We start from the raw sequence: 1,116,401 nt of genomic DNA, 5'->3' as shown, positions 1-1,116,401 counted from the left end.
CAATTATTTTTGAAATCTCTGCTAGAGATCAGCTTCTCTAGGATGTCCAAACCCAAGCTATACTACAAACTGTCATGATATCTAAATTTTCTACTTTGGGCTTCCCCCGACTTCTACAGCCTCCACTGTCTATTTGCTGTTCCTGGGCCAGAGATCACCAACTAAGAACAACAACAATAAATGTTTATTAAGTATTAAGTATCTACTGCCCAAAGACCAAAATTTAGGTAAGATTCAGTCCTTGCCCTTAAGGCAGGGAAGTCTAGTATGAGTATAGAAAGCTGGCGTAGATAGCCATAATGCACAATATTCTTAATAATAATTGTCTTTTGTATAGGACTTTGCTTTATAAGGTCCTTAACATACCTGATCTCGTTTGATGAAAACAGAGTACTGCCTAAGACCAGAAGGGATAGACCTTGCAGGGTTGGGGAGGAGGAGGGGTAATCAACTGTGGGCAAGTCTCTTAACTTCTCTATGCCTTGGTTTCCTTATCTATAACGGGAGTGGACTGGATGGCTTCTGAGGCCCTTTCCAGCTCTAAATCTATGATCCTATGGAGAAGCTATCCCTTAAGTAAAGCTGAAACCTGTAAATAAGGAGAGAGGAGGTAAAGGAGCAGGGGCCAGAAAGACAAAAGAAGGAAACAGCTTTTTTTTTTAATTTAAGTTTTAAGAAGAAAGAACCTTTGGCAATAAAAGTTTTATGAAAGAAACAAAAAAGATTGCCTTATATAGATTCCTCTCTATGGGCTGGTGGTTAATAAATACACAGTCTGGCCAAAATTCCCTTCAGCTCCTCACCTACACACATGCACACACACACACACACACACACACACACACACACATACACACACACACACACACACACACACACACACAAACTCCAATTTTACAGAGGAGAAAATTGAGTTCCATGGAGCTTAAAATAGCTCAAGACCATTCAGCAGAGGTAGGACTAGGAGCCAGGTCTCGCCAGTGCTGTTTTCTAACCACACCATTAGAAGTCACTGAAGATCAAGTTTTTGGAAAAACATTGGATTTAATACATGTGATTTAATACACAAGGATGCATAAGTGCTTAAAGAAAAAGGGCTCAAGGATGAGCTGAAGGGGGGTCATGTAAGTCAGGACCATCTCCCTGGAGGAGGCGAGTTTTTGGCTCATTGTCTATTTTAATGCTTTAATACTTGTTACTGGATCTTTCAACATAAAAGAAAAAAGTTTCAGCAAAGAGATCCATTTATGAACTTCTCTCTCAATCTGTTAAATATTATCTGTTGCCAATGAATTTATCTTTGGTTCCCAGGAAAGAATTGTTGACTTTACTGACAGTCATCAATTAACAGAGTGTTTATGGTTTAAATAAAAAAGAGTGATAAGAACCCAAAGGTGAAAATAACAGACCAAACTTCTATTACTTTTATATGGATCTTTTGAAATTCTTTCAAACACCTCTACATGAAGCTTGATGGAAAGATTTGTCTCTTCACAAATCAAACTTTTTGCATTTTCTTTTGTGCAGCATATACTTTAGCTCCTAGGCTTGTCAGTCAAGGAATATGTTTCTCCAGAATTGTACTAAACATTTTTAAAGCAGTAGAGAGAGTCTTGGTTTATTATGAGTTTTAAAAATCAGTGTTTGAAGGGTGTGGTATTGCAGTAAATACATTCAACAACAAGTCTATGCTTAATGTGAACATCTTTCTCCTTGGGATGTAATTGGGAAACCATTTCTTGCAATGTACCTAGGGGGCTTCAAAAACTGCATAATTGAAACACCTGGCAAGATTATCCAAGATAAGGGATCATCATAATTCCCCCTAAATGTATACAGGCAAATGAGGTGAAATTCAGAACAATTCCTAATTAAAGTGTTTTCTTTGAAAGAAATTATGACATTATTATTTACAATAGAGTAACTTTTTCATATCTATGTAGGAATTTCATTAACTGAATCTTTAATTATGCTATTCTGCTGTGCACACTTCAACAATAATGCAACAAAGTTATGGATCATAAAACTATGATATACAATGACTTTTACTAATAACAGTTGAATTGCATCCAGTGCTTAAAGGTTTGCAAAGAACTTTACATACATTATCTTATCATAGCTGGAAGGCAATTCTTCTGAAAAATTAGGTAAGGTGTTTTTTTTGGGGGGGGGGATAGAAATTTCTTGTTTGATTTTAGTGCTCTATAATATGAGTAATGTGGAAGCTAGAAAAGTTGATGAGGTTTTAGACTGCATTAAGAAAGGCACAGTATCTGAGAATGAGGAGCTGGTAGTCTACATTTATTCTACCCTGGTCAAATCACATTTGGACATTGGTAAGTTGGAAAGTGTCCAGAAGAAGGCAAACAGTATGGTAAAAGTCCTTGAGTTCATTCCACATGAGAACTGACTGAAAAAAAAAAACTGGGGATGTTAAGCCTGGAGAAGAGAAGATTAAGAAGGAACATGATATCTGTCTTCTAATTTTGGAAGGGCTATCACAAAGAAGAGGGAATAGATTTTTTTCTATGCTTGGTTGCAGAGGACATAACTAGGAGCAATAAGTCAAAGTGGAAAAGAGCAAATTTAGCCTTGATGTAAGGGGAAAACTGACCAACAAATTAAGCTATACAAAAGTTAAATAAGCTACATGAGGAGGTGGTAAGTTCTCCCTCACTAGATTTCAAGCAAAGGTTGGATGACTGCTTATCAGGTATATTGTAGAAGAGATTGATTTCTGTTTGAGGAGCTAGTTATATTAGATGGCCACCAAGGTCCCATCCCACTCTGAAATTTTGTGATTCTGTGAACCTCACAATAGCCTTTTAGGCAAGTCCACAGGTATTATCCCAATTTTACAAATAATGAAACTGAGGCTCAATTATTTGTCCTTACAACTAGTGTCAGAGGCAGGGCTCAAACTCAGATTTTTCTAACAAAGTTCAGTATTCTCTCCATGACACCATGCTGCCTCTACTGCCTACTTAAAATAATGTTAATGACTCACTTCCATCTGCAACAAGTCAGTTATTAAATTGTTCATTCTTTATCCCACAACCTAATGGGTTCTTTTCCATTAACTGTCCTCATTAAGGATTCAGTACAAAAAAAAATTCTAAGGAAACTGTCAGCCTTAGAAAAAAGAGTAAACACAGAGAAAGAGAAAGATCACCAGAGGTATGACCTACTACTTTTCATATAGTTGTTAGACATTAAGGTTCTTTGATAGATCTAATCATAGATTAAGAGGGATTTCTATAAATCATTTGGTCCAGCCCTCCCCTACAGGTAAATTAGTTATTATTTCCCATTGCCCAGATTCTTCAGTTTTGCATTTGAAACCCTCCAGCACCTGGCCTTACACTTTCATTCCAGTCTCATCTGCATTGTATTAACCCCTCCATTCCATTTGACTTATCTATTCATTTTGGGGCTCAGAGGCCTGTGATGTTTCCCCAAATAGGAATGCCTCTCTGCTCCACTCACTGTGAGTTGTCTGCCTATATGAGTCCTGGGTGTATAGCTCTTTGATCAATTTATTTGACTTTTTAAGAAACAAATAATAGTGATAACAACATGTGGATAGTGGAGAGTTGAAGCTATTAATTAAAAGCTATAACCAAACTACTGTGAAACAAAAGTAAGTTACTGGACCCAGCTTTATCTAGATTTCTTTAGCTATACCATTAATATTAACTTAGCCCTTATTTATCCCACCTCAATTAGACTCTTGACAAGGAGACAGCTTCACTAGGTGAGAACTCGGCATTTCTTGATGTTCAATATTGTTTTTCTCAGTATTTGAAATTTAAGTATTTGGCAATCTATAAATCTGTGCAAAATGCAGCACAGTCATTTATTAACTGACTACTGTTTGCAAAATACTACCCTAGATGCAGGAGTAGATACAAAGTTCAAACATAATACCATTCCTTCCCTAAAGACGTTTACAAACTAATAGGGAAATGACACCAATATAAGTAACTTTGGCTATAGAAGAAAGTTACAAAACAAAGTGCTATGTGAAGACTGAGGAAGAAAAGTTGAGGTGGTCAGAGATCAGGAAAGGCTTCCTGGAGAAGGTGGCATTTGAGGAGGACTTCAAAGAATGGTTAGGAATTCTGTTGAATAAAGATCGGGAGGAAAAATATTCCAAGTATAGGAATCAGTGTAGGAAAAAGTATGGAAGCAGGAAAGCTTCAGAAGGCACAAAATAATCCAGTCTCTTTGGAGGAAAGATTGTGTGAAAGGGAACAACATGAGATAAGGTTAGAAAGAAAGGGTGATAACAGATTATGGAAGGCCTTGAGTACCAAGCAGAGACATTTGAACATGACTTAGGCAATAGAGATCACCTGGAAATTTTCAGCTAAGGAGTGACACAAGGAGTAGCCAGAAGAAGTACATCAAGCCCCTCCTCAAAACTTCAAAGAGTTCTAGAAAATACACAGAATCCTGATGGAGAAATTCAAGAAAAAATCAGAGAGAGTCATTTTTCTAAGCAAAGGGGGACAGAGAGGTCTATGGGCCTAGGTCTGGCCAGGACCTCAATGCTCCAAGCACTCCAACACAGGAAGAAGATATGCCCCAGATCAATACAGGGGCACCCTGACTCCTTGAAGCATATGGGAACAGATGTCAGCTGGTTTGGACTACCTGAAAGCCACAATCAATAAGAAGAATCTAGTATCATATTTTGAGAACTTTTAAACAAAAACTTCCCAGATCTTTTAGAACCAGAGGGCAAGTAGAAATAGAAAGATTCTACTAATCACCTTTTGAAAGAAACTAAAATGAAAACTCCCAAGAACATCATAGCCAAAATCCATAACCTTCTGGGTCAGAGAAAAAATACTCCAAGCAGCCAGAAAGAAAGAATTTAAGTATCAAAGAGCCACAGTCAGCATCACAAATGATTTAGCAGCTACCACTATAAAGGAGTAAGAAGCTTGTCAGAAGTCAAATCCAGAAGTCAAAGGATATAGGCTTACAGCCAAGAATAGCTGACCCAGCAAAACTGAGTATTATCTTACAGGGAGAAAAATGGAGAAGACTTACAAGCATTCCTGATTAAAAGATCAGAGCTGCATAGAAACTCTGAAGTTCAAACACAGGAGTTAAAAGAAACATAAAAAAGTAAACATGAATGAGCAATCATAAAGGATTAAACAACGATAAACTGCTTATAGGAAGATGACTTGTGTCCCCCTTAAACTCTATTATCATTAAGGATCATAAAAGGAGTCTAAGTAGACAGAAAGCCTGGGAATGGTTCTGTTATATCTCGATTATCTTATAAGAAGAATTGAAAGAGAGAAAAGGAATACATGAGGAGTGGGAAAAGGAAAGGAAGTTTAGGGTAAATTTTCTCATTTAATTGAGGGTGCACAAGTAGAATTCTATGCAAAAAAAGGAAGAAGGGGGAGTAGCTGACTTTTGAACCACACTGCCATCTAAATGAAGAATACACACACACACACACACACACACACACACACACACACACACAATTGGGTACAGAAATACATTTCAGTCAACAGAGAAATAGGAGGAGAGGTAGGAATTAGAGGTAAGGTTAGCAAAAGGATTAGATCTAAGCAATAAAAAAAATCTAAGGATGCACAAAATTATTTATAGCTTTTTTTGAGGTGGCAAAGAATGGGAACCTGAGTGCGTGCCCATCAGGTGGAGAATGACTGAATAAGTCATGGTATAGAAACATGATAGAATACTATTGTACTGTAAGAAATTGATGAAGGGGATGATTTCAGAAAAATCTGGGAAGAATTGTACGAACTAATGCAGAGTGAAGTAAACAGAACAAGGAGAACAGTTTGTACAATGACAATAATATGGTAAAATAACAACTTTAAAAAACTTAGGAATTCTGATAGGTATAATAACCAACCACAATTCCAGAGAACTAATGCCACCTCCTGATAAAGAAGTGAGAGTGCAGATTAAGACACATATATACAGAAAAGCTTATATATGTACATATATATGCATGTTTAGAATATGTTTATGTTTATATACATATATATTTACCTTTTGTCATGAACAATACAGAAATTTGTTTTGACTATCTGTATTTGTAACAAAAGATTTTTGTGTTTCATTTTTCATTGGAGGGAGTGGTAGGAAGAAAAAGCTGTTTTTTGCTGGTTGGAAAAAAAATCTAGTTTAAAAAAAGACAGGAGGGGCATGGCCAGCTCCATGTTTAAGAAATTTTATTCTGGCAGCGGTATGAAGGTTCCATTGAAGGCGAGAGAGAAGAGAGCTATAAAGACCTGTTGGAAGACTCTTGCCTTATTCCAGGTAAGTGGGGAAATTGGGTTTGTACAAAGGTGATGGGATTGGAATGAATAATTAAAAGGGTCAGATATAAGAGATATTATTAAATTAGAATCAATAGAATTCAGAAGATTGGATGTGAGAGAGTTGAAGTAGAGAGAAATTCAAAGGTAATCTCCCAAGTTTGCAAATATGAGAGAATTGGTGAATAGTAGCGTCACAAACAGAAATATTGCAGAGAGAAGAAACAGGTGAAAAACAATAAGCTTTTAGGGGCACATCTTAATAAAAGCCCAGACAAGAGGTTAGAAAGGTAAGGGTGTGATAGCAAAACCAAGTAAAGAAGTTGGCATATCCCTGTCTCATCTCCCCCTCTTTCTTTCTCTTTCTGTATCTGTCACTGTGTCTCTGTGTGTCTGTGTCTCTGTCTCTGCCTCTCTCTCTCCCCCTCTTCCTTCCTCCCTCATGTTCCCCTCTCTCCCAACAGACCCCCACCCCAGGCAAGAAAAACAACCTGTATTGATATATCAGAGATAAATAAAGGAGGAACTAAATGGTGGAATACTAAAGATTTGATGGATGCCAATGAAACAGAATCATGGAACCACCAAGATCTCCTAGTCCAAATCCTCCTTTTACACATGAGGAAACTGAGGCCCATAGAAGTGATATGACTTACACAAGCGTACGCAACAAGTTAGGGTCATAGCTGAGACTAGAAAGAGGTTCCCTGGCTTCTAGTTCTTTGATCTTTCCTCTATCTAGTGCTTCTTAAACTGTGGGTCACCATCCCATATGAGGTCACATAACAGAATGCAGGGGCTGGGAAAATTTGGAAATAGTAAAAGGTTTCTGAATGCACAACAACCAAAAATTAATTCAAAATCAAATGCGTAGTTTATCCATGTTCCATCCTGCAACTTCACTGCAGGCTTGGTTCTAAACACACAGCATGCGCACTTTGCACTGCGTATGTCACAGGCCACACAAAGCCAATGAACACTGCCAGAAACACATCGACTCACATTCGAGTCTACTGTATGATACAAATTGCAGTGTTTTTACTGTACATACAAAATCATTAAATGAATTTTGGTTTGAGATTGGGACTATTTCTAACAATCTCTGAAATGGCCCTACACATACTTCTGTCATTTTGTCCTACATATTAATGTGAAGCAACATTCTCAGCATTGCTGACTATAAAATCAAAATATCGATCAACTCTGAAAAACATTGAAGATGCTCTGCAAACTGAAAGTATCAAATATTCTGCTGAGATTTAATTCTTTGTGTAAAAATAAACAAGCACATCTATCTCATTAGTATGCAAATTTGCTTTCATCTTTAATAAATAGTAAAATTAAATATATACCAACAAATTGTTTTAAAAATAAATTTCTTTATATTTTTTATCATTAAATATATACCTGTTTTATATACCTATATACCCAAAATCATGGAAAAATTTCTCAGGTGAAAAAGGGTCACAAGTGGAAAAAATTTAAGAAGCCCTGCAGTCTACCAGGGTGGAGAACCTGCAATCTTGAGGACACATATGGCACTCTGGGTCCTCAAGTGCAGCCGTTTGACTGAATCCAAACTTCACAAAACAAGCCATAACAAACAATAAATGGGGACTGGAGAAATGTTGAAATGATGACCTGTTGGGACCAGTGGCACAGTGACAGAGCACTGACCCTGGAGTCATGAGGACCTGAGTTCAAATCCATTCTCACACACTTATTAGCTGTGTGACCCCTCAGACACTTACTAGCTGTGTAACACAACCCCTATTGCCTAAAAAAAAAGTGATGACCTGTTGCAATGTTACATGGAAAAAACTTACTAAAGTCATTATTTTCATACCAAACCATGGGTCCTTCAAAAGTCAAATTCCCCCCCTCACAGACTTAGTTTCTCTAATATCAAACTTTAGATAAATTCTACCTAAGCCCCTGCACAACCTACAGCATCAAATTGAATGCCTCAAAACTGCATTGTAGCCATCTTTAAGAATGCACAGGACACTAACAAAGTGTCCAAAGTGGGTCAGTGGAGTGGGGTAGAATGGAAAGGAAAAGAAAGGAGAGGAAAGAAGACTATTGTTGAGAACCTCTGTTCTTGTCTTTACTGCACCACCACAACCACCAACAATAATAATAACTCCTTTTTATTCCATTTAGTATTGTTGTGTGACTTTAGCACGATCATTTCCTATCTCTGGGCTATCTTATAAAATGAGAAATTCGGACTAAACCATGTATAAATTTCCTTCCATTGCTGTGAAATTCTGCAACCTATCCATAAATGAGGAATAAAATGAAAGATTGCTTTTCAGGTAATGGGACAGAAAGGGGATAGGAACCCAAATAAAAACTATATGTTGGTCAATTCAACTTCTTTGTCTTTAGAAATCAAGCATGAAATCCTACCTCTGACACTTATTGTATTACTATGTGATCCGGAGCAAGTCAACATCCCTGGGACTCCGTTTCCTCATCTGTCAAAAAAGGTGGTTGGACTAGACAGCCTCTGAGATCTCTTCCAGCTCTAGATCTAGGATCCTCTAATCTATTTTATGAAAGCCTTCCTTGAGTAACCCACACCCAAATACGAAAGGATAATGTGGGAACTATAAACTGAATCTCTATGTTCAATGAAGAACTTTACTGTAGAATTTGATGTGACTTTGGTCAAGTCTATTCTGCTCTCTGAGCCTCCATTTTCAAAACTGTAGGAATAATATGATTGAATTAGATTAGTTCTAAAAACCTTCCAGCTCTGTGCCTCAGTGATACGGTTTAGAATTTAACAAATGAAGTGAATTGTAGAAAATGTATAGAAAGAACCAGAGAACAACTCAGAGATGAAAAGTACCTGCAAAGGAAAGCTAGAGGAAATGGGTTTATACAGGCCAGAAAAGTATTTTCGGCTAGCCAAGGGGAGACAATTACAATCTCCCAATGAAAGGGAAAATGTTTAGTTAGTTTAGTGTGAGCTAAGAGCTATTCAGTTTTGGCTGAACGATTCAAGAGGGGTAAAGGACTAAACTATAGTAAAAGGTCTTTAAGTGATATGTTTGCAAACTGCTTTGTAACCCTTAAAGTTCTATGTCAGTAGTTGGAAGTAGGAGTATATGACTTGAGAGACATTGTGACATGCTGTAATTCTATGATTTTATGATCTTCAAAAACAGGATACAATTAAAATTAAATGGAAAAACCAAAATGCAGTGATGAGAAATGAATCTCAAGAAAAGCTACATGGATATTTTTCTAAAAAGGAAAATCTAATATTCCATATTCTTCTATAACATTAGCGTCTCTCAAAACATACATTTGTAAAAGAATGTTTGGAAACAAAAAGAAAACAAAAAATATAACCACTGGTAATTTAAAAGTCTCAAATTATAACTGTTCACCTCAAATTATCTTTTCAGTCTGTTAAATCACTCACTTCATCATTATCTCCTACAGATTTGACTAAACTTCTTTTTGTGTTGTCATAATCAAAATACATTTATGGCCCTTGGAAAAAAACATGTGATTTGATAAGTATACAGCAAATACAATAAAAGATCTGCAGAATGATTTATTTTTAAAATAATAGGATTTAGAAAGAGTGGTGTAGTGGGAAAAGCAGGAATCAGGAGGCCCAAATTCTAGTTCTGACTCTGCTACCAAATGGTTCTATGACTTTGGACAAGTCTCTACCTCTGGTGATAAATCATCTGACAAGACATGTTTCTTCCTCTGTAAAATCAGGGCATTAGGGGCAGCTAGGTGGCACAGTGAGTAGCCCTGGAGTCAGGAGGACCTGAGTTCAAATCTGGCCTCAGACACTTGACACACTTACTAGCTCTGTGACTTTGGGCAAGTCACTCGACCTCAATTGCCATGCCTTCCCCCCTCCAAAAAAAAAAAAAGAATAAAAAAAAAATCAGGGCATTGGACTAAACCAGGCCTGGAGTCACAGATTTAGAATTGAAAGGGATGTGAGAAACCCAGTCTCTTCATTCTACAAATAAGGTAAACTGAGGCTCCAGCTGGTATAGTCTTTGAAGTTCATTCAACTCTACAATCTATAAAATTCTTAGAGTCTTTAACAGAAGGAGTTTGGGCAGGGGGTGGTGGGGATAAGAACTTATTGCTTAGAAAGCACTTTGAAATTAAGGTAAAATTGCCATGGTCAGTTAAAGTGACAAAAGAAGTTGCCAAAATATTGTATAAACATCTTTTCCCCCATGCTAGTGTCAGTGTCTTCTTTAGGATCTCAAAGATCAAAAGAAATGAGACGAGTCACAGTGGTATCACGGAATAACTACCAAATTTGGAGTCAGAAGGCCCAGGTTCACATCCCAGCTCTGCCACTTATTTGACCCTGTCACATAGCCTTTCTAGGCTCCAATTTCCTCATCCGTAAAATGAGGGGAGTAAACTATGTAGCCTTTAAAGCCCCTTCCAATTCCAAATCTATGATTCTACAAAATATATAAATAACAGAAATATAATAGAATATTATTTCCCCCCAAAATATCTTTTTCCCACAGGAAACTATATGAGCTTGGTTTATGTCAAGACATGTTAACGGTCTCTAAGAATACAGAATAAACTGTATTCTCTTTTAGTAAGACATGATGTTTCTGGACATGTCCAAGGCATTCCACCTTTGAGAAGCTGATTATCACAAGTCATTGTTGAATAAAAACTGGATTTGGAGTCAGAGGACCTAGGATCAAATACCATCTCTGGTGCTTACTACATATGTGACCTTGGGCAATTCATTCAGCATTCCTGGGCCTAAATTTCCTGAATGAGGAAATTGGACTACATATTGAAAAAAAGGCCAGGAGATGACACATGGAAAGAAAAGATATAAGACTCTTGATCTCAGTAGTAACTATCTTCCATATGGCCCAAATATTTAAAAAGGTTTACCATCACCGAAATACATAACATTTACTACTATTTAGAACATCATAAAAAGGAAATTAGGAAGATCCATTAGTTGCCTTATGGAATTTTATAATACAAGGAAAATGCACCAATACGGATGTGCAATATAGGACACACAGATGACTGAACAACATTGGGAAAGTGTAGGAATTAATAAAACAAGTAAATAGCATACAACATGCAAAAATGTAGTTGTAAACTCATCTCTTTTGCCTGCCATCCTGCTCTACCACACACACCCCCCTTCCCCCAGCCCAGACAATTTTTAGACCAAGACCATCAGTAGGAAGTTCCAGCTCTAAGTTTAAAAAAAAAAACAAAGATGACTTGAAACAAGAGAAATGTAATCAAAATATTCTGTAATCATAATCACATAGTATAATTTTTAGTACCTTGAATTCTACAACATGCTAATGTTTGTTCAAATATGTACTGATTTCTTTGTTAATACAATATTGGTCTAGCAGGTTTATTTTAAGAAATTAATTAAGTTCTTCTAATTACATTTATACATGTAATTACTAAAGTCTTGGAAAGCCAATGAAAACTCATAGAAATTTTCTTGCATTTTCAGCCCTGGTTGATGAATGACATTGAGGCTGGATAGTATAATCCAAAAATCTTCATGTTCAAGGAAAATCTTTTATACTATCTTCTGATGTAACTAGGTCAGCTGTTTGAAAGTGTGTTAAGTAAAGGATCTTGCAGTTAGTCTCCTTAAATGAAAGCCACATGAAATTGTCAGGGTTGTAGTATCGTCAGGGTATTTTCTGCTGTTGATTTGATGGTAGTGCTAATACCATTACTGATTTAAATCACATGCTAAAAAGAAAAGAAAAACCAAAGGATTCCACAAGAGTTGTGTTGTTGTTTGTTGTTGTTGTTGTTTGGGTTTAGTTTTGAAATAACAAGCTGGAGTGGGTAGAAGAGATTCCCAGGAGACTACTGAACTAGTCCATGGATTGAAAAATTTAAGGATAATTGATGCAAGTGAAGTTCAAATCCCATCACTTCTACATTCAAAATGGATTTCTACAGAAAGAAAATGAAAAAGAACAGACAAAAAGATAAGGTTAAACTAGTAAAGATTGAGCATCACACAAAAATTTTGGTCAGGCAATCCAAGTTTTGATTAACTCCATTTGACAGCTAGCCAAAGAATTGGTTATGGAAGTTGGATTCAAAAAAATTTTCTTGTCTGCTCTCAAGGGAGACAACAGGTAAGATTATTATCTTCCAAACAGATGTGCTGACAGCAAAAGGAGCTGAACAGTGAACCAGCTGAGAAGAAAAAAGCCAATAGTTACACATAATTTCTTTATAAGTATTATTATGCTTATGTTAATATGATTAATCTTTTTTATATTTGCCAATACAGAAGACTCTGCATTTTGAACTAAAAAATCTATTCCATCTGTTTGTGTTTTATATCTTGTTAGTATAATGTTGGGGAGGGGGGAAGGGTACTTGAAACAAATCCAGTGTATAGTGTTAGTGTGTGCTATTATGTTTTTTTCTTGTAGTTTATATTGAAGTTCGCTCAGAATTGCAGAGGTACCACAGCTAAAGAATAATGCAGCATGGGGAAAAGGACTTAACTCTAATTTGAAATGTACATCAAGTCATTGGGAGAAACAGAGGGAGAAGTTGCTGAGTGCAGGTCCTAGAGGTGTCTTTTGTGGTTTGTTTTCTTGCATCAGCATGTTATATGTAAACATCAGAGAATCATCTTATTTTAATAACACATTTAACTGCTAACACATACACAGGAGATCATGGCGTTTGCCAATAAAAAAATAAGTTTTAATCCCTGATGCAGGTATCATATGCCAGCAAGTTTTATCGATTATACAGCTAGCACTAACCAGTTCATAATTTGCTACATCAGATTGGAGGCATTAAAAATGAAAGCATTGAAACTGACGTGATTTTTATGGGACAATGGCGCTAAGGAGACCAACTCAGCATTTTATTGGGAAGTATGGGGGAAGAAAGGGCAGCCACGTGTCAGTTCTACCCGTGTCCTTCATCCACCTGACCAAAACAACAACAACCAAAAAAAAAAAAACCTGGCCTTCTTAGTGGCAGCTTTATGCATTTCATCTTGGACAGTCTTTAAAAGTTGAACCAGGTGTCCTATTCCATACTATTCTTGCTTCTTCTCACTCTTAATCAAAATACTATTAAATTTCAATTACTGGAAATGTTCCATGAATGCTATGTTGTGGATATTTGGAGTTTCTGAAGACTGACTTTTTTGGGTCGAACTTTGTTGCTAAAAAAAACCCTAAACTTCCAAAATTGAATTATCCTCCTCTTGATAAAGAGATGAGAAGCACCGAGCAGGCCTTACAGCCAGGAAGACCTGGGTTCTATTCCTACCTCTGACATGGGACCCTGGGAAAGTCCATTAATCTCTCACTGCTCTAGGCAACTCAAAGATTATAAATTGTTGAGAAGTTGTCAATCCACATTTGTAGGAGTTTCCTCATTTGGAAGTTCCCTATATCAATGAAATCATAGATCTAGTCCCTGACCTTGATTAAAAATATATATAATTTAATATTTCTTTGAAGATCATAAATAATTCATTACTATTACTATTCTTCTTGTGTATTAAATTCTGACATTAGCATTCACAAGTCAATCATCTTGACTACACCCAAACATCTGACTCAGGAATAATAATTTTTTCCCTCTCTGTTAAAATGTAGTCAATCTCTCTCTCTCTCTCTCTCTCTCTCTCTCTCTCTCTCTCTCTCTCTCTCTCTCTCTCTCTCTCTCTTTCCCCCTCTCTCTCTCTCTCTCTCTCTGTGTGTGTGTGTGTGTGTGTGTGTGTCTGGTATCATTTGTATTCACCATATCCAGTGCCTACCAATTCTTTTTTGAAGAAAGTGTTCATGATAGAGAGGTATAAGGCTTCTGTATAAATGATAAGCCACTAGCTTATTTTATTTCTTTCTCTTGAATTGTACTTTCCTACATATTTCTCCCCATACTGACCTTTTCCCAGTTTTGCGATGAAGACACCAAGTTATCAGAATATTTGTAGATTTGATTTAATTGGTCTTATCAAGTCCTTCATATAATTTCTCTACCACTTTGTCTTCAGTTAATGACATTGGTATGTAAATTGCAATTATTTTCATTGTTAATTTTTGCAAATACTTTTCATTAATATAGCATGGTCCATAAAATACTTTTGAAAATAACTTCTGAGCATATATAACCCACTCTGCAAACTCTTTTCTTTGTTCCTCATGTAATATCTGTAAATCATCCTTTCATTTGGCTGAACTTTTCTCTTTTTTCTACTGGTTTCTTCCAGCTTCTCTAGCAGTATATCCACTTATTGATCAATGGACAAAGATCTCACATGTAGAGTACCAACAGTCAAATTAAAGTTCGTTGATGGTTCAATAACTGTGTGATTTTTTGCAGCCCCTGTTCACTTTTCTTCCACTCTGCCACTGTCACTGAAGAAGTAGAAGGACCATTTTGCATTTTTCCTATTGCGTATGTTGCCATGGCCAAAATAAAAATTTATTACCAGGTGTCCAGTTTACTAGTGAGGTGCTTCTCCTTGATTAGCTAGACTCAGGCTGTTCTTGGGGCTATATTTAAAGCCTTTCCAGCATGGCAAACACCTGGAATAGCCTTCCAAGACTCAGTTTACCTAAACACAAAGTGGAGGAATCAGAGTCATACCATTGATTTACCAGGGCCAAGATCAATAACTAAGAATAAAGAATAATAATAAGGGAGAGATATGGTATGCAAATAAGAATGTATAAACCAGAATTATTTAAATAACCTATTAAAAATAAAGAAGAAATAGACAATAAAAATGACATTGACCTTGACTATAATAATTTTATCTAGATATCGAACTAAGGTAAGTTAACTACAAAAAGAAGATCAAAAGAACCCAGAAAGTGCATTGGTCATTAAACATTTTAATTCCTTTGCAAACAGAGAAAGAGGACTACGAACAGAAGAAAAATAAAAAACATTTGTAAAAATTATCACAAAAACCTTTTTTCTCTCTCAAGGATAGTGGAACTACAATTGGATCCTAACATAAAAGTCCCTTATGAAGAAAACAAAAATGGCACAAGAAAAAAAAAGACAAAAGAAACAGCCAGATTGTATCAACTCTTTATAGAGAAATTCTTTCTGGAGGCAATATGATTGTAAGGGCATTGAAAGATTGATTTACAAGGTATCTAAATGAGGGAAAGATACAAAAGGGGTAGGAAAAAAAATCTTGGAAGACATTGATTTAAAAAAAAAGGTGACCAAAAAATATGAACTACTGACCTATATTCTTACTTTCCAATCTATTTTTAAAAATCTTTATAAGGGTAAATCTTTACAAATTTTACCTGGTTTAATTTTAAAGATTATACAAGATGAAATTCATAAAACTGCCACTAAGAAGGCCAATTTGTTTGTTTTGGTCATGTAGATAAAGTACATGGGTGGAACTGACACATGGCTACCTTATCTTTCTCCATATTTCCCAAAAAAGATGCTAGCTTGGTCTCTTTAAAACAAATGTCCCCTACCAGAAAAAAAATGTCTCATAATTCTATGCATGGATTGAGGGCATCCTTAGAGAAGGCATTAGTAGAAAACAAGCAGACTTTTGCAAATGACATTCAACAACAGACCACATATTTCCTATATCACAATTGACTGAAAGACGTAGAGAATTTAAGATTCTCTTTGGCATATTGGTTTTTTCATGATGATGCTCCTCCTCGTCCTCCCAAAAAATATTTAACTTAGTAAAACAAAACACCAACTTACATATTCTTTTACCAAATGTCTCTTGTCCACATATCAAGACCATTTAAGATCCCTCAGAAGATATAACAACATAAATAACCTTTTTCAATGATCCTCTGATAATAAACAACAGCAAGGCATAAAACAGGGAGATGCATATTTGCCAAAAGTGTTTGCCACTTTGAAAGAGAAGATTTATCACAGATCTGCACCAATGGTATGTCTCTGATGCCTCATCTTTGTCCTGAGGTAAAGTGGGTTCCTGAGGGCTATTCCTGGTTTTTACCATGCTGGAAAATATTTAAATATGGCCCCAGGCCCAAAGGCCAAGGAGAGGTTCCATGAGGATAGTGGGGACCTCCAGATGCTCTTGATAGCTGATGACATTGTGTTATTTCTAGAAAGCCAAAACATTAGAGATACTGCTGGAAGATATCTGCAAAGATATCAAAGAAGTTTGGGCTTTTTATCCTCAAAGAAAATATCAAATGAATAAAGAATTCCTATTGCCCAGATTTCAACAAGCATCAGAATGGACACCCTATAAAGCTTGTTGAAGTAGTATATTTCTCTGGGATGAAAAATACAGGTAGACAATGAACTAGGCCCAGAGTTGAAAAGAAGAAAGGTAGTGGGCTAGGTTACTTCTGGGAAATCAGAAAGCATTTTTACTAACCCCTAAGCTTATAACATCAAAGACCCAGACTTTAATGTAAATATTTTATTGGTGTTGCTGTATGGCTGTGGAACACCACTACGTTTGAAGAACTAAAGAGGAACATCACAAAGAAGACAAAGGAAAAGTACATGATGGATGTGATCAGGCTGCAACATAGCCAACCAATGAGAAACTCTGAAGATTAACAGGAGTTCGGAATGTCATCAGAAAGATTATAGGACAGGAGATGGCTCACCAACTGTCAAGAGTGGGGGATTGTGACAAGTAGATGGCCAGAGTAGTCCTTTACTTGTACCCTGTTAATGTCAGGAGAAAGTGCAAAAGGGCTTCAGCATGTTGGGTGTGTCCCCTGGGAAAAATGCATGAGAGAGGAGCAGGATAAGCAGGTATGTATGGATTGTGATTTATATCATTTGGGTTTGTAAGACTGATACTTTGATTCTAAATCTAAAACATCACTGATGAGGAGGAAAAGACTCTGCTTCAGTTTCTCCATCTGTAAAATGAGGGAATTGTACTAGGTCATCTAGGCTTAATATTTTGTGAGTCTATAATTCACAGAATGAATCATTGAATGGTCACTATCTCTGAAATTCAAGTAGCCACCCACTAAGTGAATGGTAGTACCTGGAGTTGGCTGTCTTATCCAAACCAAACATTTAAATTTTCCATAAGCCTGAATAACTAAGCCAAAGAGTACTTAGCACACATTTCTAATCAATCATGCTTATTAATAAAAATAAGTTCCTTATTAAATTAATAAATGTAAAACTAACAAATCAAAAATTACTAAATTGTAGAGATGCAATTTTGAAACAATTTAAAGAAATACAAACATAAGGACACAATTTTATACCCTCCTCACTAAATTTCAACTCAATAATCTCTGTTTAATCATTCTATTTATGAGATTGAGTAAAGCAAGAAAAAAAATCCAGTGAAGGCGAGCAAAATTTAGTTTTTGAAGGGTTTTGTTATTTTAAGTTATAGGTGATTGAAGTTTGACTCTAACGTGACAAAATAAAGAATAGTAAGTGCTGGGCAGTTTCCCTAAGTCATTCATTTTTTTTTCAAAACTGAATATGAGAATGTTGCAGCCAGTAGCATATATGGTCATAAAATAGGTCCTGATTCCAGCATGGCCTCTGAAATGCTTCCCCCCCCCCTCCTCCCGCCCCCGTGCCTTTCTGCCCACGTAAATCCTATCTATATTTTAAGGCCCTTCCTACTTCTTTCAAGTTTTTCCCTAATTCTTCAGCCTACACTGATATTACCCCTTCTCTGAACGCCTACTGTCAATACTGCATAAATACTATTTTGTATTATCCCCTAGGTGATTTACATATTTAACTCTTCTAATTATGACTAGAATGTAAGTTCCTTAAGGGGCATCTCCCACAGCACAGTACACAAAAGGCCTGCAACAAAAATGATGTGGGAAGATGGCAAAGGAGGAGAGACCATTTTGGCTAATGATTGTTCTGAAGAATCTAGTGCTATCTCCCAACAACAAGTGAAAGAGTTTAAAATAAAATAATATAAACATGAGTGAAGATCTCCTTTTGCTAAAAGAGAAAAAGCTTACTATTGCTCTCTTGTTTCATTTCTTTAAACTTGCTTCTTTATGGACATGACGAAAATTAAAGAAGTGACCACACTAACCAAAGATCAGTCAGTTAGTGCTGGATTGAATAATTTAATATTTCAAATAACCTCTCAATGCCTCATGTTCAGCAGTAGAATATTAATGCTTGGCTCATGTAATGCTCTGCATTAGAGAATTAAGTACATATCTTTTAGCACCTCAAGTAAGAACTATTTCTCTTTGTTATAAATTCAATTGTCTACTGACCCAACTTATTTATTCTCAGTCATGGGTGTTTTATGTTACCAGATTCCATTATGGAAACCCAGGGTTTCTTTTCAATTCAATATCAGAAATAGCTATTATAAAATATCATAGAATAAATATTCTGAGCGCACAACCTCAGCCCAGGATCCCCTTGCTCGTAAAATAATCAACACCAGGACCAAGTAAGCCAGAGATCAGTGGTGGAGCATTGTTCTCAGGCTGTGCTCAATGTTCTCACCTGTTGTCTCTAAGAGCCTTATAATTCTGCTTTAAAATGAAAATAGGCTGTCCAAACGAGTTCATATTCCAAAGATTTTAGAGAGTGAAAAGGAAGACAACAAACCTCCAGGGACAGGCAGTTGGATAAAGGGGAATTCACAAATCCATTACTCTTGCTAACCCCAAAACATTGTTAGGAAAGTTCATCTAAAGGTTATTCTCATCCTTTCCTCTGCCTGTACGAATACTAGACATTGTCCTTCTCCTCCCTCCATTTTCCCCCACCCATCATGGATTTAAATGGCAAAGCTCAAACTGACCACCAGGATTCAGTTTCAAGGCCTATGTGAACAATCTGTTCTTTTTCATCTACAATTCCCAGTGGAGATTAAAGAATGGGAAAGTAACATATTCGTGTCAAACTTTTTAAGTAGTCCCCAGGGATTTCCTTCCTCCACCTGACTCCCATTTAGCACAGGTGTTAATAGAGCTCATGTGGCTAAACTCTTCTTTGACTGTTCAGTTTAAACAAGTTCAAGTGAAAACAAGCCCAATGAAAAGAGAGGTTAAAATCACAAGACAAGAGTTCAGGGGGCCATTTCAGGTAATTGCATCTCTCCAGCCTATACCTACTTCCTGGTCTTTAATATGTGCTCCCTTTCTAGGGGGAACAGCACAACTTCGTCAAATCATTCTCAATATGTTATTGTTGGAGTTTGTCCCTGACTAGGTAGCAACTGTTTTCTTGGGAGTAGGAAAGGGAGAAGAAAAAACTGGGGACTTAAGATCTTCACAGTAAGGGGAGCAAGAGTTCCAGTTAGTCCCCAACCCCAAATCACAACCTCAAAGGCATAAATCATTATGCAAGTTTAGGAGCTAAAATGGGGGTCTTTGAAGGTTGTAGGAATCTGTCTTGATTAGGACTGTAGTAGGTCTTATTTTAACCAACTTTCATTCCCTCATTAAGCCTTCATATTACCATATCTTCTACACTCAGACTGAAAATGATCTTCTGTGCATAGCAATTAGTATTAATGAAATAGGCTGACCTCCTCTAAACAGGACTCACTGCATTTTTATGGTGATCTAGTCACATATTCCTATTGATATCTTTTTGGTTTTTGTAATTTATTTACTAATGAAAACTCCATTCAAATGAATCATAGCTTATTGAGGTCTTGCTTTCATTGCACTTTACAATCTGCCTTCAGTGAGGACCCAAGGGAACAGGTGATGTTTGCAGTACTGTTCAGTGAGTGGGTTGATAGCTTAGTTTAAATTTGATCCTAAGGATTCTCCTGCTATTCAGTCCTTTGTGCCAGCCCTACTATATAAGGACAGAGGCTGCTGCATTCTTTCCCAGGCAGATGACAATAGAAATTTCCACCGCAGCAACACATCTGGAGAAGAGGACCTAAACATCATCTGATGATGTTTGTTGAGTCAAAAAATGTTCAACCTGTCTTGCCCACACCCCTCACCATACCAAAGAAGAACCAGGTAGAGAGAGACCTACAAAGACAGGGATGTGTAGAGAATATATCTAAAGATAAACTTTCCTTTCCTCAGAATGCAGTAAGAACTGTGGAACCAGGATCAGTTGTGGTTCAGAAAGGGCTTAGGAATTCCCTAGTTGTGAGCTCCAAACCTGAAAAGAAGATGAGATTAGATGAGCTCTGCTTTCTATATTAAAGCCAATCTTCCCAGGGAGAAAGAGATAAGAATTATTGGGCTCAGTTAAGGACTATATTTTTGATTCAAGTTTAAAAATGCCCATAGTCCGCACTTAACAAATTTTAGCTAATACTGTGTGATGGACCAAAGTAAAGTCATTCTTCTTAACTTCAAATATATGGTCTTCCTAGGAACTCTGAAAAGAGATTAGATTTTGCCCTGCTAATATATATTACTATCTTTGGGGAAGTTTTGAGGAGCAAAGTAACTTGGTGGAAATAACACAGAAAAACTTTAATACAAAGATATACTAGGTTTTACACGAATTGTTTTTTTTTTTTTACTTTGGTCCAGAACTGTGATTTCATCTGTATGGTGAGTATAGAAACTCCTTCCACTGAGCAAACTGCCTCTAATGTAGAATTTAGAGAGTAACCTGGAGCACTGAGAGATTAAGTGATTTAGTCTTGTTCACATAGCTATCAATCAGCAAGCGTTTATTGCCTACTATGTGCCATGCTCTGTAGTGGGCCCTAGGACACAAAGACAAAAACTGACTATTTCTGCTTTCAAGGAGAAAACAATAGCTTTATGACTCACAAATAGGATTTAAACCCAGGTCTTCCAAACTCCAAAGCCACCTTCTATCCACTATATTCGGCTGCCTCTCATATATTGTAAATTATTTTTTAAAAACTTGAGGCTAGAGATACAGAATTAAGCAAAGTTAACATCAAAATGAAAACTATACTTCAGCCTCATCTTAATTTGGGTATACTCATATTTTCTATGGAAACACCTGGGATCTTAACAGTTATATTTTTCCCCTGATTTCTAACAGTAATAGCACAGAACCACAGAATTTTGTTAGGAGGAGCCTCAGAGATCATTTAGACCATACTTGATTTTCTTGACAGGCTAGAAATATGGGCAAGTCTAGTAGGATGATATTTAATACAAATAAATACAAAGTCTTATATTTAGGTTCAAAAAATTAAGCTTTGCACTTATATGATAGGGAAAGATTTTCTGGACAGCAATTCATTTGCAAAAGATCTTCACATTTTTAGTGAGCAGCAAGTTTAATATGAGTCAGCAATGTGAAAAATAAAGAAAAATAAAGAAATAAATGTGTTTTTAGGCTTTGTTAAGAGAGATATAATGTCCAGAATTTGACAGTTGACAACCTGTTCTAGTCAAACCACATTTTGAGTCTTGTGGTCAGTTCTGGGTGCAACATTTTAGAAAGAACAATGGTATGCTGGAGAGCAACAGAAAGTAAATAACTAGGATGTATACAGCCTTAACATCATGTCAAAGGAGTCTTAATTAAAGTTTCTGGGGCTATTTAGCCTGGACATACTTATTAATAAATATGTTCATCCTGGAAAAAGAAAAGGAAAAGGAAAAAGAAAAAAGGAAGGAAAGGAAGGAATGGAAGGAAGTAGAAAGGAAGGAAGGAAGGATGCATGCATTTACAATGTGTAAAGCATTGTGCCAAACCACTGGGGATATAAATATAAAAAGAAACTACTGCCTTCTCTCAGGGAGTTCATATTCTAATTTGGGGAGAAACATAAAGGGCATTTTAGCTTCAAGTCATATGGAAAGACCCAGTGGCCCTTAGAGTGCAGAAGTTGGGCAAATGTTAATAATCACTCTTCTCTAATGTCATTTCCATTGATTAAAAAATAAACCCAATACATTTGTTTCTGATGTTGAACACTGCCGAGGACTTTGGTGAGAAGAACTTTCTTGTCAAGGTGTTGAGGCACTGTGGCTAGTAAGGAAGTGTGTACTATATATAGTGCCTGCAAAGGCAGTTGCCAAGTTGAATGTCACAAGGATTCCCTGAATGATAACTTCAGGGGACTAGGGTGAAAGCAAGGCCAGCGATGTGGGGAGCACTGATATCGCTAGTGTTGTTGGGTTGACCTGCTTATCAGTGGCAGTAGGGAGGCAACTGGTGTTGCTGCTGGCAGAGATGTCAGGCTCTTCTTCACAAGGACTGCTCCCCTCAGTGACAGCTGGTGGGGATAGGCTGGAAAGCAGAGGCAGTGGTCTGAGAGGCACTGCTAGTCCTTGGGTTTTTTGGCTGAGAGACCTGGACTATTTCCACCGGGGTCCGAGGGAAGATTACAGTCAAAATAATGGCAGTGGTTTGATTCACCTGACACATGCTACTTCACCATTCCTTCAGTGTCTTGCTGCTTGACGGGAAGACACAATAATCTTCAAATACTTTAAGGGCTGTCACGTGGAAAAGGGATTATACTTGTACTTAGTTAACTAGGAAGCTATGTCAGTGGTTCAAGTCTTAGTTCCTTGGATTAATTAAGTCTTATGAATGATTTTAATAACTTTTAAAGAAATACTTGCTAGCCTTAATTGGATAGATGTTGTTCCTATGACATCATGAAAGCAGGTCATAGAAAGAAATGGAAATCCTTCCAGACTGGCAACAACACAGCCACCAAAATAATTTTCTTATAGTTTGGACTATGTCATGTCTCCTACTCAATAAGGGTCAATGGCTCCCTATTACCTGTGGGGCGGAATATAAACTCTTCTGTTTGCCATTTGAAACTCTACTCACCTGACTCATCATCCTTTTCCAGCCTTTACTTTTACATTACTCTGCTCCAAGTACATTATTGCCCTACTTGCTATTCCTCACATATTATACTCCATTTCTCATCTTCATCCTCTGCGACAGATGTTGGTACATAAGTTATCTTCATGGTGGTCTTTTTGTTCATATTCATCATAAGCACCATAAGACAAGATGATGAAGTACCTTATGAAATTACATCACTTATTGCCTTTGGATACTCACTAAAAATAACTCTTTTAGACTGCCTTTACAAGGAGAACTGTGAACTTTCATTTAGATGCAACTTTCTTTTGTCCTCTAGTTTCATTTATTCAATATTGGTATAGGTTAGCTCTTCCAAAGATGTGCAAATTGGTTGATCATTAAACAAAGACTTCATATTTATAGGGGTGATAGTTATGTTAATGATCAGAAATAGTCTAAGAACTATGTGACTTAGTTTCCTTTTCCACCATGCCATCTTTGATACCATCTAAAATAACTAAGGAACATTTTAAATTTTTCACTGTTTTATGAGTTACCCTGGCCAAAGGATTGCTGAGGAACTTTTGAGGCAACTTGATAAATGGAGAGGGTACTTTATTTGGAGTCAAAAGAGGTATATTTGAATCCTAGCTCTACCTGTTTGACCTTGGACAAATCACTACACCAACCACAGTTTTCTCATCTGTAGAGTGAGGTAGTTGGATTAGATGACCTCTAAGGTCCCTTTCAGCTCTCAATCTGTGATCCTCCTTAAAATTCTTATAAAACTCCATCCATTTAAAAAAATACTATAGCTACTAACAGGAAAAAAGCCCTTAAAAATTAAAGTGTTTGTGTGTGTTTGTTCAGTGACTTCTATATATGGGAAAAGATAAATGCCCTCAATTTCATCCCTGGGGAACCTGGTGAAGAGGAACCAAAGTGGAAGAAAGAGTGATAGTGAACCCAGAGGAACAGGTCTGGCTAGACTTCAGGATTATTGGGAACAAAGCAAGGCAGGTGGAACCGGCATAAGACCAAAATATATTTACAGAATTTTTACCATTATCAGGAAGCTCATAGGGTATAGTCTGGAATGACCTGGGGCAAATCACTTTGTCTAAGATCATAAGACTGAGAATGGGAAGGAGCCCTAAAGATCATATCTTTGGTCATGTATCTGGTTTCTGATTCTAACAGATTGAAACTGTATTCTTCAGTCACCAACTTTTTTTTTACTAAATCTAACCTTTTTTTTAATGCCCTTATATTTCTTGACTTCTCTGCAGCATTCAACACTATTTCTCTTCCCTGAGTTTTCATGACAACTACTCTCCTGGTTCTCTTCCTACCTGTCTGACCAACATTTCTTAGTCATTGTCTGCAATGTATGGGAATGCCCCAGGACTATATATCATGGGCCAAGAACTCTTCTCTCTCTACATTCTTTCTCTTGGTAATCTCAGCAGCAACCATGGACTCATCTATACCTCTAAGCAGATGATTTCCATATCTATATATCCATGTCTCATCTCTCTCCTGAGCTTCAACCTCACATCACCAACCAGCTGTCCCACAAGCATCTCAAACTCAATGTGCAAAACTGAACTTGTCATCTTTCACCATAAGCCTACTCCCCACTCCTGCCACAATCCTAACTCCTTAATTACTGTCAAGGGCAAATGTCATCCTTACAATCACCCAGGTTCACAATCTTGGAACCACTCTCCATTCTTTCCTCTCTCTCACTCCCCATATCTAATCATTTGCCAAGGTTTGTTGATTGTACATCCACATCTCTTACATAAGATAGTTCATCTGTTCTACACTCATATGACTACCACTCAATTTAGTTCCTCATCACCTCTTGCCTGGATAATTACAATAACTCCTGATTGGTCTCCCTGATTCTGCTCTATAGCCTCACCAATCCATCTTCCATGCAATTGTCAAATTGGTATTTCAAATGCAAAAGTCTCACCCCTCTGTGAAAGAAATTTCACCAACTCCTGACACACTCCTGTGTTGAGAATTTAAAGCCCTTTACAATTTGGCTCCAGCCTATCTTTCCAGACAGCTTTCACTTTGCTCCCTTTCATAAACTCTATCCTCCAGCCAAAATGACCTACTTATTGATTCCTATAGATGACATTCTATTTCCTTTCCCACAGGTTGTGCTACATTCCTGCAATGTTCTCCCTCTTCATCTCTGCCTGTTGGAATCCATTAAAGGCTCAGCAGAATTATGACCTACAAGATTTTCTCTTTATTATAAGGAGATAACTGGTTCCCTCAATTGTTATTGTTACCCCTCCCCAAATAGTTTTATATTCATTTTGAATATAATTTATATTTATTTAGCTGTGTTTCTTCAGTAAACTATAAGGTTCTTGGGGGGCAGGGTATGAGGACTATTTCATTTTTGTCTTTGTATCCCCAACATTTAGCATAGTATTTGGCATATAAAATTGATTAAGCAGAATGCTATAGAACTATAAGAAACAACAAGTGTGAAGAATTAAGAGAAGAATGGAAAGATTTATATGAACTGATACTGAACTGAGACTGAAGAACCAGGAAAAAATATGCAAAATGATGACTACAATGTAAATGAAAAGAACAATAAAATAAAAATGAATGCTATGTAAATATAGCGATCAAACAGCCACAGAAAGGAGTTGATAAAATACACTTCTTTTCCTTATGGAGATGGAATATTGTCAGACATAGTTGATATATTGCTAAGCTTTGCTGAGCTGCTTTTTTTTTTCACTTTTTTTAATCTCACAAGGAATGGCTTAAGGAAAGGTGAAGGGATATAGGTGGAAATAAAGATGGTATGTAAACAAAAATATCAGTAAAATATGATTTTAAAAGCATTGGAAAGGAGAGTTTAAAAAGGAAAATAAAAGTTCTCCCAGTGAATCATATATAAAGCACATAGAGAAATGTCTTCTACCACAAAAAGACTTTAAAGCACCCCCTTAGGCTCTAAGGTGTTTATGGCACCTTAAAGAACTTGGACAAAGCCCTTGCCCCACAAATGTATGCTATACCTCTGAGACAAGAAATAAGAGAAATGTTTGTGATCCTTAGTTTAAGGCTATTTATAAAAGGATTTCAATTTGTTTGGCCACTTATAACTGTGACTCATCATATGTTAATCCTTATTTTACTAAATATTTCGACTATGGGGGTGAGGGACACAGCACAGTTAGGGGATATGAACAACCGTATTTGAGCCAAGAGTTACAAATCTGCCTAAATCCACTGAACTTAAAGGAGGTTATGAGATAGAAAGGCAGGTTCCTAGCTTACATAAAGAGCTGGGAGTCAAACAAGGAGCAGATGCATCATATCATTACATAGAACAAAATGTACATTGAAACTTACATTGTGTATAAATGATAGTGATAGACATTAAAAGCACAGGAATAATAGATAATTCAACCAAGTATTTAACTTATTACTCCTCCTTTTGTACTTATTGTTAAAATAATTCAAAGAATATATTACCACTTTTACAGATAAATGGTTCAAGCCCACACTAAATGAGTCAGATAAAAATCAATTAATTTGTGAAACCTTACTTCTGGGAATAATCAATGTCATTTCTGTCCTTTCCTGGTCAAATGATATTTGAAGTTGATTTGCATACATTTCTTGAAGTTCAAGATATGAATGAGTTCACTTTTTTAATACAATGAATTCTTTGGCTTACTCAGACTTTATCCTTGGGAAATGGGTTGGTGTGATTAAGAAATTAGTTAATAACCAGATAACTACCATAAGCCTAGAACTATGGTAGGTACTTTAGAGATTACAAAAGAATTACAAAACATAGTCCCTACCCATAAAGAGCTTACAATCTAGTTAGGAAGACAAGGCCTATGTACAAGTCAATTAGAGAAAAGGATAATATGTAATCGTCAATTATACTTTACAGCCAACGAGTATAATAGGACTTAGAAAAAGAAATGATTAATTAAATACTGTGGTTAGAAGAGTTAAATATCATATATAGATTACCATTTTTTAAAAAGTATATTATTAATGTGAAAATTCATGTGAATTTATTTCAATCTTTATTTGATGATTTAAGAAGGACCTTGAAGATATTACAGAGCCTCAAGGTCATCATTCTAAATAGAGCTATAACTGGTAAATCTGGTACCTAGGGCAAATTCAGTTGCTGGTGAATATCGCAACATAGATTTGTGCTGTTTGCTGCTGTTCAGTCATTTCTGACTCTTGGTGACCCCATTTGGGGTTTTCTTGGCAAAGATACTGGAGTTTCATTCTCCAGTTCTTTTTATGGATGAGGAAACTGAGACAAATAGGGTTAAGTGACCTCTCCAGAATCACAGTCACACAGTTAGCAAGTGTCTATGACCAGATTTGAATTCAGGAAAATGAGTTTTCCTAACTTCAGGCCTGGTACTCTATCCACTGCACTACCTAGCTGCCTAAGGTTTATGCTACTGCTGCTATATAGCATAGGTGTTCCATATAGTACAGGTGACCAGGTCAGGCAGCATAAGGGCAATCTGCCCTAGTTAAGTAAAGTTATATAGGAGAGGGAAAACTGGCCCAGGAGAGGGGCAAAAAAAGGATAAAACCTTTGGAGATCTGGCCTTGGTGGGGGGAGGGGTGAGAGGGGGTGGGAGATGTATGTGAGAGTGCTTCTTCCTCAAAGACTGACATGCAGATAGGAGTTAGGAAGTGTTTCTTCCCTGCTGTGGTCTCATGCTGACCCTATACCATATTGCAAAACTGACAAAGAGAAGTTCACATATATCCCCCATGTCCCCCCAACCCTCAGGATGTCAGCACCTTGAGATAAAGCCCTAGTTAATCTATGAAGGTAAAAATTCTGATTCTGAACATCAACTGTCAATCCAGTGTAAATAGAGGTTAAAAAGTCTTTTGTTAATGGAATGCTATATAATAAAGATTATTGTACACAAAAAAAATTTTCAAAAAGAAACCAATACACCTTTAGATTTCTCAAAGGAAAGCTAAACATTTCTTCTGTTATTAAGCAATCCCAACAGTTACTGTTATGCTTAATACAGAATGGCAATGTATGTAAAACAATCTATATCAGGAAATACGCTAGCTAAAATATGGCGACAATGCTGATGATGGCTATATTTCTTAGAATGGTCAGACCAGATAATTAAATTTTCCACTTAATCTCTTATTTTGTTATCAGCCATGCTGGACTTTTGAACATCAGAATGAATGTCTTGTGTTTTCACAAGAAGCAAAAACAAAAAACCTCCAAATATTCTTAAAAGACATAGTCAAAAGGCAAATCCTGTCTTTGGACAGACTAGTTGAAGTATACACAATCTTTCATGGGATTTCCAACTGGTCAGGAAACCTTAAAAGATGGAGCCTCCATCCATGTCCTTCCAAGGAAAACTAAATCAGCCCAATGGAGAGAGGCACCACAGTGCAAAATTTTTGCTGCCTGCAAAACAATCAATCAACAACTATTTATTGAGCACTTACGATGTGTGCAGTATGGTGCTTTTGGCTACACAGATGGTTATGTGGAGGAGGATTTAATGTTGGGTATTCAGCTGTCCTCACTCAACTAGTGTAATGCAACCATGGGTCTTCTGATAAAGCCTGAAGTTAAGAAATAAATGTGTAATATTTCTGCTTCTAAGACACAAATAGATAATAGATAGCCACATAGAATATTTTCAGAAAAACTCAATGATAGGTGAAGATTGGGGATTTTTTTTACTTTTATTTTCTATTCCAGAATTTTCTAGTCTTTTATGACCCCCAGAGATAAGGAAAGAATTGTGGCAAAATCATTTACTCACGAGAGTTGTCATTTTAATATATAACTAAAAACTCTGTTGTTATAAAGCCAGAGTTCTATAGACCATGCAGTAGTAGAGGAATGAATTTCCCATTTCCCAAAACGCATCATTATTTCTGACTACTCTGTATGGAAACACTTAACAGGGACTTATATTTTTCTTAGTTCATATGTGCAGTTTTGTATAATGTGAAACTCTGATCATAAAATCATAAAATTTTAAAGTTAGAATAAATCTTAAACATTACGCAGTCCAAATACATGTTTAAAAAAAGACATCCAGAGAGGTGAATTGACTAACAGGTGTTAAGGTCATTTTAATTGAGAATTTGAATTACTAAATGAAGGATTGGGTAATATAGAGATTGGATGCTGATTAAAAAAGAAACAACCAACAGCCTTTTTATGAAAATGAAATATAATTTAGGTGCTAAAATGACTCCTCTGGCCTCCTGTGATAAAGGTTACTCAATGTTCCATATATTAGCTTCTAATAAAATCCATGTTAAATCATTTTTTAAACCTTTTAATTTTTTAACTTAAAAATCATCTCATTTTAGCTTATGTAATAGGTATGGCCATAAAGTTCTAAAAGGCCATCTCTTTCCTCTCCAGGCTGCACTCTAGATTTCTACCATGCTCCAGCTTTTCATCCCAAAGCCTCATTCCACTGCTGGAATTTATTTGTTGGAAGTACCAACTGTCCCTAATATCTCTCCTTCTAATTGGAAGGCTTCTCCCAGAACCCCATTTAAGGAGGGCACGCAGGCTAGCCACATCTTTTTCCTCTCCAGGCTCCACCATCCTCTACCCCCAGCCCCCACACCTTTTCCAACTCCTTTTTTATGTGTTATATTTTTCCATTAGAATATAAAATTTTTTGAGGGCAGGGCATTTCTTTCTACTTCTATTAGTATTCCCAGCACTTAGCACCACTTAATAAATGCTTGTTGATTGACTTTATTCAGGCAGCCCTTTCACTTCCCACTGTCCTGGCCAAATAATATTAAGAGCCAAACTCTCTACTGAAGGACTTAAGTTTCCTACAATCCATAGGCTGAGGTACATATACAAAGGAAAGGAACAAGAGTCTCTGGAGGATGAGAAGGAATTCTGGTAGGTAGATCAAGTCAAAAAGCTTTTATTAAAAGTTCACTACATACCAGGCACTGTACCTTACCACAGTGGAATGCAGATACAAAGAGAGAGAAAAAACTCCTGCCAAGGAATTTACATTTAGGAGTGGGGCTGAAAAGGGATGAAGGCTGGCCTAGACACTCCCTAAAATGAAGGTTCTAGAAGGAGCGAAAAAATCTGAGGAAGGGGATACAGAGGCAAAGCACACTTTCAATGTAAGACCAGGGGCAATGTGAAGTTCCAGGATGAGAAGGCAGCTATGGCATGTATAGAGGGTACACAGGAAAAACAAGAAGAAATATACTTCTAAGAAATAGCAATAGTAGCTGCAAGGAACAGGTGGCTGCATCGGGTAGTGGGTGATGGTTGGGAGACAACTGGCCAATAGTACGTGAGGCAAGAAGAGAAGAGCTACAAAACAGGTAAAAGTGGAGATGTGGCTAGGTGAGAGGTTCCATTGTTATAGGATGAACACAACTGCAGAAGTGGACTGAGGGGACATCTCAAACTATGAAAAGAATTCCTCTCCCAAGATTAAAGAAAGTGATAAATGGGGACATGGAACATGTATTTGCCAAAGGACCCTCTCAGAAGGACTTTATTGATGTTATAAGTCTATTGTGGGAATAGGTGAGGGAAGGAGAGGAGAAAGAAATGATGCTTGCTTGGGGTGGGATATATATGTGTGTAACTATTCCCTTACAAAAGGGGCTAAAATGTTAATGCTTCCTCTGTTCACTACTATTCTAAAAATCTTTTATTTAATACTTATTGTTAGCCTGTGGTTTGTAAGAAGGACACTGAATAATAGAATACCCCCAGAAGAGTACTAAAAAATAAATCAAAATCAGATGTTCCTAAGGGAAACACTACTAGTTGGATGGAGACTGTGGTCATCTATATTACATGCCTTAAAATTCAGAGACTGTCTTAGGAGAATTTAGATGTAATGTTCTTGGATAAGGACAAACATTGGCATCCACAACTAATCAAGAAGTGCTCACTAGGTCTTTGGAACAACGGATGACATTTATTTTCTCTCTTAGATTGTAACAACAGCTAGTTTCTACATTCTTGTGTGTATGCATAACCTGTTCTACAATTAGAATCTGCCTTAACATTATTTATAAATACTGCCCGCATAGTTAATTAGATATCCTATATGTAAACTACATCGTATTATGTCTTTATATATTTATAGTACTATTTTGTTCAACCTAGTGATTTATGAATATTTCCACATGGCTATCCAGAAAAAAAAAAGGGGAATAAGATCATTCCCCCTATTGACTTATGAATCATTGTGGGATTAACATATTAGGGCTGAGGTTGCAACTCAAGATTGGAGGCCCCCTTGGAGACTGGTTAGTGACCACTACGTCAAGTGGACTGGACTAAATGATGGCATCTTTGTGGATAATGTATCCATTAATCTATAAAAGAGGTAGTCGAGAAAGAGTTGGAAGGCTGAGTCTTATCTTGTCCTTTCTCTTGATATGCAAGGTATTTCCTGGCTTGCTTGCTTCACAATCCAGGATTAAGAATCCTTTGATCCAGAATCCTTGGATAGCTATGTGGATCTTGAATACCTGTGTATGTTCTTGAATACTTGTGTATCCTTTGTTTACTATTTCCATTCAATGATTCAGCCATTGTCTTTTCACTGAGATGAAAGAACTTGATCCCATGGACTAATAAAGGGCACAAATTCAGGAATACGATATTTTTTTAAGGTTTTGTAGATACTTCTTGTTTATATACTTCAACCATTCTAACAACCCCTTCCTCTACTGAACCTTCCTTTGTAACAAAGAAAAAGTTACATAAAACCAGCTAAGACAATTTTTGAGTGGTAGCACATGTAACACTCTAAATAAGTAATCCCCCTCATCTCTTTACTGAGAGGAAAGAGTTGTGTTTTATTATCTCTTCTTCAGTACCAAGTCTGATCATTAAAATTAATGAGTTCAGATGTTTCTTAGTGATGTTTCCATTTATGCTATTTTAGTCACTACATATATTATTTTACTGGTTATGCTTCTTTCTGCATCAATTTATACAAGTCTCTCCATAATTCTCTGAAGTACTCACATTCATCATTTCTTATGGCACAACAGTGACCTATTTTATACTACAGTCTTATACCACAATTTATTGTCATTCCCCAACTGATGAACATCCACTTTTCCCCACAAAGGAGCTGCCATGAATATTTTGTTTTATATGGAATTTTTCAGATCTCATAGCACTTTCAGAATATGAAGTTTGGTGTATGTTAGCCTAAAGCTACTTTCAGGCACAGATTATATTTATAAAAGCACATACAATACAAAAACAGAGTTACAAAGTAATTGGACTAGACAAGATTTCTTGTCATCATTTTGCCCACTTATACTTTGAGATTCAGGAGGAAAATATATATAACTTCTCTTGCTAGAAAGACTTAGTAAATGAAGATAATTTTTCTGCCTATAGAGATGCTCCCATGAACCAAACTTTACTGTTCTCCCCAAAGCCATAGTAGGCACAGATATATATGTCTGAGAGATATTTGTTATGGCTGGTCATTTTAATTCTGAATTTAGTGATTTATGTATTATGCCATAGTAGACACAGATATATATGTCTAAGAGATATTTGTTATGGCTGGTCATTTTAATTCTGAATTTAGTGATTCAAAGTATAGAAGGCAGAAAGGAATTTGAGTGAACAATATAGATTCTCTTTGCCAGGAAGCCTTTACTTATCTGTTTCAATCTAACCATAGAAGGGAACATATGGAAAATTCCCTGGACTAAGAATCAAGAGGTCTGAGATCAGGTCCTAGCTTTGCCAATAATTGGGTGACCTTGCACAAGTCAACTTCTGCAGGCTGTGGCTTCCTCACCTGTAACATGAGAAGGTTGGAGTAAATGACCTTTAAGATCCCTTTTAGTGAAGAAAGGTGACTTAGCATTACCAGATTTCAAACTATATTACAAAGCAGCAATCACAAAATCATCTGGTACTGGCTAAGAAATAGTGATGGACTAATGGAATAGATTAGGCACATAAGAATCCTTTGATCCAGAATCCTTGGATTCTGTGTTCAATAATTCAAGTACTCCAACAATCCAAAAATTCAAGCTTTGGGGGCAAGATATCAGTATTTGCAGAGAATGCTGGGAAAACTGCAAAGTAGTTTTGCAGGAACTAGGCATAGACCAACATCTCACATCATATGTCAAGATAACATCAAAATGGTGTGTTGGTAACCAAAAATGGGCTCCTTAGCACTTAGTCAACAAGTGCCCTTGAACTGTTTGGCTTTTTCCCCTGAACTAACTGAATGCTGTTTGTATGTTGGATTGGAGTAAGCTTGTCGGCCCCTTCACCTTGCTTCCCTTGCTTAAGCAGATCAAAAGAACCTGTGCTTTCCCAGTCAACCCCTTCACCTTGCTTAAGCACATCAAAAGAACCTGTGCTTTCCCCGGCGTACCTTACACCCCCACAGAAGCCGGATGGTTAAAAACAGCTTCCGTTGGAGCCAGAGGCTGCTCCAGCGCCAGTGCCAGTGCCAGCTTCCTATAGGAAGATAGATTATTGTTATCCCCATTTAAAAAAGAAATATTGAGGTTCTGAGAGGATAAGTCATTTTCTCAAAGTCTTTCAGCTGATACCTGACAGAACCAATACTAAATCACAGTTCCCTTGATTTCAGGGCCTGTGTTCTTTCTACTTGACTACAGTGAAGTCTGAAACTAAGAGCTAGGAAACAGGATTTGAAATTGCCACACAAAGATCTTTGACTCTCCTTTTTGCAGTACAACCAACACCCAAAATAGGAGAACTAGAAATCCCACTAATTGCCCAAGTCCATTTAATCTTTTAGTCTAGGAACAACCTTGGGAAAATATAATTGATTAGAGATTTAAAGCAGGAAGTAATTTACAATCCTCCTCATTTTATAGATGAGGAAATTGAGGCCCAGAGATGGTAAGTGAACTGTCCGAGGTTACATATCTAGAGCCAGAATCTGAATCCATGTCATTTGACTCCAAATCCAACAATCTTTCCTTTATACCACATAGTTTTTTCAGAGTACTGCAAACTAGATAGACTAGGCAATTTCGCCCAGGGAGAGAAGAGGGGACATATTGCCAGAAACAGCTAGAATAACTGATTGCATCCAGCAGTACAGATCCTGACCCTGGAATCTGCCAAACTCTGCGATTATCCTCAGCTAGCCAACTCATGATTTAGGTATATTCAAAGGTGGCTGGTGTCTGCTTGCCCTAGAGCAGTACATTTGTCAAAAGCTCTCCCTTTGTCCTTGTATCAAGCCACCTATCAAGCCTAACTACCTCTAGGATGTTCAGAATCAGTTTGTAGTTCTGAGCAGGGATATTCTGCTGGGATTATCACTTTGCTATTTTGTCTCTTGGAACAAGATCAAAACGGACTCACAGTTGTTAGGCAGACAAACTGACCACACATCACCTCATATGCTTGCTTGTCTTTACCACTGACTAGTGTGTATACTATTAGTAAATCTCTTAAATTGTCCAACTGAGTGTGGGGCCCTATCTCTCTTCATTGAGATCCCAGACCGGAATAGCAGAGTAATACATTTGGAAAACAGAATGGAATTCCTTCCAGAGAAACCAAATTAATTCTTCTGTCATAACTCAGAACATTATACATGTAAGATCCAAATCAATCTCACATCAATAAGATAAAAGACATTTAGCTGTATCAAAAGCAAAATGATAAGAAATTTTAAATAAATTTTTATTGATACCTTTTGTTTTTATATCATCTTCCTTTTCCAGTGTACCTTTCCCTCCTCCCCTCCTAGAGGGCTATCCCTTAAAACAAAGGCTAAAAAGGAGGGAAAAAATTTATATCAACAAAATTCCAACATTACATGCAGTGTTTCACATCCATAGTTCCCACTTCTGCAAAGAAACATAGAAAGGTGCCTTCTTATATCACTTCTTTGAGGCCTACCTTGATCATCATACTCCTGCAGCTTTCGGTTTCGACTACACGTACTTTATCATAGTCATTGTGCATATTGTCTTCCTGGTTCTGTTTCCTTCACTTTGTATCAGTTCATATAAATCTTCCCATGTTTCTCTGTGTTCATCATATTTATTGCTTAGGAAATTCTATTTTATAATGGGAAATCAAAGAAAAACACAAATTTACCCCTGGCTCATATTGAAGGGAGAGGTTGACCCCATGTCTCTATGCCAGAAAGTAAGCTAAGAAGAGATCTGGATAAATCTAGAATGAACCCTTCCCCTTGCCCAGTCAGTTGTGGCTCTGGAAAACAATATATTAGAGGCAGGGTAAAGTCATTAAAGGTTAACGACTGTTTCATTTTTGTCTTTGTATTCCTAGCACCTAGCTCAACAGGATCCACTCATTGGCACATTGTAAGTACTTCTTACTGAATAGATGAAAGGTCAAGGTTCAAAGCTAGTGTGTTGTTTTACCTATAACCTCCTTACGGAGTCTGCTCTAAGTAACTGGATTTTCTCAAAAGACAAAATTAAAGAAAGCATCTTAAATTCAAGTATTTGACTCAAAAGTTCTTATGGCTTCTCAGAATCTTATGACTTTACGTACTTAGATTTGATAATTGTAGCATTAATTTTCAAACCCTAGCTTCTGCTAACAAAACACAAACTGGTAACAAGGAAACAAATGTATTTTACTACCTCTCCTCTAAATTGCTATTGCTATCATAATCTGTAATCAATTTAGCACTTAATTATACACCTTTTTCTGTTGCTTGCTGGTCTTTCATATGCCAGACTTGTCTTTCCAACTAGATAGTATCTTGAGGGCAGGGGCCATGCTATTCTCCTATGTAAGTCCACCAGCCAGAAACTATGTTGTGCAAATGGTAGGCACTAAATAATTGACTGATTGATGTGTAGTCAATCATATTCCACAATGGTTTAGACCCCCTTTGAGTTTTTGCCACCTAAAGCTTTTAAAAGAACAACCACCTGTCATGGCTGGTTTAGTCATCTTCCTCATGGATGTTGGAGAGCAGAAGGGAGAGGGACTGGATCATATGATCTCTTAAGGGCTTCCCTAGGTCTTTCCACATGCTCCAGTAAGTATGTCTCCCTTGTAAATTCACTGTGGTCATTATTGAGGTTACCCTTCATCGCTTCAAGAAATTAATGAAGCCTTGTCCTAGAACTGAGGCTCATATCACATATACTTTTCAGACAATTCAATGAAAATGTTACAGTACTTATCATACAGTAGGAGCTTAACGAAGGCTTGTTGGTTGACTGATTGAATTAAACTTGCCTACACTAACCAATATCTCTGCTAATGCTATAACAGTCTCTAATTTGAGACAGTAATATAACTGGGTTGTGAGTAGTCTCCAAAGGTCAATTTAAACCACCATTAAAATAGATTTATAAATTAATTCTGTACCTTAAACACTGTGATTAATCCCAGGCATTTTAACCTTAGTTACTGCCTCTATTTGTAAAATATTGTACTTTGGATTGAATTTCCTATAAAGTAGAACACATTCAAAACAAAGGTTACAAATCCCATGAGCTGTACTTCTAGCATTTAACAGCCTCTTAATTCCAGATGGCACAGATTTCCTGAAATTTTTTAGTCTATACATGAAAGTGGGTTAATTTTATGTGTTTTTCTCAATATTTCTTCAGTTCCAAAGCCTAGACTGATACCCAAAAAGGCAGAAGATCGCAGGTTTTCTTATCCATTTCCACTTTGGCAATTTTTCATTTTTGCAAAATGACGCTCTACCTCCTGTTTAGAAGACCTTCAAGGGGGCTCCTTCACACAACAGGTGCTCCATCCACATTACAAATGTTCTGTCAGAGATTTTTTTCCAATTGACAATCTTTCTGCTATAGATCATCCCTCAGTATTACAGATGTCATCAGTCCAGTAGCCACTTTTTCTATAGAGTGAGACACATAAATCTCATCCTCCCCTGAAAAATGTTATATCACTCAGATTATTGTATATTTATTTCTACATGATGTTGATATCTTGGAATTATATAGCTATGAAACACTTCCTATACAACTTTGATTTAAAAGTGCATGGAGACATTTAAGCATCTTTACTCATGAGATATTCTTTTAAACTTGTGATAAAACATTAATGATATGCATATTGGAGAGAACAGATATTAAGTCCACATCCACAACAAGTAAGAAGAAAAAGAATTGGTGATATAATAAAAAAAGTTAAATAAATGATAACTCACAAAATGTTTCTTCTAAAACAGAATGATATTTATAATCATAAGGGTTTTTAAAGTTATGGTTTTCTGTAATTTCAAAAGGTTTGATCAGAAAATAAGTTTAATGCTTTTAATTTTTTATAATTACCAATATCCTTAACATTCTATACGTACCAGCCATATACCTATTTCAATGTTATCTTTCTTTTTACTAATTTTTTTTCTGAGGACATTCTAACTGAAATGTTGTTTTAATGCTACTAGAAATCACATAACTTTCAAATGAACAAAGCTTCAAATCTAACACTGTCTTATCATGACTTTCTCATGTATGATTCCCCTTTTCCTCTCCATTTACCTAAGCCCTCATCGCCTCATAGCTAGATTACTATAGCTTCCTAAGCTGGTCTCCCTGCCTCAAGCACCCTTTCATTACAATGTATTATATCATAATCTGTTCTGCTAAGAGATGAAACTTCCTAAAACATGGCCTTTATCATGTCACTCCCTCCTCAAGAACCTTCAGTGGCTCCCAATTGCCTTTAAGAAGTAAAATTTTTTCTGGAAAAAATAAAGGCTTTTCATAATCTAGTTTAATTTTGTCAATCCAAATTAAGTTCTTACCCCTCAATATATGTAGATGTCCTATGCTTAAGTTAGGGTGATACCCCCACCACCAGATTCCGTGCTTATTTTGGTCTTTGTGTCACCTTGTATTGTTCTTCCTCCTAGAATTCCTTTCTTGCCCTCTGCTTATTAATATCTTAAATATCCTTCAATTTTTGTCACCTTCTTTATAACTCTATTACTCTTGCTCATAATACAGAAAGCTTTCTCTGAATACTCTCCTGTCTCTTAATTCTAGTTGTATGTATAATCAGTATAATTTGTCCTGTATTTTCTAATTTCATGTTTTAACTTTCTTTGCTCAACTAGGTTGTAGGTTCCTTGAAGATACAGCCCATTTTAAAAATTATCCTTTGTATCCTACACTTTGTCAAATAGTGTTAGGCATATGCTAGGTGCTGAATCTTTGATTACATGATTTCACTCTTCCTTTCCTCCCCACCCAGTATCATGGAAGTGACAAGTGAAATTTCCTAAACTTGTAGGATAGTAACTCTTCTTACTGGAAATATAGTTGAACTTTTATGACTTTGATAAGAATTCAACTTTTTCTTAACCTTCCACCAAAAATGATCATCATGTTATTTGCAGTTGGAAAGGACCTTGGTCAAATTCCCCTCATTTTACATATGAAGAAACTGAGGACCAGAGAGGTTAAGTGGCTTCCCCAAGATTGCACGGATCATAATTAGCGAGGCTCGACATCCAAATCTTCCAACTCTAAATCCAGGACTTGTTTGGCTTTAGATACTGATGGCTTTAGATAATGGATAAAACTCAGAAGCACAAACAAGAAAAAAAGTATTCATGAATGGGAGAATTGGAAAGAATGGAAGCACAATTAAACTATTCAACAAACATCTTTTAAGAATCCGTCATGTGCAAAGCACAGAGTTATGCACCTGGCATACAAAGGCAAAAACAAAAAAGACCTGCCATGATGTATTTTACATTTTATAAAGAGGACACACAAGCACACAGGTAAGACATGTACAAGACCATTTTATGAAGCAGAGAACATTAACAACTAGGACCACAGAAGGCTTTGTGAAATATATGTCATCTAATCTAAACCTTGAAGGTAAATATTGAAAGGAAGGAATAAATAGGGAGTACACAGCAGGGATGGGGGATAGCTTGTGGAAATGCACAGAAAGATATGTATTGAGCTCAGGAAAGAGTTAAGTAGTCCAGTATGACTGGAATGTAGAACATAAAAGGGAACAGTGAGAGATAATTAAGGATGGAAAGGTAGATGGGAGCCACATTGTCAAGGACTTTAAATGAAAGGCTGAAGAGTATGTATTTTAATCTAGGGACGGTAGAAAACCAGTAAAGAAGTGACATAGTCACATTTACGCCTAGGAAAATTATTTTGGTAGTGCGGGTAAGAGGGATAAGACAGAGGAGAGACTGGAAGACCAATTAAGAAGTTGTTTCAATTGTCCAGGCAGGTGACAAGAGCCTGAAATAGGGTGGTAGCCCTGTAACAGCAAATAACAGGTGGACACAAGAGAGATTATGGAGACAGAAATCATTAAGACTTGGGAACTTATTTAAAAACGGGTATGTAAGGAAGAAGGTCAAGAATGACTCAGAGTTTATAAACAAGAGTCATTAGGAAGATAGTAGCATTTACTCTTGACAGAAATAAGGAAATTTGGAGGAGGGATGAGTTGGGGATGAGAGAGGAAGAGAAATGCTGAGTTTGATTCTGGATATGATGAGTTTGAGATAGATCATTCAGGTAGAGACTGGGGACTCAACTGTGAGAACGCCATGTAAAGACATCAATCTATTCTAATTTTAGTATTTTTATTCTACAGCATGAAAAGACCTATGGATTATTTAAATAATACCAAAATAAGTAAATTAGAGATACCAAATATTAGTTTATTAGGAACTGGTCAGTGAAGACCAATTTATGTGTCTTTATAGAATTCTGATGTTCAATGAATGATGTTCCATAAAAAGTATTAAATTTGAAAGATAACAGGGTCTTTCAGAAACCAAAGTGAAAAATTTAAACCATTTAAATTATTCATGAAGCTACTCTCTCACTGTTCAGACTTGGAAAATGAGAATCAGAAAATGAGAAAATTGGAGCACCTATAACTAATCCAAAAGAATTTTTTCAGGAAACATGAAAATGTTGAGAGGAAACAGGACATAAAAATGGATATGTTAAAAAGTTACTGAAGAAATGAAATTCAAATTTGTGAATTTTGAATGAAAAGAAAATGAGCATTACATTTTCCCCCTTATAACTTAAAGGTCAAGCTTATAGAGCAAAGGAAATTTTCAAGTTTTGGACACTGGTAATTCAGCATATATCCCTTTCTGCAAAAGAGCAGTATATTATAGAATAAAACTTAGGAGTAGACATAGTTCTTTGTCTTCAAGTAGGTGACATTCTGAAGGAAGGTTTTTATACTAATATGCATCCACTAGGTTACCAAAAGTGAATTTTAAGAAATCATTGTCCTTTTATTTTCAGGATTTCAAAATGCTTTATTTTAGATTCTGTATTTAAATGACTCAGGTGAATAGGGAGTGAAAGCAACATCCTCAGTAGCTTTTTCGTGGCTTATAAAACTATACAGTGGTCTTTGATTGTAGTCCCAAATGGTTGAGTCTGGATGGGCTTTTTACTTTTAGGATCAAAACTGAAGAATTAAAAATCATCAGATTGCAACAATGGTGTTTTTGCATAGGCCTACAGACTACCAAAAAAAAGATTAACCCTAAATGACATTAAAGCACCCAAAGAGTTGCAGTGACCCCTAAAGGGCTTCAAGAAAATAAATTGATTACTGTATGAAAGAGGAGAACCAGACACATTGAAAATTTCAGGAACTGTTACATTTTCACTGGAAACAGGAAAACATTTAGTAACAGGTTTTTGGTTTGTTTGTTTTTTTCCATCATCCATGTGATGTTATTAATGAGCTAGGTGGAATTAAAGTAATATCTCCACTTATTCTTTAGGTCCAATTGTTTGCAATCTTAATCATCTAGAACCAAGTCATGAATCCAGGAATAAAGAGGCGGTAAAAGTTACATGATCAAAATTTCACTTTGCAGATAAGGCCTGAAGGCTTTCATTAGTACGTATTATTGACAAATTGCTAAGCCAATTTTATGACATATTCTAATAAGCTTAGTTATACTATTTCCAAGCCCATAGCAAATATGAAGGAGCAGATTAGTGGGGCAGTGAGGTACCCTGTAGAAGCAGAAACATTGACTGCAGCAAGAAATGAAAGCTGACAATTAAACAGTAGACATGAACCATTAAAAATTAACCAAAAAAAAAAAAAAACCCTGTGAAAACACAGCAGTCTGTTACTACTGAATATAAGAACAAATAGTCTTCTACAAACTTCATTAGATTTTAGGAGCAACACTCTATTATAGAATTGTACTCTAAACTGATATTCACAAAGATGATTCAGAGTTATCATGAAAAAGGTTAAACTATATCCAGCGGACTTATGTAATATACTTAAGTCTCATGCCAACAGTTGCAATAGATAAAAAATACTTTCTTTTTTTTTTTAAACTGATATAAAAAGTAGCCAGCTTACATGCCAACTGCTGTCGATTGCCAACCTCCCCTTTAGGCTTCACTGTTTCAGTGCCATTTATTTTACCTAAAAATTACCTATACATTGCCTTTGCCCAGTTCTGTGATAGGTATGATGGTTACTGAAAAATACTAACCTGACAAAGACATAAGGCCCTCTTATGTGTTCTAGATACTGAGGAAAATAGAGATAAACAGGACACAATGTCTGCCTTCAGGAAGTTTGCCATCTGGTAGGGGAAATACAACATACACACAAATATTAAGCTGAATATAGTCCTCGGCTAAAATCCTACTTGAATACTTCCTAACTGCAAAGTGATGATGGGTTTTCAAAAGCTTTAGCTGTGGAATGCAAACTCTGGTAGGACCTACCAAGCTAGAAAGACTCCAAGCCTAAGTCCAACTGCATGTTTTTCACATAAGGACCAGCCTATGTAATTTCAGAGAGGTTCATCACCAGAGTAATACATCGGCCACATTCTTTCCTTAAATTGCCTTGGGTAGGGGTGGGGAACATGCAGCCTTGAGGCCACATGAGGCCTTCTAGGTCCTTGGGTGCAGCCTTTTGACTGAGTCCCAAGTTTTACTGAACACAACCTTTTATTAAGGGGAGTTGTTCTGTGAAGTATGGATGCAAACAGACCCAGGGGGCTGCGTGTGGCTTTGAGGCAGTAGGTTCCCCACCCCTGGCCTAGGGCATGGAGTTTCAATATGCACCACATGCAGACAGCAGGCCCAATGCCCATCCACAGATGAGGGTTCAAACTGTAACTGTTACTTTCTGCAAGAACTTGGGCAAGTAAGTTAAGCGCTCTCGGGCTCAGTTCGCCTAAGATGAGGGCACTGGACTAGATAGACTCTAAGAGTCCTTTCCAACTCTAAGCTAGGATCTCAACTAACTGTTATGAGACTTCAGAAGAAAAGGTTACTTCCTGGATGGAGGCGGCGGTCAGGGAAAAGCATTATGGAAGAGGCCGCATTTAAACCAAGCTTCAATGGATGGAGAAGTCAACTCTTCCATTAGGCAGCATTAGCAAGCATGGTCTTGGCCATGCAATGCCAGGAAATCCTCTCCCACGCACTGGATGGGCTCCTCGAGTCCAACCCGTTCATTTTACAAAGGGGAAAACTGAGGCCCACAAGCTCGGGGCCTCTTCCTGCTGCACACGGTGGCCACACGCTTTCCAACGTTGTTGGCAAGGGTAGTAAATAACGGGCTCCTCCCAAGGCATTTCCTGCTAGAAGCCATTGACTTGCCCTGAGCAGTGGCGGCTCTGGTCAGGGAAGGCAGTGTGGCCTGAAGGAATAACTGGCTCTGACGTCATAGGGCCTAGCTCCGCTTTTTTTGGCGGGGGGCCTACATGAAATGTCCTTCTCCAGGTCACACGGTGAGCGGGTGGTAGGGTCCAGCGTCACACTCAGTCCTCGGCCTCAAAGTCCCCAGGCTCTGCACAGGCCTTTTTCATGGATGGCCTCCCATTATCGTGTGAAGCCCCCCAGTTTCTTCCTCTCCACGCTGCTAAGTTGGCCCAAAGGCGCCGCCCTTGACGGGGATCCGAGGTGTTGAAGGAGACTTCGACCTAGCGAGAGCGCTGCCCTCTCAAGCCCTCCATGCCCGCCAGCCACCGCCTCCGCTCCAGGCGCCGAGATCGAGCCCGGAGCGATCGATGCACAGCAAGAGACATTGACCTCTGCAGGCTAGACTAGTGGCACGTGGAGCAACTGATTCCCCCGCCCCGCCCACCCCGTCCCATCCCGTCCCGCCCCGAGCAAAGGGCGCTGAGTCCAGACTGTTAGTTTAGTTGAACGGTCCGAGTCTTTTCCCCTAACTCAGACGCCACTCTGGTGCAAGCGACATGTCTGAGGAGGAGAGGGACATTTTCCTCAGAGCCCGGGGCAGGACGCTGGACGCTTTTCCTGAAGGTATTGCTCATCCCCGGCCCCTTTCTCTCGGCCCGGGATGGGGGGGACGGGTAGGAGCCGAGGCCGCGAGCGGAACGGAACCTTCGGAGCACGGAGGCGGGGAGGGGCGCATTTCTTGCCGGCCCTCTTTGGCTGATGCTCGAGGCAGCCGTGGGGGGCGGGAATAGTTGCCGCACGGTGTCCCCTAGCAACGCAGTTCTCGCCTGCGGGAGCGCCTGCCTAGGACGCGGGAGGGTCCCGGGATCTCTATACCTTACTCCCCACAGAGGTCCACTCTGGCAGCATCTCCTAGCTTTCTACCCGGAAAACCAGCGTAGGTGGAGGGCGGTCCGAGGGGACCCATCTTCTCGGGCCCTCCTCCTCGGTTTCGGGCTATTCCTTCTTGAATTGGGGGAATTCCTAAGTCACGCGCTGCGTAAAAAAGTTCCGAAAAGGTCCACCCATCCCTGCGGGCTGTCTCCGCGGGGGGCCGGAGTTCGGGTGGCACATTACCTTGTGCTGGTCTGGGAAAAGATGTTAAAAGAGGCCCATCCAGACCCCACGTCTCCAAACGCCGCCCTCTATTAATGATTACTTGGCCCCTGGGTTTATTTCTTTTTCACCGCTGTGGCTGCTTTCCTCTTAAACTGCAAAAGCTGAAATTATTTAATTTTAAAGATGGATCGGGGGAGAAAATAGAGGATTTTGTTCCGTGTTGCTAACTCTGAAATAAAACCTTATTGGGAGTAGAATTAAATCCTGTGACAGAGCCAGCCTCATTTCTAAAGGTTTGTTAAGTTTTTCAGTTTTAAACAAAACAAAGTTTAGCTTCGTCTTACTTAAGCACCTGCCACATGCACGCACGGCACTGAAGGAAACTACTTACAAAAAAGAAATAGTCTTTCCCTCCATTGCTTATGTGGGGGGTGGGGGGGTGGGGCAGCTGCGTTACAACTTATTGACAGATAACTAAATATCAGGTACTTTGAGGAAGGAGAAAGCATTACTATCTGGGAATGTAAGCCTGGCTTTGTATTCCTAGTGGCACATTAGCTCAGTATTGAATAAAGATTCTGAGAAAGTGAACAGGTGCTCACCAACCATGGGGACAGTTTGTGTGAAGGTACTGAGATGGAAAATAAAATTATTATTGGCAACTAATTGAATATGAGGGGGAAAGGAGGGAACAGTCAAAGATGATTACTAGATTGTAAACCTGGACAATTGGAACTGTTGAGGTTTGATGTTTAGGGGTGCTTGGGACCCTAAAATACCAACACGCTGGGTCCTGCCGACTGAATTCGACCCAGGCCTTACAGCCAAAGAAAAATAAAGTTTATTAATGATTTGCCATATTGGGTAGAGTGTTAAGAAATCTCACTGTTTGTGTCGCTTCCTTTGACAACTGGGCCAGAGCTAATCGCCTGAGCTAGACTGAATCTGAGCACCTTCATGGAGGCAAGATGGTTCTTTTTTTTTTTTTTTTTGGAGGGGGGAAGGCAGGGCAATTGGGGTTAAGTGACTTGCTCAAGGTCACACAGCTAGTAAGTGTGTCAAGTGTCTGAGGCAGACTTTGAACTCTGGTCCTCCAAGGCTGGTACTCTACTCACTTCACCACCTAGCTTTCCCAAGAGGGATCTTATATACAGAAAGACTGTGGGAGGGATCAAGGGGTGATCATATTGTCTTGGGTAACTGGAGGAGGACTGCTTGGGAGGGTCTTGAGGAGGAGTCTAAGGAGGATCTTGATGGGCCTGGGGTAAGGAGAGGTCAGACTCCAGGAATGAGATTAAGGGTGGGAAATAGGTGAAGGCTACCTGGAGATGAAAGACAATGGAGGACTAGTTTTAGGGTAAGAGATTTAGTAGTAGATATTTTGATAGGATCAAGGGTGGGGAGTAGCTGGACAGTGGAGGGCTAGGCTAGGTTAAGAGTAACAGGAGATTTGGGTCTAGGGATAATGAAAGGCTTATGACCTCAGGCAAATGCCTCATCTGGTGGGAAGATTCTAGGAGAGTTCTAGGGGATTCCCAGAGCCTATACCCCATCAGAACAATGGTGGCAGCAAATAGGTAGTTTTGGATTCCTTTGTTGAGATGAAACAGGTCAGGAAAGATATGCAAAAAATGTTTTAGAACTGGAAGGGACCTTAGAGATATCTAGGTCAACCCCTCTCATTTTTAGATGAGGAAACAGGCCCAGATAAATTAAGTCTAGCACCCTCCTTAGGGCCACCCCCTCTCCAACTCCAAATTAAACTCCCAAGTTGGGTGCCCTGAAGTGTTATACCGAGAGTGAGTGAGACACTCCACAGAGTGTAAGTTTTAAATGGAGAATTTATTAGCCAGCATCCATTCAGGGATCAACCCAAATCAGAATGGCCCCAGTTTGGGGTAAAGAAGTAGTTTATATAGAAAATACAGGGTGCAGTGGTTAATTATCTCTTGAAGTTTATATATGTTATTTTGCAGACTCGGCAAGCCTGTGTTATTCCACTTTTTATGACCATAATATAATAAAAGGAACCTCCTGAATAGATTGTAAGTAAAACATATCAGATAGCTGACAAAGTGTCAACTGAAATTACAGTCCAGGATCCCTGTGTCCATCTTGGCCATAACTTCCCACAACATGGTAGGCTCAAGGTAAGGCAGAAGTCATATAATTCAAGATAATGTCTAGGGCTGAGGCTTTCATCCTTAATGGCCATAGACAGACCAAGGGATGCTCCAGCTTAGTCTGTTGACACAAAATAGAAACATCTCTGGGCCTACTCAGTGAAACAAAGGAAGACTGTTAGACATCAGGCTTTTTTCCTCTAGTTAGTTAGTTTACATTCCTTAGGACAGTCTTAGGGCCCAGGGACACTTGCTGAATGCCAAAGGGCAGAAACTAAGTCTGTTTTTCTTCTTCAAACTGGGGTTTTGAGTTAGGGGCTGGGGACAGGGTTTTTCTAGCAATAGCTGGCTGCTCAGGCATCACAAAAGGGCCCCTACTACCTTAGGTTCAAAGATGCTACACTCCTAAAACTGTAGCTTATGAGCCCCCACTAGTGTTTACCTTTAATAGTCAGTTCGCTCAAAGGCATTTACTAAGAAGGCATAATAAAAATAATAGTAACAAAATATTCATCCCATAAAGCTGGGGTTCGCTGTCCCATAAATAAACATGGTGTTAGTAAGAAGAGTGGGAATATATTTTTGTTCTTCTTTTGACTTTCAAGTGAATTGGATTTAAGTGAGGCAGTGCTGGGCAAAGTCATCAGCCTCACTCTCCTCCAAAGTCATTGGAATCCTGTGACAAGACAAAGTCAAGATGACTGTCAATGACTTTAGACTTTTTAAACTAGGTCTCAGTTTGAGGCACAACCCATTCTGTGATTTAGGGATAGGTAAGAATTGAGACAAAAGATGGTATAGTTTGCTATCACAAAAAAATCTGTCTGGGAGGGGAAGACCCTGTGAATTTCTGGCAAGAACCAAAAACTTGCTATTTACATTCACTCTGAGCCATCAAAACCCAAACAAAGAGCTTGAGAGGCTTGGACTGGGACCTATTATTGACCATTCAGTGAACGCCAGAATGATTTGGGTTTAAAGGCATAGTCAAGTAGCTTCATTTGAATCAAGGTGGAGTTTTTCAAAGCCTTTTTATTTTTCCAGACCTATAGTTCAAGAAATCATAAATTAAAAATTCCATGAGACCCAGAGGGGATCACATTTAGAACTGGAATGGGGAGGGGGGAGGAATAAACATTTATACAACAGCTACATTTATATAACTAAGTGCTTTAAAAAAAAAATCCTAGTAAAGCAGTAGCAATGTACCTACATAAGCCACAGTGGCTATATCATCTCATATCTTTGGCACTTTAGAATTTCTCTTCTTAAGGGGTTCTCATGTACCTTCCTTCATGAATATCATTTCTGCTAGGCTGGTTAGTCATCTGGCTTCCTGGGCCTGCCCTACTCTGAAGATCTACTAAGACTACTTATCTTTTAAATCCATAGTGGATTCTCTCTCTGCTGCTAGGGGTTATTCTTTAGCCAGGGCCGTTGGTGGGAAAGAAGGGAGAAGAAGGGTCACACTCCTCAAAACTGCTTCCTGTGTAACCAGTCTTTAGTTTGGATGGTAGCAAGCTGTCAGTCTCATTCCATCAGGGACAATTCCTTCAAACTCTATAATGGAGCAACACGATGACATCGTTGCACTTCATTTGACACATCAGTACTGCAGCTCTCTGCTACTTGGCTTCTTCTGTTGGGTTTTGGTTGGGTTTGAGTAAAACCAATCAGCTTCTTCCCATCCCCAAAGTAAATTGCCTAAATAACACAGGTAACAAATAACTTAGCTAGAGCTTGAACCCAGGTCTTCTGATGCCTAGTAAAGTGCTCTTGCTTTATTATACTCTTTCTCAATTTGAGAATTATCTTCCTAGAGATGATAATTGAACCCCTGGAAACTGGTGAGTTCAGGGCAATGGAGAAAAAAAAAAGCCCTTGTTAAGAATAGAGGTTTTGGAGACACGTTCATTTGGAGATGAGACATAGATGATGATTCATTAAGGGAGATTGGGAAGGAAGCGTCAGACAGGTCCTGGGAGAATTAGGACAAAGCAGGGTTAATGGAAGCCTGGAGAGTTAGGTCTTTGTGAATTGTAGTTCTATAGATCTGTAGAAAAGAGAGCTCACAATGGTGACCTTGATTTTCTCATTAAAGTAGGGAATAAGGTTCTGCTTAAGAGTGGTGTATATGGATAGTGTAGAAGGTTTTAGCAGGAAGTAAAAGGTTTGGAATAGCTGCTTCGAAGCATATTAGGGAAAAACAAGGATTTTTGCATAGCAATGAGTGCCCAATTAAAATTAGCAGGAATATATATTGGACCCTATGAGAGCAGTTGTATATCTTCTTTTAGTAATGTTCTGAAGTGTGATAGTGAGCATGAAGAAAATTGACAATGTAGATAACCTGGGGTTGTGGTTTGCTAAGATGTGAGTGAAACTAGGATTAGAGACCAAAGGATTCAAAGGCAGTGTGTAATTAACTAGTCAATAGTAAGATTAAATCGTGAAGGAAGGAAATGGAACCCTAGAGCTAGACTGATTGAGAGAGTATGGAGTACTAGAGAGACTGGAAGTCACCATGAGGAAAAAGAATGGAACAGGATAAACAGAATTAGGAGGACCAAGGCAGAGAAAGATGGAAGGATAAGGAGTTGTGATCAAAGAAAAGAATTTCAGCACAAGATCATGGAGGTAGCACAATTATGAGTGATAGCAAGATCTAAGGTTTGACCATCCCTGTGTTTATTACGTTAAAGATATAAAGGTGTGTTTCAGCAGTCCAACTACCAGCTGCTGTGGGGATGTAAAACCAACCACAACCAGCTCACAAAATGCTGCAAGCCCAGGTTCTTTTGATCTGCTTTACTAAGGAAAGCAACGTTAAGGGGTTAACAAGATAACTTTAATCCAGCATACAAATATCATTCACTTAGTTCAGGGGGAAAAGCCAGCACCCTGAACTTCAGAGCAAATACAAACAAATTACAAACATCAATAGACAGACCTTGTCTGATTCAAATCCCAATTCATAGTTACCAGAGTTTAACAAAGTCCCAATATCGGTTTACAAGCTGGAGGGCTCTTAGCTACAGCTGCCCGCCATCGCCATATCAGCTGGACACCAAGAATGAGAGCCTTAAGCAAATAGCTCTGTCTTCCCTTTTTATGCAGCTTCAGACATCATCAAAGGTCATCTGAGCAACCAGAACTTAGGCTCCTTTGGTTGGGTCCAGTGTTAGCACCTCCCTTCTCTGGCCCCACCTGGAGCCCCACCTTAGTTACCAATTCATACCCACATAGGCTTAGCACCTAATAGGGGTTTGGGCCTGGGGCTTAGTACCTAGTAAGTCTCAATCAAAGATACTTAATCATTTTAAGACAGTAAGAAAGTCCCAACTTAATTGTTACAAGGAGGTTAATGAACTGGGAAACCAGTAAGTTCCAAGGGACATCAGTTTCTCTATTTTGTATTTAATCTTTTGAATTTAAGTTCTGAAGTTTGAAAGAAGGCCTTGGGGTAGAGAGGAGAAGAGACTGTCAGCCAGTTACTGAACTCTTTAACGATGGAAGGAGAGTGATCTGAAGGCTTGTAGAAACTGGCTCTTTTGTACCATCCAGAAATGTAAATATTGACACATAGTTTCATAGGATATCATGCCAAAGCTTGATAACTGCTGATGCAAAAATGTAAGTACAAAGAATTTAATTGAGTAGCCTCATTTGGGAAAAGGGGCATGCTTTCTTTCCCAGATCTGTCCTATGTAAAACCTCGGTGCAGACTGTCATAGGATCATAGATTTATAGGGGAAAGGCATCTCAAAGATTATCTAATACAGTCCCCTCATTCTAAAGTTGGAAAATCTGGTAACTGTACGTATTACTGATTTCTCAGACATTTAGAAGCCCTGTCTGTTGATCTGTGCTATTATTTCTGCTTGTAATTTCTGTTTGTATTTTCTCTGAAGTTCAGGGTGCTGACTTTTTCCCTGAATTAAGTGAATGATATATGTGTGTGTGTGTGTGTGTATGTATATATGTGTGTGTGTGTGTATACAGACACACACACACACACACACACACACACATATATATATACACATATATATATATATATACACATATATATATTCAATTAAATTAAGATTGTTGACCGCTTTGAAGTTGCTTTCCTTTAGAAAAGCAGATCAAAAGAACCTGTGCTAGCAGCCTTCCTGTGTGCTGGTGTTATTGGTCTTACACCTCCACAGCAGTTGCAAGTAGCATTGTTGTTAGAGTATCTTTATATTATATACATACACATATAACTTATTACCTTCCCCATCAGAATGTGAGTTAACTGTGGTTAGGGATTATTTTATTTGTATTTGTAACCCCAGTGCCTGACACATGGTAGGCACTTAATACTTTTTTATTGTTGTTAATTAAGCTCTTGCTTTGTGTCCAGTATTGTGCTGAGTACTTAAGATGAAAATACAAATCAGGACAATTCCTTCCCTCATTATAATAGAGGGAGATAACACCTATCAGGATGTGGTGGCAGGACATCACCTGGATGGTAAGTGGAACTATGTGCCTGAGGTGATAGTTGTGTCATTTTGATTACCATTCTGAAAGGGAGCATAAGAGGCAAGATGGAAAATGACCAAATGAAGATTAGAATGACTTAGCTCAGATAAAATGTGGTAATAAGTTCATAGGAGAAAGTAATAAAATATAATAAGTGCACAGGAAATGAATTGTTAAAAATATTTGAGAACTCCAAGAGAACATATTAGGGAGGAGCCACAATTAAAGAGGGCAGCATTGAGGAGACAGCATCTGAAATGAATCTTGAAGAATTGTCAGGATCTTTACAGGTAGAACTGGCAGGACAATCATTTTAGATATAGGGAAACATGTAGACAGGCAAAAACACTGAGGTGGAAAAGCATAGAATTCATTATACATGAAAATGAATAGTCCAATTTGACTTTTTTGTTGTACATAAAGGGGTATTGTATGAAATATGCCTTGAAAGGTAAGTTGGAGCCAAATTCTGGAGGGTTTTGAATACCAAACCTGGAGTGTTCTGTATTTGGTAGTCAGTGCGAAACTATTTAAAATTTTTGAGTAGAAGAACAATATGTAGTATAGACCCTGCACAAAGGATTAAGGGAAAAGAGAAACAGTTATACAGTTATGGGATGGAATTGTCATGGAAAGAAGGAAATGACACCTTAACCCACCACTTTAAGTTTGAGTAGGATCTATATATAAATAAATGTAGAGAGAATGAAGGAGAGCAATTTCAGCAAAGCCTATAGCATGAGCAAATGAGTCATTGTGTTGTAGCTGGGGGACTGTAAGGGTTGTCTTGAGGATTATGTTGAATAATAGTGAGAAAGAAGGTTCAGTGGAATTCTCTGGGTGGAGAAGGAAGAAAGAAGATATTGGGAAGTCTACATGATATAAAAACAATATGTAAAAATTTTATTTTAAAAACATTTTAAGTTAAAAAAGATCAAATAGGTAAGATGATACCTTATTTTAAAGACCTTAGAAAGCTAGGCAGGAGAGTTTCAGTGTGATTTGGTAATAATAAATTCATATTACATGATCCTTTATAGTTTACAGATTGCTTTCCTTACAACAAATCTGTGAGAAGGAGGTCAAATAATTTTTCCTGACTGTCACACTGAGTGGTAGAGCCAGGACTTGAACCAGTCAGGTGTTCTCCACTAGATTCATTTCCCTTTCACTGTAAGGAGCCATTATGAGTTCTTAAATAGAGGAACATGTTTAAAAAAATGACATTTTTTGATTCTTGGAAGAAGCCTATTAGATGATTTGAATGATCAGGAGACTAGACCCAGAAACATTGGTCTGCTATGAGTTCAGGAAAATCTAGAGACCAGAAAGATTTTGAGTAAATTTGAACCAACAGTGCGAGAAAGCATGCTATCTTCCTGGGATGTACATTTTGCATGTGATTGAGGACCTCTTGTCAGACCCGAGGGAAATTATGGAATAACTCAGATTTTTTAAAGACATGGACAAAAGAATGGAGAAGTCCTGTAAGAACAATATCAGGGAGACAATTGCAATGTGAGCTGAGACTTTGGATAAGTAATATTATGCTATTTATACAGAATTGCGTGGTGTTTTTAGACTGCAAAATGTTTTACCTAGTGATTTCATTGGAGCCTAACAACATTGTGAGGTAGGTATTCCCATCTTCGTTTTACAGATGAGGAAACTGAGGCTTAGAGAGGCTGAATGACTTTCCCACAACCACACAGCTAGTGTTGGAGACAGGCTTTAAATTCAGATTTTCCTGAATTGAAGTTCAACACTATCCACTTGTCACACTGCCTCTATAAATACCTAAGTCAACAAAATGGACTTTTTTTTTTTGCTATGCTCTTAGTAGTAAGAATACTGAAGAGCGGATATATTTTTGCTACATGTGGATAGAAACATGATAGCAAAAAGGGAACTAAACTCAAGAAAATGATCTTCAGGCTGGGAAAAATAAAACAAAAATGGTTAATAAGAATTGAAGCCTGAAATAAATAAGGAAAATAAGTGAACACATAGTTGCTTAAGTGAGTTCAGTCATTTGAAAATAGTAAGCTGTATCATAACTGTCTTTCTTCCCCAGCACCTAGCAAAGTGCTTTGCACATAATTGACACAACGTTAAATTGAACATTGAGTTGAATTGTTAGGAAGCATCAATAGACATATAGTGACCACAGCAAGGGAATTGATAGTTCTATATATTTTGCCATGATCAGGCCACATCTGGAGTTTTACGTCCACTTCTGCGTGCCGTTTTTTAAAAGGATGTTGACAAACTGGACTCTGGCCAGAGGAGAGTAACCGTGATGGTAAAGCTTTAGAAACCATGCCATATAAGAATTAGTTGAAGGAACTGGAGATGTTGAGCTTAGAGAAGATTTAAGTGGGACACAATAATCTTCAGTGAAGAATTGCTATGTGGAAAAGGCATTAGATTTGTTTTGCTTGTCCCTAGAGGTCAGGAATGAGAGCTATAGGCAAAGGTTATAGGGCAGTGGATTTTGATTCAACTTAAATAAAAATTCCTACGATTATCCAGATAATGGAATGTGCTACCTCTAGGGGGAAAGTAAATTCCCTGTCACTGGAGGACTTTAGGCAGAGTCTGGATGACCAGTTGTTTGATATATTAGTGCTATGAATCATGACTTGGGTAGAGTTAGACTAGAAGGCCTCAGAGGCCTGATCCAACCTCCTAAGATTCCCTTCTATAATTTAATTAGCAATTATTTATCCAATATCTACTATGTAGAAGGTATGGTGTTAGCCATTTGTTATATGAGATACAAAGAATAAAGGACAGATTCCTTTCTCTTAAGAAGTTTGTCACTTATATATATATATTTTTAAATTTCTAACTGTTCCTACCTTCTCAGTTACCCAGCTTACGCTCCTTTCCTTTATGCTAAAATTCCTTCAGCTGCTATAGTCAAAGCCATGCCACCAAAGCTACGCTCCAGTTTATAGTGTTTTTCAGGGGAAGGAATTGAAAGACTGTGAACGACCAGAAAGATGTCGATAAAACCAGGAAAGCCACCTGGAAATAAGTATCAGTACTTATCAAATACTATCAGTATTTGACAGATTAAAAGTAAAAACCTGGACTAGAACCCTGAGCCCCTGCTTCCAAGTGTGGTACTAATACTGTGCAGGTATGGAAGGCTCCCTAGGAACAAAGCCAGGACCTCTTTTTCTCATTCTTAAAATACTACAAATCATTTCTCTTAATTTTCTCCTTTCTGTAGGACTTCCTAAAAGTAGGAAGGTTCCATGACTTAAATGACTCTGTTACACAGCAATCCTACTCAGTATGCATCGTAAACAGTAGTATCCTTAGGTAGGGAAGGGGAAAGTTGTGTTCTGTAACAGTGCCAATACTGGTCAAACATCTAGTGGGAATCATTTTCAAACTCACTTTGAAATCTGCTTCCATTTTTGATTCTCTCACTCCATGATCCCCTTACAATTAGTCTTCTTCATTCAATTAGCTTTTTCTCCTGTTCTAGGGTGTTGTACTACCATTGGGTTCAGGATTAGGTTTTGTAGGAAATTGGCTAGAACAATCTAGAAACAATTTCTAGGAGATAGCAATAAAAGCATTTATTAAGCACCTACTCTATACTGTGCTAGACCCTGGGGTGTCTCCAGAAACCAACTAGACCTTGCCCTCAAGGAGCTTCTATTCTAAAGAGTGAGACAATGTAAATATTGACAAATATAGAAAAAATAGATACAAAGTATTATTTTTTTTTTGGAGGGGGCAAGGCAGGGCAATTGGGGTTAAGTGACTTGCCCAAGGTCACACAGCTAATAAGTGTGTATCATGTGTTTGAGGCCGCATTTGAACTCAGGTCCTCCAGATTCCAAGGCCAGTGCTCTACTCACTGCGCCACCTAGCGGCTCTGATACGAAGTATTATTAAAAGTACACGGCAGTGATGAAACATCAGCAGCTGGTGGTCCTGAAAGGCCTATCTATAGGAAGTAGTTCTTGAGCTGAGCCTTGAAGTGCATCCCAGGAAGTGGAAATCACTTATGCAGAAGCAAAGAGGAAGGAGATGACATGTTGTATATGAGGGACAGCAAGTAGGCCATTTGGGCTTATGATAAGACTACAAAGTAACCAGATTGTAAAATATCTTCAAATGCCAAACAAGTGAGGTTGTCTTTTATCCTAAAAACAATAATAAGGACTTTCTAAAGCAGGGGAGTTACATGATCAGACCAGTGTTTTAAAAATATCACTTCAGTTGCTGTGTTTGTGTGGTGGATGAATTGGAAAAGAAAGAAACTAGAGTGAGGAGATTGAGCAGGAGTCCAGGCAGGAGGTGGTGAGGGCCTGAGCTGGAGAGATGACACTATGAACAGAGAAGAAAGACTAGAACTTGGTAACTGAATTAATACATGAAATAAGGTAGAATGAGGAATTGAGAATTACCCCAACGTTGCAAAACTGGGTGACCAGAAGTTTCCTTAGGACAAAGAAAAAAATGATTGTCAGTCAAGCAAATTGTATTTCCCTTAATTCAAGCAACAAAGTAGGGTGGGAATGATATCTAAATCTATTTGAATGGTGAAGAAATACTTATTTGGTTTGGCCAACACAGATATATGTTGTATCTATTGTAAAATTTGCTCTTAAGTGAAGAATGGCAAGTAAACAAATGGATTCTTTCTCTTAATTTTATTACCACTTCCTTTTTTATTTGTATGGGCCATTTTAATGATTTGCTCAACCTTTTCTTCCAACAATGTTAAATACAAAACCTGGATACAATCATGCCCTCTTCCTATAAGATATTCTGCTAATCTCAGTTTGAAGGATATTACATAAAAAAATAAATTGTGTAAATTTCCACTGGGAGGTGTAAACTTCTAAGCTGTGTTCATATATTCACCTTAATTAGGGAAATTGGTAATTAGCTTTCCTTAACACATTTCCCAATTAAGACTGCTCTTTCATAACAAACAGTTTCCTTTTAGACAGGCTTTTAATAAGTCATGTGTGAAGAAAAGAAATGTTTTTTTAAAGATATAAATGTGAAAGAAAGAGTAAAACATTTCTAAGTATTAAAGAAATAAAAGATTTTGTTTTACATATAGGCAGTTGCTTTCTTGTCCTAAGTTATCAACTCTCTTTTTCCAGCATGCTTTATCATTCTTATTGCCGTGAGGGTAATTTTTTTTTCCTGAAGAAAAAGACTCTCTAGTGCTTTAAAAAAAAGATAATCTTCAGACATCTTAAATCTTTCCAACTTCTTCAGGTACACAGAGCATGTTTAGTGTCCCTAAAGATTCTTTTGATTTTCTCTGGGGAAATCTTCCCATGTAGTACTGAATAAATACAAGTTCCATTAAAATGACTCACTTCATCTTTTCAAGGATTTGCCTTCATCACTGTATTTCTTGTTTCCTCATCTACAAAATAAAGGTATTAAATGAACTCTGAAGTCCACTCCACTATCGGCATATTCCATGATCATCTCTCAAATCTAGAAAATTCTATGGCCACAGAAGTGGTAGAAGACTAGATTTTAAAATGCTTCTTAAAAATATAAATGAGATTATGAATAGTATTGAAAATATAATACCATGATTTAAAAAAAATCTTTAAAGGGCATGAATACATGTCTTAATAATACCAAGTGTATTTGCTGAACCATTACTAAATCAAGTATGAGAGAATTATTCATGTTTTTAAAAGTATGTTTTGTTTTGTCTTTTGACCATCTGAAATCTATCAAAATGTAGGCTAGCTCTTCACTTTTATATAGGCTTAAAGCTTACAAAGGACTTTAATCACCGTAGCCCTGTGAAGTAGCTAGTATGCGAACAGAGGATGTGACCAGGATTATGTCCGAGCAACTTAACAAGATTGAAGGACGAAGTTTTTTATTGTGTCTCTGAGAGGTACAGTGTCCTCATTGATCACCCTTTTGGTTAGGGGTGGAAAGTACCTGTGGCTTCTCTACTTTCTTACTTGGTGACTCCCATGAGTTCAATTATCATCTCTATGCAGGTGACTTCCAGAGATAGACCCAGGGCTAGCCTCTTGAGCTCTAACATCATATCACCAACCATTACATATTTCAAACTGAATTTCCCTTTGGTATCTCAGAGCCATAGAACCTGAGATTTGGAAGGGAGGTCAGTGGCAATCTAGTTCTGTTGTTCTCATTGGTCCTTCATTTAGGAAGACTAATGGCATCACAGGGTGATGTCTTGACTTTTGTGCGAATTGGATTTGTGAGGTAGAGTTGCATAAAACCATCAGTCTCACTCTTCCAGAGTCATTGAAGTCCAGTGGCAAGGCAAAAGTCAGGATGACTGGTGATAGTCCAGAATGCAGCGAATGACCTTGGCATCTTTGTTGTCTGATCAAGCTCTAAGCACTCTGCTTCAGGCACTTCCATGGCCCTTGGAATAAATTGTTCTCTTCCCCCCATTCCACCTGGGGAAGTCTTCACATGCTTGGGGTAGACACTCCCCTAACTCACCAGTGGGTTTGTGGAAGAACTGGGTGAAGTTGGACACCAAAGGTAAATAAGCAGCCCTCACACCCTAGTCCTCCCTGAATGTCCCATACACCGCCCCCCCACCTCCCGTATGAGAAAGGAATCCCTATAGTGACATGCCCAATAATTCATCCTCCATCCCATTTGAAAACCTCCAAAGTAGGAGGGTGGGGGATTGCAAGCTTCTCCACTTGTCAGCTGCCCGTTCCGTCCAGTCCTTTGGACAGCTCCAGTTATTAGGAAGTTCTTCTTGACACCAAGTGTAAATTGGCGACTTTGCAACTTCTACCCATTGCTCCTGATTCTGTCCTCTGGGGCCAAACAGTCTGTTTCCTCTTCCACATGACAGTTCTTCAGACACTTGAAGATGAGTATCAATAATCGCCCCCTTCCCCACCCTCCTCCTTCTCCAGGATAAATATGCCTACTTCCATCAACAAGTCTTCACATGTCATGGACTCAGGGTCCTTCACCATTCTGGTTGTGTTGGACACATTCAGGTTTATCAATTCCTTTTTTAAACTGTGGTGCCTAGAACTGAGCACAGTGAACTACTGTTTATGCCTATACTGGTGAGTTATAAGTTGATTTTTTTTGTATCCAAGTACAAGATTTTACATGTATCCCTATTGAATTTCATCTTACTAGACTCAGGCCACTGCTCAAGCCTATGAAGATCATTTTGGAGCCTGACTCTGTCATCTGCAAATTGATGTACATCTCATCTGTGCCTTCATCCAAGTTACTGATAAAAATATAAGTCAGCGCAAGGGCAAGCACAGATCATGTGGCCCTCCACTGGAGACTTTCTTTCCACATTGACAATGAACCATTAGTGACTTCTCTTTGAATCTAGCTGTCCAACCAGTTCTCAGTCCTTCTGATTGTATGGTCATCTATGAAAGCAGATTCATCTGAGTAAATGACAATTTTTGATACTCCTTTCAACTAATAACTTCTATCGTCCCTATTTGGTAGAATAGGAAGCTGAGGCGCAGGGAAGTTTAGCGATTTGCTTAAAGTCATTTAGCTACTTAGTGGCAGAGCCAGTAAGACTTCATATTCCTTTTGTATTCTCTTGTGAACACCCTGGCTTCCTTTAAATCCCAACTCAAGTCTTACCTTTTACAAGAAGCTTTCTCTCTTAATTCTAGTGCATTCCCTCTTTTAATTATTTCCTGTTTACCCTATATATAGCTCGCTTTGTATAGATATATTTACATGTTGTCCTCCTCCCATTAGATTATAAGCTCCTTGAGAACAGGGACTGTCTTTTTATTCTTTTTTTATCTAGTGCTTACTTAGCACGAGTCTGTTACATAGTAGGAGTTTAAGAAATATTGATTGATTTAATTGATTGGTGGGTAAAGCTCATGTTTAGGTGAATAATAGATTCTTTCAGCAAATAGAAAAGTGAAAAAGAAGAAGACATAGTTGGCACATCCAGGGAAAGGTGAAAAATTTTGAAAAGGTGATACCATCCTTTAGAGACTTTGAGAGGTATTGGGAATAGGTGATTGGGTTTTTGTTTCTTACTATGAACCAGTAATGTTGAAAGCTGCTCAGTGGGCAGAAGTATGGTTTGCCCATTTGTTTTACTGCTTCCTTGAAGAGCTGGTACTTCTGGATTTTGGGAGGGCCCCAACATTGGATTTCAGAATTTCATAGGACTCTCAAAAAGTGTATGATTAATTTGTAATCCATTCTCATGTCCCTGCGGCATGTAATTTAAAGAATATTTCTCTTGGCATAGCAGTCACAAAAATAAATTCTGACGTACTTATATGTAACTATTGTATTTAATTTGAGGCAGAGAGCTATTTTATAATAAGGGAACTTGGGTTGTCACACCTGAAAGAATTCAGAAGTAGTGAATAATATTATGACACTATTTCTACCACAAAAATGGGATTAATCCCAAGATAAGATTAGGAGTATTACTGAACACATTTTGGTTGTGATTCACTGCAGAGTACAACTGTGACAAATTGCAGAAATTTCATTTTATTGGCATTTGTTATCAAACTAAAAACTTTTCCAATCCTCCGTTAAGGTACTCATCATTCCCATTTCTAAGCAACTGAAACAACAAAGTATGATATAAAAGAAGTTAATATCTAGCCAAGTATTTTTTAAAAAGAAAACAAATATAAAATGACTTAGCTATCCTCAGCAGTCAATTCTTAGTTAACTGTGTAATAACGTCTGATTTCTAGTGGATATGTGTGGCTTCTCCAGGACTATTATCAGTGTCACCTTGAGACTGAAGAATGAACAACAGCCAGTAGATGAGATTCTTAACACTTTCTTGCAGTGAGTACATCTGAGATTTTATGGACTAGGACTAGACATAGTAATTGTCCATTATTTTAACTTTACTCCTTAAAGGAAAGTTATAGGATTAAAGAAATTACTTAAAGAAATAGGATAGAATTTCCATTTTTAAAAAGTAAGATTTAGCCTTGTTTTCAATGGTAAATTACTTGAGATTATCGATCATTTGCAGTTTTAGCACATAATAGGGACATATAGTTAAGCAGTATTTAGTCACATAGTCCCAGATGAGTGGTTAAAAACTTGATTCATTTGCTTGTAGTGGCTCTTTTATTATAGCAGGGCATTGATGAGCTGATAATAGCCAAAAGCGTCAATGAGATGTTTAAATTAGAGTGTGTAAAAAAAAAAAAGTCTACTTCGTTAACAATTAACAAACACGCCTAAAAGGTGTAATAAAAATGACAGGAAAAACTACACGTGCACAAAAAAATTCAGGGTAAGTGGATATTAGATATTAAATATATTTAGATATTAAAAGTCAGAATGGTTAGTTTGATGTCTTATAATTAGTTCAGGATATTGTAATATTAGAAATATGAAAGACAAAGAATCTGCAGTCAGTTTAGAAATTAAGCCAGTATAGAAAAAAGTTGTTGAAGCCTTATTTTTAGCATAATCTATTTCACAAATTATATATAGTTTATATCTGAGATATAATTTCTGTGAGGCTTCCCCTATGTCACGTCTGGCATGAACCAGCAAATAGGGCATCACCTGAGTTGGAAGATGTGAAAAGGATACCATTTTCCTGAAGTATGGAGGGGGAGATTAAAGATGAGAAGACAGCAAACATTATGCTAGGGCAGGCCGAGGTCAGTTAACAGATTTACCTGTGGGACACATGGTATCCAAAGGGGTAAAGACAAGCACTTTTTAGAGAATCCAGGGCAAAGGAAGAGTTAAGAAGGCACAGCACAAGACAGATTAGGAAACTGATACTTTTTTGAAACACAGACTGCCTCTTGAAAGCTTATGTCCATTTAAGTTGTAAAGGCTTGCTTTTCCTTACCTCTTGTGGTCCCAACCTAGGATCCCATTACCTCTTGCTGATCCAGCTCCAACCTGCTCTTTTCAATTGGCATACCATCCTTTCCCCTACAACATCTCCCCACACCAGGAGACCCTAGCTTGATGGGGTAACTTCCTTCAGCGGAAAGCCTCTCCTAACATTCTAAGGTGTATGCTCTGTGTACTGACACCCTTGTCCTTTCTTTGAACCCCTAGACATGCCAGTCTAATAGGCACTGGAGGCAGTAATGATACTACTATGAATTGAAAATATCCTGTGAACCTTCTTCCTTGAATATCTACTCATGGTGGGTGGGACTTGGAGGGACAGCATAGGTCAAGACCAGCCTGTTATACCAAAGATCAGTTCAGGATGTAGTGATACTGCAGTGAGGTGTCTAGAAGCAGGTCCCATGGCAGATTTACCAACTGAGTGATAGGAGGGGTCTACCAACATTTATGGCAATTTCCAGGAAGAGCTGCTGGTTATCCATGCCTGATGGCTTATGCTCCAGGGTTCCATATGAATTCAGTTCATTTTGCTTCTACAAGCCTTTATTAAGTACCTACTATATACAAGGCCCTATGCTAGACACTGGTAGTACAAGACAAAAATTAAATAGGTCTCTGCATCCAAAAAAAAAAGTTTCTTTTGGACAATATCACCTAGATAAGTAAATATGAAGTAATTTAGTGTGGTTAGAAAGCATTAGCCACTGGTAAGGAGCTTAGAAGGGTGGGGGAAGAGGGTGGAACTCAGGCCAAGCTTTTTGTAGAAGATAGTACCTGAGCTGAGCCTAGAAAGGAACTAGGGATTCTAAGAGATAGAGGTAAATGGGAAGAGAATTCCATGCCTGGGGGACAGTTTGTTCAAAAACACAGATAGAAAAACAGGAGATGGAATGAATGTTCTGTACGAAAATGGCAAGTAGGCGAGTTTGACTGGAATGTAGAATGCTGGGGGAGGAAGGAGTAATATGAACTAGTCTGCAGGAAGATAATTTGTAGCCAGGTTGTGAAGGGTGTTAAACACCAATGAGAGGAGTTGGTATTATATCCAAGAAACAGGGAGCCACTAAACTTTCTTGAGCAGTGGAGTGACTGTCACACTGGTGTTTTAGGAATAATAATTTCCAGCCACGTGGAAAATGGATTGGAAAGAGGAGAAGCTGGAAGCAGGAAAATCAATATGGAGGTTATTACAATTGTCTAAATTAGAAGTGATCCACCACTATAGTGGTTGTGGCCCTGTGAATAAAGAAAAGGCCGTGGATTTGAGAGATGTCACACACATAAAATCAACAATACTTGGCAACTGATTGGCTATGGGGAGTGAGGGAGAAGGAATAGTTATGGATGACTCCAAGACTGGAAATATGAGAATGATGATGATGCCCTTAAAAGAATTAGAGAGGGTTTTTTTTGGGGGGGGGGGGCACAGTGAGTCAGAAGGGAAAATGACAATGTTTGGTGTATGTTGAGTTTGACCTGCCTATAAAGCACCTAGGTGGAGATGTCAAGAAGGCAGAATGAAGTGGTGCTCAGCAATCTGTATTCTGCTTCAGATGCTCATGTGGTATGCCAAAGATCAGCCTCAGTAGTCTCCAGCTTTCCCATGTAGTCCATGACTAGGAGGATTGTGGTACAGATTGAATGCAAGGAGGGAATGTGGAGTTAAACTTGTTCATCTAGGAGGCCATGTTTTGGGTGGACAAGGGAACTGAGTTTTTATAACAGTGCTAAAATAGGCAATAGACTCATCATTATGGTAGACATTATGACCACAGAGATATTAAGTACTCTGTCTATGCTTCAGACACAAGTTGTATGTTATATAAAAAAGAGCAACCTTTACCTGAAGGTTGTTAATAGTTCAGGTCAGAAATGTTAGATGTGCTGGGGTTTCCAGTCAGAGGTGATCATCAGATCACCTTTGAGTGACCTTGAGCTAGAAAGGAACTTAACATCTTAACCTGTGCATTTTACACATGGAAAAAAACCAAGATCTAATGTGGTTGTTTGACCTGTCGAGGGTTACACGGAAAGCAAATCCTCTGACTCTATACCTTGTACCTTTTAGAAGAGAAGGCCATGGGGCAGCTAGGTGGTGCAGTGAGTAGAGCACCAGCCCTGGAGTCAGGAGGACCTGAGTTCAAATGTGGCCTCAGACACTTGACACACTTACTAGCTGTGTGACCTCGGGCAAGTCACTTAACCCCAGTTCCCCTGCCTTCCCCCCTGCAAAAAAAAAAAAGAGAGAGAAGGCTGTGGAAACTTAAGATTTTTTTCATGAGTAGGCAGGCAGGAATCCTTGGCCCACTGGAATCTAGTTGGGAGGTCTACAATGTGAGATAAAGTAAGCCATCTTAGGCTTAGCTCAGCACCGCCAGTATGGCTTCATGTCCCTTGAATCAAGGAAAGTCGGTGAAGAAATATAACATTACTGCCTTCCACAGTTACTAGAGGGAGGGCAGGTGTGTTGGGGGGCAGGGCGAGGGTTAAGGGTTGCTTTGGACTTAGTGTTCATGATCAAAGGCTTTTTAGGCAGGGTTATTTTAGTTTCAAAAATCAGAACCTATCATATGTAGTCATACAACAAGGAAACTGAGAATCCAAGGAAAATTGATGAGTATCCAGACAACACAAAATACTCAAACTAACAAAATAGGAAGTGGAGATATTAAAGGACCCAGCTGCACAAAAAGAAATTGAGCAAACTATAAACTGCCGAAGGAAAAGTCCCACACAGGCCAGATCACCTGACAAGTAAATTTTGCCAAACATTTGAAGAACAATTAATGTTATGCTACAAAAATTGTTCACAGAAATAGAGACAGAGAACACTGCCACAGCTCTTCTTTGAGGCAACTTTTTCTTCATTTTACCTGTGTATTTTATAGTGCTCCGTACCGTAGATTCAGATATTCTGACATCTTGTCCTGTTTTAGACTTATTTTACAGTAACTACATTTATGTTGTTCTGTTACATCAAATTTCTGCTCTACTGTAATTATAAGCCTCTTTTTTGCATTGGCAATGTTTCTATCTGAAGTTTTCCTCTTTTTGTCCGTTAAGGTCTCTTAAAAAATGTTAACACAACTATTGGTAATATGGTATGCAGCAGAGCGACACATCCTCACGCAACTATAGGCAAATGTAGACTGATGACTTAGTGACATGTTAAAGCCATCACGTAGCTCATATCCATTGAACGATTTTATAATTCATTCAATCAAATTTTACATTATTCGAACTCACATTAATTGTGACCTAGCTGTACTTTATATGTAGCCTGATTCAGATAGAATACAGTAGAATTATCACTTGCCTCTTTTTGAACAATCTGCCTGTCTTGAGACAGCTTAAGATCACATTAACTTTTTTAGTTAATATAGTGGAATTTTCAGTCCACTAAAACCCACAGATCCTTTTCATATGAACTACTGTCTTCCCATGTCTCTTCCATTTTGTGGTTGTAAAGCTCATTTTTTGAACTTGAGTATAAGACTTTACATTTGTGCCTGTTAAATTTCATCTTTTTGAATTCATGCCAGTGTTCTAGCCTGTCACGATTTTTTTTTTATCTTGACATTGTCATCCATTGTGTTAGGTAGAAGTAGCTAATGCTACTAGGTTTTTGTCATCCAGTAATATGACAAGAATGCCCTCTATGTTCTTATCTAAGTCATTGGATAAAAATGTCAAATAGGACAGAACCCAACAGATCTTCCAAGCTGACATTAAACCACCAGTGACTACTCTTAGGGTTCAGTTATTCAATCAGTTCTGAATCTATTTAACTATGAAATTGTCTACCCCACATCTCTATATCTTGTCAATGAGAATAGGATAATAGGCTTTATAGCATATTTTGCTTAAAATATATATGCACGTATATTTTAAGCAAAATATGATATGTATGTATGGATATATGGATATATCCATATATATCAATATATAATCGGTATCTATATATCTATACCTATATATGTGTGTATGTATATATGTGTGTGTGTGTATATATATATATGTATATATATATATATATGTCTGTGGCATTCTGTTTATTTACTAATCTGACAGTCCCTATCAAAAAGTAAAGTGATGTTAGTATGTCATGGTCTGTTTTTTGTTTTTCAATTGAACCATGCTAGCTTTTCATGATCACCATTTCCTTCTCTGTATATATTCACTAACTGTGCCTTTAGTAATGTATTCAAGAATTTTGCAAGGAGTCAAAGAAAGCCTCTCTAATTTATGGTTTGCAAATCCCATTTTCTTCACTTTTTGAAAAATGGGGACATTAGACTTTTTCCTGTCCTGTACTAACTCTCTCTCATTTCTCATCATCTTTCAAAAAACTGACTAGCTCCACAGTAACATCTGCTAGTTCTTTCAGTATCCTGAGGAGTAGTTCATACAGTTCTAGCAACTTGAATTCCTGAGGAACCAGTAGGTAGTCTTTTACTTATCTGCCTACTTATATTGGGTTGCAGCTTGTTATTAATCATTTTTGTTCTGTCTTCTGCAGACCAAAGATTATGCTTGGCAGAAAAAGCAGAAGCAAAATGAGTTGATTAGATCTACCTTCTGTCTATCATCTTGTACTTTTGTCTCATCCACCTGCAGCAACGGTCATTAGGAGCATATAATCAAAGATCAAGAGCTTAAAGGAGCCTTAGAAACTCTGAGTATCTTTTTTCTTCTTTCTTACAAATTCTAAGATGGAGTTGCTACTTGCTCCTTGATTTCTATCAATTCTATTCCAGTAGTCAGTTCCTTCTTGTTGGTGAAAATCAGATCAAATATGAAAATTCTCTTTCTTGGTTCTTCCTTTTGAAGATTCAGTTATCACTAAGGCGAAGTAAGGAACTTAACTGCTCTGTTTTGGACAAAGAGAAACTTTCAACATATGTCTAGAGATAATGTAAATTCACCATCACTTTTATATATGGCTCTGTGCCAGGCTTGTGATCCTGTTGATTTTCACCTAAACTCTCTCCACCATGATTCCCCCCTCTGACTTCTGGATTTTATATACATACATACACACACACACACACACACACACACACACACACACACACGCAGACATACATAAATACATGAAAGGGAAGGAGGAGAGAGAAAACTGCATATATGCACATATATGTATGTGTACATATGTATATTATGTATATAGTCAGTGTTATCTGTCTGCACATAGACGTATGTATATGCATATATATAGAGAGACATATAGGTGTGTATATACATATATATGTATACAATTTTTCCCCCTCCTTCCCTTTCAGTTTAAAGTCCTTTAGAGTAGATGTGCAAGACTCCAGGAAAGTACATTCTTCCCGGCTCTTGTTAGGTATACTCATCTCTGGCTAGGAGTGTGTCATTCCTACACTGCAAGCCATGTTTTGGAATAATGTAAAGAATTTCTTACAGAAATTGTGGCTTTCCCCCATTTTTAAACTGTATCATTCTTTCAGTTTTATCTCTTATATTCTTGAGATCATTGTTTGACTGGTGCACTTTTCCATCCACCACATCTCCCTGTTTAATGAGGCAGCACTGCTTATCGTCTTCTACCTTATTCCTCTATAAGAGCCTGAGAATGAGCTTATGCTGTAAGTGTTGTCCTTGGCTGTCATGTTTCTCTGCTTGGCCAGGAGATCAAGTGTTTGCCAACCAAAGGGATTCCTAGGCTTATTATTCCTCCTTGTTGTGCTAGTTACTTTACATTCAGCAGACTTACGTAGGAAATGGTAAATGTTCATGTTGATGTGTTTTCCTTCATCCGCTTCTCATTTTACAGTGTCAGTAGCTTAAGTTGGTCAATAGGTCCAGTTGGAACTATTCTACTTGTAAATCATATATTCTCAACTTTATTTTAATTTGGTGTTATTTTGACCTTTGCTCTATGAGTTTTCAGTCATTTCTTATTTGTTAATTTAGTCAGTTTTAAATTTTTTATGATATTACTTTGTGTTCACTATGTTCAATGTAATTCTTAGAGAAAGAATTCAGAATATATAGACATGAGGTTTCAGTGTAGTCTTAAAGCCTTATTTTCTGTTTCCCTCTTCTGTGCCCACCTTTGCATTGAAATAACAGAATACTAAAGTATTTGTAGGGTCTTACTGAGTTTTTTGTGGAAATTTATTTTTTAGAATTTTAATTTATTTATAATTTATTTCCTCATTCTCTGCAACAGATGTAATTTTCTTCATAATGGTCTTTTTGTTTGTGTCTATCATGAATACTGCAAGGCAAGATGACTAAGTGTGCCTTGAAATGATGTTTCATTTTGCCTTTGGATACATGATAAAAGTAACCAGCAATTGCTTTATTTGTGTTAGACTTGGTTGTGGCAGCCTTTACAAGTCACAATTACTCAGTGTTTTCCCTTTTGTTATTTATTATGCGGATAAAATTAGAGAATAGAAAAACTCAGCTATCATAAAGAGCTACTGTAAGGGTTGCAATAGGTAGGTCCTGTAAGGGCTAGTAAAAGGCTACTGTAAGCATTGCAATAGGTTGCAAATCTCCATGATTCTCAAAAGAACAGCACAGTGTTTTGCTTTACCTGTGGAGACTCATGGGCATCTGTGGGTCAGAGAAGCAAAGCTTGTGGTGTGTCTTTTGCAGATTGGCTGTCAGAAACACCAGGTAAAAACACTGGAGAACATGGACCCTCAACTGCATTCCCTGGGGCAGCTGGCTGACTTGTTGCCTGGTTAGCCATAAGAGGTTTGCTGTTCGGTCGTTTCAGTTATGTCTGCCTCTTTGTGACCCCATTTGGGGTTTTCTTGGCAGAGACGCTGGAGTGGTTTGCCATTTCCTTCTCCACCACTAGCAAGCAACTGAGAACCGGAAGCAGAAAGCTTTCACCTGGCATGAGAGCCAGGAACAAGATATCCCTGAGACAAATTTCCTCCTCCTTCTCTCATGAGACTTTGAAAGCAAAATGTGGGAAATGCTTACTTAAAAAGTCTACAGTATGTGCACAAAACCAGGTGCAGAAAATTAGAATTGTTGTTGGGAAAGTAGCCATACTCCTAGACTTGGCTGAATCTTGGGTTAGGCTACGGGAGCCCTCAGACCTAAGTAGATTCTTTTTGCCCATATGCAAAAGAACTTAGGATTTGGAATGACTCGTCCTGCTCACTCCTGCTTATGCTCATACCTGTACAGAAGAAGGAATTTGATGCAATTTGAAATCAAAGCCCCTTCTGGTGGGTTATTGTGGTTCCCCTTCTCCTCCCTCCCCTCTCCCCTCCCCCCCCCAGTATTTATTCTAGAACTGCTTCTGTCTCTTAGTTCCAGCATAATGCAAGTGATCCTGTGTATGGGAGTACACACCCCCGCCTCCTGCCTTTTACATATGCTGATTCATCTAGAATCTTTCAAGGAGGGAAGAATATAACTCAAACTAGCTTTTTTCTTTTCTTGCCATATTCAGATGCCAAAGAAAAAAGGGACGTAAGTTGACCCAGGCTATTTAATTTCAAAGAAGTTGCTCAAAGTCATTCAAATATCACACTATTAGGAAAAGATTTTTAAAAAGAGAAAATGCTTCATGAAAAGGAGACCAGTAAGTGGTCCAGAGGAGGATACATGAGACACGTGAAGGAGACCTGTGCCTGATCATGTGCCCTCTGGTGGCCAGCTGGGAGTTATGCAGCAGATTTCTGTCTATCTGCTGTTCTTGAAGGACCTGCGAAGGAATTCAAGTGGCAGTGGTTACAGACCAGCCAAAAGAAGGTGTAATGCGGTACTCTGAGACCAGAGATTACCCTGTATCCTTCACCAGATGTTCATAGGGAAATCCTCAACCAATGTGATCTGTGGGTACAACTGGAATACACCAGGTGTAAAGAAAAGTGACTGGGGCAAGTTGGGGTTTGGGACTAATTTGGATAGTGTTCACTTCATTGTCACTGTAGTAGTGGCTACAGAAGAGTTGAAGTTTCAGATTCTACTCAGGAACAGCCCTGCTTCTTTGTATTTCTGATCTTGTGCTTTGTTCATTTCAATTCTGCTTTAGTTAAATGCATTTTAATTATTGGATCCTTCTGGGTTAGGCAGTTTGGAGTTTGGAGAGTTTGGAATCTCTATAGGATAAAGGCTGAATCATTTGATAAATGATAAATTATTGAAAGGAATCTTAATTAACCTTTGACTAAACTGCACCCAGGCTGAAGTGCTAAAGGGAAGGATTGCTGTAGGACCTAAGTACCATATGCTTGTGCACAAAGGGACTTAGAACCATGGGTGTACTGAGGCTCAAGTGAGATAATAGGTATCAAGTACTTTGCAGACCTTGATATGTAAATGCCAATTGTTGTTAACCTACTTGTCTGGTGATTACTTCATTCTCTGAGCCTTAGAGAGCAATATAGGGCATATGCTGGTAAATGTTTAACCAAGGGAGGGGGGAATACACAGATTCTTAAGTTTATTATGCAGTATTAATACTTTTTCAAGTCTAGACAATCAAAACAATAAATCAAGACCATATTTTTAGCCATTATCATTCTGAGGTATGAACTCTTGTGCTCCCGAGTGGGTAAGAAATGTCTCCAGCACATACCTGCTCAGCACTTAGAGTGCCTTGGTCAAGCTTCTGCTGGAAGTTGTTTGATTTGGTTCAGGGCTTATAGTTTCATGTGTATATATGTGTTCACACACATACATACATATACGTATGTTTTATATATGTGTTAATATAAGTTATTTCTCAGGCTTGGCCCTGAGTAATTCCAGAAGACCTCTTAATGCCAATATAAAGCAAGTGCTCTCATAGATGATTTTACATTTTTCTCTCCAAGAAAAGCCTATAGGTCATACTTACATTTAGTTGCATTTCTTTATATCCTTTGGTTTTATTTGTTTTGGTGTTGGAAAGGTCTGGATTTTAATTGTAGTAACTATGTCAGTATTGCTATAATTCAGTTCTTCCGGTATTATTTTGACTCGGTCAAGGATCTCACATTCTGAGTGTTAACAGTTAATGTTTATAGACTGATTGATGGACAGTGCCACCTCAATGTCCCATTGTCATCTCAAATTCAGTATACCCAAAGTGGAATACTTTTCCTTCTAAAACCATCTCTCTTCCAAACATTCCTTTTTCTGTGGAGGGTGCTCTTAGTCACTCAGGATAGTAATCTTGGAGTAATCCTTGGCTTTCTCTTCTACCTTATTCCTCATATTCAATCATTTACCACATCTTATAGGTTCTACCTCTGTGTCTTTCCCTTTCTTTCCACTTGGACTATTGTAACAACTTTCTAATTGATCGCCCTGCTTCCTCTCTTTCTGCTTTTTAACCCATTCTCCACACAACTATCAAAGAATCTTCTAAAGGCAGTTTGACCATACCATTTCCCTGCTCAAAAACCTTGTTGGCTCCCTGTTGCCTCCAGAAAAGGGGTTCTTAACTTTTTTTGTGTCCCTTTAGCAGTCTGATGAAGCCTATGGACTTCCTCTCAAAATAATGTTTTTATATAAATAAAACAAAATACATAGGATTACAGGTGGAACTAGTTATGATGAAATGCAGATATCAAAAATGTTTTTTAAAGTTCACAGGCCTCAGGTTCAGATCTTTTGCTGAAGTCCAGGGCAGCGTTTCAGCTGTCATTTAAAGCCTTTCAGCCACAATCCTGACCTAACCTGCTTTTTCAGTTCAGTTTGGTAAGCATTTTAAAAGTGCCTACTATATGCAAGGAACCTGGGCTAAGCACTGAATAAAAGAAAAAATGAGGGGCCTCCATATCAGGGAACTTCTCTTTGGCTCCTCAGTTTGGGTTCAGTTATAAACCTTCAGTAACTCCATTGACAGGCAAATCGGAAGACAGCAGAATCATCGGAAGACAGCAGAATCATGGAAGTCAAAAAACAAAACATTAAGGGGATAGTCTACAGTGTCAGATGTTACATAGCCTCAAGATAGAAGACATTTGAGAAAAGGCCACACAGTTTGCCAATTAGAGATTATTGTTGCCCTTGGAAAGAGTTGTTTCAGTAGAGGGTTAGAGGCAGAAACAGAATTGCAGGGAGTTGGAAAATGAATAGGTGGAGAACAAATAGAAGTAGCAAGTGTAGACTGCTTTTCTGGAAGTTCAGAAATGAAGAGGAAGAGAAATATAGAAAGTAACTTGAGATTGTAAGGATTTTCTTCCAGAGTACAGATGATCCACTGACTCATCATTTTAGCAAGATAATTTTGCAACTAATCAAAACAACTATTTTTATTAATTCCATTTTCTCAAAACTAATATTTTGTAAAAACCTGTTCATGTATTATGTCAGTACTAAGTACTTGCCCTTCAAAAAGTTGAACTTTGATGACTCATTGCAAGAGACCTTGAGTTCTCAAAGCTAGGCCAGCACAGCATCAATGTTAACTAGAAAATCTATGTTCCCTGAAACAGACTGTTTACTGTTTGAGGACCAACCTAACTAAACAGGACCTTATCCTTTAACCACGGCAATAGCTGATTGTTTGAATAGGGCACCCAAGATGCTATCGAGGACAATTGGTCAGGGACAACTATCGCCAGGGAGTATTTACTCTCCATCTTCTAGTCAGTGTTGCCTTCTTCCCCCCTGTCTCTTCTTGGCTAGACACTGCCCTATATCTATCCCTGCCAATGCATGACAGAACACAGGATCCCCACTCTATTCAGACCAGCAGGCCCGCTCTCTACTTCCCAATGATGAGAATGAGGCCAGGCTCCTGCAGGCCCACTGCCTTGAAGAGTGGACATGGGTGCTTACCTTTACTTCTTATGAGCTGGGAGTCAACAACTATAATCCTTCAGGTAAGAAAGAGCCTTGCTTTGTGTCCTAAGGTTTTCTAAGCCTACAGCTATGCTAAGGTACTTGGATCTGATCTGTTCATCCACCACAGACACCCCTGCGTACCCCGTACACGGAGACTACCTCACTTTTTATGTTTGTATCCGTAGTACTGGGCACAGAGCTTACCACATAGTAACCACTTAAATTTTTTTTAATTCATTAATTCATAAACAAAAGAAAACTACAAAACGGTTAGCAGTCTTCTGCAGCGTACTTCTGATTCTGAAATAAGTCCTCATGGCAGAATGGTATAAAAGGAACAAGCAGAAGGTGCTAGTAGTCTCATAGTTTTCAGGTTGCCTATTCAATTCACTTCATTAAACATTAAATTCAAGGCACTAGGCTAGCTTATGAGCATACAGGAAGAAAAAGAAAAGAATCCTCACCTACAGGGAGCTTACTTTGTGCTGTGTAAGACAACATGTACACAGATCGGTAAAAAGGCAAAGGAATTTGTGGTTAGCACACAGTAGGTGCCTCTCTTCAATCTCTCCCTGACTGCTGAGTGCTTCCCTACTGCCTACAAACATACCTTCAAAACACCCTCACTTGACCATCCATCCACACTGTCATGGTATATCTCTCCTGCTGTTTGTGGCTAAACTTGAGAAGGCTGTCTGCAAACTGTCTCCATTTCCTCTCCTCTCACTCTCTTCTTAACTCTCTACAGTCTGGTTTTCCTCATCATCATTCAATTGAAACTGTTCCCTCCAAAGTGACCAGTAATCTCTTAATTGCCATTTCCTTTTCTCAGACCTCATCCTTCGTGACTTCATTGCAGCCTTTGACACTTTCAATCACCCTTTTCTTGGTGATATTCTCTTCTCTAGGTTTTTTAGGATACTACTCTCTCCTGGTTCTTTTCCTACCTGTCTAACTGTTCCTTCCCAGACTCCTTTGCTAGATCTTCATCCAGGTCATGCTTCTTAACCATGGATATCCCACATCCATGGGCTGTGTCTTGGGCCTGCTTCTCCTTTTTCCCTCTGTACTATTTCACCTGGTGATCCCCTTAGCTCCTATGGATTTAGTTGTCATCTCTGTGCAAATGATTCTCACATCTACTTATCCAGCTCTTACCTCTCTGCTGACTGCCATTCTTTCATCTCCAAATGCCTATTAGACATCTTCCCCTGGATGTTCTGTAGACATCTTAAAATTCAACTTGTCAGAAACTGAACTCCTTATCTTTTTCTCCCAATCCCTATCTCTTTCCAAACTTCCTTGTTACCATTAAGGTGCCCACCACTCTCCCAGGCTAACAACCTCGGTTTCATCCTCAACCCTTTCTCATCTCACATCCAGTCTTTTGCTAAGGCCTGTCAACTTTACCTTGGTAACATCTCAAGTACACACCCTTTCCTCTAATACAGCTACCACCCTGGTGCAGGCCTGCCCTTATATCCTCATGTAGACTATCACAATAGCCAGCTGGTTGATCTCCCTGCCTCCAGTCTCTCCTCGCTCCAGGTCATCCTCTACTCAGCCATCAGAGTGATTTTCCTAAAATACAGGTCCTATCATATCAGTCCCTACTCAATAAACTCCACTGACTTCCCATTACTTCCAAAATCTAATATAAAATCTCTATTTGGCATTCAAAACCTTTTATAACCTAGCCCCTCTCCCCACCTTTCCAATCTTCTTACACTTCACACTTCTTCACATATTTTTCAATCCAGTGACACTGATCTCCTGGCTGTTCTTCAGCCAAGAAACACCATCTCCAGGCATTTTCACACCTGTTCTTCATGCCTGGAATGCTGTCTATCATCATCTCTTCCTCCTGATTTCCCTGGCTTCCTTCAAGTCCCAGCTAAAATCTCTCCTTCTATAGGAAGTCTTTCTCAGTCCCTCTCAATTCTAGTGCCTTCTCTCTGTTGTTTAGTTCCTGTTTATTGTGTATGTAGCTTGTTTGTATATAGTTGCTTGCATGTTACCTTCCCCATTCGATTGGGAACCCTTCAAGTGCAGGGGCTATCTTTTGCCATTCTTTGTACCCCTGATGTTTAGCACAGGGCCTGGCAAATAGCAGGTGCTCAATAAATGTTGGTTGACTGACTGGCTGACATCAAAACCTGGAAAGATATCAGTGTGAGAGCTGATGTTCATGACTTCTCAACCATCCCAGGTTCATTGTGAAGAAAGTCATGCTTCTCACTTAGACATACATAGCTATGTTTCAGTGCTACCACTGTGGCAATTCTAACTATAGCACATAGAATTATAACTCTGTTTTCACCTTGACTATTGATTACACGCATCATAGTTTTATGCAGTTGTTTTTCACATGCACTTGAGATTTGATTGAAGAAATGACAGAGACAATAAATAAAATTTTATATGTGTTTTATGAAAAAGTCATAAGATGTATAGAGAACCTTATGAATGTATAAAACGAATTAGAAGAGGAGAAAAAAAGGAAATTTAATACTAGAAGTCCAGGTGGAACTGTTAGCTTACTTGATTTACCTTATTTTGATACTTCAATGTCTCCGTCACCTCATCACTGTTAATGTTCTTGCCACTGATAGAGATTGATTGCATTCTACCTTTGCATTCTCGTCCTTTGGAATTTTGTCCATGAACTTCCATGAATCTTCTCTACAGGAGCCATTCAACACACTAGAGCACTATCTCTGATTCTCTTGTTATTTTATGAATACTGCAGCAGATTGTCCTAGAAATCTGTGATCACTCAAAGGAATTTAGAATATGGATCTGAGTCACCCAAAATGGGTATTGATCTACATCATTGACATGAGCTCCTGAACTGAAGAAATCACAAAGCCATTTGAGTATTTAAGAAAATACCAGTGTGACATTCAGGCTTTCCATCTGTTTTCCATTATTCTCATTAAATGACTGGTCCACATCTTTTTCTAGTCATTCATGTCCTTGTCTGTGCCTTTTATGCTATTTCTAACTCAATCCATTCCTGGTATATATGCTGTAGCCTACTTAAACCCATAATTGTTACTTTGCTACAATGCCCATTACTGCACTATTATTACATTGCCCTTTGGGTGACTGAAATTGTATTTCTTCTGAGATTTTAGTGTTAAGTTATTTGTACCCACTTGCCAATACTGGGAGAATATCGATATTGATTGACTTCGGTGGCAAGGAGCAGTTTAGGACCATTGAAAGCAATATGCTGTTTCCCAAATGTAATACAGTCTATTTTGGTCTTCATATTCAGTTATGAACCTAGCTTACTGTACGTCTGTAGCCTGTCCAAGATGTTCATATTGATGTATTAACTCAATGAGTTTTCCGTTCAAGTGCATCTTATAATTTAGCTTTTATGCATTTTTCATCCACTTTTTTTCTCATGTGGATTACTAACCTGATTTCTTTTAAGTTATATTAACATAGCGATAGCAATAAAAATACTCATTTATAAAGTGCTTTTAATATAAAGTATTTTAAACTTTACAGCCCTATGAAATAGATCATGCAAGCAAGATTTTCCCTGTTTTGAAAGTGACACTGAGAGGTGACTTGACCATAGTCACATAACTAGTAAAGGCTTGAGACAGAATTTGAAACCAGGTCTCTTAATTCCAAATCCAGCGCTCTGTCTAGTACATTTACTAATCAGCTTTGGGATATCATTGAGGAAGCCTTGATATGGGCTATAAATTTAGAGCTGGAAGGTACCTTAAACATTAATTTCTATCTTTAGGAACACACAAAAAAATAATACATATGGAAATTTTCATGTTTTGCTATTTAACCTGCTTGAACCTTAGCTAAATAGTAATTAGGCAGAACTAAAGTTTTGATGATCTTTACCAAATATGAATAATGGAAAAGTACCACAATCCGTCTACACAGAAACTAAAGCCAAAAAAGAAATAGACATAGCAGCATTTTTTTTTTACATTTTGCTCTTTAGCCAGGATTCAACTAGGTTAAATAGAAAAACATTTAAATAACAAACAACTCCCCTCTCTATTTCCTGTTAAGGCTTTAGTTTCTAAAGGTAGACATTAATGACTCACAAAATTCAGTTCAACACAATAAGGATGCAGTAAGGAAGACTTCCCCCAGAAGTACTATTATCCCTGTGTGTATCCACATTAAACTTACAGTCTTTAAAATGTTAGCATTTTCCATGTTGACTAATTTCAAGATTTCATTATGGCACTGTATATTCAACCAGATAGTCAAATTTTCAGGTTCCAAGTTTTTTAATTAAAATGCTGTCTCATGCCTAAATAGTGCAAACAGTGACATTATGGCAAGAAGAAAAATGTTGAAGTATTTAATCTGTCTCAGAGAGCTGATATTCATGGTATTTTAAAATCTGGCTTTAAAATTTGCTACTGAAAGCTAATATCCTGTGTACAATGTTATGTTAATGCTGTGTACTTCATTTTGATTCTACAATTCTTAAACAGCCTGATTAAATTGTTTATACAAACCAAGTTTGAATAATGAATTCTGTGAAGTGGTCACATGTATTAGAGTTTGTACTATTGAAAGTTAAAATGATGTAAAATATGGTCATTGGTTCCAGCCACCTCACAGGATTCCTTCTTTGCATTAATCAGGGCCTGGCTATGTTCTTCCATATGTTTTTCTCCAGCCTTTGGGTATCAAAGTCTCTTTTATTTTTCTTAATCAGACCTGTCATTTCACTGGCCTAGGGAGCTCCTGGGAGGAACTCCTCTACAAGTACAGAACCTTGCCTTCTCTGCAACTTGGTTTTGGAGTTGCCTGGAGCATTGAGAGTTTAAGTGACTTACTTGCCCAGTTAGCCCTTTCCTGTGTGTCAGAGGTGAGACTTGAATCTAGGTCCTCCTGAATATAAGGCAACTCTCTAGCCACGTGGCTTCTCAGAATTAATATAAATCAAAATGGTCTGAGTCAGGGATTTTTAACCTGGGGTCTGCAAAACTTTATTTTTTAAAATTTTGATAAGTGCATTTTAATATCGTTTCCCTAATAATCCTATGTGTTTTATTTTGTGCATTTAAAAATATTATTCTGAAAAGGGATTGGTAGGCTTCTTCAGACTTCCAAAGGGATCTAAGACAAAAAAAAAGATTAAGAATGTCTGTGATAAGAAAATGGTGTATTTGCATAATACCTTATTAAAATGACCTACTTAATTTAAGAAAATGCTATGTTTTAACCTGGCTGCTTTCCCTGAAAGATTTTATGTTTCTTCCTTTTTCCTTTTAAGAAGAGCTTCAGTGGAAATCCCCTTTCTACTTCATCCAAGGAGCAGATCCACAATTTGGACTGATGAAAGCCTGGGCACTTGGTGACTGTGATAATTGTGGTGATGAATGGGAAGAGGAGATCAGATTAACTGAACAAGCCGTGCAAGCTATTAACAAGCTCAACCCCAAACCTAAATTCTTTGTTCTGTGTGGTGACCTCATACATGCTATGCCTGGTAAGACTTAAGCAATTAATGGTGATTTTTCTTCTTTAATGCAAAAGAAATGGTTGATCAGAAGAGAAATCTTTATTAAGCAAGTGTTCTTTGCTTCTCCTTGTGATCATTTCAGCATCATGGAACATAGGAAAATTTGTATCAGTTTTATATATAGATTTGAGGAAGATTAATCAGTAATTAGGCAAAGCAATAGTTTTTATAATTTTTATTAAATACGAATAATTGAAAGGATCACAGTCTACCTCCTTTCTTTTATTTCCAAAAGGAAAAACTTGAAGTGCTCTTAGTTGTCCATGTCTGTAAATGAGATGTTTTTATTAGTTTCCTTCCTCTTCATTTCCCACAAGCTTTTCTTTATCTCTCTCTTTTTTCGAATCTTTTTCTCCATTCCTATCCTTTTTTTCCTTCTCTTTCCTTTTTTCCATTTGTTCTGTTCTCCTTCTAACACCTTGTTACAGTATTGTTTAGGGACAAGCCCAGGTAGAAAGGTGGCAGCAAAATAAAGTGGCTATTATCTAGTGAAGGTGTGAAGGACAAGCTATACGTGGTGCCAGCCTTGCAGAACTTTGTCCCAGGGCACAAACTTTCAGAAGGACCATTTCTGCTCTTCACAGCAAGCACCACCCCCATGGTTCGATGTCCTTCATTGGAGTATGCTGCCCCCTCTGGGTGGCATCCCAGGATCATGCCCCTCCATAGACTCTCCTTCCCTTTCCCTACTCTGTTTTTCCTCTTCAGCAAGAACTGGATTGTAGAAGGGATGGACCATGCACTGCCTTCCTCTCCAATCCCCGATTATTTTTGTCTTGGCTCAAAAAATTCCTAGTTGTAGCTTTGGCTGTAGACAGTGCCCACTATCACTGGTACTTCAACAACTGCCTTTTGGTTTTTGGCGCCTTTGAGCTTAATAAAGAAGAAGAGGGGAAGGTAGGGGTAGGGAAGGCAGGAGAAGAGAAGAGGCATTTATTAAAGGAATAAGCATTTATTAAGCATCTCCAATGTGCCAGGCACTGTGCTAAACATTTTTACAAATACTAACTTATTTGACCCTCGCAGTGACCTCATGAGGTATTATTATCTGCATTTTACAGTTGAGGCAAGTAGAGGTTAAGAGACTTGCCCAGGGCCACACAGCCAGTAAGAATCTGAGGCTAGATTTGAAACTGAACTTCTTAACTCTAGGCCCAGCACTTTATCAATTACAAAATAATTTAAAGATTACGGTTTGAAAAACCAAAGCCAAAGTAGCAAGAACTCTGAATCACCTACTGACTTTAGCTTCTAAGTGAGACTTTAGGCTCATCAATTTCTGCTAAAAATTCTTAGTGCTTTAAAAGCTACATTAAAACTTTATATTTCAAGTGGCCTATTTAGAGATATAGTTATGAGAATCCAATGAAAGTCCTTTGTAAACATTATAGCCACATACAGTCTATGAGAAGGATTACTGGGATTATTATTCTATTTTTCAAATAAGGAACTAGACGCAAAGAGGTTCCGCAACTTGCCCATGGTTCTGCAAATAGTACCCTTTGTACTCTAATGTGCTGCATGAAAGTCCTCTATGCATCCTGAATTAATGACACAGACTCCATTAAAACTCAAGCAATTACTCCTCAGAGCCTATTTCCTCATACAACACAGAATTCTGACAAGCCTATTGGATTTACCATCTTAATTAGAAATTCAGAATCTTGTCAAGTTTGACTTCCATTCAGTTCAATTCAGTTCATTTCAGCCCAACAAGCATTCAAGATATTTTTAAGAGTTAGTGATGCAAAGACAAAAATAAAATATTCCCTACCCTCACGGAGTTAACATTCTAAAATGACTGTCCGTGTAATTTGGTTTATACAAATAAAGCTAATTTATTTTGCTAAGGGTTTGTAGAAAAAAAAATTCTATGGGTTTCCAGGCCTTTCTCAGATTAGAAGCCTCAAAATACACAGTTGTAAAGAAACTTCAGTAGCCAGCACTCTTAATAGTAGCTGCAGGAAGGGAAGAAAGAAAGAAAAAAACTGTAAAATAGGAGAAACTCAAAAAGCACAGCAACATGGAACTTTTGTTACTTACTGTAACAGGTCCTGATGATGATGCATTATAATGTATTACGCAACAATTTATTTTCCAGACGATGACTCTGAATCATCAAAAGGTTTTGTTGCTTACAGAGGTAAATCCTAAGTATTTCAAGAAGAATCCTGCTAGTCAAAGTTGCTTATCTACTGAAGTTTCCAGAAAATTGGAGTTTAACCACACTGTAGGGGCAGATTGAGCAGGACCAAAATATCTGGAAAACTCAATACTGGTTCCAGGGAATCTCTGAGTTAAGTAGCTTCTTTAAGCCTTGGTGGAATCTAGCTCATTATATTCTTCAATACCAAGCAGGAGAGTTCACTTAAAACACATTATGGCATACTTTGTTCTTTGCTTAGTTGATGATTTAAGGAAGATACAGTGTTCAGCATTTTTCTGTCCACTAGTTTCCTTGTTTAAAAAAAAAATCTGTGTAATGCATTTCCCAAGGTGATTATACAAAATGTTCTGATAGGTGTTTACTAGCTTGTTCTAGATTATGTTAATGTATTCTGGTATATCATTTCAAAATGGGAATTTTTTTAAGCTTTCCATGAAATAACATTGCTTCTTTAATACAATATACTGAGCAAGTAAATTGCAAAATGTATTTGCAGTGGTCATCATGGACCACTTTTGTCAAAGTATTTCCCAAATTGCACCTAGAAATTTTTGAACATCTGTCTTATTATTATTATTATGCAAGTACACAGTTTTACATAAGTAGAACCAATGTGAATGTATGAATTTCTGTTTTGAAAGTTTGTACTTATACCATTTTATGAGAATCAGTTTAAGACCCTTAAATTTTGAATATTTTAGTTTGAAATTAAATATAAAGTTTTAAAAATAAAGTAATCCATCCTTTAATATCTAACAAGGGAGAATGAGTCCTGGGCAGGCACTGTAAAACTGTTTGCTTTATTTATTAATTGGCATAGTGTCAGTAATTAAATGCTAATTGTTAATCATTTTAATAGCAAACATAATGCAGATTTTATACCCTGCAAATGACATTATCTCAGTGTAAAAAAGTTTAAAGTTCAGAATGAATAAAAATAGCTTTATAGTAATGATGTTTATTATTTAAAGTTTGTATTCTTTTCATTATAAATACTGACAATAAAATTTCGTTTAACAAAAATGAAAAGAGTTGGACCAGATAATGCCTAAAGTCCTTCCAGGTTTAACTGTAAATGAGTTTTAAATAAGGCTTATAGTAAGATTCCTGCATTTTCCTTATTTGGGACCTTTATTTCATTATGAAACAGATATTCTAATTCACTACAGTTTGTGAGATATGCCAGTATTTTCAAAAACATCTAGAGGATAAAACAAATATTAAATAATAAGTGAAAATTACCAAAATATTGAGGCAACGGGTTTTAATCTGCCACTTAAGCCTAGTGTTACTTTTCAAAAACACACTTAAATTTGGAGCATTGACCTACTTATTGTGCTCGGGAGCCTTATTAATTTTAAACAAAGACAGACATATGAGAGCTACTGATAAAATTTGAACATGAGCTTTTTCATTGAGCCCTAATAATGCTCTTGGATAATATTACAGATATATTCTTTAATAAAACCTTATATTTGAAATCTAAGCTTACTGAAAAATCAGGAGAAATTCATATGGTTTTTAGAAAATTAGAAAATGATTTAATTAGTGAATTTCCCTCGTGAAACTGTAACATGATTTGATTTTCAAAGTTACAGTTTAATATTGTTCTTGTTCTGTTTGTCCTTCTTTTTTGGAGAGGACCATGGCATCAGGGAAATGATGACATGATTTGCAGTTGACTTGACTTTGATTTGAGTGAGGGAGGGCTGTGCAGGTCACCAGCCTCACTTTCTCCTCCAGAGCCATCTGGGTCCAGTGACAAGATATTCATCAGGATGACTGGAGATGGCCCAGGATGCAATGGGAGACCCTGGCCCTTTTAGACTAAGGCCTTTTCATGTACTCACTTAGAGTGAGGTAAGGCCCATTCAGTGAATAAATAGGCCTCTTTAAAAAATGAGTCAAGAGATGGCCCCTTTAATTAGAAAAAGGAGGAAAAAATACCAAGCTGGGAAGGGAAGACCCTTAGGGTTGCTGTTCCAAAGGAAAATAGTTACCATTGACATTCACTGAACATATTAATTTTATGTGTAAAACAAGGTACAATGATTAGTTTAAGTTACCTAGGACTTGTTTGTATTGAATTTAGGGAGTTTTATGGAATTTTTTTTGGTAAGTTCAGTGTTAAAGATGTTTTCATCTGTTAAAAACCATAGTGGTAGAGGGTGGGGCCAAGATAGTGGAGTAAAGGCAGGGAATTGACTAAGCTCTCTCAAAATCCTCTCCAAATAACATAAAAATAATGCCTCAAAATGAATTCTGGAGCAGCAAAACCAACAAAAGGACAGGGTGAAACAATTTTCCAGCCCAAAACAACTTGGAAGGTAGACAGGAAAGGTCTGTCTCACTGGGCTGAGAATGGAAAGCAGTCTAGCTCAGGCCACTCCCATCTCCAACCCCACTCCTCTACAAGTCAACTGCTAAACCTCACAACCCAGCTCAAGCCAACAATGAGGTCCCATGCCCCAGGGCAAGACAGTAGCAAGCCTTGAGGGCAACTAAATTAGCAACAGCAGCTTCTGGAGCTCTTAATCCCCAAATAGTAAGGGGTTTTGACAACTGGCCAAAAGAAAATTACCTGAGATCCTTTGCTGGCACTGGCTGCAGGACTCTTGTTGCACTGACCGTATGCAGTTCTAGGTTGTAATCCCAGGGTGAGAAGGAAGACTAGCAGGAGCAGGGACCCTGGTTACAGTTACAGCACAGAAATGAGTATTTGTGGTCACTCACAGGCCAGAGATTAAGCCAGGAGAGAAATGACCGCATCTCCCTTTATATCATACCGCCTTGGAAGAAACAAAATTTACAGAACTAGCTTTGAATACAACAGCATAAAAAAAAAATACCTGAAGATTGGATGTCAAGAAAAAACCTGGAAAAATGAGCAAACATAAAAAAGAGAACCCAGCCATAAAAAGTTACTATGATGACAGGGGAGATTGCACAAACTCAGTAGAAGGCAGTAAGATCAAAGCAGCTACATGCAAAGCCTCAGAGAAAAATGCAAATTAGTCTCAGGCCCTGGAAGAGCTCAAAAAGGATTTTTAAAACCAAATAAGAGAGGCAGAGGAAATATGGGGAAAAGAAATGAAAGTGATGCAAGAAAGAGTCAACAGTTTAATAAAGGAGGCATGAAAAAATGCTGAAGAAAATAAGACTTTTAAAAAGCCAGAATAAACCAAATTTTAAAAGAGGCACAAAAATCCATTGAAAAGATTTCCTTAAAAAGTAGAATTGGCCAAATGGAAAAGGAGGTACAAAAGCTTACTGAAGAAAATAATTCCTTAAAAATTAGAATTGAGCAAGTGAAAACTAATGATTCCATGAGATATCATGAATCAATAAAACAAAATCAAAAGAAGAAAAAAAAATAGAAGAAAATGTGAACTATTTCATTGGGGGAAAAAAAAGATTGACTTAGAGAATAGATCAAGAAGAGACAATTTAAGAATTACTGGACTACCTGAAAGCTATGAGCAAAATAGAGAGCCTAGACATCATTATTTCAAGAAATTATCAAGGAAAACTGCCCTGATATCCTAGAACCAGGGAGTAAAATAGAAATTGAAAGACTGCCTTAATCACCTCCTAAAAGAAATCTCAAAATCAAACCTCGCAGGAATGTTATGGCTAAATTCCAGAGTTCTGAGGTCAAGGAGAAGATATTGCAAGCAGCTAGAATGATACAATTCAAATGTCATGAACCCACAATCAAGATAACACAAGGTTTAGATTTAGCAGCTTCTACATTTAAGGATCAGAGGGCTTGGAATATGATATTCCAGAAAGCAAAGAATAGCTCCTTTACAACCAAGGGGCATTTATCCATAAAAACTGAGTGTAATATTTCAGGGGAAAAAATGAATAATGAAATAGAGAACTTTCAACCATTCCTGATGAAAAGTCCAGAGTTGAATAGAAAATTTGACATTCAAACACAAGACTCAAGAGAAGCATAAAAAGGTAAACAGAAGAGAGAAGTCATAAAGGATTTAATAAGCTTAAACTATTTACATTCCTACATAGGAGATGATATTTGTGATAACTCCTAAGAAATTTTTCTTTTATTAGGGCAGTTAAAAGAAGTATACATAGACAGAGGGCATGGGTGTGAACTGACTATGATAAGATGATATCCAGAAAAATAAAATTAAGGGATTAAGATTAATGGAAGAGGAAATCGCACTTAAATAACCCTTTCTTAGAAAAAGAAAGTGAACTAGCCATCAGTGAGCTCCCTAAGAAAAACCCTCAGGACAAGGTGGATTCACAAACAAATTCTACCAAACATTTAAAGAATAATTAATTCTAATACTACATAAACTGTTTGGAAAAATAGGCAAAGGAGTTCTTCCAATTCCTTTTATGACACAAATATGGTGCTGATACCTAAACCAGGAAGAACAAAAACAGAGGAAGAAAGTATAGACTAATTTCCACCAAAATTTAAATAAAATACTAGCAAGGAGATTACAGAAATATATCACAAAGATCCTATACTATGACCAGGTGAGATTTATTTAATGCAGGGCTAGTTAAGTATTAGAAAAACTATCAGCATAATTTATCATATCAATAACAAAACCAACAGAAACCATATCTCAATAGATGTGGAAGAAAGCTTTTAACAAAGTACAGCATCCATTCCTATAAAAACGTAGAAAGCATAGGAATAAATGGAGCTTTCCTTAAAACGATAACTAGTATCTGCTTAAAACCATTAGCAAGTATTATCTGTAGTGGGGATAATCTAGAAACCTTCCCAATAAGATCAGGTGTGAAACAAGGATGCTATGTACACTATCACCACTGGTATTCAATATTGTACTAGAAATGCTGGCTATAACAATAAGAGAAGAAAAGGAAATTGAAGGAATTAGAACATGTGACGAGGAAACAAAACTCAATCTTTTGCAGATGATATTGATATACTTAGAGAATCAACTAAAAGACTAGTTGAAATAATTAACAACCTTAGCAAAGTTGCAGAATATAAAATAAACCCACATAAATCATCGGCATTCCTATATATTACCAACAAAGCCCAGCAGCAAAAGATAGAAATCCCATTTAAAATAATTAGACAATAGAAAATACTTGGGAGTCTACTTCCCTAAAAAATTCAGGAACTATATGAACACAGTTATAAAATACTTCTCACACAAATAAAATTAGACCTGAACAATTGGAAAAAAATATTAATTACTGATGGATAGGCTGAGCCAATATAACGAAAATGACATTTCTACCTAAATTAATTTACTTATTTAGTGTCATACCAATCAAACTATCAAAAATTATTTTATAAAGCTAGAAAAACATAATAACAAAATTCATCTGGAAGAACAAAGATCAAGAATATCAAGGAAATTAATGAAAAAAAAATGTGAAGGAATGTGACCTAGCTATACCAGACCTCGAATTGTATTATAAAGCACTAAGCATCAAAATAATCTAGTACTGATTAAGAAATAGAGTGGTGGATCATTGGAATAAATTTGGTACAAAATACACATTAGTATATGACCATAGTAACCTAGTGTTTGATAAACCCAAACATCCAGGCTTTTGAGGCTCACTATTTGACAAACTCGTTATTTAACAAAAATTGCTGGGAAAGTTGGAAAACAGTTAGGCAGGAACTAGGTATAAACCAACATCTCACACCATATACTAAGCTAAGGTCAAAATGCGTACATGATGTAAACAGTAAGGGTGATGCCATAAGCAAATTAGGAGAACATGGAAAATTTTACCTGTCAGATCTATGGAGAATGGAGAATAAAATTCAGACTTCTTAGTCTGGCATTACTGGTTCTCCAACATCTGGTGCCAGTTTCACATAATAACCTCTCATATTACTCCCTTCCAGTACACTGGGCGTTCTCTAACCAAACTGCTCTCTTGTCAATCTGCCCCCCAAACTTGGATGTGTTCTCTAATCTCCTGTCTTTATCCACCTCTTCCTTCCTCAGTGAGCTCAATGACTAGCCTACAGTCAGGACTGGAGTTCAGGAGAGAGATTAGTGCTAGACATAAAGATCTGAGAATCCTGTCTCTTCCTAGAACTGGTCATTGAGCCCAGGGGAACTGATGAGATCACCAAGGGAGAGAGTGTAGAAAGAGATGAGAGCCTTGGTGCAGACCCACACTTAGTGGACAAGATTAGGATGCTGATCCAGCAAAGCACACTGAGACCCATCAGCAAACAAGTAGGAAGGGTACTTCAGCATCACTGAAGCTAAGGGAGGAGAGTGTGTCCAATAGTGACTGTCAAAAACTGCAAAAAATTTGTTTAATAACCATGATGATAATCGCTGACATTTATATAGTGCCTGCTATGTCCCAGGCACTGTGCCAAGTGCTTTACAAATATTATCTCATTTGATCCTTACAATAACCCTGTGACATTATTTATTATCTGTGATATTATCAGCATTTTACAAGTGAAAGACTTAGAAAGGCAGAGTGACTTGCCCAGGTTCCCACAGCTACTAAGTGTCTGAGGCCAGTTTTGAACCCAGGTCTTTCTAACTCCAGACCTGGTACTCTGTCTACTGTACCATCTATTGGTAATTACATGAAGATTATTGGATTTTAGAGTTGAAGATTATATGTAGTACATTATTTCTTTAAAGATCCCTCCTACCATTAAGATTCCAATCCTTTACTTTTATTCATATTTGGAACATGGAGATGAATGCATGGAAAAGCATTTATTAAGTGTTCATTGTCTTCCAGGCAGTATGCTACTAAACTAAGCATTGGGAATGTAAATACAAAAACAAGACATTCTCTGCTCTCAAAAAACTTAGATTCTAACAGGGATACACAATGCATATAATGGAATAGTGGCCAGGAAATAAAGTGTTGAGAGTCCCTGGGATGGTGAATTGTTCAATAGGGCAATCAATTGGTATGCCCTTTCCAGAGGTGATAATGGTAGTAGGGTAGTAGAGTTGGGGAAATAGAAGGGTGGATGACAAGACACTAGGGGTGAACAGACAGATAAGATATGGAAGCACGCCCTGGTCTGGTGGTCTGGATTGTTTTAAAACATGCGTTTTGAAAAGCGTAAGCCACCATTTCATTTTGTGATTTCCCACAGAGGAGACCCTCTGATAGGGCTGAGCACTGTTTTTAGATTTTTATTTTCTTGGTTGCAGTTTTCATTTTATGTAATCACATCATTCAAGTGACAAAATAGAATGGAAATGCTTTTGTAAATATTGCAGTCTGAGCTTTGCTTTAAAAAATATCCTTTTAGTCTAGATTTATCACCACAACAATATAATTAACCATAGCCTCTTATTTCTGTGTTTGGTAGCAAGGTTCCTTAAATCTTGACCTCATATGAGAAATTCCAAAATTTAAATATAATCTACTTTCTTTTTGATACAAAGGAAGAAGGTTTTATAAATGAAGTATGTTACTTGAACTAATATTAGTTCCTTCAAATGGAGGCTGTCAGAAGAGACAGGTGATGTGCAGAATGAAGAGCAGATAACCTAGGAAGCAATCAGATGAAATGCCTGGATTTGTTACCACTTCATATCCATTACAAACGCTGTTAAAGTAGCTAAGTAATCAGTGACAATGCCTTCATAGACTGATGTTGATTAAAAGTGGTTTGGACTAATTTACCTAATATTACTAATTAGGAAACTCAGAATATTACTTGAAAAGTTGTTTTGATTAGGTATGTGATCAGAAATAGTATTTTTGCGAATAGTTATTATCGTTTATGGAAATTTTTCCTTTTCCCTCCTCTAAATCCTTGCTGTTGGTTTCCAGTGTTTGAATCCTGAACTAGAAAATTAAAAATTGATCATTTAGAGTTTGAGAGAGAAGGGAGTTGCCTTGTAAAGGATTGTTGCCCAGAGGGCTCTATTTTCACCTCCTGGCCATGGACTTCTTCCTCTTTGTTGTCATACTCTAATTCCTCTGTCTACTTTATGTGATCAGGTGGAATATATCATGGTAGTCTTCTACTGTCCATCTTTACTTTTAGATCTTCTTTAGAGGAAATTGCAGGTGAGAGGTAACCAAATTTGCCAGAGGACTGCAAAAACTCTGATGAATTTATATAATATAGAATAGGCCAGACTTATACATCCTGTCTTTTAACTGATTAAAATAAGCAAACCTCCTTCCCTCTATTCTCGTTCTTTGCTCTAAACACTCATTTTCTGGAAATGGTATACTTTACCTCCTTGATGGGCCAGTTTTCTGCTACTAAGTGGAAAAACTAAAAAGGTTCATGATCCCAAAGCGGCTGAATTACCAGGTAATTGGTCAAATGATAGAATGTGTGATAAAAAAAAATGAGAGGTTGGAAAATAGAACTCATTTAAATGCTAAAACTGCTGAGAACACACATCTCTATAGAGAACTAGAATTTAGAAACCCATTTAACTAGCTTGTTAATTCTTTTTTCCCACTTCCTAAGGATTTTATCAATAACTACAGTAGGCCCTATATATTACCTTTTATTTGAGTTGCATTATAAATCGATTACCTCCTTGTTTTTTTTTAAGCCATTTGTTGTGTATGTAATATGTGCATAGAGCATGCTATAGCAGCCAAGTGGTGCCATAGTGCCTGGAGCTTGGGCCTGGAGTCGGGAAGACCTGAGTTCAAATCCCACCTCAGATGCTTACCTGCTGTGGGACCCTGGCCAAGTCACTTAACCTCTGTCTGTCTCAACACCTACCTCCCAGGGTTGTTGTGAGGACCAAATGAGACAATATTTGTGAAAAATGTTTAGTACAGAACCTGGCACATAGGAGACACTATGCAAATACTTATTGCCTTCTCTTCCCTAATGCTGCTGTTACAATCCATACATTTTAGTTTATAAGTAAAGTGATTTGAAGAAACTTTACATTAACTATTATTTAATAATTTTTTTAAGAAATTCTTATGTAGTACACATTCTTCAACCTTTCTTTAAAATGTATCATCCTTTGCCCTTCCAGGTAATTAAATCTACTTAACAAATTATAGCTTGAATTAGTTGGGTAGTAGAACAACTATGACAGTAAATTAATTGAAAAAAAAAACTTCTAGTAGCTCCTGCTCTAATAAGCTATAGCTGTTAGAGGCTAAATGAAATGAATCTTGTCTAATAATGTGCATAATTGAAAAAACTGCAGAATCTGATTAAGCTCGATCTGTTAGTAATGTGATATCGGATCAGCAAGTGAATAATGTTTATGCTTGCAAAGTTTCAGATCAATGAATTTATATACGTATGCTAACTAGGAAAGATAAAAAAACATAAAAAATAAGAGTGCTATCGCACTGAAAATTCACTGACTATTTGGACTAATCTGTTTAAATGAAGAAATAAATCATTGTACAATTCATTTCAGTTCAACAGTTATTTATTTATTAAAATGCTGCTAAGTTTAAGGTACTATGTTAGGCACTCAGGGTACAGAGAAAAAATTTTAAAAATGCCATCTTCCTGACATCATAGTTATAATATCTTACAACTTATCACTTCTCCTTTTAGTTATTTGATATACCTTTTGGGTTTTGATGGTATGTTTTTTCTTTTTAATTTCTTGATTCCCCTTGATTCAAATGATCTTGAAGTTGTGGTCATTTGAGAGGCGAGGGGGAGGCAGGGCGCTAGAAAATCTTGTATTTAAATAATCTCATCTGGAGCAATAAATAACATCCCTAGTGGAATAAAAGATCAAATAGATTATTTTTTCCTTTGAAAGTAAAATTGTTAAGTTACATGTAAATTAAAGTTAACATATTATAATCCCAAAATGAGAACTCCAAAGAGCTAATTCAAACACAACTAAAATAATCTATATTTTTAGACCTCCAGAAAGAAAGAGATTAAGTTAGGTTATTAGACTGCTGTAACTACTCTTCTTATGCTGAAGTCCTACTCCCATGCCTTGTCATGGTATGGGCATGACCTTGACCGTCATTGAAGCCTCTGCCAACTAAAGCACAACTCTTATTAGGTCTAGTCAAATTGCGAAGGCTTTGAATGCATCACAGCAATCAGCCTGTTTGCCTTTTGGCCATATACCATACCCACTTAGTTTGGCCACCAAGCGTTTACAGTTTTTTGGCCCTAGTACATCAGAAAGGCTACCTTTCAAAGGACGAAGGAAGAGCAGCATCAATGGATGTTCCCACACTGAGGAAATCTTGGGCCTTTGAAAGTGAGAAGTTAAGTGGATTAGCTAATGAGCTATCTAAGTGAATATCTTAAAAATATATTTTAAACAGAATATATTGCTTGAACAGACACTGTATATCAGGGATTCTTTAACTGGGGTTTTAAGAACTTTTAAAAAATATTTTGATAACTATTTCAATATAACTGGTTTCCTTTGTAATTCTAGATATTTTATTGTATATATTTAAAAATCTTTTGAGAAGGAACCCATAGTCTACCCCAGACTGCAAGATGGGTCCATGACACCAGAAAAGGTTACTAACCCCTATAAAATGAAATGTAAATGAATTGTACAAGAGGAGAAAAGTGGCTTTTAGGAAATTTAATGAAGCCAGACTTACCCCTAAAGCACAGATCTATCTTTTTTTAAAAAAAATCACAATTCATTTAAATATCTGCAAGATTTTAAACACTACAGTCTCTGAGAACTGAAAATGAGGATTAATGAGAGGACAGTGGAAAGCAATGCCAAAAGCAAGTAGGCCTCAACACTTTACAGACAGGGAATAAAGTAAAGGATGTCATCAAAGAGTTATAAGCAAAAATAAAATGGGTTGGTCATATGGCAAGAGAGAACCTACCTGATGAATGGCTTTGGAAAGTGAGAAAGACCCTGCTGAGTTTGAGTGGACCCATTGCAGGGAATGTGAGGGAAGATATGAACAGAAGTCACCCAGGATGGGCTGGCACAGATGGAAAGGTTGTAATATACATCTTCAAAGAGGAGGGCCACACTGATGAGATCCATCTGAGTATTTTCAAGTGCTCTCTATTTTCAGAAAATACATTTGCGTTAATGATTCTTAAATCTACATCTCCTTTCAAGATTTATCCCCAGTTTTTAGTCCTACATCTCTCCCTAGAAGTCCAGCTACACTTTAAACTCGATATATCTAAAATTGATCTTTTCCCCAAAAACACAGTTCTTCTTTCCTTTTTTGTCAACGTCTGTCAATCAGTTAAAGGAAGGAAGGGGGAGGAGAGAAGGAAAGAGCCTTTATTAAGTGTTTACCATGTGCTGGGCACTGTTCTAGGAGTTTACAAACATTATCTCCTTTTATCCACAGAAAATCCCTAAGAACTAGGGGCTATTATTATCATCCCCTTTTTGCAGTTGGGGATACTGATTCAGGCAGAGGTTAAATGATTTGTTCAAGATCACATACCATCAAAACCCAAAAGGTCTATCAGATAGCTAAAAGGAGATGCCATTAAGTTGTAAAATATTATAACTATGATGATAGGAAGAAAGCACTTTTAAAAATTTTTCTCTGTATCCTGAGTGCCTAACATAGTACCTTAAACTTAGCAGCATTTTAATTAATAAATAGAAGATCTTCCCCATCCATTAATAGGCCTATGTGATCATATGTGCCACTTTTTCTCTTGGAACAGGGGCTGTAGTTTCCAGGTCTAAAGGTACACAGGTATTTCAATCACAGATGTCTTCCTGCTTTAGCTTTGGCCCTGCTCATAGCTGTGATACATCCTGACTCACAGAGAGCCCACTGCGGGAGGAACTTGCCTAAGGAGGAGCTTGCTTAGGGGGAGGCTTGCTTATAAGAAGGCTTTCACACCTTTTGGTGCTAAGCTAATTAGGCACTGAGTCAGGAGGGTTGTGATGCCTTCTGGCTCTGAGCCTATTAGCCAAAAGTGTGTATATATTCTGAGGTGAGATTTTGCTTTGGGAGTTCACTCATGAGAAGGTCCTTTTGATTCCCTGGACTAGACTGAGTAGCCATTTGTTAAGAGCCCCTGCCTTGACTACTCAGATGTTAGTGCTCCCCTGACCTAAGTAGTGTATGTAGGTGGTTGTATTCTTTGTATTACCCTGTCTGTTGAATCTCTGTGCTAATTTCTCTGCTTGTGTTTTCTGCTTATCTGTAATTAAAGTAAGATTGTTGACCCCTTTAAAAGTTGCCTTTCCTTTAGAAAAGCAGATCGAAAGAACCTGTGCTAGCAGGCCATCCTGGGTATGCCAGGGTGCTTGCTGTTACAGCTCCCTAATGCTGTTTGGCATTCAAAGTTTTTTATAACCCAGCCCCCACCCAACTTTCCAGTCTTCTTACACCTAACTCCATGCCATGTATTCTTTAATCCAGTCACACTGGCCTCCTGGCTGTTCCATAAGCAAGATATTCCATCTGTCCACTCTGAGTATTTTCTCTGGCTGTCCCCTATGCCTTGAACAACCCCCTCTTCTCTGACTACTGACCTCTCTGGCTTCCTTTAAGTCTCAACTAAAATCCCATCTTTTACTGGAAGCCTTCTAGTGCCTTCTCTCTGTTAATTATTAATTCATTCTGTATGTGGTTTGCTTTGTGTATATTTGCTTGCATGTTGCCTCCCACATTAGAGTATAAGCTCTTTGAGGGCAGGAACTGTCTTTTGCCTCTTTTTGGAACTCCCAACTATGTGCACAGTTGCTTAGCATATAGTAACATTCTAAAGGAGGACATAACATGCAAACAACTGTGTACATAAAACATACGTTGTTATTATTTTTTGAGTCACTTAAGATCGTTACTGTAGGGTTATCTTTACTCACTACATCTCCTCAAGTCACCAAAGTCTGTTGATCCTTCCTTTAAAATGTCTCTTGTATCTGTCCTTTTCTTTCCATACCCACTGCCCCATCCTAATCCTTGTCTGGACCATTGACAATAGTCTCCTAATTTCTCCCTCCCCACATTGTCTTTCAAACAATCCTTGATCAATCTTGGTAGAGTCACCACTTCGTATTCCTCATTTTGCATCATTTTGAAAGTCATTCTTTATAATTCTCTCTGATTAAAAAAAAATAGAAAAAAAAGGAAAAAACTTGCAGTGACTTTCCCATTGCCCACAGGAAACTCCTCAGATTCTTGAACTTGGTATTAAAAATCCTCTAAAAACTGTCACTGGGCAGCTTTATGTCATTCTGCTCCCCACCACAAACCTTGCAGTAAAATGACTGCATTCTGAGTTCCTAAAATATACCATCCATATTCATTCTTCCCTACTTTATCATGCTGTTTCACATTCCTGAAATGCCTTCTCCCTACTTTCCTCTTGTCAAAATCCTACCCTTCCTTCAAGGACCACCTATTTGTTTCCACCTCCTCCACAAAGTTTTCCTTACTGATCACATTTTTCTCAGTAGCCTTATAACTATTATCAGCTATTCTAGTCGTTTAGCACTTAGAATATGCTGCATTGTATTGTCAGTCATCTTTTTATGTCCAGGTCCTGTATTCCCAATGAGATTGAAACCCTCTTGAGGACACAGACTGCACCTTAGCCTTTTAGCACTCTTCCCTACATGTGATAATAGGTGCTCGGTAAATGTTTGTTGGTAGTGATGATCCACTCTCCGTGGTGCTTATTTCACAACATAATTTGCTTTGGAAATAGCTGCAGAAGGCTGAGATAGAAGGTGAAAAGGGATTTGTTTTTTCTCTCTCTAGAGCTACAGAAAAGAGTAGGAATATTTATTCAGAGCATTCTGAATAATCACTTGCATAAAATAATAGTTCACAGGAGTCCAACGGAGTATCCTGTACTTACAAAGGGAAAAGGACCCTCAGCTTCATTGACTTGTCTAAATACAAAACTAATTTTCTCTTCACTTCCCTTTGTTCCCAGAGTGTGCTTTGTTCTGAGCTAGCCCTAGATACCTAATAAGCTATTGAAAATCAACATTATAAAAACTTTTAAAATGTGAACTTAATAACTGTCAACAAAAACAATCACTCAAATAAATATACAAAACAAGGGGGTAAAAATTTTAGCCTTTAACAAACAAATTAAGGAACAGGAAACAGAAATGCTGTCCCCTTCCAAGCCTGTCTTTCCACCACCTTTGGCCCGTTTTTATTTCCCTTTTTTCTTTCTTAAAAAATAAGTATATGTTTGTGTATTTATAATTTTACAGACATACAAATACATGTTCATATACGTGTGTATAGATCTGTATGTACAACATATATGTGTGTACCTATGTGGATTTATATCCGTATCTATGTGCACGTGCGCGCGCGCGCACACACACACACACACAGATAAATAGGGTTGTAGTCAGTGTTTGTGCTGTTCTGATTTTGCTGATTTCACCCTTCATTAGAAAGGCAACATGGCACAATGGAAAGAGGGTTGGGTTTGGAATCAAAGGACGTGAGTTCAAAACCTTGGGCACCTCACACTGTGGCCCGCCCAGAGGGATTAAATGAGTGAGGGGTTTGGAAATAGATGGCCTCTAGAATCCTTTCCAGCTCTAAGTTTGTGATCCTATGTTAACTTTATTTAGGTCTTTGTATATATGCCTATATAGCTATATCATAATCCATTATATTAAGATGCCACAATTTATTCATTCATTCTCCAATTTTTTTTGGATGTGTAGGGCATATTTAAGGTTGTTTTGGTTTTTTGCTCTTTCAAATAGAAGAGGTATGAATATTTTTGCATAGACAAGTTCATTTTTCCTCTTCGTGATATTTTTGGAAGAGTCCCAGCAGTGGAATCGTTGGGTCGAAAGGTATTATTGCCACTAGACTATCAGAAATATCAGCACCTGTATGCACTCCCACCAACAGTGTCTGTTTCCCCATAGTCTTGCCAACATTGAACTTTACAGTTTTTGTTATTTCTCCCATTCTAATGTGTAAAGGTAGTCTCTTAAGGTCACTTTGATTTGTATTTCTCTATTAGGAAATTTAACCATCTTTTGCTGGTTTTCTGCATGGTTAGCTGGGTTTACTCTCGGTCACTGCCAAGGACTGTCTGTATGTCAAGCCACTCTGTGTCTTAGCTAATACAGCCTGTACCCATACAGTGCTGCTCTCTCTGTTACCTGTATAATGGGGTGGGGGGGGAAGGGGAACTCAAGAAACTCGAGATAGTTAGCATATCCATTTTCACACTATGCATCAGTTCCTTCTATAGTCTGAATGTCAGACCTTTATCTCATATATTTATCAAACATTTTCCGATTCTATTTTCATCTCATTTAAAATATATTACTTTTTGATAAGGAAAAGTCACTTTATATTTATATAACCAAGCCATTAATTTTGTCTCCAGAGATTTATTCTGTTTGATTAAAAATAGTATATTATTCCTTTTCTTTTAGTTTTAAAAAATTATTGTTAGTGTCAGCAATCTGGGTACTCTATTTTGGTGCATGGTGTGTGGTCTGGATCCAAACTTTTTTTTTTGCCTATTTTCCATGCTGTTTTTACTAAAGTGGTTCTTGTCCCAGTTTATTAAAATACAGGTATAGCCAATATCAATTTTTTATATTCAGTTGGTTATATTTCTAGATTTTCTGTTCTATTCCATTGATCTATTTTTCTGTTTTCTTTTTTAATACCAGCTAGCTTTTTTATAATTATTCATTTGACGTGCATTTTGATATCTGGCAGTACTTGTCTCTTTTCACTTTTTCATAGTTCTTGATTCTTGTCTATCTATTTTTTCCATTTGTTTTTGTTATAATTAATTCTATACTCTTGGTATTTTGGTTGGCATTTTATGAAACCTGTGTTCAAGAAGTTTTGCCATTTTTACCATGTTTTCTTGACCTAATACATCAACATTTTCTATTAACTACTTAGCTAACATTTTATTTTAGCAGGATCTGTCAACACTTGTATGAACCTAACATCTCTTTTCAAAAAGTTACCAATAAGAAAAGTTTAGTAAGTCAGCTAGAAAAAATTTAGCTTACTATATGTGTGACACCATTGCAGTTGAGGTCACAGGAGAAAGTGCTTGCATTAATGGCTGGTATAGTTAAATTGTCCCAGTATATTAGTTATCATCAATCTAATGACTGATTAGTAATTTTTAGCCTTTGCTAGCAAATGTATGAGAAGGGTGTTTAGAAAAAATATCAGTTCTCTATATTTGCACAGTTGCAAAGGAAAACCAATAAATGTTTTCACTTATATGTACATTTTCAAATACCTTGAAATCCTTTTATAATTCTGATGTTGGGGGACCCAACTCTTACTTTGTATGTTTTATAAATTGTTATCTTCATCTGGTTTTTTAACTGTTTTTTTTTAATCTTCATCTGTTTTAAGTGGGCTTACCTGATTAAAAGAAGAAAGTCAGTATAAATATGATGTGCCGTTCCTCAAAGGAGACAGATATTCTCCTTATGGTTGTTTAACTAAAACAAAATCCCAGACCAATAAATAGCTGCTATGATAGTTGTCATCAGAAAAGAGGGCTTCATCTGTGTTTTGCTTTGTATTCATCCATCTTGCCAAATTAATCTAGATAGAAATTTTTAGAATCAATATTATTTCACTAGTATTCTGATAAAGGGGCAGCTAATAATTTCTGCTGAAATGATTAGCCAGGTCATTTAGATACTGACTTTCACCTCTCCCTTATCAGCTCCTAATTATATGTTATTTTAAATATTAGACTGTTTTAAAGAAGCCTTCCCTGCTTTAACACAAACACTTATGGTATTGAATTGACAGTGGTATCTTAGGGGATTTCTTTTTATTTTTGTTTTTGCCTCCCACATTCATTTTAGGTTTTAATATTTTAAAATTGAATTCTTTTTTAAAGTATAAAACTGCGTTAAAATTTCACTTTTAATTTAATCACTTCCTTTTAATATCTTCAGCTCATGAAATTGTTAGAACCTTTCTAATCCTTCTAGAGAATTATGAATCCCAAGGTTATTTAACATATTTCACTGCCTTTCACATAAATCATTGTGTAATCTGCTAAGCCATCAGGCTAACTAATCAGGCAGTTGGCATTATTCTCATAATGCTTCTTCAAGTATTAACTAATTCACTGATTAAATTATAAAATGAAAACAATTTGGGAAACGTATGTAGTTACCTTTGGATAAATAAGATATTTATACAAGCACTTAGTACAGTGCCTGACACATAGTAGGTGCTTATATAAATGCTTGTTCCCTATACCTTTATCAATTTATATTTTTCTTTTCACCGATAACAGTAATTATAGCATTGTACTTAGTACATTTCAACTTCTTGTGTATGAACAGATCAAGAGTAGACCAACTAATTACTCAGACAGGAAAGAAGTAAAGAGTTGTGGATATTTAAAAAACTCCCTTTCCTTAAAAAGCTTTAAATCATAAATACAATGAATAGAGTTTCTTTAGTCTTCCTAATGCTAATACCGCTCATGTCCATTTGTAGTCACATCTGAATATTCTTAGTGGTTCGTAAACATGCACGTGGCCATTCACATTATTTATCAAAAGACATTTGAACAGTGATGTGTATTTTTGCCTGTTCTTAAAACATGACATGGAATCATTCTGAGTGTCTCAAAACCATTGATGAACTGCCCTTTCTAATGATTTACCAACTTTCCTCCTGCCCACAATGAAATTCTAAGTACTAGTTGACTAGCTGGCCCAGAGTGACTGTCATATTTTGTCATAATTGCCCCCCGTTATGTTGCTGCAGTAGGACATTTGCCCAGTACAGAAATGGGAATATTATGTAGTACAATTTAAGCTCCTCAAAACTACTAGCTAAATTACTTACCTGGCATGACAAATGCCTCTGGATTCCTGGCTCTTTCCTTTGTGATTAGGCCCAGGAAAGCTATATAAAAATAGACGTACAAATACACAGAAACAAATAGTTTTTGTAGACATACTGTATTCAGATGAACAAATACTTTACCATTTAATAGAATTGGAAAAATTTTCACCCACTTTACACATATCATGATTTATGTTTATAACAGAGATATTAGGATCAGGATCAGATTTTCAGAATTTTTATTTTTAACAATTTGCTAAAAGGTCAGCAGTGATGATTCTTGCCAAGATCTGCTCTTAAAGGAAACATGTTTTTATGGAACAAGTTTGCTGATGGATTTGTAACTTTGGGTGATTTTATATTTGGAGACTAGACTAGTTTATCTTCACTTTATGAACACAGTTATAATGTAATTCCTTTCTAGCATTTAGCTTGGTACTATGCACATAAAATTGCTTAACAAGCATTATCCTTACAGGTACATTAAACTAAATCTATAAATACTTTGAATAATCTTTTTGTCTTTTAGTAGGCAAGGCATTTTCCCTAAGCTTTTAGCCTTTTTTAGACAATTCCTAAAAGACTAGCATTTCTATTTTAGTATAAACTAAGTATTGTATTCATGGCCTTAGCCTGCCAGTCATGCTTTTGTGAATTGAACTAGTCAACTTAATCTTTGCTACATAGTTTTAATAATGAGTACGTTGAATTATCGACAGTGTAACACTTCAGATAAGTATTAGCAAACACTATATCTTCATACTTAGACATTCATCCTTGACCAGGAGAATAACTTTCATTATTCTAGTAAACAGAGCAGAGACCTTTGCCTCTCCCCCTCCCGCCCCCCCCCCCAAGATCACCAGGCACTTCAGCCTTACAGATAAATGTCAATCTATATGAAGTGGTTGAGTGCTTGTTTCATATAGGAGCTTGCTTTGTGATACACCAAGTTTTAAGTGTTAGAATGAAGACTCAGAAATCTTTGGTGAACAGGCAGGGTACCATTTTCAGACATGGCCTGAGGCCCCAAAGTTCCTGGTACTGGTTCTGTCCTCAATTCCCAGCTCAACCTATTTTTGCACCCTACCTCTTGGCATAGTTAATGCCAATAATTTGACAGGGTGAGGCAGCTCTCAGAGTTTTATGATGAGTTTTCTATTTCCTGAAATGTTGAAGAGTAGATAGGATGGCAGAGAAATGTAATCAGCGAGATCCATTTCAGCTCTAACATTCTGTTTCTTTGGGGGAAGCACAAAACTATTCCATGTATATAATTCTCCTTCCTTGGACCCTAGTAAAAATTTTTACCCACTTCATTTCTTCCAGTTCTGCTTCTGTTTCTGCATCTGCCTGTTCTGTGACCCAGATTCCTCTTCTCCTCTTTACCTTAACCCTACCTCAATGATAGAATCTGGAGATTAGCCAAGCCAGCTCATACTTGGCCAGAGAGGTCTTCAAAGTCAAATCTTTGGTTTTGCCTCATGTGCAGTTGCTGGCCCTTGTTTTTCTGAATCCTTGATTTATAAACATAATATTTTTTCTATAAACAATCCTCATGTAGAATCATTAGTTCTATAAAGCATCAGGCCTGTACAAGATATCTGAAAGTCAAAAAAGTGTTCCTTCTTCTATAATTCTCTCCTAAAGGCTGGCCAGAAATAGCTCAAAAATGCCACCAGCCTAGAAGGAACATATGTTGATTTCAAACCTTCGAAACCTGTTATTTTCCCCCTTTTAACCCAGTTTTCCCCCAATTCTCTCAACTTCAAATTGCAAAAAAAAAGTTTGTGTTTACAAACCTATAAATTTGTGCATCTAGGGAACTGATGTAAGATTTTTGTGTATTACCTTAATGTTCTCACCTGACAGTAGAAAACCAAAATTTGTAATCATCCTACAACTTGAGAATTGTAATGCCCAATATACCGTTGTGTATGGGAAAATGAAAATACTACAAATAAGCTGGAAGAAAAAAGTGTTTAAAGGATAATTCCAATATGGAAAATCCTTTGACTTCTGGTATCTTGGATTTGGTCAGAACTTATCAGTGATTTTTGTCTTGCTTGTGTATTTCGTGGGAACTCTGTAGACTACAAAAGGAACTTGATTATAGACATGTTCTGCTCTGACATACCGCGTAATTTGTTGATACAGCTATTTTACTAAATGATATTATAATCAGAACTAATAACTTGAAAATGTCTGTCTCACAAAACATAACTATTCCCTGGGTTTTCATCAGGTTATATTATGATACTAGGAGGCAAATGGATGCTGGACTTAATGGGGGTGGAGAAAGAGCAGAGGGAAGCAGTGCCTAAGGGAAATGTATATTTAAATATTTATTCAAATTTAGATGAAGACTACCCAAAACCTAAAGAAAACAATGTTAAGCCTGGCATGTATTCCTAAAGGGTCAGACAACACATCTTTTTTTTAACCATGCTATTGATCCATCACTTTATACAGAAATCTTAACTATGGAATTATGTTTTTAAATCTTGAACAATATATCTATCCCTAAACTTGAAAGATAGCATTTGAATACTATAGTGAATTCAATAATTTGAAAAAAAAATTGGGGGGAGGGAGAGAGTGTAATGCACAAGTAGCAATATAATGTAACTGGTTGTAGTTTGGGGGGATTTTTTAGGCTTTGAAATAAATTATTTCCTATCATAGTTAACACAGACAATACACATATACTAAATAAAACCAATACGATATTATAACCAGAAGAAAATTTGAATGTTTTTGTTACATAGTACATGACTACCCCCTGTGTATTCTCTGAGTCATCTACTTAATGACCTAATAAAAATGTGTTTTTATTATACTTGGCATTTTGGAGCTACTTAGGAATTGAATGCATCATTTTCTGTGCCCTGCATTACCAACAAAACTACCAGATACATTATAATCTGATATCTTTATTGGTCTTGATGGTTAATGATGAAGTACAAACATGAGTACAATGTGTGCTTTTTAAAAATGTCACTGAGTTTTTGGCACTCTACAGTATAGTCTAATCTTTAAATTGGCCATATAATACCAAAATATAGCCAGTCTCTGAAATCTGAATACTTGACTTATGATCCTGTCATGCAAGAGAATGGCCATCCCTACCACCAAAGCCCATACTGCCACCTGAGTTATCATTGCCCACCATGTCAGGTCAGTGTGTTGAGATATGAATCCACTGTACTCCGAGGCCCAAAGTTCACCCAAAGGAACCTGGGCTGACATGGATCTGTGTTCAAAACCGGGCAGCCTGACCTCCAAAGAAGGATATGTTTTCCTTCTATATTGTTAATATTCCCACCAGGATTCTTTCTGGAAGGTCTTTAAAACAAAAGCTCATGTCTAGAGTCTCCTTAGGTGTGGGTCATAGGATCCTCTCTCCCAAAGGCACTCATTCTCATGCAACATGGACATCAATTATGGGACAGCTTTTATTTCTTCCACCACATAAACTACATAATACACAGGAAATTCAAAGTCTTCATGAACAAGTAAAGGAAACATAGAACACTTAAGTAGGCCATTTTACTGATTATACTTCCTCCAGAAGGGAAAACCATTTTGTGGCACTGCTGGAGAGATATTTCAAATTCACTTTGGAGCTGTACTGTCTGAACAACTCACAGCAGTTATCGTGGAGAGTTGACAAGATCCCAGTGTCCTGGTCTTTCATCACGTCTTAAGATGTCCAGCTGCAGGGAAGTCCTGTTGACTGTCCTCTGAGAAGCACGTTGTTTAAAAAGCTTTCCTTTTGTCACCCCCTTTGGAACTTAGATACCTGAAAGCTCAGGATTACTCATGATGTTCTAAAGCTATAAACATCTTTTTCTTACTGCCGACCTATGTGCAGAAAAAGAAACAAAAGAAGAAGGTATCCAAGAACAAATGGGGTCTTAGGGACCCCATTCTCAGGTTATTTGGACAAGTACATTTCCCAGCTCCGTATGCTTTCACTGGAAGACTCAATTGCCGCTGAGGGGATAGGAAAAATTCCCCTACTCCTTCCTGGAAGACAAAGGGAGAATGTTTCAAAGGAGCAGAACCACTTCCTTAGCTGACTTTTCTAGGCCAGAGAATGGAAAGTTCCTCCATGAAGAGAGTCTCTCTTCCCACTTACCCCCATTCTCAGTCATCAGTAATCTTCATTATGTTCTGTGTATCTCTTAAGTCACTGGAGAGAATCAGGAATTCTTTGTCATCTCAGCAAAGATTCCCTCATTACTCAAACCCTACCAACATCCTTGGTGGTAACTTGTATTTTATTGTAGAGACGATGTTATAAATTATGACTAAGATTTACCCAATTAATTTAAAAAAAATTTAAGTGCCTTCTCTGTGCCAAGTAGTAAGGATACAAAGATAAAAGCTCCTAACCTTAAAGGGAGGAAAGGGTAAGGGAGAGAGGGACAGGACATGCAGCTAGATAGGTACATATAAAACACATATGATTAACCTTAACCTTGGGGTGGGGGGGGCGGGAACCTCATGCAAAAGGTGGCACTGGAGTGTCAAAGGAAATCAGAGATTCTAAGACACAAAGCTTGGGAGGGAGAATATTCCAGGCAAGAGGGACAGGACAAAGAAAAGAGAAACAGGAACAACTAAACCAATCATTCAATCAGTAAGCATTTATTAAGCACCTACTGTGTTTCAGGCACTTTGCTAAGTGCTCAGGATGCAAAGAGAGAGGCAAAACTAGTACCTGCCCCTAAGGAATTCACAGTCTAATGGAGGAGATAACATATGAACAGCTATGTGCACACAATAGAAATACAGGATAAATTGGAATTAATCTCAAAGAGGAGTCATAAAGGTTAAGGAGGACTAAGAAAAGCTTCTTGTGGTGATAGTATTTTGTCTGGGACACAAGGGAAGCCAGGAAGCAGAGATGAAGAGAGAGAAGATGCTAGTATTGAAAGCAGCCAGTAAGAATGTTGAGTCAGGAAGTGAGGGCCTTGATTAAGGACTAGCAGTGAGGTTCTCTAGTGTCACTGGTCACAGAGCATGCAAAGGGGAGTGAGATGTAGGAAGACTGGAAATGCAAAGTAGGGACCACTTTGTAAAGGTCCTTGAATCCCAAAATTTTTTACATTTGATCTTCAATTCCTCCCCACTCCCAGAGCGGGAAGCCATTGGAGTTTCCTGTGCTTCAGGAAAATCAATTTGACAGCCAAGTAGAGGATGACTGGAGTGGGAAGAGACTTGAGGCTAGGAGACTGGTTATTGCTGCAGTCCAGATGTGAGGTGATAAGTTGCTATGCCAGCATGAAGGCAGTGTGAGTGAAAAGAAGAAGATGAATGTGAAATATAAAATTGCAGAGATAAAAATGACAAGATTTGTCAACTGACTGGCTCTAGTCCGCTGGGTGAGTGAGAGTGAAGAGTAGAGTATAACACTAAGGCTCTTTCAGCTCCATTAGCTTAGAAGGCAAAGATATTTCCTAGTCCTTAGTACCCAGCACAAAGAAAGCACTTAATAAATGCTTGTCGATTGATTTACATTGTAAAGGGTAAAGACCAAATGGCAGGAAAGACCAAATAGGAATTGACTTTAAACAGGGAAATTAATACTGAGTAGCAAGACAATCTTAAAAAGTGTAAGCACAGATAAGCAACGGAACAAGTTGCTAATGAAGCGTTTCACTTATTCACTGAAATATAAAGTGGACTTCACAATTCCATACAAGTAATAGAGAGCAACAAAATTAATATGATGGGTGACGGGAAGGATGGTGGTGCCCTAAGTGGAAATCGGGAAGTACAGAAGAGGATGTCTTGTGTTTGAGATATCTGTGAGACATCTAATTCGAGATGTCTAGCAGACCATTGGTGATTCAGGCTTGGAAATCAGGAGAAGGACCAGAGCTGTATATATACAGATCCAAGAGTCATCTACACAGAGATGACAACTGAATCTGTGGAAGCGAATGAGATCATCAAGTGAGAGTGGAGATGGAAAAAGTAGAGGACACAGAACGGAGGCTTAGAGTACACCAACAGTTAGTTGCAGGGCAGGGGCGTAACATAAATGATCCAGCAAGGGAGACAAGAAGGACAAGGCAGAGAACTAGAGGTCAACAGGAGAAAACAGTATGACAAAAACCCAGAGAGAAAAGAATATCCAAGAGTTTCTAGAATAGGAGGTCTTTTTTCTTTATTTAAAAAAATCTTGTTGGCTTTTTCTTTTCTTTTTATTTTTTATTTTCAGTTACAAATTCTCTCCCTCCTTCCACCCCTCTCCCACTCACTGAGAAGTAATTAAATACCATACCCATCATACATATGAAGCCATGCAAAACATATTTCCACATTAGCCATGTTTGGGGGAAAAAGGCAAGAAAAGTAAAGAAAGGGAAAAAAAATGCTTCAGTCAGCACTCAGGATCCATCATTTCTCTATCTGGAGGAGAATAGCATTTTTCTTTTTTCTTAATTTTCATGCTTTTAATTTTTTCCCCCACTTAATAGTATTTTATTTTTTTTCCAATTACATGTAAAGATAATTTTCAGCATTCACTTTTATAAGATTTTGAGTTCCAAAGTTTTTTCTCCCTCCTCAAGATGGCATGCAATCTGATATAGGCTATACACGTACAATCCTATTAGACATATTTTCACATTAATCATGTTGTGCAGGAAGAATCAGAACAAAGGGGAAAAACAACAGGAAAGAAAAAAAGAGAGAAAACAGTATGCTTCAATCTGCATTCAGACTCCATAGTTCTTTCTCTGCATGTGGATAGCATTTTCCATCATGAGTCTTTTGGAATTTTCTTAGATCGTTAGCTGAGATCATTAGCTGAGAAGAGCTAAGTCTATCAAAGCTGGTCATCTCACAATATAGCTCTTACTGTGTACAGTGTTTTCTTGGTTCTGCTCACTTCACTGAGCAGTGGGTAGTATGTATCATCATGAATCCTTTGGCATTGTTGTGGATCGTTGTATTTATACAGATGAGTCCTTTTTCTTTGATCTCCACATTTTAGACCCAGTTAGGGGTATTGCTGGATTTTCACCAGCTTATAGACCTTTGGGCATAGTTCCAAATTGATCTCCACAATGGCTCAGCTAGTTCACCAACAATGCATTAGTGTCCCTGTTTTCCCACATCCACTCCAACATTTGTCACACCCAATCTGATGGGTGTGAAGTGGTATCGTAGAATTGTTTTAATTTGCAATTCTCTAATTATTACTGATTTAGAGCATGGTTTCATATGACTATCAATGGCTTTGGTTTCTTTTTCTGAAAATTGCCTGTAAAACAGTTCTTGAATTTTTTGGTGTCATGGATCCTTTTGGCAATCTGGTGAAGCCTATGGATCTCTTCTCAGAATAATGCTTTTAGATTGATAAAATACATGAGACTACAAAGAAACCAATGTTATTGAAATAAAGATATAATTTTTTTTTCCTATACGATTTCATAAACCATCTGAAATCTAACCATAGATTACTTGGGAGTCCTTTTTCTAGAGGGAAGTCAACAGAGTAAAATGTTGCAGAGACACAAAGAAGGATGAGAATTGAAATATATCTGTTAAAAAAAATTGGTAATTTTGAAGAGAACAATTTTATTTTAGTGATGATGTTGGAGGCCAGATTTCAGAGAGTTTAGGAGAAAGTAAGAAGAGAAGACGCAGAAACTCCAGATGAAACCAGCTTTTTCAAAGAAGGGATGGTAAGATCTAACAAGCAAATAATATGGAAAGGAAGGAGGGGAGACTCCATGAACAATGCAGAGGAATCCTTCCAGTCAGGAAATTCTTTCAAACCATAAACTAAAATTTCATCTTTCTTTCCCTTAGCTTTGTATGAACTGGAAGAATCATTTGGCTTGCAAGGATCATAGTCTACTTACTCCAGCATCATATTGATTTTGTTGTTCCCTGACTATTACTGGTATTGAATTGCGAAGTCAGGTCCAGATTTCAGAGAATAAATGAAAGGTTCCATTAGCAGCTCATTACATAGCTTAACTGCACTTAACAGCCGTTAAGGTCGTCTTGCCATTTCATATAAATTTTCCTGTTCAGAGTTAACTCCTGATTCATCTTTCATGCCAGCAGTGTAAATCCATCAACAAGCATTAAGTACCTACTCTGTGCCAGGCACTGTTGATAAAGTAATATCTTGGAATCCTAGGATTTAGGAGCTGGGAGTACGTCAGAGATTGTGATAGTCATTACAAAAAACTCTCTGTGGTGTTTATGGACCCCTGGGAATGAGAGGGGGAGGCACAGGCATCCTCTTTTGTGGTAGTAGACTTTCTTTTGTAAAATGCCGTCTCTGCTTCTTCGTAGAAATTGTTGGAAGCTTTCACATTCCTGTTTGTAAGCAGCAGCTGTCTCCCAGCTAGCCCCCTTCCATATCACAAGGCTATCAGAGATGAATGAACATCAAAATGTACCTGAGCAAAGCCCACCTCCTCTGACTCACAGGTGCGGAAGTGATGAAGTACCTGGGTGTGCCATCCATCAGCTAGGAAGAGTAACCAGACCTTAGCGTGTAAACTCCATGTACTAAGTTTGAGGGTGACCTCTTGCAGGATCATCACTTGTGGTAGTAGAAATATCTATTAGAATCTGCCACCAAAGGCAATGAGCATGTTCTTTTCCTTAAAAGGCATTGAAACTGTCCCCAAGACTTAATTGGCTCTAGAAACTAAGGTGTAGACATAACTTCCTGACCTCCTGAGTACAGAGAGCCTTGAGGAGCTCCGCTTAGGACCTAAGGATTGACCAGTAGACGATTGTTCAGGAAAGCTGTGTTCAACCATTGCTGTGTCCTTGGCTAAATGAATATCCATTTCCTTCTGAGATGTCCTTCCCCTGCTCAAGTTAAGCAGATATTCTTTTGTGAACTATTAGATGTACTCTGAGTGTTTTATTCTAACATCAAATTTTATGTACCAGCCCAGCCTTGTGAGTTCTGGCCTATACTGGTTTGGAATGGACCTATTGAAGTGGGAGATGGGCTAGCTGTACAGAGGAAGATGATCTCCTAGTGGTCTCTGTGCTTCTGGCGGTGATTGCCAGTTACTGTGAGGGATACCCTATTTACCTGGGGAATTATCTCTAGTAAATTGTCACCATTTTGCAACCAGAGATAAATAGGAATATGCTTGCGTCTTTAAGAACTGTCACATGAAGATAAATGGTCATTTTTTTCAATTTGCACAGTTTTTAAAATTGAGGGTAATAGTGATTGCCCAGACCCATCAAGCACCATTCTGTCCCCCAAACTGGAATTTTGAGTTTGTCTAAAAACTGTTCCAAAGAACTGCTTGGGTTTTTTCATATGGTGTTAGGGAGTCCATTGACTTTGCAGGGGCTCTTGAGAGGATAGTGCTTGGTCTTCTCCAAGAGCCTAGAGGGACTACATAAATTTAAAAAGAGAGAGCTTCCATTTTCACTCCAGAATGCTCTCACTGTGTATGTCTCTCTCCGTCTCTATTTCTGTCACTTTCTCTATCTCTCACTCCACCTCTTTGTCTCTCTGTCTCTGTCTTTGTCTCTCGCAGACTTCAGTGAAGGAAGAATGAGGGGCTTCTGTGGAACTCAGGCTCTAGGTACCCTCTCCAACTTTGCATAAATGGCACAGAGTTCACATTATCTGGTTGCCTTTTGTTCTTTCCTTCTCTTTCCCTGAGCATAAATTCCCAACCTTGACAGCAGCCACGTGAGTTCAAGAAATCCAGAGATCCTGAATCCCTTAGTCAGGGCTGACTGGCAACAGGTTAAACTTCCTATATTGGAAAAGATGACGACTAAGAGGAAGAGAAACCCTAGCTCTGGCCTGTTGGCCAAAACCCTTTGGAGTTGCCTTAGTCATCTTGTATGGCCATCCCTAACTTTATCAGTCAACACAGTGAACCAGCCAAGGTCAGTGATGACCTGCCTGTGGCACCTGTTGCACACAGCACAAGCCTGCTACCAGGGGTGTAGCTCCTAGCCTGAGCCAGTAGTGGCATTGCCTGACATAGACACAGTGACAGCACCTGCAACAAGGCTCAGGCCCTGGCACGGCAAGGGAGGACATCGCTAAGGCCTTTCACGGAGGGAAATACTGGAGCAGGATAGGCCCCAGCAGCACACACACCAGCTCCAGTGCGGGGGAGTATCAGGTAGCAGCCTATTACATCAATAAACCTTCTTCTCTCTCTTGTCATCATCCACAGACTATCCAGCACCCTTCTTCCAGTGTCTACATTTCCCCCCAAATCCCTGGGGGCCACCCTTTCTCTGGGTGACTTATGTCAGGCCTTTAAGCCTTACCTTCTTTGAGGTAAAATGTGATTAATATATAGATATATAGAATGGACTGGGACAGAGTTCATGTCATCGTTTTACAGATGAGAAAACCCAAACTTAGAGCTGGTAAGAGACTTGCCTGAAGTCTGATAACTAGTCAGTAGAATCACTGAGATTAGCACCAAGACCTTTTGACCCCCATTCTAGTACTTTCTCGTACTACATCTCACACCTCCTCCCTATTCATCTGTTTGCTCTGAAGACCATTGCTACTATGTTCATAAAAAGAGACTTCTGAGTACAATTGAAAGTAGATTGCTGTTTTTAGGGGTTGGTTTTTTTTAGTCTATTTGCAGTATCCATTATTTAGCCAACCTGGTAGCTCCTCAGTGGGAAAGGGAAAATATTTTGAAGGCCTCAAAGGTAGAAGCCAGAATATGGTTTGGAATAGTTGTTTATATGTTAAAAAAAAAATCCCATGCCTGCATATTGCAGAGAGGAGGAAGAGAGGAGAAAGCCTTTAAACAGAAAAATTAGACACATGTAGCTAGAGCCTTCACTGTTCCTTTATTGTTCAAACTTTTCTATAATTAGCCATAGACTTCCCTACTTCTCAAAGTAACAAAAAAAAAATTTTTTTAAAGCTGTGACAGTTTGTAGTTGACAGGGAAGGACTAAATCACTGAGGTATATATTTGGAGTCTTGGGTGAGATGTGCTTAAATGAAGCATAGTGATTATTTTCACAGCAGAAGGTAGAACCATAATCTGAAGAAATGGGTAGTTAAGTGGACACCCATGTAGTTGAAAAAAAGAAAAGCAGCCTGGGTTCACAATAACCAGTGTAATGTAATGCATTAAAGCACCAGGAATAACTACACTCCTGAAAGGTCACTTCATCCATTTGGGGTTTTACTATGGCGTCTGAAGTATTAGTGGCATCTTTCATTAACCATCATTATATTTACTTTTTTTTGTGTTGTTTAATCTACCGTACCATAAAATGTTTAATTATGGGATGAAATAGTTATATAAAGCATTTCTATCATAATGAGGTATATCATTTGGTTTAATTGGATTTTGGTGCGCTTGATCTAAATCAAGACTTCAGTATACCATATGTGTGGAGAATTGTCCAATTAAAAAATTTTTTTAATTAAAAAAACAAGATAGTGCTTTGACTAAGACAGGTCACTGGATGAGATTTGCACAAATAGTTTGCCGTAAAACAACTCTTCAAACAGAATCATTCATCAGTAATGAAAGAGGAAGCATAAGTTTTCATGCTTCCTTTGAGTATGGCATGGCCCAAGAAAAACAAATAAGCCTATACTTTAATGTCTTGCACGTAGTAGGCCCCTAATCAATGTTCGCTGAAACAGTGAACTTTAAATTTTTATTCAAGAACCGCATTTCATCTACCCACTGGTTAATCAAAAAGACTATTTCACAAACTCTTTCATTATTTCCTCTATCATTTGTGTATGAAGATGGCGCTAAAACCAATTATCAGTAGAACTTGTGCTTTTAACTATAGAAAGGCAGAATTACACAATGGATGATAGAATTGGAGACAGGAAGACCTAGTTTCACATCCTACTACTGGCACTTGGAAGTTTTGTGACCAAACAGGTCTAACTTATCTTAGCCTCAGTCTCCTTATCCGTAAAGTAATGTCTATACTTCCTACTTCACAGGATTGTTCTAAGAGTTTCTTAAAACCCTATATAAAATGTCAGTTATTTTTATTTTTGTTTTGAAGCCATCCAAGCTGTTGTCCGGTTCACTCTGTGACAGTGGCAGACATTTGTAAGATAAGTAGCCAAGAAAAGGTCACATCATTAAAAAATTAGAGGAAATTGAAGGTTATATCTGTGTCTAAGGCAGGCATTCTCAACCTAGGTTCCATGAACTTTAAAATAAAATTTGATAAGTGTATTTCATATAATTGGTCCCTTTTGTAATCCTATGTATCTTATTTTATGTGTTTAAAAATTCTGAGTTTCATAAGACTGCAAAAGCATTCCATTACACATAAAAAAAGGTTAAAAATGGGGGGGGGGCGGAATTCTTATTTCAACAAGAGATAGGATTATTCCTAGAAGCTAAAAGACAATTTCAGTTATGTAAAGTGAAAAAAAAATTTGCACAAACAAAATCAGTTTAGTAAGAATAAGAAGAGAAGCCTGTGATTGGGGGAAAACTTTACCTTATTTATCCCTAATATTCAAGATATATAGGAGTAGTAGTAATGATAACTAGCACATATATTATCCTCTATAAGTTTTGCAAAGCATTTTACAGGTATGATCTCATTTTATCTTTACAGTAACCCTGGAGACAGATAATAGTGTTATCTTCATTTTACATCGAGGAAGCTGAGACAGTGGTTAAGTGACTTCCCCAGGATTACACTGCTAGTTAGTATCTGATGCTGGATTTGAACTCAGGTCTTCCTGATCCAAGTCCACCAGACTATCCACTGCAATACGTAGCTGCCTTTATGTGTATTGTTTGGAGTTGATATAAATACTTAAGAATTAGAGACTTTCCCCAATAGACAATTCAAAAGATGCAAACAGGCAGTTTTCAAAAGAGCTGGAAACTTTCAACCACCATATGAAAGAATGCTAAGAATCACTCTTATAATAAGAGAAATACAAATTAAAACTACTCTCTAGTTTCACCTTACAACCATCAAATTGCCAAAAATATCTATGAAAAAGAGTGGTACACTAATGAAGTGTTGGTGGTGCTTTGATTTTTCTGTAAATGATCCAACTGACCCAATACAGTTTATGATTATACCAGAAAAGTCGTTCAACTATACACATACCTGTTGACCCAGTGATACCCCTACTAGTCATAGAGTCCAAGAAGGTCAAAGACAAGAGAAAGATCTCCTATTACCAAAATAATTTATAACCGCTCTTTTTATGACAGCCAAGAACTGGAGAGGCATCTTGTCCTAGCGGCTTAAGAGCAGGACTCAGAATCAGGACAACCGGGATTAAAATCCCACCTCCAACACATAATGGCAGAACCCTCAAAAGAACTGAACCAGAAACTCTGGACTACATGCCATGATGCTCTAAACTCCTTAGCTTAATTGTCCCAGGCAGTACTCTTAACTCTGTATCCTCTGTTAACACTGATATGGAATTTCTGGTATACGGATGAAGAAAAGTAATTTCTGTTTCTGCCATTCTGGGAGGTATTCTGTATTTTGTCTCTGACTGTAATTTTAGGAGCCGTTTGAAGGCTCTTTAACTATGAAACGTCCATTGACTTTCACCAGATCACGTATAAAGCTCCAAATGATACTGAAAAATATAGTGGCATAACTGATTCCAAATTTGATATTGCCTAAATGGAGTCTTAAAAATAAAGGCAGTCATTTGGAACATGATTTTTCTGAACACCTGGCATCCCAGAAGATCGAAATATAAATGAATTGTTCTTATTCCTTAAATTAATTACTATAAACATGAATATTTGTGGGTGCCAGAGGTGAACCTACAAAATTTCATTACTGGAAATTCTTAATTCTTTTTTCTATCACATTGAACAATAGCCTATCATTATGTATGGATAAATTTTGCAGTACTAACAAGGTTAGCTATAAATATTAATAAGAAAGGAAAAATCAGTTTATGGAAGCCCTTGGCTGATTGCAGCCAGGTTGAGGCAATAACAATCAGGCAGTTTGGGTGTTTGGTTCCTCTAATGTTTTCTTTTTCCTCTGATGAAGAAAAAATGTTTTAATGAAAATAAAAAATACTATCTGCCCTGCCCTCACTATTTCAGCAATCCAAATTAGAATCCTCATTCTCTCTTTTTTTAAAAAATTTAATTTCTAAAATGTCACTTTCCTCCTCCCTTCACCAGAGCCACTCCGATAGGAATGCTGTTAGTTAGGAAGGAAATAAAGGTAGATGGGTGGGTAGAGGAAGGAAGGAAGGGAAGGGAAGGAGGGAGGAAGGGAAAAGAAGGAAAAAAAGCTCCTAAATGATCTCCCTGTTCCAGGCTCTCTTTCTAGATCTGTCTGACACACAGTTGCTTGAGCAAACTCTTAATAGTAATTGACTTCACATTAATCCCTTACTCATAAGCCTTCTAGAGCTCCTGTTTGCCAATAAAGTTCAAATTCCTTATCTTCTACCATCTATCCCAAACCTTCTTCTCCAGTCTAATCTCTCACACATACACCTTAACATCCAGCAAAAGCAGACGAGTTGCTGTTCTCTTGCCTGTATCTTTGTTGATGTCATTTCCTCCACCCTTCTCCTACTCCACCTTTACCTCTGTGGAAGTCATGCTCACCTTTCAGAGCCCAGCTCAAACACCATCTTCTCCTTGAAGTCTTCACTAATCCCTCAGCCAGACATAATCTTACTCTCCTGAACTCCCAGAGGAAACAGAAACTTCATTTATTTTTTCCTTTTCATAAGACACTAATCACACTCTCTTTTGTATTGCCATCTCCATAGTTTTTGATACTGCCCAACTCCTCAAGCACACTTCATCTTTCCCTTCCGTTTCACTGTTGTCCCTTGTTTCTGAAATCCTTCATATCTACCTGCACTTTCTTTGTTTCCTTTGCTGGCTCATTTACCCTCTTAGCATGGATATCCCCAAAGGCAGGGGTGAGGGACCTGTGGCCTCAAGGCTACATGTGGCCCTCTAGGCCCTCAAGTAGGGCCTTTTCACTGAATCCAAACTTCACAAAACAAATCCCCTTAATAAAAGGATTTGTTCTGTAAAACCTGGGTTTGGTGGAAAGGCCTCACCCCAGGACCTAGAGGGCCACACCTGGCCACAGGTTTCACACCCCTGCCATAAGGCTTCATCCTGAGCCTCCTCCTTCTGGTTTGTATCTCCAGTGCTTTGCACATAGTAAATGCTTAGCAAATGCCTTTTAACTCATTCACTCATTACCTGGTATCTTCTCTCTGTAATCACAAACCATCTGCCAAAATAATCTTCCCACAGTACAAATCACCTTTCCTGCTCAGAAATCTTACAAGACTTCTTGTGCTTCCACAATAAAGGAAACAAACCAGTTTCCTTAAAATGATTCCTGCATCCCCCAACCTCCAGCATTTAAAAAAGTCCTAGGTTGTGTCTAAGATAAGGAAACAAACCAATTTCTTTCATATGCTCTTCCTTCTATCACTACCGAGGTCACATTTAAGCTAAAAACATAATCTCCCTGGCTGGCATTTAAGGCCATTCACAGTCTGGCCAAATATTAAAATGTATATTCCTCCCCCACACCATGCACCTATCTCTGTCTCTTTCCTTTCTGCTCTTGATACGGCATTGCGCTCAGGTCCTAGATCCTCCATGAGTTTTTTGTACTTGTTAGTTCTTCCTGAAATAGCCTTATGTTACTGACTCATCTGTGTATATGTGGTACTCTCTAGCAGGGTCCTAAAAGGCCAGGGACTATTTCATTTCATCCTTGTGCCTAGTGCCCAGTGCCCAATACAGGACTTGCACCTAGTAAGCTCTTAATAAATGTTTCATTACTGTTAATGACTTCTTTGAATGCCTTTACCATTAAATGAGCCTTTACTACTAAACTGTAAGATCTTTGAGGGTGGAGACCATGTCTTCTACCTGAATCCTTTGCAGTACCTAGCATGGTGCCTCAAACGTAGTAGAAACTTAATAAATATTTGTTGAATGGGTAAATATGTATGAAATGAATCAACTAAATCAAAAATTTTATCATAGGAAAGATGACCACTTTATGTTATTTCTCGTTAAGATCTCATAACGATTTTCATTCAGTCATTTTTCAGTCGTATCTGACTCTTAGTGATCCAATTTGGGATTTTCTTGGCAAAGATACTGGAGTGGTTTGCCCTTTCCTTTTTCAGTTCATTTTACTGATGAAGAAACTGGGCAAACAGGGTGAAATGACTTGTCCAGAGTCATACAACTATGTCTGAGGTCGAATTTGAACTCAGGAAAATGAGTCTTCCTGACTCCAGGCATTCTATCCACTGTGCCACTTAGCTGCCCTAATGATAGTAGAGACCCTTCAACTTTTGTATTCCCTGTAGAAATATAACTTCTGAAATTATATAACCCAGAAACAGTTTTATTTACCCGCAGTAAAAGTGTGTTTGCCAAACATTTATCAAGAGCACAGCCTTGGACTTATATTGTCATATGTGTGAATTGAATATTTGAAAATTTAAAAACTGGAGTGGTCTACAACCATAGTACCATGTAACCACGTTTATTGTCATTCCTTTAAGTGCTCTGTCATTTTCTTACCATTTTCTTTGTATATTTGTATTGCTAGGTCCTAGCACATAGTAGGAACTTAATAAATAGGTGATTCCTACAGATGAAAAACCAGAGTTGTACATTTTTTAATTTTGTACATCTTGAAAGTGGCCCATCTTTTAATTTATTATGTTTCTACTTATTAATATGTATTCATATGTGCTTTTCTAAACAAATTAGTTATCTTTTAGTTTTGTTTTTTTTTTTAAGATGGTACATTTGGGCATTTTTGAGTGCTAAGGAACATTTATTCCAAAATCTTATTTATCTTGCAATCAAAGGCACATCATTTAATTTATATGCCATGGCACCATAGCTGCCCATCACTAGAAATGACAATATCTAAATGTTTATTAACTGGAAATTTCTTTACTTATCTTTTCTTCTATTTTACATTATGGCTGAGCCTTCTTGGCAGTATCTCTTCTACATGCCTACATGGTAGAACATTTTGAAGAGCAGCTTGCATAAAACACAGGTAGATGAGGCAGATGGGGTGAACAGTGCTATTTCTCTAGGTCCACAGAAATGATTTCCTCTTAAAACAAAAGGAAAATTTATCAACTTCTCCCTTCTATTTCAGTTCCTACATATGGTAACAAATGTCACTCCAGATGAGTAACTTGAGTGGTAAATTGACATCCAAATTAGATAAAAATCCAAAATAAAGTCCACACGCAAAACTTACCCAAATGATTTGTTAAACTACATATTCTTTATTCATGAGAGCTGGAGACAGAGAATGTTGCAGACGCTCAGATCTGCATCTCAAGGCAGGCCTCCGTTAGCTGGGGCTGTCTGCTGACCAGTGTGTCAGGAGAATGAGGAGGGTTTGGGATAAATGGAGGGGAATAGTAAAAATGGCTTCTCGGCTTACCCTTTTTAAATAAAAGTCCCAGCTCTGATGTCTATCTGTGGTGTTTCACTAGTTTTCCTTGCTTCTCAAGAGTTCTAGAAGAGTGATTGGAGGGGTGGGGGAGGAAGAAAGGTTTTATTTCTGTCTCTGCAGCCAGATCTATACTTTGAGGTCTTTGAGCTTTGAAATTGGTTGAGGGGACATCGTAATATTTTGTCAAGAACACTGTGTGATTCACAGACCTTCATCCTAGTCCCAGCTCTGTACTGACTAGCTGTATGGCCGCAAGAAATACACAACCTCTGTGAGCCTCAACTTCCTTATCTTTAAGTGGGTTGAACTAAATGCCCAATAAAGTCCCTAGGGTTCTGAGAATTACTTAGTAATCAGAAAAACCTACATCATGGAGTCACGCTTTCTGTTTTTTTCCAGTTTCTATTTTCAGTAGTTCCCTGATTTACTAATTTCTTCTATTTCCGAAGGGCCTCATTTGGCATTTCTTAAAAATATAATTATAGTATTAAAGCTATTTGATAAAAGCTATTTGGATCTAAAGCAAATTTGGTATTGTGATCCTAAATAGATTTTGAAAACTTGAGGCAGTGGAAAAAGTTTAAAATAATTCAAATATTTTCATTAAGCTCGACTTCCTAGGTATTCTAGAATTGACTCATTCATAGAGATACAGTTCCTTTGAGAGAACTTCTAAATTCTAATCTAATAAAAAACTTTTGACATTTTATATTTCACATGTTAAGTTTTTTTCAAATTATTGGTGATATGTTTTCCCCCCAAGGAGCAGTTTTCTCTTAAAAAATAACATGTTAATCTGTGCATTGAAACTGCTTTCATTTACAATTTTTTAAATTAGTTTTCTTTTTCAAGCTTTGAATAGCCCTTTATAGTTAAATACCAGTTTTTCAACTTTCTGTTTGTAGTTATTAACTATTCAATAAGCAATAAGACTTCCTTCTTGCTGAATAGTTTTTTGAAACCCCATTATTTATGTTCCTTTAAAACAAAAAAAAATATAGATAGCTTCAAAACACATTATAGAGTGGATTTCCCTTTTTGGACTTTCCTAAGAAAGATTGTGTTTTAAGCCAAATCAAATAAGAAGAAATTTAATTGGGATAAAGTTCCTATATGGGTTCCAAAAAAATCACCCATAGAAGTATAGGATGGGGAGGCTAACAGTATGAGGAAGAAAAGAGATCTGGCCTTTTTGTTGACTACCCGCTTTATATGAGTCAACAGTGACATTGAAGAGGTTTGGGGGTAGAGGTTAGGGGTTCAGGAACCCTGAGAATGCCAAGGCAGAGACGCCTGGAATGAATTCACATACTCAATCTGTCTTTCAATCAAGAGACAGTTTATTATAACACCAAGAGAAGCGGGTGAAGTCCTTTTGGGAAATTTATACCCTACTGGGGGTGAATCTAGAACTTATATAGAAAAAAAGGTCATGAGAAAGGAATGCCAGGGATGCTAATTAGGTAATCTAAGGGGTCCAGGTGTCTTTGAGAACTATAGATGGGAAAGTACTGGAAGTATATCAGACATTGAGGGAATTATCAGAGTCATGGACCTTGTGGAAGCACCAGAGACAGGATCCTTGGGCAGGCACCCTGGGAAAGTGTCCTTGGGTCAGTATTCCTGTCTCTGTCCTGATAGGGGAGTTACAGAGTCTCAGCAAGGGAAATTTTTCTCATGGAGAGAGGGGGTAGGACTGGGTTACTTTCAGAGACATTGCCTTAGAGCTTTTGGGGGTCCAGACCCTACCAGCCCATCAATGTCATAGTTTTTTTAAAAAAACTAATAAAATGTTGTACCACATTAAGTCTAGAACAGGGCAAGATTTGTTCTGTGAAGTTTGGATTCTGTCAAAGGGCCGCACTTGAGGACCTAAAGGGCCACAGGTTCCTCACCCCTGGTCTAGAACATGAGGTGTTTTTTCTGTACTCTGGAATATGGTGATCAGTACTGAATTCCATATTTTAGAGAACAGATATTAACAAACTAAAATATAACCAGGATAGTGAACGAACTGAAGACTGCTATGTAAGGAACAGTTGTAAGAAATAGAAATGTTTAGTCTAGATCAGTGGTTCTCAAAGTGTGATCCACAGTCCCCTGGGGGTCCCTGAGAACCTGTAAGTCCTGAAAAGCCCTAAGACCTTGTCTCCGAGAGGTTAATCAAACCTATTTTCGTAATAATACTAGTGTTATTTGCCTGCTAAAATACTTCCTCCTTTTCCATCTTTGTACACAGATAAGGCTGGATTTTCTTCATATATGTCAACCAAAGCAACATATCACAACATATTAGATGCAGAAGCAGAATAAGAAACTGGAGCTTGTCAACCAGGCATTAAAGAGATTTGCAGACATGTAAATCAGTACTGCTTTTCTCACTAAATAGATATTTTTCATAAATAGGTTATTTATATGAACATGTAATAGGTTTATTATTGTTTTTAATGAATTAATATTTTTTCAAAATTATCAGTTACAACTTCTAATGTAATAAATATCAATAACTATAATTGACATAAATGAACGCTTTTGTTTAAGAGTATAAAGGGGTCCCGAGACCAAAAAATTTGAGAACTGCTGATCTAGACACTATTTGGGAGAAGGACTTAAAAATCTGTTGTCACGTATTACAGTTCAGGTCCATCTGAGATAAACTCCCTAATGATCAGAACTATCTAAAAGTGGAATGAGCTGCCTGAGGAGGCACTGGTTTCTTCTTACTGGAGGTCTTTAAGTAGGGGCTGGGGGATCAATTGTCAGAGATGGAGAAGCTGTTCCCATTAAGATAAGGGTTGGGCTGGAGGCCCTTCCCAGCTCTGAGTTTTCTGTAATTCTGTGAAGTAGTGGTTTATTTGTGACTTAAAATGGCTAAGACTAAGGTATTGCTATAGACAAATCTTTAGGTAGATGTGAAAGGCAAATCTAGAAATGAAAGAATGTTACATATCTAGTGAAATGAAGAAAACTATCATTGTTAATGTTTGTTTATTGACAGAGATTCTTCCTATACCTAAACTGTAACTAAGGAGTTTTGGGAGCCACATTAAAACTTGTTAAAAACTTCATAAAAGCAATGAGTTACTATACTAAAACCTCCAAAAGGACTTAATTTACTCACTGGGAGTTGTTTATAACAGGATAATCAGCCTCATAATATAATGTCCCATAACTGTGCCAATTACACTGTTCCTATCCCTTTAGAGTTTATCTCTTAAGAAAATTCCAGATAAGTGTAGGCTTTTGATCTTTTACAAAATTAGATAAGGAAAGAAACTTGCTATAATGAGTAGAAAATCCAAATTAACCTTAATACAAGGGAGACCAGAGTCACCCTAGCGATTTCTATCAGTCCTGTGGAAATAAAAGGAGAAAGGGATTTTAATTGAGAAAATAATCTCCACATCCACAAACATTTCACAAACAACCAATAGAACTTTAGAGTGAATTATGTAATAAATATTGTAAAGTTAAGCATAAAACCAAAGAGTAAGCAAATTTATATAAGGCAACCCTTAAACTAGAAAACCAAGTCATAGCCAAGAATAAATAAATTGACATGATAAGCACCATTTCAGCAAAAAGAAACAGTCCTGTTAGAAAATTACTTCCCTCGATGAATGGAAACTAATGCTACTTTGTCAGTGCCAGGATAAACAGAAGCTAGTCTATCTTAGGTACTTACAAGCCTGCAAGGCAGAACATAAAGGTTCAGAATCACTTCCTGAACCACATTTTATTCTTCCTATTGGGATCTAGATTGTTTAAAATTAAATGAACCCTAAGAATGTTAGTAATCAGTTCCTATAGACTTTACAGAAGGAGAAACCAAACAGGTCACTGAATTTCTAGACACTTTAGATCTAATATTAATTCCTTAATAATTAGACTATGCTATAACCTCAGTCAATTAGCATTTGTTAAGCACCTACTATGTCCCAGCCACTGTTCAAAGTGCTAATAACCATGGTATCAGCAATCTATTAACTTCCTATCTTAATTATGCATAGTATTCTTTTTTCTTTTTTCTTATGTGTATGGGCTTTTTTAATACCTTAAAGTTAATAAAATTTAAAACCTTTTGTGAATTTAATGACTGTTAACTATTATTCTTCTAGGAACTCCATGGAGAGCAAATCAAACAAAAGATTTAAAGAAAGTTCTTAAGAACATCAACAAAGAAATCCCATTGGTGTTTGTCAGTGGAAACCATGACATTGGTAATGTTCCTACGTCAGAAGCTATAGATGAGTATTGCCGTACTTGGGGAGATGACTATTTCAGCTTCTGGGTTGGAGGAGTGCTTTTTCTTGTCCTGAATTCACAATTATATGTTGATTCCTCTAAGTGCCCCAACTTGAAACACGCCCAAGACCAATGGCTTGACACACAACTAGCAGTGGCGAAACAGAGGATGTGTAAGCATGCCATTGTGTTCCAGCACATCCCTCTTTTCCTCAAAACTGCTGATGAAGAAGATGATTATTTCAACATAAGTAAGCCAATACGCCAAGAATTAGTGGACAAGTTCACCGATGCAGGTTGGTATTTACTGTACATTTATAATTTTTTTCCTTATTTTCTTCATTTTATCTTATGAATGTTATTTCTACCTTTTAAAGAAATGAATGACCTAGGGTTTGAGGTAGTGAAGTACATAGCATTGATATCCATTTTTAAAAAATAATGTAAGGGGAGGAAGTATGGTGTCTAGATGGATGGAAATCTGTAATGCTTCAGAGGAAAAAAGTCATCAAGTAAAGAACACTGGGCTTGGAGTCAAAACAACCTAGACCTCAGCTTCTTCTTACTAAAAATGAAAGGAGTAGCTTAGAAGTCTTTAAGAGCCTTCCAGTTCTTTGATTCTCTTAGATCTAAGCAGTAAGGCAAATCCTCAAGGGAAGGCACGTAGAGCCCCCCTGGGACAATCACCAGCTTAGTTTCATCCTCTGAGAAAGTAGCTGTGATAGCTTTTATCATCTGTACAAAGAGCAAGTACAGTGCAGGAATATACCTTCCCATTTCCACAGATTGCATATGTTTATATAAGGAGGTTACCTGGATAGATGAGAGTTAAGAGTAAAACTTCTTTTTAGTATCTAAGAAACATTGAATAGTGACATTAATGGGGTGGTACAAAGAAGACATTTAATAGTTTTGCTTTGATGAGGTGGACTAAGTTCTTCCCAGCATATTATAATTAATAATACATTTGACCTGAACCCTAACCTTGTGAAAATGCAGTCAGACATGATCTGCAATATTTTTGTACCAGTCCCAGTTGAGTATTTGTTTGGTAGGGAATAGTGGGTTATACCTAGAGGGCTAGCCTTACAAAGAAATTTGGTAATAATAAAGTAAAGAGATTTCAATTGCAGAAGATTGTTCCCAACATTAAGAAAGTAATTATTACTAAAAACATCCTTCCCCCCCCCCCAAAAAAAAAACTCGATAGAACCCTTATAATCTTTGTTCATCAAGTATGGTAACATTTACTTGTGAAGAATAATAAGCACTTCTCTATTTGGGGAAATTTTCACATAAAGCAAGCATAATAGGAGACATTTTTCAACTGTAGCATGGTGATGTAGTTGAGCAGCTTCGATTAGGGTCGTTGAATTTTTACTCCATGCTTGAAGTAGTGCAGAAAACCAACTCAGTGACGAATGAAGTGTCAGGGTGGCATCAAAGCCCCTTTGTTTCATTTTCGTAGAGACTTTTGCAGTAGGAAATAATGTCAGCAAGAACATTTAATTTCGCTGAAATTATTTCTTTCCTATCAAATGTTCAACCATGTAAATGTCATCGGTGTGACTGGTATTTATTTGTTAGTGCAGTATTTACTTCTGTTCCTTATTCTCGGTTTCTGTGGATCAGAATATAGGACCAAATTTCCCTGCATACCTTTGTATGCATTCTTTGCATTCTTTGTAAGCATAAACCTAATACTTACTCTTAACTTAGGAGACTGAAATTTAGGTCTGAGAGTGGCTACCTTTTCCTGTATGTACACTTTCGTATCATGATGAATTTTTAATTACTCGGAAATTTCACCTTGGAGAATCTAGAAACAGAGGACATCCTTCAAACAGGTTCCACATTAACCCCTGATTCTGACTTTGTTAGTTCAACAGACTTCCCCTTTTAGTGACTTTCTAGCCAAAAGGAAAAGACAATTGTGGGAAAAAGGAGCTTAGGGTTTCATTTTGACACTATTGTGTCAATAAGTGAATAACATGTTTGGTTTAGAAATGTAATTAGATGGGCTATGATGATAGATGAGTAAACAATTCATAAAACTCCTTGGTTAATAGCAAATTAATTTGAACCCATTTTGGAAAACAGAGGGTCAAGTGATATTTTGTAAAAATTCATTAACTTAAAGACCATGATAAAAATTATAGGTGATGATGGCAGATTGTGTTTAATATTGCCTCAGGCTTTTTCTGAGTAGAATTTTTTTTCTAATACTATTTCGGTCTCATTTTTCTAGTTGTGCTGAAATTCCAGTACTCAAAAATATGTCAAAAATTCATCAGAATATTAGGATAGCTTTTAATTATGATAATTGTGTTGTGATAAAACATCCTTTTAAAGAACAAATCCCTCCCTAAACAACCATGGAGGCCATACCTAGATCCTTTATAGCTATTTTAATGAATAATTCTGAATCATTGTGTGGGATGAATAAATGATTTAATAAGGAATACCAATAATCTTCTCACATTGTTGTATAAAGTTTTTTTTTTAAAAAATGAGAGGAGGCCTGTGAAGAGGAGGAGGAAGAAGCATACAATAGGGCAACCGAAGAATACTGAGATGAGTTCTCTTAATCAGAAAGTGTGAGCTCTTCTTGTCTACAGGTTTCCTTAGTAACAGATGCATTTGGTCTCATGAAAAACCTTCGTATGTGTACAAAATGTTATCAATAGATAGTATAAATAAACAGTTATCATGGCAGGACAGATGAAATTGCACCAGTTACATTGTATTTTTTTGCCTTGGTCAGGAATAATCAATTTCATCATATCTACAGGTATGAAAATTAGTTTTCCCTTTAATTTACTGGATACCTGTTTTGAGTTCTAAGAAACAGACCATAGACAAGAAAGTCCCCGTTATACCTCTATTTTTCTTTAGCCATTGTATTTTTTCAACATGCAGTTAATATCCTGGGCAGTTAATATATATATCAATTTTTAAAAACTAAATCCAAAAAAAATTACTTTAGATTTTCAATGAACAGGTTCCCCAATGTCCTCTGTGCTTTTTCTCTTCTCAACATAGTACTTCAAGCTGTGTTTTAAAATGTCCTCCATGCTTTTTTCTCTTCTCAACATAGCACTTTGAAGCATGTTTCAAAATGCCCCAAGCAAATTTAATAGTTATTTAAAACTCCAATGAGTTGATTTTTTTTCCTGCTAGAAGTTAATAAGGCACTTCATTAAAAATGGAGATTTTTTTTCCCCCAGTATATTTACTTTCCTTTCTAAAACAGAAGTAGAAAGTGGTACAAGGGAGAATGTTGTGGCTTACTGTGCTGGTTTTAGAATCATCAAAATTTGGAACACAAAATGCATAGATTATAGGGTCTAAAAAGTCAGGCTTCATAGTCATCTTAAGCCCACAAAAGCATCGGCCCAGATCTGGTCACCAGCTCAGACTGGGGAAATATTCTCTGCTGACCTTCAGGTGGAAAACTTCATTACCTGTGGAAATGTTTCTTATGTCAAGCCCTGAAAGTCTTAAGAAATCATGTATAGTTTCATGCCAATTAATAGGGATGCTCAAAAACTACCATTAAAGCAGTTCCCAGAATATTTCAGAGAAGATCCACTTTCCCCCTTCCTTTAAAATATCCATTGTGACTTGTGGAAGCACCACTATCCAGTTGCATTGATATACCCTACCCTGTCTATATAGAAAAGGTTCTTAGCAAGATGTACTTAGTATTCATATTCTGTCTCTGAAGGAAAAACTCCTCTGGAATTCATTCATGTATGGCACTAAACTTATATTTTCAACCTGTACAACTTTGATTGATTTATTGGTAAACAAGCTTATATGCAAATTTTGTACTGTATCCCCTACATGATGTTCATTTTTAAGCTCCTCACCTAAAAGCAAAGTTGGCAACCATATGTTGTTGTCCTTAGTTTCAAATTCATTCCTTAAGAAAATATTTCAGTGACGTTTTACCAATCTTCAAATTAAAAAATGGGAAAAGAATAACAAACAGTCCTTTTGTTAACATTTTCACAATACAAAGACTCTAGGACTAAATCCACTTCAGTAATTTTAGCCTCTTGATTTCATTTTCCAAGTTTAGATCTCATTTTGATGTGGTTAGCTACATTTTTATGTTTCAATCAATTCTGTGTAAACATCATGTTTTAGTCATTTGATGTCTGTATTTCATTCACTCTAAACCTAGATAAAAGACCAACTGCAAAAGCTACATCTGGTGTGAAGTGATGAATTGCATTTCTCACGTTGGAGGTATCCTTAACAGTTGGGCTAATTAAACTTAAAATCATGTCCTTATGATAAATATTTATAAATTGAGAATCTGGTGCTTGTGAGTGTGTACTGTTACGTTTTGAAGTTAAACAGATAACTCTTCCATGGAAAATAAATCATTTTCTTTACTATTTTGTTGTTTCCTTTCCACCTACACTCCTCCCCTGAAAAATCCAGTGATTTTTGGAAAGTGACATCTTTGTTTCAAGTGTCGCAAATAGCAAAGGACATGAAAACACTGACCAGCCCTAACTAGATCAAGATTTAGTGAAATGAAAATACAAGAGTTATTGCTTTTAGTTTATATTAACAAGAATCAGTCTAATTTTGCAATTACTAGTTGTGTTCAGCACTGAAAATTCTACTTTCTGTAATATGAATAAATATTTTCATATGCTAGGCACAATTTTTTTTTCACTCACTAGAAATTAGTTGTAGCTATAAGGGGTAGTTTTCTCTTCATCATAAGAAGAGACTTGTTGATATCCTAATTTGTGAGGCAGCATGGGGCCTTGGAGAGAGCAGACTTCTGTGTCAAAATGACCTGGGTTCAATTCCTCCTTCTGATACATGTTGGCTCTATGACTCTGAGCAAATAACTTAACCTCTATGTTTCCTAGGAAACTAACTCTCTGATACTTTAAATTGCATTTTTTTTATCCTCAGTGCCTGGCAGAGTGCCTCATATACTCTCTGAAGTGTAATGCAAAAAAAAAGGATGACAACTTCTTTCACTATATGTGTATATGTGTGTGTGTGTGTGTATACTCTGTGCATATATGTATTCAACACATATAGAATTATATATATATACACACACAATAACATTCCAGTCCTTTGAACTGACTACAAATTACCCAAAAACAATCATTTTTGGTGAATAATTTACACTATTGTGTCCACTATTAATTTCACAGATGAGTCATGTATTTATAGTCAAATATTTTGTGGCTTTCTAGGTTTAGTGACTCTGAAACTTTATAACAGCAGCTCCCTCAGTGTCCTGGAAAGTGCAGTTTTGGGCCACATTAGTGTAGCCAAGAATGAATTTTCTTAGAACTGTAGTAATAGCTATCGATCATGCTAGCTATTTAGACAGCACCTACTAGTACCAGCCTGTGCAGACACTGTGCTAAGCTCTGGAGACACAAAGAAAGCTTTAAAAAAAAAATCCCAGCTCTCAAGTTGCTCATAGAATTCTTCTTAACTATTGCCAGGGTTCCAGATTGTAAATGTATGTATCACATTAGAATTTCATTCATAGAAATCAGAATTTTAGAGCCAGAAAGGACTTTATCTCTCAGAGGAGTAACAGATAGATTGTTTGATCAACAAATTTGATCGATATTCAGTAATTCAACTGTAGGATTCTTCTTTAGCTTGGATAATTGCTTCAACCCTCCACCTCATACTGCATGTATGAAATGCACTTTCCTATACATAAATGGTGCTACTGATCTGTCCAATAGAATATGCCCTTTGAGTTGTTTCCCTTACAGAGATAATAATGGATTTGTAGTAATCTACCCACACTCATGCTTTGTTTCCTTTGGGACCAATTGCATTCGTATCAAAAAAAGCTGGCTAGAGTTGAGAGACCATCTGTGACCATGGATCCGAATAAAAATTAGCTGGTTCAATCAATAATTGAGTCTGTGGCCATGTGCTCATTGGCATGGTACTGCAATCAGCTGGCTTGAAAGTGTGAGTCACAATTTGGTAGGACAGGATTCCTGGGTAGGTACTCTGGTGAACACTTATTACCTAATTTTAAAACATGTCATGCCGCTCATTTTTCAGTAGCAAAATTAATCATTCCTACTGTTAAGTAATATTAGAGCAAAGTTCTTAGAATAAAAATTCTTATATTTTAAGGAATAAATTCACATCTGGATTTGATGCCAGCCAATTTGACCATGTTTCATATTTTGCTATGGAGCTATATACATGATACACTTCAGATAAAAAGTAGAGTTTGCATGTAGCTGGGGTATATTTTGCTTATATTATTACTTCATCTCTTCACTAAACCCATACTTCAGTGACTCATCGTGATGTGGTGAGGAGGCGACCCTGGGTTCCCAAAGGCTATGCCAGAAAACAGAAACTCTGGCTTCTCCCATCAAGTTGGTAGGGCTTCAGGTGTAAGCCCAGCAGCATATTGTGCATCTGTCATAAGAGGCCCAGCTTAACTTGTACAGACAAGCATGGCACCAGAAAACTAGCCACTATAATAGCTAGCGTTCATATGCACCTATTATGTGCCAGGTACTGAAAAGATATTCACTCATCTCATCCTTGCAACAGCCCTGAGAGATAGACGTTATTATTACCGTGTTACAGTTGAGGAAACTGAGGCAAACAGATTTAGTGACTTGCCCAAGGTCACACAGCTAGGAAGTGGCTGAGGCCAGATTTGAAGTTGGGTCTTCCTCACTCCAGACCCAGCATTTGCTCTCCAGTGCTACCCTCACTGCCTAAGTAATGAACAGGAGGCTATGGCAAATCTTAAATGATTACTAAGAGAAAAGAAAATTCGGGGCAGCTAGGTGGTGCAGTGAATAGAGCGCCAGCCTTGGAGTCAGGAGGACCTGAATTCAAATTTGGCCTCAGACACTTAATAGCTACTCAAACCTGGGCAAGTCACTTAGCCCTGATTGCCTCCAAAAGAAAATGATTACTGGGGTAAAGAAAGATTAGAATCCCCATTAATGTAGTAGCAACACTCATGAAATCATAAATCTTTTGAAGTATTGTGTGACACCCTGGATTTTTTTTGACATATAATTTTCTATCATTAAACCATATTTGTATACATGTGAATTTATACTCGCAGCATATAGAATTCTTCTGCCCATCTGATAGGATTCTTATTTTCAAAGATATGCATAACCATCTGTCATCAATGAATACTCTTACACAAGTGTAATTTCAAAATGAGACAATAAATTTACTACTTTTAACTTTTAACTCAGTTCTTTTTTTAAAAAAACTCTGGCAGCCTATTTTTCTTTATGGCTTTGTCTGTACAGAGCCAACAGCACAAATGTTTTAGTCAAAAATCTTCCTTTGGCACCCATATACACAACAGCAGCAGTGACATTTCCAGGGGCATTAAAACACTTTTATGATGGGGCCCACCTGCCTCCTGTAATGACTGGGCCCACCTGCAGTTCAGTGGTTCCACAATTCTGGGCATCTGAGTAAGTTGTGGAAGGCTTACTGCTTAAGATTAATTATGGAAAGCTCAAAAACGTTCCCATTTAGGCACTGTAGTTAAACAACTACCAATTCTTTTCACAAAGAGCATCTCAGGAATCAGCCCGCTGTCTTTGGTATGTATGCAACTGGTTACAAGGGAGAAGAAACAGTTACAAGGTTACAAACAAACAGTATAGATGGATTGGATCAGTGCAAAGAAAAGTTTTCATAGAAGGAATTGATGGTTATAAATAATAGTATATCCCAGATCTATGCCATTTGGGTTGCAAGCATGGAAGTTTCATACACCAGAGGAAATGAAAACAGTGGTCAAACTTTTCCATGTTTTTGGTTTGCATTTTAAGTATATTTTTAGTGCATTTTCAGTGACAGTATTTTGCATGCCTTCATCACTAGAACCTCACTGACTATGCTGGGGAGGTGGGAGAAGGGGTTCACCTCATTTCCAAAATGTTGCATAGTTCTTTATGTGTGGTCACTGTGCTTTCTGTCCCCATCCAAGTAGTCCCTGTTTATTGGCAAAGACTTTACTATCAGAATACAGAAATTATAAACTGTATTTGGTCCACTTTTAGAAAGGTTGTCAATTTATGCTCCTGGCACACTGCCATCTGGTCTGTAGATTGGTCTTATTGCATGCACACCGTCTATAACAAGAAGAAAATCAATTTCATGAAAGATGGAAATGATGTCAAGGAGGTTACTAAACACTGTCATTTGCTGAATACTACAACTGTGAAGATTGCTATTGAATTCTGGCTTAAAGGGAAGAGAATCATGTAGAACTTTCCAAGTGGCATGTGAACTCCATCACCCTGTAGGAGCTTCATGAATTAAGTCTTAACATGGTTCAGAAACTGAAGATCACCTGTCATTGGTTAACCCTACAATGGCAGGCATGCCATTGTGATATCCCATCCTGGTTACCCAGGTATGAATTTAGTGAGAAGAAAAGCATCACATTCATGCCTTATTTTCAGAGAAATTGCTCAAAAGCATTTTATCCCTAGCTTGTAAGTCATTTTCTGACTACTTTTATAACAGCCACATGTAATTCTTTTCTTTACTAGAATTGCATTAAATTCTGAAGCTCTCTTTCCCTTAGAGAACATGAAAAGTAGGGGGAAAGATAGACAAGACATTATAAAATTGTAGCCACAGATGTTGTACTTCTTCTTGAAGCACTATGAACCTAACCTTCATTAATATGCTAAGAACTTTATTTTGTTAGATCCCTGTGTCAGGGATCATAACATGCCTCGCAAACCTTTTTGCCTTTCGTTTTGGGAGAGAAATATTCATAACTGTAAAATCATATTTACATGAAATTCTCTTCTAAGAAGTTCATAATATGCACCCCTTGAGTCTATATAGATTTCACTTCTGGAACAAGTAACTCATCTATGCTAAGCTATACCTTAGGAGTTGCCTCCAGTTTGATACTTTAGTACTTCCAAGAGACTAAGGAAAAAAGTCCTTACAGAAATATGTGTCACCTTGTGATTTCTTTGCCTAGTTATTAAGACCAATAGCAACTTGCTTAAAGAATTCACACTTTGGTAGCTTCGGAGCTCTTCTGTTAAAGAACATTTAGCCACTCAAAAATAACACATTATCCCCCAATAAACTCCATCTTTAACATTCTAAAGAACATTTCCTTTCTGTGGCCATATAGACTGCACCTTTCCAAACCTCCCTCAAGTATTTTTGGCCCTTAATTCAAATTTCCAGTTTGATACATGAACATTCCATCAGTCAAAACAATTTTTTTTAATGAGCCTCTTGTCTTGACAGCTGTGTTTAGTATAGAACTTGGAATCTGTGTATACCCTGTAATACAAATCTAGAAAATTGTAGATTTTGGACTATAACTGTAATGGGCTCCAAGCTATACTTTATATATAAGCCAACTATCTTCTTTTTGAAATGAAGATAAATTCTGAACTGTAAAAGATTTAATATCTAACAGTAGATAAAAGATATGAATACTTACTCAATCACTTTTATGGCAGCTAGAAGCATATATACTGATTTTAGTGTAATAAAATATGCTTTCTACTTAACCTCCTCCTTTCACGTTCCGTAACAGGTTTGAATGACCAAAGCATCAGGAATAAATTAAAAATACAAATAGGTTTTGCCTAACTTAACTTGTAGCATTGGAATAAGTTAAGCCTGCAAATTACAGGAGCGTAATTAAGCAGTAAGGCAGCATAAAGGCATAGATGTTACGGCATAATCACACTCCTGAGGATGTTGATGCATGAGTAGGGCAAGGTGCTACTGTTGTGCCAGAGTGTAATTATTTCATAAGAATGCTATCCTTTTCCCTGGAGTTTGAGAACTAGTGGACTCACAAGGAATGAGAAGACAGAATTTTCTTCTAAAAGTGGAATGAGGTATTTTTGAAGGTTTAAATATTATTGTATAAACAGGAGCTTTTCACCTCAGTAGTAACTTAAAAATGAATGCACTCCTTCAGGGTGTGCATTGTACTGATGGTATCTCACAAACGGAACTCTTTCCCCCCCCCCCAACCCTTCATTTCTAGGTATTTTTCCAGGTAGTATAATTTCCACTTCTAATTAACTGAAAATAACTAAATATTCTCTTTTCTATTTCTGCTTCATGAAGAATTTGTGGCTTCCTTTTTTTCCCCATTCCCTGAAACTGAAATTGAGTAAAGCATTAAAAAAATACTTAAATAATAATATTTTTCATCATTACTACTTGGCATAGGAAAGATTAATATGGAAGTTCTTAGGCAAGAAACTTGCAAAGTTATCAGCACAAAAAGAGAAAATCTCCAAGGTTATAAAGTGTGCCAATTAAGAATCTGTGCTCTGGAATGACCCCAGGTGAAACCTTATTTCAACAACTGCTTGATTTTCTTCTGAAAAAGAGAAAAATACAAGAAATGAGAGCAGAGACTGTGATGCCTTTAGGCAGTTTGAATGTTTAGTGTCACATAGACCAAACATCTGGACAAATGACTGAATTCACTAACAAAGGGTATGAATGTTAAGATTTCCTGCAGTGACAGTTCAGGAAAAATCTGTTCCCATCAAAATGATGTACTCTTTTCATATGAACAGGGAAGCTTTATGTGCCTTCTCTGCTCAGATTTTTCAAAAAGCAGTGACTCAGTTGTTGAAATGAGGTTATGTTTCATCAAATGTTGTTCAGCAACCTAGGTGTTTGGCTGGTATACTTTATAACCCAAGAAATTTTTGTTTTAATACTATTGAAACACAAGTACTAGGTTCCCCTCACTGGAGAATGGTGCTATAAATAACTCACTATAGAGTAAACATTTTCTCCCAGGGAATGATCTCCTTTGAAATGCTTTTGGTACAGTGGGAAATTGTGTTAACTTTTTTAGGCCAGTAGGAAATTTAAGTGTATTCCTGCTCCAGTATACTTCCTGGTCGCTTTGGACCTAAAATAGTCCCAAAGTATTTGACTTCCTGGGTCTAAATGCTTTTGTTCAAATACTTCATAATTCAGAGAGCTACGACACGTAGCATGGCCTTGCTACCACCAAGTAGGCCACTTCCCACAGTTACTGTGGCCAAAAAAGTTTATCATCTTGGGGCCAGCCTGCTGATGACTCTCACAGACAGAACTCAGGCTTTTCCTTGGAGACATACTCTCCAGCAATTGGCCTGCACACCTAGCCTTTCCATTGTAGTAGGACCTGTCAGGGCTTGTGGCATTATAGCCATTGAGAATTCAGGGTTAACTTCAATGATTTGATGAGCCAGCAGAGTAGCACCTTGGTTTTCAAAATAATCATAAAGTTCTAGATTTCATGCATTTGGCATTTTCAATATTTCAGACAGCAGCTGTCAACTAGCTAAAGCTCCATTTAAATTTAAAAAAACCATTTGTTGTCTCATATGTTAATGGAAGAGAGGAAAATGTGCAAGGAGAGGGAAGGTTATTCGTAAATTCTAGACTTAGCTGAGTTAATTCCATATTGTCTTAGATGACTCATGCTTCCTTTACTATCCTAAGCCCTTGAGGAATCAAAGGGTAGAGATTTATACATGTAAATCACCTTTGCTTGTGAGACATATTTTCCCCCCAGTAATGTAAATAACAATGTTCTAAGCCATCCAGCCCTACTCTAGCCCCACTGTTGTCTGACAATGCTATTTTAAGCTGATTCTGCACTAGTCCAAGGTACTCAATTAAAGATTTTTATTGAGGAATCCCAGACAAGCCTGTTTGTTTCTGGAGCTTTGATATTGGTGAAGTGCCAAAGAGCGCAGTTTCTTCTGTACTTTGCCTTTTCGCTACTTATCAAGGTTATGCTTCTTGTCCCTTGAACACTAGTGGACAAAGCACGTTGTTGTTCCCTAGCTTTTGCTTGCCCTTGGAATGATGACTGAATATTCAGAAGTGTCCACTGATGTGTCATTTTCTCCTATTTTTCTGACTTCTTGATGAAGAACAATGCTTTCCCATTGTTCTCATGTTCACACTTTAAAGCAAAATTGATTTAGAGATCAGTTTTTTCAGTGAGCTTTGTTAGGAAAGCATACCGCAACACAGCTCACTGGAGAAAAAAATCAGCTACGCCATGCCATAATACCTACCTATTACTTCATTTGCGTCATTTCAGAAATTAGTCCAGTGAAAAATTCAGTCAAATCAGTGCCTCAATATCACTTAAGTAAACAGTCAGTTGACAGAATTGCTCCATTTTCAACTGTTATCATTGAGACATAGCCATAGATAAAGATAGGGGATAGTGTCATAGCACCTAACAGGATTATTAAACAAATGGTAGGTACTCAATAAATATTTTTTAATGGAGTGAATGAAAATAGATCTTAGATTCAGTCAAGCTTGTTTCCATACTTAGGCATCATCCGGATGATTCTAGATATACCCCCACTAAACAGAGCTTTTTAGGGTTTATGTCTCCTGATTCTACCATTGATTTACATTTTTATGAATCCAGGATCCCAAAGAGCTTTTGTTGATGCAGATTGTATATTGATATTGCCACATTAGAAATTAAAACTGATAATTTTTAAAATTATTGATTCATTTAAAATAACAGTAATAAACCCATCACATGTTGTAGGGAGTTAGTGCCGACCCCGGGGCTGCTCAGACCCTAGCGCTTGGCCTGTTTCCTGGGTAAAACCAGACAGGCTTAGTAGGAGTTGGAACGGTAGGCACCCGGAGGAAAGACTTCCATCCCTAGCAGCCCCCCTAACAGCACCCCTCTTGCTCTGATAACCATCCTTTCTCATGCAGGCAGAGTCCATCCACCTAGGACTCACAAGCCCAGTAGGAGGAACACAGCTGGCCACTATCTAATGCTCTTGAACCAGTGCCTAACACAAACATGCTTTAATTTATGGGAACTTCTTAGATACTTTACAAGGGCATCCTGCCCCGTGCCTCACATAGCTCATACAGTTCTGATAATCAGTTTGTATCCTGCCTGAGCCTTCCCAGGCCTCTTTAGATACTGTAGAACAGCACTCCCCTCCTGTTCCCAGCCTTCCCTGTCACTGTAGAATAGCACTCCCCTCCTGTTCCCATACTCCTATGGAAACCACCTTACCACAGCCCTAGTTTTCCCATACACTTGTAGGCAGCATAGTTTACAATAATCCAGATTCTTCCCACCAGATATCGCTACTAATCTAAGTGCAACAATACATTACTGAAGCACATCTCTTTTCCCATGCTTTCATCCCCTTGAATACCTGCTTCTGCTTATGTAGTGCAAAAACCTATAAATATGGATAATGGCTTCCAATAAATCGGAGTTATAACCATCATTGCTCCCGCCTCATCATTGCGTACTGAGATAGGGCAACTTGCTGGTCAAGACCCTAGCAACATGTTAACATAAATGCTAAACTAAATAATAATAAACCCATTAGGTGTTAACATACTAACCTGTTCTAATCTATAAATATAATCATTTTAATGAAAAATAACCATTTTACAAAACAAAAAAACATCAGTGTGAAGAGTGGCATTGTTTTGCATATTTTTTGCAAATTTCTTTAATGCTTGTCTTAATAGAATAAAGCTGGATTCTCATATCTGTTTCTGCATGTATTTAATGTGTCGTGATGGATGTTTTGGTTGAAGTATCTCAAGAAAATCCAGCCATATATAGTTATGTAGTTGGAAAAGGGACAAGTGTTTTAATAGGCAAATAATTTCTTAGTTATGAGAATAGTTTTGACTCTCAACCCCCCGAAAGTATTTCAAGTACTAAGGGTCTCCAGGCCATATTTTGAGAATTGCTGCTCTTAACATATCTTCCTCTGTCTCCTTTACCTGGTCCATTTATTCCTTTTGTCCCCTTTGTGTGGATGTTTACCAGAGATTTCCTGGCACTCTTTTTTCTACTCCTGTGCGGCTATCCCACTGGCATATCAAATTCAACATTCTCAAAACCAAGCTAATTTTCCTCCTCAAATCTTCTCTTCCTTTTGATTCCACTTTTTCTAACCATTCATTACAGCCTGTCATATTTATGACCTTCAGGTCTCTTACTAGACCAGGTGGGTGACCAGGTGAGCAGTGGTATGAATATTGAAAAGAACATTGGCTCTAGTCTGAAGATCTGGGTTCAGGACCTTGACATTTTTTACAAAGTTCTGGTCCTCCAGGAACCAGAAGTGTACTGAGGCAGGATACAACTATAAACAAGCTGCTTCACCACTCTGAAGCTCTGTTTCTTCCTCTACAAAATGAGGGGTTAGATCAGATAATTTCCAAGATCCCATCCAATTCTGAAAATATATGGCTGTGGACTACAGCAGATTGGTTTAGTTATTTAGAGCATAATATTAAAGAGGGTACCGATTAGCTTCCTACCGAGAAATTTGTTTCCATAATCTCAGACTAACATCTCAAGTACCAACCCCTGAGTCTAGACAAGAATATACTGAAGACTTGGTCCTAGCAATCACTAGTACCAGAAAATTTATTTAAAGAAATCCTGCTGATACTACTAAAAAGCAGCAATTTCAACTGCTGGAGCCTTTTGGAGTGTAGACAGTTGCCTCTTCTCCACCTCATATCCAGCCAGTTACTGAATCCTTCTAGTTTCACCTTTAAAACATTCCTCACCTCTATTCCCTACTTTGTATTCCCACCCCCAGCCCCCTAACACAGACGTTTATTGCCACCCATCTTAACTGTCATACCAGGCTTCAAAACCAAATTATCTTGCCTCCATTTTTATGCCACTGCCAGAGTAAAATCTTCCTCCAGCATGAATCAGGTCATATCACGCCTTTGCTCAGAAATCTTCAGTGGCTTTCTTATTGCTCGTTTGAATGAAGTTACTACTTCTCTGCCTGGTGTTCATGGCCCTCAAAAATCTGGCACCATTCTGCCCTTATTCCATATCAAAGTAGAGTCCTCTCTGACCCCTAAACATATTATTTGCTCTTCCCATCCTGAGGCCCTTGTTTATTTTGTTCCCTATGTATCAGTTCCTCATTCCCCCTCATTGGCTATGAAATCCCTACCCAAGCCTTTCCAGATCCAACCCTACCCTACTAGTAAGAATCTTCCCCTTAGAGATCACATAGTACTAAGCTTTTTACTTCTCTTATCTATTTATCATGTACCAATTGATGTGCTTTCTAGTTATCTATGTTTGTATTCTATCCCTCTATAAGACTATAATCTCTGTGAGGGTAGGGAGTGCATCTTATCTAGATTTTGAATCTTCCATAGCCACCAGCTCTGTTTTGCCTGCAGTAAGTGCTTAATAAATATTTGTTGGTGAACGGATAAATGAATCTTAGGGACAGAAATATGGAGCTATCAACATCATATGTTAATGAGTACCTACTACTGTAACTATATCTAAAGATATAGAGACATAGCAAGAATTTTGGAGTTTATTTGAAGATATCAAACATTCACATAACATAAAAATATTAATAACATCACAAAATATGATAAATGTCAAGTGAATGGCAGAAAATATCATTGCTATATAATTTTGTTGAGGTTTTAGGGGTGCTGGGGAACTCAAAATACTGATGCACTGGGTCTTGCCAAGTGAATTTGACCCAAGCCTTCTTACAGGCAAAGAAAAACAAAGTTTATTAAAGATTTGCCATATTGGGTAGATTCTTGGGGAACCTGAGCATTTCAGGCTAGATTGAATCTGAGCACCTTCATGGATCTTATGTACAAAAAGACTGTGGGCAGGATCTAGGGGCGGTTCTGGGGGATGAGAGGAGGGTTTTAGGGAGGGTCTTGAGGAGGACTCTCAGGAGGATCTTGATGGGACTAGAGGTCAGACTCCAGAAGAGGCAAATAGGAGGTTAGCAGACAATGGAGGGCTGGGCTAGTTTAACCAGATTTGGTCATAGATATTTTGATAGAGTCAGGGGTGGATAGTAGCTGAACATTGGAGGGCTAGGTTAGGTTTAGAGTAACAGATTTGGAGTAACAGTGATAATGGAAGGCTTACAGCCTCAGGCAAATACCTTATCAAGTGGGAAGATTCAAGGAGAGTTCAAGGGGGCTCCCAAAGCCTATACCGCATCAATTTCAAAGGAGATCAAGGTGAGGGTGTGGGAGAGGTTTCTCAGAAAAGGTTGCAGGGACATACTGAGCTTTGAAAGGATAGAATTTTTCCCAAGTGAAAAAGGGATGGAGAGGAAAGTAGAACAGAGAACACAGGAGCATACAATATTTAGGTGAACAGTGATTGAAAACCATTTAGAGAATTATATTGAGAAGTGGTCAACTTAATTGTAAGAAAGATTGTATAGAATTTTGAATGCCTGCCTAAGGAGTTTGGACTTCATCCTTTAGACACTGGGAGCCATTGTTGGCGTTTTAAGCTGGGATGCACAAAAAAGTTTTAATGAAGTTAATCTAGCAGTAGTTTGCAGGGCAGATTGGAGATAGAAAAGATAACAGGCCAGATGTGTGAGAGAAATTATTATTTTCTATTATAACCACTACAAAATAATGGAAAATATGCCCAGTTCTTGGTGAAATCTATGAGTGGCTAAGGCATGATTTTCTTGTTATTTATCTCTTTGAGGTTATTAGATTGACTATTCTAATTTAATTGATCAGCTACCCATCCACATTTGACTTATTTTTCCTACCCACTGAACTGACTTATTAAATTAAGTAGTATCATATTGTCTCTGTTGTCTATCATGGCCTATATTCTAGGTTAAAGATCAATTTTGCAGTGGCTAATTTAATTAATGAATAGTATATTTGGTTGATGCCCACCAGGAGTTCTGGAGCACTCTTAGGTAAGTTCATATTCACTAACATATAACATTTAGAAAACCTTGACCCAGTAGCTTTTTCTTGTGTCTAATTACATGTAGCATGTAGTTTCCTGTCCCTCTTTACCTTTGCAAGACCATTTGCTGTGTCTGGAATGTACATTTCCTCCTCACCTCCACCTTGTAGAATCCCTGGCCATATTCATGGTTCAGCTTTGGTGCCACCTCCTCTGTGAAGCCTTTCCTGAGTCTCCTGGTTGTTAGTGCTTTCTTCCTCTTCATATTGTCCTTCATTTGTACATCTGGGCACATGTTGTATCCCTCCTGCAAAATGTAAGCTTTCTGAGGTCAGAGACTTTTATTTTCTTCTTTCTGTGTTTACTACCTGGTACGGTGCTTCCACACACATTGATATTTCATCCCATGTGACTCATATCCATGTCCACCCATAAATCCTCCTCAGAATGTACTCAAAATTATGGGATCATTTCTCGAGGTTTGGTGTGTGTTTTTGTTTAGATTGTGCCGGTGGAACACATGAGCCGTCCATCAGTTATCCCTCTCGGTTTATAAAAGAAAGCCAAACTCCTTTTCCAGGCGTACTTTGGAGGAGGGGAGAAGGGAGGTGGGTAGCCTGGCACATAGTAGGATCTTTATTTTTTAAAATCATTTCCAATTACATGTAAAAACAGTTTTTAATAATCTTTTTTTAAAATTTTGAGTTGCAAATTCTCTCCATCTTTTTACCCTTACCTGAGGTGGCAAGCAATTTGATAAAGATTATACATGTACTGTAATGGAAACCTTATTTCCACATTAGTCATGTTGTAAAAAGAAAACACAGACCAAAAAAAAAAGCCTCAAGAAAAAGTTAAAAAAAAAGAGATGTTTCAATTTGCATTCAGACTCCATCAGTTTTTGCTCTGGAGGTGGACAGCATTTTTCTTTTTTTTTTTTTAATTAATTTATTTTCAGTTTTTCAACATTCAGTTCCACAAACTTTTGACTTTTAAATTTTCCCCACCTCCCTCCCTTCTCCCCTCCCCAAGACAGCATGTAATCTGATAAGTCCTTTAGAATTGTCTTAGATCATTGTACTGCCGAGAATACCTAAGTCATTCGTAATTATTATTGTACAATATGTCTGTTACTGTGTACACTGTTCTCCTGGTTCTGCTCACTTTACTTTGCATCAGTTCATGTAAATCTTTCCAAGTTTTTCTGAAAACTTCCTGCTTTATATTTATAGTACAATAGTATTCCATCACAATCATATGCCACAATTTGTTCAGCTGTTTTACAATTGATAGGCATCCCTTCAACTTCCAATCCTTTGCCGCCACAAAAAGAGCTGCTTTAAGCATTTTTGTACATCTAGGTTCTTTTCTGTTTTGTTTTTTATCTCTGTGGGATACAGTGGCATTGCTAGGTCAAAGGGTATGCATAGTTTTATAGATCTTTGGGCTCTCCAGAATGGTTGGATCAGTTTATAACTCCACCAACAGTATGGTGTCTCAGTTTTCCCACAAGCCTCCAACATTTGTCATATTCCTTTTCTGTCATGTTATCCAATCTGATAGGTGTAAGATGGTACCTTAGAGTTGTTCCAATTTGCATTTCTCTAATCAATAGTGGTTTAAAACATTTTTTATATAACTGTACATAGCTCCGATTTCTTCAATGAAAACTGCCTGTTCGTATCTTTTGATCATTTATCAATTGGAGACTTGTATTCATATAAATTTGACTCAGTTCTCTATATATTTGAGAAATGAGGCCTTTATGAGAAAAATTTGCTGTAAAAATTTTTTAGTTATGATTACTGTGTATTTCCCCTCCTTCCTTTTTTCTACCTTCCTGTTTCCCCCCTGTTTATCCTTCTGTCTGTCTCTCTTTTCAACTTATCCCTCCTCAAAGTGTTTTGCTTCTGACCATGGCCTCCCCAAATCTGCCCTCCCTTCTATCCACCCTCCCCTACCTTATCTTATCCCTTTCTCCTCCTGCTTCCTTGTAGAGTAAGATAGATTTCTATACCCAACTGAGTATGTATATTATTCCCTCTTTAAGCCAATTCTGATGAGAGTAAGGTTCGAGTTTTGTCTGTCACAACTCCTCACCATCTTCCCCACTACTGTAAAAACTCTCTTCACTCCTCTTTCATGTGAGATAATTTATCTTATTCTACCTCTCCCTTTCTCCTCCCAGTATATCCCTCTTTTCTCACACCTTAATTTTTATTTTTTTTTAGATATTATCCTATCATAGTCAGCTCGTGCTTATGTCATCCTCTGTCTATGCATCTTCCTTCTAACAGCCCTAATAATGATAAAGTTTGTGTGAGTTACAAACCTCATCTTCCCATGTAGTATTGTAAACAGTTTAACCTTACTGAATCCCTTATGATTTCTCTTTCCCATGTACCTTTCTGTGCTTCTCTTGAGTCTTGTATTTGAAAGTCATATTTTCTATTTGGTTCTGGTCTTTTCATCAAGAATGCTTAAAAGTCCTCTTTCACTGAATGCTTATTTTTTTTTCCCCTGAAGGCTTATACTCAGTTTTTCTGGGTAGGTGATTCTTGATCATAATCCTACCTTCTTTGCCTTCAAGAATATCATATTCCAAGTCGTCCAGTCTTTTTTTTTCTTTTGTAAATAGTATTTTATTTTTTCCAATTACATGTAAAATGTTTTTGAACATTCATTTTTTAATTTTTTTTTCATCTTTTATTATTTAATATTTTAGTTTTCAACATTTCCACAAGATTTAGAGTTACAAATTTTCTCCCGCTTTCTACCCTCCCTCCCACTCCAAGATGGCATATATTCTGATTGCCCCATTCCCCAGTCAGCCCTCCTTTCTGTCACCCCACTCCCCTCCCATCCCCTTTCCCCTTACTTTCTTGTAGGGCAAGATAGATTTCTATGCCCCATTCCCTATATATCTTATTTCCCAGTTGCATGCAAAAACAACTTTTTTTTTTGAGCTTCTGCTCTTAAAATTTTGAGTTCCAAATTCTCTCCCCTATTCCCTTCCCATCCACCCTCCCTAAGAAGGCAAGCAATTCAACATAGGTCACACATGTATCATTATGTAAAACACTTTCACAATAATCATGTGAAAGACTAACTATATTTCCCTCCATCCTGTCCTGTCCCCCTTTATTCAGTTTTCTCCCTTGACCCTGTCCCTTTTCAAAAGTGTTACCTCCTGATTACCTCCTCCCCCTATCTGCCCTCCCTTCTATCATCCCCCCTTTTTTATCCCCTTCCCCCTCCTTTCCTGTGGGGTAAGATAACCAGTTGAGTGTGTATGTTAATCCTTCCTCAAGTCAAATCGGATGAGAGCAAGATTCACTCATTCCTCCTCACCTACCCCCTCTTCCCTTCAAACAGAACTGCTTTTTCTTGCCACTTTTATGTGAGATAATTTACCCCATTCTATCTCTCCCTTTCTCCCTCTCTCAGTATATTCCCCTCTCACCCCTTAATTTAATTTTTTTTTAGTTATCATCCCTTCATATTCAACTCATCCTGTGCCCTCTGTCTATTTTTATATATATACATGTATATGTATATATATATGAAAGGTCTCATGAATTAAACACATCATCTTTCCATGTAGGAATGTAAACAAAACAGTTCAACTTTAGTAAGTCCCTTGTAATTTCTCTTTCTTGTTTACCTTTTCATGCTTCTCTTGATTCTTGTATTTGAAAGTCAAATTTTCTGTTCAGCTCTGGTCTTTTCATTGAGAAAGCTTGAAAGTCCTCTATTTTATTGAAAATCCATGTTTTGCCTTGAAGCATGATACTCAGTTTTGCTGGGCAGGTGATTCTTGGTTTTAATCCTAGCTCCTTTGACCTCTGGAATATCATATTCCAAGCCCCTTCAGTCTCTTAATGTAGAAGCTGCTAGATCTTGTATTATCCTGATTGTGTTTCCACTCAAATTGTTTCTTTCTGGCTGCTTGCAGTATTTTCTCCTTGACCTGGGAACTCTGGAATTTGGCTACAATATTCCTAGGAGTTTTCTTCTTGGGATCTGTTTCAAGAGGCAATCAGTGGATTCTTTCCATTTCTACCTTACCCTCTGGCTCTAAAATATCAGGGCAGTTTTCCTTGATAATTTCTTGAAAGATGATGTCTGGGCTCTTTTTTTGATCATGGCTTTCAGGTAGTCCAATGATTTTTAAATTATCTCTACTGGATCTATTCTCCAGGTCAGTGGTTTTCTTGCATCAGTCTCATTTCTCTTCCCAATTTTTCCTCTACTTCTCTTACTTGCTTTTCCAAATCCTTTTTGAGTTCTTCCATGGCCTCAGACCAATTCATATTTTTCTTGGAGGCTTTTGATGTAGGCTCTTTGACTTTGTTGACTTCTTCTGGCTATATGTTTTGATCTTCTTTGTCACCAAAAAAAGCTACAGGAGCTTCCTGCTGCTGCTGCCACCACCACCGCCACACCACCTCCGCCACCCCCAGGTCTGGGGCCAGACCAGGCTCATCCCTATCCAGCAATTTTCCCACTAACCTGCTCTGTGGTCTTTGGCGTTTGTGGGTTGAGAAGTCTGGTAACTTCCACAGCTCAGTGATGCACGGTCCTAAGGCCTGCTCAGCCCAACTCCCAGTCTGGTTGGTCCTGGTGTGGCCCACACTGGGCTGTGCTCCACTCCCAGCTCCATGCGATAGACCCTTCCCAGCAACCATCCAGGCTGTCCTGGCCTGGAGACCTGCTTCCCACTGCTATTTCATGGGTTCTGCAGCTCTAGAATTTGTTCAGAGCCATTTTTTACAGATGTTTGGAGGGATTTGGGGGAGAGCTTAAGCAAGTCCCTGTTTTCCTGCCACCATCTTGTCTCCACTGCTCCCCCCCCCCAATCTTTTAATATAGAAGCTGCTAAATCTTATGTTATCCTGACTTGTGGCTTCACAATGTCTGAATGGTTTTTTTTGGCTGCGTGCAATATTTTCTCATTGACCTGGGAACTTTGGAATTTGGCTATAATATTCCTGGGAATTTTCATTTTGGGATCTCTTTCAGGAGGTGATCTGTGGATTCTTTCCATTTCTATTTTACCATCCTGTTCTAGAATATCAAAGCAATTTTCCTTGATAATTTCTTGAAAGATAATGTCTAGACCCTTTTTTTTTGATCATTACTTTCACATATCCAACAATTATTAAATTACCTCTCCTCAATCCGTTTGCCAGGTCAGTTGTTTTTCCAATGAAATATTTTACATTTTCTTCTTTTGATTTTGTTTTATTGTTTCTTGGTGTCTCATGGAGTCATTAATTTCCACTTGACTAATTCTAAATTTTAGGGAGTTCTTTTCTTCAGTCAATTTTTGTACATCATTTTTTTCCATTTAGCCAGTTCTGCTTTTTATGGACTTCTCTTCAGTGGATTTTTTTCCTCCTTTACCGTTTGGCCTATTCTGTTTTTTAAGTTATTTTCTTAGTATTTTTTGTGCCTCCTTTACCAAGCTGTTGACTTTTTTCCGTGATTTTATTGCATCACTCTCATTTCTTTCCCCAATTTTTTTTCTACCCCTCTTATTTGATTTTTAAAATCCTTTTTGAGCGCTTCCAGGAATTCTTTTCCAGCCTGAGACCAATTCACATTTTTCTTTGAGGCTTTGGATGTAGCAGTTTTGACTTTATTTTCTTCTTCTGAGTTTGTGTTTTGATCTTCCCTGTCACCATAGTAACTTTCTGTGGTCAGGTTCTTTTTTTGTTCATTTTTTCAACCTCTTTCTTGACTTTTAACTTTACATTAAAACTAGGCTCTGCTTCAAGGGTAGCAGGGGCACTGTCCCAAGTTTCAGGATTTTTTTGCGCTGCTGTTTGCAAAGCTAGTTCTGAAGGTATATAAGTTTTCAGTCCTTCCAAGGTAGTATGATCTAAGGAGAGGTGTGGTCACTGCTCTCATGGCCTGTGCTCTGGTCTGTGAGCCCTGGAAGTATAACCAAGTTCCCTGCTATCCTGTAGCCACGTGCTTTAGTATGCTAGTGATCCTCCTTGCCCTGGGACTGCAACCTGGAACTGCATATGGGCAATGCAACCGAGTCCTGAACTAAGTGCCATAAAAGGGTCCCCTGTAATAACCTTCTTAGCAGTTGTGTGAGCCCCTTACTGTCTGTGGACTGAGAGCAGACCCTGGAGAGAACCCTGGAGCTGCCACTACCCATTCAGTTGCCAGCAAGGCATGCCGCTAGCTTGCTGGGCACAGCCTGCACTGGATTGTATTCCATTCTCACCCCAGTGAGACAGACCTTTCCTGCTGATGTTCTAAGTTGTTACGGGCTGGAAAATTGTTTCACCCCATCCTTTTGTTGGTTCTGCCACTCTAGAATTTGTTTTTAGGCATTATTTTAAAATTTTTTGGATGGGAATTTGGGAGAGTTCAGGCAAGTCCCTGCCTTTACTTTTCCGTTTTCCTAATAATATCCTCTACGCTACTTCTATGCAGTTCTTTGGTAATAAGCTGCCACCTATTTATACTCATCATGCATCTTTCCAATGCCGTTTTAGATAACCAGTAACTTTAATTATTTAAACGCTGTGATATTCCATGCTTTTCAGTTATATAGCATTAGCAGAAGAATATTCACGTTAAAAAAAAAAGATGGTCCTTTGTTTCAGGGAGAAGCTTTAGGGCTCATCAAAAGCACTACCAGTTTCCCAAATGCCATCCAGCCCCCTCCCCACCTCCTCTTCAGTTCTGGGCCCAGCTGTTATCCATAGTGTCTGTTCAAGATATGCATCCTCTCCAACTGACTCAATGATCCATACACCTAGTTGTATATCATACCCTAGACTAGGGATTTGTGCATGGGCCACATCTACCCCCACTGCCTGATTTTATACAGTCTGTGAGCTAATGATGATTTTTACCATCGGTTTCTACCGTTATCATTTCACTATTGAAATGTAAAAACAGTTCTTAGCTCATGGACTGTACACATGACAGACAGTACAAAATTAGACAGTGGACTAGATTTGACCCTCAAGCCATAGTTTACTGACCCTAGTATAGACAGCTTCATCCATCTAGTTATTCCTGTGCTAGTTAAATGAGATTCATAATTACCCATATATGATAATGGATCTTATTTAAGAAGCTTTGCAGCATCCTCAGACTTGATGCAATCAACAATGCATTTTGTAATATCTGGAGGTTTTCACCATCTATAGGGGATTCTTCCACTTAGACTCAGTACTAGAAGGCCTCTCAAGTGTATGATTCTCCATATCCTCCCCTACTTTTGGACCACTATGCTACTACATTCAGGACTGAGGGCCATTTTGTATTTGTCTTTATTTTCTAGGTTGCCATTGCCAAATAATCACCTAATCATCAGCCTATTCATGATGGCCTTCTTTAAATTTAGTTAGCCCTAAGACAACAGGCACAACATATCACTGGGCATTTGTAAGCACTTATTAAACACCTTCTGTGTTAGGAATTTTGTTAGGCATTGGGGGTATAAATACAAAGATGAAATAGTCTTTGCTCACAAGGATCTTAAATTCTATCAGGGAAACAGCATGTACATGTCTAAGCAAATATAAATATAATTTCATGTACATTTTATATATTTTTGTATATGAGCATACATATACACACACATATGTGTGTGTATATATATGTGTATGTATGTATGTGTGTATACACACACACACATATAGAGAGGGGGGGGGGTGTGATTTGGGGGTTGAGGAGAGGCACCCAATCAATGGGAATCAGGAAAGACCTCCTGTAAGAGGGGGTACTTGCACCAAGCTTTGAAAGGACCTACTTGAAGCCTTCCAGCATTAATAGCCCTGTCATAGCTTGTGTACCACTGGCGTAGGCTCCCAGAATCTCCACGTCACAAGAAGTCATCTGAGCAGGTCCCTATGCAGGGATATCATAGATATATCATAGATACTTATTAAGCTGTTTGTTCAACTGGTCTAAATTGTCAAAGCCTGTGCTGTGTTAGCATCATATTCAAGAATTCAGGCTTCTGCACCAGAGTATTATGAGTAGTGATTACAGAAATTCTACAGTAATGATCAGTGACTAATCAAAAACATGGCAGTCTTCTCAATTGTTTCTCATCTGGATTTCTTTCTAAAGTCCAAGGATAAGAACGTTAGTGCCTAATAAAAGGAAATCTTGAACCTCAGAGCAAAAGCATTTCCTCTGTGATTAAAATAACTTTTCTCTATTCAGTCACATACATCCTTACTTAGCTATTCTAGTCTGCTTATGACATCCATGGCTTAATATACTAAATGGCAAACATCTGATTCTTTAATTTAGCAAAAGACTTCTGTCTCAGTTCTTTTATTGACTTCCTGAGTAAAAGTACCTGGGGCATTATTTGAAAAAGAATGGGCAAAGCTAATAATGTGACTTCCAAAGAAAATAAAGATATTCAGTGATTTATTTAATGAAATTGCATTTATAGATTTTAATTAATAATACACATACCTTTAGTTGTTTTACTCAATTTGTTTTATCACCCAATTACTTAATAAAGAAGAGGAAAGCCCCTACTCTGCTTACCACCCTACATAGTGTAAATCCCATAAGTTCTCTGAGCTGGATAAAGAAGAAATAACCCAGCCCAACATCATATTCAGACTACCTTCAAATAGTCTCACCACACCCAGGATGGTAGAAATGACTATGATAGATTTGAGGCTTTGGAGGGTGATGGGTACAGGGAATTGAGTCTGGTAAATCAAGCTCAAAATGAACATTGATGGGTGGGAGCCGGTTTCCACCTGGTCTGGTCTCTGGTAAGGCTAAAGTTGGCCCTTTCTGAACCCCAAAAGATAAGCTCACAGTATAGTTTCTTCTAAAATCCTGGGTCCTTTACAGTACTGGTTTTTCTGTTTCCACTTTGTTTAGGCTGATATTCAGTCTGTACGGTAGCCCTAAGCCATTCTGCCATGAGTTAGAGTGACAGCTCACGTCCATTGTGATTCATTTTTAAGGGGAAATCAAACAACTTGCATTTTGCTGATATAATCTATGGCCCAGGTTGTTTGTATCAATATTCAGGTATATTGATGAACACTTAAGGGTAACGCCTTTATAAACAGGCCATCTTGACCAGTATAAACAATCCTTTGATCAGCGTAAGCAGGCACGTTCCTCATAACCGTATGACTATAAGTTCTACTCAGTCTAGTTGTTTGTGTTCTTAAGAGTTTAGAGTACATATAATCATTACAAATTCAGAATGATGTCACTCATGTAGGGTACCCCTATGACAACTTCCAGTATTAAATTTTTAAGGAAACAAAATTTACCTCAGAATTTATAAAGAGGTAGACATTTTAAAAAGAGGTATAACAATTCCATTAAGATAGAGACTACTTTCCATAAAGTAGTCCCTAATATCTTAATGGAATTGTTCTTTCAGAAACAGTTTCGTGAATGTATTCTGAAGGCCCACTTCTACTGTTCTTAGTTACAAAAATCCTGATGGATATTAGTAGGAGAGAGAAGGTTTTTTGGTTTTTATTTGTATCATTTTATTCTGTAGTTTGGATAGTAAAAAACTGGAAAAGGTCTGCCTCAGTATGAAATGGGAAAGTTTTCAATTTTCAATTGCCCATATATTTTCAAAGGCAAGAAAAATGAAAAAAATAGTTACTATTCTCTCAGAACCCAGAACTGGGACAGTTACACTTAACAATGATTGAGTTGAGTGGCACTGAGCTGTTCCAGAAATAGGAATTCTTTTGTCTAGACTAGCAAAGCGAAGAATAAGCTACCTGAGGAAAAGATAGGGACCAGATCATGTTTATTTTAATTTTTCATGCTATGATTCCTGAAATCCTGCTTTGTACAAAAATGTGTGCACTTTTGTTTTTGCCAGTGAAAAAGAAAACTAGGGGATTCCCACAACACACATTTCCTCTATGATGTAGACCCTCTTCAGGGAAAGGTCACTCTTCTATCAACAGAGAGCCCTGGCCCAATTAGAATCTCTGCTAAAAGCCTCGATTTTGGATTTCCGAGTTAGTCGTCTCCTCATATGCATGTACAGTGGAATTTCAGTTTATAAAATCACATCAGGAAGACAGAATTTAGATCTAATGTTTTAAGAAGGTTGAGAGCCTTACGGTCATCTATAATTGCTTTGCAGCTGAGATTATAGAAGTGCCAGAGGTTTGATCTACCAAGCCACTAGTGCACAAACCTTTTAGTCTCTCCATAATATAGTGCTTTGCTTGGATAACAGACATTTTTAAAATGCATATTAGTGAAATTCTGGTGAGGATGATTGTACTGGAATTCAGAGTTCCTAAACTGACAACCAAAGTGTGTTAACTTAATAAAGAGCCTCTTACTGAAAGTATCAAGTGGTATTTAAGCAAGATTTCATATTAGCAGGTTGCACCTTCAAAGCCCACTTGTTAAACATCTGTCACCTCCCTTAGGTCTCTTTGGTGTAAAAGTACTCACTTATATCTGATGAGGTAACATACCAGGCAGGGCAGACTTCATTTATATCTCCTTATATGAATATTTTATACCCAAAGTATACTTTAGTTATTTCTCTTTTTCTGTAGGATCCAATTTTTTTTAATTGATGACACTTTTCTTATCACTGAATTTATGCTTTGGATATGACTAATGATATAATAATAACAATATAATAGCATTTTCGTAGAACTTTAAGGTATCATAAGGGCAAGCAAAGTGGGACTTTTTACTGCTTTTTCTTTTGGAGTGCTTCTCAGCACTAAGGCAATCAAGTGCCTTTGATTGAATCTTGCCTTTGTAGGAAGGCCCATACCCTTTTGCTAATTAGGTCAGGAGAGATGTAAAGCCCTTGGGCCCTGAAAAAGGGTACATATACCCAGAAGATAGCCATTGAACTGAGAATCGAGAATTAAGAACTCTCACAACTACAGGAGCAGAGGTTTTGCTTTGGGGCTCACCCATTGGAAGACTGTCCTTGTGATTTAGCCAGAAGAGACTCTGGGTAGCTGTTAAGGAGCCCCCACCCCCAACTTTGAAAACCTAGATGTTGGGGCTTCTCTCTGTGGTAATTGTGTATTTATTGCTATGGTCAGACAGGTAAAAACCTGTCTCTTGATTTGTGTTAATTTTCTCTGTTTATATAATTTCTGCTTGTAATTTCAGTTTGTGTTTTCTCTGAAGTTCAGAGTGCTGGCTTTTCCCCCTGCACTAAAGGAATGAAATATGCATGTTTGATTAAAGTGAGATTGTTAACCCTTTAAAGTTGCTTTCCTTAGAAAAGCAGATCAAAGAGTCTGTGCTAGCACACAGCCATTCCTGTGTGCTGGTGTTATTGGTCTTACACAGCCACAGTAGCAGCAAGTAGCATCGTTGTTACAGGTATGCAAAGAGCTTTACAAATATTATCTCATATGTCTTGCCAGCAATGACCAAGAGAGAGACCCCACTTGTGATTGTCACAGGACAACCTATATCCCTTTCCTTTATAAGAATGGACAGTGGAAGCATACTTGAACTCTTGGGGGATAACCTCTACTTGCATTATAACCCAGAAAATCTCAGTTTTTGTATATGCAGTGGACCTCCTTCCTTATAAATCTTGGCAGGAATAGAATCTGTATCAGGTGCTTTGCCACAGGAGAGGAGCCTAATCACATTCAAAACTTCTTCTTTAATTGGAAGTTCAGCTAGATGGAGATTGACTTCAACCTGAGATATACAGTCAATGGCTTCAGCATTGATTGATTGATGATGGTCTGTTGAGAACACTGTGGAAGTGTTCAGCCCTGACAAGGGCTTTGGCAGCTTCCACACCAGAGGTACTGGTCTTCCATAAACATCCTGTACCTCAAAGGGAGGATTAAGGGAGACAGTATTCAGAAGCAAAATAGACTTTTGAGGAGGAACAAGGTTTAAAAAAGGGGAGATGAATAGAATAAAATAAGATTGAGGGTAATATATAGTTAGCAATCATAACTGTGAATGTGAATGGGATGGACTCACACATGAAATGGAAGTGGAGAGCAGAATGGTTTAGAAACCAGAATCCAACAATATATAGTTTGCAAGAAACTCACTTGAAAGAGAAAGACACACACAAAGTTAAAATAAAGGGTTGGAGCAGAATCTGTTATGCTTCAACTAAACTAAAAAAGGCATGGGTAACAATCATCTCAGACAAAGCAGAAGCAAAAATAGGCCTAATTAAAAGAGATAATCAGGGTAACTACATTTTCATTTTGCTAAAAAAAATACCATAGACAGTGAAGTAATATGAATACTAAACATATATGCACCAAAGGGCAGAGCATCCGACTTCTTATAGCAAAAGTTACATGAATTACAGGAGAAAAAATAGACAGCAAAACTTAACTAGTTGGAGAACCTCAACTTTCCCATCTTAGAACTAGCTAAATCTAACCACAAAATAAATAAGAAAAAAGTTAAGGAGACGAATAGATAATTAGATATGATAGACCTCTGGAGAAAATTGGGAATACAAAGGTGTATGCCTTTTTTCTCAGCTGTACATGGCACCACAAACATTGGCCATGTATTGAGATATAAAAGCTTTACAAATGCAGAAAAACAGAAACATTAAATGCACCCTTTTCGGACCAAAGTAAAAATTACATTCAAGAAAGGGCTGTCAAAACAGAGATTAAAAATTAGTTAGAAACTAAACAAATAATAGAAACAATTTCATTAAAGATAATAACAATAATGATATAATAGGAAGATCTGTGAGATGTAACAAAAGCAGAAATATTGAGAAAATCTTTTTATTTATTTATATCTCTTACATCAGTGAAAAAGAGCAGATCAATACAACTTTTCAAAAAAAAACCTAGCAAAAATCCCCAAATGAATGGGAAATCCCTGATTAAACACCAGATGGGAAATCCTAGTAATCAAAGGAGAAATTGATAAAACTGAAAGTAAAAAAAAAAAATTGAACAAATAAAACCATGAGTAGATTTAATAAGAAAACAATAAGGTAGATAAATCATTGGTCAATTTAATTTTTTAAAAAAGAAAAAAACCAAATTGCAGTATCAAAAATGAAAAACTAATTTAATTAAATTAAAGAAATAACTAAAGAGAACAAAAGCAGAGAAAGAAAACTATAGACCAATTTCCCTTGTGAATACTGATAACAAAATTTTTAAATAAAATACTAGCAAGGGGAGACCATAGCAATATATCACAAAGATCATACACTGTGGCCAAGTGGGCTCTATACCAGGAATGTAGGGCTAGTTCAATATCAAGAAAGCTAGAAGCAAAAATGGACATAATTGAACATATCAATAACAAAAACAAAAAAATTCATTATAGTTAATAGGTGCAGAAAAGACTTTTGACAAAATACAATACCCAGTTCTATTAAAAACACTAGAAAGCATGGGAACAAATGGAGCTTTTCTTAAAATGATCAGTAGTATCTATCTAAAGCCAAGAGCACGCATTATCTGTAATGGGCATAAACTAGAAATCTTCCTAGTAAGATCAGGGAGTAAAGCAAGAATATCCTTTATCACAATTATTATTCAGTACTTTACTAGAAATGCTAGCTATAGCAGTAAGACGAGAAAAGGAAGAAAAATAGGCAACAAGGAAACAAAACTGTCTCTTTTTGCAAATGAGATGAGGTGATGCAAATGAGACTTAGAGAAGAACCCTAGAGAATCAACTAAAAAACTAGCTGGAACAGTTAACTACTTTAGCAAATTTACAGGACTTAAAATAAACCCACATAAATCTTCAACATTTCTATAGATTACCAACAGCACCTAATAGGGAGAGATGGAGAAATTCTCTTTAAAATAACCACAGACAGTATAAAATACTTGGAAGTTTACTTGCCAAGTCACACACAGGTACTTTGTGAACACAATTAAAGAACATTTTTCCCACAAATGAAGACAGATCTAAACAACTGGAGAAATAGTAAGCCCTCATGTATAGGCTGAACTAGTATAATAAAAATGATAATCCTAAGTTGATTCACTTAATCAGTGCCTTACCAATAAAACTACCAAAGAATTATTTTGTAGAGCTATAATAAGTAATTTAAAAATTCATCTGGAAAAACAAAAGGTCAAGAATATCAAGAGAATCAATGAAAGAAAAGGAAGGCAGTCTAACTGTACCTGATTTCAAACTATATTACAAAACATTAATTATCAGAACAGTCTGGTACTGGATAAGAAATAGAGTGGTTGATCAGTGGAACAGATTAGGTACACAATATACAGAAGTAAATGTAGTAATCTAATGTTTGATAAACTCAAAGACCCAAGCTTTTGGGACCAAAACTCACTATTCAACAAAAACTGCTGGGAAAACTGGAAAACAATCTGGCAGAAGCTAGGCAAAGACCAACATGTCACACCATATGCCAAGATAAAGTCAAAATGGGTATATGATTTAGACATAAAGGGTGATATCATAAGACAATTAGGGGAACATGGAAAAATCTGTCATATCTATAGGTAAGGGAAGAGTGTATGACGAAACAAGAGCTAGAGAGGATCACAGAAGGTAATATGGATAATTTTTATTTCATTAAATTAAAAGGATTTTGTGCAAACAATCCATGCAGCCAAATTTAGAAGGAAAAAAAGAAACTGGGAGAAATGATACAGCAGATTTTTCTGATAAAGGCCACATTTCTCAAATATATAAGGAACTGAGCCAAATTTATAGACTGTTGTCTATCCACATCTCCATCCTTTGGTATTTGTGAAGTTGATTTTTTTTTAATCCAAGTGCAGACTTTATATATCATTAAGTATCATCTGATTAGAGTCGAACAGAACAGAACAAAAAGATTTGGCTCATCACTCTTCTCCTCTGACATTTTGGGATCCTTACACTGTGATTTGGGGTGGCAATCCCTCCTAACTCTGTGTCATCTTCAAATGTGATAAGCACAGCATCCACACCTTTATCAAAGTCCAATTTCTACAACATTCCCTCTAACTGCCAATTTAGTCATGTTTAAAATAGTATAGGAAGTGTCTTTAGTAAAGTATGACATTCTTCATAAAGCAATATAGCTCTTAGAAATCACCCCTTTCCTTTCCAGTTGTTTACAAACCATCTCTTCCATAATACATTCTACAGTTTAGTCAGAAATTGGAGTCAAACTTATTGACCAGTAGTATTCAGGTCCTAATCTGTCTCCATTTTTGGAAATTGGGAAAGCATTTGCTCTCAATTCCAAACACCGGTTCTTTCAGTACCCTCAGGCGCAGTCTACCTGGGCCTAATCATTTGAACTCATCAGGATCATTTAGGTGCCCTCTTGCTATCTTCCTACTTAGGAGGTTTCAGTTCTCGATTAACAATTTTTTTCTGTCCTTTCCAGTTCAAAGGACATTTTTCTTCGTAGAAAACAATCAAGAACAATTAATCTTCTTGAAAAAAAGTAGTTCTGTCTTCTCCCCATTATCCATTATCAAAATGTCATTCACCCCATGCAAGTGGCCCGATTTTTTCTTTAATCCTCTTTTTCCCCACTAATATAATTAAATAAGTCCTTTTTATTGTCCTTAGTCTTATCTCATTCAAAACATCCCTTCTTTTGGCTACAACTTCTTTGTGTGGTCCTATTTAACAAAGAAGAATGTTAATGTGGACTTGATTAATTTCCTCCACTAGTTTTTTTTTGTTATTGTACAAACACTTCATGTTTCAAGTATAAAATGATAAATTAATTTTTGCAAATTGTCTTAAAACTATATAATTCTTAGCCTCCTTTTATCCACTCCAGTGCTATTACTGTAGAAACAGGGGCACAGTATTGAAGGCAGTTTTATATTTTCATTTTTTTCACAGGTCTCTATAACCAAATAATTCATTACCTAATAAAGCCAACCTGTTGCTGATGAGCTTCCCTGCCCCTCAGTTAAGCTGATCCTCAGACAACAGACACTGTCTTTCACCAAGACCCTGCAACAGAATATAACCTTACAGAACTTGGGCTTAGCTGACATATTCTTCAGAAACCTCAGGGCACTTCCGTGTAAAGGTGAAGCATTGAAGTGTGGCATTAGTGCAGGTAAACCATAAAATACTATATTAAAGCAAATTGTTGTTGTCATACTGTAGCTGAGGAAAATAAAGTAGACAAGTAACTATGATCCAAATCAGAATAAAATGAATGCCAAAAGTCAAGTCAATAAACATTTATTAAGTGCCTACTATATGCCAGATGCTGTGCTAGGCACTAGGGATACAAAGAAGCAGAAGACAGTCCCTCTTCTCAAAGAGCTTAAAGTTGGACCAGGAGATAACATGCAAACGGCTATGTATAAACAAGATAGAGAGATACGGATCTAGATCTGTCTTTATATCTATATATAAAATATAGGAAATAGTGGAGATAATCTGAGGGAAGGCGCTAAGATTAAGGAGGAGCAGGAAGGTTTTCTTGCAGAAGGTGGGACTTTAGCTAAGACTTCAACAAAACCCATAGGCAGCAATGAGGAACAAGAGAGTTCCAGGCATGGGGGACATCCAGTGAAAATGTCCGGAACCAGGAACTTCATGTTCAAGGGTGCCAGTGTCGCTGGATCACAGAGGACATTTTGGGGAGTGGGGGTGCAGTACATCATGGAGTGAGGCAGAAGAAGACTGACAGAGCAGGAAGGGACCAGGTTAGGAAGAGCTACCAAAGTCAAGCAGGATCTTGTATTTGATCCTAGGCGTGACAGGGATCCACTGGAGTTTATTCAATAGGGGGTGACATGATCAGACTCGCACTTTAGGAAGATCAGGTTGACAGCTCAGTGGGAGATGGACCGGGGTTGTGGGGAGAGGCTTGAGGCAAGGAGACCAGCCAGCAGGCTATTGCAGTAGTCTAGGCATGCGGTGATGAAGGCCTGCACCAGGCTGATGGCACTGCCAGTGGAAAGAAGGGGGCGTGTACCAGAGACGTTAGAAAAGTAGCTTAGAGCAGTGCCTGGCACGTGGCAGGAACTTAATAAATGTTTATTGACTGGCTGAAGTAGGAAAGAAAAGGATTTGGCAACTAGTTGGATGAGGGAGGAGGTGGGGGAGGTGGGCAGTGAGAGAGAGAGAATGTGGGGATGAGGATGACACCTAGGTTGGGAGGATGTGGTACCTCAACAGTAATAGTGAAGTTAGGAATAGGGAAAGGTTTCGGAAGTAAATGTTTGGACATGTTGAGTTTTAAGACGTCTGAAATGTTCAGTGTGAGATGTCCAATAGACAATTAGAGATACAAGACTGGATGTTGGGAGAAAAGTTATTTTATCTATTTAAGGTAACAGAGGACTTCAGGAAGAAGTTCACATTCCAGCTGGGCCTTCTTAGGTGAGTAGATGAGAGAGGGGGAGGGCATTCCAAGTGGAAGAAACATGCAAAAATGTAGAGGCAAGAAAGCATTTCACACGTTCAGGAAATAGGTAAATTTGGCTAAAGAGTAAAATATGCTGTGTTGTTGAAGGAAAAGCATGGGAGAATGCAGGTTGCAGAGATTTAAAAAAAAAGATTCAAAAGGGAAACAAAAGAAATAATTCGATTCTGAAGAGGTGCTCAGGGCAGCTAAGTGTTGCAGTGGATAGAGTGCTGGGCCTGGAGTCAGGAAGACCAGAGTTCAAATGTGGCCTCAGACACTGATTAGCTGTGTGGACGCTGGGCATATCACCTAACCCTGTCTGCCTCAGTTTCTTTATCTATAAAAATGAGCTGGAGAAGGAAATGGCAAACCACCCCAGTATCTCTGACAAGAAAACCCCAAATGGGGTCACAAAGGGTCAAACACAACCAAAACAAATGAGCAACAACAACAAAGGAGATGCCTGTCAATTGGGGAATAGCTGACCAACTTATGGCATATTAATGTAATGGGATATTGTTGGACTATAAGAAATGATAAGGACATGATTGCAGAGAATCCTGGATAGCATGTACTGATGATTAGTGAAGTGAGCAGAACCAGATCACTTTATACAAGGAAAATATTACAAAAAAATAACCTTGAAAGACTTCACTCCGATCAATGCAATGAGCAGCCGTGTCTCCAGGGGACCTGTAATGCAACATGTTACTTTCCTCCTGACAGAAAAGAAGTGATAGACTCAAGATAAAAAAAGACACATGTTTCTGGACATGGCTACTTTATATGGATTCATTTTGTTTGACTATGCTTATTTGTTACAAAGTTTGGGAGTTTTTTCTTTATCTTTTTTTTTTCCATTGGAAGAGGGGTCAAGAAGGAATGGGGAATTAGCAATAGAAGCATTGAAGCACTTTTTTAAAATGCATAGAAAAGAAGGAAGTTCAGAAGGAAACACGGAGAAGCAAGAGTTTTGAAAATGTGAAGAATTTATTATAGTTTTCTTTCTAAAATGCATAAAATGGAGATTTATGTTTTCATGTACAATCTTATATGTTCTGTGCTGTGTGGAAATGCTTATTATTATCATTATTAAGTGTTTAAGTTCAAATTTTGAAAAAGAAAAGTGTTAGACTAGGAATTAGGATCACTCAGGCAGTATACAGGCATTTATTAGGCCTCTACTGTGTTCCAGGCACTGTTCTAGGCACTGAGAATACAAGTACAAAAACTAAATAGTCCTTGAGGACTTGCATATATAGGTACATATAAAGTAATTACAAAATATATTCAAAGTAAATACAAAGTGATGCATGGATGGGGTAGAGAGAAGGGGTAAGTACTAATAGCTGAGATGCTTAGAAAAGGCCTCATGTAGCATGCGAGCTGAGTTTTGAAGGAAGCCAAGGGTTCTGAAAAGCAAAATACAGGAGGGCATTCCAGGCCTGTGTGAAGGCATGGACATTAGGGGTGGAATGTTACATATGGGGACTGTCAGAAGACAGTTCTGCTGGACTGTGGGATGTGTGAAGTGGGAAGTCATGTAGCAAGTAATCAACGGGATGGAGACAAATTATTAAGGGCCTTAAATGCCAAATAGAAGAGTCTAGATTTGATTCTACAGGCGATACAGAGCCACTGGGGCTTTCTGAGCAAGAGGATGACACGGTCAGACCCGCAATTTAGGAATATCACTTTGGCAGCCATGGGAAAGATGGATTGGAGAGTGGGGAGACCCAAGGCAAGGAAATCAATGAAGGTATTTCAGGAATCCAGGAAGAAGGTGATGAAAACCCGGGCTAGGGTGGTGACCTTGTGCGTGAAGAGAAGGGGATTGTTGCAAGAGATGTGAATGTAGAGCTGACGACATACTCCAACTCCAACTGAGGCGGGGTGGGGAACAATGAGGAGCTAAGGGTCTCTGAGGTTTGCAAATCTGTCTGACTGGAGGAATGGTGGCATTTAACAGAAATACAATGTCTTGAGCAAAAAAATAAACAATTTATTTTGATCATGAAGAAGTCTAGGCTCTTACCACTGACTCTGTTTTCCTCTTCTGTAAAAATAAGAAAGGTTGGACTAAATTAATCTTTAGAGTTCCTTCCATTCTGACTTGTTGTGATTCTGTAACAGGCTGCTCTTTCCCCAATTGCACCTGAAGTTATGAGGGGCCAATGAGCCCAGACGTAGCTGAAAACAGTGTTAACAGATTTGCGGTTTCCAGTTCTCTGATATCAGGGCCAAAATGCTCATATTTTAAACTATCAGTAGCAAAAAAAAAAAAATTTATTAACAGCCCTCAAGATAAGACAGTTTCTTCTCTAGGAGAGGATGATGGGCTTTGACAGTTAGGTAAGGACTAAATTGTAAAGGAATAACAACAGTTTGAGGAATTTGGACTTTATGCGCCAAGAACTGGAGCAAGCTGCACGGTTTTTGAGCGGGTTAGGGGGAGTGGTAAGATTATGAGAAGATTCTCCCAGCAGTCACATGTAGAGTAAATTGGAAGGCAAGAAAACTGGGGGCAGGAAGAACGGTTGAAATCATGCGGGGTTGGGACTCAGAGTTTGAGAAGCGCTGAAGGGGTCTTGAGTGAAAAAAGTTAAGCCCTGGACTCTAGATGACAGTGAGCGCATCACCCTAAACAAGGCTGGTGGCAGGAGAAATGGAAAAGACAGGTGCTTAGAGGTAGCAGGTTGTCAAAAAACCACTCCCTCTTCCCTCCATGATGCTGTCCTTTGTCCATGCCAAAGGCCCACGCGTCCCCTTCGGACATGTTTTGTCCAGAGGGCAGTACTGCACATTGTAGACCATCATTACACAGTTATTTGATTTCTTTTTTTTGGCCAAAACAAAAAAAAATTGCATACTTTATTTTAGTAAGCAAGCAAGCTGCTTTGTAAGAGAAAGAACAGATTTCGAACAGAACTGATTAGATCATAGGCAGCCTCTTTCATACTTATTCCTGAAATTTTTAAGCAGCATGGCTACTCTGAGAATGTTTCTATGATTATATTTGCTGTGATTTACTATAAGCAGCATGGTACAAAACAGCATGATTTTTTAAAAAGTATACATATTGTTAAGAGCTAAAAATATCCAACTGGATTCTTTGTGAAAGCATTGCTGGTTACTTGAAAATTCACCATCAATGTACTTTTCTTTGAGAATGCCAATAAATATGGCATGAAATTGAAACATAAATGAGCTTTTACAGCTAATTATTGCTAATGTGAACTACTTTCAAAATTGCCTAACATCCTTCCAAAATAGTGTAGTTTACAACTATAAATAAAGCATAAAGAGTAAAATATCACAAATATAGTTTACTATGCAAAAAAGCCAACTGCTTGCTATGTCAGGCTTCTACAAGCTCCCTAGGGTAGGCAGGCCTAATCCTACACTACCCCATTTTCCTTCAAACATCATAGGACAAATGGTTTGGAAGTCCTGCCTAAGAATGTTATCAAAATTGTAATGAATTCCACAACTGTTAGGGTGCATATAATCAATACATATAGAATGGCCCATTCAAGCACAGTATGTATATACAAAGTAGAGGATGTGTGCAATATACATGGCATACATTTGTCCATTGACCTTCTTTGGGGTCAGAAACTACTGGTGTTATTTTCTGGGAATGAGTTGGGCTTGCAAAACTGTAGATGTCACTTAAGTAGCCTGGTCTCTTAGTGTTTATTATACCAAAAATAAAAATTTTAAGTACTCAACGATGTAGATGGTCAAGTTTTGTCTACCACAATTGTTAAAGCTTCTCTCCTCTCTCTCTCTTTTTTTTTAATTCATAGGCATTAAGGCTGTATTCTCTGGACACTACCATAGGAATGCTGGTGGATTCTGCAACGACCTCGACATGGTGGTGTCATCTGCAATAGGCTGCCAATTAGGTGAAGATACCCACGGACTCCGTGTTGTGGTGGTCACCGCTGAGAAAATTGTTCATCGCTATTACAGCTTAAATAAACTAAGCAATGAAGGCATAGAGAAAGATCTGATGGATATGATTAAGCAAGAATAACAATTTTTCTCCAGGTGCCACTAATTTTTCACTTGTATCTTTTGATTTTTCATTGAACAGCATTTCCAAGGAATACTTCACTGAAACACAGTAGCAGAGCCTTGAAGATTTGTGATTTGGTGATATGTGTGCATAAAAGTTAGCTTTGTTCTCTCCTAAATAACAAAATGAAAGCTTCCCCTCCTCTATGGAAAAGAATTCAATGAATGATAATTATGATTAGAATCTCTCTTGCTTTGCTGTTCCTGAGGGTGTGTCATATTGTCAGTGATTCCCCATTCTCCTTAACTCTAATCAGATCCAGGTCTAATCCTTGAGAACACCTCAGTCAGACTATAGTTGTGACTCTCAAGATATCAACAGTAATAAAGAAGTGTTTGGTTCTTTTAGAAGTTTTTTGTTGCTTTCTTTTCTGGTGAAAACAACTGCTTTTGTTTCTTATTAGTACAAAGAAACTTGTATAGCTCCCAAAACAGACCCAGATAACCAACCTGTAATAAGTTCTGACTATTTTATCTTCAGTGATGATGTATCAAGTAGAATATAGCTTGCACAAATTAGACCTTGAGTATGTTTGCCTTGAAGCTAGGAAAGCCATACTTTCATGTAACTTGGCTTGTACATAAAGGAGGCATCAGGAAAAAGTAGATGAGAAACCTGCCTTGCAAAGTCATCTAGCGGCCCATATGCAGTATATATGAGCACATAGTTTCATAAGGCTGAATCGCTCTATTACCCTTTGCCTCTGCATCCACAAAGGGAGTTTAGGCAGTGACCAAGAAACCAGGGAAAAATTATTTTTAGAAAAAAGCAGTATTTGTGTACTACCATTCTCCACATTGACTGATTAATTGTACTCGTTAATTGTTCAGATTTGTGGTGGCAAAATGAAAGTGTATTATTCAAAACAGGAAATTTTTATGTAGATAGTTTTCCAAATAAATGAACTTAAATTTAGTGGGAGAAGCCAGTGATTCCTGAGCAATGTATTAATTTCATCCATTCATTTCATTCTGCTGCTATGATCGATTCCTGGTTTCTCTGATACTGAATGGTAGCCTCAAGAAGTCGTTAAAAGTTACTGTCAGAGGCAGCTAGATGGCTGAGTGGGTAGAGCACTGGCCCTGGAGTCAGGGAGACCTGAGTTGGGCTTCAGACACTTACTCTCTGTGTGACCCTGGGCAAATCACTTAACGCTGATTACCTCCAAAAAAAATTATATAACATTCAGTCATTATAAAACCACAGAGAAAGCTCACCAGTTACAATTGAACTGCAAAAATCTATTACATTTACATACTTACAAGAAAGTCTTGGTCAAAGTAATAAAATCCAGGAAAATGAAAATAATTTTTATGCAAAGGTGTAAGGAATAAAAGACAAAAGAAGTAAGTTATATTTGATAGATTCGTGACAACTAACATGCCATAAGTATATTTGTGTGTTCTTTCTCTAAATAGGAAATTCTTTATTTTTTTGACTTTGCCACATACTTTCCTTATTTTGGTCAGTTTTTTCACCATTAAATAATCATGTAAGAAAGATCAAAAATAGAAGGTAAGCCATGTGTAAGATGCTTTTGAGATTTGTAGTAAGGTAGGAGAAAGCAGGTTAAATTTTCAGGATGATGAGAAGAAGCATCACTAGCCACCATACAGAAAATGGTGTTTACTTCTAGATGGGTGAACAAGGTAAAGGAGAAGCAGAAAAAAAAAATTGATAGCTCAAAGGAGTCTTTGTTTACTTTTTCTTGTGCACATTTTCATGGCATTAGGCAACTTGGATTTTCCTGACCTAGGAACTAATTACTAGTGATTAGTTTTATGTAAGTGAGAAATTGAGGGCCTCCCTAGTCTTCACTGGCTACTTAGAACTAAGTTTCAGCACCTTGGTTGGAACCTAACTCAAGTTTGTGTTTGTTCTAGGGCCCAAGGGCCATTGCTGGGAAGCCCTTATACAGTTACGGTAGGCCAGTTTTGGGAAATTGTAATAATGCAAATAAGTCCCCTGTTCAGTCTCCTTGTCTAGGAATTGTTTTGATTTAAACAAAGGAGTTAAACTGAGACTTGAAACTCATTCTTGAAGCATTTGACCGTGGGTGATAGAATTCTCCTTGTCAACCAATACTGTATAGAATCAGACTTCTCACTGCAGGTTTTACAAAACTTCAGATTATGTTCTATTCTCTAGCCAACCTGGTCCTTAAACTCTCATGTGCTTTCCCAGCTTCATTTTTGCTCATGCTCCTTCCTCTTGCATTAACTTTTTCCTGTTTCTACCTATCTCGAAAGTGTCATAAAACAAAATTAATTTTAATTTAAAAATAAAGATGTCATATATTTTTATTTGTGGAGGAAGAGGGACATGGAAGAGGCAAAAAATTTATTTTTTTCCACTTTTTAAAAAGTTTTTTAATTTCTATTTTTTTCCTCTTAACAATTATTTTATTGTTTAATATTTTAGTTTTCAACATTGATTTCCACAAGATTTTGAGTTACAAATTTTCTCCCCCTTTCTGCCCTCCCCCTACTCCAAGATAGCATATATTCTGATTGCCCCATTCCCCAGTCAGCCCTCCCTTCTGTCATCCCACTCCCCCCCATCCCCTTTCCCCTTACTTTCTTGTAGGGCAGGATAGATTTCTGTGCCCCATTCCCTATATATCTTATTTCTCAATTGCATGCAAAAACAACTTTTTTTTGAGCATCTGCTTTTAAAACTTTGAGTTCCAAATTCTCTCCCCTCTCCCCTTCCCATCTACCCTCCCTGAGAAGGGAAGCAATTCAACATAGGCCACACATGTATCATTATGTAAAACACTTCCACAATACTCATGTTGTGAAAGACTAACTATATTTCCCTCCATCCTATCCTGTCCCCCTTTATTCAGCTTTCTCCCCTGTCCCCCTTCTATCATCCCCCCTTTTTTATCCTCTTCCCCCTACTTTCCTGTGGGGTAAGATATCCAGTTGAGTGTGTATGCTATTCCCTCCTCAGGTCAAATCCGATAAGAGCAAGATTCACTCATTCCCCCTTACCTGCTCCCTCTTCTCTTCCTGCAGAACTGCTTTTTCTTGCCACTTTTATGTGAGATAATTTACCCCATTCTATCTCTCCCTTTCTCCCTCTCTCAACATATTCCTCTCTCATCCCTTAATTTGATTTTATTTTTTTAGATATCATCCCTTCATATTTAACTCATCCTGTGCCTTCTGTCTATATATATGTATATTCCCTTCAACTACCCTAATACTGAGAAAGGTCTCATGAATTACACATATCATCTTTCCATGTAGGAATGTAAACAAAACAGTTCAACTTTAGTTAAGTCCCTTATGGTTTCTCTTTTCTTGTTTATCTTTTCATGCTTTTCTTGATTCTTGTATTTGAAAGTCAGATTTTCTATTCAGCTCTGGTCTTTTCATTGAGAAAGCTTGAAAGTCCTCTATTTTATTGAAAGTCCATATTTTGCCTTGGAGCATTATACTCAGTTTTGCTGGGTAGGTGATTCTTGGTTTTACTCCTAGTTTCATTGACCTCTGGAATATCATTCCAAGCCTTTCAATCCCATAATGTAGAAGCTGCTAGATCTTATGTTAACGTGATTGTGTTTCCACAATATTCAAATTGTTTCTTTCTGGCTGCTTGCATTATTTTCTCCTTGACCTGGGAACTCTGGAATTTGGCAACAATATTCTTAGGAGTTTTCTTTTTGGAATCATTTTCAAGAGTCAAGCAGTGGATTCTTTCAATTTCTATTTTACCCTCTGGCTCTAGAATATCAAGGCAGTTTTCCATGATAATTTCTTGAAAGATGATATCTAGGCTCTTTTTTTGATCATGGCTTTCAGGTAGTCCAATAATTTTTAAATTATCTCTCCTGGATCTATTTTCCAGGTCACATTGTCTTCCATTTTTTCATTCTTTTGGTTCTGTTTTATAATATCTTGATTTCTCATAAAGTCACTAGCTTCCACTTGCTCCAGTCTAATTTTTAAGGTGGTATTTTCTTCATTGGTCTTTTGGACCTCCTTTTCCATTTGGCTAATTCTGCCTTTCAAGGCATTCTTCTCCTCATTGGCTTTTTGGAGCTCTTTTGCCATTTGAGTTAGTCTATTTTTTAAGGTGTTATTTTCTTCAGTATTTTTGGTGGTCTCCTTTAGCCAGTCATTGACTTTTCATGGTTTTCTCGCATCAATCTCATTTCTCGTCCCAATTTTTCCTCTACTTCTCTTAACTTGCTTTTCCAAATCCTTTTTGAGCTCTTCCATGGCCTCAGACCAATTCATATTTTTTTTGGAGGCTTTTGATGTAGGCTCTTTGACTTTGTTGACTTTTTTCAGCTGTATGTTTTGGTCTTCTTTGTCACCAAAAAAAGATTTTAGAGTCTGAGTTTGAGTCTGCGTCCTTTTCCACTGCCTGGCCCTGTTCCCAGCCAACTACTGGACCTTTGAGCTTTTTGTCAGGGTATGACTGCTTGTAGAGTACAGAGTGCTTTGTCCCAAGTTTCAGGGGCTGCACTTCTATTTTCAGAGCTACTTCTCCTCCACTGTCACAGCAAGCTCTGCCACAGCAGACTCCTCCTTCCCCAAGAACTTCCAAGTAGGGCAAAGCAAGCCCTGCACTCCTGCTCTGGTCTGCCCCTTGATTCTTCCCACCATGTGAGCCAGGGACTGTGGAAGCAGCTGACACTGGAGCTCCACCTCTGCCACCCCCAGGGCTGGTGCCCAGACCACTCTCTAACCGATCTAGCAGTTTACCCACTAACCTGCTCTGTGGTCTTTGGTGTTTGTGGGTTGAGAATTCTGGTAGCTGCCACAGATCAATGATTCAGGGACTTATGGCTTGCTCTGCCCGATCTCCTCAGCACCTGGTCTGTCCTGGTGTAGCCCACGCTGGGCTGTGCTCCATTCCCAGCACCATGCGATAGACCCTTCCCAGCAACCATCCAGTCTGCCTGTGCTGGAGACCTGCTTCCCTCTGCTATTTTGTCCTGCAGCTCTAGAATTTGTTCAGAGCCATTTTTACAGGTGTTTGTAAGGATTTGGGGGAGAGCTTAAGCAAGTCCCTGCTTTCCAGCCACCATTTTGACTCCGCCCGCCCCCCAAATATTTTTAATACAGTGATGGGGTGTCAACATTCCAGAGTGTGTGGAACAAATGATTGTCTTAATCCAAGTTTTCTTGACAACCTCTAATGTCACTATAATAATCTTGTTATAGAGACCAAATAATATCTCCTAAAATTATTCCATTGGCATTAAAATAGAGACAGAAAATAGTTACAGCATTAAGATTTTACCTTAAAATTTTCAATTATAGCATTACCCACTGCTAAGAGAAAGTAGGTTAAGAGGAAGTGTTGACTTCAAGCCTAAATATTATGACAGCTTTGGAGAAAATGGATTTTTTTCATAGAAAGATGCCTAGTTAACAAATCATATGTAATTGGATTTAGACATACACACACACACACACACACACACACACACACACACACATTTTTTTTTTGTCCAGATCTGAGATTTCATCAGCATGGGAAGTTTTGCCTGGGGTACCGAATGGCCAAGCAACTTGGTCACAGTTACTTAGCTGATGGGTATCAGTCAGGACAGGAACCCAATTCTTCCAAGGCTGATCCCTTAATTCATTGTGTTGTCTCCCTTATGTAGACACATACATGTAGCATAATCAATATAGTTGATGTTTTAAAGAAAAAAAATTTCATGGGAAAGGCAACAGGAGCATCAGTCACATTTATCTATATTATTCCATAAGTCGTAACTAAAATCTAAGTTTCAAAGTCTAGATATTTTATTGTATTTTTTAAAAAAATGATTTAGAAATAAACCACAATGTGTATTTTTGTTATACATACTGTTCTTCATAGAACATTTTAAATTTTACTTGCATTAGAAGAGATCTTGTGATATCTATTTTTATTCATGAATTCATTTAACATGCATTAACAACCTACTATGTATAACACAAATAACTTTTGAGATGCTACCTTATGACACTATAGATGCCCTTGGTATTAATTTTTTGTAGGAAATTGAAGGAATATTATTTTCTTAATATAATAAAGACTTGTCATCTTATTAAAAAGTCTTTGAAGGAATGAATTCTCTTTTTCCACTGATGGATTTTTGTTTTCCTTTCTTTAGTCCAGTTGGCATAGTTGTTGGTTTTTAAAGTTTTTGCTTAAAGGTTATTCTGGGTAGATAAAATTAATGGCATATAAGCAAAAATTTTACATGCCATCCTACTTTAATATTTGAACATTAAAAAGTAATTTCATTGGTAAAGGAAACTATGGCATTGTCATTTTCACACAAAGAAACCGAGAGATTACCAAAACTTGATGAACTTTAATTCAACTTTCATATTCCTTGATGCTATTAGTAAATTTTACTAAGGTATGACAAAGGAAATATTATCTTATTGGAGTTCATGATGTTTCATTCTGAAATATATTCTTAGTTATGGATTAGTAATTTTTCAGTAAAATTAAATAATTTAAATAAATTAATAAAATTAAATTTTAAAAACTAATTGATAAATATCCTATAATGCCCTTTTAACTGAAGTACTCAGTTATTTGTGGTTCATAGGAAGTAAGTATGACTTTCAGCATATTGTACCTTTTTATTGTTTGGCAAAATACAATGGCATTCCCACCATCTGTTTAGAATTAGGCACCATCTGCCTCTCACTACATCTTTATTTTCAGCTAAGCTCTACTGTATAGACCTAATTAAGAATAAATGTGGCACAGTGTATCCAAGTCTTAAAGGTCACAGTCTTTGGATCAGTCATAAAATCACAGGATTTTAGAACTGGACCTCAGGGATTAGATAGTCCACACACTAGTTTATGTATAGATGAGGGAACTGGATATAAGATTTGCCCAAGGTCATAAGAGTAGGTAATGGAAAAACTTGAACCCTAAATCTCCTGACACCTAACTCTTTCCATTACACTAGAATATATTTGCCTCGATTAAAAAAAAACCCACAGCTGACAAATAATTCCATTACACCGTATTCATTTCACTATGTGTTATATTACATATATTTTATATATGTATATATGTACTACTGCAGATTTCCTAAAAGTTGCATAAATGAGAGAAGTTAATAATGTCTCTGTCACCATTGAATCAAGTTTTAAAATATCAACTCCAGAGTATTTGGAAATTACCCGAAACAAGCCATGTGAGTAACAGTGATAACTATTTCTCAGGTAAACAATAGCTGAAAAAAAATATTGGACATATTTAAAGAAAGCATTATCTTTTTAAGTCTATAGTATGCTCAGAAACAGTGTTAGGTTACAACAGTATGTGTATAAAATTATAGTGTGCCACATTAAGTTTTGAGAATGCCACTTTTGGTACCATTATGTCAGTAACCGACCCTTTGTGTGAAAATGTAAACATTTTCATTTTCCGTAATGTTAAATGTTCTAATAGTCTTCATGTCCATAATTCTCTTTTAGAAGAAAATATTCATTATGTACTGACTTGAGTCTGTTGAGTAGTAGTCTTCAAGCTTTTCATCTCTCTCTCTCTCTCTCTCTCTCTCTCTCTCTGTCTCTCTCTCTCTCTCTTCCTCTCTCCCTCTCTCTCTCTCTCTCTCTCTCTCTCTCGTTGTCCCTCTCTGTCTCTCTGTCTCTCTCTTTGATTGTTTAATTTTGAAATTGTCTATATTATGCCCAAGAGGTTGAATTACATGGCTTTAGAAGGTAACTTCTTTTTTCAGTGCCTCTCTCAGAAGAACCTATGAGCTGCCCTTCTACCTAGCTGCACTTTATTTTTAAATACTGTTTTTATTTATCAGAGAACACTAGTTAAAGCAAAGATCAAAAACATTTTTAACTTTAATTTTTTTTTAAAATCTATTTTCGCTCCTTTCACCTCTGCCCCCCATTGAATAAGAAGGAAAAACAGAAACTTTGCAACAGATATGTATAATCAAGCAAAACAAATATATGTGTCAATCTGTGCCCTGAGTCCATTAACTCTTTGTTAAGGAAGTGGCAGCACTATTTCATCCTGGATCCACTGGAATTGGGGTTAGTAATTTCCACTGATTATAGTTCTCAAGTGTTTCAAAATCGAGCAAAAGTCAAAATTAGCACTAAACTAGAAGGAAGGATTCAAATTACATAAGAAGATGCTATATGGTGCAGTGAGTAAAGCGCCGGCCCTGGAGTCAGGAGGACCTGAGTTCAAATGTGGCCTTAGACACTTGACAGACTTATTAGTTGTGTGACCTTGGGCAGGTCACTTAACTTCAATTGCCCTGCTTTCCCCCCTGCAAAAAAAGAAAATACTACATGCAGTGACAAAAGCTCCAACCTGATTTATTCGGACAAAGAGTTTGCTCTGAAAAATAGAACCTGAATAAAACTAAAGACCTTGGCTTTGAATATTATCAATTATTAGATAAGTAGTAACCAAAATAAGGCCCAGAAACAAAAACAGCAGTAGAAAATTAAAATATCTCTTCGAAATATCTAAGATACTTCGTACATTATCTCAATTAAGCCTCCCAATAACCTTGTGAGTTAGGTCCTCCAAATATTTATCCTCATTTCACATATTAGGAAATCGGGGCTCTGAGAGGTTAAATGATCAGATAACAAGGGAGGTAGATTTTGAACTCAAGTCTTCCTTACGCCAAGCCTGGCATTCCATCTACTGTACGACAACCCATGACCAGCAAACACTTGCTCTCTGCCAAGTATAGAGCCATAGCAGCCAAAAGAATGGCAGATTACCAACAACTTTACGAAATAATAAAAATCCATGGTAAGGAAAAATGAGTCTGCAGAACACTTAGAGTGAGACCAATTCTAGTGTATCATCCTGGTAGCATTTAAAGATCAAACTGAAAAGAGGGCAAGTGGATGGAAAATAACACATTTGTCAGCACTTCTATAATGGTCTATTTTCATTGTTGGTGACAGTGAAGCCACTGCATTTGGACTCCTTAAACATTTCAGGACCCAACATGCTCTGTAACCAAGTGAAAATAGCACTTGAGCAGATGAAGTCAGGAAGAAGCATTTGACCAGAATAATAGAATGAGAAAAACTGATACCAGAGTCAGTGCAATTTTGAAGGCACTGGCATCAATTTTCAAGATTTCTTGAAGAGAAAAATGTGTCAAACAGTTGTTAAAAAAATTATTGGAATTATTACCAAAGAAGGGTGACCAAGAACCTACCAACCCATGTACCTACCATTGGAACCTACCAACTTATGTGCCTATTTTCTCATCTTTAAAAAATATTCATGAAAATGATCTCTTATGTGTATATATATATATATATGCATGTCTGTGTATATGTGTGCATATACATATATGAATATAAATTATATATGTATAAGTATGAATTTATATATATAAATAAAATGAGTATCCTTGATGAAAATATGAGAAGGGAACAGGAAGACTTTATCAATTTTCTGCAGCAGACCACATCTCATCTACAGAACTGTCTGAAATATCTAGAGAACAGAGTATCCTGCTGTGTTTATTTTTGATTGAATCCCTAAAAAGCATATGACTCATTAAAGCATAATGCCACCTCTTCTCCCACTAGGAATCTATCTCCATTATTCCATATTTCTGGACCATAGCTTAAAATTTAGAAATTAGGGACTCCATATCCAGAAGTTAGAAGAAAGGATGGATAACAGAGCAATAATTAAAATAGAAAAAGTCACAGCCTTGTGAAAAATAATGTTAAGAGCACAAAAATGCAGATGGAGAGGAAGCTGTCTAGGAATGCTAATGATAAGTATTGGGAAGAAGGGGCTAAAACTATAGAGGGATGGAATGAAAATGGAGAAAAGTTAAGACATCCATATTTTATGTCTCAGAAAGAATGACCTTTGGGCTGAAAAGGACAGAGGAAACAAAAATGATGTATGAAACCCAAGATCGATAAGTATATAGTAGGAGAGTACCTACCCTTCCCTTGATGAATTCAAGACATCAGACCCAGGTAAACTGCAACCCAGCTATTGAAAAAATGATCGGATGTTGTTGCCACTATTCTCAAAAAGCTCATGGAGAGTGGCAAAGTTTACATAGGTCTGGAATATGGCAAATAATGTCCAACTTTCCAGAAACAGAAAGAAAATGAAGTCTCTAGTAAAATAGAATGAGATTGACTTAAGTTCCTTGTAAAATTCAAGAACATTTTTAATGTTAGTCAACTAATTAGCCAATCAATTAATGATAATCAACAGAAAAGAAAACAGCAATCACAAAGAAGGAGCATAGCTGCATCAAGAACGGGTCATGCAAGATTAAACTTAGTTGCTTTTTTGAGAGGGTTAGTATACCAGTAGATGAAAGGAATGGTATAGATATGACTTACTTAGTTTTGGGGGCAAGAATTCTGACAGAACTTCTCATGCTATTCTTGTGTACAAAACAGAAAGATTTGGAATAGATGATAGTACTGTTAGGAATATTCAGAACTGGTTAAATGGCCAGACTCCAAAGTAGTCATTAATGATTCAATGTAAGCTTGAAAAGAGGTTTTCACTAGGATATCCCCCCAGGAGACATGTGCTTAGCCTTGTGCTGTTCAAAATTTTGATCAATGGCTTGGATAAACACATAGATGTCATGCTTATCAGTTTTACTGATTACTTAAGTGATGGAAAAAAAATCAGAATCCAAGAAGAATGCAACAGGCTAGAAATGTGGGACTAGATGTAATAAGATGAAATTTAATAGATACAAATGTAAAGTCTTAGACTTGGGTTCAAAAAATAAACTTCATAGTAGAAGATGGGATAGGAATGACTGGATAACGTTTCATTTTTAAAAAATCTGGGGGTTTTAGAGGACTACAAATTCAATACAACTTGAACACTCTAATATGGCAACCAAAAACATGAAATAAGATCATGGCTAAGTTGAGAGCAACATTTTCCATGAAAGGGAGTGTGTGGCAGAACTTTGTGATGACAAAATAATGTCTACCATATTTTATTCAGTTCTGGATGCCACTCTTAAAAGGACAATGATAAGCCAAAGAGTATCCAGAAAAGAGTCACCAGGATTATAAAAGGGCTCAAGTCCATTTCATATGAGAATTAACTGAAGGGACTGGAAATACTTAGTCTGGAGAAAGAAAAGACAGGGAATATAAGACCTGCCTTGGCACAGAATAGAGAACAAATTTGTTCTGCTTTTCCCTGAAGGCCAGAACTAGGAGCAATAGGTAGAAATTGAAAAGGCAAATCTTTAGTCATGATGTAAAGAAGAACCAAATAATTAGAGCTACACAAAAGCAGAATAAGCTGCCTTCTGGGGTAGTGAATTTCCCTTGCCTAGAGGTCTTTAAGCAAAGGTTGGATGCTCATTTATTGGGCATGTTGTAGAGGGAATTCTTAATTGGGTATAAGTTGGACCAGATGGAAATTGGATTCCTGACTACTCTCCAGATTTTTTCCTCCTCTTTGCTGACTTTCTTGCCACCCTTGAGAAACCTACACCCTGAAATCCACTCTTCTGATTGTTGACTGCCTGCCTGGACCACTTTCAGGAGGGACCCCAAGAATCCTCCACCTCACTCCTAACTCTACTGTCCAGAGTTCATTTCTTCCTTTTTGCCAGTACCTTTCCTTCCCCTCCTATTTTTAGCTCTCCTTTATGTGTCTGTTTTATACCATTAGAACATTAGTTCCTTAAGGACAGTCTTTTTTGCTTGTATACGTATCACCAGCGCTTAGCATGTGCCTGGCACACAGAAAGCACTTAACAAATGCTTTATCAATCTGTTTAGATGGCCTCTGTGATTCCTTCTAACTCTGAGATATGACATCATGTAAGATTCCACGAGAAATGCAGCCACAGCTACAGCTTTGTTCAATGATCCTTTAATTAGTACCGGAACTTAAATTCCACTACAAAGTAGTAATCACCAAAACAGTTTGTTTTAGAAATAGATCAATCAGTGGAGGTTAGGTATATAATTTATAGAAGTACATGAACACAGTTGTTGTGTTTGTCCTTCATTCTCAAAGAGGACTGCTATGTCTGGGAAATGATGATATGACTTGCAGTTGACTTTGATTTGAGTGAGGGAGGGCTGGGCAAGGTCACCAGCCTCACTTTCTCCTCTAGGGCCATCTGGGTCCAGTGGCCTGATATTCACCAGGATGACTGGAGATGGCCCAGGATGCATTGGGATACCCTGGCCCTTTTTGGCTAGGTAATGCCCATTCAGTGAATAAGCTTCTTTAAGAAGTTAATCAAGGGATGGTCCCTTTAATCAAAAATTTTTAAAAAAAAAAATCAAACTGGGAGAGGAAGACCCTCAGAATTCTGGCCAAAAGAGAAACAGGTACTATTTAGTATTTACATTCACTCTGTGCTAGGAGGGCATGAACACAGTAGCCTCATGTTTGATAAACCCAAAGACCTCAGCTACTCAGATAAGAACTCAGTATTTGACCAGAACTGCTAGAAAAAGGGAAATCAGTAGGCAGAAATTATGTATATACCAACAACTCACTGTATACCAAGATTAAGCTCTAGATGCATATATGATTTAGATATAAAGTTACACTTAAAGAAATAAAAACATAATTTAAATGGAAGAAAGAAGAAATTACCTTTCATATCTATGGATAGAGGAAGAATTCATGACTAGGAGATAGGATCTCAAAATAAAAATGGACAATTTTGGTTACATAAAATTAAAAAGATTTTTTCACAAACAACTAGTAAGATAACAACTAAAAGATAATTGGGAAACATCTTTACAGCAAGTTTCTCCAAGTGTCTCATTTCTGACATGTATAAGGAATTGATTCAAATTTATTAGCATAAAAGCCTTCCCCCAATTGCTAAGTCCTAAAAAGAGATGTTTGCTAAGGAAGAAATCCAAGTTATCAATAGCAACATGAAAAAAATGCTTCAAATCTCTAGTAATTTAGAAAAATGCAAATTAAAACAACTGAGGTTTCACCTCACACCCATCATTGAGCAAAAAAGGAAAATGGACAATGTTGGAGGAGCTGTAGGAAAATAGCCACATAAATATACCATTGACAGAGCTCTGAATTGCTCCAGCCATTCTGAAAAGTGATTTGGAACTAAGCCCCAAAGTTACTATGTTCATTATCTTTGACCCAGCTATACCACTAAGCCTGTACTCCAAAGAGATCAAAGAAAGAAGAAAAGTATAACCTCATATACAAAAATATTCTCTGCAGTATTGTGAAACTTGAGGGCAATGTGACTATGATACAGTCAACATAATGTCAGCCAGAAACAGGAGCTGTAACATCCATTTTTTTAAAAATTCCTCTTAAACTTTATATCCTCCATGAGAGTGCAAAATACCTTTGTCTAGCATAGGTTTCCTTGTTCCATTGAAAATGCCAAGGAATATTGTAGCCAAATTCCAAAGTTATCAGGTCAAAGAGAAGATACAGCAAGCAACCAGAAAGAAACAATTTAAATATCATGGTACCACAGTCAGGATTATTCAGGACCTTGAAGTTTTTAGATTAAAAGATTGGAGGGCTTGGGGTATGATATTCCGTAAGGCAAAAGAGCTTGGGTTACAACCAGCGAAATTAAGCATAATCTTTCAGGGGAGGAGATGGACATTCAATGAAATAGGCAATTCCCAAACCTTTCTAATGAAAAGACCAGAGCTTTACAGAAAATTTGATCTTCAAATACAAGACTCAAGAGAGGCATAAAAAGAAAAACAGGAAAGAAAAAAAAAAGCATGTTATTCAATAAGAGCAAACTGCTTACGTCCCTATAAGGGAAGAACATAATTGTAACTCTTGAGAATTGTATCTTTATTTAACATTTAGAAGGTATATACATAGACAGAGGGTGTCGGTATAAGTTAACTTTAATGTGACAAAAAATATCTAATTAAGTGTTGGAAAGGGATGTCCTGGGAGAAGAGGAAAGGAGGAGGCAGAAAAGGGTAAATTACAGAAGGACAAGGGCCTACTACAGTAGAAGGAAAGAAAGGAGAGAGACGAACATTGTTTGAACTTTCATCAGATTTGGCTCAAAGAGGGAATAACATACAGTATAGAAATCTAACTAACCCTATAGGAGGTAGGAGGGGAGAAAGTAAAGAGAGGGGGTGGATAGAAGAGAGGGAAGAAGTAGCATAGGAAAAGGGGAATAAAAGGGAGGGGCTGATAGAAGGGAGGGAGGCAGTGGTCAAAAGCAAAACTCTAGTGAAGAGGAGAAAGGAGAAAGAAAAGCACAAACTGGGTGGGGCAGGAAGGAATAGGATGGAGAAAGAGACACAGATAGTAATCATAACTGTAAATGTGAATGGGATGAACTCTCCCATAAAACAGAAGCAGATAGCAGAGTGGATTATCTACTAATCTGTTACCTACTATCTATCAATCCTACAATATGCTGTTTACAAGAAACACATTTGAAGCCGAGGGATACATACAAAGAGTAAAAGTAAAAGACTGGAAAGAATGTATTATGCTTCAGCTGAAGTAAAAAAAAAAGCAAGGGTAGCAATACTTTCAGACAAAGCAAAAGCAAAAATAAATCTAATTAAATGAGATAAGGAAGGAAACTACATCCATAGTACCATACACAATAGCAAAAATAAACCCAATTTAAAGAAATAATCAGGAAAACTACATTTTGCTAAAGGTTCTATAGATGATGAAATAATACTAAAAAATTATGGCAATTTTCTCTGATAAAGGCCTCATTCTCAAATTTGTAGAGTACTGAGTCAAATTCTTAAAAAAAAAATTAGCGCCATTCCCCAAATGATAAATGGCCAAAGGATAGAAACAGGAAGTTTTCGGAAGAAATCAAAGCTATCTCTAGTCATATGAAAAAATGCAGTAAATCACTATTGATTAGAAAAATTCAAATTAAAACAGTCCTGAGACACTACCTCACACCTATCAGAAATGAAAAATGCTGGAAGGGATAAGGGAAAATATGTACATTAATGAACTGGCCCAACCATTCTGGAGAACACTCTGGAACTATGCCCAAAGGGCTGTAAAACTCTGCATACTCTTTGATCCAGCAATACCAGTACTAGGTCTGTATCCTAAAGAGCTCAAAGGAAAAGGAAAAGGACATATGTGTACTTGCATATTTATGGCAGCTCTTTTTGTGGTGACAAAGAATTAGAAATGGAGGGGATGCTCATCAGTCAGGGAATGGCTGAACAAATTGTGGCTTATGATTGTGATGGAGTGCTATAGTGCTATAAGAAATGATGAGGGTGGTGGTTTCAGAAAAAAAACATGGAAAGACTTAAATGAACTGATGCAAAATGAAGTGAAAAGAACCGGGAGATCATTGTGCACAGTAATAGCGACATTGTAAGGATGATCAACTGTGAAAGACTTGGCTACTCTGATCAACACAGTAATCCAAGACAATTCCAAAGGGCTCTTGAAGGGGGGAAAATGCTATCCACTTCTAGAGAGAGAACTGATGAACTCTGAGTGCAAACAAGCATCATCTTCTTGCTTGCTTTATTTATTTATTTAATTATTCATTTATTCATTCATTAATTTATTTATTCATTCATTCATTTATTCATTCATTCATTCATTCACTCATTCATTTATTTGTGATGTGGCTAATTTGGAAATGTTCTGTATGCTTTCACATGTATAATTGATATATTGTTTGCCTTCTCAGGTGGTAAGTGAGAGGTGGAAGGAAGAGCTCATGGAATTCAAAAATGTAAAAAAGAAAAGCACATTATAAATAAATATTTAAAAGAGTCATCCTTCACCAACATGATAACAAAGAGTAAAAAAGGCCATTTATAGAATATGGATAATGAAAACCTTTTTCGTTGAGATACATACAAGCATGGCTTTGTTGTAGTGGCTGCTCTAAGCTCTTACAATTATGCTTTAATTTTCTGCTTTCCCTCTGTTTCCATCTCCATTCTTTCCTTGTTATTTCATAATAGACTGCTTGGCTTCCTTATTAGGAAAAAAGTCTGATTATACAAAGTTGTACTATTAAATTAATTAATTAACGAATTAAATTAATCAGGAAATAATAATATCTAAAATTTATAAAATGTTTTCTATGTGCCAGGCGCCATGCCAAGTGCTTTACAATTATTATCTCATTTGGTCCTCACAACCACCCTACTGGTGCTATCATTATCCCCATTTTGCAGAGGAGGAAGGGGGCAGTTAGGTGCCCCAGCAGATAGAGCACTGGCCCTGGAGTCAGGAAGATCTGAGTTCAAATCCAGCCACAGACCCTTAAAAGCTGTGTGACTCTGAACAAGTCACTTAACCCTGTTTGCCTCAGTTTCCTCATCTGTAAAACGAGCTGGAGAAAGAAATGGCAAACCACTCTAAGATCTTTGCCAAGAAAACCCCAAACGGGGTCATGAAGAGTCAGACACAACTGAAAGGACTGAACTACAACAATAACAAAGGCAGACGAGGAAACTGAGGCAAAATAGAGGTTAAGTGGCTTGTTGGATCTTTGAGTCTTTCCTGACTCCAGGCCCAGTGCTCTCTCCACTATACCACCTAACATGAAAGGAATATAGTATTCCACTTTACAATCACTTTGCCGCTTTGTAGGTTTTCTTGCTTTTTTTAGGTCTCGTAGGTTCTTTTTAACCTAAGCCTTACTCCCAATATCAACAGAAGCATGTGCATTGCTAATCATTCTTTTTGCTGTTATTTTATTTAAAATGCTTGCATTTCCAGGCCTTGCTCTTTTTAATTAAATGTGGTGAACGACATTTTTAAAAATCCAGAAAAGGAATTTGGGCATTATTATAGACTATTCCCTAAAGATCTGTTGATGTAAAATACGGCTGTGACCAAAAAGGCCAGTAAAATGCCAGACCTCATCATGAAGGATGCAGGGGAAAGCAACATAGAAAATGTTATTTTTAAATTGCACCCCCAACTTAAAAATCCCAGTAGATCCTAGTATCCTGCTACCATTTCTAAGGGGAGGGGAGTGTGACCCAATGGCAACCACAGTCTTCTCTATGTCACACACACACACACACACACACACACACACACACACACAATCATACATATATACATACAAATTTTTAAAAGTTTTGAAATTTTCTTGCTGTCTTTTGTTTTGATGTCGTTATTTTATACTTCTTTATAACCATTTTACAATATTTTTACACCATTATTTTATGATTTGTCCTTCTTCCCTTTCCCTCCCTTCCCTCACAGTGAACCATCTCTCGTAACAAAGAAGAAGAGGGGAAGAAAAGCAAAAACCAATCGATACATCAACCACCCCATGTGATAGAGTATGCAAAATTCCAGATCATAGACACCAACCCTTCCGAAAAGAGAAATGTGGGACATTTTCTCATCTCTTCTCCTGGACCAGATTTTGTCATTATAGTTACGTAGCATTCAGTCCCATTCTTCTACATGACTGCAGTCAGTGTGTATGCTGTTGAGCTGGTTCTGCATATTTTGCTTGGTATCAGTTCATATGAGTCTCCCTTTGCTTTTCTGAATTCCTCATTTGCCACAGTGCAATAATATTCCCTTATGCGCTTACACTGCAATTGGTTCAGCCATTCCCCAACTGATGGACACCCACTTTGTTTCCACTTCTCTGCTAACACAAAGTTACTATGAATATTTTGGTTAGTATGGGACTTTCCCTTCAGTCTTTGATTCCTTGGGGTATATGCCTAGTATACGCACATATTTTCCAAGAAGAGGTAATTGCATGCACTGCATTTGCCCATTCCAGCTCAAAGCACAGTGGATAATGGAAAGCTGACACGCCACTTCTGAAAATCAGACAATTACTTTCTGGGTTTTTATGCCAATCTTGAGGGTAAGGTTGTCAAATAAATAAAGGACTATATAGTCCAAGAGATATAGCACAGGATCAAATCCATTTTCATCTGAACCCCCAGTTCTTAGCGTTGCACCAGTGATTTAGTTCATAACTCCAACCAAATGGCAAGAACTTTATTGTAAGCAATGCCTCTGGAGTCTGTCTCTTCCCTTCTCTCTCCACAGTTGTCACCCTTTTGAGGCCTTCCTCAACAACTTTCTTAATGAGAATCCTTGGCTTCCATTTTCTCAACATGTCCAGTCTGTCCTGCATATCACTGCCAGATTAATGCTCACAAAAATAACATTTGTGTCATGTTACTCCCATGGCATAATGGATAGAGACTCAACCTTGAAGCCAGAAAGTCCTGGATTCAAGTCCTCTCTCTGACCCATATAGGTTTTGTGACCTTAGTGGGAAACTCCTCACATTGGAGTTCCCTATACCAATGAAATCACAGTCCTATTCATATTCCTATACTTCCATGCTCAAAACCATAATTCCCTATGAGATCAAAGCCAAATCCTTTAGCACAGTCTGGCAGTCAAGACCTTCCATGAACTCCTGTATTTTCATCAAACCTTTTCTCTCACTATTCTTGATAAATCTTGCCTTCCAATTAGGTTTCTTCTCCCCTTTCCCCTCCCCCAATCCCTACCTCTATGTTTAGACTGTTCCCTAGCCTAGAATGCTCTCCTCTCTACAAATTCAAATATGGCGTTTCTTTAAGGATTCACTACCACCACCATGAGGGTTTCCATGACTACCCTAACCCTTGCCGATCTCTCCCTCCTCTGACATCCTACACAAACTAGCTCCCAGTTATGTGTGTCTGTATGTATAGGTGGGTGTGTGGGTGGAAAAGTGGAGTTGTTTGTGTGGATGTGTTGTCCTCTTGTCCAGATAATGATCAGTAGTTTCACAGACAGCCTGTATAGTCAAGGAAATGATCCTATTAGCCAGACTATGGTATGCAGTTGAATGAACAACCTTTAGCACTCATCTATCAGTGGTATTTCTGGGACAGACACTGCAAGTGAACCATGAACTGGGCCCAGAACTGAAGAGAAGGAGCAGAGCAGATTAGATTTGCTTTTGGGGCATGGTATAATTCATTTAAGGATCTCAAGTTTCTCCTTGAAACAAAGACCCATTCTTTAAAAGCTAACAGTGATGCTGTATGGCTGTGAGTCATAGACTACCAGCATTTCCGAAGAACTGAAGCTGATGGTCACCTGAAGGACATAGTAGAGTGATATGGTGGATTGAAGCAAGCTACAATCTATAACAAAGGGAAAGTTCTACAGGAGAAATTGTATGAAGGATGATATCAGAAAAATATAACCAACAAGGGGAAAAAAACAAAGATGAGTCAGTCGTGTCTAGAGAACAAGTAACAAATGATGGACTGCTTACATGCTTCACTGGTGTCTATGTCCTGAGAATGTGAGGAAGCCCTCAGCATGTTGGGTAAAGGCCCTGTGGCAGATTTATGAGAGGACACTGAGGAGAATTGCAGAGAACGGACAGGGATGGATGGGTTGTCATCTCTATCATAGGAAAGAGTTCCCTCACTGATGAGATCATAGCTCTGTTGGAGTGTGTGTGTGTGTGTGTGTGTGTGTGTGACGAGAGAGAGAGACAGAGAGGGAGAGAGAGAGGAGAGGGAGAGACAGAATGGACGTGTGTGTAAATCAATTACCATAGTGGAAAAAATTTTTGTGTGGAAATTTCCTCCAACAGTGCTGATATTTCTCATTTTTTACTGATAGTGTTACAGAGTCCACTGGTGCATTGAGGGGTTAAGAAACTTGTCCCTCATCTGTAGAGCTAGTAAGCGTCTGAAGTGGAACCTGCTCCAGTTTTTCCTTACTCCAAAGCCAGTTTCCTCTCTACTAAATCTCAATACCCCTCTAGATAGCAATACAAGTGCATGCCAAAAACAAACAAGATTATACATATATTGTCTTTTTTTCTTCTCTCTCTGTTTTTATCCCTATCTAGTAAGCTCCTCAAGGGCAAAAAACGACCACTTTTATCATCTGCTTTAAAATATGTGTGGGATATACTTTATTATTTACCATTTATTGTTTTCGAACCTAGCTTCACGTGGCTAGAAAACTATCAAAACTTACTGTACAGATCAGGCTGATCTCAGAAATACACCAGGGAAGATGGCCATAAGGAATGCTTAGATTCCACCCAGGGCTTGTTTTGGGCCTACCCAAAGCTTAGAAAGCTACCCAAATTAGATTGATGTATCTGTTGACAAATATTTCAAACTGGCCTACTCTGGAGACTAACACTGCCTGTATGAGGTCAATCAGGCAAAGGTCCTTATGTGTTACGGGCTCCCGAAGCCTCACAACTATGCTCGGGGTTCCCCCCAAGCCCCAGGCCTTTGCCAAGGCAAAGGACCTGATCTCGCGGACAATGAACGGGGCGGGAGCCGAAAAGATGGTGAAGGACTCTGTTTATTATTTCAGCAAGCAGCACCTTTATATCTTTAGTGACGTAGGTACATTCTTTGGTTACGTGGGTGAATGACAGGTAAAATTCAATACACCTGGGTAACTAGGACCGCCCCAACTCCGCCTACTCTCCTCCCCTTCTCTTCCCGAGCTAACCCGAAGCTCCCTGCGGTCAGGCAGTCCAGGCAAAGAACCGGAAACTCCATGTGCTCTGGCAAGCCAGGCAGAGAACCGGAAGTTCCATGTGGTCAGGCAGGCCCGGGCAAAGACCTGGAATTGCCAGGGAGGCAACAAAAGCGAGACCCCTCCTCCAGGCTCCACCCACATCCCAAAGCCCTGAGTTTATCTCAGCAGGCTGCTGGGCCTGGAGGTCTGAGGAGGACGCGGCCCGCAACACTTATGCTCTTATCTGAACTCTAGATGATAACGTAAACTCACAGAGACTTGATGAGGGAGCTGCCTCTCCTTCCTGGCTCTCTCCTCTACCAAATGACCAAATAAAGTTCTTTCTAAAACAATTTCAGATTTGGGGATCTGTTCTCATGCTAATGTGTGTGTGTGTGTGTGTGTGTGTGTGTGTGTGTGTGTGTGTATTCTTCCCACCTCTCACCTCCCCTAGTGCCTACTAGTGTCAAGCTCATAGTACCATAGCAGTTGCTCAGTAAATACCTAAGGATCTCTGGTCCTCAAAACTCAAGTCCATGGTGGCCCATCTGTACTATGATTCATTCAGTGTCTCACAGATTGCTTTTCCAGAGTCATAGTGCCTTCAGTTAGGTTTTTACTAGGTTTCACCTTAGAATTTCTAGGACAAAATTCTTTTCATTAACCCTTTGAAAAAGAAATTCTAAAGTCTCATCAGTCTTTACTTGCAAACTGAAACAGTTTTATTTACTTAATCTATTTAGTTAAGCCTTTTTCCTCTAAGGAGCTCTGGTAATGGATAAGGCAACCAAAAAGATCTATAACAATGAGATTTCTGGGCAGCCTTAACTAGTTATTCAATGGGAATGGGAAGCTCCTAGCACGGATTGGGGGGAATGGTGGGGAAGGGGAAATTTAGTTGGTTTGATTTACTTCAGCGGATATAATTAGCCAATGGACTATTAATACTGCTGCCATGTCTAATTAGCAGTGGCCTGTGCCCTGTTGGTCACAACATTTCATCTTCTTTGTTTACGTAGAAGAAGAGATTCACACGAAGCTCTCTTATGAAACAGTCCACCCATGAAGACACTCTAATTATCATTTAAGAAAACAAGCTATTTGATGTTGTGTAGACATTTTGGCACTGTCCCTCCAACAGGGCTGATAATTACAACTCCTGTCGGGGGATGATTGGCTTTTCCAAGTGTGATACTGCTGAATGCTCACACTGCTGGGGAATGAGATCAATCAGAGACTCTATCCCTTGGTTCCCTCTGCACTGGACAGCTTGGTAAAATGCCCGCTAGAGGACCCACAGCTGATTGCTAGGTTTTTGAGTTGTGGGGAGGTGAGAGGTCATCTTTACACGAATATGCTAAGAATCAAGAATTCAAAGGTCAACAATAATTGTACAGCTAGCAGGTGGGATCTAATTCCAGCTAAACATAACAAAAAGAAAAGAATTCCATGGCTGGTGAATTATAGAGAAATCAGGAAATATTAATTGATGCCAGTGATAAATTTCTACAATGTCTTTGGCTTAAAAAAAAACAAACAACAGATTAATTTGAATTCCCTTATGACAGAATTCCATTGAGTTTTTGATGAGCAAAGATTTTTAACAGAGTTAATTATGCTCTGAAAATGTCAGTCTCACAGAAACAACGGCTTCCCCTCTTACTAAATGATTGGGGCCCAGAAAAATTGCTGAGATGGTAACAACACACCAGGTAAAGAGAAGGCTTAAATCCAGGTTTTATTACCATAACAAGGTCCACCTGCATTCCTAGCTGAGCACCACCTGGAACCTGATGTTCTAGAGTTTCTGGCTCATGTGTTGCTCATCTGTGAATAGAGTAGTAAACAATAATTCTTTCCTACTTTTATTCTACCGAGAATTTGTCACTTCAGTGAGTCCACAATGTGGGCCAAACAACACTACCGAAATGTACACACACCTGAAAAGCTATTTTATGCTATGACAAGACTTCTCTCCTTCTGGTGTGGCCAGGATACTATGACACAGACCTGGCAAAGATTAATTCATCTCCTCCTCCTGCTCCTCCTGCTCCTCCTCCTCCTCCTCTTCCTCTTCCTCCTCCTCTTCCTCCTTCTCCTCCTTCTCCTCCTCCTCCTCCTCCTCCTCCTCCTCCTCCTTCTCCTCCTTCTCCACTCTAGATAGATGGAACTGAAATCCAGGGGTAGGTCATACCATAAGGACTACCCTGTCTATGGGGCTTGGTCTTCTCAGAATCTAGAAAATTTCCCTATTAGCTGCTTTTACTCCTTAATAGAAGACTGAGACTCATGTTTACCTCTTAGTAAAACTGTTTACCAGTATCCTTAGGGCTATAAACCCTCTATTAGACCAGATAAGGGTCATCTCTTAGCTAGGGAATGAAAAGTCAAGTCAACAAATATCTATTAAGTATCTACTATGTGCTGGGCACTAAGCTAAGCACAAGGGATATAAAGAAAGACAAAAATAGCCCCTGTCCTCAAGAAGCTTACAGTCTAATGGGATAGACAACATACAAACAAAGAACATACAGGACAAATGGGAGATAATCTCAGAGGAAAGGCACTTGTCATTAAAGGGTACTAGAAAGAACCATTTTAAGCCCTCCTTTGGTTCCTTCCACTTTGGACAACTTGGTAAAATCATCAATATGGTAAAAGGAGTGCTGGTCTCTAATTACTTTCATGAGACAACTTGGGAAATTGGAACAAGCACTGACTCTGGGGTTCTGGAGGACTTGCATTCAAATCCACCTGACACTTACTACCTGTGAGACTTTGGGCAAATCTCTTGATCTTCCTGGGCCTCTGCATAATGATGGGAGGGTGAATGGATGAGGTTGTGCTAAATGGTCTGGGGTCCGTTCCAGCTCCTTAAGATTCTCTGAAGCATTGGAGCTGTCTAATGCCAAGAAAGTGAGACAGAAAAGGAAAGGAATTCTGAGACTCACCCACATGTATACATCAAACAGGTAGGAAGGAAACAAAGGAAAAATAATGTCGTTAAAAATCAAAGAGAAGAGAACGCCCAGGAGGAAGGGATGGTGCCAACAGCGTCAAATGCTACAGAGAGGTCAAGAATAATAGCTCACATTCATATAGCTCTTTGAGGTTTGTAAAGTACCTTATATAGATCGCCCAGATGGCACAGTGGGTAGAGAGTCAGGCTTGGAGTCAGAAAGATTTGAGATCCTGGGCAAGTTACTTAATCTGTACCTCAGTTTCTTCGTCTGTAAAATGGGGATAATAATAGCATCTACCTCACAGGATAGTTGTAAGGACCAAATGAAATAATATTTGTAAAGTACTCAGCACAGTGCCTGGCATATAGTAGGTGCTAAATAAATATTAGCTATTATAATCTCAAAGCCACTTCCCTTTGAGGTTGGTACTATTATTATCCATTTTACAGAGGAGAAAACTCCAGAGAGGGCTCAAATGACTTGTCCAATGTCACATAGAAGTGTCTGAGACAGGATTTGGACCCAGATTTACCAGACTCCAAAGCTAGCAGATGTGGCATTGAAGAGATTGTTCATAACTTTGGACAGTACAATCTCAATCTACTCGAAGAACTAAAAGCCAGGTGGTGAAAGGCTGAGAAAACAACAGGGGGGAGATGAGCCCCCAAAGGCAATTCAGCTTCAAGCTATGTCTAGGTGGTAAATGAATGAACTCCAGTCAGCAATTTATCCAAATGTCCCTTTCTCCCATAATGCCTTTAACTCCATAATGAAACTAGGATAAAGCTGTCTTCGATTTGACAGAAGTCTCTTGGGCAAAGAAGACTGTATCTTCTGTATCACAAGAAGATTCGAAAAGGACCTTAGAGGACATCTAAACATAGATGCACAGTTCTAAAGTTGGAAGGAATTTTTGTGGTCATCTAGTCCAGCCCCATGATTTGACAGCTGAGGAAACTGAGTCCCAGAGAAGTTAACTAACTTGTCCAAGGTCACACAAGTTCGTGAAGTGGCAGAGCTGGGATTTAAACCCAGGTCCATAGACATCAAGTTCAGCACTCTTTCCACTGTGTTTTACGGATGAATAATCTAAGACCCACAGGGGCATGCTGGGGTAGAAATAGTACTGGCCTCAGGGTCAGAAGACCTGGATTTGAGTCCTAGTTCTGTTACTTACTAGCTCTGTGATTGTGGCAAGACACCTCTCAAAACTTTGATTTCCTCAAATGGGAGCCATTGATTGATTGATTTCCTGCCTTATGGGGTTATTGTAAGAAAAGGAAACTAAAGCTCTTTATCAATTAACTTGCTTTTAATGCATTGAGAAAGCAGATTTGAAGAGAGAGAGAAAAAAATCACGGTGGGTATGAACGGTCAAATTATCGAGAAGTTAGCTCACACCCAAATGACAAACATAACTAGAAAAGAAAAAGGAAGGAAACAAAAAAGATTATAAGGGCACCAGATTAAGGCAAGAGACATATAAAGGATCACTCATTTGTGTGTGTGTGTGTGTGAGAGAGAGAGAGAGAGAGAGAGAGAGAGAGAGAGAGAGAGAGAGAGAGAAGTGTAAAAGGTTACAAGATAGTTGAAAAATTGTTATTGTAATTACAGGGACATCGGAAATGTCAGACTAGGTCAGACCCCTGGTCCATCCAGCCCAATATTCTGTGTCTAACATGGACATCAAAAAAGACAAGCTGTGGAAGGAAGAATATAATTAATCTTGCATAACATTACATTTCTAAAGGTTAGTAATGTACCCCTAAGACATCCCTAGATTCTTTTCCCCATCATGGATCTGTCATCCATTAATTTACCTACAATCCTTTTTAAATCTACATTCAGTCTTATCACCCTGTAGGAGGTCTATTTTTTAAAAAGTAATTTTCATGATCATCATCTAGCCACATATTCTAAACAGAAGGCATCCTTTGCTTTTCCACTGGTAATAACCTCCTGCCTCCAAGGAGATGGCCTTACAATGCTTTCATGAAGAAAAGGAAAAAGTGAGCCATTTATCACAAACTTGTAACCATTAGTTTAGGATAGCTGCACCTGGATACTGATGAATAATTTTAGGTTAATCTCTTTAATCAATCACCTCAAAGTTTGTTGGGGAAGTGGGGCTGAAAATACTGGGACATAGCATAAAAGAATATGGATGCCATTCACAAACCAGGAGAAAAAAAATACTCCTGCATAAGCCAGACTCTTGCTACAAGAAGGACATTGAGAGATCATCTTCTCCAAAGATGTCGTTTTATAGATGGGGAAACAGGTCTGGAGAAACAAAGTGGAGAAAGCAGCAGACATGGAGTAAGAAAACCTCAGGGATCAGGGGGCTTAATCCCGAAAGAGGTTTAGAGAAGAGCTCCTTCAGGCTCTCTCTCAGAACAATGCTCTTAGTCTGGGCTTCGTGAGGCATGGGATGAAATGAATCACTTAAGAATTGTTGGACAGTTAACATAAGGTGGCTGATTTTGCCCTAACACAGCAAAGATATGGAACGAGGAAACAAAGGCACTTACCTCTGCTAGACTGGAGCCACCTATCTCCATAAGGAAACAGATGTGGTCAGCAAAGCAAGACATATCATTACTTGAGTGGGCTTCAGAAATACACCTAGTTCAAGGAGTTCCACCTGACTAGGACTTTTTATGCCCTTAGACCCTTTTAGATGACCTAGAAACTGCACTAGGGAAGCCAGGACCAATCAAAACCCAAGAACAGCTTTGTTCTAGGCCTCTTCAATGTTGTCTGGGGAGCTGGGGTGAGGAAACTGCATTTAGATTAACCAGGTCCTGGGAGCAGCTTTGTTTTCAAAGGGGTGTAGCTAGAGCCAGCTCTAATGATTATTAGATTTTTCAGTGTGAACTTAGAAATCGGCCACTACAAATCAGGGCTTGCTTCATTGTTTTGTCCATTATCTAGACTTAAGAAAATGTTAATAATGTAGATTAATACTTTTTTTTTTCAGAGAACCCAGTTATTAAACATTTATCAGCACACCCCTGGGTAAAACCTACCCACATTGTGAGTGAGAGGAAAAAAGCTGAGTCAGGGAAATGCTGGTCCAGTTACGAGAGTGGAAAATAGGTCTTATAATGGAAGTTTAAAAGATTGAAGCCTATTCAGTGGAAGGATAAGGAGCAATTTCTGTTCCTGTCTTCTAATACGCATAGGTCTGATTATGTCACTCTCTTGCTGAATAAACTCCAGTGTCTTCCTTTAGAAGTAAATATAAATTCATCTGTGTGACATTTAAATCTTTACCACCTGGCCCCTCCCTGTCTTTCCAAACTTTGTATGCTTTATTACTCACTATTCTGTACAATGGGCACTCCCTGTATTCCCCATCTCTCTGTGTCTTTGCACTGGCTCTCCAACATGCCTAAAATGGACTTCCTCCTCTCTTTGGCCTCCTGGATGCTGTCACTCCTCAGCTCACCATCTGCATGAAACCCTTCCTGATCCCCCAGCACTTGGTACCTTCCATATCAAAACTACCTTATATTCATTTTGTATAAATTATGTCTGTACTTAATTATAGTTTTAACTGTACTTAATTGTTGTTTTGTCTTTGTATCCCCAGCACAGCTCATAGGTCTAGCAACATAGTAAGTGTTCACTGAAGGTTTTTGATTTATCAATTGAATAGAATAAGGAGTTGGTTGTTTTTTTTTCATGAGATGTACTTAATTCAGTTCAAGAATCCATTACTAAGCACATACTCTGTGCACAGCACTGCACCAGTAGGCTAAGAAGTTGGCTATGGAAATTTGAAGTAGAGGAAATAGGCCTACATTTAAACAGGAGAGATGGAAGGCTGGTTATATGGGAGAGCTTCTTGGCTGCCATGTTGGTAAAACCCTAGAATAAGCTAGCGAAGAAGATAGAAGAGGCTTTAGTGTTTGAGAACAGAACAGTCAACAGCCACATGGATGGTTCAGACATTCACCTTTATGGAAGCAGGAGGCTGTAAGAAACATTTTAAATTCTATGAAAAAACCAAGATCCATGTGGAATCATCTGAAATTTTAAGAGGTGACATGTGACTCAGTTTCTCAGTATTGCAGGTGAAGTCCCACAAAATCAACACAGAATTTGCTCCTTGGGTAGAGGGAAACTTATCTAGTCCAAATGACCATTATGACTACTAAACTGTTACGTGACCAATTCCTCTTTATTATACTTACAGGAATTCCTAACTTTGCAATCAAATTGAGTTCCAGTTTCCTTTATGGAAATATTGGGATGGGGGCAGGGGAGACCGAGTTATGCCATTGGGAGTTCTGAATCACTCTGTCTGGGGATGGAATCAAGAAGGGTGTATTTGGTGTGAAGGAATGCCTTTGGGACCCTACTGCAGAAGTCCTGCAGTGTGTATTGTTTTCTGCAACTGGAAATTAAGCATGGCAGGCTGACCTGAGAGCCAAGCCTCTGCTTTATGGAACAAAGACTTCAGATTGAGCCTCTCAGCCTTTAAGAGCAGAGGAAAACTGTGTAAAAGTTTTACTTTACTTTCTCCACTTTCCTCTTCCCTTCCCCTCCAAAGAAAGAAAAGAAATGCTAAACTCTCTGTTTAAGTAGTACATCGCCTGTTTTCAGCATTACATGTAAAAGTGAAATATCTCTAGGGATAAAGATAAGATAGCTCTCAGTTGCTTCTGAGTTATATATGCCTTTAATTGTGTACAGAAAGTGAAAATGGGAAAATGGTAGTAAGTATCTTGAATATACAGAATTTAACCCAGTTGGAGATCTACTCATCTGATCAAATATTAAGGATTTTCTTACCCGGAGTTTGACAAGCTTTGTGCATGAGTAAGGATCTTGTGGTACTTATTTTTAACGATAACCTGTATTCTTAAGCTCCCTAAAATAACAGAGAAAGAGATTCATGTGGATCTGATGGTCACCATCCCTAGGCTAAAACTGAGAACTCATTGTTTATCTTAAGAAGTTGCTTTAAACACAAAGCCCCAGACAAAATCATCAGGCTCGAAAGTGAACAAAAAAAAAGGGATGGGAAGGTCAATAATCAAAGAAAAGTTATTCCCTGAACTAACCCAATGGGTGCAGATTAAAACATAGTTTGGCAGAATTAGTCCTTCCTCTTCTCATTTGGGAACAGATAAAAAGAGCAAAGTACTGTTGCTCATGAGGTCCCCGAAATGAGAGGAGACAGGAGGCACAGTGTCCTGTAACAGCCATAAGGTGGTGCTGTTGGCCTAGGACAGCTTGGTTGATATCCAGATGGAGCAAATGTATACACATATATACATATACATATATATATACACATATATACATATACATACACACACACACACACACACACACACACACACACACACATATATATATATATATATATATATATATATATACTTGTTCATCAAGATGGCCAAGATAAATCACAGGAATCATGTGGTCATAGAAGGAAATGGGTTGTAGGGAAGGAGGGAGCTGAGGTGATACACTGGGTAGAATACTGGACATGGAGTCAAAAAGTCCTGACTGACCTCAGCCACTTTCTAGCTGTATGACCCTGGGAAAATCACTTAACCACTGTCTGCCTCAGTTCCTTTATCTGCAAAATGAGGAAAATAATAATATTATCTCCCAGGATTATTATTACATAGTATTTGTAAAGCACTTTGCCACCCTTAAAGCACTCCATAAATGCTACCTATTAAGAGTATATATAGGTCCCAGACTTCCAGGAGCCAAGATGGCAGAGTAAGCAGGAAATTGCCTAAACTTTGCCATATTCACCTCCAAACAACTATAAAATAGCACCCCAAAACAAATTCTGAGATGATAAAACCAGCAAAAAAACAGGGTGAAACAATCTTGTAGCCCAAGAAACTTGGAAGGTTGGCAGGAAAGGTCTGTCTCACTCTGGGGAAAGGGGAGTACAGCCCAGGACAGGAAGTGTCCCAGCAAGGCAGCAGCAGGCCCTGCCTCAGCAAGCCAGTGAGAAGCCCTAAGCCCCAGTGTGGCACCAAGTGAGAGGGCAAACACCAACACCAACCTCCCCGCCCCCCCCACACACACCACCAATGTGCCTTGGCACAGTGCTGGGCGAATAGGCAGATGCCAGCACCAGGATCCCCATATGTCTCAGTCCAACACCAGGTGAGCTGCCAGACCCCTGTGGAAGTGAGCAGCACCAGCCACCTTCACTCCCTTAGCACAGCACCAGGTGAGCCACTGGACCCCCACAGCATGAGGGTCTCTTGTGGGCCTCAAGGCAGCATCAGGCAAACAGCCAGAACCTGCAGCCCCCTGCACAAGAAGCTTAGAACAGTATTCCCCTGTGCCCAAGAAGCAGAGCTCAAATTTAAAAGTAAGAGGAAAGACTGGAAAAGAAGATCAAAAACAAACAAAAAAGAATCTGACCACAGAAAGTTTTTATAGTGACAGGGAGGATCAAGACACAAACTCAGAAGAACACAACAATGTCAAAACACCTATGTGCAAAACTCTTCCCTCCCCCTTGCCAAAAAGTGAATTGGACTCAAGCCCAAAAAGAACTCCTGGAAGAGCTCATAAAGGAATTTAAAAATCAAATAAGAGAGGTAGAAGAAAAATTGGGAAAAGAGAATGATGCAAGAGAATCATGAACAAAAGAGTCAAGAGTTTGGAAAAAGAAAACAACTCCTTAAAAAGTGGAATTGGCCAAATGGAAAAGGAAGTAAAAAAGCTAACTGAAGAAAATAACTCCTTAAAAGTTAGAATTGGACAAGTAGAAGCTAATGACTCTATGAGACATCAAGAATCAATCAAACAACATTTTTAAAAATGAAAAAAATGAAACAAAGCATAGAATACCTCATTGGAAAAACGACTGACCTGGAAAATAGATCCAGGAGAGACAATTTTACATATATACATGTATATCTATGTGTGTATACACATACATGCATATATATACACACATAAATTTTTATTTTGTTTTTCCCCCAATTACATGTTAAAACAATCTTTTAACATTTGGGGTTTTTTTTTTTAAGTTTTGAGTTCCAAATTCTATTCTTCCCTCCTTCCTTTCCCTCCTCCTTCCCTTTCCTCCCCCTTCCCTGAGATGACAAGCAATCAGATACAGGTTATACATATGCAGTCATGTAAAATATTTCCAGGAGAGACAATTTAAGAGTCATTGGACTACCTGAAAGCTATGATCAAACAGAAGACCTGGATATCATACTTCATGAAATTATCAAAGAAAACTGCCCTGATATACTAAAACCAGAGGGAAAAATAGACATTGAAAGAATCCTTCAATCACCTCCAGAAAGAGATCCCCAAATGAAAACTCCCAGTAACATTATGGACAAATTCTAGAACTCCCAGGTCAAGGAAAAAATATTGCAAGCAGCAGAAAAAAGAATTCAAATATCAGAGAGCCACAGTCAGGATTATGCAGGACTTAACAGCTTCAATATGAAAGGATCAGAGGTCAAGGAATATGATATTCTGGAAGGCAAAGGAGCTAGGACTACAATCAAGAATCACCTACCCAATGAAAATGAGCACAATCCTTCAAGGGAAAAAATGGCTATTCAATGAAATAGAAGGCTTTCAAGTTTTCATGAGAAAAAGACCAGAGCTGAACAAAAAATCTGATTCTCAATATCAAGTCTCAAGAGAAGCATAAAAAAGTAAAAAGGAAAGAGAAAATATAAGGGATTCAATAAGGCTAAACTATTTACATGTCTACATGGGAATCTGATACTTATAATTCTTAAGAACTATATCACAAACAGTGTAGTTAGAAGGAGTATACGTAGACAGAGGGTGTGGGTATAAGGTGACTGTAGGGGGATGACATAAAAAAATTAAGTGGGGAGAAAGAGGATTACAGTGGGGGCAGAAGGGAGAGGTAGAACAGGGTAAAGTATCTCACATAAGAAGTCATGAAAGACCTATGAAAAGGGTGAACTCACCACCAATGAAGAAGAAATTGAAGCAATCCTTAGGAAATATTTTGCCCAATTATATGCCAATAAATCTGACAATCTGAGCAAAATCAATGAATATTTACAAAAATATAAATTGCTCAGATTAACAGAAGAGGAAACAGAATACCTAAATTACCCCATTTTAGAAAAAGAAATTGATCAAGCCATGAATGAACTCCCTAAGAAAAAAATCCCCAGGGCCAGATGGATTCCCAAGTAAATTCTACCAAACATTTAAAGAATAATTAATCTTAATACTATATAAACTATTTGGAAAAATAGACAGAGTCCAACCAAATTCCTTTTATGACACAAATATGGTGCTGATATCTAAACCAGAAATAGTCACAGAATACCTGTGTATGTTCTGAATCTGAAGCAGGGTCCCCTCCATTACATGTCATCACATATTTCTAGATGCTGACTTCCCAAGACTCCAAGTGGGTCAGCTTCAGGAAAAGTAGATTGTGAATGCTCACAAGACTGAGCCCCTGTTAGCAAATCCCCTCAAGGAATACACCATCCACGCCTGACAATATATGGGATATTCTAATGCCTCTGGTCCCCAATCTTTCCAGTGAAAAGAGGGTAGCATACCACTTCTTCTCAGCAAACAATCTTGGTCATTATAAAGGATTCAGTTTTAAATAAAACTTTTAAAATATATGGTTTTTTTAATCTTTCTGGAATGAGACTAAGCTATAGCTGTAGTTTTAAAAATCTTTTCTGAACATCTGTGATTATCACTAACCAGATTCTTATGGAGGAGTACATGTCAGACTCATCTCCCCAGCAGAGGAGGATTGTTGAAAGGCAGGATATCTTACAACTTGCCCAATGTGGAACAATTCTAAGTGAATTGCTGTTTTCAGGTATGGTCTTTGGGGTAGTTTGACATGTTGGTCAACCCTCGCAGAGAAATCTCCACTGAAGTCTGGGATACTTTTCCCAAGAAAATCCTTTGAGGAAATATTGGTAAATATACTAGAGAATTCTATTCAGGGAACAGAGGAGGTGAACTTTACCAAGAGAATAAAGATAAAATTAGCTTCCAGAATAATAGTAATATAGATTTGAGGCAAAATGCTTGTGCAAGGAATTTTCATCCTCTTCCAATGAAATTTCATTCTTCACTTGGAAAATGGAATTTTTTCTTCCACACCGCCTCCAGAACAGCCAGTTTGGGAAAGTCATGCCTTTGAACTCCAAACTTGAGAGCAATGACAAGTTTCTTTTTAAAGTAAGGATATCACATGTAAGATCTAGAGCTACTCCCAACCCACTCATACTGGCCGGCTGCAACCTCATTAATTCAGCTACTTCTTAGCCCTCAGAGTCTAGGGATAGCCCTAGGGGTTGGGGGCTATCTTTCTAATTCTACAGCTCATGAGTTCCCACTGTTGAATTTCCCCCTATCACTATCAGTTGACATTTGCCAGATTTAATTAGCTTTTAGAAATGGGTATTTACTGTGGTGGCATGGTTGATACAAAACATCCCCCCCAAACCTCTCAGAGTTCAGGAGAAAGAAAGGCTCAACCTTAGAGCACATAGTAGTGAAAGGGGTAATTCCTATGAGTTTCTCCTTGGTCATTACAGCTTTTGCTGGTATCCTTGTAGGGTCCAAAAGCTGTCTTATCACAATTCCTGAAGCAGAGACACTAACGCCAGCTGCTACAATCCTAGAAACACTGCTAGAATGCCAATGTTAAAATACAAGTCCTTCAACCTTCCAAACTTCACAAGGTCTTTCTTCAGTCAAGGTTGAGGGAGAAGACCAAGACCAAGGCTGAGGTTTGGACTTTTCTCTGTGCCCCCACAAGCAATTCCTTCTCAGGGGTTATTGAGTTCATTTCTTAATTGGGTTTCCTACCTCCAAGCTCTCCCTACCCTGTCATAGCTCGCACAGCCATGCCAGATTAATCTTCCTGAAACATGCCTTTACGCCATCCCTTTGCTCAAGAGGAGAGACTTGCCAGTCTGGAAGGCAGGAAGATGAGTTCACATCCTGTTTTTGACACATGCTTGCTCTGTGACCCTAAGAAAATCATTTAACCTTTTGGTGTTCTAGGCAACTGTCTGCTATTTATAATAACAGAAAAAGTACCAACCTGCATTGATAGAGGGTATTTATCATTGGAATCTCCTTATGCCAATGAAAAGAACAGGCCTGCTCTGTGTGTGTGTGTGTGTGTGTGTGTATGCATATATATACATATGTATATATTCTACGACTCACAGGGCAGTTAGGTGGCACAGTGGATAGGACACTAGGCTTGGAACCAGAGAAACTCATCTTCATGAGTTCAAATCTGGCCTCAGACACTTACTAGCTGTGTGACCATGGGCAAGTCATTTAACCCTGTTTGCCTCAGTTCCTCATTTGTAAAATGAGCTGGAGATGGAAATGGCAAAGCACTCCAGTCTCTTTGCCAAGAAATCCCCAAATAGGATTATGGAGAATCAGATGTGACAGAAATAACTGAACAACGGCAACAACACTTCAACTTCCCCTTACATATACAGAGAAATGATCAATGGAGTTCCTTGATGACCTTGATGAGCTTACAGCATAGGAAGCCTCTGTTCGTATCTTACTTTGGGGGAGTAGAAAGGAGAATTCTGGGTCTGCAGAGTTCTGGGTCTCAACCATGGAGCGACATCCAAGGCTAAAAGTCTAGCTTTATTTCCAAATCATATTACTATCCAATGCAGAACTCTCTGCTGCAGTCAAAGTGGCCTGTGCATGGTTTCTCGGACATGCCACGTACATTCCAGCCTCTTTACTCTTACTCATAACATTTCGTACCCAGGAGAAGGTCTCAGGAGAGAAGGATGGGCAAGAAGCTGGAAACTGGCTGGCTAAAGAAAGAGTAAGGGTGGACAGAAAAAGTCTGAGAGCCAATGCTTGCCAATAGTTGTGCGCATTATACGACACTAAGTGACTAAGGCTACTTGAGTCATCAGGAAAGTGTTGCTCATTGTGGCATGTTATTATCTTCTGTTATAATACCATTTTCTTTGACCTATAAAAGATACCTTCTTAGGGCAGCTAGGTGGCACAGTGCCACAGGAGCACAGGCCCTGGAGATGAGAGGACCTGAGTTCAAATCCAACCTCAGACACTTGATATGTACTACTTGTGTGACCTTGGGCAAATCACTTAACCCCAATTGCCTGGCCCTCCCCCCTCCAAAAAAAAAAAGATAACCTTCTTTATTCTTTGAGTCTTACATTAGACTGGGTGGTGTTAGGCAGTTAGATTCCCAGATTATCTGAGTGTGGCCAAGAGCCAAAGGAATGAGAAAGCTTCTAGGGTGTAAACAGACCCTTCTGAGACAAGGCCTACACAGAGAATTCCAACACTCCAAGGGCTGAGTTTTTGACATGTGGATAGAATCATATCTCTTGAGGAAATGGTGTGTTTTAGGAAAAAGACATGAGACCCAGAGTCAGGAGGCCCCAGAATTTGAAGCCCAGCACTTGATACTCGTAATACCACGGACAAATGTCTGATCCTCAGTTTCCTCACCGACAAAATGGGCACGATAATGCCTGCAGTATTTACTTCACCGGGTGTTATGAATATTCCATGAGGTAATGACTGCATAGTGCTTTGTAAACCTCCAAGTGCTATATAAATGTAAACCATTGTTAAAAGTCCTACCCAAACTACAGGACCGGGCTTTCAAGATTCACACATATGAGGATCAAACTTGTAGCATTTTGTACCCACACAACAATGAATCCTTTACTACGCTGACAAATGCCACCTTGGTCTCGAGCTTCAATTAGGCTGAGGTGTCAAGAATCATTAGGATCACCCATAAACACTATACTTGAGTTTCCATGATGTTGTGGGTCTCCTGTTGTAAAGAGAAGAGGTCCCACTTAGAGGTATTTTTTCCCTCTGATTTTAGATGCTTTAAAACAAGTTGCCTCAATGTATCATCTAAGAATAAATTGTGAAGTCTTGCTTTATTATTTTTTAATTCAGAATTATGAACCTGGCACATTGTAGTTCATTGTAGTTCATTCATCTCCATGTAGGCCCACTTTCAATATAATTTAATGAACCACGACCTACCCTTTTCTTTAAAATGTCCAGAGGTTATGTCTCTAGAACCATTTTTGGACAAATAACCTAAAGACAGGTGGGTGAAGCTCAAGCAGGAAGAGGAAGTGAGCAGAGAGTGAAAAAAAAGAGAGAAGTAGAGGACGGTATAATAGAATAGAAAAACCTGTGACTTTGAAATCAAAGGAACTAGATTCAACTCTTGGTTCTGTCTCTATCTTGTGGCCTTGAGCAAGTTGCTTTGGGTCTCAGTTTCCTCACCTGTAAAATGAAGAGATTAAACTAAATGACCTCTGAGATCTACATCCAGCTCTACATCTGAGATCCTTTGGAACCGGAGAAATTGAGACGGGGAAGGGAGAGAGAAAAGAGAAAACAGGAACAAAATGCAGAGAGGGAAGAGGGAATGTGTATGTGGGTGTATGGAGAGACAATATTAAGAGTCAGAGACAGAGTCAGAGAGAGGGAGGGAGAGTTAAGGGAGAAGAAGCCCCAGAAAGAACAGATCCTGAGCAGAGCATGAGCTGACTGAGCTAGAAGCCCATGATACAGGGAGAAAAGAAAGAGAAGGAGAAGAGGAGGACACGTGCACTCTCTGTTGGTTGCTGTGACCCATTTTTGAAAGCACAGACTAATTACTTTTTAGAAGGTATTATCCAAATCCCCAGGTGTCCATTCAGCTGAAGAGACAAAAGTTTATTCAACTCTCCTTTTCATTATAATACCAATTTCCCCACCTTTTCCATGTTAAAGGACCTGTTGTTGTCCTCTCTCAAACCTTGGAACCTCCATGAAGAAATCTGGGGCTGAAGTTAATTAGAGGAATAATTTATTTTTCATTATCTCTGTTTGTGAGGACAGAAAATTATTGATAACAAAAGGCTGACTACTTCAATATGAACTCTGAGGCTAGGAAGGCAGGGACCATGTTGGTTTTCATCTTTGTGTCTTCAGCACCTAACATGGCACCAGTCGTAATTGTTTTCCTTTTTAGGTCCAGACCTGTGATTTCACCAGCGTAGGGAACTCTCCATGTGAAAAGACCCTTCACTGAAGCAGATCAGCAACTCATCTGTAATTTAAAGTCTTAGGATATGAAGAGGTAAAGCAATATCTGCCTGAGGCAGGACCTGAACCCAGGTTCTCCTTCACATTTTCATTGCTCTCTAGGTTGTGCTCCTGATTCTCCAGACTTCATCTCACCCTGGAAGATCATTCTATCCCTCTCATCCCTTGCTCTGATTGGTTAGTTCTTCCTGGAACCTCCATTTTAAGGAAAGTACATAAGCCAGCCATTTTCACTTCTTCATTCCTCTTCTGTCTTCACTCCTGAATCTCTGGATTTCTTTCTCAGCCATACCTCCTTCTGGGACCCTTAGCTTCCTTTTATGTGTTGTCTTCTCCCTTTAGAATGTATGCTCCTTGAGGGAAGGCACTGTCTTTCTTAGCACAGTGCCTGACAAATATAGTAGGTGCTCTATAAATGCTTACTCCTTTTTCCTTCCACTTTTCCTGGTAGTCTAATGGATAGAACACTAGAGTGGGAATCAGAAAGAGTGAGACAAAAACCATTACCATCTGGGTGATCCTGGGCAAGTCAGTTAACTCTCTCTGTGCCTCAGTTTCCTCATCTGTAAAGTGAGTGTGTTGGATTCAAAGTCCTCTGAGATGCTTTCTAACTCTAAATTTGTGATGCTACACTTCCTGTCTATATCCTCCTTCATAGAAGGGGTTCACCCAGCCTATTAGGAGCTATCCCCTAGACCTCAAGATAGAATGGGATAACAACGGAGCACGTGAGATGCTTGACGATGCTGTGCTCTGACCAGACTTCCTTTTCCCTTCTCACATCTTCCTTGATGATAGGCGTCAAGTCATTTCTCTTGTACAATTAGCATCACATACTCACCTCCACCATGTACATCTCCATCACTCCATTACTGGGTGACCTCCAAATGTAATTCTTCATTCTTTTGCCATTTTGTCTTCCAATCTGTAGGCACTTAATAAATATTTGTTGGATTGGATTAGAGACTGTGGTAGTTCAGCCATATATCATCACTGAATGAATATTATTGTCCAAAAGATGAGTTGTTGTTGGGTTGGATGGTTTGTTTCTGTTTTCAGGAAAAAGCCGAATTCTCTTCTTAGGAATTTAATCTACATTGAGCACATTTCCAGCTACACACATTTTATTAACTTCACATCAATGTTAAGTGTATAGCCATGACCCTTGGGCAATCCAACCAGCATGACTTCCTTTACAAGTTGCCTTTTGAAGGAATAAGTACAAAAAGTCACATTGCTTTAGAACAAAGCCAGAAGCCTAAGAAGAGAGCAACGTACCACCAACCTGTAGCCTCAATCTTAACATAACTAATATTTTTTTCCAGTTACCTCATAGGACCTCAGGAAAGAGTGGTCCTAGCTTACTGGGAGTTTTATTAGAGACTTTCAGAGGAAGACCAACCATTTGCCTGTTACTAAAACCTGATCTCACCAGACCTCAATCTGTCATGTTAACATCTTATGTCATTTCCTTAAATATTTCATTCCGAAAACTCTCTGCAAAATTGCTAATAAACATATTAAATATATGTTCTCCTGTCTAAGGAAACTTAGCATGTAAAAATCTGAGTCTACAAAAGAGAATAGAGGGTAATTACACTGTACAAGACTAAGCCACTGGCCTCTTTCACATAGCGAGATTTACTAGAGAATTTAAAATATGATTAGATTTACTCTTCCCTCCCCATTTTTGTTTAACAAACAACTTTCAGGGAACCCTTATTGTTTAAGGGTTTACATCTCTGTTTAGGGAGGCAAAAGGCAGAGTGGCCAAATTAGCCCCACCAAAGGAGGGGGCTGCTATTTGAACAACTATAGCTTTCTTTGATTTTTCTCAAAATGAAAAGGATAATTGATCCTTTTCTCAGATCCATTTTAATCATTTCATTTGCTAGCAATTGTATCTCCAAATAAGAGATTTGGAGCAAATGAGGGACCACACAAAGAAAGGAAAAGGAAAAAAATTCATGTACAAAACAGGTGGTCCAAATGAGACCTTCTGAAGGATGTTGTGTATAAACCCACGAAGGCCTCAGGAGAGGTGGAGAAGGGATGGTGAAAATGCTCCAAATCTCCAAGTCTGCATCCAACACAACTGAGTTGGAGTGAGAGAAGGAAGAAAGGGGAAAGGCAGCGTAGAACTTCCAAAGATGGCTTCCCAGCTTTCCCCTTTTGTACAGGAAAAGTCCTATCTCTGATGTGTGTTAAGGATGCTCCTTTTCTTCAACTAGTTCCTAAGGCAATGAAATCATAATGGTAAAAACAGGAGAATTTTTCAGTTAGATTTAAAGGTATAAAGCAAAAAAACCCCAAAAACCTGAGTCCTAATTAAGACTCTATAGATGTGCAGGAAAATAAATAATTGGGATGGGCAAAGTATCCCCAGGGGCTTTCTCTGTCTCTAAATCTCTAGGTCGGTGCTGGGAGAAGGGCCTCAGCCTGTTTTCTCAAGTGAAGGGGCAAAGACTTTTGGATGAAGGTGTTTTTGTACCTTTCCACTAGATAAACTATTGAGAATAGGGCATAAACTTCCAGCACACATGGATTCTAATATCACGGGAAAGAGGTTTCCATTATTAATATATCTTCATATAAATATATGCATGCATGAACATATACTCTAGTATGCAACATCAATTCATTTCTGTTCCTAGAGGATGAATGGAACTTAGTTACAATACTTCCAAATAGCAAATGCATCCTTCTACACATAAAATATGATAGCTAATATTTATATATCAAAAGGCAGCTAGACGGCTCAGTGAACAGAACTCTGGGTCTGGAGTCAGGAAAACCTGTGTTCAAATTTGGCCTCAGACACTCATTAACTGTGTGACCCTGGGCAAGTCGCCTAACCTCTGTTTTGTCTTAGAGCCAGCTAGGTGGCTCAGTGGATGGAGCACTGGGCCTGGAGGCAGGAAGACCTGTATTCAGATCTGGCCTCAGATACTTATTAACTGTGTGACCCTGGGCAAGTTCACTTAAACTCTGTTCGCCCCTGCTGGAGAAGGAAATGGCAAACCACTCCAGGATCCTCGCCAAGAAAATGGACAGTATTGGCATGTTTTGTCCATGGCGTCACAAAGAGTCAGACACAACTCACTTTATAAATGTTATCTCATTTTATCCTTATAACAACTCTTCCCATTTCACAGATGAGGAAACTGAGGCCCAGAAGTTAAATGACTTGCCCAGAGTCACACTGTGTGTTTGAATTCGGATTTGAACTCAGGACTTTGAGACTCCAAGACCAATTATGCTACTTAGCCAACTTGCTAAGTTATTATAAGAAGGGTCTTAGCAACCATACAGTGAAATGAACTAAGGCAATCAGTTTAGCAGTCCCATAACCCTTGGAGTTGGCGTATCTGGTTTCAGGTCCTGACTCTCATACATCAGAATGCAAGTTTTAAATCTATGATCTCTTCCAAATCTATCCTGGTCCTATGATTGCTTCATCAGCCTCAATTCCTAAACTCAAGGATTCCTCTGGCTTAAGCTCTCTGTCTTTGAGACTCTCAATCTTGGAGAGTCTGCTCCCTGTACCTGGAATGGAAAAGGACAAATGAAAAGACCATGGACTAAGGCTTGTTCTCGGGACCATGTGGCCTTGGGGCGATACATTTGTAGAAAAGACCCTAAGGCTTTACCCCCTCACCTTTCCTCTCCTTTAGGTCCACCAGAATTTATTCAAGAGAGAGAAGAAGGCTCTCTCTGTCTCTCCTTTCATCATCTTCTTCACTACTCCAAAGTCCAGATCTTCAAAAAACTGAGGACTCATTATAGGACAAGATTTATGCCCATGACCTTGTTTGATAGGACATTTCTAGCACTAACCTTCTTTCTGAGAAGGAAGATTCTACTGTCCCCCAAGAACCCATGGCTCCTTCATACTCTAAGGGGCGGGGAACCTATGGAGGATTTGTTCTGTGAAGCTTGGATTCAGTCAAAGGAACACACTTAAGGACCTAGAAGGCCACACACAGCCTCTGTATCTAACCCATGCTACACTCTTGAGACAGGAAGTGCTCCAAAAATCAATCCTGTTTTGACTAAGCATCTAGCATATGCCAATACAGGGCTAAGTATGCAGGGAGAACAAGAAAATGAGAACCACCCTGTCCTCAGGGAGCTTACAGTTTTAGGGGAGAGACAAGATCAACACAGAACAACACACAAAAGTCACTCATTGGCACGGCTCAGACTTCAATTACTCAAAGAATTAGTATAAGGAGCATAGTCAGAAAAAGGAACAACAACATTAGTACCTGACGTTTATACAACGCTATAAAATTACATAGGACTTTACTTCTATTATATCATTTTGAGCTTTGCAGGGACCCTGCAAGGAAGGTTAAACCTATAGCTGTCATCATCCGCATTTCTCAGATAAGGAAACTGAAGCTCAGAAAAGCTAAACGACTCAGCCATCATGTGACAGCATATAAAGGGTCAGAGGCAGGCAGGGATCCGCTGGTAAATGTTTAACAATCAGCTGCCCAGGAAGGGGGGGATGTCTATATAACATACTTTCAAGTTTAATTCACATTATTAACATTTTCCCTATCACTGGTCTAGGCAATCAACAAAACAATAAACCAAGCCCCCATCTGTAGTGTTCACTGATTTCCAAGGTGTAAATGTTCACACTGAAAATTTAACAATTAGTTTGAGAGCCGGCTGTACTCCTGCACACCCCAGGAGGTGAGATTCAAACCCGAATCTTCTTGACTCGGCTTAAAGGAATGGGTAGGACCCAGATAACTACAGCAACAACAGTAGTGGTAGCTAGCATTGACATGTTAGCTTGACTCGCCATGAAGGAATGCACAGGATTTGGATAATAACATAACAATAATGATGATATTGCTATTATATTTTTATATATAGTCCTCATTTTATAGATAAACAAACCGAGGTAGACAGAGGTTAGGCGCTTTGCCTAGAGTCGCACAATTAATATCTGAGGACAGATTTGAACTTGGGTCTTCCTGATTCCAGGCCCAGCTCTCTATCCACCAGGGGAGAGGAGTCGTCATTCATATACCTTCACAGCTGACCTGCTATAGCATTACTAGGTTGGCATATTTAGATCAGTAAGGGTTTAAAAGTCTGTGATGGGCACCAGTAGTGGTGTCCCTCAAGCTGTATTTAACTCATTTTCCCTTAACTAAACAAATTTCACTTTAAACACATGGAAATGAGGGTCCCTTATGTTTGTGGTACAACAGTACACAAAGCAATATATAGATGGCGTGTTAGCCCAGGGGCCCGACTGTCAGGCTTTAAAAAATAATTTTCCTTCCTCTATCAAGAGGTGTGGTTTTTTAAGGCCAAAAGTATTTATTCTTCTGAGCCTTCCTAAATGACTCAGCCATCATGAGACAGCAAATAAAGGGTCAGAGGCAGGCAGAAATCGGCTGGTAAATGTTTAACAATCAGCTGTCCAGGAAGGGCAGAGGGTAAATGTATATACAACATACTTTCAAGTTGAATTTGCATTATTAATATTTTTCCATCACTGCCTTAAGTCTAGGCAATCAGCAAAACAATAAACCAAGCCCCAACCTGTAGTGTTCACTGATTTTCAAGGTGTAGAATCTAGTAGTAGGGAAGAGTCTAATTTCAAAATCAGGCAGAGTTATTTATGGAACTCTAATCACCAAAATATAGATTGTATAGGAAAGCAGCTATATGAATCTAATACATGAATCAAAGAAAGTCCTGGCTAAGGACTGAAATCACCTTAGTAGTGAGAGCCAAACGAAGGGAACAGTGGTGTGAGTTTTCACAATGTCAATTTATCTTAAGAACTTTCCAAAACACTCAAATTTGGAATAGGGAAAAAATACGAAAGAAAGTAAGAAAATATACACGTATGTTGGGTCAGATTAAATGATGAGATACTCGGGAGAATGGAACAGAGCAAAGCAGAGGAGAAAGAAGTCAGGACTGCTTATGCCCCTCATTCAACATGGGACCTTGGGGAAGTCACTTGATCTTGTATCCTGGCAAAATTAAAAGATTTCTGGAGACAAAAAAAACAAAAAACAAAAAAACCCAACTGTGTTTGACTCTCCTTGCTGCTGCTTACTCTCTGTAAGGTCTTGAGATACTTCCCCTTTCTGGGCCTCAGTTTCTTTTTCTGTAAAATGAGGGAGTTGGCCTATATATACTCAAGGCCCCATATAAGTCTAAAGCCTATGATCTGTATAAAATGGGAAACTAATTGGTGCCCACTCTAAGTGGGGGAAGAATAGGGGACAGAAGAAACATTTAATAGCATCTATTTCATTCCAGGCATTGTGCTAGATGCTGTTTACAATTATCCCATTTGTCATAACAACTCTGGGAGGTAGATATTGTTCTTATCCCCATTTTGCAGTTGAGGAAACTGAGGAAAACAGAAATTAACTGACTCGCCCAGGGTCACACAGCTAGTAAGTAAGGTCAAATTTGAACTCAGGTCTTTCTGAATCCAGGCCCAGTGCATCTATCCACAGTGCCATTTAGCTTTCTTATGATAAGAAGTATCATAATAATAGCCCTATTATTATTAGCCCCTACAAAACACCCTCACAGGATTTTTGTTAATTTTTTTGTTAAAAACTAATAGCTCCTACAAAAACCAAGAAATAACATCTATATGGTGCTTTGCAAAGTTTAAAGTGCCGTAAAATGCTAGTTGTTATCATCATAACCACCACCACCCCACCACCACCACCATCATCATCATAATTGTTATATTGCAAGAATGATTACATAGTCTCAATTTCCAAGAGCCAAGTTGTATGGTAGAAGAATGTCGGACTTAGAATCTGGAAAAACCTTGACTCAAATCTCATTTCCAGCCCTTACACTGATTTGGAGTCAGGAAGACTTGTATTCAAATCCAGTCTCAGGCACTATCTCTATGAATATTGGTAAGTCACTCATCCTCTCTAAGCCTCTGTTTTCTGATCTATAAAATGAAGATTATAGTAACATTTATCTCATTGTGTTGTTGTGAGGACCAAATGAGATGAAATATATGCAAAATGCCTTGCACACCTTGAAGTTATATATGTGTCAGCTATTATGAACTAATTCAAGTTTTGCCAGGCATGGTAGTGTACACCTAGGATCTCTGCTGCTGGGGACTCTGAGGCTGGTGGATTACTTGAGCTCAGGAGTTCTGAGCTACAGTAGAGCTGCAGCTGATTTGGTATTGGTGCTAAATCAAGCCCCCAATAATGGTGAGACCTGTAATGGTAATTAGGGTGGGACTTTTTTCTTTTTTACTATTTTCTCTTTTAGAATGCTAAAGTAATCAAGTGCCTTTGATTAAGTCTTTCTAGGTGCAAAGCCCCAGGCCCCCACCCTTTTGCTAACTAGGTGTGAAGCCTCAGACCCACACCCTTTTATTAGCTAGGTGTGAAGCCCCAGGTCCACACCCTTTTGCTGATTAGGTGTGAAGGCTTCAGGCCCTAAGAAGGGTATATATACTTGAAGGTTAGCATTTTGCTTTGGGATTCTCACCCACTGGAAGAGTGTTGTATGATTTGACCAGAGGAGACTCTGGGTAGCCATTGTTAAGTGCTCCCTGGCTTTGAAAACTCAGATGTTGGTGTTCCTCTTTTTGGCAACTATATATGTGATGTCTTGATCAGACAAAGCCTGTCTGTTGAATTGTGTTATTTGCTCTGTTTATATTTTCTCTGTAATTTCTGTTTGTATTTGCTCTGAAGTTCAGGGTGCTGGCTTTTCCTCCTGAAATAAGTGAATGGTATATGTGTGTTTGATTAAAGTGAGATTGTAAACCCCTTAAAGTTGCTTTCCTTAGAAAAGCAGATCAAAGGATCTGTGCTGGCAGTCCTATGTGCTGGTGTTGTTGGTCTTACACAGCCACAGTAGCAACAAGCAGCATTGTTGTTACAAGACCCCAGGAGCAAGGGGCTTCCAGGCTGCCTAAGGAGGCACAAACTAGCCCAAACCAGAAACAGAGCAGGTCAAGGCTTCCAGCTTGTGAGTGACCACTGAACTTCCAGTCTAGGTGAGAGAGAGAAGCTCAGTCTCAAAAAAGAAAAGAAAAATTAAAGTTTGAAGAACTTAATTACACAATCTCTTTTCTGATAAAAAAGCTATTAGCCTTTTGAATTAGCAACCAAGTCAGGCTGCAGAACCTTTGTCTTTAAAAAAATTATTCTCATCCATCTGGAACAACAGGCAGAGGTAAGAACAAGTAGACCTTCTACCCTCAGGCTTCTATTATTGTATGGCCCGAGGAACAGGTGGCAGCTCAGTTTTGCTTAGAGCTAACGTTTCCTACCTTAGCTAAGACTTTCTCAATGCCACGATTCATTTTCTGTCCAGCTTCCCCTCTCTGTACGATGATTACAACATCTTCTTACAAACGAGAGCTTTTTTCTGCTTTGAATGTCTGCCTTATTAACCTGGGCATGAGCTGGACTGCCCATCACAGTTCACTTTCTATCACTAACAGAGCTTATTAGGTCCCTGATTGAAGAAAAAAAAACCCTGTCTTCTCCTCAATTAAATGAAATGTCACTTGGAAAAGAAAAGTAGACATCCTCGAATGAGGGTATTACTCTCTGGGCAGAAGCAAAACTAAGGCTTTAGGAAGAATCAAAAGTGAAGACTGATTATTTGGGCAGCACAGACTGAGGCACCTCCTTCGATGGCCCCTGAATGAGGAAACTTAGTACTGCAGAAAGAGCCCTGGTTTTAGAGCCAGAAGATCTGGGTTCAAATCATCTCCTATTTTTGAAAATAATTTCTTATTGATATATTTTGTTTTCACAGTGCCTAAATTTCTCCCTGCAGCCTTCTCAATCCCGCTACCAGCAAATGATCCTATACAATGAAGAAAATTTCTCAACAAAAAAGAAAAAAAAACCCAATTATCCAAATGGATCAATACAGCCAAAAAAAAAAATCCGGGAATATACACAAGGTTCCACACCTATGGACCCCTCATCTCTGCCAAGGGGTGTACTTGTGTGTGGGTGTCATTTTGGGGGAGAGAGAGAAAGGAGGGCATCTTCACATACCTCTTCTCTAGGGCTAGGCTTGTTTTTTTGTCCTTTTGCAACGTTCACTATGATTGTTTTGTGTTTATTTTTTCCATTCGCATTGTCATAATCCCTGTCTATAATGGCCCTGCGTACCTCAGTCTGCATCAGTTCATGGAAGCTCTCCAGACTTCATCATATTCATTATTTCTTGAAGCATAGTAACAATCCATTATATTTCTATACCACAGTTTGTTTAGCTCTTCCCCAAGCGATGGGTATCTACTTTGTTTCCAGATCTCCACTACCACAAAAAGCATTATTGTTAATGTCTTGTTGTATTTAAGGATTTTCTCCTTTTCAATGACCTCTAACTCCACCTCTGTCAACTACTGTCTGTATAACATTGGACAAGTCACTTTAACCACTCTGTGCCTCAGTTTCCTTACCTGAAAAATGAGGAGGGCTGGGCTTGATGGCCTCTGAGGTCTCTTCCAGTTCTAGTTCTATGATCCCATGTGGGGCTGGCTAATAGGATGCTCTGGAATCCTTCCCAACCTATCAGCATATGGTTCTGGGGCTCTCTGCTATCTATAGACTATATATAACTATGCTTTCTCGCTTAACCACCAATAGCCAATTGGGGAATGCTCAGCTTCCAAGAACCACTTAGGGACATTCAAGATGAGCCTGCAACACAGGCTGACTGAAGCAAGTTAGCAATTGTATTATTGACTTCGGCTGAACACAACAACAAACCCATTAGTGGAACCTATTAACATAGATGAGGCTTGAAAACTTTGCTATAATTAAACTACCAATTTACAGAGAATTTTCATATGACATTAGATAACAAAATGTTTTATATACTTTGTATATAGTACATAATAATAGCTTTTTCTAAAGGAGAAAGAGAATATAAGAAGAGGGAAAGCCTGTTCTGGTGGGAAGAACCCTGAACTCTGAAGCAGGAAACCTAGGTTCTAGTTCACTTTCATGGGATCAAAGAGCTAGAGTTGGCAAGAACCTTAGGGGAAAGGGAATGAGTTTTTATATGGCACCTACTGTGTACTTTGTAATTATTAGTTCATTTGATCCTTATTCAGTCATTTTTTCAATTTTGTCCTACTCCTCATGACCCTATTTGGGGTTTTCTTGGCAAGGATACTGGAGTAATTTGCCATTTTCTTCTCCACCTCATTTTACAGATGAGGAAACTGAGGCAAACAAGGTCATAGCTAGGAAGTGTTAAGGACGGATTGAAAATGAGTCTTCCTGACTCCAGACTTGGCATTCTATCCACTGTGCCACTTAGCTGTGCTTATGAGGTAGATGCTATGATTATCTGTGCTTTACCATTGGAGGAAATTAGGGTAAACAGAGGTGAAGTGATTTGCCTGAGGCCAGATTTGCACTCAGGTCTTCCTGATTCTAGGCTCAGCACTCTATTTACTGAGAAACCAGCTGCCTCTAAGATGAGCTTAGAGGTCATCTAGTCCAGCCCCCTCACTTTATATATGAGGAAACTTAGATCCAAAGAGAGGATTGAATTTTCCCAAGATCAAACAAGTAGTAAGACATGCAAGTCTTGAGAAATGAGCTTAGGTTTTTGATGCTGAATCTGGTGCTCTCTCCACAACACAACATCGCTTATTAACTTATTAACACTTATTAGTGCTAGAAACTTGGATAAGTAACAATGTCTCTGGACCTCATTTGTAAATTGAGAATAAAAACAAACTGACCTGGAAAGGAGTTGGGGCTGAACCAGATGTTCCCTTGTAGTTCTTAGGTCTAGGATTTTTTTTAACCTTAAAAGGCAGAAATAGATAATGGTGGGAGATAGTACTTGGTACTTGGGTGGTGATGGAGGAGGAAGTGATAAGCTAGACAAAGACAAGGGTGCCCTGGAAAGGGAGGCAAAGAAAAAGGTACATTTTGCAATGTGAGCTTCTACTTACCTTTAGAGGCAAGCTTGGTATAGTGGAAACACCACTGGGTTTGGAACCAGGAGACGTGGATTTGATTCCAAGCTCCATCACCTCTTATTGCCTATTTACCTCTTTGTAACGTAATAAAATTGCAGAGAAGTAATAAGGAAGCACTTCCTCTTGGGAGAGCAGTGGAGACTGTGGTAGTGGAATGTGGTTGACTCTGACAGACATGGCTGTTTTGTCAGTGGACCTTACTTAACTGTTGTTCTTTGTTGTTATGAGGAAGGCTTAGTTTGGGTGAGGATTGGGTGCAGTTTAGAAAAAATTATAACTGGTATAAAAAACAAAAGGCAACAGTAAGACTCCAAAAAATAACGAGTAAATTGGACTAGGGAGACAGTGAAGTTTTATGGAAAGTGCATTGGCTTCAATGTCAAAAGACCTACGTTCAAATCCCTTCTCTGATGATCATGGGCTCTGGGGAATTCATTTAATTTCCCTGGGACTCAGTTTCCTCCTCTGTAAAATGAGATTAGATGACCTCTAAGGGCCCTTCCAGCACTAAAGTCCTATGATTCTATACAATTTTTTAAAAACACACTTTAGAAAAAAATTAGAAGAGTGGCATTTGGCCCAAATATCCGTAATTAATATTTTTTCATCCATATATTTCAGTATCTCCCACATTCGCATCCCAGTTGAGCTGCACAAAGGTGTTTTACATAATTCATGTATAAAATGAAAGACTAAATCATGGAAATTAATGTAAAATGGAAAGTTCACCATCCTGTAGCAAAGTGAACTCATGACTAGCCATGAAATCTGTGCCATATGCCTGAAAATGCTGGTGTGACCGAGCCCTGAAGATGTTGGTAAACATTGTTAAACATTCATTAAACTTCAGAAGCAGAGTGCTGTGTAAATTCAAATTAAAAAGAGATATTACAAAACCTTCCTAGCAACGTCTGAATATTCCTGAGAAGAAATATAAATGTGAAAACTCTCAGTAAATCTAGTTCTGATGCATTCCCTCTGTCTCCAGAGAGCTGGAGAGACAAAATGAATGAAGACAATAACAACAGCTAACATTTTTCTGAGGTCTGAGGTTTCTAAAGCACTTTACCAATATTTTCTCATTTTACGGGAGCATGGGGACTATTGTCATCCCCATTTTACCAACAAGGAAATTGAGGCACACACCAAGGTCAAGTGACTTTCCCAAGGTCACACATATAGTAAGCAGCTGACGTCGTATTTGAACTCGGGCCCTGTCCTCTATCCACTGCACCACCTAGCTGCCTCTGGCTGATGTGCTAGACCTAGAGTCAGGAAGACTATGGCTCAACTCCTTTCTTTGCTATTTACTATCTGTGTAATCACAGAAAAGTCAAAGTCTCTGAATTTCAATTTCTTCATCTGTAAAATAGGGTGGTTGAATTAGATTAACTCCAAGGTCCCTTCAAATTCTAAATAAGGTCTCTAGGAATTAAAATGAGATGACAGATACACAAAATTCATTGCAAACCTTAAAGTGTTATATAAATCTATTATCATAATATTATAACAAATGCTATTAGTAATAATCAATCTATGATGCTTGATTCTACTTTGAGAAAGGATCCATTATATAGAAGTTATTCTAAGGACATTTGGGGAAAGGGAATTATCAAGGATCCCCTGTCCTTACATCTCATGCCAGGAGTCTAAAGGGCATTCCCTACAATCTGTTTCATATTTTCAAGGGATGTGGCTCTCCTGCCTCCTCTTTCTGGTCGTTTTCCTTTCCTTGTCTGGGAGTTTGTTTTTCTTGTAATTTTCAATATGAGTCATAGAATCATAGAGAATTAGGTTGGAAGAGGACCTTAGAAATTACCTACTCATCACATCGGAGATCTGAAGCCTGAAAGGAAACCTAGCTGTCAATTAGTCCAAACTCATTATGCGTCGGATAAAGAAATTGAGGCCACAACCACGAATGCAAACGGCAGAGCTGGGACTCAAGCCCAGGTTCCCTGGTTTCCAGTCCAGTGCTTTTCTCTTTAATAAGGGACAAAACAGAACTTCTCTTTTCAAAGAAACGCTCCTGTTGCTACGCTATGTTAAAAGCGGAATTTTGGGAAATGGATACTAAAAAGGCCCTCCTGCTATTACAGGAACAATTAAAGGGACAGCGTGTAACCTCGGAAACACTGTGAACACGAAGTTCACGGCATTACGCGAGGCCTCATTCACTACTGGAGAAAGAGCACCCGGCCTGAAGTTAGGAAAAGCAGGGACCAAGTCCCAGAGCTGCAAATGAAAAACAGCACCAATAGTAATAACTAGAATTTATATAATGCTTTAAGGTTTGCAAAGCGCTGTATAGAAGAACCCTGTGAGTAGAGACTGAGGTGGAGACAAGTAATAGCAGAGACAGGAGTTGAACTCTGATCTTCCTGACTCAAAGTTCTGTGCTCTTACCCAGATATGTCTGCTTCAGCAGAGGAATAAAGGTCTTTGCAACCCAGGCCTGGGAAATGGCCTCTCAGCCTTCTCCAACAGACCTTGATCACCTTCATCAGCAGGCAGTCTATAGGCATTCAATAGTAACTGAACATCAGCCATGTGTTCCCAGCAAAGGTGTGCTGGGATTAAAATATAATTGGGAAATATTTAACAAAATAAACAAAAATGCAACAGAACACAAATAATGTTAATATGTGGTTTTCTTTCTTTTTTTTTTTTAGAGGCAGTCAGGGTTGGGTGACTCACCCAGGGTCACACAGCTAATAAGTATCTGATTTGAGCTCAGGTCCCCCTGACTCCAGGAGAGGTGCTCTACCCACTGCACCACCCAGCTGCCCCTTAATACGTGGCTTTCTAAGTCAACGTGCAATGCAGGAATCTTCATGTACAGTTTAATGGTTCCTTTTCTATTTGAGTTTGACACCATTCCTATCCTCTTATCACTCAACTGACTTGTCACAAATCATCTATCTTCCCTGGAACTTGATTTCCTCATCTATAAATTGAATGGAGGAGTGTGAGGGGTAGCCTAGATAATCTGTAAAATCCCTTCTGGCTCTAGGAGTCTATGAATTCTGTTATATCTAGTATCTGGCTTCAGCAATCATCCTCTTTCTTTTTATGCATCATCACTCTTCTTTTGCCTGCAAATGTGTTCAGGTTACCCAACTCCTAAAATAAAAATTAATAGATCTCCCCGTCTGCCTTCTCGACCAATTTCGTTTATTCTCTTTAGCTTCCAAACCTTAAGAAAAATTGTCTATACCTGACACCACCACTCACTCATGACCCATTCCTTCTTCAACCGCTTATATGGTACCTTCTGCCCTGTCGTTCCACTCCTATTCTCTCAAAGGTCACCAGTGGCTTCCTAATCACAACATTCAATGACTTTTCTGTGGCTCTCATCTTCCTTTACTCTGTAACATTTAATGCTGTTGACCTCCCCCCTTTCTGGATATTTGCTTCTCCCTTGCTCTGAGACAATAGCTCTTTGTCTCCTTCTTCCAGTTAGATGATACAGCAGATAGAGTGCTAGACCTGGAGTCAGGAAGGGCTGAGTTCAAGGCCAGTCTCAGATACTAGCAGCATCACCCCTAGGTAAGGCCTTTGACCCATGCCTCAGTTTCCTTATCTGTAAAATAATATTAGCTCCTATCTTTCAGGGTAGTTGTAAGGATAAGATGAGGTATTTGTGAGGTACTTTGCAAATATTAAAGAACTATAGAATGTTATTATTATTATTAATTATAATTATTTATTATTATAATTATATTTAACATAATATAATAATATGATTATTATATAATTACTTATCTTGCCCTGAGTTTTCTTATTCATAAAATGATGATCTCTAAAATCCCTTTCTTTCCACTCCAGTCCTACAGCCAAGACAGCAGGGACGGGAGCAGAAACCAGACTCTGGTTGGTAGAGAGCCGATTACCAGCTTTGACTGTACCCTTAGCACACCTTTGCTGGGAACACACGGCTAATGTTCGATTACTATTGAATGACTACAGACTTCCTGCTGATGAAGGTGATCAAGGTCTGTTGGAGAAGGCTGAGAGGCCATTTCCCAGGCCTGGGTTGCAACGACCTTTATTCCTCTGCTGAAGTAGTCATCAAGGACACCTCTCTCTCTTTAGTTTGGACCTGAAGGCTGCTTCGCATCAAACCAAATTGAGGTCACCAACTCAATCTCCCCTTTCCATCTCCCCTCCCTTGCTCCAAAGAGCCCACGGCAGATGGTAGCTGTTTTCAATCACTACCCTCTATCTTCTTCCTAATTAAGATGCCTATTCTTTTACCAGGGACTCTCAGCAGATGGCAAATTGTTACCTGAGTTAGTTGTCAAATAATCCTTAAAGGGTAATGGAAAACAGGCTTCAAGGTGTGGTCTTTTCCACTCTCTGTGCCAAGGCTGAACACACAAGGAAGGAGACATTGGAAGAAATATTCTGCTGAGCTGACTTGCATGGGGAGTCCTAAAACAGTCATTTCAAAAAATGCGTATGGAAAACAAACTTGTAGTGGAAGACCCCTCCCACACGCTATGCTCACACTTAGGTCTTGACATATAGCTGACCACCAGCCCTTTTGCATTCAAATTGGTATTGATTTATGAGATGGCTTTAGGATTCTGGGTCCTATTGGAGTTTTCTGGTTGGAGTTAAATGATAGCAAAAAAAACCCAATTAATAAACACTTATTAAACATCTACTATATGCTAGGCACTGTTTTTAGTGCTAGGGGAACAAAGCAAAATGAAACAGTGCCTGCTTACAAGGAGCTTACATTCAAGCAGGGGAGACAACATCTACATATATAAATGTATATGACATGTATAAAAAATAAGCCCAAGTTCAGTAGGGAGGGAGAAAGAGAGGCACCAGCAGCTAGGAAATGTGTCAAGTAAGGCTTTTCAGCAGAGCAAAACATAGAGAGGGCACAGAGTGGCATCATAGGAGCTGGGTTCACCTTTGGCACTTCTTACCTTTGTGATCTTGGACAAGTGATTTCACTGCCCTGGGCCTCAGTTTCCCAATCTGACAAATGAATAGGTTAGACTAGATGGCTTCTGAAAACCTTTCCAGTTCTAGATCTAAGATCTCAGGCAAAAGGTGGTGTTTGAGCTGAGCTTTAGAAGGAAGCTAGGGACTCTTTCAATCTTTTGCAGTAGGCTTCCTCCACACTGCTAGCCTGTTAATCCCTCACATCTTCTCTTCTTTGCAGAATATTAGGCTGCGGTCCTCACCCTGCCGCTCCCATCCCAACACAAACACATGCTGAATTGTAGAGGCCCATAGATGCCAAACACATGTTCTCACCCTCACCTTTTGTAACAACAGTGTTGCTAGCAGATGTTGTGGGGGTGAAAGACCAACAACAAAATCACACAGGAGAGCTGCTAGCACAGGTCCTTTGATCCACTTTTCTAAGGAAAGCAAGTTAAGTGGTTAACAATCTTACTTTAATTAAACATACATATATCATTCACTTAGTTCAGGAGGAAGAGGCCAGCACCCAGAACTTCAGAGAGAATACAAACAGAAATTACAAGCATACATTATATAAATAGAGCAAATAAACATGAATCAGCACAGGCTTCTAGCTGTCTGTTCAAACAATACACCAACAGTTACCAGAGAGAGAAGCACCAACATCTGGGTTTTCAAAGCCGGGGGAGCTACTTCAACGGCTACCCAGAGTCTCGTCACCAACACTCTTTCAATGAGTGTGCCCCCAAAGGTAAAATGCTTACCTCTGAGTTTTTATACACTTCTTCAGGGTCAAAGGGCGTCACAACTATGCGATTCAAACCCATGTGACTTAGGCCTTCCCTTGATGTAAGCAGGTCATCAAAGACTCCTGATTCAATCAAAGATTCCTTAGTGCTGAGAAGCGCTCCAAAACAAATACAACAAAGAGTCCACTTTGCTTGCCATTACATTTGAAAGGAAAGACTCATCAAAAATACTTGGTTATCTCAGCATTCCAAAAGAGAAAACAGTAAAAAAAAGTCCCACCCTAATTACCATAAAACCTTTCTTCTGGGTTGTGGTTCTGCTCTCACCATTAAACTTCAGGGATAAGGAAGGATAGAGGGTATTCTCATTGTCCCTCTATATTTGTAACCTGAATAAACATACTGGTAGGAGCTTTTCGTTTTTATCTTTTTCTGGTGCCAGAAACCACTTTTAGAGTTTAAAATTTTCACCTACATAACTGCTAACGGGGCAACATGGCATTTAGTACATAGAAAGCTGGTCTTAGAGTCAGAAAGACTTGGGTTCAAGTCTTGCATTTGACACATAACATGTGAATCATTTAATTTCTCAGTACCCCTCAGGCAACATTGTCTAAGACTCTACTTTGCAGAAAAAAGTGCCCATCTGCATTGGTATAGGGAGTTGCTCTCCAGGAACCCTGTACTAATGATTTTTTTTTTCTAAAGGCAAATATGTACAGTCAACTCTCAACTAATTTATGGGGCTGACAAAAAAGGCAAAAGAAGGGGAGTAGGGGATCATGCCAACCAAACTCTCATCTTTTTTTTTTCAAATCCTCATCTTAAAGAGGAAGAAACTTGGCCTAGAAAGGTGAAATAACTTACCCAAGGTCTCACAGCTAGTTCCAAAACAAAATAATCCAACAGTCATTTAAACTTGGATTTGAATCACCCTATATCATCTTCTTCTTTTTTTATGTTTGGCTTAGTCTGACATTAAAGTGAATTTGCTTTCCCTGAACACACACCAGCTGTTGTTAGGGAAAGGCAGCCCAACTGTGTATTAGATGGCAGGGAGAATCCCCCAGCCTGGGACTAAACATTTTCTGTGGATAAATTACTATGTCTTGAATAGCAGCAACATCAGGGTTGACTTAGCCTGTGCTACAGTGTAGTAGAAAAGGGGGAGGGGAGCTTTCTCTAGGACACCTAGGGATCTAAAGCACACACAATGTCCAAATCTTCCCCTTTCCTGGCCAGGTGTGACATGGAGTCTCTTCATTTTGCTAACCTTTGCTCTCATTAGAGAGCATACTTTGAAGAGTTGTGTGCATCTCTGTAATGTTAATGGAATAGGAATATCTTCCCTATCCATTAATAGGCCTATGTGACCACATGTGTTCATTCACAGTTGTGATACATCCTGAGTCACATAGAGCCCATTGGGGGAGGAACTTGCTTAAGGGAAGCTTGCTTGAAAGAAGGCTTTCACACCTTTTGGTACTAGGCTAATTAAGCACTGAGTCACAAGAGTTGTGATGCCTTCTGGCTCTAAGAAGTGTATACATGTTCCAAGGTTGGTAGTTTGCTTTGGGGGTTCGCTTATGAGAAGGACCTTTCGATTCTCTAGATGGGACTCGGAGTACCTGTTTGTTTAGAGCCCTCTGACTACTCGGATGTATCTGTGCTCCCCCAATCCAGCGGTGTATGTAGGTGGTTGTATTACTTTATTCAGACAGTTGGAGCCCTGTCTGTTGATCTCTGTGCTAATTTCTCTGCTTGTATTTTCTGCAGTTTCCCCTTGTATCAGTAAGGCAATGATAACAATGTAGATGATAATTGTCAAAATGTCTATGTAATTCTGTATTGCAAAGTATACGAGACTCTCCACAGGGAAGGTAGAAAAAGTAAAACATTTATTGAGACACCAGAGAACCCTATCCGACAAGCCATTTATCCAATCTATCGGAGCAGTAAGATGTTCCATACACAATATCACAACTTGGAGACTTGCCAAAACCTTTCTGACCCCTCGCTGGGGAATTCCCAAAAACAAAGTCACAGTACAGCTAAGTCAGCCTGTTCAGTTCTAACAAACATGACGGCGGCCATTGGTAGCCATTGGCAGCCATGACTGCTCTCCCTCTCTCTCTCTCTCTCAGCATTTCCTGTGACATAACTTCCTTTTCCTGTCAGGAAGCTCCTCCCACCACATGTGACTTGGGCCTCCTGTGACATAAGCATGGCATGTGGAAAAGATCTTCAAATCTAAATTGCTACTATACCCCTGAACTAGACAATGTAATTAAAAGAAGACTGTTGACCCCTTTAAAAAGTTGTCTTTCCTTTAAAAGCAGATCAAAGAACCTGTGCTAACAGGCCATCCTGGGTGTGTCAGGGTGCTTGCTGTTACAATCCCTCAAGTGGAAAGGTCACACAACCCTTAGCTTAGTTACACCACCTAAGGTTAAACCCAGTGAGGCTGCTGCATGCTTCATTTCCCACAATCTGCCCTCCTTATACTGGATTCCACCATGATCCTCTCCCAGGAAACTCATTATCCTATCAGATTTCATCAGCTTTGGTCCGCTTGCCTCATCAGCATCCTCACCTGTGGCTCCAAGAAGCTGTAGCATGCACAGTAGCCACACCCAGGTAAAACCATCTCAGCAGATGGGCTAAACCAGGGTGAGGGTAATCAATGGGCCTCAAACCTGTCAGTGAATTAGTGATGTGTCTACCCCAGGCGTGTGAAGACTTTCCTCTGCAGAATGGGTGGATGAGAACAATTTGTTCCAATGGCCATACCATGGAGCGCTTAGAGCTTGGTCAGACATGGAAGATGCCAAAGTCATCCACTACAGCCTGATCCACCGCCAGCCATCTGGCTTTTGTCTTGCCACTGGACTCCAAAGACTCTGAAAGAGAGAGGCTAATGACTCACTTAAATCCAGTTCCTGCACAAGCGAAGACATCACCCTGCGATGTCATTGGTCCTCTTCGAAAGGAAGGACAAACAACACCCTGTGCACCTCTGACTAAAGGAATGGAAGACAACACAAAGAATGCCTCCCAAAGACTCCATTTAAAGAGGGCAACCAGACCAGCTAACTTCTTTTCCCACCAGCTGCACTCTTTAGACTAGGCACCATCGTGCCCCCATACTGGGTATCTTCTCCCCCTTCCCTTTTTAGCTTGCTTTTGTGTGTTAGCTTTCCCCCATTAGATTGTAAGCTCCTTGAGGGCAAAGAATGTCTTTCTTGTCTCATTTGTATCTGTCTTATTTTGTATTTGTATTTGTCTTATTTGTATCCCCAGCACTTAGCACAGTGTCTGGATCGTAGTAGGCACTTAATAAGTATTTATTAGCTGACTACAGTAGATCTCCCAGGACTCAGGGGTGGGGAACCTGCAGCCTCAACGCCATATGTGGCCTTCTAGGTCCTTGGGTGTGGCTTTTTGACTGAGTCCAAGTTTTATAGAATAAATCCTTTTATTAAGGGGATTTGTTCTACGGAATTTGGATTTAAAGGTCTGCAACTTGAGGACCTAGAGGGCGGCATGAAGCCTCAAGGCTATAGGTTCCCCACCCCTGCTGCCTAGCTTTTCTGTGTAAGGGATTTCTTCCCCCTTCTTTCTTATATTGAAATATTGAAAATATTCTTATATATTATATACTTCTGACACATACTGGCTCTATCACCCAGGGCAAATAACCCAATCTCTCAATTCCCCAAGCAACTATAACTTACAAGACCATAAGGTGCCACCCAGCATTGATAAAGGGAGTTTCCTCACCTGGGAATTCCCTATACTGATGAAATCACAGGTCTAGGCTTCCTCAGTCCCTTTCCTATCCTCTCATGCTGGTCTTAAAGAAAAGATGGAGACATGTAGGGTCAGAACGACATATGATTAAGGAGACTCAGAATTAATTGAATGGCCAAAATCAAAAGCCCTGCCCAAAAGCCTGGGTTGATTGGTTTTTTTTTTTTGACTGATCTAATATCTGTTAAATTAAGTGGTATAAATAAAACGCTAACTGTCCTCTTGTACTCATTAATGACCCAATGTCAACTTGGAAAAAGATATCCGATAAAGCACCTCAGGGATCTGTCACCGGCTCTGTGTTGTTTAATAAATTTGTCAATGACCTGATTAAAATCCTTGGAAGCCTCCCTCAACCTGCCTTTCCAGCCTTGTTTCATGTTACTGCCCTCTCTCTGCACACAGTGTGTCTACAGCCAGCCCTACCTTCTTGCTCTTTCTCATCTATAATATCTCATCTCTTGTCTCCATTTCTTTGCATCGATCGTCCCCTCATGCCTAGAATGCACTCCTTCTCCACTCTTCTCCTTAGCTTGCTTAGTCTCCTTCAAGGCTCAGCTCAAGGACCGCCTTCTTTCTTTCTATACCACCTTCTGGTATAGCGGCTGAGGACTTTGTTGATCCCACCAGCTGCTAGTGCATTCCCCTCCCGCCAAATCATCTTGTACCTATTTCTCATCTCCCCTGAGAAAACTAAGTTCCTTGAGGGTATAGAAGCTATTTTCACTTTTGTTTTCGCATCTTCAGGGCCTGACATGGTACCTGGCGTATGGTAACAATTGGCCAAATGCTTATCGATTATAAAATTAAAAACTAGTACTTACATAGCTCTTAAATGCTTAATAAAGCACTTAATAAATATTATCTCACTTTATCATCACAACAACCCTGAAAGGTAGGTTCTATTATTATCCTCATTTTACTGACAAGGAGACTGAGACACAAAGAGGTTAAGTGACCTACCCAGAGTCACACAGCTAACAGGTGTCTGAGGTTAAGATTTGAACTCAGGTCTTTTTGATTCCAAGTCCAGCACTCTATCCATGCTACCATCTATTTCAGTTTCTTCATCTACAAAATGAAGGTAATATCGCCTACCTCACAGGCTTCTTGTAAGGATCCAATAAGATGATGTCTGTAAAGCACCTTGCAAACCTTAAATGGGCAGTATTTACTTGACAGGATTGTTGTAGGGATCAAACAAATTAATGTATGTAAAGTGTTTTGTGTATTTGAAAGCTGTATGTAAATGTCAGTGATTATTATCATCACACATCAAGCTGGAGTAAAGGGAGAGGTCAGCAGGCGCTAAATTTGAGGGTCGAAGCTGAGCTAACCGAGCCTCGTCCAAGGTAGGTCCTCTGGAAGACTGTCTCCTATTCCCTTCCTTCTCCCACTGTGACCTGAAGTCCAGTTTACTCAGAGTCCCAAGGACCACCCTGGTCATATGCTTTCTTATTATCTTCATTCCCTGTTGCTCCTGACCCCGAGTGTTTAGCTTTTGCCTCTGAGTAATACACAATAGGCTTTTATTAGAATATATCTCACACATACAGTAATAATAGCCTATTGCCTTATGCAGTACTAATCTGCCTGATTCTTTTGTGAAACCCACTCTGACTTTAACTGACAACCACAAACCCCCCAAATCCTCCTAAGGAAACTCTTCAGTCTGTTCAAAATAAATCAGGCTGGAAAAGTAGTCACTATCAATAATTTTTCCCTGGACCCAAAGTCAACATGCTTTCCTCCTTTATCCTTGCAACCTTTCTCCGACAGAATGGACTGGACCTGTTTTTCTTCTAGGATATTATGATTGGCCCATCAATTATCTCCCTGGGGATTATTTCCTTTATCCATTACCTGTGGTATATTTAAAAATCAGAGGCTTATTTCCCTCCTATCACACAGCATGAGCCCAGGCTACCTTTCCCTAATGGAAGTTGGTTGCATTCCCAGAAAAAAACAAATTGGTCTGCTTTTTCTGGGGAAAAGATAAATACAACATAATGCATTTCAAAGTTAAGAAGGTAGATTTTTGGATTACCCATCGGCGTTTGAATTATCTATACTATTGCTCCCCTCTATTGACACGAATCAGAGTTGACTGTATAATTTTTATTCCAATTATAATGGAATATTCCAATTATAAAGGCAATTTGAATGGAGATATGTACAGGACCTGAGATTTCATCAGTATGGGAGTTCTCTTCACTTATACAAATTGGAATCTATCTATAATTCATAGTTTTTGAGAGCTATCTGAGGCTCAGATAATTTAAGCAACTTGTCCACTGTCATATAATTAGTAAGGGTCAGAGGTAAGAGAGACTTGACTCCCTGACTCCAAGCCTAGGACTCTATCCACCCTACCGCACTATCTCCCTCCAAACAGATATGACCACATATTGTTTTTGTTGTTCAGACATTTTAGCTGCATCTGACTCTCTGTGATGGCATTTGGAGTTTTCTAGACAAAGATTCTGGAGTGGTTCGCCACTTCCTTCTCCAGCTCATTTTACAGATGAGGAAACTGAGGCATACAGGGTTAAGTGACTCGCCCAGGGTCACACAGCTAGTAAGTGTCTGAGGTTGAACTTTAACTCAGGTGTTCCTGACTTCAGACCCGGCACTCTGTCCACTGCGCCACCTAACGGCCCCTATGACCAAATATACTTAAATCAAATTATCTTCCCATCCCCTCAAGCATGATTAGGTAGAACAAAAGCCTATAAGAACATAGCCCATAGAGTGGGTTTAGTGTTATAATACCAGCATCATGAATCAGGCATCACATTTAGAGCAGAAGGAAATTTCAATGCTGAGATAAGCAGCTTCCAGTAGTTAAATCTTGCCTTTAGAAACAAACAAAATAGACAGAAATGGACAAAATAGAGTGTTGGCCCAGTGTGGGAGAACGCACTCAGTTGGGAGCCAAGAGGACTGCAAGCCACATGACCCTCATGGTCACTTGTCTAGTAATTTAATAGATGACATAAGAAATGGCAACTGAGAATAAGAAGTAGTCAGAATCCTGGGAGTTCCCTTCTCTCTTCTGGGTGGCACCTTCCTCTATTCTCAATTTTCAGAATCATAGGCCCCTGGGAGTTGCCTCTGCCAGAGGTCAAGTCCAACAGGAAGGAACTGACCTCTCTTGAGGCCAGGTAGAATGTTTGGCCTTGGCCTGACTTCATGTCTCCATTTCTCACATAGCCCTCAGGGAATGAAGTCTAGGTGTCCAGCGAGTTCCATCTGTTTTCCAAGGTACTGAAAGTTCCCAGATAGGGTTCAGGTTGTTTTCACCATTCTGCTGAGGACCCCCTCTACCCACTTCTCCTCTTTCTAACTAAGAATTATGCATGCATCGGATAGCATTCCTCACTTTGAGCAAATCCTAGGACATGAAAACCCAGATTTGCACAAAATAAATTAACAGAGGATTACTCACTTCACAAAAGGATTCAACATAGGATATCCTTAAAAGAGAACAACCCCTAAGGCATTAAAAATTATTTCATTAAAGGGACAGAGTCGAAGGAGAAAATTGAATAAAGGGGGACAGGATAGGGTGGAGGGAAATATAGTTAGTCTTTCACAACATGACTATTATGGAAGTGTTTTGCATAATGATACATATATAACCTACATTGAATTGCTTGCCTTCTCAAGGAGGGTGGGTGGGGAGGGAAGAAGGGAGAGAATTTGGAATTCAAAGTTCTAAAAACAAATGCTAAAAAAATTGTTTGTACATGCAACTGGGAAATAAGATATACAGGCAATGGGGTATAGAAATCTATTTTGCCCTACAAGAAAGTAAGGGGAAAGAGGATGGGGGGGGTGGAGTGGGGAAAGGGGCAATTAGAATACATGACATCTTGGGGTGGGGCGGGGAGAGTAGAGATAGGGAGAAAATTTGTAACTCATAATCTTGTGGAAATGAATGTTGAAAACTAAAAATAAATTTTTAAAAAAGAAAAAAGTATTTCATTTACAAAACCATGTGTTTCTGAAAAACTGGATTGGCACAGTGCTATCTATGTATACTCAATAAATACTTGCTAATTGATTGAATCACCTACTCAAAAATAGTAATAATATAAAAAATAATAATAGGTGACCTTTATATAGTGCCTCGAGGTCTGTGAAATGCTTTACATATGCTGATTTGAACCTCACAATAACCTTGTTAGGCCACATCTTTTTTTTTTTTTTATTCATGCATAAATTGGATTTAAGTGAGGCATAGTTGCTCAAAGTTGTCAGCCTCACTCTCTCTTCCAGAGTCATTGGAGTTCAGTGGCAGGACAAAAGTCAAGATGACTGCAGATGGCCCAGGATATGGTGGATGACCTTGGCTTCTTCAGTTCTGCCACCTTCACGGTCTGGTGGAATAAATTGTTCACATCTACCTATTCCTTCAGGGAAGTCTTCATAGGATTGGGGTAGACACCCCCTAACTCACTGATGGGTTTGAGGCCTCTTGGTTACTCTCAACCTGATTTAGCCTGTTTGCTGAAATAGTTTTACCAGGTGTGGCCGCTGCACATACTATAGCATCTTGGAGCCACAGGTGAGAGTTGGGTGGCAGGTAGATACCAAAGGTAGATGAATAGCCCTATAAGGGGGTTGGTAAGCTCTCGCACCACAGGTTCTAGTCTTCCCTTCATACCCCTTAATCCCCCACCTTAAGAGGTGAAGTCTGGGGTGTTATCACCCCCATTTTGCAGAGGAGAAAACCAAAGCTCAGAGATGATGTCAGTTGATTTGCCCAAGGTCACACAGAGTTAGGATTTGCACCCAGGCTTTTTTGCTTTTAAGTCCAGCTTATTTATCACACTGCCGCTGAATAAAGCAAAGCACGCATGTAGAATGAGTGCCTCTTGAACTGTTTCCATGGCACATGGGCTAATGCCACCACGTGAGCACAGAGTAGTACAAATCAGGTGTTATGAGGTTATCGAGCGTGTGCTTCGTTCGCAGGGTGAGCTACAAAGAAACTTCTATTGTTTCCCCCATAAGATCATGAACTCCTTGAGGGCAGGGACTGTCTTTTGACTTTTTTTTATATCCCTAGCAAGTGCACAATGGCTAGCACACAGTAGTCGCTTAATAAATGTTTATTGATTGACTAATCAGCCTAAACTTATTTTATTAACTTGTTATTATAAATAAAATATTTTTGAGTGATTTCCATCCCACCTCACCCCTTCTTGAAATAATCATTCGGTGGGAGTCTAATGCTTCTTAGGCAGGAAATGTGTGAGATTTAATGGGAACTCGGCACTGGGCCCCTTCTCCAGGTGGCTCTGTTACAGATGACATTGGTTCAGATTCCAACTCTGACATTTACTGGCTGTGTGACCTTGGGCAAATCACCTGATGTGAGAGGAACAATGTTGCCATGGTAACAGAGGAGGAGAATGTTAAGAGCCTAATCTCAAGCAGCCTGTTGTATATAGTAGAAGGGGCACAGAACTGAGAGTCAGACCCAGGTTCTAGCCCTGGCTCAGTTCCTAACTAAACTGGGAGGGGTTGGGCAAATCACATCATTTCCTCGGCCCTCAGTTTCTTCATCTGTAAGATAAGGTCACTGGACTAAATGATCTTTACAATCTTTTGCTGCTCTAAAATTCTGTTCAATTCAGCAAATGTTTATTAAGCCTCCACTATGTGCAAGATTCGACACTAGGGAAGTTATTTAATCTCTCAGTATCCGAGGCAATTCCCTAACACTAAGTTGTTGTGTAGATGTTGGCTAAGCTTCCGCTGGTAGAAGGAATTTCTCATCAGGGATACTCCCACACGATGAAATACAAGTCCATTAAAATAAATAAATCCATGTAAGGTACCATGGTAGGGGTGCAAAGACAAAATGAAACAAATTTTACCCTTACATTCTATTAGGGAATATACAACATATATAAATAAATAAAAGAAGTGCATTAAGTCTGTAGTCATTTCCAAAGGGGAAGAGCGCAAATAACTGGGGAGGGGGGTGGGAAAGGCTTTTTGTAGGAGGTGACACCTGGGCTGTGCATGGAAGGCAGCTAGGGACTGTCAAAGGCCAAGGAAGGGAGGAAATGACCTCCAGACATAGACTACAGCTGTGCAAAGGCACATGGCTGGCCAATGGAATTTCATGTACGGAGAACAGATGCTAGATAAGTCTGACAAGAGTACAGAAAAGGAAATAATAGAGAATACAACTGGGAAGGCAGGGTTGTAGGGATCATATTGTAGAGCTAATCCATTCATGTTTTCCCCTAGAAGAAAAAGGGCACCATCGAAGATTGGGGGTGGAGATTGTTGCAGTTTAGGGGTACTGGGAACCCTAAAATGCAAGGGTACAAGGTGGGGGTCTGCCTCAAAAGAATTTGACCACTCAAGCCTTCTTTCCATCCAAGCAGCAAGTTTATTAAGATATGGGTTGGGGGGGCCAGACTCCTAGTGAGTCTGCAGTATCTGTGATACCAATACAAACAGGCCAGATTTTAAGAATCTGCGTATTTGATGAGGATGGGACTGATATTTTTACATACAAAGACTGTAGGAAGATCTGGATGGGATCTAGGAATGGCAAGTAGCCTGGGGTGGTCCAGAGGCAACAGAAAAAGGGCCTAGATGGGTTTAAGGAGTGTCAAGTAAGCTAGTTAAGTGATCAAGATGGGCTGGGGTAGGCCAGATGCCTTGGGCAGAGGCACCAGTGATGGGAAAATTCAGGAGTGGGCTGCTTTCAAAGACACAATCTTCTTCTTTTAGGGGTTCAGGTACCCATCCCCATCAGAGATGACATAGTCATATATGTATTTTAAGCACAGCAACTTGATAGTTGTCTGGAGGATGTATGGGAGAGGGATAAGGCTGGAGGCAGTAGAGGCCACTTGGAAGGCTGTTACAATAACCCAAGCGAGAGGTGATGAGGGCTTGTATGAGTGGAGAGGAGTCAGATGTGAAAGATGTTGTAGAAGCTGGAGCAATAAGACTTAGCAATCAATCAGATAATGGGTCCAGGGGAAAGGGAAGCGTCGAGGATGATTTCAAGGAAAAGTAGTTCTAGGAGGCTAATGAACTCATTTGAGCCAAAATATTAATGGTCTCTTGCTGAGCCAAGGGTCCTAAATACAAGGGATTTTTTTTTAAACATTTACCTACAGGATTTTCCCATGGATCAGACCAGAGTGATCTTCAAGGTATCCCATGTAATGGGACAAATTTTCCCCCAGGCCACCCTTTACTTCACTGAAAACAATCCACTATTAGATAATGTGGAGGGATTTCATCAGGAGCTCAGAGCTTTTGGTACTGTACCTCTTTAGCGGGAAGATTGCTAACCACCAGGTTTACTGGCTCCATCAGGGCCAAGAGACCATGGAGGAATATGCGGGTTCATTTTCTGGATGCCTTGGCTTTGGGATGAATGAAATCAGGAGGACATTGTGACTGACCTATCTGTGTTTATACTACAAGGTGTTTGTGTCAAGCCGCAGATTTAACTGAAATCAAAATTTGTTGGAAACTCCTACGCTCTCCCACACAGTCATTGGGAGCTGACATGACAGGGGAAGAGCCAGTTGCACTCAGGGAAGACTGTTCCCAGCTCATTGCCACTGCTGAGCACAGAGCTCCACCTAATCAAGGAGCTAGCTAACTACAGAACAACCTTTATGAATGAGGGACTCCCTAGACTTTCTTTTCTCATTTCCCACTTAATGGCCAACCTATTTATGACCCTTGAGATAGAGCTGCCACATCCCCACATATGTAGTATGGCCAAGATAGAAAATCAGCCCCCATGATGTAATGTTTGACTGTGTGAAGAACGGGGTTTTATTCCTTGGCCAGTCCAAAGGGGGTGTCTTTGTGGGAGTTCTTGGAGCAAGACCAGAGGGGGAAAAATGTTTATCTGGCATTCAACCTCCACTGACAGAACTCTAATATATCTTGTTAATTAATGAAAATACTAGAATGAAAACATTAAGTGCCTACTATGTGCTAAGCATTAAGAATACATAGAAAAACAAAACAGTCCTTGCCTACAATGAACTCAAATTCTAAGCGGGAGAGAGAATGTTTATAGAAGAGTTTAGGCATACAGTAGATGGAAAAGTATGGTGCTCCACCTGGAAGGTGGATGGCAAGGCTTAGGGGTCATTAAGTATTCCCTCCCCTCCCCTGCCATCCCCTCCCCTCCCTTCTCCTCCCTTCACCCCCTCCCTTCCCTCCCTTCCACTCTCCTCCCCTCCCCTTTCTTTCCCTCTGATACATAGTGGCTATGTGACCCTGGGCAAATCATTTAACTTGGTGCTCTAGGCAGCTCCTTATGGCTATAAGTGGCAGAGAAATTCCTTGGGAGTTCCAGAGGCCAATGAAATCACAGGTCCTACCCCCCTCTCTCTATCTCTATTGCCTTTATTTTCAGACATTGCAATTAGCTGGAAGGTGAGTTATTATACAAACCTGAATTTGGACAGTTGACAGATGAATCATCCCAAGATGCTCTTCTCTGGATTTTGCAAACACTAATCCTTAACCAGAGCTATTAGAATTCATCTGCCAACAGCAGGTGCAGAATCCCTATGCTTAGGCCCCAGTTGTCTACCTAGGCTTCCTTCCAGGCCAATGCTTCATCCCTGTCATTATAACCTAGCAGTCGTCTACTGGGCTTGTTAAAATTTTATACTCCATTACCTGTAACTCTTAGAGGCTGGGAGGGCAATATGATGCCTGTAGACATCTAATGACAGGAAGTATATGGTCTGTCTACTGTCCACTGGGACAATCAGTCAATCAATAATAAACATTAATTAAGCACCTACTATATGCCAGGCACTGTGCTAAGCACTGGGAATACAGAAAGAGGCAAAAGACATTCTCTGCCTTCAAGGAGCACACAGTCTTAATGGGAAAGAGAACAAACACACATACAAATTGGTTATATACATGATAAATAGGAAATAACAAAGGGAAGGCACTAAAATTAAGAAGTATGATATATAGGAAATAATTAACAAAGGGAAGGCACTAAAATTAAGAAGTATTGAGAAGGATTCCTATAAAAGATAGGATTTTGGGGGTAGCTCGGTGGCGTAGTCAGTAGAGCACCGGCCCTGCAGTCAGGAGGACCTGAGTTCAAATCCATCCTCAGACACTTGACACACTTACTAGTTGTATTACCTTGGACAAGTCACTTAACCCCAATTGTCCTGTCTTTTCCCCCCTCAAAAAGAAAAGCTATGATTTTAGTCTAGACTTTAAGGAAGTCAGGGAAGCCTGGTGGCAGAGATAGGAAAGTATATGGGACAGCCAGAAAAAAATGCCCAGATCTGAGAGATGGAGTATCTTGCTCATGGAACAGCCAGGAGGCCAGAGACACTGGATCAAAGCGTACATATCAGGGAGTAAGATGTGAGAAGACCATGAGAAGATGAAGATTGATCCTGTATCACTTTCTTATTAATCACATTTAAAAGTAATTGATTTTGTTCTGTAACTGCTTTTCTTCCTGTATCTGCTTAAGTCATGGTTCTTTGTCTCTGAACTTAGTTGGTCACCTGGCCTCTAACAGGTCAAGTTTAGAAATCCATCTCTCCTGCTAATCACTTATCGACTCTCGCCTCAAGGAATTTTGCTATCCTTAGGGAATGTGTGTGAAAGAAAAGGAAATCTTTGCTCCACCAAGCCATCCTTCAAGGATGTCTGGTTCACTGTCCAAAACTGGGCTGCTGTCTCACACCTGGACTCAAACAATGAACACTTCTTAGTCTCATGAGAAGGAAGGGGTCGTGGCTAGCCCCCATTACCAAATTTCTAACCAATCATGTTGTTCCTTGCACCTCAGCTCTGTCACCAGTCGTGTTGTCCTTGCCGCCATGATGTCACCTACCCTGTTCTATTCTCTCAAGACTATAAAAGTGGAACTATCCTTTTGCATGGGGTCTTTGGAATAGATGGAGGCAATGCTTTGACCCATCTATTGTCAGATACCATGCCCCTGCTAATAAATGTTACGCTGCTCCGAAATCTGCCTCAGTTTACTCTTTTGTTAAAATCTCAAACACGATAACTGGAAATGTAGTTGGGGGATAGATTTTGAAGGGCTTTGAATTCCAAGCAGAGGATTTCATTTTGATTCTGGAGGTGATCAGGAGCCACTGAAATTTATTAAGCAGCCCCTCCCAAACTCCTCCATTTCTGGGTAGTGGTAACATTAGAGTTCATCATATACTTGCCCTCCTTGTGGGGATATAATGCCATCTTGGTGGTAGTCAATAGCCTGACCAAGATGATTCATTGCTTCCCCTGCACAGAACTTTTCACCATGGCTGAGGACACACATCCATTTCTCCAATTTCACAGCCTTCCCTCTTACATGATTTCTGATTAGGACCTTAATCCATCACCCTTTGCATACAGCCAGCTGTCAAGTCTAACGAACACCAGTGTTACAATAATTCTTTCACGCATCCTCTATTTTCTTCTCCCACAGCCACCAGCCTAGCACCAACCTTCATTACCACCTGCCTGGGCTATTCCAGCAGATCAGTCTATCAGGTCTTCCCACTCAACCCTTTCCCATCAAGTTCATCCCTCATATTGCTGATGGAATAAGCTTTCTTCTGCTTAGATCTGGCTGGCAACTATTGTGCTCAAAAAAAAAATTTAGTGACTCTTGACTGCCTACAAAGAAAAAAAATCAATTCCTTTACTTTTATTTCAAGAGCACCTAAGGTCTCTTCTGGCTCTGAATTTAAGATCTCGTGCTCTACCTGGCACCATCCTACCTTTCCAGTATTATCTCATTTTACTCCTCTGCATACACTCCAGCCAAACTCAACTAGCCTCTTGCCCCTGAACATGCCATATACTTTACAGAGTCTGTGACTATGCTCACACTGTGGGTTTTTTTTTAATGTTTGGCTTGTCTTTCCTACCCTTCTTTATCTGTTGAGTACTTATCTATCCTTTAAATACCAGCACAGATGTCACTTCCTTCATGAAGCTTTTTCTGATCCCCTCTCAGTAACAATCTTGCCTCTTATACCTCCCATAGCACTTTGTGATAAGTGTATTGTGTGTAATTGTGTAAGTGTGATAAGGACTTGTAACAGTGACTAACATAGCCATGTGTATTTATGTCTTATCCCACTACTAGATTATAAACTTTATGAAGACAAAGACTCAATTTTGTGTCTCCCTTAGGATCTAACACAGTGCTTTGTACACCTTAGAAGTTTGATAAATGTTCACTGAATTGAATATAATCATTTTTTGTATTCACAGCATAAGGCCCCATTTAAGAATACTAGACCAGAGACATTAGATCTCGCTGTATTTTCTGTATGTAGCCTTATGGGCAGCTAGCTGGCACAGTGGATAGAGTGCCAGATCTGGAGTTAGGAAGACTCATCTTCCTGAATTAAAATCTGGCTTCAGAAACTTCCTAGCTGTGTGACCCTGGTCAAGTCACTTACCCCTGTTTGCCTCAGTTTCCTCATTTGTAAGATGAGCTGGAGGAGGAAATGTCAAACCACTCCAGTATCTTTGCTAAGAAAACCCAAGATGGGGTCCCAAATTGTCTAACATGACTGAAATGACTGAACAGGGACAAAAAGGCAGCCTTACAATCAAAGGAAAGCTCTGCCCTCACTGGATGTGTGACCCTGGTCCTCGAGTTCCATTGGAGGTGATGGCCCACAAGGCCCCTTCTAATTCAAAACCTGTGATCATACAATCTCATGGTTATGCCATTATGAAGGCTAGGTACGCGTGGACATCATCACCTTTCTCAGAAAACTTCTGTAATTGAAAGGGAGTGAGGAGATAAGGAGGAGCCTCCACAGGGAGGAAGTAATTTTAAAAGGGAATCCTCTTGATCCAGTTCAAATCACATTTTTGGGCAGGATATTGTTTCTTCCATCAAATGAGATAACGAAAATATACTTTGCAAGCATTAAAGTGATAGATACATTACTGATATTTACTGTTATGCAGTATTAGGCTCCCCTCAATTCTATGCAAGTTCTTATTATCTTCAAGTGAGATAGATAAGCTTATCTATCCAGGGATGATGAATTTCTTTTTATTTTTTTGTAGGGGGGAAGGCAGGGCAATTGGGATTAAGTGACTTGCCCAAGGTCACACAGCTAGCAAGTGTGTCACAGTGTCTGAGGCTGGATTTGAACTGACTCCAGAGCTGGTGCCCTACTCACTGTGCCACCCAGCTGCCCCAGGATGATGAATTTCAAGCTGGACAGGACCTCCGAGGCCGTGTCATCCAATCCTCTTATTTCATAAACAGGGAAATCAAGGCCCAAAGAAATGAGGTGATTTGCCCAGGGTCACACAGATAGTGAGTGACAGAGTCAGCTTTCAAATCCAGCTCCTCTGACTCCAAAGCCAGCATTCTTTCCACTGTACTATGTCACCTTCTCCCTATTAATGACTCGATTCCAGAATGTTCACATTTAAAACCTTGCAGATTAGTTTCTCCCACATTTGCCAAACCAAGATCTCATGCCCACATTGGCTGCTCACTTATTTGGATGTGTTTTCCCTTCTCAAAGTAATTTCATTGAGGGAAGGAAGGGAGAGTGTAATTTGGGCCTGCACATCCACTCTCCCTATTTTAATGCGCTTTCTGGCAGCTTCTGAGGAGAGAGGAAAAGAGAAGGAGAAAAAAAAAGTAGCCAAGAGCTTTAATTACTAGACTGTTAGGACCTGCTTGATTGGAATCCTCTCAAGTTAAAGCCCCTTAAAAAAAGAGAAAAGAATAGAAAGTCAATACAAACAACAAAGCATTCAGAGCTCAGTTTTCAATTAGCAAATGATATATTCTCTCATGCAATTATCTCAGTGGCACAATTCGGCACTAACCCAGAGCTAGCTCACTGCGTGGAAACAGCAAAGAGCTGAAGTCAACAGACCCATCAGGGTAACTTTCCCCCTGGATTTAAGGACATAATAAAAATAGGCCACACATGACAGGGGAGAGAGTGAGTGCAAGTTTCAAAGTCAAGAACACCTGGGTTCGAGTTCTCCATCAGCAATAGTGGCTGGGTGACCTCAGACAACTCACCTAGCTTCTCACTGCCCCCAGGCAGATCTCTAAGACTACAAATTGTAGAAAAGGCATAGACCTGTTTTGGTAGGGAAAGCTTTATACCAACGAAATCACAGGTCTGGTCCCTCCCCCACTCAAAAAACCCTTAATTACTTAGATGTATTCAGCTGTTCCCAAGGGAAGCACCATATTCCCAAAGGAATGTGAACTCCTAGGGGGTAGAGACTATGCCTTTCTTTTCTTTTGTCTTCAGCATCTATCAGAATGTCTGACACATCTACAGAGGCTTAGCACACATAGTAAATGGGGATTGCACTCATTTACCCTTCAACAGAAATAATAATAATAACCAGCACTTTATGTATCACCTTAGTGTTTGCAAGGTATTTTACAAAGACCCCATTTTATCTTCAAAACAACTCTATGAGATAGATGCTATTATCATCCTCACTTTACAGGTGGCGAACGTGAGGCTGACAGAGGCTAAGTGATGTCCCAAACATTACAGAGCACTGTGCAGATAGGAATGTTTACAGGAGACACATTCCCTGTCCTCATGGATGTAAGACTCAGTACAGACAACTCTAAAGCATGATAATATATGATAAGTGAGTTAGACAAGTCTAAAATAAAAGTGCTGATTTTATAAAATAATTAAAAGAGTTACAAAAGAAATGAGTTCTGAAGTTGAAGGTTTTAACAGAAGCTAAAGGAGAAAGTGGTTAAGATTGATGAAGGATTTATGAAGGAGATGGCATTTGTGTTGGAATTTAAAAGATAGCTAAGGCTTGGCTAAAGACAAATTTAAAAGATAGCTGAGGTTTAATGGGCCAAGACAGAGAGAACATTCACTCCAATCCAATCCAATGCAATTCAATTCAAAAAGCATTCATGAAACATCTACTTTGTAGGTGTCAGGCACTCTGATAGGTGCTAGAGGAGAAAGAAAGAAAGAAGGAAAGAAAGAAAGAAAGAAAGAAAGAAAGAAAGAAAGGAAGGAAGGAAGGAGGGAAGGAAGGAAGGAAGAAAGGAAGGAGGAAGGAAGGAAGAAAGAAAGAAAGAAAAGAAGGAAGGAAGGAAGGAAGGAAGGAAGGAAGGAAGAAAGAAAGAAAGAAAAGAAGGAAGGAAGGAAAGAAGGAAGGAAGGAGGGAAGGAAGGAAGGAAGGGAGGAAGAAAGGGAGGAAGGAAGGAAGAAAGAGTCTCTACTCCCAAGGAGCTACCATTCCTTTGGGAAGGAAATAACCTGAACATATTACAAATAAATACAAAATATAAAAAACCAAAATAAATACACGAATAAATACAAAAGAACATAGATACAAAATAATTTAGTGAGTAGAACACTGGAAACTAAAGGGACCCAGGAAGGCCTGAGAAGGAGTCAGCATCTGAACTTAAACTTGAAGAAAGCTAGGGATTCTGAGAGGCAGAGATGAAGAGGAAGATCATTCCTGTTCAAGACCCTGGAGATGGGGAAATGGGTTGTTGTGGCCTGGAAACAGCAAGCTGGCCAATTTAGCTGGAATGCAAGTTGGGTGAAGGAGAGCAATGATGGGCAGTAAAACAATCCAGTGATAGGGAATAGCATAATCAAGGCACAAAGGTGGGAGAGCACAGAGCATAGCTGGAAGACAGAGTGTACCCTAAGTTTGAATGGAAGACAACATGCAAGGGAGAGAGATTTATGAGATAAGGTTAGGATGGTGCCAAGATTATTGGGAGGTCATCGGTTCTAATTCTCCTTTACAACATAACTAATGTGAAAATATGTTTAATATAAATGGAAATATTTATAGAGCCTATATCAGATTGCATGCCATCTTGGGGTGGGGAGAGGGGAGGGAGGGGGAGAAAATTTGGAACTCAAAATCTTATGGAAGTGAATGATGAAAACTAAAAACAAATTAATAATTAGGAAAAAAAAGATGAGAAGGGGATGTTTTGAATGCCAGGCAGGGAGTTTGAACTTTACTTGGGAAGCAATAAGGGGCCACTACATGTTCTTGAACAAAAGAGTGCTTAAGGAAGATTATCCTTGCAGTATGAAGGATGGATTGGAGGGAGTGTGGAGGTAGGAAGACCTTTCAGGTGTCCCCTTCAGTACTCCATGAAGGTAGAAGATCGTTAGCAGTGGGAGTGGAGAGCATGGATTGGATGTGAAGAAACTTGTGGAGGGGGAAAAACGGGACTTGAAATGTCCACTGTGCATGCCCATCGCTAACACACACACACACACACACACACACACACACACACACACACACACTCTTAAATTTACTCTAGGTATAAGAATTCCTAGTTCTAGCTTTGTGTGACCTATTTTGTAACAGCAAACATTGGGGGAGTGGAGGGTCAAATGACCCGGTGGCTTCCACCAGAGTGATCTGTCTCTGTGAAAAATCTTAATCAGGCTGACGTTTAGAAGCTGATCATATTTCTCTCTGTCTTTGACTTTCAGAAACAAGACAACTTTCTTCCTGTCACTGCTGGTTTTTTAATTGCACGGTGGCACCTAAGCGAATTACACTATTTATGTACTTGCTGTTCTGTATCCGCAGCCTTGATTTCCCTCATTACCAACACAGCACAGAGCAAACCTTAACAGGTCTAACGCTTCTGATGAATTGACTTCCCCTGACAGAAGATAGTGATTGGTGAGGCCTGGAATACTGATGCTGGGATACTGCAGACGAGTATATTAGAAACTGCGAAATGGCACCATCATCTCCTGGATTCTTTAACACCAACCCTGTTCTCTCTGCCTAGCTGCTTCTTTCCTTATGTACCAGGTCCCAGGAAGGATGCAACTACTCCCAGAATGCAATGGGATAAAACCTGCGGGCCTGTGGGATAGCCTGGGTATTTGGCACTTGTGTAGGAGAGGGAAATGGTGAGGGAGCATTTGCAAATATTTGCAAACATTATCTAAAATTTAGCCTGTGAGATAGATACTATAATAATGATTATTATTCTTTTAAAAATATATATTGTTTATTTTATTTTTAGTTTGCAACACTCAGTTCACAAGTTTTTGAGTTCCAGATTTTCTCCTCCCCTCCTCCCCCTCCCCCTCTCCAAGACCATATGTGATCTGATAGAGGTTCTACATATACCTTCACAATAATTATTATTCTTATTCTGTTTCTTTACAGATTAGGAAACTGAGGCTGGGATGTTAAGATATTAGGCTATGGTTACAGACCTAGTAAATATCAGACGTCGTATTCGAACCCAGGTCTTGATGGGTCTAAGCCCAGCATTCAATCCCCTACAATGTACTGCATTTCTTTCTGAGTCCTTTGAGAATATGCCTCACTTGTTTAATGATAATAATCAAACTCTGGCTTTGTGTCCTCCACAGGAGCTTTAGAAACAGAACTAAAAAAACTGAACAGATACATGGTATAGTAAAAAGTCAGTCAATAAGTCAGTCAACAAACATTTAAGTGCCTACAATATAACTGAGTACTATGATAAGTCCTGGGGATGCAAAGAAAGGCAAAAAAAAAAAAAAAAGACAGTCCCTGCTCTCAAGAAGCTCACAATCTTCAAAATGTGATCATTTTAATTTCTTCGTTACCATGTGTATTACCTCAATTTTTTTCTTGTATTTTAATATAGCTAACACTTATAGAATTATATTAAATAATGGTGGTGACAGTGAATATGCTTGCTTTATTCCTCATTTTATTGAAAAGTTCTTAAGTATTTCTTTGTTATAGATAATGCTGCTGGCTTTAGATTAAATATTATTTACCATGTTAAGAAAAAGCCAATCTATTCTTATGTTTTTGAATGCTTTTTTCATAAAATTGTGTGTTGGATTTTGTCAAAAAAGATATTCAGTATCTATTTATAATATGCAATATTTATCTTATCATTAATTTGGTCTGTTATATTTATAGTTTTTCCTGATATTGAACCAACCTTGCATTTTTCGTATAAATCCACTCTGGTCGTAGTGGTCATAACATTTTAAAAATGTTGTTGAAGACTTTGCTAATATTTTATTTAATATTTTTGCATAGATGCTCATTAGAGATAATGGTCTATAGTTCTCTTTCACTGTTTTATCTCTCCCTGTTTTATGAAACAGAAATATATTCGTTTCCTGGAAGGAGTTTGATAGGATCCCTTCTTTCTCTATTTTTGTAAATAATTTATATAATGTTAGAATTAATCGTTCTTTGAATGTTTGATATGATATTCTTGTACATTCATTTGAGTATTTTTGTTTTGTTTTTTTTTTGAGCGGTAATTATCATTAGTCGAATTCCTTTTTCTAAGCTTTCTCCAATTCTTGTTCTTTTCATCTAGGCATTTATATTTTTGTAAATATTCATCTATTCATTTAAATTATTAATGTTTCTGTGCAATTGAACAAAATTGTTTTAGTACTTTCCTTTATTTCTTCTCTATTTTGAATTCTTTTTTTTCACTTTTGAGTAATGGTAATTTGGTTTTCCTTTTAATATCAAAGTAGTTAAGAGTCTGACTATTTTATTAGTTGCTTCAAAATTTAAAAAAGCCTCTAGTTTACTTTATTGACCGAAGTTTTTGTTCACAATTTGTTTGTATTTTGATTTTCAGAATTTCTAGTTTTGTGTTGAACTGGACTTTTTATTTGTTACTTTTCTAGTTTCTTTAGTTGCATACACAGTTTGATTATCTGTTCTTTTTTTCTCTACATCCAGGAATGCTTTGTATGTTATCTTATTGACATTTTCTTTTATGAAATTATCTTTTATTTCTTTGATTTGTTATTTAACTCATATTTTTTAGGATTATATTAGTCTCCATTTAAGTTTAAATATTATCTTCAAATAATTTTAATTATAATTGTGTTGGTCAGCAAAACATTTTTATATTTAATCATCTCTGAATTTGTTTATGTAATTTTTACTCACAATTTTTGTAAAGGTGCCTGATACTATAGAGAAACATATATCTGTGTATATATATACGTATATATATGCGTAAGTGTGCGTGCGTGCTGCATGCATGTGTGTGTGTGTGTGTGTGTGTGTGTGTGTGTGTGTGTGTGTGTGTATTTCTACTCAGCAATCAGTAGAGTTCTTTAAGATCTAACTTCCCTAAAATTCTATTCAGGTCCCTAATTTCTTTCTTGTTTATCTTTTTGTTCACTTTGTATCTGAAAAAAGGTGGATTAAATTCTCAAAGTACTATAGTTTTGCTATTTCTCTCTAAAATTTGATTAACTTTTCTTTTAGGTCCTTAAATTTTATGCCATTTGGTGTGTATTTAGTAAGTATTGACATTATCTCATTATCTATGCCTTTAAGCATCTTCTTATCTGTTTATCTCTTTTTATCATGTTTCTTTTTACAGATACCTTGGCAGAAATCATGATATTCATCCTTGATATTAAAAATTCTCATAAGTTTTGACCCTTAATTTTAACTGTGTTAATTTTTATGTTTCAAGAAAAGTACATATTGTTGGATTCTTCTTTCTGATCCATTCTGCTAACCTACTTTGTTTTATAGGTGAATTCATCTCATTCATATTAATGATTATGGCTATTAATTGTGTTTTTCTTTTGATCATACCTTATACTTTTTTCCTCTTTGTCCCTTGTCCTGATCTTTACAAAGAAGGAGGTGGGAGAAAGAAAAGGAACACTAAAAAACTATAATTAAAGTGATCCAATCCCATTCTTCTGCCCCATCCCACTCTCTTCACCTAGTTCAGACTGCCATCACTGAATTTTAATTTTATTTTTCTCTTTTTAATTTCCGATGTAAGATCTACCCTCCAAAGCTGAAATTTGTTTTGCTTCTAACTATTCCTTACATGCTCTGCCCTTTCTCTTAACACCCTCATTTGTTTGTCTATTAAAGTTGCATATTTTTATTACACCACGCATATATCTCATGAACCTCGCTCTTGTCTTAGCCATGCTTTCTCCTCTCAAATTCTTCTCTCTTTTATAGTGTTTGTGTTTCAAAGATTCTACTCTTCTCTTGTCTTCTCGTCAGGAATACTTAAAAGGCCTCTAATCTAGTAAAGATCTATTTTCTCCCTCATAGGATTATATTCACTTTTGCAGAACAAGGTATTCTTGGTGGTAATTCTTTTTCTTTTGTCTTTTAGTAGATCATATTCCAAGATTTTCTTTCTTTTATTGTAGCTGTACCATAGCTATATCTGATTCTGACTACGGTTCTTTGGTGTTTGAACTCTTTCTTTCTGGTTGCATGAAATAACTTTTCTTCAACCTAGCTCTGGATTTTGGTTACAACATTCCCTCACGTTTTCAATTTGGAGTTTCTTTCAATAGGTGACATATACATTCTTTCTATTTTCACTTTTCTCTCTATTTTTAGATGAAAGTTTCTTTTGTGGCTCTTAAAATGTGGTATACTGGTTTTTATTTGGTTTTATTTTTTTGGTAATCTGATGATTCTTAAATGATCTCTCCTTGACCTGTTTTCCAGGTCAGTCAAACATGTGTGTTTGTATATGTGTATATACACATATATGTATATGTATATGCATGTGTATGTATACATGTATATGTATGTATATGTATGCATATGTATGTACATGTATACACACGATTGCTTAATATCATTCTAATTTTTCAGTTCTTTGACTTTGTTCTAATATTTTTTGTTGTTTCTTGGAATTGTTGAATTTGAGTTCTGTTTGTTCCATTCTATTTTTTAAGAAAGTCCACTTTCTACTTTCTGTTCAAAGCTATTTATTAGCTTTCCATTTTCTTGCCCTTTATGAGCTCTAATTTCATTTGTAATTTTATTTTTTTTAATCACCTGACTCATTTCTTCCAGCCACCACTGGAATGGCCAACCCATTCTCTTCTCTGAGGCTGTCCTTGTGCTTACTGTAGAGTATTTATCCTCTTCTAGATTTGCTTCTTGGGCTTCTCTGAATCTAGAATACTTCTTCATTTTATTTGGAGTTTTCTTCTGTTTATTCAGATCTCCAACCTCAGTGCCTAGGTCTGTGCTAGGGTCAGCTTCCTCCCCCTCCCATAGTCTTGGATTGGGTGGAGAGACCCTCTGTGGTCCTGACCTCTCTATAGGAAGGAAACCACTGTTGGTGCAGTTCTTCCCATACTAGTCCCTGCCCTCCGCTGTAGACCCTGGTTTTTATCTCTATCTGCAGGTGGCATCATGTGGCCACTGGTCTTGGCCCTGGATTTCTTTCCTTCCCCATAACAATACCCAACCAGGACTTGGATCTACCTTCTGCTGTGGTTTTTCATCAAATGTCAAATATCATTCTGGTCTTAGGTCTCTTGGAAGTCCCCTTGGGGTGCAGATTACCCTGGTACTGTGCTAGCCCTGCCTCCTCATGTGTCTCCAGCAGAAGTACTGCCTTGAGCTTCAAGACATATGTATACTACCTGGCCCTATCTCTCTGCCAAGGGTCCTATGGAGGGCTAATTCTATACTCCACTCCTAGCTGATAGGCTAGGGCTTACATCCCAGTTTAAGCCCCATTTACTGGAGATTATGCTACCTTTCACGTCCTCTTCTTATGCACCTACAAAATTCTGGTTGTCTTCTTGTGCAGTCATGGACTAGATGGAGGAACTCACTCTTCTCAATCATCATTCCATTTGATGCTCTTTGCTGGGGGCATTTGAGGGCAAGTTAGGCTCCTATAGGATCTTTAACACCACCATTTTAACCACTGCTCTTTTTAATTGCCATCTGATGATGTCTCCTCTAGACTCTAGAGTATGGACTGTCTCAAGTACTATTAAACAACCAGCTGGCTTCATTTGGGGTTTTTGTTTTCCTAATCCATACAGATTGGGACAGTGGTAAAAAGCACAAACGCCTACACTACTCAATATGTAACCAGGATAATACAAACATTTTCTTCTCATACACAATGTGCTCAGAGACAGCTCATCGATGCTCCCCAGGGATAGGGCCCTTTGACTCTATTCCCTGATTCATTCCTACTTACTTCATACTCCCACATCTCTAGGCAAGGCATAGTGTAGCAGCCAGAGATGCAAATTTATTGGGGGGTTTGGTTGGTGATGTTATTTTCACACAAAGCATTTTCATTGAAGCTCAGTGACCCAGGCTCAAGATATTTCCCTGTGTTTATATTTGGGGAGAACCGCGAGTCTTAGTTGTAAGGGAAGAGAGGCATAATGACTCACCTGGTTCCCTGCCCCCAAATGTGTCCATCTTGAACAACTTTGGGATCAATCCAGGTCTTAGGTAATAGAAATAGAAAGACTCTTGGTTTCAATTTGATTCAATTCAAAGAGCTTTTTTTTTTAACCATCTATCCTGTGATAGGCACCATGCTAGGTGCTGGAGACACAAAGATTGTTCCTACCCTTGAGGAGTTTTACATTCTACTTGGTTCCATAGAATTACTCTTAGAGCTGGATATTATAGAATATAGATATTATAGAATCCAACTGCCCCATTTTAAAAATGTGAAAACTAAGACCCAGCAAGGTTGACTTGTCTAAGTTTACACAGGTGGTCAGTGGTCAAACTAAGCTTTGAATCTTCATCCTCTGACTCTGAACATAGTGTTTTGTCTTTTGCATTATGCTTGATGGTTTGGCATTTTTTTTTAATGATTCTTGCATTGGCCTAGGCAAGAGCCTGGACAAGAGTCTGGTATGGGTGAGGGAACCATATGCTGATTGACCCTACCCATTCTCTAGTCTTTGGAAATAAAGCAAATAGGGAATTCCAACCCAGATAGAAGTGGGAATGTGATACAACCCATTGATTCCAACAATAGTAAGCATTTATTGAATGCCTCCTATAAATGGCTGGATTAGCTGAGCCTTAAAAGGACTTTCCAGCTCTAAATCGGTGTTCCTATGATCATATGTGCTAGGCATTGTGCTAGTCCTTTGAAGACAAAGATAAAATTGAAACAGTCCCTGACCTAAAAGAATTTTTATTCTACTGGGACAGGACTTTTATTCTTCTGGGGCCACAAATTGGCTCAGTGAAAAGAATCAGTGGTAGGAGGTGAAATCAGGGCTGGAAGCAGGATATAAAGCAAGAGGCAGCAAGAAGGGAGATGCTGAGAGGCAACATGTGGATGTCGGGCTGTAAAAATTCTATTCTAGGAGACAAACAAGGGGTCAAACTAGAGGAAAAAAATAAGGATTTGATCGGATATATCCAAAGTTTGCACAGATTAAGCAAGTTTTAAGCCTGGCCATTTGTTCACACACCCATTCTCTCAGATCCAACGAAGTGTTGCCAGCTCTTGTTGCCTTTGTTGATTTCCTGGGTATCTACCAGGAAGTGGGCTTCCTCACACCCCTGTAATAGAGAATAGCCTCTAAGAAAGGATGTGTCAGGGCCAGCTCAAACCAGCTCCCAAAGCCCATTGCTAAGTTTTCAGTTCAAGAGTTTATACCTTGGAAATATGCAATGTTGTGTTTCTGGGCATGATTTATTGCTTTGTGGATTTCTAAAGTCAAGAAGGTGATAGAGAAAATGCTAATAATGAAGGTTAACCTTAAAAGTGTTTTGTAAGTACTTTTTTTTTGAGAGCCAGATGTTAAACACTAATCGGCACTCCCCCGTCCACGAGTCACTCTTGACTTCTCTAGTAAAACCACCCCCAGAAAAATTATCTGCTGATCTTTAGTTTTATTGACAACTTTTGTTTTTACTTTTTGTTTATTCATTTTCTAAGCATGTCCCCTCCCCCATGACCCCATAAGCCTTCTCTTGTAACAGAGATTTTAAAAGGGAAGAAAAAAATAGTTCAGCAAAAATCAAACAATGCATTGATCTTACCTGACAGTAAATGCGATATTCCGTGACCTTAATCCCTCACCTCTGCAAAGAACAGAGGAAGATGTATTTTCTCAACTCTTCTCCGGAACCAGGCTTGGTCAATACAATAACAGTGTTCAGTTTGGGGTTCTTATTATTTTATTTACAGTCTTGTCACTTGCTATATTTTTTTCCTGGTTCTGCTTACTTCGCTGTACATCAGTTCATTTAGGTCTTCCCAAACTCTTCTGCTTTCTTCATCTCCGTCAGAGAACAGTAATATGACTTATAGATAGCAGTATTCCACCGCATTCAAGTACCACAACTTGTTCAGCCAACGGTGCCTACTGTTTCCATTTAATTAGTACTAGAAAAAGTGATACTGTAAATATTTTATTGGACCTTTCTCTCTATCTTTGACTTCCCTGGGGTAGAAGCTTAAACAGTAGGACTTCTGGGTCAAAGGACATGGACATTTTCGTCGCTTTTTAAGCATAATTCCAAGATTTCTTTTGCTGTTACGCCGCAGTCAATTTTTAATTCACCACTCTCTTCACTGAAACTTTCATTGTATTAAAAATAAATGAAACCAACCAACACAGTGACTGTATCTGACAGTATACACTACATTTTGCATTCATATTAGATCACTGCTCTACCACCGGGAGGGAGATATATTTCATCATCTCTTTTCTGGGAATAAGATATCTCCGTAGAATTCATAGGTTAGTAGACAATTCTTCTTTGATCTTTTTCCTACTGAGAAGCCTCATATTATTCTTTGTGAACAAGTTTGCCCCTTGTAGCCCAGTTCCACTAACTAGGTCCCTGTGATCTATAGCCAGAACCTGTCTGTCCCAACCACCTACCTCCCTAGATTTCTACCTGTTGCCTCTGAAGTTTTGGCCTACCTCAATTATGCTGCTCCCAAGTCCAAGGCACACTTTGGGTTAGTATCTATTTAAAACCATAGCTTATAAGTACCCACTGATGCTTCTCTTATACCAAACAAAACCAGAAAATTTCATTTAATTAAGCAGAATAACAAAGGAAAATTCTGCTATGTACACAGGTGCATACTCTCCCAAAGACTTCTTTTTACTTCTGATTCTGAGCATTTTCACTATCTATCTCCCATGCCCTCCCTCCTAGCTTCCCTGGCTTCCTTCATGTTTCAGCTAAAGTCCTACAGTCTGGGGGGAAAAAAGCCTTTTATAGCGCTCCTTAATCTTAGTGCTTTCCCTCTTAGACTACCTTCAATTTATGCTGCATATATCTCTTTTATATCAGTTGTTTGCATGTTTTCCTCCCTATTAGACTATGAGCTTCTTGGGGGCAGGGACTGCTTTTGCCTTTCTTTGTATGCCCAGCACTTAGCATGGTGCTTGGCACATAGTAGGTGCTTAATAAATATAAGTTGACCTACTGGCTGACTGACCAAGAGAGAATACATATAAGGAATATAGAATAAAAGAACAGACATAGTCAGGGAGCACATTTAGGAAACATGAATATCCAGAGTAAGCCACACTCTTAAGGCTTCTGGAACACTTGCCTGCCTCTGACGTTATGGTAGATCTTGTTATATCAATTTGGTTATTTTATCTACTAGGCCACAATCTCGAATGAGCTCCAAACTATTTTCTTCACTAGTTTTCTGATGCTGGTTCTCTGCCAAACTACCACCATCTGTTTGTCCTCTGTTGATTATAGTTGCTATGCCACCTCTTTGCCATGAGAAGCGGTCACAGATTTTTTGGTGCAGCTAGTCGATAGTTCAGGGCTTTGTTGTTCAGACATGTCTGACTTTTCATGACCCTATGGACCACATTGTATGTAGGGTTTTCTTGGCAAAAATACTGGAGCGGTTTGCCATTTCCTTCTACAGTGGATTAAGGGAAATAGAACTTAAGAGACTTCTCCAGCATCACACAGATAGTAAGTGTCTAAGGACAGATTTGAACTCAGGTTTTCCTGACTCCAAGCCCAATACTCTATCCACTGACTCACCTAGAACTCTAACACTTTTGTGAGTCAAATTAAGAGTCTCAGACATCCAGCCAACCAGCAAAAAATGTTTATGCTATTAAGTCTGCCATTTTGACCTTTTTGCTTCTTTCTCAGAGAACACTCTGCACATATGATTATTATTTTGTTTGGAGTTTAAAAACATTTCAATTCCCATCATGTTCCTGATATTATTTGGATTTTCAATGAACAAGACTGGATGAGGTAAGTGGAGCTGCTGACCTTCATCCTGTATTCTAGAGGCACTAAAAATCTCTGCTCTCTCTTCAGCTGCCTCCAATAAAAAATGTACAGTCCTGGCAAATCATACCTGGTACAGTTTGTAGAGGAGCATCATAAACATTCACCAAAAAGAATGATTCTACCTACCTCTTGGGGTTGTTGTAGGGATCAAATGAGTAAAGTGCTTAGCACAGTACCTGGCACACAGTAGTAGCTCAATAAATGTCCTTCCATTGACTCAGAATGAAGTATTTGTTCCACTATGCCATGTGGTCTCTCTTCTCTCATCTGTCAAAATATCTCTAAACTTATTAGCTGCTAGACTTCCCTAATTTCATAGACTGCCCTGATTTATAGATGTCTATATTTTCCTCTATAACCATGAGCTGTCCCTGCCCAGCAGTTCTGCCTTATCTCTTCATCATGGCCACCTTAGTGTGGCTCATCCTGCTGCCAACTGGTCACCAGTTCTGAGGGGGAAGGGAAAGAGAAGGAGATTAAATTTTTGTTTTTGTTTCAAATTAAATTCCTAAAGCTCTTTCCTGCTTACTATAGACATGGCTTTAGAGGTTAAAGGCCAAGTACCTCCTTTCTTCCATGAAGTCAAGAGGTAATGGAGTTAAGACAATGGCTTTGAGAAATGCTGGCATTGGAGGTGAAGAAAGGGAGGGCTCATGCAGAAGTAGAGTCTTTGATCCGGGCTTATTTTCTAGCCCTGCTGTGGAAGGAAGATACCACCCCAGTAGGGGCATACTATTTCCAGCTGCTTGATTTTTCCAGTATAGTAGAAATCCATTGTACTCTGGTTTATTTTCTTTAAATTTATATTGATGTCTTTTTATTTCTCCTTATATCCCTTCTTTTTGCCTTTCCCAGAAGGCTATCCCTTATAACAAAGAATTAAAAAAGAAGAAAAAAAGCAGTTCAAAACTAATTAACACATAAATTAAGTCTGACAGTAAATATACCCATAGTCACCCACCTCTACAAAGAAGAGAGGAGATAACGTTTTGTCCTTTGTTCTTCAAGGTCAGTTTTGGCCATTATAATTACCCAGCATATTCACTTTCATTGGTATTGTTTCCATTTCCATTATTGTTGACATTGTCTATATTTTTCCTTGTTCTGATTACTTCTGATTAGCTTTGCATCAGTTCATATAAGTCTTTCCACTCTTCTCTGATTTTTTCATATCCAGTGTTTCTATGGCTCAAAGAGATTCCATTACATTTATGTACCATAATTTGTTTAGCCACTTTGCAATCATTAAACATCTGCTTTCCATTTCTTTGCTACTATGAAAATATTGCAATAAATATTTGGATAAATATGGAGTCATTCTCTCTTTGACACATAGTCACTTAATAAATGCTTATTGACTAACTGATGTAGTTAATTGCCAAAGAGGCAACATGGCATAGGGGAAAAGTGATGAATTTGGTATAAGAGGACATGATTTGAAATTCACATCTTGCCATTTACTGCCATTGAGTCAGAGGCATCTAGGTAATGCAGTGGGTAGAAAAATCTTCCTGAGTATAAATCTGTCCTCAGACACTTAGTAGTTATGTGACCCTGGGAAAGTCATTCCCCCTGTTTTCCTCAGTTTCCTTATATGTAAAATGAGCTGGAGAAGGAAATGGTAAACTACTCCAGTATCTCTGCCAAGAAAACCCCAGATGAGGGCACAAAGAGTTGGACACAAAAGAAACAACTGAACAACAACCTGTAAGACCTGAGACAAGTCACTCAACTTCTCGGTCTCCCCTTCTGTAAAATGAGGATATGATAATTGTACTGCCTGTCTCACAGAGTTGCAGAAAGTGTTTTATAAAGTTTAAAGCAATGGATAAATTATTATTATACAGATTTGTTTAAATCATATGGGTCAAATAACGTGCCATAACCACCGTTTAGTCTAACACAGATGTAATAGTACTGCATACTTAGCTTGCCCAAAGGCTGGCCTCTTATATCTTTTCATTTTAAATAGTAGGATTTCATATTGCTTTTATGTATAACCCATACAGAACATACAAGATCACATAGACTGATTTCTCACACAAACTCCCTGGCTCCACCAAGTGTTGCCTCTGGAAATCAGAAGTTTGCTCATTATGGTTACATGTGTGGGGACCACAAAAAAACTGGGTAAGTAGAGCCAAGAAAATAATATATACAGTAATCACAACAATGCAAATGGAAAGTACAGCTACACACCAAAAATCAAAAGTAAATGTAACAAAATTATAAAGGTCAAGCAGGACTCAAATGAAGAGACATACGACTTTCTCAAACCACCCCTTCATGGATGTAGGAGGCCCACTGGTATTATACATCACACGTTTTTATTCCTTTAACAATGCATTGATGTATTTTTTCCTCTCCAAAATAATACCATTTGCCATATGGGATGGCTCTCTGGGAGGGGGAGGCAGAGGGATGCTTCGGATAACTTTGGGTAATGTAAAAAAATAGAAAATAACAACAAAAAAGAAAAAAAATTGGATGTTTCAATGAATATATTTGCCTGTTGATTCCTCAAATATATAAGGCCTTATAATGAGTTCCTAACTCTGTTGAGTTTGAAGGAAAGATAATAAATAAAAATAGCAAGTGGGTATATCAGGAGTTGTTCCAAATAAACCTGATCCAAGTTCTCCTGAAATAGAGGTGCTCATACAGGGGTTCTCCTGATTGGATTAAGCTCTCATGTTTTGTTTTGGTTTTTGTTTTGTTTTTTTCCAATTACATGTAAAAATAGTTTTCAACATTCATTTTTTATAAGATTTTGAATTCCAAATTTTTCTCCCTTCCTCTCTCTGTACGACAGCAAGCCATGTGATATAGGTTATATGTGTACAATCATGTTTTTTAAAAAAGCTCTCAAGTCTTGAAGAAGAAAGAGAAATTTACAAATAGAGGGCTGACCTTAAAGCCAGAAAGTGTGGCTTCATGTCCCACTTCTGCCACATACTGGTTATGTGACTTGAGGCAAATCACTTAACCTCTCAGTACTCTAGGCAATGCTCTGTAATGTTAATGGGATATAAGATCTTCCTTGCCCATTAATAGGCCTCACATGGAGCCCATTGGGGGAGAAGCTTGCTTATGGGGAGGCTTACTTGTAGGAAGGCTTTCACACCTTTTGGTACTAAGCTAATTAGGCACTGAGTCACCAGGGTTGTGATGCCTTCTGGCTCTGAGCCTATTAACCAAAAGTATGTGTGTGTGTGTGTGTGTGTGTGTGTGTGTGTGTGTGTGTGTATGTATATATATATATGTGTGTATATATATATATCCTGAGGTTGGTACTTTGCTTTGGGGTTTGCTTATAAGAAGGATCTTTTGATTTCTTGGTCAAGGCTCTGAGTAGCCATACATTCAGAGCTCCCTGACTATTCAGATGTAAAGGCTCTCTCGATCTAGTGATATGTGTAAAGTGTATAGCAATATTGCTTTGATTCAGGCAGTTAGAGCCCTGTCTGTTGGTCTTTGTGCTAATTTCTCTGCTTATGTTTCCTCTGCTTGTATTTTCCCCACATTCAGGGTGCTGCTGACTTTTCCCTTGAACTAGTGAATGTAATTAAAGACGATTGTTAACCCCTTTAAAAGCTATTTTTCCTTTAAAAGCAAATCAAAGAACCTGTGGTAGCAGGTCATCCTGGGTATGGTAGGGTGCTTGCTGTTACACTCTCTAAGACTATAAATTTAAAGAAAGTATCAACCTGTATCAGTAAACATAGTTTCCTCACCTGGGAGTACCCTGTACTAATGAAATCATAGATATGATCCCTATCCCTATTCATTTAACTTCAAGTAAATTGATGCTCTTGAGAGGCATTAATCTCTGTCCAATCCATTCATTATATAATTGAGTGACTATAGTTAGTTGCAATTATATAATTAGATGCCCCCCTCCCAAAAAATTAGCTAAAGTATAATGTTCTAAAGCTTTTTGGGAACTAAATGCAGAAATAACAGAGATGAGAAGTCTGAAAAATGTAGGCCGTAGAGGTCAAAAGTGTAAGTTTTCCTTTTGTGAGGGAATATCAGGGATCTAGAAAAAAGATAATACAGATGGAAAATTCTAGCTGAAAAAACAATGGTTTTGATATTACCTAAGACATATCGTTTAATTGCATTTGGTATTTTGATGATACTTCATTGTGGTGTGAGTTGGAGGATACTTCCAGGGGGAGGAGTCTAAATGAAAAATAATTTAAAATTATTTTAAAACATATTGCTTTTCACTTTCAAGTTTCCATGGTCCTCAGGGGGCAGCAGCAAAGCAGTTAGTCAATAAGCATTTATTTAGTGCCTACTATGTGATAGGCACTATGCTAAGCAGACATTAAATGCCTCTGGTTTAATATCATTTCCACTGATAAAATTATATCAGTTTGTGATGTTGAACCATTAGACAATGCCAAGGACTTGGGAGGCAAAAACATTCTTTTCTGAGTCTTCAGTAGCTGTAGTTATACCATCTGCAGGAGGGCTCTTGCCATCATCCCACATTACTTGCTGTATAACCTTGAAAAAAAACCACCTTCATTCTCTAAACCTCCCTCAGTTTTCTTCTTTGTAAAACGTTAGATTAGACTGCTATGTCCCTTCCAGCTCTGACATTCTACGATCCTATCAAAGGGCTGTGATCAGCATCTGTGAAGGTACTACCAAGACTGATAACATCATGGATCTTCTAAAGTGTTAAAGTAACTAGTTATGAAACCACATAAACATAAAAGCTTGATTTAAGAAAATATTGTTTATTGGATTGCATGCCATCTTGGGGAGTGGGGAGGGGAGAAAATTTAAAACTTATCAAGTGAATGTTGAAAACTAAAAATAAATAAGCTTATTATTAAAAAGGAGAAAATATTGTTTATCTCTGAATTCTAAGATGGCCATGCCCACCTAACCATGCCACCTTGCCTTCTACCCTTCTATTTTCCCTCCCTTTCTCCCTGTCCAAACCTCACCCAACTTTTGTCCTCTGTTTAGACTAGACAGCTGGGTAGCACAGTGAATGGTGTGCTGGACTTGGAATGAGGAAGATCTGAGTTAAAATTCTATCCCATATACTTACTAGCCGTGTGACAATGGGCAAATCATTAAACTGCTGTCTGCCTCAGTTTTCTTCTCTGTAAAAATGATGATAATAATAGTTATGTAAGTTCTAGCTATCATCATCACCATCATCATCATCATCATTATTAATAATAAGATAGAGGAGAAAAGATCGGCTACATGTCCTAGATACTAGATTTTGTGAGGACAGAATGAGATAAGGGTTGTAAAGTACTTTGCAAATCTTAAAGCATTATATAAATGCTAGCTATTATTGTTATTCATTATGTTACAGGAGAAAAGATCAACTGCATGTCATAGGTATCCCTCTAGTGACAGAACAGAGTTACTGCCCTTACACTGAATCACAAGGCAACAACCGTATTACAATTGCATCTGTATATGACTTGTATTGCCAAGTAGTGAGAACATCAAGAGATAGGAAATACATTAGATCCTCTCATCCAACCCTCTCATTTTTCACAAGGGAGAAAAATAAGGCCTATGTGCTTAAAAGATTTGCTTGAGGCCACACAAGGAGTGGACAGCAAAGCAGCCATCGCAACCCAGGTCTTCTGATTGGGGAGCCATTGTTCTTTTCACTACATCATGCTGTCCTGTGAGTGTGTTGAAATGTGACAGTGGAATAGCACCTGTTCACATGGATAACTGACGTAGATGGAGGACTAAAGACATCCCTCCACATCATGTAATGAGGCTTATCAAATCCAGTTTGGGGGATTGGCTATCTTTGCTGCTCCAAAATCTTAAATTCATAAAGCAGAGTGAACCGAATTTCCACTTGACCTATTACTTTGTTCCTTCCAGGATCTGGCTGATTATATGAAGACAAAGAGTACAGAATGATAAATACCTTGCTTTTTAAGAAGGAAAAAGAAAAAGCACAGGAAAATGGCAGATCAACAGATAATGCTGAAATCAGAATACTCTCAGAACAATAAAGGGAAATAAAAGTAAATTCATTTTTCTTGAAGTAGCATGTCTTTGAAGAATTTTTTTCATATATACTGAATACATTTCTTTCTCATGCTTGAGCTAGTTCATCCTGGTACTCAGGAGTTTAGGGAATTGAAAATGGAAGAAACTAAGTTAAAGATGTCCCAAAAGTTGAAAGCCTGGGAAGGCAGGAGGATGATGGTGTGCTCAATGGAAACATATACTTACTACACGTGTAAATTGAGAAGGGGAAGAAGGCTTGTGAAAAGCATAGTGAGTTCTCTTTTGTACAGATTGAGCTTGAGATATCTCTGAAACATCTGGTCAAACTGGCAAAAGACAATTGATGTGGGACTAGAACTCAAGAGAGAGAAAGAAACTAGGACTGGATATATACATGTGGGAATGTATTTAGGAGGAGGAGGAGGTGATAGACAGTGTCATATTCCGTAGAAGTCGAGAATGACAAGAATTAAGAAAAAGCCAGACTGAAGAGGGTTTAAAAGCTAATGAGGCAAGGGAAGTTACTGATTATAAATGACTTTCTCAAGGAGTTTAGTCACAAAGGGGAGGAGAGTATTGAAAGATAGAGGAGAGATATGGGATGATAACTAGTAGAGATGGTAGGATCAAGTGAAGGTTCTAGAGGGATAGAGAAGACAGAAGTGTCAGGGGAAAAGGCAGTAGTTAGAGACAGATTGAGGATTAGAGTAGGGAGGATAGTGTAAACAATCTTCTAGAGGGGATGTAATCAAGGATGCATTAAAGGGGTTGACTTTAGCAAGGAGAAGGGTCACCTCTGATGTGATTGAAGTGAAATGAGGAAGAGGGGAGAAGAGGGATCTCGGTGAAATTCTCAATTTTATGCTAAAGTATGAATGCTGTAAGAGCCTTGAGGAAAGATGAGAAGGTCTGGAACGACTGCTGTAGCTAGTGGAATAGGGAATGGATTATTAAAGACAGAATGACTATTTTGCTGCAATGAGGTCCCAGTTGAGATTAATAACCTAAATTTGTAGAAGACCCAACCTGCATGCATTCTTGTGTGATTTCTTCCAGCTCTGGACTGCAGCACACAAATAGAGGGATGAATAAGGTAGATGGTGGGAATAACCCAGGGTTAGGGTTTGGCAAGGCATGATTGGCCATAACACGAGACAGAAGAGTCAGGAGTAGAGAGTGGTGTAAAGTTGATCCAGTTCACTAAGGAATCTAGATAGGGAAGGGAGTAGAATCCAGCCATTGCAGTGGAGATAGCCTGGTAAAGAACTGGGGAGAGAGGGAATGGAGGTCATGGTGAGAATGAAGAACAAAATTAGGAGTTTCAAGGCATAGGGAAAGACAGGATGACAATAGATTATGATAAAATATAGAAGAATTGCAGTATTTGTGAACACGAAAGTGGAATACTTGAGGGTGATGGCATGATCAGGGGGATGACCATTTCTGCAGTAGATCATGGGAGAGTAGAGTGATAAACTAATAGGGTAGTTGAGGAAACATTAATATGTTTGTTGGAGTCCCTTAGTATAAGGACAGGAGTTGAGGGCACTTAACTCATTGAGGAAGAGAAAGAAAATGTCTGAGGTATATTAATAGATAACAGTCACTAGGTTCTGGATTGGGTCATAAATTTGGATAGCACAAACCTCTCAGGAAGAGATGTTTCTGTGTGATGGTGCCACTTGGAAATGGCAGTGGAGAAAAAGGACATGGAGTATTCTAAGTGCCCCATTATGACCAGTGTGAATAAGAGGTGTGAGAGAAAATGTTCTGGAAAAGTTCTGGAAAATGGCAGTGAATGAAGCATCATTATGGGAGGGGAGCCAGATCTCAATGAGTGCCAGAGGATGGAAGGAGTGAAGAAGGAAAAAGGTTAGGGAGAAAGTAGGTATGCCAGAGGACACAGTGAACAGAGTGCAGTAGGATATTGCAGGGAAATGGGCAGAATTGAGGGGGATTGGGATGGGGTATGAGGGAGCCAGCAGTTGGGGATGGGGAATGGAGTTTGTAATTCAGCAGCCTAAGGTTCAGAATCACTGAGATTGGGAGGGAATAAGGGAGTGGGAACAGTAGCCTTTGAGAAGTGAATTCAATCTTGATGGTTATTGAGAAGTCCTTTGAGGGAGGAATGGTGGTTAGACTATGTAAAGGTTGATCCTCATGGCAGAAAGAATTGTCATATCCTGTGAAGGCCTAGGCGGTCTGCCTCCTACCAGGTGGAGGAGCAGGAGGAGGTATGGGAAACCAGTCTGGACCTGGGGTGGGGGAGGAGGGAGGGAGGGGACAGGAGTCCTGTATCTTCACTGGAGAATGCAAAGAGCCTTGTTCCCAGGGTGGGAGGCAGGGGCTAGAGAAAACCCTCAGCCTGAAGGAGGTGCTAGGGGGTCTTGTCCCCAGCTGGGTAGGAGCTGGAGAAAGCCCTGGAAATGAAGGAAGTACAGGGAGCTTAGTCCCCAGGTGGCCAGGCACTTTTCTAAGGTGGGGGCGGGGGGTGGGAGTGGAGGGAGGGTAGGGTCTGGGTCTTGGCCTGGGGTACAGCCTACAGAAGCCAGAAAACAGAACAGGGTCTTGTTCCTATGTTGACTACCTGTCAGCACTAGAGAAGGCCCTGGTCCAAGACGGATTTCACATAAATTTGAAGTCGAGAAAAGGCAGGGTGAGGTCAGGGAACAGCTGATTGGAGGTCTAGCTTCAATTTGGAGTACATCAAGGGAAGTAATATGAAATAAAGATGGGTAAGTATAATGCAGCCAGAGTGTAGTGGATTTTGAATGTCAGGCTAAGGAGTTTGTATTAAGGAGTCATTTTCGTTCCAAGCAGGCTGATAGGGACTGTCTTCCAGGGGGCACAGAACACCTTCCAAGACCCAGCATCCAGGCAACTTATTTATAGAATAATCAACCGCATTGAGCCAGTGCTCAGCCTTTAATGGGGCTGGTTTTATTCCTCATAATAAAGATTTACTACTGAATCAGGGAAAATCATTAGGGCTAAAGTTGTAAATTCAAGACCATACCAGGTGTGCTATTTGTCAATGCTCACAAATGCCCAAATTAAAGCACATTAATTACTAATTGGGAAAACATCAAGAGCCTTCATTTAGTTTGAACCAAAAAACTCCCAAACCCAGCAGTCTCTTTTTCCCCCTTCCAGAACACAAAACACAAAAGCTAATATTAATAACATTTGGTTTCTAATCAACTCCATGATCAGCTTCTATGACAGATCTTATTAGCTACAGTAGTTGATTTAAGAGCTTTTTTTCTGTATTTTCAAAACCACATTAAAACACAATATTAACTTTTTTTCTCTAAATTTTAACTTTATGTCTGCAGATAGGTCTTTGACTAATGCCAGAGGAGAAATGCCACATGGGCACCTTCCAACATACAGGAGAGCCAAAGAAACAATGGATCAGATCTCCCTGGATAAAAAAAAAACTCCTGTCACTGAGGCACCTTGATTAGTCTTTACTGCAGGGTCCCAGGCAGTAATGATGACCAGAATCAAGACAAGATGGAAGAAGACAAAGGCCAGCAACAGGGAAAAGAGCACTGGCCAAAAAATCAGAGGCTATGGGTTCCAAATCTGCCTCTGAGGCTTGTATACTTGTCTGATAGTTTAACTTCTCTGGGCCTCTATAAAATGAAGGGGTTGGACTAGAGGCCTCAGAGGCCCCTTTCACCTCTAGATCTTATGAGCAGCTTGATTTGCTATCTTTATGCCTCTCCTTTTGATAGGGTCTTGCCTGAAGGCATCGAGTGAAAGTGGTCATATCCCCACTGAACTTGAACATGTCCCCACTGAACTTAGACAACCTCATACTACCAATTCTTATCTTCTCTCTCAAACCCTTCCACATACCACCTCCACCCCCATTCCTACAATGTCCCCAAACAAAATCAACTAAAAGGGTTTACCTTTCTTAGAATCATGGGATCACCAAGTTGGAAGGAACTTTAGAGGTAATTAAGTCCAGCCCTGTGTCTGATGCAGAAATCTGCTCTACAACAGCCTAGAAAAGTGGTCCTCCAACCTCTCTCTGAATATTTTTATGACAAAGAAGGGAAGTAAGAGGCCCAATATGAAGAAACTTTTAGTGCTGGTTGGATACTCCTTGCTGAGGGTTATTGAAGCAGATATTTGTTGACCTGATGACAGCAACAGATAATGATTGGAGATCTTTTTTCCCTAATCAACATGCATTTAGTTTTAAAATATTTTATATTTTTTCAAATTATAAGTAAAAACAATTTTAACACTCTTTTAAAAAGATTTTGAGCTCCAAATTCTTTCCCTCCCTTTGTCCCTTCCCTCCTCCCTCTGATGGCAAGCAATTTGATATAGGTTATATATGTGCAGTCATGTAAAATATACTTCCGTATTAGCCATGTTGTAAGAAAAACACATAAAAAATCATGAAAAAAATAAAGTAAAAAGTAGTATGCCTCAATCTGCATTCAAACTCCATCAGTTCTTTATCTGGAGGTGGATAACACTTTTCATTATAAATCTTTTGGAGCTGTCTTGGATTTTTGTATTGTTAAGAATAGCTAAGTCATTCACAATTGGTCATCATACAATATCGTTACTTGTACGATGTTCTTCTGGTCCTGCTCACTTCACTTTGCATCAGTTCATATAAGTCTTTCCAGGTTTTTCTGAAAGTATCATCAGATGCTCATCATTTCCTATGGCACAATGGTATTCCAACACAATCATGTACCACAATTTGTTCAGCCATTCCTCAATTGATGGGCATCCCCTCAATTTCTAATATTTTGCCACCACAAAAGAGTTGCTATAAATATTTTTGTACATATAAGTACTTTTCCTTTTTTTCCTCCTCCATTTCCTTTTTATTTAATTTATGTAATATTTTTAGTTTTCCACATTGATTTTCACAAGAGTTTGAATTACAAATTTTCTCCCCATTTCTACCCTCTCCCCACTCCAAGATGGCATATATTCTGGTTGCCCCACTTCTCAGTCAGCCCTCCCTTCTGTCACCCCACTACCCCCCATCCCCTTTTCCCTTACTTTCTTGTAGGGTAAGATAGCTTTCTATGCCCCATTGCCTGTATATCTTATTTCCTAGTTGCATGCAAAAACATTTTTTTTGAACATCTGTTTTTAAAACTTTGAGTTCCAAATTCTTTCCCCTCTTCCCTCCCCACCCACCCTCCCTAAGAAGGCAAGCAATTCAACATAGGACACATGCACATCATTATGTAAAACCCTTCCACAATACTCATGTTGTGAAAGACTAACTGTATTTTGCTTCTTCCTATCCTATCCCCCTTTATTCACTTTTCTCCCTTGATCCTGTCCCTTTTTGAAAGTGTTTGCTTTTGATTACCTCCTCCACCTATCTTCCCTTCCTTCTATTGTCCGTCCTTTTTCATCTCCTTCCTCCTTCTTTCCTGTGGGGTAAGGTACCCAATTGAGTGTGTATGTTTTTCTCTCCTCAGGTCAAATCCGATGAGAGCAAGATTCACTTATTCTTCCTCACCTGCCCCCTCTTCCCTTCCTACAGAACTGCTTTTTCTTGCCTCTTTTATGTGAGATAATTTACCCCATTCTATCTCTCCCTTTCTCCCTCTCTCAATATATTCCCCTCTCATCCCTTAATTTAATTTTATTTTATTTTTAGATATCATCCCTTCATATTCAACTCACCCTGTGATCTCTGTCTATATATATGTATATTGCCTTCAGCTAGCCTAATACTGAGGTGTCACGAATTATACACATCATCTTTCCATGTAGGAATGTAAACAAAACAGTTCAATTTTGGTAAGTCCCTTATGATTTCTCTTTCTTGTTTACCTTTTCATGCTTCTCTTGATTCTTGCGTTTGAAAGTCAAATTTTCTATTCAGCTCTGGTCTTTTCGCTGAGAAAGCTTGAAAGTCCTCTATTTTAAAGAAAATCCATATTTTGCCTTGGAGAACGATACTCAGTTTTGCTGGGTAGTTGATTCTTGGTTTTAATCCTAGCTCCATTGACCTCTGCAATATCATATTCCAAGCCCTTTGATCCCTTAGTGTAGAAGCTGCTAGATCTTGTATTATCCTGATTGTGTTTCCACAACACTCAATTTGTTTTTTTTCTGGCTGCTTGCAGTATTTTCTCCTTGATCTGGGAGCACTGGAATTTGGTGACAATATTCCTAGGAGTTTTCTTTTGGGGATCTTTTGCAGGAGGCAATCGGTGGATTCTTTCAATTTCTATTTTACCCTCTGGCTCTAGAATATCAGGGAAGTTCTCCTTGATAATTTCTTGAAAGATGATATCTAGGCTCTTTTTCTGGTCATGGCTTTCAGGTAGTCCAATAGCTTTTAAATGATCTCTCCTGGATCTATTTTCCAGGTCAGTGTTTTTTCCAATGAGATACTTCACATTGTCTTCCATTTTTTCATTCCTATGGTTCTGTTTTATAATATCTTGCTTTCTCATAAAGTCACTAGCTTCCACTTGCTCCAATCTCATTTTTAAGGTAGCATTTTCTTCATTGGTATTTTGGACCTCCTTTTCCATTTGGCTAATTCTGCCTTTCAAGGCATTCTTTTCCTCATTGGCTTTTTGGAGCTCTTTTGCCATTTGAGTTAGTCTATTTTTTAAGGTGTTATTTTCTTCAGTATTTTTTGGGTCTCCTTTAGCCAGTCATTGACTTGTTTTTCATGGTTTTCTTGCATCACTCTCATTTCTCTTTCCAATTTTTCCTCTACTTCTCTAACTTGCTTTTCCAAATCCTTTTTGGGCTCTTCCATGGCCTGAGACCAGTTCATGCTTTTTCTTGGAGGCTTTTGATGTAGGCTCTTTGACTTTGTTGACTTCTTCTGGCTGTATGTTTTGGTCTTCTTTGTCACCAAAGATAAAGATTCCAAAGTCTGAGTCTGAGTCTGAGTCCATTTTTGCTGCCTGGCCATGTTCCCAGCCAACTTACTTGACCCTTGAGTTTTTCATCAGGGTATGACTGCTTGTAGAGTATAGAGTAGTTTGTCCCAAGCTTGAGGGGCTGCACTGTTGTTTTCAGAGCTGTTTCTACACAGCAAGCTCTGTCACACCAGTACTCCTCCTCCACCAAGAACCACCAACCCAGACCACGACTCAGATCTAAGCTGGCTCTGCACTCCTGCTCAGATCTGCCACTTAATTCCTCCCACCAGGTGGGCCTGGGGCTGGAAGCAACTGCAGCTGTAGCTCTGTAAGCAGCCTCAGAGCTGCATCACCTCTGCTGGCCCTGGGGCAGTGGCCAAACTGCGAACTCCTTTCACTCTGTCCCCCACAGCTTTTCCCAATAACCTTCTAAGTTGTCTTTGGTGTTTGTGGATTGAGAAGTCTGATAGCTGCCATAGCTCACTGATTCAGGGCGTTAGGGCCTGTTCCACCCGGCTCCTGGTCTAGTTGGTCCAGGTGCAGCTCACACTGAGCTCTGCTCCATTCCACTCCCAGCTCCATGCGCAATAGACCTTACCCCGTGACCATTCAGGTTGTCCTGGGCTGGAGCCCTGCTTCCCTCTGCTATTTTGTGGGTTCTTCAGTTCTAGAATTTGGTCAGAGCCATTTTTTATAGGTATTTGGAGGGTCCTGGGGGGGAACTCATGCAAGTCCCTGCTTTCCAGCCACCATCTTGGCTCTGCGCCTAGTCTTCCCCTTTTCCTTTTTTTTTTTTAAATAAAATATCTTTGGGATAGAGACCTACTAGTGGTATTGTTGGATCAAATGGTATGCAAATTAGGCCTCTGGCCATAATTCCAAATTGCTCTCCAGTTTACAATTCCACCAACAATGTATTTGTGTCTCAATTTTCCCACATCCCCTCCAACATTTGTCATTTTCCTTTTCTGTCATATTGATGTTGGTGTTGTTAAGCTATTCCAGTCATGTCCAACTCTTCATTACCTCTTTTGGGGTTTTCTTGGCAAAGATGATACTGAAGTGGTTTGCCATTATCTTCTCCAGTTCATTTTACAGATGAGGAAACTGAAGCAAACAGGGTTAAGTGATTTGCCCAGAGTTACACAACTAGGAAGTGTCTGAGGCCAGATTTGACCCAGGAAGATGAGTCTTCCTGATTCTAGGCCCAGCACTCTACCTACCTACCACCTAGCATATTAGCCAATCTGATAGGTGTGAGGTGGTACCTCAGAGTTGTTTTAATTTGCATTTCTTTAAGCACTAGTAATTTAGATTATTTTTCATATAATTGTAGATAGCTTTGATTTCTTCACCTGAAAACTGCCTGTTCATATCCTTTGACCATTTATCAATTGCGGAATGACTCACATTCATATAAATTTGATTCAGTTCTCTATATATTTGAGAAATGAGGCCTTTATCAGAGAAACTTGCTGTAAAATTTCCCCCAGTTTTCTGCTTTCCTTCTAATCTTGACTGCATCAGTTTTGTTTGTACGAAAAACTTTTAAATTTAATGTAATCAAAATTATCCATCTTACATCCCATAATGCTCTCTATCTCTATCTCTTATTTAATAATAAATTCTTCCCTTATCCATAGATCTGACAAATAAAATATTCCAGGCTCCCCTAATTTGTGTACGGTATCACTTTTTATGTCCAAATCATGTACCCATTTTGTCTTTATCTTGGTATATGGTGTGAGATGTTAGTCTATACCTAGTTTCTGTCAAACTACTTTCTAGTTTTCCTAGCAGTTTTTCTCAAATGGTGAGTTCTTATCCCTAAAGTTTGGGTCTTTGCATTTATCAAATACTACATTACCATGTATTGTGTATTGTGTACTCAATCTATTCCACTGATCTACCACTTTATCACTTAGCCAGTACCGATTACCACTTTCAACAAACATTTATTGAGATGTGACAGTCTCTATGCCAAGAAAGGTAAAAACAGTTCCTACCCACAAAGATCTTATATTCTGATGGGGGACATAACATGTATAGAAGTAAATACATACAAGGAACATAATGAATAGTATGTGTGGAGCATGATGACTGTATCCCAGAAGAAAAGGGAAGGCCTTGGGAATGAAATTCTGAAGACACAAAGAAAAATAATTCTGATGTGGCGGAAAAAGGGGGAGTCAACAAAAGAGACCGTTGTGAATATACAGGGAACTCATCGACCTAATGAAACATTTAAGAGAAAAAGAGAATATAGAAGAGACGGTAGGTAATTAAAGATGAAAGCAAATGCATGGCATGGTGCTGTAAGAATAGAGTCAGGGGCACTTAACTTTCTTGAGTCTGGGAGGAAAGCCTAGGACAAAAATAAGGTTTTGGTAAGTTGTTTTATAACAAAAAGGTAGCTTAAAAAAAGGACAAGTCTTTTGCTCTAGGTGGAGAGGATGATGAAAAGGTCATAGTACTTCACTCCTACTGTGGTTGTTGGAAGGTTTATAGACAAGGGTGCCTGCACACAAATGACATGTACACAATTAAGCAATTTTGACAAGAGAGCAACTTGACCGAAATACAAGGGAACTCAAAACACAAGCGTGTGTTGACCCATTATGAGTTCTTGGATGTGGTAAGCCAAAACAAGAATGCTTCGGGTAAATCTGGAACTCAGAGGAACCCAAAATACCCTGTAGCCTTCTCCAGCATTCATAGAGTTACTGGAGTCAGTTGACATTCTGGGAATGGAAAACCTTTAGTTACATAAGGTTGGATTTCATCAGTACAATAATTTCCCCCAATAATAAATCATTTCTCCTACAACTGTAAACTGAAAATGACTCAACAGTGTGATATAATAGCTGCCAAACTAGGGCTTCAAGGAGAGGAATGTGTCCAGAACCAGAGGAATGAAAGTCCCACTATGCTCTACCTCGGTCAGATTCCAGGGGGTCCAGTATGGTGGTGTTGATGGGACGCTATGTGGCAAAAGACCTGAAGATCATGCCAAAAATAGACCAGTTAGAAGAAGTGGGATCTGGAGTCAGGAGACTCATCTTCATGAGTTCAAATGTGGCCTCAGACATTTACTAACTGTGTGACTTTGGGAAAGTCACTTAACTTTGTTTGTCTCCATTTTCTCATCTATAAAATGAGCTAGAGAAGGAAATGGCAAACTATTCCAGTATATTTTCCAAGAAAACCCCAAATGGGGTCCATTATGAAGAATTGGACGTGATGGAAAAATGACTAAATAACAAAAGATATTGAGCCTGGAGAAGGAAAGACTTTGGGGTAAGAGGATGGAACACAATAGCTATTTTCAAGTATTTGAAGAGCTGATACAAGTATGAGATTAGATTAATTCTGTTTAGCTTCAGAGAGTAGAATCAGAAACAAGAAGTACAAGTTGCAAAGAGGCAAATTTGGGTTTGTTGTAAGGAAAGCTTCCTGTTAATTCTATCCAAATGGGCAATGGGCTTCCTTGGCAGATAATAGGTTCTTCTGATCTAGTGATTTTCAGATAATGGCTGAATGATTATTTGTCAAGTGATAGGGAAGATTCTTTTTCAGGTATAGGTTACATTAGATGATCACTGAGATAGATCTCTCCCAATGCTGAAATATTGTGAAAATGATTACTTCACAAGGCAGTCTGCTCCATTTTGGCACCAGAGTCCTGCTGTTACCTAGTTAACAGTATGTTATATCAGTGGATTTCTTTCTTTCTTTCCTTTCCTTTCCTTCCTCTCCACTCCTCTCTTCTCCTCTTCTTTCTCCTCTCCTCTCTCCTCTCCTCTCCTGTCTCTTTTCTCCTCTCCTCTCTTCTCTTCTCCTCTCTTCTCTTCTCTTTCCCTCCCCTCTCCTCCCCATTTTCCCCTCTTCTCTCCTTTCCTTCTTTCCTTCCTCCTTTCCTTCCTTCCTCCTTCCTTCTTTACTTCCTTCCTTCCTCCTTTCTTGCTTCCTTCTTCCTTCCTCCTTTCCTTCCTTCCTCCTTCCTTCTTTACTTCCTTCCTTCCTCCTTCCTTCTTTCCTTCCTTCCTTCCTTCTTCCTTCCTCCTTTCTCCTTTCTTTCTTTCTTTCTCTTTCTTTCTTTTTCTTTCTCTTTCTTCCTTCCTTCCTTCCTTCCTTCCTTCTTTCCTTCCTTCCTTCCTTCCTTTCTCTTTTTCTTCTTTCCTTTCCTTACATTAACACAAGAAGCCTAATGTACTGATGACCACGTACTGCAATTACTTTTCCCCAAAGGAGCCCCAGTGTCACATTGCACTCCTTCCTTTACCACCCTGCTTCTGCAAAGCAGACACCGAACCTTTAGAGCCCTTCTGATCTAGATTCTAAGCTGCAATAAATAAAACCCATACAGGGGCCAAAGATAATCAGGGTGATAAAAGGCCATCATTAGTGACCATCAGCGGTTACAAAACAACCCTTCCAGTAAGAATATATGTTTTCTTCCCTTCTAAATGCCATAATCCCCAACAAGGGTACAATGAGCTTGTTGTGTCTTTTTGAATAATTGGGGTCACTGAAAGAGAATGAGATGTCTAATTAAGAGCTGATTAGATGAAAACCATGGAAACCAAAGGCTCCCACAGAATAGCAGGCAAAGTATGATGAGGCAATAGGTACCAGAGCTGCCCCAAACAACTCCCACTGATCCTGTAGTCACTAAATGAGATTATTCAGGCCAAATCATTCCCAATGTTTTGCTTTTCTCCTTCTGGACCTGCAAATAGGATAATTCCAGGTTATTTTGTGAGTAATAACCTCTTGCTAAAGAGGCCATGAAACCGTGCAAAGAATTCCTTTCCTTCTTGCCCATTCTATTCAATTCAACAAGCATTATTAAGTATAAGGTGTCAGACACTGTGCTGGGTGATGTGAATATAAAGTATTAAAAAAAAAGCTCCTTCCTTCAGGGAGCTCATGTTCTACTGTTTTACCTCAGGCTCCTGAGCCTGTGGTGGGCAGTTGCTAATCATGCCAAGGATCTGAGCTGCCAGGCTAACTGAGTGATGAAAATACCAAGTCCTAATAGAAGGCAAATGCAAGACCTAGTAAGCATTAGCAGCTGGATCTTCACGCAGGATTGGTTTTGATATCGAGTCCACTAGGTTCATGTCGCTCTGTCTCACCCCACCTAGGCTGCTAGATCAATTTAGAAAAGGAAGGTACAGAGCAACAAGGTGCTTTCTAAGACTGGGAAGCAAAGGAAAGGGTTAGGAGGTCAGGCAGGCCCTGACCAATAGGGAAACCACATACAAAGTAGCTGCCTCAGGCATATTTGGGACTAGAAATATTTTGCACCTTGGCCAAGAATTATCCTTGGTTGGGAGGAGGGACCAGAGACCCCAAGATTGGCACAAGGGAGAGGGAAGAGCCCATGCCTTAATGATCATCTGATAGCTTCCAATTTAATTCAAAGTAATTTGATTAGCATCTATTAAATGTCTATTACAGGGGTGCGGAACCTGTGGCCTTGAGGCCACATGTGGCCCTCTAGGTCCTTAAGCACAGCCCTTGAAGTCTGGATTCAGTCAAAGGACTTCACTTGAGGACCTAGAAGGCCACATATGGCCTTGAGGCCGCAGGTTCCCCACCCCTGGATTAGGTATAAGACATTGTGCCAAATGCTGGGGATACAAAGGCAAAATAAAAACTTATTCTTTTCCTCAAGAAGCTTATATTCTATTATAGAAATACAATTTGTAAACAGGCAGGTTTATGCTTGATAATTTGAGGGAAGGGAGATGCCACTAACAACTAAGGGAGTTAAGACAATGCTTCCCATAAAGAAGTGGTACATAAGCTGAGCCTTATAAGTCGTTATGCATTCTAAGAGACAGAGGTAAAGGGGGGAGGGGCATTTCAGGCACAGGGGACAATCTATGCAAAGGCAAAAAAACGGGGGATGGAAAAGCAAGTTCAGGAAAGAGCAAATGGGCCAGTCTGGCAGAAATGTAAGATGCTTGAAGGGAACTTGTGTAAAATGAATGGGAAGAAAGGATGGAATCAGATTGTAAAAGGCTTTACATGCTGAGCTAAATTGTTTGCATTTTATCAATAAGCCACTAAAGATTATTGAGCAGGGGAATAGCATTGTCAGACTTTTTATTTAGGAAGATTCTTTTGGTTGGAGACAGGAGACTCTGGAAGTCAGGAATCCCATTTAGAGGCTGTTTACAATAGTTAAGGCAAGAGGTGATGGCTTGACTTAGAACTAGAAGGGGTCCAGTGTGAAAGAAGTTGTACAGGTAGAATTGACAAGATCCAGCAACTCATTGGATATAGCAGGTGATGGAGAAGAGTAACTTGAATAACAGGATTGCAAATTTGGATGATGCCATATGAAGGATGCCATTAATGAAAATCGGGAAGTCTGGCTAGGCATGATTGGGGAGTTGGGAGAGGGAGGGTATGAGACTCATTTTGGTTGTGGTTGAGAAGTCAGTGAGCATAAAGGGGGGAGCGGTCCAGCATGCAGTTGAAGAAGAATATAAATTCCTTGAGAAGAAGGGCTGTTTAACTTTTTAAACTTTGTATTTCTGATGTGTAGCACAGTACCTGGCACAGTGTGGATGTTTAATGAATGTGTTGTGATTGGTTGATTAATTGATGAAGGACTGGAGCCTAAGAGAGAGATTAAGGCAGGATGTACAGACCTGGTCCTCATCTTCAAAGATAATTGAACCAACCTTTGTAAAAGAGAGGATGAGGCACTGTGGTGGTTCAATGAATAGGCTGGGAATTCCTGGGCTGGGAATCAGAAAGACTCATCTTCCTGAGTTCAAATAACAGCCTCAAACACTTACTAGCTGCATGACCCTGGGTAAGTCACTTAACACTATTTGCCTCAGTTTCCTCATCTGTAAAATGAGCTGAAGAATGAAATGGCAAACTACTCCAGCATCTTTGCCAAGAAAACCCCAAATGGGATGATGAAGAGTAGGACATGTCTGAAAATGACTAAATAATAACACAGAGAGGATTAATGAAAGAAGGGAATATGGCTTAGGAGAGAGGAGATCCACTATTAGGAGGAGGGACAAGGATGATGAATTAAGTGGCACAGCAAATAAAGCACTGAACTTGGAGTCTGGAAGACCTGAGTTCAAATTAGTAGCTGTGTGACTCAGGGCAAGTCATTTAACCTCTTTAAGCCTCAGTTTCTTTATCTGCAAAATAGAGATATAATTAACATCTACCTTTCAGAGTTGTAAAAATCAAATGAAATAATATATGTAACACACTTCATACACCTTATATCATTAAACACATGCTAGCTATTATGTTATCATTATTATCTAGCAAAAGAGATGTCATCATCATTGATAATTTTTGTATAGCATATTAAGGTCCATGAAGCATTTTTCCTCACAATAACCCTGTGTGAAAGGTAGCGTATTATTATACTTATTTTATAGTTCTGGAAACTGAGGCTCATATTAGCTAATTTTGTTGTTGTTTAGTCATTTCAGTTACGTCCGACACTTCATGACTGCATTTAGCATTTTCTAGACAAAGATACTGAAGTGGTTTGCCATTTCTTTCTTCATCTCATTTTACAGATGAGGAAACTGAGGCAAACAGGGTTAAGTGACTTGCCCAGTGTCAGATGCCTAGTAAGTGCTGAGGCTAGATCTGAACTCAGGAAGATGAGTCTTCCTGACTCCAGGCTCTTATCTAGCATGCCACCTAACTACCTCTACATTCCCCAATAAAAGTGGTCAAAAGATAACGAACAGGGAGTTCTTTAATAGAGAAATGAAAGCTATCAATAATAATATGGGAAAATGTTGTGTGTCACTAAAAATGAGGAAAATATAAATCGAAACAACCCTGAGATTCCACCTCACAATCAACAGATTGGCATAGATGAGAAAAGGAAAATGGCAGTTGTTGGAGGGGCTGTGGAAGAACAGACACATAAATGCACTGGTTGTAGATTTATGAATTGGTCCGATCATTCTGGAAATCAATTTGAAACTATGTCCAAAAAAATTAACTAAACTGTACATACCTTTTGACCCAGTTATTAGGTATGTAGCACCTCCATTGAGGTCAAGAACAGAAGGAAAGGACTCACCAGTACAAGAATATTTACAGCAGTACTTTTTTTATCATGACAAAGAACTGAAAATAAAATGTGTCCGTACACTGGAAATTGACTGTGCATGTTGTGGCATATGAATACAATGCCATTTTTTTACACCCAAAGAAATGAAGATTATGAAAAATTCAAAGAAACAGGGAAAGATGTGTATGAATTAATGCAGAGTGAAACGAGTTAGCAGAATCAAAATTTATGTGATGAGCCCAATAATATGAGGAAAATCAAAAAAGTTTGACTAAAGTAGAAGCCTGATCATGACTTCAAAAATAATCCACACTTTGATAGAAAGGGAATGGACTTGAGGAACAGAGCCAGATGTGCATATTCAGATATGGTCAATATCTTGATTTGTTTTGCTTGCACTGGGAGTCACAGTCCTTTAAGTCCTGGATCTATCACTAACTAGCTGTGTGACTTGGGGAAATCACAACTCTCACTTCATTTCTAAAATGGGGTAATAATACTTATACTATTTTTCTCATAGGGTTGTGAGGAAATCAGGTTATAAACCTTGAAGTAAATTTAACACGGATAGTTATTAATGCTATGGATTCTATGTGGAGAAAGAGGATGTGCCCACCTAACACATGCCTATTAGTGTTGCTAAGAACCAGGAGTGAAATTATGCCTCTCCTCTACTGGTTCCTATACTTCACTATAAACATGTTACACCATTTGCAAATTAGTTGATGTATTCATTTATTGATGTAACAAATCTTATATTTCACTGCGTAATGAATCTTAATGAGAATCAAAACGACTTTACCAGTGGAAAATTTGATTGATTTAACTCAGCGCTGCTACTTGGTCATATGGTCTTGCTTGCTGACCAGTAAAGGTGTCAGGTCACAAAATAAATATTTGGTGGAGAAAGTGGATGGCACCCAGAAAAACAGAGACAAATTGAAATATGTTAGTCTTTGATGCCAGTAAGCACACACCAATCATTTTTCTCATAAGTCATCAGACAGGTACCATTTTAAAATGGTTAATGGTTTCTTTCAGGGAATTGGCAACTGTATTAGCAAGGCAATAATCACATTATAGATGATAATTGTAAATATGCCTATGTAGTTCTGTACACAAAATATAAGAGACTCTCCATATAAAAGGTAGTAAACCATTTATTCAGACACCAAAGAACCAGATCCCAAAATCAGTGAGTCTGACCCATGCAAGCAGCAAGCAAATTCCAGAACCAGTAAGTCCACTTTATTATAACGGCAACGAACCTAAAACACAACATCACAGCAGGGAGCCAAGCCATTCCATAACCTTCCCGCCCCCTGCTGGAGCCTTGCTACCAACAATCACTCATAGCATAGCCAGCACACATCTGCTCTCTCCCTCAGCTCTAACGGTTCTCAGCATCTCCTGCTCCATCCTCCCAGTTCAGCAAGCTCCTCCCACCATATAGGACTTAGGCTTCCTGTGACATAAGTAGGTCACATGGGCCTATTAATAGGTGGGAAAGATCTTCAAATTTAAACTACCATTACAGCAACCTTGGAGCCAGCTGTTGCCTATGAAAGAAACAGCCACAAAGGTTGCATATTTATACAAACTGATCCTAGGGTGGCTCTGTGCTAGGAGGCACTCTGGTCCAAGCATACCCCTGGCTTTAGGAAGTCTGTAAGCCTTAGTTTTGATTTGTCTATGTTTCCTTTAAAAGCCAAGATTCAGTCATTCTCTGTTACCCATCTCCATGTAGATTACTCTGCAGTATATTGAACTTCTTGAAGATAATAACTTGAGTTCTGTCACCACCACCCCTCCCCAACCAGGTCTTGCTGTTTTTTCATATCAAGTAAGATAATTCTTTTGAGGCTCTGAATTGCTCCAAGGCAAAACTAACTAAAAATGTACAAGAATTGGAGGGTACCCAACATTAAGTTCAAAGCACATGTTAAAGCAGAGAAGTATCATGGGATCTTCAAACAGCCCAGAGTTTAAAGGAAGTTCAGGTAAATATAGGGATTGTTTTGCCCCCCTCTTCAGCCTTGCACTTATTCCTTATGGTAAATCAACAAATCCAAATGACATCCATGCCAAGGAACTCTAGTCTCACATTTCTGATTCAGGATTATCTTGACCTCACCAGGATTTTAGTATACAGATACCTGGACATTAAACCTTCCCCTGTTACGTTGCTATCAGTAAAATGATATTGAATTTAAGACTCCTTATCGTGACCCAGGGAAAGTAAGATAGAACTACCATTCAGCAACTAAGATAGGGGAGGAGTATTGATGATGATGACGACGATGATGATAATAAAATCATTTCAATTCTAAAAGACTCATTTTCCTCATATGTAGAATGGAGACAAATACCTGTAGAACCTATGTTGAAGAGTGGTTGTGAAACTCAAACAACATCAAAGAGGTAAAGCTTCTTGCAAACCTTAAAATACATGCTGACTTTTATTTTTAAAGAAAGTAGCCCAGTCCCAGGTATGCATTTCCTTTTGGGTCTAAGCTAGAGAAGGAAAAGAAGGCATCCTTAACCAATAATAACAACTCCTGTTTCTTGGATGCTTTATAGTCCACATTGCTTTACACACATTATTTTTATTTGACTAGCTTAATAACCCTTTGAGGTAGGTATTACAAGTGTTTCCATTTTATACATTAAGAAACTAGGCTTAGAGAGAAGCAGTGACTTACCCAAAGTGACATAGCTACTAAGTGACTTACAAGATTGGGACTCTGATTATCCATTTCCAAATCCAGTGTGTAAATTTCATTAGTGCAGGGAATTCCTGGTGAGAAACTTTCTCTATTGATACAGATCTGGGGTAATGGGAAATTAAGGGATTTGCCCCAGGGTTACTCAGTCAGCACAAACTAGTGGTTTAGTGTAGTTTTTACTCTGCCTCTCCAACACCAGACCACCATAACATCATTTGTGATTGAGCTACTAAAAGAAAAATGGTATTAGATGTTAACTAAATGAAGTCTGAGTTGGTCCAAATTGACATTTGCCTTTAGGACATGTTTCATCCAAAAGTATCAAAATAATGTTGAGATTTTAATTTGAGTCAGTCAAAGAAAGGATCCTCAGACCTTAGAGGGAGAATAAGATGCCTTTTCTTAAATAAAAGCCTGAATATTTTCCATCCTCTCAATTCTTAAAAAGTGAATAATGGACAACATCCGAGTCACTGACTTTTCATGGTATGTGAAGGTCTAGGAATCAGGCTTCAGAAATGAGGCTGGAGATGTTTCATTGCTAAAGAAGATCAATCAATCAAATCAATATCTTTAAAACATTGTCTATGGGTTTGGTACTATACTAGGTACAACACATGATACAGATGATACAGATCCTACCTTCGAAGAGCTTACAACTTAGTTGAGGAGGTAAGACACATGAAGACCGAAAACATTAGAGTATTAAAAAAAAGACAGTCTACAATTAGATATTCAGTTGTACAGAGCAACCAACAAATGGCTCTAAAAGTTTGGTGGAAAGTGAGTTCAATGAGAGCTGGAATTGTTATGGGAACTTTCGTAGATTTGAGTGGGAAGAGATGAAAAGGCATTTCAGGTGAAGGAATCTACTTAAGTGAAGGCACACGGGTGTGAAAAGAGATGATTAAGTTTGTGGGACAGTGAGATCAACCTGGTTAGGTTAGAGGGAAATAGGAAATAAGATTGGATACAGGTAAGTGGAGCCAGATTATGGAGAGCCTTGAAAATCAAGCTGAATGTATACTAGATATAGTACATACGGTATCAGGAGACTTTGGGTTTAATATTAATGTTATTAGCAAAGCCATTATTAGAGGTCACCAATGTTGATTCAAGGGCTTCTTGATGGTATCAGTAACTCTATTTCAAAGCCAACCACTCTTTTAGTTGTTTTCCCCTGTCCCAAACATCAACACAGAGGGAAATGTCTTTGAAAAATTAAATTCAAAAAATTAAACTGAATCCTTAAAATTTTCTGAGGGTGGGTTTCAGGCATCACCATAGAAAGCAAAGACAAAAGCAAGCTGACATGTTCTTTGGTGTATTTTGCAACATATCTTCTAAACAAATAGCTTGGGCTTAATGGCTTCACTAGCCCCATTTATAGCAATGTTTTAATTAAGCTTTTTCCCTACCCCCCTGAAACCTACTTTTTGAGTACCAAGATTTCATTCTGCTTTTAACTGACTTTAACTGGGAAGGTATTTTCAGATTCATTACATGGAAGTGTATTCCCAATAGTGATGTCAAGAGCTTCTGGCAAAAACAATTGGAAGGCCTTGTATTTTAATTTTTGAAAATACACATTTGACTGGATGTGACTGCCACTTTATCTTCTATGGCTTCATAATATGGGACAGAGTGCTATAATGGATAGAGGACTTGGGTTTGAATACTGCCTTTGTCACTAGTCATGTGAGCCTGGACCTCAGTTTCCTCATCTATAAAACGAAGGGGCTGGTTTTGATGACTTCTAAGTCCCTTCCGGCCATAAATCTACTATCCTGTGAACATTCGTCCATCTGAATTAATTTCTATAAACTTCTCTCATAGATTCAATGCAGTGGGCACATCTTTGATAATGTAGAACTAACCCCTACATATCACTAAACTATGTTATATCAATCATTTACTATATGGAGTTATGATTAGGAGATATGAATTGACATTAAGTAATCTGTATAATGACATGCTATAACAGGGTTCTACCGCAGTTCACTTCAAATAAATTTGATGATGACATTATCCTCAGTCAAAACCAGATGTCTAATAGAACATATGGGAAATTAAGCAACAGACCTGTGGATGTTAACAATGCCCACTTTAAAAGCAAACATAAAATAGACAGTTATAATAGAATCGAGAATTATTAATAGGCTGTAAACGTAGTATCTTTTAATTTACAAAATGTCACTATTTTTATTTCATTATCATAAAGAGGCATATTTTCAACTGGATTATAACAAAATTACCACAGCTTGTTTCAAAAGAAATATTTAATACAAGTTTCTTTAGAAAATTAAATACATTTGTTTAAAAATTCTATTATGTAAACCATAACAGAAGAGGGGTTAAAATAATACTACACATTCCAGTACATAAATGCATAATCTGTATGCCTTATATACATACACACTACTTTAGAATGAAAATGACCTTTCTTACCATTGACATTCAGCTAACAAGAGCACAATCAACAGATAACCCTAGCTTGGCCAACTGCCTGCAGGTTTGGGCCCAGACCAATGATAATCCTCTCCTATTGCACTCAACAATCAACACTCCTTGGGATTTATCCTTTTCAAACTGATGCTTTTTGGAGTACCCTCTTCAATGTGCCTGCCTGAGGAGTTAAGCAATATTTACTATTCAAGGGATAATTCCAGTGATGGCTAATCTATTGATGCATAGGTGAATAAATTCTTTCCAAGAAGAATTGTAGCTAATGAGAATACTCACTAGGCATTTTTGTTTTGCAGAAATGCATGTTACAGCTTTAACTTTTCTTTAGCTGTCAGCAACTCTGATTGCCTCTCTAGAAGTTGTCATTTCTGACCCTACATCACCTCGATTCTCCTGAGTGCTCCATGTTCATGAATTCTGCTCCTCCCCACCCCCAATTTAATTTTTCCAAGGTGAACCTGGAGCAATGGTGCTTTCCATTCTGTTAATGCAGACAGGAGGCAGGATGAATGAAAACCAAAGAAAATATGTCCTAAGGTGGCTAGATATGACCAAGATAGTGGTTTTCCAAACATGATAACATAGTATTAAAATTCTAGTGTTTCTCCTTGAGTGTATGAATCATTTGAAAGGTCTAAACATAGGACCTTGGAACAACTACTAATCTAACCTTTTTAGACAATAGCTCTGTTCATACAAGCTACTAGGTCAGTCATTTGTTAATTGTATTGGACTGTTGCTTTTTTAAAAAAAAAATGATTCAAAAAGTGATTACATTGGTTGGAAAAGTGTTCCTTTTGGTTATTGATGGGTGAAACCCAAGAACTTCCATTTTTGGCATTGTTCCAAAATAAGCCCATATGTCAGAATTTAGAGATGTCAGAGACTGACATTTGTCTATAACAGAGCACTTATTGTGGGGTAAATGCACACTGCCACCAAGGACATTACAATCACGTGTATTTTAAAAAGATTGGGAAGAATATAACTCAGTAGCCCACCTCCCCCTTCCCCTTCAAAAAAAAAAAACCAGCATCATCAAAGTAGACACTTTACACATTCATTCCTATTGATACATTAACTGATGTTTTGTTTTTGAAATATAATCAAGATCATATGCTATGGAAACATAAAATGAACTTTTTGGCACAGAAATGTTAGATAAAATATACAGTGCTACAATTGTGCAAAAATAGAACAGAGTAAAATTTGGAAAAAGCAAACATTTAATGTTAAGTTTAATGAAACAATACATAATATTTTGAAAAGTGTTAATTACAATAGATTTTGTTGAGTATGAAAATGCATATTTTCCTGGAAGCTTCTCTAGCTCCGAAGGTACAAGACCATGAAGATGACTGAAAGATCTAAACATGGAGAAGAGAGTAATGGGAAAGAGGGGCTGTAACAATTCAAAATGAAACATGAGCCCCTTGGTTCTTGGGGCTAAGCAACTCTCAGTGCTCTGTGGGTAGGCCTCAATGAGTGAAGCTTTGGCAGAAGACTGCTTGTGTCAATTTTCTAAGAGCCCATACATTGAGACCCAATTTCACAGATTGTCATAGATTTCTGACCAGGTATACCGAGTGACAAGTTGCATGGCATGAATATTTGTCTTATGGCAGGTGAGGAAAGAGTGGACACAGTGTCAGAAAATCCCCTTCTCTGAAAAGAGGCAAAATCACTGCTATTGAATAAAGACCCTACTATTTGCTCAACAGTGAGTGGTGGGGTGGGGTTTCAACTATGGATTGAAATTCATTCTCATAGGAGCATTCTTCACATCTCTACTACGAGCTACATGTTTGCAGTAACTTTTTAAAAGATCACAGCAAGGGAAATGCATTCATTTGCTAATGGTAATGACTGAAGGGCTGAGCAAATTCACCAGAAGTTGTTGCGTGAGAAATCAAGGAGAGGAATATGGGAGACTGTTACTATACTGTGAATAAGGGTATGGCTGATTTATATGAAAAATTTCTTTATCCCTTAAATAACCCCTGAAATGTGTGCCATCCATAGTTGGGGCAGAAGGGCCGAAGGGATGAGAAGGTAACAAGTCATATTGGCCGAGTCCCAACAAGAAGCTTGAGAGTGTGGAAGGATACATGGAACTAGCCTGCGACTAGCTAGTTGGGACTAGCCCAACTCTATCTTTCATCTGCCACCTTGAAGACTACGACAGAATTCAGTGCCAGCAAAGCTAAAGACTTCAAAGGTAACTCAAGTGAATTCTCAGGTCTTTCTGGATAGACCAATTCTACCTAAGCAAGAAGAGAATCAAACTAATTTATCTGAATAACCCCAGGTCTCCATTTTGCTTAAAGAAATGGGACTTTTCGAGAAGGCATTTTTGTTTCATTTAGTTTATTAGTGAATATTCATAAGTGTCCACAGTACTCACTCTTGTCCCAAGGCCTGGTAACTAACTGTGGCTCCTTCTGAATCATATTAATAGCCTATTAACAAATTTCACCTGAGTAAACCAACTGGGGTTTACAACACACACACACACACACACACACACACACACACACACACACACACACACAAACATATACACACACTTAACTAAAAGATTCCCAGTAAAATTTGCTCTCATGTTGCAACTGGCCATGGGTAAGAACTCATTTGAATAAAGTTGCAGTCTATGGAATTACGCCAAGCTTCCTATAGCTGTGCCTTGCCTCCAAATACTTGCCAATATTAATTCCCTCTTCACCATGATTTATGCCTTGCATTAGACTGTAGAAGATGATATCGTTTGTTTACATCGTGTTCTGGCAATCTTTTTTTTGTAAATAAAAACCTAAATTTGACTGGCCTAGTTATTATCAACCCATCTAACAACATGAAACTTGATAGCCTTGTCAAGTCAAGCCTTCTTTACCAGTTTATTATCTTATTGTAGATAAAGCTGGTGCTATTGTGTGTGTGTGTGTGTGTTTCCCTAAATAGCAGACTTGCTTTATATTAATGCCTGGCAAGGACAACTAGAATGAGCTCCCAATAGATGATATTCTTAGAAACTGTGGCCAAGAAGGCCTACTAATATGATGATAATTGTATTGGTAATTTCAGCTACATAGGTTCAGTTATGCTGTGCTGTAGCTTGTTCAATTAAGTGAAAACCCAATAGGATTGATAATAACTGAGCCTAATCACACTCTGGATTGCTTTTACTAAATCAGACAACCCATAAATCATATTTTCCTTATTGATAATGAACAAAATATGCTATTCAGTACAGTACTGACATTCTTTCCATAAAGTCTTGAATTCCTTTGAATTAAAGAATAATGTGCTTAGAAGGCCAGCCTTGAAGGGTCCATGGCAGGGGTGGGGAACTTGTGGCCTTGAGGCTACATGTGGCCTTCTAGGTCCTTGGATGCAGCCTTTTGACTGAGTCCAAGATTTGTTCTGTGAGGTTTAGATTCAGTTAAAGGGCCGTAGTTGAGAACCTAGAGGGCCACATGTGGCCTCTAGGCTGCAGGTTCCCCATCCCTGGTCCATAGTCTCTCTATTGAGCCCAAGGTAGACAAAGCCAAGGAAACAAGCTTAACTATCTCTTTTCAATATATCTCTAACTTAAACTGCAGAGACAATAGCCTTTTCAATGGGGAATCTGTTCTTAAAAAGCCAACTTGTTGCTTAGTTAAGGCTGCCCATAACAACCCTTAAACAATTAATAATTTTTCATCCCTACTGTCCTTGAACAAAGAACTGTAAAGATGGTTGCCTTTGAGGCACCTCGGTGAAATGAAGTGTATGTGTGGGGGGATGCTCCTTTTTTTAAAAAACTCTTTGTTTTTATTTTACTTATCAATTAACAAGCATTTATTTTCTCTTCCTCCCTCTTCTCTGAGATGTTTATTCTTTAAGAGATGATACTAACTGGCTTATATATTCTACAGATTCTGGCAAGGCTGAACTTAAAATCTTCTCAGAGTAGTTTTATGCATCTGTCCAGTAGAATAGATATGACCATCTACCAGCTGATAGTAAAAAGAATATTAATTTTGTCTTCTCTAGAGTTAGCCAACACTTTTTTGAATCTTACATATGCCATCAGGACTTCACAAAAAAGTTTTTCTCTTTCTTTTCCTTCCTTCCTTCCTTCCTCTCTCCCTCTCTCCTTCCTTCCTTCCTTGATTAGCAACTACTCACAACACACACCACAGCATCAGAGAAAGATGAGGTGGGGAAGAGTGAACCTATTGCCTCAAAAATTGGGGTTGTCTTTTGGGGAGGAAAAACACAGAGACTTATGACTTTAGGTTCTAAAGTGCCATTAGCCTTCTTCTGATCTGTGACCAGTGACCACTGTGACTTAATTTAGTTCTGCTGCTTTAGAAATCTATTGATTCTGTTCCTATTTGCCCCATTTTCTTACAGTTCACCCAAGCTCATTTGAAGCAATGGGTGAGGAAATTCTGAAGTGTTAAGTGGATTGATAATTGCAGTGCATTATACATGATTCCAAAGTTAAGGCTGTCTGTAGTTGCTGTAATTTTTGTGTCACATGTGCCTTTGAGCTAAAATTAGCAGAGGACGATCTGTACACTAAAGATGATTCCAGGATTTCTACTTGATCTTGAAACAGGGAGTTGGATGCTAATAGGCAGAACAAGTGCAGTTTGGAACCCTAATGTTTTCCTCAGGGTCATCAAGTGAATAATTTTTTTTAAAAAAATCTAAATACGGGAAGAACAGAAAAAAAAATCACCCCGTGAATAGTGAAACTAAAAAAGAACAGTGTTTTCAAAAATATGGGCAATTTAGCATTTAGCATTAATGAGCGTAATGCTTTCCCTGGTTAGCATTTGCCTATCTTGGCTCCTTGTGCTCCTTGACAATGGGCAGATTTTCTTAGTGGGGGAGAACTTTGGTGAGATGTTTGGAGAAGATGGAACACAGATTCACACTGTAAACAAATTTTAAGTTAGTCATTCCACCAAAAACAAAAAGGAAAAAAAAAGGCTTGTCAATCTACATTTGGGTTTCTATGTGTATTTTAGCCACTAGAGGTAATATTAGATATGGGCACTAGAGACAGATATTCCATCCTTCCTGCTGGCACCTGGACTTTTCTGAGATGTTGATTCTTAACCACTTCAAAGAGGAGTTTCTGGGAAATAAAGTATACAGGCACTAGGGGTATAGAAATCTATCCTGCCCTACAGGAAAATAGAAGGGAAGGGGATAAAAGAAGAGGGCAGGTGATGGATGGGAGGGCAGATTGGGGGAAGGAGTAATCAGAATGCATGCTGTCTTGGGGTGGGGGAGGGGAAAGATGGGGAGAAAATTTGTAACTCAAAATCTTGTGGAAGTGAATGTTGAAGACTAAAATTAAATTAATAAAAACCACTTGAAACATTAAAAAAAGTGGAGTTTCTGAACACAGCCATCAATTTTTTAACAGAGAAAAACTTCAAAATAACCAATATACAGTAAACCAAAGACAAGACTTAGAGGTACAGGGTCATTTTGGCTTTTAAATTTTCTGTTTATTTAACTTATAGATATATTCAAGGCTAGATGTTCAAAGGGACCTTCCATAGAGTACTAGGAACAAATATTCCTATGATTGGCTATTCAGAGACTCCTGGTGTTTCCGATAAGTGGCCCCTGGGGCTCTCCTGCTGTGTGATGTGCTACAGATATTGCAAGGGAAGATAAGATGGTGGGGAACTGAGACAATATTTCGTTTCAAGGATAAGCTTGGGTTCTGTCTCTTTCCTTGCCCTGCCCCCATTCCCCTCCTTCTTTATAGTCTGTCTTTTCTTCACAGGTTCTAGTTTTTTGATTTATTAATTAAATCTAAGCTTTAATTTCTTCTTTATACTTTAATTCAAACCTATATGAATCACTTGAATTGAGGGTTCCTATAATTGTTACTTATTGCCTCGATCCAGGACAACAATAAAACTATCCCAAATGATTATTTTTTTAAAGTTACGGAGGAAAGAGACCCAATGTGCCCCCTGGGAAATACCTAGTAGTGATACAAAGAAGGAGCCTCTATGAGCAGGTGGAGGTTTCTCCTAAATCTTGCCTCCTGGCACATACTAGACATTTAATAAAAGTTTATTGACTGATTGACTACAGTTCAAACTGGCTACAGACTGAGTGCAGGGCTAGTCTTTTAATAATTACCATCCCCATATTTTTACATGATTATTACACTATCTATCTATTCACCTTTCTTCATACAATCTGTTTTCCAGCCCATTCTGTTCTCCTCAGCCATCTCTAATTTCTGAAACTTCTAGCTTAACATTGATCTCAGTGGCTATGGAAGACAGTGGGAGGATCATTTCACGATTTTGTTGGGATGTACTGACTTATTCCTTGTGTATTTTGGCATCAGCTTAACTCACGGCATTATGAGGCTGAATCACTTAAATACAGAGCACCATGACACTAATGTTATGTTTGGTTGATGGGAGTTACATTTCCTTGTTTTTGGTCCTTTTTCCTAACTGTTGAGGTTATATAAAATTCTTATCTTTCTTCCCAAATTCCAGATAGGTGATATCACTTTGGAGTTAATGCCCCCCCACCCCCACCCCCAAATCTGATATGATATCTAAACTGAATGGTCCAATGATGGGGAAACAGGGAGGCTCGCCAAATGAAAATATGGCAGCAGAAAATCTACCATAAATATCTACATTTAAGAAAAGAGGGGGAAAAACATGATTGGGGGGGAGGGTGGGGAGAAGGGTGAATAATGAGGGCCAAAAATACTTAGGTCAGAACTCATCTGAAATAGCCAGTGAGATGAGCAGCACAGCAAGCAAGTCCAGGAACTCCACCCCTAACTGATTTTTTCAGCTTCTTAGTTACCCTAAGGCACAAGACATTCTTCTTCTACAAAGGTAAAGACTAGTAGGTCTTTTTTGCCACTTCTAACCCATTTTATATGTTGAATGACAAAAGAATGCCCAAACAGCCTCCAGTTTTAATGTAGGGGATTTCTGTAACTGCCAAGTTGACAACCTGTCATGGGACCTAACAAAAAGCTCAGAATTCCATTCAAGACTGGATTACCTTGGCATTAACTTTCTTATTAAACTGTTCAGTCTTATTTAGGAAAGGACCTGTGTATTTAGTGCTGTCCCCTCTCCTGTGGCAAAAACAAAGGAGTTGCTTTAAAAATAAAAATAAAAAGCAATGAAATCTCGGACTTACTAGGCTCTTCCCCAAAGGAGTCATGGGGAACATATCATGAGGAAAGAGATGCCTGGAAATAGCTATTTGGGTCACTTGTACTATACCGCTTGCTGTATTTTTTTAACATACGTAGAGAGCCCCCAAATGATAGTGAGGAGTCTGGGTAGTAGCAGACAGTTACATAGAAAAAACAAAATAACAGTCATCCTATTTCCCCCCAAAGGAAAAAGTCAGAGGTTGTTTTCAATCATAGCTTTCTGAAGAACTGAAAAATCTCAGTTGTGCGCCTCAAAAACAAAGGCATCTGGTCTCTTGACCTGGTGCTCCTTGCACCTCCCACGGGCTGCATCAGGTGTCTCTTGCAAGAGGCCAAGGGCAGTGAATCTCAGACTGCCTTAAGACACAGCTGGGAAAATTTGAATGCAAAAAGGCAGCAGCCAAGGGGAAATCAGTTACCAAGCTACTGCATCTCCAGGTGAGGAGCCTTTTTCTTTAGGACAATGAGCACGTGCTGCCTTCTGGGTGACCTGTTTAATCAGAGTGAGAAACCATGGTGTGGAAGGTGTCCTTTTTCCAGGGTTAATGTAGCATGACTGATTTTTCCTCTGAGGCTAAGGAGCCAGCTGCCTCAGACAGGTCAGAAGCACTGGGCCAGTTTGAAAAGTACACAGCACCGGCATCTGGGAGACTGCAAAAAGATCAGAGGTCGCCACTCTGTGGTTCCACATTGCGGGGCTCTCTTGGATAGTTCCGGGATAACTTGGGGAAGCGGGAAGCCACTCTGGTCCGACTGGTTTTGCTTACTGGTTCTCCAGGAGGCGCGATGTCACTGCAAGACAGAAAGAGAATGGGTGTATATTTACAGAGAATTAGTCATGCATTCCAGCTCTTCATGGATTCTGATTGCCTGGTGTAGAAATGTGTTACAGCCTAAAACCAGATACCAAGACAATGACAATAACTCACATCTGAATAGTTCTTTAAAGATTTTCAAAAACAACTTCCTCATAAAAACCCTATGAACTATGTAATGTAAGTGTGGTTCCCATTTTATAGACGAAGAGACATCTTCAGACAGGTGAGGTGCTTGCCCACGGCTGCACTGCTAGAAGAGTGTGCTAGAAGTCACTTCTACTCTAAATCTATCCTTCTTCACTCCACCATATTGTCTCTCTACTTACCAGCCCAAATGCACCTTAATCACATTCAAGGCATTTGAAAAACATAACTTTATTTGCAAAACAAGCCCAGTAAAATGGAGCCTTACTTCAAGAAAATACATCCAACTTTATAAAACAGATAGAGACTGCTCACATTCATAAAGGATTTTTCACATCTCAAAATTATTTTTCACATCTCAAAATTATTGTAGTCTTTACAAAAAAGAATTAAATGTGCTGTGATCTCTAAAAAAAATTTCTAATTTATGTACTTTTCAGAAGAATAGTTTTTGTCTACAGAGTCCCTGGTATGATGGGGAAGGGGTCCGGCCTTCAGGTTATAAAACCTGGGTTTGAGGCTCCTCTCTTAAACTGAGGTTGTGACTAGGAGAAAGTTGCTTAAACTGAGTCTCAGTTTTCTCATGTGTAAAATGAGAATAACGCCTGCACTCCCTACCCCACAGGACTGCTGTGAGGAAAAACGCTTTGAAAATCACGAAACATGCTAAATTATTACTACTATTATTACTGGCAGAAAAAATGGCCCCACTGAAGCAGGACGGCACCCTAGAAGGAAAGGAAGCAGCCTTGTGACTACCACCTTTCCTCTCACTCCAGTGGGTCCAGGCCTGAGAACAATAGCAACCTCCAGCTGCAGGAACTGCTTCTAGACAAACCTCGTGGTATAAGGGACCTACCATTTTTGCCACCACCAACACTAACCACCTACCAACTTGCCACTAATGAACAGGCAAGACCAAGAGCTTTGGAAACAGCAGAATCTCCCAAACCACTAGCTCTGGTTCTAGCCTAGCCCCTGAAGCATTTTTGTTTTCGTAACCCTAATACTGAGCGGATACTTGGTACATAAAAGGCTCATAATAAATGTTTATCAATTGATTAATGTAGGGTAGTTTTTTTAAATTATACCCTCTGATTTTTGTTCTCTAGGGTATGCATACCTGACCTAAGTGTCAGGACCCTTTCCTAAAGAAGACTGCTGCAAACCTAGAACCAATGCCATTGCATCCCAATTTCCCAGGGCAGGGAGTTTTTGGAAGCAGGGTTATTAGAAAAAGGGTTAGGAATTGCAGTAGGCAGAATAACACTGGGACTAAAAGGGCAATTTACAATAGTATAGGGGCAGCTAGGTGGAATAGTGGATAGAGAGCCTGACTTGGAATCAGAAAGATCTGAGTTCAAATGCAGCCTCTGACACTTACTAGCTACAAGAGCCTGGGAAAGTCATTTAATCCTGTTTGCCTCAGTTTCCTCATCTGTAAATGAACTGGAGAAGAAAATGGCAACCCACTCCAGCATCTTTGACAAGAAAACCACAAATGGGATCACAAAAGAGTTGGACACAACTGAAAAGCCTGAAGGACAACAAAAGGAATACCCTGGAGGGCAACGGAAGTGGGGTGGGGGGAGAAGAGGGAGAAGGGCACTAATACTATCAGGCTATAACCTTCTAAAGAGATAGTCCCATTCTCTGGCCCTGAGGGAAATTAAACCTCCATTGATAGATGAAACCCGAGGAATTTAAATTCAGTAATTATCTCCTCCCCTAAATCCTCCTTATCATATAGGGTCTCATATGTCCAGGATTGCTTTTACTCTGACTGGGATTCTATCCTTAGGTCCCCACCCTTACAAACCCAACCATCAGTGAAATTAAGAGGTTGGAAAAGATGAGCTTTTAGGTCTAGCTTAGTAGGTGCTAACATTTTATTATTCTATTGAGAACAGTTTGCCTTCTAGACTAGGAACATATCACAATGGAGGGTACTGCAATGGCCAGGCTTTTGGTCCTCACCAAGGACTGTGTGACAGTTAAAATCCAGAGTTAATAAAACCTGGACACCTGCTTCTTCTCCTCAGAGGCTGCTTTCAAAAGGAACCTGATGGCCTTTTTTTTTGTTTTTTTTTGCCTGGAGTCACCATTAGCTTTAAAACACTGAAATAATCACAGCTTCTTCTACCTCTGAAACCAAAGGTAGGAAGAAAGCAAGGAAACATGTCAAAAACATCATTCTGAAGTCAGTGTTTACACATTTAAAAAGTTGGCCGTAAAGCTAATGCTTTGCTGGAGACATTGTGAAGTTTGGTAGTTGTGGGGTTCTTTTTGCAGAGTAGCTGGTGCAGAGTGGTGCCTCATTTAAAATGACAGCCTTAAGTAAGGGATATTGATTTTTAACTAAGGTTCACTAAAGGCCCCAATACACCACTAACTTTTCCTTATTTAAGTAGAGCATGTATGTCCTCTATATGAAATTCTCATCCCTCACAACGCTTGTTAGCCACAGCTGTGCTGCTATTAGGCACCAGTGAGGCTTTCAAATGATGGTGTCATTTTGTAGCTTACTTTCTCAATACAAATCAGACCACCAAAAAAGAGCTCCTTATCACGGTTGTGTGCCAGGGCTCTCGGGGCTGATTCTGGAGGCTTCTCAGCTCAGTATTTTCTTAAAAACAGCTTTGCAGCCCAAGAACCTTTGGAGAAGATTGACCGATTAACAAGGTCAAATGCTGTAAAGTCCCAAAGACTGGTTTCATTTAAATTTTAACTCTGCATTCTATGGTCCTGATAGCATGGCATTCTGCTTCATGAAAAGGGATTAGTTACCAATAGCAGCACAATCTCCACAAGAAGTGTTTTCGCACAGACACTGAGTATGCTTGCTAAGTAAAAGTCCCAGAGGATAAATGTCCATCCTTTCTCAGCAACTCCCCAGTGCAAGTGGCAATGCAACTAAAAGCCAGTCCTTCGGACTCCGGCTTGATCTTGCAGCTATGCAGTTAGGTGGTTCCCAGAGTGGCATGGTTTGAGGCCCACCTGGGAGGCTCCACCAGAAAACATCCCTCCATTCAGGCCAGAAAGTCCCACCATCACTGACTTGTAGGGTCACAGAACCTTAACCATGTTGTTGAATTCCCCATTTTTCAAACAAGAACACTAAGGTTCAGAGATATGGTATGAGTTCTTTAAGGTGACCCAAGTTTACCAAATAGTCAAGACTAGAACCCAAGTTTTATGATCCTAATTCAAGACTCCTTTCCTATTTTCTCTCCTCTTTGTGAAGCACTGATTTCCTGAATATGCAAATAACTGAGATGCATAATGCTTTAAGTCACAAGTTCTAGAGTATGAATGAGTTTACCGGATAATTTTTTTCCCTAACAAAAGAAACCAAAATAACGTGAAAACTCCAAGTGCTTTATGAGAGGGAATGAGAAATGGCACAAAAGAAGGTTTTAGCAGGGGTTGGGAGTGGAGGATGGCTGAATATAAACTTTGCCAAAGGATATTGCCATTTGGCTGGTTTTACCCATAAGAAAACTGTCCCTAAGATGAAATTCCAGGTAATTCATTCTTTGTATTTGTATCGCGAGCACCGAGCACAATGCCTATTGATAAACAAGTTCCTACTCAAAAAATAGATTCCAGAGGATCCAGACAGATGGTAAAATCCAACCACATTTAACAGGTAAGGATAATTCTTGGTTCGCTGGTTTTGGCTGTTGTCTTCTGAGCCAAAAACAGGTTGCGAAAAAAATCTTATTTCTAATATAACTTCTTGGATGTGTCCCCTAAATGTCAAGTTTGCCACCTGTTGCACTTTCTCCTAGACCCTTGAATCTGTTAGAGCTGCAATATTAAATGATAGTGTCTGGCACACAGTAGGTCCCTAATAAATGTTTACTGATTGGTGAGAGATGCCCAGGGGTGTCTTTTCTTCTTTGGTGTGCATCTTGCTCTTGGCCTCCCATTCTCTTTGGATTTCTTACAGAAGCTTGTCTGGAAGGTTCTGGAAGTGTCCCTGGCACCCATACACCCCAGGAGACTATTCAAATGTCACTCTTCTATGTCCTTCTCTCCTCTCTTGCCACAGGTTGAATGAATCAAGCTGTGGCAATCAATTTTTTCTTCCTATCAGGTCAGCGCTTGGTCTGTAAGCAGTCTTGCATTACTTGGCCCTGCATCCATTTTAGAAACCTATTCAGTTTCATTGATCTTTTTTCCTTCCTTGGCAACCACCAGGGTCCCACAGTGTCAATGTCTGTCTGAGTGGCAACTACAGAGAGCACTTGACGGTAACTGCTCTTTTTAATAAGCTTTGGGTCCTTACCCCCTGTCATTGGCATGTGTGTGAAATTGATCCAAATGATCTGAATTGCCTGACAGTGAGACTATTACTCAAGAAAAGGAGTTTGCTTTCCATTTCACTTATGAACTGGGATTTGAGAGGTAGTCAATTTTCCATTCAACAGAAGACAGTTTCCTTAGCTTACAGGGCTGCTGTTTATCATGTGGACTCATTATTTTCCTTCATTGGAATATGATCTTTTTGTAGAGAAACCTTGCATAAAATCCTACAACTTCCACCATTGACTCAGGAGCCCTACTTCCAATTCCACATGTTTGTAAACACTTCTCACAAGTCCAATATTTCAGCAAGTGCAAGTCAAAAAGTAATCCTGAATTGAGTCTTTTTAGGGGGAAAAAACTGACCATATATATGGCTTAGCAGTAAAAGGGAAGACTCTGGGATTGCAGATGTGGTATTCAATTAATCAACCAACAAAAATGTATTAACTGCTTACTATTAAGCATACTAAAAATGTATTAATTACTTGGTCCAGGTGCATGTATGTGTTTTACACACACACACATACACACACACACACACACACACACACACACAAATGAAATCAATCCTTATTCTCAAGGAGCTGATACTGTATTAGGAAACACACCATGTACCTACAAAAGTCTATGCAGAATAAATACAAAACAAATACAAAGAAGTTAGGGAGGGCATAGCAGCTGGGGAGGGGAATCAGGAAAGGCTTTGTGTTCAACAAACATGTATTAAGTGTTCACTATGTGCTAGATGCTGAGAATACACGGTCAAAGATGCAATAATCCTTGCCTGCAAAGAATTAATATTCTGTTGGGGGAATAGGAGGAGAAAACGATAGGCACCCAACTACCAACTGGAGGATTAGGAAAGGCATCCTCTGAGAGGTGGCACTTGAGTTGAACTTTGAAAGAAGCCAAAGATACCATAAGGCAGGAGAGGAGAGAGTACGTTTCAGGTTTGGGTGACAGCCTATACAAAAGCATAGAGATGGAGATGGAATGCCATGTGTGAGGGACAGCAAGTGGGCCTGTTTGGCTACAGTCTAGCGTGTGTGAAGAGGAGTGAAGTGTGATTTGCTGGAAAGGTAGGCTGCAGCCATATAGTGAAGGGCTTTAAATAACAACCAGAGGAATTTGTATTTGACTCCAGCTGCAGCCACAGGAGCTCTAAGAGCTAGGGCGTGATGCCTATGGTCAGACTTGTGCTTTAGGGCACTGGTATCCCACCCAAGTAGAAATGGATCCCTGTTGATGGCAAACTGGCCTAGGAAACCACAAATTAGCATTATCTATGTTGTCTTTTTATTTTGTTTTTATTCATTTTAATCTGGTTCCAGCTGCACTCAGGAGTTCTGCATGCTGCTGCTGCTAGTTTGATACCTTTGCTTTAGAGATATCGATTTGACAGCTGCAGGGAGGAAGACCTGGAGAGGAGAGACATGGGAGGCAGAGGCCAATCAGGAGGCTGCTGCAATAATACAGGGAAGAGGTGAGGAGGGTGTGAATTTGGGAGGTAGAAGCATTGTGGTTCCATTGTTCCTTGGGCATAAGGGCACATGACCTTTGAAATATCCGGTACTACGAAAAATTAGAGCCCAGATGTGCAACCTGTAGGTGCTATGGTGGCTATAGCTTTGTGACCCTCAATGATAATTCAGGAGAACTAAAATAGTCAGGGGCTCCCCACGGAGGAGGGTTTATTTTTGTCTGTTTGGGATTCTGTCCTTTCCCTCCCAGACAGAATTCTCCACTTTGACAGGGAGGTTGAAACTAATGGCTCAAAATGAGGTTGGGGATTAATGGGAGATTTCCCTCTATCCTAGGTCTATGAGATACTACTTAGGTAAACTTGGGCAAGTAGCCATCTCTCTCTGAACCTCACTTTCCTTGTATTCAAAATGATGGGAATAGACAATGATTCCTAAACTTCCTTCAAGTTCTCAATCCTGATATCCTATCTTGTTTTTCTTAGAACTGAACGGCGGAGAGAGTGGGGCTGGCCAAACAACACAGGATTTGGGCAGGAGGCCTGTTCACAGCTGGTCATTATATGAAGTGTATTCTGGGGCTGGCCACAAAAGTAAAAAACAAAACAAAGCAAAAAACAACGGAGTTGGGTGTTCTGCTCAGAGCCTTTGATGCTGTTTTTCCTGTGACCCTAGTAATGCCTACTTCCCCAAGCTAACCAGTAATCTTTTTAATAGTTTCTACAATGGTTTTTAAAAGAAAGTTTTATTCCACAAAGGGCTGTTGTCTTTAGAAATATTTATCTTTAGTACCATTTTGGAGTTCCTTGGGTCATTTCATAAATACACACAGAGGGAACAGAGCAATATCCTGCAGCCACCCATCAAAGGTTAATAGCCAATGGGGAAGAAAACAACACGGAAACAGGAAAGAAATATTGGAGTGCCTTAATAGCCCTCCTACTTAGAACAATCTGACATATGATTCATTCTAATCTGCCTCGATGAGTATTGAGTAGGTCCAGAAGTTTAACACATTCTTGCCATCTACAGCCTGCCAAGACTTTATATTGATTGTGTAGCTCTATAACAAGCAGAGTTCCCATTGGCCTTGTAATCTGTTCCAGTAGTTTATTAAAGACATTTGAAAGGATAACCTGCTTCAAAATCCTGCTGTCTAAAAGGAGGGCTCAGTGTTGACAACAAACAGGGCTTACATTAGACCCAAGATGGGAGTCATTATTTTTGTTTCTTCTGTGTTGCTGCTAAAAAAAAGACACAGCTCCAATAAACTTTCTGCAATTTGGCAATCTATGTACTGGCATTCCACCAATAAAATGATAATTGATATTCATAATGATGATGACCATGAACCATGGCAAGGATATTTAGGTGGCTTCTGAGTCACTGAAGGGAAATTAAACGATGTTTAGTCTATTTTAGTTTTAAGTGTATTTTGTTGTACTCAAATTCTTTGCAAATTAGTAATCTATATCTATGGTAGAATATCTATGGTAATTCCATCAGCAAGAAGATGTGAATAAAATCTGAACTCCTCAGCACATCATTTAAGGTCCTCCACAATCTGGTTTTAACCTAATATAAAATCTTTTTTATTTTTTTTTTGTTTCCTGTTAATCTTAGTGTCTAAATCAGGAGTTCTTAATCTAGGGTCCACAGATCCCCAAGGGCACCCTGGATAGACTTTAGGAGCTCCATGAAATTGGATGTAAAAAACAACAATTTTTATCACTAACTTGTAACTGAAATTTACTATTTCCTTCAATTATGAGCTTTTAAAAAAGCTATTATGAGAAGTTCAGAGGCTTCATTGGATGGCTAAAAGGGTCTATGTCACAAAAAAAGGTTAAAACCCCTTATCCCAAGGAAATCATTTACTATTTTTATCAGCAAATGAATGTGCTATTCTTTTCAGCAATACAATGATCCAAGACAACTCCAAAAGACTCATGATGGAAAATGCTATCCACATATGGAGTCTGAATATAGATTTGAAGCATACTATTTTCACTTTTTTTTGGTTTTGTTTTCATGGGTTTTCCCATTCGTTCTGTTTCTTTTCTCACATGACTAATATGGAAATATGTTTAACATGATTGCACACGTATAACCTATATCAGATTGCTACACTGTCTTGGTGGGGGGTGGGGGAAGGAAGGGAGAGTGGGGGTAAATCTGGAACTCAAAATCTTATAAAAATGAATGTTGAAAATTATGTTTACCATGTAATTAGAAAAAATAAAATATTATTTACAAAAAATAAAGTGAATGTGCTATAACCCAAAGTGAGTGATTTAGTTTAGATACATGAAAGGACAAATGGTGGACAAATTACACAGAAAAAAAAGATGGAAGGAGAGAGAACTAGCCTAAGTACTTAGAAGATAAACTTGAAAACATCTGTTATTGCTACCTTCTCTTTTTACTCCACAGTCCCCTATCTAATGTTCCCCCACCAACTGAACACTTCTGTTTAATGAGGCCAACCAACACAGAAATTTATCATATGTCTGACACATGGACCACATTCCATATCTACAGCACCTATGTCTCTGAGGTGAGGAAAGTGTGTTTCTTTAACAGCTTGAGAAAACAGAATTTCAACCTACAATACAATACTAGTTGTGTTATGGCAGGGTAGTTCTAAGCCCGAAATCCAGTCTCAAGGATTTCTTTTCTCTAATTCCAACAGCTTTAGTTATACCTAAGCACCATTCTTTTAAAATCTACAGTCAGATAACATAATTTATGTTGACTTAATGTTTTGTAGTTACAAAGTACTTTACTTACGCTGCCTCATTTGATCTTCTCAACAATCTTATGAGGTTGGTGATGGCAAGATGCTTAGCCCCATTTTACAGATGTAGAAACTGAGGCCCAGAGAAGTTACATATCTTGTCCAATGTTATCTAGCTGCTATATAGCAGTTCAGTTAGGACTCAGTTTTTGATCTCCTAACTCTCAGATCTGGTATTCTTTCCACTGTACCACTGCCTCCTACGACAGCAAAGCAGCTATATTCCATAGATTGCTCTGCTCCTCCTCTCCGGCCCCCACTCCCATCATCCCACCAGCATTCCTGAAACAATACTGACTTCAGTGAAGCAGAAGTTGCTAGTACATAGGCAGAGAAGCTTCCTGCTCAACAAATACAGGGCTCAGCATATGAGCAAGAGGTAGGCAGCTAGAGTGCTGCCAAATCTCAGCGGCATCCTGATGAAGCCCTGTTTGGTTTTCACAAAAAACAGTGATGACCAGAATATTTTCTGATGGAGTTCAGGAGATAAGAAAAATACATTTCTCTTTTGCTAAGCTCATCAGGAAGGCACAGAGTTGTCCTGGATACAGCCTGGGTACACATACATCAACAGAGAAAGTACCTACTCTTCAAAAACAGCATTAGCCTGATAAGTCTGGGGGAATGCCCAGATGCTCGGGTGTTTAGTGCCATACTATCCTACATACAGACAACAAGGGCTAGATACATAGGAAAACAGGTAGAATTTACTTGGTGTGATTCAGTACCAAAAGGCCAGCAGTCAAAATAATTCTCCTCACGCCCTCATTGGCCCTGCCACAGTCACTATTATTTCTTAATTTCAGACACATTTGGATGAGAGCTCCTGTTAAAATACAGTTAGATTCTGGGAGGGATAACACATTGAACAATTATCAGTCATTAATTAATCTAATCATAATTAATTTATGAGATTAGTTCTATCAGGGAGCAGGGCACTGAGATGTGTTTGATGGAGGTAGAGCAAAGTAGCAGAGAAAAATCAAGTAAAGGGGTACTTTTGCCAGCACAATCAAGGGACAGAATGAAACTAAAGTCATGTGTTCTTGGGAAGGGGAAAAAAAACAAGAAGAAAGAAGGGGTACAGAAGACAGGATGGAGGAGATTACAAGACACAGTTATTCTACTTCACCATTTTTGCCAATGTCTGACCCCTGCATACAAATTTTAGAAAATATGTAATGCTTTATAAGCATATCTGTGCATGTCTAATGTGAATGCATGTTCTTCTGAATGTACTAACATGCTTGGTCTGGACACTCAAAACACTTCCCGGATCTCAATATATTAATGTTTATACTACTGATTTTGAGAATTATCTTCTAACACAGAAGAGGAAATTAGAGCTTTTAAAAAAACAATGATGAGTGAAGGGGCAGCTAGGTGATGCAGTGCATAGAGTGCTGAGTATGGTATCAGGAAGATTCATCTTCCTCAGTTCAAATCAGGTCTCATATACTTACTACTACATGACCCTGAGCAAGTCACTTAGGTGTTTGCCTCAGTTTCCTCCTCTGTAAAATGAGCTGGAGAAGAAAATGGCAAACCACTCCAATATCTTTGCCAAGAAAACCCCAAATGGGGTCGTGAAAGACTGAAAAACAAGGATGAGAAAAAAGGCAAAAGGAATGAATAAATTCATCCTTCAGAAGGTGGAGGAAATAACATAGAGAATTTTTATTCTAGACCTGATTCTGACTGCCATGAGGAACTCGTTGCTGAAGTACAAATGAAGAAATCCTTAGAGGCATAGGATAGCTTAATCATAGGGTTCGTGATAGAAGAGAAGAAAGCCATGCATAGCTGAGTATGCACACTGGATTTTTGGATAAGCACATTTCAAATAATTCAGAGAAAAGAGAAGTGGGATTCAATAGCTAAACACTGTGAAGGGAGGGCAGCCCAAGGATAGAAAGCTCTTGTGAATTAAACTCTGAAAACACAAGCAAGAAGTGATTCCCACAAGGGAGAAAAAAGGGGAACTGTTTGAAGAGATCAATGTGGAGGCACAAAGAATTCCTCAACAAAGTCAGGACTAGCACGCATAGAACATGGAAGCAAGGGCAAGGAACTGGAACTGGATACAAAAGGTTAGCATGGTCCTGTAAGAGTGTGTCAGGAGTGCTAAAATCCAGAATGAGCCAGGGCTAGTGCTAAATGTCATAAGGAGAAAATTATCTATATTGGGGGGCAGAAGATGAAAGAAGGAATGACTGGTATGATGATAATAGACAGGGAATAGGATACTTCTGAACTCTTATTTTGCTTCTCTTTTTTTTTTCCAATGAGAACACTCTTTGGAATGGATACAGTAAAACAAAACTGGTTAGCAGAAAGTAGGAACCCAAGAATAATCACCAAGCAGCATCTAAAGCAAGTCATCAGAGTCTAAAATACTATACCATTGAACACAGAAAGAGCAGGTAGAGGGAGGCTTTGACACACCTTGGAAAATGGGCTATGCCCATTACTGAGACTAATCTTTTTGTCTTGTGTGACAAGTGTTGCAGACAGAGCACACTTAGATTCTAGCTAAATATATGACAAATTTTCTCATGTGATGTTTGTGGATAAGATGAAGAGATATAGGTTAACTGATAGCAGATTTAGGTGATTTGGGAGCTGATTCAAGGACTGGATTAAAAGTATAGTCATTAATACCTGGTCACTGTCAACTTAGAAAAACACTGCTCAAGAGCTCTATCCTTGGCCCTATGCTACTAGATGACTCTAAATTTCCCTATTATTCTAAGTCTGTTTTCCTGAGAACAGGATAGGTTATCTTTGAGAAGAGAAGACAGAGCAGGGATTCTTAGCCTGGAGTCCACGTTTTTGTTCTCATTAACATTTTGATAAATATATTCCAATACAGTTGGTTTCCTTTAAAAAATAATTTTTCTGGGGGTGGAGCCAAGATGGCGGCTGGAAAGCAGGGACTTGCGTGAGCTCCCCCTGCCCCAGGTCTCTCCAAACACCTATAAAAAATGGCTCTGAACAAATTCTAGAACTGCAGAACCCATGAAATAGCAGAGAGAAGCAGGGTTCTAGCCCAGGAGAGCCTGGATGGTTGTTGGGTAAGGTCCCAGCACCTTGCTGGGAGCAATTTTTTCTGAGAAGGGGTCTATAAACCTTTCAGACTGCAAGAGAGGCCTAATGACACCAAAAGATGAAGAGCCCCTGATTTCAAGGAAATACGGCTCTTTTCAAGTAACTGACAAACTTTTATGTGGAAGACGGATTAGTTTTGTTCCACTTGGCTTCAGAGGGCAGAAATAGGAGCCATGTATGGGAGATAAAGAGAAGGAAATTTAGGTTTGAGGTAAAGAAAAATTTCCTAATAATTAGAGCTATCCAAATGCAGAATGGGCTACCCCAAAGTAGAATGAACTGCCCCTTAGGAGGTAGTTCTTTTTTTTTTTCTTTTTGCAGGGGGGAAGGCAGGGCAGTTGGGATTAAGTGACTTGCCCAAGGTCACACAGCTAGAAAGTGTGTCAAGTGTCTGAGGCCAGATTTGAACTCAGGTCCTCCTGACTCCAGGGCTGGTACTCTACTCACTGCACCACCTAGCTGCCCCTCAAAGTTCTCAAAAGAAAAAAAAAACAAAGGCTAATTGACAACTTGTTGAAGATGTAAAAAGTATCACTGAACCGATACTGCTGTGACTTCTTCGCCTCTGACATCCCATTAGGCTGTTACATCCTGAGATTCATCAAGAGCTGTACCATCTTTGTGTTCTCTGTGGGGAGTCACACCACTGCTCTTACTGATGGGATGAATGTTCTATTATTTATTATTATGCATTACGTGTTTTTCACCTCTTACAACATATAAAGGGAGATTCTAATGAACTACTCCCCTAGAATGTGGAGGGGATGTGTGAAAACTCTCAGTCTGAAACAGGGAGATGCATTGAACAGCAGGCTAAGCCAGGTAAAAGTAATGGTACCTCGTGTCTCCCCTTATTTCAGCTCTGCCAATTATTAATCAGGGAGTTTAGAGAATCTAAGAAAGAGGAATTTGGTGTGAAATTCACCCAGGGATATGCAGATCTGGAGGAAAAAAAAATGCAACTCAGTCCAGAAGGTACAGGGAACATCAAGGAGATTCAAGGCTTCTAAATGGTATCCTGGACATGGCCTTAAGAAAAAGGAAGGGGGAATGGTAGAGTAAAGCCAGGGACTAGCCTGAGCTCTCCCCTAAACCCCTCCAAATACCTCTAAAATGACTCTAAACAAACTCTAGAGCAGGACAAACCACAAAAAGACAGAGTGAAACAAATTTCCAGCCCAAGACAACTTGGAAGGTTGGCAGGAAAGGTTTATCGCACCAGGGTAAGAGAGAGGCATAGTCCAGTGCAGGCCACACCAGCACAGACTGGGGCCCAGCAAAACCAAAGCAGGCCTCAGGGCAACTGAATCACTGGCAGCACTGGCAGTTTCCAGACCTCTCAGCCCATAGACACCAAAGACAACATAGAAGGTCAGCAAGAAAGGTCTGTCACACCTGGATGAGAGTGGAGTGCAGTCCAGAGCAGGCCACACTAGCACAGCCCGAGGCCCAGGAAACCAGGAGCACGCCTAGGGAGTGACTCAATCAGCAGCGGCAGTGCAGCAGCTGCTACTGGAGCTCTCAGCCCACAGACAGTAAGGGAGTCAGAAAGAGATTACACAGGTCTCTTTGCTAGTACTGAGGCAGGACTCTGTTCCTTTGCCTATCCTCAGATCCAGGTCACAGTCCTGAGGGATACCTTATGGCCACAGTGGAAGGGGGATCCTCCTCACAGTTCCAGGACAGAAAAGAGCACTTGTGGCCATTCATGGACTAGAGCACAGGCCAAGAGAGTAGTAAACACCTCTCCTTAGATCATACTACCCTGGAAAAACTGAAAACTTATGTCCCTAGAAGTATCTCTGAAAACAGCTGGACAAAATCCCTGAAGTTTGGGACAGTATGCCCTCCACCCTGGAAGCAGAGCCCTACTTTAACAAGCAATAAGTTGGGAAATGAGCAAACAGTGGAAAAAAACTCTGACTACAGAAAGTTATTATGGTGACAAGGAAGATCAAAACATACACTCACAAGAAGACAATAAAGTCAAAGCTCCTTCATCCAAAGCTTCCAAGAAAAATACGAATTGGTTGCAGGCCACAGAAGACCTCAAAAAGGATTATGAAAATCAAGCAAGAGAGGTAAAGGAAAAATTGGGAAGAGAAATGAGAGTGATGCAAGAAAATCATGAAAAGGGAGTCAACAGCTTGGTAAAGGAGACACAAAAAAATACTGAAGAAAATAATACCTTAAAAAATAGACTAGGCCAAACACCAAAAGAGGTCCAAAAAGTCAACAAGAAGAAGAATGCCTTAAAAAGCAGAACTGGCCAAATGGAAAAGTAGGTCCAAAAGCTCACTGAAGGAAATAATTTCTTAAAATTAGAATGGCACAAACAGAAGCTAATGACTTTATGAGAAATCAAGAGCAATAACACAAAACCAAAAGAATGAAAAAACAGAAGACAATGTGAAGTATCTCACTGAAAAAACAATTGACCTGGAAAATAGATCCAGGAGAGAGAAATTTAAAAATTATTGGAGTACCTAAAAGCCATGTTAAAATAAAACAGCCTAGACATCACCTCTCAAGAAATTATCAAGAAAAACTTCTCTGACATTCTAAAACCAGAGGGTAAAATAGAAATTGAGAGACTCCACCAATCACTCTTAAAAGAGATCCCAAAATGAAAACTCTCAGGAATATTATAGCCAAATTCCAGAGCTCCCAGGTCAAGGAGAAAACATTGGAGGCAGCCAGAAGGAAACAATTCAAGTATGGTGGAGCCACAGTCAGGATAACACAAGATCTAACAGCTTCTACATTAAAGGGATCAGAGGGCTTGAAATATGATATTCCAGAGGGCAAACGAGCTAGGATTATAACCAAGAATCACCTACCAAAAAAACTGAGTATAATTCTTCAGGGTAAAAAATGGACATTCAATGAGATAGAGGACTTTCAAGCATTCTTGATGAAAAGACCAGAGTATTAGGGTAGTTAGAAGGGGTATATGTAGACAGAGGGTATGGGTATAAGTTGAATATGAAGGGATGACATCTAAAAAATAAAATTAAGGGTTGAGAGAGGAATGTACTGAGAGAAAGAGAGAAGTAGAATGGGGTAAATTATCTCACATAAAAGAGGCAAGAAAAAGCTTTTACAGTGGAGGGGAAGAGGGGGTAGGTAAGGGGGAGTGAGTGAACCTTACTCTCATCAAAATTGGGTCAAAGAGGGAATAACATACACACACAATTTGGTATAGAAATATATCTTACCCTACAGGAAAGTAGGAGGGGAAGGGCACAAGGGAAAGGTGGGGTGCAGACTGGGGGAGGGCTTAGTCAGAAGCAAAACAGTTTTTAGGAGGGACAGTGTGAAAGAAGAGAGAGAATAGATGGAATGGGGGTGGGGAGGAGGGCAGAACAGGATGGATGGAAATACAGTTCTCATGGTTTTTCCCTTTTGTTCTGATTCTTCCTTCACAACATGACTAATGTGCAAATATGTCTATAATAGGATTTTACATGTATAGCCTATATCAGATTGCATGCTGTCTTGGGGAGGGGCATGGGGAAGAATTGAGAAAAAAATTTGGAACTCAAAATCTTACAAAAGTGAAAGTTGAAAACTATCTTTACATGTAATTGGAAAAAATAAAATACTATTAAGAAACGGGAAGAGGGAGAGAGATTACAGTTTAGGCCAACAGGAAGAAAAGTCAACTTCTCCATAAAAGCCGAACCTGTCATTGTATTTGGCTGGAGAATTTGTATCTAGAAAATCAACCAGGTCCTAGAGCATAGATCAAGGTCAAAAGAGAACTTCCAGACAACTTCAGAGAAATGAAAGAGGTAAATAGGTCTTTATTCCAAGGGAAGACATTTTTAAAGGCTAGATAGTAAAGTATCTCTGTCATATAGAAAGCATGGACAAGACTTTCCCATGGTCTGTAACCAAAAAAGAACAAAAAAAGTGACTGCAAGGTTTTTGGAGACCTGAAAAATGTGGTAGAAGACTCAATTAAGGAAGTGTAGAGTTCCCCTGGCTTGCTGCAAGCCTGAGGCTCCCACACCTGCTGCTGGAGTTACAGAAATAAATTCTTAAGTGGCTGACAATGTCAATAAACCAAAATTCATTTACTAGAACTCTAGGGTCTGAACTAGCATTTAGCCCAGATGGCAATGGGTGGCTCAGCTAACTCCAAGGACAAGATCTGGAAGAAGGGCTTTACAGTTGAGTAAAAGTAGAAACTAAGGAAGGTTAAAGTCTATTTCCCTGGACATTTGTATATAGGAATACATGCAATTTTAAAGGCTTATAAAGTGTCCCTATTGTTTATAATTTTAATCCTTTGTATTTCTTCTAGGATGTTTTATGGTAAAACACAGGATTAACAAAGGAAGGTTTAAGAAATGAAGTAAAAACCAATACTGCTTCCCAGTCCCACCCCTGCAAAGCTGGTGGGGAAAAACACGGATCAAGAGGAGGGGTGGGAAGAGTAAGAAATCAGTAGGGGACACTAGCAGGTCCCCTCTGGACCCTGTGGGCTGAAAAATGGCAGCCACCACTTTGTTGCAATAATAATTAAAAGTAGTTATAAAATTGTGAAAGTTAAATGCTCCCAAAGAATCAATACTTACTCATCCAGAATATATTTACGATCAATTTACCCACTTTTTTCCCCCAGCAACAACTATGTGATCCCCAGAACTGGATACTTAAAGGTGCATACAAAATAAATCAAGAAAGTTTCTACCCTAGAAGAGTGATGTGCAGAGGTAGATAAAACATAGAGCAATTTTTATAGTGTTAATAAAAGTACACATCAACAACAAAAATAAATGGTAACTGGATGCAGAACAAATACGTCTTCCCATCTTTATCTCTTTATCTAGCTCATCTATCTTTGTATTGGTAATTAAGGTGGGACTTCCTTTTACTGTTTTCTCTTTTAGCACTTATTTAATCAAGTGCCCTTGAAGATTTTGGCCTTTTGTTCTCTGATTAAATTAGGAGTCTTTGATGACCTCCTTGCCTCAAGGGAAAGCCTAGTTTACATGGGTTTGAGTCACACATTTGTGGCCCAGAAGCTTTTAGGTCACATGGGTGAGTCACGTGTTTGCGACTCATCTCTGAGCCTGTATGAGATATATAATCCCAGAGGCTGGCGTTCTCCCTTGGGGCTCTCACTCATGGAGGAGGGTTGATGCGGAGACTCTGGGCAGCCGTCGTTAGGAGCCCCCTGGCTCATGAACCCAGATATTGATGCTTTTCTGGTAACTATGAATTGTGATCTGGTCTGTTTATACCGTCTCTGTAATTTGTTTGTATTTTTTCTGAAGTTCAGGGCGCTGGCTTTTCCTCCTGAACTAAGTGAATGGTATTTGTATGTTTAACTGAAGTGAGGTTGCTAACCCCTTACAGCTGCTTTCCTTAGTAAAGCAGATCAAAGAACCTGTGCTGGCAGCTCCTGCTGCTGGTCTTGTTGGGTCTTACACTTTACAGCAGCTGCTAGCCACATTGTTGTTACAATCTCCATCTCTATCTCTCCACCCAGATGGGGTTTGTTCACTCAGAAGATCTTTATTAAGCACCTGGTATGTACAATCAATAATCAATAAGCATCTATTAAGTGCCAAATAAATTCCAGGCACTGTGCTAAGTTCTGGGAATACAAAGATAAAAAAGAAATAGTTCCTGCCTTTAAGAATGCGTTGTGCCAAGCACTGGGAATGTAGAGGGCAGAGAAGTTAACTGTGCCAGTCCCACTGAGTAGGCCCCTTCAAATTTACTAATAATTGTTTCGGTTATACTGAACCTAAGAGAAACACTATAATAATAACTCAGATTTCTACAGCTCTCTCAATTTTACAATATATACTTTCTTCACAACAAACCCATGAGGTAAATAGTACAATATTATTATCCACATTTTACAGATAAGGAAATTTTTTAAAAAGGGTAAGAGATTTGCCCACAGGGTCAGGATTTGAACACAAGCCCCTTGACTCCAACTGTACTGTCTTTTTCAATTCTATACATATCTCAGAAATCTGACTAGTAAGCCAGGAACTTCCAAATCAAAGTAAACAAAGTAGACAAAATACAAGTGTCTTTTGTCCAGAAGGGTCAGGGCATGAGGCATTCAGGTTTATTGAATGTTCTAACATGAACCTAGGTCCTCTGAATCCAAAGTCGGAATTCTTTCTACTCCACCACAACATCGCTCCAAAGATAGTCCTTGTCTGATTTTATTCTTCTTAGTTTAATAGTACAAGGGGAAAGACATCCCGCTAATAGTTAAGAGATTCTCTGGGCCATAGTGCTGACTTTAATAAGTAGAAAAGTAAAGATGGGTCTTCTTTTGGTTTGATTTTCCAAGAAATAATCCATAATTAAACTCATTGCAGGAAACACTGCCCTGTTACTACTGAAGACACACTTTAACATTATAATGAATTTCACCTATTAATTATTATATAAAGATCACCTTAGGGGAGATGCTGATAATTACAAATGATAGTAGATACGATTGCCTGATGGAGCTGTACCACTTAACTCACTCTAAGCCACTTCAATTAAATTCTTTCAGTACACGCCACGATCATATTCCTCAAGGGCACATGAACTATGTCACTGACATTTTGGAAGTTCAGCAGCAAAGTAACTCCATTTGGGGAGCTTTGTCTGGAGGAGTTTTCTGAGGACAGATAAGTTAAAAAAGAGGCCCGAAAGTGTTAAATTTCTTCACCATCAAGTTTGTTCAGAGAACCAGTGACTGTCATAAGCATTTCCCGGCCACTTCTTTGCCAAAGCTTCTGGATGTACTAAACCACCTTCTAACAACTCAATCAGTAAGCATTTCTTAAGTGCCAAATAAGTTCCAGGCATTGTGCTAGGTTTTGGGAATACAAAGATAAAAAAGAAATGGTTCCCACCCTCAAGAAGGGTACATTCTAGAAGACCAAATAAACACGACAACAACAAACAGTTATTAAGCACTTACCAGGGGCCAAGCACTGGGGATATAAACACAGACAAAAAGAAAGACAGTCCATGATCTTAAGCATCTTTCTTTACAACTTGCTCATGGACTTGCTTTAGGTCACACAGGTCAGAGCAGAGGAGCCGGAATTTGAATCCAAGACTACTGACTCAAAATCCAGTGCTCTCTCTCCTACACCAAGGTGCCTCCTCCTCTCCCCTCAATATTTTCTATCAGCTGCGAATCAGAACTCACGTGATTCTAATAAGGGAAGACAAAACATAAAAGAGAGCTGAAAAGCAGGGGCTGGAAGCATGGTGACAAAGTCAGAGTCAGAGCCAAGAGAGGAACTCGGGGTGGCTTGCCTGGACCATTCCTCAAAATAAAGGCTTGGTGAGAGAAGGGGCCAGAGAGGGATGTTCCAGGAGGAAAAGGCAAATGGGACACAGTGGTGAAGTCAGAGAGTCAGAAGAAGGGCCCAGAGAGAAATAGATTTGGTAATGGATAGAAAATTATTTGGGGTAGATGGAAGTCACTAGTAGCTAGGGGAACCAGGAAAGATTTCATGTAAAAGTGCGACTTAAGGAAACTAGGGATTTTAAGTGGTGCAAGTGAAGAAGGACTGTATTCCAGGCATAGCGGACAGTGCAGATACAGGGGAGAGGAGTGCTGAGTATAAAAAACAGTAAGAAAACCAATTTGGCTGGTCCACAGTGCACATAAAAGGGAGTAATGTGAAATGAAGCTGGGAAGGTAGGCGAGGTCCAAGTCACAAATGGCTTTAAATGCCAAGCAGAGAAGCTTCTATTTTCAATCTTAGAGGGATCCCTCTAACCAAGGGAAGAAGCCCAGGGAAGGGACGGGTCAAAGTAAAAGAACTGGAATTTGCCTCCGGGTTCTCTGACCAAAAAAAGCCAGTGCAATTTCTACCTCACCAAGCTGACTCCCTTTCTCCCCAATATTTTCCATCAGCTATTAGTCAGAATTCTTTGATTTTGCAAGGTTAGTGCCAAAAAAATCCAAACTAGAATACAAAGGAATCAACAGAGATTTACATTTCTGGCTCCCCTTTTGAAAGGTGTCATGTTTCTAACTGTACAGAACCACTGTTTAGAGGCTGCAGTGGTTCAGACCCAGAGTGTTCTCTGATGATACTGGTCTTACTTCCCTGGCTGCCCTCATGCAGATCCTTAGAGATGATGGCTTCCCTTTTCTCTTTAAGGGTGAAAAGAACTTTCTGCATTTTACCATTCTATGGTTGTAGGAAAGGGTAGAATTGTCTAAAAGAAGAAAAACAGCCCTTGGAAGACATCTTTTTATCAACTCTGGGGAAAATCTGCCCTTCAAAAGTGCCATGGCACTGAATTGGCCGTCTTTCCAGGGGAACCAATCAGCTTCCTCTATTTTCTCAGGAGTGAGGTGTTCCTGTGGGATATTAAGGAAGACAGCTCACTTAGGCCAGAATTTGGTTATGTTGGCTAGACTGATGCGATGGGACAGTTGGACTCTTTGTTTCAAAGTTGACTCCTTTGCTGGCAAAACATAAAATGGTAGACATAAGATACTACTTCATCCTCTGCCATGAACAGGCTTGGATACTAATAAAAAGGCATGTGACCTAATTTGACAAGGGATACTTCAGATGGGTCTTTTAGATTCTACACCTGATCTTACACTGACCTAGTTGTCTCTGACAGACAAGGCAAAGTAGAGCACTGGGACTCCTCAATTCTTCTGCAGGTAGAGGCAGATAAATGATACTCTTTCTGGCAGTGAGAGGTGTGAGCAGCAGGTTTAAAAAATTTTTTTGTTTCTTTTTTTTTCCTCTCTGTGGCAGGAGTTGGGAAAACTATGTGCCCTCGTATCACATATGTGTGAGCGCAGGAGAGGCATTAATCATTCATCCATAACCACTCTCTTTTTAGGAATAAATAATTGTGTGTCATATTTTTATCAAAAAAGAAGTCTGCATAATAACTGATTATTTGTAATAACAACAATTAATACATTTATATTAATAACAACAATTATTTAGGTTTGCAAATCATTTTACATATTCACATCTGATCCTCCCAACAGTCCTGAGAGGCAAGTAATATACGCAGTATTATCTCCATTCTACAGATGAAGAAACTGAAGCTGAGTGAGAGAAGGGATTTACCTTGCCTCAGGGAGGATTCAAACCCAGCTCTCTATTCATAATGTCATGCTGCCTCTCCAGTGAATCACATTTGCTAGAGATCTTATCTTTCTCTTCAATCTCATTCCCATGGCCAAAATTTCTTACTATAAAATAGATCTCATTAACTTCCAAGGCACAGTTGGTTCCGTAGGCATGGCGAAATATACACAACAGCGGCCATGAAAGGATCGAGTCTCCATCCTTGGAAATTAAATTTCTATTGATGTTGAAATGTGTCATTTTCCAAGATCTTCTCAGAAGAAATAATCGTTCAAGCTAAATCATGTTCTGCATGAAGTTGGGTCATCTGTCAAGGTCTTCACCCTTCTGTTGACCATAAAACGCCTTTCCTTTTGCATGATCTCAATTTTACTTATGACTACAGGATATCTGGCTAATGGTATATAACGCTGGGTACATCTCTTCCCCAGATCATCCTCAGGGTATGGACTCTAAAATATGGTCATGGCTACAGGGAAAAGCAATGTCTGCATGAGGTCCATTCTAGGAGAGGCAGTGTGGTGTAATGGAAGGAGCCCTCAATATGGAGTCCAGGGATCTGGATTTGAATTCTAGCTCTGCTACTCACTGTATCCAACATGACCCTGCACAGGTAAAATGTAAAATGAGGAGGGCGGATTGCTTCTAGCCCCTTCCAGCTTTAAGTGCTAATGAATCCTGGAAAAGAAATCCAAAGGAATTGTGATTGTTGCTGTCCCTTAGCACAACTCCTAGAGTCTGCAGATGAGTTCAATCCATCTAGTCCATGATTGCTTAATTTAGGATAGCATCAAAAAATATAGGCCACTGGGTCAGCTAGGTGGCACAGTGAGTAGAGCACTGGCCCTGGAGTCAGGAGGACCCAGGTTCAAATCCAGCCTCAGACACTTGACATACTTACTAGTTGTGTGACCTTGGGCAAGTCACTTAACCCCAACTACCCTGGCTCCCCCCCTCAAAAAAATATAACCACTAAAGGAGCTTTTTGTGGCAAGTAAAAGTGGGCTTAATGTGCCTTCCTGCTATTTCCTAGGGCCCATGATAATAGACAACTGACACAGTTTGACAAAACAAATGAAATCTGTAGGAAGCCTGAGATGGGGTGTTTGCTTAGAAAACAATCAGAGTATTTAGCAGGGAAATAGATCTGTAAGTTATCAAATACATAAAGTATAAGAGAAAACAAAAGGAAACAAGAAAAAGGAAACTAGACATTCCACTAATGCCAAAAAAGGCACACTGCACTGGCAGGGAGTTAATTGCACTTTAATTCCATGGTATTTTAACCCAAATTTTAAAATCAGGTGGATTTCATTTGCTTTTGGGTAACTGAGGATTGACCGTGACTTTTGTCCTCACTCTGTTGTTCCCGTTATAGACGAGAACACCAAGAGATACCCCGATGGTCTGGCAAAAAGGGTTGGACATAGAAACTAGCTTCAGCTTCCTTGTCTGTAAAATGAGAAAATTGGACTACATGATCTGTACATTCCTTCCCAACTTTGAATCTATCATCCTAAGAAGCACTTTTTAGAAAACTACCTAAAACAATGTCTTAGCATCTAATAGGGACATCTTCTGCTCTTCAGGCTTCCCAGACTTTAATGAATTTTGCCAATAGGATCACAGGATTTAGAAGATGCAACCCTGGAAATCATCTAGTCTAAGTCCCTCATTTGACCAGTCGGGAGGTGGGCGGGAGGGGGGGCGGGAAACAATTTTTATTTTGTACCCTTTCCTTTAATTGTCTCAACTCTTCTTGTTTTGGTCCCAAAACAACTTTTATGTTTGATTTGGCAAATTCATCAAGAATCAGGGGGAAAACCACCCCTTTCACCATATACAAACATTATACATTAACTACTTAATAACAACTCATTTCGGTAGCATTTTAAAGGTTTGCAAACTGTTTTACTATTTTCTAATTTAACACCTTATTTAATGCACCAATTTATACCCAGAGTTATTGATAGTCCTTTGGCCAATGAACATATAAGGGAGCATATATCAGAGAATTTTTCTTTTTCTCTTCCTAAGCATAGACTTCATATCTGAGGTAAAAATGACCAAAGAAATTGCTTCTTCCTCCCCAAGACTTAAACGCTTCCAATAAAGAGGAAAGTGTTGTGTAGCAGAGAGATTGCTGGACTTAATGTCGAGATCTATATTTAAAATCCGATCTATAACTATAGCTGTATATCAGCTATAGAAATATAGCAATACACCAACTATAGAAATCCAGCAACATGATCCCCTTTGAGCCTCAGCTCCATCCATCTGTAAAATGGAAACACTGATAATACTTCATAGAGCTGTGAAGAAAGTGACTTTGCAAAGTAAAAAGCATTTACTAGATGATGACATCTTTCCTTACAAATTTAGTTGGCCTTTGACGACTTTTGGAGAGAGTGGGGCTGACAACTTTGCACAGTGCTGCTTCACCTAAATCCAAGCCATGCACATGTCAATATATCACCTTTATGATGCCATTGGTCCCTTTGAAAACAAAGTATCAACAACAACAACAAATAATAATAATAATAATAATGATTTTGCATACACCCACTGTGACTATTGATTGATCAGGACCCTGCTCTTCTGATTTACTGAAGTATGATTTTTTTTTTCTTGCTAGATAAAGCATGGTATCATGGTACGATTCAACTTGACATCAGAAAACCTAACCCAGCGCACTCACTCTCCTCCTTACAAAGTGTGTGTGAGGCCTGGTGCAAGTTCTTTAGCTTTTCTGAATTTCAGTTTCTTCAGTGTCTAAAATGGTGGTAATGATCATTACACCAGCTACCTAAGTTGTTGTGAAGGAAATGTTTTGTTAACTGAAAAGTGTGCCCTTTTGTAAACAAGCGTGGTGAAGTGGAGTTAATTCTAGATTTAGAGTCCAAGGACTTAGGTTCAAATCCTGGCTCTGTGAGGATTTCTCACTAGCTCTGTAACCTTGAATAAGTCACTGAATCTACTTATGAGCTCTGACATTGGGTTAGGTCAGTTTCCTTATCTGTAAGATGACTTCTAAATTCCCTCCTAATTCCAAATCTATGTTCCTAAGAAGACATTATCAGAAAATACTGGCACAGTGTTCTAGCATCAGAGAGGTGGGGCTTTGGTTCTGATCTAACCTCTCCTTCAAAGAACCTCCACAGAACTAGGCCTAGTATGCCCATGCTCTGAGCACATCCATGTTCACAGGGTTGAGTTGTCAATATTGACAACCATATAATGAGAAGTTAAACACAGAGCCACTGAGCATCCTTCCCAGGCATTCAGATTCATTAAAAGTTGGACAACAGGTTTCCACATAGAATTTCTTGATGAACTTGAAAAGGTATGGAAGCAATACACCTAGTAAGAAAGGTCTGTTTCATCCAAAAGAGTTCTTGGTGTTTATAGCTAGTATTTAAAGTCACATAATTTCCCAGCTAAAAGGAAAATTAGATACTTCCTATGGTGATTTTATGCATCTCTGAAGTCAAAGATAGCTTTTGGGTTGGAGAACAAATTGGCCTTAGCATTGTACAACCACTCTGAACTCTGAAGAAACAAATTTAAACCATTCAAAGATCCTATCTGAAGGAATACTGCAGATCTTAGTACATTCTGTTCACAATACTTTAACTCTGAGGTCCTTTAGAGATTATCTTTGAGCGTGTATTATAAAGTTTTCCATAGTTTTCTCAGTAACTCTGTGTCATTATTTCAGTCTTCTAAATTAAGGCTCACTGTAACTGTTAGGTAGGAAAAGTCACAGGTAAGATTAAAACTTTCTACCTTTCTTATTAAAATGATGCCTCACTTAGAGATGAGTTGCTATGGGGAGAATTACAAAATACTTAGGTCAAAAAATACATTTTCTATTATGCCCTAAATCATTTCTACATATACTGGAAATTTATTTTCTATTAAATATAATCTGCAATTTTGTGCTCCTCTCATGGATTTCTTCCCAGGAAAAACTTTCTTTTTAGGAAGTCTTACCTATAAAATAAAAAAAGAATAATCACAAAAGCAACATCAAAAATTACATACATAGCTCTTAAAGGGATCTGATTTGTCACCATCTATTCTAACCATCTCATTTTACTGATTAAAAATGATAAACGACTTGCCAAGGCCATTCAGGTAGTAACCCAGGTCTTCTGACTCCAAATCTAGTGCCCTTTCTACTATTCTTTCATTTAAAAAAGTAATAATGAAAGGAAAGATAACCTGGAAAACAGTTCTTCCTTTTGAAAGGTTTATGCTTCCCAACAAATATTTTAATCTAAACTGATTACGGCTGTGTAATTCCAATTGCTTCTTTTAATGACCATGACAACAGAACAAAGAGGCACCAATAATGCTCTGAAGTCTTAGGACCATTAACTAGTCTTTCCTCTAGGAAAAATACTGGTACATTACTGCAATTTCAAAACATGCATCTGCTTGGGGCCCAGCAGACTTCAGGAGAAATGCTGGAATGGATCTTGTTCAGTGATTAAACTGGCCCCTTGAGTGTCATACATGACTATCAGCATGCCAGGCCTTGAGACAGTTAAAACTGGTCCAGTTAGCACTGCTTTCTTTTCCAAAATTAATTCTAAAGTTGATAGTATCTAAGAAGTACCTGGTACAGTGAAAATACTGATGGTCTGGAAGACAAAGAACCTAAGTTTGAATCTTTACTCTAATACTTACTACCTGTCTTTTAGCCCCTTTTGACCTCAGGCTCTTCATTTGTAAAATGAAGGGGTTAGACTGGATGGACTCTGAGGTTCCTTCTAGCTCTAAAGGTGCAGTGGAAAGAGTGCTGAGCCCGGAGTCAGGAAGATTCATCTTCTGGGGTTCAAATCCAGCTTCAGATACTTACTAGCTGTGTGACCCTGGGTAAGTCACTTCACCCTGTTTGCTTCAGTTTCTTTATAAGTAAAATGAGCTAGAGAAGAAAATGGCATACCATACCAGTATCTTTGCCAAGAAAACCCCAAATAGGGTCATCAACAGTTGAACACAACTGAAAAACTACTAAATGAAATTCCAGAAAAGCTCCTATATATCTTGTTAATTTTGAGAGGGAAGGAAAAGGAGAACAGTAGAGTTGAAGGAAGCCATTTCTTCCCATGATCCCAAAATACGGCCATAGGATTTAGTTAGAAGGCACTTTAAAGATTATCTAGTGCAGATCCATAATAAGAATAATAAGAATAATTTTACTAAATTAATAAATATTTATGTAGTACTTTAAAGTTTACAAAGTACTTTCAAATATCTCATTTTATCCTCAAAATAAGCTTGGGAGGTAGGTGCTATTATCTTTACTTTATGGATGAATAAACTGAGGCAGACAGAGGTTAAATGACTTGTCTAGGGTCACGCAGCTACTAAGTATCTGAGACTCGATTTGAACTCAGGTCTTCCTGACTCCAGGTCCAGCACCTTCTCCACCGAGCCATCCCTGTGCCACCTCACTTGCCTTTTAGAAATGGGGGAACCGAGTGATATCATTCTGCCTTACCAATTATTTGAAGATCAATCAGAATGAATCCCACTATCTTAGGTCTGCACAAAAATGTCATCTATTGCCTTTAATAGCAGTACTGAACTCAACCAATCCATGACAGATCATAGCAGCACAGATCTTACGATTGTCTATTTTAACCATCAACTCAATTCATCTCAACAAACATTCAGCAGATGTCCTACTAAGTACAGGGCATTGTACTAGGCACTATGGTTACAAAGATGAAAAACAGTGCAGTCTTTCCCATCAAGGAGTTTAAAAATTCATGGTACATGAGTATATACATAAATCACTGTAAGACAAGTTTGAATGGGATCGTGCCTTTGAAGCTTACTACTGCATGCCCTTGGATAGTCTCTTAACCACCCTGGGTCAGAGTTTTCTCCTTTGCAAGTTGCGTGGATGCCCTCTGAGGAGCCTTTTCAGTCTAGAATTATACTATGTGATCATTGTATGACTACATAGGAAGGTCAAGCAGAGCGGGATAAAAGAGTGAGGAGGAATTCTTCTAAATGGGGGTATCAAAGATGGTTTGGTGAAAGAGGTGGCACTTGAGCTGGGTCTTGAAGGAAGAAACAGACCAACAGGCATAGTTGTTTTAGAAATGTGTTCTAGGAGCGGGGAACAGCTTACAGAAATGCATGGAAGTAAGGCAGGATGAGATAAGGAAATAGCTCATAGTCCAACTTGGATGGAACACAGAATGTTCAAAGACAAGTGCGGTAAAATAAATCTGGGAAGATACTGCAGCACATAGGACTGAGGAGGTCCTTAATCAATCAGTGAACATTTACTAAGGGTCTACTGTGTGAGCAGCACTCTGCTCAGTACTGGGGATATAGAAACAAAAAGGAAACAGCCCCTGCCCTCAAGTGGCTCATGTTCTAACGAGGGAATCACTAAATGACAGGACAAAGAATAAACAGTGGAAGCCCTGTGACCGGAGATCATGGAGAGCCCCTTGGTTACCTATAGACCAGAACAATTGGTCAGCATCCCTATCCCTACCCCTATTTCTTTAACTTCTCCTCAAGGACATTCTCATCGACTTTTGTGATCATCCCTATCGCTCTTCCCTAGATCATCTTTAGCCTCCCTTTGTTCTCCATCAATAAGTGAAAATTGCCTAGAAGAATTTGACTAGTCCTTCAAATATAGAGGAGGGGTTACTTTCTGACTTACGTATCATACTAATAAGGGGAGAAGAAACAATATACTAGATTAGACAACTAATTTGTTCAACCTGTTTTCCTATTCCTAAAAATGTATCCCTGCATCATGCTGGAGAGACAAATATGTTGACACCTGACTCATTCACCTAATGGTCAAATCTAACACCCAGGTTTTTTCCAGTTATACTTGTGATGGTATTATCTTTTTAGGTCTTTAATTCTTCTGTCTAATATCTTCCTCCCATTAAAAAGGTTCTTGATTTTGAAGAATTATTTGTATTATTATAATTCTTATTATTTAACATTATTGAGTCAATTTTTTCTTCTTAAAGGCTGTTAGTGATCTCACCTTAATAGGCATAATAACTATAGAATATATCTAGTAAATTATAGTTATTCTCAACTTCATCATCAAAGAAGCCTAAAAAAAATCTTAAAGATTTATCTGTAATAACTCTAAGGTTTGATAATGCCCCACAAGCTGGCACTGAACTGTCATGCAGCAGGACTCTCAGTGTGGCCCTGTACTTTCTTTTATTTCCCCTATACTATCTTGACATAAAGCAGCACTAAATGACACAATTAGTCTTCAGCCATCAGAGTGATCACGTAGTCTTTTTTTTTGGCAGGGCAATTGGGGTTGAGTGACTTGCCCAAGGTCACACAGCTAGTACATGTGCCAAGTGTCTGAGGCCAGATTTGAACTCAGGTCCTCCTGACTCCAGGGCCGGTGCTCTACTCACTGCACCACCTAGCCGCCCCATGGTCACATATTCTTAACTGACTACCTGGCTCTTGTATGAAAAGAGGCTTTAAGAACATTTGGGCAGGTGTTGAAATGGACTAGTCACACACTGTGGGACAGAGAAAATGCCAGCCATTTAACAAGGAACTGCTGAAAGGTTTCACTCGGGGAAGAGTAATGTCATAGCAGAGGTGATGTTTCTGTGATAGAAATACACCCACTCCCACACCAATGTGGCACAGGAATCTGCAACCAGAACGTTTAAACCATTCTTGCTGTAACTGCTTCGGGTTCTTGGTAAAGTGGAATTGGACAAAGAAATGCCTTTGAGTGATTCTTAGCTTAGAGTAACTTACTTCTTGGGTTTTATTCAAGTCAGTGCTCCTAGGCAGATGAATGGAATGATCTGGATATCTGTTCCATCTAACTTCCTTTGGAGGATTTTTTCTTTTATATCGGCACATTTCATATAGTTTATATTTTCTTTCATATATAATCTTTTCATATGTTCTAAGTTACATACCTCAGAGAAACTGGGCCCTATGTGAAGTTGCCTCAGGGTAGAACCATGACCCAACTCTACCCAAGAGGGATAAAGTATTTGAAAAAAGGTTGGGAAAACAGGGAGCAGCCCTGGCTAGCTAGGGAGACAGCTAAAGCATAGGTTTGGATAAAAAAGCCCTAGTTACTGCCTGCTCTGCTTAGTTCTCTAGGGTTGTTCAAACATCAGCTCATCTTTATCCCTTGGAGAAGCGCCCAAATCGATTCCCTAGCTAGCAGAGGCCCCAGACGCTGGCTCTGTCTGCAGGCTTTCCAAGATTCAGTGGTCCTGATACAAAAGTTCATGCTTCATCCCAAAGCTAAAATTGGGTGAGTAGGTAGCATAGAGGCTGGTTTCAGATATCAGATGACTTCTCTACATAAGGGATCTTGCCACCCTAGTCATAAAAAGCCAGAGTCTGAGAACGGCAAACATTGAAGTGGGCGCCATTTGAGCTACACCCATGTTTGTGCCCACACTACGGCTCTCTCCCTCATGTATCAGCTGTTCTGTCTCATTTCCTCCACTTTCACTCTCTCCAGTCCCCATCCCTCCTCCACCCATGGAACGGACCAACACTGAGGACTCTTCTGTGCATCCTGACTCTCAGAGAACCTGCCTTTTCCTCTATGATTCACTTGCCTCCCTAACAGTCAAGCATCCCAGATTGTGTGTGCTTCTATTTCTGCCCAGCCTGGGAATGCATTTGTCAATATTCTTGGTTGCGAGATTGCGTTCTTGGCAATACACTTCATTACTATAGCAGAGCATCATAAACAGGGAGAAGGAGAACATATCCCCAATGGAAGCTAAGAATAGGAGAACCAAAAGCGGCCCTCAGAGGGGAGAGGGGAATGGAGTCACAGTCTAAAGATAACCCTCGTGGCAGGGAGCGGATTTAACTTTGTTTAAGTCATGTTCATAATCACATCACTTTCTCTCCTGTTGCATTCTCTTTCTCTCTTTCCTTCTCCCTTCCCCCTCTCCCCAGGCCTACCCTCTCTCTCCTTCCTTTACAGGTAACACAGCCAACTCCCAATTTAGTCCTGTAATTTCAGAGACACCTGCAGCAGCACAAGCATGACTAAATGTCTGAAGAATGCCTCTACCAATGGGAGAGTGCATGTCAGTCCCTTGTTACCAAGGAGACGGGAGCGCTGCTGTAATGACCCCAAACTTTAACTGGTTGCATGTTCTATTTTTGAGAAGAGCATTAATCTGTTCCTAAGCTACTGGAGAGCTGACCAGGCTGGATCCAAGAAGCTGTTTTTATTGCCCAGGACAGGATGTGTGGTGCTGGTACCCTTGGCAGTGTAGGGGAAAGGACAAAGGGGGAGAAATAAGTTTGCTTGAGTGTGGGGGTGGGGGACACATCCCTTAGCCTTTTACCACTAAGGCTGAATACTCGAGAGGCAGAGTACATGAAGGAAATGACCAGTGTGCATGGAGCTCACATACAGACACATACACCCAAGTAAACAACAATTTAATTATGTGGACTAGCCTTATATAATGACTTCACACGGTTCTGCACGAGCTCGTAGGAGGAAAAGTGTCATGGGGAGCAAGATACTGACACTAGAGAAGCTGGTAGGCAGGCTTGTTAAGCAGCCCACCCAGAGTGTCATTAAGCAGTTCTGCCTGTCGCTCATTAAAGGGGGAGGGAAGTTTAGGTGATTAATTGAGGCTTATTTTCCCTCCCTGCAGACAAGTGCACTTTCCTGATGGCTTCAAAGTACAGCAGGCAGCAGAATCTACACACACACACACACACACACACACACACACGGTGTGAGAAGCTTGCCACCTCCTTGCCTGTTACCTCCTTTCTACTCCTGTATCCCGTTACATTCCCCCAAAAGCTGGAAGTAAAAATATCTGCTGTTTCCAAATTTTCATCTACTCTTTGGAGATCCCTGTAGGAAACTTGTAGTAGAGTGATCTCATAACTCATGATCACTGGGGGACAGTGGTAACAGAAAGTAAACCACAGAAGGGAGTCTTGCTCTAAGTGTGTCTCTGCCAACAGGTCTTTGAATGGAACAGCAGGCACACCTTTGTTCTGGGGGTTGGGGTTGTTTCATCTGCCTTTGTATCCATCCACCCCAGATCGATGGTTTATGTAGGCTCAAAATCAAACCCCCACCAAAAAAAGAGAATATATGTTTAGCTGACTTTTGTTTCATGATTCAATCTTCAGCCACAACACCACCAACCTGCCTAGCCCTCCCATCTTTGCTGCTCTCTCACTACAGCCCATTTGGTTCAAATGCTGCTGAAGTCAGGCATGATGTTATTCTTCTTGTGAGGCCAGAAAAGCAGTTTCATATACAAGGGCTTGCACATGGAATGCTGCTGATGACAAATTTTATTTTATCTATTTGTGAAAGCTGTTAGGCAAAATCTGGCAATTAATAGCTAAGTTCTAATTTCCACAAGATGATTTCAAAAGAATCCTACAGCTTAAGAGGCTATTGAATTTAGGTTTTTGGATTCACATCGAGGTTTCTTTTGGCCATAGGCCTTTCCAAGACAGACTCTATAGCTATACTGTGGGAGAAGGACACAGCAGTTTCTGAGAATCTCACTAAGGAGAAGGCAACACATGAGGAGACACCATACCATCTCTTGAGATGTCTCCAAATGAAAACTGGCAGGTTAGGTGTTTCATTAGGGCTTGGTGGGAAACTGATAGAGAAGCTTTGAAAACAGAAACAAAAAAAGAAATCAATTGGGCTTTAATTCATTTGGAATGAATACTACTTCTTTTCCAGGGAAAACTGCTTCATTATAGGCTGAATAAAATGAAGAGCATGGTTTCTTCAGTTCCTCATAATCTCAAGACACTCTCTGCACATGGTGCTGAATTAAAGACAAATGACCAGAACCAATCCGGTCCTAGAGGAACTTATAATCTAGGAAGTATTGCTGTATCTAATAGAACAAGATACCTCCGTAAATCCTAGACTCTCCTCAATTCTCTAATCAGATACACACACACACACACACACACACACACACACACACACACATGTTTGCCACAAGCATGTATTAAGATTTCTCAACATTTTAAAATATCCTCTTAACAGTCCTAGATTCATTTTACTTCAACCAACGTTAATTAGTCTTACTATATGCAAGACACTGTGTTAAGTCTTGAGAGCCATAAATAAGATGTCTCCTGCCCTTGAGGAACTTATAATCTAGTAAATTTAACATTGTAAATATGTAAACCACACCAATTATGATTAGTGTTGTGTCTTCATGAAGAAAATAAAGTAGATTCTTGCTCTGAATCTACAGGCTCTGACTAAAAAGACCTCAATCTACTGCATGTTTTAACTTTGAAAGTTCATCAAACTACACATACGTTTAACTATATCTAAACTGCAAGCATTAAAAAATTCCTATATACACAAACTATGAAGGCATTATGGTTTTCATATAGAATGGGAAAAAAAGATGTAGTAATTTATGTAATTGGCCTTTGTGAGTCCATTTCCAATCCAGGTTTCATTATAGAGACCATATCATGTTAGGATAAAAGTGGTTTGGCTGGTAGCTTCCCCTCCTCCATATATGAAACTGTGAGGCTGCAGAAAGGGACTCTGGAATCATACAATCTGAGTTCATACCCTCACTCTGTCCTTGCGTGGCCTTGGACTCTCACTTCATGTCTCTGGGCCTCAGTTTCCCTAGATTACCTCTAAGGTCCCTTCCAGTTCTAAATCCAAAAATCTGAAAATTGAATGCCTTTTCCTCCATGAAACCTCACTTAATTCCTGTATCCCTTTTGCCAACAGCCTCTGTCAGAAGTGATTTCTCCTTCCTCTGAATTACCACAACACTCTTTAAAGCTACAATTACATTTTCACTTTCTTCCTTCTTGTGAAAGTTCTTTTCAATATCTTAAATTTCCTGAGAGCAGAAACCATGACTTAAACTATCATGTGTTACCCACAGTGCCTAGCACAGTTCTGGAAACATAGTAAATGTTCAATGAAAGAAATCTTATATACACCCTGAATTGGCACTGAAAAATGTTAGTTTAAACCCTGTTTCTGTCACTTACTTTGTGACCTTGAGCAAGTAATGTAACCTCCCTAGGTCTCAATTTCCTCATCTATAAAATCTAGGTTGAGTCTAAATGACTTCTGAGATATCTTCCAGGTCTAAATCTATAACTATGATTTTTTCTTTTTTCAATAATCTTTTAAGCAAAGTATTACTTAAATCAGGGGTGAAATAACCTTTCCTGTCACATATCTATAGGAAAAAAGTGTACACCACTAGGAGTCTATGATCTTGAGTGTCAAATTCACTAGGGAACAGAAAATTGCTTCTTCAAGGTAATGAAAATAAGGGGCCTGGGAAATTTGCCTTTCATTTTTTAAAAAGACAAAACCAAAACAAAACCACGACTGGCTAGAGTTAGGATGTTCCCAAAGTTAGTTTGGATTTCTTTCACAGAAGGGGTTTGGCTAATTAGAGAATTTTTAGGCTTAGGCTCATTGGAAACAAAAAACACCAAAGAAAAACAACTTTGCTAATAGGGGAAAGAAAATATGACGTGTGATTTTTGACACCTTTTGTATTAAGTACCTGATATTCCAACACTTTCTAGGTCAGTGATAATATAACTGGATTTATCTGCTAGGATTTATCCACACTCAGGTCTTATAAATAGAACACATATAACAGGCTGCAGCAAGAATGCTACTTTTAGCCTTGTAAAGAAGAGGAAGTGAAGCCTCAAATAAAAGAGTACAGCTCCACAACACTTTTTAGGAGGGTTCCTACTGTTCAGTTGGTAAATAAGCAGCCACTTAGGGTTTTGTCTAGAACCTCCAACCTGATCCAGAATGCTTAATGGTAATTACAAATACTTCCAGTGCTGCAAAATATCCTACCTACATTGTAGAGAAATAACTATTCTGGGCACCTTCTCAGGATCCCTAGGAAGGGTTAGAATAATAAAAACATAAAAATGGAAGATACCTGAGAGACCATCTAGTCCACCCTCCTCCCCCATATGCATGCACTTTCTAGATGGAAAAACTGAATTGTCATTAAAGTTGTTTCATGCAGGAGTCCGGATGGTAAGCAGAACAGTGAGCCACCAGTGGTAGGGCACAGAGTATTCTGGACTGGGGTTTGGGAGTCTTCAGCCATCGACACAGTTCTGTCACTAGCTAGAAGTATGAACTTAACATCTTTGGGTCTCACTTTCCTCAACTGTAAAATGGAGAGCCTGAACTAAATGGCCTTTATGGTCCCTTAGAACTCTAAGTTACTATGATTCTGTGTCAATTTCTCATCTCTTCAAATGAGATCTTTGCTTTTTTAATCCTGAGTTCCAAAAATTGAATATTTTCACCCTGATTTCCTCCTATTCCCTTCCAATGTTTATTAGACCTTAGATCCCTACTCTATATTAGGGATGCTTTCCTTTGCCTCTAATTGTGAAGGATTTTACTCCTTGGAAGGGCCTTTCAAAATTCCACTAACTAAAAATGGTAGAGGGGCGTGTGAGTGTGTGTGTAAATGTGCATGTGTGCGTGTGTGCATGTGTGTGTGTGTGTGCGCGATAACAGGGCTCTGTGAGCTATACTGGAATGCTGACATGTAGTCTTTCCAATGACACCACGAGCAGTATCCATGCAGGACATATTCTGACACTCTCTAAGCTACCTTATGTCACACTTGCCCCATCCCTTCTAGCTATTGACTGAGTTTTGTTTCTGTTTCCTGCAGTCATGGTTATATTCTAGAAGGCATACTTTTTAACTTGGAGTTGCCTCTTTCCTTTCTCCTCATCCCACAGCACCACAGGAGCCAGAGCTGCAGCCAAAAGGGCCTGGGGGCCATGGATAATGAGGTGAGACCCGCTAGCTAGTGTTCCTGATTTACACAGTGGATGGGGATAGTAATCCTTGGCTCTAGCTAGGCTCAATAAACAAGGAGATTAAAAATACCAAATGCTGCCCAGCAGCAGGAGATGAGCAAAATCATCGGTGGTATTAGTGAGCTGGGTTAGTGACGAGATATTTCCAGGTGGGCCAGCCCACTCAGTTGGGAAAGTGAGCATTGAGAGTCATTACAAATGAATTGCCTATAAATGTCCCCCAAACTGCTAGGGCCAGGCAAAGAAAGCATTTCTTTAATGAATGTGTTAGCAGTAGTCTAGTTTGTGACTACCCTGGACTCTGTCCCCTTCCTCATAGGGCCAGGCAAAGAAAGCATTTGTTTACTGAATGTGGAAGCAGTGGTTTACTTTGTGACTACCCTGGACTCTGTCCCCCTCCTCATAGGGCCAGGCAAAGAAAGCATTTACTTAATGAATGTGGAAGCAGTAGTCTAGTTTGTGACTACAATGGACTCTGTCCCCTTCCTCAATATGAACTTCTTTTTCTCTTATATTCTGGGCCCAACTAGAGTAAGTTCAGTATAGCACACTGGCCAAGTGCATTATGGTACAGAGGCATAGGGATAAGCACAGTTTGTATTTTTTTTTAAATCTATAAACAGTATTTGTTTCCCTGTGATTTATGTTCTTTTCAAGGACCATTTTCAGGATTTTTAAAAAAACATTTGCCTCAAATGACAGGCTCAAAATGCTTAGTAGGTTAAGTAGCCAATTTACTCTACACTTGAAAAAGAAAGTCTCCTCTTTGCAGAGCCCTTTTCTTCCATGCCAAACTTTCTTCCCAAACACATCTCCTTGATTATATCTCACCTAATTCCTGAGACACGGGCAGCTAGGTGGCACAGTGGATAGAGTGCTGGGCCTGGAGTCAGGAAGACTTATCTTCACGAGTTCAAATATGGCCTCATACACTTCCTAGCTGTGTGACCTTGGGCTGCGTGACCTGTTTGCCTCCTCTGTAAAGTGGGCTACAGAAGGAAATGGAAACACCACTTGAGAATCTCTACCAAGAAAGACCCAAATGGAGTCACAAAGAGTCAAGCATGACTAAAAATGGCTGAACAATAACAGAAATTCCTGAGAAGTAGGGAAGGAAAAGATACTGTTGTTCTATTGCAGAGGGGAAAACCAGGACATGGATGTGAAATAATTCATTAGAGTCAACATAAGGTGGCAAAGGTGGAACTTGAACCCAGACTTCCTGACTCCTAAGCAGGATATCCTTTTCATTAGGATACAGAGCTTTCTCCTACAATGAGGCTAAAGGCCACTGGACTACATAACAAAGAGAAGAAAGGGAAAGCTCCAGCAGGCCTAAGGACACTGAAGAGAAACCTTTTTTGGTGAACAATGGAGGTGAAATGGTGTAAATGAGATGTATGGCTGTTCAGGAACTGAAGAAGCAAAAGAAAAAGGAAATGTAAATTAGCCTGTCTCTACAAGTACAGAAGTTATAGCCTGGATTTTTTTTCCCAAAGGGGAAATTAACACATCTTCATCCAAGCAGCCACATTAGCATCTCCACCTGGGTGACCTAACTTCATTTGAAACTCAACATGGTTTTTAAATATAACTCAGCAAATATTTATTAAGCACCCACTAGATTCAAGGAACTGTAGGTACTGAAGATACAAAGAAGTCGTAATCCCCGTTCTTAAGGAAATCACAATCCAGTAGGTGAAGGAAAACATTTAGAAATAACTAAAATAAATCAGAATGAGGAACTCAAAATGAGAGCTCCAAAGTGGTATAAGAAATATGAGGAGCGTGAGGTCACAAACAGCTGGGGGTGGGGTATCACAGAAAGCTTCATGGAGAAGGGAGTACCTGTGGGTAGACTGAGACAACAGAATAAAAAATTACAATAATACCTAACTTATCAAACTGCCCAAGGATTACTTTACAAAGCTGGGAAAAAATAAAATTCCGTTGTAGTATCAAAAGATTAAGAATCTTGAGGGAAATAATGAAAAAAATGGAAAGAAAGGTGCCTAGAAGATCCCAAACCATACCACAAAGCAATATAGTAATCATTCCATTTGGCACTGGTTAAAAAACAGGAGCTGATCCGTGGAAGAGATTTGATAAACAAAACAGAAAAACAAACAAACAGTAGCATAGATTTCCACAAACCCAAAGACCTCAGCTGCTAGAATAAGGACTCACTATTTGAAAAAAAAAACCTGTTAGGAAAAGCATTCAAGAAGAAATTACATATATTGATCAACATTTCATATCATATACCAATATAAATTGCAAATGCATACATGACAGTTACAAAAAATGATATCATAAACAAATTAGAGGAGCAAGGAAGAAAATATCTTTTCTACAACTATAGAGGGGGAAGAATCCATGACCAAGTAAAGGACAGAGAAGATCAAAGAAGATAAAATAGATAATTTTAATTGCATAAAATTCTAAAAGTGTTTGCACAAACTAATATAGTTGAAATTAGAAGAGAAATAGTTAACTGGGAAAAAAAAACAGCAGTAAGATTCTCTGATAAAGACCTCACATCTTATATAAAACACACGTACAAAAATGTATGAGTGTATACATATATGTGTGTATACACACACACACACACACACACACGAGTGATTCTAATTTCTAAGAACAAGAGCCATTCCCTAACAGATAAGCGGTCAAAGCGCCTGAATGGAATTTTTTCAAAGGAAGAAATCCAAATTATCAATAGCAAGATTTTTTAGAATGCTCCAAATCATTAATAATTAGACAAATTCAAATGAAAGCGATTCTGAAGTTCTACCTCCCACCCATCTGATTGGTAAAAATCACAAAGAAAGAAGGTGACATGTTGAAATGGCTACAGGAACACAGGAACACTAATGCAGTCTTAGTGAATCTATGAATTCATGTAGTCATTCTGGAAAGCAATTTGGAACTGTTCCTCCCAAATCGCTGAACTGTTGCATACCGTTTGACTCACCGATAACCACCATTTGACCTTTATCCTAAAGAGCTCAAAAAGGAAAAGGCCATCTATGCCTAAAAATATTTATAATCAGTCAATAAGAATTTATTAAACACTAGGCACTTTGTGAAGGCTGGGATTATAAAATAAGACAAAAGACAGTCTTGCACTCGAGGAGCTCACAATCTAATATGGGAGACAATATGTAAATAACTATATACAAATGTGCTATATAGAGGACAAATAGGAAATAAACAACAGAGAGAAAATACTAGAATTAAGAGGAGTTGGAATGTGGAAGGTTAGAATTTAGCTGGGACTTGAAGCAAGCCAGGGAAGTCAAAAGGCAGGGATGAGAAAGGACAGCACTGCAGGCATGGGGGACAGTCAGTACAAATGTCCAGATCCAAGAGAGATGGAGTGCCTTGTTTAAGAAACAGCAAGGAAGCCAGGGTCACTGGATCAAAGAGTACTGGGGGAGTTTATGGGGTCAAATAAGGTATAAAGAGATTGAGAAAAGGTGGGGGGAGCACTAGGCTATGAAGGGTTTGAATACCAAAGATTGTGGCAAAGGGAAAATTAAAGGTATGTCCATAAATTGGAGAATGTTTGGACAAATTATGGCACGTGAATTGGTAATGGATTATTACTGTGCTATGACAATGATGAAATAGTTTAAGAAATACTTTTGTATCATTTGTTGCAGAGTAAAATGAACAGAACCAGAAGAACAATTTATACAATGACAGAATTGTAGATACAAACAACTTTGACAGAATTGTGAACTATGACCAATGCAATAATCAGCTATGATTCCAGAGGACCGATGACGACGCACGATGCACACTTCTGGAAAAAACCACAAACTAAAATGTGGAGAAAAGGAATGCATGTTTGGATATAGCAAATGTGGGAATTTGTTTTGCTTGATTATGCATATTTGTTACAAAGGTTATCTGTTTTTCTGGTATCGGGATGAGTAGAGATGGCAGAGAGATAGGGATTAGGGATAAAATTTCCCTCCAAAAAGAGAAGAGAGCAGAAGGAAGGCCAAAAAGAATCACAGACAAGCAAGATACCTTTGAAAATTACATGGGGACAGCTAGGTGGCACAGTGAGTAGAGCACCGGCCCTGGAGTCAGGAGGACCTGAGTTCAAACCCAGTCTCAGACACTTGACACACTTACTAGCGGTGTGACCTTGGGCAAGTCACTTAACCCCAATTGCCCTGCCTTCCCCCCCCTCAAAAAAAGTTACATGCTGAATTTATTATATACTTGAAAAGCAATGTAATAGAGATACACATTTTCATATGTAACCTTATTCCTGTTCAATGCTGAATGTAAAATGCTCATTTTGTTTGGTGTTTTAGTTTAGAGTAAAAGAAATTTTGAAAAAGCTTTGACAGACGGGGAGGGAGGGAAAGAGGAGGGGGGCACCTGAATTTCCTATGTCAATAGGTGAAGCAAGTGAAGTGGGGTTCTGAAGAAGCCAAGACACCAAAAGGGAGAAAGCAGACTGAGAATGAAGCATGTTCAATAGGTCTGTTTGGCTGGAAAATAACATGCACAAAAGGGTGAAGTATGGCATAAGGTTATAAACACAGGTTGAAGACAAACTGTATAGGGCCTTTAATACCAGGATAAGAGGCTTATGCTGCATTTGGTAAATAACGGTGAGTTTTTCAAGGTTTCTGAACAGAGGAGTGACATAATGAGACTGCTACATTATCAATATTAATTCTAGCCTCTGGGGCTAGCAGAACAACTCTAATCCCTCCTCCATGGGGCAGCCCTTCAAAGACTTGAGGACAGCAATCATGTTCCCTCTAAGCATTTACTTCTTGAGGTTAAACATACCCAGTTCCTCCAACTGATCCTCACATGGCATCATTTCATGGCCCTTCACCATGCTGGTCACCCTACTCTGAACACCTGACAACGTCCTTCCTAAAATGTAGTGCCTGGAATTGAACTTGGTACTCCAAATGTAGTTTGACAATGGAAGAGTACAATAGAATTATAAATTCCCATGGTCTCTCCTAATTTGCTTTTCTGGAGGCCATATCATGCTGCCGACTTATTTTGAACTTGCAGCTCATTAAAACCTACAGGTCTTTCAGATGAACTGCTCTCTAGTCAACTCTTTTTCATCTCGTTTGGAACTTATGAAGCTGTTTTTTGGAACACAAGTATCAGACTATATTTACCTCCATTAACCTTCACGTTAATAGATTCAGCCCGACAGTATAAATTTTTAAAATCTTTTTCGGTTCCTATTGTCCAACATATTAACAAATCTTCCCAGTTTTGTATCATCTGCATATATATTAAACCAAATTTTCAAGTCACTGATAAAGATGCTAAGCAACACAGAGACAAGCAATAAATCCCTAGGGGTACTCTACTAGAGATCAATTTCCAAGCTGACACCAAGTGATGACTTTTTTTTCAGGCCTTTTAACCAGTCCTGAATCCACCTAAACGTATTATTGTAAAACCCACATTTCTCTCTTCCTTTCCCCCCAAAATGATGTGAGAACATATGTCAAATGCTTTTCTAAAATCTAGGTAAACTACACCTAAAACATGCCCTTCTCAAAAAGAAAATGGGCTCAGTCTGGCTTTGTTTATTCTTGATGAAGCCATACTAAATCTCTATGATCCTCTTTTCCTTTTTTATATGTTCCCTAACCATTCCTTTAAAAATACATTTAAGAATTTTGTCAAGAATCCAAGTCAAACATATTAGTCTAAAGTTTGAATACCTTTCTTCCTTCCTTCCTTTCTTTTTTCCTTTCTGAAAATCACCCTATTTATTACCTTTCTTTTTTTCTTCCATAATCTTTTAAAGCTAGGAACTCAGTAATCACAACTTCAGTTTGTTTGTTTTTTCTAATACCCTGGACCTGGTGACTTGAATGCATCAAGAGCTTCCATTATCATTTTATTTTTTATTTCAACTTTCTATGAGTCATTTTTTTCTGCCCTTTCTTGTCCAAAGAACTATCTCTTTAGTAGAGAAGTCTGAAGCAAAAAAAAAAAAATCAATAAGAAACTCTGCCTCCGTTCCATTGATGATGGATTTATGGAAAGACATCGATAAAAATCACAACATTTAAAGGTGGTATGGATAGGCTGTAATATGCATGGAATGAGGAGGTATGACACATGAAACCATGGTTCCAAAGCATCTTATACCTCCCACTCCTCAATGGTAGGGGCTATTCTTCCTCCTGAGGTAAATCCTCACAGTCACAACATGGTGCATTGTGTTTGAGATATTGAATGAATTAATGCAATGATGAGGAGTACGGATGACAGTAGAAATCTAGAAGGGGAAAAGACCAAGTACAAGTCATTAGTTAAGAATGTCAAACACTGGGGATTTGGAAGAAAGACAACTTTGGGGGGAGAGAATGGAAAAAGAATAAGCAAGATGCTAGAAAAATTTTCACACAATCTTAAGCTATGAAAGGACCTTAGAGGTCACTGGAGTCCAATTTCCTGTCCAGTATAGGAATCTCACCCACAGCATCCCTAAAACATGATCATCCATTCCATTTCTCAGATTCTTTCCCTGGTTTTCAAAATGAGGTTTCTTATTTTATTCATTGATTACTGTTGGAATTTCATGCTGAAATAACTTCATGCTAAGCTGAAATTCTGACAGATACTAAAGAGATGCAGTTTAGTTTTATCTCACATTTTAGTGTTTCGACTAATTTTAAAACCTTTTATTTTCAAGTATTTTGAAAGCAATCTAAAACATTTTCATTTAAAATTTTCTTTAATAACTGTACTTTCATATATGGTAGCTGCTTGAACTTCACTGTAATTTTCTCATCATGTTTTCTTGGTTTACCAGTCAAAACAACAGGTCTGATAGCAGGAGCTCTATACATATTAAGAAATTAGAGGGTTTTTGGTTCTTTGTCATTGTGTATAATTATTGACCTAGTATTTTAATCTACTTCTGATTATCGTGCTGGTGTTAGCTACAACTACAGCTGAGAAGATAAAATGAAGTTATTGTAACATTTTTAAAATTTTTTTAAAAAAGATATCCAACTATTGAAACTGCAATCCTGATTGAGGTCCAAGTTTTGATCTTAGAATAAATACTAAATATTTGAAGTATCTCTAGTTGATTAATAAACTGAAGCTAAACTCCCATTTTTTTCCCCTCTCTAATGACTCTTATAGAGAATATTCCAATCCCTTATGCTCCTTCCCTATTATACTACCTTTGTGGTAACAGAAGATGAGGTGTGGCTTGCCAGAGCTACTGAAAGCTTTGAAAACCAGACGAAACTTCCTATCTATAATAGTAATAATAATCTGAGATTTCAGTCAGGGCCAAAGTTCAGCTGAGGTCTGCAACCAAAGAATCCAAATGACATCTTACAGAGTGTATGTCTAAACTGAGACCAAATTCCTACAAAAGCTGCATAATTTGGAATAATGAACTATCATAATTCGAATAATGACCCCAGGGATTTAAATTCAGAATTTTTCATTTTCAATATTTCTTTTTGTAAAATATACTTTAAGTATTTCTTTAAATGTTTCCTAACTACATATAAAAAATTTTTAACAATAATTTTTAAAAATTTTGAGTTCCAAATTCTCCCCCACCATCCCACCCATCCCCCATTCTTGAGAAGGCATGCAATTTGATATCAATTATACATATGAAGTGATGGAAAATATATTTCCATATTAGCATTTAGCAAAAGAAAACAAAGACAAAAATAAAATAAGAAAAATATAAAAGATTTTTTAAAAAGTATGTTTCAATCTGCATCCAGAATTTATCAGTTGTCTCTCAGGAGGTGGACAACATTTTTCATCATGAGTCCTTTGGAACTGTCTTGGATCAGAGTAAATAAGTCCCTCACAGCTGATCATTCTTGCAATACTGGTGTTAGTGTGTACAATGTTCTCTGGGTTCTGCTCATTTCACTTTGCATAAGTTCATATAAGTCTTCCCAGACTTTTCTGAAAGCATTGTGCTCATCATTTCTCATAACACAACAGTATTCCATCACAATCATGTTCAGCCATTCCAATCAATGGATACTCCCTCGATTTCCAATCCTTTGCACCACAAAAAGAACTCCAATAAATATTTTTGTACAATTATGTCCTTTCCCCTTTTCTTTAATATCTTTGGGAAACAAACCTAGTAGTGGTATTGCTGAATCAAAGGGTATCCACAGTTTTATAGCCCTTTGGGCATAGTTCCAAATTGTTCTCCAGAATGGTTGGACCAGTTCACGACTCCACCAATAGCACATTAGTATACAAATTTTTCCACATCCCCTTGAACTTTTGTCATTTTCCTTTTCTACCATGTTAGGCAATCTGATAGGTGTCAGGTGGTATCTCAGAGTTGTTTTAGTTTGAATTTCTCTAATCAGAAGAGATTTGGAACATTTATTTCATGTGACTTTTGATAGATTTGATTTTTCTTCCAAAAATTCCCTGCTCATTTTCTTTGACCATTTACCAACTAGGGAATGGCTCTTATTTTTATAAATTTGGCTCAGTTCCCTATGTTTGAGAAATGAGGCTTTTACCAGAGAAACTTGCTGTAAAATTTTCCCAGTTTCCTGTTTTCCTTCTAATTTTGGCTACATTAGTTTTTTTTGTACAAAAGCTTTTTAATTTTACATACTCAAAACTATCTATTTTACTTCTTGTGATCCTCTATGTCTCTTGATTAGTCATAAACTCTTCCCTTATCCCTAGATTTGAGATAGATTTTTTCCATGCTCCTTAATTTACTTATATCACCTTTTATGTCTAAATTATTTATCCATTTTGACCTTAACTTGGTATATGGTGTGAGATTTTAATCTATGCCTAATTTCTGCCAAACCGCTTTCTAGTTTTCCCAATAATTTTTGTCAAATGTTTAGTTTTTACCCCTAACCCTTGGATCTTTGAGTATATCAAATACTAGATTATTATAGTAATTACTACTGTGTATTATGTACCTAACGGGGTGGAGAAACTGCAGTCTTAAGGCCACATGTGGCCCTGTAGGTGCTCAAGTATGGCTCCTTGACTAAATCCAAACTTCACAGAATAAACCCCCTTAATAGAAGGATTTGTTCTATAAAACTTGGACTTGGTTAAAAGACTGAACCCAAGGACCTATAAAGCCACATGTGGCCTCAAGCCTACAGGTTCCCCACTCCTGAATCTATTTCACTCATCCACTACTCTATTTCTTAGTCAGTACCAGACTGTTCTGAAGATTATTTTTTTTGTAATATAGTTTGAAATCTGGAACTGGGAGGCTGCCTTCCTTAACACTTTTTCCATTGATTCGCTTGATACTTTGGATCTTTTGTTCTTCCAGATGAATTTTCTTATTATTTTTTTTAAGCTCTGTTGAATACTTCTTTGATCGCCTGATTGGTATGGCACTGACTGAGCAAATTAACCTAGGCAGAATTGTGATTTTCATTATATTGGCTCAGCCTACCCATAAGAAAGTAATATTCCTCTAATTGTTCAGAGCTGTCTTTGTGTTTAAACTGTTTTGTTTGACAGGAAGTCTCCCAAGTATTTTACACTGTCTGCAGGTATTTTGAATGGATTTTCTCTTCCTACCTCTTCCTGTTGGGTTCTGTTGGTAGTATGTAGAAATGCTGATGATTTACGTGGGCTTATTTTACATCCTTTAACTCTGCTAAAATTGCTAATTGTTCCAATTAGTTTTTTAGTTGATTCTCTAGGGTTCTCTAAGTACACTATAATATCCTCTGCAAAAGATGATAGTTTTGTTTCCTCGTGGCCTGGTTTTAATTTCTTTTTCTTGTCTTACTGTTATAGCTAGCATTTTTAGTACAATATTGAATAATAGTAGTGATAATGGACATACTTGCTTCACCCCTGATCTTACTGGCCCTTCCCAGTAAGTTCACATTTATCTCCATTAAAGATAACAGCTACTCTTGGTTTAAATAGATATTACTTATCATTTTAAGAAAAGCTTCATTGATTCCTATGCTTTCTAGTGTTTTTAATAGGAATGAGTGTTGTATTTTGTCAAAGACTTTTTAAGCATTTATTGATATAATTGATTATATACAGTTATTATTTTTTTATTAATATGGTCAGCTATGCTTATAGTTTTTCTAACATTGAACCAGCCCTTCATTCCTGGTATAAATTCCACCTGGCTATAGTGTATGATCTTTGTAATATATTGCTGCAATATCCTTTCCAGTATTTCATATAAAAATTTTGCATCAATGTTCATTAAGGAAACTGGTCTATAGTTATCTTTCCCTTTTTTTCTCTCACTGATTTAGATATCAAAACAATATTTGCATCATAGAAGGCATTTTGTAGGACTCCTTCTTTACCTATATTTTCAAATAGTTTATATAGTATTGGGATTAAGTGTTCCTTAAATTTTGGTAGAGTTTACTTGTAAATCCATCTAGTCTTGGTCTTGGGGATTTTTCTTAGGGAGCTCATTAATGGCTTGTTCAATTTCTTTGTCTAAGATAGTGTTATTTAAATATTCTATTTCCTTTCTGTTAATATGGGCAGGGGCCAACTCCAATCATCCTGATATATCTTGCCACTGGACCCAAATAGCTCTGGAGGAGAAAGTGAAGCTAGTGACTTTGCACAGCCCTGCCCCACTTAAATCCAATTCACTTACAAGTCATCACCTTCCTGATGTCATGGTCCTCTTTGAGAACAACGGACAAACAACAACAACTACCTACTATGGGCAATTTATATTTTTGCAAATAGTTATCCATTTCACTTAGATTGTTAGTTTTAGTGGCATATGATTGGGAAAAAAAACTACTAATAATTGCTTTAATTTTCATCTTCTTTGGTGGTACATTTACACCTTTCACTTTTGATACTGACAAAATGGTTTTGTTTCTCTTTTTTGAATCAAATTAATCAATGGCTTATCTATTTTATTGGTATTTTTTTTTCATGAAACCAACTTCTACTTTTTTATGCTCAATTTTATTAATCTCTCCTTTGATTTTCAATATTTCCATTTTGGTGTTTGATAGGCAATTTTTAATTTGTTCTTTTTCTAGCTTTTTTTAGTTGCATGCCCAATTCATTGATCTGCTCTTTCTCTCTTTTATTGATGTATATTTTTAGAGATACCACACTTTTTCCCTAATTATTACTTTGGCTTCATCCCACAAATTTTAGAATGTTGTCTTATTGCTGGCATTCTCGTTAACGAAATGATTGATTATTTCTATAATTTGTTCTTTAACTCACTCCTCATTTTTTTTAGGATTAGATTATTTAACTTCCAATTAATTTTTAATCCATGGTTCCATGGTCTTTGTCAAATGTAATTTTATTGTATTATGGTCTGGAAAGGGTGTACTTAATATTTCTGCTTTTCTGCATTTGATTGTGAGGTTTTTATGTCCTGATACATGGTTAATTTTTGTGAATGGGCAATGTACAGCTGAGAAAAAGGCATACTTTTTCTCTTTTCATTCCATTTTCTCCAGAGGTCTATCATAGCTAACTTTGCCATCCCTACTACATTACACTGTTTTGATCTTCCTTGTAATCCAAGACAGGATCTAGATTTTCCATTTACATGTTTAGGTTATAAAGCTATGATAGTCAACAAATGACATATGTTCTGCATATTCTCAGTTATTCAGCCTTGTTTCCATCTTGCACCCATTTTTTTTCATCTTATTTTGTTGATGAGTTCCACATGCATACCTATCAGTCTTTCCAGAAAGCTCTCTTTTCTTTTCTCCCAACAGGAATAATTCTTGTTTACGTATTCAGAATTTCATTCTTGGGAGCTACCTATCCCTCTTGAATAGAGTTCCCTTTTTACAACATTCAGGAAATGGATTCCACCATCTATCCTATCCTCAAACACTTTTGAAATATGCTGTCCTGAAACATAACAGTTGTATTATACTGTTTATCTTTCCTCTTCTTTTCTATGGTCAAATAGTCATTTGTCCCTAAGATTCTTGCTCTTTCTATTTCAGCAACTAGTTCTTCCTTGTCAGTCATAATAAAGCTTAGTATAGTAATCCCATGTTGGGAAGGATTAAAATATCACTAAGACAAGTCAAAAAAACCATCGGATCATTTACTGATGTGCCAGCAGATGACAGGACAGCTAACCTTTTCTTTTCCATCACTGCAATATCATGCTTCTAGGGCAATACTTTTCACGTTTCCTTCCCTTTTTCTTTGGCAAGGGATATGAAAAGGGGAGATGAAGAGAAGAAAAAGATGTGCTAACCAAAACTCTTGAAATACTTTTGACTGACTCTGATGGAAGTAGAATAAATCACTGTGACTATGATGAGTCAAAAGGGCTGGATTCTAATACTATATCTACCATAAAATAACTGTGAAATTCAGGACAAATACTTAACTTCTCTAGTTCACTCTGGTTTAACATATAAAATGATGGGATATAACTAGATTATCTTTCCATATTCAACATCCTTAATTTTTTATTCTGCTTGAAAATAATCACCAGTGATTATTTCCCATTAAAATTTATCAAAACATTTTGTGTGAACCTCTCCTATGTACTTGCCATGTTTTCTCCTCTAGCATAATGGTTCACACATATGTAGGTGTGTATGTATGTATGTCTTTTCCCTCATTAGGCTGTTAGCACCTCAAAAATAGAATCCACATCATAAAAATCTCTGTATCCCCAGAACCTCAGACAATGCCTAATACCTAGCAGGTGCTAAATAGATGTTTTTTGGGTTCAACTGAGTTGGATAATGCTTCCTTATGAAGTTCTAAGTAGAACACTGAGATGCTTATTTCTGTCATGGGAATTTTATCTTCCAAGTCCAAACATGGTCCCTACAGCTTTCATGAAAATTGTTTGGCAGAAACTCTTTAGCTACAAAGGCACCTTGGGAAATTTATAAGACAGACCCCATCAAAGTATATATTACTGCAACCTCACCACAAAATGAATTTGTCATAGTTAATATTTTACAATAAGCCTGTCTTACCAAAAATAGACTAGAAATACATATCTAAAGATAGATGATGCTTATTAGCAAGTGCTAAGGCAACCTTCTTCTTAAGAAGACTGTTTGGGGATATGTATATAATTCCTACACATAAGTGTAATCTTTGGAATCAGCAGAGGTAGAGGGTTGGGCCACCAAAACCATAAGCTACTTGTACAAAGAAATACCATTATAGCTAGCTTCTCTGAGTGTGGGCTGATTTTGAAGCAAGATAACAAAACACGTTTCTAGGTTCTTTTTAAATAAACTAAGACAGTGTAATTATGTATGTGTACACACACACAGAAACCCAAACACATACACACACATACCCTGTGCTGACTTGTGTCTAGAGCTATGCTCATCAGAGTAAAAACAAACAAAAGCCAACCAGTATGAAGCAAAACCTGAGGAAGTGTCTTCCTAAAGGAATACAGCAATCTATAGTTACTAGTATCCCCTTTTCCTAACCATTCAGAGGCCCTGGGTCTGATAGGCATTTATTTCATGATACCTGTTTCATAAATGTTTCATACATTTAGAGCTAGAGGTAGATTTAGAAGTCATATAAGACAACCACTCGTTTTGTAAAGGAGGAATCTGACGTCAGGGAAGCCAGTGAGGCAACAAATCTTTCTTAAATGCTTACTATGTCAGGAGCTGTGCTAAGTGCTCAGGATCCAGAGAAAGGCAAAACGTAGTCCATGCCCACCAAGAATTCCCAATCTAATGTAAGAGAAAACATGCAACCAACTGTGTATATACAAGATATATACAAGGTAAATTGGGTAATCTCAGAGGGACTACACTAGCATTAAAGGGGACTGGGAAAGGCTTCTGGCAGAAGATTAGATTTTAGCAAACACATGAAGGAAGTTAGGGAAAACAAGGTGCAGAGGCAGGGAAGGACAGCATTCTAGGCATGGAGGTCAGGCAGTGAAAATGCATAGAGTTAGGAGAGAATCTTGTTCCAGGAACAGCAGAGAGACCAGTGTCACTGAATTGTAGAGCACATAAAGTCATCAGTGCCTACTATGGGCCAGGTACTGTGCTAAGCACCAGTGATACAAAAAGGAGGCAAAAAACAGTCCCTTCCCTCAAGGAGATCATGATCTAATGGGAAAAAATATCTAGCTTTTATATAGTTCCTACTATGTGCCAGGTACCGTACTTAGTGCTTCACAAATATTATCTCATTTGATTCTCACAACAAGTCTGTAAGGCGCATTACTGTTCCCATTTTACAGTTGAAGAAATTGAGCCAAACAAGTTAAGTGACTTGCCCAAGGTCACCCAGCTAATAAGTGTCTGAAGTTGCGTTTGAATCCAGGTCTTCCTGACTCCAGATTCAGTGCTCTATCTACTGGGCCACCTAGCTGCCTGTGAAAGGAAGTAAGAAGACTGGAAAGGTAGGCATGTGCAGGACTTCAAAAGTCAAAGAAATGATTTTACAGTTGATTTTGGAGGTAACAAGGAGACACTGGAGTTTATTGAGTAGGGGTGTGTGATGGCCATACTTATGTTTTGGAAAGCTCGCTTTGGTGGGTGAATGGATTATGACACGGAGTAGAAAAAGATTTTATGCAGGGAGATCAACCAGGTTACCACAACAGTGAGGTGTCAGGTAATTAGGGTATATAACTGTGTGGTAGCACTATCAGAAGAAAGTGGGGGCATAATTGAGAAATGTTATGAAGGCAGAATTGACAATACTTAGCAATAAATTTTATATGGGGGGAGGAGTCGGCTTGGCACCTAGATTTTGAGCACGGGTAATTGGAAGGATGGTAGTACCTCAGCACTAAAAGGGAAATTAGGAAAAGGGGATGGTTTGAGGTGAAAAGAAAATAAGTTCTATTTTAGACATGTTGAATTTAAGATGTGTATAGGACATCCAGTTTGACATGTCCAAGACGAAACGAGATATTAGAGGTCAGGAGAGAGGTTGGGACTGGACAAACAGACCTGAACAGAGGTGCACAGAGATGGCGACTGAATGAATGGAGGTTACATAACTTGGCCAAGATCACAAAGATTGTAAGTAGAAAAGGTAGTATTTAAATTCCTGACACCATAGTTAGTATTCTTGCCACTATCCTCATTGCTTTTCCAGAAGCATGAACTGCAAGAGTCCTGTAGCTGTGTGCACAGAACATTGGAAAGAAGGTCACAGAAGGCCAGAGGCAACACACTATTTAGGTATGTTACTTTATACACAGGCATATACTACATACATAAAGAAGTTCTTGGGTTCTGGAAATCAGAAGGATTTATATTCTTGAATATAAGGATCCAGGCCTGTGAAGGGAAATTTCAACGGGGAAATTTCCTCTACCAATCTAGAGCAGCAACTGCTGTGGAGCTTATAGCCTTAGAGAGAGGATAGGAGCCACTCAGAGGTCACATAAGGAGCCTAACACCAGAGAGCCAATAAGAGTCAGAAGTTAAGTCCAAGTCTTTTGACTTTGTTGGGGAGGCTATATGGCCTCCCTAGGAATAATATCAGAAAGATCTGATGCAGAAAAAAAGAAGAATGGTGACTGTGAAAAATGTGGATGTTTTGGGGGGGGGTTTTGGTTGTTGGTTTTTGGTTTTTGTTGTTTTTTTTTAGAATTTGTAACTTTCATCATTATTACAAATTGAGAGGTGAAAAAGACCTTAGAGGTAATCTAGTCCAAGTCATTTTACAGATGATGAAACTGAGACTCAGATGAGGTTAAATGCCCAAGGTCATAAAGGCAACAAAAATCAGGTTTGGGAACTGAACGAAGAACCTCTGACTTTAAATGTAGTCCTCACTTCACTATACCACATTGTCTCAACCCATCATTTTAAAGTATAGCACTAGAAGGTAGATGAATGATAATGCTTGTGAAATTACTAAAAACCCTTTGGAGGAAAGTATGGTTGATATTAACTATGATTCTGCCCAAAACATTACACATCTTTATTTAAAAGTTAATAAGTCTGCTGAATGCTTTGACTTGACTTTGTCAATACTGGAGAAAACATATTTTTTCTTTTACAAACAAAAAATAAACAAAGCTCTTGGGCAAAAAGTTTAATATATTTTTGTATCTTATTTTTGCATCCTTATTTTTCACAAGCCTCTAACTCCACATGTGTAAAATGAAATCATTTTCAAACCAAATACAAATATAAAATATGTATTTTACAAACTGATGAATTATATCTCATCTCCAGGTTAAGTACAACTAGAATTGGAATTCTTCAGGTAATGCACTAACCCACCCAGCTAGAAAAAGAGCTGCCAGGGGACTGTTCTGAATTGACTTTTCAGTCCTCATCATAGAGTCAGTGGCTGAGGAATGCCTGTTTATATCACAGAGCTGCACACTCACAGCTCCACTTGCCTGAAGGAAAGGAACTAACTATCATGTAAAGATATTCTAGGAACTTTTACAAATTTTCTTTAAAATTCATGGATTTTTTTTTGAAGCAACAGCTTTCCATTGGATTCTTTTGTTTCCTCTCTCTCTGTCTTCATAATCCAAACTTCTGATGTGATTCCAAGGAATTCAGAAATCAGTTTGGCAGTTTTAAGGATCTGTCCCTCCAATACACAATACACAAAATAACGAGGGTCTGTCCTTCCAATACATAAGTCATCAGATGAAGCTGAAGGAGTGACCTACTTCTTGTCAAGGAAATAGTTTCTTTACCTAAATTACTAGAGCAAACTGGTAGGAAGAAAACCAGTTTTATCACAGGATATATCCCTGTACAAAAATTTTACAGGTAAAATGTGGAGTCCCATTTTTGTTTATCACTTCATTTGCTTTTCTCCTTCTGAATAATGTTTTCTAAGACAGTTTCCAGACAACTATCTTTTTTACTCTATTTCTTATAGTCATTCTTAATAGGTAAACATACCTTGAATTCCCATAAGACTTTTGAAGCTCTTTTTATGGCACAGGCCACACTATGTCTCACATCATTTATATGAGGTTGCTTTAAATTTCCTACTAGTCTGTAGTATCCTGAAGGGCAGGATCATGCTATGTATCCTTCATAGCAAAGGGCCTTGCATAGGGTAGGTTCTCAATAAATGTCTATAGAACATATTTTAAAAGTATTATCAATAGAGAGATTAGATTAGAAAGGTTCTAAGCTTTATGTGCTAAAATAACCAAAATAGTATGGCATGATGTCCAATACTCTTGCTAAAGCAAGTCAAATCTTGCTGAATCACCAAAGCTTTAAAGCCTTGCTGAGACTCATTTTCTAGCCTTTCTGCAAATACTAGGCTTCAGTTTTCTGAGTTGTAAAGCAAAAGAGTTGAATTAGATGATCTCTAAGGTCCCACATAGCTCTAACATTCTGATTCCACGAGAACATTTTACACAAGAATGTTACAGTGAATAAAGAGCACTGGGCAGGACCAAGGACAGCAACCTACAAAATCCAGGTTTTACAACTCCACTTTATATAAAATGTAGTTAAACTTTCACAGCCAGTAGGAAGCAAAGATCAACCAGACATGAGGCATGTGACAAACCTGATGGTGCATTCCCAAGAGCAAGAAAGACTGAGTACCAAATTCCAAAGAATCACAATTGAACCAAACCCTACAATTACCTGGGACCCAGTCTAGGAACATAAAGACATTCCCTGCATTATGAGGCCAAGGATAGGGGTGAGAGAACATGTCTTTGAAAGTATGAATTCATCTTTTGACAGTTATTGCTTCTGGATTTAAAAGTTAATGTGAGGACAGATTTTTTTATTTTAAATAGGACAGGTAAGGAAGTCCATATTTATTTTTGACTTTTGATATCTTCAGACCAACTTACTTAAATAAAAATGAATTAAATTCCAAGGCCAGTCTGCTATTTATATAAAAAGTTGATAAAGACACTAAAAAGATTATGTGTATATTGGGGGGGGGGAGTTGGTTGGTTTTCCATTTTCGTTTTTGGTAACAGAATGGCTAGGCTTTTCTCAATGGCTACCATAAATGACAAAAGAAAAAAAAATCAAAAGAATAAGGAGAAATCCTAGAAACATGCTTATTCATTTGAAAGGCAACAACAAGCATTTCTGAACAAAGGAAAGATTTTGGCCAATAAAACCTTTACAAACTCAATATTTTCTCTCCACAGGAAAACTACATTAAATGATCTCTAACAAAATGTTACATGGAAATGTGAGGAGCCCCTCAAGTTCCAAAAGGCATCAGTTGGGTGATGTCTTTCTAATGGAGTCACTGCTCATTGGACCAGCAGCACAATTGTCGGTTTGTCTGCTAATCAAGCTGCACCACCTCTGACCTTCGAGAACAGAAGCCCCAAATTGTGTGAAATGCTAATCAGCAGAATGAAACATTCTGCAATGGAATAATCCCTATTAAGAACAGTAAACAATCCACTCTGGCCTTAGCAAGCTGCCAAGCCTTTTAAAACCAATTACTTCTGAGAGAGACATTTCCTACCCAACTCGAACTATTGATTCATGTTTCTATGCAGAGCAGCACATCTTATCAAGTTTCTACTTAAATGTATGACAAATGATTTAGTGCTTGTTAGGATGCAGCTTCCCCTTTGCTGCCATCGACAACTTGTTCTCCGAAGTTTCCCCACTGACAAGGTTAAACCTGACTGTCATAGCAGCTGCGCTCTGCCACCTGCTCGGCTGATCTTCAGCCAACTCAGTTTGCTATTCTTAATACTCTGGGATTAGGTGTTAATTTCTCAGGTTCTTCAAGCTGATAAAGGTTTCCGAATAGTCTACACTTTCTGCCATTGTTAAATAATGGATAGCTTTATTAACCCCCTCACGGGGATGTGCAAAAACACAAGGCAGTACTGTATCTTCTTCCAAAGTACCATCTTCTCACTGTGACACTGGTCAAACCAAAGGGCAGGGCCAGATGCTTGCAGCTTTGTAATGATCACTGCACATATGTTTAGGAAGAGTGTATTCCTGTGATTAAATCCCCCTTCTGCTCTTGACACTCTGAGCTAGCACATTTAATCTCATTTGGAATCGATAGGCCCACCATTAATAATCCACATTGCTTCCAAATGTGCTTCTATTTGGAGAGAAAAAGAATTTAACCATGATCCCTGCTAGGTGGTGGGATGCTGCAGAAGCTCTGATTTGAGGAGCCAATTAATAAACATTTGTTATAAGTGCCTTATTCTATGTAAGTCACTATAATAGACACTGTAGTGCTATACACAGAGATATAAAGGTACAGTTCTTGACACCCGGGATTATACAATCTATTTGGAAAAATCAGACATACATACATAATAAGGATATACATGTGTCTCAAATGGATAGAATAGAATATAAGGGCTATAGGAGTTTACCACATGTATTTCTGGGGATATCAGCAGGTATGCCTCTGTACAGAGTCTATACAAACATTTTGTATGTCAGGCAGCTAGGTGGTACATCTACTGATGGAGTGCAGGACTTGTAGTCAGGAAGACCTGAGTTCAAATCCAGTCTCAGATATTTAGTAGCTGTAAGACCTTCAAGGAAGTCATTTAACCTCTGCCTCAGTTTCCTCATCTGTAAAATGGGGATAATAGCATCTATGTCCCAATGAGATAATAATTGTTAAGTGCTTTGCAAATCTTAAAGTGCTATATAAATACCACTACTACTATCAGTTATTATTATTGTTGCTGTGATGGTTCATTTCACCAAAATACAGAAGTTATAATACCAATAGTCAATGTACAGGCACCCTAGTATCTCAAATATTATAAAACGGGACACTTTCAAGGAGATTTTTTCTCAACTAGCAGATGAAACATACAGCCTTGAAGTTACGGCACATTTTAAGAATTCTTCTAGAGTTCATTACTATCTGAATCATCACTGCCAAGAATTGAGTTAAACCTGCCTCACCAACAAGCACAGAGGAAGATGAGACCAAAATGGAGGAAACATTATTAATTACTTTGAGGATTCCTAGGGAACAGGAAGAGTGTGTGAATATCAGAAAGGAGTAAATGCATGATTTTTCTATATAAAAATGAGCATTATTTTCCAAGAGGTGTGGAATTTGTTTTTAAAGACCTGTACACTAGAGATTATTTGTGATTGTTTTGCTGTATTCCTATCATATTCTACTTTCTGATGCCTCTCGAAACTACCCAAATATTGACACCACAGTTCTTATAACTAAATACCATTTAACAAGTCTTCTTATCTTGCTGTCAGCAGGGAGGGGTTTCCTTCAATGAAAGAGACAAGAAAGAACAGGAAGGAAGAAAGGAAAGAAGGAAGGAAGGAAGGACAGGAAGGAGAAAGAGAGAAAGAAAGAAAGGAGACTTTAAGAAATTGGTTTTCTGGGGAAACAGTGGAATTTTTATGTAGGGAAAGGCTGTGGTTTGACTGTTCCTCACATGATCCTTTGGTTTGAGACACTCTACATGAAATGTTCCTTTTACTGGAACAAGCAAATCCAAACATTTTCTGGAGAAGTTTTAACTATCATCAATCTTCTCATCCCAGCAATGCATAGAAGAACATTAGCATAACCAAGGGAGTATAGGAGTTGGGAGAATTCATGTTTTAAAACTCCAGTCATAGAAATTTTGTATTGAAAAAGATGAATAAAGCTATAATTTCAGAATGGTTAAATGAACAATGCCAAAGACTTCAATGCCCCCAGGTTTCTACCCACCAAATAGTAAACATTCATGCCCTGATACAGAAATACTGTGGCCCATGACTGAGTATTGAATTCTGCATCCAAGTCAGATAACAGTGACTACACCAAGGTCAGACTGTCACCCCAAATCAATCACCCAGCTCTTACAGTCATTTAGAATGGTACACATTATAGTTCTAGCAAAACTTCAGCTCACTGGAGCTACAGTATAGTTGGGTAACATTTTGGGAAAATATATTTAACAACTTAAAGAGTGAATGTGGCAGAAGAAGTGAAAAAAAAAAGCAACTTAGTTTTCTGCTGAAAAATTCAGCTTGGAATTTGTGCTGCGACCTACATTATTCTTTCTTCCACCCCCGTAACTTTTTTTCCCTCAAGGAACAGCATAACATGATGCATTTCCCAAGGATGAATTACTTTGCTGAAAAACATTTTAATAACCTGCTAAATGATGGAGCAACAAATCACTCATGCCTTTACCATGTGCAGCCCAGTGCCACAAAATGAATTCTTATAATATAAGTTCTTCATTAAAGCAATTTCAAAACATCTGACACTTCTTTTATTCTATGACATCAACCTCAAACTGTCAGGTCATAGTTCCTCTAATTAAAAAAAAGCAGGATCAATTAAAAGCATAGGATGCTCAGCCTAAGGGAGCACTACAGGGTCTTCTGTTTATTTACTCAGTATTTCAGGGTAAGACCTCTCATGTAGGCTGCTTCATAAAGAAAGTAGAATTCAAAGTAACTGGAGCTAGTACGCTTTTTTTTATTATGTTATTTTTCATTAAGAGCTATTTCTCTTGTTAACATGGATAAGACCGGAATGAAGATTTTTATGGGCAAAATTCATTCTGCTAAATCTTTAATTAATATGCTTAGTTCACATGGTATCTTTGGTCATTAATGACTAAAGATTTTCTTCTCATTAACAAAATGGGGTCATTGTAACCTTGGATTAACCAAAAAAAAAACTAGGGAGAATTTACCAAGATTTAGAATAATAATAAAGTCTTTGGGAGGAGGCTTTATTAGGCAAGATTTCTATCCTACTTGATTTCTGCAATGAGAAATGCCCCATTGTTAACTTTTTAGCTCTGTCTAATTAAAATCCACTGCTGCTTATAGGAGCACAGAGCTCCTTGCAGGTAGAAAACCTCTGCATTCAGAAAGCCACTGGTATGCCAGGGACTTGGCTACAAATCTACCTTCATTACACCAATATGAATATTTCAATCTGTAAATTCCTTCTCCCTCAAAAAAAATCACTGTGATTTAGGAGAGCAAGTAAAGCCAAGGTGGGAAAAACTGCTTTATTTCAGCAAATGAAATATAGATCAATATTTAGTCAAAATTCCAATATCAATATTTTGTCATTTGTTAGTCTCCGACGGAATTTCTTTTTTAAAAAAGCCCATGAAATTGAACCTTATGTTCTCTATGTTAATCAAGCACAAAAAGTTTTTTTCCTCAGCTCTGATTAATGGTAACCAGTGCAATTGAAATTACACAACATACAGAGATGTTCACATTAACATACAATTTTTACAATTCAACTGACTAATGTTTGGTAAACAGGCACTAGAAATTACTACAGTCACTCTAACCAGAAACATTAGCACCTACGGCTTTCCCAGCTTTTTTTATTTCAGACAGCATGGGGAATATGCTTTATAATGGCCCAGCTCTTAGACTGAGGTAGAATTTTACCAAAAGAAGGGAGAAAAAAATCAGATTATCTAAAAGGTGATTCACATATTAATTTTGTGCCTTTAAAAGAATACCTGGAGTGTTTTATGTTTGACTGCGTGGCCCTAGGGAAACACAGAAATCAGGCATTTATGTCACAAATAATTTGTGAGGGACAAAAACATAAACTTATCCATGTGTCAAACTTATCTACTGTCTCCTATGGAATAAGGACTTCCCACATAAAAGACAACAAAATAAAATATTTCATGTAATTTTGGAAATTATACAACAGGCTAAATTTAACATTTAATTAACAGCATATCTTGATGATAGTTAGTGACAATTATCACAATTATGAGTGACTGGAAGGTAGCATGATCTAGTGGATAAAGATTCAGCCTTAAAGCCCAGAAGGTGTGGACTTAAGTCCTGGCTCTGATGCAAACTGACTGACCTGTGACTCTGGGTAAGCCCCCTGACCTTTAGTGCTTGAGGCAACTCTCTAAGACTAAAAGCTGCACAAAAGGTGCCAACCACTATTGGTAGAAATGAAATCCTAGGTCCAGTACCTAGCTCTATCACTGAGGTAGGACAAAAAGACTGAGAGTTTGGAAGATTCAGTAGTATAATGACTCTTAGGCTATTTAAGACTATGGTTCAGGATACTAAACCTACACTGCTAAAACTTTTATATAAGAGAAGGGCTGGTAAACACCATACCAGCTGGAAAAAGTCTAATTAATAATTATTATTATAAGGATTAATGTAGTGCTTTAAGGTTTGCAAAGCAGTTTAAAATATTATCCCGTTTTATTCTCACAACAGCCCTAGGGGGAAGATGCTATTGGTACTCCAATTTTACAAATGAGGAAACCAAGGCACAAATTAAATGACTTGACCAGGGTTGTAAATGTCTGAGATTTGATTTGAAATTGAGCTTTCCTGACTCCAGGCCCTGCCTTCTACCCATGGTGCCACCCAGCTATTATTACCACACCATTGCCATACCTGTGAGAAATAGCTCTAGCTAGTGGAGCATAAGATCCTGAATATCTCACCAAGCTGGCAAGGCTTGAGTAACTACCTGGCAAGAGAACATGTATATATCTATCATGGGAGCACCAGCTTCTAAGTATGCCTAGACTCATCAACAAAAGGTTGGCCATGAGGCCAAGAGCAACTCATGAAGACTGTCCACTAAAAGCATGGAGCACCAAAGAAACTATTAATTTTTTGAGTACTGAAAGGAAGTAGTATTATATTTTTATGTTAATATGTCTCATGAGTCATTTTTGTATAAGAACAATCGAATCTGTGGAGAGGAATTCTTATCATTAATTTTGTGGAGTCTCAATGATACCTTTGAAATATGCAAAAATGTACACTATGTGGTTCTGTTTTATTTTGCAAATCAAGTACAATTTTTAATTGCACACTGCGTATTTGAAAACTAAGTGATAAATGTAATTAAGTAAACTCACAATCACATAAAAATAGTAAGATAATGAATGTATTCTCTGTTTCATGTGTTTTTAAATTTTTAAAGTCCATTTAAGTGTCCACTGTATCTAGGGAAATTAAATGGTACTTCATTTCATGAGAAGAAGGGTAAAAAAGGTTAATTTGTTGTTATTCTTTAAAGATCACATAGTCATTTGACATATACTCACATGAAAAAGGGCATCAATTGAATAAGAGTCTCTTTTTTGGGACTGGCTGCAAATTCTGGGACAGCCTGGATTATTTTGTTCATAACATTTCTTAAGTAATTCTGTAGTTGTTTTCGTCTCTCCTCTACAAACTTTGCATCCTGAAAGAAATAAAAAGACAAAAAGATGTGCTAAAATAGGTTGGTCTACTGAGTTGTATTTGCCATTTTGATAAGCATTGACAGATGATACTCATAGATCATCTGCAAGTGGACTTCACTTGACTTTTGCCTACGTCACACAACAGAATTGGTAATCAAATCTATTCCCCCCAGGAACCAGTGTACATTTTGTTATTAAAGCCTTTTATTTGTTCCTCCCTCACCAATTATATCAGAGAAAGAATAATGTCTGCAAAATCAGATGGCCATAGAAAAAGAACTTTAAGTCCTACAACTTCAATTTTGAATATGTGAAATATAACTGTCATAACTTACATAACTAACCCTCCCACAGAAAATTACAATTAACAAACTACTGTACTGTGCATATTTTATTACAATGGATAAACATGACATACTGGCTTTATTAAAGCCATTAGCAACTATAGATAAATGTACTGTGATGTCCACAAAAATGTCTGAATTTCAAAGGGTTAGGAATGGGGACTTGGAAATATGATTTAATTGCTATAGAGAACTCCCATATGAAGAAAACATCCCCCTATCAACACAGGTCTGCACCTACTCTTCAATTTATAGTCTTAGAAAGATGAATTTTATTCATTCTGCATTTCACCTTGGGAACCCAGACTCAACTAACACTTTAAATGCTAACACTTTCAAATGCTAAAATCAATAATTAGTGAATGAGGTTTTATGCTGACCTATCTTAACTCCTCACAGTAGAGGTATAAATAGAATCCCATTCATTAGCTTTATAAATATTCTTCTGTGCTGTACACATTAGCTGATGTTCCATCTTTAGTTCTACAAAATATACCAACTATAAAAACTACCAAAAGGAAACACTTTTGGATACCACATCAAGACCACTGTTGGCTATGCCTTGGGCCTAGGTTTCAACCATAAAGTTATTCAGCTTGGTTTATGGTCATAAACTCATACAGGAATCAAGCAATTATCTAAGATTGTATATAGGGTATAGATAGATTTAAAGCTGCATTGGTGAAGGGAGTTTCCACAATAGGAGTTCTCATGCTGATGAATCAATGCATTAATGTATATTATGGAAAAACAAAACAACCAAAACTTACTTTGGCCTTGAGAAGGTTACAATATAGTAACTTAGCATCAGGCATAGATAATGTAAAGCTGCTAAAATATTTGCAGAAATTTAATATCTTATCAGCTGGTACCCATTAAAAGACATTTTTGTGTCAAAGCGATAGTGCAAAAAAACCTCTTTGTGGGAAAACACTGAAGGCAGGAGAGCATCTGAACTGAAGGGGATACATATTCACCTGGGATTCAGAGAAAATCTGAGCCTCAGGGCACCAAAGGAACTAGAGGGCCTATAATTTTGGGGGCTCAAAGATTGAGAGCTTGGGCTATCTTCTAGATGTGCCTCAGGACCTTATACTTGCTTCTGTCTACTTATCTGAGTATATCCTCTCACTGCCCATTAGAAGAGCAGATGCTTAAGAGGCTAGGAGTTTTTCATTGTTTCTGTCTCCTCAGCACCTAGAACAGTATTCTTTTTTTTAAAATTATTTTTCATTTTCAACATTCACTTTTATAAGACTTTAAGTTCTAAATTTTTTCCCCTCTCTCCCCTCCCCCTCCCCAAGATGGCATGCAATCTGATATAGGCTATACATGTACAATGATATTAAACATATTTCCACAGCAGTCATATTGTGAAAGAAGAATCAGAACAAAAGGGGAAAACCAAAACAAAAAAAAAACAAAAAAACAAAAAACAACAAAAGAGAGAAAATAGCATGCTTAGATTTGCACTCAGACTCCATAGTTCCTTCTCTGGATGTGGACAGCATTTTCCATCACGAGCCTTTTGGAATTGTCTTAGATCTACAATGATCTATCAAAGTTGGCCATCACACAATATTGCCGTTACTGTGTACAATGTTCTCCTGGTTCTGCTCACTTCACTCAGCATCAGTTCATGTAAGTCTTTCCAGACTTTACATCAAGTCTTTATTTTGAGGACAAAACACTATGACCAAGTAGGATTCATACCAGGAATGTAGGGCTGGTTCAATATTAGGAAAACTATCAGCATAATTAATGATATCAATAACAAAACTAATAGAAATCATATGAATATCTCAATAGATACAGAAAAAGCATTCAAAAAAATACAACACCCATTTCTATTAAAAACACTAGAGAGCGCAGAAATAAATGGAGTCTTCCTTAAAATGATAGGTAGCATCCATGTGAAACCATCAGCAAACATTATAAATAATGGGGATAAGCTAGAAGCATTTCCAATAAGATCAGGGGTGAAACAAGGATGTCCATTCTCACCACTGTTGTTGAATATTGTACTAGAAATGTTAGCTTTAGCAATAAGGGAAGAAAAAGAAATTGAAGAAATTAGAATAGACAAAGAAGAAACAAAGCTATCACTTTTTGGAGATGATAAGATGACTTAGAGAATCCTGGAGATTCAAGTAAAAAATTTAGCAAAGTTGCAGGATATAAAATAAACCCACATAAATCCTCAGCATTTCTATATATAACTAACAAAGTCCAACAGCAAGAGATAGAAAGATAAATTCCATTTAAAGTCAATGTACACATTACAAAATATTTGAGAGTCTACCTACCAAAACAAACCAAGGAATCATATGAACATGATTACAAAACACTTTTCACACAAATAAGATCTAAACATCTGGAAAAATATCAGTTCTTCATGGATAGGCCAAGCTAATATAATAAAAATGATGATTCTACCTAAATTAAATTATTCAGTGCCATACCAATCAAACTACCAAAAATTATTTTATAGAGCTAGAAGAAACAGTAACAAAATTCATCTGGAAGAACAAAAGTCCAGAATATCAAGGGAATTCATGAAAAGAAATGCTAGGGAAGGTGGCCGAGCCATACCAGATCTTAAATTGTATTATAAAGCAGCAATCATTGAAACTAGTTGGTACTGGCTAAGAAACATAGGGGTAGATAAATGGAATAGGTTAGGTACAGAAGACATAGTAGTCAATGATTATAGCAATCTACTGTTTGATAAACCCAAACACCCCGCTTCTGGGATAAGAATTCACTGTTTGACAAAAACTGTCGGGAAAACTGGAAAACAGTATGGCAGAAACTGAGCACAGACCAACGTCTCACACTGTATACCAGAAAAAAGTCCAAATGGGGAAACGATCCAGGTATAAAGGCTGATACTATAAACAAATTGGGGAAGCAAAGAATAGTTTATCTCTCAGATTTATGGAGAATGGAGGAATTTATGACCAAACAAGAGACAGAAAACATCATGAAATGCAAAATGGATAATTTTGATTACATTCAATTGAAAAGGTTTTGTACAAACAAAGCCAATGCAACCAAGACCAGGAGGGAAACAGAAAACTGGGAAAGAATGTTTACAACTAGTGTCTCTGATAAAGACCTCATTTCTAAAATATAAAGAGAACTGAGTCAAATTTACAAGAATACAAGTCATTCCCCAATTGATAAATGGTCAAAGGATATAAACAGGCAGTTCTCAGAGGAAGAAATTAAAACTATACTCATATGAAAAAATGCTCTAAATCACTATTGATTAGAGAGATGCAAATCCGAGGTACCACATCACACCTCTCAGATTGGCTAACATGACAAAACAGGAAAATGATAAGTGTTGGAGAATTTGTGGGAAAGTTGGAACACTAATTCATTGTTGGTGGAGCTGTGAGGTGATCCAACCATTCTGGAGAGCAATTGGAACAAGGCCCCAAGGGCTATAAAAATGTCCATACCTTTTGATCCAGCAATACCACTTCTAGGGCTGTATCCCAAAGAGATCATAAAAATGGGAAAAAGGTCCCACATGTACAAAAATATTTATAGTAGCTCTTTTTGTGGTAGCCAAGAAATGGAAATCAAGGAGATGCCCATCAACTGGGGAATGGCTGAACAAGTTGTGGTATATGAATGTAATGGAATACTTTGTTCCATAAGAAATGATGAACAGGTGGACTTCAGAAAAACCTGTGAAGACTTATATGAACTGATGCAGAGTGAAATGAGCAGAACCAGGTGAACACTGTATACACTAACAGCCACATTATGTGATGACTGACCTTGACAGACTTAGCCCTTCTTAGCAATGCAAGGATCTAAGGCAACTCCAAAAGACTAACAATGGAGAATGTTATCCACATTGAGAGAAAGAACTTTGGAGTCTGAATGCAGATCAAACATACTATTTCCTCTCCTTTTCTTTTGTTATTTTGTTTTGTTTCTTCTTTCTCATGGTTCCTCCCACTAGTTCTAACTCTTCTTTACATCATGACTAATGTGAAAATGTGTTTAATACGAAATGTATAAGTAGAGCTTATATCAGATTGCAAGCCATCTTGGGGAGGGAGGTGGAGAGAGTAGGGGAGAAAACTCAAAACTCAAAATGTTATGGAAATGAATGTTAAAAACTAAAAATAATTATTTTAAAAATACAGTTTTAGATTTGGTATGGCTGGGCCACTTTCCCTTGAATTTCTTTTCTTTAATTCCTTTCATATTCTGGAACTTTTTTTCTTCCAGATGAATTTTGTTACTACTTTTCTAGAACAATATTCTTGCGCACAGTAGGCACATAAGAAATATTTGCTGAATTGCAGTAAACCATCTCCCTACATAATGACTTAGGGTATCCTAAAATAATTTTCCTGGACTCTTCCACAACTCTGTATTTGCAGAGGATAAACTCAAAGGTAAGAAAACTTCATTTAAGTAGCAAACGTTATACAAGTTTCTACAGCCCTATCAGTGAAAGTTCATTGTTCAGGATGAAGGAGGCTTTGTCCTAGCACATTACTCACAAATTCTCAAACACTATCAACTAATCAGAAATGAAGCATTTGCCAGCTTTAGGCAAGTCTGTTATTGAACGAACTCTATAAGGTGGCCTCTCCTAGACAGAGAATGTATCTTACTGTTGGATATCAATTATAAAAAGTATTAGGGATAGGGAGTGGGCCTGCGATCTCATTAGTATAAGGAACTTCCAAGTGAGGAAACGCATCTGCACATCAACATTTCTCTGTAGTTAATTGTCTTAGAGAGTTGTGTAAGTCAGTGGTGTCAAAATCAAATAGAAACAGATCCCTGCTGGTTACATACTGACTTAGAAAATCATAAATCAATGTTACTTAAGTTATACTATATTTTTATTTGTTTTTTTTAAACATTTTCCAATTACATTTTAACCTAATTCTGGCAGTACTCTGGGAGTCTTGCCCCAGCAGGAGTTTGACACTTCTTGGCCCTAAATCACTAACAGGTTCAGTGAGTTGCCCAAGGTCACAAAGCCAGTTTGTGTTAGAGATGGGACTTGAATTTGGCTCTTCCTGGGTCCAGAGCCAGTCCTCCCTCTGTTATGCCATGCAGCTTCTCCTTTACAATTAACATTGTAGAGGAAATAATCATTTAAAAGCAAATGATAAGAGAATTCTAGTGCTGGACAAATCATTTAGTCATTCCTTTGGCTTTAAAGACAAATGAGATGATATTTGTAAAGTACTTAGCACAAAACAGGCACTTAATAAACACTTGTTCCCTTCCCTTACCTTTGCTTTAGATCAGAGAGCTCTTCAGATAGACTTCAGAGGCTCTGAAAAATTGGATGGGGGAAAAGTACATCTTTATTTTCACTAAACTTTAACTGAAATTAGCAATTCCTCCAATTATTTAAAATGTATTCTGAGAAGGTTTCACCAGATTGTCAAAAGGATCCATGACACAAAAAGGGTTAAGGACCCTTGCTTTAGACAGACCCTTATCTAAAGATCTCAGACACAGAATCCTCTCTGACATCTTTTTTTACTTACAAGAGAAGGAAATTCTGTAACATCTCTGGCCAAGGAATTCTTCCATCTTAGGACTTCTAAAGAAATTATTTTTTCATTTAGTAACTGAGAGTGTGTAAGGATTATGAGGCAGTATGGTTTAATGGAAAGCTCATTGAACTTCCAGTCAGGAGAGAAATGGGTTTGAATCTTACCTTGGATACTTACTTATTCTTTGACCATGGGCAAGTCACTTAATTTCTGAGCCTTGGTTTATGCCTTCATGAAATGGGAATGATAATACCAGTAGGACTTAGTTCACGCAGGCTGTTGTGAGGCTCAGTTAAGGTAATACATGAAAAGTATTTTGCAACCCTCATAAAAACTGTAGAAATGTCAGTTCGTTAACATTATTACTGACTTCTCTGGACGCTCTGGGAGATGAAGGAGTCCCTCACCATCATTTTCGTTTTCAGAGAAGGGATTCTTATATCTTCATGCAGTTGAAGTTCTCCATTTGTGTAGGCCTTAGAAATGACACTCATTGCTGGCACAACTGAATGAGAGTTGTCTCCTCTGCCTTATCCCATGGTGTGTCTTACAGCCAGGGTACATGACAATGGGCCCAGCTGCTAACATTCTTTAATTTTAATAGCAGCATAATCCCCTTCAGTAGGGTACACAATGCTCATGGGCTAAAATACAATACAATCTGTCAGTAAATGTAGCACATTAGAGTGAGACTATAATGGTTATTCAGAGAGATCGAAATATCTTTTGTTCAAGAGCCAACGCCTTCTCTCTTTTATTCAGATATTTGGCTCACCTGGTTTGAATGTCAGGATACGTTCTGCAGTCTAAAAGTCTCAACCCATTATTAAGCAATTAGAAGGCCCTCAGTGGAAAGGTGGTTAATATTCTAAGTTTGTGCTGAACGTTTCTAATCAGTCCACGTTTTTAATCTGTACAGGAAATTCCTCAAGGGCTGCACAAGTGCCACTGCTTTTGACAAAACAGCTAATCAACCCAGTAAAGTGTGTGAAATTCTTTTAAAAAAATTTTTTTTAATGTCATAAAGAAGGAAAGGAAAATTTAAGGTGGCACTTCTCTGCTTTGTTCTCAACTCTGCTTTTGAAAGGGAGTGGGATTTAGTTCTAGATCCAATTTAAAATTGAAAGCCACAGCAAAGCCAAGGACAGCAGAAGAGGCCTGCTGATCCTTCACTGTTAGCTCTTTTAATTCCACTTAACAAATATTTATTTAGTATCTATTATATGCAGAACACTGTGCTATGTTTGTAAAAGATAGATGAAGATCCTCAGTAGGGGAATTCTATGAAATTTAGAAACCAAGTCTTATAAAAATGCCTGAAGTTCAGGGATGTCAAATGATGTATGAACCTAGGCACACAGCAAGATATCAGAGGTAGAATCTGTAGGCACCAGGCCTAGCTAGCATTCTAGCCGCTTTTTCAGATTGGCTCCAGAAGAGATGTAAAGATATATGACACTGGTTAAACTTATAATGTACCCAGCAAAGCTTTCAGAAGTAAGACAAAGTTGGCATAGGAGAACTATAATTAATTCTGGAGAATATCTAAATAACTGCCATATGTAGCTCTACATGAAAAGGTGTAATTGAAAACCACAGGGAAGAAACAACTAGCCCCTATTTTAAGAAAATGTGATGTACAAACATATGAATTCAAACAACAGATATGGGTAATGATTATTTGTATTATAAAAGGATTTTAAAATTTCTGTAAGGATTCAACACAGATTTCCTTAAAATATCAAGATGTAGTTAAATAATTTGATGGATCTATCAAGGTGGTAAAGTAGGTAATCCTTCCAATAGTACACGTTACAACCTAGCCACACCTTCTCATCTTTTGCTACTTGAATGTTCTATACTAGGACCTCCCATGAATCCTTTTACCAGACTCTATCCAACATGCTGGGGACCTTCCTCTAGATCTCTTGACAGTATGGGGGTGCCAATGGACTTCACAGTCTAGCTATCCATCTCTTATCCTTGTTTTGTAACTAGCCCACATAAATCTGATTATATATCTCTAATTCTACTTAAAATAGGATTTGATCTACAAAAAAAATCTACTTATAAACAACTCTTCAGGAAGGCAGAATGAGAGATGCTCAGATGGATCTGTAATCTCATTGATAGTTCTCTCCAGTAATGTAGACAAGAACCCATACATATCTGCCCAATGGTATGTGACCCTTGTCTATGTCCTCTCAGGAGCTGAGGCAGTGCTGCACAGTAGAAGAGAACCAGGGTTCAAAGTTTTCCTCTGATGTTTACTACCTGTTTGACTTCAGGCAAGTCGCTTATCACCATGGGCCACAGTTTCCTAATCTGTTAAATGAGGGAGCTGGATGCAATGATCTAAGAGGTCCCTTCCAGTCCCAGCTTTATGATCCTATGACGCCTGTGAAACTTGTCTGCTTGTGGAAATGTATTCTTCAAGTGTACATTTGGACCAGTTATGGGAGGCATTGTGTTATGAAAGAACAAAGAAGACTAGGCATCTTGTATTGGCTCTGCCGCTTACCAGCTATTGGACATTGGACAAGTCACTACCCCCAAAGGGCCTTCATCTTTTCATCTGTACAATGGGTGGCTAAATTATCTATATTGGAGGTCCTTCCTAATCTCAACATTCTGTGATTCTGCCCCCATTTTAGACCGATGCTTTCAGTTTAACAGGACAAAGTTTTATTTTTCTCTCTGAGTGATAAGGAAGATTCCAGAAGAAGTGTATACCTCTTTACCAATGCCCACATTTAACTATGGGGTGTGAGTTCCTAAAGCCCTCCAGTGAAGTATAACATACTGGTGCTTCTTTGTCATAAGAGCGGTACAAAATGATCTGCTTTGATCACATGGGGGTTGGTTACCTAACAAATGTATTGTCTCAGCATGATTACACTGTTGAACTAAAAGACCAGATTCTTCAACTGCAGCTTAACTGAAGTAACCTTACAAATCAGAAACCACCATTGAAAAGCTCACTTGCCTCTATCATGCCATGGTACCATTTAATAAAAGAGAAGCATCTTTAATGGACATAAAGGTGTCCAAGAAATGCATCTAGCAGTGACTCTTTTTAATATATTAATATATCTTTATTTAATATATTATATTTGCTGGATGGCACAGAACAAAAGTCAATCTTAAAATTCTTTTTTAATAGGTTATCAGAAACTCCCAAACTACTCAGTGAGACAAGGGCAATGCTCTTCATGGACTGTGTTTTTCATCAGTGGTTACTGAGCACCACTGATAGTTCCTGGGATGAAGGTAGTCATCTGTTTAAGGATAATACTGAGATGCACGAATATCAGGGTTACCTAAATCAGCATTACTTATTTGTGAGTTTTCTGGTTTGGCTCCTTGGGTCCCCTATCAAAAAACAGCATTAGAAGGAAACTGGATGAAAGCCTAGCTTGTGGAAAGTGCCAAATGGCTCGGGTAGCCACTTAATGAGATCTAACAGCTTGTGTCTTCTCTGTCTTTCGGCTGCTGCTTTCCTATCATAATACTATTGTCAATTATGCTTTAAACTATTAATAGGGAGCACTGGGAGTTAGGGCTCACTTTTAAAAAGAGCAGTCAGGACTATTTTAATGGAATTTTCTTCCAGAAAGGTTAATTTTATTTTGAGCTTAACGAGGATAAAGATAGTCAAATTAAGAATAGCTATTTTTAAAACTATTGAATGTTATGAATAAGGTTGAATTATAAATTCATATAAGGAAGACAAGGGGTTTCCCCCTCACCCTTTGGCACTGAAGCTGTAGTTTTCTAGGGCATTCCAGGCAATGCCCTTCCTACTGCATTCCTATTTTGCAAAAAGTCAATTTTTCAGACTAACTTGTGTATGCAGCAGTTTCAAATAACTATTTAGTATTAGTGTCATTAGTTACCAGAAACTTTATATTTGCGTAGTTGTTGTGAATGTGAAGTTAAGAATTTCAAAGCAATGCATATGATAAGGGGGAAGAGAAGAGAAACCAATCCATTAAGTATAATATCTCAACAATCATAGATAGGGCTCAACAATATATAAAGTCTAATTGAAAGGCTAGAATTAGGGATATATCAAAATGGCAAAATCGACACCCCCCCCCCCAAAAAAGCAAATATTACAGGAGCTGAAGGAAGACTGCTATTGGAGCTGTGAATTGGTACAGTTATTCTGGAAAGCAACTTGGAACTATGCTCTCAAATTTACTAAAGCACTACCACTCTGGTAGTGGTGAAAAAAGAAGTTGACTCAGTGTCACCACTACTTGGTCTATGCCCCAGAGAGATTAAAGAAAAAGGTAAAAGTCCTCTCCATATAAAAATATTTAAAGCAGCTCTTTTTGTAGTGGCAAAGAATTGGAAACTAATAGGGTGCCCATCAGTTGGGGAATGACTGAACAAATTATGGCCCATGTATGTAAAGGAATGTTACTGTGTGGTAAGAAATGATTAAAGATGGTTTCAGAGAAGCCAGGGAAGACTTGTAGTACCTGATACTGAATGAAGTGAGCAGAACCAGAACAATTTATACAATAACAAGGTAAAAATGAACAATATGGAAAGTCTTAAAGAACTCTGATAGACACAATGATAAACCATGATTTCAGATAACTGCTGAAGAATGCTACCTGCCTCCTGACAGAGAGGTGATGGATTATATATATATATATATATATATATATATATATATATATATATATATATACACATAATAAGACAAATTTTTGGATACGACCAATATGGGAATCTATTCTGTTTGACTATGCATATTTGTTTCAAGGGTTTTTTTGCCCCCTTCATTGGGTTAGAGAAAGTGAGAGGGAGAAAAAAAATAAATATTTGATGATTTTAAAAATTTAATTTACATTTTTAAAAAGACAAGGATAGTGAACAGAGACCTAGGACATCTAGTTTTTGCCACTGTACTCAATATTGTTTCTTCCACGTGGTTTTTACCTGTGGCACTTCAGCTTTAAAAACACAACAGTGATTACTTTGTTCCTTGAGCCCTTAAACATTCCATTTCCTCTCAAGTTTCAAACCACATAAAAGGTGTGGATGTAGTTATCCTGAAATGAAGACTAAATAACTAGGATATGGATAATGAGTCACAATATAAAACTATGCAAACATGTGGATTTCTTTTTTATTACAAATTTAATGCCGGGATTCAATGCCAATGCCAATAGCAATGTCTTAGCAATTGTTTCTTGATTGCTAATTGAGAAAATTGAGGAAGAACTTCCTTTTATGGTCAATTTTAAAACTCTCTAAGGGGACCTCATAGTTCAATGAATAGTCAGTCACTATGGACCATCTTAATGGTCTCTCAAAGATTACTAAGTCACTTTTAGAAGCTTCTGGTATGGTGGTTGTAGCAAAGCTGAATAAAATATATTCACTCAATAAACTTGGAGAAATAATAAAAATCAAGAGCATAGAGAAGAAAATTGTATTTCTTAATTTTGTGTGTGGGGAATGAGTTCCAAATGTTCACACTAGTGGCTTTAATACTCACATCTAGGCCAGCTGGCTGACTGAGGGAGTTGGGGGCACATTTTTTTTTAAAAGCCTCTCCTCTATCATAGGTCACTCTGCCAATTTTAAATCTGCCTCAAGTGATGGTGAATGAGAGAAGGTGCAATGACTCTACTGGGAGAAGAGTTATTATGGGGAAGGATTCAATCCAAAAGGTGGCAAGGTGAGCATTGGCCACTTTTTTCTGTACTCCCTCAGGATGCCCACTTCAAGGCTACCATCATCATTTACTCCAACAAGGTTAGGAGTGGTTGGGAGGGCAGCCAAAGCAAAGACACAGAGGAAGATGTTTGGGGAACAGTTAAGCATTCTAGATTGACTGGAACATAAAGTACAAATATAAAAATGAGAAAGAAATCAGAAAAGGAAGATGGGAGCCAGAGGGTAGAGGTCTTTAAATGTCAGGCTGAAGAATTTGCATTTTATCCTAGAGGCACCAGAAAGACACTGAAAATTCTTGAGCAGGGGAATGACAATCAGAATTGTGCCTTGGGAAAATGGCTATGTGGAAGACAGACTAGAGAGGAGAACCTGAGAGCAGTAAGATCAATTAGGAGAATACTATAACAGACCAGGCACAAAGTAATGAGGGCTCATACATGAGTACTTTTTGTGAGCAGAGAGAAGAGGGCTGGGTGTGAGATGTTGTGGACACAGATTTTATAAATGAGGGGCTATTGGTGGGACTGGGAGTAGGGGCAGAAAGGGAAGATAAGCTCTGTGATTATGAAACTGGATGACTGAAAGGATAATGGTTAAATGTTCACTGGTAACCTTGGAGAGAATAGCTTTAGTCAACTGGTACAATAAAAAGTCAGGCTGTAAAGGGAGGAAAAGTGAGTGGAAAGTGAGGAAATGCTATTGAACTCATGTAGACCCTATCACTCCCCTACCTGAGTCTAGAGTGTCTCTGGATTACATCTTGGATAAAACAGAACTCCTCAAGCTGGCATTTAAAATCTTTCACAATCTGACTCCTGCCTACACTTTGAGACATTCCACATTATTCCCTTTTAGGCATTCTATGTTCTAGCTAAAATGAACATTTAGTTGACAAAATTTAACATCCCTTTTTTGTGCATTTGCAAAGGTTGTCCTTCTTTTCCAGAATGCATACTCTCCTTAGCCTATCCTACCTCGTAGAATCCCTTGCTTCCTTCGAGGCTAAGCTCAAGGGCTATGTATGATAACTTTTATGATCTCTCCTAGTTGCTAATCTACATATGTGTAGGTCAACTGCTCTTTCTGGGCATTCACTGTTACATACAGAGGAGATACAGGAAAATAGTACGAGGGGATGGAAGGGTAAAGTGGAGTTTTTATAAAGATAGTGGAGGATTGGGCATGTTTGTGGGCAGCAGATAAGGGGCCAGTGGACTAAGAAGATGGATGATGAGAAAGGAAATAATTGGGAACAAGTTTTTGGAGTAGAGAGGATGGTCCTCTCCCCTTACGGGTATCAGTAGAGGGACTGGTGTTAGCAAGAGGGGGCACTTCTAGCTCAGTTTTGGACTAGTTTTTATATCCTGCTTTGAGGATCAAGTGAAAACACTTGCCCAGTCTACCATGATTTTAGACAACACTGCCCATGAAATCCAGGGATTAATTAGGGCCAGCTACAGGGAAGGAGAGAACAAGAGAGGCCAATGAGATCATCCTGTTGTGCCATCCCTGGACTTGGCTTCTATTTCATTACTTTTCTATGCCAAACTCCACTGATTCTTGTACTCTGCCCTATAATTGAAGACTTATTAATGTTAATGTGCTCAGAATGTATCTGGAGAGTTATCAGGGGTGATGGCTGAGCTTCTTTGCCTCCTCATTGCTGCTACTCTTCAAAGGAATAGAAGAACACTATGGATCTGCATTTGTCTGAAGAAAGAGCAGCTAGAGGGGAAAAAAACCCCTTTACTCAGTTGGGGCTCATAAACAGATCACCTTCTGAAAGTCTGACACAATTTGGGGACATGCAAAGGGTGCCTAGTAAAACTCCATTTACTTGTTCTTGTGTCTCCCTATCATCAGTATGCTTCAGTACTCACTAGACAAGATGTGTAGCAGCATGGTTAAGTAGGAGCCAAAACCAAAAATTATCTGCCCAGCTGTTTTAGTCAAGGCAAAGTTCCTACAGAAAAACTTGGAAAACAGATGGATAAAGGAAAAGACACAAAGTGGGGTGGGAACTTGGAAGGCACGGGAACAGAAGTAAGATACATCTTCAAGAGAGGTGGCAATGTGACCATACAGGACCTAGGAAAATGTGGAGGACCTGGGAAAACTGAGATGTAAGGTATGGACAGAGGGAAGATGTGCTGGGGGTGGGGTGGAGGGGAGTTTCTGGGTAAAGGTGAAGGAGGTGGGTGCGTTAAAAAATCTTGAGTTTAAAATAACCTCAAAGAATCTTAGTTCAATTTGCATCTGAGCAAAAATATCTTCTACAACACATTAAAAAAGCTGCCAACCAGCCTTTTTTTTTTAAAAGATCTCCAGAGAAGAGGAACTCATCTTCAGCTCCATTCCACTTTTCAATAGCTTTGTTGGGAAGTTTTTCCTTATGGCACAAACTGCCTCTTTGTAATTTCCATCTACTGTACCTAGATGTATCCATGGAGGCAAAGCAGAATAAATCTAACCCCTCTTCCACCTGAAATCCTTTAGAATGTCTGAAGATAGCTATAGGGTTTCCCCTAAGTCTCTTCTCCAAGCTAAACCTCCCTAGCACCTGTTAAGTTCAGGTGCAACGATCTTCAAGCCCATAACCATCCCAATTGTCCTCTTCTGGACGCTTTCAAGTAAACTGAGGTATGCTCCTAAAATGTAACACTCAGAACTGAACACAAAACTCCAGAATGGGCCTGACTAAAACAAGGGCAGACGAATTTGGCAAATTTTCCACTTTTGCAAGTCCTCATATGCAAGACTGGATGTTGTTTTTAATTGAGAAAAATCTAGCTAACTAAAGGAACTCAGGATGGATACCAAGTCACTTCCCTCAAAGTCTTAGAGAAAAACTAGATTTTTTATAGGTAACATCTGGAGAACTGCTAAGGCTCATCACACACTACATCTGGCCAAACACATGGGAGAAAGAGATTTTTCCCCTTTACAGGAAAATGTCTTGGCTATTTACCTACTAGTAAGAGGCTTAAGATTTTCCACAAACAATTCCATTTCATGCACCTGTAGGCACCATGCAATAAAGCTAGAAGGAAAACTCTGGTTCAGTTAAGTAACCAGTGGTCACAGATGGGAGCTGAATGCCAGGCATCTGCAGCTCTGCGTGTGTGTAGTGATAAGTTTGAATGCAGCTGCATAGAAAGAAATTCTCACTTAGGAGTTATTATAAAAAATCATTTCCCCAATTACACCAGTTTGTGCATGTCTACTACAGCTGAGGAGATGAATATCTAAGCCTGGTGCATTTCAACAAGTGTCCTGCTAACTTTTAACTAGAAATCAAAAACCTTGCCCTTATTGATTGTGGAGAATAAAATCTCAACATCTGAAAAATAATCCTTTTGTGAAATGGAGCAGTTGTTCCAGAATTCTATGGCATATTTTGAAAAATGCTTTCTGATACTACAGGTCATACAGGTAACCGTAACCATAACAGTATTACCTCAAAGTCAGCCAGAATTTCAACCTCACTTCTAAAAATCACCTTAAGCTTCTAGACCCAAAATGACTGGGATTATGACCAAATCCTCAGGAGACCTCTTGGTCCCTGATCCAACTCCCAGCAACTTGACAAAAGGTTGGGCAGAGAAAAGGGCAAGAAGAAAAGGCAGATAATGTTCTAGTCTCCTTAGGGACAGAAAGCCTTTTCTGGGTACCTCAGACTTCGAAGACATTACATTTCTCTCAATTCCTACAGCTCTTACAATCAATTGCACACAATCCAACACTAATTATATAACATTGAATAATAATGTTATTTAATTATTTCACGTGTGTTAGCTTTCCATTTCCCATTAGACTGTAAGCTCTTTGATGCCAGGGACATCCCATACTCAGAAACTTATGGCAAAGGTAAGCAGATAGTGAACCTCAAAATAACTGATTTATTGTTTATTGAATATGTGTCATGCATTCAGAATGGGCTGTTGTTTGTCCAATGGCATTGCCTTATCACACCCTGAAAGCTGGGTACTCTGTTTTTTGCATGTTCTCCTTATACAGCTCAGGGGTTAATTTGACTCCTAAGATAGAGAAATAATCCTACTTTTTTGGATCACCTATTGAAAAGAATACCCTTTTGCTGATGAATTAAAATGGACAAGTCAGCTAATCAGCAACCTATGGAATTAGTAGAATTACTCTTGTAAAAGCTACCAAGTCTTAAACTTGTTTTCTGCTCTCAGGTTGTAGATAATAGATTGCCATGCAAGGTGAACCTTTGGCATAGCTTGAAATTTTTGATACTCACCTACTTCCCCTGTCCTCCCAATACATCCTGGGCCATCTCCAGTTGTCCTGATGAATATCTAGCCATTGGACTCAGATGGCTCTGGAGGAGAAAGTGAGGCCGGTGACCTTGCACAGCCTTCCCTCACTCAAATCAAAGTCAACTGCAAATCATGTCATCATCTCCCTGACGTCATAGTCCTCTTCAAGAATAAAGGACAAACACAACAACAACAACCTTCCCTGTAAATGTCTGAAGCCACCATCACTTCAAGAAATGTCCAACATAACACTGGTGAGACCTAACATCAAACTACAAATCCGGCTTCATTTAAACAGACCCATAGAGGGATTGTAACCGTCAAAAAAAGAGCCATAAGGACGGAGAAGACCACCCGCCCTAATCAAAGATGATGGAGGTGGCCATAGTCTGTAAGGATAGTATGACAATGGAATCATGGGAACAGGGAACAGCTAAATTCCTTTGCACATAAGAGTTGCTATATTGCCAAGGGCATTTGTACTCTGAATCCTGACAATCCTAATTGTCCTGAAATGCTATTTCTCTTCATTCCCCACTCTTAGCCCTCCCCCTGCTAATGTACTATGACCACAGAAAATAAGACAATAGCTTGATTTTCTGCATAGGAATAGCTCTTTCACTTTTCCTTGGAGATGGCACCACTATACTCTAAGTTACATAGGCTTGTAACTTCAGAGTAATCTTGGACTCCTCACTGTACACATCTACTTGGCTGCCAAACGCTGTCATTTTTTACTACAATCTCTTTCATATTCAGACCCTCATCTCTATTCATACTGCATCCAGTTCAGTTCAGATTGTATTCTTTTTTCATCTAGACCAGTGATGTCTAAATGAAACAGAAAACAGTTCCCCAAGGACTACATATTGACTTGGAAAACCACAAATTAATATTATCTGAGTTGTACTGTATTATTATTTATTCTATTAAACCTTTCCTAATGACATTTCAATCTGGTTTAGTCCTTAGGAATTATGTTGGCTACATGCTATGGGCAGCGAGTCTGACACCTCTAATCTAGACTCCTTTAAGAGCCCATAACAGTCTTTCTGTATTATCATTTCTGCCCTTTTCAGTTCATCTCTAAAACTAATGCCCCCATTCTCTTCCTAACATAGTGCTATGGTTGATGCAACCATTTTGATTGCAATGCTTAAAAATCCTTCCATGTTAAAAGTGGGGGAAGAGTGCTTAGATTCCTTATGGATCTAAATAGATTCTGAGTTTTTCATTCAGCATGTCAACAGAATGATGGTCTCATCACTGTGGATAAGTATGTACCACAACCCACCCATGTCTTCTCATCCTGAGTCTTGTTCATGTTTCCCCTCAGATCCTTGCCAGATGATCCACCCAATGTAAATAGAGGCCTTCTTCAAGGCCTTTTTTTTTTTTACTTCAGGGGAGCACTCTGGCCATCATCCATCTGTTATCCCCAAGTCTTATTACATGACTCACCCATCTCCTTTTCTGATCATACATTTACTTACTGACATACTATATGTCTCTTCTTGACCACAGGGCAGTAGAAAAATGAACCAGCCTACTTAGACCTCTTTGTTTTATGCCTTGCTTGATAATAAGCAGGGGGTCATTGCCTAGTAATCCCTGTAGTTGTAATTATTAAGTAATCTTGTATGATTTTAATATATGGATAAGACTCCTTTTTGGAGAAGAGCCTGTAAGATTTTATTTTTCTACGCTTTATTCTAATTTCCATAATTAAAAATTTAAGTAACATCCCTTCTCTGCGATTTTTTTTTCCCCAATGAACAAGTATATGTAAGTATGTAGGTTTCACTTGTAGTAGAGTTTAAATACCAAAGTACAGATCCTTGGTATTTCTAACCTGAAAAAACTCCCAAGTGGGATGATATCAGACCAAGTTTAGGTTATAAAATGAAAATGCACAGTTTAAAGTGTTGTCATAGATTTTATTTTTTCAACTTCTACTGGGACCCATTGGTCTCTGTCCCAGTCTTCCCTTTCTGAGTTGGCACTTAAGAGCACTATTGGCCCTAGATGTGCATTGAGATTGCCTGGCAGATGGTTAATATTGGTATTCTTACATTACTGATGAGCTAGTTCACTTAAAACACTGTGAATTATTTCACAGTCTATTGGAAATGTTATAACCATAAATGGCATGATTTAGAAATGCTTATAATGCCTGTAGTCAAAGGTTTAACAGCTCCACAATCAACATTTTGGAGGACATTTTTGACTGCCTAATAGGTCCTTCTATGATCAGTATAAATTCTCCACTATTTATGCCAGCAGGGGAAAAAAAATCACATGCAGAAATAGCAGGCACATGGAGAAATATTCTGCAGACTTCCTCATAGCTGTCAGATCACACTTCAAACATCAATTCCTTAGCTCACCAATAGCTACAAGGGAAGTAGTTCAAATGTTGTCCTTCCTTCAGAGCTTCTACTCTAAATGGGCATCTCTTAGGTCACCAGTCAAAGCCATGGTCAACTCAAGTACACAAAGTGGTCACCATTAATTTACATTGCTTAAAAAAAATGCCTTAATCTATTTCTCTGAAAATTCACATTCATTTTGTAGGGGGGAAAAGTAGAGAGGCATTATAGTTTAGTGAAACAAGTAATGGACTCTTAAGAGGTGTATAATTGCCTCCTAAACCTTAGATTCTAGTCTGAGGAATAACACTGATGAGCTGCACTACCTTGAGCTAGTCACTTAAGCTCTTCCAACCTGAGTTGCTGTGAAAGGAGAGGGTGGAATTAGTTGATCTCTAAAGTCCTTTTCCATATAAACATCCTGTGATTTCATGATATGCTGTGCTGGTATCAATCTTAGATGATTCCTCATTTTCCATTTCACTCCTGCCACCTACCACACTCTTGTTACTGTCAGTTAAATACTATTTCCACTATATGCATAACTATTTTTTCAAATGTTTTCAATTTTCAAGGAATCTATTTGCTCTAATCCTCTCCCCCGCCCCACACCCCTCAATTCCAGCAACACTGAGGGCAACAAATAAAAGACTAAAGAAGGAAAGCAAAACTTTCTTCCTCTTAAAATCTATATCCATGTAGAAATGTCTATGGTTTAGTATTTTACTTCTGTTGTAAAGCTATTCCAAATCCAATGTATCTTTCAAAGCATTTCATGGTCTTCTGAAATTAAATGTTTATATTCTCCTGCCTACTGCACGAATATAAAGCAGTTTAGTATGGAGTCCAATAGACCTGTAGTAAATAGGTGGTTATGATAGTATCCTTGTTACAAGACAAACAGGAATACAAGGGTCCAAATGATATGCGGTATTTTATGTCACAGTCTTTTGTAGAACAGATAGGACATTCCACATCTCATGATCCAGTCTCCTTTAGATACTTGAAACTCTACTGAGTTTATCTACCAGACTTGGATTCAGTTTGAAGATGTAAATTGTAAAGGTAAATTTCAGCTCCTGGACTGGTTAAAAAATGGCCTCTGGAAAGCTAAAAAAAGATGGCCTCACTTGTTTAAATATGTGCTCCATGGCTCCCTGAATTTCACTCTCTACTTCCTGGAATCCTAAGACAGTTCAGCAAGTACTACCCAATTCTCTCTGTATACTCACCTAGCAAGGGTCAAAAACAGAAAAAGGATGACTATCGAAGCAAATGAGATTCAAGGTCTGATTCCAATGACAAGAGGGACCCTAAAAATCCAACTCAAATTTAGTTTCCTTTAGGAATGAGCAATAATACTATAGAAAGACTAGTACATACAACCCAATATACAAACCACAAGGAAAATCACTAAGGATGCCATTACACCACTGCTGAATACAGATAAAGAAGCAAACGCTGAAGTGGATGAAATATTTGAAAGAAATTGGGAAAACTTTAATACAGAAGAATGGCTCTGATTTGAAGAAAATATCCCTGGTAATTTTAGAAAAAATGAAATACACTTAATGTCCCGTCTCCACTCTTCCAAGCAGCTAAAATTTTCAATGTGTGGTATAATCAGAGTATATTGCAATGGTGAGAGAAACAGTCCCTCGACATTTGGTTCCTAAAATACTTGGGCATATTTCTATATAAAAGACCACATAATCCTTTTTAATTTTCATATTAGCCAGTAAGGATTATCTTGCCTTTAATTTTGACAAAATGACACTGATATAAATGGGAAAAATATTAAGGAAATTCAATAATGAGACCAGATTAGTTTAATTATCAATGATCTACCGTAGATGTATCATGTCATTATGCCAAATGAAGACGGATGAATATGCCCAGGGCCATGGATCACTGTCATTCAACACTGAGTACCCTGTAAATGCTTTGAAACACTACTTTTCAGCTTGATTTGGTAATCACTGATCAAGTTTGGAGATGGAGCAAGGGAAAGAGAATGGATCTAGAGTGGATAAACTTGGTGTGTATGTGTATGTATGTATTATGTATTTATGCATGTATATTTGTGTCTCTGTATATGTGTGTATGTGTGTATAGTTGACTTTATAACCTAACTTCGAGCCTTTTTTTTATGTGGCTTTAGGTTTCTTTTTAAAACTGTGAGCTACAAAGAAGGGGCCAACCTACAATGGTAGACCCAGGAGTTCTCTATACCCATGAGCTCTTCCTAGCTTTTCAACCCTTCAACTGCTCCCCAGACAGAGCAGCACAGCCTATATGAACCCTAGAAAAATGTGATTCCAGAGCATAGACTATTCCTTGCTAGTTGGTTTGGTTGTAGGGATCACTGGCCACAGATTCCCTACAGAGTCCTTGAGGATTCCATTATCTCCCCCATCTCTGCCCTTGAATCCACAAGCACAGGGTCTATTGTTTGTGTGCCTGCTATTGGAAATAGTGGTTTGTGAATGTTAGAGAAATAGGGGCTACCAGGTATCTTCAGGCTCATTTCCAAGGGAGCAGCCCCCAAATCAACAGATCATTGGTTCCGCCCATTGGAAGAGCTCACAAACTACATCATCATAGGATTGTAGATCTGGAGCTGTAAGGGACCTCAAAGTTCACCTGGTCCAACTCCTTCAATTTATAGATGGGAAAACCAAGGTCCAGAAAAGTTAACTGGCTTAAATACTCAAGGACAGCCAGGTAAAGACAACTGTAGATCAGGAGAGAGCAGCATGTCCTGAGGGGAAAGACATGGTGCTGGGGGCAGAACGCCCGCCTTCTACTTCTGGCTCTGTCACTTCCTGTCTGTGTCACCTTGGGCAAGTTCTACAACTTCTCTGGGCCTCAGTTTCCTGTTTCGTAAAATGGAAGTGGGATTTCAAGTATAGATCTCCAAGGTCTTTGTATGATTCCAGGTGAATCAGACAATTTCATTTTGGGAAGGCCGAATAAACAATTCTAGGATATAATTTGGTAATTACAAGGTTTGGTTACATAAATTCCTCAGAAATACAAGGTAGACACTGGGTCCCCCAGGCTGCCTGAATATACAGGTACTGGGAATTTTTAAAAATAAGAATATCATTTGAGTTGAAAATCATTTGAAATCTAAACTGCAGTCAAAGAAAAACACAATTAGGAGAGGATTTGTTCTCCCCCTTGCCAGACATAGTTTGTCTCTTTATTGAATTGTCCTAATAGTTCACATTTATATCTCACTTTAATTTGAAAGTGTTTACATTTGCTCTCATTTCATTATTACTACAAAAGTGTTTAGTCTCCATTTTACTGAAGAGGAAATGGAGGCTCAAAGTCGTGCATTGCCCAGGGTCACCTAACTAGAAAGTCTCTATATATAGAAATATAACCTATGTCTTCCTGTCTCTGAACTCAACACTATCCACTATGTCACAGGATCTCCTCTGATTATATCCTGGCTCTCTCTTATATACTTATCACACTCCTGTGTGATTTCCTGGAATATTCATTTTTTCTGAATGCCTTAGTTCTCCTACTAGACCTTAAGCACCATGAAGGCAAGTACTCTGTTTTACTGAGCTTTCTACCTTTCTGAGCATAGTGCTTTGCACATAGTTTACTGTATTAGGCATCCAATAAAGATTTGATGGATAAACGGCCACACTAGTAACAAATGGCCAAGAAAAAAGACAAATCATAAAACTGCTTAGTTCAAACTTAATAAATGACATGAAAAAGCAGTGTTGAATGGGGAGGAATGAGCAACTCTGCTCTCATGTGGGAAATACTAATTTCTGTATAATATTCAAATACGATTTAAAGAAAACATTGGACATGCCAAGGAGGAAAGAAAAACGGGTTACAATTTATCTCAATGCAGGTCTGGCCCATACATGGGGAAAATCCCAACCAAGCTGTGACATAAGCTAGGACCTTGAATCAGCAATTTAACATCACAACGAAAAATGAGAGAAAGCAATATGTCAGGCACTGTAATTTTTCTCCACTAGCTTGATATCACAAACTTATAATTTAAGTAAGTAATTAGGAAAGAAACCTTTGAAAATGACCAGTATTTAATGGTCAAAAGAGTACAAATGGAAAGGGCCTGTCCTTGGTAATTACCCAGGCTTAACTGTGCCAATCAGGTATACAAATTAACACTGACAGAGTAATAATAATGCTACTTTGCACGTACATAGGACTTTATAGTTACAGAGCACTATTACCTTCATTATCTCAACTTGGGTCATCGCATTTTGTGATGTCTTGTGCCCTGCTAATAAATTTATCATATAATATTATATATTACAATTATCCACATTTGTATTTTTCCTAACTATAATGCAATTGTATGAAGCCAGGAGCTATGTGTTATTTAATCTCTTTCCTCCAGTACCTAACATAATGTTGTAGAAACAGTAAATACCTGCTAAATGCTTTTTGAATGAATTAATGAATGAAATCCAAGTGTCCCAGGAACAATATAGCCAGTGTTGAAATATCAGTGACTTTGAAAAACCACAACAAATCCATAGTAGTGTCTTTGCCCTAAAAGCATCAAGCCTTAATGCTTATCTCTTCTAATCTAGCTCTCTGAGCATGCTGTTACCTAAATTACCTTACCCAAAGGGGCATTTTGTTCATCAATTCTTCTTACTCTCTAATGAGAGAATTTACAATGGCCTACTCCAGTATTTGTTCAGCTATCTGTACTTATTTGATGATCTCTGTCTCTAGCTGGCTGTTAAACTGTGAAATATTAATAATTTCATAACTATACCAAAGATCTTTTCTGAGTTTATTTTAGGTTATTGATCTGTTTATTCAATAAAGTGCTGCATATATGAAGTATTTTAGTGAAAAATCAAGATCACAAGATTTTAGAGGTGGAAGAAACTTTAGGTAACTTCCAGTCACTTCCTCAATTTACACATGATGAAACTGAGAGGCTCAGTGATGAGAAATGACTTTTGCAAGGTCATACACCTAGAAAATGGCAGAGCCAGTGAAGTGCCCAAGTGGCCAATTCCCAGTGTGTATGATCTTTTTCAGGCCTTGGTTCATGGTTCCCCATGTGATTTTAGTTATCCTTTAATGAAAATTTTCCATTTCTATTGCTTTTAAGCAGAGGAATAAATAGAAACCTATTACAAAATTATTACCTTTTCTACAACCTGAGAATAATTCCACAGCTGTATCTATAAACTTAGATTTTTGTTTAGGTTTCAAAAGATTTGGGCAGGGGGAGGGGGCTAAAGAAAGAAAGGATGATATTGTTCATATTGAAGGTTAGATTCCAAGTGGCCTTCATATCCTTTCCCTGCTTGGGTTTTTAACAGCCCATCATTCAGGTAACAAACAGTTCCCAGACACCATGCACCTCGTTGCACCATGAAAATCTTCTAATGCATATGCTCATCTAAAAATACTCTTCTCTGAGCAGCAGTATCCCAACGACAACACAGCACCTTAATTTAGACAAAGATACTTCTCTCACACCTGTACTGCACCTAGAGATATGTAATTCTGCTGCCTAAAAATAAACAGGTACTGTATCATTTCCAGCAAGTTCTTTCTAAACTATTAATTATTTATCTACCACTTGCCATACAGATAAGGGCCTAGTCAGATGCTGGTGATGGAAAAGGCACTGCCAGTGGGACAAGGGACACAGAGAGACCAGATGAGGTTCAGAGAGGAGTTCTTTTTCACAGAATGGAACAGGTCTGGTCTAAGCCACAGCAGGTACACCTACTTTTACTGAATCCAAAATGAATAGGTTGAATACCAACCACTTCGTGCACAGAAAATCAAACACAGCAAGAATGTCTGACACAAAATCCTTCTTCTCTCATAGTGCAGGATTGTACTGATGTCACATAAAATCATGAACATGGTGGACTAGTCAAGTCATATTAGTCCATTTTTCTTAAAGGGATGCTACTCAGACCAAGGAAATGATTTACTGCTTTGTCTCTAAATCATTAAAATACAAGGAAGATACATCCATTATTTACCATCTTGGATGCCAGAGTTAGTGACTGCCTGCCTATCATCTGTAGTACTGTGGAGAAGACCATACTACCAGAAAAAGAAAATAGTTAAATTCAATTATTTACTAAATCAATACATTTGAGTCATCGCCAGTAATCCCTAAAGCAAGAGTGAAAGTATGATTTACAGTTCTCCAGATCTATTAAGACACAAATGACATTACTAAGGGAAATGCCCCTGAAACTGAACATTTTTTATTGGTTGTATTCCATTTTCTATTTGAAAAATGCCTGCCATTGCCCGGTTTGAGCTCCAGTGGGATTTCCTATTCTAGGAAAAGGAAAAAAAAACAGAGGGCCTAGAAAATAAATAAATTAAAGGGGGAAATGGAGATTAAGCAAAAACACCCTATTGGCCTGGCTAGCTCAGCTCTTCTGGTCTCCCCACCCCCCTCCCCTGCCAAGTATGTGCTTATTTAAAATAAACTGCATATCCATTACAAAGCATACAATGTTTTTGCTTATTCTCAGAAGCAAGAGATCAAATCCAAAAGATTTCTGAGTGTCTTTGTAAAGACTCTGGCACTTGCTTATTTTTAACATTGCTTTTCAAAAGTTGTGTAGTTAACTTTTTGTTCAATACCTGTGGGCAAAGAGCTGAAAGGATCACTATGTAATTTATGAAACAAGAAATTTTCCTGAAGCAGATTTACAAATGGAAACTTTTCTGGTCTCAGTTTGACTGCTGAACTGTACTTGATGTTCTTTTGTCTGTGTTTCAATGAAGGTAAGGGCAATTGATAGGTGAAGACCAATATTGACCTCGGATTTATCCATCACTCTTTGTAAGGTATCTTCTTTCTTATTGCTTTCAGACTTTCATCCAAGACTCATAGCCACTCTTCGCTTGCTGCTACTATATCCCCCACATTGGTTGTACCCTTCTCGCTATGTGTTGGATCTTAGGCAAAATAAAAAGAGGAAATACTAGTCTAGGGGAAAAAAATTTGACAGGAAACGTGTTCTCTAACACCCCTTCCTAGTTCAAAGATGTTATGTCACTATGTTCTACACCTGCCACTTTGTTTCTCCTTTCTATAAGCACACCTATATGTGTCTATATTGAACTAAGAACAGGCATGACTCAGAGCTATTCAGACCTGGTGGGGGTGGGGGTGGGAGAGTGGTATATAGAGATATCTCCAAAACTTTCCCCAGGGTGGAAATGGCATGGGAGAGTTCAGCCACAGTTAGGGAACAGCGTAGTGTGGTGGGAAGAATACTGGGTTTAGAAAGTGAGGAGACCAGAGTTCAAGTGCTCGCTCTGATTCTTATCAGTGTGAGCTTGGGCAAGCCACTGTTAGCCACAGTTTTCTTATCTGCTAGATGGGAATATTAACATCTACGTTCAGTATCAATACTTCACTCGGGTATTTCAAGTGAAGCACTGCAAAGTATTATGTAAATATAGACGATTACACTGCATAAGCGGATAGAACAGAACCTCTCTTCAGCACCCTTAACAGGCTTGAAATGCACAGGCAAATAATTCTAAGGTGATACAAAAGGAGGAATAGGAGAACCTCTACTGTACAACTGAAGTAGTCAAGAAAACAGGGATAAAGCAGATTCAGAGAGGCCAAGTGAAAGAAGTGACAATGATTGTATTGGTTATTCCTACACATAAACATCTCGGCCCTTGTTGATGCCTCCGCCTCCTAGATGAATTGAAATTTATAAGAATTTATTTGGCATCTGCAGTATCACAGCACAGGTGACCAACAAAGTTGAGTAACCATCAGCAATTCTTTGTTTGCTCTGCCAATATTCTTAAAAAATCAAAAATGAAATTCTGATTCAAGCCCAGCTGATATCACACCACTGGCCTTCTATCTCAGAAGTCTTCTACCAAAGGCATGCTGTGGGCAATTTAAAAAAAAAATTCTTGTCTTGCAGAAGCTCTCCAGTGTAAGCAGTTAATGTTACAAATGTTCCCGTTTGTCATCCTTTATCCCTACCCTTTGATATCTTACTGAGCACCCAAACAAACTCACTACCTTGAGGTTCCAAAGATGATGAAAGTCATAGATAAAATCAGAAACAGATGCATAGTTCAACTCTCAGGCCCTTCTTTTCATTGTGACATTAAGTCATTGAGTTCATTGAATCAAAATCTAAAACAAGGATGCCAAAAGTTCACCATTAATATTTTTTACAATATAGTATAAAAGCATGTTTACTTATATCAAGGGCTATCTAAATAGTCAGGGTAGAGAAGCTTTAGGGAATAAGAAGAAAAAATAATTGAACATCTCTCCCTCCTTTTTTTTTAAGATTGCATTTGTTTTAGTTTAGAAGACTTCCCTGATAACAAAAGCCTGAGTTTCCTCCCTGAGAAACATATTTCTCTCTACTACATCCAACTCCTCTGTCTGTCTCACTTGGCTGAGGCATGGACAGATGATGTAAAAGCCCTCATGGTGATGCTGACTAGGTAGCTTTTCCTTTATCCCTTTTTTGGGGGAGCTAGTCAGTCAGCTAGTCTCACCATGAATAATTTAAAGCCTCGAAAAAAGTCTTTCTTTAGGGCTTAACAAAGAAAACCCTGAAAATTTACAGAAATCTTCATTTCAGAGTAGGAGGAGATCTGAATATGTGACACCTAACAGAAAGCAACTGTTGCAACTTCTCTGTTCTCTGTCTTCAACACGGAATGGCATGTTCACGTTAATCAAATATTCTGGATGAGAGAGTTACCATATAAACCACTTTTGGGTTGTAACATTCAAAAATCAAAATACAATAAATTAATCTAAACCCTAAAACTGTCATTTAGTCTCAAAAAGAAAAGACTTACAAACTGCTTCAGGACTTTATACTGAGCCATCATTCTGAGCATCAATTATCAACATACTACAGCAGCACAGCCATGCTGGCTGATATGATACAACCACCCGAGGAAGAGCTGCTGATCTCTCTTAGTCCATCTGTCGATAACAAAATCCCATCAGACAGAAAGAGTCTGAAGTTCACTTAGTGAAAGGAACATTTAGACACAAAACACTGGAATTTCGGTAGATTGTAGGTTAATGGCTTAGTCCACTGCTTTGGACTTTTAGTGCTCCCTGGGTTAATGGAGGAGCATACACTTAGTCCCCAAATTTTCTAAGCTTGTCACAAAGATTTTGGTTTTCCCCAGAAATTGGTATAGTTGAGAAATTATATGAACAGAAAGTTCCACAGGGCTAATGGTCCCTAAAATGATGAATCAAGTGCCAGAAAATATGCACTCTCATTAAAAGCAAAGGAAATCTTACTCAGTGCTGCTCATATACTGCAAAGCTTTATGGGCCTCCAGACCTTATTTATATGACAGATGCATCGGAGCAATAAATGCATAATGTTAGTTATTCTGTGTCCATGTTGAGGAACATGACCCAGTTCCCAGGCAATTTAATATCTCTGCCAAGTAGAGAGGATGAGAATTTTCATTTATGTCCCTGGGAAAATGTTCCATCATGGTAGGATTTAGAGATGTAGGTGAAACTAATTTTGTTGTTGTTGTCTATTTGTTTATTTTAAAATCAGCATGGTATAGCATAGAGAGCAATGAAGATCTGAGTTCAAATCTGCATTGGGCCACTAACCACCTTTGTGACCTCGAGTAAATCATTTTACCTAGTTGCTAATTAGTTTCTTCACCTGTAAAATGAGTGAGTCAGAATAAATGGACTCTAAGGTTCCTTCCAGACATAAATCTGTGATCCTATGACATGATTTCCATATCCTAGCTGAAGGAGCATTTATTTAAGAGATATTTGATAAAACAAAAATTCTAGCACTACAGAAGTTTGCTAGATATTTAACTTGTAGTGGAGCACCTATTAATTCTTAACAGGAGAATGACTAGATCATTCCACAATATTAAAAATTTTGGCTTTTCTTCAATCCAAACACTGACAATAGGGAGAGAAAATAGAGCGTTCTTGTTAGTACCACCAATGTCAGCAGAGATTTATTGAAGGCCTATAGCTACAGTAACTGATGTTCATCTAAATGGTGGTGGCAATAAACTAAAAAGAAGCCCTATTAGCTGGATAATCTGCAATTTTCTCATTATAATTCCATGAAGCAGGGATGGGGTAAAGTATGATTATTCTCATTTTATAGATGAAGTCCTTGAAGCAGCTTAGCTTCAAAGATATAGAACAATCAAGTCAGATCTGACAACGAGAAAGTGATAAATTTCTAAGCAGCAATGTCCTGGAGGCATTTGGAAATATGGGACTAGTGCCTAGGTAAAAGAAAGGTTAGCTAGCAGGGCTAGCAATTTAGATCAAAGAATCAGTGACATAAGTTCTCAGTGATTGTCATGAGGTTAGGAAACTGTGTTGAGAATGAATAGAAAGAAGAGAAAAAGATGAAGTAATTCTTAAGAAATAAGCAAACTCCCTTCTAGCATTCATGAACACCTAGTCCCCCACTCCATGCTCTCCCATTTCCAGAAGACAGGTCTTCCTTTGCAAGATTGGTGGTGCCTTCTCTCATGCACACCTCCCCCTAGAACTGTGGTCAGAGATGGTAAGTCAGCATACTTTTGGCTCTCCATTGTCACTTACAAGCCCTCCCTTTATCATGCTTACTCAACCTCTCCCGACCTGAGGTCCATTCTGTGAAGATACAACACTCATTCCAGATCCTGCTGGCAGTTACACTTCAGAGCAAGTTCCCTCAGGAATCAGAAGATGGTGGAATTAAGAGCACATAGGAAAGTAGTTTGCTTTCAAGAAGACAAAGAATTTCTTCCTTTGAGACAAGAGTTAAGGATGAGAAACTATGTGTAGTACACAGAGATATGAATAAATCCCATAACATGTTCCCCACTCTTTGCCTTTGCTCATGCTAGAATCCTTTCCCCATCTCCAATATTTAGCTTTTGAAATCCTACTCATTTTTCAAGGACCAGATAAAATGCTTCTTCTTCCCAGCAGCTTTCCCTGATCTTTCACCACTTGAAGTGATTCCTCCCCATCTGATCTCATCGTGTACTGATTTTATGTACTTACGCTACTCTAATTTCTATCACATTTATGTATACATGGCTCTAATTAGCAATCATAGATTTTAAGATCCTTGGCTCTAAAGCCCTTGAAAGCAAGGGCCATTTCTTACTTGTATCTCCCTAATCCATTATACGTAGCAGAAAATAAATATCTGTGGGTTTAACGATTAAGTTAATATAGACATGGATGTGGATAAAGGAGATTAAGTCAAATATTCTCCAGCTTTTCAGTGACATAGTAAACAAGGTAAAAGTGAGGGGGGTCTGAGGGAAGGACACAAGGGGCATAAAGAGAAAGAGGGCCACCTGGAAGACCCATCATGAAGACTGTAATAGGAAATCAATGGGAGGCAACAGAATTGATGGGTCTGCAGAAGGCCAAATTGAAGCAAGATATTGAGGATTTATAGTAGATGAGTTCTAAATGATCCCCTGTATTTCTTTATCAGTGATCCACAGCCTGGGAATATGAGCAAATAAGTTGGTTTATATATAGGTTTATTTGGTTTTTTTTTATTGTTTTGCAAGTGATTGTGAAATTTCATTTATTTATTCATTACTATGGCTGCAACCACCAGTTTAACTCCCATTTGGGAGATTCCCTTCCAAACTAGAGAAAAACACTTGTTGAAAGTATAGTTAATCGGTCATCAACATTTATTAAGCTTCTACTTTGTGCCTAGGCAACATTATAAGTGCTAGAGATACAAAGAAAGGCAAAAACAATGCCTGCTGTCAAGGAATTCAGTCTAATGGGAGAGAAGACATGTAAGCAACTATATACAAACATGATATAGACAGACTAAACTAGGGATAGTCTCAATAATAGGCTCACAGGAGGTGGGATTTTAGCTGAGACTTGAAGGAAGAGGAGAAAGCCAAAGAAGGCAGAGACGAAGAAGGAGAGCGTTCCAGACGTAAAGGACAGTTAGCAAAAATTCTCAGTAGGGGGAGTGTCTTGGGCAAGGAACAGTAAGGATGCCAAGATCAATGGATTGCAGAGTTCACAGGGCAGGGGTAGGTATAAGAAGCCCAGAAGGGTAGAAGGGACCAAGTTGAAAAGGGCTTTAAAAGCCAAAGAAAGGACTTTAGGTTTGATCCTGAATGTATTAGACCCACCAGAGTTTATGGAATGGACAGTGTGACATGGTCATACCTATGCTTAAGAATGATTTGACAAATGAGTCATGGAAAACAAACTAGAGTAGGGAGGAAGATCAATTAAAAGTCCATTGCAATAGTTAAGGAGTAAAGTGATGAAGATGTGCCACAATCAGAGTAAAAGCAATGTGATCTGAGAGACAGGGGCATATGAAAGAGACGTTACAAAGGCAGAAAAAAGACTAGAAGTGCAGTGTATTACAACTATTTTCTATTTGCATGTTAAAGGTTAATAGCCTTCTTTGAAGTAGAATCTACTTCAATTTTCTTAGCAGATCTGAACTTTTTGCAATTTCTTAGCTAGATTATTAAAAGTACAACAGTTTTGTTTCACCGTTTGTAACTTTTGTGAGAAACTCCTCTCCAAGATAACTGGTTTTTTCCAAGTTCATTCCCAGGTTATTTATTAGCAGCTATACTGGACAGGCTGCCCACCCTAAGATAACATCTGCCTCCCAAGGTTACTGCCATCCTTAGGTTAATGAGGTTAAAGCTGAATATAAGCTTCCCGTCCAGATAACACTTGGGTCAAAAGCCACTCAAGGTACACCATATGCCCAGGCCGAGCTGGAACACAAGAAATCAACTGTATTCAGAAAGATTTCTTTAATTCTGCCATTTCTGAATTTGAATCCAGCTTTGCTACTTACTACCTGTGTGACCTTGGAAAAGTCAGTTAACCACTTAGGACTTCAATTTCATTTATAAAATTAGAGGGCTGTACTACACGATCGGTAAGATCTCTTTCCAACTATAAATCATGTGATCTTGCCCTGGACACTGAGAGTTATCCAAATCTTCAAGGCCGGGTTGAAAAGTGAATGTTGCTTTTGTGTACCAGCTACAAATAATCTTCATATTAGAGAATGCTGGTATATGCCTCAGTTATTGGCCACAGCTATTACCTTCCTGCCCTGATAGCTCTCAACAGGCAATTATAACTTAATGAAACTTACATGAAAACTAGGTTTATTACAAATGAACGTGCATGTGGAACCCAAAGAGGTCACCATCCATACAGAAGTCTGCATATTTATAACAGTGAGACAATGGGGGGATGAGGTACCAGAAATCTTCCCCTAAACGAGAGGGGCAGAGGAGAAGGTAAGATGCAGTAAAGGTGGGAAAAGGACAAACCCCTCCCAAAGGAGAGGAGCAAGGCAAAAGCAGCATTCCTTTCCCTTGGGAACTGCTAGACCATGAATATAGGATGGTCTGCTTATCTCCAAGGGTCCCAGTTGCACAAGCAGTTTCTCAACCTGATGCAGACTGACTGGCACCTATCCTGACTCCCAAGGACACCCAGGGAGTCCAGCTTGGGACACAAACAACAAATTATGTCATCTGGGGTGAGGGAGAGGAATTAGTCTTTGACACATTCAGGGCCTTCTGCATACTCTGGGTCCTGTGTCTCTGGAAAATATAGCAACTCAAAAAGACAAGTTCAGGGGACCCCTATGCTAACAATTGGAAGACACCAACTTTCCAAGATTGGCTCTATGTACCAATACCTCTAACATGGTGTTTCCAAGTGAGTCAATCTAAATATTACTAGTCCTAGTAACTTGAGATGTCATAATAGGACTCCTCAGTGCCCTTTGGGTTCTGTCTTTCTATATCCATAATCAATTGGGACATACCAGGATTGGGAGTTAAATGGCAATTATTTCCTTACCTCTTTCATTTCTCTAAAGGAAGATCATAGACATCACAGATAGAAAAAAGGTCTATCAAATTCCAAAAGCCCTCACAGAGCAAAGATAGCAACTGACTAGGAGTGAAATTTTTTGCATGTAACTAAAATTCTTCCTCTCCTTGAGAGAAAATTACTCTTGAGTTCCCAATGGAATAACTGCCCTTTAATAGTACACACAGGAAAACCTCCTGTCAGAAACAGAGTTGGATTTCTTTCCATTTCAGACCCAGCAGACACAGGTGTGAAACACCAACTAAAACCTCAGATAGTTTTTTATTAATTATTGATGCAGAATATTAATATCCTGGTCCTGTCTGAATGCTTTTAGTTGAGCCGACAGGATTATTATAATTTTCACATCTAATTACAGTTCCTATCAGCAGACTTGCTGCCAAATTTCAACATGTGCACCCAGTAATGCCAAACTGATGAAAATCAATATGTTCAGAGTGGATTGTGGGCTGGCATTGGTTGTTTGCTTCAAGCAGATTTCTGGCCCAAACCAGCCTTCTCTGCCTTAGCGCATCAGCGCAGTACTACAAAAGCTCACTAATAAAAGTATAAACTAGGGCAGCATCTGCAGAACATATCAATCACCCGTAGCTGGATCTGTTCTGTTTTCATCATCTTTAAGCTTTGCTCAGAGAAGAAAAAGTGGCTTTTGGAAACCACTCTCCTGCAAGTACAAACATACATCTCTGGTCTAGTGGAAAGGACTAGGAAACATAAGACCTCTGATGTGACCTTGGGCAGATCAGCTCAGTTTGCTGATCTATAAAATGAAGGGAAAGAAGATCTCTAGGGCTCTTTCATCCTCTAACGGTCCACAATTTTCTCAGTGACCTTCCAGGAATCTATCCATTTCTACATTGCTCTTTCATTGACCTACTTAGTGAGCTCGTTAAAACTGGAATCATGGGAAAGATTCTGTAAAAGAAGGCAACTCATCTTAGCTAAATAACAATACTCATGCTATATCTACAACTTTTCCTAGGTATGATGAGAAGAGAAATTATAAAATACTTTGATCTTAAGTTTTTCAGTAACTCAGAGTGTGCGAAAATTCAGATGGAATATATATTAATTTTTACTAAGTAAATTTTCCAATAACTTCTTCCTCTATATAGTTTCAGGGCCTTGCTAGAAAAGGAATGCAGCCTGAAAACAGTAGTCTCTTCAAACATAAATCTTCTTTTAGTGAATCTCCATTTTCTGGGTCTAGCAATTTATTTTTGATGGGTTAGATCTCTAAGTTTATAATCCATTATTATGCAATTTAGGTCTATTGTGATCTGCCATTTTCTCCATTATCTTACCTAATTTTATTATTAGCACCCGTTATAATATTTACTAGAGCTTAAATAACCAAAAGCTTAAGAAATACTCCATTAATTCAGAACTTGCACTCTGCTAGAAGGCTTTCATTACCCTTCTCCCACCCTCACCCCCATTACATTAAATTATTGAGTCCTCACTATCCACAATTTTCTTAGCATAAATAATCCACAATTAGAGACCTTCAATAAATGTTCAGAAAAGACCACTTCATTCTATTTAACACTTAATATTTAATAATAATCATAAAAATATTAAGAGTCATCATTGACTCCTCACTCTCTCTCACTGCCCCCCCCCTCCCCATAGCTAATCTGTTGCCAAAGCCTGTCAATCTCACTTTTGCAACATCTCTCCAATACGCCGCATTTTCTCCTGATGCTGCCACCGTCATGGTGCAGGCCCTCATCACCTCACACCTGGACTGCAGCAATAACCTGCTGGTTGGGCACCCTGCTACAAGTCTCTTCCCACTCAAGTCCATTCTCCATTTAGCTACCAAAGTTATATTTCTAATGCACGAGTCCAATCATGTCACCCTCCTCTACTCCAGTGGCTTCATATCATCCTCAGGATCAAATAAAAAATCCTCTGTTTGACATTCAAAGCCTCCATAGCCTCTCCTCCACCTTTCCAGTCTTACACTCCCCTTCTTCTCTCCCCAATACATTCTTTGATCTAGTGACACTGGCCTTCTTCCTGTTCTTCACATAAGACACTTCATCTTTTGAGTGAGAGCATTTTCACAGGCTGTTCCTTCTGTCTGGAATGCTCTCCCTCATCTGTACCTCCTGGCTTCCTTCAAGTTCCAGATAAAATTCCACCTTCTACAAGAAGCCTTTCCCCATCACTCAAAATATTAATGCCTTCCTTCTGTTGATGATTTCTATTTATCCTGTATATCTCTTGCATATACACAATTGCTTGTGTGCTGTCTCTTCTATTGTAATGTGAGTGCCTTTATGCCAGGGACTGTCTTTTACCTTTCTTTGTAACCCCAAACACTTAACATAGTGTCTGGAACATAGCAGGTACTTAATAAATGCTTAATGACTGACTGACAAAACTATACCCTTAATTGAACATAAGGCATACAAGGCAAGGAAGTTTGAATTACAGATTAAAGGCATTAAATTGTACACTTACAAGCACCTTACAATAATCTTTTATTGTATTTAAAACAAACAGACTTTTTTGTGGGCCTTGAACGGGAAGTCATACTGAAAGGAGGTCCTATATTTGTTTGTAAGCGCGCACACGCGCGCGCACACACACACACACACACACACACAATGGATTTTAATCTGGAGAACATTTACTCAAAACTATAAGGAGTATTACTGCTAGCAATGCTCATGGCAGTATAGTTTCAGAGAAAGAATAAGTGGAAAAGGTTCCTGTCCTTCTACATTGTGTCTATAAGGAATCCAGAATAAAAAAATGTACATTATGGGGAAAAGGAGTAGGACAAAGAGACAAGAACTAAAAATGGATAGAAAACAGGAGACAATATAAGTGGTTAATAAATTTTTTTTGGGAGGGGAGGTAACTTGTAGAAGAGATGACAAATGGAATACGATAAGCTATCTTCAAATAATGAGGAAAATATTGAAGAAGACATCAATTATTCTCAGTTGTTCTTAGAAGTGTAAAAATTGAGTAAAAATTGAGAAGTGTTAATAGATATTTTTTAATTAGTCAGCTAAGAATCTATGAAAAACTTGCAAGACAGGGATTAAATATATTCAGAAACCCTTAGGGGCAGCTAGCTGGCACAGTGAGTAGAGCACTAGCCCTGGAGTCAGGAGGACCTGAGTTCAAATTCAGCCTCAGACAGTTGACATATGTACTAGCTGTGTGACCTTGAGCAAGTTACTTAACCCCAATTGCCCTGCCCCACCAAAAAACAAACAAACAAAAAAACCAGAAAGCCTTTACAACTGGAAGGAGAAATTAAATAGTGGCATAATAATAAAATATCAGCCACAGAAATATTTACTACAAATGATGTCCAGCAAAGACAGTCAAGTGTCTCTCATTTCACGTCATTTTTCAGATGAAGAATCTAACACTGGAGACAGTCTTCCACGGCTCATCTCAAGGTGCACAGCGATGTATCAAGGACTGATGTGACAAATGGATGGTTTGCCAATTCTGTTTGCTAAAAGGTAAGTTGGTCAATAAGCACTTACTAAGTGCTTCTCACATGCCAGGCATTGGGCTAAGCACTGGGGATACAGGGAGGAAATTCTCCTTATATCCTAGTGGGGAGATAATATGGAAATAAATATGTATATACAAGATATATCTGAGACCAGAAGGCATTAGTAGTGGGGAGAACAGGACCAGATAAGACTTCTTGCAACCATGAAATTGAAGTCAAGGCTTACAGAAAGTCAGGGAAACTCAGAAGTAGAGGCGAAGAGCAGGATATTCCAGGCTTGAGATGCGGTGTTGTGTTCAAGGAATGACGAGTAAGCCAGTGCAGCTGGATCACAGTATGCACTGAGGAAAGCAAAGTGTTACTAAGCTGGAAAGGCAGAAAGAGGTCAGTTATAAGAAGCTTTAAATTCCAAACAGAGGCATTTATAGTTGATCCTGAGGTGACAGGGAGCCAGCAGAGCTCACCAAGCAGGGGGTTGACACTTCATAACAGGACAGTTTGCCAATTCTGGTTTGCTAAATAAATAGTAAGGATATTCTCCAAAAGAAGGAAGAAAAGTGAGAATTATTTTTAAAGTCCTTTGCAAACATCAGCAGTTCTTCATCAATATCAAATGAGAACGACAGTTTTGTGATGAAAGGGGATTTCTACTGGACTTCTTTGTATAAATAAACATTTAAAAAAATCAAGGAGAATAGTGCACTACAACTAAGATTTATGGAAATAAAAGATTAACTAAATAAAAATACTCCTGTACTTTGGTACAAATGGACATGAGGCCCACTGAGGGTAAGTAGCTTGCCAAAGGTCACACTGCTAGTTAGTAGTAGAAGCAAGACTAGAACCCAGCTTTTCCTGCTCTAAAGAGACATCTTTGCATTCTACCTACACACCACCAGCCTTGAGAGGGCCCAGTAAGACACCTCAGACTCAAGACAGGTTTGAAATGCCAGACTCAAAAACATTTTTTAAAAGATACAGCTTTAAGATTTGATAGTCAACAAAAGGAAAATTATTTAGCAATAGCAAAAGAAAGACATTTAAAGCAGGGAAAAGTTACTCGCAGGGGATACAACCTTGATTCGGCTAAGCACAGTTTCCTTGCTTCTGTTACCCAAGGTGGTCTACAGGTTAAAGCCTTAGGGAGCAAATGGAGTTGTTCATGCTCTATGGCTGAGCATGGTGAGTAAAAAGTTATATCAATGACTTAAGCTCTTAGTCCTCTGAGCTGATTAAATCTTGAGAATAGCCTTGCTGACATGGAGAGGGGACACTGAAGATATTATTTCAGCCACAACCTACAAAGCTTCCCTTTAGGAACATACAATAAGATTTACCTGGGGATATTAACATCTAAGAAGTCTGCCAGATATAATTCAAATGGATCTGGAAATGGGTATGTGTTAAATCAATGCCTCATTGTGGTGTAGTGGTGACCTTGTATTGCAAAAGGCTACAAGGAACTCAAACTCCAGCAGGTTCTACCAAGTAGGAATGGTAGAAAAGTAGGAAACAAGGAAGGAAGAAGGAAAGAAGAAAATAGTTGTGCCAGGCACTGTGTTGGAGATACAAATACAAGCAAAAAGAAAGCAGCCCCTGTTTTCAAGAAGGTCACATTTCAATGGTGGAAGACAATAGACACACACCAAAAAAAAAAAGGTGTGAGAGATGGAGTAGGATAAGTTTTTAAAGTCTTGGAGACTTCAGTCCAAAACTCCAAGGAATTCTGGAGAATAGTCTAAGTTCTGAGAGGTTAATCACTAGGTTGATTTGAAATTTTTGCCCCTAATAACTCTCAAATATCATCTACCTGGACAGTGATAAAGATTGGACCTGTGATTTCACTGAAATGAGAAACTCCAAGATGAAGAAATTCTATCAATGAAAGAAGTCTCTTCAACTTTTGTCTACGTGAGCTGCCCAGGGCACTGAGAGATTAAATGACTTACTTTGGGTCACAAAGCTATTATGTGGTTAAGAAGTGATGGTGGAAGATTATAGGGACTACAAGAACAGACATCTATTTGTAGGGAAATGATCAGTAGCGGGTTAGTTGATACAGTAAAGAATCAGGAAAAGGCCAGAAGTAAAGGGTGGGTCCAAACATAAATGAGGACATCAGTGTCAGGTTTTCAACACACCATCCAAAAAAGTTCACAAACAACGGTGCTTAGGAAAAGCAGTTTTCAGAAAGAAAAAAGCAACTCAGCTGAAGCTGAAGAGAGAATTAACAGCTCAGAGCCAAAGAAAGGGCTGGAAAGTCTATTAGCATGGAAGGCTGAGTGTGAGGATTATTGCAACTTGTTCAATGAGCTGCTAATGTTGGGGGGTGTTACATGGAGTTAGTCCTGTGCACTTGATCTTCAAGATGCGTAACTGTTGCAGAAAACTCATCTGCAGTTGGGTTGGAAATAGTCAGAGACACTATGATCCACAGCTTGGTGTCGGCATATGGAGAACATTTTGTGGGGTGTGGGTATACCAAATTCTATCCGCCTTACCCTCACTCTGAACATGAGCCGCATGTGCGTGAGCTTAGCTACAGAAGGTGTGTGAGGTCATCAATCACCAAGAGCCCTCCTAGCCACCTCAGAGTCTGTGTCACATAGCAACTATGCACAGTGGCTATCCTCCTATCTATCTCCTTGAAGCTGTGGAGCCAAGAAGCCTGAAACCAAATGCAGTTGGGATGAATAATCACCAAGGAATTTTTCCAGCTATCTCTGATAGCTTCTCCCTTCAGCAATGATTCATGCAGAACCAAGTGTAACTCTGTAGGGAGAAGGGCAAGTCATAGCCCAGCTGTGTGTGTGTGTGTGTGTGTGCGTGTGTGTGTGTGTGTGTGTGTGCGTGTTTAGGTGTTGGGGGGGGTGCAGTGAGAATGGAACCAGCCAAAAAGAGGAGGGGATGACCAAACAATGAATGGAAAACTCTTAATATTATGAAGAAATGTAAGTTGAGAGCAATATCCTAGAAAAAGAAAACAATTCTTCAACAACTATAACTAAAACTCCAGGAAAAATTATGGAGTATCTGAAAACACTCCAAGAGTTTTTGGAAGAACTAATAAAAGAAGCGAAGGAAGAGATAAGAAGTAGAGTAGACAGCTTAGAAGAATGTCTAGGGAACTTTAACAAAATAGTGGATATATTGAAAAAGAAAATAGAAAACAAAAACTTAACGATACAGTAAAAAATAATGGGGCAAACTCAAAAGACAACGAAATTAGAAGAACATGTAAAACACCTGTTTTCTGCCATTTATTACTTGGATGATTCAGGCAAGTCACTTAATCTCTGGGCCTCAGTTTTCTTGTCTGTAAAAGGAATGGTTTGGCCTAGATGACCTATGAGGAGTTCCCAAAGCAATAAAAAAATATCACAAATGGCCAGGAAGAGACAGATCACATAGGAGCCAGTCATACTTACATGGGACTTTGCATTCACTATGAGAGAGGAAATAATAGGTTAGAATATGATATATTGAAGGAGACTTGTATTCCCTCACCAGCTCCATGCCATGCTAACTCCCTGCTCCCCATCTTGCTTTCCAGCTTTGGTTTGTGTGGTATGTTCTTCGATTAAAATGTAAGTTCCCTGAAGACAGGGACTGTCTTGCTTGCTTTTATTTGCATCTCCAGTAATTAGCACAGTCTTTGGCACATAAGCTTTATCTAACATGTCCAACAAAGTGAGCATAATCCCATGAGAACAAGGAAGGATAGATTTTTAAAGGGACTAATTCCTTCCAAGTGTTCTTGTGTTTGTTTTTCTAAATAGTGGATAGAGTTTTCAAAAGACAAATTCAACAAATAAAAGAAATGAAAGAAACAATCAGAAAGGGCCAAATGAAAATTAAGTACTTATATGCTGCAAGGAGACAAGGAAGAGAACTACTGTCTCTTCAAAATCTCAACACTTTTAAGAATCAGTAAAAGAATAAAGAGAGAAAAATCTATGGGCGCGGGGGTGTTCAAAAAATACAAAAAGGGAAAAAGAAACATCCTAGAGAAGGAGATAGAAAGAAGGGGGAAGAATATATTATACCTTGTAATTATGGAAAAATTATTTCATGTTAATTATAGAAGATATATAGAAGTTAGGAGTAGAAAGCATGGTGAGTTCTTGAACCTCACATTTTATTCTCATCTGGGCTAGCGAAGAGGAGGGATTTGGTTTTATTTTGTTTTTTAAGGAAAAAAGGTAAAAGAATTAGAGAGGTAGAAATATAGGGAAGTAAATGGGAGACCACGCTAAGATAAACTAGGCTTAGGAAAGGGAAAGCCTCAAGTAAATAAATTACAGGTAAAGAGTCTTGATTTTGAAAGGAAAAAAGAACAGCAAGACTTAGTGAATTGGGTATGGGCAAAAAGAAGAGGGATAGGAGAGGAGACCATATTAAGATTGTTTGAGCTATGTATTGACATCACACATGATATTTCAATGGATTAGTTTTTTCCTAGATGTTAATTTGAATTTAATGGGAAATTCTCTCCAATTCCCACTTAAAAAGTAATGTGTTCAAATTTGGGAGCCCACTTATACACACACACACACACACACACACACACACACACACACACACACACACGCACATATACACACACATATATATATATGCACACACATACACACACACACACATACACACATATATACACACACACACGCACAGAAAGATATATATTTCTTTCTACATGATTTTCCTGGCAGTTGATCTAAAAAATCCCTAGAACCAAAGATACCTTAAAAATTATTTACTGAAATTTAGGCTAAAAAACCCTCACAAATATATGGGTTTTATAAAGGTTAACTTAAAATTTGTTGGAAAATCAATGCATTTATTTGAAATTGCTCTTTTGATCATCAAAGGGTAAATCTTATGAGTTATCTGTACCCTCACATCTAAGAAATGCTTTGGATACTAACTAGCCAGCAATATCTTGCATGGTACGGAGAAACATTAGCCTACATAAAGTAATGATGGAGAAGAGTTCAGACATCTTACAATCCAAATGAAAACAACCACCTTTCTCTAGAACTGGAATTTCTAAGAATTCCTTTATTATGGCCTCAGAATGGGAAGCCTATTGTGAGACAACACGACTGATGACCAATGGTCATGAAATCATTTTACTCATGAATATACAACTTATTCGTGTGGATGATTGAATTCACAAGCATATTAGAAGGAATGTGGCCTTGTGAAGAAAGAAACACTGTTGTTAAAGGAATCCACACAGAGAATTGAGTATTTGGGACCTGTGACTTTACATAACTGAAATGCAACACATCATTTCCTTTGCATGGCATATTGGAAAGAGTACTGCATTTGGAGTCAGATAACCTGGGGCCTGAATATCAGCTTTGCTCCTACTGTGACTTTGGACAAATCATTTAACTTTTCTGGGCCACGGTTTTCTTACCTTTAAAATGGGGAGTGAGACGTGGATTAGATGATCTCTTAAGGCCCTCAAACTCACTCAATGATGACTTATTTTACTCAATAAAATTCTGGGGTCTGTGTGTGTGTTTATTGAAAGGTGATGGGGTATCTTTTTTATTTTATTTTAATTTTTATTATTTAATATTTTATTTCAACATTGATTTCCACAAGATTTTGAATTACAAATTTTCTCCCCATTTCTACCCTCCCCCCCCACTCCAAGATGGCACATGTTCTTATTGCCCCTTTCCCCAGTCTGCCCTCCCTTTTGTCACCACACTCCCCCCCCCCACCCTTATTCCCTTTCCTCTTAGGGAAGTGTGAAATGAAAAGGAAACTAAGCAATTCTGGAAAAAAGATGATGATAGACTCACAGCATCAGTTCTTTCCAAAAGCACTGTCCTCTCAGCAATACCAATTAATTGACAAATATGAATGTTCACAATGCAACTATGTCCTAACATCTTTTCACTGTACTGAAATTCAGCTTCTCCATTCAAATAAAATTCATATTTAAGTTTCCAGAGAACTTCTATTCTCTTCCATTTAAGGATGAGAACTCTCATGAAATACATAAAGAATCTAGCTTTGGGCTATTTATTGACATCACATATGATATTTCATAGATTAGTTTTTTTCCTGGGTGTTAACTTGGATTTAGAGGGAAATTCTCTCCAATTCCCACTTAAAAAGTAATGTGTTCAAATTTGGGATTCCACTTACATATCTCTTTCTGACATGATTTTCCTGGCAAGAACTGTTTAGTAACTAATTCCCGGGAAAAAAAAAAGCATTAAGAAGGAATATGAATGTACACTATGTAATAAAAATTATTTTTCCTTTCCACTTAAAACTTTAAGTACCTATACATTTTACACAGTGATTATGAGAATGTCAAAATTAGAAATAAGCTCAAATCCTGTGGTATTTATTCCATAGTTTCAGTCACTTGGAATAATATTCTCCCTACTTCCTGTGCAGCAGACCTTCAATGAACTCTTGATGGTGTTTGAGATACCTCCTGCCTCCATTACAAGAAAGCAAGAGAGAATTTAGTAGCCTTAGTAGCTTAGTCTGTTCTTCATGATGGTGCTTCTGGCAGGATTCTCCTTTGAACTTGGCTACTCTACATAGGAACTTGTAGAATTCTGTGACTTTCTGCACTAGTAACTCTCAGGCATCTGGCCAGAATTTGTTTCCTTGTCTTTTGCCCAGGAACACCTTCTAAATTTTTCTAAATTTACAAGTCAAGACAAACAATGGCACATGCTAACAGCCCTGGAATTTTCCATAAGTTTGAATTTCATCTAGATAGTTAAGTAATCAAGTGTCCCATAGAAACCTGAAATACAGCAATATTTTGTACAAGGGGAACAACCTGGGTCATCTCCAAATTTCTAGGGCAATAGCCACAAAGTAGAAGACTAAGGCCTAGGGAGAAAGGAAATGAATGCTCCTTCTCTCTTACCTACTCCCTGCCTTCTATACCCACTGACATTTAGAAATTTCTTTTTTTTTTTGGAGGGGGGAAGGCAGGGCAATTGGGGTTAAGTGACTTGCCCAAGGTCACACAGCTAGTTAATTGTGTCAGGTGTCTGAGGCCACCTTTCAACTCAGGTCCTCCTGACTCCAGGGCTGGAGCTCTACTCACTGCGCCACCTAGCTGCCCCTAGAAATTTCTTAATGAAAGGAAAAATCTTTTGTGTGCCCTACACACAGGAACTAACAGGACTCAACATAGATTTACAAATGAATGGGGGCATGGAAAGGAGTTCACAATTTTTGTATGGCATCCTATATTTAATCTTGACTTCCACTGGCTAACCTTCTGAATGCCTCTTTCCCCGTCCTTCCTCCTCACAGGTTCACAACAAAACAATGGGATTTCACAAGTCCAAGCGTCTTCTAAGGTTAACTTAGTTCCTACTCTGAATTCTGCTCAGTCACTGTACTTTTTCCTTTGGGGATATTTTTAAATGCATGAATCAAAAAGCTCAAAAGGAGCTTTCCACAATTTAATGAAGTCCAGTCTGATTCTCTATCACACATTGGTATATGTGCTTTTAATGAGGATTTAAATGCATAATTTCTACAGTAAGCCAAACTACTTGAAGCACATACGAAAGAGATTTGCCTTGCCTTAATTCCAGTAAAGCAGGTAATTCAGCTGCACGAACTTTCAGTGAACTAATCTATTACCCTGAGAAAAAATGGATAGTTTCTTAAATCTTATTTAGGCTTAATAAATGAATACTTCCTGAATCTAGGCTTTTGATAACATAAAATTCAGTCTTTTGCCTAGTTAATATTGGCAAACTCACTCAGACAAGAAACATAGTGGTAAGTTGTCCATAAGAATATCTCTGAGCTATCATTTTAGAGAACTATTTTTAAAGTTTCCAAGTACCTTCTTGATCTGGCACCTTCTGTGAAATGATATGGAAATAGAACAGGAATGAGAAAAAAAGAGGGAACAACTTACTAAAGCTGTGAAACATTTTTTGATCTCATAATCATAGGATCCTAAGATTCAGACCTGGGAAAGATACTGGAGATCACCTAGTCCAATCTTCTCATTCAACAGATGAGGAAAGGGAAGGACAATGGAGTATTCAGTGAACTCGTCCAAAGCCACACAGGTGGTAAGTTAAAGAGCAAAGATTTGAATCCAACTCCTCTGATTCCAAATCCAGCACTTTTTACATGATACTATGCTGCCTCATTTGAAATCTACCTGCCAAGACTCCATGGTATGAATAGACTAGAAAGATTCCATTTACACGTTTTGTGTCAGCCATCTCCTCTTGGTGTTGCAGTTCATTAAAACCTCAAGCTTCCCAAGTGAATGGGGAAAAAATTGGTTTTTTTACCAAATATCTCAGCTAATTAACAGAAAAACCTAAGACCAAAAGACACTGCCCAATAAATAATCGGTTAAAGGGTATAAACAGTTTTCGAAAGAATTACAAACTATTAACAGCAATATTTAAGAATGCTTCAAATTACTTATAAGAAAAAAAAAGCAAATCCAACCAAGGTTTCACCTTACATTTAGCAAGCTGACAAAGATGACAAAAGATGGCAATAGTCGATGTTAGAGAGGGTGTAGAAAGACAGGAACACTAACACATTGTTGGTGAAGCTGTATATTAGTACAATTCAGAAAAACAATATAAAATTATGCAAATAAATTAGTTTTGTGTCCATATTCTTTGACTTAGAGATCCCACTGCCAAGTATATACCTCATGGAGGTGACTGGGAAAAAAAGGGAAGACTTCATATTCACCATAGCAGCACTTTTTGTGGTAGTAAAGAACCAGAAAAAAGAAGATGCTTGCCAATCAGAGAATGGCCAAACAAACTGTGTTACAACAAAGTACTGAAATATGAGCACTGTAAGAAATGATGAACATGATAAAGACAGAGAAGCTTGGAAAGACTGACACGGACTGAGACAAAGTGAAGTAAGCAGAGCCAGGGAAACAACATACACAATAACTATAATAACGTAAATGGAAAGAATGACTACCACAAAACAAAACAATAAAAGAATGTATGCTGCAAAATAATACAGAACAATTTTGTCCCAAAGAGGAGAAACGAGAAAATACCTCCCAATATTCCTTTGTAGAGCTGAGAGGAGGAGGGAAGGTCTACAAGTGTGGAACACTGAAAATGATGTCAGATTTTTTTTTTTGATGTACTGGTTGTTTTCTGGCTTTCTTTCCCTTCTTCCTCCTTTTCCTTTAAAAGAAAATTCTGTGGTTCTCCAGAAGGGGGAGAAGAGGAACACAGAGAGATACCCAAGTGATGCTAAAAGATTATCAATAAACTCTACTTAAAACAAAAAAACAAACTCACGTTCAACCCCCAAGTCTGCAATATTCAAAATAAATGAGTAACTTTAATGCCCATATACTATGGATATAGACATGGAATTTTAGACCTGAAAGAGATCTTAGAAGCAATCTAATCTACTTCCTTCATTTTACAAATGAGGAAACAGAGTTGCTATATCAAATAGGAAAGCTTCTGAATTTCCGTAACCCCAAACGGAGCATGACTTTGTGGAATTCCAAAGGTTGGAAAATTTTAGGCTTCCCATAGATTTCCTAGCAATGTCTCTAGAACAGTGAGCAGTAGTGTTTGCTTTAGGAGTGGAGGATAAACTAGACACAATGAGGAAAGGACGCTTTGAGGGACTATACACTGAACTCAGGTGAAGTGAAAAAGCAATGATTAGAACTCAGGTTAACTGTCGATTAGTGTTCTTCACAGTATATATACCACGCTGTCTCTTACGTCTCCATGAGACAGGTATCAAATGCTGCTATAAATGAACTTCATCAGATTGTAGTTGATATGAAAGAAAATTCTATTCTAATGTGAATTGGGCTTGATGGGATATAAAAGTAAAAGATATCCCTAGTGAATATGTTGATATTACTAAGTATGTTTATCATTCACTAAGAGTTATCATTCTTTTCTCATATCTCATACATATCCAATTAAATACATGCTCTGAATATGAAGGCAGCAGTTTATGCTTTGGTAAAGACAAATTCTATACATACAAAAGATACTGAGTATGGTTGTTATACTAAATATTCTTTGCTTTAAAAAAGCAAGTTCATGAACAAATTAAGAGGACATTTCAATTTTTGACTACTCAGATGATTTCTATCACCGTTATCAATGGCCACTGATAAAAAAGTACCTTCAGATTGGATATCTAGACAATTAGAGCAGAAACACATTTATCAAAAAAAGGATAATCTTTGTAGAATGTTTGCTTGAATGATATTCTGAAATATATAGTCCAGATGTATATTCTGAAATATATATTAATTTAACAGTTCTAGGGTTAGAGTAACACAAGATTTATTATTCAATCAAGCCAAATACATTATAGTATCAACCTTGGATATTTCTTCAGGACCCAAGTGGACTGGTGGGTTATTCTTTAAGTAAAGTCATCATAAGAAAAGACGTGTTTCTTGGCCCCACTGATTTTTCTTTGCCAATTAATCATCAGAAATCTTTGGAGAATTAGCCCTTAATGATATCAAAGCAATTACTGGCCACGTACCAAAACTCACTAGGCGACCAGAACCATTTGGAAGGACTGAGTTATGCAGTTTTACCAATGAGACTATTAGCCTCCTGAGAGTATTAAGAATTCCATGTCCTATACTCAATGTGTTCTTGAAAATAATGGAAATCATAAGAATTCCCCAGATCTGTCCTGAGTAGCAGCCAAAGTGGACTTAGGGGAAGCAATTATGTCTTACTCAGCCAAAAGGGAAAGAAAAGAAGGAATCACAGTACAATTACTATTAGACAGGGGAATTAAAAGGTTGAGATGACAGCTTGGGCAGGAAAGAAGCTCTTCACCCTAGTATTTCTTAATGAATTAGCAACTGTCAGATGCCTGAATTACAATATGAGGGCCTCCTCCTTACTTGTGCCCCACAGGGACCACGAACATGGAGGGGAAGAAGATATCTAGTCAGGAATAAAAGCTATTACCTATAACTACTACCATACACAGCTTCTAAGAGTTAAGAGTAAAGATACATAAGATGTCATTTTTCAAGGGAGAGCTCAAATGTTTGTATAATGGATCAAGAGGGGAAAAATACAGCAGTACCCTCCTTATGTAAACTTGAATTGAAAATCTATTTATGTCTTAACTCATTCTGAGGATTGACCCAGATGGATCCTTACTATTATGTATGTAGACATGGTCACAGTTAGTTAACCTTCCATGAAGCAAGGTGGCTACCTACCTAGGAAGCTGTATAACACAACAACACATTCTGACTGGGCTCACAAACATGTAGATCATATTTACTTCTTTTTATATTTGCTAAAATTCCTTTTCACTCATGGGTTTGATGATTCATCTCACCAAACTGAACCAAGACTTGTGATTTTTATCAGTGGAGGGAACCCATAGTGAAGAAAATACCTCCGCCAATAGAGAAAAACTAGTCTATATAGGTTTACAGGGTTGCCTGGAGTAGTAAAAAATTAAGTAATCAACTCATGGTCATAGAGCTAGAAGATGCACCTAGGTTTTCCTGATTCTAAGATTAACACTATAATCACTAAAATACCCTCTGTCTCTCAATGTTACTGGGGGTTTATAGAAAAGATTTCCTAGAATGCTGGAATTTAAGTCAAGTTCAAAAGGGTTTCATGGAAAACATTTATATTCCTAGTGCTTAGCACATATTAAGCATTCAAATTTTTGTTGACTGGACTTGATCTGAATTGTCCTAAATCACATATACGCGAGAACAATTTCTGTTAGAAAATGACTTGATATTGATAGGCACAGTGAACTAAATGGGAATTCTTGCAAGGTTTTTTCAATGCAATTTTTTTTTCTTTTCTTTTCCTTTTCTTTTCTTTTTTTTTTTAATGGAGCAATTTTTTTAAATTTAATTTATTTATTTAACATATTTCGTTTTCAGCATTGATTTTCACAAGAGTTGAATTACGAATTTTCTCCCCATTTTGACCCTCCCCCCCACTCCAAGATGGCATATATTCTGGTTGCCCCGTTCCCCAGTCAGCCCTCCCTTCTGTCACCCCACTCCCCTCCCTTCCCCCTTTCCCTTCTTCTCTTGTAGGGCAAGATAAATTTCAACGCCCCATTGCCTGTGTATCTTATTTCCTAGTTCCATGCAAAAATCTTTTTTTTGTTGGTTTTTGAACATCTGTTTTTAAAACTTTGAGTTCCAAATTCTCTCCCCTCTTCCCTCCCCACCCACCCTCCCTAAGAAGGCAAGCAATTCAACATAGGCCACATGCATATCATTACGCAAAACCCTTCCACAGTACTCATGCTGGGAAAGACTAACTATGTTTTGCTCCTTCTTAACCTATCCCCCTTTATTGAATTTTCTCCCTTGACCCTGTCCCTTTTTGAAACTGTTTGTTTTTGATTACCTCCTCCCCCTATATGCCCTCCCTTCTATTGTCTCCCCCTTTTTACCTTTTTCCTCCTTCTTTCCTGTGGAGTAAGATACTCAATTGAGTGTGTATGGTATTCCCTTCTCAGGTCAAATCCAATGAGAGCAAGATTTACTCATTCCTCGTCACCTGCCCCCTTTTCCCTTCCTACAGAACTGCTTGTTCTTGCCACTTTTATGGGAGCTAATTTACCCCATTCCATCTCTCCCTTTCTCCCTCTCTCAATATATTCCTCTCTCATCCCTTAATTTGATGATATTTTTTTAGATATCATCCCTTCATATTCAACTCACCCTGTGCCCTTTGTCTATAAATATATATACATATATATATATATATATATACACACACACACCTACATATATACATACACACCCATATATATGTATATACATACACACATATATATATGCATATTCATTTCAGCTACTCTAATACTGAGGTCTCACGAATCATACACATCATCTTTCCATGTAGGAATGTAAACAAAACAGTTGAACTTTAGTAAGTCCCTTATGATTTCTCTTTCTTGTCTACCTTTTCATGATCCTCTTGATTCTTGTGTTTGAAAGTCAAATTTTCTGTTCAGCTCTGGTCTTTTCACTGAGAAAGCTTGAAAGTCCTCTATTTTATTGAAAATCCATATTTTGCCTTGGAGCATGATACTCAGTTTTGCTGGGTAGGTGATCCTTGGTTTTAATCCTAGCTCCGTTGACCTCCAGAATATCATATTCCAAGCCCTTCGATCCCTTAATGTAGAAGCTGCTAGATCCTGTATTATCCTGATTGTTTTCCCACAATATTCAAATTGTTTCTTTCTGGCTGCTTGCAGTATTTTCTCCTTGACCTGGGAGCTCTGAAATTTGGCGATAATATTCCTAGGAGATTTCTTTTTGAGGAGGTGATTGGTGGATTCTTTCAATTTCTATTTCATCCTCTGGCTCTAGAATATCAGGGCAGTTCTCCTTCATAATTTCTTGAAAGATGATATCTAGGCTCTTTTTTTGATCATGGCTTTCAGGTAGTCCAATAATTTTTAAATTATCTCTCCTGGATCTATTTTCCAGGTCAGTGGTTTTTCCAATGAGATACTTCACATTGCCTTCCATCATTTCATTCCTCTGGTTCTGTTTTATAATATCTTAATTTCTCATAAAGTCACCAGCTTCCACTTGCACCAATCTAATTTTTAAAGTAGTATTTTCTTCAGTGGTCTTTTGGACCTCCTTTTCCATTTGGCTAATTCTGCCTTTCAAGGCATTCTTCTCCTCATTGGCTTTTTGGAGCTCTTTTGCCATTTGAGTTAGTCTATTTTTTAAGGTGTTGTTTTCTTCAATATTTTTTTCAGTATTTTTTTGGGTCTCCTTTAGCAAGTCATTAACTTGTTTTTCACGGTTTTCTCGCATCATTCTCATTTCTCTTCCCAATTTTTCCTCTACTTCTCTAACTTGCTTTTCCAAATCCTTTTTGAGCTCTTCCATGGCCTGAGACCAGTTCATGTTTTTCTTGGAGGCTTTTGATGTAGGCTCTTTGACTTTGTTGACTTCTTCAGGCTGTATGTTTTGGTCTTCTTTGTCACCAAAGAAAGATTCCAAAGTCTGAGTCTGAATCTGAGAGCACTTTAGCTGCCTGGCCATGTTCCCAGGCAACTTACTTGACCCTTGAGTTTTTTGTCAGGTTATGACTGCTTGTAAAGAGTACTTTGTTCCAAGCTTGAGGGGATGCGCTGTTGTTTTCAGAGCTATTTCTACACAGCCAGCTCTGCCACACCAGAACTCCTCCTTCCCCAAGAACCACCAGCCAGGACCTGACTGGGATCTTAAGCACTCCTGCTCTGACCCACCACTTAATTCCTCCCACCAGATGGGCCTGGGGCCGGAAGCAACTGCAGCTGTAGTTCTGTAGCTGTACTACCCCCGCTGTCTCAGGGGCGATGGCCGAACCATGAACTCCTTCCACTCTGTCCCCCGAAGCTTTTCCCACTAACCTTCTCTGTTGTCTTTGGTGTTTGTGGGTTGAGAAGTCTGGTAACTGCCACAGCTCACTGATTCAGGGTGCTAGGGCCCGTTCTGCCCAGCTCCTGGTCTGGTTGGTGCTGCTGCCACCCACGCTGGGCTCCGCTCTCCTCCACACCCAGCTCTGTGCGCAACAGACCTCATCCAGCGACCATCCAGGCTGTCCTGAGCTGTATCCCTACTTCCCTCTGCTATTTTGTGGGTTCTGCAGTTCTAGAATTTGTTCAGAGCCATTTTTACAGGTTTTTGGAGGGACATGGCAGGGAGCTTACGCAAGTCCCTGCTTTCCAGCTGCCCTCAATGCATTTTTTTTAAAAAGAAATGTGTCCTATAATAGGTACTTAAAAAAAATGGATCTGTGGTTTCATTAGTAAAGAGAATTGTCAGTGAGGAACATCCTCTACCAATAGAGATTAGAACTTTCTCAGAAATTTATAGTCTTAAAAAGTTGCCCATGGCACTGAAAGGTTAAGTGATTGGCCTAGGGTCATACAGCCATTATGTATAAGATGCAGGATGTGAATCCAGGTCTTCCCAACTCTGAGGCTAATTCTGTATCTACCAAGTCAGGCTGCCTCTTTAATAGTTATATAATAATAATAATAATCATATTTTAAAGAAACATGCCATATAATAGCTTTGTCATATTACTGATTAAGTAGGCTGGTATTTTGAAGCATTTGGAGAAATTCTGGAAGGATCTCAAGATTTGTCATAGCTTAAAAATGAATAGTTTACATGATTTTTCCATTTTTAAAGAAATATTTTACTTCTTCTTGGTGTTAGAAAATCAAAAATATCCTGTAGAATTTTCAAATCTTTCATTTTTATGGGTTTAATTCTATACCATCTTAACAGAAAAAAATGATCAGAGACTGAGATGAATCTGATACAGGAATATGCTTTCTTTCCTTTGTGTTTGCTATATTATAACTAAATTAGGTTTCTAATCTTGATTTTAATACATGAAATACTGATGAAATGTGTTTTAAAATTCGATACAAATCAGTAGCCAACAATTACTCTTGATCATTTCTGACCCAAACAACAATACTGTATTACATATGAATGAGCTGAATTATGATTAACTCTAATCATACTTTTCCAAGATGAAGTTGGTAGAGTATCTATAGGTTAATTCCCAAAATGGAAGACAATTAGAATTTATCAAAAATGTAGTCTTCCTAAGTTTCACAAACTTCATTTCTTAAAATCAGAATACACTATTAGGATTGTAGATTAATTTTATGACATAAACAAAAAGGGCAATTTGCTTTTCTTGGTAGAGTACCTTATTTCCAATGGCCTTTTTAGGTGGGAAACTGTAGGCCCTCACTTGAGGATATCTGTTCTGTAACTTGTGATGCAAACTCCTGAATTCTGCGTATCTTCTATATACATTCCATTCATCATCCTTTATCCTGATATAGACCTGGCAGGAAAAGATAGAAAAACATTAAACTCTAGGTAGAAAAAGCACATTGAGTATACCTCTTAAAACCCCTTTTATAAAGGCCTGTGCATTCAGGGTCTTCTTCCATGGAGATTTCTAATAGTCACAGGATCAGAGAGCTGGAAGGGGGACTTCAAGGTCATCTAGTCCACAGATGTGGCAAAACTCCCAAATGTAGTCTGAACCAGACTAAAATGTAATTGGAAAATGCTCAACAAAATAAACAAAAATATAATGCAAGACATATAATATTAATTTGTGGTTTTCTAATTCAATATGTGACCAGCAAGGATCCATTTCTATTTGACTTTGACACAACTGATCTAGTCCATATTCTCATTTTACTCATTTATTCATGTGTTCAATAAGCATTATTTAAATGCTGACTATGTGCTAGACAATGTGTTAGGTACTGAGTATACAAAGACAAAAGAAAAAATGGCTCTTTGCTCCTTAGACCCTTACATTCTTATGGGGGAAGGGAGAAGAAACAATGTGTACGCAGGAAATGAAATTGTTGTTGTTTGTCCTTCGTTCTTGAAGAGGACTGTGACATCAGGAAGGTGATCATGACTTGCAAGTGAATTGGATTTAAGTGAGAGAGGGCTGTGCAAAGTCACTAGCCTCACTCTCTCTTCTGCAGCCATCTGGGTCCAGTGGCAAGATGAAATACAAAGAAATTAAAGGGAGAACACTTGTAAATGAACAGAAAAGGAGAAGGTTCCCTAGAGGAGTTATTACCTGAGCTGAACTTTGAGGGAAGCTAGGGATTATATGAGGCAGAAATGAAGAGGGAGGCCAGGTATGGTATGGCAAACAAGCTCTACAAAGGTGGGAAGATGGAAGATAGAATATCATATACAGGAAACAGCAAGGTCAGTTCAGCTCAAGGGAACATTCCATGAAGAGAGGAATCAGTGAAGGAGAGTAACTTAAAAAAGAGGGTGAAAGGAAACCTGGAAAAGTAGACTGGAGCCACATTGTGAAGGGCTGAGACCTAGAGAGGTTAAGCATCTTGTCACACAGGTGGGGAGCAGCAGAGCCAGAATTTGAACACAAATCCTCTGCCTTATCCAGTGCTCTTTCCACTATCCACATGGCTTGAAAGGTATTCATAATTAAGCATGCCCTCTGCTGCCACTTAGCATTACCAAATAGCAAGATAAACATAATATCATCCAAAATTCAAGTGATGAATGACTTGACCAAGATGGAAAACAAACCATGTATGTAATTAATGTTCACTCAATATAAATGTTTTCAAAACTGCTTTCTTGTTTGCAGAACACAGGTTCAGACATCAGAGATGCCTGCATTTTCTCCCAGCCAGACCTATGCAAACATTCTGAGACAAGTCATCCAAGACCACATAAAACCACATAAACCTTTTCAACTAAGTCAAGCAATTAACAGATTATTATTAGAAGTAAGAATAAAGTAGGAACTACGTATTTACAGAATGTAGGGCTGCCTAAGTATGACCTATTTAGGGCTTTGCATCCACTTACCTGGAAATGTATCAATAAATGTTACAAGGATATAATGGCAAAACTTCAGATAAAAAATGATAAACTCAATTAATAACCAGATTGCCTAGTCTAAGTGGTACCAAACATCTGAATATTGAGCCAAACCCACTTTAGGAGAAACTGAAGATAAAACGACAGTAAGGTGGAACGTGCACATTTTGGACATAAAGCCTCATTGCTTTCATCAAGACGTTCTGCCTTCCAGAAGCATGCCCTGTGGGCAAGGATGCCAGTGGTATTTTACACAATGCTGAAAGGCTGTTAAGCTTCCTACAGCAACTGCAGCCAAAAAAAAAATAGAGAAGGGAGGGGGGAATGTATTAAAAATATATTTCATATGAGTTAATAACAGCCTTGAGAGTAAAATATCGATGATAAATGTCCAACATGGTTTGCAATAGCTTTATGTCAATAAACTTCTAGAAATCTCTTTGTCATTGCTATAACAATAGGCTTCTCCAATTTAAGTGGGTTGTTCAGAAAAACAGCTGAAATGCTTAATAGGGAACAATAAATTTTGACTTTGCATTTTTCATAAAACATTTTGAAGCCAAGAATTCACACTATAAAGACTCTTTTACAACAGGAGACATGATGAAAACCCCTAATACAAGGCCTATACAGGTAGTCAAAGAATAATCTATTTGACTGTTCAACACAGAAGAAGCCATTTTCACTTATATTAAGCTTTTAGAGATATCTATATATTCAATGTCAGGGGTCTCCAGATACGAAGACCCCATTATATAAGACTTCTTACTAAAAGTCCCAAGGACTCCCTTTAAATGATTATAGTTAAATTTTTCCTCCCTTTATAAACCACCAAGGTTTTGCTTTCATAGCTCCATATCCCTTTTCCCTTTCAACTGAAAACTGACAATCCAAGATCCTTAACCCAGAGTGGGGAAACGGCAGGGCTCTTTCTGTGCTGTACTCTTTACCACTGCCTGTTCCACTATGATCTCAGACAGACCAGTCAGTGGATATCTCTAAGAATCAACTTTCTGTAGCTCAGTATCTATGCCGCCCAAAGGTTACCCTTGTTCAATGACTAGGCTGCAAAAGGAATAAAATGATCATTTCTGGCCATAAGGATTCCAATGGGAAATATAAATTTAATCTCTATGACAATTAGGTAAATCTGCTTTTGAAAAAAAAAAAGAGGGGGAGAGAGTAAAATTGTATAATACCTGCCAAAACCAAATGGAAATAAATTTTGAATTATCTGATTTGTTGAGATGGCATTTAACACTGCCCCCACCCTTTGGCATAAATAACTAACTGTAGCTGAAAATCTAGGCATTCACATTTGACTCATGGACTCAGATGACATTCTAAGAGTGTAAAAAAAATACTCAGAATCAGAAGCAGATTATCTTTCAGAATCATATAATGAAAAAGTCACCACCTCATTACTTCTCCCCATGACTACTATAATAGCTTATTAAACAGCTTTTCTACCACTAGTCTCTTACTGCCAAATCTATCATATTCACCAATGCCAGATTAAAGTATAGCTACAATCATGACACTCCATGCCTCAAAAACTTTTAATAGTTCCCCATTATCTAATGGATTATATTCAAGGCTCTTCACAATCAGGCTACCTTTGTAGCCCTACCTTACAATCTACTCCTTGAAGCATTCAATATTACATTCAAACCAAACCACATACACATTCCAGCTTTCCTACTCCCCCTAACCATTTCTTACATTCTCCCATGTGCCTAGAACGTCCCCTCCTTACTTATGCTTACTGAACCACAAGACTAATATCAAATGGCATCTATTCTATCCTAATTCACTACTGTCTCACTCTTCCCCCCAAAAGGGAAATGATCTTTGCTCAATTGCATTTTCTTCTTCCCTTCTTATATTCTACTTTGTTTTGTTGAGAAAGAGCATGGCCAGTATATAAAGTGCAAACTGTAACAACAATGTTGCTAGCAGCTGCTGTGGACGTATAAGGCCAATAACACCAGCACACAGGAGGGCTGCTAGCACAGGTTCTTTGATCTGCTTTTCTAAGGAAAGCAACTTTAAGGGTTTTACAACCTCACTTTAATTAAACATACATATATCATTCACTTAGTTCAGGGGAAAAGTCAGCTCCCTGAAGCTCAGAGTAAATACAAACAGAAATTACAAACACAGACAATAGAAACAGATCGATATTTCTGTCTAACCAAATCACAACACGTAGTTACCAGAAAAGCACCAACATCTGGGTTTTCAAAGCTGGAGGGGGCTGCTTCACCAGCTTACCCAGATCCCATCAATAACACTCTTTCAATGAGTGTGACCCCAAAGGCAAAACGCTAACCTCTGATCTTATATACAAGTCTCGGGGTCAACGGGTATCACCACCACGCGACTCAAACTCATGGGAACTAAGTCTTCCCTTGACATAAGAAGGTCACCAAAGACTCTCCACATTCAGTCAAAGATTCCTCAGTACTGAGAAGCACTCCAAAAGAGACAACAAAAAGTTCACTTTGCTTGCCTTTACATTTGAAAGGCAAGACTCATCAAAGGTACTTGATTACCCCAGCATTCCAAAAGAGAAAACAGTAAAAAAAGTCCCACCTTAATTACCATAAAAAAGACCTGGAGTCAAGAAGAGCTATGGGTCCATATCCTGTCTATATTGCCTGGGTGAAGACACATTATTCACTTAAACTCTCTAAACCTCGTATTACTCTAAGACTTATCTATGAAGTTACTGACTGGCTCTGGATAAGGCTGGTGACCTTGCACAGACCTCCCTCATTCAAATCAAAGTCAACTGCAAGTCATGTCATCATTTCCTTGATGCCATGGTCCTCTTCAAAAACAAAGGATGAACACAAACACACACAATGAAGTTATCCCCTGGCTTGCCTGAAGGGAGATCCTACAACTTCCGTTTTTACTAACCGTTATGTTTAATCTTCCTTATTAGAATGTAAGCTAATAAAAGTAAACAGGTGCTACTTTTATGAATCTCTCTATCTCCTCTGGTACTAAATCACAGTCCTTTTTAGATATAAAATAGGATCTGAATAAGTATTTGTGGCTCCGTGTTCTTGACAGTGGTTTTCTTACCCTCAGTGAACTAGGAAAATGGGGTTCTAATTCTGGTTTTGTTATAATTAACCAGTAATAAGAAATTGGAAAAGTCACTCTTTCTTGCTTCGTTTCAGTAACCTCATCTGCAGAATGAAGAGGTTAGATTCTAGCTCTAAAACTCTATGGATGGGGGGTGGGAGGGTTGGAGGAGGGAAGAAAAATCCAAATAGTAGAAGCTTAAAGCTTTTTACATTTTACCTGGTTTGATTTTCCATTCATAATCTATAATTAACTTTATAAGAAGTATTTTTACTTTATAAGAATAAAGTCTTCTGGATTTAGTTTGATTTCAGATTTGATTTGACAGGATTGATTTCTACTTTAAAAAGAAAAAGAAAAAAAAAAGGTTTTTTTCTTTAGGTTAAATCCAACTGAACATGGTGGTGAAAAGGGTATTTGAGCAGCCTCCTGTGGAAACTGAGCAAAGAGAATGGGACCAAACAACTGAACAAGTCAGCAGAATGTGATCACATCACTTCTGCGGACCATCCTTCCATGCTACACTATTAGCCACCATTATCTGAAGCACTCTCAAAGCCTCAGAATACTCCAACCTTGCAGATGAAAATTTCATGAATATTACTTCTCCTTGCTTGCAAAGTCTTTTAGATCCAGAAGAAATTTCACAGGAAGAATTATTTGTACATCTAGTAATATTTGTACAAGAAAGGAAAACAAGACAATTGAACTACTGTGAATGGCTCAAAAAAGCTAAGTTACAAAATTACAAACAGTAAAAAACATGAGGATACAATTGTTTATTGATACTGTTGAATAATTACAGTCCTGCAACCCTGCTTTAAAAGCACACTTAGAGTGTGGTACATTTAAACCAGCCTGCATTTGCCTCGGATAGAAAGGCAGTGTGTTGAGGTGTAAAGAATGTTAGTCTTAACCTACACCAGGAGATTAGGAATCCGGAGAAATTCTTTTGAATCCTGACTGCAGCTAGACACTTTCTAGCACTGTGACCTGGCTCAAATCATTTAACCTCTCTGAGGGTCAGCTTCCTCATCTGAAAAATGAGGATGATAAATCCAGCACTACCCATGTCACGAGGCAAATATAAGGCTAGTATACTGTCATTTTATAAACTCCCAAGAGATATATAAATGTGAATTATTATTATAATCAGTACCATCACCCAGGCCCCTATCTTTTGATGTTCAGGCAGAGAAGTACACTGGAAAGGACAATGATTCTACAGTCAGGGAAGCAGGGTTCAAATCCTACTCTTGGTGATTTTGACTACCTGTATGACCTTGGGCAAGACCCTTAACCTCCACGTCCCTCAGTTTTGTCTGTAAAATGAGGATATTTGACTAGAAGGTATCTGAGGTCCCTTTCAGCTCTCAATCCATAAACCTATGACCCCAATTAATGTATTTAGCTACCAAATACTTGACTTTAGGCAAAATAACATTATAGGGGGCAGTTAACTTTACAGCACCAGTTTTATAAATAGGAGATATTTGGGGAGCCAAAATTCAGGCTCTAAAAATTTTAAATAGGGTTTATACTTTGAAAGGAATTTATACTGGGCAACAGACTAAAGTGAGGACATGAAAACATACTGTGCAAGGATTATTTGAAGGAAATGTTTCTACACAGCTATATCTTATTGATCTGTGTAGCCTCTGGCTTCTAGCACATAGTAAATACTGCTTAACTGTTGGCTGAAATGAATTAAACTGAGACAAGGAATGGCACAAGAATATAAGCTTCATCCTGTGTCCCTTGAGGTCAGTGTCTGACTGTGGACCACAAGTTCTTAGCTCTAGACTGTTCTGACCTTCTGCAAAAAGCTTTTTGAAAATCATTAAGCAAAAAGATGTTAGGGATTAGTAGTTCTTATAAGGAGTTGTTAACCTGTGAAAGGAATGACATTTTCTGATGACTGCACAATAAAGAGCGATGAACTCACATTAGCAAACCTGGCTACGGTCTCCTTCTTTAACTTGGGCAAGTCACCTCTGACCCCGTTTCCTCATCTACAAAATGGGAATAATGGTGAGGCAGTGTGGTACTGTGGAAAGAACACTAGCTCTGGACCAAGAGGACCTGGGTTCAAGTCCCACTTTGGATGATTACCACCTGACCTCCTGGGGTCTCAATTTTCTCCTGTGTAAAATGAGGGTTTTAGGTATAAGAGATGATCCCGGAGGTCATTTTCATTTTAGATCCCTGATCTTAAATTTCACAAGGTTGTTGAGGAAATTAAGTGAGATACGTATTATAAAGCCATTCTTAAAGGTAAAGGGGGCCCTCTATTTATTACTTTTTTAATGATTATTTAAGGCACTGCAGCATCTCTGCCAGTCTGACCTTGCCGAAGGCACTTGTAAGGACTGACCTCTACAATTGATTTGTTCACCGTATTAAACATGAAGGCTAAATGCAATGACACCACTAGCTGGAAGTAGGAATGGGATGACAAAAGAAACTTCCTGGAGCTTAACCAAGATGTACGCTCCCACAACTACTTTTACCTTTTAAAAATATATTCAGTCAAACAGTAAGTCAACCTGGAGAAAACTAGTCCTTCCAGTCAAGCAATACATAGGTAGAACCTACAGTTTTCAGTGTCCATTGGTGCTAGGTGTTTGAAAAAATTAAAACGGGATGACTAGACAACTGAATTCCTGTGAATGAAGAGCATGGAGGGGAAGGAAACAGAAGAGGAAGAGAATAAGCACTTATATAGCACCTACTGTGTGCCAGGCCCTGGACTATGTCCTTTTTACAAATATTATCTCATTTTTCCTTCACAGAAGCCCTGCAAGGTAGGTGCTATTATTATCCTTATTTTATAGCTGAGGAAACTGAAGCAAAAAGACCTGCCCAGGGTCACACAGCTAGGAGTATCTGAGGTCACACTGGAACTCAGGTCTTCCTGATTCTAGGCCTGGAACTCTCTCCACTGCACCACTGGCTGCCTAGGGAGGATGCAAACAAAAAATCTTGAGTCCAGAGGGAAATGGAACGAAAATACCAGCTTCACGGGGATATGTTTGTTGTTTCAGCTGTATCCGACTCTTCACGACCCTATTTGGGGTTTTCTTAGCAAAGATACTGGAGTGTTTTGCCATTTCCTTCTCCAGATCACTTTATAGATGAGAAAACTGAGGTAACCCTGGTCACATAGCTAGTAAGTGTCTGAGAACAAATTTGAACATAGGAAGATGAGTCTTCCTGACTCTAAGCCTGGCACTCTATCCACTGCACTGCCTAACTGTCTAGCAGGGATATATGCAACCTAAGGAAAACTACCCTCAGCACCTTCTAGCACAGGATTGTGGCTGTTTTCCAAGACGGTCAAACACAATCGGCCTTGATAGCTGACCAGTTCTTTTTCTTTAAACATGTACAACTCATTTAGCACCATTTCCCAAGTCACTTAAAGATGACTGCTCTTACAACATTTACCGTTATTACCTGTTGTTTCCTGTCAAGATAACTGTGATTTAAATACTTCTAATCCCGTAACAAGTTGGATAGCGCACGCACACTGCATTTAAGAAGTGTCGATAAATGCAATATATCAAGGGCTCTTTAGTTTTTCTTCTCTTATAATGTTCTTGAACTGTGTAGGAATCAATATCCAGTGTTTTAATGGGGAAATAGACTTGTTGGGTTTGTAGGCAGTTTTGAAAGCAACAAACTACCTTATGGACATTCAATGAATATTTAAAAAATATTTAACAACAATGGTCTACCATGAGCATTAGCATATAAGATAGGTCAAGCCCCTAACAAGATGGAGGACTAGATATTTTCTCTAGTCTCATAACTCTAAAAATAAAAACCCTTACAGAAGAATCCTCACAGCTACCTCTACAAGACAAAAAATTAAAATGTCGAATAATTTAATAGATTTTGAAACTAATTAACAATGGAGAAAGCTAATGCAAACATTCTTCATCTTTCTCTTACTAGTCTCTGAGCTATAGGCAAAGCCTAGGACCCTAGAACTTATGCTCAGTGATTTTCCTGTTGGGAGGCTCTCTATATGTACACACGCCGCTCCTGACCTTTTCCTAGCATTCTGTTGCAACTAACAGTGGATTCTGATGCTGGACAGCTACTTGTAGAGGCAGGAGTAACGGAGGGAAAGACTTGTTCTCTGCCTGTGGTATCCCAGATGTTAGTGAACCCCACAATAATAGGAACTCTGCCTAAAACTGCTACTTCACCCTCTCTCAACCCTGCAAAAAATATCAGACACTGACAGCCCAGAAAGAGAGGGAAGGAACTATCATAGGGGACAAATACGTGGGGCTATAGTGGGCTTGAAGGAAAGGAGACTAACATCTTGCTGGGGCCAGGCCTACTTTCCCAGACCAGTGAACCAATGTTCAAAGAGCCTAAGACAGATTTGAAGTCAATCCTCAGGTGTAAATCTACCATGAAAGGATCACAAAAGCAGCCACAAAGGAATATAATGAAAAAAGACTAAAACTACCAAAGATCTCTCAGGAGAAGAAAACTCAATTAAAAAACTAGGACACAAGGAGATCAATCAATAGGGAAGATTTTCGAATCAAAAAGAAAGATGACTTAACAAGACTTCAAAAAGACTGAAAATATTTTTAAACTAATATTGCAAGAAAAAAAGGAAATTGAATCAATATCTAACCAAAGACAAATTTTCAAGGGGACATAGAACCACATAAGATGATCCAAAATGGTTTAAGAGACAAATCAAGCTTTGAGAGAATTTTAAAAAGAATAAATGGCAGAATTTATAGCCTTTACAAAAGAAAGAATTAGCATAATAAAAAAAATTGAATCCAGTGGTCTCTCCAAAGAAGTGTGAGAAAAAACAACAGATTCAGAATACATATACTGAAATTAAGGACAATTTGGAAGAAGAGAAGCAAAATGCAATAGCATTAAAAGAACACAACTGGTATACAAGTAAAACACCGATCTCAAAGACATGATACATAGAGATAATTTGAGGATCAAAGACTTCCTAAAAGAACATGACAAATCAAACCATAATGCACCACAATACAAGAAATAATATAAGAAGCTGCCCAGAACTGCAAAATATAAAAAACCAATCACCTATCAAAAGAATCCATGGACTGCCTCTAGAAAATAACGGTACACTTTAGATCTTCAAGCAAAATGGTGGTTAAATTTAATATGCGCGATGACAAAAAAATCTGAAAGCTTCCTAAAGAAAAACTTCAAATGTAAAGGGAAGGAAACATGAATAAGACATAACACTCTGTACCAACTATAAAGTACAAAATGGAATGAAATAATACATTTCAAAAAGCAAAGAATCCCAAGATATAACCCAAAATGATGCAGCCTAAAAACCTCAGCTGCAGTATCAATGAAAAAGATGAACATCTGATAAAAGAGATATTTGAAGTATTCTTACAAAAAAGTACATAAGAAAAACAAACCTAGAGAATTTATGATATTTCAAGTTTCATATTCTATTGTAATACTATGCAACAGATTGCAACTTAAAATAGTGGGATAACTACTCTGTTTTCAAGAATACTTAGGAAAAGATGTTATGAAACTGAATTTATAATTTGATAAGAAGTAAGGTCACATTCACTTTTGTATCCCTTACAGTGTCTACTGATAACTTCACTGAATCCGTGTTTTAATAACTGGAGGTATTCCCTCCACTGATGCAAGTCACAACCCATTCACAAAATAGAAATTCTGTATCCATGTCCTCATTTAAATTCCCTTCAAATTTGGGGTCTGCTCACAAGGAAAGGGGTCTTCCTCTACATGTAAAACTTACATGGATATTAATGGAGCATAAGGGCTGTCCATTCATTAGCTCCTACTATTGCTACACGCCTGGCCCACATCTTTTTCTAGTCATAGAACTCTCTGATGCTATCCCTTTTATGCCACTTTTCCTCTATAATAATTTTTGATAATATAGTATGGTTTACTGATGTTCACCATGTGACTCTCTTTTGTCTTTTGGATAACCCACAACTGTAATTACTTGGGACCTGTGATATTCTCTGGCTTCTATGATCACTAGAAAAATATTTATGCTAAAAATATAGGACGTGGTTTCAGAGAGGAACCTAGGGAGATGAAAAGCATTAGGTAATTTCCCAAAGGCAATCAGTTCAACCCATTCTCCTTCTCCTCTTCCTAATCCATTCTGAGTTCAGTTCATTTTCCATCCACAGCACTGACCCAAGACCTATGTATGTACTCATAGGCCAATGCCATGGGCCATCCACCTAATTACCTATCAAAATCTGGACAATAAATCCAAAGTCTTTTGAGTAGTTATAGATCTCATTTTAGAAAGCCCTGAAATGCAATTAATATAATGCCATTCACAAACAAGAATGTCTGCAGGCCCTCACAAGCTACAGGGGAAATCCTCTGAATATAATACTCAACAAATAATGGATAAGTAAATGAACAGTAGTTAAATGTAATTCACATTAAAACTACACTAAACAACATTTAATCTTTATTTGGTTATTTTGGAGTTTTCAGTGCTTCAGAGTTATCATTATAGACTTCAATTGTCAGACTGTGACTCAACAAAATAAAGGTAAATTCACATATTTTTTATCTCTACCACTCATCTGAAGAAAGAAGACTACTGTCTTTCACACCGAACATCTTTTTTTTTTCCCCAGAATAGCTCATTAACTAGTTAACTCCTGACAAAAGCTTCTTTTTTTTTGGCAGAAACACATCTGGTGTACCTCTCTCCTTCAGAACCCCTGTGAGAGATTCTTTAAGCCCAGAGGCCAGTCAGAAATTAAGTTTAGGCCAATAACTATACCATACATCACAACAAGCTTAAAATAAATTGTGTGGTTTGAATATTAAAGACCATGTCATTAAAAAAATATTAGAACATAAGCAGATCAAGTACCTTCACAGCTACTACTGGGGGGTGAGAGGAAAGGCATTCTTAACCAAACAAGGCACAGAGGTGATTAAAAAAGAGAGAAAAGATAATTTGATCATATGAAACTAAAAAGCTTTTCTGCAAACAAAATCAATGCAATTAGATAATAAAAGTGGGAACTAATTTTTGTATCTAATATCTCTGTTAACAGTTTGATATCCTGATACATAGACAACTAACAGAAATACATAAAAGTCATTCCTCAATAAATATTCAATAGACAGAAATAAACAGTACTCAAAAGAAAAAGTATATACTATTAGTAATCATATGAAAGAACACATCAAATCACTAATAAAGAAAATTCAAATCAAAACAAATTGCAAAAGTCCACATTTCACATCCAAGAAATTGGCAAAGATTTTTTAAAAAGATGAATACAGTGAACATCTGAGGAGTTTTGGAAAGACAGGCATGTTAATGCATTGTGGGTGAAGCTATGTTTTGGAAAATGATATGGACTTATGCTAACAAAATGACTAAAAGGTCTATATAGTCATTGACCTAGAGATTCCACCTCTAGGCCTACAACCAAGGATTAAGGACAAAAAGAAGGATCTTGCTCAAAAATCAAAATACACATAGCAGCACCTTTTATAGTAGCAAACAACTAGAACCAAAGTACATGCCCATAAGTTGTGGTATATGAATAAAACAAAATATTTCTGTAATTATTGGGTTGTAAGAAGCAATGATACTATGAATATATAAGAACATGAAAAACTTTCATGAGTTGATGCAAAGTGAAATGAGGAGAAACAATTACACACACAGAAATACATGCATACAATGACTATAACATTGGAACTGTAAAACACACAACAACAAAGCAATGGAAATGGAATTTCGCAAAATTGACCAAGCTTAGACACAAAGAAGAAGTATAGTAAGTAGTATCTCTTTCCATTTTTTTTCTGCAGAAGTGAACTCAGGTTATGAAGGACTGTACATAATGTTAGACTTTTTCACAATACATTGCTTAGTTTTGCAGAATTGTCTTTTCCCCCACTTTTTTATATGCTTTGTTATTAGTGCTGTCTGGAGAGGTGGAAAGAGACATTGTAAAATGTAGGTGATATAAAAACAAAAGATATCAATAAAATTACATGTATTTTTTAAAAGTCTGATTTATGGAGCTCTGAAGGAAGCAAAGAGGGAGGAGGCATTTTAGTAGCAGCAGCAAAAAAAAAAAAAAAAGCTAACGCAGAATTCCTGACATTATGAGGGTGAAAGCTACAGCATTCTACTCCAACCCACCGCCCTGCCATCTGAATAAAAATGTATTTGCTTTGGACTGGATCGTATAATACTATGATGGGGGTTTGAGGCATTTTAGCATCCCAAGTTGTGTCTTCAGACACATATTTCCATGGCAAAAGTATTTATTAGGATGGTACAGTTCCATGCTATTATTTGTATTAGTGTTCTATTAAAAGTCTCAATGACTTTTGTGGTTTTATCTAGGAACCTAAGGAAAGGCATTTTTAAAACTGAAAGAGCTATAGAGATGCCAGGTATTGTTTTATAGTGATTGTTAATCATTTATCCAATCATTAGCCATTCCTAGTATAACTCAATTCAGTAAGCATTTATTATAATGCTACTACATGTAGGCATTAAGCTAGAAACTGAGAACACAAAGACAAAAACTAAAAAAGAACTGTTCCGCAAAGAACTTACATTCTAGAAAGGGGTGTAGGGTGGTGAGGAGAGACATATACAGATAACAGAAATTATATATTTTTTAAAATAGCTTCTATGGACAGTATAGAAGAGAGGAAAAACAATAATTGGTGGAATCAGGAAAGTCACTTGTAAGAGATCACACTTGAAGTAAGCCTTGAGGGAGTTAGGGATTCCAAAGTGGAGGTAAGAAAGGAAAGCATTTCAAGTATAGGAGAGAATTTGTACATGAAGGAAAGATATAGAATGTTTTCTATGAGAAACAGGACAGTCTGTCTGGAATGTAAGATGAATGAGAGAGAGTAAAATATAATAAACATAAGTCGAAGCAAAATTGAGAGGGGATTTAAATATGTAATAGACATTTACTTTAACCTATAGAGGCAATAGGGATCCATTAAAGGAAGGGTCAGGTTCATGGAGATATGTCAGTGTTCTCTAATTTGGAATCTGCATCATTCAAGCATAATATAATTTTTGAGTAAAATTAAATTATTTTAAAAATTTTAGTGAAAAGGGAAATTCAGTCTAAAATCAGTAACTCTTTCTGAGAAAGGGTTTGTGAAATAGAAGACTTCAACTTCTGGATCCTGGAATTAATTCTTATTGACTAATATTATCATGTAACATAAAGTTATTGTTACTCCATTTTTGTATATTAGTATCCAATAATCTTACCTTTCCATGTAACATCCTTGACAATAATAAAAATGGATTTCTTTAAAATATTGTTTAATTCAAACTTTTCACTAAATCATGGTGGCCTTTCTGGTACTTTTCCAAATGGGAGAGATTTTACAGTCTTTGGAAACATACAGAAATAAACAGTACAGAAAAACTATATAAGAAATAACACTTGAAATTCATTCACTCATTCATTCAACAATAAATAAAGTACATATTGTATGTACAACACTTTATTGGGAGTTGGGATTCTTACTGTAGCCTTTTCAAGAGCAAGATTAGATTTAAAGTGTTAAGTCATTATGGCTTAGGAAAGAAAAAAAAGTTCAGAATGCACAGGGTTGCTAAGTGACAGTGATTATCCGTTTCTGGGGGTTCACTGAGACTATATAAAAATCTAGTTGCTAGCATGCTTGGGGACAGCGTTAGGATATGTGGAGGTACCCTGTACTTTCTCTCTTTTCCAAATGAATGACTATGTTGGAAAATAGCCTCCTTTCCATTCAAGGTGAAAAGTCGAACATTCCTTTTTCTCCTATTATTTAAACCCTTTCACATGTCTGACCTTACTACTAGGCTAATAAAGCAGATAGCCTTTATTTGCAGGCTACATAGTGACAAAACTCTGCATCAAGGCTGAAATGGGAGGTAAGTCAAGGCTAAGACAAGCAAAGCTAATGTAAATAAAAACTAGCCACTTAAGGTAAAAGAAACCTCTTTAAGGTCCTTGAGGCCTCTTCTACTTTAAGGTATAAGAAACCCCTATAAAGAGGTTTCTTAAAGGAATCTTCCTTTCCTTCCCCAATAGCTATCTATGTGCTTATGTTTTCAGTACTCCTAAATCGAGCTTTTACTGACCTGGCTCAAAATTGCAAGATGTGGCTTTTGCCATGGCAGCTCAAAGAGACAAAAAGTATGAGAAAGATGAAGTTCTTTATTACATTCTCTGGGAAGGGTAAAATACGATTTAGGTTCTGTTCAGTTGACTCAGCATTAGATTTCCTGATACTGTCTTTCTATCAGTTAATACAAGCAAAGCCCTTCCCTTCTGACACCAAATGCTACTAAAATATGGCATACTGCACTTTGCTCTATTAAATGACAATGTCGTTGGCATCAAAAATTGGAATTATTCCCCTGGAAATTGAGTTGTTCTTAAGATACTCTGAACCAAAAAGTTCAGCTTTTCCTTTCAAAAAAAATTTAGAAGGGGTTTTTTTATGCTCAAGATTTACAACAGAATAGATCTTGGTCTACCCCTCTTATTAAATTAATTAATTTTTAAAATTAATTGTTACTTTCTTTTAAAAAAGCTCTTTACTAATTCAAATTTTTAAAAGTTTGAATTGTTCATTTCATGTATTATTTTTAAAATCTTTTCTATTTATTTTGGGATTATTAATTTGCTGCTTTTCTAGGCTTTTTTTAATTATGTGTTCAATTCAATAGTCATCTCTTTTCTTATTTATTAACGTAAGTGTTTAGATATATAAAATTTTCTTCCGAGGACTGCTTTAGGTACACTGTATTAAATACAATTTGACATGTTCTCTCATAAGCAACCATTGTATTTAACTTTTAAAAATATTCCTATGGTTTCTTTGTTAACTTTTTCAACATATAGATTGTTATAGTCTATCTTTAGGTTAGCATGTTTTGTTATTTTATTGCATTGTGGTTTATAAAATATTTACGCCTTCCTGCATTTGTTTGAGTTTTTCATTTCTTATCATATGATAAATTTATGTAGGAGTCCATAGGAATAATATATATATGCTCCAAGATTTCCAGTGAGAAGTTGCTGTAAGTCTACCAAACCTAGTTTTCCCAACATTTTGTTTGAATCTGCAGTTTCTTTTTTATTCCTTTTGGATTCATCAAACTTCTACAGAGTAATATTATGCAGAGTTGTTCTTGTTATCTAGGTCTTTTTTCCCTATCTTGGTTAGTTTTTTTTTTAGGAACTTAGATGCTATGTCATTGCAATGTATATAAACTAAATACTACCATTGTTTCATTAGCTATAAAGCCTTTAATCATAATGTAATTTCATGCTTATCTCTCTTAGTGGCATTTATTTTTGCTGTTGCCTTATTTGAAATTTCAATTGTAATTCCTGCTTTCAGGTATTTGTTTCTGGCAAAAAAGATTTTTCTTTTTTAGTCTTTCATTTTGAATCTATATGAATCTTGGTGCTTAAGTTGTGGTTCCTGTAAACAGAAATCTGTGGGATTTGTTTTCTAATCCATATGCAAGTTGATTCCTTGTTATTGTTGAATTTAGCCCATTAACACTTATGGATTTTAACTGTTAGGTTTGATTTTTCTCTCTATCTGATTCTATTATGTGATATTTTTTCTTTTGATGAGCAGAAAGTAAAACATTGTCTATTTTACTTTTAACAGGAAATTCAACTCCCACAGCCACAGCTGCCCCCAATACAAATAAAACTTACCTTACTTTGTAACAGTCTTAATTATCCCACTCCCTTCCCCCTCCTGGATACCACAAAGACAGGTCCTGGAAATCTACTTTTACTATTATAATTTTTAACTCTTTCCTGGGATGTACAGACAAGAGTTTGTTTAATAAACATGCTTGTTTCTCTGTCCTGAATTTGTTGGTTTGTTGTTGTTGTTTTGGTTAAGTTTTACCTGTAATGTTTGATTTCAAGAAATGCTTCATTTTTTCTCCAACTTCCCTTTGATCTTCCAAATGAAGCTGTAGCTTTTCTTTTTTTTACAAGGGATTTTTTTCCTCTCAAATCCTTAGCCTCTGTATTTCCAATGAGCCTTTTATTAGATATGGCTCAAAAGGTACAACAGGCACCATCTCCTTAGAGCAAGTAAACAATGAGTCATCTTTTATTTATTACTTGCTTTCAAGCCTAGACTCATTTATCAATCTAGCTGTTTGGTCTACTTCCAAGACCCTGACCAGTTCAAGATTTCTCAGATGGAAATGTTCTAAATTCACATAAGAACCATTTTTTTTTCCCAGATGGAGTATTCTCATTTATAAAGGTTAGGCAATTTTGGGATGGAGGGAAATTTTCCTTACTTTTCAATATATCATATTTTAATCTCTTTTTAAAAATTTCTTACATCCTTTGAGTAGTCTTATGCAATCTGAATAGCTATATTATGTCATGTGAATTGCTTCCTCCTAGATTGTGTTTTTGACATTGAAACCCTGAAGCCTAACAAGTACATTTCTGGGTGAGTTAATTTTGGGGCCCTTAACTGTTGGTAACCTGAGTATCCGCTAATTTGAGCTCTTCTGTTTCTAATACTACTAAGCAAATTTCTTGAATACTGTCTTGAAAATACATACTCTATCTTAGTATAGTTTTCTGGAAGATCAATAATTCTATATTGTGTCACTGACCTCTATTTTCTAACACTGTTCTGGTTTGTAGAACTCTGCGGTTTTCTTCAAGTCTTGCCATTTAAAATTTTTCCAATCATTTTTTTCTTCCATCACTGATTTTCAATTTGTCTGCTTTTGAATGCATCCATTTCACTGAGATTTTAGACTACAGTTTCTACACTGTAATCATATTTACCTTTGTATAGTCTTCCATCAATGACCTTATTCAAATTTAATAGATGCTAAATTTTTCCTTACATTATTGTGATTCTAAGCCATTTTGGTAATGAGCTTGCTATGTTCATTTTCTTTTCTAGAGATGCAGTAATTGCTGATATGATTCTCTTCCCTAACTATACCTATTTCTCTTTGTGTGCTTTTATCCTACAGCATTTGTTCATTGTTCTTGAGTTTCATTTTTGGACTAGTTTCTTTAGTCTTTTTATTATCTTCCTCTGGGGGGTTTCCTTCTCTTTTTTTGTTATTGTTGTTCTTTATAATTGCCAGAGCTTTTAGAAGGTATGTACAGTCACTCTTCATCATAATCAACCACACTACTATCTGGTGGAACTCTCCCTTCAGGGATCTTGGAAAGTAGCTTCCACCACAAGTTGACCAAAGAACCTTAGAATCCACCTTAGCTAGCAAACACTCAATTTCTTGGCCAATAGGACAGGCAGCCAAGTGTAACATCAGTTAGAATGCAAGTTCATTTGCAAATCGGTAGGGAGGGAGATGGTGGTAGATTATGAACATGACTGCCTCTTAACACAGCAGTCAATTAGTTGAATTGAAAATGAGATTACAAAGAACTTGATATGAGACTTAGCTAAGTCAGCCCACCTGGAGAATATTTGCAGATGAAACTAGAAATAAGGCAACAAATAGGTGTGAAATTGAATAAATATAGTAATCATGAGCAACAATAATGAAATTACATTTGAAATCTATTATCCCAGGATTCAATGTGTTACGTGAGGAAGAAGCAACACCATTCAAGAGAATGAAGTGGATGAAACTGTCTAGATCAGAGAGGATGGACGTGGAAGGAATCTGTGACAGGTGGAACACATTTTTAAAAGACTCAGTTGAGATGTTGGAGAATAGTACAAACACATAAGACTCAGAGTCAGGAGACCTGGATTCAAGTCTTGGGTCTCACAGTAAATAGCTCTGTGATTCTGATTAAATCATTTAACTTCTCTGGGCTTGAAAGCAGTATCAGATTTCAAATCATACTACAAAGCAGTGATGATCAAAATCATTTGGTACTAGCTAAAAAATAAAAAATCAATCAGTGGAAAGTTTTTAAGTAAACAATATATGGAAACAAATGAAACTAACAGCATAACTGATATACCCAAAGGTCCCAGATAATGGATTAAGGACTCACTATTGGAGAAACTATACTAAAAAAACCATGAAACCATTCTGTGGAAATTAGGGTGAGATTAACACCAGAATTCATATTTTCAAATTAACTCCAAGTGGATAAATGACTTAGATTTTTTTTTTTAAAGTTCACAGGTAGGTGATGCACTAGATAGAGTACTAGGCCTAGAGTCAGGAAGGGCTAAGTTGAAATATGACTTCAGATATTTAGTAGCTGCGTATCCTTGGGCAAGTCACTTAACTTTAGCTTACCTTGGTTTCCTCAACTGTTAAATGAGGATAATAATAGCACCTACATCCCATTCTAGTGAAGATCAAATCAGATGATAGTTGAAAATTGCTTATTATCACAGTGCCTAAAACATAGTAGCTGTATATAAATGTTAGCTTATTGTTCTTATATAAATTAGAGGAACAAAAAAGAAATTTCTTTACAGATCTATGAATATGGGAAAAGTTCAAGGTCAAATAAGGGATGGAGAGGATCACAAAAGAAAAAAGGACATTTTTATTAAATAAATTGGAAAGTTTTTTGCAGAATATGACAATTTCAGCAGCTGATAAAATTAACAGGGAAATAGTTGGGAAAAAAATCTTTGCAGAAAATTTCTTTAAGTTCTCATTTCTAATACATCTAAGAAATTGATTCAAATTTATGAGAATAAGAGTCATTCTCCAATTGTTGTTGTTGTTTGTCCTTCATTCTTGAAGAGGATCACGACATCAAGAAGATGATGCCATGACTTGCAAGTGAACTGGATTCAAGTGAGAGAGGGCTGCAAAAGGTCATTAACCTCACTTTCTCCTCCTGAGCTATCTGGATCGAGTGGCAAGATATAGATCAGGATGATTGGAGATGGTAACAAATAGTCGAAGGGAGCTCTCAAAGTTATATCTAAGATACAGCTATATATCAACAGTCATATGGAAAAAAATCTTCAAATCACTAGTAATTAGAAAAATACAAATTAAAAGTAACTCTGATGTTCCACCTTACATTAATAAGACTAGCAAAGATGACAAAAAAAGGAAAATGACAGATGTTCAAGGAGCTGCAAGGTAATAGGCATTGTTTTGTTTCGTTTTGACACACTATTGCTACAACTGTGAAGTGGTACAGTGATTCTGGAAGCAATTTGGAATTATGCACAAAAAGTCACTAAATTCAGTCAATAAACATTTATTAAGTACCAACTATGTGCCAGGCACTGTGCTAAATACTGGGAATACAAAAAAAGGCGGGGGGAAGTAGTACCTGCTCTCAAGGAGCTCATAATCCAATGGGGGATACAACAAGCAAATAAATATGAACAAGCTATATATAGGATATACAGGAAATAATTAAAAGAGGGAAGGCATGAGAATTAAGATGGGTTGGGTAAGACTTCCTGTAGAAGATGGAATTTTAGTTGGGAAGCTTGTAGGTGTTGATGTGGAAGGAGAACATTCCAGATTAGAGGGGTCAGTCAGAGAAAATGCCCAGAGCTAAGAGATGGAGTGCTTATTCATGGAACGGCAAAGAGACCGTATCATCGGATAAAAGAGTATGTAGCTCGGAACAAGGTTAAAGAAGATTAGAAAGGGGGTGCTGCTAGACTATGAACGGCTTTGAATGCTAAATTGAGGATTTTGTATTTGATCCTTGGCTATAAGGAACCACTGAAATCGGGAGGGTTGGAGGAGAGTGTAACATAACCTGGATACCCTTTGACCCAGTGAATCCTCTAACAAAACAAAGCCCTAAAAAGATCTTTTTTAACACCAATATATTCTCTAAGACGCTATATTCCTGTGAACCATGACATGATTTCAGAAGAGTCAGAACTGTATACAGGTTATCCAAAGGGTAAAAGAAATATAGATAATGGATAGAAGCAGGCTGTAGCATATGATATAGCAATGATGACTTGCATGAGATATATCATGGAGGACATTTATATGCAGAAAAAGAGTTGGGCTGGTCACGTAACAAGAAAAGAGATAATATAGAGGTAGTCTGAGAGCTTCATTGATAACCAAGACATATTAAAGTACCAAAGGAAGGTCTGTAGCACAAGGCAAGAATCTTCTACTGAGGAATCATAGAAATATATGACCAACAACTATATAGAATGAAAAGACTAAGAGAAGTTGAAAATCTGTCCCCATTAGTGGACAGATTGGCCACATGGAAGAGGACATAGATCCATCACAGTAACTGAGAACATACATACATAATTGTAATGGCAAGCAAAGTGGGACTTTTTGCTATTTTTTCTTTTAGAGCGCTTCTCAGCACTAAGGCAATCAAGTGCTTTTGATTGAGCCTTGACTTTGATTGAGTCAAGAGTCTTTGATGACCTGCTTCAATCACAAGAAAGCCTAAGTCACATGAGTTTGAGTTACATGCCTGTGACACCCTCTGATCCTGAAGAAGTGTATATACACTCAAGGTTAGTATTTTGCTTCGGGGATCACTCATTGGAAGACTGTTCATGTGATTTGGCCAGATGAGATTCTGGGTAGCCGTTAAGGAGCCCCCCAGCTTTGAAAACCCAAATGTTGGTGTTTCTCTCTCTCTCTGGTGACTATGTGTGTATTGTTATGGACAGACAGAAGCCCTGTCTGCTGAGTTGTGTTATTTGCTCTGTTTATATAATTTCTGCTCATAATTTCTGTTTGTGTTTTTTCTGAAGTTCAGAGTACAGACTTTTCCCCCTGAACTAAGTGAATGATATATGTATGTTTAATTAAAATGAGATTGTAAACACCTTAAAGTTGCTTTCTTTAGAAAAGCAGATCAAAGAACATGTGCTAGTAGCCTTTCTGTGTGCTGATGTTATTGGCCTTACACCTCCACAGCAGCTACAGGCAGCATTGTTGTTACAATAATTTGATGGTACGGTATAAATATCAGAAGGTGACAATTTGGTCAATTCTGTTATATGCACTGTAGATCCTGAATACATAACCAATGGTTGATTTTTCAAGGACTAATAATGATATAATGTACAGATTATCCAATACTCTATCTTATCTTTTCCAATTCAGCCATTACACTGAAAATTACCACATTCACCAGAACATATTAAAAGAAAATAAAGGTGATACATCCTATTTGCAGACAACAAGATGGCTTATTTAGAAAACCCCAGAAAATAAAGCAAATGAAATACTTAAGAGTTTCAGTAAAGTAAAACGAAAAATATATCTACAAAAATTATCAACATTTCTATATAATACTACCAAAAACCAGAAGGAAAGAAACTCCATTCAAAGAATCAAAACATTGGATATTAATCTACCCAAGATACATTGAGGACCTATATAAGTGCAAATACAAAAAAGTCATTACAGAAATAAAGCAAGACAAATACTCAGAGAGCCATTCATCGTTCATGGCCAATATACCAACAATGATGATTCTACTCAGTTAATTAGAGATTGTACTATGCCACTCAAATGGTCAGTGGAATTATTTCCTAGAATTAGACAAAATAGATCTAGAATACCAAAAGAAATAATGAGAGGAAAGTAAGAATGAGGGGAGCATACTATTACCAAATATCAAACCAAATTCTAAAATAGTAATAGCTTGAAATATTTGATACTAATTAAAATTTTTTAAAGAAAATTAGTGGAACAAACTAGATAGAACAAGAGAAGAGAAAACAAGTATCAAAATACATTGGCTGGTTTTTCCTGCTTCTAAAAAAAGTGTAGAGAGAAGGCAAAATCAATACCTATAATGAAGGCTCTTGGATAAATTATAGATTTTACTTATCCAAGCTATTATGGTCTTTCACAAGAACAGATAATGAAGAATCCTTTGAATTGTTAAAATTTCAAGACTATCCAATTAGGTAAGACTGAACTTTAAGGCCTAATTCAAGAAAATAACAGAGAAAATTAAGATTTACTTTCATCAGTGAAAAGAAGTACGCGATTTGGATAAAATCAGCAAACGGCTTCACTACAAGGCTACTCATTTTATTTTGTCGATGCAAGACTGGTACGCAGATAGAATACAAACAAAGGAGTCAAAACGCAGATCTGATCTTTCTAAAATACATGGTCATGGTCCTTTATCCTAAATATCAGCTGATTTTAACTATATGTATGGTTTATTGCTATTACCTTACTGTTCCTTAGCTTTTGTGTATATGAACTTTGCTATTATGGAATTAGGATAATTATAGTACATGCAATCATGAAATTAAAGCAGGTAATTACCATGCTTAATGAATTGTCAAATGCTATGCAGTCTTATAAACAAAAACAAAATGTACAACATGTGGGTCGGGCAGTTGTATGGTTTTGGTTTCAAAAAAAAAAATTGTCATTAAGTAGTAGTGTTTCTGTATACTTTATTTTATGAGCCTCAAAGGATTTTTAAAGGCCCTAAAATGAAAATGAAGAAATGGGACTACGGCTTTCTACTCAGAAAGACACCAGTACAACTCTATGCTTAAAAAAAATCTACTAATGTATTTTTATAGCACCTATAACTGGCGTTACAATGTGCTCTGACAAATACACTATTTTAGAATGAAATAATAAAAAAGGAGATGACCCAACCAAAGGTATCTGATATACTATAAATGATCATGTGAACCTATTAAAATTAATACAGCAGCAGCCCTGAAATAACTTCTTGTCTCTTTGTGTGCCTTGGACTTAGAAAGAAAGCACTATGTTTCACTAATAGCACAGACTTGGTATTTCCTGCTTATCAACCCTCATGTGATTTTTAATTGCCCAAACTCATCATGATCAGTATAAAACACATTTTTAGGGGAGTTTTAATATTCAAGAACAAACAACAAATATTAATGACTAACTCTCTTGTATTCATTTGCTATAATAGAGAACATATATAAGATAATCAACATCATAAAAAGCTTAAAAATGCCCTGAGAGTCTAGTGACCTGGACAATAATTACTCTATTGTGTTATCATTTCATTTGTTCATATACAAAGAGCACTAGACTTGGAGTCAGAAAACTAGAATTTGAATTCTTACTTATTTTTCAGCCATGTAAGGAGGATAACATCCGACCTGTCTATCCCATATGAGTATTGTGAGAGTCAATTAACCACATAGCATTTGTTAATCACCCACTATGTGCACATAGTAGGTCTCAAGTCCCTGCCTTCAAGGAATTTACAATCAATCAGGAGAGGTTGTTGATTGACTAATTACATATGTACATATCTCAAGTAAATGTACTATGTACATAAAGATAAAAAGGTAATTTAGAAGGAGAAGTACTAGCAGTAGGGACAATGAGGAAAAACCTCAGGTTAAGAGGGGAGCTAATGTGATTCTGTGGAAAGAGCAATTGGCTCTGGAGTCAGAGAACCTGGGTTCAAATCCCACTTCTGATGGTTTGGGGTTCTGAGGTCACCTTAACCTTAAAAAGGTAAGTTAAGGAAACTTGACCTTTCTGGGCTTCAGATTTCTCATATATAAAATGAAGGGTTGGTCTGGATGATCTCTGAGGTTCCATACAACTCTAAATCTATAATTCTACGTTAGGACATAGAGTATTAGCTGAGATTTGACAAAAATATAGGAATTCTAACAGGTGGAGATGAGTACAAGAAAAGAGCACATCTGCTACCCATGTGACAATGCTAACAGATTAACAAAGAAAGAGAAGAAGTAGCAAACTTCCATTCTGTTCCTCTCTTCTCTATCAATATGATCTTCAGGATGTTAAGGGAACAATAAGCCTAGTGAAGATGAAATTTTTACCAATGATATAGAGGAATGTAGAGAAAACATCTTCTAAAATTCTGTCAAAGAACAAGTTTCAACTGGAAGAGATAACTGCTAAGTCAGACAGCAGAATTAAGACCTGAGACGGATGGGCTAGAATTATGAGACAAATTTAATGAAGTGAAATTCAACAGGATAAGGTATAAAGTGTTACACTTGGATTCCAAAAGTCAACAGCATAAACATGGGGTGAAGGAGACATGAGTAGAGAGAGGCACAGCAGATAGAGAGCTGAAGTCAGAAAGACTGTAGGTCAAATTTGGCCACAGCCATTTACTAGTCATTACTAGTCACATGACTGGACAAGTCATTCAATCTCTGTTGGCCTCAGTACCCTCATCTGTGAAATGTGGAAAATAACAGTACGTACATTCCAAGGCTGTCCCGAGGATAAGATGAGATAGTAATATGTGTAAAGCGCTTTGCAAACCTCAAGCACTATATAACTGCTAGCTATTATCTTAAATTAGTAGCAGTAGTCAACTAGCAGTGAGTTAATTAACGTTTATTAAATGCTGCAGTATGCCAGACACTATGCTGAATGGGGGGAGGGGAGGAAGACAAAGTGAAAAAGAGAACCTGCCCCCAAGGAGCTCACCAGCCAATGAAGGAGACAATATGGAAGGAACTATGGACCAGCATGGTCTATATAGGATGAACGAGGAGTGGTTTCTAAGGGAAGGCGCTGAGATTTAAGGGGAACTAGGAAAAGCTTCATGCAGAAAGTAGGACTTTCGCGGAGATCTGAAAAAAGCTAGAGAAGCCAGGAGGCAGAGTTCAGGAGCAAGAAAATTCTGGGCATGGGAGACATTTAGTGAAAATGCTTGGAGTCAGGAGACAGAGTTTCATGTACAGCAAGGAAGTCAGTGTCACTAGACCGCAGAGCACAGGAAGGCATGTGGATAGCACAGTGGATAGAGCTGGGAGGTCTGGAGGCAGGAAGAACTGAGTTCAAATCTAGCCTCAGATACTTCCCTGGCTGTGTGTCCCTGGGTAAGTCACTTAACCACTGCCTGCCTCAGTTTCCCCGACTGTAAAATGGGGATAACAGCACTTACCACCCAGAATTATTGTGAGCATCTAACGAAATTATATTTGTAAAGTGCTTAGCACAGTGATTAGCATATATTAGGTGCTATATAAATGTTAGCTTTTATGGTAGTGGTAGTGGTGGCCGTGCTTGTTACACAGAGGGAGAATAAGTAGAAGAAAACTGGAAAGGAGGGAAGGGGCCAGATTATGAAAGAGGAATTTATATTTGATACTGAAGGAGTCACTAGAGTTTACTCAGTGAGGGGAGGGGATGGTGACATGATCTAACTTGCACTTCAGGAAGATCATTTTGACGAATGAGTAGAGGATGAATGGGAGTGGGGAGAGACCAGAGGCAGGCAGACTCACCAGCGGGCTCTTGCTGTAGCTCTTTCTTGAGGTGCTGAGGGCCTGCACCCCAGCGGTGGTAGTGTCAGAGGAGAGAAGAAGGCATACACGAGAAACATTAACAAGTTAGAAAATCAAGACTTGAGAACTAGATTGTATGTGGGCATGGGGTGGGGGGTCGGTGAGAGAGAGGAAGAGAGGATGACATTTAGGTTGTAAGCCTGGGCGACTGGGAACACTGTGCCCATGACAGTAATTGGGAAGTTAGGAAAAGGGGAGAGTTTGGGTGGGGGACGGAGGAAGGTGATGACTTCAGTTTGGGACATGCTGAGTTTAAACGATCCCTAGAAGAGATCTAGTTTGAGATGCCTAATAGGCAGCTGGACATGAAAGACTAGAAGTGAGGAAAGAAGTTGGGCTCAGTTAAGCAGAGAATCTGAGAATACGTGTACAGATAATTTAAACAGGGGGGAGTGATAAGATCATCGCCAAGTGAAACAGTACCAAGGGAGAAGAGAAGAGGACCCAGGACAGAGCCTTAGAGGATACTCATGGCTAGCAGATGCAACCTGGATGAAGGAGACTGAGAAGGGGTAGTCAGACAGGTAGGATGAGAAGCAGGAGGAGAACTAGGAGGAGCAAGGTCAAGAAAACCTAGAGAGAAAAGAATATCAAGAAAGAGGGTAATCAACGATGCCCGAGGCTGCAGAGAGGTTAAGAAGAATGAGGATTGAGAAAAGGCCATTAGACGTGGCAACTAAGAGATCCTTAGTCACTTTGTACAGAGTCATTTCTATTGAAAAATAAGGATAGAAGCCAGACTCCAAAGAGTTAAGAAATGGAATGAGAGGAAATGAAGTGGGGGTATCTATTATAGTCAGCCTTCTCAATGAGCTTAGTCATACAAGAAAAATGAGATACAGGATGATAACCAGCAATGATGGATGAGTCAAGTGAGAGGTTTTTGAGGATAGGAAAGACATGGGAATGTTTGTAGGCAACAGAGAGGCAGCCAGTAGACAGGGAATAAATGAGTATTAGTAAATTAGTAAGAAAGAAGTGATGATAGAGTGGGAAATCCGGAGAAGATGAGATGGAATAGGATCACCCGAGCATGCGGAGGAATTTGCCTGGGCAAAGAGAAGGGCCAACTCTTCATGCAAGACAGCGGTGAAAGAGGAAATAATGGTAAAAGGTATTTTTTAATCACTGTTATAATACGAGTTCATGTGAAAAAGATCTGAGGGTTTTAATGGACTACAAACTCAATATGAGTCAAGGCAGCCAGAAAAGCTCTAACGGTATCAGGCTGTATTAAAAGAGGCACGGTATTTAGAACAACGGAAGTGGTGGCTACTGTCAGAATCTGCTTTAGTCAGACTATATCTGGGGTATTACATTTAGCTCCAGGCATGATGCTATAAAAGTGACACTAAATAAACTGGCATTTATTCTGAGCAAGGTAATCAGAATGCTGAGGGTCAACGAAAAACTGTATGTGAAAATGCTTTAAAAATTCAAGATGCTATATTAATGTAAGATGTTATTTTTATTATTACTACTACACTGTAGTGCAACTTTATGCCAAAGAATGTTCTTTAAAAAGAAAAGCGTGACTTAGGCCCCAAATTTATTTTACTCCCTTAATAGTATAAGGAACAAAATGATTTGTGTTTTGGTTACTGGTCTGTGTTAATGTATCCTAACAAAACTTTCCTTTTAATGAAATGGCTTCATGTGCTATTAACTATAAGTATCCTCATTGCTAAAACAAAATGACTGAATTACTGTATGCTCATGCTGATAGAGTGATATCATTAATGCCAAATGCCAGAAATAAGATGAATAGCTTAGTATAAAAGAGATGACTCTTCAGCTCAATGGGTTATGTAAATGTGGCTTGCTAATAAAACATTAAATGTATTATTTTCTAGGAAACTTCAGCAAATATACACGATGAAGATTAGAGTATGAGGATTTCAAATTAAAACTTTAGAAACTGGGCAGAAAGGACTCTATTTATTGTTTGTTTCCATTTAAGTTATCCTTGACTGTCATGACAATTCTAAAAATCCTAAAACATCACTTACTAAGACCATTAAATTCAATAAGAGGTTGACAGAGCATATACCTAGGTTTAAAACAATACAATAAAAGTTGTGCTGTTTGGAGCTTTATACCAATCAGAAAATCCTAGAAAACAACAGCTCACAACCTGTCTCATACACCCCATGTAAATCTTCAGGCTAGATCAAACCTTCATTGGCACTTAAAAAATAGTTGTTTACCTCTCTTGTAAAGCTCTTCTATAGAGATGGGCATTTAAATTTTTATAAAAACTGTTAATTTAGAAGAATAAATTTCTTTCACTTAGATCCTAAGACTTCTTCTTCCAGAAAAATCCTTTAGGAGAAAGACCACCTAAAAGCAAAATGAATTGACTTCCTTGACTTGAATTTTAGACTAATTAGTTCCTCAAATCTTTCTACATCCTACATATTGAGGATTTTACGGTCCCTCAAGAGTTTAGTCTAGTGAGAGAGCTACCTTAAAATGAAATTAGTCTGGGCCCTGCCACTCACTAGATATGTGACCTTGAATAACTCATTTTCCCCTTCCTGGGCTCTATTTCCCTTGCTCATATTATGAACAGTTGGACTAAATGGTTTTTTAGATTCCTTTAAGCTCTAAGATACCCTATTTAACAACGGGATTGGATTGGTGAGTGTTTCTACATGTCACTTCAAACTCATTATGTGAAAGGAACATTCAGTACAATAGGCCATTGAGAAGTACCCCAGGGATCAATTCGTGGTCCCTTGCTGTTTCTCATTTTTATAAATGACTTAGAAGAAGGCACAGATGTAATTTACAAATTATGCAATTTGTAAATGACATGAGGTGAAGGAAAAGAGCTAACATTGGACAACAGGATCAGGATCCAAAAAAAGTCTTGGCATGGAAAAATAGGCCAAATTACTCGACTGAAAGTGCCCATTCCAAAGTTCCCAATGATCTGTTAATGGCCCTTCCCCAGTATTGAGCGCTCTTGAGCTCTCTGTTGCACTATGCCTTTAGGATAATACACAAGGCAGTCCTTGGTAGCCTGTAGAGTAAGTCATCAAAGGATTACAAATTTGGAAGTGGAAAGGACCTTGGTACTGGTACTATTGATCAAGAGGTATAGTTCAAGTACCAGCCATACACTGCCTAGATACATGACTTCATAAAAGTCCTAACAGGTCTCCTGGACCTCAGTTTTGTCAACTATAAAATAGTTTGGGTGATAATGCTATGCAGATTAAATGGATTTGGAGCTAGTTAAATGGCTGGACTCAAAGAAGAATCATTATTAATGATTTAATATCAGTTGGAAGGTGATCTTTAGTGGAGTTCCCCAAACAACTAAACACTCTTATCAATGATTTAGATAAAGGAATAGCCAGCATGCTTATCAAATTTGCAAATGTCACAAAGCTAGGAGGGGTAGCACATAATAAAATCAGGATTTAAAAAGATTTTGACAAGCTAGAACATTGAGGCAAATCTACTTATATGAAAATTCAAAATATGAATGATCTCTTGTCCAGTGTGATTGGAGAAGATTTTTTTCAAGTATAGGTTGAACTAGAAAGCCTTTAGATCCCTCTAACTCTGAAATCTATGTGATTTTGCATTGTCAGTAGAAGATACATAGCATCTTAGAGCTGGAAAGGATGTTAAAGATGATTTAGTTACAGATGAGGAAACTGAGGCCCAGAGAGGTGAAATTACTTATTTACTAACATGATAAAAAAGTAGAACCTGGTCTGGACTCTGTTCCACTCCCACAATGAAACCAGGTTTTATGATGCCAAATTCAGTGTTCTTTCTCCTACTCCACACTGCCTCTTTAGTGTAAACCATGCACTACCACTAGCCCCTTTTTTAAATGAGAGCTTTTAAGTCCAGGGCAAAGAAATGATTTCTCTAGAGTAAAACAACTACTACTGTCAGCGAAAGAAGCTGGTCTCAATCTGTGTACTGCTCTTCACCCTATACCACACTAGCTTACAATTGTGTAGAACTTTGCAGCTGTGGGGCATTATCCACATCTTTCAGATGAGAAATTTATCCAAGATCACATGGCCAGTCGGTGGTAGAAGTAGGACCAGACCCCAGGTCACAATTGCTTCCCGCCTCAAATGAGATAATGGATGTGAAAGTGTTTTGAAAAGTTAAAAGCTGTTACAGATTTGTGATAAATATATTGTAGACTCTGGCCCAGACTATCAAAATAGTGTTAAAAACCCATCTCTGATCATCTGTTCAGTAAAAAGCGGTAAGTTAGATTTCAGGAGCCAAAAGGAACCCCTGCTGTAGTTTATCTTACATTTTGCATCGATATAGCCAAAATACCAAGGAAGGTTTACTGCTTCATGACACTACTTTTAATAACAGTATAGGTTTCTATCTCCCTCTGTGCTGGTATTCCACAATTTGAACTTGCTCTTTGAGAGCACAACTCCAAATGAGTGGGAGGCCAAATCTGTTTCTAACTCTATAATCACAGAAAGAAAAAAATGGGAACACCGTCCTTTTAAGTATTATGGGCTGCATATCTTTTTGTACATAAACAAAAGTATAAGGCTAAGAGAATGATAAAAGAAGGCAATGAATATCAAAAAACCATTTTCAAATAATTAAAGGGTTTTCAATACCAGAAAACTAACATTAACACAGAAGTGTTTTTTGTTGTTTTTTTTTTAAGTGATTTGGACTCCCAGCAGACTATTCCCATTTCTTAGAGGATAGTTCACATTTCTAAAGACATATTTATCAGAGGCTTTTCTAAATAAAGAGCCAAGTACAGTTTTACATTGGGTAACTAGGTGGCATAGTGGATAGAGTGCCCAGCTTAGAATCAGGAAGACTCATTTTCTTGAGCTCAAATCTGGCCTCAGACACTTAGAGCTGTGTGACCCTGGGCAAGTCACTTAACCCTGTTTGCCTCAGTTTCCTCATCTATAAAATGATCTGGAGAAGGAAATGGCAAACCACTCCAGTATCTTTGCCAAGAAAACCCCAAATGATGTCACAAAGAGTCAGAGATGACTGAAAAGTTACTGAACAACAATAGTCTTAGATACGCCAGAAACGATCCTGTACTATTAAACAAAGCAGCTCTTGTGTAAACTATCAGGCAGTAATCCAGCAATACTATTCAGCATAAAATCAGCATAATGTCATAAAGAATTAGACTCCCATTCAGACAATCACTAATCACCTTCTGAAGAATTGGTATTATCTCTCTTCAGATATTTAACCCAAATAGGGCTGTACTTCTATTCCACTGGGGTACTCAATCTATTTTTCTACCTCCCTACTCATACTATGAGGCTTTCACCCCTAGAGGAGGGAGAGTAAAATGAATATTTCTTTTTTTTGGCAGATATTTTTTAAAAAATATTTATTTAGTTTTAGTTTTGAACATTCACTTTTATAAGATTTTGAGTTTTAAATTTTCTCCTCCTCCTTCCCCTCCCCCTTCTCCAAGAAGGCAAGCAATCTGATATAGGATATACATGTACAATCATATTAAACACATTTCCACATTAGTCATGTTGTAAAGAAGAAGCAGAACCAAAGGGAAAAACCATGAGAAAGAAAAAAAGCTAAGAGAGAGAGAGGGAGGGAGAGGGAGGGAGAGGGAGAGGGGGAGAGAGAGAGAGAGAGAGAGAGAGAGAGAGAGAGAGAGAGAGAGAGAGAAAATAATATGATTCAATCTGCATTCAGAGTCCATAGTTCTTTCTCTGGATGTGGATAGTATTTCCCATCATGAGTCTTTTGGAATTGTCTTAGATCCTTGTGTTGCTGAGAGGAGCTAAATCTATCAAAGTTGGCCATCACACAATGTTGCTGTTACTGTGTACAGTGTTTTCCTGGTTCTGTTCATCTCACTCAGCATCAGTTAATGCAAGTCTTTCTAGGTTTTTCTGAAGTCTGCCTGCTCATCACTTCTCAGGGAACAGTAGTATTCCATTACATCCATATACCACAATTTGTTTAGCCATTCCCCAGTTGATGGGCATCCCCTCAATTCCCAATTCTTGGCTACCTCAAAAAGAGCTGCCAGAAATATTTTTGTACATGTGGGTCCTTTTCCCTTTTTTATGATCTCTTTGGGATACAGACCTAGTAGTGGTATTGCTGGTTCAAATGGTATTTATAAGTTTTATAGCCCTTTGACCATAGTTCCAAATTGTTCTCCAGAATGGTTAGATCAATTCACTACTCTACCAACAATGCATTAGTGTTCCAATCTTCCCACATCTTCTCCAACATTTATCATTTTCCTGTTTTGTCATGTTAGCCAATCTGATAGGTATGATGTGGTACCTCAGAGTTGTTTTAATTTATACTTCTCTAATCAATAGTGATTTAGAGCATAAAATGAATCTTTCTAAGCTGGTTATGTAAATGCCATTATTTTCCCCAAACCAAAAACTATACCCATTACCTAGAACATTAACACATGGAGATTCAAATGTACCAATAATTTATTCCAACAACAATTTACTGCTTCCTCTTCCATCCCACCTGAGAAGTATCTGTTCATAGGTGGCTGTGGCAACTCTACCAACAAGACTGTTCCCTGCTAAAAGAGATTCAAGAATGACTAATATTATGAGCACAATACCAGGATAGCAAAACAAGTAAAGAACAAATCCTTCTGCACCTCAGCCTAGAAACATGACTAACTTTGAAATTAAGTGTATGGATGTCACACGCACATGACCGTGCACACACACACACACACGCACACACACCCCAATGGAAAAGATGCTTCATCAAACATCATCTAACTCCCATGTGGTCACATAATTAAGAAAGTATTTCTCAAGAATGTGGGAGACACAACAACAATGTGTTTTTCTTTCACTATCACAGACCATTAGAGCTAGGAGGAACCTTAGAGATCTAGTGGAAATCTTTTTTAAAATATGTCAACACTTGGGGCAGCTAGGTGGCACAGTAAGTAGAGCACCGGCCCTGGAGTCAGGAGGACCTGAGTTCAAATCCGGCCTCAGACACTTGACACATGTACTAGCTGTGTGACCTTGGGCAAGTCACTTAACCCCAATTGCCCTGCCCCCCCAAAAATACGTCAACACTCATAAACATACTTTTATAGTCATTCAAGAGAAGAGTTATACATGGAAATACATTAGGGAGCTTTTACTATAATGGATGAATTGTTCATGAAGGAGGGGATAGTAAATGATCACTGCAAAAAACTTTGCAAGTTTTAATTCTGTTCCAATCAATGTAGTAGCATGAATATGGTAGATTCATTTTATGACTGGTCTCAAGGTTTCTTTGTGCGATATCATTAGCCCAAGGTGAATTTTCTAAAGCTAGTCTCCCAAAGTGTCACAAATAAACACAGATGTAAATTGTTTTTGACACAGCTGCAAGATTATGCTTATGGTCTTTAATTTTCCTCTTTGAAAAGCATCCAATTTAAGAATTTCTGCAGTAATCATTTCAGAGTAATGAAAAACTGATAGAACAATAGAACATTTCAGCTGTGATAAGAGCAGTTTTTTGTCCCTTCTTTCTAATGTACATTTTACCAAGATTTATTAGTAATTATAAAGAACCCACTTATCTTTCCACAAAACCAAATTCTTCCTTGCCTGCAGACCACAAACATCATAATACACCTAATTTACCCAATATACTCATTTTTCTCCATAATGATATACATAGAATTTCAAGCAGTTTATGTCCAAAGAAATAGCCCAAGATAAAGAACGGCCAATAGCTTTCCTAACTCGCCAGCACTTGATCTCAGCTGTTTCTTGACTTCCTGGAAGCTACACACCAAGGGAAAGGTTCATAATTTATACTCTAGCTCCATAAGAAGAGGAAAACAAAAAGGAGGAAAATGGGTTTTCAAAATGCTTATGAATGGGTGAATATATAAGTTCAAAGCAGACTTAAGGTAACTTTAAGCTTGAAAAGAAAATTGTCTGCCATATTTGAAGATGTTTGGGGGTACAGGGGAAAGATACACTACTTAGTACTACTTCTCCAGTTTCTCCATCTAATCAGTCAAACTCAGTAACAGTAGTCATGAGGAGCCATTTTATATAGTATCCCTGAAGTAGGCCCTTAGGGAGAGGACTGATTCAGAAGAAATAGGAAGCGCTCTAATAGCCTAGAGAAAAGTACAGCCTAGGCTCCAAGAAATCATTTTTAATCAACCAGTTATACCACTATACTCTTCAAATTCAGTGACCTAAAAGGTACAAAAAATGTAGCTCTTTGTAAATATAGTAAATGTATGTAACCTTAGCTGCTAGTAAATAGAGTAAAAATATGGCACAATAATAGGAGTATATATGTTCAAGCTAAAATTCTTATTGACCATTGGTACCTCCTGGTATTAACTCAAGAGTTTTATGACTATTTGAGTCTCTTTTATTGATGTGTCCATAATTCTCTGGGCAAACAAATCTGAGTTTTCTCTATCGAGGGGAAATGTGAACTGTGGTAATAGGTCCATAACACATCAAATTAAATACTGTGGCCATAAATATAAAAGCAACTTGGTTTAGAGGAAGACATAGCCTGATCTCTGAGTCCAAGAGCTGGGTTCTATTGCAAGGTTTGCTACTGATCTACCATGACCTTGAATCTCCATATCCCTAACCCTAAAAGAGAAGACAAAACACTGGGTCTTCCCAACTCTGCTACCATCATCCATTATATAAGGCAAATATAAATGAGAAAACATTTAGAATAAAGATGGCACTAAAATCCAAAGAATCTTCAATTTATAAGGTGATTACTCAGTCCAGAATGGTACTAAAGCTTGTTCTCAGGTTCCATCTGTGAGCACCTTTTCCAGTGCTATAATAGTACTTCTCCTGAGAATTGTAGGTGGTCAAGAATGTCTGATGTATGCTGAATTTTTGACCAGTGCACCTATGACATTAGCACTTTATATTTTTCAGGAGTTGACACATGATACACTCCTATTGTTAAGATAAGATTGGAACTATGATCAAATACTAAGCAATGGGTGATTTTGGAAAGTCCATATGTTACTTCATGATAACTTTCCATTGTTCCAGGAGTCAAGTCAAAATGTTCACCCACTATTCCAAAACTCTTAGCCAATGTATCCCAGAATATCTTGCTTCCTTCATCTCTCCCTCCATCCCAGCCTATATCTCTCTGTTTATCAAGATCACACTTTCACGAAACCCTTTCTATTTATTTATAGTCAGCTCAGTAACTGTCTATGATAGTACTGTATGCTTAATATACCCTACATTCTGCCACTCTACTGTCGTCTTTGTCCAATCACTTAAATAACTGTCCAATCCTTGATGCTCCATTTTCCCAAAGTTCATTTCCCAAACTACTTAGGACATGAAACATTGATAGCTGCTCTCCTTGACCACCAACCACATGGAGTGTTTATCCTTTAGCCCAATGTACCCTTTTCTTTTGCCTAAAGTCTGTTTATCTTTGTCTTGCATGACAGTGTAATGGTAATCAGGGCAGTACTTTTTGCTATCAAGTGCCTTTAATGAGCCTGGCCTTTGTCCTGGGGCAGGTAAAGTAGAATCATATGTTTCTCAGCACTAGGACAAACAAGAGTCATTGAATTGTATATGATGTGGTACAGGTGGTTGGGGCTTTCCCACACTCTGGGTGTTAGTGATTTCTCATACCCTAAATGGTGAGCCTTGAGCCCTCAGGGATCTTAACAGGGTATATGTACTAAAAGGTTAGCATCTGACTTTGGGAGGTACGTTCATTGAAAAAATGTGGGTGACAAGACTCTGGGCAAGCCATTGAACCTGCCCCACCCCACCCCACTTTGTAACCCAGATGTTGGTGCTTCTCTGGTAACTATGAATTGTGGTTTGAATCAGACAAGGTCTGTCTGTTGATGTTTGTAATTTCTGTTTGTATTTGCTCTGAAGTTCAGGGGGCTGATCTTTTCCCCCTGAACTAAGTGAATGATATACGTATGTTTAATTAAACTGAGATTGTTAACTCCTTAAAGGTGCTTTCCTTAGAAAACCAGATCAAAGAATCTGTGTTGGCAGCCCTTCCTGTGTGCTGTTGTTGGCCTTACACAGCCACAGTAGCCGCTAGCAACATTGTTGTTACAGATATATTGTCCATCCAAGTCTTTGTGTAATTTTTCTATTTTATCTGTACATAATTTTGCAGTTTTAAAATAAACTTAGTTTTGTATCTGAGTAAGATTTGTATAAAATCTAAATATGGCCTATAATAAGTGTTGGGTTATTTTTTTCACTTTAGCACATTACTTTTCCTTTAAAAAAATAAATTTATTACATATCTTAACATATCTTATTCAAGTCTATTCATTTGCAGGAGTCCCAGCTTGGTGGGAGATGTAACCTGCAGATTATAGCAGCATTTGCCATCCCCCCAAAAATTTTTATTTGGGTTTTTAAATCACTTATACTCATTGCATTCCTTTTCCACCCCCTTCCAGAGACTCAATAATGAGTCTTCCTGAATGTTCAGAAAGTCCTTTCTAGAGCAAAGATTTTGATTTCGGCTCTGAAAGGCACAACTTTCAAGAATCCCTTTTTTTTTTTTAAGAATTAAAACAAGAGAAAACAATCAGCAAAATTAAATAAGATGCTAAAAAAAGTCTGACATTATATCCAGTGCCCTATACTATGGCACCTCACTTCTTTTATTTAAAAAAAAAAGCAGGGAGAGGAATATCTGCTCATGTGTTTTTCTTTGGGGGTGAACATTGTATTTTTAAAATTTGTTTTTCAATTACTACAAATTAACTTTCTCTCCCTCTCACCTCCCCGTATCCCAACACTGAAAAAGTAAGAAAAATAAAACCCTCGAAACAAATATGCATGGGCAAGCAAAACAAGTATCTGCAAGGGCCATGTTCAAAAAATGTCTCAAATGTGAACCCTAAGTTCATCATCTCTCTGTTAAGAAGCAGGTAGAAAGTTTTATTTTAAGTCCTCCACAATCATGGCAGGTCACTGTACTGATCAGAGTTCTTAAGTCTTTAAAAGTTGTCTTTACAATGTTGTCTGCCCCTGCTCAATTAACTGTTCATCAATTCATATGAATCTTCCCAGGTTTGAAGCTGTCCCTTTGAGGTGATAACATAAGCAATTTAAGGGAACATGGAATGGTCTACCTGTTAGATCTATGGATAAGGGATGGATTTATGGCCAAACAAGAAATAGAGGGCATTATGAGATATAAAATGCATAATTTTGATTACATTAAATTCAAAAGGTTTTGCACAAAAGAAACTAACACAGCCAAGATTAGAAAGGAAGCAGAAAACTGGGGAGAAATTTTTACAGCAAATTTCCCTGATAAAAGTCTCATTTCTTAAATATATAGAGAACTGAGTCACCGCCTCACACCTATCAGATTGACTAATATGACAGAAAAGGAAAATGGCAAATGCTGGAGGGGGTGTGGAAAAATTAGGACATTGATACAGCCATTCCAGAGAGCAATTTGGTACTTTGCCCAAAAGGTTATATCCTTTTGACCCAGCAATAGCCCTACTAGATCTGGATTCCAAAGAGATCTAAAAAAGGGAATGACCCACAGGTAAAAAAATATTTCTAGCAACTCTTTTTGTGTTGGAAAAGAACTGGAAATTGAGGGGATGCCCATCAATTGGGGAGACCCTGAACAAGTTGTGGTATCTGATTGTGATGGAATACTATTGTGCTATAAGAAATGAGGAGCAGGATGCTCTCAGAAAAACCTGGAAAGACTTATATGAACTGATGCAAAATGAAGGCAGAACCAGAACACCATACACAGTAACAGCAATACTGCATGATGACCAACTGTGAATGACTTAGCTAGTCTCAGAAATACAGGGATCTAAAACAATTCCAAAGGACTTTTGATGAATAATGCTAATTACCTCCAGAGAAAGAACTGATTGAGTCTGAATGCAGATCGAAGCATACTTTCTGTAACTTTGTTTTTCTTGGGGTTTTTTTTTGGGGGGGGGGGGCGGGCAGGGAGTGGGGTTTGTTTTCTTTTACAGCATGACTAATATGGAAGTATGTTTTGCATGACTCCATATGTATAACCTATATCAAATTGTTTGCATTCTCAATGGGGGGGGGGGGACAGGAGAAAGGGAGAGAATTTGGAACTTAAAATTTTAAAAACAGATGTTAAATATTTTTTACATGTAATGGGGAAAAAAGTATTTGAAAAAAATAAAAAAGAAACTGTCCTCTTGATCATTTCTTATAGCACAGTAGTATTCTTTTCTATTCATATGCCATAATTTGTGCAGCCATTCCCCAATTGAGGGCACTCTCCCTTAGTTTCCAGTCCTTTGCCACCACAAAAAGAGCCTCTAAGTTTTTTGTACATTGAGGGTCCTTTTCCTCTTTCTTTGGTCTATTTGAGGTGTGTTTCGTTTCCTTCTAAAGAAAACTCCATTTGAGGGCACAGCCTATATTCAACAGCAATGTATGTGCATCCATATTTATGTCTGACAGCATGCCTCAGATTGTTAAGTTCCTAACAAGCAGGATACGAAGGTCTATGTATATACTTTTCACTGTACAGCACCTAGAGGAGCATGAGGCACAATTAAGCATTTAATAAATGCTATTAGATCATGTTAATGAGTATTTACAGCAGCAAAAATAGGGCAAGGACCAAAATACTTTATTAGGCTGTGAGAGAGAAAGAGAAAGGAAACAAATAGACAAATAATCAGCACCCAAAATATGAGTGTTTAGGAAATAAGATACACTAGGACTAAGAGGGGAAGAATGATTTCCCTGTTACACCAGAGCCTTCTGTCTTCACAAAGAGGTAGCAGGGAGCTATCACCACCTAGAGGTCAGATGTAAATACAACTGTTTCCAAATAACCAGATTTTGCTTTCAGTATGTCATAGCAGCCACAAGAAGCAAGAGATGTTTCAGAATCAGTAGAACTGTGCCACAAGTATCAGCCAGGTCCTGTGTTCACAGTACGTTGTGCTGTTCACCTATAGGTATTATTAAAAGCATGTCGTTGAGCCACAGACCAAAGTATTTTCACTCTTGCTTAACATTACTCAGTGTTCTGTCTTGGTTCACTTCACAGTGACTATTCTATAAACCTTAGGAGAGTCAGGAAGAAGTTCCAGCCAGATATCACTCATCTCTCATCAGGGGATTATAGCACAGTCTGTTTAGTGAACTAAGCAATGGGGTGTAAACTAAACTAACTTGCATTGTAACTTGGGAAAGTTAAGCTAAACTTTCTCCACTATTAAAGTGGATTTAAAAGGAAAACAACAACAACAAACTGGGCTATTTACTAGTACTGTGAGAGAGAAATGTAAAAAGAAGATGGACAGACTCGAGCATCCATTCTGACATATGATCACTAAATCAAGAGTTAAATAAACATTAGTCACAAATAGAAAGACAGACTACTTTCCCAGCCTGAGAACTGACATTGCAGCAGTACAAAACCGCATCTCTAGACTTCCAATCGACCCCATCTCCTCTGGGACCCTGGCTATTTTAGCACCCCTGGCATCCTCTACTGTTCTTTCTTTCCTTGAATTATCTTGTACTTATTTATCTGTGTCACTGTTAGTATTTAACCCTAGTAAGCTCTTTGAGGGAAGGAAGTGTTTTGTTTTGCCCAGGACCCATCACAAACTAGATACTTAAAAATGCTTGCTGAAGTGAAGCTCATCAAGGAAGCTTGGCTGATTTTACAAGGTCTTTGGTATGTTTTAAATACTACAACTAGATAGTTTCATCTTGCATTGGTCTCTAAGGTGAATCTGAACCCAAATACCTACTTGGCCTTTTTATTGGGTGAAGTAAGGTTGAACTTGTCAAAGCTGTGTCTGAATAATCCTCAGAAGAGTAAACAAATATTTACTGGCCCAACTCAATGGGCAGAGGGGACTACCATAACATAATAAAACATAGGGAAGTTCATTTAGAATTGGAAGAGAACTTAATAGTTATCTAGTCCAATATCTTCATTTTTACAGGTGAAGAAACTGAGGCCCTTTAATACTAAGAGACTTGCTAACAGTCAAATAGGTAATAAATAGTAGGCATGGGTTTCAAATCCAGGTTCACTAACTCCAAACACTGGGACCTTTTCTACCATACTACACTGGCTTATACTCCCAGAATTTACAATCTAGTTGGAAGAGTAAAACAAACATGTGCTCCAGAAGAGAGGGACCATGATTTACTTTTCTTTGTATCCCCTGAAATACCTAGCACAGTTTTGCACATAGTAAGTCCTTGATAAATATCTGGTGTATGAATGAATGATAATAAAATAAAGTGAATGAGACTTGCCAAATCAGCAGCGGTATAGACAATAAATGCTACCTGACTTTAGATTCTTCTAATGGTCCATTGCATCAATGAAAATCCAACACTCTTACTTTGACCTTTACTTTCAAATACAACGCGTTGGACAGCTTGGGGGAAAGAAGCCATGATTTGGCCCTTTTACTCAACAAAGCTCCATTTTTAGTTGACAGGTTGAATTTTGTAGAGTTGAAAAAAATGGGTGCTTAGCAACTCATTTAAATAAACGCCACCTCCAGCCTTAAAATTACGCCTATTACTAATAAACTACCTTAGTAGTAACAAAAGGAATTGACAGCTATAAGCAGAATAAGGTGCAATTTCATTTAAAAACACAACTTTAAAAGGATGAAACTGAGATTTTCTAAGTGTGTGAAGTCAACAATTCAAGTTCAAGAATGCAGTTCCTGCCAAAATTACCACCCTTCTCCTTTTCTCTCTCTCCCCCTCAATCCCTGGTGCTAAGTCATATACATAACAGGCTAGCATTCAGTGTAATCCTTCCATGAACATGCTGCCATAGTTTGTTGTTCAACTGCACATATTTGGGCAAAGACTTAAGCAAGGTCTTTCCCAAGCTCATTAAGCTGGGAACCTAACCAACTTGGGAACTTTAACCTAACCAACGGACCTAACAATAGGTCTTCCCTATCACTAAAGTAGATTTACAATTATTATGCCTCATATTCCCCATTTCTTCTACTTTAGAGATTTTATAACAGAAATATAACAGAATCGGGTACGGCTATAGTTAGTTAACTAACATGGAAGGGCAGAGGCTCACAGATTTAGAGTTGAGGAAACTTATGCCAGACGGATAGAATAGGAACTTACTCAAGATTACAAAAATCAGGAATCAAACCCAAGGTATCTTATACCAAATACAGAATTCTTTCCATTATGCCACAGATAAATAAGAGCTTTTAAATTTGATGAACAGAAAGAATCTTATCCTTATAGGAAGGAGAGCTTGCTGGCTGCTCTAAAATGTACTGAGCACATACTTACTTTAAACAATATGATTTTTTTTTCATTTTTGTCATTTTCATTTCCATTTTGTCTTAGTGCAAATGCATGGGATTGTGGCTCTGGGAGTGGAGGAGGCATGAAGGAAGTACATAAACAAAACAGAAAAAACTTTCTGCACTATGCCCTCACTAATACTTAATATCTACTCACTAACTGTTTCAGCTCTCTGGACTCTTCTATTTTTCCCTAAGTAGAAACCCTGAATAGAAAAGAAATTTAAATTAAGTATAGCTTGCAGGGGAGTTAATTTTCTATTATAATGAACCTAAGCTCTTGGCATACCAAAATCATGTTTATGAACAACATATACCTTTTAGAGGAACTTGGTCAAAAATAATGAGATAATAAATTTAAAGTATTTAGGGGTGTTGCACAGAGAGGTACTGAATGAAGGCAATCGAATATTGCTTTTGGAGCTTTTCTATCAGTTATTAGAAATGGTTATTCCTTTTTTTTTTTTTAGCAATAGGTGAAGTATCCTTCAAGACCACAAACTTAGATATCTGTCTTTTTTTTATTATTTAATTGTCAAAGTGCCACTATCATGGCAGAAATAGAAGGGGGAAATAAAGGACTGTGAATCATTTAGCTTTTTCCTTTGTTTCCTAGTCTAGTCATACACAAGTTGTACAGGGTAGGCAGTTGAGATCTGCATGACTGAAGGATACCCACCCTACTATCAGTGAGAATTCAGATCCATTGGAAGACTGAAGAAGCAAAGATCTACATGCTACTTCCATACCATCTTTTAAAAATTTTACTTTTTTTAAAATGACAAAATGTACTTGGCATCATTGTAATATGAGCTACATAGACTACACGACCTTACATGGGGTAATTTTATCTTCTGTTTTCTGCCCTTAATTAACAGCTCCTCTAAAGGAACATGTCCACATACAAAGTAGAACAGAAAAATATGATCATATATGAAACTACAAATTTCTACTTTAAACAATAGACTATATTATAAACAAGTATATTTAATTTTTTTTTTAAAAATTCAACATGCCGTTTACAAAGGTGTCCTGCTTGTCTGTGCCTCATTATGAACTTGCTTCTGTTCTTTTTGTGTGTTTCTTTTAAATGTTTCAACAATTTTTTCCCTTTTTCTGGCAACACTATTACCTTCCCCAACTTCTTTCTCTCCCCCAGATCTAATTCTGCTCCCAAGAAATTCTCACCCAATTAAGAAGAACAAAAGAAAAGCTAGTATAGTATAGTCACATAACAAATAAACATTATCCAAACAAAACAAATCTATACATTGGTCATGACCAAAAATGTATGTCTCAAGTTTTACCTTGAATCCATCAACACATGGGTAGATAACTTGCTTCATCATTGGTCCTCTGGAGTTGTGTTTGGTCATTGCATTGATCAGCAACAGTTCTTAAGTTTTTCAAAATTGTTTTTCTTTACAATGTTGTTGTTACTATACAAATTGTTCTTCTGCTTATGGTCATTTCACTCTGTATCAGTTCATACAAGCCTTCTCCAATTTCTCCTAAACTATTCCTTTCAGTATTTCTTATACCACAGTCATATTCTATGACATTCATATGCCACAAAATGTTCAGCTACTCCCTAATTGATGGGCACCTCCTTAGTTTCTAATTCTTTACTACAACAAAAATAACTGCTACTGATATTTTTGGCCAGGTTGGTTCTTTACCTCTTTCTTTTTATCTCTTTCTCTATATAGGCCTACTAGTAAGTAGTATTTCTGGATCAATTTTCTGATTTTTTTTTTTTAGGCATACTTCCAAATTGCTTTCTAGAATGGCTGTACCAATTCACAGATCCACCTATAGCATATTAATGTGTCTCCTTTCTCACAGCCCCTCCAAACACTGGTCAATTTACTTTTACATCATCTTGGCCAATCTGATGGGTATAAGAAACTTAGTTACTTTAATTTGCATTTCTCTAATTATTAGTAGTCTGGAACATTTTTCATATTGCTGTTAGCAATGTAAACTTCTTTCCTTGAGACAGGCCTCTTCATATCCTTTAGCCATTTATCTATTAGGGAATGGCTGTTGTTTTTATATACATATTTAAATTAGTTCCTTATATATCATGGATAGCAGATCTTTTCAGAGGAACTTTCTACAAAGATTGTCTTTCATGTTTACTGGTTTCCTTATTTTAACTATACTTTGTGCAAAACCTTTTCAACATTAAGTCATCAAAATTGTTCATTTTATCTTCCATGATGCTCTCCCTTGTTAGGTCATAAACTCTTCCACCATCCAGAACAATTTATTTGTTTGTGATTTATCACAAAATAAGTAACCACATGCTAATGGCATTAAAAGTCTGTGCATTTATAAAAAGTAATTTATAACTGCAAAAGGTATTTCATTTTTTGCTCCTCTAATTTGTTTATGATGCAACCTTTTATATCTAAGTCATGTATCCACTGGGATCGTAACTTGGTATATGGTATGAAATGTTGGTCTAAACCTAATTTCTGATCATTTGCTTTCCAGTTCTCCAAACAATTTTCTTCTTTACCCCAATAACTGGGATCTTCAGATTTATCAAACCCTATGCTACTATGTTCATTTGCATTTGTACCTCATGCACCTAACCTGTTCCATTAGTGTATTTTTACATAGTGATGAATCCTTCTGATGACAATTGATTAGTGGTACATTTTGACATCTGATACCCTTCCACAACGTCTTAATCTTTATTGATTTGGTTTGGGCTTGAGAATGACTTAACATTTCATTTATGAATATCTGAAAGTCAATGCAATGTTTGATTTACTAATTGATCTCTTCCTTGCTATCTCTGGTCTACTCAGTACTATGTGACTTGAACCCAGTAGATACTTAATAAACCTTGTTGAATTGCACTTGTTTGAGTGATCAGATTAAGTTGCCTAAATATTTTACCTGCATAGTACTACTCACTGTTACAGTACTTTGTGAGAAGGTCCCAGAATTACTCATGCGGCCAATTTCCACTTTCCTCTTTCATATATTGCTTAGGTAATGTAATTAGAGCTTTAACAGAAGAGGCAGGTAATCTGGATTGTTACCAGCATTTGGCCCAGTTGTACAACTGAAAAAAAGCCTCAAATTTTCCATGACCTTAATATTCCCTGTAAATGATTTAATTCCAGAAAGATTAACTTCAAAGATTGCATATACATTGGGAAAACAGAAACATATTAATAATCATGTGAAAAATGCTTTAAATCCCTAACAATCAGAAAAATGCAAATTAAAACCAATTTAAGGTTTCACCTTTGCAGGCTGGCAAAGATGACTAAAGAGGAAAATGATAAATGTTGGAGCAGCTCTGGAAAAACAGTTTCACTATGAAACTGTTGGTGGAGCTGTGAATTAGTACAGTCATGCTGGAAAGCAACCTGGAAGTAGGCCCAGAAAGTTACCAAACTCTGCATTCTCTGACCCAGCTATACACTTTCTAGGTCTTATTTCTTAAAGAAATTAAAGAAAATGAAAAAGGGATCCATATGAACAAAAATATTTATAAAAGCTCTTTTTGTGGTGGCCAAAAACTGGAAACTATAGGCATTTCCATTTATAGGGGACAAACAAATTGTGATATATAGCTGTAATGGAGTATTATTTAGAGATAAGAAAAGATGGAATGGGCAATTTCAGAGGAAACTGGAAGACCTTTATGAACTGATGCTGAATGAAAGGAGTATAACAAGGAGAATAATGTCTACAATGATTACAACATAATAGAGTAAAACAACTTTGACAGACATTAGAATTCTTGTCAAATTAATGATAAGTAATGAATCTAAAAGAATGAAGACAACACATATTACTCCTCTCCTGATAGATTGAAGATAAACTTAAAATGCAGGAGACAATAAATTTGGGGTATGGATGACATGGGAATTTGTCTTGCTGGACAATGTAGCTATTTATATATTGAGCGATTTGGTTTTTTTGCACCAGGTGTCTTTGTTTTTTAATTTACTCAATAAGTGAGGGGTAATGAGAGGGACAGATTAATTTTAAAAACTTGCTACTTGGAAAATGAACTATTTTTTTTAAAAAGATAGAAGAAAACAAGGGCCAGTTCATCCTTTCTCCCTCCATGCATTATGTGTTAAATTCTAACAGACTGCACAGAAAGAGACCAGTATAAAACATGATTCATTTAGAGAGAAGCTGAGTATAGTTTCTATTTGTCCTTTCCTGATTCATAATTCTTCACTAAGACCTAGGAAATATAGTACAACACTGGAATTTTTTGTAATTGTTAGTACATCTCTTTACATCACCACAAATATTTCCATCCCCATTCTACAGATAAGAAAACCAAGGCTGAGAGAAGCTAAGTGACTTCCTTACAACATACAAGTAAATATTAGATGAAGTACATGATTGCAAGTCCTCTGGTTCTAAGTCCAGTGTACTTACTACTATACCATTAATTATGTTCAGTTGATGGAAAGGAGTTATTTTTAATTAATTCATTCAGCAGCCCCCCAAAGAAATGTGTTCTTGATACTAGAGACCTTTTATGATGAATATGGTACTGCCTAGCATGGTGCCGTAATACAGTTGGCACTTAACAAATATCTCTTGACTTAATTTTTTTTTTGGTTTAGTTTAATTTGGTTACAGTGAAAAGTGATAAATTAAGGAGCGGCAAATGCTTAACATTCTAAGAAACTAAAATCAGATTTTTCAGCAATCAAAACACAGATGAGAGTCAATTTCTCATATTATGCATTTATGTAGAAATTAGGCACAGTATGTATGCACAGAAAAGATACAAAGTCTACTTATTTTTCCATTCTAGAGAAGCAAAATGTGTTTGTCACTCAAGATCTGCCATCATAAAATTAAGAGTACAAAAGTCATTTAACCAATGGCTCCCTAACTGGAAATGGGATGGCACAGTGGAATAAAACTGTATGAGAAATTAGGAGACCTGAGTTCATGTTCCCATTCTGCAACTAACTCACTATATATTTTTGGGCCACTGCTTCTCAGAGATTGAGTTTCTGTTTGGGGTTAAAAGGCTAAGTGGAAATGAGTTACATAACCAGATACAGTTCATAATACAAAAAAGTACTAAGCATGAAACAATAATCAGTATCCATTTGTTCTGTATAATGGTCCTTAAATGTAAGACTATGAGATAAGTTCTAGCAGCTACTTAACTCCACCTGAGCACTCTTTTAATTTCCCTTGGCAATAACCCTAATAAATATATTGAAAGGGAATGACAAACCCAGATGGATAACAACTACTATGGGATAGAGGTGAAGAGGCAGAGCCAGAGGAGGGAATACATGAGATGTGATAGCCAATGTGATATGGGCAGAGAAAGGCCCTAGGAGGCCTACTGCTGCCTTGGGCTGCTAGTGGGTAGTCAAGGTCCTATGCTGCTCCTTTTACTTGCTAGCTGTCAAATAAATATGTTCAGTGCTAAAATAATTATTGTTCCCATGTCTAAGTTACTTGGCACCTCTCTGGCCAAGATGAGAGAGGAGACTAGGAATAGCTTCTTCATTTATAAAATGACAAAGTAGATGAGATGATATTTAAGGTCCCTTCCAAAGTAATGTTCAATATCTTGGGTTCTGAAAGAGTGAACACAACTTTTAAAAGCATTTAACTCACTCAACAACAATTTTTTTTAACTTGCTGCTTCCCTATTTCACAGGCATAGGGCTTCTACATCCTAGAAAATTTTCTAGCCAAAGAATTAGATGCAAAGGCAAAAAAAGAGGATCCAATAGTCATAATTCACTCTTCCATTTCCCTCACCCAATGTACTCAATCAGTTGCCAAGTCTTCTCAAGTCTCCTTCCACATCTCTTGCTCACTGTCTGCTGCTCTCAAATCAGGCCACTACCTTAGTCCAGGACCTCATTACCACTTCCTGCACTATTGTTAAAAGCTTCCTAACTGGTTTCATGCCTCCAGCATCCTCCTTCTCCCATTCTATTTCCACGCAGTTGCTAAGATAATTTTCCTAAGGTGCAGAGGTCTGATTATGTCAGTCTCCTGCTCAAAAAGCATCAGTGGTTTCCCAGTTGCCATCAAGATAAAGCACTTCATAAAGCCCTCAATAGTCTGGCTCTAGCCTTCTTTTCCCTACTTGTTTTATATTATTCTCTTTCACACACTCAATATTTTGGTCAAACTAACCTACTAGTTGTGCCCCACACTCAGCAATCCACCTCCCATAGTTGTGTCTTTGCACAGGCCATCCTGCACACTTGGAATGGACTCTCTCCTCACTTCTACCTTGTTTTCCCTTTGAAGTCTTTCCTCATCTACCAGAGGTCCTGGTGCTTTCTCCTTTTTCAAAATACCTTGTATTTTATTTAGTTATACATATGTGTTGTATATCTCCAGTAGAAGGTAAGCTCCTCAAGAATGGGAACTCCCTCATTTCTATATTTGTATTCCTAACGCCAATTATAGTGTCTTCCAAAAAGTGCTTTCTAAATTAAAGTTTATCTCATCAAAAAACCATTACTGATTTATAGAGGTTCAGAAAAAAATTTATATCCATATATATATATGCATATACATATACACACACATATATATTCTATATTCTAGAGAATTATGTCCAGAAGTCGCATTTAATATTTCCCATAAAGATCTTGGTTTATTCATCGTCTTTCTCCATGATGATAAACCAGCCTAATGAAGAATTTTAGGAAATTAACACCATACTCCTACTGACACCATGCCCTTTTCTACTATTGTGTTATTTCTAATTAAGAATGTCTTTCCTTGACTTAATGAGGAAAATCATTTGGTTCATTTATAGTACTGCCTAGAATGTTTACAAGAAGCAATTTCAGAAAAAATCAGAAGCCTTGTTGTACAATGTGGAGGTGGCACAAGTAATTTTCCTTCCTATGACCAAAGGTACAGATGATGACCTTGCATATATATGCATGTATGTATTTGTCAGTCTTTCTTCAGAATTTTACTATCCTATCAAACGGCAGTGATACTCTCTGGGAATTGGCCCAAAGTAATAATCTAGGTTGGGGTGCTATTTTATTATCTAGAAGTCATTAGAAACAAAAAGTCTACCTCTCATACTCCCAGTCCTGGAAAGATCATGTATCTGATCTCTGAAACTATCATCTTGGGTGAATAAAGTTGACAGTTGTCAGTGTCACATTTCTGGCCACACAGACTCTGAAGCAAGTTCATCAACAACTGTACATTTGGTTGTGGAAAAGGAAATTACTGTGCAACCCCACATTGTAAAATAAGGCCTCTAGTAAACAAACATTCTAGGAAATACTATAAATGAATCAACTAATTTTTCTCACTAAGTCAACTAGAAGTAACCCACGTGGTAGGAAAGGACACAAAGGGGAATATGGAGTTATTATCCTAAAATTCCTCATTAGGCCTATTTATCATCATGGAGAGAGATAATGAATAAACCAAGAACTTGATGGAAAATAGCAAATGTGACTTCTGGACCCAGAAAATGAATTTCACAAATAACAAAATCAATCAAAGCTGGATCCACCATGTTATAATATAGGATGATATGCTACACAGTCATATCATGTCAGCTAACAACAAAGTAATGCAGAAGCATTTATCTAAAAATAATAATGTCTATACACCATAATCATCTAATATACTTTCATAAACATACTCTGAATAAATATGGACATCTTTTCTTTTGAGGGGGGGCAGGCAGGCAAGGCAGTTTGGGTTAAGTGACTTGCCCAAGGTCACACAGCTAGTAACTGTTAAGTGTCTGAGGCTAGATTTGAACTCTGGTCCTCCTGACTCCAGGACCAGCACTCTATTCACTGCACCACCTAGCTGCCCCCACATCTCTTATTCTGTATAATGGATCACAGGATCATGGCATCATAGACTTAGGGCTGAAAGTGACCTCAGAAGTTCAATCTTATTTTTCAGATGAGGAAAATGCAGCCCAGAAGGCTACGTAACTTGCTCATATTCACACAGTAAATGAAAGGGAGAGAAGGGCATAAGCATCTATTGCTCACTATGCGCCAGACTTTTACAATATTATCTCAGACCCTCATTACAACCCTTGGAGGTAGGGATTATTATTATCACCCCATTTTACAGTCGAGGGAACCAAGACAGAGTTTAACTGACTTGCCCAGGGTGACACAGCTGGTTACGTGTTTGAGGCTGAATGTGAACTTAAGTCTTCTTGACTTTAGGCCTAGCACTCTATCCACTATGATACTTAGTTGTATCAAATAAAAAATGAAGTTCGAACTCAGATTCTCTGATTCCAATTCCAGACTTCTTTCTGCTGTATTATGTGTCATCCATAGGATAGCTGCACAGACATACAAAGTCCATCACAAATTAAAGGTAAATACCAAGGCAAATGAACAATCTAGTTTATTTTTATAGCTTCTTAAGAGCCTGTAAAAATGATGTGAGACAACGTGTTTACATGTAAACACATAAATGTTACTATGTAAATGAACATGTAAAAATGACAAGAGACAGCTGTACTACCAAGAAAATACTGCAACTTCATGCCTTGTCAGAAAGGTCCGTTGGTGTTTGCCATTTCATAACTGGAAAGGTACTTCAGTGAGAACAGTAATATTCATAGTACCTATCTCAGAGTTTACTCTAAGGATTATAGAGACAGTCTATGTAAGTAAGGAGTAAATAGTAAAGCATTATACAAACAGCTGCTACTGTTACTAAGCAATAACAAAAGCTGGGCAGAACATTTCCATTGTTAAGGGTTTCCTGGAAAAGATGGTATCTTCCTCAGAAAGAGAGTTGTTTGCTTCTCTGTTTAGGGGCATCCTTTCAGTGGAAGGTAACACTATGTGCGGAAGGTCTTAAAAGCAAAAGCCTTTCAAAAGGCTCAGGCTAAAAGCCTGTGTCAATAACAGAGAAATTCTGAAATATGTCAGACAGGCAGGATGACAGGGAAAATAATGTTATTTAGATAGCTACAGAAATCACCCTTTAGCCAGTGAAATGAAACGCTGAACAATAATTAGTCACAATAGGAAAATAACATTTATGTTGGAGAGCCTTTTTAAATAATACGTGAGGTTATGGCCTTGTTGATGTTAACCCCAATCTAATCTCTGGTTGAGGGGTTTTTAAAATGTATCCAATTAGATATTTCAGTCAACTGGTTCCTATGGTCTCTTCTGCAATAACAGAAGGAAACTGATTTTGTTTCAGGAATTAGGGCAAGATCATCGTTTTAGCTCTAAAAGGACATTAGCGGTCACCTCGTCCATCCTTCTCATTTTACAGATGAGAAAACAAGCCCAGAGGAACACAGCGGCCTACCCAAAGTCCTGCATGTAGTAAATGCCAAGGCCAAGTGTTAAATCCAGGTTATAGGAATCCAAATCTGGCGTTCTTTGCATTGTACAGCACTGTCTGTACAGAATTTATATACCCCTATGCATGCCACAAATCCCTTCAGGCTTTCATTCCAAGGTTATTTATGCTTGTTTTACCATAATATTAAGAATATTTGTGATCTTATCCTGTGTTCAGGTCCATAGTTGAATGGAAAGGCCAAACTTAAGGAGGGGTGAGGTACTCCGACCAGAGAAGAAAAGGAGGGGAGGAAAAAACTGTAAGAACTCAAAAAAAAAAAAACCCACAATAGAAGGAGACCATCACTCCCCTCAGGGCACCAGCACATTACAATGTGGTATATAACAATTGATGTTGATGATGATAAATTTTAATTTATCTGAAAAGAGGCTATGGTCTTTTCAGTGTACTCTACATAACTCAATACATGTCTGCTCAGTAGGATGCAAGCTTCTTGAAGGAAAGAATTATCTTTTTTATCTTTGTATGTCTAATGCCACAGTGATTGTTGAATTAATGAATGAAGGTTTAAGGAAAAAAATATGTAATCTACATAGTGCCTTTTAGAAATTTATTTCCAAAATGATTAAAATAAAAATTTTAAGAAAAGAGATCTGCTATTTAGAGTTTATTCTCAACTATGTAGAACAACTATAGAACAGTTCATTCCCTAAAGGATCTGAATGATATAGAATTTACTGTGATAAAAGTGGAGAGACATTTTTTTTAAAATCTAGAAATTATATAATCATGAAATGAAAAAAGGTTAGAGATTCTACAAATGAGAGATTTAGAGAAATTTTGAGACACATCAATTATTTTTAGCTCCTTTTATAAAATAACTATTAGTTTAGGGAAATTACAAATGAATTTTACATAGCATAATTTGCTCATAAAATTGAATTTAATATATTTTCATATAAAAGAAAGCAGAGGTGAAATGTTATTTCCTGTTCCCTCACTAACCAATTTGAACAAGAGATTGAAAAATATTCTTAAAATATGTTCCCCCAATAATTTTTCCTTTTCCACTCTCACTGCCACTCTCCAAGAGAGTCACATCTCCAAATAAAGGCTACAGGTTTCTTCTTTTGTTTGTTTTCTTAAAACTTCATTTAAGCATTTCCAAACTTTTAAAATCACTTAAATTCAATATACGGCATGATAAAATCATTAAAAATAATAATCATAAACCACATGTATCTAAGCACGTTAAGGTTTGCACAATACGTTACATTATCTCACTTAATTCTTACAAGAGCCCTATAAGATAAGTACTATTATTATTATCATTTTATAGATGAGGAAGACAATGCTGGGGGGGGGGGGGTTAAATGATTCACCAAGTACACACACCTAGTGAGTGCATGAGGAAAGATTTGAACTAACATCTTCCTGACTCCAGGTCCAACATTCTAGACACTGCTACTTCGCTACCTCTAACTGAGGGAAAAGAAAGTTAATACAGGTTTGAAAATATTATTTTCCTAATGTTATAAAAAATAATCCTTCAGTTTCTCATTATAGCAGTACTAAATGAGAGTATGAAAATTCAAAATGTCATTAAAGTTAAGGCAAAAGATATTAAATAATGTTGTTAAGTCATTTTCAGTTGTGTCTGACTCTTCGTGAACCCATTTTGGGGTTTTTTTTGGCAAAGACACTGGAATGATCTGCCATTTCCTTCTCCAGTTCATTTTGCAGATGAGAAAACTGAGGCAAACAGAGGTAAGTGACTTGCTCACAGTCACACAACTAGTAAGTGTCTGAGACCAGGTTTGAACTCAGGTCTTCCTGACTCCAAGCCTTGCTCTTTATTCACTGTGCTACCTAGTTATTATTTGACCTCCTGTGATATATATGTCTATTTCTATGATAATTAGCTGATAATTTTAAAATATGAGAGGCTTTCAGTTCCTCATTTCATTTAGAATAACAGAATGATCTGAAAGGGAACATGAGGTCATTCAGTCCACTTTCATTGATTGTTAAGCTCAGAGAGGCCTTTGTCCTTCCCAAAATCATATAGCTTGGTCAAAGAGCTGGGACGAAATCCCAAGTAGGTTTCCTCCCAGACCAGTCCTCTTGTGACAAATCAAGACAATTCCTTTTTTATTGTATGTGAAATTAATATTTCTAGAGTAATGCTCTTCTGCGGTCATTTTCCCAAATATTATTTTGTTTACATGTATGTTTACATGTTACTATGGGGCAGCTAAGTGGCACTGCGGATAGAGTGCAATCCTGAAGGCAGCTCATCTTCCTGAGTTCAAACCTAGCCAGAAGTTAAAGTTATTTGCCCATCATCATACAGTCTATGTTAGAGCTGGGATTTCTTCTTGAGGTTTAGACAGTAGTGCTTGACTCTTAGCATTTTAGAGTTTATAAAGTACTTTAAGCTCATTATTTCTTTTGAAGCATGAAACAATCATATGAGAAAGCTTCTGCAATTACATGCTTATGCAGATGAACACATCAAAGCTCAGTGCGGTTAAGTGTCTTGCCCAAGGTTACATACATAGTAAATGACTGAGTTGGGACCCAAACCCAAAACTTCTAATTCCAAAACCAGTGCACTTACCATGAATGAATGAATAAATAAATGAAACATTTGTCAAGTGCTTACTATGTGCAAAGCATTGTACTTAGTGCTAGGGATAAAATAGAAAAGTGAGACAGTTCCTTCTTTCTAGGGGTTCACATTCTAATGAGGGAGACACATATATGGAAGCTTTCAGCAGCAAGTCAGATGGAAAAGTCCCATAATTCTGAGCATTCGGGACTCTCTTCTTTGAGGTCATTTCCACTGATAAAATCATGTTTCTAATGTTGAACTATTTGACAGTGCCAAGGGCTTTGGTGACAAGAATGTTCCTTCCTAGGGCTTCTGTAGCTATGGCTATAGGCCCTGCAGGAGCAATTGCCAGCTACATCTCCATATGTGTTACTTGCCACAATGATGGTTGAGAGCCTTGAGCTAGAAGCAATGCAGTTCCTAAGGCTCTTGGTTTCAGGTCCCTAGACTGTCTCCATGAAGGTTTGAAAGGAAATGGTGACTGGACTTGCTATCTTCTGTCTCTCCCTTAGAAGGCCACAGTACTTTAGCAAGGCTGGCTTGCCTGCCCTGTGTGTGGCGTTTGGTTGTCAGTGAGGATGGCTGCTTCCCCAGATGATGACTGTGAGGGTTAGAGGATGGAGCAACTGCCAGGACTCGTGGGTCCATCTGCCTGCTGTTGGTAGTTGGTCCACAGATGTTGCTGGTGGTGATGTGGAAGGTAGGCCCTCTCTCCACAGTGATTTCGCTCCTCAGTGGCTCTGGAGGCCAGATGGAAACAGGCACGATGGCTTTTACAGCACCGTGCTTCATAATATTCTTGTGCTCATATTCCTAGGCTAGCTCCATCAGGATGGGAGGAGAGACTCGTGGATTGTACCACAGCCATGAAGTAATGAGAATGTGCATGGCACACAAAATATAGCTGCTAGATTGGGTAGTATTATAAACTAAAGTCTTTTACTTACAGTGGAAATTCAGTTCAGGGAGCAAAAAAGAAACCATTGTTCATGTTACACGTACACTAACCCCAACATCAGCCTGAAGGGCTGTCAGCTAACATGAGATATTCAGTACCGGTCAATGTGTAAGAAAATCACTACCAGCCCCACTATCTTAAGAAGGGGAGAGTTTTAATTTAGTGGATAAATGAGGACAGATATAGTCATCAAATGAGCATCATATTCACATCTCAAGTAGGTATATTTTCTTTTTGCAGTTCTGGTAAATGACTACTAAATAGTAGATACTCTCCTCCTGAGTATTTTCTCCTCTCTGGGTTTTAATGATGCCACTTACTTCTCCTCCTCCCTATCTGATCCCTCCTTCTCAGTCTCCTTTGCCTGTCCATCATCCATATATCATCCCTTGTAGGTATACCCCAGGGCCAAATCCTAGGCCTTTCCTCTTTCTACATTCACTCAGGGATCTCATCAGTTCCCATGGCTTCAATTATGATCTCTACATAAATGACTCACAGAGCCATCAATCTGGCCCTACTCTCTCTTGCCTGGGCTCCAGTCTCACATCACCAGTTGCCTGTTAGGCATTTCAAACTAGGTGTCCTGTAGTCAGCTTGAACTCGGTATGTCCAAATAAAACTCATCTCCACACCTCTCACCAAAAAAAAAAAAAAAAACCCTTCCTCTGAGCTTCCTTATTCCTATTGAGAGCACTACCATTCTCACTGTCATCCATGTTTGCAACCTTCAAGCCATACTCAACTCCTTATTCTCATCAGACCTTCTACACTGAATCAGTTGTCAAGTCTGGTTGATTCTACATCCATGACATGTCTCACAAGATCCCTCTTAGACTATGAATGAACATTACTTGTACATCAATACATTTGTGCATATGAATGTGTGTCTGTATGTGCACATGTATAAATACTCTATAGTATATGCATAGTAGCATATACAGAATCCACACACCTTCTCTTCCCCTTCCTGCATCCTACCCAATGTTAATCTCCCTTCAGAGTTTAGTTTCCTTTGAAGTACCTTAGGAAACCAATGAAAATGACAAACCATATAAGCCTCTCAGACTATAAGTAGCCTGAGAACTTTCTAAGCTTATGATTTCTTTCACAAAAAGGAACAGAAAATAGATCTAGGGATATCTGCTCAATTTTGTCCTAGATGTCCTATTAGAGTTATGAAGATCTAAAACCACTCTTTCCACTTTTTTCCTTTAAGAGAAAAAAATCCAGTCCAACTAAGCTGAATAAAATATCTCCTCACATCTCCAAACAGGAAATTCCCTCTCTTACCATGTCTATATAGCTATCTGTGAAGTAAAATACAATATGCCACTCAGTGTTTTGTTGATCAATACATTTTAGCATAATATTAAAAGCTCAAGAGTGAACATTCAGGAAAAGAACTAGGTTCTTATATCTTCAGCTGCCCTTTTCAAACAGAAAGAATGGAAACATGGGGAATAGAAAACAAAAAAAATTAATGCCAGAGAAACTGAACGAAAAGGAGGGAGGATAATGGGAGATGATAAATTATTTCACCATCTCTCTTCCTAACTGGCATAACTCTGGAACACCTTCTTGGTCCCTATTCTCAGACAACAGTCCTAGAGGGTGATTTGTGCTAATTTCCCTTCTAGTCTAGGACGGAACCAAAGTCATCTACAATGGTCTCTTTGTGACTTTCCTGCTTATGATGGCTTCATTTTCCTCCTGACCACAAGCCCCTTCAATATAAACGGGCAGGACCCAGAACATGGAAGGAATTATTGGGCAAGCCCATCTGAGCCAACACTGCATGGACCTACATGTTTTTAGGTCAAATGTTGTTACCTAAAGCACTACCTGGGCTATTCTGGTCTCCTTGTTGTAGCGATTAATTTATATTGCTTTAACTTCTGCATAAAACAGATTATAGCAGATGTCAATGTCACTGATATCAGGAAGTGACAGCAAGAGTTCCCTAAACCAATGAAATCAGAGGTCTAATCCCTATCCCTAATGCATCCATCCATATATATCTCACATGTACATGTATTTATATATGTGTGTAGACTGTAGAACTATGTAATCTTCCCGCCATGTAATTTTTCAGTGTCTATTATGTGTTTATTTATAGACAACTTTCCTCTCCCTTACAATGTCTCTCAGGCTTGAATATCAACAAGGAAGGGAAAAAAGGCAGTTTTCTGGTTGGTTCAGTTCTGCTTTCTCCTGAATTTAACCTCAAAGTATCAAGTTTTAAAACTCAGACAAACACTAGGTTCTCCATGAAGGAAAAGCTAGGGAAGAAAAAGCCAAAAGATTCCAGGTATTTTCCAAAAGAAGCATTCGTTAGCAACTTATTTTCTAAAAATGTCTAAAGGTAGTTGCCAGGAAGTCTTATGGGGAATCCCTTGCACAGAGCCAACTCCTTCCAATAAAAACTAGAACAAATATTTATAGGGATTTTCTATAGAGTGGAGTAGCATATGACATAATCCCTTTTTCTGGTCTTTTCAGGGTAGAGAATATGTTCCTCTTCCTAGCAATAGAAGATCAAACCAAAAGTACCATTAAACAAGGCAAAATGTATTATATATGCTATATAGTAATTAAAATAATTGTCTCCTGTTCTGCTTTTTCCAGTCTGAAGCTGAAGGTCTCATGGTGGAGTCTTCACTGCCTTAAAACAAATGAAAGGAGGGAAAGAAGCTCTACAAATTTTTTGGCTGTAAGTGATCTCTTCTTATGGAAGGAGAAATGGGGATAAAGACCAAAAAAGAATTCTTAATCCAAAGGTTGCCTGGCTAGAAAAAAATAATATTACTTGAGGGAGAGTAAAAAAACAACAAACTAAAACTGAAATGGGGAGAAGCATATCAGACATCAGATGGTAGATGAAGTGGCCATATAATTTATAACATGTTAGGATATTTTCTTACCACTAAATTCAGCGACATAAAGACATAAGGAAAAATTTTAATGGATACTTTTATGAAGTTCTCCCTAAGCATGACAACGTAGCTAAGGAATTAGGTTTCAAATTGATAGGTTTATAATTTTATACTAGAAATGACATCTCCAAGTGTACTGCAACTTAAACTTAATCCTGAAACTTAAACTGAACAGTGAGAACAGAACTTTCAAGGTTGTCACTGAAAGCGAGGGCATCTGTTTCCCTAGAGGAAAGTGGGCCGTGGCACAAAAGTGAGTTAAGAGGATGACAGAGATAGCTTTATGAGTAGGCAGTTGACAATGTGATACGGTTTGAGAGAGCACGGGGCATTAATTCATATCAGATTCAACATGTCCATAAAAGAACTCATTGCCTTTCTCCCCAAACATAGCCCTCTTCCTAATTTCCCTGCTTCTCCCAAGGGTAGCATTTTCCTTACAGTCACTCATTTTTGCAACCTTTAGGGTCATCTTTCATTCTTCACTCTTCTTCATACCTCAAATTTAATGAAAGCTGCAGCTAGGTGGTGCAGTGAATAGCGTGCCAGGACTGGAGTCAGGAAGACCTGAGTTCAAACCCAGCCTCAGACACTTACTAGCTGTGTGACCCTGGGCAAGTCACTTAACCCTGTTTGCCTCAGTTTCCTCATCTGTAAAATGAGAAGGAAATGGCAAACCACTCTAGTATCTGTGCCAAGAAAACCCTAAATGGGGTCACAAGGAGTTGGGCACAAATGAACAAAAACAACAAATATGACAAGTTAACAAATCTTCTCAATTCTACATCATTATCACTTATAACTTCTTTCTACTCAAAAAGCTTCAATGACTCCCTACTGTATTTAGGATAAAATAAAAAACCCTATCTTTGGTGTTAAAAAGCCCTTTATAAGCTACCCCCAACCTACCTTTCCAGGCTTATTACACATTACTTCCCTTCATGCATTATCCAGTCTAGCCAAATGGGCCTATGTGTCACTCAGACACGACATTTCATCTCCCATTCTCATGTCTCTGAACAGACTTATCCACAGCTGGAAAGCGTTCTCTTCTCATATCCACCTCTTAGGAAATCTCTCTTTCTCTCTTAAAAATTCAAGTCAAGCACTACCTCTTACATAAGCCTTTTCTGATATTCTTCTATTAGCACCACCTCCCCAAATAATTATTTATTACTTTGTACATATTTTGCATAGATGTATATGTGTAAATATTGTCCTCCAATAGAATGCAAGCTCCTTGAGAGCAGTGAATGTGTTCCTTTTTTGTCTTTATATCACCAGAACTCACAGAAGGTTTTTATTAAATGCTTGTTCTTTGACTGGGGCACCAAAAGTGAAAGTCATTTAAACAAAGAGGTAGAGGGTAAGTGAGGGAATTTCATGAACTTTGACATATCTCATCAAAGAAATATTTTTAAATATACAATAACATTGCTAAAATAAAGTATGCAGGATACTGAGCTAGAAAAGTGAAAGGAAGAATGGATGTTTGAATCTGAAGTTTACAAAAAAGAGAAAATTACCTCAAGAAAAACAAAGATAAGCTGATTACAAAATAAATACATAAATGGGGATGAGACTCAAGGCCAATTGATTTGGATCTGGGTTTAGAGAGAAGGGTGAAAGAATGGCATGTGATTGCTACTGATATATACTTCATATAGCCTGTGCTGGTATTTTTTATGATAATATAATCTAATTGAAAAACAACCTTGTTAGAATTGTTAATCGTAAGTATGAATGTAAATGAGATGAACTTGCCTATTAAATAGAAGAGGGTAGCAAAATAGATTAGAATGCAAAATCCAACGATTTGCTGAACGCAAGAAATACACTGCATAATCACTCAATTAATAAACAGGAATTTATTAAGCACTTACTATGTGCTAAGCACTATGATAAGTGCTAGGGATACAAAGACAAAAGTGAAAAAAGAAAAATAACTTCTTTAGAAAGTTCTTTACAGTCTTCAGAAAGTTCTGGCTTAGACTCAGACCTGAGTTCAAATCCTACCTCAGAGATTTCTTAGCGCTGTGACCCTAGGCAAGTCCCTTAATCTTTCTTGGTCTCAGATCATCATCTGTAAAATGAGGGGATTGACCACGGTAGTCTTTAAAATCCTTGTTAACTCTAAGTTTGTGATTATTTGATGTAAACATATACATCTATATAAAAAATATACAATACAAATACAAGGTAATTTGGGGAAAGAGGCACTAAAAGATGGGGGTTAGGAAATCACAAAGGCCTCATGATGACAGCAAAAACATTTTATGACTTTTCCTTTCTTTATGACTTGTTTGAAATTAATGATTGGAGAATCACAGAACAAAGTTATTTCTGTTGTTAAAGCTTTTAAGGAATATTACATGTTTCTGACAAGCATGGAAGATCCCTTGTTAATAAAGAGCCTTTAAAGTGGTGTTTTACTCTACCAGTTAAAGCGGTTTTTATGTTCAATAAACACAATGGAAAATTTTATCTTCTATTCCTTTCACTTAGTTGTAAGACTGTAAAGATGCCTACAGCTGCAAATATCATTTTTGAAAGCTTCCTGGCTTACTTCTCATACATTCATCAAAGATGTCCTTGATACATGCATACATTAGTCTCATACAAGTGGCTTTGTAAGGCTAACAAAGTGTTTGTAGACAATGGCATCCTCTGTCACCTTTTAAATCCAAAGTAATAAGGCCTGATACTTCTTCCTTGCCTTTGGAATCCTCCCATCTCTCAGATACCTTGGAAATTGAGCCTTCCTTGACTTCACAACTGTGTTTTCTCTAGCACAGATCTCCTAAATGTCTCTTGTTCTAGATCAGCCCGTTTGTTTTCTTTTATGCCTTTTCCTCTTCCATATGAAGCACATCTGTGGCTGTGAGGTTAGACTCTAAATGCAGAAGTTTCACTGTCATGGATTTTGAAAACACTTTGTGACAAAATCTTTAGATCTTTTCTACTTTTTTTTCAGTTTGTTTTCCTCCTTCCAGTTTCATCCTTCAAAGCTTTAGGATGACTGTGTTTAAATGAGATCTTCACCAGGCTCCTTAAAACTTTTTGTTGGTGTTGTTTCATTACATCTGTTTTATGAAACAATAGTGTTCATAATCTTCCATTATCCTCCTCCATAAGATTTTATGGACAAGTATATATTTTAAATTGATACGGTTCTCACATACTATATCTCCTTAACTGACAAGGAGAGTAATTATTTGTTCAAGGGAAATAATGGAAAAAAAATAGGAATGAAGGCAGCCTAGCAGTACCAGATCTGAAACTATACCAGAAAACAGTAATCTTTAAAACTACTTGGTACTACTTTAAAAAACAGAAAAGATTAGGTAAACAAGACCCAGAAACAATTAAAATCTTGAAGCATACTGTTAAAAAAAAGAACACCCACCATCAGGGTAACAACACACTAGTTAACAAAAACTGCAGGGAAAACTGGAAAACAGTGAGGCAGAAATTAGGTTTAGAAAAACATTTCACAAATATGCCACAATAAACCCCAAATGAAAACATGATCTAAATATTAAAGTTCATATCATAAAAAATTAAGACATAAAGGAAATAACTGTCATAAGTATAGATGAGGAAATAATTCTTAACTAAATAAGGGACAAAGATAATCACAGAAGATACAATGAACAATTTCAACTACACAAAATTGAAAAGGTTCTAAACAAGAAAAATCAAATGCAGTTAGAACTGGAAGAGAAATAATAAGGGAAAATTGTTCACAGCAAATTTGTCTTAGAATGGTCTCGTGTCCAGGACACAATATAAGAACAAGCTGTAAGTTTTAAGAAGAGCTACTACCCAATAGAAAGTTAAAGGATACTTATAGACAATTTTCAAAAGAAAAAAAGGTAACAACTATATGAAAAAATGCTCTAAACCATTACTACCAAAATAAATGCAAATTAAAATAACAGGCTCTACTTCACACATACCAGATTGGCAAAGACAACTAAAAAGGAAAATGACAATTGTTGGACATGTTGTAAAAGGACAGGATACTAAAGGAATTTTGTTGTCGCCCCACTGGGCATGCACAAAATGACCAACTATTTGGGAAAGTAATTTGCATCCATACTCAAAAGGTCACTAAACTGTGTGTACCATTTCATATGACGAAACCACTACTAGATATATATCCCAGAGATATCAAAGACAAAGGAAAAGGACCACTATGTACAAATGTATTTATAATAGTACTTTTTTGTTGTGACTAAGAACTATTAAAAAAATTGTTTGCCCATCAATAGGACAATGGAAGAACAACTGACAGTATATAATATAATGGAATATTCTTGTGCTCTAACAAAGAATGATATACCAAACGCAGAGAAACTCGGAAAGACTTGTATGTATTAATGCAGAAGGAAGAAAGCAGAACAGTTTATACACTGAAGGCAAAAATATGAAGGAAAACAATTCTGAAAGATTGCTCTGATCAATGCAGTGATCAGCCATGATTTCAGAAGACTGATGATGAAGAATGCTTTCCATGTGTTGGAAGAGAATTGATGGGCAAGAGGTACAGGATGAGACACACATTTTCAGATGTTGTCAATACATTGACCTTTTTTGCTTGAATATAGTCATTCATTGCAAGGGAGGGCTTCTATTTGGGAGATGGAGCTGCATGAATTGGCGGAATGTAAGTTAGAAAAGAAAGAAAATAACATAACGTTAACAAATATTTTAAAATATACAGAAGAGAGCAGAAGAAAGTTCTAAAGTGAATACAGATAAGAATAGCATTTTTTCATTTGATATACATTTTTAAAAGTGTATAAAAAGTTCTCAGCTTCACATGCAATCTCCTTTTCTAGTCTTCTTTGTATGACAAAATGTTCATATTTGCTTATTTTAAAGTTCATAATAAAAAACTTGATTTTTAAAAAGAGACTGATGGCTGGCTGAAGCAGTTTTTACAATGTTTTTGTCTCTTTGCTATAGTAGTTGATTCACATTGGTTAAACTTTTTAAGAAATGGTCCTAATATGTGTCAATGTCCATTTCTCCATCCATTTGGGGGTATTGATTTTTGCTGCTGTTAGAACCTGTAATTTCATAGATACAGTAAATTCCCAGTAAGGAAACTCCTTCCATCTATACAGATCACAGAGGTTCCAGGGGCACAGTGAGAAGTTAAGCTGCCCAGGATCACATGTGTCAGAGGTAAGCCTCAAACAGAGGTCCCAACATCATACAGATTTTCAATAGCCCATTAAATAGGTTGGGTAAGAGGCCTGTTGAACTGAATGGCAGATCTTTTCTCAGGCATTTTTCTGTATTAATTTTGATCTTTGCTCTAACAATTTGCTGCACTCTACACACTCTCTCTTGGTTCTCTCTTTTTCTCTCTCTACAATTTACATGATTTAATCACACTGATGACTTCTACATCAATAGATTATATATTCCTATTCTCTCTCCTGGGCTTCAGTCCCACAAAGTGCCTGTTGGATGTTTCAATTAGATGTCCTGTAAGCTTTTCAAACTCAACAGGTCAAAAACAGAACTCATTAACTTTCCCTCAGATCCATCCTTCTCCCAAACTTCTCTATTTCTGTCCAGGGCACCACCATCATCTCTTTCATTCACTCAAGTAAGAAATCCTGGTTCTCATTTGAATGACTCTTTTTCACCCAACATATCCAAACAGTTGCCAAATCTTGTCATTTCTACCTCTACAACATCTCTCAAATTCTTCCCCAATTTCCCACTTATATAGCCTTAATTCTAGTTCAGTCCCTTATCATCAGTTGTTTGGACAATAATCAAATTGATCTATTTATCTCAAGCCCTCCCACTCCAACCTGTTGCTATCATAGCTGCCAAAGAAATTTTCCTAAAGCACAGATTTCACAATGTCATTCCTCTTTAATAAACTCTAGAGGCTGCCTATTATCTATCTTCCACCACTATGCTTTTAAACCGAACTGCTCCTCACATATAGAACGTACCTCTTCCTCATCTCTACTCTTGGATGCCTTAATTTCTGTCAAAGCTCAGCTCAAGTACCATCTTCTATGAGAAAAATTGTTAAGAAAACTAGAAAGCAGTCTGATAAAAAGTAGGCTTAGGCCACCATCATATACCATATACCACAATAAGTTTTAAATGAATAAATACCATAAACATAAATATACCACCACTTAAAAATTAGAAGAGAATGAAAGGTTATAGCTTTACAATTATGGATGGAGAGAAATTTATAACAAGGGATAAAAGAGATCATAAAAGATACCATTTATACAAGATATAAAATCTTTTACACAAATAAAATGCAACTAAGATCAGAAGAACTTTGGACTGGAAAATTCTTTATACTGAATTTCTCTGATAAGAGTATGACACAGCAGGGGCAGAGCCAAGATGGCAGCTGGAAAGCAGGGACTTGCCTAGGGCTCTCCCCCAGGACCCTCCAAACACTGATTAAAAAAGGGCTCTGAACAAATTCTAGAACAGCAGAATCCACGGAATAGCAGAGGGAAGCAGGGTGCCAGCCCAGGACAGCTTGGATGGTCCCTGGGTAAGGTTTATCATGCATGGAGCTGGGAGCGGAGCGGAGTGGAGCAGAGCCCAGTGTAGGTTGCACCAGGACCAACCAGACCAGGAGCCGGGTGGAACAGGCCCTAGCACCCTGAATCAGTGAGCTGTGGCAGTTTCCAGACTTCTCAACCCCAAAACACCAAAGACAACAGAGAAGGTTAGGGGAAAAGCCGTGGGGACAGAGTGAAAGGAGTTCACGGTTGGGCCACTGCCCCAGGGACAGCTGGGGTGGTGCAGCTACAGAACTATAGCTGCAGTTGCTTCAGGCCCCAGGCCCACCTGGTGGGAGGAATTAAGTGGCAGATCTGAGCAAGAGTACAGAGCCTGCTTAAGACCTTAGTCAGGTCCTGGCTGGCAGTTCTTGGGGGAGGAGGAGCACTGGTGTGGCAGAGCTTGCTGTGGGAAATAGCTCTAAAAACAACAGCACATCCCCTCAAGCTTGGAACAAAGTACTCTCTACTCTATAAGCTGTCATACCCCAATGAAAAAATCAAGGGTCAAGTAGTTGGCTGGGAACATGGCCAGACAGCGAAAATGAACTCAGATTCACACTCAGACTTTGGAATCTTTCTCTGGTGACAAAGAAGACCAAAACATACAGCCTGAAGAAGTCAACAAAGTCAAAGAGCCCACATCAAAAGCCTCCAAGAAAAACATGAACTGGTCTCAGGCCATGGAAGAGCTCAAAAAGGATTTGGAAAAGCTAGTCAGAGAAGTAAAGGAAAAATTGGGAAGAGAAATGAGAATGATGCAAGAAAAACATGAAAAACAAGTCAATGACTGGCCAAAGGAGACCCATAAAAATACTGAAGAAAACAACACCTTAAAAAATAGACTAACTCAAATGGCAAAAGAGCTCCAAAAAAACCAATGAGGAGAAGAATGCCTTGAAAGGCAGAATTAGCCAAATGGAAAAGGAGGTCCAAAAGACCACTGAAAAAATACTACCTTAAAAATTAGATTGGAGCAAGTGGAAGCTAGTGACTTTATGAGAAATCAAGATATTACAAAACAGAACCAAAGGAATGAAAAAATGGAAGACAATGTGAAATATCTCACTGGAAAAACCACTGACTTGGAGAACAGATCCAGGAGAAATAATTTTAAAATTATTGGACTACCTGAAAGCCATGATCAAAAAAAAGAGCCTAGATATCATCTTTCAAGAAATGATCAAGGAGAACTGCCCTGATATTCTAGAGCCAGAGGGTGAAATAGAAATTGAAAGAATCCACTGATTGCCTCCTCAAAAAGATCCCAAAAAGAAAACTCCTAGGAATATTGTCACCAAATTCCAGAGCTCTCAGATCAAGGAGAAAATACTGCAAGCAGCCAGAAAGAAACACCTTGAGTATTGTGGAAACACAATCAGAATAATACAAGATCTAGCAGCTTCTACATTAAGGGATCGAAGGGCTTAGAATATGATATTCTGGAGGTCAATGGAGCTAGGATTAAAACCAAGAATCACCTACCCAGCAAAACTGAGTATCATGCTCCAAGACAAAATATGGATTTTCAATAAAATAGAGGACTTTCAAGCTTTCTCAGTGAAAAGATGAGAGCTGAATAGAAAATTTGACTTTCAAACACAAGAACCAAGAGAAGCATGAAAAGGTAATCAAGAAACGGAAATTGCAAGGGACTTACTAAAGTTGAACTGTTTTGTTTACATTCCTACATGGAAAGATAATGTGCATAATTCATGAGACCTCAGTATTAGGGTAGCTGAAAGGAATATATATGTACATACATACATATGTGTATGTATACACACACACACACACACACAGAGAGACAGAGACAGAGAGGGCACAGGGTGAATTGAATATGAAGGGATGATGTCTAAAAAAATAAAATCAAATTAAGGGATGAGAGAGGAATGTATTGAGAGAGGGAGAAAGGGAGAGACAGAATGAGGCAAATTATCTCACATAAAAGTGGAAAGAAAAATCAGTCCTGTTGGGAGGGAAGAGGGGGCAGGTGAGGGGCAATGAGTAAATCTTGCTCTCATCAGATTTGACCTGAGGAGGGATTAACATACACACTCAATTGGGTATCTTACTCCACAGGAAAGAAGGAGGAAGGAGATAAAAAAGGGAGGACGATAGAAGGGAGGGCAGATAAGGGGAGGAGGTAATCAAAAGCAAACACTTTTGAAAAGGGACATGGTCAAAGGAGAAAATTGGATAAAGGGGGATAGGAGAGGAAGGAGCAAAATACAGTTAGTCTTACACAACATGAGTATTGTGGAAGGGCTTTGCATAATGATAAACATGTGGCCCATGTTGAATTGCTTGCCTTCTTAGGGATGGTGGGTGGGGAGGGAAGAGGGGAGAGAATTTGGAATGCTAAGTTTTAAAAGAAGATGTTCAAAAAAAAAGTTTTTGCATGCAACTAGGAATTAAGAAATATAGGCAATGGGGCATAAACACGTATCTTGCCCTACAACAAAGTAAGGGAAAAGGGGATGGAGGGGAGTGGGGTGACAGAAGGGAGGGCTGACTGGGGAATGGGGCAATGAGAATATATGCCATCTGGGAGTGGGGGGGAGGGGAGAAATGGGGAGAAAATTCTTAGTTCAAACTCTTGTGAAAATTAATGCTGAAAACTAAAAGGATCAAATAAAAAAAGAGTATGACACACAAAATAGGGAACTGATAGAAATATATGATTGAGTTATTTCCCAACAAGTGATCAAAGTATATTAAGAGTTTTTCAAAAGAAATACCAACTTCCATAAGCATGCAAAAATGCTAAAGATTACTAATAATCAGATTAATGGAAATTAAAAGAAACCTAAAGTGCCATCCTATATTCACCAAGCTAACAAAAATGCTAAAAGATGCAACAACTTGTCCTTGGAGGGCTGTGAAAAGCCAACATTCATCATCGGTGGAATTGTGATCAGGTTCTGTCATTCTGCAAAATTATTTGGAACTATGTAAGAAGAGTTAATTGTTCATACCATTTTTCCCAAGGATCCTAGTACTGAGACTACAACCCAAGAACATTATTAATAATGAGGTCTAAAGGTGCTTCATTGTACAGTCACGTATGATAAAACAAAGCTTGAAACAGATTTGTACTGGACGGTTGAGGAATGGATGAAAAATCATGGTAAAGACATTTAATGGCAAGTTACTGGGCTAACAAGAATGATGAATATGAAGAATTATTAGAAATACAGGAAAGTTTGCAGGAAGTGATGGCTGAGTGAAGAAAGCAAAGCCACACAATATCTATAACAACGTAAATAGAGTAAACAAAGAGACAACAAAATCCTGATCAGTAAGGAACCAAACTGTAAAAACTGAAAAACACACCTGTCTTTTTCTATTAAAAATTTATAAATTAACTTCTTCAAAGAATGTAATATCTATCAAGTCAAAGCATATCAAGTTTTTCAAAAACCTGTGGTATTAAATTGATGACAGGCTGATGCCCTGAAAAAGTAAATAATTCCCTAACCATCTAACTCACCACAAGAGTGAGATTTAAACTCTGGTGAAAATAATAGGCTGGACAATTGCCAAGAAGAAAACAAGAGAGAAACAACCTTGGTCTGCCTCATTTCCAGCCTTTCAGGCTCTGTGCTCTTTAGCATCCAGCCTAGAGAGAAGCTAAAATGCTACTTTTTTAAACAGAAAACTGACAGAATTGTCCCAAGCGTATTAACAATCCAGCTAGCAGCTTCTGTGGGGGCGTAAGATCCCCCCCACAGCCAGCACCCAGGAGGCTGCCAGGACACCGGGAAAGCACAGGTTCTTTTTATCTGCTTACACAAGGAAAGCATGGTGAAGGGGTTGACCAGCTTACTTTAATCCAGCATTCAGTTAGCATACAGACTACATTCATTTAGTTCAGGGGAAAAACAACAGCATTCAGTTAGCATTCAGTTAGTTCAGGGGAGCAAAGAGACATACCAAATCAAGAGACATACCAAATACAGATTCATTCACATACTTCAGGGGAAAAAGCCAGCACCCTGAGGTTCAGAACATTCATTTAGTTCGGGGGAAACGAACCAGCACCCCAAACCTCAAAAACAAAATACAAACAAATTACAAATATCAACAGACAGACCCAATATAATTCATGTTACCAACATCTGAGCTCGGCCCGAGAGCAAGGGCTGGCCCAGAGTCATGCTTGCCACTGCTCCCACACCAACCAGAAAAGGAAAGAGGGCTCTTCAAGCTGTCCTCTCCCCTCTTACAGAGTTTTTGACATCATCAAGCACCACCTGAATGACCAGGGCTGATTGGTTCTTGCGCTGGCCCCTTCCCCTAGGTTAACACCCAATAGGGCGTGGCTCTGTAGTCAACACCTCCCCTCAGCCAGCCCCATGACTCATCACACAGGAAGTTCTCTGTTCCCAGGCATGGTCGCTGGGCTTCCTGCCCCGGAAGAGAAGCCCCAGCACCCAGCGAGGCTCGATGAGGTAAGCTGAGTCACTCAAAGAAAACAAAGTTCACTCTGGCCACACCAAGCTAGAATGGGAATCCCAATGATCCAATTAACTCACAAGTAGACCCACCTGGCTGGAATGACATGAGAGGAAGTAAAATATACAGAGAAACATCATGTGATACTATATGCCTACCTGCTCCAATTCTTATACCAAAGATGGACATCACAAGTCTGAGTTTGGTGCAAAGGCAATCATTTTGTCAGGAAGTCAATGTGGAAAACTGATTTTGCAGAAAGTGTATATGTTCTGTTGAATATTATTTCACTTTAACTGAACATCTGAGGAAGATATCTTAGTTTTCCCGGGCTGTGATATTTTTCTTTTTGGGGCTTTATAAGAACATTGGAAAAGGAGGGAGAATTTAAATAGCAAGCTCATTTTTCAAAACAATTCACTATACATTGCAGGTACAACATAATCTCATCACCATGAAGTGATATTAATTGAGCACCCCATAGAGTGGATGGGACCGTACTGTACACTTTGACAGGCGGTCTGCATATACTCTGAAGCGTACATGACTTAGACAAAGCTACTCACTTCTCTTCCAGAGCTGTCCCACTCCCTACATGTCCTATTTTCCCCAAAGTAATGGGCAATACAAAAAAGGAAAATAAAGATAATGAGATGAATAGGGAAAAAAGAAAATGGGACTGCAATCAGAGAGAAAAGGGTTCAGGGAGGTGGCAGGAAGCTGAGGGGAGGGAAGATAAAGAAAACTGACTGTGAAGGGGAGGAGAGGAAAGGAGATGTAGGTGATAGCTAAAGAGAAAGGAGGAAAACGAGAACAATGAAATAGGCATCCAAAGGGAACAGGGGATAGCTGGAAAAAGGCAGGAAGAGACAAAGGCGAGGCTGGAGGGGACAAGATTCAGTCAGTCAGCAGCATCTAATTGTCCCTCTGTCTTTGCATGCTCAGCACTGTCTTAGGCTACCCAGGAAAAAACTGAAGAAATCAGAGCATTCCAGGAAGACAAGGTGAACTCAAGCAGACTTTAGCTACATATCTGTAAGGGAGGATATAGAGAAGAATCCTGCACTGGAGGGAAAGCTGTACAACGTAACTTTACAGCCGAGTTCTCCAATTCTAAGCAGAAAAATAGACTCCTTGCCCTCAAAGAATGTATCTTCTAGGTGAAAAAATACAAGATACATACAATCCAACAAGCATTTATTATTAAATGAGGTCCAAAGCAGCATGAATTCAAATTACAGACCACCAAGGAAATTCTATATCTCCATGATACGGATGCAAGGGAGAGTAGGAAAAAGGGAGGGGCGGGAGGCTCTCCTTTCATTATGCCTAAGCACTAGTTTTGGTAGTAATAACAAGCGCAGATTAATAGAGGGTAAGCAGGATACATAACTGCAGAAGGGATGTGACATAAAGAATTCAGAAAGGGAAAAATTAATTTGGAACTTAAAGGAAAAGATAAGAGACAGAAAAGGATACTTTTTTAAATACAAAAGGATATAAGCAAAGAATGAAAAGAGAAATAGAGGGTATAGACTAAAGATATCTAGGCCATATAAGCAAGCTGGAAAGAGAGATGACCTTAGCAAAGGAGCAAGGGCAAATGACTCTTGCTATGTGAGCCATCTACTCCAACGCAGTATGGATTTGTGATTTCATTAATATAATCCGATGTAATCAGGTGAGGTAAAATGTCTTCCTTCCCTTTTGAGAGCAAGCCAAAGATGATTCACTAACACTTTTATGAAAGACCTATGGTAAATTTATCAATTATTGAGGCTTTTTAACTCGTAGAATTTCTAATGTGTTGCTAAACTGGAGTTCTGCATTCATCCTCAGACATCAGGCAAGCATGACATGACAGGCCAGCAGTCAGTATTTTACAAACAAGCACCTAAAGCCCAGACCATAGAGCATTATGTAATTCCAGATCAAGGAGGTCAAATAGCTCTATGCCGACAAATAGTTTCTCTTCTTTTCAGGATAGCTTAAAATTATCCAATCCTATTTTGCTGACATTCTTAGTAGATGAGGATGTGCTGTTGTACCGGTTACTAGATTGTAATTTTAAATGTATCACCCAGTAATGGGGGCCAGTCCTCGCCCTCCTCCCACCACCAATCATCATGCTGGATTTGCAGTGTCCCACACTGTGGACAACTTTCTTCCCAATGGTAGCTGTGTGTAAAGAAATCCAGCCACCAACAGAAGTAAATGGAGTAAATGGAGGAGTGGGCAAAATAACTTGCCCAAATGATTCAGAAAAAAGTGGGACTTTCTTGTGCCCTCCTATTCCCAGTTTTGGCCATGGATATATAACCTAAGATATCTGGGTAGAAGGTTTGCATCTGATATAGACTGGGTATGTGATTCTACATGCCTCTCAGTAACCCGGGCAGCTTAAACTACCTATAAGTTGCAAAAAAGATTTAGACTATCTGCATTGATAGAGAGTTTGAAATCACAGGTTCCCTTCAAATCTTCCCCATCCTCCCCCCACCAAAAGAAGCACATACACAAACCATACAATCTCCCTTCCCTTCTTTCTTCTGCACCCTCCTTTCTTATTTCTATTTGAATTGGGAGCTAAATAATCTTTTGAGACATTAGACCTTGCTGCTTCTATCTGGTGGATGCAAGGTCACACCACCATCACCATCGTCATCGTCATCTTCTTAATAGCTCACATTTCTATAAATGGTACTTTACTGTACCTTCCATACATTAGCTCATTCTGATCCTCACCATCCTGTAAATTTCAAGTATTCTTATTCTTACTACTTTACAGATGACCAAACGATCTACCCCATAGTCCTTAACCTGGAGAAATTATACTGTTGAGATTTGTTTGAATTAACCAAAGGCTATCTTGGCTAATCCAAAGAAAGGAAGAACAGAAAGATAAATATGTGAGTTTGAAAAACTGAAGCATCCTCCTGAAATAGTGCTGGCAGCAAAGGAACCAATAGCAGATGCCTGCTATCTGCACCAGCAAGCGTGAAGCACACCTTACACCCTGGAATATCACGAGACATACTCCAAGCTGTCACCAACTCTTTGTACTAAAACCAGTATGGTGTTTCTACCTTCCCTTTCCTCTTCTCCAAATAGAAGACCCACTTTTGGAATTGTTTGACCTATTTTTTCACTTTTAGAGGTTGCTGTACTAAGATACAGAGACAAGACACTGCCTACACCTTTAATAATCCAGGTATCTGTAGATTTACCATTGGTACATCAAATCATAATAAATTCAGCAAAAAAATGCTTCAGAATCCTAAGACAGCAGAATTGGAAGTTCTCTCATATGACATCTAGCAAAAGCATGATAAAAATGAATCTCACATAATTTCTGCATAATAATTATAACAATCATTTTTGTATAATGCTTTCTAGATCCCAAAGCACCTTCACATAACTCATTTCAGTTGACTCTCACCCTGTGAAGCAGGTAAGGTGGATTAATCATCATAACCATTTTATAGAGGAGAAAATAATGACAGTGACTTGCCCAAAATCACAATGTGCAGCAGAGAGGACGCTATTATCCAAGACTCTTGGTTCCTCATCTAGTGTACTTTCTGTCTCCCCATGTGATAAACCCTCAAAAGAATGAGGACTATGAGTTACCGGGGTGATGCTAAGGAGCAAATTCGCCATTAAAGACTCAGGAGAAAAACAGAACAATGCCAGATAGTGAAAATAGCTGCTAATTAGAATGGAAGAGCCCATGACTCAAAACTATCTTCTTATTGTCCTTCCCCTAAACACCCCCACATACTAGGGTTATTTTCATCAAAACAACAAGAAGCTGAATAGGACCTTTAATCTCCACAATTCTAATTATTTTCTTTTCAGACAATTTTCTAAATTGGGCATTAAAGCAAAAAAGAGGGAAGGTTTATTATTCAGGCCGTGGTTTCCATTCATAGAGCTAAATAAAATTAGTGTCAAAAGCTGTTCTGAGCTATGATTACCAAGATATAAGGTGTATACAATTAACCAAATTCAATATGTCATTGACCTTCAGGTTGTGACAAAATATATTAAGAGGGAACTATAAAATCATAAATTCTGTACTTATAAAGCCTCCAACTTTAGATCTTTGAAAGTACTTGAAAAGCAGAGACTAGCTAACTACTTGTCACATTTTTTTTAACTAAACTGCTTTCATGTATAGATTGGACTAGATGGCCACTGAGGTCCCTTCCAACACTCAAATTCTGCAATTCTGTGATACACATTTGATCCCATGGAGAACAGACTAGTCTCGGGAATTAAACTGCTCACAGAGGACTCCTTCAAGGCATCTATCAAGGCAAACAGCTCTATGTAAAAAAGACCTATTCTCAAACCCCAAATATTAAGAAATTTAAGAAATGTGAGCAATTGCTTCTTGAAAAGAATCTGCATATGTTCCTTGTGAACAAATTATTCTTTCAGATTTCATTCATTTAAGTGCTGCATGAATGATTATATACATAGAAAATGAGCGGCAGAGACAAGGAAGAGGAATGAGAATTCCATTTCTCCAGCTTCAAATCTTAAAGGAATGAAGAAATCCTGCTTAGAATCATCCATTGCCAAGTCTGTCTCCACAATCTTCCATATCCTCCTCAGCTGCAACTACAACCACCCTTGTTCAGGCTTTTGCCTGATCTTACCTAGTGTCTTTTAATAGTCTCTTAATTGGTCTCCCTGCCTCAGTTTAGCTCTCTCCAATTTATCCTACACACTGCTCCCTTCCTAAAGCTCTACTAATATCTAAGATACCTGTACATAAAAATTTTTGTGGCTCATTATTGTCAACCAAAAAAGAAACTACAAACACATGATCCTGGCATTTAAGGGACTCCATAATCAAGCTCCAGAATACCCTTCCACGTTTATCTTACACTATGCTTTCACATTCTTTGTATTTCAGCCTAAATGGACTTCTCTGTCCTTCATTCCTATGAAAGACATGCTGTCCCTCAGACCTGAAGTGCACTCCTACCCATATCTGATGAATGTCCCCCCTTCCTTCAAGAACCCAACTCAGGTAGCAGGTACCTCTTTCATGAAGTCTTCTCTGACAGCACCCCACCCCACCACAGCTGAGCATGAGCTCTTCCTCCTTAAATTTCTCATAGGACTTTTTCCTGGACCTTTTATTTGTATTTTTCTCATGCTTTCTTATACTGTTGCTTAGCATTGCTGCTCTAGTGGAAGAAGTGGGCCCCCAAACATCCTCCACATGAATTAGAAGTGACCAGAGAGCTGAAGTTCTGCATGCCACACTGAAAAAACAGCTTCTTCACAAAACATCCTTGAAGATCCTGCTTGTCACAACACCTCCTCCACAGTCTGCTCACCAACATCAGAGATGTGCCCTGGAGGAACTTCTTACTCAAAGGCCTCTCTCTTTAGTTCAGTGATTATTAGTCCAGGAACACAATTTCAAGCTTCAGTTTTATTTCACTTTACTTCTTCCTCCCAGTTCTGGAACCAAGTTGATCAAATCAACTCTATCATGGATGGGGTATATCAATCTAATGCCCTCTAAGGCTCCACTTACCAACCTAGGAACTGTCTAAGACCAAAGTGCCTTCCACCCAGAGAAAATAAGCTCCTTGAGGGCAGGGATTGCTTTTGTATTTGTATCCCTCATGGTTATCACACAATGCTGGGCACATTTTAATATATGCTTTTTCATTTATTCATTCTAGTTCCTCTTGCTATGGCCCAAAGTTGTTCCTTGCCTTCTCTCCTAGGTGTCCTCTCAAAGCCACAAGCTTTCTCTTGTGTGTGTGGCAAATTTCTGAAATATTCCATATTTTTACTGACTGCCTACTGAACATCATCTCCACCCGGATATCCCAATATATATCTAAAAGTCAATGTATCCAAAACATAGCTCACAATCCTGCCAAACCCCCACACCCAGCTACAAATCTACCCCTATGCCAAGCTTCCCTTTTTCTATTGAGAGCATATTCTTCCAGTCACTAAGATTCCAAATCTCAACCAGAATCATAATTATCCTTGACTCTTCCATCCCCACTTAAGTCTCACATTCAATCAGTTGTAAATTCTTCTTGATTCTACCTCCATAATATCTTTTGCATCTGTCTACCTTAGACCCTCATACACTCATATCCCTACTTATAACTAATTACTCCTACTGCTACAAGAGCATCCCAAATGAGATCTCTGCCTCCTGTCTCTTTCCCATCCAATGCATCTTCCAAATAACTGCCAAACTGATATATTGTTAAAGCACGGATCTATGTCGCTGCCCTGCTCAAGAAGGTTTAATGGTTACCTGTTGCCCCCAGGAAAATATAACACAAACTCCTCTTTCCATCATTTTAAGCCATGCATAATCTGCCTCTCTTTTCAAACAGGTTTAATATTCTTAGCAGAAGAGAAGCCAGTACAGGTTGCTGAAGTATATTTTAAAATGTACACATCAATAAGAACAAATGACAAGAAATCGTCCTGCTGGCTTGTGTAGCTTCCCTCGTTACTTTGTGAATACCTGGCATTTCAGTGGGTGGCTGTGAAGAAACTGAACTATCAGCATGGTCAAAGAGACTCGAGGGTTTTGTCAACTACTCTTCCTTTGGCTTCAAAAGAAATTAAATGCAAGCAGAGCTTCCATAACATAAATGGACTCATTTCCAGATACTTTTATTAAAACATGAGGTCTATTTTATTTGTTTATTTATTTAGATGACTCACCTCTCATTTTTTTCTGTTGTCCACCAAAAGCAAGAGTTTGATTATAATACGTGGTGACAGTTTCACTGACAGGGTGTGGGGATCATTAGCTCAAATGTCGAAAGACAAAATCTCCTCTACCCTCTTTGAGAGTAAACTGGCAAAAGAAAACTGAAACCCGAAAATCATCTTCCCCCAAATCCCTCTGCTCCTTGGCGACGTCCGTGATGTGAACAAGACTCAGCATTTCTTTCAAGTCCACATCGTGTTCATATCAAAAATGCAGGACGCTCCTGTCTCCCTCTCGGAATTGGCTCAGCACATAGTTCCTGGCCAGCACTTCAATCACCCCTCCCCTATTTTCCAGGATATCGATTACACTTAACTGCGGCTGAGTGTTTTCTTATTTTAATCTACAGCATGGACATCGCTCTCGGTTTTGATTAAGAGTAATTTAAGCCTTTCATATGTCCAAATTGCCCTTGTTGATAGCATTTTGTACTAAACTTATTGGCAGTTCAAACACTGTTCTAAACCTTGTTTTGATTGCTTGTTTGCTGAGAGGGTAACAGTATAAACTCAACAGAATCACATTTGCATTAAAGATGGTGAGGATGGGAAGTTGGAGGTGGAGGCAAAAATTAAGGAAAACTGAATACTCAAGTGCGTCTACTGAGCCTAAAAACTACTCCTGCATTCTCATTTAGGCCCAACAAATTTTCTTTCCTCAATCCATATGATTTTCAGCATATTTAAAATAAAAACTCAACTGACACACACAGCTGCTCAACATAATTCATCTTAGAAAAAACCAAGTTAATCTGAGTTTAAGTATTTGATCTGATTTTATTTTATAACTTTTTATGCTGTTTGCCCTAAGGATATTTCTTCTAGGCTGCATGCAGTGAGTTTCCTGGACTCCTTAGCAACAGCTTCATTTCCAATAACATGCCAACAGATATGTTTTTAATTTCACCAAAAGACAATCCACATGGTAGTTTGTGGTTTTTTCCAAGTTGGAAAGATATGAAACAACAACTTTTACACTTAATTCACTGTTGGATTCTTTCCAAGTCTCCTTCTTCATTTATCATGGCTTTCTTTGGCTTACCGCTCAACATTAAACAACAAATCAAATGGTGCCAATTGTCATGCTTTATGTTAATACTGTTTTTAATGGCGAGTGCGAGCCAGTGCCAAAACAGATGAAGAAAACAGTGACCTTAACCAAGGTCACAGCCTGAGTTTGCAACAGAGCTGTGTCTTCCACCCAGTTAGTCTGTGTAGTATTCTTTCTACAATAGTGTTGTTTTGTTTCTGAAACAACAGCAGCCTTGATGATGCACAGCAAGATCTCTTCCCACTGCCCCCTGCCTAGTTTAGACATTATTACCTCATGTCTAGATTGCTAAAACAGTATCCTACTGAAACAGTCTCCATCTTGCTCTTTCCTGCCAGATTAATCATTCTAGAGCACCGTATCCATTATTTTAAAGGCTTACCAAAAAACTGTCCATAACTCCTTCACAGCATACAAAATAAAATCCAAATTCCTTGATCTGGTATTCAGGGTCTACCACAGACTGGCATCAGTCTACTTTTCCTGCCTTATCACCCATTGCTTCCCAAGAATTCCTTATTCCAAGCAGGTTATTCTACTCATTGTCTCCTGAATGTGAGGTGTAATTGAGGCAGCGTGGCTGGTATAATAGATGAGAGCCAAGATTTAGATTTTGAAGACCTGAGTTCCAATCCTGATTCTGCTATACCCTGTGTGATTTGGGACAAAGCATTAAGCTTCTTTTACACAGATGAAGACTTTGGATTATAAAAGACCTCTAATGATCTCAAATTATAAACCAATGATATCATGCATAACTTATTTCTAGCCTATGCCTTTCACAGACTGTGGCCACTTCTCTTTTATTCATTTTTCTAACCTTCAGCCCATAGTAATTTCTCTCTCTTCTGAACTTTTACATTATTTATTACTTGAACACCTCATTCGGCATAGAGATCATATGTCTACATCTGGAAGGGACCCTAGAGGCCAACCAGTCCAACTTCCTCATTTTGCAGATGAACCCTTGAAATATACTTCATTTTAATGTTATTTCACTCTTCACTTGTGCGTGCCTTTGTTCCCCAATTATATTACAAGGTCCTTGAGCGTATGGATGTCTTGCTCAGTGTTACACACACAGTTAAGCACTCAGTATTTTTTTTGTCTTTATTTTACAGGGAAAATTGAAAGGACCATTTTAATGTGAACTGGGTAATTTTATCTTTTGAATGTGTTGAAATATTGAAATCAATCCATTTCATGACTCATATTCTCCCCAAAAGTTTTGGGTTTTTCAGATTTGGGGGAAAATATATTTCAAAATACAAGCATAGTGTAGACAAAGCACTCAAATGGACATGGATGTCGCTGTGGTCATTCTCCTAGAGAGAGTAAAAACATTCCCTGCACTTCTCAGAGAACCGACACAAAATATGTAGCTCTAAAGAATTGTAGGAGAGTTCAACACTAGGTTAAGAAATACCCATGTCTGTGTTTACCACAAACATCCTTTCATTCTGGTTAGTTTATGTTCATTTATGTCTCCAGCTCTCAAATTATTTTACTGCCACAGAAAATGTAGGACCATAATTAGTAATAATGTACAAGTAATAAAAGGCTCTATGTTTAAGAGATCAATCAATTTATTATTAAGCACCTACTATGTGCCAGGCTAAGCCCTGGGTATATGAAGACAAAATGAAAACAGTCCCTACCATCAAGCTTATGTTTTCATGAAGGAGACAATATTACATATTATACATGTGTACTTATAGCTATCGGCCCCCTTGGTTTGCTCTGGCTAAAGCACTCTATGGAGTTCTAAGCCTCCTCTCTGTCCACTTCTGGGGAAACGTGCTCAGTTCTGAAGATCTTGGCAATTTGGAGTGACACAACAAATTCTGGGTTATTACTTGGTTCCCTTCCAATGATGGCAGCAGGGAAAGGGTATTGTCCCTCCCTCTTTCTGCATTATGTGGTATCACGTAACTGGGGGACTTCCCTCAAAAAGTATACTCTTTCCCACCCTAGCAGGATGGTCACCTGCAAGCACATGGCAGCTAGAGTAACAGATGGCTGCCTGACTTGGTCAACTTAACCCTGGAAATAACTCTGCCTTTGCTTTGTTTATAACACTGAATGTAGAAGACTGAACATTAATCCTGAGATGACTGCTTCTGGTTTTAGAAGTGAGTGTGTGAGCTTGAGAGTTTGGGAGTCCCGAGACTCCTTAATTGGTGTTGACTACTCTACAGTTGGTATACCTATGGCTACTATGGCGCTTCTTGGAAAAGAACCAGCAACAGGAGTGGTAGTTCACTTGTAGGAAGTAGGAGTAGTAGCACAACTTAGAGGTGAAACGTCAATTTAGCAGTCGAGCAAAATGCTTCATTTTTATGTTTTAAGTCTCAACTTCCCGGGAGAATGTAACAATAGTTATAAGGTGCCGTACTTGTTTAAATCTTTGTCAAATGCACTTAGGAGTATTCTGTGTTTAGCATTTCCTTTATGTGGAAGAAATAAATAAACAGCCCTTATTTATGACCTACACTGTAACCTGAATATCTTTTTAGTATTCACTAGACATAAGCCAAACCTAAGTTTTAATTAATTCTCCTTGAGACTCTAGAAGTAGGGGCATAAGGAGACAATGTTTGAGAAGGAAACAAACAAACAAAAAACACTTGTCCTCTCTCCTCAAAGGCCATATTCCCTCTGTACTGAACCAAGTAACGGGCATGAGTCCAGAGTTAGGAGCCCCTTGGGCCTAGTAGGCGTGAGTGTGTGTGTGTGTGTGTGCGCTCGTGCATTGTTTTACATACAAAGTGGATATACAAGGTAACCTAAGAGAAGGCAATAGCAGCCGGAGGCATCAGGAAAGGCCTCCTGTAGAAAGTTATCGATATTTGTGCTTAATCTTGAAAGAAAGCAGGTATTCAAGGTAGAGGTAAAGAGGAAGAGTATTCCAAGCATGAGTGAGAATCAGTGCAAAGGCATGCATACAGGAGGTAAGCCAAGGAGGAGGAAGGGAATAAACCTTTACTAGCCAGTCTATGTGTCACTGTGCTAAGCAATTTACAAATATTCTCATTTGATCCTCAAGAAAACCCTCAGATGTAGATGGTGTTATGATATTCATTTTATAATTGAGGAAACTGAGGCAGATAGAGCTTAAATGACTTGCCCAGGGTCACACGGCTTATAGGTGACTGAGGCGGTATTTGAACTCTGGTCTTTCTGACTCCAGGCCCCATGCTCTAGCCACTGCACCACCCAGCTGCCTCAATGGGGGTGACTGTATGAGGAACAGCAAGTAGGCCATCACATCAGACCAAAGAGTAAATGAAATGAAGTATGGAACAGTGGATAGAACCTTAGACTTGAAGTTAGGAGAGTATGGATTCAAATCCTGCCAGAGGATTGCTGGGTGGGTGAACCTGAGCAAGTCACTTGAACCCCCTAGTCAATAAACTCCAATTATCTCCAAGATCAAATATAAAATCCTCTGTTTGGCATTCAAAGCCCTTCATGACCTGGCCCTTTTGTACCTTTCTAGTCTTGTTACATCTTACTCTCACCCATACCCTCTCCAGTTCAGGAACACTAGTCTCTTTGCTGTTACTCACACAAAACACTACATTTTCACTGGCTCTCATCCTAACCTGAAATTCTCTCCCTTCTCATCTCCAACCCTTGGCCTCCCTGGCTTCCCTTAACTCCCAGCTAAAATATCACCTTATATAGAAAGCCTTTCCTGATTCTCTTTAATGCTTGTGCCTTTGCTCTGTTGACTATCTCCAATTTGCCCTGTATATATCTTGTTTGTATATAGTTGTTTGCAAGTTGTCTCCCCCATTAACCTGTGAGCTCAAAATAACATCTTGTTTGTCCATAGTTGTTTGCATGTTGTCTCTCCCAATGGACTGTAAGTCTCTTGAACACAGTGCCTGGCACATAATTGGTGCATAATATATGCTCATTTACTGATCTCTGACTGACCTATCTTTGACTTAGATTCCTTATCTGTAAAATAAGGGGATTACACTTAGCCTCTAAGGCTCCTTCCAGTTCTTAATCTATAATCTTATGAATAATATGTAAGAAAACTAAAAAGGTAGTTAAGGGCCAGGTTATAAAAAGCTTCCAATGCCAAAGAGTTCCTATGTTATTCAAGAGCATTAAAAAGAAACCACTGGAGTTTACTTATCAAAAAATGAGATGACATAGTCAGACTTTTGTTTTAAGAAAATCCTTTCTTCCTAAAAAGCATCTTTGGTAGATGATGGGTCAGAGTGGAGGAGAGATATGAGACAGAAACAGTAATTAGGAGGCAAGCAGAAATAGGATGTCTACCAAGACGCCATTTGCCTCTGGAATTCACAAGAGGAAACATTATGACAGCAACTATTATTGGCACATTCAAAAGATAAGACTATTCAGGTCACATTGAAATGGTCATCTCAACATTCTCTGTAAGATATTCAAAGACAATACCGAAGCCTGAAATATGATGACATTAAATCCTATTACAATGCACACTTTCTAGACAGAGGTTCTATAAGCTATAAAAATGAGAAAAGATAGTGTTTCTGTAATCATCATTCACTGGAACACTAGGCTCAGCTGGGTCTAAACTGAACCCAAGCCCATGAGCATGCACCACTCATGCAAGGCAGTTTGACAAAGTAGACAAAACAGCTTCAAAACAGGAGGACCTGGGCCCAAGACGCACGCGCGCGCACGCGCACACACACACACACACACACACACACACATCCTGGCCCATACCAGCTGTGTGACCCTGGGCAAGTCATAACCTCTCAGCGTACTACTTAAGTTATATTGGTAGAGAAAGTTTCTTTCCTCACCTGGGAATTCCCAATACCAATGAATTCATAAGTCCAATCTCTATCTCTATTTTACGTATGACAGGGGTCAACACAGAACACAGAACAAGTTATTCAATTTAGTATACATTAAACTACATCACAGAAGAAATCATATTTGTATTTCAGGCACGTGAAATTAATCGTTCCCTTATTTTGGAGGGAGGATATACTGTAATAGATCTTTCTTCTTACACACATTATTTTATGCCCCTGCACATTCAATCAATCAATCACCCAAGATTTTTAAGTGTTTACAAATATGTACCAGACACCATGTTAAGCACTAGGGATATAAAAACGGGCAAAAAAACCGATCACTGCTATCAAGGAGCTCATAGTTTAATAGGGGAGAAAACATGTAAACAACTGTGCAAATGAGATACATACAGGATAAATTGGTGGTAGTCTCGGAGGGAAGGTACTAAAATTAAGACTGGCATCTAATTGGCAAATCATAATTGATATAAGAAAATAATGAATAAGAAAGATATATCATGCAACTGTATTTCATACACATCTCATCTTCTCAGAGGCAAAAATTAATAGCTGGTGACAGGCTTTTTCTGACTTAGAGTGCTCAGGTGAGAAAGAGTAGAGATAGAAGAATTTTAGAAAAGTAGGACTATGATGATTTGAATCCGAGGAGTCTATTAGGAATGGTAACAGCCCTTCTTTGTAAAAACAAACTTGCACTGAGTTTATCCAATATATGTAAATAATATTGTAAAAATTTAAAGAAAAAAATCACTCTTATATAACAAGATAAAAATTTATGTGACAATAAAAACTAAAGATAATAGAATATTTAAACATATCCAGAAATATAAGAACAAATATGTGGCAAATATGTCAATCTGCAGCAAGCATTTGGGAAGCTTTTTTTCTGGCAAATTCATTACACTTGGAATATGCGGTAGTCCCAGGCACTAAAAACAACAACAGTCTAGGTACTAAGACTCAAGAATGAGGAAAAAAAATATGCAGGAAAATCAAATATCCTCTCTTTTGGAGGACAATTCAGCCAGTCCTTATTAGCAACATCCTAGTCTGCTTATCCTTAGGATAAAAGCAACAGTCTTTTCAAAAACTTCAGAAATAAAAATTATAGGAAGGACTGAGGAGTAAAACAAAATTTTTCCCATGGAATGACCTAGTTTGTGAAATTCCTTAATTGATCTGTTCTAACCAAATCAGTCAATTATTAACAGTCTCTCATCCTATTCTTGTGGAAAAATTAGACACACTATGGTAACTGGTTGAATGACCAGACTCAAAAGAACAGTCATTATACTTCAATACTAGCTTGTGTCTAATGGAATGTTTTAGGCATCTGTGCTTAGTGCTGAGATGTCCAACAGTTTTAACAATGACTTGAATGAAGGTATAGGTGGCATAGTTACCAATTTACATATGACATAAATACACACATGAAGTACATCCAGACAGTACAGCTTCCTGATTTCTTCCAGCTTATTCAGCACCACCTAAGGAGGTGCAGAGTGGGGGTGACCCAAGGTTGGCTTTAAGGAAGTTTAAGAAAAAACTTCCTAATCATTAGAGCTATCCAAAGGCAAAGTGGGTTTTCTGGAGAGAAAGCAGCTTTCTTCACACTGGAGATTTTCAAGCAAAGGCTAAATGACCTTATTGGGCAGATTGTAGAGGGGATTTCTTATCCAAGATGATCTCTCGCAGACCTTTCTGATTTCGAGATGCTGGTTCTGTGATTCTCTCTTCTCATACCACAACTTTTCTCCAATATCCACATTAAAAGCTTAGAGGGAACCAGACAAGTCTTTAAAAACAGGAGAGTAATACCAATAATAAAAACAACTGGCATTTAGGAAGCGCTATAAGGTTCGCAGAGCATGCTATGTTTGTCATCTCACGTAAGAAGGGCTACGATGAAGTTTCCTAGGGTGCGTGATTCACTATTATACTTTCCAGAGATTTATTTCTTTTCAAAGCGGCCTTTTGGGGGAAGGGATGTGGGAAGATAGATTTTTTTAAAAAATACAATTCAATGTGCTTCTGTTTTGATGACTTTTATACAATGATTTAACCATTGTGATGTTTTAATTTCCTACTTGTACACCAAAGTGACTTCTCCCAAAGAGGTAATTTAAAATAATAAATAAAGCAACAAGAGAAGTAAATTAGATGGAGCAAATAAACTTTCCAAACAAAGATGTCTACTTAGGATACCACTCATGTGTACATTTCCTAAAAGCACACACAAAACCACAGAAATCATGCTACAGTTATGAGATTGTTGTCATTTTGAATCCTATTCTCCCCAGTACTATGGATGTTTGCAGAACTGGACAATACACCGTTGCTTTCTAGGGTGGAAGACTGGCAGATTTTAAACCATAACCCAGGAGCTCAGCATAGCTATTCATCAGGTCTGACTGCAGCTTTCAAACAATGCTGTACTTACTCTCTGACTGAGTGAATCCAATAAGACCGGGTCACTGCCTGCTGCAGGACAAAGATAAGGGTGGCTCGGCAACCAAACACACTGCTTAGCTACTTTACTGGTCACAAATCTCTAAGGTGAAGCCTGATAATCAAATTGGAGTATTGGCTAGGGTCTAAAGGAGACAACTTCACAACTAGGGTGTCAAGACATCTGGGTACATCACAAAGAAACCCTAACTTGTGACACTGGCTAGATTTCTTGACTCAATTTTTGCCAAGTTGTGATCATGTGGGAAGGTGGAGGTGACATCAAGCATTCTTGGTAGAAAAGGGAAAACAGTACATACATATGCTGAGTAGGAAGGAAGAGACAAAAAGAGCACCTTTCATTGCACACTGGCAATAAACTAGAGGATAAATTAAAATTCAAACTAGTTGACTTCCAGCAAAATGGTCAAGGGAAAAGTTGTAGCTAAATCAAGTTTTCATTTGCCCTCTCATAACAACATAAAATGTGCCAAATAATCAAAAACAAAAACAAAAACAAGAAAAGAAATTTCCATTAAGGAAATAAGGGGAAAAAGGTATAAGAATAAGTTGCCAGTTTACTCCACGGGTGGGCCTGCCTCATGACCCATTCACCAGTCAGAAAAGTAGCTGTGGTGGGTTCAGATATAATACTGCCAGGAATATCACTAAGTGTGGCAATAACCCACCAAGAGCCTTCATTAGCCACCTTAGTGTCTGTCCCTGCTTCTCAGACTATCTTCTTAGCTAAAAACCCACCCTACTCCTTTACTCCTTTCAGTGGGTCAAAGAATAAATCAAAGAAACGATAAATAATTATAAAAAGAACAATTATGAAAATAAAGGAAATAAGCACTTATTAAGCATCTACTACACGCCAGGCACATATATGCTAGGTGCTTTTTTTTTTCTTTTAATAAGTATTGGATCTCACAAAAACCCTGGGGGGAAGGGAGGTGCTATCATTATCCCCATTTTACAGTTAAGGAAACTGAGTTGGACAGAGATTAAGTGACTTGCCCAAGATCACATAACTAGTAAGTATTTGAGGCTGGATTTGAACTCAGATCTATCTACCTGACTCCAAGCCTGGTGATCCATCCTCTGTGTTGTCACCTAGCTGCCTCTAATGCTATCCACTGAGACACATACAAAAATTTATGGGATATAGCCAAAGCAATTCTTAAAGGAAATTTATACCTCTAAAAATATATTAACAAAAGAAAAAAGAGAAAACCAATGAACTGAGTATTCAACTGGAAAAGTTGCAAATGAATAATCACAATAATCAAAAAGCTAAATCAAATAGATAAATGTTTACATATGTACAACACCTATATTATAGGGAGAAAAAACATATGTTAAAGAATAGGACAGAAAACTGAGCATCTAAATAACCTGATCTCCAAAACAGAAATCAAACAAGTCATTAAACTCCCAATGGGGGGAAATTTCTTATTCTAAATGGATTTACAAGTTAATTTTATTAAGCATGTAAAAAAAAAAGGGTAACTCATAGTACACACACTAATTATAAAAATGTTTCCTTACCAAAATTCTTCTATGAAAGAAATATATTCTCACTACTCAAAGCAGGAAGAATAGATTTATATAAAAGTTCAAGGATACTCTGAATATTAAGAAAATTATAAACCTATATCAATTTAATAATAAAAATAAATATATATGGCCTTTTGACAAAATATGGCACTTACTTATGTTTTTAAATTTTTAGAGCATAATAGGGACTTTCCTTTGACATGACAAAAAAATCCTACCAAAAAACCAAGAGCTAGAATAATTTATAACAAAGAAGCTTTCCCAATAAGATCAAAGATAAAGCAGGGATGCTCATTATCTTTCCACTTCTACCAGATAACTAGTTATAGCAGTAAGACAAGAAAAAGAAACTGAGGTTATAAACACAGGCAAAAATGAGGGGGAAATTACAATTACAATTCAATGCTCTCAATGAAAATATTAATCAAGAAAATAACCAGTAAAGTAGGATACGAAATCAGTAGATTTTCTCTATATTAGTTTAAAAAAACAGGAGAAAGAGATAGGAAGAAAAAATCCATTTAAGATAATAACAAAATACATTAAATATCTGTGATCTAACCTATCATACCACAAATGAGACTTATAAATATAAATATATACTTATTTATTATATAATATATTATATATATAAATATAATAGGATATAAATATTTTTCATATACCATGAAAAAAGCAGAGTATGGGAGGCTGTATGGTTTAAAATTTAAAATGAAAAAATTCATAACCAGACACAGACTAAAAGAAATCATAAAAAGCAAAAAGGGATTACATCAGTCTCAATGAATCAATAAACATTTATTAAGTACTTATTACATTTCAGGCACTGTGCTAAGGCTGAGATACAAAAAAGAGACAAAAGATAGTCCCTGCCCTCAAGGAGTTTTCCATGTAAAAGGGGAGAAATATGCAAACAAACATATACAAATCAAGCCATATGTAAGACAAATAGGAAATCATTAATGAGAGAAGGCACTAGAATTAACAGGAATTGAGGAAGGCTTCCTACAGAAGGTAGGATTTTAGCTGGCACTTGACAGAAGACAGAGAGATCAGTTGTTAGAAGGGAGGAGGGAGATCATTCCAGGCATGAGAGACAGCCAGACAGGATGCCTGGAACTGAAAAATGGAATGTCTTGTTTGTGGAACAGCCAGGAGGCCAGTATCAATGGATTGAAGAGCATGTGCTGGGAAGTAAGCTGTAAGAAAACTGGAAAGGCATACACATACAATTTACAAGCTTCACATAAATAAAAATCAATGAAGCTAGAGTCTGAAGGGAAAAAAACAGATTGAAGGAAATAACTTCTATTAAATATCTAAAATAAAAGTTTGACATACACATTTATAAAGAATTGAGACCCATTCATCCAATATATAATATGTAAGCAGGTAAGAACAATTTTCAAAAGAAGAAATACAAACTATCAATAATCACCTTCAAAATTCACAATCACTAATAATAAGAGAAGGGTGCATTACAATAAAACTTGGATATATCATGAAATCACAAGATCATGAAGAGCTGGACAGGACCTTGGAAGTCATATGGTCCAACCCCGTCATTTTACAAATGAGGAAATTGAGGCTCAGAGAGGTTAACAAAATAGAGAGAGATTTAAAGTTGGGAAAACTCATTGCTGGGGCCAGGTAAAAACATACTCATTACTGCTGGTGCAGCTGTGAAAAGGTTCCACTGTTCCACAAAATAATTTGGAATTACACAAGAAAAATGTATAAATATTTCATATCCTTTAACACAGGTAGCAAGAAATATTCATCTGTACAAAAAACTTTCATAGAAGCATTATTTATAATACAAGAAGTTGGAACCAAATATGTGTTCAACAATTGTGAATCAATGGACAAATTTTGGTATATAAAAGTAACAGAATGTTACTGGGATCAAAGGAATAACAAATACGAAAAATTCAGAGAAATATGGAGATTTGTATGGAAAGATGCAAAGCAAGGTAAATGGTAAAAAGGACCATATATTCAATGACTATAATTGTGTAAATAAAGTCAACTTGGAGAGGCAACAAGACTCTGGCCAAATCTAATTGTCAGTGCTAACAGTTGTCAGACTGAAAAGTGTACAGAAAACATTCTTCACTTCTGTTAATAATAGGTAATAAAAAAACCCTCTTTTCTCAGTGAATATGCTTTGTAAAAGGGAGATTGGACAGGTATCATTGGGGGAAGTATTTATTATGTCAAAACAAAATGTAGCAATTTTAAAAATTCAATGTAGTTCATTTTGCCTCATCTCAGTAAATCTACTGCTCTCACAAACTCTATGATCCAATCAAGCTTCAGCTACATGGTGCCACAAATAGACAGCTGGACTTGGAGTCAGGAAGATTTGAGTTCAAATCCTGCTTCAGACACTTACTAGTGACCCTGGGCTTCTCAGTGTCGTCATCCGTAAAATGAGGATATTGGGCTCCAAAGTCCTTCCTAACTGCTAAATCCATGATTCTAGTCATTTCCCAAACTTATTACTACATATCCATATATTTACATGAAATACTTCCAAGACCTGGAATGGAGTCCATCTCTGCTTCTTGGAACCCTCGCACTCACATTCAAGGTTCAGTTCGGGTGTCATCCCTCCAGGAAGCTTTACCCAATCAACCCCCATTGTCAGAGCCCTTTCTCTCTTTTGTTTTCCTTATATTACTATATTTAGTCTCTTTCCTCCCTCTCAAGAGAATGTAAGTATCTTGAAGGTACAGACTATTTAATTCTTATTCCTGTTCCTCAGGGTCCAGCGCAAGGTTGGCCACAAAGCAGGCACTTAATACATATTTGGTGAATTTATTTCTTTGTCTAAGTCAGGCAAAATATTTGGTCAGAGAATGATTTTAAATTAGTAACTAAAATGAAGTCTGATGATAATCTGTGGGTTTTTGTTATCCTACCTATACCACCATGACTATAATAAATAAATATTTATAATTTGTTACAGGTCTCAGAAGAGAAAAATAAATTCTTAAATTTTCATGATATACTTTTGTTTAACATAGATGGGCAATTTAAGGAAAACACCAGAATACTTTTATTTCTAATGCTACAGCTCTCTCTCCTTTTCTCTTAAATACAGAAAAATTAAATCTGGCATGCAAGTGTTAGGTTCCTGAACAGATTGAACCAAAGTATAAATGCAACAAACCCAACTATTGGTTAGCAGTGTACCTCCATCCAAAACACTACAGCTTTCAAAGTGTGCTTCTATTTTTCATCTTCAATCTTATTCTCAGGAATTAAAGTATCCTAATGTTTCTCTCCAAATCTTTATTTTTCTTCCCTTTTTTGGCTCTCAGCCTGTACACCTACCTACAGTCTGTCGCACAACTGGGTCAAATGAGTTTAGTATCTTAACCCTAGCTTTCCTAATGCTCATTTATACTTTCATCTTCTTTTATTTTGACTGCTGTAATGCTATCTTTCAATGCTTCCTCAGACTCTAATCAGTAAATTACACATTTTTCATAAACTTATCTTTGTCATCCCCCTGACAACATTCTCCAAACCTTCACCAACTGGCTGCTTCTTCCAAACCCAAATACTCAAAGGCAGTCTGACAGCATTTTGCTTGGTGTTGTACTTTCACATGAAGCTGGGATTCACAGTCACTCATGATGCTGCTGTATTCAGCATAAGGAGATAACCTTTAAAGGTTGGAACTAAAATGGCTTTCTTTATCTATAGGGATATAAAATTGACTGCTTTAAGCAGTATCCCTTGCTTAAATAATTCATTACATCAATTTCAATGCTTCTCAAACCTCAAAGAAGAGAATGCTATCCCTCATTAATGTGGATATGAGTTGTTCAGGACAAATAATTCTCAAAACGACAACCCAAAACATAAAACTGAAGAACAGTTAGAAAAAAATGGATTAAAATTTATTGAGATTTATAACAAGACAAATGTTTAGCAGAGAAAAATTCCTTATGCTGTTAAGATAAAGGGGATTTGTGTGTATATTATATGTGTGTATGTAAGTACATATGATATACCTTGGGAAACACATACAAATGCTGAAATGGACTAATAATTAAATGATCTTGAATCTAAATCAAATGAGTGATTCATCATTCATCATCAGGAACTTTAAAGTTCATCTAGTCTAACCCTCACATTTAGAAACTGAGGACGACTGAGGTGAAATGATTTACCATGGTTATTCAAGTAGTAAAATAACAGAAGCAAAGCGCTAACTCCAAAATTCAGTTGTCTTTAAGTACATTGTAATATCTCAGAACAACTGCATTTCCCCATAAAAGGGAGACAGACATTTCAAACATCATCAAAACTGTCAAGACTACCATATATATACATATGTTTCCACGTACCTAGGTAAAGAGAAGAAAGACCATTAAGCAATTTGGGAGTAGAGGGGGAGGAAAGGGTAGTGCAAAGACCAAAATATTTGGATGAAATCGCTTTGATAAAAACAATTCATTCTCTTATTTTTCCACAAAAATATAAAAGGGCACATACTATCTGGCCCTACGGATTACCAGCTATCTATTTAGTAAACAGTGCTTTACACTGAAGGGTTCTGGCACTGAGAAACTTGCTGTGCTAGTATTCAATATACAAAGAAGAAGGTGCACAACCTCAGCTTATAGTTTTTCGTGGCACTGAACCTAAGAGAATTCACGGGTGATGATGGATTCTCCATACCGGGCACCCATTCCATTGCCCAAATTCGAGGGGCTGAGGAATAAAGATTAAGGAAAAGAAAAGAAATTGGATGTCCCAGTGAAGCTGGAACAGAAGAGAGGCTGGAAGCTACAGCAGTTTAGAAATACCGGTGGAAAATGTAAACAAAACCATGTAAGTACTCCACTGTAAATAGACCTTTTGGATCTAAGGAAGAGAGGCAGCTGATGCTCACAGAGAGCTTACCCAATTATAATATATTGATATCAAAACAAAGTATACAATAGAGATCCATGTCAGCTTGTGACAGAGACACCTGGTCCTGAATAAGAAAGCCTAAGGCATCTTTAAACATATCTACCAAAAGTAAGCAGGTTTTATGAATTCGCGGCTTATTACAATTCCTTTGTTCCTCCAGTACTATACTTGGTCACTGACTTCTCTGTCTTCATGGCACAGTTCATGCGTGTGAGGGACTAGTCCGAACCGCCTTTCTAATGTCACCTAACCTCTGTCTGCTTCAATTTCTTCAACTATAAAGTGGGGATAATTGTAAGGATCAAGTGAGATAATATTTGTTAAGTGTTTAGCACAGTGCTAAACACTGGTGTTTACTACTACCACTAGTAGGTGCTAGGTAAATGCTAATTGCTATCATCATTAATAGGAAACTGAAAGTTTTTTCACTGGAGGAAAAAATGGCAGAAATCAGAGAAGACTCAATTTTCTTCTTCCTAAACTTTGCAACCAACAGTAGATCTAGATGGGGAGGATTTTCTAGCTTCCTCCACTTAAAATATCCATGATCCAAAGTACAGAAAAATGGATCTCTTAATCAGCAAGCATGAAAGGAAGTACATTTCTGGAGTCATGACCGATGTTTTTAGGTTTGTTTTCTTCCTGTGTGCTTGGTTTTTGCTTTGTTTTGTTTGGAGAAATAACTGGGTTGCATGAGCAAAAAAGACAAGGTTCAAGGAAGAGGTCAAAGGGCAAAGAAAGAATTGAGACAGGAGAAGGGGTATGGGAGCCTGTCTGAAAGCCAGCAGAAATACCTCAACTGAAAGGAACTTCTCAAATAAGTCTCTAATTAAAATTTCAGGAGGCTGTAAAAATCTAGAGTTTAAAAAAATACTATCTTACTTTCCTGACAATGTGTACACTATTTTGGAAACAGTAAATTTTCTTGGGTGATTCTCAGTTCACTTAAAGCATACTCTAGAGTTGCCCAGAGATAAGAAGGTGGAACTACAAACCTCACCAATTTTTCCCCCCAAGGCTTAGTTTCCTATTCAATAACCAAGTACTCTCAAAGTAACAGCTCCTTCCCTGGGGACATATATGCACACATCTTTCATCTTTAGTATTCATCCACTCTAGAAAGTAGAGAGACCAATGCAGAACAACAGTTTTAGTTCTACAGACTCAAGAACAAGGCACCCAAAGCCACGCTTTCAAAGTATACCAAACATTTCCTTTTTCTAACAGTGAAATAAGCTGTTAAAATCTCTCCTGAGGTAGGAGACAGTGGAAAAGAAGTTAAAATGTACTTTTCTCCGACATTCAAAAGGCACATTCTTAAATGCACTCAATACTTCTTTTCTGTGTCAGGATTTACAAATAAGATTTTCTTTTATGCAATCTAGTCCAGTATCTATATTCCAAAGATAATATCAATTTAATAACAAGCCATTTACCACCATGAGGAAAAAAAAAAAACAAACCCTTTTTAGATAAAGAGTATTAAGAAATTATTGTGGAGTTTCTGGCCCACATTTCAGAGACCAGGTATACATTATGGGATGTTGGCCAATCTACCAGCTTATCTTTTCCACTGAGATTTCTTGAGAATTATCTATAACCACTGACCTCCTCTGTTTTCATGCCTTAGTCTATCTTTCTAGCAATGTGAAATAATATTACTAGATTGTAAATATCATTCTTCATCCTGTAAATGGGGATAGGACAGTCTAACCTACAGGAGGAAGATGGAGTTAAGGCAGGACTGGGTTTAGATGGTGAACCAAAAATCAGGCTAGTGTCCTAAAGTCCTCCTGTGGGATCTTCATAGCTGACGTACCTGGTCTCTGGACCTTTTGTTTTTAACGGTTTGTCAGATGGTTGAAAACATCCTATACTTCCCTCTGTAAAGACAGCACTAGAGATACATAGGACAACATTCTTTGTAAGCTTTTCCTATAGTAGAGCATCACAAAATAAGGTTAAATCTCCATCCAAAGTCCTTGTACAATTTATGAGCCATATTTTCATTTTAAGAGATAATGGTTATTTCATAAAACAGTTTCTGAAGAACCCTTAGAGAGATACTTTGTGAAAGTTACAAGATACTGAAAGTTGCTAGGGCAACTTAGCAGAAACACTGTTATCTGATTAAGCACTATACACACATATATATACATACATATACATATATACAAAAATATACATATATGTATGTATATCTATATGTGTATATGTATAACTTTGTGTGTGTGTGTGTGTGAGTGTGTGTGTGTGTGTAAAACAAGTCATGCCAAGTCACAGATCAAAAGGGAAGCTGACCCTCTCATGCTTTCAGAGTAGAGTTGAAAATTACTTCTTCCTGACTGGGGAACTACATCCATGGGAGTTTTGATACCTTCAATGCAGATCCTTTCCTTTTTGATCCATTAAAAAAAAGAAAAATAAAAAGAGAGATTTAAAACAGGCAACCAGAGAGGAGATGCTCTCTCTGTGCAACTCTGACAATTTTTCTTCTGGTTAGTGGAAGGGGAGACTAGAAAATACTATTTTGGAAGCATTCTGACACTGAATCAAGCTGAAGGTTGAAAACCAACTACCACATGGGGTTTCTGACTGCTGGTAAAGATTAAGCAGTACAACTTAAGTAGAAACAAACCACTGAGGATCTATGTACGATAATGGGTGTGGAACAAGGAGGTAAATACTAACAATTAATCAAAAATATGAAATTGTGCCTTAAACTGATTATTTTCAATTTCCCTAAAGCATCACAATCAAATACACCTCAGTGCTTCCAGGACCCATGATTTCACTGAAGAAGACACTACTTCCACCAGTTCAAATTGTAACGCCTATACACCTTACTAGAAGATCTTCGTAAGTCACTATGACTTAAAAAAATCATTGCCTGGTAGCCAACATTCTGGTGATGCGTCTCTGCAAAGTGATCTAAAAGCTGCATGGTATTCTCAATTCTGCCACTTAATATCTATGTGATCTTGGGCAAGTCACTTAATTTTCCTGGACCTCCGTTTCTTCATCTCTAAAATGAGAGGCAGGGGAGGGGAAGAGTTGGACCAGATGATTGTTACATTTATGATGTCATGATCCAAAAACAACAACCCACTCAAAATACTTCCAGCTGGAGAAGAGTAATGCAAGATTAAACTTGGCTGATGTGGCCCTTGTTATTTGTCTTTCATTCTCAAAGAAGACCAACGATATCACGAGGGTGATGTCTTGACTTGCCAGTGAACTGGATTTGAGTGAGACAGAGCTGCACAAAGCCATCAGCCTTGCTCTCTCCTCCAGAGTAATTGGAATCCAGTGGCAAAATAAAGATGAAGATAACTGGTGATGGCCCACTGATGTGGCCCTTAAGGAGTCAGGATCCTCTCTACTATTATAAAGTAGACATAGGATTTTATCTGAATATAAATAAGTGAAGAGTGGGGAGAGATTGAAAACAAGATTTCTTCTCATTGTAAGAAATTCCCATGTGGCAATTCCCTTCAGTGATGTAGATCAACAACTAATCTGTAGCTTATGGTCTTAGAAAGTTGCTTAAGATACTAAGAAATTTAGTGAAATTTAATATAATAATATTGTTCAAGTTTAGCTGTTTTCACACTTACATTTTTATTTTTAAATATGGTATGAAAAATTCAAGGTCATTACTCTGAGAGCTCACAAAAAGAATCTCAGCCAAATGTCTTTGATCTCAGAAGACAGAACTCCTTAGCTCCCACTCCTACCCCTAAAATTACTTTGCATTTACTTATCTACATACATGTTTCTCCCAGTAAAATATAAGCTTACTAAGGATAAGACCATTTTCATTTTTGTCTTTCTATCCACAACAATGTGGATGGTATGTGGTAAACAAGTAAAGTGTTAGTAAAGAATTTTAAAATTTTGTTGAATTGTTAACCATGCACTACTGCAACATCCTCAAACTGCAGGTTCAGCTTACTTGAACTGCAAATAAAGTTTACTTAAAGGTTGAATCTACACACCCATAGTTATAAAATGACTGCAAACTGTATTCCTAAGCTTAGCACAATGGCTGTTTGACACATAGTAGGCATTTGATAATTGTTTATGGACTTAACTTGACATGAGGATGTATTTACAAAGCTGCATCTGTATTTTCCCATCCATACTCCATGTAGTGAACTGTATTTATCTGTAAAGTAATAACGGCTGTAGACTAAAGGTAACTAGCTCATGTTCATGCCTTTGTTAAGAGAGAATTGCAATTGAACTAGTTATCAATACCTACATTAACAATGAATCATTTCTGTATATACAAAGTGTGGTCTCAGTGACAAGTAAAAGAAGGGTCTATTTCCTTAAGGACTCTATCAATAATCAAGTATTTATTAGGCACCTATTATGGTAATCAGGCATGGTGCTAAGTGCTAAATATGCAGATACCAAAAAAAATTAAAAAAAGAAGGAAAGAAAAAACTTGCTGAAGCTACCAGTTATCCACAAATTCAACTCTGTGGATGCTACATTCTCTCTTTGGACCTCAAAATAGTCATTAAAGTTTCAGTTCATCAGTGAAAAGCAGGCAATAGAAGTTGTTTCTCACTGCCAATCTACTCTATTCAAGATCAATATCTACTCAATTTCAATAGTATATTTTTAATGAAGATGTCACAACAGAAAGATAAAAACCTGTTACTACTATATAGTTGATAAAGACATCTACTGTCAAAAGAGATCAAAGATCTCTATCATAGATCTAAATACAAGCAGCTTTGTTGATGCTTATTAAAATGATCAAAAAAGCCTGATACATTGCATTGGAACAAGGATAGTCTCTGACTTTCCCCTGAGGCTAAAAATTTCTTTAATCCATTCAACATAATCAGAGAAAAAATATGCAAGTTTATGTCACAAAGTGAAAAATGGAAAAGTAAGATTTTCTAAGAAAGCCTATTTACATTAGTTCTTTGCTGAACATATAATGCTAGCAATTCCATATGAACAGAAACCTTGGCCAACAGTATCCCACTGTGGTCCTACTATGTATATATAAACACCCTTAATAAAGAAAAGTAAAACTATGTTTATAACACCCCTAGATTAAGGCTTATAGATTTCCTCTTTCTGTTGATGGCAAGATCCTTCTTTCCAGTCTCCCACACTCAAAACCTATTATGTTGATACTTTCTTCTCCTTTATCTGCACCCCCCACCCCCAAGTTTCCAAGTTCTTTTTTACTTCCACAACATTGACCCTATCTGATCCTTTCTCTCCACTCAAACTACTACTCACTCCAGTCCAGGACTTCCATTATCCCTCAACTGGATTACTATAATGGCCCACTAATTCTCTCTCTCACCCTTGTGCCAATCCATCCTTCACACAGCTTCCAAAATAGTCTTTCTAATAATCAGTTAGCGTTGCATGTAAGGCTTTCAACAACCTGACTTCAACCTACTACTCCTGCCTTATTATGAATTATTCCCTTCGAGGGACTCGCCATTCAAGCCTACTATGTAGCCTTGCCTGATTTTGTTCCTTGTGTGCATTTCTGTAGACTACATGGAGTATATTACCTACATACCTATACCATATCCATATCCTATCATATCCTCCTTTTCCTTCAGGGCCTAGCTCAGGTACTGTCTGATCCAGGAAGCCTTTTCTGATCCCCCCGAACTGAAAGTGATCTATGCCCATGGAAACTGTCTTAAAGCAATCTGGCTCTCTCCCACATTCTTAGCTCATTCTACTTTGTAAACAAAATTTGTTTGTGTAAGTATCTTATCTGCCTACTAAAGGATAGTTCTCTATGTCTAGCACAGTACCTTTTATACAGCAGGCAGTTAAAAAAATGTTGGTTAAAATGAATTGTATACATTTTTTTCATGATTACTTATTCTATAAGCAAAGGCCAAGTGATTAACAGGAACATCTTCCCCCGCTGTGTTCATCTTTCTCATTTCCCTCCCACCAGAACCTTGAATTCTGATCCCAGAACCTGGGCAATAAAAGGTGAGCTTTCAGCTTATCTTGTACAAAACCAGGCCTCCATGTAGCTTTCAGGCCATTTCCTAATCCATATCACTGAGTCCCACTTTTCAAGTTCCTTTTATATGTTATCTTCCTCAGAACATAAACTCCTTGAGGGCAGGGGCTTTCCTCCTTTCTTGTATTTGACTCATAATGCTTAACACAGCATCTAACACTTAACAAGTTCTTAAATTTTTTATTATTCATTAATTCACTTATTCCAAGAATCAGTGAAGGGATATTATAAATAAATTAGGGAGCTCAGAAAAATGTACCTGTTAGATGTACAGATAAGGGAAGAGTTTGTGACCAAACAAAAGATGGAGAGCATCATGTAAAGTAAAATGGATAATTCTGATTACATGAAATTAAAAAGTTTAAGCACAAAAAAACTGATGTAGCCAAAATTGGAAAAGAGAAAACTAGGAGAGAAATTTACAAGTTTCTCTGATAAAGGCCTCATTTCTCAAATATATAAGGAACTGAACCAAATTTATAAAAATAAGAGCCACTACCAGTTGATAAATGGTCAAAGGATATGATTAGGCAGTTTTCAGAAGACGAAAGTAAAGAAAATGCTCTAAAATCACTTCTTATTAGAGAAATACAGTACAGATTTTAAAAACTCTGAGATACCACTTGATACCTACCGGATTGATTAACATGACAGAAAAGGAAAATGACAAATGCTAGAGGAGAAGTAGAAAAACTGGGACACTAAGGCATTTTTGGTAGAGCTGTAAACTAGTCTAACCATTCTGGAGAACAATTTGAAACTATGTCCAAAGAGCTATAAAATTATGAATACCAAATAACTCAGCAATACCACTGTTAGATCTGTATCCCAAAAGTCCAAATGGGGACATGATCTAGGTATAAAGGCTGATACTATAAACAAATTGGGGGAGCAAAGAATAGTTTATCTCTCAGATTTATGGAGAATGGAGGAGTTTATGACCAAACAAGAGATAGAGAACATTATGAAATGCAAAAGGGATAATTTTGATTACATTCAATTGAAAAGTTTTTGTACAAACAAAACCAATGCAACCAAGATCAGGAGGGAAGCAGAAAACTGGGAAAGAATTTTTACAACTAGCGTCTCTGATAAAGGCCTCATTTCTAAAATATATAGAGAATTGAATCAAATTTACAAAAATACAAGTCGTTCCCCAATTGATAAATGCTCAAAGAATATGAACAGGCAGTTCTCAGAGGAAGAAATTAAAGCTTTCTATGGTCATATGAAAAAATGCTCTAAATCACTATTGATCAGAGAGATGCAAATCAAGACAACTCTGAGGTACCACATCACACCTATCAGATTGGCTAACATGACAAAACAGGAAAGTGATAAATGCTGGAGAAGATGTGGGAAAGTTGGAACACTAATTCATTGTTGGTTGAGCTGTGAGCTGATTCAACCATTCTGGAGAGCAATTTGGAATGATGCCCAAAGGGCGATGAGAATGTACATACACTCTGACTGAGCAATACTGCTAGGGCTGTATCCCAAAGAGATCATAAAATGGTTAATGGATCCACATGTACAAAAATATTTATAGCAGCTCTTTTTGTAGTGGCCAAGAAACGGAAATCGAGGGGTCTGACAAACTACAGGGTGAATGTCACCTTTCTCTTTCTGGAGACTCTGCTTACCATAATGCAAGCTAAGATCATATTGATTAGCTTTTTTGGCTGCCACATCACACTACTGGCTTATATTGAACTTGCAGTCCACTAAAACCTCCAGATTTCTTTCAGATAAACTATCTAGCCTTGCTTACCTCATCTTGTACTTAAGAAGTTGACTTTTGAGTGAGCTTTTATGTGTATTCCTATTAATTTTCATCTCATTAGATGTCAACCCAGCCTTTTAGCCTCTTGAGAGATCTCTCAGTTTTATGTCACTGAAAATTCACTAAATATGCCATCTGTGCACTTGGGTGTTGAGCAGCCCTGTCTATTCCTGGAGTTTCAAGCGAACTTCCCAGCCCTGCCTTCTTTCTTATGTAGTGATCTATCTGGTGCTGGCTCTGTTCCCTATTTCAGCTCTACTACTCAGAGCTGAGAGCAGAATGACTTCATACAGCGCTAGTACAGCCCCGCTAAAAGAGCTCCTGCAGTCTTCAGGTCCCATTTACTGATGATTGAGCAAGCTTCCAAACCTGCTGACTCCATTCAGAGCTCCTATAGGTTTAGACTCTGTTTTCTGGAGCTTGCACTGGTTTTTACCTCCCCGCCATGCCCTCATTCCAAGTGCTCACAGGCTTTTGGCTACCTTCTTATGAAGAACTGAACTGGATGGAATAATTACTGTTATTTTTATTTGATCTCCTTTATCACGGGTCCATTGCTGCCCTTGTAGATTTTTGCTTGACAGAGGAACTCCAATAGGATTTCTCATGTTGTCATTTTAACCAGAACTCAATTGTTAAGAGTTTCTTATCTCCTACGGACTCACTTTCCCTATAAAAATTTTGTCCATGGGCTCTCATCTATTCTTTCTCTGAACCCTGCAAAATCTGCTTTCCCAATATGTATGTAGCATGTCAGACTATACACAGATGTCCTCTGCTTCCAAAATATATATTCTAAGTTAGAGTGGTTACAGACTCCCAAGGTACCCATTGTTTCTCCTTTAGTGATTAGTTCTTGTTGACGACATGGATCTCTGAACTCAATAAGTATTAAAAAGAGGTCGAAGCCAAATGCTATAGCTGAGGTCTTTAGCTATTAAAAGAAGCAAGGGAAGGTCTCCAAGTGTTTTGGGTTCATCCTCTAAGAAAGATTTATGAGAAGACATGGATTAAAATCATGCAGGATATAGAAGCCTGGAAGGGCTATGATCTGTACCAGGAAAGGGAGCACCTACACTGATGAGGTCTAAGATCCATCAAAGTACTGTCTAGATGTATGGTTACTGTCACTGTGGTGTGACCTACAGAGTGGGTCCCACTCTGGCTAATAAAGGTCTTCCCAGTGAGCAATGGAAAGAAAGATTCTATATAAGCTTTAAGAAGCCTTCAGAAATATAACAATCTTAGACTATGAAAATGATGAAGCACACTTTGGAGCAAAATAGAGAAAGATATGGCTGGAGGTATTTGTCTTGAAGCCTCTCGTTATTTCATTATAATTTCTTCCTTTGTTTTGTTGAAACTTAATTAAATTATTAGGTACTGTGCTCTCTATTACCAATTAAAGAAATATGCAAATACAATTATGAAAGCAGTATTTGTTGTACTTGTGTTGCCTGGTGAAAGCATGTAGTATACTCAGGGGAAAAGCTGAGTGTATCTGGTGAAATCTGCATGGGACAGAAGTAGCCATAAGTTCACCTGCTTCTGATGAAGAGGGTTCAGAAGGTGCAAATACTTTAAGTTTTCATAGTTGAAATCTAAATGCAAAGTGGAGGCTCTGAAATGAATATCAAACAAGAATCTATTCAATATAATCCAGCAAACATTTATTAGTGCCTAATACATTTCAAGCACTGGGCTACAAAGATAGATGTGACAGAATTCTTCTTCAAGAAGCTTACAAAGTTATAAAATATGTGTACAAACAGCTATCATACAAGACAGAGATAGACGAAAAAGCTCTATGCAAAGTACTGAAAATTAATTTTTTAACATTATTTTTTTCCAAATTCTCTCCTTCCATCTAACCTTTCCCCTACCATTCAGAAGACAAAAAATGTAATACCCACTATACATACGAAGTCAAACAAAACATTTCTCTATTAGCCATGTTGCAAAAAGAAAAAAAATTCAAGAAAAATAAAGTGGAAAACAATATGCTTTGATCTGTACTCAGTTCATCAGTTCATTCTGGAGGTGGATAGCATTTTTCATCACAAGTTTTCTGGAATTCTCTTGGATCACTGTCTTGATCAGAGTAAATAAGTCTTTCACAGTTGATCATCCCTACAATATTGCTCTGACTGTGTACAATGTTCTCCTGGTTCTGCTCACTTCACTTTACATCAGTTCATATCAGTTTTCCTAAGCTTTTGTGAAAGCATCCTTCTCATCATTTCTTACAGCAAAACAGCATTTCATCACAATCATATACCATAACTTGTTCAGCCATTCCCCAATTGATGCATATCCCCTCAATTTTCAATTCTTTGTCGCTACAAAAAGAACTGCTATAAATATTTTTGTACGAATAGATCCTTTTCCTTTTTCTTTGATCTCTTGGGATACAAACCTCAAAGTACTAAGAATTCTGAGGAGTGGCATGGAAGAGGTGATAACTACAGAAAGTTTCATGGAGAAGGGAGAACTTGAGGTAGGTCTTGGAAGAAATCAACCAATCAGCATGTGCTAAGTACCCATTATGGGCCTTCTAGGCAAGTGGTGTATTCCTTCTAAGTATGGGAAGGATGGGAGCCAGTGCGAAGGCTAAGCTAGGAAATGAAATGTCATATATATGAAGGACAGCACATGGGCTGGTTTGGCTATCACAAAATAGAGAACATGAAGCAGGTTACATAATAAGCCTAGGCAGATAGGGTGAAGCCAGACTGTAAAGGGTTTTGAAGGCCAAAGAGAAGAGTCTGGATTCTATCCCAGAGGCAAAAGGGAGCCACTGGATCTTTCTGAACACAAAGGTGGAGAATGACATGGTCAGATCTGTGCTTTAGGAAAATCACTTTGGCAGGTGTATAAAGGTCAAATGAGAGACAGGAAAGATGAGGCAGAGAGGCCAATTGAGAGGCTTTCAGGAGAAAGTTAAAGAGGGCCTGAACTAGAATAGTGGTGGCTACGTGAGAAGAGAAAAGATGGATATGAGAAATATTGTAGAAGATTGACTGACAGGAGCAGAATTAAATTAGTCTGGAAATCCAGGTTGAAGCCGAATTGTGGAAGGCATTGAATGGCGGGAAGAGCAATTTATTTTCTTTTGTTTTGTTTTTTTGGTTGTTTGGTTTTTGGCAGGGCAATTGGGGTTAAGTGACTTGCCCAAGGTCACACAGCTGGTACATGTGTCAAGCGTCTGAGGCCATATTTGAACTCAAGTCCTCCTGATTCCAGGGCCGGTGCTCTACTCTCTGTGCCACCTAGCTGCCCCCAGGAAGAGTAGTTTATATACTATTTGGTAGGCAGTAGGGAACTTCTGAAAGCTTCTGAGTAGAGGAATAACATGATCAGAGCAGCAGGGCATTAGGAAGATTATTCGGGCAATGGTTTAAAGTACTGACCAATGTGAGGATTAAATAGAAAACTACTTAAGAGAATATGACAGTAGTCTAGGCAAGCCTCAACGGGTCCTTATACAGTCGACATAGTGGAGTATAGTGAGGAAAGAGCGGGCGCAAAGGAAATTGAGCAAGTGGGTGTACAACTGAGAGCACTTGGTAATGGGTAACAACAATGGCTCCCATTTATAAAGGGCTGTGAGGTGGGCAGAGCACCTTCTGCAACACCTTCTTGAAAGGTAGGCATGACAATGATTATTCCCAACTTACAAACTGAATATGAGGTCTAAAGGAGCAAGAAGAGTAAAAGGTAACTCGCACACCCCAGAAAATATGCAATTATTCTACAAACAACTATTTCTATTTGAAATCAGGCTTGATGGCTTCTCTAACTTCTAATCACTTAAAGAAAGAATAATTGTTTTTCATGATTAGTAAGATGAAAAAAAAATATGATGAAGACAAATAGGGAGACAGTTATTTACAATGCTCCGTTAGTTAAGGAGAGAAAACAGACTCTTTTGGCCTGTTCCCTTATGCCTTCCAATCCCAGGAGCTACAAGAAGGGCAAAAATAGGCTAGAGGTTTATTGACTGCAGTCTACTAAGTGTGCCAGAATTGTATATATGCCCAAGCTTGCTAGATGTAAAGTTCTTGGGGGGGGGGGGGGGGGGGGATAGCAAAAACAAAGAAGGATTTTGCCCTAGTTTATCTTATCATAGCAGCACACAAACCAACCAGTGCTGGCTTAAAAAGCAACAGAAAAATCAAAGACCTAAATGGCAAATTAAATCCAGAGCCGGATTTAGGACCCCCATGAAACACAAAACTCACATCAGAAGAGACCCGACACAAACAAGAGAGAGATTTGCTAAAGCCTCAGTCATGTTGTTTTTTTTTAAGTTGGAAGGGAACCTACCTGGAAAGAAAGATTTATGCCAACTCCTGGAGGTAACATTAGTTTTCACATTTCTGCATCAAACTCAATTTCATATTTTTCTGCTTAATGAATTCTTTATCTGCCTAGCTACAGACCGACAAAGTATAAAAAGGGAGAAATCTAGGTAAAATAAAAAACAAGTGTCTATGGGGTAAATCTTTCATCTTGGAAAGGAAGACAAAAAGAAATATTGGAGAAAAACCAAAACACAATGTCCAAAAGCACCATCAACTGGCCCAAAAAATACATCGTATTTATATACTCTAGGACCTGTTATTAAAAGGGAGGGGAAAGATGTCACTTTCCCAGACCCAAAAATGTATTGAGCTAGGACAAATATTTCAAAATTAATGATGTCATTTAATTTTTTTCCAGAATTTAAATACTGAGTAGATCTTCTTTACTATACATAATATTTAATAAAGATTCTTTGTTCTCTACAGGGAAGGAAGCTAAAGCTGAAAGAGATGCTTTTCAAAAATCATGGCCACATTTAAAAAAAAAAAGTAAACTGAGTTTTATTAAGCAAATATAAATGAAAACAACATTTCTTACAGCCATACTAAAATGTTGAAGTACATCATACACAGTGGAACTGTAGGCAGATAATAATTCCAATGGTCCCTACAAACACTGTCAAATGGAATGTAGGTTTCAGAAAACATTTACTTCTATACAATCTTGACAACCATAATATTTGCTTCCAAAAGGTACCCATTCATTTCAGGGACAAATTAAATACAACCAGAGTTGTCAATGGCACAGCATCCTTTGCAGTACACTTTGGTATGACGTATGCCAGCACTGATGTTTTCAGGTCATTCCCTTTGCACCCCACACACGTACAGTTTCAGAAGGCAAGGGAACATGCAGGCAAAGGTTTCCAATATGCTTCTAAACACATACTGAGTAGCCTTGTCAATTACTGATCAGATACAATGATCAGTAATTGTGTTACTGACGTTAGGAACTCTGTTACTGATGCTAGAAAATGGGCAAAAATAATATTGCAAAGAAAATGTGCTATAACAACACTTCCCAATCTCAAAAAAGGTATCAAAATGCTAAAAGGATCACTTTTACAATAATAACAGCCACTTAGTAACTACCATGTCTGTTGTTCTCTTAAATCTGGGTTGCATACGCAAAACTCAGGAAGGATGGACAAAGCTTAAAAGCTCTGAATACGGAAAACACAAGTGAGGTAGCTTTAATGCTATTAAGTGCTGTGGAAACCATCTCCCTAGCAACTACATATTTTGTGTATCCATTTCATTCAGGATCTGACTTTCAAAAGCTGAAAACTCCCAAATATCTTCATGGCAAAGAAAAATAAATAAAAAACGTTTGTTTGTTCTTAAAGGTCATGGAAGCCTCTCAGGTAATGGAACATTCTAATTTCACTTTAAAATAGAAGTGTCTGCTTTCTTCTTTCATTTTCCAGGCAACATCTTACTGCTTTCTCATGACCTCAAAGCAGAACTGGAAAACATCCAGAGAGGAGAAGATCTAGGTTGTTTGTTGTTTGTTTGTTTTGTTTCATTTCGTTTTCAGGATTTGGGTGAGAGGAGGAAGAAATGAACAGAAGAGGATATTTGGAAATCTGCTTTCTCTAATTTATTTTTTTAAATCAGAGCTCAGATTTTTTCAGTTTTTATTATACTGATATTGTTGCCTAGCTGAACATGAAAGATAAAATAACTTTCCTCTGCAGATTTCTTTGCCAAAAAAAAAAATTTCTATCAGCGGGATTTCAAATTAGATATATATGCAGCTGCACCTAAACCTGCTATTTACACAATGTGTGCATTCCCTAAAAAAAAAACAAACCTGTTCCAAAATACCAAGTATGGAGAGTAATTTCAGAGCGGCATCTTAATTATTAGGTAGCTACAGTCATTTATTATTTAATATCCAGGTAAGAAAAATATTAAGCTTTAAGATGTTTCACACAGTTCATAAAAAATAAGTACAGAACTCTTAAAAGATACCAAAGAAAGTGTCTGGAAATTTGGGGAAACCAAGTTACAACACAGGCAGTGAAGAATCAACCAATCATAACCAGGGATCAACCGATATATATCCTCAAAACAAATTAATCCCAAAAGAAACAATATTGCCTCAAAAATTTAAGTATACTGGACAATTTGAAAAGTACAAAATATGGAGCAATTCTACTCTACCACCCTTACTAGACTTTAGGAAAGAACCTATGAAATCTCCATTCATCTCTTCATTCATCACGGATAGCAGAAGATCTGTCATTCTAATATGTTGTTCCCTTAAAGCCGATGGAAGTATGATTTCAACTAGGCTCTTCCTTGTGTTACGATTTTTGCCTGAATTGTCTGACTGAAAAATTAAAAAACAAAATATTTCCTGCAATGGGTTCTACAGTTTAATATGTATACTATAGAGGGCTGGGGGACAGAGAAAAGGGAGAAAAAGAGAGCCAGGGAATAAAGTGGAATGTACGTATTTAATGTTCTGTCTCTAAGACAGAGAAACCATACATGGTAGAAATAAGAAAAAGAATAAAATAGTCTTAGAGATGTTTTGATTTTTTCAATTACTCTTATGAAATTTGCTTAAGAATAATGGTGCTCACCTGATATACATGGAATGCATTAGCAGCCTTCCCCCGAAGAAAAACAGAGGGAATCCAGACATTTATCAGAGCTCGGTTTGATCTAACCAAAATAAAGAGAAAATGGTCAAAATGGATCACTGTCACTCATTGTTTTAAAATCATGAAACTAAACAAATGATTTTACCTTTAACTTAAAACATTGAGAGAAAACCATTTACAACAACATATGCTTTTATTTAAAACTAAGTAAAAACCTATTTCAGCCTAATGTGTCAGTCCATAAACTATCTTCATAAGAAAGTTGGCTTAAAAAGAATTTTTTTTCCTCCACTAATGGCTAGATACAAATTACAGCAGAGCATACGGCATTGTAGGCAATGGGAACAATTCAAAATCAACGGTGTCCTAACTGTAAAAATAGGATTGCATGGTTGTGAGGGTACCAGACCCTCGTGCTCATTAAAGCTGTTGTAATGGTAAATGCATTTTAAAGAGTGTTCTCTGTAAAGAACGGCTCATAAAAATTCTCTAACTCTTGCACTTAGAGCACAATTTGAGATGTTTACTATGGAAGTATTTGTGATGCAATGTTCTCTCAACCTCTAGAGTAAAAAGCATTTTATTTTAACCAAGAAAACAACACTCCAACTAATAGTTATCTCCTGAGGCAGGATTTCATCTAAGCTCAGCTCTAAGGTAGTGACCCCCTCCAAGAAGAAAATAAGACTTATTGATCACATCCCTAACACTCAAAGCACAGCCCTGCATTTTGAAATCTCCAAATCAGTTTGTATATCTAATGAAATTTCTTTTGTGAAAGTCAGAATAATTGCACAAGTGCCCAGAGCTGCCTCCTTTAATTTCCCTATGAAGATATTTCAGGACATAACTAATCTAGGTATTTTGTTAACAAAGATAGCTGCAGTCAGAAAGACATTCCAGTATCTTCTTTAAAGATCCACTTAAAGGTTATAAGTCACTATAAATGATACAGATTTCATGTAAAATAACCTTGATTCATATTACAGAATTCCCCACCAGTCATGGATTCCACTTTGGGAAACAGCAGCTCCCAGAAATAAAGCATATATAAATGGTTTAAGAGTTTTCATTTAGTCAACCTCTCTATAATCACTTGTCACTATACTTATCAGTTTTTAGGAAACCTCATACCCGTTGAACCTGTTCTTTGGCTTTAAACTCAGCTCATCTATTGGCGCCTTCCACTTTAGCCCATCTAGGTTATTAACTGTTGCCTGGCTACATTTAACTGACTGCTAAGTCTTTGACAAGAAAACCCCAAATGGGGCCACAAACAGTTGGACACCACTGAAACAAGTCAACAACCACAAAGTCATGACTGCATGGTTAAAACTCAATACTGCCCCAACACCCTTAGATTCTCAATTTTCTATTCTTGCATTCTTACAGTTGGATTACTTCTGTCATCTCTCTTCAATCTTGCTCCCTTAGGTGCATGCCATAAGAGGTCAGTTAAAGAAAGTCTCAGAGCTATAAATAACTGGCTTAGTACAAATACATGTTCTCTGTCTTCAAGTGGGCCATTTACTATACTCCCTATGAAGTCTGTTTTGTACTCTCTACATTTTCCTTAACCTGTCCTAAACTACCACACTATCCTTTAAAGATAACAATCCCTCTTAATTTCTTTTTTTAAAAATTTATTTATTTATTTTCAGTTTTCAACATTCACTTCCACAAGATTCTGAGTTCCTAATTTTTTCCCCACCTCCCCCCTCCCCCCACCCCAAGACAGTGTGCATTCTAATTACCCCTTCTCCCAGTCTGACCTTCCTTCTATCACTTCCCCTGCCTTCTCTTATCTCCTTCCCTTCTGTTTTCCTGTAGGGCAAGATAGATTTCTATGCCCCACTGCCTGTAGTTCTTATTTTCCAGTTGTATGTAATAACAATTTTTAACATTTGTTTTTAAAATTTTGAGTTCCAAATTCTCTCCCTACTTCCCTCCTCACCCACCCTCAGTGAGAAGGCAAGCAATTCATTTTAAGTTATGCATGTGTAGTCATGCAAAACACTTCCATAACAGTCATGTTATAAAAGACTAACTATATTTCCCTCCATCCTATCCTGCCCTCCATTTATTCTACTCTCTTCTTTGACCCTGTCCCTCCTCAAAAGTGTTTGCTTCTGATTGCCCCCTTCCCCAATCTGCCCTCCCTTCTATCATTCCCCCCCTCTCTTATTCCCTTCACCCCTACTTTCCTATAGGGTAACATAGATACGCAGTTGAGTGTGTATGTTACTCCCTCCTTAAGCCAAATCCAATGAGAGTAAGGTTCACTCATTCCCTCTCACCTCCCTCCTCTTCCTCTCCATTGTAAAAGCTTTTTCTTGCCCCTTTTACATGAGATAATTTACTCCATTCTACCGCTCCCTTTCTCTTTCTCCCAGTACATTCCTCTTTCATTCCTTAATTTTATTTAGATATCATCCCTTCATATTCAACTCATCTTGTGCCCTGTTTATACATATACATATATATATACATACATATATGTGTGTATACATATATAGATACATACATATGTGTGTATGTACATATATATTTTTTATTTATTTATTCATTTATTTATTTATTTTCTCTCCAGCTATATTAATACTGAGAAAGTTGTCTCGTGAGTTACAAATATCACCTTTCCATGTAGGAATGTCAACAATTCAACTTTAATAAATCCCTTATGATTTCTCTTTCCTGTTTACCTTTTCAATGCTTCTCTTGAGTCTTGTATTTGAAAGTCAAATTTTCTATTCAGCTCTGGTCTTTTCAACAAGGATGCTTAAAAGTCCTCTATCTCGTTGAATATCCATTTTTTCCCCGAGGGATTATACTCAGTATTGCCTGATAGGTGATTCTTGGTTTTAATCTCAGCTCCTTTGCCCTCTGGAATGTCATATTCCAAGCCCTCTGATCCCTTAATGTAGAAGCTGCTAAATCTTATCCTGATTGTATTTCTACAACACTTGAATTGTTCCCTTTTGGTTGCTTGCAATATTTTCTCCTTGACCTGGGAACTCTAGAACTTGGCTACAATATACCTAGGAGTTTTCCTTTTGGGATGTCCTTTCAGGAGATGATTGGTGGATTTTTTCCATTTCTATTTTACCCTCTGGTTCTAGAATATCAGGGCAGTTTTCCTCAATAATTTCTTGAAAAATGGTGTCTAGGCTCTTTTTTTTTTTTTTATCATGGCTTTCAGGTAGTCCAATAATTTTTAAATTATCTCTCCTGGATCTATGTTCCAGGTCAGTTGTTTTTCCAATGAGATATTTCATTCTGTCTTCTATTTTTTCATTTTTATGGTTTTGTTTTATAATTTCTTGATTTTTCATAGAGTCATTAGCTTCCACTGGCTCCATTCTAATTTTTAAGGAATTATTTTCTTCAGTTAGCTTTTGGACCACCTTTTCCATTTGGCCAATTCTATTTTTTAAGGCATTCTTCTTCTCATTGGCTTTTTGGACCTCTTTTGCCATTTGGGTTAGTCTATTTTTTAAGGTATTATTTTCTTCAGTATTTTGGGGGGAGTCTCCTTTAGCAAGCTATTGACTCACTTTTCATGATTTTCTTGCATCACTCTCATTTTTCCCCCATTTTTCTTTCTTGATTTTCAAAATCCTTTTTGAGCTCTTCCATGGCCTGAGACCAATTCATATTTTTCTTGGAATCTTTGGATGTAGGAGCTTCAACTTGTCTTCTTCTGGTTGTATGTTTTGATCTTCTTTGTCACCAAAGTAAGACTCTATAGTCTCAGGTTTTTTTTCCTCTGTTTATTCATTTTCCCAGCCAATTACTTGACTTTTTAACTCTTGGTTAAGGTAGGACTCTGCTTCCGTTGTGGAGGGTGTACAGTCCCAAGCTTCAGGGGATTTTGTGCAGCTGTTTTCAGAGATACTTCTAGGGACCTGTAAATTTTCAGTTCTTCTAAGGTGGTACTATCAAAGGAGAGGTGTTTACTCCTCTCCTGATTTGTGCTCTGGTCTGTGAGTGACCACAAGCACTCTTTTATGCCTTGGAACTGTGAGGAGGATTCTTACTCCACTGCCACCACAAGCCCCACCATGCCAAGGCTCCTCCTCGCCCCAGGACAGCCACCCAGGACTGTGACCCAGATCCAAGCACAGGCAAAGCAAGAGAATTCTTCCTCAGTGCCAGCAAAAAGATCCCTGTAATCCCCCTCTGATCTACTGCCCAATCTCTCCACTGTCTGTGGGCCAAGAGTTCTGGAAATGGCTGCTGCTCCATGGCTGGGCCCAGACCATGCTCCTCTCTCACCCAGGTCCAACAGACCTTTCTTATTGATCTTCTAGGTTGTTTTTGGAATTTATGCGTTGAGAAGTCTGGAAACCACCACAGTTGCCAGTGATTCAGTCCCCTGAGGCCTGTTCCAGGTTTGCTGGGGCCCAGTCTATGTTGGCGTGTTTTGTGCTGGACTGTGCTCCACTGGTGGAGCAGACCTTTCCTGTTGACCTTCCAGGTTGTCTTGGGCTGGAAATTTATCTCACTCTGTCATTTTGTAGGTTCTGCTGTTCTAGGATTTGTTTAGAGTGCCTTTTTACTGGTATTTGGAGGGGTTTGGGGGAGAACTTAAGCAAGTCCCTGCTTTTATTCTGCCAAATTGGCTCTGTCCCAATCCCTCTTAATTTCATTTGCTTTTCTTCATTGGATCCTAATCATAAACCTTGAAATGTACATAGAAGTCTTCCTTTTGGGGGGAGTGGGGAAGGAAGAGAGTTTTATTTTTTCTACCTCGTTTTATTACTTAATTATTTTTCTATTTACTCATAGCTCATCCTTTTGACCATTCTTCTCACCTCTATATACCATTTGATGCAGATAATAACTCTTATGACCCACTCCATAATAAAACTTTCTCTTCCTTCTGACTCTACAATACCCTGCATTAATTTCTCACTAATCCTTTTGAGGATACTTTTCTCTACCTCTAACTACAAACATTCTCACAGGGTTTACACAGCAACTCTTTGCTCCTTTTCTCCCTCCAATCGCTTTAATGACTTCAATTATCTCCCATTTGGATGATGTTTCAATTTATATCCCCATCCCTGACATTTTCCCTAACAAGTTCCATAGCACCAATTTCTCACTCAAAGCACCATAATACTCAACACATCTAAAAACCAAATTTCTGCCTCTCTCTCCCTTCTCCAAACTTTCCTGTACACATATATCATAATGATTTCCTTAAAATACCACTTTCACCATATAACTCCCCGGCTAGAAAACTTTCAACTAGGATGTTCTTATGTTTACATTTTTATTAATAGAATAATTTTACTGATCATTGGGTCAGAGATTTAGAAAAGAAAGAGACCTTAGACATCCCAGATATATAAAATACATTAAAAAGCTTCCATTCTCTATGCATACAGTTTGTATTCCTTCATTCATTTCTTCCTTCTATGTTGGACACTGTGGGGAAGATAAAGAAGTGCTATTTGCAAATGTTTTCCATATAGCTCAAAATACTGTAATAGTAATTAGGGTGGGACTGTTTTACTGTTTTTTCTTTTAGAGCACTTAGGTAATTAAGTGACTTTGATGAGTCTAGTCTCTGTTTCTTTGATTAAATCAAGAGTCTTTGATGACCTGATTACTCAAGGGAAAGCCTAGTTCACATAGGTTTGAGTAACATGGTTGTGATGCCTGAAGACTGTCACATGGTTTAGAGGTGACCCTGAACAGGATATATAAACTCAGAGGTTGGAGTTTTGCCTTTGGGGCTCTCAGTCACTGGAAGAGTGTTGTGTGATCTGACCAGACAAGACTCTGGGTAGCTGTTGTTAAGGAGCTCCCCGGCTTGAAAATCCAGATGTTGGTGCTTCCCTGGTAACTATGTACTGAGATGCTGGACAGAAAGCTAGAAACCTGTCTACTGGGTTGTGTTATCTGCTTTGTTGATATTTTCTGTTTGTAATCTCTGTTTGTATGGTGCTGGCTTTTCCCTGAACTAAGTGAATGATATATGTATGTTTAATTAAACTGAGATTGTTAATCCCTTAAAGTTGCTTTCCTTAGAAAAGCAGATCAAAGAACTTGTGCTAACAGTCCTCCTGTGTGTTGGTGTTGTTGGTCTTACACCTCCACAGCAGCTGCTAGCAACATTGTTGTCACAAGTAATACTATTCCTAGAAATTTTGGAGAAGATATGCTTCTAAAGAAATTTTCATGTAAATAGCACCAAAATTCAAAGACAATCCTCTTACCCAAAAAAAGTCTCCACAATTCTACTTGTAAACACATAAACTACAGTCTATCAGAGGTAATAATGAGTGGTTAAAGGATGGTCCTTGATGTAAGTCGACCAGAGATTGATGGAAAATGATTAAGTTCTTACTTGAGTCTTTGGCTATTATATTTCCTAAATAGATGATGAAATAAGTCAAAACCATAAAAAAAAGGACAAGTAAATTTTTTTTAGCTCAATGTTTATGTCATCTTTCATCATGATAAAGTTAGGATGGCAATCAGTATAATAAAGATTTTTATTTCTAATGCATATAGAGAGCATGGATTGTTTTTATGATCTGATCATTATGCCTAATTGCTCTTTTAGTAAACTCTTTAGCATAATTTAAATAGCTCCTTTACATCCCACCTATTCTATGAAGACTACTACCTAGATTGATCAAAAGGGAAACAACAATTTTCCCTAATCACACAGGTAATGTTCTTCAATTTTGCCACAATTAACTCTAACATTAAAGTTAAAAATATTTACTGAGTCCTGCTTTTATATCTAGCAATCTAATGCCTCCACTTGCATCACTAATTGGTCCTGAAAAAAGGTCCAGAGAAATAATGTTATAAATGGGCAATCAATGATGTTACACTGGGGTTTTGCAACTTTATAACATATTGATGATACTGTTTCAAGTCATCACAGTCTTCTCCCCCCCCCCCCCCCCCCCCCCCCCCCGGTTCCTACCAGTTACACTGCCTTTGGACCCCTCCATCATGGCTTCCTTCCCTAGGAAACTCATCACTGGGAAATCTCATTACCCTGAATGACTTCAATTATCTCCCATTTGGATGATGCTCCAATTTGTATCTCCATCCCTGACATTTTCCCTAACTAGTTCCATAGCACCAGTTTCTCACCTGAAGCACCATCATATCATTTCAAACTCAACAAACCAGCTGGTTAATTGATCTCCTCCTACAAGTTTCTCCTGCTCTAGTCCATTCTCCAATCAGCAATCAAACTGATCTACCTCAAGCTAAGATTTGACCAGGTCACTCCTCCACTAAATAAATGGCAGTGACTCTCTGTCACCTCCAGGATCAATAAGCATTTAAAACCCTCCATAACCTTCACTCCCTACCTTTCCGGACTTCTAACACCTTATACTCCTCCATGTACTCTTTGATCCGGTATCTCCTGATTTCCAGCTCCAGGGATGACTGGCTGTCCTTTGCGACTTGAATACTCTTCCTCTTTATCTCTATCTCTTGGCTTCCCTGGCTTCCTTCCAGTCCCAGCTAAAATTCCACCTTCTCCAGATAGGATTTCTTGATCCCATTCATTCCAGAGCCCTTTCATTGTTGATTTCCCATTTATCCTGTACATAATGTGACTGTATACAGTTGTTTCCATATTGTTTCCCCCATTAGACTATGAGCTCCTTGAGAACAGGAATCATCTTTGGCTTTTCTTGTCTCCCCAACACTTAGCCAAGTACCTGGCACATAGAAGGGACTAAATAAATGTTTACTGACTCACTGGATTTTGTCTTCTGCAAATTACTGCTCTCATTCTTCCTATTATCCAGCTATTCTCTATGATACTTGATTGACAGATATACATATATAGCTTTCTCCCTCTCTCTTTTGAACAGATTTGCAAAAAATCATTTACTAGCCCTGGGCTAGAGATGTAGGGTACCTTTATAACATCACTCCCACATTCTAAGTCATTGCCAAAAGTCAAAATCCCCTTCTCATTCACTAGCTTCTTAACCAGCTGATCTCTTCCAATTCTACCTCTGTCTTTAATGGACCTTCCTTTTAATGGCAGCAGTGAAGAAAATATCACTTATGCTCCTAAGGATTTCAATTTCTTCCCCAAGACTTCATATTCCTTAGCAATGCTTTTTAGAAGCCTTCTTGCAATAAGATTTGTTGCCATCATGAATGGCCAGAGAGGAGTGGCAGGCATCCAGTTTGATCAGTGTTAGGGGTTCTTTATGATGATCTGGATACCTGACCCAAGAGTACATGAGACCTCTGCGATGCTAATGTCAGAATGCAAAACAGTTGCCTTAGTACCCATCAGCAAGGAGGCCCTTATTTTTTCCTCTGATAATGATCTTGTATCTGACATCATTGTTGAAAGACAAACAGTCATTTCTGTTTTGTTTTCATTTTTGTTGCTTCCTGAGAAGGACCAAGGCCCTTGTCTTTGGGAAGAGACTCATTATCTGTTACTTAGGTCCAAACATTCAGTAATTGTTCCCTTTCTCCCCTCACATTTTACTCTCCCACCTCAGAAATAGGGATGCCCATCTGCCTCTTTACAGCCTTTTTTGCTCTGAAACTTCTCTTCTATTTTTCAAAGGAACATTTTATTTCTCACTTATAACTCCATGAAGTAGAGAGGCATTCCTCAATTCTCCTCCTCTTTGATTCCAGAAGGGAGATCAGCCTGTTCTTTGGATAATAAGAATTATTTGACCATGACTAAAGATGAACACTAAACGTTCGAGAAAGATTACTACAAAATTCTTCCTGTTCTGTGTATTTCATGGAAGTGAGATGCTCAGGCTTTTATTATCTTTGAAGCTATCTCCTTGTACCCAACTCACAAAATAACAAATAAGCTATTTACCTTTAATATTATGATAGATTTCTGATTTTCATCAGCTTAGGTACTTCTACCACCGATGGGTATCTCAAACGCTTAACAATTTATCTCATGAAATTTTTGTTCACACTTTCCTATAAATTGTCCAAAGAGAATCCATGCAAACTCCATATAGAATCTACCCAAGTAGGATTTCTCCCCAGCCAGAAGTGATCTCTCCCCTTCCCTGCTCTCTCATTCTTGACCTTTTTTGTGGACATCCTCACTAGTAATATAATTATTTGTGTACACATAGATTACAAACTCTTTGAGGAAAGGGATCTCATAGATGATGAGGTAGATGTGCCTCAGCTCACATTCTGTGCAAATTTATGGGAGGGTTTGTGTTATTTTTCATATCAGTATCTTCAGAACCTTGATTGGTTTCGTAGTCTGTGTGTAACAGTACACATATATAACATCTGATATTTGTTTAATTGAATTGAATATCTAAAGTGTTAGAGGCCTTCTTATTTTGTGGTAGAAGGGTAACAATGTATCACTCAAACAATTCACCCACCGTCTCTTGCTATCATTACCTTACCAGCCCATCTCTTTTTTCTAATTACATGTGCATAAAAATCAGAATACCAAGACTACATTTGTCATATCAAGTGATCAACTTGAGAACTGGATCCTTTTGAGATCTGAACAATTATTTTTTTCTCCTTATGGTATAATGGCTCAGGGATAAACCTGACATTGGGTGTTAGCCAAATTAAACCATTTTCATTCTAAAGTGTATCTTTAAGATGCTAAAGACTTACATTTCAAAATCTGACAAACTTTGGTCTTCAGATGTTTGACTCAAATCTCCAGGTACCTGCCATCACAAGAGAGAAAGAAAAGGCATAACTATTATTATGGTATGTGCATAATGATGGTAGAATTCTTCATCTGAATGATTCCTGAACATTTTGCTTTAAGAATGCAGCTAAAAAGCTATTACTGAAAAACAATAAAGGTTTAGGGGATAATGGAAGGGGGGCATGTTCTAGTAATAAAAATGTCACCAGTGAGAGATCTCAATTATCATTATGGGGGGGGGGGGGAAGCTGCTAATCCTACTGAGATAATCATAGGCATGTAAGAGCATGTAATTTTGGAGCTATAACAGGCTAATTAGAATCCTAGATGGAAGGTATCAGATGTGTGGATAAAAAAATACACATGATAAAGCATCACATACACAGTATATAGAAATTAGATACCAAAGTCTACCTCAAGCACAGCCCTATTTTACCCCCAACGACAACTGAGCTTATGTTTATGAAAAGGAATGTATAGAAAATTCTCTGATAAAACCCTTCAGTGGAGATGGATGAAAGAAACTACCTGACATTTACACATGGGTATCCATTCAGTGCTAAGACAGTGATAAGCTTCAGGATCATCAGGGGATTAGCCATATGCTGGGGTGAAACTACCAATCAATTAATCAACAAACAGTGATTAATAAGTGCCTACCATGTGCCAGCCACAGTGCCAGGTACAGAGGATACAAAAACAGAAAATGAACCTTTCCAGTCCGAAAGGAACTTTGCTGCTTACTAACAAAACACTGGTGTCAGTACAAAAGCACAAAAGCAGGCATTGGATACACCTCTGGACTGAGCTTCCTAATTTGGTTTGGCCAAGTCAAACTTTGCTGAATATTCAAGAAGAAAAACAGAACGAAGGAGGAGCTGCTTAAATCAGAGAAGAAATAACCATTAACTCGATAATTTCTATTTCCACTGAGAGCACATTAAAAGGAAATGGACGAACTGGAGTGTGAAGGATTTAGGTTAGAAGTACAGATATGGGTATGATATACCTGGGTGAATTACTGGGATAACAACAACAGCAGCTACTGCTGATGCTACCAACTATCCCTACTACAAATCACAATCACACGGTCGTTTGACATTTGCAAAGTGCTCTTCATTTGAGGTAGGTGATGCAGGTATGATTAATCTCATTTTGCCAATAAGAAAACTGAGCTTAGGGTCTAAGTGACCTCCCCAATGTGACATAACTAAAATGTCAGAGTCAGAATTCAATCCAGGCCCTCCTGACTCCAAGTCTAGCATTCCTTCCACTATAGCATGTAGCCTCCTTTGTGGAAACCTAAAAATAGGACTAGTCTAGTCACTAGTTTAGGACAGCATTGATAAAATCCTCTCTAGCTCCAGGAGGACAGCCTAGAGTAAGTTCCCAAGGGTCTTTGTTGTCCTAAGATTCATTGGTCCTAAGTGGTTAAATTGGGCTTCATCAAACAGCAGAATGCTCTGTAAAGAGGGATTACTGGGGTGGGTTTCCTTAACCACAGCAAACAGTAAAATGATTTTGAACTTTAAAGAACTTAGGTTAAATCACACACACATATTCTCTATACAACTATACAATTCTAATCACAGCACAGATACACATAATATCCTTATTTCACAATACCAATATTATAAGAGTCCTGTTAGGTTAAACACTAGGGGCAGGGATGTGACTCCAACACTACATTTTGAATCATCCTAGAAACCATTTTCATTTATATTGGGAGGAGCAGGACCCTAAACAGACAAAGCTGAAAATCAAGTCTCTAGCTTTGTATATGGATTACTTTGGTAAGGAGGCCTTGGGCAATTTCTTTCATCTCTTGGCTTCAACTTCATGATCTAGGAAACCAGGGGACATTTCTCTAAGGGATACTGTGTGGATTAAGTAAATAGATCTAGAGGTAGAAATCAAAAACTGTTAAGCACCAATATTATTATAGTACTACAAATCACTGACTCCTTTTAATTCTATCTTACTTTATACAAATATTGAAAAGACTGCTTTTCTAAATTAGCAAATACCATTTATGATAAAATGTAATTCCTACCATATCCATCAAGAAGGGCAGAGGCAAAGAAATAAAGAAAAGATACAGTAGTATTATTGACAATGTGTTGTTTTTAATGACAGATATTACTTTGTAATTATAAAGAGGATTAGCAATGATGGCTTAATCTTAAAATGCTGTAAAAACTCTCTTGACAGAATATTTTTCTCTCTTATGATTATTTTTAGTTACATTCTGGACAGATTAAATAGCAGGTGACCTTCAAGTAATTCTTCTTCAAATGAGTTTCTCCTGTAATTATGTAGTATTCTCTGTGCCATTCCAGTTCTAAATTTATTGCACCCATATGAGTGTCATGTTAGCTAACTAGGAACATAATTCATGAACTCCATAACCTTCATAGAATCCACCTGGATAAACACAATTGATATTGCTGTATTTGTATAATTATAACTGACAGGAAGAGGTACTAAATGTTTTAAGGATTTTTATCATCATACCATCTAGCCAAAAGTATACCTATAAAGATTTGTGGTAATGCTCTAGAAAACTGGTTTTACCTGCAATATTTTAGCAACAAAGGAAGAGAGATAATTGTAAGAAATACTAGCTTTTTACCAATGTCATCTATGAAAATTCCTTATGTATTCCAAACATGTTTCTATGAAAATGTCTTTTATCTTTTGAATCCCAGAGATCTTATACTTCCTGAGGAAACAATGTTCTCTATGCTATAGGCCTCTCTTCTGACTCACCCTTCGCATCAATCATAACTTAAATGATTATAAACTTGAAACTGTTACTTAATTATTATAAATGAGAATGTCACTCACTCCTGGCTATGTTTAGTGTAAGGTACCTCATCATCTAATTTATAATCTTAGAAAACACACTATGAAAACAGGTTTCAAGGCAGGAGGTAGGAATGATGTGGAGAAAGGAAGTGAAGTCTAAAAATATGTACACAATCGCTGCCAAGCCCATGTGAAAACCCTGGCCCACTGTTATCAAAATGGAAATAGGGGTATCAGGAAGAACATCGATCTACACAGGTCTCTTATGAAGCCACCAGTACCAACTGCAAAAGAATAGTAACAATGACACTTTTCTGGTTCTGTCACAAGCCTAACTGCTCCCTACACCCTGTCCTCTCTGCAGCCCTTAATGTGGGAAGCCACCAAGATTCTCTCCTTGGCCCTCTTCTCTTGGCCCTTTGCATGGTCCTCCCTGGTGACCTCATCCTCTAGGATGGCTTTAATTATCCAACCTCTGTGGAGGAATCCCAAATCCACTTACTGAGTCATGCCGAATCTCCAGAACTACAGAGCTGCTGGACATTTCCCCACGGTTGTCTTGCTGGCAACTCAAACAAAAGTCAACTGAGCGCATCTACTTCACAAACACTCCACCCAACTTCCCTTTCTGTTGATGGCAGCTTAAAACCACAGTCACCTTTGTTTTTCTTTCTCCTTCACCAGTGTACATATAATCAGTTGTTAGGTCCTACCGTTACTACCTTACAATAATATCTCATGTTTCTCACAGAATAAAGTAGGATCTAAAAAAATGTAACTTTCTCATTTTACAGATAAAGAAATTGAAATCCAGAGAGAATAAATCATCTTTTTTCCAATCATGCTGCCATCACCCTAGTTTAGGCTTTTATCCCTTTTTACCTCAACTTCTATAATACCCTCCTAACAAAGCTCCCGGCTTCTTAGTTTTTCTTCCTTTACAACAAATCCTTCATGCCACTAGCAAAATTATCCTCTTAACAACATGTCTTTCTCCTGCCTCAAGATCATCATTTAAAAAAAAGACTCCTCATTAATTATAAGAAATAATACAAACTGCTAAGCCTGGCATTTAAGCCTCTGCATAATTGGACTCTAATCTAGTGTTACCTCTATTCATCCTACTTCTCCTTCACATAGTCTATATACCAATTAAACTAAACTTCTAAGTGTACCCCAATCTCATTCTACACTTTCACCTAGGCAGGCAACTTCTTTGAATGGAATGCACAATACATGTCTGCCTTCTGATATTATTGCTTGGATATTATTACAAGGGTGACCTTGGTTAACATAACTTCCCTGAACCTCAAATGTAACATGAAGGAATTTGGAATAGAAGGCCCTTTTCTACTTTAAATCTGTAATCCTATGGTCTTCTCTCTTCCTTCAAGGCCTTGCTGACATACTCCCTCTTCCATAATTTTTTTTTCCTGATCACTCCACCAGAAAGTATTTTCTTCATCCTCAAACTTCTCACACCCTTGTCTGGATATCACCTTGGTACTTGGACACTGAGGGCAGGGACTCTATGTTGTTGTTTTTAACTGTATTTCTACCAGCACTGTCTTGCATGTAGTACGCATCTAATAGGTGCTTGTTAAACAACTGAGTTGTACCAACTGATTTAAGAACAGTTCTGAATTGTGCTTAGTCAATCAGTGAAACATATGGCAGAAAACCAGAAGGATTTAAAAAATATATTCCTAGCTCTCAAAGCCACCAAATTCAGCCTAGGACGAGCGCACACACACACACACACTCTCTCTCTCTCTCTCTCTCTCTCTCTCTCTCTCTCTCTCTCTCTCTCTCTCTCTCTCTCTCTCTCTCTCTCTCTCTCCTTCCTGAGGCTAAGTCCTAGTTGCAACTACCCCTCAAGACTGATCCAGGAAATCTTGAGAGAAACAGACGAACAAGGAGAATTATTCTTCTTAACTCCTCTCATCTCTACCTCTCCCCTCTAGCACCATTCCTAGCCTCACACTTATCAGAAATGTGGTTACTTTAGGTAGTAGATTTTGCCTAGGAGAACAGGCATACGATTTTACTTCAAGGAAGGCAACAATTTGAGTTTACAGATGGAGTTAGAAAGTATGGGTCTATTTTTAGAGTTCACTATTCTGTTAGAAAATCTTAACAGTCCTTCTCCTGCTTTTATGGTCTACATCTCTTCTCAAAAATGCCCAAATTTTCCCTCTTTGTTGCCATCCAGACGGAAAATGTGAAACAGTCCCTTCTCCTTCAAAAATCTTAATACCAAATAGGGTTTTCTGGCTAAAAGGATCTTTTACCCTACTTGGACTGATAAGCACAAATGATCAAGTATCAAATCAAGACAGGTCGAGTCAACAAGCATGCAGCAAGTGCTTACTTACTATATGCCAGGCACTGTGCTAAGCAGGGAGGATTTTTTCAAAAGGTAAAATTAGCCCCTTCCCTCAAAGAGCTCACATTCTAATGGGAAAGAAATGTAAGTAACCAGGTACATATAATAAACACGCAGTCCATAGAAGGCAATGTCAGAGAAAAACAGACTAACTGCTAGGGAGACTGCATAAGGCTTTCTGCAGACGTTGGGATTTAAGCTGAAGAAGGAGCTACGAATAGGAGGTGAGGAGAAAGATCAGTCAAGGAGTGATGGCTAGCCAGTTCAAAAGAACAGAAGGGGAAATGGAATGTTTTTGTGTAAGGAACAGCAAGTAGGCCCAAGCAGCTAGACTGTAGAGTATGCAGAGAAATGTAAAGTGTACAAAGAATGGAAAGGAAGGAAGGGGCCAGATTATGAAGAGTTTTATATGCCAAGAGCATTTTATATTTGATTTTGGATATAACAGAGAGACACTGCAGATGACAGAATAGGGTGGGAAAGTGGTGTGACATGGTCAAACCTACACTTCAGAAAAACTGCTCTGGCAGTTGAGGGGACAATGGATTTGAATGGGGATGGAGTTGAGGCAGGGAGACTAATTTTAAAGCTACTGCAATAGTCAAACAAAAAATGAAAAATGTCTCTGAGATGAGAAAATACGGGAATAGTCAACGTTAGGAGAGTTGCAGAAAGAAAGACATACTAGTGCATTGCTGGTAGAGTTGTAAATCAGTAACAGCATTTTGGAAAACAATGTGAAATTATGCAAATAAAGTAAGTAAAATGCCCATGCTCTTTGATCCAGAGATTTAGCTACTGGGCTTATACCCCAAGGAGGTCAATAAGAAGAAAATCCCCAAATATATCAAAATAGCAGCACTTTTTGTGGTAGCAAAGAATAAACAAAGTAGATGCTCATTGATTCAGATATGGCTACACTAGGTGTGGTACTTAAATGTAACAGAATAGTATTGTGATGTAATAAGTGACAAATAGGATGAATTCAGAGAAGCATGGCAAGAGCTACACGAACTGATACAGAGAAAAGTTTTAAAAAAAAAAAACAGAAAACAATGTATTTACTGGCTACAACAATGTAATTAGAAAGAACCACACAAAAAAATTTTAAAAATCGATCTATTATGCTGATTTGTTCTTTTTTCCTTTCTTTAAAAAATACTACTTGTTAATCTAACTACTGATTAGAGAAATGCAAATTAAGACAATTTTGAGGTACTACATCATACCTATTAGATTGTCTAATAGGACAGAAAAGGTAAATGGCAAGTATTGGAGGGGATATGGGGGGGAAAATGCACGGTTGGTGGAGTTGTGTACTGATTCAACCATTCTGTAGAGCAATCTGGAACTATGCCCAAAAGGCTATAAAACCATGCATACCCTTTGACCCAGCAACACCACTACTAGGTCTATATCCCAAAAGAGGTAAAAAACAAAAAGGATCTATACGTACAAGAAATATTTATAGCAGCTATTTTCTGGGGGCAAAAAATTAGAAATTGAGGGGATGCCCATCAATTGGGGAATGGCTGAACAAGCTGCAGTATGTGACTGTGATGAAATACTATCATGAGCAGGATGTGCTCAGAAAAACCTGGAAAGACTTGCATAGGCTGATGCAAAGTGAAATGTACTGTGTATGAAGTAACAGCAATATTGTAAGATAATAACCTGTGAATGACTTAGCTATTCTCAGCAATACAACAATCCAAGGCAACTCTGAAGGACTTATGATGAAAAATGATAATCATTCTCAGAAAAAGAACTGATGGTGCCTGAAAACAGATTGAAGCATACTTTTTTTTTTACTTTATTTTCTTGGTTTTTTTTTTCTCTGTTTTCTTTCACAATATGACCATTATGGATATGTTTTGCATGACTACACACATATAACCTACACTGAATTGCTTGCCTTCTCAATGAGAGGGGGTAGGGAGGGAGGGAGAGAATTTGGAACTCAAAGTTTTAAAAACTAATGTTAAAAATTGCTTTTACATGTAACTGGGGTAAAAAAATTATTAAATTTTTAAAAATTTTAAATACTATTTGTTTTATGACACGGGGAGGCAGAGGAATACTGGGGGAAATTATGGTAACAAAAAATTAATAAAAATGTATTTTAAAAATAATTTTTAAATGCCCTCTCTTGAAACACAAATTTAATACGTGCCCTTCTCATCCTTAGTTATGTTTAGGGGAATTGGAGGCAATATATTAATTGTGGCCTGAAAATCATAACCACCCTAGGGCCAACTTGGATTTTGACTAAAACTCTTACTTTCCTGCAGCCTGATTTTTTTTTTAGGCCCAGGCTTGTCTCAATTAGGCTAGGGACCTGGGAAACCATGCTAAAGTTTACATTTAAACTAGTCCAAGGAGTTTGCAGTCTGAAAACACTCACATCTTTATCCATTTCTAATCAATCCAATCCTACTCAATCATAAACAAAGTATGTAGGACCAAAGGTAAATAATGTGGCTATTGGTGGTGGTGGTAGTAATAGTTGCAGTACTCATACTAGTAGTACTGGTAGTGGCAATGATGATAGGAAATTCACATATTCTAGCCTTCCATTACTAGATTATGAAAAAATCATATATATACATATATGTATATATGTATATGTATATGTATATGTATATGTATATGTATATGTATATGTATATGTGTATATATATCATCCTAGGTTCTTGGGACTTCATTTTTTCTGAATTATTCCTATTCTGACTTTCCTACTAAAATGATCAACAATACAGTGAAGAAGTCTACAAATAATTAAAATTTTTAAATAGGATTGTAGTGCATTTCAGGAAAAAAAAATTGTGAAACCCCAAAGAATAGAAAGGTGCTAAGTCTAATGGTTCAATTAGAAGAAAATCTTGTTCTTCACAATCTCAATAATGTTGTCCCATTAACCTGTTGCTAGTTGTCCTTTGTCCTGGAAGAGGACCATGACATCAGGAAGGTGATGCCATGACTTGTAAGTGAATTAGATTTAAGTGAGATAGGGCTGTGCAAAGTCACTAGCCCCACTCTCTCCTGCGGAGCCATGTGGATCCAGTGGCAAGATATAGATCAGGATGACTGGATATGGCCCTGAAATCAATGGGAAACCTTAGCCTCTTTAAGCTAAGGTCTTTCCCAGGTCTCAGCTTGACTGAGGCAATGCCCACTGAGTGAATGAGACTAGGTAAGAAATGAGGCAAATAATGGACTCTTTTACCTAGTTAAAAAAAAAATCTTGGAGGAGAAGACCCACAGGGTTTCTGGCCAAAACAGAAACAATTACTATTTACATTCACTCTGAGCCATCAGGGACCAGTTGTTGGCCAATCAATGAGAGCCAGAGTGATTTGGGTTTAAGGTCTGGTCCTTAAGAAAGAATTCTTGCCCGTGAACCCCAACATATCTTGCCAGGTTTCAGCAATCAAAATTTATATTCCTTTGGGCGGAGCACCTACAAGAATATCCCAAGGGTACCTTAGAGAATGGTAGACTGGCAGCATGCTTAGCAATAGAATGGAAATTAGGAGAGGTAGATTCTACTCCTAATGTTGCTATGCAACCTAGGCAAGTCATTTAACTTCTTTAGGCCTGTATTCTCATCTGGAAAACATAATAAAATAATTCCTAAAGTCTCTTACAACTCTAATATTCTATGGTCTGAATTTACTAATGAAGCTATTTGGATAGATTATCCACACATATTACCTAATAATGCAGAATAATAAAAGTAATATTTTACATCAAGTTACAAATCAATTATTGCATATTTTATTGTAAAATGCAAAACAGTATCTAGGGTAAAAAAAAATTCAAACTGAAAAGAACCACCTAGAAGAATATAGCATTTTTTCAACTTAAGCACCAGCTTAGTTGGGGAAGAGGGAAAGAAAGGAAATATTTTCACCTACTTCATTAAAAACCACTTAATTTAAAAAAAAAACACTTAATTTATCTTATTCAGAGACACTTCATACTCTTTTATGTCTGGGTATACTTCCTTGGTACTAATAGGGCTCTCTGCTTTAGCTTTTAGGTTTCAGTTTCCATTGGAAAAAAACACAATTACTATTCCTTTAACATGTTAAATTTCTAAATTAATTTTTGAAATGAAAAACAAAATTGGGAATGACATTGGATTACTGACATTGTCTTCTAAGTTTTGGTGTAACTGGAGACAGTATGTTCAAAACCAGTTAATTTATATAATCATGAAAACATCCAGGCCACACTTTTTCTTCCAATGCCATCATACCCTAGTGCCTGCCCTATTTTTCACTTTCATTTTTTTATTATAAAAAAAATAAACCAGGGGAAATTCTATCTACGGGATTTTAAAAATAAAAGCAGAGGTAACAAGGCTCCTAATTTCAAGTTAAATCCTAGAGAATATGGCATTCAACATTAGAAATGTGCTCTGGGGTAGGATAATCTAATTTGCTAAATATGGAAATCGAGTCATCCCTATAAAGGAATTATAAAGGAATGGTTTCTGGGTGAAAGTGAAGGTTAGAGCATTCCATATATTTTCCTTTTAAATGGGGTAAAAGACAAATTACTAAAGTGAGTGTTTTTTATATTGTTTCCTAGGCATTAGGTATATAATATACCTTATATTCTAGCACATCCTGGAAATGTTGTTTAGAATATTCTACCTGGTGAACTTACTAGCTTCATCTAATGTTATCAAAAAGGACAAAGAGCACTGTGGCATATTAAAAGGCATAGTGGTCTTAGAGTCAAAACACTCAGGATCAAGACCCAAGTCCAAAACTTACTAACTGTGTGATTCTGGGAAAATCATTAAATCCCTCTTGAGGCTCAGCTTCTCCATCTGTAAAATGGGAATAATGATACACTACCTATGTCACAAAGTTATTTATGACTATTATGTAATATGATTATTAATGTATGTGGAGCACTTTGTAACCTTGAAGCACTACATAAATGTGAACTATTATTACTTATACCTATCACCTACACTAGATAATAACAGTTCATCTGCACTTCTCATTTATTTTCAATGAGAAATTTCAGCTTTGCAGTCAACATAAATGCAAACTAGAAATGTCCTACTGTTTCCAAACATATGTTACTGACTTAAGGCAGTCTTCTCACATGTTTCCTTTTCACTCCCCTTGCCTATCACTGACCTTCAGAAAATAAATATTTAGTTCCAAAACAATGAATTAAGAATTTTCATCTGCAAAGAATCAAATAAAAAACTAGTTGAAATAATTAGCAACTTTAGCAAAGTCACAGGATATAAAATAAACCCACATAAATCATCAGCATTTCTATATATTACTAACAAAGCTCAGCAACAAGAGATAAAAAGAGAAATTCCATTTAAAATAACTGTAGACAACATAAAATACTTGGGAGTACCCTTGCCAAGACAAACCCAGAAACCATATGAAAACAATTATAAAAACTTTTCACACAGTCAGATCTAAACAACTGGAAAAATGTTAATTGTTCATGGGTCGGCCAAGTCAATACAATGACAATTCTACCTAAAATAATGTATTTATTCAATGCCATACCAAACTATCAAAAATTATTTTATGCAGCTAGAAAATGTAATAGCAAAATTCATCTAGAACAACAAAAGGTCAAGAATATCAAGAGAATTAATGGGGAAAAAATGTGAAGAAATGTGTTTTCGCAGTAGTACCAGATCTCAAACTATATTACAAAGCATTAATCATCAAAACAATCTAGTATCGGCTAAGATAAATACAGCATATGTGTATACGTACATACATACTACCAAACTACCGAAGTAATCTTCAGTTTGATTAATGCAAAGATCCAGACTTTGGAGACAAGAATTCACTATACGATAAAAACTGCTGGGAAAACTGGAAAGAAGTTTGGCAGAAACTAGGGATAGACCCATATTACACCATATTCCAAGATAAGGCCAAAATGGGACATGGTTTGGATATAAAGGGTGATACCATAAGCAAATTAGAGGAGCACGAAATAGTTTACCTGCCAGATGTATGGAAAAGAGAAAGTTTTAAGACCAAACAAGAGATACAAGATTTAATCTGGTATTGATCTTCCCTTTTAAAGAGAAGCAGAAAATGAGGGGAAAAATTTTAGAGCAAGTTTCTCTGACAGAGGTCTTATCTCTCCAATATATGGAAAACGGAGTCAAATTTATAATTATGTACGAGTCATTCCCTAATTGATAAATGATCAAAAGATATAAACAGGTAGTTTTCTTTTGGGTTTTTTGTTTTGTTTTGTTGTTTTTTTGCAGTGGGGAAAGCAGGACAATTGGGGTTAAGTGACTTGCCCAAGGTCACACAGCTGGTGTGTCAAACATCTGAGGCTGGATTTGAACTCAGTTCCTCCTGACTCCAGAGCCAGTGCTCTACTCACTGCGCCACCTAGCTGCCCCCTCAGGTAGTTTTCAGATGAAGAAATCAAAGCTATCTATAGCCCTGTGAAAAAATGCTCTAAATCACTACTGATCAGAGAAATGTAAATTAAAACAACTCTAAGGTATCACCTAACACCTGTCAGATTGGCTAATACGACAGAAAAAGAAAATGATAAATATTTCAGGGGATGTTGGAAGATTGAGACACTAATGCACTGCTAATGGAAGCGTAAACTGATCCAACCGTTCTGGAGTGTAATTTGGAACTACACCCAAAGAGCTATAAAACTGTGCATGCCCCTTGTCCCAGCAATACCACTACTAGATCTGTATCCCCAAGTGATTAACAAAAAGGAAAAGGACTTATATATACAAAATATTTATAGTAGCTCTTTTTGTCGTAACAAAGAATTGAAAATTGAGAAGATGTCCATCAATTGGGGACCGGCTGAACAAGTAGAAGTATATGATTCTGTTGGAATACTATTGTGCTACAAGAAATGATGAGCAGGATGCTTTCAGAAACACCTGAAAAGACTTACATGAACTGATGCAGAGTGAAATGAGCAGAACCAGGAGAAGATTATACACAGTAACAGCAATGTTGTACAATGATCAACTATGAATGACTTAGCTATTCCCAGCAACCCAAAGATCCAAAACAATTCTGAAGGCCTTATGATGAAAAATGCTTTCCATCTCCAGAGAAAGAATTGATGGAATCTGAATGCAGACTGAAAGCATACTGCTTTTTTTAACTTTCTTTTTGTTTTTTTGTCTGTTTTATTTCACATGACTAAAACGAGAAAATGTTTTGCATGTCTGCACATATATAACATTTATCAAATGGTTTGCCTTCTTAAGGAGTGGGGAGGGGAGGAAGGTAGGGAAAAAATTTGGAAATCAAAATTCTAAAAAAAAAAAGTTTAAAAACTATTAAAATTTAAAAAATTAAAAAAACATTCATTTTGGTCCTCTCTTTAAGAAAGGCTCATACGTAAAATGTTAGATATAGATATGTAAAATGTATAGAGATAGACTAACCCTTTCATTTGTTAGATTAGGAAACCAAGTTTAAGAGAGCTGAAACAATTTGTGCACAATCATAATATATCTAATACCTATCTAGTGGCAGACATAGATCTCGAACTCAGGAAAGTTTTGACAGGCTTAGTCACAAGATATGATCTGTGTCATGTTAGGACTGGATGCCAAATTTCCTAGTGCTTCCCACAGAGGAATGAAAAGGCATTAAGTTTTTTTCTAAATTCATGGGGGAAAATGACAACTGAAATGGCCACTTGAAACTCAGCATTTAACAATGTTAAAAGAAAACAAAAATACTTAACCAGTAGAAATCAATAATGCAAATAAAAAGTTTATTATAATATCGTGATCTAATACAGGCATTTCTTTTGAAAATGCAGCATGTTTACCCTATGGATATTCTATAAATTGCTGCCTTCTTGAAAACTATATAGTATATATATATATATATATATATATATATATATATATATATATATATACACACACACTATACCAGCATTCCAGGGAGATGTCTCTGTGCAGAACAATTTTAGTGTAAAGAATAAATACCACGTTAGCAACACCATGGAGAAATGAGTCTTCAAGCATACCAGTCTCTTTAAATGACCCTATCAGTGTCTCAAAAACAGCTAATGAATGGAAATGAGTTCCAAATACTGACAAAGAAAATATTAAAGAAAAAAATTCTGAGCCTTGCAGTTGGCCTCCCCTACAGGCTGATTTATAAGGAGGAAATCTGTAAAGGCTAGCAACTGGGTGAAAAAGCTTGCTTTAATGAGAAACTACGATAAGGCAATCAGAGCATGTGCGTATGAGCCATTTACTGCTAATTACATGTACATACTATATTTTTAACATTACAAGTGCTATGATTACATCTGCAGCTGATGAAGCTCAATGTTCAGTGTTAATTTGCAGATAAAAGCAAAATGACTCCAGAATCTTTCCTCCCAGAATTCTTCCTGGGGATTTAATTTCTACCACTTAAAAAATATATCTGCAACCTAGATCCTGCATCACATGTGCATTTTAAATTAAGCTCCTTAGTTAGTGGCCCTGGTTATTAGAGACCAGTGTGAAAGGTGGTCCCTTAGGGTCAATACATTTACAGTTACTGCCAGGGACTAAGTGTAGTACAGATTTCCTCTCTGAAACCACATGGCTAAGAGATAATTCAGTATATTTATAAAGCTAGGATCTGATACTTCTCACTTTGCCTAATACATTTTCCAAACTTGCAGTTCCCTCTGAAATTCCTCTGTGAAATTAATAACAATAATTAACATTTATATAGTTACATATGGTATATATGCAGATGTGTGTTATCTCATCTGATCCTCACAATAACTCAGTGAAGTGGCTACTATTATTAGCCCCATTTTACAGGTAAGGAAAAAGAAAGCTCTAATAAGGAACCTAGGGAGGGATGTAAACTAAATTTTTTCTTTTTTTTTTCTTTCTTCCTTCTTCCTTATTCACTCTAAAATTTTTCAAAATGTTTTTCTATGTTTTTCTATTTTTCCCCTTAGCTCAATCTCTGCCTTCACCCAGAAACCATTTTCTGCCTTGCAGAACCAAAGCCCCTTCAAATGTCTCAGGTACATTCTGATGAATCCTCACCTACAATCACAAATGTGGTAATACGACACTGAAAAAATGTATTGGACATGGGAGAAAGATAACATCCCTCATTGGACCAGTGTATTTTCTAGGAGCCCCATTCAGTGGTTCAGTAAAGAAGAAGGAAAAAAAACAAACCAACAAGCTGATGTAACCCAGTTTCTCTTCTAATATATTTTATGACATGGAGAATTTAGGGGCTGACTCTTTCTATACATCAGCAATTGAAATCTGGAAGCTGGGCTCTTTTATTTGCTCTGTTCTTTCTTTGGGAACACTGTGTCTATGGAGTTTTTCCTTCTCAGCTCCTCTGTCGTTATAGTTAAATGTGGCTTTTGCATTTGCAATTGGCTATGTCAGGGGGTAGGCTGGCTTCTGAATTCCAATACTACAAGTAAGAAGGAGGCAAGGTTAGGAGACTGTCCAAGGACACAACCAGCCAATGAGGAAAGAATGCTCGGGAGCCCACTTCCCCCTTCACTCCTCCGAAAACATGACCTGAGTCACATGACAAACCTTCCTGCCAGCCTACTTGCCCTGTGACATAAAGCACTGGGAGACCCTTGGTGCCTCTGAAATCCAGCCTTCTGGATAAAGTACACTTCGCTGACACACACCTGCTGTGACCCACTCAACAATGACTTCATCACTGCTCAGCAGCGCCTCCTATTTGGGATTGATGACTTCTGAAACCAATCACCAAAACCTTCAATTAGAGACTGAAACCGTCCCCAACAAAAATCAGAGGCGCAAACGTCCCTGCCAGAGATAAAGCTCCCTAATTTTGAATCTGTCTTTAGTCAATAAGCGATAAATGACGAAGAGCAGCTAATTAAAGATGCAAACCATTCTGCAATTTTCTATCCTCAGCATGATGCTTTTTCCCCCATTTGCAACCTGATTGCTCTTCATACTGATGTTATTTGAGATTGGGTTAAAGCAGCTAAAAGTTATTCAGTCCAGGCCACATAGCACTTCTGTGCAAGGTTTCTCTGAGTTATAATGGTTCAACTAACACTTAAAAAAAAGTTCTTTGGAGAGAGTCAGTCATGCTTTCTAAGGGACAAAGATTTATGAAACTGCATCTGCCCATTACACAAAGAGCTCTCACAGAGCCTCAGTCCTCTAGTAAAAAGATGCAGAATGTAGAGGACCACAGGCTACAAAAAGTCACGGCTACTATTCTTCCTGTTTGGGGAATAACAGTTTCATTTCCAGCCCAGCCAATTGTTTCAGGATTTTAAATGCCGGCCCCATCCAGCTGCTCCTGAGGAAAGAAACTCCAGAGGCCCTGCTCTTCTGCATGGAGTGAAAGGCCTTCGATGTGCAAAAGCTGGGCCAACAAGAAGACTGGTCCCCTCACACTCTGAGAGCTGTATCAAGCTCTATACATACAGTAGAGATAAACATTCAAAAAAAAATAAAATTGGAGTTTCATCCACCCCATGCCTCACTCACACAGAGCACTCTGGCTAAGCTGAGAGTCACTCAAAGAAAATGCAAACATTCTGCTTATAAACTGAAACTGAAATGGACTTCTTCAGACTTCCAAGTGGTACATGGCCAGAATCATAGAATGAGTTGGAGCTAAGAGTCTATATCACCATGTTGTATATTATATAAACATTATATAAACATCAATAGGTTTAACTTTTCAGGTAGTTAGGACATTTTTCTTCCATTAGGATGAAAGTACCTAGAAAGTGAAATCCATCTCTTCTGCTTCATTGTATCTTCAGTGGTACACTCAGTACCATGAACACATGAGTAGCTAGGTGGTACAGTGTATAGAGTACAGGGCCTGAAGTCAGGAAGACTCATCTTCCTGAGTTCAAATCTGACCTCAGACACTTACTAGCTGTGTGACCCCGGGTAAGTCACTTAACCCTGTTTGCCTCAGTTCCTCAACTTTAAAATGAGCTGGAGAAGGAAATGGCAAACCACTCTGGTATCTTTGCCAAGAAAACCTCAAATGGGTCACAAAGAGGCAGACACAGCCAAAAAAAAGACTGACCAATAGACCATGAACACAAGTACTTGTAAAATACTGAATACTGAAGGGAGTTGGGGGGAAGAACCCAAGTCAAGGTTCTGGTTTTTTTTCCCCAAAGCCTTTCATAAAAATATTATCCGTGAGGTTGAAGCTTTCCTTTACCATCTTCAAAACCTCACACCATACTTATAAAAAGAAAACAAAACTCTTTCATGCACGTATTACGTAGCAGTAACTATTCTAACCGCCTACTCTACGCACTAAGGTAGAGAGCAGGCCTTATCCAAACTCTGCGACTCCATGGCACCGAGCACAATACGGGTACTGGATAAATGTTTGGTTTTGTGGTCAATGATAGTTTCTGCTGCGAGTCTCTCCCTATTCCAGTCCAATATTTATTCATACAGCTACCGAACTAATTTTCCGAATCTACAAGTCTGACCACATTATTCCTTCACTCAAAAATCTTCAGTGATTCTCACTTGCCTCAGGGATCAAAAGAAACTCCCCACTCCAGTTCTAATCTATATTTCCATAGATTACTAGCCAGACTTGACTGTCATACATCGCCTTATCTCATCCTGTCATCCCCTTGGAGCTTTAGTGAATGTCTTCTCTTATGCCAGGAGTCCCCCTGTCTAATCTTTATCTGTTAAAATTCTTTTTTTTCAAGGTCCAGGTCAGGTGTCCCCTCTCCTATGCAGTTTTTCCTCATTCTCCCAACTCAAAGTGCTACCTTCCTCACCAAGTCTGCCTATTACAATTTGTCTGGATCTCTCTTTTATCCCCATCACATTCAACTTGGTATTCTATTCATCTGTATACTTACAGTATTTCCCTACCCCAGCAGACTGTTAATAACTCATAGAGGACAATGACTATGCTGGTTACATCTTTTGTATGCTTAGCATTTAGTACAGTGCCTTCTACATAGTTTAGGTGTTCTACAAATATTTGTTAAATTGACGGCGTTAACATAATTTCCTCATCTATTCATTCTGCTCTGTGCATGTGTCTAAACCAATGATTATGGCACCTTCAAGGGAATCTGGGCTAGCTACCTCCTAGCATAACATAAAAGCAGGTGAGCAATAAATGTCTGGTGTAGAGAAAAAAAAATTTACACTAGCCTCAGAGACAGGACGAGAAGTAGCTGGCAAGCAACAAGGAGAAATCCAGGTTTCAATATAACTTAACAATCTTAATCTAAGACTTCAATAATGATAACAATATAAACATTATCTTATGACGACAAAAATACGAGATTCAAATATGATTTCAAACTTCTAAGAGATTCAAAATCAAGAATCAAACATTCCCTATTCCCCTGGCTGGTAATGGCCTTCTTCTACAGCCCTCCAGTACCATTTTGTTTTACAAATCTTTAATGCATTTACTATGCAATACTCTATTATCTGTGTTTGGGTCTCATCCCCCTAGTATATTGACAATGTTTATTAGAAAAGGAAAATTTATACCAAAAAAATGAACTATAATTCTTGTAAACTGCTAAAGCTGATGAAATGTCTCCAGTCACAAATGGCTCCCGTTCTCTCTCTCTCAGTCTACAGTATCCAAGACCTTTGTAAATACTGTAGATCTTACAGCTGTATTAATTTGCACTTGTTTGTATAATTTCACTGTAGGTGTTCTTTTGGATATTTCATGGGCATATCTTCTTCTTTAGTTCTTGAGAGAAAAGACTGTGATCTATTCCAGCAGAACTCCCCTCCAGAGCCTGAGAGCCAAGGCTCTTCGTGCAATGCGCATTTAACGTACATTGCCAACTCATTGAACAAAACCTACCTTTGGTAGCCAAACACAGAATTTTGTTTTGGTAAGAAAGAATATGATTGGAACCATTTATTCTCAACAATAACCAAATAAATAATCAGCTTCACAGAATCGCATGGCTGCCACCTGGCTCTGGCCCTCTGGCCCTCATCACTCCTCACTCTTAATTGGTCTCCCTGCCACTTCCTTTTTCAATTCTGCTTCTTCCCTCTTCAAACCAAACTCCACACAACTGCCAAACTGATATTCCTAAAGTACACGTCTGACCAGGGCACTGCCCTGCTCAAGCAGCTTTAGGCACTTGTTATTGCCTCTAGGATAAAACAGAAACTTCTCTGTCTGACATTTACAGACTTTCACAAGCAGGTTCCACATTATATTTCCAGCATGATTTCACATCATTCCTCCTCCTTCACACTATCTATGGTCCAGCCAAACTGACCTACTTGTTATTTATTCCCCAAACACAACACTTCACCTCCCATCCCAGTAGTTTTGCATGCCCTCATTCTTATGCCTGGAATGCTCTCCCTCCTGACCTCCGCCTCTTAGAATCTTTAGCCCCACTCAACACTCAGCTCAAGTGTTAGATGGTGTAGTGGATAGTATTGGACTTTAAGTCAGAAAGCTCTGTGTTTGAATCCTGTGTCAGACCCTCCGCAAGTCACTTAATCTCTCGTAGCCTTGCTGTCCTCATCTGCAAAATGAAAAGACTGATAATAAAACCTATGTCACAGTGTTGTCATGCGGATTGAATAAGATAAACAAAATCTCTGCAAACCTAAGCACTATGTAAATGTTTGCTATTACTATCATTATTAGTTACTTCATTATCCTGAACTCCCCAGCTATCAATACATCCCCATTCTGAAATTATTTTGTATTTACTTATATGTGTACAGATGACTTCGGGGTCCCTTCTATGAAGCTCTAAATCCATGCAACTATGCTCTTTACCCTCAATAGAACGTGAGCACCTTAGGGGCAGGGGCTGTTTTCATTTTTTGTCTTTGCATTTACAATGCCTACCAGTTACCATGGCATGTGGTAAGCACTTGATAAATTTCTCTTAAACTGAGTGAATCAAAGTTATCTGGAGATGTTTGAGGAGTACTCCCTAATTGATGAAAGATACTGAAGCACTGACCATCCCAAACTGGGAGTCACTTTGCTTTTCTGTTTCTACTTATGCACTTATAAACTGAGGATATTTCTCACCCTCTCCCTACCTTATTTAATTCACACCTTGAGACAATGACTTGGCTGGTATTCAAAGTGCCTTTCATTTCCTAGTCATCTTCATGCCATGCCACCTTCTTTGCCTGAGACTCGAGTTCTCTCTCCTGAGACCTGAGGCTTCTGATCAGTGAGCATTGCACCTTATCTCCATCATACCACTTCCCAGACATTTCCATGCCCTGTCAGTGGGCACAAAGCCTCTCTTCACCCCAGCTTCACCTTCACCTTCTAGCTCAAACTCTGAGAACAGTGATCAAATGAACAATTACATTCTTTAAAAGGACATGTCAATCAATTACCCTTTCATTCCAATCACCATTTCCTCTAACTTCCCTATTCAAATACCATTCCAAGTCTTGCCTTCCCCTATAATGTAAGCTTCCTGATGCACACTGCCTTACTTACTTGTATTTGTATTCTCAGCACTTAGCACAGTGCACAGCACATGGTAAGCATTTGATGGATGCTTATTCATTATTATATAAGGACCCCCAGTATGGAAATCACCCTGAATTCCCGAAGGTGATGGCAAAGAAGAGAGCTTTCCTTCCAAGTATAATCCTTCCAAGCAAAAAAAGCTTTGAGCACAGCCCAATAATAATCTTTTCATCTGGCATTCCTAAGACCAACCTAGCTAAGTCTAGAAAGGCTCACTGCTAGAAAGACGGTCACCAGCACCAGATGATGATGACTTTTTTTGCAGCCATAACAATTCCTCAAACTATCTGCACATTTACAGAAGGTTTGTGATGTTTTAGTGAAAAGATTACCCACATGAATGTATCAGAGATTCTTGACACAGTGAAGAAGCTCTCCAAAAGAAAAAACAATAGTAAGTACAATTTTTTTCTCAGGGGCCTAAATGGTTGAGTTCATCCCAGTGCAAACCATGAAAATCTCTATGATACCATGCTACTACGCATAGATTTTTCTTTCAGAGGCCACAGCCTTGACACATTTTTCTCCCTACTCAAAAAAAAACCATGTCAGTGATTATCCTAGAGATCACTTGAAAGTCACAGTTGCTTTGTGCAATTATCCAATACTGCATTGCAGCATTTCCTAATTCACACACAACTGGAAGAAGAAGAGGTTCTCTATTATCTACAGAATCAAATATAAACTTTTCTGCTTATCACTTAAAAGTCTTCACAACTTGATTCCAACCTATCGTTCCAGCATACATTACTCTCTTCCACATACTCTCTGGTTTAGCCAAAGTGGTCTTCTTGCTGTTTCTGACACAAGAAAGTCCATCTCTACCCTCTATGATTTTAAATATGCTGCTCTCCACCTGAAATCCACTCTTTCCACACCTCTGTCTCTTAGAAGCCCTTGTGTTCTTCCAACTCAGCACAAATGCAGCCCCCTTTTATATGAACCTTTTCTAGACTCCCACCCACCCAAGTTCTAGTGCCTCCCCCACCAAAAAATGACTTGTAATTGATTTTGTATGTATTTAGAATATAGTTCTCTTTGTACATGTTGTGTGCCCCCTGGAATTTAAGCTCCTTTAAGTCAAGAACCACTTCACATTTGCCTTTGCCTAGCACAAAGTGTGGCATATAGTAAGTACGTAAATACACATTGCTTGCTTGATTAAATCATTAAGCAAGTCTCCATAGCAAATATTTAGACTAGGATTCATTAAGTAGTTCTAGCCCTTCAACCACTTCTAGCTCACAGCTTGTTCCCTCTCAGGTGTGACCTAATTAACCTTGAAGGAGACCATCCTTCCATAGCCAAACCTTGATTTTCCATAATAGTGTTCTCTCCAAATACATTCTAGCTCTTCTGACAGCCACCACTGACAGTACAACTTATCTTTCTGTGCCTGATGGGTAATTTCATATCACAACTGTAAGTGATGTTTAAAACTGAGATATCAAAAAAGTCAAGGGTAGCAGAGGTATGATTGCTACTTATATTTGACAGCAAATGCAAACAAAAATGTTGATCATCCTGTGACAAATAAATCTGCTGTTATCTCTGTGTACTTTCAGAGTGTAGTTGTGTTTTATTTCAGTCTGACCTAACAAATATGTATGTGCTCAACTCTGAGATAATGCTAGACAGAAACAAAAGAAGACTAAGATACGTTCCCTGCCTTCAAGTAGGGGAGTCTCATTCAGAGAGATTAAAAATATTCATGTGAAATGGTGACAAAATGAGGGGTACAGACAGTAAGAGATTGTTTGAGGATTGCAAGGGGAGTTCCAAAAAGTGGGGGACTGATGTGGGCTGGAATGTCAAAGAAGGCTTCATAGGGGTATTTGACATGTGGGTTCGGTGTTGTGTTTGTCCTTCGTTCTCGAAGAGGACCATGACATCAGGGAAATGATGACATGACTTGCAGTTGACTTTGATTTCAGTGAGGGAGGGCTGTGCAAGGTCACTAGCCTCACCTCCTCCAGAGCCATCTGGGTCCAGTGGCCTGATATTCACCAGGACAACCGGAGATGGCCCAGGATGCACTGGGAGACCAGGCTGGGTATGGAAGAAAAGCAGAAAAGGGAAAGGAAAAGAGCATTCTAGCAAGTACAACAAAGCTAAAGGCTAAGAAACAGAAGTGAGTCTATCACTCAGGGAATGCCTGAGAACAGAGGTGTCAAACTTGGGCCTCAGGTGGCTGCAAAACTCCCCACGTACCAGATTAAAATGTAATTGGAAAATGTTTAACAAAATAAATGAAAATACAATACAACACAGATAATGTTAATTTGCAGTTTTCAGAGTCAATATGAGGCCCTTAGGGAGCCATTTCTATTTGAGTTTGACACCGATGCTGTAGGTTGGCATGAATCTGGCAGGAACAGGGGGAGTAATGAAATGCTGTTCCTCCTTCGTTTTGAAGAGGACCAATGACATCACAGGTGATGTCTTGACTTGCAGGTGAACTGGATTTAAGTGAGGCAGAGTTGCACAAAGTTATCAGCCTCGCTTTCCCAGAGTCATCGAAGTCCAGTGGCAAGACAAAAGTAAAGATGACTAGTGATGGCCCAGGATGCAGCGGATGACCTTGGCATCTTCAATGTCTGACCAAGCTCTAAGAACTCCACAACCCCTGCTTCAGCCACCTTCATGGCCTTTGGAACAAATTGTTCTCATCTGCCCATTCTACCAGAGGAAATCTTCACATGCTTGGGGTAGAACTCCCCCTAACTCACCCATTCGTTTAAGGCCATAAGTTTACCCTCAACCTGGTTGAGTCCATCTGCCAAGAAGATTTACTGGGGTATGGCCATGAGTGTGCTACAGCTTCTTGGAAATAGTGAAATAGCGGAACAGTGTATAGTTCAGGGCTTATTGTTGGTGACATTCTGGTTTTAAATAAAAGTTTTACACTGCAAAGGAGGATGCATCAAAAGAGGTAGCAGCCAAGTCAAAAGAATCTTCTACTACATTTTCAGCCCTTCCACACATCTAGAATCATTGAACCTTAGACTTGAAAGCAATTGTAGAGGCATTCTGCACCAACCTCTCACCAGGTATGGAAACTTTACTTTCAAGAGGGGAAAAGGAACATGAAGCTTTTTTCTACTTATTCAGAATTTGGCATGGAATTCCTCTCTTGGGCTGCTGATCAGCGGCTTCCTAATCATATCACTCACCAGGGCTGACATTGCCAATATTTATGAGTCACTGTAAAACAGACCACTGGAATCCAGGATTGCAAACACCCACATAAAGAAAATTATTGTTGCTGCTATTGTTGGAGACCACAGAATGGACATAAGAACCCTTGAGTTATGCTTCTTTACTTCTTGATACTGAAAATTTCTGGTCTCTCCCGCTCCTGACAAACACAGGGAAGCAAGGTCTAAGACATTTGCCACTGGGTAGACAGAATTTCATATAATCATAGGACTTGAAATCTGAACCCCTGAGCTAGGCCACTGAATCAAGGTAACACTTTTCAAAAGCGTATTTGATCCAATACAATCACTTGAATCACTGGCCTCAGAGAAAAGTGATACAGATATTAAGACACCACATGCTTTGAAACCTATCGGCAGCTTTTAAGCACTCATGTGGGCAGGTCACAGACCCATACACTAAATACAGTGTGGGTAACATCTATTTATTAGATTACAGAAAATCAGTAGGAGTAGATTAAGTAACTGAAAACCACTGGGTAAAAAACATGAAGCAGCCATCTAGCACAAAATGGGAAGCTGGCTTTCACACTGGGCTATACCACTGAGTTGAATTTAACTTTGGATTTCTTCCTTAGGATTTCAGATTTGGGTTCCTCACTAATTCTATGACTCTGAAAATGTCACTTAACCTGGATGGATAATAGCTCCTGTAAAATACAGAGGGTTGGGGTGAACTGGGCTATTTCAAAGTTATTTCAAATGATTCCTAAAACTTGTATGTTCCCCTCACATTCAGACAGGACAACATTTAAGTCATCTCAGATAAGTGAAACCACCTCAAATTAGTGTCCTGATTCTAATAAACTTGCTGTTCTCATTTATATTGTTCGATTTTTTCACTGTATCTCTGTGAATAAGAGAAAGCAGGTAGCATTATAAATATATTCACAAATTCATGCACTCATTCAACAAACATTAAATTCCTGGGTGCAGAGAGCACTACAGTAAGCACTGGGGGAAATGCAAAGATTAGACACAATCATTAACCACATGGAGCTTTGGTCTAACAGAGGAATAAGACAAACATACATATAACTATATACACAATATGACACAACTATAATAGAGTTGAAAAACAAGGATTTAATTAAGAAGAACAGTATTATTAACAGAGGAGATCAAGGGAGGATTCATGGAGAATGTACTATTTGAAATGTACTTTAAATGTTAAATAGAAGTAAAGAATGACAGAGTGTTACAAGTAAGAGCAAAAGCAAGAACAAATAAGTGAGAATACATATTCTGAGGATAAAAGAGGAGTTCAATTTGGCTGGAACTTTGAGTACATAACAGGAATAGAGTAGAAAGATATGGGCAGAGGATCGTAGCAGACTTTTAATGCCAACCAAAGGAATTTAAACTATATTTAATAGATGAAAAGAAACCAATAACATGACCATGTAGACCTATATGTAAAAATATCATTTGGCCAATATGGATGCATTCAAGGTATAAGTGAAAAGAAGAGAATGGCAATGAAAACAGAGACTATGGAATAGATTTAGAATATGGAAGAGGAAGAAGAGACAGAATAATTTAATATTTTAGAGGGAAGAATAACAGATGATCTTCAAAGTTACAAATATATAAATAAATGGTAGTGTCAAATAGAATTCAAGAAATCAGAAGAAGTTAGAATAAGAAAACAATAAATTTGATTTTAGACATTATGAATTTAAGATACCAACTAGACATGAAAATTGAAAAGTCCTGAAATAAAGTGGAGATGCAGATCTACAAATCAAAAGACAAGTCATGGCTAGAAATACATATTTGGGCATCATCTGTACAGAAACGGTTACTGAAGCCATGAGAGTAAATGAAATTGCCAAAGGATGGTATAAAGAGAACAAGAAACCCTGGACAGCTCCATGAGAACCATCCACAGGGAGGAACTGAGATGCGGATCGTGGGATCTTACATTCAGAATTTGAAGGATCTTAGAGTTCACTTAGTCCAACCTCTTCATTTTATATATTAGGAAACTAAGGGCCAGAAAAGTTTAAAAAAAAAAGTGCATAAGGTTACTGAACTGGTCACTAGCAGAGCTAGGAATCAGAACCGAATCCAATGGGTTTTTTCCATTATACTACAAAAGGTAAAGACAGAAAGGGAGAAGTCAGAGTGGTTCAGAACACAAAGAATGTGATATTTCACAAGCCAAGAGAAGAAAGAGTATCTAATGGAAGTTAAGGGTCAATTGTGTCAAAAGCTGCAGAGGAATCAAATAAGATAAGTACTGAAGCAGCAGTTATATATGAAGATTAAGAAGTTATTGGCAACAATTGTGAGGGAAGATTGAATAGACTGGTGGGGTTGAAGTCAAACTGCAAAAGAGTAAGGAAAGAGGAAATAGATAATTTTTTCAAGCAGTTTCAACACTAAGGATAGGAAATGTGTGGAAGCCAGATAGGCTAGTAGGGTTAAGAGAAGGCTTTTTTTTTTTTTTAAAGAACTGGAAAGAGCTAAGCATTTGGTTTTTTGAGACTCCATCTACCTATCTTGGCTAGGTTGGAAGTGCAGTAGCCATTCACAGGCCCAATCCCACATCTATTCAATACAGAAGCTTTGACCTGCTCTCATTCTGACCTGGGCCATTTTGCCCTTCCTTTGGCAGTCTGTTGGCCCTTTGCTATCAAGGGCTCAACATATTGGTGCCAGATTTAGTAAAGACACCCAATCAGCTTAGCACACTAAAGCACAAAAAGCCCAAAACCAAATAATCCATCAACTTCAGTCTCCCCAGTAGCAGAGATTACAAGTAGGTACTATCATGCCCAGATTAAGGTTTTTTTTTTTTTTAAGCACTGAGGAAGAAGGTAGGGGAGCAGGAAGGAAAAGCTATATGAGGGAAAATTATTGCTGAAGCAAAATTCTGGAGAAGGGACTAAGGATTAAGGGTATAAGGATAAGGATAAAACTTAGTGAGGAGCAAGAACACCTCTTCTGTGATCAGAGGAGAGAAAGACAGAGTGGGCGGTGATGTTAAGAAATTTTGAAGAATAGAATAAGTGGGCTGATGGAGCTCAGCTCGGATGGCTTTCATTGTCTCAGTCAAGTAGGAGGCTAGATCATCTGCTTTAAGCATGAGAACCCTTTTTAAAGGGTTCTATTAAAAGGTGTGATTTTAGGAGGGATAGAAGAGGCTTGGAACACTGTGGGCAATGAAATTCGTAGTTGATAAGAATAGAGTAAGATTGGCAAGGAGCAGCAAGAGCCTAGTATTTTTAGTGTTATGTTTGTAATAAAGTGTTTACCATGGGCTAAGTCAGATCAATTTCATTATTTTCTCCATCAAAACTGAGCAGAAATGGAGCAGAAGCAAAGATATTGGATGGCACAAGATTCCCAAGGATTAATTTTTTAAGTGGAAAACAAAGGCAGAGAAAAGTCAACAGACAACTTCAACATCACAAAGAAAATTATCAAAGAAGTGGACTTTAACCTAAGCTTGCAATAAGATCAACTGACTTGTCTTTTGGGCACTAGTAGAACACCAGTTAATAAATATCACATCTTTCTCCTTGCTCTTAAGAAAAATAAGCATGATATAACAGAAAAAGAATCGAATTTGGAATCAAGAGACGGTTTGAATCTCAGATCTCCCACTTAGCTATATGACTACGGGCAAATCACTTCATCCCTCTGAGAGTCTTGGTTTCCTCAACTGAAAAATGGGAGAAACAACATCCATCCAAGTTGCCTTAGAAACTGATGTGAGGATATGACGAGAACAAGCGTAAAAACTACTCTGTAACCACGGAGTATTATGTGAGCGACCTGTTACTGATGACACTTCTGATATATCATCGTGGGTTTTTACTTGCTATCAGTTTGTACAATCCTCGTCTTACGTATGGATGTGCATGTGTGTTCTAGCTCCACACTATACTGTAAGTCCTTCCAAAGTAGGTAGCATCACACCCTTCTAAGTCTTTTTTTCCTTTCCACTAGCTGCCTACAAGAGTGCTCTATGCAACATGCACATTAACTGTTACTGACTGGCATCATAAGAGAATATTGAAAATTCTTCTCTTAACCAACAACTGAAGTTATTATGTAACACCAGCATTAGACGACCATGATTATTTTGTGCCATACTACTGCATACTTACATAAATATGGAGCAAATGTGAAAGGAAGGCTTAACTATGCTATATTTACCAGGGCATACAAAAAACTTCCATTTATAGGAAATTTGGGTTTAAAATTATTTGTCTAGATGTAAGCCTCATACAGGAAGGCAGCCAAACCGAAACCACATACATTTGTCCATATGGGACATCAGGACAGTGTACAATTACTCATTACAATAGGCACCCCAGGAAGAAAACAGCACAGAAAGCATAATATGGCCCTATTTGAAAAGGAAGATAAATTATTTTTGGCATTATAAAAATGTTTGGGACATATTTTGCATCAATTATTCAGATGAAGAAACCTTAAGGAATGTGTGATCAGCTTAGGGTATTTGCTAAAGAGAAATATGTTTGGAGAAAGAGAGTATACTATTCTGTGGTTCTAATGTAGCACTTATCTTTTTAAAAGGATTTTATATGCATCACACGCTTTTATGTAAAACTTAATGTTTTAGAGTTACCTCGGTGAAGTGCAGATTTTGCTCATAATCTCTTTTAAATGGCATTTTTAAAAATATCTTCTTCAAGAAGGGAGATGATTGAAACCTATGATGCCCAAGTACTTCAGATTTATTTTTGTAATTTGTAATGCAATGTTTTAGGGCTGCTATGGGACTCCCAAGAATTTGGTATTTGATCATTTGATATTCTTAAAGTGCTACCCAGATGAAAGATATATTTCTTATTAAGCTTTCCTGATTAAATGGCAATAGCACTCAAGGAGATCATTTACACTGAAGGTTTCAGAAGCACTAAGAAAACCTCAAGAAGAGTTTTTATTTTATTGTGAACCTTGTTAGGAGACTTCAGATGGGTTTTTCTTCCATGCTGTGCTTGCATTTTAAAAGTACTTTTACCTCAACTTAGTAATTTCTGGAACTTGTGATAGGTGTTTGGACACATACTTCAGCTAGCTTACAAGAAGAATTATATCAAACTCTTACCCTCCAAGTTCTAGAAAATGTTACTCAAATCAAATATCCTGGGTATTAAATATTCTGGCTAAGTTGAAATATCTAGCTTAAAGATGGAGATGTTGGGCAGAGGTCAGGAAATTAGTTTAAGCTAGATATATAGATTTGGAATCATCTACATAGAGATAATTGAATCCATAGGACTGGATAAGATAACTAAGAGAATAAGGGGGGTGAGGGGGAAGAGGTGATCTAGGATAGGGACTTTGAAGATACCTTAAGGTAAGAGTTCCTAACCGTTTTTGTCAAGAACATCCTTGAAGACAGGTGAAATCTGTGGATGCTTTTCCAGAATAATATTTTTAGATACATAAAATAAAATATAGAGTATTATGAAGAAACCAATTGCACTGAAATATAATTCTCAAAAAATTTAAAAAACAAATTCATAGACTCCCCTGAAATCTATCCATGGGTCCCTAGACCCTGGTTAAGAGGTCTTGTTTTAATGAATAGAGGATGATGAACCAGTCAAGGAGGAGGGGAAGGAATGGTGAAACAGAAAAGAGAACCAGGAGAGGGAAGCATCATAAAAGCAAAGAAAAAAAAAATTCAGGATGAGGGAATAGTCAATGTTATTAAAAGTTGCCAAGAGCAACAACTGGGGAATGGCTGAACAAGTTGTGGTACGTGAATGTAATGGAACAGTATTATGCTATAAGAAATGGGGATGATATGGACTTCATAATAACCTGGAAAAACCTACACGATATAATGCTGAGTGAGCGTCCACAGTTTACAACTGAGTGTTGTAAACTAAAAATAAAAAAATCTTAATAAAAAAAAACAAGAAAAATAAGTTGTCAAGAGATCAAGAATGACCAACCAGAGGAACTGACTGATATTTAGAAAGAGATTATTTAACAACCATTGAGGGACCAATTTGAAGAAAATGGATATAGGAGTTAGGGGCTGGAGTAAATAGATTTCAAGGATTAAAGGAATGAGTGAGATGTTGGAAAGCAGAGGCTATGAGTATAAATTACTTCTTGAAGGTGAGTAGTGAAAGGTAGGGAGAGATTTTTTTTAAACATAGCTTGAAAGAATAAAAAGGTAAAGAAAAAGTATTTTAATGACAGGAGAGAACTGATCTTATTTGTACACAGTAGGAAGGGTCTGGAAGATAGAGGTAATGAAAATAAGAGGTAGTTCAAGCTTTTGAAAGAGACACAAAGCGGAGCAGAATTCAGAGTATAAACAGAGAAAACAGTCTTGGAAAAAAGCATCACCTAATCTTCTGAGATGAGAGGAAAGAAGACGAGCAAATACAAAGAAAAGGTTTTGAAGTGTGGAGGAAGAGATATGAGAAAACTCACAATTGATAGCTTCTCAGTAAATCAGGTCACAGGAGAGAAAAAGGTACATAAAACATAAAATTCATGAATGCTTATGAATCTTAAAATACTCCAATAAAAGTATCTGATCAGTCATTTATACTGTACTGTGAGTTTAGGTCTATAGAGTAATACTGAAAATCGCTGGCATTGCCCTCTAATGTGACACAACCTTGCTTTTTCTTTTTAAATTTTTTTCAACTAAAAATTATTTATTTTCCCTCCCTACTTCCCACTGAGAAAAATGCATGACCAAGAAAGACAAATTCTCATTATGTCCATGCCCAAAATTTTACATCTCATTCCACATATTTTAATCCATCACTTCTCTGTCAGGATAGGATAGTCTCAGAGCAACTTGGGAAGAAATGTATGATCCATTCTACCTTTTTAACCTCCTATCATATTACTACCATCCATCAAATCTATGTTCTTTCTAGTTAATATGAACTACTTTCACATGCCAAATAGGTCAAACAATCAGGTAGAAGGCTTTTTATTAGGCACTTTACTATATGTCAATCATTGTATCAATTACTGGAAATACAAAGACGAAACAGTCCTTACCCTCAAGAAGCTTACTTCTATGGGGAAGACAACAAGCACGCTAATAAGCATAGACTATACAAAATATATACAAAGTAACTATGGTGGAGGGATTAATAAGTGGAAGACTCAGTAATTATCTCCACGTAGGAGGTGGTGTTTGGGCAGAGCTTTGAGGGAAACTAAGGATTCTAAGAAGCAGAGGTAAGAAAGGATGCCAAACAGGTAACAAATGACAGGCATGGGAGACAGTGGGACAAAATATAATATATTGGTGGTGAGGAACAGCAAGACGACCAGTTTTGCTGTAATGAGGTAAGGAGAGTGATGTGGGTCTTGTGCTTCTTCCATTTCTTTTCTCACTGTCAATTACATTTTAATCTGGTTTGGGTATATTCAAGAGTGTTGTGTGCCATCTGTGCCCCACAGGCTACATGTCTGATACCTCAGCACAGGTGTCTAAGTCAACTCACAACTCTGGACTATGGGTCTTGATCAGTCCTTCTTCCTCAGAGACAATATGAACCCACAATTTACTGATGAACAGAGCGTCTCCTGCTGGGTAGGACCAAGAGTCTTCTTAGCTTCCTAGATTTTCCAGTAGCTGCTACTCCTTTTCTGGGCTACCGAGGCAATATTAAGCTCTATTAGTCAAAACAGCAACCATAAGCCTTGGTAATTGCAGAGCTTTTCCCACATCTGTTTCCTTGGCTGGGCTCTGAGGCAACATTATGTTCTTTTCAGCAAAAGAAGTTCCCCAAAGCCTGGGATCTGCATAGCTTTTCCAGGTCAGCTCTCTCGGCTAGAATTGAGGGGTTCCAGCTCTCAGGCTACAGTAGACAGCAATGCAAAGGTGAGCCTTCCCCTAGTCGGCTTCTCAGCAGCAAAGTGTTTTCTCCCAATCAGCTCTTTGCAACAGAAGTTTTTCATCCAATTAATTCTTCCTAACAGCAGATGGCAGTGCAGCCTCTAAGGTTTTGCTATATCTAAACCCTAGCAGGGGTGGGGAACCTGTGGCCTTCAGGCCACAGGTGACCTTCTAGGTCCTTAGGCACAGTCTTTTGATTGAGTCCTTTTATTAAGGGAATTTGTTCTGTGAAGTTTGGATTCAGGCAAAGGGCCACACTTGAGGACCTATATAGCCACATGTGGTCTCAAAGCCACAGGTTCCCCACTCCTGTGGGCCTAAGGACTCACCACAGACCTGGAGGTGTAATCTTAATCCACTACACTGCTCCAAAGTAGGGTGTCATATGAAATGACTGGTCTACATATTAAGATTAGAAATTTTAAAATCCACATTTCTATCAACAGTCCACAATTAGACAATATACAATTGCCCCATAGTCATGAAATAATTTGAGGTATTAGCATTTTCTAGCTATTCATCTCAAAGTCCTCATATCAGTCATATGAAGATCAAATACTGGAAAACAGGTCACTTTGGCCATCTTTACTTTAAAGCTATGCCTTTGCTTTGTGGGGCTGCTTTTTTTTTATTCTTTTGACAACTATCCCTATTTTTGCCCCTTTCTATTTATTAAACTGTCAAAAATCAAAAGGGGACACTGCCTTACAAAGACAAAAACAAAACAGTCCTTGGCTCATGGAACTCACATTCACATAAGCAATGCTTATATCTTTCCCCTATGCTAGACTGTAGACTCCTTGGGCAGCTAGATGGCTCAGTGGATAGAATGCTGAGCCCAGAGTCAGGAAGACCCAAGTTTAAATAAGGTCTCAGGCACTTACCAGCTGCATCACCTTGGGGAAGTCACTTAACCTCTGTTCACCTTCATCTGATGAAGAAGGAAATGGCAAACCATTCCAGTATCTTTGCCAAGAAAACCTTATGGACAATATGGTCCACAGGATCATGAAGAGTCAGACATGACTACACAACCCAACAATAACAAAACTCCATGAAGTTAGGGGCCATATCACACCTATCACTTGCACTACTCCTAGCGTCTAACACATGTTCAACACACAGAAGGTACATGATATATACTTGTATGGATAAATGTAACGGATGAAAGAATTAATGGAATGAGTTATGTTTGCTGCCTGAAAGAGCGTTAAACTTCAAATTAGAGGACATGGGCTCCAGACTTGAGACTAACACTGGATAGACAAATGGCAAAAGATAAGTTCCTTTATTACCTGTCAAAGCACCAATTTCCTTCTCCATAAAACGAGGCTAATTGGATTTGCACTATCTGACTCACGGGAAAATGCTGTGTGATACATAAAGTACCATATAAGGATAATAAAGTATTAGTAAGGTATTGCTAATTGTTAAAAAAGGATTGCAAACATGACTGAACAGCTTGATTTGGAAGAAGCAGGGAATCCTTTCCCATTCCCTATAACTACACACACACACACACACACACACACACACACGCGCGCGCGCGCGCACATACATATTACATCACAAAGAAAGGACTGTATTTTATTGCCAATAGTTAATGAGCTCTGTTTGTTGCCTGAATAGCTCCTAAGTGCACCAGGGAGTGATTTTATAAAGATAAAACTGGACACAGCTGGTATGTGGACAGGCTAGGTATGAGAATATGCTTAGAATCACCACACAAATGTGGGCAAACTACCTGTGAGAAAGATGTGAGTTTCAAGAGGACTGGGATATTTTCCTTCATTTTTAGTTTACCTTTCAGTTTATGTTCCTTACTATCCAACAATAAATCCCATTTGTGGTTATGGATCACAACCATCCTGTGAACTTTTTAAATGAACTCACTTTGATTGCAACAAACAACTTAATGACACAAAAGTGTATTCAAAATCTGCAAACTAATTGGATATCCTCCTAACAGGGTAAAAGTAGAACAAAACAAATCTTGGTAATATAGAATGGTGTGAGAAGTCTTCGAGAAAGGCTACTAATCCAATTTTTTTATTTCTGTTTTCTTTCTATTTCAGTGTTCATCGTTTGACCTCTTGGTCAATCTCAATATATTAATGTGTCAATGATTTTTGTGAAGTTCCTGTATGTTTAAATTGCTTACAAATACAAAATAATAAAAAACTGCCAGATTTCTTCCCAGATGATCTTGAGCTCAATTCCACTTCAGTAACTACTCAAAATTCAGTCTATGTTCATAGGATTTGAAAAGTGGGCAGAAAATAATCTGTAAAAATGTATTAACATACCTGAAATTCACTCAAAATTAATTTATAGTCACCATTTATTATCTATCTCTAGATCCAACACCACACAATTTTTTTCAGGTAACAAAACATAATAATTTCAAATGCCAAAGACTATCACATATTCTAAAGTTTTACAAAGAGAAATGGTGCAACAAAGAATGACATATAGAGGGGCAGCTAAGTGGCACAAGGGATAGAGTACCAGCCCTGGAGTCAGGAGAACCTAAGTTAAAATCCAGCCTCAGACACTTGACACTTAATAGCTGTATGACTGGACAAGACACTTAACCCTGATTGCCTTGCCCCTCCCCCCAAAAAAAGACCTAGATATACTGAAAGAGGTCATTATTGGAGATTTTTAATGAGGAGGAATTCCTAATCCTATAGAAATTCTAAAAATCATCTTAAATTAGCCAGGTAGATATTGCAGTGGAAAGTGCACAGGCAAGAAGCAGGAAGACCTGCATTCAAATTCCTCCCCAGATACTTACATGACAATCTCTCTCATCCTCAGTCTTCTCACAGATAAAATAGGGATAATAATAGCACCTACCTCCCAGAGTTATTATAGAAACTAAATGAAATAACCTATGTAAAACACTGCAAAACAATATATAATGCTGAGGAAGAAAGCAAGCAGGAAGAAATGGAGTAAGAATACAAGTGACAGCTGTGTAAAGAATACTTTATAATTTATCATTTACTAATATCACTTGAACCTAGAAATTATCTAATCCAAAAGCTTACAGTAGAGCTGAGGCTGACCTTCAGAGAGGCTCCTAGGGAAGCTAGATGACTTCAGAAAATACCTGGATCCCACCCAAGTCTTGGGTCCACCTAGCTGGAGGTTTTGGGTTCTCCATATTAGAATATTTATGCTCACATTTCAGGTGAATTTAATTTGAATTTTATGCTTATTGCTATACCACTCAACGGACCTGATCTCTTGCAAACTTGCTTAACTGTTTTTTGGCTTGCAGGTCCACTCGTCTCAACCCTACATAATGTAAACCTCACTGTGACTGGACAGGGAGCCACACTTACTTCCAGCTCTCTACCAACAACCACATATATTTTTTTCTAAAATGATTTCACATTTTGGGACTCATTTCTTATGGTTAACACCTACAAAGGAGCCCAAGAAGCTGCCCACACACGTAGCAGTGGCTTCAGGAGCAGATAACAAACACAGCTGCTACTTTTGTTCCCTCTTCACCTCAATCCTCAGCTTCTTGTTGTTGCTTTGCTTTTGTTGTCTGCGATCAACTGCTTATCAAAATATTAAAGAAAATTAAACTATACAGAAGCAACAAAGAGAAAAAGGAAAGTTTCTGCAAAAGATAATGAAGAAGTAGAAGAAAAACTACAACTTGGTAAAGAATAAAATATAAAAGAACCACAGGACAAAACTTGCTGAAATACAAGTTCAACCAGCACCTGAAATAACAAAAGAAATACTAAAGGATAAAATATATCTGTATAATAAATGTGGTGAAGGAAGAGATCAATTCTTTTCCCCTAAAAAACAGATAAAAGCACAATTTACAAAAAAAATAATATTGTTGAATTTTAAATAGTAATTGATGAGATTCAATATAACTGGTCAATGAGAAGCCCATTATCTCAAGTATCACTTAAAGCCACTTTAGAAGATGATGAGATTCAAGCAGGCTGATCAATGAAATACCCAAACTAAGAGGGGCTCCTCTGCCCTGGGCAAATAGGCTAAACAATAGAATAATGACACCCAGATATGCACAAAACTGAGTTTCCACCCCCTCGCCTATGTGTCCCTGGTTACCTCACCTTCCAGTCCCTGATTACCTCATCTCCCCACCAAGGGCCAGTTTTCCTCTATAAGAATCCCTAGCTTCTCCTGGCTAGGGGGGACTGTCTCCCTTCAGGAGCTGCCCTCCTCCTTAAGCTGGGGTCTCCCTTAAGCTGCAGCCTCCCTTAAGGTTGTGATCTCCCTTAAGGAGGAGCATGTTTGGTATGTTATCCCAAATAAATGCCATTACTTGATTTGGAGAAAGGCCAAGTGAATTCTTTTCAGATGACCCAGCCATATATCATCATCAGTAGTGAAGTAACAGAGAATAAAATCAAAGAACAGGTATAAAATGTCACAGAACTAAATAAATGATGAATGACAATATAGTAATAAAGTAAAAGTCTTCTAACATCCATAAAGTCAAATATTAGGTTAACTGGGACTCTAGAAGCCATCAAACAGGAAAGAAAGTAAAACTAGAATATTTCCTTGAAGAAACTGATCACAGGATTAAATGTCTTTTTTTTAAGTGATACGGTGGTCAATTTGGGGGTACAGTTAGAAGAAATGGAAAAAAATCTCAGAATGAGTAAGAAATGAATTCCTGGGGGAAAATCATATTACCCTATGAGCAAGAAATCCAAAATTCACATCTCTAAGACATATATAATTATTAAGTTTCAAAAAGACAAAAACAAAGAAAAGATTCTTAAACTGTTGATGAGGAATAAGAAAGTATGTATCAAAGTACGATTTAGAATATATAAAAGAAAAATAGATAAGTTGGTGAAAAATACAGATGCCATAAAAGCACAGGATTAGATCTTAACATTATATATCACAAAAATATGGACATTTCATTTGAAAAAAGAAGAAAAATAAGATCTTACATAAATATTTACCAAAGTCCACCATTTAAAAAGTGCCTACAAACAAAGAAGAATTTCTCTCAGCAAAGACAATAAGATAGTTTGAATCTGTTATTATATTTATTCAAGAACAACAGAGATGTTAGACAATTCTCTGAGACCATGAGTTTCATAGCAGGTGCCAATCGGCACTGATAAAAAGGATGTTCTTCACAGTGGGGCTCCCTATGCCAATAAAATCACAAGTCACTTCCCTCCTACCAGACAAAAAGAAAAGAAAGGAAAAGGAAAGAATAGAATAGAAAGGCATGTAAACTCCAGTGCAAACTGAAGCATATTGGGGGAGGGGAGAGACATGGTTAATGTGGAAATTTGTTATATTGGATCATACATATTTGTAACGGGTTTTGTTTACCTTACTTTTTCAATGGGTAGAGGAGAGAGAGAGGGCCACTAGGTGGCACAGTGGATAGAGTGCAGGGCCTGAAGTCAGGAAGACCCATCTTCTTGAATTCAAATCTGGCCTCAGACACTTACTTGCTGTGTGATCTTGAGCAAGTCACTTAATCATGTTTGCCTGAGTTCCTCATCTGTAAAATGATCTGGTGAAGAAAATAGTAAACCACCCCAGTATATTTGCCAAGAAAACCCCAAAATGGGGTGTGTTGGTAAGCAAAATGGGCTCTTAGCACTTAGTTCAACAAGTGCCCTTGAAAAGTTTGGTTTGTTTCCTTTGAGTAATTCAGTGTATTTCATTGAGCCTTACCAGGTGCTAAGCCTCAGGCCTAAAACCCCTCTTAGGTGTGAAACCTATGTGGGTGTGGATTGGTAACTAAGGTGGGGCTAACTCAGGGGAGGGCCTAGTTTACAAATGAGTCTGAGTGATAGATTTGGGACATCAGAGGCTCTTAGACCACTTGGGTTTAAGTCACCTCTTTGTGATGATTTTAGGTCACATGGGTGAGTCGCATGTGTGACTCACCCCTGACACTGAAAAAGATATAAAACCAGGGGTTGGCCTTCTCTTCTTTGGAGCTCTTACCCAGTTAAACTCTAGTAACTATGTATTGGGATTGGAATCAGACAAGGTTTGTCTGTTGATGTTTGTAATTTGTTTGTATTTGCTCTGAAGTTCAGGGTGCTGGCTTTTCCCTCTGAACTAAGTGACTGATATTTGTATGCTGAATTAAAGTAAGCTTGTCAACCCCTTAACCTTGCTTTCCTTAGTTAAGCAGATCAAAAGAACCTGGGCTTTGGCAGCTTTCTGGGCGCTGGCTGTTGGTGGATCTTACACCCCCACAACAGCTGCTAGCCGGATTGCTGAAACATGGGGTCACAAAGAGTGGGACACGACTGAAATGACTCAACAACAACAACAAGGGGAGAGAGATGTGGAGGAGAAAAAATTCCAAACTAAAAATAAAACATAATTGAATTTTTAAAAAGAGAAATAGAAACAATTTAGGATTTGAGAAAAGCATTAAAATTCATGAAATTAGGAAAGAATTTAAATATATTATCTTCACAAAGGAAAAGGTAAGATGGGCAATGATATCAGATTAGACTGAATTCAAACCAGAAAACCTCAAAAACATGAACATTTCACTTAATATTCCTCATGTTTTATATAACAAATATATATTCCAATAATACATGGGTCTATGATCTAATTAATTTGGATAATCCTTTCAACATTACTGATCACAGCCCGATTTGCTTTTTTCCAAATGGCTATACTAATTTACAGCTCTATCAACAATGTATCAGTGTGCCTATCTTTCCACAACCCCTACAACATACATGGACTATTCCCATCTTTTTCATGTTTGCCACTTTGTGGGTTATAAGGTCAAACCTCAGGCTTGTTTTGATTTGAATTTATTATTAGTGATTTAAAGCATTCTTTCTAACAGTTTGAAATTCAATAGAGAATTGTTCATTCAAAGGTGCTTACATTCAAAAAGGGGAAGATAAAACATATAAGGAGGGGGTTGGCCAGGAAGAGGTATCTGGGTAAGACTGATTTGATTACTGTTTTTTAGAGCTAGAGTTGTAAATGGAATCAAGAAAGGATGATGAAGAGATAGCCAGCTGGTGAATCTGGATCTAGTCTAGATATTATAAGAGGCCCAGGACAGGGTAAGAATACTACTAGATGGAGGGAAAGGATTAAAGACAGGCCCATGGTATAGATGTAGTTTGATTGATCTACGTCTTGACAAAGTCAGATACATGCTCACCAATCAGAAGCAAAGGGACCCAGACCAAGAGATCCGAGTGCTGGGTTGGAAATAGAGTTTGCACCATAGAAGGACATATACAAAATAGAGAAGTTTACCACTAGAAGGTTGGCCACTGGGTGGTTAATTTCTTTGGCCAGACAGCCACATAAAACCATCTTCTAATATGTGACAAGTCTGTAATCTGGATTGGTGGAGAGAATACCAACTCTAAAGAAACCACAGATATTTTTTGAAGCATTAAAATCAAAGGATTAACAAAGAAATCAGAGATAATAACTACATATTTATTAAAGTGAAAATAACAGATACAGGAAAAAAACTAAATGGAAGAAGCAGAGAACACTATTTTATAGTGAACAAAGAATTTTCACAAAAAACTGATTATACTTGGACAAATCCAAAAAGCAAGAAATTATACATTATAAAGTATTTATAGCAGAGCTCAGTAAAATTAAAAATAAATAATTTAAGTAAAACATATAGTGCTACATGGTAAGAAAACATTAAATAGCAACTAAGCTCTTAAAGAGGAAATTAAAAACAATACCAGGATATTTTAAATAAAATACTATGAATAGCATTTAACAAAATGTATGCTATGCACTCAAAGCAGTTCATAATGCCAAGTTTAGAGCACCAAGTATCTACAGTAAAGAGGGGGAAAAACAGAATCTAAATTAAATCTGTACCACAGAACACTATGAAAAAACAAAGTCTAAATGAAAGTAGAAAAAACGAAGATCAGAGCAGAAATAAATGAAATAGAAAATGTTAAAAACTCAAATGAACTAATAAGTAAAATTAAAAGCCAGGCTTTTAAAAGAGCAATGAAACTCAAAAAGGATTAGTAAATTTAATTTAAAAATGGAAAAAAAAAAAACACAAATCACCAAAAATCACTGAATAGTTGAAGAGATGTAAATTACCAAAAATAATGACAAGAAATAGGAAATAAGGAACTTAAGTAGCTCGTCATCAGAAAAAAAGAAAAAGAAAGTCAACAATAAATTCCCTAGCAAAAAAGACCCATCTCATCCAAATGGATTTATGGATCAATGTTCCCAAATCTTCAAAGAACAAAACAATTCTGATACTACACTGTTTCTAAAAACAGTGAAAGAGGGAAAGCTAACCAATTATAATTATTAGGGAACTATGGCACTGACTAAAAGGACCCAATATACATAATACAAAGAAACTATAGGCTGATCTCATTAACAAATATAAACACAAAAGCTCTAAATTATATATATGTATACATACATATATACACTTATACATACATACATATAGGCAAAAGAAGGCAAAATATGGTTTAGTATTAGGAAAACTACTATTATAATCATTATATGCAAATATGATATGCATCAATGAGGAGAACTCCCAGTGAGTAAACTCCTTCCTCTAAAATAGGTAACTATCATGAATAAGTCCTAAAGAGTTGCCTGAGGTACACAGAGATTCATTATCCATTCATGATATTTAAAAAAAAAAAACACAAAAAGAATAGAAAGAGAATCTATTTCAAACCCAAAGCTTCCCTAGGAAGATTACTACTTATGGAACCTTGGGCAAATCACCTGACCTTTCTAGGAATTATATTCCTGATCTGGAAAATGAGTGTGTGAGATGAAATGGCTTCTCAGATCCCTTCTAACTCTAGCTTCTATAAACTATAATGCTAAAGAGCATTCTCTGGCAAGGTAGTGTTCTGACTAAACATAGGTTTAAAAAAAGAAGGAGGAATATTTTCACCACTTCTAATTCCCACTGTATTAAGAATTCTAACAACCATAATAGGAAAGGAAAAAAGACATCAGAGGAAATAATCTAGGAAACTGAAAGACAAATATCATTGAAAGGTAAAATATCATTATTAGTAGCTGATATGGTTGTTTGACAAAAAAATCCAGTGGTCTCAACAAAAAAAAATTGAGAGGCAAGTTAGACTATTGTGTTGGCAACCAAAAATGGGCTCCTTAGCACTTAGTCAACAAGTGCTCTTGACTAGTTTGGCTTTTTCCCCTGAACTGAATGCTGTTTGTATGTTGGACTACAGTAAGCTTGTTGGCCCCTGCACCTTGCTTCCCTTGCTTAAGCTGATGGAAAGAACCTGTGCTTTCCCGGTCAACCCCTTCACCTTGCTTAAGCTGATCGAAAGAACCTGTGCTTTCCTGGTCAACCCCTTCACTTTGCTTAAGCAGATTGAAAGAACCTGTGCTTTTCCCCCGGCGTACCTTCCCCACCCCCCCACCCCCCCACCCCCCCCACCGCAGAAGCCGGATGGTTAAAAACAGCTTCCGTTAGAGCCACAGGCTGCTATAGCTACGGCCAGAGCCGAAGCTGAAGCAGGAGCTGCCAGTAGCAGAGCTGACCTATGGGAGGAAGCTGAACAGGGACTTGAAGCCAGTGGGTAATCTTTTTACCATAGAGGGGGAAGCATGATTTTGTTTTACACCATCATGCTTCTCTGTAGCCTCCTGGTTACTCTTGTAAGGTGTACTTATTGGGCCTGGAAGCTTTTGATCAATATGTCAGAATGGGGATGCTGGTTCATGGGTTGGTTACTGTGGAGCCTAAATATATGCTTTGATTCTTCTGCCTCCTACTTTGAGAGTTTCTTATATCCAGCAGTTCCGAACCTTTCAGACATATATACGATCCTCTTTGAGATTATAAACTCTGCCCTCCTAATACAACTATATGGAATAAAACAAATAAATTCATCTGAATTTCAGTATCATAGAAATGGCAAACTACTCCAGTATCTTTACCAAGAAAATCTCAAATGTGGTCACAAAGAGTTGGACACAACTGAAACTACTAAACAACATCAAGATCATACCAGTAAAATCAAGTAAAGTGTTGTTTAAAAATAAAAAATCAACTCCAATAACAGGATGGCAAAAAATGTCCATGAAATTACTTCATATATATATATGCACATGATTTTAATAAAAAGGACAATAAAAGTAGATTGACAGAAATAATAGAAGATGTAAATTATTGCACTGATATACATTTATGATCAAAAAGCTCTAAAATGAACTCTCTGAAATTATGACAAAGCTTGATTGGCCCCAGGAAGAGATGAGACAATACACTTCCCTCTCTCCCTCCTTTGAAGAGTGGGGAGCTAGGGATGTGGATCAGCACATATACTATCACACTTGGTTGATATGTTGGTTTGTTTTATTGAACTCTTTTTCCTCTCTTTTTAAATTATTTTTTATATGGTATAGTTCACAAGAGATAGTGAGGGAATATATTCTGAATGAAGGCAATATAAAAACAAAAGATAGTGATATAAATCTTTTAAAGAAAATCCAACATTGATGGATGAGACAAAGCACTATAATAATTAATTTTGAAATTTAAGCCAATACCAAGGAAAACACTATGATTTCCTTGACAGAACTGAATAATATTATATCAAAATTTATATGGAAAAAACAAATAGGCAAGACTATCAAGGATTAACATGAGAGAGAAAAAATGCTGATGAAGGTAAACATTACCTTTTTGAACTGAAGCACTAAACAAAACAATTATAATCAAAACTATCTGAACTCCAAAAATAAACAAAATACTAGTACATAAAAAGATTAGTTCTCAAAAAATCAGCAGAAAATAAACACTAAATAAATGATTCATTATTAAATAAGTGTTTGCCAGAAATGGGCAGAAAATGGACAGACATAAACCCCACTCAGAAAGAGAATTTATGTCTCTCACTTCAAACCACATACCACAGGAAATTACAGCTAAGTCACAGAATAAACTTCCCCCCAAAAAAAACCTAAAAAAAGTTACAAAAATGAAGTTTATATATCTTAACTGTGAAAAGCAAACACATTTTAATCTTTTAATCACATTAGAGAAATTATTAGGGATGAGGTACAAAAGATTTTATTATAAAAATTATAAAACTCTATGTGACCAATAGCTATATGTTTAATATTTACAAATCAGGGAAAGTTTAGGACAAATACAACTAATGAAAATTAACATTTAAAATATATAAGGAATTGGTAAAAAAAATCAAGGACAATATCTAATCTCCATTAGCTAAATAGGCAAAGGATATGAATAAGCCATTTACAACAGGGTATATACACACATTTAAGGTACCACTTAAAATGTTTTCAACTGCACCATAAGAAAAACACAGCAAATCAGCAAAAGTAACCAAAAGCCATAAAACTCAATTCTGACAAGATTGTAGAAAAATGGATATGTAATTGGTAAATTAACCATAATCTTTTTTAGCCACATGTAGAAATACATGAGTTAGAAAATAAATATATGCTTTGAGCCAATAATTCCATTGTGAGGAAAACAAGCTATTCTATTCTAAAAAAATGAAATATGAAGACAGATAACAATTATTTGGAAATACCAAGAATGTTCAATAAATGGCTAAGTAGACCCTGGTCTACCAATGAAGTGGGGTAATAAAACAATTTAAAATAAAAATAGAGGATACATAAAGAAATTTGGAGAGATTAATATGATGTAATGTGAAATGACAAAAGCATAAGCAGATAGTAGATATACGGACTATATCTGTAAAAAGAATAATATATGCACAAATATAGAAGAGAATGGATAAAAAAAAAGAAAGTAACAGAGGGAGCAATTACTAAGCTGTTACAGACATTTTCTATGTTTGTTAATCTTTAAGACATAAATACTTGGAAATAAAGTTAAATTAAAGTTAATAAATGCTTGTTGACTTGCTTTCACTATTAAAAATAAGTAAATAATAAATCTCTAAATTCATCAATAAAATTTCATTAATGTAAAGAAACCCCAGTGGAAAAACTCCTTCAATGAAGATCAGTAATGAATCTGCAATTTACAGAAGTCAAGTGACTTGCCCATAGTAACACAGTTTGTAGGTATCAGAGTCAAGACTTAAACCCATTTCTTTCTGACTCCAAGATTGGCTTTCTATTCACTACTTCTTACTGCCTTTCAATTACAGAAAATAGCAGATATAAGGAAGAGAAATAAGTGGTTACTATATACTTTCTCCCTAATGTAATCAAAAGGAATGAAATGGCAAAGAAAATGGAGACCCACAGGCTTCGCACTTATACTGACTAAATGGATTGAACGTTGGTAAATATTCTAACCACAAGTCTTGGGAGTTTCACATATAAAGTACTTACTGGTCCTCGAAGATCAATGAGTTCTTGTCTCATCTGGGATACAAGAGCTTCCTTAGCAATCAGAGCTCGGTGTAGTCGTTCATTGAACTCAATAAGTTCTCCATGCATTTCTGCCACCTAAAAAATATACAACCCCAATCAGTCAATCAATGACCAAGTATTTATTAAGCATTTCTATATACCAAACATCTCACTAGGCACTGGGTATAGAAATACAATGAAAGAAACAATGCTTACTGACAAGGAACAAAACTCAAGAAGTCAAACCTCCAAGCCAAAGATGACTTTAGTTTTAGGGCTACTGGATTACAGATTTATGGAATTAAAGCTGGAAATTTTAGCAGCCATTTAATACAATGCACTCATATACTCACCAAAAGAAACTTAGGCCAAATGAGGTGAAGTGACTTAAGATCATCCTGGTAATAACTAGTAGAGCCAGAATTCAGACCCAGGTCCTCTGATTCCAAATCTAACACTCTCTCTTGCAAAATTTAACCAGAGAGCTAAATTTCCACAGAAGTCGAGGTAATTCATAGGAAAAAACATGGTTGCTTTTTTGATACATAAATTGGTATATTCAAAGCTATCTGTTAAGTATATATTACAATCTTGGATAGTTATACTGTGATAATCCAGAATAGCCTCTGGTTTTCTGGGCCTAACCTTTCTGGTGACCTGGTACCCCTTCCACCTTTTTATATGCCTGGAAACTTTCATGCTACAAACCTCCGGTTTCCTAGCCAATGGGGTGATACTCCTCCCCTCTTTCTAAAATCCCTAGTTCTCTTCTACATTCCTGAGCTATTCTTATGTGTTGGGTGACAGTGGAACCAGGAATTCTATTAACTGCACCTAGAGAAGTGGCAAAAGCTTGGTATAACAATATGCCAGATCTGAGGGGATAGCATCTTTCAGGACCATAGTGGACTCTCTCCCTCTGCCCTGGTGACATTCTTGTTTGTATCCCTCCTATTCTTCCCAGCAGTTCTGTGAAAGTGTCTACTATTACCTACTACCTCAGATTGAGTACTAGGTACTGCGCTATTGTCCTCTTGTTCTCATCTCTCCCGCCACACTCCCAGTCTTGGGTGTTTCCAGCTAAACTACGCAGCCCTTCCTTGAACACATCAAGGAAAGACTTGCAGCTTTTCACTGAAAGGGATGGTCTCATTCTACTATAAGGCACTCTTCAAGTCCCAGAGTAGTAACCACTATATTGAACTGGAACAAATTATATGAAAAGAGATTGGGACTTTTTTTTAATGACAAGATTAAAAGGGAATAAGTACATAAATTATTTGATTAAAACTTGATCTGTTATTGTGCCATATTTCCTATATTCACCAGATTCCTTACTGACTGGGATAATTTTATATAATAGCTAACATTTACATAGTATTTATTTTATATCAGGCACTATGCTAAGCATTTCAGGCAGGTGCTATTATTATCCCAATTTTACTGATGGGGAAACTAAGGCAGATAGTGATTAAGTGACTTGCTCAAGGTCACAAAGCTAGAAAGTGTCTGAAGCCAGATTTGAATTCAGGTCTTCCTGATTCCAGGCCCAGTGCTGTATCCATCGTGCCACCTAACTCCCCCAACTATATTTTTTAGCATCTCCAGTGATTTGCACAAAATTATCAACTGTTTGATCATGATAATATATAGACACAAGGGTAACCACTGTCCATAGTATAAAATAAATAGAAAACAAATTCTAGTAAGTTACTTTCCCCTGCAAATTATAAGAAATCAAAGGGCTTTATTTAAATACAGGCCTACAATTAAAGTAAAATGGATATTATAAAATTAAGACAGCTAAGAGAAATTCTCTGCTGCTGTTTTTGAGATATATTTAAGAAATGGACTTCAAGCAGTTTCATATGAATTCAGACCTTGAAAAAAGGTCAGGGGAGGAGACAAAAATCTTCCATGGTAGAGAATGATAGAAGTTTGATTTTGAATATGGAAAAAATAGCCTATTAAAGCATATCTTTCTAAATGATCACTGTAACCGATTTCAAGTCCAAGTCAAGATCCAATGTCAAGAAGTGGATACTCCTATTTGAAACAATGACATTATTATTTTTCAATAAAGAGTTAAAAGGCATTATGATATTTTAAACTTTAAGTATTGGGTAAATGAACTAAATGGTATCTCAGACCAATTATGAGAAAGGGTAAAGGATAATGGGCCTTTCTCCTGCAGAACACAAGTTTAAGGATAGATCAGTCAAGAGATTTTGCCTTCACCAGATACAGAACCAAGTTCAATGTATGTATTATTTCCTCTCCTAATTACTAGTCCTGTATCTATTTGTCACAGCATTGACAACACGTTATTGTATCGAGTTCACATGAATGTTGCAAAGCGCATCAACCTTTGCATCACAAATGATGAAATCATACTGAAGATGTTATTTGTTAATATTGTAATTAAATAAAATTTTGAAAATTTCATTCATTTCATTTCTTGAAAATATGCATTTTTGCCTATGTGTCCAGACTTTAAGAATACCTTGTATTTATAAGGTTAATCTAGATACTAGTACTCATCTCCTTTATGTTGACAGTGTCCCTTCCTTCCCACTCAGAGTAGCTGCTTTATATTGTAAGTATATAGTAAGGCTTTATTTCCAAACACTTAAAATAAAAATCTACCAAGGGAACACAACAGAGTCAAGAGAGGTAGGAAAGGCAAAGCATAAGCAAGAGCTGCCATCACAAGTCTGGAAGATGTAGGGAAGGGTTTGGTCGATAAGAGTGATACGTCTAGTCTCAGTCTGCTCAGTGTTTGGGCCAAGTCCCTCTTCCCACCTCCCACCTCATTGCAACAAGGCTGATTTTCATCATTGTTATACCGGCAAATGTGGAAACAACTATTGCTTGACTATAACTTCCTAGGACCAGTGCACTAGATGTCAGGCTGCTCACCACTAGGTCTCCACTCTGGCTTAGAGGTACCAACAGTGAAACTCTCCAGTCAAGGACACAGTACAGGACGAGAGACTTAGAAACCAGACTTCATATATTCAGGACCTCGAGCAGAAGGGCAGTCTCATACACCATGCCAGACTAAGCACATGCTCAAACGGACAAGGAATCTTCTGATTGTGCATCATCCACTATGTCTTTAGACAAGACAAAGGAAATAGTACAACTGAATGTACCATCCAGGTCCACCGGGACCTGATCACCAAGTGTTTACAGACCTGTGTCCTTAATACAATCTCCCTTACTCATAGCATCCTAGCTTTGGAGGTAGGAAGGTTCCTAAAGGACATCTAGTCCACTCCACTTGTTTGAAAAACAAATTTAGCCTCAAAGAATTTAAGTGATGTGCCCATGGTCGTACAAAGTAGCTGAGCAGAGATTCAAACCCAAATCTAATACGGTGCCTGGTACACTGTAACCAGAATGGACTTTGTTTTCTTTGAATGACTCAGCTTACCTCATTGAGCTTTCCTGGACACTGGGGCTCGCTCTTCCGGGGCAGGAAGCCCAGCGACCATGCCAGGAATCAGAGAACTTCCTGTGTGATGAGTCATGGGGCTGGCTGAAGGGAAGTGTGTTAACCTGATCTACGCTAGGGGGAGGGGCCAAGTCAAGAACCAATCGGCCCTGGTCGTTCAGGCGGCGCTTGATGATGTCAAAAACTCTATAAGAGGGGAGAGGACAGCTTGAAGATCCTCTTTTCCTTTTCCGGTTGGAGCCAGAGACGCCTACAGCCGAAGCTGAGCTGCCGGTAGCAGAGCTGACTGGAGGCTAGTGGGTAACCTTCTTACCGTAGAGGGGAAGCATGTATACGATTTTGCCTTATACCATCTCGCTTCTCTGTGGCCTCCTGGTTACCCTTGTGAGGCGGGCTTATTGGGCCTGGAAGCTTTTGATGAAAATATCAAAATGGGGACGCTGGTTTGTGGGCTTGTTACTGTGGAGTGTAAATACATGCTTCAGTTCTCCTGCCTTCTGCCTAGAGAATTCCTTATATCCTGCGGTTCCGGACCTTTAGGCACATACGAGATTCTCTTTGAAATCATACATTCTGCCTCCTAATACATGCACAGTACACACTTAATAAAAGCTTGGTCTGATTTTCCATTGTTTCCGTTGCTATCTCTTGATGCTTGAAAAAAAATCGTTATAATCTTATTCAATGCATCGTTCCTGAGAATAAGGGCCCCAAGGAGCACTATTTCCCGATACCATGGCTAGGAAACTCCCACCTCCTCTCTTTATCCCAACTACCGCTCTGTCCTCTAGTACCAAGTGTGCCTTCCCTCACGCCCCGACACATAGAGGCAGGAACAAGAAAAGGCAGACCGCCTGCTCCTCACTACCAACTCCAGGCCCTCCCTCAGCCTCCACCACTCAGCAGCCTCTATTCTTTGGTTTTTGCTCCAGTCTCTGATGAAGAACTAGTGACTCTTTTCCTTATCAAGGTTAAGGCTTCATGCCCTCCATCTTATACCTTTCAGTCTTCTCTAGTAACTTGCCCCTTGGATCTCTCTCCCCTTTTCTTGCCTCCATTCATTATCAAATGGCCCCTCAACCTCTACTTCAAACAAGATCTGATCATACTTTTAAAAAAAATCACTCGATTCTTCCACTCTCTCAAGCAATTATCCGTGTCTTTGATTCCTTTCACATTCAGATTCTATAAAAAGCTATCTGAGCACCCTGCCTCTTAACTCCTCACCTTCCATATATTTTCAAATCCTTTAAATCAAGATCCTAATCCCACCACTCCCTTAAAATTGTTCTCTCCAAAATTGCCCAAAAAATCCTTAATTCTTAGTTGCCAAATTTGACAACTTCTTCCTAGTCCTCATTTTACTTAATTTATAGAATTTGTGACTCAGTTAACCAACCTCCTCCCTCCCACCTGCTGCTCTGGCTTTTGAGACCAGGCTCCCTCCTGATTTTCCTACCTATAAAACCACTCATACTCAGTCTCACTTATTGGATAATCATCTATGTCCTTTAACATTTCATAGGTACTGTTTCAGTATATAAGTGCCTATTTGTTACACATAAATTTTTTACAATCTCAATATAAAACATGCACAGTAGGCTCCTTGTTGGAGAAGAGCACGTAAGGCTGCACATTACAATATTGCTTTTGTAATCAGTAACCAATAAAGATGGCATGATATTGTTAGTCAACCGTATAACTAAAGATGAAAGTTTCCTTAAGAAAATTAGTTTGAAATCTAGTACTACTTCACACCATTAAGCTAGGGGAAAAAAAGGAGAAAAAATGAGATAATCCATAATTGGGCTATGGAAATAAAGACATACTAATTCTCTGCTGTTGGAACTATGAATGGGTTCAAATGAACTGGGGAACAATTTGGGATTATGAAAGAAAAGTTACTAATTTTTTCATATCCTTAGCCTTAGAGATTCCACTCTCTAAGGGGGTTCTGAACAACAACAATAACAATCTACATATACAAAAATGTTTATGATACCATTATTTGTTAGAGTTGGAAATAAAATAGTTGCCCAATAATTGGAAGGAATGAAAAATTGTATTTAATGTGAGATACTAGTAAATCGCAAAGGATGAAGAGTAGTAAGAATTTGGAAAAAAAATTGGAGGGTCCGTATGAAATTATGGAGGATGAAAAAATATAGCCTAAAAAGCCTTATACACAATAACTAAAACAAACTCTACAATAATTATTGAGAAGTAACAAAACTTTAATTTGATGGTCAATATTAGTTCTTTCTAGATGATAATGAATAAACAACCTGGAGGGAATGTAACTTTGTATGCAAGTTTGCTTGTGTATTTGTTGTTATGCTGAAATACAATATGTCAATTTTTTAAAATCATCTCTGAAAGTCTGACTATTGTATATAGATCATTCTCAAAGATTTTAAAGACATGAGAAAATACACGTGCACTTCATTGTTTGCAATTGTACAATATCCCTTTTGTATATTAATGTTACCATCTATGAGCTTTTCTAATTACTTGTTGTCTTCTCTTCTTTGTACTACCCTGAAAATGGATCCCTTTATTTTGGAAATAGTGGTGCAGGGATATTTTCTGCTTATAATTGCTTGAGTATAGTCACTTTTCCAAGTTTCACTTTGTTTTAATGCCATTTCAATTTTCTCATCTAGCACACATGGTACTGAAGTGCCAGATTTCAAATTTAATGATTCCACTGTCTTCGATGATGAGAAATTATTACTATGGAAATTCCATCAATTTCATTTTGCTCCAGATGAGTTGTTGATCTGCATCAGCAAAGGTATTTCCCACCCTGGGGATTCCTCATAGGCCCAAATAGAAAGACAACCTCCACCGCACCCCCCCCCAAAAAAAACTAGAGTACTTTCTTCCAAGTGCTATCATGAGGATCAAATGAGATAATGAAAGTAAAGTACTATTTAAATATTACCAATTGTAATTTAAATCTATTAACCATGTAAAAAAATAATGATAAAATCAATGTTACACCGTAACCCAATTCTCATTTTTCAGAATCAGCAGCTTATTTGAATAGATCAGGATCACCCAGGTCCATTTTACCTCCAAATACATGATCTCTTCTGTACCTTTTCTTCTAATTTGATGCTAATTTTTATCTCTGTGCTAATTAAGTAATGATCTAACTGAATGCAGGTAACTGATTCAAAAAGAATTCCAGTATCTGTAACCAAAGGTTTCATATCTGTTAAGATACAATCAATTTTATTTTTCATGGAGCTGTTAGTCCCTCATCATTTCCAAAATGTTGCATCTTTCTTCTTGAAGTATTTATGACATATTGTTCATTTATTCTTGTTAATGGAAGCCTTCTGAGTAAGCTACAAGTTTTTGCCATCTTATATTTCTTAATTCCTCTGCCTAGCTTGGCATTGAAGTCATCAAACATCAAGGTATATGCCGAGTTTAGGATGAATGACATGGTCTCATCAGCCTTTCTCCACTTCTTCATTTTCCATAACAGATATTAATGTACAATGTGCAATTATTTTCATAGTGGTCCATTTATTTACATTCACTGTGTGCACTGGCAGACCAGGTGATCTGTGTCCCATGAAATGATGTTTCTTACTGCTTTGAAATGTAGGAAGAAATTTATTTTATCTGTCCCTGTATCTACCTCTCCAAGGAGAACCTGTGAGCCATTACTACATTTGACTGCAATTTCTTTATGTCTTCTAGCTTCATTTATAATAAGAATGCCAATACTAGTACGGTTCAATATCAATATAACAGCAGGTTATATTTTAATCTAATAAATACTTTAATGTATTCATGTACTTTTCCAATGTTTGTGTTGTCATACTTATGTCCTATTGCCTTTTCTTTTTGAATTCAATCTGGAAGCTTCTCAAGGGAAGGAATAGGTTCACTTAAACCTAATTCATATGGTTCTTTTTATAGGCCTTATGTGTGATATCATTAATAAATGGTTTTTGATTGTGTAATCTAGACAATTAAAGAAGTAGTTACATAACCTGCCTTAGAATGTAATGTCTTACCTCCCATACAGGTCAAGTTCCTTAAGGGCAGGACCTATATCATATTTCTCTGCATCTATTCAAAGTAACTTTTATACTTTACATGCTCAATAAATAATAATGATGGCTACAAGAGATCATTTACCCTGATATGCAATTTAAAATAGGAAGCAAGCTCTTTTTCTTCCTTGAAAACAAAGAACATTAGAACTCAGGATAAGCAACAAATTTAACATTATGCTCTAAGCTCTAACACTAATTCTTTTATTAATTTGTGGGACTTCATATACCCAGCAACGACCCCATGCCCACAGTCCCTAATTCTTTAAAAGAAGGCTTCAACTATGGTGTAGAACTGATAAAGCAGGTAGCAAGAACCATATAATTAGAAAACGAAAAATAATTCACTACCATTTAATCACTCTTTTCTTTATATAGATATGAAATTAATATACCTAATTTTCATATTTCTTTTCTACTTGAAAAGCTTTAGTTTATATTCTTTTTTGCCTCTAACAAACACAATATCTCTAATAACAGTCCTGTGTACATTTCCAAACTGATATCATATCAGCCCTTCATGAGCCTACTAAAGGCTGTGAATCAACTTACCACATAGTAGGCAGGAATGATACAACTGCCAATATTGTTGCTAAATACCTGCTAATATGCACCATGGAATGGGATCTTTAAATAAACTCGACTGCCATTTCCAAAGCTGATATTTTGCAATGGGAGGAACTGCGTTAAAACCATTTTCCATAAATGCATTAAACATAGAAACACCCCAGCTCCCCGTGTTTATCCTATGCTGCCAAAATCCAGTTTCTCTCTTGCAACTATAAAACTGTCTGAATCACATCAGACAATGCTTTCATTTCATGGAGAAAAAGCTGATCAAATCTGTAATAATCACTTCTATGACCCAATGGAATTGCCGTATTTACCTTTATGGAATACTGTAACTAAACTGACCATTAAATCTATGGATTTTAATATGCTATATTCCCATACAGGCACCATATCCCTACATAACATGTCACATTCTTCTGTGTTATTGATTCTTAGAATAGCAAGAATCTTTGAATAATATTTTACAGCTTCAGGGTAAAAGGAAATAAAAATTTAAGACTCAGAAATAGCTTTTAAACAGGAGACTGCAACCATAAATTATTTCTATCATGATTCTTTTTTTGTCAAAGAGCTGCACAATATCAGGATATTAGAATCCTTGTTTATCTTTGAGATCCCTCACAAATTTAGTCTGCCCTACATTCCTCACCTACCACACAAACAGATCATGATCACTAGTGAAGCAAAAACATAGTGAGCAGTAGGAGAGTACTTCTAGAGAAGGAACATGGCTTATAGGTAAGAATAGGAGACTGGGTCAGGACACTATTTATTATTCTAATCCTAAGCATGCCGCTAAGTAGCTGTGTGACCTAGGGCAAGTCAATCTACTTCTGTGGACCTCAGTTTCCTCATCCACAAAATAAGGAGTTTAGGTGAAATATAAAATGCGTGCATGTCTTCTCTCTCTAAAATGACAAGAGAATAAAACATTCCCCTTTGGTTAAGCCAAATAGACACACACACATACATACATACGTGCACAAGTATGCACATGTACATCTTCTCCCTCTCTGCTGGTTAAAAGGAAAATGCAAAGTAATGAAAACATTTCTTCTGGGTTTCACTCAACAGTGATAGGATCTCCCTCAGGCATAAAAGCTCCCTCAGGCAGCTAGCATGGATGAAGAGCACAAGTGCCACATGATTTCACTGAATATGCACATTCTACAGGCAAATTTTGGTTAATTGAAAAAATATATTTATTAAAAATACACGTATTTTCTTAGCATTCAGTACAAACTGTCTTAAATATCAATGGTGGAATGTTCTCCTCTACCTTCATATAAAGTGTCGCCTCTTAACTGTTTTAGAAACCTTTCCATATTCTAAGTTCTCTACGTTCTCAATTCAATATTCTAAAAGTAGACTGGCAAACAGATAAGATAATACTTCAAAACTGGTCACAGTAAGCACAATCTCAAACATGGGATCTCTCTTCATAATAGATCACAATTCATAATTTCTCATCCTATGTAATTCTCATGCACGATCTCCCATGAATCTACATGAAACCTCTACAATGTGTTGTAAGCTTTCCTCTATGTCTTATTCTATTTCTTAGGTACTAGTGTTTGCTGGACAATAATGAAGGCCCTGTTCATTTTTGTAAAGGTGAGAGCAGTTGCCCTGCTGGAGAACTCTCTAATCCTCCAAGATCTTACAAAGTCAGTTAGTTACTTTAGTATTAATGGAGACTTTGCACAACTCTGCCTCACTTGAATCCAAGTCAATATAGCACCCCATGATGTTATTGGTCCTCTTCAAAAAACATAAGACCAATAACATCAAAAATGGATATACATTATTATTCAAGTGGGGTGACTTGAAGTCACAGAGGTGTTAAAATTTGTGTTGTATCCTTCCCAGTCTCAAAATTATTCCTCTTCTCAGAGAAATGAGAAGTAAACTACAGCCGGCGTGCCAGTCTGGGAGAGTGCTGAATGCACGAAACGCAGGAGCAGGAGTAAGTCCAGGGTGGAATTAAGGGCTACAGCAGCAATCCCCAGGCCTCTCAGCATAGGACAGGAATCCATTGGAGCTACTGGAGACACCAGCGCAGAGCCTGAGGCATAGGCCCCAGCTACCCCTGAGGCATCCAGCCCACAGTATAAAGGTTTGAAACTCACCCTCTTGAACTTCCAGAAACCATGACAATCAGGTAAAATGGCTCCCATCCCTCCCTTCCTCACCCAGAGAATACTGCCTCATGAGAAATCCTGAAATAGAGGAGCCAGAAGTAGGGCTTCAATAGCCTTTTAGCTCAGGAAGCTGAGGAGTCCCCCTTTCATGATGGCAGAAGGAGATTAATGCAGGAAGAGGGGTGTTCCAGCAGGCTCCACCTCAGCAGAACAGCATAAGTTCATGAGCCCCAGGGGGTGGAGCCAGCAAATGTCAACACAAAGACCCCAGACATGCCTTTGCACAGCCAGGGGAAGTAGCAGACACCATCACAGACAACTGCTAAGACCACTCAAGCTGTAGGGCAGACCTAGAGGAGGAGGAGACTTCCAGGAGCAAGACCACACCTCCCCCACACCTCATGAAACCAGAGGCCACAGTGCACTAAGCCAGTGAGCTGGAAGCACAGATCCACTTTAGAAGCCAGGGGGAAAAAAAAACAAACACCATGAAAAAACAGACTAGAAAAACAAAGACAATTGATTCCTATTATGGAGATAGGGAAGATCAAAATACCCATTCAGAAGAGGACAGCATTGACACTATACCCACATCTGAAACCTCAAAAGGCAATGTGAGCTGGTCTCTAGCCCAAAAAGCATTCCTAGAAGAGCTCAAAGACGATTTTAAAAACCAAATTAGAGAGGTAAAAGAAAAGAACAAATCTTTAAAAAATAAATTGGCAAAAAGGTTAAGGAGGTTTAGAATATAATTGGAGAGACTAACTCCTTAAAAAATAAAATTAATCAAATGGAAAAGGAGATACAGAAGCTAAATGAAGAGAACAACGTATCAAAAATTAGAATTGGGCAGGTAGAAGCTAATGCCTCTATGAGACACCAAGAATCAGTCAAGCAAAAACTAAAGAATGAAAAAATAGAAGAAAATGTGAAATATCTGCTTGGGAAAACAACTGACCTAGCAAATAGATCAAGGAGAGATAATCTAAGAATTATTGGTCTACTAGAAAGCCACGATGAAAAAAAGAGCGTGGACAGCATCTTCCAAGAAATCATTAAGGAAACTTGTGCTGAGGTCCTAGAACCAGAGGGTAAAAGAGTCATCGAAAGAATCCACTGATCACCGCTTGAAAGAGATCCCAAATTGAAAACTCCAAGGAATAATGTAGCCAAATTCCAGAATTATCAGGTCAAGGAGAAAATACTGCAAGCAGCCAGAAAGAAACAATTCAAATATTGCAGAACTACAGTCAGGATCATGCAGGATCTTGCAGCTTCCACATTAAAAGACAGGAGAAAATGGAATATGATATTCCAAAAGGCAAAGGAGCTTGGACTACAACCAAGGATCAACTACCCAGCAAAACTAAGCATAAATTTTCAGGCAAGGAGATGGACATTCCATGAATTAAGGGAATTCCAGAACTTTCTGATGAAAAGGCCAGGGCTCAATGGAAAATTTGATCTTCAAATACAAAACTCAAGAGAGACATTTTGACAAGGTAAACAGGGGGGAGAAAACTACATTATTCAACAAGGGAAAATTGTTAATATCCTTATATAGGATTATATTGATTTATCTACGATATATATACATATACATACATATATACATATATATGTATGTATATATATATATATATATATATATATATATATATATATACACACACACACATATATCTCAATCTTGAGAATGGTACAGTTATTATGACAATTGAAAGGGATATACATAGACTGAGGGTATCCGTATAAAGTAACTGATGTGATGATAAAAAAAGATAATTAAGGGGTACAAAGGGATTGTTCTGGGAGAAGAAGTAAGGACGAGGTGGAAAGGGGTAAATGATGTCACATGAAAAGGCACAAAAACACAGAAGGAAAAAAGGAAGGGAGAAAAACAGTGTTTGAGCTTTACTCTCACCTGATTTGGTTCAAGGAGAGAATAACATACTCTGATAAGAATAGGGGAAAAGGGTAAGATAAGGGAGGGGTGTCATTAGGGAGGGAAAATTGAGGAAGATGGTGGTCAAAAGCAAAACTCTTTTGAGGAGTTGAAGGGAGAAGGGAGAAATAAAAACATAAACGGGGGAGGGGAATAGGATGGAGAAAAAGACACAGATAGTAATCATAACTGTGAATGTGAATGGGATGAACTGTCCCATAAAATGGAGTGGATAGTAGAAAAGATTAAAAACCACAATCCTACAATATGTTGCTTACAAGAAACACATCTGAAACAGGTAGATACACACAGGGTAAAGGTAAAAGGCTGGAGTAGAATAATTGTACTTCAGCTAAAGTAAAAAAAGCAGGGGTAGCAATTCTGATCTCAGACAAAGCAAAAGCAAAGACAGATCTAATTAAAAGAGATAAGGAAGGACATTATATCCTGCTAAAAGGCACCATAGACAATGAAGCAATATCATTACATAACATATATGCACCAAGTGGTATAGCATTCAAATTCTTAAGAGGAGAAGTTAAAGGAGTTACAGGAAGAAATAGACAGCAAAACTATACTAGTGGGGGACTTCAACTTCCCCCTCTCTAAACATGATAAATCTAACCTCAAAATAAACAAGAAAGAAGTTAAGAAGGTGAATAAAATTTTAGAAAAGGCAGATATGATAGACCTCTGGAGAAAACTGAATGGGGATAAAAAGGAATGTACCTTTTTCTCAGCAGTACACAGCATATATTCAAGGCAGAAATAGTCAATGCTTACTTTTCAGATCACGATGCAATTAAACTTATTTGTAATAAAGGACCATGGAAAGATTAACTAAAAATTAATTGGGAACTAAATAATCTAATCCTAAAGAATGAGGGGGTCACAGAACAAATGATAGAAAAAAATAACTTCATTCAAGAGAATGACAATAACGCGACAACATACCAAAACTTATGGGATACAGCAAAAGCAGTTCTTAGGGGAAGTTTTATATCTCTAAATGCTTACATGAATAAAATAGAGAAAAAGGAGATCAACGAATTGGGCATACAACTGAAAAAGCTACAAAAAGAACAAATTGAAAATCCTCAATTAAATATCAAATTAGAAATACTGAAAATCAAAGGATAGGTTAATAAAATTGAATCAAGAAAACTATTGAAATAATAAATAAAACTTAGAGCTAGTTTTATGAAAAAAACAAAAAAAAAAGGATAAACCTTTGGCCAATTTGATTAAAAAAAAGAAAGAAGAAAATCAAATAACCAATATCAAAAATGAAAAGGGGGAATTCACTTCGAATGAAGGGGGAATTCACTTCAAATGAAGAGGAAATTAAAACAAAAATTAGGAATTATTTTGCCCAATTGTATGCCCATAAATGTAACAACCTCAGGGAAATGGATGAATATTGATGAAAACATAAATTGCCCAGGTTAACAGAAGAGAAAGTAAAATTCCTAAATAATCCCATCTCAGAAAAAGAAATTAAGCAAGCCATCATTGAACTCCCTAGGAAAAAATTTCCAGGGCCAGATAGTTTTACACGTGAATTCTATCAAACATTTAAAGAACACTTAATTCCCATCCTTTATAGACTATTTGGGAAAACAGGTGAAGAAGGAGTCCTACCAAATTCTTTTTACGACACAAATATGATACTAATACCTAAATCAGGAAGAGTCAAAACAGAGAAAGAAAATTATAGACTAATTTCTCTAATGAATATTGATGCAAAAATTTTAAATGCAATATTAGCAAAAAGATTACAGCAATTTATAATGAGAATAATACACTATGACCAGGCAGGATTTATTCCAGAAATGCAAAGCTGGTTCAATATTAAGAAAGCTATCAGCATAATGGATCATATCAACAACAAAACTAGCAAAAACCATATGATTATCTCAATAGATCCAGAAAAAGCTTTTGACGAAATACAACAGCCATTCCCATTAAGAACACTAGAATGTACAGGAATAAATGGAGTCTTCCTTAAAATCATAAGTAGCATCTATCTAAAACCATCAGCAAGCATTATATGCAATGGGGATAAGCTAGATGCATTCCCAATAAGATCAGAGGTGAAACAAGCCATTATCACCCCTATTATTCAATTTTGTACTAGAAATGTTAGCTTTAGCAATAAGAGAAGAAAAAGAAATTGAAGGAATTAGAATAGGCAAAGAAAAAACTAAGTTATCACTCTTTGCAAATGATATGATGATTTACTTAGAGAATCCTAATCAAGTAAAAAACTACTTGAAATAATAAACAACTTTAGCAAAGTTGCAGGATATAAAATAAACCCACATAAATCCTTGGCATTCCTATATATTACTAACAAAGCCCAACAGCAAGAGATAGAAAGAGAAATTCCATTTAAAGTTACTGTAGACACTATAAAATATCTGGCAGTCTACCTGCCAAGAGAAGGTCAGGGCCTATATGAACACAATTAAGAAACATTTTTCACAAAAATAAAGTCAGATCTAAATAAATGGAAAAACATCAGTTGCTCATGGTTAGCCCTAGCTAATAAAATAAAAATGACAATTTTACCTAAATTAATTTATTTATTCAATGCCATACCAATCAAACTACCAAAAATTATTTTACAGAGCTGGATAAAATAATAAAAAAATTCATCTGGAAGAACAAAAGATCCAGAATATCAAGGGAATTAATGAAAAGAAATTCTAGGGAAGGTGGCCATACCAGATACGAAACTGTACTATAAAGCAGCAGTCATCAAAACTACTTGGTACTGGCTAAGAAACAGAGTGGTGGATCAGTGGAATAGGTTAGGTACACAAGACACAGTAGTCAATGACTATATCGATGTACTCTGATAAACCCAGCTTCTGGGCTAAAAATTCACTATTTCACAAAAACTGCTGGGAAAATTGGAAAATGGTAGGGCAGAAACTGGGCATAGACCAATATATCACATCATATACCAAAATAAAGTCAAAATGCATTCATGATTTAGGAATAAAGGCTGATATTATAAGCAATTTGGGAGGGCAAGGAATAGTTTACCTGTCAGATTTATGGGAAAGGGAAGAATTTATGCCCCAACAAGAGACAGAGAGCATTACAAAATGAAAAATGGATAATTTTGATTATGTTAAATTGAAAAGTTTTTACATAAACAAAGCCAATGCAACCAAGATTAGGAGGAAAGCAGATAACTGGGAGAAAATCTTCACAACCAGTATCTCTGATGAAGGCTTCATATCTAAAATAAACAGGAAACACAGCCAGATTTTTAGAAATACAATTCATTCCCCAATTGAGAAATGGCCAGAGGATATGAACAGGTAGTTTTCAGAGGAAGAAATTAAAAATATCTATAGCCATATGAAAAAATGCTCTAAATCACTATAGATTAGAGAAATGCAAATCAAAAAAATAATTGGCTAACATGACAAAACAGGAAAATGATAAATGCTGGAGAGGATATGGGGAAATTGAAACACTGTTAAATTGTTGGTGGAGATGTGAACTGATCCGGCCACTGTGGAGAGCAATTTGGAACTATGTCCAAAGGGCTATAAAAATGTGCATACCCTTTGACCCAGCAATAACACTTCCAGGGCTGTATCCCAAAGAGATCATACAAGTGGGAAAAGGACCCATATGTACAAAAATATTTATAGCATTTCTTTTTGTGGTCGTAAAAAACTGGAAATCAAGGGGATGCCCATCAATTTGGGGAATGGCTGAACAAATTGTGCTATGTGAAGGTAATGGAATACTATTGTGCTATAAGAAATGAGGAGCAGACAAATTTCATTATAACCTGGAATGACTTATATGATATGGATACTGAGCAGAACCAGGAGATCATTATACACGATTACAGATACATGATATCTGTAAGAACTAACTTTGATAGACTTGACTCCTCTCATCAATGCAAGGTTCAAAGACAGCTCCAAAAGACTCATGATGGAAAAAGCTATGCACATCCAGAGAAAGAATTATGGAGTCTAAATGCAGACTGAGGCAAACTTTTTGCTCTCTTTTTTTTCCTTCTTTTTTTTGTTTCATTTCTCCTTTGTCATGATTCATCCTATTGGTTATAATCCTTCATTACTACTGGACTATTATGCAAATAAGTTCAATGTGAAGGTATATGTAGAACCTACAATGGATTACATGCCTTCTTGGGGGGGCTGGTGGGAGGAGTGGGAGACAAAATTTGGAACCCAAAAACTTGTGGAACTGAGTGTTGTAAACTACATATAAAAAACAAATTTATTTAAAGAAAAAAAGTAAACTAAGAGTTGAGTAGTTCAGCCTCCTCATAATTGTTCATCATCTACCTTGAATAATGAGAGGCAGGAGGATAAAATGGATAAAGAGCTGGCCTAGGAGGCAGAAATATCTGGATCAGGTCTGCACAACCTGTGGCATGCCAAAGGATTTCCAGCACCTGCAAAAAATGTAGAGGAAAGCATCCTTTGTATGTAAAGGAAATCCTTTGGGGTGTTGCAAGTGGTCTTCAGGCTGTAATCGGTCAGTGGACCACAAGCTGTGCAGGTCTGATGTGGGTCTCGATTTCACTTCAGGCATATAACAGCCATGTGACTCAGGACCAGGGGCTTCACTGCTAAGTGCCCTCAGGTAATTCTGTAAGGCTCTAAGAGTAATTCTCTAAGACTACCTCTTCTTTAATCTTCTTCAAACCCCTGTTTAGCTAAACTCTTTTTCATTCTCCTTAGTATCCATCACCAACCTCTGTTCATTTCTAGGCCTTAGCACTTGATACCATTCTTAGATGACTGAGCTAAAATTGTATCAATCCATAGTTATCTGCCTCTGCTTTTATCTTCTACACATTTCTTTTTAAATTGTGAGCTGTTCATTAAGTTTTCTATATAGCTACAATGATCATAGTTCCCCTCCTTTTCGACTGCTGGAATTATTTCTGTTTCTATCTTCAGAAATTCTTCCTTGAGAGCTCCCCATTCCTCTCAGGCAGACTTTTGATCCTACCTATACTTTACATGAATCCTCTAAATTCTGCTCTCTCAATATCTGGGTACATGCTGGCCTATATACTCTGCTCTCCTATCCTTCTCTCTCAGAAATTTTAAGCTGGAGAAGTTACTTATACAAACTCATAATTTTCTGTGTGTGTATGAATCTATGTATGTATATATGTAGGTATGTCAAGAGCCAGTTCTTTATTGGTCAGAATCACGTCCCCAGTAGAAAATCTTGTCACTTCTGCAACTTCTGAAGGATAAAATCATCATTAAAATAAGTAGAGAATTCCAACAAATGAAATTACCGTTTCATTGCAGCACTGAGAACTTTGCGATCTGTCTTCCGCATCACCTCATCTAATTCCACCTTCTGATGAGGTCGTCACTAGCTGACAACACTACTTCTGTTTCTCCCTTCACTGATCCTTACCCAAATGCTCCACTATTCTTCCTTCATGAGTTTATGTCCTGGATACACCATGCTACTACACTACTCATCAGAGATCAGATCAAATAAGCATTTGTTAGGACTCTACCCCACCAAAAAAAAATCTTCGCGGGGGAGACTTTCACCTACTCAAAAATATTCACGATTGCTCAATCTGTACTATCAAAAAAATGAGAAACAACCTGTATTTCAAAGAATCAAAGAATGGCTGAATAAATTATGGTAAACCAATGTCTATATGTATATACCTATATAAAAGGAGAGGGAGCATGTCAAAGTAGATAAAATTGGCCTGGGAAGCACAAAGACCTAGGTTCCACTAAACTGGTCATGTGACTCTTAAACAAGTCACTTAACCTCTCAGTGTCCCCAAGCAAGTCTGTAAGACTACAAACTATAATTAAGTTGTTACCTGTATTGGTGGAGAGAATTTCCTCAATGGAATCACCTTATATCAGGAGTTCTTAACATCAGTTCTGTCAACTTTAAAAAAATATTTGGATAGTTCTATTTCAATACAGTTGGTTTTCTCTGCAATCCTATGCATTTAAAAACATTATTCTGAGAAAAATATTTTTCACTCTATCACCAAAGGACTCCAGGAGACCAAAAAGAGTTTAAGAACCCCCACTCTATACCAACAGCCAGATACTCTTCAAAAAACTAATGCAACAGAATACTAAGATGCTATAAATATAATAAACACGACTCAAGCAAGGAAGGGAGGATTAATCTTGTATAAAGGAGGTGGTATGGACCAGAAGTGTCAAATTAATAGGTGAGTTACAGGCTGCCAGCAAAACTGTATGTCAGAGTCAGATTAAAATGTAAGTGGGAAATGTTTAATAAAATAAAAATACAATAGAAAATAGATGTTAATTTATGACTTTCTAAATTACCATGGTATTTGATACCAGTGGTATAGAGTGTGATGAGAACATAGACTGTATACATACTAACCACAATTCTACAATTTTATTGTTAGGAAAGGAAGGAAAAGGAAAAAGAAGAAAGGAAAGAAGGGCCAAAGGTGAACTTTGAGCATGACTGGAAAGAAACATGAAACAAAAAAAGTTGTTTTACTTGTTTGTTGTCTGTAAATTCACTGATTTCTATCTTGTTAAAGACTAGGAGCTTGGGGTAATATCTTACCTCTTATAGTATATAGGTAATAGCATTCACTGGTAATCATAAAAAAATGTTGTTGACCCAAAATCATTTTTCTTAGAAAATTCTTTATTTGTCCTACACTTATGTAGACTAAATTTTAAAACACCAGCTGTTTTTTGACATTCTCGTTTGCACTGGCTGCAGGCAGGTGTCAGAAATGTCTTTGTAGTAATTACTGTACTAAATTACAGCTGCCCTGTAAAGAATCCTGTGTCCCATATGGTCTGAATTATCTTTTTTTTAAATCTAGCTAAACTCATAAATACAGTGCTGAGGTAAGAGCTGGCAAGAGAAATGTTAACTTGAATTTTCCTATACTGGCTTCTGTAGAAACTGATGTTTGCTCTGCAATAGTATTTTCTGTTTACACTATCTCATTCTACTAGTTGAGGGTGGGGGTGAGGGTGGGGGGTGGAATTGGTGGGAAAGCCAAACATTTTTAGCCAAAGGAATAGAATCTATAGCAGTAAATTCTTTTTTTTTTTTAAATCTTTCTCCTTCCTTCCATCCTTAATTACCAAGCAAAACCACCTGGTACTTTTCTATCTCGGCCAGGCCTTAAGTCAGGAAGACTCATCTTCCTGAGTGCAAATCTGGCCTGAGACACTTACTAGCTGTGTGACCCTGGGCAAGTCACTTAATCCTGTTTGCCTCAGTTTCCTCATCTATAAAATAATCTGGAGAAGGAATTGGCAAACCACTCCAGTATCTTTGCCAGGAAAACCCTAAGTGAGGTCACGAAGAATTGAAAACAACTGAACTGAAATGGCTATATTTGCTGGGTTACCACTATGGCTAAACACTGTTCCTTATTCACTCAATACAAGTGCTTTTATGATCAATGACCTCACAAGTTGGGAAATAGCAACCTAATCGAAGGGCATGGAATAGTGAATATCCTAAGGAGACTGTAAAGCACCCTAAAACTCACAGAAAATTTCTAGGACTCCATCCATAATATATGAAACTCCTGTCAAGGTTGCCTGATTGGTATACAGCATAGGTCTTCAAAAAGACCACATTAATGATAAGATCAGTCCTAGAAATTTGGGCAAAGAATATCCAGTTTGAATTGCTGTGACCTGTATACTTAGATATGGTGTGTTTTAGTAGCAGTTCTGAGAAGGCATAAGGAATAGCCATGTTTCCCCAGGCCCTTTTATCTTGAACATTAAAGGTCCTGTTTTTTTTAATAATGGTGGAAATCCACATAAATTACTGAGACTTTTGATTACCTAACATTTTACTTCTGTAGATGACTTTCATCCCTTTGGGTCCAATGAACATGTTATTCCAGTAGGATATGCATTCCTTTAAGGCAGAGACTGTCTTATTCTTGTTCTTGGATCCCCAGCTCTACCCTCCCTTGTAACCTACAGTCTCAGGTCTCCAACTAACTGGTAGACATCTCAACCTAGATGTCTTGTAGACATCTTAAAAGCAATATGTAGAAGATTAAACTCATTCTCTATCCACCAAGACACTACCCTCTTCTTAACTTCTCTATTACTATCCAAGGTATTACCATCCTTCCATTAATCCAGCCTATCATAGCTAACATACAATCAGTGGTTAACTCCTTGTGGTGTTAATGTGATTTAAGATCTCCTCCACCCATTTAATAGACCTCAGGCAGAACCAGTTAAGGGAAGCTTGATTAGGGGAGGCTTGTTTGTAGGAAGGCCCACACCCTTTTGCTAACTAGATGTGAGGTCTCAGGCCTGGGCCCAACCTTTTGCTGATTAGGTGTCAAACCCTAGGGCCCTAAGAAGGAGATATATATATATATATATATACACACCCTGAGGGTAGCCATTAAGTTCAGAGACAGAGAGAACTCCAAGGGCACAGAAATGAGGGAGGAAAGGATGCAGGCAAGCAGACAGCTAGAATTTGTGAGTGAGTGTTTATGGGAAGGCCCCAGCAGAGGGGAAGGTTACAAGATAGCTTGGCTCCTTGCTGCGACATTGTGTTTTAATTTCCTCACTGTTACAGTGAAGTGGATTTACTGGTTTGGGGATACAATTGCTACTATGTCAAATTGGAGTTATTAGTTTTGGAATATGATCCTCTGGTATCTGAATAAATGTTTTACGTCTTCTGCCTTCTATATGGAGAGTCTCTCATATTCTGCAACACAAGTATATTCATAGTCACCATCAATATTGTGAATCTTGCCTTACTGATACACTCCTGTCATTTCTACCTTCTAAAATCTCTTGTAAATGTCACCTTCTTTCCTCTGACACTATCACTACCCTGGTACAGACCCTCATCACCTCATGCTCAGGCTATTGCGATAGCCTGATGACTGGTCTCCCTGCCACAAGTCTTTCTTCATTCCAATCCACCCTCCACTCAGCTGTCAAATTGATCATCCTAAAACACAGATCTAATCATATTACCCACCTATTCAATAAACTCCAGTGGTCCCCTATTATATCTAAGATCAAGCCTCTGTTTGGCTTTTATAATCCTTCACAACCTAGACTCTTCCTACTTTTCCAGTCTTCTTATACCTTCCTTCCCTATACAAATTCTGTGATCCAGTGATATTGACCCCCCTTGCTACTCCTATGACACTATCTCCCAACAATGAGTATTTTTAATGGCTGTCCTAAATGCCTGGAACTCTCATCCCTACTCATCTCAGCCTCCTGACTTCTGTGGCTCCCTTCCAATTTCAACTAAAACCCTACCTTCTGTAAGAGCCCTTTTCCAGTTCTTCTTAATCTTGATGACTGCCCTCTGTGACTACTCCCAATTTATCCTGTTCAGATCTTATTCACACATAGAGTTCCCATGTTGTCTCCCCCACAAGTCTATGAGTTCCTTGACAGCAGTGACTGTTTTTTGCCTTTCATTGTATATCTAAAGTATAATACAGGGTCTGGCACACAGCAGGTGCTTAATAAATGCCAGTTGATTGACTGACTGATACATAGTAGGTATTAACAAATGCTTACTGACTGCCCTAATTTCATCTTATATTCATCTTCCTAATTCAAGCCTTTCCCAGTCCCCCTTAATGCTAGTGTACTCCCTTTGAAATTATCTCTGATTTATCACAGATAAACAGACAGACAGATAGATGGATGGATATAATATAGATAGATATCTTATTTGTACATAGTTGTTATTTACACATCATCTTCCCCCCTCCCCACCTTAAATAGGGAGCTCTTTAAGAACAGAAACAGCTTTTGCCTTTCTTTGCATCCCCAGTGTTCAATACTGTGCTAAGCACAGTAAGTGTTATGTTTGATGTCTTGACCTGATCTCATTCATTTTATTTCCACTGGTGTACATGTTTAAACTCTCCCTTCCAACACTGTCATCTTAGCTTCAAGACCCTCTACTCAAGTGCATGGGGTTCACCTTAAAAGTGTAATAACCCAGCACCACTCTTCTAACTGGAATAATTAGCTTTCTCAAGGGAAAGTCGTTTTCAAGGGATTATGGAATGTCTTTAGCAGTAATCGTATACTTCCTTCAAAAAAGAAAAGCTTTAAAATCCTATTGATAATGTTTTCTTCACATAGGGAACAGGAATATTCACTATGTGAAGTGAACATATGTGAAAGGTATTTAGAATGCTTTACCAGGTAGAGGCAAGATGGCGGAGGAAAGGCAGAGACTTGACTAAGCTTTCCCAAATTCCCCTCCAAACAACTTTAAAATAATGCTTCAACACAAATTATGGAGTTACAGAACTCACAAAAGGATGGGGTGAAACAATTTTCCAATTCAAGACTTTAACACTGGAATAAAAGTAAAGCACAGTCCAGCACAGGCAAAACCCTGGCAAGACAGCAGCAGGCTATGCCTCAGGAGCTCTCAATCCACAAACAGTAAAGAGACTGTACAATTTGTCAGAAGGAGATTAAAGGGTCCCTCTGCTGGCACTGGGTGCAAGATTCTGTTGCATTGTCCATACAAGTCACAGTCCTGGGTTGAAATCTTATGGCAAGGAGGAGCACTAGAACTTTAGAGCTTGTGGCTGCAGGGAAACAAGGACCCTGGTACAGTTCCAGGGCAGAAAAAGAGTGTGGTCACTCACAGGCCAGGAGAGTAGTTAAAACACCTCTACCTAGATCATATCACCTTAGAAAAACTTAAAACTTACAGACCCCCAGAACTAGCTCTGAAAATAGCTGCACAAAAAACTAACTATAGAAAGTTATTGTGTTAACAGGTAAAATCAAAACACAGACTCAGAAGAAGATAACAAAGTCAAAACTGCTACATCCAAAGCCTCAAAAAAAATGTGAATTTATTTCAGGTCCAAACAGAATCCTTTACCAAAAATCTCTATATTTTACACCTATGTAACATTCCATGAACTTTTCCCCAAAATGTATGTTCTTTCCATGAACATCCAAAAAGTTAAGTGGTAATCACATTGCCAGACAACACAAATTCCAAATAAAATTAAGGGAGAAGTCTAATGAAATACAACTGATTCCTAGAATTCAAAGCTGAAAAGGAACTGAAGATGCACCAGATATTAATGTGTCTTACGTACTTAATTTTTTTTCTTTTCTTCTGTTGGGTTGCCATGATTATAAGAAAACTATAAAGGTGGGAGGCCAACTTATCATTAAACTTTTTTTTTTAACATCAGATGGAAATGATTCCTTATAGTACTGACACTTTTCTGGGGGCATATAAATTGCCAGGCAGACATTCCTCCTTTACTTTCATAGTGGCGTAAGAACTAGAATACTTAGTAACAGCTGTGATTCTGGTGTGAGTCATAAAGTATTGCCTATTACCAAAGTGGTTATTATGGTCAAAGGAACATTGAGACAGGTGGACTAAATGATCTCTACAGCTGGGCTCCTCCAATATTTCCTGAAGGCTATGCAAGCTCATGTTCATTAATTCCACGTCACTATCTACCTGTTTTATCCTCCACTGTTCCTTTCTCCTGTTCTTTTCAAATGAGTCTCAACTTCTTAATACGTAGCCAAAGTATTTAAGTTTCAACTTCATTGTCTGTTCTTCCAATGAGTAGTGTGAATTAATTTCTTTAAGTATTGACTGATTTGATCTCTTTGTCATCGGAGGGACTCTCAAAAGTCTTTTCCAGCATCACAATCTGAAAGGGTCAATTCTGCAGCACTCAGGTTTCCTTACATTCCTACTCTCACAGCCACATATTGCTACTGGAAAAACTATAGCTCTGACTATACAGACCTTTGTCAGCAAGGTGATGTCTCTGCTTTCTAGTACGTTGTCCAGATTTGCCATAGCTTTTCTTCCAAGGAGCAAGAGTCTTTTAATTTCATGGCTGCAGTCACTGTTTACAGCGATCTTTGAGCCTAAGAATATAAAATCTGACACTTTTTCATTTCTTCTTCAAAATTGTTTTCAAAAGAAGAATTATAAATTATCAACAATTATATGAAAGTCCTCCACATCACCGAAAAAATTATTGTATCAACAAGGCAATAATCACAATATAGACGGTAACTGTCCATATGCCTATGTGGTTCTATATTGCAAAATATAAGAGACTCTCCATATAAAAGGTAGAAGAAGTAAACCATTATTCAGACACCAGAGAACCAGATCCCAAAACCAATAAGCCCAATCCATCACAGCAGCAAAGAATTCAATACACACTATCACAGCAGAGAACCACTCCATCCCATAACTTTCCTGCCCCCTGCTAGGGTCTTGCCACCAACAATCACACTCACAGCACAGTCACGTCTACTCTTTCCCTCAGCTCTAACTGCTGTCTCAGCATCTCCTGTGACACACGTTCCTTTTCCTCTCAGCAAGCTCCTCCCATCACATGTGACTCAGGCTTCTTGTGACATAAGCAGGTCACATGGCCCATTAATGGGTGGGAAAGATCTTCAAATCTAAATTGTTATTACAATTATACAAGATAAAAATAACGTTAGAGGGATTTGGGGAAGATAAGCATACACTGTTGATAGCGTTGCAGACTTGTCTACATATGAAAAATAATTTGGAAATACTTGAGAGAAGTAACTGAGCCCATGATAGCTTTTAACCTAGTGATGCCATTGCTGAGCCCTCAAGGAAATAAAAACCAGAAAGGCTAGAGACATGCATATATGTATATACATACACACACACACACACACACACACACACACACACACACACACACGCACATTCATGGCAGCATTTATTTACTTGCAAAAATGTAAACAAAGTGGTTATCCATCAATTGGGGTATAACTGGACAAATGATAGAATATGAATGTGACCTTATTGCACTACAAGAAAAATAAATTTGAGGAATTGATAGAGACATGGGAAAATTCACATCAACTACTACAAAGTAAAGTAAGCAGAATCAGAACAAATGAAAACAACTAAAAAGCAAATCAAACTGTTACCAATAATGAATAATCATCATCCCATAGAACTGATGATGAAACATTCCTTCCCTAGATTAAGTTCTTAATTCTATTAATAAGGGAACTGAAGTTCAAGGATTTGAAGTGACTTGTTTAAGGTCATACTACATGTTCATGGCAAAATCAAGAGTAGCATCTGTGTCTTACTGCCATTCCATTAAGGAAAACTGGTAGAAATAGCTACCTACCCTTTTAAGCACAAAATAGTGCTCTCTCATGAAAAAAGGTGCTGTGTTTAGGACTACGTTGCCACCAATAGCCCACGGGAAAACATCATCACCATGATTACACTAAGTGATGTTCCCTACCTCACGAGACGGGAGAACAAATATTAGTGCCTTTGCATTTATATTACGAAAGCCAAAAATCAAAAAAGCTCTAGATTCAAATTACTTTTACCAAAATTATCTCGGTGAGATCAGTAAAGTATGGAATAAGAAAGAGGAAATAAACTGAGAAAACATAAGACCACAGCATAACAGTGGCTAGCATGCAAAACACTTACCTGATGTATGTCTCTAGTCCTTTCAGAAAATGGGCCTCTCCCTTTAAAAAATGACTACTATTACATCATCATGTAAAGATAAAAGGTTTGAGAGATGCTGCCTCCACTGCCCTCCAATCTGACTGTGATTCTGACTTTGGTTTAGCAAACCAACTAAACTCAATTTAGCTATTCCAACTCTGGTGTAAAGCAAATACAGCAATATCAGAAGTAGGAGATAATAGTAAGAATAGCTAGTACATGTTGAGAACAAATAGAAAAGACTACATTCTGATTTGAAACAGGACCCCAAGGAGAAGATGAGAATATCTACAGAGGAGGAAGGAATGGTTCAAATTGTTCCTTGCATCTCATCAAATATATGAGGCATCACCAGAAACTAGGCAATCATTGTTTGCATTTTATAGTACTTTACAGTTACAAATACTTCACATTTTCTTATTTGATCCCAACATTTCTGTGAAGGGGTTATCACAAATATCCTGGTCCCATTTGAAAGAAAAGAAAAATGCAGTTCCAAGATACTAAATGATTTGTCATAGGAAGCAAGGCAAGGATTCAAACTCAGGTTTGCTGATTAAAAATCCAGTCCCCTTTCCACTACAGCATGCATTCTCAAAAGGTGATGTTACAAAATACTAAGATAGCTGTGATATATCAATATGGAAAATGTCGAATAAATATTTAAATAAAAATCAGTGGTCTTATATTCCACAAGATAGATTCTCACATGTCACCTCTTACCCTACACTGTCCATCCATATCTAAGTCTCAAAGGGTAAAAATCAAACAACACTAGAAGCTTGAAGGTTTAACTAGCTAGAAATTTGTTTTTTAATTACCCAACTGTTTCATTTTAATTCAAAATTCAATTTTCAATTATTGGAATTATTATTTATCTGCTATGCTTAGGAAACATGGCACTAAAATGATGACTTATGAGCCGTCTATTCCAGGACTGATACTTCCTGAATTGGATTCTCAAATTATCAGTGAAGTGTACTTATTGGAGTAATGAAAGGTAGACTTCCTATTGAACATACTGCAGACAGATAATGACGTATGTGGTCTGACTACCAGGCAAAGAAGCTTTGTGAAACTTGTGAGCAAACCAGGTAAAAACATAATGTTTAAAAAATAGCTCCTGAGTCTACCACGTAATATTCTATCTTGAATTGTGCTTGAGATTAGTGATACATAAAACAGTCTGCTCACATTACACAAGTTTAGGTTTTTTTTCCTCCAATCCAGCCCAATTAGCAACGGCACATTTCCATAAAAAAGAAGTTTAGATAACTGCAAAATTTCTTCCACCAAGCAGACACATCCTATTTTCTAAGATGAGAACTCATTTCTTCTGACACATAACCTTTCAAACAGTGCACTCCACAAGCCGCAGAGAAAGGTCATGGATAGCTAGGACTAATAGTGAAAATAACACATCTCTTCACCTGCCATCTGCTAATAGCCTCTTAAGAGCAGAAGCAAAATACAGAAGCTAAATTGCTAAATTATTGGCAAATTCCTTCACTGAGGTCATTCTAGGCAAATGAACATTTGCTGAGAAGAGAAAGACATTACATTTCTGTCTTTAGCAGACAGATACTGCTGTATTATCGCAATGAAGCAAGGTTACTAATTCTTTCCATCGATATCAGTAGAGCTTTCATCTTTAAAAGACATTAGGAGGCACAAGGCATGGAGCACTGGACCGGACGTCAGGAAGACCTGACTTCAGATCCTGTCTTGGATACTTACTAGTTGCATGTAAGTCACTCAACCTGCATTTGTCTCAGTTTTCTCATTTACAAAACTGGGAAAATAGCACCTGTTTCCCAAGGTTGTTGTGAGGGCTCATAAAATAACGTTTGTAAAGCACTTTGCAAATTTTAAAGCACTATACAAAAGCTAATAATTAAAAGCATTTCGACACCTATCATTTCAAATCCTATAATACCACCTTACTCTATCCTAAAAAGGGAAAGGAAAAAGGAATAAATATTTACAAAGTGCCTACTATGTGCCAAGCACTATGCTAAGTACGTTATAAATATTATCTTATTTGATCCTTACACCAACCTTTGGGAATGGGTGCAGTTATAATCCCCATCTTACATTGAGAAAACGGAGGCAAACAGAGGTTAAGTGACTTGCTCAGGATCACATAGCTAGTTAGTGTCTGAGGCTGAATTTGAACTCAGGTCTTCCGGACTCTAAGCCTAGCACTCTATCCACTTTACCACCCTGCTGCCTAAAGAGTATTCCTGCCCAAAGGAAGCCATATAATGTAGTGAACTGTTTCCAGAAGCATTAAGTACTTACTGCATCTCAACTGTGCTATGAGGATATAAAAAAGATAAAATTGCTGCCATCAAAGGGAGCATAAAGAGGTCATATAAAAGAGTAAATGCCAAATGGCCTATAAAGATGTTATCAGGATCATTGGGGGTTGTAGAGGTCAACAAAGGCTTCACAGAAGGGATATCCCAGAGGGTGATGAAACCAAGATGGCAGAAAAAAGGCAGTGACTCACCTGAGCTCTCCTCAAAATCCCTACAAACACCTTTAAATAATGTCATAAAACAATTATTAGAACAACAGAACCCACAAAAGGCCATGGGGGTATAATTTTCCAGCCAAAGGCAACTGAGAAGGTCAGCAGGAAAGGTCTTTCGCACCTGGGTGAGAGTACAGCACAGTCCAGCAAAGGCTGTGCCAGCAGAGACCCAGCCCCACAAAACCGGAAGCAGGCCTTGGGAGCCACTGAATCAGTAGGCACAGCAGTTGCTTCCAGAGCTCTCAGCCCACAGATGGTAAAGGAGTCAAACAACTGTTCCAAAGGAAATTACAGGAGTCTCTTTGCTAGCACTGAGGCAGGACTCTGTTGCTTTGTCCCTACTTGGGTCCAGGTCACAGTTCTGGGTGGCAGTTGCAGGGCAAGGAGGAACACTAGCACACAAGATCTTGCAGCTGCAGTAGAGGACTCTCATCATAGTTCCAGGGCAGACAAAAGTGCTTGTCGTCACTCACAAATGAGAGCACAGACCAGGAGAGTAGTAAACAAACCTCTCTTTAGATCATACCACCTTGGAAGAATTGAAAACTTAAAGATCCATAGAAGTATCTCAAAAAACAGCCGCATAAAACCCCTGAAACTTGGGACATTAAGCCCTCTACCCTGGAAGCACACCCTACTTTAACAAAGAATTAAAAGTCAAGAAATAGGTTGGCAAAATGAGCAAACAACAAAAAAAAAAATCTGACTACAGAAAGTTACTATGGTGAGGAAGATCAAAACACACACTCAGAAGATAATAAAGTCAAAACTCCAACACCCAAAGCCTCCAAGAAAAATATGAATTGGTCTCAGGCCATGGAACAGCTCAAAAAGTATTTTGAAGTTCAAGTAAGACAGGTGGAGGAAAAATTGGGAAGAGAAATGAGAGTGATACAAGAAAATAATGAAAAACAAGTCAGTAGCTTGGTAAAGGAGCCACAAAATATAATGAAGAAAATAACACCTTAAAAAACAGATGAGGCCAAACGGTAAAAGAGGTACAAAAATCCAATGAGGAGAAGAATACTTTAGAAAACAAAATTGGTCAAATGGAAGAAAAGACACAAAAATTCATTGAAGAAAAAAAAAACCTCCTTAAAAAGTAGAATTCTCCAAATGGAAAAAGAGGTACAAAAGCTCACTGAAGAAAAAAATTCCTTAAAAATTAGAATTGGGCAAATAGAAGCGAATGACATTCTGAGAAATCAAAAAATAATAATACGAAACCAAAAGAATGGAAAAAATAAAGACAATGTGGAATATCTCACTGGAAAAACAACTGACCTGGAAAATAGATCCAGGAAAGATAATTTAAAAATTATTAGACTACCCAAAAGCCACCATCAAAAAAAGAGCTTAGACATCATCTTTCAAACAAGGAACACTGCCCTGATATTCTAGAACCAGAGGGTAAAATAGAAACTGAATCCACCAATCACCTCCTAAAAGAGATCCCAAAATGGAAACTCTCAGAAATATTATAGCCAAATTCCAGAGCTCCCAGGTTAAGGAGAAAATATTGCAAGAAGCCAGAAAGAAAGGATTCAGCTATCATGGAGCCATAGTTAGGATAACACAAGATTTAGCAGGTTGTACATTAAAGGATAAGAGGGCTTGGAATATGATATTCTAGAGGGAAAAGGAGCTAAGATTACAACCAAGAATCACCTACCCAGCAAAACTGGGTATAATCCTGCAGGGGGGAAAATGGACATTTAATGAAATTGAGGACATTCAAGCATTCTTGATGAAGAGCAGAGATGAATAGAAAATTTGACTTTCAAATACAAGAAGCATAAAAAAGCAAATAGGAAAGGGAAATCTTAAGAGACTTAATAAGGTTCAACTGTTGACAATCCTACATGGGAAGATGATAATTGTAACCCATAAGAACTTTCTCATTATTAGAGTAGTTAAAAGGAATATATATAGACAAAGGGCACAGGTGTGAGCTGAATATGAAAGGACAATATCTAAAAAAATAAAATTAAGGGGTGAGAGGGGAATGTACTGAGAAGGAAAGGAGAGAGGTAGAACAGGTTAAATTATCTCACATAAAAGAGGCAAGAAAAAGCTTTTAAAGTAGAAGGGAAGAGGAAGAGATATGGGGGAGTGAGTGAACCTTACTCTCATCTAAACTGGCTCAAAGAGGGAATAATATACACAATCAATTGGGTATGGAAATCTATTTTACCCCACAGGAAAGTAACAGGGGAAGAGGATAATAGAAAAGGGGGGTGACAGAAGGGAGGACAGACTGGGGTAGTGGGCAGTTAGAAGCAAAACACTTTTGAGGCGGGACAGGGTAAAAGGAGAGAGAATAGAAAAAATGGGGTGGGATAGGAGAGAGGGAAATAAAGTTAGCAATAGTAACTGTGAAAAAAATTTGAAGCAAGTTTCTCTGATAAGGGCCTCATTTCTCAAACATGTAGAGAACTAAGTCAAATTTATATTTTAAAAAAAGGGCCATTCCCCAATTGATAAATGATCAAAAGATATGAATAGTATTCAGATGAAGTAATCAAAGCTATCTATAGCTATAGGAAAAAATGGTCTAAGTCACTATTGATTGGAGAAATGTAAATAAAACAATTCTAAGGTGCTAACTCATACTTATTAAATTGGCTAATAGGAGAGAAAAGGAAAATGACAAATGTTGGAGGGGATGTGGGAAAAATAAAACATTAATGCACTGTTGGTATTATGGCCTGATTCAACCATTCTGTAGAGCAATTTGGAACTATGCCCAAAGGGCTATAAAACAATGCATACCCTTTGACCTAGCAACACCATGACTAGGTCTGTATCCTAAAAGAGATAAAAAACAAAAAGGAAAAGGACCTATATGAACAAAAATATTTATAGTAGTTCTTTTCTAGGGGCAAAGAATTAGAAATTGAGGGAATATCCATCAACTGGGGAATGGCTGAACAAATTATGGTATGCAATTATGATGGAATACTACTGTGCTAATAAGAAATGATGAGCAGAATACTCTCAGAAAAACCTGGAAAGATTTATAAGAGATGATGCAAAGTGAAATGCACTGTGTACAAAGTAATAGTTATATTGTAAGACAATCAGCTGTGAATGGCTTAGCTATTCTCAGCATACAATGATCCAAGATAACTCTGAAGGACTTATGATGAAAAACATTATTCATCCCCAGAGAAAGAACTGATGGTATCTTTATATAGATTGAAGCATATGTTTTTTTACTTTATTTTTCTTGAGGCTTTTTTGGGGGGAGGTCTATGTTTTCTTTCACAACATGACTAATATGGAAATGTTTTCCATTATTACACAACTACAACCAATACTGAATGGCATGCCTTTTCAATACGGGGATTGGGGTGGGGTGGGGTCATGGGAGAGAATTTGGAACTCAAAGTTTTCAAAATGAATGTTAAAAATTGTTTTTATATGTAACTGGGTAAAAAATAGAATACTAAATAAATTTTTTAAAATAAAATAAAAACATAAAAAGAGATGATCCAAAAAAAAAAAGGAAAAGAAAAGAAAGGCTTGATGGGAAGAGGTTAACTTGAAAAAGGACTTAAAGGATTAAAAAGATTCAGATGACAGTAAAGAGAAGTCCAGAAGCATGGAAAATGTTAGCAAAAGTAAAAATAAATAAGTATAGGGAGATAGCAAATAGACTAACCTGGCTGGCGCTAAGAATTTATGTAGGGAATCGGTAAGAAAAAAAATCTAAGGTTTAGGTTAGGACCAGAAGGAAGAAAGACTAATATACCAGGTTTAAGATGTTGGATTTATTCTGTAGGAAATAAAAAATTGCTAAAAATTTTTGAGCAGGTAAGTGACCTGATAAAAATGGTGTTGTAATATTAATCTGAAAGTGGAATGTTGGATGGTTTGGAAAGGGGAAAGAGGAAGCTCAATTATGAGACCACTGAAATGGTCCAGGTATGATGGTTTTATTGGAATGGTGGCAGGAGGAATAAAAAGAGATGGATGCTCATTCTCTAATATCCAAGTGGTAGGATATAGACACAGTTCTCAAAAGAATTGCAAAGAATTTACAATTCACATGAAAGAATGTTCCAGATCACTAATAATAAGAGAGATTAAAAATCAAAACAACTTTCACCTCACACCTTACAAACTGGAAAAAATGACCCAAAATAACAACAATCAGTGTTGGAGGGGCTGTGGAATTATAGGCACAGTAATTCACTGCTAAGGCATCTAGGCAGTGCAACAGATAGAGGTCCAGTCCTGGAGTCAACAAGACCTGAGTTCAGATCTGGCCTCAGGTACTTACCAGCTGTGTGACCCTAAGCAAGTCACTTAACCCTTCTGCCTCAATTTTCTCATCTGTAAAATGAGCTGGAGAAGGAAATGGCAAACCACTCCAGTATCTTTGCCAAGAAAACTGCAAATGTGGTTACAAGGACTCGGACACAACTGAAACGACTGAACATGAACAACAAAAAAAGTGTACTGTTGGTGGTGCTGTGATATGGTACCATCATTTTTTAAAGCAATTTGGAATTATGCAAATAAAGTGACTAAAATGCCCATACATTGATGCAAAAACTCCATTACTGGGCTTAGAACCCCAAGAAAACCATCAATAAGAAGTCTCAATATACACAAAAATATTTATAGCAGCACTTTTTTTGGTGACAGCAAAGAATTAGAACCAAATAGCTGCCCATCAGTTGAGAATTGGCTAAACAAAGTGTGGTACATGAATGCAATGTAATATTACTATGCTGTAAGAAATGATTTGTGTGATGAATACAAAGCAGCATAAAAAGACCTTGTATAAATTACTGCAGAGTGCAGGAAGCAGAGCCAAGAAAATAAAATATATACACAGTAAATACAACAATGTAAACAAAAAGAACAATGATACACCAAAAAAATCAAAAGTAAATGTAACAAACTTGTAAAGAACAAGCAGGACTCAAATGAAGAGGTATGAGAAGAAAAGGAGGTGGGGAGGACCACAAGAGTTACAAATTGTAAATGTTTTCAGACTTTTGAAATGTATCAGTTGGTTGTGCTAATTTATTTCTTTTTGGTCACTCTAAAAAATACTATTTGTTATATAGTTTGGCTCTTGGGGAGGGCTAGGAGAGAGATACATGTAATACTAGGGTAATGTAAGAAACAGAAGACATCAATAAAAAAAAAAGAAAGAAAGAACAATTTTATTAAAAGAGGAGGGGAGAGACACACAGAAAGAGAAAGAGAAAGAGACAGAGACAGACAGAGAGAGACACAGAGAGAGAGCGCGCACCACAAGAGGTTTTGCTAAGGAAGAATCCACAATACTAGAATGTCTTCTCTTTACTCCAAACTGACGTACCATCCAGGTTAACCTACCAGGTATTTAATCCTACCAAAACCCAACTCATCCCAACTCTCCAGGAAGCTATCCCTAAGCAGACCAATTTAAAGTGTTCTCTTTAACTTTACTCTTCCAATATGTACCATCTATTTGAATGGCTTCGCCTTTAGCATATCTTACCTTATATCATTATTTATCTTCCTATCACAAATGATCAACTACACCTGGAATGCACTCCCTTCTCACTTACAGCTAGTAGAATCCCTAGTTTCTTTCAAAGCATAACTGGATGCTGCCTTCAAAACATGGCTTTTTTTTAATCCCCAGGCATTAGCATTCTCTCAACTGAAAATATTTGTACTGTTTTAATATCTATTTTATATTCTTACATATATATGTATCAGAGGTGTCAGATTCCAAATTGTAATCTGAACCAGATTAAAATGCAATTGGGAAATGTTTAACAAAATAAATAAAAATACAACAGAAATCATACTAATTTGTGATTTCCTAAGTGAATGTGTGACTCACAGGGATCTATTTCTATTGGAGTTTGATACCAGTGGCTTACATGATATTATATTGTACCCTGCCCTCCACTCCCAGTGGAATGTAAATATAGACTTCTGGTTTTTGTCTTCATATCCTGTGAGAAATGACTACTTCTCTCTCGAACTTAAAAACTAATTATTATATTAGGATTCAGATTTTTTTTTCCCCTTTTCCACTTCCTCATCCAGAAATCAACCAGTATGGGAAATCTTTCTGAAATACTTACCCAGCCAGGATGGCTAAGATCTAATCAAAGACAGCAAAAGAAATTCTAAGTTTGGGCTAATGGGTGCATTCCTACTCATTGTGTTTCCTCAGACAGGTATGAGAAGTGCTGATTCTCCCTTTTGTCAGACAGATGATATGGAAATTGATAAATCTCTTTGATCAAAATTTCAGTGACATACTCCAAGACCCTCATTGTAATATATAGCCCACCATCTCGTTGTAATATTCCTTCTCTTGTTAATTGTTAACCAATCAGAGTTGACAGCCACCTTTAGGAACACCTACTCTTTGGTCTAAGAAAGATGGCCAAATGACCATTTTTTTTATTATTAAACATACTGGGCTTATTAATAAATGATTAAATTACCCAGAAGTTCTCTTGAACCTTTTTTTTAAATGTCACAATCCATAAGACCTAGCACAATGTCTTACATATATTTTTATTATATTTAGTTGGATAGTTTCCAACATTTACTTCCATAAGATTTTGAGTTCCAAATTTTCTCCCCATCCGTCCCCTCCCCTCACCCCAAGATGGCTTACAATCTGATGTAGGCTCCACATATATATTCACATTAAACATACTTTCACATTAATCATGTAGTTAAAAAAGAATTAGAACCAATGAAAGAAACCACAAGAAAGAAGAAATACAAAGACAGAGGGAGGGAGAGAGGGAGGGAGAGGTGTGGGGAGGGAGGGAAAATGGTACGTTAAAATCTACATTTCTACTCCATACTTGTTTTTCTGTATGCAGATCACATTTTCACTCACAAGTCTTTTGGAGTTGTCTTAGATCCTTGCACTGATAAGAAGAGATAAGTCTATCAAAGTCAGTCATTGCACAATGTCACTGTTACTGTGTACAATGTTCTTCAAGTTCTGTTCATTTCACACAGCATCAATTCATATAAGTCTTTCCAGGTTTTTCTGAAGTCTGTCTGCTCACCATTTCTTATGGAACAATAGTATTCCATTACATTCATATACCACAATTTGTTTAGTCATTCCTCAATTGATGGGTATCCCCTCAATTTCTAGTTCTTGGCCACCACAAAAAGAGCTGCTATAAATGTTTTTGTATATGTGGGTCCTTTTCCCATTTGTATGATCTCTTTGGAAGTGGTGTTGACGGGTCAAAGGGTATGTACAGTTTTATGGCCCTTTGGGCATAATTCCAAATTGCTCTCCAGAATGACTGGATCAGTTCACAACTCCACCAACAATGCATTCATGTTCCAATTTTCCCACATCTTCTCCAGCATTAAAGCTATCTTGTCATCTGAAAATTGCCTGTTCATATCCTTTGACCATTTATCAATTGGGGAATTACTTGTATTCTTATAAATCTGACTCCATTTTCTATAAATTTTATATAATTGTTTATTATATATATATATATTATTTAATTCTGTATATTTTAGAAATAAGGCCTTTATCAGAGATACTAGTTGCAAAAATTGCTTCCCAGTTGTTTTCTGCTTCTTGTCTAATCTTGGTTGCATTGGATTTGTTTTTGCAAAAACTTTTCAATTTAATGTAATCACAATTATCCATTTTGCATTTCATAATGTTCTCTGTCTCTTATTTGGTCATAAATTCTTCTGTTCTCCATAAATCTGACAGGTAAACTATGACTTGACCACCCAGCTTGCTTACAGTTATCGTAATTATTAAGATAAATATCAGTGGAATTGAGTTAAAGATGCCCAACTAGACTGTAAGCTCCCTGAAGTAAAATTCTGAGTTTCATACCTGTATCCTCCACTGTTTCCAGGAATATAAATAGTAGGCTCTGAATAAATACTTGTGACTGACTGATTCACTGAAGGTTTATGAATTTTTTTAGTTCAAAACTTGAAGGATGGATAGGATTCTGATAAATAATGGTAAGGGAAGAATTCCAAAAGCTAGGACACTATGGGAAGAAATACAGATTAGCAAGATTCAGGGAATGAGCAGGGTAGTCTGACAAGAGCACAGGGTTTACTCAGGAGAGAATTGGAAGATAAGAACCAAAATATCAGCTAGAATCACACAGTAGACAATGGTGTCTTAAGAAGTTTAATGTGGTAGCAGAGCACAAGATGAACGAAAAGGATGAGATCAAGAAAGCAGTGAGCTATGTTATTGTGACAGTCTAACTGTAATGTGTTAACGACCTTTGGGGGTTTTTTTCTGTGCTCTATATCCTTTAATATTCCATTTTGCGATTACTGCTCAACTAGATTATACTTTTAAAGACAGTCAGAGAACATGGATTGTTGGAAGGTACATGCCCAGATAATCTAACCCAATGCACTCATTTTTACAAATAAGGCTACTGAGGATCAATAAGGTAGAGACACTTGCTCAGGAGCATACATTTGGTTCATTACAGAGGTGAGACTAGAATTCAAGTCTTCTAATTCAGTGCTTTTCCCATTATACCATTTTGGTCCCTATGTGATATAATTTAAAAACTCATATCTGAAACCATATATGCGCCTTGCCCTCTTTCCCTTCTCCACTCCCCCCCTTACCACACCAAATATAGTAAGGATCAAGAAAATGCAACCTAAAACCTAGTGCAACCTAAAAAATAAAATCCTTGTCATCAAAGGATTTTTTGAATAGAATTACAGGTAGACTGGCCTTGGTCCCAAGTCTATTGATCATTTATCCATTTTTTAATGTTTATTCAATATTTATTGAGTGTCTACTATATACAGGGCATTAGGAGGACAAAAGGATACAAGGAAGTATAAGACAACATGGCTCCTGCTCCCCAAGAAGCTCACAGCCTAGCAGGGTAAATAAACACGTACACAAATACTGGCACAATATGAAATAAATAATCAGATCAGAATGACATGCTAGTCCAGAAATCCAATGTTTTTAGCTCCTGAACATACTATTGATATTAATGCTCTTCACTGTTAACTACTTGGTTACATGATATACATTCTTGTTGTATAATAGGAATTGTTTCCAAAATGGCACTAGGCTAGGTAGTCAGATGGTAAGGTCGGATTATGTATCAAAAAGGCCTTTCAAGTTAAAGGAATAAATTAACACAGGATTAAACTTAATAGGACCTCACTCTGAAAAACCAAATAAGAACAAGGTCTAGAAGTCATAAGGGACGACAAGGTAAATCTATGGTAGCAACAGAAATATAGTGTAACAATGGGGCCCATGACTATTTTGAGAACTTAGGCAACTAAGCCCTAAACTGAAAAGCAACCAATGGAAAGAAATGAAAAGGATTTGATGTTTGGATAATAGGCCTTATTAAGAAAGACTAAAGTAATTAGGGTTGTTTTACTGAAGAAGAAAAGCCTCAAGAGTGACTTAATAATTATCTTAAAGGTTTTGAAAGGATATTAAATAAAGGGTACTAGGCAGCAAGCTTCCTTTCCACAAAGGACTAAGTAAATATGCTAAAAATTACAGAAGTCAGAAAGGACTAGAAGGGATCTTAGAAATCATCTAATCATCTCATTTTGTAGACAAAGAAATTGAGGAAAGGTAAACTGCCCAATCAAAATAAAAGCAAAGCTGGAATCTGAACACAGGTCACCTGACTCCAAGTTCAATGCTAGTAAGACTACATACCACACTGACTACTTACATTGAAAAAACAGTTTGTTCTACTTTTGAACAGCTCTATAAATTCTACCCACTAGTTAGGTTCTTCATCTGTAAAATGAGTGGGCTGGACTAGCTGAAAATAAAATAGCCTTCCCAGCTGCAGATCTTGGATCCTCTAATCACTAGAGCTCCATAAAACACTTCTGATCCAATAAGGACCCAAGCTACCCCACCCCAGGTCTCCTTCCTCCCTCCTCACCTTGCGGCTTCACACTACTTTAGGACAGTCTACTTCCCTAAAGGGCAAAAATTAGCCAAGGGAAAAAACAAATGCACCTCTGGTGTGAGCCAGCATCCTTCTTCAGGTCTAGGGCAAATCTATTCATTCTCTAGGCACAGCTACTCAAACACCACATAAGACAGTTCCCATCATTAAACAAGATTTGTCTTTACTAATTTTGCCGCCTTCAAAAAAGACAAGTTGGTGATACTGGAAATTATTGCTGCCCTCCAGGTCATCTTGAGCCAAATTTACATACCAAACTTGGACAAAGTCATTACACTGCGAAAACAAAAAGCAGATATTCACTATAGGCTTGCTAACTTACAAATTCTCCAGAAAATATTTCACAGCAAAGAGTTGTTTTTACATTTATTGCTCTGTTTACCACAAAGCACAGAATTCATTACAAATATATAAATCCTGAAATGATGTAGCTCTTAGTCACATTCTCATGTTTTCTTAGAAACTAAGAGAGCCTATCTCCCATTTTTAATCATATTCCTTCTGAAGGAAATACAAATAGGCCTCCTAAATATTTCAAACTGAGTTTAATAAATTATATCTAAGTTTTAAATGAAAAACATTAAAAGAAAAACATTAAATTTCATGAACTTTTAAAAATATTCCCTCTGTAGACCTTCAGCTTTTCATATCAAGCAACATTTGATTACATTTAAGGTCAACAACTTGACTATTACAGGTTTTTGAAAGATAAAAGGAGGCTGCAAACTCTTCCAAAACTAATTTCCTTTCAATTTACCTGGGAAAGTTGAGAGTTAGGAGTAAAAATGGCTGTTGCCAAGAGAAGACCACAAACACAGGGCAGTCTTGCCACAAGCTGCCTTAATTTTTCCCTTCCACGAGGTCCACGATCACTAGAGTAGAAAATAGGACAGATAACACTCTATGCCACTCCATCCCCCATTATATACTCAATGGAGATGAACATAATGACATTGTAATGCTTTCTTTTATAGGGTGTTTTATAGAATGCAATGCTCCTTCTGTTTTATATTACTTAGCAATCAGTTATCACTGGAAAAAATAATCAACACCCACCACCTAGAATCTTAGACGTAAATTTGAGTTCATATCACTTCTTACTAGTTTAACACTTAACAACCTGAACAAATTTTTGAGACATGCTTATTCTCTTCTTGAAGATAAGCATTCAACTCAAGATTTTCTTCCAATTACCTTGCTATAAAAAAGGAAACCTATTAGCACAATTAGCCAGTCTGCAAGCTCACAACTTTCCTACTACGACCTCAGAGCATGAATAATACAGCAAAAGTGCAAGCTGGAAAGATCCAGTCCCTAGCAGATAGCTCCCCAGTCTACTGCAACCCACTTCCTGTTGTACAATACAAATCCCACCATGTTTGGGCCCATGAAAAAATATTTAAGAACTATTGGGTGTAGAGAGTCACAAAAATGCAGATAGCAAAGTCATACAAAAATCTTAAAATATGCCTACAATCTAGAGGCCATTTAAAAAAAATACTGCTTTCTTTTGAATTTTCTCCATGTTTCCAAAGAAATAATCCAGAAATCCTAGGTAAGGGTAAATTCTGGAGGAAGGCTACACAGTAGAACTCAATTCAATTCTGCAAACATTTGTGAGGTACCAATGTGCCAGGAATAGAAAGGTGAAGCATTACTTCAGAAGCACAGATTCTACTACAACCCTATAAAAACTGACATGTGCGGCCCTAATCTCCTTCCAGAACTCTATCCAGTTTCACATTACCAACTGCCTGCTGAAGATCCCCACTTCCTGGTCTTGTAGGCATGTAGAACTCAATATCTCCCAATGAAAATCCATTATCTTATTGCTTAATCCTGGACCCACCTCCAAACTTCTCTGCTTCCATTGAGCATATAGCCATCCTTCTAGTCCTCAAGATGCATAACCTCAGGATCACCTTTGATTCCTCTCTCTCTCTCACTCTTTTCCCACACTCTATCAGTTGCCAGTTACTGGTTCCACCTTCACAATCTCAGATCTGTCTCCGAGAGCACTCACGCAGCCACCAGCCTTGTTTCTTGCCCTCTCCACACCTCTCACCAAGATTACTGCAATAACTCCCTAATTGTTCTCCCTTCTTCTAGGCTCTTCCCTTTCCAATCCAGTCTATAAAGGGAAACCAAAATAATCTCTCTAAAAGACAGCTCTGACTACATCACTCCCCTGCTCAAGAATATCCAGCGGCTCCTTATTGCCTCTGGGATAAAATATAAATTCCTCTGGCATTTAAAGCCCTTCACAATCTGCCTCCAGGCTACACTTTGAGATATCTTTCCTATTATTTCCCTTCATACACATTACATTCTGGACAAAGAGACCTATTTATTAATCCCAGAGGCTGGCAGAACTCGATGTCTTTGCATAGGCTATCCTTAGTGCCTAGAATGCATCCCTTCTTTACCTCTACTTCTTAGAATCCCTAGTTTATTTCAAGCCTCAGCTCAGGTGTCACTTCCTACTACAAAACTCTATTGAACTCCATTCTCTTCCTTCACAAGTTATCTTGCAATTACTTATCTGGGTAAATGGTGTGCCTTCCCAGTAGAACATTAAGTTAAGGAAACACACTGATACTTGTTTTGTCTTTGTCACCTCAAAACCTACCACAATTGCTTGCCCAGAGCTGATATCTAATGAATACTTGTTTAATTGGATTGAATTGAGAATCACCTAACCAAGAAAAGAACAATCGCATCCTGTGAGTTAAAAAAAAGTACAGAAATGTTCCACTGTCAGAGAAAAAGTTCCATTGATATGTATGACCCCACATTAAATGAGTTAAATAAAACATTCATTCACAAATATTTACAGAGCACCTTTAATGTGCGAGGTACTTTTCCAGGCCCAGGAGCGAAGAATACAAAAATGAGTAAGACAACATGGTCTCTGCCCTTAAAGAGTTTTAAGTACATTAATTTTAAAGGGTTTTACTAATGTTCTTAAGAAAAATGCTTTTATTTCTTTCCTTTGAACTCATCTTTTAGAGATCCTCAGGGTGAAATTGGCAAGCAAGGACAAGTTAATATTGGGGATCATATATGAAAGGTACCAACTTCAAACAACGTGCTCTCTGGGAATGAAATTTTCTCATCCCAGGAGCTGAAGAGCCCAGAGCATCATGGGTAACTAAGCATGTCAAAGAAGAGAACCCTTAAGATATCCAATTCCACAAGGAGTTCAAGCAGTTACAAGAAAGGTCTGATTGGGAGAATCTTTTTTCTTTCCCTCAGAAAAAAACGGGAGCTTAGGGTTGTTTCACGGGTGATGAGATTAGCCCAGTGGATAGATGGCCTGGCCTGAAGTCATCCTCCTGAGTTCAAATCTGGCCTCAGACACTTATTAGCTGCGTGACCCTGGAAAAGTCACTTAACCCGATTTGCCTCAGTTCATCACGTGCAAAATGAGCTGGAGAAAAAAATGGCAAACCATTCTAGTATCTTTCCCAAGAAATCCCCAAATGGGATCACGAAGTGTCTGAAACTACTGAAACAATGAGCAACAACAAAGCGTTGCTTCCACACTACTTATGAACATGAATAATCTCAAACATCTCTTTTCTCCAAGAAAACAAAAGCTTTGCCTTCAGCTAGTTAAAAATTGAATTTTCTACCTAAACAATTGATCAACATCCCACTTCTCTAATGACTCAGCCTTTGAAAACACAGATGAGACATTTAGGTGGATATACACAATGTTAAGGAATAAAAATTCATTATATCCCCATTCTACATATTGACTGTTCACCAACTGGAGATGATTCATACATTCATTTGCAAGTGGCTGCCAAGAAATCTAAACTTTAGCTACAGGGAGGACTGGAGCACATTAAACTTTTAAAAGTTGAGGGTGGGCTATTAAAATGTTACTCAACTGTTACTCAGTCCTGAAAACTTATTTCTCAACAAATTTAAAGTTAAAATCCCTCTTACATCGGTATTTTTATTATAGGCCCCCAAAACTATCAGTTTGGGCCACCTAAGCTAGACTGTTTATGGAAAACCAAAAGGACAGTAATACAGTAGATTGTTCGGGCTTTTCAGATCAAAACACTTCAGCTAAGTAAGGCTCCTAAGTTGTTTTGTTTTTAATTGCTACATTTTGTTTTGATCCAAAAGACAGTTTCCAACAAATACCCAAGTAAACCTAAAGTATGTATTCCCCCAAACCAATCAAACCAAATCATGTAATAGCATGACTGCAATTGTCAATATATGTCACTTTGCACTTTTGTAATTTGCCAATCATTAGCACAAAGAAAGGACATGCGGTATACATTCGGCAGCACCATAGCATCAACCACTGTTAGTTGTATGGGATATGATTTTCCTGGTCCTCTACTGGTAAATAAAGAGATATCTTTATTTGCATTGTTGTCATCCTTGTGCATATTGGTTCTTTTTTGAGGAGAGAAATGGTACAATTAGAGGTTTGCTTTAGGAAGCTTTGTGAAGACTGGAGATGGGAGACTTTAGGCAGGGTAACCTATTAGAAGACTAATGCAATAGTCCAAGAAAGAGGTGATAAGGATAGTGGCATTGTGGGTATACAGATATGAGAACAACTGTAGAAATAGCATCAACAAGATAATGGCAATTCATTTGGATATGGAAATAAGAGGATGTAGAGAGTAGAGGACGATTCTTGGGTTGCAAATCTCTGTGACTGGAAGGATAGTGGAGCTCTTGACAGAAACAGGGAAGTTAGCAAGGGGGGATGGATATTCAAGGAGAAGGATAATGGGCACTGTTTTGGCCATGCAGAGTTTCAGATGCCAATAGAATACCTAGCAGAAATATCTCATCAGAAGTTGGTAACATAGGACTGAAGCTTAGGAAAGAAAGTAGGCCTGTATACTTAGATCTGGAAGTCGGCTGCATACATAACTGAAACCATAGATACTAATAATATCACTCAGAGAAAAGCTATAAAAACAAAAGAAGGAAAAGAAACCCAGCAAAGAATCTTATAGTATAGCCACAGTTGAAGATAGGATATGGATGATAATCCAGAAAAGGAAACTTAGAAGATATCACCAAAAAGACAAGAAAGAAAGAAAAATGAGCAGTATTATGGAAATACAGAGAGGAAAGAGTGGTCAACATCGCCAAAAGCTATACAGAAATTGAGAAAGAGAAGGATGAAGAAAAGGCCAATGGTTGACAATTAAGAGATCAATGACCCATATACACAAAATATTTATACCAGCTCTTTTTGTGATAGCAAAGAAATGGAAACAAAATAGATTTCCCCCACCAACTGGAGAATAGCTAAACAAACTACGATACAAGATTATGATAGAATACTATTGTGCTATAGGAAATTAAGGGGATGATTTCAGAAAAACCTGGGAAGACTTATATGAACTGATGCAAAATGAAGTGATTAGAACTAGGAGAACACTGTACACAGTAAACAGCAATATTATAACGATAATCAACTGTGAAAGGTTTAGCTACTCTGATCAATACAATGATCCACAACAATTCTGAAGGACTCATGATAAAAAATTCTATCTACCTCCAAAGAAAGAACTGATGGATTTTGAGTACAGATGGAGACATAATGTTTTTATTTATTCCACCCTCCAACATGCCTAATGTAAAAATGTTTTGCATGAGTTCACAGGTATAATGGGTATCATATTTCTTGCCTTCTCAATGGGTGGGGGAGGGGAGAAGGGAGAGAGAGAATTTGGAACTAAAAATTTAAAAAGTGAACATACCAAAATTATAAAGATTAAGTAGAACTTAAATAAAGGGAAGAGAGTACACTCCTAACCTACTCCTTCATGAAGGCTGGAGAATCACAGGTGTTGTGCATGTTTTCAGACTTTTTCAGTAAACTGTTGATTTTTTTCTTCTTGCTTTTCTTTAAAAAAAAAAAAACCTGCTATCTGTTGTATGGGATGGCTGCCTGAGAGAGGCTGAGAGAGAGGTACTGGGGAAGAGTATGACAACGTAAAAAAAAAGGTATCAATAAAACTTATTTTTTAAAAATCATCGCTAATTCTAAAGAGAGCAAGCAATTTCAGTTCAATGAGATGACAAGCCTTCATCACTCCCCAGAAACCCTTTCAGCCTGCAAGATCACTTCAGCCCTAGAACTCAGGCTTCATTAGCTCCCTCTGCACCTGGACTTCCTCCCTCTGACTGGAGAACATAAAGGAGAGTGTCTTCCAGAGCCTCCATTTCAGGAAGGCAGCCAGGCTCTTCATTTTGCACTCAACTGTACTCCCTTTCCCTCTCCCCCCACTCCCATACTTGTAGGCAGGCACCTGTCCCTGAATACATACTTTTAGGCTTCTTGTTGTGTGCTGCTCTCCACCATTAGATTATAAGCTCTTTGAGGTCAGGGACTGTCTTTTTTCTATTTGTACCCCCACATTTTAAAATAGTGCCTGGCAGATATTAGGTGCTTAACAAATGTTTACTAACTGACTAACTGAAAGTAGGGGAGTAATGTGCACACAGCTTTTGCTATGAATTTGACTGCAAAAAGTGTGACACAGCACAAGAATTAAAAGGGACAATGGGATAAAATGAAGGATTTTAAAGACGGGAAAAACCTGGACATATTATAGCCATATGCCCATTTTTTTCAGGATGTCTCCAAACCCTGGGCATATTTTTTCCTAGATTTTTGTTACCATAAATAATGCCATGATAAATGTTTTTATACATGGACCTTTTGGTGTCATTAGCTATCTTAGGATATAATTATAAGAGGTCAAAGGATATGAACAAATTTCTGGCATAATTACAAATTGTTTCTGAAATGGCTCCACAAGCAACAAATTAGCATTTTCTATCTTCCAAAAGCCCCTCCCCAACAACGTATTTTCCCATCTTTTGCTAACTTTGTCAAGTTGATGAGTGTGAGGTGATTACTCAAAATTGTTTTAATTTGCATTTATCTCATCACCAATGATTTTGAAAATTTTTTCAGATGGTTTTTTTAACAATTTTTTTTCACATTTTTTGACCACATCTCTAATGGGGAATGGCTCTTAATCTTAACAGATCTGCAAAGCTTTTTAAAAAGGATTTCCCTTACCACACTGGCACATAGATAGAGCCATTTAGTTTTTTTAACACAGAAAACTTCTAATGAAGATATATGGAGAAATAGGCTGGGGAAATCATAGTCATTCCCTCTCATAAGTGACACTGGAAGAAGAGCTCAAAACTCTAGCTCCAATCTTCCTAGCAAATAGACTAGGTAAACAAAATCTGGTGAAACACCTCACGTTCACGCCATATGAGGATCAGTTGAATGAACAAGGAGTGGGTAGCCTAGAGAAGACTAGACTTAGGAAGGATATGATAGCTAGATTCTAACTTCTTGAATGACTGTCATGTGGAAGATGAATTTGATTTATTCTACTTAGACACAGAAGGCAGAACAAGAGAAAAGGGTAAAATTTAGAGGGAAGTAAAATTTAAGCTTGGGATCAGAAAAGCTTCCTAGTAAGTAGAACTTCTAAAAGTTAACTTAGCTGTCTCATGGAGAATTAAGTTCTCCTTCCCTACAGGTCTTCATGCAAATATTCAATGACTTTTATATTATAGATCAGATTCTTGTTCAGGTACAGGATGGACTAAGGTTCTTGCCAATTCTAAAATTCTTTAAGTCTGAGAGTCACACTTAGTGTAATAAATAACTTCTCCTAATACATGATGGTCAATAATATCTGACTATCAATACACAGAATCAATTTAGATCATATAGTCCAACATTCTCAAGTAAAGTGACTTGCCCAGAATTATTACTTCAACTTCAACTTTTTCACAATTATTGACTAGTATGGTGTTCTTTCATGATTAATCAAAGCAACTGGACTGGTCTACACTGAGAAACAGATAGTTAAACTAAACTGGGGGCAGCTAGGGTGGCACAGTGGATAGAGTGCCAGGTCTGGAGTCAGGAAGACTCATCTTCCTGAGTTCAATTCTGGCCTCAGACACTTACTAGCCATGTGACCCTGGGCAAGTCATTTAACCACGCCAGTATCTTTGCCATGAAAACCCCAAATAAGGTCACAGAGTCAGATATAACTAAAACAACTGAACAACAACAAAAACTACACAGGACTATGTGAATGGGCTGGTGTAACCAGAAAACTTGCACAACACACTATCTCTTTCCACTCAAAGATGAACAGGAAGAAATTTGCTGTGTTGTGTACCCAGAAAAAAGTAAAACAAACCTTTTCCATTTTCAACATTTTCAAAAGTTCAACTTGTCCAGTTAGCAAGACCCTTGAAGAAGAATTCTGAAGATAACAGTAAATCTTCATGCTATCCCTTAGATAGTACGGTTACCAAAGTTTGAGGTATAGTTTCAATCCAACTTTCCAGAGTCTGTTCCAAGATATATTTTTAAATGGCTACTTAGGTAGTTGCTTTACTTAGAGCAGAAAGATTCTTAAAGAACAATAAAATCCTGCCCAGCAATAAGCATAGGACAATGGAGCACTGGAATTGTTAACAAGATGAACTGAATTCTTGGACAATTTAGAAACTTCTAATGTTTTGGTTGGTGTCATAAGTTTTTCTAATAAGAAGGTCTGATAGCCTTACAAGCCTAAGGTTTTGAAGTATGAAAAATAGGTATGCTGTATGATGGGTTATTAGTTTAATTTGGCAATGCATTAGGAAATTGGCTTTGAACAAGTCACTTTACCTCTAGGTCTGTTTCCCGAGCAGTAAAATGGAAATTTGGGCAGATGACCTCTACAATCACTTCCCATTCTAACTTTCTAAGATTTTATTTCTTTAATGAACATAAATAGAAACAACAAGAATACACATTAATCCCATCGGTAATTCCTTGGGAAAGAATAATGAATGACTTGCAAAATGCATCAATTTAGCTTCCTTCAAAACACAGGTATCACCTACTACAGGAGACCTTTCCGGATTCAGTTAGTTTGTCAGTGCTCTCAACCTCATTAAATTACTTTGTATTTAATTGTATATATGTTCTATCATCTCAGAAGAAGGTGAATTGCTGGAAGGGAGAAATTTTTTCTTTTATGTATTTGAATACCTAGGGGATAGCACAGTATCAGTATTGCATATATTAAATGTAATAAAATTACACTGTTATGAAGTTTTAAAAGTATTCTGAGTTTTGATGCTTGTTGCTTTTCGTTGCCCTTTTGCCATCTATAGAACTTATCCTTCATCAAAAGTAACAAAACACACATAGGACTGAGGAAATAGCATTTTATTCAAAACGGGACAGTTTATAGTCTTTTGACGTTCTGGCAGCCCTAATATCCACTTTGTTTGTCCATTTTTTCTAAAGATATTTTTGAGAGCTATTACAGAGCAACAGCTTAACAATTAGAGCTGCCCAACCATGGAACACGCTGTTTCAGGAATCAATAAACCCCACACTTAAGGGTAGGACATCTATTAGGAATACTATAAAAAAAAAAAAAAAGAGCGTCCTCCATTGGTTAGAAGATTAACAGATTATCACTGAAGTCTAATTCTAAAATAATCAGTCAGAATTTTTCCTACACATAGACATTTTTGCTCGGGCTTAAGATGGGCTTTTCTAAAAGCTGCATTAATTCTTCCAATCCACTAGAGGCTATTTGGTAAATTATTGCTTTGTTGTAGAAAACTGAATCCCAGGTGTATTAGTCTAGTTTCTGAAATGCCAGACTTACTAGAAAAGATAAACAATAGAAAAATCTAACTTGTGATTTGAGTATTATGTGTGTGTATACACACACATGCATGTATATAAACATACATGCATATGTTTAGACATAAATTTAGCCACAAATTGAATGCAATGCTTTTGAAAGTCCCACTAAAATGACAGAATGTTATGTCAGGAGCTAAAACAGAAATATATATGGAGAATACAGTGAGTTAGTTAAATATCATAGCAATAACAAAGAGAAATTCCAGGTGGATTTGGTGTCAGGAAAGACCCCTATACTATTGAGGAGAAAAAAAGGGAGAGGGGAGTAAAAAGGTATTAAGTAGACAAAGCTACCAATTTTACAAGTTAATGTCTCCAGCTTAAGTCAAAGCTGTTGCCTGAAGGAAAAAACATTTCACTTGACATGTAAAATGCAGGGAAGATTAGTTGTCCATTTCCTCTTGCAAAAGTGAGCAAAGATGAAAGTGGGAAGCATTAGTTTTCCTCAACTTATTTGACATGTACCTGGAGGGCACAACAGTAGTAAAAGAAAATAGCATGTTAAAAAGTACAAACCCTTCGAGGAAAGTCACCCCCTCTCCCCCTTTTTTAATCAGTGGCTTCCACAGTGAAATTTATAGCAACAAGGTTAGATGGATGGATAGATGGATAGAAGAACGAATAAGTAGGTAGGTAGTTATATAGACAGAGTGAGGATTTTGTTAAGTGATTACTATTTGCCAGGGATTCAGATACAAGTAGCAAGATACATTATACTGAATATCAAAACCCCTCATTCCACCTTTAACTAGGACTCCAATTTTATGGACAATCCAGTCTACAACTGATAATAAAAACATGATTAAAAAATTCCAAAAATTAAAAATCTTTACATCTTGAAGTATACTGCCTCTGATAGGAGAGTAACAATTAAGTATAAATATGCTAGGAGGCAGATAAAGCAGTGTATCACCAAGGCAATATTCACAGCACCGAGGATTACAATGAATATACCAGCATAGTTCTGAACCGCAAAATATAACAGAATCTCCATACAGAAGACAGAAGAACCAAAACATTTATTCAGACACCAGGAAACCAAATCCTAAAACCAGTAAGTCTAATCCATCCAAGCAAAAAAGAAGTGAAAACACATTAACACTACAGAGAGCAGCGCCATTCCAAAGCCATCCCCCCCCCCACACCGGGCCTTCCCACAAACACATTCACAGCACAGCCAGCCCTCGCCTGCCTCTGCCCTGTCCCTCAGCTCTAACTGCTCTCTCTGCTTCCTTCCTGCTCCACTCTTTCAGCAAGCTTCTCCTACCACATGTGACTTAGGTTTTTTGTGACATAAGCAGATCACATGGGCCTATTAATAGATGGGAAGATCTTCAAATTTACATTACTATTACAGGCAGAAGGGAATTCCACAAGGCTCAGCTCAAGTACCACCCCTTCTATGCAGTCTTTCATGATTCCCCCTGGTTGTTCCCCCCAACCAGGAAATTACTTTTATACATATTTTGCACTTCAAAGAGTAACTCAGGTGCTATCTCTTACATGAGTCCATTTCTAAGCCTCCCAAGAGTTAGTATTCTCAAACATAAAATCATTTGGATAACTTTCTATACATTTTGTATTTACTTGCCTACATACATGCTGTATCGCCCTAGTAGAAAGTAATCCTCTTGAGGAAAAGGACTGTTCTTATTTTTGTCTCTTTATCTCTATTGCTCAGCACAGTGGGTGACACACAGCAGGCACTTAATAAATGCTTATTGAATTAATTTAAATTTATATAAATTCCAAGTATACTTTAGAAATAAAATTAAGTGCATAACAACTTTGGGAAAGAATCATAAATACTGTACCATATGCTATATGCAGTATTATATATATTTTTTCATGGTAAAATTCAGTGGTCTTTCCAGGAAATATGCTATTTGTGTTACAGTCATCAATACTTTAAATATTCATCAAAATTTTTAAATTCTGTGAATGAAAGAAAAAACACGCAAATACCTCATAAAGTGGTTATATGTCAATCTTTATTGTACCACTACAATCTCAAGATGGGTGACAAGCTTTGACGCACTTGGCAGGCAAAACAACTGAGGCAAAAATAAAGTCATTTAGTTTTTCCAAGGTGCCACTGACAGGCCGATATCCACCTAAAGTCAGCTCTCAGGCGGATTCAACCTCAGGAAGAAAAAAAAACAGTAATTGAGGGTAAGTCATTTAAACTTTCCAATGGGATTTTACTCTGTCAAAAAGGTAGACCAAACCTATAAGTAGCATAAAGAATTATTTTTTCAAAATGTCACGAGTGAAAGCAGAAAAAAATAATGACAATTAATTTGGTCAGCAGCTAGGTGGTGATGTCAGTGGATTCTAAGAAGCAAAACTGAGCCAGAGAGAAGCTGAGAAGGATGAGAACTAAAACTGGATCATGGGATCAAGCAATTTAGAGATCGATGGTGATCTAGGAAAAAGCAGCTTCAGGAGAAAAATGGGCAAAAGCATTATTGCAAGGGATTAAGAAGTAGGACTTGAGGAAGTAGAAGCAATTAGCCTGGAGGACTTTTTGAACAGGAGGATAGGTATAGAATGATAGCTTGAGGGATGGTAAAGTCAATCCAAGTGTCTTATTTGAAGGATTATAGAGAGCTTGGCATGTTTCTAAAGCAGTAGAGAAGCCAGCAAGTAAGCAAAAATAGTGACATCTTAGGCACGGGATTTGGAGGCAGAACACTTGATGCTCATGTCTGACACTTAGTAACTATGTTACTTTGGGCAAGTCATTTAAACCTCTGTTTCATCAAGTGTAAATTAATATTTATAACACCTTCCTCATAGGGTTGTCATGAGGAAATTGCTTTTTAAAGTGTTATATAAATATTGTATATGAAGTATTTTTAAAGCATTATATAAAATATAGCTCCCATCTACCTTTTCAGATTTTATTCCCTCATGTATTCTCTGTTCCATACAAACACTTACTAGTTTTCTCTTAACTAACTTTTCAAACTTAACATGCTGTTTCCCACCTCTATGCCTTTGTCCAAGCTGGAAAACCCTCCTACTTGGAATACATACGTAACATTCACCCAGACAGGCAGACTTTTCCTTCATGTCTCAATGATTCCTGCCTGAGACTAAGCATTCTAGGGAACAGATTTATAGAGCCGAGAGTAAGTGCTGAGAACTAAAGAAAGATGTGAATATCACAAAGTATCGTAATGACTGAGGCTTTTAAAAAGTTTAAATGGATCATATGCCCAGGTTATGGGTCCAGACCACCAAGAAACAGAGATAGGAGAAGACCACACGATGTACCGTCAAGAAAAAATTGCTGGACTGGACTTGGCTAATCTCTCTTGGGTCATATAGGACAGAAAGCTCGGGAAAAAAAGAACATCCATTCTGGACGGTAGAGAGCTGAGCAAGAATTGGTCAAGTACAACCAAAGGAAGAGAGATACGGCCTGTTGTAGAATATAGATTCCAGAGAAAAAATTTAGACAGCTCCCAACCCTGTGACTTTATGGAAAAGCTCAGAAGCCAAGCTGGTGTAGCCCAACAATATATATCCACACTTCTAAGCCTGAAATCAGAGTGGTGAAGGAGAGACCAATGCAAATGCAAATGGTAGCATTACTTGGCAAACAGTTCTGGAAGCATGGTTTCTTTGAAAAGAGTCTAATTTTGCTACTCCTACCCCACCTTTGGGAAAAATAAATGTATGAACTTAAGTCATTAATGAAGTTGGCTATTGCCAAGCTGACAGATGCCTGAACCTTTATCTGAATGACCAGGTACCACTCGTAGTTTTGCTTCTGTATCCTATTAATTATGCTTTCTTTGGCAAAAATTACATTAAACTGTGGGTCACATGGAGTGTAGGAGGTGAGACTCAATATGAAATGAGACATGAGGCACACCTAAGTTCTATTTGGAGATGCTTCTAAGTGAAATCGCTGATGAGGACTGTAACAGTAAGGCGATCATAACAATACAGATGATAATTGTATCTCAAAGGATATGAGACTCTCCACACAGAAGGTAGAAGAAGTAAACGATTCATTCAGACACCAGAGAGCCAGGTCCCACAAGCCATTTATCCATATATCTGTCAGAGCAGTCACACATCCCACACACAGTATCACAGCGTGGAGCCTCTCCATCCCCAAACCTCTCTGACTCCCTGCTGGGGCCTCCCCCCAAAACAAACTCACAGCACAGCTGAGTCAGCCTGTTCAGTTCTAACCATCACAAGGGCGGCCATTAGCAGCCATAACTGCGCGCTCTCTCTCTCTCTCTCTCTCTCCATTTTTCCAGCGATATAACTTCCTTTTCCTGTGGGGAAGCTCCTCCCACCACATGTGACTTAGGCTTCCTGTGATGTAAGCAGGTCACATGGCCCATTAATGGGTAGGAAGGATCCCCAAATCCAAATTGCTACTAAAAGGACAAACATAGGAACCAAGGTTTTGACGAATTTATGAAGTATTAGTTCTTTTACTTTTTTTTTTAAAACCCTAGACCAAGCATAGGTTGCCAGGGGCTGAGATAGGAAGAGAAGGCCTGAAATTAGATCCCAGGGATCCATCATTTTTTTTCATATTTCAATAATTTTATTCTAATATAATTAGTTTCCTATGTAATCATACTATTTTATTTTGTGCATTTAAAAACATTATTCTGAAATCATTATTCTCTGATTTCAGAACACTGTCAAAAGGATCCAGGACAAAAAAAAAGGTTAAAACCTCTGAATTAGGACTACCTTCTAACCATCCTACCAGACAGGTGGGCTACACTATTAATTTCCTCTTCTTTTATAAATGGAGATGAAAACTTTCATTTCATTCAATGTCCATCCTCATTACATATTTGTTGCTTAACTCCGCTCATTCAAATTCCCTTGATGATAATAATAGCTAGCATTTATATAGTGCTTTATAGTTTGCTAAGCACTTTTACATGTTATGTCATTTAATTCTCATGAAAAACTTGTGATATAAATGTTATTATTATCCCCATTTAAGAAATGGGGCAACTGAAGCTAGGAGAGGTTAAGTATCTTGCCCATGGTCACCCAGCTAATAAAACTGTAAGGGAAGATTTGAAGATATAAGTCTCCCTAACTCCAAGTCCAGACCTTCAACCACTACCCCTGGCTGACCTTCAGAGATCTGTTGAGATGCTACCTGTTTTAGGAAATCTTTACTGATCTCCCTAGACTGCTAGTGCTCTCTCCCTCCTCAAATTAATTTTGTTTCTTTATCTGTGTACATATTGTATCTTTGTATCTGCAGTGCCTAACATAATGCCTTGCTCACAATAAGTGTCTGATGTTTATTGAACAGAGTAAACGTGTGCCGTTATTACTGTTATTATTCTAAAACCTTGGCTTTATTTAAATTCCATTTCATAGTAGTTTGGTCTTTTTGTTTTGTGTTCTTAAACAAGACCCACCATTCCACAGAACAATAACTTACCTTCTGAATACTAAGATTTCCTGAGATCACAGCCTCTGGTTCTTGGTAGATGATCTGATTTAATTAAAATGTAAATATTAAAATTTTCTGTGCTCCTAAAGCAAGGTGGGTCTTCTTTTTATTTAATAAAAGCTTAATAACAGAAAATGAGAACACTGAAATATAAAGTTTCTTATCAGTTGTTGTGAACACACTCATAAAAACAGATGGTCTTCTTGGAACGTTTCTATGTATGCCTCTTGACCTATATGTCAATGTGTAAAGCCTTTTCTGATTTATTAACTGTCACCAAAGTTAAGTAAATTATTATTACTAAATTCTAAAGCTGGGATTTATCTCTATAAAAGACTGAGATCAATTCTCTATGTCCAAGAATTTTACATGAACCATTCAAGTCAAAAAATTGTAAATCCTAGTTTTGAAGATCTCCAAAGAAGAAGAGTCATATATTCCCTGGAAACATCTATATTTATGTTCAATAGTGTACACTTCTGTAAAGTTCTATTGTATATTCAATCTTACTCTCTTCTCCTGCAATTTAAATAACTTCCCTTCATTATCCTCACAGAGGAACTGAAAAATAGCAGGCTAAACCCTGTCCTAAGATAAATACTTGTGGAGGCCACATTCTGCAGCAGAGATATTCCCAAGAGTTATCAAGAGTCAAATTTTTGTAATATCAACTCCTATTTTAAAGGTATTAGGAGAGCTGGCTTCTTAGAGCAATTTTATGATACGATATCTGATGTAATCAAGAATTTGTGTGTGTGTGTGTGTGTGTGTGTGTGTGTGTGTGTGTGTGTGTGTGTGAGAGACATGAATCATGACTGCCAATTTATCACTGGAAAACTGGATATTTGGATTTTTATACTAAATTTTAAAAACTGGATCTCCACCTGAATAGAGAAAATCAATCACTAAAACTATATGTCAAACCTCAGAGATAGATTCTCAAGTTTGCTTAACTAAATGAAATTCCAAGCTAACAAGTAGCCGCTAGAAATGGGATTAGTCTGATTCTTTGCCTTGTTTTCAAACATCCTGTCAAAATGATTCAAATACAGAATGAAGTATCAAATCAATATCTATCATTTCATTAGTTTTCCAACAAATACTATAAAACCTTTAATTAACTTATTCAAAGGCTATGTAGAAGCTTATGTCTATCACTTAATAAAATGCAATTTCTAAATAGTAAGGTAACATTTTCAGATTTCCTTGCTTCTGAAAAGAGATCTCTTCCCTCTTCTTATAAAGAAATGCAAAAATAAAAAATCCTAGTCCTTAAGGGGGCAGCTAAGTGGCACAGTGGATTCCTGGAGTCAGGAACCCTCATCTTATTTTTTTTTGGAGGTGAGAAGGCAGGGCAGTTGGAGTTAAGTAACTTGCCCAAGGTCATACAGCTATTAAGTGTGTCAAGTGTCTGAGGCCAAATTTGAACTCAGATCCTTCTGACTCCAGGGCCAGGGCTCTACTCACTGCACCGCCTAGCTGCCCCCATTCATCTTTCTGAGTTCAAATCTGGGCTCAAACACTTACTAGCTGTGTGACTTTGGGCAAACCATCTGACCCTATTTGCCTCAGTTTCTTCATCTGTAAAATAAGCTGGAAAAGGAAATGGCAAACCATTCCAACTATCTTTGCCAAGAAAACCCCAAATGGAGTCACAAAGAGTTGGACACGACTGAAAACAAACCAACAAGAAAAGTCCTTAGGGAACCAGATAAGAGAAAAACAACAAAAATTCCAGCAGGGAGGAAATCTTGTAAGGAAATCACGGAGATTAAAGCCTCTAATATTGAAAGCCTTGGATTCCATAGCTTTGTGGTACACGCAGTAAGCATTTAACAACGTTTTTTTCCCTATCTGCAACATGGTTCTCTGAAAACTACATCAACAGACCACCTTGCACATACTTTTCTTTTCAATTCAATTCAACATAAGTGGTGCTATGTACTCAGTACAAGTCTAAGTCTGTAATGAATTTGTCTGGATTTGGAGTGAAAGGTTTGAAATCCCAGCTCTGCTACTTCATAGCTGTATAGCCACAGGCAAGTCACTTTAAGATGTAGGCATCATGTTTCAAACATGTAAAATGAGGGGACTGGCTCCCAAAATATCTTTAAAGTCCTTTTAGTTTTTACAACTAAAGATATCAAAATTACTAAAATTTTAAATTATACAGTTCCTACTCAAGGTGCTTATACTCTTACAGGGGAATAAAACATGGATACATATACTATAATAGAAGCTATATAATATTAATATATGCAGTCACAAAGTGAGGCATAAGAGATTCAGGAAGGAAGGGATAATTTTTAGTTAGAGAGATTAGGGAAGGCTTCATAGAAAAGGTGCTAAGCTGGCCCTTGAAAAAAGAGAAAGAATTAAGGAGGCAATGATATGAAAGGAACCCATTCCAGGCATGGAGGACCCACTTAAGTATTTATAGGCAAAGAACTTCTCTAGGCCTGTGAAGGACACAATATGATAGAACATTCTCCTCAAAATGTTTGTAACCTAGCTGGGAACACAGCACATATAAATATAAAAAGATAACTAATACTATATAGCCATTAAATGTGGTAAAACAGGGACTATAAGAGTTCTTAAAAGAGAAAAACTCTTGTGAATTGAGAGGGAGGGGTTCCAAGGCAAAGGTAAGGTTATGAGGTGGGACTAGAATGACAGGCAAGGTTTTTTTTTTTAATTAAATTTTATTTTGTTCAATTAACCCAAATCCACATTCTCTCCGTCCCATTCACTCACCCCCCCACCAATCAAAAAAAGAAAAACAAAGCCCTTGTAACAAATATGCATAGTCGAACAAAATAAAGACAGGTAGGGTTTAGATAAGTAGAAAGATGGAAGTAAGGGCATTCCAGGTATAAGGACTAGTGAGCAAAAATAACGAAGGTACAAAATCAGAAGGAACATTCAGCAAATAATTAATAAAAAAATCAATTTGGCTATGGCAAAGTGCTGCTAATGAGTATAAACTCCTTAAGGGCAGGGACTTGTTTAAAAAAATTGGTTTTCTTTTTGTATACCTAGCTCATAGATCTGGTTCATCAGTATGTCTATCTGGACAATGAACACTGGTAATGAACTGGAAAAGAACACTAACTGTCAAGTCAGAGGACTTTGGTTCAAATCCCATCTCTGACTCTTACTAGCTGTGTGACCTTGAACAAGTCATTAAATCCCCCTGGGCCTCAGTTTTCTCATCTTCAAAATGAAGGGGGCTGGAGTAGATGGACTGTGAGATCCCTTTCAACTCCAGATCTATGATCCAATGATTCTCTGGGCCAGGAATGAGGACAAAAGACTTGAGAGCATTTGGGAAATTAATACCAACAATTCCGAGCTTTCTCCAGAAAAGGTGGGGCAGGACAAGGCATCTTTGGAACACCAGTGTTTTTCTGGTAATGTTGTATAATTTCTGGAATTCTACAAGTAGGAAGATCACAACAGTCCTATGCCAATGATTTCTGAACCAGCAGCATCTAGCTTTCCTCTCTCAGCTTCTCACATGCCAATACGATTGGTGAGCACATGAAGAGAACCTTGCAACTAGCAATGAAACAGATTGCCTTCCTACCAGAAATGACTACTAACGGACAGCCTTTATGTAAATAAATGTTTTTAATTTATTCAGAGACCTCAGTAAAAATATTTAGGTCCATGTTGAGATGAGATATTAAAAAGCAGTTTTATACTACAATATAAATATGTATCTCACACACACACACACACACACACACACACACCCCCATGTGCATGAGCTTCATGACCATACAGGAAGCTTGTATTCACTGCCCTGAATGTTGGCATGATTCTCCTAGCATTGCTGTTGTTCAGTCATTCACTCATGTCTGATTCTTCATGACTCCATGGGCCACACTGTCCATGCAGTTTTCTTGGCAAAGATACTGGAATGGTTTGCCATTTCCTTCTACAGTGGATTAAGGTAAACATTAATTCACTTATTCAGGGTCACACATCTAGTAAGTATCTGAAATTGAAACTCAGGTCTTCCTGACTCTAGGCCCAGTGCTCTATCCACTGAGCCACCAAGCTGTCTCCTAGGATGAGTGGATCACAAATGCCAAAAACATCTACAGTCTTTTCAACACTCATTCCTTTATTGACAACAGAAAGTCCAACAGGTCTGAAAGAGAAAGGAAGTAGTCCCTTCTTATTCTCCTCACTCAGATTGAAGGTCTTGGAAATGGTCAGATGACTCAGCTTGCTAAGTCAGTGCTGAACTGCTGACATTCATATGCTACTTCTGGAGGAACTCATCCTCAGACTGGGCATATGGATTCTGCCTCTGCCAAGCTCACACCAGCTATTGGCTCTGGCTTTGGCATCCTCAGAAAAGCACTGCATTCCCTGCCAACAGTAGGAAGATGCTATGCACCAAGCAAAAACTTAAAACTGGATTCACAAACCAAAACACTTTAAAACTAAGTTGTGTTTAAGTACAAGTTGAGTCAAAAAAAGAAGTTAGCAATAAATGCATGAAATATACCAATAATTACCAGCCTGAACAGAGAATGAAGAAAGACATTTTCTCAGGAAAGATACTTCCTTGTACCAAGAATCTCTGCTATGAAGACAAAATTATTTTCTTTTCAAACATTATGCCAACCAAAAGAAAGGCACCTAGTCTGATGTCAAATAGGAAAAGAATTCAGAGGAAATGCAATGACAATTTGAAGACTACAATCTGATGCTGACCCAACTGTATAATAATTTCAAATTATTTAATAGCATCACAGATTTTAGATTGAAAGTAATCTTAGGTATCCCTGAGTCAGACCCCTTTATTGTGACCATAAAGAAACAAAGCCCAGAGAAGTAAAGTGACTTGTTTAGGATCCTACAGAGAGACAAAAGAAGATCCAGGTCCTCTAATTCTAAATCCTGCATTCTATTCACCAAGCTGCTAGGGTACATCACAGTGAACCTAACATTTGCAAAAGAAAAATAAAATAGATAACGTGATACAAACATGTGTGGAGAAGTTGCACTTAAAAATAGCCTATGCAGAAAAATGCATCTCATGGTGAAATCTTTTCTCTCATGAGTCCTTGGACCCTCTCTGTCCCCAAAGCCCCATGCTATCCCTGAAGACTACTTCTTGAGGCTCCTGCAGGGATGATGGCAGGAGAAGCCAGAGCCACAGAAGAAGCTGCAGTTATGGCTACCAACAAAGTAGGGAATTCTAGGATCCTGAAGGAAGGGAAAAGTGAATTGGAACTTAGAATATTTTTTTAAGTACGAAAAGTTAATGGATTCTATAGAACTACAACAGTAGTATTGTTAATACAGCTCCACTAGCAGTTAGATAGAATTTTGTGGGCTGATCTGCATTCTGTAGAAAAACATATTCCAATTTAAAAAAAAAAATTTACTAAGTTTTAGAATATAACTCATTGCTAAGTTGGATACTGCCTATATAAATATTAATATAGTCATATACCATAAACTCCTTAATGAAATTATTATAAAGGGGCCATTATGATAGGGTAGAAAGAATACTAATTCTGGAGTCCAAGGACCTAGGTTCAAATTCTGCCTCTGAAACTTACTACCAGTGAGACCCTGGTAAAGTTGCTTCACTTCCCTGGGTCTCATTTTCTTCAATGGTAAAATGAGGGATTTGTACTAGATGCCATCTAAGTTCTTTTCAGCTCTAGATCTATGATCCTATTTAGGGGACTTTTTATTTGACACTTCTAAAAAGCACAAGTTGATACTACTGAAGGTTGGCCAGAAAGATTAATAAAACTTTATGTGGGCACAAACAAGCTCTATTCTACTCTTCTGAGTGAAATAAAGCAAAAAGTACTCACTGCTGAGCTATGAAATAAAGAATATATACTAAAGACAAATGTGGCAACAAAATGTGGTTTGTAGTCACTAAAAAATAAACTCCAAAATTTGTATTCTTAGAATTGGCACCTTGATTTGTCTCATTTCTGAAAGTCTTCAATCTTCTTTTGAAAAAGGCAGAAAACAAAAATAATCAGAAGAAAAGAGTATTTGAAAAAATCATAAAAAAATAGGAAAGCATTCAAGATGCAACCAGACAAGCAACCAAATGAGCTGGATGCATGTGAATATCACAGGCTATTTTACATAATCATTTTTAAAAGGAAAAAGCCTTGATGTAGCAAGCAGAAGTGCAGGAAGAAAACATTACTAATGGAAGATGAGCAGTAAAGCTATGAATTAAACTCTCTGGAGATAAAGAGGCATGAATCCTGACGAAAGTAAGTGTTCAGTAATATAACGCTTTCATTACATTTAAGGGAGCTATAATTAATCCAAGGGCATGTCTTGAAGAGTAATGTGTCCACAGACCAGGCCATGCTTCAGTGATTCACCTTTTGGGTTCACTGTGAATGTGAGAAAATACAGACACCATGGTTCTTAAATAGCCCTGGGGTTCAATTTTGTTTTTAGAAGGTGGGAGTTCTTCATGACCATAGGAAAACAGATCTAGAGCAGTAAGAACCTAAGAGTTCATCGAGTAAACCCTCTAATTTTACTGATGAGGAAACCGAGGTTTAGAGAGGTTGAGTCACACAGCTTGTAAGTGTCAAAGATAGGATCTGAATCCAAGTTATTTCTTTTCTTTTTCCTTTTTTTCTTTTTTTGAGATGAGGTCTCCTATCTTATCAAGGCTGGAAATATGGTGGTCACTACCAGGCCCAATACTATCTTTCTACTGATCAGTATAGAAGCTTTAACCTATTTCATTTTTCTGACTTGTACCACTCCCCCATCCTTGGATAGTCTAGTGACACCCACCTTCTGGTGCTCATTGTTTTGCTGTGAGACTTGTGGCAACAACTGAGAATCTTTAATCCTACTATGATTCAGAACTCCCAAGCTCAAGCAATCCACCAATCTCATCCTTACCAGCAGAAGAGGTACCACATGTGAGTCAAGACACCTGACAACCCAATGCCTCCTCTCATTAAGATGATCATCATGTGCCCTGGAATATTCATTCACTGGTTATGCTTTTAGAACTGTGTCCCCTTTTAAAAAAAAAAAAAACCTGTTTCTGCATCACAAAGGGAGAAGAACCCTTTTAGCCCCAAGTTTTCCCTTAAAGAATGTTCATCTTGAAAAGCTGTTTCCAATATGGGCAAAGGAGCACTTTCAAAACCATTTGAATATGTGTCTTCACAGGGGGCTCCAGAAGAAGCCTGTATGATAGAGAAACCTGCACATTAGAGAAAACTGGAGGCATCTATATCTGCAACACGTCCAAGTATCTATTCATACCCTCATACAAAAACAAGACGGTGAAGTAGGAAAAGAACAAAAGAAGGTTTTTAATGAAGCTCTCCGCCTTTTAATTGTTGCAAAAGAAGATAATTCCTCTTGCCATCTCTTGAGTGGAAACCAGCTCCAAAAGCACCTCAAAAGAATAACAATGATACTGATTCACAGTCTGACAGTATAAAAAGAAAAAAACACAAAGTTTCAGGCAAAAATTTCACCTCCAGTGTGGCACAGTGGAGAGAGAAGTGGACTCGAAACCAGGAAGACATAGGTTGAACCCCAGCCTCTGACATCCACTGACTAAGTGAACCTGGGCAAGTCCCTTAGGTTCTCGTTGCTCTAAGCCACTCTTTAACACTGAAAGTTGCAGAGAAAGCAAAGATCTGCATTGGTAAAGAAAGTTTTCTTACCTGGGAATTCTATATACCAATGAAATCACGTATTTATTCCTTATACATAGAGTGCAAAGAGCAACAGATTTGGAGTCAGAAGACCTGGGTTCAAATTTCAACTCTGCTACTTCGTACCCCTATGATCTCAGGCCAATTATTATATCTCTCTGAGACTATCATTTCGTCAAAAAAAAAAGAGGAGTAGGTTTTAGTAAATGATATCTAATAGTTCCCATTCAGCTCTAAATCCAACGATGCTACTCTGGCAGTACTAGGTTCATTCACGTCAGTACAATTGTTCAAGGTTTTTATACCAATCTAATCTAAAATGTCTGCAATATTACAGAGGGATTACTATGGCTACCATCATGATTAATTTAGAACATTTTTGGTCCACTTTATCATTGTTTATATTAATGGCCCCAGCATTTTTCTCTCACACGTCTCTTCATGTCGAGGTATAGAGCTTATTGACTCCTATCAAATAATAGCTGTTTCCCTCAAAATCCAAGTTTTGGAAACAATCAAAAAGCTTGAAAAAATCTTCACCAACCAAAACTCTATGATTGTTATTTAATCATCAAAAAAGCTTCAGTACTCTTCCCTAGAAAACAATGGGTTAATGTGGAAGAGGATATAAAATACTGAGGTAACCCAAAGTTGTATGGAACGTTTCCTCTAAATCCCAATTCTAAATTTCTCTATTTCTTTCCAAGGCATTATCATCCTTCCATGTGCTCAGAGTCATAACATTAGAATCATCCTCAACTTCTCTCTCTCACCAAGGATATCCAATAAGTTGTCAAGTCCTGTCAAAGACACCTCCATAACACCATCCCTCTCATTCACTCAAACAGTTACAACCCTAAAACAGGCCTTCATCTTCTCTCATCTAGGCTACTGCAACAACCTAAATGGACTCCAGGCTTCTAGTCACTTCCCATTGCAATCAATCTTCTATAAAACTGCCAAAATAATTCTCCTAGAGCACAAGTAAGAAATGCCATCCCACCATTCAAAAACCTTAAGGGGTTCCCTCTGGACTCCAGGATAAAATATGAACTCCTCAGCTTGGCATTTAAAGTCCCTCACAGTGTTACTCTGTACTGTATTTCCAGGTCTTCAGGATTGTTCTGTCTCTATTCTTTTTATTGTGGATTTAACAATTATCAACAATCACAAATATTTCAATACAGGAAGGACAAAGATGGGGACTATACTAGAAAGGAAGGAAGAGAAAGAAAGAAAGAAAGAAAGAAAGAAAGAAAGAAAGAAAGAAAGAAAGAAAGAAAGAAAGAAAGAAAGAAAGAAAGAAAGAAAGAAAGAAGGAAGGAAGGAAGGAAGGAAGGAAGGAAGGAAGGAAGGAAGGAAGGAAGGAAGGAAGGAAGGAAGGCAGGCAGGCAAATGTAAATGTAAGCTTAACAAAGTGTTATTCAGCACCTTCTTACTCTAAGCAGACACACACTCTTATACCACATATATAAATTAAAGCAAAACAAACCAATACATGGACGGTGTTTGAGAATGCATGCTTGGTTCTGTACTTCGGGTATATCTCTTCTCTGCTAAGAGGTTTCCCAGGCTTATTTCATGTTACTCTCCTTTACACAGCACATTCTAACAAAAAAAGGCAGACTTGCAGTTCCCCAAATTCAGCATCCCAGTTCATTTTTGCACAAGAATTCCTCCATGCCTGGAATATATTTCTTTCTTGCCTCTGTTTTACTCTCTGTACTTCTCTCTCTCCTCAACTTATAGCATATTTATTTTTCTGTCTACATGTTGTGTTTCCCCAAAGGGTCCTTTAGGGTAAAGAATATATTTTTTTTTTGTCTATGCATCCTCGGAACCTAATACAATGCCTTATACAAAATAAGTACTTAAAAATGCTTTTTTGGATTGAGTTGGATGCTCTTATAATTAAATTACTAGGAACAGTAGCAATATAGAATGCCTTCTGTACACTGGTATGCCGCATAGTACAGTAACTGGGGTTGTTTCTTTCTTTCACAAAAATATCGAGTTTACTCAGGAAAAGGTCATTGAAAGCTATTTATTGGAACAAGAATTAAGACACTGATATTCTTTTGGTCCTCAAATATTCAAGCAGATCTGTGATCTGTGACATCATCCCTTCCAAAATTCAAGTCACATCTCATACATTCCTTCCAGCGTGACTCTCATTCAAGTCCTTCCAAAAGTTTGTCACAGGGGTTCCAGCCAACATACCATAGGCCTTGCCTTGCTTACTTACACCACCATGGCACTCTGGCCATCTACATGTCATCACTCTGACCACATGACCACTCTATCTTCTCTGTCACACAATTATTTGATGACTTCTTTTACTTCTATTCTTCAGGGCACCTTGTCTGTTTTCCTGGTTGGACTTCACCATAACCTTTCTGTTGTCCTCTGTGTGATGCTTATTCTTAGTTCTCTAGAGGCAGGGTGTTCCAGATATCACTGCCATAAAACACTCATAAAATGTCTGCATGGAAAAGATGGGTTTGTTGCTGTTATGAAAAACTTGAAGTCAGTAAAGTGCTTTGCAATTTCCTGAAAACAATCTGGCCCTCTCTTCTCCTTTGCACCTCTGGCTTAGCTCATTGTCCAGCTATTTTGATTGTCCCAGATAAACAGAAAAAATATACTTCTGAACAAGTTCTATTATATGTCTTGTTCAGATGTGTGTTGAAACTGTTCATCCATTTGGTATTTCCTATGTGGATAGACAAGCCAAATTCTTTTGGGTAATTATACATTATACTGATTATATATGATATATACAATGTCATGGAGCTTGATGCAATAAACACAATGTCACCTGGAAATAAGAGTATCTGTAGGATTTCGTTATCCACAGGAAGCCCTTCTTTGAGCTGGATTCTGTTTGCATAAACTCATCCATAGTGGTGAATATTTTGGCAAGCATACATGTCCCTGTTTGCCTGGTGTTTATTATCAATAGGTAACTATATAGAATTGCTTCTGTTGTTACATCTTCCAAGCAATCTTGAATGATCCTGATAACTAGATGGGAGACATTGTTTAAAAAAAAAAAAAGCCTGAAAGATGGTGTTTTGAACCTCCAAGTCGAAGTGCTTTTTCATTATCAACAAATAAGCACAAGAGAGTTTTTATGTCTCTCAGGCAAACGTGAGGTAGTAAATATGTGGCCCATTGTTAAATATCATTTATAGACCCCTACTTGATTATCTGCTAATATCATCTCTGAGGCTGCCTTCAATTCCCTAGAGATGAGACCCATAAAGATTTTGTATAGTTTAGAGAGTAGGTATTTATGTCAGTAGTAGCTGATATTTTCCCAGTCACCCTTTTCCTTTGTAATCAATAAGGTCCAAGATATTTTCTGTACCTTTTGATCTTCTCCTCCTTTAGATATCTTGTAAAATGGTCTCTCAGTACCTTCACTATTATATCATCTTCATCACGGATGAAGTCCAACTGCTTATCCTGTCTGTTCTCTTGACGGCCATAAGTACTTCTTCCATAGGCATCTCAGAAACAGTATGATTAGGATCCAAGTTTGGTAGTCAGACTATCCTTTATGGAAAAAACAGTTTGTTACAATAATTTCTGCAAATATTTTCTATTTTTCTTCAGTTTGTAATCCTCGTTCCAAATTCATCCTTGAATGGCCCTAGGATGACTTTGCTTACTTGGAGATCTTGCCAATCTTTCTCTAAACAGGTTTTATCCTCCGCTGTTTCTCTCTGTTCTATGAATCAATATTGTTCATAACTTTCCATCATCCTTCTTCATAAGGTTTTACAGATGAGTTTATATTAAAATCCAGTATTGCCTTTGGTAGTCATCTCTCTCCATTTAAGAACTGCAGTATTGTTTGTCTTGCAAGAACTGAAAAAAAAAAATTCCAGTTAAGAAGAAATTGGAACCTAGTAATAGTGATAAGAAAAAGCATACTATATTGGATGGATGGAGAGCCAGTTTGAGTCAGAAAGACCTGGGTTCAATTTTCATCTTTCACATATACCGTTTGTGTAACCACAGACATCATTTAAACATTTCAGAGCCCCAGATAACTCTCTAATCTCTAAAATACAAAATAGTTGCAAATGTGCATCAGTAGAGGAAGATTCCTCATTAAGAAGAGGTAATATACAAAAAGTGCCTTGTCACCTTTTTAAGCACTATACAAATGTTAGTTGTTATCACACCAATTAAATCATAGGCATGGATGAAAAGAAATTTTGAAATGGTGCTGCTAATAGTGCTGATAATTACACATCAATTAGTATACAAGTTCTCAAAGTGCTTTCATATCTACAATCTCATTTTACCACACAATACTTCCTTTAAAGCTAGTAAGGTACATGATGTTATCTTCATTTTACAAATGAGAAAACTGAGGCGTGGGGCAATATAGTGATCTGCCTGTCACAATGAAAGAGGTTTCAATGAGTCTGACTCCTAGTTTTTCATTTTTCAATTTGAGCATGCTTAATTCCATACACATAAAAAGATTTGCTCAATTCATTTCTAACCCCATTCCATTCAATTACTCCTTCTTATAAGTTCCTACCATATGCACAGATATAAACACTGGGGAAAAAAATGTATAAGAAAACACATCTAAATATAATCCCTTCACTGCTAAAAATCACAATAAGAAACAGACACTGCCAGTTAGTTATAGGCTCTTTTATTCTCATAAATTGCCAAGACATCAAATGAGCATGTTAATAAATAAGAAGAGATTACACAATGCTTCCCAAATATTTAATTAATTTATTTTATCTGCTTCACTACCCGGAAACAATAGGAGACAAGTTAAAAGATAAGGTCTAAACCCCAATCTTGAATTTTGCAGCTTTTTTTTTGGCTTACTAATACTTAGATATAATGTTTAATGTTAATATAAATTAGGTTTTCCTTAACCATCAGGATCACAATTAACCTGTAAGGATGAGCTGCCAAAATGCATTTAGCAATTTTTTTTTTCCAAGCAAACCTATTCAGAATCCTATTGCACTGGCCTCTCAATTCTTCCTTTAGGCAAATGTTCAATGTCAGACTCCAAAAGGCAATATTAAAAAAACGACTTTGGCGATTACTCTTAACAGCTCCTGAAAATCCATTGGAAAGGATTAAAATCAGGGTGGCTAGAGACAAAATTTAGACATTTAGTGACAATGATTTTTTCTTAAATAATTGCATTGATTTGTGAATGTCTAGAATTTTAGAGATATTATAATGTACAATTAAACTGTCAGAGTGTGCAGGACAGGATCTTCAAAGCTGGTGAGCAATCTATGTTTCAGCACTACTGCAGTATTCCTTTCATGCAAAACATGCTACTAGAAATTACCGTGGAAAAGACCCATCCAGGAAAAAAAAAGTTGATGGAATACAATTTCCTACTGAGATCTCACCTCCTCACTTTGGTTTTATAATAAATCTTATATCCAAACCCCTCCCCCAAACCTACTCCCAGATCCCAGAGTAAGCCTTGTTATCTCTCATAAAGTATTACAAAATTCTTCCTCTACATTCAAAAAAAGGTCTACTGTAAGTCACACCGACTTCGCAAAACCAAATACAATCCTAATAGCTAGCTAGCTTTTATTATAGAACCTTAAGGTTTACAAAGCACTTTACATGTTATTTCATTCAATACTCACAACAACCTGTGAGATTATCATCCCCACTTTACAGATGAGGAAGTCAAGTCTGGCTGTGTGACTCTAGGCAAATCACTTCACCTCTCTATGACTCAGTTTCTTCATCCACAACATGGGGATAATAATAGTACCTACTTCACAGAGTTGAGAGGATCAATGAGTCAACATATTTAAAAAGGTTTGAATGAGAGAGACAGAGATAATGGTGGGGCGGGGGGGGGGGGGGGGGGGGGGATATGACTTACCCAGGGTCACACAGCTAGAATTGGAATTCAGCTCTTCCTGAACACAAGTCCAGCACTCCATCCAACCTAATCTACCCATAACACACCTAGCTGACTAAAATACTTTTAGAGAGGGAGAGTTTGAAATCCAGCCCAAGGCTACTTGTTAGCTTAACCATCTCCATGGCTCTCAGCCTGCAAATCTGGCCTTCTCTTCACACACAAATACATACACACACACACACACACACACACACACACACACACACACACACATACACTCATGAAAAAATTGAGCAAATAGCTACCCTGCTTGGTTTTCATTTTGTTTTGTCTTGCCATTTTTTTTCTAAAGAACTAGATCTGAGATCCTGAGAATAATGTCTTATTCTAAGATATTTCTTTTTCACATGGTCTTCATTACTTACCCCAAATGTTATCAGTCTGACTGAATCACTGACTCACTTTCTCTTCCAACATTCAGTCACCTTCCTTTCAATCCAACAATCTCTGGTGGCTTAGAGTGAATTTCAATGGTAACTGTTCCTCTTTGGAACAGCAACCCTGAGGGTCTTCCCCTCCCAGCTTGATTTTTTTATCTTTTTCTAATTAAAGGGGTCATCCCTTGACTCACTTCTTAAAGAGGCCTATTCACTGAATGGGTGTTACCTCACTAAGTGAGTACAGGAAAAAGCCTTAGCCTATTTGGGTCAGGGTCTCCCACTGCATCCTGGGCCATCTCCAGTCATCCTGATGAATATCTGGTCACTGGATCCAGATGGCTCTGGAGGAGAAAGTGAGGCTGGTGACCTTGCACTGCCCTCCCTCACTCAAATCAAAGTCAACGGCAAGTCATGTCTTCATTTCCTTGATGTCATGGTCCTCTTCAAAAACAAAGAACAGACACAACAACAACAATCTCTTGTTCACTTAAGTTTGTCTCCTTATATCAAGACCACCTGCACAGTCACAAAGAATGAAATGATTTTCCTCCTTGCTTTTTTTTCCAAAATCTCTTTTTAAGAAATGTAAACCTAATGAAAGAAAATGAATATTGACAGAAGGCATAACACTTTATGTAATATATTTCATTCACTGCCCTGCTCTCCCACCCCCACTCTGGTCTTCGATACATCATCACATCAACACTGAAGATGACTAAACTCCAGATATAGATACATTCTGAAGTTCCAAGGGCTGACTTTAATTCTAAAGTTCAGAACTAGTGCTGTCATTTCCTAACCCAAACATATATTTGCTTTGTAGAAGGTTTCTATGCTATAGAACATTTGTAGGAGGAGTTAAGAATGGTTCCCTCACTTCACATAAAGAAGAGGAGAACACAGTTTTTTTTTTTATGCTTGTCTTCATCATTTTAAATTTTCATTCACTATTTTAATTAATTTAGTCCTGACTTCAGGAGGAAACTATTCTGCATGAATGTAAATTCCATCTCAATATTTGCTCCATTACAAGTAAAATATCTTCTATTCTGGTTTCTGAAATCCAAAAGGTTGCTTGCTATAGTTCGAAATTGGTTATTCAAATTCAAGGACTTGCTTTTAAGGTCACTGAAAAGGGTTTTTACAATATGATGACATTTGTAGCAGGCCATAAAGAAGACATCCGATTTATCCCTTTATCACTATCTTTCTCCCTTTGAAAAAGCCCAACCCTGAAGATAATGTAGCATAAAGGACTTGCCAGGTAAATTGTCTAAAAGCAATGCCTGTTGAGAGGCCATCCCTCCTCCTCCTACTGTGCTCTCCCTTCTCCCCATGCCCCTGGGAACTCCTAGTTCATTCCAGGCTCAACTCAAGTGTTACCTTCCCAAAAGGTCTTTCCAGACATTCCCAGGTGTTAAGGCTTCTATACCTCTACATTTCTTTCTATTTATCTTATATATCATTTGTACTTCTAACGTAATGTGGCACAAAGGTTAGAAAGCCAGCCTCACATTCAGAAAAACCTGCTGGCCTCTGACACACACTATCTGGGTGACTCTGGCTAATTAAATTAAGCTTTCAGTGTCTAGGAAATTCTTCGAAACAATAAAATGGAGGACAATTTCTGATCTGCCTCAATTTTAGGGATAGTTTCCTCATGTAGAGTTGCCTACCAGACTGAAGGCAAAAGGAAAAGGGGATCGCAGAGTATGAGATGGATAGTGTCCTAGAAACAATGAACATGAACTTGGACAAACTTTGAGAGGATAGTCTATGCTATGGTCCATGGGGTCACAAAGAGTCATACATTAGTGAATGACTGAACAACAAGACCAAATATTTTGTATTTATTTGTCTAGGTACTTTTTGTTACCCTGCCCACACCTACCCCAGGAGAATGTAAGAAGTCTGTGCCCTTTAAGGCACAAACTGCTTAGTTTTTATCATTATATTCCCAGGGCCTAGCATAATCCCTGGAGTATAAGTTCTTAATAAATATTTGTTGAATTAAGTTGAATTGACTTTAACTACTAAATTCAAATAAAATTCCAGATTAAATGTGAGTGAATATGGATCATAAGTCATAAAACTAGAACCAGAAAGGAACTTCAGAGGTCATCTAGTATAATCCCCTCATTTTTCAGATAAGGAAAGTGAGGTACAGAGAGGTAACAAAGAGCTAGGATCTGATTCCAAATCCAGCACTCTTTCCTCTGCATAGTACTAGAAGCGTGAGACTCAGGGCTGAAAGAACACTTCCAGAATCCACTGGTGGAATTCAATGTTCTTAACATTATCATCAAAAATTAAGTTATATACAGGTTTAGGAAAAGATCCAGTCCCTATGAGGAGATTACAATTTGACACAGAAAACACATTAAAACAAGCCACATGAAACTGGACTGTGCTGCTGTATCTTTCAGAGAAGCCCATAGAAAGAAAGAGCTCTTTGTTACCCATCTATATGACTTGCAACTAACAAATAAGATCGTTGCAAAAATGTTTGCTTGGGAACCCAGAATTTAAACTTACACCATATGCTTATGTATAAGTCGCAGTGGTGTCTGGTAACGTAAAATAATGTTAATGAAGTTACCCATTTGTGCCTTCCAGGTCCATCCTTTCTGTGTCCTTGTTTTTTTGGAAGTAATCTTTTTTTTGCTTATGCAATATTCTTATCTAAGTCACTCTTTAAATCTTCCACATGAGGCTGAAAAACTCTACTCTTTACATATTTATAAATCATGGTCTGCCCCTGTGGCACAATATATCAGCAGCAACAACAACCAGAGTTTCGATGATTCTGATATACAGGAAGCCTGCCTAAAACTGTCATCTCAAAGGGAAGCTCTCTATTTCCAAGGAGCCTGTCTGTAGGCAGGGCCATTCTATAAAAATTCAGAGCACTAGCAATCCCAAAGTACATCAGGTTTGCAAAACGCTAAAGGTGAAAACAACCTGTTTATTACACAGAAAAGAATTATCACATCAACGATTCAAGTCCATTCAATTCGATTTAACACAGAGCCCATTGTTTTCAAGCAAATCTCCAGGCAGCAGGGTTACAAAAGTGGGGGGGGGGGGGGGAATGGTACCACCCCTATTCCCAAGATGCTATAATCTAGTAAGGAGCAGGGGGGAGTATGGAGATACAAAAGGTACATAAATTAATATCTATTATACAAGGAAGACAGAATGTGATTGCTGCAGAGGAAATATGAAGACAAAGTGCTACATAAAAGCTGAGGAGAGAGATAACAGTTCCAGCCAGAGTAATCAAGGGAAGGCTTTAGGCAAGGGCACCTAAGCTGGGAACTGAAGTAAGAGAGGGATAAAAGATATGGAGATGAGGAAGTAGTGTGGCCAGACATGGGAAATGGTCTTCATTAAAAATGTAGACCTCGGAAAAGGAATGAAGACAGTGATACAGTTTCACTAAAACATGGAACAGAAGAAGGAAACTAACAAGAAATAAGGTTAGAAAGGATAGATTGGAGTCATGGGGGGAGGGGGAGAGACATGGCAGGATAAAGCGTTTGTACTTAATTTAATGCCATGGCTTAAAGAGAGGCACTGGAAGTTTTTTAAGAAGGAGAATGGCCTAGTCAGGCTATTCATCAGGAAGATTATTTTGGCAGCTATGTGAAAGACAGAATGGAAAGGGGAGACATGGAGACACAGACACCTGCTAGGACATCACAATAATCGAAGAGATAAATACTAAGACCCTAAACTACCATGGTGGCTGAATACGTTAACACAGATGATAAAATTTGGCAATTAACTGCATGCAGGGATTGAGAACGTATCAACGATAATTCCTAGGCTACGATGCCAGCTGGATGCACGGGAGGATGATGAGTGTTATCAACAAAGACTGAGAAGGTGAAAAGAAGAGTTAGTTTAGCGGAGATGCTGATGGTTTGGTACGTGTTCAGTTCTGGGTGCCAACTTGTGGACACGCAGGAAGACATGTCCAACAGGGATTGAAGATGTGTGACTAGAACTCAGGGGTGAGAGATGGGCCCTGGATATACAGATCTGGGAATCATCCAGAGATGCTGAATGAAAACGTGAGAGAAGAAAGAAAGACAAAAAGAGCCGAGGACAGAGATTTGGTGGATACCTATAATTAGGGCATGGGAAAACAACAAACAAGCGATGGAGACTAAGAAGGAATGTTCAGACAAGTAGGAGAACTTGACAAGAACAGAGCCATGCTAGCCATGAAAACAGAAAGTCAGAAAGTATTCAGAAAAAAGAGTTGTCACCACTGTCAAAGACATGGAAAGGCGAAGAAGGAAAAGAATTGATAAAAGGCCAATGGCAATTATTTCCTCAAATATACTACAAAACTATAATGAGAGAGTTTGGCATATTGAATGCCACAACAATAGTAGGCACTTTGGGACCCCCAACAGATGGAAAAATTTAAATCATAAGAATCACAAACTAAACTGATTAAATTAGCAGTGTCTTAAGAGGCAAAAATTGTGTCTTATTCATCTTGATTTTCCCCACAACTCACTAGCATAATGCCCTGGCACATGGTTGGCACCTAGTCAACAATTACCTACTACGTGCCAAGCATGGGGATACAAAGAAAGGTAAAAACACTGACCCTCAGAAAACACGAATTAAATAATCTTTTGCCTAGCCTGATTCATTCATCCACTTTTCTTCAGCCTCATGAACATCAGTTATTGGACTGAGATTCTTATGAGGTGTTTTTTTTTTTAACCCAGCACACTTATTCTGAGTAGATTACAAAGTAAGTCTGTTGGAAAACTCTCCAATGGTTAAAAATATTGTAGTAGTGATTAAAAAAAGAACAAGTACCAAATAGTCGTAATTAAGATATACCCAGAAAATTAGGGAACTGAATTACCTGTCAAATGCCAGCACCAGAGCAATTTGGCAGGACATGTTGTTTGCTAACATTATTTCTATTAATAATTCACAAACCACTCAGTATTGTTTAGACAAGGGAATTCTATGTTACAGACTTTCAAGAATGAAAATGAATTACTTCATATATGTGTGAATTCTAACATGTAGACATGTTCCAAAATTATTCATTTTTAATTCCTTTTTTAAAAACTTTTACTCCACTACAGTTTTAATTACTGTAAAATAACTAATGTAAAAAAAGAAAACTTTCCCTTTGGGCTTTTTAAAGAACGGATCCTAAAGCACAGTGTAATGTAAGGTGCAAAAGATTTTGAGCCAGAATATCTGAGGTCAAGTCCTCGAAGTCACCTACTAAAGGTTCATAACCTGGAGCCCATAACCTAACCTCTCTCAGCTTTAATTTTTTTCATCTGTTTAAAAAAAGGAAAGGGGGAGGACAATGTTACTTTTACTAGCTAACTCACAGGGTATGCTGAGGATCAAGTGAGATAATGTATATATGTCATTAAAGTGTTACATAAATTTCAGCTTCCAATAGTAAAAATACTAGCAACAACAAATATTTTGTTTGTCCTCACGATGCAAAATATGGCCCGTGTATTCAGCCAGACCCTGTGAGCAGAAGGTGACTTTTGGTATAGTGGAGGAGTTTAATAAAAATTACTACACTGATTTTCAAAAGATAAGTCTTCTTCCCAAAAGAGCTAACCCATTGCTGGAAAATCATTGAGGTAATTGTAGAATCTGGCCAGCTGAAGGAAAATAATTGGATCAGAGCACCGTGGATTTGGAGCCAGAAGGCATGAGGGATCATCTAACCCAGTGGTTCTCAAAAGGTGATATAAGGACTTCTGGAAGCTCCTAAGGCCCTTTCAAGGGGTCGCAAAGTCAAAACTATTTTTAAAATAAAACTAAGATATTTTAATTTCTAACGTGATAAATATCAATAGATGTAACTCAAGTAAACAAAAGCTCTTTGCAGGTGGGGGGGGGGGTCCTCAATGATTTTTAAGAGTGCAAAAGGGCCCTGAGAGCAAAAAGTTTGAGAACCTCTGAACTAACCCAACCTCTCTCTTTTATAGATGAGGGAACTAAGATACAGATTTGCCAAAATCTGTACAACAAGTAGCTAAGCCAGGACTTAAACAAGCAGGTCAAAAGGACAGTAAATAGGAAAATCAGCATCTGAACCAGGTCCTCTGACTAACTCTAAGACTTTCCACTGAATTTCTCTAAAACAATTCCTTTGCCTGGAATTTAACATTCAAAAAAATGTTAGCCCCGACAAGTCTGTCAGCAGCAAAACTGCAACAGTAAAATGCAAATATACTATACAAACAGTACAACTTCCAGTTAAATTTAAACATCCTACCAACTGGTAAAGGGCTACCTGTAAAGTGATTAGCACAGTACCTAAAATGTAGTACGTGCTATATAAATGCTAGCTATTATTATTATTACTATCTGAAGCATTCGATTCTGAGCCACAAATGAAATATCAGAATCGTATGCCAGACACAAAACGCTCAAACGTGCAAATGGAGCTGTGATCTCAATCATCAATCTGGAAGATCCTCAGCAATAGAGATCCCAGTCCATCCATGCCTGCCCAACATATGCAACTCTTGTCCATCATCTACCATAATTTCACCACAGAGGGTCTGGTCCACTCAAGGCCTTTCTCCTGACATCAAGGACCCCTGTGGAGTACTCTTGTCATACAGCTGTCATCCTCTGCTTCTGGCACTGAACTAGTTCAATCTTATCTATTTCCTTGATAACATCTTTAACTCTTCCTCTTTATTTCTTCCTTATTATGCGTTGTATGTTGCAGCCTGCTCATATTCACCATGTATTTTTCTCATGGCTCTTTGTGTGATATTCGTTTTTCACTTCTATAGATATTGTTGGGTTCCATGTCTTACAGCAACACTGGTAAAATGTTGGTATTAAAAAGATAAATCTATGTTTCCAAGAGAAGCTTAGGGTCTTTAAAGAAGTAATTTTGTCAAGAACTGTAATTTTGTCAATACAATCCAGCCTGCGCCCCTTCCCCTGTTCATTTTTGGGCCCAATTCATTGTCCATTTGAACTGTCTGACCTTGATAATGATCATTTAATATCATTTTTGTAACTCAAGGGCCAGAGCCTGAACCGATTAACCAGAGGAAGAGATTAAACTGATTAAACAAGCTTAAACAAACAACCTCTTTGCTCTCTGAGTAAGCTCAGAGGATGCCTCTTCCTATATCAACAAGGCCAGGGCTGACTTAAGAACATTTTTTTCCCCTATTAACCATTAAGGATGAGATCCTTAACCCAAAGAAACTATCTTGCTTAATATTTTATGGGCATGTACTATGTTATGGAATGTTAATGGTAAATTAAATGCAGAAACACTGGGTTGTCGTTTCAACTGATCCTAGTCAACTCTCTTATCTTATTGTATTTACTACCTATTCAATTAAGGAAAATCCTTTTCTTGTATCATGGTTAAACATACATGGAGATCATAAAATTGAGTAACACAAACATGCTGAATTGTGACTGTTCTAAAATATTTAAACCTTCTCATTCTTCTGTTCAGGCAGTCAGACTTTGGCACCATACATGTATGTATCTGTTAACTTTAAGGGAATAAATGAGTAATATAAAATTTCTATCACCTAGCTTGTTTGCCTTCTTTAACCAAACTTTCAGGTTGACAATATACATACTGATACCCACTGTACCTTGCCTCAACATCATGATCCTCTTCAAGTACAAAGGACGAACAACAACATACTAACATACAAGTTCTAAAGGTTATACATTCAAATGAATGCCTCAATATGGACAACAGATATTCTTTATCCACTTGGTCTTTTCTATATAGATAGTCATTAAGCTTACAATAAAATAAGCATTTTACATAGCACTTTAAGGTTTGCCAAACACTTTACAAATAGTCTCGTTTTATCCTTGCTACAACTTTAGGAGGAAGGTATTCTTATCATTCCCATTTTACAGATAAGGAAATTGAGGCAGACATAGATTGGATGACTTGCCAGGATCACGTGGTAAAATCTAAACTTGAGTCTTCCTGATTCCAAGTCTTGGGATATTAGCTTTGTTCTACCTAATATACAGGATAATTGTTTCAGTATAATATTCTTCTTTCTGAATACACTGACAAGGTTTCAAATGAAAGGCATTATTTCTCTGCCCTGTAGAACTGATAATAAATGGCCACCTTGTGTTTATAACTTTCTCTTTAAAGGAAGATTTATTTTCTTTTTAATACAATTTATAACTTCATTACATACCTCCAAGGGAAGTCTTATCTCATCATACACTCCTTCATTCATTCTACAGGGAATGTTTAAGAGATAACAAACTTCCCCTGTGGCAAAGTGCCACTTTCTCTGTTATTTTTCATCACAATGATATGTTTTCAAGCAAGATCCCCAAGCACTAAGTGTAAGAATTCTAAATATGTTTAGATACCAAATACAATCTCAACCTTAATTTTTAATGCCATACTTCATCATCTCTTTGCACATCACATTTTTCCCCCCAATCAGATGTCAAAATCAGCTGCTGTACTTTTCAGGCCTGCTAGCAAAAGCATGTCCTATATACTGATTCCATCTGAAATCCTCAATTCCCAAAAAAAGTTACACCTTCAACGACTCTGCCCCATTCCAAGAGTTCTCCATTTGCTTACTCCTTATCCATGGTCAAACATATAATGTTCTGATTGACTTATTTAAAAAGTCATTTTTAATATGGATAGCCATCTCAGCCCTGGCTACAGATGACTGGTCTGAAAATCACTAATGAAAATAGAGATGACTTAGGAAACTAAAATCTCCTGTAGCTCATGTTAATCAAGATGAGATTTATTTATAGCTTGGTGTGTCATAGCCCTAGGCACCAACTGGATCAAAGCTAAAAGCTCTGGGGATTGAAGCTGTCCAGATACCACAGTACTGTAACCAAAGGCACCATCCTGATCTCAGAGGGGACCAAGGCCCTAAGAATAATGGGTTTCCAACTTTAAACAGAACAAGATTCCCATTGGTTCCTAGCTCTGCTACTTACTGCCTATAATAACGTGGGGAAGCCACTTCCTCCTTCTAGCCCTCACTTTACTTGCCTGTTAAACATGAAGGTTGAACTAGATTACTTCTAAGGTCCCTTACACTTCTACATCTATGTCCCTATAACCTTAACCTTCCCTCTGAAACCTTGAAACCTGATCAACTCTAAGACTTGGGAACATACAAAAAGCAGCCCAGCTAAAGGCTAAATCTAAATCCAAGATCAAAAGTTCTTGCCCTAGAATGCTTGACCTTGTTGTTTAAATATTCTTATAACTGTATTTCAACATAATTGGTTTCATTTGTAATCCTGTGCATTTTATTGTATGCATTTCAAAATGTAATTCTGAGGAGTCTATAGGCTTCACCAGCCTGCTATATAGGTCTATCACACACACACACACACACACACACACACACATTAAAAACCTTGGGTCTAGATGAACTCAAATTTTCCGATGGTGAGTGGTGATTTAGGGGATGGGAGAAGTTCAAAAGGGAAAACTAACTCCTCAAATGGGGATCACTTCTCTACTTTTTTTCTTTCTGAAAAACAATGTTCAGGGCTCAGAAATTCTATTAAGTACAATTCAATTCAAATCAAAGTTTAATAAGAAATAAATAAAAAGGATAAATTGTCCAAATTACAAAAATGCTGGATAGATAATCATATCTTTAACCAGTTTTTCATTTGTTCAATTAAGTAATTTAATCAAGTAGAAAGAAGATATTCTAATTACCTATTTTACAGAGATAGACTTCTTTTAAAGTAGTCTCTGTGTTTGCCACTCATAAATTTTATCTGGCTCTAAGTAATCAAGAACTTATTTCCCCAAACACTTTTTCTAATATAAACCTACCCCAAAATCAAGTAAGATAGCACACAGAGAAAAAAAGAGGAGGACCAAGGACAGAGCCTTTGAAGCCACCCAGTTTTGGAGGGAGTATCCTAGATGAAGATCCAGCAAAGGAGACTGAGAATGAGTAGTCAGTCAGAAGAAGTGAGAAGATCATAGTATCACAAAAATCTAGAGAGCAAAGGGTATCTAAAAGAGGTTGATCCAAGTGGCAGATAAAGATTAAGAAAAGCCAATTAGATCACTGATAACTGCTTCTGGCTCTCCCCTACCCCTTCCCCTCCGCCTCTCTGTCTCTTTCTCCTGTCTCTGTCTTTCTGTCTGTCTGTCTCTCTCTCCTCCTCTCCCTCACACATACACACATGTACACCGTCTGCTTTTGACCGCTGACTTTCCCTTCACAATTCCCTTTTACACCCATGCCCTCAAATACCCCCATCTACACCATTTCTTGTTGCCTGTTTATACACCTCTTTCCCTATAGCCAGGCATTAATCTATCTGCAGCACTTACTTGGCCTTTTGCTTACATTAATCTGTGTGTGTGTGTGTACATGTATTTATATACATATGTGTAGGTATATTTGCATATATATCTATACATATATATTTAATTTGTCATATATATGTTCTACCTCTGCATCTATTTTACTGACAGCAAAGGAGACATCGCCCTCCTCTTTGCATTCCCAGTACCCAGCAGTCTCTGGCTCAGAGCAGGCAGTGCAATGGATACAACAAGGGGACTGGAGTCAGGAAAGCCTGAGTTCAAATCCAGTCACAGACTCTGATATGTGCTAGCAGTGTTACTCTAGGCAAGTCTCTTAAACCTCTGTTTGCCTCAGTTTCTTCATATGTAAAATAGGGATGATAATAACACCACCTACTTCTCAGGATTATTTGTGAGGATCGAATGAGATAAGTGTTAAGCATTTAGCACAGTACGCAGCATATAGTAAATATAGTATGCTATGGTAATATAGTAAATGCTATATGTTAGCTATTATTATCAGTTATTAAATACTGGTAGATAATAATACTTTATGCTTTGGAATACTTAAATGCTAACAGTACTCTACTATGAACATTTGATTTTCATAAGTTTTTTAGCTTAGTCTGGCAGATACTATTCTCCTCATTTTAAAGATAATGATTATGCTGTGAGCAACTTTGTATATAGGAGGAAATAGAACTAAGATAAGCTAAAAACATGATAGTTCAGAAATTCACAATACCTTCTGGGATCTTTTGCTATGAAAGATATGAGATTTTTCTCTTGACCTAACAAATACGCCACAATTTTTAAGCAACAGCATGGGAAGCAGACTGGATCTGGAGAGAGAAAACCTGAATTAAGATCTCAGCTTCACTACTTACTACTTATGTGACCTTGGGCATTTAACTTCAACCTCCTGAGTCTCAATTTTCTCATGTTTAAAATGAGAGAGTTGATTATAGCATTTCTAAGACACTTTCCTTCTTCTCTAAATCCTATGAACCTTTGGGAGCCTGCCAACCAAGAGAGAAAGTCAAGAAATACATTCTTATCTGTTTAAAAAAAAAAAAAAAAGAAAAAATTCCAAATATCAATCACCAACATAGCATTTTGAAAAATGGATCACTTGGTGAATAATCAAGTTCTTCCATTTATAAAGAAAGAGCTGATTCTCAGAGAGGAAGGGACTAGATAAAGCACTTGTTTTATGGGATTATCAATAACCCATTGTTTCTATGGCCTATCTACTGGGACATGGAAATAGCTTTGTTATATAAAACCTCTGTAATGATACGCTTGTAATGGGATTTTACCCAGAGTTTTCAAATATCATGAGGCTGCCAATATTCCATTTTAATTAGCCCCACTTTTATTTCCCTGTGTCATACTTACCCCATCTCATTCTAGGGCTCTTCATATCACTAAACTATAACAATACAAAATTACAGAATGTGATCCTGGGGACAAACACTAAGGATCGTCTATCCTAACTCTCTTAACACACATATATAAAATATTTTTAGACACTGTGGCAAAAAAGTTGTGATTTCCTCAGAGTCAAACTAGTAGCAGAACTAAAAATACAACTCAATACCTCTCTAATCCAACCCCTTGTCTTTTCTCCCCCTCCCCCCAAAAAAGCCAACATATCATGCAGAAAATTCAATGAAAGTTAATTATAAAAGAGAAGTAATAGATGTGAAATATCTCACTAAGTCCAATATTGGCTCTCATTAGGTTCACCTTGTTTTCTTTTGGGTCCTAAGCATCATATCACTGCTTAAGAATCAGTAATGGTTTCCTATAGTTTATTAGATAAGATTCCTCTGCTTACTATTCAAGGTCCTCCAAACTGGCCCTACTTTATGTGTTCAAACTTATATTTCACAACTGCTCCCCAATTTTGGATCCAGTGTTCATGTCAGATTAGCCTCTTATCACCTACCACCATTGCTTTACTCCCACATCCCATGTTTATTTCACCCTGTATCTTTGTTCATACTGTTTCCCACACCAGGTTGCACTCCCTTAAGGCCTTAAATCTTACATTTCCTTTAAAACCAAGTTTAATACATGCCCAAACTCCATGAAGCCATCCCAAAAGCACTCTGGTCTTTAACATACAATCTAGAATTAGATTAGTTATATTGTCTTTTGTTACTATCTAGCTGTTTCATTACCAACATAATTTATTCCTGTAAGAGAGTGTAGCCCTGTTAGAAAAGGGAATGCCTCTTTTACTCATATCTCTAAGAGGACCAAATACTGCTGATCACATAGTACGCACTTAATAAATACTATTTTCTTGGCTGGGTAGGATGAAAATTTCATAAACACTTGCAGAACTCATCATATGGTTGTCATGACAATATCACTCAACAGGAATGGTGAACAAAGTGCACTAGGTTAAGGTATACAATTGTCATGGCAAGCAAAGTGGGACTTTTTGCTCTTTTTTCTTTTGGAGTGCTTCTCAGCACTAAGGCAATGAAGTGCCTTTGACTGAGTCTTGCCTTTGTTTGAATGAAGAGTCTTGGATGGAATCAAGAGTCTTTGATGACCTGCTTAAGTCACAAGAAAGCCTAAGTTACATGATCACATGGTTGTAACACCCTCTGACCCTGAAGAAGTGTATATATACTCTGAAGTTAACATTTTGCTTTGGAGCTCATCACTGATATAGTATTCATGTGATTTTGCTAGACAAGGAGCCCCCAGGCTTTGAAAACCCAAATGTTGGTGGTTCTCTCTCTGGTAACTATATATGTATTGTTATAGACAGACAGAAGCCATGCCTGCTGATTTGTGTTATTTGCTCTGTTTATATAATTTCTGCTTGTAATTTCTGTTTGTGTTTTCTCTGAAGTTCAGGGTGCTGACTTTTTTCCCCTTAACTAAGTGAATGATATATGTATATTTAATTAAAGTGAGATTATAAACCCCTTAAAGTTGCTTTCCTTAGAAAAGCAGATCAAAGAACCTGTGCTAGCAGCCCTCCTCTGTGCTAGTGTTACTGGCCTTACAGTTCCACAACACCTGCAAGCAGCATTGTTGTTACAACAATCCAGAAGTTTGTCTGGTTGAAATGCAATGAGAAACATAGCTATTTATATCCCCAACTATGCCATTACTGCCACAATTAGAGTCCAGGGAAGTTTCCCTTGAATATAACTAAAAGGCTCATCAGTCAAGTTTGTCTCTTTGTTGTCAGGTTTGCCATAATTTTTTCTAAACTACTAGGCAAGCCAAAACATATTTCTATGCATATATACATTTGGTGTGTGCATGTCTATGGGGTGTGTGTGTGTATGATATGTGATTAGCACCCCAAAAATCAAATCAGTTCACAAGCACTCTAGCATTATCAGTTGGCCAGCAACATACAATCCTATAAAACTTTAAAGTTGCCTTCATTTTCAATCACAGGGAAATGTGATGGTAAAGAATATAAAATGCATATTCAAAAAAGATATTGCATTTATGTACAGCCAGCTCTAGACAAGACTCAAGGATTGTAATATTTTAATTTTCCATCTGAGTGTAGAGGTTTCACTATTTCAACACCTTTTAAAAGAAAGAGAGGGGAAAAACTCTAAACATATACTGGCTGGTGACTGGTTATCTCCTTGAGTATGCTTTGCTTAGAAAGAGTAACTAATTTACATGCATTAGAAAGGCAATCATGCTGTACTTTTGTATTCAATACATAAAGAGCCATAATTATGAATGATAATCATACATACATGTGAGATATAGTATGTATACACAAATAGTAATTGCATTTACATATACATACATATCATGGAATTTCAGAATAGAAAGGGATATTAAAGATATAACCTAACTCAGTCTCAGATAAGAAAAATGAATGCCAAAAAGATGCTGTCTTTCCTCTGATCATACAGCTACTTAAAGACAGAACAGAGTCTAAAACCCACATGTCTTCCACTGTACTATGTTGTTTCCCGTCCCTATTCCTTATAGTCATAAGATCTGATCTGAATATATACTTATATACTTCATGTTAAATCTAATCATTTAACTAAAATCTAATCAGGAAGCTAAAAGTTCTGAAATTATTTCTAAGTACCACACAGGTGGATCATAATTTACAAATACAAGGGTCCTGAGAGGTCACCTAATTTAATCTTTTCAATTTTACAGTCAAGTGACTTCCCTAAGGTCACACAGGTAATAAGAGCTGTATCAGAACTGGTCTGGCACAGCAAATCCTGGTCTTCTGTCTCCAGAGCCAGTCACACATCACATGGCCTCTCCAATGAAAAGCAATGTTTGTAATGATGACCAAGAGGTAATACAAGCCCCTGAAGTGACTTCTGAATCAAAAATAGAAAAAATATATAGTAAATAAGGTTTCGTGCTAATTTCATTCCACTATTTTTCTAATTTTTTAAAAATGGCAACCCATGAATGTTCCATAAAACAGAATACCTCAGTTTCCAACCATTCTGGATATATGTGTATTTTCTGCTTATACTTAAAAGCCTTTTCCCCATTTAATACGGAATAACTGAATCATATACTAATGTCTCATTATATATAAACAGACTTTTTGGTAACATTACAGAGTACAGCACTATTGCTCTATAAATAGTTTCCATCCGAGGGTATTTAACAAATATATTGGCTATTAATCTGCTCTCCCCTCCTTCTCCTTCCCTCTACAGAACACATTATTTCCTGCTGGGCTCATCTGTTTCATATCTCCTTAGTGCCAGGAACTCAGCAATAAGGGTCAGGATTTGAACTTTGAAAGCTCCAGAGCATAACAGTCTATCAATTATCTTATTAAGCCAAAAGTTTTCTCTGAGTTCTTGACACTAAGAAACAACAGCAATTGAAGTTATTACTGATAATAATTTATACATACACAGTACTTTATATACATTATCTCATTTGATCCCCATAATAACCACCCTGTGATAGATGGTAATGAAGATATCATTCCCATTTTACAAATAAGGAAACAGGTTCAGAGAGGATAAGTCATATGTCTGATAAGTGGCAAGGCAAGTTTTCAAATTCAAATCATTTGACTCCCAACCCAATATGTTTTTCACTATATTGCCAATGGAATTGTTCCCAACTCAGCCCCAGAACACTGACGACTATCTTAATATCCCAAGAAAAGTACCTAAAGGCTGAATACAATTCTATACTATGGGAATGACAGAAATCAGACAGGGAAGAGCCTTATGTTGATGAGAAAATGTTTAAGATTTTCATTTAAATTTCATTGAGTTTCTTTATATGCAAACATATAGAACTCTTGGAGAAAGACTGTAGTTTTTGTTTTAACTGATTATAGCATTAAAGAACCTTTCCCTTTCATCAGATCATATATTTCAATTTACATTATGCATCTTTCATCAATACCCTTTATCTTTCACATTCATAAAAATAGAGCACATGAAGATTTGTCACTGGAGCCAATGCCTCTCTTGTTCACCTTCCCTTTATTAAATCCAAATCGATATCCCAAAATTGAGTTGGCATGCTGTAGTAAGGGAATCATTCACTATTCAAGACAGCAAATACAGGTCTTTTTGCTTTGGACAAATTTTTTTTTAATTAACTACAAAACCCTCTTACAATAAACTCTAAGAAAATTTTTTTTCTGATTATTCTGTTACAGAAGAGTTATCTTCCTAAGAAGATAACCCAACTTAATTTGGCCTTCCCCCAGCCTTATCACATATGGAACGAAGGAAAGACTAAAGACCTATTTTTCTTTTCTTCCATTTTTCTTCTTTTTGAATTTTTCCCTCATTCATAACAACAGGCAAGAAATAAAAAGGAGGTCCAAAAGCCCACTGAAGAAAATACTGCCTTAAAAATTAGACTGGAGCAAGTGGAAGTAGTGACTTTATGAGAAAGTAAGATATTATAAAACAGAACCAAAGGAATGAAAAAGTGGAAGACAATGTGAAATATCTCACTGGAAAAACCACTGACCTGGAAAATAGATCCAGGAGAGATCATTTAAAAATTACTGGACTACCTGAAAGCCATGATCAAAAAAAGAGCCTAGATATCATCTTTCAAGAAATTATCAAGAAAAACTGACCTGATATTCTAGAGCCAGAGGGTAAAATAGAAATGGAAAGAATCCACCAATCACCTCCTCAAAAAGATCCCAAAAAGAAAACTCCTAAGAATATTATTACCAAATTCCAGTGCTCCCAGATCAAGGAGAAAATACTGCAAGCAGCCAGAAAGAAACACCTTGAGTATTGTGGAAACACAATCAGAATAACACAAGATCTACCAGCTTCTACATTAAGGGATCGAAGGCCTTGGAAAGAGATATCCCGGAGGTCAATGGAGTTAGGATTAAAAAAAAAAGAATCACCTATCCAGCAAAACTGAGTATCATGTTCCAAGGCAAAATATGGACTTTCAATAAAAGAGGACTTTCAAGCTTTCTCAATGAAAAGACCAGAGCTGAATAGACAACACAAGAATCAAGAGAAGCATGAAAAGGTAAACAAGAAAGAGAAATCACAAAGTTGAACTGTTTTGTTTACATTCCTACATGGAAAGATGATGTGTATAATTCATGAGACCTCAGTATTAGGGTAGCTGAAGCGAATATACATATACATATATACATATATATATGTATATATATATATATATATATATATATATACACATACACACACACACATATATAGACAGAGGGCACAGGGTGAGTTGAATATGAAAGGATGATATTTAAAAAAATAAAATCAAATTAAGGGATGGTAGAGGAATATATTGAGAGAGGGAGAAAGGGAGAGATAGAATGGGGTAAATTATCTCACATAAAAGTGGCAAGAAAAAGCAGTTCTGTAGGAAGGGAAGAGGGGGCAGGTGAGGGGGAATGAGTGAATCTTGCTGTCATTGGATTTGACCTGAGGACGGAACAACATACACACTCATTTGGGTATCTTACCCCACAGGAAAGGAGGAACAAGATAAAAAAAGGAGGGACGATAGAAGAGAGGGCAGATGAGGGGGGAGGTAATCAAAAACAAACACTTTTGAAAAGGGACAGGGTCAAGGGAGAAAATTGGATGAAGGGGGATAGGATAGGAAGGAGCAAAATATAGTTAGTCTTTCACAACATGAGTACTGCGGAAGGGTTTTGCATAATGATACACATGTAGACTATGTTGAATTGCTTGGAAGGGTGAGTGAAGAGGAAAGAGGGGAGAGAATTTGGAACTCAAAGTTTTAAAAGAAGATGTTCAAAAAATAAGTTTTTGCATGCAACTAGGAAATAAGATATACAGGCAATGGGACATAAACATCTATCTTGCCCTACAAGAAAGTAAGAGAAAAGGGGATGGGGGGGGGGGAGTGGGGTGACAGAAGGGAGGGCTGACTGGGGAATGGCGCAATCAGAATATATGCCATCTTGGAGTGGGGGTAGGGTAGAAATGGGGAGAAAATTTGTAATTCAAACTCTTGTGAAAATCAATGCTGAAAACTAAAAACATTAAATAAATAAATAATGATTTGAAAAAAAAAAAAAACCTTACACACACAAAAAACTATGTAAAAAAAAAACAGGCAAGAAATAAGCAACCAAGTAACCTAAGATAAAGGGCAAGGGTGGGAAGAGTGAGCAAGAATCAAGAGTGGAACCACAGTAAGTAAGAGAACAGAAAAATTGGGTTTATTTTTCTTCATAAAGAAGAAAATCTGTAATGATGGCTAACATTATTGTAGCATTTTAAAATTTTAAAGCATTTTACAAGATTATCTTATTTGGTCATCCCCATTGCCCTTTGAGGTAATTATGACAAATAGTGTTAACCCCATCTTATAAACAAGAGGAAACAGCAGCTCACCAACTGATACACAAATCATCCTGTTCAAACATCTAAAACTTCTTTATATGTATCAAAACTTACACTTAAGACCTTCTAATTACCTTAATTGCAGGAGGGAGTGGAACCTCATGCCTATATTCTCCCTCAGTTAAACATTTAATCGATAGGGGTGCTTTTGGGTGAAGTCGTTAGTCCCAAATTCTGAAGTATTCTCTTGTGACAGGGGGAGATTCAAGTGCTGTCTTTTTAGAATACTTTCCCCAGTGTGTTGTATTAAAGAGACTCAGAAAAGATAATCATAAAAGATAATATCAAATACAGGATAAAATAGGATAATCTTTGAGGATCAAAGTAGAAAATGTTTTTAGAGTATTTTATCAATGTTAAGGTACTTTTAAAATGTTGACTTTTATTATAATGGATAGCAAATTTTCTATCATGGATAGAGTATGGATGATATAGTAATAAAATTATCAATATGATTTCACTAATGACCTTTGACGGCTACATTAATGCTGGCAGAAGTTTGGTCAGCCCACAAAGACAGCTTAAGTACTTTTAGAAAATTAAATATCTGGGGGAAATTATTTTGATGATATTTCTTTTAAAATACATTCACACTCGAAATAGACTGTACAAAACCTTTAAAAATATCTCTCATAGTTAACAGTTCCAAGATATCATCACACACTAACGTAAACAACAATAAACTTAAAATGATAGTCGAATATGAAAAAATTGTAGAAATCATGCTGCTTTTAACAGTTGAGCCTGTTTTGTTTTTAACTATGCTACTTCTCTATACAACCTACCTATAATCTAAATATTAAAGAAAAAATGTTAAATTTTGATCTATTAATATTGTCAATTCTAACAGCTAAGTTATTGATGTATAAGTTCATTGGTTTATTGTCTCTGTTAGAATTATTCATACTATGCTTCTAAGTAAATATTGAATTCTATCATCTTTGACCAATATCTATACCCTGAGGTCAAGATATCTTAACATTTACTTTCAAAGGAAGTCAATATTTTACCTGCTTAACAAGTGTCCTAAGTGCTATAGAAAGGTTATGCCTTTGGTAGTGGTGACCAATAACAGAAATGTCGAAGCCAAGAAGAAAATCTTATGTTCAAGCCAGCATATAGGACATTTATGTATGTAAAACTGCTTGAGCTCTGAAAAATGTTGAAAGCATGCAAGGGCAAATTTCAGTAGGAGTGGCAACAGTAACAGCAGCAGATTAAGGCATTTGGGAAACAATTCACATCAGAAAGCAATGAGCAACAAAAATCTCTAAAGGCTGCTGGTGGGAGCTAGTATAGCTAGATCTAGGAAGCACAACTATGGATGGTAGACAAGGGAAAAACAAATGTCTAAGATGATGAAGAAAGAAATTATAAGAGTCAGAGAAAGCAGTGAGGAAAAGGCCAAGGATAAAACTTTTACTTGGCAATGTTCTTGGTTTTCTGGTTGGCTTTTCTGTCAGGAAAGAAAGGGGAGATTCATTATGAATGGGCAAACACTAAAATTAAAAATTCTTTAGTCTTCTCCTATGTCTTGATATGGTTCAAAACTTGAGCAATAGATCAGGAATCAAAAAAACCTGAGTTTGAATATACAGGTTCTGCTACCTACCCTTTGGGTGACCTTGGCCAAGAAAATCAAACTTTTCACCTCTCTGGGTCCCAGTTTCCTCATCAGTAAAATGAGGATTGGACTAGATTACCTCTAAATCTACTGCTATCTATAAACGTTATGAAGTAACAAATGCCAATTTGATTTGTTTGGTTTTTATGAACTTTCAACCAAACTGACCACAACGCTTTGCTTCAAAATTTATACCAACAAGGAAATTCATACTTTAGACACTGTAAAAACTAGCTAGCAAGTCATTTACCATTAAATTGATTATCTTCTCTATGCCCCTGAGCCAAAGAGAAAGGAGGAAATACATTTTTCCCATTAGTTTTAAAAGTCTTTACCACTGAATGCAGAAAAGATATCTCAAGAAGACAAAAGGGTATTATTTTAGCATTTAAATCCAGTTTTCTCCACAAAAAGAAAATAATTTCTACAAATAATATAGAAAAAAAACTGTGGTCTTACTGTATAACACATTTCACTTACGGAAGAGCTGAATTTAAAAGAGTCATTTTCAGTAGCATTAATCTAAGTCTTCTGGAGATGAAAGATTTGGATGTAAAAAATAGTCTGTGTGGGGGAAAAACCTGAAAGTTTTTGTAGGGCTTCCTTGCCTTATATTAACTTGTATTATTAAAATTTGAATTTTAAGCTTTCTACAGGCAACTTCACCATGCACCACCAACTTAAGATAGTCTCAGGTGAACAGATACCATTTCTCAACCGGAGCAGGGCAAAAAGTTACTTGTATTAAGTGGGGATGTTTGTGAATTAGGACTTTTTAAAGGTTTTATTTAAAAAATACTTTTTAAAAGTACTTGTCACAATAAGTGAAAGGCTGACAGTTTGCCCTAGCAGAGCTTGGTATTCATGTACTGGAAATGGAAGGTGTGAGTCATAGTGAGTAGGCCTGAGGAAATGGGGTATATTCAGCCTTTTGCTTCACCGGATCTTGAGTTGATTTTTACCTTCATCAACAGAAGCCACTGAGAGCAAGAAAGCTGATGGAGAGAAACCAGTCACAGAGGAAGTTACAAAGGGTTGTTTTTCGAACAACAAAACCAAGGAAGACAGGGAAAAGTTGGCAAAAGAAAGTTCTCAAGTTAGTGGGAAGAGTCAGAATTAAAGATTCAATTACCCTTTCTCAGAAAGTCTACAATAAATAGAAAGAAGGTCCCATAGTCCTAGAATACATTTGACAAGGGGGTTGAAGGTACAGTGGGGGAAACAAAGCTTCAATTGTAATTCAGGTGCTGTAAACACAAGTCATATTACTCAAAGTCCACCATTGTATATGGTAGGAAAAGAACCAGGGAGAGAGTCCAGGAGAGAACTAAATGGCTTTCATTTTAGGCTTTGTTATCTGCTCTCACAGGGCAGCCCCCGGATCACAGTCTTTCTCTTCCTTCGTTGTTTGGTCTTTTTATTTACCTGTTAGATGTGGACACGATCAGACAGCCCACCTGACAAGTAATCATCACGTGCAGGGTCTCTCGAAAAACTAAATGGCTCAGAAGTAACTAAGAAGGGGGGAACTCAATGCTCAAGCACACTGCCCAAATGGAAAAAGCAAGGCTGAATTTATTCTTTTTACATAATTATTTAGCAGGAATTTAACAGTAAAATAATATAATTGATTTATTAAATTTACACTGAAACAAATGAGACTACAATCTCAGTAAAGCTGTCCAAAGTTCCAAATTCTGGCACATGTAATACTTTAGAAGATGAATAATTTCAGTTCAAAGAAAACCTCAAATTTACCTCTGCTGAAAATGCCAGTGAATACATATTCCTAAATAAGCATATCTTCTGAATTAGACCACAGAACAGTCAAAGACTACCTAAAGACAATAACCAGATCTAGGCAATCACAAATTTAGGCAAAACAATGCTTCATAATAAATAACTTATTACATAATAAATAATTAAGTAAAATGATGCTTCAGGGGCAATCAGGGCTGAGCTATAAAGCCCTATCATAATATTACAAGAAGAGAATAGTAATAAAAGCTGACATTTCTGTAGTTCCTACTGCATAACATTTCCACTCTATGTTAATTCTACAATGATGCACTTGCATGAGTTCTGAAAGAAAGAAGACGCTCTCACAACTTCCTCATCACCAATGGAGTGAAGCAGGCTACATGCTAGCTCCCTTGCTTTTTTCGCATGATGTTTGCAGCAGTGTTGTCTGATGCCTTCGATGAGGATAAAAATGGCATCCACGTCAGCTACTGCACTGAGATTTGCTCTGTGAAGCTTGGATTCAGTCAAAGGGCTGTGCTTGAGGACCTAGAAGGCAACATGTGGCCTCCAGGATGCAGGATCCCCACTCCTGGCCAAGACTAAAGTTGAGGGAGAGTTAGTGCACAACTTTTTAACTACAAATGATTGGACTGAGATGTAACAAAGTATAGATCAATTCTCTGTTGCTTATGCTAATTTTGACCTAACACAAGAAAACAGAGAATCTCTACTACCCAGCACCACAATATCCATACTTGGAGATATCAGTTACAGCAAATGGAGAGCTTCTGAATACAATGGATAAGTTCACTTACCTCGGCAGTATACTTTTTAGGGATGTACACATAGATGACGAAGTTGATGCCAGAGCTAGCTCAGTGTTTGTGAGGCTCCAAAGGAAAATGTGGGAGAGAAATATTAGACTGACTACCAAACTGAAGGTCTATAGAGCCACTGTGCTGACCTCCTTGTTGTATGACTATGAAACCTGAACAGTATATCAGCACTACACTAGGAAACTGAATCGCTTCCATTTGAATTGTCTTAGGAAGATTCTAAAGATCACCCAGCAAGATAAGATATCAAACACTGAGGTCCTTTTTAGAGCTAAACTGCCAAACATTCAAACCCTACTGCAGAGAACAGTCAAATGTATGTTTGCCTAAAAGACTACTTTATGGAGACCTCGTATAAGGCAAACACTCATATGAAGGTCAGAAGAAGCAATACAAGGACACTCTCAAGGTCTCTCTGAAGAACTTTGGGATCAATTGTGAGACAGGGGAAACACTGGCATAGGACCACTTAGCATGGCATCACCACATCAAAGAAGGTGCTGTGCTCTATGAAAGAAGCAGAATTGCAGTAGCTCGAAGAAACATCTCACAGATGCACAAATTTAGAGACATCTCCACTCAAAATGTTCACATGGACTATTTGTGCCCAACTTGTGGCAGAGCCTTCCAAGTTCACATTAATCTGATTAGCCACAGATAGATATACTGTATCTTGACTCCAACATAATGTCATTTTGGTCCTCTTTGAGAATATAGGACAACAACCAACCAACTATATGTCCAGCACTATGCTAAGTGTTTTTTACAAATATTATCTCATTTGATATATTGAGACTATAATATTACAAGGTGCTTAGACTTAAGTCTTGGGCTGCTAAGATTATATACAATTAAGTTAGGCTGCTTGGACATGTCAATGAACCCCAGGAGTGCCAATTAGTAAATAAGCATTTATTAAGTGCCTACTATGTACTGGCACTATGCTAAGTGCTAAGGATATAAAAAGAGGCAAACAGCGGTCCAAACAAGTCATGTACGGGATAAATGGGAAATAATTAACAGATGAAAGGCACTAGAATTGAGAGGGGTTGGAACAGGTTTCCTGTAGAAGATGTGATTTTAGTTGGGACGTGAAGCAACCCAGGGAAGCCAGGAGTTAAAGATGAGGAGGGAGAATATTCCAGGCTTAGCAGGGACAGCCAGTAAAAATACCCAGAGTCTAAAGATGAAGTGCCTTGTTGAAGGAACAACAAAGAGGCCAGTGTCAATGGATTGAAGACTTGGTAGAGGGCAGTCAAGGTGTAAAAAGTCTTGAAAGGTGGGGATGGTTGGGGGGAGAGGGTGTGGGGAAAGGGAGATAGGTTATGAAAGGCTTTAAATGCCAAACAGAGGACTTTGTATTTGATCCTGGAAGTGATTGGGAGTTGCTGGATTTTATCAAGCAGGACGATGACTTCATTGGATCTGCACTTTAGAAAAATCACTTTGGCAACTAAATGAAGAATGGATTTGAATGAGAAAGACTTGAGGCAGGCAGACCCACCAGCAGACTTCTGCAATAGTCCAAGTATAAAGTAATCAGGGCCTGCACCAGGGTGGCACCAGTGTCAGAAGAAAGAAGGGGGCATATTTGAGTAACGTGGAAACATTAGTAAGCACAGTAATTCATCAGAAGGACCACTGTAAGTCAGAGGAAGTTAGGGAGAGAGGGTAGGAGGACACAAATTAACTGTCTAGATAATAAGAAGCAGAGTTATAGTGGAATGAGACCTGGATCTGGAGATCAAAGACTCTCTGAGTTCAAATCCCTACTCTGATAATCACCACTTGTGTGACCCTTTAGGCAAATCACTTAACCCTTTGAGACTCATTTTCTTCATTAGTAAAATGAAGGTTTTAGACTAGATGGTCTGTAACATCCCTCCTAGGCTATAAGATGAATGTTCTGCAAAAGAATTGGAAGGAATGGCTAATTCCTTCCTGATCATGGATTCCCTAACCGAGGCCTGCACAAAACACAGTCTGCGGGCCACTTGCAGCCTGCCAAAGGATTTTGGGCAGCCCGTGAAAAATGTAGAGGATGTAAAAGAAAGTAAAGATGCAACCAGTGCTTTGTCCATGGCCTACTTAACCTGCCTTCCACTAGTCATTATTGGGCCTGTCATGTAACTTGGCAGGTGGGTTGCCACTGCGCATACTCTCCTGTTTTCACTTGACCCACAGCACCCAACCATCATCAGTCTGTCTCTAGTGACTAGACCAGACCTGCGTAACTTGACAGTAGGTAGGAGCCAAAATTAAAATAGGCTAAGCTTCTTCAGGCCACAGATATGTTATGCTAGAGACAGACTGACAATAGTTGCCGCGAGTCACGTGACAAACAGGAGAGTTCACAGTGGCAACCCTACATTTTTCGTGGGCCACCTGAAATTCTTTGGTGGGACACAAGTGGTCCACAGGCTGTATGTTATACAGGTCTGGACTAGACTATCTGCGGTCCGAAGAAGTTTTATCCTACGTCTGCCCTAATCTATAGTTTAAGATTTAGCTAAAGAGGACAACTCTCAGATGACACTGTCTTTTAAAAGGAAGGAAAGAAACCTAATGTCCACAACTGAAGATGGTACAATATACCTTTCAGAAAAATAGAACAACACAAAGGAAAAATACAAATACTGAATCATACCTCACCTGAAAATCTCTTATAGACAAAGTGAATCTATTTAATAAATTTGAACAATTATTTGAATTCCTAAAAGTAAACACAATGCTCTGTGTGGAGATCTCTCAATTCTTACTCCTCCCCCAAAGATGCCTTCTATCTAGGTTCACACTTCAGAGAACAGTGAGACCACTCAGAAAGGCCTCAATACTTTTCCATCTCCAGGGAACTGCAATCCCAGAGTCAAGCTTAAACCAAAGGCACTCAAAGAAATAGGCTATACTAAATCAGGTACATTTGTATACCAGAACTTAGTGTTTGTTCTTCCATATCTCATTTTCCTTTTGTTATCTAGTGTGTATTCTTTTATCTTGTGAAAAATAACCAAGTTCAATTAGGAATTTTTGTTGTATGTGTGTGTTTTTAATAAGTTTAAAATGCTCTTAAAATCAATGAGTTATAGTACAATATGTAGAGAGGGAAGATAACTGATTCAAGTGGAACCTATGGATTCAGGCACCAAATACCCCTGACCCTCCGTCCTTCAAGAGACTGAATAACCAATGAGTTTATTGAACTATATTAAAAGTTTTAAAATGAACTCATTTTTTTATTTTGTTTTCTACTATAGAAGCCACTATGTGGAACAAATAAATTGTTGCCTATTTCTTGTAATGCTATTAAAAATATAGGCATGACTTCATAATTTAATAGTTTCTAGAAAATATTCATAGCTCTAATATGTCTTTGTGATATTAACAGCTAAAGTAAAAGAACAAAGACTCAAAAGGTATACTATTGGTAGTGTTCTGACACCTGGGAATTGGATTAAGATTGGAATTTGGCAGTGGATGGTGGCAAAGATTACACTTCATTACAGGGGGCTTGATAATGTTTTATTTGTGATAATGCATATTGCCAAGGCAAATATCCTAAAACCTTCAATATTCGATTAATTGATGGAATAAACATTTAAGAACCCATGTGTCAGGCACTGTGCTGAGTGATGGGAGATACAAAGGCAAAAGACAGCCTTGCCCCAGAGGTAGTTTCTAATAATTATTTTCCAATAATTTTCAAACTAATTTCACATACAAAAGAATCAAACTATTAAAACCACAGGTCCACACACCTAAGCATCATATATGGAGGGGCATTTCTAAAATAGCAGGCACACGTAAGGATACAGAATTATAGAAAGGCCAGGGAGAGTCCTTAGAAATAATATAGTCCAATTTCTTCATCTTATAGATGGAGAAACAGAGGGCCAGGGAAATTAAATGACCTAAGGTCACACACTAGGTTGATGACAGGTGCAAAATTTGAACCAGGTCTCTGTCTCTCAGGCCAGTTTTCTTTCCATTATATCATAGTTCTCCATAATTTTACAATATATAACCTAATTTATTTACTAAGCTATGTACTTTTAAAAACCATTCCAGCTTAAATCTTTATTAGCATTAGCTCTTAAAACTGACAAGCAAAACATTTTTTAAATGTTATTTTAAATTTTTAAAGTCAACAGTCTCCCTTAGCTACTAAACTTCGTGATGAACAAATTTTTTTCTGAACAATTCAGAAATAGCTGTTTAGGATTTAGAAAGTGACTTAATGTTCATATATCAGAGAGACAAACAGACATACAGAGAGAAGACAAACATTTTTCTTCCTTACATATTTTAACATGTCATCTATAGTAGCATGTTGAAGCTTAAAGGTATATAGACACTGCTGAGTGAGAAATACACAAATTACAGTTGTATAGTAGAGAATACTTAGGTATAAAAAAATAACAAGCATTGTCTAGCCTGAGGAACAAATGAATAATAAATTCTGAAGTTAGATCTCAAAGTTTTCCAGATGCAATAAAGTAGAGGTCTTCTATCATCTTGATATTTGCTTGAAATAATCATTCATTGGCTGCATCTCATAGGCTACTTCTACATCACCACTGCACAAAGTTCTTTGCTATGCTAAAAATTCTTAATTTGCTTTGCCAATAATTTCATGTTTTCCTAGGCAGAAGTAGTGACAAAGGGACCAGATTCTAACTACTAAAGAATACAAGTTACCATAGTGGATATGATGGGAACTTTGGAAGAAAGTGACCATGTAACATTATAAATCATGAAAAATAATGAGGGAAAATGGCTGGAATTAGCTGACAAGTACTCTACATTTTGGGAAGGGAAGATTTCAAAGCACTGGATAAAGGATGGGTAGGAACCCATAGCCCAAAATACTACTTGGAAAAGTTGGCTTAAAAGAAATTTAAGGCTATTAAAAATGAAATTCTGACAACACAAATTATTTTTGATGTTTATTTTGCAAATTAATCTGAAGATTTTTTTGAAGAAGAAGAAAAAGGAGTTACCTAAAGAAGCCAATGTTACCAGAGCAGAATTCATTGACAAACTAAGACTTAAAAGCTTTGCAGAAAAAAATGAAAGCCAGGATTGAAAAGGGGAGGAAAAAATAAAATAAAAGAACTACAATCTAAGGGGGTGCCTTGGATTGGGGAATGGTTGAACAAATTGTGGTATAATGGAAAACAGTTGTGTCATAAGAAATAGCAAGAAACAATTTCAGAAAATCCTAGTAGTATAAACTGATGCACAGTTAAGTGAGCAGAACCAGGAAAACAAATTATAAAAAGAAAGCAACACTGAAACAATTTTGAAAGATTTAAGAACTCTGATCACTGCAATGAGCAATCGTGTTGCCAGAGGACCTATGGCGAAGTATGTTATCAAACTCCTTACAGAGAGATCACACAAATAAGATGCAGAAAATGACATACATTTTTGTAGCAGGACCATTATACGGATTTGTTTTGTTTGACTATGTTTGCTTGTTACAAGACTGAGCTGTGTGCTCTGCAAGGAATGAGTTTTGAGAAGCAAAACACACCTGTGTGGCTCTGATGCTAGGAGCAGAGGAGTGACTCAGGCCTAGCTTCCAGTCCAGCATGAAAGCCTGGCATGGAATAACCAGAATAGCAATTTGAGACCACAGGAAAACCTCAGGTTCAGTCCCTCTAATCTGCACTCCCAGTGGGCTAATAATGGTTGAGTCCAGCAGCAGTCTACTGAAACCCAGGTCAAGAACTTGAAAAGTTCAGACCAGGAGGTAAAACAAAGCTTCCCGTTGGTTCACATCATTCTGAAAGCACTGAAAGCTTGCAGGATTCCCAGCCTGAACCGTGAAAGCAGTAGAAGGATGTAAGAGGACACATGATCAGGACAGACATCTCCCCACACCCCAGAAGTACATGGAGCCTATCACTAACAAAAGTCCAAAGTCAAAAAGTAAACTGGAAGCATGAACACATAAAAAAAGAATCCAATCATAAAAAGCTATTGTGGCGACAGGGAAACTCAAATATAAAAATAAAAAAGACGAGAATGACTAAAAACAATCTATTAAGCAAAGCCCCAAAGAAAAACTGCAGCTGGTACACAAGTCCAACAAAAATTCCTCGAAGAGTTAACATAGGAGTTTGTTTTGGGCTTTTTTTTTCTTTTTAAAGCTAAAAGAAATTATTTTAAAAACCAAATCAGAGCAATAGAGAAAAAACCAGGAACAGAAGCAAGAATTAAGGAAGAAAGATATGAAAAGAGAACTAACAGGTTGGAAAAAGAAGTACGAAACTTGACTGAGCAAGAAAAGGCTGGATAATTCCTCAGGTATGGCCTAGAGAAGAATCTTGATTCTGGGAGGAGCTGATTCAGGCACCCTATGAAGTTTCTTCTAACTCTGATTCAAGGAGTAAAAGTCAATAAGGAATATGCCCCTACTTAAGAGAGATCCACATTTCTTTCTCTCCAATTTCTCTCGTATACACCTCCTTGCCTCACCCAACACAGTCACCACTCTGGGTGCAGACTCTCACAGCTCTGAGTGGTATTTAAAACTCTTCACAACCTGCCCCCCTCCTATTTTTCCGGTCTTCTTTCATAGTGCTCCCCTCTACACACTCTCTATGATAAAGCCATATTGACCTGCTTGCTGTTTCTAACACACAATGCCCCTCCTATGCCTTTGCCCTGGCAGTTCCCCATTCCTAGAATGTTCTCTCTGCCAACCTCTGACTATTAGAATCCCAGGCTTTCGTTAAGGCTCAACTCACAAGCCACTTTCTCCAGGAGCCCTGTCCTGCCTTCTTCCCTGTCTTGCTGCTGCTAATGCCAATCCCTCTAAAGTTACCTTCTATCTGCTCTGTATTTATCTTACATTTTGGTTTATACGTATTGCCTCTCCTATTAGAATGTAAGCTCTTTGAAGGCAGAAACTATTTTTGCTTTTCCTTTATATCCTCAGTCCTTAGTACAGAGCCTTGGCAGGGAAGAGTAAGCATATAATAAGTGCTCATTGATTGACTCCATTTACTTACCCTAACTCCATTACCATGCTCTGACTTTCTTATATCCTGCTTCCTCATGAACCCTGCATCTGGTCTTTACACTGACTCTTCCCCCTTTTGGGAGGGCATTCTATTTGATTAGCAGCAAAAAATTTATCACGATAATTTTCACCGATGCTGAATACACTACCCACTACTGACCAATTCAATCATCTCACTTCCTACATTTAACCATTTTATACATTCCCCAAGTATGCCTTAAGAGCCAAGCTCCACCCAGAGGAGACAGTGATTCTTATGTTCTATCCTATATTCCCTTTTCTATCATGACAAGGTAACCCTTCCTGGGAGCACAGAAGTGGCTTTGATAGAAGCCACTTTCTGCCTCAAAGAGGAAAGCAATTATGAAAAGGGCCCAAAATAGTTCAAGCCTGAAAAGCTGAATCCCAGCCACTGTAATTATAAGTATTTTTATCTATCTCCCAAAAAAGAGAACTAGATCATTTTCCAAGTGTCTCTCTGGGGGCATTCATCTATTCTTTCTCAAGAAATTCAGATTCCTTGTCCAGACACACCACCAAAAATAAGGCCTTTAACAGCATTGGTATCCCTACAACATACCAGCATTCACCATGGGGCACTATCCCATAGCACAAACCAAAACCATGTCTCCTATAAAAGTCGAGAAGGAATCTCAAGCAAGAAAGGGAAAATGCCAGAAGCCAGTAAATTCCTAATATACATCTGTAGCCTAAGGTGTATGGCCTACTGATCTGCCACGCTATCTATTTGATTACCAATTCTAGTCCCAAAGCAGTTTTTTTCCCTCTACATAAGTATCTGCAAAAATGCTGCACATTCAAATACATTTTACCTGACTACTGATTTACACAAAAGCAAAAACAGATATGAAAACACAGCTATGGAGAGATAATAGCCAGCTCCTTTCACCTGTACTAGAAAGTTACATCATGCATCATATAAAACCATATCTAAAGGCTAGAAAACCTCAGTATAATTGCAAAACTGTATTATTTTTCCCATTTATTGGCTCACCTATGCAAATATTTCAAAGCCATAGTGTTGGCCTCATTATTTTTTTAATAACAATTGCTGTAAATATAGAAAAAGAATAATCCCTTAGCAGAAGTGGCCTAAACCTAATATATCTTGCATAAATGTGGTGCCAAGGTGAAGAATGAATGCTGCTGTTCTGGTGGGGGCAAGGGACAATTGGCAAGCTGCACAGAGACAGAACCACCTAGTGAAAAATTTTCACCACATAGTTCTGCAAATTAAATATTAATTTAAGCTAACATAGTCCTCTTTTAAAATGCATAATAGTACTGAAAATAAAATAATTATTTATGAAAGGCCTTAGGGTTACCAAGTAGCATAAATACATCATCTCTCATACATGCCTCATAGCATCATTATGCCCATATAATAGATGAACTTAATGAGGCTCTAAGGAATCAAGGGCCTTGCTAAAGGTTATAATGACAAGTGGTTGAGCTGGAACAGAGCCCAAATCTCCTAACTACAATTTCAGTGCTCTCCGTGCCATGCAATATCTCCTACCAAAGACTCCCTAGAAGGGTTGCAATCATTTCCACCTTAGTGTCAAAAGCTGCCACCTAGGAGGCAGTCAATGCTTGGATGGAATCAGATGATCTCACGGTCTACCAAGGAAGACAAAGATACAGGAGGTTTGCCTCCCTGCAAACCCCTAAACACACACATAAAAACAACGGAGGTACAGGATTTTGTGTCTTCTGGTAGGACTGATGAGTGGATAGCAAGTAATTACTGCCTTGACATAAGAGCTGGTCTACCTTCTATTGCCTGTTCCATGATTACCAGACACTCGGTTTCTTGCTGCCCCCAACCTTGCTTCTAATTACCTTTGCCATCTCTTCTAATCTCTGTCACTTTTTTTCTCTTCTCTTCTCTTTTTTCTCTTCGACCTTTACTTCTCTCTTCACTCCATCTTTATTTCTCTCTGGTTTCTTCTCCCACGTTTCTTGGTTTTTGTGCAAAAAAGGTGACCTTTTGTTAATGCTAACCAACCAAAGCACTCTTCCTTCTGATCAGCAAAGCAACTACCCAAAGTGTATTATTAGGCATAATCTTCAAGACTTTGGATCTTTTTCCACAGCAGTTTTCATTGTTGCTTGTCAGCAAAGCAGCAACTCACAGCCCCAGGGCATCAAAGATGGCTATGGCTTTGCTTTTTCTTTCCCCCATGGGGGAAAACGGGATGTATCTCTGGGCTCATAGCTGAGATTTCCAAAGACTAGACTTAAATTCATAAAAGTTTGAGTGTATTTAAATTCAGGTATTTTGAGTAGAGATTCTTCATATATCTTATTTCCCCCACCCAGATTGAGGTTGATCATAGACAAGTTATTTAAATGTTTAGGGTTATTTTAACAGCCACATCATTTAAAATCTAATGTTTACAATGCTTTTGCCTTTCTAATACATAGAGAACTTAATCAAAACTTTGCATGTGTTTAAACAGCTTGTTTCAATCAACCCATTAATAAAACTACACAAGACAGCAATAAAAAGTACATTAAAACAACAATAAAAAGTACAGGCATAAGCACCTTTGGGCTTGAGACTCTCAGACCTCCAACATTCTTACCTCTATGAGCTTTCTTTCATAGGAGCTTGCTAGTTCCTCACTGACTTCTACAGGCTTTTGCTCAGGGACCGTAACTTCTCCATCAATGTTCCAAAGGTTTGGCACAACTTTAAAAAAAGAAAGACACTACGTGAATATTTTAATAGTACTAGGAAATTATACTCTCAGTAAAACATTCCATCTCATTCAAACTGCTTCTCCAGAGAAAGTGTTCTTTTTAAAAATCACAATTGCTAATTACTATAACAGCAAATTTTTCACACAAGTACAATACTGTGAATGACAAGCTGTAAAAAATATTATAAGTGTTGTCATGAGGACAAACGCAAGAACCCTGGGGATAATCTTTACACCACTTGCTTTTTCTAGTGCAAAATATATGTAAATTCACTTTTATCCTTTAATCTCATGAATGTTCCCATTCCTTAATCAAAAAAGTTACCCATTGATGGAATTACTACATACACACATCATGTGGCCTGATAAGGAAAAAGAAGAGAGGGGGTATACAGAACAGAAAGGGGAAGGAAGATAGATTTTATACAGAGATTACTTAGAAATGGCTTTAAACCATAAACATCTCAAAATTAAAACTGCTAGAATTACAGTTTTCAAAATAAAAACAAAAAATACAATAAAAATAATCAATTTCAGCTTTTTAATCAAATTTTCCTAAGTTGTCATTAGAAAATAGCTTCCACTTTAAAAGAAACTATCAATAATAAAGTATGTGCAAATAGTGTCCCTTATAGTTTTAAAACAAATTTAATATGCTTCATCTCATCTTATCCTCACAGTTACCCTACTGTCCACATTTTACAGAGGCCCCAAACCAGGTGAATTGTCTTCTGATTCACAGTAGGTCTTCTGATTCCAAGTCAGAGGACTTAGATCTAGAAGGAAACTTAAAGATCACCTGGTCCAAAACCCTTTTTTTAAGGAGAGTTAAGCCATTACTAGACTTCAAAATGAGATCAACTATCTACAATTCCTCTGTTTCCCCATCTCCCACTCACTTCTCAAACCTCATCAAACTGGTTTTGATTACTACTATTCAGCAGATACCATTCTCTCTGAGGCTGCCAAAGATCTTCTCAGTCCAATTACCTTTAGTCCTCAGTCCTCATTCTAACCACTCAGCAGTTTTTACATGGCTGAATATCCCCCTCCTTCTAGATAAGTCTTTCCTCCCTTGGCTTGTCTGACACTTCTCTCTCTTTGTTCCCTTTCTGACTTCTTTGAAATTTCCATCTCAACATCATTTGCTAGATTATTACACTGTAAGAACTGTGGTCATTTACCAAGTCTCTGCCCTCAGTCATTATCTTTTCTCTATATGTCCTTTTTCCCTTAGTGATGTGACCACCTCTCATGGATTTAATTATTATCTCTTTGCAAATGGCTCCCAGATAAGCATGCCTATCAAAACTCTCTTCTGACCTTCAGTTTTGTATTGGGAAATGTCTTCACTAGAACATTAGATACTGATCTCAAAATCAACATATCTGAAATCACATTTTCTCAAAAACCTATCCTTCCTCAAAATAGACCTATTTCTGTGGAGGTTAGTACCATCCTTCCAGTTGCCTCAGATCTCAACGTCAGAGTCATCCTTGACTCTTCCTTTTCTCTTACATGCCCATATCCAAGCAGTTGCCAAATTTTATCAATTCTACTTCTACACCTCCCATAAGAGTCCCCACTTACTACATTCACACAGCCTCTATCTTATTTCAACTGATTATCACCTCTTGAGTATACTATTATAAGAGCCTCCTAATTGATCTCCCTGTTTCTAGTCTTCTCCCTAATTCACCATCACAAATCAATCAATGAACCAACAAGTATTTATTTAAGAATCTACTATGTACCAGGCTCTAACCTAGGCTCTAACCTAACCTGGGGATACAAAGACAAAAGGAAAACAGTCCCCGCCTTCAACAATCTTTCCTTTTATAGGAGAGACAACTTGTACTTGGAGTGCACTCACAATTAAGGGGTGGGATAAGGATGATGATGATCCAGTCAAGGAGACTGAGGAGCAGTCAGAAGATAGAATGAAAACCAAGATAGAGAAGCACCACAAAAACCCAGAGAGGAGAATGTATCCACGAGGGAAAGGTGGTGAGTTGTGTCAAATGCCACTGAGAGTTTGAGGAGAGGGACTGAGAAAAAGTCATCAGATTTTGAGATCACTGATAACTTTGATAAGAGAAGTTTCCATTGAGGGATAAGGCAGTAAGGCAATTAAAGTTTTAGAAGAGAGAAAGAGGATAAGTAGAAGCAATAAGCCCTTTTTCAAGTGAGTCTGGTTGAGAAAGGGAGCAGAGATATGTGCCAATACCTAATGGGGATGGCAGAATTGAGCGTGGGTGTTCCTCCCCTTCCCCCCCCCCCCAAGAATGACACAGACTTGGAGTTTGTAAGCAGCAGAAAGAGTAGAAAGGGAAAGACTGAAGATTGGGGAAGTGATAATGGGAGCGAGCCACTGAAGAGGACAGGAAAGGATAGCATCAAGGATACATATAAAGGAGTTAGCTTTGGCAAGGATAATACCTAGCTCTTCATCAGAGACTAGAGAAAAGGTAAAATGGAGGATGATGTCAGGGTGTTTTGAGCTAAAGAGGAGGGGAAAGAGGGAGTTCAATGGCCATCACTTTCTTGGTTAAATAGGTCTACAGCTGTTGGGGGCTGGAAGGCTTCTAGAAGGGGGCTAAGTTATGCTGAGGAGTAAAGAGATATTCCTAGAAGGCAGCTTACACCCTATCACCTTCCTGATCAAATTCTTTAGTAAACTGGGGGGCCAGGGGAGGTAAATATTGTTTTTTAAAATCTTCAGTGGCTCCCTACTAAATCTTCAGTCTGGCATTAAAACTCTTCCACAATATGGATTCTACCATTAGTTCATATTCTACTACACACAGCAAAAAAGCTATTCCCCACACATAACATTCCTTTGCATAGGTAGGTGATCCTCTGGAATGCTTTCTCTCCTCATCTCTACCTTTTTTTTTTAATTTTTTAAAATTTATTTATTTAACATACTTAGTTTTCAGCACTGATTTTCACAAAAGTTTGAATTACAAATTATCTCCCCATTTCTACCCTCCCCCCCACTCCAAGATGACGTATATTCTGGTTGCCCTGTTCCCCATTCAGCCCTCCCTTCTGTCACCCCACTCCCCTCCCATTCCCTTTTCCCTTCCTTTCTTGTAGGGCAAGATAAATTTCTACGCCCATTGCCTGTGTATCTTATTTTCTAGTTGCATGCAAAAACTTTTTTTTGTTGTTTTTGAACATCTGTTTTTAAAATTTCTCTACCTTCTTTTAAAGCATAACTGAGAAACCACTTCCTACACGAGAACTCTCCTGATCCCTTACTCTCTTAAGTTGTTAGCTAAGTATCACTTTAAAGTACTTTATGTTACACGGTATAGTAGATAAAGAGCTGGGCCTAAAGTAAGAAAGTCCTGAGTTCGAATTCGACCCAGGCACTTACTTAGCTGTGTGAAAATGTCCATTTCTACTCTCTATTTCATCCTCACCCCATTACTGCTATATGGTTAAAACAACACACATAAGAAAACTATATTTTCTAGACACCTAAGTTTATGCGCCTGTAGGTACGTAACTGCTGGCTTATTTTTTCTCTAGTAAGAAGCTTCTATTTTATCTCTAAAGTTAACAAAAAAATGTCACTATTTATTTGTTTAAAGTGAACAATAAAAACTCCCAGAAACCTCAAGTCTCTCAGAGTCCAACAAATGAGTAAGAAGTACAGTCAGCATTCTGTTTTCTCTACCTATGTCAATCAATGCGTACTGAGTAAAGTGCAGTGTCAGAGAAGTAGAATATAAACGATAAACATAAATAATATGTGACTGATCAAACAGAAAAGGGAAAAAATTGCAGCTTTTCTGAGGGGGAGGCATTAGTTCTGAAATCAAATGAGTGACAACTTAATACCCTACAAGAAAATCATACTTCTCTATTTTTGTCAATAAATACAATCTCTGAATTTAAGAAAAATGATGTTTCAAAACATTTGCTAACAAAACTCAATCTTAAATCTAACCATTATTAACCATTAACCATTAACAATTTGGGTCTACTTTCAGAATTGTTTTGACATCATAGCTTAAAAACCAGCCTTTGTCCGAAATAACAGGAAAAAGTATTATTGTTAACATTTGACAGTGACATTGCCAAAAAAGGAACTTTTAGTCTTATTGAGTGAAAAAGGCCTTTGGAAACTGTCTAATCTAAAACATCTCAATGTACAGATAAGAAAACTGAGGTCCAGAGGGGTGAACTGATTTGCTCCAAGGTCCCATTGAAAGCCTGCGCTTGCTTTATTCAAGGGAGTCTGGGTTTCCCAAGACCACTATTTTTATCTAGATACTACATGTGGCTAAACATTTCTCTTGAAGAAGTTATCCCCTATAGGGTGTTTTGAGAAAGTTAATATCTAAAGATGATAAAAATGGTTTGCCTTCATATACTGGTTTTAAAGTTTATAAAGCACTTCAGAATGCAATCTTCTGTATAGTAGGGATGATTATTTATATTTCATAGGTAAAGAAAGGGAGATATAAAGAGCTAAAGTTAGCAGCAGAATGAAGACTAGGTCCAGATTTTCTTGACTTCAAATGTACTGATCTTTCCAATTCAACTTACCTTGAAGGCAATAAAAAATAGAGGGGTGATCCTACATGTACAACCCAAATTCTGAAAAATGTTATCAGACATTTGTAAAAGAGACTCTTGTCATGTATAAGACAGCAAATTAACTTGATGGCTAAGTACTCTTTGTCAGCAGGTGTTAACCCCATCAAATTCTTATTCTAATGCCTTTTTTAAAATCACACTAACAATCCTGTGATCTTCTGAAAGATAATTCAGGATAAAAGAGATGTTCTCATAAGATCAAAGGTTCTACAACAGATTTAGAGGTGAAGGAGACTTGAAGGCCACCAAAGCTAACCCAACCTACCCCCATTTTACAGATGAGGAAATCTAGATGACTTATCCAAGTTCACATAAGTATCAATTTGCAACATCTAGGTTTCCTGGCTACAAATCCAGGACTCTTTGCACTGCACCCCTCCACCTACATTTGTTATGCCAAAGGAATCTCACTTCTGGTAGGATTTAGCCAAGCTAGAAAGGATCTGAATACAAGCCCAGCAATAAACTATATGTCTTTTGTCCAAAAAAGTTTGAAGAGGCTCCTCAATAGAAAGTTAGCACTAAGTGATAAATGTTTTAAAATTAATTTTAAAAAGCATATTATAAATATATAAATTAAAAATAAAGGACATACAAAGAAAGAAGCTTTCTGTATCCAGAGAAAGAACTGATAAATTGATGTATAGAATAATTTCACACACACATACACCCCTATTCATGTCTAATGGCAGCCATCTCCAGGATAGGGGAAGTGGGGGGGAGGAAGGGAAGAAAAAAAAGGGAAAAAAAATTTACATGATAAATTTGTTGTATATTTGGAGGAAATAGCAACTTGTACATGGTAGATTTGCAGTTTCATATGTAATCATTTTTCTTACTGCACTGTATTATGGAAATGCTTGCTTTGTTTCCTAAATTAAAAATTAAATAAATTTTAAAAAGAAAAAAAAGCATATTAGGTTTTGCAAAGAACTACGTACATTATCATATTTGAGCCTCATAATAACCATGCAAGGTACATAGTACTAGTATCTATTTCACAGAAGAGGAAAATGACACCCAGGGGTTTTAATGACTTTTCCACAGTCCTAGAGAAGTGGCTGAGACAGAATTCAAATCAAGTTATCCTAAGTCCAGCATTCCATCCATTATGAAGACCCTCTACTGAAACACACAGGGGTTGCGATCTGTATCAGTAGGAGTATCCATATTACTGAAGTGATGCCAAAAGTACTGATGTTTTATGCCCATTAATACCATTAATGCTGATAACATTATAATCATTTCTAACAAAATCAATGCTGTGTGCATTAAATACACTCAGAGAAGTCAAAGTCAATTTTTTCCCATACTTCTCTGATGATATAATTACAGAAAATAGACTGCAAATTGAAAGGGCTCTCGAGGGGGAAAAAGGATGATGTGGGGAAAAAAGTAACAAATCTCTTCTTTAAGCTATGTCATCAGAACCCAAAGCTGTGTTTTGCTGAAAACCAAGGAAATAGCATATCCTTTGTTTCAGAAAGCTTTTTGTTATTGTTGCTCAGAAAGTTGCCAGTTTTGGCAGAAACATTTAGATCTTTTTAAACTTAGAAACCACGTTACAATTCTTAGTCATTTCGGGTTGCCATACCTGTTTGGAAGGCTCTCAAGTACTTTGAAATTAAGTGGTTATTTTGTGGTTGTTGTAGTTTTGTGATCCAGAAAGTAAATAAGCTTTTCTGTCTAAATTGTTACTGAACAAATTTCCAAGATCTATGGATAGGGAGGGTATATGTAGTATAACAAGGCTGTTTTCAATTTTCTCCCCCCCCTTCTTTGTATCCCCAGAACTTGGCACAGTGCCTGGAATATGGTAGGCACTTAAATGTTTCTTGACTTGACAAGGATTAAAAGTAGCATAAAATTCAGAGCTGGTTTCATACAATTTTCTAACTTTAATAAAAGGAAGTAAAGCTAGGCAGAGAAACAGAAAGTTGGGTTTGTGACATAGCAATTACAGGACATTAGGAAATTTCCAAGAGATAATCTCCATAGGTTCTTCTAAGATACTATTCAGTTATTCAGTTAAAGGATATAGCATCCTCAAACTAGAAACAGCAAGAAAATTAGCACATTCAACAGACCATAACTTCATTTCTTCCCTCAGTGAAGAAGTATTTACTGATTGTAGAAACCCAAGCAAGCAAAGGGAAGGCTAAATGGGTCCAGGGATTTAAAATTTCGTGCAATGCATCTTTGCACCATACAGAGGTAAGAAAGTTGATGCTATCAATATGCCCACTTCTGCTCTACATCAATCAATAGGTATTTATTAAGTTTCTATTGTGTGCCAGGCATTGTGCTATAGAAACAGATATGAAGAATGAAACAATCCCAGCCCTCGAGGAGCTTATTTAGGAGAGAAATTTGGGGAAGGGAGAGCAAGTACTTACACAGAATAAATTTTTTTAAAAATACAAAGTAATATTGGAAGGGAGAACAAATCAACAAGCATTCATTAAGCCTCTACTGAGTGCCAGGCATTGTGCTGTAGAAAAATATAAAGAAAGTCACAGACCTCAAGGAGCTCACTTGGGAGAGGGATATGGGGAAGGGAGAGCAAGTATTTGTATAGAATAAGGAAATACAAAGTAATATTGGAAGGCAAAGCACTAGCAGCTGGAATTATTTAAAAAAAGACTTCATGTAGAAAGCGACATTTCGGGGTCTTGAAGGAAGAGTAGGAATCTCTAATATGGAAGTGATGAGTGAGGGCATTCTAAGCTTGTGCCAAGGCAAGGAGATGAGAGACATAGTGCCATGTGGTAGGAACAACAAGAAGGGCAGTCTGGCAGACTCATGAAATAAGAAATGGAGAATAATATCTAATGCCCTATTACTGTCCAGGGTACCATTATCTTACTTAACCAAGCCCCAAACCTCAGTGTCATCCTTGACTCCTCTCAATCACCCCACATATCCAATCTGTTGCCAAATCTTGTCATTCATACTTTTAAAACTTCTCACCTATGTGTATGTCCTCTTCCCTCTGAACACACAGCCACCCTCCTAGAGTAGGTCTTCATCACCTCACCAGTAGACTACTGCAACAGCCTGCTGGTTGGTCTCCTTGCCTCAAATGTCTCCCCACTCCAATCTGTTCTCCACTAAGCTATCAAAGTGTTCTTCCTAAAACAGGTCTGATCATGATACCTCCATACTCAATGGCTTCCTATTATGTCCAAGATCAAACAGAAAATCGTCTGTCTAGCATTTAAAGCCCTTCACAGCCTGGCCACTCCCTGCTTAACCAGACTTTCCTCCCTTTTGTGTACTCTATGGTCCAGCAATACTGGCTTTCTTGCTGTTCCTCACATAGGAAGTTCCATCTTCCAACTCTGTACCTTTTCAATGGATATCCCCCAGGCCTGAAATGCTCTCCTTCCTTCCCTTAGCCTCCTAGTTAGTATCTCTTGCTTCCTTCAAGATTCAGCATGAATCCTGCCTTCTAAAAAAAAGTCTTTTCTCCCACTTCCCCTGAACTCCTTATGGCTCTTGCTTTCGCTCTGAGATTATCTTCCATTTACATCATAAATATCTTGAATGTGCAATTTTTTTTTGTTTGCTCCATTAGAATGTGAGCTCCTTGAAGTCAAGGACTATGTTTTTGCTTTTCTTTGTATTCCCTGCACTTAGCATAGAGGCTGACACACAGTAGGTACTTAAATGATTACTGACTGAGTGACCTGGATTTAAATCCTGACTCTGTCAATAATTAGCTGTGTGACCTTGAGCAGGTCACTTCCTTTCACTAGGACTCAATTTCCTTATCTGTAAAATGAGGAGGTCAGAATCAGTGGTCCTTTCTAGCTCTATATCTAGCATCCTGTGATCTTCTGAAAGATAATTCATAACTTCTGATGGAGGAGAGGAGGGGGGAAAAATAATTAAGAGACCAGAACCTAATGCCAAAGAAAAATGCAGACTGATCTACACCACACACAGAGTCATACATACCATCAGGCAAGCTGTGCACACCAGAGAGCTTCAGACTGTTCAGCTGGAAATGAATCTCACACTCACGATATTCTTATTTTACTGATGTATATAAATAAGACTTGAGACGTCTTGACCAGAAGCACTATGGTCATATGATGACAAACATAAAGAGCCCATGAGTCTTACTTCTCTGGTTTTTCATATCAGCCACCCTCACTCATTAACCTTTCAGTTTTCTTCTCATAAGAGTTTTTCCAGAAAGATCTGCTCACCTGCTTAAATGCCTCATCCTTCTTGCAAGAGATATTATCTAAATTTATAACACAGGCAGAAATACAGCTGGGAATGACTGTTTTATAGAATCAGAACTGTCATCACACCCTTCACAAACCACATTTTCACCTGCTCATGTGATGCAGAAAAGCAGAATCTTTGATACACACTTTAAAATTGTGCTGAGTGAAAAGCAGTTTGACAGTGAAAACTACTTTTGAGCTGAAATAAAATATTCAGACAGCCATGCCAGACAAAGTCATCTTTCTCATCTTTATCCAAAGGACAGAAAAGTATTTGTTGTGTAACATTCTGGACACAGATGCCATCTAATCAATGTACAGTCACAGAACAAGTAACTACGATGACAGAAACGGGCGGGGTGGGAGGGGGGAGAAATAGGACACTTGGCCTTCACAACAGTTCTAAATACTCATTTTAAAAACAGCACATTCTACAAAAATACATTTACATCAAAAATTGGGTGAAAATAGTATCTTTATAATGTGGTCCCAAAATGGCAATAGAACTGTTGAAATGGTATATGTTTCAACACATCTTTAGCCAGAAACTAGCTGCTAATCTATAAACCTTAAGCTTAGCAAAATTAAAATCTGATGAAAAATTCACATATTTTCATCTTAATGAATAGAAATTGAGTTTTTAAGGCCACACAGAGAGAAGGAATAGAGAGCCACCCCACCTCACCCCCATTACCTCACATAACAAAAATTACTACCACATCTTTTAGCAGTTAATCATCTACAATTTTGTACATTATTTCAAATGGGTTAATCTTCTTTCTCTAAGTAAAGTGTAAACTGGAGGACAAAGATTTCTTTGATATCCGCTACCGCTACTAGAATAGGGGAGGCCATTATTTATCAAGGCAATTGAGCTATTGTATTAACTCATTGATTAACATCTTTTCCTTCAGAGGGATGTCTAAATATATAAAACTTTCAACACAGGCTGATCAAACTAGAAACTGACACGTTAATTAAGAATCCCATCCTAATCACCAGGGTGTGCCTAGTATGAATTCTCAGATCTAGTAGTCATATCATGACATTACCTTTGTTATAAAATTGTTTACCACTATAATCCAGAAATCTTTTTGAGGTTTTGTATAAAAGTCTACCACAGAATAGTCAATCTATGGGTAATCATTTTTACACTTGTATAGGCACTTATTTGCATATTTATTAACTTAATGCACACAAAATAGTACTGCGAAATAAAGGAGAAAATAACAAGAAATCATAGGAATAACACTCCCATAATATTAGCTTTCTCCAAAGTGGGCAGACTGAATAATATTTACTATGGAGACAAAGCGGGATAAAAACAAAGCTTTAGTTTTAAAATCACACATTTTAGGGGTATTTTTTTAAATAATCATGAAACATTCTTCCTTAGCAATATGGTAGTAAAAAGAATACAAGACTGCGAAATCAGGAAAACTTAGTTTTGCATCCAACTCTGCCACAAATTAGCTATGTGACCTTGAAGAAGTCACTTATCCACTGGGACATCAGAAGGACTGGACTAAACATTCTCTAAGGCCTGTCCAGCACTAACAATCCTATAATTCTAACAAAGCTACACATAAAGGAGAAAGAAACAGAGTCATAAAGAAGAGAAAGGGGATGAAAAGAAATATACTTAGGACAGGGGTGAGGAACCTGCTGCCTTGAGGCCACATGTGGCCTTCTAGGTCCTTAGGTGTGGCCTTTTGACTGAATCTAAGTTTTCTAGAACAAATCCTTTTATTAAGGGAATTTGCTCTATGAAGTTTGGATTCAGTCAAAGAGCCACACTTGAGGACCTAAAGGGCCACATGTGGCCTCAAGACTGAAGGTCTGTAAAACAAAAGCAAACTGGATTTTTTTTAGTATTTCTTAGAGTTTAGTTTTCCAGGATCAATGGCCACAAAAATCTCCTATTCCCAGGTATTTTGCCTTGCCAATCAGGTGCTGAGTCACATAGGCTTTCACACCTGATGGCAGTGAACCAATTAGGTGCTGACTCAGGTAGGCTTTCATGCCTTCTGGCTCTGAGCCTATCAGTAGAAAGTGTATATATTCAGGAAGATTGATATTTTGCCTTGGGAGCTCACTCATGGGAAGGACCTTTGATTTCCTGGACAGGACTCTGGCTTTTTCCTCCATCTTGGACCCTGAGAGGCCTGCTAGAAACAGGACTTCTAGAACACCAAAATGTCTGGAATATTATGGTCCAAGGCCATTTTTGCTGGCTATAAGCAAGGCCTATAAAACCAGAGGGAACATACAGCTCTTCTGAAAACTGAAGGAGTCTATGCTCAGCATGAAACTGAATTCTACTTGGGCAAGAGATGTGCTTATGTATACAAAGCCAAAAACAACACAGTGACTCCTGGTGGGAAACCAAACAGAACAAGACTAATGTGGGGAAAAGTTACTTGGGCTCCTGGAAACAGTGGAATGGTTCGAGCCAAGTTCAGAAACAATCTTCCTGCCAGGGCCATTGGACACAGGATCCAAGTGATGTTCTATCCCTCAAGGATCTAGAAAATGAAAACTGATTGAATAAAATTACACATTTTTTGCAAATGTTTATTTTGTCTTGAATGCCTTTTTTCCTATTCAAGATCTGTTTGTTGGTGGTTTTTTAAAATAAATATTTGCTGATCTCCTGGACAGGACCCTGGGTAGCTGTTACGAGTCCCCACCACACCCCCACTCAGATGTTGGTGCTCCCCTGGTCCGGTGATGCATGTAAATGTTAAAGTATATAGCAAGATTACTAAGACAGTTGGAGCCCTGTCTATTGTATCACTCATCAGTCTTTGCACTAATTTCTCTAGGTCTCCCTGCTTGTTTTGCATTATTGAATTAAAATAAGATTATTAACCCTTTTGAAGCTGTCTTTCCTTTAGAAAATCATATCAAGAACTTGCGCTAGCAGCCCACCCTGTGGGCTAGTGTGGTTGCTACTACAAGGTTCCCCACCCGTGACTTAGGATCATGTGGTCTTATATTTAGAGCTAGAAAGAACCTTAAATGCCAACTAGTCCAACCTCTCATTTACATATGAGGAAAATGAGCCCCAGAGAGATCATGTGATTGTCTAATAGTGGTAAGGCCTAACAGTTTTCAAGTAACAGAACCATAATTGAACCCAGGCTCTTTAACTCCAAATCCAGTGCTCTTTCCACTAAACCCTACTGCTCATAGCAAACAAAACTACTCCCCAAAGAAAGTCTGACTGAAGAAGACAAAACAAAAAACTAAAATAAGAACAGAGCCGCACAACAAAACAAAAGCATTCTCCACAAAAATGGCAAGATGCAGAACTGGGAAACAGAGTAGGAGAATGCTTGGCCATGAACACAAAAAAATACATAAAAATGTGTGGAAACACGTTAAGAAAAAGCAGTTATATAAAACAGCCATGGAAAAGATCTGCTCTACTATGAGCAAGTATTTCAAAAGCTATGGGAACTCAATAACCGTATCACAACTTAGTCAAGGAGGACAACAGCAGCTACCAAAAAAAAAAAAAAAGTCAGGACCAGGAAGGTTGGGAGGGAGGAGGATTACAATTAATGGTTAAAAAAAAACCCTAACTAAATTATATCCCCACTAACAGAGCACCAAAAAGGAACAATAATAAGTCTAAAAAAGGGAAGATTTACAGCATGAGAAAAAATATTAACCGTGAAACTCAAGGTCATAAAAAAGCCATTTCTTAAAGGAAAAATATGATAGAGTATAAGAGGAAATAACTTTGAAAGCCAAATGTTTATGAATTCTAAAAAATGCCATAAGGCTTTGGAAGAAGGCCATGGTGAAAAGAAAAAGGCCATGACAACAGGTCAGCTGTTAGGGTGTGCTACACATGTGCATACTACATAGATTCAGATAAACACTGAATGTCCCACCTGGCATCTCAGGGAGGGACAAAAGAAGGACAAAGAAAAATAGATGTACATCCTGAAAAGAAGAGGTCATCGAGATCCTATTCATATTAGGCAGAAACAGTTCAAGGACAGGATGACAAGGTCTGTTAATGTTCCAGTAAAAAGAAATTTGGAAATCAAGATGAAGCAGAGACCAGAGTTAAGTGATTTGGGTTGAAAGGTGAAGACCCAATAAGAAATATAAAGTCAAGAAAACAGGGAAAATCTACAACTTCCCTAAACTGCATTGGGCTGAAAATAACAATGCTAAAATTACAGAAAACAATAATTGCTACTGAGTCGCATAGGTTAAGAGTCCACAGCAACAGTCCTACAGCTGTTCAAGTCCCACATTTAGATAACTGGGTGACCCTGGAGCTGTGTCCCTGGGCAAGTCATTTCTCAGTGCCTCAGGAAATAACATCTACCTGTAAATTGCAAGGGAGTTGCTGAACACTGAAGATTAGACAATCTTCCCTCTGAAGCTTATTAGCAGCATACCTGGTAACACTGAGTATCCGCCAGGGTTTTGTCCTGAGTCACCTTCTCTTCTCTCAGGGTGTTATTTCAAAGTGATCTTATCAGCTCCAATTGATTTAACTATCATCTCAATGCTGATGAGTCTCAAATCTATTAGTCTGGTCCTAACCTCTTCTAACTTCATACTAACACCTCTAACTGCCCACTGGAAATCTCAAATGTGGTTGTTCTACATCTTAAGATCAACATATCTAAAACTGAACTCTATCTTTCTCCTCAAAACCTCCACTCTTCCTAATTTTCCTATTATTGTTGAGGAGACCACCAACCGAGGTGTCATCCTCAACTCCACGCTGTCTCATTCTCCACATCCAATCAAGTCAAGCTCTGTCATTTCTACCTTTGTAACATCTCTCACATACCCCACCTTCTCTCCTTTAACGCTGCCACCACCCTTGTACAGGCCTTTTGTCATCTCACAACTGGGCAACTGCACTAGCCTCTTGTTTGTTCTCCCTCCCTCTAGTCTCCCCTAGCACCCCCAATGCATCCTCCCCTCAGCTGTCAAATTTAAGTTACACAGACCTGACCATCTCACTCCCCTAGTCAAAACTCTAGTGTCTCCCTGTCACCTCTAAGATCAAATATAAAATCCTCCGTTTGACATTCAAAGCCCTTCATAACCTGTTTCAACCCCCCACTTTTGCAGTCTTTGTACACTTTACTCTTCTTCCACACATACTCAGCAATCCTCTACTTCCTGACCCGAGGTATTTTCACTGGCTCTCCCTCATAGGTGGAATGTTTTCCCTCATGTCTTTTCTGGCTTCCTTGAAGTCCTAGCCAAAACCCTACCTTCTAAATAAGTTTTGCCCAATTCCCGTTAATACTAATGCCTTCTCTCTATCAACCACCCTAATTTTTCCTGTGTATACTTAATATATACATAGTTATTTGTATGTTATATCCACATTAGACAGTGAGCTCATGGAAAGCAGGGACTCTTTTGCTTTTCTTTGTATCTCTGGCACTAAATACAATGCCTGGCATATGGTAGGCACTCAGTTATCTTGATTTGCTCATGGAGGAGTTTTACCTCTTTCGGGCTCAGTTTCTACCTCTGTAAAATGGGGATAACATTTACCTCCCAAGATTACTGTGAGAATCAAATGATAATGTGTGTAAAGTGCTTTAGAACGCGTAAAGCACTATGTAAATGCTACTAGCTATTATTACCTACAATAGTGGGGGGTTCTATATGAAAATTTTCCTTCAGTAATGAAATTATAGATCTAGACCCCCCTCAAAAAAGAATTCATAACTTCAAAAATAAGAAATTCTGATTTGCCAATATCATATTATATTTTAAATGTCATGTAAATATAAAAATCTGATGTACTTTCTCACTTATGAAGGAAAACGCTGCCATATTTAAAATATAATCATAAGAAACTAGAGCAAAAAACCCACAAAGGATCCTGCAGTTTCCTCAAAAAAATTTTATTGCATCCAGAGAAAGCAAAGAAAAATTACACAAGGGAAAACTCTTTTGTAAAAAAAACTGAGTTATGGGGGAAAGTTATTACATACAGGCTGGAAGTGCAAATTTATTTACTGATCTTCAGATGGACTCATCTACTTTTGACCCCTTGTTTACACTATAAGATTGGAGTGTAAAGCAATGATAAAAGACAAAAGAGAGACACAGAGAAAGGGAGAGATACATGCACACATACATATGTATGTGTATATATGTACATATACGTATATATATACACACATATGCTATGTTCATAATGCCTTCACCTGAGCATATTAAAAAATGCATATAAGCCCTTACTCCAGAATTCTGAAATTTCATGTGACAGATGGTAAGTATTTATTTCCACTTAAGCTAATGAGAAGACTGAGAGATAGAAAAAATTAAATTACTTCTCCAAAAGGCACCCCAGAGCTCTCATAATTCTAGAGTACTGTGTACCTTCTCCTAAATTAACATACATCAGGATAAAAAGCATCATTTATTACTCTATAGAACAGAGCTTCCTAACATGTGGTCTACAGATCCCCAAGGGGTCCATGCACAGATTTCAGAGGGTCCATGAACTTGGAGATAAAGAAAAATTAAATCTTTATAGTCATAACTCTCTACCTAAAAAATAGGATTTAATTGGATTTTTTTAAAAATCATATGAAGGGGTCCATAAGTTTTACCAGAGGGCTCCACAAGTTAAGAATTTTGCCTTGTATTTCCCCCCATGTTTAGAAATGACCAAGAAGTCAAAATATCAACAGCTACTTAACATGGATTTGAAGCCTTCCCCAATTAAATGTAATCTCCCCAGCACTTCCACCAAAAGAAAAAAATTAGCAATCCAAACAATAAAAAAGATGGTTTCAGGTGAAGAAGCTAATGCACTTAAGGGGAAAAAAAAACTGATACTAAAGTGAATCTGATGAGCAATTAGACAGCTGGAAGAGGCAGCTGCTCTCTGAGTTATTGTAGGCAAAGTGTGCAGTCTGTAGAATCAGCTGGTGCTTCACTGAAGGTGCTGCATGGCAAGGTGCCCAAAGCCCCTTTAAACCAAGCACTGCCTTTTAAGTTTCCTTTTACAGATTTGAGCAAAGTGAACAAGATCTTCTTCATTAGGTCCCAGAACAAAGAAAGGAAAGTTCTACTACCAAGAAGCTGGTAATAAATCAATGCAATTTACATTTCTTACTGTATAGGCTAAAAATATAAATGGCTTCCAAATGGCTTAAGGAACATATACCACTTGGATCTATAACCTATTTGTGGAGTGGAAAGAGCACTAGCTATGATGGCAGGTGGCCTATGGGGGAAATAATCCCAGGTCTTCCACTTACTAGAATGGGTGACACAAACAAGTTACTTGACCTCTCAGGACCTCGGTTTCCTCATCTGTAAAAGGAGGGTCATTTAAGATCATCTCTAAGGTCCTTTACAGCTCTAAATTTGATGATTCCACATGATCATTAAAGAAAAACTGGGGATATTTAAGGGACATCCCTAATATTTTGAGCATAGCGTCCTAGGACATAACCACAACCCCTCCCAACAAACATACCCTTCACATCCCAGCCAGGAAATGAAGTTAAACGAGTTGCCTGAGAGCTGCATATGGCCCACAAACCTCTCTAGGTTGGCCCAACCAGAATGAAATATAATTGGGAAGCATTTAACAAAATAACTAAAAAAACACAATAAAACATTGATAATATTACAACTTAAAAGTACATAAATGTGCAGCCCACGGGGATTCTTATGTGCTGATTAGTAGCCCCTGTTTCCATTGGAGTTTAACTCCATTAACTCTCCTAGCTGCAAGATGGCATTGTTTTATGAATTTAAAAATGATCATCATTTTTAAAGTATTTTTCTTGTTTTAAAACACTAAAGCGCCTGTATGAATCTGATTTAGTACTTCTGCCATAGAACCTCAGTTCCTCAAATGAGACACAAATGAAGCTGTGTAAACAGCTGTTTTACTTTTGTAAGATGCACTCCAATGGCATATATTAAAGGGTGCCATGCAAGTAATACTGCCTTTAAAAAAAACTATTCTGGAAGTGGCATGGAACCGAGACTTTTAAAAACTAAATTCTAATAGGAAATTTAATAGAAATAATGCAAAGTCTTACACCAGATTTCAACAAATTGACTTCACAAATATAAGACAAGGAAATGCAGTTAGACACCACTTCAACTAAAGAAAAGCTGGGGATTTGGTGGACTACAAATTCAATACAAGTCAATACTGTGATATGGCAGCCAACAACAAACTAATGAAATCTTGGGCAGCAATAAGGGAGGTCCAGCTTCAAGTAATGAGAAAGTGATAGTCCTGGTTTACTCTGTGCTGTCCCTATTTCCAACCCCATCTGAATACCATGAATACATATACAGTTCAAGAAGGATGCTGATAAGCTGGAGAAATTCTGAGGAAGACAACCAGAATGGAGAAGGGTCTCAAGTCCATTCCATCAGGAAAAGTTGAAGAAAAAAGATGGCTAAACTAGAGAAGTAAAGCATAAGGGGACTGACTTCAAGTATTTGAAGGACTACCCAGGGGAAAGCGGGGAAAGACTTGTTCTGATTCACCCTAGAGCTAAAACTAGGAGCACTTGCTTGAAGATCACAGGCAAATTTAACTTCCTAACAGAACTATTTGAAAGTGGAGTAAGCTTCCTTTGGAGGTAATGAGTGGATCCCCCTTCACAGGAGCTTCAAGTAGAGACTAGAGGAGTCCTGCCCGGGATGAAGTAATGAGGACTCTTTTTGGGACAAGGGTTGGGCTAGATAGCCACTGAGCATGGCCGAGTGCAGCACATTTCATTAGTCACATACTAAGTAGAGAACATTCTTTAATTTTTTTAAGGCAAACACTGAATATTCAATAATAAAGGACATTTTTATTAAACAATCAGACTAAGGCAACTAAAACTTAACTAAATTTAATTTTTTCACAATTAAATTTTACTTTAAAATAAAGTAGGAAGGAAGGAAGGGAAAGGAAGAGGAAAAAGAAGGAGAAGGGTAGGGGAGGGAAGAAAACATCTCAACAATTACAGCCTGTTACCTTGGCCCCAACACTTTGTCAAGAACAGCTGATGATGAAATTTAAGGATTGGTGACCAAAGAGATATCTTCTTAAAATTTAACTTATTTATCTTCCTTATACAAATCACAGCCCCAGGATCATGTACTATAGATCGAGCCACCAATATAAATAGCCAAAGGAATCAAAAGGGGGAAAAAATGTCTGGTTGATTTTTTTTTCCTTACCCAACTACACCCACCTAGAGTCTTAAGTCTCCTGGGAAGAGAAGGAAGATTCAGACAACCCGCCCACTTAAATCCCAACAGGACTAAGCTCTGCCCTCCGAAGAGCCATCTGAGGAGATGAAGTAGCACAAGAGAGAAAAAGTGAAAGGCCATCATAGAAAGACCCTGAACTGTGAGGCTATGAAGTCACTAGACGTCTCTTTTCTTCTTTCTGCACCACAGCCTCAGAGAAACAGAGGAAGGAAGAAGGAGTAACAGTAAATACAGCAACAGAGCATCTCCAGATACTGGAAAAAACTGTCCTTGACCTTAGCAGACTCTGGATCCTGGGCAGCCCCACCATGGATAAAGGGCTGCTAGCCCTTTATGAGGGTATACTTGGACACATTTGGCACACCTTGTAACTATGCTGCCCATGTCCCTTCTAACTCTGAAATTCCACGGTTCTGTGAAAACCTTTTGTAATGCCATTAGAAAATGTTTCCTGCAGTGCATTTTGGAAATATGTCATAAAATTGATAATCTACCAGAGATAGTTTTACCTGTGTAAAATCATGGTACAATGGTTCCTTTCTCAGTGAAAATATCTATGCTCATCTGAATTGTTCAATTTATTTCTTTGCTTCATCTAGAAGAAGCTTTTACTTGGAAAGTATTTATTTTTACTTATAAAATGATTTGTAAAACAAAGTAGAAGGACTTTGATTCTATAGTTATTACTAAAGAAAAGTTTGGAAAACTAGAGGATATGAAGCATCTAAAGAAGAAAAATCTTGGATGATAAACCTAACAGCCAGGTGTGGTGTTAATGTGATTAAAGATCTTCCCCGCCATTAATCTCATTAACAGGTCTCAGGTGGAGCTAGTTAAGGGAAGCTTGATTAGGAGAAGCTTGTTTGTAGGAAGGCCCACACCCTTTTGCTAATTAGGTCAAGAGGGTTGTGAAGCCATCAGGCTCTAAAATATATACTCTATATAAAATATATACTAAAATACATATACTCTGAGGGTAGCCATTAAGCTCTCTCTCAGAACTTCAGGAGGAGAGGATGCAGGCAAGCAGACAGCTAAAATTTATGAGTATTTACAGGAAGGCCCCAGTGTAGAGGAAGGTTTTGGGATGGCTTGGCTCCCTGCTGGGATATTGTGTTTTAACTTCTTTGCCATTATGATGAAGTGGACTTACTGGTTTGGGGATATATAATTGCTGCTATGTTGAATTGGAGTTATTGGTTTGGGGATTTGATCCTCTGGTGTCTGAATAAATGTTTTACTTTTTCTGCCTTCTATATGAAGAGTCTCTTATATCCTGTGATATAGAACTATACAGGTATATTCATGGTCACCATGGATAAACACTTGCCCTACTGATACACCAGGAAAGTTGTTTGATCCTTAATTTTATTTTCAACAATTGAACTGTATTTAAGAGGTAGTAAGGGTTTAGGTGGAATGGCTACGGATTTCCTTCAGAAACTATTTCAAAATTCTCTTCTTTTTGTCTTATATCCCCACAATTAAGATAAGAAAAGGCTCTGAATCCACAGCTAAGAGTTTGGAACTCCATTCTTTTGACAACTAGGATCTACTGAAGATCTGTTACAGATCTCTCCATATACTAAGGTGCTTCCTCCCAAGTTGCCATACAACAACTCTTGAAGGGGAAAAAATAATGTTTCAGAATTCATCATTTCAGCCTGAGTTTTGCAATATAATTTGGGGGGGGGGTGGAGCCTCAAGTGAAAAAAATGTCAATTAAAACTTGGGAGTTTAAATAAAACATTTGTAAATATACGAAATGGCAACTCTGTAGGGTCACCATCATAAGGCCAAAACATGCAAAGCAAAGAAAAAGTTCCTATAACTTAACATGCTAATGGATCCTAACAAAACAAAACAAAAAAAATCTAGCATTCAGGAAAGAAAGTCTAGCTCACTTAAAAATATTTTTTAGGAAATCTAGCTTGTCTCCTTTTATGAAGAAAATATGCCCTTCTTAATTTTTTCAAAGGTAATGATAAAACAATTTAGTTGTGGTTCTACTTGAAGCCCCTTTCTAGTACTACAATTAGATGATCAATAAATTAACATAAACAAACCTGGAAAAAAATATGACTATTCTTTTGTTTTGTTTTTGAGTGGGGAAGGGCAATTGGGGTTAAGTGCCTTGCCCAAGGTCACACAGCTACTAAGGGTGTCAAGTATCTGAAGGTGCATTTGAACTCAGGTCCTCCTGACTCCAGGGCTGGTGCTCTACTCACTGTGCCACCTAGCTGCCCCCTTGACTATTCTTTTGAAATAGCAAAACTGTTATTTCAGATTAAGTAACAGTAACAAATGGTGTACAATATGACTCCTGGAACTTCTACATCTGCATTTGAAAAGTACCTGAAGATTTTCCATGTTACTTCATCCTAATGATTTCCTACAGCTAAAGGTGTTTTGGGTTTTGCTTCCATTTGGGGATGAAGAGTGACTTTTCTAGTGATAGTAACTGTCTTCAGATATATAATTTGATGACCAAAATCAATATTCATGTACCTATCCTTTCATTGGCTTATTTTCCTTAAACAAGAAAAAGAAATTAAGATCACCACAGATGTTCTATGTACATATATGATTAAAATATTTTTTCTTACATTTAAAAGTTCTACTTTTAATATCTTGAGGGTAAAAAAATGGTTGCAATAATAGACCAACAATGTATAATGAATACTGTAGAGTAACATGTACACTAACTTCTAAAACTCAACACTGTTTCTAGATTTGCTGACTGAAAGTAGAATTAGGAGTTAGTAGGTTCACAAATATCAATATCTCATCAATTTCAGGATTAGCCGATGGCTATGTTCATTACATTTTTCCTTAAGCAAGGATAAACAAAAAGCTATTGAATGAATGAATTGAGTAAATGAAAGAATAGAAGGACTGAATTCAGATAAAAATTCAATGCAACGAACTTTGGCCAAGCAGTTACTATGTGCAAAGTAGCACTGTAGCAGTACCTGAAGACTTACACAGTTGAGTGAAAATAGCACATGGTACTAATACTCGAAATAACGTGATGTATTATATGTCATATTGTTGCCGTTCAGTCATTTCAGTCTTGTTGGACTTTTCATGACCCCATTTGGGGTCAAAGACATTGGAATGGTTTGCCATTTGCTTCTCCAGCTCGTTTTACAGATGAGGAAACCGAGGCAAACAGGGTTAAATGACCTGTTTAGGATCACGAAATAATAAGTGTGGGAGGTCACGCTTGAACTCAGGTCTTCCTCACTCTAGGCCTGGTGCTCCAACCACTGTATCACCTACCTGCCTATACGTCATATAAAAACAGCATTTGAGGAGCTCTCTTGGAAAGAAATTAGTCTAATCAGGAGCTAAAAATTCTCTTCTATATGTCCTATGTTAACTTTTTTATCATTACGTTAGCTAACTGTCTAGTCTTCCATTAGCCATTTTCAGGTGGTATATGATGCTCCTCAAATAACCCAAAGTTTTAAAAATCCTAATAGTGTGATTAAGGTACCAAACAACAACACTGGGGATGGTTGGGAATATCCTGAATGAATGGTGACCACATGCAGCATAGCATTACAGCTCTTTCTATTCCTGAGAGTCATAATCATGTAGTGCATGCTATCTATTCCTATTCAGGACATACCAATTACAAGTAAGTCTATCAAAAACCAAACCTCTTCTACTCTCTCTTTACAGCATATAAAGAAACAATTATATGAATGTACTTGGAGATGGAGGTTATTTGGTTGTCTCTTGAGAAGTCTTTTCTGTCAAAAACAATATGTATCAATTTAAGGGATGAGAGAGGAATATATTGAGAGAGGGAGATAGGGAGAGATAGAATGGGGTGGATTATCTCGCATAAAGGTGGCAAGAGGAAGCAGCTCTGTGGGAGGAGGGGAGAGGGCAGGTGAGGGGGGAATGAGTGAACCTTGATCTCATCAGATTTGGCCTGAGGGGGAATACCATACATACTCAGTTGGGTATCTTACCCCACAGGAAAGAAGAGGGAGGAAGATAAAAAATAAAATAAAAGGGGGGGGGATGATGGAGGGGAGGGCAGATGGGGGTGGAGGTAATCAAAACAAACACTTTGGAAAGGGGACAGGGTCACGGGAGAAAATTCAATAAAGCGGGATGGGTTGGGAAGGAGCAAAATGTAGTTAGCCTTTCACAACATGAGTATTGTGGAAGGGTTATACATAATGATACATGTGTGGCCTAGGTTGAATTGCTCGACTTCTTAGGGAGGGTGGGGAGAGAATTTGGAACTCAAAGTTTTAAAATCAGATGTTCAAAAAAAAAAAAGTTTTTGCATGCAACTAAAAAATAAGATACACAGGCAATTTATCTTGCCCTACAAGAAAGGAAGGGAAAAGGGGATGAGAGGGGAGAGGGGTGATAGAGGGGAGGGTTGACTGGGGAACAGGGCAACCAGAATATAAGCCATCTTGGAGTGGGGGGGGGGAAGAAAATTTGTAATTCAAACTGTTGTGAAAATCAATGCTGAAAACCAAATATGTTAAATAAATAAATTTAAATTAAAAAAAAAAAAGAAATGACTTCGTAATTGATGGAGTAAAATAAAAACACACCTAAAAGATAAACCCATTACAACGATCAGCTGGACAAAGGTCTATAGAAATCCCAAATGGAATACAAAAACCAGCATAAAGGCTTAGATAAACAAAATACAGTAGTTCCTGATAGATGCCTCTGAATTATATATGTTACCACTGGTAGACTGTTTTGCAAACATCCCAAATGAAAGCAAATGCCAACGGTGTCAGCATTTTCTCTATCAAGAGAGAGAACAAAAAGAAGCAATAGTGTAATTGTTTCAATTAAGCATCTACTACATGCCAGGCACTATGCTAAGCATGAAAAAATCAAAGAAAGACACTTAATACATGCTTGTTGACTACTGACTGACAAATCAAATAATTGAAAAAATGGAATTAAATGTAAGTTATCTACTATCAAAAACAACACACCTGGAAAAACTGATCAAGCAGAGATAATTTTAAAATCGTTAGATTCCCTGAAGACCATGACCAAATGAAAAGCTAAATTTCCAGGAATAATAATGAAAACTACCCAAATTTACTAGAATCAGAAGCAGTCAAAATAAAAAAAATGGAAAAAAATTCACAAGTCAAAGCTTGAAAGAAAATCCACATTTGAGAACTTCTAACGTTTAAAAGTTAAAGAAAAAATGCTACAAGCAGCTAGAAAGAAAGAATGCATGTCTCAAGAGACCACATTTAGATCTTATAAAACTTGACAGCCACTACTATATACAAGAGAAAATATTGTAATATGATATTACAAAATGCAAGGGATAAGAATTTACAACTAAGAATAACTTATCCTACAGTGGGAAAACAGACCTTTGATGGAACAGAAGACTTCCAAGCACCTCTGATTAAAAGAGACCAGAGTTAAGTAGAAACAATGAATGGCAAGTTTTGAAATCAATGGAAACCTAGAAAGGGAAACATGTTTGAGTAACTAGAAGAGACTCAACAATAAGAAGGAGGCCTGGATTCAGAAAGACCTGAGTTTAAATCCAGCCTCAGAATCTTACTAGCTGAGTGACCCTGGGCAAGTCACTTAACTTCTGTTTGCCTGGAGAAGGAAACAGCAAATCACTCCAATATCTTTACCAAGAAAACCCCATGTCCATGAATCAGAAAGAGTCAGACACAACTGAATGACTGAATAACAACAAATAAAGATAAAGTACTTAGAGCCTAATATTAGAGGAAAGTGGTGTCTCATCAAAATCTTAATGTCTTTATGAATGACAAAGTGGATTTTACATGACTAACCCAGGGAATAGAGGCAGTTTTGTTCTATTTTGATTGTCTAAAAGGAGAAAAGAAAAGGGAAGAAAAATGGAATACACCATAGGAGAAATAGGAGAAAAGGAGAGAGAACTTCCTGTGTCTCATTATTGAGTTGGTAGGGATTAGATATACCATGAACTTCATTCTATCTTTTTTTTTGAGGGGGGAAGGTAGGGCAGTTGGGGTTAAGTGACTTGCCCAAGGTCACACAGCTAGTAAGTGTGTCAAGTGTCTGAGGCTGGATTTAAACTCAGGTCCTCCTGACTCCAGGGCAGGCGCTCTATTCACTGAGCCACCTAGCTACCCCATGAACTTCAATCTTAATTGAAGACAAAAGAGGGTCTCACCTTTACACAGACCCGGGCACACATATGCACACACATGCATAGTTTGGTGCAGTAATACATTACACTCAAAGGAGAACAAGGAACAAGCAAGAATAAGGAAAGGGGAAAAAATTTAAAAAGGAGGGTAGAGTGAGAGAAAGAACAGTCCCATGCAAAACCAATTTCAAATACAGAGGGTAGATCATAAATGGAAAGTTAAGAGGAAAGAAAAAAAATGTAAACATCTATGATTGGGGTCTGGCCAAGAAAAAGACTTTTTATAAACTGATGAGGAGTAAAGTGAATGGAACGAGGAGAACAATCTATACTATAACAGAAAGAAAAACAACTTTGAACAACTAATCAATGCAACGACCAAACATCACAACGGAGCAATATTGATAAAGCAAGCTTCTATCTCTTGACAAAGAGGTGATGATGTAGAGCAGGGCTTCTTAAACTTTTTCCACTTTTGACACCTTTACACATTTCAGCAGCCTTCTTTGGTGTTATGTGGCTTGAGGGCACACACAATGCAAAATGCACATGCGCTGAGTTCAGAAGGAATGCTACAGTGAAGTTGCATGATGCAAGCACTGCCAAAAACACCTCAGATTCATTACACATTTGATTTTGAATTAATTTTTGGTCATTGTGCATTCAGAAACCTTTCACTGTTGCAAAATTTTTCGCGACCCCATGTTGGGGTCATGACACAGTTTAAGAAGTGCTGATCTGATAGTTGAGGGGCGGAGCCAAGATGGCGGCTGGAAAGCAGAGACTAGCATGAGCTCCCCACCAGGTCCCTCCAAAAACCTATAAAAAATGGCTCTGAACAAATTCTAAAACTGCAGAACCCATAAAATAACAGACGGAAGCAGGGCTCCAGCCCAGGAAAGACTGGATGGTCGCTGGGTAAGGTCTATCGAGCACGGAGATGGGGGCAGAGGAGAGCACAGCCCAGTGTGGGTGGCGGCAGGACCAACCAGACCAGGAGCCGCGCAGAACAGGCCCTAGCACCCTGAATTAGTGAGCTGTGGCAGTTACCAGACTTCTCAACCCACAAACACCAAAGATAACAGAGGAGGTTAGTGGGAAAAGCTGCAGGCAGAGAGTGGAAGGAGTTTGAGGTTCGGCCACCGCCCCGGGGGCAGCGGGCGTAGTACAACTACAGAACTACAGCTGCAGTTGCTTCAGGCCCCAGGCCCACCTGGTGGGAGGAATTAAGTGGCAGATCAGAGCAGGAGTGCTTAAGATCCCAGTCAGGTCCTGGCTGGTGGTTCTTGGGGAAGGAGAAGTGCTGGTGTGGCAGAGCTGGCTGTATAGAAATAGCTCTGAAAACAACTGCTCTACAAGCAGTCATACCCTGACAACTCAAGGGTCAAGTAATTTGGCTGGGAACATGGTCAGGCAGCGAAAACGCACCCAGATTCAGACTCAGACTCTGGAATCTTTCTTTGGTGACAAAGAAGAGCAAAATATGCAGCCTAAAGAAGTCAACAAAGTCAAAGAGCCTACATCAAAACCCTCCAAGAAAAACATGAACTAGTCTCAGGCCATAGAAGAGCACAAAAAGGATTTGGAAAAGCAAGTTAGAGAAGTAGAGGGAAAATTGGGAAGAGAAATGAGAATGATACGAGAAAACCATGAAAAACAAGTAAATGACTTGCTAAAGGAGACCCAAAAAAATACTGAAAAAAATATTGAAGAAAACAACACCTTAAAAAATAGACTAAATCAAATGGCAAAAGAGCTCCACAAAGCCAATGAGGAGAAGAATGCCTTGAAAGGCAGAATTAACCAAATGGAAAAGGAGGTCCAAAAGACCACTGAAGAAAATACTACCTTAAAAATTCGATTGGAGCAAGTAGAAGCTAGTGACTTTATGAGAAATCAAGATATTATAAAACAGAACCAAAGGAATGAAAAAGTGGAAGACAATGTGAAATATCTCATTGGAAAAACCACTGACCTAGAAAATAGATCCAGGAGAGATAATTTAAAAATTATTGGACTACCTGAAAGCCATGATCAAAAGAAGTGCCTAGATATCATCTTTCAAGAAATTATCAAGGAAAACTGACCTGATAGTCTAGAGCCAGAGGGTAAAATAGAATTTGAAAGAATCCACAGATCGCCTCCTCAAAAAGATCCCAAAAAGAAAACTCCTAGGAATATTGTTGCCAAATTCCAGCGCTACCAGATCAAGGAGAAAATACTGCAAGCAGCCAGAAAGAAACAATTTGAGTATTGTGGAAAAACGAACAGGATAACACAGGATCTAGCAGCTTCTATGTTAAGAGATCAAAGGGCTTGGAATATGAAATTCCAGAGGTCAATGGAGCTAGGATTAAAACCAAGAATCACCTACCCAGCAAAACTGAGTATCATGCTCCAAGGCAAAATATGGACTTTCAATAAAAGAGGACTTTCAAGCTTTCTCAATGAAAAGACCAGAGCTGAACAGACAACACAAGAATCAAGAGAAGCATGAAAAGGTAAACAAGAAAGAGAAATCATAAGGGACTTACTGAAGTTGAACTGTTTTGTTTATATTCCTACATGAAAAGATGTGTATGATTCATAAGACTTCAGTATTAGAGTAGCTGAAAGGAATATGCATATATGTATGTTTATGTATATATATACATATGTGTGTATGTATGTATATATGTAGGTGTGTGTATATATATATATAAATACATATATATAGACAGAAGGCATAGGGTGAGTTGAATATGAAGGGATGATATCTAAAAAAATAAAATCCAATTAAGGGATAAGAGAGGAATATATTGAGAGAGGGAGAAAGGGAGAGATAGAATGGGGTAAATTATCTCACATAAAAGTGGCAAGAAAAAGCAGTTCTGTAGGAAGGGAAGAGGGGGCAGGTGAGGGGGAATAAGTGAATCTTGCTCTCATCAGATTTGACCTGAGGAGGGAATACAATACACGCTCAACTGGGTATCTTACCCCACAGGAAAGGAGGAAGAAGATAAAAAAAAGTGGGGGGGGGGGGATGATACAAGGGAGGGCAAATAGGGGGAGGAGGTAATCAAAAACAAACATTTTCGAAAAGGGACAGGGTTAAGGGAGAAAATTCAATAAAGGGGGATAGATTAGGAAGGAGTAAAACATAGTCTTTGACAACATGAGTATTGTGGAAGGGGTTTATATAATGATACTCATGTGGTCTATGTTGAATTGCTTGACTTCTTAGGGAGGATGGGTGGGGAGGGAAGGGGGGAGAGAATTTGGAACTCAAAGTTTTAAAAACAGACATTCAAAAACAAAAAAAAAAAGGTTTTTGCATGCAACTAGGAAATAAGATATACAGGCAATGGGGCGTAGAAATTTAGCTTGCCCTACAAAAGAAGAAGGGAAAGGGGGATGGGAAGGGAGTGGGGTGACAGAAGGGAGGGCTGACTGGGGAACAGGGCAACCAGAATATACACCATCTTGGAGTAGGTGGGAGGGTAGAAATGGGGAGAAAATCTGTAATTCAAACTCTTGTGAAAATCAATGTTGAAAAGTGAATACATTAAATAAAACAAAGAGAAAAAAAAAGATAGTTGAAAAAACTCAGTATCAGAATTTTCCACCTACAAAATATGCTTATGTTAGAGAATAGCAAAGTTTTATAAGAGGTAAGAAGCCACAAGAGAGATTTAAAAACAAAACATCTAAAATTGATGATAATTATGACATCATAACTGTGGCATGACATCCTATGTGAGTAACTATTCTAACTTTGTACCATTTAGCATTACTTGGGTTTTAATGCTTGGGTGGAGTAATCTTTTTTCCTCTCATAAATTTGGCATTATATAATAACAAAAATTAACTTGATACAAAACTTTTCTATTTAAAAAAAAAAGAAGTGCTGATCTAGTGGTGCAATATGTGATATACATTTTTTGAACATGGCCAATGAGTCCAATTGTTTGCCTTGCCTATGCTAACTTGTTACAAAGGAGGTTTTTTGTTTACATTTAGGGGAAGAGAGAATTGGGGAAGAGGAATCTAGTGATAGTGATGCCAAAAGAAAGAAAAGAGCACCAATAAAGCATTTAAAGAAAATGCATGGAAAATAATAGAAGGTCAAGTTCAGATGGCAACACAAACAATCAAGATTGCTGTAGAATTAATATGCTAAACTGAATACACACTTTTTAAAAAGTTGTACTAAATGGGACTCACAGTTTCACATATAATAATCCTCTCTTTCTGTTCTGTTTTAGGTGAAACTGTCCGAGTCTTTGTATTTGCCAAGTTGAGGATGTTATTTTAATTAGACTGTACAATCATGTCATAGCACAAATGGATTTAAACTGTATGAATTCAACTATGTACATTTGGCAGATAGGGAGAGAGAGAAAGAGAGACAGAGACAGATACAGAGACAGAGAGAGAGAGAGAGAGAGAGAGAGAGAGAGAGAGAGAGAGAAACTATCTAAACAGTTCAAGCAGATTCAACCCATTTAGCGAGTAGATGACCAAGAATAGAATGGGAAATGTGAATCTGATGCTCCCCTAGTCAGTCTCAGTTCCTTCGTGCCTCCCATAGTATAAGAGTCTCACTAACCTGACTTCAATTTGAAAATCTCCTTTCCATCATACCACAGTCTGACTATTCAGTATGCTTGGACTAGCAGAGTCAAAGAGTATTATTAATTGGCCTTCCTAGGATTCTTGGTCAACTACAGTAGAAGGCCCTTGCTGTGTTCCCTTTTACTTTGTTGTGTCTACTCTTACGTTACGGTAAACAAGAAAAAAGGAATTATTTGGCCATTTCATGATTCGGTTCTACTATAATTACATTTAAGTGTGAAGACCTTTCAAGAACATCTTTTTCTCCAAGTTATCAATTTTCCTACCAAGTAGGAAGCTTCTTGCCTCCTACCAGTCTAGGTGGTACAGTGGAGAGAGCATTGAGCCTTGGAGTCAGGAAGTCGTGAGTTCAAATTTGACCTCAGACATTTATTGTGTGACCCTGGGTAAGTCACTTAACCTGTTTGCCTCAGGTCCCCCAACTATAAAATGGGAAGTAATAAAAGCACCTACCTCCCAAAGTTTTTGTGAGGATCAAAAGCACTTAGCTCAGTGTCTGGTATGTAGAAGGTACTTAATAAATATTTATTTTCTTCCTTCCTGAGTTTTTACTTGTTTTTGTTCACATTTATTTGCCTCTAACCTTATCCTGATCAACAACTCAGCTAGGCATAATGAAGAACAAAATTTGTATTTAGCTATTTTCACCACAACCATCTCTGATCCATTTGCTCTCTGATACAGATTGCCTTCTCTTAAAGAGATGGTGACCCCTTTGCAAGCACGATTTTTAAAATGTTGTACTATACTTTATGGTCAATTTAAAGGATTTCCAGAAGTAATTTCAACAATACAGAATTTTCTCCTTAACGTGCTTACTTTAGAGCTTAAACTTCATGTAAGATGTGAGTTTAGTGTACTTTCTGATTTTTTAAATGCATACAATTTCCCCTCAACATGACACCTTTCAAGGAAAGAGGAAGGGAACAAGAATTTATTAAATATTTACTTTGTACTAGGTACCATGCTAAGCACTTTACAAATATTATCTCATTGGATCCAAATTTACTGCTAGAAAGAACGATGGAGGGCACTGAATACAACCATCCTTATTATATAGTTGAGAAAACTGAGGCACAGAGAGGTTAAGTGACTTGTCCAAGGTTATGCAATTCATAAGACAATAATTTCCTGTCTAAATTTTTGAGTTTATATCAAACTTCCTAAGCACTAGCTTGGACACAGTGGGAGGAATTAAGCGGCAGATTGGAGCAGGACTGCAAGGAGCACTTTGCAGGTGCAGAGGCAGGTTCTCTTGCTGTGCCCTGCTTGGATCAGGGTCACGGTCCTGGTTGGCTGTTCTTGGGGGAGAAGGAGCGCTGCTGTGGCAGAGCTTGTGGTGATAGTGGAGTAGAAGTAGCTCTGAAAAAGCAGTGCAGCCCCTAAAGCTTGGGACAAAGTACTCTCTACTCAGTTGGCTGGGAACATGAACAGGCAGTGAGAATGGATTCAGATTCATACTCAGACTCTGACTATAGAATCTTTTTTTGGTGACAAAGAAGATCAAAACATACAGCAAGAAGAAGTCAACAAAGTCAAAGAGCCTACATCAAAACCCTACAAGGCAAATATGAATTGGTCTCAGGCCATAGAAGAACTCAAAAAGGATTTAGAAAAGCAAGTCAGAGAAGTAAAAGAAAAATTGGGAAGAGAAATGAGAATGATGCAAGAAAACCATGAAAAACAAGTCAACAACTTGCTAAAGGAGACCCCAAAAAATACTGAAGAAAATAACACCTTAAAAAATAGACTAACTCAAATGGCAAAAGAGCTCCAAAAAGCTAATGAGGAGAAGAATGCCTTGAAAGGCAGAATTAGCCAAACGGAAAAGGAGGTCCAAAAGACCACTGAAGAAAATACTACCTTAAAAATGAGATTGGAGCAAGTGGAAGCTAGTGACTTTAGGAGAAATCAAGATATTATAAAACAGAACCAAAGGAACAAAAACATGGAAGACAATGTGAAATATCTGATTGGAAAAACCACTGACCTGGAGAATAGATCTAGGAGAGATAATTTAAAAATTACTGGACTACCTGAAAGTCATGATCAAAAAAAGAGCCTAGATATCACCTTTCAAGAAATTGTCAAGGAGAACTGCCCTGATATTCTAGAGCCAGAGGGTAAAACAACAATTGAAAGAATCTACCGATTGCCTCTTGAAAAGCACTAGCTTGGGGAGCTAGGTTGTGCAGTAAATAGAGTGCCAGGCCTGCAGTCAGGCAGACTCATTTTTGTGAGTTTAAATGTAGCCACAGACACTTACTTATCTGTGTAACCCTGGACAAGTCACTTAACCCTCTTTGCCCTGATTTCCCCATCTGTAAAATGAACTGGAGAAGAAAATGACAAACCACTCCAGTACTTCTGCCTAGAAAATCCTAAAAGGGGTCACGAAGAGTCAGACACAACTAAAACAAATGAACGACAACAAGCACCAGCACTTAGGTGCTCAATTTCAGCTCTCTCCATCTTTAATGGAAGTACTTTAGAAGCAAACACACTGGAGGAAATATGAGGGCAACATCTGACTGGGATAAGTTAGAGAGGAAAAATAAAAATAAAACAAATCAAATATAATGATCTTTGTGCTTATTCAGAAAGCCCAATACCAAAGACAGTAGTTACAACATAGAAGTAAGATTAACAGTAGAGAAGAGAAATTTGCAAGGCACAAAATCCAAGAAATGTGTCAGAAATAAAATCCATGTCCCCATATTTCTATAAAGAAAAATACAACATATGGGTAAAAAGAAAAATGAACTAATGATCATGACACAAAGAGGCAGATTTGATCTCACAGCAATCATGAGAATAGAGGAATGGAACACATGACTAGAATGTGGCGGTAGTAGGGTAAACTTCATTCAAAAGGAAGAGAATAGGTAAGGGCAAAGGAGTGGGAAAGGAGATGAGGGGGAGAAAATGTGAGTTTTCATTTGGAAAAAAACAAATGAAAAATAAAAAAAAATCAAATGAGGAAATCCAAGGACCAAAGATGATACACATAGCAGAAAGCGTTTGATTAAGAAATCAACAAAAGTAGAAACAGAAGTGACATTATCTTTGAAGTATACTGAAGACTCCTTAGATGAAAACGATGAGAAATTAGAAAAAGGTATCACAAGTTCTGTTACTTGCCCCTTGCATCACAATGCTCACCTCCATCTGGTCAGCAAATGGCTTTTGTGAACTAATGGGGCATATTACTAAAACAAATTAAAACATTTTTTCATATCTCCCTATGATGATTAAATACAGAGAGGAGTGAGGAGTAAAAAAGCAAGAATGGAGACAGCCTATTCAGAGGATCAAAGATTTAGAAGAGAAGGGACCATGGAGGTGACTGAATACAAACCCCTCATTTTACAGATGAGAAAACTGAGGCCCCAAGAGGCTAAGTGACTTGCCCATGATGACAAAACTAATACATATCAGTACCAAGATTGGAACACAAGTGTTCCTGACTCATATTCCAGAGCTCTATTTACTATATCATGTTAACTCTCCTAACTATTATTTCTCTAAACCCTCTGAAAACTGTTTTCCCAAAATCTAGGGTGCGTGGCAGACTGCGCCTTCTCTAACACAAGGTTTAAGATGGAGTGGTCTTTTATCTTTGGATCCTCAACAGCTAGAACAGTGCCTGACACAAGGGAGTTACTTAATCCATTTTTGTTGAATTGAATTAAATTCCCATGTCTAAAATTTTATAAAGAAAGTCAACACAGGAAAGATGAGAAGCTCTCAAGAATGAAATTCTAAAGAGAAACAATTCTGATAAGGAGAAAAGAGGAAGCTGTCTAAAGAGATTGATGAGAATGCACAGGTAACTCATTAAACAACTTTTATATGGTTGTTAATGTAAATATATCATGTTATATCCTTTAAAAACAGCATTTGATGGAGTCAAAGGCATGTAAGAAAGGATGAACACAGAAGTCTTGCATACTCATATAAGAATACTGTCAGCAGCACTAAAGCTCTAGAAGAACAAGAGTAGTGAGAAACAGTAAGACAACAAAATGAGAATTCTGAAAGCCCTGGCATAGAAAAATAAAGCAAAGAAGGGACAGGGCTGATAGAATGAATAGAATGATCATAACAGGCCACAGAGTAGATGGGATTGTTCAAGTCTTATTTTGCTTTTCTGTTTTCTAGCAAGAATAAAATTTTTTGAATTGGAAAGAACAGAACAAAAATGCATATTAACGAGCTGAAATCCTAGTTAATAAAGAGGGAGACAGTAACAAGCAGTTAACTGCCCTAAATAAATTCAAGTTATAATTTCATAAACATAAAGGCAAAAGAAAACTCATAAATCAGCTAGCCCAATATCCTGATAAAACTAAGGCCCAGAAAGGATGAGCGATTCACCTAAGGTCACACAATTGCTAAGAGACAAAGCAAGGATTCAAATCCCAATCCTCTGACTTCAAATCCAGTAGTCTATTCACTGCACACCACCATCTCATCAGTCACAGACAAACTATACCCCAGCATTCCAGAATAACTGCCACATATTATTTCTGAGCCACAGTCAGGAACCTTTGAAATATACTGGAGAACAGAAAAGGTACCCAAGAACCAGGAAAGAACAAATGTCTCATTCTCAGTAAAGGGAAAAAAATAGTTTGCAAATCCTAGGGCCCCCTAGGCGTCATCTTAATTCCTGGCAAAATTCTAGAATGGTCAACTAAAAGGACAATCAACATCCAGAAAAAGAAACTGTCCAGTCAAAAAGAGCCAGAATGACTTCATGAAGAATTAGTCACACCAGATTAACCTCATTTCCTTTTTCGACAGGGATACTAGAAGGAAAGTTCAGGGCAACGGTTTAGTTGGGACTCTACACATAGAGGGTGTATGGCAAAGTATCACAAGTTATTCTTCCATAAAATATGACAATATATAGTCTCCATTATAGTACAATAAGGTGGAATGAAAACTGACTGGACAATGGGAACCAAAGAGTAGGGACAAATAGTTTAATGTCAACCTGGAACCTGCTTTGGCTTTCCATATCTTAGATAAAGTCATGGAGGGCACTCTTACCAAATTTGTAAAGCTTTAACTTGGATTTAAAAAATTAACTAAGAAAGTATAAGATGGAGCAAGTTGAAGTTCTTGGGGGTTTTAGCGGACCACAAGTTCAACATGAGTCAGTAATGAGAAACTGCCACACACAAAAAAATAATAAATTTTTAAAATAATGTATTTTAAGCTGCAATAATAGAGGCAAATGGTTCAAGAGCACTGGGAAATCTCATTGTACTCTGTCCGGGTCAGAACACATGACTTGTATTCAGCTTGGCAAGCAAGCCAATGTCCAGAAAAGGCTCAGGGTGGTGATTCTTTACTGGAGGATCCTTGCTGCACTGATTTTCCTATGCTATATGAATAGCATAGTAAAGGAAAAGAAGAATTAGGGAGGGTGTGATGGTTGTATTTAAGCATCTAAAGGGCTGTCCCATGGACGAATAATTAGATTTGTTCTGCTTAGTCCAAGAGATCAGAACCAGGAACAATGAGGCAGCATTGTACAGTGGAAGGCAATGGATTTGGAGTCAAAGGACCTGGGTTCAAACCCTAGTCATGCCACTTAATACCCTGGAGACTTATGACCTTGGGCAAGTTACTTAACTTCACTTAGCCTCATTTTCCTCAACTATAAAATGAGGAGATTGGACTAGGGGTGGAGAACCTGTAGCCTCAAGGCTACATGCGGCCCTCTAGGTGCTCAAGTGCTGCCCTTTGACTGAACCCACACTTCACAGAAAAAAAAATCCCCTTAATTAAAGTATTTGTTCTGTAAAACTTGGACTCAGTCAAGAGGCCACATCCAAGGACCCAGAAAGCCACATGTGGTCTGGAGGCCACAGGCTCCCCTCCCTTGGACTAGAGGCATAAACTTACAGCCTAAAAAACTCAAATCAGATTAAAATGTAATTAGGAAATATTTAACAAATAAAAATACAATGCAACATGGATAACATTAATTTTGGTTTTCCAAGTTAATATGCCTTTTCTTCTGAGATACATTTTGACTAGATGACCTCACAAGTACCATTTAGCTCTAAAGCTATGATCTGAAGTTTCAAAAAGGTGAACTTTGGCTTGAAACAAAAATATCCAAAGGTGGAATGGGTTAGCTCAGTAAGTAGCAAATCCCTCTCACTAGCAAAAGCTGAAAGGCCACTTCTGGCAAAGAGGGGTTTGTTCAGGTTTGAACTGGGTTAGGTGGCTTCTGAAGTTCCCTCCATTCTGTGATTGATTCTATAGCATCTTTTTCAACCCTACCTCACCTGATGGTTTCAGCCAACTATTAAGCTGTAATTCCACCAGGCCTGAAATGTTCTTCCCTTTATCTCTACTTGAGAGATCCTTCCTAGGCCCAGCTCAGGTGCTCCCTCCTCCACGAAAGCTTCTCAAACCTCTCTTTGAAGAGCTTCTCTCACTTCATTTTCCCTACATCTCTCACATGTGTACTCACAGAGAAGCAACAAGGCAAGCACTTAAGAGTTGGCTCTGAAGTCAGAAACACCTGGGTTGAAGTCCCACCTCTGACATCTGCGGGCTGTATGACTCAGGTTCAGTCACTTAATTTTTCAAAGTCCAAGCAACTCTCTAAGACTATAAATTGCAGAGGAGACGCTGATCTGCATTAGTCAAGGAAGCACCCTTGCTGAGAGGTTTCTAAACCATTAAAAGCACAGTTCTGGTGCTAAAGAAAGTCATCACATTATGATATGCATTTTAATGATTTATATGCCTGTCTCATCTCTCCTGGAACATTGCAAATTCTTTAAGGCTAAAATATTTGCCTTGTTCATTATTGTATCTGCAACTAGCACAATTCCTTACAGTTAGCAGGAATTTCATCAATGTTAGCTTAACCGACTCAAACTTAATTAAATAGGTATCCCAAAAAACAGTCACTGCTCTGTAAAATCTAGGCATTTTAATGTTCTCTGTAATGACTGATATATGAAGATAGATACTTTAAAGAAAAAAAACCAGCAAGATATATGAAAACTTTTATATTCAAAGGACCCAAAATCACCTAAGGAGAAGTGGGAATGAATATCTTCTCTCCCTCAAAATTCCAGGTATCTGTAAGCTTTCTCCAGACCAAATTAAATATTCCATGATACTAGATAGGAAATCTTTCCTCACATCAAGCCAAAATTTACCTCTATGGAACTTACCACAGCACTCCAAAACACCCTTTTCAAGCAACTGCTAGTGGCTCCTAATGGTTTCCAGCTACCATCACCATCACTTTTTTCAAAACCTAAGTTCCTGGCACCAGGCTTAGTAAGAGATGTAGACCTTTCTCTTCTCCCTTGACTCTAGTATACAGTTCTCATTTTAGACATTTTAAAGGATTTTATTACTAAATGCCAAAAGAAATCATACAGGAGGTAAAAATAATGAACAAAGAATTTAGAAAATCCAGAAATCATAATGGTCAATACTAGTCCCACTTGGGAAAAAAAAAAACAATTAGCTTTATTCTGTCTTTCTTAGGATTATAGGGTCAAAATCTAGAGCTGAAATAGACCTCAGAAGGCAACCCTCTCATTTTATAAATGAAAGCACTAAGACGCAGGTAGGTAAGTGCTTTGCCAATATCACATAGTAAGAATCACAAGCAGTATTTGAAATCAGGTCTTAGGTTCCAGAATTAATGCTGTTCCTGCTATATGCTCTTCTTTTGCTCACACCTGCCCCCAAATAGCCTAAATTTTATAGGTCTTGTCAGTATGGTGATTGGTAGAAGCTAAATGTTAGTAAAATTGTTAAATGGCTCAACCTTTCCAGAATCTAATTCCCTAACCACAGCTCTAGTACAGTACAAACACAATGAATATTTATTAGCTACCTGAAATGTGCAAGGCATTATATTAGGTGCTGGTAATAAAGACAAAGTGAAAAGTTCCTCCTTTGAAAAATTTACATTCTCCAGAGAGGATATAATGCATATGTAGATAAGCATACACCTGATAATTTGAGGAAGAAGAAATTTCATATTAACAACTAGAGGAACTAGGAAAAGCTGTTCATGAGTTGCCATGTGAGCTGACTTTTTAGAAAGCCCAAAGATTCAAGATATAGTGTGGCATACCGGATAGAACACAGAACTTGGTGTTAGGAAGACCAGGTTCAAGTACTGACTCTGATACTTCCTAGCTACATGACATTTGGTAAAGGCTCAGTTTCCTATAGGGCTGGACTTATGGACTCCGAGATTTTATCCAGCTCTAAATGTATGATTCTAAGAGGCAGAATTGAAGAGGAAGGGCATCCTAGGCATGCAAAATAGCCTGTGCAAGGGCATGGGGAGAGGTAAGGTAATAAAGAACCACAAGGAGGGAGTTTGGCAAGAAAGGAGAATACAAATAGGGAAGTAATAATAAATAAACCTAGAAAGGTACACTGCAGCCAGGAGTATGGACGGCAGGAGTTTTAAATGGAAAACTAAGATGTTTTCACTTTATCCCAGAGACAATAGAAAATCACTAAAGTTTACTGAATATGGGAGTGATATGGTGAGACATGTGTTTAGGAAGATTATGTCGGCACTTTTGTTAGAGGATGGATTAAAAAGGATAAAAAGCCTGGAAGCTAGAATTCAAATGGGAGACTTGTAATAGTCAGATGAGGGCCTGAATGTGAGTAGTAGTTGTATAACTGGAGAGAAATACATTGCAGTGGTATTCAAACAGACCTGGCAACTCATTGCACAAGGCAGTAGGAGGGAGGGAAAGGTAGGAATGAGAGGGGACAGTTGAGGATAACTCCAAAGTTGCAAACCTGGGTGACTAAAAGAACAGTAGTATTCTCAAAGGAAAGAAACTTGGGGATGGGACCAGGGAATGAAAGGGACATGATAAATTCCATTATGAACATGCTGAGATTGGATACACCTGTGGGACATCCAGATGGAGAAGCGCAACAGACGATCTAGAACCGGACCTCAGGAGAGAGATTAGGACTGGATATACAGGTGACTATTAAACATATGGAAACTGGAGAAATCACCAAGACAGATGATGTAGAGAAGGAAAAGAAGAGAGTCTGGGACAGAATCATCAGATACACGTGGCTATGAATTACGATCTAGCAAAGGATACTGAGGAGAGAACAACATAAAAACCAAGGGAGGAAGCAATGGTTAACATGACAACCATAGCTAATAGCACTGACTATCTTCCAGGTACCATCTTAAATGCTTTATACTTATCTCATTTCATACTCACAACAATCCTAAGTAGGAGGTGCTACTACTAATCCCATTTTACAGATGAGGAAACTGAGGCAAAGAGAAGTTAAGTGTCTTGCCAAGGGTCACACAGCTAGAGGTCTTCCTAACTAAAGGCCCAGCACTCTATCCACGGCGCCACCTAGTAACCCTTGTCAACAAGAATGAGTCCTGAGAAAAGGACATTAACTTTAAGAATGAAGACATTATTGGTAACCTTGGAGACAAAATGTTCAATTGCATACTGCAGTACAATAGCCAGACTACAAAGAGTTGAGAAAGTATGGAAAAAAAAAGTAGAATTAATAAAAGAAGATTTTTTTTTCTAGTTTGTTGGTAAAGAAGGCTCAAATCAAACAAAAACATGAGGGAAAGGCAGCATGTAGTGAAAGGGGTTTGTTTGGTTTTTGTTTGTTTTTAAATAGGGAGAGGGGAGGGGGCAGATAGGACAGGGCAGAGAGAGACTAAAGATCAGGAAGAAGGAAACAATGACTGGGGAAGGTAGCGAGGGAATACCCCAGGAAATCTAGGGTCAAAAATATAAGTTAAAAAGAAGGAGTCACCAAACAGGATAGGGGCCTCTCTTTACCAAAGACTGGCATGAAGGAGGAGAGAATGAAAGATGATATCAAGGGATTATGATATGTAGAACAGAGGAGAAGAGTTCATGGTGAAATGACCACCATTTTTTTTTTTCAGAAAAGTAGAAGATAAGGTCCTCTGTTGACAGAAGGAGTGAGATGTAGTGAAGCTTAGGAAGATAGCAGATAGAAGTTATTTGGTCCTTTTTGAAGCAGAAGTGAATCTGAAGTAACTACAAAGGTGTTATGATGGAAGAGGCCCAAATTTCATGCCCAGTCATGTGTAGATCACTACTTGAGTCAAGACAATGCAATTCAATTAAATTCATTTACTACTATGTGCAGAACATTATGTTGGGTAGGAAATGTGAGTAAAAACATGAAAAACAGCATAGTTCCTACTATAAAGAGAGTATTTACCACTCCTATCTAGTATGGGCAGTAAGGCACGTCCACCGCTAAATCTAATACAAGTTAGAATATGACAAGTGTTCAAGAACAATCTGACAGGAAAAACTAAGAGCCTGGAGAATAAGGCAGGGAGGAGAGGAAGCACTGAGAATTTCAAAAGACTTGCATAAAAATGCACAGAAACAGAGACAGAAGGAAATCAAGAAACAGCTAGTGTTACATTTGGAACTACAGTGTACACAGAAAAAGACAAAGGGGAATACTTCAAAATAAAGATGAAAAAATAAGCTCAATCCATACGGTGGAGAGCTCTCCATATGGGGAGCAGGGTCTGAAATAAAGATTTGGGAGTCAATGGGGCTATATGCAATCAAGTAGGAGAACTTGGTGAGGGAGAAGATCTGAGCTCAAATGGCAAAACCTTGGGATATGACCAAATTCAAGGAATTAAAAGAAAAAGATGATTCAATAAAGAATATGGAAAAGCACTGGACAGAGATAGACATAAGGAGGAGAACATGCGTAGAATAAAATCAAGTGAACAAAGGGAGGGAAGAGTATCAAGAAAGGAGACAGTCAACAACAACAAGTGAAACAGAAAGGTCAAGGAGGATGAGATCCAAGAGACCATATGATGAGGTGGGAAATGGAGAATGCCTGAAAGGCACTATCAGGTATCAGTCTATACTGAGACATATGAACAGTGGAGCAAAACAAGGAATGTTGTAGGGCCATTGCAAAATTCCAATTCCTTTACTGGGGCCTGAAGACAGTACACATGACATAAAGGGTCCAAGATTGAAAGTTACCCTCTCTGCTTTTGTTCAACAAAATCCACATTTGTTAACTGTTAGGAACCATGAAAGGCTCACAGCTGATTTCGAAACCCTTGACTTAATGTTTAATCATGGACAAGAGTCCTGCTGTCTTGTTTTCTGAGGTTTCTAGGTATTGCAAGAGAAATTCTGATTATATAAGCAGAACCTGCTCTCCCAATACAAATACTAAGAGCAAATTGATGATCTATTTTTTCATCTGCATTTTATTAAGTTTTCTGTTCAAAACACTGAATAATTTTCCTTTCGTTGCATATAATGTTGAGCACAAATCCCCTTTACCTAGGGATCTTTTTTTTTTAATTCCCTTCATATATTTTATTTTGAGTTGAACTGGAAAGCATGTTGGGAGTAGATTCATTTCTCATATTGTTATACAGGTAAACATATCAATATTGGAAAATAACCTGGGAAAACAGAGAAGCAGAAATAGTGATTTTATAATAAAGCTCCTAAAAACCTGTTAGCAGTAGTGTTCAGGGAATAATTTGCCTATAGCATTCTCATCTACCACTCAGAAAATTTACCTCTCATTCTTAAAATTTATTACTACAGTCCCCTAACTAAATCTCAAAATAAACATGGATGATCCTAGAAAAAAAGGAGACTAAATAACAGCAAGAATAACATGCACCACAATGTTCGTCTGCAACTAGCCAGAGAATGACTTTTGTGAATTCCATGGGCATAATAATAAAAGGAAAAATAATATTTTAATACCTCCCTATATTGATTAAAAATGGGGAGCAGTAAGAGGTAGACAAGAAAATAATGGAGGAAGTTCTCCAGGCAGTCAACAAGAATTTTTAAGCATTCATTATGTGCCAGACACTGTGCTAAGCGCTAGAAACACAAAGACAAACAGAAAGAAAGACTATCCTTATCCTCAAGGAGCTAATTCTAATGGTGAAGACAACATTTAAAGGTAAACTATGAAAGAGGGGAGAGTAGGGGGAAAGAGGGAACTGGGCACAGAGGCATGATAAAGGAGGTCCAAAGTGCAGACTGGAGAGGAATGAAGCACCACTAGTCATCCTCCTTGAATGGAGGTTCTGGAAGGAGCCATCCAATCAAAGGGGCCCACTGGGACAGAAAGTGCTTCCCATGTGTAACTCTAATCATGGGATCATAGATGAAGAGCTGCAAGGGACCCTGGAGGCCATCAAATCTAACCTCTTCATTTTATAAATGAGGAAAGTGAAGCCCAGGGTGGTTAAATGATATGCTCGTGTTCCACAGCTAGTTAGATCTTGGGCTTAAACCCAGATCTTCCTTTACCATATCCATTCTGCCACACTGCCTCTCAGTGTGCTACCAAATCATATGATAGGATAGACTTCTCAAAAGAAAAAGACAAAAAAAGAGATGACGAATAGAAGGAAAAGGAAATAGGGCAGGTTAAGAAGAAATGTTTTTCATAAAGACCTCAGAATTTAGATTACATGATTTACACTTATGAAAGAATATTTTATTTTACTAAAAGACCCAGGGAACCACTGCCAGATAACGCAGTAGCCACTAGCTCTACTATGTCAAAGCATAATTTTCATGTCTAGAATCACGACAATGCAAAAATCATGCTCAGCATATGCTAGGACTCGCCACCGTTAAAAGCCTGACAAGAAATGAAAAATCACCTCCTTTCATTATGCCTCAACTACCACTTCCTAGTCTAAACCTCACACCTGAGCATTTGGCAGTCCTCTGTGGTCTCTTTTTAGTCCTGAGAGACATGAAACTGGGGCTAAGGCGGCAGAAATAGGGACAACTGTCCCTTAGAGACCCTTGGAGACAAACATCTCAGCAGGCACCTTAACAAAAATTTGAGTATGCCTAAGAGAGAGAAGAGATACTTAAGAAATTAAAGCCATCTATATGAAAACAGGAGTGATTCAAGAGATGCAAAATAATAGAAGTAGGATAATAGGATTAAGAGTTGGAAGGAACTTTGGAGAGCAGCTAGCCTACTCACCTTATTTTATGATTATAGGGAGTTAAGAGGGTGAGAAGAAAAGAAGTAGAAGCACCTAGTGCAGACAGCCTTCTCAAGGAGATTAGCCACAGAGGCCAGAAGAGATGTAGGATGACAGAATGGTTGCATGATTTTCTCCACCACCTTCATTGAACAGCACGTGTGTAGGAGTGAAGGCAGAGGATCGTGAAAGTGAGCCAAGGCTAAGGTTTGGCACAGCACAATTGGTGATATGGTAAGGGGGCTGGGAACTCAAGAAAAAAAGATAATGGATCACCAAAGGATCAAGATGGGGAAAGGAGGAGAGAGTGGCTAGTACTCCCAGGTGAGAGCCTAGGAGAGGTTCAAGAGGTCAAGGAATTAGAGGTCATAGTGTAGATAAAGAGGTGGATTTAACATGGGAAGGAAGAGAGCTAGAAAGTCAACAGATTATGATCAGATAGGGAATTTCAGAACTGTTAAACATGGTAATTGCACAGGAGGGATTGAAGAGGGACACAGAAGGGGAGTCAGGAGGAGGTAGGAAATTAATGTCTCTCTGCAAGAGGATTTGGTTTAATTTCTTTTTCATTTAATTCTTTGTATAGTAAAGATATGATCACACCCCACTAAGTCTCTGAATCTAGTGAGAAGTGAACTGAAGGAGTAGAACCCAGACAGGGTAGGAACTCTAAGCAAGGCATGGACGGCAGATTTCAAATTGTAGGATACTGAGCAATGTACCATTTCATTCCTTAGATCAGAGGTTCTTAACCTGGAGTCCACGAACTTAGGTGCAGAAAAATGCATCTTTATTTTAACTAAACTAATTGAAATTTACCATTACCTTCAATTAAAACATTATTCTGAAAAGAGGTCCACAGGCTTCAAAGGGGTACATGACACAATTTAATTCGGACGCATCAGACATGGGATTAATCAAATCTGCTTCAGCATCCCCTCCTCCCCCCCATGGGCTTAGAAGTAGAGGGAACTAGGTATTTGCAGGCAAGAGGGCATGCTTCAGCCTATCAAAAAAGTGCTATATCCAGCAAGCACCATCAATAGGAACTGTCAAGGCTGGGCTGGTGACGCAAGCAAACGCCATTTAGTGGACAATTCTGATACTGCATGCTTTTGCTGATCAACAATTATAAAGACACGATGTCTAAGTTTAAGGAAGACAGCATGCCAGTTTCACAACCAAAAGGTCCCATATTAGGAGTTCAGTATCACATATCTGAGGAAACTAGGGTCCAGAGAGGTAAAGTTATTTATTCAAGATAACAGAAGAAATACATACAAATATTTAATTTGAACCTAAATCCAAATTTGACTACAAATTTGACATCAGATTCAATAACTTGTTAATCTTTTAGGATGTTTCACAGATAGAGTTCTAGAGCTAGAAGGGCCTTTAGAAATCATTTAGTCCAACCTCCTCATTTTAAAGATGCAGAAATAGAGGACCAAAGAAACTAAATGACTTGCCTAAGGTCACATAGGAATTAAGTGGCAGAGGGGATTCAAATTTAGGTCCAGTGACACCAACTTCAGTGCAATTTCCACTGTATTATGATGCCTCATTTTTCAGTAAAAATAGAGAGAGAATTTTCAGTATATTACCACTGTGGCATGACACTTTTAGTATCTACTGTTAACATACTGTCACAAATGCTAACAGAATAATTATCATAAATGTAGATGGTATCTGTCCAATTCAGCTTGATCAGCAAACCATTTCCTATTTCTTAATTACAACTATTTTTAAAGTAAAATGGCTATACCATAAAGAAAGATGAACCAAGATAATCAGGAAAGAAAAAATTCAAATCCCAAACTAGCAATTTATAAATAACTTGATTGTTCTATCTCTCTAATTTATTAGAATTTCCTCAAGGGCAGGGATTGTGTCCTGTATTTTTTACATTCCCTCCAAGCATCCACTATAAGGCCAGCTATAAACCAGGCATTTAATGATATTAACAACTGTCAAAATTTCCTTAACCACAGTCATAAACTCCTGCTTAATGTTCACTATAACTGACAAAACAGAGATTCAATATCAAAGTTTTTGTTGCTGTGGGGGAAATAACATTCTCAAGAGCTGCCAGATTACCTGGAGTTTCAACTATCCTGCTGTGAGGTTCTTTGGGAGATTAAAAAGGAAAGTTGTTCTCTTGTTTACCAGTGGAAATTCAAACACAGAGTTCAATCTTCTGAATCATAGACTAGTGAAGCAATTATCCTGAAGCTGAGATCACAGTGAGATTTTAGCAAGGCTTACTATACATGCTGGGGTTTTTCCTAATGATCACAAGTCCTTTGGAGCACACTAAAAAGGAGATGCTGAAGATCTCATAGAATTCTCCCCAGGAATTTAGACTTTTTAATTTTATTTCTCACTGTGTAGAAACTGGTCCATTTACAGACAGCTACATCCATCCACAAACAGACTGATGGACCTCACCTAAATACAGAAGAACATTTAGCACAATAATATTCAAAGTCATGAAAATTGTTGCACAAACATTCCCAAAACAACCCCTCACTAAATATGACCTAGTTTTGCTTATTTTCTCTGGAAAACTAATTAAAAGCAAGAACTTGGAACCAAAAAGTTTCACCAATATTCCCTAAAGGGTTTCAATTTTTATATAAGAAACTTCGTATCAACAAAATGACCTCTTTCATTGGCTTTTGAATGGATGGTTTTCTACACTGAACAAAGCTCCCTGGAACAGCAGCAGACAAGCTTGTATGCAAAATGGCTGATTTCTACACATGAGCCAAAATATTCCTTACCTGAATTATATACTATTATAATGATTTCCAATTTTTCTAACCCATTTGATAATCACTACAGTAGGATTAAGCATGAAAAGAATATTTTGGACAAGAGAAAAGGCATTGACACTGAAGATAATTTCATAAAGAAGTTTAACCAATATAAATTAATTGCCACAAGGAGACCAAAAGAGACCCCAAAATAACTAAGTCAGCAGACATCTGCCCAAACAGGGAGAGATGGCTACCAAGTTAAAAGACAAACTTATTTGTAAAATCTCATAAACAAGGGTTATGAATAATTAGGATTCATATAGTCTCAGAAACAGAGAAGCGATAAGATAGACAAGATCTCTAACTATGCAAAGTAATACTAATGACATTTAAAAACAGTGGAAGGAGAACAATAAACAAAAGTAAAATAGAAAACATCTGATTGCAAATATTTTAATAAACTTTTGTCCATCAAGGGCAGTGGAACCATACAACTTGGATCCTAATGTCCTAGTCCCAGATATGCTGACAGAGCAGGTGAAAATGTCATAAAAAGAGTAAAGATGGGAAAAGTAGCTGGATTGAACAACATGTAAAGAGAAAGGAGGTGACACAATAGTGAGGGCACTGAGGAATCACTATAGATGGTGTCAGAAAGAGGGAATATGCAAAGCATATGGAGGAAAAAATCTCAGACTTGATGAATTTCTAAAAAAGCCAACCAAGAGAACATCAATAACCACACTCTCCAATTTACACAAAATTTTCATGAGTAATCTATACAGGAATTTAGGGCAAACCTAATCAGGGAATAAGTAGGGAATAAGCAGGCTTTCATGAGCAATATGCAACAATGGGCACATCTTTATCATTTCACAACTAATTGAAAGCTGTGGACAATATGAGATCCCACAGTAATTACTGTTTGTTGGTTAGAAAAAAGCATTCGATTCAGTAAAACAAAATGCTATCTTACAAGCTTTTTTCAACAAAGTGTTTCTCATCCAATTATTTAAGTTTCACTCAAAGATAATAGAAGAAAAAAATGCCTGTTCAGGCAAGGCATAAAACAGGGAGATACAAGCTCACCAAATGTATATGCCACAATCAAGAAGAGTTCCAGGACAGAGTGCAAGTAACAGAGGACTTCCTCATAGATATAGAGAAGTTTTTTATATATATAGATGTCATTGTAATGATTAAATCATCTATAATCACTCAAAAGAATTTGGCATGACCTTCAACATAAGAAAGACCAAGTGAATAAAGAATGTTGCCCAGATTACATCATGCACTTAGATGAAGAACTATGAATATGTCTATCTATATATTTATTTAGGACAGACAGTACAGATAGACAATAAGGTAGGCCCAGAGTTGAGCAAAAGAGAACAAAAGTAGAACTGCTTTAAAGAAATTACCAAGTTCATTTAATAATCCCATAATTCCCTCAATAAAAGCAAAGGCCCATATTTAATACCAATACTCTGCTAGTGTTGCTATATCAATCAATCAAAAAGCATTTTAAAATATCCTTTACATGCCAGGTACCATGTTACGCATAGAGAACACAAAACAATGACAAAATCACAACTCTTAAGGAGCTTATATGCTAATAGGGAAAAGAGCAAGTACGAAAATAAGTATATTCAAAATACACAGAGAATAAACATAAATACAAAGTCATAAAATCCAACATAGTTTGAAGGGAAGGCATTAGCAGTTGATGGGATCAAGAAAGGCTTCAGGAAGAAAGTGCTACCTGAGTTGAATCTTAAAGATAGGAATTGTATGAGGTGGAAAGGAAGAGAAAATACATTCCAAGGAGAAAGAACAGCCAGTGAAAAGGTATGGAGACAGAAGACGGAGCATCTTAAGTGAGGGACAAAGAAAGTCAGTTTGGCTGGACGATTCTCAGAGAGCATGAAGGGGAATAATGTGAAATGAGACTGGAAAGAGAAGTGGTTATCTGGTTGTAAAGGGATTTAAAAGCCATATAGAAGACTTTATATTTTATCCTGGGGCAACAGGAGGCCTCAGGAATATATGAAGTAAGGCAGCATCACTAGGTCTGTGTCCCAAAGAGATCTGAAAAGGGAGAGAGACCTATTTGTACAAAAATATTTAAAGCAGCTCTTTTTGTGGTAGCAAAGAACTGGAAATTGAGGGGATGCCCATCAACTGGGAAATGGCTGAACAAGTTGTGGCAAATGATTATAATGGAATATTACTGTGCTATAAGAAATGATGAGCAGGTTGATTTCAGAAAAACCTGGAAACACCTATATCAACTGACACAAAGTGAAATGAGCAGAACCAGGAGAAAACTGTACAAAGTAACAGCAATGATGTATGATGATCAACTGTGAATGACCTGGCTGTTCTTGGGAATATAATGATCTAAGACAATTCCAAAGGATTCATGATGAAAAATGCTATCTACCTCCAGAGGAAGAACTGGTGGAGTCTGAATGCAGATCAAAGCATACTATTTTTCACCTTCTGTAGTTTTGCATGGTTTTTTCCCCCCAATTGGGACTGTGTCTTCTTTCACAGTATGACTAATATAGTAATATGTTTTGCATGACTGAACTTGTATAATCTATATCAAATTGCTTACTGTCTCAGGGAAGGGAAAGATGAGAAAGGGAAAGGAAAAAATTGGAACTCAAAAAAAAATTTTTAAATGAATGTTAAAAATTGTCTTTACATGTAACCAGGGAAAAATAAAATATTTTTTTAAAAAGTAAATAAGTATCATGATCAAATTTGCCGTTAAAGAAAAACATTTTTGGCAGCAGTATAGAGGAACAAATGTAGTTGGAAGAGTCCCATTAGTAGACAAAAATCTAGGCAAGAGGTGATGAGGGTCTGAACAAAAATGGAAACTTTCTCTGAGTTCTGAGAATGAGTCAGATGTGAGCTGTATTGTGTAGATTTGGTTACTGGCTGGCTATTTAGGGTAAATGAGTGAGGAATCAAAGATAATGCTAGCTGATGAACCTATGAAACCAAAAGAATTGTGGTGTCTTCAACATAAAGTACTTTGGAAGAAGGGTGGGTTTGAGGAGGAAAAATATTGAGTTGTTTTGTATATGTTGAGATTAAAATGTATCCAATATATCTAGTTAAAAGTGACCAGTGGGAATTAGTGACTCGGGACTAAAACTTAAGGGAAAAAATTATGCTAGATATAGAGATTTGTGACTTACCTGCATAGAGATGATAACAAAACCTATGGGAGCTAATAAGGTCACCAAGTGAGAGAGTGTAGCTAGAGAAGAAAAAGGTTCAGAACACATTCTTTTAGTGGCATAATATAAATGATGACAGAACAAAATAACGTTAGGAGTAATTAAACAGGTAAGAGGAGAGTAACAGGAGGAGATCATCAACAATGTAAAATACAGCAGATAGATCAAGAAGGATAAAAATGAGGGAAAATATCAGATTTCGCAATTAAGAGATTGCTGATAATTTTGGAGACAGCAGTTTCAGTTAAGTAATGAGGTTAGAAGCCAAATTACAAAAAGGTGAGGGATTTTTCTGAGGAGAAAAAGTGGAAACAATGAGTGTAGATAGCTTTTTCAAGGAGTTTTGCTAAGAAAGGGAGTAAAGCTATAGAATGATAACTTGCTTGGAATAATAATAAGGATAGGGGAGATAGTTCTGTTTGAAAAAAAGTTTAAAAAAAAGGAACCAGTAAAGAGAGAGAGGTTAAGATGAAGGAGAGATGACCAAAGCTACAATCTGCCTGAGAGATGAAAGAAGATGGGATGAAGAGCACATAGAGGGGTTGGCTTTGGCAGGGAGAAAGAACACACAAGGAAAATGGAAAGGGGTAATGGTGAGTGTGAGAAGGTTGCAACATATAAAGAAACTTTGAAGAAAAACAAGAGTAAAAAATATCATCATGGAAGTCCGTGATAGGAACAGATGATGTCATGAGATAAGGGCAAGAAATAGACAGCAAGAGTGCCTCTCTAGGATTTTCATGAGGTCAAGTGAAGGCAAGGAAGGCTTCCAGCACATTTAGTGGGCACGCATGGTAAACTCATGGGAGGACAAGAGTCACAAAGGATGGGGAGGTATGGGTGGGGTACAACCTGCATCAGTGGAAGAAATTCCCAAATCAAAGAGATCACAAATCCACTGGTAAATCTGAAAGTAGTTACCAAGGAATTACCTCAGCATGTTATCAATGCTAACCAAGAACAAGCAATACTGCAGGGATGAGAAGATTAATCAATAATGAAGAAAACATGACTGTTGAAAAATTAAAACCATTATTTTGTAAATGACAAATTATAGTTTGATTCCTAGTAATAAGTGAAGGCGAATGGTGCTTCTTCAAACCTAAAAACTACTGTTTCAAAATGGCTTCAATGCAATTGTTTTCCCAGCGTATTACACAGATTCACTGAGTAATAAGGATACTAGATACTTCCATGAGGAAAAAACAAACCCTATAATCCTAAACTCAAGGAAGTTATTTGTATCCAAGGCCATGGACAAGACATGCCAAGATCAACAGTAGGAAGCTCTTTTAAAAAAAAATGTAAAAAACTACACTGTGAAATTTAGCAATGATGGTGAGGTTTCAAAGGGAACCAGAAATAAAAAATTTCACCTTACAAGCTGGCTATATCTTCCCATTAACAACTCCAAACCCACCAAAAAAGACACACCCTATTTTGAATTCTGTGAACTCTTACATACCCATAATAGGCACTTGATAAATGATTGTGAACAAATTAATGAATGAATGACATATATGTCCCATATATGACATATATATGAAGAAAAAAATGTAACTTAGGGGAAGGAAAGCTGCATGTTACTTTCTGCTAATATTATACTCAAAAGACTCTTTTTTGACAGAATAAGGAATGACAAATTTTTGTTTGGAAAGCTCTAAAATCACTCACAAATGGCTCAGCTTCTCATGCATATTACAACCATTTCATGCAAAACAATTAAATATCATTAGCACAGCCTAGTTATATATTACTACCCAGTCCAGAGAGACATCTAAAGAAAGGATTTTTTAAAAATTCACGTTGTGTTACTCGTCCTTAAGATACTCATATGAGCCCTGGGTAGACACAAAAAGAATTGACAAAAACATCCAGAAAAGTGAAGACGAATGAATAGAGGGAAAGGTCACTATATAACAGAGGCAACATCTTAAGTCTGCTATAATTTAGTTTTATTTTAGACTTTGGAAGACATACATCTCTTCATCTTGATGAATAACATCATTCTGTATCCAAAAAAGACTGAGGGAAAAGGCATGTAAATGTGTTAAATGGCTCTGGTTTTACCAATAGGGCCATTATCTTTACATTAAGGCTTGTAGAGAGGGTAGAAATGAGTCAGGATAAACAAAAAGGGAAAGCTTCCAAGGCCTAGCTAACCAAGTTGCATTATGACTACATTTGCACTTTCAAACACTCCCTATGAATTCTTATTGGGAGCTCGGTCACTCAATGATTATTTGACCACAAACAAGCTACTCCAAAGCAAACAAGTCCAAATTTTACTCACAGCTACTGAATCTTATCAGGTCTGAATAATGGAACAGAGCCAACCCCTGCTGCCTACTGACAGAATCAGCTGCCCAGTGTACTCAATATTCAGTAACCATGCCAAAACTCCAACTGTTCAGACTAGGGCAATAAGCTCCCCTCGAGCAGGAAACCACCAAGCAACTGTAAACAGAGAACCTGGGACAGAGCTCTGACAAAGATAAGCTCAAGTACTGTCTTCATATCCCATCATTTGTTCCACAGATTTATTTTTTAAATCAACATTAGGGAAGCTTTAATCTTTAAAGAGTTCACCTTAATGTTATACATTAATTTTTAGTTGCCATTAAAAAAACATGGTAACACTCTCACAAAGAGCGCATTTGATTCATGCACTCAACTAACACACATTTCTCTTTTGGGCTTCTGCTAGGTACTATGTCACAAACTCCCAGACAATATTAATTCAATTTATTCTGCATCTTTCAAAGTAGTTGCATATTAACATTAAACACACACATACCATGCTCTCAGCTTCCCTGTATATTTAACAAGGCTTTTCTTTAGAAAATGATGGAACATAAAGAATATTAATCATCGCTAAGATTAATTGTTGTGATGGGAAACCACAACAAAGAAATCATTTGTAGCAGACAGATTCCGTAATATCTCTGATAAATTCGGCTCTTGCCAAAGTAAGATTTCTGGATACTTTCCAAGTATAAAATACAAAACACAGTTGCTTCATCTGTCTAACTAACCCAAGTTAGTTAAAAGGCAGAAGAGTCACACTATTAACTTCAATTTATTAGTATAAAATTAAGTACGTTAAATAAAAATAAGAGGAAATGTGGGGCTTTCATTGAATGATCCATAACAGAACACCCTCCACTTCTAATAAGTACACTTCTACAGAAACAAAAATCATGTTTGGAGATATCTTAAGAAAAAATTAATTTACCAAAATCTAAAATCTGTTCCTTAAACTTTCAAACAATACAAGATATATCTCTGACTTCCCCAGATATTTCTACTACAAAATTTGCCTCTTGGCCCACTCATATGCACATCTGACCTTTATTAAATACCTTGAATATTTCAATCCTCCAGAGAATCTTTAATTTTTTTTTGGAGGAAGGCAGGGCAATCGGGGTTAAGTAACTGGCCCAAGGTCACATAGGTAGGAAGTGTGTCAAGTGTCTGAGGCCACATTTGAACTCAGATCTTCCTGACTCCAGGGCCAGTGCTCTACTCACTATGCCACCTAGCTGCCCCAAATCTTTAATTTTATTAATAAGGACATCCCCCCCTATCTGTCCAAATTACATCCTATCCAAACTTTGTCATCCTGAATGATTCTTATCCTTTGTCTTCCACAGATTAGTCCAATAAGCTATAAATATTGAAATCTTGTTACCTTTTGTAAGCAGGACATTAGATATTGTATCTGTTATGTATCACTTTCACTTTAGGCCTAGGCTATCACCTCTTGCAGTCAATCATTTCCTCAATGACATATACTGAGACTACTTCTTCAACATTACTCACCACTGGAAATATACTATACATGCAACCAATGTGTATCTCTCCATCCATGGCCCTTTGGATCACTCACAAATTTTTATCCTTGGAGATTATGGTGTTCCAAAATTCACAGCCACATAGCATTGCCAAGAGAATACTAATGTTGAAAAGATAAGGAGTAGTTTGGGATGGTTAAGAGGATCATTCAAATTCCCAAATGCAATCTAGCCCACTCCCTTCTGTTCAATTGTAAACATTGTCCATCTTCAGTGCTGGTCCCAGATAAATGTATTGATGAACTCACCGGATTTTTTTCACAAAGGAATGTCTCATCTTAGAATGCAATGGTATTTTTAATTTTTTCCACTTAATGTAAAAACAATTTTTAACATTTGATTTTTTAAAAATTTTGAGTTCCAAATCTCTCCTTACCTGCCTTCCCTCCCCACTCAAGAAGGCAAGCAATCTGACATAGATTTCAAATGTGCAGTCATACCAAACATATTAGTCATGTTGAAAAGAAAACATCAGCCAAAAAAGAAAAAGAAAGAAAGTTTTTAAAAGTATTCTTTGATCCGCGTTCAGACTACATCAGTTCTTCCTCTGGAAATGGACAGCATTTTTCATCCTGAGTTCTTTGGAATTGTCTTGAATCATTATACTCCTGAGAACAGCTAAGTCATTCACAGTTGATGATCACATAATATTGCTGTTACTGTGTACAATGTTCTCCTGATTCTGCTCATCTCACTTTGCATCAGTTCACATAAGTCTTCCCAGGTTTTGCTGAAACCCTCCTGCACATCATTTCTTATAGCACAATAGCAATTCCCCAATCGATAGGTATTCCCTCAATTTCATATTCTTTGCCACCACAAAACAAGCTGATATAAATATTTTTTTACACATAGGTGCTTTTCCCTTTTTAAAAAAAAATTTCTTTGGGATACGGACTTAGTAGTGTTGTTCCTGGGTAAAAAGATTTTATGGCCCTTTGGAGATAGTTTCAAGTGTTCTCCAGAATGGCTGGATCAATTCACATCTCCACCAACTACATTAGTGTCCCTAATTTTTCCACATCCCATCCAACATTTGTCATTTGCCTCTTCTGTCATATTAGCCAATCTGAAAGGTGTGAGGTGGTACCTCAGAGTTGTCAGAGATAGCTGATTTCTTCTTCTGCAAACTGTTCACATTCTTTGGCCACTGGAGGAATGCCTTGTATTCTTATAGATTTGACATAGTTCTCTATATATTTGAAAAATGAGGCCTTTATCAGAGAAATCGCTGTTTAAAAAAAATCCCAGTTTTATGCTTCCCTTCTAATCTTGGCTGTATTAGTTTTGTTTGTGTACTTTTTAATTTAATGTAATCAAAATTATCCATTTTACTTCTGTAATGTTAATGGAATGGAAAGAGCTTTACTGCCTACTAATAGGCCTATATGACCTCCTTTAAGCCTGAGTCACATGGAACCCATGGTAGGAGAAGCCTGTCAAACTGGAAGAGCAGGAAGGGTGCAGGAGGAAGTGAGGGCAAGGCGGAGCAGGGAGAGAATGAGGCAGAGAGGAGGCAGAGCAGCTAGTGTGAGTGAGAGAGGGAGGAATTTTGCCTAAGGGAGCTTGTTTGTGGGGAGGCCTAATGGAGGGAAGCCTTGGGGGTGTCTGTGATCCCTGGATTAGTGATGTGTTACCATGGTGGATCTGGTTTTCTGGTATCTGAATAAATATCTTGGCTTCATCTTTGAGGAAGAGAATTTGCTATATTTGTGATTTAATCCTGGAAATACGCCTGTGTATTCATAGCAGCTGCTATGAATGCTTCCCATAATGCTCTCTGTATCTTGTTTGATCATAACTTCTTTCCTTATCCACAGATCTGAAAGATAAGATACTCTATGCTCCCCTAATTTGCTTATTGTATCACTTTTATGTCTAAATCATATATCCATTTTGACCTTATCTTAGTATATGGTATAAGACACTGGTCTATACTTAGTTGCTGCCAAACTACTTTCTAGTGTTCCCAGTAATTTTTGTCAAAAAGTAAGTTCTTGTCCCAAAAGAGCTTGGATCTTTGTGTTTATCAAATACTGGATTACTATGTTCATTTACTACTATTGTACTGTATATATACTATATTGTATCTATATATGTGTGTGTATATGTATGTATGTATGTATGTATATATGTATGGGTGTATTCTCCCCCCCCCCTCTCTCTCTCCTTTCTAGAATTTTATTGAAAAATTTTGCATCAATATTTATTAGGGTCTATAGTTTTCTTTTTGTTTTTTCTCTTCCTGGTTTAGGTATCAGCACTATATTTCTGCTCCTTCTTTGACTATTTTTAAATAGTTTTTGTATTACTAGAATTAATTGTTCTTTAAATATTTGGTAGAATTCACTTGTGAATCCATCTGGTCCCGGGGATTTTTTCTTAGGGAGTTCACTTATGGCTTGTCCAAATTCTTTTTATAAGATAGTGCTATTTAATTTTTCTATTCCTCTTCTGTTAATCTGGACAATTTACATTTTTGTACACATTCATCCATTTCACATAGATTGTCAGATTTATTGGCATATAATTGGGCAAAATAGATCCTAATAGTGGCTTTAATTTTCTCTTCATTGGTGATGAATTCAACCTTTTCATTTTTGATGTTGGTAATTCGGTCATCCTCTCTTTTTTTTTTTTAAATTAAATTAACCAATGGTTTGTCTATTTTATTGGTTTGGGTTTTTTAAAATATAAAATTAGGCACTAGTTTTATTTATTAGCTCAATTGTTTTCTTACTTTCAATTTTATTAATCTCTCCTTTGATTTTCAGGATTTCCAATTTAGTGTTTAACTGAGGATTTTTTATTTTTTTTCTAGTTTTTTTAGTTGCATGCCAATTCATTGATCTGCTCTTTCTCCATTTTATTGATGTAAGCCTTTACAATTATAAATTTTTTTCCCTAAGTATTGCTTTGGCTGCATCCTACAAATTGTGGTGTGCGGTCTCATTGGTGTACTTCTTTTTAATGATATTACTGATTGTTTGTAGGACTTGTTCTTTGACCCATTCATTCTTTAAAATTAGGTTATTTTCCAATTAAATTTTTTATATATAAATTTGTTTATTTTCAGTTTTCAACATTCACTTCCACAAGATTCTGAATTCCAAATTTTCTCCCCATCTCTCCCCTCCCCCCACCCCAGGACAGCTTGCATTTTGATTACCCCTTCCTCCAATCTGCCCTCTCTTCTATTACCCCCACCCCCACCCCCTTCTCTCATTCCCTTCCTTTCTATTTTCCTGGAGGGCAAGATAGATTTCTATACTCCACTGCCTGTATATCTTATTTCCCAGTGGCATGTAAAAACAATTTTTAACATTCATTTTTAAAGCCTTGAGTTCCACATTCTCTCCTTTCCTCCCTCCCCACACACCCTCATTGAGAAAGCAAGCAATTTGGTATAGGTTATACATGTGTAGTCATGCAAAACATTTCCATAACAGTCATGTTGTGAAAGACTACCTATATCGCCCTCTATCCTGTCCAACCCTCCATTTATTCTTTTCTCTCCCTTGACCTGTCCCTCCACAACAGTGTTTCCTTTAGGCCCAAATTCAAAAGCGACCTCTTCTGGGAAGATACTTCTTCTGGGAAGCATCCTTTAATGCTCTGTGCTACCATATGCGTGTCTTTTAAAATGTAAAAGTATTCTCTGTCTTTCTCAAATTTGAATGATGTCTATCCTGGATCTTTCTTCTTTCTATCTATTTGTGGACAAGTCCTCCCTCCCACTAGGCTATACACTCCTTGAACACCAGGTGTTTGACAAATATCTTGGTATTCCAAGCACCTGACACAGTAACTTGCACCACAGTAGGTACATGTAATAAATACCTGAATGGAATAATGCACTCTTCTGAATTTATGATTACAATTTCATCTACAACAATTTCCCACGGGGGCTCTAAAGCTGAATGACAGAAGGCTTGGAAACCAAATGGTCAAAAAGCAAATAGCTTGTGTTGTTTTTTCTCATTCTCCGTTAAACAGGCAGAGGGATTCACATTAGCCGTGTCCCACTTTCTTCCCACTGCCATGCCTTCCCACACTCCTCCCCTTAGCCTTGCCTGTATTAGTGACAGAGGTGCCAAATCTTACACAGCACAGATTACTATAAAGCGCCTTACATAAAATGCTGACTGGAGAAAAGGAAAAAAAGAAACCTCCCTTGCCTTTCTTAAGGATTCACATATGGAAAGGAGCTACAAACAATTCACTGTAATAAAATTAATTCTCTCCTCTGCCAACAAAAGGAGGGTATGCCTTAGTGTAGACTGTAATAAAGCCCACTTAACGTGTAACAGCACATTTTTATTCATTTTTAGAAATTTTGCTACTCTTCCACCCCCCTTTTCTCCTATGAAATCTGACCATCCTACTCAGTTTCTATTCTTATCTTTCTCTCATTTGCGTAATTTTAACACTGCAGAATATAGCGAAGCCTAAGAATATTTTTTATAATTATACCCATCACAGAAACTGTCAGTTTCTAATGAAGGATAATTTCAGCTATTATAAGAAACTTAAAAGATCATTTTCATGAATAATTCTTAATATGAGTCATTAAATTCAAACAATGTCAGATTTTTTTTTTAAATTTAGGTACCTAAAAACAACATTTCCTTTTAAAGACAGAGTGTAGTTTCTGATATACTCAATGCCTAGAGCACTGAAAGAAATTTACACTGTAGGCAAGATTAGTAAATAGGGTGTCAAATAACTAAAGTGGGGGGGGGGGGATAAGTTACATGTTAATGTAACTAAACTGACTTTTGCCACAAATGCAGGCTCTGTGTTCATGACTTCAAAGATATTTTTCCTCAAAGCACACACATGAGGTCAAAGTGAGGCAATTACTCTCAAAATGAAAAGAATGAAGAGATGGGTTTTTATTATACAAACTTACTTTTGAAATTACTTACAAAAGGCAAGTAAAAACTTTCATTGTTATCTTCTTGACCTGAAGGGGAAACCGGGACATGTTCACTAATTCAAGCTGTTATTTAAAATCAACAAGCAGCTCTTATGTGCTTACTATCTACCAGGTATTCTACTTAGTACTAATGATATAAAGAAAGACAAAAAGAGGGTCCCTGCCCTTAAGAGGATCCCATTCTAATAGGGAGACAACAGGTAAAAAATTGTACATACAAGATGTATCTAGTATGACTGGAAGGTAATCTCAGAAGAAAGGCCTAGGGGAGGGGAGAGAAAACACCTCCTACAGAAGACAAGATTTGAGCTGAGTCTTGAAGGAAACCAGCCGGAAAAATGGAGGTGAGGAGGGAAAGACATCATTAACAGTCAATGAAAAGTCATGAAGTCAGGAGATGAGGGTGTCATGTGGGAGGAACAGCGAAAAGGACAATGTTGTTATATCACGGAAAATCAAGCATTCAATTAAGAAACATTTATTAAGAGCCTAAGATATGCCAGGCACTGTGCTAGGCACTGGAGATATGTAAAGAGGCAAAAGAGTCCCTGACCTCAAGGAGCTCACTAATGGAAGAAATATATATATATGTGTATACACACACACACACACACACACACACACACACACACACACACAAATAGGAAATAATTAAGAGAATGAAAGCACTAGAATTCAGAGGGGTTAGGAAAGGCTTCCTATAGGATGATGGAATTTTAGTTGGGACTTAAAGAAAGCCAGGGAAGCTAGGAGTCAGAGATGGAAAGAAGAACATTCCAAGCATGAAGGACAGCCAGAGAACATGCCCAGAGCTGAGAGATGGAGTGTCTTTTTGGAGGAACAGCAAGAAGGCCACTCAGTGTCATTGGATAGAAGATTATATGTCAGGGAGTAAAGTGTAAGAAGACTGGAAATGTAGAAGGGAGCTAGGTTTTGAAGGGCTTTGAATGCCAAACGGGGCATTTGCATTTGATGCTGGATGTGATACGGAGCCAATGGAATTTACTGAGTAGGTAAGGAGTGATGTAGTCAAACCTGTGCTTTAGGAAAATCACTTTGGTGGATAGACTGGAGTGGGGAAGGCCTTGAGGCAAGCCAACTCACAAGCAGGTTATTGCAATAGTCCAGGTGTAAAGGGATTAGGGTCTGCACCAGGGTGGTGGCAGTGTCAGAGGAGCAAAAGATCATATTCAAGAAATGTTGTGAAGATGAAACTGACTGCCTTTAGCAACAGATTGAATGTGGGAGGAAGGGATAGATAGTAAGGAGTCGAGGATGATTCATAGGTTGAAAACCTGAGAGATTGGGAGGATAATGATGCCCTCTAAAATAACAGGGAAGCAGGAAGGGGTTAGAGTTTAAGAGGAAAGATAATGAGTTCCATTTCAGACATCGAGTTCAAGATATCTAAGCTCCTTGAGGGCAGAGACTGTCTTTTGCCTCATTTTGTAGCTCCAGCACTTTACACAGTGCCTGGTACACTGTGGGCAGCTAATAAATGTTTAATGAATTGAAAAACTGAAAGGCAATTGGAGATGCAAGATTGGAAGTCAGCAGAGACATCTTAGCAGGGTAGGTAGATCCGAGAATCAGCAGCATAGACATAGTAATTAAGTGGGAGCTGATGAGAATACCAAGTAATACAGTTTATAGGGAGAACAGAAGAGAGCTCATGACAGGATCCTATGGTACACCTAGGAATGTGGAGGGGAGAAAAGTGTAACAAGACTGGAAAGGTAAAAAGGAATCAAATTATAAAGGACTTTAAAAGTCAAAGAAGATTTTGTATCTGATGCTAAAGGTAACAGGGAACCACTAGAGTTTATTGAGTGGGATATGACATGGTCAGATATGCTTAAGGAAGATCACTTTGGCAGTTGAATAGAGTACAGACTGGGTGGGGGGGGGGGGGTGAATTAAGTCAGGGATATCACCCAGAAGGCTACTGCAATAGTCTAGGCACAATGAGGCAAACCTATACTAATGAAGCAATTTTTCATGTTCACTAAACAGAAGCCTTTATAATTAATATTTTCTCCATGTCCATATCTCTACATCACACACCTAGAACTACCAGAGGGAATTGGAAAACAGAAATGTGCAGACATGAAATAAGTGTATTTGGCATCAAAGAGATGCACTCGTGCTGTTCTTGGATGAAGATTTCCCCCTGGCCAAAATAAATACTTCTATAATGACTATTCCAATTTCCTCAAGCAAGGGCAACAACAATAACAAAAAAAAAAAAAAACCAACATAGAAGGCCCCAGAAATAATTCTGAGGTGCACAGAGATGCCAAGAAAATCCAGTTTATTCATTCATTCTTCAATACATACAAATTGTTCTGCATTCACTAACTCAAAATATCCAGACAGTTTTGTGATAGAAGACTTCACAATGGTCACTCACCAGAACTTTCCTAATTCTGTCTTATGTAGGCTCTTATAAATGTGATTTGCCACAAACAAGAGTGTTTTAAAGGAGGCAGAAATGTTGGCCATTCAGATACACGCCATTCAAATGTACAGTCAAGGTTTTATTGAATCAACACAGCCTAATAGTGGCAAGAGAGTTTTAACTGTACTAGATGTCAAAGTCTTCTCTCCATAACACCGAAACACTAACACCTGATAGAATCACATCTATGACTTAGTCTCAATGAAAGCCCTCCTAATGTGAAGACAGCTCCTATTCATTCATTTTTTCTGTAAGGCACAGCAAAAAGTCTAGCAAACTAGAAATCAAGACAAGCATTCTAGTATAATCTCTACTATTAACTAGCCATAACATCTTGTGAGCCATAAGGTCTCACTACCCCTTCACTGGTTCTTGGTTTCCTCATATGTAATATGAGTGGTTTGGACTCTAAAGCTTCTTTTACTGATAACATTACGTAAACTATGACATAAATATTAACTCTGTGCCTACTAAGTACGGGGTATAAGAACAACCTCTAATAAATGCCTACAATGCACTCTAGGAGACACTAAGTGCACAAAGTCCAAAAGAAGTCTCTACTTTCAAGGCACTTATATTCTACTGTGTGATACAACAGGTACAAAGATAAAGAAATATAGTAAATGAATAAATAAAAATAAATAAAAATCAACTGATAAAGGAGAGAACACCAATAACTACGGGGACTGGGAAAGCTGTCCCATAAAAAGTTGCACCTGAGCTGAGCATATAAGGTAGGATTAAGAACATTCCTGACAGAAATATCCACCTTCTCCTTAAATGTTTCTAGTGACTAAGCCAAGACCTATATAATTGAGACTATTCTACTATCCTTGTATTTAAGCCATAACTGCTTTTCTTGTAATTTCTACTCTCTGAGAAACACATGTACATGCTTTTACTCCCACATTATGACGCTTAAAATATTTCCACAAAGTTGTATTTTAGAGATTAAACCATCTTAGCCCCTTCAATCATACACTAAAAACATAGTTTCCATATTACCTCCTATCCTCGGTCCCAATCCTCCCCATCACTTTTGTAATTTGACAATGTCCTTTTAAAAGTATGGCACAACAGGACACAGAAGTCCACATTGGGTCTAAATAATACCCTCTGAATAATACAGAATACACTGGGAGACAACACTTCAATTGAAATAATATAAGATTACAAACACTTTTTTAGGAGGTACCTCACTCATACTTATGGCTCAGCCCGAATTTATAATCAATATACTCTCAAGTTTTCAAACAAATATCTTAAATTTGTAAATTTTTTTTTACCCTAACTGCAAGACAACAGGGAGAAAAAGTGAGAGGGAGTGATGTATCCTTGTATCATATAAGGACAGTCAAACAATTCCCAAATTGGCTAACATTCAAAAATACATTTCTTATTCTGCATATTAGTCTATCACTCTTCTGTCATGATATAGGTAGTATTCTTCCTTAACAGTAAAGAAATTGAGAGACTAAGCATAGGTAAAAAGAAACAAAATTATCACTTTTTGCAAATAATAAGATAGTATATATACTTGGAAAACCCTAGAGAGTCAAGTGAAAAATTAATTGAAATAATAATTTCTGCAAATTTGCAGAATGTAAAATAAATCCATACAAATTATCAGCATTTCTGCATAAGACCAGCAAAACACAAAAGGAAGAGACATTCCATTTAACATAACTATAGAATATATAAACTACTTGGGAGCCAATCTCCCATTCTGGCTTCTAATGATCAACCTCTTTATTTGCTAATAACTCACAAAACAAACTACTCTAAACCTCTGCTAAGGATTGTCAACTTATTTATCTTCAGTTTCTGCAACCTGGCTTCCCCCACCCCTTTTTTAAAAACCAGAACATTTTCCTACTATCAGTTATCTGTTATTTCTGTTGTAATCTATGATTTTTCAAATATTACTGACCATATTTCTGGGATCGTATCTGCAAGCTTCTCCAATACCCTGTGATATCATTTATCAAGGCCTAAAGACATGAACTCATTTAAAATAGCTGAGTGCTTTCTTATTATCTATGCAATGATCATTAACTTCAATGCCTTGTTAATGATGTTTTCTTTATACCTTGTAGTTGGCAAGGCTGTTCATCTTGATTAAAAAAAATGACAATATTGGTAAATAGTACTGCCTTCTCTCTTACCCCCAAGCAATGGTTCTGCGTTCATCATTTCACGCCAAAAACCTTTAATACAACTTGATCAGGTATGTCTGATTAGCTTCTCAAGTGCGGTATCATAGTCAGAGATGTTGCACATACCCTATAACTAAAAATTCCCAGCGCAAACAATTCCAAATACAGAAACTCTGGGCAGGTCGAGGGTACCAGAGAGGAGATGACATGTATAGATAAGAGCCATTCTGTTGTTACACAGGCCATGTAGATGTCAGAAAGTTCTCAGAAAGGAGAAAAAAAAATGGAGGGAGGCAGGGCTATTACAATCTCAAGGTCATTTTCAATAGTTCTTTGATTGCATCATGATTCTGTGCCACTTCATAATTCATACCCAATTGTTCTCTTCAACAATAATTTTTCACCATATACCCAAATAGCAACAGTCAAGAATAGAACAATAGTGAACTAGGACAACAGAATGATATGCTGAGTAATTCAGTATAAAATATACAAAATGAAATTCTGTCCTACTCTACGGATAGATTAGGATTTAGTTTCCAATCCCTACTTGGAAGAAACAACTCTAGCAAAATATTCAAATACCTAATGGCTCGTGAAGGCTTCAGCATGTAGTTCTCACTTAAGATCAAAAACTTTTTTAAAAGGAGGTGAAAAGCCATATGATACTAATGGAGTTTATTTCACCCTGAAACAGAGGGTATATAAACCCACCCAGCATCTCCAACTAAAAGTTTTAGCACAGTAAAGAAAGGAGAAAGTAGGAAATTATTTCTCTACTAGAATGTGTATAAACGTTGAAGACTAAAATGTCAAAACACTGAACAACTTCTTATTAGTAAGAAACATCGGAACTAGACCTCCTAAGATCTTATCACAGGTAATGATGGAAGTTAAAATGGGTCTCTCAGGACTAATTTCATGGCTGCTTTTTTGTGGCACAAATGGTAGGTCACCAAATAAACCACGATGAGAAAATTTATAGAGGCAATGATGATGACAATGATAGTATCTTATATTTGTACCTCACTTTACCATTCAGAAAACACTTTCACACGTTATCTCATCTGATATCCATAACCAATAAAGCAGGCAAGGCAGGCATTATTATCTTCATGTTCAAGATGAAGAAATTAAAAGTGAAAGGTTAAATCACAGTCACAAAGATAATATAGGACAGAACTGAGACTCAAACCCAATTCAAAGAATTAAGTTTAGTGCTCTTTCGACAATGCCACTGAGACCACCCCAAGTCTTTGGTGTTAGAATGTTGTTAAGGCAGAGTGATCCTCTGTATACTTCCCCTTTCCGACCCTTTTCCTTAACCCATGAAGCTATCTAGAAGAACCTAGGAGGCCATACACATTGAACTCGATCCTTCAGCAATGCGTTAACCTACTAGAAATTATTCCTTGCTTATAATGTCTGAAACAGGGTTAGGGCACATGTTGGTTCCTGCCTAGTTCACATGATTTTGATGCCAGAAGCAAGGGGGACAGAGGGATTTATTATTTCTCCATCTCCATAAAAAAGTCATTTATCACTCTAAAGTTAGAAACTGCTCCACTATGGAAACAGGAACCCAAATATCTCCCACGCTAGGAAGAAAGAGGGATGATTTGGCCAAAGTAGGTATGCCATACCTAAGGGAATTTTAGATGGGGCATACCTAATCCTTCCTTTTCCCATCATGACCTAAGAGCACCATATCCAAGGGTCTAGCAACAGATCCAAGTGTGCTCTTTGCCCTAAGTCTCATTTTATCCATTGCCCCCTTTCCCCTATTCCCTGTCCCTAAATGTTAGGCTTTCAGTATAGCTTTACATGAGTTAAACATGTTTTAATAAAGTTCTATTTTAAACATTTCTCACCTATCTGTTTCTTTGTGAAAACCTCTTCCTCCCTGAGGGAATGAGGTCCTTTCTACATTATATAAAATGCTGCTTCTATACTATTCAAAATAAAAGGCATTTGTTGAATGCAAAAAAACAGTTTTACAATAAGATTCTTCATTAAATTTCTTGAACTAAAATGAACCATATGTAATACATATACACAAATACCCATAGTAAATATTCTTGTTTGATATAATAGTACACTATATTCATAAAGATAACAATTGTAGCCAATGAAACCACTCCCAATGCATTTAAACGTGAGCTTCTTTATTTCCCCAATTTCTCTGTCATTGATAGATAAATTAAAATTATAATTTGTCAATTCTGAAGGATACAAAGCAATGTTTAACTCTTCAATCTGTTGCACTCTTACAATTAAAATGCATACTCATCCACAGTAGACAGTGTCTCTATCATTATCATCCTTGCTAACTAATGAACATATTCAGCACTTCCTTAGGATACTGCCATTCCATTTACAAAGGGTCTTATACAGGACTTTTATAGGACTAAATTGATTATGGGTTAATTTTCAAACTCAGCTTACTTCCAACTCTGCCCTTCTAACTTTATGTCCTATCATTATTTTCATATACTCTATGTTCCTGCCAAACTAGACTAATGGTCTTTCTCTTTTTGATTGTGATTATTCAGTTGTGTGTAACTCTTCATGACCCCATGGACAACATTGTCCATGTTTTTGGGGGGATTTTTTTTGGCAAAGATACCAGAGTGGTTTGCCATTTTCTTCTCCAATGGCTGAAGGCAAACAGAGGTTAAGTGGTTTGAACTCATGTCTTCCAGACTCTGGATCCAGTGCTCTACCCACCGTGCCACCTAGCTGCCTCCTTTATCCATTATGCCCACGTCTAAGCATTTCTTCATGCTAATCCCTCTATGCTTTCCCTTTTCTCCCCAGACCAAATCTCCAAATGTTGAAGTTCTGCTCATCCTGTAGGGCCCAAATTGAATGCCACGTTGTCCATGAAGCTTCCTCTGCCCTAATCCACAAATAATTTATTCACCTTTGAAGTTCTCATGGCACCTAGCACTCTTTTACGCGCTCACGCCATTGTTTCTTATGTGTATCTTATAGTATCTATACATTCATAGAAGGCAGAGGCCTGACATAACAATAACTTGCACACAGCCCTGTCAGGTTTACAAAGCACTTTACAAACGTTATCTCTTTAGATCTTCACAATAACCCTGGGAGGGGGGTGCTATCCCTATCCCCATTCTACAGATGAGGAAACTTAGAGATGAAATGACTCACCAAGAGTCACACTACTAAATGACTGAGGTCACATTTGAACTCGGTTCTTGCTGACTACAGGTCCAGCTCAGCCTCCTATTGATCTTGATGTCTCCCATAACCTACTATAGTACTTAAATATATCCTAATATTTTAAATTTCTTTTTTTTCTTTGGGGGGGGGGGGGAAGGGCAGGGCAATTGGGGTTAAGTGACTTGCCCAAGGTCACACAGCTAGTAAGTGTGTCAAGTGTCTGAGGCCGGATTTGAACTCAGGTCCTCCTGACTCCAGGGCCAGTGCTCTACTCACTGTGCCACCTAGCTGCCCCATACCCTAATATTTTAAAAGATTTCTGATTTCATCAATATAACTAACTTTATGCACCACGAAGGCTGCTTCCCTTCCACAGTACTGAAGTTGGTTTCATGAATTGCAAAAATCAAAAAGAAAGAAAAAAATCATCTGATAGCCCAACTCCTGGTGATGAGCCTCTGGAATTTCCATGGAATCCATCACTAGCTGAAACTTATAGTATCTTTATCTTGGCAGAACCTATTATAGCTTATACTCCATTGGCACAGTCTTTGAGAACACAAGGTCACTTCCACATTGAAATGAACATGGTTCATTTGATTATGACTTTAGTGCAGGTTGATAGATTAGATAAGACAGACAGATAGATAGACAGATATCACTTAAGAAATGTTTTTTGAAACGAGCTCACTTCTCTATATTACTTTAAGATTTACAAAGCTTTTTTCCACAACAACACACTAAGATAAGTGTTATAGTCAGAATCAGAATAAACATTTATTAAAAGCCTACTATGTACTAGGCGCTGTGCTAAGTGCTGTCGTACACAGAGAGGGTTAAGAGAATCCCTGCCCTCAAGGAGCTCACAATCTAATCAACACATAAAAAGAAGCTGGAAAATGAATGGCAGGGGAAAGGTACTTAGCAACAGAAGAGGAAAATTATCTGAGAAGTTATAAGTTTTAGAAAGAAATTCATCTTCGGAATGATAAGTTTCTGAAGATCATGAGCAGCGAGGAGAGAAATGATATTGCTATAATGTGTTATTGCCCTTATTCCCATTTTATAAATAAGGAAAATAAGTTTCAGAGAAACTGGGTGACTTGCCTATGATCATGGAACCAAGACACTGATCCTGGTCTCTTGATTCCTGTCTTGCCATAGAGACCTTCATGTAAGACAGACAGCAGAGTAGAAAGAAGCTAGGGAGCCAACAGTGCCCAAATGACTTCAAGAAACAGAAATTCCATCAATATACACCCAAACCTTCACACACACACACACACACACAGAAAATCATGTGGAGGAAAATCAATATTGCTGCTATAGCTGCTGCCTATCATACTCCCAAAGGCAGCCCAAGTAAGTCCAACTACAACCACCTCCCCATGTTACTACCATTTTGAGTCATGAAGCCATAGGCTGCCCAAGGACTTCAATTACCCATCTCCCATCACATCCCACTTGGTTCTAGGCTAATCAGTCCCATAAACCACACCCGAGTCAGTCTCAATCTACCACGCAGAACCCCCCAAAACTGGAACTGAATAATTCCTCTTTCTACTACATCCCCTATCTCTATGTGAGAATGCAGTCCCTCTGATTCCCCCATCCAAATACCTGTCCTCGAATGAAGAGAGGGCCCAAGCCCCCTGCCCTAATGAGGTCCAGAGAGGCCTATCTACCAACTGGTATCCTACTGGAACAATGGAGCCTGTCACAAGTTGTCTCCCACACACATACCCCCAAACTTTAACCGAGCAAAAGGGGAATATTTTCCCTCCTCCACCTACATACTCAGCCTAAATCCTGGATTTCTCTAAAGGCCATTCTGCTAAAAGCATTAGAAATTTCCCCACTCCCACCTGTCCAAAAGTTCTTATATCCCCAGCTGTTTATCACTGATTCTCCTTAAATTGACAGGACTTAACTGCCCACACCTAGTCAAAAGATTTGGGAATTTAAAAGTTTGGTCTAAAATATATCAGGTTAACTGCCAGTTCAAAAAAACCTAATGATATCTGTTAAAAAGGAATTCAAAATTGAGAGAGACTGACAAGGCATTACAAAATAATGATAGGAAAAATGAATAAATGTATGTGCACCAAACAATTCAACATTTAAATTAATAAAAGAAAGATTAACACAATTATAATAATTGTGGGGAACCTATCATGTTCCATTATCAAGATGACAAATCAAATTTTAAAACTAACAATGAAGAAATCACAGACCTGAATTACTTATTTAAAATGTAATCAAAAGAAGTATAGAGAATTAAATAAGGTAAATGGGGGCTACACATCATTTTCAGATACACATGGGATGCTCAAAAAAACTGATCCTACACCAGGTTCAAATATGACAAAATTACACATGCTGCATTTTCAGACTTCAAAGTGATAAAATTAGAACTTAAAAATAAGATGACAAAAAAAAATAACAAAAACTACGTAGAAACAGAAAATCCTTCTTCTAAATCAGTGGTGTTAAACTTAAATATAAACAGATCCCTGTGGGCCACATATTGACTTGGAAAACTACAAATTAGCATTATCTATGTTGTACTGTATTTTTGTTTATTTTGTTAAACATTTCCAAAGTATATTTTAATCTGGTTCAGGCCTCACTCAGAGAAAACTCAGGGAGTTTTCAAATTTAACATCTCTGTTCAGAACCATGACTTGACTGGAGAAATCAGAAAAATTATAAGACTATTTAACAATGGCAATGATAATAATGTGGCACATAAAAATTTTTAAAAGTAGGTCATCAAGAAATGTATATTAATGAATACCTATATTATTAAGAGAGAAAAAAGAAAAACAAATTAAGCCTGAATATAAAGATACCAAAAAGAAATCAAAGTCAAAATGAAAGCAAAGAAATAAAAATGATAAGGTTAAGAAAAGAAGTAAAGAAATTAGAATATAATTGATAAATAAAACCAAGGAGGTGGGTTTGGTTTTTTAAGATCAATAAAACTGTCAATTAGTTTGAAAGTTCTATCTAGAAAAGTGCAAGTTGTGGACAAATTGTTCTGATTGTCTTAAATCTTCCCCTAATGGGTTATTTCCACATCAGTGCATTTGAGATTATTGATTCCTGGGGATTGGGAGTTCTTTCTTTACAAATGGATATTACAGTACAGCACCATGCTCACTCAGTTACCCAAGAAATGCTTTCTGATGATGGTATTTCAAACCTCTAAAATACCGTCCATCTTATAAAGAAAAAATATACAGAATCCCAAGTCACTGGGAAATTATAATCCAAGATATACTGCCATGGAAGTATACCAGAAGAGGAAGATTCAAGAGAACTGATGAAGAAGACCCAGTTTTTCACTGGGTAAGTCTGTGCGAAAATATCAGCTTTAGATTTATCACTACAGGAAGGTGTCATGGAGAAGGGTGAATTTCAGAAGCCATTAAAAAGATGGGTGAAAAACTGCATGGAAGGGGGAAGAAAAAAGGTCATTCTAAGCATAAGGTGCTGCTTTGGAATAAAAGGTAGGTACAAACCGCCACAAAAGCCATGTATGTGTATACGTATATATACATATGTGCCTACATACACATGCATATGAAAATAAATGTATCCTAATTCCACTTCCTATATATATTGTAGGTTGCAGATAGTTTTTGTTGACAGTTGTTTTTAAGGAACTATAATATCAAATACAAATGATGATATTTCCCAGACTAAGGATTGCTATTTGTAAATAAAAGACTAAAACTGCTTTAAGAAGTAACCCAACTTTTAAAAACATGCAGAAGGCTAGATTGTCCCAGTACTCAAGAAGCTCACATTCTCATCAAGAGGCAAAATATACAGAATGATTCTGCTTCACAGCAGATTAAAAAAAGGAAAATTACAGCAGATAAGGAACCATTTAAACTATGATAATCTAGATATACATCTTGGAGGAATCAAATTTGTAATTTTCACTCAACAATCAACAAACATTTATTAAGCAGACTGTTTCAAGTTTGTTGCTGTTCAGCCATTTTTCAATCATGTCCAACTCTTGACATTTGTGACCCCATTTGGGGTTTTCTTGACAAAGATATTAGAGTGGTTTGCCATTTCGTTCTGCAACTCATTTTACAAATGAGGAAACTGAGACAAACAGACTTGCCCAAGGTCACACTGCTAGCAGGTGTCTGAGGCCAGATTTGAACTCCAGAAGAAGAGTCTTCCTGACTCTAGGCCAGGCACTCTATCCACTGTACCACCTGGCTGCTCATTGTTTACAGAACTTTGTGCAAGTTAAAAGTTTATAATATCAAGAGTTCTGAACCTCATGAAGTGACAGTTTATTTAAGATATAAGACATAAGTACAAGGGAAAATGAAACATTATTATGGACAAAAGCATTGCAGTCACAGAGCCTGATATAAGTAAAGACAGAAACAAGAAAATACAGGATATATTTGGGGCACTGTGTCGGTAACAAAAATGGGCTCCTTAGCACTTAGTTCAACAAGTGCCCTTGAATATTTTGGCTTTTGTTCCCTTTGAGTAATTCATTGAGTAATCCTTACTAGGTGCTAAGCCCCAGGCCCTAACCCCTATTAGGTGTAAAACCTTAGTGGGTGTGGATTGGCAACTAAGGTGGGGTCCAAGGTGGGGCTAACTCCAGGGAGGGCCTAGTTTACATGTCTGGGAGAGCAGAGGCTTTTAGACCATGTGGGTTTAAGTCCGCCTCTTTGTGATGATTCTAGATCACATGGGTGAGTCGCATGTGTGACTCACCCCTGACTGAAAAAGATATAAAAACCAGGGGTTGGCTATCTCTTCTTTGGAGCTCATTCCCGCAGCAGTGGTGGCGAGCGTGACTCTGGGCCAGCCCTTGTTCTGAGCTCCCAGGCTGAGCCTAGATGTTGGTAACTAGGAATCTGTATTGGGTCTGTCTGTTGATGTTTGTACTTTGTTTGTATTTTGTTCTGAAGTTCAGAATGCTGGTTTTTTCCCCTGAACTAAGTGAATGCTGTCTGCATGCTGGATTAAAGTAAACTTGTCAACCCCTTTAACCTTGCTTTCCTTATTAAAGCAGATCAAAAGAACCTGTGCTGTTGGCAGCTTTCTGGGTACTGGCTGCTAGCTGGATTGTGGAAACAGGCACATAGAAGTTAGCCCATTGTGGCTAAAATTAGATAGCATAGAAGGGGAAAAAATTAGATAAACCCAAAGGGTAGGGTGATAATCAGATGGTAGTAAACTTATCAACATATCTTACACTCCTAACGGGTCTGCTCCTGAAACAACAACACACTAAGCACAAATTCCCCAAAGTAATACAACATTTCCAACCACCTAAAGCTTTTATTTTATTTATACTCAATGCTGTGTAAAAGATATTACTACTCAAGTGTTCTTTCTATGATCACTTTTAATCTTATTATCAAAGGTCTGTAAACCAGCTTCCAACACAAGCAAAACTGACTGCCATATACGAATCCAGAGATTTGCACTGAGTATTTTCATAGTATACAAAGAGAATGAATGTTTCTCCTACCCATTACTATGTGACAGGCATTGTGCCAAGCATTGACATTTCAAAGGAAGACAAAAAGAGGCCTCAAAATCTCTGGTCTCTAGGAGCATACATTCTATGGAAAAGACAAGATGTAAATATCTAGATACATACAAGATATATACAGAATACAAGAAGGTAATCTGCAAAGGGAAGGCATTGGCAGCTGGGGCAGGAAAAAGTTTCCTGCAAAAGGCAGTGTTAGGGCTGAGTCCTAAAGGAAGTCAGGGAAACAAAGAGGAGAAGGGGAGTAGGTAGAGCATTACAGGAATAGGGAACATCTAGTGCCAAGTCAAAGACTAAGGATATAGATGGATGGTCATGTGCAAGGAACAGCAGGGAGGACAGTGTCTTTGGATCACAGTGTGGAGGAAAAGAAGGTGTAAGAAAGATAAAAGGAAGCAAGAGGCTAAGTTATGATGAACTTTAAATGCCAAACAAGGGCTTTATATCTGATCCTAGAGCCAGTAGTGAGCCACTGGTGCTCCTTGAGCAGGGGGATGATATGGTCAGTCCTTTGCTTTGGAATCACCTTGAACTGAGCGGGGATGGATTGGAGTGGGGGAAAGACTTGAGGCAGGGAGACCGGTTAGAAGGCTATTTAGAGTAATGGAAAAAAGGGTAATAAGGGCCTAAACTCGAGTTGTGGGTGTACGAATAGAGGGGAAAGGATGCATAAAAGAAATATTGTGATGGCAGAAATGACAATTTGGCAACGGATTGGAAGGTGAGGTGAGTGAAACTGATGAACCAAGGATGACCCTGAGGTTGCAAGCCTGGGTGACTGAGAAGATGACGGTGTCCTTGTCAGTAACAGGGAAATCCAGAAATGGGGAGGACCGGGGGAGGAGGGGAGGGAAGATAATGAGTTCTGCATTGTACTTGTTAAATTTGAGATGTCTATAGGGGACATCCATTTGGAGATGTCTAAGAGGTAGCTGGACAACTGCGACTGCAGCTCAGCAGAAAAACCAAGGCTGGATATATGGATCTGAAAATTATCTACATAGCAATGATGACTGAACTCATGAGACCACAAAGTGAGCTAGCATAGAGAAGAAGGAAAAAGAGCTCATAACGGAGTTTGGGAGGAAGAGGACACCCACGGTCAGAGAGTTAGCGGTAAGCAAAGAGCATATACAAAGCTATTTCAAAAGGCAGAGAGGGCTAACAACTAGGGGGAATCCAGAAAGGCTTTGTGTGGGAGATGGCACTGCAGGTATGTGCTGAAGGAAGCTGGGATTCAAGGAAGAAGAGGTGAGCAAGGAGTGTATTTCTGGACCTGGGGGACACCCATTTAAAGGCAAGGGGATGAAATATGAAGTGGTGTATACAGGAAACAGCTAGCAAGCCAACTAGACTAAAATAGAGCAACTGAAGGGAAGTAACAGGAAATAACATGAGAAAGAGAGACAGGTGCCATATTGTAAGAGCTTTGAATATGAAGTTATGAATCTTGCACTTCACCTGAGAACAGACAGCCACTGAGGATTTTTCAGTAGAGGAGGGATAAAACTGTATTTGTATTTTAGTAATACTAACTTAATAGTTTTATGATAGAAAATTGAAGAGGAGAGAAACTGGAAGCAAGGAGTCTAAAAAGGAGGTCACTATTGTTCAAATGAGAGATGATAAGGCCCTGAACTGCTTATTGTATGTCACTGAGGTAGAAATGACAAGCGTTGGTAGCTGAAGGGAAAATGGGGAGTGACAGAGAAAGAAAGGCAAGGATGATGCCACGGCCGGTATAGTATAAGGAATAATAAATAAGTACAGACCAAGAAAACTTGCCATCTCACCTCCTTGACTTTAGTCATACTTTTTCTCTCCATGGTGTATCTTCCATTTTTCTTGTCACCAACCAAATCCTAGATTCAGGGTGTGTCATCCCTCTTCCAGGAAGCCTTCTCAGCTCATATGAATCTTGTTCATCTACGAACTATTATTATGTTTTTAATTTATATGAATGTAGATTTAGAGTTTGGAGGTCTAAATAATGCTACTATGAATAAAACGACAGAAAGTCCCCGCGGTTAGAAAACCAAACAAAAGAAGAACTCCTTCAGAACTTTTTGTATAGCCTGCAGTCTTCTCAACTTTCAACTCTCTCGCCTTAGACTCCACTTCCTCCCTGAATGTAGATAGTATTTATTAAAGGAAGATAACTTTTCCTGTTTAAGGAGGTAAGATGGCATGTACACGAATGAGACAGCAAGGAATCTGGACCGTAAGAAAAGCCAGTGCTGGACAGCACTTCGCAATAGACTGGATTTGGGATATTATTTTAATAGCATTACCCGACAAACTGATCTTTTGAACCGCAAGCCCCAGGATTTTTCTCTTCTATCATACTATTTCTGATGACCCCATGTGAATTAACTTAGTATAATAGAGAACACTTGTAAGAAACTAAGTAAGTTTGTACATTTTTGGAGAATGGTGGAGTGTCCTGTTCTAGAATATTGACTACTCACAGTCTTCCCACGCACCTGGTGGAGGCGGTGTCCAGGGCTTAAGACAAAGAGATCTTGTGACAGGGCTGTGCTCTTAGCAAGCTATTTCCGTATCTACTGTTGCCGGCTAGGAAAGTTCATATGTGTAAGACTAACATCCCCCTTATTTTCAATGAGCCACAGACTTGCCTGATTATCTGACTCAGACTTGAGAATTTATGCATGTCTTAAGAAATATCACCGAAATATATATGACTCTGGGCAAAAAGAAACATATGGGAGATAACCCTGGATAAATAGGATTAGGCCAGGTTACAAATAATCTTGACTACCAGGTCAGAGGACTTTAAGCTTGATCTAATAAACTCATTTAAATTATATTTTCAATTAACAAGTATTTATATTCTCTCCCTGGCATATGCCGCAAATTTTTTAAAAAGAAAACATGTGTGAAAAAAATTTGCATAATCAAGCCAAAAAAAAATCATACATTGGCTATGTACAAAAATCAGTGTCTCGTTCTGTACCTTAAATCCATTACCTGTGAGTAAGTGAGCAGCACAGTGCATCATCATCAGTCCTCTGCAATCATGTTTGGTCATTACATTGATCTCAAATCTTTCAAAGTTGGTTGTCTTTTAAAATGTTATATAGATCATAAATTCTTAAACAAGAGAATGGTATGAGGAAAGGGATGCCTTCATTGACGCAAAGACAGTCTTCAGGATACACTGAATGGGGGGAAGTAACTGGAGGCAAGGAGATCAATGAGGAAGCCCTGGCAGCATTCTAAGAATGAGATAACTAGGGTCCAGACTTGGTAGTGGCAATAGGAATGAAAGCAAGACTTTTTTTTTTTTGATATACTGAGAAAGGGCAGATATGGGGCTTTGTTTACTAATGTTAAGATTTATTTAAGAATATAGATAAAAGCACAGATACTCATGGCAGGGCAGAATTTAAAATGACCAGTCAGTAGCTGGCTGCGGTGTCCCAGGTCTCCTTCTCAGTCTCCTAGAATAAGGTGGAATCTTGTCAAATTTAGGAGGTATTATGGTAATTAAGGTGGGACTTGTTTACTGTTTTCTTTTTTGGAATGCTGAGGTAATCAAGTACCTTTGATGAGTCTTGCTTTTCAAATGTAATGACAAGCAAAGTAGGACTTTTTGCTGTTTTTTGTTTGAGCACTCTCAGCACTGAGGCAATCAAGTGCCCCAGAGCCCTGAGACATGTATATAAGATCTGAGGTTGGTGTTCTGTTTTGGGGGCACACTCACTGGCAGAGTGTTGGTGATTTGGCCAGACAAGACCTAGGGTGGCCGTTGGAGCCTCCTCCCTTTGAAAACTCAGATGTTGGTGCTTCTCTCTCAACACATACTATATGTATTGCTATGGATAGATAGAAGTCTGTCTACTGATTTATATTTGTTCTGTTTATATAATGTGTGCTTGTAATGTCTGTTTGAATTCTCTCTGAAGTTCAGGGTGATAGCTTTTCCCACTGAACTAAGTGAATGGTATATGTATGTTTAATTAAAGTAAGACAGTTAATCCCTTAAAGTTGCTTTCCTTAGAAAAGCAGATGAAACGACCTGTGCTAGCAGCCTTTCTGTGTGCTGGTGTTATCAGTCTTTCACCCCCACAACAGCTGCTAGCAACACTGTTGTGACAGAAGGTCATCAGGGAATTCCCGTTTGAAAGTTTTATAGGTATCCATTGCTTATCCATAAGCATAGCCATTAATGGGAGGTTACCCAATATCATATTATATGCTAATAATACAATTATGCTAATTATACAATTATAATTAAGTTAGTAATACTAGATACATGTTATATGCTAATATTATCATCCAGAGGATGTCCCCTGTACTCATTCCTTCAACAAAGGAGAAAGAAGGAAAATAAGACAAGTCGGGAAAAGCTGATTACTTGTATAAAGAGGCTGAATAAGAGGGAGGAGTCATAAAGAACAACAGAGTTTCAAACATCTGAATATTATGCTGCCGTTGACATAATAAATAGAGTAGTCAGGGGAGAAAAGTTCCCTAAGATGATGAGTTTAATTTGGAGCAAGCGGAAAGATAAATCTACACAATTAACTCTGAAATCTCTATTTCCATTCTACAACCACCAAGTAGTTGCAAAATTTGCAACTACTTGATGGGTTTATTACATCTTTTCATACTTGTTTCTACTCCAATAACCTCTGCACTTGGTCTGCTACTTCAATTTCTCTCCTCTCCAAATCATCACCCATAGAACTGCCAGAGTGATATTCCTAAAGCACACACATGACCACGTCACTTCCTTGCTCAGTAAATTCCAGGAGCTCTCCATTACTTCTAGAAGCAAATACAAACTCCTCTATTTGGCATATGAAACGTTCCACAACCACGTTCCAAATGATCTGTTTATATTATTCCTTTTCACAGACTCCCAGTCCCCCCAAACTGTTCCTTTTGTTCCTCCCAGCATTCTATCTCACCTCTGTGACTCTGCATAGACTATCCCCCATGCCTGGAATGCGCTCCTCCCTTCTACCTCTTAGAATCTCCATTTTTTTCAAAGCTCAGTACAGAGCCACTTTCAACACAAGATCTTTCCTGGTCCAACTGCTAGTTAGTACCTCCCCCAAAAAACATTACGTTGAATTTATTTTTCATCCAATTTGTATGTTGTTTTATATACATACATGATGTCTCTCTCAAAAGAAGGTAAACTCTTCAAAGGCAAGGACTGCCTCATTCTTTTTACTCTATATCCCCAGTGACTGGCACAGAGGCACTTTTTAATAATACAGTGACTGATTTCCATTCGCGATGCCGTACTATTATGTCAGTCTCACAATGAGAGGCAGCATTAAATGGACAGAAGGCTGGACTTAGAGTAAGAAGGCTTGGATTCAAATTCCGCCTCTGATACTACCTGTATCAAGTCATATCCTCTCTGAAACCTCACTGGTAAAATGGGAATAAGAATAGCTGCAATGTCCATCTAAGAGGCTAAAAGGAGACGGTATACCTAAAAGTCACATCATCATCATCATCATCATCATCATCATCGTTACGATGTAGGTCATGAGATGTAGTGCTTGATGGGGACTTGACTTATCTAATCCAAATGTCTCATTTTACAAGACAGAAGGGAATTACTTCCCCAACAGCTATGAGAGCAAGGGTTCTGGGATTCCCCATCTGTATCTAGATTCTAGCACTTAACACTGGGACACTCAGAGAGCCACAGTAGTGTTAGACAGTGAAAGGCGTTCTGGATCTAAAGTTCAAATCTGACCTCTTCTACCTAATACTTATGTGACATTATGCACCTACTGTATCTAACAGGCATTTAGAAATATAAGCCTGAGCTAGCTCAAAAAAAAAATTACATGTGCTTTGCTTTAAAAAATTATGAATGCTTCGAGAGTATGTACCCACAAGATCATCTGTCTCCATATATTATAGACCTCCTAAGTTGTACTGACCTAGTTCCTGAGAGCCCAGGAAAATCATTTCTACAGAAAATGTATGGAATCTATGAAAGTGGAGTTGGTTGATTACCAAGCATGCAACAAATCAGCAGTGACACAAGAATGGATAGCTGAGATCTTTTTCCTTTTGTTTCTTGGAGCTACTACAGTCTAAACAACATTTAAAATTGTTTCCAAGGCTTCCTCGTCCATCAAATCACTCCATTTTTCCTTCTCTTCTCATTGCTGATTACTGAAATTGCTTCTATCAACAAGCCATTTCCCCTCCCTAGTATCCCTATGCCTACTGCAGATTAATTAAATGAATCCACCAATGAAAGGCTATAACTTTGAAATCAGTCACTGTGGAACAGGAACTTAGGACGCCAAGAATGAAAAACACTGCTGAACATTCGTGGTTAGACAGAGGATGGAGAAAGGGGGAAAGGTTTTACTGACATTGGAACAAATATTTAAAATAAATCAAATAAAATAAGTCTAAAGAAATTAGGGCATTTCATTTAAGCTTATGATGGCCTTCAACACAGATAGGTTCACTTGTTTATACAAAATCATGCACATATTGGTACAGAGCCAAACTCAAGTAAAACAAGCAGGAAAGTCTATGGTCTGGTGAAAAGAGGGGGGATTTTAGTTTCCTCAGTGTGATCCTTGAGATCAAGCAACAATAGATATGGAAATATCTCTCCATGAACAAAGCCTTCCACAAGCCATTAACGTTAACCCCTGAAATAAATGCTCAAAAAGTCACTGCGTGCATTGGAAGACTATTAACAGGCTACTCCGTACCATTATTCTCTAAGACTATGAAAATTTATTTAGCCCCTTCTGAGTCTTCTCCTTGAATGTCATTCAAAGTGAATGCACACTGAACATAAAAAGTAATTACGATACAAAAGAAAAAATAAAGAGAATGTGATTCAAAAATCCAATCTGCCAAATAAAAACATTGACAATAATATCTCATCTGCTGTCATGTCCTATCAATTTCTACCTTCACAACAAGTCTCTTAGAAACCCCCTTCTCTCCTCTGATATTGCCTCCACCTTGTATGGGCCCTGGTGACCTCATGCCTAGACAATTGCAATAACCTGCTGGTTTGGCTCCTTGCCTGAAAATCCAACCCATTCCTCACTCAGTTACCAAAGCAATCCTCCTAAAGCACGTCTGACCAGCTTACTCCTTCCCTTCCCCATTCAGTAAACTCTAGTAGCTCCTTATTTGATCCAGTATGAAATATAAAATCCTTTATTTGGAGTTCAAAGGCCTTTATGACCTGCCCTCATCCACACCTCCGCAGTCTTCTTATATCTTACTCACCCCTACAAACTCTATAATTCTTGCTATTCCTCAAACATGACACACCAGCTTCCTAACCTGTGCCACTGCACTGGTGATCGCCCATACTTGGGCAGCTAAGTGGCTCAGTGGATAGAGGCAAACGCTATTTGCCTCAGTTTCCTCATCTGCAAAATGAGCTGGAGAAGCAAATGGCAAAACAGTATTTATGCCAAGAAAATCCCAAATGGGGTTACAGAGTCAGACAGAACTGAAAAAGACTGAAAACACCACTCACACTTGGAATGCTCTTCCTGTGTCCAACCATGAAAACTGGTTTTGAATTTGAAAAGTTATATTTTCCCTAAATCAATTATTATAATAAAAAGAGTTCTGAATTTGGAGCAAGAGGACCTAAATTTCAATTTGAGCCTTTCTGGGACACCTGTGTGACCATAGGCAAGTTTTATTACTTCCGCTACCATGTGATTATTCATTCCTGTCCATCCCAAAGATTGAGCCAAATTCTACCCAGCCCTTTCACTTCCTAACTCCATCCAGCCCATTCCACAGGAAACAAATTTCCCTTCATCGTAAATCTATTCCTTTTCCACTCCTTCCATCTACTAGCTCTTACTGAGACCTGGTTTCCCCTTGATGGCACAGCTTCCCTGCCCATATTCTCCAGTACTGGTTGCACTTTCGCTCATTGTCCTTGGCTCACTGGTTGAGGTGGGGAGTTGGAATACTACCTATTCCCCATTAGTGCTTCTAGGTCAGGTCTGTATAATCTGTGGCCCATGGGCCACTTACAGCTCGTGGGCATGCCAAAAGATTTTGGCAGCCCACAAAAAATGTGAAGGATGATTTCCCAAAATCCTTTGGCAGGCCATAGTTTGTTCAGGCCTGTTCTAGGTTCTCCCATTCCTTCTTCATTCAGTAACCTCTCTTCCTTTGAAGTTTAAGATATTCAAATCTACTATGCAATCAAAATTCTGATTACAATTGTCTACATACTCCCCCTCCCCGCTCTACACTGTACCCTTCCCCACCCCTTGCTACTTCCACTCCTCATCAATGACCCTCCTTCCTCAATGAATTTGATACCTGGCTCACCATTTTTCTTTCCTCCTCACCCTGTGCCCTCATACTAGAGGACTTCAATATCCATACTGATTCTCCCTCAAATACCCTAGACACTCAGTTCTTCAACCTACCCATATTCCATGAATGTACCGCCACTCGACCTCAGACACATACAAAGACGGTCATACCTTTGATCCTGCCATTACCCACAAATGTACCAATTCCATGTTCAAGAATTATGAAATCGCCTTATCTGACCAAAATCTATTAGCTCTTCACCTCTCCCCCTGCCTTCCCTTAAAAAGCCTTTCTCTTAATATGCACTTTGACCTCCAAACCCTTTAACTCTTTAATTCTCCACCAGGCCATCTCACCTACACTAGCTTCTCCTCATCTTTGACCCCTTGGTAAACCAATTTAACTCAAATGTTATTCATTGTCAGTATCTTTTGATACATACTTTATTTGTCAGTTTATGTACAGATTTTATTGTGAATATCAACTGTTATAAACTGTTTCTGAGTTAATCATGTTGTATAAATATAAACATTACAGATTAGGCAGAATCAAACTTAAACCAAAAGAAACTCAACCTTCAGGATAAACTCAGTTTGGATTTTGTACAGTTTAATGAGTTTATGTCACAAGGCATAACCTGATTCAAATCCTACTTCCCTCTATCAGATGGCAAGTCCACATAGTGTTACTGAAGAATATGGCCACAAAAAATAATCTTAAAATTCTCTTGTTAAAACATTCCTTACAGAAAGTCATAGGCCTGGAGAAGGCCTGGAAAGAGTTTAAATTTGGCCTCAGACACTTACTAGCTGTCACTTAAACTCTCTGGCTGTCTCAGTTTCGTCAACTGTGAGATAAGGATAATAGCACCTACCTTGAAGGGCTGTTGTGAGGATCAGGTGAGATAATATTTGTAAAGTGTTTAGCATATTCCCTGGCACATATTATTACTATTATTAAAATCAAAGTCAAGAGTTCCTTTCCTGATGACTTTTTGAGAAACATCTAATAAAAACTATGAAGACTACCTCAGGGCCAAAAACAGAAGCAGAAAATGTTTCTTTCTGCTCCGTGTGAGTTTGGATTCTGTGTCTACTTTATTTTTTTGGATCTGGAACACGAAGGCAGATAACCATTTGCCATCTCATTGTCATTTTCCAAGGCTGATTATTTTAAAAATTCTTCAGATCTGAGCTTTAAGAGATTGTAGGCATACTAGCTAATAACCCAGAAAATGAATGTCTCCTCACCCGTCAACAGAATTTAAGAGCTAGAGAGATCCTTATAAGGTAAAAAGCCGACATTTTACAGGACAGAAACCTGAAGCACACAGGGTTAAGTGAATCTTCCAAGGTCAATAGTGAGGGAGAATGAAGACTAGAAAAAGGTTTCCTAATCCCCAGTCCAATGCTCTCATTACATTAACAACATCTTACACGAATTTCTAAAAGGAGTTTTCATAAATTAATTTGCCCAAGTTGTGGCTAATACTTTCTCTGGTTTTTCCCTCCCTTTTTTTCCTCACCTTCAGCAGTTTGTCCTTCTCTTTTCAGCATCTGGACAGCTCCTACGTACTTCTTCAGTTGTACTTTCAGCACTTCATTTTCTCTGCCAAAAAAAAAAAATTAAAAGGTTATTAACACATGAGAAAATTAGAAGCAGAAAAACCTATATAAAGAAAAACATGTGCTGTGCTTCCTATAAATATTAATGCTCAGTCTGTCTTAAAGATTATGATCACTGGGAAAATACAGAAAAGAATTTGATAACAGAAGACTGGGCATGCATGAGTGGGGACCTTCAAGAGCTATTTTTTACAATAGGGAAAATACTAAGCTAAGTGTCTCTAGCACACTAGTTCAATACATTTATTCTAAAGCCAGGATGTTTTACTCTATAAATGAATAACGTAACTTGGAATTTTTAAGGTTTTTAACATCATTTCCATGTTGTCTCATTTGATCCTTACAACAACCGGGTGAGATACTCATTAGAGATATACTTATCCCATTTTACATATGAGAAAACAGAGGCTCAGAAAGGTGAAGTGACTAGCCTAGGGTCATTTAATTAAGGAAGGTTAAAAACAGGAAGAGAAAACAGGTCTTTCTGGCCCCAAGTCCAGCATTCTAGCTGCTATATTATACTACACCTTAAAGGTATCCTGGATCACTTTAAAGTCAGCTACTACCCTAAGGAACACTTCCAAAGCTAAGTTGAAATAATCACCAACTGGGGAAATATTAACATTACTCTTTGACCTCTATGAAGGACTAAACTACAAAGATCACCCACAGTGGATCAAGTGGCCAGGCTGGAGTCAGTGCAACATGGACACAAATTCACCCTTAGTATTCATAAGATGTAACAACCTGAGCAAGTCACTTAAATTCTAGGCACCTACAGAAATTCTCAAAGAAGTATTTAATAAATCATAGAGGGGTTGACTCTCTGCAGCATTGAAAAAGATACACATGTACGCACACATATACATAATTTTTAAAGTCTGTATTAACCATCTAATAGAGTTGGATCAGGGAAAACAGAACTGCTTTTTTTTAAAGCTCCCAGAAAAATTTGCTTCTTCCTCTTGAGCAAGTGCAACATGTACTCATATAGGGAATACGTGATGCCTGCTTTGTTTTATGGTTTCTGCTTTGGCTTCAACATGAAGGAAGCTGTAAATTCTCGTTTTCTACTGTTTTAGCTCCCCCTAGTGATGCCACAAGCCTGTAGTTCCTCTGTGTTGGTAGAGGTATGAAAAAAAAAACAAAACTGTAATTGGATTAGGCCTCAAAGTCCCAAAATTTGGCACAAAACTTTAAACTTAAACTTATGTTCAGCTATCAGCTCTGACATGCATGATCATTGAACAAACTAATCTTTTGAAAACTGTTTCCTCATTTATTAAATAGGAATAATAATACTTGCATCAATTATTTCACAGATTTTTGAGGAAGATTCTTTCTCAATTACCATGATTATTTTATTTTGTCTCTGGCCTTTTACACACAACATATTGAAAGGATTATAATCATCATAGAATCATAGATTCTATGTCAAAAGGAGCCTCAAAGATATCTTATTTTAATTTAAAGTCTGAAAAACACGTGACATGCATTATCATATTACATTCTCACTGCACTGTAAGGCATGTAGTATATATGTGGATTTTTAAAAATATGATTAAGTCTTTCCTGAGGTCTCTAAATTCAATGTGAAAGTTTTGAAAACTGTAAAGAAATAAGTTTTCCTTTAATTCATGTTAAACCTGAACGCTGGTTGAAGGAAACAACAGGCTAGGTGACAGAAAAATTTATTTATTCATTCCCTTTAAACTTAAAGGATACATGCATGCACAGAGTCAGACCTGAAACTGACTGTCTGAACAAAGGAATGAGAAAACTTATATACATTGTTTTTAGTAGACTCAGCAAGTCTGTGTTACCTCACTTTTATGATCCCCATGTATTTACCATGATACAAGGAGAGGATTTTCCTTAATGGAATAAATTATAAACACAATAAGTCAGATAGTTGACAAAGTGTCAATTGAAATTACAGCCCAGGATCTCTGTGTTTAATTTGCCATTAAACATTCCATAACATAGTAGATGCCCATAAAACATTAAGATAAGGAAAAGTCATGTAATTCAAGACAGTGTCTAGGGTCAAGGTTTTCACCCTTAATGGCCATGGACAGAGAAAGGAATGCTCTGTCTGAGTGTGTTGACATAAGAAGAGGCATCTCTGACCTTACTCAGAGAACAGACTGTTAGGATCAGGCTTTTCTTCTGATTAATTAGTTCAGGTTCTGAGTCTTATTGAAATTACAAAAATGATATAAAATGGTATAAAATGTTGCACATTCACAAGCCAATTCTATTCTTCAGTAGCTCTTTCTAGAGGTATATTGATTTCTCTTTATATGTAATAAGAATTATTAGCAAACTAACTGGCTAACTATGTAAAACCACAAAGGTTGGTTAAGGGAAAAAAAAGTCTCAAAGAACTTTTCATTTTCCTTTCCTCTCTTGAAGATTCTTCTCTCCATTCCCAAGGTCTAAATCTGAATTCAAGTCACATACATTTTTAAAGAAAAAGATAAAATGAAAATACAATTTAGATATGTTTCTATATTATAGAAATTTAATAAAAAACAGTACATAGAAAGAAGGACATTATACACATGACTGAATAGAAAGGTTATTTGTTTATATTTGTTGAAATCCTCAGACTGTTGCCCAACTAATACATTTGGGTCAGACAGCCTCTCAGCATCCTTGTTCATCTCAATCTATCTTTCCAGACCGAAGTATTTAATAACACTTCCATTTTTTCTGGTATTTATCAGTCAATTTTTTTTCTTTAAGAATACCATAAGAATCTACCTAAAACTGAGTCTGAAAAATAAAGGGCAATAAGATATTAATAAAAGTACAATTTTCAAACAAAATGATGAGGAAACTGTGGATAAAATAGCAACCACTACATGGAGATGTTTCAGACTTGTAAAAGCAGAAGAAAATTTTGCAATGAAAAAGCAGTTGTAGATTGAACTGATCCCTTTGGGTGGGTGGGGGGGGGGGGGTTGTGAATTGACTTTTTGGACATTAATATGTAGTACAAAAATTCTGTAGATGAATGATATCCAAAAAGCAATTCTCATGCTTATAAAGGTATTATAAATGATATTCAGCTCTAAAACTATGATCCTTTATAATCCTAACAAGTAATTAACTGCTGGACAAAAAAACAACCCAGAGCACATTCACGTTCCAATCAACCAAAAGAGTAGGTCATTTAAATTGGTTGAGAACAAGATTGAGAAAGAAAAAAAAAAAAACCCTTAATATAAATAGGTCAGTTTGGGAGCAAAGTCTCCCTCACCAAATTTACCCAGCTATCTCATCAGTTCTTAGAATTGTTTATTCATCCCCCAACTACACATTTCAATGAAGAATTTATATGAAAGACAAACTTTTGGTTGAAAAAGATTTGGTAGATTCAATCTCCTATTGACATAAGGGTTTAGGAACCTAGAATTGTAACTCACCTGCTGCCTTAGAATTCAGATCACACCCTGACTCCAGGGTCATGCTTGGGGCTGTTCTTTAATGAGATTAGCAAATTGTTTATTTGCTGGCAGCTCAGATGCCACCAAAGATTGCTTCTTTCAGCTTTATCCTCATTACATACATGCATATTAAAATCAAGCAATCTACCTTTCCTAAGACTGTCCCTCAATGCTACAGAACAGCAATAATGTTAAAGGCAAAAGTAGGCACCGAAAAGCAAATGTATCAGGCAGGCCACCACCATTTTTAATAAGTACCTGTAGGAACTTAAAGACATATTCCTCTTAGCCTTTAAGTTGTACTCATTTAGTGTTCACAGGTTTCACTTGTTCAGGAAAGCAGTTTTAACTTTCTAAGCATTAGGTAAAAGAAAGGGAAAAGATAAAACTATACATCACAAGGAGGAAAAATTTAATTCATTTAACAAATATTCACTGGATCTCTATTGTGTGCCAAACCTTCTGCTAAACCCAAAATAAGATTAATTTTTTAAAGGTGTATTTAAGAGATTGTCCCTCCTCAATGAGAGTTTTTAAAATCTAAAAGGAGGCAAAGAAACCTATATAAATGACTACGCTAAAAAACCATAAAAAACATTACATGAAATCAAAGCAGGATGGATCCTAACTAACGAAGGTGGGAGGAAAAAGGAAGAATAAACAAGTTCTTTTATGGAGGAAGCTGGGACATTTTAGACAAGACAGGAAGGAATGAGCAGATGAGTTTGGTAAAGTGTATGGAGGAGAGTAGCTTCATAGATTTAGAGCCACAAGGGACCTTACAAATCATCTGACCCAATTCCCTCATTTTTAAATGAGAAAACTGAAGCACAGAGGTTAAGTGACATGTCCAAGAACAAGTTACCCAGATAGCAAGTAGAAGAGGCAGAATTTGAACTCAAGTGAACCAACCAATATTCTTTCTACAACAGGTGCTGATTTCCTCCAAAGTCTACAGCTATGAGACTAATCACATTATAACAACTTCCAAAGGCTGTACAAATGTATGTGGAATTAAGTATCCAATACTGCTTTAAGTATACGAACAAATGAGATTTGGAGATTTTTTAATAGGTTTTCACTATAATGAGATCACTTATCACAGAATTTGAACTCACACTATCACTCAGGATTGCTAATCCGAAATTATATAATGACCCAAGAAAATCCTTAGTTTTAAATCTAGTAAAATGCTATATTTACTATTTTGGGAACTTATGTCCTATGACTAGCATTTTTTATTTAACTCTTCTAAAGAGATTTTGTCTTTAATAAACAAGGAGGAATAATATAAGACTAGAGAAAACAGTACCAGATTGTGAAAAGCCTTGAATGTCAGACAAATCTGAACTTTATTCAATGAGCAAAAGGCTAGATCAGAACCACTGAAGATTTCTGAGTACAGGAATGATAAGATCAGAGGAATTAAAATATCTTCTTGCTTGAAAGGAAATGAACTGAATAATAATAGCTAACACTTCCAGTATCTCCTCCACTAGAATGTGGGCTATCACTGTCTTACTTTTCAATTATTTCCTACGTTTTTATTTGTAACCACAGCACTTACCACAGTAATCAGCACTTAGTAAGTGCTTAATAAATGCTTTATTCATGCATTAATATAGCACTTTACATGTTATCTCATTTGATCCATACAATAACCATATGAGGTACACTCTATTATTATCTTGATTTTACAGATTGGAAAACGAAGGCTGGGAGAGTGATCCACCCAGGGTTACATGGCTAGTGTCTAAGACAGAATTTGAACTCAGGTCTTCCTGACTCCAAGTCCTATGCTCTATCTAGCCTCCTCTCCCCTCTAACTCAAGGACTGGAGGGTAGAGCACCAAACTGTTCCTTTTTAAAGAGCAGGAATTAGATTTTTAGTTCACTCCAAACTTTTCAAAGTACTCTCTACTCTATAAGCAGTCATACCCCCACGAAAAACTCAAGGGTCAAGTAGTTGGCCAGGCAGCAAAAACGAACTCAGATTCACACTCAGACTTTGGACTCTTTCTTTGGTGACAAAGAAGACCAAAACATACACCCAGAAGAAGTCAACAAAGTCAAAGAGCCTACATCAAAAGGCTCCAAGAAAAAACATGAACTGGTCTCAGGCCATGGAAGAGCTCAAAAACGATTTGGAAAAGCAAGTTAGAGAAGTAGAGGAAAAATTGGGAAGAGAAATGAGAGTAATGCAAGAAAACCATGAAAAACAAGTCAATGACTTGCTAAAGGAGACCCAAAAAAATACTGAAGAAAACAATACCTTAAAAAATAGAATAACTCAAATAGCAAAAGAGCTCCAGAAAGCCAATGAGGAGAAGAATGCCTTGAAAGGAAGAATTAGCCAAATGGAAAAGGAAGTCCAAAAGACCACTGAAGAAAATACTACCTTAAAAATTAGATTGGAGCAAGTGGAAGCTAGTGACTTGATGAGAAATCAAGATATTATAAAACAGAACCAAAGGAATGAAAAAGTGGAAGACAATGTGAAATATCTCATTGGAAAAACCACTGACCTGGAAAATAGATTCAGGAGAGATAATTTAAAAATTATTGGACTACCTGAAAGCCATGATCAAAAAAAGAGCCTAGATATCATCTTTCAAGAAATTATCAAGGAGAACTGCCCTGATATTCTACAGCCAGAGGGTAAAACAGAAATGGAAAGAATCCACCAGTCACCTCCTCAAAAAGATCCCAAAAAGAAAACTCCTAGGAATATTATCACCAAATTTCAGAGCTCCCAGATCAAGGAGAAAATACTGCAAGCAGCCAGAAAGAAACAATTTGAGTATTGTGGAAACACAATCAGAATAACCAAAGATCTAGCAGCTTCTACATTAAGGGATAGAAGGCCTTGGAAAGTGATATCCCGGAGGTCAATGGAGCTAGGATTAAAACCAAGAATCACCTACCCAGCAAAACTGAGTATCATGCTCCAAGGCAAAATATGGATTTTCAATAAAATAGAGGAGGTTCAAGCTTTCTCAATGAAAAGACCAGAGCTGAATAGAAAATTTGACTTTCAAACACAGGAATCAAGAGAAGCATGAAAAGGTAAACAAGAAAGAGAAATCATAAGGGACTCACTAAAGTTGAACTGTTTTGTTTACATTCCTACATGGAAAGATGATGTGTATGATTCATGAGACCTCAGTATTAGAGTAGCTGAAAGGAATATGCATATATATATATGTGTGTGTGTGTATATATGTGTGTGTGTGTGTACATATATATATATATACACACACACATATACACACACACACACATATACACACACACACACACACACACACACACACACACACACACACATAGACAGACAGAGGGCACAGGGTGAGTTGAATATGAAGGGATGATATCTAAAAAAAATAAAATCAAATTAAGGGATGCGAGAGGAATATATTGAGAGAGGGAGAAAGGGAGAGATAGAATGGGGTAAATGATCTCACATAAAAGTGGCAAGAAAAAGAGTTCTGTAGGAAGGGAAAAGGGGGCAGGTGAGGGGGAATGAGTAAATCTTGCTCTCCTCAGATTTGACCTGAGAAGGGAATACCATACACAAGCAATTGGGTATCTTACCCCACAGGAAAGAAGGAGGAAGAAGATAAAAAAGGGGGGACGATAGAAGGGAGGGCAGATAGGGGGAGGAGGTAATGAAAAACAAACACTTTCAAAAAGGGACAGGGTCAAAGGAAAAAATTGGATAAAAGGGGATACGATAGGAAGGAGCAAAATATAGTTAGTCTTTTACAACATGAGTATTGTGGAAGGGTTTTGCATAATGATACACATGTGGACTATGTTGAATTGCTTGCCTTCTTAGGGAGGGTGGGTGAGGAGGAAAGAGGGGAGAGAATTTGGAACTCAAAGTTTTAAAAGCAGATGTTCAAAAAAAGTTTTTCCATGCAACTAGGAAGTAAGATATACAGGCAATGGGGCATAAAATCCATCTTGCCCTAAAAGAAAGTAAGGGAAAAGAGGATGGCGGGGAGTGGGGTGACAGAAGGGAGGGCTGACTGGAGAATGGGGCAATCAGAATATATGCCATCTTGAAGTGGCGAGGAGGGTAGAAATGGGGAGAAAATTTGTAATTCAAACTCTTGTGAAAATTAATGCTGAAAATTAAATATTAAATAAATAAATGATTTTTAAAAAGGAAAAAAAAGGAATTAAAACTGATCACTTTTAAAATTTGTTAATTCATTTAAAAGAATAATAAATCCACTACATGTTACTGTAAATGACATTGTTATAAAAATATCTTTCCAAAACAAAAGAATTTAGTAAGAAAAGTATCATTTTACATATCTGCATATCTCTTTAATGTATAGCTTAATAGAAGTCATCTGGATTCTCATATCTGTTTCTGCATTCAGTCTGTTGCAAAGTACACTTTTGATTGAAGTATATGAAGAAAATCCAGCCTCACAAAGACTTGTAGTTAGAAAAGGAGAGAAGTATTTTAATGGGCAAATATTGTCTTGGTGTTATAATTAAAATAATTTTTACCTCAGGGACCCCTAAAATGGCTTCAGGGACCCCCAGGATCCATTGATCATTCATCTTCTAAGTAGTGTACTGCCTAGATGCCTCAGGTAGAATGGAAGAAAGAAGCCTGTTAAATGGCTGAGGGTCCTCTCTGGGACTAGAGGGATAAATGTTTCTGGAAAATTAATTCCAGTTAGAATAGCTGCAAAATAGCAAGTAAGGCATAACCAGAACTCTAAGGGAATGCTAGAGCAGAAGTTTTTAACTTTTTTGCGTCATACAGCCCTTTGGAAATCTGATATCTATAGACCTCTTCTCGGAATAGTGTTTGTTGCCTACATTCACATTTGACAAAAATGTCACATTTCAGTCACAGGGTAGTAAAAATAAAGATGTAATCTTTTGTCCCATCCAAGTTCACAGACCCCTTGAAAGCTAGACACAGACCATTTGGGGTCTATGGACTAAAAGTTAAGAATCTCTGCAACTGAGGGCACAGGACTTTGGGATGATAGGTTCTACCTTGCTAATTGTAGAATAATATATATCAGATTGAATAATTAAATGAGGTAATTAAAATGTATTCCTCACCCACATTTGATATTCTTACAATTGATATAATATCATCTTTTTCTGTTCTACTTTGTAAATGGAAGTAGGGGAAAATGCACAAGGAAAAGTATTGTTTAAAATAGTCGTCATAAAATGTTACATATCACATACTTTCAAATGTGAGTACATACAAACACACATAGCCATAAAAATAAGAAATGAAGTCTATTGATCCAAGTTGTAAAACTAATGGCCCTAGAATTATCACCTTGGGGGAAAAATATGCATATGAGCAAGAACAAGGTCAAATCTCCTATTGGCAGGTTAGCTTTGCTCTGCTATACACACACAAACTATATCCTAGTCCACAACCAGCTGTATCATAAATATGTGTGACTGGTCACAGGTAAGACAGAGAAAGTGATCAATAAATAATCACAAATCTATTACTAATGCTGGAAAAGAAAATATACGTTCAACTAGTAACAATCAATAGCAACATCTTCATGTGAAGAACGACATAACTTGATATAGATGATGAAAAAAATTGGTATATTACATGTTTTTAAACTTAAAATAAAGCAAAATTATCTGACTACTAAGAATAACCTGTGACCAGATGGTGCCATTATTTTCGGTTTCTTTCTATAGCATCTGTTTGCTTTCCCCATGTTTGTGCAGAAAATAACAGTAACAAAATAGGCTTCTGACAGAGCAGATTTGTCTTCCAAAATTCTTTTCCTTTTAAGAAAGATGATTAGGCAAATGTTAACATAAACAGAAGTGTCAGTACTGAATGCAACATTGGTGGAGAGGTAAAGGGACTTTTCCTTAACTAATACTGAGTGAAACTGGAAGTTTAAGGCTTATCATCCTGTACAAGAAAAACGATTTTATGAAAATTGAATAAAACCATACTTAATAAACTTTGACCCAGATTCTATTCTTCCACACAGGGATCTACATTACACAGTATGGCCACACATATCAAGGGCAGTGACTGCTATGTATATGATCAACCTGAAGATCTGCAATATCCTGATGTGCTTTCACAATCACCAAAAGAAGACAGATAAAACTTCTCAGAGAAGATTTCATATTAAACGCATTTTATTAAATTTTAATTATATGAAAATGACAAATCAACATGTGGTATATGTGATAATACTCTATTAGCCAGAATATATGATTAAGGAATATCCCATTCTTCAAATCATGCTGGATTATGGAGAATTACAATAAAGGGTATTTTTTAATTCAACACATTTGTATGCTTTCGACATATTCCATGATGATTATCTCTTTCTTTCTATTAAATGTGATAGAGTTCGAATGACATAAAATAGGTTCATCAAAGGAATTTTATAATTACATTTAATTTTCATTTCATCTAGTATACTAAAATAACTACAGAACTTGACAACAAGCAAATCTTATTCTTTGATTGCAATATAGTTACATCATCATCAAGAAAAAAAATTATGAAGCATCTGCTCTAAGTACAACACTATAAACAAGGATGGGAATTTTTCAAAAAAATATGTTCTTTACTGTCAGTCAACAAGCATTTATTAAGGGCTTACTATGTGCCAGGCACTGTGCTAAGCCCTCGGAATACAAATATAAGCAGAAAGAAAGTCAACTCCTTTCAAGGAGTTTATGTCCTAATGTAAATTCTAATTATCCTCCAGTGGCTTACTTTTAATATACGCAAGGAAAAAGCATACTTCTAGACTGTTGTCGTAAGATGTTACATACCACAGATGACATCATAGTCATTTATGAATACTAATGGCAGTACAAATAATCACTCATATTTATATAGTACTTTGCACACATTTTCCAATAAATAATCAGAGAATAAAGGCCACAAATTAATATGAAAATCTAACCACCTGAAAAGGGCATAACATTTTTCATACAGAGACCATAAAAAAGTAAAAGTAACAAATATAAATACTGCACCACAAAAGAAGAACTGCACTGTGAATAAATGCTTATTAATTACCCTTTACATAATAGATAAATCTTACATAAACACATACCTTGACCATACAACACACTGCTGGTTGCTTTGAAACAGCAGGAAGACAAAGCAAAGCATCAGGTAAATTGCAAATTACTTCAATAATTAATGTTTGTAAGTTGAGGTAATTATTGCTGCCCCAGTGTCAGAATAAACAACTAAATACTGAAGACAACACTGCTGTGCAAGAATAATTACTTGAAACAAAACTAATAAGACTTTTCAGGGTATCTACAAAGGCACAAGTGTCACAACTGCACAACAAAAAGGTACAAAAGCAATTCCCGCCTCACTTCCCAACAAGAATAAATTTAGTCTAATATACTTTGGATCAAGAACAAGATACTACTCTTGAATAAGCTACAATCAGCCATCATACGCAAAGAAAGGATTGACCACGAGGAACCAAGATTATAGCTCAAAAGAAAAGTAAAATAAAAGTTAAATAAGCAGAAAAAGGGAAAGGAGAAAAAAGAAGGAGAGGGAATGAGGAAAAGAGTGAAGGAAAGAGGAATGAAGGGAGGAAGAAAGTAAAAAGAAGGTGGAGAGAAGGAAAGAGGCACAGAATGGAAAAAGGCATAGAGGGAGGAAGGGAAAGAAGGACAGGAGAGGAAAGGCATGAAGGAATAAAAGGGTCAGGGAAGTAAGAGAAGCAAGACAGGAAGAAAGGAAGGAAGGAAGGAAGGAAGGAAGGAAGGAAGGAAGGAAGGAAGGAAGGAAGGAAGGAAGGAAGGGAAAGGAAGGAGGGGAGCACTGAAATGAGAGGAGGAAGAAAGGAGGGAAGAGACTAGGTAACCAAGGTGATCAAACTGTTGCAATAGTTCAGGCATTAGACGATGAGGATATTTTCCGGAGAAAAGGTCACGTGAGAGGAAAGAAAGGGATGTACAGAGAGATGCTATAAAGATTGTAAAGGGGATGTATACAAAAGATGTTAGCAATAGATCTGTGGGGTGAATGCAAATGAGGAGTCAAGGATAACACTGAGGCTGTGGGTCTGTGTGACTAGAAGGATAATGGTGCTCTTGACATTAAAGTTGCTTGTCCTTCATTTTTAAAGACCAATAACATCACAGGTGAATTAAATTAAGTAAGGCAGAGTTGCACAACATCACCAGCCTCACTCCTTCTTCCACAGTCACAGTCCAGGAGCAGAACAAAAAGTCAAGATGATAGGCGATGGCCTGGGATGCAGTAGATAACCTTGTTGTCTTCAATGTCTGACCAAGCTCTAAGCACTCCACAGTGCCTGCTTTGGCCGCCTTCATGGGCCTTGGTACAAACTGTTCTCATCCGCTCATCTGGCCAGGAGAAGTCTTCATATGCTTGGGGCAGACATTCCCTTAATTCACCAATAGATTTGAGGCCTGTCAGTTACACTCAACCTGGTTTAGCCCATTGGCCAAGAAGGTTTTACCAGGGTGTGACCGCTGTGCATGATCCAGCTTCTTGGAGACACAGGTAAGAGTTGAATGACAGGTGGACACCAAAGGTGGATAAGCAGCCCTGAAAAGGGTTCAGCAAGCCCTCACACCACAGGAGCTAGTCCACCCTGAAGACCCCATACATTCCTCTTGGAGGAAGGTGAGGACATTAATAGGAAGGTTCTGAAGAAGCAAGTACTTGGGGAAAAAAGATGAGTTCGCTTTGTTACATGTTGAATCTGAGATGTCTATGACACAACTAGTTAGATATGTCAAACAAGCAATTGGTAATGCAAGGAGAGATATAGGACAACAGCTAGCCAGAATAGAAGGTTCAAGTAAAGGTTTTTTTAAGGATAGGAGAGATATAGGAATGTGTGTAGACAGCAAAGAAGCAGCCAATAGATGGGAAGAAACTGAAAATTATTAAGAGTAGAGCTAACAGAGGGGGCAATTCTGATGAAGAAGAGGGTATGGAATGTGATTTGGGTGCCTATAGAGGAGTTTGCCTCTTAATGTACATTAGGATAATGCCAAGGCCCCAAGAAACTAAGTCATTCAGAAGGAAGAATTCAATTTAGTTCCCTCCTCTGTAAAGTGAGGATGGTGATAGTCAAGGCACTAACCTCACAGATTAGTTGTGAGCATCAAAGAGATCATGTGTGTGAAAATATCATGGTCGCATGAGTACTTAACATCTGTGCTTTCTGATCAACTCTATTCTCAGACTTTCCCTTCCATCTTTGCACTTGTTTCCCATCTTTTACAGTTCCTTTCCAAATTCAAGCTCTTTTCCATCTCCAAAAGAGATCTCTTTCTATTATTTTCCTACATCTCCTAATTGCCAGCTGAAGGAGCAGAACGATTGGCTCCATCAGCCCAGATAATCAGTATCTGGATGCACTAAGGTCACAAGTCACAATCATCACCAGAATACAAATCTGTCGAGTCTAGACCTATAAACCATTCAGAAAATTGAGTAGAAGCTTTTTTCCTCCATTAATCACAAGGAACAAATAATGTTTAACTCTCCTTTGCACTTTTTCTCCTTTAAAGGTGGGAGAACTGAGCAGACAAAAATGTAGTTTCTTGTATTTCTCCTTGACTTTTTTGCAGACCTTTTGCTACTTTTTTCTGTGCAGTTTCTAATTTCTGCCAGCTGGAAAGAGAAATACATAAAAAGCTTGTCTGGTTTTTAGTGCATGCTCCCATTTCCATCATTACACTATTTCTTTTATAAATTCCATCTGATTAGCCACCTGGAAAATTCAGCTCCAGAGCAACCTGTTTTCCCCATTTCATAGCTGAGGCCAGGGAAACAACCCAAACACATCAAATAACTCACGAAGATAATTAACTGCAGGTGAAATATCCCTCCAAAGGCACCAAATGCAACATGTAATAACTGGACTGTTCTAATCTTAGATCCCCCTTTTGTATTCTGTTCTTATTTCACACACACCCTGCATCCAAGCATTCTCCATGGCACATGAAGCAAGATTGTAGCACAAAGTCTTCACAAACCAGTGCTCAGTTATTGCTTTGCCTCAGGAAAGGAATGTTTTCTTAAAGAACAAAGGGAAAGAGAGCAGTCCTGGAAAATCCTTAGTTCTACAGGACAGTAGATAGCATTTCTAAGGGTGGGAATCCACTTTCATTTCCTCCAACTCTAGATAGTTGTGAAATGTACATTTTAACCCTGTAGGTCCCATTTCTCCATGGGAACTGTGGAGCAAAGGTGAACTGCTTTATAAAATGTTCTAGTCAGAAACTGTGAAATCAAAATCCTCTCACTCTAAAAGAATTATTTCACAATTGAAAAAAAAAAGACATTCTGACAGAATTGGTATATGGCTCCTATCCTCTAAGAACTCAAGACTCTACGTGGGTAGGGTGATAATAATAATAATGATAATAATAATTAATAATAATAATATTTATTGCCAAATAGACAAGTATAAAGAAGTAAAATATGAAAGAGCTACTATCTGAAGGAGCAATATTAGAACAAGAGCTTCAGTTATGAAGCAAACATGATAAAAATTAATCATACTATAAAGAACTACTAAGAAGACAAAAGTATTGGGCAGAAGGCAGCCTGAAACTATTGATCAACAATATGGGTCCTTGTTGCCCAAATACTTTTACCTCTTGACTCTGATTTTCCCATCTGCAAGGTGGACAGTATACTGCAAGCTATCCACTTTGTTAGAGCACAAGTAAAATAGAGATAAAAATAAATACGACTTCTTTAAGATGAGACACTATTTATAAATATACACTCACTATCCAGGTTGGATACCTGGAAAAATGGATTGAACAATAGCCTGAAAGCACTCATAATGTAAGAAAGCTTGCTTTGGAAACACAAATACAACATATTAAATATAAAACAGCATTTGAGAATAACAACATGCATGATTCATGATTGTTATTATCACTATAATAAACATCATACTTCTCTGAAGTTTACAATATTTGACCGCCTACTTCACGGGTACACTGTAAAGATTACTGAGTAGAAAAAAATCTATAAAGTCCTTCAAGAGGTGCCAGATAAAAACAAAATATAATTACTATTATTTAGCAAACTGCTTTGATGGAAAGGAAAAGTATTCCTAGAATAGAAGAGGTACCTTTCTATGACAGATATGTGTGTGTGTGTGTGTGTGTGCGCGCGCATGTGTGTGTGTGTGTGTGTGTGAGAGAGAGAGAGAGAGAGAGAGAGAGAGAGAGAGAGAATGAGAACAAGTGAATTTCTAATTCAAAATAAATGTTGCTTTTTCTTGGGTCAAACTATTTTTACATAAACCCAATCTCTATGGGGAATGAGGAGAGAGACTGCAATTTAAGTGGAATAACAAGAAACAGAATAGCTGAGAGAAAAAACAAAGGTTGCTAATGGGAGAGAAATCTATTTTCTACAAGCAAGCACTCAGGTGCTTCGGAATGCAAGTGATATCCATGAGTCTGGAATGTCAGGGAGTGTACCAAGGCCAGAGTACAGAAACCAAATCACTATAAAAATACAGGTCTAAAGAAGTGCGCTTTTTTTGGGGGGGGGGCGGGCAAAATGCTGTTACTATAATTCAGAAGGTTCAATGAATGAAAATACTATCTCTGCCCTAATATAATTATATATACACTCCTATCTCAGCACAAAAGAAGCCCAAAGGACTTGGGACATTTAAAGCCTGTTTCAGAAATAGCAAATTTATTTTCATTTCACAAGTTAATGGCTCAAAAAGTTGACAAAGCATAAGAAAAACCAATGCTGCCCAAAGCAGTCTGTCACTGCTGCTGGAGTATGCTTGATTAAAACATTTCTTTGCCTCTATTCAATCTCAATAAGCACTTTGGTAATAAATTATTGAAAGACCAGCAGAAAAAGAAATATCTAAATTTAAGAAGAGTGAGTACTCTGAACTCATGGGTCTCAGCATAGCAAAGTCACTAAATACAAGAAAGTCAGCAAATATTGACTACAAATCTAATTTTTTAAAACTTTATAAAGGTCAGGGCTGAAAAATAAAACTAATTTCCAAGGATTACAAGATTCTCACTAGGTAGAGTAGGGTTAGAGACCGTAGGGGAAACAGAAACCCAATGGCAAAACCATACCAATAGTTCTTTAAAACATTAACCTACAGAAGTAAAAGTTTATAAGCTGAGGATGAAATAAACATATTTTGTTTATCTTAATCAGTTTCTTAATTGGTTTTAAGCTGGTAATAAATTCTGACCCGTTATGACTCATCCTGTGCTATTATTAACAAATTACCTCCACTCCTTACAATCATGAATAGATTCCTTGTCTGGTGTTTTGCTTGCCAAGGAGGTAGATTCATTCCCACAAAAGGTATCCTGTACACTCCTATCTATAACAAGAATGTCTGAGGACTGAGATGCTCTGGTTGTAATGTTATACTTAGTCAGAATATACTTAATTGTTTCATATATACTATACACAAATTATCAATTTTCAAAAAACTCAATTCCACCCAACGAACCATTACCATGAACAAGGCCAAATCTTCATACATCTTTTGGTCTGTCTATCTTTTGGACTACATATTATCTTCTTTCAGCAGTGTGGGGACTCCTTCCACCAAGGCACATCACAACTAGTCTTTAACTTAAGTCTTAGTTGCTTAATTCTCAGAGAATCCAGTATCTTATCCAACAAGCACAGCTAGTAAGTATCACAGGTGAGATCTAACAACTAATCCAATACTTTACCCATTAAACCATGTCGCCCCTTGGGGCAATAACACAACCTCAGAAATGAAGAAATCTTGATAGCACAAAAGGCCAGATGCAATAATTCACTGCATGCTAAACAAGAGTTGTTATGATGCTTCAACCAGCTATTCCTCCCAGTTCCTGAACATTTACAAGATATCTGAAATGAGGATGAACAAGCAAACAAAGGGCTAAGAGACAAGGAGAAGTGAGGAGCTGTCCAGGCAAAGCACTAAGAGGATTTTAGGAGAAAGAAATCACTTTCCCCTGTGGTGTCAGGTAAAACTTCATGAAGTACATGGCTTTGGAGTTGGGCCCTGAAGGAATGGAGGGACTTCACCGGACCAAGATGTAGAGTGTGGAGTGGAGTCCATTACAAACATGTGGAATAATACGAACAAAGGCATTGAAAGAGAATTGAATTGGAAGATAATACGGATGGAATGTAGTACAATTTGGCTGATGAAGAAGGAATGCCAAAACACAACTTATAACTGGATTAGTACAGATCTGAAGCCAAGTCTCCTGACTCCAAGTCCAGTGCTCTTTTCATTTCTCTACCTCTTGAAATAATTTAGATAAAAACTTGAAAATGAGAATTAAAACTGAAGAGTACACACACACACACAAAACTTTCTCCAATCCATTAATCCTCTTGAAGTCACACAAGAGAAAAAATAAAATAAAATCAGCATTCTCCTAATTATCACCTTGGGGAAAGTGGACAAGAAATTATTTACTTACTCCTAAACTTCTGGGATAAGGGAATTATGTTTTAAAAGTATTTTACCAAACTTTGAATTTGTAAAGTACTTCTTCTGTGAAAAGTCTCAGATCCAAAATAGACAAATGGAAAATCCTCTTAAATATGCTTATATTTATAACTAAGAAGAACTAGGAACTTGGCAGCTTTAAAACAGGCTCCATGGTGGCGATTTTATTTTCATGTATTCCATAAACACCTAACCTATTTATTATTCATTATTTGCAAAGCATCAACAGTATAATCTTATGTAAAATAAATCTATTCCTTCTGTTTTTAAATGAGCTTTCCGAATTTGACTGTATTGGCTTAGATGCTTCCTTGAAAGTCTGTGGATGACACACAAGGTGGTCTGCCTGTCATCATTAATTCCCCTCCTGTCCTGAAGTGGGTCAATTGAAGATCCTGTATGTTTGCATGGTTGGTTGAAACTCATTGTTAGAGCTGTCCACCTTCCTTGTGCTGAACTGCAAATATTCCTGGCTGCTGATGGAAATGATGAAAATAAGGTGCTTCCGCACTTTTCTTTTTACAGAAGCCACAGATGAAAACCTAGAGTTATTTATCTTGCAAGATAGGGATATTTTGCCATCTTTACACAAAGATATGCCAGGTTTCTAGGTTTTCTGAGGTCAAAAGGAAAACCGTGAGGCCCTTTGCTATAAGGCAGAATAATATTCCACAGTTTGCTCATTTAACTTACAGCAACCTGAGCCATGGAAACGAAATGTACTAGTTACTTCCTGATGGAGGGAGCATTTGGATGATTGGCAGTACCAACAAGAAAGCAAGGGGAGTTTTTAATCTTCTCTCTACTCCCTAGGATGCTTAGCAAAGAGGATCATGTTGTTTTACATAATTGCTACTAGTTATCCAGATTTACTTTTTCTGCATTGTCAACACACAACAAAAGTGTGGAGCACCATATTTACAAGAGGGGTCAAGTGAAAGTAAAAACAAGTTAAAGCATAAAATATTAAATTTATTTATAGGTATCTTATGTATGTAATGCTAACTTATAATTCCCAACCCACAAAGGTAGATAATGTTCTGCACACCACAGGAACCCAATTCCTCCTAGTTACAATGGCACTAGTATTTGAAACCTACATGAACAGTGGCACTACAGAGTCAACCATCTAATTATTTCAGCCCATGATAGCATTCAAAAAAAAGAAATGTTTTGGCTCTTTGAGGCTCTCTCTAGCATCATTTGTATATTTTGCCTTCAATCTTACCCCTACTCTCCCATCTTCTTTTGTTTCCCCCTCTTCTTAAATTACCATGTAGACTTCCCTACCTTTGCTCCATTTTGAGATACCAGAAAAATCCCACTTAAGCAACACCAAATAACACTAGAATGAACACATGAACCACTACAAATTTCAATTTTATGCAATACTTCTCCTTACTAAATGGAAAAGAAAAACATCTAAAATGCAGAAAACAATTGTACTTGAATAAATATTTGAGAAGTTCTGGTTAATTTAGGAAAACACATACAAAAAGATAGAGGAAGATGATTTAACTGTCAGACACGCTGAAAAATATCTGCATGCTAATGGCTAACAATAAAGCAATGATTACTGCCAAAATTTTTTAAAGCCCCTAAAAATATCAACAGCTATCAATCCACATTACTATATTCTCTTTTCTAAAAAATTTTTATGATAATGGTCTATACATGTATGAAGAGTATCCTTGATGAAAATATGAGAAAACAGCCAAATTTTCAAAGATGATTTTCTAAAGCAGATTATATCTTCACAGTCATACAATTGACTGGAAGATGTAGAAAAGATAGTATATGTATTTAATGTTTGAGGATTATCAGAAAATTTTACTCAGTAAAGCAAAATTCACCCTTAAAGGTTCTCTTCCAACAAAGGATCTCACATGCATCTGACATAAAAAAAAATCCTTATTAGATGCAAACGTAGAAGATAACTTTATTCAATAATACTCTAATTAACAATATCAAAGCAAATATAAACCATGGAAACCTAATTTCCCAAAAGCATTTGACATTTTCCCCTGAAGATGGTGAGGTCTTTCAGAAGCTACTCTCTGCAAGATGACACATTGCATCGAGTCCCAGAGTACTCCAGGACATCCTCAATGAGATTTCCAGTCACTCACAAGAAGTCTCCCTAGTAATGTACATGGGAAAAAACACAAGTACATGAAGAATGTATTTCCCAAATTATGAGATATAATTAGATGCATGGCCAACTGAATTAGTGAATATTTTGGAGAAATGAGTTATCAACAATGAACTACAACAGAAGCAAACAGGAGGAAGAGAGTGAAATCGATTGCTTTCAATGATTCTAATCACTGCATCATACTCTGATGCAAAAGTCCACCTTCTTAACACCAATATTCTTTCTATTATGCTATAAAGCTACGAATCATGGAACACTATGTTCTACAGAGAATCAAAATTTCAGACAATAGAGATGTGCACTGTGGCCGTAAGTTATAATAGAATATGTTGCCAAAGATGACTATCTCACAAAAAGTGGCATCAGAGACATCACCCGAGGAAATGTATGATCAGATAAGGAGATAAGTTAGGAACACAGCTAGAGCACTAGATTACTAATAAATACATCACCTTCTCCCCACGTGAATACAGCATTTAAACCTATGAAATGTTAAATTACCTAGAAAATTACCTAAATTACCTAGAAAAAGGTAACTAATATCAGTAGCTCCTCCATAGAGATTTATGGAATAAACACAAGAATCTACTACCTAGAGACATGCCCAAGTCTCGCCCATCCTTTAGAAAACATTACCAAACCCTACCATTTTTACTAGCTATTGTCCTACATCTCTCGTTCCTTTATCAAACTCCTTGAAAAAGCTGTCTACACTTAATGCCTATACTTGCCTCTTCTTGCTTTCTTCTAAACCCTCTGACTTGCAATTATTCTCTTCAATGTTGCCAAACCCTTAATCTCAAAGCTGGCATGTAATTGACAAATGCAAGAGCCTTTTCTCAATCCTCATCTTTCTCAACCTCCCTGAAGCATATGACATTCCTGGATACTCTCTCCCCTCTGAGTTAGCATGACACATTTTTTTTCTCTTTTAGCTTTCCTCTTATCTGTCTGATTGCTCCTCAGATCTTCTGCTGGATCATCATGGAGGACGCATCCTTTTACTATGGGTGTCATTTCCTCTGGGTCCTCTTCTCTTCTTTCTCTACACTCTCTCACTTGGTGACTTCATCAGACTCCATGGATTCAATTACCAACTATAATCAGATAACTCCCACAGCCCTAGTCTCTCTGCTGAGCTCCATTCCCTATCACCAACTCCCTATTGGATATTTCAAGTAGAATGTCCTGGAGGCATATAAAATTCAACATATCCAAAACAAAATTCATCTTTCACCTTCAAACTCACCCTTCTTCCAAACCTCTGGTATTTCTACTATCCTTTCATCTACCCATACCTGCATCCCAGGTATCATCCACAATAGCTCCCCCTCACTCAACAGTTGCCAAATCTTATCCTCTCTACGTTCACCATTTTTCTCACCTATATGCCCTTCTGTCTACTCACATGACCACCACTCTAGTTCAGGCCCTCATCATCTCTTCTATGGGCTATTAAAAATGCTTGCTAGTTGGTCTTCCTGTCTCAAGTCTTTCCCTAATCCATTTCGTCCTCCACATAACTGTCAACGTGATTTTCTTAGAGTATCAAGTCTGGCTACATCACCCCCTCACTCAATAAACTATAGTGCCTCCCCATCACCTATGATTCTAGGAACAAATCTGAACTCCTCTGTCATTTAAAGCTCTTCATAACCTCATCCTCTCTTGTGTTTTCAGGCTTATTACCATAATTTCCCCTCTATGCACTCTACAGTATGGTGATCATGAACACCTTTTGTTCCCTTACACGCAACCCTCTACCTCCCATCTGTGTCTCTGTACTAGCTGTCTCCCACTCTTGGAATTCTTCTCTCCCATCTCAACTCCACCTCTCATAATTCCTAGCTTTTAAGACCTAGCTCAGATACTGTCTTCTGCACAAAGACCTTTCCTGCTCTTCCCTCCACCCCTCCTGCTACAGTCTTCCCATCCAAAGTTACTCTATACTTGATTTGTATGTGCATGTTCTCTCTCCTCATCCCTTAGAATGTAAGCTTCTTGAGGGCAGGAAATCTTTCACTTATGTCTTTGAATCCCTAGCACCTAACACAGGGCCTAGAACACAGTAGGCACTTAATAAATACATGATGATTGCTTAATTGAAGGAGTAGATGGGTTGAGATCTGCAAAGGTGAGACTGATGAGTGCATGAGTGAAAACTCACATGACTTGGTACCCATGCCCAACCCTCTTCCCCTACATTTTCCTCTGGGAGCTGTAATCAAATCAGCATGCCAATGCATTAGGAAAGAACATTCCAATCAACTCCTCTATGGCTCCATTCACTAGATCTATGAATTCCCAAACAAAACACCCCTCTCCTTGACTACCAGAAAAATATATGTGTTGTCTTAACTATTAAAATTAAATTCTTTGAGGACAGGGACTATCTCACTTGGCACACAGCATTAAATAAATTCTTTTTCATTGATTTTCACTAATTCATTCATAATAGCAAAGTGTTCATAGTATTTCATTTTCTTCTCTTGGTTTAAAATAATTATCTAAAGCACTCAGTATGAGAATAAAAGAGATTAAGAGAAATGTTCAACAATCAAGAGTTTCAAACCCCTTTCTTCCAGGTTGAATTGAACTCATTTTAGCAACATCTGTTTTATTTGCTGTTTTGGTTAAAAAAAAAAGTAGCTGTTGGAAGAACCAGTCTCAATCTTTTATAAATGTCTAAAATTAAGTCAACTGCTAGTTACTGTTAACAGATATCACTGTTGATATAGCTAAGAAGGCTCTTTTTGCCTCCTTAGGATCCTAAGATAGAACATTCAACTAGAAATTCCCTGAACAAAAGAAAACTCTCCATCACACCTAGCTAGTAACAAAGGTATCTTTTTCATTCCCCTGCTCAAACTACAGACATTTCTTTTTACATTTCAAATATACTACATCTTACATGACAAAATCTCAAAAATGACCACTGAAAGCCATTCAATTCACAATAAAGTGGATAAATAGCCCCAGATATTAATCCTTCAAAATCACAAAGTAATATATACTTCTTTCTATAAGTAAACCTTTAAAATTTATATTCAACTTCATGACATATCCCTTTTTTCATAACATGCATTCAAAAGACTAGTGACTTTTAGATAATGGAAATAAATTCAAGCTATTATTGTCCAACTATCAGCTACACAATGAAATACTATACGATTTATATGACTGCCTCTTCTATTCAATTTAACAAGTGCCTGATGCATTCAACTAGCAGTCAAGAAACTTAACCAAACTCTTGTCTTTGATACAAAACTTTTGTGACCTTAGTTAGGTCACTGACCTCTCTAGATTTCAGTTTTCTCAGCTATAAAATGAGATAAGACTAAATGATGTTTAAGATTAATTCTAACAATAAAATTTAATCAATGTATAAATTCTACTGAATACCTATTACATTCTTAGCACATTTGGAGAAACAAAAGAGATAGGAAAAAAAATGAGTCTTCCCCTTCAGAAGATTTCAGTCTAGTAATTTATTCTTACCTTTCATTTATCCTAGAATTTGTTTATAGTAAAGAATTTAGTTTGTTTCACTTTCTCCAATAAACTTGCAAAGACTAGCTGTTCCTTCTCAGGAACATTTTGGTACAGGGTCTGGTCCTTAGATTTGGAGGCTCAAAAACTCAATTTCATTATTTTATTCATGCGTAATAAGGTTCTGAAGAGTGCTTCACATTGAATAAATTCAAAAGAGACTAATTCATAAATTAGAACAGCATTTTACAAATTTACTATTGGGGAACTCTCTCTCCAGGAACTGAATTCTTGTGTCCACTACCTACAGCAATGGTGTCAAACTCAAATAGGAACTGGGGCCCACTAATCTGTACATAAGGATTCCCACAGGCTACATACTGACTTAGAAAACCACATACTAATATTATGTATGTTCGATTTTACTTTTGTGTATTTTGTTAAATATTTCTCAATTACATTTTAATCAGGTTAGATTAATGCCACAATGCCAGGCTACATGTTCGACACCTCTGCTCTAGAGAACACCCTTTCAAGTAGGTAGGTACATAGCCATTCTTAGTGGCCAAGGAATCAGAGCAAAAGAAATTAGAAGATCTTGAGGGATATTTCACCAAGGTTATGATAAACTGCAATGAATTATCCTGTTCTAGTAAAGAATACAACTCCCTAGTGATGGTAACTCTTGTGTCTCCATGTAAGACTTCTCTGTTTTACTGCTGGACAATAAAAATTTCTTAATATCTACAAAGTTATAAGAGATAGGATGGTATAATAGAGGAAACAGTAAACTGAGAGTCAGAAGAACTGTACTCCAAAGCCTATTTCTGCTACATACCAGCTATTTAACTTTGAGAAGTTCCCTTAACCTCTGATCCTCAGTTTCCACATCTGTACACATATATAATACCTACCTTCCCTACTTCATGTGTTTCATGAGTATAAAATAAGAATATTTGCTTTGGAAAACAAAAATATCACATCAATATAAATTATTGTTATTACTATTCCCCAGCTTTCCTTCTTCTGAACTCCATATAAAGCACCACTTTCTTTTTACACTTGGCATTGTGACATACCTCCAGGGCATATAATAAATTTCTATTGTTAGGTTAAACTCTCAGGAATTACATTTTATGATGGCTGCTTTCAGATACCAAAGATATATCTTTATCTCACCATTAGGTTACATCCAAATCATTTCAGAAGAGTTCCTTCTGTTAAGGATTCCCATAGACAATTAAATGGGTCCATTATATGTCGATTCTAGCTAGTTTCAAATAAAGTGTGCTCTGCTGACTTGGTATTTAGATTTTAGGGTATAACTTGCTTTTTCAGTCCTGGAATTTAATTATCTAAATCAATTACAATTAACATTCTATAAAAAGGTTTTGAATGCTTAAACTAATCATACATCATTTTCCTGAGGCATCTTTTACTTTGTTAATATGTGGAACTGTCAGATATCTAGTCTTTTTATGTTACCATTACGTTGAAGCATCTCTTTCTTGAGGTCTCTCTCTATAACCACTGCTTTTGGGTGCAGAACATCCTCTGGATCCATGTTTCATCAGGACCATAGAACAGATGCTACAGGTGCAATTTAATCCAGAATTCAGATAATTTCCAAACACATATTACTTTCAACTTTCTTCCCCTTTTCAAATGGCTTCCTAAAACCAGAAGGCAATTTGCCAAAATGTATTTGATATGAATTTATTTAACAATTTATAGAGAAGCTACAGTAAAAAATACCAGACATCAGAAAGAAAAAAAGGGATCGGAAAATGTAGTCAAATAGGTTCAGACAGGTGGGAATATGGTAACTTTAAAGTAGTCCCAAGTTCTAAAAACGTTAGCATTTCTTCTAGACTCCAGTCTACCCTATTCAGGGCAGCAAGCCCCGAGTGCTTTTCAAGAGACATCAACCATCTTTGCTCCAATAGCCTCATCAGTCTTCACCTTCTCGAATCTCCCTTTTCCTTCAAAGCCTTGAAGGTGCTACCTTTTCTATGAAGTTATCTCTGATCTTTCCCAGTGTCATTGCTGTTGAGTTGTTTCAGTCGGGTCTGACTCTTCATGAACCCATTTGGGATTTTCTTGGCAAAGATACTGGGGTGGTTTGCCATTTCCTTCTCCAGTTCATTTTACAGATGAGGAAACTGAGGCTAACAGGATGAAATAAAATAATGTATATAAATCTTAAAGCATCATATCAGTTAATTATGATAATTCATTTTGTATCCTCAACTCCCAGTACAGTGTGTTATACATAATATGAGCTCCATAAACATTGGTTGAAATGAACTTAATTGAATTAAATTACCATATGTATTGACGGGGGAAATGCCTTTGAGGGGAGGACTTCAGAGCTGAGTTGGTCTAAGGCATAATCAGGAGAAAAGTCAACCAGAAGGATACAGAAGACAAAATACTGACAGAGCCCTGTTCTTGGCCATAGAAGCTAAAAGACCTGCATTAGCTTGTGAGCCCAAAATGGAGACAGGCAGCCTCCTGCTTTCTGATGCAAAATGCAATCTGCAAACCTAATGTCTTCTTTCAAATCAACCCACCCCCTGCGAAAATGACATTCTGGGTTAGGCAAAGGCCAAGAGACAGAAGAAAAAAAATACATAACATATACATTTCAAAAGTTTAAGGGCAGTAACAGCTGAGAACTGAACTGAGCAGGGTTCAATGCTTGCAAACCCACCCTCCTTTATTGATATTATTCCACTCTCCTAGTCTTAGCCCACAGAGATGATACAAAATCATTTCCATTTCCTAAAAGGCAGAACATAGACAACTGTAAATTACATGAAATACATTTTGCTGGACAACAATGGAGAGAAATAGAGAAAAAATCATAATCACCATTTATTTTTATTTCTACCATTAATCACTAGCCAACTCCAACTATGAGAAAAATATACACAGGGAGAGCAAATAAAGGAATACTATCAGTGGTTTAAAAAAAAAACCACCATTTTGGGTGATTAAATTCAGGAAGCAGCAGCAAATCAGACTAAGGAATCTCCTGAATCACTTATCAAAAAGCATCAGTAACAACAATCAGTAACAACACTAAAAGTGTCTGCACTCGACTACATTTCACAGGCTCTCTCAAACTACTCACCTGTGGAAACATATTCCTAAGGAAAGAAATTTCAAGTAGCAGTGAGATCCAAGATTCCTAACCTAACAGTTCTTGCCCCACCCCCAAAAAATTGTGTAGGTGTTATTTACTTTCACAAAAACTAAGCTGCAACATCTTGACCTTACTTCATGTATGAAGGAGGCCAAAGTGACTGTAAATTTGGGGTAAGAGGTGAGATGACTGGAAAATTGCGACTGAAATTGAAATCTATCAGGCTTAGCCAATAAACCCTTTAAAAATTGGTACTGCGTCTTAACAGCCTCGCTTTTTTAAGTCCAAATTAGCAACAACTCTTTTTTATACAAATATCAGAATTTTAGCTTTTTATTCTTCTTTTGACTCCCTCTCTTACTCCTCCCCTACACCAAGAGCTACTCAATCTCTCCTCAAGTCCCCAGTGACTTCACATACCTCTCTTTAATTCAACAATTCAATACAACAAACAATTATTAAACACTATTAAGGTCCTAGGCACTATGGTGGATGATGAGGATACAAAACCAAAAATCAAACAGTCCCTGACCTCAAAAAGGTCACACTCTACTGAGAGATTTAAAAACCCAGGCTATTCATCATGAGTTCCTTCATTGCACAACTCCCTACCACAAAGCCTCTCTATATTTTCACCCATCTTATCTTTCTTAACTCTAGTGTTTAAGGGTGGCCTTCTTCCTTGACAAGGTCCTCCACTTGTGTCCTTGATCCCTTGCCTTCCTAGCCTTGGAATCAATCACTTCCAGTCTCTTTTATCTTCAAACTCAATAATTTGTTAACTTTTGATACTGCAGAACAGCATGTCTTAAACTGTGGGCACAACCCCATATGGGGTAACAAAAAATTTAGGAACACACAAGGACCAAAACTTAATTCAAAATCAAATGAGTAATGATTCCTAGAGGTTTCTGGCCCCTCTTGCCTGTACTGCATTGAGCAACTTCACTGCAGCCTTGGTTCTGAACACAAAACATGTGCACTTTGCACTGCACATGACCTCAGGCCATGTAAAGCCAATGAATGCTGACAAAATGTGAATGCAAAAAGGAGTCAGGAGTGGAAAAAGTTTAAGAAGCCCTGCATGTAGACCACACCTCTCCTTCCTACTCCCTTTTCCCTTGGCTTGCACAATCCAACTGTCTCTTAGCTCTCCTCAATTCATTTAAAAAAACATTTATTAAATGACTACCACGAATGAGCACTGCACAGGATACTGAAACACAAAGACAAACATGAACGTTCCTGACTCTCAACAAGTTTATATTCTTCTGGGGGGGAGTGGGGTAGTCAAAGGGGTACACGTACACAAGTGAGCATAAACCCTCCTTTTGGCCCACTCACATGGATCAGTGATTCAAAGGCCTCCAAAGAAGGGCCATGTCTCCCTAAATTCCAGGAAATCTGAAATTAACCTTGAGCTGTAGTGGGCTTGTGGAAAGAAAGAGTATGCTAAGTACCATAAAAGCACTGCCATGAACAAAGCTGTCCAATCTGCTGGAGGTCACTTCAACATAGGCAGGGCAGGAACAATGCTGATGCTATTAGTCTCAACTATGTCATGACCTGAATCCTCTCTACCACGCGTGGGTGAAACTGGAAGGTAAGGTAGTTTCTTTCTTCCCCTCTTTTTCTCAGAAAAAAAGCCTAGTTTGTCACTCTCAGTTTCTGCTCACACTGTCCCACTAAAAAAGTCTGAGAGGCAGCCAGGGTTTGGAAGTTTTGTTCTTTTCCAAAACATCTACTTTCAGTTTTCAGTCATTAATTTGCTATAAAACTTCATGCCAATAAGACCCAGAATGTTTGCTGTTGCTATTTAATGCACAGGACGAGGAAAGGAGAGGAATTTCACCTGTCAGAGATGGGAGATGTTTGGCTGAACAAAGCTGAGTTAGGTTCCAGAGGCACCAAGGCAGAGAGAAGAAGGCTGGTGGCATTTTCCATAAGCCTTGCCAATGTATGTCAGACCAAAGAGAAGAAAACTCCTCTAGATCTATTTTCTTTCATTTTTGTAAAAATACATACATACATACATAAATGCATAAATAAATAGATTAATTAAGAAGCCACAATGAGTCAGAAAAGGGTGTAATGCAGGGATAAAAGGCACTGTTACTTCAGTCTTCGAGGCTCAGGAAGGAGAGGGGTAAAAATAGAAGATTTTCCCACATACCTTTCAAAAGATAGTCCTGAAAGGAGAAGACAAGAGCAAGGACCTAGCATCTGCAGGGGAGCCTAGCTGGACGGTTTTACCTGCACACGGGAGGTTACCATAACAATGCTGCCAGTACCCGAAATCACTCAAGATTCTATTTGGTGGGTAGATAAGTAAGAACAAAGTAATACAAAGGTCCTGCTTCTCTACCACCCACACAAAAAAACTCTAAGGCTAACACAGCCTGCTGCTATCTTCTCACTCTCTATGTATATATCTGCGCAGAGTTGTTTTTCTTCATTTAGGCAGTTTCAGAAGAACACACCAAGATGCTTCCTCATATGGAACATACTAGGAAAGCCATCATGTTTTTCTTCTAAAATTTTGCAGGAGAAAGACACTACTTAACAAAAGAAGATTTAGAGTCTTCATGAAAAAAATAATTCCTTGGATTTTTGGAAAACTAGAATTTAGCTGTGAACAAGATCATGAAGGATGTGGCCCAGTGCCAAGATGGAAAAGTAGGATTCCATACTGTCTTTTCACTATTTGTATTCTATGACTATTTCATCATACACAAAAATAAGAAGGGGGAAAAATGAGGCCAAGTCAGGGAACTCCTCCCAACTCTGACACAATGAGTTATCCTTAGAGGTCATTTTCCACATCTCTCTATAAAGCTCCCCACAAAAGAAAGAAGGAGCATGAGGGGACCAAGGCCCCTAGAATGTACAAATGAACTACAAGCTTACAATTTGATCACTAGAAAAAGAAAATGCAAATAAAAGCCAGATTGGCTTTTGATTTTTTTTTAATATTTGTATTGTTAATGTATTGAATGTATTGTTAATGAAATGGGAAGATGTTTTTCCCATCCATTAATAGGCCCACGTGACCTGCTTAAATCACATGGAAGCCTAAGTCAGAAGAAGCCTGTGGTGGGAGGAGAATGCTGAGGGGGTGGAACATGAAGGGTGGAGCAGAGCTGAGAGGGAGCTAGTGAATGCAGTCAGAGCTGGAAGACAGAGAGCAGGCACAGGAACTAGCATGAGTAAGAGAGGGAGTGATTCTGCCCTTGTTGTGGGAAGGCCCTAACAAAAGGAAGGCTTGGCATGGCAGTGCCCCCTCTGAGTTGTTAATGTGTACAGATTTCTTTGTGCCATGATGGATTTGGCTTTCTGGGCATCTGAAGCAATGTTTTGGCTCTGTCTTCCTGCAGAGAGAGTGTTCCATTTCGCGATTCAGAACGACACTGGCATATTCATAGCTGCCGTAGGCACTGTGACTACCGCACTGGTGCTATAGTATTATCGGCACTCTATTCCACAATAAAAAAAAATTTTTAAAAGAAAAAGTAATTTCAACAGAAAGAGATTGTCAATAAAGAAGGGAGAAGGGGTAGGATTCAGGAAGGACATTTTGAAAGAACAGCGCTTGAACTGTGATTGGGAGAGAGTTAAGAAGTCTATGAGGTATAAGGGAGGAGACAATGCAGTCAAAACATGAGGCAGGCTATCTGTGCAAAAGCAAAAAGTGAGACATGGAATGGAGTGCACAGTACACAACCAGTAAACCAATTTCACTGGAAAGGAGAATGCTATGAATTAAGATTCAAAAGACAGGTGAGAATCAGATAGTGGGGAGCTGAAAACACCAGGTTTTACAATTACATTTATATTTTATCCTTAAAGGCTATAATAACGAGGGAAGGAGAGAATTTGGAACTTAAATTTTCAAAAAATGAATGTTAAAAATTGTTTTTACACGCAATTGGGAAAAAATAAAATACAAAGAATATAACATAAGCAGCTGTTTTTAGAAGATGGATCGGAGGAGAAGACTGAAGGCAGGGGGTCCAATTAGGAGGTTCCTGCAGTAGCAGTATATTAAGGATGATTCAAATACCATCTTTATATACATGATTCCCAAATCTATATTCTTATCCCTAATTTCTCTTCTGAACTCCAGTGGTACATTATTAACTGCTTTCTAGACACAAATTCCTGATTGTACTTCAGCATCTCAAAATAGAACTAGCTGTCTTCTTCACTCCACCAAATATTCCCAATCATTCAGGTTAATACCTTAAAGCCATTTTTCCTTTTATCTTACACCATTCCCAAATCCATCAAGTTGTCAAGTTGACCAGTTGTCTCCCTAACATCCTAGAAGCAGGAACTATTTTTGCTTTTCTTTGTATTGATAGCACTTAGCACGGCACCTGGCATATAGTAAGCTCTTTGCAAATGCTTGTTGATTGACTGACTGAACTTCTGCTGTTCTCTTTTCACTCACATAGTCAATACTTCAGCATAGGCTCTCATCATCTTTCCCTTGGACTAGACAGAAAAAACTGTTTACATTCTCTGTCTAAACAGTCAAACATTTCTCAACCCTGTGCAATATGACTTCTGACCTCATCACTAAATTGAAATTGGTCTCCCAAGTTACAATAATCTCTTAATTGGAAAATCTAATTACCTTTCCCTAATCCTTATTGTTATTAATTTTCCTGTAGCATTTGACACTTGTTAACTACCTTCTCTTACAATACTCTCTCCTCTCTTTATTTTGTACTCTGTCCTGGTCAGACCGAACTTGGAGCATCACACTACAGGAAGGTAGTTGATAAACCAGATAATGTCTAGTAGAACACAACCAGGATAGTGAAGCGCCCTGAGATCTTGTCACATAAATCAGAACTGAAGGAAGTAGAGAAGTTTAGCCTAAACAAGATGAAACCTAATAGAGTGGCATGGTAACTGTCTTGAACTACCTGAAGGACTCTCATGTTTAAGAGGAAGAAGACGATCTATTTGGCCCCAGAGAAAAGAACTGGAAGCAAAGAGGAAAAGCTGAAGAGGTAGGGGCAGCTAGGTGGCGTAGTGAGTAGAGCACCGGCCCTAGAGTCAGGAGGACCTGAGTTCAAATCCAGCCTCAGACACTTGACACGTGTACTAGCTGTGTGACCCTGGGCAAGTCACTTAACCCCAATTACCCTGCCCCCCACCAAAAAAAAAAGTTGAAGAAGTAATTGTGGTTGAGTATATGGAAAAACTTCCTAACCATAAGAGCTAGCCAAAAGTCCATAGGTTGTTTCTGAAGGCCACAATTCAAGACTCTTCCTCAAGACAAGTCTGGATGACCCCTTGTTGAGGATATTACAGAGGACATAGATTCTTACTCTGATATCGGTTGGAGCAGATGGTTTCTGGGTTCCTTTTCAATTCTGTGATCATGTTCCCTGAATCAATCACTCCCACCTCTATGCATTTGCCTCTGCAATAACGACCCAGGGTTCCTACAGGGCTATGAAAGATAACTGGAACAAAGTAAAATAATTTAATTTACTTACATCAAATAAACCTTACAAATATTTATATCTACATAAACTTTTAAAATGTGAAATGTGTCTTCCCTTTGTCGCATTTGCTTACTTGATATGATTTGGCATTGAGTTTACAAAATTTTGAAACATTTTAATTTATCATGAAATTACACTTTTGTCAGATTAGATATTAAGTGTACCTCTGACAAACAACCTGCTTTTTCCAAGTCCAGACTTGATTATAGGCCACACGTTTTCAACAGAATTTAAATCAGGTGAGTTCCCAGGCCACTGAAAAATATTAATCTCTACTTCTTAGATATATTTCTTTATCTTTTATGACATGTAACATGGTGCAAGGTTATGTTACAGTGTTCCATCACCACCTACTGTATGCATAGTAATGTGGATCTCATCATTTTTTACAAGTGTTCCATTTTCTGAAATAGAAATACTGACATTCCTCAATCTGACCACAATCTACTATCATTTGACCTTTCCCCAGCACTTAATCTCATCAAGACTCCCAATCTGTGCATTCCTCAGTAATTCTCAAGCCTTTATCCCAGTTCTGCCTTCATTTAATTTTCTTTCTAATCATGATCTTGGCCATTTCAACTCTACACTGTGCCCGGCTCTTAAATCCCTTGATACCTTGTCCTACCACCACTCACCCCTTGCCAAACCTCAGCCCTGTATTACTCCCACCATCTGTCACAATTACTCTATCCTCTTGTAGTACAGATTTTTGCCTGCTTCCCATGTTTGTTCACCTTGTACAAACTGAAATGCGCATTCCTTTTGTTGAGCTGAAAGCAATGTGAATCACGTAATAATATTTTTAGTTTATTGGTCAGTGAACTTGAGGATTTTTCTTGCCTAATGCTATTTATGTTGTCTGCTTGCTTCACCACTTCTTATGGAGCTTTTCAATCTTCTTTTACTAAAGTAACTATGAAAATCAGGAAAAATAAGATCCAAAATCAGCATAAATTTGTTTGTATTATTGTACCACCATTCTACCTAATTAATATCAATAAACTTAAAAAAAACACTTTGAAATCTTTAAGGTCCTTTTCAAATCCATTTTCTTGTTTTTATTCTTCTAAACTTCCCAAACAATGACAAAAATAAACATTTCCATATACAAAGGAGAAAAGGACAAGGAAATTTTATACATAAAACCAGATAAAATATCAGATAAAATCAGGGCTGCTAAGTGGTGTAGCGGATAGAGTGACAGGCCTGAAGTCAGGAAGACTCATCTTCAGAAGTTCAAATCTAGCCTCAGACACTTACTAGCTGTGTGACCCTGGCCAAGACACTTAACTCTGTCTGCCACAGTTCTTCATCTATAAAATGAGCTGGGGAAGGAAATGGCAAACCACTCCAAGAATCTTTGCCAAGAAAACCTCAAGTGAGGTCACAAAGAGTTGGACATGACTAAAACAAGTGAACAACAAATTATTACCTTTATCTTACATACATCTTGAAACATGTTAATTTCAAAACTGTCCTACTAAGGCTGAAATAATTCATCCATACCCCACGCCCCCTTAAAAATTTTTATTAAGTGCCTAATCCATGTTATGAGTACTGTTATGAGCCCTAGGGAAAGAATTACAAAAAATGAAACCACCTTTACTCACAAGAAAGATGTGAGATCAGCACAAAGGCCTGTGTGGGCAAGACAAGGTGATAGGTTTGTCTTCAAGAATGGTGTGATCCCTTAAAAATAATGTCCTCAACCTTTTAGGGCAATCAAAAAAACAGGGAATATAGTTAAATCTTCCCCAGAGAGGTAGGGTTAAGCACTATAACTACCCTATAGAATGGATAGGATTTATTGCCCTCAATTTTAGCAGTTGATATTAGTCAAATAGTTCCCAGGGCAAGATTATTAACACATATAGACCAGGATTTCTTATCATCTTCTCTGGGAGACGGTAAAAAACAGAATAAAACTAGCCTATAGCCAGATCTTGCTAAATACATAAATGGCTCAATGGAAGATGAATTTTATAATGAGACTATAGTGAGACAAACTGGTCTTTGGCCACCAACTGGTCAGCTACTAAGATTAGAATTAAATGAAGAACAACCTATGTAATTTTATCACAAAGATTTAACGACTGCTGATTGGTTCTTGAGGGAGTGGAACATATTTTAAAATAGGCAATTCACCAATTTTATAGGCAAAGGCTGATAGAGAATGTCGATCAAGGAAAAAAATTTTCAATTGCCTCTTTTGGCATCAATTGTTTTTAGGAGGGAGGATACTTTCACCCAATCTGGTAACTAAATCATCAGTCGGGAATGACTATAATCTACTAAATGCTGCAAAAAGATTTAGTTCAGGGGATGAAAAGCAATTGGTTTGGAGCACCAAGACATTCAGACACGTGTTTTGTCATATCTACCATCATTGAAGTATTTATATTACCTGAAAACATGATAGAATATTAAATAAGTAAGTGAAAAAAATCAGAGTGCTTTATGCTACCAAAACTCAGAGGAAATCAAACAGTTCTTGGCTTGCAAGAAGTACGTGAGCCAAAAGTAGTTATTTTAAATCCTAACAGTAAGATAGTCACAATTGTTACCCTCTGAGAATCATTATATATTATTGGGGCTGCCAGAGCTAGTTAAAAAAAGAAAATGAAAGTACAAAATGATGACTCAGCACCTGACCCTAGAGTTATCTTAAAGTGTATCATTGTTTAGTAGACGGAGGCCTAGCCTATTAGCCAGGAAGACTTGTATTCAAATCCTACTGTTGACATTGACTGGCCGTGTGGCTAATGGCCAGGGGACTAGTTTCTCTGAGCTTCATCTATAAAATAAGGAAACTGAATTATTATTAATCTCTAAATTTAGGAGGTTGAACTATCAGTATTGGCTCAAAGAGGGAATAATATACACAATCAGTTGGATATAAAAAATCCATCTTACCTGACAGGAAAGTAGGAGGGGAGGAGATTAAGCAAAGGGGGGAGGGGCAGACTGACAGAAGAAAGGGAAGACTAAGAGAGGCAACAGACAGAAACAAAACGCTGTCAAGGAGGTAAAGGGTGAAAGGAGAAAGAAGACAAACAGGAGGAAAAGTAGGATGAAGGGAAACAGACAATAATCACAACTGTGAATGTGAATGGGATGAACTCTCCCATAAATGGAAGCAGATAGCTGAGTGGACCAAAAACCAAAATCCTACAATACATTCGTTGTTTACAAAAAACACACCTGAAGCAGAGAGACACAGAGAGAGCAAAGATAAGGGGCTGCAGCAGAGTCTATTAGGCTTCAGCTGAAGTAAAAAAACCAGGGGTAGCAAAACATGATCTCAGACAGAGCAAAAGTAAAAATAGACCTAATTCAAAGAAATAAGGAAGGAAACTATATCTTGCTAAAACCATAGGCAATGAGGTAATATCAGTACTAAACATACATGAACCAAGTGGTAAAGAACTCAAATTCTTAAAGGAGAAATTAAGTGAGTTAGGGGTTCTTGACCAAACAAGAGATAGAGAACATTATGAAATGTAGAACAGGTAACTGATTATATTAAACTTAATAGCTTCTGCGCAAACAAAACCAATGCAACCAAGATTAGAAGGAAAACAGAAAGCTGGGAAACAACTTTACAGCAATTACCTTTGATAAAGGCCTCATTTCTCAAATACGTAGGAAACTAACTCAAATTTCTAAGAATACAAGCCATTCCAAAATGGTCAAAGCATATGAACAGGTTGTTTTCAGATGAAGAAATCAAAGCTATCTATAAGTATATGAAGAAGTGCTCTAAATCACTTTTGATTAGAGAAATGAAAATTAAAATAACTCTAGGTACCACGTCACATATATCAGATTGGCTAATATGACAAAAAAGGAAAATGATAAATGTTGGAGAGGATATGGGAAAATCAGGACACTAATGCACTGTTGGTAGAGTTGTGAACTGATCCAACCATTCTGGAGAGCAATGTGGAATTATGACCAAAGAGCAACTAAACTGTTCATACCCTTTGATTCAGCAATATCACTACTAGGTCTATATCCCAAAGAGATCATAAAAAAGGGGATAGGACCGACATGTGGAAAAATATTTATAGCAGTCCTTTTCATGGTGGCAAAATATTAGATATTGAAGGGATGCCCATCAATTGCAGAATGGCTGAACAGGCTGTGGCATATGAATGTAACGGAATATTATTGTGCAGCAAAAAATGATTGAACAGGCAGATTTCAGAAAAACCTGGAAAGACTTGTACAAACTGATACAAAGTGAAATGAGCTGAAGCAGGAAAACAACACAGTATCAGCAACACTGTGTGATGATCAACTCTGAATCACTCAGCTCCTCTCAGCAACACAGTGATCCAAGACTAGCACAAAGGATTCAAGAAGGAAAATGCTATCCACGGGTAGGGAACCTGTGGCCTTGAGGCCACATGTGGCTCTCTAGGCCCTCAAGTGAGGCCCTTTGATTTAATCCGAACTTGATACTCAATACAAACTTCACTTCTGTAAAGTCTGGATTCAGTCAAAGGGCTGTAATTGAGGGCCTAGAGGGCCACATGTGGCCTCGAGACTGAAGGTCCGCCACCCCTGTGACCACATCCAGATAAAGAACTGATGGACTCTGAACGCAGATTGAAGCATACTTTTTTCACTAATTTTTTTTTTGTGTTTGTTTTTCCTTTTGATCTATTTCTTCTTTCACAACTGTGACTAATATGGAAATAAGTTTTACATTCTAGCACATGCCTAACATATCAAATTGCCTACCATTTCAGGAAGAAGAGAGTGGAGGGAGGGGCAAAAATCTCATAAAAAACGAATGTTAAAAATTGTCTTAACATGTAATTGGGGGGAAAAATAAAATATTATTTTTAAAAAAAAAGAACCATTTTTAAAAAATTCCTTATATCACTGACACTAGGCCCTAGCCCGACTGAAAATTTTAATTCTTTGTCTGACGAGAAAGTCTAGAGTAGGCTCTCAAAATGATACATTTTAACCTGTTATGTACTTTTTTCTAAAATATGATTAACTTTAATCAACTGTAGAGGGTCAGCTCTGAGAAAGTCCATTCTGGGATAAGATACAGGCCAGGTTTTCCCTGAAGCCTGTTCTTGCCCTTGGGCTGATAACTCAGGATACAGGCTCTCCAAACTCCCTCGGCACACACGTGCTAAATGCCACCTGTGGGCTGTTAACACGATATTGTTACGGCAAAAAGGGATCAAAGCACGAGGAAGTCATGCAATGTAACAAATGTTTCACACAAGAACTTGTTGATCTGCTTGCCTAAAAAGTATATAAGCCCTTGCCCTCAGCTTAATAAACGCAGCTGTGCTATCATCTCCCACCTGGCCCGTGTCTTCTTTTCACTCTCCAAGGCATTTGGCCATCTCCAGCCATTCTGTGTCACAGCCGCTGGCGGCAATCAACAATACATATTCTTATATAATTCCCCCAGCTCAGGCTCACTTGCTCAATGATACATTCAAATGAACAGGTTAGTTACTCAGAAAAGTAACTGCTACTACTTTTGAGACTCGACCAGGCTTGCTTCTCTTAAGACACTGTGTCTCAACTGGACAATAGCAATGATTCACATTTACATGTAATTTTAAGTTTCACAAAGCACTTTCTTCACAACAAACTGGTGAAGTAGTAGTATCCAAGGATTCTATATTTTTGGTCAAGCTGAGGACCTTCCAGTCTATGACTTGGTAGACAAGTCTTTAGGAGCCGCCTGGGGAACTCTGAGTTTACATGATTTCTTCTTGCTGTTCAGTCATTTTTCAATCATGTTTGACTCTTGGTGACACCATTTGGGGTTTGCTTGGCAAAGATAAAAAGCTGATTTGCCATTTCCTTCTCCAGCGCATTTTACAGAGGAGGAACTGAGGCAATTAAGGTTTAAGTGACTTGCCCAGGATCACACAGCTGCTAAGTGTCTGAGGACAGATTTGAACCAACCAAGATGAGTCTTCTTGACTCCAGGTATAGCACTCTATCCACTACACCATCAAACTCCCCAGGCTTAAATACCTCGTGTTTGAGACAAGCCTGGGCTTCACAAGTGACTCTCCACTAAGCATTCTACTCACTAACACACCCTACTCTACAAGGTAGTAGTGAGTATAAGGTAGGTAGTGTAAATATTATTATTCTTGCTTAGCAGATAGTGAAACTGAGGCAAAGAGAGAGTAAGAGACTTGCTCTTGGTGACAAAACTAATCAGTGTTAGAGCCAGAAACCCTAGTTTTCTTATTCCAAATCCTATGTTATGCAGTGTTTTATTGGCCTTTTTCATATTGCTAAAAGCTGCTAAGCAATAATTTGATAATACTACATTTATTATACTCATTTGCCTTTATTAAACTCCCTTCTATTCATTAGGTTATTACATTCAGAACAATTCTGGGAATCTCAAAGCACAACGAAGTAAAGATGACTGTCTTCAGTTAAAAGAGATGTTTGCAGGTATTAAAAATGAAGTTTTGCTCAAGGTATAACATTCTGCATGCTTTTTAATGAAGTATTTAAGCATATAAACCTACATAGACACCAAAATAAAAATTTCACATCTACTTACTTACTAAACACAATGTTTACATTCATTTACATTAAATCATGTTTTTTTTCATATAATAGAAGTTAATATCTCTTCTAAGGCTCTCATAAAAATATTCATTATCTGTCCCTCAAAAGACTTGTGGCCACAACAAATGTCTGATTCACTCAAGTGATGTCAATGCAAACTAAAATACAAACTGTGTGAGAAATGAGTCAAAAAATATCAATAAACAAATTCCATGAAAATTTCATTGCCCTAAACAAGAAAATTTAATGATAAAAACCAGCTAAATAAACTGCTGGGAAGCTTTGGAATGCCAGGCTCCTTCAAAAGGAGAAATTTTTAAAATCACCAACAAAAAGAAGCACACTAGAAAACCAAGTTGTATGCCCTCTGAAAGGTACAGAGCCAGAAGCTGAGCTTCTAAAAACATAAAACCTCCACGATCAAGAGTTTCCAAGCAAACACTATAGAATCCCATTAACTAACTGGTCCACTAGCCCACAGATTTAATTCCACTGATGGTCTAATCATTTCCCTTCACCAACTAGAATATGCTATTAAACCAAAAGTCTGCACGTTGGAGCACAGGATTGTAGATTTAGAGGATGGAGGAACCTGCCTCAAAGGTTGTGTTGTCCAATCTTGCCATTTTACAGATGAGTAAACAGGCACAGAAAGCGTTAGTGACTTTCCCAACATCACACGGCTAGTAAATGTCAGAGTTAGAATTTGAACCTAGGTCTCCCTGACTCCAGATTCAGTGTTCTAATCCTTATAATACATTCAATGAGAAAATAACTCTCAAAATAATGTTCTTAATCCAGAAATGTTTTATCCATCAGAAAGAGATTAAATTATACTCAGTATAATTCTCAAAGTAATGCTCTTTATTATTGCCCAATTCTTCAGAAAATTGGTAATTCATGAATGAGGAATTCTCTACTGAATAATCAAAATATTCCCGTTCCTAACAATTCCAGAAAACACAAATTTCACTATAAAGTGTTCGTTACAAAAAAAGTGTTAAGAGTATTCCTATTTCCTAAAATAAGTATTATATTACATTTCAAAAACGGACAACTTATTATATTTATTCTGATACCCAAAACTCAAATCCAAAGGCCTCACAAAAATTCAATGACCCATTATAGCTTGAAATTATGCCTCCACGGTAACCTATGAGTGGACATCTAGACAGGTGTAAAGAGAAAGGTTTGAGACTTAAAAAAAATGTTTAAAAGTTCTAGTATTAGCTCAGCCATTAATTAATGATATGAGCTTAGACAAATCACATGGGTTTCATTTTCCTCATCTGAAAAGTTAGGAGGATAGATTCAATCAAACATAGTTTCCCAAAGTGGGCAATACCCTTGGAACAATAGGGAGTGAGGTGGGGAGAAAGAGTCCTAGTACCTTCAGGTGCAATTGGGTAGCAATAAAAATAAGAGGGCAGTGGAAGCATAAAGAAAGAAGAAAAAAGAGTTTTGAAAAACCATTAGTACATGTTTCATCTGTTGTGTAACAGAATTAAAGTTGTAATGATTACATTATTTTCCAAATAAACACACAAAATCCAAGTTATAACCCATTAACGGTCAAGTCTGCCAACAGGTCTTAACAAGCAAGTGTAGGCAGGCAAGAATGTTGTGCATTGTTAGGAAGTCCAGCATGCATCAATAGGAATACATGCATGTTGTTGACGATATAATACTATACAGTTACATGATGCAATATTACATGAGCAAAATCTGAGTGCAGGAAAAAATCCCACAAATTTTCAATAAATTCTTAAATTTAAGATGTCTCATTTTTAAAAATATGTATATATATATATATATATATATATATATATATATAAATAATATATACATTTGTATAGTATATATATTTATACTTTTTTTCCTTTAACAGCTTTTTTCAAATTTGCATCATTTCAAACATATATATTAAAGGGTTAAAGAAAGTAGATTTTCAGGGGAACACTGAGTAATATTTTTTTTAAAGGGGGAAGTAGGCCAAATAAGTTTGGGAACCTCTGAATCAACAAATATTTGTCAAGCGCCTACTAAGTGTCAAGCACTGTGCTGAAAGCTGGGAATGCAAGTACAATGAATGAAAGAATTTCTACTCATAAATCATTTACATTATAATGGATAAGAAAAGATAAAAACATATAATGCATAAATACAAAGTTAATGAACACACATATGCATATTTGTGTGTGAGCACACAAAGTGCTTAAATACAATCTTATCTAGGAAGGAGAACACTAGCCCTTAAGGGTAACAGGAAAAGTTTCATTCAGAAGATAGCATCTAAACTACATTTAAAGTAAGAAAGGCTATTCTAGAAGGTAGAGATAAGAAAGGAAATGAGTTCCAGACATGGGGAATATTCAGTACAAAGGCACAGGTATAAAAAGCCAGTTTGGCCAGAATGTAGGAACAGAAATGATGCATGATGAGGCTTAAAAGAGTGACTGGGGCCAAGTTGCTTATACATTATGCTAGAGGCAATGGGAAGCCATTGCAATTGGTTAAGTAAGCCACTGAGGAACCCAGAAAATTACCACGGTCTCCTGTGGTTCTGAAATCCAAAGTACCAAAGAGAAAAGAATAACCAGAAAATTCGGACACTATCTCAGGATCATATATACAGAAGCTGTTACCTCAAAATCAATAAATATAACACAATAACTAAGAATAAAAACTATCAAGTTTTTAATATATCTCTAACTAAAAATGAAGTTAAAAAAAAAAACCCTGAGAAATTTTGCCACTGTTTCCAAAGGGCTAGTATTATAAAATCTTTAAAAATAGTAACAAGCCATTTTTAAAGTACTCTATTCAAAAGCAAAAGGATTTTTAGCATTTTTTTGTTATTTCCTATTTCAGAGTAGATATTAAAGTGAGGCAGAGGTGCAGAGGTATGTCTGGCACACACAGGAAGAAAGTGAATCAAAGCACTAAAACAATAATAATGATAGCACTTTCAAGTTTGCAAACCATTCTATCACTGTGTGATAGTGAACAAGTAATAATCTTTCGAGCCCTCGGTTTCCTTATCTGTAAAATTGGGTTAATAATAGCATCTACTTCACAGAGCAGAATCAAATGATATAATGCGTATAAAGTGCTTGGTAGACTTTAAAACACTATCATAATTACACTGTTTTAGCCTCATAACAACCCAGCAAGGTGCATGTATTATCCCTACTTTAGAGATGAGGAAACTATGACTAAGAATTTAATCACATGCCCATTCTTCAGAATTTGTTATTAAAGAGTTCTAGACTCCCATGAAATGCTTTTTTATACTTAAGATGAAACATTTAGTCTTACAAATTGCAAGGCATCCTGTACCCAAGATAAGTAATAAAATGGCCTGAGTTTTCCAAAATCTTCTTGGACTTGCTATCAATGAAATCACAGATGTATATAAATGGTCATAAACCCCTAAGAGGTTTCCCACAGTTCTTCCCCCAAGCCCTTCCAAAAAAAATGTTTTGTTTTGTTTTTTTCAGAAATACTGTCTTTGATTAAGGTCACATTTCTGCTTTGCACCATATCAGAACATGAAGTTACTATGGAGAAAGTATACTAAAAAAGATGGACAGGTATACAACAATAGATTTTACGCAGATGAACAAAACTCTCATACATCAAGAACTCTGTTTCTGAAATCCTGAGCAGAGGAAAAGGCCACATAGGTTCAGGATTTCTATATGGGATACACAGAGGAAGAGAACATATTCCTATCCCCACACCTGATCCAGACCTAAACCTCCTCTTTCCAGCCATTATCTGAGCTTATGCATCCCTCACCTCCTTAAACTTGGAGGAAAGAGTGCATGTGTTAATTTGGGGGTATAGGTGTAGTGAAGAGGCCTCCTGCCTGAGGCAAAGTTCCATTCAGCTCAGACTAGTAAAACCTCTGAACAGGGTATTCTAAAAATGACAGTCAAACCAACATTTGCCTAGGGGTTACTAAAAGAATTTGTATTTCACAGACTTGAACAGACCCTTTTTCTTGAAATAATCTATACTGCCATCTGTAGACAAAGTAAATTAATAATTCTAACTTTCTTTTTTCCTTTTTTTTTTTTTGCCAGCTTCAGCCAATGAAGGGGAACTGCAAATGGGGGACAGGCTCCAGGTTTCTAAGGATCAAATTAGATAACATATGTAAATACTTTGCAAACCTTAAAGTGCTGGATAAATGTTAGTTGTTGTTACCGTTACTATCATTATTATTAATCCTCGGTTTTAAGTAGTAAATTCAAAACAAGCGTATGGAAGGCATCAGAATAAAAAGCTTAAGAACTCTGAAACCTAAAGACAGAATTAAGAGCCAGGAAAGGTCACTGATGACAGTCGACAACTACCAGAAAGTTTCTGCTACCAGTTTATCTAGAGTACTTGGAAGACTACTATATTTCATGCATAATTGTCGCAGATTTTTTGCCAAAGTTTTTGCAAAAAAGTGGGGTGCAGTCATTATGTGAAGCTTTTTTAAAATGGTGCAAGTATTACTTAAAAATCATTCATGACTAAACTGTCTTTGGTGCAAGATTAGGATGTATAGAACACTCATGAATATACCTTAAAATTGGGAAGATGCAAGTCTTACCATATCACATGACTTACTCACGGCAGCTTCACCTGCCCCCCAGATCCGCTTGCACTCACAGCTCTTCATTGGGTTGAGTGATAATACCAGTTTGTACTGCAGCATTCTAAACAAACCATGCAAGTAGGCTTTCAGAAAAATACTGACAAGCTCACAATGCTCTAAAGATACATGTGTATCCATATGCAACTAGTGAATACATTGCTGCTCTGTTTACCTTTTAAGCTCCATGTTGAACAGAATTGTACTGTGTGACGATCATGCGATGAAAGGTTATAAACCAATTTTTGGACTAAAAAACCAGGGTGTGAGGATTATGCAGTGAAATAATGTACTCAACCCTGCTACGGCCCACCAGGCTGATCACTGACCAGGAAACTTCCACTCTTTGTATTCCCTGGCAAGAGGACCTTCTCCAAATGTTGGTTTGTTCTCAGTGATACGAAAATCTGAAGGGCTCAAAATCCAGACCCCTGCTTATCCCAATTAGGAGGGTGTCCTAATCACAAAGACCCTATTCATCACATTCACCTCGCCTAATCCCTTGGAATCAGCCCAGCTACTACTATATCTTACAAAACAGCCCACCAGAGACCATGTCCTGGAGGAATCGAGACACTTAGTTCTGGAAATCCTGCCCTAAAGGCATGCCATCCTAAGGTAAGCCCACCATATCTAGTTACCTCCAGACCCAACCATACTTCCAAAGCACAGCCATCTTGTCATCTGCCCCACTACCACCAAAACACCCTTCCCTGACCACCAGTCCCCGATGTTTGTCTTTTTAGAATGTAAGGTCCTTCAAGGCTGGGAATGTCTTATTTTTTTATTTACATCCCCAGAGCTTAGCACCTAGAAGGTACATAATAAATATTTTTCATTCATTCATTCAATTCATTTCTTTACTGTGCATCAACTAGGTATAGGAATAGCAACATACTAGACTCAACTAAACAATCCCCTCCTCCAGGGAGAGCACTGCAAAATCTTTACCAAACTTGTATTTGGTTTTTGTTGTTCTTGTTGATTCATTTCAGTTGTGCCTGACTCTCCATGCCTTGTTTGAGGCTTTCTTGGCAAAGATACAGGATTGGTTTGCCATTTCCTTCTCCAGCTCATTTTTGCAGATGAGGCAAACAGTTAAGTGACTTGCCCAGGGTCACACAGCTAATAAGTGTCTGAGGTCAAATTTGAACTCAGATCCTTCAGATTCTAGGGCTCTTTCCATTGTGCTACCTTGGTTTTAGTGCTCTGTAATTTCTCCTTTCAAAAAATATGTTTTAACTTTCACTTTCTAAAAATAAAAGGGTAATATTTCATATATAATAGATCACCATATTTTTAACATAAAGTTTCCTGATGAAACACAGCCTTACATTTTCACCTTCAATGTAGTAGGAGATCGTGCTTATAATTTAGAGCCTAAGGAAAAAGGTAAAATAACATAAATGGAGCACAGACAAATTATTTTGTGTTTTTCTTCAATTTAAAGGTAAACTATTTATCTTCTTGCCATACTGCCTACATACATAAAACTTTCTGAACAAAATACCAAGGAATTTGCCATGAAGATTTGATTTAAGGAAGGAGGGGAGCAAATACACAAAGGGCTGACAGGCATTTTGCTCAATAATATCATGGCGCAGCTGTGCAAATTAGCAGGTATCTCTAGGCCCTAGAGATCGGAAAGGATGAGGTACAGAACTCAAGCTCTGAGAATCAGAAAATATTTTAGAGGATGATACATCATTACTGTAGACATAAGCCTTTGATCAGGATTTGAAAAGATAGGAATATAACTCTTTCCTAATCACCACAGGAGTTCCTCAGGCCCATTTGGAAAGAAACTACCTAAGACACAAGAAAAAGACAGTGAATATCTGAAAGGATATTGCAAGTAAAAAAGGTATGCTCCCCAGAATGACAGCAAGGGGAAAAAAAGCCTATTTTTATAAGGGCAATGGTGGTGGAAAGGGGCTCAAAGAAAGAAATTGAAATTGTTGAGGAACAATTTGTCCTTGCTTTTAGAGGACTACTTCAGGTCAGTGCTGTGACCTGGTAGTCCCTCAACCAGTCATTCAGCAAATATTTTCCTTCCCTTGTCACCTCATGGCTTAATCAGAATAAGTGAAAGAAAGAGAGAAAGGGAAACGGAATTAGCAACAAGACTGTCCTTGAGGAGTAAAAGCACAGCAGAAATAATGCCCAAAATTCTGAGCTGTCTAACCTGTTAGATTTTTAATTTAAATGAATAGGAAATTTTTTTCAATATGTTTCCTCTGTTTTCGGTTGGGAAATCTTATTTAAGTATATCAGTGGGCATCTGTAGAGCACATTAAGGAGACAAAAAAATACATATATTTTCCATGACCTCCTGAAGTTATAAAATAAAACTAAAATAAAATAGGAGTTTTGTTACTTTTTAAAAAAATACCACAAGAACTCTGCCTTGACCACAAAATAAAGTTAGCCAAGGCCTAAAAAAACCAAAATTTTTTTAATGGGTCTTGGGCCTATTCCAAAAAAGAACAGCAAGTACAGGCCAAGGATAAGCAATAGCCATCTGGCAATTTACATGAGGAGCTGACAAAGGGGCTAGATGAAGCTACAGTAAAATTTGATGCCCAGAAAGGATGACCTCCAATGACCTAGTGTTCCATTGTTCCCTAAATTCCTAAATACAACTTCCTACATGGCATGGTCACCAATGATGTATGCCAAAGATGAAAACAAATCTCTGTGCTAGAAAGGAGAAACAACTTAAAGGCTTCTACTCTAGCCTTTGACTTACTAGAGAGACTTGAGAATTTTTAAGATGTAAAGAATAATATACACCAAAGAAACTTGGAGGAAGAACAATTCAAGGAAAAGGAAGTAGAATCTAAGAGAGAGTCAAAAGGTTCGTTAGGGGAAGAATGTGACACAGAGGAAAAAAAAGAGACTCATCCCCACACAACAGGAACTATCTTAGAGGCTCTCTTCTTCATGGAAGGGAAGGTTGGGGATGCTGAACTGAGACATTCAATGAATCACAAAATCTCAGAGCTGGAAGGGGCACAAAAATAACAGTAATAAAACAAGTGGAAAAGGAATCCCTTGATATTCCTAGTTCCCAGTTATAAATGCGTAAAAGTCTTTTGTAGCTCTCTCTGGTAACTCCCTCTGAAAACTTCTGTACCAGAACAAAAATCTCCTCTACAATCTCCTTGAAAAGTGACCATCCAACCTGTCTGAAGATAGTGGTGAGGGGGAAACGGTGCCTTTAGAGGCAGCCATTCTACTTTTGGATAGATCTAATCATTATGAAGTTTTCCATATAGCAAAACAAAATTTGCCTCTTTGAAACTTTCACCTGGCCGTCTCAGGCTAAACAAAGTCTCAATCATCCTCCATATGACAGTCCTTCAAATACTTTAAGGCAGCTGTTGTGTTCCCCCTAAGTCTGCCCTTATCCAGGTTAATCAAAACCAGTTCCTTCTTTATATGACATGATCTTAAATATGGCCCTTCGCCATCTTGATTACCCTCTCACTGGACACTTTCCAGTTTATCAATGCCCTCCCTAAAAAGATGACTCAGGGGTGGAGCCAAAATGGCAGAGTAGAAGCAGGGATCTGATTGAGCTCGCCCCCCAAACCTCTCAAAATACCTGTAAAACATGACTCTAAACAAATTCTAGAGCAGCAGAAGCCACAAAATGATAGAGTGAAAAAGATTTCCAGCCCAAGACAATCTGGAAGGCCGACAAGAAGGGTCTATTGCACCAGGCTTGGAGTAGAGGGCAGCCCAGCACTGGAACAGCTGGGACTAGAGCAGGTCTCAGGGCAATGAATCACTGGCATCTGCAGCAGTTTCCGAACATCTCAACCCACAAACGCCAAAGACAGCTTCGAAGTGATAAGGCAGATCAAGGCATTCAGCCAGAGGAAGGCAACAAGGTCAAGGCTCCTACATCCAAAGCCTCCAAGAAAAATATGAAATGGTCTCAGGACATAGAAGAGCTCGAAAAGGATTTTGAAAAACAAGTAAGAGAAGCAGAGGAAAAATTGGGAAGAGAAATGAAAGCAATGCAAGAAAATCATGAAAAATGAGTCAACAACTTCCTAAAGGAAACCCAAAAAAATGCTGAAGAAAATAACACCTTTAAAAATAGACTAACTCAAATGGCAAAAGAGCTCCAAAAAGCCAACGAGGAGAAGAAATCTTTAAAAAGCAGAATTGGCCAAATGGAAAAGTAGGTCCAAAAGCTCACTGAAGAAAATGATTCCTTAAAAATTAGAATGAAGCAAAAAGCTGATGACTTTATGAGAAATCAAAAAATTATAAAACAAAACCAAAAGAATGAAAAAAGTAGAAGACAACGTGAAATATCTCATTGGAAAAACAATGGACCTGGAGAATTGACCCAGGAGAGATAATTTAAAAATTATTGCACTACCTGAAAACCATGATCAAAAAAAGAGCCTAGACATCATCTTTCAAGCAATTATCAAGGAAAACTGTCATGATCTTCTAGAAACAGAGGGTAAAATAGAAATGGAAGGAATCCACCAATCACCTCCTGAAAGGAGATCCCAAAAAGAAAATTCCTTGGAATATTGTAGCTAAGTTCCAGAATTCCCAGGTTAAGGAGAAAATATTACAAGCGGGCAGAAAGAAACAATTCAAGTATTGTGGAAACACAATCAGATAACACAAGATTTAGCAGCTTCTATACTAAGGGATCAGAGGGCTTAGAATATGATATTCCACATGTCAAAGGAGATCAGATTAAAACCAAGAATAACCTACCCAGAAAAACTGAGTATAATATTTCAGGGGAAAAAATGGAATTTCAAGGAAATAAAGGACTCTAAGCATTCTGGTTGAAAAGACCACAGCTGAATAGAAAATATGACTTTAAATACAAGAATCAAGAGAAATATGAAAAGGTAAACAGGAAAGAGAAGCCATATGGTAATTATTAAAGTTGAACTATATACATTCCTATATGGAAAGATGATATTTATAACTCAAGAGACCTTTCTCAGGATTAGAGTAGTTAAAGGGAATATATACATATATATGTATGTTTGTATGTGTGTGTGTATACATGTATGTATGTCTATGTGTATATACATGTATATGTGTGAATGTGTGTATGTATATATGTAAATATGTGTGCGTGTAACATGTGTGTATATGTAGACAGAGGGCACAGGGTAAGCTGAATATGAAGCGATGATAACTAAAAAATAAAATTAAGTGTTGAGAGGAATGTACTGGGAAAAGAAAGGGAAAGGTAGAATGTAGTAAATCATCTAACCTAAAAGAGGTAAGAAAGAGCTTTTACAATGGAGGGGAAGAGGAGGGAGGTGAGAGTGAATAAGTTAGCCTTACCCTCATCGGATTTGGCTTAAGGAGGGAACATACACATTCAATTGGGCATGGAAATCTATCTTATCCTACAGGAAAGTGGGGGGGGGGGGGGAGAGGATAAGAGAGGGTAATCAGAAGCAAACCCTTTTGTGGAGGGACTGGTCAAAGGAGAAAAAAGAACAAATGGAGGGCAAGACAGGATAGAAGGTAATATAGTTTTCTTCTTTCACAGCATGACTGTTATGGAAATGTCTTGCATAACTACACATGTGTAACCTATACCAAATTGTTTGCTTTCTCAATGAGGGTGGGTGGGGAAGGAAGGAAGGGAGAGGGAGAATGTGGAACTCCAGGCTTTAAAAATGAATGTTAAAAATTGTTTTTACATGCAACTGCGAAGCAAGATATACAGACAATGGAGTATAGAAATTTATCTTGCCCTACAGGAAAATAGAAGAGAAGGGGGTGAGGGGTAATAGAAGGCAGGGAAGATTAGAAGGGGTAATCAAAATGCACACTGTCCTGGGGTGGGGGGAAGAGAGAGATGGAGAGAAAATTTGGAATTCAGAATCTTGTGGAAGTGAATGTTAAAAACTGAAAATAAATTTATAAAAAAAGAAATTAAAAAAAGATTACTCAGCCAGACTTAAACACAATACTAAAGATAAGCTTTGACCTTCCAAAGTAGGAGCAGCAACTCACTCAATGACATGCTAAAGAAATCATGCAGACTTTACAAGTGGCACGAACATATCTGCACGTGAGAAGGAAGAAGCATACACTGGCCAATGGTCATTTCCCTCAACATTCTGAATTTTCAAATGGTGTAGAAGGGCCGTTTACAGGATTGTTTACAGACAGATGGGAAGAAACCAATGGAGGAGAAAATGAAGCTACATTAGAGGAAGGCGATGATTACTATAGTAAGATCTTAGAGCAAGTGGGAAGGGATGGTATTGGGGCACAGGTTGAAGGATGAACTAACCTTAGCAAAGAACAGGAACACATTCGGTTTTATCTGTGTCATAAAGGAAGGAAAAGAGATTAGGTAATGATGCCGAGAAGTTCTCAGAGTAGTGGAAGGAATTCAAGTCAAATTAGCCCCAATTTTCTATATACCGTAAGAGGTTAAGTCATCTTTTATAAGTGTACAAGATTTGACTGGAAGTGAAAAGAGGTATATGGAGACTGCCATCTGTAGACATGGTATTGCCAATCATGAGGTGTGCTGCTTTCCCAGAACACATATCTGAGACGTGATTAAAAGCCTGCCAAAACTCATTAAACCCACCAAGCACTACCCACTTCTGCTGACTCACGTAGGAATAAATGATGTAGTAAAAAGAAACCTGGGATGCATCTCTAGTGACTTTAGACAACCACATAAGGTCGCTGGGAGGTGAGGGGACACAGGTGATTATTTTAATCCTTCTTCAAACCGAAGATCATATCTTTAAAAGGAAAAAAAGAATTTATAAGAAGTTAACATTTGGCTACCAATATGGTATGGTATCCCCCCCTACTACGTCTGCTCCTGCTTGACACAACAATTCCAAAATGATAGGCTTCTAGCACAAGCTGGAAAACACAGCTCATTAAGGCAAAGAATATATTCATCAGGAGATTAATACTGCTTCAATAAAGAGAACTTTTAAAACGGGCATACTGATAAATTACATACAACACAGAGAAAGCAAAGAAACCTAGTCAAATTTAAACAATCACTCCACCCACTATTTTATAAAGACAGCTCTTTGAATACAGAATTTTCTTAACCTTGCAAGGTACATTCTGTTTGAAGATCTCAAAGCCATTCACTTCCATTTTAGTCCTCAGTAACTCTCTGTGATATGACATTGCTACTTTATAGAAAATACAATTTCCACAGCCATCCTGCCCAGAGGAAGTCAAATCAAGGATAAGAAAAGTGAAATCTAGATACCTCAAGTTCCTCACTGCCTAGCCAGGATACTTCCAGGGACCACTCAGTCTAGGTGTAACATGTCCACAAACCAGCTGTATCACTTCATTCAGTAACACTGAGCTCACAAACAATACCAGAATACTTGAAGAGTTGATTTTTAAAAAGAAAAAGAAAAAAACTCAAATCATGAAAGCCCAGGCTACAAATAAATTTGAGTATAAAACAAAAATTACTTTTAACCATCATGCAGAAAAAAAGAAAGATCATACGGAAATTGTTGTTTGTCCTTCATTCTCAAAGAGAACCATGACATCAGGGAGGTGATGCCATGGCATACAAGTGAATTGGATTTAAGTGAGAGAGGGCTTTGTAAGCCTCACTTTTTCCTCAGGAGCTATCTGGATCCAGTGGCAAGATACAGATCAGGACTGGAGATGGCTCTGGATGCAGTGGGAGACCTTGGCCTTTTTAAGTTAAGGTCTTTAACAGATCTCAGTTCAAACTGAGGCAATGCCCATTAAGTGATTAAGGCTGGGTAAGAAATGAGGCAGATAATGGCCTCTTTTACCTAGTCAAAAAGAAAAATCAATCTGAGAGGGGAAAATCCTTGGGTTTCTGCCCAAAATATAAACAACTGGTATTTATATTCACTCTGAGCCAATCAGACCCAAACAATGGCCAAGTAGGGCTTGGCCTCAGACCTACTGTTGGCCAGTCAAGGAGAGCAGGAGTAATCTGGATTTAAGGCATGGTCCTTACTGAAAAAAAATGTAGCCTCGTAAATCCCAAGATCTTGTAGGGTTTTCAGCAATCAAAATTCACATTCCTTTGAGCAGAGCCCTGGAAGGTAAAGGTATAATACCCCATATGGAAATATCTCTGAATAAAAAGAAGGAAGGAAAAAAGAATCGATTTCCCTCGACAGACGCTCAGGTCACACAGAAACAAACCAGAAAAAAAATCATGAGAATACAAAATTAGAGCACATTTGAAAAGATGAAGTATCTTCTTTTTCTTTCTTTAATTTTTTTTTGACATGGTTAACATAGGAATTTGCTTGGCATAATTATGCATATTTGTAATGAGTTTCGTTCTTCTTGACTTCTCAAAGGGTACAGAAAAAGGAGAGGAAGAAGAGAGAGAAAGCATTTGGAACCGAAAATAAGATAAAATTGAATTTAAAAAAAAGAAAAAGAAACAATTGCTGATTTGCTTTGGTAGAGAGAGGTTCCATATGGGGAACTCCTTACACAGATGAACTTGCAGGTTTGGACCAAAAAAAGCAGTACATATTTGTATATCACTTAACAGTTTATAAAGTAACTATAGATGTAGATATATATAGATAGGTATATGTGTGTGTACATATATATGCACACACACATGTGTGTGTATGCGTGTGTGTGCGTGTGTGTGTACGTGCATGTGTGTGTGTGTGCGTGTGTGTGTGTGTGTGTGTGTGTGTAGTCTCACTTAATCTCATTTAAGTCTCACAATGACTCAATGAAGTAGACACTGATTTTTTTTTTCTAGCATGCAGTCTGTTCCTTCACAAAAACAAATCAACCTTACATCAAGCTGTTCCGTAGCTAGGGCAGGGGTGGGAACCTGCAACCTCAAGGCTACATGCAGCCCTCCAGTTCCTCAAGTGCAGCCTTTGACTAAATCCAAACTTCATAGAACAAATTCCCTAAATAAAACTTGGACTCAGTCAAAAGGCTACACCCAAGGACCTAAAAGGCCACATATGGCACCCAGGCCACAGGTTCCCCAGCCCTGAGCTAGGGCATTGCTTCCATGTTTTGTGCCACATTAATCTACCTGACCCTCAGCCTATTGGGTGGCAGACCATCTCTCTCTTCCCCCCATGAGTTTTGGGAATCCAGTCTTCAATCCCTATGGTTAGTTGGGGCCAGCCAAATCATAAACAACCCTTATGAGGTCAATTATTTTAGTTTTTAATTTTATTTCTTCATCTACTATATGGTTAAACAATAATTTTCAAAAAAAAGAAAAACCAGTGAAAGAATGACATGCTTTTCCTATCAATAATTCATGGGGGGTGGGGGGCGCAGAGCCAAGATGGCAGCTGGAAAGCAGGGACTAGCATGACCTCCCCGCCAAGTCCCTCCAAAAACCCATAAAAAAACGACTGAACAAATTCTAGACTGCAGAACCCACAAAATAGCAGAGGGAAGCAGGGATCCAGCCCAGGACAGCCTGGATGGTTGCTGGGTGAGGTCTATCACACACGGAGCTGGGAGCGGAGCGGAGCAAAGGGGAACAGAGCCCAGCATGGGTGGCAGCAGGACCAACCAGACCAGCAGCAGGGTGGAACAGGCCCTAGCACCTTGAATCAGTGAGCTGTGGCAGTTACCAGACTTCTCAACCCACAAATACCAAAGACAACAGAGAAGGTTAGTGGGAAAAGCTGCTGGGACAGAGTGAAGGTGTTCACAGTTCGGCCACCGCCCCAGGGACAGCAGGGGGTGGTGCAGCTACAGAACTACAGCTACAGTTGCTTCAGGCCCCAGGCCCACCTGGTGGGAGGAATTAAGTGGCAGATCAGAGAAGGAGTGCAGAGCCTGCTGAAGATCTGAGTCCAGTCTGGGTTGGGGAAGGAGGAGTGCTGGTGTGCCAGAACTGGCTATACAGAAATAGCTCTGAAAACAACAGCACATCCCCTCAAGCTTGGAACAAAGTACTCTTTGCTCTACAAGCAGTCATACCCCAACAAAAAACTCAAGGGTCAAGTAAGTTGGCTGGGAACATGGCCACTCAGATTCAGTCTCAGACTTTGGAATCTTTCTTTGGTGACAAAGAAGACCAAAACATACAGCCAGAAGAAGTCAACTAAGTCAAAGAGCCTACATCAAAAGCCTCCAAGAAAAACATGAACTGGTCTCAGGCCATGGAAGAGCTCAAAAAGAATTTGGAAAAGCAAGTTAGAGAAGTAGAGGAAAAATTGGGAAGAGAAATGAGAGTGACGCAAGAAAACTATGAAAAACAAGTCAATGACTTGCTAAAGGAGACCCGAAAAAATACAGAAAAAAAATACTGAAGAAAACAACACTTTAAAAAATAGACTAACTCAAATGGCAAAAGAGCTCCAAAAGCCAATGAGGAGAAGAATGCCTTGAAAGGCAGAATTAGCCAAATGGAAAAGGAGGTCCAAAAGACCACTGAAGAAAATACTGCCTTAAAAATTAGATTGGAGCAAGTGGAAGCTAGTGACTTTATGAGAATAATTCATGGGAGACACTAATCATACTATTTACTAATCATAACCTTTTTCCATCAGCAATGCTGCTTGCTTTCAACTCCACAGAACATACCCCTGCACAGGATACCTCTGCTCATACCTCCCTCCCCTTTGTCAGCTTCCTTTTCTGTGTTGTCTTCCTCCATTAGATTACAAGCTCCTTGAAGCAAGACTATTTCCCTTTCTTGTTTGTATCCCAAGTACTTAGCACAGTGCCTCGCACATAGTAGGCATTTAATTACTGGTTTTTTAAATTGTTTGTTGAATTTAATGCTGGTAGAGGTATTCCTTCCCACAACTGCTGTTTCATAATTTTTTAAAAATGTAAAGTACAAATGTGCTGTTGGAGTTGTGAACTGATTCAACCATTCTAGAGAGCAATCTGGAACTATGCCCAAAGGGTGATAAAATTGTGCGTAGCCTTTGATCTAGCAATACCAGTATTACATCTGTTTCCCAAAGGGATCAAAAAAAAAGGGGGAAGGGTCTATTTGTACAAAAACATTTACAGTAGCTCTTTTTTTGATGGCAAAGAATTGGAAATTGAGGGGATGCCCATCAATTGTGGAATGGCTGAACAAGTTGTGGTATATGACTGTAATGGAATACTACTGTGCTATAAGAAATGAAGAACAGGATAAGTCCAGAAAAGCCTGAAAAGACTTACATGAAATGATGTAAAGTGAAGTGAGTAGAACCAGAAGAATACTGTACACAGTAACAGCAATGCTGAACCATGATCAACCTTAAAGACTTAGTAATTATCAGCAACACAATGATCCAAGACAATTCCATAGGACTCATGATGAAGAATACTATCCACCTCCAGAGAAAGAACTAATGGAGTCTGAATACACATTGAAGCATACTATTTTCCCTTTATTTTTTGTGGGTTTTTTTGGGGGGTGGGGGTCTGTGTTTTCTTTTACAACATGACTAATATGGAAATAGGCTGCATCATTGCACATGTATAATCTTTATCAAATTGCTTACCATCTCAGGGAGGAGGGAGGGGAAGAAGAGAGGGAAGGAGAGAATTTGGGACTCAAAATTTTTGAAAATGAATGTTAAAAATTACTTTTACATGGAATTGGGATAAATAAAATATTATTTTTAAAAAATGTATAGTACATGAACAACTGTTAGCTTCCAAGGTGGTAAGACTCCTGCTGGGCCCTATGCAGATCGGGGATAGGCAAGGCATTTTTTTAGAAAAGTCTGCGTGACATTCAGGAATTATGCCAAAAAATCAACAAAAGGATTCACAGAATAAACTTTCCTCTCAAAGGAACTCTCAATGACAGGAAACATAGTCTGGTGGGGAAAGGCCTGGGCTAAGCCTTGGGTTCTCCATCTGCTACAAAATGATCATATAACCTTCAGTAAATAGCATAATCCCTCTCTATTTTAGTTTCCCCATTTGTAAAAAGTGGGTAAAATGTCACCTGCTCAGCGTGTGAGAGAGGAAATATGAGGTTTAAAACTGAGATGCTTTGACCTCCTCAGAACAAAAAAGGTGCTAGAGAAATTAAAAGTTATGATTAATTTGGCTGTCGTTTGTCACTTGCTAGAATAACCACCAACATGGATTTCCTTTTATTAGCGGTTCAGACTTGATTAACTACACATTTTCTGACTGCCTATTATGTGGGAAATACTTTGCTAAATAACGTGGCAGATATAAGGACAAAGAACATCCCTTCAGAGAGTGTCTACATCATGTGCACAAATAAATTACAAGAGAGAACGTGCTACGTAAGGTGCAAAGAATTTCAGGCTGGAAAACTTGGTTTCAAATCCTAGCTTTGATATTTGCTAGGTATTTAGTACTCACTACTACTGGGAGCAAGGTGGTGTAGTAGATGGAGTGTAGGAGTTAGAGTTAAGAAGATCTCAGTTTGAATCCTTCCTTAGACATCTATTACCTATGTGATTCTGGTAAAGTCACATGTCTCTTTCTGGGATTGTGGTTTCTCATCTGCAAAATAAGGGGAAAAGACTGTATCATAAAATCATGGATCTACAGCTGGAGTCTACCAGAGGGGTGATCTACTCCAACTCCCTCATTTTACAGATGAGGAAAATGAGGCCCAGAAAGGTTAGTGACTTGCCCAAGGTCACAAAGGTATTAAGTGACAGAGTCAGGATTTGAATTCAGGTCCTAGAATTGTATGATCATAAATTTGGAGCTAGAAAGGGCATTAGAGACCATCTAGTACAATTTTCTCATTTTACAAGGAACTAAGGCCCAGAGAAGTTAAGTTGCTTGACAAAAGTCACATAGGTAGTAATAAGTGTCAGAGCTGGTTTTAAAACTTAGACCCCATAACTTTAAACCCAATCTTTTGCATAGTACTACACTGCCACCCTTCCAGCTCTAAAGCTTTGATCCTAAGAGAGAATATGGTAGGTATCCTAAGAGAGACACAAAATGCTTCAGCATTTCAAAGTTGAAAATATCTGCTTTCAGGTACAGGAATTGGGGAAAACTTCATAGAGGAAGCAGTAATTAAGCCAGCTTTGAAGGCAAAGCTCATGGGACCAGACAGCTGAGCTGTTTCAAGCAGGAGGGAACAGAATGCACAAAATAATGTAAAAAGAAAAACCCAGGGAATATTTGGATAATAACAAACAGTCCAACTTGGTTTAGAAGGAAGAGTGTAGAAAGGAAAGCTCTGGGAGAAGAGGTTATAAAATAAACTGGGTCAATATCAAAACGCCTAGTTTCAATATTGTTATGTGTTAGTTTTATAATAGGTCAATTTGTTATTGCAAAAGTAAAACACCTTAAATATTGGGTTTTTTTAAGAAGTTGAAAGCTATACAGGTGTCATTCAGTTTCACATAAACATCTTTCCAAAGAAACAAAGAGAGATGAATTACCATGTTATTTTCAACCTACACATGAGAAATCTATACCCTAGATAGGTTAAGTAACTCAGAAAGACAAAGCCCCATTACTGACAATAGTGAATCTGGAAACACACAGGTCTTCCTACTCCCATTCTGGTGTTTCTGCTGCTACATGACACTACCTCTTCACAATAAGCAATCTCTAGCAGTGGTAAAGAAGACATGCAAAACCAATTAACTCCAACCAGAGCAGTGAAAAGAGGACATTCTCTGTGACCAATCAGGTCACACAAGGACAAATATCTTTTCAGGCTCACAGACTGTAACCGCAGTGATTAAGAAGAAAAGTTAGGCTCTCTAATATAATCTGGTGATATGTTCAAGGTATCTTTGTTGTTCAGGAATTACTTCATTACTAACCAAAAACTGTAGCTATTTAAAGAAGTGATGCTGACTCCCCTTTGAAATAATCTGTTACTAAAGGTGTTAGGTTAGCACAGGGTGAACACAGTAAGAAAGGAAATCAACAACCACAATGAAAAATAAGGATGGTGATATTAACATCACAGGAAATAAGTAGAATAAAAGATTACAGAGAGTTTTATACACAAGAAAGGAGTGACGGGCATGCAGCAAGAATAAAGGACAATGGATGCCTCAAGTCTATGCTCCACTCCAAAAACATCTTCTACTCGGCTGCCAAAGTGATTCCCTTAGCCAGGAATGGGGAACTTGCAGCCTCAAGGCCACATGTGGCCGTCTATGACCTCATGTGCGGCCCTTTGACTGAATCCAAACTTCACAGGAGAAAAATTTCCTTAATAAAAGGATTTATTCTGTAAAACCTGGACTCAGTCAAAAGGCCACACCCAAGGACCTAGAAGGCCACATGCAACCTCAAAGCTGCAGATTCCCAACCCCTGTAGACTGGAAGTCTGACCATGTCACCCCACTACTCAAACTCCAAGGGCTCTCTAGTTCTTCCAGGATCAAACATAAAATCATCTGTTTGGCATTTAAAACCCTTCACAATCTTACCTTCCTGCCTTCCTTTGTTTACTCCCTTTGACACGCTCTAAGATTCAGCAGCTCCTCATAGTCTTCCCTCTCTACTTCCATTCATTTGCACTGCCTTCCTGCCATGCCTAGAATACTCTTTTCCTTTACCTCTGACCTAAACTCAAACCCCACCTTCTGCAGCAGGAGTCCTTCCCACTTCCCCTCCTTGCCTCCTTGCTTCCCTCTAAGAATACCTTCCTTTTACATTGGCTACGTAACTTGCATGTACACAGTTTTTGCATGTTATCACCCCCACTAAAATGTAAGGTCCTTGAGTGCATCCCTATTGTTTAGCACAGTGACTAACACCGAGTAAACAACAAATGTTTTATCTACTCCAATACTCCAGTTGCTTGGGGTCTCATTGTTTTGAGTGGTCTCTGCAAAGGAGGAGGATGCCTTCAACTAATGTGTAAACCATTCTCAGAAAGATTTTGTAGAGATAAGAAAGTGGCCACTTGAGTTGGTGGTTGTTGACCTATTCTCTATGACTTTTTTCAACTCTAATAAAGTCTGTAAGACTTTCCAGGTTTTCAATATCTTTCCCTCTCAGGCAACTTGAGAATTGACCTTTCAACGTCCTTAAAACTGTGATGCCTCCAGCATGTACCTCTTCTGTGCCTTCTTGGTCTTGCTCACATGTTCTTCTCAACTATCTTTCTTTATTGTGTCAATTCTACTTTAAGGTGTGACATGCATCGTGGATTCTGGCAGAGCAGATTTCAAACGATTCAGTAGAAGGATAGAGAAGATCCATAATATCAGCTAAAATTCTATGGGAAGTAAGCCCAAGGGGTGGAAAATTTTCAAGAACTAAATTCCAAAGACATAAAAAATTCTAATGAGTAAAATTCTGAAATGCCCAAGAACATGGAGAATAAAACAACCAACTTAAGTTTTTTTAAAATGACATACAAAAGATGAAAGCAAGGGCAGAGAACAGAAGAGGCTTAGAAAAGCATGACATGATACTGTATGAATAGTGTCAGTGACAGTAATGCTCAGAAGGGGCTAAGACTAGATAGGACACTTCGTATCATTGAAAGGAGTTGAATAAAAATAAAAAGGACAGAACTGGTACTACTTATTAATGACAAAAAATGCTTTCTTAGCTACATTGGTGAAAAGAATTAAATCAAAGGAGGGATAGGATTTTTGTTCAGGTGGATGGGATGGTGATAACTAACAACAGAGAGAAATCCAGGCTGCTTAATTTTTATCTTGCTTCTGTTTACTCTACCAAAACAAATGATGTTTGGAAGGGAAACAGGAAAATAGAAATAGCTACTAGGGAATTGATAACTAATCTGTATATATGGAAAGAGAGTAAGAGAGAACTTAACTTTTCTTGAAGTCACCTGGCTCTAATGAACTACATCGTTGGATATGGTAAGAACTGAAAGATGTGATACTAAGTCACTAACAACACATGTGAAAGAGATAACAAAGCATCAGAAAAGGGCAAGTGTTGTCCCAGTTTCCAAAAAAGAGAGTAAGAAAAGCATCTGCAAACTGTAGCTAATAAGTCTAAATTCAATTCCTGGCAAAATTTCAAAATGTGTGAAAAGAGAGAGTCAGTGATCATCTAGAAAAAGAGCCAGCACGGCTTCTGAAAGAAGAGATTATACCAGACAGACTAAGTTTATTTCTTTTTTTGTCAGGGTTACTGAACTGGTAACTCAGGAGAATGCTGCACATGAAGTCTATCTAGATTTTAGTAAAGGATGTGATAAAGTGCCATAGAGAAGTGGTCTAGATGATAGTATAATTAAATGGATTCAGAACTGGTAGAACAGAAAATAGTCATTAATGGTTCAATGTCAAATTGGCAGAAGGTCTCCAATGACATGCCCTCAGGGAACCATTCTTCTTTGCTTAGCTTTGTGCTATTTCTGACTTTAATCAGAAACTTGGGAAACACCATAGATGGATGCTTATCAAATTTGTAGATGACACAAAGCTGAAAGGGATAGCTAGCTAACTCAATGGATGACAAAAATAGAATCCAAAAATTTCCTGACAGGGAGAATACTGGGCTGATTCTAATAAGGAAAAAATTAAGTAGAGATAAATGTAAAGTCATACTTTGGTTACAAAAAAATCAACTTCACAAGTACAAGATGAGGGAGGCATGATTATACAGCAGTTTCTGTGAACAATGTATAAGGTTTTTAGTGGACTGCTAGCTCAATTTGAGTTGAGAGTAACATGACAGCAAAAAAAAAAAAAAGCTAATTCAATCTTGGGCTTTAATAGGAAGGATCAGTGTTCAGGGCTAGGAAAGTGATATTCTCCTTGCCCTTTGTTCTAGGAAGACCATACATATCTTGAATATAATGTGCTCACTTCTGCATCACATTTCAGAAAGAATGTTGATAAAATAAAGAACATCCAAAGGAGGGCAACCACAATAGCAAAAGGCCTCAAGACCAAGCCATCAGAGGACTAGTAGAAAGATATGGAAATATTTACCCTGAAGAAAAAAAGATTCATGTGGGGAACATGATATTGTCTTCAAGTACCTAAAGGGCAGTCAAGTGAAAGAGAGATTAGATTTGTTCTGCCTGGCCCCAAAGGACAGAAAAAGGAGAAATGTTAAAGTTTCAAAAAAGCAAATTTGGACTCAATGTTAGAAAAAACTTCTTAAAAATGAGACCTATGCCAAAGCAGAATGGATTACTTGGGGAGATAGCGGGTTTTCAAGCAGGGGCTGAATGGCTACTTTTCAGTTATACTACAGCGGGCAGGTACCAGTCAAACTAGAGACATACATCACAACTTCTTAATCTGTTACACTCTGCTCACTACCAGGTTCTTTTGAAAGCCACAAAAGCCTCCCAAATTGCCAGTTATTTTCTGTGGGTGATATTCTTTAGCTTTGCAAAATATGCTATTTTGGGTCACCAACTGATCCCCTTTGCTCTTTGGAATATCATACTCCAATTTTTACTTTGATTTCTTGAAAGCACAGAGTAATTTTTTGCTTTCCTAATTGGTTCTGTTTGGAAATTAAAAATTTTCTTCCTTCTTCACTGAAAAAGCAGTGCTTTGAACATAGTGTTTAATAAATAATTTTTCACTCATTCAGTTGTTCATTCACTAAGGTCCCTTCCAACTCTGACTTTTTTGATTTGGTAACAGCACCTCACACAACACCATCAGGGACTGTGGTGTTAGTCTAAATGTGGCAGACCTATATTCACTGATGCAGAAAACATTTTGTTGTAATTTGAACAGATCTTTTCCCTTTTTTGTTGTCTTTCTTCCAGTTTCACCCTTAAATGACTTAATTGGGCAATATAAGAAGTGTTATCTAAATTCATTTTTTCCCTCTATGATTTCTTGATGTTTTACGAACTGATATTGACCATAATCTTCTACCATCCTTCTCTGTAACATTTTACAAATGAGTTTATAATTTAAATTAGTGCTGCCCTTAGCTGTCATATCTTTCCATGTGTCAAATGGGTCATGTGTCTGTTGGCTGAAGGCTTTTCAATGTTCTCTTGGCCCCCTCACTGTGGTAATGAATTTTCAGTGAATGAATTTCCTTTGAAAACGATGGTAGTCTGTGTTGGTATCTGGTCTTTTCCCCATGTATCAGTGTTCTGTGCCGATAGTTATTTAAGTAGGTCAGGCTGTTTTAATTGCATGTCATATCTTCCCCTTTTATTCTACCAAGATGATATTAATTTTGATCATTACCCTAACAATCAATGCTCAGACTGGATACAAAAATTGATTTGGAAATGACTACCCCAGTTGTTTCCTGACTATTGAGATACTGCCAATATCCCCACTATATCCTTGCATAATTCAATGAGACTGGAAATACAATTCCTACTTTTCAAGGAGGAGGAAAAAAATGAGGCACACTGCAATTATAAATGACTTTTAAAGAATAATAACAAAAATTCAGATCTATTGGTTCCTGGACTGTGCTCTTTCTGTACCTACTTTCTAAAAATCTTTAAATGTTATGGCCAATTTCATTTTAATTTTGGTTCTTTAATCCAAAATTTTTCTGGAAAGTTGTTTAAAACTAAACTCTAAAACTTCTGACATGATCCAGTCTGTTTAACACAGAACTATAAAATTTTTAAAACCACAACTATAAGACCCTATCAGCTAAGGGTATTAGAGGATAACATGGATCCATCCCCAGGGATGACACATTAGAGTTAGATATGTAACCAAGGCAGTACCAGACCTAACTTCAAGAATCAATGGTTTCAGGGCAGCTAGGTGGTGCACTGGCCCTGGAGTCAGGAGTACCTGAGTTCAAATCTGGCCATAGAGACTTACTAGCTGTGTGACCCTGAACAAATCACTTAACCCCAATCGCCTCCAAATAATAATAAAAAATTATCCCTGAGTTGAATATTTTGGGACAGCTAGGCAGAGTGAGTAGAGCACAACTCCTGGAGTCAGGAGGACCTGAGTACAAATCTGGCCTCAGACACTTGACACTTACTAGCTGTGTGACCTTGGGCAAGTCACTTAACCCTCACTGCCTCACCTCACCCCCTCCAAAACACACAAACAAAAAGAATCAATGGTTTCTTTCCCTCAACTACCTGGTATTCTGCCTTTCAAGAGTAGGGACTGACACATAGGAATTGTAATGGCAAGCAAAGTGCCTCTGATTGAGTCTTGCCTTTGATTGATTCAAGAATCTCTGATGACCTACTTAAGCCTTAAGAAAGCCGAAGTCACATGAGTTTGAGTGACATGGTTGTGACGCCCTCTGACCCTGAAGAAGTGTATAAATATGCCCTGAGGTTAGCATTTTGCTTTGAGGGACTCACTCATTGGAAGAGCATCCCTATGATTTTGCCAGATGAGATTCTGGGTAGCCATTAAGGAGCCCGCCCAGCTTTGAAAACCCAGATGTTGGTGCTTCTCTCTCTGGTAACTGTGCGTGTATTGCTGTGGTTAGACAGTTAGAAATCTGTCTGTTGATTTGTATTTATTTGCTCCATTTATATAATTTCTGCATGTAATTTCTGTTTGTATTTTCTGTGAAGTTCAGGGTGCTGACCTTTTCCCCTGAACTAAGTGAATGATGTATGTATTTTTAATTAAAGTGAGACTGTAAACCCCTTAAAGTTGCTTTCCTTAGAAAAGCAGATCAAAGAACCTGTGGTAGCAGCCCCCCTGTGTGCTGGTGTTATTGGCCTTACACAGCCACAGTAGCTGCAAGTAACGTTGTTACAGAGTTTCATCTGCCTATTAAACAATATACAACAGTCCATGTTAATTGAACCCACCAAATTACTAGATTCGATTACACTACTATGCTGCCCTGTTTAACTTGGTGAAACAGAGTATCACAGTAAACATGAAATGAACCTTCCGTCCCCCTAATCTAGAAGAATGCTGACTAAAGATTCAGTATTAAACAGACCCAAGAAGGCAACTGCATAATGAGTAAAGTGCATTTTGGGGCATCTGAAAAATAATATAAAGTCAAAGAAATAAATAACAAAATAGTGACAGCACTTAGGAACAAATTTACAAAAGTAACTCAACCCATCAATAAATCAAATCTCCAAAAGGAAGGGCTAGTCACTTAGATGTCACAGAAAGTCATATGACTATGTAAATTGTTTTCTGCAATAGACATCCTTTTCCTCTTCTTTTTTCTGTCACTCATTTCTGGCATAACTAACCAAACAGGAATGAACAAATGGAAAGGGAAACCTAGAAGAAACATTATGAAAAAAAAAAGACAAATGGCATCACTACCATATTTTTTAAAAACTAGATCAAGACCTCCTCCTACCTCCTCCCAAACCTCCCACCTACACCTACTTTCTGCATATATTGTCTTGGCCTCATTTGTGGAATAAACTGACTGGAAAGAGAATCTCAGAGTTCTAGGTGGGAAATGATAATAACTCAAATCAACACACATTTCTTAAGGGCTTACGGGCAAGGGACTGTGCTAGGTACTGAGGAAGACCCAAATGAAAACAAGACAGGGTCCCTGCTCTGAAGAAGCCTTAAATCCAGGAGAAGAGATCATATTAAGCTCCATTATATGCATTACAATAATTCTAGATGTTGAGAATAAGAAGAAAAAAATCCAACTATCCCTGCCCTTAAGAAACTTACATTCTAGGTAATATGAGAAAGGAAAAACAAATGCTCACCATACAACACAATGGAGAGACAAGCAGGAAAGCAAGCCTTCCTAAGGGAAGAAATGCCCAGGCTGAGCTTTGAATGAAGATGATGATTCTGAGAGGCAGAGAGAATGCATTCTAGGAATGTAAGAGAAAGTCTAAACAAAGGCATGGATTCAGGGAATCAAATGCTGAGCCTGGGGATCAGCTACCAGACCAGTTTGGCTGGAATTGGAAGTGTGTGAAGGCGTATAAGAACTAAACCACGCAAAGCAGACTAGTATCTCTTCAAGACTCAGCTGAAGCATCTCGTTCTATATAAGGCCATTCCTGCTTTCCCCCAGTCGCCTCCCCACAAAAACATTACCTTGTATCTAAGTTGTACATACCTTCATCCCCACTATATAATAAGAACACAAACTCCTTGAGGGCATGGCCTGTTTCACTTTTACCTTTACAACTCCAAATTCTAGCACAGTGCCCAGGACATAGTAGGCACTTAATAAATGACATTAGAGGGGACTTTAGATACTAAAACAATAAGCTTATTATGCTTTATTCCAAAAGCAAGAAAAGAAGTGAAGATTTTTTGGGTGAATGAAAAATAGATATATGCATTAAGATTATTTTGGCAGTGTAGAGGGTAGACCAGAGAGCAGGGAGACTGGAAGCAGGGTGATCAAGTGAAGGATGTCAGGACATGAGTGATAAAGGCCAGACCCAGAGTAGCAGTTATGAAAGTGAAGAAAATGGAGAAAAGGAAAAAAGAGGAAGAGGAAGAAGTAGAATCAAAGCATGTCATAGTGATAGAAATAACAAGCCTCTGCAAATGACTGTTTGTTGGGGAAGTGAGAGAGAAGAAAAAGTCAAGGATAACTCTGTGGTTATAAACCAGAGAGATCAGAAGGATGGTGGTATACTCAAAAGAAACAGGAGAGTTCAGACCAAGAATAGGTTTAGAGAGGCAGATAGTAAGATCACTTTTGGATATGTTGAGTTTGAGATGCCAGTGGAACATCCAAATGGAGAATTCCAACAGCATCACAAGATATAGAGCTGAGACATTAGATATCATCTAAACCAGCTCTTCCAATTCAAGGACAAAGAAACTTAGGTCCAGAAGTGTGAAGGGACTTGACCTAAGTCATGACTGTATTAAGTATAAGAGCAAGAATTGGAACCTAGATCTTATGACTCCTAATCCTGTGCTCTTTCTACACCATCACCCTGCCATATATAGACAGATATGTTACAAGCAAATATAAAAGAGATACAAAACACCATGATGATTGAAAGGAAAGAAACTGTTTACAGTTGGGGAGATACCAAGAAGCTTTCATTAACATGGAATCTGAGCTAGAACTTGGGGAATTAGACAGGTTTTCAAAAGGCAATGACAGATAGAGAAGGAATTCAAAATATTAGGAATGGTACAAATAAAGGTATGAAGGCAGCAAAATAGTTGGGGATCAGTGAGTAACACAGTTAAAAGTGTCTGACACAAATAATAATTGACATTTATACTATGCACAAAGTGCTTTATGTACATATTCCATTTGAGCCTCACAAAAATGAATTCTATGAGGCAGGTACTACTAATGCTAGTGTCCCCACTTTACAGATGACTAAACTGAATTTCAGAGATAGTGAATGAATTATCCATGGTGGAACAACTAAGGAGGAAGGACAGAATTTGAATCTATCAAATACTGACCTTCTCATTTTCCTAGTATTTAAGTCCAGTATCTTGTCCACTACATCACACTGCCTTCACTTAGCAGAATAGAGTGACTTTAACAGAGTAATCTAGCTATAAAGTTTGTTTGAGCCAAAAAGAGAAGAGCCTTAAATGCCAGGCTTAAAAAAAAAGTGGTCTTTATTGGCAATAAAAGAAAGGCAATGGGAAATCTGTGAGTTTTATGTATTACATGGGGAGCTGCGCGGTGGCAGGGGGCAGGGGGAGAGAGACATTGATGGGAGGGAACTGAAGTTAGTCCAGATACATAATTCAGGCTTCATTGTCCTTTTCTTGTTTCACAGAAGTGCTCTGTTAAGGAGTAATCATCCTAACTATAACAGTATAGAGCACAGCACAGCACAATGCAGAACTGCAGCTGTTTCAAAACTCTTAAGCAGCTTGTGAAAACAAAATTCTCACTCTTCCAAGAGGAGTGATTTTGCTCACCTCTGCAGCTTCATATCAGAACACCTGATACACAGATGCTACCGTGTGCATGTTCTTCTAGGCCACAGCAGAAGATGTAGAGACTGTCTATGAACTTGGCAGAGATCATCATAAAGAGTAAACTGCCTAGTTATATCTCACCTGTTCTGGAAGTTAGGAAGGAAGGAAGGAAGGAAGGAAGGAAGGAAGGAAGGAAGGAAGGAAGGAAGGAAGGAAGGAAGGAAGGAAGGAAAAGTTTTCCTCTACCACGAAGTAAAGCATAGAGTCTGCACAACTTTGGAACTTATGGTCCCAGGGGAAAATAAATCTTAATCACCTTTTCATTACTCAGAGGCTGATTATCCAGTTTGTGGATCATCCAGGTCTCCCACGTCTCTTTTTGGCCCTTGACTTTTGTGTAGCACACTACACTTTCATCAAAGAGCATGATGAGGGAACAATGAAATAAGATGAAATTAGTCTCAGTCAGTTTTGGTTCTTGTTAGCAGCCAGCTGAAAGGCCTTGTGGGGGGAATAGTGGAAATGATTGCATTAAATGAAAATGAGGTTTTTTAGATTACCAGTGGCTTTCAATTACCCATTCTACCCCCTTTGTTTCCCATTACCATAATCAAGATATGACTGGACCCCTAGAGCAATCATTTCCCTAACTTTCAAAAGCCATGTGGACTTGGCAGTTGTCTTTCTTTGTACTGAATTGTTGATGTTGCCAAGAATATCTCCTCTGCTCAGCTTCCTGCTGCTTCCCTCACCAGCATTCAAATAACAAGAACTCGCTTGGCAGTGATGTCATCAGAACTGCTACCGCCTGCAGGGCACTCACATGTTGGCTATATTTAAGATCCAGTCTTCATATTCAGTGACATGGAAATTGCCACCTTGTGAGCTACCAGAAAGGAAGATTTGAAAAATTATCTTCTAGGAATAACCAGGTTACATTCCTCCCTACACCAAAGCAGAGGGGAAAAGTGGAGAGCTTAAACTGAGCAATGTGGTCTCAAACTACTGAGATCAGCAAAGGGCAGAAACATGATTTCAATAATTTCTTTCAACAAACGTAAAAAGTATCATTCACCTGGCCTCACTACCCATCTCCTGAGTTCTGCCGTCATTGCTCACAACCGCTCTGTGCTTTGTGTTTCTTCAAGCAGATTTTTTTGGCCACTTACAGTTACACAAGACAGCAAGCAAATGTAACATTAATGAATGTAAATGCATTTATCTCCCCAGTAGATAATTACACTAACCTTTTAATGAGAACTGTATCATATTTATTGCTTCCTGTAAATTTTTATCTCTTCTTGCTTGTTCCCTTTGATAAGGAGAAAGAAAGATTTGAAAATAATGGGATAAAACAATGACTCAAACTTGGGCTTCTTCTTCCTTAACAACTGCACATTTTCAGCATTTTGATGAACCACCCAAGTCCACATTTGATGCAAGTTTTTGTGGCGAACATCTGGTGTGGGTGCTAATGGTTCTAACACTTTGCTAATTCTATATGGATGCAGGCTTCAAATACAGCTGTTCCTTCAATACCTTTCTGTTTACCCCCTAAAAAATTTAACTCATCAACTAAATAAACTGAACCTGTGTTGTTGATTGGACTGCAGAGTTAGCAGAGAATATAAATATGTTCGTTTCTTTTTATCTGGTACATCAGGGAAAGATGCTCAGTTCTGGATCCTCTCTTCCACAACTTTCACATGGATAATTATTGAGAAAACTGACTACTATCTAGCCATGCCTCTACCATGATATACTTCTGAAACTAATAGAGGCCATGGTTAAAATACTGAGTTTGGAGTCAGAAAAACCTGAGTTCATATCCTACATTTGATGTTATTTTTTGCATGACCTTGGACAAGTCATTACTCTCCCTGAATGTCCTTAGTTTACTCATTTGTAAAATAAAGGTTTTGGATAGCTTATGAAGTCCCTTCCAGCTTTAGAAGTGTGGTCCTACAGGGAGAAAATTCTTAAAATAGGGGTTCTTAGCCTGGAGATCCATAAATAGATCTCATGGGGTCTGAGAACCTGAATGGAGAAAAAGTTAGATCTTTTTTTGGCTAACCTTTATATGAAATTTAACACTTCTTTAGATCACAATTTATTTTTAAAAACAATATTCTGAGAAAAAATCCATAGGCTTCAACAGACTGCCCAAGCTATCCATGACAAAAAGGAGTTTGAGAACCCCTGCCTTAAAGGAAAATGTATCATATGGTTGAATGAATGGATGGTTCTACACTCTTAACACTTTGAAAAGATGATTTCATAAACTCAAACATAGGCACAAATAAACTTAGATTTTACTTACTTCTATCTTTCCCTGACTCCCATTTTAATCACTCCTAAGAGATACTTTAGTCATACAACTCCTGCCCAAAAGGGCACCTTCAGTTTCCATGACTGGTAGAAACTAAAGTGACCAGAAGCAGACAATTGGATCCAAATACTAGAATTTTCCTGCATCATAGTAGAAGGAGGAGCCCTCTTAAGAGCTCACAACCAAATCAGGGAACAGTACGTAATCCTCAATGGAGAGCCTAACCTAGAACACAAAATGGATGATAACTAATTTAAAAGTTCTCACTTCCTAACATCATCCTAACATTCCTAACTCTTTTGACCCTTCTCAAGGCCCAGTCTAGAAAAGTTAAATTGCTTAAATGGCACCAACAAATTCATTACTAAAATCCTCTAAACAACTATTTGGTGTTGCAAATAAGAAGTTATTTTTAGGAATTCTTATTTGAAGGTCAACAAGCCAGGTTACCCCTGGAAAACATCTATCTGCTCATTTGAAATAGCTGAATTATTTACCTAAACATTATGAAAAATCCAAACCAAATGAGGAGACATAAGGACAGGTTATTGTATATTAGGGAGGCAGTGAGTCCTTCCAGGGAACAGCAGAAGACGATCCAAGCCTTTTAGATGTTTCCTCAAAAAAAAAACCTTAATAAATATTAATTAGTAGATGACCTCTTACCCCCAAACTTTCAGTGATGACAAGAAATGCACTGCTGACTTCAGGATTAAATTTTGAGAAACTCTAAGGAAAACAATTGTTCTTAAATATCTCAGGTCTTATCCAAATATCCACATCTTACATTCATATCTCACAAAACACCTTCATTTCCTCACCTTACATACTTCCTTTGCCTGTTGCAGCATGATTCATTATAGACTTGTCAGTTATCGATAAGGTTGTGCTATAGGAGAAGGAAGAAATACCACCTATTTACCAAATGAAATTCAATCAAGTAAATTAGCCAACTACCCTATTTATCATCTAAGAAAATGATGACAGAATGACAAAATTTGATTATAACTACAAACCAACTGACAAAAGGTAAGAGTACATCTCAGAAAGACACTAGACTGAAAGATTTGAAAACTAGAGCATATATGGAATTAGGCCTTGACACCTAAACCTGTTTAGTTTTGAGGTGATGATGAAGATGATAAATAGGATGGGAATGAAGATCATTTCTGGCCTCTGATTATTTCTAAGATAATGTTAAAGGGAAGAACATTAACCCCCAAGTTATATACACAGTGGGTTCAAAAGAGTACTCAATAAACTCTAATATTTAATACTTAATAAACTCTAATATAATACTAGTCATTGGATACAATTAAGACAAATGGTCTTCATACTCCCTCTTGAAAAGTTAAGTCTTTACATCGCACCACCAGCTATGTTTCATAATTTCAATTCCATCTAACATGGCCCTACTGTGACTCCAGTCTAGGCTATTACTTCAAGCTATTTTCATGAGCCTTCATTCTCTAAGATAAGAGTTCTTAAGCTTTTTTGCATCAAGGACACCATTGGCAGAACAATGTTTTTAAATGCATGAAACAAAATAAAATGGACAGGAAACCAAATGTATTTACATGCAGTTATCACAATATTAAAGACAACAAGTCCAAGGAGCATGGTGTTAAGAACCTTGCTCTAAAGGAACCTGGTAACGCGGTACAGCAGAAAGAGCACTGGGATCAAATCCTGACTCTGCTACTTCTACCTTTGTGAGTGTAGGAAAGTCATTTAATCTCAAAACCAGAGATCATCTTTCAGATAAGGGGGTCAGACTAGATGGCCTCCAAGGCTCCTTCCAGCTCTAAACCTCTAGTCCTCTGATTTTGTGATCCTATGAACAACTGTCACTTGGGACCATCAGGAACTGGCACTGGAAGTTCACAGGCTCTTCTGAAGAGGTAGTTCCCAAGCCAATTTCCTGCCAGTCGCCTGAGAGCTTTGGTTCCTACCTTTTACCTCTTTGGACAAGAATTCCATTATTTTCTTTGGACAGACTTACGGGAAATTGATTCACACTCATTGAATGACTTTTCTCTTTGAAACTTAGGAGAAAGAGCCTGGGAGCAGGCTCTAGATTTAGAGTTTTCCTAGAAAGGCAATACATGGGTATCTGACTAGCTATAACCCAGCAGAGGATAACTCATTCTACCTGTCCCTTTCAGATATGGGTGCAACTGACTTCATGAATAAATAGCAAGCTTCATCAGACACCTATTCATAGAGGGTAGATATACAAGGAAGAAAGCTTGCAAGGGAGTCAAGGCCTGAAAAACAATAGAAGTAGCAGTACTGTGTCAAATGAAGAGTAATAGCCCTGAACGCTAAATGCATTCTGTGGTTTCCTGGAAGGAAAAGATGCTTTTTTTGCCTGGCATAAACATCACCATTCATCCCAAATAACTGGCATAGAGACCAGTTAAGAACTAAACTACAGCTAAGTTTTAGGGAGAATGACCTAAAGAGCAAGGTATATTTGGGTATAACATCTTAACATGCCTGAAATGATGGGCCCATAACAAAACAACAACAATAATAATAACTGACATTCCCACAATGTTGTAAAGTTTATAAAACTATATATGATTTCATAATTTACCCCAGTTCTGTTCCAACAACACTGTTCACTCATTGCTCCATAATTGTATCTAGCCTCGATACATAGGAGATAGTTAGCTGATCTAGATGATCTCTGAGATTACTCCCACCTCTAAGCCTCTGTGTCTGAATTCACCCTGGCTGGTTTCAGAAGGCTCCTACCTAAACTCTTAGTCTTCCTATGAGCGAGGCTGATCCACTAGACATGCAAAATCTATAGCCACGGGGAGGCATGCAAGCAACCCAGCTAAGCCAAATATTAAGATATCTAAGGCTTCCGTTGATATAGAAACATTGTCTACTTGATGACGCGGTGCTCATGTTGATCAGACGAGGACAAAGACAAGGGAAATTTGTCACAGAATTTAGCTGCGGAGAGATATGAAGCCAGTTGAAAACAAATAAACATTGTATTTTGTAATAAATACCACCACCACCTAATTATTCATTTCAGTTCTTCCTATCTCTTCATCCCAAGTAACTGTCTGTTTTACAGACAACCTGAGTGTTAGAAATTTTCAAGTACAGTAAACTCTGAGTAATTGGGCTGGCTTGACAAAACTGGAGGGAAATAATGGTTAATCAGATGATCTGCTTAAGAGATGACTGTACAGCATTACATGCCATACAAAGGTTGCTGATTTTCAAACAGCTGGAATAACAGAAACAGATTTCCAGAAAAGGAAAGGGCAACAAAACCATCTAGCACAACCTCCTCATTTCAGAGATGGAGAAGCTGAGGCCCAAAGAGATGAAATGCCTCGCCCCATTCCAGAGCTCATTTAATCTCTCTCTGATGAGTCACAAGGCACTTCAGGAACCTGCGGTGCCTCAGGGTTATCATTCTGAATGTCTAATTCCTCCACACTATACAGTTGCAGAGTTGTTGGTTGAAACAGAAAATTGCTGAATTATAGAATCTCAGAGTTGGAAGAGAACTGAGATGCTATTTATTCAAACCCTCTTCTAATACCCTTTACCACATCCCAGCAGAGTCAATCAGTATCTGCTTAAACACCTCCAGTAACAGGGAACTCATTACATAAATTTGCAGAACATTCTGCTATCAGAGAGCTCTAATTGTATTTTTTAAATAAAAAAAAATTCTTCCTTATGCTGAGATAAAAATCTGCTTCTGTTAACTTCAAACCCTGATCCTAGTTCCGAGTCCTGGAACTACAGGTAATAAGTTTAATTCATATTCTACGTGGGAGCTCTTTAATCATATACACCATTGTTTTCTCTTTTCACAAAGTTATATAGACCCATTCCTTAAGTCCTCCTCATATAACATGGCTTTTTGAGTCCTCTGACTATCCTAGGTCCTCTCCTTTATGTGCTTCGAATTGACAATGTCCTGTTTTAAGTGTGGTGCTGAACACTGATGTTGAAACTGAACACAGTGAAACACATGAGGTCTGACGAGTAGGGAGGGAAAAGGAATAATCAACTTTCCCTTCCTAGACACTTATTTCAATACTTCTAAAAACTTCTGACTTCATCTCTGTGGAGCCACCTCTACCAATACAAAATACAACTTCTCCATCCCTTTAAGAAATATTTTTCATAAATTACTATAAAAAACTAAAAAAAAAAATTAATCACCAAATGTCCAGTCAATATTCTGGCAATAAAGTTCTTCAAATTAGCTAGACTTAGTCCTTGGATAAAAGACATGTGAGCCACTCAAAGACCTGCCATAAAATCACAGGGTTTGAAGCTGGATAGGACCTTTGAGATTACCATGTCCAGCTACTTTATTTTTACCACAGAACCAAATCATTTAAATGATTTGCCCAACATCACATAGATAGTAAAAGAACTGAGACTCAAAGCCAGATCTTCCAAATATATATCTAACACTAATTCTACCATGCCACGTTTATAAATTAGTAGAAACTGCCAGAGCTTATGTTTCATTAGGATAACCCTTAAGATACCAGCATCACTTCCACACCACAATGAGGGAATCAAACAGAATTTTGTTGGGAGTTTTGGTACACAACATCTACAAATATAGCATATGTAATCTGTGGTTTTATTGTGCTTTGTCTCTTTCCCCTCAGATTTTCCTATAAAACCCGAAAGTAATAAGAAAATAAAATATTGGGGGGGGAGGGGACAAGGAGAGAAAAATAGGGAGGAGAAGAGACAAAAATGAGGGGGGAAATCAAGGTTTTCTTTGTACTAAAAGTAAAACTAAAGAATGAGCTTTATTAAAACCATATCAACAACCACTTACTCAACATGAATACAATATTTCATCACAGTGACAATGGTAAATATAGCAATATAATGTTATAGTCTATTAAAATACTAATATTTTTATACTAAGAACATATGATGAGAGTCCCTCAATGTTCACGTTTCTCTTGCTGCTTTTCCTGAAGGAGTTTTATAACCTGCTCTCTCCTAAATGCATTTCTAAAGAACAACATGTTATTTGGTCAATATCCTTACAGTCTTTAAAATAAAACTACCCATCATATGATTCCATACACAACCCACACCTTGCCCTCAACTTCGTTTTACCCACCTTGCCAATGCCTGGATCTTTGCTACATGGCGCTCCTCCTGTTCTGACACTTTTCGTTTCAAGTTGTCAATTTCTTGCCTGAGCACTGCCGAATGTTCCATTTCTCCATCAAGCAGGTTCCGCAATGATCTGGGAGAAAAGGGGCATCATAAGTTTTTAGCCATCAAAAGCCAAATGCCCATCAAGCCCAAAATAGAGTTACTGATAAAATCCAGTTTATTTTTTTTTCTCTGCTCTATGATAAAATTTTATTTAAGCTCCTTCAGGTGGAATTATTTAAAGAGTATTCCAAAACATGTCTTGGTGCCTCAGGACAAAAAGAACATTAGATGATAGGGCTAATGAGTGAGAGTCAATAAGACCAAGGAAATATGTACCTAAAAGTCAGTTATCAAGTCACCAATCTGAGAGTTTCAGTGAAAGTAAAACAACATTAGCTTGACCCTGATTACAGAGAGAGTGACAAACAGGCCATATTTAAATCTTTATTGAATTAAATTAGCCTTTTATGTTTTGTTTTGCCTTTTAAAAAAAAAATATGAGGGTCATCTTCTCAAAACCTTTCTGAAAAAGAGTTTAGCAAAGAAAATGAATGCAGAGAAAAAAAAAACAAAAAAAAAGAAAATGAATGCAGAGGTTGGGAAAATAATCAAGGGCATGCAAACATGCACAGAATGTGCAAATTATACAAAAGATGTTTCCTTTAAAAGATACCTATTATTATTACCCATTAAACACACTTTGTGCTGACATTCTATCATTTCACAACAAATTATGTCTTGCTTTCCAAAGCTTACAACCCACCAAAAGTTCTCTTGTGAACATAATTTCTGGTTTTAGACAAAGAGTAGGCAGCAGTTCTTTCCAAAGCTACTCAAATGTTACTGTTGAAAAGCAAACCAAACATGACTTTACCAGCATTATACCTAAGCATGGGTTTGGTTTTTTTTGGAGAGGAAGCCCATTTAAACACTAAATACCTTGCTACATGACACCAGAGTATTAGCACTGTTTCAAACTAGAATTTTCATTTGTTCTAAAGGCATGCCACTTTCACAAGCATGAGCAAGGCCAAGTGGAACTTCCTTAAGTGCCTAAAATCTGAAATGAGAATGTATTACACTTTATGCAACTAGGTCAGCAATGGTTTTGGAAAGCTCTGCAAAACATTTTTCAGATATTTTTAAAGGGAAACATTGGCAGTTGTCAAATAGAAGGCACTTTCTTACTCACTAGGTGAACGATGGGAAATGCTTCAGGGTACAAATCCTTCCATCTTTCCAGAGCCCTGAACCTGATGTCAAGAGACCTAATTTCTAGTCACACCTTAGCCAGTAACTAGCCTTGCGAATAGGCAAAAAGGTGATTTAAGCATTCTGTACTAAAAATGGGAATGACAATACTCATTTGTCAAATGAGGAGACAGAGGTAAAAGCATTTTTGAATGGTTAACAGTACTACACAGCTTAAGGACCTCTTAATACAATAGCTATTCAGGAAACTAAGAATGTGCCCTTGTTATTCTGGGGAGCAACCTTATGCTTCAAGACATAGATACAAAAGATTTTTCAAATGCCATTTTGTACATTTTTGCATAATATAGAACAAGTTCCGTTTTATATATGTCAATCACCTAACCTCAGACATGTAACACCAAAAAGGGGTTGGGGAGAGTAGGATTTGACAGTTGGAAGGCCACAAGATACCTGTTTTCTTCTTCCAGTTCATCCTTTCTATTCATCATAGCCACAATAGCTTGACGCAGTTCATCTAAAGGGGAAAAAAGCAAGAACAAATTAAGTGAAGGTTAAGCCTATTACATTACTTTACATCTCAGCATCCTATGTCATTAAAAATAACTTGTCCAGAAGAGTCTCTTTGTTCTATAGAGAAGTAATCCCCAACAGTCCTATCTGAGAGAATAGAAAAGTTCATTTTCAAGGTGGCTGACATAAGTGGTATTTCATATCAACAAGTATTTATTAAATATTTTTAGATGTTAGGCACAATGGGGGATACAAGACATGGGCCAATCCTCAAAATTTTTGCAATCCACTTAACTAGGCGAGAAATATTAATAGAGCCATATAAATATATGCATACATATATAAGCATAAAGGTATGTATTTATGTATATATAGCATATATACATACATGTATGTAGGCATGTATACATATAACATAATATTAGGTAGCAATAAGTACCAAAAAGTTAAAACTAATAAAATCTTAGGCTGCATTAGCTTAAGTACTTAATATTTTAAAAAAGAGAAATTAACACCGTTCCCTATCCTGTTGAAGGTATATCTTTTCAATTCTGGGAGTTATTGACAAATTGTAGTACAATCAGAAAAAAAAAATGAACAATGTGCTGGAAACCATGCCATATGAGAATAGGTTTAAGGAACTAGGGAGAGTTAGCTTGAAAAAAGAAAAGGTTTAGGGAAGAACCCAACAGTCATCTTCAAATATCTGAAGGCCCATCATCTGGAAGAAGAATCAGGCTTATTCTTCTTTGTTACAAAGGTCATAGTGAGGGTGTAAGGGTTGCAAGTTGTAGGAATGCAGATTTAATCCATTTTAATCAAGAGATTGCAACAAACAGAATGGGAAGCCTCAAAATTTATTTTGTTCCTCATCACTGAAGTATTTGAGATCTGTCAGAGATACTGCAGCACATACCTCCACGGTCATCTAAAATCCCTTCCAACTCCAGAATTCTCTAAGTAATATAGGTATGGAATGCTATGAGAGGAGGAATTGATTAGTGCCAGCTAGGGCAGTCATTGAACGTGTCACAAAGGGAGAGGGATTTGTGCTGGACCTACAAAGGATAGGTGTAATCTGGATCAATGAAGAGGAATTAGAAACACCTTCAGGGTGGAAAGACTCACAAGCAAAAGCGCAAATGTAAGAAAGAATGACGAATGCTCACAGGGCAGCGTTGAACCAACTTAGCGAGAGTACAGTGTACGTGAAAGGTGTAAAAACAGATTAGGCTAGAAAGACAAGGCCACAAATGCTGTGCTAAGAAGCTAAGATTTTATCCTATGTGCAGTGGGAGCCATTTAATGTTTTTCAATAGGAAAATGACAAAATCGAAGCAGTCTACTTTCCTGTCTTAAATTCTTAAAAAAAAAAATTGTTAATATAGAAAAAAAATACCTGTGAAATATTCTGAATTAATTAAAACCAAGACAGAAAAAAGCCAACATTAAGAAAAATATTCAAATTAATTCCAGGAACAGTGATTATAACATGGAATACCATAAGGGCTACATCACATTATAGAATATTTGCATCCTTAATGAAGCATCTTTCATATACAAGTTCACATACGAGGATGATCAGCTTACCATTTAGGAAGGAAAGAAAAAGTCAGTTTATCATGTTCCAGAAAAGCTCACTCTATGCGTCATTCAAGACCCAAACAGACAATACACATTGTTGGGGCACTTTGTGAACTTAGAATGCTACACAAATGTTAGCTATTAGTATGAGTGTTGGAACCTAAGCTGTTAAGCATTTTGATAAACTGGACAGATATTCATTTCCAGATAATAAGACACTGAAAGCAATGGGTATTCTGTTAAATTAAGTATACCATCATAAGCTCTGTTTGCACTTCAAGAGTTTTTCCTGGCCTGTTAGTGATGAATGGCTTATGAGCAATTTTTTTTATTCCTATCAAACGACTAATTTGAGGTGCTCTATGCAACAAATTAAACTTTTCTTCCTTCTTCTGCCCAAAACAACAAGTTTTCTCCATCTAGACCTCAAGGAAGAAGAGAAGGGAGAGAGAAACAATGATTTTCTAAATAACCGCCAAATACTGAAAGCCAAGCTCCCATGAAAATATATAGCTAACATAAACTTAATGCTTCAATCACCACATATTAAATCACTAACAAAGACTCAAAAATGAAATAATCTGGTATTCATTTTCTAGTGTTTAAATTTTTTAAAACTCATGGAAATAATGAAAACATATATCTGCAACAGATTCAAGTGATTCAGTCTAAACCATAACACTATGGCCATGAAAAAGGTCAGAATCAAAGATCTTTATCTAACACAATATATTTTTGCAGAAAGGTGGGATCATCTGTCCTTAGCTTTTATCTCAATGAAACCTTGAAAACTGTACAATCTCTCAGTCATGCACCAAGGACTCAGGAAATTGGAAAATTGTTTGTTTAAGCCAAGGTCTGTTTGAGCCCTAAAAGGGGCCAACAGGATGTTTTTTCATTCACTGCTATTTTTATAGTGGAAAAGTCTCTCTGGTTAAGATTCATGGAAAATTTGAGGAATGTACAAGGTAGTTAACATGAAATTATGAAATTTTTCAGTCTTTCTACCTAAGACCTTGAAGAAAATATGGTAAGTGGACTCCTGAGAAGTAGGTTGACCCATCGGAAACTTAGGGAAAAAAGTCTTAGCTAATTAACACACATGAACCAGTAGGCTACTAGGAAAAAAATACCTGAAATTTCTGGCTATGTGACCAAACTCTGGGCAATATTTAAATTAATTTGGCTCTGTGAACAAAATTTCCATCATGAAAACACTGAAATCAAAGCTGAAAGCTGCCATAAGTGATGACTTGCCCTGCTGCAACCTGACTTGTTCCCAAACTAGAATAGCACCCTCTGGAGTTAACCTCCACACAAAAGGCCCTCATCCCTGGAGAAGTTAATCCACTCAATTGTAGAACTCCCACCTTGGGCCTGAGCTGTTTTTATTGGTGAGTGAGTACAAACTCAATTAACACATTATATCTAGCCAGCCTAGATACAACCCTTCCAGCCATCTCTACAGGCCATCTTGCCATCTACTCTGCCACCACTCACATACCCCAAATCTCACTTTCCATCTCCTGTTTTGGACGCAGTAACCAAATCAATACTACCATCACTTCTGGAAAGAGAATGCCAACTGACATCCCTGTGGATCAATTCACCATCCCTGCAATCCCCAAAATATTTTCTTCCCATGTTAAGCCCCTTGAGAGCAGGGATGGTATAATTTTGTTTTTGTATTTCCAATCCTTAACACAGTGCCTGGCACATAGCAAGCACTTAATAATTTTTTTTTATTCAGTCTTTCATGTATCCTGGAACCAAGACGGAAATACGCACTAATAGACTAACTCATAAATCTTCAGAAGAGTTTATCTAGCAATGCCAACATTTTCATTAACTTGATGAAAATTGGTCATTGACTAACATCAGACCTATACCTACATATTTCGTATATAAGGTTGATTAAATTGCTTTCTGATCTGCTCTTATATTATTCATGTTTTAACAGCTAACTTCTATAACCCATCACTTGCCATCTCTTGCTCACTCTACTAGTACATTTCTCAAATTCATCCCCATCTCTCCATTCACATAGCCACTACCCTAGTTCATGTCCTTATCAAATCTCACCTGAAATACTGCAACTGTCTCCTAACTGTTCTCCTTGCTTCTAGGCTCTCCCCCTTTCCAACCTGTTCTCAAAATAATCTTCCTATATGACATTTCATCACTCCCCTTCTTAGAAATCTTCAAAGACTCCCTGTTGCCTCTAGAATAAAGACAAGCTTCTCAATTTAGCATTTAAAGCACTTCACAATTTGGATCCACTCTACCTTTCCAAAATTATTGTACCTTAACAGACTCAATGTCCCAGCCAAACTGGCCTATGGGCTGTTTCATACTTGACATCTGATCTCCTATTTCCATGTCTTTGCAAAGACTATCCTGATGTCTTGAATATACTCTTTTTACTTTCACTCCTTGGAATTCTTAGCTTCCTGCAGGACTCAACTACACTCACACACACAGTACTCAAAGTTCTTGACCTACTTAATTGTTAGTTTCCTCTACCTCCTCAAATTATCTTCTACTTCTTTATCTGTTTATATGTTCTTTCCCTCAGCAGAAATAAGCTCCTGCCGGCATCTTTAGACACTAGCTGCATAACTCTGGGCAAGCCACTTAACTTCTGGCTGCCTCAGTGTCCTAGCCTATAAGGTGGGGATTATAATACCATTTACCTCCCAGGGTTATCATAAGGATAAAATGAGATAATAATTGTAAAGTGCTTTGCAAACCTTAGAAGTTCTATATAAATGCTGTTATCATTATTATTATTCAAATACAAGAAGAAACTATGATTTCAGCAAGGTGGAGATCTAACACTGTGGGAACTCCTTCTGGTAATAAAGATCAATTCATGACATGAGCACAGAAGCAGAGAATCTGAGAGTTCAAAGGGACCTTAAAATCATCTAGTCCCACCTGTATAGATAGCTTGCTGTTCTAGCCTGTTTAGATCTTTCTGTATCCTGACTTTGTCATCCAACACATTACCTTTGTGTCATTTGCAAATTTAACTATTCCGTTTCCTTTAACTTCCCCCAGGTCATTGATAAAGAGTTTGAAGAACACAGACCCATGGACTCTGAGGCCCTCCTTCAAAACCAACATTGTGCCATGAGGAACCAATCTTTAGATTAAGTCATTTCACCAGTTCCCAATCCACCATGCTGCCCTGTCATCTAGGCAAAATATCTCTAGCCTGTCCATAAGAATAGCCTGAAAGGTGATTAAATGTTTTGTTGAAAGCAAAAAAGTAACATTATCACAGTTGGGTTTGGAAAGAAAATTATGGCATTCATGTGTAAGATAGATAGAAAGGGGAAGAAGCAAGAGGTGGAAAGATCAATCAGAAGCCTGTGAATGATTGTTCAGGGGGTAACAGAACCCAGAACCAAAGTTGTGGCAGCAGAAATGGTGAGAAAGCATAGATCTGGAGCCATATTTTTTAGTGACAGAACTGAAAGGACTCTGCAACTGATTACTTGTTGTTTCAGCCTAAGGAACTGAGAAACAGGGGATACCATTAACAAAGTCAGGAAAACCAACTGATTTTTTTTCTTACAAGTAGAAACAAAAAATTTAGTTCAGTTCTGAATATATTTTATTTAAGGTCCATCCAAGTGGAAAAGTCCTAATGAGCTTCTTGAGGCAGGTAGAGGTTAAGTGACTTTTCTAGGATCAGATAATAAGGGCTAAAGGTAGAATTTGCACCTAATTCTTCTTATGTTTAAGCCCGGGATTCTATCAACCACACCATGCTGCCTCTATTATTCATTTTAGATCCTGAATAAATATGATAATTGATTAATTCAGTAAAAGCTCTGCTATCCATGTCACCTGGAGCTTTTTATTAACTGGAACTTCATAGCTATTAGTGCAATGGTAGCTCTTTTTGATAATGATGACCCTAAGGCAATGAAAGATTCTAAAACATTTTTTAATTCTTAAAGAGAAACCAAATTATGTTTTAGTTTTCCATGTATTTTACCTTATCCTAATGCTAAAAAAATTGATACACCACACATAGTATATAAAGTAACTTTGTACAAAGTACACAACTTCCTTCAACAAGTACAGGTGTTCTCCAACTAATAAACAGGCTGTATTTCAAAAAGTTAAATTTCAAGTCAATTATTTTGGAACTCAAGATGTGTTTACATATAGAAACAATATTATAAATGATGGTTAGTTTTCTAAATCAGAGCACAAATACTTTCTTAAACTATAATGTACCTAAATAATAACAGCAGCCCTGAATCTCCATATCCTTTTGGAATCCTTAGCCTTGAGACAACCCTAATTCCACCCCCCTCCCCCAACCACAGACCTTAAGAAGAGGAGTGAAACAAGGGGTATAAAGATTATCTGGAGGCTCTAGAAGATGGTCAATACAGGTTGAAAGCTACATCAGCAAAAAGGTGGGAAGGGGGCTAAATAGGACTTTTAATAGTTCCTACCCTAAAACCATGTGGAGTTCCCACAGACAAGAACCTCTAGAAAAGTATGTCAACAAAAGGAGGGACGACAACAAAAATCATTCCTCTGTACGAGTTACCGGCTTATTTCTGAGTGGAGTGATTATAAGACAGGAAGGGATCTGCCTGTATTTACCATGTTCCAACTATGCATAGAGGAGGAGATTAGGTAAACACTATGCATACAAAAGTGGACTCAGCCTCTAGATTATTTGCAAACTTTTTAAGAAAATGGATTTTTCTAATTTTTTGTGATATTAGCACAATTCCAGACTATAATTTTTATTTATTCTAAGGGCATGCCACTTCCACAAAAATAAGCAAGGCCAAATGGAACTTCCTTAAGGGTCTAAGATCGAAAGTGAGGGAATATTACACTTTATGCAAGTGACAATTTTGGAAAGCTTGGCAAAACATTTTTTCAGAGAGTTCTAAAGGGAAACATGGGCAATTTTCAAACAGAAGGCAATTTCTTAGCATAGTGAATACAGGAGAGTAGTTTCTGCCTCCAGAAAATGTGCAACTTTTCTGGGAAAATAGATGTTTCTATCATTTCAAACACAATCATCAGGTACATCATATGAAAGAAGAGCCAGAGAGTGATCTCCCAACTATAGGACAGAGAATGTGGGCCACTACATCTTTATGAGTCATCCTACTGAGAGCAAGGCCAGGCACTAAGAATAAAGGGAAGAATATAGGAATTCCAAATAGCCACTACAATACTGCAAGTCAAGTCAAGATCCCATGTGAAAAAATTTAAATAAAAAAGAAAGAAAAGAAAACCTTCAGGGTGACAGGAGTTAGAAAATATGTTCCCTCTCTTCCTAAAAAGAAAACAGCACTATTCTTAACAGACTTGGACACAAAAATGCCTTTGAGCAGCACAAACTGTACAGCCCCAAAGCCCCCCACCGGGATATGGCATGCCTGACTAACATTGATGTGACACATGCCACAGGTGGTAAGACATTTACCATCCCTTTCAACCTTTCATGTGCATTTTCAGTCTCCTTACAATGTCTCTATATACTTGTCAACATCAGAATAACTAGTAATAGCACTTACAAATAGCAAGAAAAGTAGTAGTCCAATATTCAGAGTCAAAAAAAAAAATCAGCTTCAGCAAGAACTGCTGTCTGAGCTATTCTTGACTACTCTGCAAAGGAACATTTACAGTGACTGCAAAACCAGGGAGAGGCTGAGATCCAAAATCGTAATAAAACCTGCTCTCTGAGGGCTTTACTATTTTTTAACATGCATTCAATGCTAACATGCATCCACATTCTGCCACAGTGCACTGCTGCCATTGTTCTCAGTAAAGCGGGTAACTTAGGGGTTTATTTTCATAGAGCTAATAAATATTACACTTCACCAACCACAAGTGACATACAAGAGCAGAGCTACTGTCGGTACTATATAATTTTCTTTCTTCTTCCCAACACTGCACATTTCATTATTTGTTTAGTCTCTATCATTGTGATCTCCGTCTTCTTTCTTACCTGACAAAGTACAAATTTCAAATGACAACAGACTATCTTTTATCCTCCAAAGCCTTGAAAAGTTTGACCTATTAAGGTTTCCCTAATTCTCCTCTTATTACTAATCAGACACATGGAAAGAGTTCATCATTCTTTTCATATAACTTAGAGGCAAATTTTTGTGTGTCTCAAAGACCACTAGGGAGGTGACACAACAGGGTCAGAATGCAGCCACACTTCTAATCAAGCAAGGTGAACATCAGCTTCAAATGTCAGTGTCAGACAGGGTCTAATCACATTGTCACAGCACTAGATTCTTCAAAATGATCAAATTAAAAATTAAAAGTGAGATTAATAAAATTGAGTATAACAAAACCATTGAATCAATAAATATAACTAAGAGGTGCTTTTATGAAAAAAAAAAACAATAAAATAAACCATTGGTTAATATGATTTTTAAAAGGTGAGAAGAAAGCCAAATCATTTGTACTAAAAATGAAAAGGGTGAATATACCACTAAAGAAGATGAAATCAAAGGAATTATAGGGAGCTACTTTGTCCCAAGACATGTCAACAAATTTAACAATTTAAATAAAATGGAAGAATATTTACAAAAATATAAACTGCTTAGATTGGCAGAAGAGGAAATAGAATATTTAAATAGACTTATTTTAGAAAAAGAAATTGAACAAGCAATAAATGAGCTTCCTAAGAAAAAGGCATCAGGACCAGATAGATTTACAAATGAATTCTATCAAACATTTAAAAATCAACTAATTCCAATAGTAAATAAATTATTTGGAATAAGAGGCAAAAAAGGGATCCTACCAAACTCCTTTGATGAAAAAAATATGATAGTGATAACTAACCAAAGAAAAGTAAAAACAGGGAGGGAAAATTATAGACCAATTTCATTAATAAATATAGATGTAAAAATCATAAATAAAATACTAGCATACAATATATACAACAATATATTACAAATATTATACATTCAAGTGGGGTTTATACCAAGAATGCAGGGATGGTTTAACATAAGGAAAACTATCAACATAACTGATTGCATCAACAATAAAACTAACAAAAATCATATGATTATATCAATAGATACAGAAACAACGTTCAATAAAGTACAACACTCATTTCTATTAAAACCCTTGAAAGTATAGGTATAAATGGATTTTTCTTTGCATAAGCTAGAAGTCTTCCCAGTAAGATGAGGTGTGAAACAAGGATACCTAATGTCACCAATATTATTCAATATTGTATTGGAAATTCTAGCAACAGCTATAAGAAATACATACATAGTTACCAAAGAGAGAAGCACCTATATCTGGGTTTTCAAAGCCAGGGGCCTCCTTAACGGCTACCCAGAGTCTCCTTTGGCCAAATCACATGAACATTATTCCAATGAGTAAATTTCCAAAGCAAAATGCTAACCTCAGAATATATATATATACAGCCAGAAGGCCTCACAACCTTCTTGCTTCAGTGCCTAGTTACCAAAAGGTGTGAAAGCCTTCAAGCAAGCAGCCTCCCCATAAGAAAACTTTCCCTATAAGCAAGTTCCTCCCCCAATGGGCTCCACATGACTCAGGATATATCAGCTGTGAACTGGAGTTTTGTTTTTCTTTTTTGGAGGATGGAAGGCAGAGCAATTGGGGTTAAGTGACTTGCCCAAGGTCACACAGCTAGTACATGTGTCAAGTGTCTGAGGCCAGATTTGAACTCAGGCACTCCTGACTGCAGGGCCAGTGCTCTACTCACTGCACCACCAAGCTGTCCCTGAGCTGGAGTTTTAAAGCAGCAAAACATCATGATTAAACATTTGTCATCACTTTAGCCTATTAATGGATGAGGAAGATCTTCCTATTCCATTAACATTACATTATTATATACTTATGTATATAACATTATCTATATTATATAATTATCAAAACTATCTGGTACTGGCTGAGAAATAGAAAGGTAGGTCAGTGGAACAGAGTAGACACAATACACAGCAGCAAATGACTACAGTAACCTTGTGTTTGATAAGTGTAATGCCTTAAGTTTTGGGGATAAGAATTCATTATTTTGTAAAAATAGTTAGGAAAGCTGGAAAGCTGTCTGGCAGAAACTGGGCATAGACCAATATCTCACACCATTTACCAAGACAAGGTCAAAATGGATATATGACCTAGATTACAAGAAAATTTGAAGAACATGGAACATATTACCTATCAGATTTATGGACAGGTGAAGAATTTATGAATAAGCAAGAGATAGAGAGCAGTGTGAGGTGTCAAATGGATAATTTTGATTATATCACATTAAAAAGGTTTTGTACAAATAAAACAAATGTAGCCAAGATTAGAAGGAAAGCAGGAAATTGGGGAGAGAGGGAGATTTATAAGAGTCTCTCAGATAAAGGTCTCATCTCAAATATATAAACAACTTTGTCAAATCTAAAAGAATACAAGTCATTCCCATCTGATAAATGGTCAAAGGACATGAACAGGCAGTTTTTAGGTAAAGAAATCAAAACAATTTATACTCATATAAATATCATATTTTATAACTATCAGATTGACTAAAATTATTGAAATGGAAAGCAACAAATGTTGAAGGGGATATGGAAAAATTGGGACACTAATTCACTATTGGCAGAACTCTGAACTAATGCAACCATTTTGGAGAACAACCTGGAATTATAAGCCAGAAGAGTTACTAAACTGCCTTAGATCCAATGATACCACTCCTAGGTCTGTTTCCCAAGACTATGAGGGAAAAAGAAAAAGAACCAATGTGTTCTAAAATATTTATAGTAGCTCTCTGTGGTGGCAAAGAACTAAAAATTACAGGGATGTTCATCAATTAGCAGATGGCTAAAGAAGTTGTGACACATGATCGCGATGGAGTATTTCTGTGCTGTAAGAAATGATGAGCTTGAGGATCTTAGGAGAAACATGAATAGACTTGCATGGAATAACAAAGAGCAAAATGAGCAGAACCAAGAGAACACTGTATACAGTAACAGCAATATTGTTTGAAGAACAGCTCTGTGCAGATAAGTCATTTTGACTATTATAAATAACCAAATCAACTACAAAGGGCCTAGGAAGGAAGATACTATCTGCATCCAGATAAAGAACTAATAAATAGTTCTTTTTATAGAATGTTTTTACATACATATATATATATGTATATACGTATATGCATATATATATGTATATATGTTTGTGTCTAATGGTAGCCATTTCTAGGCCAGGAAGGAGAGAGAAAAAGGAGAAAAAAAGAAGTTAAATAACTTTATTAAATATTTAAAAGGAATAGCAAGTTGTACATAATAGATTTGTGATTTCATGTGCAATCATCTTTTTTTCTGTTCTACTATGTTATGGAAATATTTGCTTTATTTCTTAAGTTTAGAATAAAATACATTTTAAAAAAGGAAAAAACTAAAAAATAATTTTTAAAAAGATGATCGAGTAAACCCTCAGCGCTGCTTAACCAGCCTCTCCATCAGGTGCTCACCGCTCACTCTGTCAATGAGATTGAATCAATTCTTTTTCCACTGAGAGTCTTTTCTAAGTCAGGATGCAAACCTCCTAAAAAAGGCAGGACCAAGTCAGGCAGAATGACATAGTGGACAGACCAATAAATGTGGTAAGTCAAGAAATGTGCTGTGTTAAGAGCACTGACAAATCTCTCTTTACCAGTTCGCTCATCTGTCAAACAAGGGGACTGGGCTGAGATCAATGGTTCTTAACCTCAGGTCTGTGACCTTATCTTGAATATCTTGGTGACTATATAATTGCTTTCCTTTCTGGTTCTGTGCATTGTATTTTATTCATTTAAAAGTGGTAATCCAAGAAGAGGGCCACAGGCTTCTCCAACTGCCATAGGGCTCCATGACACAAAAAGGTTGAGAACCTTTGGACCAAATGATCTCTAAGTTTCTATCCAGCTTTAAAATTCCACATTCCATCATCATTTTTCATTTGAATATCATCTGAGAACCATGCGACTTAGCACAGTTCCAAAGGCTGTGCCACAAAGATTAGGCTACAGGTTCAAACTGACATAGGCAAATTAGGGAGGCAAGAAGCCTCCAATCATTTTTAATTCTTTGGAGAATATAGCGTTCCATGACTTGAAGCTACACAACAACATTATTTTTATAATAGCTGTATTTTAAAAATAGGCCTTTGTTTCAGGGGAGGTTTGGTGTCATTAAAGGAATATTACAATATTCTTAGTGTGCGTGAAGTGTTCAGGAAAACTACCACCTCTGGTGTGAGGGTTTGCTGAGCCCTTTCCAGGGCTGTTCATACGCTGTTGTTACCCACCTGATTCACCCAACTCTACCTGTGGCTCCAATAAGCTGCAGCATGCACAGCAGCCACACCCTGGTAAAACCATCTCAGCAAATGAGCTAACACCGTTTAAGGGTAACTGGCAGGCCTCAAAGCTGTCCGTGAGTTAGGGGAACATCTACCCAAGTATGTGAAGACTTCCTCCAGAAGAAAGGGCAGATGAGAACAATTTGTTCCAACAGCCATGAAATGTGGCTGAAGCAGGCACTATGGCATGCTTGGAGCTTGGTTGGACACCGAAGATGCCAAAGTCATCCACTGCATCCCAGGCCATCACCAGGCACCCTGACTTTTATCCTGCCACTGGACTTTGACACCTCAGGAAGAGAGAGTGAAACTGCCACCTTTGTGCAAATCTGCCTCACTTAAATCCAATTCACACATTACCCAGTGATGTCTTTGGTCCTCTTCAAAAGCAAAGGACAAACAACAACAATAATTTCCTGAAAGCAATTCAGCCAGCTGTTCTCCTCCTATTTAATCCTGGGCTCAACTCATTGACCATCTGTGTTATCTGTCTAAAATATATTTATTGACAGATAAACTCTATAAACTGTCCGTCCAACTATATGTCACAATCTAGACAACAGACATTTTTCATCCATGAAGTTTTTCTTATGTGTATGGTTGGGCCAAACTGTTTTTTGAGTGGTTATGGTTCTCTCCCGTGAGTATCACATGGAAATCAATGGCAAGATGCAAATGGGTGATAGTAGGCATAATAAATAAGAAATTTTGGGGGAAAAAATGAGTGAATGATTTCATCACAGAAACATATGAAAAAAAAAAGATGATCTGATCTGGTAATTAGTGCAAAAGATAACCAAAGGGCAGCCCATAGGCTCCATTATTATCCACACAGCGTCAGGAGAAAGAGAGGAACCACCACCAGAATTCTGGCTGGATTTCCCCCTAGTAAACGTATGGCAGTATATGGACAAGACTTGCACAAGGCAGACAGAACCAGATAGGTTTAAATCTTTATTATTAGTGGAACCATCCACACTGATACAATCACAGATCAATATGAATCCTTTGAGAAATCTTCACATAACAAAGGGAGCCTACATTTTACAATGATTCACCAATTAAATAATGACTTCCCCATTGTATTTGAAACAGGAATCAAATTACAAAGCATAGAGATTTGCACAAACTTTTTCAGAAAATATCTACGAAGCAAAGGTGAGTTATAATTTTATTTTTTGCATGGCTCCTCAATTCATAGATCAGGATCTTCAGATTTTAAGTCTTACCTGGTAGATCTCCAAATTGGTTGCCACTGTCATATCATCCACTTTCTAAAGTTTTTTCAGTATTCACACCAAAAAGGCTTGCACATCTATCAGTGATACCTATTTTGAAAGAATCTCAGAGCTGAAAGAGACTTCAGTCAGTGGCCACCTGGTCCAATCCATATCTAAGAAGCTGCTTACAAAATACCTAACTGGTTATCCAACCATGACATCCTGGGGTAACTCATTCCACTTGTATATCAACCTAATGATTAGGAAGTTTTTTCTTATATCAAAAGAAAATTTGCCTCTGTCCAATTTTCACTCATTCTAAGTTATGTCATCTGGGGTCAAGATGAAGAAGTTTTATCCTTCTTCCACGTAACCTACCTTCAAAAACTCGAAGACAACTCCAGGGCCCCATCCCAACTTCCAAGACTTCTCTTCTCCAGACCAAACAACCCCAATTTCTCCAACTGTTTCTCATATGGCATGATTTGCATACCCTTCACCAGTCTTGTGATCCTCCTCTGGATATTTTACAGTTTACTAATGTCTTTCCTAAAATGTGGAACTACCTCCACGTTTTAAACTAATTATAACAATAAATACCAAAGAGTCCAATGCTGAAAAAAGTCCTCTACAATCCCATTGAGCTAGGAGATGGTGAAAATATGCATTTAGAACTTGGGTCCTTTGTATCTAGGAGACGCATGGTATGAGCTAAGCAGAAAGAGAATTACAACTATTACGAGTAAGGTAGTATCATGTAATAAAAATCATTTTCCATTGGGAATCAGGAGACTTTGGCTCTAGTCCCGGTTTTACTAATAACAAGCCATATCACAATTTATCTGGGCCTCCTTTATTCATCTTTAAAGTGCTAGATGAGGTCTAAGATCCCCTTCAGCTCTGAGATGCTTAGATTCTATGATCCAGAAAGAGCTAAATATAAACAGTACAACTGCCCAGTCACTGCCATCAACCACAATGTACAGTAAGTCCTCTTCGTCTATGACTACTCCAGTTGGCTAGATGACAGGCCAAATTTAACCTAGGTAAACCCTGACCCTTCTTTAGCTACAAACACTGAATGTACATGTCCTCAAGGGTGCTAGATACCAATATCTATTGTGATGGCCTCACAGACCACCAATCAGGGGTTAATTGGTGGCAAGGAAGATTAATTACATGTGAAATATTCATAAATAATTAGAATATAAAGCCACGCAGCTTCCTTCTGCCCTCCAGCTGCACTATCATACAAACAGGCAATGTCCATGCTGCTTCACACACATCTCTGCTGTAAATTAAAAAGTAAAGTTACCTAGGGGGCAAAGAGAGAATTCTCATGACCAGACTGGTTATCACATCACCTCCAACTGTAAGTAGGCATGTATGCAGGGTAATCTGCTGTTACAAATAATGGCAATAACATTTCATTAGTAGGAAAGGACCTGGATTTTTCACCTGCTATTTTACAGACAAGTGATTTGAGGATTTTCAAGATTAAATTAAAGATTCAAAGTATACACAGCAAGCTACCAGCAATGGAAAAAGCAGTACCTAAATCTCATGATAACCAATCCAGAAAAACAATAAATTAAAATAACAATTTTCAATTATTAACACAGCATTCTATTAGGAACATGGCATATAAAAATATATTATATAGAGAGGGAAAGAACATAGAATATAGGAATAGTATAGCAAGATAAAGATATATACCACAGTATACCTTCAAGCACCAGGTCCCTTTTCAGGCAGATTGCCTTTAACTAGGTAAGACTGGAACTGTGGCCTCACACCAAGTTTCCCCACCTCAAGAATGCTGGTCCTTTCCTAGATCGGAAGATCCTTCACTCCCCTTCATTATAACTGAGAGTTATTAGTACTAAGCTTAAAAGAACAGACCATCTAAAATTACTCATTTAGAAGGAAAAATGGAATTGAAACCTGTATAGTAAATGGTTTTGAACAATGTTCAATTCATCAATTCAATTCAGTAAACTTTTTTTAGTTGTCTATTGCGTACAAAATCCTGTCCTAGGTGCTGAATGAAATATACAACTGTAAAAAGACATTGCCTAACCTCATGGAGTTCATTGCTGGTAAGAGGGAAGGAAGACGTAATGAAAATCATATGTAAATAAATTCATGAGAGAAGTGCTACATGTAGTCCAACATTTCTTTAACTCAAGTATTATTTTCCACATTTTGCAGATAACAAAACATGCTAAGAATTTGCCGATGCTAAGATTCAAATTAAAGTCTTCTGACTGTGCTTAGCTCAAGTGAGAAGCCATTTTACATTTATATTGTCTATAGCCATCTTTCAAATTGTGTTGATAGAGACAGGATTCTGGGAAGATGGCGGAGTAGGTCAGAAAATTCCAAGTTCTCAAGATTTTCCCCCACAAACAAGATAAAATAGCACCTCAGGGAACACACAGAGTGGTAAAAATAAATCAGTAGGGGCAGAATGGTGTTCCTCCTGGGACAATCAGGAAAAATCTGAAGAAAAATGCCAGGACAAAGTTTGGTAGCGGCAAGTCCTGGTGTTAGCTGGGTTGCGAGGCTGCCTTGGCCCCAGGCACAACAACTTTTACCCCTGGAACAGTGAGGGTAATTGGGCATCTGAGTGGCTGAAGATCAATGGAACTTCTGCTGTCAAGGAATGCCAGTCCCAGCTGTGCTGAGGAAATGCAGCCGGGGGTGAGAAGGAACCAGAACACACCTGGTGAGTGCAGTGGGGCAGGAATACGGCTGGCTGGAGGTCTTTCAGTTCCAGGCCAGACAAGAGAACTGAGGAAAGATCTGAGGCCAGAGGCACACCCATCATACCCCAGGACTTCAGATAACTGAAGTTTTTTTTTTTTTTTGAAGAGGTATCTTATTACTTTATTTTTTTAAGAAAAGGTTAATGGGCTCTAGGAGAGGAAAATGGGTGGAAAAGGTTAGTCCATCCATGCCTTCAGCATCCGGGTGGTGATCTTGTCTTTCTCAATGATATGGACAATCACCCCCATTCCTGACACAGCATCCTGATCCACAGCATTCAGCATGGCTTGGGAGATGGTTTCAAAGAGGTGCTCAGGTTCCATATCAGGTTCCCAGAGGGATTCACACATCCCATACATCTGCTCAGAGCAGGTACCACTGACCACAAAGTCATCAGTCACCATGGGACAGCCAATGAGGTCCAAGGAACAAATAAAGGGCTCAAAGGTCTTAGAGTGCAAGCCAGCAATGACTGGCTCAGTGTAGTAGGGACCAAACCGTTTCTCACAGAGGAGGTTGGCTACCATACTCATGAGAGTATAAGGTTTGATTTGTCGTCCTTCCTTCAGTTCATATAAATTCAGCCGGAATTTGAGGCGCTGAGCTACAGTCTGTACGTCGGTGGAGAGTCCAGCCAGGCCAATATATAAGTGATCACCCATAGGGAAGATCTTCTGGAAGTCGGTGGTTACCATCTGGGCCTGGATGCCGAAGCATCTGTCCGCGGCAATGGCCACACAGATCTTCCCCTTCATGGCCATGACGGCCCCTCCGTTATAGGACATAATAGACATGGTGTAGTAATAAGTTACTACAAAAAAAAAATTGGACAAAGGAAAGAGAATCCAACCATAGAGAGTTACTATGGCAACAGAGAAAACCAGGGTTTGTCTTCAGAAGGGGATATTGAAGCAAAGAAAGCCTCTTCTACCCCAAAGAGTAACATCAAATCATCACCTGCCCAAAAAGAATTCACAGAAGAACGTTAAAAAGACTTTAAAAACCAAATAAGAGAGGTTGAGGAAAAAAATTTTTTAAAAAAATAAGAGCAATCCAAGAAAAACAAGAAGATTATGAAAAGAAAATCAACCAATTGGCAAAGGAGATCTAGACTCTTAAGGAGGAAAATGATTCCTTGAAGATCAGAATTCGTCAAAGGGAAGTCAACAAAGATTTATAAGAGATCAAGTAACAATAAAATGAAATATAAAAAATAAATAGAAAAGAATATGAAATATCTCATAAGAAAGACAACTGATCTGGAGAACAGATCAAGAAAAGAAAATATAAGAATAATCAGATTACCTGAAAGCTATGATCAAAAATCTTAAAACAATAAAACAAGAAATAAAGAAAATTGTCCTGAAGCATTAGAACAAGAGAACAGAAAAAAATCCACCTATCACCCTTCAAAGAGATTCTATGAGGAAAATCCACAGGAACATTGTAGTCAAATTCAAAAATCCCCAACTCAAGGATAAAATATTACGAGCAACAAGAAAAAAAAACAATTTAAATATGGCGGTGGCACAATTAGAATTACACAAGGCCTAGTGGTGACACTACAAGACCACAGGTCTTGGAACACTATATATTGAAGAGCAAAAGAACTGGGGTTCCAGCCGAAAAAATATCCTACCCAGCCAAGCTAAGCATAATCCTGAATGAAAAAAATGAATATTTAATGAATTGTCACACTTCCAGGACTTTGTCAAAAAAAAAAAAAACCTGAACTGAACAGAAGATTTGACATATAAGAGCTAAGAGAAATATAAAGTACATACCAAAGACTAATTATAAGAGACTTAATAAGGACAGACTGCTTACCTTTTATGAATGTAAAATGTAAAACATATGTCTAGTAATTAGGCCATTCATAAGAAAGATTGGGGTAGACCTGAGGATGATATGACTGTAAAAAGAAAAACTGTTTAGGAACAGCTAAAAATGGTAATTATTTTATACAAGTGAGGTGGGAGATGAAGAACCAACACAGAGGAATTAGATGGGCAATGATGGCTAGTAGTTCTGGAAACCTACTTTCATTGGTAATGGGTTCAAGAGGGAACAATACATTTATATCTAGAAGAGTATAAAAGTTTTCTAAATTCAGAAAGAAATAAAATACCATGGAGATGAGGGAGGGGAGATGATAAGGGAGGAATGTCTAGAGGGAAGGGTGAGAGAACAGGTTAAAGGGAGTTATAGAAGGGTGTTTAGATTAATGGGAATGGGAGGATAAGGGAGGAACCCTGTAGGTGGGGAGGGGCAGATAGGTTAAGTAATAGGAGGGCAAGGTAGTGGTAGAAGTACAGGATTCAGGAGGGATAGGAAATAAGAGATACACACAAACATAAAATAAAGATCAGGACTAGAATTTGTTAGAGAAATAGGAGCTGGAGCAGTAATCATGATCTCAGACAAAGTCAAGGCTAAAATAGAGTTAATCAAAAGGGAAAAAAGGGGAAACTACACTATGTGTCAGCCATATTTATCAATGTTGTTTTGGACTATTTAAAACAACTAGACAGTATAATGTGCAAATATTGCTACAGTGTAGGAAATATCAAGTTGGTGGACTTGGAAAAATATGGAAAGATTTGGACTTGTGAAGGAAAAGGTTATGTACCCTCAGAGAAACAGAGGATAAATAACTATAATATGGTCTCACATAGATGCATATGGATGTACATGTCTATATATGACTATGATTATTGATATCTAAGTATATGTGTGTATATGTAAGCATATGTATGTGTGGATAAGTGTATATATGTGTATCTTTGTGTGTATATGTCTATATATGTATGTGTATGTATATGCATATGTATATGTCTGTGTGTGTGTGCATGTGTACATATATATATATATATATATATATGAGCTTAATTGTAGCCTTCAAGAGGCGGGGCAGGGAAGAAGAAGGGAAAAAAGAACAAAGTTAGAAAGTGCACTGCAGAGAACAAAAGAAAACTTACAAGGAAGAAAAGATGGACCATTCTCAACACAAGGCATAGTATTTACTATATAGGCTTTCTTGAAATGGAAATTTATTGCTGTATGTTTTGAATCCTCTCTCATGTTCTTCTGTGCACATAGCAATGTTCTTTTTCTCTTTTCTTATTTTGCATTATTTTAGAATTTAAGTTTGTTTCTTTTTTATTTTGTATTTAAGTTTAAAATTTAAAAATTTACAAAAAAAAAGTGTTGACCCTTGAGTTTGTACCTAATGCTCTAAAAAGGCTTTCTAAACCACCGTGAAATAGACTTGCCATATGACTCTAATGTGCATATGTGAGGAAGACACATTTATAAATAAGCTTCGTTATTTCATACTCACTTTATATATGCATATATACGCTTGTGCTAAGCATCTGTACATGTGTCTACATATTGAGATACACCCAATCAAGAAGTCTCAACAAGCTTCTTACAAAAGTATTTAAAATAATTTGACTTTAATTTAGATTCTATGTAAAACTGATTGTTCCTGTTGGGTTTATTAACGTTTTAAAAGCTATCTGGGATATAAAGTACATATTACTGATGGGATAAGAGATAAAAAAGAGAAATACCTTTTCAACTAGCCAAAAGAAATGGCAAAGAATCCTACCATGGGAAATGTGTCAACTATTTTTCTATCTAAAGAATTCAAGAAATATCCTACAAGAACTACTGCACCCTTAAAAATAGTCCCCTCCTAACCATTTCCTCTACAATCAAATAAATATCTGGTTTGGAGTTTGCATGTGTTGATCAGTCTAAACTCAGCTTATTGTTGCATACTCTATAAGAGTTCCTTAACTGAAAATGATTTAAAGAGTCCTTATTGGGCAGATCTCTTTGCTATATTCTGATAAAATAAGCTGCCTCCTCCCTATCCAGAAAGAAGCTGTGTGTGTGAGTTTATATGAGATGTTAATCACGGTTTAGAAAAGAAAGCACCTTCTCTCTTCTCCTTCCAAGTCAGTGAGGAGCCACAAGGAGACACAGTTTATTTTCATTGGGCATCAACAGGGGGCATAGTATGATTTCCCATAAATTGATCTCATTCTCTCTCCAACCCAATCCTGTACAGGGACCCATCACTCCCCCTTCTACACATGGGTTGCTGGGTGAGAAGCTTTTAAATAACAAGCAGGAGAATAATTTAGTTTTGCTTGCTAAGTTCTAAAGCAAGCCATTCCATGGACTCCGCAGCTTCTAAGACATGGAGTTAGGGCATCATTTATGTATCACTACGAAGTCTTAATTCTTTACGTTTTTATCTCCTCTTGCACACTTTGGTCAATACCTTTTGCTTTTTTTTATCTTCACTATAAATTCAGAAATTGTCTTTGCCCATCTGCTCTAAGTTCTCCCGGCCCCACGAAGCTGCTGGCTAAAAGAATCAAAGAGCTTCTTTGCTTGTCCTAGGTGACCTTTATGTCCTTCATGAGCCTTATCCCCTTAAAAAGTTTCTCTCTCAATACCCATCTGAGTTCTAGCAGTACAGAATAAAGCAAATGCTACTGAACCCCTATTGTCCTGATATTCTTTGGAGGACATGGTCCACCAAACCAGGCAGAACAGGTAAGTACAAGCAATTACCCAGAGCCAACTCCAAGTTTCTATTCTTTCCAGCAAGATTGAGTTCCCCAACCCAAAAGAGGTAAAAAAAAGTACTTGATTTGAAAATGGTATAGGTTTCATTTCTGTAGCAGGTATAGAGGCAAGTGGAGGAAGCCTCTACATAGAATGGACCAGGCTGAAAGGTCTCATCCTTGTCTTCTTGAAAATGGCCTGAGTGCTGATTAACTAAGCAGATGATACTTCTCCAATATGACCTAAAATGCATACTATGGTAAATATTTCTTTTCTTTTATACAATATTCTGTTTCTGAGACAAGATATGAGAACTACTATGATTTCACCCTCAGTCTGGATTACTATAGTCACTGACACAGATTAATATGCATACTGGGATGGAATTTTGTGAAAGCAACTAGGTGGCACAGTGGATAGTGCACTACATTTGGAGTCAGGAAGACCTGAGAGCAAATCCAGTCTCCCACATTTGCTAGCTGTGTAACCCTGAGCAAGTCACTTAAGACCTGTGCATCTCAGTTTCCACAATTGTAAAACAGGGATAACAGCACCTATCTTGAAGGGCTGTTGTGAGGATCAAATGAGATAATATTTGTAAAGCAGTTAACAGTGCCTGGCACCTAGTGGGTGCCATATTAATGCTTATTCCCTTCCCGCTCATCACATCAGAAGTAGAGGTTTTGAAGCCATGTAACAAAAGGGTTTCTCAGACAAGAATATATTATTCATCTCTTATTTTGCATTTGGATGCAAAACAAGTCAATGAGCTCACTGCAATGACACTAGTCAACTCTCATTGTTTAATTAAAACCCTACAGTTTGTATTTTCATCTTTACTTTTGATTTCATATTACAAAAGCAGATGCTGGCTTAAGGTGTATAAACTATTACAAACTATGAGGACAAGGACTAGATCTGTGATTTCATTGGCATAGGGAACTCCCAGGTGAGAAGACTCCCTCTACCAATTCAGGCTATCTCCCTCTCTGCAACTTACAGTCTTAAAAAGTTGCCAAGAGCACTGAAAGGTGAAGTGAATTACCCAGGGTTACACAGCCAGTAGGTGTTAAAGGCAAGAGGCCTGGCATATAACAGGTACATAACAAATGCTTCCCGACTGAATGACTGTGTATCAGCTTAGCACAGTACCTAGTATAGCATAAGCTTTTAATGACTGCTTTATTGATCTGTATGTCAAAAGCAAACTTGAACCCAGGTCTTCCTAGCTTCTTAATCACTACACCACACTACCTATCCATGTGAATACAGTGCAAAACAAAACAAAGCGAATGACACCCCAGCCTACCTGCTGGAGAAAAGGGAAGCAGGGGCTTACTGACAAGCAGACACTTGGGTCATTCCCAGGAACTAGCATAAGCTAAACGCAGGAGGAAAAGATGGATCTCACGTACTCTCTCCTCACCTCTCTATGAAAAGCAAAGTAAATGAATGAATGAACGAACGACTAAAACAACTAAAAGGCTGGGGTGGGGGGGGGGGGGGAAGAAATGTATTCATCAGCCACCAGGGAATTAGGTGCCCCAAGTAAATGGATAAAATTCAGTACCCATAAGACTGAGGAAAGTATTTAGTCTGGGCAAGAGGATAAGATCTCACCCTTTTTGGATGAACAGAGAAAAGAAGGCAGAAGACCGTTCTCCCTTTCTACTTATCCAAATCTGCTCAAGTCTCTCTCATCACAAAAGACCATAGGTTACAGTGGAAAGCATGAAGGGTTCTGAGTGAGAGACCTAGGTTCAAATCCCAAAGCTGTCACTTACAACCTAGGTGACCCTGGTCACATCAATTTAACCTCTCTGAGCCTCGGTTTCTTTACCTGTATAATGATGAGGCTGAACTACATGATCTCTCAAGTCCTATCTCATTCTAAGTCTAAGATCCCAGCCTAGCCCAGTCTAGCCTTTCTCAAGTATTCCAATACCCACTCATCTTTCCAAACTTTACCAGTTACTACCTGCACCACACTATTTGCCTTTCCTTAAACACCATCTTGTCTTCTTCTACAAGTGTTTCACTTATGTATGGCTATTCTATACAACCAGGCTACAAGATCCTTGGAGATAAGGTTCGATTCTTATATACTTCTGTGTCCTCCCCAACAATGACTGCAGAGTAGGTACTAAAAAAGCCTATCAGTTAACTGACTGATTAAAAGAAAGGAGGTGCTAGCTTTAAAAAAGGCCTGAACAAACACTTTCTCTTCTAAGTCCCATCCTCAGGTACCACTGAAGAAATTGCTGGCATGAAGGGAAGAAGTATCCCCTACACTTGGGGTGTTTTAATTGGTTAAGCCTCCAAAGAAGGAAACTATCAGATTTCACATCCAGCTCTGCAAACCTATGTGATCCTCAAAGTGGGGGAGTCAGAACTGCCTGATCGGCAGACAAGGGCAATTGCACGAGTATCCACCAGTTCACCATCACCCAGAACGGGATGTACATCCCCTTTAAAAGTACTAGGCAACAGGAATTGGATTCCAATCTCCTGGTGAAAGATTAGTCTGGGGTCCCACCTTTCCTGATCTCATGCTACAAAGCATCAAATCTTTATTCCAAATCTGAAGGATTCCATTTGCTTCTCTGGCATGTTTTCAAAGTTTCTCAGTGAGGCTCCTCTCATCATCAGAGTTATCAACAGAAAGCATGGTTCAGACTCTAAGTTCAGTCTATCATTCCAGTTAGAAAGGATGAGTTATTCTCTTTTAAATATGATATTCATAAATATTTCCCTAAACATTAACATCAAGCAATAAATCTACTAGGAAAACTCTGCCAGCTCAACACTCACCTTTCAAATTTCTTTATTCTAGTTTTCTCTCAAATCTTAATGAATGCAAGTTTTATTCCAGTCATATCAATCAAAACAGCAAAAAATTATGTTATTAACTTTATTTCCAAAGGAAATAATAAACACAAATGTGTTTTTCTCTCCAGTGTACGCAGTTCTTAACACAATGACCAAAGCATTATCAGCATTCTCACCCACACATGACAGAGATAAGATGAAATTATATTACCAAAACTTTTAAGTTCCCTGGTGAATCCAATACTGATAAGTGATGATTTTGCTATGATACTTCTAAGCTACTCATCTCATTATTGAGATAATGAAAAGCCTTCAGTCCCTAAAGGAGAAACATCATAGAGCAAGAGAAACTTAGTAAAGATAAATGATGGTAGAATCTCTCCTGAAAGCTATAATTCTTAATCTCCTCCTACGCTCACCCAGCACAAACTAAACATGACTCTACCTACCACTGAGCTCTATACATGCACAGGTACTCTTGGTTTTGCCTCCTCAACTCAATCACTTTAACTTAACATATATCAGAGCAATACCAGGCAAAACTATTTTAAGCACAGCATTCCCCCACTGACGAACATCTCTCCTCTGTCTGACAGGTTCTTAACTGAAATCCAAGGTTTCTAGAGAGGGAAAGAAAATGCCTTTAATAGCATAGCACTTGCCTTCATCTTAAGGTTTTCACTAGATCACCTGAAAAAAATTACTGTTCATACTCCAACTGCAGAAACTTAAGAGCCTTACTCGGTTAAGATCCCTGGTTGTTGGCGGATTTTTTGGAGGACTGTTTTTGTTGGGGGTGGTGGTGGATTTTTAAAGATGAACTTTTCAGATTTTGAGAACTAAAAAGTGATTTAGTCTCACACTGTATCTTTCCAGACCATCCATGTCGCCACCACAGCCATGCTCAGCCAGGGCCCAAACTTCCAGAAGCTGGTCCAGTGGCACTGTAAGCAAAGGTCTGGTGCCTTTCTGAGGCAGACCAGGAATGCTTCAATCCAAATCTCAACACCAAAAACGGACACATCTTTGTGGATTATTCCAAAAATCTCATCACACAAGATGTGATGAAGATGGTTATTGAGCTGGCTAAGTCGCAAGGGGTAGAAGGTACTCAGGAACAAATGTTCAAGGGGAAGAAGACCAGGCTGTGCTCCATGTGGCACTGCAGAATCACTCCAATACACCCACTGATAGCAGACAGCAAGGACATGGTACCAGAGCAGAACAAAGTGCTGGAGAAAATGAAGGCATGCTGCCGGCATGTTCATTGGGGAGACTGGAAAGGCTACACCAGGAAGGTGATTACAGATGGGATCAACACTGGCACTGGAGGTTCTGACTTGGATCCTCTGATGGTGACAAATGCCCAGAAGCCCTACTCCAAAGGAGGTCTTCGTGTCTGGTTTGTCTCCAACATTGATGGTACCCATATTGCCAAGACCCTTGATGAACTCAACCCGGAAACTTCTCTCTTCATCATTACCTCAAAGACTTTCACCATCCAAGAGACCATCACCAATGCAGAGACAGCCAAGGAGTGGTTCCTTCAAGTAGCAAAGGATCTTTCAGCTGTGGCAAAGCACTTAGTGGCCTTCTCTACCAATGCCCCTTAAGTTCAAGAGTTTGGAATCAACACTCAAAATATGCTTGAATTCTGGGACTGGGTTAGTGGACATTACTATTGTGGTCACTATCAGCCTCTCCATTGTCCTGCATGTTGATACCTTTGAATAGCTGTTGTTGGAGGGTCAATGGATGGACAATCACTTCCTCACCAGCTCACTGGAGAAGAATGTCCCTGTGCTGCTTGCCATGCTAGGCAACTGGTACATTAACTGTTTTGGATGTGAGACTCGGGCCTTGCTGCCCTATGACCAGTATATGCACCACTTTGCTGCCTATTTCCAGCAGGGTGACATCGAGTCTAATGGGAAGTATACCACCAAGTCAGGAACCTGGCTTGACTACCGTACAGCCCCCATTGTGTGGGGAGAGCCAGAGACCAATGGACAGCACACTTTCTACCAGTTCATTCACCAGGGTAGCTGGATGATTCCTTATGCCTTTTCATCCCTATTCAGAAACAGAATCCAATCTTCTAGCCAACCTCCTATGCTCAGCCTGAGACCCTGATGAAAAGGAAGTCAGCAGAAGAGGCACACATGGTGCTGAGGACTCTGGGAAAGAGTGGTGATACCATGAAGCAGCTGCTACCTCATCAAGCCTGTGAGGGAAATCATCCTCCTAATTCCATTGTCTTCAGAAAGCTCACTCCTTGCATTCTGGGAGCCTTAACTGCCATGTATGAGCACAAGATCTTTGTTCAGGGTGTTGTCTGGCATGTCAACAATCACAATCATTGGGGAATGGAACTGAGAAAGCAATAAGCCAAGAAAATTGAGCCTGAGCTGGTCTCTGATAATCCTGTGACCTCTCCACCAATGGGCTGCTCAGCTTTATCAAGTAGCACCAGATCTACGTGATGAAGCAGATGCCTGTTCCCCCGTGACCCAGTCTGTTGTACTGTGATCAGATCTGTGTTGTAATGACCACTTGGTTCCTTCCTGTCCCATCACAAAGAGATCCACTAGTCATTCCTTAAGGCAGGTTCCTTCCTCCTTGTCAGGAAAACAAGTCCCACTTCATGAGGACAGTTCAGTATTGTGGGTTTTTAATTTTTTGGTCTTAAATGTCACAGACAAGCTCATACTATCCTTCCTTTGAACTGATGCAAGTATTTCTACACTTTTCAGGGCTGATCTAAAAAAAAATAAAGATGACTGGTAAAAAAAAATGTACTTTTCACAAATTGGATTCTTAGTCCAATTATGTTTCACTTTTTAGTTAACTATATCCCCAACTTAAAGGAAAAAATGCTGATTTAGCTGTCTCACACTCTGAAGATTTAGCCTGTCTTCTTCCAAATCTCCAAAATAAGCCTCAATATCCTTTATAGATTCGTTTGGCAGCAAACAAAAGGAACTGTTCTTGTAATATGAGTAGAAAAACAATTTACTATTGTATAAAACACCTTCACATCAAACAGGTAATCTCACAAGATGTTTTGTGGAATATTAAAAGTCGAAACATGGACTTTCTTCCATTCCCTTATCTTTCGATGTAAAGGGACCTGTATTTCCTATCTGTGGAAGACCCAGAATAAGTCTAGTACGGCATTAAGTAATGAGTTATGAGGAATTCAAACTGCTTAACAATATATTCTTACATCAAATATTACAACAGAATCATTGTAACCATGGCGTTCTAAACACCAAATGTGTCATGTACATAGAAACCTTAACCAATAAAATGGTATGAACTGCTACCTCAATGAATAAATAGCTAAAAGGAAAAAACAACATGTTTTTAGAAAAAAAGAAAAGAAAACCTTTAACAAGAATTTAAATGTCTCTGTCTTTCAACAGTCCTGTGCTACTAAAGACCATCAAAAGGTAGCTTGACTGGGCAGCTAGGTGGCGCAGTGAGAACAGCACCGGCCCTGGAGTCAAGAGGACCTGAGTTCAAATCCGGTTTCAGACACTTGACACACTTACTAGCTGTGTAACCTTGGGCAAGTCACTTAACCCCAATTGCCCTGCCTTCCCCCATCCAAAAAAAAAAAAATTAAAAAGGTAGCTTGACTGAAAAGCAAAGTAAGCTCTCAGGGTACCTATGCCAAATGACCTGGGGTTAAGCAGGAGAGGTTCAATTTAAATGTCATAGAATTTAAGAAATGGAAGGAACCTTGGAGGCTATCTAGTCCAACCCATATACAAAAGGAATCTGCATTATAACATACCAACAGGTGCACATCTAACCTCTGCTGGAATGTCTCTAAGGAGAGAGCTCCTTCCATCTCTGACCAGCTCTAATTATTAGGAAGTTTTTCCTGACATCAAGCCTAAATTTGCTTCCTTGCAGATAACGTTTCCTTTCACTGTCAGATTTAGAAGCTTGAAGAAAAAGGACAAAAGTTTTGGTTCCATTAGCACAGTAGGATATTTAAAATAAAGTCAACTAAATAGTTCAATGTCAGGATGTGGATTTGTCTTTTTTTTTTCTTAAAGACTCCCGACTTTAAAACTAACCCCCCCTACTGCAGCGTGTCAAGGAATGGCTCCCCAATGAGGTACGTAGATTTGTAAGAGAATGAAGGCAAAGCTCTTCCATCTACAGTAAACTGATATATCTATTTTGTTGTCACGTGACACATAAAGAACAGTACTAACAACACATTATCATTTAATCATGTCTAAATGCTTTTCTAATTTCAGTAATGTTCCTATGTTTAAGAGAAACAGAGTTCAGGATGAACAGTGAAGAAGAGATCACAGAGATGGGAACAGCAAAAAGTCCAATAGAAAACATGCCCCAAGCAATTAATGAACAATTTTAAAAATCTTTCTTCCCAAATTAAGTACCAACTACTTTATCTGTAGGAGGTCAATTTCTCTTCTGTTGTCATCATTCCCCTTTACCTGCCCTGCACTGAATTGAATCATTCTCAAATTCAACACCAGGTTTTAAAATTATCACTACCTACTTATTTTCTTTATTTCTCTGATGCTGGAAAAACTAAAAAGTAGAATCTACTCACAAACACCTTTTTCTCTCAGAAGAAAAGACTGAGTAAATTTATCAGGTTTGAACTTTGGGGGTGTACGTAAGTTATATGGTTGGAGACCTGCCGTCTCTTATTTGTCAAAAAGGGCCATACTTCAGGATCAGAAATTGTCAGAGGCCCATCTACGCCAGTATTCAAGCTCAATGGGACATTTTGTGAGAAAGTCTAATAGTGCTAGCTAGACCAACAGAATGTCACACTCAAAGATTAGGAACAGAGCTTTAGGCTAACTACCTCTGACTGACCTAGCAACAGAGGAGCCGAATTGATTCTAACAAATATCCTATCTATCCCAAAATGAATCAAAAGCACACTACCTCTGACTAGGTATACAACTTCACAAAGCTGTAAATTACTCTAAGGGGTATATCTGACATTTAAAAGCAGTGTATGTAAAACAACCCTGAACTCTGTTTTATAAACTGCTGCCTACCACAGCAGAAGAAAACAGACTTTAAAAATTTTTTTAAAAAAACCAGCTTTTTCAGAGATTGGGAATGGGGTATTTCTATAACAAGAGGCTTTTTACCAATGGGCTTCTAAGAAATTTTACAGTCTCAGTTTTAAAAGAGGTATGCAAACAAACTCGAAAAGCAATAGAGCAAAACAAAGATAATGAATTACTGAAAAATCCTGTGTAGCATGAAAAGAGATCAAGAGAAATAAAATCATAGCTGTAAAGAAACAGGCAGGCTCAATCATCAATTGTATTGAAGGGCGCTAGTCTAGAACAGGACTGACCTTTATCATCATGAAAACCTAAAACTGGAGGCCCTGTCATCCATATGTAGCATTTTTCTTTAAAAGACTTGCCAGAACTGGACTTAAAAGAATAATAGAATTAGGGGGGCATTCAGGAAACATTAAAACATTCTTCCCACATACCAATCATCTGTATTTATTATAGAATTTAAGCTCTTCAACATCTGGAGCAAGGTGTGTAATATGTACACAGACTCTTAATAAATTAAATACTTCTTCTTTATGATGAAGAAAGTCCGTCAAAATGTTCCTCAGTCCTTGAGACCATTTAAAAGCATCATCACAGAAGTAAAGAATCTGTTTTAAGTAAAAATCAGTTAACCTTATCTGTTACTCCAGTCCCCAACATACAGAACCTAACAAAAAAATTTCTCTTCCAAGAAACTTCTTAAACTCTACCAATAATCTTCGAGGATTTTTTTTTTTGTTTATTTCATCAACTTCAATCAGTCTCTGCAATAAAGAAGAAAAAGTTGCAATGTGGCCAACAAAACAGCAGGTATGCTATTCTTTCATCCTGTCACTGTTATCACGAGGTCTACAACCAAAGAAAACAAATGCTTGTTGCTATTTGGCATCTCTTTATATTCCTTACTACAGCAGAAGAAGTTCATTTCCTAAGCCATCTGAATGTTTGGAATTACGTTGCCATGCAACAAGCTAGAAATCTTCACTAGCAGTCAAAATCCATCCTTCCTATGATGGCTGAGCAAAAAAAGAAAAAAAAATCCACTAAAGAAGTCTTATTGACAAGCAAAACTGTTTTTCTTATTCTTGCATCCTGGATCAATGACTAAAAACTTTAAAGAAAACATCTCCACTGATTTTACTGCCCCACCACATACCACTCCCACCAAAGAAAGAGAAAAGGGGCGAGGGGTAGGGGGAAGAAAGGAATTCTGCCTTCAATGTTGGCATAAATATTCATGAATAATCACTTAAATCTCACACACAATATTGACATTTACTAATTAGCTGAGCCTATTTTCAAATAAAAACAAAACACCGATCCTTTTCTTTAGTAAATCAATTCATTATTTTTATTGGTAATAAGAATATCGGCATACAAAAATCATTTTCTATGCATACTTGATATAAGCATTTTTATGAGGAGCTACATGTACTGAAATAAGAAACACTAGTGGTTTTTTTTTTCATTAAAAACTGAGATAGAAACAACAATGCCAAAAGGAAACCATAGAAAATAAAAGCCCACTGCTCCCTCTGCTGTCCCCTGATTCTGATTTCTACAACCAAGTCAACACTTGTTTCCACTTCAGATCATAAAATAAAAATATGTACTCTAAATAATTTTTTTTCTAAAGGTAAAATCAAATACCTCTGAGAGACTTATGAACTCTGATCAATACAAGGACTGACCATGATTTCAAAGACTTGAGACAAAGCATGACACCCACCTCCCTCAGAGAGGAGATGAAGTCAGAGTACAGACTGAGACACATCCTTTGAACATGGCTAATGAGGGAATTTGTTTCACTGTACTATGTATATTTGTTATGAGGATTTTGTTTTTCTCTCCTTTTTTTCCCTAAGTTGAGAAAATAGGTTTTTGTTCATTGAATAACATAATTTTATTTTAAAAAATAAAGAGAAAAAAATTTAAATAGCTAAAAATTAGAAATAAGTTTCAAGAGACTTTGAAATTAGCATGAGTACCAAGAACATGCACACAACATTAAGTTACGTCTTTTCTGTGTTAAAAAACTATGGTTGCTGCCCATCTGCACTACCTTGTGCTGTTACAGCAGAGACCCTCTGGCTCATTTATTTAGATATGTGTCTCAGCCAGGGGTGAGCTTTTATATCCATTTCTTACCAACCTACAGACCTACTTCAATCAAAACTTCAAAAGATTTATAGGATTTTTCAATTATATGGGTGCCCTCCACCACTGCAGGGGTGGCAACCCTTCCAGGCCAAAGGAGATGGGTTTGATCAAACACTATGACTATAAATTCATGAAATAATAGAAAAAATTTTGACAATGAGACCATCGCTACTTACCAGCATTATTTCTCAGATGTCAGACCAAGCTCAAAGCCTTTCCATAGCCCTAACAGATTAAGTACCACACCCCTTCAAAGTAGACAGCCATACTGGGAGGCCATGTCTACTACAAAAATGACACCAATGTTCAAAATGGTATGAAAGCAGCATACACTGGCAAACATCAATTATGTAGTGGTTGATTTTGTTTAATTACGTTTCTTTGAAAGGGAAGTACTATGGGTACAGCTGACATTAGTAGAAGATCTATATTTATTTAGTTTTAGTAAGCATTCCGACTTCCTTCTGCTTATTACAAATAAAACTTCTATTAAATATCTCAGGTTTATAAATTAATTTTCAAAAAACTAACTGATCTGTGAAAAAGGAAGGTTGATAGATACGATGAGCACCAATCAACAATGAAATTATAGGGTACATACTCTGGCACCCTGCTAAAGGACACAGGGAACTCTTCTGATGGGAGGTAGAATGGGTGGGGGGGAAGGAGGAATTCCTCAAAGATGATCGACAGTTGAGGGTTGGGAGTACAGATTCTTTTCCCTTCCCCAGTGGTGCATAAAAGTGAGTCATAAACTAGCTTGATACCCTTTTTCCAGGCTCTCTCCCCCTTGGACCTCCAGACCAACTGAAACACCAGTAAGAGGAAAGAACTTCTTCCACCACACACATCCACATTTACCACCTATAATTGTATCTTGAAGGAAAAACACATGGTGAGCTCTATGTTCTGATCCAGGTGGCCTGAGGTTCCTGAACCTCACGTTCCTGGGTCTCAATTTCCTGGCCTCCTTTCATGTGTTTCCTTTTCTGAGCACAGGTCAGAGACTTGGGTCAAAGAAAAAAAATTAATACTAATAATGTACTCTGTAATTTAGGCTTCAGTCTTCCAGAAACAATCTTTTTAAATATATATATATAAAAATATATATACACAAACCATTTCTGGCTAGAAGAAAGATTTCCAAATTGGCATAGTCCCTATGACTTCTGACATAATTCTCCCTGTCCCAAGAAGATTTCAGATAACATTTACAAGAATTTTGGACAAGGGAAAGATCATAGGTTAAAATATAGTTTGGGTTAACATTTTGGAATAATCGTCACTCAGTTACTTAATGAACCACTTCCCCTTAAGAGTTCCTTCCTGTGATCAATAGCCCAACATCAAATTTCAAAGTGAAAACACTGTCCCCAGGTGGGTCATGGTACCAATGATTCCAGATGGGTGGAAAGACCTATTTAGTGAAGAGTTAAGTTTGATTAGCAACACTAATCCATTTCAAAGGAAGGCCTTAGCTTTTGTTCTTTCCACTTTTCCAAGAGGAAAGGTCTGGAAGGGGCTATAGGCTGGAGAAACAGTATATCTTCACACTTCTGGAGAAACAAAAAAAAAAGGTTTTTAAAAATGTTTCCATACTAGAGTTCCTGAGAATGAAGCATCATCTGAGGTCTGAAGGGAAGGGGAGTACTTGCTTAGCAGTCTCCGAAGTGTAGTTACCTTCCAGGTAAGTCTAAAGAACTATATATGCATGCTTCATTTTCTATATTTATTCATGGGCTCCTGTAGGTACTTGGCATCATATGTGGATTTCCTGTGAGGGTGAAATAAAAGCTGTCTCATACTGTCTAGCCATAATGTATGCACTGAATGAATGATTGTGCAGGAAGTGAGGACCTACTGCCCACATTTGGAGAAACTTTGAGTGGAGCAATATTATACTGAAAATTTATAATGGAGTCTGGAGGCAGGAACAACAAGCCAAAGAAAGAAACTGACCCTCTGGGGTCATCCCCGAGGGTGGAACCCAGGATACCAGATTAAACCCACTACAGTCCTCTGAGATCAGAGTTCCGTGAGCCCTAAGACACAGGTCACATAATATATTTATTAATACATAAACAGTTTTAACTCTTGCTAATTTTTTAAATATTTATGCTTTAAAGATTTGTAATTCATAGGCACTGACCACAATAACCAGCTTTCCACCTTAGCAAATCATACTGCAAAATTGCTGACCAATAAATTCAAAATCCTATAACCTGTTGGTGAGCATCTCCGAATCCACACTAGTGCTTTGGCAACGGACAGATGACTCATTAATGGGCCTGAATTGAAAGCTTTTCCAGCTTGGCAGGGCCTACCAGAGCTTGTGCTCAGCAGGCACAATCTTCAAGAATTCAGGGTCATCTACATGCTGCAATGAAGGTTGTTCTCTGTCCTTCTTTCTCAAAGAGGACCATGACATCAGGGAGGTGATGCCATGACATGTAAGTGAATGGATTTAAGTGAGGGTGTGCAAAGTCAACAGCCTCATAAGGATTTTATTGGAGAATTTTAACACTAGCTGGAGAAAAATTTGAGTTTGTTCAGTTTCTACATATGTCCGTAGCAAAAATAAAGCATTTTATTGTTTTCAAATCAGTGAGATAATGAGATCCAGCAAAGTATGACCCTCTACTCAGATGTAAAAGCATAAACAGAGACAACAGAGCAGTGGGACTGATTTTCAAACAAATGCATCCAAACTTATTCACACAAATGAGCACCATACCCCTTAAAGCAGGCAGTCATCCTGGGAAGCCCTGTTTTTACTCAAAAATCATGCCAATGCTCAAAATATCATGAGAGCAGCATATACTGTCAAATGTGATTTGGGTAGTGGATGATTTTGTTACACTGTTTTTCTTTGAAAGGGAAGTTTCAATTTGGGGCAGGAGAGAGGTAGGCTATGGAGAAATCACTGGGGCATTAAAAATAAAAAGTATCAACAAAATTATCAAATAAGAAAAACAGGATAAAAAATAAAGTAGAACGATCTGTTCAGTGGGGGAAGGTAGGGGAGAAAGTAATAGAATTCTTCCTAGATATCGTGGTGTCAAACCTTCCTCTTTTGAGGTTGTAACTGATTTCTAGAAAAAGCCAAAAGTCATTAGGGCCAAGTCTTGTAAATACGGTGTATAGATAATGCTGAATGACACCATTTCAGGTTCTCTGAGGAGAGAAAGGTGATAAGATATGCCTACATATTAATGCCTTGTTTCTTTATGTAGCTATAAAAGTAATTCCAAAAGAAAATTTCAAAAATGTTTGGGACTGTAAAAGAAACCATAAGAGAAAGCAGATTGCGACACTCCCTCTCCCAAGGTAGTAACTTTAAGGACCTACCCTTATTTGGAGGTAAGAATTCTGATACATTTATTGAAAAAAAAATCAATCTTATTAACTTCATGGTAATATTTCACAAATGTGATGTTTACCTTCAATGTGACTATACATAATCAAACTGGTACCCAAGAATTTCAATTTTTTTGCCTATAGCTTCAAAATGAAAACTTTAGAACTCAGTATAAATAAACGTAGGCATAGCAGCCTAGGTCAAAAGATTGAATTCAACCATGCAGAAATTCTACGAACAGTACCATGAATTTTTCAAAAATAGCACGTAAGCAAAACAAATTATACATTTTGTTTGAAAAAAGCACTAAACTATGGCTTTTTTTTCAGCTGATACATCTTCTTAATCATGCTTTACTTAGGCAATTAAGATCAATTCGTTTCCTCAGAGTAGAAAACTAGTGGTGGGGAGAAGCAATTAGAGAATGGTTATGGATGGTCAAGGAAAATCCAGCCTAGGATTAAAGATGTATCAAAAATTGTTATGCCAATTTGATTCGATAAATATTTATTTCCATCCACTTTGTTCAGTCCTATCCAACTCTTCATGACCCTACTTGGGGTTTTCTTGGCAAAGATACTACAAAGATACATTTTCTTTTCCAGCTCATTTTACAGATGAGGAAACCTAGTCACTTAACTGGGGTTAAGTGACTTGCCCAGGGTCATACAACTGGTAAGTGTCTGAGGCTGAATTTGAACTCAAGACTTCCTGATTCCAGGCCTGGTACTCTATCCATTGTGCTACCTAGCTGCCCTGGCCACTTAGTATCCAAAAAGACCAAGATGCAAAAGAAGCCCATTCTAGGCATGAGAACTATTTCTGTAAATGTAGAGAAAAGGCAGGAGAGGGACGGATGAATATAGGAAATAGCCAATGATCCAGCTTAACTGAAACACAATGCATAAAAGAGAAGTTAATAGAAAGGTAGCCTAGAGCAAGATTACAGAGAGCTTTCGAGGCTGAGGCGTTTGTATTTTATCCTGGATGCCAGAGGCATAACTCAAGGCTTTTAAGCAGGAGAATGACATAAGTAGAATCCCTCAGGAAATGTATTTTGGAGGATACATAAAATAAAAACTAGAAATGAGAGAAAGTGGAAGCAAGGACATCAATAAGTTGCCATTGAGAAAGTCCAACTAAGAAGTATTAAAGACCTGAACTAGGGTGAGTAGATGGAAGGGAACAGAGAGATGCAAAAGATGTTATGGGGGTAGCATTTACAAGACTTGGCAACTGATTGAATGTGAGGAGTAAAGAAGGAAAAGTCCAGGGTGATTCCCAATTTACAAACCTAAGTGAAACCTTCCCTGCCAGGAAGAAAGAAGTTTGGAGGAACATTATGACTAGCCAAAAAGGTGATGAGTTCCAATTGGGGCATGATTAATTTAGAATGCCAATGGGACAGCTAGGAGGAGGTATCCACCAGAAATCTGATGGTATGGGACCAAAGTTCAGAAGAGGAGTTTAGGAATGACAGTATGGATCTGAGAGTCATCTGCACAGGCAAAATATTTTAAGAAGTGGTGACCAACAACATCAAGCAGATATACCATAGGAAGATGGCCCAGCAAAGATCTTTGAGAGATACCCACAATTAGAACAGGAGATGAACAACCCACCAAAAAAGAAGAATAAAAAAACAGTCAGATAAACAGACAAAGAATTAGAAGAGAGCAAACACAGGGAAAGTTCTATTATTATCAATCAACCAACCAAAAGGCATTAATTAGGTACTGACCTTGAGCCATATTACAGAGCATTTGGAGGAGAGTAAAAATAGAGAAAGCAGAGGTATCTAATGTCACCAGTGCAGGAGTGACAGTCTAGGAAAGAACTGAAGGATGAATGAAGAAAAGTCACCATGAAGACAAAGAACAAGGCAAGAGGTGTTAAAGAACAGGGAAAGATGGAACAACAAAAGATTATGTAACATTTAAGGGATTTTCATTGTGAGCCTCAATTCTAAAAAACTTCTCCTATAAGGAATAGAACCATCATGACTCAAGTGCAGCAACCTGAGGCAAAACCTCATGATCTCAGTAACAGGCTTCCCAAGATGACCAAGATGCCATTTCAGGGTGGTAGGTGGAAGAGGGAATATCACTTGAAATACAGTCAGCTGAAACATGTTGCGGTATATGACTGGAATGGAATAATATTGTGCTTAAGAAATGATGAGCAAGTACATTTCAGAAAAACCTGGAAAGACTTACATGCACTGACGCTGAGTGAATTGAGCAGAACCAGGAAAACACTGTACAAAGTGACAGCAACATTGTGAGATGATCAGCTATGATAGACTTACTCAGCAATGCAAAGATCCAAGACAATTCTGAAAGACTTGGGATGGAAAATACTATCCACATCCACAGAAAGAACTATGGAGTCTAAATGCAGATCAAAGCATACTATTTTCACTTTTTTTTTTCAGTTTTTGGTTTTTTCTTTTTCTTTCCTTGGTTTTTCCCTTTTGTTCTTATTCTTCTTTCACAGTGTGACTAAGATGGAAATATGTTTAACATGATTGCACATTTATAACTTGTATCTGATTGCTTGCTGTCTTGGGAGGAGTTAGAAGAGGGAGGGAGAAAAATTTGGAACTCAAAATCTTATATAAAATAAATGTTGAAAACTATCTTTATATGTAATTGGAAAAAATAAAATACCATTTGCAGAAAAAAAAAAGAAAGAAAGAAAAAGAAATTCAATCAGCTACTAAAAACAAACCACATGATTTCCTTCAAGTAAGCCAACCAGAAAAGAAAAACTACTTGTTGTAGGAGGTAATAGGAAAGAAAGACCTACAGTATGGTATTAAACCCTTCAAAAAAAAACAAACTAAAGAAAGGTCATACATTTCCAGAGAACACAGCAGGAAAGAAATTAAAAGGTATGCATCACCTCTCACAAGCTAAGACCAATGCTGGGGAATGCAGCTTAGAGAAGAGATGCGGTAGTACCAGAATTCAAATAGTAGGAGACGCATGTCAGTGAATCAGCCCTGGTCCTTGCTACAAAGAAAACCTCTGTTATCACAGGGTCCTTAGCTGTCTCAGGCCAACAGCATTATAGAAATAATTCAGCAAATGAATAACTCAGATAATTTGGGAGAGGTGACTCCTTTCCTACTATGCTTCACACGAGAGAGGGCCAGTAAACTATTATCTTAATGTTGAGAGAATATGTTAATTGAACGTTATGAAATATGTAAGCTATCTCATTCCTATCTTCAGACCTATCACCAAATTAAATACAAGGTGAAGGCTGGAAATGAAATAAGGATACAGAACCAATAAACCAATCACTGGTATGCAGAATTAAATACATGAAACCAATAAACTAATAATTAATATCTAGTGCTTAACTTGGAGTACATGAACTTGATTTTTTAAATATTTTGATAACTGCATTTCAACATAATTGGTTTCCTTTTTAATCCTGTGTATATTATTTTATGTATTTTAAAATACTATTCTGATAAGTGATTTCACTAGATTGCTAAAGGATTCCATGACACAAAAAAAGGGGTTAACAAACCCTTTAATCTAGACCAATAGCATCAAACTCAAATAGAAATGGGAGCCACCAGACCATACATAAAGATTTCTGTGGCTCCCATACTGACCTAGTTTTAAAATGTAATATCTTGATTCATTCAATTGGTCATAATTCTTCTTTACAACTTGACTATTGTGTAAATAAGTTCAATGTGAAGTTATATGTAGAAGATATATCGTATTCCATGCCATCTTGGGGAGGGGGGGGGGGAAGAAAATCTGGAACTCAAAATTATGTAGAACCGAGCTTTGTAAACTAAAAATAAAAAAACTCAAAAAAAAATAAAATGTAATATCTGTTTTATTCTATCTGTATTTATTTTGTTAAATATTTCCCCAAGACATGCTGAGAGACAACCCTGTGACAGGCACTTTCTTTGACCAGCAAGGACCAGACCTGACTCACTGGCATTCATCCCCTACTGTTTAGGTTCTGCTACTATCATGTTTCTGGTTCAGGCCACACACTTGGGAGTGTTATGGGTCACGTGTGGGCCACAGGCCATGTGTTTGACTCTTCTGACTCTTCTGTGATAGAGCAGCAGCTTACAGAGGGTTTTCTTCCATGCTGTAATAGAAAGAGCCTGGCCTAGGAGTCAAGGCCCCAAGGTCATAGTCCAAGTTCTGCCAAAGACCTGCTATGTCACCTTGGGAGAGACACTTCACATTTCTGGGCCTGTTTCTTCATCTATAAAATGTGTGTTAGATTAGATTACTTCTAAGGTCCCTTCTAGCTCAAAGGCTTATGATTCTATAAATATCAAAGAACATACAGTAGCATTACATATCCCAAGGCATAATGTCACAATGTACAAAAATCCTTTTCAAAATTCAAGAAGAAATACCTGACATTTTGACATTTCCCTTATGGCAACAGCAAAACACTCATGGAACAAACTCACTGTACTAGGGCCACTATAAATTCTTTTTCATCCCTTTCTCCTGTAAACTGTCTGATCACAAAACTGACTCCTACCTCACCCTATTTCCACATTCTTATCTGACGCACCATTGGTGCTGTTAGTGACGAACAAACTGATGTTGTGCTAGGTGGATGGAGACTTTGACGAAAATCCTAATTTTTTTAAGGGTTTTTAAGATTGATGACACCAGTTCCTTATTATGCATAATCTCACTTCAAAATTCATGGCTTCTCATTTATTTAATATAAAATTCTCACTTCCAATCTAATATAAAACAGAACAACAAAGAAGACTTTATATTTGATCCTGGAGGTAAAAGGGAGCTACCAAGGTTTACTGAGCCTGTAGCACAGGCATCCTTATATTTTAAGGAAAATCACGTTGGCAGCTGAGTAGAAAATAGAGTAGGAAAAGACTTGGGGCATGGAAACCAATTAGAAGATTTGCAAAGACAGCTTTGAAAGCTTTAGGCTTTTTTGAAACTAATAAAATTAAATAAAAGACTTTTTATCTTGAATTATGAAGCTTTGAGAAAAGCAGGTTTAAACTAGAAAAGGAAAATAAGAATCTCCCTTCAAAATTGACAGTTTTCCTTTTCTTTGAATAGGTATATAGTTCACTCCTCTCATCAACCATGATTAGTCATTTTTTGGGCACACAGTTTAAAAAGGGGAGAGTTAAAATGTGGGGAAAGACAGGAAGGAATGTTCCTGAGGTCACAGAAATGGTTTAGAAGAGAGTGGGAAAGGACATATGCATCATTTGATTGACCAAGCTTGGCCCCCAGGGAAGAGCTGAAAAAACAGACCACTGCCTCCTCTTTGCAGAAGTGGGAAACTGAGGTTACAGAATCCTGCATACACTATCAGAAACACAGTTGGATTTTTGAGTGGCTGAAAATGTATTTTTTCCTCTTTCTTTTTGATCTCTGTTACAAGGAGTGGCTTTCTGAGTAAGGGAGGAAGAAATGAGAATAACAGAAAGACAAAAGTTATCAGGGAAAAAAAAGTTAGAGAAGATACATGTATCCATGCAAGTCAGGCTGCCTAAAATGGAAATAACTGAACGCAGGTCACTAATGATGAACAAATGCAAAGGAGAGGTATGGCATATGTGTGATCCCCTTGAGGTTGTTAAAAAAAGGAGAAAAGTGAGAAGGAAGCACTGGATTAGACACTTCCATTGCCAGACACTAAGGTCAGGGTGGTTTTAGGGTAACTGGGAGAAGGAAAAGTAGGGGACAACTGGTCACCCATACGAATGGAATGTTTGCAGGCAGAGTGTTAACAAAGGAGAACCTGCATTAAGAAAACATTTTTATTGCATTTTTAGAATAACTGATATGCTCATCCTAATGTTTATGCACATTTTATATTTATATGTTTACGCAATTTGGTTTTTTAAGAAAATATGGAAGTCTATGAGATCTAAATATCAAACAAATGTTGCTTTTTATTGCTGGTTTTTAGTGAGCCATGTTTCTTTAGACAGGTGGAGGGTTTTGATTTTTTTTTCAGATTTTTCTACACTGATCAATTCAATAAATATTTGAGTGATTTTTGGTACAAAGTGTATATTCACAAAGGGAAAAACGAACACAGGCCTGATCAGAAAGGACAGGAGAAAGGAAAGGGGGCTATTCTCATTTCCACCAAAAAAAAAATCAGTTTGTCTTTATTGAGACCTCTAGAAGTTTGATTTCATTTGACAGAAAAAGAGTCTATCACGTACTGATCTTCAAAACCACCAATGGAAATAGTTGGAAGACAACAGCATTACCAGGTGTCTGTCACTGTCTGAACACAAGGGTGATCTCAGACAAAAAAGACAGACTGGAAAAGAACAATTTCAGACAACCTCCAAACTTCAGATGGAAGAACAAGAGGTGACAGAGAGGAGAGGATATTATTTTAGCTAAATCTCAATGACCATGATAATAAATAGGAGGATAGAAAAACGCAATTGAAATAAGTCAATAATACTGAAGTTTACGTTAGCTATTCTTCTCATCTTCCTCCCCTACCCCACTGTTACCTAAAGGGAATGGCAAAGTTGTCCAAGATTGACCTCTATTTTCATCCCTCTTGACATAAAAGACAAGGTTTTCTAATGATCACTAAAGGGGTGTAAAAGGAAGGAAGAAAGAAACCAGCATTTAATAAGCACCCACTATGTTTCAGGCATGTACCAAGTGCTTTACAAATATTATCCCATTTGATCTCACAAAAACCCTGAGAAGTAAACGCTATTATTATCTGCATTTTATTGTTGAGGAAAGTGACAATTCTCCGTGACTTGTCCAGGATCACACAGTTGGTAAGTATCTGAGGCTGGATGTGAACTCAGGTTTTCCTGATTCTAGCCCCAGCGCTCTATCCACTGTGCCACGCAGCTGCGTCTGTAAAAGGGTAGACGGTACAAGGGAGTAGTAGAAAGAGGAATGGGTAATCTTTATTTGAATGGAAACAAGGACTGTATTAAAAAAAGTCCCCAAGGAAGAAAGTGACTTCATAGAGGCAAATAGGCGGTATGGTGTAATAGAGGGCTAGGCCTGGAGCCTCAGACATTTACTAGCTCTGGACAGGGCATTTAACCTCTATTTGTCTCCGTTTCACCATCTATATGATGGGCATAATAATAGCAACTGTTAACAAGAAAAAAAAAAATCACAAGTCCATGAGATCTGTATCGAAACTGTGTTTATTACAAAAGAAATGTACGTGCACGTGGAACTCCCAAAACTAGCACGGAGGAGTCCACGATCCAGGCAGAGGCCTGAACACTTGTGAGCTACAAGAAGGGGGAAGTCTCACGGGACGAGTGGAGGGCAATCCCCTCCCAAAGGACTCACGTGGGAGGAGGAAGGGAAGCAGGAAAGGAAGGAGAAGGGGGAGCAGGCATAAGCAGGATGGCAAAAGCAGCATTCTTTTCCCTTGAGAACTGCTAGACGATGAAGATGGGATGGTCTGCTTTTCTACAAGGGTCCCAGCTGCTGAAACAGTCTATCGGTCTGGCACAGACCAGTGACTGTCTTGTAGTTGATTCGACCCTCAAGGACACACTGAGAGTCTAGCTAAAGGTGAGAATAAAATTAGGTCAGGTCAGGGGGTGCTTTATCCTTGACTCATTCAGGGCCTTCTGCATACCCCAGGTCCAGTGCTTCTGGAAAATATGGCAGCTGAAGAAGACAGGTTAAGTTGGCTTCAGGGCAATACACCTACCTCCCAAGGTTATCATGAGAATAAAATGAGATATCTGTAAAGCGCTATGCAAATCTTAAAACACCATGTAAGTACCAGCTCTTAGCTATTAAAATCAAAAACAAAAGAGAAGGGGCTTCTAAGAGGGGAGGAAAAGGAGCCAACAAACCGGACTCACCAATTACAGTGCAATTTTCTGTTCCTAAAGAAACTAAGCCTCAGAATTATAGTTTGAGGAAGCCTGGCCACTAAAGGATTAAAAGAATCCAGGAGTAACCTTGTATGGCTCGACCTAAGCACTGAGCACTCTTCAGAAGGGCTGAAAAGACGAATAGATCAGCTCCTGTCGGTTGGATGGTTCTGTGGTTACTGTAAGTGAGTTTTTGTCTAAAATGAAATTCCATGGGCTTTACGCACTGGGATGAGATTCAAATCTGAATCTGGACCATTCTCAGGACACATCAGACACCCAAATAGGTCTGCTCTTATTTTTATCTCATGTGGCACAGGAAGGAGGTGTGGGAAATTAAGCCAAAACCAGTATGCACTCAAAGCTTCTAAGAATCTGAATCTCTTAGCAAATACATTCTATTCTGAAAGATGTGAGAGGGACAGATAGCCACCACCCCTAAAGGTATCCTTTAAGACGGGTGGCTTATAAATCCACCTTGTCAAATGGATCAGCATGCAAGTTTAAAATGAGGCAGAGGATAGACTGACATTTTTCTTTAGACACTGGAATCTAGAAATCTAGCTATGTTCTTACTTGTCAAAGACATCAACTAAGAATAAATTTATATTTCTTGTAAATTGTAAAAGAAAATAGAAAAAGCCTCCAAGCCTGACCCCAGTAGCATCAAACTGTCAGGGAGCCATCCTTAAACAAACTGCATAAACCAGGGTCATCATTATTTTGAAAGCCAAGAAGGCTGTAACTATGCACTGAAACAGCTGTAGAGGGGAAGAAGAGGAAAATATATTGATACTTTGCGTATGTAAAATAAGGATGGGAGAGTATTGTATGAGGACCTGAGTTCCAGTCTACCACCTACCTTTATAATCCCTGTCTAACGTTTGAGCTCTGCATTTGTTTACTGAATGACACCTAAAATGACAAAGCAATTTGTGGCAAAATAAACTGAAATAATACTTTCTACAGTTATCTCAAAGAAAAGAAATCCAAAAGCTCCCAATCCTACTCTGAAATGGGTGTCAGACCCCTGGTTGCCTGGCTCTGGCCACCACGGCTATTGCTCCTGACACCAGAGTACAGGCATCCCTGCTGGGGATGAGTTCCCTGGTGCTGCCCTTGCCAGGACAGCACCGGCATTTCACAGGAACCCAGACCATAGGCCCACTAAAACAGGCATAAATATAAGAAGACCACAAGGTAACACACTGGAGGCTAGACTTCAAGGCAAGATCAGATGGTAAATGTTTAGTTCTCCTGCCTTCCTTAACTGAACTCCAGTTCACTGGATCTCTGCCTCTTCCCCAACAGTCGGTAAATTCCTAATCTCACTAGAGCTAGGAGTTAAATAAGTTGAGTTTGAGTCTTGGCTCCATGGCTCAATAACTTTATGACCTTGGGCAAATCCATTTATCTCTAGGAGCCTCAACTTTCTCACGTGTAAAGCGAAGATAGTTATCCCTTCCACATCATGGGGGTTAGGAGCACAGTGCACCCCACAATCTGGAAAATTCATGTAAAATTTTTTGGCTCTCCCTTTGTACCATACAAGAAGTCTGAATTATTAGGGTGTTAAGAGATAAAATATGTTGATATCATACGATACTACACATATATCTTATGCATTTCTGAGTTTCTAAACTTTTTCTGTCGTATGCTGGCTTTCACATGTTGTCTGCAGCTTCTGCAAAACTACCAAAAAATTCTCATTTAATTTTTTATGCCAACCCGCAATATATCGAAACCTTGATTGGGGAAAGTTGTAATGTGCAAGGGATAACTGTATTGTGATAATGAATCCCACACTCCCAAATTAAAAACCCCATTCTCCATTGCAGACACTGACTCTTAAATCCCCAGACCCTTTAGCCCCATACCCTTCTTATTGTTACAGTCCATATCTTCCAACCCTTTCTCCTATGTCCCCTGGAATTCCCACTCTATAATTAATAAACTTCCCCTCATTTCAGGCTTCTTCCTCTCATGTTCCTTCCAACTTCCAGCTGTCACTGAAAATTGGCTCCTCCCAGGTGACCCTGCCTCCTAGTCCTTTCCTTCCAGTACTGTTGGCATCTATTTATTCTCATTCCTTCCAAATTACTAGGACCATAGGTGGAATTGGAATACTCTACTGCAACTTCCAAATTCTGTACCACCATCATTCTGAGGTTTTCTTCATCCAGATTTATCACCCAATCCACACCCTAGTAACTGTTACCCACCAGCCTTCAGAATATTCTCCCTCCTTTCTCAATAAGTTGAGTGCCTGAATCAAGGTCTCCCCACCCCCCAAACTGTACTCTCCTCCTACATGACTTCAATATATAGCCTCAACATAAATGCTCTTTCAAATACCCAAATCGTCCAATTTCTCATTCTGCTAAACTCTCATGGGTCTGCTCCACCTCGACTACCTACGCACAGGAATGGTCCTGCCCATGATCTCTCCATCACACACATGAACATGTCCATGACCAAGAAACCTGAAAATCCTTTATCTTATCACAATCTCCAGTCATCTCTCCATGTGCCTCTCCCAAACCTAATCTTTATCCTCCCATGATCTATAATCTCTGTACCTCTCAGTGCTTTCCAGGACCATCACCCTTGTTCTGGCTCCACCTTTTCTTCCTTCCCAAATAGATTGTTTAGTGAAGCATTTCAACTTTATAATTTCCTCTCCTCCAGAATCCTTTGCCCTACTCTTCTATCAAAACTTATGCCTTAAAAGTAATATAAATTAATAAGAATAAAAGATATTCCCCAACTAGTAAATGGTGAAAGTAAATACACAGGTAGTTTTCTGAGGAAGAAATCCAAGTTATCAATAGGCATATGAAAAGGTATTCCAAATAACTAATAATTTGGTGTTGTTCAGTCATTTCAGTTGTGTCCAACTCTTCATGACCCCATTTGGGGTTTTCTTGGCAAAAATACTGGAGTAGTTTGCCATTTCCTAAAAATTAAAGAAATAAAAATTAAGGCAACTGGGAGGTTCAAATCCATTGTACTGGCAAAGTTGATGAAGATGACAAATGTTGGATTAGCTGCAGAATTAATGCACTGTTGGAGCTGTGAATTCAGCCATTCTGGGAAGCAAACTGGGAATATGCCCAAAAAGTTACTAAACTTTGCACACCCACCCTTTGATTTAACACTACTTAGGCCTTAGGCCTCTTAACAACTACTAGGCCTATACCCCAAAGAAATCAAAGAAAGAGAAAAAAGACTCACATAGACAAGAATACAGGGTGTTCCAAAAGGCTTAAACAACTAAAGCTTAGAATGGCACTCAAGACTTTTGGAACACCCTGTATTTATATTAGCTCTTTTTGTGGTGGCAAAGAACTGAAAACTAGAAGATACACCTTCAAATGGGGAAAGGCTGAACAAATTGGAGTACATGAATGTAATGGAATACTATTGTTCTATAAGAAATTATGAAGACATCATTTCAGAGACATTGTTTCAGAGAAAGCTAGGAAGGCTTATATGAAATAATGAAGAATAAAATTAATAGAACCAAGAAAACAATTTCTACAACAAAACACAAAGACAAACAATTTTGAAACACTTAAGAGCTCTCACCAACATAATGACAAGTTAGTGAATAGTGGATGGTGAACTATGCTACCTATCTCCTAATAGGTCATGGAGTCAGGAAATAGATGGAGACATTTATTTTTTGGACATGGCCAATGCAGGGATTTGTTTTGCTTGATTACTGCATATTTGTTACAAAGGTTTTGTTTTATTCTTTTTTCCCCCAATGGGAGGAGGCAAGAGCAAGATAAAGTATTTCATTGATTGAAGAAATTAAATTAGATTTTTGAAAACATATATTGATACTCCCTCAAAACGAAAAGGGAAAAAAAAAACTCATGCCTTGCCAAACCTCAACCTTCTCCCTCCTCTGTGCCTAGGTCTGCTAAACTTAGCTGATACTGCCTAAACAAAGCTAGAAGTCACACAACCATGCTGATTGAATCTTAATTCGGACTTTACTGAAGCAAAACAAACTTTTTCCTCTCTCCTTAAGCATTCCACAGCACCCCTATCCCTGAACCCTCTTATCTGAGATATTTGCCTCACACTTAATGAAAAACATAAAAGCAATCTATGGGGAGCTGCCTCTTTATCCCTCTTCTTTATCTCACAATCCCTCCTCCTCCTCCTCTCAAAAACCTACTGAGAACCCTATTCACCATTTTCTCCTTTTCTCCAGGCTCTGATAAAGAACAGGACATTCTACTTCCCAAGGTGAAAGATGCTATATCTGCCCTTGACTCCATACCATTCTGTCTTCTCCAGCTAACTACCCTTTCAATATGCTCCTTCCTCCTTCTCTTCCACAGTCTGTGTCTACTGGTTCCTTCTCTCCTGCCTATAAACACACCCAAATCTCCCTTACCTTTAAAAAGCCCTGGCCAGATTCCATCATCCCTGCAAACTGCCATCTTATAACTTTCCTCCCTTAACAAAGTAACTACTTGAAAATGCCTTCTACGCTGGGTGCTTCCATTTCTCTTCCTCTCCCCTTCTTAATTACCTATAACCTGACTTCAGAACTCATTCCTCAAATGAAACTGATATCCAAAGTTACTAACAATCTCTTAATGGCCAAAACAAATCACCTTTTCTCACTGTTCATCCTTCTTGATCTCTCTTCAGGATCTGAAATTGTTGACCATTCTCTTCCCCTGGACACTCTTCCCCATCTGAATTTTACTGACCCTGCTGTTTGCTGTCATTCATTATATACATACATACATACATATATATGTTAACCACAGAAGTTAAGTGACTTGCACTGGGTCATACAGCTAGTAAGTATCTAAGGCTGGATTGAACTCAAGTCTTTCCAGATTCTAGGCCCAATGCTCCACCCACTGAGTCACCAAGCTGCCTCTTAGTGGTCTCCCAATGCATCCTGGTGAATATCAGGCCACTGGACCCAGATGGCTCTGGAGGAGAAAATGAGGCTGGTGACCTTGCACAGCCCTCCCTCACTCAAATCGAAGTCAACTGCAAGTCATGTCATCATTTCCCTGATGTCGTGGTCCTCTTCGAAAATGAAGGACAAACACAAACTATGAGTAGTATCCTCTCCCTCTCCTTGCTCTGCCCAAAGGAAGGTACATTTCAATGGCTGAAGGCTGCCTCTGTAACTCTGGGTTTACTGGCTAGATTTCTTTCTCAAGAAACCCAACTCACTCTGGAGCTCATAGATTGGACAATAGGTCCCTGCCCTCCTAGCACAGAGTGAATGTAAAGACTAAATAGTAACTGTTTCTCTTTTGGCCAGGAACCCTGAGGGTCTTCCCCTCCCAGTTTGATTTTTTTTTTTGATTTTTGATTAAAGGGGCCATCCCTTGATTGACTTCTTAAAGAGGCCTATTCACTGAATGGGCATTACCTCACTCAAAGTGAGAACCGGAGAAGACCTTACCCTAAAGGGCCAGTCGCTCACAGAAGCAATGCATCCTGCACCATCTCTAGTCATCCTGGTGAATATCAGGCCACTGGACCCAGATGGCTCTGGAGGAGAAAGTGAGCCTGGTGACCTTGAACAGTCCTCCCTCACTCAAATCAAAGTCAACTACAAGTCATGTCATCATTTCCCTGGTGTCATGATCCTCTTCAAAAACAAAGAACAAACACTATAGATACATACTTATGTACATGTTGTAAACCATCTTAGAATGTAAATAAGTTCCTTGAGAGCTGGGATAGCTTCACTCTTGCCTTTATACCCCAGCAATAGGCACAGGATAAGCACTTAACAAATGCCTGTTGACTGACCAAATATACTTCACACTAACTATGAAAACTCAGAAAAAGTACAAAAACAAGGCAATTTGGTAGGGACTGACAGGCTATCCACTTCCAATATAAATAATTCAGAAAATACTTACTAATTGTCATTGATTCTGGCACAGGTGTGGAAGGCAAGAGGCTGTTTAAAGGACTCCCTTGGACTGGAGGACTGGCTTCCACACTGAATTTTTGTGAAAGAGAGAGCAGTGTTAAATTCTAATATTGCAGAATTCAAAACAAAATCTAGACCTCGAAGACTATTAAAAAGATGGAAGTCTATTCAAATATCAAGTGGCATATATTAGTTGAGGAAGAAGATTCAGATATATAAAAATAGCTAGCTAATGTGGCATTAGCCAATAAAATGCAAACAAGTCTCTTCGTTCTAAAAATAATAATAATCTTTGGAAGTAAGACCCAAAGAAGACAGTAACAATACTCTGGAGCACAACGCATTTTCACTCATATTATTTTGTCTGAGTAGTAGAAAGATCACCAGATTTTCCAGTCAGATTACCTGGATCTGAGGCCTTGCCTCTGTCATTCGTTAGCTGTTATGACTTTGGGCAAATCACCTAGCCTTGCTAAGTTTCCATTTCCTCATCTGTAAAATGGGGATAAGGTTATCTGCACTACACGCCACACAATGAGGTGATGTATATCATATAAATGTTAGCTATTGCTGTTATTATTACTGTTATCACACTTCTATGGGGAAAATCCTCAAAAAGACTGTATGGATGGAGAAACTATGAACCAAAGAAGATAAATAACTTACTTAGGATCAAAAAATCTATCAATTAAAAGTCAGGAATTAGAACCAATATTTATTTCCCAACGCCCACTTCTGTATTTCACCTATTCAAATGTGTTGTCAACGTGCCATTTACTTAAGAGACGCAACGGCTGATTAACATCCCAATCTATTCTATCCTATGCTAGTCATACGCAGGTCTCAAGAGCTCCCTTCTGTCCTAAGTCTACCCATTGTTCTGCTGAACCTGTCCACAATGTTATCTATCATACTTAGAGTAAGGCATGACTACTCAAAGAGGAACTGGAACCAAAAGTGGATTATGTGGATAGTATGACTCTTCACAAGGAATCTCAACAGGAAAAAAAAAAGGTTTATATATCCCCTGGATGAAGATAATTTAATAACCATAAGGAGAATAATCAAGGGAGAGAAGGGAAAAGGACAAGAGGGAGAGAGTAGGGGGGAAAAGAAATCCGGACATCCTTTCACCTACATAAAGAGAACACATGAATAAGTAGTCTTTAATCTCAGAAAAGTAAAACACCTTCCAATGACTATATTAAGACTTTAATCCCAAAGAAAGCTAATTTTTGTTACATGAACCTGTATTGAAGTTCAGGGCCAGTGAGAATGCTGCTCTGGGGTCCACTGCCATTCTCCAGGTTATTTAAGGTGGCATCTGTAGAATATAAATCAATCAGAATGAGAAAACTCAAACAGTGCATGGAAGCAAAATAATCATCTGCTCATGTACTGAAACGGCCGGCTTATTTCTCACTTCATTTACACACAGCATTTTATTGGCTGCCTATTTTCATTTTTATATGTATAAAGCATCCTGGCACGATGGGAAATGAGCTCACCTGGGGGAGGAAGACATGAGTCAAGTTGCCCCTCTGACATATAAGTGACCCTAAGCAGGTCACTTAGAGTCTCAGTCCCTAGACAATTCTCCAAAACTATAAAGTACACAATAGTTGGAAATCTACACTGGCATAGGGAGTTCCTTCACTGGAATTTCCCTGTATCAATGATTTCACGGGTCCAAATTTTTTTTAAAAATCCATAATCTTAAATTTGATCTTGTCATTGCTAACCCTGAACTGTGAATTGTTCCTACCCAGAGACTGCCTGTATCCCCATTAGGAGTAAGAAGGCATTTCGGGTCAATTGTAAGGACTGTGGAGTTATGATAGAATACAATCGAGCCAACCTTCAGCAACCAGTAAATATGGCCTGCTGATACCAAGCCACACCATACGGGAACTCGGTTCCCATCTGCAAGAATGTAAAATCAACACTGGAGGGCAGTACAGTCTAATTCATTAACATTACCTGGTCTATATATAAAGTTCCATTAAGGCAACAAAGGCTGGGTTTTTTGGTTTGTTTGTTCATCTTGGTCTTAAAGAAAGTGTCCTCAAATTCATTTGCATTTTGAGGAGGCATTCACAGGAAATGCTGCCATAAATAAATTCTAAGATACAGCAGTGAAAGAACATTAGTGATTTTCATAAATAGATTTGTGGCTGCTAAAGTATCATTCCAAGAAAAATTATCTTTGAATAAATCAGCCTCTGCATGTTTATTGCATAAACCATATACCACAACTTTCACTGGTACGACAACCAATAGATGTCACAGTGGTATCCAAAATATCTAAATAACAGTTCAGTGAAAAAACAGCTGGAAAATAAAGGTAGCTGTTAAGGAGTATCAAGACAACTTCATTACTTGTTCCAACCATTCTTTCTCTCTTCCTCTTTGTATAGTCTCTTGTTATCTACGGTCTCTCTGTCGATTTCCTTAAAACCTACAGCCACGATCAGGCCTACTTATGCTTTAAGAATTCTCCCTGGCCCCTGCCATCCCCTCAAAGTACCATCCTACCTCTCCCTTCCTTTTCACCGTCAAAATCCAGAATTATCTATTTGGCTTCCAACTTTTTCACTAGCTGACCAAAACTGCTCCTTCCAAAGTTACCAACTATATCTTAACTGCTGAATTCAACAGCCTTTTCTCAGTCATCATCCTCCTTATCGCTTTACATCTTTTGACATTGTTAACCACCATTTCCTAGACACCCTCAACAATCCTGGCATCCAAAACAGGGTTCTCCTGATTCTGCTCCTACCTATCTAAATGTTCCTTCTCAATCTATTTATGCTGAATCACCATTTGTTTCTCTTCTCCTCTCCAATCCCCCCACCCCATCCCCCAATGTTTCTCTCACGGCTCTTCCCTGGGCCCTCATCTTCTCTCTCTAAACTTGCCTTCATGGAGATCTCATAACCTCTTCACAGGTGACAGTAAATATCTACATATCTAGTCCTAATGAGCCTCTTGATCTCTAGTCACACATCATCAACTACTTGCTATATATCTCCATTAAACTGTCCTGCAGAAATCTCAAATTCACCATGTCCAAATTAATTATCATCCCGCTTTAAACCTGCCCCTCCTCCAAACTTCCCCTTTCTTTGAGGGTACTATCGTCTTTCATCTCAGAGTTACCCTTGACATTTCCCTCTCCCTTACCACTCATATCTAATCGTTTGTCAGGACTTGTAGATTCTTTCTACCTTTATAACATCTCCCATCCATCTCCTTCCCTCTGACACAGTTGCCAGCCTAGCAGGTTGTTGTGAACCTTGACTATTCTATTAGGCACCTAATTGTCCTCTCTGCTTTTAGACTGTCCCCTCTCTGATCTAACCTTCACAAAGCTGAAAGAGAGTCTTCATAAGGAACAAGTCTGACCATGCCATTCCCCTTCTGAAAAACCTTTAGTGATTCCCTATGGGCATGTAGGATAAAATTTTCATTCCTCAGAATAATAGTTAAACCCCACTGCAGATATGGTTCCTCCTTACTGCTTATTACATTAAATTTATATTATAGCCAAACTGGAATACTAGCTGTTTCTCAAACTCCCCAGTCCATTTTCTACCTTGAGGCATATATGTTGCATGAGTCATCGCTCATTCCTGGAATGCAGTCCCTCTTCATCTCCACTTCTCTCTTCAAGACTCAATTCAAATGTCATTTTATAGGTGAAATCTTCCCTAATCCCCACAAATGTTTGTGCTCTGCCTCCTCAATTTTTCTTGTAATATATGTTTATATATTTTTCTCCCAAAAGAATGTCATTTTCTGGGAGCAGTAAGTGCTTCATCTGTGTCTAATATGGCATGCAAGAGTTTGGTAGAAAGAACATTAGGCACTTTTAATAAATTTTTGTGGAATTATTGAATCAGAGGGTCCAGTCCCACCTACAACTGTATACACTGAATTACCAACGTATACAAGAAATGGGTACTTCTGAGTTACTGCCTCCAGGTCAGCCAACAAGCCCTATGGGCACCATTAACCAAGACGACTAGAGCCGTTTTTGATGAGGGGTCACTCAGTTGATCCACAACATTCAGTTTCTACTTCCACAACATTTCTCACATATATCCCCATTTCTTTTCTCACAAAGCCACCAACGCAAGTTCAAGCCCCATCAACTCTCATCCGACCTTCTGAAGCAGCCTCTTAATTGGTCTCCCTGATCTCACCTGATTTCAATCCATACTCCACTGTGCCGCCAAAGTAGTGTTTCTAAACCCTAGGTCTGACCCTATCACCCATTACCTCCAAGACTCTATGTGACCTCCAAGATCAAATACAAAGTCCTCCAGCAATTAAAGCCCTTCACCACCTGGCCCCTTCTTACTTTTCCAGGCTCCTAAACACTTTCTTCTCCTCCACATACTCTGTGATTCAGCTACACTGGCCTAACTTGATACTTCTCGTATACATCACACTATCTCCCGTATCCATGCTTTCTCACTGACTATCTCCGATCCCTGGAATGCTCACCCTCCTGCCCTCTGACTCAATTTCCCTAGCTCCCTTCAGGATTCATCTCAAATCCCACCTTCTGCAGGAGGCCTTTCACAGCTGCTGGTGGCTTCCACTCTCGGATCACCTTCCATCTACTCCATAGATACTTTGCATGTATCTGGTTATACGTGAGTTCCTTGAGGACAGGGACTGGTTTTGCCTTTCTTTGTATCCACAGTGCTTAAACCAGCACTCGGAACATAATAAACACATAATAAACGCTTGGTGACTAAGAAATCATTGTGCTTACCAGCAACAAGGCAAACAATTAATTATCTATACCTAAGCACCTAAGTTGGCAACCTTGACAAAGGGAACATACAAAAAATTAAAAAAGCAAGTATGATCAGCACTTAGAGATCATGACCAGAAAAATCCAGAGCCAGGCAACATAACACCTAGTCAAGGATTTCTGCACAGCCCTGAAGGAACAGATCAACATTCAAAACAGATCTATGTGGAAGGTTTTATTCCTTTAATCTAATTAATTTAATAATTTGAACTTTAAAGTTCAATTAATTGTAAATGTAAGATTAGTTGATTTTGTTATGGTTTAAAGATAAGTTCACAATGATTTACCTTTTTGGTTTGGGTTTTTTGTTTGTTTGTTTTTGTTTTTAAGAATCCCAAAAGAACCTTAAACAATTCCTTAAATCTGGGTCCACAGAAAAGTACAATTGATTTCCCTTTGAAAGGAGAGAGAACAAAATAAGGGCGGAGTAAGAAACCAGGCCCTTATCTCCCTACTTGAACTGCCTGAGTGACCCTGGGGGAGTTCTTTAGTCTATTGGTGCCATGGTTCAAAGAACAAGAGGATGATAAGTAAAATCAGGAACAATTTTATGTTAGTCCTTCACAAACAGCTGCGGAAGCACAACAATAATGAAAGAGACTATTCAAGCAGGACTACTTTCTATTTCTCTAGCACTATTCACCTATTTTGTATTTCTTTCCATTAATTTTCTTTATATTTATGCTGTGTAGACATACATAAACTTCTCATCTCTTTTTGGAATGTAAGCTCCTGCCTGGCCTAGGAACTTACTAAATGCTTATTGATTGAGTTTTATTGTATTAGCTCACTGATGATCTTCTCCCCTTGCTATGAGGTACAGGTGAACTATTTATAGCGGGAGATGAAACACATCTGAGGTTGCCTAAGTTCAACAATTCATTGGCAGAGTCAGCATTAAAAAGCTCAGCTGTCTTAACATCTAATTCAGACTAGGGGAACCTCAAAAAGCTCCACCACCCAGATGGAGTCTCAGGAACACCTTTGTTTGCTGTCCTCTAAACCCAAAGGCTTCCTGGTGGAAAAGAAGGCCACATGCACCAAGTTTTACCTCTCACGATGTTTAAGGGCCTTCTTTCGTAAGGCTCTGAGATATGTTACAAAGTCACATTCTCTCTCAGACCCAAAACTTCTGATTCAGGACAGACCTGTGATTTTACTGGTACACGGAACTCCTAAGAAAGAAACTCACTCAGCAGCTAGGCTGTAGCTTCAAGAGTTGACTGAGGCACTCACTGAGATACATCAAAAGACTTGCCCAGGGACACACAGTCCATAGAAGTCAGAGGTGGGGGTTCAAGAGGCAGTCTTCCTGACTTCGAGGCCAACTGGCTCTCCACAGTGATACCACACTGTCTCTACTCAGAATCAAAAGCTTTTACAGATAACAAAGAGACAGGAAATAACCCACCTGCTGGGGCATAAGATCCCACTCCACTGAGAGGAAAAAGGACATCAGAATCACCATGAAGCACCTGCAGGGGAGCCCAGCTGTGCATTTGTGAAAGGCAGGTGTTGCCATCCAGGGGCCTAGGATTGTGAAAGAATGCAGATGTAAAACAGATTTTCTAGCTCCACAGAAGGCTTGCATGATAACCACATCTATTTATCAAGCTTCTCAGAGTAGTCAGGATATGTCAGATCACTGTAACATGTAGCGATAATTTCAAATGCAAAAAATAGCAATGTGTAATAAATAGATTGTAAATGCAGACAGAACAAGGGCTGTTTTTTCTTTAACTTCTCACTGCAGGATTCATCAACGCACATCAAATAAATGAACAATTAAGAAATGCTAACAATGATGACAGCATCATTCCATTTTGATGACAGAAGCTAGATTTGTTCTATGCCTAAACTCCAAGTCTCCACATAGAACATTACTTATATATAGCCTGAGTACTCATTACTCTCTTTAATCAACATAATCTCAAGATCTGAACTCAAAAGATTAAAATAACAATAATAATAATAATAACCTGAGGGAGTATGAATGTCTGCGGTCAAGAAATATTTTCCCACTCTGGGCCTTTTGTTGTAGTGTGTTACAGGTAGTCTCTTACCACTTATGGGCCAGGCCTCCACAGTCAGAAATAAGAAAAAACAATTATCCTCCAGCACCCTGGCAATCCACACATAAATTGGGAAGGGATGACAGTGCCTATATTCTGAATTATTGGCCAACAGCTTGCTCTCCTTTAGCAAAACAAGTACTTTAAAGTCTTTAAAATGAACCTTAATAGCATTTCTACTTCTCAAGGGTGTCTAACATTCAAAGATGTTCTCTTCATTTGGTCTGTCTACTTGTAATCCTTTTACAAACATCCATCTAGCGTGGCAACTAAACCACTACGCTTAGACTGGCACATCCATATTGTAAGACCATTCACTTGGCTGTCAGCTTATCAGAAAACCTAATCCAAAATACCATTTGCTGAGCTATTATTACATTTTTCACCTCCTCTTTTTCTAGGATGGTTGTGAAGGATTTTTCAAATGGTCCGCCTGTGACACTCTGGAGAGAGAGTTAACATTTCCTTCAAGCTGATGAACCACTGACACGACAGGCAGCTCTGAGGATGTGTAAAGTCACATTGGCTTGTTTGTTTTGTGTTTCTACACATCACAATGCCAGCTAGTTTGACTTAAGGCTCCCCCTCTTCAGTCCTCCAGTCTCTCTCCTCAGCATAACACTGGAGCACAAAAAGGAAGTTCTGGGGCAAGGGAGGAAATCTGATTATGATAGTATGTACAAATCTAGAGATAAAGCTATTTTTCTAGGCTATAGAATAGAAATGTTAGTTCCAAAATCAGCCAAATTAAGGACTACAGGAAAAATTAGGGATTTTCAAATAAAACAGAAATGCAGCCTTAAATTTTGTGAAAAGGGGGATACAGGAAGCTATCAGTGGAGTACTGGAAAGAGCACTGACTTTGAAGTCAGAGGGACTAGGTTCAAATTCCACCCAACCTTCACTAAGTCTCTAAATCTCCTGGGCTTCAGTTTCCTTATCTACAAAATAAAGGAGTCCCTTCCAGCTCTAAGTCTAGGATTCTAGGATTGTTATGTGACATGTAAAGTCATGTGGCAATGTGCTTTTCAGTCCATTCTTTTCACATTTTATAACTAATAGTAAAAAGAGAGGCAGTGTGGATAAACAGATAGAAAAACCAGCTGGGAGCCAGAAAAACCTGGGTTCAAGTTCCATATCTGGTACTTCATGGTTGTTTAAACCTGGGCATTCACTTAACTCTCAGTGACTCCAAATAATTCTCTAAAACTATACACTAAAGAACAGTGGGCAGACTCCCTGGTATTCTCTTTAACAAGAGACATCAATTAAATATCCCATTTAAATAACAATGATATTCATAATAACAGTAGCAACTTAGGTTTGTATAACTCTTTATAGTAAAAAAAAAGCACTTTATTATATATTATCTAGTTTGATCCCAACTACTATTTTTAAAAATTTTTTTATTAATTTATTTTTTTTAGTTTACAACACTCTGTTCCACAAGTTTTTGAGTTCCAAATTTTCTCCCCCTCCCTTTCCTCCTCCCTCCCCCCAGATGGCACCAACTACTATTTTTGATAAAAGTAAGTAGTTTGGGTATTTTCACCTTCATGTTACAAATGTTAAAACTAAGGCTCAGAGATGTTAAGTGATACTAAAGGTCACATAGGTAGAAAGTACTAGAATGAGAAACAGAAACCAGATTCTTGAACTCCAAGGGAGGTGCTCTCTTTCAGGGCCCTGCCAAGTTGGGGATGTGATGGGTTGTGTTGTTCTACTCTACACAGTCAAAAGGATGATGTACATTATCCCTACATAGTGATGGTGGTGATGTAATGCATTAGGCTAACCAAGGAGGGAAAAAAAGGGTTCGGTTACTCCTACCAGGACTTGAATAAAGTCAAATCTGGTTCCTAAGCCTTCAGCACCCCACACCAGTTTAATGGTACAAAACACGAGGTATTAAACTAAAAAATATATATATATGAATGAGCAAAAGAGCCCATGTCAAAATAGCACTGCTAATACATTACCTTGAAAAGAAATACCAAATGTACCAGTCTATACCCTTTCCTTGGTACAAATCTACCGTCCCCCTGACTATCCAGCAGTGACAGCAAATTAAGAGAAATAAAAGAGTATTAATGAGCATTTATAGAGGTCTTTACTAATGACAAAATGCTTTCCATACACCATATCATTTAATAATCAAAATGGCCCTGTACGACAGGCAAGAAAGGTATTTTACTAATTAGGAAACAGAAGCATAGAGCAATTAAATGACTTGTTCACAATCGTGACAGAAATAGGAAATGAACACAAGTCTCCTGACTCCAAAGTCAATGCTTTTTCCATTATGTCACATCTGCCTCTAAAGAAGTCTGACCCAAATATGACGGCAGACAAAAAGTGACACATTTCCCAAGAATGTCAAAGTATCCACCCTTAAATGTTGAATAGTAACCTCAGAATAAGCTCCTTTCATCTGATTAACTCTCAGGAAGGTGGAAAGACAATTCCTGCCCTGCAAATCAAAGTACTCAAGATGAACTGAGCAGCACTCAAAGAAAAGGAACAGCTTAGATTCTTATCTCTACCAGATATTTAAGACTGACTCTGAAGGACTTACTCAGTATGGAACTCCTTTCTTTAAAAAAACAAACTCAAACTCACTTCTCAGAAGCCTCTGTGTGACTGTCCATGCTTCTCTGCCCAAGTGGTTTTCCATAAACTTCGTCTTCATTTTCATCAATATCTTCATCATCGATACTCTTCACGTCCAGCTTCTGGTACCCGTACTCCCCATTAAAGCACACGGAATCAACTTTCCAAGAGCTGCTACTCTGGCTTCCGTTAGAGTTTGGCCCAAAGGGGCTTTCAAAAGCAGCCGTGATGTTAACTGATGATCGATCCGAGTTTTCTTCCGAGCTTTCCCCCGCTCCGCCCGTCTTTTTAAAAACGTCCCCCAAGGTCTGCTCATCTTCTTCATCATCAAATGAAATTATATTAGTCACCTTCTTTTTCTTTTTCCTATCCTTTTTACATTTTGCATCTGTCCAAAGAAAAAAAAACATGTTACAAGAAAAAGTCCTCAGGACAACTGAAATACCATCTTATCCATGGCTTGTTACAATTCCCTAAATCTGCTGAAAAAACATATAAAAACAATTTTTTAAAAACCTAGATGATTCAGAACCAAAAGGTTTACCCTTCTACTTCCGAAGGCTGAATGAGTAGCACGTTTATTAAATAATAAGGCATTCCTTAACAGAATATATACATCCAATGAGCACTGTCTTCCATAACAATCTTCCTAAGAAACTGTATACTTATCTAAACAATACTATCATTACTTAAAACATTTGTGCAGCTCTTCCTTCAGGTTACCTTCTGGGCTAGGTTATGAGCTTTACAAGAAAAATCAATGTTCATTATATTATCATTATAGCAAGTTCTTATTCTTGTTTTTACCACAAACCAGATTTGCTACTGTTATTACCCATCGTATCTACTAGATTTGGATAGAAATGATGCTTGGTCTATTCCAAAAGGCAAAAGGCAAAGATGTCCTATTCCTAAAGACATTTTTTTTTAAATATGCCAAAGGCTCTAAAGGCAATTCCCAAACAACTGCTCTGCAAATGTTTTAAGAAATAACAACATATTTGGAATAAGTGTAGTGCCTCCCAAAGGGACTACAGAGCAAACCTCAATTGGATATATAAATTCTAGTGTGCTTGTTTAAAAAATCAGCCCTATTGCTTTGTGCATTCAAAAAGACGGGTGTGTCTGTGATTTTTTTCAAATCTCCAGTAAAGAAAATTCTATGTTCTGGCTTATCAGCTAAAAGAAGCCTGAGCATCAAATCTCAAGTCAGAAAGGCCACAGAATAAGCTACCTTTTTAAAAAGCCAATATTAAACTGATGCTGAGTGAAGTGAGCAGAACCAGAAGAACATTGTACACAGTAACAGCCACATTTTACGATGACTAACTTGGATAGATTTTCTCTCCTTAGCAATGCAAGAATCTAAGACAACTCCAAAAGACTCATGATGAAAAATGCTGTCCACATCCAGAAAAATAACTATGGAGTCTGAATGCAGATTAAAGCATACCATTTGCTTTCTTTTTTTTCTTTTTTTCTTTCTTCTTTCTCATGGTTTCTCTCATTGGTTCTAATTCTTCTTTACAACATGACTAATATGAAAATAGGTTTGATATGTATATGTAGAGCCTATATCAAATTGCATGCCATCTTGGGGTGGAGGGAGGGGGGAGATGGGGAGAAAATTTGGAACTCAAAATCTTCTGGAAGTGAATATTGAAAACTAAAAACAGATAAATTAATTTTTAAAACATGAGGAAAAAGCCAATGTTAAATATTTCCAACATCAGAAAGTAAGAGTTTAGCTATCAGAAAGATGAGCCCATGACAAAACAAAACACATATTTAGTCCACAGGTCATGATTTGCATACATCATTGGAAATTCCAATCTGTCTACAGTTAAATTTTAAGAACCACAGGACACCAGGAGTGTGACTCCAAATACATGAGGGTCCTGAATTCCTGATTCTGATCATGTAATACCCGAGATTGCCACCCTCCCCAATAACTGGAAGACCATGAAATTTTCATAGAAAAAAAATCTCAAAGCATAATTACAATATTTAGGGAAGGGGAACAATGAAGGGGGCAGGGGTATACCTGAAAATTACTGATGTAAAAATAAAAAGTATCAATAATTTTTAAAATAACATCTATGTATATGGTAAAATGCACATACATTATAGCACTTTTAGGAGAAAGTCTAGATAATATCAATTAAGCAAAAAGAGAATGGCACAATTACAAGTTGGGAGCCACTTCACTCAGATTCTTTTTATATACATTGATTTTCCTATGATATTTCTAAAATAAACCCAATGGCTAAGCAGCTTTTTACCAGGATACTGCAGTACAATTTATGACCTTAATTTTCACTACAAAGAGGGACAATTATTACTTCAAATGCCTCTATCTAACTTCATATTAGTCTCTGATGCTCATCCTCACCAAGATACTTACCAGTATTGACATTCCTGGATACAACTGGTAAAGGGTCAGATTCCTGGTCTGGTTTAATTAGGATGGAGACAGCAGTAGATGCTGTGATCTCTCGAAGAAGGCTGCTCACACCCTGGGTGGATTCTTTCAGCAAGGAGGTCACATTTTGAGTAGATTCCTTTAGGAGGTCAGAGACAGTTGGAGTGTACTTACTCTGTCCATTCAGGTCCTTGTTGTCGATATTGATTGCAAAGAGTATAGAATTCAGACCTGATGACAAAGAAAAAAGGTCTGCTAACTGGAGCATTCATTCCTAAGCATGCATCTTTAAATATAACAATAAAGAAAAGCAAGAACTTCTACCCAGGCTACCACCTGCATTGTAATTATAGAACATACACTTACCTTTAAAAGTTATTTTTTTCAAAAATCTTATCCCTAAATTGGAATTAATATATACTAAGCATACAAGCAACTGAATCCCCTCTAACTTGGCTTTCAGCAGCTATAGCCAGCCCACTTCAGGCCATTACCTCCACCAGTATACTGTTAAAATAGTTGCAATAAGAAGCAAGAAAGGGAAGATACTTGGGCTGACTTCTATCAATATGACCTATGTGTGCAGGCAAATACTGATCAAACACTGAAATTTTTGGCTTATATAATGGTCTCTCTTAGACTCCATAATATGGGGAACGTGTAAAGTTTTTAAAGTATTATGAAAAGTAACAGTAATTAAAAGACTTGGAGCTCTCTTCTTTATTTTAGTTGCATTAACTTCTGAGTTTTTTTTTAAAAAGGAGCTCTCAAAAGTCAAAATAACAATCTGAACCACAAAAAAAAATGAGTGAGATTGCATGCTACATCTACTATATTATTTATTTGCCATGTTATTGAATTCTTGCTCAGCAAACTAAGAGTTGCATTTCATTACAGGAGAGTCAATAATAAATGTATGTATTCTAGGGCCACTGAAGAACTGGGAAAAGTCTCAATATCTCTTCTAATTAAAAAGAAGCTAGTAACTTCACTTTTGCAACTTATTTCAGGCTAACTGCCACCTTTTCCTATGGAAATAACTACCAGTCCAGAAAAGCTTTTAAATCAGGATCTATTCACTATTGGCTTTAAGACTCTAGGGCTTACCAGCTGCCATGGTAGGAAGCATGCTAGACCGTTCTTCATCCATCACAAAGGCCCACTCTTCATAGAAAATGCTGCCAAACAAAAGAGAAACGCAAAACAATCTATGGTAGACTGCCTATTTTGGAACCACTTTGAGAAACGGCTACTTGATTCCATTAACTAACTGGACAAATTAAAAGAACACCTAGGAGCCTCATTTTAGAAGTTCTTATGTATCCTAATTCTTGCTAAAATGGATGTTGTGCATGTAGAGGTATTTGATGGGTGGCAGGTTCTACTAATTCAACAAAGGATAATTACAGAATCTGTAGCCCATAGGTCCTGTGACTTCCTGGCTGGTCTCTTGGGAGGCCAAACCATAAAGAACTAAAATAGATATTACATGTAAATGCAGTACTTAGCTTTAGACTGAGAGTCTCAGACATAAGGGTAACTAGCATGCAAAAAATCCCTCTGAGAGACAGACTAAGACCCAGGAACCACAGCAGAACTACAAAATGGGCCTACTGGTTCTGCTAATTGAAGAGGAGCAAATAGAGAAAGCTGCCTGAGACCTCGACAGACCCTTTGAGCCTTTTTAAAAACAGTTCTGGGGGGCGGGGCCAAGAGAAAGAGGGCAACCTGTGATTTCATCAATGTTGGGAGCCCAGTGAGGAACTCCCTCTACCAATGCTGATGAAAACGTTCTCTGCAACTTATTTTTTGCAGTCTTACAGTCATAGAGAGTAGCCTGGGCCACTGAGAAGAGATAAAGTCACATAGCCACGTCCTTATTCCAAGGCCAGCTCTAATTTCATTATGTCAATCCGAAATGCTCTCTCTCTCTCTCTCTTTATCCCTTCCCACCCCTCCTTCTCTCTCCATATATGTGTGTATGGAAATGTCACACATATATAATATAATATATATTCATATGCAATATTCCAGAGTAAAATTTGAGTACCAAGAAACCACTAGAAGAGTCTATGAGGCACATGTAGCTCTCAGGACGATATATGAGTGCTATACTAGTTCAGCTAATTTAATTTAGCCCTAAGGGACATAATAAGCTGGTGGACATGAACCCCACCTTCAAGGAGCTCTCAGGCAAGTATCAATATAGATACAAATACAGATAACTATATTACACATTATTTCACAATAAGGATGTTATTGTTGCCGCTGTTCTGCCCTTTCAGTCATGTTCTACTTTTCATGACCCCATTTGGGATTTTCTTGGCAAAGATACTGGAGTGATTTGCCATATTCTTCTCCAGCTCATTTTACAGATGAGAAAACTGAGGTAAATAGCTGGTTAAGTGACTTGCCCAGGGTCCCACAGCTAGTGTCTGAGATTGGATCTGAACTCAGGAAGGTAAATCTTCCTGACTCCAGGCCTGGTACTCTATCTACTGCACCACCAAACAGTGTTTTGGGAGATCCACGGGAGAAGGCTGACATTAGGCTGTGGGGGGAGGGTAAGGTCATAGAAGCCTTCAGGGAAAGTTTCAAGGAAGAGGTAAAATCAGAGTTGAGCTTTAAGGGACAGGTAGTACTTCAACAGGTTAAGTAGGCAGGAAAAAACATTCTAGCCACAAAGGTGAAAAAGGACAAGGTATGCTCAGGAATAAAGAATGGATATTCTTTATCCATTCTTGGCTTGACTAAAGTGTAGAGTACACAGTAACGAATAACTTAAGAGAAAGCTAGAAAGGTGTGGCACCAGATTTTGGAGGGCCTTGAATGCCAGACAAGAACTTTGAACATACTAGATATGTAATATAGAGGCAGTGAAGTTGTTTGTTTTTTTTTTTAACAGTGGGATGATATAAGCTATTGGATTTGTGAGGACAAATAAAGGAGGCCAGAAGACCTACAAGACAACTTCATGTCTGAACTGCTGAACCAGCCACCTGGCAATGTGGAAATTAAAAGGTATCCCTTCTCCTTTCCAAGGCTAACCTTTCTGCTTAAGATCCTGTCTCCTACTGACTGTGCTTTGCTCCTTAGTCCCTTTTGCATCTTTGATCTCCTCATCTTCACTGACTTTCCCTTTTGCCTACACACATGCTCTGATCTACCCTTTCCTTAAAAAAAAAAAAAAAAAAAGCAGCTTTTCCTGTTTGCTGTCCACACACCAGTCTCTGTTTCCCTTCACTACCAAACTTCCATAAAGAGAATCTTATGGAATATGATACATCATGAGTTCTACCCCCACCTGAATTAGAAGTACTCAAGAAGATTAAGTGACTTGGGGATTTTGTTAAGACAGTATTATTAAATCAAAGAGAGGACTGGACTAATGTACCTATAAGATCCCTTCCAAATCTATGATGTGATATCACAGATATTCCACATTTGTTGCTTCCATCCCAACCTTTACAATATGGCTGCTGTCCCAACTATCATACTACTCTCTCAAAAGAAAATCGCTTTTTATCAGTTCACATCTATCCTTTCATCTTTATAGCATTTGATCCTACTAACAACCTCTCTTCTCTTTGGATCCATGACAGTGGACTCTCTCTAATTCTCTCCCCTCTTCTCTACATTCTCTAGCTTCTCTTCTCCCTCCTGCCTCCAACCTTCAGCCCTCTTCTCAGTGATCTCCTTTCAACATCTACTCACAAGGCCTCTAAGACAATGATTTGGAATCTCTATTTCCAGTTCCAACATTTCTCCTGAACTCTAGATCTACACTTCCAGCTGCCTGATGGATATCTCCACCTACAGAATGGCTTTAGAGCTTGAAAAAACATCGATGATAATTTAATCCAACCTCCTCATCTCAAAGATGAGGAAAGTGAGACCCAGAGAGATTAAATGACCTGACCAAAGCCACAAAGGTTCTAAGAAGCAGAGACAGGATTCAGACCTAAGTTCTCTGATTCTAAATCTAACGCTCTTTCTATTACATGACACTGCCTCTTATCAGTATCTAAAGTTTAACATATGTCCAAGCTGAACACCATAATTTTCACCAAAAAAAAAAAAACATTCTTCCAGAAAATTCTGTTTCTGAGAATGGTACAACCACCACTCTCCCAATTGCTCATGTTCAATACCTCAGTCATTGATCTTTAATGCTTCTCTATCTCTTCCTCTCCACAACTAATCAGTTGCAAATCCCTGTTGATTCTACATCCAAAATCTCTCTCTTTCATTGCCTCCTTTCCATTCTGCTACTATCCCACTTTGGGCCTTTGTTACCCTTCAATGACAGGTATTGCAACCACTTAACCAGCCTTCCTAGCTCCAATTTCTCCTATAAATTATATATAGATTAATCTTCCTAAAGCATAGCTCTGATCATCCAACTCCTCCCCAGCCCCATCAACTTGAAAACTTTCAGTCACATTCCCCTGTCTAATAAATTCCAAATCCCTTAGCCTGACTTAAAATTAGTTAATTAATTTAAGAAATTATTCCAATATATCAAATTGAATTTAGGTTTACAACTCTGCCAATTTGTGATAACACAAAGGGGTAGTGAAAGATGAGGAAATTCCCCCTTGTGAGAGCAATAGATGGGAGCTTAATAGCTCTTTACCAATCTTAAATCCAATCCATTTATTAACTCTTGTCTTATATTTAACCTCTGAAATCAAAAATTATATAATGGAAAGAGCCTTGGACTTGTAACCAAAAGGCCTGGATTTGAATTCTGGCTTAACCATTTGCTATACTGTATAACTCTGGTTAATTCAATTTCTCAGGAACCTCACTTTCCACCTCTGCAAAAGCTGATAAAAATGTTAGACAGCCTACTGCACAGGAAGGTCAAAGGGCTTAAAGAAAAATATGCATGAAGTCCTTTTGAATGATAAAACATAAGGTAAATGCCTGCTCTTATTGGAGCAATGTTAATAGGGATATTAATAAAGCACACAATCTATATGGAAATGCAGGGCATGAGACTGTATCCAAAATTGTCTCTTCCTCTTTAGTTTCTAAGAATAGGACATTTCGAAATAGCTCAAATTAAACTGTCAGGAAATAAAAGCCACATTCACTTCTAAAGAAAATGGTCTCCCCCCACAAAAGCCCTTGGGCTGTGTCCAAGAGCCAAGCCTTTAGGGCACACCCTGAGATTTCAGGGTCTGTAGGACTGCTTCAAGCCAATGACCACCCATTTACCTCAATCTAATTTTGTCAGCCAGCAGCATGTGGATGTAGCGCTCCAAGGAATGTTCGTTGAGGGCGCAACGCAGCCAAGCCCGCCCTCTTCCCACATCTGAGTTGATGTTTCTCAGAGAGTAGAAGCGCTGTAGTTCATGCTTATTCAGGACTTCCTTCACATAGTACCAAAATACAGGCTCTGCGAAAGGTAAAGGACACAACCATCATCACTAATGATGCCTAGAAACACTCTAGTCAGGTATATTCATCCTCCTGCGGCACCTGAGTCATCTCAGCTACAAATTAACTTATGAACCGTATAATCAGCCCAATCATACCCAATGGCATTCTTTCCACAGAATGCCTCTCTTTCAAGAGAGGACTGGTCAGAAGGAATTGGTTATATATAATGCCCAGGCTACTTAGCCAAAAAGCTGTTTTTAAATACACCTGATAAACCATCTATTCATTCATCACACTTCCAATCAAATGACTCTATCCAGCATAGCCAGTCTTTCTAGAAATTATAATCACCTACTATTGACCTTGAATGCAGGTGAAACATTTTCCAGCATGTTCTCACCCTTCAATTTAGGAAATTGCTTACTGCTACACAATTTTTCCATAGCTTGTCATCAGGGATGCTTGAGATGATAAGAATTATCCCAGGAGGATTCCTTTGCCACCGACAAATCTAATGCAGTATATTCAAAGTTCAGTTCACCCACGACTTAATTCATGCAGGATCCAAAATTTAATTTAGGAACTATGATATTGTATACACTGCTATCTCTTGCATTTAAAGGCTGAACTAATTCCAAAAGTGGGCAAAGACTTATTGATGACCAGGACTTCTGAAATCCAGCTTCCAAGGAATAGAGATAGAGAGACAGACAGAGACAGAGTGAGACAGAGAGAGAGAGAAAGAGAGTGAGACAGAGAGAGTTAGTAGTCCAACAGCAGCAGCATTTTTAATGCAGTTTGGTTGACAGTGTAAGTCTTTCTAAAGTTGTCAATACTTAATTAAAAACAAATGATACCTGAAAAACTACAAGACTCACTCTTAAGTCTAAAACTGATGGGAATCTATTAGTAGAACAGCTCTAACATGCCCTCCCTCCAAAGCTACACAGGAAAGAAAACCCCACCACTTGCCATTCCCATAAAGCAGAGTAAATCAGATCCTCCTGCCTCAGAGAAAATACAAGAACAAATTTATAACACTATACTACGCTGTTAGCAGTTCATGAGCCCAATGATCAAATTCTAATCCAGATGCAATGGACTGAAGTGCACAGAAAGATTGGCAAAGCAGACCTTCCTCTGAGGGGTCATGAATATTACCTTAATGTATGGTATTCTACAAAAGGAAAATAACTCTAACCCCCGTGCCAGATTTAGGGAACTGAGGTCACACACATTTAATTTCTGTACTCTCCATAGCACATCTTGTACATAGTTTGGACTCGGTCAAAACAAATCACTTTTATGTTTCATTTCAAGCTTACAATATGACATTTCATTTGATTAGATTTTGCAAAATTTAGGTGACTATTTACTTTGGTAGATATTAACGTATAGAGTTTACCCTGTTTACATAGGGAATACAAAACTGTTGTTCCTTTCTGATTTACCATTCAAAGAAAAAGCATATATAATAAATATAAAAACACAACTATATCACATATTCATATATATGCCTCAATATAAAATGAGTATCATATCAAGGAAAATATCTAGAAACTGATTCTAATCTGCCATCTTGGCTCCGCCTCAAATATCTAGAAACTACATAGATATTACCAATATCCTTAAGAAAACTTGAGATCAAGATATACAATAGAAACATTTCCCAAATTAAAAAATATGGAAAGGTCCTCAATCCTTGTATATGTATTCTCCCTCATTAAAAAAAAAAAACCTTTCCTTACTACAAGTTATTTACTTGTTTCTTCCTATCCTTTTAGTTTTTGGTAACCTTCCAAAGAGTTGTCTTTCATTCAAATTAGCATGCATATTTTACAATTACTGACATTTTCTTTCCCCACATTAATATAAGTCTTTATTTAAAAAACAGAGGACAAAATTTCTTTCTTCTTGTTAGCAACTTAATTCCCCAGTTAGAAAAAGGATTAAAAGAAACATAAACTCCTAAATGCAAATTAAGTATCCTTGTCTTCATTGATCTAGGCATTTGCTTTCCTTCATACCTAGAGAATGGCTGTTAACTTTCATCTCCTGGGCACCCCGAGGCCTTATCACTGGCTCATAGCCCATCTGTTCAAGATTGGTATTCAAAGAAAATGCATTTATTAATTTCTCTTCCCAGTTCCATTCCAGACTTAACTACTGGGAGTTTCTGCTCCCTGGGTATATCCTTCTGTCAACATGTCTTTGAAATGTCTTCCTCTAAAGTATTTATATTTCATTCTTAATCATTTAGTCAATTTATTTCCCCCCTTAATAAATGATTACACCAATTTGAAGTAGACTTTTCAAAATGTTTTACAGGTATTTTTTTTCACAACAATCACTTCCCAATAAATTCTTCCCCATATAGATCTCTTCATTTAAAAAAAAAAGTTGTCAACCATCTGATATAGCAATATCATGAAACAGAATGTGTACCATTCTGCCTCTATAATACATAACTTCTCCAAAAAAAGGAGTTACGTTCCAAAGCCACTCCTTTGGAACCAATGTAGGTGATTGCATTTGAACAAAATTCTGCTGTTTTTAGTGTTATCTTCATTTATATTACTGTAGTCATTGTGTATTTGGTTTTCTTGATTCTGCTTTTTTTCACTGTGCATCAGTTCAGACCAGTCTTCCCATATTTCTCTAAATACATCATGTCTGTCACTCCTTATGACAATATGCTATAATAGTCATATATCACAATTTGTTCAGCCATTCCCCAATTAATGGGAACTTGCTTTGTGTATAGTTTTTTGCTAGTATAAAAAGTATCATTTTAAATTTATTTTCAAATATCAAACATTTCACTTGTATCTCCTTGTAGTTTATCTCTGCTATTGGGATCACTGAGTCAAAAAGGATGAACAGTTTAACAGTTTTCCTTATAGGATTTTAAATTATTTTATGGAACAATTGGGCTAATTCACAGCTTCACCAAAAATGTACTTCCCACATATTAACCATCTTTTACCACCTTTCCCAGTTTGATAGATAATACCATTTTAGAATTATTTTAATTTTCATTTCTCTTATAATTAATGCTTTGGTGCATTTTTTCATTTGGTTGTTAACCATTTATATTTCTTATTTTGAAACTATTTACTAATATACTTGGACCACTTATCAGATGGTAAAGAACAGCTAAGAATATATTTTTGTATCAATTCCTTATAAATTCTAGATATTAGACTTTTATCAGTGCTGCTCCCCAATCTATAATTTTTTCTAATTATTCTAACTGCATTCTGTTCATGTAGAAACTATTTTATTTAATAAACAAAAAAATCTAATATTAGTTCACCCCCAACACATCAGTAATAAAGATTCAATCTTTCATTGTCTAATTTTTTTTTTTAAAATGCAATCATTTGGCATTTATTGTGGAATATGGTATAACATATTGGTCTAAAACCAAATTTTCACCAAACTACCTCCTGGTTTTTACAGCAAGAGGACTCTCCCCAGTAGAGCTGATTTTTGGTTTACTATATTTCTTATTTCACATTAAGTGCCAACTATGAACAGAGCTCTGTGACTAATTGAGAGGCAAGATTAAAAAATTAGACACACAGTCCTTGTATTAGTGAAATTTATAGTCTAAAAACATTAATAATATTTATAACTAAGATATACATATGTGAAAAATATTATACTATTTTATATCATTTTTAATTTCAACCAGACCCAGAGCCTGAATTAATGAGTAACTGGAAGAAGATTCAGGACCTGGGCTTCTTTGTTCTCTAGAGCTTGCTCAGGAAATACCCTTACCGCTGTCAACAAGACCAGATTAGACTGACCTAAGGACATTCTTACCCCTGTTAGCCATTAAAGGATGAGACCCTAACTCCAAGGGAGAATATTAACTGACCTTTGTCAACATTCTTTACAACCCTATTCCATTAAGGAAAATCCTCTTCTTGTATCATGGTTAAACATACATGGGGGTCATAAAAAAAAGGAGGTAACACAGGCTTGCTGGGTCTGCTAAAATAACGTATATAAGTTTGCTCATTCCTTTGTTCAGGTAGCCAGAGCTTATGCTCTGACTCCTTGTACGTACAAGTAAGCTAGCTTAGCTATGCTTTAAGGGAAAATAATAAACAACATGGATTTTTCTATCACCTAGCTTGTTTGCCTCCTTCAACCAAATTTTGAGGTTTAACACATAGTATTTTAAAGTTTGCAAAGCATTTTACAGACACGGTCTCCCTTGAGCCTCCCAACTACCTGTGGAATATGCACTATATAGGTCAGTTAATAAGCATTTTTAAGTTCCTATTAACTATGTGCCAGGTGCTATGGTAAGTCCCAGGGATACAAGAAAGGCAAAAGACATTCCTCTTCTTTCAAGGATTCTCTCAATCTACTGGGTGTTATCCCCATTCTACAGGTAAAGAAACTGAGGCCCAAAGAGGTGAAGTAACTTGCCTATGTTCACACAACTAATAAATATCAAAGGCAGGATTTAAATCAAGGTCTCACTGACAAACCAATTAATAAACATTTATTAAGCGCCATGGGGCAGGCACTGTGCTAAGCCCTGGGAATATAAAAAAAAAAAGGCAAAAGACAGTCCCTGCCCCCAAGCAGCTTGCAATCTAATTAGAGAGACAACATGCAAACAAATATATACAAAGGATTAACAGAGGGAACACACTCGAATTAAGAGGCTTCCAGTAGAGGGTGGGGTTTTAGTTGGGACTTAAAGGGAGCCAGGGAAAGCAACAAGCTGAGAGTATGCCCAAGCATGAAGGGCAGATAGAGAAAATTCTCAGAGCTGAGAGATGGAGTGTCTTGGTGAAACAGCTAGGAGCCAGTGTCACTGGATAGAATTGTACATATTAGAGAATAAGGTATAAGAAGACTGGAGAGGTAGAAGGGGCCTAGGTTATGAAAGGTTTTGAATGCCCAACTAAGCATTTAGAATCTGCACCTGGAGGCAATGAGGAGCCACTAAAGTTTACTCAGTAAGAAGGTGAATTGGGAAAATCACTTTAGTAGCTGAATGGAGGATTCAGCAGCAGGCTATTGCAATAGTCCGGGGGACAGGTGATAAGGGCCTGCACCAGGGTGATGGCAGTACCACGGAGAGAAGAGGGCATAATCAAGAGATGTTGCAAATATGGAATTGACAGGTCTTGGCAACAGATTACTTGGGAGTGGGGGGAGAGATAGTGAAAAGTCCAGGATGACCCCTAGGTTGTGAACCTGAGGGACTAGGAGGATGGTCTTGCCCTCTACAGTAATAGGGAAGGTGGGAGGAGAGGAAAGATTTAGGAGGAAAAATAGTGAATTCGGTTTGGAGAACGTTGAACTTAAGATGGCTACTGGATGGTGGAATGGAAATGTTTTGCATGATTGTGCATGTATAATGTATATCAGATTGCTTGTCTTCTCAATAAAGGAGGGGAGAGAGGGAAGAAGAGAGAATTTGGGATTCAAAACTTTTTTTAAAAAATCTAATGTTAAAAATTGTTTTTATGTTTAATAGGAAAAATAAAATATTTTTTGAAATGTCTACTAAACACCCAGGATGTGTTGCCTGAAAGGCAGTTGGACATGCAAGACTGGAGGTCAGTTTGAGGCAGAATAGGTAAAATTGAGAATCGTTGGCATAGAGCTGGTAACTAAATCCATGGGAGCTGATGAGCTCACCAAGTGAAGTAGTATGGAAGACAAATAAAAGACTGCCCAGGAGAGAGCCCTGAGGGTCACCTTGGACTCTAGCCCTCTAGGGCAGGCATTCAGGCTATTCTGACATGTTGTTTCTCTAGAACAGGGACAGAAGTGCGGTGTAAGTGAAAGAGAACTGTATCTGGAGTCTGAAGACCCAAGTCTGAATCCTAGTGTTGCCATTTCTTCCCTGTGTGACCTAAGTCACTTCACCTGTTTGGACCTCATTTTCCTCCTCTGTAAAATGAGAAGAGTGGGCTAGATGATCTCTAAAATCTCTTCCAACTCTGCCACATGGTTCTTCTATAAATTACCTGTCTGTATCCTATTCCCCGTGCATTTTCATAAGTTCCACAAGACCAGGGATCTTGCCTTACCTCATCAACTTAGTAGCTCCGCCAGCACCTACTACGGTTACTTGAATGAATTAGGCATTTAATAAATATTGGATGAATATATTAATTTAACATGACATAAACAACCACCAGACAAAATGGCATAGAGGGGCATTATTAGGAGGACAAAGTGGAAAACTTTATTACCAGTTGGGAAGACAAGATGAGGAAACATGTCCAAAGAACTTAAATAATTTGCAAATGGTAGGCAGTATTATCAGGACTAGAACCCAAGGTCCCTGCCTCCAAGGCAAGGGTTCTTTCCACTACACCATTTTGCTTTTCATTAAATATTGATCAAACAAACGAATCCACAATAATTTGAAATGCTACAGGTCTATATACAGAACACTGAAGGAAGGGCCCCAGTAGCATGTATAATTGTAATCTATACTTATATTAAATATATTAGAACCCTGTGGTGGTATAGGGGCCTTTACTAGATGGAATAGATACAGACTCATTCACTGAATTTTAAAGATGCAAGCAATCACAGAGATGATATAGTCTGACCTCCATATTTTACAGGACCAGAAACTGAAATCTAGAGTGGGTATGCAACTTATATGTAGCTAGCAGAAGCAGAGCCTAGATTAGGATCTATTCTCTTGCATAGTACAGGCAACTAAATGTTTACTGAATTGAACCAAAGTCTCCAAGTTTTCTCCATTACACCATAAAACCGCACTATACTTTCTAGAGCTGCATTAGTAAAAAGCCCACAAAATATGGTTCAATTTTTCCTTTAGCAACCTTATAAATGGCTCCCAATGTGCCTCATTTTAACAAAAAGTTGAAATCTTCCCCACCAACGACTCTTAAGAACTGGCCAAAATCACCTTGCTTGAGTTTCATTTCCCTTTATTGCCCCCAATTCACCATCTGCTAACAATGACAACAAGTCTAAAAGTAAATGGCCTACAGAATTCCTGGGTGAATTATCAAGCCCTAAACAATCTTATACCTGTGTTGGACCTGTATCTGCATTCATCTTTTACACATCTAAAGATTTTCTTTACAGCCCCAATAGCCATCCTTTCAAGATGATTCCCCAAGAATTTTTTTTTTTGTATTTTCAAAACAGAAATTTTAAAAGAGAACTGAAATTGCTAAGGGAACAGGGAACAAAAAAAAATAAAAAGAATCAGACTTCCTCTTTTGATCAAAAAAGATCAGTAGAATATTCTTCCAATGTAAGCACATTATCCAGAAACTAACATTTTTTCTTTTTTAAAAAAAATCATTTTTCCCCTGAAAAATAAACAATATTTTACCCAGGTTTTTTTTTTCCTGTCACTCCTTTGCTAATTAATCTGAATGTGTCAATGTTTATAAGCTATTCTTGTATTTGACAATCCCATCAAATAAAGCATGCTATATAAACCACATCTGACATCCTTTTAACATAAGACCTGAGGAACAGAGAAGAGTTAAACATACCAAAGAAGCTAAAACTGATACCAAAGTAAAGATACTCGGCAAATGTCAAATTTACAGTTTGTTGATCTAAAGTCTAAAAGTAAATGTAATAGTCTTCAATGTACAAAAATATTTATGTGTAGTGGCAAAGAAAAGGACACTAAGTGAATGCCTACCACTTGGGGAACGGCTGAACAAATTATGGTATATGAATGTAATGGAATATTATTGTACTGTAAGAAATGAAGAAAAATGGTTTCAGGAAAACTTGGGAGGACTAGGTGGGAGAGGGAAAAAAAATGCTTGGTAAGTGAAATTTTTTTTTATTTTTTAAAACAATGCAAATATAAACAATTTACAAAAGTTTACCCTCAAAAACATGTCTCCAACTGACCTATCTTTCTAGACTTAGTGCATATTAGTCTCCTTCAGGATCTCTACATTCCAATCAAACTGGCCTACTAGCTGTTCCCTGCAGTCAGCATTCTATCTCTGTGACTTTGCCCAGACTATCTCCTACGCCAGGAATGCATTGCTTCTTCACTTTGAGCTCTCAGAATTCTGGGTTTCCTTCAAAGCTCAACTCAGGAACTACTTCTTAGGAAGCCTTCCATGCTCTCTCCCTCCCCTCTCACCGCACAGGGTTATTAGTAATCTCTCCCTCCTTAAAGTATCTTGTATGCACTTATCTGTATAAATGTTATAACTTCTAGTATATAATCTAAGCCCCTGGAGAACAGACTGTTTTGTCTTATATTTGATAAAATACTGCTAACATATATTTAGACTATGGAGTTCTATATAGAATAAAAACTATGGAGACTTTAGAAAACAGTTTAAAAGTACTTTCATTTCCATTATCTTATCTAACCTTCACAAGAATATATTATCTCCATTTAACAAATGACAAAACTGGAGGCTCACAGGGGATCACTGATTTGCTCCAGAGCACACAGCTGAGAGGAAGAACCAGGACTAGAAGGCACGTCTCCTGACTCTAGTCCTGAGGTTTTCCATATCACCACACTGATTCTCAGCACAGAGCTAAGGAACATACTCTTCATATACTCATAGTTCTCAAACAACAGTCCACACTCTCCACAACTATTAAGCCACACTGCTTACAGTCTGGAATGCCTAGCTCTTTAAAAACCTACCTGAATGCCATTCTAAACTATGGTACTTGAAATAAAGTTCTGCACGGACAGAAATCATTTCTTTGATATGTTCTTAATGTTATTAATTACTATTGATTAATAATAGTAATTAATGTTAATATAACCTTTGAAAATGATGTCAATGTTTTGAATTGTAGCTAATAATGAATAACCATAAACAATAGGAAATTAAAGAATACTCCATTCCTGGGAGTTGCTAACATTATAATCCACTCTAGCATTGTTTTTATTTTCTCGAATCATCTCCTGTTCTCCCTCCAATAGAACTGAAAAGGCTTTGTTTTTCCAACCCAGTCTCTGCTCAGTACTCAGGCATCCAAGTCTAACTCACAGAAACATTCTGGATCTACCATGATGCAGTGGTCCTGGTACAAAGAAATATCTTGTGTAAAGGATCACTATGTTCCAACTTCTGCCCTCCTCATAATGGCTATGGAGTATCCTCTACTCATCTTCTATGTGCTCTTCCAATACTCAATCCTTCCTTTAATAATCAGTACAAGTTCAGGGCCTGCCCTACTTCAGCAACTGAACACACCTCCTAGTGAAAGAAACAGAAGGCATGCTTCATAGATGAGAATTGATCAGGGCAGACCCATTCATACTGTAAAACCATTGGGTCAACATGGCAGGTGGAATGAGGAAGGAACCCTCTGAAGCCCTCCCAAATTCCCCTGCAAACAACTAGAAAACTGCCTCAGAATTGATCTAAGATCAAGGAAGTAGCTTACCAGACAGGCAGGAAAGATCTGTCTCACTGAGGTGGGAGAGAAGCAAGATCCAAGACTAGCAGCAGCAGCGGCAGGCAGCATCACAGCAGGGGGCCTGCTACAAGGCTTCAAGCCTGGGGCACGCCACTATCAAGGCCCCGCCTTGCCTTAGGCAAACCTCAGCCCCATAGGCAAGTGAGCACTCTGTGTGGCATACCAAGGTCCCCACCCCAGCGACCCCACTCCCAGCACAAGCCACCAGCAAGGCCTTAACCCGATTACTGATCAGTAATGAAGCCCCAACCTGGGGCTGGCCAACAGCAAGACCCCAAACTTGGGGACTACTAGATGAGAGACTCTGTTTCCATAGCAACCCAGCAGCAGGGCCCCACCCCTGGAGCAGGCCAGAAGCTAACCCCCACATCCAGGGGAGGCCAACATGGAGGCCCCCCACCTGGTACAAGCCAGAAGGGAAGCCTACCCCCCCAGAGAAAGGAAACAGCTAAGGCTTAAGGCCCCATGAAAGCTAGCAATGAGCTCCAGAGGCCCAGCACAAAAAGCCTGGGGCAGTGTAGGCCCAGAACTCAACTCTTACATAAAAACACCAAGTCACAAAAAAAGCAGGAAAAAATGAGCAAAAACCAAAAAAAGTGCTTGACTACAGAAAGTTACTAAGGTGATAGGGAGGATCAAGTCATAAATATAGAAGAGGCCAATAGTGTCAAAATAGCTACATGTGAAGCCTCAAAGAAAAATACAATTTGGTCTCAGGCCCAAAAAGAATTCCTGGAAGAGCTTTAAAAGGATTTTTAAAAAGTAAATTAGAGAAATAAAAGAAAACTGGGAAGAGAAATGAGAATAATGCAAGAGGATAATGAAAAAGGAATCAATAGCATAGGAAAAGATAAACAAAAATTTATTGAGGAAAATAACTACCTAAAGAATAGAATTAACCAAATGGAAAATAAAGTAAAAAAGCTCATTGAAGAAAATCATTCCCTAAAAATTAGAATTGAATAAGTGGAAACTAATGACTCTATGAGACATCAAAATATAATAAAACAAAATCCAAAAAGGAAAAAAATAGAAAACGTGAAATTCCTCACTGGAAAAATAAGTGACCTAGAAAGTAGATCCAGGAGAGATAATACAAGAATTATTGGACTACCTGAAAGCCATAATGAAAAAAAAAAAAAAAAGGCCTGGACATCTTTCAAGAAGTCATCAAAAAGGGCAAAATAGAAATTGAAAGAATCCACCAATAACCTCCTAAAAGAGATCCCAAAATGAAAACTCCCAGGAACATTATAGCCAAATTCCAGAGCTCACAGATCAAGGAGAATGTATTGCAAGCAATCAAAAAGAAGTAATTAAAATACTATGTAGCTACAGTTAGGATTACACAGGATATGGCAGCTTTCACATTAAAGAACCAGAGGGCTTAGAATACAATATACTGGAAGACAAAGGAGTTAGGATTACAACTAAGAATCACCTACCCAGCAAAAAGGAGTTAAGATTACAACTAAGAATCACTTATCCAGGAAAACTGAATATAAACTTTCAGGGGAAAAAAACAGACAATAAACAAAATATAGCACTTTCAAGCATTTCTAATTAAAAGACCAGAGACTAATAAAAAATTTGACCTTCGAATACAAGACTCAAGGGAACAAGAAATAGAAAACAAGAAATTCAATAAAATTAAACTATCTATATTTCTACATGGCAAGATAATTTTTTTAACTTGTAGCAACTTTATTACTATAAGAGCAATTAGAAGGAGTATATGTAGACAAAACGTGGATATAAGGTGACTTTGATGGGATGATACCCCAAAAACACAAAATAAAGGGGTGAGAAAGAAAGCTGCACTGGAAGGATGTAGGGGACTGAATAGGGTAAATTATCCACCATAAAAGAAGCATGAAAGAACTAATATGATGGAGGAGGAAAATGGGGGTTGGGAGTGGCAGGGAAAGCTTAAACCGTACCCTCATCAAAACTGGCTCAAAGAGAGAATAAAATACACGCTCAGTTTGATATAGAAATCTATCTTACCCTATAAGAAAGTAAAAAGTCACAGGGATAACAGAAGGGGAATGGAGAACTAATACGGGGGGGGAGGGGGGGGGACGCGGGGGGGGGGGGCGGCAGGTATATTGGGGAAGGCAGTGATCAGAACTAAAACACGTGGGAGGAAGGAAATGATGGCAGGGTGAGAAAGAGAGGGGGATAAACAAGCAAAAAGTAGCATAAAGGGAAATAAGCTGTTAGATATCATAACTATGAATGTGAATGGGATGAACTCACCCATAAAACAGAAGCAGATAGCAGAACGGATTAAAAACTAGAATCCTGGGGCAGCTAGGTGGTGCAGTGAGTAGAGCATCAGCCCTGAAGTCAGGAGGACCCGAGTTCAAATCTGGGTTCAGACACTTGACACATGTACTAGCTGTGTGACCTTGGGCAAGTCACTTAACCCCAATTACCCTGCCTTCCCCCATGCAAAAAATAAATAAATAAATAAAAACTAGAATCCTACAATGTGTTGTTTACAAGAAACATATTATCTATTATGAAGCAAAGAAAGCAGGGGTAGCAATCATGATCTCAGACAAAACAAAAGCAAAAACAGATCTAATTAAAAGAGATAAAGAAGAAAACTATGTCTTACTGAAAGGTACCAGAGACAATGGAGTCGTATCAATACTAAACATATGTGTACCAAATGGTATAGCAACTAAATTTTTGAAGAAGTTGAATGACTTACAAGAGGAAATAGATAATAAAACTATACTGGGGGGGGGGGGGGGCGCTCAACTTTCCCCTCTCAGAACTAGATAAATCTAAGCAAAAAAATAAATAAATAAGAAAGAAGTTAAGGAGGTGAATAAAATTCTGGAAAAGTTAGATATGATAGATCTCTGGAGGAAACTGAAAAGGAAAAGAAAGCATAATACCTTTTTCTGATTAGTACATGGACCATCTAATAAGACATAAAAACCTCACAACCAAATGCAGAAAAGCAGAAATAGTAAATGCATCCTTTTCAGATCATAATGCATAAAATCATATTCAATAATAGACAATGGAAAGATAGATTAAAAATTAATTGGAAATTAAATAATCAAATCCTAAAAAATAAGTGGATCAAAGAACAAATCACAGAAACAATGAGACAACATACCGAAATTTATGGGATGGAGCCAAAGTGGTATTTAGGGGAAAATTTATGTCTCTAATTGCTTACATCAATAAAATAGAGAAAAAGCAGATCAATGAATTGGGCATGGAACTAAAAAGACTAGAAAAAGAACAAATTGAAAATCCCCAATCAAACACCAAATTGGAAACCCTGAAAATCAAAGAATAAATAAAATTGAAAGTAAAAAAATCATTAACTAATAAATAAAACTAGAAGTTGGTTTTGTGGGGAAAAAACAATAAAACAGATAAACCATTGGTTAATTTCATTTAAAAAAGAAAAGAAAAACAAATTACTAGTATCAAAAATGAAAGGGGTGAATTAAACACCAATGAAGAGGAAATTAAGGCAATTGTTAGGAGCTATTTTACCCAATTATATGCCAATAAATTTGACAATCTAAATGAAATAAATGAATATCTACAAAAATATAAATTACCCAGATAGAAATAAAATACTTAAATAACCCAATCTTAGAAAAAGAAACTGAGCATGCCAACAATGAACTCCCTAAGAAAAAATCGCCAGGGCCAGCTGGATTTACAAGTGAATTCTACCAAACATTTAAAGAACAATTAATTCCAATAGTATATAAACTATTTGGAAAAATAGGTTAAGAAAGAGTCCTACCAAATTCCTTTTATGACACAAATATGGTGCTAATATCCAAACCAGGAAGAGTCAAAGCAGAGAAAGAAAATGTAGACCAATTTCCCTAATGAATATTGATGCAAAAATTATAAATAAAATACTAGCAAAGAAATTACAGCAATATATCACAAGAACCATACACTATGACCAAATGGAATGCAGAGCTGGTTCAACATTAGGGAAACTATCAGCATAACTGACCACATCAATAAGAAAAACCAACAGAAATCATATGATTATCTCAATAGATGCAGAAAAAGCCTTTGACAAAATACAGCACCCATTCCTTTTAAAAACACTATTGGAGCTTACCTTAAAATGATAAGTACTATTTATCAACTGTAATGGGGATCAGGTAGGAGTCTTCCCAATACAATCAGGGGTGAAACAAGGATGCCCATTATCACTTCTATTACTTAATATTGTACTAGAAATATTAGCTATAGCAATAAGAGAAGAAAAAGAAATTAAAGGAATTAGAATAGGCAATGGAGAAACAAAACTATCACTCTTTGCAGATGATATGTTATACTTAGAAAATCCTAGAGAATCAACTAAAAAAACTACCTGAAATATTAACAACTTTAGCAAAATTGCAGGACACAGATAAACCCACATAAATCATCAGCATTTCTATATATTACCAATAAAGTTCAGCAGCAAGCAATAGAAAGGGAAATTCCATTTAAAATAACTAAGGGAAGGAGGAAAAGAATTTGGAACTCAAAACTTTAATTAAATAAGTGGAAAAAAAATTTTAAAACAGATGGGATCTTTATTAATGGAAAACTCCTAATTATTTTATCTCTTTGGTTGAATCAAAATCATCTGTGGCTATAGTTCCAAATACATGTGCCTTTAAAAACTACTTTTTCTTTAAGTATGTCACCTACTTTTTATTGATACCACCACTACTCCATAAGACTAAAAGGAAAAGAATATGAGTCATGAGATATAATCACTGAATTGTGGAGAAGTACCCTTATATTTCACCAGCAAATAAATAATTCTGAGAGTAATCAAATCATTCTTTGGTGAAGGCTCCACTCAACACAATAGTCCTCGATTTCTAGACACAGTTTGAATCCCAGTCAGGTTCCACATTACAACAGGGTGAACTTGTGCTGGTCCTTGAAGAATCTGATACAATTTACCTGCCCAATCTATTCCAGAAGGATCTGAGGGAGAGGTGATACATACCTCCTTGGTAAAAGCTATCTGTTTTTTCTGACTGTATAAAAAAAAAAAAAACCAACTTCAAAAGGTCTTCCTTTGATTGTTTCTGTGACAGTCCCTGATACTATCATTTAACACTAAGGTTTCAAAGGTTATTTCTAATCACGTTCCTCTCCCTACTTCAGGAGTACAAATTAGTGAGGTTTTACTAAATAAACAATAGAAAGGATCAGGTTTAATGCGCTGCTCAGATGAATACCACTTAGCGTACTCTGGAGGTTTAATTAATATTAATTAAAGACAAGAATTATAAAAGGCATGTTGGCAAACTATCAAAAATGTTTTCTCTTTTTTTCTAATTTGCTACAAAGCTACCAACACATGTTAATCAGAATAAAACAAAAATAATAGCTTTGATAATTAATTAATCTATTTTTAATTCATGCATACAATCCAGCTAGACTTTAGTAGGGAAATAGGAAAGATAAAGCAAGGGCCAGAGATAGTTTTCAGAATTGTACTCTCAGATAGAACTAGATAACTTTTCACAGCCTGGTACAAAAATAAATGGTTGCACATTAATAGTTGAAGAATATCCCAAGCTCAAGCCCTGCCCTACAGAAACCCCTTGCATTCATCTTTACTATACTAAAAACATTGTCTCAGAAATTCTGGTGCAAATGATTTCAAGATTGTTTCTTCTACTCTCAAGAATAAAGGGGGAAAGGAGCGAGGCGGGGAAGGAAGGTTGAGAAATTCTTGTACTCCCCCAAAACAATATAAACTTAAATTAGATGCTCCCTTATAATAAGAAATCCAGTTTGGGAAGTAGTCATTCTCTATTATAAAAAGGGTAGACGTCTAGGGATAGACAAGATGAGAGGAAAGAACATATATAAGATAAATCAATAAGAATTTAAGTATTTACTATGTGTTAAACACTGGGATACAGCGACAAAATTATTCTGTTATTGCAGTCCATCTGCCCACATTCAACCACAGCACTAGAAACAGACTTCATATTAGGCTGAAACAAGAGCATAACATGCCTAAGGGTCTCTTGTCAAAAGTAAGTCTTAAAACACTATTCCAATCCCCAAAATCAACCAGTACCCACACCACCATCACCACCGACCCACAACGGATGCAGCTGCTCATGGCCTCATGAAAATATCACAAAAATAGGGGGGGTAAAAACATCTATGTAATATGTTGTTGTTATCATTTGTCCTTCATTTTTGTAAAGGACCAGCAACATCAGACGGTGATGCCTTCCTTGACTTGCTTGTGAATTAGATTTAAGTGAGGCAGAGTTGCACAGTCATAAGCTTTACTCTCCCTTCCTGAATCATTTAAGTCCAGTGGCAGGACAAAAGTCAGGATGACTGGCCTGGCCCAGGATGCAGAGGATGATCTTGGTGTCTTGGATGTCTGACCAAGCTCTAAGCACTCCACAGCTCCTACTTCAGCCACCTTCATGGTCACTGCAACTAACTGTTCTCATACACCCTTCTACCAAGGAGAGTCTTCATATGATTTGGGTAGATGTCCCCCTAATTTACCAATAGGTTCGAGGCCTCTCAGGTTACCCTCAATCTGGTTTAGGCTACCTACCAAGACAGTTTTACAAGGGTGTGGCTGCTGTCCATGCTACAGCTTCTTGGAGCCACAGGTGAGAGTTGAGTGCCAGTTAGATGCCAAAAATGGATGAGCAGCCTTGAAAAGGGCTCAGTAAGCCCTTACAGCAGAGGTGCTAGTCCTCCCAGACATCACATATTCCCCACCTATACAATATATGCTACTACCTGAGGTAGTAGTTTCTTTTCCTAGGGAAAAAGGTAGCCTTGAGGCTCATACCTGAGAATGCTTCCTAATTAGAAGAGGCAAAGGAAAGGAAAAAATAAGAAAAAGGAAAGGAAAATGGAAAAAATAAGTGGAAATCTCTCTAAACTTTCAATTCAGTTCAAAGTAAAATTAAACATCTACACTATGGAAAGCACTACGCTGGACCTTAGAGAGCTACAAGAATAAAGAAGACACTGTCCCAATTCTCATGGAGATTTACGATCAAATGGAGGAAAATCACACTGGTACAAATAACAATAACAGAAAAATATAAGCACATAAAAGAAGCACAAAGTGCTATGCTAGGTACAAGGAAGAAAAAATAATTTCTAATTAAGATGAGAGAATCACAGAAAGCTTTACAGAGAAAGTAACAATTTGACTGTGTCTTGAAACGTAAACAGGATTTTAACATAACAAAAAAAGCCAGGAAAAATATTACGAGGATAGGAAGTAGCATGAGTTAAACCCAGGACATGTACAGGAAGTGACAAGTAGCCCACTTTGGCTATAGTATAAAGAAAGTGGTAAAGATGTACTATGACATAAACTTGCTAAGATGAGGTTTGGTACAAGTTTGTAAATGACCTTGAATATAGCTAAAGAGTTTGGATTTTATCAAATTCAACTCAACTCAACAAATATTGCTAAAATATTTACTGTGTGCAAGATGCTGGAGATAAAAAAGGCAAAAACAAATAGCTCCTGCCTTCAAGGAACTTACATTCTATTGATGTATTAGTGAGGCCCTGAAGAGTCACTGAAGTAAACACTTTGATTTCTAAAACTGAGAAACCATTGAAATGAATTAATCAACAAGCATGTATGAAGCCCCTACTATGTGCCAGGCTCTGTGGTATTTAGGCAATAGTGACTAACCTCAAGAAATCTGAATTCTGTCAAAATGAAAAGATAATCTGTACATTTGGTTGAAGAGCAGCTAAAGGTAAAAGAGAGAAAAATAAAACTACATTGAGAAGAGGCAGAATCTAAAAGAAGCAAAATGTGTAGTGGAAAGAACAAGACTTGGAAATCAGGAGTCCTGGGTTCTAATTTAAGTTCTGCCACTAACTGGCTTCATGACTTTGGGCTAAACATTTCCCTTTTCTGGACCTCAGCAACATGATCTTTAAACTGAAGGAGTTGGATTGCATAATCTCCCAGGCCCCTTCCAGCCCTGGTATATTCTATGATGCTAAATATTTATCACTTTTGGTATGCACTCTCAATAGAAATTGGGTACAATGAGTTCTCATTTCCCTGTGAAATGATGGCAATCATAAGACAGCACATTTTAATTAGCAGCAACACAGACATTACCATGATGCTTAGAAAGATTCTAAAATCTTGAACTACACTGGGAAGCACAGACACCGCCTGAAGTACAAACTACTTTTAAAGCATCACTGACTTCTTCCCTAGAACTGATGTAATTATAAATGACAGTTTCAAAGTAAATAACAGTCAAATTAAGTTACAGGAACTGAAGTATGGCACACATGGATGGCCTTCTTTAGCACCACAAACTTAAAATACATCACACAAAAACTACTGCAAACCAAGACCATAGTTTTTAAAGACACGACCATGAAATGTCATGGTCTTCATATGCACAATATTAAGCAAAGTATCAATTTCTTACCAACTGCCATGCCACATTTGGGAAATAAATATATTTTACACCAAAATATCCTGCCGTAGGATCCTGGATTGTGTTCAGAACCTAATGTGGCTTTGAGAATTCTGCATCAAGAATAAAGATGAATGAAAAACCCCATTCAACACTGAATTGTTTGCCGAATTAAAAAAAAAACAAAAACAAAAAACAGTCTTACAATTCAAGTTACCCCCCCCAACTTCCAAGTACCAAATGCCTAGACATAAAGGGGGGGCAAAATATCAAACCCCTGTTCAATAGTGAAGTCAGTACCTGTCTCTGTCTTGCTAGAGAATCCTGCTGCCTGTTTGATTGCTGCTGCTGTTAATGCTAATCCACGACTCCTCTTCAAGCCATGCTGTAACACAGATTCAAACTGGGCACACAGACAAGTCACTCTGCAACAGAATAAATGATTAATCAAACCATCGTGTGAAGAGTACAAGACACATCAGCAGCAAAATCCAGATGCAGTTGATTCAGACGCTGGGCAGGAAAGCATGCATCAAGGTAGACGTGGGCACCAGCATGCTAAAGGAAAACACTTAGTAATTTACTTCTGTGGGACACATATCAGAAACAACTCTGAATTATGTTAATTTTACTGAATGTGTGAGAGCATCACATAGTCTAGCCATATTCAATGCACTCATTAAAACACAGTAACAACAATTCATAAGACAAGGGAAATGAAATTTGTACAAGCAGCAAGAGAAGAAAAAGCCAATTTAGAAACAAATCGGTGTGTGTGGGAGTGTTAATCATATCCAATTCACAAGTCACAAATTCAGCTCTAATTCACCTCACACATTTGCAGTAACGAGATTATATTTTCATGGATTGAATTCACAATGTGCCAAGTTAGAGACTGCATGTAACTTCATGCCATGTCACATCTACTGACAAACAACAGAATTTCCAAATTCTTGTTTCTTGCTTTGTTAGGCACCTGATGTTTTGCCAGAGATTCAGTTTTATATGTCAATGACAGGGTTGCCTAATCTTAAAAAAAGGCAGAACAAGGGTACAATGTTACCCACAATAACAGTGAGGGATAATAGCGTGGCATAGTGGACAGGGCCCTGGGCTTGGAGTCTGGAAGACCTGAATTCAAATCCTGCCTCACAAAGTAGGCTGCCTTGGGCAAATCACTTAAATTTTCTGGGTCTCAGTTTCTTCATCTGTAAAATGAGAGAGTTGGACCATAATGCCTCCAAGCTCTCCTCTAGTTCTAAATTTGGGATCCTGTGAGCCTATTAGCAAAGTGAACTAGAACCCTAAATATTATGGTCACTGAGAAAAACACAAAAATCACACTTTTCCACAAACTCCTCCAATTCCTGTGGCTCATCAATCAAGGTCATCTATTTAGTAAGTCTGAAGAAGTCAAGACTTCCCTGCTTGTTGATTGGGTGACTGGGTCCACCACCAGGCACAACCCAACCTAATCACTTTCCTTTCCTATCCCACCCCTTCTAGTCACGGAAAATAAACCTACTTATCTCCTACGTTCAATTCAAGACCTACATTCCAAAGAGAACAGCATTTCATGTTCCCCTCTTATCAATTCAGATGGAGAAGAGATCAATCTAGCAATCTAGCACTGTGCCAGGAGTCAGGAAGACTAAGGATCAAATCAGCCCTCAATAACTTACTAAAGACTTAGCCTCAGTCTGCCTCAGTTATCTCAGGATAATAAAAGCATCTACCTCCCAAGCTTGTTACGAAGATAAAATGAAATGACAGGTGCTATTTGTAAAGTGCTATGCAAATGCTAGCTATTATTACAATAATTACTGTGTCCTGGAACCACCCATAATCCCAGAACTACCGCCTATCTAACTTCTCTTCTAAATGTCTCTGTATGTTACGTTCAGCTAGTCACATCTATATTCAGATAGCTGGAAACTATGCACTACGTGGCTACAGAGATGTCTACCAAAGTGCGTCCTGTGACTGCATCCAAGCTTCACGGAACAAATCCCCTTAATAAAAGGATTTGTTCTGTAAAACTTGGACTCAGTCAAAAGGACACACCCAAAGTCCTATAAGGCTACATGTGACCTCAAGGCCAAGTTCCCCACCCCTGAGACCATCTCATGCAAACATTTCTGTTTCCCTAAAATGAGCTCAAAAGTTTTTGACAATTTTAAGTAAGCTTACTGAAATGAAAATTTGCTGGGTCCTTATGCCAGGAAAACAGAAAAGGCACAGAGGAAAAAGCACTGATTCTGAAGTCCAAGGGACATGGTTTAATTCCTTCCCTGATGTTTACTACCTGTGTGACCTTGTACAAGTCACCTAACCTCCTTGTGCCTCTTGTTTCTTCATTTATAAAAGGAGGGGTTGCAGTACGTGGTCTCAGACGTCCCTTTCAACCCTAATTTATGACCTTTAATTCTGCAGCTATAACTGACAATCTGATGTCTTAAAATGCTCAGTGTGGCCACAAGCAAGCATTTTAGTTTTTTCCTCCTTTAAGAAGCAGAGGGGAAAATGATAAGAGGAGACAAGATTCTTATGACAAAGAAGACCTATCTTTTAGATTTTTAAAAAATTTAACAATTTATTGGGTATATATCACAGGTGCTTCAAGAGGAGTACACAAGTAAATAATTATAGTCCCTACCATCAAAGAATCCATACGCCAATGGGGGGATGAGAAAAATAACTATAAAACAAAGTAGGAAATAATAGAGAAGTACAAAGTGCTATGTGGGTTTGGAGACCTATCCAACTAAGTAAGGGGAAAAGGGAAGGCTTAGTGGAGAAAATGATGAAAGATATAAATGTGGACATGTAAAGGAGGGGCAGAAGGTTGGTGCAAGGGATGAGAGAGGTTTTCAGATAGAGGAGAATGACATAAGCGTAGAGGCAGAGGCAGAGAAGTGATATAGATATGCTCGGAGAGTGAAGTCATCCAGTTTAGTTAAAGCAGAGTATATGACAGAGAGCAGGTTGAAATAAAGCCAAGAAAGGAGGCTGGGGTTGAGGGAGAGAGGGCTTTGAACACCAGGTGAAGGAATTTGGACTCTATTTAGCTGGTAATAACTCGCTGAAGTTTCTGAGCAAGCAAATATTATTTTGTAAAAAGATTAATCTAACAGCAGCACAAAGGATTGATCAGAGGGATGATCAGTGAAAAAGGGCAAAAGCCCAGGCAAAAGGCAATGAAGGCCTTGAACTGACATGGTGGAAGTGGGATTGGGAAGGAGAGGAAAAAGAGTCACGGGTTATTTAGAAGTAGTTACAGGTGGTAACTATAACTGCATGCAGAAGCCAGCCAGAAAGACAGATCAGATTCTGGCATGTTGGTAGTCTACCTCAAAAATTAAACCAACTGTAAAAAGAGAAGCTCCCAAGGCACAGTTCAGCAAAAGCCCCTTCTCACTCTTCTAGGATTACCTATGCTTCCTGTACAGTGAATGGAACAAGTAAAGGTCAAAGGCACTTTAAAAAAAATTATAAAAAGCCTTTGTCCAAGTGTCCCATGGGCTAAAGCCTTAAGCAATGATTTCTCAAATCCAATCAAATGTTTATTGGGCACCTACCATGCCCGAGGCAAGACAATGCAGCAGGTCCTATTTAGGATACAAAAAGTCTAAGTCACAGAACCTGTCCACCAGAAGCTTATAAAGAAGTTGAGAATTACAGATATGCCTGCAGAGACCACATAAACACTGCACTGGCCAAAAATGCTTCACAATAATACATTATAACCCTAAAGGCATCAAATCTTGCTTCAGACAGCGGCACTGGAGTCTCCAAGCAGATGGCTGACAATGACCACAGGGTATTGTGAAATTAACTTTATTCCAACACAATGGACTGCTCCTTGTGATACTTGGAGTTTTTTTGTGAAACCAATTGACATCATCAGGTAGGGTCTGCCTACGTAAAAGAAAGAACCTGGACCTCTGATTTCACTGGTAGAGAGAAATCCCAAGGGAGGAAGCTTCCTCTATTAGTGCAGGATGGCACCTTGTCTGCAACTTGTAGAATTACCTGGCCCTAGGGTACAAAGAGTTAAGTCACTTGCCCAGAGTCACACAGCTGATACGTATCAGAGATGGGACTCGAACCCAGGCCTTCTTAGCTTCAAGACAGGCTCTCTATCCACTATGCCAAAATGTCTCACAAGAAATAACAGTATCAATAATTATTTGCTAAGTGATCAATGAATAGGACAAACAACACATAAAATGCAACGATAGGATATGATAGGCTGAAGTAGAAGACTTCACAGGAGTATAGTTTCAAGTGGCCTTTGAATGATGAATAAAACGTAGACAGTGAGAAGGGTGGACTGGACAGGCAAGCAAAAGCTTGGTGACAGAAGGCAGACAGTGTGATCGAGGGGGCAGTGAGCAGACCAGTCAGGTAAGAGGAAGACAGTGGAAGGGTGGGTTCAAAAGGCAGGATAGAAGTTGACAACTGACAACCTTGACCACCAACGTTAAGGAGACTGGGTTTTATCCTATCGGCAACTAGGAGCCACTGAAAATTAATATTCCCTTCAGTTATTATCTTTATTTGGAGAGATTCCCAATCCCATACGTTTTGAATACAGTCTCAACTTTTCACAGCTCCACATTTCACCACTCTATACAACTGTCACTACCTGAAACCCACACTTTGTTTCTTCCATCTTTATTTTGCCCATTCAATGGTTTTCCACTGACATCGAAAAATATGAAACTAAAAGCACCTGCCCAGTTAGGTTGCAGCACATGCAGAATTAGGTTTTTGTTTCATGTAATTAATATTTAAGACAATGTTGAGCACAGAAGCAGAGGCATCCTGTATACAGAAAATTTAATCTTAAAATAAAAGTAAATGAGCAAAGGCAGCTAGGTAATACAGTGGATAAAACATCTGCCCTGGAGTCAGGAGGACCTGAGTTCAAATGTGATCTCTGACACTTGACACTTACTAGCTGTGACCTTAGGCAAGTCACTTAACCCCAATTGCCTCAAACACCCCCCCCACACACACACACACAAATAAAATAAAAGTAAATGAGCAGCAAAGACAAGATGGCTGAATAGCAAAAAGAGGTACAGGAAGCTTCCCACTCCCCACCCCCCCATCTCCTCCCAACAGATCTAAAAAAAGCACGAACAAATCCTGACTAGGAAATTTTTTTAAAATCACAATGAGTCATTTTTCCAGGCCAGGTCAGCATATGAAGATAGATAGAGATGTCTGTGGGCACAGAGGATGGCATCTAGCCAAGAGAATATAACACGTAGCATTCTAGTGCAGAGAGAAGCTCTGCACCAAGGCAAGAAGAGGTCCCATATCCAGCATACAGGGACCTAAGCTAGTGTAGGCCAAAGGAACAGATGCCAACCTGCAGCTTATCTCTGTCCCACACTTCCCAGTTCTGAGTTAGAGATCTAGGGTAAACTAAAGAGGGGACCTGCACCTAAGGGTAGCATTACAGGGTGGGGAGCAGTGTGGATCAGAGATCTAGGCTGTGTGCAGAGCTGGGAGCAAGTTCAGAAACAAGCAGAAATTGTATGGCTCAGCCTTCTGGGAACAAAACAGAGTCTCAATTCCAACTTCTAGCCTGTCTGAAGCCTGCAAAAGAATAACCAGGGCAGGGATCCCAGACCAAAGAGAAGTCTATAGGACCAACAGAGTTTTCCAGCAGTCTCATCATGGCTGAGACCAACAGCACAGTCTATTGAAATTCCAAACAGGCAAACCCACAGGCCCCTTGATCGGGTCCAAACCTAGGTCAGGAACTTGAAGGGCTCAGACCAGGACAGGAAGGGGAGCAAATAAACTCTGCCCTAGATCAGACCTACTTTGGGAGCACTAAAAGCTTACAACAAGTTCCCAGCCTGAACTGTCCCTGAAGTCCTGGAATAACTCAACATTCAATAACCCAAGAAAGCAACAGCAGGACTAGCCCAGACATTCCCTACAGAAGTACACGACAGCCTAGTCTAAACATAAACTCTGAAGTCAGGAAGGAGGCTGGAAGAATGAGAAGGGAAAAAAAAAGAATCATACCATAATAAGCTATTATGTTGACAGGGATGCCCAAGACGTAAATCCATAAGCAGAGAATGACTCCAACATCTATAAACAAAGCCTCAAAGAAAAAGACAGCTTGGGCAAAAATTAAACTAGAATTTCTGGAAGAGATGAAGCAAAAGTTTTCAAAAAGAGAGAGATAAAAATGTTTTTATCAATGAAATAAAGAGTTCTAGAGGGAAAAATTGGACAAGAATTAAAAACCATGGAAGAAAGAACTGGAAAGGGAATTAACAGCTTTGCACAAAAGGTACAAAACCTTGCCCAAGCAACAAATTCCCTGAAAATTAGAATGGACCAAATAGAAGGCAAAGACTTCATAAGACAATAGGAAATATGAAAACAAAGTCAAAAGACTAGAAAAAAATAGAATAAAATATAAGTTAACTCATAGGAAAAAGAAATGACCTAAAAACAGATCTAGGAGGGAAAAAAAAGACCATATTTTAACAAATCTTTAAAGAAAACTGCCAACTAGAACTAACATGCAAAGTAAAAATAGAAAGAATCCACCTGCTGCAGGAAACCCCAAAATGAAAACTCCCAGGAACATTATAGCCAAAATCCAGAGCTTCCAGGTCAAAGAAAAAAATACTACAAACAGCCAGAAAGAATTCAAATGCCAAGAAGCCACAGTAAAGATTACACATGATTTAGCAACCACCCTTCCAGAGGAGCAGAGATCTTAGAATACCATATTCCAGAAGAAAAAGGACATTGTCTGCTAGCTGAGAATAATTTACCCAGCAAAACTGAGTATAATCCTACAAGAAAAGAAAATGACCCTTTAATAAAGGAGGACGTCAAATATTCCTGACGACAAGGTCAGAGCTGCATAGAAACTCTTATGATCCAGCAAAGGAGTTAAGAGAAACATAAAAAGGTCAATACGAATGAACAATCCTAAGTGGCTAAACAGTAACCATAACAGTAGCAGCTGACATGTGCTTACTATGGGTGCTAAGCCCTTTACCATTATTGTCTCATGTGACCCTGTGAGGTGGGTGCTATTGTGACCATCATTTTCACAGATAAGGAAACTGAGGTAGAGGTGGAGTGACTCGTCCAGGGTCACAGAGCTAGTAGTGTCTGAGGCCGTCTGAACTCAGATTTTCCTGATTCCAGGCCTGCCACTCTATCTACTGCACCACCTAGCTACCCCTAAACAAGAATAAACTGCTTACGTTCTAATATAAGGAGATGATGTATGTGCCTCCTCTAAATGCTATCATCAACAGGGCTCATCAAGAGTAAATCAGATAAAAGTCAAGGAGTGGTTCTGTTATATCTTAATGATCTTAAGAAAATGGAAAGGGAGGGGAATAAGAATATATGGGGTGAAGGGGAAGCAGAAAAGAAGATTAGGAAAACTTATCTCACATAATTGGGATATATAAACACAAGTCTATACAAATAATAAGGAAGTGAAGTAATGGCTAATACTCAAACTTCACTCAATCTCATCTGAACTGGTCAGAGGAAAGAGTACGCACACGTGCGCGTGCACACACACACACGCACACACACAGGCACAGAAAAATATGACGTGAAACTAGTTAACAGTGCAGTAGATTGTAAGCTCCTTGAAGGTAGGTACTATTTCATTTTTGTCTTTGCATCTCTGGCACCTGATAAGTATTTAATAAATGTTTACTGTGGGGAAAAAGAAAACAAGAAATGATGAAGGAAATAGTTTAGGAGAAACCTGGAAAGATATGTATAAAGTGACTCAGAGTGAAAAGAAGAGAACAATTTATACAATGACAACAATATGGTAAAGACGAACAACTTCTTAAGACTTAGGAACTCTGATCAGCATAATGACCGACCATGATTCCAGAAGACTCATGATGAAACATGCTACTCACCTCCTGATTTAGAGACATGAAGGACTCAGTGCAGAATGAGACATTTTTTTTTTTTGGACATAGCTAATGCAGAAATTTGTTTTGCTTGACCAAACATGTTTGTAATAGGGATTCTGGGGTTTTTTTTCTTTCTCAACTGGGGATAAAGATAGAGGAGGGACAGAACAAAGGCAGATTTTTGCTGTTTAATTTTTTTTAATTTATATTTTTTAATGCATTAAAATTAAAGTAGACAAAAATAAAACATTTTTAAAAGTTTCTTACACCTCTTAAGAAACCTAGAGACATGCTGGGTATATTAAAATACTAAAATTGACAATCATTATCTTAGAAGGTGAAAATTAGCCTTAAAAAGTAGTATAGGGGCCAACTCCAATCCGAAAGTCATCAGCATCACCTATACAACTATTCTGCTTTCCATTCTCTCATGTGAACTGATCCTTAGCCAATCTGCTCTAATTTTCAAAGTCTATAGCCATTAAAGGAGACAAAAAAAAGTATAAATTACTGAAAAGTTCTCATCCTATCACCCTGCAAAGAAAGACTTTCACACTCCCTAACAACAAAAGACACAAAGTACACCTTTAAGCTGGTACCAACCATGGGAAGTCAAAACTTAAAAATTCATCTAAGATATAATTTTTTCCTAAATTACAAGACCTTAGATGAGCATTCAAGTCATTTAAGCCAAACTGTTTGTTGACCTTTAGCTAAAAAACTTGTTAGAATTTGCAGGTCTAGTTGTATATGCAACATTGAAAACTAATGGGGTAAATTTGTAAGAATATGAATCGTCCCCCAGTTGATAAATGGTCAAAGGATAAGAACGGGCAATTTTCAGAAGAAATCAAAGCTATCTAAAGTCATATAAAAATGGCTATAAGTCACTATTGATTAGAGAAATGCAAATTAAAACAACCCTGGGATACCACCTCACACCTATCATATTGGCTAATATGACAGAAAAGGAAAATGACAAATGTTAGAAGGGGTGTGGAAAAATTGGACCATTAATGCACTGTTAATAGAGTTGTGAACTGATCCAACCATTCTAGAGAGCAATTCAAAACTATTCCCAAAGGGCTATAAATCTGTGCATACCCTTTGACCCAGCAATACCACTACTAGGTCTGTATTCCAAAGAGATCAAAGAAAACAGAAAAGGACCTATATGTACAAAAATTGTAGTGGCAAAGAATTGGAAATTGAGGGGATGCCCAACAGTTGGGGAATGACTAAACAAGTTGTAGTATATGATTATAATGGAATATTACAGTGCTACAAGAAAGGACAAGCAGGATGCTTTCAGAAAAACCTGGGAAGTTTTATATAAACTGATGCAAAATGAAGTAAGTAGAACCAAAAGAACAGTGTACACAGTAACAGCAATATTATAACTATGATCAACTATGAACAACTTTAGCTATTCTCGGCAATTCAATGATCTAAGATGATTCTGAAGGACTTATGATAGAAAATGCCATCCACCTCTAGACAAAGAACTAATGAAGTCTGAATGAAGATCAAAGCATACCTTTTTTGCTTTATTTTTCTTGGGTTTTTTTTTTTTGGTCTGTGTTTTCTTTTGCAATATGGCTAAGATGGAAATATCTATAGCCTATGTTAAATTGCTTGCCTCCTCAAAGGGGAAGAGGATGTTGGAAGGGAGAGAATTTGGAACTCAAATGTTAAAAAATGAATGTCAAAAAACTTTTTTATATTTAATTGAGAATAAAACAAGAGGGGAAAAAAAGAAAATTAATGGGGACAGCCTATATCAATTTTCAAAACTAGAACTAATCACTGGAGGCTACTGACCCCGGATAACAACAACATTAAATCAAAATCTCAACAACTTTCATTGAAATCCAAAGGAATTAAATGGTTATCCCTACACCACCAGTGATCCTACATTAGTTTAAGTAGCTTCAGTTCACAGTGGTCATAAAAGGAATAGAACATGGCTATGTCAGTAAAGACATATGCTCACTACGGGGAGAACAACTCAAATAAAGTGTCCTATGAAGGAAAACATACTGTGGGTAGATCATTTCTATTCTGAAGTTTAGTGCAATTTAGAATTTAGCACAATTAGGGCTAAGAAAGTGCAACAGAAAGGTTTTGTGAGCATTTTGTTCAGAATAAGGTTTTTTTCTCCTACCTTCATAAGTAATAGTTTATGAGTCAGACATTTGTTTCCAAATTTTTAACAATCATTTCTCTAGGATGAGCTTAAAACTATCCACAAACTTAAACATCTCTGGACATAGCACTGACCACCAGCTTATTATAAGGACTCAGCAAATATTTGTTTTAATGAGCCCTGTCCTACATTTCAGGTCCACATGACCTGCCATGTTAACCTATACTAAAATTGCAAGGAATCTCATACTTTCTATGGCCTCTGTAAAAAAAAGCAAACACTGTTTTAGCAAAAAGCTAACAAAAGTCCTGTTTTTCCAGGTTGCAACCAGACAACCCAAATTAACCTGTCTGGTATCATAGAAAGGCAGATATCAAAAGGATCATTTAATATAGCAGGGCTTTCAGCAGGCCTATTTGAGAAAAGCAAAAGCACGAGTTAAAATACAATATAAAAATGGGTCAGATTTTCCTCACTTGGGTAATTCTATGGTCATCTGACACTCTCATAAGAACATTTACACTTGCAAGAGTCAATTGACTTAGAATATATCACAAAAGCGGGCTCTGTGCATTATTAAAAGCATTACTCTAATGGGATTCCATGCCATCTTGGGGAGGGAGGCGGGGAGGGAGGGAAGAAAATCTGGAACTCAAAATTATGTAGAACCGTGTTGTAAACTAAAAATAAAAAAAAATAAAAAATAAAATAAATTTTTAAAAAAGCATTACTATAACACAGGTTTTACATGAGGTTTGTTTGAAATAGGTCACTCTATAAAGTCTTAGATTAATTATTCAATCCATAAGAACTAGAACATAATGCTATCTTAATCTTCAGATTATACACAGAGAATTTTTTTTTAAAGGCTACAATGAGTGTTCTTTTCCTTATAACATCAATTGAATTTGAAAACCTTTGGGCATTTAAGATTGGAAGTTGTAAAGGAAGAGACCTCCTTAAAGGAACAGCCCTCCCACACTGTGCATGCCATGGGCAAGGAAACTGACAGAATTCTTCCAACAGAAATTAAGATAATCAATCCAAGGCACATCCAGGAGACAGAGATTGAGCTAAAATAAATGGAAAGTGGAGAAAGTAGACAGAATGGTCAAAAAGGAAAGATGGAACTACCTGAAAAGAAATGAAATGCTTATGACTACAATGACTCAGGTGGCAATATGGAGTTATAGCACTCTAACAGCAAAAAACCTCATGGTAGTATAGAGCAAGAACAAGGCAATTATATTAATCTACTCCTAGGAAGTGTAAATGACCAAGTCTTTAATGGTGTGTCTCCTGTCAATCTTCCAAACAGTGGATGATATGAAACAGAATCAGCTTCCCAAGGGAGCGGAGCAAAATGGGTTTTTTGGTACAGATATTATAAGCAGCTTGCCATGGAAACTGGAGTAGGAGTCAGAAAGTTGAGCCTATAGTCTTAGCTCTCTTATTCATTAGACCATGGGCGAGTTACAACTTGTCTGAACCCGATGGGGATGATAAGAGCTACCGAGCCTATTTCACAAGATGGATCAAATTAGATAACAACTGTAAAAGGACTTTCTATATATACTGTAAAGAGATATAGGAATGTACAGTATTGTCATAGTAAACTCTTAAGATTCTCTTTGTGACTAGAGATCTCCTAAGTTAAGACTTCAATGCCAACAAGGTAAGAAGATATCAGGAAAAGGTAAAAAAAAACAGGGACTAGAAATCACTGGCTACAGGAAACTAGGTATGAGGAAACAGCAGAAACAGTCAACAGCCCAAATACTCCAGAATGTTGGTTACTTGCTAGAAAATCTACTAAAGAAAGGCACACTCACAGAGCGCTAGCTGGAAACTGTCCCATCACCTCTGATTTCTCAGGTTTCCTATCATGGCACTGTCCCAGAGTATAATATTCTAGCATATGGCTTCCATTAGACCAATACTGAATTACATTTGGTAATTAAAAAAAAAAAATCCTGCTATAGGAATACTTAGCTTAACAACAACCAATGAAAAATATGAAAGAGTTTATTCAAATATTGATAGAAAAACAGCACAATACAAATTAGTCAGTTATACTATAAGCTCCCAATAGGATTTATTACACAGAGGTTCCAAAAAAGGAAAATTACTTATTTTATCAATTAAAAATAACCGAAAGATATGTCATAAAATTATTTAAAAATTGAAGTGCTACAAACTATAAATAAAAGTGCTTTGTCGCAGTTGGAGGAGCATAGGGAAGAATAATATTACTAAACCCTACAAAATTCTAATAGAGGTGACAGTTATAAAACTCCTTTTGATGTCCCTTTGCCTTGAAGCATAGTCCAGCATGTGAATCCTGTGGCAAAGAAAAAGATAAAAACCACATGATTAATATCTAGAGACATTTAGAAAGAGGAAAAGAAATACCTCGGGAAACCATTACCTTTCCAAAGTTCCAAAGTGAATACATGTGACATGTCTCAACTGTACTAGGAATATACTTTTTCCACAGGAGATGAAAGCCATGATGAAAAAAAAGCCTGGACAGTATCTTTCAAAAACTCATCAAGGATAACTGACCTGAGGTCCTAGAACCAGAGGGTAAAACAGTCATCGAAAGAATCCACCGATCACTCCCTGAAAGAGACGCCAAATTGAACACTCCAAGGAATGTTGTAGCCAAACTCCACAATTACCAGGTCAAGGAGAAAATATGGCAAACAGCCAGAAAGAAACAATTCAAATACGGTGGAACTACAGCCAGGATCACACAGGATCTTGCAGCTTCTACATTAAAAGACAGGAGGAATTGGAATATGATATTCCAAAAGGCAAAGGAGCTGGGACTACAACCAAAGATCAACTACCCAGCAAAACTGAGCATAATTTTTCAGGCAAGGAGATGGACATTCAATGAAATAAGGGAATTCCAGACCTTCCTGATGAAAAGGCCAGAGCTCAATGGAAAATTTGATCTTCAGATACAAAACTCAAGAGAGACATAAAAAGGTAAACGGGGGTGGGGGTGGGGGGTGGGGCAGGGGGGAACCTTGTTATTCAATAAGGGCAAACTGTTTACATCCTTTTATAGGATTATATTGTTTTATATATGTTATACATATATGTCAATCTTGAGAATGGTATAGTTATTATGACAATTAAAGGGCATATACATAGACCGAGGGTGTCAATATAAAGTAACTGATATGATGATAAAAAACATAATTAAGGGGTGCAAAGGGATTGTTCTGGGAGAAGAGATGAAGAGGTAGAAAAGGGTAAATTACATCACATGAAGAGGCACAAAACGTACTATAGCAGAGGGAAAGAAGGGAGGGAGAAGAGCAGTGTTTGAGGAAATAAGATGTGTATAAACATAAATAGAATGTAGAATGTAATAAATACATAACAAAGGCTCATGCAAAGTGCCTTGAGAGCTCAAAGAAAGGAAAGGCTTTGTAAAAAGGCTTTGGTTAGTGCTTTCAACAAGCAGAGAGAGGAACAAGGTTATTCCAAATGAGGAATGATGAACAAAGCTGCACAAAGTAATAAGGTATTAGACATAGAAAAGAAGAAATCCATGGAATACATTTAATTCAATATGCGCCTACCTTGTACAAATATAGTAAGATACCAAAGACGAAACAAGGCACAATCCCCACCCACAAGCAGCTTACAATTTAATAAGAGGATAAAGTATCTGCAGGAAATGGAAGAAAAGTGAGTGAGCATATCGTATAAGTAGAATCAGCAGGATTTAGATATGGGAGGAGAGACAAAAATAAAAGATATAATAAACGAACTGATAAATAGATGTGGAGAATAAATTTACATATGTTTATGTATATATACACATACGTGTGTGTGTGTGTGTGTGTGTGTGTCTAATGGCAGCTATCTACGATTAGACAATGGGGGGGGAGGGAAGGGGGATAAAAGGAATTTTGTTGCGTATTTGAAAGGAATAGCAAGTTGTGCATAGTAGATTTACAGTTCCATGTGCAAGCATCTTTTTATTGTACTAGGTCATGGAAATATTTGGTTTATTTCATAAATTAAAAAATAGAAGAAATTAAAAGAAAAAAACATATTTTTAGGATTTCAACTGTGGATGACTAGAAAATGCTGGCAGCATTAATTGATATTAGGAAAGTCAAAGAAGAGGAAAAGGGTGACATTCAGTCTGGGACAAAATAATTGTAATAGTTCAAATTTTTCTAGTGCTTTAAACTTTTAAAAATACTGACAATTGTGCTGTAAGGCAGCTAAAACAATTATCTCCATTTTACAGATGAGTAAACTGCAGCTCACAGAAATGGAATAATTTGTGCAAAGTCATTCAGGTAATAAGAGATAGGACAAGTTTTGAACGTAGGTTTCCTTAATATAAGCTCTGTTTTCTTTACAGTACACCATGCTGTTAGATATTATGTTGGATTAGGCCAGTAGGAAATGTGACTCTGGAGCTCAGGAGACAGGTAGATTTAATAGAAGGAGATTTGGGTTTTATCCTCATAACATCAAAGACAAAGGCTGTGGGAATGGATGAGATGACCAAGAGAGAACAGAAAAAGAAGCATTAAGAATAGAGCCCTACTATAAAAACATGTATACCCTTTGATCCAGCAATACCACTACTATTCTGTATCCCAAAGAGATCAAAACAAAGTGGAAAGGACCTATTTGTAGCAATTCTTTTTTGTGGTGGCAAAGAATTGGAAATTGAGGGGATGCTTCTCAATTGGGGAATGGCTGAACAAGTTGTGGTATGTGATTATAATGGAATACTATTGTGCTAAACAAAGAGCAGGATGGTTTCAGAAAAACCTGGGAAGTCTTCATATGAACTGATGCAAAGTGAAGAGAGCAGAACCAGAAGAACACAGTACACAGTAGCCCCAAAATTCTAACAATGATCAACTGTGGAAGACTTAACTACTCTGATCAAGAAAATGATCCAAGACTATTCCAAAGGCCATATCATGAAAAATACTATTCACCTCCGAGAGAGAACAGATGAACTCTGAGTGCAGATGTAAGCATACTTTTTTCTACCTCATTTTTCTTTGTGTGTGTGTGTGTGTGTGTGTGTGTGTGTGCACGTGCGTGCGTGTGTGTGTGTGTACGTGCGTGCGTGTGTGTGTTTTCAGCATGGCTAAGATGGAAATATGTTTTACATGACTTTACAGATATAATTGCTATCATATTGCTTGTCTGGAGGGAGAGAATTTGGAACTCAAAACCTTGAAAAATCAATGTTGAAAAATTTTTAAATGTAATTGGGAAATATTTAACAATTTAAAAATATATTTTAAAAAAGAATAGAGGCCTAAAGAATACTCAAATTTAGGGCACTTACTTCAAGGAAGAGGAAGAATTGAAGGAGATGGGGGAAAACCATAAAATAGAAGGGGAAAACCATAAAATAGAAGAGGAAACAGGAAAGTGTAATATAACAGACTTCAAGGAATAGAAGAGTATCCGGAATGAAAGGCAGTTAAGAATGTCATGAATCTATAGAGATCATAAGGATTGAGATTGAAAAATAGCCACTAGATTTGTCATTTAGAAAGTTACTAGTGAGAAAAGCAGTTTCCACAAGAGTGGAAAAGGAAAATAGATTGTCAAAAATTGAGAAGTAAAAAGTTAAATGGAAGTAGTAAGTGTAGAATGGACTTTCTACCAGTTTTACAATAGAAGCAACAAAAGAAATGGGGCTGTAACTCAGAATACAGGCAAAGTCTTTTTGTTTTGCTTTTAGGATAGGGAAGGTTTAAGGCATATTTGTATAAAAGAAAAGTAGTAAGTGAAGAGGGAGACAATATAAGAGGTAGAAGAAAACGGCGCAGTTAGGTAGCAGTCAGGTTAGAGTGTTGGGCCTAGAGTAAGGAAGACTCATTTTCCTGAGTTCAAAGCTGTCCTCAGACACACACTATAGCTGTGTGACCTTGGGCAAGTCACTTAACCCTGTTTGCCTCAGTTTCCTCATCTGTAAAGTGAGCTGGAGAAGGAAATAGCAAAGCACTACAGTATCTCTGCCAAGAAAACCCCAAATAGGGTTGCAAAGAACCAGACACAACTGACAAACAATTCAACAACAACAGAAGAAGAAAATAGGATCAAACTGGTAGAGGTCCATGCATTCCTCCAAGACAGGAGGACCATAAAGGAAAATAAGTAGAGATTCCATCAAGTTTTCAGGTATGAAGAGATCGACAGTGCTTATATTAGACGTTCATAATCTTGTCAGTAAAATAGGAAAAACAGTCATTTCCTCACACTAGGGTTCGGAACTTCAGGAAAACATAAAAGATTTGGAATAATCCAATTGGGCCACAATAAGAAATGAAGAAGTAACAATATCATCTCCTATTTACAAAGAAGGAATAGTGGACTTGGATCAGGCAAGCTGTGTTCAAATTCTTCAAGCTCTACCTCTTTATAGCTGTGTGACTTTAGATCAACTAATTAGTCACTTAATTAGAGCTGGATAGAGGTTCAGCTCCTGCCTCCGAATTACAATCTGTTGGGCTGAACTTCCCTGAGCTTCAGTTTCCTCATCAGTAAATTGGATACAATGCCTTCAGTCTTTACATCACAGGATTATCGTGAGGACAAAATCCAATATCATACATAAAAATGCCCTTCCAAATCTTCAAATGCTATATAAATGTCACCTATTATTATATCTCTTTTCTTTTCCTTGTACTACGCTAACACAGAGTGGGTTCTTAATAAATGTTAACTGACATTGATGTTTTTATAATATTATACTGTCCTTCATACATAAAAGACACTATCACCCAAACATATACACAAGATGATTCATTCTTGAATAATTAAAGAAAAAGCAGTCTAACATCAAAACCATTTTTCAAATACCCAGGGTATCTTTTGACCCCAAATTCCAAAGTCATCTGGTAACAGAGGCAAGATATGTCTAATAAGCACTAAGAGAGCACAAATCCAGAGGACCAAACAATGAAACGTGCTGTCCACCTCAAGACAGTGAAGCGATACACTGAAGGTACAGAGTAAGATATATATTTTTGGACCTGGACAATGTTTTGTTTTGACAAAATATCTTTGCTTCAAGAGCTTTATTTTTTCTTTTTTTTTTTTTATTAAGAAGGGAGTTGAGAAGGAAGGTGGTTTTAGTGATAGGAATGTAAAAAAAGAAAAAGATTTATTAAGCATTGTTTTAAGTGCATGGAAGTAAACAGAAAGAAATCCAGGAAAAAAAAGCACAAACAAGTAGGATATGTTGAATTTATTATATGGAAATTCAAACTATGCACAAGAGATTGCTTCATGTATAATTCTCTTTTTCTTTTCTATTTTGTATATGGAAATGCTCATCTTATTTGGTATATGTTAAGATTAGAATAAAAAAAATTTTAACTATTTTTGAAAAAATTAAGAATAATTTTTGGAAATTAACTTTTTTAAAAGCAAACGTGGACTACAGAAAATCATATGAAACATTGCCCCAAATAATTGATAATAGATGTGCACACCAAAATAGCAAAGGTGACAAAATATGGGAATAGTAAATGTTGGAAGAATTATGGAAATACAGATGAATGTAATGTTGGCAGATCTGTAAATTAGTCCAAACATTCTAGAAAGCAATTTGGAAATATTAAATAATCAACAACATTGATTAAGTACTTTGTACCAACCACTGTGTTAGGCACTGAGGATACAAGTATAAAACATAAAAACAATCCCTGCACTCAAAAAGTTTACATTCTAATGAGGAAGGCAACAAATACATATGTGTGATACTGCTATTAAGTGTCTATGGCTGAATCTGAACTCAGGTTTTTCTGGTTCCAGGGTCAGTGCTTCCTATCTACTGTACCAGCTGCTTCTACAGATTTCTACTGGCCATCCAGTTTGAAATGTCCAAACCTGGGGCTGTGTGAAGTTCAAGGAAGAGATCAGAGCTGCATATACAGATCTGTGAATCATCTACATAGAAATGATAGTTATATCCATGAGACCTGATAAGTTTAGAGAGAGAGAGAGAGAGAGTGTGTGTGAGTGTGTGTATGCGCACACTCAGTTGACACACACAAATGAAGAAGAGAGCCTAGGATAAAACCATGAATACCCAAAGTTAGGGAGTATGATAGAACTTATGAGACAGCAAAGGAGACAGAGAAGGAACAGTCAGACAGTCAGGAGGACTAAGAGAGAAAAGTGTCCCAGAGGGTAAAGAGTGATCAGCAATATCAAATGCAAGAAATAAGTGGAAAAGAGTAAAGATTGAGAAAAGATGACCAGATTTTGCAATTAAGAGATTGTTGGTAACTTTGGAAGGAGTAGTTTCAGCTGGGGGACGATGCTGGAAGCGAAGATTGCAAAAGACTGAGGAGTGAGAGGAGAAGAAGTAGAAGCAGAAAATACAGGCAGATTTTCCAAGCAGTTTGGCCAAGACAAGGAAGAGATCTATAGAATAACAGTTTATGGGGATGGTAGGACCTAGTAAATGGTTTTGGGTTTTTTTACAATGGGAAAGAACTGGGCATGTCTGAAAGCAACAGGGAAGGAACTAGTACATAAGAAGAGATCAAAGATTCAAGAGGGGGGGGCTGACTGAAGATGCAAACTGTTGAAGGCAAGTTGGCTTTGGCTAACAAATTATGCTAACAAAGTGACAGAAATGCCCACACCCTTAGTCCAGGATATCCCACTACTAAGCATGTTGACAAAGAAGGTCAGTGATAAAAAGAAAGATCAGATATATTCCAAAATATTTACACAAGCATTTTGTGTAGTCGCCAAGAATTGGAAAGAAAGTACCCTATGAAATGGGGAATAGCTAAACAAGCAGTTGTACATGAATGCAATAAAACATTACAATGTAATATGATGAATACAGAGAAACACAGGAAGGCCTCTATGCCTGAATGGTTTTGTGGTAGAATTCTCCCCTGACATGTGGGAAGCTATTCCCAGCCCATGTGCCTTCAGGCCACTGGATGGCACAGAAAATCGAGAGTTGGGTGTGGGGTCAAGAAGACCTGAGTTCAAATCCTGCCTCGTGAACTATCTAGCTATGTGATCCTGGGAAATTCACTAAATGTCTCTGAACCTCAGTTTCTTCAAGTGTGAAATGAGAGGGTTGGATTTGATGGCCTTTAAGGTCCCTTTCAGCTTAAATCTATGATGCTATGAACAGATGCCAAGTAAAAAGAAGCAAGAAAACAATACACACAAATAGAAATAGCAATAGAACAACAAAACTAAAAAAGGGATATCTAAGAGAGCGCCAATCTTTCCCACCTTCACATAGGCTGGTACAGTGGGTGTGGGGCATGTCAATAAACGTCGGACTTTTTTGACATGTTGGTTATTTTAACTATTTTTCTCCTTCCTATGTCTTCTCTGTCATAAGGGATGACTCTCTAGGACGGAGAGGGCGAAGTCATGTGTTGGGAAATATAGGGGATGTTAAAACAAAAACTGTCAATAAAAATTCACAGAAGTAAAGTGTCTAAAAAAAGAAGTAAAAGAACACTCCCAAAACAAGAACAGGAAGATGCCAATTTATGTGTAATTAAAAAGATACATATAGACATGCAGTAGCTCCTGAACTATTAAATAAAGTAACTTCAGCATCTTTCCTTTCCAACAAAGTTAGTGGAATAACTTCAGGGACTAAGAATGAAGACAATGATCTACTGTGAAGAAAAGCTTCCAAAAACAATGTACTCCCTTCGCACTTCTTGTACAAACTGTATATTCAGCTCAGTTCACCTCAACAAACGTTTGATGAGTGCCTAATAAGGAAATTAATAACAGATAACATTCATATAGAGCTTTAGAGATTTCAAAGTACTTTCCACATGTAATCTCTTGTGAGTCTCACAACTACCTTGTGGAATAGGTGTTATTATTATCTCTCTCGTACAGATGAGAAAATGAGTTAAGTGCCTCACCCAAGGTCACACAGATAGAAAGAACTGAGAAAGGATACCAATTCAGGTCTTCCTAACTCCAAATTCAATGCTTTATTTATGACGTGCCAGATACTGTGTTAAATGTTAGAGATACAAAGACAAACTAAATCATGCCTGCCTTCAAGCACCTTACATTCTACTGGGCGCAAACAACACGCACACATATGAGGCAACTAGGTGGTGCAGAGGATAGAGTGTTAGAGTGTTGGAGTTAGGTAGACCTGAACTGGAATCCTGCCCCAGACACTGACCAGCTGTGTGATACTAAGCAGGTCACTTAACTTCTCTCAGGCTCGGTTTCCTCATCTGCAATATAAGGATAATAACAGTACCTCATAAGATTGTTCTAACCATTAAATGAGATCAAATATGTAAAATGCTTTGCAAACCTTAAAGCCCTGTATAAGTGCTAGTAGCTATTACATATACAAAGTAAATGCAAAAATCATTACAGGTAGAGTCAACAATACGACCGTTTCCCAATAAATCAGCTTTTCTTAAATGACAAATGTAAATTTAGTCTTAATAACTTTCATTTATGCTCCTAAGCTGATTGGTCCAAAGTTCTCTTTTTTATCAAGACAGAGAAAAAATTTTTGAAGTGAGAAAAATCTAATTTAGAAATTAATACCAAGTTGCAGTCAAGAAAAGGGGACAGATATGTAAAATCTACCTCCAAGATCTATCAATCAACAAAGTAAGACAACTTCTCACAAATATACTCACAGCAATCAAAAGAACAGAGAAGCAGTAGCAGTGGTATTTCAAAATAGGGAAATTCCTGTCAGAGGAGGTCAACTCCTGGCCTAAACCTCATAATCTTAGAAAGTTGCCTAGAACACTAAGAGGTTTTGATTATGACACCTGTTAGCTTTTAGATCGAATCAGATCAACTTCTCTTCAGTCTCACACTTGGCTTAAAATAGTTTGATGTTTTACCTGCTATCTGAATCTGATGCTATTTCCTTTCTCCCTCCAAAGCGGATCTGGCACTGCAGGAAAAAAAAAAAAGTCATTTACATTAATGGCTGAGATGGGACATTTTAAATCAATCCATCAATAAACATTTCATAAGTACCTACTATATGCTAGACACTGTTAATCACATACAAAGACGGACAAAAGATAGTCCCTGCTGTCAAAGAACTCTCAGTCTAATGGAGGAGAAAACATGTAAGCAACTATGTACAAACAATTTTGCAAGGGAAAGGAGAAGAGGGCACGGGAAGGGCAAACTCAAGACGCTGAATCAGAATCTTGCTGTGCTTTAGCTATTATCACAAGACTAAAAAGTCAACAAGCAAACTGGCCCTCCACTTATCTTTTAAACAAAGCAAGGAAAAGTTCATCTTTTAAAAAGGAACAAGGAAATTTATCACCCACTTATTATTAAAGAAAGTTACTGAAATAACTGGGGGGAGAACCTTCTGGGCCCCCATAACTCATAAAGATTGTCCACTACTGAGGGCTGAGTCAGTGAAGGAATACCTACCTACACACACCAACAAAAGGAGAATTGCTTGACATTGAAGGCAATATAACTGCACAATCTCACTAACGTAGGTTTTTTTCTTACCTGTTTAACAGCATCCAGCAGCCGCTCTAGTAGAAACTGTCTTTTGGTATCATTGCTCTGCGATCCTAAAATTCAACAAAATGATATTAATTTTATTTATCAGATATATATTATGACTTAAGATATCATAGTGCATGGTTTTTCCTACTGAAGTGACCATCTCTGAAAACAATGCTAAACCATAACCCATGTTACCCTTCCTAAAGACAACCAATATTCCCTAAACTTCTTAAATATCACTAAGATTAACTCCTAAAGGTGTAAGTCAAGTCAACATGCAGTTATTAAGCACCTACTATGTTCCAGGCAGAACTGATATAAAATGCAATATTAGATAGGAAAAATGACCTAAAAACTAGCCTTTTACACACTACTAACTGCAACTTACCAAAGGGAGGTATGCATTTACAGACTTTCACTCTAACCTGATAACATGTTCCCTACTGGCTTTCTCACTCAAGGCCTTGAAACACCTTTTGAACATCTGTGTCTATAAATAAAGTCTTCTCTTTAAATAGCTGAAAGTTTGGTTTGTGCTATTCTTTACCTAACAGAAATAAGCAAGTTTTTCTTTCTTTTCCCTGTTACTATACTTGGAAGGTCAGTTTGCCCTTTGAGCAATGCCAGTTTGAAACTCAGCATGGTACTCTGAATTTTCTTATTACTTAAGACAGATGGGAACTAATTCAGGTGCACAATTAAATCTATTATAGTACGACGGAATTTGGGGATACAAACTATGTGTAGTTTAAGTAAATCATGTATATTTAGCCTAGAACAGGTAAAATACATTATAACATCTCTTCTAGGGCCTCTCTGACATTACTCCCCTTTTAAGCTTTCCAAACTGTTGAACCCTTAAGTTCTGGCTTGACTCTTGTTGCCTCCCTCCAGTCCAAAGTCAAACTGCCTTTAGGAAGTACATACAGTCTCTGAACAAATTCGTTTCCATATGGGACAAGTCTTCCTCTCATGACTTGATTAATGCGGCTATATTCTTAGCCAACTGACCAATTGGGTTCTGACCCTAAAGCTCCAATTTTCTGTCTTTGTCCTATTTTCATACATTCTTCTTCAGCCTACATCCTTCATTAACACTTTCTGGACCCTCTCCCCATAGCCTTTTTGGATCTGTCGATTTCATCTGTGCAAGATCTCTTGCACATGCCCCCTTCTCTCTTCTGACACTGCTCCTACAATAATGAAGGGCCTGATCACTTCACAACTGGACTACTGTAAAAGCTTGCTGGTGAGTCTGCATTCCTCAAGTCTCTCCCCACTTCAATTCATCCTCAATTCAGCCACTAAAATGTTCTTCCTAAAGTGTAGGTCCAACCATGTCACTCCCCACCCCCCCACACGCAACAACCTCCAGGGGCTTCCTATTATCTCCAGGAGGGGGCCATCTCCAGTCATCCTGATCTACATATTGCTACTGGACCCATATGGCTCCTCAGGAGAGAGTGAAGCTGGTGACTATGCCCAACCCTACCCTCACTTAAATCCGATTCACTTGCAAGTCATGGCGTCACCTTCCTGATGCCATTGTCCTCTTTGAGAACGAAGGACAAAAACAACCCTAACAACATTACCTCCAGGAGAAAATGCAAAATGCTGTTTGGGATTCAAAGTCCTTCATAACCTAGCCCCCTCCTGTGTTTCCAGTCTTCTTACAACGTACTCCTCTCCATATACTTAGATCTAGTGACACTGGTCTCCTGGCTGTTCCACAAACAAGACACCCCATATCTCAGCTCTGAATATTTTCTCTGGCTCTCCCCCATGCTGGAACACTCTCTCTCCTCAGCTCTAACCACTGACCTCCCTGCCTTCCTTTAAGTCCAACTAAAACCCTACCTTCTACAGGAAGCTTTCCCCAACCCCCCTAATTCCAATGCCTTTACTTTGTTAATTATTTCCTGTTTATGCTGTATATAGCTTGCTTTCTATAATCTGTTTGTGTGCTGTCTCCTCTATCAGATTGTAAGCTCCTTGAAAGCAAGAACTGTCTTTTGCCTCTTTTCCTATCCCCAGAACTTAGCATAGTGCCTGGCATACGGCAGGCACTTAATAAATATTTACTGATTGATTAAAACAAATCAACCTTTGGCCTAAAGTTAACTCTTAAGCCCCAATCACCCGTATTCCTTTACACCAAAATAAGTTTCCCTGGCCATTACCACTATAGTTATTCTTTCCGGGATACTAAAGAGAAGCATGCCAAAAGACTACCACTCTCACCTTACTCCCAAGGATACTTGAAAAATAACTCTTCTGTATCTGACATATGAACAGAAAAAGAATTCTCCAACTGCTTAATTCTTATTTATCCTTTACTCAATAACAGACAAAGTTAACTGTGAAGGCCAAACTGTAAACCATACTGAACTCTGCCCTCTGTTCTCTCTCTAGTTTCTGAGTGAATAGGCACATGACAATGAGTAGTTTCCAGTACTTTTAAGCAGAACCACCCACAATGAGTATCCATGTCACTGAAGGAGATCAGGAGAAGCTTCAGGGTCCTTAGACCCATAAATACCCATTGCTGCCACATTATTCATGTAAATCCAGCCCCAAGAAGTAATCCACACTTGTTCAATTTACTGAAGGAAACAGTGATTCTGTGCTGGAGACAAGCAACCATTTTAAACTCCTGAGATGGGCACTATTCTATCTAAGTCCACAGTATGTGCTTAATGTTTATTGAACTGAACCCAACCAGTTAGTTTTTTTTTTTTTTAACATGAATGTAATCAGGAAGCAAGCTTAAAACATAACAGAAGGCCCAATAATATGCTCAAAGCACTGGAGGTTTAAATAAATAAAAATGTAGTATCTTTAAGAGCCTCCATCAAAGCAAGAATTTATTGTGCTTTCTGGACATGATTTCAAACATGATTCCTGCTTAAAATCCTCTCCAAAGTCTAACCTGGCATGGAAGTGACTTTGGGTTCTTGAGGGCTTTGCCAGTAAAGCACAGGCTCTAACAGGTTCTAATATTCTGGAAAGGCTGTTTGGCTGCTGAGGACCAACCTGACTGAGATGTTCATCACAGCACATTAGCCACTTCGTAGTATATTCTTGGACCTTAGCAACACATGGAATAAAGAAAAATGCAAATGGCCCTCAATCCTAGTTAGTCCTTTCCACTCCTGCAATGCCAGTGTCAAAGTGGCAGAAAAGGGAAGAGAAAATGCTAAGAATTACACAGTTTTTAGACTATCTATAAATATTAACTTAATTGCTGATAGTCTAAACATAAAACAGCCCAGCAGACACACTTCATCATGTCAATCTTGTCATGCTTATCATAAAAGAAATTAGAAGACAAAAAGTTGCAGCTAAATGAAAAGATGGTTCCCATGGCTTTCCCACAAAGAAACTAATAAAGAGAGTGATGTCTTTAATTATGGTCCAAAGTCAACAAGAAATATCATTTCAAGCTCATCTCATATTTCAGTGCCCATGATAAATATTCCCAAAAAGAACGCTATGAAGATGACAGCTTATATGTTAACATCTGTTGCAAAGGATAAAAAGGTAGAAAAACTCTACAAAGATCCTCCAAAATAAACCAATATATGTTTTAATACCCAGAGATTTAAATGCAACGATGGATATAAGTGAAGACAGTAAAAAATATCAGAAAATGTGGTTTAGAAATAAGATATGACAGAGCCCAAAGACTCATAGAATGCAATTATAATGATAGCTAGCATTTATGTAGCACTTTAAGGTTTACAAAGCACTATACGCATACACATAGATGTATGCATACATGCATAACAGGATGTTCCAAAAGTCTTAAGCTTTAAGGATTGGCACTAAGACTTGGGTGGGGGGAGGAAGGATGGGGGTGGTATGCAGCGGCACACATGCATGTGTTTGTGTATAATGTGCCACCTTATGAGGTAGATGTTACTATTATCCCCATTTTAGATCTCAGAGAGGTTAGGTGACTTGCCTAGGGTCACTCAGCTCATCAGTGTCTGAGGCCAGAATCAGATTCAGGTCTTCCTGACTCCAGCCCAGCTGCTTCAATATATACAAAGGCCTCAATGTATAAATTTGTTTCGCTTCACCACACACTTTTTTAACAAGGGGTTTTCTTTCTTTTTTGTTGTTGTTTTTTTAAAGCCTGCCTTTTCTGTCATACCTTCAAGGATGTCCTCAATACCTGTACAGATTGTGCTCCTAGAGATTTTATAAGGCAAGACAAGAAGAAAGAGGGATAGGTATATGGAAGCATTGGGGAAAAGAAAAACAAAAGCATTTTTTAATGTACAGAAGAAAACAGAAAGCCAGAAATAATAGTAGAAAAGCAAGACATCTTTGAAAGCTACATGTTGAATTTACTACATATTTTGAAAGAAAAGCAACTTCTGCCTAAGAGAAATTTGTAGTTTCATGTATATTCCTCTTTTTCTGTTCTACTATGTATACATATTATATTAATATGTACTTACATATGAGTAAAGAGGTTCATCTTAGTTGGTATTGATGTTCAGATTTAAAATTAAATAAATCCAAAAGCTATACATACATAGGCTATATATCTATCATTAATACATCCTACAAGAAGAAACTCTGAAAGTACAAGAAATGGCTAATCTCAAATCTCATCACAAAAAAAAAAAGAAAACTAACAGGCAGGAAATGACTCTTCTAATATAGGAGTGACTTCCAAGCTGGGTATCCAATTTACAAGCAAGCCATTATCTTGTAAAAGGAAAAATCAAAACAAAACTGAATTAGGAGAAACAAAAATTAAGGTCTACACCTGAAATTAATAAGGCAACTCTAATTTATCCTCAAATAAATATGGAAAATGGGTCAAAAATTTTTTTTAAAAAAGCTACAGATATTATCAGTCTATCACCATTTCCTAAGGAAGTTCAAATGATCCATCACCACACCAGAGAATCCAAAAGAATCTAAAAACCACCCCAGCAAAACATTTGACCTTCTCACCAAGCTTGGAGAAAGGCAACCAAAGGCAGCCTGAGTTTAATATATAAACTCATTTGTAAAATCTTACAGAGGAAGATGAGGGCATAATATGAGCAGTCATCTTAGAAAACAGTGAGAAGCAAAACAAGTTCATAGAACACCTGGTATGAAACCTAATTAAACCAGATGATCCCAAGGGCATTTAAGGACTAAACCGGTAGGACAACCAACAGTCAAAAAAATGTAAAAGATCTTTCAGGACGATTTTAACAGACTCCCTTCCTCTACCACTGACCACCTAACAACCACACCTGGTCTCCAACATAACTGTCCCCAACACAGAGAATAGAGAGATGTAGAGAATGGGAGAATAGTACCCCCCCCCAAAAAAAAGGACAAGCTGGAATAGTCTCAACATACTCTGAGAAAGTTCATTCTGAATGCAACAGAATTAATTCTAAGGCTTTTGAGGAAACAATTTTCAAGATATCTGAGAGAAAAGATACTATGCGTGGAAAAAATCAGGAACTTATAATCAAAAAAGGATTATTCAGAAAATATCAATAATTACCACGAGCTTCCTTTCCCATATCTGCAACATCTTTTATTAGCACATTATCTACGTAAGAATTGAGGGCATCCCCAATGAGGGCTTTCACAAACAAGATTCTACACCAATCTACATCTTTACAAACACACAGCTGACTGGAAGTCACTTGGTGCTTGCTGGCTATGAAAGAAGTATTTCATTCTACAGAGCAAAATTTTGCTTTAAAATATCTCCTACAATATATTGTCTCCCATGCATATATTAAAAATCATACAAGATTCCTTGAAAGCCTTAACTACAAAAATAACTACTTGACAAGCCTCTAAATATTAATAACAATTTCAAAATGTGAAGACATATGTTCGCCAAAGGTTTTTGCAACTGTCATGAATGATATCTGGCCCAGAATCCAAATTAAAGGGAAGCCCCCTATGCACACTGAGGCACTGTAGATATTCTTTTTTTTTTTTCAGAATGACATTGTGCTGCCTTGCCCTGGAACACTGCAGAGTCTCCTAAATCAGAGCTACAATCATTTGGAAGAGTACAGCCTTACTAGCCACAGATGAAAAACCAAGTCAATAAATAATGTCAGCTGTCCAGACATTATTAGGGGGAATAGACAATCGATAGAGTCGTTTATCAGAAGGTCTGTAACTAGCAAGGAACAACCAAGGCTTTGACTCTCAGTGGGAAATATAGAGAGCAAAAAAAAATTTTTTTGCTTCCTTCAGTAAAGTAGGAAAATAGAAAAAAAGAATTCTTGAGTTCAGGTTCAGGGGAGCGGAAACTGTGGCCTAAAGGCTACATGTAGCCCTCTAGGTCCTCAAGTGCAGCCCTCTGACTGAATCCAAACTTCAGCCCACCCCAGTTAGCCGAAAAGCAAGAATAAGTTTTGGGCTTTAGGTGGCTACAGGGGCTGGGAACTCAAATCTATATTCAATCTCTCCATACAAACCACTCACCTCTATTCCCCACTACAGTTTCCTCTTCTCCTCCTCCTTTCCAAATAAATGAGCTTCTTTTCCATTGGCTGTAACACTTCCTCCTAAACATAGGTAAATAATAATGCCTTTCCTACCTTTCCTTGGGCACCTGGAGCAAGAGCCCCATTAAGCACTCTCAGGTGCAGTAGGAGTAAGAGACCCCGAATCCTGGGGGTTGGATTACATGACCTCTAAGATCCCTTCCAATTCTGAAATTCTGTCTAAGCTACTATAGCAATACTCAACAGAATGTCTTAATCACTTTTACATTAGAGTCATACTATGAATTTAAAAACTGATTCAAGGGGTGCATTTTAGGGGTGTTTTCCCAGTTGGTGCTGGTTGCCCGGATGAAGCAATTTCTCAATCAGTACCTATATCTCAAACAACACTATAGATGGCAAATGACCTGTGACTGGAACATGAGGATAGGCTAGATTATATTTAGAAAACTGCATAGTAGTTTTGATAACCCTAAGCTTCTCCCTGAAACAAGGGCTCATCTTTTTAGCAGCGTTCTTTTTGGTGATGCTGCACAACAGAGAATCATAGAGTAAGAACAGGGAATATGCCAAGAATCTGGCATTTTGTTGGTGTAACAACTCTCTCCACTGTCTAAAAGGATCACAAACCTAAAGCTGGAAGGGACCCCAGAGGCCATCTAGTTAAAATCATCACCTTCAGATAAGGAAACAAGTTTAGAGAAGTTAAGTGATTTGACCAATGTTACAAAGGTAGTAATCATCAGAGGTGAAATTTGAACTCATGTATTCTTGGTTCCAAGTCTGCAACATAGAAGGTTCAAATCTCACCTCAACTACTTACTACCTGTGTGGACTTTGCAAAGTTGCATTTCTTTGGTCTTACTTTCCTCATGAGTAAAATGAAGGATCAAACTGGATGATTTCTGAGGTCTCTAAATCTCTCGCCTTTGGTAGGGTCTCCTGACACATCACAAAAATAACATGCCAAATAGAACACCATGATATCCAAAGAATTAAATTCAAATCACAAATAAGAATAACCAATGGATAGCCTATATGTTCAATTGGTACCTATATAATGTCAAGTTATCCAGAAGCAGGTCCCAGCACTTTGAACCCCTCCTTGGGTAGATTTATAGGAAAACACAAGTTAAAAATTAGAAGGCATTGCTAGCTTTCCATATGCACCACAGGAAGGAGTACCCATGGGAAGAGAATTTAAAATATCTAAAAAATTCTTACTTAGATGCATTTACGAGAATAGAGTACTACTGCTGCTGTCACGCTAATAGAGGCAGTAACTGGTTAACAATAATATTTTTTTTAAAAAGATGAAAAAAAACCCAAATAAAAAAATCAGCAAGCTTTCAGATCAAGAAAAAAAAAAACAAAACACGGGCTTGTTTGTGTTTTTGCATTTTTTTACATACATACACATGCTATCATAGCCAAACTAACTCGATTGGGAAAGCATTAGGGTGCAAATATAAAATTACGTGGTTTGATTATGAGTATCAACAGCTTGTACTTTTTTAGATTGTGGATATGTAATGGCCCTTCCAGCTCTAAGACTCTTTGAGTAATGTTTAATACACAAGAAAAAAGTATCACATAGGGTAGATTTCTTTACACTAGGTCATCAATGAAGTCACAACACTGAAGGTCCTTTAGCTGATGGCCAGGGCTGATTCTACTTTAAATCATGGCACACTGCGAAGAGGAATGGATTTGAAATCAGAGGAAGGCCCTTGGTTTGCATCCTCTTCTGTTACCTGTGAGCCTGAGAGCAAGTGACATCTCTCTAGGCCTGTCTTTCTCAACTGTTCTATGAGGAAGATAGGCTAGATGACCTCTTAGGGCCCCTTAAATATCTAAGTCTATGATCTCTGATCCTCAGTGGTCCTGACAACAGAATGCTGGGAGGCTAGAAGGTGAAATGATGGCATTTCTAGGCTTAGAATCAGTGCACTGAAGGCTCATGAACCCTGCTCTGTTGAGTCAATGAAGAGAACCAGCTAGAAGTGTTATGGTGTTAAGCACTATAGTAGTGCCAAGACAAGGAGAAAGACTACTCTGCGCAACACAGCAGAGAAGAGCACGGGACATTACAAGCTGGCTTGTGAGCACAGATAAAAATTCTATTGAAGAACAGATTCTGAAACTATTCAGGGCCTCATGGTCATTACAGGATTACAGACATAGAGAAAGAGAAGGTATCTTAGAAGTCAATGAACTAGCTCTGGAGCCAAAGGACCTGGGTTCAAAATCTGCCTCTTGCATTAACTACCTAGGCAACAGTAGGTCATTTAATTTTTCTAGGGTGCCCATTTCCTCATTGTAAAATGAGAGGCCTAGACAAGATGGCCTCGGAGGTTCCTTCCAGCTATGATTTTCTGAACTCCTATACTTTACAGATGGGGATCTGAGGCCTGGAGAGATGGAGTAACTTACCCAAGGTCACACAGGAAAATGGCAAAGTTCAAATACAAACCCAGTATCTCTGATTGTAAATCCCATCACTCTTCCCACTGTATCACAATTCAGATAAACTAGGTTACCTTCTGAGGTGAAGTCATAAAAATCCACCCAAATATAAGAACTGCAAGCAATGCCAAGAAACAACTCTAAGAATCTTAAAAAAAAAAAAAGATGAAATGACAAATAAAACTTGATAATAGGCAACAGCAAATAAGTCATTTCACCATTTTTCTACCCTGAAAAGTTTAGTTCCTTACTACTTATCCTATCATCAAGTAATTGAGGTGAACTGTAATCACTACAATTTCGGTGTTCAAACCCACTGTCGCTGATCAATATTTAATCCTTATTTTCTATCCTAATATATCATGCACTACTTTCATTTTTGTAAATGACTAATACTCACCACTTTCCTTACTTTTTATGAAAACATACCATTAAGGACAAAATCATGCGTAAGGATGTTATCTTGGCTAATTTGAGGTCCCTTTCCATTGATTCTTCACTCTTACATCATAATGCTCTAACTGAGATTTCACAGTTAAAGCCTAGAAAACAGAAATGTCCAAAAGGTTCAGAACTTCCATTGGAACATGCAAATGCTGTTAAAGTGTGCACAAGAAGAGAAGAGCAGAACAATGAATTAACTCAAGCCAAAACTCAGGAAATTCAAACTATGTTTTCACCCAGTGAACTTCATAAGTTATTTCACCTGTTCTTTTACCTCCTCTGTCCATGAAATGGATGAAAGCAATCTATCCTCAGAGGGTTTCTATGCACAAGAATTCTTAGCTAAATGAATATAAAGTATATTAAAATATAAATATCAAATTACATAAGACTGAAGAATTATTTAATGATCTGGGGCTACCAATTTCTCTACATTATCTTACTTGTAGACCTCATCATCTCTCCTGGGTTCAGTTACCACCTCTAAGCAGATGATTTTAGATCTATTTAACCAGCCCTAACCACTCTCCTGACCTCCAGTTTTAAACCACCAAACAGCCTATTGGACATCTTAAACTGACTCGTCCTGCAACCAACTCAAACATAACATGTCAAAAACAGAACTCATTTTCTTTCCCACAAAACCCTCCTTTCTTCTCAACTTCCTTAGTACTACTGAGAGCCCCATGATCTTCTCAATCTCCTAAGCTTAGTGTTATCCTTGACTTCTCACTTGCACTCACCCTCCATATCCAGTTTGTTGTCAGGTTTTGTTTTTACCTTCACAATATCCCCTTGTCTCTGACTCATAGTCCTGCCACTCTTGTGCAGGCCCTCATTATCACATGCCTGGACAACTGCAAAAGCCTTCTGGATGAGCTCCATCCTCTGTGCAAGCCAAAATGATCTTTCTAAAATGCTGATCAGACTATGTCACCCTGCCGCCCCTCCTACCATGAACATCTGTAGCTCACTATTACCTCCAGAATCAAATAGATAATCTTCTGCTTATCTTTTAAAGACCACCACAATCTGACTCCTCCTGCTTTCCACTTTTATACTTTATTCTCCTCCCTTTAATCTATTTCAGTCTTCCTACTGTTCCCCAAACATGACATTCTATGTCTCAACTCCATGCATTTTCAGTGGCTATGCTTCAAGCCCGGAATGCTCTCCCTCTTCATTTCTGCCTCCAGGCTTCTCTGGCTTTCTTCAAAATCCAACTCAAACCCTCCCTTCTACAGAGGCCTTTCCCAATTACCCCCACTGCTGGAGCCTTCCCTCCCATTTACCCTGTGTGTGTTGTATGTACACAGTTGTTTACATGCTCTTTCTCCCATTAGAATGCGAGCTTCTCGAGGGCTTTTGGCTTTCTTCATACTCCCAGCACTTGCTCAGTGTCTGCCTTAATGAATGCTTGTTGACAGACAAGAGAAATAATGAAATCCAGTATTTCCTAACTTTAAGAGAAAGATTCAAACATTTCTACATTTCAAATTCTTAAAAATGAGTTTTATTTTGTGTAACATGGATCATCAAGGCCTTTGCCACTGGAGTAGAAAGAGCAACAGATTTGCAGGTCTTGAATTCCAGGTCACCCATTCGCCACTTATGTGACATTGTACAAGTCACTTAGGTTTTCTGAGCCTCGGTTTCTTGTTCTAAAACCATAATCTATAACTCACAAGGGTCTTTGGAAGAAAGTACTTTTAAAATGTGAACTATTACTAATACTGAGACTGACTTTGGACTATCAGGATCTTCAGCTCAAAATGTGTTTCACCACCACTGGTGAGGAAGGAGGGTGAAGCTCTATACATTTAATTTTACAATCCTGAATCCTTGATTAACAATGTTACTAGTGCCAGATCTGTTTCTGGTCTTCTATTGCCAATAAAGTCTGAAAAGTTCCCTGGGTTTCCTCTTACAATAATATCAGTGTTCTCTTTCTAAATCTCTGTCAGAACACTTTCAATCTCCAATTTTTTTCCAAGAACTTTTTTTGGTTTGGGTCTTCAGGGATTTTTCTTGTTTGGTTGGTTTTTTTATTCCTTTTTTTTTTAGGTTAATGTCATTCTTTGCTTTATGTTTGGGATAATCAGATCAACTTAGTCAATTCTCTTTTTCTCTAATACTGTGCTATGATAAGCTTTGTTTACCAGTGTCAAATAATAGTAGCCTGTTAACGGTCCAAACTGGGATGCTTAATAGCCTTCTTACCAGAGTCTCTTGGCTGAGTGAAAGCAATGGAAACTTTCATCGGTGTAAAAACTTTCATTTAATCATCAAAATAGCACCAAGAAGAAAAGTATTATCAACCCCATTTTATACATAAGAAAAGGGAGGCTCAGAGGGCTTTAGTTCTACTTTAAACATGTCAAGTTTGAGATAAGATCAGATCTCCAGCAGGTAGTGGTGATGCCAGACTGAAGTTCAGGGAAGAAATAAGAATTGGATATGTAGATATGGGTGTCATATAGAAAACACCAAATCCATAGGAGTTGATGGGATGACCAAGACAAAAAGAAGGGAGAGAAGAGGTTGGGGGCATAGGACCCAGGATGGAGCCCTAAGATACACATATGCTTGGAAAGTGGAACAGTTGATGATCCCACAAAGAAGACAAAGAACAAGTGGTCAGCCAGGTAGGAGAAAAACCAGAAAAAGCTGTGTCACCAAACCTGAGGGAGGAGAGGGGATTTGTGAGAGTATCCTATTCAAAGATACAGAGATAGGGAAGCTCCTAGCCTCAATTCCTCTTCCTAGAACTCCCCAAGTCAGGCTAATAAACCAAGTCCTTTCTGTGTAGGGTCCTATCAGATTATATAGATGTGAAACAAGTCAGAATTCCTTGGGAAACTTCAATATTTCTCAAAGCAGAGGAGTCCCTATGCTCCCATCTAAGACACCTATAACTGCTTCCTCAAACTCCCTTAAACACAACCAACTCCAGAAAAGAAAGGCAAGGAACCTCCTAAAGAGCTGCATTGACTACAATACTCCATAAATCTGGAGCAGCTGATTCTTCACTACTTATTTTAATAAATAAAGTATAAATTTCTGATCCTCATACTCAAAGTCCTCTTCAATCTGAATCCAATCTGTCTTTCCAACGCTCATTCATGCCACTCCATGTATCCTAACTTCCATTCAAACTGAACTACTACCCATTCCAATTCTCACTGTACCATCTATTATATCCTTGCCTTTCGTCCCACTGTCCCCAGGACCAGGAATGGACTTGATGATCAGAAGGGGGTATTTGAACTGAGTCTTACAGGAAAACAAAGATCAAAAGGATAAGTTGAGGAGGGAGAGCATTCCAGGCAGGGGGGCACTCAGTGCAAACACACAGACATGAGAGAAAGAACTCACTGATGAGAAAGAACTTACACTTTGTGTAAGAATGGCAAATGGACCAGTATGGCAGGGCCATAGGTAGGGCATTTGAAGAGGGAATACTGTGTAATAAGATCAGAAAAATAAAGGGGGTGGAATTAAATTCCAAACAAAGGACTTTAGATTTTATCCTAAAGAGAATCAAAACAGAGAAAGAAAACTATACTATAAGTAATAGGAAGCATTGTAGTATACAGTGAAAGGGTGGGTTGACAGGATCAGACAAACACAAAGGAAAATACCCACAAAGATTTTCTCTCTCCCTTCCTCCAAGTCATAGCTCAAGTGCTACCTCCTCTAGAAAGTTCTGTGGAGGCCTCCCAGTTAAAAGTGATCTTTCCTTCCTCAATTTTTTATGGTATTTTAACCTAATCTTTGCATTTATGAGAAGGTTGTCCTAGATGGTCTCTGAGACTCCTTCCAGATATAAATCTATGATCACATTCTGCCTTGTATCAAAATTTTATTTATGTAGACATCTGTTCTCTCCATTAGAATGATAAATTCCCTGAAATTAATGTCTCTGTAATACCTGTCCTGTGTCTCAGTGTAGCACACAGAAGGCACTAAATCAATGCTTGTTCATATGAATCAGAACTATGTCAAGTCCTATATTCCACATGAGGCCTGGTAAACTCTCTTTCACAAAACTAAGCATGTTATAGTATACTGTCTTAATGCTAAAAGGCAACAAATCCAAGTCATAAGATGAATAATATTGGTATCATACCGCCCAAATTAAAACACACATCTGTCCTTTCTGTTAAGGTCTCATAAACTACAGAAAATGGAAAACAGCACGGAATCATGCTATTAGGTGGCAATGCATTGTTTTTTTTTGGGGGGGGGGGGGTTGTTGGGAAATGTCTGTCTAAAAGCAATAATATACATCAACAACAATAAATTATATGCTATCTTGTTTTCTGCTTAAAGTATGCATATCTTATCAGTGAAAAACTATTTTAGCTTTATTTTTAGTGAAAAACTGATTTAGCTTTTCAAAATTTACCTTCACTTCTCTCCAAGCTCCATTCCTGACTCTACTAACTTTCCTCGCCATACCATAGCAGCCTTCTCACCCTGGCAGTTCACTTTGCCCCTGCAGCCCCATCTTCTAATTGGTCAGTTCCTCCCAGAACCTTCATTTTAAAGGCAATGTCCAGGCCAGCCATGCCTTTATTCCTCCCCACTCTTATTCCATTTCTGACTCTTCCCAGCTTCCTGTTATGTGTTGTCTTCCCCCATTAGAATGGAAACTCCTAGAGGGCAGAGACAAAGCATAATACATACACTACCTCATTTGCAATTCACAACAACTTTGTGAGGTAGGTACTACAGGTATTAGTATCTATACTACAAATGAGGAAACTGAAGACTGGACAGGTTAAGTGATTTCATCCTCATAGACTTAGAGCTGGAACAGACCAATGAGGTCATCTAGTAAAATGCTCTCATTTTACAAATAAGAAAACTGAAGCCAAGAGAGGCTAAATGACTTGTCCAAGGTACCAGGGCTCAGATGTGGGATTCAAACCCATGTCATCATGGTCATGCAGCCCACAAGCATCAGATGCTGGATTTGACTCCAAGTCTATCTCTACTCCGTCCATATAGCACATGGATAGGTACAATGCCACCATAACAAACTATAGAGTACTTTGGTTTGCAAAGGGTTTTCCTATTTGTTATCTCATCTGATTCTGACAGTATTCCTATAAAACAGGTAGCATAAGAAGTAAAATTCAGGACTTGAACGCAAGATTATTCAACCCCAGCTCCCTCCAGTTCTAGAATCAAGAACCATGATCTGGGGCAGGTAGGTGGTGCAGTGAATAGAGCACTGGCCCTGGAATCAGGAGGACCTGAGTTCAAATCCAACCTCAGACACTTGACACTTACCTTGGGCAAGTCACTTAACCCCAATTGCCTTGCCTTCCCCCCTCCAAAAACAAACAAACAAAAAAAAACCCAAACAAACAAAAGACCAAATCAAGTCAGCCATTGTTCTTGGATGATATGTGTTAATCTAATCCCCAGTGGCTACACTCCACATCCCTGTAATTTTCCAAACCAAAACACCCCTCCATAGCCACCATTCTCTTATATGTGTATGAGACTATAAAATCTGTGAGGGTAGTTACTCTCTGCTTTTGTATTTGTATCTCCAGTGTACAGGACTGTATTTGGCACATAGTAATATTATCAAATGAGATAATATCTGTAAAGCATTTAGCACGGTGCCTGTGGCACACAGTAGGCACTTAAATACTTGTTCCCTCCCCAGGGAACATTCATTCATTCAAACCAAGGTCTTTTGATTTCAAGTTCAATATTTTTCCACCACTCCCCACAAATACTTGTTAAGCAGTTGACACAGGGTCCTCATGTCCTTCCTACTGCTAAGGAATGAAACAATCATACTCAACTACTTCCTTTGAAAAAGCAATCCTCAATCTCACAAACGTATCTTCCTAAAAGTTGGTAGTCACAGGTCCTTCAAATCCATGGAATCACCTGAGGAACCATTTGCCCCATACTTATGGACCATACTTATGTGCTGCCCACTCACGCCCATAACCATATTTATACTTATACTTCTGTGAGTAGGGTATAAAACTGTACCTTGATGACTGAGCTTGGAAACATAAAGATGTTTCTATTTTTAAAGTATGTTTGAATTTCACAACTCATTTCATATCAGAAAGTTAGGTTCACTAAATATGTTTGTGAAAGTATACTTAAGAGTGAAAGCTTTGATCATGAAATGTGATAACTAATAAAAACGTAGATACAGAAACAAAATTAATCTACTAGTTATTCAGCTCAGTCTTGGACATTAATTAAATTGACAACCATAACTAGTTCTAAAAGAATACATCTCTCACAGGTACCGCCAATTCCACAAATACTACTCTTAAAAGAAAAGAATGAAATGCATATAAACTTAAGAAAAACAAAACACTTCACCGGGGAAATCAGACAGCCCTTAAAAATGGTTGCATTACAAAAGAGAGGTAAACGTATTGGCCCAGGGATCTTGCTACATTAATCCTTCACTTAGCCTCTGAGAGCTTACCAAGAGTTATCAATAGGCTTCTTTTTAGAAAGCTATACCAAGTAAATAGATGTCACTAACCTTAAGGACAAAATACAGAGAAGAAATAAATATACACACAAAGGCAAAGGAGATACTTTAAAAAAAAAAAATCTGATCCCAGATCAGCTGGGGCAAATCCATGACAGATACACAATTATTTTCCTGAGTCACTCCCATCTCCAGACACACAAACATTCAGGAATGACTTAGCAACAAAACAAGAGCAGGATCCTCCACAGTTCAAGAATAGCAGAGACTGGCCAACCCAAGGCTCTAAAACCCAGAGCCAAGCCAAAAACAAAGCAAATATCAGCCTCCCACTCCTCCACACAAGCCAAGAACCTCAGGGTAGAACACCCCAGAACTCAATGCTAGCCAATGGGAATAATGGAAAGTAGAGAGGAAAGGAAGGTGTCAAACCCTGGGCAAGAAGTGAGATAGCTGGGCACGGTGGTCAACTCCTGAGACTGTTAGAGCCGGGTTGAGAAAATGGCAGTAGTGACAGAGCAATAACTTCAGAGAGAAAGAGGGACAGAAGAGCAAGTAGGAAAAACATGAGCCTAGGCAATCAAGCAACTGGGAGACTGGGAGTGACTGGGAAGAAGCAGAGGGTGAAACAACTAGGGTGCATTGGGGAGCAGAGGTGTCAGACAACAGGAAGTGATTATTAAAGAGCAGGAAGCAAACAACTAGAAGGGACTGGGAGCAAAGAGGAAGAAACAGGGAAGGAGCGAGAAAGAGAGGGGCAGCAGCCTGGGGAGCAGGGGTAGACAGACCACTGGCAAGGACCAAGAAGGGGAATAGAGGATTAGAACTAGGAGCAAAGAATTGGAAAATTTGGGGGAAGGGACGCAAAAGCATGGGGTCAGATGATATGGACGAGGCTTAAGTAGTAGGATCATAGAGTGGAAGGCCTGGAAATCAGGGAGTCAGAAGATTGGGAGGAGGCTGGGGAGTTGGAGGGAGGTTGTACCTGAGAAGTAGAGAGGAAACATGGTGGGGGAGCATGGAGCAAAAGGGGTAAACTTGTCAGGGGCCTGGAGAGCAAAAGGGTCAGGTACCTAATGGAACTGGGAAACAGAGGAGTCCGATTACTAGAGAGACGCTAGAGATTATCAGAAGGATCAAACAAGTAAGCCTGGGAAGCTGGGGGGGAGTGGAGGGTTGGTTAATTAGGGAGCCCTGGAGAACGAGGGGTAAACACATAGGGATCATGGGGAGCAAAGGTCAGACAACTGAGGGGGCTGGGAGGAGGCTGGGGAGTAGGAGGGTGAAACAACTAGAGGGACTAGGAAGCTCAGAGTCAGATAACTAATAAAGAGAGCCTGGGAAGCAGGGGGGTAAACACATGGGGGTCACGGAGAACAGGGGGGGAATCAGACATGTGGCGGTCAGGAAGCTGGGAGTCAAGTGACTGAGAAGATACTAGCAAGTGGGAGGGTCAGACAAGAAGGACCAAGAAGCCAGGAATCAGATGACTGCGAGAATACTAGGGTGTAGGAGGGTCAGACAACTAGAGGGACTGGGAAGGTGGGGATGAAACCACCAGAGGGACTGGGAAGGTGGGAGTCTGATAACTAAGGGGGCCTGGGAAGCAGGGGTAAACACATGAAGATTATGGGGAGCAAGTGGGTCAGGCATGTGGCCAGATGGGTCAGATGGCTGGGATGATTCTGGGAAGTAGGAGGGTCAGAGAAGCAGAAAACTAGGAGGGGGGTTTCTGAAAAGCAGGGAATAAACATGTGGAGGCCATGGGGAGGAGGGGGGCTGTCATACTTGTGGGGGGCCTGGGAAGCTGGAGGTCAAATGACTGAGAGTAGGAGGATGTGGGGAGCAGGGGTAGGGTCAGACAAGTAGAAGGACTGGAAAGCTGGAGATGAGACAAATGAAGGGATTGGGAAGCTGGGGGTCAAATAACGAAGGGGGCCTGGGGAGCAGGGGGTAAACACGGGGGTCATGGAGAGCAGAGGGGGTTGGACATGGGGAAGGGAATCCTCTGGGAAGCAGGGGATGGGTCAGATGCCTGTGAAGATCCTGGAGAGGAGGAGGGTCAGACAAGTAGGGAAGCTGAGGGTCAGAAAACTGAAGGGCCCTGGGGAGCAAGGAGTTGCCACATGGGGGTCGTGGGGAAGGGGGGGGTCAGAGGTGTAGAGGGGTCTGGGAAGGTGGGGCTCAGATGACTCTAAGGATACTAGTGGGTAGGAGGATCAGATGAGTAGGACCGGGAGGCTGGGGGTCAGACGCCCGGGGGGGGGGGGGGCCTAGGGGGCAGACTTGGGGGGCGATCAGACATGTGGGGGTCCTGGGGCGCAGGGGTCAGACGGGTGTGTGTCCCGAGGAGCGAGGGATCAGACACGTGGGAGTCCTGAGGAGCAAAGGTCAGACCCCAGTGGGAAGTCCGGAGGTCGGGCCCCTGGAGAGCCCAGGGAGCAAGGGCTCAGCCGCCCGGGGAGCCCGGGAGCAGGTGACAGGTAGAGCAGGAGCGAAAGGCAGGAGCCAGTGACAGCGGAGGGGCCGCGAGGGGTGGTCCGGCCGAGGGCTGGCCCTCCCTCCGGCGCCCCGGCCCCGAGCCCAGGGTCCGGGTGGAAGGGCAGCACGGGGCGGGCCCGCCACTCACCGCTCATCTTGCCGGTGCCGCCTCCACCGCCGCCTCTGCTGCTCGGCCGGCCGGGTGGGGGGGGAGGGGGGAGGCGGGGGAGAGAGACAGAGAGACACACTCTGCGCGCCAGCCCCGCCCCGGAAGTGAAGAGCCGCCGGCTGCGGGCCCCGCCCTCTGACCCGGAAGGTAAACTTCCTCTTCGAGACTCCCGGGAGCTGACTGGGCTCGAGGCAGCCCCTTGGGTTCGACCTCTTTCTCCTCCCTGGGGTGTCAGAGGCAAGTGACTGAGGGGACTGGGGGGAGGGGGTGGTGGAGAGATCTCCAAGCACAGAAGAAGTGGGAGAGGGGCGTCTAACCCCTCCCACAAGGCACGAATGGGAGGAGAGGGGGAGGGCGGGGAAGGTCTCCTGGGGGGAATTCTAGAGAAGCAGCTTCTGGGTGGTGCGGTTGGAGGAGGAGGAGGAGGAGGAAGAGAAGGAGGAGAGGGGCCTCCAGGGGCTTTTGGAGGAACACGAGGCTGGAGGAAGCCGCACTAAATTGCCCGAATTAATTGCTACGTTAATGGGGTCCGGAAGTAGTGAACGGCTGGGGGTAGGGGAGTAGCTGAAAGTTACATTTCGATTAAGCAAGCGTGTAGTATGCGCCTACTGTGTGCAGAGCTCTGAGTTAGACACCGCCCCCTCCCCCCACCCCTGGCGGATACTTAGACTCTAGGAAGGATCAATAGGTGATCCACCTTAAGTGTTACAGATCACCACCTCTCCTGAGCCTCATCCTGTGCAACCACATCCAAGCTCACTTCCTCCCTTAAATGTTCTTGGGGAGCCACCCAGCTGCTCTGATGGCGGCTCCGATGATGGAGCTCGGATACAAATGTTGCAAGCAATCCTCCCCATCACATTCTTTTCTGGTCATACATTTCTTTAATGACGGCCTTTATGCTCCTCTTACACAATCCTTTGGTGTTGTGTTAAACCTGTTCACACCCACCATGTATTTTGCTAATTACCTTTTCTACTTTAATTCTTAGGAAACCGTGGTATTGTGACACAGCCACATGGCATCTTGGTGTGATACCTGAGTAGCCAGCTATTGCTAGAAAAACCCTGCCCCCAGCCCCTAACTGCAAACCCCAGTCTGCATAAAAAAAACAGACTGAGTTCCTGCCGTTTGGCGAGTGTCCTGGGCCCCTAAGACATTTCCAAGGAATGTAAGCTAGTTACCAGGAAAGCCTAACGATCTTCCTTTGTCTAACTGAGTGGGCTGAGAGACGACTGTATCTCTGGTCTCAACAAACCCAGCTGGAGCATCACTCGGTGTGCTTATGGCCTTGAAGGATGAAAGCCTCAGCCCCAGATATTCTTTTGAATTATATGACTTCTGCCTTATCTTGAGCCTTCCTTGTTGTGGGAGTTATAGCAAGATGGACACAGGGATCCTGGGTTGTAATTTCAGTTGACACTTTGTCAGCTATCTGATATGTTGTATTTACAATCTATTCAGGAGGTTCCTCTAATGTAGGATGGTCATAAAAAGTGAAGTAACACAGGCTTGCTGAGTCTGCAAAATGACAATTCAAGAGATAATTAAGCACTGAATCCTATATTCTCTATATAAATCACCCTTTCGCTTCAAACGTTGCCATTGATTTGGGAAGCCCCAATGGCCGCCAGCTAAATAAATTCCCCACTTAAAACTTATACTCTGTGGCGTGTCTCACTCGCTTCTGGTATAACATTGGGAAGAATATTGATGTAAAAGAGTAGAACTTTGTTTCTGGGAGAAGGTTTGGGTTATTACAGGCACTGATGGTTTCCCAAAGGCAATTTAGCCCATATTCTAGCATCTCTCCATTTCCAGCACCTTCTTACACACACTTCTATTGATGAAGGCACAGTCTCTGGGAACCCCTTGAACCCTCGAACTCTCCTTGAATCTTCCCACTCGACCTGGCCTTGGCCTGAGGCTATAACCATTAAGCCCAAATGCCTACCTTGCCCAGTCCTCTATTGTCCAGCTGTTTCCCACCCTTAATCCTGTTTCCCATCCTTAATCCTGATCAAACTATCTATACCCTAGCTCTGTTACCCTAGCCCTTTATGGTCTGTCATTTCCATATAGCCTTCAGCTATTTCCTCCACCCTGCAGTCTGACCTCATCCCAGTCCCTTCAAGCTCCTCCTTAGACTCCTCCTTAAGTCCCTCCCTAGACCCCTCCTCTGGTCACACCCCTCAATCCCTCCCACCACCTTTGTGTATATAATCTCCATCTTGCCTCCACGAAGGTGGTCAGATCCAATCTAGCTCAGATTGATCTGGCCCTCTTTCCTTACAGGCATGGCAAGTGGTGGGATCTCTTGGGGCAGGCTTATTTGGCTAACTCTTAATAAACTTTATCTTTTCCCTTGGCTGAGAAAGCTTGAGTCGAATTCTTTCTGCCGGACCCGGTGTGTGGGTACTTTGGGGTGTGGAGCACCTCTCACCCCAAACCCTTATCACTATCACATTAAGCTATTTAAAATAGTTCTGATCATGTCACTACTTTTCTCAAAGACTTTAAAAATTTTTTTAAATCAAGAGGTGGAGTGAGAGCATATTTTCACTACTCACCCAACATACCTCTTCAACCTAGAAAATGCACTATACCAAATTCTGATCAGGAAAGCCAGAAAAAAATCACAGTGAGTCATTTTGCAGTCTAGAGAAGCCTAAGAAGATAGTGAGGTCTGTGGATACTGGGTGGGGGCTGGCCAGAAGCAGCACAGTACAGAGACAGCAGAGGCAGCAGTGGAGAACATTCTAGGGCCCAGGGACAGTAAAGGGGCTAAGGGTGAATACCAGAGTTGGAAACACCAGGGCAAAAAGATGCCAGGGGCCCCCTGAACCAGGCCTGGGAACATGATTAAGTGCCAGCTTGCATCTCTTGTCACCCATTACCCAGTTCCAGGTCACTATTTCAGGGAAAAGAAGAGTGATCACAAGCCAGAGGGGCTTGAGACATGTAAGAAGCAAGGGACAGGTTATAAAAATCTTGGTGCCCTGAGCCCAAGAACAGAAGGGAAGCTTACCTTTTGTGAATCTTTAAACTTGAGCATAAATCTGCAGTGGAATAACCAGTAACCAGGGCAGGAAACCAACACCAAAGGATAGTGCAATCACTCTGAATTTGCCAGAAATTCCCAGAAGGGTAACAGTAATAGCAGTCTGCTGAAACAAGCACACACACTCAAACCTTTGTCAGGAGCTTACAGAGCTCATACCAGAATGAGCTGTGAACAAACTTCTCTCCAGATCATACCACCATCATACATAAGCACTACACCAAATCTTGCAGGCCCTCGAGACTAAACTGTGAAAGCAACAGAAAGTCGTAAAAAGACAGAAGTTCAGGCGAGATGCTCCCCGAGAAGTGAGCAGAGCCCAACACTAGCTGGGACTTTCTTCTTAACTGTCCCTATCTAATGGTTTATATCTAGTAACAGAATCTCTGGATCAGAGAGTGTAGACTTCTGTGTGAACTCTCTATCTGCACTTTATCCTCTAGCTTCTGTGTACAAAGCTCTTTGCATGTTGCCTCCCGCATTAGACTGTGAGCTCCTTGAGAGCAGGGGCTGGTTTTGATTTGCGTAATTCCAGAAAGTTTTCCAAGATGGTTTTGCTGATTGACTGGTCACCAACAGAGCACTAACGCTTCCATCTTCACACAACACTTCCATTGTTGACTACTCTCATCTTTTGTCATCTTTGCCAATTTGCTGTTGGTGAAACCCCCAAAGGGCTGCTTTGATTAGCGTTTCTCTAATTATTACTGATTTGGAACATTGCTTTAATATGGTTATTAACGATTTGTAATTGTTTCCTCAGAGATTTTCAGGAGCTTTCTGTTTCCTGCAGAAAGAGCACCAGACTAAAGAGTATGGAAACCTGCCACTAACTTTCCATGTGACCTTGGAATAAATCATTTGCCCTTCCTGGGCCTCAGTTTCCCATCATGAAAAGGAAGCAGTTCAAATAAAAGATCTCAAAGTGCTATTCTAGCTCTAAGATTCCATGAATCTTTAAATCCAAATTCCTTAGCCAACCACTAAAGGATGCCCTTCTCTGGCCTCAATCCATCTCTCCAACCTTATTTCGCACTATTCATATATACTCAGGCCAAACATGACTGCTCATTGTTGTGCCACATCTTAGTTTATATCATTCTTGTCTTACTGAAACAACTCCCTGTTCCCTTACTCTACCTATCCAAATGCACTCATCGTGAAAACCTCCCTGGTTCCCCCAACCAGAAGTTCTCTCTCCCTCTTCTGAATACATATAGCTGTCTGAATAACTCACATTTTGCCTTTTTATTAGTTATTTACATTTTCTTATCTTCTTTAAAAGGCCACATGCTCCTTTGGGACAACATGATTTTAGTGGAAAGAATACTGGATCTGAAGTCAGCCATCGCTCTGACACAAATTATTTCTGAACCCCAATTTCTTTGTCTATAAAATGGGTCTAATAATATTTGTACTATCTATCTCACATGGATGTTGTGAGAAAAGCAGTTTTATAGAGCTGTATTGTGTACTTTTTATATTATACTTTTCATAATCTGGTTCTTTCTGGAAAAGTTTTTCCAGTTTTGGGGGTGGGCGCCATTTTAAACATTACTCTCCTCCATGCATTCCCCAAGACAGCAACATTGCAATAGTTGCTGCTCCTATATCCGTGACTTCCACTGGCTGTGTCCCCATGTTCCATCCCCTTCCCTCTGCCTCTTAGTTTCCCTGGCTTCTTTCAAGACTCAGTTCCCATCTTACCTTTTGCAGGAAACCTTTACCAGTCCTCTAGCTGATAGTGCCTTGTTTTCTCAGATTACTTGGTATGTTCTCTCCCATATATCTCATATACCGAATTTTTTTATATTTCCTCCATCAGAATCTATGCCCCTTGAGAACAAAGACTATTTTTGCCCAGCGTTTTGTAGGCCTAGGACTTAGTACAATAGCCTGCACATAGTAAATGATTTCTAAATGCTTGTTTATTGACTGACCAACTGATAGCATTATCTATTATAGTTACCTTTGTTTATCAGCTATTGGTAATTATCAGTATATTGAACTATAAGTTCCATGAGGTGAGGGACTGAGTCTTAGTTTTAGTTCTTCAAGCCTAGCACAGTGCTCCACACCTAATAGATGTTTATTTAATGTTTATTTGACTAATAGGTCAATTAATAGGTATTTATTGAATGAATTATTATTTTAAACAGTAATTTTACTCCCATTTTGTAATCTGAACATCAGGCAAGTGCAGGCCTCTTGACTCATGCTCTAGAGCTTCCACTACACAGCATTACACATTCATCCAGGCTTTTCTGTTGTGTGTGTCATGAAATGAACCAGTAGAAGCTCTAAGGTAGGGACACTGATACAGCTAAACATTTAGAGCAAGGACTGACGAACTGTGGCCTATGCAAAAGGTGGTGATGGGACTAGATTTGGTCCTTAGGCCATACGTTTTTACACAAATGGAGATGAACCTGTATTCTCAAAAATCTTTGATAAGTAGGTCCTTTCCGGCTTTAAAGTGTGGCCCTATCAATAGAAGGGGTTCATCACAGAATAATGAATTCTTTGACCACAGCCATTCACAGAGACCATCTATTAAGGCAGCAATTCTTAACCTGGAGTCCATGAAATTGGATGGGAAAAAAACATATCTTTATTTTCATGAATCTTTGGTTTTCTTTGTAATCCTATGTGTTTTATGCTTTTAAAAGTACTATTCTGAAAAGGCAGCCATAAGCTTCAGATTGCCAAAGAGGGTCCATGACACAAAAAAACTAATATCCCCATATACACACACTAAGTTATGTAAGAGGTGTAAGACATGATGATAGAGTATGAGTATTCCCATACCAACAAAGTGACAGACTTAAAGTATTGAATTATATAATATAGAACTAAACAGTAAATTGATAGAGTTTCACGTTTGGCTCGTACAAAATTGTAAAAATTAATAAATTCTTTTCTGACCAGTACAAAAGGCTTGTTAGAAAGTTATTCTATTAAAGTCATAAAATGTTTTAGTCTTATGCATATACCCAAAGAAAGCAAAATCAGAAAGATTCCATATGCATCAAAATATACGTGGCAGCCCGACTTGTGATAACAAAAAACTAGAGGGAAAAGAATGGGTGCCCAACTGCTGGCGAATGGCTGAACAAATTATGGTATATGAATTTAGTGTAATATAATTGCACTTTAAGAAATGACATGAAGTGTTCAGAAAAATGTGAGACTTCTATGAACTGATACTGAGCAAAATAAGAGAACAATATACACAATGATTAAAATAACATAAATTTAAAAAAACACTAAAAGTTAGGCAAAGTCAGATTAATTACAATGACTAATATTGGTCCTAGAGACCAGATAAAGAAATATACTTTACGCCTTTCAGTAGAAAGGTGGACTATGGATGCAGAATATTCCATATACTATCTTATGGTCATCTTTTACTACTATCTTGCTTGACATTTTCTGTTACCAGAAAAAATTCTGGTAGGGTGTATTGCAAAATAGCAGGTATAAAAAATGAGAGGCATCAACAGAAGCTATTATTATTATTATTATTATTATTTTATTGTTATTGTTATTATTATTCTAAGCGACACAAATTCAGTTCTGAGTACAATGATATGCTTTAAAGCTGTTGAAATGATTGTGGGGGAGGAGGGAGAGCAGGAGGGAGTCTAGATGGTTCCTTAGGATACAACTAGGTTTGTAAGATGTATAAAAGACGACAACAAGCCATGGGGACGTCTCGTTCTTCCCACTGTTCCTAAACTACAGGCCTTCAAAGGTCAACACAATCATATTCCTGCTTGCCTATGGTATTTTGCCATTTAATGAAACACAGAGAAAGAGAAGAGGAAGTGAGAGAGAGACAAGAGGAAGTGAGAAATACAGCAGAGGTTACCACCAACAGTTGTTAGGGTCATAAAGTAGCAACTGGCATATACTACTAACCTCCACTTTGCTGAGCATCCTGCAACCACTCCCTCTTCTCCCAAACTATTGCCCTTGTTCTGCTTTCACTGGCCTTCTTACATAACCTAGACTCCATGCTATATCATTTTAGTGGTAACAGTGACCAAAAAAATCACTTGACCTTCCACCAGTCTTACTTCTTATTGCCAGCCTATCTGCATTAGAGGCATCTGATACCATGGAATGCTGGGCCTGGAGTTTGAAAGACCTGAGTTCAAATTTGAAATCAAATACTTACTAGGTTGTGTGACCCTGGGAAAGTCTTTTGACTTCCGTTTGCCTTACTTTCCTCCACTATAAAATAAGGAAAATAATAGCACCTATCTTGCAGGGTTGTTGTGATGCTCAAATGAGATAATAATTTTAAAGCATTTAGCCCAGTGCCTGGCACATAGAAGGCACTGTGTAAATACTTAGTCCCTTCCAATTCCATTTCCACTCCCAGGGTGCTAAGCACTGGTGGGAAAAAAATCACAAATTCATGCTATTTGACCTTAGCTACACCCTTTATGATGTTACAACTTAACTCTAAATTCCTTATCACATTTCCCAAGCAGCTTTTCCAAAACTTCTTCCATGTTTTCTAGCCTGTAACTCAGCTTCCACTCTCAACAGATAACCTCAGCTTCCTACTTTACTGACATTACATCACACAAGTATTGATTCAGCTTCATTCCTCCCTACATTTTCCCCCTTTTTTTTTTCTGTCTCCCAGGATCAATTAAGTGTCCTTCCTTTTTGTCAAAAGATAACCCTTCCATCCTCTCTCCTGAGACTTTTTTTTATCAAATATATTCATCCTCCCACTCTCTCTCTCTCTCTGTTTCTCTCTCTCTCTCTCCTCTCTCTCTCTCTCTCTCTCTCTCTCTCTCTCTCTCTCTCTCTCTTTTTCCCTCTCTCTCTCTCACACGCGCACACACACGGCTTTTCTGTCCCAAAACTGACATTTATACCTTCAAGTTATCATCCTATACTTCCCCTTCCCTTCACTACTAAATCCCTAAAAAGAATAGTCTATACTCTCGACTTCTTTATCACTGGCTCCTCAGCTCCTTGGCTTCCTACTTGACCATTCTGAAACTACCGTCTTGAAGTTTACCAACCAATAACCTGGTAATCATTAATCCAATAATCTTTTTTCAGTCCTCATCCCCCTCAATCCTGATGGAGTATTTAATACATTTTCCATGTGCTCCAATCTTTGAAACCTCTCTCTGCCCTCATCTATCTTCTCTTCTCTGTTAGGTCTCGAAAGATGAGCTAACTCTCCTCCTCACCAAAGCTAACTTCTTCCACCTGCCTTTGACTCTTTTCCATCTGATCAGTTCTGTAAGCTTGCTGAATTCTTTCTCTCTTAAACTTCTCAAATCTCCACTGGCCCCTTTCCTTTAGCCTAAGTGCATGCCAAGTCATCCCTTAGCCTTAAAAAAAAAATTTTTTTCTTTAACTCTGCTACTTCTACTACTTGACTGCCAAACTTCTAAAAAAATTTATCAATACACCCTTCACCTCATTTCTCAATTCTATGAAATCTAGCTTCCAAGACTACCACTCTATTGAAATTGCTTTCTTTATAGGTCACTATTGGCTTCCTTTTCAACAGATCCCGTGGCCTTAAAATTTAATTCTCATCTTTCTTAATGTGATTTTTTTTAACTACCCTTCATTTTGGAGTCTCTCCTCCCTTGATATCAATATAAGAATATATCATAATGTACAGTTTTCCTGTGAGAACTGTGAGACTGCCTCTTCTGTCTCTTTCAACATATCTTTATTCTTTCTTCCCAAAGAAGTGGGCATACTTCTGTGATTCACCCTATTATCATATCTCTGTATAGTCTATCAGTTGGTATTTCACCCTGCTGCGGTTATCACCTATATGCAAATGACTTCCAAAAATACATCTCCAACCCAGTTCTCTCACTAGTACACAAGGCCTGTGTTTTCAACTCCTTGCTGGACAGCTTCAGTTAGATGCTCCAGAGATACCTCTCACTTGGAGCATATGCTAGCTATTGTATTTATACCATATTTTCCCTTGGTTTCTGAAATACTCCTGATTCTTCTTATCCATCCACTCCTCTGTTTCTGAGGGCTTTTCTTCCTCCCACCTAATGTGCATATTCACAAAGATTTTGTCTTTAGTACTTCTCCCTATTTTTCCCCAATCCCAAACTAATGTCATCCCCCTCATATAGATTTAACTATCCCCTCTCCACAGGTGTTATAAATCTCTATATCTACCTGTAATTTCTCTCCTGAGTTTCAGTTCTATATTTGCAGTTGTGTGTTGAACATCTCTACCTGAATGAACTTAAGTGTCCCATTATGTCCCATCCTGAACCCTTCTTATCTCCTCGTATAGACTCTCCCCCAAAATTAACTCCTGCTGACAAAAACTGTTAATGATATCACTAGTCTCCCAATCACCCAGGCCCAAAACATGAGTCATCTTTGATTCCCTCCATCTTTGCCTCCTATATTCAGTCAGTTGAAGAGACTTTTCAGTTCTAATGCTGCAGTGACAATCTCCCAAATTTGTTCCCTGTTGTAGTTGTGTCATTTCAATTGTGTCTGACTCTCCGAGACCCCATTTGGGGTTTTTGTGGCAAAGAAATAGTTGTAGTAGCCTTTTAATCAGGCTCCCCAAGTCTGGTATCTCACATTTCCAATTTTTACTATGTATTTAAAGAATAGGTTCTAATATATTCTCCATGCCACTTCCAGAATAACCTTCCTGAAACATAGCTCTGATCATGTAATTTTCTTGCTTTCACCAAAATATGGACAAGTTTCTCCAAATAACCTTTTGTACAAGGAAGAAAGATGTCATACAAGTCAGTTGCTCCCAACATTTTTTGCTCTATAATCCCCTTTCAATAACAACAAAAAATGTGTTGTGACTGCTAAGGTGATTTAATATGCTACTTATTCCTTTATATTTCCACTAAGTACTTAGAATAATTACAATGATAACTTTTGCCCCTAAAAGCTCCAAAATAAATTTTATATAATTGTAACTATAAAATATGAATTTTATTCTACCTATAATTATGAAATTTATAAATATTAAATTAGAAAAGTACATAATATTTGTTAATATTTTATGTAGAACATTCTGTAAGAATTTAAAATAAAAAAATTTAAAATATTCCAACAAGACTTCATATACTTCCAATTATCTGCAAGACTTTATAGTAAGTTTATTTTTCAAATTTTATTTATTATAAATTACATTTTTTACAAAAATAAGTTACAACTTAGAAGATATATAACAATATACAGGGTGGGGGCAGCTAGGTGGTACAGTGAGTAGAGCACTGGCCTTGGAGTCAGGAGGACCTGAGTTCAAATCCAGCCTCAGACACTTGACACGTGTACTAGCTGTGTGACCTTGGGCAAGTCATTTAACCCCAATTGCCCTGCCCCCCCCCCCAAAAAAAAAGAAGAAGAAGAAAAGAAAACAACAATACACAGGGTGTCCCTAAAGTCTGGACACATAGGAAATCTCATTAAGATCTCATTAACCATTTCACTGGAGATTCTGTTGTTCAGCGACTTCTTTTCTGGGGTGTGCTAAAGGAGAAGGAGAAGGTGTACTCAATGAAAATCACAGATGCAACACACTTGATTGAACGCATAAAGAATGTACTAAAATTGATGGCAATGTGGAGTTAATTGCATTGAGTCCATGTGAATCTTGCAAAGCACATCAACCTTTGCATTACAAATGATAGAAATCATATTGAAAATGTTATTTGTTAATATTCCAATCAAATAAAATGTTGTTGAAAATTTCATTCATTTCATTTCTTGAAAATATGCATTTTTGCCTTTGTGTCCAGACTTTAGCAACACCCTGTAGTATAACAATATAATATAATAATCATGCATAAACTTAATTCAATGTTGGACTTTTTATTTGAACAAAGTTTTACAGTATTTGACTCAGCCCCGGACAAACATAATCTTAAATCTGGTTCCATTTTGAGTTTATTCTAATTTGAAACAAGAGTAAGTTAAAATATTGACACAAACATGTAGTGAAAAATGGTAGGAGAGTTTTATAAGCTGTCTTGCTAAGAGATAGAAGTGAATTTTTCATTTTTAGCCACCTAACCAATTAACAAAAATTAATGACAGCTGCTGCCTACCAGTTAATTTGAAAATCCACCAGAGAGAAGAATGGTAACATAAGAAGAGGATAAGTTTAAATCAGAAAAAAGCTTTACTCCTATAAGGCATGTTTCTATAGAGTGTGATGATCTGTAATGGTTTCAAGATGATTTGAAATGTACCTGCCCAGCAATTTTCAAATGGCCTGACATTTGTACTGTAAGAATTCAAATGTTCATAACATCTTGATCACATGATTACACAGCTGATGAGATATGATTACAGAGTAACAGGAATAAGGAAGCTAATCTAGTACAGGGTACAGAAGGCTTGTAGATAATTAACCATCCTTTGGGAATTGGCTTGCATTCAAAATGTCAAACCCTTACAGCAATTTGGAAACAATTTGATAACAGGTTGAAAAATGCAAGAACATACTGAGCTTGGTCAGAAGTGATCAGAATCTGATATAATCACTGCAGAAACAACAAAATCATTGTTTGCATGATCATGATGCTTTTGAAATAAAAGAAACTTACAAACTATAATGCTTCAAACATGTATGTGCTTGTTGTCACAAAGGAAAATATATTAGTAATTTAGTGCTTAAGGCACCATTAAAGAACTTTTGGTGTAAACCAATTAGACCAACATCACAAATCCCCAGTGGTTCCCACTGAGCTAGATAAAAGTAGAAATTAAGAGAACTGGGAATTTATTAATGTGGTCATACCCGACCACCCAATTAGCTAATAATGGCACAGTGTTTCTAATGGAGCATCCCAGATCAGAGTCTCTCCTTGGTTCTCTTTTATTCAATGTCTTGGTCAGTGACTCAGATGGATTTATACAAGATATATATGTTTGTTGAATCCAAAGATGAAATAAAGCTAAAATGTCCGATGACAAAGCCAAGATCCAAAAGGATCTTAGCAGTAGGCTGTATCTAATAGAAAGAAAATAAATGTAATGTAAAGTTTTACACTAGATTTGAAACTATAACTTCACAAATACAAGGTGCAGGAAATGTGGATACTTCATCTGAAAAGAGATCTGAAATCTGTAAGTTCGATTGTCAGCTCAATATGAGTCAAGTGTCACATAGAAACCAAAAAAAGGTAATTTTATCCTGTAATGAATGGAGAGGCCTAGTGTCTACAATAAAGGAATTAGGAGTTCCTGCCCTGATTGAGCCATATCTGGAATACTGAGTTTAATTCAGTGTACCACATTTTAGCAGTGATGCAAAAATGGATGGAGAGAACCTGGAAGAGGGCAACCAAAATGGCGAGAGGACCCGATAATTGTCATATGATGAACCAATAGAAGAAATAGGAATGTTAGCCTGAAGCAGAAAAACTTAAGAGAACTTGATAACAATTTTCATGTATTTGAGAGACTATTGTATAGAACAGAAATTAGATTTCTTTGGCTCAGTCTTAAGGACACAGTAAAGAAAAATGACTAGAAATTCCAGAGAGATGGATTTATCTTGATGTATAGAAAAACTTCATAACAATTAGAGCTGTCCCAAAGTAGATGCTGCAAATCAAGGCTTGATTTATTGTTTTGTTGATTTCTAGAGTTATGGGTAATGTTAATAATAGAGTAAAATTAAGCTTACATTGTGCATATTTTTTTTGCCTAGAGAATTGGTTGTTAAACCTTTATCAGCACACCCCTGCTTACTGCTCTTAGGTTCTGTGATTCCATGCCCCAAAAATTCAGTGGCATAAAATAAAATCAGCCTGGTCAATGAGCATTCACAATCCCCCCCACAATCTATATCTCTCAACTTTTCTCACACTACTTGTTTACATATACTTTGTGCTTCATCCAAACTGGATTCCCATCTGTTTTCCAAATATGCCCTGTACTTTCCTGCAAGTGTATTTTTGTTCATGCTATTCCCTGTGCCTCTACCATTAAATTTCTGCTGATTGGAGTGCTACTCATAGTTAAAGGCTCAATTTAAACATCACTTCCTTCATGAAGCCAACCGTAATTCTCCAATCAGATATAACCTCTCAAGTTTGTGAATCCTCAGCACATGGTGAGGGCATTTATATCCTGCTTTGTACTGAAGAAGGTATTTAATAAATATTTGTTATATCGAATTGAATTACAATACTGTATTTGTGTATCATGGACCCCTTTGATAATGAATCCCTTCTCAGAATGTTTGTTTCCTACATGCATAATTGAAGGAAATGCTGGATTTCAGCTAGAAGTTAGTAAAATAAAGATAGGATTTTTCCCATCTGAGTTTATAGATTCCCTGAAATCTCACCATGGATCCTTGGCATTCATTGATCCCCACGTTAAGAACCCCCGTTCTGTTTTATTCTGTTTAAGTATAGACTTCATTATAAATTTTCCATGAAAACTAATATACATTAGTCTACTGTAGGAGGTCAATGAACTTGTTTAGGAAAACGATTCCATCCTTATTTCAAAAATAATCAGTTTAGTTTGTGATACAACATTTTATTATGCATTTTAAAACATCATTCTGAAAAGAGATCCATAAGTTTCACTGTATCCAAAGAGATCCATCACCAGAAAAGGTTGAGAATCCCCAGACTAATGGAAAAAACCTCATACTTTATTATGCTGTTTTTATGCTAGATTTTAAGCTCCCAGAGGGAAAGACCATCGCCTAACATGGTGTCATGTACAGTCAGGCACTTAAATATTTTCTGATGATAATGACAGTTATTTTTCCATTATTCATCTGAAGATTCAGCCTTATCATCCAAGAAAAAGGTTGAGTACTGAGACAGGTAAAGCTCCATGGAGAAAAAAATTACTATAAATAGCAGTTGTTAATATTCCATTTCACTCGTTGTTTAATAGTTTTGAGATATTCCCACTCAATATTACTTTTCTTCACACCAAACCTACCTGGTTCCCTAAATTGTAACCTCTCAGATTCATGTGTTGTTATCTCCCTATCTGTGTTGGTACATTTTAAACTTTTTTCTCCATGTGCAAACTCCTCCAAGGAGCTGGTAGCACTTGTATTTTCTAGTTGCTTTGTTTCTTCTAGCCCTGTGGCATTAGAATACTTCTTTATTAATCACATCAGTCAGGACCTATTCTCAACAAACAAAGAATTAGGAAATATTCTTTGGATATAATGACAGTGTTTTCCCCTTCCTCAAACTTTTGAAGAGCACTTTGGAGCCCTCCCTTGTCCTTATCACACCCTGTCTTGTATCATTCTTATCTGTGTACGTGTCAGGTTCCTGTGCCACCACTCAGGAGAACATAAGGTCCTTAATGACAGAGACTTATATCTTTGTATCCACACTAGTATATATATAGCAAGTTCTTAATGAATGTTTATTAAATTGAATCGCTAGTGTGTATCCACTATTCTCCATGAGAGAGAAATACCGTATCTGATAGATACAAATATCTGCTCAAAGAAAGGTGTACTCTGTCCATAGTGAAACAATATCTTGGGTGAATTATTCCTGAAGACAATGGCAGAGGACTCCAAACCATACTACCTGATGCTTACTACCTATGTGACCTTGGGTAAGTTACTTAACCTCTCTAACATTTAATTTCTGCATTTGTATAATGGGGGCCATCTGGTCCTGATCAATGATTTTCTACCCAGCCTAGCGAAGTTATCACAGAAAATATGTGGCAATTAGCAAAGACAAGGTGTTAAGCTCCTAAATGAATGATGCCATCTTAATAAATGTCTTTGCTTTGAGTTAATTGTGTCTAGTGGCTGAGAGTTAGAGGTAACCTCACCAGTGGGGACTTGTTAACTATAATTGTAGGAATGCAGAAACACAGAATACCATGAACCCAAGATACCTATCCCCTAGAGATACTTAACCTTTGAGTGCAAGTTTAGAAGTAACCCTAGCAGGAATATTACATCTATAATATGGCATGTTGAACTAGATGGACTTTGAGGTCCCTTGCAGAGATAAACATGTACATACATATACATGTGTATACATATAAATGCATATCCTTTAAATCCAATGCAGGACTTTCACTTAGATTCCATATTTACCAAGCAGCATTCTAGCTAATAATCAGTTCCCTAATACTTGAAAAGATCTATGCCCTATAAAAATAATCAGTTGTTATTTTGGCTTATAACTCATTCTCTTTTGAGTTTACTTAATGAAGAAACAGCTCATCACAGTCTGGATAGGCTGATAAAATTCCTGAGCTTATAGATGTGAGTGCCAGAGGTGACCTGAGGTAACCACTTTGGCAGTATGGCCAGTATAAGAGGCTCAATGTGAGAAGTCAGCCAGACACCCCCTATCTTCTAATCCTCTCTCTTATCTTCAACAAGGTCTGTAAAAGGCTACCAAGAAATCCACAAACCGGTCATTAGTAATATTTAAACTTATATTTCTGTCAATTGTTCACTTTTTCAGAGCACATTATTGTCATCTAATAAAAAGCAATGCTATTTTTTCCATTTGTTCCAGTGCTATTGCTTTTACATAAGTAATTAATCAGGAGTGGTTGAAGTTGTTGAATTTTTTTCCCTATTGTGTGTGATCTTGAAAAGTTTGAAAGCCATAGATCAAAAAGTCCCCAAAACATATAACAACCCATTGATCTCCATCAGCAAGCCAATCTTCATTCCAGCCAAAGCCTCTTTCTAGTAGCATACCTCTTTACCTTCAGGTCAGTCCACCTACCAGCAACTACAAAGATACTGTCAGGGGAAAACCAGTATGATATCAAATTTACTTGTTATAGCACATTCATCTGGGAATGAAAAGCACCTCTTACAATGTAAGAAGAACTCAAAGTGATTTAATATTTTCAGAGACACAAAAACAGAAAAGGGGCTACATAATTCATATTTACATGACAGGTAAAATTCACTTGAATTGCAAGAACAAAAGATGTTACCACTGCATTCACTGGGAGAGGAAGAGTCGGGAAACACTTTAGTAGATAATTCCTTGGCCAGCACACTTTCGCAATTAATTTGAAAATATGTTGAATTACCACAGTGGACAATTTCTGCTTCATTGCAGACAACAGAAAGGTGGGATAAAACATTTGCTACCATATGAGAAGGATTTCATCTTCCCATTGTATGATAAAGCTGCCTTCCTAAATGAAGGGATCTGTAAATGGATGAAAGAGGATTCCTACATCCTAAACCTCAAACAAAAATCCCAATCTTAACCTGGCTGCCATAATTCTTATAGTCCCTTGAACCTCTGTATATGTGTTGCAGTTTATTAATTTTCATTTATTTTCATTTTGCCTTGTTAATGTGTATATGAACTCTCCATCTAAAGAGAGAGTTCACTGAAAGCTTTTTTAAAAAAATTCTATCTTCTTTTAATGTAATTAACCTTAGGCATTTCCTATTTTTTGACTCCCTCATTTCCTTTAGCAATGAATAAAACTTTAAACATGGCCTGAGATGGTCAGTTTGTCTACTATGTAAATGAATATTGAGTAAATACACAAATATAAAAATAAGCAACTTTGAGACTGATACATCACTCCTTTTTCTTAGTGAATAGAGAATACAATAATGAAATGGAGGAGCTTTTTATAATTGGTTCCCAACCGAAAGGTCAAGAAATAAATCAAGAAAGAGATTCTAAAATGAAAAAACATTAGAGTTATGTTGATGACAGATGACAGTAACTATTATAAAGGGATGAGATGCATCACTCTGTTCACTGACATAAACTTTGCAAATGGCACTATCCTAGTCAAACTAGGTCATTATGTTGTGAAAATAGATTTCCATATCCCCATGAAAGTATCATTCATGGAACCTGGTGAATTCTTGGAAAATTCATTTGTTTTTGTGGTGACAAGAACAGTTGCTCCTTCTTCCATGGCTGGGAGTGGGAAGGATATATCTGAGCCTAAATTATGGTCTTTACACTTGAATTCTTCAACTATGTATGTCATAGTTGTATTGTTTCTAGGGAGAATTCCAGCTTCATCATTTTCACTCCTATCAAGATCAACTTTAGCAATCTCCTGTAGCTCAGCTTTTGGCTCTGCAAAGACATAAATAAGTATAGCATTATCTATCTGTTGCTCTAAAAGTCTTAACTTGAATCTAAGTATAAAAGGTCATAGGCTTTAACACTGAGGCTGTGATATCACTGAGAAGCACATCTTTCCACAAAGTGGTCTTTACACAGTAGGCCTTAAGCTCTTAACAAGGACAGAATCCTCTGTAACCATACATTACACAATGTCATGAGTGGCCTATAGGTGACTTCAAAATTTGGAACTAGAGACGAGCCAATATTCATTTGGTCTACATTTTTTTTTAAGTTAATGGATTTGCTTCAAGGAATCTGAATTGACAATGTAATGAAAGAAAGTCTTCATTGTGTTTATATTATACATATGTAAAGAAAAGTCTTAATATTTTCCATGACATTCCCCTGGAGTAATTAAAATTTTTTTAAAAACCAATCTTATAAAACATTATTCCCCACCTGTCCAAAAGATCTCTGGGCAATGAAAGTAAAAGAAGTAAGTAAAACAGATGTCTCACTTCCCTAGTTCTATTATAAATAAATAGATAAATATTTTTACAAATTAGGCACTAAATAGAAAAGTTGGGAAACTGACATGTTTAGGGATAAGGTCACGGACAGAGTGGGTATGGAAAGCTAAGCATTAATATTTCTTTCATAAAGACTTCTTAAATGAGACACTGAATACTCTATTGCCAGTCCTTCACTAGAAAACCTTAGACCAAAGAGGCCTGATGCCTAAAAGAATTGACTTGAACATTCTTCCTCAATGAAGATTTAAGTGCTTTCATGCAAGCAAATCACTCAAATTTATATTAAAAATACGTGCATGGATGCAGCCAGATAAATTTTTCCTGAAAGTGAGGGGTAGAGCTGGCAATTTCTCTTAGCATTAATCAAACTGTCAACTTTTGCCAAAGATGCCCATGTTTCCTGAAAAATACTTACGTTCTTTGATGGACATACCTTATGGAAAGATTTGGGGGGAAGGCATGGGTGTGATCAACATCATAATGAATACAGTAGAAATGAATGTTGATCTGCAGAATTTGAACTAATTCACTCATTCACCAATGCACTCAAAAGATTTGTGACTTAGATATTAAAAGTTACACACACACACAAATAAGAAAAAACTGAAAGTTACAACTGCCGTCTCATGAAGATAGATTTCAAAGATTTAAAATCAAATTCATCACACTTTGTACCTGCATTTTCCAATTCATCCCTTGATCTCTCAGGTCTCATTTTCTTCAGGATAAGTATTAGCAAGAAAATTGTCAAAGATGAAATTATTCCCACACCTACGCAGATCCAAAGATTGACATCTGTGATTTTCAAGGAACTGGTAGTACCTTTATCGAGGGACAATGGCAGATATAACGAAGACAAGACAAAATACAAACACCACTTAAATATAACAATTTGTCAAATTTCTCTTCTTGATCAGTATTGACTTTCTGTAACCTAAATAACCCTCTGTTTAAATAACTGATAAACTACGTTATGCTGATAAGATTGAGTAAATGCATTCAGTTCTGTTTTGAATAATTTCTGTCAATGTTTTAATCATTGCAATCTGTCATTATCATGTATTATTTAGAAAATGTCTCTGTCTTCCTTATATATTTCACTTGGAACAAATACAGAACCTGCACAGCAAGCTAATAAATAAATGCAAGAGAAATCTTCCATTACTTACTTGCATAACAATAACTCTGACACACCAAAGGAGGTGTGTTGGAACATCGAAGGTGACAGGGTTTGCAAGTGTACAGCAAATTGTCAAAATATTCATTTTGGAAGCACCTTTGAGCCATCTGTATCAGTATCCCCGAAAACTAGAGAACCATAAAAAGAAAATAAGAAAGTCTTGTCAAGTTGCACCTAGCAAATGTAGTAACAACGGCAGCTAAATGACAAATAGTGCATTGTATTCTAAGGTTTTTCCATAAGGGGGATTTCCCTTTCAGACTAGAGGCTTGGTGGCTAAGGATTTGAATACCAACTAAATTCAAATTTCTAAGCAATCTACCTTGTGGTGGCTCAGAGACAAGACCAAGGTAGTGCAAATATGATGAGTAAATCATTCTTGAAACAGAAACTGTATATTTATAGAAGCTATTTCCCAAACAGGTGAATTAAGTAGAACTTGAGGGTGCAGATAATCCTAAGGGACATAAGGGAGAGGAAGACCTTCAGTTTAAAGGTTTCGTTCACTCATTCATTCAGCAAGCATTTTATTAATCATCTACTGTGTGCCAAAAGACTGTGAGAAAGGGATATAAATGTATATAATATACTTGGCATTTGGGAAAATACAAATATATACATGACAAGGTCCTTTCCCTCAAAGAGCTTGCAATTTATTAGTTGACATAGATACTCCAATATATTGTAGTTTAGTGGTATGTGGTAAATATGATATTCTGATTGAGGTAGAGGATATGACTTCGGAGTTGGGTGTTGATGTTGGGTGTATTTTGAAAATAATAACTAACCTTTATGTTTTATTTGATCTCAGGACTCCTTTATACTCTTAAAAATTATTAAGAATCACTAAGAGCTTTTGTTTACATGGGTTATTTCTATCTACATTTGCCATATTAGAAATAAAAAACGGAACTCAAAATTATGTAGAACCAAGTGTTGTAAACTAAAAATAAAAAAAATTAAAAAAAAATAAAAACTGATGATTTTAAATTTTTATTCCTTCCTTTTAAATAACATTAAGGTATTTTTATGAAAATAACTTTTCTAAACAAAAGAAATGAGAATGATTTAAATATTTTTGTAAATCTCTTTCACATAGAAGACAGCTAGATTCCTGTATCTGTTTTTATATTCAGTCTGTTGTGTTATGTTGTTTTGGTTGAAGTAGGAAGAAAATCCAGTCTCATACAGATATGCAGTTGGAAAATAGAGGAGTATTTTAGTGGGCAAGTAATGTCTTAGTATTCTTATTGGTCCACAGACTATATTTTGAAAACTGCCGCTCTATATTTCATAGTTCCATGACCAGAAACAAGCCACTTAAATTCTCTAATATTCTAATTCTCCATCTTTAAAAGGAAGAATAGTAATATTTCTACTACCTACCTCACAGGGTCATTGTGAGAATCAGAGGAAATCGTATATGTAAATCACTTTGTAAGCTTTAAAATGCCACATAAATGTAAGCTATTATCATTATTATTACAAGCTTAAACTAGGATGGTTGTTGTGGAAATAGGAGAGGCATTGAAAACACGTAAGGATAATAGTTATAGCCTACATTTTTACAATGCTTAGCACTTTACAAAGCACTAAGCCTCATCTCTGATGAAGGTAGTGCAAATGATATTACCCTCATTTTAGAGAAGAGGAAGCAGAAGCTACTGTCACCCAGCTAAGTTCAGTGTCAGAGCAGGGGCTAGACCCCAGACTTCTTTATTCCCCATCAGCCTTCAGAGACTGATTGAATGCGGATGTTGAGAGAGAGGGAACGTGATTCTGAATGCCGGTGATAGTAGGCTTATAAAGCAAAAAGGCCTCTCCCCTTCATAGACATTCATTTGTGTGACGGAAAATAAATACAATCACTAGCAGGTTATGAAAGCCACACTTGTGGGCAAGTATGTAAGAGAATGAATAACAGCTGTAAATTGCAGAAAGAGCCTGTCCCCTCCAACGGATGCCCCTCTCCATGAAGGCTAACTTGTCTGCCTTCTTGTCTAGCCTAATTGGTCTAGCACTGGAGTGAGTTTAAGTCCCTCCCCTAGGGTCTTGTGGGGTCTTCAAAAAAGAGAGAATATTGGTGTGATACCCGACTGGTTCCTGTGCATCTGTGGCTTAGAAATAAAAATCTGGGATAAGGCCCGAATCTGTCAGATAATTTAAGCAGGAAGCCAAAGATAAACCTTGGCAATTAAGATATTTGACTTTGTATCTCAAAGTGAGCCTCTGAGATGCCTTTCTTTGTTTCTAAGAAGTTACATCAACATAAAACATTTAAAATCAAAGAAGTCATTGAATTTAGAGGTGGCTATATGAAAACATACCCAAACAAAGATAAAATAAAGTTTCAGTTGTTTAGTTGTGTCTGACTCTTTGTGACCCCATTTGGCGGAGATGCTGGAGTGGTTTGCCATTTCCATCTCTAGCTCATTTTACATACAGATGAGGAAACCCAAGGCAAAGAATGACTTCCCAGGGTCATGTAGCTAGTGAATGGCTGACATTAGATTTGATCTCAGGAAGAGGAATCTTCCTGACTTCAGGCCCAGCACTCTATCCACTAAACCACCTAGCTGACATCAATAGAGTCTTACCCTCAAGTTATGTTTCTTTATCAATTTAATTATTTATGTAACAGAATGCATATGACATGTTAGGATACTTCAATACAGTATAATCCTTAAACATTTGCAAAAATAATTCATCATGTCTTGTTCTACCCAAACTATAATATTTTCAGTGGAAAATGGCATTTTCAGAAATAAAGTTATTATGACCCTCAGTTATTATGAACATCTTTTTTGAATCTCACAAGGTTTCCATAAGCTACCTTTTGTTAATGTGTTTTTAACATAGACCCCCCCCCAAAAATCTAAGTGCAACACTGTCCACTATAAAATAGCGTGACATTTTTCGACATTGATTTTGTTATTTATAAAATAAAATGCTATTACTATTCCAACTGAGAAGATAACATATAAATTTTTTAAATATAAAAATACATCTTATTGATATCCTGTTTTTACATCATAGTTATTACCGAAAACATCTTCCTCTTCTAAATTTAACTTTAACTTGTAAAAAAAAAAAAAGCCGCTCAACTCTTATTTTGCTTCTATTTTATGTATTAAAGAAAATAATCTTCAGTTTGGAAAGATTAGAAGTAATTAAGAAGAGGGGGAATTAAAACTCCTCCAAAAGTTACATACCTTCCTTAAGTTCAAGTAACCAGACTCAAATGAACTCTTGGTGTATAGAAAAAAAATGGCCAATGTGATTGACAAGCCGTTTTTGATGATATGTGAATAGTAATCATAAAGAACATATAGGAGAGGTGCCATGGGAATAATGGCAGGCAAATGCCTTAATTTTTAGAGGGGAAAATGAATGGGAGGAATCTATAAACAAAATTCTAAAAAATACAGGTTAAGTAAAAATTACAAAGAAGCAGTTCTCAACTTGATATAAGAAAAACCGTTAGAGCCGTATGAGTAGAAAGACTTTCTTCAGGATGTAGTATGTTCCGCATCATGGGAGGTCTTGAAGAGATCATATGATAGTTTCTTGGGCATGGTGTGAAGGTGATTCCTGATGATGTGTAATTGGGCTATACAACCTCCTAACTATGAGATTACATTATCCTGAGTGACCAGTGAGTGGTGGTGCCTTTAACCAGTTACATGGAATTTGGGAATAAGAGCAGGTCTGGTGGAAGAATGGTAAGAAAAAATAGTACCTTACATTGATACAGCAATTTATAATTTAAATGTTCTCTATATACATGCTCATTTTAACGGTGATAAATTTATATTACATGAGTTACAGTTGCTAGTTCAGGCCCTCATCACCTCTTATGAAGACTAACATGTCCTGATTTGTCTCCTGATTTCCAGAATCTCTCTTCACTAATCCATCCTTCACACAGCTGTAAAATTGGTAAACCTAAAATACAGAGCTGATCAGGTCACCCTACTATTCAAATGTCATCAGTGATTCTCTCTTACCTCTAGTACAAAATACAAACTCCTTAACCTGATTTTCTTTAATAGAATTTTTTTTTCCAACAAAGATCTTCCTTTTCTCCCTCCCATCTCTTTCCATCCCCTTATTGAGAATTTGGGAGGTGGGGTGGAACTCAGGCTACATACGTGTAAAGTATGTTAAGCAAAACAGATACCTGCATTGGCCTTGTCCATAAGAAACATTCTTCCATCAGCACTGAATTCATCACCCCTTTATCAAGTGAATAGCCTGTTTCATCAAGAGTCCTTTGGAATAGTGGTTATTTGTTGAGTTGATCAGATTTACTAAGACTCTCAAAGTTGATAATCTTTACAATATTATTATGTAAATTGTTCTCCTGGTTCTGATCACTTCACTTTCCATCAGTTCATACAAGTCTTCCCAGGTTTGTATGAAACCATCCCATTCATCATTTCTTACAGCACAAAAGTAAGTAGTCCATCACATTCACATATCGTAACTTCAGCCATTTCCCATTTGATAAGCACCTCTTCAGTTTCCAATTTTGCCATCACACACACAAAAACGCTATAAATATTTTAGTACATATGGGTCCCCTTTCCCTTTCTTTAAGCTTTTCGGGGCTATGTACCTAATAGTGGTATCTCTGGGTCAGCAGTTACACAAGGTCTAATATCTCTTTGGGCATAGTTCCAAATTTCTTTCCAGATTGGCTAAGCCAGTTCACAGCCCTACCAACAGTGTTTTAATGTGCCTGTTTTCTCACTCCCTCCAGCATTTGTAATTTTTCTTTTTTCTTAAATTTGCCAATCTGTGGCTAACATGACAAAATAGGAAAATGATAAATGCTGGAGAGGATGTGGGGAAATTGGAACATTGTTACATTGTTGGTAGAGTTGTGAACTGATCCAGCCATTCTGGAGAACAATTTGGAACTATGCCCAAAGGGCTATAAAAATGTGCATACCCTTTGACCCAGCAGTACCACTTCTAGGGGTACATCCCAAAGAGATCATACAAGTGGGAAAGGGACCCATGTGTACAAAAATATTTATAGCAGCTCTTTTTGTGTTGGCAAAGAACTGGAAATCAAGAAGAAACCCATCAATTGGGGAATGGCTAAACAAATTATGGTATATGAATGTAATGGAATACTATTGTGCTTTTTGCTATAAGAAAGGAAGAGCAGAAGGACTTCATTATAACCTTGAATGACCTGTATGAACTGATGCTGAGGGAGCGGCACAGAACCAGGAGAGATCATTATACACGATTACAGACACATAGTATCTGTAAGGACTAACTTTGATGGACTTGACTCCTCATCAATGCAAGGTTCAAAGTCAGCCCCAAAGCTCTCATGATGGAAAGAACTACCTACATCCAGATAAAGAACTATAGAATATGAATGCAGATTGAAGGAAACTATCTGCTTTCTCTTTTTTTTTCCTATGTCTTTTTTTTTTTTTGGTTTTGTTTCTTCTTGCTCATGATTCACTCCATTGATCATGGTTCTTCTTTATGACTTGACTATTGTGTAAATATGTTTAATGCAAAGGTATATGTAGAACATATATCGGATTCCATGCCGTCTTGGGGGGAAGGAGGAAGGGAGGGAGGGGAAAAAATTTGGAACTCAAAAACCTGTGGAACTGAGTGTTGTAAACTAAAAATTAAAAAAAAAATTTTTTTTAAATTTGCCAATCTGATGGATGTGAGATAGAACCTGAGTTATTTTAATTTTCATTTCTCTAATTATTAATGATTTAGAACATTTTTATATGGTTATCAATAGTTTGGATTTCTTCCTCTGAAATTGCCTGTTTATATTCTTTGACCATTTATCACTTAAGGACTAGATATTATTCTTATAAATTTGAATTCATTTCTTATATCTTAGAAAAGAGACTTTTATCAGGGAAACTTGTTTTGAAGACTTCTCTATTTCTCTTCTCTTCTGATTCTTGTTGCATCAACTTTCTACAAAAAAAAAAGTTTTAATTTTATGTAACCGAAATTGTCCATTTTGCCTTCTATGATCTATATCTCTTTTTTGATCACATACTTTTCTGGACAGGTAATTTCTTTGCTCCTCAAATGTGTTTGTGATACCATCCTTTATATATATTTTATATCTAGGATATATTCATTTAGAGATTATTGTGATATATGATGTAAAATATTAGTCTATACCTAGTTACTTCCAGACTGTCTTTGACTTTTCCCAACAATTTTTAGTTATTCCTCATGGGATCTTTGGGTTTATCAAATGCTAGACTATTGTGCTTCTTTGACTCTATATATTACGAATCTATTCTGTTGCACTGATTAGACTCTCAATTTCTTTCCCAGTACCAAATTTTTTTGATGATTACTGTTTTGTAGTATAGTTTGAGGCACTATTGAGGTACTATTAGGCCACCCTCTTTTCCATTTTTTCTAATTAATTCCCTTGATATTCTTTACCTTTTATTCTTCCAGATTAATTTTTATTACTTTTTCTATATCTACAAATTAATCCTTTGGTAGTTTGATTTATACGGCACTTAATAAATAAACTAATATAGGTAGTATTGTTATTTTATTATATGTGCTTGTCCTACCCAGGAGAAATTAACATTTCTCTGATTATTTAGATGTCTTTATTTTTATAGGCTTCTTTGTAATTGTTCCTATGTATGTTCCACATAGTTCCTGTGTATGTCTTAGCAGGTAGACTTCCAAGTATTTTATGTTTTCTGTAGTTATTTTAAGTAAAATTTCTATTTTTCTATCTCTTTCTATCTCTTTATGATGTGTTGATAATATATAGAAATGCTGATGATGTGTATGGGCTTATTTTGTGTTCTGTATCTTTGTTGAAATTATTCATTGTTTTAGTTGATTCGCTAGGGCTCTGTAAGGAAACCAAAATGTCGTATTCAAAAAGCAATAATTTTATTTCCTCTTTGCCTATGCTGATTCCCTCAATTTCTTTTTCTTGTCTTATCATTATAGCTAGCAATTCTAGCACTATATTGAATAATAATGGTGATGAAAAACATCTTCGTTTTGCCTCTAATCTTATTGAATAGGCAACTAGTTTATCCCCATTACAAATATTGTGACTGTTAGTTTTACTACTTATCATATTAAGGGAAGGTCACATTATTCCTTATGCTTTCTAGTGTTCTGTTTTGTTTCTTAAACAGGAATGGGTGTTGTATCTTATTTTTAAAAATTATTTATTTATTGCTAAAATCATAAAATTAACCCAGCCTGATATTTAAAGCATTTTATAATATGACTTCCACCTACTTTTTCTATTATTTCATATTATTGCCCTTTATGTACTCTCTACTCAGTCAGACTAGTTTACAAGATATTTCTTATATGCAATATTCCATCTACTATCTCCATTCCTTGGCACAAGGGGTCTACCATGTCTAGAATGTGATCCTTTCACATCTCTACCAGTAGAATCCAGTGCTTAGCCCAGTGCCTAGCATATAGTAGGTTCTTAATAAATGTTTATTGACTATTGAGAATCCCTACCTTTCTTCAAAGCATAGAATAGGTCTAACTTCCTAGATGAGGCCTTTCATGATCCACTTAGTACTTAGCACTCTCTCCCTCTAGAAATTATTTTATTTAGGGTCAAGATAACGGAGTAAAGAGTGGCAGAAAAGCCTAATTCCCACACACGTACAACATAAAAAGATAAAATTGGATAAGAATTAAGGAATAAAGAGAGAAACTATAATGTGTACCTTGATCCAGCCTAGGTTAGCTAAAGAGAACACCCAGAAGTCTGAAAGCATTAAGGAAGGGAGTCCAGACAGACAAACAGGGATAAAACATACATAATACCAACTCCCACAACCTCATAGTGTTCCATTAAAGGACAAGTTGTCAACAAGAGTTGACAAATATACTTCAGGGCCAAAGTACTCCAGAGAGGAAGATTTGAAGCTTCTTTCTGGAGATTAAAAAACATCAAGGCTCAAACCAAGATTGCAGAGATCATTTTGCCCACCCTAGTAGATCAAAGAGTTTGCAACCACAGAAGTGAATGGCCTTTAACAAGAGAGAAGAGCTCAGCACTCTGTATTTGAGTATATAGATAAACCTGAGACCTGGCAGCACTTTGTACACAAGAGACACTACTGAAGGAGAAGACAAGCAACAGGAGACCAAGAAAAGAGGCCCACTGTCCAGTACAAGTTTTCAAGAGCATCAGAACCTGACCTTGGGGGAAAAAAAGTCCTAATTCAGAAAGAAAAATGTTAAATATGCATAAGCAAAAGATATCAATGATAAAGGGGAAAAAACAGATAAAGAAAGTTTAGGGATCCAGTGACATCCAGGACACAAGTCTAGAAGAAGAGATTAATTCTACAGCAGCTATAGGAGGAAAGGGTAAAATATAAGAAGATAGAATGGAGGGAAAGATTTAACAGTTATTACCTTAAACATGAATAGAATAAATTCACCTCAAAAACAGAAAAGAATAGCAATATCCTGCTGGTGGGTCTGCCTGCCTCAAGTTTCTCCCTACTCTAGTCCATCCATCCATCTTCCAGTCATTTAGGTGATTTTTCTAAAATGCAGCCTCTATTGTGTCACCCCCCCCAACACACACACACACACACACACACACACACACACACACGCCTCCAATGGCTTCCTATTACCTCCAGGAGCAAATACAAAATACTTTGTTTAGCATTAAAAGCCCTTCATAACCTAGCCCTCTTCTACTTTTCCATTCTTCTTACATGACACATATTCTGAGATGCAGTGACTGACCTCCTGGCTGTTCTACAGAGAAGACACTCCATCTCTCAGTTCTGGGCATTTTCTCTGGTTGATCCCAATACCTGGAACACTCTCCCTCCTCCAGTCTAACTCCTGACCTCCCTGGTTTCCTTTAAGTCCCAACTAAAATCCTGCCTTCTACAGGAAGACTTCCCCAACACTTCTCAATTTCAGTGCCTCCCCTCTATTAATTATTTTCTATTTGTCTTGTATGTAGCTTGCTTTGGATATGCTTGTTTGCATGTTGTCTAGTAAGCTCCTTGAGGCCAGGGATCATGTTTTGCCTCTTTTTATATCCTCAGCACTTAGAACTGTGTCTGACACATAGTAGACACTTAATAAATGATTATTGATTGATAGCAGAAATGGATTAGAAAGCAGAATCCAACAATATATTCTTTACCAAAAAAAAAAAAACTTTTGAAACACAAAGATTCACACAAAGTTAAAACAAGGAAGTGGGATACAGTTTATTATACTTTGGGTAAATTCAAAAAAGCAGGGGTAGCAATTGTGATCTTAGACAAGACAATAGTAAAAAAAAAATAGTAGATATGATTATGCAAAAATAATGAATAGGGAAACTATATTATGCCTAAAGGTGCTATAAATAATAAATTAGTAGTAATGTTCAACATGTACCAAAATGACAGCAAATAAAATAGCATCAAACTACTTAAAAGAAAAACTGCCTTATAGGGAGAAATAGACAGTAAAATATAATGGTTGGAAACCTCTATGTACCACTTTCAAAAGTAGGCAAATGTGCAAAATAATAAGAAAGCTAAAATAAAAAGTTAAAGACCTCAACAAAATTTTAGAAAAGTTAGAAATGATAGATCTCTGGCAATTACTAAATGGTAACAGAAATCAATGCGCATATTCTTCTTGCACCTTTACAAAGATTGACCACATATTAGAACATAAAAACCTCACAAACAAAGGAAGAAAAGCAGAAATGTTGAAGAAATTCTCTACTGACCAAAATAAAAATTATATTCCATAAAGAGGTTCCTAAGAAAAGATTCAAAATTAATTGGAGACTAAGTAATTTGATCCTAAAAAAATTCATGGATTAAAAAACAAATCATAGAAACAATAGAATATTCATTGAGGAAAATGATGACAGACAACAAAACATTTGGGATACAGTCAAATTACTCCCAAGGGGAAAATGTTCTATCCATAAACACTTTGTTCAAGAGACATAGGTCAGAGAGAGAAAGAAATAGATCAAATCAATGAACTGTGCTCAATTGACACTCAAACTAACAAAAAAAGCCACCCAAACCTAAAAAGTCAAACATTAAAATTAAAAATATTAAAATTGAATAATAAACCTTAAAATTTTTTAAATTAAGTGAATTAAATAAAATTAAAATGAAAAAAATTAAAACCTAGAAAGTCAAACATTAAAATACAAATTATGAAAATAAAAGAAGAGGTTAACAATATTGAAAGTAAAAAAAATTTGATAAAACTAAAAGCTGTTTTTAAAAAGCAATAAAATAGATTATCAATTAAATGGATAAAATAGTCTGATTTGAAAAAGAGAAGAAACCAAATTAGAAGTATTAAAATAAAAAAAATCATAACAAATGTAGAAATAAAGGAAATTATTGAAAACAAGTTTGCCCAATTGTATGTGTAGCCAATAGAGACTCTGGGAGATCCTTATCCCAACTCACGCTCATACGGTCAAATTGGACTCCCCACACTGCATCTCCCCATCAGGGTGCTAGAGGTGTTCCTGAGGGGTAGTGGGATTCTTCTAATACCATTGGCTTATGCTCCCACTCCAGTGTGTTCTCCCCAATATCAGTAACCAGTACCAGTTAATATCTCACCTATGTTATTTATTGATTCAACAATTAGTTCCCCACTGTCATTTAGTAAATTATCTTTTACAAAGGAGTACTTATTGAAAAAAATATAGCCAGAACCAAAGAACAAAAATACCCCCCTAAAAAACCAAGACCACATAGATTCAAAATTCAAGTCGCTCCTACAAAGTATTTATTTACCCTACCAGATGCACTTCCAAATGGAGCATTGCCACTGGACAAGTTGCTTCCTTACTGCAGGACATGGTGTCTTTACTACTGAGCTGATCCATTTCTTCACTGGGTTACCCAAGTCATTTCTGGGGGCTGGGCTGGCTCTGTTGCTGGCAAATACTAGTATGGACTCCCATTTCTGGACCAGAAGGGCTGTTGCTCATTTTGAAGTTTACAAGATTGTAGCCTATTCCATTCCATCTCCCAAAGGCCTTCACCTAAGAAAGGAGGGTGGGACTGGGAGTGGGGTGGGGGGGAGGGTGGGACACTAGAGAAACAGGAAAAAAAAAACCTCATCATTTCATATACTCATGGTTACATGTCAACCTGGGTGGGTACAGTACTCATTCTATCTCTCCCCTCTTACAAGATGAAAGTAGTCTTTGCCTTGATCAATACCAGGAAAGAGAGAGTCCAAATCAGCTGTTATGCACACTCAGTTGTGGCTCAGCAGCCAATGAAAATGCTTTTTCTTCACCATGTAGAAAGCAAATAGGAAATTGTTATAGATTAACTCTCAGTAATCTAAAACAGACAATTGTTCCCCCATGGCAAACTTCTAGAGTCAGGCCAACCAAACACTCAGGATCCTTGGGGTAGGCCCTCACTGACCAGTCCCTCTATTACATATGTCAACAAATCTAACAATTAAAAAAAATGGATGAACATCTACAAAGATATAAATTAGTAGAATGAATTGACAGAGGAGGAAATAGAGAACTTTCTTAACCTGATATCAGAAAAGCAAAGTGAATAAGCCATAAATGGACTCCCAAAGGAAAAAACCCAAGACTAGATGGATTTACATATGAATGATATCAAACAATCAAAGAACAATTACTATGTTTCCTATATTACATAACCTTCTCAAAAATAGGAAAATCATGAATACTGCCAAGTTCCTTCTGTGATCCAAATATGATCTTGATATTTAAATGAGGGATACAGATCAGAGAGAGAAATTATAAACTAATGGATATTATAATGAATATTCTACTGATTATTAAAACAAAAATATTAAATTAAATATTAGAGAAGAGGCTACAACAATACATTGAAAAGATTATGAACAGGTGACTATATTATGATCAGGTGTGATTTATATCAGTAATGAAGGGTGTGACTGCAGGCTTTGGAGAGAAACTGTTGTTACCAATACCACGACTATGCTAAAAGTCAATTAAGTCTAGTGACTGATTATTAATAGCAAGCACACTGGTTGGGGGAAGGGGATGTTCAAGAATAGGAATAATGGCCCACAAGGTTACCCCTAGAATAGTACAGTAGAATATTAGAGTAGGAGAAGATGGAAAAAGACTGTGCCCATTGCAGGATGAGTCCAGAGAGATTGACCTATCCAGTAGAAATACCATACCCTAAAAAGAGCCAGGGGTTGACTAACCTTCCCAGCACAACCTAGCAGTAGCCAGCAGAGTAGTGAGAGAGCAACCTACCTGCCCCAGTCAGGTAGTAGTCCAACAGCAGAGTAGCCTACTGTATCGGTAAGGTAATAATAACAGTGTAGATGATAATTGTCAAAATGCCTGTGTGGTTCTGTATCATAAAGTATATAATACTCTCCACACAGAAGGTAGAAGAGGTAAACCATTTATTCAGATGCCAGAGAACCAGATCCCACAAGTCATTTATTCAATCTATCGAAGCAGTAAAGCATTCAATGCATAATATCACAACATGGAGCCTCGCCATCCCAAAACTTCTTTGACCCCCTGTTGGGGTCTTCCCAAAAACAAACTCACAGTACAGCTAAGTCACAGTCTGTTCAGCTCTAGCTATCACAATGGCCATTAGCAGCCATGAGAAGTCATAACTGCTCTCTCCCTCTCTCTCAGCATTTCCCGTGACATAACTTCCTTTTCCTCTCAGGAACCTCCTCCTACCACATGTGACTTAGGCTTCCTGTGACATAAGCAGGTCACATGGCCTATTAATGGGTGGGAAAGATCTTCAAATCTTAATTGCTACTATACCTACCTAACACTGTCTAGCAACTACTATTCAGCGGGTAGTGTGGCCTGCCCAGCATTGTCTAGCACTTGAAGGACCTGTCTGAGCCATCTTAAAAGCAGCCAAGCCCAGTGGCTGATCAGTACACCTGGTTCAATCCAGCCCAGCAACTGCCGACTTCACTAAGGAGCCAGAGCAGCATTCAAGTGATCTGCTTGACCCAAACCAACAATAGACTTACCAGGGCAACCAAGACACTATACTCTACAAGACCATGCCCATATGAGCCACATATACAGCAGAGGGACCTTTCAAGGAGCCAACTACATCAACATCAGAGCAGCTCATCCATCACGAGCATCAGCCCCCACAGTGATCTTCATAAGAACCTTTCAGAGAAATGCCATCAAGATTCTACAGTTCTAGAGCTGTCAGTTGCCTTGTCCATGTATATTTCATATGTGAGTGCCTCACTACCATTATACTTTAAGTTCATGCCTACTCTTCTCCCCATAGACTGTGTGTGTATTTGTGGGAGAATACGTCCCTGGTGTCAAGGGAAATGCTCTGTAACTACTATTCTTGCTATGTGATTTGAGTGAATGCCTTTGTTGAGTAACTCAGTTTACTGGCTGCTTGTTAAAAGGAAACACAATGGTGGGAGCTCAGCTACCCCACTAGGGACTCTTATTATGCTACTACCTTTGGGGGCTGGGGAAGAAAGAAAAGGCTTTGTGCTACAAAACAATTGGTGGTTAAAGCACTGTAGTGTTTGCTTAGGATAGGCCATTTTAAAAAAATTTAATAACTTTATTTAATTTTAGTTTTCAACATTCACTTCCATAAGTTTTAAATTTTCTCCCTCTCCCACCCCTCCCCAAGACAGCATGCAATCCAAGATAGGCTCTACATATACATTCCTGTTAAACGTATTTTCACATTAGTCATGTTGTATAGAAGAATTAGAACAAATGGGAATAACCATGAGAAAGAAAAACAAAACAAAAAAATAGTCTGCTTCAATCTACATTCAGACTCCATATTTCTTTTTCTGGATGTGAATGCCATTTTCCATCATGAGTCTTTTGGAATTGTTTTAGGTCTTTGCATTGCTGAGAAGAGCTAAGTCTATCAAAATCAGTCATCACACACTGTGGCTGTTACTGTGTACAATGTTCTCCTGGTTCTGCTCACTTCACTCAGCATCACTTCATTTAAGTCTTTCCAGGTTTTTCTGAAGTCTGCCTAGGCCAGGCATTTTTAACTGCCTAACAGCAACAATGAAACACCAAAGCCCTATAAATAAAAGACAATAGGATGTTCTCATAAAGAAATTTTGCTGATGTTTTCCCATATAACAAAGAACATTTCCCTCCATTGTAAGCCATTCCACTGTAAATAAAGTCATTACTTGGTTAAATCTTTGTTTGCTCCAAATGGCAAGTAACAGTTTCTTCAACTAAGAAACAAAGGCTAAATAAAATTGACTGTGTACCTCAAATGAGGTAAGATAAGAGTTCTATAACTAAGATCTAATGAAGTAGGATTCACTGTAGCCAAGGCTGAGTAAGTCCTGTGAAGAGACCCACAACAGGATTTTATGCCTTTTCTTTCTCTTTATTGGATCTCATGCATTTCCCTTAATTATATATTGAAGGGATTGTGAAAAAAGAGACAAACTAATACTTTTGGTGAAGCTATGAGTTGGTTAATGATTCTGGAATGAACTCTTGAATTAGCTAAGAAAGTGACTAAAATGCCTATCTATATTTTTTGTCCCCAGAGATCCACTGCAAGGAGGTCAATGCTGAAATCAATCAATCAACAAACATGTGTAAAGTTCTTACTAGTATATGCCATGGGCTAGGTTAGACAGTGGGGATGCAAATACAAAGAATGAGCTAATTACTATTATGAGGGAGCTCACAATCTAAGACAGCACATGCATATGATAGTATACAGAGAATAAATACAACAAAAACAAATACAAGGTAATTAGAAATTGGGGAAATAAAAGAAGGCTATGTGAAGAAAGTGTGCTTCCCTTTCATCTTAAAGGTAGAGATAAGGAGAGAGTTCATTCTAATCATGGGAATTGCAAAGGCAAAGAGATAGGGGATGGAATGCTGTGTGTGAGGAACAGATGAAGGGTCACTTTGGCTAAATCATAGTGTTTAGGAAGGGGGAAAATGTCTAATGAAGCTGGAAAGACAGCCTTGGGCTAGGTTATGAAGGGCTTTAAAACCTAGAGGTTTTAAATTTTTATCCCATATACACCAAAATATTTATGGCAGCATTTTTTATAGTAGCAAAGAACTAGAAACAAAGAAGATGTACATCAAGAGGAGAATGGCTAAACAAATAGTGTTACATGAATGTAATGGATTATTACTACCCTGTAAGAAATTATGTCTCCCACTCCCCTGCTAGATCACTGCCTCGTCCCTGCAGAGTACCTTGTGTAGCTCAATGAAACCATGAGCTATACCATGAAGTGTTACCCAAGATGGACAGGTCATAGTGGAGAGTTCTGGTGAAAGGTAATCCACTGGAGAAATAAATGGCAAACTATTTCAGTACCTTTGCCAAGAAAGCCTCTGGGACAGTACTAAAATGGTCAAAAAGATGACGTTTGAAGATGAGCCCCTCTGGTATGCTACTGGGGAAGAGTGGGGGACAACTATAAGTAGCTCTGGTACCAATGAAGCGGCTGGGCCAAAACCAAAAGGAAGCTCAGCTGCAGATGCATCCGGTGACAAAAGGAAAGTCCAATGCTGTAAAGATCCAATGTTAAATAGGAACCTCAAATGTAAGATCTATGAAGCAATGCAAGCTGGATGTGCTCAAACAGGAGATGGAAAGATTAAGCATTGTCATCTTGGGTGTCAGTGAACTTAAATGAATAGGAATGGATGAATTTAATTCAGGTGATCGCTACATATACTACTGTGGGCAAGAATCTTGAAGAAGAAATGGAGTAGCCCTCATAGTAAAAGGGTAAGAAAAGTAGTAGTGGGGTACAATCTCAAAAATGACAGAACCCAAGGCAAACCATTCAACATCACAATAATACAAGTCTATGCTCCACCTACCAATGCCAAAGAGGCTAAAGTTGATCAGGTCTGTGAAAAACCTACAATATCTTGTAAAAATAACACCAAAACAAGATGTCACATGTGTCACAGGGAACTGGAATGCTAAAGTAGGACATTGATAGATAATTGGAATACTAGACAAGTTTGGCCTTGGAGCACAAAATGAATCAGGGCAGAAACTAATAGAGTTTTGTCAAGATAACTCACTGGTCATAGCAAATATTCTTTTTCAACAATCCAAAAGGCAACTCTACACATGGACATCACCAGATGGTCGATATAGAAATGAGATTGATTATCTACTTTACAGCAAAGGTGGAGAAGCTCTATGCAGTCAGTCAAAACGAGACCTGGAGCTGGCTGTGGCTCAGATCATGAGCTTCTTATTACAAAATTCAGGCTTAAATTGAAGAAAGTAGGGAAAACCATCAGGCCATATAGGCATAAACTAAATAATATCCCCTATCAATATGAAGCAAGGGTGATGAATGGATTTAAGAGATTAGGTCTGGTAGATAGAATGCCTGAAGAATGGTGGACAGAGGTTTGCAGTATTGTACAGGAAGCAGCAATGAAAGACATTCCAAAGAAAAACAAGAGCAAAAACAAAATGGTTGACTGATGAGGCTTTACAAATAGCTAAGGAAATAAAGAAAAGAGAAAGGGAAAGAAATACCCAACTGAATGCAGAATTCTAGGGAATGGCAAGGAGAGAGAAGTTTTTCTTAGGTGAGCAATGCAAAGAAATAGAAAAAAAAACAGAATGGGAAAGACAAGGGATGTCTTCAAGAAAATTAGAGGTATCAATGCACAGGAACTAGAGACCAAATTACCAACATTTGCTGGATTATGGAGAAAGGAAGGGGGTTCCAGAAAAACATCCATTTCTGCTTCATTGATTACACTAAAGCCTTTGACTATGTGAATTACAACAAAATGTGGCAAAGAGATGGTAGTACCCATATCATCTTATTTGTCTCATGAGGAACCTGTACATAGGCCAAGAAACAACAGTTAGAACTGAACATGGGACAACTAAATTGGTTTAAGATTGGAAAAGGAGTACAACAAGGCTGTATGTGGTCACTTTATTTATATAACTTATATGCAGAGAACATCATGCAAAATGCCAGGCTGGAGGAATCAAAAGCTGGAGTTAAGGTTGCCAGGAGAAACATCAACAATCTCAGATATGCAAATGATGCTACTCTGATGGCAGAAAGTAAAGAGCAATTAAGAAGCCTGTTGATGAGGGTGAAAGAGGAGAGTATAAAAGCTGGCTTGAAGCTTAACATCAAAAAAACTAAGATCTTGACACCTAGTCCCATCACTTCCTGGCAAAATGATGGAGAAGAAATGGAAGCAGTATCAGATTTCATATTCTTGGGTTCAAGATCATTGCAGACAGTAACTGCATCCATGAAATTAAAAGATACTTGCTCTTTGGAGAGCTATGGCAAATCTAGACAACATAAAAAAAGTGGAGACATCACCTTGCCCACAAACATACATATAGTCAAAGCTGTGGTTTTTCCCACAGCAATGTATGGCTGTGGGAGTTGGACTACAAGGAAAGTTAAACACCATAGAACCACTCCTTTTGAAGTGTGATGCTGGAGAAGAATTTTGAGAATCCTTTGGCCAGCAAGGAGATCAAATCAGTCAATACTTAGAAATTAATTCAGGCTATTCACTGGAAGGTCAAAGGTGAAGCTTAAATATTTTGGTCACATAATGAGAAGATGGAATTCCTTGGAAAAGTCCCTGATGTTAGGAAAGATTGAAGGCAAAAGGAAAAGGGGACAACAGAGGATGAGATGGCTAGATAGTATCATAGAAACATTGAACATGGGGTCCGTGAGGTCACAAAGAGTTGGACACAACTGAACAACTGAGCAACAACAACATGATGAATGAATGAATGTGATGAACATAGGGAAGGATGGGAAGACCCATTTGAATTGGTACAAAGTAAAATAAGCAGAAACAAGAAAACTATCTATACAATGACTACAAGAATGCTCATGGAAAAAACAATAATAGTCTGAGTTGAATTCCTTAAAATTATAAAAACTAAGTGTAGAGCCAAAGAAGAGACATGGGAATATACCTTCCTCAACTCTGAGTATGGATTGTTACATGTAATGTCAAACTCAGTTAATATGTTGTTTAGTTTCACCAAACTATTTTTTCTCTCTTTTTAATTCTCTGTCATACAGGACGGCTCTCTGGAAGGGAAGAAGGAATCTAGGAGGTATATGTTGGGAAATTTAATTATTGATGTAAAAACAAAAAGCTATTAATAATTTTAAAGTTTTATTTTTAATTTGGAAATTAAAGAGAAAGTTGATCATGGAAACTTACCAGCTTAGAGTAAGGAATTGAGCCCAGGAATGAATTTTTATGTTTAGCTCCTATGGACTCCCACTCATTTTTAGCACCATACTATCTTCTGTAAACTCTACATGACTTTTCAAAGCTGCTTTACTCTGACTTGTAGGACTTTCTGATTCTTCCAAATCCCAAGACACACATTATATGTGGGTTTTTTAATTGCTGAATTCTCCCCATGATTCTTTTTGTCTAATCCCTAAACGCAAATGCTTCACAATACGTAGGACATGCTGATAACTTCATCTACATTCTTTGATGATTTGAAATTCAACAAATACCCAAGGTGTTCATTCTGTACAAGGTACTATGCTAGGACCTGGGAGACTTACAAAGTTTAAATAAGATATTGTCCTTGACCTCATGAATCTAATAGTCTAGTCAAGGGAGGCTTATGCAATCTGTTGGCAAGTATTTACTGTAGTGTACTATATTATAACTATAACCATAATATAGAATAACATGTGAAAAGTACATTGAAAAGATGCAAATGAAATCCTGTTGGAAATCTGATGGGGGTGTCATTATAGATTGGGAATACCTGGAAAGGCTTCATGGAAGAGGAAGCATTTCATCTGGGCTTTAAAGGAGAGGAAGAGAAAGACATTCTAATCTGGGAAACAGAATAAATAAAGACACAGAGACTGGAAAGCACAGGGCATGTTTAAGGTACTGAAAGAAGTATAGCTTGGGAGGACCACAGAGTACATGGTGGAGAATACTAGGAACTCAGGCTTCATTATTTGATTTGTAAATATTTTGCATTTACTTATCTGTATATGTGTTGTTTGCCCCCAAGAGAATACAAGCTTCTTGAGGGCAGAAACTGTTTTGATCTTTGCACCTCTAATACCTAGCACAATGCTTGACATGGAATAATAAATGATTAATTAATTAATGATAGATAGATAATGGCTACAGATTGTAAAGAACATTACACGCTGAGAATAAGCTAATGAGTTTGAAAAATGTGACATTCAGTGTCAGCTTCTTAGAACTCTTTGTAATATCAATGCAAATTATTTAAATTCTCAACCTTTTATTCCCTTCCTCGTTTGAACTATTTTTTAAACTTTCTGAATCAAAGAAAAACAGCTAAAGAAAAGCAGCTGTTCATATGACACTTTGAGAAAAATCTTTCTCTGATCTGACATTCTAAAAGATTTTTTTTAGGAAAAGTCCACAGTAATTTAGCTCTTCAAGTAAGCAAGAACTGCCAACCTAATTAAACACCTAATGTTTTGGGGAATGCTTTTGAGTCAACAGAAAACTAGTTACAACACAACAACATAAACTAATTTCATTTATGGAATTTTTATAGGAGCTAAGAGAAAATGTCCTTTTTACTCTCCATTTAATTCCTAATATCTTGAAATCCAGTGTGCTATAATAAAATTATAAATATATGAATGATATGCATGCCATACATTTTGGAACTACTTTGAAATATGGCCATGTATTTTCAATATGTTTCAATTTTCTGATTACAAAAGTTTTCATAAATTGATGCCATCAATTCTGAGTTGTGATTATTATAATAATTATAATTATTAATATATAATATAATCATAAAAATATTATAACAATTATAATAAAATTAATTATTTTATTACCATACTTAAGATCATATCTGTGCTGTAAATTAGGTCATTTTAATAGAAATTTGGTATAATTTGGAATGTGTTTCTTACTGGATACTGGTTCAGTATGTGTATGGATGCTACAGTCCACAGCTCCTGGAACATTTAGTTCTGTCTGTAGTAATCTGGAACACTGTGTGTAAATACCATATTCAATAGCACCTTTGTGACCATGCAAAGGAAGAGTTACAGCCCAATCAGCTCCTCTAAGCTGTAGACAAGGAAGTTCATAGAATTTCTTTTTGCTAAATTCCTTTTTTATTATGAATTTAATAATCATGAATTAACACAAATATTTCAATATATAAAAGAATAAAATACTGTATGAGAAACTATGGACTTTTGCTTTTATAGAGTGTTATGGGAGACTATCTCCTCTCTGCATTCATGCAATGGGCAACACAATGCAGAAATTATGAAAGTAAAAACCTACATTTTATCATTATGCTCAAGCACATGTTCAGGCCTCAGAGAAAATCTGAACAATTATGAGGATTCTGATAAGGCTTTTTACAAGCAAAATTACACCAAAATGACAAAGAAATAATTCATTTAACTATTGCTATCTTGTACATTCCTCATAAACCATAAAAGTTCAAGAGAAGATAGAGCCAGAATGCTGTATTTCCTTCAGTGTCTGCCAAGCAGGATACCAGACCTTGTCCCAAGATGATCCTGCTAAAAGATTACCATCATTTATGTTGTCTTTTTCCTTTCTGGATCAAGCTTTCTTCTTTGGAGATAAAAGAAGGGTTTCAGTGTGCTCTATCTCACCTCCATTTAGTATTCAGAACCTTTGATGACCTAGTCCCCTCCTACTTCTTATACCTTACACACCCACTACATGCTTTTGGATCCAGTGACACTCGCCTCCTTGCTCTTTGACAAACAAGACACTCCATCTCTCAGCTCTCGGCATTTTCTCTGGCTGTCCCCCATACTTGGAATGCTCTCCCTCCTCATCTCTACCTCCTGGCTCCCTTGCCTTCCTTTAAGTCCCAACTAAAATCCCATATTCTACGTTGTAGAATCTTGTAGGTTATATAAGAAACCTTTCCCAACACCTCTTAATTCTAGTGCCTTCCATCTGTCAATTATTTCTTATATATAACTTGTTTGTACATATTCATTTGCTTCTAATCTGTCCCATTGGGGCAGCTAGGTGACACAGTGGATAGAGCATAGGGCTTGCAATCAGGAAGACTAATCTTACCTGAGTTCAAATCTGTCCTCAAATCTGTGTGACCCTAGGCAAATCACTTTACCCTCATCAATTCCTCATCTGTACAATAAGGTGGAGAAGGAAATGGCTAACCACTCCAGTATCTTTTCCAAGAAAATCCCAAATTGGGTCACAAAGAGTTGAACACAACTGAACAACAGCAAATCTCCCCCATTAGCTTGTGAGTTCCTAGAGGGCAGGAACTGGTTTTGCCTTTCCTTGTATTACTTGCTTAACAAAGCACTGGTGCTTAATAGCTGACTGGTTATTGGCATAGAAGTGTTGTACCAGAAGCGAGCGAGACACACCACAGAGTATAAGTTTTAAGTGGAGAATTTATTAGCCGGCGGCCATTGGGGTACGGCGCCACAAATCAATGGCAATGTGTTGAAGCAAAAGGGTAGTTTATATAGAGAATTTACATGCCAAGTCACAGGGTGGTCTGGGGGTACAGGAACAAAGGTCCTGGCTGATCAAAGATTCAGTCAGGTTATCATACTAGTGGGATAATCTCATTTACATTCCTTGGTGGAGTCATGGAGCCCCAGGGATATCTGCTAGAAAGGGTCTGCCAGGTTATCCTTCAGTGGGATGGTCCTATCTATTGACATTCCTTGGTGGAGTCATGGAGTTCCAGGGGGTTTGCTAAATGCCAAAGATATCTGAGTCCATTGTTTCTGGGGGTGCTTGTCAGTAGCTAGGGGTTACTCAGGGGTTCCTAATTTTCCTTGTATTACATTCCTCACTTTCTTCCATGGGAATTTCAAATCCTTGAAAAAAGGAACGACCTGATGGGGCATAGCAATAAAATTAGGAGGCCAACCAAAACGCTAAGTAGGGGTGACAATAAAAGGAATGCTAGGTTGTTGGCCCCAGGGGAAGGCCAGACCTAGTTGGAAGACTCAAGGAGAGTCCAAGGAGCCTCCCCGAGTACTGCACTCCAGAAATTTTAAAAAATGGTATAAAACATCCAACATTTCCCCCTTTTTGGTCAAAGGCAAACTGAAAGTTTCGCCTAAAGACCAATTAAAGGTATGGAAAAAACTCTATTTTCCACAGGGTGAAGTTTTAAAATCCCTATCTAGGTGGAGTCAGGTTTTCCCTTTTCTGTATTTGGACATCCCCAGGGATGGGCAGAAATTGTAAACTAATTGTAAGTAAGCAGAGGGAACATAATAAAAATTCAGGAAAAACAGTCTTGGGAACACAAGGACGCAGAAGGGAAAAAAGCAGGTCTTTGCTCAGGTTCTGGTTCCAGATCCCGGAGAAAGCAGTCTGCGTCCGGTGCTGTCCCTCTCAGGCTCTTGGAACCGCAGGGCGAGGCTCCTATAGGCCCAGATGTCCACTCCTCACACGGGGTTCCCAGAACACATGTAATTTGATGATTAAGAAAGAAACACAACATAGGTCCCAGCCATGCAGGGCTAAGTGCTGCCTCTCTGGTTCAGATCTAGAAATTCTCAGACAATTTTAACTTACTATAACTTACAGATACTTTACAAAGGGGATATATTTTCACTTGTACCATTATCTTATACAATTTTCTTGTATTAGCATCCAAATTTAAGATCTTATTACCAGAACACACTTATCAGCTCAAATTTCCAGAATTGATAAATTTTTACAGCCAATCATACACATCTGTACATAATTCTTAGGGGAAGCAATCTGATCCTATTGCCTTTTTCAAAATTCGCTATCCCTTCCTTTTATTAGACATTGATCACATTACATCTTTGCCTTATTTGCTTTGCCTAATCATTTTCCCCTTTTTGGATGTTATCCCTATATTATTTCAATTTTTTTATTTGGTCATGAACATAAGTTAAAATTGTAAGCTATTCATACCTGTATCTTATTATAATAACTCAGAGATATTTCAATATTCATCTATCTATTACCTAACAGATTTAGCATAGTACTTACAAAACTTCTTGATAATTTAAATTTGCTATGAAAGAAACGAGGGACTATGTCATATGTCTTAACAGAAGGAAAGAACTTCCTTAGCTCTGTTTGATTCCAGGCATGAGTCATATCTGATAGCCAATCTTATAGTCACCAGGTGCTGAAAGCAGGACTTAGGTGTAACCAGGTAGGGACTTTCCTTTTCAGAAAGAAAATAGTTGGGAAATAAAGTCAGGAAGATTCTACCTAGGCTGTGTCCAAGGTCGTCTTCATGACTGCTCCCAGGCAGACCCACCTAAAAAATTCTCAGCTTGTAACGCCTGCCATGCCATTACTGGCTTCATGTGACCTAGTCCTGTAATCAGAGCTTAAGACAATATTAAATTGTAGTCCCAAAAAATCTTAAATAGCAAATAAATATCCTTCAGATAAGACTGTCCAAATTTTATTGAGCTAATAATTATCAAATCAAGCTATATAACTTTTCCATCTTCTAAATACTTCCTCACACTCATCTCCAACTTACTTTGACCACCTGAAACTATCATTCTCGGGACAGGAGAGGCTTAGCTAACTCCCATTTGTCCCCAAACTTTCTTATCTGCCTTTCCTATTTTCCCTCAACCTTAATTTACCTTTCCAAATCTTTCAAACCCAGTACTCAGTCTTCTTTACATTTCAACCATAAGACAAAACAACTTATAGGTTAGTAATTTCATTGTCATAACTGTGTATACTGGAATCCCATTCCAGCTTCTTAAACACACAAAGACACAAAAAAAGGGGGTTTGTTTTTCGTGATAACTCACTCTAAAAAAAGGGAACACTTATTAAAAAGATCTGCCATCTCACCTCCCCCTGAGGGTGGGTTCTTCTCCATCAGATGGCAGATTTCACTAATTAAACTACCAGGCCAAACCCATCTCAAGTCTTAGTCTAATCTTATCAGTTTTCTTAAAAGAAGCCAGGTTGGAGGCTTCTTGACCCTTACTGTCCTCTTATTGCTGCCCCTCCCCTTCCCTTCCCTTCTGACAGGTGGGCTAAGGTGAAATTCTTTTCTTCTTATCTAAACTAAGGGCAGGGAGGAGTAAGGAATTTAGACTGTCGTTTCGAACCTCCTTACTCAAAAAAACTTGAATAAGACATTGAATGGGCACTTCTATAGATAAGCATTAATTCTAATAATTCTAATAAGGTTCTCACCCAGAAACTCCGAGAACTCACAATAGGTTTGAACTGCAACCAATTGGCTTACAGGTGGAAATTCAGCAGGCCTTCTAAAATTATACAAAAAGATTTTACAGAACATTTTTCAAAAGTATTTTCCCTTCTTAAAGCAAAATAACCTTTAAACATTTGGATTCATTCACAAATTAGTCCATAAACCTCCAGATTAACATACATAAATACATCTTTAGATGATACAGGCTTGAAAATCATACCCCTATATTTTTCAAGGTATTATAGCAACTCAATTCTTTGTTATTACAGAAGTTCTAGAATTATTTCCCTTTCTTAAAAACAGTTTAAAATTGTTTTATCCTGATGTTAAAAGGCATGCTCGCTAAACTTTCCTGAGGACAATTATTTAGAAGGTTTTAAAATGATAGACATCTCCTTTTTCCTTAAAGCAAATTAACCCTTAAATGCTGGAATTCATTAACTAAGTTGGTGCCAAATGTCCTCATTCTCAAATATTGCACAGAATTCCTAGACATTACAAAGTTCCTTAATCAAAAAGTGTTATAATGGGAGGACACTTAATTTCTATAAATTACATACTCAATTAATTAGCCTTATCACAATAATAAGGTTTACCAGGACTTAAAAATGCTTTTTCCATAAGAATTCCTCTACACAGAAAACCACACAAGATTGATAAGAATTCATGACCAGATGGTTTCAAAAGTTCTTGTTTCAGTTAATAACCTCAATTTCTTAATTAACTACAATTCTTAATCTAACAACATCCAGATTATAAGAGAAATTATTCTCTAACAGCACAGGTAATTCGATGTTAACCAATTTGTATATAATAACAAATTTAGAAATAAGTACACCACAAGCACTTATCATGTACTTAAAACTTAAAACAGATTCCAATTAATTACCAATCTAGTGATCATAACTGAGTTGGATAAGCAAATCAAATCTGATTCCTAACCACTTAACATTTTAATGTAACATTTTAGTGGTAACATTTTAATTTCTAAGGCCCAATACTCTCTGCATTGAAAAAGAAAAGGTTACTGTTTATAAAATCACATATATTAATACATTAACATCCCAAATACACTTTATTAGGAACTTTTGCCTGGCCATGAATGAATTTATGAAAGAAAGAGAAACTTAATTTTTGCACCCACTTTTTCCAGGCTTCATCTTATACAAAAATGCCTAAAAGGATTTTTTTCGGACTCCCAAGGAAGATAAGAGCAGGAAAAAATCCCTTTAGTTTTCTAAGGGCTCCTCCCTAGGTGGGGCCTGGCAGCCCCTTGAGGGCAAGGAGCCTACCCTTCCAAGCACTAACTAACTAGCCCTATTTCTTTACAAGTTTCCTTTAGCTTCAGCTCTGATAACCTTTCAATGTGGAGGGTGGAGCACATGGCAGGCAAGAGGAGCACATGGACTCCTGACTAGATAGGTAATCTCAAGCTGCTATTCTACAACCCCCCTAAATTCCTTATACAGGTTTTCTATCTCTCTCTTTCACAAATTTACCTTTTAAACTTAACCACAAGGACGGGCTACAAAGGTACTCAGGGGCACAGGACTGATTGTCAGTCTGTGAATTTCTGTCCCTCTCCTCCTTTTGCCCGGTGGGGTGGGAGATTTAAGTTTTTCCCTACAGTTCTGCATTCTCTTCTAATCTGATCTGGGAGGAGAGGAGTTTGATTTAACTGCTCTAACTTTTACTGCAGCCCTAGTGAAAAGATCTCAATGATTGTAATTCAAGTAAACTTCACCCCCTTGCTCACTCCCAAAAACCTCTTTTGTACTTGAATCTAAGGGAATCAGGGACTAAGACAAATGTGAGAGTCCCACTGAAGACGGAGGTTTTAGCCAGAAGGCATTCATTGGGAGGAGATGTTTTCAGCAAGAGTGAGTTCCTGGAATGGATTTACAGTTTCAGGAGTTCTTTCTTCCCAAATTCAACTAACCAATTTCCAAACTTTTTAACAATTTAAAACCCATAATTTGCCAAATTTTAACCCATTCCCCGTAGTTCCACGTTGGCCAAACAGGAGCCACAAGGAAGGGAGTCTGTTTCCCTAGTGGCAGCCTGATATCTCTGGCTGCCTATGTTTCAGATTTTTCTTTTTAAAAAACGACGTTTCACAATTTTGACATAGACACACAAACAGAGACAAACTCAAAACGTAACAAAATTCACGGTGTGGATCGAATTGAAGGCTAAGCAGGTCCCCTCAGAGGAAAGATTTCCTCCTCAAAGATACAACCCCCAACCTCTCTCACACCTCCAACACAAAACGGAGACCAACAGCATGGGTTAATTGGAGGCTAAACAGGTCCCCTCAGAGGAAAGAAGATAAACCAGGTTTCCTCTTCAAGGAAAACACCCCCAATCTTCCCACACCCAACACAAAACAGATAACCAATGGCATGAGTTAACTGGGGCTAAGCAGGTCCCCTCAGAGGAAAGAAAATAAACCAGGTTCCAATCTTCCCACACCCCAATAGGAAGGGTGGCGTCCCAGCCCCGCTAGCTCTGTACCACAGCCTCGTCAGGGTTTAGCATGATAACAGAGACCCAAATGGCTAGCCCCAAACCAGAAACCAAACCAGAAAAACCTTACCTCTAGAGGTCTAAAAAACCAGAATTCTCCATAGGCCGAAAAGGGACAGGTCAGCAAAGAGCCCATTCTCCGAGACCATCACTCCACATCAGAGTCCTAGGAAAAGAAATTCCCAGGAGCCGGCCCTCTGAAGTGAGAGAAGGTGGATCGAGGGCAGAGACTCCCTGTTGAGGTCCAGAATTCTGTGTGTGTCTCCAGGGCGGTAACACGAAATACCGCCTCATCTCCCTGGGGCCTCCAAAATGTTGTACCAGAAGCGAGCGAGACACACCACAGAGTATAAGTTTTAAGTGGAGAATTTTAGCCGGCGGCCATTGGGGTACAGCACCACAAATCAATGGCAATGTGTTGAAGCAAAAGGGTAGTTTATATAGAGAATTTACATGCCAAGTCACAGGGTGGTCTGGGGGTACAGGAACAAAGGTCCTGGCTGATCAAAGATTCAGTCAGGTTATCATACTAGTGGGATAATCTCATTTACATTCCTTGGTGGAGTCAAGGAGCCCCCAGGATATCTGCTAGAAAGGGTCTGCCAGGTTATCCTTCAGTGGGATGGTCCTATCTATTGACATTCCTTGGTGGAGTCATGGAGTTCCAGGGGGTTTGCTAAATGCCAAAGATATCTGAGTCCATTGTTTCTGGGGGTGCTTGTCAGTAGCTAGGGGTTACTCAGGGGTTCCTAATTTCCCTTGTATTACAGAAGAATATCTAATTATTTCACCTCTCTGAGCCTCAGTTTTCTCATCTATAAAGTGGAGACAGTACTAGCACCTACCTCCCAAATTTGTTGTGAGGAACAAATGAGATAATGTATTAAAAAACTTTTGCAAACCTTACAATGTTATATAAATATCAGATATTATTATTGCTGTCTCCAGCTGAGTTATTGGAACTGGGAACAACCAGGATAGAGGGAAACTAAAAAGGATGCTCTCCTTCCCCAAATACTTCTACTCCACTACTATCACCCCAGAAAGAAAAAAAAAATTAGGAGAAAGGATTTTTACATCATCCCAAAGTTCTCGCCTGAGTCCCTTGGAAGTCATTCCCTCCCTCCCCCAAAATTCCTACTGTAACAGGATCACACTGACAACTCATTATTTTCCAGGGAGACAGTGGCAATAAAAAGGCACCACAAGGGTTGAAGAACCTATTGCATCTGGGTCGACATGCTGGTTCCAGAGACCTTAGGGGGCAGTTAGTCATTTTTTGACTATAATTGGTGCTAGCTCATGAGGAAGGTAGCACCACATTATTGAAACTTCTTGGGAATACAAACTGCAGAACCCCTAGGGCTGGGGCTGGGGCTGGGGGAAGGAAAGGAGCTGAAGAATTGAACCCAATACTCCAGAGGCAATGTCCTGGACTGATGAGAAATAGGACCAGTGATGACTTGAAATGCTGGAGCTCTGCTAAATGCTGTGGAAGTTCTCAAACAGGAAAAGGAAAATTCCCAGAACTCCCCTGAAAGAATAGAAGACACAGGGATTTTGCTCCCAATTGAAGCAGTGGACAAACAAGGGCAGGGTTGGAATTCACATCTGCTGACTGATTTTCTAATTATATCTTGCAGCCCAGACTTTTAAGGTTGGAAAAACGATGCAGGCTTCTGATCAGAGCAAAGCCTTTGGGTCAGTCCTTTATCACTCATCAAAAGTCACCAGAGAAGGGCTGATTCATCCATACAAGGCATAATTTTTCACATCTACAAAATTAGAACAGGGTTCTTTAGGCTCTTAATTAGCTGGTGATAAGAAGAAATCCCCAGGGCAGCCCCAGAAAAAAATGTCCCCCTTAGCTGGCTTCTCCCCTAGCCCCAACTTTCAACTACCACTAGCTAGTAGTAGAAAAACTGTACTGTTGCCTCACTCTCATCCACTGAGATATACAACCTACAAGCTGCTGTAAAAGTGTACACAAGTATTTTCACTCTATTGCCAAGAAATCTCCAACAGAACCCAGATGAAGCATTTGTGCACTCTAGGCAAAGTCTGAAAATTGCACCCCTGCCCCCAGCCCCAGCTATGGTGTACTAGAAGAACATAGCTCTTTGTCACACACAAATCTCTGGCTTGGGTTCAAATCTCACCCCTGATGCTTATTCCCTACATGACCATTTAACTTGAGTTTTCTCATCTGTAAAACAAAAAGGACTGGACTAGTTGGCCAACTGGAGATCAACAGTGCTATGATCTGTGTTCTATATAGCATCTCCTCCCCTTAGAATTCTTGGCTCCTTGCAAGGCTTAGGTGCTGCCTAATAATCTACAAGACCTTTCTTAACACTGGCTCCCCTCTCTCCTTGCTCCAGATGTTAATGCTGAGCTTTGTATTTACTTCCTATCTCTCTTGTATTTACTTTTCTGTGACTACATTGTCATAGAGCAGAATGTAAACTTTCTGAATGCAGGAGCTTTCTCCTTTTTGTGTTCTTATCTCCTCACACCTAGCACAGCACCTTGAACTCAGGAGGCGCATGATAAATGTTCATTGTTAGGAAAAGGGTGCATTTATTTTTTTTAAATCCTATTTTAAAGTTCCCTTTCATGGTCTCCTTCTATGCAATCATGTTGCATCTGCCATCTGCCTTACCCTACCCTATTCCTAGCTCTGATTTCAGGACGCCAAATATATCCAGCTTAAGGGCAATTGGAGATAGAAATTCTAATTTTAACTGTTATCTTGGTAAAATTTTGAAGCTAAGCAGTCTCTTTTAGGACCCTGTTTTCATACACACCTCCTTCTAATGGCTGCTTTATTGTGGATTTATTATACTCTCTAATCTGAGACCAAGCAACTCCCTTTAACAGGGTGTTAGTGTTTAGGGAAGCAAAGTCCTTTTCTATCTGTGGTCCAGGTCAATGCTCTTGCCTTCTGTTTGAATTTGCTCTACTCTAGTCTCCAAGTTGCTTAAAGCCCAAATCAGTCATTGTCTCCGGATTACCTGTTGGGGCAGAACCCAACTCAACTATAGAGTTTCCCGAATTTATCCTTCAATCTCAACTGGTACATCTGGATGCTTTCCAGATTACCCTCTCATTCTCTATACCCACCACTGCTGGCTTTGAATACTTTATTAGTGGGCTTATCACCCCAGGCCCCTCACTCTCAAGCAGCTTCCCCTGGATTCTCTGCTCCTGCTGAACATGTGCAGACCTGGGTTTTTGTCCTCATTGGCTTTTTGGAGCTCTTTTTCCATTTGAGTTAGTCTATTTTTTAAAGTGTTGTTTTCATCAAAAATTTTTTCAGGGGCAGCTAGGTGGCGCAGTCAGTAGAGCACCGGCCCTGGAGTCAGGAGGACCTGAGTTCAAATCCGGCCTCAGATACTTGACACATGTACTAGCTGTGTGACCTTGGGCAAGTCACTTAACCCCAACTGCCCTGCCAAAAAAGCAAAAAAAAAAAAAATTTTTTTTCACTATTTTTTTGGGTCTCCTTTAGCAAGTCATTGACTTGTTTTTCATGGTTTTCTTGCATCATTCTCATTTCTCGTCCCAATTTTTCCTCTACTTCTCTAACTTGCTTTTCCAACTCCTTTTTGAGCTCTTCCATGGCCTGAGACCAGTTCATGTTTTTCTTGGAGGCTTTTGGTGTAGGCTCTTGCACTTCAGGCTGTATGTTTTGGTCTTCTTTGTCACCAAAGAAAGATTCCAAAGTCTGAGACTGAATCTGGGTGCGTTTTCGCTGCCTGGCCATGTTCCCAGCCAACTACTTGACCCTTTAGTTTTTCGTTGGGGTTTGCTTGTAGAGCAAAGAGTACTTTGTTCCAAGCTTGAGGGGATGCGCCATTGATTTCAGAGCTATTTCTATATAGCCAGCTCTGCTACACCAGCACTCCTCCTTCCTCAAGAACCACCAACCTGGACCTGATGCAAATCTTCAGCAGGCTCTTCACTCCTGCTCTGATCTGCCACTTAATTCCTCCCAGCACGTGGGCCTGGGGCCAGAAGTAACTGCAGCTGTAGTTCTGTAGCTGCACCTCCCCCGCTGCCCCTGGGGCAATGGCCAAACCACGAACTCTGTTCCCCGCAGCTTTTCCCTCTAACCTTCTCTGTTGTCTTTGGTGTTTGTGGGTTGAGAAGTCTAGTAACTGCCACAGCTCACTGATTCAGGGTGCTAGGGCCTGTCCTGCCTGGCTCCTGGTCTGGTTGGTCCTGCTGCCTCCCACGCTGAGCTCCGCTCCCCTCCACTCCGTGCGTGATAGACCTCATCCAGCGACCATCCAGGGTGTCCTGGGATGGATCCCTGCTTCCCTCTGCTATTTTGTGGGCTCTGCAGTTCTAGAATTTGTTCAGAGCCATTTTTTATAGGTTTTTGGAGGGACGTGGTGGGGAGCTCACGCAAGTCCCTGCTTTCCAGCCACCATCTTCTCCATCAAACATTTCAAAGAGTTGCCACAATCAGGGAAGAAAGCAGAGCGATTGATTTGTAAAGGCAGGAAGACAGCAGTTCCTGCCAATAGCCCTAATGAGGAAGGGCACAGGGCTTTTCCCTCCCTCGATGAAGCTGTCTATAGGTACTAATGAAGGTAATGAGTCAGAACTTCTGGACTACTGTTGCTTGTAATCTGATCCATTATACTGTGGTTGCAGAAGAGATTACATTCAGACTAATATGTGGGTGACTGATGCATCCTTTCGAAGAAGAGATTTCAATGAAGGCATTGGAGACGGCATGATTTCTGGAGACAGCTTGGGAGGGGATTTACTCCAGGAGAACTCATAGAAGAACCTTAGCACCAGACCTGGGTTTTTGGACGATAATGGAGAGTGGATTAGAGTAAGGAGAGACTTGAGGGAGAGAGATCATTTGGAAGCTACTGAAAAATTTTAGATGAGAGACAAAAATGTGAACTAAAGTGATGACTGAGTGGAGAGAATAGGAGGTAACCTAGAGATGTTCTGGAAAAAGAAATGACAAAATTTGGCAACAGACTGAATATATAGAGTGAGTGAGAATAAGGAGTTGAGGATGACAATGAGGTTGTAATCCACCACAGGAAGTATATCCATATTAGGGATCTTACTCTAGGTCTCTTGACACTACATAGATAACAATGAAATATGCTATCTGTGCTTCGGTTACCCCTCACTATTTCTATGTGACCAGTTCATCTTATTTTCCAATCATTCATGCATATTTCTGATATCCTTTAGGACACTTTTTTTTATAATTCTTCATTTACAATGTGTTGCAGCAGTGGACTTCTCCATTGCCCTTTGGGGGATCCTCAACTTCAATTCTTTGAAGGCTGTGATATTCCTCCATGATTCATAAAAATACCACCTCACCAGAAAAATATCAGCACTATTTTTTTGTGTTTTAACCTGTGATTTCATCAGTGTAGGAAACGTCTGGTAAGAAAACTCCTTTTAGGGGCAGCTAGGTGGCGCAGTGGGTAAGTAGAGCACAGGCCCTGGAGTTAGGAGGACCTGTGTTCGAATTCGGCCTCAGACACTTGACACACTAACTGTGTGACCTTGGGCAAGTCACTTAACCCCAATTGATCTGCCTTCCCCCCAACAAAACAAAACAAAACAACAACAACAACAAAGAAAACTCCTAGTGCAGAATGAGACATGCATTTTCAGGCATAGCAATGTGCTTATTTGTTACAAAGGGATACTTCTTCAAGGGCAGGAATGCTAGAATTATGGAAAGTGATAGACGTATAAAGAAAAAAGAAAGAGAAAGGAAAGGAGGAAGGAAGAAAAGAAGGAAGAAAGGAAGGAGAGGAGGAAGAAAAGAAGGAAGGAAGGAAGACAATAGGAAGGAAAGAAAAAGGAGCATCAATGAAACAAAAAATACACAGAAGAAAATAAAGCCTACTAAAATGTGAGTTCCTTGCTGGGAAAGATCTTATTGTTGCCTTTCTTTGCATTCCCAGTGCTTTGCACAGTTCTTAGCACATAGTAAGACATGCATAAATGCATGATGATGATGATCATGATGAAAAAGTTCAAAAGGGGAAAATAAATAGGGCAATTTTGTAACTGCCATATTAAATTTGATATGTATTTTAAAAATTATATATGACAGAAGTTCATAGGTTCATACATGCAGTCTTCCTTTTTGTTCTTTGTAGATTGGAATATGTGTTGATAATTGTTCAGTTCATAATAAAGAAGAAAATTTAACTAAATTTTAAAAGAAAAAAATGTGACTTCCTCTACCAATGCAGATCCACATCTTGGAGAATTGCATGGAACATGGAGAGGTTAACTCACCCAGGTCATTTAACCAGTATGTGTCAGAGCAGGACATGAGCCCAGTATTTCCTCACTCCTAGACTGGCTTTCTAGCCTCTGCTTATCTAGGTGGCACAGTGTTTAGGGCACTGCCTGGAATCAGTACGACTTGATTTCAAGTCTAGCCTCAGACACTTATGAGCTATCTGACCCTGGACAAGTCACTTAATTTCTGTTTGCCTGAGTTACCTCAGACAACGAGATTCATCACACAATTGTGAGCATTGCTATGATGATAAAATATTTGTAAAGCATTCTACAAACCTTAAAGTGCTTCGTAAGTGTTAGTTATTATCATTACTATGCCCCAAGCTATGTTTTATCATCTTAGTGTCAATCCAGACCTTAGTTAAGAAACAATCTGTCCATACCTCCTATACAATGCCTAAGCAAGAAACCACAGCATGTTGCTGTGGTGGTGTTATTTCATTCATGTCCCACTCTCCATTTGGGGTTTTCTTGGCAAAGATACTGGAGTGATTTGCCACGTCCTTCTCCAGATCATTTTATAAATGAGGAAACTGAGGGAAAGTGATTTACCCAGGGCCACATAGCCAGTAAGTGTCAAAGGTCAGATTTGAACTCAGGTCTTCCTGACCCCAGGGCATGCATTTGATCCACTGTGCCACCTAACTGCCCTAAGAAAGACAGAATCTCAGAATTGGGAGAGACCTTAGAGGCCATCGAGTCCAACCACAACTAGACAGAAATCCCCTCAACAATGCATAGTCATCCAGAAGTCTACTGAAGATTTCAAGTTAAAGAGAATCCATTATCTTCTGGGTCAGCCCACTCCACTTTTTGGACAGCTCTAATCGTTGGGGCGTTTTCCTCTGCATCAAGCTTAATTTTGATTCTCCGCAATTTCTATCAATTGTTTCTGGTTCTGCTCCCTAGGGCCAAACAGAACAAATTTAGTCTCTCTTCAAAATAGCATTCCTTCAAATGTTTGAAGACAAATTACATGTCTTCTCTTAAGTCCTCTCTGCCCCAAACTAAATATTCAGGGACGGAAAAAACTCTTAGTCTTGTCCTCATCTTATCTTGAGTCTTTTTCTATACACAACAATAATGATAGCGCCTACCATTTATATAGCAGTTTGTAGTCCGAAATGTTTATGTATTTATGTGTGTGTTTGTGCATGTCTGTGTGTGTGTGCATGTGTATCCTTTGGCCCTCACAATAACCCAATAACCCTGTGACCTAGGTTTTATTACCCCCATTTTACAGATAGGGAAACTGAGGGAATTAAAGTGAGGGAAAGAAGTTAAATGACTTGCCCAGGGTCACATGGCTAAAATGACTGAGGCAGGATGAACTTGTCTTCTTAAGTCCAAGTCCAGCCCTCTATATGCTACCTCCTAGTTGCCTCAGAAAATAGAATCAGGGGGGCACACTCATTGGAAGAGTGTTGGTGATTTGGCCAGACCAAACTCTGGGTAGCTGTTGGAGTGCCCTGCCCCCAGCTTTGAAAACCTGGATGTTGGTGCTTCTCTCTCTGGCAAAATTAAGAATGAATAAGTCAGCCGTTTGTACTTGTTATTCTTATATCTAACTATCTCACTATCAAAGAAGGTAAAGTCTAGAGGAACAACTGGATATGACCAAATTCATGCAAAAGAAACCATGCTGGAGGCAACACCATGTTAAGGGCTCTCAAGAATTGAATTGTCAAGGTCTCTCAAAAAAGAAAAGTTTGGTTTTTTTTTTAATGCAAAAGATCACAGTTAGTGCCACTACCAAAAATGAGGTATCTAAGAATAAAAATGCATTAGTAACTAATGAGTTCCATACCCACTTTCTCATATCTATAAAAATATCTTTAAAAACAAACACAATAACTTTGTTTAATGATTCTCTAAATTTCAATATCAACTGAGGCACAGATGTATGTTTGCCAAGAGTTTTTGCCCACTACCAGGGAGAATGTCCTGCACAGAGTGTAAATGAAAAAAGGAGTCCCTCTGCATTGTGAAGCCCTTCATATACTTCTCCTTCAATCCTTTAGACTGATTGAAGCTTAACCAATCAAGAAATATTGATAAAAGACCTTCTATGTACTAATAACTCTGTTAAGCACTGGGCCTACAAAAAGAAAAGACCTCAAGAAAAAAAGACCTTTGACCTCAAGGAGTTTACATTCTACTGGAGGAGACAACACGAACATGCAAAAAAAATAAAATAAAATAAAAGGTAACCTTTGGGGGGAGGCACTAGCTGCTGGGGTGGTCAAGAAAGGCCATGATGCAAAATGCTGCGCTTGCGTTACGTCATGAAGGATAGCAGGGATTCTAAGAGATGGAGCTGAGGAGGCAGTGCATTCCAGGCATGAAGGACAAGCTGTACAAAGGCATAGACATGTTGCAAGTACTGTTAATTCTGTCTTCAAAACATCTATGATGTATGCCCCCTTTTCTTCTGAGCCTGCCACCACTTTAGTTCAAGCCTTCTTCGCGTCACACAGACTATTTTTATCTTTTTAAAACATTTTTTAATATTTTAAATTTAATATTTTAATATTTTAAAATTCTATTATTAACAAGTCTTTCTTTTTTATTTCCCAGACTTTCTGGCAAAAGCTAGAAAGTCTTTTTCTAGGACAAAGCCTTTGTCCACCCTCAAGCAAAGTTTAAACATTGTAGTCCTTGGTGTTACTGCCCTTCTGAGGTTTCAGCCTTCAAGGCACTACATACCATTTGACTTTTCACACAATAAATACCTATATGCCAGGAAAAAACACAATTTTGTGGCATTAAAAATACGTAGGTTTCTAAAAATTATTATTTAAATGCCCCTCACTGTGGTCCCTGCACAGCTGCATGTGAAACAGCTCATTACAACAATTTCTTCTCATCTCAGCTCTGATACCAGGTCTCCCAGAATCCCATTTTAAAATGCAAGTAAGTCTACGAGGTGAAAGTTTTTTAATTTAGAATCATTCATTTGGCGCTGGTGGGAGCCTTAGAGATCATCTAATCCAATCCCTTCATTTTACAGAACTAAAGCCCAGAAAAAAATTAAATGATTTACCCAAGGTCTCACAGAATGTTGATGTCTGAGCCAGTCCTGACTCACTATCCAGTGTTTATTCTCCTTCACTGTCTACCTTAAGAATCATACATGAAGTTAGAGTTCTGAGGGACCTTAGAGAGATCATCTAGTCCAACCTATTGATTTTATAAATGAAGAAACTTGGGCTCAAAGAAATGAAGTGATTTGCCCACAGCCACGCATTGAGTAAATGGCAGAGCCTATGTTCTCTGACTCTGAATGCAGCACTCTCTCCAATGATGTTATCAAAAACAAACTTCACATTTACTTACTTAAAATTTTTTTCCTGAAACTGAGTCTGATATATGGGAATACTGTCAAATATTCACTGGCAAGATTCAATTCCATTCCATTAATTTAATATTTTTAAAATAGTATTTATTTTAAACATTTTTTTCTTTTTAAATTTTGAGGTCTAGATTCTCTTTCCCTCTCACCCCTCTCCCATCCACTGAGAAAGCAAACAATCAATTACACATGTGAAATCATGCAAAACATATATCCATATTAACCATATCATTAAAAAATGAGAAGAAAAACAAAGTGAGAAAATTGTACTTCAATTTGTACTCAGAGTTCATTAGTTCTCTCTCTAAGGTGGATAGCATTTTTTTCATCATGAGCTCTTTGGAATTGACTTGGATCACTATATTGATCAGAGTAGCCAAGTCTTTCACCAATGATCATCATTACAAGATTGCTGTTACTATGCACAATGATCTCCTGGTTCTTCTCACTTCACCTTCTATCAGTTCATACAGGTCTTGCCATGTTTCTTCTGATACCACCCCTCTTGTCTTACAACACAATAGTACTCCAACACAGTCATATGACACAACTTGTTCAACCATTCCCCAACTGATTAGCATCGCTTCAATTCCCAATTCTTTGCCTCCACAAAAAGGGCTGCTATAAATATTTTTGTATGTATATCACCTTTGCCTTTCTATTTGGTTTCTTTGGGGTACAGACCTAGTAGTGGTATTGCTGGATCAAAGGGTATGCACAGTTTTATAGCCCTAGAGGCCTAGTTCCAGATTGTTCTCCAAAATGGTTGGATTAGTTTACTATTCCACCAACAATTCATTAATATACCTATTTTCCTTCATCCCTTCAAGTAGTGTCATTTCTGATAAGTGCGAGATGGTACCTCAGAACTGTTTTAATTTCTTTTTCTCTAGTGATTAAAGAATTTTTTCATATAACTACAAATGGCTTTGATTTCTTCTTCTGAAAATTGCCTGTTCATCTCCTTTGACCATTTATCAATTGGGAAATAGTTCTTATGCTTATAAATTTAAATCAGTTCCCTGTATATTTGAGAAATGAGAAATTTTTTAGTGCTTTATTGTCTGTAGTATCTTTTAGTAAAATGTAGTTTCCCAAATTATCTCTCCAGTTTGGTCTAATTTTGCTTTTGTTTTTTTCTGAAATCATGATTTCCACCTCTGCCTTCTTCACTTCAGCTAAAGCATAATAGACTCTGCTCTAGCCCTTCATTTGAACTCTGTATGTGTCTTTCTGTCCCAAGTCTGTCTCTTATACACAACATAATTTTAAATTTTGGTTTCCAGTCTGCTATCTCCTTCCATTTTATGAGTAAGTTCATCCCATTCACATTCATAGTTCTGATTACTGTGCATTTCCCTGTATCCCATTTTTTTTCTGTTTATCCTTCTTTCTCTTTTTATCCTGTCCCTCCTCAAAAGTCTGTCTGGCTTCCAACCACTGCCTCCTCCAATCCACCCTCCTCCTTATTACCCCCCCCCCACCTCATATCTATCCTCCTCTCCTCTTATCTTCCTATTGGGTAAGATAGGTTTCTATACTCAACTGAATGTATATACATTCTTCCCTCTTTGAATCAATTCCATTGAGAGTGAGGATAAAGCACTGCTTACCACCACCCCACCCATTTTCCCCTCCACTATAAAAACTCTTCCTTGTGCATCTCCTTTATGTGAGAAAATTTGTCCCATTCTACCTCTCCCTTCCCCCTTCTCCCAACACCCCTGCATTCCTTTTTTGAAGATCATCCTAACATAATTGACACATGCCCATGCCCTCTGTCTAGGAAAATTCCTTCTAAGTGGCCTAATAATAATAATAAAGTTCTTAGGAGTTACATGTATGATCTTCTGATATAGTAATGTAAATATTTTAACATTATTATGATTCCCTTATGAGTTGTATTTCATGTTTACTTTTTTATGCTTCTCTTGAATCTTGTGTTTGAATGTCAAATTTTCCATTCAGCTCTGGTCTTTTTATCAGGAATACTTGAAAATCCTTTATTTCATTAAATATCCATTTTTTTCCTCCTGAAGGATTTTACTCAGTTTTACCGGGCAGGTTATTCTTGGTTGTAATCCTAGCTCCTTTGCTGTCTAGAATATCATATCCCAAGCCCTCCAGTCCTTTAATGTGGAAGTCACTAAATCTTGTATGATCCTGAGTGCAGCTCTACAATATTTGAATGGTTCCTTTCAGGCTGTTTACAATACTTTCTCCTTGACCTGAGAGCTCTGGAATTTGGCTATAATATTCCTGGGAGTTTTCTTTTGGGGATCTCTTTCAGGAAGTGATTAGTGAATTCTTTCAATTTCTATTTTTCCCTCTGGATCTAAGATATTGGGACAATTTTCCTTGATGATTTCTTGAAATATGATGCCTAGGTTTTTTCTTTGAGCATGACTGTGTAAGGCCAATCTGTAAGTGAAAGATCTTCCCTGCCCATTGAACAGGCCTCAGGTGGGGCCAACAAAGGGAGGCCTGACTAGAGGCAGGCCCGTACCCTTTCACTAACTAGTTGTGAGGTCCTAGGCCCCACACCTTTTTGTTAAGTAGGCTCTGAGCCCTCAGGGCACTGAACAGGGTATAAGAGCTCTGAGGTTGGTGCTTTGCCTTTGGGGGCACACTCATTGACAGAGTGTTGGTGATTAGACTCTGGGTAAGTCTTTGAAGTAGCCCCCTCCCCCTATCTTTGAAAACCCAGATGTTGGTGCTTCTCTGGTAACTAAGTATTATGATTTGGTTAGACGGAAATGTTGATCTGTTTATATTGTCTCTGTTTGTATTTGTTCTGAAGTTCGGGGTGCTAGCTTTACCCCTTGAACTAAGTGAATGGTATATGTATATTTAATTAAAGTAAGATTGTTAACCCCTTTAAGTTAAGATCTGCTTAGAAAAGCAGATCAAAGGACCTGTGCTAACAGCCCTCCTGTGTGCTGGTGTTATAGGTCTTTCACTCCCACAACAGTTGCTAGCAACATTGTTATTACAAGCTGTCAGGTAGTCCAAATAATTCTTAAATTGTCTCTCCATATTTTTTCTAGGTTAGTTGTTTTTCCAATGAGATATTTCACATTTTCTTTTATTTTTTCATTCTTTTGACTTTTTTTAATTGTTTCTTGATGTCTTGTGGGATCATTAGCTTCCACTTGCCTAATTCTAATTTTTAAGGAATTATTTTATTCACTGAATTTTTGTGCCTCCTTTTCCCTTTGGCCTATTCTGCTTTTAAAGGAGCTCTTATCTTCAGCAAATTTTTGTGCCTCTTTTACCATTATGCTAATTATGTTTTTAAGGTGATAGTTTCTTTAGCATTTTTGTGCCTCTTTTACCAACATATTAATCCTCTTTGCATAATTTTCTTGCAGCACTCTCATTTCTTTTCCAAATTTTTCCTCTACCACTCTTATCTCTTTCTTTAACTCTTTTGGGAATTCTTGTTGGGCTTCAATCCAATTAGCATTTTCTTTGAGGTTTTGCTTATAGCTGTTTTCATATTGTTCTCTTCTAAGTTTATACCTTGGTCTTTGTAGTTGCTTTTTATGGTCAAATTCTTTTTTGTTGTTGTCATTTGCTCATTTTTCTAGCCTATTTCTTGACTTTGAACTTTATGTTAAAGTTGGGCCCAAATAACCTGGGAGTGAGGAGGCACTGTGCCAAACTTTAGGCTTTTTTGTGCTGCTGTTTTCAGAGCTAGTTCTGGAGATTTACAAGTTTTCAGTGCTTACAAGGTGGTGTAATCCTGGGAAAGGTGTGGTTACTGCTCTCCTGGTCTACACTCTGCTCTTTGCAGAGGAAGGGTCCCTGGTCCCCTACAGCCACTAGTGCTAGTGCTCCTCTTGGTCCTGTAAATATGACCAGGGACCCTGTTCACTTGCAATCCATCACAAGCACTCTTCTCTGTGACCCAGAACTATCTATGGGCCAATCAGCACCAAATGCAGTGCCAGAAGGGTCCCCTGTAATTTCCTGACCAGTTGTCCAATCTCCTTACTATCTCTGGGTTGAGTTAGTGGCTGATCCTGGAATGGAACACAAGTCTCTTGACTTTTAGTTTAATGTTCTTTCCACTATTACACCGAAACACCTGGAAAGCAAGTACTGAAAGAGGATGCTTGGTTTAAAAAAAAAAAAATTAAGCCATAGTAGTCACAATGTCTCTCCCAAATACTTCCTAAAAATTCTGAGACCGCTGAGAGAAAAGAAAAAAGAAAAAAGAAAGAACACTGAAATTGGAGTGAAAAAAATTGTATTTAAGGTGTTGCTACTAAATTGCTCTGTGACCCTAAACAAATCACAACTTCTTTGGGCCTCATTTTCTTCACCTAATGAGAAAATTGGAATAGATCAGAAAAGTCAAACATACAGCTTGCAACTCTCCAAAGTGCTATCAGAACTAGATAAAAATTTAAGTCAGAAATCTTTAACAAAATAAAAAGACAATAGGACATAGGTAATGATCTTTTCTAATTCAGTGCACAACCAGTAGGGATTCATATATATGGTCTAGTGGCCCTCATTTTTATTTTAATTTGACACCACTGGACCAGATGACCTCAGAGGCTGATTTCATGTCTGACATTCTACAAATCAATGAATCCCAGATGATGTCACAGTTTATGTCTCAGGCCATATCAGCCCTTTCAAAAGAACTGCCCAGTTATGTATGGTTTATGAGCCTCTATTTCTTTTCTCGGTTTGACATCATTGGAGAGCATTGTGTCCCCCCAAAAAATCCATTACCCTTTCCTACATCTTAAAGCGTGGTCAGACATCCAAGACACCAAGGTCATCCACTGCACCCTAGGCCATTGACAGTCATCTTGATTTTTCTCTTGCCACTGGACTTTGATAACTTTGGAAGAGAGAGTGACTTTCTGAAACTCTGCCTCACTTAAATCCAATTCATACACCAGTTAATACATCATCCCATGATGTCATTGGTCTTCTTCAAAAACAAAGCACAAACAACCCTTCCCTACATCTTCAGCACAGCTGAGGCTGGGTTTCATGTCAGTGTATGGCTAGGATGGGGGAACTTTCCTTGACCTAGCCAAGAATCCAATATGAAATGTGCCATTGTTAAACAAATAGAGCAAGGCCACCCCCACCCCAGTCATAGATAGGGATCCTTGTGTTTGGAAGAGTGTTTACCAGAAATAAAAAGTTCCAGAAAATCAAAGAGGAGATTACTAGGGTAATGCAAATATTACTGAGGCAAAATTCTCCCAGAAAAAGGCCTCCTCCCATGCCTTAGGGGAGGGAAGTTATGTTTTCTTTACGCTTGACAATTTATGGAGTGCTCCAAAGGCCCCAGATCTTAAGGAGGAGAGACTGAGTTAATTTTCCTTTTGGGGATGTCTGGAGCCTAATAAGAGGACTCTGTTAGCAGGCCAGATGTAAAGTTCAGTCTAGGTGACTTTTGAAAAAAAAGATAAAGTATTTGTGAACTATTTACTATTTCATTGTTACTCAAATCCTCCCTAGAAGAATCCAGAACTGATTGGTTGTGCAAAAGATTCAGTTTCCCTTTAAATCCATATGCCTATGGGCAAAATTGTCTTGAGTCTTCTGGGACCATCTCTTGGAGTGCTATGCTATTCCATGGGTCAAGTTAAAGAAAGCTTCTTCAAGTTGAGTTCTGAGTAAAAATTAGCCAAAATCGGGCCATAAATGCTGCAAGCATGGAATACTAAACACTTGAAAAAGTATTTTTTAAGTCAACCCCTGGGAAAAACTGTTTAGATGACTCAAGAGTGACACCTAGTGTCACTATGATGAACTGGCCAGAAATCTTAAGGTTGGATTTGATGGTTGCCCACTTTATCTAATTTTCTTAGTCTATTAAAATAAAATTAATTTCATTTTTTGTGATGTTATCCACTGCTCACCCTTTCTAGCACTTTCTGATTCCTTTCTTGAAGAAAATATTCATTATTTATAAGCATGAGGCTTCTGTGTAATCTACATGTCTCTAACCTCCCTAATTTTTTATTCCTGACCCATATTTCCCAGTATAGTTTTCCACCACTCTTGCCTATTCTCATTTTGACATTAAGGCCAAGAATATCTAAGTATATATTAATTTAACTTGGAGGATCTTGTTGAGCTTTTCAAAGAATTTCTCTCTTCACCCTCTGCAAAAGAGTTTAAGATTTTAATACTATACAGGGGCATGCTGGAGCTGATAAGCATCCACACCTTAGAAATCCTATATATAATATATATATATATATATATATACATATATATATATATGTATATATATGTGTGTGTGTGTGTGTGTGTATTTCCAGAAAGCTAGTTATTAAACATTTATCAGCACATTACTATTATATAACCAGCAATTGTTTGCATGGTGGTCTTTTTGCAAATACTCATGAGCACCTCGATACATAATGGGGTTTGGCCCATACCCAGATCACCTAAAATAGAGGCACCCACATGGGAGATACTAGGGATCTCCTTCTTGAAGACAGGAGGACTGGCTCATGCCTTCTTATTCTGCTTTGGCTTACCACATGGCTAGGAACAGTATCTTCCATTAGCTTCATAGCCAGAACTCACTGTACTTTTAAAACTACTTGACTGGGACAGAGTGTCTCATAGCCTCAGGGATGAAAAGCCTATTCACTCACAATTGGTAGAAACATGCAGAAAGTTAAGGGTCTAAGGGCCACTGCCTTCTCCCCTTAGATCATGTGGCCTGGAGAAATAGGCTTGGGGTTTTGGTCTATTTCATTTATCCTTTGCAATAGTGGGTATAGACAAACAAAACCAATGTAGCAAAAATTAGGAGAGAAGCAGGAAATTGGGGGGAAATCTTTTCTCCTATGATAAGGGTCTTATTTCTAAGATAAATATATATAGAGAACTGAATCAAATTTCTAAGAATAAGAGCCATTCCCCATTTGAAAAATGGTCAAAGGATATGAACAGGCAGTTTTCACAAAAAGAAACCCAAGCTACCAATAGCTATATGAAAATAATGCTCTAAATTTAGCACTATGCCCAAAGGGCTATAAAAATGTGCATACACTTTGACCCAGCAATACCACTTCTAGGGCTATATCCTATATCCTAGGTCATAAAAGTGGGAAAGGGACCCATACGTACAAAAATATAGCAGCTCTTTTTGTGGTGGAAAAGAATTGGAAATCAAGGGGAAGCCCATCAATTGGGGAATAGCTATATAGTATATGAATGGTATATGAATGTAATGGAATACTATTGTGCTGTGAGAAGTGAAAAGAAGGACTTCATTATAACCTGGAATGACCTATATGAACTGATGCTGAGGGAGGGGAGCAGACAGGAGATCATTATACATGATTAAGGACTAACTTTGATAGATTTGACTCCTGTCATCAATGCAAGGTTCAAAGACAGCTCCAAAAGACTCATGATGGAAAAAGCTATGCACATCCAGAAAAAGAACTATGGAATCTGAATGCAGATTGAGGCAAACTTTTTGCTCTCTTTTTTTCCTTTCTTTTTTGGTTTCATTTCTCCTTTCTCATGATTCATTCCATTGGTTATAATTCTTCTTTACAACTTGACTATTATGTAAATAATTTCATTGTGAAGGTATATGTAGAACCTACATTGGATTACATGTCGTCTTGGGGGAAGGGGGGAAGAGAAGGAGGGAGAGAAAATTTGGAACCCCAAAACTTGTAAAACTGAGTGTTGTAAACAAAAAATAAATTCATTAATAATAAAAAAGATATGCAGTTGAAAAAAATAATGCTCTAAATCACTAATAATTAGAGAAATCAAAATTGAAACAATTCTGAGATACCACCTTATACCCATTAGATTGCTAAGTTGACAAAAAAATGGAAAATGACAAATGCTGGATGGGCTATGAGAAAACAGGTACTTCAATGTGTTGTTGGTGGAGCTATGAACTGGTCCAACCATTTTGGAAAGCAATTTGGAACTATACCCAAATAGCATTCCCTTTGACCCAGGAATGTTGATGGATGTAGATCTAAACCCCAAAGAGATCCAAGAATGTGGGAAAGGATTCATATACACAAAAATATTTATATTAATTCTAAGTGCAGGGAGTAAAATCCTTCCATCTGGGAGTTTGAGGCATGGGAGTCTTAGAGTCCAGGATTCCAGGAAGGATTTGCAGCCAGGCCAGCAGGAAAGCCCTGAGAAGCTAGGATCCCAGAATTCTGGGTGGGTGTGTGAGCTTGAAATTAGTGGGATTAATGCTATTTAGAGAGTGAGTTAAATTATGAGCCTAATCCCTTCCCTTCCACAGAGGTTGAGGTTGTACAGGGAAGACAGGCCTTTGAGGTGTTGGGGAAAATGTGTGCTCCTTTGCTCTTGTTTATCCCATTGAAGTAAATAATTCCTTCGTAAGTGGTTAAATGGAACTGGGATACTTGGTCTCCTAAAATTAGGGGAATATGATAAATGGGGACTCTAACCAAAGGCAAGAGGAAATACCCATCCCCCAAATTCCTCAGGATATGGGAGATTTCTAAGGGTAAAACATAACATACCTAGCCTTCTGGTAGTGGGCCCAGAGTAAACACTGGTATATATGTGTGTATGTGTGCATATATGTATGTATGTATGTTTTTTGTATATTGTATATAAGTGTATATACTTGTACATGTATTGTGTCTGCACATATAATGACCAAATTGCTGTGAAATGATGTTTCTAGTTATCTTTAGACACATAATAAAGCTAACTCTGACAATTCCCTTGTTTGGTTCTCCAAGGAAAATCTCCAAGCCATATTTCCATTTAGTGGCAACTTCCTTCTGTCTTCTGGATTCATTTATAGAAAGAATGTCAAAATTGACAGGATTCACTGCCTCCAGTAGTATGAATATTCATTGGTCATTGGACAGAGATCTTACAAAGTACCAATAGCTAAGTTAAAGTTTATAGATGGTCTAATGCTATATGATTTTTTAGCAGTCTGCCCCTCTTTCTACCAGCTCTGCCACTGTGATTGAAGAAATGGAAAGGGACTAAAATAGAGCTGAGGGCCATTTTGTACTTTTCTTTGTTTCACAGGCTAACAGGGTCAAAAGATTCATCACTAAGTGGCTAGCCTATTGGCAGTGAGCCTTTCTGTAATTATCTAAGTTCATCCTCAGAAAAGAAGTGTGTTTCTAGGATCATCATCAAAACCTTTCCAGAATGATAATCCCTACAGGATTCTTTGGTACTATGAAGGTTTGAGAAGTCTCTTTTCTTTGCCATTGGTTCATCCTGGTTTTTCCATCCATTTTGGGGGTCCAGTGACTAACAGCCCAGTTCCTTTGAACCACTTAACATCAGACTATATTTTACAAAGATATTTCCTTCAAAGATACAGCAAGAACAAACACACAAATGTCTTCTCCAATACCTTAGGGACATAATTATAGCAGAGGATTAGGCTCACAGCTTAACTCAGTGAGCCATCTTTAACATAATATTACATTATTCCCACCAAGTTCAAATCCTGCTGAGCTGGCTCCCTAGGACCATTCCCTGCAGAATATTGTTTCTGAGATGTCTTTAATATCTAGCCTGTATTCCATGGCTAATGCTCCCAGGAAAGCTCAGAGACTCTATTCCCCATGCTTAGAATGGAAAAGAACAAATGAAAAGCTCAAGGACCTCAGGGCCACATGGCCTAAGTAGGGGGAGAGGAAGAAAGAGGCAATCTTCTCTACTTTGCACACGGTATAAGTGAAGGAGTCCTTTCTCCTAGGACAGAATGCATCACTCTGCGGCTGCTCAGTTGGTCGTTTTTAAGAATGCTAATAATTCTGGTTGTGCAGCCAATGGAAAAGGGCTGTTTCCAATTACATGGTAGGCCAACACAGAATGCCCACATATGTACCAGTCCTCCAGCCTCATGGAAGTAGTTACCTATCATCTTCCTTGTTATCCATCATAGTCTTCTAGGCATATGTCCAACGCCCATTACACTGTCAAACTTTGTTAGACTATATTAGACTCAAGTTTGATGAGACAGATTTTGAAAAACACAAAGTTTGTAGTAATTTTGCCCTTGGAAAGGTAATTATGAAGTGACTCATAATTATGATCCAAATTATAGATCAAAAACTTTCTTCCAATGAGCTGACAGTTTGAGAGTCCAGCCCTGTCCTAGGAAAAGTCACTCTCTCCTGTGTGGCTCCCAGAAAGATGAGGAAAAAAGAGAAGGTTAGCAATAGTAGTGTCAAAATAAAAAGAAACTGTTGAAAAAAAGTTTTAATATGCAGAAGAAAACTGATGGAAGGTCAGAAGGAAGAAAAGACAAGCAAGACAGTTTTGAAAGCAATGTGTAGAATTTATTATTTACTTAAAAAAAACAAATGTTTGAAAGGAGGATTCCATTTTATAGAGAATCTCATTTTCATCTTTTGCTCTGTGCACATGCACACATGCACATGTACAAAGGCTCTTTTTTGGTTAAATTCAGAATAAAAAAATAAAAATTTAAAGACAAAATAAAAACTAAAAGAATCTAGTGTCACATTCATATCATAATAAGGCAGGACTTTGTGAAGGATGCAGGTGTTATTCCTGAATCAGGAATTCATATATAGTCAAATCATTGCCTTGTCAGAACAAAGATAAAAATTAGCACAAAGCTAGAAGAAGGACTAAAAATCAAAAAGAGATATGATGTGCCATTAAAGCAAGTTCAATGTAATCTATTTTTGTGAGTTAATGTTGCTTAAAAATGGGGTATGGATAGAAGAAAGAACATTAACCCCAATAGATAATTTTATATGGAAATTTAACCATTGTAAATCAATGACCATAGGGGAGAGACCAAAAGAACCTAAAAATACCTTAGTCAGCAAATATTTGACTTACTTATCAAGCATGGAGACATAGCACCAAGACCAACAAAAATTTAAATATAAATGTATTTGTAATAAATATATATTATATATATATAAATTTATTTGTAAATTCTTAACAGAAAAAGCTGGTAGAAGACTGGGTGTAGTATCCCTTAACAGAATAGGGAGAAACAGTTTGAAGAAAGTTTGAGGAAGAGGAAAAACTAAACCTAGCCAAGCTATCCCAAGGACATTTAAGGATGAAAAAGGGCTGTAACAAGCAGAAGAAGGATGAAAAAGATCTGCACAGATTTTTGTAACTATTTTTTTTTCACCATCTAAGACAGTGAAGTCACCATGTGTGGGTTCTAAAACCACAGTCTCCAATGTGTTTGTGGAGTAGATAAAATTGTTATGGTAGAGAACAGGATGGGAAAAAAAATGGATTAAGTGAAGTATACCTTAAAGAGATTGCTGAAGGTAAAAGAATGGTGAAGATGTTATGGGATCAATGAACAAGATATCTTAAGTAAGGAAGAATACTAAAAGCATGAAAAAATCTCAGATCTTATTAACCGGAACAAAAAAGCTGACAAGCAACATCAATAACCACCCACCTATATCCCTATTTTCCCAGAAATATTAAATTATTATGAGAATCATATATATATATATACATATATATATACATATATATATATATTTAGAGCATCATTAAATAGGATATCAATAGGGAATAGATAAGCTTTCACAAGTGATACATAATACAGTAGACATCTTCACCATCACATAATTGACCAAAAGATGTGGAGTATTTAAGATCAAACTTTATTCTGTAGTTTCTGACATTAAAATAATTGGTTCAGTAGAGCAAAAGTCTCTAAAGGCTCTCTTCCAACAAGGTGCCCCCAATGTATTCATCAAAATTATACAAGATTACTGCAAAGATATAGCAACACAGATAATCTTGTTGGATTATCCTCTGATAACTGATTTTAGGAGGGACTTTGTCGAGTTATGCCAGGGAGACATATGATCTCTGAAAGTCATGAAAGAGCTATAGCATGGAGTCCAAATTGAAGAGAAAGAATCTCTATAAATGTGAGGTCTTCCAAATGCTCCAGTTTGTCAATGACATTGTTCTGGTTGCATCAAGTACCACAATGTTACAGAGCCCCCTGGACAAGATTGATAATGATTCAAAAAAACTGGCCTAATCATCCATTCGGAAAACAATCAAGTGAATGAAGAATGCTGATTTTCCAGGTTTTAACTTGCAATTAGATGGACAGTTTGTAGAACTCATTCATCAATAGGTGCATTTTGGATAGACTTTGCAAATAAAAAAGTTGGGCCCAGGTTTAAAGAGGAAGAAAATGAGCTATATTGTCTTTGGGAAATTGTAAAGCTTCTTTAGTAACCCCAGACTTCTACCTGAAATAAAGACCCATATTTTTTAATATAAATAATTCACTATTGTTGTATGGCTAAGTCATATATGCTGAGGTTTAGGGGTGCTGGGACCCCAAAATAGCAACACACGGGTGCTGCCTGAATGAATTTGACCCAAGCCTTCTTTTAGCCAAAGGCAAGGTTTATTAGAACACTGATTAAAGGTGGGCACGATTCTAAAAATCCTCCATACTGGCCAGACTCTTAAGGAATCTAAGCACTTGTATAGCTAATACAAATGGGCCAGATTGAATCTGAGCACCTTAATGGAGGATCTTATATACAGAAAGTCTGTGGGAGGGATCAAGAAGTCCACATTGATGAGATTATGGATGCTCTTGAGAATTTAGCACCTATTTCTTAAAAAGCCAAGATTCTCTCCTCTGGATAGGGAATCTCTCCTTGGCCTAAGTGTTGTCAAAATGTTGTCAAAAGTCACTGAGCTAAGTTCTAGCAAATTAATGTGTTGGGTTTTTTTTTACTTTAAGTTCTAAATTCTCTCCCTCCCCCATCCATTGAGAAAGCAAGTAATATGACACCCATTATATACATGAAGTCATGCAAAATATATTTCCACATTAGCCATGATACAAAAAAAAGCAAGAAAAATAAAGAAAATGGGCAAAAAATATGCACTCAGAGTTTATCAGTTTTCTGCCTGGAGGTGGATAGCATCAGAAGGCCTTTGGAATGATCAAGGATCACTTTATTGATCAGAGTAGCTAAATCTTTCACAGCTGATCATCATTACAATATCGCCCTGTTTGTATGCAATGTTCTGGTTCTGTTTACTTTGCTTTGCATCAATTCATACACGTCTTCCCAGGTTTTTCTGAATCCATTCCCCTAGTTATTTCTGACAGCACAATAGTATTCCATCACAATCGTATACCGCAATTTATTCAGCCATTCCCTAAATGATAGACATTTCTTCATTTTCCAATTCTTTGTCATTGCAAAAAGAGCTCTTGCAAATTATTATTAATACTCCCTTTACTTCCATCTGACCTTTATAATACGCTGACTTCTTTGTATTTTACTTGTTTGCATAACATGCGTTATCTTACTAACTAGACTATAAACTCCTGGACAGTAGAAATTGTATCTTAAACCTTCTTGTTTACTTAGCACAGAATGAAGGGTATAGTCATATGAAAGCATATGTTAAAAAATTTTCAGTTTCTCTGGAAATAAGAAATATTTCTCTGGTCTAAAAGTCCTTTCTAGATTTGCCTTGTTCCTTGCTTTTAGAAAGGTAGATACAGGCAAAGGGGGGGAATAAATTAAGACGGGTAATCAACTTTAGATAGAACAAAGAGTATTTCTAATCTTCTAGCCTTCTCCACCCCCTGAAGTAATTGGCCTATTGATCCATCAAAGAGCAGTTCCCTCCTTTCCTCCATCCCTAAACCTAACCCTGCTACAGATGAGCTTCTCTCTTCTTATTTCAAAAGGATGAAGATTTTGATCTGTGGATAGTAGGTCTTTGTTTACTCCTGGTGAGTCCTAGTGGGGAGTGGTCTAGAAAGGAATCCAGTAGTGACTAGTGTTCTGGAATGTTAATCTAAAATTGTGTTCAAATTTTACTCCAGATCCAAGCACATTTGCATAACATTCTCTTTGTTGAAAAGAATGATTCCTGATAGTTTGAGGCAGAGCTGAGAAGAAGAGAAATCTTTGGTTCTTCTGGCTTATGGGTTCTAGAGAGGGTATGTGTGATTCCAGGCTCTTTTTAGGGAGAAGTTGTTGTTCAGTCCTTTCATTGATGTCCAACTCTTTGTGACTCCATTGGCAAAGATACTGGAATGGTATGCCATTTCCTTGTCTTACCTAGACAGAAAACAACCAGGAAAAAGCCAATATAGAGAAGCCAGCCCCTCATGTTCTGGTTTCTAGCTTACCACTCTGGAAACTTTGAGGAATTTCCCTTTGATCAGGGACTCTTTAATAATAATAATAATAATAATAATAATCTATACTTTATATAATACTAAGTGCTTTATAATTACTATCTCACTTGATCCTCCGAACAATCCCATGAGATAGGTGTTATTATTACCCCATTTTACAAATGAAGAAACCAAAGCAGAGGTTAAGTGACTTGCCCAGAGTTACATAGGAAGGGAATGTCTGAGGCTGCCTGCACTCTAGCCACTGTACCACTTATTTCTCCTTTATGGTTGATATGAGGTATCTTGCCCCAAGTGAGAAAGCTTTGTATTGTCTAATATAGTCTTATCTGTATAACTTCTCTGATTTCTCTTTGTTATCTATTTGAATAAATGGGTTTATTTGCTATTCACTACGTGTGATTAGGGCAGCTAGGTGGCATGGTGGAAAGAATCCTGGGCTTGGATTCAGGAAGACTCATCTTCCTGAGTTCAAATCCAGCCTCAGACACTTGCTAGCAGTGTGACCTTGGGCAAATCACTTAACCCTGTTTGCCTCAGTTTCCTCATCTGTAAAATAAGCTAGAGAAGGAAATGGCAAACCATGTCAGTATCTGCCAAGAAAACCCCTAGAGGAGTGATGAAGGGTGGGAGATAACTGAAAAAAAAAAACCCAGCTGAACAATAACAACAGGATGTGTAATAGATAGTCTTTGTACCACTGGTATTTGATAGGCAGGGAGTCAAGCCTTAGCATTTAACTTGGGGCATTCCTTCCACATAAAGGGATAGAGATTGGGAGTCTTACTCAAAAGGGGCTGAGCTTTGAGTTATATTAACTTATTATATCCTTTTTCTTGTTCAAGATTCCTACAAATGTCATCTCAAATGATCTTGAAGTAAAGAAATGACTTAGACTATAAACTTACTATGCTACTTGGACATTTCTCTTTCTAAGTTAGAGAAAGAAAAATTAGTCCTAAGGTTTGGATTTAGAATAACGTTAAATAAAATCGTTTCCAAGAACTTGCAGTATTAATATGTTTTTCCTTTGGCAGTAGTCTTTCAATAAACATTGGTCAATTGAATGAATGGATGGCTGATGAATATTTCCTCAAATAGATATTTGTCATTCCTTAAGGAAACCCTTTAAGAATGTATACTTCGTGAAATTATCCATAGCCACATAAAAATGGCTAATAATTTTTAAAAAGCAAATTAAAACTATTACCCTATGTCCATCAAATTACATAGGTGATATATAGATGACATGGATGATACAAGACCGAAATAGTTGATCTTCAAGGACAGAGAGGAAGACAGAAATTGGTAGGCTTGTGAATTGGTCCAAACTTTCTGAGGAACAATTTAGAATAATACAAAAAAGTCACTAAAATATTTGTATCTTTTCACCTAAACCCATACTGAGTTTTAACTCCAATGAGGTCAAAAGTAGCAAGGCTCCCCCCCGTACAAAAATACTTGTAGCTATACTTTTTGATATAGCAGAAACAAAGCAGCACGTGAAAATAATGGACTAAAAATCTGACATCTCTATGAACTGAAGAGTGATGAAAGCAGAACCAGCACAATATACATGACCACAATAAGCTAAATGAGAACAGCACTAAAGGCAGCTGAAATCAGATTAAAAGCAAAGACTAATACGGATCTCTAGTCAATATGGGATAGAATGTTGGACCTGTAGTTAGGAAGATCTGAATTCAAATCCATCCTCAGACATTAGCTGTGTGACTTTGGACAAGTCACTTACCTCTGTCTGCTTCAGTTTCCTCATGTGTAAAATAGGGATAATAATAACACCTACTTTTCAGAGTTGTTGGGACAATAAAATGAGATCGTGTTTACGAAGCACTTCTCACACCTTAAAGTGCTAAATCTAGCTGCTTAAGCAAGTCCCTCCTTCCTAAGACATCATGTACCCTGAGCACAGATCCTAACATTTCTCTCATCTTTCTCTTGTTGCCAACATAGTTTAAAAACATTCATTTTCGTGAACACTTACCAGCTAATTCTGAGTTTTAGTGCCCCTGATACAATACTATTGGACTACACTAAATATAGGACTATGCTCTACTTTGTATTCAACTTCAGTTATTTCCATTAACTTCTGTCTGGCTCAGTTTCCTCTGCTGAAATGGGAGATAATAATAGGACCTACCTGGAAAGACTAGATGGTTATTGTGAGGATCAAATGAGATGCTATTTGCGAAGTGCTTAGCACAATGCCTGGCCCATAATAGGAGCTTACTAAGCTTTTGTTGCTGTTTGTTTTGTTTTGTTTTGTCTCAGAGATTTTGTGATAAATCACACTTCTCTTTTCTGGATGGACGAGTAAGGGACTATGGGTACAGAATGTTGAATACTTACTTGTCAGATAAAGTCATTTGAGTGACTTCAATGATCAGTTTTGCTTCATTGTTTTCTTTGTTGGAAAGGAAGATTTTCCTGGGGATACAGGGAGAAATGACTATGTTGTAAATACCAAAAGACATAAAAAATTTTATTTAAAAAAAAATATTTATGAGAGGGAGGGAGGAACTAACAAAAGGGAAGTCCAGTCCTTGAAGAATATGCAAATATCCCCTGCCTGGTTTCACTCCCTGAAGCCTATACCAATATTCGCCGCTTGTTTTCAGTCTTGAAAACTTGGATTTCTGTGACTGGTTTTAATCCTCGAAGCATGTATAGATATATTTACTGTCCTGTTTCAGTCCTTATAGCATACACAGATATTCTCTCTCTGCTTCCAAAGCTATTATGTGGAAATTTTGGCAAACTGACTTCAAGCCATAACTCAGGTTAATTCTGTACTTTGCAGAAAAGTCTTTTAATTGGCTTATAGATGACTCATGAGTTGATGCTCTGACGCCAAAGTACATACACGAAGGGATGACCTGCCCATCTCTCAGTCTCTTCCCTTAGCAGCCACAAGTGAAGAGCACTACTTTGAGCCGCTCAGTGGGAAAGGGGCAATTGACCACATTCCGCCAATCAGCTACCATATGCCTGTGGAAAACGTACCTCTTTCTTTTGTGTTTATTTTGTCCTGCTATTAGGAGAATGAGTATTCTGAAATGGGAGTGCCTAGGTGACCTTGTGAATTTGGGAGATTCAGAGATCCCATCAGAAGTCCCACTGGCGATTGGTAGCAGAGTCCACTGGAGGAAGAAGCAGTAGCCACAGGAGTTGGGAGGCAACTGAGCAGCAACTCTGAGATGAACATGCCTACATAGTAATCTTGTGAGCATTATAAGGTCTAGAGAGATGGAAGGGTGGATGAAGAGCAGCCTACCCCCAAAGCAGCTCAACCTGGAGAGGAGTCAATACAGAGCAACCTGGCCCAGCAAAGAAGTGGCCCATCCAACCAGGGGAGTGGCCCTGCCTTGCAGCAGGGGAGCAGGTGGCCCAGCAATGGATAACCCACCCACCAAAACATTACATCTAAGGAGAACTTCATGAGAACTCTATGAAGGGAGAAAAAGATTTACAGAACCAGTAGCTGAAAGGCACCCTGTGGGCACATGTGTTCTCTACGTGTATGTCTCATAAATATTATGTTTTAAGTTTAAATCCACCCTCCTTCTTAGGTGTACAAGGGGAAAGTTTGGGAGAAGTACTTTGTAGCCACTGTTCTTACTATACATTCTCAGTATATCTCTTTTTAAAAAGTTAATGGAGTATAATTCATTTGTTGGTAATGGGGAGCATACCAGTGAGTTTCTAAGTCTTTCAAAACTGATAATCTTCACAATATTGTTGTTATAGAAATTGTCCTTCTGGTGTTGCTCACTTCACTTTGTATCAGTTCATACAAATCTTCCCAGGTTTCTCTGGAACCATCCCCTTCATCATTTCTTACCATATACTATTACTCTTCTATCACATTCATATACCATAACTTGTTTAGTCATTCCCCAGCTGATGGGCATCCTCTCGTCTCAGTTTCCCATTCATTGCCACCACACAAAAAAAGTTGCTCTGCCATTTTTGTACATAATGGCTCTTTTTCCTTTCTTTGATATCTTTGGGGTATAGGCCTCATAGTAGTATCACTGGGTCAAAGGATATGCACAGTGTAATAATTTTTGAGCATACTTCCAGCTCTAAGATTCTATAATTCTGTGAATGCAATACAGAGCTTATTAAGATTGTTGATAGCTTTATATTATAAAGGGACAAATTATTGGTATCCTAACCACAGAGATTCATAAGCAGACACCTGAGTCTTCAAAATACCTGTGCTTTTAATGAGTCTTTGTTTTTGTTTCCATCCAAGTTTCTCCATCTATAAAATTAGAATACTGTATTTGTCCCTCAGAGAGACAAGACCTTGGGTCAAGATACAGCTGCTCAACAGTTCAAGAGATGTGGAAGGTTTCTCAGGTTCATAATGAAGAATAAGCTACAAATTTTCTCAAATTAATCAGGGGGAAAAGTCCTAAAAAATCTGATGGAGGTAGATCATGGTATCATAGATCTAGAAATGGAAGGAACTTTAGAGGCATCTGGTCCAACTTCATTTTACAGGTGAGGAAACTAAGGCCCAAAGAGGTTAAAGTCACACAAGTAGAAAGAAGCAGGGGCAGGAATAGAACCTAGGTCTTCTGACTCTAAATTTACTACTTATTTACACCGTACCACATGACCTAACAAGGCAGTAGAGTCCAAAGGACAGGGCCATTATGGGGGTTGGGGTGGAGGGGGGAATCTCTCCATAACACAAATGGATGCCTTTGTGCCTTTGTTCTAAGAGTCCAATTAAATGCCAGTGGGGACTTAGTTTGCTCAACTATGAATATTTATAAGAAGAGTTTATGTTTCTTTTTTTTCCCCACATTGAGGGGTTAGGTGGGAGAGAGAAAAGGTAAATGCTCGATAATGGAAAAATAAATTAATTAAAAGGGTATCTGCCCTGCTATTTCACAAGTGTAGTTTTAATGAGCTAAAAGTTGGCATACGTGGATTCCAGTCTAGACTTTACTACTAACTAGATATGGCCAATGGGCAAGTCATTTGTCTGGATCTCAAATTTTGCCTTTGCCAAATAAGGAGGTTGGACTCAAGAGTTTCTCTAAGGCCTCTTTTCAGTGCAATGATCCCATGACTCCATGTCATTAAAGTTCCCGGCACCAGGGAGAAGCCAGGTGACAAGTTGCTATTTGTTCCCCTTGAATGACAGAAGGGAAAAGTCCCCCAGATCTGATCCTTGTTTTTATTGTCTAAAAAGTGACCAAATCTTCTTGTATGCTGGGTTGCTAGAGAGTAAGGGGGAGAAAGCACATCCAGAAGCTCCTCATTTCTCAACGGCACCTACAACTGGCCAATTAATGTTCACAGCAGAGCTGACTCTGCTTGCCTTTGATCTCAGAGGAGCCCTCATATCGGCAGAATAAGAAAGGAAAGGCCCTTGCTGCCCGGGGTACAGTGAGTTACCTTTGCCATTTTCCATCTTGGTAAATGTCACTTCCTTCTGATGCCTCCTACTCCACATCCCTTCCTGATATTCATGGAACTCCCAGCAGGAAAGCACTTTCCCAGGCAAATGGCAGATTTTGCTTTCCTCTTGAAAGTTTCCCTGGCAAGAAAGGGAAAACAAGGGAGGGAGTGGGCAGAAAAAGTGTATCAGGAAGGGAATCTATGCACCCAAGAGAAAGGGACATCCTACTTCAGGGGAAATACCTCTGTTTTTCTTTGTAAGGATTGTAATTTTGTAGTTACTGAATATTATCATGCAAAGGCTCAAAGAGACCCTATGTCCTTTCCTCGATCAGGAAGCCAGAAATATAACTAGGATGTGTAGCTGGGCCTTTTCTCATAAGGAGCTGGGGTGGGGGAAAGGGAAAATATGCTCCCTCCCAGACACAATCTAGAGATTGCCACAAGGCTTCTTGTTTCCTGGTCTGAAGTATCTCACACTCTCAGGGACTGGGAGAAAAGATGGGCTCCAGGAGAAGGTGATGAGGGAACCCTACACTGAGGTTTAGAGGTGCTGGAGGTGCTCAAGGTGCTCAAGATCCCAAAATACCAGGGTTCTGCTAGAATGAATTCCACTCAAGCCTTCTTACAGCCAAAGAAAAACAAAGTTTATTAAAGATTCGCCATATTGGGCAGAGTTTTAAGAAATCTCACCATTTGTGATGCTTATCTGAATCTGAGCACCTTCATGGAGGCAAGATGAAGTTTATATACAGAGATTGTGAGAGGGATCTAGGGTGGTCCTGGGGTGATGGGAGGAGGGGTTTAGGGAGGATCTTGAGGAGGAGTCTAGGGAGGATCTTGATGGGGACTGGGGTAAGGTCAGACTCCTGGAACCAAGAGAATGGGATTAAGGGTGGGAAGTAGCTGAAGGCTACCTGGAGATAACAGATTATGTAGGGCAATGCTAGTTTAAGGGTAACAGATTTGGGCACATTTTGATAGGATCAAGGGTGGGATGTAGCTAGACAATGGAGCGCCAGGCTAGGTTAAGAGTAACCTAGAGATTTGGGTCTAGAGATAATGAAAGGATTATGGGGAGTTCAAGGGGGCTCCCAGAGCCTGTACCCCATCAGTGGGGGAGGGAGTTTTCAGTCTAGTGGAGAATGGGGGATGAAATGAGGGATGATACCACCCCCTTCCCTAATGTAATTTGTACCCACAGTTACACTGTCCTTTTCACCTGCTGTCCTACTCTCTCTGTTAAGCACTGCTTGGTCTCCCCTAACCCTACCCAAAGTGTCCCTTTCCCTCCCCCCCAACCCCTCCATACTCAAATGTTTTTGCCCCAAGTGAAAAACCACCTCTGCTTGGACTTTCTCCAGGGAGAAGTCAGTCAACCCCCCCAAACCTTCCTACTTTTCCACAGAGTGCTAAATGGTCCTCCTGCGGGAACAGTTCTCGCTCTAGGAAATGACAATCATTCTGGCATTGTGTCAAAGACACAACAGCTTGGTAGTTCTCCTCTGGAGCTCCTCTTACAGATATCATTGACATAACATTTGCTGAGATGGCAGGCTCAGAAGAACCAGGGCTGCTGAGTTTTGGAGGGTGCTTGAGGCCCAAATCATAAATGACTTCGACTTTATCTTGAAACAGACTTGGGCTCAGGAAGATGTGACTTCAAAGCCTGCCTGAGATACTCACTCTTGTATGTTTCTGGACAAGTCATATAAGGTTTCACCCTCTGGTTTTTTGTTTTTTTTTTTTTTCCCTATAAAATGGAATAATAGGGGCAGCTAGGCGGTGCGGTGAATGGAGCACTTGGAATCAGGAGGACCAAATCCAGCCTCAGACACTAAACACACTAGCTGTGTGACCTTGGGCAAGTCACTTAACCCCAATTGCCCTGCCTTCCCCCCTCCAAAAAAAAATGGAATAATAAACAATAGCCCCTATCTCATAGGGTTGTGCTGAGGATCAAATGAGAACATATGTAAAGCACCGGCTAACCTTTAGCTATTTATTAACTTCCATAAACAGACTGGTTTCAGGCAGAACTCCCAGCTTCCTTATTTATAAACTTCTTTGCCCAGTTGGAAGAGAAGTCAAGTTTGGAAACATGGCTTATATAACTCAGTATGGAAGACACACAGTGCTCCTCACTAAGAGTTGAGCTACAGGCTTCCAAGAGGAACAGAGACTTTAACTGAGTCTGGTCTGCTTTCTGGGGAGAATACTCTGCTCAAGCCCCCCCACCCCCTCCCAGAATTCCAAAACCCAGCTCTTGATAAACTCTTCCTCTCTTAAGGATGGCTCTCCCTGGAGGTTTCCTTGCCCTAGACAGGAATTTTCTCCTCCCTCTGGGAATTTTCACTGGCTATTCTTCATGCCTGGAATTCTCTCCCTCCACATTTTGGCTTCCTGATTTCCCAAGCTTCCTTCAGATCTCAGCTAAAATCCCTCCTCCTCCTCCTCCTATAGGAAGCTTTTCCCAGTCCCCCTTATTTCTAGTGCCTTACCTCTGTTCATTAGTGTAAATTTATCCTGTATATAGCTTGTGTGTACATAGTACATATTGTCTCACCAGAGCCCTTTGAGAGCAGGGACTGGCTTTTACCTTTCTTTGTATCCCCAGCACTTACACAATGCCCGGTACATAGTAGCAACTTAATAAATGTTTTTTGACAGACTATTTGCTTACACATCAAGATCACTACTTTGCCCCAGCTTGGTAGGCTGATTTACATCACAGATTCCAATTTATTCGTATTTATATGGATTCTGAGGTTAGTGCAGAGGGAACAGTACTCCTCGCAGGAAGATAGCACAATGTGGGCTCCACATACCAGGCAGCAGTGGAAGCAAAATATTCCCCTTTACATGTTAGAAATGGACTTCTTAACCTGGGGGGAGGGAGAAGAAGGAGGTTACATGGATCGATTTCAGGAGTGAATTTGGATTTGGATGGAAAATAAATTATATATTTTCATGAATCCTACCCAAAATTTGGCATGTCTTTGTCAAAAGGAATTTAAAAAAAAGTTGAAGACCTGTTAGAAAGAAGAACTATTCCATCTAATACATCCAGGGTAAAAAAGTAGCTGCCAGGAGCTGCTAGCTGAGAAGGGGCTTTATACCCACTCCTCTGACACTGACAACCACCTGTATTTTTATGAGGTTGAGTGATATTTTATCCCAGAGGCCAAAAACATTCATACTGTGTTGTACCGTAGCTTCTTATTATGCTTAAGTCTTAATTGTGGCGTCCCTACATTTAGAATAGCCTCTACCCCATCCCCAGATTGGTTTCTATGTTCTGAGGTGAGAGTACATTTCCTTCCAGTAGAGAAGTCCACTACTATTTGTGTAGAAGGTTGCATATGTTGTCAGATGGTTGCTGAGTTGGCAGCTTTTGCTTAACTGTTTTTCATTATAACAAGGGAGAATTCAATGGAAGGGAATACATTTGGAAAAGACTGTTTTATAAAAGCAAAGGCATTGGGGAAAATTTTGGTGATTAAAAAATCAGCATCAATAAAAACTTATTTTTAAAAATTATAAAAATAGAGTCTTTGGGACTCTTTGGGAGAAAAAGCAACAATGAAACTAAAAAAAGGAGTGGGGGGGGCAGGAATCTGTAGTACTGAACTACAGCATTAGCACCAATCTTATTCATCCTTTTATTGGCATTAACGATTTGTCACTTCCCAGGCAAAAACATCTTTCCCAGGCTACCACTCCCACATTAGAATATAAACTCCTTAAGGACAGGGTTTGCCTGGCTTTCTTATTTTTATCTACAGAACCTTGGGTGAGAGTGAGATCTGGGAGACAGGTAGACACCAAAGATGGATGAACAGCCCTGAAAAGGGTTCAGCAAACACCAGAGGTACTAGCCCTCCCTCAACACCCCATACACCTTTGGTGTCCATCTGTCACCCAACTCTCACCTGAGGCTCCAAGAAGTTGTAGCACATACAGTGGCCACACTCTGGTAAAACCATCTTGACAGACAGACTAAACCAGGTTGAGGTTAACCAATAGACCTCCAACCCATCAGTGACTTAAGGGGATTTCTACCCCAAGAATGTGAATACCATCTCTCGAAGAATGGGCAGAATAAGAACCATTTGTTCCAACCGCCACGAAGGCAGCTCAAGCAGGCACTGTAGAGCACTTACAACTTGGTCAGACATCCAAGATCCCAAGGTCATCCTAACTTTTGTCTTGTGACCAGTCTTCAATGACTTTGGAAGAGAGAGTGAGGCTGATGACTTTGTACAGCTCTGCCTCAAATACAATTCCAATGCAAGTCAAGACATCTCTTCATGATGTCATTGGTCATCTTTGAAAACTAAGCACTAATATCATTTGGCTAGTGGTATCTGGGTGCTTGGCAGGGTGGTGTGTACTTATTAAATGCTTTTTCACTGGTTCCTTCTCAGACCACAGGCCCTACCTTCAACTTGCTCAGGCCTCCTAGGGAGCAACTGCTCTGGAGAAGAGGCCATCCATCCTTGCCATCACCATCGAAAATCAGCCAACTACTATACAATTGACAAGAAAGCCCAAGAACCTAGGAATAACTACATTCCCCAGACTATCTTCTTCCAGCTTCACTGCCTCCCCCACCAAGTCATCCTTCAAAGGAGCAACCTTTGAGGAGATTCAACATGACAGCTACGTCTACTTGTTCTCAACATCAAAGTCCTTGGAAATAGCAAATGGATATGATTTTATCAGGGTAAATGGCACTGAAGAAGATGCATTACGCTTTGACTTGCTGCTGGGGCTTTTCCATCTGATCTGAAACAAAAAACCTCCTCTATGTGTTGTCTCACCACCAGCACCTAGAGCAGGGACTAACTTTTCTATTTGTACCTCTAAGGCTTAGCACAATGCTTTACACATAATAAGTGCTTAATACACACCTTTTCGTGTATTCATTTAGAATGCCCAAACACTTACTGATCTGAAGAATTTTCCACCGATTAGGGGTTCAATAAGGTTGACATTGCCAAAAACTTCATCACCATTCACAGCTAGTCTGGCCCTCATAAAGCAGATTTGTTCTTTGGCCAGTGCCACATCTGAAGCTGTTCTAACATGCTGTAATCCGCCTGAGCCTGTATCCCAATGGCAAAGCTTTCAGAGACTCTGGGCTACCCCCATGTCATACTAATACTCTGTGAAAGTCCCCAGCATATCAGGTAGATGAGGTCACAGATTAACTAAAGCAGGAAGGAGACAGGATTGAGGTAGGAAATAAAGAGAGGTCATAATATAGGCCTCATTTAAGTTCATTCACAAGTAAAGGGTGGGGCCCTGGGGCACCCAGGCCTTTTTATGTGTGCATGTGATTAAAAATAGAATTTTCTTTCTGCTAAACCTGTCTTGTTTTGGGCTGGTAAGTATAGTTCGTTTCAAGTAATACATTAATTAGACCAGGGTCATGGAGCATGACTGTAGTTTTTCATAGTCTCAAACTGTATCATTAGCTGTATCCTAGGCATCTTTCACCTAGGGACATGGACGAGAGATTTTAACTGAATCACCTTAGACCCAGAAGAATGGTATAGTTGTCAAGAGTGCCCATTCCTCTATGACCACAAGCAAGTTTTCTTTTTGTTTTTTGTTTTTGTTTTTGTTTTTTAGCTTCTTAGAGTCTATGTGGCCTATAAGGAAGGGGAAAGGAAGGAAAGCATTTATTAAGCACCTACTATGTGCCAGGCACATACTAAGCACTTTACAAATATTAATATTTACAAAAATTACCTCATTTGATTTTTACAACAACCCTGAGAGGTAGATGACATTATTATCCCCAATTTATAGTTAAGGGAAATGATGCAGACCAGCCTAAGTTCCCACAGCTAGTGAGTGCCTGAGGCTACATTTGAACTCAAGTCTCCCTGACTACAGGCCTAGGGATCTATTCACTGCTGGTTTAGTTAGCTATTTTCTGATCCTTAGAGTGCTATACAAGCATGAACTATGATCTTCAGTATGTAACCATTCAGCATAAAGTACATATCTTATTGATGGTGAGAAAATAGTGTCATCTCAGTACTTTTAATAAGAGGATTAATTAAAGCTGGTAACCTAAGAAAATAAATATGAAAAGGAAAATTCTTGCATTCAGAGATGCAGAGATTTTTATCAATGAAAAGAAAAGCTATTGGCATGTATTCATTCATTCAACAATCATTCATCAAGGAAATGCTTATGTAACACTGGTCTCCTTAGGTTCCTGAGAATTCTGGCTCTATAGGCCTTTGCTACTTTCCCAAGTTTAGAATGGGCTATTTGTATATCATGACTCAAGCACTCAGCAAGGCAACATTCTATTTATATTAGAAACAAATCCAGTAACAAAATCATTTTTTGTTTTTTAATTGTATCTGACTCTTCTTGACCCCATTTGGGTTTTGTTCTTTTTGTTTGGTTTGGTTTGGTTTTTTGCAAAGATATGGGAGTGGTTTGCCATTTCCTTCTCCAGTTCATTTTACAGATGATGAAACCAGGGCAAACAGGGTTAAGTGACTTGTCCAGGGTCATACAGCTATGTAAGTGTTTGAGGCTAGATTTGAGCTCAAGAAGATGAGTTCTCCTGACTCCAGGCTGGATACTCTATCCACAGTGCCACCCAACTGCCCTTACAAAAACATTTAACTAACATAAAAGTAATTTAAGGAAAGCAACAAAGGAAAATCATATTTGTTTTCATGTGATGTCCCCCATTAAACTCTGAGGTCTCTGAGGGCAGGAATTGCCTTTTGTATTTCTTTGTATCCCCAGCACTTAGTACAGTGCCTGGCACATTATAGGTGCTTAATAAATGCTCATTGACCAACTCCTATACACAAATGGATATAACCTCTTATACACTCCAGGGAGATTATAATCTAATCCTTCCATGCTCCTAATCCACATTGATCCTCCCAGCACACTAAGGGAGAGACAGAATCACATACAAACACAAGGATCAGCTATAAATTTAGGATTTTGTGTCCTCTGCCTCATGACGATCTGCTGAAGCCTTTCAGCTCAGCATCGGGGTCCTCAGGATTCCTCCAGGATCCTGGGTTTGAGAACACCATGACTACACTGACTGCTCTGCGTGCTTCCCTTCAATCTTCCTGAATAAACCAGAGTCTATGGCTTGCCTTTCCTAACCCTACTCCAGCAGTTCCACTTTTCAAATCTCCTGTTTCCCAAAAGATTCTCCACCAATCAGAATTCTTACCAAGTGAAGCCACTGCTCTCAGGTCAGACATACAGCCTTCTGGGGAATACGGTCTACATCGTGGTTCTCAAAGTGTGGTCTGGAGGTCCAAGGAGTCCCCAAGACCATTTCAGGGGGTCTTCAAGGTCAAAACCTTTTATGATACTAAGATATTTTAATTTCCAATATGGTAACTATCAATAGATACAACCCATAGTAAAAAGAAAATAATAAAGTTCACTGGGAGAGTCCTAAATAATATTTGAGGATATAAAAGGGTCGTGAGGCCAAAAAGTTTGAGAATTGCTATTCTAAATCAAACATCGTGGTAGATAAAGTTTATATTATGAAGTTTATGTTACATTATGGTAAACAAAGGGATATTATTACTGTTGTGGTTCTTGTCAGTGATGTTCTTTTCTCCTTGGTAATACCACATACAGTTAGAGAGAAAGCTGAAAGGGGCCTAGGTAGGACTTTAGAAGTACAGACAGAACCGGATCTGCTAAAAGCAAGGGAGACTTTGGAGAAGAAATTTGTCATAGGCACTATTACTTTTATCTACTCTGCTTGTACCCTAAATTTTTTCCAGGGGCAAGAGGAGACAGTACTTTTAGGATTTTCTAGGATTGGACGTAGTGCTAAATCCCATGATATAAACGCAAATTCTTGCTTGCGGAAAAGAGATTTAATGGGGACTATTAGCCATATAAAACTGTAGGAAAAATTTATCAGATGAATTGTGAAAATACAAGTCTAGAATATTTGACCTGCCAATTAAGTGAACTTCTCTAAGGAGGAATCTCTAGCTCAACACAAAAGCAAAACTCTAAGAAAAAAAAATACTCCTATTTGATGAAAACAAAATCCCTAATAACAATAAGAATATAAAATATGGTTAATATTGGGAAAAGGAGAGCGGTCAACTAACAATTAATACCTGTTCTAGGCCAAGTAAGAACTACCTAGATATGAGATTATAAAGATATTTCAGCTGCTATCAGAGACAGACAGAGAGAAGAGAGAGAAAGAGAGACAGAGAGAGACACAATGAAAGAGGAAAGTCAGAGGCAGACTCCGGCAGACTTATTTGAAGCCCACTTTACTACTTTAGACAAATAAGGTCACATACTAATATTTAGGGGTCTTTCTGCTAGAACACACTTCTACCTCAGCTTCTCTCCCTTTTTCAGAGGGTGACATAGCATTTCCTTTACATTCCAAGCTCTTCCAGTGATGCAGTCAAGGTCTTGCTGCCATTAATGAATAGAAAACCTCCTCCTTAAACCAGTACACATGATTCATTAAGGATCATAGTTCAGAATCAGGGGAGTCCTACTCTACTGACAATAGCAAGCCACCCCTTCTATCCTGTAAAGGATTTAGAGACCAGTCTTATACTGGTGAGGAAACTAGGTAAAGGAAGAGCAGGCTCTTTCATAAGCTTTGCTCACATTCAAATAGCCAGAAGGTGTCAGTTGCTAATTATGATATTGATATGCAGGGGAGAAGTTGGCACTTCATAACAAACAAGTGTAATTCTGTGCCAGATGTACTGCTCTCTGCCAATTAATTTAAGAAGGTTCATCTTCTGCTATACTGCTTCCAAAAATTATTTATTGTCACATCAAAAGCAGTTTGGAAATATAGAAGATTTTTCATTATCCCTTTTTTTTGTGTTATTTTGCTGAATTATGTTCAGAGATTGCATTTTGCTTTTTTCCTATTTGTTTTGCTAACCCAAGTATCAATTAAGAAAACAGGAAGTGATTCACTAAACAAACACTCAAACTAGGTAATCCCTCAGTTCCTTCCAACTCTGAAATTTTCTATGATATTAATAACTGGCATTCATATAGCACTATAAGGTTTGTAAAGTATAGTTCTATGTTCTTTCCTTTATAGAACACAATATGAACCTCTGAGATTTATTAAGCTCAAAGTGCTTCTTTATGAGTTCATTTGTTTCATGATATGCTTAAAGTTTCTTCACTAAGTTAAAAAATAAAGAGAATGTAATTTGCTTGCATCCCCAATTTGCAAGGAAAATAGTTCATATTTCAATAACTATATAGTTCCTCATCTGTAAAATGAAGTGATTGAACTAACTGGCAGCCACGGTCCTTTCTGGGCAGCTAGGTGGACAGAGCAGTGGGCCTGGAGTCAGGAAGACTCATCTTCCTGAGTTCAAATCTGGCCACAGAAACGTACTAGCTGTGTGACCCTGGGCAAGTCACTTAACCCTGCTTGCCTCAATTTCTTCATCTGTAAAATGAACTGGAAGAGGAAATAGCAAACCACTCCAGTATCTTTGCCAAGAAAACTCTATAATGGGGTCTCAAAGGGTCAAACGACTGAAAACAGCAGCAATAGCAACAAGGTCCCTTTTAGCTCTAAATCCAATTGATCTTGTGGTTTAATTCTGGAACTTCAGGGAAAAAAATTTTAGAGGGAGAGATGTGCCAAAAGAATGTAAAATTGTGTGCGGTATTAGTTACTGAGTTCAGTAGGCAATGGGGAGAAGGAGAAAAAAATCAGAGAAAAATCCCAGAAGACAGAAGTTTTTAATTGGATAGAACAAAAAAAGTCTGTATTAGAGCATCTGTGCTGAGACAATTGACACGGTTAGTGTTGTGACTTTAACTTATTCATCCTTCCAACATTCCCATGAAGCAACCAGGTCCTTGGCCAAAGCAGGAGGAGAGCAGAGCTGGTCTTGGGATCCAGGGTGCTTAGCTAGCACATGGCCTCTCAGGAGCAGAGCCAGGAAGGGATTGGCAACCAGCTGCTCCCAAACCACATGAGGCTCTTCAAGTACATATGTGAGGCCAGAGTAAACAAATGAGTCAGTACCTGCACGTTGACTCATCTCATTAATGTGCAAACACACAAACAATGGAATGCTAGCCTTGGTGGGCAATAGAGAGCTCTGAGCATGCTCTTACTCTCCCCTCTCCACTGGTCAAAGCACAGAATTTCCTCAGGGTTGCACCACTACAGTCTCATCTTAATAACAGCTAGCATTTTTATAGTGCTTTGAGATTTGCCAAGCACGTCACAAGTATTACCTCATTCTACCCTCACAACAACCCTGAGCGGTAGGTAGTATTATTAGCCCCATTTTACAGATAAGAAAATGGGAAGCAGAGTAGAGGGTAAGCGACTCCCAGGATCACACAGCTAGTGTCTGAAATTTCTTCTTAGTTGTTACCCCACTCCCCAGGGCATGCTGCCATGCTTGTCTTGCCTTTTCCACCAGCCTCTTTTACCTGTCTCACTTTCTCAGAGCTAGGCTTTCTCTGCCTTCCAAGGTAATAATTAGCTAATCTGATATACTCACGCTAATATCCCAGTGGGAGAAGTCTATCGAGCTTCTCTGAATCATGCCTCTAATTTCTAGGATATACACTTGCGTGCACACGCACACACACACATGCACACACACACACACACACATACTATCACGAGCATTATGGAAGAGCTATTATTTGTTGTTTTATTATGTTAACTTGCACAAATTAAATATATCAATAAACTATATAAACCTTTTTTGTTGTTGTTAAGTAGCACAACGGATAAAGGGCTGGATTGAGAATCAAGAAGATGCGTGCAAATGCAAATTCAACCTCAGATGCTTACTGGCTCTACTGCCTCAGTCCTTTCATCTGTAAGATGGAGACAATACTAGCACCTACCTGCCAGGATTGTTTGTGAGGATCAGATGAGGTATTTGTAAAGTGATTTGCAAAATTTAAAGCATTATATAAATGGTAGTTATCATCATCATTATTATTAATAGTAACAATAACAAATCATTACACATGAGGTTATTATGCCATTTTCTGGTAGCAATTGAATGAAAATGGAATTTTTCTGGTATCAATTAAATAATAACTTATATTTACACAGTGTTTGAAAGGCAGCCTGGCAGAGTGAATAGAATATTGGCTTTGGAGGAATCAGGAAGATCAGGGTTCAAGTTCTGCCTCCAACTTATACTAGCAATCTAACTAATCCCATCAAATCAAGTCAGACAATTCTCTAAGACAACAAAATTCACACATTGCCTTATATGTATAGATCAAGGGAATTTCCACTCCAAAGAATTCCCCACATAGTTGGAATCATAGTTTTAGACTAAATCTATGTAAATATATATGTAAATATGAACATGTGTGTATTATACATATACATATATATATGTATATACCCTAAAATTTACCAAGTGCTTTCCTCACAATTATCATCCCCAGTTTATATTTGAAAAAAACAAAAACAAAACACCGAGCCTTGGAGAGGTAAAATGGCTTGCCCAAGATTACATAGTCAATCAATGGATAAACATAGATTATGCCTACTATATGCCAGGCACTGGGAATCCAAAAGAAGACAAAAGACTGTCCCTGCCCTCAAGAAGCTTATACTCTAACTGAAGAGATAACAAGCAAATAATTATGTGGGGACACACTATATACAGAATAAATAGGAAATAATTAAGAGAGAGAGGGAAGTCATTAGGATTAAGAGGGGTTGGGGAAAGTTTCCTGTAGGAAGTGGAATTTAGTTGGGATTTAAAGGAAGCCAGGAATGTCAGTAGTTGGAGTGGAGGAGGGAAAGTGTTCTAGGTATAGAAAGCCAGAGAAAATGCCCAGGGCCAAGAGATGGAGTATCTTGCTCAAGGGGCTGCCAGTGTCACTGGATAGAAGAGTACTTGTTGGGCAGTAAAGTCCAAGAAGACTAGAAAGGCAGGAGAGCACTAGATTATGAAGGGTTTTGAATGCCAAACAGTAATTCCCATAGCCAAGATTTTTAACCCAGGTCTTCCTCATACCAAGACATGAAGCTCTTTTCATGGCATCAGGGGAGTCCTTCAAAAATACATTCTCCTCTATGTTTAACAATATTCATAGCAGTATTATTTGTAATTGGAAAAAAAAACCTGGAAGATAAATATCCAATGGTAAGGATATGATTAAATAAAGTGTAGTACATTAGCTGCAGTTAAGCAGCTTTTTAAGCAATTAAGATGGACAAGAAGAAGAAAAAGAAATCTAGAAAAACTTTTATGAAATAATATAAGGTAAAAAAAATAAATATAAGCAGAACCAGAAATCTGGAGTACACACACTAATTACAATCACGTAAGAGGAAAAGTAAATCAGGATGAAACAAGGAATCCTGACAGTGACTTAGAAGGAGTGACTAAAAAATGGTTATGTTGTGAAAACCCCAGAGAATCAGACCTACAAGAACAGAATACTATATGAATTGTCAGATGTGGTCACAGCATCTGATACTTCTATATAATTGGGGTTTTTTTTTTTTTTTGGTATCACAGGAAAAGAGTCAGTCTGAAGGTCAACCCCAACCTGTCTTTCTAAGATCTTTGGACATTACCTAGGTGTCATCCTCAACTTCTCATTTTCTCTCACTCCTCCATACCCCATCCATTTCCAATGCCTGTCAATTTTACCTTTCTGACCTCTTGTAAATGCCTCCCTTTCTTTGCAACTGCTACCACTCTAGTACATGCTATTATCACCTCATGCCTAGACTGTTGAAATAGTCTGCTGGTTGGTCTTCCTGCCACGAGTCTATTCCTACTTCAGTCCATCCTCTACTCAGCTGTCAAACTGATCTTCCTAAGTTCCATCACCCCCTCCTACTCAATATACTCCCTTGGTTCCCTATCACCCCTAGCATCAAATATAAAATTCTCTCCCTTTCACAGTCTTTCATAACCTGCCCACCTCCGACTTTTCCAGTTCTCTTATATCTTAAATGATATCCTCTTCCTCCTACTCAACAGTCTAGCAGCTCTGGCTTTCCTGCTGAGCCTTACACAAGATACTCTTCTCAACAGCATTTTCATTGTCAGACATGCTTGGAGTCCTCTCTGTCCTCATCTCTGCATCCTAGCTTCCTTTAAATCCTAGTTAAAAATCCCACTTTCTACAGGAAGCCTTTCGCAATCATCCTGAAATTCAGTGCCTTCCCTCCATTGATTATCTCAAGTTGTATATAGCTTGCTGTGAGGTCCGGAATACCCCTGACTGGGGAACCCTGTGCCACCCCCACAACCATGGGGTGTTTTTTTTTATACCAAAGGAAAAGGCCACGGAGCTCTAGATTGATTATAGGTAGTAGTTTAATCAATCATTATGAATACTTACAAACAGGGATAATCTTCAGTCTAGAGTGGTAGCCAGACAGTTCTGTGGATCCTGGCTGAAGAACCCCAATATCCCTGTGGTAATTATAGAAAACAGACAAAGGCTCAGGAGGAGCTAGAGAGTTCATCACTACTGATTGGTGGATATTATTGGTTTTCTGCTTAGTAATGAGCTTGGGAATTAAGCCAATGTTGTGCCCAAACATAAGTTTATGTATGGATCATGTACCGGTCACATATGGATCACAATATTCTTATTATGGCTTTCATAGGTCATAGTATCTTAAGTTTTGACTAAGTGTCTAAAATATAATTTAAACAGGTCACCATGTTCAGGGTTCCACCTTTTGCAGTGTTTAAGTTTTTATGGCTTTTCATTTATTACTGTATTTTATGGCTTTTTCCCAACATGAATCCTAAACTTGCATATACATAGTTGGTTGTGTATTGTCTCCCTTCTTAGATTGTGAGCTCCTTGAGAGCTCAGAATCTTTTTGCCTTTCTTTGGATCCCCAGTGCTTCGCACAGTGGCTAGCATACACGTGCTTAAAAAAAGTTTATTGACTAACTAGCTTTCCAATCTTCTTACATACATCACCCCATCCACAGATTTTACAATCTAGCCATAGTGGGAAGCTCAGTCTAGCACACGATACTTAATTGACTGTCTCCTTGACTTTGCATTGACAGTTCCTCATGCCTAGATTGTTCAATCTCTTAGAATCACTAGTTTCCTTCAAGACAACTCAAATACTACCTTCTACCGGAAGCCTTTCCCAGTACTCTTAGATGCTAGTGGCTTCCCCTCTAGGGTTACTTTCTTCATTTTCTATCAATTCAGTATGTATCTTAAATGTACCCCACTAGAATATGAGCTCTTCCCAGACAATTGTTGCATACTATTCTGGGGAACAATTTAGAGTTATGCAAATAAAGTGATTAAAATGTCCACAACTTTGACTTAGAAGTTTCACTTCTAGAAATATACCACAAGGAAGTTTTGACAATAAAAAAGGCTACATATGCACCCAAGTATTTATTACATTGCTTATTGTGGTTGCAAAGAATTGGAAACAAAGTAGATGCCCTTGCTAAACAAACAGTGGTATGTGAATATACTGGAATATTACTGTTATAAAAAATATGCAGAAGCATGGAAAGACTTATATGTACTGGTGCAAAGTGAAGTGAGCAGAGCTAAGAAAACAATTTTTGAAATTACAACAATGTAAATGAAAAGAATAACAACCACAAAACAATTGAAATTGAATACTGCAAAATTATAAAGACCTAACAGATTCAAAGAAGAGATATGAGAAAACACTTCCCTCTGTTCCTTTGTAGAGATGTGGGTCCATGGGTATGAAGCTTTGCATAAAATGTCAGATTTTTTTGCACGTGTTAATTGGTTTCACTGATTTTTTTTCCCTCTTCCTTTTTCTTTTTAAAATCCTTTATTATAAAGGATGATTCTCTGGGAAGTAAGGAGGAAAAAAACAGAGTGGGAAATCTAGGAGATATAAAAATAAAAGATATCAATTTTAAAAATCTTTTTAAAAGAAGACTATTACCTTAGGACAGGAAATATTTTTGCTTTTTCTTTGTATCCTTGCACACAGTACAATATCTGACAAAGAGTAAGTGCTTATTAAACGCTTATTGGTCAGTTGATTGAGTGATTTTATGAGTGAGCTCAGATTAGCTCTCTATATATACTGGCTGGCCCCAGATCTCATGCCATATTTCACTTTCATATCCCATACAACCATCCAGCTGTCTACCCACATTGCCTTGCTATCTACCTAGCATGACATGCACACCTTCTCTGACTTGCTTTCTACCTTTTGCTCCAGTTACAGTAATCAGATCACAAGAACATGCCAATTAACTATATATCTACTCATCATCTGTGTGATTCCTTCCCTAGCCACCACACTTTAGTTTTCTTCAATTAGAATGTAAGCTCTTCGAAGGCAGAATTTTTGTATTTATGTATTTATGTTCCCATTATATAGCATAATGCCTGGCATACAGTAAATAATTAATCCTTTTTCATTGATTCTATCTCCCAAACCATCAGTTGCTAAGTCTTTTCAATTATTTCTCCCCATCATTTCTTGAAGTCATTTCCTTCTCTCCATTTATGCAGCCGCTGTCTGGGTTTAGGCTACAAGCACCTTTCCCCTGAACTATTGCAATGGCTTCCTAATTGTTCTCCCAGTCTCTATTTTCTCTCCCCTCTCAAATCCATGATAGTTGCCAAATAGATATTCCCAACCACAGATCTGACCATGTTTCTCCTGCTCAAGAATCTCTAGTGGCTATCAATCCTAGATGTACTAGGATAAAATATAAACTCCTCTACCTGGCATGTAAATGCCTTCATAATCTGGCTCCAGTCTACATACCCAACATGATTTCATATTACTCTCCTTCATATATTCTTTGCTGCATCCAAACTGACCAAAATGCTTTTCCTTACCCCAAATATTTCATCCCTTCCTCCACAACTTTCTAGATACTCTCTCCCATATCTAGAATATTTCCTATCCTTACCTCTACCTCTTGAAATCCCCAGAATCCTTCCAAGCTTAGCTCAAGTGCCACCTCCTGTATGACGTCTTTCTTGATCCCCTAAATTGTTATCACTCCCCAATTCCTGAAATTATTTTGTATACATACATACATACATATATATATGTATATATATATATATATACACACACACGTGTGTGTGTATATAGTATTTGAGAAACTGTATGATGTAGTGAATAGAGAATAGAGATCTGGCTGTTACAGAGGCCTGAGTAGAAGACCCACCTCTAATTCTTGCTATGTGACTGGCCAAGTCACTTAACTTCTCAATCCCAGTCAATTCTATGAGATGATAAACTGCAGAATATTTGCATATCCCAATGGGCAGAAGAAGTTTCCTTACCAGAAATTGTCTACACCAATGAAATCACAAGTACACATATTCTACACCAAAGGAAAATTTTATATTCACTTATCTGTGTAGATATTATTTTTGCCTTTCACACACACTCTCACCCCAAGGGTAATGTAATCTCTTTGAGGAGAGGGATCTGTTTCATTTTGTCTTTATTTCTTATATGTGTGTGTGTATATGTATACACACATATAATTTCCCCCAATTACATGTTAAAACAGTTTTTAACATTTGTTTTTTTAAAGTTTTGAGTTCCAAAATCTTTCTCTTCCTCCCTCCCTACCTCCCTTCCCTCCTCCCTGAGATGGTAAGTGATTAGATATAGTTTATTTTGTCTTTATTTCTCTAGCTTTTGTCATGTGGTAGTTAAAAGCAGACAAAGCACCTCATGCTCCCTATTTTAGAAATATTAAGGAAACATTTTAAAATTATTCCAGTCTGAAGCCTTATGACTAATCTGAAAGAGAAACCTTATCATCGGTCTTAAACCATCAGTTCTGAAATAAAGCCCTGCTGCTCCCCTTTCTTGGATCAGCACAAGAAGATCTGAAGGTCCTTTCTTTTGAAGCAATTAGAGCAGTGACTAGGCAAGAGGTCCTGAACTGATCCATCTTGGCAAGATTAGAGTTTATTAATAATAATAGGGGCAACTAGGTGGCACAGTGAGTAGAGCACCGGCCCTGGAGTCAGGAGGACCTGAGTTCAAATCCGGCCCCAGACACTTGACATACTTATTAGCTGTGTGACCTTGGGCAAGTCACTTAACCCCAATTTCCCTGCCTTCCCCCTGCAAAAAAAATAATAATAATAAAAAGAGGACATTTCTGTGATTACTCCAATTAATGATAATAACAGCATTTATATAGTACTTTAGGTTTTCAAAGTTCTTTACAAATTTCCAATCTCATTGGATCCTCCCAAAAACCCTGGGAGGTAGGTACCGTTATTAGCCCCATTTTACGGATGAGGAAACCGAAGAAGACCTAGATTAACTGACTTGCCCAGGGTCACACAGCTAGTATCTGCGGCTGGATTCGAACCCATCTTCCTGACTGTAGATAGAAACAGCAATCTATCCATTGTGCTACCTAGCTGCCTCCACTAATGGAAAGCAGGGTAGTATTAAACAGATGGAAAGGAGAATCGTTGAAGGGAGTGGTAAAAGAGGTATTGAATGGTTTTAGGAAAATGATTCTTTAAGGCTGTGCCAAAAGTTAAGTGGAGGTTGTTCTGTTAGATGAGGCAAATTGTGAACTTTTGCCCTTTTTTTTTATCATATTGTAAAATATATTGCTTCACAATGACTTTATGAGAGAGTGTCTGAAGACTTGAAGGCATTCATGTCAGTCTGGACATTTTTCTCTCTTAGCAGAACAATGCCTAGACAAGATTAATGCTAAAATAATAAAAATTTGTGCTTACAGTGGCTGGCTTGTGCTTACAATGCAGAGAATAGTAAAGTTTTTTTCTTTCACAGTGGGTTGTTAATATAGGCTTGTTGATATTATATAGATAGACCCATTTCTTGAGTATAGCCTCTAAAAGAATACTAGCATTAGGAGGAAAAAAAAGGGAGAAGAACCCCATATGCATAGAATATCAACCCTGGTTTGTTTGTTTGTTTTAGTTTTTTAAATTAATTAATTTATTTTTAGTTTTTAACATTCACTTCCATAAGTTTTAAATTTTCTCCATCTCCCTTTTCTCCCTCCTCCGCAAGACGGCATGCAATCCAATATAGGCTCTACATATATATTCTTATTAAACATATTTTCACATCAGTCATGTTGTATAGAAGAATTAGAATCGATGGGAGGAACTGTGAGAAAGAAAAAAAACAAAACAAAAAAAGAGAGCAAATGATTTGCATTCAGAGTCCATATTTCTTTCTCTGGCTATGGATGGCATTTTCCATCATGAGTCTTTTGGAATTGTTTTAGGTCCTTGAATTGCTGAGAAGGGCTAAGTCTATCCAAGGCAGTCATTGAACACTGTGGCTATTACTGTGTACAATGTTTTCCTGGTTCTGTTCACTCAGCATCAGTTTGTATAAGTCTTTCCAGGTTTTTTCTGAAGTCTACCTGTTCATCATTTCTTATAGCACAATAATATCCCATTATATTCACATGCCACAACTTCTTTAGCCATTCCCCAATTGATGGGCATCCCCTCAATTTCCAGTTCCTGGCCACCACAAAAAGAACTACTATATTTTCGTACATGTGGGTCTTTTTCCTATTTTTATAATCTCTTTGGGATACAGCCCTAGAAGTGTCAACACTGTTTTACAGATAGGAATTAATTACCATTTCATGATAGAAAATTCAACAACTCCAACAAACTTTTATTAAGTACTTTTTATTAAGTGCAAGACACTACCAAATACTGGAAAAACAAAGACACACACACACACACACACACACACACACACACAATCTTTGCAATCAGGGAGAATATGCTCTGCTGGGAGGTAAAGGGAACACATACAACACAGAGCCAGATAAATAATCGTAAGGCAATTTGAGGACGGAAAATTTGTGTTACTTACCCAAGGCTGAATCAGTGGTAAAACAGAACTAGAACCCAGTTTCATTCATTCATTTAGTTTTCCTGAACCCAATGAACATAAACTAAAGAGATTCAAGAGTATCACCTAACTAATAAAATTGTGTTCTATAAAAGAATCAAAACTGTGGTACAGTGACAAAAGTTTTAGGTTTGGCATCAAGATAGCCTGGGCTCAAATCCTTGTTCTAGCCTTTATTACTTACTACCTGTGTGACCTTGAGCAAATCATTCACCTCTCTAGGCTTCAGTTTTCTTGTCTGTAAAAACTGAGAGGCGGGGGTCGGTACGTAGGGTGTGAGCTAGATCACTTCTAAAATCCCTTCCAGCTTTTAACCTATGATCCTCAATTGAATTGGGACAACCTTTCTTGGTGAAGAATTTCCACCTTCCCAAATCACAAAAGATAGGAGAAAACCCACAATGGGACCAATCTCTATGGCCAAGGGGCTAGTTCTGATACCTTCTCAAGCCTTCTGAAGCAAACTTGCATGGAATTCCGAAAAGCTTCATCCATTCATGGAACGTGATGGTAGATGTGAGCTGCTATGTAGGAATGAAGAGAAGAAAATCTATGCACTGCTTCACAGCAGTTTTAATGAGAGCATTCCTTCCCAAGATGCACATTCTATTGCCTCTACATCTGGTACTTCAGGCAATCAAAGACTAAGGCAAAAGGAGACAAAAATAGTCTTTTAAAATAGTAATTAAAATAACAATAGTGCAAACATTTGTCAACTAAACATCAGAAAATTTCAGCAATTATCATTTTCCAAGCTTATGTTTAATTAAGAATTGAATTATGGAAACACTAAGTGTATTGTGCGCAAGCACAATTTTCATATAAATAGTATTTGGCAGCTAATAGATTTGGTCTACTAATTGGAAAATAGCCAGTTTTCTCCCCAGGCAATTAAAAATAGATTTTAATTGCCTAAATGTGAATGAAAGACAAACCTGCTCTAATGTTATTGCTACTAGTTTTTTTAAACTTTAGTAACATTAACAAGGTTTAATAATAGATATGCAAATCAGCACAGGTCTGAAGGCCTATATGCTGAAAAAAAGGGGAACTCAGACATGAAAATAACAGGCTAGCATCAAGGAGTTTAAATTAAAATGTCAGTTGTGGTCCAGGAGACTAACGCTTTCTCTCTATACCATATGTTAATGCATGCAAATCACATCATATTTTAAAGGTATGAGGAGGTGATTTTTATAAATTAAGGGAATCACACAGTGAAAACTTCCTCACAGTAAAAAAAATCCTTTAGGATTACCAAAAACGAACTCCTAATTTATCAGTTTAATAAGTTGAGATGTTTGTCGTTTTCTTAAAGTATGACATCTGCATCTATACTTAATTGTTACCATTATCTTAATAATTAATATGTTACAAATGAATGAAAAAGTATTTATTAAATGCATACTATGTGCTGTCCTAAGCCCTCAAGATACAAGAGACAGTAACTGAATTAAAAAAACTTATTTCCTAACAGAGGAAGATAATACATATAATAGCACAGGTGTGTTGGAATGAGCTTGAACCTCCTCTCAAGAGTTGGTTGTCAACTTTTCAGTGTAAACCCTAGAAATCAGTAAATACTACAACCAGCTTGATTTTTTTTTGTTTTGTTGACTGTTGACTTAAGAAAGTGATGGTCGAAAGGTTAATAATGCAGATTAAACTTAAAAGTGGGTCATTAAACATTTACCAGCACACCCCTAAATATGGGGGAGTTGTGGACAACAAGGTTCATTTTTGGTTTGGAAAGGTACAGGGATGTTGGAGTGGGTACTTAAAGGAGTGGATTGACATACCATTTCTAGCAACAAAGGCAAAATTAATTTGATTATGGTTCCAAAACTGGAAAGTAGAGGTGAAGAAGGAGAATGGCAAGGTGCTGGTGAGAGAATGGTGTTACATACAGTAAAGCATGGCTCTAGCCAGCCTGGATATAATGGGCTTTGTGAGATACTCACCAATCAGGAAGGGTGGGAAGCCACCAAAGGTGGGAGCTATGAATCTGAAAGGGTTAAGTCTTCCAGAGCATGATCTCTAGCCTAGACAGAAGAGAGGCTGGTGAAAAGATGGAGAAAAATATTGGTAAGCCTTTTAGCCTGAATGTTAGGCTGATTAATAATAGTATGTTAATCCTTGCGTCACAAGATTCCTAGTGTAGGTGTCCATGCTGAGGGAGAGGGGCCAGCCTATGCTGAGGTTGAATATTTGCATTTCATATTAGAGGTATAAATGATGATTATCAATATAATGAGTGATTCAATTCAATGAACTTGTCATGTTTAAATTAAATTAAAATATACCAACAAGTTCTATTTTAAGATTTACATGTGTAACATGTGGAAAGCTATTTAAAAACATAGTTATGGATATTCAGCACTTTGTATTTTCATAGCAAAACACATACTGTGCCTGAGAGACAGATCGTCATGATACGATCTGCCTCTGCAGTAACCGAAGAGGAAAAAACTGAGGAACGAAGAGAATGATTGCCAAGGGCATAAGGTTAGAATTGTGCTCTGGCTCTGGCTCCACCTTACTATCTGCCCTCCCATTTAAGACCTATACACATCTCTCTTTTTTTGCCATAGGGTTCTCCATTGGAGCCAGGGTCAGCAGTGACTGGCCCCCAAGTATAAGTGAAATATGACATCCGGATGCCTGAATTTTTGGAAATCTTAGGAAACTCAAATTGCGAGTAGATCATCTAATAAGTTATAATCACAGGTTCCACAGTATGTCTAAAATTGGGGATTAGGGCATTCTACTCCTCAAACTCTCTCAAAAGTTGCAGGAGAGCTCTAAATGTTCTTATGTGGGTTGATGAGTTGCAAACTATAAATTATGGCAGTAACAGCCAGTAAGTTATATGAATGGTATGAACTAAACAAACTACTCTACTTCCTAGATCTTCCAACTTTTCTCCCTCTTAGCATTTTATAAGGATTTTTTACTTGTGTCTATTGCAAAACAAAGTAATCAGAATCAGGAAAACAACCTACAAAATGATGTCAGCAATATAACTGGAAAGAACAAATAAAGGTCAAAACTGAATGGTTGGCCTTGGAGAAGAGATATGAGAATTACCTCCCTTCCAATTTTGTAGAAATGGGTTGGGAGGAGTGCTTGCATATGGACATATTATTATTCAGTCGTTTTTCATCCTTCCCAAATCTTCGTGAACCCATTTGGGGTTTTCTTGGCAGAGATCCTGGAGTGGTTTGCCATTTCCTTCTCCAGCTCATTTTATAGATGTAGAAACTGAGGCAAACAGGGTTAAGTGACTTGCCCAGGGTCACACAGCTAGTATGTTTCTGAGGCTGGATTTGAACTCAGAAAGATGATTCTTCCTTACTTCAGGCCTGGCATGCTATCCACTGTGCTACCTAGCTGCCCCAATTATTATATTATGGGCATGATATACTACAAAGAGTGTCAGAATCATTTGATGAATTGCCCAATTTGAACTACTTTTCCCCTTCTTTCTCATTTATTCTTTGTTCTACAAGATGACTCTGGAGCAGGGCAGGGATGTATTAGGAAATGAAAGCTTGTAAAAACCAAAAGATATCAATATAATCTTTTTAAAAGTTGCTGTTTTGTAGAGATGAGTAGGAATGGAGAGCTGGGATATCACAAGATCACTACTCAGTCACCTGTACTTGGGAAGGAAACAGAATAGAGGAGGTAGCTCAGAAGCTAGGCTCAGGTTTACCTGAATAGGACATATGCTTTAGTTGCCTGTGCTTAGTCTCTATTTTATTGCTGCTGGGTGGGGGAAGGGCATCAAGTCCCCTCCCATACATCCAGGGAAAAAGAGGAGAGAATGGAAAGGACACTGGATTTGGAGTCACTGTTCCTCAGTTGGGGAATGGCTAAACAAGTTCTGGTACACCAATGTGATGGAATACTATTGTGTGGTAAGAAATAATGAGAGAGATGGTTTCAGAAAAATCTGGGAAAACTTGTATGAAATGATGCAAAGTGAAGTGAGCAGAACCAGGGGAAAAATTTAAACAATAATAGCAATATCATAAAGATAATCAACTTGGAAAAATTTAGTGTCTGATCAATACAACAACCAAACACAATACCTAAGGATTCATTATATGAAACAATCTATCCACCTCCAGATAAAGGGCTGATGGACTCAGATTGCAGATTGAAGAATATTCTCTTCTTTTTCTTTTACTTCTTTCTTTCACTCTTCTTTTTGGAATATGGCTAGCTCAGGAATTTATTTTATATATATACTTGTAATAGGTTTCATTTTTCTTGCTTTCTCAATGGGTAGGGGAAGGGGAGAGGAAAGGGAAAATTTCAGAATTGAAAATAAAATTAAATTAAATTTAAAAAAAAGTCTAGATTCCAGTTTTTTGGTAAATAATTCTCAGTGCAAACTGACTTAGGGCATAACAGTGAAACTACTATAGTCTTTTTGGAGCAGCCCCAGAAGAGAGCTCAAAGGGCTGTTGAAATGTTTCCTGTGAGTACTTGAAGTGAGGGGAAAACACAATGAGACTATGTATGATGATGTATGTGTTAATTAGGGTCGAGTGTGTCTTGTGTTTAAGCGATTAAGGGATACCTGTGACATTGTGACATGACCAGAACCTCCCTGTCCAAGGAGAACCATGGAAAGATTGGTTAAGTTTCCTCAAACCTGTTTGGGCCTAGGCACACCTGGACATCTCTGCTAAACTGTTAAACTTCCCAAACACGCACCAGAGTCTTTCTTACCACCTGGAGATGAATTATGCCTACAAGATACCCTTCACTCTATGCTCAGTTGGCCCAGTTCTTGATTTTACTTCCTTCCTCTAGCATATACCTGATGGTCAGTACAGTCTCCTGGAGTGTTTCCCATCTTACTCCTGCATAGAGCTGATTACAGTGGTCTAGCAACCAGACTTAATCATATTAATTGGAGAAAGGCACTCTGCCTTCCCCTCCTTTGCTGTCAGGTGACGGTACAATTTATTCAATAAAGACTATGGGTTAAGAGGTGGCAGGGAGAAAGAAGATAAACACACAACACATACTTCCTCTTCTTCTCCCACCACCAAAAAACTATTGCACATTCTCCCTATGACCATACAGGTTAAGTCCTGAGTAGGAGGTACTTTGCAATTTCACTCAGTTTAGATGGCTACCTCATATATATTACAGCAAATACATCTTATCCTCCAATATCACCTTGAACCATCGGGAGCTGTAATTTAACTCTCCACAACAAATTCTAAAGCATGCCCAGCCTGACCCCTCATTTTCCTATAGATACACCTTCTTCTTGCCACATCAAATACTGGGCCAGGCTTCCAGAATACCTGGGAAGTAAGAGTAGGTCGGAAGACAGATATCCTACTTTGGATTATTCCTAACTGATTTTCCACCAGTAATGAAACATTAGTTATTTAAATTGCCTATAATTATATGCATTATGGATTGTCATTTCCTTCTCTGAAAATTAGCCACAGGAAAAGATTATAAATTAGACTAACCCTTTGAAGGTAATCACAAAAGAGTCCTGACCATTTGGGGCTACTCACCTGGGCCTATTTCAGCAAGAGGAGAGAAACTAAACTTTATGTCGGAATCAGATTTCAACTTACGTAATTGCATCGTCTCCTTAAATTCCCTGTGTAGCTTTCCACAGCATAAGGTATTCTTCCTCACTCTGTCTGCAAGTGGAGCTCATAGAGACAGACAGAGGACTGAAAAAAGATGATAAATAGTCATCTAAAGTGACCTTCGTCTCAATAAAATATTACAAGTAAACCACCTTCAGAAAGAAAGCTGATTGACTATCCTTTTTTTCTGATCTGTGTTCTGGCAGCTCACAATGGTTAAAATCAGAAAGTTCTTCCTCATATGTAGCCTAAATCCATCTTACTACAGTTGAGTTAGTTTCCTGCTGTTTTGTCTTCAGTGGAAATGTAAAAGGCTTATTCACGAATTAATTATATCTGTAAGAATGTGGGTTGAGGGAATTGGTCCCGTAAGGCCTAATAACATTACTCTTCACATACACAAAGTTCCTATTCAGAGGCAACGTGATGTAAAAATTTGTAACAATTATTTTTGCCTCACTCTCCCTAAGTGGATTCTAAGGGCATTCGTGAGGAGTTAGGGTATCTTTCTCTAATGCTATCAGCATAAGGCCCCATTCTGAAATCACTCTCCATAACTGTTAGCTGCCATCATCTAGCACCCCAGTTCCATTTAACCAACTAACATTAATTAGCACAAAGGGATATACTTTCAAAATATAGTACAAACAAAAGTACAAATATTCCCTTCCCTCCCCGCCACCCCCGACAAGGGATATAGTCTCCCATATACTACCTCAATCTCTGGGGACATTCAGCTCAGACTTAACAAAGTTTCTTCATAACAATAGTCCCACTAAGTTCTCATCCAAATGTGGTATTGCTGTCAGATGAGTTCTTCTCTCAGCTATCATTGGGCTAGTTCCAGAAGGTAACTCCTTAATCATTGGGGGCATTTATGCTGAACTGGCTGGCTGCAAATTAGCACATACTTCACTCCCAGACATCCTGGTGGTTTGTTTTCCTAACCTATCAAAATTCACAATGTTACAGCCTTCAATTTCCTTCCGTTGAAACAAAAGAACAAGCACTGAAGCAAAGAACCAAGAACCACCTTCACAGACTGCTTGTTGGCCTTAGGTGGGAAGGGCCTGAGGCCTTTCCCCTCAGAACATTGTCTGTCTACTATAACCATAATGCTGTTAGGAAGAAGACAAATCAAAGAAAAGGAAGAGATTCCGGTAGACTACTGTCTTTCAAATGAATTATCCATTTCTAACTACTTCATCAATCAAAGAGACTTCTCTTTATCACATGGTGAGCAGACTAGAACCAGTTATAGAATATGTTGTTATTGTTGTTTGTTTTTTTCTGAAAGGACCAATGACATCATGGGTGATGTCTTGGCTTGTGCTTGAATTAGATTTAAGTAAGGAACAGCTGCACAAAATCACCAGCCTCACTCTCTCTTCCTGAGTCATCAAAGTCCGTGGCAGACCAAAAGTTAGAATGGCTGGTGATGGCCTGGAATGTAGTGGATGACCGCAGCATCTTCAATGTCTGCTTCAGCCTCCTTCATGGCTACTGGAACCGACTGTTCATATTTGCCCATTCTGCCGGGGAAGTCTTTACATTCTGCAGAATGTGTATACATACTCTAAAGTCCATATGGGGAATACATTAGCTGGATATCCTGTGCATGCTCATAAGGGTTAGGCTCATTGGCCAGTTTCTTCAACTTTCAGTTAGAGATGAAAATATTCTAGACATGAAAGCAGGAAGAACTGGATTTCAATCCTGTGCCAGATATATACTAGTTGCATGACTATGGGCAAGTCACTTAACTTCCCTAGCAGTCTTCCCATCTGTAAAATGGGGATAATCGTGACAGCTATCTCTGGGGGTAGACATAATGCTTAAATGAGATAGTGTATATAAAGTGCTTTGCAAATCTTAATGTGCTAGATGAATGCTAGTTACTATTATTCAACCTTATCAGTTTTCCATAAGCTCTCTTCATAATTCTCATCTTCTTAATCATTTCCATTCCATTTTTTCCCCCAGAACTTCTATAAGTTTTCCACATAACACTTAAGTTGAAGTGTCCAACAACTGGTTTTAAATGTTATTATTTAAATTAGCTGCTGCATTCTCTATAAAAGTGACTATATTATATGCAGTGAAATGGCATATATGGTCAAACCCTTTGCGATTATTGACCTAAATAGGAAAGTATCAGTTGTGTTACAATACTATGGCTCCTTCATGTTGAGCTCCTCTTGAGCTTTTCATGATAAATTCATAGAATCATGGAATATCAGAGATGGAAGGGACCTTAAAGATCCCAATGCCATCATTTTACAAATGGGCAAACTGAGGCACAGGATGCACCTAATCTAAGGTCACCAGCTGGAAAAGTAGTAGAGGCAGGACTGGATCTTATTCTGTCCTACCTTAATAAAATTTTCAAAAACACATAAAAAAGAAAATCCCAATGGAGAACATTTGTTAAAATATCTAAAAAAGAAAGAGCAAATTCTTTCTAAAACATTAATGTCCATTTAACATTTGCACTTCATACTTTGAAAAATATGAGGGGGGCTGGACATTTTACGGATGAAGATAATGAGGCTCAGTGAAGTATTTTGTACAATTTCTTAACAATAGCCATGGAAAATTGTCCAGGCACTATAACCCCCATTTTACAGAAGAGAAGATTGAGACTCAGGTTAAGTAATTCAGCCATAGTCACATGATTAGATAAGAGCCATGATATGAGCCTCCTGACACCACCATCCAAGAGTTTTTCTACTGTATCATGTTATCTCACCATCTATTTTCTTAGCAACACAGTTGTAAATCCAGTTTTTCTTTTTGTTTTTTTAGTACTAGAGTTCAGATTCCAACCTTATGGTTCCAAATCTATTGCTCTGTCTACTGCGTCATGCTGGTGCTCTTTCTGGGTTTTTTCCTCTAGATAAATTTTTGCAGGAAGCTAATACCAACAACATCACCTGTACATCTACCAAATTAGGACAGATTAATAAATATTCAGGAAGTAAACTGGGCCAAAATGATACTTGTTTAAATATACCTCAATGAAATATGGGAGTGACAGGAGGGAGGATTATGTTTTGTACAAAATGTCACCTCATACTATTACTGTTGGTGTTTGTCCTTTGTACTCCAAGAGGACCAAAATGATATCACTGTGTTGGGGACAAGGTACAGTGCATGTGACTGTGGCTGATCAGACCAATACAAGTTCAGAAGACTCTACCACAGTTGGGGCAAGACGAATGAATAGTTCATCTGAACATTTGGAGTGGAAATGTCTCTAGATTTAAGCATCTCACATTCCTTTTGTGCTGTTGCAATTCTGCTTTGCTCATAGAGCACAGTGCCTTCTTTGATGTGGGCATGCTATACTTTGCAGTCCTCTGCCAGCATCTCCTATGTCTCACAATTGATAGTAATGTTCTTCAGAGAGACTTTGAGAGTGTCCTTGTGCGGCTTCTTCTGACCTCTTTGTGAACATTTGTCTTGTCTGAATTCTCCATAAAATAATCTTTTAGGTAAACACACATTGGGCATTCAGATAATATGACCAGCCCATTGGAGCTGTACTCTCTGCAGTAGAGTTTAAATGCTTGGTAGTTCAGCTCAAGAAAGGACCTCAGTGTTCAGTATCTTACCTTGCTAGGTAATCTTCAGAATCTTCCTGAGACAATTCACGTGGAAGCAGTTCAGTTTTCTGTCACAGCACTGGCATGCTGTCCAGGTTTCACAGGTATACAACATTGAAGTTAGCACAATGTTTTTATAGACCTTCAGTTTGGTAGGCAGCCGAATACTCTTCTCTCCCACCCTTTCTGAGCCTCCCAAATGCTGAGCTAGCTCTGGCATCAATCTCATCATCTATGTAGACATCCCTGGAAAGTATACTGCCAAAGTAAGTGAACTTATCCACAGCATTAAAAATTTCTCCATTTGCTGTAACCGTTAGCTCCATGTATGGATGGTTCAGTGCTGGCTGGTGGAGAACCTCTGTTTTCTTGGTGTTAAAGCCAAAATGAACACAAGTAGCAGAGAACCAATCTATACTCTGTTGCATCTCAACCTCGAAGACAACATTGAGTGCACAGTTATCTGCAAACAACAATGACTTTTTGGCAGGCGATGGAGGGAAGGATGGTCCTTTGATTTATCTGGTGAAGAGATCTCCTTGGGGAACTCTCTCTACCAAGGCAGACTGGTATGCCGCATTTTATCATCTTAGAGAGTCGGTCATTGAGAGATGAAGTGAATTGTTTGAGAACAACCAGTGTTAATCTTCCCCAAACATATATTGTTGAGAGAAGTCATCATAGTGTCCAGTGCACCAGTTACAAAATTAACTCTGTTGGTGATGATTGGAGGCAGCGACTATGTCTGAAGGCTGGGAAGCTGGGGGGTGGGGGGAGGGGGAGAGAAAGTCTAAAGATATTTGTAAAGTTAACGCCATTGACACTTAAATCTAGGCTATGGGGTGTGGGTGGAAGGGGGGAGCAGGCTTACTCATACCAGCAGATTTATCAGGAGACTCCTAGGATTACCATAGATCTTAAATACAGGACTTTTCTCCCAGGACTTTCTGGAAGCCAAGCCCGCAGAGAAGGCAGATCTCCAGGGGTCTTCTGTAGATAAACTGAAGCTTCTAAGGAGACAAAAAACAAAGGTCCAACAAAAATCAAAATATTCATAGCAGTACTTTTTTGTGGGAGCAAAAAACTGTAAAAAAAAAAAAAAGTAGATGCTCATTACTTGGGAAATAGCTGGAAAAAGCTTTGCAGGGCTGTCCAAAATGCGGCCTGTGGCCACATGCAGCCCGCCTACAAGCATAGAAATTTACATAAATGCTTGAGGCTGAGTTACCGCAGAACTTTCACTAAAATGGCAAATCAAAATACACTGTCTATTGTTTCAATAAAAACTTAAAGTTGGACAGCCCTGCTTTATGGTATAAGAATGTAATAGAATAGTAATCAGAAATCACTAATTAAAGAAATTCAGAGCATAACATGGAAGACTCCTATGAACTGATGCAGAGTGGAATGAACAGAACCAAAAGAACCATATGCACTATAATTACAATTCTACATGAAAGAATCACTCTAAGGTAGCTAAACTCTGAGGAACTGAAACACAAATAATAGTCCTGGAGGACAGATAATGAAACATACCTCATTTTTATGGTAAAGAGGGGTGACACTACCGTGAAGACACTAATGATATTGTTTGCATTGTCAGAAGAGGTCTCTGTATCAGGTGGTTTTTGCTTGATGGTTTTTCCTGTTACAGCTAGGTGGTACAGTGAATAGCGTGCCAGGCCTGGAGTCAGGACTTAGTGACTTCAAATCCAGCCTCAGACACTACCTGTGTGATCCTAATCAAGTCTCTTAATCCTTTTTGCCTCAGTTTCCTCATCTGTAAAATGAGCTGGAGAAGGAAATGGTAAACCACTGTAGTATCTTTGCCAAGAAATCCCCAAATGGAGTCGCGGAGAGTCAGATGCGGTTGAAAAAGGACTCAACAACAACAAATCTTCTGTTAGAAGGGAGGGTTAATGTGGAGAAGGGTGGAGGAGTACTTCCCAAGATGATTGTGATATAAAAACAAAATTTACATAAATACATAAATCATTCTAACTAATCTTCAATTAGTCCACAAGCATTATTATACTCTTGCTATGTGCCCAGCACCGTGCTTAGAGAGCTACAAAGAAAGGCAAAAAACATGGTCCCTGCCCTCAACTTAATTAAAATAAAAGTAATTTTTTAAAAAAGAACAAATTATGTCACTAACCTTATTTCCTTTTTTTGACAAGGTTATTAATCTAGCAGACCAGGGATACACACACATATAAACATATATGTATGAGTGTATGTATTATACATATGTGTGTGTGTATATGTGTGTGTGAACACTGTGTGTGTATATGTGTGTGTGTGTAACAGTTTGCCTAGATTTTAGCAAAGTATTTGATAAATTCTCACACTAGTCCATGGAAAATGAGGAGAAATGTGAGATGTGGGCAAGATGAATATATAATTTGGTGTATTCAAACTTAGGTGAAGGGCCAGAGCCAAAGAGTAGTCATGAAAGTTTCTTTGTTAACTTAGAAGCAGTTCTCCAGGGCAGTGCCTCAAGGATCTACACTTGGCCCTACCTGTTTCAAATTCTTATCAGTGGCTTGCATCTAAGCATAGATGAAATGCTTATGAGATTTGCAGATGTAAATCTGGAAGAGATAGCTAGCACACTAGACCACAAAATCAAGATTCAAAAAATCTCAACAGGCTAGATCACTGGGCCAAATCTAATACGATTAAACTTAATAGGGATGAATGTAAAGTTTTACACTTGGGTTTAAAAAAGTAATTGGATTTTGGGCAGAAGTGACCTTACATGCCATTAGTTTAAAATACTTCTTTTACAGATGTGAAAACTGAGATTTGGAGAGAGCTTAAGTGATTTGCCCAGGGCCACACAGTTAATGAGTATCAGAGGCAGGTTTTAAACATAGGTTATTTTTTCTTTTTTTCTGACTCCAGACTTAGCCTGGAGTCTAATCACTATACCATACTGCATTGCTCAACATTTTAAGATGGAGGAAGCCTGGATGGATAGGCTGCAGTTCATCTGAAAAAGATCTAGATAGTTTAGGGTAGTGCAAGCCCAACACGGTGACCAAGAAACCAAATATTAGGTCAGGCTATGTGAAAAGAGACAATGCTTCCAAAAATAAGAAAACGGTGGTTCTGCTATTTATCTTGCCCTCTCAGATCACACTTGAATATTATGTTCATTCTGGGAACCACATTTTAGGAAAGACATTGATAAAGTGGAGAGTGATCAGAGGAGAATAGTCAGGATGGTGAAGGAAGTTCAATTGAAGGAAATGGAGACAAAGTCTGCCTGGAGCAGACTTAGCAGGGACCTTATAACTGTCTTCCAGCATTTGAGAGGCTGCCATGTGGAAGAAAAATTCATCTGGCTCTACTTGGGCCCAGAGGACAGAACTAGGGGGAATCAGTTGAGCATTTATTTACAAAGAGGCAAATTTAGGTTTTCTATTGAGGAAAAACTTTCTAACAATTAGCTATCAAAAGTAGATTGAAAAAATTGTGAGCATCTCCCAACTTGAGGTGTTCATGAAAAGGCTTGATGACCATTTTTCAGATATATTGTAGAGGTGATCCTTTTTCAGGCATGCATTGGAAAAGATAGCCTCAGAAGTCCCTTCCAATTTTGAAATTCCATGGTCTATGGATAATTCCTTCTACTCTGTTTCCCTTCAATGAATACTTTCTCCTATTATCCCATTTCCCTGACTCAAATATTGGCTAACTGGAGATAAGGTCTTTCAATTTTGTTCCAAAAGACATGAATATTTCTTTCTTCTTGCCCCTTCCATCCCCAGTAGTTAGCAAATTTGCTGAAGGAAGATTGCCCTGCACAGTGAACTCTGAAGTAGATATACCCTTTATATTAATTAGGGAAAAAAATAAAGGAAGGAGTACAATGCTACTCCCCTCATTTTATCTTTTTTGTGCTTATTTCAAGAACAAGAAATGCTCTTAATCAAGTGGGGGAGAGAGCCTCTTGGTAGAGAGGTGGTGGACTATAGGTGCAGAATAAAGCATACAAGGTCAGTGTATTAGGTTGTTTCTGGTAATTGTATTTTTTTTCAGGGAGGATTTTATTGATGGTGGTGATAATGTGTGGGGGAGGCAGTATTCCTTGAGAAATGATACCAATGCAAAAAAGTATAAATAAAATATCTATTTTTAAAAAAGAAAAGTGGAAAAGACAAGTGAAAAGGGAGGGGGGAACAAACTCCAAAAGAAAATGAGCAGGTTCTTGCTTCCATTCATTTATCTCTTGCATAACCTCAGAGTATTATTATCCATTTAGTTAAGCAATTCATAAAAAATATGTAGAAACTATGTGGTGTTTAATATGTCAATGGGGCAGGAATGACTGCAGTAAGATAACTAGGGATAGAGAAAGGCACCTTGCTTGTGTCTGGGAAACTTTATATTTAGTTTATGAGGCACTGGACACTGCAAAAGCCTAACCTATTTTCTGAGCTCTCTCCAAAATCTTCAATAGAGAGAGTGTGTTAATTAAGGAAAGCCACCTGCATTTTGCATATTCTGAAGTAAGGGAAGTAAGTAGAACCCTGTGGCTTATTTATCTTCCTAGTGTTTTGGTCTCTTTCCAAATCTCCATGAACTCCAGGGAGTCCTGTTTGGATTTTGGACCTAATGATAAAAAATAAGGTGACCTTACTTGTGCCCAAAATTGTGTTTGTCCTCAACTCTGCCTTATCACAGGATCATAGATTTAGAAATGGAAGAGGCCTCAGAGGGTATCTAGTCTTTATAGATGAGGAAGCTGAAGCTTAGAGAGGTTAAGACATGCTCATGGTCATATAACCAGTAAGCATCAGAGCCAGGAACTGGAACAAGATTGTGTAGCTTGGAGGGGAATGAAATCATCATGTATTTGATTATGTTAAAAGATAACTGTATACATCCTATGCTATCCTAGAAAAGAATAAATATTACATTTTACTCTTTACTGTTTATTTAGAAGTCATACCAAAGTAATCGGATGGCAGGATGCATCTGGCATACCAATTCAATCCAATAAACATTTTTAATAGCTTACAATGTGTAATGAATTATACTAAGGGTTGAAAACCGGAACGAAATACAAATACAAATAGCTTACATTTTATTAGTATGTTTTATTATTAGTATGGATGTGTACTCAGATAAATAGATACAAGAGAAGGAGAGAACACTAACGTACCTTAGGGAAATAAGAAAGTTTCAGAGAGAAAATGGCAAGTGAGCTGAGAGGGAAAGAAGAAAAGAAAGCTCATTCCAGTCATATCAGTGCCAATCAAGAACTCTGGAAGGTTATTGTTGCTCCTGGCTAGCATTCTTAAAAAAAAAAAATCTGAACTTAACAAACATCAAATAAAATGGGCATTTCCATTTTTATAATAGAACAAAAAAAAGAGGACTGTACATGAAACTGTGGGTCTATATTATGTCATGTCCAACTTGTTTTCCTTTTTAAATATATAAAAATTCAACATGCAACTTTCAAAGTTGTCCTGCTTGTCTGTGACTATTTCTGGCCTTCCTTCTGTTCTCTTCTCTATGTTTAAAAAAATGCCTCAATGACCTTCTTTTCTTTTAAAAAATATTTTGGCTACCCTGTCACTTGCCCCCTTCTTCCTCCCACTCCTCATTGGATAAAAAGAAAAAGGAAAAGAAAAAGTCCTTGTGCCAAATACGCATAGTCAGGCAAAATGAATTGCCACATTGGCTGTGTCTGAAAATGTTTTATTCTGCATCAAGCCCATCACTCCTGTAGCTGCTTCATCATCATTCCTCTGGAATAGTGGTTGGTCATTGCATTGAGTGTACTCTGTAAATTTGAAAACAAGTCAGCTGATTGCCACCAGTTTATTCACAAGGATACAGTCCAAAACTCTTAAAAAAAAAAACTCTTTATAATGCATGGATTACTCCATTTCTGATTGGCTCCAGAAGTCAAAAAACAAGGAAGTTGTATGATGAGAGTTTATAATCAAAGACTGGTCTCTTCTTTAAGTGAAATTGCTAGACCACTCAAAGTAAACCACCGTGCCTTAGTTTATCCATCTGTAAAACACCTTTACCAACAGGAGAGCTTGTTAAATACAGTGAGACACTGGCATAAAAGGTGCTAGATTGAAGTGCAAAAAACTGTAAGCAATGTTAATATCACAGGAATAGTGAGCTCTGATTTTGGGAGAATGAATTAACTTCTCATCTGAATCAACTCGTTATTACCATTCTTCATTTTTGCTCACACATATATTAAATTATGAGTCTTGCATTCACAAAGGAAATGTAATGAAGCAATCATCAGTGATGAGATATATTTCAAATGTAAATCAATAAGCTAGTTCAGTCTTAGGGCCTGCCCCTTGTAGAGCACATCATTTAAAAGCTCAGCTCTTTGAACGTAAGTATTGTTCATGCCACAGAAGTGGTGCAGGAAATGCATAAATAACTCTTAGGGTTCTATCAGTCTTATCCTACTAGAGGAAAGAACAAGGTTACCATGAGACTCAGTAGGACACAGTTGTTTACACCATCTGGATTTTAGCCACATGAGGCAACTCTGATTTCATTTGTGTCTTGGCTCTGAATACTGGCATTTCGAACAGGTTAATGGGGCTGGAAAATGTGGTCTGCCAAAAAAACAAAGGATTTACTCACTGGATCATCCCTTATTCTTGGAGAAACCAGCACAACCGGTCTTTACAGCAGTTCATCGAAAGGGAGGTGGAGACATAGAAACTGTCAGACGTCCAGTGTCAGACTAAAAACTGGTTTAAGGACTCAGAGGCCTGAGACAAAATTTCAGGCTTCTAATCTCTGCTCCATGATACCTTGGCCCTATTTGTCTCACCTTTTTCAACATCATTATCATCATCATCAAAATCAAGTAACATCATTAAAAGTCTTTTCATACTTTCAGACCTATTTACATGTATATATGTATAGTGAAGGCTTATATGGAAGGGGTGTATTAATATATTACACATTCTTATAACTCCAGGCCCGTTTTACTTATTCCTTGATCTTCCTCAGGGATTCTTAACCTGGGGTCCACGGACTTGAATACATATATATATGCATATATATATATATATATATATATATATATATACACACACATACACATATATACACATGCATATATACATATCTATATATACACACATATATATTTGTGTATTGAATTGCCACATTGGCTGGGTCTGAAAATGTCTTAATCTGCTTCTTGAGTCCCTTGCTTCTCTGTCAGGAGACGGGCAGCTGCTTCATCATTATATATTTGTAAATATATTTTAGAATAATTGGTTTCCTGTGTAATCCTACATATTTTTAATTTATGAATTTCAGGGCACTATTCTGAGAAGGGGTCCACAGGTTTCCCCAGATTTCCAAGAAGGTCCGTGCCATAGAAGGGTTAAGAACCCTTAATCCATTTGATGATAGCTTTCAGATAATTTTACTGTGTATTAGCACCTGCACCAGAATTAGACTGATGATGATGATGTTAATGATAACTCATATTTAAGGTTTGCAAAGTGCTTCATTTGCTTTATCTCATTTGATCTTCATATCAACCTTGTGCTACTTTTCTCCCCATTTTGCAGATATAAAAACTAAGGTGGAGAGAGATTAACTGACTTATTCAGAGTCACATAGTTTATGGCTAAGAGAATTCTAATCCAAGACTTCTTTGCTCTGTAGTACAGGGTTCATTCCACTGAATCATGTTGCTAAAAATGAGCAAAAACAGTAAGATGAACTTAAACTTATAACCTAATAATCAGACAATCATGCATACTTGTTATCCATTGATAGAAATGGTTTGGTGGGATAGGAAGCTAACAGCTGAAAAAGAAGTGTATGCTTTATAGATTTAACGTTGGAAGAGGTCCTAGGGGCCATCTAATGCAACCCTTTAATCTTAAGGATAAAACTGAGATCCAGAAAGCTATTCCCCTCTCCATGTCTATTTAGTTCCTTTATGATTTCATTTTCTCAACAGCTCTGACAAGTGCTTTTCTTTCTCTCATACCATAACATAGTCTTACACCTCACTCCCCTCCACATACTCTGTGATCTAGTAACACTGGCCTCCTTCCTGTTCCTTGAATAAGTCACTCCTATCTCCCGACTTCCACTATTTTCACCATGCCTAGAACATTCTCATCTCAGCTTCCTGGCTTCTCTAGTTTCCTTTAGGTACTACCTATGATGCCACCTTCTATGGGAAGGCTTTTCCAATCTCCCTTAATTCCAGCGCCTTCCCTCTAAGATTATCTCCAGTTTATCCTGTCTTTATCTTGTTTGAACATAGTTGTTTACATGTGGTGTCTCCCATTATTTTGTGAGCTCCTTGGGAGCAGACTGGGTCCTCTCCCCCCTTCTTTGTTTAGCATAGTGCCTGGCAAATAGTAGGTGCTTAATAAATGCTTGCTGACTTGGCTAGACGCCAACCTAATTCAGGCTTTCATTCTCTCACCTGGGCTACTACAACAGACTCCTAATAAGTCTTCCTGCCTCCAATCTCTCTCCTCTTTAATTCATCCTTCATCCAGCTGCCAGATTGATAATCCTAAAGCACAGGTCTGATCATGTGACTCTTCTCCTTTAGAAGTATTAGTAGCTTTCCATTGCCTATAGGATAATGTATAAACTCCTCTGCTTGGAATTTAAAGACTTTCCTCATTTGACACATTTATCTTTCTAGGCTGATTACACATTACTCCCCTGGTGCATTCTATGCTCCAGCCAAACTATCCTACTTGCCGTTCTCTGTACATGACCATCCAGCTCCTGCCTCTGCACCTTAGGACGTGCTCTCTCCCATTCCTGCGTTATTGTGCCTCCTCATTTTTGGCCCTAGGAACTCCTAACTTCCTTCAAGACCCAGCTCAAGTGCCATCTTTTTCAGTGCTTCCTTATCCTCTACACCGCTATGTACACCTATGTATTTATTTTCGTTTTATCTTGTCTTTATCTGTGAACAAGTTATTTCCCCCAGTAGAATGTTAGCTCCTTGATGGCAGGAACTACCCCATTTTTGTCTTTGTATGCCCTCTGCCCTCATCTGAAAACTGGGGGGTGGGGTTGGGTTTGAACAGTCACACTGCTAGTAAAGTGTCTGAGGCTAGATTCAAACCCAGGTCTTCCTGGGTCCAAATCCAATGCTTTCTCTTCTACACCATGCTTCCTCTAGTCCTTGTGCCTAATGTATTTTCACAAGCTTCCCACAGTTGAAGACAGCACCTTTGCCCTGGTATGAGGCTTGTCAGAGAACATATCCCTCCACAGTGATGGTCAGGATATTGCAGATGTTCAGTGGAATAAGAGCAACATAGGTTTCTGGTTGTCATGGGCATCATCTGCCTCATGATAATCTAATACTCTATTACTACAGATAATTGAGAGTTGGCTCTCTATAGCAAAAGTGGAAATGTAACAGAGATGGGAGGCAACAAGAGTATGTTGATCAGGGTTCTCAAAACTAGGCATTAAACCTGAGGTTATCCTTCAGACAGAACTACTGATCAACTCACTGTCATTCCTACCCACCTTGATGAATATGTAGCTCAACGATTCTGATTCAAGGGACAGTATATATCATTTCAAATAGAGTTAAATATTGGAGAAAATATTGGAAAATATGACTGTCACATTTTTTACTTTGTTGTGTTTGCTTGTTTTTAACCAATAAAACCTGAGAGACAACGCAAGCTTTCACTAGAAACTGAGGTCCAGATGGCAGAAAGGAAGACAGGTGTTCATCTCACCTAGTTTACAGGGAGAACAATCTAAGTAGGGTGAGAAAAACTAGGGAAGGTCAAGGGAGAAATTAACATGATCTTAGTTGGTGAAAATTGCATTTAAAGACAAGATTAATCCTATATTTTGGCAAAGAGGGACTTTGGACAAAAATATACCTAAATGAAGCTATAGATATTATGAAACTAACCCCTAAAATGTATTATGTAATAAGCAGCAGAAAGTCTTTTGAAAACTTTTCTTTCCAGGCTAATAGTAATCTTGTTGAACAGCTGAAAATAGTTGCCAAAGGCTAGGATTCCTTTAAAATTCACAATCCAATCTGGCTACACTAGTGTTGGCCTTATTTTAAAAAGCCATTGGATCAGTGTCCTGAAGCCTTCTAGGGTTGGGTCAGGGTGTCTCTGGAAAACAAAATCACAGTTTTGGAGCTTGAAGGGATCTTAGAGATCATCTAGTTCAACCCTGCTGTTGCCCCCATTTTACAACTGAAGCCAGGTGGTTGAAGAAAAGTTAATAGTCAGTAGTATGCTAGAAGGTCTCCTGAAACACTGGGACAAATTCTGGCAACACATAGTACTGAAATTGGCTCTTACCTATGGTCCCTATAGTAAGAGTGCTGGGTTTGGAGTTAGGAAGACCTGTGTCATTTAAACTCAAGCAACCTGTCAGAACTTATCAATTAAATCAAAGAAAATATTTAGAAGTGTAAAGGGACCTTAGAATATATCTGTTCTAACCTCATTTTACAGACGAGGAAATTGAGGTGCAGAGATGTTAAAATGACTTGCCCAGGGCCCTACATTTGACAGTCCTAGAATTTGAGCCCAGCTCCTCTGAGTCAGTCAGTCAGTCAATAAACATTTATTAAGCACTTCTGTGCCAGGAGTCTAACTCCAGTTAACTTTCCATGGTGCTAGGTTGTCTCAAGAGTTGCAATATAGTGGAGAGCATTCCCTGTGTTGGCTGAATCGCAGAGCTTTTGTTTTGGGGTACCTATGGTTCTCAGGAGAAAAAAATAATGAAAAAAGAAACTGCTAAATTAAACTTGAGGAACCCATCACAAAATGTGATAATTCAGGGCCCTAGGGAATGTTAAATACGTGATAACACCATCTCTTGTGTTATCTAGTGAAAATATGGTTAGAGGAGGCATCCTAGTTAAGTATTTAAACTAGATGCATATGTTAAGATTTTCATGAGTGGGTTGAGGAGTGTATACTTGAAGGCAGAAGATGCTTTTTTGTGGTATCCCATATGACAGAGTCATGGTATGATTTTACTATTGGGTTGTTCCCTATTCTCTTCCCCCTCCCTTTCAGTCACACTGTATTAAAATTTTGGTGTTTAAAGTACTGATCTAGCTCTGTAACAGAACACACTTTCTAAATATATAGTAAACATTGATGTTCCTGTTGGTGGGGGATGATGTTATGTTAAGCCTTTGTTTGACAATTTTTCTGTAAACTTATATGACAGTCTTAGAATCACAGGACTTTAAGCTGGGAGAGCCCTTAGAGGTCATCTAGGCTCATCCCATTTTCCACATAAGGAAACTGAGGTCCAGAGACAAAGTGACTCGCCCTCATTCATGGGATAGTAGGTAGGAAGAGTCAGGATTCAAACCCAAGATCTCTGATTTCCCCCTTCCAGCTCTAAATTTTGTGAATACTGAACTAAATAGCAAATACTGCCTCTCATGTAAAAATTCTGCCTCAGCCATCTGAAGGATATTTAAAAATTATTTAATTGGGTCTACAAAACACTTTGTATTAGAATCAAGGGAGAACTTCATAGTAACCAAAAATAGATCTCTTCAAAGGAAAGTCCAAATTTAGATTTCCAAGAGTGTGAAGTACGAATACTACACACCTAAAACCAAACCTTGTTATAGTCATAGAATCACAGAATTTAGAGCTGAAGAGATCTTGGCAATCATTTTGTCTAACCCTATCATCTCTTACATGAAATAAGCAGTAGAGGCTGGATTTGAATCCATGTGCTTTAACTTCAAAGCCAGTTGTTTTTCCCCAAACTTTCAGTACTCAGGATCCAAAGGTTTTTTTTAATTAAAAAAAAAAGAAACAAACCTAAAATTCAGAGGAAAGTAATCATTGTTTTTAATTGACTTACTTGTTCTAATAGTAAATTCATAGTTTCATTTTTGGTATACTTTGATAAAATTTTCAAAATGTTTAAAAAAGCTCAGGGTGCAGTTTTTTGGAGCCTATTATAGTATCACAAACTAGGAAACTTATCAAATCTTGATTCGTGTATTAATTTGTTGGGTGGCTTGCTATCAGTCTGTCGGACCTATTATCATGACGACATAATAATCCTAGGTTCTCTAGATATGATATGCTTAATCTTAAGGGTTGGTCAAATGCCCGAAAATAAAACATGCCCTCCACAAGAACACTGACATTATATTTATTGTAGAATGGGATCCAGCATCTAAATGAGTAAGTTTAAAAAAAAAAATCCACTTCTTGATTCTCTTTTCCTAATCACAGAAATTTTCATCAGAATCTGTCCAACAGAATGTATGTCATTCCCAAGAAAGAACCCGAAATGAAATCATCTTTTAAAAGCATTAGACATTAAGACAGTAAACTTAAGAGCTGGAAGGAAAGGGACTTTAGAGATCCCCTAGTCTAGTCCAACTACATCGTTTTACAGACGAGGAAACCGAGGCCCGGGAAGAGGAAGTAACTTTCCCAAGTTCACACTGGTCGTAAATAGAAGAGACAGGGCTTAAAATAGAGGCGATCTCATTCCAGATGCACTGCCTTTTCTACTACACTTCCTGATAGAATCAGTGGAAGGTCTGTTGGTTTGCTCTAACCAAACTATTCCCCACCCCAACTCCGCTTCTTTGGGGCGGGGGAGAGACTGGAAAACTAGGGCACGGGGATTATGTAATTTGTAAAGCAACACACACAGTGAGTCAGTGCGTCCAGACACCCCATCAGCACTATCCTGGAAGCATTTGGGCCCTGTTTATTTTATGAGCGGCAGGGAAGCTTCCTGGTTTTATTGTCTCCTCTATCAAACACGGACACGGGGAAAGGTTCCAAAGTGTGCGGCAGAAAGTTGGCTGGCAGCAGGGGGCCAGGGCAAAAGCAGAGGCAGCCAATGGCGTCTCGAACGGCTTCTGTAAAGAGCGCAGAAAACTTGTTTAAAAGAGTAAGATATGCAGCACCCCATGCGGCAAATGCATCTTTTAAACAAACTAAAAAGACTCAACAAGGTTTTAAGTTTTGCTGGGGACAATTTCTACGGACCCTGTTAATTAACAAAAAGAATGCTCTCATTTCAAATGGAAAAGTCCTCCAGCACGAGTGAGTCGCCATCCCCAGAGGTCGCGGACGCAGCCGGCTCAGAAGCACACATCCCTCCCCTCTTCCTTCCCCTTCCCGTTCCCCTTCCCCCTCTCCTGCTAACAGGTGGGACCAGCGACAAGCCACCAGACGTCTCCCTCCTCCCGATGAATGCTGGGAGGGGGAGTCCTTTCCGGTTGCCCTCGGGCTTAGGCCACAGCCCCCCGCGAACTTCAACTCCCGTCAAACCCCGGGAAAACCGCATCAAGGTCGCGCGACATCTGCCGGGATTCGTAGTCCTTCGGCTTCCGGCTTTCTATAGACCAGAACGGATAAGGAAATCGGCTACGAACTACCAGGGTGAAGGTACGGGTGGCAGTGAGGGGTCAATCCGCACCGGGCGTGGGGTTGGTGGCGAGGGAGTCGGAGGTGGTTGGGGTTGGGGTGGGGGGGGGGGAGGGAGGAGATCTGCACACACTCGCACACACGAGGAGGTGGGGGGTGGGGGGGGTTGAGCCGCCGCCGCCGCCTTTGCCGCCGCAGCCAGGGTAGAGTCGGGTCCGAAGCTGTAGCGGCGCCGCCGGGGTTTGTGTCTCTCTCCCCCTCTTCCCTCTTCCCTCGTCCCCCTTCCCCCAGTCTCCGCGCCCCGCTCGCCCCCCGTCCCTTCTCCCCCTCCCCCATTTCCCGCCCTCTCCTTTCCACACACACGGCCCCCCCGACCATGGATCCGGGCAGCGGCGGCGGCGGGAGCAGCAGCGGCAGCAGCAGCAGCGACTCGGCGCCCGACTGCTGGGACCAGGCGGACATGGAAGCCCCGGGCCCCGGCGGCGCCCCCCTGGCCGGCGCCGCCGCCACGGCCGAGGCCCAGAACCTCAGCGCGGCCTTCAGCCGGCAGCTCAACGTCAACGCCAAGCCCTTCGTGCCCAACGTCCACGCCGCTGAGTTCGTGCCGTCCTTTCTGCGGGGCCCGGTCCAGCAGCCGCCGCCACCGCCGCCGCCCCCAACCGGCGCCACCGCCGCCCAGGGAGACGGCACCGGAGCAGGAGGCCCCGCCGGCCCCAAGGGTAAAAGGCCCGGGACTGGGGCGCAGGGCGGGGCAGCCCCCAAAGTGGGAAGGGAGAGGGAGGCCTAGGCCCCGCGGAGGGCGCTGGGGAGAAAGGAGGCCTGGGGGCTGGGGGGCCAGCCGCTAAAGGGACCGGCAGGAAGGTAGGCCTGGTGGGGAGAGGGGAAGAGAAAAGGGGGGAGAGCCCGCCGGAGGAGAGAGAGCCGGGGCTGGGGAAAGAGCATGGCCCACCCCGGGGGGGTGGGGGAAGCCCACATGGAGTGGGGGTGGGGCAATCCCGCCTCCCGGAGGACGGGGTTGGGGGGGGGAGGCGGGCGGTGTGGCTTGGGGACTGCGAGGTGGGCTCTGGAGGTTCCCCCACGTGGGGTGGTGACAGCGGGCACATGGGGCCTGGCCGGGGCAGCCAGGGTGGGGCAGTAGCACGCATGGGGACAGCAAAGATGGCTAAGAAGGCCAGGGAGGAGGCCGCACTTGGGATTGTGCGGTGTGGACGGGAGAGGAGGGAGGCTGGACCGGAGACAGGGCTGAGTAGGTAGTCTTCAGCCAGGTGGAGCAGTGTCTACCATCTATGCGATAGCTAGGATAGGGAGAAAGCAGAATTAGGAACTACGCTGTGTGTGCGTTAAGAGAGATCCAGGGAGTTGGGGGAGGAAAAAATCCTATACTTTCTCCTTATGTTAAGTAAGGCCTAGCATAGAGCATTCATTTTTGTGACTTTTTACTAAATCTGTAACTATATATTAAATTTATACCCCACCATATGTCTCTGAAGAACCCAAAGTGCATTGCAGCCTTTTGATAGCTGGGAAATTTTAATACTTTTAGTATAAAAAGTTTTTTTTTTCTCCATGATTTTTATAAGGTGTCAAAATAACTTAGGGTAGGGGACCTTGCTTAGGGACCACTTTGTATTAATGTTTTAAATTATACTTAATTGCTTTGTGTGCTCTTTCTCACCAAGCTGTAGCTTTTACACTTAGGCAAATCCTAATTCTTTGACAACAAAAATATTAAAAGTTTTCATTGTCTTAAAACCCCTTCATGTTGCTCAGGATAGCTGGTGTTTGCTGTTTTACAAATTAGCATTTCAGTAATTTGCCCAATTTTTTTCAGTCTTCAGACACTTGGACATTTGTTGCAACTTAATAACTGGCCTGGCCATTTTTGGGGGGGAGGGCGGCTCATAGTTTATTCACCATGCAATCTATGATTTAATATTAAATGAAGATTGGACTGTCTCTTAAATTTCCAAGTACTTAGGAACTTCTTACATGGTAGTACTGTGTATCTTCTAGGTGTTGGTTCTGGAGAAATGTCAAATGAGTCAACATGAAGTACTCTAACCATTTAATGGTGATGATTTTGAAAACTATCAATGTTGCAAATGGCTAAATGCTCCTGAATTTTATTGAATTTTCAATATTCATATTTTGGGTGATGGTGAGCTAGATCATAGACTTTACCAGTTACATAAGCTATGGACAGACTTTTGGATTTCTTTTAAACGAATTTGTGTTGTGGTATTTCACAGGTAAGTGTAAATTGTAAAGGTGTTATAGGAGTTGAGTTTGGATTGTGTTGCTTTGGAAACCTGTCAAAGTTGGGACAAAAAATTATGAGGTTTACAAAAAATTTATTTGTAGAGATTTAAGCATACGTAGGACTTTTACAGCAGCATACTGTAGCTTAGGGTTTGTTTTTTAAAAATACGTGTCTGGTATTACTTTAGCTACAGGTTTCATAGGTGATCTGTATTTTTCTTTTCCTTTTTTTTTTTTTTTAAAGAAAAAACTAAGCTTGTATTCTGTTCCTTGAAACAGGTCATTTTGTTGATCTAAAATAATTCATTTACAGTCTGTAAATAATACTAACTGCTGATGCATACGGAGTGCTTTTGAAATTGATGCTTGTGGCATTTTTTTCCCCAAAGTTTGCAAAATGCTTTACATGTGAGTAGCACAACCACCTAACGAAGTAGATACTGCTGGTATTATTCCCTTTTTACAGATGAGGAAAACTGGGGTTTGGAGAGAAGTTAAGTGACTTTATCTTGGTCCTCACATCAGGATTGGATCTCAGTTCAGTTTGAACTCCAAGCCCAGCACTCTTATCTGTCAAGATTAAAAATGGCTGTTACCAGTCTCCATTTGTGTGAACTTTCGAATTCCGTCTGCCAAACCGTTTACTTTATTGACCCATCCTGCCCTTCTCAGGAACCACAAGCATCACTTCCAAAAATCAGGCCAGTCTTGGCCTATCCTGCCATCCTAATAGTTCAAAGAGCTGTTACAAAAGTAGTTGTCAAGAGTAGTGGTCATTTTGAGGCACTTAACTGTATTCATTGCCTTCTGAGCAAATAAGAGATGATTTCCTTGTGTGTCTTTCTCTTTCTTTTCCTCCCTTCATTTCTCCCTTTTCCTGAAATTTAACTTTTAATCCTTTTCTGTTTTAGTAGAGGTCAAAAATTTTTAAATATAAGGATTTCTTCTTGATTGAGAAAATCTCTGAGTCCAGGAGGTACTACTTAAAAAAAAAAGCCATATTTTTTACCGGAATCCTATTTGTTGTCCTGGACCTTGACAATTATATCTATGAAATGTTGTAATTGTATTTTAATGTCATAATTAATGCTGTTATAAGAGCACCTCTTTTAGGAAAAGAATAGATGCTTGTGGGTTAGTATTTCCTAAATTGAGGCCCAGCGTCTTTTGTGATAGAATTGTAAAGTTGCATGTTTTGTACTATTTGGGGCCAGAAAATCACACCATCATGGAAGGATCAAGTAATGGAGTCAAGCAATTTTGAATACAGCCTAGAATGAATCTTTCAGGAGGGAACACTTCCACCCCCATGTATTGTAGTCACTTGCAGTGAGGAAAGGATACAGCAGGAATCTAGCATATTTTTTGTTTAAAAAGCTATGGACAGACGTAAGGTGAAATTTAAGTATGTGTTGTCTGCACTGCTTAGGTGCCAGAAAAACTATTTCAAACGTTTGTAAATCAGCACCTTAGTTGACTTCTTTAAAAGATGTTTGTCTTCTCCTTGCTCTAGTCTTAGATGAATAGCTGTGATTTTCCCCTATAACCAGTATAGCTGGTTTGACTTTCCCCTCACCGCCCCCCCCCCCCCCTTTCAGGAATACCTTCAGTATTACCCCTCTACAGCCAGTAGAGGGGGTTTCTTTTGAGCAAACTAATTTACCTTCATAGGAAATTAAACTCCACTTTATTGTCAGCGTTGTTTCATCAGAAAGTGATTTTAGGATTCAGGGTTGACACTTGGGAGCTGTATGAAACCTCTTAAAATCTTTTAAGTATGTGATTCAGGGGAAGTGGTTGAGTGATGCTAATTTAAGTGTAGGTATAGCCCTTCAAGTACCTAAGCAAAATTGATCTCCATATAGAGTCCTTGAATTAGAATATAAAAAGTGAGTCCAAAGGTCAGGGTTTACGTACATTAGGGTAGGAAATTTTGTATGATAATTAATCACTATGTAGTATGATATCATGCCTAGCTTCTTTTATAACTTCAAAGAGCTCTGATTGTTTAAAACTTCCCTGTGGTCTTTCTGCCTTCCTGTGCCTTTCAACCCCTCCCCCCAGTAGCCCATATGGTGCTTCTGATCCTTAGAAATTTGGGGCCTAATCTCTTGAGCTCTTTTGGATGTCATATTCTTATGAGTGGCATTAATCTCTCTGGGCTTTAGTTTTTTCGTATGTAAGTTGAGGGGGTTGTACTAAGTGTCCTTTAATATCTCTACCCAATTTAGTGTTTTCTAAAGTTAATCTAGACTACTGGAGTATTGGAAACTGCTGACATACTTTATACCTGCTGATACTTTTCTTAGTCTTAAAGGCTTTGGTCTTTGTTTTATTTTTAACATAATCACTAAAAAAAAAAAAACCCCAAACCCACCCAAAATACATCCACAATTTCATTAAGATAATAATCGTGTCATTTTCCTAATCTCCTTTTTAAAATCTAAAGCTGTTTTCTCAGTGTTATTGAAGTTACTTCTGGGTCATCATAGGTCCAAGAAGATCAGCTTGATAGATTTACATTTGTAGGTTTGAGGGATTAGACTTGGGATTTGTGGGTGGGGTTTCAGGTTTTATAGGTATGCTAGTTTTGTTTCTGAGTCTGAAATCCTGAGTGTAAGACCCCTCATAACTAAATCTTGGAGTATCTTGCTAAATCACTGTCTCTAGAATTTCGGAATTGGAGGGACTGTGGAGATCCATCTGTGCCTTCATTATGCAGATAGGAAACTCAGAATCAAACAGATAGAACTAGAAACTACTATTTTTTCCTTTGTGCTGTCGCCTTTGAATTTTTCTGTAAAAGTTTGTGTCATGGCAATCAGTGGAATACGAATTGATTGAAGAACACCTTAAGATACATTGCTTCATACTTAGTTATACACAGGAAAATATCATAGATAATAGAATTCTAGAGCTAGAAAGAACCTAAGACAATTCAGCCTAACCCCTCCTTAAAGGATACTGAGACACCAGGAGATGACTTGTCCAAATGACACAGCTGGTTAGTGGAAACAGGACTAGGTCCTATATAGCGTGATTTCCAATACTGTGTCCATCCTTACTGCCCTTTCCTAAACACATTTCAGTTACCCTGTGTACTTCTTAAATGTACTATTTAAAACAAAGTGATGATGAGGCCTGAACAGTTTCCTGAATTACTAAACCAGGCTTTTTTTTTCCCCTGCCGTGTGGGACACCTCTAATAATGCTAGCAGAATAATAGTCACTACTGAAAATTACCTCCCTCCCCCCATGTATATCTAGTTCTTATTAGTGTTTTACTTTTATTGAGTACTGTGACTTTATGGATCCAAGCAATAATGATGTGAGTTCAAGTTTCATCTTGGATTATACCAGCTGTGCCACTGTGGACAAATAATTCTTGACTATAAGTTGCTGGATAGTTGCAAATCTGCATTGGTAGCTAGAGTTTCCTCGTTAAGATTTCCCTATACCAGTGAAATGATTGGTCTAGACGTTTGTTATGTGGTACCATTGGGGTAGGGCAGGGTGGGCAAACATTTTATTAAACACTGTAAATAAAAGCATCAATACTCTCAGCAAGCATTTATTAAAGTCTTACCATGTGCTGGTATTATGCTAGGTGTTAAGGTCTTTTAAAAAGTTTTTATTAAGATTTATTATTATCAAATAATATTTATTATTACAATACATAATATTAATAGTATAATAATATAAATATTAAATAAAATTTATTGTTTTTAAGAAAAATTTTTTATTTTTAGTTTACAACACTCAGTTCTGCATGTTTTTGAGTTCCAGATTTTCTTCCCCTCCCTCCCTTCTCCTTTCCCCCCCAAGACAGCATGGAATCTGATATATCTAATATGTATAGCTTCTCATTAGACTTATTTACAAGATAGTCAAGTTGTAAAGAATTATGACCAGTGGAATAAATCATGAGAAAGAAGAAACAAGACCAAAAAAGAAAGAGACAGAGCAAATAGCTTGCATCAATCTGCACTCAGACTCCATAGCTCTTTCTCTGGGTGTAGATAGCTCTTTCCAGTCCTTTGGAGCTGTCTTTGAACCTTGTATTGCTGAGAAGAGCCAAGTCTATAGAAGTTAGTCATCAAAGAGTCAATGTATCTGTGGTTGTGTACAGTGTTTTCCTGGTTCTGCTCCGTTCACTCAGCATTATATCATGTGGGTCTTTCCAGGTTATTATGAAGTCCGTATTGTCCCATTTTCTCATAGCACAATAGTATTCCATTACATTCATATACCACAACTTGTTTAGCCATTCCCCAATTGATGGCAAGTCTTTTTTTTAAATGGTGTAGTTTTATGATGTGATTTCTTCAGTGTTTAGCCAAGAAATGTTAGTTTATGGATTTGGTTAATTGGTTTCTTCCTATAACCCAATTTGTTGTAGTAGGATTTTAATTTACAGTTTAAAGTTGAACCATTTCTCAGCGTAATTCTGTCCTGTGACATCTTTCACAGCATGAGTAGTGTTCTTAAATTCATCACATTTTAAGATGGATAAGCAATATTGACTTTTAAAAATTATGCGTATTGTAGTAATAACTGGACCCCATTTTTTTATTTTGTTGACTATTTTTGTAAAACTTAGTGGGGGCTGTATCATGTTAAACTTTCATCCTCATAGATAACTTATTTTTAAAGTAGTTTTTCTTTTTACCTTATTAGAGTTTTCTGAGACAATCTTGGTTTATACTTTGAAATGGCTTATTAAAAATATGGTGGGATATTTGTGGGTAAAAATATGTAAGTATGTTTCCCCTTAAGTTCGGCTTCAGTGCTTCATTGTGCTGTGAGGTGACCCTGGTTCTCCAAGCTGTTAGCAGAGCTCAACTTTTGACAAGCCTTACTGGAGCTGCAAAGGATTTTCGTATAGGGTTAGTAAGGGGCCATGTGTATCTTGAAAAAGAACCATTGAAGGGACTCATCACCAGCAGATTGACAACTTGGTGATAAATATTCTCAACCATGGAAACTCACGAAGACTGTATACCAAACACGGCTGTGGTGAAAACACCACTCCTTGAAATAGGTATAGTGGAGATGAAGCATGATCCTGTGGAAAAGATGCTGAATTAGAAATCCAAGGATCTTGGTTTGAATCTCAGCTCTGCCACTTTACTCCCTTTGTGACCTTATTAAGTCATTTAATTTCCATGACTCAGAAATGAGGAGGTTGAACCACATGGTGACTAATGTCCCTTTTAATTCTAAATTGATAATCCTAATAACTTAAAGGAGGAATTTGAGGTATAGGGTTCAATTCAGTAAATATTTATTGGTTGGGTTACCCACTGTGAGCATAGCACTGTGGGCCTCCGGGGGTGGAACGTGTATACAAAATACAACCCCTCCTGTTATGAAGTTCATAATGTAATAAGGGAATATGACATCAATAACTACACTGCAGAATTATATTCAGCACATACAAATTCACAACAGGAAAAGGGGCTCTATAAAGTCAAAGAGTAGAAATCAATTTTTAAGTATTTTCATAGAAGGTTTAGTGGAGGCGGCAGTTAAGTTGCACTTTAAGGAATACGTAAGAGTTTTAATAGGTGGATAGGAAATTCTAGGCAGTGAATCACAGAAACACAAAACTATATGTTGTTTATAATACAAGACCAGTTTGTGGGAATATATAGAGGGCAAGTGATGTAAGAGAAGGTTATGGTGACTCAGATTTTATCCATGGGCTTAAATTCCAAACAAAGGAATTTGGATTAGTAGGGAGTCACCAAAAGGTTTTGAACTGAGGAGTCAGATCATCAGCTCTATTGATAAGGAAGATAAACTGGCCATAGTGTGAAGGAAAAGCAAAGAAAGGCATTGGTATGTACAGTGGGAAGAACACTGGATTTGAACTAGGTTGAGATCCTACCTCTGTCAGTTACCATCTGTGTGACTGTGCAGCAAGTTGGCCTCTCTGCTCCTCTGTTTCCTCAGTTGTCCTAGATAGCCTTCTAAGGGTTCCAGCTCTAAATCTATGATACACGGCCAGCGCTGGTTGGAGACTATTATAATACTCTGGACAGGTAGTTTGGTGGCCGTGGAAATAGAAGAGCATATGCAGGTAGAATTTAGGAAGTGAAGAGGGAAGGAGAAGAGTCAAAGTTTAAAACACCAAGGATTCAAACATGAGAGACTGGTGCCACTAACACAGATGAAATCAGGAGGAACAGGTTTTTGGAGAAAGAACATATGCTTGGTTTGGGATATTTTGATTTTTTTTTTAGATACTATTTATAGATGAGAAAATAGGCCCAGAGAGCTTTGATTGATTAACAAGGGCTCCATATTTGTTGGTCTAAGTCTCTTAAATGGGTCTTTACCATAATATTTAAAAATAATTTAATAGTAACATTTTTCAACCCAACAAACGCTTAACCAGTGCTAACTATGAGGCTTACTCTCCCAAAATACATTTCAGCAAGATTGGCTAACAGTGCCAATAGCTATTGAAAACTGTCACTTTTTTTGTAGATTATTAAAAGAAGGGAAGGCTGTGTACTTTAAACATTAACTGCTGCATTTGACACAAGTTTTATTACTTTAGGATACCTTTAATAAGTCAGGATTGGTTCAGAGTTTGTGGCCAATGGTATCTGAAGAAGGCCAGGGAAGATATAGACTGAGATTATACCTGTTTTCTTAGAAAGATTGACATTTCTGTTAGTAAGCACTTCTGACTAGGTGAATTTTCAAATTCCTTTCTTTTTTTCCTTGCATCTTTGAAAATGTTGATGCTATAGGATGTTTAAAATACTTCCGCCTTATATCTGCAATACTATATTTTACTTTTAGGTTAGGTAATTAAAGGTATGGTTGACATTTTATCTCTATTGCTGACTTTTCAGGTTTTCTACTTTCATTTTCTATGTTGTGTGAGAAAAGAATTTTAGGATGCAATATTGGCAAGACTTTTGTTGGAGATAAGATATACAATTTATTTAAAGTATCAGGAGATTTTGACTTTTTTCTCAAATTTCTACAAACTGTCTCAGTCTTTCTGGAACTGGCTGATTTATATTAGTTTCTTTCTACTAGGCTCTCTATAGAAATGAAATACCTGGTGTAAAGAAACAAGCTAGAATGATAGGTAACTACATAATAAGAGGGTATGAAGGCAAGTTTTATACCATTAGGATAGTCTGTTTACAGTCTAGAATTTTTATAATTGCTCACATTTTATAATACCTCAAAATGCTCACAATAGTACTTGACAGTTTTTTTTAATTGCAATAGCACTATGAGGAAAATAGTATAAGAATCAGGTTCATTTTATACTTGAGAAAACTGAGACTCAGAATAAGTAAAGTGAGTTGTCTATGGTCTCATGCCTAGTAAATGTCAAAACAGGTTTTCATTTTTGGGAGGTCTTTTCCTTCAGATTTTTATTTTTATTGATTTGACAATAAATACTACCCAAGCCTCAGGCAGAAATTGGTTAACACAATCACTTGTCTCTTTCCACTTTTGTAGTTTACTGATTTGTTAGGATGTGTCAAAACTTTGAGGTTTTTTTTCAAGCTTTTTCCCCCATAACATCGTGTTCTCCCTAATTCCACGAGAGGTGACATTTCAGTGACACCTTCCTAATAAATATTTTTGCAGATTTAAATGCATAGTACGCATCATGTTATTTTGTTCTAACAGATGGGGATGGGTTTGGGAGCTAGATTAAGTGGACATCGAAGTGTACTTTAAAGATTGCATAAACATTAATAACCAATCCAATAAAAGATGGGGGAGATGAGTAAAAAGATACCCAAAAAAGTGCCATATACAAATATGCCTAGAACTTGGAAGTCAAGCAAGTGTCTTGCCAACAGTTTTTGAAACTTCATGCTTACAGCTTGATTTGAACTTTTAACAAGAAGGTGAGATAGAATACACTTACTTTTTAAAAAAATTTATTTATTTTTAGCTTTCAGCATCCACTTTTATAAGATTTTGTTATAAATTTTCTCTCCTCCCCCCTTCCCAAGACAGCATTCAATCTGATATAGGCTATACATGTACGATCATATTAAACATGTTTTCACATTAGTCATGTTGTGAAAGAAGAATCAGAACAAAAGGGGAAAAATCATGAGAAAGAAGAAAAGGAAAATAGTCTGCTTCAATCCGCATTCAGAATTTATAGTTCTTTCTCTGGATGTGGATAGCGTTTTCCATCATGAGTCTTTTGGAATTGTTTTAGATCTTTGCATTGTTCAGAAAAGCTAATTCTAACAAAGAAGAATGCCCTTTTTCAAGAAGGAAGGTGGTTTGTTTTTATTCTGTGTAATGAAATGACTGGGAATTAGAGATGATTCCTAATCTAAAGCAGTGAGATATAAATGACTGGTTTGCAAAGTCTAGATAGGTATGGAAGTTCTTAAGATTTTTCAGAAGCTGGCCAGTTCCAATGCTTGAATTTTAAGGTATATAGCTTGATTACACAGAGAATGGAATACATAGTGTCTTAATCAAGGACTTTCCTCACTTGTTATTAGTGTAGGTGTAGGGCATTTAAAAAGCCGACATATTGTAATGTGTCTTCTTTTCCCATAATGGAAAGAAAACTTCTTTTTTCAATCTACGCTAAATCATATCACATCATCTCTCATTTCTTGTGAATCACAAGTAGCATTGTTGTTTCATGGTCTTCCCTTGTAAAAGGTTTAATGCTCTTTAGTTTACATAGATAAAGTAATAGAAGTTTTTATAGACTACTTGCTATTTGCAGTTACCTATTTCGTGTTGTAGAATTGACTTATATCATACCTAGGTATCTGAACTTTAGTTCTTTTTTTCATGCCTTAGAGCTTAACTCGTCGTCTCATTTCCCAAACTGATTTGGTCTTGGAACACCCTGGCTTAATACGTATTGATAGAAATTTTCAGAACACAATAGAAAAAATCATAAGCCAGTTTTTACATAAAAATTGCCACGTAGTATTTTTGAGATTACTAGCATAGACTTATTAAAAATGTAATCCTATTTACATTTGGTAGGACACCAGGGTTCCAAGAAATGTAATTTATAAAATCCTCTCCTGGAGAATGTTTTCTTACCTTGCCTCTCCCCTCCGGTTATCCCCAGTGCCCTAGGACATTGTTTTGCATGTAGTTGGCACTTAGTAGATGCTTTTTAAAATTGAATTGAATATCATGTTAAGCCAGTAAGAATTATTTAAGCGTAATTACATTCCCTTTCTAATTTTGAATATGATAAATATGTACTGGTGGTATACATTCTAGGAGCTTTTCTTTTTTGAATACTTGTTAAATTTGTATTGTTGAACATGGCAATCGAACTGCCAGTTCTGAAGTAAAAATTTGATTTTTCCTGCAAATTTCAAAGTCCTTGTTCCAGTCACGTGATTTGAGCTTTAACTCTTCGTTAGGTGTTTGCTGCTAGCAGACATCCAGTTAAGAATCCTTTGTAACTGCTAGGATATTCTGGAACCTCCTGAGTGTCATAAATAAAGCTAAGTTAGATTGAAGACATAAGGAGGTGACTTAGAGGTAAACAGAGGAGGTGGTCATATTGCTGAATCCTAGGTGTTATGTGTCACATTGCTTTGACTTAAAGGCGTTACAGAGATATTGGTAATAATGGAAAGGATCCTGAAGTTGAAGACAGAAAATTTAGTCTCAAGACATGGCTTAACAGCTAATTGACCTTAGATAAGTTAAATAACCTCTGAACCACATGTTCCTCATCTATAAAATGGAGCTATTACTTGTTCTTTATTATATACAAGCTTGTTGTGAGGATTAAATGAATATTTAAATGAAATATATGTGAAAATGCTTGGTAAATTGTAAAGCATGTAAAGGCCAGCAGTTAATAGAGAAATATTTCTTTAACTTGCCTTTTAAGTTTTAAGAGGTTCATGTTCTTAATCTTTATATTGAACTTAAGTTTTAACTCATCAGTTAAACAAAATGGATGGGAAAACATTTGGTTTTCTTAGCTCCTCTGGAATCATTGTTCTCCTTAATTAAACACATGTATATCCATATAGGAATGCACACTGATTTGCCTTCGAACTTTAGTTGTGTTATTAATTAAAGAGATAGAACTGATAGAGATTGGTATAGCATAGGTAGACAATTATAAACCAGAAAGCATTCACATCAAGTAGCTATTACTGTATAGGACAAAAAGAATCTGGTGACTTCAGCCACGGAGATGGTTATAAAGTAGAGATAAGTCGTTGGCATCATTATGTATAAGCACAGCCATAGAACCCTGTGATCGTTACGTGTTTCTGGGACCACAGGAAAGAACTGAGCAAAGTATTTTATGAATAAAGTTAATTTGGTAGATGGCTCTTGAAAAGTGCCCTGGGTGTTTTGCCTCTTGGCTTAGCAAATACTTGAATGACTTGGATGCCAGGATTATACTGCTAGCTATCTCTAGGTTTTTGTGAACTAATGGATTGGAAAACCATTGAATTAAGAGAGCTTACAAAGATGTTTGACTTACCTGTCTCACGATTCTTTATAGACATCCTTTTTTAAAGATTAGGTACTGACATCTAATTGAGTCCTAGGTTGATACCCAGGATGTGTCACACTAGTGATAGATAAATGTAAATCTTAGGATTTTAGAGCTGAAAAAGGGACCTCAGAGTCCAGAGCAGGGATTTGAACTCAAGTCTTGACTCACTTATTATTGTCCTTAACTTCTCCTCACAATATTATGATAGAAGAAGTATGTATTGGGTGCTTACCGTGTAGAATTATGCTAGGTCTTAAGGAAGCACAGAGTTTAAGAACTTAATTTTTAAAAAGATAAATCTTTACAGATTTTCATTAATTTTTTTCCCTTAGTATTTTTTTATGCTAGAAAGGAAGTATTCTGTTTTATTTTAAAAATTTTTTGTAGTTCTAAGTTTCTTGTATTGTCAAGGTAAGTTTTCACAGAATCTCAGATAGGAAGGAGCCTCAGAGGCCATTTAATCAAATAAGATTTCCCCATTCTCTCTCCTCCCTGCACACAATACCAGAAAGTTGTCATTTAGCCTTTGCTGAAAGACCGTTCAGCAGGGCAAAATTAATACTAAATTTATTTCTTTTGTAATTCAAGTTTTAAATCCTATTCCATGGATGAGTTGACTTACCAAGTTTTCTATGATGCTCTTCCATCCTGTTAATAATAGAATGGGGTGTGGGTGGGGGGCAAAAGAAGAAACACCATATCTTTTTTTGGTCTTTAAATGGTTAGGATGCTAGAGTTACAGCAGATTTTAACACAGCAGAAATTATGGACAAAGTGTTAGAAGATAAAGGATGCATTGCCTACATATCACTCAAAGCTGGAAGTTATTTTGGCCGTAGTAGAACCTGGGCAAGTCACTTAACCCTGTTTGCTTCAGTTTCTCCATCTGTACAGTGAGCTGCAGAGTAAATGGCAAACCACTTCATTAACTTTGCAAAGAAAACCCCATGGGGTCAGAAAGAGTCATATACAATTGAAAAAAAACTGAATGACAACATGTACTCTACTGTCCGGTGACATTAGATAATGAGCTCCTTTAAAGTGGGAGCTATCTTGTCCCTTTCTTTCTTATCACTGACTTTTAGAACCATGCCTGGAATATATAATAAGCACAGTAATAGCTTGTTGGCTGTTTCTTGATGCGTAAGTTGAATTGGCATGTCCAAGCTAAAATCCTGCCCAAGTAGTATTCTTTATCAAAACTTATAATTTACACCTCTGAATTCATACTTTCCACTTAATATTAAGTTTTAATTTCATTGCAAATAACATCATAAGAAACATCTTTGTAACAAGATATTTATCGGTCAGTGGTTCATTTAAAAAAGTTATTCAATCGCATCCAACTCTTTGACCTCACTTGTAGTTTTCTTGGCAGATACTGGCATAGTTTGCCCATGTCTCCTCCAGCTCATTTTACAGAAAAGGAAACTAAGATAAACAGGTTTAAGTGGCTTGCCCAGGTTCACACACCTAGTAAGTATGGTGGATAGAGTGCTGGAAAACCTGGGTTTGGATGCTTCTGAACTTCAGTTTTCTTATCTGGTGAAATATGGTTAACACTTGGAATACCTAATTCATAGGGTTGTTAGGAGGATCAAATGTGAAAAAAAAAATTACCAATTTGTTTAGTTGGGTTCTGCCCCCTCATCACTTTTTTTCCTTGAGAAAGTGTATCATGGGGTTAAAGAAGTGTGCTTCAGAAAAAGGAACAAGAAGACTGGAATTCAAGTTTCTGATATATATTTGCCTGAGTGCTCCTGAGGAAATCTTTTAATTTCTCAGTGCCCCAGGAAACTCTAAATTGTTTTATCCACTTCTACCCCATGCTGCTCCTTTGCTTCCTGTCCTTCCTTTGGTACCTTCCATTTAGTCTTCCTTAATCCTTCCTTCACTGGAAGAAACTCATTGCATTGAACTGTAATTCCCTTTGAGGAGTTTACATGCATTAATGGAGGATACAGTAATGACACAAGTAATTGTTGGATTTATTTCACCTTGTGATTTATTTATTATGGCCTCATTTGTCACCATTGCTTTTTTTCTCTTTTCAAAATATCTTACCTAGTAAAGTTAACAGAAACATGTTTAGTACTTAGGTTTATAAGAGTAAATAAATGGTTAATTTTTAGCCACATAGAAAGAGTAGTGCTCCCTACTCCTACCCGCCCCCCCCCCACCTCAGTATCCTTATTCACAATATAAATAAGAAATTTAGGTGGCATCCATATTGATTGTCAAAAGGCTTTGAAGAATGTAGTCTTTATGCAGATAGTCCTAGCACACACATTCCCCCATCTCTACCTCTGTTGAACACCCTACTATAGCAGTTTGTATTTAATTCTAATATAAATATCTGAGATATCTGAGAGTGAAGCAATAATTGGTATTAAGTTGCTTCTGAGTAGTACCTCATATCCCGATTAGGTTGGTGCTCTATCCCTAATGACCCTTTTGGCAGTCAAATGAAGCCCCTGAACCCCCTTTCAGAATGTTTTAAAGTAAAATGCATAGGGTTATAATGGAAACCAATTATATTGAAATATCACAGTTTTTAAAAAATACATTCATGGATCCCAGGATAGGAATTCTGGGTCTTTTGCCTTTCTTTAAACTTGTCTTCCGTGGTAGCATACTGTATTATGAGGTGATACTGTTCAGTCTCCATCATTCTTTGTAAGAGTTTATAAACTAGGTTGCCACCTATGTTGGCTTCTGCATCTCTCTGTTTGGCAAAGTAAATCAATTGTTTTCTGGCTGAGGTATTTTTTAGACTATTTCGATCTTTTGGCAGTAAGTTTATATTAGCTAAATTTCAGTATGAAATTGTCATAATTGGTGTCAATTCCATCCATTTTCCAAATTTTTTGGCAAAAGTAACTTGTTTATATAGGCTAGAGTTCCTTTAATTTCAATTTTCTTTTATCTTTGTATTGATTTTGATGTTTTCTCTAGCAAGTCAGTAGTCAAGTGTATACAAACAACTAATTTGAAAGTAACTCCTATATTAGTCAGTTAACATTAAGTTTTTACTTTATGTTCCAGGCATTGAGGATGCAAATACAAAAATGAAGTAGTCTTTACCTTCAAGGAACAAAGTTCTTTTGAGGGAGACTACATGTATGAGTCTAAACTGTCTATATATGTGTTTGTATGATTGTATCAGGAAGAAAATTAGTTACTTCCTGTCCTTTAGAAAGAGAATCTATTTAATTTGTGATGTTATTTTGTGCTTAGTCTGCATGTCAGGCCAGGCCTTCTAATTCTTTTTTTTTTTTTTGGAGGGGGGAAGGCAGGGCAACTGGGGTTAAGTGACTTGCCCATGGTCACACAGCTAGGAAGTGTGTCAAGTGTCTGAGTTCAAATTTGAACTCAGGTCCTCCTGACTCCAGGGCCAATGCTTTACTCACTGTGCCACCTTGCTGCCCCAGGCCTTCTAATTCTTGAAGGAAGTATTCATTTCGGTCATGTCACCATTCTTTATTCCTGAACCATATTTTCTCCATTTTTTACCATCCTCATTTAAAGCCTGCCTTTGTATTGAAGTCACAGCCCATCATATGTTGGATTTAATGTACAGGATCTTACAGAGCATTTTTTTTGCTTTACAACAGATGCTGGTGTATAAGCTGCAATTAATTAAAATTTTGTATTTTCACTTTATTTCATTTTTATTTTCCAGATAGTTTCCTTTAAAAGAACGGGGTAGGATAGTTTCGGTAAACCAATACAGTAATCAAGTTCAGTAGCATACGCATTATTCTTAATTCATAATTACCCCCTGTCTGTAAAGAAGGGACGTTCATTCTCAAATATAATTTGGGGTAAACTTGTCTGTTACAATTATGTTCAGTTTTTTCTTTCCTTTTGTATTGTTAGCAAGTACATTGGTTCTGCTTATTTCGTCAGTTCAATATGTCTTCCCAGGCCTCACTGTATTCTTCATATTAATTATTTCTTAGGTACAATAATAATCCATTGCAGCATGTACCACAGTTTCTTCAGTCACTTCCCAAATAATGAACAGCTACTTTGTTTCCACTTCTTTGTTACTTCAGAAAGAGATACTCTATAAATATTTTGGTGTAGACAAGGACTATCTTTGACCTCTTCGGGTAATATGCCTGGTAGTGGGATATCAAAGGATATGCATATTATAGTTATTTCTTAGCATGATTCCAAATTGCATTCCAGAATTTGTGGGACTAATTCCATAGTTTCATCAACAGTACATTTATGTGTCTGACTTCCTGTAACCTCTCCAACATTGACTACAAGTTTATTTGTTTGAGGTGAAGCCTCAGAGTTTTGATTTGCATTTCTATTATTAGTGATCTGGAGCAATTTTATTGGTTAGTTATAATTCTTGTATGACAGGTTGGCTTGGGTTTTTTAATTTATTATTTATTGTTTTTTACAATCTTTTGAAATTGAGTTCCAAATTCTTTCCCTCCTTTACCACTCACTGAGAAGGCAAACAGCATGACATCAATTATACATGTGAAATAATGCAAAACATTTCCACATTAGCTATATTTTAAGAAGGGGGAGGGGAGAAAAATAAAGAGAAAATTGTGCTTCAGTTTTCACAGTTCATCAGTTCTCTTTCTGGAGGTGCATAGCATTTTTTCATGATGAGTCCTTTGGAGTTGTCTTTGATTGTTGTATTGATCAGAGTAGCCAAGTTTTTCATAGATGATCATCATTACAATATTGCTGCTACTGTGCACAATGATCCTCCAGTTCTTCTCACATCACTTTCTCACTTTCTTTGAGTTCATATAGGTCTTGCCATCCTTTTCTGAAACCACCCCCCCTTGTCATTTCCTATAGCACCATAGGACTTCTTCACATGCCACAATTTGTTCCACCATTCCTCAATTGACGAGCATCCCTTCAATTTCCAATTCTTTGCCACCACAAAAAGAGCTGCTTATAGTTTAATTTATTTTTTTCTAATCAGTAGTGATTGAGAGCATTTTTTCTTCTGACCATAGTAGCTTTGATTTCTTCTGACAGCTGTCTTTTTATATCCTTTGATGATTTATCAATTGGGGAATGTCTTTTATAAATTTTACTCAGTTCTAAACTCAGTTTGTGTTTGAGAAATTAGGCCTTTCTTAGAGAAACTTACTTTAAAAAATTTTTATATTCATTGTCTGTGGTACCTTTTAGTAAAATGTAATTTCCCTGATTATCCCTTTTAATTGGGTTTGTTTTTGCTTTTGTTTTGTCTGAGATCATAATAGGTACCCCTGAGTCTTCTTTGTTTTAACTTTATCTGAAACATAATAGATTCTGTTCCAGCCTTTTATTTTAACTCTAACTCTGTGTGTCTTTTTGTTTGTTTTTGTTTTGTGTGTCTTTTGTAAACATATTGTTGAATTCTGGTTTCTAATTCATTCTGCTATCCACTTCCATTTTATGAGTGAGTTCATCCCATTCTTATTCACAGTTCTGATTACTAACTGTATTTCCCTCCCTCCCATTTTCTTCTGTTTGTTCTCTCTTTTTATCCTGTCCTTTCTCAAAGACCTATTTTGCTTTTAACCGCTGCCTCCCTTAATCCGTCCTCTGTTTTTTAGTTCCCCTCCCTTTCTTGTATCCCTTTTCCCTCCTATTTCCCTATTGGTTAAATTACGTTTTTATACGCAGTTGAGGGTGTATACATATTCTTCCCTCTTTGAGCCAGTGTCTACGTGAGGTTCACAAGTGTGAGGTTCAAGCATTGCCTGCCAGTACTCTCCCTCCAACCCCTCCCCCCTTGCATTTCCCCTCCCACTGTAAAATCTGTTTCTTGCCTCTTTTATGTGAGAAAGTCTTCCCTGTTCTACCTCTGCTTTCTCTCAATGCATCTCTCTTTCTCACCCCTTCATATTTTTTTGAAGATCATTCCAACATAATCGATTTTGACACCCATACCCTCTGTCTGTGTAGACTCTTTCTAACTGTCCAATAACTATTGATTTCCTTATGATTTTTCTTTCATATTTACCTTTTTATGCTTCTCTTAAGTCTTGTGTTTGAATATCATATTCTATTCAGCTCTGATCTTTTATAAGGAATGCTTGGAAGTCTTTTATTTCATTAAAATCCATTTTGCCCCTGAAGGATTAAGCCCACTTTTGCTGGGTAAGTTACTCTTGGTTGTAATCCTAACTCCTTTGCCTTTTGAAATAGCATTCCAAGCCCTCTGCTCCTTTAATGTGGAAGCTGCTAAATCTTCCTACTGACTGTGGCTTCACAATATTTTAATTGTTTATTGCTGGATGCTGTATTTTCTTTTTGACCCGAGAGCTCTAGAATTTGGCTGTAATATTCCTGGGAGTTTTCATTTTGGGATATCTTGCAGGAGGTGACTGGTAAATTCTTCCAATTTCTATTTTACCCTCTGATCTAAGCCTTTGGGGCAGTTTTTCTTGATAATTTCTTGAAATATGTATAGGTTCTTTCTTTGGGCATGGCTTTCAGTTAGTCCTATGATTCTTAAATTATCTCTCCTTGAAGATGTGGGGAAATCGGGACACTAACGCGTTGTTGGTGGAGTTGTGAACTGATCCAGCCATTGTGGAGAGCAATTTGAAACTATGCCCAAAGGACAATCAAACTGTGCATACCCTTTGATCCAGCAATACCACTACTAGGTCTGTATCCCAAAGAGATAATAAAAAGGACAAAGGATCTACATGTATAAAAATACTTATAGCAGCTCTTTTTGTGGTGACAAAGAATTGGAAATTGAGGGAATGCCCATCAATTGGGGAATGGTTGAACAAGTTGTGGTATATGAATGTAATGGAATACTATTTTGCTATAAGAAATGATGAACGAGATGATTTCAGAAAAACCTGGAAAGACTTGACCTAATGCTGAGTGAAGTGAGCAGAACCAGGAGAACATTGTACACAGTAACAGCCACATTGTGAGATGATCAGCTATGATTAACTTAACTCTTCTCAGCAATACAACGATCCAAGACAACTCCAAAAGACTCATGATGGAAAATGCTGTCCATATCCAGAGAAAGTACTATGGAGCCTGAATGCAGCTTGAAGCATTCTATTTTCATATGGGGGTGGGGGGGGTGTTGGTTTTTTCCCCCCTTTTGATCTGTTTCTTCTTTCACAACATCACTTAATATGGAAGAATGTTTACATGACTGCATATGTTTATAACATCAGATTGCTTGCCATCTTAGGGAAGGAGGTTGGGAGGGAGAAAAAATTGGACACTCAAAAATCTTATTAAAAATGAATATTAAGCTCTCTACATGTAATTGGAAAAAAGAAAATACTGTTGGCAAAAAAAAAAATATGGTCTTTTCTTGATGTGTTTTCCAGGTCTGCTGTTTGTCCAATGAGATATTTCACATTTTCTTCTATTTTCTTTCAACTTTGTTTTGTTTTTTGATCTCTCATGAACTCATTAGCTTCCACTTGCCTAATTCTAATTTTTAAGGAATTCTTTTCTTCATTGAACTTTCATACCTCTTTTTCCGTCTGACCAATCCTGCTTTTTAAGGACTTCTTTTCCTTTAGTGAATTTTTGGACCTCCTTTTCCATTTGGCCTATTCTCCATTTTAAGGAGTGGGCTTTTTTTTTCAGTGAATTTTTGAATCTCTTATCATTAGGCCAATTCTGTTTTTTAAGGTGATATTTTCTTTGGATTTTTTGTGCCTCTTTTACCAAGCTGTTAACTCTCTTTTCATAATTTTCTTCCATTATTATTTTTTTTCCCAATTTCTCTTCTGTCACTCTTAATCTTTCTTTAATTCTTCCAGGAATTTTTGGGCTTGGGGCCAGCGAGCATTTTTGATTTGAGGCTCTATTGCTGTTTTCGCATTGTTTTCTTCTTCTTTTGTGTCTTGTTTTTTTCTTGTTTGCTCATTCTGTCCTATTTCTTGACTTTGAATTTTATGTATGTGAGCTCTGCTCACATTGGAGATGGGGGGCCCTGTGCCAAAACTGGGGTTTTTCTGCTGCTGTTTTCAGAGTTAGTTCTGGTGGTCTGCAAGTTTTTGGTGCTTTGGTGGTATGATCCTGGGAGAGGTGTGGTTTACTGCTCTCCTGGTTTGTACTCTGTTCTTTACCCAGGAAGGACCCCTGGTCCCGGCAGCCACAAACTCTAGTGCTCCTCTTCCACTCTGAAGCTGTGACCCAGAACTTTGTATGGACAGTAAAGTTGCCAATCAGTGCTAGTTATGCTCAGTGCCGGCAAAGGGTGTTCTGTTCGCTTTCTTACCATCTGTCTGATCGCTTTACTGGCTGAGAACTCCCAAAGCTGCTTCTGTGTCTGCTCTTTCTGTCACCATTTGTGGACACAAGACAAGCTTCTACCCTAGTGCCAAAAACTTCCTGCTAATCCTCCTGTTTTCTTAGGTAGAAAAAATGTCTTACCTTTAATCTTTTGTTGTGTCTGTCACTCAAATTTGATTTGAGGCATTATATTAACGTTGTTTGGAGGAGAATGTCGAAAGAGTTCAGGTGGGTTGCCTCTAATCCGCAATCTTTGACTCTCCCCATCCAGAACTGTTTGTTTGTATCCTTTGACCATTTATCTGGTTGGTATCCAGTTGCCTTCATGGTATCCTTTTTGCAGATAACATCATGAACTTTGCAATACAAGATGACCATCTAAGTGACTTATGAAATGATGGGGTTTTTTTTGCATTTGCATGCATGAAAAAAGCAACTCCCCTAAGTCTTTCAAGAGCTTACCCAAGGAAAGCCTCTTACATCCTTCCATTTTCTGTAAATTCTTTATGTCTCCTGGTTTTGTTTACATTGAGAATGTGAAGATGGATACAGTTCTTTTCTCCAGTACTAAGTCTTGTTGGTCAGTGGACTGGTATATTACATTTAAAGTATCAGCCAGATAAGTTAACATTTATAAAAGGTCTCAAAGCTCTGCCTCCTTTTCTATCCCTCTGCCGCTGTCACTACAAAAAGCCTACTGAAGCCACATAAGAACCATTTATATTTTTCTTGTGTGAATGGGTTGTAATGGTCAAATAATTCATTACCCGATGGTCAGCCTACTGTTGTTGAGCCTTTCTTTTCTTAGCCTGTCCACTCCTTGGCCAAGCAGAATTATCGTCACTTTGCTGATGGGGCATCAGAATAGGACTTTGTAAATTGTATGTCACTAACCAGTTGCTAAATTAGGAGTAGTACCTGAGTACTTGAAAACATTTTCTCTTGTCTTGTTAACTGTCAGTCCTGAGAACAAATGACCACAGTCACAGAGGTTTTCCAACTGCTTTTAACTCTGGAAAAAACCGGAGAGCTCACATAGGTTATCAAAACCACACTTAACTCTAAAAATAAAACAAGATAAAACCAAAGAGCTAATAGTGGTTATAAGCAAAAAGCTTTCTTTATTCCATTGGAGGGAGGATCTAGACACATGCTAGGGCCCCCTCTAGTGGGAGACCTGCTTTAGTGTGGGCAAATCTCAATACGTATACTAGTGGGGATGCAGTGGGGACGCTGTAGCTCTGACAATGAGGGGTAACAGCAAGAGTGAGACGAATTTGATTAATAGCAGGACTTCATGACCAGAACACAGGTACTACAGGTGCTTATCCAAGCTCAGGGACCACCTGAGGCTGATGGCTAAGATCATCCAGAGGGTGAGCCACAAAGAACTATTGTCATGCCAGGCTCGGGACACAGCTTGCTTGGCTGGGCCTAGAAAACAGGGTTTCCCAATAGTAAAAAGAGACAGCGGTTTTGGCACAGGGATCCTGACATTACATAGCGTGTCAAAAAGGACTTATACTAGAATGTTTTATTAATATTCTCTGAATGATTTTGTGTCATTTTGATATTTAATTTTGAAAGAAAGGTATGTGGAGTAGCAGGCCCCAAACTTCTTGATCTTTTCTAAGTTTTTTTTCCCTAAGCCATCAAAGCAGAGGAATAGTACTCTTGCTGTGTGTGTGTGTGTGTGTGTGTGTGTGTGTGTGCGCGCGCGCGCGCGTGTATAATCAGGTTTATACAAAAACAGACTTGAATCTGGCTTTTATGATGCCTTTGTAGCCCCATGTTCTCTGCCACTGACTAGCAGTTTGATATTGAGCAAGCTGCTTCATTTCTTTGGCTCTTAGTTTATTCATGTGTGAAATGAAGAATTTGAACTAGAAGATACTAAATGCTCTTCTGATCTGTTGTTCTCTAATTTTTTTTTTTATAACTGGTTCATTTCCTACAGTAAGCCTGAATTTGTGATTTGAGACTCAGTTATAGAAACTGTGGGTTATTTGTTAACTAAAGAATTGGGAATGAGGAAGAATCTAGCCTGTTGAGTACTAAGCACTTCTACAAATGTTGAGAAAAGTATATAATTAATGTAGAGCAGCATCTTTTACAATTGACATGTTTTGCCCTTTTAAGGTTTAATCTAGCTAAATGTTATTACAGTATGGCATAGTTTATGTATCTTAACTAGACTGACTTTTGTAGAAGTTGAGCTTTGTGTGATGTTACATGTGCTATCAGCTGCAATCTCTGTTAGACCATTTTGCTTACTCTTTTAAAAAGGGAAACTTTACTGAGAAGTAATGGTTGTTTCATAACAAAGTGTATTCCCTCCCCCTGTCAAGCTGTACCTGCTTTTTATAGTAAAACTTTAATTCACACTCTAGTAACTGATAATAACTAGAACTAACCTGGGCAACAGTTAATTTGTACAATCCATGAAGAAAGAGTTTGCAAAACAATTAATAGTATAAAAATTTAGGTTGTAACTATTTGAAATATTTTAAGCACATTGTTTGTGAAATCAATATAATAGCTAATGGTCCCCTTCAAAGAACTTATAGCAGTTAGTTTAGCATTGGGGGCATACTGGGAAATTAAACATTTTAATGACTACATATATGTTTAACAAGAACCTATTTTTATTAAACAGCGCCTGTGGAACCTTCTCAAGAAGAACAGTCAGTGTTATATGAAGGTAATTTTCTGTTATACAATCTCTTCATCAGAAGTCGTTTGTTTTGGGGTTGGAAGGATAGGTATTTTTTTTGTAAACATGCATTATATCTCAATTTCTTGTTTAGGTTCAAATTCAGCTGTTAGCATGGAAATTTCAGAACCTGTTGGTAAGACACTTTCTGACCATATTAATACAGTAATATGAAACTTTCAGTCTCAAGATTTAAGGTGCAAATGTAAGTGTTATATCATAATGGCTAAATTGAGCACTGGCTTAATTGAGTCTTTGCTGTTAAGTGCATATGTAGAATTTATATTATGCTTTTCAGTTATTTTTGGAATGCTTTTAATTTGACATGAATATTACTGTAGTGATCGCAGACATGACAGGATTAAGTGAATGCTGTTAAATAAACTTAAAGTATTTGTACTTGATCAGTTTACTTTGCCAAAACTTCCATTTTACTCTCAGTGTTTCATTAATGTTTTGTATTATTCCCAAGCTGATTAATGGAAGTTTAGACCAGATTTAAATGACAGATTTTTAGATGTCCAATGAATTTCTTCTTGAATTCTGACTTTTTAATTCTTCCCATTAAGTTACTATCATTTTCAGTGCATCTTGACATATTGGAATATCTGATGTCTACATTAAGGAGTTTTAAATTCATGTTCACCTTTGCTATTTTTCCCTTTATGAAAGTGCTAAAATGGAAATCTCATTGAGAACTTAACGATAGCCAACAGTTTTAAACCTGTTATCAGCTTCAGAAATAAGTGGAGATATTCCTGATTTTCTGTATGTAGCAGGACATTAGGAAATGAAATTTTTTTCCAGTGAATATCTTTATAAAAAATATCTGTTCATTGCAAAATTGAGTTCAAAAATAAAATTAAGGCATTTGTCTTTCTTCCAGTAGAAAATGGAGAGACAGAAATGTCCCCAGAAGAATCATGGGAGCACAAAGAAGAACCTAGTGAAGCAGAGCCAGGGGGTGGCTCTTTGGGAGACGGAGGGCCTCCAGAGGAAAGTGTCCCGGAAATGATGGAGGAGGAAGAAGAATTACCAAAACCTAAATCTGTGGTAGCACCACCAGGTGCACCTAAAAAAGAACATGTAAATGTAGTATTCATTGGGCATGTAGGTGAGTTGTAAATGGGTGAAGGCTGGAGGATTGTTATATTATAGTTGCATGAAAGTATTCTTTAGTTCCCTGTGACATTTTAGTCATTGATAGCTTGCATGTCCTAACTTATGTGCGTGGTAGTAGCTAAAACCTTTTTTCCCTTTGGTTTTGGTCAACTTTCTATGAAATGAAATTTACCAGAGTGTTTTCTGATTCTTTGGGTCTGCTTATCTAGCCAAAGACATATTTACTCAAATATTCTCCATTGCTGCTATTAGTTATCTGAATGGGGAACTGGGGGTGGGAATGAGTGTAAAGAGGAGGCTCTTTCTCAGTGATAACCCATCACTTGTTTTCATGCTACTTTTACAGATCCCATTGGTGAGAAATTACAATGCTGCACCTGGGCTCTGTTAAACAGGAGCTAAGGAAGCAATTTACCCAAATAATTTTCCTTTCCCCTGCACAATATCTCCTAGGGCAAAAAGATTATTGGACCGTAAATATATACCATGACCAAAGCATCAATTTCTATGCAACAAATAAAATTTTTTTGGTAGTCTTGTTTTTGAACTTTTGGTTTGGCTACTTTCCTGTATAATTTGAAGAATGGATACTCAAGACGTGGGTATAAAGTCACATGCAGCAAGAAATAGAAAAGGAGAGAGTATTAAAATATCTCAGTGTTCTTACCATTCTTGGTAGAGGTTATTTGGAATGAAAGTGTAAAGCTGACATACTGGTGATTAAACGTGGGTCATCCCCATAATGCCCAACGTATAGTTTCTATGTCGTTTCTAAGTATAATAGTGGTTCTTTATGATAGCATATGTATCCACTTTTACTTAACTTTTTGATAGTTTACATTTCTTTGCTTTTTCTAGATGCTGGTAAATCAACTATTGGAGGACAAATAATGTAAGTTGAAAATGTATTTTTAACAAATCTCTTTAATGTTATCAAGAAACAGCAACTTTAAAACAACATTCCTGTCAGGTTCTTATCCAGGCTCAATCATTTCCAAACCAGTATTTACCACGGTTGAATACTTAGTCTTCTACAAACTTTTCAGTTTCTTAATTCAGATACTTTGCTGAATTTATTTGCTGAAAAGTCCCATAGTGTTGTTGAGGATACCTGAAAAACAACTTTTAGAATTCAAAATTGTTATTTTAGTCAACTTGGATATGGTTCACTTGGGGATTTTAACAACTAGATCTAAAAGTGGCTAGGGAAATGCTTTGTTCTCTTTACCTGTTAAGTATCAAAAACAGCTGGATTGCCCTCCTCTCAGCACAGCACTAAACCTTTAAAATAATTAGATTTTTACTTGTTGACTGCTCTAAAAGTTTTAATGTATGCTCATATGTGCGTGTTTGTGTACATTTTTCAGGTATTTGACTGGGATGGTTGATAAAAGAACACTTGAAAAATATGAACGAGAAGCTAAAGAAAAAAACAGAGAAACTTGGTATGGAAAATTTTATTATAGTAATCCAAAAACTCCTGGAAATTTACTTAATTTTACCTAGATGTTGGGCCATAGTGACTAATTTTGTGGTCTCGGTTAGTATGTCATAATTATAATTGTTAAGCACTATTCTCTGTTGGAATAGTTCTCAAACTCAGAGTTATTTGGGGCTAAAAGTGTGTTTAAAGACTGGTGTGTCTATATTAATGAATTCTAGAATCTTTGAGAAATATAAGCTTTGGGTTTTGTGCTAAAAAACTAGACTACTTTTTGTTCAGGTTTTCCTCCATCCTTCCTAGTTGTGGAGAAAAAGGCAGTAGGGAAGTGGTGCAAAAAATGCAATTTATATCATTCTTTGAAACATTTATGGAGGGGGAGGCAACACTAGTGCAAACTCCACACAGTACATCAAGTATTGAAAGGAAAATAGAATTTTGTATTCCCTCAGTATGAATTAAAATGGTATGAGAATGAAGAATAATTTAAATTCCTGATTGGTTCACAAAAACTAAGATGGTCATGGCAGGTTAGATAGAGATTTGCCGTTGTTTATCATTCAAACATACTTACAAACATTTGTAAAGCAGGAGTCTTGTATGTGTCTTTGTGAATAGCCTTACTTTTCTCCCAGAAACTATCAAGTGGTTTTTTGTTTTTATATTAAGTTCTGTTATCTTAATTATACATACATATCCCCAGGCAGCCATACATTTTGTTGCATTATTTTTTTTTAATAAGAAGGCTGTAATTTCTACACACAAATACTTTGAGGTTGTTACTCCCATGAAATTGATAACTTTGACATTTTTATTTTATTTTTCTTATATTCTTCATCTAATTACAATGACTTGGAAATGATGGGTTTTGAGATCATTTGATTGGTTCTGTTGAGGGTCATAACAATAGCAATTTTTAATACTTGATTGCTTTTTCTTACAAGGGGAATTGAGAATTGTCAGTATGTGGACAAATGAATTTTACTGTGAATCTACTTATTTGTGGATGTTTCTTTCATTGAGTTTTGGGCGGGTAAAGTTTTAATTCCAAGATTCATTCATGAGTGTTGAAACACTCATAATAGTTGAGTATCATCTTCAGAATAATCATACTTTTTAGAGCTGCATGGAAACTTAATATAATCTAACTCCTTCAAAAATTAAATATTGATTTGGTTGTTTAAAATCATGGAGCTAGTGATCAGGAAAAGCCAGGTTACCGGATACCAGGTACTCTATCAATCTTGTTTTGACAAAGTGGATTACCATAAACACCCAAATTGCAAGCCAAGCAAACTCCTGAAAAGAGTTAAACAAAAACAGCAAAAGAAGATATCAGGACTGGTAGTCATGCAGTTGACCATATGATTTTATAAATTTGCCATTTAAAAAATATTGCTATTTATAATGTTTTCTTCATCTACATGGTTGTAGTCAATATATGTGTATATATTGTTCCTTTGGTTCTGTTTCCTTACTCTGCATCATTTTATAAAAGTATTTAACATATTTAATTGAATTGCTCATATTCATTGTTCTTCATTACCTCCCATTGTTCTGCTGTGTTGTACTGCTTGCTAATTATCTTCTGTGTTCTGTATTTGGCAAAATATCTGCAAAGTGAAAACATGCTGCCCTTGCCAAGCATTTTACTCATTTGATTGAGGTTTTTTAATAGAGTGGAAGAAAAATTTTTGGGCTGTGAACTTTAAACTGTTAGAGACAATAACTAATTCTAGGAATCTCAGCTTTAAAAGACAGAAAATCCAAAGGGATAGGAATTCATTCTTTTTTTGAAACAGTGACCTAAGCCATTTGCTCTCAACACTGTATAACTCAACAGTGTATAAGCAAATAGATAAAATTAAACAACCAATAGAAAAAATTTCATAGTAAGATCAGACATAGTGAAAGTTCTGTTGAAAATTCACGTAACAGTTTGGATTCGTCAAACAGAATTGTAGTCACTGGACTTTTGCTGTATCTTTAGAGAATCATTTTCCTAAAATTATTCAAACCCTTTGTAAACACTTCTCCAGGGATTCTCCTTTTCTACTTGGTTAAAGATCAGTTTGAGATACTTAAATTAATTGAATTTATCAATAATGCAATCACTTTCAGGAAGAATCCTTGCTGCTTTGAACAAACTCCATCCCCTGCAGCAGCTGGTTAGGCCTTTGGCAAGAATGATTGTAAAAAGATTTCACACTGTTTTGGAATTGATAGTTAAAGAAGAACTGATTTTTTTTCCTCATTCAGATTAGATCAGGGACTCTAGACTTTAGGAGGCAGCTAGCTGATGCAGTGGATAGAGTGCTGGGCCTAGGGTCAGGAAAACCTGAGTTCAAATGTGGCCTCAGACACTTACTAGATGTGTGACCTTGGGCAAGTCACTTAACTCTTTTTGCTTCAGTTCCTCCTCTGTAAAATGAACTGGAGAAGGAAATGACAGACCACTCCAGCATTTTAGCCAAGAAAACCTCAGGGTCAAAAGAGGGAATGTGGGAGGGTTGGGGAGGGGATATGGGATTCATATGATTCCAAGTAGGGAATATCAATTCTTAGATTACTAAGTTACTCCCCAGCATATGCTTGCATGTAAATTTTTTTTTTGAGGAATTATATGCAGAAAATCTTATATGATATAGGTGCAGTTTTAAAAATAATGTGTCTTTAAAATTGTATTTCTCGTAGGTACTTGTCATGGGCCTTAGATACAAATCAGGAAGAACGAGACAAAGGTAAAACTGTAGAAGTGGGCCGTGCCTACTTTGAGACAGAAAAGAAGCACTTCACCATCCTAGACGCCCCCGGGCACAAGAGTTTTGTCCCAAACATGATCGGTGGTGCTTCTCAAGCTGATCTGGCTGTGCTGGTAAGAGATTGTATCAGTCGACTTTTGTTCTGTTACTGCAGCTTAGTTTGAATTCCAGAGATTGGAGTTCATTTTGAATAAATTGGCAAGTGGTAGAGTTCATAGTCACCAACTTTATACTCAAGGTATTTCTTTCCCAGGAGTCTGATGATTATGATTTTGTGACTGGAGTTAACTTCTGGGATGTATGTTTGTGATACATCTCCCTTTCCCCACTCCCAGCTCAGTTTTTATGTACTGCTAGATTAGAACCTTAAAGAAATTACTTATTTACACTTCAGTGTTTTGTACATCTCCATATGTTCTATGGGTCAGCTTCCATCTGGCATCTTGTACAGTGCTTTGCACATAGTAAATACTTAGATAAATATATGCCTGCTTTACAGTGTACTTAATGAAATTTTCAAAAATCAATAGTACTGTCACTAATGTTGGGGAAACCGCTAGTGGAGATTTTATGTGTGCCTGTCTTTCTGTCTTCTCCCCTTTGTGGTGCCCACTCTGGCCCCCAGTCAAGTGAAATGTGAATAATACCTGGGGAGAAAGGTTGGGAAAATGTTTCATTATATGAATCATTTTGTTGAAGTGGTCAATAGTTAAGTCTCATCAATATGGTATATGTCGTTTTATAAATGAATCAATAAACACTACACTGGAAGAAATATTCTTTCATTGGAAAAAAAACCTCTAACCTTTGTTTTTCTCACTCAGTTTTGAGCAGATTTGTGTGCATGAGTGTGTGTGTGTGTGTGTGTGCCTGCAGGTGTGTTCACATCTTAACTCTTTTATATTTAACATTTTGTTTGGATGTAGCACACCACTCCCCAAAAGTGCATTCTTTGAACAAAGTTAAGTACAGGGACTAATAAAAGCAATTTCCACAGAAGCTACTTTCTGCATCTGTGGGCCAAATTATCTGAGGGTGTAAGGAATATCTGAATGCTGTTTGGTAACAACAACAAACATTAAACACCTACTGGGCTCAGTGCTGGGTGGAATCTCCTTTAAAGAGGTTACAGTCTAGTAGAGGGACAAGACACAAATGGAGTTAACTATAATATTCAGTATTAAACGAATTCGTTAATTGCAGAAGTGCTTTTTGAGGTCCAAAGGGGAAGGTTGGTAATGTTGAGGCTTGGGGACAGGTGGGGCTCAATGTCAGGAAAGATTTCATGAAAGAGATGTTACCTTCATTAAAAAGATGAATAGGAAGTTGCTGAATTGGGGGTGGGGGTGTTCTTGGCATCAAGAAACTGAGCATAAGCACAAAGTGAATCAGGGAACCCAATTTTCTGTGTCTGTTTAACCTGTAAGAGAAAGCTCGAAAAACAGTAGAACCACTTAGTGTGGGGCCTAGAATGTCTCGCAAAGAATGTAGCATTTCATTCAGTAGGCAGTAGGGAGCCATTGAAGATTTTTCAGTAAATGTGTGTCTAGGCAGGTGTTAATGAAGGACCTGCCTATACTGGGGTGGTGGTAGGTAATACTTGTAGGGATAGTCTTTCTTACTTCTGTCCTGCTTTCTTAATGCCAGATTCTAGTATAGCTGAAGTATGTAACATTTTCAAATTGGAAGTGTGTGCATTGAAGAAAAACTTGTGGGGTTGTTTCCTTGGAATAGGTAATCTCTGCCCGGAAAGGAGAGTTTGAAACTGGATTTGAAAAAGGAGGACAGACAAGAGAACATGCCATGTTGGCAAAAACAGCAGGTGTAAAACACTTAATAGTGCTTATTAATAAGATGGATGACCCAACAGTAAATTGGAGCAATGAAAGGTGACTAAAGCTTATATTCATTTTTCAGTTATCTTGCTGTATATTTACAATCATTTAATGGAGAGAACTGTGGTTTTCTCAAAGATGTTTTATTGAAGCTCTTAATAAAAAAAATCGCTGACACTTTGCTGATAACTTCTGTTATCTCAGACCCTTCCCCTGAAATACCTCCTTGGTAACAAATAAGTCAAGCAAAAAAAGTCAACATGTGAACTATGTCGGAAAACTTACAGCTTATTTTGTACCTGTTGTCCACCATCCCTTCTAGCTCTCAGGAAGCCTGCCTCACCCCTATGTTCTTATAAAGCACAGTTGGTCATTGCTTTGATCAGCTCTGAAGTCTCTGCAGTGTTTAAGTACCTTTTTCTTTTGGTGGGGTTCACTGAGTGTGTGTTTATACAAATCTTCCCAGTTTTTCTGAATGTTTTATATTTGCCATGTCTTACGTTTCAATAATATTCCAATACATTTAACTCAGTGTTTTCTTCTGTCTTCCAGTAGATGGGAACCCACTTTTCCTTTATTTCTTTTCCAAAAATTCTGGTGAACATATTTTATATCTATGGGATTTTTCTTCCATCCTTGACTTCCTAGGGATCATAATGGCATTCCTGGGTCACAGCATTGTGTAGTTTAGTTCAGTTTATATAAAGTTTAGGGACTTTTTAAAAGTGTGATTACAGATTGTTTTCTGGAATAGTTGGTTGCGTTCACAGCTCTGACAGCAGTGCATTAATGTACTTGCCTCCCCCAGTCCCTCCAGCATGTATTTATTTTGTCTGGTCACTTTTGTGCTAATCTGATGGTACTTAGGTTGAATTTTGAGGACTGAGGTAGAATCTTAGTTGTTTTAATTTACACCTGTTATTTGTGATTTTGAGCATTTTTTTATATGGCTATTGATGGCTTGCATATACCAAGCTTTCAAAAACTTTAAAACTGTTCATAAGCCACTGGGGACTATTTGAGTCTTCTTTTTTAATTCTCCTTAATGATGAAATGTTATGTAAGTATCTTTTTCACAGTTGGCTAATTTTTAATAAATATTTGTAGATATGAAGAATGTAAAGAAAAGTTGGTGCCATTTTTGAAAAAAGTTGGCTTCAATCCCAAAAAGGATATACACTTCATGCCCTGCTCAGGATTGACTGGTGCAAACCTTAAAGAGCAATCAGATTTCTGTCCTTGGTATATGTAAGTATCTTTAAGATTGGGGAAAATAACGACTAATAGTGTTCTTGTTTAATGAGGTCCACTACTACTATCATAAATTTTGAAAGCGGTTTGTCTGCCTTATCCTTTAAATACATGATGGTCTTGTGAAATATATTTACATAATAAGGAATACAACCTTGACACTTTAAGGGAAATGGTTGTTATGTAGAATCATAATTTTGGAATTGAGATCTGGGCTAGTCTTAATTTTACAGGTGTCTGTCAAATGATTGCTTCACAATTTTTTCCTCACTAGTCTACATGACATAGAAATGAAAATAACATAGATAAAGAAGACCAGGTGTTTGAAATGATTACTGAACTACAGTGGGAAAAAACAGTGTCTTTGAAATCAGAAGACACGTTTTTTTAACTAATTCATTAGTTATGGGCCCTTGGGGAAGTCACTTCACCTCTCAAACCTCAGTTTCTGCATTTATAAGATGGAGCTTGTACTACTTGTTTCACAAGATTATGATTAAACTTAAGTGAAATTATGTATATAAAACACCTGGTACACTATGAAGTGTTATAAGTTCTTATCCTAGGAACCAGTCTGTGGAAAATAATAATAAATATTGTTAAGGGAAGAGGCTATTTGAAATGAATATAAAATATTGTTATAACAGTTATGCTTATCTTTTTGCATTAGTTACTTGAACCAAATCATTCCTTGATTTATAATTTTTCTGATTTGTGTTACTGGGCAAAACTAGTGTTGTTAATTGTTGTATTGTATCTTTTCAGTGGGTTACCATTTATTCCATATCTGGATAATTTGCCAAATTTCAACAGATCAGTTGATGGACCAATCAGGCTGCCAATTGTGGATAAATACAAGGTATCAAGAAAGGCTACCGTTAGATGGGAGTGTCTTAGTTCAGAATAATTTCTGTTAACAAAATAGTATAAAGAAATATCAATAATGGATTGTGTTCTCTTTTTAACTTGTCTTGGGATTTAAGTCATTTTGATTCTTTAAATCCTGGAGTTGCTCTTGTCAATAGTTTGTGGGTAGTATCACAGAATCTTTCCCAAAGAATTGATTATATTCATTCACATAATAATTTTTGAGAATATGCTATTTATTTTGAATTCGAGATCCTTTACTTAGGTCCTTGTTTTCCTTTCTTCAGTCAGCCCTAGTGATTGTTCCATAATAATTAGTCTGAATAATTATTTTTTTTAAAGTATTATTTACAAGGTAATCAATAAGGTTGAAAATGCAACCAACAAATTATGCCTGTATATCTGATTTCAAAAAAATTATTTCTAAAGGATATGGGCACTGTGGTCCTGGGAAAGCTGGAATCGGGCTCTATTTGTAAAGGACAGCAGCTTGTGATGATGCCAAACAAGGTAAGAATGAAAAGTTTTCTTCTAAGTAAACTGTAATGCTGTATTCTGTTTAATTTTTTTCTTGAAAATATCAGTAAATGTTTGGAACATGAATATACGCACGACCTAGTGCCTACAAATCAAAATCAAAGAAAATTCACCATTCATTTAAGTGAATGTTTTATCAGTCTTTGGGAAGAAAAAAAGAAATGGGTGAAATTGGCAGGGGTGGAGGGTGATGGGACCATGGCCCAGTGTCATTCAGTTTAAAAGCAAATACAGTAGGACTCTTCTATGAAAACTTTCATCAGGATCTTAACTTTGGTAAATGTAGCATTTACTATATATAGTTAAGATAATGGTACAGTGTCTATAACTCTGCCCTATAAACTATGCTGTTGGTTGATTCTAATAGGTTCTTCTTCCTCTGATTTCAGAGATGTGCCAAGACCCTAAACATGCCAAACCCTAGAACTTTATTATTATATCATAGTTCAAATAATGTGCTTTCCAGTTAAGTGTTTTAATTAGTGGCACCTAGCCTGTAAGCTTAAAAAAAAATCTTATTCTTACATATATTTTGCCAGCCCATAATATTGTATTTCTCCCTATAAATTTATTTCAGTTAATGATTTCTGCATTGTTATTACTTTAAATGTATGGATTCGGGAAAAAAAACACTCAGCAATTTTTCATTGAACTGAGAGCATTGATACCTACTTTGGACTAGTAGTGGTAGACAATTAACTATTTCCTGATGGGCCAGTTTAACAGGTGGACTGTTGTTGGAGACAGTTGTGCCTGATAAGGATAATTACTCTTATTCCCACAGCGAAACCCCAAAGCTGCTAGTCCCATTAGGCCCTTAGTGGAACAGAATGGCCTAGCAAGTTGGAGACTAGACTCATAATTAAAGATGTACTTTGTACATCTAAAACCCAGTAAGCATATCAGTTTCTTTCTTTCTAGGCTTTCAATGACTGGCCTAAAATCTTTTCTAAGCTCAAAATTGGCTCTATGCCCCAAAACTGTAACTCCCTCTCTTCTGTCTCTTTCAGCAAGAAATCGTGTAATCTTACTGTTAAGAAATACAAGTTGTTAGTGTGTGTCAAAATTACAGAACTATCAGATACTAAATATGTATGAGTGAAGAAATAATTAGCTCTTGAATTAGAATACCTGATGAGCTAGGCAGTAACCCTGTTATATCCTAAGTTCACTGGAGTCAAAGAATACTTTTTTCTTGTTTGAGATATCAGGCCCTTTCTGAGGTGGATGTGTAGAAAGGGTTATGAGAGTTAGTCCATCACTTAGTGAGTATTAATATGTACCTTAGAATCATGTCTTAAGGAAACCTTGAGAGTTCACTTAGTCATTTTCCCAGACTTCAGCCAGAGTCACACTTCAAATTACCCAGACATATCAGAGAAAGGAGAGAATACCACGTCACTCAGGAACACACTCCAATGTTTAATAATCCTCTATCTGGAAATTCTTCCTTATATTTAATTTAAATCCTTCATGCTGCAGCTTAAGCCCATTTCCTCTTGTTCTATCCTCAGTGGAGATGGAGAACAGCTGGTCACCATCCTCAGTATAATAACCCTTCATATACTTGAAGAAGTTGTTTGACTCAAACCCACATTTGACAAAGGAATCTCGAGATAAAGATTCACATCACCTTTAGATTAGCTCCATTGGTCTTAACCATTAAAGGACATTTGTGTGTGGGGGTGGTGCTGGATTAGTTGAGCATAAAATAGTAAGTAAAGATTTCTTGTTACACTTCTGTGTGGTGGGGTTGTTAGTGTCGACCCCTTTACTCCCTTAAGGTAGACAGTTTAGTTAAAAGTATAGTCCTACCTTTAAATTCATACAGAAGAAATAAACATCCTTGCCTGTTTTCTGTGTAGAATCATGGTGGGTGGAAGTGGGGGGAAGTTGCCTTTAGAACGGTTTTGGTATAGGAAATATTGATTCAGAATTTCACAAAGATCCCTTTCTAGTTATTCTTTAATATAAGGGTAACATTTTAGAAAGGATATTGCTTCAACATTACTGATTATTTTTTCATATGATCTGCTTTTAAACTTACGTCTGAATACTTTTCAAAAAATTCAGACTCTTAGATTATTGGGAACTGATAGGCATTGGGAAATGTGCCGTGAGATTGAAGAGGTTGAACCTTAGAAGAATCAGATGACTAATTCCTACTTATATTCATGTTAGATCTAATAAATAAGTATAAATTAGAGGCTTTATAATAGAAGAGTTAATATTCAGGCCTTGATTTCTTCTTTGAACAGTATCAGAATAAGACAAATAAGCATTTATTAAGTTATTTTATGCCACATACTTTGATTAACATGTAAAGATGTAAGGAATTGCTTTATATTTTGATTGGCAGTTGTATTGTTGGTATATTTATTTTATTTCCATCATTGGTTTTGAATGGAATAATCTTTTCAATACAACAGATATTTTTCATTGCTTAATCAGTAAGTAAAAAACTTAGCTATAAGAGTTAAGCAAATATTCATATGTAATTTTATAAATTATAATGTAATGAACACATTTTTCAAATATCAAAAATCCAATCTTGGTTTCTTTAAGCACAACGTGGAAGTTCTTGGAATCCTATCTGATGATGTAGAAACTGATTCTGTAGCCCCAGGTGAAAACCTCAAGATTAGACTAAAGGGAATTGAAGAAGAAGAAATTCTTCCAGGATTCATACTTTGTGATCCTAATAATCTTTGTCATTCTGGACGCACGTTTGATGCCCAGGTAAGTGCAAGTGCGCATATCACCACACCTTAAATCTGATTATGGAGTACTTCATTTCTCTAACTGTTGTTATATATATTTTATTTGCATTTGCAGTATGGTGGAGAAACTTTACCAAATTATAATGGCACCAAATTAATCAAATCCTTAAAATAATGATACTTTGCACATAAACACCTTTGTTCAATACAGTCTAAATGCATAATGTCATAGTTTCTTTTATTCTGCATATAATCTGCAATGGGGCACTAAAGCCATTTCTCAAACAGCTCTAAATTTTAAATAAACTTTGCTTTGGACTTTTAGAAAGTGCTATTTAATCTGTCTTCTCATTTGATCCTCACAACAAACCTGTGTTAAGAAGGGGAGAAGGTCGTGTCCTCATTCTGTAAATAAGGAAACTGAGGCTCAGAGAGCTTAACTGACTTGGAGTCAAATAGCAATAAGTAAATGGCTAAGCCAGGTAGCATTACAAACTGTTGAACTCAACTCTTTAGCATTTAACTCATTTTCCTTTGATCTACTGTCAAGTAAGTAATTTTAATGCTACAAATGCTTGATATATTCAGTTTGTATCAGGAAAAATAAGCATGCTATCTTCTACCCTCCTTTAAAACTTTCCATGTTCTGCACATACCATAAGTAGCCTTTAAAATAACTATTCATTACAAGGAACAGTGTATGCTGGGTGACTAGAAACCCAAAGCCATTGTGCTATTAATGGTAGGTTAATTAGTGCCAGTTTTTTATATGCAAGAATGCATAATACACAAGACTGAACCTTGCTGTCTGTTGCCTTTAAGCATAGAGAAATAGTAATGAACTTTGTGTTGCTTTTCAGATAGTGATTATTGAGCACAAATCCATCATCTGCCCAGGTTATAATGCGGTGCTGCACATTCATACCTGTATCGAAGAAGTCGAGATAACAGTGAGTTTGTAGTAAAATAATACACAACTTTCATTGTCAGACAGTCACTATGAAAAGATGGTACCTAGTTGAAAACCAGAGCTGTTCAAAACCTTGATGTTATAATTCCTCCATAGTGGCATTTTTGGGATGTTGTTTGGAGTGTGTTTTTGATGTTGAAATTCTTGCAGGGATTGTTAAGTTTTTTGAAGTTAAGGCTCAAGACTTAGGAGTGGGGGAGAAATTAGTGGACACTAATCTGATTTATTTTTTCCTTATTTGATATAAACTCTTTGTTTATCTGGTTTGATGTAAAGCTTCTGGACTTGTGTTTTGGATAGGCCTTAATCTGCTTGGTAGACAAAAAATCAGGAGAAAAAAGTAAGACACGACCACGTTTTGTCAAACAAGATCAAGTATGCATTGCCCGTTTAAGGACAGCAGGAACCATCTGCCTTGAGACCTTCAAAGATTTCCCTCAGATGGGTCGTTTTACCTTAAGAGATGAGGGTAAGAGGACTAAAAGATAACATGTTTATAACTCATTGATCTGTGCTTGTGCTTTAATAAAATCCATCATTAGAATCCTGCATCAGTGTGGGTTCAGAGAGGACTTTGAATCCATAGACTAATTGAACTGGAAGGGACTTTTGAAATCATCTATTCAAATCCATCTTGTTTTATTGGTAAGAAAAAGGTAAAGTGATTTCTTGGAAGACACAGCTAATGAGTGCCAGATGATTTGAGACTGGAACCCTCCCTCCTTCATAAAGTGTGCATCAGCTATGCATAGCATAGCATTAGCTATGGTGGGCTGCTTAGAATTGAAATCTTTTTTTTTTTTTGCTTTTTGGCAGGGCAATTGGGGTTAAGTGACTTGCCCCAGGTCACACAGCTAGTACATGTGTCAAGTGTCTGAGGCCAGATTTGAACTCAGGTCCTCCTGACTCCAGGGCTGGTGCTCTACTCACTGCGCCATCTAGCTGCCCCATCACTGCGCCATCTAGCTGCCCCAGAATTGAAATCTTAAATATGATTCCATAGTACCAAATTTTAAAAACATTTTATATGCTAAATTAAATATATGTAAAAAATTTTTTAAATTTTGTTTATATCTACTTGATTTTAATTGTTTGAACAGTACCTGCAGCTTGCCTTTTGTGACTAGAATATTTCCTTTTAACTAACCAAAGTTTTGAATAGCACATTATATGATAATTTAACTTATCATCTAACCAAATGTATTTCACCTCATTGATGGTCCTGAAATGGGTGATATTGAAATTCATGAGAAACTTGACTGAGGAATCATGAAATTAATGCTACTTTTGAGAAAACTCATTTTATTGGAGTTAGAGATTTATATAGCATTGATGCGAAGGTTTTGCTTAAAACTTAAGACAGAATATACTTTTATTTTAAAACACCATATCCTGTATTTCTTAGCATTTAGTACATAGGGATATAGGTTGATTTCTCTTTACCACTGTTACTTTGCAGTTCTTTGTAAAAAAATTATCCTAGGGACATTCAGTCTATCAACAAACATTTATTAAGCACTTGTTGTACACTGGATGATATGCCAGGTACTATGGAAAGGTAGATAGGGAACTGTCTCAGCCTCCAGGGAATTTACATTATGTTGTTAGATAAGTGCATCTAGAATAAAGACAAGGCAGTCTGAGGAGGAAGGACAGTAGTATTGGGGGATTCAGGGGAAGTTTCATATGAAATGTGGAGCTTGAGCTGAGTTTTGAAGAAAGAGAAGGGAGAAGGAACAGAGGTAGGAGACACAGGCATGTGAAAAACAGGAAGATAGTACTGTATAATGAGACTGGAAAGGTATGTTGAGGCCAGGTTGTGAGGGACTTCAAAAAGTTACCAGGAATACGCATGTATTTTATCCTGGAGGCAGTAGGAAGGGGCTGGAGTTAATTGAGTAAGAATGATCAGAACTACCCTTAAGGAAAATCATTTTGGCAGTTTGGGAGGATGCCATAAAGTGGAGGAAAAGATTTGAGAGGAAGGGAGAACAGTTGAATTGAATTAAGATTGTGTTAGATACTTTTAGGCCTTACTTGATTCAGTAGTATTTTCATCTAGCAGTTCATATTGATTGTTGTATCTATTTTGTTTTGGTTTTAGGTATTACACCAAATTCCCAGAAAAAAAAAGGGGTGGTAATCCCCATTAATCTATATATGTTCCCTCTGTGTTATATACATCAGTAATAACTATTTCTTTGTCCTAATCAGTTACACTTATTTCACATTATAAAGTTCTAGTAATAGAGATTACACCTTCTATGTCTACCTTTTGTGTTTAACCACTTATATATGTTATCTAAAACTTTGTTGGCTTAAAATGTCAGTAAGCCTTTTGAATAATTTTTCAACTATAAAATGTATTGAAAATGGGACCTCAGGAGGTCAAAATGATTTTGTAGTTTGTCTAGACTGTTAATGAAAAGGTGGTTTTTTATTTTTATTTTGTCATTGTTGTTGTCTTTTAGGGAAGACCATTGCAATTGGAAAAGTTCTGAAACTGGTTCCAGAGAAGGACTAAGCATTTTTCTTGATGACCCTGCACAATACTGTGAGGAAAATTGACTCTGCAAAAGCCTACTTCACACCGCCTTCTCTTATTTTCTGCCCATTGATAAACTTCTCCCCATATTTTGCAAAGACAGATTTCACAGCAAAAGTCCACATTATGTCAGCTTTCTCATATTGAGAGCTCTGCTATGCCACTGTTGAATTTTCCCCAAAGTTTTTTTTTTTTTTCTCCTCCCAAATTCTGCTTCCTTGGACAGATTCGGCAATAGCTTTGTAAGTGATGTGGACATAATTGCCTACAATAATGAAAACCTAAAGGAATTTTTTATTTTTAATTTTCCCCTTAGGCATATTTAGACATCTTTTTTCCAGGCAGATCATTCAGAGTGTGCGAGTGTGTGTGCACATGTTACAAAGACAACTACCATGTTAATAAAATATTCAATTTGAAATCCTTTTCGGTATTTGAATTGCTTTTGAATAATGTTTTTTATCTGGATGTAACACTGTTGCATTAGCTTTTTAACTTTCCAAGTAATTGAATACATTTTATTACTTGGACTTTTCTAAACTACCCCACCCACCCACTGTTTTAAATGAGGCGTTTACGAGCAACGTTCAAGGTTGTTATTAAAGGAAAAAAATTAGTTTTGTCCCTTTCGGTGGTTAGTGCATTCATAAAGCTAAAATGTTTGTTCAAATATGACACTGCTTTATTAACTTCATGTCAGTTTTGTTTTCTGCCAAAATTAATATTTAGGTTTGTTTAGTTGATTTCTTAAACATGTTTTGAAATGACAAACAGCATTCTGTGGTTTTATAGGTAAAACAATGAAATTCTTCCCCTCTGTAAAAATCTAGTATTAAAAGAGTGGAATTCACAAAAAAGAAAACTTGCAAGATCTGGCATGAAGTGCCTCTATTAATATTTGTAGAAGCTGCATTGAATTGGAAAACTGCATCAGTGAAAAATGCCAGTTCTTACAAGTTACTCAGTTCACTCTCTGTATTGGTAACTTTGAAGGCTGGATAATCCTTGCTATTTAAAGCTAAATATGAATTGAGAAAATCAACTACCAAATATTTAAGATAATAAAAATTTGCACATACTGATATTTGGAGTGAGATAAGTAGAATCAAGCACAGTTTAAATTTGTGATCTAAGCAATTTGAACGTGAAAGCTGAGTTCTTGAATCTAAAACTGAAATTAATTTTTTGATTGAGCCACATGTCAGCATGGTAGTTCTTTTTAGGTTGAAGGTTAACAATCTACAATAACTATGACTTAAAAAGAAATTTAAGGTGAATGAGAAATGGGAAAGAAAACTTTTAAAGTATTCCTAGAAGCCCCTAATTTAATTTTTAATATTGCCATTTATTGAAGAATTGACTTTTTTAGAATGTTACTTTTCCCCTACTATGTAATCATGTATTTAAATAATGGAAAGTCCCCTCCCTGTAACATCCCTCAGAAATGAAAAAGCAACAGTCAATGACTGTATTTCCATTCAGAAATACTTAAAACTTAAAACAGTTTAACCATTTGTTTCTTTGTAACTGTGGAACCTCCCATTCTTTTAACTTATAAGGCTACATTGTATGGACAGAGCAAAATTATTGTCCTTCAGTTTCATATGATTACACCTGTAGCTACCATAATGCATGAAATTTAAATAAATTTTATTATGTCTGCAAATCTCTGGGCTGTTATTTCTGGGAAATCTGAGAGCTGTAATTGAAATTAATAAGCTCTTTTGTACTGAGAAGTGAACAAGAGCAAAACACTAGCTTTTCTTGGATTTCAAAGAGTCTAAAAGTTAAAGAATCAGTGAAATTATATCCAAAGATTATTTTCCATTTTTGATTGAATAAATTTTTTTAACCAGATGTTTGCTCTCAAAATGTTTACACTTTCAATAACTGCTTGTTGCCAAGACTGTTAAAGAGAATGACATTAACCGTGGAGGATATGCTTATAGTTAACTGCTGTATTTAAAATCAATTTTTAAAAAGTTTTTTTAGTAGAATTTTCACATTTGAGTAGCAGACATTAAATTAATTTACAGAAATTTAAACTTGGATAATTGAGTGGAATGTGTTTCATATGAAACCATTCCAACTTAGAGGTGGTAAATTTTAAAACCAGTCCCCTTTGAGTCTAGCTGATATGTTGCACGGGGGACTTTAGTTTTGGAAGCGATTTGGCAGCATGTGGAAATGTGGCAGATTGCTTTTTAGCCTTCTCTAAATGCTGAGCTGTCATTCTCAAGTCTTCTGCAATCTGGTTACATATTAATGGTCAAGTGGCAAAGCAGTAGGGCAGTTGCCTGTGTGTTTAGGATATAACCTAAACATTTCTTTTTACGTCTTGAATATAGAAGTATTAGATAAATGATTTTCCTTGAAAGTTCCTCAGAGATTGCATCTTTTTATGTTAAATAATATGCTTCATCAATTTTTCATGCTAGATCATTTTGCATAATTTTTTAATTGATGCACTGAATTTGGGTGAAGAATGCAAAGGAAAAGATTGCATTTGTTTAGTTTTTGGAATATAGTGCAATTACTAGTTATATAAGTTCATCAATGTAATGAGGTTTTCTAAATAATTGCCACCTTAAATATTTATTTATTTCAGTGGAGAAACAAAAAAAAAATGGCGTACTTACTGCTTTTAATTTGAAAAAGGACTTATCCAGCCATAAGAATGGAAATGTTATGTAAATTGCAACTTGAAAGAGTCGGACTGAGTATATTGCCATGAAATAAGACATTATCAAATGATAGATGGTATCATTTGATCTAGAGCCCATGTATGTTTCCTTTATCTTGAACTGAAAGTCCTGATAATGTATATGATGATTAAATGCAAGAATACCATAAATGTTCCTTAGAGAGCCCAGGTTGTTCACTGTAACATGAAATTAATTCATATTTGTCTACTGGTAAATGCTATAATGCTATGAGAACTGCTCATATGGGACATTAAAGACCATATTAAGTGAGCTGTTATTGGCGATAGCCACTCAAGTGGAGTACTTCCAGATATTGGGTCATACTTGAAACCAAGTGAAGTTGGCTTCAAAAAAGTATGGTAACCCTAACATCCTGAATGAACTTTTGAGGAATTAGTTCTTCCACTGGTGATCTACGGGAGCACTGGTTATTTGGCTGGCATCACTTCATACAAGATTTTTGATGACTACTCCACAAAAGAGCACTCCAGCAACTTTTCTCAGTGGCAAAGTCTTCCCATTGAACTCAGCTATTTGGATGATGATTCTACTGCTTTTGGTAGGGTCATTAGGTGATCAAGGTTTTAAATGCAATTGTCAGCCTCTTTAGTATCTGGCAACTTTTAAAACTGATTTTTTAATAGCTCTGGTTACAACACTATAGTTCTGATCACATTGGCTAATGTTATATTCAGCATGGGCAGACAATACCAGTGCAAACTGTCATTAATCCTCTCACAGACATATGTAAGGTAGATAGTGATCAATCAGGGGTGGTATTTGGTATTTTTTTTTCCTACTCTAGAAATCTTGACTTAGATTTTCCTCTGCTAATTTTTAAGTGAAACCTAGCAGTTAATATCTGATAAATAGTGATAATGATTTTCTTACAGAAGTCACGCCATAGTAGTAACATATTAGTCTATTCAGTTCTAAGCAATTCAGAAGATGTGAGAGTTGCATTTTGTACTTCTTATACAGTTCAGTCAATAGGAACTATTACCCAAAATTATTTTCCAACAGATTTTCAGAGTAGTTTCAATTTGAATCTGTTTACTATTAGCATTCAAGTTGGCCAAATATCGATAGATTTTTGGTTCTAAGATATTTCTTTTCAGTATCATAGAACTCAGTGAGTCTTCCCTATGTGAATAAACTTCATGCACCTCTAATCCTATACTTCCTTGAAACATCAGTATGCTAAATGAGTTATTGGTGCACTTAGGAATTGAAAAAAAAAACCAGGGAATTAGAGCCTTTCTTGTTATGTCCTGTAAGGAAAATAATAGAGCCTTTTTTTTTTTCCATTAAGCTGAAGATGCCAGACTGAGAGACCTATAAGAGTGCCACCTGTTTTTTTTCTGGTCGTCCAGCATTGGCCATGTGTGCCTGCTGAAGCTTAACATTGAACTGTCAGGTTTGGAGACAGCAGACATGGAATAGGAATATTTTCCCTCTACCCATATTTAGCTTTAATTTTCTAAACTATTGTTAGCTTAGTTACTGGTAGATGAAAAAACTGTTTTGTTTCAAATACTGCTGGCCATAGGTTCTCACTACCTCCTTTTCTACTACCTATGAAAGGGAATACATTTGTATTGGAGTTATAGCTTGTGAATTTCTTGGGTAATCAAATTCTTCCCTGTTTATCCATATGCACATTAAGTAGAAATTGTGAGAATTTAGTTAGAGAATTATTTTTTCCTTATGTATGTTGTATTTGGTAAAAACAAGATTGGCTGTGGGTCACAGCCTTTATTTTTGTGGATGAGTACTGCATACTTATACACATAAGTGTATTATCAGATATTCATTGGTAATGAATTGCCAAATGTCTATTCCCTCTGTTTGTAGTAGACTTGAGTTTCTTCTGTTAGTTTCTATTAAAAAAAACATAGAGATCTTTCAAGATTTTCTATGACTTTGAATTTATTTTTAAGTGGGGAGGATAAAGGGAACTGGTTACAGTATTTTAAAAGCAAAGTCAAGGAGTAATCTCTCTTTAAGTGGGAATTTTGGGGATCCACAGTTAAAATTGTTTTTCCATATGATTTATAGCTACCTACTGTGCCTAACATGATGCCTGTGTGAGGATTACGCTTAGTCTGCTCTTGCGGCTATTCATATGACAAGTAAAAAATTGCCTTTGTAATAACAATAAAATATTGTCATCTTCCCTTTTGAAGGATTTGTCTCTTTGTTTATAATCACTTTCATTGTACCATACCATGAGTGCAAATGTCCATGCTTCTGTACATTCTTAATTTGTTTATTTTTGTACTCGTTACTGGGCTTAGAAGCACCTACCAACTAGTTTTATTAGGATAGCTCTTCTAAGTTCTGTTATACCAAGAAATAACAAATATGCGTGTGTTGGCTATGCATACCACGTGCAAGGCTTTTGACTGGCTTATCTGACTAAAGCTTGCAAAGCATAAAACAGCACTCCAAGACGTTGGAAATACTTAACAATATTAATAATAAGTCATTACAGTGTGCAGTTTTTTCTATACCGTTCATTGGGAAATGTCAGTGATTTAAATCAGTAGACCTCATATGTACCTCAATATGTACTTTTTCACCAGGTAATGCTCTAATCTGTAAAACTTCAGGATTTTTACAATAGAGACCAAATAGTACTTTCCCTTTATTCTGTGCAAAAGCAAAAGAAAAACTATTACCCGAAGAAGTATATATAGTGGTTAAACCTATAAATGGCAGCAAGATATTTCTTAGACTTGGTTTTTTTCTTTTTCATAGCTATCAGCTCTTTTATGTAATCTCTACAACTAGAACTTTAGGTAAAAGGTGTTAACTCCAAATTTTGCATGAGCAGAATCCAAATGTGTATTTATGGCACAGAAGAAACTCACTTGGGCTTTAGGCTTTTTGATGCTTAGAATTTCAATGTAGATATACAGTGACCAAAGGGAAGAGTTGAATTTTATTGAGTTGTAATTATTACAAAAGGTAAATAACTGGATAATTTTCTAATAATCAAGATTAAGTTTCTGATCTAAGTTAAATTGGGCCCAGAGCAAGCCTAATGAATGGTTTTGTCTTCATTTGGAATGATCTACATTGTCCTCTGACATTAAACCACATATAGGTATTATATTGCAGGGTGGGTATACTACTGTGACTATAAGACCTTTGTCCTGATTATTGTGTTTCTTTGCTAAGCACATGGTGTCCTTTTTTTGAAGGATCATAGGTCTTTCCAGGGGCAAGGCAGTGTATCCACCTTTGATGCTATTTTTCAAGATGAAGAAAGTGATTATCCCCATAATCTGGAATACTTGAAGCATTTAAAAAGTATAGTATTTAGGTCCTAGGCAGGATGTTGCTTATTTTACTACATTAATCCCTTTGTTTTCAGTTACGGCATTATTTTAAGCACATTACCATTGGATGATATGGTGATATGTGGACAATTTAAATAAAATCTGTTTGGACTACTGTACCATCCCTTTTTTAGTCTCCCTGTATTTTTATTTGCAGTCCAGATTGTTCCAACTGCTTCTTACAAAAGTGAAATTTTCTTCTGCCTCTGTTCAATGAAGCTTCCATACTAATCTTTCCCTGGACTTGTCGCATTAAAAACTTTTGTTCTTCTAAGGCCTTGTCCAACAGAAGTGCTTGGTATGATATCACATTCTTTTACATGTTTTCTTCTACACCTAAAAAAAATTAGAAGGCTACAAATGAAACTTCAACTGCTACATTTTTAGTATGTTATCCAGTTCTGATGTTCATTAAGGTTAACTTAAATTCAGCAATGACAGAATTTTAAAATGCATCCCATACAAGTGTTTTTGGTGGTAATTCCCTAACTGCTAGCTGTTATAAGGAATAATAGTGTGATCTCCCTGGGTACTGAAGAGAGGGGAATAATTTATTTTTTTAAAAATTTAAACTCATCTTGGAAGGTGTTGGGTTTTTTTTCAGTATTATTTTTTTCAGTGCTTTTGCCTCCCATTAACCTTGGGAAAGGGCATTTCCACTATGTCAGCTTGAATAAGTCATTTGGTGTCTTGGGCCCTCGATTTCTTAGCAGTAAAATTTTGTAATGGAAGAGATAGACCAGATATTGCTGATCTTCACACCAGAATTTTGAGGATTCCTTTCATAGATTATAAATATCGATATCATTTTAGAGGACAGGATAAAAAAGTTGGACTTCCCCAAATAAGCAGAGCCAGGGTTCAAACCCATGTGCTTTGGATGCCAAAACAGTGTTCTTTCCAGATACCGTACAATAACTTTACAATAGAAACTTGTAAGACACATTCTCTTGGAGAATAATTTTGTAGTTCAGTCGTTTTTCAGTTCAACTCTTGTTGACCCTATTTGGAATTTTCTAAGCAAAGATACTGGAGTGGTTTGCCAGTTGCTTCTCCAGTTCATTTTGTAGATGAGGAAACTGAGGTAAATAGGATTAAGTGGCTTGTCCGCGGTCATACAGCTAGTAAGTGTCTGAGGCCAGATTTGAACTGAGGAAGATGGGTCTTCCTGACACCGGTGTTTGTATATGAGTTCTAGATAGGAAGTTTGTATTTAGAAGTTGGAAATGTTATGTTTAGTGTTTTTGTTCATTACAATAGTTGAATTTAATCACTAATATTGGTGGCAGCATGCAAACAACTTTGAATTAAGGGTAGAAATGAAAGGAACAAGTAAAACAGCAAAAACAATCCAAAACCTTTTGAATAACAAGTTTCACCTCTTGTTACTTGCTCTTTTATGGAGCTGTTAAGGAATAGACTATCTAGTAACCAATAAAAGATGACCCTTTTCTATACTTGTGCAGTGAGTCACTGGTAACTCCTTTCAATTCCTATCCCTATGACTAGGCTTCCTCATGTTCTTGACCTGTCATGACAATCCATGATTGAGGATTTTTCACCGGTGGTAGTCCCTTTTCTCTATTGTTCCTCTGTAGCAGAGTTGCTATACCTACTTTTTTTCTCTCTGCTTATTAAAGGAAGAAGTGTTTCCCCTGTTTTCCAGGGTCAACACTACTCCCACTGCTGTTCTTAAATCATTTCCTCCCCATGTGCTCAGGGACCTTGTTATTTCAGTTATTCGGTTCGCTCTGACGAGCATTTATAAAGTACCCCAATGCTTGCTAACATCTTCGTGTGCTCTATTAACTATTCCTTCCTTTTCTTTTAAGTATAAGCTACTACCTTATCTATCTTTACTTTTACTACCAAACTTTTCAATTGATTGGGGTACATACATTTCCTGTATCTCCTCACTTCCTGTTAATTCATTCCACTATATACTTAAAATTCTGCCTGTACCTTAATGGTGCAAAATCCAGTGAATTTTTTTGTAATCCTAATTTCTTTGCTCTCTGCAGCATGTGACACTATTGAAAACACGCTTTGTGAAATTTGCTTTGGTCTCAACACTACACCAGTACTGAACTACTACCTTTAATTTGTCCCCTTTTCTAGTTCTTCCACTTGTCCCTGAAAAGGGATTATTAGCCAAAGTTCAGTCCTTAGTCAACTTCACTTTCTACGCTGTCCATCAGGGGATTTCTGCTCTAGGTTGACTAATTTAAAAATCCATACCTCCAGCCTACGCAGCTCTTGATCTCTAATCCTTGTACCTACAGCTACCTACCTGGAAGATAATTCCCCTTGGAAACACTACAGCCTCCTTTCCCAGCTTCATAATACCTGGATGGTAACAGATAAACCCTCAGTCTGACAACACATGACCATTTTAGCAGAAGCAAAATGTGCATTAGAAAAACTGACAAAAGAGAAATTGGCCAGGTCCAAAGTGCCTGTTTTACCCAATAAAAACAAATACTGCTCTTGCTCTCAGAACTATACATAGAGAAGTTGTAAGGTGTTAAAAGCCAGAGTGAATAGAATAAAGACCTCATCCCAATACAGTCAGCCACAAAACTGCTGTGAATTTCCCAGAAATAAAAGGGCTAATCACACTTAAGGACATCAGTCCCCCCTCTGGCATCACCTTTTTAAAAAATGTTACAGACTAATTGAAAGCAGCCACTTAACGACATCCCTTTCACTAACTCATCCCTTAGCCTCCCTCACCATACTCATCTCCCCCAATCAATCCACCAACATTTATCAGGTGCTTTTAATGTGCCAGGCACAGTGCTAAGCCCTGGGAATGCAAAGACCAAAATGAAAGGATCTGCCCTCAGCGCTGACACTGTATCTGGTTGGCTGGTCCCGGCAGCTTCTGTTCTCTGGTATATTTAAGCCTGTCTTTATCCAAACAAAATTATGCCTTTGTTTCCTTACCTGTAAAATGGGGATAATAGCACCTACCTCAGAGTAGTGATTTTGACAATGTATACTTGCTAGATAGTGTGTGCGTGGGTGGTAAGAGTACTAGGTACATGTCCCTTGGGATTTAGTATGTCCTTTGGTCGCCAGATGGCACTGTATCTGCAATTGAGCAACCTATTCCCTATGATCTCCAGTCATGTCAACATGTTTTTTCTCCAGCTGTTCCCCAGTTTTCATCCAGAATACATCTAGGGTAGCAACCTGAGATACGCTACACCCACACCCCAATTGCCTTTTAATGGCAATGTTGCTTCGATGTTTATTGAAACGTTAATTCACCTGTTAACAGCAAGCAAACTTAAGAAAAATTCCAATTATGAACCACGATAGAATTGGTGATGTGCCAGATCAAATCCCTTTTCTCTCAGCCCAAGGGATCAAGTAAGGAAGTCATTCGCTTGATTTTAGAACCTACTGAAATTTCCTTGGCCACTGCTCTGAGGAAGCTGGATGTATCTCACCATGGCTGTGTTCATAGCCCAGCCAGTCCCAAGTTTGATCTGATCTATTTCACTTTGACTCTTCTTCCCATCTACTCTTTCTCTGAGTCTCCACGTGAGCCCAACAATTCTCCAGGATTTGTTTAGTTCTCACTTCCCCCCAGCCTGTATGCCTGTGTCCCAGCTACTCCAAAGGAAAACCCCGAATAGAGAATATGTGGGTATCTCTTTTCTGCCCCATGCCCATAAAAATTCATCACTAGAAGTCTCTTCAAGGAAAATGGAAACCCAAAGACTCTGGGAAATGTATTTCCACATACATTTCCTATCTTATCCATTAACTCCCAAACACTAGAAAATCTGTCACTGTCAAGGGCATTGCAAATCTTAAAACACTAAATAGTTGTGAGTTATCCTCATGCAGGTAGGGAAAGAAAATTTATCAGATCATTTGCTACGGTCACAAGAGCAAAGGATTTCATGTCTGAGGACTTGGTTTCAAATATTGGCTCAGCCACTTGCTACCTGTCTAATCTTGGCCAAGTAACAACTCTTCTAGGCCTCATTGTCCTCTTCTGTCATATGGAATGGGAGGGTGGGGTGGGGATGTATGTGTGATAGTGACAGGCTTGGACTATGAGAGGTGAGGAACTTTTGTCCTCCAGGCCACATGTGGCCCTCTAGGTCCTCAGGTGCAGCCTTTTGACTGAGTCCAAGTTTTATAGGACATTCTTTTATTAAGGGGATTTGTTCTGTGAAATCTGGTTCCCTGCCCCCTGGATTTGTTTTTTTATTTTCAGGTCTCTTCTACCTCTAAATCCTATTTTATCTCATCTATTTCACTCTCTTTTGCCACCAGTTGGAGAGTACTTTTACACCCTTACAGGCCACTCCTTTCACTCCGAAAAGTAAGCCTTCTTTTGAGTAGACAAACTAGTCTATTTTGTGTCTGAATTCTTACCTAGCCTTTAATCACTGAATGGGTGTTCAGACAAACCCAGACCTGGGAAAGACCTTTACTTAAAAAGGCCAAGGTCTTCCCCCCCATCATCCAGACCTTTGTCTTGCCACAGTGAGGCTGATGACTTTGCACAGCCCTGCCTCACTTAAATCCAATTCACTGGCTAGTCAGGACATCACCCCCATAAGGTCATTGAATGAACAACATGCCTTCTTGCCTCATTGTGTTTTTCCCATCTTGCTGCTTCAGACAAAGGGTCCTAAACAGCTTAGCCAGTGCAGCTTCCCTGGCCAGGTTACTGATAATATGTCCTACCATTGCATCAAACTCAAATGTATCTAAAACTGGTATCATTTCCCCCCCTAAACCCAAACACTTCTGAATTCTTGACTTCTGTCAGTGTTCCATTCATTTACTCAGGCACCCTAAGGTTTAAAGCTTCAGAATCATCTTTGATTCTTCCTTATTCCTCATCCCTTCCTCATTCATATCTGGTTATTAAGTCCTAGGTTTTCTCAACATTATTTTTTATATTAAATTTCATCTTATTTTCATGCAGATGCATCTTCTCTTCCTCCTCCCTCCCCCTTTCCTTCACTGAAAAAGCAAGAAAAACAAAGCCTCTGATCTAAATGTGCATATGTGCTCCTCAACTTTCAGGACCCTCTACAATCTGGCTCTAAATCTACCTTCCCAAAAACCTCAACAAAAATTTATCTTTTGAGGGCAGCTGTCCTAGGTTTGTGGAATGATTTCTAAGAATTAGAGGAGCTATCAGTCTCTCTAACCCATTCCCTCAAATTTAACAGTAAATGCTCTATATTTGCATAGTATCTAGTAAATATTGCCTCTGAGCCATTAAAAGTTTAAAGCAAAACCTAATGTACATCTCATGTATATTTCAGGAGGGTTTATTGAAGGATATATTACAACCAGCTGTAACTTAGAGAGTTGGTTGGATATTGTGTTCAGGGAGTGAAAAAGTGGCTAAGGCCTTCTTTCCAGGTGACGAACATGTTCCTAGCTCCTGGCCCTCTGACACTGATACAAGCCCCAGCATCCATAGGAAGATTATGATGTCATTTGAGGAGAAATTGCTCTTACATAAAGAAAAAGTTTTGCTTCTGATCCAGCTTAAAAGTATTTTCACTTTACAGTTGGCCTTGAAGATTAGGGAGCATTGACTAGACAGGATGCATTTGACCAAGTTCATGGGAAGTCCTTCCTGAACTCATGATTGGTCTTTCAAACACCTTGGCCTTGGCACACATTCAAGACAGATGCAAGTAGCCTTTATCTGAAGGAAAACCTATGATGGGCAAGTTCTCATAATTAGCCCAAGACTGACATATAGGCAGTGATTTGAGGGATGCAACAGTTAATTCTTCCTCATTCAGGTACTAATAATCATGCTGAAAACAACCTTGAAAGAGGCTCTGGGTTTTACAAAAATTACAAAGAAATAAAAAAAACTGCTAAAATTTTTAAGCATGTAAACTGAGGTTGTAATTGGCTATGCTTCCAAAAAAAACAAAAGTTACAATAGGCTATACTTCAGAGAAGTGTTTCCTCTAGGAGTTAATTTCCAATTGATGGAAACAGGAAAGGCCATAGAAAAGCCGAGCTCTACCAGATAAATTGGGCAAATATATGAAAATGACCCCAGAAAGACCAATGTTAAATGTTGAAGAAGACCAAGGAAACCAGCACAGTGCCAGATAAACCATCTGTTAGAAGTGGCAAGATGAGGACCTGGGTCAAGGAAACCAGTAGAAGCTCCCATAAATGGACCTGAAAGTAGTTAGCCAGCAGTCCGATGAGGGGTGTTACAGCTGTCACAAGCTCTAATAATTGGAGACCTGAAGCCACATACCAGTTCTAGCCTGTCAGAGCAAAAGTAAGTACATAATCAGCAATAGCAGGTTACTGTGCATGAAACAAGGCTTGACTGTGTACAACATTATTTGTATCACTGGGATCCATAGTAGGAGGCCAGACCAATTCCAGAGTTCAGGAGCCACACAAGGAGGGCTATGCAGAAGGCCTGAGATCTGCATGATTTCCAGCATTTCATGGAGACCTGTCAAGGTCATAGACAGAAGTCAATTTCCAACTTGGGATTATACAAGGATAAGGCAGGGTTCGGCAAAGGTCAAAACCTGCAGTGGGCCATCAGGTCCTGAAATAAAAGCCAGAATTAAGGCAGAGAGTGAGACCTAATGCTAGCTATTCCATTTGTTTCTGGTATGGCAGTAACATACAGAATACAAAGGGAACAAGACCAAATGAAGCCCATCCAAGAAGGGAGACAGGTCTGTCCCAAGCACAAAATTCCAAACTAGGAATTGGGGCTGAAAATATGAAAACACCAAACAATGAAGAAATACTATTAACTAAGAGGGACCTAAGAGGTAAATCCAGAACTACAAGCAGCGTCCCAGAAGAAAAAAAGGCTCCAGAATGGTTGGATCAATTCACAACAATGAATTAGTGTCCCAATTTTCCCAGATCTCCTTCATTTCTCATTTTCTTTTTCTGTCATTTTAGTCAATCTGATAGGTGTGAGGTGGTGCCTCAGAGTTGTTTTAATTTGTACTTTACTTAATAGTGATTTAGAACATTTTTTCCTATGAATATAGCTTTGATTTCATTGTCTGACAACTTGTTCACATCCTTTGAACATTTATCATTTGAGTGACTTGTATTCTTATAGATTTGACTCAGTTCTCTATATATTTGAGAAGTGAGGCCTTTATCAGAGATACTTGATGTAAACATATTTTCCTGTTTTCTGCTTTCCTTCTAATTTTGGTTGCATTGATCTTATTTGTGCAAAACCTTTTAAATTTAATATAATCAAAATGATCCATTTTACCATTCATAATACACTTTATCTCTTGTTTGGCCCTAAATTCTTTTTTTATCCATAGATCTGACAGGTAAGCTATTCCATGTTCCGCTGGTTTGTTTGTGGTATCACTCTTTATGTCTATATCATGTACCCATTTTGACCTTATCTTGGTATATGCTGTGAGATGTTGGTCTATCCCAAACTTACTTGGTTCCCAAATTTATTTGGCCTACCACCCCATTTTCAAAAAAAAATAATCAGTGCCCCTCTGGAAATCTACTTTCTTTAATCCTTTAATGATTTTTTTTTAAATTTACATCATTTCCAAAAAATATAAAGTATATATTTTTAAATGATGCATCTTAAATTTAATAATTTATTGTAAATTTTGGGTTTTTTCCTGCAAATTTTGATGATGCAATATTGTGTCATGTAACCACATAGTATTGTATTGTAAACAAGTCATTACACTTCTTCCAGACTTCTTGACAATACACAACAGCCTCGCCTACCAACACTTGCTTGTTAAGACTTATCAGTGGACTTGACCACTGATCAGTTATAACTTGCATTTTATGTGTTTATTTGGAAAATAATGTAATCACTACAATTTTAACTCTGTTGCACAACAGATGAAACATGTACCAATGGTTTTTCAAAATTTTCTTTTCTTATGCTTCTACCACCCCCTTGTTTTTTTTTTCAATGCCTCCCAATTGATCCAGCATCCTCCCAGGGGGTGTTATCGACCACTTTGGGAACTTCTGACCCACTGTATACCTAGTTTATGCCATACTTTTTTCCCCAGTATTCCCAGCATTTTTTGTCAAATAACAAGTTTTTGTCCCAAAAGCTTGGATCTTTGGGTTTGTCAAACACTAATTTACTATGGTCATTTTCTGGAACATATTGTGTACCTCCTCTGTTCCACTGATTTACCATTCTATTTCTTAGCCAGTACCAGATTTTTTGGATGATCTGCCAAGGCTAGGCTACCTTCCTTCACATTTTTTTTCATTGATTCCTTTTATATTCTTAACCTTTTGTTCTTCCAGATGAATTTTATTATTTTTTTCTAGCTCTATAAAATAATATTTTGGTAGTTTGATTGTATGGCACTGAATAAGTAGGTTAATTTAGGTAGAATTGTCACTTTTATTATATTGGCCTGGCCTACCCATAAGCAACTGATATTTTAAAAACTGTTCAGACAGAACTTTATTTGCATGGGAAGTGTTTTGTAACTGTGTTCATGTAGTTCCTATGTTTGTCTTGGCAGGTAGAATCCTAAATATTTTGTATTGTCTACAGTTGTTTTAAATGGAATTTCTCTTTCTATCTGTTGCTGCTGAACTTTTTTGGTAGTATATAGAAATGCTAATGACTTATGTGGGTTTATTTTTTATCCTACAACTTTGCTAAAATTATTAATCATTTCAACTAGTTTTTTTTAGTTGATTCTCTTAGTATACCATCATCTCATCTGCAGAGTGATCATTTTGTTTCCTCACTGCCTGTTCCAATTCCTTCAATTTCTTTTTCTTCTATCATTACAATAGCTAGCATTTCTAGTACAATATTGAATAATAGTGGTGATAATGGGCATCCTTGCTTCACCCCTAATCTTATTAGGAAGGCTTCTAGCTTATTCCCATTATATATAATGTTTGCTGATGGCTTTAGATAGTGCTTATTTTAAGGAAAGCTCCATTTCTTTCTATGTTTTCTAAGTGTTTTTTTTTAAATAAGAATGAGTGTTGTATTTTGTCAAAGGGTTTTTCTGCATCTGTTGAGATGATCATATGATTTCTGTTGGTTTTTTTATTGACCGGGACAATTATGTTAATTTTTCAAATATTGAACCAGCCCTGCATTCCTGGTATAAATCCCATCTGGTCATAGTACATGATCCTTATGATATATTGCTGTAATCTCCTTGCTAGCATTTTATTTAATTTTTTTGCATTAATATTCATTATGAAAATTGGTCTGTAGTTTTCTTTCTCTGTTTTTGCTCTTTCTGAACCATAAGTTGTGAATCTATCTGGCCCAGAGGATTTTATTTTAGGAAGTTCATTGATGGCTAGTCCAATTCATTTCTCTAAGATAGGATTATTTCAGTATTCTATTTCCTCTTCTGTTAATGAGTAATTTATATTTTTGTAAATATTCATCTGTTTTGCTTAGATTGTCAGATTTATATATAATTGGGCAAAATAGCTCCTAATAATGGCTTTAATTTTCACCCTTTTCACTTTTGGTACTAGTAATTTGGTTTTCTTCTTTCCTTTTTTAATCAAATTAACCAATGGTTTTTTTAATTTTTATTTTTTTTATAAAACCCACATCTAGTTTTATTAGTTCAGTGGTTTTCTTACTTTTAATTTCTCTCCTTTGATTTTCAGGATTTCCAATTTGGTATTTAATTAGGGGTTTTTAATTTGTTCTTTTTTTAGTTGCATGCCCAATTCATTGATCTGCACTTTCTCTATTTTATTGATGTGGTTAGAGATATAAATTTTCTCCTAAGTACTGTTTTGGCAGCATCCTATAAATTTTGCTATGTTGTCTCATTATGTCTATGATATATTCTTTAATGCACTTATTCTTTAAAATTAGATTATTTCATTTCCAGTTAATTTTAATCTATCTTTCTACTGGCCTTTATTGAATGTAATTTTTATTGCATTATGTCTAAAAAGGATGCATTTAATATTTCTGATTTTCTGCATTTGGTTGTAAGGTTCTTATGCCCTGATACATGGGCGATTTTTGTGTAGGTTCCATGTACCACTGAGAAAATGTATGTTCCTTCCTATTCCCAGTCAATTTTCTCTAGAGGTCTATTATATCTAACTTTTTTAAAATTCTATTCACCTTCTTGACTTCTTTCTTCTTTATTTTTGGTTAGACTTATCTAGTTCTGAGAAGGGAAAGTTGAGATCCCCCACTTAGTTTTACTATCTGTTTCCTCCTATAACTCATTTAACTTCTTTAAAAATTTAGTGCTATACCATTTGGTCAATATATGTTCAATATTGTTATTATTTCATTGTCTGTGGTTCCTTTTTTAGGAAGATATAGGTTCCTTCCTTATCTGTTAGATCTATTTCTGCTTTTGCTTAGTCTGAGATCCTGCTTTTTTTTTTTTACTTCAGTGGAACCATATTAGATTCTGCTTTAGCCCCTTACCTTTACTCAGTGTGCGTCTGTGTGCCTCAAATGTGTTTCTTGTAAATAGCGTATTGTAGGATTGTAGTTTTTATACCATTCTATCAGCTTCCATTTTGTGAGTTCATCCCATTCACATTTACAATTATGTTAACTATGTATTTTCCTCTATCCTGTTTTCCCCTTGTTCTTCCTTCTCTCTACCTTTCAAACAATCCCTCACAAGTATTTTACTTCTGTCCTCTGCCTCTCCCAGTCCATCCTCCCTTCTATCAGTCTCCTTCTCCATTCTCTTTTCCTCATCCCTTTTTACTTCCCTCCTGGGTAAGACAGATTTCTATACCCAACTGAGTATGTATATTACCCTGTTTGAGCCAAATCCAATGAGAGTAAGGTTCAGGTGATGCCCACCACTCCCTCATTTTTCCCTCCACTTCTGCTCTTTTGGGGTTCTATTATGTTTGGTAACCTACCCCATTCTATTGCTCCCTTCCCTCTTCTTCCAGTGCAATAATTTTTCTCACCTCTTAATTTTGGGGATTTTTTAGGGGGGGATATCATCTCATCATAGTCAATTCACACTTACATGCTTTTTCTCTTTATACTCCTTCTAATTGCCCTAATAGGGATAAAGTTCTTAAGAGTTACAAGTATTTTTCCATGTAGGAATATAAACAGTTTAACCTTATTGAATCTCTTATGTTTTCTCTTTCTTCTTTACTTTTTTATGCTTGAGTCTTGTATTTGATTTTTGTTTAGCTCTGGTCTTGGTAATAAGTGCTAGCTGACTAGCTAAAATAAATATTACGTACCAAAAAATAGAAAATCCTCATAATATGCGTAATCAAGCAAAACAAATTTTCACATTAACTATATATAAAAATGTCTCCATATATATTTTAAAGTTCATCACATCTTTGCCAGGAGGTGGGCATCATGTTTTGTCCTTGGTCCTCTGGAATAACAATTTGTCATTGCATTGACTAGAGTTTTAAAGTCTTTCAAAGTTATTTGTATTTATAGTATTTCTTTCTCATATGTCTTCTTATATCATTTGAATCAATTTGCAACGATAGTCCCAGTTTCCTCTCAAACTATCCATTTCACAATAAAGGAAATAATTAGAAATTACATTGTCCAATTATATGCCAACAAATTCAATAACTTTTAAAATATATTTACTATTTTGTTTTTCCACAATTACATGTGAAAATAATTAACATTTATTTTTTAAAATTGTGAGTTCCAAATTCTTTTCCTCCCTACCTTTCCTCTCCCCTCATTGAGGTAAGCAATTTTATATATGTTGTTCATATGCAGTCATGCAAAACATACTTCCGTATTAATGACATTATAAAAGAAAACACAGACAAAATATACCCCAAGAAAAATAAAATTTAAAAAGTTATACTTTGGTCCACATTCAGACTCAAACAGTTCTTTCTCTGGAGTTGGATAGCATTTTTCATCATAAGTCCATCAGAATTGTTCTGGATCATTGTATTGCTGAGAATAGCTAAGTCATTCACAATTGATTACTGTACAGTAATATGGCTATTACTGTGTACTGCTCTTATTCACTTTGCATCCATTCCTATAAGTCTCTCCTGGTTTTTCTGAGAGTATCCTGCTCAACATTTCTTATAGTAGAATAGTATTCCATCACAGTCATATATCAGAACTGGTTCAGCCATTTCCCCAATTGACAGGCATTCCCTCAATTTCCGATTCTTAGCCACCACTAAAAGAGCTGCTACAAATATTTGTGCACATATAGGTCCTTTTTCTTTTTGTTTATTTTTATCTCTTTGGGATATAGACCTAGTAGTGGTATTTCTGGGTCAAAGGACATGCATGATTTTATAGTCCTTTGGGTACAGTTCTAAGTTGTTCTCTACAATGGCTGAATCAGTTCACAACTCCATATCCCTTCCAACAGTTGTCATTTTCTTTTTATGTCATATTAGTCAATCTGATAGGTGTGGAGTGGTACCTCAGAGTTGTTTTAATTTTGCATTTCTCAATAGTGATTTAGAGCATTTTTTCATATGACCACATATAACTTTGATTACTTTATCTGAAAACTGCCTGTTTATATCCTTTGACCATATATCAATTGGGGAATGGCTCCTATTTATAAAAATTTGACTCAATTCTCTATATAGTTGAGAAATGAGGCCTTTATCAGAGAAACTTGATGTAAAATTATTTTTTGTTATGATTACTGTGTATTTACCTCCATCTTATTTTCCCCTTTTGTCCTACTCTTTCACCCTATTCATCCTTAAAAGTGTTTTACTTCTGATTACCACCTCCCCAATCTGCCATGTATCAGCCCCACTGCCTTCATCCCCCTTTCCCCTTACTTTCCTGTAGGGTAACATAGATTTCTATACTAATTGAGTGTATATGTTATTCCTTCTTTGAGCCAATTCGGATGAAAGGTGCAAGGACTCCTTCCATGCCTCCCCCATCTTCCCTTTCACTGTAAAAGCTTTTTTGTGCTTCTTTTATGAGATAACTTACCCCAATCTACCTCTCCTTTTCCCCTTCTCCCAGCGCATTCCTCTTTCTCACTCTTTTTAGACATCATCCCATCATATTAAACTCACACCTGTTTCCTTTGTTTACATATACACCTAACTGCCCTAATAATGATAGTTTTTAGAAGTTACATGTATCATTTTCCCATGAAGAAATGTAATCAATTTAACCTTATTGAAGGCCTTATAATTTCTCTTCCCTGTTTACCTTTTTATGCTTCTCTTGATTCTTGTATCTGAAAGTCGAATTTTGTATTCGGCTCTGGTGTTTTCATCAGGAATGCTTGAAAGTCTATTTTATTAAATATCCATTTTTTCCCTGATGGATAATGCTCAGTTTTGTTGGATAGGTTATTTTTTGTTATAATCCTAGTTCCTTTGCCTTCTGGAATATCATATTCTAAGCTCTGCACTCCTTTAATGTGGTATCCACTAAATCTTCTGTGATACTGACTGTAGATCCACAATATTTTAATTATTTCTTTCTTGCTACTTCCAATGTTTTCTTCTTGACCTGGGAGCTCTATAATTTGGCTACAATATTTCTGGTTTTTATTTTGGGATCTCTTTTAGGAGGTGGTTGGTGGATTCTTTCAATTTCTGTTTTATACTCTGGTACTAGAATGTCAGGGCAGTTTTCCTTGACAATTTCTTGAAAGATGATATCTAGGCTCTTTTTTTGATCATGACTTTCAGGTAGGCAAATAATTTTAAAATTATTTCTCCCGGATCTATTTTCCAGATCAGTTGTTTTTTTCAATGAGATATTTTACATTTTCTTCTGTTTTTATTCTGTTTTATTGTTTTTTGATGTCTCATGGAGTCATTAGCTTCCACTTGCCTAATTCTAATTTTTAAGGAATTATTTTCTTCATTGAGCTCTTGTATCTCTTTTTCCATTTGGCCAATTCTGCTTTTTTAAGGAGTTTTTCTCTTCCATGTACTATGTCAGTTGTGTATATTGTTGATGTATATTTACTATGAATGCAACCCTAAGGTTCCTAGGACACTGGGTTAAACATCCTTGTTTTAGGAAGTGCTGATATTTATTTTAATCTTGTGATGTGTAATTCTAGATGTCAAGTCTACTACAACTGATTTGGCAAGGCACTGCAAAATTACAAACCTTGAGAAGGAATGACACCAGCCTCTGAGGCCAACAGACCTCCCAGCATGCAGAAAGAGGCTTCCAGGCCATGGCTACATGGACTTCTGAGAATTATAGCCAAAAGGGACAATGGAAGTTCCTTCTGCCTGGAGCGAAAGGAACATAAGAACTCATGGAGGAAAGGCTCAGTATGGCAGATTCAGTTTTGGTTTCAGAGAAAGGCAAGCACAGTGACAGCAGTGCAATGGCGGTCAGAGAAAGAAGCCCTTGTAGATATTTCATGATCAGAGTTCAGAGACTAGACTCTGGATAAGGTAGGTTTATTCCAGTGCTCATGGCCTACATGTATTAGAAAAAATTGATGGGTATGGCTGGAACAGACTGAAGTTGTTGACTACTGTTAGTCTTTGAAGGTAAAAATTTCAACAAAGAAGTACAAAAATTTGAATATGAAAATTATGAACTTGTTATGTAGGTTTTTTAAAAAAAATGAACAAAATTTCCCTTTTTGCTTGTGAACATTTTGTTTTATTCTGTGTATTTTTAAATGTTTTGTTGATGCTTTTGTTCTTTTTAAAATCTGTCACTATCCAACCTCAAAATAGAAACCCTTTTTTATTGTAATTATTGTTAAGCGATGCATTGGCTATATTTAAAAATGTGTATCTATTCTGTATCTCTGAGTGGCTAAGTAGTGCAATAGATAGGGTGCTGAGCCTGGAGTCAGCAAGACTCTTCTTCAAAACAGACACTTAGTAGCTGTATGACCCTGGGCAAGTCATTTCACCCTGTTTGCCTCAGTTTCTCATCTGTAAAATGAGCTAGAGAAGGAAATGACAAACTACTTCAGTATCTTTGCCAAGAAAATCCCAAATGGGGTCATGAAGAGTCAGATATAACTGAAAAACAACTTAACAACAATTCTATATTGCTGCCATCACTTCTTTGCCCAAAAAATGGGAGGCATATTCCATTCATTATCAGATTTTTAAAGTCATGATTGATTATTGCATTGATGAGAATCCTGCAATCTTTCATAGTTATTTTCCATTTTAGTATTTTGATTCAGTGACTTTTTGGGTCTGTTCACTTCTTCCTACATGAGTTCATTCACATCTTCCCAAATTTTGCTGAATCCTTTGTACTCATAATTTCTTAAGGACTAATAATATTCCATTGCATTCACATATCACAATTTATTCAGCTGTTCTCTGAGAAGCACCCATTTTTTCCCCCAGTTCTTTGCTACCACAAAAAGTGATGCTATAAAAGTATTTCTTCATGTGGATCCTTGCAGTTTTTTTATCTTTTGGGCATATATTGTTAGGACTGGGCCAAAGCGTATATACAGTTACTCAACATATAGTTCCACATTGTTTTCCACAATGGTCAGGCCAGTTCATACTACAACTGTGAATTAGTGTGCTTGACTTCCCAGAGCTCCTGCAATACATTCCATTCTCATATTTTGTTACCTTTTGCCATCTTCCTCCTTGACTTCTCTTTGCATACTTCTGAACTGAGAGGGTCCACTACAATGTTCTGTTACCTAATCTCCACTTGGTTTTCACTGTAACAAAGCAAATCTTTTACTCTGCCCTGGTCCTCGATCACACTCCCTACAGAGGCTGTTCTAAACCTCCTCTTCTGTCAAGTCTCTCCCACATGAAACCTCTCTTTGCTCTCTCTCAGCTGAGGACTTCAACTCAAATTTTAGTGAAAAAAAAAAAAAAAGGAAAACATTTTCTGGGAGCTCCATTTTTTCTTCTCTGTATCTTTTTTTAATCATTATTTATTTCTTTTATATTTTTAGTTTTCAGCATTAATTTTCACAAGAGTTTGAATTACAAATTTTCTCCCCATTTCTGCTTTACCCCGTTCCCCAGTCAGCCCTCCCTTCTGTCACCCCACTCCCCCCCCCCCATCCCCTTTTCCCTTACTTTCTTGTGGGGCAAGATAGATGTTTATGCCCCATCGCCTGTATATCTTATTTCCTAGTTGCATGTAAAAACTTTTTTTTTGAAGATCTTCTTTTAAAATTTTGAGTTCCAAATTCTCTCCCCTCTTCCCTCCTCACTCACCCTAAGAAGGTAAGCAATTTAACATAGGCCACATGTGTATCATTATGCAAAACTCTTCCACAATACTCATGTTGTGAAAGACTAACTATATTTTGCTCCTTCCTATCCTATCCCCCTTTATCCAATTTTTTCCCTTGACCCTGTCCCTTTTCAAAAGTGTTTGCTTTTGGTTACCTCCTCCCCCTATCTGCCCTCCTTTCTATCATCCCCCCTTTTTTTATCTCCTTCCTCCTTCTTTCCTGTGGGGTAAGACAGCCAATATCAAGTGCTGCCTCAGCCTTGCATCACTCCAGCCATCCACTGCCTTCCCTCTTACATACATGCTACTTAATGAAGGTGGAGAAAATCATACAACTGTTCTGATTGGATCCACTAAAACCTTGTTACATAATTTCCACTGGGCCCTCACTGCTGCTGGCAATCCTTCTATACCTCCCTTATTAACTCATCCTTCTCTTCACATTGGTCCTTGCAAACCTTTTTATCCCTCTTCAAACCTTTCATGCCTTCCCCTTCCCTCATCCTCTCAGCTGAGAATCTTGCCTCATATTTTACAGAAAGAACTGAGGCCATTAGCCATGAGCTCCCTCTTCCCTCTTCTTCATCCCATATCATATACTTTCTGCCACTTTCTCCTCCTTCACTCTTGTCTCACGTGATGAGGTGGCCTTACTTCTTTACCAAGGCCAATCTTCTACCTGCACAAGTAATCCCATTCCATCATGTCTCCTCCAACATATTGCCTCTTCTGTCATACCTTACTCTGTCACTTGTTTTCAGTCTTTCTCTGTCTACTTACTCCTTCCCTACTGCCTACAAACATGTCTGTCTCCATATCCTAAAAAAAAAAAAAAAAAAAAAAAAAAAAAAAAAGCCTTGCTTTGATCCTTCTGTCCTGGCTAACTGTAACTTTTAAAATCTCATTTGTCCTTTTTGGCTAAACTCCTTGAAATGGCAATTTTTAATAGGTGGCTGCCTCCTCTTTCTGTCTTTTCTCTTCTTAATACCACGCAATATGACTTCCAATCATCATTCCACCAAAACTGCTCTCTCCAGTTACCAGAGAACTCTTAATCAATGAATCCAATGGCCTCTTCTTAATCCTCATTCTCCTCAACTTTTCTGGTCTTTTCTCTGGGTTTTTGGGACCTGGTTCTCTTCCTACTGCTCCTCAGTCTCATTTGTTGGATTCTTACCTAGATTATGTCTAGTGTGCCACAAGATTCTATCCTAGGAGCTCTTCTTCCTCCATAGTACTTCACTTGGTGATCTCATCAACTCCCATAGGTATAATTACCATTTCTATGCTGAGGATTCTCAAATCTTTCTATCTTAACCCAGTCTCTCTGCTGACCTGCTGCATCTCCAACTGCCTTTGACCTCTTAAAGTCAACATGTCCAAAACTGAACTTGTTATCCTAAACCCTTCCACGGTCCTAACTTTCCTATTATTGTAGAAGATACCACCATCAGGTCCCCCAAAGGCTGGCAATCTAGGTGTCATGCTGGACTCCTCATCTCTCATCTCCCATTTGATATTGTTGAGCACTCTCTTCTCTTGGTTTTCAAAACACTCCTTTCTCTTAGTTGTCTTCCTACCTGACTACTCCTTATCAGTCTTTATTGTTGCATCAACCACGTCATACTTCTGGGGAGTATATCCCAAGGCATTGTCCTGGGCCCTCTTCTCACTTGATAACATTATCAGTTTCTATGGATTTAATTATCACCTCTAGGAAGAAAATTCCCAGATCTCTAAGTTCAGCTTGTGTCTCTTGTTAGCACCAATTGTGTTCATCTACTCACCTACGAAACATTTTGAACTAGTTGAACTGTAGGCATCTCAAATTTAAGATGTCCAAAACAGATACAATTTTATTTCTTGAAAAACCCACTTGTCTTACAAAGTTCCCTAATTTGGTTCAAGGTACCACTAACCCACTTTATTATCTCTGACTCCTTATCCTCCCTTACTCCACACATTCAGGCTATTGTGGAATCTTATTCCTTTTTGTTTTTAACTTCTACATTATTTTTCTCATCTATCCTCTTTCCAAATGAGGACCAATGATATCAGAGGAGTGATGTCTTGATTTGCAAGTGAACTGAGGTGAGGCAGGCCTGTGCAAACTCATCAGCCTCACTCTCTTGTCCAGTCTTCAGAGTCCAGTGGCAAGACATGGGTCAAGGCGACTGGTGATGGCCTTGGATGCAGTGGGGGACATTGGCTTTTCTCAGGTCTCAGTTTGTCTCAGGCAATGCCCATTCAGTAATTCATACTCCCAATCAAGACCTGATATGTCATTTTTATTGCTTGTTTGTGGCCCAGACAGGCTCTACCTAAAAGATAATTTTCTAGCATGAAAGCACATCAATAGTGGAGTTGTGAATTGGGTCAACTACCTCAGAAAATGATTTGAATTATACAAAAAACATTGCAAAAGTTTTCACTCTTTGGCCCAGTAATCCCATTTGGTTTATACCCCAAAAAGATTATTGACAAAAAAACCCCAACTGGTACAAAATATTCACAGTATTATGTGCCCAATAACTGTGGGATCCTTGAACAAATTGTGATTTATTAATATATTAAGGGAACATTCCTTTGACAGAAAAGATGGAAAAGAGATGCACAAGGATATAGGCACTCTCAGACATGGCCAACATATTGACTTTTTTTTTCCTGGACTATACATATTTGTTGTTAAAGGAGGGATTCTATTGGAGGAGAAGGTAGGTTAGTAGGTAGCAATATTTACACTCAAAAAATAACATCCAAAAACATTTTTAAATTCATGGAAGAAAAACTGCAGAAGGGGATAAAATTGATCAACTATGTTATTAATTTGTTAAATTATATATTTTCTCAGTATACATTGATATTCATACGTGTGTATATGCACGCATGTGTATATGTGTGAACAAATGGATGGATCAGATGGATCTGTGATTTCATGAATTTGGGAATTCTTTACAGTAATGAAAATTGCATCCTATCCATGCCTGTTCTTCCTGTGCAACTCATCTTTGTCTTCCCATAGGTTCCCCACAAGGTCCACCCAATATGCTGGAGCATTTCTTCTCCTTTGCCTAACACTACAAAGGTATCAGTAGAATACTTTCTTCCTTCACATGACCAGCACATCTCTTCCTATCATAATTCCTTGATGATATTTTTTTACTCCTGTTCTTCAGAGTTCCTCATTGTTCATATATCGTATCCTGCTCACACCTACCATGATCCTCTCCAATTCCCTCCATGTGATGCTCATGTTCAGTTCTTCAAAGGCAGTTGTATTCCATGCCTTATTACCATCTAGTAGCACCCTGAGCCTCTAGGGTAAAAGGAAAGAACAGGACGAGCACCCCAAGTAACTATGATACAAGTGAGAACAAGATGAATGCAAAGTGAAGATCCAGGAATGCTAAGAAAAATTTGAAAGGGGAGGGATATTCTTTGCACTATATATTACCAAGTGATTCTATTTCTTCATGGAGGTAGAATCTGAGTTGGGTCTTCCCCAAATAGGCGGCAAAAGCATAAGCAAAAGCATAAAGATCCAGATGACATTAAGAATGAGTAGTCCAGTTTGGTTAAAAAAAGGAACATATGAAGGTGACTGCGAATATGTGAATGTAAATTATAAATTCCTTGAAGTCAGATTTTCACTTTGCCTTTGTTATATTTTGTTCCTAGCTCAATGCCTTCCACACAGAAGGTGCTTAATAAACATCTGTGTATAATGTGAATTAAGGTTAGGCTGATAGAAACTGTGAAAATCCTAGAAATGTCAGGCAGGAGCTTATACTTTATTTTGGAGGCGATGGGGAGTGACTGACAGAGAAGTGGTAGGCCACGATCAGGACAGTCAAGGCATTAAGAGAGGCAGTGTGGCTTCAGGGAGAGATAAACTTAAGGGCAAGAAAATCCGTGTTGACATGCAACTTGAGAGATCTGGGTCTGTGGTTTTGGACAAGTCACTTAGCCTCTCAGTGCTCTAGGTAACTCTCTAAGGCCGTAAACTATGAAGGTGCTAACCTAATATAGGGGGTTTTCTCAAAAGGAATTCCTTACACCAATGAACCTGAATGATTTCAAGGGGAGTGAAATGATGGGATGGTTGCAAGATACACTGCAGGAGTACAAAGAGGCGGGCAATTGTTCGGATGTGTACAGTGAGAGAGGAATCAGGGATGTTTCCGAGACGAGGAGCCAGAGATTTTGGGATGATCGTAACGCCATTAACAGAAATAATAGGGAAGGGCTGGCCTTGGTCCACAGAGTACAAAAAATGCTCCTACGAAGCAAAGACGGTACTGTAGTAGGTTTCAGAGAAACCTAAAGCCACTTCAGTTCATGCTGCACTTACCCAGTATGACTCCCCACTCCTCCCGCCCCCAATTTAAGAGGAAAATGCAATTACAAGAGCCACGGTTCCAACGTCAACAGAAGGGAAAAGAAAAAATTAATATTAAGCCTTGTTGGCATCCCAAGATGACAGCGTTGTGATGAGGCAGGCGAACACGAGACTTACAGACATACAGTTGGAATGGTGAATCATAAGAGCCATCTAGTCCAATACCTTCAAGAGCCTTACCTAAGGTTCCACAGATACTAAGTGGAAGATCTAAGATTGGAACCCACGTCTTCTGACTCCAAGCCTACTTGTAATAACGTAGCGGGCAGAACCTAGGACTTGGAAGCGCGAAGACACGGGTTCGGGGGTGAAGCCGAACGATTCATTTAATGTCCCTGGGCCACGGTTTCGTCTTTGAATGAGGGGCGCTGGACTCGAGGCCCTCAAGGCCACTTCTGAATCTTTGATCCGTTCCGCCCCAATGGTCCCAGGGAGAAAGAAAAACCTGGAGACTGGGCGGCGCTCCCCTAGGAGGCCTCTCCCGTAAGAGATGGGATTGCAAGGAGTTCATCCGGGGCAGGCTCACATCACTGCGGCCCCCTCGCGGCCCTCGGGGTGACGCTTCAGGACTTCTCTTGGGCTAAAGGGGCGGATAAACGCCGCGTTAGCGGAGCTCAACAACTAAACCGCGAAAGACCCAACAGCCGTGGGCGGGGATGACGGGGTGGGGCGGGGATGACGGGGTGGGGCGGATACCAACGTTAGAGAGAACGGACCAAGTGAACACAGCGCAAATGCAAGCAACACGAAGCAACTTCCGGACTCACGCTCCCAGGGAACGTCAGGCGGCGCGGCGTATGACCTCATTTCCGGCGCCCTGCTTCGGAAACCGGAAATCGGACGTTGGACAAGAGCGCTGCGCGTTGGGTAGTTTCCAATTCCCTTTTGCAGTTGTCTGGTCTGAGCTGTCAGACACGTGCCCCCGAGGAAAATGGGTGTTCTAGCTAAGGAGGAGGACCCTCAACTCGTGTCGCACGAACAGGTGGGACTGGGCGGGGGCCGCAGGAAACGTGCTTCTGGGGCTGCCGTGGGGCGACCGGGGTGGTCGTGGATTCCGGGACCGACAGCAGCCTCCGGGTCAAGCTGGAGACTGGCTGCGAATGGGGGTGGGAGCCCCCGTTGTTGTCTAGGCTTCCTTCGTTTCCTAGACACTCCGCCCGCCCGTCCTCTCGCCGGCCAGCGTGCAAAGAGAAGGGGCCCCGAGTCCGGGGCGGGCGGGCGTCCCTCCTGGGTTCCCGAGATCGTCGTCCGTCCTTTTCTCGGTCTTCGCTGCGGCAGCCTAAAACCCCCGGAGCGCGGGGCCTGTGACTTGGTCTCTGCCCACGCGTGTTGTCCTTGGCCGGAATAAAGCCGTTTCTTCTCCCGCGGAGGCAGCAGGGATAGGGCAGAGTTTGAGGGCCGGCCTGACTGATGGGGTACAGGCTCTGGGAGCCCCTTTGAACTCTCCTCTTGATCCGGCCTTGGTCTGAAGCCATAAGCCGTTCGTTATCCCTTGGCCCAATTCTCTACGGACTTAGCCTAGCCCTCTATTGTCCGACTCCTTCCCACCATTGGTCCTATCAAAATGGCTAGGACCAAACTTGTTAGCCTTAAACTAGCCTAGCCCTACATTGGCCGCTACCTCCGGATTGCTCTTAATCCCATTCCTGGAGTCTGACCTTACCCCAGTCACCCCAGACCCATCCTTAGACTCCTCCAGACCCTCCCAAAATCCCTCCTCGGGTCACCCCAGAACCACCCCTAGATCCCTCCCACAGTCTTTCTCTATAGTAGAGAAGCTTCTATAGTAGAGAAGCAAGCTCCACCTTGCCTCCACAAAGGTACTCAGATCCAATCTACTTCAGGTCGAATCTGGCTCTCATGCCAAAACGAGCCTCACAAATGATGAGATTTCTTAAGGCTCTACCCAATGTGGCGAATCTTTAATAAGCTTTGGTTTTCTCTTTGGCTGAAAGAAGGCTTGAGTCGAATTCATTCGAATAGGACTCGACTGGTTGGTATTTTGGGGTCTCCAGCATCCCAAACCTCAAAATATGGTTCTTTGACGTCATCAAATGGACTGGCCCGAATGTACATTTGAGGCTGGACACCCACCTCCTGCATAGTGTCCCGTCTCCATTCCCTTTCAACAAGTTTCTTTTTTTCCTTTTATGTGTCATCCATCTCTCTTCCCTTCCCCCCACTACATGATGGCCTCTATTTAGAGGGTGTAGGAGGCAGCTAGGTGGCTCCATGGGTAAGAGCACTTGGCTTGGAATCAAGAAGACCCGAGTACAAATCCTGCCTCAGATACTTAACAGTTGTGTGACCCTGGGCAAGTCACTTACCCTTGTTTACCTCCGTTTCCTCATCAGTAAAATAAACTGTTAAAGGAAATGGTAAACCACTCAATGTCTTTGCCAAGAAAACCCTAACTGGTGCCATGAAGAGAATGACATGACTGAATAACAACCATGCAGATGATTTGCAAATGTATCAATATTCAGACTCGGTCTCTCCCTGAGCTCCACTCTTGGATCTCTCAGCTGCTTGATAGACATTTCTATCTGGATATCCATCAAGCCCTTCAGACTTTAAGATCTACAGTTCTTCAGTGACACAGACCTTCCCCAGTACCTGAAGGGCACTCCCTTTTCATCCCTGCCATGCCATATCAACTAAGGACCAGCTCTTCCATAATCTTTTCTCATGGATTATTTACGTCTGAGATCAGTTTTTTTTTTAAATCTTTGTCTTTTCCAAATTATGCTTCTTACTTGCTTTTTTGCATTCTTGTCAGTATTAGATGGTTTTTCATCTTTGTGCCTCTGTGCACTGTAGAGTGCTTGTCAGGGCCTTCATAAATGCCAGGTTGAGCTTGTTAGCGTGACTGTGTGTCACTATTTAGTTACTCCTATTGCTGTGGTGCTGAGGAGAATTACTGTTGTAAGACTTCCTGAGTGTGAAAAGTTTCATTAATTCAACAATCATTTACTCATCGATTATTTTTGCATGAAGCTAGCCAGGTCTGTGTCATCTCTGAACAGATACAGACTATAATTTTTCTTCCATACAGGAATTATGGAAGGGCGTGGACAAAACCTGCTCACATTTGAGGGCATGGGTGAATTGTATGTCTTCTGTGGTAATTAAGGAATACTTAATGAATGCCAAATGCTTAGGTGCTTTTGGGTCACAGAATGGGTACTGAATATTAATTGAACAGAATAAAAGGGCTCTTAAGGTTTTTGTCCGTTCTCAGATTATACAACAAATGTTCAAATGTAGGGCCTGCTCAGCAGAAAAGGCCTATGTTGGAAGAAAAAATTAATCTGATGCTGAATCATATAAGTGAACCAAATTTAAGCATTTTTTAATCTTTGTTTTTCAGATTAAAAAGGCTATAGAAGCTTTGTTGGCATATAGAAAAAACCAGCAAAATGCCGATAAATTGCTCTTGAACGAGAATGAGAATGTGTTTTTAATGGTGACGTTATGGAAAATTCCCCCAAATGGAAAAGAAATCAAAATGTAAGTTCTTCCAAAGTTCTAAGTTTGCTATTGATTTTCAGTGCTTTGTTTCTTTGTCCTTTTAGCAAGTGCTTTTTGTTGCATGCTATTAATTGACAGTTTCAGTAATAATAACAGCTTATACGCATTAGTGGTTTGTAGTTAACAGAGGGCTCTGTTTACATTGGCTCACTTGTTCCTCACGTCATTCCTGTCCAGATGAGGAAACTTCAAGACAAAGAGGTTAAATGACTGACCCAAGATTACCCTTCTTTTGCTTGGCAGAACTAAAACTTCATGATCCATTTTGCTTTATTTAACCATTCAGTCTTCCTTGCAGTAAATTTTCTTAGGCTTCCAGTAGCCTCATCCCACTTCTACTTAAAATCCAGGATTTTATGTGTTTCAGAGGAAGGGCCCTTTTCCTGTTTCTCTCTATTCTGTCTCACTTGGTGAACTCATCAGCTCTCTTGGGTTCAGGTATCCTCTCTATACAATTGACTCTCAGATCCAGTCTCCTAAATGCCAGTCCTGTGTCACCAACTCCCTTTTGATCATCTGAATTGTCTTTTAGGCATTTCAAAATCAACATGTCCAAAACAGAGTCTTCTCTCTCTTCTCAACCCACCTCTCTTCTGACCTTCCCTATCACAGTCAGTTCTCCTATAATGCTTGTTTTGAAAACATGAATTTATTCTAGTGGGAGTGCTGTATTAAGGAAACAGTTTGAGGATAATTCACGTTTTATCGGCTCACACTCAATTTCATCTGGAAGCAACAATGAGAAAACAGAAACTGGTACCACTTCACAATAACTCACAAGCTGGAACCCTTCTGGCCATGCTTTGGTCAACCCTACCCCTTGCATCCTGGACTTGTGGCTGCCTGCTGAGGATATCCTTTTACCAGTTGTGCTTGAGTTTTTCCCTGGGATAACCAAATCCCTTTTCCTTTTAGTAAATGAACTCAACTGAAGTAGGTGGGATGTCAGCATTCAAATAGGGAGGCAAGTTGCACATTAGAAGGTCAGAAGCAATACCAAAGCTCCTGGATCACTTCTCCAGTGATTGTGAAGAAACTCCTCACCATGATGCATCCCACTTCTGACGCCAGAAATGTCAACTGGGTGAAGCCCACCTATCAAAGTGCAGAGAAGTCCAAGCTGGGTTGACAGCAGAAAAGTTTTATTAGGAGGAAAATCAGAGAGTAGTGCTGAGGCACCCCCTGTACAAAGTACAAAGGAGCCCACAGCCCAGGAGAAGCAGGGGAGTTTTGCTTGAAAATCACAAAGGGGTGGTTCAGAGAGGGTGCAAAAAGAATGGACCAACTTTCCCAGGAACAGGTGGACATGGAAGCAGGATGTTTTTTTCGGGAACAGTTGGTCTCAAGCCTTGTTTGGCCCAGTTTCAGGGGGCACAGCTCAGCAAGGTCAGCCAGCAAACACTAGCAAGGGCATTTGGGAGTGAGCAAGACTTTGACTCACTGCAGGCTCTTACTGGTTCCTTTCAGCAAACAGGGATACTATATGTCCAGTGCATCTGCTTGGTAAGGTAACTCATAGAAAACAAACCTTAGTGTCAAGGATACTTCCACAAACTCAACTTTGAGTGAGTAGATAATTTTTTCATGATCTTAAGATATTGGCATATACATCTCTACTGGGGACTACGTTTTCCCAAGACTTTCTAGGCCTTTTTAAACAGATATCCAAACCATTAACTCTGAGAAAACTAATATGTCTGGTCACTTAAATATGTCAGGAGTTCTTAACCTGTTCTTTTTTTGTTTTTTAAAGAATGTTTTCATTTTTTTTCTCAATTACATGTGAAAATAATTTTTAACATTTTTTTTATAGTTGTTGAGTTCCTTATTCCCTCCCTCTCTTTCCATTTCCCTTCCTTAAGAAGACAAGCACTTTGAAATAAATCATACATGTGCACTCATGCAAAATATATTTCCATGTTAGCTTCGTAGCAAAAAAATACAGGGAACGCCCCTGCCCGGCCCCCCCCCCCCCCCAAGTTTGCTTCATTCTGAATTCAGACTCTTATCAGTGTTTTCTCTGCAGGCAGATAGCATTTTTCATAAGTCCTTCAGAATTGTGTTGTATCATTGTATTGCTGGGAATAGCAATCACAATTAATCATTGTTCATTGTTACTGTGTACAATGTTCTAGTTTTGCTCACTTAATTTTATATCAGTTCATGTAAGTTTTCCAAGTTTTTTTGAAATTATCCTGTGTATCATTGATTTCCTTAGTCCTGGGCTCTGCTCCTCTCTAGTTTGGGAACTATGACAATCATATACCAAAACTTGTTCAGCCATTCTCTGATTGATAGACATCTCAATGTCCAATTCTTTGCCACCACAAAATGAGTTGTTATAAGCATTTTTGTACATATGGAATCTTTTCCTTTTTCTTTGATCCCTTTGAGATATAGACCTAGTAGTGGTATTGCTGGGTCAAAAGTTACGCACAGCTTTATAGTCCTTTGGGCATAGTTTTAAATTGCTCTCCAATATGGTAAGATAATTCATAATTCTACCAAGAGCGTATTAGTGTGCCAATTTTTTGAAATTATTTTAAACTTTGTTAACTGATAATCATAATAATCCATGACAAAAACTTAAGAAGCCCCACTTTAAGCTATATGTTATAATTGCATGAATTTTAAACACATTTGGTATATGCTCTATTTACCCCAAAAACTTGTTGGCATCTATTTGTGATGGTTTTCTTGAATTTTGTTTTCCTATGTAAGGGAGAAATGTATTTTGGGGGGTAATGGGTTATTAACAGTATCTGCTTGGTGAAATATCTTATGAATGAAAAATTTTCTTGAATCAATTTCATTTTGCATTCTTTCAGACACAAAGGTTTATTACCTGGCCTACCTGTTGGCTAGATGCGGGGACTTTTCACCAGAGCTCTTTTATTTTTACAGACCTTTGCCTCATGGTATTAGACCTGATACAAAAGAAGTTTGTTTATTTACTAAGGATGAATCAAATTTAACTTCAGAGCAGACAGAAAATTTCTATAAACAGCTTCTGAAAAAGAACGGGATTACAAACATTACTGAGGTAAGGGAAAGTTAATGCTTTTTAGGACTTACGAAGTGGGGATTTTTGGGGTGTGCGGGAAAAACCTGTTAATCCTCTGTAAACGTTTCTAATGTAGTTGATAGTTATTTTTCCTGATTCCTTTTTTAGGGACATTCTGTTGAGCAATTATGAAGTTATAAACATGGAAAATAAACCAGAAACTATTTCTTGGGGAAGTTGACAAATTAGAAAAATTAGTGTGTTACATAATTTATATTTATACTTTTAGTTATTTCGGCTGCCTTTATTTTGGTTTTGGACTCTTGAATTCCTTATATTATAAAATTTAATAAGATTTATTAAAGTAGTTTTGCTTTTTAAAAATATTTTCTCTTTTTCTATTACGTGTAAAAATATTAACTTTTTTTTTTCTTCGAATTTTGAGTTCCAGATTCTTTCCATTCTTCCCTTTCTTGGCCCATCATTGAGAAGCCAAGCAATTTGATAGAGGTTCAACATGTGCATTCATGCAAAACAAATTTCCATAGTACTCTTGTGCTAAAAGAAAACATAGACCAAAAAAACCCCCCAAGAAAAATGAAGCTTAAAAAAGTATGCTTTGACCTACACTCAGACTTCATCAGCTCTTTCTCTGCATGTGGAGAATGTTTCCTGTTGTAAATCCTTTGTCTTTGATCGTTTGATTGCTGAGAATAGCTAAGACGTTCACAGCTGATCATCGCACCTTCTTGTCACTGCTGTACCCACTGTTCTCATGATCTGCTCACTTTACTTTGCATCAGTTCATATTCCACCCCCCCCCCCCACCTCCACCGCCTCCCCAAAATCAGGGTTAAGTGACTTTCCCCTCCTGACACAGCTAGTAAATATCAAGTGTCTGAAGCCTGATTTGTACTCAGGTCCTCCGGACTCCAGGGCCAGTGCTCTATCTACTGTGCCACCTAGCTGCCCCCACCATAGTCTTGATGCAAGTTTTGCCAGCTTTTTCTTAAAGCATCTTGCTCATCACTTGCCGAATGATACTGTTCTATCACAATCATATACCACAACTTGTTTGGCCATTCCCAAATGATGGGTGTTACCTCAGTTTCCAATTTTTTGCCACCACAAAAAGAGCTGCTGTAAATATTCTTGTACATATAGGTTGTTTCCTTGGTTTTTTCTTTTTTTTTATTTCTTTGGGATACAGAACTAGTAGTCAAAGGTTATGCACAGTTTTATAGCCCTTTGCTCATAATTCCAGATTGCTCTCCACAATGGTTGGATCAGTTCACAACTCCCAAGAGTGCTTTAATTTCCCAGTTTTCCCATGTCCCCTCCAAAAGTTGTCATTTTCCTTTTCTGTTATATTAGCCAATCTGACAGGTATGCGGTGATACCTCAGAGTTGTTTTAATTTGCATTTCTTTAATCAATATTGGCAGTGGAACTGCATCTTGTACCCAGTGCCAGCCAAGGGCCTCCTATAGTCTCCTGACCAGTTGTCAGATCCCTTACAATCTGTGGGCTGAGAGCTAAACATTCCTGAGCCTGTTGATGACTTGCCTGGGAGTAGAGTGCTCTGGAACTCTCTCCACTCTTACTGTAGTGAACTGTGAGCTGGATCTTTCCTGCTAACTTTCTGAGTTGTGTTGAGCTGGAACACTGTTTCGCCCTATCCTTTTGTTGGCTCTGCCACTCCAGAATTTGTTTTGAGGCATCATTATAAGGTTGCTTGGAAGGGAAGGGACTCAGATGAGTCCCTGCCTTTACTCTGCCATCTTGCCTCTGCCCCCCAGCTAATGAAATTTTTGAAAATATTTTGACCTCTTTACAATCTTCAATGATACACAAATGTATTTCTTGTACTTTTTAGATCATCCCTTACACAAAATTAAAACAGGAATATAAACCTTATGAAGCTAAGCGGCGCCTTTTGAGCAGTTTTGACCTTTTCCTTGCTGATGAACGAATTCGACGACTTCTACCCTCACACATAGGAAAGCACTTCTATCGCAGAAAGAAGTAAGTTGCTTTTATTTAGTGAACTGTAGAATTATTGCTGGCCTTCCTCAAATGATTTCATGATGATGGTTTGGTTTTGTTTTCTTTACAGGGTGCCTTTATCAGTAGACCTCACCACCAAGAATTTATCAGAACACATCAAGAGAATTGTCCAGGGAACTTCATTAACTGTCTCTAACCATGGTTGTTGCAAGTAAGACCAGTGTGTTTGTTGATTTAGCTTGAAATAATCTTGTGAATTTTTAGGATATTTTGTAGATTGAATTACTTCTTCACATTGACAACAGAATCTACTCCTTAGAGTTTTTGTCCCATTTTAACATTAGTGTTCATTGAAAATGTTAATTTGCGTCACTTTGAAAAGAATGCCTTCATATTTCTGTGGCTTTTTAATCTCTTTCTTTTTAAAATTCAGGAATGCAATGACCATTTCCCAGTAACTTAAGTTACTGTTCTGTTGACATTCTTACCTATCATGCCTAAAATTCTTAATAGAAAGCATCACGCCAAGTGCCTGTGGTGTGCTGGGAATTGGGGAACCAAAGACTAAAAAGGGTATTTCCTATTCTGAATGAGGGAGAAGAAGTCATCAAAGAGATAAAATAGGTAGAAAAATAACAATGTATTTTTTAAATAATATTTTTTAAAAATGTTTTGGTGACTTCCTTCTGCTCTATGACCTTTTAGGTCAAGTCATTTTCTCCCTGTGCAGATAAAAACAAGGTCCAGGTAATAAGGCAAAAGAGGCAAAGAAGGTAGTTTTGGCTGATACTTTCTAATGTTGCCAGTGAGGCGAGAAACAACAAAGTTACCACGTGGTGTCTTCATGGTGTGGAGAGAGCACAAGCCTTGGAGTGCAGGGAGCTGCCTCTTAACTATTCTGGTCATTAATTTCTTCCTCTGTAAAGTGAGAGTGATGGATTAGGGAACGCCTGAGCTTTCTTCTAGCTCTAATTCAGTGATCCGAGGAGCCTAAGACTGTGCTGCTTTTCATTTAGACTCACTCTGTGCCAGTATTTTCATCTATTAGTGTAGCTGATTAGGCTTTGACTGTTCTTTGGATGATTAAATTGATGTGGTTGAATGAGTGTATCAAGCTGGACTACAGTGCTATGAGAATTACTTCAGACAGAGCAAAATTAATTTCATTAGTTCATACGTTAAAATCTACTTTCTGCATCTTAAAAAGTTTTACATGTAGTAGTGTTTCCTTTTACTGCAGTGACCTGTTTTATACTGTTTTGCAAGATTTTGTCATATATTTTTAAATTTTTTAGTCTAAAATCACATTTGATGTTCAGGATACCTTTGAAAAGTAGTCTGTTTTCTCAAGTCTAGCTGTTATTATCATCCATAGTTTTCTTTTTCTTTCTTTTTTTTTGGGAGGTGGTGGTAGTGATTACAAACAGGCAAAGTATTAAGACTTTAATAGAACCACTTTGGGGCCATATCTAATTATACTCTCTCTGACCCCTGATGATGAAGAGTTTCAGAGGGGACACATAGATCATTTCACTATATTAGAATATAAGCAGTTTATCCTTACTCAAGTTTACCTTCTTATGTTTCTCTTAACTCCTGTATTTATACATCAGAATTTTATGCAGCTTTTAGTCTTTGTATCAGGAATGCTTGGGTTCTCATTTCATTAGAGGCCCATTTTTTCCCATGTGATTATACTTAGTTTTGTGGGATAAATTATTCTTTTCTGTTCCGCAGTACATTATTCCAAGCTCTCAACTCCTTTATAATGGTGGCTGCTTAAACCATGTGATCCTGACTGTATCTAACGCTTTCTTTCTGGTTATTGGCAGCATTTGGGTTTTTTTGGACCTAGAATCTGTTGCTGACACACTTCATTTTGGGGTTTCTTTCAGGAGGTAACTAATGGATTTCCACTTTGCCCTCTAGTTATAAGAAAATCTTGGCAATTTTCTTTTTAGATTTCTTGAAATAGGATTTTGAGGTTCTTTTTTTTGGTCAGAGTTTTCAGGAAGGGCAGTGATTCTTGAATTACTCTCTTCACATTTTGTTTTCTATATCTATTTTGCTTTGAGATACCTTATATTTTCTTGTACTTTTTCAGTCTTTGACTTTTTTTTAAATTTAATTTATTTAATATATTTAGTTTTCAGCATTGATTTTCACAAGAGTTTGAATTAGAAATTTTCTCCCCATTTCTACCCTCTCCCCCCATTCCAAGGTGGCATATATTCTGGTTGCCTTGTTCCCCAGTCAGCCCTCCCTTCTGTCACCCCACTCCCCTCCCATCCCCTTTTCCCTTCCTTTCTTGTAGGGCAAGATAAATTTCTGTGCCCCATTGCCTGTGTAATCTTATTTTCTAGTTGCATGCAAAAACTTTTTTTTTGTTGTTTTTGAACATCTGTTTTTAAAACTTTTAGTTCCAAATTCTCTCCCCTCTTCCCTTCCCACCCACCCTCCCTAAGATTGACTTTTTTTTTTTTTAATAGAGGCAGCTACATGGCACAGTGGATAGGGCTCTGGGCCTGGAGTAAAGGAAGAACTGGGTTCAAGTGTGTTTTCAGATTCTTTTTAGCATTGTCATTTTTGGCAAGTCATTTAACCTGTTTGCCTCCATTTCCTCATGTGTAAAATGGGGATACTAATAGCACCTACCTCCCAGGGTTGTTGAGGGTGAACTGAGATGATTATTGTAAAGCCCTTAGCACAGGGCCTGGCACACAATAAGTGCCATATAAATACTAGTTATTTTTCGTTCTTACTTCTTCACTTCTTAGAGTTATTGGCATCTTTTTGGTACATTCTGGTTTTCAGGGAGTTTTTTACTTGGGAAAGGTTTGACAGCAAGTTGTTAATTCCCTTTCCGTTTCTTTCTTTCCTAGTTCTCATTGTGTTTCCTTATTTTCCTTTGGTGATCTCATTTCTTTTATAAAAACATTTTTGAATGCTTTTTTTTTTCTTTTAAACTCTTGCTTCGTCTCTTCCAGAAATTCTAGTTGTGTTTTTCTTTGAGGCTTATGGATATTTTGGAGTCGTTGTCTTCTGGATTTATTTCTTGAGCATTCCTGTGACTATGATAGTTTTTTTTAATGATAGCTTTTTGTGGTGGGGTTTCTTTCTTTCTTTTTTCCTCATTCCTCTAGAGCAAGGAAACATACTGTGCAAAAATTCAGCATTCAGTTGATAAAGAGCTAACTAAAAGTGGAGAAACCAGCTAAATAGGGTTTTAATTGGTCAAGGTAAGACATTATAAGTCAGCCTAGTATTAGTAGAGGCATACATGCCTGAGCATTTCTTCACAAAGTGAAAGCATATCAAAAATATGTCCTGTCCCAAGTAATTCATACACCATTATGTTTAGTTTGTGTCTTTACCACCTGGTTTCTCTTTCTTATTAAAATGAGGGGAAAGTTTTCATTTTATGCATAATTAATATTTCTTTAATTAATTTCAGTACAACACGTGTGGGTCACACAGGAATGTCTGTAGATCACCTCGTGGAGAACACCGTTGCTGCTGTAGATGTGCTTTCAGAAAAGCTGCCTGAGGTACTGTGCTTTGGTTGTGCCGATTCTTACTGGATCAGAGGATGTTCTTTAGATGGCACACTATTTTGAATTTTTCTTTCTTTATAGAAGTGGGAGAGTGTCAAAATTCTACACCTGAAAACAGAAAAATCTGTTGCCCTTCCAGTCTTTTCTTCATTTGTCTCCCATTTGGGTTCTCCGAAAAGCAAGGTGAGTAGTACATCAAGAGTTACAGATGACATAAAACTGCTACATGTTGAGGTCTCTCTCACTATAGCGTAGGAAGCAGCCAGTACATCCCTGATATTGTAGTTAAGAGTTTTCATTAAAGGTTTTTGGATGGTTTTGTATCCATGCTACCACATCTGTGTGAGATATTTGTTTTTCTTACCAGGATCATTTGGGTTTGGAAGTCGATAGCTACTTAAAGACCACATTAGACTGGGAATGTCTCTAGGTTTTGAGGAAATGATAGCTTTCCACTTTGTGGATTGTCAGAGCCCCTTCATCTTCCCCCCACCCACATCCCCAATTGGAGGCAGCCTGGGGCGAGCAAACCTGGCACCAGAAGGAACCTTACTGAGCTCATACTCTGACTCTCACTGTGCATGTGACTGTAGCACATGGGTTGGTTTTCTCATCCTCAAAATAGGTCTGTTAATTGGCATCTTTGACCAGGGTGTTGTGAGGACAGTGATATGAGCGCGTTAGTATTTTCACAGAGTAATACAAGGAAAGAATTCGTTTTATTGTTTCTGACAGAGGATGAGGTTGAGATTATTGGGTAAGGTTTGGGAATAGACTCTGCATAATTCATAAACCACTGGCTCCCCTACAGATACGATTACAAGTAGCAACTGCAGGGCTTTGTATTAAAGATCTCGAGAGAGATACTTTAGAATAAAATGAATTTTGAAATGGTCAAAACTAAAATTTCAGTCATTTTCTCTGCTTTGTAGAAGCAAAAGCAAGGCAAAAAAGTGAACACCAAGCCTGCTCAGACTGAAGTGAAGCCTGAAAGTGAGTGTGCTTTGGATGGTTGTGAACTAGAGGCAGAAAAGGAGGGCAAAGCAGAGCCTGACTCTGATGATGACATTCCACAGCTTGTTCCAATTCAAGCAACATCTCCTCAAAAGTGCCCAGAGGTAATTTTGTTACTTTAAAAAAATATGGAAATATACATAAAAAATACTTTGATAAGAAAGGCCCAGGCATTCAGAAGATTGCTTTCTTTTGTTTGAGGTTTTGATATCTATGGCTTTAGTCAATGAAATACATATCTGGAAAAAGTAGGTTTTTTTTAAGGTGGTGAAGAATGTTCAGTAGAGAAGTTTTTCAGTGGCTGTGAGTTCTTATTTCTATATTATAGTTCTTTGAAACACTAACCATAGTTAGAAGCTTTTATTATTCTAAGCGAAATCAATTTCAAAAACCATTTGCAAAAATGATTGGGTGGGATCTCTCCTTAGGTGTCTTGTCTATCTTAGAGCATTTCTGAAGCCATAGAATTTAGGCTGCCTAGTGATTTCCATATTGTAGATCTGATTATAGGTTCCTTAGCTTCCTTTGTTATAGCTCTGTGCCCCACATTATATAACTTTCTTTCCTCCTGCCTTAGGTTTTAGGTGGACTGATTGAAAGAGACTAAGGCCCTTGTTCTTCAGTTTATAATCTTAATTTATATACATAACATCCATTGATGTATGGGGGGCTTCAATTTTAAGAATGAGGAAATTGAGACACTAGACTGCCAAAGGATTAGGCATGTGCAGAGTCAGAATTTATGTCAGTCTTCTGACTATCCATGAGCCTGTATCTGCCTCCTGTGCTAAATGAAAGGCAATCCATACATCTTGTCCCAAAGGGGACAAGAGGTGTCTTTTGTGATTAATTATGGAAACGTGGGGGGGATATGCTGAGTTAATCTGAGTTTCATGTATTAATGTGCTGGAAATCACAAAACCCTATTCTCATTGAGGAAAGGGAACTGCTTGTTTATTGCATAGGCTTAATTAAATGGTCTTTTTCTTTATCAGCTTCAGAAAGCAGACCTAATAAAGGAGTCTACAGAAGACAGCCTCAGTGCTGAAAAACAAGCTAAAACTCCTAGCAGAAAAAGAAAGGCCTCCAAGGCTCTGGAGACTCCAGAGCAGAATACCAAAGATTCCGTAAAGTTGAAGAAGACTGCAGCCACTGGCAAATCCAAGACCCCAAGGATCCAAACCACCAGAACCCTGAGAAAGAAAGTGATTCCTCAGTAGAGGTCAAAGCCCTGGAATAGATTCTCAATAAGTTGAGGTTATTTACCACTCATAATAAAGTAGGGAAAATTGGCTTCAAAATAAAATCTATTTTTACTTGCTTTTCTAGTTACTTCACACAATGAAAAAAATAAATGGATTTCAGTGCCATATCCATGTGCTTCAGTTCCCTTTAACAAGCTATAGCATTTGTTCCTGAGTCAGTCTTCCTCATGTGTTTAAAATATGTCTGCTTTACTAGTTTTCTTGTAAATGTTAATTCAAGCCTTATGACTTAAACTTTCTTTTTTATTTTATTTTATTTATTTCTAGTTTACAACAGTTCCAAAAGTTTTTTGAGTTCCAAATTTTCTCCCCCTTCTCTTCCCCCCAGCCTCCCAAGACAGCATGTAATCTGATATAGGTTCTACATATACCTTCACATTAAATTTATTTACATAATAGTCAAGTTGTAAAGAGTTATAACCAATGGAATGGATCATGGGAAAGAATAGACGAAACCAAAAAAGAAGTGGAAAAAAAGAGAGAGCAAATAGTTTGCCTCAATCTGCATTCAAACTCCGTAATTCTTTCTCTGGATGTACATAGCTTTTTCCATCATGGGAAAAATAATGGAGCTGTCTTTGAACCTTGCATTGATGAGAGAAGCCAAGTCTATCAAAGTTAATCCTTACATATACTGTGTGTCTGTAATCATGTATAATGATCTGCTGGTTCTGCTCCCCTCAGCATCAGATCACATAAGTCTTTCCAGATTATTTTGAAATATGTCTGCTCCTCATTTCTTTAGCACAGTAGTATTCCATTGCATTCATATACCACAACTTGTTTAGCCATTCCCCAATTGATGGGCTTTCCTCTTGATTTCCAGTTCTTTGCCACCACAAAAAGAGCTATAAATATTTTTATACATATGGGTCCCTTTCTCACTTCTGTGATCTCTGGGATACCGCCTTAGAAGTGGTATTACATGGTCAAAGGGTATGCACATTTTTATAGCCCTTTGGGCATAGTTCCAAATTGCTTTCCGGAATGGCTGGATCAATTCACAACTCCACCAACAACGTAGCTTCCTATTTTCCCACATCTCTAGCATTTATCGTTTTCCTGTTTTGTCATGTTAGCCAATCTGATGGGAGAGATGTGGTACCTAAGAGTTGTTTTGATTTGCATTTCTCTAATCAATAGTGCATTATAGAAAATGGAGCATTTTTTTCTGTGTCTCTAGATTTAATTTCTTCTTTTGAAAACTGCCTGTTCATATCCTTTGACTATCAATTAGGGAATGACTTGTATTCCTACAAATT

The 1,116,401-nt window shown here is 37.9% G+C and overlaps 6 protein-coding genes and 2 pseudogenes across 9 annotated transcripts; 5 read left to right on the top strand and 3 right to left on the bottom strand.

Annotated features, from left to right (window-relative positions):
* Window positions 1–43,218: 43,218 nt before the first annotated feature.
* Window positions 43,219–156,818, top strand: CPPED1 (calcineurin like phosphoesterase domain containing 1). 3 transcript variants are annotated; one of them, XR_005009158.1, is made up of 5 exons: window positions 43,219–43,394; window positions 76,413–76,628; window positions 118,149–118,571; window positions 156,197–156,496; window positions 156,533–156,818. XR_005009158.1 is itself a non-coding variant. In XM_036739344.1 (4 exons), exons 1-4 carry the CDS (start codon window positions 43,328–43,330, stop codon window positions 156,424–156,426), a joined length of 936 nt encoding a protein of 311 aa, XP_036595239.1. In that variant the 5' UTR covers window positions 43,219–43,327; the 3' UTR covers window positions 156,427–156,818. The 3 variants fall into 3 exon arrangements, 2 of the variants coding, with proteins under 2 accessions (XP_036595239.1, XP_036595240.1); XM_036739344.1 differs by having other exon boundaries at window positions 156,197–156,818; XM_036739345.1 differs by having other exon boundaries at window positions 43,240–43,394; window positions 76,416–76,628; window positions 156,197–156,818.
* Window positions 156,819–270,138: 113,320 nt separating this feature from the next.
* On the bottom strand, window positions 270,139–917,896 carry SNX29 (sorting nexin 29). Its single transcript, XM_036738094.1, has 21 exons — window positions 917,849–917,896; window positions 899,338–899,402; window positions 898,701–898,753; window positions 878,026–878,150; window positions 859,658–859,838; window positions 855,542–855,612; window positions 854,417–854,665; window positions 852,022–852,400; window positions 848,742–848,860; window positions 843,754–843,829; window positions 842,492–842,574; window positions 794,706–794,769; window positions 793,000–793,128; window positions 720,203–720,285; window positions 640,159–640,265; window positions 540,630–540,746; window positions 497,417–497,472; window positions 487,766–487,847; window positions 383,165–383,305; window positions 331,634–331,773; window positions 270,139–272,780 (listed from the first exon to the last, which is right to left on the bottom strand). The coding sequence occupies exons 1-21, from the start codon at window positions 917,853–917,855 to the stop codon at window positions 272,651–272,653; spliced, it is 2,457 nt and encodes an 818-aa protein (XP_036593989.1). The 5' UTR covers window positions 917,856–917,896; the 3' UTR covers window positions 270,139–272,650.
* On the top strand, window positions 651,321–651,653 carry LOC118830964 (annotated as a pseudogene).
* Window positions 810,812–811,491, bottom strand: LOC118830963 (proteasome subunit beta type-3-like). The gene has a single exon (XM_036738095.1). The coding sequence runs from the start codon at window positions 811,489–811,491 to the stop codon at window positions 810,874–810,876; it is 618 nt and encodes a 205-aa protein (XP_036593990.1). The 3' UTR covers window positions 810,812–810,873.
* LOC118831055 lies at window positions 817,739–827,303 on the top strand (annotated as a pseudogene).
* A 16,831-nt stretch (window positions 917,897–934,727) lies between the features above and the next one.
* On the bottom strand, window positions 934,728–936,825 carry TNFRSF17 (TNF receptor superfamily member 17). Its single transcript, XM_036737490.1, has 3 exons — window positions 936,705–936,825; window positions 936,211–936,357; window positions 934,728–935,011 (listed from the first exon to the last, which is right to left on the bottom strand). The coding sequence occupies exons 1-3, from the start codon at window positions 936,820–936,822 to the stop codon at window positions 934,728–934,730; spliced, it is 549 nt and encodes a 182-aa protein (XP_036593385.1). The 5' UTR covers window positions 936,823–936,825.
* Window positions 936,826–1,034,478: 97,653 nt separating this feature from the next.
* GSPT1 (G1 to S phase transition 1) lies at window positions 1,034,479–1,080,317 on the top strand. Of its 2 annotated transcripts, none has more exons than XM_036739381.1 (15): window positions 1,034,479–1,035,086; window positions 1,058,043–1,058,087; window positions 1,058,194–1,058,235; window positions 1,058,986–1,059,213; window positions 1,060,080–1,060,113; window positions 1,060,589–1,060,666; window positions 1,063,357–1,063,537; window positions 1,065,159–1,065,313; window positions 1,066,367–1,066,507; window positions 1,067,276–1,067,369; window positions 1,067,807–1,067,887; window positions 1,070,480–1,070,653; window positions 1,071,495–1,071,584; window positions 1,071,905–1,072,073; window positions 1,074,076–1,080,317. In XM_036739381.1, exons 1-15 carry the CDS (start codon window positions 1,034,744–1,034,746, stop codon window positions 1,074,126–1,074,128), a joined length of 1,908 nt encoding a protein of 635 aa, XP_036595276.1. In that variant the 5' UTR covers window positions 1,034,479–1,034,743; the 3' UTR covers window positions 1,074,129–1,080,317. The 2 variants fall into 2 exon arrangements, with proteins under 2 accessions (XP_036595276.1, XP_036595277.1); XM_036739382.1 differs by having other exon boundaries at window positions 1,034,482–1,035,086; window positions 1,058,989–1,059,213.
* A 21,259-nt stretch (window positions 1,080,318–1,101,576) lies between these two features.
* RSL1D1 (ribosomal L1 domain containing 1) lies at window positions 1,101,577–1,115,364 on the top strand. Its single transcript, XM_036739496.1, has 9 exons — window positions 1,101,577–1,101,747; window positions 1,104,136–1,104,275; window positions 1,107,201–1,107,339; window positions 1,109,176–1,109,324; window positions 1,109,416–1,109,517; window positions 1,112,761–1,112,854; window positions 1,112,942–1,113,043; window positions 1,113,793–1,113,978; window positions 1,114,870–1,115,364. The coding sequence occupies exons 1-9, from the start codon at window positions 1,101,697–1,101,699 to the stop codon at window positions 1,115,092–1,115,094; spliced, it is 1,188 nt and encodes a 395-aa protein (XP_036595391.1). The 5' UTR covers window positions 1,101,577–1,101,696; the 3' UTR covers window positions 1,115,095–1,115,364.
* The last annotated feature ends 1,037 nt before the right edge of the window (window positions 1,115,365–1,116,401 follow it).

Source organism: Trichosurus vulpecula, chromosome 9 (assembly GCF_011100635.1).
Source record: "Trichosurus vulpecula isolate mTriVul1 chromosome 9, mTriVul1.pri, whole genome shotgun sequence".
NCBI classification, from domain to species: domain Eukaryota; kingdom Metazoa; phylum Chordata; class Mammalia; order Diprotodontia; family Phalangeridae; genus Trichosurus; species Trichosurus vulpecula.
This window is presented reverse-complemented; position numbering and strand designations above follow the sequence as displayed.

Bases quoted from the DNA above. Each gene is read 5' to 3' on its own strand.
- CPPED1 (XM_036739344.1), top strand. From the start codon at position 43,328: ATGTCTGAGGAGGAGAGGGACATTTTCCTCAGAGCCCGGGGCAGGACG. The intron at 43,395-76,412 runs GTATTGCTCATC...TTTCCTTTTAAG, and splicing joins GCTGGACGCTTTTCCTGAAG to AAGAGCTTCAGTGGAAATCC. The intron at 76,629-118,148 runs GTAAGACTTAAG...TTATTCTTCTAG, and splicing joins CCTCATACATGCTATGCCTG to GAACTCCATGGAGAGCAAAT.
- LOC118830963 (XM_036738095.1), bottom strand. From the start codon at position 811,491: ATGTCTATTATGTCCTATAACGGAGGGGCCGTCATGGCCATGAAGGGG.
- SNX29 (XM_036738094.1), bottom strand. The intron at 497,473-540,629 runs GTAAGTACTTTA...TTGTGATGGCAG, and splicing joins TCATTGATCTTCGAGGACCA to GTACCTGGAGATTTGAGTCA. The intron at 272,781-331,633 runs GTGAGTATATGT...TCTGTCTTGCAG, and splicing joins CAATTGATGCCCTTTTTCAT to TGACATCGCGCCTCCTGGAG.
- TNFRSF17 (XM_036737490.1), bottom strand. From the start codon at position 936,822: ATGGCTCAAAGGTGCTTCCAAAATGAATATTTTGACAATTTGCTGTAC. The intron at 936,358-936,704 runs GTAAGTAATGGA...CCCTCGATAAAG, and splicing joins TCAGAGTTATTGTTATGCAA to GTACTACCAGTTCCTTGAAA. The intron at 935,012-936,210 runs GTACAAAGTGTG...ATGTCTTTGCAG, and splicing joins GGATGAATTGGAAAATGCAG to AGCCAAAAGCTGAGCTACAG.
- GSPT1 (XM_036739381.1), top strand. From the start codon at position 1,034,744: ATGGATCCGGGCAGCGGCGGCGGCGGGAGCAGCAGCGGCAGCAGCAGC. The intron at 1,066,508-1,067,275 runs GTAAGTATCTTT...GTATCTTTTCAG, and splicing joins GATTTCTGTCCTTGGTATAT to TGGGTTACCATTTATTCCAT. The intron at 1,071,585-1,071,904 runs GTGAGTTTGTAG...TGTTTTGGATAG, and splicing joins TCGAAGAAGTCGAGATAACA to GCCTTAATCTGCTTGGTAGA.
- RSL1D1 (XM_036739496.1), top strand. From the start codon at position 1,101,697: ATGGGTGTTCTAGCTAAGGAGGAGGACCCTCAACTCGTGTCGCACGAA. The intron at 1,107,340-1,109,175 runs GTAAGGGAAAGT...TGTACTTTTTAG, and splicing joins GGATTACAAACATTACTGAG to ATCATCCCTTACACAAAATT. The intron at 1,109,325-1,109,415 runs GTAAGTTGCTTT...TTTTCTTTACAG, and splicing joins CACTTCTATCGCAGAAAGAA to GGTGCCTTTATCAGTAGACC.